We start from the raw sequence: 1,089,898 nt of genomic DNA, 5'->3' as shown, positions 1-1,089,898 counted from the left end.
CCATAGTCTAGGCCCCCTTCATTTTTACTCTGAACTCCAGTCATCAAGCTCTTTGTGACAGCCGTTGGTAATGATAATGATATTTTATTTATATCGCGCTCATACACCAGTGTTTCAGAGCACCACCAGGCAAAAAGGGAGGGGAACAAGGGACAACAAAAACGAAAACGGCGATCTTATTAGTTCCAGTGACATTTAAGAAAGCGCAAGTGCATGGAAAAGGGAAAAGGGGGAAAGTGCATGGAAGGAGGGGCGAGTGGAAAGTGTGGAGCAGAGGAGAGAAAACAGAAAACAGAAATAAATATTAAATTAAATAAATAAATAAGCAAGGTAAACCATGGTAGTGCAGCTAGCAAGTGGCAGGTGAAAGTTAGTCAGAAAGGTATATCTGATAGGTGCTGTAGAAAAGAGGGAGGGGGACTGTATGGGTACAGATACAGAATCCTAGTGCAGAGGGTGGCCTGGAGGCAGTGCAGGAGGATGACAGGGTGAGCAGCTTCCTGGGCCCGAATGACAGAGGGTGGCCAGGTGCACGATGCCAAGAGAAGAAACAGATCAATAGGGGAGAAGGGGGGCAAAGGCAGAGGCAAAGAGGAAGGACTTGAGATGCTTCCGGGACAGGAGATGGTTTTCCTCAAGTTTCAAGGTGGCCGGGAGACTGTTCTAAAGGGAGGCACCATCCGAAGACAAAGATCTACCTCCAGCTCGTTTCTTTGCAAAACGACTAACCTTGAAGGAGTTAGAAGTAGAGGAGGGAAGGGCTCGAGAAGGGAGGTATTTACAGAGGGATAGTTTAAGGTATTTTGAACCCAGCCCCCAGAAAGTCTTGTGGACAATGCAGAGGGTTTGAAATTTAATCCTGGCATCCACTGGGAGCCAATGAAGGGATTTCAGGGCTGGAGAGATACGATCCCAGGGCTTGAGGCCAAGGACAAGTCTTGCAGTCCTGTTCTGGATTAGTTGTAAAGGGCGCGGAGCGGGGAGGCAGGTAGATTTAGAAAGAGGCTGTTACAGTAATCCAGTCTGGAATGAACCAGAGCTTGGGAGAAAGTGAGCTTTTGAGGGAAGAAGAGGAAAGGCAGAGTACCTCTAAAGAGGTGCAATAAAAAGTTTGAATTTTTGGAGACGTCAGAGAGACGTGTGCGGCGAAGGAAAGTGTACAGTCAAAGATAACCAGAGGTTTTTAGCCACGCAGGTGAGGGTAGGAGGAGGGCCAAGAGAGGCCGGCCAGAGAGTGAGAGGAAAGGATGGAGATGGTGTACCAATAAGGAGGATCTCGGTCTTGTTGGCATTTAGACATAGATCGTTGGTGGCACACCAATCCTGAATGGGGATTAGACAGTCAGAGATGAGGGACGGAGAGGAGGAGGCTGAAGGAAGCCTGAAAATGAGTTGGGTGTCATCCTCATAGCACTGGAAAGTTGAGCAGAAAATGGAGATGCAGTAAGCGAGAGTTGCCAGGTATTGGTTGAAAAGCCAGGACGAAAGGTTAGATCCCTGGGGGACACCACATGTGGAGAGGGAGATAGAAGATAGGAAGGACCCAAGTTATACCTGGGAGGGTCGATCAGAGAGAAAAGAGGTCAGCCAGGCAAGAACCTGATCAGTGATACTCAGATTGTGAAGGAGACGATTGAGCAGGGTGGTATGGTTGACCGTGTCGAATGCAGAAGAGAGATCAAGAAGGATGAGGACACAGGGAAAGTTAGAATCGATTCTGGAGAGCAGGTCCAGATTGGTGGTCATGGAGGGAGCCAGCAAAGTCGGAATGAAGATTTAGCTGAGAGATGGGCAGCTTTTCCAGGCGCTTACCCAAAAAGGGAGTAATGGAAATTGGGCGGTAGTTTGCCAGACATGATGGATCAGCAGTGGATTTCTTGAGGAGAGGATGCACAAGGGAGTGCTTAAGAGGGGAGGGGAAAGAGCCAGAGGCAAAGGAGAGGTTGCAGAAATCGGCCAGGACTGGAGCAAGGGTATCAATGTGGTCCTTAATGGTTTTTAGAGGAACAGGGATGGACCTGATGGTGCAAATGTTTTACGAAAACAACAGCAGCAAATAAACGTGTGTTGTGACAATACCATGGCGGTACTGAACCAGCCTACGTGACAATTCAGCCGTCACCTTTTAGCAGATGTATAGAGAGGGGAAATTTCCTCAAGACAATCTTGAAAATTAGGCTCCTTTATGGCATGTTCCCAAATATATCGGGATGTCATTTTATAGAGAGAATATTGTCAATCGAAACTTTCTCTGAACTGTGTGAAAATCAACAGCCCCAACAAATGGACAGTTGACAAATGGGAATGCCTGGCCTTGATCTCCATATACAACGTAGGGAAACCTATTCCAAAGACAATTTAGAAGGTTGCCATGAGTTCATTCAGTCATTTCCAATTGTATGCAGTGCTCTAGACTCATTAGTTTCCTGCAGGTCAAAAATGTTTATGCTCCCATCATAAACCTTTTTTTGCTTTGTTCAAACACTGAATGTAGAGCAGGGCATTGTTAATGCAAAGCAGTAATTGATCCTATGCAAACTCAGAATATTTGTATTTGTAGGTAAAAAAAATGATAATCTATTCTGTGCCAGGACAAATACTACCCTAAGAAACAGTTGGCTCATTTGAGCAAACTCACCATAGTAATACTTTACATTAGAATAATTCCTGTAACATTAATGTTATGATATGATAAGTCATTTATAACGCAACTGTACACAAGTGTTTCTAGGTGCGACAAGACAAGGAGGGGAGGACAGAAAGAGGACAAAACAATGATCTCACTAGGCCTTGTGTCATTCAGATCGTACAAGTGCGGGGGGAGGGAGAAGAGGGAGAGGGGAGGGGAGAGTGCAAGTAACTCATAAGTGCTGCCGGGAGGTGGCTCATAAGTGCAGAGTCAGGGGACTGTAGGGTTGCAGAACAGTCCCGTAAGTGGTTGGGAGGCCAGGAGGCAGTTCAAGGGCAACTGGTCGTGCAGAAGCCTGATCTCGTAGGTTCAGAGAGTGGCCAGGTAACCAGTATGCGCAGCAGACAGGGACTTCAGCAAGGGAGAGGAAGAGAGAAAGCAGAAGCGAAAAGGAAGGTCTTGAGTTGCTTCCGGAACCTTAGGTGGTCCTGCTCAAGTTTGAGAGAGGGAGGGAGGCTGTTCCAGAGGGAGTCCCCAGCCCAGGAAAGAGACTTACCCCCACTGTCTGCCTGGAGAAGCGGCTGATCCACAGAGAGTTGGAGATGGATGAGCGGACGGCCCGAGAAGGAAGATGCTTAGGAAGAGAACGTTGGATGTAGTGTGGTCCCGGCCCCAGAAAGCCTTGTGGACGATGCAGAGGTTCTTGAACTTGATCCCCGCAGCCACAGGGAGCGAGTGGAGAGATTTCCGGGCTGGAGAGATACGATCCTTGGGCTTGAGGCCAAGGACAAGTCTTGCAGTCCTGTTCTGGATAAGTTGTAAAGGGCGAAGAGTAGAGGCAGGCAGGTTTACTAAGAGGCTGTTGCAGTATTCCAGCCTAGAGAGGACCAGGGCTCCGGAGACAGTGAGTGTCTGGGGGAAGTGAGAAAAGGAAGAATACCTCTGAGGAGGTGCAGCTGATAGTGTGACTGCGTCAGAGATGTGAGGACAGAAGGAGAGGGTGGAGTCGAAGATGACACCAAGGTTCTTAGCCTCACAGGAAGGAGCAGGGAGAGGGCCCAGGGTGGGCGACCAGAGTGAGAGAGGGAAGGCGGGAGCAGGTGTCCCATTGAGGAGGATCTCAGTCTTACTGGCATTAAGGCAGAAAGGCAGGAAGAGGAGATATGGCCCAATGGGGGCTTGAAATGGTAGCGGGAAAGGAAGAGGGGGTAGAGGGGGTAGAGGAAGAGAGAGTGGAAAGGATGTCCTGAGGTTTAGTGGTGAAATGAGATGCCAGCGCTGTGCAAAGGGCCTGGGAGGGAACAGGAGAGGAAGAGACTGCCGCAGGATTGCCCAGCTCCTTGCAGATTTTGATAAGTTCAGCCGAGTTGTTAGAGGCCACAGAGATGCAGGCTTGGATGTAGGCTCTCTTCTAAGAGACGACAGATAGTCTGTATTGCTTTTGGAGCAGGCGGCAGGCCAGTTTGCCAGAGGATGTGCCTGATGCCCTCCACTTCCTCTCAGCCATCCCACACTGGCGCTTATGGGTGGCAAGGTTGGAATCGTACTAAGAGTTGCACCTGGATGCAGACTTCAAACAGATCCTCATGACAGGGGCAAGGACATCAAGAGTGTTAGAGACAGAGAGATGAAGGTTGGAAAGGGCTGTGTCAGAATGTGAGTCAGCCAAAGGTGTAGGAGGCAGTGAGAAATTAGCAGAAAAAGTCTCCACTGATACACGCTTCATGGGATGGATAACCGAGAACGTGGGGTGCAGCTCTGGGGTCGGCTTAACCTGAGGGCAGAGAGCGACAGGTGAGAGTAGAGAAGAAAGAGGTCAGTCCAAGAGAGTGGAGTGGAGTGGTGAGAGGGTTGGAGAGGGGGAGGTCTGACGAGATCAGAACATCCAGGGTGTGCCCTGCAGAGTGAATCGGGCCAGAGGGTAGAATAGAGAGAGTGAGTCACAGAGGTTGTGAAAGAGCCCTGAAGAGGGGCTAGCAGCATCCAAGTGGATGTTAAGGTCTCTGAGAAGGAGAAGTTGGGAGGTAAAGGCAAGGAGGGAGGAGGAAAGGTCAGCCCACTCGGAGAGGAAGAGGGAGACCTGGCTAGGTGGCCTGTAGATGGTGGCCACAGTGACAGTCACAGTCAGGAGAGATAGAGAGCCTGCAGACAAGGGGTCTCATTACGAGTTTGGAGGCAGCCATGGTGCTATTAGCTCCATGGCTGCCTCCAAACCGGGCTCCTTTACCGGGCTCCTGCAATGGGGACTTACCGGGTCATTCCGACATAGGAGGACTCGGTAAGTCCTCCTTGCAGGAACCAGTCCCCATTCCCATTGAGCCCCTATAGGGCTCAATGGGAATGGGGATGGAGGTAACAACGGGCACATTACAAGTGTCCCGTTGTTAACTCCCTCTTCCCCTCATAGGACCCAGAAAAGACGTCTGGTTTTACCAGACGTCTGATCCGGGTCCCCCAAAGGGGACCTTGTAATCGGCCCTGACGGAATGAAGGGGGCCGGTCCCGTATCGGCCCCCTTCATTCCGTCAGCGCCAGGGTCGTAATGAGGCCCAAGGTATTCAAAGGAGGAGTAGGCCTGCATAGGAATGACAGAAGCAGGGATCAACTCTGGGAAGTTGTCCAAAGGAATAAACCCTTCACAAAGAACTGGGCTCAGACGATGCCCACAAAATACTGCACCAAAGAAAATGCCTTTCAACATTGATCATTAGATTAAAATAATATTTGCAGTCTAAATCACAAGAGGCTATCCTTATGAAGAGAAAGCAAATATAGTTGGAATGTTGAAAAAAGTATTTTGAAAAGTTGGCAATTGCATTTTCCTATATTCGGACAGTTATGATGTTCAGTCTTTGCACGTTTCTGTGCTTTGTGTATGACTTTGTGGTCTTCTTTTATATTTTAGTACTGTATATTTAATCTAGTTTTAGTAATACCAATAGTCGCTCAGGGCTACTATTAATAATACAGAGATTCATTCCGAGGCCTCTTAATCGCCGGGCAATGCTCTCAAAACATTCTCTCAACTGCACTGTTTATAATATTGAAAGTGGCTTTGAATTCTGTTCTTGATTGTAGCCAGACTCCCAGCAAGCTCTGCTGCTAATAACACACAGGGCACACAAGGCTAGTCTCATCTCCCCTTAGGGATTACTACTTAAAATATCAGAAATCACACGTGATAACACCCAGGGGTATTATTGCCCAGCTATGATTCACTTCCTGACAATATACAGATTCACTAAGGTCTTTGCACATAATACACAAACTCACTAAGTACTCTGTTCCTGACAAAACAAGTAAATTAGCAAACATGTTTATCTCTTTATAATAAGAGCTTGAGGTTGCAGCGGAAAAACTAAAGAAAAAAGCAAAGTTCCATTACTGCAAAATCCATGAGTAGCAAAGAATAGTGATGTAGGAACATTGGCTATTATAACCTATGTTCTTGCTGTAAATGGCGCTGTTGGGTGGTATGATCTGTATGTTAAGGGAACAGAGTGTCTGGGTGAGATATATTGTGTTTCTTGCTCTTTGATTTAAAAATAAGTCTGCAGTGTTAATCTGCAAAAAAAAAGGGGGGACCTGGGAGTCTCTCTGCCAGACATTAGTCCTGGTTACGAGAGCCTTACCCAGATTCTTTAGCTCACTATCTTTCACAGAGAAGAAATATCCCAAACATATCAGTCTTTGTCCTGCCCTGGGGCAGTCCAGCACCGAAATGCTATGCAATTCTCCTCTGAACAAGAGTACCAACAGCATCCCCGATACGTGTTTCGGTCTGGTTGGACCTCATCAGTGGGTGGAGCTGTGTCTCTCCAAGAATAGTGAGCAAGGGGTCCACGTCTGGATTCCCCTAGTAACTTAGGGTGAGACCCAAAGTTACTTAAATACGAAAAAAAGGGGGGTCCTGGGAGTCTCTCTGCCAGGCATTAGTCCTGGTTACAAGAGGCTTACCCATATTCTTTAGCTCACTATCGTTCACAGAGGAGAAATATCCCAAACATATCAGTCTTTGTCCTGCCCAGGAGCAGTGTAGCACAGAAATGCTAAGCAATTCTCCTCTGAAAAAGAGGACCAACAGCAACCACCCCAAACATGTGTTTCGGTCTGGTTGGACCTCCAAAGGGTGGAGCTGTACCTCTCGAAGACTAGTGAGCAAGGGGTCTACGTCCAGGTCTGGATTCCCCTAGTAACTTAGGGTGAGACCCAAAGTTACTTAAATATGCAAAAAAACATATGGTCTTAGATTTCATTCTGGAACTCTAAGGTTGCAAAAGTTCACATCCAAAGCTATTAATTAATTGATTTCGCCATGTAGCGCTTTAGCTGCTTTCCTGGGGAAGTAATGAAATAGTCCCATGATGTCCTTTCCTGGCAAGTCATGAAATAGCAACTTGCTTTCCTGAGATGATCTTTCTCCAAACTCCCTCCACCCTCTTGGATGTGTGCTCCCTACCTCCCAAAAAGGCTCTTGTTTGGTGACAACATGTAAAAAGCCTTCTGAGGGAGCCTGACAGGGTTTGTGAAATGCCAGAGGTGTCCTTTCACCTCTCCCCTGTGAGTTTACCTCTACAGGCTGGCCTGTAACAAGATGAGAAGATGAGGGGCAAGATTAATAACAGTGGCTCCTTTCTATCTCAGTCCGACATCCCAAGGAGTGACAGGTACCTGTGGAAACAGTGAGTTAGGCCCAGATGAGTTTAGAGACACTCCGACTGCTTAATTAGAGCAGGTGTACACTGTTTTCTTGACTGCGTGCTTTCTGCCACAAAGGTTGTGCTATTTCTTCACTGCAGTACACGCTTTAAGTTCTTTAGGGCTAATATAATATTCATGAGGTTTCTCCACACTGTGGTTAGCCAAATATTCACTCAGTTTTCTCTCAATGCACATTTGTCTAATATTCATGCCATTTTCCCTCAAAGGGTTGATCATGTAGCGTCTGGATGCAGTTGATACATATTGCAGCTGCACACAGGTTTCTAAGAGTTAGCATGGTTTCTTACTGACTGTCTTCAGTTGTTTCCTGGATGGTCTACAAATGGCAGATCTACCGCAACACACACTTGAGGAATTCTATGATATGATATGATATGGCATTTGTAACGCGCCTATTCACATGTGTTTCAAGGCGCGACGAGGCAAAGGAGGGGGAACAATGGGAAGACGGAACAAACAATCCTACTAGGCCAGGTGTCATTCAGATTGCGCAAGTGAGTGGGGAAAGGGGTAGGGACAGTGCAGTACAATGGTATAAGATAATTAGTAAGTGACGGCCAGCAAGTGGCAAGTGCATGGGTAAGTGCAGACAACAGGTATCGTGGGCAGGATTGGGGACTGTAGGGATACAGAAACAGTCCCCAAGTGCGGGTTTTGCCTGGTGGGCAGTGCAGGTGAGAGACGCTGGTGAGGCAGGACATGGGTCCGAGATCGGGGGGTGTCCAGGAAACCAGTGCAATTCAGGTGGCAGCCAGGAGGTCAGCAGAGGAGAGGAGGAGAAAAAGCAGAAGCAAAGAGAAAGGTTTTGAGGTGCTTCCGGAACCGGAGATGGTTCTCCTCAAGTTTAAAGGAGGCAGGGAGGCTGTTCCAGAGGGAGGCACCAGCCGAAGAAAGAGATCTACCACCAACTCGTTGCTTGGAGAAGCGACTGACCCTGAGGGAGTTGGAGGCGGAGGAGCGAAAAGCTTGAGAAGGAAGATATTTAGGAAGAGAGAGTTAAAGGTATTGAGGCCCCAGGCCCCAGAAGGCCTTATGGACAATGCAGAGGGTTTTAAACTTAATCCTTGCAGCCACTGGGAGCCAGTGCAGAGATTTCAGTCCTGGAGAGATACGGTCCCTGGGCTTGAGGCCGAGGACAAGCCTTGCAGTCCTGTTCTGAATACGTTGCGGAGGGCGGAGTGTAGAAGCTGGCAGATTTAGAAAGAGGCTGTTGCAATAGTCCAGCCTAGAGAGAACCAGAGCTCTGGAGACAGCAAGCCTCTGGGGGTATGGTTGGAGACCTCAGGCTGGGTTTAAAAGTACTCTTCCCCCAAAGATTTCCCTCCTCATCCTGGTGTCTGAGCATGTTGGCTTTGGAATTGTCTTACCAACCGAGGTGCATTGTCCTGTGATGTGGGGTAACATCACCTGTTTTTTGGCAAGTGCCATTCCCAATGTATTATGAAGTACAAGAGCCTCCTCACACTTTTCAGTCCAGAGTCAACAGACCACATGTTCAGTCTATACTTCTACGATTGTTGATTATAGGGCCTTGGATGCCGCCTGGAGACATACTGGTTTAGTTTGAGCAAGGACACATGGAAAACCGGATTATCCCTGATAGTATTTGGTATCCTCAGGCAAACTGCTGCTTTCCCAATTAAAGAGATGATGGAATACGGTCCTATATATCAGGACAGGTGTTTGTTTTCGTGGCCCTTTAAGGTGCAGCCATTTGTGGCTAACCGCAACGCGTGCCTACTGCACATGCGGGGGACTGCCTGCATCTCTTATCGGTATAAAACCTTGAAGTTTCCTTGGCCTTCAGAAGGCTTACCTGGGTTTGGGACCGGACTTCCATCAGATGAAAATTGTGTTTTTGTGCTGTCGTAACAATGGTACTCCTTAAATTTCTAATGCTGAATTTGTAGGATGATACCCTTGAAGATAGTATAGAGGGGTGAAAAACCTGAGGAGGTGTGAGTTACAAACACATTCTTGATCCCAGAGTATTTCTGGCAACTCAATTTCCTGTTGAGCTAGCATGCAAGACGGCATTGTTCTAGCATTTGTTTCACCGTGGCCGTCTGTTTGCAAGTGAAAGCCGGTAAAAGGGTTAACCTAGAGGTCCAAGATGGTACAGAAGCTCTTACAGTATTTAGAGAAAAATCGCGTTGCTTGATTTTAGATAACCACAACTAGTAGCCCATGCAATCTAAATACTTGTTGCAGAATTACTGGGGTACAAATATTTGTCTTTGCCAATGGTTTTCCCTTTAATGAAATAAAATGAGCTATTTTGGTGAAATGGTCAACTACAACAAAAACTCCCTTATTTTTTGGCAGATCAACCAGATAAACCCATTGATATTGAATGCCACGGTTTCGGCAGGAATGGTAACAGATGTATCAATCAAGCTGCTACATGCTCAGGTAGGTGTTTTCTAAGGACACACTTCACACCCAAAGAGTTTAGGGCACCAATATAGTCATTTTAGAAGTATAATGTTCTTCTTGATTCCCAGTTGTGCCGCTAGTTGGGAGTCATAAAGCGCTTGAATAACAAAAAGCTGGTTGGTATGTGGGTAGACATAACCAGGACCTTTGGAATGGAAACCCTTGTTGAATGGTTCTACTAGGATCCTTGCCTGTGAAAACGGTGTAGGGGGTGGAGTAAAATGATTCTTTACTTCTTAGAAGAGGCTTTGCGAAAGGATGGAATCCAAAGGTGCTTCCATGAAGCGCTCTGCGTGGTTCAGTCTTTTCCAGATTATCCCTTCTAAGCCTAGGCCAAATAGTGTGTCTGCCTTTCCATTGTGAACGATGGGTGTATATGACATCACAAAGTCATTCTCTGAAAAGAACTAGGTCTACCTTACGTGCCTGACAAATAGAGCTTGGATCGATCAAAGAAACTGAAGATTCTGGTGGCCTTGATGATAGTGGTGTTGTGTCTTGCACCCAGCAAATAGTGGTACTATTTACAAAAGGTTGCCTGTAGTGAGTTTTCATTTCCTAGCCCCTTGAATGGCCATTTACAAGCATTCATGAGGTTCACAGATCCGTTAAGATTTTAGGATCCAGATTCTGAGTTTTCAGACTTTTTTGGGGTCCGCAGCCCTATGCCAAACGTTTGCAAATTCGCAATAAAAGTCAGCAAACCTGTGAACATGCAGGCAAGCTTAAACATAGGTGAAACAGTTTAAATGATGCAAGAAATATCCTAGACTCCCTCGTAGGGACATAACAGATGTGAAACTACCCACAGGCACTGCCTTCAGCCAGACACCAGCAACCTTCAGTTCAGAGGCTAAAGCATAATCCAAAATGGCCACCAGCCTCTATATGGTCTCACATGATCCTGAGCACATTGCCCAATCAGGAGGAGGAACAACTCCTGCAGCACTAGGGCAGACCATGTGTTTGGACAGCCTCAGAGGGTAGGACGACTTGACGATAAAAGCCAGCCAACACAGATAGAGCTTGTCAGTGCATCTTATGCAGAGGGGGGAGAGGAGGAGCCTTAGAAAATGTATTGGTGGGGGTGGAGCGCAGAAGCAGTGAGAAAGTTGGAGACTTTTAAGGAAAGATTGTTACAGTTTGAGAAAGTAGTGAAATTGGAAAAGGAAAGACAATTGTAGTTGGAGAAAGAGAGTACAAGGTGTTTAGAAAAAGAGGGTGGCTCGAGGAAAGATCCAGAGTCAGAATCCATAAGGAAATGTTTTCAGAATTTTGAGTAGGGCGGAGCTGTAAGCAGAAAGGATTAGATCTGCTTTGAAGGAACATGATAGTTAGGAACAGGAGAATCAGTTTGAGGCAAGGAGAGAGAGAGATTCGTTTAGAGCCGCTACAGAGGAATACCACATAGGAGAATCAAAGGTGTCATCTGGATAGGGGATGAGAGAACAGCAGTACGGAAGGGGGGCATATTATAACGAAGTGACTAAGGGAGGTGGAGCAACAAGAAGGCACAACTACACCAGGAGGAAAAAAAGGCTAGCACCAGAGTAGGAATGGTTTCCCTATGCCTTGTGGTACCTGTAGTTCACTCCAAAAGGATATCTTACTTCATTTTGGATAATGCCTTCCTGTCAGAGTACAGCAGTGTCCTGCAGGGCCTTGTCCTGTGGGGTGATGCTTCTAATGTGCTGTGTCAGAGGATAGGTCCTTCATGCACAGGGCATGTATTGTATTGTCAATGTACAACATGCTGTCTCCCCCACACTTTCTGGACCATTTTCACTTGTGAAGCTTGTATGTGATGTGTGATGACGCTTGTACTTATACAGGATCAAGGTCCTTTGGCCTCTGTGGGTCTCCATGTAGGCAGGGAGTGCACTGCTCTGCAGGACCATTGCATCCTGAGTGGAACATGGGAAGTGGGCGCAGCAATGTGGCACGACAAGGTCTGCATCACAGGTCACCTGTACATTAAGGCAAAGCTGTTGTTTCCTGTTGCTTGGGAGGGCCACCAATGTCACGTGGTTGCGGTCCAGAGCTGTGGTGATGTTGGGGAAGTGGGCCGCTGCGTAGGAGAGTGCCTTTGTGGCATTAATCTGTGCCGGGATAGTGGGCAGGGTACATCCATCACCTGGCCAAGCACGATGGGCTGCAACATTCCATGCAGCATGCCAGCAGTGTCCCGGAAGGTGCCTGTGGTGAGGAAGTGCAGCTCTGACACAAGCTTCAGCAGTGGTGGTATAGCAGTTCTGATGTTTACCCTCCTTTGTATGTATGTATTAGGATGAGTAGCTCAGCAATGGCCTCCTTTTTAAGGCGGTATAGTGCTATGAGCTGCCCATCAGTTAGTTACCAGGGTGATGGCCTGACCCAGGGTACTGGCACTCTCCTTGCATGGTGTCTCCTCCACCATTCTACTGCATGTGCTCTGTGGTGCTGCTGTTCCTGCCTGTGCAGCTCAATGCAGAACAGGAGGTGTCGGATCTCCAGGTTTGCAACTGCTATTGACAGCATGGTGTCTGGAAGTGTGTTTGGGGACAGTTTGGCCCTTATATACCTTTTCAGAGTCCATTGGCTGCACTTGTGGCTTCATTTGACTAATCTGTTTGCATTTACTTCTGCCTATTGGGTGGAGGTAACTGCACTTTGTTTTTGGCTGAATTACCACCCATTTTTGGCAGTATTTCAGTTGTATTTCTACTTAGAATGCAGCAGAATTACCGTTTTTGTTTCTAGTGCAAATTCCCCAGAGGAAATACCACTGGGATAATTACACTGGTTTTCAATGCTAATTGTACCAACGGTAATTCCGATGGTGGTAATTCCACAAGCGGACTTTACACCCATTTTTTGTGACTCTAATTTGGCAGACTGGTAAAAGTTGTGGTAATTCCGTTACTGAAACTTTTACCACTTACAGGCAGACTTGTAATGTGGGCCAACATTTTATCAGAGATGAAAACGATGAACCAGGGCACACAAGACGCCAACACAACGGTCCAATATATCAACCTGCAATTGCTATGCATTACAGAAAATGAACAACATATAAGAACATGATACACGCTTCACAGAAATTGATATGGTGATTAAAGGATTTCAAGGGCACAATGCGAACATAGAAGACCACGAGATTCGTTCTAGAAGAAGCAACATATGAGTGGTCTGAGTCTCAGAAAACATGGAGGGTATGAATCTGGAAGGGTTCTTATATAAAATGATAAAGGATAGTTTTCAGATTTCAAACCCCCAGGACCATGTGATCGAGAGGGACCATAGAGCTCCAGGTCCTAAACCCAATAAGGGTGGAAGCCCTCAGATCATAATTGTACACTCTTTGAAATGTCAACATAAGATCCCCATTATGAAAGCCTTTCGATTGAAGGGTACAATCCTGAAGGAAAGAGCAACTATTCAACTGTTCAAGAAATTCTCAGTAGAGGGGTCCAGGTAATGTAAAGAATGTAACCCGATTTTTGAAGAACTGAAGGGCTCGGATCATGGATATTATCTCAGACTCTCAGCAGTTTAGCTTTTCCAATATCAGAAATAATGGCACTCATTCGACAGCACAATACACTGCTGCCAGAACAGGCATGGCCGCTCCTTTGACAGCATGATACACTGCCGGTGGATTCAAAGCAACAACACCACTGCAAGAGACATCACTGTACCATTGAAATGACGGATGATAACCTAGGCCCCTTGGAAGAAGCCAGGGCCCAAACCTAATTGACTTGTCCAAGCTGCATGAAAACTACTCAAGAAAAGTATGGACAAACAAAAAGAAAAGGGATAATTGCAAACAGCTGGACCAAGGATTTTGATCTGTGTCCTGCCTGATCTTCTTATGGTTAAATATGCTTTTGCAGTCCTCTCTGACTTAGTGTTTACTTTGACAGATGATCCCCTAACAAAGAAATCACAACCCCATAAACTTGGTGCTAGAGAAGGACTGCACAAAAAGGCATGGACTGATGATTTCTCAGCCTACGAACCCAGCATTTGGATATTATATTTCCCTGAATGCCCACACATTCTAGTAAATCTTTCTACCCCCAAACATCCATTTTAGTGCACTGTGATTAGCTTTACGGCACTACCAGTTCCACTTACATGGGTGGTAATATTTTCTTATTGTGGTTCTTTTTGAGGGCCACAATCTTTTGATTTTTATTTCATACGATATTTGGTCGCATGGATTTTCTTTTGCTTCTATTTGTTGCTGGGGTCAAGGTTGTAGGGTTGAAATCATCTAATCTGGAGATTGAAGAAACGTATGTAATACAAATGCGCAAGCTATGATATAAAAGTGTAAGAGGGAAATTTGAGGCGCAGTTACCTAGAGTGTACTGGTGGGAACGTAATGTACAAATACTGACATTATTGAAATACAAAGTCCTATACGCACGCTAAGACTGGGCTTTACAAATGGCCACCATGAATGTTTATAACTTTGAATATACAGAAATTGGGCAAAAGGTGCAGAATGCTACATTATTTGAGAGATAAACACACAGATATAAGCAACACTTTTATATAGGCAAGAAGCTGATAAGTTGTATAAAGGCTGGGTTGGTCACCAGTTTCATACACCATATACAAGGAACATAGGGGTTTCCATTGTAATTAGCTAGATAGTGCCATTTGTGGAGCTGACAACAAAACACTTATAAATATATACAGCCTCGTCGAGGATGACACTAAGGTTTTTTCGTCCATCTCTCCAGCTCTTGGGTGACATGCATGAACTAACTGACGTGCATAAAGGGGATTTCAACACAGTACTATCTAGCACGTTAAATAGACAGATGTCAGCGACATTAGGCTTCCAGACAGCTAAGAAGGTCTCAAGGTTGTCAGATCTAATAGCTGAAATCAGGCTTATAGATGTTTGGAGGCACCTATACCAAATGAAGAAAGACTACACATGTTTACTCTCACTGACAGCAAAGGTATGCTCGCTTAGACATCTGTATAATTCCCTACAAGCTTTTATACAATGTAGAGCAGTGTAAAATCCTTGCGATAACACCTGCAGATCATGCCTCTGCAGTCATGAAAATCTCTATCCATATGGACATTAAGAAAGAACCTCCATGGAAGCACCATGGCGACTCTTAAATCCCCAATCTTTATAGAGAATCTAGTTGAGGGAGTCGACAATTTCTGGATTGACAACCTAACAGAGGGTGTTCTGAAATGCTGGGATTCATTGAAGGCTTCTTCAAGAGGCCAATGCATCTAGCTATGGGCTCAAACTTCGGCAGCGGCTACAAGATGAAATACAATTGAGGGCGGAAATGTAACAAATAGAAGATACACATAAGAGAACAGGAGACAGCACACTTCTCCCTAATTTAGCTAAGCCTAGAGGGGAAATTAAGGGGATCACAGGTGCACGGGCACTAAAATATTTGTTTATGCAGACTCAAGTCTTCTTTGATGCAGGAGACAGGCCCTTTAAGTTCATGACCTTCTCTATGAGATGCCAGCAGTTGGCCAGAATTATTGAAATGATTCAAATTAAAGATGGGAATAGAGTTAATAGTGATTCAAAATCAATGGCTGCTTCGTGGATTTAAATACCGATTTATACGCCGCTCCCCTAGAGATCGACATAGGATAGATAGAGGCCCTTTTTACAAAATAATAATTTACCATAGATTACTGAAGAGGATTTGCAGACTTTAAATATCCTGCTTACAGAAGCTGAGATATGTAAAGCCATTGCTAGTCTAACCAGTGGTAAAGCTGCCGTCCTTCCTATTGATCTGCATAAGGTGCTTGGTGCAACATTGACACATAGAATGGTGGCATTGTGTGCTCAGGCCAGCAAACCAGGAAACCTCCATCATCTATGACGGTAGCCAACATTGAGGTCTTTCATAAGCCTGGAAGAGATCCTACGTGCTGCAGCTCATATAGGCTGATATCTCTTATTAATACGGATGCGAAAATCCTGGCAAAAGGCATGGTGAGGTGACTTGAATGACTCTTACCTAGACTTGTACATAAAGACCAGATGGGGTTTGTGATTGATAGGCACTCTTCTGATAATATGCACCCGATCCTGAATGTGGTGGTGTGCTTGACGGGGCCGTACGATGTAATGCGACCCCTCAATGCCAAAAAGGTCTTGGATGGGGTTAGGTGGAACTACATGTTTGCAGTGTTGGCAAAACTCGGCATCAGGGGATACTTTTAAAATATGCTTCAGTTGCTATATCAGTGACGCAGAGCATCAGTCGTGGCTAATGACCTTATCTCTCCCTCTTTCCTGTTGCACAAGGTCACGCAACGCAAATTCCTGTTATCCCCACTTCTCTATGCCATGGCGATTGAGCCCCAGGCTTGCAAGGATAGAGTGGAATTTCAATGGAGGGTCATCACAATAAGAGCAACTGAACACTGTATATTACTCTGTCCGCTGATGAGGCACTTTTATACATTGGTCACGCATACACAAATCTTCCTCTCATGATTGAAATACTAACAGTTTGGACCAGTAGCAAGATTTAAAATCAAATTTGATGAATCAGATATAATGCCATTCCAGTCAGATATTCCATGAGACCAAGGAGGGATGGCTCAGTTCAAATGACAAACACACACAATTAAATATCTATGTATAATACAGAGTGCTCACTTTGGAAAATTCATTCTGAACAACTCCCCGGCTATGGTGGCACAAATCAAATCCTACCTAGAAAAAATGGAAAGCACTCCCATTGTCATTAATGGAAAGCATGTAACGGCAAGTAACGACTCTGAGAAAGTAATGCCCTGTGCAAGTAACGACCCTGAGCCCTTTCCAAAGCCCTTGCTTCACTCTGGCCTATCTAGGCGCAGGCTGGCTGTCTGTTACTGACCCTGCACTGCTATAAAATACCCCCTTCTGTATTTATAAAGGATATTGTAAGTCACCTCAGAGTTCCATTGCCTTATAAAAGAACTCCTCCGTCCGTCTTGTTCCACTATTTAGTCACAGAACTTCTCAGTGTCTTGCAATATCATTTTTCACATATATAATTATGATAGCCCTGCTCAGAAGTGTCATTCACTTTTATTGTCTACTGTATTTTGGAGGCATTTTTCATATGGTGGATCACAGCATCCACGTCCTTCGGTTCATAGAAACCATGACCTGGACAGGGCCCCAGTGAAATGGTTGGGTTATGAACCTGAAGGTCCTTTAAGATGAGGTAGCGCTATCTGCGATGGATGGGGATGCAGACCTTACTCATACATCAATAATCAGACTGACTCAGGAAGTTGGCATATCGTTAAGCTGTTTTATTAACAATTCTCTAAACCAGGGAGTACAAAAGGCATCTACGGATGCCGCACAAGCTTTCTCAGTATATTTCATAAAAAACTGTTCTTTTATAACAAAAATGGGTCATGAGTGATGTCATACTACGTGACAAAATAAGAAAACCTAAACTGGATTGTGGTACATCTAAGTATACTTTCTATGGGGGACTGGAATGGGATTGGGTCTCTAAGGTCCGGTGCGCAGCTATGCCCACCCCTATTGCAAGTCGTCTTCAGCATCATAAAAATACACATTTCATTGGCTTTCAAACTATAGGGCTCTTGGCTACGTGGCCCTCTACAATTGGGTGTCATGCCAGTACCCTTCTGGAATATGGAATATTCCACTCACTAGCAGCACGCAAGCTGGTACCCCAGGTGCTGGAGGGTTGGCTTGGTCATGCCTCCCCACCCAATTAGCCCAGCATCCATCATCACTCCTACTGTCTGCCATTCAATTAGTCTTTTGAACTCGGCCTTGCATGTATCACTGTGCCTGAGAATAGAAGGGAGTGTGAGCATGGCCTTATCTTCTGGTCTCGGGGGAGCTCTCCCCAAAATCTACTCTCATCTTGACCATGTGACAGGAGACAGCGTTTTGCGCTCCTTTGTTGCATTTAATTCTATTAAATGAATAAAACCTGGCACTTCTAGTGTTTTTCCATGCACCTCGAACAGGAGCTCGCCTTGCTTCTCACGTTCATAGTATCTTCTCTTATAGATAACCAGGCTCTTGGAGGCCCCGACTTTTGACACTGGGCCAGACAAGCCTTCTTGAATCTTCGCTCCGCATCAGCTGATTTATTCAACTGCGCCACACTTTCAGTCCTTCTGTTCATGGGGTCTCTGCTTGCTAAAGTGTGCCATGGAACATCCAGATTCTATATACACTTATATATATATATTGGCGGTACCGCCTGCAGTCTATTCACTACGTATTACCAGCCTCATGATTACTTAGTCTACTTGCGTCACTGCATCTGCACAATTATAAACTGGCTTTGCATTTTCTTCAGTGCTCTCCGCACATACAATGTTCATTTTGGTAATAATATGTTGCTTAATTCTTAACTTCGCTATCAGGCTCTATACAATCTATTCATCCTCTTCATTGACATCTCTTCTGGGTGCGTCATTTCTGCTTCATGTGATGTCACCAGTCTTCTCTTTCATTCATCGTCACACTTCTTCCAGAACTTCCTTCAGAAGGTTGTCATTTCTCCGCGGATACATCATATAGGGTTTTATCAATGAATATCTTGTTTCAAGAACTCTTCGCGGTATAGGGATCCTTACTGGAGTTGTACATGTCGCAATTTCCAGTTGCCAACATATGGGCAGAATGGGGGCGGGACGTCCGATAGAGGCACTTGGCTCCTCCTCTACAGCGGTATTACACAGTAACTCTGACATCATAGAATACCCTGTTCCATCAGGGCTGACATAGTTTAAAAAATACCCTCATCCACCTCACTAGACACGGGGTACTGTCTTACTCGAGGTAAAATTGCTCCTGGCGTCAGCTTAATCTTAACCTCCCCTATAACCTTCAATAGGCCTACATCATAGGGGCCTGTATTCCATAAAGTACTTGGCACTTTTCCAAATCTTCATTAAAAAATGCTTGGCGTTTTCGTACCATCACCATCCGTTGTGGGATCTCTCTTTTCTCTATTCTGATCCAATATGTAATACTCATTTGGAATACTACTTCATCATCTGATGGATTATCTCTGAACATGTCTTCGTCTGTGACGTCAGTCAATCTATACCCTCAAGGGCAATCACTGTTCTCCATGGCCTGCCCTCGTCATCTGTGCCTTCGAGCATGGTCAATTCCCCTTGCACAATGGCTGCCTGTAACTCTAGGGGAATAGTCTGTCCCCCATCTTCATCCATAAATATCTGTGGTCTGAACAAGAAGTCATCAGGTATTCTCATAATCTTTCCCACTAAGCCGGGTAGCCATGTCAACAAAATGCGCACCCCCATAATGAAAGACTTCTGGTTCTAATGGCATTCCTCTCAGAGCCATTTGCCCACCAATATAAATTCGCCCAAGTTCATGTAATGTATTCCTGGAGTGGAGCACACTATGCCATCATCAGTAAAAGAAATCGTCACATTAAGCTTCGTCATTAAATCTCGGCCCAAAATATTAACCTTTGTCTGCCGTGAATACAATAATGGAACAGACATGTCACATTCTCCTATGGAGAGGTAATTCATCAGTAAAAGTAACTCTATTTGTAGCTCCAGAGAATCCTTGCACATTCATGGCATTTCCCTACATTGGATATTTGCCCTCTCGTATACATGAACGAGTTGCCCCAGTGTCTACTAAGAAAGAAAAAGATTTGCCTTCTATGGTCACATCAACCCTCCGTTCCTCTTGGGGGTCTGGTGTCACTGATAGTACTGAACACATCAAGTCATCGTGTGAGCTGTTCTATTGTGTATACATACTTATCCCTGTACCCGTGAAAGGACTTCCTCCCACCACAGTGACACCCCCTACTCTAGATGTTAGTAGCTGTCCAGTGTTTGCATTCTGCTGTATCTGCATGGGTGCATGCTGTGACTGCCCTTGTGGCAGATTCAATTGTGCTTGCTGTAGTTGCATTGCCTGTTGCATTTGCGGCACTTGTGCATGATACACTGTCTGATCTTGGGCAAGCCCATCCCTAGCATGTGAGCAATATGCTGGGGGATAAGCTTGAGAATTGCCCATTCTGTACATACCCTTGGCTCCCACATGTTTGCACAATGTGCTCTGTCATTCCACATGTCCAACAGACAGGAGGGAATCTTCTAATTTGCCTCTCTTGCATATTTTGATCATCATTCTGCATATTCTGAAAACCTCGGTTATTCTGAAAACTGCCTTCATTATTTTGAAAACCACCCCTTCCTCAGAAGCCCATTTCCTTGCCTCGTGGCATGAACCCATTCCCTCCTTGGTCCATCTGACGTTGATTATTCGTCTGCGATGCACTTATTGCTTGCTGCACTCCTGATCCTTCTCTGCTTGTCAGTACTGCCCAATAACCACCCCTTCCTCAGAAGCCCATTTCCTTGCCTCGTGGCATGAACCCATTCCCTCCTTGGTCCATCTGACGTTGATTATTCGTCTGCGATGCACTTATTGCTTGCTGCACTCCTGATCCTTCTCTGCTTGTCAGTACTGCCCCTTCTATGGCATACTTCGATAGTTTCTTCTGAACTAACTTAGCTTCCTCAAGTTTTCTAGCATCTTCCTTTTTCTTATTTTTCTATTGCAACAGCTGACAATCATGCGCTATAGCCAACTGTATCTCTACCCATGGCTTCCCTTCCATTCCCACTCATTTCTTGAGCTGTCTCTGCACTCGTTCCGGTAATCCTTGACACAGAATGTGGTAAAATACTGGCACCGATTTCCCCCCACGGCTCCCTCATTTCCAAAGTCCACCATTCCTGAATACTTTGAATATAAGCAAGCAGATCTTCGTCATCTTTCATCTTATGTGCCATAATTGCACCCATATCTGATGTATCAGGATACTGTACCTTGAGTGCTTTCCAGACAGCCGCTCTACAAATATTAAACAGTGCTCCACCGGGCGCTGTGTTCTGTTCTGTGACACTTTAATAACCTGCTCTCGTCCATATGTCATCAGCCCTTTCCCCAAGAATGGCTGCTAGGAGACCCTTAATGTCCCTTATAGCTAGAGTATTTCCTCCTGTCATCTACTCTAGCTCATAAATCCATGTTCCCGCACCCACTGGTAAACAGGGAAGTTTACATCTTAAATTATCCTTATCCATCTGTGGCCAGGGGATATACTGTGGTCTGGCCGTTCCTATCTCCAATAAAGAGAACTGTGTAAACCCAAATCTGCAATCGGCTCCCATCGTTTGTCTGTCCATAGTGGGGACAATGGTTCCTGATTGCCTTCTACCTGGCAATGACCTCAGCCTGCTCACATATGTTGGCGACTCGCCATTCTCGCTATGCAATCATCCTTTAGGTCACTCTGGATTTGCCATTGGATCTGGCGTCCTATCCATAGGGTGCTCTAGATCAGACCATCTCACTTCCTTGTCTGTCTGCAGACATCCCTCGGGACTGCATGCACTTTCTCCCTACTCTCCACGGAAGGTTTACCTGTCCTCGTCTGAGATATGTTGTCCCCAACTAGTATGGCCTTCAACCCCATTACCTTTATTTAAAGTCACCCTGTCTAAGGACAAGGCTCTTTGCTCGAGACTGAATGGGCTTCCCTCGTCGCATCGTGACTGGGCATTTATAGATCGATTTTCTTTTCCTTTGCCTCCCGATTCACCTCTTGCTCTAATTTCCTGATAAGCTTTATCAATCCTGTCTCCGATGCTCCCTATCTCAAAGTTCCCATCTAGGTTTACCCTAGATGGTTCTGACGTTGCTCCCTGCGATGGGAGAAACTCCTCTATGTCTCCCCATGATATTACTGGACTTGGTTTCATCAGCTCTTTCTGAATGCGATCGATATTGCGTCCTCTTTGTCTCCCTTTTAGCTCCATTTCTTCGTCTAATGCCCTTCGCATTCTTTCCCATTTAACTCTTTCCTCTACCATTCTTTTTTCTTCCCTTCTCTCATTTGCTTGATGCACCTCTTATTCCCTTTGTCTTTACATTCTTTTATCCTGTAATTTCTGTGCTTCCTCTTCTTCTCTCTCCTTTTCTTGCCTACTTTGTTCTTTGATTGCTCTCTGTCTGTTGTCATACTTCCTTTGCTCCTCTGCCCTTTCTTCTTTCTCTGCTGCTCTTCCTGATATATCTGTTCTCGTCTTTGCATGCTCTTTCTTTTGTGCTCATCTTCTTTCAATCGTTTCTCTCGTTCCGTCTTTTCTATCCTGTTCATCTTGATCTTCCCTTTGCCTAACTTCCTCTATACTTTTCCCATCGAGCTTGAGCAATATCTGTCCACCTATCCATTTGTTCTGTACGAGCGTTACCTCGTCAGCTTTATCCTTTTCTCCTTTCTGTCGCTTAACCTCTCGTTCTCTATCTATTGGTATATTCGGTCATTCACTGTTCTTCTCTTTGTCTTTCGAAACCTTAAAGATCTCCTCCTTTCCTATAGTCTTTTCTGGACTATCGTCACTGCTATAAGCAGGCGGTTCATGTATCGGGTTACTATATACTGTTGCCACTTTTAATTCCCTCAAAGGTTACAATCCTTCATCTTTTGTACTATTGCCATTTACTTCGGGCGAGGTAGGGGAACAGAAGGCTCAGCACCTTCCTCCCTACACTGATTAAGCTTCCAATCCTCAGGAGGCAGATCCTCCTGCTCCTCCTGGTACATTTTCCAAATCTCTAAACAAGCTAACCTCTTTTCCAGTTTCTTCCCTGTGTGCACAGCGTGCAAATATGTGGCCATGTGTTGCAAAACAGCTTTTGATAGTGATCCCCCTTGTGGCCATGTCATGAACATCTTGTCTGCTGTACCCTTGACCCATTCCACACTATACTGTTTAACCTTGTGTGCGTGTTTTGGCAGTGTTTTGCACAGGTGCATCAGTGGAGTAACATCCACCATTGTGACAAGTCTCAATTGACTGTCAATACTTACTGTTAGTTACACAAATACGTTTCAGAAAAACAACAAATATGAGTGCGCTACAACGCTTGCCACTCAAAGCTTAATTATCTCAACCTGCTTGTTCAGTCGGTGCCGATAATGACTAAAAAAGTAGATAACTTTGATCTCTACTTCAACCTCACAGTTTTACTCTTGTCGCTCTTTGACACCTCTTTTCAATTACAAAATACACAAACAGACAAACCTGTTGACTTTTTCTCAAAAACACCATGGTACTCTCTTTCTCCTAGCCCCTAAAATACCCTGATTGGAGTTTGAGTCATTCCCTATCATAAACCTGTTTATGTGTCGCCTAAATATCCTCTTAGGATTTTGAAATTACTTCTTCTAGACCTGCCTTAAGGTAGGTAACTGGGCTCTTACAGACACTCTTCGCCTAGAAGCTCCTCATCTTACACTGAACGCTCCTCATTCCTATTAAACAATACCTCTCTTTTTACACTAAACAAACCCCCTGTGACTTGTCTTCATTACCAAGATCCCATTCCCTTTACTTTGCGAGTCCCCTCAATCTACTCACCATTTGATTTTCGGCTCAAGATCCTCGGTATCAACCCCTCCTCCAATCGGCCACCGTCGCCTTCAGTCCGTTCAGCGCCTGTGGAAACCAAGACGGATTTCATGAAAGAGGGACCGTCCCACCTGTATTGTTTTTCTTGCAAGATTTCCATATCAGCTGTTCTCCACAGGAAACCTTGTGATCCTCCGGCTAAATGGCAGAGGCTACCCGACTATCCGAAAACACTAAAGACCAACTAAGCGACGGCCCTGATTCATCCTGTCTCTGCTACCAAGTGAACCCGAAGGTCCTTTAAGACGAGGTAGCGCTATCTGAGATGAATGGGGATGCAGATCTTAATCGTACATCAATAATCAGACCGACTCAGAAAGTTGGCAAATCTTTAAGCTGTTTTATTAACAATTCTCTAAAACAGGGAGTACAACAGGCATCTACGGACGCCTCACAAGCATTCTCCATATATTTAATAAAAATCAGTTATTTTATAACAAAAACTCATCATGAGTGATGTCATACTACGTGGCAAAATAAGAAAACCTAAACTGGATTGTGGTAGGCTTAAAAGGAACATCTACATATACTTTCTATGGGGGACTGGAATGGGAGTGGGTCTCTAAGGTCAGGTGGACAGCTCTGCCCACTCCTAGAGCAAGTCATCTTCAGCATCATAAAAATACACATTTCATTGGCTTTCAAACTATAGGGCTTTTGGCTATGTGACCCTCTACGATTGGTTGCCACGCTTGTACCCTTCTGGAATATTCCACTAGCTAGCAGCACGCAAGCTGGTACCCTAGGTGCTGGAGGGTTGGCTTGGTCATGCCTCCCCACCCAATTAGCCCAACATCCATTCTCACTCCAACTGTCTGCCATTCAATTAGTCTTTTGAACTCGGCCTTGCAAGTATCACTGTGCCTGAGAATAGAAGGGAGTGAGAGCATGGCCTTATCTTCTGGCCTCGGTGTAGCTCTCCCCAAAATCTATTCTCATCTTGACCTTGTGATAGGAGACCGTGTTTTGAGCTCCGTCTTCACGTTTATTACTATTAAATGAATAAAATTTGGCACTTTTAGTGCTTTTCCATCACACCTCAACAGAAGCTTGTCTCGCTTCTCACGTTCATTGTCTTTTCTCGAATAGATAACCAGGTTCTTGGCGACCCCAATTCTTGACACTGGGCAAGACAACCCTCCTCGAATCGTCGCTCTGCATCAGCTGTTTTTCTTGTACTGCGCCACACTTTCATCCCTTCTGTTCATGCGGTCCCAGTTTGCTAAAATGCATCGTGGAACATCCAGATTCTATAGACACTTGCATATATATATTGGGGTACCGCCTGCAGTCTATTCACTACGCATAACCAGCATTATGATTTCTTAGTCTACTTGCGTTTCAGCATCTGTTCAGTTATAACACGGCTTGCATTTTCATCAGTGCTTTCCTCACATGCAATCTTCATTTTGCTCACAAAGTGTTGCTCAATTCTTCACTTCACCATCAGATTCTATAAGGTCCATATACTTTCTTATTTGGTTTCTCCTCTGGGTGCGTCACTTCAGCTTCATGTGGCGTCACCAGTCTTCTCTTTCATTCATTTTCACACTTCTTCCAGAACTTCCTTTAGAAAGATATCATTCCTCCTACATAGAGGGCTTTCTTCACGGATAATTTGTTTCCAGCACTCTTTGCGGTATAGGGACCATTACTGGTGTTCTGCATGTCGCAATTTCCGGCTTCCAACATATAGGCAAAATGGAGGCCGGACGTCCGGTAGAGGCACTTAACTCCTCCTCTAAACTTACTTTCTATCAAACATTAACCACTACCTTAATTCATCTACCTGCTACTAATCTAGATCCAACCAGCGCCGTACTGACAGGGGGGCCTGGCCAGACCATATTTTTGCAAGCTCCCCCTAAATTCTCCTGGTGGATAGCCTGTCTGCCAGAGGTCGTCAACTGGTCCATGTTTCTGGCAATATATCTTAATAAACACAAGATGTATTGTGTTCTACAGAGGCACCCTGCAGATATGGAATGGCTAACAAATATTAAATACACCCCTTGCTCTCTCGCTATTGTACCAGTGCTATTTCACAAAACAGACTATAAAAGATGTGATTAGGTCATTAGCAAGACTAAAGACTGGAGACATGCCCTTTTATGGCAGTAAATGTGAGCCATAATTCACCCTCATCTGTGCAATTTGCGAACAGACGCGCTGAAGATTTAAAAAGCTGTTACACTTCTCCCATGTGCCATTTTTGAAACTAAAACAGCACTTTACACATTAAAAATGGAAAGCAGCCTTACCTCTCACTTGATTTTAAATCTCAAGGTCGAGTTGTTTTTCTATTTCTAATTGCAATCAACCCTTTATACATGTAAAGGATGCACATGGTTATTTTAATGATCAAAAACTTTGAGGTGTATGCATCTAAAACTACACTCATGTCTTACGTCACGTTTATAAATGTATCACAAGTAATTGCCCTTGTATCCATATCAGTGAAATAATAAAAATAATACTTATACACATGTGGTGTTGTATAGCACCCTTTTGCCATTAAAGTTGGTCTCGCTGCGCATGGCTCTATAAGAGAAGGAGAATTGTTAGTGGATGAAGGGAGAGGCATATGATAAATCTGTGGTGTGGATGGGTGCAGGTCGAAAGTACCTGGTCATGTGTCTTGGAATGCTTCCATCGGGTTGGCATAGTTGTTTGGGAGTATATTCCCTCGTTGGGACAACCCAAGGACTGAAGGCTACAAAGAGTGCACTAGGGCATTGTCACCCACTTATGTGTGTGTGTCAGAAGTACAAGTCTCAGCTTGGTAATAATGTGGTATTGACTAAACTTGTTGTAGCTGTCATTACGGAGGAACAAAGTGTGGCGCAAGATGAAATGGTGAGGTTTTCGAAGGTGGTTGGTTAGCTGGGGATAGATATATGGGGTAAGGGTAGTTGGAAGGGAGGGGTAGTTGTACAAATAAGTTGGATTGTATCTGTTGGCGAAGCAGATATGCAGCTATGTAGATGTTTTTTTGCAGTAGTTATTGGGGTCTCTTTTTGTTGCATGGGGACAAATCATGACTGTAAAGTTCATTATAGTCGATTGCATGGTGGGAAGAATGAGGCGGCCCCATCTTAATAGAGCGGTGGGTGGGCGGGCTGAATGGTGATCAGAATGATTAGATCCAAATATAAAGTGTAAAAGCATTTGCTATTAACATACATAATTACAGTACCAAGATTTTGAAGAAATCCAACATAAAGCACCATTTTTGTTTTTTAATGTTGATGCAGGGTGGCTATGAAAATATAGTTCTTGTTTTTAAAACTTAAGAGATAAAGTACCCACTACTGCACGTTATAAGAATATTTCAAGTCACCAAGGAGTTTAGTGACCAAACAGAGGAACGAGGCTGGAGATCTTTACTGGTCCATTCCTATCATGGACATTCACAACAGCGTGTAAGGGACCCCATAACACGTAATAATTGCTGCTATTCTAGAAAACAATGCTGAGTGTGGTCCCTTTTTGAGGTCTATAAGAAATGCAATTCAATTATAGTACTAAGCAAAAAGAAAATGGTACGCTGTTCAGAAAACAGATCCTTACTAGAAGGCACCAAATATGAATATTGTGACACTCCAGAATGGCCGCTGTTATGGAATAGTATTGAACGGTAGGCTCCATCTTTGATGCCCACAACAGCGCAAACATATAAAATATTCCAAAATGCCTCTGTTTCGGCTAGAAGACTGAAAACATGCACTTGCAGCTATCAAGCTGATGATTCTTCCTTAATCTAACTAGATAAGTTATTGAAAGGGGGCCATATTATTAACAGTTGCATTTTCAATGTAAGTTCTGGATAGAAGAGAAATCACCATGGATACCCACATATATCCTTCTCCGCACCTGTCAAATCCCTCACTTTTGCTTTACACGCCACATAGCTGCTGCTGCTGTTGCCAAAACATGCAATCTACAACTACACCTCCTACACAAGTTTAGACCCATCCTTCTTGCTGATGACATTTGCACAGCAGTCCAAACACTAGTTCTCTCCCTGCTGGACTAGGGAATACTCTCCTCACTGGACTTCACGGCAGCATTATTACTGTGAGGAATTTGACCATACGGACCGGGAGAGTGTGCTCGCGTGGGCTTTTTAAATTTTTTTATAATGAAAATGAGCCTTCGAGAAATGTGCGAGGCCATTCCGTGCACATTTCATCTGCTTCCCACACAAAATGCATAGTCATGTGTACTCCGGAAAGACACAGCCTACAGGTGTCATCTTACCCTGTCATATTCAGCTGGAATGTGACAGCCCCATGTAACCAGAGCATCTCAAGAAGGGGTAAAGGCACACCTTCCTCCAGCCATGGGCAGCCTAATTTAAATATCAAAGGCTCCATGGATCTGCAGTCCTATCTACTCCGGCTGGTGGCAGTGAATACTAATGAGATAATTGAAGCAAGCGTGCTGAGGGGGCTTGGTTGCCGGACAGACAACAGGAAAGGCGGGGCTAACACCCCTTTGGTATGCAATGTGTCAACTTGAAGCTAGTACCTACCTCTCTGTATGAAAGGCAGTGAATGGCCTGTCTGGTCCAGCAGTTACCGCAGGTGTCCCTGCAGAGCAGACCCCTTTCAGAGGGACAAAGGATGCGATTTGGGAGAGACCGGAAGTCTGCTCCCATCACAAACTTCAAGGGAGACTTGCGCTTTAATCAAGAGTCACAGTTAACCAGAGAGACACTTTGATCTACAACAGACAGGAATATGGGTGGGACTTAGGTATATGTTGTCACCCCTTGTCTGTCCTGTTGTAGAGCGCTCTGGTCCTGACCTCATGCATAACAGATGATTGTTGGTGGGGACCCAGGATTGGTTCATTAAGGTGGCCGCAGCCTGCACCAATCACTGGGGTCCATTTGGCTTTAAAAGAGGGCTGAACCCCTCACTTAGCAGATCAGCTGACGACTTTGAAAGGAGTAAGAAAAAGGACTAATTTGGACCCGGGTTGAAGGTACAGTCTACTTTACATATTCCACCAGTGAAGGAAGGCCAGGAGTTCCAAGAGGAAAGCAAGATCTCTCCCCTAAACATCTCCCAGAGAACAGTGGGAGAGACCGGATTCAGAGGACCGTCCAGCAAGTCCAGAACCGGTACCCAGCCAGCACGCAGCATGCCCTGCTAGGTTCTGCCAGCAAGCTTCCTAGGTGGGAAGTGCCAGAGAGTCTGTGGACAAAGGACAAGGCCGTTGCACGCGATCACTCTCCTGAGCTTTGGCCCATCCGCCTTGAAAGGACACAAGTCAACGTGAAGAAGCTAGGAGGAGTGCCACACAAGCATTATCCAGTGTCCCTCGTTTAATGAAATTTTCGACACAGTCGAGTCCTTGAACTGCACCCGACTGCACCACTGACTGTTGTCATGCCGCAGTCACCAGAGCTGTCCAAGACACTTCGACCAGCAGTCCAGATCCGCCAACCAGCACAGAGACAGCGATTCTTGGCCCAGAGCCTCCGCGTGGGACAGCCTGCAGACATCCGTCCAGCCTCGCTTAAAGAACTGCCTGCCACCTGGTACCCACAGCTGTCTCCCACCACTTACTCTGTGTCAAGGGCTGCAAAGCTCCCTGGAACCGCCTCAACGCTGCGGAGCACCAAACGCTTCTTTAGCACCAGGTACATTGTTGTTCTGCCCCTCGTTGTCCTTCTCCAAAGGCCTCTAGAGACAGTTACGACGCTTTGCCCCTTTGGTGCTGGAACCGAATAACCTTGAAAAGTAAGACTGAAAATTTTACCAACTACTCCCCTGTCAGTATCCAGAGTCCATCCCTTTCCTTCGTGAAACTGTCTGTCCTCTGTGTTCCTTTACAAGGTGGGTTGTATTTTGTAGTGTGCTTCTGTTGTAGTAATAATAAAGTAGATATTTTGATACAAGCTTGACTGGACAGTCCCTTTTAATTGGGTAATAATTGTATTTAAGCTGGCTGTGTTGCAACTAACCAATGATCCACAACTTTGCGGAGATAAGCCTGCCATTCCGTCCACATTACCAGAATTGGACAAGGAGGTCTTATAATTCACTTGTATTCCAATCTGTTCGGATTACTTCTGGTGTACTAGAGGTGTGGGGTTGATTGATGGTTAAGAAACCAATATTCATCCCTGGACCACTGGTGCCCTGGCAGTTGATTTGTCACATTGGTGGCAAGTGATCAGATCGGTTGGAGCCTTGCTCACAGCTTAGTCACCCAACAATAAAAGTACTGTTGCAGGCAACGTTTTGTCACTGCTAGGTAACAGAAATCGTCATGGAGCTTGACATGGAGATTATAAAAGGCATGACCAAGGATGTCCTGCATGTCTTATGTCAAGAGAGGGGACTTCCCCACAGCACTAAGTGTTTGGAAAGATTTCCATCATTCATGTGTAATTTACCCTCCATTTGTGTACCCCCAGCTCTTTTGCTGCTGTTAAACACCATAGTCTGACTTTGCCAGTGGAGCACAGCCTTCAGCTGCACTCCCTTGGGCTTTTCGCTCACTTTATTCTGTGGAAACTGACATGCCCTTAAAGACAGTCAGTTCTGGGAGACTTTATTTCCCTTAGCCCTTGTCAATGTTGTAACTTTTCTGCAACATGTAGCAAGTGCACAATGTGCCTTAGAGTGCAGTGCACTTGGGTCTAATAGTAATTTCCAAATGCCCTAGATACTCTCGAAGGATTTTTTAGGAGAAGTGCAGATGTGCCTTGGAAAGGGATGTTGACAGCTTATCTTTTCCTGTAATTTTAACCCTTTTCTGCCAGGTAAACTGTGTTTGTCATGAATAGGTGGCCTGGCTCGAAAATGGCCATGCCATGAGGTTCTTTGTCCGGTCCTTTGGCCATCTTGCCCCTTCACCTTTCCCAGGTTGAGCTGACCGAGGTCATTCCTTATTTGGGCATGCGTTCTCCCATGAAACGCCAAGCTTTTTTGGTCTTCTGCATGCCTTGGGTGTGTGCTACCAGGATGTGGGCTGGACTGTCTGGTTCCAATACACATCCTGGGTGCCAGAGAGTCTGGTGTGCTGGTGTGCTGTGAATGCCTGCGACCACTGTGGTCCGTGATTGGTCCACGTATGGTGTGCCTGTATGTGAGCAGATCTCCCATTGGGTCCTCTTCATTTTGGCGCGAAGGACATTCTGGATAAGAGAAGGCTCCAAACACTCATACCAGGTCGATCTCTGGAGTTATCACTGAACAAAGGATAGGATCCAAGTATCCTGAAACTAAGAAGCAGAGTCGAGGAACCACTGGTAACCTGCTTGGAGGTTTGGCACCCTGAGCCAGCTGTCGTCCTGCTGTCCCCCTCTGCATCTGATCAAACTAGAAGGTGTGCGAAGACGCTTCGACCCATTGGAATAGTGGGACCAAATATTCTCGGCACATTCATCAAACCCTGCAATTAAGCATTCTCGGATGTGCCCCTGGGCCAACCAGTGGGCTGACCAGCTTGCGCAGGACTTTTGCCCTGATACCGCCGGTGTTTCAAGGAGACCCTTGAAACTTGGTACATCGCTAGCTCTGTGTTCATGACACTCTCACACCGAATTTCGTACACTTGGTGTCCCTAGGTCTATAGTAAAGATAGAGAGCCTGATCCAGAGTGAACGTGGTTACTGTGTCACCCAGCCATGGTGAAGAACTTTGTAGGTGCACTGCTTTTGTGCCCCTCAAGCCTGCTGCAGTGAAACTGGCCTGATCCATCCACCAGGAGCAGAGAAATCACCACTGTCCAATTTGGGAATCAACACTGTAACTTTGTCGCTGAAAGCCGCAGAGCCACAGAATTGCTGCATTTCAACGTGCCTCCGAATTGTACTCGACTGCCGAAGTTTGGCCCAGAGTGCACCAGGGGTCAGTGAGTACTAGCAATCCTTACCAGTGGCCCCTAGCGCATCCAACCCTTTTTACACACAAGTGGCCCCTGAGGGCCCTCTCCTTTCCACAGAGAGCCCGAGCTATCGAGCTATTCCCAAGTGTTGGAACCTGCTCTGCCCTGTTGGGGAGACCTTCCTCGAATAGTGGGAACTTATTCTGTATCACTTCACTTGCCTTCCTGAGCTGCTACAGACCCTACAAAAGACCCTGTTTCGCCCATCTGCACTACCGCGTGCGCCAGCATTGCATGTACATTTGAGCAATAGGCTCCCCTCATTTTAGGGATTGGACTGCCTCTCAGATAGGACTGTGATTTCTGCACTATTTGCAGTACCTGCTTCCTTTGCTTTTTAGGTTGTGCACCCATTTTGTCACATCTGGCCGCAGGTCGCAGTCTGCTACGGCTTGCCTTCCTGTTGGGTGTTCTTTCATGCTACGGAGCCTGCGTTCTGGAGGCATTGGTGTCGTCATCTCAAAACGCGAGTCACTCCGTTGCGCAACAGTAAGATCAGGAAGATACCACGTGACCAAGTCAGATGACTGCCAGAATCTGCATTGCTAACCCCGCCTCCTCAGATGGTTTAAAACTGGTGGAGGAATAGTAAACGCTGCTTCTGTTTAAGCTTCTTTCCAAACCTACGCCTTGATACTTTGATCTACTGATTCTGACCCGGCCTTTGTTTATTGACTCCGATTGCCTTGTGATTTGGTCCCCGTTTGCCACTGATTCTTCGACCCGGATTGTGTATGGACTGCTTCGCCTCTCGTCTCTGTTCCTTCCGACCGCAGCCTGCCCCGGTATCCGCGTTTTTTCCGCACAACGCCCCACTGCCTGTTGACCATCTACTTACACGGTGTGAGTGCAGCGTTCAGGACTCTTCCGCTCTGTACTGCCTCTACTCACCTGCTGCCTCTTACATCTGCTGTTTTCAACTCCGGACACAGCAACGCCTCGTCCTTATTCCATTTGGTCCAGGGTAAGCAGTTCTCTCCCTGTACTCATTTCTTGTTACCATTGAAATCCAATATTGGACATTTGACTGGTTTATTGAGCCACTGCTTGTACCTACCTCTCTGCCTCCATCAACAACACTACCACTTATTCCTATTACTACCCGCTATGTCAACAGACACCTGGATCCTGCTTTAGTGCACTTTGGGATGCTCTGCTGTTCGTGCACCATCCCAGATCTAGCGCGCTCCTCGTGGCGTTCGGAATTATTTATCCTATACAAACTACCTGTTTGTTATTTGCTCCTGTCTGCGTTTTCTCATTACTGGCCTCAATTGACTCTGTTACAAAACCTGATGGGGTAAGACTCCACCTTCCTTAATTCCCTTTAGCTTAGCTCTTGCCTTTTACACTCCCGGGTTAATGGTTGTCCTCTTCATTTGCAGGGCTACTGTGCATTGATCTGTATCGCGGTACTCCACGGTATAGCACAGTGAATCTGTACTTTTGTTTGCATATTATAGGCTTCTATCCATAAATCAGTGTGCTTTCTATTTCAGCATTGTGGTTGGTGGTGCGCCTATTCCCCGCTCTTTAGTTTGACTGGTTCCTCTGTCTGTTCAGCTCAGCAGCAGGACACGTCATAATAAACAGTTCCCTCAAGTTGAGGAGGCCTGGATAGGACCGACCTTGGCTTTGAAGACCTCGGGTTTCTCTTGTCATCATCCGAATAGTACTCCTGGGTCCTGTTCAACACCCCGGCCTGTTGGGTGAGTTACAGAAACAGAAGCCTAACATACTCGATGGAGCCTTCTGAGACCCTGGCTTCCATCATGCAGATGATGTCTGACCTTAGAGCAGAATTTTCCTTCCTCTGCCCATGACGCTTTGCATCATCGCCTTGACTCCCTTCAGGATATGATCACCTCCTCCCCTCCTCAAGGGGCTGGACCCACAGGGGGTGTTGGGTTAGGATTTCCTTCCTCTAACCAGGCACCCAACCCCGTACTGATGACAAAACAATTCCCGTTGGCACCACCTGAGAGGTTTATGGGTGACCCAAAGACCTACAGGATCTTTATGAATCAGTGCAGGTTGCACTTCTTATACCGTCCCGCCTCTTTTCCCACCTCAACCACCAGAGCGGCATTCATCATATCGTATCTGGGAGGCACTGCCGCTGCCTGCGCAAACCCACTGCTGGAAACAAACAGCCACATGCTGTACGATTGTGATGCTCAAGCCACAGTTTTGGAACTTCTAAATTTAAGACAGGGCACCTCACCCCTCTTATCTTACCTAGCTAAATTCAACCAGTTGGCAGCAAAAACCAGCTGGCCATAGGAAAAATCAGCTGTGTTCTACCAGGGGTTATCGGAGGAGCTTAAGGATACCCTCTCCACTGTCCCTCTGGTACCCAAGGAATTTTCAGAACTCCTTGATTTAGTGTTGCAAATTGACACTCGTAGAGCCGAAAGAAAAGGGGAGAAAAGAACAACACCAACCTCTATTCTGGGGGAAACCACAGCTACACAGGCCTCCATACCCGAACCCATACAAGTAGAGACCATACGTGGGTCTTTGACCCCGGCACAAAGAGAATACCGCAGGTCACACAACTTTTGTATGTATTGTGGCTCACCGGACCACCAGTTATCAGAATGCCTCAAAAGACCCAAGAAGAAGGCGGAAAACGACAAGTCACTACAGTAGTAGGAGTCCCTACTTTGGGAGAAGCAGGTCTGGACTCACGTTTTCCCAGCCACTCTGTGCTGTTTCATCTGCCGGTCACTTTATCGGTGGCTTCAGGTGTGCCTTTCCCTTTCTCCGTCATTATAGACTCTGGAGCCACAGGCAATTATATGGACCAACAGTACCCCCAAGCATCCGGTATTCCAATAGCAGCCAAAGACCACCCTGAGAACGTTAATGCAGTCGACGGGTCAGCCCTTGTTTCTGGACCGGTTACTCAAAGAACCGTCATTATGACCATGAGTACCCAGGATGGTCATTCGGAAGAGATAGATTTTGACATCATTAGGGCTCTGCAGTACAACTCTATCCTAGTGTGCTGCGCCGATCCTGGAGGCTGTGGCAACGTTGGAGAAACCTGTAATCGCTTGGCAGATCCTACATGTACTTTACTGGTCTAGTCTTCTACCAAGATGGCCGTCTGGTTATGTAGAGGGTCGGGAACATCCTTTCCCTGCGTTGTATCCGTCTTTTGGGGAATTCGCCAGGTTGCACTCTGTTGTGGAGTTCCAGCCTTCTTGTGCCCACTTTTTCCTTCTACTGATTCAGCCTTTCTACCATTGTCTGAGGTCTAATCTCCCTTCGATTCTACTTTGTATTCAGTTTGCTCATTCCCTGTTTTTTTTGGGCTCTTACCGCTTCTTGGCAGTTTCATTCTTTCATCTGTACCCTTATGCTGTCTGGTGGTCTTTCTCGTATCTCTTTGTCTTTATCCTTTCTTTGCCTTTTTATATTACTTACGCGACTTGCGTACTGCTCCTCTTCCCTTAGTACGGTGAACGGCTTTTCCCAATCACAGTACCATCCTTACCGTACTCTGAGCGGCTTCTTTTCTTCTTATTGGGGTGTTCGGCTATGCTCGTAGCCTTTCTCCGCGAACCTCGCGTTCTCCGGTTTACTCTCTTCTCTCGATGCGTGCTGCACTTTTTACAGTGTTGCCGTCTTACATATTATACACACCTTTGTCTTGCTATTCTGTCCTTACTGTACCGCTAGTTCTGTCTAGCCTTTGCACTCCACGCGCTCACTTATTCCTGTCCTACCTACGTGGTGGGGGTTTAGTAGCGTTGCTTTTCAGAGTATCTGCTCTAGTCTGGCAGGAGCAGTACTCCATTTACATCCCAGCCTTCCTCAGTTCATTCATACCTACCTGTCTCACAACTGATGAACTATTCATCTTGGATAAGGACTGCTGTTTAAAAACAATCATTCTATTTTGGAGACCATCACTCTTGGGTTACTTCAGAGACCTCACCTCAAGAAATAACAAGACCATTCACCATCCAGGGTTTTTTGTGCCTTCAAGGCTTTTTCCCTGCATTGGGGGTTTGCTCCCAGGGATCCCCGACTCAGAAGTTCTCTTCTGGTCACAGTGGCCTCAGAGGGAGCTCGCCCTTACTGTCATCAAAAGAAGGACAAGAAATCTAAGGAACCTCAAAAGCTTCGCAAGAAAAAGGATTCAGAACCAGAGACAGCTCTTTCGACGGAATAGGTGAGGAGGAATACCGGGAGGGATCCCCTGGGCTTGACAGTATACAACACCAAACAACACCCATGGCCTCATTGGAGCAATACTAGGAGCTGTGTAATGCAATACAATTATTGACAGCAGAAGTACAGAATCTTTGTGCTGAGAATGTGGATTACGCCAGCAGGTTGTAACCAGAGATGAACACAGAGGCGATCTACCTCCTCCAATGTTCTCTTTTGGCAAATACGATGGTAACCCCAAACAACTGAAGGAGTACTTGGACGCCTGTTCGGTGTACTTTCTTTCAGACCAATGACATTTGAGACCGGCAGAGCCAGAGTGGGGTTTATGATTTTAAATCTCACCGGAAATGCCATAGCCTGGGTCACTCCATTGGTTACCAATTCGGACCCTTCAGTGAATGATTATGACCAGTTTGTGCAGAACTTCAGGTCCCGTTTCAATAGACCAGAGGTTCAATTATCTTCTTACGAGGCCATGTTGGACATTCGCCAACGTTCGCAGGATGTGCAGTCTTATGTCTCCCAATTCCAAAGACTCTCCATCTACTTGGGCTGGCCAGACTCTGCTCAACAGACTTTGTTCCGTCGAGGTTTACACGAGGAGATTAAGGATGAGTTGGCCAGGGTGGCAAGACCTAACACCTTCCAGGAGCTTGTCACATTGGCTTTGCAGATCGAGTACCAGCTGACTGAGAGACGCCAGGAGCAGAGAAGAGGCTGGGGCTACCCTGCTTTACCTAACTTACCTTCGGCAACTAAGGAGAAGGTGACTGAAGAGGAACCAATGCAGGTAGGGGCAGCCCGGGGACCGCTGACCCAGGAAGAGAGGAAGAGACGGAGAGAAATGGGATTATGCATGTACTGTGGGTCATCAAAACACCTGTTGTGTAACTGTGCCAAAGTACCACACAGGCGCCAGGGAAACGTTCAACCCGTTCCTTAGCAGGGGAGCCAAGGGGCAGAGCAACAAGAGTCCCTTTAATAATGCCCAACCAGTTACTAAGGACGACTGCCAGCTGATGGGTTTCCAAATCACCTTTCATATCCCTCCCGGTCCTCCCTTAAAGGTACTGGCAATAATAGATTGCAGAGCTGCTGGTAACTTCGTGGATGTCACCTGGCCCGAAGAGAACCATATCCAACTGCAGCAGAAACCGAGGTCTATACATGTGGAAGGTGTAGATGGCAAGTCATTATCCTGTGGGCCTATAAGTATGGAAACCAACCCTGTCCAGGTTACCATGGGAGGTCACACCGATACATTGGTCTTCGATGTAACTAGAGCAGCCCACTTCCCGGTTATTCTGGGAATACCGTGGTTGCATTTACACAACCCTCAGATCGATTGGAAGACCAACCGATTGCGGTTCGCCTCCGGCTATTGCAGTCAACACTGTTATGAGGTTCAGGAGACTGGAGAACAGTACGGTAATCCAGTTACACTACTGAATTCTACTATTTAATCAGTGCCAGTAGCCTATCAAGCCTTTTTGGAGGTATTTGAAGACAAGATGCCTAAGCTTCTACCTCCTCATCGACCAGAGGATTGTAGCATTGAACTCAAGACTGAATCACCCGTGCCTTTTGGTAGCATGTACCCTTTGTCCTTGCCAGAGTAGAGGGCCCTGAGAGAATACCTCGATGCCAATTTACAAAATGGGCTTATTAAGGAATCCAAGTCACCTGGGGGGGGCTTCTTTTTTTTGTATCTAAAATGGCACATCTGAATTTCACCCTTGTATAGACTACAGGGGGCTAAATCAAAACACCATACGAGATCGGTACCCTATGCCCCTCATCAGAGACATACTAGAGGCTGTTCAAGGTTCTCGAGTATTCACCAAGCTGGACCTCAGGGGGGCGTATAATTTGTTAAGAATAAAGAGGGGGGACGAATGGAAAACTGCCTTTCGGACTCCTCTGGGGCTATTTGAGTACTGAGTCATGCCCTTTGGCCTGGTAAACGCTCCAGCGGTATTCCAGAGCTTTGTTTACAAATTGTTCTCAGACCTTCTCTTTCTCCCTGTAGTCGTCTATTTAGATGATATCCTGATCTTTTCGCCCAACATAAAGGAACATCAGCACCATGTTTGCGAGGTACTCCAGCGTCTCAAGGATAACCAGCTATATGCCAAACCAGTAAAATGTATATTTGAAGCCTTGGAAGTCTCTTATCTCGGGTTCATACTGTCCCCAGAGGGTGTGAAGATGGATCCTGATAAGGTCAAGGCTATTCTAAGCTGGCCTGAACGGACTACAGTCAAGGAGGTGCAAAGATTTTTGGGGCGAGCAAATCTTTACCATCGGTTCATCCATGACTTTTCTACCACAGTGTTACCCATTACCTCCTTACTTAAGAAGGGAGTGCCCTTTGTATGGAACCAAGACACCCAGACTGCATTCCAGAAGCTCGAGACTTTGTTTACCTCGGCCCCTATTCTGATTCAGCCTGACCAATCCCTACTATTAATTCTAGAAGCAGATGGTTCAGGGGGGGGCATAGGTGCTGTCCTCTTACAGAAGACCCAAGACAATCTGGAGCACCCGGTAGCCTACTTTTCCAAAACTCTTACATCCACTGAGAGGAATTATTCTGTCCTGGAGAAGGAACTGTTAGCTATCTGGCAGGCATGTGAAGAGTGGAGAAATGTACTTCAGGGAGCCGCCCATCAGTTTCGGGTACATACAGACCACCAGAATTTGAAGGTGTTAAAGCAGATGGAGTGGACCAACTCCCGACATGCCCACTGGGCATATTTTTTTTCACACTTTTATTTTGCCATCACCTACATTCCTGGCTCCCTCAATACCGTTACTGATGCCTTGTCACACAGTCTGGGAGATGATACGGGTGGCTATCAAAGCAGCGAAAGATTGTTGCAGGAGAAGACATTCTTAGCCATGATCAATCCATTCCTGCAAGAGGTACAAACTGAATCCAGGAACAGTTAGGGATCCGAATACTTCCGATTCCAGTTAAACCGAAAGGAAGGTCTTCTGTTTAAGGGAAAGGCTTTGTTTCTTACTACTGAAGCCCTTCAGAGGAAGGCATTAAGATGGAGTCATGATCTTTCCTTGGCTGACATAAAGAACAGAAGGTTACCATAGAGTTGGTATCCAGACATTTCTGGTGGCCTAAACTCAGCCAAGACATCAAGTCCTATGTATCCTCTTGTCCTGTTAGTGCATCTAACAAGGTCTCCAGAAGCAAAACTTTAGGTCTCCTTCAACAAGAAACCCTTCCAGCCAGACCCTGGGACCACATCCCAATGTACTTTGTTGTTGAGTTACCCTTGTCCAAGGGCAAGACAGCCATTCTAGTCACAGTGGACTCTTACAGTAAGATGGCACATTTCTCAGCCCTTCCAGGAGTGCCTTCTGCCTCCAATACAGCTGCAGTATTCCTACGGGATATTGTAAGACTACACGGTCTCCCCCGGACACTCGTGAGTGACCGCAGTACCCAGTTCACTTCCAAGTTCTGGGCTTCCTTGTGTGAACAGTTAGGTATACAACGAGCCTTGTCATCTGGTTACCATCCACAGTCGAATGGCCAGACAGAACGTTTAAATGCCAATCTCGAACAATATCTCTGCTGTTTCTGTATCCGAGAGCAGGATGATTGGGCAGATTTCATACCCATGGCAGAATTCACTTACAACAATACATATCATACTGCCATCAATAGGAGCCCTTTTAAGTGCACCTATGGTTATGACCCCCAACATTTGCCTTGGACAGGATACACCACTTCCAGATCCCCTACGGTGGACAGTCTTCTTTCTGAACTCAGCCAGGTACACAAGGATGCTTTAAGGTCCCTGGAGGAAAGCCGCAAGGGATACAAGAAGTGTGCCGATCTGAAACAAAGGCCCAATCCAGAATGGAAGCCTGGTACCCAAGTTTGGCTATCTACTAGGTTTTTGCCACGATGGACCCATCTGGGCAAATTTGCTCCGAGATACATCCGACCCTTCTGGATTCTGTCCAGGGTTAACCCAGTAGCTTTCAAGCTTCAACTTCCCATAAGGCTGAAGAGGGTCCACCCTGTTTTCTATATCTCGCTTCTTAAGGCTTACATTCGAAATCCCTACAAGAGGACCTGTCAGAGGCCTCTCCCATCGATCCCCCTGAACTAGAAGAATGATGCTGTTACAGTGCCCCTATTACCTGTCTACACTCTTCTCTGTGTTAATATCCTTCATATGTATTTATGTATTTACACTTCGCCGTTTCACTGTTTCTATTACCTGTCTACACTCTACTCTGTGTTAATATCTTCATATGTAATTATGTATTTTAAAGATGTCTTGCATAGCGCCCAGATACCCGAGGGTGTGGCCCGCTGTATACATAATAAACAAACAAACAAATACGAGGTGGCAAGGTTGATTGATTCCAGGTACAGAAGAGGAGTGTTACAATACCTGGTGCATTCGAAGGGGTACCCTGACACTGAACGGACCTGGGAGCCTAGATCCCATATACATGCCGCCAGACTCGTACAACGTTTTCACCAGCTGAACCTGGGAAAACCGGGAGGAAGACCGCATAAGAGGGGGCATACCAGCATGCGCCGATCCTGGCGTGGCAACATTGGAGAAACCTGTAATTGATTGGCAGATCCTCCATGTACTTTACCGGTCTAGTCTTCCACCAAGATGGTAACCTAGTTATATAGGGGGTGGGAACTTCCATTCCCTGCGTTGTATCCGTCTTTTGGGGAATTTGCCAGCTTGCACTCTGTTGTGGAGTTCCAGCCTTCTTGTGCCCGCCTTTTCCTTCTACTGATTTAGCCTTTCTACTGTTGTCTGAGGTCTAATCTTCCTTCGCTTCTACTTTGTATTCAATTTGCTCTTTCCCTGTTTTTTTTCGGGCTCTTTCCGCTTCTTGGCAGTTTCATTCTTTCATCTGGCAGTTTCAGTGCCATCTGGCGTTCTTTCTCATATCACTTTGTCTTTATCCTTACTTTGCCTTTTTATATTACTTATGTGACTTGCGTACTGCTCCTCCTCCCTTAGTATGCTGAACGGCTTTCCCCGATCACCGTACCATCCTGATAGTAGTCTGAGCGGCTTCTCTTCTTCTTATTGGGGTGTTCAGCTCCGCTTGTATCCTTTCTTTGTGAAGCTGAAGTTCTCCTGTTTACTCTCTTCTCTTGGTGCATGCAGTACTTTTTACAGTGTTGCCGTCTCGCACATTATACACGTCTTTTTCTTGCTATTCTGTCCTTACTGTACTGCTAGTTCTCTCTAGCCTTTGTGCTCCTTGCGCTCTCTTATTCCAGTCCTACCTACGTGGTGGGGGGTTTAGTTACCGTTACTTTTCAGAGTATCTGCTCTAGTCTGGCAGGGGCATTACTCCATTTACATCCCAGCCTTCCAGAGTTCATTCATACCTTCCTGTCCCACATCTGATGAACTATTCTTCTAGGATAAGGACTGCTATTTAACAACAATCAATCTATTTTGTAGACCATCACTCTTGGGTTACTTCAGAGACCTTACCTCAAGAAAGAACAAGACCATTCACCATCCAGGGATTTTTGTGCCTTCAAGGCTTTTTCCCTGCATTGGGAGTTTCCTCCCCGGGGATCCCCTGACTCAGAATTTCTCTTCTGGTCACGGTGGCATCCGAGGGAGCTCGCCCTTACCTTCATCAAAAGAAGGACAAGAAATCTAAGGAACCTCGAAAGCTTCACAAGAAAAAGTATTCGGAAGCCAGAGACAGCTCCTTCGATGAAACAGTTGAGGAGGAATACCGGGAGGGATCCCCTGGGCTTGACACCTAGGCCTTCCGTGGCTTCAGTACCAAAATCCTGTTATCGACTGGGCCTTACGTCTTATCCAATTCCCATCTGCTACTTGCAATAGTCAATTTATGCTTACGAACGGTATTAACACAGGTACGCCCTGTCAAGCACTCCTGGTGAGTTCCTCCCGGATTGGGTCTCTTTCGCCTGCTTCTGCGGTTCACATACCTCATGACTATTCTGACTTCCAAGACATCTTTGACAAAGGCATGGCAGAGACTCTATCCCCTCACCGGGTTTACGATTGCCCTATTGACCTTATACCCGGGGTAAAAGTACCCACATGTCGTGTATATTCATTGACACTGAAAGAGAACCAAGTCCTCAAGGAATACATTAAAAAGGCCCTAAAGATGGGGTTCATAAATCCCTCCAAGTCTCCAGCAGCCTCTCCCCTCTTTTTTGTCCTGAAAAAAGAAGGGGATTTGGGCCTTGCATTGACTACAGGGCCGTGAACGCAGTCACGATAACAATCTATATCCACTGCCTCTTATTTCCGTCCTCCTTGACTAGCTGGGTTCTTCACAGATTTGCACTAAACTTGACCTCCGTGGCACCTACAATCTTGTGCGCATTAGGAAGGGCAATGATTGGAAAACAGCGTTAAAACCAGATTTGGCCTATATGAATACTTGGTGATGCGGTTCGGGCTCTGCAATGCCCTGGCTACATTCCAGGCTTTTATGAATGATATTTTTCGCGATATCATGGATCAGTTCATCATGGTGTACTTGGACGATATCCTTATATATTCACCATCCACGTCTGAGCATGTACTACACGTACGCACGCTACAGCAACACCTTTGTGACAGCCACTTGTTTGTTAAGGCAGAAAAGTGTTTGTTTCACGGAACTGAAGTTGAATTCCTGGGGTATGACCTACCCAACTCCGGTGTTCGAATAAGTATGTCCAAAGTAAGTGCAGTGCTAGACTGGGCTACTCCAACTACTGTGAAAATATTGCAGTCTTTCTTGGGTTTCGCAAACTTTTACAGATGCTTCAGTCATTCCTTTTCTGCGATCTCATCACCTCTCACGGCTCTTACCAGCACCAAGAAACCATTTACCTGGTCAACGGAAGCCCAGGCCGCTTTTGATGAACTGAAGGCTGCCTTTACATCAGCTCCTGTACTACACAACCCTATTCCCGATTTATCCTTTGTGGTGGAGGCCGACGCTTCGGGTATTGTGGTCGGGGCCATCCTTTCGCAGACCTGCCCTGAATCAGGTGATGCCCATCCGGTGGCCTATTATTCGAGGAAACTGTCACTGTATGAGAAAAACTACACGATTACTGAACGAGAATTGTTGGCTATCAGGGATGCATTCATTGAATGGAGGCATCATCTCTTGGGGGCTAAACATTTGGTTACGGTGTACTCCGATCATCAGAGCCTTTTAGCCTTCCAGTCAATGAAATGCCTCATGGCCAGGCAAGCACGGTGGCATCTCTTCTTTTCACAATTTTGGTTCACGATCACTTATCGTCCAGACAATCAGCAGAAGAAAGCAGATGCACACTCACGCCTGCATTCAGCGGACTCCTCATCAAAGGCTCAACCACCTCTACTCCTGCCCAACCGTGTTGTGTGTGGCTGTATGGTAATGCCATCCCTACGGACTCTGATATCAGACTGGGTTGTGGAACACCCGACTGAGGTGGGTGACCTCAACCTGGAAATCACCCAGGGACTATCCTACATCCAAAGCCGCATTTTTATACCTCCCGTTCTGGCTCGCTCTCATGCATTGACGTGGGCGCATTATTCCATCATAGCGGCCCATCCCGGCCAACAGAAACCCTGGAATCGTTGAAGCAGTGGGCCTGGTGGCCGAATATGTCTAGAGACATTGGCGACTACCTGTCCAGTTGTTCCATCTGTGCGCAGTGCAAACCGTCTCGGACTAAACCCATGGGTTTCTTACAGCCTCTGCCTGTACCATATAAACCATGGCAAATGGTGTCTATGGACTTTGTGGTCGAATTGCCCGAAATAAACGGGTGTAACACCATTTGGGTAGTTGTAGACTATTTTTCCAAAGCTGCAGTGTTTGTCCCATGCTTGGGCATTCCAACCGCTCCTGTACTGGCCAGGTTCTTTTTTGAGCATGTATTCCGTCATTATGGTCTACCTTCCATCATTGTGTCTGATAGGGGTCCGCAATTTACATCCAGGTTCTGGAGGGCCCTCACTGCTTCCTTGGTGATTGACAATCGGTTCTCCTCTTCTTTTCACCCACAAATGGATGGGCAAACTGAACTGACCAATTCCACCTTGGAGCAGTATCTTAGGTGTCTATGCCTACAGTTCCAAACCTCCTGGCTATTGGTATTGCACCCTGCCAAATTCCCTTGTAACAATTCAGTACATTCGGCTATGGGTTCCTCACCGTTCTTTACCATATATGGGCAACATCCGAGATCCATACTACTGGAACCGTCGCTGCCCTCCGACAGCCCGGCTGTGCTCTTCTGTGTTCGGGACATAGAGTAGCTACATCGAGATGTTCGATCACACCTCCTGCGGGCCCAGGTCCGTACTAAGAAGTACACAGATTTGCACTTTTCTTTTGCCCCGGATTACCATGTTGCCATTCTGGTGTGGTTGTCCACCCAGCATTTGCATATCCCGTGAAAGAAGACCTTGTTGCCACGTTTCGTGGGTCCATAAAGGATTGTGTGTCTGATTAATCTGGTTGCTGTCGAACTGTCCTTACCTGCATCCTGGCACATACATCCTGTCTTCCACTTGTCTCTAATCAAGCCGTATCCTGTGTCCACCCGTCTTCCTGAACGGCCTGCTCCTGTACAGTTGGAGGGCGATGAGGAGTATGAGATTGCCTGCATCTTGGACTTCAAGCTACGAAGGGGTAGGCCTTATTACCTAGTGGACTGAAAGGGTTTTGGTCCTGAAGACCGGACTTGGGAACCTTTGACTCACATCCACGCCCCTGTCCTTTTGTATGACTTCCATGCCCGTAAAGGGTTGCCACTGTTTTTGGGGGCGGATGCTGTCACATCTGGTGGCAGGTCACGATCTGCCTTCCTGTTTGGCGTTCTTTCATGCTACGGCGCATGGCTTCACCGTTCAGGAGGCGTTGGTATCATCATCGCAACATGCAAGTCACTCTGTTGCGCGGCAGTAAGATCAGGAAGATACCACGTGACCAAGTTAGCTGACTGCCAGAATCGGCATTGCTAACCACGCCTCCTCGGCTTGTTTAAAACTGGTGGAGGAATAGTAAACGCTGCTTCTGTTTAAGCTTCTTTCCCAACCTACGCCTTGATACTTTGATCTACTGATTCTGACCCGGCCTTTGTTTATTGGACTCCGATTGCCTTGTGATTTGGTCCCCGTTTGCCACTGATTCTTCGACCCGGATTGTGTACGGACTTGCTTCGCCTCTCGACTCTGCTCCTTCCTAGCCCGACCGTTGCCGGCCTCAGCCTGTCTCCGGTATCCACGTTGTTTCCGCACACCACCCCACTGCCTGTTGACCATCTACTTACACGGTGTGAGTGCAGCATTCAGGACTCCTCAGCTCTGCCCTGCCTCTACTCACCTGCTGCCTCTTACATATGCTGTTTTCAACTCCGTACACAGCAACGCCTCGTCCATATTCCATTTGGTGCTGGGTGAGCAGTTCTCTCCCTCTACTTGTTTTTGTTACCATTGAAAGCCAATATTGGACATTTGACTGGTTTATTGTGCCACTGCTTCTACCTACCTCTCTGCCTCCATCAACAACACTACCACTTTTTCCTATTACTACCCGCTATGTCAACGGACACCTGGATCCTGCTTTAGTGCACTCTGCGATGTTCTGCTGTTCATGCACCATCCCGGGCCTAGCACGCTCCTCGTGCCGTTCGGGATTATTTACCCTATACTAACTTCCTGTTTGTTATTTTCTCCTGTCGTTTTCTCATTACTGACTTCAATGAACTCTGTTACAAAACCTGATGGGGTAAGACTCCACATTCCTTAATTCCCTGTAGCTTAGCTGTTGCCTTTTCCACTCCCGGGTTAATGGTTGTCCTCTTCATTTGCAGGGGTACTCTGCATTGATCTGTATCGGGGTACTCCAATGTATAGCGTAGTAAATTTGTACGTTTATTCGCATATTATAGACTTCTATCCACTAATCAGTGTGCTTTCTATTTCAGCATTGTGTTTGGCGGTGCACGTGTTCCCCGCTCTTTAGTTTGACTGGTTCCTCTGTCTGTTCAGATCAGCAGAGGGACACGTCATAATAAGGAGTTCCCTCAAATTGAGGAGGCCTGGTCAGGACCGACCTTGGCTTTGAAGACCTCGGGTTCCTCTTCTCATCATCCCTATAGTACTCCGGGGTCCTGTTCAACACCCTGGCCTGTTGGGTGAGTTACAAGAAGAATGACATTATGGACTGGTTGTATGCATTTGAGTATGCATGTGAAGTTCAAGAGGTTGTAAATGCTGATAACATTGCATGGTTGCTTGGCAGACTACCCCATTCTGGCTGCAGTGCTATTATGGAAATGTCAAGAGCTGAAAGAGTAGATTTTGCAATGTTGAATCAAACTCTCATCTTAAAGTTTGGGAAGTTTGGGAAGACTCCTGCCCAATACTTGAAGAGGTTTAGAGAGTACAAAAAGAAAGAAGGAAGTACTTGGGTGTCATATGTGACTGATTCTTTAAAGAACTTGATTGGCTGGGTTGAAGGATATAAGGTCTCCACCTTTGAGGGTATCATATATCTTGTCATGCTTGAACATATTTTTGCATCTTGTTTCCCTTTAGCTGCATTTGGCAGATTCAAAGGAGTTAGATGCTAAGAAGCTGGCCATAGCAGCAGATGTGTGGGTGTCAAATAGAGTGTCCCATAAGGACAAGACTCATCCTGGCAAGCAGGAGGAGGGGATCTGATAAAACCCCCTCCCAAAAGAGCCACACAAGGAAATGTAAGGGTAAGTCACAAGAGAATACACAGGTTAGTGGAGGTTATCCTGCAAAACAGATCTCGGGTTACAGTAAGCCTCCCTATGTCTCAAGACTCAGTGGATCTTGTGTGGCTTGTGGAGCAAGTGCCCATGTGAAGGGGGGGCCCAGATGTAAGGTTAAAGCCTTGGGGATCCACTCTGCTAATCTGGCAGTCTCCTCCTATGAGGATGAATAGATTACAGGGGCATCCTTCTTCTCAGACTCCTTCTCCAGTGGGATAGATTCTGAGGTAGTTTTAGTTTCCCTGGGTTCCTGGGAGCCTAAGGTTTTAGTGGTTTATGCGAGGATTTCTGATAATATCAAGCCCTACTTTAAGGACAGTGTGTTGATTAATGGAAAACGTACTCCTGCCCTTAGGGATAGTGGGTGCAGCAGAACTGTAGTGGATTCTACCTTGGTAGACCAAGAGGAAGTTTCCAGATTGTCTCTGTTACCCACTAAATTGGCTGACGGCCCACCTCTCAAGTTCCCAGTTATGCATGTAAATCTTACTATCAATGCTACAGTGGTCAGGATTCCAGTGAGCATTCAGATAAATGTCTGTCATGATCTCTGCTTCCAAAAGGTCAGGGTTTTCCTAACTCCCTTGGAAGCAGATCCATAACCCAGGTTCCGAGTGCCAACCAGTCCCAATTGGGACCTTTTGAACCCAGTCCTGGCGCAAGTGGCACCAGGCTCATAAATATGCCCAGTCCCAGCGCTGGAAGCGCCGGGCTCATAATGCTTGGGTGGACTTACCTGCAGCAGACCATGCTGCTTACTTGCCTGCCAGTTGAGCCTCTGATCCTCTTCTGTTTGGAACTACTTTTCCTGTTGGGTGGGGCAGGAGCCACTCCCTAGATTCAGAACACTGGAACTCTTCTGGAAAGCAGGAACTCTTTTCTTACCTAGGCGTGGCTGTGGAAGGAGACACCTAAGCACTACAGGAGGCTATTTAAACCACACCCGATGGATGAATCTTGCTTTGCGTTATTCTGCATCCTCTGCAGCAGAACGCTCATCGTGTCTTCTGCATCTGATCCTGGGCCTAAGGAAAAAGGCTTACCATCCTGAATCCAGTCTTCAGCAACACCTATAAAGACAAGAAAGAACAGGTTAGCATTACGGTCTTCAGTGACAGCTCTTCACTTACCTGGTCCATCGGCTGTCACCAACGCCTCGCGCTGCATTCCGGCATCTGAAAGACAAAGGCTTACCTACTCTTCGTGCGCTCCGGAGGTCTTCACACTGCATTCCGGCATCTGAAAGACAAAAGCTTACCAACTCTTCGCACGCTCCGGAGGCCTTCGGCGCTGCATCCCGCATCTGAAAGACAAAACAAGGTGCGTTTAAAGACATTGGGGAACTTTAATACTCACGTGCCATTACTCCTTTCCACATCTAACCCAGTGGGTATTCCGGCACCCTGCAGCCGCTCCGAACTTGTACCTGCAAAATAAAAAGACAGTTAGAGCGCATCGTGAAGCAGGCAACAAGCGCTTACTTACGTGCTTCCAGGCGCTTCTATTCATCACACGGGCTCCATCTTCAACTCACTTCAGCCCATCATCCGCCATCGCCGGAACCCTGCAAAACAAGAAACATCATTACTAAAGACTTTAAAGACATTAGAATTACTCGAAACTTACCGTTCGTGCAGTAAACGACGGACAGCAGTCCTCTGAAGTCAAGAGGCCTGCTCCCCTTATCCAGTGAAGAAACTGGTTACAGCACCCTGCCCCGAGGCAGATGGAGAGCACGGCGTTCACTTACCTAAGGTGAGAGCGTTAACCTTTGGGGTTCTACAGGAGAAGAGAAAGGGAAGAAGAGAGAGACATTCAATAACCCAGTTCCTTAATCCCATATTTTCTATATGCAGACATCTTACCCTTCGAGTCAGACATACAGTGCACAGAGGTCCAGCCCAAAGAGCCAGCCGTGTGTTACACATCACCTTTGAAGATACGGTATACGCCCAGTCAAGACCGGCGCCTCTACGGGAATCAGGTGAGCGTTACAATGTCCCAGGAAAGGTCTTGCTGGGGAATGGTCTCAGAGCTTTAGGGCTTGTGGGAGATACAGCAGAGAGACCCTGCACAAGGTCACAATGTCACTAACAAGGGCTGCACTGGCCAAGACCAATGCCAGGCCCAAGCCAAAGGGGAAACCAAAGGCTAAAGGAGTCAAGAAAGACAAAAGAGGGAAAGAGAATATTCCCCCTAACTCACCTACCACTGAGGTGGAGGTAGTTGTTCAAACACCTGAACCTGACGAGGAAGAGGTGTTACCTGAACTATTTGATCCCAATGACCATCCTGAATTACAGGTTTTGTTAGTAGAAGGTGGTCCTGACAGGGTTGAGTTCAGTAAGTGCCAATGTGAGTGCCCATCTCTGGAAGGCCTAACGAGACAGGCCTGCTCCCAGCTTGGAGGTGAACCTCCTGGGAAGCATAGGATTTATTGGGAAGGTGGGCTCCTCTACAGTGAGCCTACAGAGTCTACAGAAGGAGACCACAGGAGGTTGGTGGTTCCCCTTGCTGCAAGACCCTTCCTCTTGCAGTTGGCGCATGAAGTGCCCCTTGCTGGTCGCCTTGGCATCAAGAGAACCAAGCAAAGGTTATCCATGCATTTCTACTGGCCCAAGATGGAGTGCAATTAGAATGCCACTGCAGGAGATGTGCCACATGCCAGTTATCTGGGAAAAGTGGCACAACAATCCAAGGTCCATTGGTACCACTCCCAGTTGTGGGGGTACCATTTGAGAGGGTAGGGATTGACATTGTTGGTTGACCCCCAAACATCCTCAGGCAATAGGTTTATCCTGGTGCTGGTCGACCAAGCCACCAGGTATCCTGAGGCCATCCCATTGAAAACTGTGACTGCGAAGTCCGTTGCAAAAGCTTTACTTGGCATATTTACTAAGGTTGGCATCCCTAAAAAAGTTGTGTCTGATAGGGGCAGCAACTTTATATCAAAGTATATGCAGGCCATGTGGAAGGAATGTGGTGTTACGTATAGGTTTTCATCCGCATATCACCCACAAACCAATGGTCTCATGGAACAGTTTAACAGGACCTTAAAAAGCATGACTGGGGCTCTAGAAGAACCCCAAATAAGAAAATGGGATCTTCTGTTACCATGCTTACTGTTTGCCTACAGAGAGGTACCTCAGGAGGGTGTTGGCTGAAACCCCTCCGTGCTTCTGTTTGGTCACCCTGTGAGGGGACCCTTAGCAATAGTCAAAGAGGGATGGGAGATGCCCACTCCCCCTATCACCACCAATGTAGTAGACTATGTGCTAGGGCTCAGAAAGAGGATGGTACTCCTGATGGGTCTGGCTAGTGAGAAACTGAAGGCAGGGCAAGCACTGGTGAAACATTGGTATGACCAGAAGGCTGCCCTCATCAATTTCACACCAGGTCAGAAAGTCCTGATCATGAGTCCCATAAGGCCTAGAGCCTTACAGAACAAATGGTCAGGCCCTTACACAGTGGTGGTGTCACTGGGTGAGGTCCACTATTTAGTGGACCTTGGAAGGACTGGACAGGCTCCAAAAGTGTCCCATGTGAATAGACTGAAGGCTTTCATCCAAAGAGTTGAAAATGCTGCACTGCTGCTGGCTTCAGATGAGGAGGAGGAGTCAGAATCTCTTCCTGATCCATGTCATTTCATCGCGGGATGTTTTTTCGCTGGGTTTTTTACTGAAAATTATTTTTACGAAAAAACCCATCAATTTTTTTTTCAATTATTTTTGGGGGTGTTCCCCCCAAAAACCCCCATTTTCTTTAATTTGTATTTATTCCCAAACACCCACACCGCATATATATAATGTACTACCCCCTAAAAAATTGGATGGTTTTTTTAGAAAAATAATTTGCGGTACAAAAACCTGCGAAAAAACATCCCGCAATGAAAGGACGTTGTACCCTCTTCCTGACTTGTCCCAGGGCAGTCCTTCAGACAGCTCCATTGAGGGTGTCAAAGTTGCCCCTCACCTGACTTCTGAACAAGAAGAGGTGAAAAGTCCTCTGAGGCAGTTTTCCAACTTGTTCTCACAATCTCCTGGTTTGACACTATGGGATGTATTAACCCACTTATGCTCTGCCCTGCGGCATCACTGTGTGCTGATGGTGCCAGAAATATCAAAATGGCCGCAAAAACTCTATGCGCGCCAAAACCTATGGAAATTGTGCTTTACAACACGAAAAGATGACTGCCAAATCTACCATGCATGGTGTCAGTGGTGGAACGGAGACCTCACTGCTGAAACATGTCACTGGGCTGTCCAACAAGTAAAAATGGAGACTGCATGAAAAGCAGTGCTTTGCTGAAAGAAATCCAACATCTGCTTTAAATTCCTTTTCTTGGTTGCTGAAACTACAGAATTCCGGTCCAAAACACCATCAAACATCCAATATTCTTGCTGGGTGTTACAAGTCACTTCATTCAAGAAATCATTATGAACAGACAATGTCCAGAAATTCTAAATTTGTCATCAAAACATTCACAGCAAAAATGTGCCTGCCTGTGAAATCTGTCAAAATCTGGGCGCAGTACCAGTGGCCGCCTGTATAATAGCTGTCAGTAGCTTGAATCATAAGAATTAAACTTGTGCAACTGAAATCTAATGTCTGAAAACTAAGTGACCTGGTATTGAGAGTAACCTAGGATATAACTATTTAAATCCCATGGTTTAGAAGATGATATAAGTGTTCTAGCTGCTTGTTTTGAAATTGCAAGTTTGTTTTAAACCAAGAAAAAAATGTAACAGAATGACATTTAAATTAAGCCTGCCCAAAAGCAAACAAACCAGTCCCACAGCTTCCCCCCAAGACCAGGCATCTCCCTTCTGCTTCACCCCAACAGGAAATCAAACCTCTGTGATGATTAGATCAGGGGAGGAGAATTTGGTCTGCCAGGGGAAGAAGACAATGGGCTTCCTCCAGCTCAAGGAGATGCTAATTATGAAGGGTCGTAAATGGCATGGGCCTCTGGAGGAAACGGGAGGAGACTGCTTCTAATTGCAGAGAGCCAAAAGTAGGCAGAAACAAACAGCCATTTGGGGCTGGACATTCACAAAGGGAAACATTTTGTTAAAGACATATAACTTACCACTTAAAATTGTTTAAATTACAAAAATCCCATATTTGTGTATCTAAATTCTGACTGTACATTTTAAGAGGCAGCAAAACCGTGTGACATGTTCTAGAAGGAAACAGCAGAAAAGGTGCTTTTACACCAAAAGTATTTGTGCCAGAAGTATGAAACGTTATACCCTTATGCTCATGTTCAAAGCGCATAATTGTACACATTTTCAGATAAACTGGACATTGTGTTCTGGACAAAGAGGGCAAAATTCTGTCAAAAGCAGACACAAGATCCCACAGCGACGAGGTTCGGAAGAGTATCTGCTGCACAAAATATGTAATCTACATATGTTATTGTTATAAAGATTGCACACATGTAAATATGTATTGTATTAAAAGTATATTTTATGTTCAAAGGTACAAGGGGAGGATTCTCTGACTCATAAACCCACATCATCATGGTGACACCCTGTTTTCATCTCCAATCAAGGGAGAGAGGAGACTCTAGCCAATCACCTGCCTTAGGGGCGCGCTTAGGATAATCCAGCACACACACCCCTTTACCATATGCATAAATAGAGAAAGCTGAGGACTTAGAAAAGAACACACAGATTCACCCACTAACCGATTGCTGGCGGAGCACCCTGCGAGAGATCCATCCATATTCCTTGCTCCAGACTCCAGAAACTTGGCAAGCAGAAAGGCCCATTCCATTAGTTGAACCACTTTCAGGCCTTGAATTTCCAGAACCAGAAAGAATTCCCCAAAACTGAAGGGGAACAAAAGAAACAGCCGGGCTGTGCTGTAACTGCTTTCCTGCTAAAAGACTTATTACCCGAACCCAAAAGATCCAATCTAGTTGTGCTGGGCTGTGACCAGAGAATCATTGCAGACCCGATCCAGTCCTGTGCCGAGCTTTGGCCAGAACCATTGCTGACCCAGTCCAATCCGGTGTGCCCAGCAGTATGTCCCAGAACCAGAATTCCTGACCAGAAATCCATGACCAGAATCCCTGACGGTTCCGTTTGAAACCCATATAGTGAGTATCTATAGATAGGACTGTGTCACTAGCATGTGTACTGTCCATCGTAATCCCTCTCTTGTATTCAGAACTGGTAGTGTTAGGAGTATTTAAGTGTCAGAGCTTTTCTTGCGCTAAGTTTCTCTCAATTGTTTTCTAAAATTATAAATCATTAGTGTTGTGAATAAATAAATTGCATGCCAGAAAGAAATTGATTATCCACCACATGAAGGGTCCCTGGCCAGGATTGAGGGAGATTCATGTGTGGCATTCTCTTTGTATATAGTCATAATCTAGTATTCCAAATCCATATAGTTCTCCCGCGATCACCGCGCAGAAAAGTTTGCCGCAAATTTTCAGTTTGGCAAAATATTACACCTGTAAAACAGCTTTTGATTGCACCCGACCTCAGTTTTAAATTTTGACATTGCTTATTAGTATGAAATCATTGCTAGTGTTTGTCTGCAACTATCTAAATCCGCTCCCATTAGAATTTGAACAATTTCATTCATTTAAGCCATATTTAGTGTTTTACCCAATCCATTCTCAGATAACTTTAAAACCATTTTGACAGTTTGCAAATCAATTCTGTTTCTCTCTTGTGTTGCTGTGGGGAAATTGGGATTGACATTTTGTTTGAATTCTGCATTCCTTAAACCTGTTATCTCTCCTCCTATCTCTTTACATTGCTTGTTGGGGGGTTGAGGGGTGTGCAGGGGGAAATAGTAACCACATTGCCATTTGATTTGAACAGACACTAAAGTATTATTTCTGTGCTGAATTGTTTTGCTCACTATTTCTCCTTGTGATTAAAGAGATTGCTTAGTGTTACATCACCCCTTTGGTGATCAATGTATACCCATTAAACATAGTGTGATCATATTGTGAAAACATAAATAAATACTTTAACTTTTCAAACCCGCCTGATTCCTGGTTCAGTGCGACCGAGGGTGTTCCGAGAGAGGGCGTGATATAAGTGGTACATCGTTCAGAATAAAAGAACCTTTAGACAAAAAATAAAGGTTTCAGTTGTGCATTACACGCTAGGCATTGACTTAGGTAAAGTGCCGGATTGAAATCACTCACAGATTGGGTGTTCGTCACAAGATTTCTGAATTAGACATACCACTTGTGACAGTCTAATACAGCGTGCTAACTGACGGGGTACATAAACCCTGTTGGGCTACCACACTGTGCTACACTGTGAAAACACCCTTCAATAGAAACGCTCTAATGAGTTGGCCTGTTTTGTAAAAATAAAATAACTCTTGTAAGTCAGAAGGAAATTAATATTTCTGGAATGGTGACCCCAGTAGACATTAATATGGGAAAAGAACACCTAATGCACAAATTATTTGTCAGGGCTGAATGGACAGAGCAGGATCAGAATGTTTGGCTGCAAGAAATCAAAGAACAAGCGACTGCCACAGGATTAGATATATGACAGGATCAGGGTCCATTACACATGGCACTTGGTGAATTGTACATGGCCCCGAAGGTAAAAGAAGAGCAAAGTAAAATTGCCAAAATAGCGGCATATCTGTACCTCCACATTGGAGCAATACAGGAAAAATATGCCGAAAACCTAGATCTGGCAAACAGGCAAGTACAATTATTAGAAAAAACCCAAACTGATTTGGACTCTGCAGAGCAAAGGCTACAAAAGAGCCAAGAATCAGAGAATGAAACCAGACAGTGGGCCTCATCACGACTTTGGCGGTAACCCTTAAATCCGGCGGTATCGCTATTGCTGCCGGATTTAAGGGTCCGCCAAAGCAGGACTTCGGCGGATTTCTCCCCAGCTCTGAGCTGGGGGGAAATCCGCCGAAAATTTGCGCTATTACCGCCGGCGGGAAATCCGCCGGCAGTATTAGCGCAAAATTTCCCCATTGAGCCCAATGGGGAATGGGGCATTCCCGAATGGGCTCAATGGGGAATGGGGATTGACATTACCGCCGAATTCGTGATCCGGCGCTATTAGCGCCGGGGAGTTCGGCGGTAGGGCTAATACCGCCGGCGGTAATACCGCTGGCGTTACTGCCCAAGTCGTGATGAGGCCCAGTACCTGATAAAAGTAAAAGGAGATCTGGATATCCTGCAGCAAGAGAAGGTAGAGCAGGATACCAAAGTACTGGCGCTGCAAAAAGAGTGTCAGGAAAGTGTGTACTCTCTACTACGGAGCCAACAAAAGCTGGAGCAGCAAGTGAACTATAATAGGGCCTGCACAAGGCAGATAGTCACCCTGGAAAATCAGATTGATGAGATAAAAGAAGAAAATAACAAATTAATTCTCAAAGACCTGGACTCCCAGACTGAATCTGATGAAGAGCGCCAGAAATTTGGTGCACTCAAAAAACAAAGGGACGACCTGGCTGCACAGAGGGGTACCCTAATTCGGGAAAGGGACACCTTATGCCAGGAAGTCAGACATTTAAAAACCAAGATGGAAGAAAATCACCTGGCCAAAGGGACTACGAAAAACTGTTAGAGCACACCAGGAGGGTGGAAGATGCTCTAGCAAAGAATGACCATGCCAGTAAGGACAAGACTCAGGAGGTAACCCTCCTGCAGCAAACATTGGCCCAATACTCCAAATTTACACAGGAAGCACAGAGAGACAATGAGGCTCTCTGTGAGAAAGATGACAGGCTCTATAGACAGGTAGCTATGCAGGAACAACTAATAGAGATTAGTAAGGCCTTGATATCAGAACAAAAGGGTCAGGTTCTTGCATATCAACAGGGAGTAGGGGCTGAGAGAGATGAGGTCTGCTGGGAGAGGGAAACAACTGAGCATAACCTCAGGAACCCTGGCACCAGAGACTTTCATTTCATCAACTCCATGGACTCTGCCACCCCAATGTCCACTGGCTCACATGAGCCAAGAGCCACAGGGATGGCAGACTTCAACCTAATGGGAAATATGGGGCTCATAGGTCAGCGCCTCCCAGAAATGGATGGGCGGGCATCTGTGTATGGGTTCACAAGTGCTAGGGCATCTTCTCTGATCAGGGAGACTCCAATGAGGGGAGAATCAGAGAAATGGATCCTCAGAAATATCACTTATCCAGAGATCAGACGGTAAAATTTAGTGGGGAATTCCATGAGGGTAGGCCCACTAAGAGTATATTAAAAACCTCTTCCCAGCTAGAACAGTGTGGGGGGGGGGGGGTACTCAGCCAATTCTGGGAGCAAGGAAGAATCAGAAGACTCTTCTGAGTGCCACAGGACCCAAGACACTAGGCCCCCACATTCTGCCAGCCATTCCCAAGCTCGCAGATTCTGGGAGAGCCTCGAAGACCAGACAGGCACCTCTGGTAGCAGTGCCTCTGATTCAGAGGATGAGTGGACCAGGGTGACCCGAACTAAGAAAGCCAACAAAGTCAATAGGGCCTTGCTCAAGGATCCCCTGAAACAAATAAAAGCCATTCAGAGCGTTATCACGCTCTACCTCAAGAATGCAAAATATTCGGTTTGGAAGCACCTTGAGCTATTTGAACAGATGATGGACACTTTCCATCTGACGGACAGCCAAAGCTGTATTCAGTATGTGAAGTGGACATTTTCTCCTGAGTACTCCAGCTTCTTTGGAGGGCTGGAGGATCAGAATCATTCCAGATGGTCCACCTATAGGGCGGCCATCCTCAAACATTTTTCCATTCACAGGAATCCTCAAGAGGCCTGCAAGGCAGCCTAAGAGTTGAAACGCGCCTTTGTGCTGACCACTAGAAGGGTGTGCACTGACAGCAAAGAATTTGTAAACACTTTCTTTCATGCTCTCCCTAAGTATATCATGACTCAGCTAGTGAGGAACTTTCACGAGAAAAGATCACTAGACTGGGTCATTGAACAAGCAACGTGCATCTATGAGGTGCAGATGCCGTTGGAAAACAAAAATAGTCCCAAAAGCCCCAAAACAACCAACACCCCTGCTGCTGCTAAAGTGGCAGAGGTGAAGGTTGCCCCCCTTTTAGATCTGGAGATGGGGGGCCTACAAATCCTCCCGCACAGAATCAAAACAACCCCAAACCCAGAAGGCCCTCGTTCCAATCACAAACAGGGAGCCAGGGAGGTACCCCGCCAATGGGACCCCTAACTCCCCTGACTACATCAGCCCACGCTACAAGGGCAATAGACACATCCTGGGTTATGTTTGTTTGTTTGTTTATTTATTTATAGCGCGCGCCAGACCCGAAGGTATCCGGGCGCGTGTGCAAGAATACTTTAAGCTTACAGGTTACAGTTACACATTCCAAGTAGATGCAGGATACATTGACAACAGGATAATGATTACCCTACATGTTTGTACAAGAGTTATATACAGAGTTATATACACAGGTATTTGTACATAGAGGTGTATACACAGTATACATTGGCAGTCAAAAAGCAAGGTGGAGTAAGCGGGGGAGATGAGCATGTAAGTGTGCGTTCAGCTACAGGTTAACAGATGGGTAAGACGTAGGTAGTCCTGGTGTCGATCAGTTATAGGTCATTTACTTTGAGCCATTTAATACAGTTAAGTCTGAAGTGTGGATAGGATTGGTCAGACCTTAAAGAGGATGGGAGAGAGTTCCACAACTGGGCTGCTTTGACAGGGAAGCTGTTGCCTCCGGCAGTGCTCAGTTTACTTCTCTGGTAGGTATATTGAAAGTTCTTCTTTTGAACCTTTCTGTTAGGTATTTGGAGGCTAAATCATGAATACTTTTGAATATTAGTGATACTGTTTTGAGTTTAATTTTGTCTGCTGTAGAGAGCCAATTAGATTGTCTTCTGACATCTGAGATATGCTTCCTTCTTGGGATTCCTAAGGCGGCTCTGAGGGCATTGTTCTGCAAGGATTGGATTTTTTGCAGCGTGTGTTTATTAGACCCTATGTATAATGCGTTACAGTAGTCCAATTTGGATAATACCAGAGCTCTTGATAGGGTGAGGTAGCTGTTAGCGGACAGGTATGGTTTTGCTGCTCTAATCAACTTACAGGTGTATGCAGTACTAGAGGCAATCACACTCACCTGCTTTGTTAGAGAGAGGCAAGAGTCGAGGTAAAAACCTAATGTGTTTACCTCTTTTACTACTTTAATGGTGTTGCCATCTATAACAAATGATGATAAAGACATATAACTTACCACTTAAAATTTGTAGATAACAAAAATCACATATTTGTGTATCTAAATTCTGACTGTACATTTTAAGAGGCAGCAAAACCGTGTGACATGTTCTAGAAGGAAACAGCGGAAAAGCTGGTTTTACACCAAACGAATTTGTGCCAGAAATATATTTGTACACATTTTTGGATAAACTGGACATTGTGTTCCGGACAAAGGGGGCAAAATTCTGTCAAAAGCAGACACAAGATCCCACAGCAACGAGGTTCAGAAGAGTATCTGCTGCACAACATATGTAATCTAGATATGTTATTGTTATAAAGATTGCACACATGTAAATATGTATTGTACTAAAAGTAGATTTTATGTTCAAAGGGACAAGGGGAGGATTCTCTGACTCATAAACCCACATCATCAAGGTGACACCCTGTTTTCTCCTGCAATCAAGGGAGAGAGGAGACTCTAGCCAATCGCCTACCTTAGGGCCGCGCTTAGGATAACCCAGCACATACACCCCTTTACCATATGCATAAATAGAGAAAGCTGAGGACTTAGAAAAGAACACACAGATTCATCCACTGACCGATTGCTGGCGGAGCACCCTGCGAGAGATCCATCCATATTTCTTGCTCCAGAATCCAGAAACTTGGCAAGCAGAAAGGCCCATTCCATTAGTTGAACCATTTTCAACTAGGCCTTGAATTTCCAGAACCAGAAAGAATTCCCCAAAACTAAAGGGGAACAAAAGAAATAGCCGGGCTGTGCTGTAACTGCTTTCCTGCTAAAAGACTTATTACCCGAACCCAAAAGATCCAGTAACGTTGTGCTGGGCTGTGACCAGAGAACCATTGCAGACCCAATCCAGTCCTGTGCCGAGCTGTGACCAGAACCATTGCCGACCCAATCCAATTCGGTATGCCCAGCAGTCTGTCCCAGAACCAGAATTCCTGACCAGAAATCCATGACCAGAATCTCTGACGGTTCCGTTTGAAACCAATATAGTGAGTATCTATAGATAGGACTGCGTCACTAGCATATGTATTGTCCATAGTAATCCCTGTCTTAAAATCATCCTCTCTTGTATTCAGAACTGGTAGTGTTAGGAGTATTTGTGAAGTGTCAGAGCTTTTCTTGCGCTATGTTTCTCTCAATTATTTTCTAAAATTATAAATCATTAGTGTTGTGAATAAATAAATTGCATGCCAGAAAGAAATGGATTATCCATCACATGAAGGGTCCCTGGCCAGGATTGAGGGAGATTCATGTGGGCATTCTCTTTTTCTATAGTCATAATCTAGTATAAGAACTCTCATTTGTATTTTGAAAGCGTTTCCCTGTTTTCCCATTCTTGCGCCTATCTCAGAAAAACGACCTCCGCCAAAATGTCCATAACTTTCTCATATTTTATGCTAGAAACAAAATTTCAACTTCTGCTTGTAGCTAACACCCACAGCTTTCCATAGAACCAAATCCATATAGTTCTCCCGTGATCGCGATTACTGCACGCGGAAAAGTTTGCTGCCAATTTTCATTTTGGCAAAATATTACATGTGTAAAACAGCTTTTGATTAAACTCGACCTCAGTTTTAAGTTTTCACATTGCTTATTAGTATTAAATCATTGCTAGTGTTTGTCTGCAACTATCTAAAGCGGCTCCCATTAGAATTTGAACAATTTTCCCTCCAGTTGTGTACCCCCCAACTTTTTTGCTGCTGTTAAACACCATAGTCTGACTGTGCCAGTGGTGCACAGCCTTCAGCTGCACTCCCCTGGGCTTTTCGCTCACTTTATTCTGTAGAAACTGATATGCCCTTAAAGACAGTCAGCTTGGGAGACTTTGTTTCCCTTAGTCCTTGTCAATGTTGCAACTTTTCTGCAACATGTAGCAAGTGCACAATGTATCTTACAGTACAGTACACTTAGGCCTAATAGTCACTTTGGGCTTGCAGGCCCATTTTAAGGTGTGGCGACATCACAATTGCATTAGTTACCAAACTCCGTCCCCAAACCCTAACGCCACTCTAGATTGGTTCCCCGAGTGGTAGGTCCAGTATGGAGCCATATAGAGCCTCTGGTTATTGGCGGCCGCTGGGTGAGGTGGTGAGCTTGGGTCGTCCCTAAAAATTGTTGCTTATGAAATGTTACATTAGGAATCGTGATGATTGGCTGAGGAGTCCAGTCACCAGCTCCTGTCCCTCAGTGTCCTGCTTGGTCAGGCCGCGGGCCCCCAAGCATGGGATCACCGTAGTTCCCAGCCCGTGAGACAGCTGCCTTCATACAATGTGTACCTGTAAGATGTGACTATGTGACAGTATGTAACAATGGGAAGTCTTACTACTGTCATGAGAGCGGTCCAGTCCCAGCGCATACTGTAGATGGATGGTTGCAATATTGTTGCAAGGCTTGGTTTCAGAAGTGAGACGGCTACATCTTCCCAGCTTCCAGAGCTTGGCGTGGTGTCAGGTTGGCTGAATCACATATGCAGAGACCGCTGGAGAGACCGAATTACTTCGATTTAATTTGTATTTTGCCTTGGGGTATTCTCCTCTGTGGCTGGGCCCACCAGAGTATCGTCTATGAAGAATGTCACTTGCAACATTGCGACCTTGACGGTGGCCACCTCGCCAGGGTGGTTCTGCTCGCTTAGCAGCTTGAGGCTTCAGGATTTCTATGAGATGAGAGTGAGTGTGCTGGAGTAGTCTAAGGCCTACTTTGGTTCAGCTGCGTTTCCAACATGGCTGTCCATAGGTTCAAGCATGCTACAGGTGGCCGGGTCCTTCATGTGCTGTGGTCCATCCCTAGGGTTAGTAGCATGTAGCATCTGCAAGCATTTACACAAGCTCTTCTGGCGTCTTGTGTTTCTGCTGTGCGGTAGCAAGCCTATATGAAAAACAATAAACATGCAGACAGGTTGTGTGGGTGTCACCGTCCTCTAACTCATAGAACTGTACGCATATATTCTTCGTGTAGGTTCGTGTGTGAGTGTCCCGAGTGTGCAGGCTGCATATGTGCTTCCTGTCTAACGCAGCTATGTCGTCATGGAGTCTCTAATGACTTGCAGCATGGCTTGTAGTACGCTTAATCGAGTTGATCCATATAGTCGTTTCCAGCTCGATCTTGAATATTGGTGCTTAGGTCAGCTAAGACCCGTGCCATCGTGGGGTTGAGTGGTCGGATGTCTGAGCGCTGTGCGTGATGCGGACTGGCTTTGGGAACAGTGGGGCCATGGGTAGTTTCACATGATCGGCCATTATTATGTCGGGAGTGCTTCTTCCGGTTAGGGGCTCCTTCTGGAGGGAACGGACATTCCAGTTTTCCCTCTTCAGACGCCCCTCTGGTTGACTTATCGACCACAAAATTATTGCTCCTCTTGTCATCTCTCAGGTGCCATACCTTCGTTATTCCCGTGAGGTGTCCGTAGTGGGTCACATGATCTTCAAATGACCAATACATATATACACATCCTCCGCCAGGCTTGCAATAGACCCATTTTCCAACATAAATCTTGGGGTTTCTCAGATTCTCTAGCTTCATCGATGGAGGGTAAATGTCTGATTCCATCAGCTGTTGTAGTCTCTCTCTTTCCATACGTATTATGTCTCTTTGTTGATCGTCCTGCGCAGGTAATATCAATTTCATCCCAATCATCTCTTCTGCCGTCATCTTAGATTTTGCCATGTACGCTTCTATCCCAAGTAGTGAGGCCAATCCCAATATTAGACCTCCTGCTAGTATTTTGAGGATATCTGCCAGCCATAACGGCATCCATGACCATAGGTATGAGGACCAACTTCCGTCCTTCTTAGTACCTCTTGATTCTTCTTCCATCTTGGCGTGCATCTTTGCCAGCTGCAGTACTGCTTCCCGTTGTCGTCATCGTTTGCGGGTATGAAGGTGCAACAGGAACTTACTATCTTTGCGCATACTCCTCCTTCCATAGCTGTGAGCCGGTGCAAGACATACCTGTTCTGCAGAGCCACTAAACGTATAGCTCAGAGTTATTGTTTTATTGCATTGAATCCATTCACTGTTGAGTTTATTGTCATCATAAGCTCCCACCGTGTTATCTGGAGCCACTTTGCATTTGTATACCTCTGGAACCCTGGGTGTATGATCACTGAGAAGAACATGGCAGTCCTGCTGAACAGTCGATGTGCTGGTGGCACCTCATCGAGGGCTGTTTCTGATTTACCTCATAGATAATTCCCTTGTTGCTTTACTCTACGCAATGTAGTAGCTTTGGTGGTGTTAGGACCCGGTGGTGGTGGTGGTGATGGTAATGGAGGGGGTGGTATTGATCTCTTCCTTTGTCTGTTGTTCTCATCCATCTTCGGAAAGTCGTCTAGCTTAACATGTTTCTGGGGTACCACTAGCGAGGGTACGTTGACATGCGCTAAGGAGCAAATCCCCCCCAGTTAGGTGGTAGCTTGACATATGCCTTTGACCCACAAGCCCAGTAATGGTCCATCAGTACCGCTGTGCCGGTTTCCATGTTTTCTATGTCCTCTATTCTCCGGCATGCTTCGTTTGTCCCTATGTCAACATCTCCATCGTGCTGGTAACATAGAGTTGGTGTCGTCAGGGGGATGATTGTCAATGGTCCATCTTCCTTGTCCAGCCACGTTAGCAGACTTGCACTCTTGGCCCATTCTTTGAGACATTTCTCATTCTCTTCCAGTACCTTGTTCACTGCAGCCTTCGTTAGTGTGAGCGGCTTACTCCCCACTACTCATCCACCCATCCTTCCTTGGTGTACACCTTTCTAAACACCAACATCTGGGGGCGCTCCCAGCATCCGGGCTTTCCACCTATCTCTCTGGCGCTCCATTTGCACGCAGGTAGTTCAACGTCACTTTCTTTGTTTCTCTTTTGTCTGGTCCATCAGTTATGTACCGTAGTGCTTGAGTATGTTGCCACTAGGTGTCAAACATAGGTAATGTCTTAATGAAGCTATCTTTGTATGGATATCTTGCATTCGATCTCCACTGGAGAGTTGCTGTCTGCCCTTGGAACCTTCTCGCGTCTGGAACAGGGTGAGGTACAGGAGGCATTGTGCTGGTACTTCTGTGGCCACAAAGGTTCTGGACGCACTCATTGCATATGGTATCAGGGAACAGACGTAACAGCTGTCCCGTGTTGTATCCTTTCCAATTTTCGACATGTGTTTATACCACGTCATTTATGATGTGTGCTGTACCGGTGAGATATGTGTCAACCCCATTAATATCCGTACCAAAACTATACTTACCTCTCCTTACCTTTTTGCCAGTGCCATCTACACCACCCGACACAGTGCTCCTTGCAGCTTGGGTGGGAGGGATGTTAGTATAGGGCGTTGCAGAAACGTGCAAAGCTGTATATGCCTGCCACACAATGGCAGCTACCAAGCTAGCAAACAGCATAATCCACATTGTTTTTAACACGGTCTCTATTACAGTAGGCATTACTTTTACTTACACCCCGGTCCAGGGTTCGATGAGATGATACAGTTGCCCGCCTGAAAATCGCAGTAAAAGAGAGTTAACAGGTTAGTATTTGTAAGTACTTTAAGCCCTATTCACTAAGTAGTCACTCAATACCCAGGCAAATAACTCCTCCCAGATCCTGCATACTGATTTGTTTCAAAGTACAGATAGGGCGTGGTGGAGGTGAGGAGCTGATTGGGCTATATATTCAATAAACGCTTTGTAATATACACCTGGTGGCCTTGGTCAGAAATGGGTGGGTCTTCGTAGAGTGTGAATATGTTGATGTGAAAGAGCTTCAGGATGTTCAATGGGAGGTAACATCTGAATCAATTATTTCAACCTACTTCTAACATTCATTCATACACATTTTGCTAAGATGCAAACCCCTGCATGTGCGGAGAAAGAACAGAAAGAACATACTAGTACAGTGTTAACACAGTGTATTCCTAATGGGTGAGTGCATGCAGGATTGCCCTATCTACATCAGAGCATCATACGTTTTCTAGTAGGTGGTTTCTATGCACTTCTGTATCGTTTATTAGTTCAATTGGGGTGATCCGGCGCTTGTAACCGTTGTGAGCGCCGGCTCATTGAATGTGGGGCATGCCCTTGTTCACTAATGTCAGTAAAATTGTCTAAATTTGGTGTTACTGCTAGTGGGGCACTATTATTATCTTGTGTGTTTGTTGTTGCTGCAGTGTTGGCCCTGTCGGTGAGCTGAGGAGAGGTTGCCGCTTTGTAGGGCTTGATGTCATGGGTGTGGTGCCAGACCGTTTTATCCATAGTTTTTATCACCCTTTCTGCATCCACCTCAACGGTATGTGGTCCTGTGAATCGAGGGGAATTCCATTTCCTGCAATAGTTACGCAATAAGACACTGTCCCCTTCTTTGATGGGTGGTGCTTTTGCTGTGTCTTGAGCGTCACTTGTTTCTTGTAGATTGTTCTCCAACCTCCCCTGTGTCCGTCGGATCTGTTGAAAGATAGAAGAGGCACCAGTAACCAGTGAAGTAACATAGTCAGGCATGTCACTTCCAAGCATTGCAGTGGTTCCTGCACAGTCAGAAATGGCCCTTGTAGGTGGGGTTAATGGGAGGTTAATTTGTCGACCGGTCACCACCTCATGCGGCGTGAGGTGGTGGTCCTACCCGGGTTTATTCCGGAGCTCAAATAGAGCCAGCGGCAGGAAGTAGAGCCAGTTCTTTTTGATTGCTGGTTGCGTTTTCGCTATCGTCTCCTACAGGAGGCCATTGAGGCGTTCACAAACGCTATTTGGCCTGCGGGTGATATGCACAAGCAAACTTGTGTTTGATACCTAGCAATGTGGTTACATGCTGGAACAATTCATTGGCAAAGTGGGGTCCATTGTCCGATCGTAGGACTTCACAGAAACCCCACCATGGGAACACCTCTCTGACCAGGAACTTGGCGGCCCTTAGTGCATCGGCATGGGAGCACAGGCCTGCTTCTATCCACCTGGAAAAGGGACAAACTAACACGATCATGTAGCGGTAGCCTTGGCATACGTTTATCATATCTACATAGTCGATGTGAAGGTGTAGGAAAGGGCCTTTGGGTTTGGGTATCACTCCTTTGATCACTTTAAGCGTGTGGTCAGCGGTGAACTGTTGGCATGTGAGACAATTGCTGAAAAAATTTGAAACATGGGCATTTAATTCAGAACAGAACCATGATTCCTTACTGCGTGCCGTAATTACCTCCTTCCCTGTGTGTGCAGGATAGTGTAGTTGTGTTAATGCCATTTCTAATAAAGCATGCCTACTTTACCAGTATCTATTTTGTCTCCATAACGCATCTGTGGGAGACATTGAGCACCCTCTGCTCACCCATAGTTCCTTTTCTGTCATTGGGGCTTCTGCATGTAGCTCCGTTATCTGTCTCTGTGGCAAGTGACTATACCCTTCTTTCATTAGCATATGTCTCGCACCTCCTCTCTCTTTTTGTTTTTCTTGGAGGTCCCATAACTCCCCAAAAAAAGAGGCATGTTTCACATAGAAGTCTGCTGCTTCATTTTCTTTTGATATTGGGTCCTCACCATTAGTATGTGCTTGATACTTCACTAATGCGAGTTCTACTGGATATGTTATAACCTCAATTCATTCTCCTAGGAGGAGGGCGTGCTGCACTGGTGTACCATCTTCTCAGCCATCTCGCTGGACCTGAATGTACTGTTGATGTCACGTAGGCACTGTCTGAATAGATAGTGACCCGTTTTCCTTCACTCTCCCTAAGGGCTGGTATCAGGGCCACTACTAGTTCTGATGCATGGGCCGAATATTGGGGAGGCAGTTTGACACATTTTACTGCCTCACTAGTCCAGTCCTCTCTGCTGCCCCTGTTCTTCTCACCCCATCACCTTGGTCGATTGTTGATGACCCGTCAATATACAGCACATCTCCCCCTCAAGTGCATCTTCCTCTACTTTACGTGTTTCTGAGTAGTATTCGATAGCTTTTGTGCAATCATGGACATATATTCTCCTTCTTCTGCCAAGAATTGTGCTGGGTTAACATTCTTGCATCTTACTATTTTTAGTTCGGGTCGTGGGAGGATGATTTCATACCCTGTTGCTCTTTGTGTTGTCAGTGTGCTCTTTGGCTTGTGTAGGATTGCAAAGAGGGCATGCTCCACATATAGCTTTGTGGAACATTCCATCGTTATTGATGATGCTTTTTGCTACGGCGAAAGCTGCAGCAGCCAAATGTTGTTCGCATGCGAAATGCCCTGTCACTACTGGGTCTATTTGTCCACTGTAGTATGCAATTGGTTTATGGCCCAAACTCGTTTTCTGCATCAGCACTGCTTTCATTACCACCCCATCAGAGTGTGAGATTATAAAGAATTCTTTCTTATAATCTGGGGTTCCTAGGAACGGTGCTGTTGATATTGCTTCTTTCAATTCATTGAATGCTCTGACATTTCCCGCGTCCACCTCAACTTCTTTTCTCCCCTCTGTGCCTCCCTGAGGGCTGTGAGCAAGTGACCCGTGTATGTACTATAGTCAAACACCCATAGACTGCAATAGTTGCAGAGACCGAGGAACTGTTGTAATTCCCGTATTGTCTGTGGCTGTGGTGTATTTAATATTGTTTGTGCCCTCTGTGGCGCTATTTGTCTGTCCTGGTGTGATATTAATTGGCCTATGTATAGAACCTCCTCCTGGCAGTAATGCAACTTTGCTTTGTCTACCTTGTATATTTTCTCTGCCAATACAGTGAAGATTTTAATTGAGTCCTACGTGCACGTGGCTTCTGTAGTGCTGTAAATGAGGATATCGTCTACATATTGTAGTATAGTACTCTTTGTTTCAATATTGCTTAGGTCCATCTGTATTACTCTGTTAAGAATAGACAGTGACTCGCAATATCCTTGGGGCAATCGTGTGTGTTTCCACTTTGTGTTAAGGTACATAAAACTTGTCCGGTCTTGTGAATCTGGGTGTCGTGGTATGGAAAAAAGGCATTTTTGCGGTCGATCACAGTGAACCGTGATGCCTCAGCTGGTGTGCTGCCTAGTATTATAGCTGGGTTAGCCGCTACTGGGTACTCTGTCTCTACAATGTTATTAAGGTGTCTCAAATCTTGTATAAAATGCCATAATCCCCCGTTTGCCTTGCGGACGCGGTAAACCGTGGTATTACAAGGGGATTCTGATGGTACTAAGATGCCTCGTTCGATAAGGGTGCTTATCCTCTCATAAATGCCCTCATCTGCTTCCTTCGATAATGGGTAATGCTTAACTCTAGGTAGTATGGCTCCTTTCTTTAGCTTTATTTTCACGCCCACTATGCTTTTGATGCACCCTACGTTGGTACCTTTGCTAAGTCCTCTTCATAGAATGGGCTTGGTGCTGGCAGGGGTGTTTCTAATGCCATCGCCATTTTTTGGGCCACCTCTGTGTGTTAATCCTAGCCAGAAGTACACACTCATTCCCAACATCATCTCACTTGTACCCGGCTCTTGTGAGAAGAGTTCCTCAACTGACACTTGCGTCAATCTGCACCCTTCTGCTAGTGCTATTACTGCCCTCCATGCCTTCCCGTCCTCATCTAGGGCATGTACTGCGATCCAATCCTCTCATGCTGCTATCCCTTCTATATCTATAGACACGAATGTCCCCTCTTTCTTGTTTGTTGGCATCTCTGGTCTAAAGAGGTAGTCACCTGGTCTTTCCACACTTTCCCTGCAATCCCTGGTAGCCACGCTAACGCCATGTCTGTTCCGTATTGAAATACCTCGGGGTCTACAGGTTCTCCTCTCTGTACATTCTTGCTGCAGCATGCCTGGAGTATATGCCTTGCCGTGAGCACATGTATTCCTGGTGTGGAGCATATTATTCCTTTATCTGTGAACAAAATATTCGTGTTCAGCCTACTCATTATGTTGCGCCCCAAGGTGTTTACAGGCGCATGTTTGGAGTACAGTAAGGGTAATGAGAGGTCATGATCCCCGATAGATAAGGGGATGTTATCAGTGAATGGAACCACTTCTCGAGCCCCAGAAAAACATTGAGTGTTCATGGCATCGCCTGACAAATTGTATTTCCCCTACCGTATACATGACCTAGTAGCTCCGGTATCAACCAGAAAGGGAAATGTTTTGTCACCTATCGCCACCTTTATGCGAGGTTCCTCCGCTGGGTTAGGTGTTACTTGTAGGATGGGACACAGCAAGGTAGTCTGTGAGCTGTCCTATTGTGGGTACTGGGATTGTCCCTTGCCAGTGTAAGGGTTGAGTCCCATTATTGCTACCCCTCCCATCCTTGTTATTGGCACCGTTGCTGCTGTGTCCATTGGTTGATGTGCGCTGTCTTGCAATTGTGTCAACTGTTGCGCTGTTTGTGCGTGTTGTTGCTGTGGTTGCTGCTGTGGTTGTGACATCATTTGTGTTATTTGGTGCTGTGTTGGTGAATGCTGTATGCCTTGCTGTTGTCCCATGAGGGTTGTCATGCTTGCAGATAATAACTGTTTTGGCCCCCTGGTAGGTTTGTTGCCCTTGCTCACCCCACCCTTGCTGTGCTGCTCTGTATCTGCATGTGCGTGAGATGTGGCCTACCAGTCCGCACATCCAGAATTGGGGTGGTTCTCGTGCCTGCCATGCAAATCCTCCTCCTTCCCCTTGGCTTTGCAATCCCTGTTGTTGTCAGCCCCTGAATCCTCCTCCGGGATGGTGTGCTTGTGGCCCGAAGCCCCACACCCTTATAAATCCTCCCCTACCCCGGAAGTTTTGTGCATACCCGCCCATGCCCATGTATCCCCAACCCATTTGTTGTTGGTACTGTTGTGTTGGTGATTGCTGGGGCGGGTGTTGTGGGAGCTGTTAGGGTGGGAGGTGGGGTTGTGGCTCGGGTTGTGACACTGCTACCAGAGTTGACAGAGCAGGGCTGGTAATTACTGCTCCCTCGAAGGCATATTTTGACAATTTCTTCTGTACTGGTTTAGCTTTGTCCGCTTTTTTATCCTCCGCCTTCTGTATCATCTTTTCCTACCATAGCCTACAATGTTGCGCTATCATTAGTTGTATTTCTGGCCACGCCTTCGCCTCCATTCCCACTAATTTCTTCAGTTGCCTCTGCACTGGTTCTGGCAGCCCTTGTATTAGGATATGGTAGAAGATAGCTAGTGTTTTGTCCCACGGCTCTCGAGTTTCGAGGCACCAGAGCTCTTGGATCTCTTGAATGTAATTAACAGGGTCCTCATCGTCATGCATCTTGTGTGATGTAATTGCCCCTGTGTGTGAAGTGTTGGGGTACTGTATTCGTAGTGCTTGCCACACTGCGTGCCTGCAGTTCTCGAATGGGGACCCATCATGTGCTGTGTTTCGTGTTGTTACTCATGGTAACCCTGCCCTCTTCCAGATGTTATCTGCAGCATCACCCAGTATTGATACCAATAGAACCTTCACATCCCCCACTGCCAGCCTATGCCCCACTGTTTGCTTCTCCATCTCATATATCCACTTCCCCGCTCCCCCACTAAGTGATGGCAACCTATTCTTAACATTTTCGCTGTCTGCGTGCTTCCAGGGTATGTATTGTGGCCTGGTTCCCCCTCTTTCTAGTAGTGGCATCTGTGAGTACTCAGCCTGTTCCTCTGGTGACCTTTTATGCGGACGTATCTGCATATGTTCCCGCTCATCCTCCACGCCTACTCCAATGTCTGTGATGTCTATATTATGTGTCTCGCGTGGTGTGTTCCGTGTTCTTGTGTGCCCCACTGACATGTGTGACCCCCTGTTGTGTGTTACCGCTGCTCCATCTCTTCTGCGCCCAGGGAGGTCTCAGAGCCTATTTGTGTAGGGTGTGTGCAGTGCCTCTGCTGTTTCTGTGGTGTCAGTCGGTTTGCTCGCCTGCAGTCCTCCACTTCTTTCATCCTGTGTCCTACACTCCCATGACGTCCCCGTGCTTGTGCGTGTAATATAATGTTTGCTTAGCCCTCCCTTTCCCACATCATTGCTATCCTCATCTTCTTCACTACAGAACCCATCAGAGAATGTCAGTTTGCGCGGCACCGGATAGCGCACTGTTATGCTTTTGAGCTCTTCACATTCTGCCTCCTGTGCCCTTGTTCTATCTATCTCTGCCATTTCCTCTTCACTTACCTTCCGCAGTACTTCTTCGTCTTCGCCTCTCTGATCCCGCGCTTCCCCAGTCATTGCTAACCTTGGGTCTTTTAGCCTGCTTTCCTCGTACTTACAGGTGCTTTCCAACAATATCCTCCGTCTCCAGTATGCCATCTCCCTCTCAGCTTCGGCGCGCTCCTTTCCTTGTGATCTACGTCCCTTTGTTTCCGTATTCACTGTGCTCCTCTCTTCCGCCGTTGCCCTTTCTATTACCTCTCTCCGCTGCCTTTCCACTGATTCCTCGTGTTCCTTTTCTCCCGCTCTGCCCACTCCTGCCATTCTAGCTCTAGCTGTGCGTCTTGTTCCCGTTCCTTCTGTTCCAGTTGTTTCACTAGGGCGTTCCTTTGCTCCTTCAACTCCGCTATCCTTACCTTTAACCTTACCTCTTCCTCTTCACTTATCTGCCCCTCCTTTGTGTTGTTCAGTGGTTTTACTCTGCATCCTTTCCCCAACTCTAATTCCTCTATGGCCCTTGTTGCCCCTTCTTCCTCCCCCATGGTAGTCCCTTGTAATTTCAATAGTACTTGCGCTGCTATCCATTAATCTGGACCGATTCCTGATATTTCATTCTTCGCCTCCTTTAACCCTCTCTCATCAGTGTCTGAGCTCCTTACGTCTGCCCTTGGAGTGTGCCTGGTTGGGGCATATAGGGGTGGTGTATACGTAGGTTTTCGAGTAATTCTTGGGGCTCTACAGCTTCCTTTAGCTCTCTGAGCAGGTACAATCCCTGTTCCTCCTCCTCGTCCGCATCATCCGAGATGACGCTGGGAGGTGCTGGGGGTGGAACACACGAGTCCCCCGCCTCTTCTTTTACCTCCTGTATTCTCAACATCCCAGGATAATACCCCTGGAACATCCTCCACAACTCAAATATTTCAATGCGGTTCGCTAACTTCTTTCCCTTATATGTCTTGTGCAGGTAGGTGAGTAGTGACTGTAACACATCCATAGAGAAACTGCCGTTAGGCAGCCATGGTACTGTTATTTTCCCATCGGTACCCTTTGTCCATTCTAAACTGTATTTGACTATTTTATCCCTCTAGGTGGGCAATGTTTTGCATATATGTTGGATTGGGGCCATTACCTTCCCATGTGCCCCGTAGGGTATTCCTCCCCCAACCCCGTAATACATTGCTGCTTCGCATTCGTACCATTTACCTGACCTCAAATTGAGGGTTTTGATTTTCCGCTGTCAAACAGGGGTAGAAGGTTTATTAGTTATGTGGTTCAATCTTCAATTAGCCATGCGTGCAGCCTCTAACAACCACACCACTTGCAAGGCGCACTCTCGTGCCACCCCGCCCCATGGAGCTGTCGCTACTCAGCACGCTCCCTCAAAGTCTAAGGCCCCCTGCGGCGGTATAGCTTACGTGGAGTAACCCGCCCCTGTTTGTGTTTCCACCTCCCGGCACACCCTTTCACTGCATCTGGCCCCCTGCGACCGTACACTTGATGCAGCGTACTCTAATACCGCCCCGCCTTTACTGTGCGGCGGCCACTCTGCACGCCCTTCGATCACGTGCCGGCTCTGTCCACGCACAGTTACCAATTCGCCTGTGTTGTGAGTTTCAGTAATGAATTGCGAGTCTCGCACTCGCATATCACACGGTTGCCTATGCAATGACCTATGGGTGACATCACCAACCTAGTTCCCCACAATCACTGTATCGCACACAATACACATGAGTCCTTCGCCGCCCCAATTCCCCATATATACAACCCCAAAATCCCCACAGCTGTCTTCCCACCTCACTCGGAGTGGAGTATACGTCATCAACAACTCTTTATCTTTTTCCGTAATTGAACTGCACCCATCGCGTCGCCCGATGTGTGATATGCTTCTCACCAGGGAAACTTAACCAGTCAATTACCTTCCACAATCTTAAAATAGCTACAGCTAACTTCTACGGGAAACCGACATCCACTCATCGTACTAAAACGCTCAATAAATAGGAAAACCACATCTATTCGCTGAACCACAACACCGACTCATAGGAAATCCATATCCCTATACATCTGTTCACTGTCCAGATCTCTCAGCACAACAATACTCCCATCGCATGGGACCCACCATCCTACTCCCCGAACCGCTCCTTAGCACAGAATGGCCTACCTCCGCTCCGTTCCCTGTATTCCTACAGGTGCCAACCACTGCCTCGATACCGAACGTTGCAACAATGTTATACCACGCGCCACCCTACTTACACATCCTCCCCCCTCCCGCACAAGTGGTTGTTGCTCGTTGAGTGGACCAAACTTACATTTAGGCGCACGTCTGCTGGCGCCGCTTGGCTGCTGGCTCCCATCCCACTTGGCTCGCCTCGCCTCCTCTAGACCGCGTGTGGACACTTGCCAACCGCGGGCGGGATAGATTTCTCAAGTCGGCTCCCGACGGCCAATTCTCTGGTTGCGCTGTCCAGTAGTGTCGCAATTCTGCAAGGGTCCTGCAGTCCTCCGAGGTCTGGTGGCGGAAGGTGCTGCACCTTGCCGAGCTGACATCACCAGCAATCTTACTGGGGTCTCAGGAGCGCATCTCAGTAGTGCCTCCAACTTGTTAGGGTGAATTCTGGGGTCGGCAGAGCCATACCAATGGTCCGCAGACCTCCAGCTCACAGAAGGCCCTAACTCCTTCCAAGTCCCAAAGAAGTTGCGGTCCACACAAAGAGCAAAGAGTACTACCGTTAATTAGCTAAAACAGGCAGGGATAACATGCATGAAACACGCTCGGTCCAGGTACTTCTCATCAATTTTGGGCTTGCAGGCCCTTTTTAAGGTGTGGTGACATCACATTTGCATTAGTCACCAAACTCCGTCCCCAAAACCTAATGCCACACTGGGTTGGTTCCCGAGTGGTAGGTCCAGTATGGAGACATATAGAGCGCCTGGTTATTGGCGGCCGCTCTGTCAGGTGGTGAGCTTGGGTCGTCCCTAAAGTTGTTACTTACGAAATGTTACATTAGGAATCGTGATGATTGGCTGAGGAGTCCAGCCACCAGCCCCTGTCCCTCGGTGTCCTGATTGGCCATCGGCGGGCCCCCAAGCATGGGATCGCCGTAGTTCCCAGCCCGGAGACAGCTGCCTTCATACAATGTGTACCCGTAAGATGTGACTATGTGATAGTATGTAACAATGGGAGGTCTTATTACTGCCATGAGAGCGGTCCAGTCCCAGTGCATACTGTAGATGGATTGTTGCAATATTGTTGCAAGGCTTGGTTTCAGACGTGGGACAGCTGCATCTTCCTAGCTTCCAGAGCTTGGCATGGTGTCAGGTCGGCTGAATTACGTGTGCAGAGACCGCTGGAGAGACCGAATTACTTCGATTTAATTTGTATTTTGCCTTGGGGGTATTCTCCTCTGTGGCTGGGCCCACCGGAGTTTGGTCTATGAAGACTGGCCATTGCAACATTGCGACCTTGATGGTGGCCACCTCCCCAGGGTGGTTCTGCTCGCTCAGCAGCTTGAGGCTTCAGGATTTCTATGAGATGAGTGTGAGTGTGCTGGAGTAGTCTAAGGCCTTCTTTGGTTCAGCTGCGTTTCCAACATGGCTGTCCATAGGTTCAAGCATGCTACAGGTGGCCGGGTCCCTCGTGTGCTTTGGTGCATCCCTAGGGTTAGTAGCCTATATGAAAAACAATAAACATGCAGACAGGTTGTGTGTGTGTCACCGTCCTCTAACTCATAGAACTGTACGCATATATTCTTCATGTAGGTTGGTGTGTGAGTGTCCAGAGTGAGCAGGCTGCATGCGTGCCTCCTGTCTAACGCAGCTATATCGTCATGGAGTCTCTAACGACTTGCAGCATGGCTTGTGGTCCGCTTAATCGAGTTGCTCCATATAGTCGCTTCCAGCTCGATCTTGATTATTGGTGCTTAGGTCGGTTAAGACCTGTGACATCTTGGGGTTGAGTGGTCAGATGTCTGAGCACCGTGCGTGATGTGGACTGGCATTGGGAGCAGTGGAGCCATGGGTAGTTTCACATGATAGACCATTATTATGTCGGGAGGGCTTCTTCCAGTTAGGGGCTCCTTCTGGAGAGAAGGGACATTCCGGTTTTCCCTTTTCACACTGGAAGGTTTGGCACCCTGAGCCTTCTGTCGTCCTGCTGGACCCCTCTGCATCTGATCGAACTAGAAGGTCTGCAAAGACTCTTCGACCCATTGGAACAGTGGGACCAACTATTCTCAGCACGTTCATCAAACCCTGCAACTAAGCCTTCTCGGAAGTGTCCCTGGGCCAACCAGTGGGCTGACCAGCTTGCGCAGGACCTTTGCCCTGACAATGCTGCCATTTCAAAGAGACCCTTGAAACTTGGTGCATCGCTAGCTCTGTGTTCATGGCAATACCACACCAAATTTCATACACTTGGCATTCCCAGGTTTGGAGTAAAGAGAAAGAGCCTGATCCGGAGTGAATGCGGTTACTGTGTCACCCAGCTGTGGTGACGAACTTTGCAGGTGCGCTGCTTTTGTGCCCCTCTTGCCCCTAAAGCCTGCTGCAGTGAAACTGGCCTGATCCATCTACCAGGAGCAGAGAAATCTCCACTGTCCCGTTTAGGAATCAACGCTGTAACTTTGTCGCTGAAAGCAGCAGAGCTGCAGAATTGCAGCATTTGAACCTGTAACCGAATTGGACTCGACTGCCGAAGTTTGGTCTGGAGTGCGCCAGGGGTCGGTGAGTACCCTTACTGGTTGCCCTTAGCGCATCCAACCCTTTTTAAGCACAAGTGGCCACTGAGGGCCCCTCTCCTTTCCTCAGATAGCCCTAGCTATCGAGCTATTCCCAAGTCTTGGAACCTGCTCTGTCCTGTTGGGGCGACCTTCCTCGAATAGTGGGAACCTATTGTGCATCACCTCACCTGCCTTCCTGAGCTGCTACAGACCCTACAAAAGACCCTGTTTCTCCCAGCTGCACTACCACGTGCACCAGCATTGCATGTACATTTGAGCAATAGGCTTCCCTCATTTTAGGGATTGGACTGCCTCTCAGTTAGGACTGTGATTTCTGCAGAATTGCCTAAAGACTATTTGCACTACCTGCTTACTTCCCGTTTTAGGTTGTGGACCCATTTTGTGCATTAACCCTTTAGGCCACTTGGTCTTGTATATATGTATGTAGATAGGACTGTGTTGATCTAAAAGTATTACTGTGATTATTACTGTGTGTATAACGTCAAAGGCCTTGAAATAAATGTATTTGTATTTTTAATATGTATACACCTTACTGGGAATGATTTGTAAGTGTCCTTTAATCTGTGTGCTAATTGAGGTCTTTGAGTCACCCTCACCCCTCCTGTGGCCGAGGCTTGACAGCCGCCAATGCTACCTTAATTGGTCTGGCTTGTCCAGAAGGTTACCCTGTTTCAAGAAACTAGGCTGGCCTTCTGAACCCCTGCCCACCAGGTCAGAGTTCAGAAATCCGTCTTAACACTAAGGTTAATAAACCTGAGTTGGTGACCAGCCTCCAAGCTTAGGTAGAAGCGAGGGTGGTTGGGGAGAAGACCCTAGGTGATGGGCTAGGCCCTGTGTACCCAAACGGACAAGACCTTCCGGAGGGGGTTAATGACGAGGATGACCGCATGAGCAGTGTTCCTCGCCAATCATCAAGTGTGGTTTCTCTACACTCGCAAGTATCAGTGAGGACAGGGGCTAGTGCAGCATCCCGCAGATCCCAGGCCTCAACACAGTCTCTAAGTTGCCCAGTAATTGTTCCAGCTGTAAAGGAGGTAGCAGCTAGAAAGCTCCTGCTCGAGGAGAGGAGACTAGCGCTAGAGGAACAGAAACCTCATGACACGGTCACCATTGGGCGGGACACAGCCGCTATAGAGCTGCGCAAGCTGGCGCTTGAAGAGCAGTAGGAGGCCAACAGGTTCGCCTCTAGCAAGCACAGCAGTAGTGGCTCAAATCAGAGTGCCCGGGATAAGCCCCGACGGCACATCCCCAAAGATTTAATACAGGTTTATGAGGTGGGTAAGGATATTTTCGACTGGTTTGAAGCACTCAAGCTGGCCTTCCAGCTGCAGGAGGTGGGTGAGGTACTCTGGGGTGCAGCCCTGATGAGTCGCTTACCCACACCAGGGGCTGATGCAATTCTTCAGTTAACTCCTGAGGAAAGGCCTGTTTAGGAGAGGATGAAGGCAGCCCTCCACAGGAAGTTCTGTAAAACCCCAGAACAGTATCTCAAGAGCTCGGAAAGAAAAGTGGGCAGACATTTGAAGCGTTCACACACTTGTCGTTGAAATATCTGAGCGGGTGGGTGACTGGTAACAAAGTTGACACATTTAAAGGGATGTACAATTTGATTGAGTGTGAGCATGTGTTGAAAAATTGTGAGGTTGACCTACACCAGCATCTAGTCTACAAGACAATCACAGACAATCACAGACGCCAGAGAGCTTGCAAAGGCTGCCGATAGGTTTGTGAGTATTCAAGTTCAAAAAAGGCTCAAGCGAGCACAGAGAAATCAGCAGACAAAAAAGTAAACACGGATGGGAAGGACAAAGGTCCAACCCAATCCTCTTCAAAGTCAGGTTTCCAAAAGAACGAAGGGAAACCCCCCAAATTCTAGTTCTGCCAATCACACCGAAAAGAAGAGTGCAGGCACCCTTAACACTGGGACACCTGCATTCTCACCACCAAAGGTTGTTTCGTGTGTTAAGAGCTGGGCCATAGGAAAGGGGATCCTGCTTGCAAGGGCTTACCAAAGTAAACCATAGTGAATATTGGACTTGTGGAAGAGGCCATCATTAGTGTGGGCCTCTCAGAGGACGATTTCCCACTAGGCCAAGGAGTGGCCGAATGTGGATTGGTTACACTGAGTAGGAACGGTACTGGATCTCCAGAAGAGACCTCAGTTCCCTATAATACTCAACTCTATCTAGAGCATGTGTACATCATCAATGGACCTAAAACTCCTGCGGTCCGAGACACCACGGCTAGCGTCACCACTGTTCCCCGGCAATTGATACAGTTAGGCCAGTATATCACTGGGCCATATTTGATGGTAAGTGGATTTGATGGTAAGAGTAAGTGCCCCTTGGTGATAGTAGAGTTCAGCTGGCAAAGTAAAACAACCCAGCGATGTGTAACGGTGAAACACTCTATCCCCGTCCCGTGTCTGTTGGGTAATGATCTTCCGGATCCTGAAATAGTCGCAGCGGCTACACAATCGAGGGCCAAAGAGATCGCCAGATTGAATGCTCTGCGAGCCGCAGGGCCTGGAGTGCTTCCAGAGGGTGTGTTGGAAGTACCGGCATGGCCGGTGACCCCTAGTCCAGTTCCACAGACTACTGAGTCGCCTACTCCTGCGGGAGAGGGGTTATTTGCCACTGAGGACTCTACTTTGGTAGCAGGGGACTCTGTGACTTCAGAGTTGCCTGGCACAGCACAGGAACCTGAGGTGGAGGACCAGGTAGGCTCAGATCTGAAGGGTCGGCCCAAGCTGGCTGAGTTTGCATCAGCTGGGGGCCCAGATCAGATTGACTTCTACACAGCCCAGAAAGAGTGTCCCACTCTGGTGGGTCTGCGGAAGCAGACGGAGGAGCAGGCTAAGGGCTAGGCCCCTGGGCTGTTCAAAGGGTACTAGGAGGATGGACTTCTGTACAGTGAGCCAAAGGATTCTGAGTTCAAGGACACCAGAAGGTTGGTGGTTCCCCAATGAGACAAAGTTCCTTTTTTCGATTTGGCTCACCAAATTCCTTTAGCGGGTCACTTGGGAGTGACAAAGACATTAGACCAGTTGTCTGCGCACTTTTACTGGCCACAGTCCAGTGTAAAAGTCAAGGAATTTGTCCGGTCCTGCCTGACCTGTTAAGCTTCTGGCAAGTCAGGTGGAGACACAAAGGCCCCCTTAATTGCACTACCCGTGCTTGGGTGGCCTTTTGAGAGAATAGGCATGGGTATTGTGGGTCCTTTGGATCGTCAAACCAGCTCAGGGAACAGATATATTTTAGTGGTGGTGGACCACGCCACAAGATACCTTGAGGCTGTCCCTCTGAGGAGCATCAAAGCCCCCGTGGTGGCAAAGGCTCCGATTGGGATTTTCTCCCGTGTTGGACTCCCAAAGGAAGCCGTTTCTGACAGGGGATCACATTTCATATCAGCATATATGAAGGCTATGTGAGAAGAGTGTTGAGTCACCTACCGGTTCTCTACCTCCAATGGGTTTGTTGAGCGGTTCAACAAGAACCTGAAATCATGATAGGTGGCTTGGAAGAGCACCTAAGGAGAAAATGGCATATTCTCCTGCCATGCCTTCTGTTCAACTACAGGGAGGTGCCACAGAACAGAGTAGGGTTTAGCACCTTTGAGCTTTTGTTTGGACACCCTGTACGAGGTCCCCTCAGTCTAGTGAAGGAGGGATGGGAAAGCAAACCCTCATCCCCGTCACAAGATGTGGTGGATTATGTACACGGCCTTCGGTCTAGAATGGCAAAGGACATGGAACGGTCAACAAAGAATCTAAAGACCAGTTAGGAGCTGATGAAGCAATGGCATGACCAAAAGGCCACAGTGACCGTCTATTCTCTAGGCCAGTGGGTGTGGATTATGGAGCCTGTCAAACCCACTGACCTTCAGGACAAGTGGACTGGGCCTCCCCATGTGCTGTGAAAGGTCAGTGAGGTGAATTATCTCATTGACGTGAAAGGACCTAAACAGATGTGCAGGGACTTTCACGTCAATCGGTTAAAAACCCGTTATAGCCGGGGTGACTTGGTCATGGCGTTAGTGACTGATGGAGAGATTGAGGAGGAGACCGATCCCCTCCCTGACCTCTTGCACACTGAAGCCACATATGGGTCAGTTGAAGGTGTCAACCTTGCAACAGACCTGTCAGAGCAGCAAATGACAGACTGTCGCCATTTACTGGGACAGTAAGCAGGTCTGTGTTCTCTTACTCCTGGTCATGCAGATTGGTGCACACATGATGTGGACACTGGCTACAATAAGCCGGTGAAGAGTAGGATTCAACGGATGTCCGATAAGGTCAAGGGCACCATCAAGGAGGAAGTTTCCAAGATGTTGTCCGTAGGAGTGACAGAGCCATCCGACAGCCCCTGGGATAGCACAGCGGAACTGGTCCCTAAAAAGACCAGTAGTGGGAAAACTGAAGTTCGCTTTTGTGTGGACTACAGGGGGCTCAATTCTTTCACAAAGACAGATGCTCACCCCATTCCTCAGGCAGATGAGCTCTTTGAAAAGCTAGGCGCTGCCAAGAACATGACTACTTTTGACCTCACAGCGGGGTATTGGCAGGTCGGCTTGACAGATAGAGCGAAAGATTGATCAGTATTCTCAACCCTGGAAGGACATTATCAGTTCACTGTGATGCCCTTTGGATTGAAGAATGCCTGTGCCACGTTTCATAGGATTGTTAACCAGGTTTTGTCTGGACTGGAAAACTTCATTGTCGCCTGTTTAGACGACATTGCTGTGTTCAGCCACACCTGGGAGGATCATGTGTCCCACCTGAAACAAGTGCGAAGGTACAGGCTGTGAAGGAGTGGGACATCCCCACCACACAGATACAGGTGAGAGCCTGCCTCGGTCTCACCAGGTACTACCGGTCATTCATCAGAGGGTATGGGACCATTGCCATGCCCCTGAATGATGTAAAGTCCAAAAAGATGCCAAAGAAGGTAACCTGGATACCCGCCTGGCAAAGCTCCTTTCAGGATTTAAAGGATGGATTGTGCAGGGCCCCAGTTCTGAAAGGGGCAGACTATGGCCAGGAATTCATTATCTAGACAGACGTCTGTGATTGGAGCAGTGTTAGCGCAGCTGAACTCTGAAGGGGTAGAGCAACCTGTCGCCTACATTAGCAGAAAGTTGACAAAAAGGGAAAGAAACTGGCGTATGCGGTGGTATGGGCCATAAAGTAGCTGAAACCCTACATTTCTGGGTCTCACTTTACGATACAGATGGACCACATGCCTCTGCAATGATTAATGGCCATTCAAGGGGAGAACCCTAAGCTTTTGCATTGGGCCATATCTCTACAGGGCTTAGATATGGACATCCAGCACAAGCCAGGCTCCCAGCATGTAAATGCAGATGGCCTCAGCTGGTACTGTCGCCTTGATGATGAACCAGACAACCTCAGTAGAGTGGTGGTTCACATGTTAAGGCTTGGGGGCATGTGAGGAATTCGACCATCAGCACGGGAAGAGCGCGCTCGCCTGGGCTTTTTTGATTTTTTAATAATGAAAATGAATGATGGGTGATCAGCCTCTGAGAAATGTACGAGGCCATTCCGTGCACATTTCATCTGCTTCCCACACAAAATGCATAGTCATGTGTAATCCAGAAATACACAGCCTACAGGCACCATCTTCCCCTGGCATATTCAGCTGGAATGTGACAGCCCCGGGTACATCAAAGCATGCCAAGAAGGGGGAAAGTCATATCTTTCTCCGGCCATGGGCAGCCTAATTTAAATATCAAAGGCTCCAAGGATCTGCATTCCTCTTGTCTTCTCCTGCTGGTGGCTTTGCATACCAACGAGATCATTGAAACAAGCCTGCTGAGGGGGCTTGGTTGCCGGACAGACAACAGGAAAGGCGGGCTAACACCCCTTTGGTATGTAGTGTGTCAACTTGAAGCTAGTTCCCACCTCTCTATATGAAAGGCAGTAAATGGCCTGTCTGGGTCCAGCAGTTACTACAGGTGTCCCTGCAAAGCAGACCCCTTTCAGAGGGATGAACGGCGTGATTTGGGAGGGACCAGAAGTCTGCTCCCATCAGAAACTTCAAGGGAGACTTGCACTTTAATCAAGAGTCACAGAGGGCTCAATTAACCAGAGAGACACTTTGATCTACAACAGACAGAAAGATGGGTGGGACTTAGGTATATGTTGTCACCCCTTGGCTGTCCTGTTGCAGAGCACTCTGGTCCTGACCTCATGCATAACAGAAGATTGTTGGTAGGGACCCAGGATTGGTTCATTAAGGTGGGTTTAGCCTGCACCAACCACTGGGGCCCATTTGGCTTTAAAAGAGGGCTGAACGCCTCACTTAGCAGATCATCTGACGACTTTGAAAGGAGTAAGAAGGACTTATTTGGACCCGGGCTGAAGGTACAGTCTACCTTACATCTTCTGTCAGTGAAGGAATGCCAGGGGTTCCAAGAGGGCAGCAGTATCCCTCCCCTAAACATCTCCCAGGGAACAGAGGGAAATACCGGACTCAGAGGACCCATCCAGCAGCTCCAGAACCAGTACCAAGTCAGCAATACAGCAGACATCCATCCAGCCTCGCTTGCGGAATTGCCTTCTGCCTGGTACCCGCAGCTGTCTCCCGCCAATAACTCTGTCTAAAGGGTTGCGGAGTGCCCTGGAATCTCCTCGACGCTGTCGAGCACCAAGAACTTCTTCAGCACCAGGTACGTCGTGGTTCTGCCCCCCACCCTGATCCTTCTCTGATGGACCCTAGAGACAATTATAACACTTTGCCCCTTTGGTGCTGGAACCGAATAACCTTGAATAGTTAGACTGATTATTTTACCAACTACCTTCCTGTCAGTATCCAGAGTACATCCCTTTCCTTAGTGAAACTGTCTAACCTCTGTGTTCCTTTACAGGGTGGGTTGTATTTTATAGTGTGCTAGAACTGTCTTTTGTAGTAATAATAAAGTAGATATTTGTATACAACCTTGACTGGGCAGTCCGTTTTATCATTGGGTAATAATTGTATTTTCGCTGTGTTGCAACTACCCAACGATCCATGACCTTGTGGAAATAAGCCTGCTGTTCCATCCGCGTAACTAAAATTGGAAAAGGAGGTCTTATAATTCACCTGTATTACAATCTGTTTCAGATCCCTTCTGATGTACTAGATGTGTGGAGTTCATTGATGGTTTAGAAACAGATAGTCATCCCTGGACCACTGGAGCCCCAGAAGTTGATTTGTCACAATGACTCCCCTTTCAAGCTATACAAAACATGGCAGCCAGACTCATCATCCACATACCTAAACATTCACACACCAGCCCAGCCCTCGCCCAGCTCCATTGGTGCCCCATACCCCAAATAATTGCCTTCAAAAGACTCTGCATTGTTTTCAAAGCCATCCACCAAACAACTCCAACATATATTCAGTACAAACTCAAACCCATCACCCACACAAACACCAGACAGGCAACCCAGCATCTCCTGCACATTCAACTCTGCAAACTAACATGTACACAAAAACACGCATTTACCCACTGAGCACCTAGGTCATGGAACACCCTGCCTCTTCACAATCCAATTGCAGCCTCTGGGACCACTTTCAGAAAGAGCCTCTAAACATGCTTTCCCATGCACAGCCCTGCCCCACCATTTCCCCTGCTACCACTTGTCTATCCTAATGTTTCTATCCTATCCTGAAAACATTGGGTAACTTTTATTTCACCTCCCACCTTTTCAACCTTTGAACCTTGTAAGTGCTTCGAGATCCTCTGGGTAGACAGAATTATCACCCTGAATTACCAGGGTAATCCAGACGAGGACCCCTTGCTCACTGTGCTCAGAGAGGCACAGCTCCACCTCACTGTTGAGGCCCAGCTACGCCGAAACACGTGTCTGGGGCTGTTGTTGGTACTCTTGTTCAGAGGAGATTTTCCTAGCATTTAGGTGCAGGACTACCTTCGGGTGGGACAAAGATTCATATGCCTATGGGAATTTCTCCTCTGTGAAAAGCACATTGAGCTAAAGCATGGTTGAGACTTTCCCGGGGACCATCCACCCAAGAACAGGTCAATGGGCTGTGTTTGTGCCGGTAGACGGACTCCCAGACCTCTGTATGCAAATGTTTGGGTACTTTGGGTTCTCACCCTAAATTACCAGGGTAATCCAGACGTGGACCCCTTGCTCAATGTGCTCAGAGAGGCACAGCTACACCTCACTGATGTTGCCTTAATAGGCCGAAACACGTGTCTGGGGTTGCTGTTGGTACTCTTGTTCAGAGGAGATTTGCCTAACATTTCCGTGATGGACTACCTTCGGGTGGGACAAAGACTGATATGCCTATGGAAATGTGTCAGCTGTGAGAAGAACAGTGAGCTAAAGCATGGTTGAGACCCTCCCGGGGGCCATCCACCCAAGAACAGGTCAATGGGCTTTGTTTGTGCCGGTATAGGGACTCCCAGACCTCTTAATGCAAATCTCCTTCACATTCCGCTCTGCAAACTAACATGCACACAAAAACAAGCATTTACCCACTAAGCTCCTAGATCATGGATTACCCTACCTCTTCACAATCCAACTGCACCCTCTGGGACCACTTTCAGAAAGAGCCTCAAAACATGTTATCCGATGCATAGCCCTGCCCCACCATCTCCCCTGCTACCATTTGTCTATCCTAATCTTTCTATCCTATCCTGAAAACATTGTGTAACTTTTGTTTCACCTCCCACCTATTCAACCTTTGACCCTTGTAAGATGCTTCGAGATCCTCTGGGTAGCCATAATTTATCAAAAATTCTAATAAATAAATAAACACCATATCCATGGGACAGGTAAACCCTATTGGAATTTGCCGCAACTTCATGGTACGCTGCTGAGCAATCTCTAGAAAAGCCAGAAGACTATGGTGCCCAGACAACCATATTGCATGCAGCATACTAATAAACCATATTTTCCATTGCAGTTCAACAAAACCTGTTTATCTGAGTTTTTAGAGTATAGTGGCATTGTGTCCGTATAAGCCCCTTAAGGAACGGGTGACGCTGTCTCCTAAACCTCTTCATTGTGTTATACTACCAAATCACAGACACAGTCACAATCCAGAAGTCCACAGCCAGACCCAAGCAGCAAATAGACACATTGCAGCCAAGTCATTGCCAGACCGTTGTCAGATCACAGTCGAGCATTGACCTTTTTGTTTGCTACCCCTAAGGGACCAGACCGGCAAAAGAACAAATGTTGATATCCACCCCCCCCACCCCCACACACACAAAATGAGTACATGTACATGCACCCAAAGGGTCAATTATGACATTTTAAAGACATACCTACACATCTTGAAGCATAGGTCACCAACCTTTTCTTTGTTAAAAGTTACTTCCGAGGAATTAAAATTAACCTGAGCTACTAAATACAGCTAACCTACCAACCACTGTTACCCTCACAGAGTAATGGGATCACAGGAGGTCTTTTTAATTATCCCCTAGTACAAAAAGCCCTTCATATCTAACAACTTGTAATGTTTGATTTTTCTAAAAGTGGGCAAATATTCTGTATTAAGCTTTCATTAAAGAAACACTGGCACCTTCCATCGTTCACATCGACTCAAGCAAGTACCAAAGCGAATTTATTGCAAATAGCGACTGGAAAATAACTAAAAGGCAGAAGTTGTCGTTCATTATTTTTGTACTGAAGGTGAACAACCAAAAAGTTCATGTTGCCATTGCAAACATAACAAGTAATCCTATTATTGACATTTAGCAGATCCTACATTTCTGAATAATCTTTGCTCACAGGCAAACTCTTTAAATGGAAAGAAATCTAGAAATCGATAAACATGTGTTTTATAATAATACATTTCTTTTATATTGCTCTTCCTTTCTCCACCCTTGTGTCTTGGCTTTCTGTTCATGGTGTCAGTTTTGCAGTTTTGTCCCCATTGGGCTGCCGTTGCCTAAATGAGTTTCTCATCTGTGGCGTTTCCATTGCTGCCAGTGGCCCACTTGAGCCACATACCTCATCCTCGTGCTTGTTATGTCCCCAGATACATCCAGTCATGTTACACCAGCCAGAGCCCTATCTGACTGCTCTGCCAGTGTGGAACATTGTCTGGAATATCCTAAGCTACCACTCCTAATGAATTCATGCATTCTAAGGCCTACGTAAGGGTCACACTGACCTGATTTTGCCCGTGCGCTGTGACTTACCACAGTCAAGCACTAGTAAGGTTGAGGCGAAACACTGCCAGACCACTGTCAATGCAAAGGATTGCTGCGATTATAGCAACAATCACGCCATGCTCCATTTGGGTTTTGACATTGGAGTTTTAACATGTTTTCAATGTGCTTGGACATTAGTGCCCTATTCCAGCTTCGTCTTAACACGCTCAAACATCAACTTAACATGACTAAATAATGTTTATGACAGAACTTATCAGGTTTATGCAAAGACCTACAAACAGGAGATGGCTTTGCCACACAAGGTGCAGAATACAGCATAAACTGGTAACAGGCAAAGGTCACGAAGAGCATTTTGGATGGCGACTTTGGAAAGCACTACGGCGTGTGTATAGGCGCGTTATAAATGATTATAAAATCATATCATGTCAGAAGTTGAACATAAAGGGCTCGCTAAGGGTCATCATTTCTCCGGCTAAGCTGCAAGAGTGCTTATAGGATGCTGTCAGCATGCAAGTAGTGGAGCAGACTGTCAATCATTCTATACCAACTCTACTCACCCATCCTCATGAGAAGTACGGCAGGTGGGTGCAGAGGGAATTCAACAGTGGAGGAAACTGGAGTACTACACACCTAAAGTCCTCTCGGTAATAGAAATGGCACACATTACATGCTTCTGTCAATGTAGAACACCCACAGTGTGAACACGATGTTGACACTTTTTTGATCCAGCACATCAAATATTATTTGATGCTGCTGCGTGTGATGAAATGCATATAAGGTTAATTATTTTCACTGAACAAACAAGATCCCCCTCCAATGTAGAACAGATGGAAAGAGACCAGTGCCACAAGAGACATGTCCCATTGTAAAGGAAATAGACACCTTAACTGTTTCTCCAAAGTTCGATTTATTATTTGTTATTCATTAACATTTCAGTTTATGCACTTTAATATTGTTTACTAATTTCTTGTATTTTTTGCAGTTTTCTATCATGAAAACTAGACCCTCTAAACATTGCAAATTAGCGTCTAGCTATAGCGACAATACAAACAGGAACAGGTGACATTGCACACGTGCAGTAAATCATGCCACATGCTTTGGCCATTCTTGCCTCGTTTGGATGTCCTAATTTCAACAGACTGTGCCTGTTTTACTTGCACCTGAAACCATCAGGTGCAGTCCGTGGAAATCAATAGCACAATACGGGCCATCATTTCGGTAATGGCGACCATCTCCGCTGATCACAATCATGTGCTTGTTAAGCATGGCCGAGAGGACCCAGGATGCACTTCATATATGTGTGATTAATATATAACCTGCATCTCAGAGCAGCAGTGATAGACCATCAGGAGGAAAGCGATCAGTCGGGCAGGCCTGGATCCACGGCCATCAGAATGAACCCTATGCTGCTTTCCTCCTAATAAAGCTGTCTTAATATTTGTTTGTAAGCTCATATATCCAAAAAAATCATTTAAAAGCTGACGCAATTAAGATACAAAAACCCTGTAATATGCCTATTGTATTCCGTCCTCATTCATAATATCCAGTTAATTAACATTATTTTTTTCACTTTCCTACAAAGCATTCCTAAATTCCATTTGGAACAATTGATTAAACTTCTGGCAAATATCTAGAAAAATTAAAAGGTCTTGATTTTCTTCTGCAATTTCAAAAAGCAAAGCTTTGGGAAACATGTTGAGGCGTGTTAGCAGAGTACATAAACATATTGGAAATCATCTGAAGCATTCACAATGTAATACTGGCATAACTTTCTAAAAGAAATAGCAAATTGTAGCAACGTTTACAGGCACATGGCTGCGTCAAATAATATGATTAAAAAGAAATATGTTTACAGACTTTGAGCAAGATCAATAACAAAAGAATAGAGTCATTACTGAGAAACAACATCATAGATTGATAACATAAATCAATGATCAAACAATAAACCTTTAGGGCCCGATTCATGGAGTAGTTTGCGTGGAAAAAAGGTTACTTGTGTGCCAAACTGCGCGCAAAACCACGTTCGGTGAATCACGGAATCGAATGTGCAGTACTTTTCTTGTGCTTGAGTGGCGTTTGCGCAGGCTTTGCACGTCTCTGCGAGCCATCGAGGGTCAGCAGGTGGCAGGTGCAAGGATAAGTGCAGACAGCGGGTGTCCAATAAGTGCCGGTAGGGGGGCTGTAGGGTTACAGATACAGACCCAAGTGCAAGGGTTGCCAGGGGGCAGTGCAGGTGTGCAACTGGGTGGGCAGGGACCTGGGGCCGAACTCAGAGGGTAGCCAGGTGACCAATGCAATGTCAGACAGGTGATCAGCAGGGGAGAGGAAGAGAGAAGGCAGAAGCAAAGAGGAAGGTATCTACACCAACCCTGACATATGTGGAAGTCTTTGCTGTTGACCCCATGATCTAATTTACAATGATTAGTGAATGTGCTGGGAGAATGAATTGCTTCATATCCCATCTTAATAGCAATTTAGAGGCTTTCAGAATCCTATACAGAAGTGAATTCGAGTATTTCTAATCTGTTTGTAAATTAACCGTTCTCATACATTAACCAGCAACGTTGTGGGTTTGAAATGAGTTCCTAATGTGCCACAGACGGTCAACAAAGATATTTAAAAAAGGGGAGAATGTGAGACTGCTCCACATACTATGAATCATCTTTAAAAACACTTTCAGAAATTGACGCTTTGTCACGTCTATCATAGCCAACTAGTAATACCTCTCGACTCAATCAGAGGCCTTCCTTTCATCATAGGACATGTTCTAACCTTGTTGAGTGGGGACTTTGTGACTGTTGTGACATTCTCTGGTAGGCAATGAGGGACAGGGGTAGGTAGTGCAGTAATTGCGGCCCCTTGTACACTGATATGGGTACACTGATCCATGAGACTGAGCGTTTGTTCCATATCATATCCAAGATGGCACTGGCCGGCAGGGATTGAAGCCGAGGGCTGAAGGAGTGATGGTGTGGCCCTGAAGAGCCTTCTGTGACCTGCTGTGGGTCCTCTTGCATCCCTGGACAATAGCTCCTGACTACAGGCTGGGGTGGAGGCTGGCCTGGGGCGGTGGACTGTCTATCTGTATGCCAAGCAGGAAGAGGAGCAGTACTGGTGCCTGGAGTGACGAAGCAGACCAGGCTTCCCTCCATTAGATGGGGGGGGGGGCGTATGGTGTCCAGCTTGATGGTCACCTCCTCATCTGGATGGGGATGCAGCAGGGGACATCTGAGACAGGGTTCTGACTCTGTGCAGGGCCTGAGAGTGGTTTGCAAACGCTGAGATCCCGAGATCGCTGGAGTAGGGCCCTGTTGCATGGAAGCATCCAAGTGGCTTGGATGTTGCCCTGATTTAACATTCTGTTTTGGTGTGGCTGTGAAGGGGCCTGGAGTCACAAGCTCTTACAGACCTTTCTGCCTCTCCTGTTCCCGGAGTTGTGAGCAGTGGGGACCCTTCTCTAAACGTAGCCCTGGAAGGCGCTCAATGATATGCCTGGGGGAAGGATCTTGCTGGCTGGCCGTCCTCAGGAACATAGTGGTTGCATATTGGATACTGTGTGACATGAGCTGTATGCGGTTGCACTGAGTGTTGGACTGGGGAGAAGATTGGAGGCTGATCTGGACCCTGGTCAACTTCAGGCCTTTTAGTGATCACTGCAACAAATGCCAACTCGGACCCCACTTGGGCGTTCTAAGAAGGCCAAGATGGACAGCTACACCCAGAAGACCAGGCTGGATATGTGGAGGATCCTAGGGGAGGTGCACCAGATTGGCAGGGACTACACCTTGGAGAGAACACCATCCTGGACACGATAGCTGCCCTTAGATCCTCCCTGGAACAAATGATAGGAGAAGTGAAGGTGGGAGTTGCCTTCATGCGCCAAGATCTTTGTAACCTGGCGGATGAGTGACCACATCAGAGGTTAAACTGACGGTGACCACAACACAGAGGGAAACGTATAGGGTGCATGTTGATGAACTGTGGGAGAAGACGTCGATGCTGGAAGAAAGGGTTATGGATGTCGAGCAAAGGGGGCAAAGATCAAGATCCTTGGCCTAGGAGAAGATGAAGAAGGGAGTGACCCATCACATTATGTGGAAAATATGTTGCTCCGAAAAATGGGCACAGAGAAGCTGTTGCAGCGATCACTGTGGAGAGAGCATATAGAGCGGTGATTAGGAAACACCCTCTCAGGACTCCACTGATCGCCAAAATCCTTAACTATAATGATTAAGAAAATAAACTACAATATTCCAGACAGGGAGGGAAAATCTAAAGGAGTAACTCGGGGCTGGCAACATACCCCGACTATACGACGATGGTGCAGAAGAGGCAGAAGTAATATGACTTGATAAAGATCCGGCTCAGACAGCAACAGATCCAATACATGCTGATATATCCGGCGAAGCTTCGAGTCATTCACAAGGGAAAATCCTGATTGATGGGTTGAAGTTGTTTGGGTCTATTTATTTTTATTTATTTATTTTATTTGGATTTATAAAGCGCCCAGCTGCCCTGAGGCATCGTGGCGCTGTTAACAGAAAATTCAAACTTAGTACATTTAGCGGCCATAGTTCATGGTTACAGGTAACGTGGCGCTATTATACATCATATTAAACTTAGTACAGGTTAGCAGTCCGTGGTTCAGTGTTACAAGGGTTTACAAGAGCAATTGGGTGGAGCGGCAAGCAGGGCAGTTGAGAGTTAGTTGAACAACCTTGTTTTCAGTGATTTCCTGAATGTGGAGAGGGATTGTTTGCTTCTTAGATTGGGCGGAAGCGAGTTCCATGCTTTGGGGGCTAGGAATTCAAAGCTGGAACCACCAGCTTTCACTCTGTTAAATGTTGGGATTGAGAGTTGGTGTTGGTATTTGTTGCGTTTTGGCCTGTTGATTGGTGCTTGGTGTATTCTTTCCACTAGGTATGCTGGTGCGGTTTGGGTGATGCATCTGTGTGTGATTGTGAGGGCTTTGAACGTAATGCGTTCTTTGACTGGGAGCCAGTGTGCATCCCTTCTTGCTTGGGTGATGTGCTCTCTCTTGGCAATGCTGAGAGCAGCTCTGAGGGCGTTATTTTGTACTACTTGCAAGCGATTGATGTTATTAGAAGAGGTGCCGAGGAGCAGGATGTTGCAGTAGTCTAGTTTTGAACATACTGTGGCTATGGCTATATTGAGTCGGTTCTTTTGTGATAGATATGGTTTTACTGCATTTATGGTTTTCGAGGTGAGAGCTGCGGCTGATGAGATGGCACTGACTTGTCTGTCCATGGAAAGCGTGGAGGCTAAGTATACCCCTAAAGTTTTCACAGAGTTTGCAGTTCTAATGATTGTGTCCTTGATGATGAAAGAGCTATATGTGTTGTCGAGTCTTTTTAGGGCTTCTTTGGGGCCCACTAGTAGTATTTCGTTTTTTCCCCATTTAGACATAGACCGTTTACTGCCATCCAGGCCTGGATGCGGCATAGATGTCTTGGAGGGTTTTCAGGTCTTGGTCATAGTTGCCTGTTAGGGGTATGAGAACTTGTGTGTCATCGGAATAGTTGGTGAAGGCTATGCAGATGTCTTCTAGGTCACTGAAAAATGGAAGGGTAAAGAGGTTGTAGAGCGTGGGGGATGTGCATGAGCCTTGTGGGACACCGCATTCGATGGGTGACAGTAGGGCAGATGCTTGGTCAGAGAAAACTCTCATGGCTCGGCCATCCAGGAAGGAGGTGATCCATGCAGTGGCTTTGTGAGAGAAGTGGGCTGTGTCGTTGAGATGTTTACATAAGATCTTGTGGTCGACCAGGTCGAAGGCGGCCGAGAGGTCGAGGAGTAGGAGGAGTGAGGATTTGCCTTTATCCATGTTTTGGAGTAGTTGGTTCTTGAGGTCGAGTAAGGCAGATTCTATGCCGTGGCGGGGGCGGAAACCTGATTGTCTTTTTCCAAGGATGTTATGCTTTTCCAGGTAAGCTTGAATTTGTAGATAAGCAGCTTTGTCTAGAATTTTCAATAGAAATGGCACTGTGGTGATGGGGCGGTAGTTGTTGGGCGAGTCTGGGTCGAGGGAGGTTTTTTTTAGTAGGGGCCATACCCAAGCTTCCTTGAGGGTTGTTGGGACAGTGTTGGCTGCAAAGGATGCGTTGATGAACGAGGTGATGAAAGGGGCAAGTGTTGTAGCACAGTCTTTGATTACGTTAGCTGGGCATATGTCTCCTTTACATATTGATGGTTTGATGTGCTTCAGGATGTGGAGCACTTCGGGGGTGGTTACTTCTCTGAAGGTGAAGGTGTTGGGGGGTTTGCCACGGTTGTGTCCGACTAGCTTGTCTATGGCTGGTTTAGGTGTAGGGTTGGGTTTAGGAAGTTTGTCACATTGGGTTTTGATTTTGTTTCTAAGTGTGTTGATTTTGTTTAGCATGGCGTGCTGGATGTTATTGCACCATGTGGCGTTTTTCTCGGTGGGTTGAGCAGCAGTGGTGGGGATGGTAAGCTCCTTATATATGGAGAATAGCTCTCTAGACTGTGAGTTGGCTTTCTCAATTCTGGTGTTGTATGTAGCTGCTTTAGCAGTGGAAATGGCTTTCTTGTACTGTTTGGCGAGAGTGAGGTAAGAGTCTCTTGTGGTGGTGGAGGGGTTATTTTGCCATGCGGTTAGTGCTGTTCTTTTGGCAGTGCGTGCGTCCTTGAGTTCTTGAGTGAACCAGGAGTTGGCATGGAGTATTTTGTTTGCTTTTTTCTTTTCTAGTGGCGCTACCCTTTCTATTATATCTTTTAGGGTGTTATTATAGATATCGACTAGTGTAGTAGGGTCTTTGGAGGTGGGGTGAGCGTGTGCTGAGGTTTCCAGGAGTGGGATAATTCTTTCCGCAGTGAGCAGTTTTTTTGATCTTACCATAGTGGCTGGTGCAGGTGGGTGGTGGTTCCCTGCTGCTTTTACTGGTATGAAGAAGTGTAGTAGGTGGTGATCTGTCCATGGCCTGGGGGTGTTAGAACTGATGTCAGCTGCACAGTTGTGATCAGCGATCCAATCTAGGATTCGGCCTTTGGTGTGGGTGGGGTCCAATACTCTTTGAGTGAAGCCTAAGTCTGATAAGGCTTTAGCAAGGACTTTGCTTTTTTATCTTTTGGGTCTTTAAAGCCCAGGTTGAGGTCACCTAAGAGGATGACTTTTGAGTTGGCTTTCAGGTTGTCACCTAGGATGTGGGTAATGTTGGATTGGAAGTTGAGTGTTTGGCCTGGCGGGTAATATACGATGTGTATTGTTATAGTGATGTTTGGCGAGGGAGACAGTTTGACTGCTAGGGAGTCGAAGTTCTCAGTTTCCACAGTATTTGACTGTCTGGCGTTGAGGGCTTCTTTAATGATTAGGGCGACCCCTCCTCCTTTATTGGATGTTCTGTCTTGACGCAAGATGATATACCCTGGTGGCAGCGTTTGGCAGATAGCTGGCCCTGAGGCTTCGTGTAGCCAGGTCTCGGTTATGGCTAGTATGTCTAGATCAAGATCAATAATGAGGTTGTGGATCTCTGTTGTATGCGCGGGTAGGGAGCGTACATTGATGAGTGCGCATTGGAGTTTTGTTTCCTGGTTGCTCTTGGGTGGGGATGGGGCAGTGGTGATATACGGAGTATCAGTGGTGCTAGGCGTGTTTGGGATGGGTGCGGTGGTTAGTGGTGGTGTAGCCTGGGAGTGTGTATTGAGGAGTGGTTTGGAGTTGGTTGTGGGTTGATTAGATCGACAGCCTAGTCGTAGGTTTCTTGTGTGGAGTGGCATGGGTCTGGTGTGATTGTTGCCAGGTAATTTAGAGAGGGTGGCTATCAGGTTACAATTGTTAGGGCACGTAGCTTGACTAGGGACTGTACTCCTGGTCGATAGGGCTGGTAAGAATGGTGTAGGTGGTATGGTGTGGGAGCATGGGAGTAAGAGTGCCATGTTTCAGGCAACTATGCAGTGGAGTGCTGATCAGATACAGTATGGGTCTAATACCAGTGGGCAGCAAGGCAGTGGCACATCAGGTGCAGAGGCACATCAAATTTAAGGGCACATCAAATACAATGGGTCTCATACCAGTGGGCAGCAAGGCAATGGCACATCAGGTGCAGAGGCACATCAAATTTAAGGGCACATCAAATACAATGGGTCTAATACCAGTGTGCAGCAAGGCAGTGACACATCAGGTGCAGAGGCGCAGCAACTGCAGTATGGGTGTAGTAGCAATGGGCAGCAAGGCAGTGGCACATCAGGTGCAGAGGCACTTCAAATTTAAGGGCACATCAAATACAATGGGTCTAATATCAGTGGGCAGCAGGCAGTGGCACATCAGGTGCAAAGGTACATCAATTACAATGTGTTTAATACTGGTGGGCAGCAGGGCAGTGGGGGGGCAGCATAAGAAGGTAGTAGGCATAGCAAAATAGGACATATAGGGCATTCGTGGCCAGTATGGCTGCGCAATGAAAATGGTCAGTTTGCTGTTACAGGATTAACGGTGGCACTTTTTGGAGGTGTCCCAGGGGTGTTTGTAGTACTTACAGATCCTGTCGGTTGCTTTCGCGTGCGCTGATCGGTGCTAGACAGGCGTAAGACAGGCCTGGCCCTTGCTCTGCGGCCCTTCCTGTGCCGGCTCACGCCTTCCGGTGGGGTTGGCTCAGGGAAGTGGTGCACTCAGCCAATGGGCAGCCTGGGGGTGCGACTGTTTCTTAGCAGCCGCTTGTAAACAAATGGGCGGCCATTTTGCCGGCGCCGTGGCCCACGCGGATTTCACCGTAGACGAGGCCGGTGAAGTACGAAGAATGGTGCAGAGTGGTCTAGTGGGGGGGGGCTGCCTTGGGTTGGTTTAGATAGCAGCTGCAAAGGATTTGGTGGCTTAATTACCTCACCTAAACTATATCACTTTGGTTGGCTCGGCTGTCTTTTTGGCCTTTGAGGTGGGTTGCTTGGTTGTCATGCTGGAATGCCTGACCGGTAGAGGGGAAGGCAATACCGGGTGTATTCTCGAATAGTGGCTTCCACAGGACAGGCCTCCCTGGTGGACAGATAGAGAATAAAACAATATCATAAGTGTTCTAGACAGTATCTAGTGTGTGGAAGTATCACCTAATGTAGACAGATGCATCCATAGTGTGGCCACTATAATAAAACTCACCCAAAACGTTTTTCTTTCACAACCAAAGGAACGGTCTACAGCAGGTAGATTCCTCAGTCTGGGTTATTTACACAATTGTTTCTTACAATACTAGGCCATCTTCTGCGAAATACAACCCAGATACAAAGCATATCAGGCCAAGGAGTCGATCCCTGCATCCCAAATGGCACTATCTAGGAAGCAGAAGAATGCATCAGAGAGGCACCAGGGAAAACACATACTTCTGGAAATGAGTAATGCTGCATGAGAAGTAAACAAATATGCTGGCACAGCAGTCTAGAGTAGTAGAGACGCAGATAAAGGAGGGACACACTGCCTAGGCACATCATGTAAAATGTAGGCGCCATATTGAAGGGGACAGAAACGCCACATGAACACCTAGCGCTTCTGTGAAGAGGCCCAGTGGCTCCTCAAATCCTGGTGCTGAGTGGAAGTTGTTTGGAGACAATGGCCCTCATTACGACCCTTGCGGAAAGTGACTGACCGGACCGCCACAGCGTAAATAGCGTTTCCGCCATTGCACGATGGAGCAAAGTGCGGCCCATTCCGACCCATCGGGCACGAGCACCACGCCATGGCGGAAGTGCAAAGTCCGCGATGGCGGAAATGACCCCAAAACGGCCCACACCGCCGCCGTACGGCGCCCTAGGTGCAATACCGCCACCCATCATAGCGGACACCGCAGTGAGCGCCAACCGGAAAGTACGGCGACCGTAAATATACGGAAACGGAAGTAAAAACATGGGCCCGGAACGGGAAACAACACCCCGTACACCTATAAAACCACAAAATACACACAACCACTAAAAACACCACCCTGAGACACATCCCAACCTGTCATCCACCCTAGTGAAACCAAGAAAAATGGGAAAAGTAGCGAAGAAAGCGTGCGACCGCAAGCGGCAGGTCCACTTCTCCCGTGAGGAACTCACCGTACTCACAGAGACCCTCCAGGAGAATGCCGCCGCCGGCTTCTCCACGCAAATGACCAGGACGGCACTTGCGAACAAGAAGGCCATATGGGCCCTGGTGGCACAGCGGGTAAGTGCGGTGGGGACCGCACCCCGCAACCCACAGCAATGCAGGAAGCGGTGGGACGACCTGCGGATACGCGTCCGTAGCATACTTTCTGCCAACCGCAACATTGCCACAGCCACCGGGGGAGGGTCGGAATCACCCATCAAGTTGACCCCCTGGGAAGAAATCTGTGCCTCCACCATTGGAATGGAGAGCATAGAGGGAGTCGGAGGGATGGAGAAAGGAGTGCAGACATCCGGAGAATCAGGTAGGTGGCCCAAATAAAACCATGCCAAATCCACAATGTCCAATCATGTGACTCACATGTGTCCACATAGCGCAACAGCAACACATGGCCAGGAGAACGTCCACACACATTGGCCTGATAGCGCACTTTAAAACACACAATAAATACATAAATAAGTAAAAACCCCAAAAACACCCACTACACGTGCAGCAGGCACACCCTAACTGCAGGCTGCCAAACAACTGCACCCTCACTCCACACACAAATGAAAGCACCTCCAAGGCCCCGACCCAAATCACCCTCAGGTACCACCCCAATGCATGTGATACATTGCCATTCCAATTCCCACAGACCCATTAATAACGCTCGCCCTCCTTTACTCCACCACAGGGTCCGATCCAAACGACGAGCTCCAGGACACCCCTACCAGCACACCTGCAAAGAGGGCCAAGACCGACGGCCAAAGACCCTCCACCTCAGCTGCACGCATCAAGACACGGCAGCAGCACATATCAAGTGGCAGCACACAGGAGGGAACATCAACAGGCACCCCAGCAGCCAGCATGCCCACAACAGCACCACCACAGGTCCCCCCAATGGATGCCACAGAAGGTACTGCCTCTGGTGGCAGCAGCACCATAGGTGACACCCCATTAATGGCAGCATGCTCCGACACAGAAGACGGGGATGTCGAAGTCAGATCCATCCATGACCTGTCCCAATCCCCCTGTCTGTTCCATCCCGTACACCATGAGGATACCACGCAGGGGCACCCACAAGACGACGACTGGCCATCCCCCACAAGCCCTGTGGCAGGGCAACATGAGGCGAACAGCCCCTCTGTGACACCACCGCAAATGGCCATGGCCCAGCAGAGGCAACAGTCCCTCGACCAGTTAATCGTGCAACAGCAGCAACTGGCCACGCTCCTCAAGGACCATGCCGATGGATGTGGGGGCACTAAGGCAGACATAGAAACATCAACTGAGACACTTAGGGCACAAATGGAGAGTAGCACCGAGAGCCTGAGAGTCCAAATGGAGAGTAGCACCGAGAGCCTGAGGGGGGAACTGCATGCGACGTCCAAAGACGTATGTGCCGAACTTGCCGCAGTGCGCCGTGTGCTCACTGAGCTCTCACAAACCCTTAGGGACATGCATGGACGTGAGCAGGCAGAGACATCATCCGTTGCAAGTTCCGTCCAGGGCAGCCCCCAACGTAGATCTGGGAGGAACCTGCGCTCCACAGGCAGGGGTGCCCCTGATACCCGCAGAGGGGGCTTGCAATAGCGACTGCCCACTGACAATGAGCATCTTTGGACACTGGTGTTCGGGGGGGAGGTGGGAGGGTGGAGGGGGTGTGTTGGGCTCACTTGGGTGGCGGGTCGATAGGGTGTTCCACATGATATCACATATGCCATAAACAATGCACGATCAAACAATGAGATGTGTGGACAATGATCTTTGTGTACTAGGCCATCATAGGCGTACAGTCCATATTGTGCATGTACCAGACACACACAGTGCCACGAGTCCCGTGTCCATGTATCAGCCACCAGGCGTGAGTGCTAGAAGCATGCATCTATGAGATGCTGACGAATTTCACGGCCCTCCTGTGCCTCGCAGACTCCTTGAGGTGCTGCCACATCCCCACCCTCATCATGACCATCTTCAGGTGCTTGCAGTTCTGCGTCAGGGGGCATGGGCACATTTCTACGTACGCACATGTTGTGGAGCATGACACATGCCATCACCATCTTTGCAACCTTCTCATGGCGGTACAGGAGTGCCCCGCCAGACCTGCTGAGGCACCGGAAACGAGTCTTCAGTAGGCCGAATGCCTGTTCAATGACTACACGGGTACGTGAGTGGGCATGGTTGTAGTCCTCCTCATGCTGGTCCCGTGGGTTCCGGACTGGTGTGAGGAGCCATCTCTTCAGTGGATATCCGGCATCACCTGTATGTGGACGATAAACGAATTATGTGGAATGCCATTGCTACGTACGCACCCCCCCCCCCCCTTCCTGCCAGGTCATTGCCGCATCACATACCCCACATCATCATGCATGAAATGAGACTCACCGAGTAGCCAGGATCTGTTCCCTGCGTGTCGCTCCATGTAGCGTGGTATTGTAGAGTTCCTCAAGACCATAGAATCATGGGTTGATCCAGGGAATCGGGCACAACAATGTGTAATGATCCTGTTGGAGTCACACACCATTTGTACATTCAGTGAATGAAATTGTTTTCGGTTGCGGTACTGGGCCTCCATGGCATGTGGGACGACCAATTCCACATGGGTGCAGTCGATGGCACCAATGCAACCCGGTATGCCGCCAAGTGCATGGAATCCCACTTTTGTGTTGGTAATTTCCTGCTCCGAGCGTGGTAGAGAGATGTAGTCGTCTGCGTGCTGCAGGAGGGCATCGAGCACTTGCAATAGTGTCCGTGAGAACAGTGGCTGAGAAATGCCATGCAACTGTCCGACTGTGTGCTGGTAGGTGCCTGTGGCCAGGAAGTGGAGTACAGACACCACCTTCAGTAGGGGTGGGATGGCGGTTGGGCTATCTATCATGCTGACAAGGTCAGCCTGTGTCATGTCCACAATGGCGGCTATGGTGTCCCGGTCCAAACGGTAGAGGGTGTGGATCTGCTCATCAGTGAGGTTGAACGGATGTGCTCGGAGGCGTGGGATTGCGGGCTGCCTGCGTGGTGGTAGTGGCTCTGCTGGCAGCCCTTGCTGGCCCTGCCTTGCCCTCCTCCTCCTCCTGCGTCTCCTCCGTGCGGCCGGTTGTAGTTGGTGTTCGTCTTCTTCTTGGAGTTGGAGTACTTGCAGTGCTATCAGGTCCCCCAGGGCCAACATCGCGAGTCCTGCCGGTAGCATTTCGGAGTGGTTGTGGGAGGAGACTGGGCGTGCAATTTATGTGTTTTCAGGCTGTATGGCCTCCACCTGTGGTGATTCATTCCACCTGTGCAAGCTGCTCTCCCCTTTGGGCGAGCACGTCCCGCACACAACGCTGCAATTCGAGGAATGGCATCTTGCTATTACAATCATGTATTAGTACCCGATGGCCGTGTAACATTGGTTGATATGTTCATTCGGCTATGGTCCCATTGTTTCACATGCATTCTTTGCAGTCGCGAACAGACTTGTGAAGGGTCAGTGGAACGTAGTACTCGAGTAACGGTGGACCCTCATGCATCACTGTACCGAGGTTCACCGACGGGCGGGGCCTCCCATTTGTGAGTGAAGGCAGTTGCCATTTTCACACACAGCCGCACTAGATGGATTAATTTGTGATTTCAAGCGGCCACAGATGCCTTTTCGACGTGATGTTGCAAATGAGGAATTCGAAGGGCGGCGCTTTCGGTCTTCAGCTAGCGGCGAGGAGATGCCCACAGGTCTGACTGCAAATATAACGTTCTATTGTTCAGTGTCCTTGGGACAGGGGCCATGGCGAGGATGCAATGATTGATATGAATAGTTTGGGATGCGCAATAGCGAAGTGGATGATGAGGCCGGACGTTCCCAAATACATGTTACTTCACAACACTGGAATTACGGGCTGGGGCACAGTGGATTTTGCAGGCTGCATAACGCACAGACTCAATGGAATTCTCACATGTTATGTGAGTATGGAAACAGGCGTTATCATTACGGGATGAGGGAATGATGAATGGATGCATGGGCAGATGATTTGATACGGTGTTTGCCATGTACAGGGCTTCTTGGAATCTGTCCGCCTCCCCTGCGCTATGTGATGCAGGGCTGCCATAGTGGGACCATCGTCTATCTGGCCTTGTTGAGCCCTCCCTGTCTCGACGCGCCTTCAGACACTTGTGTCCATGCACGTTACCAATCCCATCTGATGGATTCTGTTTTCACAGACGCATGCACAGGTACACTCGTTTGTGATGGTGTTTTCACCTCGATATGGATAGTTATGAGTCGCAAGTGGTTTTGGGGTGGTGATGATCCTTTGGAGTGGGCTAGCATGCATATGGCTGTGGATCTAGTGTGATCATTGAAGTGAGTTGTTCGAATGTAGTTCTGATGGCCATTCTTTTCTTTTTCTTTTCTTTTGGTTGACAGGTATCTCCTCCCCTTTTGCCACTGCCATCTGTATGCCACTCCTGCAGATGGGTTTTACTCCCGACACCTGCTGCTTCGTGTTAATCAGTGGAGTAGCATTACGATCTTATGGGACGATCGCCAATGGGCCACATGCCCTTACGCAGTACTAGTGGCTCGGAGCAACATTTCGGCCTTTCAGCTGGACTAGTGCCTCCCTATTGGGACGGCCCTGCGGTTCTAGGCGCTTCCATGTTGCCTTTTCGTACGAGAATGTAGCCCCTGTGTACCATGAAGGAACAGGGCGTCACACAAGAAGTAGCTGGTCATTTATTGCGGATGCAGCCCACAATGGTGAAATGTGTTTTGGAGTTCATGGCCTAATGGCTGTATGGGCTTGGTGAATTTGTTGTGCATTAAATTTCTATTCTGATATGGGCCGTGTAGCGTTCTTCTTTGCAAGTGATGTGGCATATTCCTATTTGGGGAGCGATGTATTGTGAGGAGATCTGCATTGGGTTCCAGCTTCGGAGTATAGTTGCGTGGTACTGTGCTGGGCGCGTTTGCCTACGAAGCCCAGTGAGGTCAGGGGTGAGGGCTGCCAATATGACTGTTTGGATGATGTCATGCTCAGGGGCGGGGGATTAGGTTTTGTGTAACAGATGCCGGTCAGCCAGGTGGATTGGTGGAATGATGTGATTATCGGAATATTGCTGGTCACAGGTGCCTGTGTTTGCGTGCGTTTCTTGGTGGGAGACTGGGGTCATGTCCATTGGTATAGCTTCTGTATTCGTGCCATCTGTGCCCTGCAGCTCCCATTGGCCCCTCTTGTGATTCTTTTGTTCGTTGGCATGCATGGGTGACTTGTACATTTCACTGGTTGCATTGTGACTTCGTTGCACCTACGGGGAGTTGTACTATGTGGCCAGGGAGCGGTGTACAGGCACTCAGTGGGGCCGTTTACGGTTGATTCGCGATGCCGTACTTCTCACCATGGCGGAATGGTACTTTCCGCCGTGCTTGATGGCGTTAAGTACATGTCCGCTAGGGTCGGAATTCGCGTACCCTTGCGCCATGGTGCTAATTACGGTTTGGCATGGCGCGCGCGCGCGTACTTGGTGCAGTTAGCGTTGGCGTTCACTACGGTGTCGCTAATGGCATCGTACTTTACGGTGACGGGTCATAGTCACACCGAGCGCTATTCGATGGCGGTATTGCATTTCCGCCATCGTTTTTCGATTTCCGCCAGGGTCGTAATGAGGGCCAATGTAAAAACTGATTCTGTAATGTCGGGTATGGTAATGCAACTGCACCCCTACAGTTAGAAATGCCCCGGGCGCAGTGAGTGTCTGGCTTGCGCACGTTGGTGTCAAGCGTAACAGTTTTCCTCCTTTTAAAGTACAGATAGGAAGGACTGAGGAAAGCTTTGGTCCAATTCAAGCTGCACTTTTTGGTAGCTGAAATCAACAGCACAATTAAGGGCAACATTAAAGATCAATTCTGAATATATGCTGATGGCCGTGTGATGGCAGTAGCAGCTCTGATCTTTATTTATTTATTTGTGTGGCGCCTATACACAAGTGCTTCCAGGCGCCAATCCAATTTGTGGTTTTTACACAGAGCTACCACCGCTGGTCCTGATATTACATATTCCTCTGCATCACTTCTCCTGCCCAGAGTGTCGTGCAGTGAGAGCAGTCTCACACGTTAGCCACCCGCTATTTCCACCATGGTGCGCGTAGGACGCAGTGCAATCAATGCGAGAAAGATTTGCTAAGAAATGGCCCGCTCGATGCGAGAGGATGGGAAATGAGCCGAACCCACCAGTAATGAAGCTGAGGGCGACTTAGGGGCTATGGCCAAGCAACTTCACAACTGCATGGCAACCATATATCGGAATGTATACACTTTAATGCCTAAAGCTGAGTCCTCTCATGATAAAATAGAAACGCTGTCGTTTTAGAGAAGTAACCCTCTGCCGTCATCAGATCCTGACATGTGCTCCTCGAGAAGACGTTGCCTGAGCTGCTGGCGAGCTGTTTCTCCGGAGCAGACAGATAGATCTCCAGGCCCTCGTCTGATTCCTGGCCGTCCTTGTGTCCTGTCTGTGGCGTTTCCTCAGTTACTGTGACGGACATCATATTCATCAAGCTGCCTGTCCATGACCTGACCTTCAGTGACATCTGGCAAGGTTCTGATCTACAGCCCAGTGATCCAATCCTCCAGGAAACCGGTGACCGCTCAAGGAGGACACTGTGCGACAAAGTCATAGGGCACCCACCTCTTCTCAAGGAGTTGTGCTTCTTTCTGTCCCCAGAGGGGAGACAGTGGATGTTGTTAAGCAACGTCTCTTTCCTCACTAATCTTCTTCTATTGAGTTAGTTGGTAACTGCTGTTTCGCTCTCGTGCCATAATATTCCTTTGAAGCGACCGAGCGATCTATACAATGCATACCATATGATTCCATATCACACCAATACCCACCATAATGCAAGATGTAAAAGTCCGGTAGGCTGATATGCTACTTCACCTGAACTTAATGCTAGGCTGTCCCTGTCTGTACTAGATTAGTTCACGCATTGTGCTGCTTTTCGTAAAGGCGTAGCACATTCTGGCACTGGGCGAGTGATGCCGCTACTGCGCGGTCAGGTGCCTCTTTCTAGCGAGTGAAGCAATCTGGGAAATGCATTAGTGACTCATTAACAGATCATATCAATTAGAAGCAAGTTATCATTGTGTTTAAGAATATGAGATGGTATGTGATATTAACACTGCCAGTGTTATGCTCTCTTGGGAGTTTGGTATAACGAAGTCTGAAAATGGCATGTTAAGACTGCACATTACATTGCAGGAAAATAACAATCGCTTTGGAAGAGATGACTAGAACTGTGATATTATCTACAGCAGTCGTTATATTTTGTGTTTGGCTATGTCTGAGACTAGAATATCTATCTGGAAGAAAATGAGTGCAGTAGAGCGCCCTGCAGTGATTGGCATGACTGTACCTTCGCCTGGAAGAGCAGCCACTTCCGAACTCAAAGTTCCAGCACAGGGAGCAGCATATGTTAGATCACCATCACCCCATTAGGTCCTGACAGGCTTTTTGCTTATTTAGCGTTTATGCTACAGTAAGACCACCTCATTGGGGAAGGGGTCTTTGAGGCTGCAGCCAATCAATGTAAGCACTTTCCAAATGGCCACAAAGGGGAAGTTCAATAGATGGGATAAGCAGAAGAGTTGCTTGCACTTGGTAACTTGTCCTGGTGTAACGCCAAGGCACAACTGAGTCCTAGGATTCATCTTAGTTGGGTGGTCAGCTCAGCGTTAGTTGGGGGATTAGCACAGGTAGCGGGGACTTTCTGTGAGTTCGTCATTTTCAAACAAATATGATTTTACTTGTCACAAACACACGGCTCTAAGTCCAATTATCAAATTATGTTTGCTTCTTCATATGAGGCATCAGCCAGTAATTGGTAGTTTCCTATTTATTTCATTTATTGGGTATTTATAATGCACCTATACACAATGTGTTTCAAGGCGCAACAAGACAAGAGGGTGGGGGAAAATGGAGGACAAAACAAAAGCGATCCTGTTAGACCTTGTGACACTTGGAACGTGCAAGTGCAGTAAAAGAAGTGCCGGGCAGAGTGGAGGGGGAAGAGTGCCGGGCAGGGCTGAAGGGCCCATGAGAAAAACGAGTGCCAGGGGAGACCAGGTGGACAGAGCCAGGGGACAGCAGTGAGGGCAGGCCAAGGAAGGTCCACGAGCTAAGTGCGAGGAGGGGGCTTGTCCAGCCAGCAGGTGCGGGGGGGGTCCCATAAGGGCAGTTGCAGTTTCAGGGGGGGTCCGGGGAGACCAAGTTCAGGGCTAGACTGGAATGGGGGGCCTGCTGCCCTGAAGCAGAAAACTAGTTCAGCGCTCAAACGGAAAGGTCACAGCCGCCGTGCAGTTAGAGAGAGTGGGCAGGAGGAGCTATAGATTTCAGAATCCAGTGGACAGGACAGGTCACCAGTACACGTGACCGGCCTAGCTTCTATGATAGGCGAGTTCTCTGAGAAACTGCTAAAAGAATATGCACCTACGATCTTATGTTCATGAACTTCCACTGCGTGCAGCGTCTACGAGACCTAGCCTGTTGCTCTTTAATCAATGTATGGGGGAGGAATGTTTGGGTGCATCGGTCCCTCAAACTACATCAGCGAGGTGGGAGATGTACACTAGTTCACGCAGATGCTCGCTACCCAAGGGCTGGAGGGCACATCACTTCAAGGCCAAACTTCTTTACCATTGGAGTCAGCGTTTTTATCAATTGCTGAAGAAACCCTATGATCTCTTCACAGAATGTCCCTGCAAGCCCTCCCACAAGCCCACCAACACACCCTGCGGCAGCCAATCCAGCAGGGCCTCCCACCAGGCCGATACCCCCTCCTACGGCCCCTCCTACTGCTCCACCCGCAAACCCACCTGCAGCTTTCTTCCAACTATTTGTCCCACCAAAATATTTACCTGCAGCTGTTCCAACTGCCCCTCCAACTGCTCCACCAATTGCTCCCCCTAGTACTCCTACACCACCTGCTGCAAGTCCCCCAGCAAACGCCCCCACTACCATACCAGCAGCCGCTCCAAGCCCCAGAGCGTCTTTTATGAGTGTGAATAAATCGGACTCCGCTTGTTCTTGTGGTGAGCGGTTTTGCAGGGCGGGGCCTTGGCTTTCTTGTGTATTCCTTGTGCGTGTTGTGTTATTGTTCTGCATTTGCTGCATTAATAGCTCCCCTGCCGTAGTGAACACCTCATTAGAGTGGCACGTGCCCCCATTCTCCTCCACCATCTTGTCTATCATTCCGAAAAGTTCAGATACCTGCTGCTGCCCCTGGGCTCCCGCAGCCTTATTGTTAAAGCAGCAGTAGCGGTCTCCACAAGCTCCCACCAACTGGCGCAGCCCTTCACTCTCGTTCACAAAATCATGGATTGTTTTGCACTGTAGTTCGTCTTTATACGTGAACAAGACAATCATACGCATCTCCGCTCCCTCGCCAAATACTTCCTTAATTATCTGGACAGCCTCCCTTTCTTCTTCTGTGAAGCGAGCCGTCACTGAGAGCACCAGAACAATGGCGTGAAACCCCTGGGGGGCCAGTACGGCGCACTGAAGTAGGCGCTCCTTCCATTCCTTGCGAGAGATGCCTGTGTCTAGAACTCCCGGGGTGTCTATGACGCGGATCTTCTTCTCAGAGCAGCTCCCTTTCTGACAGTCGCGGGTGACTGATTCTGCACTCCTTTCAGACTTGAACTTATCTTCGCCCAGGATGTTGTTTCCTGTTGCACTTTTCCCAGCTCCAGTTTTGCCCACAAGGATAATTGTCCGCTCTTCTTTAAAACAGTAGCCAGCAGCCTCATTAGCAGGATCTGAAAAGAGCAACCGTGAAAGAGATCAAAACAAAGCGCACTGTTGTAGTAGCAACGGTCACAGATTATTTCGGATTCACTCAATCGATAGAACATCACAATTCATAAAAACAAAGCATTAAAATAGGTGTATCCTTAGTTATGCAGATTATTCCTCCTTTAGCAACAAACCTTAACAATCTCCATCTAAAATTAGTATCACGAAACAGTTCTAAAATAACAATCTATGTTTTCAGGAAGTTTTCAGGTAACTTGCAAATTTAAAGGACATTTTTATAAATGCAATTGACAAAAGCAGTACAAAGGTGGGGTTCCACGTCTTGAACCACATCCCCTTCTCGAGCAAATAACATTCCTTTAGTCATTGTAGAGTGGGCAAAATAATACAACGTGTGCCAGAGTTTGCACACATCTTCTGCAAGCAGTGGTCCCCTCCATTTACTAATTAATATCTTGACAGGGAGCACATTCAGTCTAGCCTTGGTCAAAAGAGTACAGTGGTAAAAATGTGTGACCAATGTTAAATAACCAACTGCCCCTACCGCAGGTGAAAGGGGCAGATAGTTCCTCCCTGAGGATTTATAGAGATTCATATCCTCCCCACGGTTACCCCACAGTGTTAGAAAGTTCTGTTCTAAAAACCCCTTTGACACGCATGCAATATGTTCAAGGTTCTCAAAGCTCTGGCCCAGGCCCACTGCCCTGAAAGGTGTTATGATATAGGCCAACCATCTGATTTCTGTCACAATTGCCTAGGGAAAGCAGGTGACGTATGAGTATGGTGGTTAGACTCTTATCCTGACTTTGGGCTTACTGCACAAAATTACCCAGACTCGCTTTTGAGTGGAAAAGGTTCTTTAATGTGACCACCTGGGGGGGGAACGCTTGCGCAATCCCTCCATATACCCCTTTGGGCTTACTGCACAAAATTACCCAGACTCGCTTTTGAGTGGAAAAGGTTGCTTTAATGTGACAGGCCACAGCTCACAAAAACACGCTAACCTGGCTCCCTGGCCCTACAGACTAACATATCCATTTTAACAATTGCCAAAACAAATAACTAAACAGTTTAAATTCCTCCCTTCCTGTCCCTTGCTCCATCCCCTCCCCTTAAATTCCTCTCAACCTTCATTCCTGCTTTCTCCCATCTTCTCCCCGTGGCCACGCCCCTCCTTCTTCAAAACCTCTTCCCCCTCTTTGTACCCCTGGGGTAGTCCGTTCGTGCAAACAGCACACCCCCCCCTCCTTTACCGCGCAAGTACACCATTGAGCTTCCCCCAGCCCGCCTCCAAAGGGCCATGTCCACGGCACTTCATAATCCCCTTCATCCACCAAGCTCCCCTCAACACCAATCTTCTCAAACCTATTCTATGACCTGCAGCCAGGCTGACCTGCCACATCAGCAACTATGAACACCTTAACATAATACTGCCAATTCTACTGCCTCAGCCGGTCACACCAAACCACCATCCCCTTCTAACCCACCCCTGACTTTCTCAAACTTGAAAATTAAAATAGGGGGAACAAACCAAAACCCTAGCCCCCCCCCAAATTACAAAAAGAGGGTGGGAGTGTGGGAACAAACGCTACCTCACCAACCGTCACTTGATCCCGAACCTTCTCAGCTCCCATATATAACCCCTGCGAAAGCGCTCTATGCGCAGGCCAGCTCGCTGGCCTGTGCAGTACCCAAAACCACCCCGGATGGGAAACGCTTGCGCATTCCCCCCATGCTCCTTTTGGGCTTACTGCACAAAATTACCCAGACTCGCTTTTAAGTGAAAAAGGTTGCCTTAATGTGACAGGCCACAGCTCACAAAAACACGCTAACCTGGCTCCCTTGCCTTACAGACTAACATATCCATTTTAACAATTGCCAAAACAAACAAATAAATAAATAATTTGCATTCCTCCCTTCCTGTTCCTTGCTCCCTCCCCTCCCCTTAAATTTCTCTCAACCTTCATTCCTGCTTTCTCCCATCTTCTCCATGAGGTCACGCCCCTCCTTCTTCAATACCTCTTCCCCCTCTTTGTACCCCCGGGGTAGCCCATTCATGCAAACAGCACCACCCCTCTCCTTTACCGTGCTAGTACCCCATTGTGCTTCCCCTAACCCTCCTCCAAAGGGCCATGTTCCGGCACCAGAAAAACCCTCCCCTGAGGTGTTCTTTCTGCCCCCCCTTCCCTACCCAACTTCTCATCTACCTCCAACTCTTTAAGATATCCTCCACAGCCAACCTAACATCACCCAGGAGTACCTGCTCCCCAATAATGACAAATGCACCCCATCCTCCCAAAATAGTGCAACATTCAAGTAAATGATCTCCCAGTGTGCCAGCGTTTGCACCCCACAGGATCTGCAAAACTTCAACTCCCTGTTGATCTTTTTCTTTGTACTTTCTACCACACCTTCCTTCACAGCCCACCTCCATACTCTTCTTGGCAACAACTTGGTCCAAACCAACCCCACATTGGGCCATATCTCCATCAACCAACTCAGATCCCTCTTCATCTTTTTTTAGCAGTGACACCCCCGTGCCCCTAACTAGATCGTTCTCCCGTGCTTGCAAAAATATTGCCGCCGGAATCCCATGGTGCTCCCTCAAACCTGCTAGCATAGGCAGCAGTTGGTCCCCCTTGAGCCCCCCTACCCCCAACCATCTCAATAAAGCAATGTTATAGCTACTTCCCAACTGGGTCCCAAAACATTGTTTTGCTGCATATTGTCCTGCACATTTCACTATGTAGTGTCCAGATATCCAGATCTGTGGAAACTCACCACTCCTTCGTGTCACACCTGAAAAAGAAAAGATTTCATGAGTCTTCTCTCCACCAACTACGTTACCCTCCCCCAACCCCGCCCCCTATTCTCCTTCCTTTACTAAGAGGCCCCATCACCTAGCTCTCTAATGTATCCCTTGTATTTTGCTGATTTTCATCGCTCCAAACTCTTAATATTCTCTTCAGATAGCCCCATCCTACTATATTCCGTTGACGCCCATCCTAAAAGAATGAGTTCCAAAATCTTCAGCTCTCTTCCCCCAAAGCCAACAGAGCTCTCCTCATGACCCCCAACACCTGAGCTGCCATCACCTCAGACCCATTTTCATGCTGGAAAACCAAACCCTCTTTTCCTTTACATTTTTCCCCCACAATGCTCCCGCCCTCACTGGACACAAATCATTACTGACTCTATCCATAGACACCCAACAGCCCTTTCCTTTCTGATCCGTCTTTTATCTACAGATCTTTATATCTATGCTCATTTCTGACAAGTGTTCATCTTTCCATAGTAGACCTCCTTCACCTCTTCTCCCCGCTACCAGTTACGACAACATAAATGCCTGAAAAAACAACCAAATAAAGCAGGTTAAAAACAAGAACCTCTCCTATGATGACCAGCACACCCCCTCCAAAACCTCAGACAACCACAATAACAGGGCTGCTGATACTGGTTTTCAGCTACCCTTACCCTTCCCTTTTTCCCTTTCCCCGCCTTCCAACATCCTACGTGCCATTTCAACGCCACTGGGCTGAAAGCACCAAAACCATTTCCCGCAAAAAGCAATGCCTGCCAATTTCCCTGCTATCATTGCCCTTGACCAACTCTTGTCCATACACCCCAGTATAAAATCAACCACATCATCCCTTCTTCACACCTCCACATCCTCGGTACCCTTCCAAATGTACGCTCCGCCTTTTATAAAGTCCAACCATGCCCTCTTGTATGCAGTCCTAGATGCAGGGGCTAGAGAACCCTCTACTAAGTGCAGTGCTCTCAGTTTCCTTGCGGCCACAGCTCCTCCGGGATCCGATGCCCGCTCACGTCCGCCTCTGGTGCCATTCCACTGAATCTCTCCCACTGAAAACATGATGATGCATCAGCAATGCCATTATCTTTCTCTGGCATGTGCGTTGCTCTAAACACCACATTCAACTTCATGCATCACAGTACACATTCTCTCATTAGCCTGGCTACCCTCTGGTCCCTAGCTGACTGCCTGTTCACAATATTGACCACTGCCTCATTGTCGATGTTAACATTTACTTTCTTACTCTGCAACTCCCCACCCCACAACTCCAGTGCCACTAACAACGGGAAAAACTCCAAAAAGGCTATGGTCCTCTCTGCCAATGCTCAGGCCACTTTTCGGCACACCACTTACCCCTTCAGAACACTCCAAAACCTCCTGAACCTGCCGTGTCTGAGAAAAATTGACCTTCCCACGAAACTCGGTTCACCTGCAACCACATTGACGCTCCATTGAATTCTTCCAAAAATCTTAGCCAAACCTGCAATCATCCCTGACCGCTCCAGACATCCTCACCCTGTGATGTGGATACTTCACCACCACCATAGAACGTGCCATGTTTCTATAAAAAGTGCGACCTGTGGCCACAACCCGACACGCAAAATAGAGATGCCCCTCTAACCTATGCATGACCACCAGTTTCATTTTCGGAGTCGCAATCACCTTCTGAAGCAACCCTACCAGCCTGCTCAACTTGACGTGCGGCAAGCGTGAGGTCATGGCCATAGAATTCAGCTGTATCCTTAAAAAGGTCAATACCACCGTCGGCCCTTCAGTTTTATCCTCACCAATGGAACTCCCAATTCCTGCATCAATGTCTGAAAAACCTCTAGCATCCACTGACATTCCTGTTCTTTGCCTGCCCCACTGATGAAAAGAAAATCGTCCAAATAATGCAAATTTTCCTCACAACCCGAACTGTAAGTAAAAATCCACTGCAAAAGAGATAAAACGCTCAAACAATGCACATGAATTTGCACTACCCATTGATAATGCTTTATCAGCATAACTCTGGCCCTCAAACTGCATCCGCAGCAGCCAAAAATCTTCTGGATGCACCAGTAACAAACAAAACGCTGCCTTGATATCACACCTGGCCATGAACGCCCCACACCCTTCCTTCCTCACTAAGCCCACTGCCTGATTTACACTGGCATAGGACACCCTGCAATCTTCCTGTGCAATTCAGTCATTTACTGACATGCCCTTCGGCCATGATAAATGATGAATCCATCTGAATTGTCCTGCTGCTTTCTTAGGCATGACCCCCAAAGGAGACACCACCAGGTCACCCGGCAAATCTGTAAATGGCCCTACGACGCTCTCCGCTGACACCTCCTTGTGCAACCTCAGTCTCACCACTTCCAAATCCTCGCGAGCAGACTTCAAATGTTCCGCCCACTGCTGCATCCCCAGACCCTGATAACCCAATTTAAAACCACAGCGAAAATCTTCCACCAAAATCCTGGCCCCTTCCCTATCTGGGTAAAAACGGAGCCATTCTTCCAAAACCTCAACCTTAACGGGAGTATAAGCCTTTCCCCGCAACCCCTCGCCCTGCCCCACGCCCCCTCCCTCTGTCACCTGTTGGAAAACATTGTGTAACAGGGTGCCGTCCCACACTTCGGCTACACTTGTGCCTAAATGTGCACACCGTTCTAGTGAAGCTTTCCTTATTGAATGCCCAGCATGCTGCTGATGGCTGAACCCTGCCTCCTCCTCCCACCCACCTGAGGCGACCATGAAAGAGCCGGTAAGGCACAGGTAAACTACTTGCTGTATGCAGCGTTGGTGCTGGATGCGTAGGCGCCATCCGCTGTAACCATAGGTCCATGTCGATCTCTCCCCCTTGGTTGTTCTCACCCATCCTTGCCCTAAATTCTTCATCATATCTCACCCATGCAAATCCCCCAAAACTCATAAAAGGCTTTCCTGATTAAGTCCATGTATTTGCAATTTGCTTCGGGGTGGTCCCTAGGCAGACACAGATTACAGGTGTTATGCTTATCTACCCAAGGAAACTTACGGTTGCACTTGGGGCAGAATTTAAATGGAGTACTCTCCATATGTTAATATATGGCAGCAGGCGAGTGTATGTAGGAAAATAAACAAGTGTGAGTATGTCCACCCCCCGCTCTCCCTACTTGCAGGGCCGAGGCCAGATGCCTTCCGAGGCCTGGGCCGAGGCCAGAGGCCTTCCGAGGCCCAAAGTCTGTTGTGTAGTCTCGACGGCTGTTCGTTCTCCAGTACCGGCGTTGATCTTCGGAATCTCAACGTGGGATTTGAGGAACAGGAATTTTAGGTTAATTTATGATAATTGGCTGAAAGCCAGGGAACTCCACAACTATGCTTCCGACAAGTATGGCGGAAAAAAACAATCTGAGGGTCCTACACGCGTGAGGGATCATGGGTACAGTGGACTTCACACTAGGGATAGTATTACTGGCACGCCCTAGTTTGAGACCCCTTTTCGAGTTTCAAAAACAAACTGTAATACTCTGCAACTTCCACTAGATGTCGGCCTATGCACAGCATGTGATCTAAGCAGATTCCACAAGCCTCAGAAATATATATATATATATATATATATATATATATATATATATATATATATATATATATATATATATATATATATATATATATATATATTTAGAGAGAGACAGACAGAGAGGGAGAGGGGGAGGGAACATATCCCTAAAGTAACATGTTGAGCAAAAGGAGTATATTCCTAGCTTTACTGTCCGACTCCTGAATGGAAGCCTATGTTTACCAGTAACCAAATTAATTTGAGCTTAAAAATCTATTTTTGCAACTGTACTATCAAGACTCAAAGAAACATACTCAAAGAAAATGCATCGTACAATCACCTTTTTGCAGCCATGCTTGCCCACATCAAGGCAGAAAGAACCTATTTGTCCCCAACTTTTTAGCTTTCCTTTATGGTCTGTCGCTGCAATCTCAGCAAACCTTCTGCAACAACACAGTTGGATTCCCACCCCACCTCTTATCGCAATAGCCACCATTGTTATATTTGTGTGTGATCTCTCTAAATTATACATTCCTACCATCTTATTTCAATTGCACCATATTACTACCATTCTATGTGAATGTTTTTTGGCTCTCAACATGGATTTATCTCAAGAAAATGACTCTGGCCCACTCTGCCTGGTCATCTGGAATTTGCAGTGCACGTCACTCAAACAGTGTATTGTTTTTCCTGATAGTGTTTGTTATGATGTTTTAACATGTTTGAAATGTAGGGCCAATGATGCTTCTACAAATCTAAAAGTGGTAACTCAAAAAATATATATTGAGGAGACCCTTCACTCATGCCATCAAAGTTCCTTTTAATTGATTAAGATGTCTGTATCAGACAATAAATACCACGTTTGTATTTGTAGTTCTTAACTGGTAACACACCCCAGCGCTGCAGAACTAACATTTTCTTGTGCATCAGCAGCTTAGATCAAAAGTCAGACATTCTTGGTGTTATCATTTCCAAACCGACAAGAAGGGGCGCTGGATAGCAGCCCGAGTGATGTTAGAGGATACCAAACTGACCTCAGTAAATCTGCATCTGCTTTGAGCTGTACAGGGAAGGTGTTAGCATTGGAGGAAGTAGTTATGATCTGAAATGTATTTCATCAATTTATGTGATAGTAAATGTTTCAATAGCATTTTTAACTGCATGAACCATTTATGCCCACCATTGTTTATGACTCTGGTACTCTGTTCATCCTAGGTGCAGAAGGTAAGTTGGAACGACTGGAAACAGAGAGAGTGGGACAAAGCAATCTCCTGGAGGGTGGTCGTCCACGGAGGGCAAGTTTCAATTTTCAAGGCCAGAGACTGTTCATGGTTCTATTTGTTACCTGTGGAATTTTCAGTGATGAAGATGGTGACCGAAGGAAGAAAGACAGTGTATGGACAATGATCAGCTAGGAGTAGTAATTTCATCATTGTTTGTAATTACTCGTGGGAAATGTAACTTGTTTGTTTACAAGCAGCAATTTAATTGTTGCTGCTTACTACTCTTATGAAGAAAATGAAACATAATATTTGCTTCTGGACTTCCTATACATTACTCTGGAAAATCTTCATTGATAAGAACATTACAAAGGCTATTAAGACCTTCATGTTTCTTTCTCGGAGTGTCTTCAAATCAAGAGTCATAGTTTTATATAACTTTGTATGTGAGATGGCCTCTTAACAAGACAATTCCAAAAAATTAACATATTTTTAAAAAATAGCACAGGTTGCCCATTTTCAGAACCACATTTAATTGCTATCCTCAAAGCATGTGTTAATATTCGCATCTATACCCATTTTTGCAGAAATCTCTTATAGTTGTTGAATGTCAATCCCGCTAGCATCTTTAGTAGGTCTTATCCAACACAAGGCATATCTAATTGACCTACAACCTGTAAACCAATGAAATGATGCTTCCCAGGTGGTTTATTCTTTTAACTGTAGAAATATTACATTTCTTTATTTATTTATAGACTTTGCTCATGCAGATGTGACATGTCAGTCTCACATTCCCATGTATACAATCTCACCGCACAATTCTGGGAAAGAAAGACAGTGAGGTAATTAAAAATCAAAATGTAGAGACCACTAGGAGGCGGAGAACAGTATGGCTCCCTAGCTCTCGGCTCCCGCTACCCCCAGCAACAAGGAGATGAGCTAGAGCAGCGCCGACCCACAAAAGCAAGATCCGAGCACTGATCCATACTGCGGAGGGGCTACTGAGCCCCACCAGCAAGTATTGAAGCCGGAGTGATGGGGAGACCCAGTGCACTGCCTGACCGTCGGCAACAGCAGTGGCCCGCACACCAACTCCACACAAGTGGTGGTGCGGCGGGCCGAGCGAAGACAGCGCACCCATGTGACAACCCATATCCTCGGCACCTCCCGCAAAGGCTCGGGTCCCTGGGGGCCAGCCTGTGCTCCTGGAGCGGAGACACGTACAGACACAGCCCTCGCGCCCAGTGGTGGGTGCCCCTCCAGATCGGTGTGGCCTCGCACCACGCCCCCTAACCCCAGGTCTCCTGTACCAGAGCCATGGCACCCACGGGGGCCATACACAGCAAGCCTTCGGGCCCCCAGCAGACTGATCCTGCCTAGCAGGGACCAGCATGGGCAGATTGATCCAGTCCCCACTCGGCTCCATCAAGGGCCCATAGCAGCACTCTTACGCCAAAAACGGAGTGGCAGGAGGACTGCCGGCGCATGTTGCGGGTGGGTGCATAGGGCCCACTGTCACTGGAGAAACTGGAGGAGGCAGAGAGCACTGGAAGGCAGCAGCCTTGCAGTTCAGAGACCGCAAAGACAGCGCCACAGAGCCCCCACCCCCAAGAGAAGGGTATGAACACTGAATTAAGGGTTCAACATGGCGGAACCCGGAAGAGTGGGTGCTGAGAAGCCTGAAGTGCCAACTGGCGGGGCACCCAGTGGACAACGCCTGGGAGGTGTGGATGTGTAGAACTTTGCAGCAAAAGATTACATCGCAAGCATCCTGGCAGAAATTGAGGCACTCAGCAGTGGCATACATGCATTCCTGGCCAACCTCATAGGAAGAGAACGGTGGAGAATAAAATAGAGAATCTGGAGAATAACCAACTTGATGCAGATATGGTGGAGATGCGCCTGGACACACGGATGACGGAACTGGAGCTGCGGAAGGAGGAATTGACCCTCAAAATGGACAACCTCGAAAACAGAGAGAGGAGAAATTACGTCCACATTTTGGGGCTGAGAGAAGTGGAAGGGGAGACCCCCACGCAGGTGGAGCGCAAAGTGCAGGATATTGTCAACCAGTTGTTCGAAGCAGAAGGGGCAAGGAGGTGCAACTTAAGCGGGCGCACAGAGGTGGGAAGACGTACGGCACTGGGCTGTGCTCTGTCGTAGCTAGGTTCTCCAGATACAAGGACAAGGCTGAGCCTCTCACAAGGGCATGGACACAGCAAGACCTGGTTTATGAAGGCTCCCATATCACAGTCTATCAGGACCTTTCTAACCTGACACTGTCCCAAAGGAGAGACTGCTGACCGCTCACGAGGTGGCTGACCGATGAAGGTATCTGGTACAGATGAGCATCCCCCTTCGCTCTACAGTTCGAGGTGGAGGGAATGGACTATTGTGTCTTGGGAGGATAGCGCAGGGGCAACATGCTCACCTTGGAAGCAAGACAACACGGAGCAACACAGGTTCAATCCATGGGTCCATGCTCAGAAACCTCTGGGTATTAAGCGCGTTATAAATTACCAATCATATCATATTATATCACATATTATATCACATCAGCTGCGGAAGGGCACCTAACCTCAGATATTCCAGCAGCCTCTGAACTGTCGACGACCCCAGCCAAGAAAGGGGGGAAACAGGACACCTCGCAGAACATCAGGGACCGAGTGGGCATAAAATATATAAATATAAGGCGCCTCAATGGGCTGTCCCCTTGCAAGAACATATAAGCTCCATGGCGATAGTGACTGGACTGTATTCCTGTGCGGCAAAAGGACCGGAATCCAGCAGAATGGCAACAGCTCATAACTTGCAAGAAAAGTTGAGGTGGGAGAACCAGCCCCCCACAGGTGGCCCTCAGCGTCTCATCAACACTTGCTGCTTGTCGCAGCTGCCAATGTCCAGTAGGATTATTATTTCTGCTTTATCATTCCATAGTTCAATGTTTGGGGGAAGCATGCGTTGTCCAATTGGGCAGGGAGGAGTGTTACAGTGGGGCATTGCTGGGCCAACTTAAGGGACTTGTTGATCGTGGAGTGATGTGGATGCGAGAGAACAGGGGGGCGGGATGACAGTTTCCAAGCAGGGATTTGAACGCCTTAAGGTGGGCACCGTTAATTTAAAAGGTCCCTGCAGGGGCAAGAATTCCACACTCCTGCGTTGGATGTGCTTTTTGTGCAGGAAACCAGGCTGGTTGCGGGTGAATAAAGGCAGTTGCGTGGGGTGGGGATTGGGCAGGTATATTGGGCATCGGGGCCCTCCAAGCGGGGGTTGGCATACTCCTGAACAAACAGCAGCGCCTGCCTAGGTCACAATGACAAAGCAATTTGATGTGCATTTTGGATGGAGTGCGGGTGGTGCTCAGGGGGCTGTATACCCCCAGAGGCAGGCTCCGTTTATTGCGGAGGCCTTCGATGTGATACTGGACCTCCTGGGGGATTTCCTCATTACAGGCGAGTACTTGAATGCATGGGCTGATGAGAGTGTGGACAGGAAGTACGCGCACCCCCCAGAGGTGCCAGGAGGGGGTAGTGCCATGGAGACCAGAGGGCTCTTAGACGTGTGGCAGGAGGCTCACTCTGAGGTGAGGGGGTACACCTTTTTCTCGGCACCTGATACTACATACACAAGAATAGACTACTTGCTACTGCCCAGGGATCAGGAGGGAAGGGTCATACAATGCGAGAACCGACCCATAGGATGGTCGGACCACGATATAGTCTAGATGGAAATGGATGTGGGAGGGCTGAGCAGAGCTGACTCACACTGCAGGTGTAATGACACATTGTATAGGGACTGGGTCTTCTATGATGAACTGACGGCTGACATAACTGAATATTTTCGAGTTCAATGACACAGGGGAGATGGACATCCACATAGTGTGGGATGCGGGGAAAGCCACTTGGAGGGGGATATTAATGAGAGAGGGCGCGCGCAGGAAGGCGGAGCGTATGTTGCAGGTGGAAAAGCTGCAGGAAAGCGAATCCAAAATGCACAAAGGGAAAGAGTATGGGCATGAGGAGCTAGCTCCCGTACAGATGAAATGGCCTGAGCTAAAGGTGCTGAAAGTAGGGGATACACTGCAGGAGTTGAAATACCTAAAGCAGAAATTCTATGAGAAGGGGGACCAAGTCGATGCCCTGCTGCCTGCCAGACTTAGAGCACAGCGCGCATACCGATGGGTGGCAGCAGTGTATGCGGAAGATGGGCAGTCTAAACATAAGCCGCAAGAGATTGCTGACTGCTTTGCACAATTTTATTAGACACTGTATGACACAGAATGCCCTTGGTCGGCTAGAGACTTAGACCTATTCCTGGCAGACAGAGATGTTGGGACTAACAGAGGTGGGAGCACTGGAGGACCCAATAACTGTTGAAGAGGTGCGGGCAGCCATGCATAGACTCCCCACTGGGAAATCGCCAGGTGAATATGGGTACACCCTGTTTTTTTTTTTTTAGAAAGTTTGAAGGCTCCCTCCTCAGCCACATGACCAAGCTATACAACAACATACTAGAGATGGGCAAGGCTCCCCAATCATTCAGCAAGGCACTGATCACAGTAATACCCATGCAAGGCAGAGACGCTGCGCAGTGCCCCTCATATCGCCCCATCTCACTATTAAATGTTGACAAGAACATTTTCAGGAGAATATTGGCCACCCGTATGGAGTAGGTGATGCCTCGCCTGGTGCATCCGGATCAGGTTGGCTTTATTCCGGGACGACCAGGGGCAGATGTGATGCTGAAGACCCTCAATCTCATGAAATACGCATAGAGAGAGTGAGGGAGGGGACCATGCCCTCCTCAACCTGGACGCTGAAAAGGCGTCTGACAGGGTGGGGCTTCTTATTTGCAGTGCTCCGTGAGCTAGGAGTCACGGACAGAATGCTGTGCGCTATTGGGGCAATATACACAAATCCCACAGCAAGGGTGGTGGTCAATGGGAGGACCTCTAGGAAGTTCCATCTCCGGAGGGGAAGGCGGCAGGGTTGCCCACTGTCCCCTCTCTTGCTCGCTCTGTCAATCGGCCCATTGGGAATCAAAGGAAGGCAAGCAGTACTGGTAAAGGGCATGAAGGTGGGTACTGAAGAATACAAGCTGAGCCTTTATGCGGATGATGCCCTCCTCCACGCAAGTGAGGTCGCTAGCTCGATTCGGGGGGGTCTTTGAGGTGTTGTGGGAGTACAGGAGGGTGTCAGGATTCAGGGTGAACACCAGTAAGTCCGCCCTCTTCCCCTTTAGCCATGCAGCAGAGGACACTGGCAAGAATCTCATGGGTATGGGGCTACTGATTCAGTGGGGCAAGCTCAAATATCTGGGGGTATGGATACCCATAAATCTAGATGACCTGTACTCAGCTACCCCCGGCAGTACAAAGGCTCTTCGAGGACATGGAGGCCTGGTCACGGCTGACCCCATCTTGGCTCGGCAGACTCAACCAGTCAAAATGACCCTCTTACCATGAATCCTGTACCAAACACTACTGATTGCTACGCCGGACCTCCACTTTGCAGAGGTGAAACGTAGGATAATGCAAATTGGGACCTTGGAGGACAGCCTGCATATTGGGATGCTGTCCGTATTCAGGTTCCTTCATATGGGGAGGGCAGAAGCAGAGAGTCTCATATAAGACCATAGTGCAGCCAAAAGAGCGGGGGAGAGTGTGACTCCCTGATTTTTGTACATATTTCAGGGCAGCGCAATTCAGGGCGATAGACCCACACCTGAGAGTGGATGGACAGAAACAATGGACCCACATAGAGAACCACTGGTTATGACCGGGGACCTTGGGCGAATGGTCTGTGCCCCACCCTTGGTCAGCCCGGGCACACAGTATCCTGGGCCCATTATGGGCATTGTGGAGGCAGAAAAGAGAAATGGTTGTTGTGATGACCTGGCCTTCCCCTCTGGAATGGGCTACCCGGTCAGGAATGATATCCAAGACCCATCCCGTTTTCCTGTTTTCCTGATTGGTATGAGGCAGGGCTGGAGTGAGCAGTCCAAGTGGTGAAGGGTGACACATTTGTGGAAATTGGGACCTTGGAGGACAGCCTGCACATTGGGAGGCTGTCCGTATTCAGGTACCTTCCACTGAAAGGGGTGCTGATGGCAGCGAAATGGAAAGATAAAATACAAAAGGAATTGACAGGGACCAAGAGGGTGCTGGACACTGAGACTTCCACAAAAGGCCTGATCTCAAGGCTGTACCAGACCCTCTTGGAGGTGATGGCAAGGGATATGGGTCTACACAGGAGGAAGTGGACAGGGACCTGGATATGGACGATTTATGGGGGCTGTTATACAGGAGTGCGCATAAAACATCCATAGCATGTCAGTATAAGATGCACAGTATCAAAATGCTCTACAGATGGCAGTGGGAACTGGTACGCCTCTCAAAAATGTTCCCAGGGGTAGACCCCAGAGGTTGGAGGGGATGTAGTCAGAGGGCGGACTATTGACACATGTGGTGGATGTGTGTGAAGGTGCAAAGTTTCTGGAAGGAGGTCTTGGGGTTGATAAGGAACCTGGATGGGATAGAACGAGACCTGGACCCACTACTGGTGTTGTTTGGCCTGGAAACAGATGAAGGGGGTTGGAAGAAGCTGCCCCACATGGTTCATTTTCTGTTGCTGGCCGCACGCGCATGCTTAGCGGTGGGATGGAAGAGGGCGTGAAGGCCTGTGAAATTTACGAGATGGAGTCACTGACGGGGATATTACATGACCAGCATCCACTACGAGAGGCGGAGTGGTCTGCCTTTTTTGGCAAATACAGCCCTGAGGGCCAGAGCCTGAAGTAGGTAGTCAGAGAGGTGAATGGGGGCTTGGTAGTGAATGTCCCAATGTGGTGGACACTTGAATACGCCGTCGGGGAGAGGACCCTCTGAAATAAGAGGAGAAAAGCAGGCCTGACTGCTGAAGAGCTTGTCTGGCCCAGCAATACCAGAGGGTTGAATTATGATTACTGTCTCCCTACTGTGCTTTTTGGGGTCGGGGGAGAGTGGGGGAGGCATGGTTTGTTCTAAATAAAACGTTAAAATCAGCAGAAACCTTGTGCTGTGTCATCGGACTGGCTTCTATCATTTTGTATTTAATTATCTGCTAATACAATCCAGTTGAAAATATTGAAATGTATTTAAAAGAATAATGCAACTTTAACTCAGTTGGACTCTGGCTTTTCACTGTAGAGATCAACACAATATATGTATAACAAATACAATGATCTATAAAACTGAAACCAAATTAACTGCCTATATATGAATCTCACTATTGATAGTCATTAAAGCCTTCTCTCTATATGCAATATACATTGTATTCTAAAATATAGTAGACATTCTATATATTTTTATTGCCTTTTCATTAGTCAAAATACACAGAATACTTTACTGGTTGCATATTAGCAAGATGCCTGTGTACGCATTTCTCTATTCAAACAATTTTCGGACACTTCTTTAGCATCAAGACACTTATGATATAAGAGAGGAGCTGCCTAACAGACATTAATTCATCACTTTTCCAAATACTTATATTTCTCCAGTACAAAGACAAGTATGTCACTTGAATCACACACATTTATTTCTATTTACTTAGCTCCCTTATACATGTGTGAAGTTGTGAATGTGGGGATTACGTGTAAGCCATGCATTTGTAAACAATGGCTTGCTTGAATTGGCTCCTGCAAGTTTGGATTCAAAATAATGGTCTCAGGAATCTGTATGTACTGTTCTTAACCCACATGTATAATGTGTTGTCAAAAAACATGGATACAGTTTTAACTAATCATGCATGGGCAACTTTCACTAAACATGAGAGGGCGGCTTGCAATCTATACATGTATGTGTGGTATTGTGACTTTGAATGCAGTCATATATGCATTCACTTATGTACTTGCACAGTTCAATCTATTTGTGTGTACAACGTTGAATCTGTGTATACCTGCACAATTTTAATATATCTGTGTATTGGGTTCATACTGCATGCATTTTGGGCTGAAGATATACTATTCCATTTATTTGTACAATTAAAAAAAAAACATTTTCCTGCCACATTACACTTGGATCTGCCTGTGCATTGAAAGAGAATGTAACACAGGGGTTTGCACTTATCAAAATTCTTAATAAATAGAAGTAATTCTCTCTGCATGCATTTTAATGTGCAAACATCCGGTAACTATGGCTTTCCACAGCTTTGATAAATGTATGCTATTGCCCCAGGCTATGGTATGTTGCAAATATACTTTGACCCACAGGACTCTACACTGGTTTGAGCCACTACTTATATTTCAAATAATATTTAACTTTACAAAGGCAGTTCCACATTAAAGTGGCACGAGAATGTATTCAGGTTTAGATTCTGTTTTTCAATGCAGAGTGTATTGGTCTAGTGTTAGGGAGAATTCTCATAAATGGCTGATTTCCCTTACCTAATGAGTCCCTCAGCAGTTTTTCTGGATTTCTAGGATTTCTTTTTTTTTACCTGCTAAGAGTGTGAGCCTTTTTCCCACTCTTACATGTGTTTTGCTGTGTGTGTTTTTACCATTTGTGTGATCCTGGGCTCTTGAGCCTCACCTACTCCATAAGCATCATTTTTATGTGTGTTATACAGCACCTTCAGGGCAGTGACACAGGGTTGTCTTTTAGACTTCCCACTGACTCAATTTTTCCGGGACTGACTACTGTCTCCCAGAAACATGTAAAGTTGCCATTAACTTTATGTAGTCACTTTAAACCACAGACCCAGTACACCCCATTTTACATGGAGTATTGGAAAGGGTTAATTCTTATCTCTTTTTGTCTGTTTCTCTTGGAGCACTGTTTCGCTCCCTTTTCATCAAGACTTGGCTGGTGGCAGTGGTAACTACCCTATTATTTCTACCGCGGTTATCTTATATAACCATGGTATCGTTTTAGGCTATTATAGTAGCCTCGAACTTAAACCCGCTTGACCATATTGATTTTAATATTACTCCGGCTGGGTTTATTCGCCATTTGTTTTGTAAAAGACTTTCTCGTGTTTTACTCTGTGCGCCAAACCAGGTTTTGTTCCATTGTTCGCCTTCTTTTTGCGGGCTTCTGCACAGAAGCCCTCCTTAAGGCGCCTGAAAGTCTGGGTAGGCAGGATGTGAGGGAGGGGTCTTAGGACCCCTGCCATGGGTTCCCTTGGTAACCCAAGTCACGCTCCTGTTTGAATGGCTGGGTGACTGTCCTTGCCAGGACAGCCACCCTGCTGTGTGATTTACAGCCAGGCTGTGTGAATGGGGAAAAACTGCATAAAAAGCAGGTCTCTGGGACTGGAAAGGCAGAGTCGCCACTGGAACAAAATAACCAATGAGGAGCTGATGGAAGACGACCCATACAACGCCTGAACCACCCGGTGAAGCCCTGCTGCAGGTCTGAATCTTCAGAATCCGACGACAGAGAAGATCCTCCAGGAAACCTCTTCCCTTGAGCTGGTGGGACCAATCAGTTCGCCCAAACTTCAAGCCTGGACCCCTCCTCTGTTCGAATTCGCTGTACAGAGCTACAGTGGGCCGGATAACCAGGAAGGTCGGACCCTGCTTGGGTTTTAAGGAGCGCACCTTTTATTCGTTGCTTTGCTCTGCTGCTGGTTTCTTCCCTGGGTAGTGCAGGACCCTCCAGTCTTCCTACTTCTTGTCAGTCCGACAGTCGCTTCAGGAACCGTGAGCCTGCAGGAACTACCAGGAACGTCTGCCTCAGCTACAGCTCCCTCTCCATTTTAAGGAACTGTGCAAACCCTGTTTCTCGTTTCTTTCAGTCGCGGTGAAAGTGTGTGAAATCTTTCACCAAACCAAGGGCTTGTCCTAATCTTCTTTTAACATTAACTTTTCTGCCGACCAACTTCGTCCGGAACCCGTGGCACGAACTTTACCGCGAAATACCCTGAACTGTGAATCTTGAGCAAAAGACTTTTGTACCATTGACTTTGGACCAAAGCCTTTTCTAGCTGATTCTATCACTGTAGTTCCTCTTGCTCCATTGCCCTGAGTACTTACCTGTTGGTGTGGTTCAATTTTTACTCTTTCCCTCCCTTTTAAATTGCTAGGAGTGCCATTTTGCTCCCACTTCATTTTGTGAGCTTAACTTATCTGGAACTTATTGGGAGTGGTGTGGCGTATTTAAGAGTGTGAATTTTAGACTAATTTATGATAGTGAAATGTTATACAACTGTTGAGTAAATAAATATATATTCTTTTACTTAGAAACCTTGAGTCAGTGTTTGCCTGAATCATAGTAATTGCTGTCCTTTGTGTAACTATTTGATACTGCTCACTTACTATTGAAATACGTTTGGCTGCTCAGCCACTGCTACCATTCTATCTGTGTAGTACAGGCTTGTATCAAAGGTGAATTTGTACTGTCACTTGTAGTCTTAATTGTGTGTGGTGTTCGCAAAAGGTACTGCATATAATTCTGCCTAACAGTCTTTAAAGGACATCTCACTTTGTATTCAATATAGATGAGGGAGTGCAGGGCATTGACATATTAACACGTGTCCCTGTTTTCATATTGCATCCCTCTCAGTCCTCTTTCCTTGCCCTCCAAGATTTTACCTTGTCAATATATCTGGATAATGTGGGATTGATTGGAGTTTTCATTTAACTTTTTTAAGATGTAACTTCTGATTTTGAAGAGCCTGTACAGGACTCAGTGAACCAGAAACCATTCCTTAAACTAACCTAACCCTCTACTCAGTTGGCTTATTCGGAAATCATTATCCAAGCACAGACTGGTCTTCCTTGAATGGGCTGGTCTCCTGCCTGCATGGGGTCAGTCCTTCCAAATAGTAGCAGCTCCACATCTCCAGTTGGTTCCTTAATCTTCATGCCCCCATATTCCATAAATATCATCTTCCCATTGTGCATGCACATCTTATAGCTCTATTACTTCACCTCTGCCTTGTTACAGAGTGGTGTTTGGATTTAAAACCACTTCTCTTAAGAAAAATGGCAATTCTGTTTTTCGTACCTAAGTTTGCATGTCAGCATGTGAAATTGATTTAAAAAAATGTGCATGGTTAGATTATATAAGGTGAGACACACATTTAGAAACTTTAATGAACACTGTGCGATGAAGTATGGCAATTTTACATGTTTTGCCATTTTTGGGCACTGCAAAATGTGGTATCCTATGCTTTAACTACATATTCTTATATACACTATTCCTATCTACAAACTGTCAAACTTGTGTGGCAATTAGAGCTTCCATCATGATGCAGCGATCAATTTATTAATTAAACATCGTAAATTAAATTAATCAGGTTTTCTAGTGTGGTACTGTATGCATTTCCCACCAGGTGGCAGTGGCGGTGCATTGCCTGCTTCTCCCTTTTGTATGCTATGTATGTGCATCCAGAGCAGGTCTGGACAGGAATTCCATAAACCTCTGAATGCATGTATTAAATACAAATATTTTTACAATAATTACAAGCTGCATATTAGGATTTTTGTCATCTAACAGATCCAACAGTGATTATATGCGTCAACATCTTCAAGAGATCAAGTATCAAAGAGTGTGACAGTGTGGCTATATACTACAAGGAATACATTAAACTGCCCTCCCACTGAATGTAAGAATTTTATCACAAGTCAGATTGTAGTTCAATTACCTTATAAAGGAAATGGGCGCCATTGTATCTTGAAACTCCTTGGTGACTTGCAACTGCCTTATATTTTATCCTATAGTAGGGGGTTCTTTATCTTATTTACATATTGCTATGGATACTCTCTTTTTCCCTAGTCTGTGTGTCTTTAAGGAGGAACACCATGTATTTGGCAAATAAACGTTTAAACATAATATCCACTCAGGAATAGTCAGTTAAATTAGACCAGAGAATACTAACCTCCTATAAATGTTTATGACCTGCTGTCATAGGCTCCAATCCCTGCAGGGCCAATTTAGCTCATCATTTTCCTAAGGTGGAAAACTCAAATGCTATTTAACTGGGTAATATTATAACAATAAAGCCTGATCCGGCAAGCCAGATCTAGTTTTATTGCTATGAACACCCAGTTTATAATCAGAAAACCCAGGATACTGACAGCAATATATTTTGTTTGAATGAACGAGACGTGCATGCGGCATCCCATTCATTCAAACAAAATACTTACCTAAGATGACCACTATGAAGATGGAAGGTGGGGTTCCACGCAGATGCTGAGCTGTGGTCAACCAGAGGAAGCAGAAAGGGGTAGAGTGAAGAGAAATACTGTCGGTGGTAATTACGTCAAAATCCCCCATGGAGTCCTATGGACTCCAATTATGGGGGACTAAGGGCCTCATTACAAGTTGGCCGGTGCAGTAAAAATGCAGTGGTAATTTTGTTACTGCCGCATTACTGCAGCGCCCAACTACTAGTTGGGTGGAGAGGTGGAGGATTCACCCCCAATTAAGAGCTGGAGGTAAATCTGCCACCCTTGTGCTAAAAAACATCAATTTCAGTGGAATTACCGCTGGCGGTAATTACACCAAAATTCCCCATAGAGTCCGATGGACTCCAATTAATGGGGACTAACATCGCCTAACAGCACTTTTAATCTGGTGGTAATACTGCCAGACCAAGTTGCAGTAACAGTAATTCTGTTTGGTGGTATCTCAGCAGATTTACCACAGAGATACCACCAAACTTGTAATGAGGCCATAACACCGCCTACCACCACTTGAAATCCAGCAGTGATACCACCAGACCAAGAGTCGAACATGAACATAGCTGGAATGGTCGCAGTTCACAGTATTATGCAGGTTTTTCACTCCTTTTCAAAGCTAACTCATGATGTCATGCATGTCAATGTAGAGTCCATAATTCCATGATTTCACTGGAGTGCCTGCACTTGTTAAAGGTTGAGTGAATGTGATTTTTGAAACCTCTTACAGAGATTATGTTTGGTATGTGGGAGTTCTTCTGCAGATGTGCGTCATCTTTTTAATAAAACCTTTATTATCTTAATTTCAGAACTTACCATGTACATTTCCACGAATGTCCTGATGCACCTTGGCTGCCACCGGCTGTGACCTAATAATAGACAATCACTGTTAAGACTGAGCAGTACAAAACAGACTCAAGAGCCAGCGTTATCATTCTGTCAAGAAGCGCAATGGCAGAGCAACTCTTACCTTTCCAAGAAAGGCTTTGCATCCTAAAAGAGAAACATAAAGAACTTTTATTCCTAGCAATGTTACATTTCACTAAATGCAAAAACATTATTGCAGACTATATATTTCACATGCAGTACAGTTAGTTGTGGGTTAGTGTCCATTGCTTTAATTATTACTTAAAGTAAAAGTGCGCTCACAAATCTTATTGTCCCGAGCGTTCGGGCATGTGGGTTTAAGCAAACTGTGAACGATCGTAAAAACATTTCCTATGCACCTTAGCATAGTTTTCCGGCCATCTTGTGCTAATCTTATCCATTGCTGCATCGCCCTAAATTGAACTGCCCTCGTGGCAGTAAATCATATCTCCAGCCCCTGAAGCTGACATCACTAGACGTGTACGGCCCATTTCACAATGAGGATGCACGTCTCGTGTCAACGTTCTCTGTAGGCCAGCTAATGACGTGTCTCCATGGAAATGGCAGGACGCCTCTTTTCTCAATAAGTATAAAAAGACAGCTTCTCAACAGACAACATCAGAGTTGCTTTTTCAATCGTTTCACAGTCTTTTTTTGTATATTCTGTGGCTCGTTTCTGCTCTGTTCAGCTATCTTCATTGCTTGTAGCCTGTGCGAACCGTTACTAGTACTAGCAATACGATCGATTTAAATTTTGTCATAAAATGGCAACAATACAGCCCTACCAGTATGAGCCAGAGTATTCCGAGGCGGAATTAGTTGAAAGAGAAAGATGCAGAATTGATGGGGCATTGGGCGACAGTTGGGGGGACGAATCACCGGAGCCTGAACCTAGTCGCATGGATGACGTCTCCACCTGGTGTACCTGCAAACGGTGCAAGGTCATGCCTACCGAGGAGGAGAACTGCTGCTGCTGAGAAAACTAAGGATGCTTGGCCTACATATCGGAAGACAAGACACAGCTGCTACGCGTTACCCAGCTGCATGACTTCAGGTCAGCCTGCCTCACAAGGTCTGTCTTGAGGATTATGATGGTGCTTATGCACAAACTTCGCGTAACAGCTCGCCCTCGCAATCCAAGTAATGAGTAAGTGAACTCTAGATCTGATGTAACTTAGGAAACCTAACATTTTAGGTTTGTCTCCTATATTATCATAACTTTGATCTCTCACTGCCAAATAAATGTAGTCCGGCAAATCAAAACATCTCTCGCGATTTTGGGAAATCATACTGGTCATCTTATGTGTCTTTATATCTCTGTCCCCCAAACGTTATGGATCGCATGGGTGTTCACGTTTGTAATCTGTCTACACTTTAAAGCCCAAGTCGATTGATCCATGAAGTCACATTTGTACTGGTAACTATGCCATAGGATACAAGATTGCATTTTCAACTGAAATTTGTACACTTATCATGTTCATTTAAATACAGTTTGTATGTTTCTCTTCCACAGGTGGTACAGGCTGATGGCCTACCGTACGTTTACATGGTGGCTTCATGGGAGGCTTGGATATTGCGTTCGACGAGTAATACCCGCCTGTGTCGTTGGTGCCATTCGAGCCAAATTCCACAGTGACAGCGGTCAGTAAAGGGGATTTTCCCACACTGTGCTGCTACCCGAAGTATACAATTTGTAGTACATTTGTGCCATCATCATCAGCAACAAAATAAAATAAAAATCCTCTTTTATGAATAGTTGTTTTAATTTTTCATTGAATCAAGGACACGTTCACTTGTCCTGGCAGGGTGGGAACAGCCAAGGTGCCAAACACCATGTACACTTCAAAGGTATCTCCCGCGCAGGGGCCATTGCTCACATGGCCTCCCCCTACCCTGTGTCTCCGGGCAGGCTGCCCTGAAGCAGGCCACGCCCCTGCAATCCACATAAGTGTATCTCCATTCAGCAGAGTTCCGGCCCTTTTCTGCATGCCCCATGCCCCTCTATCCCCCTTAAGTATCAATGGCAGTTTGCACCTGTTGCTGTGCCCTCCCAAGGGGGTTGGCAGGGTGGGAACGGCCAAGGTGCCAAATACCATGTGCACTTCAAAGGTATCATCCTCACAGGGGCCATTGTACACATGGGCTGCCCCAGACCCAGTGTCTCCGCGCAGGCACCCATGAATCAAGCCGCACCCCTGCAATCCACATAAGTGTGTCTCCATTCAGCGGTGTTCGGCCCTTTTCTGATTCACATACACACCAACTTTTCTAATTCTTTATAAACCCCTTGATAGCTATCCTGAGAACATCTCTGAGCACGGGAAGACAACTCGAGATCGTGCTACCGGTTCTCCTGCTACCAACAACCCAGCTTGCTGAATCCAATTGTTTTTAAGTGTTGTGATTTCGATATATAGCCAATTTCGTCAGTGTCAATAGTGATAGAATAGCATCTTTCTCGAACCATGTCTATAGAAAAGTTTGATATAATCCCATAAATCTCATGTATTCTGTAGAATTCTTTGGTAATTATGTGTACTTTTTTTATACAGATTTTTCAAGAATCCCTGCTTGTATGGTTTTCGGTTCCTGCTTGTATGGTTTTCGGTTGCGGTTCTAGGAGCCATGTCAAAGTTATGGGCACTATCATGCATAAATTCCAGACGAATATCGATTTAATGAGAGAATAGGTTTGAGGTTGTGGATTTCTAGTGGACGAGCTTGAAAGTAGTGTCGTGGATGTCTTGGGAGACAAGAGGGCCAATCGATTCTGCATCTGCAGCCTGCACTTTACCCCAGATATGTACGACCAATCATAGTACACAAAAAAGCATTGACTCAGAACGTCTCGTAAATTGCTTGCAAATGCAATTCCAACTCTATTCATGCACATGCTACCTCAGGTAAATCCCGGATGATGAATTACATATTTACCTTATTGTATTACTTTGTGAGTATACCACATTTTACTACACATCTGTCCCTGGTTTATGGAGCATTATAGAAAGTAATTATGACCATAGAAAACAAGGCCATAGTGCCCTTCAAGAGAAGCATAATCTTTTCATAATTGCGTGCTTGACATGTCCTTTTTTCTTTAGGAGAGCATACTGACTGGATCAAAGACCCTTGCAAGTGATGACAACACTGACACGTCCAGTATACCAATGGTGAGCCCTACAGATTTGCAAGAGATCATATTATCAAGAGTTGGATCTTCCCACATGTGTAATGCAAATCAAATTTTCCCTTTTGCGACTTTGTGACAATGCACTGAAAATGAAGGAGCAAGAAACTGCATCCATTTCTTTTCCCGAGTCAACAACAGCTTCTAGCGCCTACAAGGTTTTTATTTTTACTTTTCAATTACAAGAATGCATTATGCAAATATGAAATTGTTTATGAATCTGGTCAGTTGTTTACACTATGTGTCATTGAAGTATTTCTTTTTATATGTTCCATTGTCTGCATCCCATTGTCTCTGTACGATTTCGTGGTTTTCATCCATACTGAATCAAGTACTGTGTTACAGGGGGATGCTGGTACCTCGACTACAATATCATCATCCTTTGGAGCTGTTCCAGCGTATGAGGTATGCATACTGTCAGTTCCCAAGAATGAAAGAAAGTAAATCCTGCATAGAATACTATCAGACAGTGACATTTATATAAACGTGCATTCTTTCATACTTTTATCATGTCAGCCCCAATGTTACTAATTCTCCCCAATGCTGAATACATTGCAAAATGTTTGAGGGCAACATTAGAAGCACTATGTTTGGCACAGTGATCTCCGATCGAGTACACTTGCCATCAACCAGGTGAAAATCGAAATGTATATTTTGACTAAATGGCATACACTGTTTATGAGGTTATGTTTGTAAGCGAAGTGTGAGATGAAAGATTTTAATTTAAAAAATATTTGATTCTATTTAAAGAATGTGTACAAGGTCGGGAATTAGAAGAGGAGGCACATGGACCAGAGGTGGTGGACCAGCTTGCTGGTGCGGTCGTTACAGAGAGGACCACAGTTTCACAGAAAATCAAGAAAACAAGGGTAAATAAACTTTTTTTTCGTTTTCTCGTGTTTTGGGGCAGTGTTTTCTCAATAACATGTTTTTTTAAATTTAAAGTACTATCTACCTTATGTGTGATTCACATTGAACATGGTTTTACAACCCATATTCTAGAGGGCCAGAAGGAAAAGAAGTATAAAGAAACGGACAACAAATGAAACCAAAGATGCAGCTTGCCAAACAGATTTCACCATGGAGCAACTACTATTTGAGGCGCAGTGTGGTCCAGTCAATAAGCATAATCCAGATGCTTATGTCCAATGGCCAGAAAATGAGTTGAATGTGACCGGCGAAGCCAGCAAAGTGTTGTTGGACCATTGCCACAATGTGAGAGCTCTACAAGATGAAGATGAAACTGAATATAATGAAGATCCATTGCAATTCCTCGAGGACCACTTGACACAATCTACACCAGCAAAAAAAGATCCACCCAATAAACATTCGTTGATGATGGTTTCTCCAATTCGTGTGCAAATAACACCAGCTGAATTAACACACCCTGAAGCTTCAACACAATTGTCTGAGGAACTTGCCAAATATCTCGACTTCAGTTTTCCGAGTTCGGTCAAAATGTCCACCACAGTTGGGTAACAATCCACAGTCATGCAGGACGATTCGTTAATAAAGGAGCATAAATAAATTGTATTCGACAGCTGCCTCTTGGAGATTATACTGATGCTGAATTGTGTGCATGCAGCGAGGGGCAAAATATGCGGGGAGCCATTAGTGATTGTGACTCGTATGGTACATGGCACTAACCTGAAATTCCAAGCCACCTGTGCCCACCTGCATCATACATTTTCATGGTCCGCTCAACCGATGCTGGGCAAAGTTCCAGCTGAAAATCTACTGTGTTCAGCAGCTCTACTTTTCAGGGGCTCTACTTTTAGTAAGTTGTCCAGTTTCTGTGAATTTGTGGGAGTTCAATTCCTTGCTAAAATGCAGGACTACAAATATCAAAGAGAATTTTTATTTCCCGCTATTAGTCAAGCCTGGAAAATTGAACAAATGTCAATCGAAAGGACATTCTCTGGGAAGTGGTTCAGGCTAGCTGGCGATGAACAGTGCGACAGCCTCGGATTTTCAGCAAAGTACTGCACATACCACTTTCAGGAGATGGAAACTAAAAAAATTGTTAGTTCGGAGGTCGTGCAGGTGTCCAAATGTACATCCTCAGTGGCCATGGAGAAACATGGTCTCATAAAATCCGTCAAACATCTTCAATCTAGAGGAATGCGAATAGACCTCATAGCCACTGACAGACATGTTTCGATAGCCAACGCCATGCGAGAGCAGATTCCAAACATTCGCCATCAATTTGATGTATGGCACATTGCCAAAAGAATCAATAAAAAAATCACAGCTGCAGGTAAAGAAAAGGGTTCTGAAAATATTTTATAGTGGTCCCAGTCTTTCAGCAACCATCTTTGGTGGCGCTCCAAAACTTGTGATGGGTCTGTGGAAATTCTGCTAGAAAAATGATGCTCATTGATGCACCACTGTTCCAATGTTTATTCATGGACAGAAAACTAACATTTTCACAAATGTGCACATGGTCGTTTATCAGAATAACAGGAACGCAAGAAGAAGTGGTTGGTTCCATCTTTACCTCCACACAAAGCTCTTGAGAAGATTGTGTTTAATAAACCTCTTTCAAGAGAGCTGAAGGGACTCACAGAACTCTGTCACACCGGAGATTTGGAGGTGTTCCACAATATGTGCTTAAAGTACAGGCCCAAGAGATTGTATTTCAGCATAGACGGTATGCAATATCGAACATTACTAGCGGTATAAGCACATAATGAGAACATAGGTAGACAATAATCGAGAACTGCTGGAAACTTTGGGATGCTTTGTTACACAATGACCTTTGCAAAAAGAAGCAAAAAATGGGTTGCAAGCAGATATACCAGGAAATTGAATTTTGTGAAAGATCTTACTTTGACTGTGTTGGACATTGTCATGATCACCAGCAAGATTCCTAGTTCTGTTCATTCAAAGAGAATTCCAATACGTTGGTCTTTAGCCTGGCACTCTTGGGTTACTGCGCAAGCTAGGTACTGATTTGCAATATTCCTATTTAGGTATTTACTTCCTGGTCTCCTAACATGGCCGCCAGTTTGACTCCAGGGGTTTTGCAGTTTAGGTCTATGCGTTAGAGTTTGTTTCCTTTATTAGGCCCACCCCCCCCAGAGGTCCGCGCTTTGCTTTCGTTCTGCCGTCGCAGTGCAACGATTGCCACGGTTCCCTGCAATTACCTCAGCACTCATAGCCACAGTTTCCTGAATCCATTTACCTTTCCCAGTTACTAAATTCCTATTTCCTTACGTTCTTCTATTATTCTTTCCTGGACCGTATTGCTAGATTTTTCTGCTTTTACAGACACCTCATAAAATTTTGTCAGAAGAGTTTCCAGTCAGACGCACTGTAACATACTACTCCTTCAGGTGTTCCAGTTCAGCGCAACATCGGAATTCTTCTTTCATAACTCATGCAAGTAAAACGATTTCAAGCTATCAGTATAGTTGGTTGTTTAGTGTTTATTTCAGTGAACGTTAGTGGTCTCTGCAGTTGGACTAAGAGAATTCTCTTCTCTCTTAGTTCCATGTTTATACAGGTCATGATCACGGGCAAAACACCAGGTATCAATTCCCATAGGAAGGTCTTGAAGGGATGGGCATGGGCATGGCATAGGTGGCGAACTGCTTCAGAGAAGGTATAGGCTGTCATGGGGAATTAGAACCCCCTGCCTTCCTATCATGGCCGCCTGCAATATGCCCTTGACTACTAACCTTGACGGTTTATGCTTCAGGCTAAGTTTTCCTTTTAAGCCCCACCCCCCTGGAGGGCCGCGCTTCGCGTCGTGACTGCTTCAGCAGAAGCAACGCTTACTGCGGTTTCCTCGTCTTCTCAGAAATTCCTCAGACTACCCCATTTCCCATTTACAGTTTTTGTGTCAGTCACAGTTACTATTTCTGTTCCAGTCTCTCTTAGTTTTCCCTCCGTTCTTGGTGAAGAGTTCCCGTTACTTTTCTTTCTGGTATTCCTGTCAGTCGAAGCTGTTCCCCTGAGGTGTGGTGTTTGAAAACTAGTTCCCGGTTTTCAGTGTCACGCAAGTACAGTTATTTTGGTCTGTACCTGCGCATTACTATTGTATGCCTATTTCTCAAGAGTATTCCTAGTTTTGTGACTGACTGTATGCACCGCAGGGTGACGGCGATATTATATGTGAAGTTTTCGGAGTTATTCAAGTGTTACGTATTATTACCTGTCAGTGCTGTTTTTCCAGTGCTATTATTCACCTTATGCTGGGTTCAGGCTGTATATCGTGACAAGCTATATGTTCACAAATATATCTTGTGGTTGCCCACATATAGTGTCTGTCCATACATGCCTGATGTTTTAGATATAGTGCCAACCGCAAATTACTATCGGTTAGGGAAATCTAAGGCATTGGCATTTTCTTCCCTACACACCGTTTTATGGCAAATTCTCCTATGTTTTATCTGATTATTCCCTACCCTGAAAACCAACTCCAGAATTCCCTCTGCATTTCATCAGAACTAGCTCCCCACCTTGAGTTCAGGATGGATAGCTCCCCAAACTAAAGGTTAAGGTGAGCCTTGGTGTTTGTCCTAAAAAAGGGGTTTCTACAATTAGGTTCTTGTTCAGAGATAAAAGCAGTAGCTAGATAGCTGAAGTCTTTTCCATGTTTCCTTACAGAACTCACCGGAGAACATAGAACAGAAAAAGGGAATTCACCTCAGACTTCCTAGGCGCTTCCGCAGAGTTTGTCAGGTAACCATTACAATACCAAAGTATTTTACCAATTAAAATTCATTAACGTTCCTCAGCCGTAGCAACCAGTTGCCTCAGCACACTAATTAGCTACTGCAAGTTTTCATACGTAGAGTTGCTGCTCTGCGTTCCCCATCATTTCCTACTGCCTTTTATCTATAACCCTACTATGCAGTTCTAGACCCTAATAAATAAGAAACTAGGTTTAGTCAGAAAGAACTCTCGAAGCTGTCAGTTAGCATTACACCGCACTCCAGGGTCCTATTATTCCCTTCCATTTACTACCCAGTTTCCATAGGTTACGTCATTCGCGATAGAGGAGACCTTTTCCCACATTCATTCTTCAGAACTTGCGACCCTACAACAGAGCAGGATGGAGAGCTCATTAATCTAAAAACACAGGTGAGCAGTTTCATCATTTTACAGAGAAGTCATTTTTGAATAACTCCAATTAAGCATAGTGTCTACAGGTTGAAGTTATAAATGGGTTTTTCTAGGAAGTAAATCAATGTCCTACCATTACAGAATTCAACTGACTATGCTCTTCTAAGAAAACCCTTCCAGAACACACGCAGCAGACCAGAACTATATTTTTATGGGGGCATATGTTAGGGGTCGTTGCTTTCGGATTACTTATCAGAAGGGCTGATATTTGATTTGCAGCCTTTGGAGTCTTACATTTTCAAACACAGTGGGGACAGATGTTAGTATTACCAAAATATATGACCACTCTAGATTAGGAATATGGTAGGTGAATTTGAGGTGGTGCGGGGGTGGGGTCTGCTGACCAGATGCGTTCAAAGGAAATAGGTATCATGAGTTCAGGGGACCGCGGCCTGGCAGGTTGGAGATGGGCTGAGTAAGTCAGCAGAGATGGATGGGGTACTAAGGCTGAAGCAGGCCTTCGTGTCACATTCTTGGATGAGCACAGTTTGTCAGGGCTCGATAATCGCTACTTGCAAAAATGAATAGCTGCATTTCCGTGAGAACAGGACATGCACTGAGCTGACAGCGGTGGTGGGGGCTGGCTGTGCACGGAGCTGGGAGAGGGAGAGTGAACAGTTCGCCAGAGGGGCAGATGAAAAAGAAGGCGTGAGGAAGGACACAAATGGAGTTCAAACTATACACATTAGCACAGCGTTAATACACTTATATGAAACAAGGGTGTTGCAAATAGGTGTTTGAGGGATGGAGATGTCTCCCACCTTAGCTTATACATCATTTGCCATGTATGAGAGTGGCGCAGGGGGGCGGGATATACCGCCTCTCCTCCAACATTTATTAGTGCACAGGAAGTTCAGTGGAGATGGAAGGGCACTTGGATTTATGACTTGTCAGTCTCTCACGTTATCCGCAGAGAACATTCCCCCACGAAAACAGGGCGCACGCAGATGTGACAATGGGGAGGAAAACAATTGGAACTGTTGTCGGAAAATAACTAAATCACTATCAATTTAGAAGAGTAAAATAGTATTCACAGTAGTGCGGCATTGGTGGATGCCAGCAAACAATTAATTTGTTTTTCGAAAATATTTCTAATTCCACGTTAGTCGGCAGGCAGGGCTAATCGCTCCCTTGGGAGTAAAGGTCACTGTGTTTGAAGTTGCTTGTGGCCTGTTCACACCAATGTATCATGTACAGTATGTTTTTGATTTGAGGCTTTCCATCACCAAAAGGAAAGTTAGCATGGGCACTCCTACGAAGGTTCAATTGTTGTTCGTCCTTGGAAGAAAGGGAGTATTCGCTTTGGAATGAATGACAGGAGGTTTGTAATACCTGCAACAATGAAAACGTTCATCGTTTCAAAACTGGAAAAAGTAACATGTGATTTAATTTTATGAAAACCGTTGATGTGAGCGGATACCCTGCGTTACGCCAAGAGTATGGAAATGTCAAATATAATGTAAGTTTAACTGGAGACGAGTTCATAGGCGAACGAGTCAAGGTTTCATTTCCTGACTGTTATTGCTGGATTACATTGTAATGGGTTGTTGGTTGGGGCACATTGTGACGACACACTAACACAACCTGTATGTATTTGTCTTTGTCCGGGACACATGGCAGTCCAGCACCGAAATGCATGTAGTCCACGTCTGGGTTCCCCCACGTTGCACCAACGCCAAGTTTGTTGTTAATATTCCTGTAAAAATGCTGTCTATGTGTTGTTCTAATTCTTCCGTCACCTTCTGTATCAACATCCCATTGCGAGCTAAACATACTCCACAGCACTAACCTCTCAAGCACATTGTGTACTCAAACTTTCCACGTTTTCTCTGTGTTTCCATTGCTTCTGGTTTGTGTTCATTATTAGTTTTCACACAGTGCAGAATTAATGGTTAAATGGATAAATTAGAATAAAGGACGTTTATTGAGATACATTTCTGTTGTTTTTTACACAGATACATCCTACCATTCTGCAAATGTCATTGTTTCCAGATGCCAATTGATGGCTTCTTCAGCAGGCAGTGGCAGATACACCTAAATGGCTGGCTTACCATCACCCTTTTGTGGGACGATCGCCCCAGGCAGATATGCCCTTTCATGGTACAAGCGACTAGGAGCAACCTGACATCATTTAAGGTGGTCTAGCAAGAACCTGATACCGAAGCCTTGCGATTCATGGTGAGTCCAATGCGCTTTTTCTACCGAAATGAACACTGTGTGCCTCATGATAAACTATTGACGTTCGAAAACAAAGAAATAAATATCCATGGTTGAATATGGAAATTGGCTGATGTTCTCGCAGCGTTTAGTGTTACCTTTAAAAATAGTGTTTTCTATTCCAATTTGGGACGCGCTGTGCTGTGAGAGGTTGTGTGTGTTGATATTCTGGGTTCTGCGGCAACTAACGTTAAGAAGTAGGTGATGACTGGGTGCGTTTGGCTACGCTGCCCACTAACGTCATGAAAATAGGTAGAGAATATCGCTAGGAATAGTGATGTTAGCTTCAGGAGCGGGGGATATAAATTAGTGCCGCAGGGGCAGTTCAATTTAGGGCGATGCAGCAATGGATAAGATTAGCACAAGATGGCGGTGCCCCGCTGCATGATTTTGCATGTGTAAAAATGCAGAAAACTATGGTAAGGTGCATAGGAAATGTTTTTACGGTCGTTCACAGTTTGCTTAAAACCACATGCCCGAATGCTCGGGACAATAACATTTTTGATCACACTAATCCTTTAACTTGTAAAGATCAATTGCCATTAACGTTCAGGAGCATGTATTTCATCATAGATAATAATTCCCACTGGAGGTGGCATTCACGGCTCCAAAGTTAAGGTTGCATCAGTAACCCCACTGATATAGCTAAAATACAGTCCTGACTACGATCTGCATGGAAAAATGTATTGGACGCTCATTACCTCCACGTCCTTCTTCCTCGTCCCAGTACTTAACTATGAAGCTTGCCTCCTCATCAGGAACTTCCGTTTCTAAGTCTTTTCCTACTTGCTCCACCACTCACCAGGGGGTATAACCTCCCCTCATACCCATCATCCTAATTTTCTTGTTCTTCTGTGAAAGAGGTCAGCTATTCCAGGCTTCTGTCCTGTGAGTGGCATGGGGGGCAATGTCTCTGGTCCATTGCAGGTTCCTCTCACTGTGCCAGGCTGTCTGATGAGGGGGATGGAGGACGTAAATGTAACATGCCAGGTCAGCAATCCGGTATTTGAAGGGATAATTTACCAAGGAGCCACGTGAGCCAGAGTGTCCCCAGCGAGGAAAAAGGATCTAGCAGTAAGACTCTGTGGTGAATGGATGGATGCGGTACATGCGCTGCTGTGATCATCTCTTGTGGGACAGGTTTCGTGTGCCTGTACTCGTGAGTCAGGTAGGGAGGAGGGAAAGCTGTAGGAAAGAGGGGCTTCTTCTGGAAGGCAACAACACAGTTCCCGGCATGGACAACATGTTGGGGGAGGGCCTCCGTGCCGGGGAAGATAAAGATAAGTTAAAAGACAAATGAAAGGGGATGCCTATATAAAACTGGCTCTTCCAGCTCTTACCAGGATGATTGCTAGGCAACTCTCCCAGCAAGAAGAAGCATCCTGTTGACAATGAGCAAAAGAACTGAAAAGTGAAAACACCTGTAAGAGACAGATGATTCCTCTTACAGAAGCAGACATGGGAAAAGGAAGAAATTCCAGGCCAGTGTCCACAAGGCGGAGATGGTCTCTAAGAAAGGGCTGAAGGACCTCCTTACTGAAATATTGGAACAAAGGGGGTCAAAGAAAAAGGGGAAGTAGAACAGGGTCCCCTCCCTTCCATCTCTTCAACAAGTCCATTGTCTTCTTACTCCTCTAGCTCTCCCTCTTCCCAAGATGATGAGGCAGCTAAATGAAAATACTTGGACAGGGACGTAGAGGACAGGGTACAGGAACAGATCCAAAAGTCAATGGGGTTTATTGAGCCACCCCCAGCTGCTGCAGCTGGTGATCCCAAGATAAGGCACTATAAGCATATACCCAAGGCTGGCCTCCCGGTGATCCCATACAAAGAATAAGATCTTACTGGAATGGAAGGGTTTAGAACATATCTCCATGCCCAGATTCCTGGCTAAGTTATACCCCAAAGGGGTGAAGAAGACAAGCTGCCAGTGACCATTGTAGTGATTGACAAACTGGCGAGCCTGGTGGAGAGGTCCTCTATGTCAGTAAAGGAAGCTGCTATCAGAGACTAAAAGTGAACTCTGCCTTAAATAAGTCATATGCTAGTTCTAATTTTGTCATAAGAGTGAATACTTATGGGTCGTATGTGGAAGAGGCGGTGAGAGTAGGCTTCAGGAAGCTGAAGAAAGCATTGAAGGATGGCTCTGACTGTGCCCCCACACTGTCAGACATGCAGAAGCAGGTTGAATTCAGTGTCGGACCTGTTTTACGACAGTGATGATGATGATGATGATGATGGGTGTTTCTTGTAGAGCGTTCTGCAACGCTAAGGTATTCTGGTGCGTACGAGGGAACCATACGGAAAAAGGAGAAGAGAAAGGTCTTGAGATGTTTCCGGAACTAGCTATGATCGTCCATCAGTCTCAATGCTGGAGGAAGAGTATTCCAAAGCAGAGGGGTGGCAACTGAGCATGCTCTGCCAACAACTGACTTATTTTTGAACCGGGATACAACAAAGCGGGCCAAGATTTGCAGACCGAAGATTTCTGGAAGGGAGATAAGGAATTACTTTCACTTGAAGGTAAGACGTGCCCTGTTTGTGGAGGACTTGATGGGTCAAACATTAGGCCTTGAATTTGATCCTACTGTCTACGGGGAGCCATTGAAGCTGAGCCAAAGTAGGTTGAAATGTGGGCATATTTTGGTAGGGCGACAACAAGACTAGCTGCAGCATTTTAATAGTTTGCAGCCTTTTAGTAAAATATTTAGGCTGAGCCAGAAAAGCAGCATTACAATAGTTGAGAGTGCCAGATATTGGCGAAGTAACAACTGAGTCTCGGTTTAAAGAAGCCTGCCTTGCACATAGAACTGACCTGCATCTCTGGCGCAAAGGAGGCCGCAGTTTTGATTCCAAGATTTTTTACTGAATTTACCGATGTAGGGATGGTTCCTATGTTGGAAGGCCAGAAGACAGGAGTCCAAAGATGGCGTGCAGTAGGTGGGGCCACGCCTAGCACATCCGTTTTTTGACCATTTAATTCAGGCCAATTGGCATACATCCAGTCCCCTATGTCTGACAAACACACTTTCAAACATGCTTTCAGACACCCAGCTGTCTCCTGAGGATGGTGGTCTACTCTAAGGATCAGCTGGGTGTCATCCGCGCATAAATAAAAATGGCAGTCATAGGAGTGGATTAAGCTGGCGAGGAGGCAAACAAATATTGAAGAGCAGGGGGGATAACACCGAGCCCATAGGGCACTCCACAAGAGAGGAGAGTTGGCTGAGATCTAAAAGGTGGTAAAGAAAGTGACTGGGAATGATCTGAGAAAAAAAGATGTAAACCATGAGAGAGCTGTCCCTGAAATACCGGCGTATTCAAGTCGTTGACACAATACAGTGCGTGGGATACTGCTGTGGCGATGAGGTCCACCATCTGTGAAAGGCAGCATCTTACAATTATTTTAGTTTCCATGTCCTGAAAGTGGTATGCGCAGTACTTTGCTGAACATCCGGGGCTGTCACATGTCCATCGCCAGCTAGCCTGAAACCTTTGCCAGAAAATGGCCTTTCAATTGACATTTGTTAAATTTTCCAGGCTTGACTAACAACGGGGAATAAGAATGCTCTTTGATATTTATAGTACTGCGTTTTAGCAAGGACCTAAAGTCCCGCAAATTGACAGAAATTGGACAACTTACTAAAAGTAGAGCCACTGAAAAGTCAAGCTGCTGAACACAGTAGATTTCCAGCTGGCACTTTGCCTACCATCAGTTGAGCGGACCATGACAATGTATCATGGAGGCTTGGATTTTCAGGTTAGTGCCTTGTAATACACGAGTTACATTCACCAATGGCTTCCCACATATTTTCCCCCTCACTTGATGGACACATTTCAGCATCAGTATAATCTCTTCCACGCAGCTGTCGAATACAATGTATTTATCTTCCTTTATTAGCCAATCGTCCTGCATGATTGTGGTTTATGACTCAACTGTGGTGGACAAATCGCCAAAACTAGAACTGTAGTCGAGATCTTTGGCAAGTTCCTCGGTCAATTGCGTTGAGGCATCAGTCTCTGTTAGTTCAGCTTGTGTTATTTGCACACGAATTGGAGAAACCATCAATGTTGATTGTTTATTGGGTGGCCTTTTTTTGCGGGTGTAGATTTTGTCAAGTGGTCAGCGTGTATTTCAAAAGCACCTTGATTGTATTCAGTTTCATCTTCATCTTGTCGAGTTCTCACATTGTAGCAATGGTCAAACAACACTTTGCTTGCTTCGCCGGTCACATTCAATTCATTTTCTAGCCATTGGGCTTAAGCATATTGAGTCTGCTTACTGACTGGACCGCGCTGCGCATCAAATAGTTGCTCCATGGTGAAATCTGTTTGACAAGCAGCATCTTTGGTTTCATTTGTTGTCTGTGTCTTTATACTTCTTTTCCTTCTGGGCCTCTAGGAGATGGGTTGTAAAAACATGTTCAATGTAAATCACAAATATAGTAGATAGCACTTTAGATTAAAAAAACATGTTATGAAGAAAAACCCAGCCAAAAACACTTTTAGTAAATGAAACTGTATGTTAGCCACATTTGTTTTCTTGATTTTCTATGAAGCCGTGGTCTTCTCTGTAATAACCACACCAGCAAGCTGGTCCACCACCTCTGATCCATGTGCATCCTCTTCTAATTCCCGACCTTGTATACATTCCTTGAATAGAATATTAATTAACAAAAACAAAAGTCAAACATATTTGAAATCAAAATTTTTAATTGCACACATTGCTTACATACATACCCTCGTAAATAGTGTACGTCATTTAATCAAAAGGGAAATTTCAAATTTCACCTGATTTTATTTTTGATTCTATTGAATTTCACCTGATTGATGGCAAGTGTACTCGATCAGAGATCACTATGCAAAACATACTGATTGTAATGTTGCCCTCAAACATTTTGCAATGTATTCTGCATTAGGGTAGAAATTGTAACGTTAGAACTGAAATGATAAAACTTTGAAACACTGCACGTTTATATGAATGTGACTGTTTAATAATATCCTATGTAGGATTTACTTTCTTTCATTCAAGGGAACCTCAGTACGCATACCTCATACTCTGGACCAGCTCCAAAGGATGATATAATTGTAGTCGAAGTACCAGCATCCCCCTATAACACAGTACTTGTTTTAGTATGGATGAAAACAGCGAAATGGAACAGAGACTATAGGATGCAGACAATTGTACATATAAAGAGAAACCCATAAATGGCACATAGTGTAAACAACCGACAAGTTACATAAACAATTTCATATTATTTTAAATTCCAAGCATAATACATTCTCGTAATTGAAAAGTGAACAAAAATTACATGATAGGTGTCAAAGTTGTTGTTGACTCCGGAAAAGAAATGGATGCAGAATCATGCTCCTTCATTTTCAGTGCATTGCCACAAAGTGGTAAAAGGCAACATTTTATTTGCATTAGATATGTGGGAAGATCCAACTCTCGATAATATGAACTTCTGCAAGTCTGTAGGGCTCACCATTGGTATACCTGACGTGTCGGTGGTGTCGTCACTTGCGAGGGTCTGTACTTCCATCAGTGTGCTCTCCTAAAAAAATGGACATGTGAAGCAACACATTAGCAACAAATGATGCTTATTTTGAAGGGCACTATGGCATATTTTTCTATGGTCATAATTACTTTCTATGATGCTCCATAAACCAGGGACAGATGTCTAGCAAAATGTGGTATAGTTATAAAGTAATACAATCTGGTAAATATGCAAACTTTAGTAAGACACATTTGCACCGAAAGTACCAATCTGTTCATGTAGTTACCTGTTCAGTACCCCTTCGCCTACAGCTAATTCATCATCCAAGACTCACCTGGGCCAGCGTGGGCATGGCTAGAGGTGGAATTGCATTTGGAAGCAATTTACGAGACATTCTGAGTCAATGCTTTTTTGTGTACTGCGATTGGTCACACATATCCGGGGTAAAGTGCAGGCTGCAGATGCAGAATCGATTGGCCCTCAAGTCTCCCAAGACATCCTGGGCTCTACTTTCAAGTTCCTCCACCGGAAATCCACAATATCGAACCCATTCTATTATTAGAGCAATATTCCTCGGGAATGTATGCATGATTGTGCCCTTACTTTTGACATGGCTCTTAGAACGGCAACCGAAAACCATAAAAGCAGGCATTCATGAAAAAAAAGTACACATCATTATAAAAAAATTCTACTGAATGCATGATATTGATGGAATTATATCAAAATTTTCTATGCAATGTTTGTTTTGGCCAAAAAAGCAAAACCTGTGTAGCACAGTCGAATGTACACTGGGATAACTTTCATCAATAATTGATTGATGCAACGGAAATCGTAATGTTATACATGTCCGTTGAATGTACTTTCATCCTTCAAAAGGAAACATGCTTATAGACATGACCCGAGAAAGATGCAATTCTATCACAACTGACACTGATGAAATTTGCTATATTTCGAGATCTGAACACTTTAAACAGTAGACAGTGGTAAAGTAATTGAGATGAATGAACATTACACTACTGGGTGCATTCGTTCTAAATAGATAGACATTTTGAGATCAGAAAGAGATGATTAGGTGACCTGCCCTCACCTTGACCAACAAACAATTAGATTCAGCAAGCAGGGTAATTAGTAGCTGGGGAACAGGAAGTGTGATCATGAGTTGACTTCCAGTGCTCAGAGATGTTCTCAGGATAAATATCAAGGGGTTTATAAAGAATTAGAAAAGTGGGTGTGTATGTGAATGAGTGCCTTGTTTCTGGGGCGGTCTGAATCGGGGGAGCCTGGAGACACTGGGTCTGGCTAGGCCATGTGAACAATGGCACCTGCAAGTAAGATGCCTTTGAAGTGTACATGGTGTTTGGCACCTTGGCCGTTCCCATCCTGCCAGCACCCTCGGGAGGGCATGGCCACAGGTGCGAACTGCCATTGATAGTGGAGGGGGGGGGTGGGTGGGCAAGAGGGATGCAGAAAAGGGCCCGTAACACTGCTGAATGGAGACACACTTATGTGGATTGCAGGGGCGTGGTCTGAATCAAGGGAGCCAGGAGACACTGGGTCTGGGGAGGCCATGTGTACAATAGCCGCTGTGCGGAAGATGCCTTTGAAGTGTACATGGTGTTTGACACCTTGGCCGTTCCCACCCTGCCAGCCCTGCCAGGACAAGTGAGTGTGTCCTTGATTCACTGAAAAATGGAAACAGCTATTCTTAAAAGTTGATTTGTATTTTATTTTGTTGTGGATGTTGATGGCACAAATGTACTACAAATCGTATACTTCGGGTTGCAGCACAGTGTGGGAAAATCCCCTGTACTGAATGCTGTCACTGGGGAATTTGGCTCGAATGGCACCAACGACACAGGTGGGTATTACTCGTCGAACGCGGTATCCAAGCCTCCCATGAAGCGACCATGTAAACGCACGAAAGGCCAACTGCCTGTACCACCTGTTGAAGAGAAACTTACAAACTGTATTTAAATGAACATGATAAGTGCACAAACCTTAGTTGAAAATGCAATCTTGTATCCTATGGCATAGTTGCCAGTACAACTGTTACTTCATGGATCAATCAACTTGGGCTTTAAATTGTAGACACATTAAAAAAAAGGGAACACCCATGCAACCCATAACGTTTGGGGGGACAGAGAAATATTGTTTCTTGGTTGTACCTGAAAGACACATAAAATGACCACTATGATTTTCCCAAAATTGCAAGAGATGTATTGAATTGCCAGATTACATTAATTTGGCAGTGATAGATCAAAGGGTACGACGTCCTTTCATCGCCTGCCTTTTCAAAGTGCACATTCCATCGAATGTGTTGATCGAATTTTTTAGGGGGGTGGGAAAGGGCAGATAAGGGTTTTAGTGGGTGGGCAATGGCAAAAAATAAGTGTGGGAGGGGGGTACCTCCCCACGAAAAAAAAAAACAAAAAAAAACAATGAGCACATGCGATGGAATGTGCATGTTAAAAAGCCTGGGGATGAAAAGGCAGGCGTTGAAATAACATGAACCGATCAAAGTTACCACAATATAGGAGACAAATATGAAATGTTATTGGCCTAAGTGACATCACATCTAGAGTACACTTACTCGTTACTTGGATTGCGAGGGCGAACTGTTGCGCGAAGTTCGTGCATAAGCACCATCATAATCCTCAACACAGACATTGTGAGGCAGGCTGCCCTGAAGTCATGCAGCTCAGTAACACATAGTTTCTCTGCAGCAGCAGTTCTCCTCCTCGGTTGGCATGACCTTGCACCGATTGCAGGTACACCATGTGGAAACGTCTTCCATGCGACTAGGCTCAGGCTCATGATCCGGTGATTCGTCCTCCCAACTGTCGTCTGATGCCCCATCGTTTCCGCATCTTACTCTTTCAACTAATTCCGCCCTCTGAATACTCCAGCTCATACTGGTTGGGCTGTATTGTTGCCATTATACGACAAAATTAAAATTGATAGTAATGCTAGTACTAGTATCGGTCTACGAGCAACGAAGATAGCTGAACAGAGCAGAAACGAGTTACAGGATACACAAAAAAAAGACAGTGAAACAACTGAAAAACCAACTCTGATGTTGTCTGATCAGAAGCGGTCTGTTTATACTTATTGAGGCAAGAGGCATCCTGCCATTTCTATGAACGTTGACACGAGACGTGCATTTGCATTGTGAAATGGGCCGTACGCGTCTAGTGATGTCAGCTACAGGGGCGGGGGATATGATTTAGTGCAGCAAGGGCAGTTCACCTTAGGGTGATGCAGCAACGGATAAGATTAGCACAAAATGGCCATGCCTCGCTGCCTGATTTCGCATGTGTAAAAGTGAAGAAAACTACCGTAAAGTGCATAGGATTTTGTTTTACAATCGATCAACGTATGCTTATAACGACTTGCCCGATCGATCGGGACAATAACATTTTTGAGTGCAATATTCCTTTAAGGAATTGGACAATCAGAGGGATTTCAAAATATGAATCCTCCTCCGAAGAGCACTTGAAAATAGCTAGCGCCGCCAGGTAACCATTATTTGTTCCAATCTGGAGCTCCAAATTAGCCAAATGTAACAAAAAAGAAAGCACCATAGATGTGTCACATAGAAAGGGATCCACATTCTTATACCTGCACCAACTGCTGAACTTGTTCCAACGGCAGCGTTACAGAGATTTTCATTGCTGGCCTTCTGGCCGAAAGCTAGATCTCCATTACGTCCTCCGGGAGGTCCCAATCCTTGTATCTCAACCTCTCAGAAACCATGCGTGAAGGTTGAGAGTCTTCACCTATGGATGGAGAACCCAACCATCCTCTTGAGAGAAGGTCCCCTCTTTGTGGAAGATGCATTGGAGCGAAGATGGACATGTCAAGAAGGTCCGGGTACCACGTCCTCCTGGCCCAATCCGGAGCAATTAGCATCATGGATTTCCCAAACTTTCTCAACCACCTGATCACATGAGGAATGATGGTGACTGGAGGAAACACGTACAGGAGTGGAATCTTCCAGTCCACTACAAACGCGTCTCCTAGAGCTTCTCTTGGGGGAAATTCCCTGGAGCAGAACAGTTAGAATTCCGGTTGACACTGGTCATGAACAAGTCAACTTGCACGGTTCCCCAAAGGGTGAGGATCTCTAGAAGGACTTCCTGAGCTAGTTCCCTGCCTGCTCAGAGTGTCTGCCGCTGTGTTATCCTCTGCGGCTAGGTGAACTGCCGATAGAGAGAGTCCTTCTTGAATTGCCCAGAAGCAGAGCTGCATTGATTCTCTGGCCCTACACCTCCTTTCTTGTTGAGGTACGACATGGCCACTGTGTTGTCCGTCATTATCAGGACATTCTTTCCCTGTATAGAGGGCAGAAAGGCCTTCAGCGATAGTCTGATTGCCCTGAGCTCCAAAAGGTTGATATGTAGTTTGGACTCCAATGGAGACCAATGACCGTTGATTGTCAGTTTGTTGGTGTGGGCTCCCCACCACGTGAATGAAGCATCCGTCACTACAGTTACTACAGTTATCTCCGGCCATGGTTGCCAAAATGATTCTTCCTTGAGAATGTTGGCCCTGAAAGTCCACAACAGAAGGTCTTGAGAGACTCTGCATGGATCTTTCAGGTGGTCTGACATTCTGCCTGAGAATTGGGACCATTGAGTCTTGAGAGCCCATGGGAGGGATCTCATTCTGAGGCATGCCTCTGGCACCAGACAAATGCAGGATGCCATGAGACCGAGCATCCTCAAAAAATCAAAATCCAGAAGATGCTGGGCACTCTGGAATTTGGTGATCATCTGCAGAATATGTTGAGCTCTCACCTCGGATGGCGAGGCTTTCCCAGAGGAATCATCAGGACTGCTCCAATAAATTGGAGTCTTTGAGATGGTCTCATGTGTGACTTTTTGTAATTGATTGAGAAGCCGAGTCTGTGTAGAGAGCGGCAGGTTACGTTGAGATGTTCCTGGGCTTGTTCGGCTGAACGTGCCCTGATCAGCCAATCATCCAGGTAGGAATGAATGCGAATCCCCTCTGTGTGAGACTCGCTGCCACTACCACCATTAACTTGGTGAAATCCCTAGGGCGGAGGTGAGCCCGAAGGGCAGGACTCAAAACTGATAATGAGAACCGGCAACCACGAACATCAGGTACTTTCTTTGCTTGAGATGGATAGACACGTGAAAGTAAGCATCCTGAAGGTTCAATGACAGCATCCAGTCTTGGAGTTGGAGAGCCTGAAGGATTTGGGAAGGGGTAGCCATCTTGAACTTGTGCTTCCTGAGGAACTTGTTCTAGTTTCTTAAGTCCAAGATGGGTCTAAATCCTCTGTCCTTTTTGGGGAATTAGAAAGTATGGGGAGTACCAACCCTTGTTCCTTTCCACCACAGGTAGTGGGTCTATAGCACCTTTCTCTAGCAGGGTCAAAATGTCCTGCACAAGGAGCGGATCCAGAACTTTAAAAACAAAGGTTGTTCCCTGGTGGATGTTCCTGAGGCCTTTTTTGAAAAGGAAGGCAGTAACCTTGGGCTACAGTTTCCAGTGCCCAAGCATCTGAAGTAACACCCGCCATTCTTTCAGATGCTGAGTAAGTCTGCCTCCCACTGGGGTCTTGTGAGTCAAGGCCTCAGAGAGGTTTTGAGGCCACTGAAACGGTGGCTGAGGGTAAAACTGCAGCTGTTTGGGCTAGCCTAGCACCTCTCCCTCGTCACCATGAGGGAATCGGCTTTGACCTCTTTGATTGGCTTATCCTCTTCCTCTTCCAATTGAGTATTAGAAACAAAAGGACTTATCCCTCCAAGAAGATTAACTGGAGTAGGGATAATGAGGCTTCTAAAGGCGGCGCTAAGGGACTTAGCCGCCGCTTTCGAGGTCTGCAGATTTTTCAAACTCTTATCAGCCTTGCTGCCAAACAGCCCCAAGCCATCAAAGGGCATATTGAGGAGTCTAGACTGCAGATCTGGAGCCAATCTGGACTTCCTCAACCACACAAATCGGCGCAACACTGTGCTAGTTGCCATGGATCTGCTGATGCTGTCTGCAGTTTCCAGACCTGACTGGAGGCATTCACCCATTGCCTCCTTATCATCCTTGATAATAGCCAGGAAGCTGTCTCTTTCGTCACCTTCCGGGATGTGGTCAGCCGCCATAGCTATGCAGTCCCACAGGGCAAACGTACACCTTGATAAGGTACAAGTTGCGTTAGTTGACTTTAATGCCATACTACCAGCAGTAAATATTTTTCACACCCAAGCATCTACTCTCTAACCATCCCTATCAGGAGGTATAGAGTGGAATGCTGATTGCTCAGTAGATGTAGCAGCTTCAACCACCAAACATTCTGGTGTTGATTGTTTTGTCAAGTACTCTGGGTCACTGCTGGATGGCCTATATTTTCTATCAACATTTTTTTTCACTACAGCCGCAGTCTCTGGTGCCTCCCAGTTTGCTGAGACCCTTTTTGTAGTGCAGTATGAAATGGCAAAATTGGATCTTTTTGGGGACCCTGATCCAAAATATCTGACAGGTCCTCCTGCTCAAAAGAAGGAGTAGGCCTGCTCCAACCTAAAAACTCTGATACCTTGCTCATCAGCTTCCTATATGAGGAGTCAGTGTGGTCAGTAGGATCTGGTTTACCAAATTCCAGTTCGGGAGAGGTATCTAAACCATTGGACGACTGGATATTATCATACAAGTCCTTTAACCTAAACTATACTGAGATAAATTCCTCGGGCCATTAGGGGTTCCGTATTGTAACCCAAATGGTGGTGTGTTATCATCTGTAGGTTTATTATCTCCATAGATAGTGGTTAAAGACCACTTAAAAAAGTATTTATTTGGCAACAGTTTGAAAACCTTTTCTTGGGTTACTGTTAGCTTCGACAACTTCGAAGTAATAGTCGACAACGACTTCAAAGTTGGAGTCGATTTTGGCAGAGTCGACTTCAACACTGGCATCGACAGCTCTGACGCCGACAGTATCATCGAAGGCGTCAGCGCTGTCAACTTGTTATGCTTTTTCAAAGGAACCCTCGATGGACTAGATTCCTGACTTGTCGAAGCCCTCCACAATTTCTCGTTGGATCGAGATTTCTCTTGTTGCTGTACCGGCTTATGGCTCGGTTTAGAAGATTTTGTTTTTGACTTCCCTTTGTCGTCCTGATGTAGATCAACAGAGACATGGGCTTTCTGCTTGCCCTTCGAGGGGGTCGGGCTGCAGATTTTAAGCATTTCTGTACAAAATGCATCCCATTTTGCTGGGGAGCCCAACTTAGTTCGACATTTCATTACCTTGGCAGAGGAATCACTAGAGGTCGAAGGTGACCTGTGATGTCGTTTCTTGGCCTTCTTCAAAGAAGATGAAAAATGGCGCGATCGACTTCTCGATCATGATCTTTTGGATCTTTTTCATCAAGGTGAATCCCTCGGCTCATCAGACTTTCTTTTTGAGCTCTTTGAAGGAGACTTTGAAGGCAACCTCCCTACTGCCAATATAACCTTACGCTCCCTGAGAGCCTTTTCGATCATCGCCTGACAGGAGTTACAGTCAGACGTACGGTGACCCGTGACAAGACACCACAGATAAATGCGGTGGGGGTCGGTGATCGACATCTTCGATCCACAGTCTTGGCACTTCTTGAAGCCCGTCTTAGGCGAGCCGACAGGGATGCCATTTTTGTAGATCAAAAATAGCTGTCTAAGTTGACTGAAGCGCACCGTATTTCTTCTAAGTGCTAGCTCACAAAAATGGTGCTGAAGCCAACGGGCCCTGCATACGCTATTTGTACTGATGATGACATCCACAGTCGAACGGAGTCGCGCAAGGGACATCGACTTAATGAGACGGCACACAGAGCACCCTGTCGAAAAACGATTGCGAATCAGCTGAAGCTGGAAGGATAATTATCATAAGGTGAGGAATATGTGGGAGTACACAATCCATTCGAAATATAGATTTCTCTCTACCATTACAAAGTGTTCCAAGATAAGGTACTAAGGCCGCGATATTCAATATTCACACATCTTAAGATCACATAATGTGGAAGTACTTGTGAGACACCTATGAAGTCTTTCTTCAGTTACTTTGATACCAGTTAGGTTTGTGCTGGAGGGTTCATAAGTATGAGGTGACGTTGGGATCTAGAAATAAGACTCATTTAGTTGCTGCTGGCATATGGATACTGGAAGACTTGTGCCATGTAGCTAAAACTCTTCCCATGCTGCACTGCAATTCTTACCTTTAAAAATTGAAGTGGGTCTTTTTCGCATAACTCCCGAATATTAGCTACCTCTTTAGTCAGATCAGTATGTTCCTTACACAGCTTTTCTAGGTTCTTTGGTAGCTCAGTTTTGTTTTCATTTGTTTTCATTTTTATTACTTGCTGCGAATTTCTCTCTACGATCTTGGAAAAACACCAGAAAAAAAAAGAATAAGTCAACTGAAGAAGCATCAATTCGTAATACATTTTTTAATTTGACAAAATCGACAAATCAATAAATTACTAACAACATTCATATTGCAAAGGTCAAAATGTACAGCACTTAAGCCCGGCCTGTTAGAAAGTAATATGTTAGTGCAAATGATCTAATTTAATGTATACATAAAACATAACTACATTGTCTTTTTGAAAATACATCTCCTTTTGGGGTGTTGTTGCGCACATCTAAAATGGCCGCCTGATTTCAGTGCCCCGGCCCGTAATAATCCTAAATCAAGATTATCATGCAAGGAGGTCACCGCGAGGCATGGAAATATGTTCATCTGCAGCTAAGATCCTGGTATACAACAGGCGAAAATATGGTGCTGCTGTGAGGCACCGGCTTTGTGTGACATCGTGTTGAAGTTTCAGCGGGCCTGTGCGTTGGCACGGGCTGTCTGCGAGTTCCAGAGTGACTGCCTGGATATGCCCCATGACGATCAGGGGAGGGGCTTGGAGACCGCTGTGGGCCCTGGTACCGCACACACGCTTGTGGCGTAGCTGGGACACTGGTTATCTTTGACTGGGCTGTGGACCTGTCCGTGAGAGCCCCGGCAGCCTGCAGCCACGACCTGCCGTGCATTTCGCGCTGCAACTGGTGAACCGCCTGGCCTGGACTGGCCTGCCCGAGGCGGGTGCAGTGGTCAATGGATATCCGTTAGCCTGCACAGTACCAGTGCGACGATATAAGGACCCGCACATGTGCCCTGCACAAAACACCCTTGCCTGGGGTCCATGGCCCCCTTTTTCTAGACTGCAAGATTGCTGGGAATGATGGCAGACAGTGGACACTGCCTGCAACATGGCCAAGGTAGTCGCAACCCTACGATCCCTACTAGAACCCCCTGGTGAGTGCACTACTCTGGGCCAGCCTTTAGCCTTTAAAGACAGAGCGAGTGCCGAGACAGCTGCCAGCTACAAACCCGGTTAAGCGGAGGACTGGTGCAGCCGGCGGTGGGACGTGGCCGTGAGGGTGCTAGCCACCGACACCCAGCTATGAGAAAACAGGTCAGCCGTTACATAGACTTACAACTCCGGTTAATTGAAATCGACCACCAGAGACCTGTCCCTTGAGCGGAGACGACGTCTGCGATGGTGTCATGCCTGCTGGACATATCTCTGGACCCGGAACGACCTCTCCATACAAAATGAGTTACGCCCATAGAACCGCTAGACCATTCTATTCAAAATGGAGGTTGTTCGATTCATTGCCCGGAAAACGACGTCTGCATTTTTCACGTTGTTAAATTCACGTGACTTAGTTCCGTCACGTGTATCACGGCAGTAGGTACATAAGCAGCGTGGAAACGTCAATCGCTGCTTCTGATTAATGCATTTTTGGCGTTTTGTAGCTGAACTCCGGACCTGCGCCCTCGCAATCCCTTCAGCAACTTCTTTGGCCTTTTGGAGCGTGTTTTCCTCCACACGCTAATTCCTGGAGCCGTGTATCCTGTTCGCGTGTCTAAATCTCCACGCGGACGCTGTCTGCAAGCACGGCTGTCCTGAGCTGCGTGTATCCTGTTCATGTGCCAAATCTCCACGCGGACGCTGTCTCCAAGTGCGGCTGTCCTGGGCTGCGTGTATCCTGTTTGCGTACCAAATCTCCACACGGATGCTGTCTGCAAGTGCGGCTGTCCTGAGCTGCGTGTATCCTGTTCGCGTGCCAAATCGCCACGCGGATGCTGTCTGCAAGCGCGGCTGTCCTGAGCTGCGTGTATCCTGTTCGCGGGCCAAATCTCCATGCGGACGGTCTCTCTAAGCATGGCTGTCCTGGGCTGCGTGTATACTGTTCGTGTGCCAAATCTCCACACGCGGATGCTGTTTTCAAGCGCGGCTGTCCTGGGCTGCGTGTATCCTGTTCGCGTGCCAAATCTCCTCACGCGGACGATGTTTTCAAGCCCGTCTGTCCTGGGCTGCGTGTATCCTGTCCGCCTGCTAAATCTCCACGTGGAAACACTGTTTCCAAGCGCGACTGTCCTCGCTGCGTGTACGCTGTCGCGTGCATTCCTGCACGTGGTTTTCTGAACTACTTTGAACCTTTGGTACCTGTGACAGTTAACAGGTGAACTTCTAATTTTTGTTCTTCGTGGGAAAGGAAGTATTTCATGAACTATTGGAAGGTGATTGTGCACAGTATTTTGGACGCTATCCTGTGGTGCACCAACCCGGTATCTAGCTTGAGCCTCGTGCCGTTCGGGATAAGTCTCCCTTACTAATCTTCCCCTCCTTTGTCGTTGGTTCAACTCCTGGTTTTTTTCAAGAGACTTTCGTTGAATACTTCAGTTTTTGCCATAAGGTCAGTGTTTTGAATTAATGCTAATACTGTGCTATCATAGTGATTTGAGTTTGGGACAGTTTCTTATGATACTTTATCTATCCTAGGCGTACTTCCGATACAATAACCACGCCCTTTCCAGTGATCCATCTCTCTGCTTGTTTCATCAGTCAGAGAGTTGTATCATTTGGAAGGTCTAATTTGACCTACCTACAATCAAGTCGTGTGAAAAAGGATCCGGAAGAGCCCTACCAATTGTATCCTTTTCAATTGATACATTGGTGACTTATGACAGAATCAGAAGCCATGGAGGGTACGGATCCTTTAACTGTTTTGACTCAGTTGATCACTGACTTGAGAAATGAAATGATTACGGCACAGGACATGCTACGGCATCGAATGGATGTTATGCAAGATACCATGCATGCCACTCCTCAGGGAGCACAGGTTCCAGTAGCCACTGCATCTGGATCTGGGACTACGACACCATCATTATCACAGGAAACTCTTAAAGTGGTTATGCCAACACAGTTTCCCTTGGCTCCCCCGGAAAGGTTCACAAGTGATCCTAAAACCTATAGATCTTTTGTTAATCAGGGCCGACTTCCTTTCCTTTGCCGTCCTAATTCGTTTCCCGATCTAACTACTAAAGCAGCATTCGTGCTTTCCCATTTGGGGGGTACAGCGGCTGCTTGGGCTAATCCTTTATTGGAATCAAATAGCCCCTTGTTGTACGATTGCGATGATCTTCTGGCTGCTATGAGCAAAGTCTTTGATATGCGCTATGCTACTCAAGCCACAGATCTGGAGTTGCTGAATCTACAACAAGGCACTCAACCTCTGTTGGTTTACATCGCCCGATTCAACCAATTAACAGCCGAAACCCAATGGCCTGAAGACAAGAAGACAGCTGTTTTCTACAAGGGTCTCTCAGAAGAACTCAAAGATGCCTTGTCCACGGTCCCAGTGGTTCCTACAGGTTTCTCAGACTTTCTTGATTTGATTTTACAAATTGATGCCCGAAGAAATGCTCGAAAAGGAGAGAGAAAACCTTTCCTGCATTCACCGGTTCGTTCTGAGACACCGGCAGCTTCTTCGAATGATCCTGAACCAATGCAAATTGGTGCGGTGAGAGGCCGGTTGTCTAGAGCAGAAAGAGAGAACCGAAGAAAAAACTATTTATGTATGTATTGCGGTTCATCTGAGCATTTACTGGCGGCATGTCCTAAAAAACCAGTTAAGCCTTCGGGAAATGCCAAAACCCGACAGTAGCAGGAGTCCCTGTGTCGAGTGTTACATCGGACTCCATTACATTTCCAGCGCACGCACCTATAGCTGTTGAGATGACTTTACGTTTTGATGATCAAGAATTGGTTTCCAAAGCTATGGTTGATTCTGGAGCCACTAATAATTACATCGATATCACATATGCCAAGAAATGTTCTATACCACTTGTAGACAAGAACAAACTTGAAGCTGTTAATACTCTGGATGGATCGGTCTTGATTTCCGGTATGGTAACTCAGGAGACTGTACCTATTCAGATGACTTTATTAAATGGCCATTCGGAGGAAATAGTCTTCGATGTCATTGCGGCTCCTCAGTACAAAATATTAATTGGACTTACTTGGTTGACTCTTCATAATCCCGCCATTGACTGGGTTACGGGATTGATCCAATATCCTTCCGTTTTTTGCAATGAACATTGCTTTACCAGTCAGGTGGTGTCAAATAAATCACATATTTTGGCCTCTATGGAGGGAATTTCCACTATTAGTGTGGTACATCAGAGCGGTACACATATACCAAGTGAATATACAGATTTTGCTGATGTATTTGACAAAGGCCAGGCAGAAAAGCTGCCTCCACATAGGCAGTATGATTGTCCAATTGAACTAATTCCTGGAGCTAAAATCCCTACTGGTCGAGTCTATTCTTTAACTCCCAAAGAAGATGTTGTCTTGAAAGAATACATCGATAAAGCTCTTGATATGGGATTTATACGGCCATCTCAATTGCCGGCTGCCTCTCCTTTATTCTTTGTTCCGAAGAAAGAAGGAGATCTAAGGCCTTGCATTGATTACAGGGCTCTTAACGACATCACCATAAAGAATCAGTACCCTTTACCACTGATAAATGTTCTGTTAGATCAATTAGGAACTTCCAAGTACTTCTAAATTGGACTTGCGCGGTGCTTACAATCTGGTTCGCATTCGCGAAGGAGATGAATGGAAGACCGCTTTTAAGACGCGGTACGGCCTTTATGAATATTTAGTGATGCCTTTTGGTCTTTGTAACGCTCCCGCCACATTTCAGTTCTTCATGAACGATATCTTCAGAGATATGATGGACCAATTTGTGGTGATTTACTTGGATGACATTTTGATTTATTCATCGTCTTTTCCAGAACATGTTAAACACGTGATAGCTGTCTTACAAAGACTGAGAGAGAACAAGCTTTTTGTTAAAGCCGAGAAATGTGTCTTTCATACACAAGAAGTGGAATTTCTGAGTTGCAAAATTACCAATCAATGTGTTCGAATGAGTCGTTCCAAAGTGAAGGCCATATTGTATTGGCCCGTTCCACACAATGTCAAGGCATTACAATCATTCCTAGGTTTTGCGAATTTTTATCGCAGATTTATTTGTTCTTTCTCCAAAACAGTGGCCCCATTGACAGCTTTAACTAGTTCCAAAGTTCCATTCTGTTGGAACCAGAATGCCCAAGCATCTTTTGAGATCTTAAAGGAAGCATTTACCACTGCACCTGTACTTCAACATCCTGATCCGGAATGTCAGTTTATCGTTGAAGCAGATGCTTCCAGTGTCGCTACAGGAGCTATACTTTCGCAAGTTTGTGCAGAAACCAAAGAGGAGCATCCAGTTGCTTTCTTCTCACGTAAGCTTATCTCATACGAACAGAACTATACTGTCACTGAGCGTGAATTACTTGCAATCAAGGATGCTTTCCGAGAATGGCGACATCATCTTCTTGGGGCCAAACATCAGGTGCTGGTGTACTCGGATCATAGAAATCTTCAGGCATTCAAAACTATGAAATGTCTTACAGCTAGACAGGCCAGATGGCATGTCTTTTTTGCTCAATATGATTTCCGAATTACTTATCGCCCTGCCAGACAACATGTCAAGTCGGATGCTTTGTCTCGCATCAGTGAAGAAGTGAAGGAAGAACCATCGGTGCAAAATAAGTTGTTGGCAGATCACGTGATATGTAGTTGTTCTGCACAACCTTCCCTAAAAAACGAGTTACAGGAGTGGGTGAAACTAAATCCACAATTGATTCAGGAATCGAATCTTGATATATACAATGGTTTGCCTTTCAAACAAGGAGCACTCTATCTACCAACTGGTACCACTCGGAACAAGGCCCTCAGTTGGGGTCATGATTCTTTGATTGCAGCCCATCCTGGACATAAGAAGACGCTAGAGTTGCTGAAAAGATGGTGTTGATGGCCGTCTATAATACAAGATGTTATAAATTATGTTTCAACATGTTCTGTATGCAGTCAATGCAAGAACACTCCTGGCAAACCAGTGGGTTTACTCCAGTCCCTACCTGTTCCTAAAAATCCATGGGACATGATATCAATGGATTTTGTGGTAGAACTTCCAAGAAATAAAGGCTACGATACCACATGGGTTGTGGTGGACTATTTACAAAATTGGCACTTTTTATCCCCTGTATTGGTTTACCAACAGCTGCTGGTCTGGCTGAATTATTCATCAGGCATATATTCCGGTTTTTGGCCTACCTTCAGTGATAATCACTGACAGGGGCTCACAATTTGCGTCACGTTTTTGGAGAGTACTAAATTCGGCATTACTAATTGATGACAGGTTGTCTAGTGCTTATCACCCTCAAACGGATGGACAGACTGAGAGAGTCAATAGCACTATGGAACAATATCTGCGATGTTTGTGCCTGCAGTTTCAGTCAGATTGGCTCAATGTCCTGCCGACAGCGGAGTTCGCCTATAATAATTCCTAACATAGTGTCATAGGTACTTCGCCTTTCTATGCTCTGTATGGGCAACACCCCCGATCCATTCCTTTGGATTCCAGTTTGTCTTTGGATACTCCTGCAGCAGGATGTAATATTAGAGATCTAAAGAGTCTACAGACGAAAGTTAAGCAGCAATTGGAGCAAGCTAAAAAACGAGATAAGACCTATGCCGATGCTCATAGAATCCCTGCACCTGTCTACAAAGCATGTATGAAGGTATGGCTGTCCACTAAAAACTTGAGGATACCCGGTAAAAAGAAATTGTTGCCTAAATACATCGGGCCATATGAAGTTCTCCACGTTATAAACCCGGCTGCTATCCGTCTGGCATTGCCACAACGGTGGCAAGTGCATCCTGTATTCCACGTGTCACTCATCAAACCGTGCTTTGATGCTACTAGATTGCCTATACGGCCTGTTGCTATTTCTGTGAAAGGGTCAGACGAATATGAAGTACAGGACATACTGGACATGAGGCTCCGGTCTGGGAAGCCATATTATCTGGTGGATTGGAAAGGTTATGGTCCCGAGAATAGATCCTGGGAACCTCTGTCTAACATTCATGCTCCTGCTTTATTAAGGCGATTCCACTCGAAAAGGGCAGAGGTTGCTCCTTTGGGGGGTGGCACTGTCATGCCTGCTGGACATATCTCTGGACCGGGAACAACCTCTCCATACAAAATGAGTTAAGCCCATATAACCGCTAGACCATTCTATTCGAAATGGAGGTTGTTCGATGCATTGCCCGGAAAACGACGTCTGCATTTTTCACGTCGTTAAATTCACGTGACTTAGTTCCGTCACGTGTATCACGGCAGTACGTACATAAACAGCGTGGAAACGTCAATCGCTGCTTCTGATTAATGCATTTTTGGCGTTTTGTAGCTGAACTCCGGACCTGCGTCCTCGCAATCCCTTCAGCAACTTCTTTGGCCTTTTGGAGCGTGTTTTCCTCCACATGCTAATTCCTAGAGCCGTGTATCCTGTTCGCGTGTCTAAATCTCCACACGGACGCTGTCTGCAAGCGCGGCTGTCCTGAGCTGCGTGTATCCTGTTTGCTTGCCAAATCTCCACGCGGACGCTGTCTCCAAGCGTGGCTGTCCTGGGCTGCGTGTATCCTGTTCGCGTACCAAATCTCCACGCGGATGCTGTCTGCAAGCGCGGCTGTCCTGAGCTGCGTGTATCCTGTTCGCATGCCAAATCTCCACGCGGACGCTGTCTGCAAGCGCGGCTGTCCTGAGCTGCGTGTATCCTGTTCGCGGGCCAAATCTCCACGCAGACGCTCTCTCTAAGCGTGGCTGTCCTGGGCTGCTTGTATCCTGTTCGCGTGCCAAATCTCCACACGCGGGCGCTGTTTTCAAGCGCGGCTGTCCTGGGCTGCATGTATCCTGTTCGTGTGCTAAATCTCCACGTGGAAACGCTGTTTCCAAGAGCGGCTGTCCTGGCTGCGTGTACACAGTCGCGTGCAATCCTGCACATGGTTTTCTGAACTACTTTGAACCTTTGGTACCTGTGACAGTTAACAGGTGAACTTCTAATTTTTGTTCTTCGTGGGAAAGGAAGTATTTCATGAACTATTGGAAGGTGATTGTGCACAGTACTTTGGACGCTATCCTGTGGTGCACCAACCCGGTATCTAGCGTGAGCCTCGTGCCATTCGGGATAAGTCTCCCTTACTAATCTTCCCCTCCTTTGTCATTGGTTCAACTCCTGGTTTTTTTCAAGAGACTTTTGTTGAATACTTCAGTTTTTGCCATAAGGTCAGTGTTTTGAATTAATGCTAATACTGTACTATCATAGTGATTTGAGTTTGGGACAGTTTCTTATGATACTTTATCTATCCTGGGCGTACTTCCGATACAATACCCACGCCCTTTGCAGTGATCCATCTCTCTGCTTGTTTCATCAGTCAGAGAGTTGTATCATTTGGAACGTCTAATTTTACCTACCTACAATCAAGTCCTGTGAAAAAGGATCCAGAAGAGCCCTACCAATTGTATCCTTTTTTGGTTACCGTATCCTTTTCAATTAATACATTGGTGATTTATGACAGATGGTAGCAGCTACAGTCCAGATATAGGCCACACGTAGGTCTGTGGAGGAATCCCGGGAACGGGCTACGACATATCTCCTGCATGCTGAAGTGGAAGGAAAGCACGTGCGATCCAATTGGTTGCTATAATCCCCAATTCTGTACTGGAAGAGAGGGAATGGAGAGCCGCTGCCTGCTGTAAGTTCATTTTACTGTCATTACTGAGAAGTTGGCCAAAGTAGACAGAGCCCAAACTGCCTGAGACTCTAATTATTGGCTTTCCAGCATCATCTTATATAAACATGTATGGCGATGTGGTCGTGCACACAAGCTAATATCCCATAGTTAACAGGGCAGCGGATGGTGCAAACAGGTCCTGCAACCCCAGTCACTGAAACGTGGGAAAGATAACTACACTTTGACCGATGTAACTCGCATTGAAGCCCTGAGAAACCTGTTGACATCTAACCGCAGCTGTGACGTAAATCTGTGTGAGGGAACCCCAAGCTTTCATGGAACCGCGGCGCATGCTATATTGGTAGCTTGTGCGGGTTGCATGACTACATGGGAGAACACAGTCTGCTCGTGAACCTTAATAAATTGAAGTGAAATACTGGTGGAGCTGAGCAAAGTCGGGCCGGCCCTACTGCCTACTTGATTGCCACCTTAACCTATTCATATGTGCGTGAAGTGAGGCCCCACGTGCCGATTACAGAGCACAGGGGGTGGCCTGGACGGTCCGAGCTGGGTCTGTTGAGACACTGTGAAAGCTACAACAACGATGTGGGCTGAATAACAATTCCACACTGCGGCTCACACAGCTGCTCTGAGGAAAACACAACATATATTCAATCTCCAGTTCCTGACTCAGCAGCATTTCATTATACAGGGAGCTGATGACGGGCGACAGCTTCGACCCCATCTTTAAGACCCCAGAGATTGAACAGCCCCAACCTTTGCAAACATCCTCATTAGACATTACTGGCTGGATCTGCTCCTTCTAATAAATCCTGGTGGAGCCCAGAGTCGAGGAAGGAAATCCATTAATAATTGGCAAGATGACGAAAGGGTCAGGCACGAGGAAGAAGGGCCCCATGGATTCCTACACGAACAGCCAAACTCCAGGCCCTTTGGCTGAGTCACCGGTGGCACTCAACACAATCCGAAACTGAGAGCGGCGATAGAGAAGACCGGCTAACAACGATAGTACAAAATGGCTTCATGGCCGTCAACGTCAAACTTGTTGACATTGTAGCCACCATCAGATCCCTGAGGGCGAGAGTGGACAAGGAAAGTTCACGAATAACAGAGGCGGAAAGAAGAATCAGCACCAATGAAGACAGTATTGCCGACCACAGCCGAGTCATCGCTCAGCTAAGGGACAACCTATCCAAGATGCAAAATAAATGTGAGGATCTTGAATCGAGATCCAGAAGGAACAACATATGGATCGTGGGTGTCTCTGAGAAATTTGGAAAAGGAGCAATGGAAGCCCAGGTGGAATCACTCCTTAAATCTCTCTTTGGTTCGGATGCCTTCTCGGGCCATTTTTTGGTTGAGAGGGCGCATCGCACACTCGCTCCTTTGCCTAAACCTGGGGCACCTACTCACACAATAATTGCCCGCCTTCTCAATTACAGAGACAGGGACATGATACTTAAAATGGTAAGAGAGCAGGGTACCTTGCAATTCGTAGAAAACCGTATCCATATATACCTGGATTTGGCAGCAGGGGTACAGGCAAGTCAGAGGTCGTATGATCCAGTTAAAAGGCTGTTGAGAGCGCGCCAAGTACAGTATGCGTTAATATTCCCGGCTAAAATGAGAAATCAACATGGAGGAAGAGACAATGGGCCTCATTACACGGAAGGCGGTAAGGTTTTACCGGTACCGGTAAGGGTACCAGTAAAACTTTACCGCCTTACTACGAGGTCCCTTTGCGGGTCCTCCCTTAACGCCTGGTTTTTCCAGGCGTTAAGGATGGGACCCGCAAAGGGACCTCAGAGCTAATTACGGTACCGCAATTAACGGTACCGTAATTAGCACCTACATCATTCCCATTGAGCCCTATGGGGCTGACTGGCTATGATGTAGGGGTAATAGAGGATGGCGGAATTAGCGCCATCACCCACCTTGGAATATGGCGCTAATTCCGCCATCCACCAAGGCGGACCCGGTAAGGGACCGGCGGCAGCCATGGCGCTACTAGCGCCATGGCTTACCGCCTTCCGTGTAATGAGGCCCAATGTTTTGAAACTCTGGTAGCGGCCATGGTATACGTTGAGGCCTCTATACCCTTTCCACCCAGAGTCCGTGGACCAGACCAGAATGGCAGACCACTTCCCGAAGAAGAGAGACAAGATCCAGCAGACTGAACGAGAAATTAACTGATATCCTTTTGGTTCATTGTATTGTTTCCTGTGCTTCTGGGGGACCCCACACACTACTCTGGGAACTGGGTCATGAGCCTGGGTCAGGTGACCAGGTAACAGTAACATGGCAACCCCAGGAGAACTTCAAACGTTTATAAGGGATCAAGTTATGGGAAATGGGATAAATCATCGGCTTGGGGTTGATGGTGCGGGTGGGGATGGGGCATGAAGTTTGGGTACACCTGGTCAATGTTTAAAATCAGAGAGTTTTGTTGCATCGGACACAGCTGTATTAGCAGATTCTCCTCACTGTCCAAGACACAGATCTATGATTAAGGAGGACTATGGCGCAGGTTGATAAGGGTATAACCATCAAACGCCTCTCATGGAACATCCGTGGCCACAACAATCCGATTAAGGCCTGGAAAACTGCAGCATACATTACTAGACATAACCCCTAGATCATACTACTTCAAGAGACCCATGCACTTGGCCACGTCTGTACTGCCTTTCTCCCAAGATGGGGCCCGTTAAGACATTACACCGAGTCCTCGACTCATGCCAGGGGGGTTCTCACATTAATTCATCCGAAACTGGGATTCCGGCTCAGGGACACCAAAATAGACACCCAAGGTAGATATATGCTTGTCTGGGGGGGAGGTGGCAGAACAACAGGTTTTTATTGTTAATACATATGATCCCAACATCGACGACCCCGAATTCTACAGCACTATACATAACATGCTAACCATAACTGACGACTCAGCAGTAATATGGGGGGACTTTAACACGATACTCGATACAGCCCTGGACCGGTCCTCAACTTCCTCTCGATCCCCACCTAAGGCTGCATTGACCGTACACCAGATAAAGCAACAAATGACCATAGTGGATATATGGTGAGACCTACACCCCCAGGAAAAGCGGTTTACTTATTATTCATCAGTACACGATTCCGAGTCACCCATTCACTACTCGCTTATTAGCTCGACCCTCTCAGGCACAGTATTGAACATTGAGATGTTACCATGTACGCTCTCAGATCACTCCCCAATATCAATCACCCTGACTATTCGAAACACTACACCGCAGGCTAAATGTTGGAGGATGCCCCCCGCCATGCTAAGGGACCACCATGTGTGGGAAACACTGCACATCGAAATAGATGAATTCTTTCAACTAAACGAGGGATCGGTAGACAGATATGCCACGATATGGGAAACATTGAGAGTATGGGTGCGAGGTGCCATTATGGCCAAGTCCACTGGACTGTTGAGATCTGTCAGGAGAGATTTAGATGAACTACTCGAGTTTGACTACACCACCACACAAAGTAAAGACTCCCTCTTCGATATACATACAACACTGGACGAATTCAACAAACTTGCCGAACAGGAGATCCAGTACATGGCCAACCCAGCCCGGGCGCGTAGATATGGGGGAAAGCAACAAGGCCGGGAAATTCCTAGCTCAGATGCTCAAAGCCGAGAGCCAGCATAGCCCCATCACCAACATACAGACACCCAATGGGAATATGGTGAATCGAGATCAAGATATTAACGATACATTTGCTGAATTCTATAAAACCTTATATTCTAATCGAGACACCAAATCAAAGGAGGAGATAACAAATTACTTACACACACTGGATCTCCCGACACTCACCACGGAAACACAAATGTTATTAGACACTCCCATCTCACTGGAGGAAATCGTAGAGGCAATGAAAGCTTTAACTTTAGGCAGAGCCCCGGGAACAGACGGTCTGGGAGCCAAACTGTATAAAGAATTCCAAGACAAACTAGCCCTGGTCTTGTTGAAAGTCTGGTAAGAAGCAATGGAGCGAGGAATACTACCAGACACCATGCACAAGGCAGTGATAACGGTTCTCCTTAAGTCCCGTCGGCCTGCACAAGACATGGGCATATATAGACCCCTTTTGCTTATTAATACAGATGCAAACATTTTTGCAAAGGTTCTGGCGAACAGATTACTGCCATATAAGCCCATTTTAGTACACCCCGACCAAGCCGGCTTCATACCAACTAGGTCTACAGCCCTGAATTTGAGACGCATCTTCGGAGTAATGGCACAGATAAACCCAAAGGCGAATGCGGCTATAGCGGCGCTGAACGCTGAAAAGGCCTTCGATTCCGTCTCCTGGTCTTACCTGTTCTTGGTTCTCGAGAGATTCAGATTAGGCCAGTATTTTGTAAAATGTGTCCGGTTACTCTACACGAACCCAGGTGCGAGAGTACTAACTAACCACACTATTGGCCTCATTACATGGTAGGCGGTGAGCCATGGCGCTATTAGCGCCATGGCTCATGCCAATAAAATACCAGCACCGCCTTGGTGGAAAGGGGATTTACCGCACCATTCCAAGGTTGGAGGGGCGGTAAATCCCCCTTCCACCATTGCCCTTCCCCATTCCCATTTCTGCCCCATAGGGCTCTATGGGAATGGGGAAGGCGCTAATTACCGCACCGCAATTTTGCGGTGCCGTAATTAGCTCCGAGGTCCCTTTGCGGGTTGGATTTTAACGCCTGCAAAAAGCAGGTGTTAAATCCCCCAACCCGCAAAGGGACCTCGTAGTAAGGCGGTAAGGATTTACCGGTACCGGTATTTTACCGGTACCGGTAAATCCTTACCGCCATCCGTGTCACCTTCTTTTTTATTAAATAGAGGTACCAGGTAAGGATGCCCTTTCTCCCTCATTCTGTTTGCACTGACAATAGAACCCATGGCCGAATATGTTCGACAAAACCACGCGCACAGAGGTCTCGGAATGACCGGAACCCCGCAAATAATTTCCCTCTATGCAGACGATACCCTACTATACATCTGAAAGCCAAAAGAAAACCTGGGCCCCATCATGGCAGATATTGAGATGTTCTCCAAGTATTCAGGATACAAAATGAATGTCTCTAAGTCTGAACTGTTCCCACTAAACTCCAACATAGCAGATATGTCCAACATACAAGGGTTCGAATGGTCCCCCGAGCACGTCCGCTATTTGGGAATTATGGTATCCAGGGATAAAAACACACTATACGCTGAGAACCATGTGGAATTACTTCAAACCCTCTCCATCAAACTACAATTCTGGGCCAAACTCCCAATCTCGCTGTACGAACGAGTAGCACTCCTCAAGATGGTGGTGCTCCCCAAACTGCTATATTATTTCTGCAACATCCTGATTTGTCCAGGTAGAGCATTCTTCGCAAAACTTAAGACATTAACTTCCTCATTTGCGTGGGGTGGGAAAACTGCCAGGCTGAAATGGTCCAAAATGGTGGAACCTTTTTCAGACGGTGGGATCTCGACACCTGATTTTGAATTATATTATTCAGTATCACAGGCACACTTTGCGAAACATTGGTTTGACCCAGATGATACAGCCACACAGTTCCCCCTGGAGAAATATCCAGCATCCCCGACAGATTTGCGATCCGTAATGTTCGACCCCAAATGTAAGGACGCCTGCGAATATGATCATGTGAGCACTACCACACGTGCTTTAAAGATATATAAAAGAATCAGTCTTACGACCCCATATGACCCAGAGATACCATTATGGAATTTCCCTGGCATAACACCCACATTTGACAAAGCTATACAGAGTGCATGGGATCCAAATAAAAAGTTTAAGATGCGTGATATGTTTCCAGACGGCAAGTTCTGCGAACTGAGGGACTTCATCGAGGCAGTGGGCGGGGGACACCTTAAACAAATCCAATTCTATAGAATGAAAACCGCTTTTACCGCCAAAAGGCCCACATTCCCAATGGAACCACCTATTCACAAATGTATCAGTGTAATGATAGAAGCGGGGCGGGCACTGGAAAGGCGTCTCTGTACTATTTAACTTAGTCCAAAACATGTAATAACATTAAAGAGGCCTGGGAGCAGGATTTGGGAGTTGAACTGGGCGAAACTAGCTGGTTGAGATACTGTCAACTCACTAAGAATGTCTCCATGAATTCAGGTCTGAGACTGATCCAATTTAAGGTACTCAACCAACTTCACTACACCCCCGCCAGACTGGCTAAGTTTGTTGATGGCCACACAGGTAAATGTCCCAAATGCGATGCCCTCATGGCAGATGCGTATCATATGTACTGGGCTTGCCCAGCGGTGGCGAAATTCTGAGGGGAGGTTGCAGAAATCCTAGAAGATATCACCATGATTCCGGCCACACCCTCCCCACTGAAATATCTGTTCGGGGACATCGTCAAGGTGGCCGAGACCACCAGACGACTGTTTAACGTTTCTTGTGTTGTTGCAAAAAGAAGCATCCTGAAATGCTGGAAATCCGCATAGGCCCCCAAAAGGGAAGATTTGTTGAAAGACTTATCAATGATAAATGAATGCGAGGAAGAATTTATTATAACTGTGCCGTTGGCGTGCCGACCTAAGGACATATGGTCACGCTTCTGAATGTATCTATGTAATATGCTCCCTGAAGAAGATAATTATACTGTCGCCATCCCAATTGACTGTGAACGGAACTAAATGTATAAATAGATATACGTGCACTGTTTGTAATTGTAATTTACTAACTGCTTGGAGCTCTGTCTTGATGTAACTCTCTTTGAAAAGAGAAAAGTAAAAAAAAAAGAAAATACATCTCGTTTTTTATTTTTTCAGCAAACAACATAAATATATGCATTAAATACTTCTCACAGTGAAATAAATTGAGAAAAGGGCAACGTGACTTCACCAATGTGGCCAAAAGAACTGCCATCAGGATATTTCTACAGTATTTTACTCAATCCGAGTTTCGAAGAGGAAGAGAAAGGTGAGGCAGCACGAAGCAGGACAACTTGAGGAGACATTTTGATGTTGGCAGATGGACCTCGTAAACATTACCCACTGAATTTAATTGCTGTAGAATGAGAGCAGAGAGCCCAAGTAGAAAGCTGCTGCCATGCAGACAAGAGGAGCCCGGCTGCTGGCACATGAACAAGCAAAAGATGGACAACCTGTAAATGAGCCGGAGAGAGGCACATGATATGGGAGCTCAAGCAGAGAATAAACAAACAGCCATGATCCAGGCATTAGAGCGAGGTACTGAAATCAAATGAAGTGCTGGATGAGCGTGGTGGTCCTGTCATTCCCCAGTGGTGGAGAGAGAAATCCATTTTTATTCGGCATTCATAATTTACATGAAAATACAATGCATAATATACAACAACACAACACAATATCTATCTCATTAAAACTATCAAAATTCAGCCTATATAAATACTTTCTAAAAGCAGATTAAAATTGTCTATCAAGGGCCTCATCAGGGGTCTGACGGAGCGGTAAAAACGCAGTGGTAATGCTATTACTGCTGCATTACCGCTCTGCCCAATCCTGAGTTTGGGCGGACCTCAGAGCATTCACCTCCAGCTTTGAGCTGGAGTTTATGATAGTTTATTTATATAGCGCCTATACACAATGTGTTTCAAAAGCGCTTCAAGGCAAGGGAGGGAACAAGGGAAAATACAATTACATTCTTACAGGCCATGAACAGTAAGGATGTGAAATTAACTATCATACTCGACCTGACGATATTTCAGATAATGCACGAGCTAAGACATAGATAAGGAAGGGAGGGGGGAGTGTGAAGGAAATGGAAACAGACAGGCGACTATCGTACTAGGCCTGATGACATTTCTGGTAAAGACAGAGAAAAACAAAAGGTGAGGGTCAGGGGTGCAGAAAGGGAGGGGAGGAACAAAACAAGCGACTATCGTACTAGGCCTGACGACATTTCAGATAGTGATGAGGGGGTGGGGGGACAAATAAGGGGAGAGGGAAGGAGACAGACGAGGTTGCTATAATACTACGTAAAGGGACAATTCTGATATAGTAAGCTCACAGAAGAAAGTAAGGGGAGGAGGGGAGGAGATAGGAAAAGAGAGCAAGGGAGAGGAGAGAACAGAGAGTAAGCAGTGTTATGAATTACAAACGAGCTAAAACAGTTAGTCACAGATCAGTTGACAGCAGTAATGGCAACAGCAAGAGACCACTACTGTGCGTTGAATACAAAGTACACGGTTCCACATAAGGCAAGGGCTCCTGTCAAGTGACAAATGTACACACTTGCTGTAGAGAATATATTGCCGCCAATGAATAACGCACGTGGGTTAAGCAAAACACATGAATAGCCTGTTGCTTGATTTTAGCAAAAGGCGATGAACTAGCTTCCTCTTTCCAGCAGAATAACCCTTAACCACAAAGGGCAGCTTTCTGTCTCAAACAGCAAATAGCGAGTTCAAGAGATGCCTTTCTTTTTTACACCAGCTACATCTGAAAAGACAGGAAGCATCAATAGACACCTAATGTATGCACACAGCTAAGAAATGTGTGAAAGCACGTGTCACTCTTAACCTCTTCAGAAACGCCTTTACTATAGTGGGGTTTAAAGTGGTCTAAGAGCAAATCACACATGTTGCTCTTTCCACAAGCAGAAGCCCATTCACTCTAAGGTAAACGACCAAAGGTCAATGACAGCACCTGTCTCTTGATTTTGTACATAGGTACATCATTTCCCATCTCTGCCCAAGGTAAGACCCCCATTGTCCCGCGACCTATTTTGGGCCACCCTTGTCCAAATGTATCCCCCCCAGGCCCCGTGTGCAGCATTTCTCTTCCCCGCTCCTCTTCCTGGTACACGTTCCCGCCCCCTGCCCTGATTGGCTATCCCTCCCTCGCAAGGATAGTGGCGACCCGCTTCCCCTGCCGCCTCCGCATTTCCCATTCGCGCCCAAGGTAAGACCCCCATTGTCCCGCGACCCATTTTGGGCCACCCTTGTCCAAATGTATCCCCCCCAGGCCCTGTGTGCAGCGTTTCTCTTCCCCACTCCTCTTCCTGGTACACGTTCCCGCGCCCTGCCCTGATTGGCTATCCCCCCCTCGCAAGGATACTGGCGACCCGCTTCCCCTGCCGCCTCCTAATTTCCCATCTCTGCCCAAGGTAAGACCCCCATTGTCCCGCGACCCATTTTGGGCCACCCTTGTCCAAATGTATCCCCCCAGGCCCCGTGTGCAGCATTTCTCTTCCTCGCTCCTCTTCCTGGTACACGTTCCCGCCCCCTGCCCTGATTGGCTATCCCTCCCTCGCAAGGATACTGGCGACCCGCTTCCCCTGCCGCCTCCGCATTTCCCATTCGCGCCCAAGGTAAGACCCCCATTGTCCCGCAACCCATTTTGGGCCACCCTTGTCCAAATGTATCCCCCCCAGGCCCCGTGTGCAGCGTTTCTCTTCCCCGCTCCTCTTCCTGGTACACGTTCCCGCCCCCTGCCCTGATTGGCTATCCCTCCCTCGCAAGGATACTGGCGACCCGCTTCCCCTGCCGCCTCCTCATTTCCCATCTCTGCCCAAGGTAAGACCCCCATTGTCCCGCGACCCTTTTTGGGCCACCCTTGTCCAAATGTATCCCCCCCAAGCCCCGTGTGCAGCATTTCTCTTCCCCGCTCCTCTTCCTGGTACACGTTCCCGCCCCCTGCCCCCTGCCCTGATTTCACCCAAGGAGCAGGTGAGTGTGCCTACCCATCCGCGCCCCTTTCCCTTGTAATTTACTAAAATATCGTGTGCCCAGGCCCCGCGTTGCCCCGTGTCTCCCGGCCTCCCCTTCCTGGTTCTCCCTCACCCGCCCACCCGCCTCCCACCCCTTCCTGGTCCCGCCCCCTCCTGCCTCCCAACCCGCCCATCCCGCCCTTCATCACTGCTCCTCCCAGGGCAGCCCTCTGCCCGGCAGCCCCACCGGCGAAGGGCGGCTCCATTATTGGCGGCTCCAAGATGTGTCTGCAGGTGTCCGCAGGGGGCGCCAAGGAAGCCAACAGCTAACAGACACCACCAAAACCGTGAGTCTGGGATGGGTAGGGAGTAGAGCAATCACTCCACTCCAGAAAGCCCATGCCACTCTATCTTACCCCCAAATAACATAGACTGCCATAATATTAGCATGTCCGCACCTAGATGGAATTGTGAAATGTTAGCATGTCCTCACCTAGATAGAAATGTGAAATATTAGCATGTCCACTCTTAGATGGAATTGTGAAATATTAGCATGTCCACTCTTAGATGGAATTGTGAATGTTAGCATGTCCTCACCTAGATAGAAATGTGAAATATTAGCATGTCCACTCTTAGATGGAATTGTGAAATATTAGCATGTCCACTCTTAGATGGAATTGTGAATGTTAGCATGTCCACTCTTAGATGGAATTGTGAATGTTAGCATGTCCACTCTTAGATGGAATTGTTAATGTTAGCATGTCCGCACCTAGATGGAATTGTGAAAGTTAGCATGTCCACTCTTAGATGGAATTGTGAATGTTAGCATGTCCTCACCTAGATAGAAATGTGAAATATTAGCATGTCCACTCTTAGATGGAATTGTGAAAGTTAGCATGTCCACTCTTAGATGGAATTGTGAATGTTAGCATGTCCACTCTTAGATGGAATTGTGAATGTTAGCATGTCCTCACCTAGATAGAAATGTGAAATATTAGCATGTCCACTCTTAGATGGAATTGTGAATGTTAGCATGTCCACTCTTAGATGGAATTGTGAATGTTAGCATGTCCACTCTTAGATGGAATTGTGAATGTTAGCATGTCCTCACCTAGATAGAAATGTGAAATATTAGCATGTCCACTCTTAGATGGAATTGTGAAATATTAGCATGTCCACTCTTAGATGGAATTGTGAATGTTAGCATGTCCTCACCTAGATAGAAATGTGAAATATTAGCATGTCCACTCTTAGATGGAATTGTGAAAGTTAGCATGTCCACTCTTAGATGGAATTGTGAATGTTAGCATGTCCTCACCTAGATAGAAATGTGAAATATTAGCATGTCCACTCTTAGATGGAATTGTGAAATATTAGCATGTCCACTCTTAGATGGAATTGTGAATGTTAGCATGTCCTCACCTAGATAGAAATGTGAAATATTAGCATGTCCACTCTTAGATGGAATTGTGAATGTTAGCATGTCCACTCTTAGATGGAATTGTGAATGTTAGCATGTCCACTCTTAGATGGAATTGTGAATGTTAGCATGTCCTCACCTAGATAGAAATGTGAAATATTAGCATGTCCACTCTTAGATGGAATTGTGAAATATTAGCATGTCCACTCTTAGATGGAATTGTGAATGTTAGCATGTCCTCACCTAGATAGAAATGTGAAATATTAGCATGTCCACTCTTAGATGGAATTGTGAAAGTTAGCATGTCCACTCTTAGATGGAATTGTGAATGTTAGCATGTCCACTCTTAGATGGAATTGTGAATGTTAGCATGTCCTCACCTAGATAGAAATGTGAAATATTAGCATGTCCACTCTTAGATGGAATTGTGAAATATTAGCATGTCCACTCTTAGATGGAATTGTGAATGTTAGCATGTCCTCACCTAGATAGAAATGTGAAATATTAGCATGTCCACTCTTAGATGGAATTGTGAAAGTTAGCATGTCCACTCTTAGATGGAATTGTGAAAGTTAGCATGTCCGCACCTAGATGGAATTGAGAAATGTTAGCATGTCCACTCTTAGATGGAATTGTGAAAGTTAGCATGTCCACTCCTAGATGGAATTGTGAATATTGGCCTGCGCCGCATCTAGATGGAATTGTGAATGTTAGCATGTGAAAGTTGCACCTAGAAGGGTGCCCAATACCCCCTCTGTGAAATTTAGAAGTGTACCCAATTACCCAATATCCTCTGTAAAAGCTGCATTTAGAAGTATGCCCAATAGCCACGCTTTGAAAGTTGTATTTAGAAGTACTACCAATAGCATCTGTGAAAGTTGATTATAGAAGTGTATCTAATAGACACTCTGGAAAGTTGCATTTAGAAGTTTGCCCAATAGCCTCTCTGGAAACTTGAATTTAGAAGTGTGCCCAGTAGATGCTCTGTGAAAATTGCATTTAGAAGTGTACCCAATAGCCTCTGTGAGAGTTACATTTAGACGTGTGCCAAATAGGCTCTCTGATAAATTGAATTTAGAAGTGTACCCAATAGCCTCTGTGTGGAAAATTGTACTTAGAAGTTTCGCCCAGTAGCCTCTCTGGGAAAGTTGCATTTAGAAGTTTGTACATTGAAAAAGCATATAACCCATCATATCACACCACCACGCTTACTCTCTCCTTTACATCACCACTCAACTAGAACACAGAGATACTATGACACCATTCGGTATAACTGTTCTCATACGAACATCCGCCGCTTACTCCACATCATTCTATGTAAACACTGCTGGTCTCACACCCCCAGCCAGGCGTTTTCCTCAGGCCTAACGCAGCCACATCCGTTCCGGATAAATCCTGCCAGAACGAACACATTCTCCTGATCTCTCAACCACCACACCTACCGATAAGAAGCAGCTATTACACAAGTACCGCACGAGCTGCACACATATCCGGTGCTCACACACACCTTTTTGACTCTCCCTACTCTCTCTACTGATCTGAAATGCGGTTCCCAAGGGCGTTCAACCTACCAGCGCCTTCAGACCATACCAATGGTATATAAGGCGCTATATAAGTGCAAAATAACATAACATAACATAACATCATGTGTTCAACGCAAAGCAAAGCACATGAGCAGTTTCAAGCTCTAGACTTTAACTTTCCAGGCAGAGGAAATAACGCACACATGATAGGCAGACCAAAGGCCCGTCCAGAGGCTGATGGGGTAAACACACACAGCGCAGCACAAGAACCCGAATCTCGGGGGGCTGGAGGGGGGGCTGGGAAGGCACATCCATCAGAGGTCCCTGAGCAGAAGCACGAGCAGGCGCGATTGACAGGAAGTCGTGGTCAATTCGCATGCAGCCCAGCGAGCCCTGAAATTGTGAGTTTAAATGTGGAAGTCAAACTGTATGAATTTTTCTGAGACTAAAGGCGTGTTTTATTATGTTACACCACTCCCAATAATACCATAGCTTAGTATAGACCAACATAACAAACTCTACGTTGCGCAAGCTGGTATCTCAAAATGATTAATTGGACTTGTTCTTTATTAAATGCAAATCATGCTTTTAGCTTATACAATAACGCTCTTCACATGTATGGCAATATGCTATGTTATAATTGCTGCTTCCATTGCAGGTGTAATGAGAATTAGAGCTGGTAGGAAACAGAAGTGATATTAAATATATTAAGTTACTACTTTCAAGTGTCAGTTTCATATTTCTGAGTAATGCTTAAGAATTATGTCTCTCTGAGTCCAAAACGAACTACACAACATTTTCCTGGCTGTGTTTTGTCAAGTATGTCAAAGGGTGCAAACACTCATGGTAACAGCCGTAGTGCTAGACCGAACCCCTCAGGCATCCCTTAGCATAAAATAAGACTTTTGATTCCCTGCCCACTTCACACAGCCCTAGTTGGGGTGGAGGGAGAGGGTCAGAAATCATGCCCTTTAGGGGCAATTAAGTCAGGTGGCACCCATACAGATGCGACGTATTGGAGAGGACCAGAGCATTACTAATAATTAAATAACCTCATGTCCCAGTCATGGTAGACGGACAGGCAACTTTTTTTTCTAAAAAGCTTTTTTAAAATAAGAGGTTACATTGCATATAGGAGATGGCACACCACGAAATCGATATTCCCATTCATCGTAGAATGACTATATATGATTGGCTCAGAGCAGTGCATTGCCACGCAGTGAATACCAATTTCACAGTAGCAGTAGCAGTAGCGCAACTTGGTGGATTGCCAGCAGAATGGCTCTTTACTTACTTAAAGACCCCAGCTAACAGGACAAATAATGTATATGCAACTCTCCTAGTGAGGGGAGATTTAGACAGAATTCAGTATTGCCCATACCAGTATCCTGAATTGGCTTTAACACATACAAATCATGTCAGCTGGTTTGGAGGTAATCTAGTTTAACCACAAACTGGTGCAAGGCATGGCCCGTTAGCTACACCCAATCTGTCACTAGAACTCTTGGCCCGGTTTCATCCAATCCGTGGAGGTCCATATATGCAGGCTGACTACCAACTGCTAGCCACCCACTTTGATACAGTGCGCAACATTGCGCTGCAATATGCAGCTCAGTAAGGTATAGCACCCGCACAGCAACCTCAAGGACAGCTGGATGCAGGTGGGGTACAACTCCAGACATTGAGAATAATATTAGGATCTTGTCCGTCCAATAATGAAGACACACCCAAGTGGTATTCAGAGAAATGAGGGCAATTGCAAGCTGCCTATCCACAAGTCACCCCCCAGCACAGACATAGGGCCCTAGCCATCTTTCTTCCATCTGGCTGCACACCGCCTCTAACGAGCTGTGACAGTTGGATTTCAATCTATAACTGGCTTTATTTACAGCTGATAGGCAGGCCGTCCATTACATTACTAGCACTGATACTAGCAGACATCATGGGAACCCAAGGTGTGGCCGCAGCCATGAACTTAGGCCGGTCTATAGCATCTAACAATTATCAAGTGGTTGAGAGCATAATCCTACCCTTATTAAAAGGAGAGCCTTCAAGGTTAGAAGTCCATAGGAAATTGTCCCAATTTAATGAGCAAGATAAATGGGAGCAATTTGGGGACATTGTGACATCTACCTATCAATTATTGGGCAGGGATCACTTAGGCGGGAGACCTGCAGAGATACAGAGAAAGGGTAACAAGGATCTTAAGCCAGATAAAGAAACACACCATCAAGGGAGGCCCTTGAAAGGACGAGGATCGTTCCAGGGTAAAAAGGGCAACCAGCCACAGAGGCGACAATTATCGCCAATAGAGGAAGAAAAATATCCATAGCATGGGCATACAAATTAGAAATCTGCAGGAGATAGGCAGGCCATGCAGTGGCAAGGGAACCACAGAGGTAGACGATCAAGAGGTAAGCATGGAGGACAGTCCCATTTCAGACCTAGTGACTATGATTTTAGAGATAGGAAACACATGAAAAGTCCACAGAAGTACAGCACTGATGAGAATCTGTCTCAGTCCCAACAGGCAAAGACACCAGACCGTTCTAAGACTGAGTGGAAGGAAGTGAAGGTTGAGAAAAAACACACGGCAGCCCTACAGGTTTCAAAGAATGCAGAGGCCACACACTCATCGCATCGTCCCCAAGACTAAGTGACACACGGATTGGATTGAGGTCCTATTAGACTCTGGGTCTGACATTTCTATTTTAGAATTCAGCCACAAGGCACTATTGGAGCACACAAGGGCACAGAGGAATGCACAGATCACTACTCCCACTGGGCAGACATTGGCTCATAATGAAGTGTATTTTGTAACCATTCAGCTAGAAGGTGAGCATTCCAAAAAGATTGAAGCACTGTTTTGGCCACAGCTACACATTCAGTATAAAGAGCTGTTAGCATTTCAAGACTGGTCACCATTGTATGTGCGACAAGCACCAAGCGGTGAGGAGGTGGTAAGACCTGCCTTTTCAAACCAAGTGAGTGGGGAACTGATGCAAAAATATACAAGAAAATGGTCAGCGCTGGCAACGGTGCAGCTGTTTAAAAATCATGTGGGGCATGATAAGGAATGTCCAGTGCATGTGATTCCAGTACTGGAACCATCCCCACCACAAAGGCAGTATCCAGTTAAACCACAGGCAGTTCCCCACATGCAAACCATAGTAGACCAGCTAATGGACCAGGGGGTAATCATAGAGCAAGCTAGCCCACATAACTGTCCAGTGCTCCCAGTTTTAAAAACTCCTGTTTTATTGTAGATTTCCGAATTTTGAATGCACATTGTAAGACAGAGGCAGTCCAGAACCAACACAGTTCTGGTTTACTAGCTAACTTACACAGATGTAAATATAAAACAAACCTTGATCTAGGCAATGGGTATTTCACACAACCTTTAAGTGTAGAAGGCAGCCAGAAATACACTACATTTACGTTTAATGGGACACACTTCCAATTCACTAGAATAATGCAGGGGTAAAATAATTCACCTAGCACATTCTCAAGTAGAATACAGAGCTTACTCGCAGACATTCCTAATTGTTGGCAGTATGTAGATGATATTTACATCACCCATGAGAATCTCAGCGAACACTTGCAACAAGTAGAGTCATTCACACATTGGCTGCAAAAGGGTACCTGATTAATTAAAAAAAAATCAAGAATAGCTTGTCGTGAGGTTACCTTTCTAGGATTCACTCTTTCAGATGAGGGTAGAGGGTTGTCAGCAGATTTTCTTGAGGAGTGTGCAAATATAAAACCACCTACCAGGCTTAGGCAGTTGCAAGCTATTCTAGGACTGTTACTTTTTGGCAGATCATATGTTTCTAATTTTGCTGAGCTAGTGAAACCATTGTATGCTTTGATAAAACCGAATTTCAAGGCAGCTCACTGGCTGCCAGAACACACTCACATTCTGCATGAGGTATATTCATTAATGACTCACATTGGTCCTTTGCAGGACAGGAATACAGATAAAGACTTAGAGATAAATCTTGCGGTAGGAGATAATGCTTTCACATACACAGTGTGCAATCTAGGGGAAACTAAACCAACTGCATATAAGTCACATGTATATTCCACACCTGAGTTAAAATTTACACCTGAGGAGAAAATTCTGGCTTCAGTTCAGGTGATTATTCAGAAAGAGAGGCCACTGTCAGCAAATAGAACCATACACATAAACACACCTTTAGCTCAACTTGAAGCTGCCACAAAAGCTAGTGTGCCAAATGAAAAGGCATTACACACTAGGTGGATTCAATGGTCAGGATCTCAGCATGCTCCAGATGTAAAGTACCATTATAAGGCAGAATTGCAAAGACGGAGTGGATTGAGTTGGACAATGGACACAGAGCCAGACACCTCACAGACTGACATGCCATTGTTTGATTTTTTCCAGGTAATTTACAGCAATGGGTTGACAATTCCAGCGGTGGGGACATGGTCCAAGTACGCTGCCGCATGCGCAGCAGTCGTAGGACACTTCACACATGAAGAAGCATTTATACACACTGATGTTGCAACCAAGCACCTGCGAGACATGTCTGCCCAGACTGCTGAGTTGCATGGATTACTGCTTGCATTGCACCAAGCAGATTCAGGGAAGCCCACTCGAGTAGTCTTTGATTCAGATTACATTGTCAGGGCTTATAACACTGACTTGCATTGGTGGATGCAAAATGACTTCAAAGACATTAGACATAAAACTATTGAAGGTTTGGGATCTTAAATAGACTTGCCCTTTGCTATGGGTGATGCACACAAGAGCACATACCAAAGGACACATTCATAGCACTGGCAATGCATTGGCAGATAAACATGCCAAAAGAGCACATATTGAGAAAAACAATAGCAGCCATAACTCACTCAGCGACTGCAATGGATGAGAAAATAAAAGAGGCTTGTTTAGGTATTGTACCTAGGCCAAAAGATTTCGCCAGTAATTATGTTTATGATATTGAAAATAACGCAATAGTCACCATTCCTATGAAAAAAGGGGACCCTATCCAATGATTAATCCCTATTTGAACTCTTGTTTGGGAGAAGGATGTCCCCTATCTAGGCACAAGCAACTGCTGGCGACAACGCTGCTGAGGGAAGCCCTCCAGGTGAAGCTGCTGAGGCCAATCCTGAGAATACTCTCAAAGCAGGAGATTGGGTCCTGGAAAAGATCCATGACAAGACTCCTTTTGGTCAGTCTTACAGAGCAGCAGTGCAGGTAATCAGAGTGAAAGGTTCCAGAACTGCTGTCCTACCCACACTACCACCTAAGAGAGGTACTAGACAAGTTTCTGTGGATCACATAAAACCTGTACCAGATGGTTAGCACAACTTTTCCACGCAGTCTTCCGCTTCCAAGTGAGGAGCCCACGGAAGATGAAGAGATGGAGATCCGGCAAATGATGCCAATAGGCGTTCAAGATGAGGAAGAATATGCCCGCCTTGACTACACGTCCACAATTCAAGAATGTACTGCAAGTCTGCCAATTTGGAAACAGAAAACATTTCTAGTTGCTAAAGTAATGAAAGAATTCTTTTGGACAGGCTTTCTAAAACAGTGTTATAAATTTCTGGCAGTGTATTTCCTCCTACTATGGTTCAGCCTCACTTTACTCTTCATCTCACTGACTTCTGGGCATTTTCAGAGCAAGGTTTCCACTTCACCTGTAAGCAAAGAAGTTGTTCTAAAGCCTTTACGTTCTTCACACATTTTGAGAAAAGAGCTCCAAGAGCCTGGAACTCCAGCCTCAATACAAATGTTTCCTCTATGGGTCATGTGTGGAGGCCATTGTTCAAGACATATATGGCCCAGCAACACAGATAAAATTTCACACCTTTTCTGTGATTGATGAATTCAGACTGTTTGCACCCAGCAATCCTGTGTCTAAAACATACAGAGAACTGTTCAGAACTAGGATCCAGACATTTGTGCAAAATGCATTATTTGATGTGTTTGATGATGTGGAGGACCTCCGTGAAATGGGGCTCCATGTGTGTTATGTGCGATATTACAATGCTTTTTTACTTGTCAAGTGTGAACCCATTCTGTGGCCTAAATACACGTTCTGGGTACACTGTGCAGTGCCATTTCAAACCGACAGTCCGGAATTTAAAGCATAGTTCCCGTATATTTCGCTAAAACCATACCAAGCAGGGGATTACATGTTTGAAAATCAGTACAAATTCCCTCCAAAGCCACATTATGCACAACACATGTATGTTACACGTTCAGTCATCTTAGACAGAGAGTACTTTGCAAACATGACTGAACAAACATGGCGAGGAACTGTCCCTCTATGGTCTATTTTGGGTCAACAGATATGGCAAATTAAAGGGGTTCACACGTTAGACATGGCATGTAGATTGCTACATTTAATGTATTTCTTAAATTATACACAGTTCCAGACCACTTGCAGTAATGCAAACCTGAGTTTCTACCCTGAGTGGGAGAAGGCAGAATGTTACGGAGTGCGTTTTACAGAGAAGCAAAAGATCGCAATGGCACCAAGCATATTACTTATGCATCACAGAGACCTGTGTTATGTGCGGTTCGAGCAAATCAATGCAATTAATGAAAAGCAGAACGCAGTGTGGGCCCATATAGGGCTTGGAACTCCCACAACACATCCCTGACACAAGCTATATCCATAAGTAAGCTTTCACAGTATCACCTGAGTGAGGTGACACAATCTCTAGATAACTTCATAAGAGAAGAGAATTGGACAGCTATCATGCAGTCAGCTACTGGTCTGAGGCACAACCAAAGTGGGCATGTCAAGAGAGCTGCTACCTGTACCACCTCTGACCCTAGTGTACATTGTGAGGTGGGACAAGCATCCATAACAGGAAAAATGTACACTTGGTCACAAGCAATAATACAAATCCTGCAAACTGAAAGTGAAGCAATACAGCTAGGATTCCATGTTTCATATTCTAATGATCAGGCGCTACAGAAGGGCTTTTTTGCGATGCGAGATGTTATAACAGATGGTGTGGGTTTGATTCAAAATGACTTATCTATCATTAGCAGCAACCAAGAAGTCTCAGTAAATCTTTCTGTGGTAACTGATTATCTGGACACTCTCAGCAGAGGGATCCCAAATTGGAATGGGATTTCATGGCCAGACCAACTACAGGCACTTAACTTGTCCAAGGTTGCAACACGCCAGGCGATGTCTGGCTCCACCTCCTTAATGCTTAGTGTACTAGCAAAGAGTGTAGTAGCAGCATCTGCGTGGTCGTCAGGTTCCACATATTGGATTTTGCACAGGGTACTAAACATCTCCATTCAAACAACACCTTCTATGATATGTCAAGAATTATATTCATGGGGTAATGTACATTGGGTGAATGACATGTGGGTCAGAGAAGATTACGTGGTACCATAGTCACATGCATGTGTGTCACCATCTAGGCCTGAGATAACATTGTACTCATTACGTGAATGCAAAGGGTCTACTAGAATGATGTGTGCACATGCTGAGCTAGGGAATTCCTGTGACATTAACTTGAAATGCACATTGCATGTGGCACCAATTGAGTCATTTTACAATCAAGCGCATAGCTTAGCTCATGGTTCATATTTGGTACATTTTTTATGATTCGTGTAGTCATGTCCCAGTGGGAATACCAACTCTGATCAATGTTAGTGCGCAAGTTAAATGCTGTGGGTTTATTTTGAACCCAGCTAAATCATTCCAATTAAAATCATTACCATGGCCTAGCGTCACTTTCCCACAATTACAGTACCTGAAATTAAGCTTATATAGCAAGGCTGTTAAAAATGTGTGTGGTGGTGCGAAGAACTGAAGATACACATCTCCAGGCACACTTTGCTGTGGACAAACAGATTACATCTCTGCTAGGCTCCGAACATACGAGGCAGGAAGCCATGCACTCTCTGATTGACAGTTCACAGCTCAGTGGGTTCAATACTGCCCTTTCTGCTGTGACAAAAGCAGCCACAAGCGCCCTACATAAAGTGTTAATTGCCCTGGACACAGTCATTAGAATATTTACTTCGTCGATGCTTGGTACAGCTGGCTATTGATAATACCTGAACTTTGTCTCATATTTTGTTGTAGATACTGAATTATGACAAGTCACAAAATGAAGGCCCTTGAAGAAACCGGTCTCCGCTACAGAGCAGAGCTGTGCAGACGCCTTGGATACGAGCAGTGTTCGCTTTTTCAAAAACATTTCATTTTGTCATTAATCAGGAAGAAGTCTATGGTGTCAGCCATCGCTAAATGCAGAGTTTGCCATGAAGAATCACTGCTTGCGAAGAACATAGGAGTCGCAGCCTCACTGTCCAGACTAGCACTGTGGCACAGCAGACTCTCCAGAACATTATCTGTGCATAGAGACATTTGCAGAATCCAAAGGTACTTCCCACAAGAATTTTACTGGGAGTTAATTAAATTCCCTCTGAAACAATGCCTGATAATGGGGGCATACAAGAGCAAGAGAAATGTATCAGAAAACGATGAAAGCGATTATTGCCAAATGCTGCCAGTACGCCCAACGGCGCAGCCAAGGAAGCACCTGGTCCCTCTGTCTCACAGCCAGACACAAGTCTGCAGCAAGATGATCAATGCATACTCACAAACCCTGACCAGAAGGCACCTGGGGAAGCAGGCGACGCAAGTGATGGATTTCTCTGGTTCCAGGAATATACGGCACAAGGAAATGATGCCCAAAACAGTGCACAGTGACGACATGAGCATTCCGATTCCCTCTCCTCTGTGCTTCTTGAAAAGCACTTGCTATTAATCCTGAGTTCAGAATACCTGAAAGTCTACAAATTTCGCCCAGACAAGCTTAGTTTGAGTGCAAAGCAAACATACGAATCGGATGACCTCCATGTGCTAATCTCTGTGAGAAACAAAGAAACTCACATAATGGTTTATTTTCAAGGACACCGATTCAAACTATTAACTGTTTATGCATGTGACAATGTGCTCAAGATCACACAGTCCACAGCGCATTGGGTCAAGAAACCAAGGGCCAAAGTATGTTGGTTGCTAATTACCAATGGATTCTCAAATGATCCTTTGTCGTATTTTGAAGCTATCGCCAGTAATGATTTTTCAATTACCCTAAATACCTCGCATTGAATACATGCATTCATTCATGCATTCTTGGCTAGGTCCAACTGCAATATAATGGACTCGTCCTGAATACCTCAATGTTAGATACATCCACTCATTCATGGTGATGGTGGCAAGTAGTGCTATTTCAAATGTGGTCCAGCCGTTGATATTTTGTATTGTGTATAGCACACAGTACATGCTTCTAGGGACTCAGCAATTTATCAAGCAACTCCTGTTAATTCTTGCATACAGCAGCTATGTGCTAAAATATAAATGTATGCATGTTTTTCTGTTTGGCACCAATATAGGCAATCTTTATGTAATTATAGCTCCCAGTAAGCATATTGATGACTTCACAGAGCTACTCATCTTTGGTCTATGTCAAACTGCCTTGAGGGGGGTATGTTATGAATTACAAACAAGCTAAGACAGTCACAGATCAGTCGACGTCAGTAATGGCAACAGCAAGAGACCACTACTGTGTGTTGAATACAAAGTACATGGTTCCACATAAGGCAAGGGATACTGTCAAGTGACAAATGTACACACTTGCTGTAGAGAATATAGTGCTGTCAATGAATAACACACGTGAGTTTAGCAAAACACATGAATGGCCTGTTGCTTGATTTTAGCAAAAGGTGATGAACTAGCTTCCTCTTTCCAACAGAATAACCCTTAACCACAAAGGGCAGCTGCCTGTCTCAAACTGCAAATAGCGAGTTCAAGAGATGCCTTTCTTTTGTACACCAGCTACATCGGATAAGACATGAAGCACCAATAGACACCTAATGTATGCACACTGCTAAGAAATGTGTGAAAGCACGTGTCGCTCTTAACCTCTTCAGAAACACCTTTACTATAATGGGGTTTAAAGTGGTCTAAGAGCAAATCACACATGTTGCTCTTTCCACAAGCAGAAGCCCATTCACTCGAAGGGAAATGAGCAAGGGTCAAAGACAGCACCTGTCTCTTGATTTTGCACATAAGTACATCATCGCGCACCGGAGCAAGTCCCGGTCTAAGTCCCGCTTTGCCGCTCATGCTGTTGCTGTTGCTGGCGATTTCTGTGTGTTTTGTACCTCGTGCATGCTGAATTTTGGACCTCTTGTGGACTTTGGACTTTTGCACCACAGTGACCAGAAGGCATTGCAGGTAATCTCCTGTGGGCGGCTCCATATAATCGATATTGCGCGTGCACCGCGCGTGCGCACCGGAGCAAGTCCCGGTCTAAGTCTCGCTTTGCCGCTCATGCTGTTGCTGGCGATTTCTGTGTGTTTTGTACCTCGTGCACGCTGAATTTTGGACCTCTTGTGGGCTTTGGACTTTTGCACCACAGTGACCAGAAGGTGACCCTAATTAGCAGTATACTACAAGTATACTACGATTGTATATGGACTTTGTATTTACAGTAATTTTCTTTTCTTAGGCATTGCAGGTAATCTCCTGTGGGTGGCTCCATATAATCGCCATTGCGCGCGCACTGCGCGCGCGCACCGGAGCAAGTCCCGGTCTAAGTCCCGCTTTGCCGCTTCGCCGCGCTCGTCGCGGCAAAGCGGTGTAGGTTTGTTTCCCTTTGCATCACTGGTATTATTTTGAGCTCTTAGACCACTGAGATTATAGTTTCACTCTCCCAGCCATGAAACGAGGCATAAACTCTTTGAAAGCCGGAATGCCGTCGGTAACGGCGTTACATAGCACAAATGCTATGAGCAGTTCCCAAACCTTTTCTCCTGCAAAAACAACGTCTCAGCTCTACTCCGCTCTCAAGCGCCATAAGTTCCAAAAAGAGCAGAGCAGAGCTTCTTTCAGGAATGGATATTCGCTCCTTTTGAAAGGACTCTACTCGTGTAGAAAACATCCCACGAACTTCTGGAAATCCTTCAGCTACAACTCTTGGACATCCGGTCTTGGCAGCTACGGAGTTAAAAGACTCTTCGCATGGACCTGCCACAAAAACCAGCATGTTTGGGAAAGATATAAGTGGTCAAAAATTGCCCCAATATGCTGCGATAAAGGGCACAAACCGCGCAATTTCAAAATCTGTGACAATGACTGGTCCTGCAGTCACTTTTGCAAAAGAAAATGTTTCCCTTACGGATAGCATCATACTAACAAATATTTTAACTGGTGTTCCGGCCCTGCCCTCTGATGCACTCAATAGTTCTGTCTCAATGGTAAGTGCTACATCCATTGCTAATACATCTCTTAGTCCTGTTCTTCATGACATACCTGTAATTGATTTAGACACAAATGCCTCGGCTTTCTCACCTCACACCATCTCCGAAAATTTGTCTAAATCGCCCACACTTTTTACAAATGTTAGTGCTGTTCATTCTGTCACGGACTTGTCCTTTACTGCTCCGACCCCGAGAAAAGTGGTTGTAAAATGTTCCTCTGATGTTGGTGGCACTGAATCCCAGACTGTGAGCGCAAGTATTGCCCTCACATCTATGAATAATGCCATCCTAGCACTGGCTAAGCTATTTGAAGTATTAGTTATAAAGGCTGAAGTTCATTCTAATCAGCTTGACCAGTTACTTGCTAACCAATTTATAATTTCAAATAGACTTGAGAGCCTGAGTCCCCCAGAAGCAGTACCAATTAGCAAAAAGTCTGTATTTTCCCAGACATCCCTTTTGGCTGTCCCGTCTATACAAACTTATCAGCCCATACCCTTCATACCTGATCCTATAATTGACATAATGGATAATGCACATGAAACAAAATCTGACCCGCAGAAGAAACCCACTTACTCTCTTTTTGAGGCAAAATCCTCCCTTTCTGTTAAGGGGGGTTTTGTTCCCAAAAATATTCCCTTGGTAAATCAGAAAAAGAAAACGAAAAATATCAAATCGGTATCCAACCGCACTTCTCAAACTAAAGCCTTTGTAAATAAGCGTTCAACTACAATTACTCCCACTGCCTTGACCTCTCAAGCGATCACAAGAAAATATTCCCAACAAATGAAGGCACAAAAAGCCAAGATATGTCCTGCCCCTACTGATCCTGTTATGGCCTACAGCCCTTTGAGCAAATTGATAAATGTGGCTGATCAGATGTCTCAAAAAACTTCCATCAAGACAACTACAAGCTGTCCCTCCTTTAATGCGTCCAGTACCTGTAATCCACCAGCAACTTGTTTCAATTTTAATGCCTCTATGACGGAGAGCTTACTAAACGGAGAAAATCGTCGCAAAGAGATACAAAAGGCTGTTGATGAATATCTATCCTCTAAATCTGCTTCCAAAAATCTAACTTTTGCATCGCTGGCTCCTGTAGTTTCCCATAAACCATCACCCCCAGTGGTTCCGATCTTGAAGAAAGCCAGTGTGCCGGTTTTGACTGATGCAGTGTTTGCTGGATCTCTGGCGCCTTCACAGAAGGGAAAATTTGCTAACGTCTCTAACCCTGTCACTTCTGATGACATGGAAAGACTCCTACATACAATGTTGAGTAAGTTTTTGGAAGCATCTTCCGCCTCTAAATCTGCCCCACAGTCGAAAGCATGTAACACTTCTCATCCAAACCCAAATGAATTACCATCATCAGCCAAACAGAAACCATCCGCCGCACGTTTTAAGCGCCCAGCGGTACATTCCTTGACCCTTAGCTGTCAACCTTTGCCTGCCAAACAGTATAATCTTAATCGGGCCTCTGTGTTGTCGATTTTTCGTGAGATCCCTGAGCTCGATGACATTGGCACCATAGATATAGAACTCGTTGAGTTTGTAGACCCATCAAATCGGTCCTCTGTTAATCTATGGATCAACTCGAGGGTGGTGGTAAATGCAATTTGGGCCGTGAAGTCCCAATTTGTTGATCTTGGCTTTACCCTACTACCTACGCCCAACGCATCACTTAGATCATCTATGCGTCAGCAGGATGCACACCCGAGCCAACATCCAAATAAGTCCCAAGTTTGAGCTGCACAACCCTGCAGTTGTGACTGTCAGAGCAAGCACTGTTAGCTATTAAATCCTTTAACATTAGATCTGTCCATTGTCAGCTGTAATTCCAGAGGAAATCGACACTTATTGAACAATTGTATTTTGCATTTGTCAGATCATGATGTGATTTTACTCCAAGAATCCTGGTTGTTCAGTCCACCTTCTTGGAACAATTTTGATGTTTGTTTAGTACCTGCAGTGAAGTACCAATTGGGACGTCCATCCTCTGGCTTGTTAACAGCTGTCAAGCAGTCTTCTGGCCTAAAAATTACTCTGTGGTTCTGTCCAAACGATTTTGTACAAATGTCCAGAATTCTGGGGGTAAGCCTATTATGTGCCGTAATTAATATCTATTGGAACCCTATGGGCATTTCTGATGACTGTTTTATGGAATCGATAAACAAGGCCTTCGATATCATCACCTTAGATGGGCGTATAGATTTGATTTACCTAGCGGGTGATGTAAACTTACACTGTTTGGGTCCTCACTCTAAATCTGAGCAAAAACGCCTTGACATGTATGTATGTATGTATGTATTTATTTTTTGTATAGCGCCGATAGCCCGTGGGCATCAGGGCGCTTAATGTGTCTACTTTCACCAAATCACGCAATCTCTATATGTTAAATGGTGCCTTTCCACAAGATATTCCACCTAGACCTACCTGGCATCGTGCACGTAGCCAGGGGATCATTGATTTTACATATGTCAATACGCATATGTTAAATATGGTTACATCTTTTCGAATTATTGAATCTAAAGCAAGTGATCACAACATTTTGCACACAATCTGCTGTTCTAATATGACTAGACCCAATGCTCAACTGTCCTATCTCAAGGGGTCCCATGAGGTAAATCCTGCTAGAAATCGCCTAATGTGGTCTGAAAATTCCCTGAAAACATTTAGGCTACGCTATCATACTGAATTAAAGAGTAACGTTGCGAATGACCTTCCGTCAGATATGGTGTATTACGATCTAACGCAGCTATTTCGACCTAACTCTACTAAACATAAACAGAGACAAACACCGCATTTGCACATTACTGATCATGAAATCAGACTCAAAAAATCTATGGTTCGGGCTGAAAAAAGGAGAGCCTTAAAGCTTCCTCCAGACCAATGTCAGGCTGCCCTGTCTCGCATACAAACTCACTATAGGAACTGGGCTAGAGGTATGAAGGCCAAATTATTCCAAACTGATGGAAGTCACATGTTAACATCTTTGGCATCTAAAAACTCTTCCAAGTCTTGGCATATTATAAATCGAGCAATATCAGGCCACCAGGTAGCCATTCAAACAAATGATGTGTCGGAGGATATGTGGGTACGCTATTATTCTGACTTATTCGCTATCCCTCGAGCACATTCTCCTACCCCTGTGTTGAAATCTGAGCTACTGTTCCATCTATGCTTTGAGAAAGAAGACATTTTATATTTCATCAATCAAGCTAGCAACTCTAGGGCACCTGGCCCTGATGGCCTCTCGAATGTGCACTTGAAGCAATTCCCGGATATCTGGGCTGACATTTTACATCTTATGTTTGAATCGATTAACACCTCGCAAAAAATCCTGATATCATGGAAACAGTCAATTATCATTCCGATTTATAAGAAGGGTGAATGTGCCGACCCGGCCAGCTATAGACCCATTTCATTACTTGATGTCTCGGGAAAGATCTTTTGTCGTTTCATTCTAAGAGAACTGAACAATTGGACAAAGAATCATTTCAAACGAGTCCCTCTTCAATCTGGGTTTGTTAGTGGTCTGGGCACGATCCCCAACATAATTACCATCAATATGCTCAAGTCTCAATATGCCTCAAGGAAGCAAACTCTATATTTTGCGTTTATTGATTTCAGGTCAGCTTTCGACTCCATAAATCGCGATCATCTTTCCTCTAAGTTAAAAACACTCGGTTGTCCATCCTCACTTTTGGCCTTAATCATTCATTTACATACGGACACCACAATGAGAGTCAGGCTTACACTCAAAGGCCTTCTGTCTGCCTCTTTTCCGACATTTGTGGGACTTAAGCAGGGTTGCATACTCGCTTCCATTTTGTTCAACCTGTTCATTCTTGATATGGGTCTATCATTCTTGGGAATCACAGCTGACGCTCCAGAGCTGGATGGCCAGCGCATCCCGTGGATGCTTTATGCTGATGACTTGGTTTTGGCTTCTCAGACTCCTAAAGGCTTACAGAATTTGTTAATTGCCTTATCAGATTATGCTGAGACAAATCATTTAACAGTAAATTTGTCCAAATCCCAGATCCTGGTCTGCAGGCCATTTGGTATTTGCAAAACTTACAAAGGGTTATGGTCTCTGCAACAAGAAACTATGGAAATTGTCTCTGAATACAAATATCTGGGCGTTTTTATTCAGAACACAGTTTGTGATGGCAAGTCTCTGCACATGTTATATTCAAAATTAATGAGTCTGATATCCCAGGCCAAAATTCTGATGCATAAGCATGGGAAATTTACGCTAAAACATATTTTGATGTTTTATGAGCAGAAGGTTGTTCCCATTCTACTCTATGGTGCTGAAGCCAAGTTATACTCGAACGACAGCACATGGAATAGATTGGAGGCTACTTTTTGGAAAAGGGTTCTGCGTCTTCCGAATTGTTCGCCCCTGCCCATATTACGGTTCGAGTTGGGTTTGAACTCTCTGCATAGCAGACTTAAATGGAGAATGTGCTCCTTTTTTCGCAAAAGCCTCCTTGGACTGGCCAATAATAACATTTTGAGCACGGTAGCCCGCCATCTGTCTGCCTCCCCTGCTGCTTTCCCTTCCAAATGGCGAAATTTTGTTTTGAACACCCTATTTGAAGCTAACATCTCCTTCCAGTTCCTCATTGAAAATCCGGTTCGTGCAAAAAAAAAGTTCTATGACTGGGATTGGATCACAAACTATGATCGGTGTATGACATACAGAGATTTTCATGTCAATCTTTTTGGAACAAAATGTTTGGGTCAAGTGGCTAGCTATCTCTTGAAATGTCCATCTGCAAACATTCGTAACAAATTGCTGCGGAGGAGGCTAAACCTATGGTTGACGAGAGAAGTGCTGGTCAGGCGTAAAATTATTGATGCTGACTTTAACTTCTGTCGCTTCTGTGAGAATCAAACTGTAAAGGAAACTTTGCAACACATAATTGTGTCATGCCCCAATCTAAAGGCTATTCGAGAGAAATTTTGTAACAATTTGTTGAGTTTGTATATGGAAAAGGATGATAATGAAATATGGAGCATTTTATTCAAGAGTGTCAGATTCTCAGTTATAAAGGCCTTGGTACATTTTTTAGAAGCTGTATTACCTGATAAGATACATACCAAATTCTACCATATCGCTAGTATAGCATAGAGTGGTTGCTAAATCCTAAACTAATCATCAATACCTTGGCCTTGTCTTGTTTTGTTTTGTTCGTTTCTTTTAACCATGTTAGCTATACATTAATGGCTCCTTTTTATCCTTTTTATCTTATTTTATGTGTCCTATTTTTGTAAACTTTTTCCCTCTGTATCATGATTGATTTTATTGTGTTAAATGAAATTGTTATATTATTTTGTTAGTGATTTTGAAAAGTTGAATTGTTCAGCTATATCAAAATAAAATAAATAAATACATAAATAAGTACATCATGTGTTCAATGCAAAGCAAAGCACAGGAGCAGTTTCAAGCTCTAGACTTTAACTTTCCAGGCAGAGGAAATAACGCACACGTGATAGGCAGACACAAGGCCCATCCAGAGGCTGACGGGGTAAATACACACAGCACAAGAACCCGAATCCCGGGAGGGTGGGGGAGGGCTGGGACGGCACATCCATCACAGGTCCCTGAGCAGAGGCATGAGCAGGCCCAATTGACAGGAAGTTGTGGTCAATTCGCATGCAGCTCAGCAAGCCCTGAAAGCGTGAGTTTAAATGTGGAAGTCGAACTGTATGCATTTTTCTGAGAGTAAACTCGTGTTTTATTATGTTACCCCACTCCCGATCATACCATAGCCTAGTATAGACCAACATAACAAACTCTATGTTGCGCAAGCTGGTATCTCAAAATGATTAATTGGACTTGTTCTTTATTAAATGTAAATCATGCTTTTAGCTTATACAATAACACTCTTCACGTGTATGGCAATATTCTATGTTATAATTGCTGCTTCCATTGCAGGTGTAATGAGAATTAGAGCTGGTAGGAAACAGAAGTGATATTAAATATATTAACTTGCTACCTTCAAGTGTCAGTTTCATATTGCTAAGTAATGCTTCAGAATGATATCTCTCTGAGTCCAAACGAACTACACAACATTTTTCTGGCTGTATTTTGTCAAGTATGTCAAGGGGTTCAAACACTCAAGGTAACAGTCATAGCGCTAGACCAAACCCCTGGGGCATCCCTTACTATAAAATAAGACTTGATTCTGTGCCCACTTCACACAGCCTTACTTGGGGTGGAGGGAGGGGGGACAGAAATCACACCCTATAGGGGCAATTAAGTCAGCATTGAAAAAGAGTGGAGAAGCAAGAGGGGAGAGCGAATACAATTGCAGAAGTCAGTAGTAACACATAATGTTGCAAGCCAGGATACAAGATGAAGATGGGAACAGCATGATTCATGGACACCAGGAGTACAAGATGCAAAGGAAGTCCAGCATGAGAGTTGAGAAAGGGTGACGCAGGGTGAATCAATGAAGTCCATAAAAGTCAAATCCAGCATTGGCCACAAGACGGTGATGGTGAAACCAAAATGTATCAGGACAGACTTCTGCAGAAGTAGGGTGGGGGACAGGGAGGGAGAGCAGGGTAGAAGAATCAAGTAAAACAGGCAACACCTGCGTTCGAGAAGGGGGGGTGTAGTATTTCATTGTGTAAATTCCTCTACTATGATGCAGTTAGCTCCCTCATGTATAATTACAACACCTTGTTTGTCGTCATTAATATATCTATCTAACACCATTAAATAATGCTGCCTGTGGTGGTTTCTGAAGCAAGATTACACACTAATTGCTTTTCATCCTTGCATAACATGCGCACAAACCGCTTCATAGTTTTGCGTTGCATACACGCTTCATTTTCCTATGCGTCACTTGCCGATCTGGGTAGCAGGTTCTCAGTTTAACTTTTGAGATAGCGGTTTAATAATGCTTCTTATCATATGCGCGGTTTAATTCCCAGACTTGCACTTATGTGCCCGCATGACTTACTTCCACCTGGAGGTACTTTCGTTCACGGCTCACCTATACGATCACTTGATGTGAGTCCTGTGTCGTGGATTTGTAAAGTGATACTTTGGCTCTGCTCAAGTCTGTATCTTGCCGCCATGGAGTAGTCACACTCAGTATTCCATCAGAAAGTGCTTTCGTTTCGCAATTCACCTTTAACGTCAATCATGTCCTGATGCAGGCTCACGCAGTTGAAAGCATTGTGATTAACGGCTACTCAGTGGGCTTCCGTTCTCGGGTAATCCCATCCTCGTCGCCACTGAAGTATTCTCTCACACAGTTTAATGAAGTAGAGGAATGTATTTAAGTCATATGGTTTAGCCCACCGGCCAAATCAACATCTCACAAGCAACTTAATATCTGTGCGTTATTCAGAGAGATATAATTTTGAAGCATTACTTAGCAATATAAAACTGACACTTGAAGGTAGCAAGTTAATATATTTAATATCCCTTCTGTTTCCTGCCAGCTCTAATTCTCATTACACCCTAAATTCCTCTACTTCATTAAACTGTGCGAGAGAATACTTCAGGGGCACAGGGGAACATCACAAGGGGACCAGAGGGGGTGGGGGTGGCCCGTGGGGACAGAGGGAGTAAGCACATGTTGGTGCATGCTTAGCTGCTGTCTGAGGATGGGTTTGGGCCCTGGATCCTCCTGGTCCAAACAGGTTCAAACAGGAATTGGCCTTTTCTTTGTCTACCCTTCACTTCAGATGCCCGGGCAAGAGACGCCCTTGATCTAAGAGATAAGAGCAGGAAGGAAGAGGCCAGGTGACCCAGACCCACTTGCACCTGCTCCCCATCTGCAAAGGAAAAGAGGCTGGAGGGCTCCTTAAGTAGGGAAAAAGAGCGGCAACAAGGAAGGTGCCAGGTGGGCAGAGCTTGCTAAGTGGTGAAAAAGAGCGGCAACCAGGAAGGCACCAGGTGGGAGGGGCTTAGGCCAGGTGATCTAGACCCACTTGCACCTGCTCCCGATATGCAAAGGAAAAGAAGCTGGAGGGCTCCTTAAATTGGGAAAAAGAGCGGCAACCAGGAAGGCACCAGGTGGGCGGGACTTGCTAAGTGGGGAAAAAGAGCGGCAACCAGGAAGGCACAAGGTGGGCGGGGCTTAGGCCAGGTAATCTAGACCCACTTGCACCTGCTCCCCATCTGCAAAGGAAAAGAGGCTGGAGGACTCCTTAAGTAGAGCAAAAGAGCGGCAACCAGGAATGCACCAGATGGGCGAGGCTTGCTAAGTGCGGAAAAAGAGCGGCAACCAGGAAGGCACCAGGTGGGCGGGGCTTAGGCCAGGTGACCTAGACCCACTTGCACCTGCTCCCCATCTGCAAAGGAAAAGAGGCTTGAGGGCTCCTTAAGTAGGGAAAAAGAGCGGCAACCAGGAAGGCACCAGGTGGGCGTGACTTGCTAAGTGGGGAAAAAGAGCGGCAAACAGGAAGGTACCAGGTGGGCGGGGCTTAGATCAGCTGAGAGTGTATGCATGGTTGAACAAATCGAAGGTGGCAATGCTGCAGGAAACCCACCTAACGAGAGAAAAGCAGTCCAAGATAGCAAGAAAGTGGGGTGGACAAATGTATGGATCGACCTATTCCAACTATGCCAGAGGTGTAATCACGTGGGTGGACATCAACGTCCCTTTCCAGCTTATAACACAGGAACAGGACAAGGAGGGCAGGCTGGTCATAGTGCACAGACTGTTAGAAAACAAAGAGTGTGCCTGGTGAATACATATGCCTGAATCATGATGCAACAACGTTTTTCAAGACGCTCGCACCTCGACTAGCCCCATACAGGACAGCGACATACATTTGGGCAGGGGACGTCAACTGCACACTCAACCCGATATTGGACAGGTCAGACAACAAATACAGAAAACCAGCACCACCGACGAAAGCCCTACAGACAATCTTAACTCAAATGAAATTAGAAGATGTCTGGAGGAAAATGCATGACGAAAGCTAGGGGGTACTCACATTACAGCGCCCCGCATGGTACGCATACACGTATAGTTTATATCTTCACTGGCACCGAAACCCTGGGGGACTTCAGAGCTAGAACACTCTCAGGTCATGCCCCGCTATTGGCGACATGGGAAAGGCCCTATACCAACGTGGCGACTGAGAGCGGAAGCATTATTGGATAGTGAGTTCCAAGAACACATGCAAGGCACAATAGAAGATTACTACCACCATAACGCAGGCAGTGTACACAGATCCGGGACCTTATGGGATGCCTTCAAAGTAGTAGTTAGGGGGGTGGCAATAGGGAAGACTGGGGGATTTAAAGGAAGCATCCTGGGAGAGCTCGCGAAAGTAGAGAGAGACATAGAAAAGGCGGAAAGACAGACAGGCATAACTGGGGAGGAAACCGCCGAACTAATATCACTAAAATTACAGTGTAACACCATCTGGGAGAAGCTGGGGAAACTAAATTATGGGAAATATGTACACAAACTACATGCAGAGGGTGATAAGCCGAGCAGACTCCTCGCCTGCTTAACCAAGCAGGACACAAAAAAAGACCTGATTAATGCAATAAAAAAAGACTGGGGAAGTAGTGAGGATCCAATAACGTATCAACCAGGTATTCTTGCCATTCTACAAGACTCTGTACTCTCGGAATCAGGAGGCAGATACCCGGGAAATAAGTGAAGCCCTAACCCAAATAGAACTACAGGAGATGCTCAAAAGCCCTGCTAACTGTAGAAGAACTAGAAGCGGTAATAGACAGTCTCCCAACAGCCAAGACCCCGGGACCTGGCGGGCTGCACAGAGCGTTTTATAAGAAATACAAGCAGACGCTAGCACCTAAGTTGCTGGTAGTCTATGAAGAGGCGAATACACAGGGCCAACTACCATGCAGTATGACAGAATCATTAATAATACCCATCCTGAAACCAGGGAAATCACCTCTGGACTGTGGTTCATACAGACCACTCTCCATGATCAACCAGGACTGCAAAATCCTGACAGTGACCCTGGCTAAAAGGCTTAAACAAGTCTTACACATGTTGGTGCACTCGGATCAGACGGGATACGTCGCAGGATGAAACGCCACGTGGAATTTGCGGAGGTTGCACCACGTTATAAACCAGACTAACCAAGGACGGAGGAAATGTGTGGTGGTGTCTTTGGATGCATTCAAAACCTTCGACTCTGAACTGGAACTGGCTATTGCATGCACTTAAACACTTTGGGATAGGGGAGGACTTTCTGAAGTGGATCAAACTGTTATACAGGGATCCCGGGGCAAGGGTTAAGATGGGCAAACCCAGCTCAGTGGCATGGAGAATACACAGGGGCACAAAACAGGGCTGTCCGTTGTCGCCAATGCTCTACATATTAGCCTTAGAACCGTTAGCAGCCTTCCAGAGAGAGGAATATGGTGAGGCAGGCATTAAAATAGATAACATCATCTTCCTAGTCTCGCTGTATGCAGACGACATGCTCCTGTATATCACAAATCCGCAACATAATCTACCATACCTGTTAGATGTAATAGAAGCATTTACCAAGCTATCATGCATATGCATTAACTAAGAGAAATCCTTCCTATACCCCCTAGCTGGACTTTAGGCCTGAAATTGGCGCTGCGAACCTTCCGCTACCTGGGATTTGTGGGCGCGCCCGTGCCTCAGGCTACCCTTGCTCACACACACGCTATCACATTGATGCAATGAGACGCGGGACACGCGTGTGTGCCTTCCAGAGTCCCGGCGGCAACTGCCGCACGGACGTAGTTTATTCCGAACGCGCATGTGCGAACCAAAACGAGGCTCGCGCATGCGTCGTTCGTGTTCATAACATCACACTGGGGATAGATATATACCAGAACCCTACTGAGACACACAAGGCTAACACACAAGTAGCGCTAGAGAATATTGCAAAATCCATAACATTCTGGAAGATGCTGCCACTAGGGATGATAGGAAGAGCAGCCCTGCTGAAGATTACAGTACTACCCTGCCTCCTGTATTACTTTACAAACATACCCCACACCAGACATTCTTTAGGCAATTAAACACAATAGGGAGGTCCAACAGCTGATAGTAACCTATACTTTAATGAGAGGTATCGGTATCCAGAGATAACAGAGTGGTGTTTCGAGATAACGGTGTGGTGCTCAGAAAAAATGTAGCTTAGAGTAATACACCCTATAGTAATTCTACACGCATATTTGAGTGGCTATTTACAGCAATCAATATCTGCCGGATGGGCGTGGTATGCATTCGAGCAATTCTTGCTGTTATTTGTAGATATTGCTAACACGCCATCCCAGTCCCGGCCTCACTATTCCGATAGGAGGGCTGATACGCGAGGCACCGTTACGACAGCACGCCAGCTGCAAGTGACATGACGCCGCCAGGGATCTCCATAGCAACTAAATAAACACTCTCGCAGATGCTCACCCTCGCATTCTACACTCTCATATTAAAGCCTTATCAAAGCTTTATGATACCCTTTCAGAGAACAGATGCTTCCTAGGATCACGGAAATGCACTAACTGGTAACACATTGTGTGGGGACATCACATGATCGCGGGAGCGTGTTCTCGCGAGATCTCGCGAGACGGGATCTCGCGAGCCCACGCTCCGCGGGAAAACGTTCCCGCTTCAGAGTTGGCGCCCGGCCAGCTGAAGCGGTCACACAGGAGCGCTGCTCCTGATTACAGGACAAGAGGCAGTGAGTGACAGAACTCACACCACAGCTTCTAGGGCGTAACACCACAGCCACAGGAGGCTTCATGGGGGCCCTAGAAGTCTACAGCGTGCCACCGGTGAGCACAACCTTTCCACAGTGAATCAACTGGGAAAGCACAGGACTTGATCGCAATGAACTGTAAGTAAGCGCCCTGAATCACCAGGCCACCTTAGAGCCTTTATCCCTGTTGTCAGTCAATAAAGACTGTTAGAAACCCTACAGCGTCCTGTCATCTATTTAGGCCACAACATAACTGGCGACGAGGATACCAGTAGTCCCACGACCCACCATGCAAGGCGCCACACCAGCCCCTGCGTTTCTCCCCTTGCCAGGGACACCGGCAATTCCTTGGATGCAATGGGAACCCCTTTTTTCCACCTACTTGGAAGCAGTGGGCGGCACGCGATATGCCCCCATCAGGAAGAGGGCGATGCTGTTAAATGCGTTAGGGGTTGAAGGTCAGCGCATCTTTGCCGGCCTTAAAGAAATACCTGCGGCCGACGATGACGTCGAAGACGACGATGTTTACAAAGAAGCGACTCGTCGCATCATGAAGAGATTCACCAATAAGGAGAACATTGTACTGCACAGGCTGAGATTCTACACTCGCAAACAGGAAGGGAGCGAACCCGTGGATGACTACATCACCAGGATGAGGGAACTCGCTTCTCTTTGCGCCTTTGGAGAAAATGCAGAACAGGTTATCTGCGACATGCTCGTTGTCCACACCAACTCTAGGAAAGTACAGGACAAACTCATCCAAGAAAAGGAGGTCACCCTCGATAAAGCCATCCAGATTGCCAGGGCAGAGGAAGAAACCTCCAGCAGACGCAAGGAGGCGGGAAGTCACCTGCCTGTGCCCGAAATGGCGGCGCTACAATGGAGAGGTCGCAGAGACAAGCATTCCCGCAACAGTCCCAAAGACAAAAGTCCCAGGAAAAAGGAGGCACCGAAATGTTACAGATGCGTCAGCTCCAAGCACATGGCGAACGACCGCGACTGCCCCACCAGAAATAAGGAGTGCTCCAAGTGCGGACGCATTGGCCACGTGGCTCCGGCATGCATGTGGCGGGAGAAAACTGTTTCCCGTGTTGGCGGTGACTGCACCTCAACTGACGATGATGAACTACAGGACAGACCCATGGTTGTCATGGTCAATGCCCCCCATGCCAGAAGAGAAAAGCCCCACTGCACCATTAAAGTGGACGGAATGGAAACGCGCGTCATGGCTGATTCGGGATCCGACCTCACCATTCTGCCCATCAACACGTACAAGGAGATGATGGGACAAGAAAAAGTGGAGATTAGATCAACCAGGCAAAAACCAACCGTGTTTGGAGGGGCAACGGTCGACCTGTTGGGCTACATCAAGGCCCGGATCGATTTTAAAGGGAGGTCTACCACCACCAAAGTGTACTTTTCACCCAAAGGTCCAGCCGTGCTGGGGTGGGATGACCAACACAAACTCAGCATGAAACTAGATCCCAGCACTCCGGAACAGGTGCTCATGATCTCATCAGGAGCAGCGCAAAACTACAAGGAGATCTTTCCAAACCTGTTTTCCGAGAATCCGGGAAAAGTCAAAAACTTTGTCCACAAGATTCGGCTGAAACCCAACACCACCCCAGTCAAGCACAAAGTAAGGGCAGTACCTGCCACCGCAAGACCAGCTTTGGACGCCCACCTGAGGAAGATGGTCGAAGAAGAAACCATTGAAACCGTAGAATCCTCAGAGTGGCTGAGTCTGGTAGTATTAGTAAAGAAAAAGTCCAGCAACGACCTCAGGATCTGCATCGACCTGAGAAGCCTGAACTTGGAGGTGATCACGGATAGCTTCCCACTCCCCAGCATCAATGAGATTGTCCTCATGATGAAGGAGGCGGCCATTTTCTCGAAGCTGGACATGCGTGATGCCTATCACCAGATTCCTCTACACAAGTCCTCCCGCCCCCACTCCTTTTGGCACCTTGCAATACACCCGCATGCCTTTCGGGTTATCGTCCGCAGCATCCGCATTCCAGAGGATGATGAACTCCCTGCTTAAAGGCCTCCCCAATGTCTCATTCTTCCAGGATGACATCCTGTTGTACGCCAAAGACAACGAGACCCATGACAAGGCACTCAAGTCAGTCCTGAGCAGACTTCAGGAGGAAGGCATTCACCTACGCCATGAAAAGTGTGTCTTCGGGGTGAACAAGGTAGAATATCTTGGGTAATGCATCTCGAGTGATGGGGTAAGCCCCAAGAAGAACCTCATAGATGCCATTACAGAAGCACCGGCGCCGATGTCCAGAGAGGAACTACGCTCATTCTTGGGCCTAGCCGAGTACTATGCCAAATTCGTCCCCAGGTTCTCTGAGACCACGTCTCCCATGAGGGAGCCCTGAAGAAAGGGGCAGCGTACTCTTGGGGCCCAGAACAGGATGAGGCTTTCGGCAAAATCAAGAAAAGGATTCTACACGCGCCGTGTCTTAAACCATACAACCCTGAATGGGACACCTACATCACCACTGACGCCAGCACATACGGCCTAGGGGCCACCTTGACCCAGAAGAAGGGCGACACTGAGAACATTGTGGCGTTTGCATCCAAGACACTATCCTCATCCGAGAAGAATTACTCTACGGTAGAGAAAGAGATGTTGGCATGCGCCTGGGCCGTCGACTATTTCAGATCATACGTATGGGGGACAAGATTCAAGTTGATCACCGATCACAAACCCCTAATTCACATGTTGAGCCCGGGCGGCACCAAGACGGCCACCCCCAGACTGGCCAGGATCGCCGCAAAGCTCCAAGAGTACACATATGAGATGCAACACATTGCGGGCTGGAAAAACGCACAAGCGGACTGCATGTCCAGGCTCCTGAACCAAAGCGGCCCCGGCACCACATTCCTGGAAGACGAATGTGTCGTTGCTTCCATCGGCGACTTGAGGAATGTCGAGTACATGGAAATGAGCGAGCGCCACTGGCAGGAAGAGTTTGAGCAGGACTACGCCCTAAGGCACGTAAGCACCTGGGTTCGAAATGGATGGCCCAAAAGAGAGCGATCCCCGAAGGCCTTCGTCCCTACTGGAAGGTGAACGAGGAAATCACCGCCATGAACGGTCTCATTCTCAGAGGTGATCAAGTCATCCCACCCAGCGGAATCCGCAAAGTCATACTGTGCAGAGCACACTCGGGCCATTTAGGGTGCAACATGACTAGACAAAGGATACGCGACGCATACTTGTGGCCAGGCATGGACCAGGACGTACGGCAGATGGTCGATAGGTGCCATGAATGCTCAAACAGCGACAAGCGCCTAGCCGTGAGGCAAGCCCACATGCTGCCCACTGAAGTCCCCAAAGGGGTGTGGCGAAAACTGGGGCTGGATTTCATAGGGCCGCTGGACAACATGCCCCCAGAGCACAGGTACGGGATAGTCATGGTCGACTATTTTTCCAAATGGGTGGAAGCTGACTTCACCCCAGACATCACCACAGGAACAGTCATTGAAACACTCACCGCCATATTCCAGCGGGAGGGCCTACCCGAAGAACTCGTCACGGACAACGGAGTCCAGCTAGTCTCCAGAGAAATGGAAACATTTCTCAAGCTCAACAACATCAAACAGCGAAAAGCAAGTCTATACCACCCACAGGCAAATGGCCTAGTCGAGCGGGCAAACCGCTTCATCAAGGGGGTGCTACAACTGGCTCATGCCTCGGGCCTGGACCCATACAAGACAGTCAAAGAAGCCGTAGCGGCCCACTGTCTCACCCCCAACGCCGTCACAGGTGTTTCACCTTTCCATCTGCTGAGGGGGAGAAGGGCAGCATCCTCACTGGTAGCACCAGGGCTCCAGCAAGTGAGGGCCGACGAAGACGTTGACATGGATGACATAACGTGCCGCATGCAGCGCAACAAAGAAGCAATGAAAGCACAGGGGGATCTGCGCAGAGCCGCTCGACACACATACAAGTCAACAAAGGGGATCTGGTGAAGATACGACTTCCCCACAAGGACACCTCCACTGGTTCCAGATACAGCAGTCCCATAGAAGTCATGGAGAGAGGGGCAAACCACATCTGCACCAGCGATGGCAGGAGATGGAATCTAGAAAGGGTAGCCATGTACCGCAGGAAAGAAGACACTGTACACTTGCAAGGAGTCACCGGAGGAGATCAAGTCTGCCAAGAGTCATACGAGAACCATCACCTCCCGAGTAGAGATACCATAGAGCCGCACCATCACAACGACTTTGCAAGCCCCATTTCCCCAACAACACCCAGGGAATCACAGCAAAGTGCTGGATAAAGAGAACCTGAATCACCAACACCCTCCCAAAGACACTTCATCGATCCAGCTCCATACCCCGATCCTGGCAGGCCCCAGAGAGAGAGAGAAGGAAACCCAGGAAATATGCAGACTTCATCATGGAGTGACCACCCATCATTTTTCCCAGCAAAGGAGGTGTGTGGGGACATGACATGATCGCGGGAGTGTGTTCTCGCGAGATCTCGCGAGACGGGATCTCGCGAGCCCACGCTCCGCGGGAAAACGTTCCCGCTTCAGAGTTGGCGCCCAGCCAGCTGAAGCGGTCACACAGGAGCGCTGCTCCTGATTACAGGACAAGAGGCAGTGAGTGACAGAACTCACACCACAGCTTCTAGGGCGTAACACCACAGCCACAGGAGGCTTCATGGGGGCCCTAGAAGTTTAGAGCATGCCACCGGTGAGCACAACCTTTCCACAGTGAATCAACTGGGAAAGCACAGGACTTGATCGCAATGAACTGTAAGTAAGTGCCCTGAATCACCAGGCCACCTTAGAGCCTTTCTCCCTGTTGTCAGTCAATAAAGACTGTTAGAAACCCTACAGCGTCCTGTCATCTATTTAGGCCACAACACATTGACAGTAGATTTTGCATTTCACGAATGTGTTCGCACTCGAGTTAACCAACAATTGAACACACAGTGACTAAAGGCTCTGCAAACAAGGTATGAATAATAGTGCTTTTGTAAATGCGATTAAAAATGAGTGATTTAGCCATGAAACCATGCCACAACCAATTTTTCTAACCTCATATTTATAAATGCTGCTTTCTTTGCTTCACATGCATTGCTGACTTGATAACATTTGGTATGTACAAATCGATTCACTTAATTTATGTGGCTTTGAAGTTTTATTATACTTTGTAGCCCTGAAGATGGAGCAATGCTAGGAAATGCATTGGCTTTGAGCCACATTTTGCTAAGGAAGCTGTATGCTTTTACAATAGTTTTTTTTTCACTTTTTCCATTTCAATTAAAAATCACTATACAGACAACTTCGCATCAAATGCAGATCATTGTAATTTTTCACAAAATGTGTGGAGCATATCAGTATATCTATACAAAAGGAATTGAAATCTACATTTGTGAACACATTGCGGCTCGTTAGAGCATAATGAGCGCATCTGGCATTACCGGGTAGTTACATCTGTTTTTTTTGTCTGCTATTATTTGTGGATCCTTGTGTCATAGGATCGGCTAACGGCAGATAGTTCCAACAAAATACAGCAGATTATTGAATTAAGAATATATCAGAATCTAATGGACCATGTGGTGCCCCCCCTCTTCTTACGCCAACGTTACATATTATGCCACATGTTGCCTGGGCACTTCTGTGACTTCCCATAATCCTCTGCTGGCAGATGGTTGGCACATGCACAATGTGCCTCCTGTGACTTGTTACAGTGACTCTGTAGCATACTAGCATAGTGTAGTGAAAATGTTCCGCTCTCAAGACATGTCTTGTGAGGTTCTCAATTTGGGTGTGATGTTGTCCTCGTGTGCTGAAGGTTTTGTACAAGATCCTTAATCGGCTGTTATCTTTGTATGACTTTCTGTTCAGTGCTCTTTGCCAGTGTGGACATTTCTGTGCCTGTGTGTGCCTGTGTGTTAACCTCCTGGTGGGAACAATATCCACAAGTGAACCGACAAGCTGGAGCATTAGGTCTGTCTGTTCTAGCTTATGAAGCACCCTGAGTGTTGATATAGGTAGTGTTATGCATGCAGTGGTTGGGGCGCTGTGATGTGCATCGTGTCATGTTTAGGATGAGAGTGAATGCTTTATGGGTGGGCTAATCATTCTTGCAGGTGTTGCTTTGTGATGTGCGTCGGGTGAAGGGTATTCCCGGTGCCATGAGGGCATACCCGTTGGTCTCATTTGGGTGGCAGGACCTGTAAATAAAGTTGCTTTTTCATATCTCTCATGCTTCTCATTTTTGGACAATAGTTTTCTGTGTTCTCCCATTTACCTTTTCTTAATCAAAGGTTTTCATTGTTCTTTCAACATTTCGAAATATATCCTTGTAGTGCTACATTGGGGCTGTGTTCTCCCATTTACCTTTTCTTAATCAAAGGTTTTCATTGTTCTTTCAACATTTCGAAATATATCCTTGTAGTGCTACATTGGGGCTGTGTTCTCCCATTTACCTTTTCTTAATAAAAGGTTTTCATTGTTCTTTCAACATTTCGAAATATATCCTTGTAGTGCTACATTGGGGCTGGCATATACATTTCCTTTTGTAATAAAACGTGTGCTGCTCATTTCTGGTGTATGGTTTCAGTGAGTGAGTTATGAGTTTGTCTGTGCAGGATGGGTGCTTGTTTCTGTAGGTTTTAATATGGATAATGTGCTTTGTCATAGTTTATTGGGCGGTCACTCTCAACTCAGGGAGTTCCTTTCCCCCCGATGAAGGTAACACGCACTTAGCTGATTAAAATTTGGTTAGGCCTCCAATCTGTATAACACCATTCAGCAGATACCCCCTGTATCACCAATAAGTTAGAAACCAGGCAGGTGTATAGAAAACAGGCTGGTGTATAGAAATAACAGTGTACATTTATTTAAATTTCTTCACTGAATAACACACAAACACAAGAGCACCAGACACCAACTCCGTGGCACCGCACAATAATGACAAATGCAAATTACTGGCATCAATTGACTGACATGTATTTCTTAATAGACTTTCAGTTACCACAACAAGCACAGGTTGAATTTGAAGACTTTGAATCAAAACACACATAAGATTTCATTGCACATTAACAGATATGGCTTAGTTTATCCCAATGCTCTTTTCTCCCAGCAACCCCAGGCATCAGTTATATATTACCCCTTACATGAAAGGCAAGGTACAAAGAGTGGGAATACAGAGGGAACATTGTTTAGGCCTTTTTATCAGAAAGGCAGGGTTTGGGGAAATAAACACAATGGGAAAATCGTAATGGGATTTTTATTTGCATACAATGCAGGGCTTTGGGATTCTGATTTGAGATGCAAGTGAATAAATGGGAATTTTCATTTTGCACACTCTACATTCACTTGACTGGCAGAATGTTAGGGTTACTTATTTTGGGATTATGGACACCCCCCTTCTATAAGGAAGTCAGGGGTTTCAGAAAGGTAGAGTCACCCAAGTACTTTATTGACTATGATGGCTATAACACACTCGGTATGAAATTTGTTTGTTTCGAATTGTAACAACACTGATCCTCTGATCTTTTCTATATGGGAATTAACTGAATTAACTTTCATTAAATGTGCAAAGGGTCTACCCATTTTTGCCCCCCCCCCCCTCAACCACAATTAAATGGACAGGATTAAGGCAGGTAGTTCCCAACACAATTCAATATAAATGAATAGGATGATTAAGGCAGGTAGTTCCCAACACAATTCAATTTAAATTGATAGGGGTTTTTTTCTATGAGGAATTCATTGAGGTATCTTTTTAGTTAAATATGGTCAGGGTCTACCCAGTGTTGCCCCCCCACCAATTAATGGACAGGAATTAAGGCAGGTAGCTCCCCACACAATTGATAGCTTTGGGATATATCTACTCACATGGGAGATCTCTGTTCTTAGTATAAGAGGCCAGCCGGATTTCAGGCCCTCTTTCAGGTATAGGTAGCCTCTGGTCTCTATTCACAACAAGGTCTCTCCAGACAGATTTTAGTGCTCTCTCTCAGATAGGGCTCCCAGTTTTCAGGCAAAAGTCCCCAGTATGTGCCCCATAGTCTCCTGTTTATCTGCTCTCCTGGGGGTCAGCCTTCCTTCTGTCAGCTCTCTGTTGTTGTCAGTTTGCTCTCCTCTTCTTTTCCCTTCTGTCGCTCTCTCTCCGTCTCTCTCCCTTTAGATTGAAAACTGATATCATATAGTACTGATGAGGAGAAAGAGACATCATTTCAAAATGAAATGTTTTTGCCTTTTGTTTTTTACATAAAATCTCACTACATGGCAACTGCCTTCGTTTTTCAGATAACTGCATGAACATATATATTTATGAATTCTACATTTTATGGCAAATCGGAGAATACTCATTTTATTTCGGCACCACCTTCCTGGGTTGAGCTATTGTTTTTCGCAATTTGTTCCTGTGCCAAAATAGTGAAAGATATGCCACTCCAATATTCAAAACATATTCTGCGTCCTATCAGTTCACAAACTTTCGAATTCCTCAGAACTATTAGAAGGTCAGGATCATGGTTTTCTTCGTCACTCAAACTGTATACATCACAGAAAATTAAGAGATATATTGAACTGACAGGCATTGTGTGATCTATAATATGAGTCCTCGATGAGTTATCTACTGTGACACATGGTTCTCCTGTAATTAAGGAAAAAGCATTCCAATGATAATCAACAGCAATGCATACATATGGAAGGTCGTAGTTTCATATTCCCAACAAAGCCCCTCATGAGTTTCATTTCCCCCCAGTTACATGACACGGACATCTGCCTGGCTCATGTTATTCCACCCTGCCCTTTAGTGTCTTCAAAGGTCTCAGTGTGAAGCTAATGCACAGTTAATGGGGAGGCCTGACCTTAACGGTCATTTCTGCTGGCCGTCTTATCTGTGCCCTCCACAATTCTGATCAAATTCTTTATATTTCTTTGTATTTTAAACTGAAAACCAGGCCTGCTTTTCCTGGTGGCCCAGCCCAACGGTGTTGGGGTCCAAGTTTCAGAGGCACATACATTTCAGTTCATTGGGATAAACAAGCTACATACATATTTCTAACAGAATAGCATTTTAAATGTAAACAATGTGTTCAACATGACATTTTGTGTCATGTCTGGTAGAGCTGTTTATAACTGCAATACAATATTTAAACAGATATAAGTTCACTTTTGGTATTATTCACCCATAGGCCAGAGTTAACATAGGAAACTATTGTTCACTTCTACAACAGGTACCCTTTCCATTTAAATGTCAGTTTATTTGTGGAATGTAAGTGTCTTTCTCTGTGTCAAATGAAATACATCACTTTTTAAATGTAAGGCACAATTCCTCCTTTGTGTTTTTCAAATGGACAGCATTTCAGTGTATCTTTTCCCTTGTGTACTGCTGCAGTTTTGAATCTGTCAAAATGTGCCTTTTCCCAGTTTACTTGAAGTCCGCATCTGCAGCACCACATGTCTTTTTGGAATCCATTGGATACAGGTAGCAATGCTACAGTTCTGAGGCAAACTTTCCTTCAGCTGAGTGCCTTTCCATTTTGACAAAGTTAAGGGAGGCCCATTTTCATTCCCTCACTAGGCCTCATGTTGGAAAAGAAGTGTTTTGGACTGGCCTGCATATTTCAATAGGTAGCAACATCCCCCAGCTTCATTCTTATAATGGATACTTGCATGGCCTCTCAATCTCTGTCACTCTGAGGCTGTATCCCCCCCCCACAGCTTTGGGCATGATCATGGTTTAGGAAATCTATTGGTGCAAAGTCTTCAAAGCAATATTCAGTAATTGTTTGTTTTGTGAGTCTGTTCCATTTGCGTGACTGACATGGCCATTTTGAGCTAAGGCAGTGATTATGTTGAATATGATGAAATAACCTGCAGAGATTTAGGGACTGATAGGTGGGAAATACTGGAGGCTAGTAACCAGTCTTGCAGCTCAGTGTTGGGCTTGGAGGCATTATATAAGGGATCCCCAGGGCCCTCGCCCTGTCCTAGCTGCCTATGTAGGGTAGCAAAGTAGGAGATAAGACCCAGCAGGGATACGGGTGAAAGACTCCCCTGGAGATTGAAGCCCCTGTAGTAAACAAACATGGACCGCAAGCTCAACATTTTCTTTTGAAGACAGAAATGGTAGTGCTGTGCATGGAGCAGCAAACTGCTGAGAAACAAAGAGTCAGCGAGGGGACGTGTGCACATGAGGGTTTGCGTGTGCTAGGATATCAAGCAGGCAGACACGGGAGACATTGCAGTGGTGTCAGGAAACCACTGTGATGGGGCCACCTGACTCCAAAACAGTATGACCCCTTTTGATATGCTTAGCTGCATATTTGGAGGAGGCGCACATTAAATCAGGCAAGCAACACTCCCAAGGGGTGGAGACCTACCCAAAATCTTGTCCCAAATAGAGCTCTACTGGATACACAAGTTAGATGCCATGTCTCCCCTTGGTCTGAATTAGGACTTTTACCAAGGGCCTTTTATTTAAAGTCAAAATTATCTTCTGGCTGATTTTTCTGTCTCTACTCTCTACCCTCTTATGAGCTTGTAATCTGGAAAATGTCACAGACTGCAACAGACTGTTTAATAACATGGCTATAAGCACTATATTTTGAACCTAAATAGGGCAGGTGAATGACCCCAGTCTGCACCTAAACTATATGTGCATTGTACAACAACAATCAGAATGGGAACCTGGCTAGGGCAGGAGTATTCGGTTTTATAACCAAAATGCAATCTATCCTTGTTGAGTTCTGCAAACATAAAATACTCTGGTTTGATTTATTCACACTATCAAAACTAGTCGCTCTGGTCAGTCTACCTCGCACTCGGGATTCCTTTTCACATAACCCCTGTTGAACCATCTAAATTAGTAACTGGGTCCCTTTTTTCAAAGTTGACATAACCCGTTCTTTTCACATGCTGTTCCGAACTAAAGTAATGAGCATACCCGGGAAAATCGGCCCTTTGCCTGTTTTCATGTAATGATGAGCAATATAAGAATCATTATCATTCATTTTAACTTGATGCCAATTCAAAAGCTGTAGCTTGCTATATATCCAGACACTGCATGTTTACAGATGTGTTTTCGTTATCAGTTGAAAGTTTACTAACATGGACAGCATCAAAATAATAAACACCCGCTTACACTATGATGTTCACTACACTACTTGTGGATGCTATCTTTGTCAGATGACCTCTTTCTCCCTAAAAATTACCCCCCTCTTTTTTTCTAACATTGGTGCCTCCTAATTCTTCAAATGTGCCGGGCGCTCTGTTTACATGTGACGTCACCCGCGCACGAGCGTGATGATGTCACTAGATAAACAGAGATAGCCGGTATCTACACACAAGTCATCAGTTGACGGCCTCATATATTACTGGTACTAACCAGGTTAACTAAGTCCCTATGTACAAACAATGTACCCCTGACGCCTAACCAATTTTTTTATATTTTAATGTAATCCTGTTCATGACGCCGTTCGCGCATGCGCGCGATGACGTCATGGACATACCCCGTCATAAATTCGCCGCCGCTGCTCAGGGTGGAGAAGGAGGAACCTGTCTCATCCTGACTCCACGCTGATGCGACGGTGAACTGAGGTAAGTGTAGGATCCTTGCCAGCTAAAGATTTCCTCATTACCTTGCCCCTTCCACAACCACTGGGAATCACATTAAACTGTGTTCTCTTTATTTTTGCTTGTAGAAATTGTGATTCTACAACTTCTCTTTAAGAACTGGGATCCCTCCAAAGATGGTGGTGAAGACACCAGACCCCTAAAATCGCTGCCTACCAACTGCTATCACATACTTCAGCTTCCTGGACACATGTAAGTGGCAGTTATTCATGCGCTGCCTTTTCTTACTTAAATGACACCCAGGAGCACGTGTGGTGAACCACTACACTATCCTTTCTCTTTCAGATTAAATAACGGTCCCCCTACCTACCCACTTGCTCCTAGGAGCTTAAACTGGAGAGTCCTGCGCCTATTGCAGACACCCTCCCACTCATTTTTATGAAAACCACGATCACAAGGTTAGTCCGTGTTTTATCAGCTCTCCCTTTTTTTCGATTTCTATAATTACCCGCAAAGAGGTATTTGCAGTAAAAAACTTTTTGGGGAAATTGGTAAATGATCATTATTCAGTTTATCTGTATTTAATGGACATTAATTTGATGTTAATGGAGAATGGGAGTCTTTATAACATTGATAATTTTGCAAGTCAGTATAATATGTGCTCTTCCAACAACTGCCATGATGCTTCCATAAAGATCATAATCAAAAAAGCACTTGAGATAAAAATGTTGTTTAACACATTGATCTAAAAAGTATTATACATATGCTTTTTTAGAACCCTGATCTGCCCCTGATGAAGAGTACTGTTTCACTCGAAACACGTTGGGCCTTCCACAGCTTCTGCATGATGAATAAATTGAAGATTGGTTCTTGTGACCTCATCTGATTGAAAGTCTATTTTTTCGAATAATTACCTTTCCTAATCAAGCTAACCTGAAATCTTTTCTTTTTTTTAAAAAACATTACAAATTTTGTAAACTACCTAAGAATTATTGATCTGGTCTATCCAGATATTAGAAAGTGTGCAGGGGACGTGAGTTCCCTAATAGGGAACTTAGTTGTTTCATTTTCTGTTCAATACAGCCTAGGTGTCAAGGCTGTCGCCTTCTCCTCTGCACCTCAAAACTATCAACTTTCCTTCTCATCACTTTCTCAAACTGTAAACATCTGATTTCTAACAGTAGGGTGTGCTATTACGGTCCAATCCTCTTCTTTGCAAGCAACACTACTAGACCATTTTGGAAAGCACCTGGGTGTGTACATCTACTCCCCACCCCCATAGTGCCACAATCGGGAGAAGGCCAAACAATAAAAGGAGAGTTTGGAGACAAATGGCAATAGCAGGGCACAGCAGAGCAAGATATCAAGAGGAAGCAATCAGTCAGAAGGAGGGAAAGGAAGGAGTGGCAGGGGGAAATATGGAAGAAGGTGGAAGAAGTCAGCAAAAGGAAGGATGAAGGAATGAGCAGGGAGAGGAAGGAGCGGAAGGTAGGAAGAGCACAGAGTGGAGTGGAGGAGGTGAAGTGAAACATCTGCAGGTCAAGGTGCTAACGTAGGAGCAGGAGACCTATGAGGAAGGTGAAGCCTAAGGATGACACAGAGAATGTGGAGAAAGGGGCAGTCTCAGTGCCAGCGGTAGGAAAACCCTACTTCAAGTTGATAAAAGGTCTTGACCCAGAGTTATAACCCACAACAGGGAAGGACAAGAAAAGTAGGGGAATGACAAATCCTGGGGATAACTGATTCATACTGCGTGATCCCGGACTACTGGCAAGCACCGTAAAGACACCTCGGTGGTGGTACCTGGCAGCAGTGATGTACATACACAGGAGGGCCAAGCATCTCCGCAGCCGAGAGGGCTTATGCATCTTCATGTCCAGGAAGACAAACCTGTCATCTGCCCAGGAGGGCTGACTCAAGCCAAGAGAGCAGTATCCTGCAACACTTTAAAACTACAGGGACTGTGAGGGTCTGTGCAACTTAACCTGGGTAATGCAAATTATGTGAACTAGGTCAGTAGAGATTATGGACTCAGGATCTCAGACATTAAGAAAATTAAAGAAAACAACCATTAGATTTGATTCTTAAACTAGTGCTTTCTTTGGTGAAAATAAAGAGCAAAACCAAAGCTAAAAGGTGTTGGCTGGAAGGTTTTGAATCAATCAGAACAGGTGGCACAGCTCTTGGCCACACTCCAGACCATCGTTTCTCAGCCTGCCAAGCCATTACAGAAAGGGGAAGACCATATGCAGATCTGGCTTGGTCCCAGCCATAAAGGGGCAGTCCAGCCCAAACTGCTAGGTCGCATACCTTCTGCACGAGACCACAAGAATCCCCAGACATGTTTTGGCCTGACTCGGCCTCATCAGTGAGGAGTTGCTTGGCGCTGGTCTGAAGGTTGCCCATAGCCGTGGTCGTGGTTATGTCTGGGGATGCTTGTGGCCTCGTGAAGAAGGGATGTGACCTAGCCGTTCAGGCTGGACTGTCCCATCTGGGGTGGGACCAAGCCTAATTTGCAAACGTCATTGGCTAAAATGCACACACGCATTCTAAACTCTGCTGACAAATTTCCCATGCCTTGGACTTTGGTACCCCAAGGGCGTTCACCTGCAGCGCTATGAGGCCATACCAATAGAAAAAGGCACTATACAAAAGACAAATTACATTTATTTTCCCCTGATTTTATGGAGGCAGCTCTGAGAAAGCCTTAGATGTAGGCAACAGTACCCAAAGGCCTTATGGAAAAGAGGAACAACTGTATGAGTTACTCACTAAAATTTAACAAATTAACTCTACCCAAAGAAAATGGAGTAACAGATATGCACCCGTGTGCCCCTTGTTGTTGCCTGCACTGCTGCCTGTGTGTGTTCAGACCACAGGAATCAGCAACACAAGCAACACATAGGGGCACTAATATTGTGCTAGTTTATATGAAGAGGGCCCATAAGGGGCGCATGTATTGCTGCAATTAAGCATTATCTCTCTGATGACTGCTTTGAATACATGCTGGCAGGCAGTTATTGCAACATGTTTGATCTTGCTGCCTGATAAAGCTAGTTCAAAGAGATCCCACGAAGATTTGTTTTGGGCGGGTAGGAATAACCATAATAAGTAGCATGGCTGCGGGAGGGCAATCGGTGGGTAAATAATCAAACAACCACAAGCTGCGTGTCCTTCCTTACATACTATCTCCCACCTAGTTGTACTCCAATGCAATAGTTTCAGCTTATAGCCAACTAAAAACGTCAGGGCTCTGTTTTGAAGGTACACGTGCTTACCTCGTGTTGATTTGCTACGAAATTGGCGCCTTTGGTTTGCCTCTTATGCAGGGGAACTCCGGGTCACCTTGTCTTAAAAAAAGGCCAATCAACGTCTGTTGCCCTGAGACGATGGAGAAGGCCAGCGGACTGACTCGAAAATAATTTGGCACCAATATAGGAGGAGAAACTTCAGGGGACTTGTGTGGGACTGGATAGCTGCTCCAGTACAGTCAGGCGTTCTGGAGACCTGCCCTAGGCAGTGGTAGAAGTGTACTGAAAGAAGTAGTGGAGCTGTAGTCTCGGCAGGGGAGAGGGTAGGTGGAAGCACAGTGCAACATGTGTCAAGGTATTGCGGCCGGTCCATTGCAATAGTCTAAAGCTCCCATTACAACTTTGCACTTGCACAAGGACATGAATGGACAAATCTTCTCTATAGAATGGTGAATATGGTTGTAAAAAGTAGAGGAATGGTAAACAGAAAAAAATAAAAGTAGTGGAACACAGCTCCCAACCGTTCCGCTCACTTCAATCACTGGCCCTAGGCCTTTTCTGCCGGATATCTGTGATTTGACCGAGTGCCAACATTTCGAATTCGAAATTGCTGAAAATGGCAATACCGAATTCGAAATTGGCTCCTCAGTGAAATCATCATCATCCCATCCACCGACCCCCTTACATACCTGTTGGTGGCACACCGCGTTGTGTGCCGCCCATTCCCATACCGGGTCCCCCCTCTGCGACACAGGTTTCCTTCTCTTATGCGGACAAGAACCGGCACCGCAGAGTCCTTTTCTTAATTTTGTTTTTCAAACTTTTTTGTACCCCCCATTCCTTCTTATGGAAGCGGGAGACACCCCCGTAACCCTCGAATTCGGCATTTTGTCCATTGGTTTTTTTTTTTATTCTTTTTTACAGAACCCCTTTCTTGCAGCGCAGTCATCTCAAAGCCATAGCCATTTCCTGCATGGAGACCCATTGCTTGGGGTTCAGGGGGCTAATGCAGGTGAAGAAGGCAAGCTGCCAACTCTCCCTCCTTTCCCCTACGCCCGGTGCCCGGCATAACAGAGAGCCACCCAGGCATCCTGACACATCCGTTCTGAGGTGCACCAAGGGCAGAAAGAGGCTAGTGCTCTTGAGTATTCGGTGCTCCTGCACGTTAGAATGTAGTACTCAGACTGTAGCTCTCTCCTGTCCCCAGTGGTGCCTCCAGAAAATATATTTAGGGCGGCACAGAAGGGGTCACAGGCAAAAGTAAGGGGCCAACAAAAAGTGGAAGATGGGAATGGGTGAAGGAGCCAAAAGTAAACCTGCTGAGGTTAAAATGGTACACTTCGATTTCATAGTTTTGGGTTTTTATTTGAATTCATAAAGTGCTTTACACCAAAGTGCTGAGCTACATTTCTACAGCACAATGTTCGGGGAAAGATGGATAAAAATACCTTTACAAGCAATTTTGTAGGAACAATTCAACATTCTAATACTTCTGATGCCAGGGCGTCAACTGTAAGTACAATGGCAACTATGCATCATAGGTCAGTATAAATGACACCAGTCTTCATATTGTGCCAGGATATCATGCAGTGAACAGTGTTGAGTTCAGTAGTACCCGCCCATAACAGCATTAGCTGGAAGATGTTACCATCAAACTGCCAGGTTACTTCAAAGTATACCTTAGTGTTGTTCAAATGTTGTAGGGTGCTGTCAATTCAGGGTGGCAGTGTTTCTCTATTGCAGGTAGTTGCTAATAGAAGTACCAACCTGCCTGGCATGATATAGAACTTCACCATGGCCCTCTTAAAAACTTTAATGTTCGGCCCAATGTGTCAGTTTAAATCAACTCCACTTAATCACAGTCAACGTAATGCCAGTTCCAACAGTTCCATGCCACCCTTGCCCAGCCCTGCCACTGCATGCCATGTTCTGATGTAAGTGCCTCCTATCCACCAATAATACCATCATATGCATTGTCAGCCACCATATGTTATGTATAGGCTCGCAGGGGCTGCAGCAATATGCCAAGACCAGCTTCAAATGCCCCAATAAATCCATTGTATAGTTGGTAGAGTCACCATATCCAAAGTAGAGTCCCACAAGTCTAAACTCAAATGACCCAGCACAGCCAAAACCCACTGCACAAGACCCATCCTGACATCCTGACCCCACCACCAAGATTGAAAGCCCCATACCTGGCAACCTGCACACCCTCTACTCAGAGCACAAGCCCCATACCTGGCATCCTGCCCCCCACTACCCAGAGCACAAGCCCCATTCCCGGCATCCTGCCTCCCCACCATCAAGATTGCACGTTACATACTTGATATCCTGTCCCACATCATCCAGAGCACAAGGCACATACTGGACCTCTTGCCCCCTACTACTAAGACTGCAAGCCCCATCCATACCTGGCTCCTGTTGGTACTGGGGCATCAGCCCGGAAAAGCATTCCTCTTTTGTTCTATACTGGCTTTCTCCATAGAGAGGCAACAAGTGGAGCAACCCAAGCCCATGCTTGCCTCCTGGGGAGGGGGAGCACAATGAATGCCCACCTGGCCCCTCCCTAGAGATGCCATTGCCCGTCCCATTTGATGCTCCAGCACCTAGAAAAGTGGAAGAGCCTGCCGGCCTCCTGCAATCCACAGTGGAAAGTGCACGATGTTGTAATATCTCCAGCATCAGTTCCCCAGCCCTGCCCCAAAAAAGAGACAGAGGCCAGGTGGGAGCCCAAGAGATGGGCTCCGTGCTCCTGGCGAGGAGCTGTGTATGCCCTGGGCCTTCCTCCTGCCTTTGTGCCCCATGTGAAGCCTCTTAAAAAAGCGAATAACTGCTGTATGGCATCCTTATCTGCCCACGTACTGGTGGGTCCAGATGTGACTTCCTACCCACTCCACTCTGGGCCTGCAAGCAGCTTCAGCGCTTTAAGAATTAAGCAGCTATTTTTATGCCTAGCTCAGAAGCATGTACCTTGTCTCCTGTAGGCCTGCCTCCAGGGTCTGCCTCAGAAAGTTAAAGTTCTCTGGTAGGGAGTAGGGACCCAATTAGCACTTCCCCTAAAATGAAAACACCAGCAGCCACCATCCCCAGGCCCATTTGCCATAGCCCTCACACCCAGAGCAACTAACCATAGCCCCTCAACCCACTCAAACCCCACTGCCCCATCCCTATAAACCTATCCAGATACAATCCCTCTAGCCCAAGTCAATCCCAATCCCTGTAGCTCGTGCTACACCAAATCTTCAAAGCCCACTCCAGAGCCAAAATCCACAGTCACTGCCAGACCCAATACCCATGGCCACTGACTGGCCCAATCCCCATGACCCTTGACAGACCCAGTTCCCATAGAAGCCCACAGAACCAAACCTGCTTCATATCCCCATCAATACCACCACTTCAAGTACCCCTGCAGAACCCCTCTTCATATAACCCTAGACCTACCAACTCTTCATATAATCTCTTTAGATTTAGGTGTACTAATCACCATCCAGACACAGCACCCTCGCCCCTGTGCAGATTACTCTGCAAAGGCCCTGCCACACACAATCACCATTGTCCCTCTTTGTGGGCCCATTCAGACACATACAGACCAATCTTTCTCCAGCCACAATCACAGGAGCCCTAATCCAGGCAGCTTTAATAAATCCATCTAGACCGTCCCTATAGCCCCCAGACCTAGTAGAACCCCCCATATCGAATCACTGTAACCTCTCTTAGCCCATATCTCGATAGTCCATCAGACACAATCAATAAAGTGACCAACCCAGACCCAGTCACAATAGCGACTCAAACCCATCCAGGAGTCGGAATTGAGATACAATTAGCAGGAGCAAACGGCCGCTCGTGGGTATCCAGCATGAACAAGTGACCAGGAGATACCATTGGGGATCAAGGAGCTAGGTCAGGGCATGCCACAAGTCTAACTTTCATAGACGTTGCAAATGTATCTTTTTGTCCATTATTTATGCCTCCTTATGCTTTAAAATGTTGTTCAAATGTGACCTAAGGTTCATTTATAAAGTATTCCAAATGCACTGAGCTGCATTCACATAGGTGTGTTTGTTAGGTATCAGTTGGCCAGGTGAGCCAAAAGTAGCTTGGCTGCTGGTAGCTGTTGGTGTCAAGCTAACCAGACTCTTCTAGGCTACAGGCAAGAGCTAAATAGCACCCAGCTCCCCTCATTTTCGAACCCTGCCATAAATGTATTTAAAACAAGGGCAACTAGGCACAAGCCTAGGGCAGCAGATTGCCAGAAGAGCTGCATTCTATTGCAGTTTTTTGTTAACTTACTGATTGTCATTTTTTAGATACAAAGCCAATTTTGTTTCTCAGAGTCTGACTGATTTACAACACTGTGAATAATTGTGTGCCTGTTAGCGGTCATTCCACTCTGACAGCTGAAGTCTTTGATGGCCAAACTTGTATATATGCTTGATATTTGCCAAACCTTTATTGTTAGGGTGACATATTGTTTATATAAAAAAAATACATACCAATCCCTGTGTGCTTTAGGTATTTCATCTTCCCAAAATGCGCTTTAACATGCAAAACAGACAAAACCTCATTGGTGTTATTGGTGCCACTTCAAATTATATTTGGAGTTCTTTCTGATCAATACACACATACACTGTGTTAAGCAATCACTTTTATATTCAAATACACGACATGCATTTTTTTAAACCGTTGCAAAAATGAGGGTTTTCCCTTCAGAAAAGTAAAGGTTAAAAATTATGCATCAACTGGCCACCAGGGGGCGCAGAGATAACCATGCTCTCTGCGTGAGCTCCGTTGCCATGGCCCCGAAAGGTGGATTGAGCCCCCACTTAACAGACCCCCCCACAAACAAAAAGTGAGTGACAACTGTAGGAATAACCCCCCTCTAAGTGGGAGAAATCCGGAAGAAAATCAGAGTAGGAAACCCTTGGAAAACAACACTAGAACTTATGGCCTGCCGGACCCGGATGAGCGAAAGTGAAACCATCCAGGCACACGTGTGCTGAAGGGCGCTCCAGCGAAGAGGAATGACTTCACGGTGCCGTGAACAAGCGCCAAAATATCAACACACCGTCATAGTCCCAGACGACGAGGGAACTGCAGCGGAGGCCACAGTGGCCCAACAGGCTGAGGAGGTGGGTGTCTCCGGCTACGTGGCCTTAAACCCACTGCGGCTCGGGACTTGCTACCTCTTGGACTAGCGCTGGGGGAATGCTACTGGCCCAGCCTCGGCTGCGCCCCGCTCTGCCCAGTCCCCCTGGGAGGCGCGTTGTGAGGCGTGGACCGGGGTCGAGCGGTAGGAAATGCTGGAGGCTCCATGCTGAGGAGAACCTACGGTGCGGGCCCGTGTGACACTCCCTGTGCCTTTGGGAACCTCTTATCTTCTGCTGTGGTGCTAGTGACCTGGAGACCACTCCTCTGGAAAGCGGGGAGGGCCTCGCGGACCCAGGGGCTGCTGATTCAGTCGGCATTAGGCAGACGCATTAGGACCCCCTCACCTCCAAACTCCCCCCGCCCCACTGAGCTCCATAAGACACGACCTCAAAGGGCCCGAACACTCCCACACGCCTACTGAAGCACTGCGCGGCCAAAGGAGACCCTGGACTCGCTGCAGCCATACAAGTCACTACTAATCCTACCTACCCACGCAGCACTGCCCCGGTGGACAGGGAGTGAAACTGGGGCAAGTAAGAAACCCACAGATCAATTACACGGAATGCGAACCGGCCTCACAGAACATTCATAGAGGCAACGACATTGCAAGACATAACGGCTGCACTCATCCCAACAGCATAAGGAGGGAGAAACCCCAGCACGACAAATAATGAGCCCCCCGAAACAGGAGAACACCATGGACAATACCCCAACAAGAATCTGGGACAAACTTGAATCCATTACCTTTCACACAGCCTACATCGCCAAAGACTGGAGTAAAGGATGGGCAACAACACAACTCACCAACCGGGAGCAACCAAAAAAACAAACAAACCTGTAATAAATCTAATCAGTCTACTGACGAAGAAATTGACCACCAAAGAACAAATCCTGGCAACAGGCGCAACCAGGAGAGAACCAGCAGCAACATAAACCCAACCCACAACACAATGAGCCGAATTGACATAAGAACAACCAACAACCCACAAGGGAAATTAAACAAATTACACTATCTTAGATACATGGCAAAACAATGAACAGAAATCCATGACCTACTAAGCAAAGGAGGCCCAGACAAGCTCTTTCTTACAGAAACCCGTTTATCTGAGAATTAAAAAACAAACATGAAAAAAGCCATACTAGACAATTTCAAATTATTACATGCCAACAGAGAAAACCAAAGAGGAGGCAGATTGCAATGATACACAAAGAGCACATCTGAGAGGCACCACCAACCCTTCACAGAAGCATCAAACATTGTGCATCCCTACTCACCAAGATTGAACTCACAACCAAACCAGAACAGTGTTCCTCCTGAACTGCAGACCACTGTCCTACAACCCGAACTTCGAAAACGAAGCTAGCAGACACTCCATTGCCATTTTATCAACCTACCACGACAACCTAGTCATACTGGGAGACTTCAACATTTGGTTCAAAAAAGAAAACGAGACCTCAGCGAACTCACTCTGTGCATTCCTCGAAACACTGCGCTTCAAGCAAATAGTAAATGGATCCACCCACAACGCTGGACACACCGTGGACACAATCTTCTGCAGAGAAGGACTGTGCGAGTCTGCACCACCTGCACCAATGGTATGTAGTGACCATTTCCTCATACCATTCTATATCAAACTACAAACCCGCCTACTAGCGGGAAAGGAAATACTCCATGCAAGCAAGAAAAGAACCTAGAAGAACCTAGACCTGGAATCTTTAGCAAACGTACTAGACTCAACCCTATCCAGCACCACAGAACCAAATGAAACAACTCCAAACGTAGCAGAAAACACACTCAAAACTTGAATTACCGAGGATCTAGACCACCTGGCACCAGCAAAACCTTTCAAAACCACACCAAAAAAACTGCCTGCAAAATGGTTCACAGAACAGCTGAAAGAAGTAAAAAAAATAAATAAAACAAAATGGAAAAAACATGGAGAGAACAGTATAACTGACAAGACAAAATAAAATACCAAAGACAGCTGAGACTATACAGATCAACAGTACTTAAAGCAAAAGTATTATGCCACAAGAATTGAATCTGCAAACAGCCCACAGAAAGAACACTTCAGAATCATCAAAGAGATAAAAAAGATTAATTGTGCAAGAAAGCCGTCATCCCGAAACAAGCACTATGCAACAGCATCACCAACCACCTCAGATCAAAAATAGAAACAATCCAACAGGTCATCAACATAACCCACGCTAAAACAATCACAACCGCCGAACCACAGACAATGGGTGAAACACTGACTACAGCAAGACTCACCTGCCTAGAACCAATCACTGAAGAAATCTTTTCCACACTGATAAAGGACACCAATCTTGGAGCATTTCCAAGGGACCCCTGTTCCCCTGACATTTTCAAAGAAATCCCCAACCACAGAACCCCAGCGACACACTTCCGGAACCTAATGAACCTGTCACTCAAAACAGGAATAGTACCAACCGCCTTTCAAATCAGCATACATCAAGCCACTAGTAAAAAAGGAATCATAAAGCGCGCAGACCCTAGCAACTACAGACCGATATCCAACTTGCTCTACCCGGTGAAGATTCTGAAGAACCATGTATACAAGATCCTACTTCATACATCGAAACAAACAGAAAACTCGACCGGTCACAAGTTGGCTTCAGACCAATGAGAGTATCAGAATCAGAGCTCATATCCATGTGGTACGACCTGAAAACAAATGCAGACAACGGCGCCCTATCATCCCTCATACTATTGGACATATCTGCAGCTTTCAACACATCCAAGGAGCCGAATTCCTCCAAGTCAAGCTCAGCCACTACCAACCAAGAAGGAACCTAAGATCAAGAGCTGACCTACAAATAGAGACAAAACAGTACGAAAAAGGGAAATTCATAGGAACAGCATTCTCACGCCTAATTGCAAAACTTTGGAACACCATGCTCAAAGAAATTAGAACCAAAGAAGACCACATCACCTTCAGGAAATGACTCAAAACCTGGTTATTCAAGAGCAATAAGCGCAAAAGGGAGATTGACAGCAAAAACCTTGCAGACCAAAAGTAACACACTAAGGGAAGCAGTCACAGAAAACAGTGGAAAAATCAAAGAGGACCAGAACACAGCACTGTCTTCCCCCGCGCCACCACAGCCATGCCCAACAACTAGAGTGATCAATGAAGAGAACGCAGCCCAAACAACAGAGACAGATTTAGGGATATCACACATGCGCAACTTATTCACCTAGGAATACCCGAGCAGGTAAAGCATGAAAACCTAAGTATTACCCTAACTTGCCCACCCTCACAACTATGTGCACCCAGTTGAGCACCACTTCCTCTAATTATTTTAACACCAACAGCGTACCCATTCTGCAGCCGACTGCACAAAAGGAAAAACCAAACTGCCAAGATTAACCTGAACGAGTAACCGGGAACACACTAGGTACAACCAACCCACTGCCACCAGCCCGAAGGGAAGTCAGACACCAAACACGTAGTGGAAATCAGCCTCCAGTCCCAGAGAGGAGATGAGATTGGCCAATGAACCACAAGCAAGAACGTTGGTAGATACCACTGAGCGGCCACCAAAGACTCACGCCAGAGGAAAACCGACCAATTTACTAACCCATTTCCCCCCTCATGCTCCTCCAACATAACCAATGCCACTACACATGACTAGGGGCTGGGCACACTACACATAAACACACAGAGAATTGATCTAATGCTCACTCCCTTACATATCGCAGAGACTCTGGAAACAACACTAGAGGGAACATCCCTGCACATAGTCCATAAATCCATCTACTCCATACAGATGCACATCAACATTATATATTCAACACCTAACAGCCATACACGACCATGGACCCGTTATGGCTACAACTAACCAGTGCCCACGACCACAAACACCACGTAACATTACACGACACACACGTGCATCACAAACACTAGAACACATCTGAGGCACTGAGTCCTGCCCATACAGTTATAAAAATACAGGGCCTCCCAAACCAACACCTGCATGCAAGACAATGCTCACAGATGCCAGTTCCTCCTGGTTCTGAACCTATCCTATATCATCCTAGCCCCACTAACACACCCAGCCCTCTTCTCTTGCAGAGCCACGAGTGCCTGGAGACTGCCCTTGGGTGGTAGCAGTGCATGGTACAAATCAACATAACATAACATATCACCCTGTTCCAAGCAGTTCTAGGCAATTTCTGATGGCTGGAAGAGGTCCTAGGCAATTCTGGTTAATGTTTTGACAAATCTAATGTTTTTCTATTCCAAAATATTATACTGAATTATAGATACATATTTCACCTAGATTTGAACGTTAAAATTGTATATAGCATGCTATTCCAGGTACCATTTCATGTCTAGAACGGGTTCTTGGCAATACTGGTCAAAGAGAGGATCCCATGTTACATGTTTCCATCTCAAAATACTCTTTTGACGTTGTTGCACTTGACTAAGCTAGAATGCATCAGTTGATACTACTAGGGTGTTCCGAACCCTTTTTGATGCCTCTAATGGTTATTCGCCACCATCTCACATTTTTCTAACCCGAAGCATTATTCCGAAGTACATGTGCCTATTTCACCCAGATCTAAAAAAGCATACATTGTTGTACTGTGCTAGTCGCAGCATTTATTAAAGCCAAAATAGATTGTGGCTAATACTGATGGATGATTTAAATCATCTCCTGTTTTGTCATTGCAAAATATTATTCCACAATATAAATACTTATTTGACATAGATTTGAATGTTTAGATTGTATGTGCCATGTCCTTCTAGTCTATTCTGGTCACATGTTGATATCCAGAATGTGTTCTTGCCAGTACTGGGTAAGGAGTGCAACCCATCCGACATGTTTCTATCTCAGAATAGTCATATAAAGAATTTCTAGTTATGGCAGATAAGAACAGATGCATCCGTTGCCATTATCGTGACATTTGTGGCTGCTCTGGGCAGGTTCAGATGTCTAGAATGTGTCTGGACCATCCTGGTTATTGATATCCACCTCACATGTTTCTATGATAAAGCACTGTTCTATAGGGAAGCTACCTATTTCAACTAGGTTGGAACATTTAAACTCTTTACACCATGTTGTTCAAGGCTGTTTTGTTACTTTTTGATGCCTAGAATTGGTTGCGTCAAATATGGGTTACGGAGAGCATCCCACAACACATTTGCTAACCAATATTAGTTACACATGCAGATACCGATCTCACCTAGATTTGAAAGGTTACAGTGTATGTACCATGATGTTTTTTTCGGCTGTCCTGGGCACTTTTTTTATGTCTGCAATAGCATCTTTCCAATACTGGTTAAAGAGAGTGGCCATTCTACTTTTTTATCACAACAAATGTTTCTGAAGTATTGGAACTTAGCTCGGCTAAATCGGAATGCACCAGTTGGTACTACCGGGAGGTTCTGGGTTTTTGCTGACACTTTATGATGACTGGATAATCCCGCTTAAGGAAATCACTCCATCTCTACATTTTCTACTCCACAATATTATTTTAAAGTATAGATACCTATTATTTAAATGTGTTGATTGTATGTAACGTGCTGTCATGGGCTGTTCAGAGCATTTTTTGCTTTCTAGAATTGGAATACTAGTTAATGATTCACCCAACCACATGCTTTTTTATTCAAAAACATCATTCTGAAGTAGACATGCTTCTTTCACCTACATTTGAAAGCTTACATTGTATGCATAGGGACGTTAATGGCTGTTCCCAGCACGTTTCCATCTGCAGAATGGCTTCTTGCTGATACTGGCTAAAGACGAGTATCCCAGCTTACATTTTTCTCTCTCAAAATATTCTTCTGGCATATTTGTATTTACCTTAGCTATATTTCAATACATCACTTATGATATGATATGGCATTTATAACGCGCCTATAGATATAAGTGTTTCAAGGCGCGATGAGGCAAGTGAGGGGGAACAGAGGGAGGACCGAGACAACGATCCTACTAGGCCAGGTGCCATTCAGATCGCCCAAGTGCAGGGGAAAGGGGAAGGAGGGAAAGTGGTATTACAATGTTATTCTGCGATGTTTCGGTCTGATGGATTACAGCCAATGCTGTTAAGTGAGATCTCCCCATCTCATATTTTTCTATGGAGTGAGATAATGTGTAAGGTTTGTAAAACCGTATCACATGAATAAAAGAAAACATTTGTATTGTATTTCAACAAGGATTTTAATTTTAAGTGTGTGTGCCATGCCATTCTGGTCTGTTCTAGGCTCTATTAGGTGTCTGCTCTTGGAGATACTGGTTAATGAGAGCGTCCCAGCTTACACTTTTCTGTTTTAAAACCGTTATCTAAAGTATTTGTACTTACCTCAGCTAGATTTGAATGCAGCAGTTGGTTTTACCATCCACTTCTGTGCTGTCCTGAGGACGTTCAGCTGTATAGGATGGGTTTTGGCCAAGTAATTGTATTGCATAGCATATGGTTTCTCATTTTATAGTCCCATACTACTCCCCTAAAGTATAAATGTGGTTATCATTGTAGACTGATAAACTTTACTTTGAATTGGCCTACAATTCAGGGCTGTTCAAAGCACAATAAAATAAACGTAAGAGAAAGGAAAACAGGGGAATAGAGTTGAAACGAAATCCCGGACTGCAGTGTGCAAGCAAAGCACGAGTCGCCTGCCAGGAAATGCTCGTAACAGAAACTTTGACTGATACGTTTGAATAAAAGTGTGAGTTTAAATTGTAACCTACTTTTTTTCGTTTCACAGAATCCTCGATTGGAACCACTGAATGCTGCTGGCATCCATCGCATTGTGCGCAAAGGACTCTCCAGTCTTCCTCACAGAACTGCGTCAGCTTCTGTTGGTGCTGCTCGCAAAGTTCATCTTGGTTAATTCCTGGCAGGAGAGGGAGATGTCCGGTGCCGTCTCCCGTTTCCGTGCTTCCAACCATTGTGCCTTTACTGTGCCAGCGCCCTAGAGACCCGACAGTTCTTCTAAAAGCCTTCAGGAGTGAGCTGCCGCTAGAAAAACGTCCAGTGTAAGAACGCAATGAGTTCGACCACTTTCTGTTTCTCTTTCTAAAAATATGCGTCACAAGATATTTGGGTGCGGTTTCTTCGCAGTTTGACCGTACGAGATCGCTGACCACGCGCTGCGGCTAGAGGCTACAAAGTTCCGAGTATCGAGGACACTGTGCCACTGCTGATTAGACGTTGGGGGAAGAAGGGGGGCGCAAAACCCCCTCCGCACATCATTTATAAGACGCTCCGATCAGACGGGAGCAGCTGTACTCTTATAAACAAAATTAGAGGCGCGATTCATACACCGCATCCTAATCCTAGTAACAAACGCCACAGAGAAGGAGGGCTCCGGGGGGAACAGCGTTTCCCCCGGGGAGGTTTTTGGCGCTGCACACGGCCAGCGAGTGGCCGTGGGGGGCAGAGCGCCTCCCCAGGGTATGTAAGGGCCAGGGAAGGTTCTGGAGGCAGGCGGCGGTTGGACTTGGTGATTGTCAGTCCTGTCGCTTGCTCCCGAGCCTTCCCTGAAGAAGCTGGGCCTTCGGTGCTGCAGGGTAGAGTAGGTGAGAGGGATAGTTGTTTAGCATATTCGGGGAGGTTAGGTAGAGTTAGTAAAGTATATTTTAATTTTATAATATTATTGTTTATAGTCGGGGGTACCGTAGATAAGGTACCCCCTCTTACTGTATCAGGCTCCGGCCCCAGCGCTATCCGTGGTCGGGTGTAGGGTTCCTTCTGTCGCTGCATTTTTTCAGTTTGCTGCAGGGTCTGGGGTTAGGAAAGGTGCCGGGGAATGCGGTCCGGTAGGGGGAGCGGTCAGGTTTATGGGCATTTAGGTTCGGCGCCGTTCTTCCACTGGTTGTTGTGGGTGTTATTCTTTTGTGGAGTGCCGGGTCCCGTGTTGGTTCGCGTCTGGGTGAGGGGAATCTGTATGCGGTAGCCGTCGAGTGACAGAGGGGGCAGTGCGCTCCTATTAAAGGGACCGCGCCATTTCTGTTCAGTCAAGTGCGGTGGTGCTTACACGCCGCCAGGGGGCAGTGTGACACGGACGCTTCTCGGCCCAATTGTTAGTTGGGCTGCTGGTTTTTGGGGCTTTCTTTTTCCCGTGGCAATTCATTTGCCAGGGTAGGGGGTTTCAAGGGCTAGGGCAGTATTTAGGGGGGGTAAAAATAAGAAAATATATTTAAAAAAATTAAAATAAATAAATAAATAAAAAATAAAATAAAAATAATAATAATTTTTGAGAATAGTATTTCTGGTATTACATATTACCAGTTGGGTTTCATTAGTGCTTAGTTAACTCTGTTCAAAGATAGTAGTGTGTCAATTGGGGTATAGGTCCACGGGTAGATTTTGGCTTGGGAGCTTAGGCTAACTAGTTTAACTTTCAAGGGGCATATTATAGTACACAACCAGATTATTGGTGCACGATGGTGGGCCAGGGAGCCAGCAAGAAGGTTCTGGTTGATGCTAGGGCTCTGAGGGAGGCCCTGGAAATAATTAGTAGGGCATCTAGGGCCCAGTTGGAAGGGGCAGTGGGGGAGGTCACGGGAGAGGGGGAGGTAAGTGGTGGTAGGCCACAGCGTAGAGCAGCGGCAGATGGGGCTCTCGCGGCAGTGTTGGCTTACACCCCCGCGGCTGGGAGAGGGTAGTTTTGGGAATCCAGGGGCAGGAATATGAGGGAGATAGATGGGAGGGTGTCCGGGGGAGAAATGATTTTGGGTGGGGAGCCAGTGAGGGAGGGAGTAAATGATAGCCGAGGGGAAGCTAGGAGTGCTCAAAAGAGGTGGGTCAAGGGAACCACGGTGCGGGCAGAGATGGGGCACAGAAGGGAGTGACAGGGCAGAGGGGAAAAGGGGGTAAAGACCTGCAGAAGAGTGCAGGTGGGAGAAGGAGGGAGAGGTCCCCATCAATTGAGGAGGTTGGAGTGGGGTGCGGAACGGCCCCCCTGGTTAGGAGGAGTGAGGGCGGAGGGCGCTGCGCAGCCCCCACTGTTCTGGTGGAGGTAGAGGGTTTTAGAACAGCCCCTCCTCGGTCAGCGCAAGGAGAGCCTAGAGGGTGCAGCACGGCCCCTAGCGATGAGGATTTCAGGCAGGGGTTTCTGCGGCCCCGCCGAGAAGACGTCAAAGGAGTGGCGGGGCGGACGCCCCGGGCTCGCACAAAGAAGATCAACTCAACTCTGGCATGAGCTCGCATCCACAATGGTATTTAAGGGGTGATGAAGGTGGATTGGAGGATTATGTGGGGCAGTGGGAGGTAGAAGGTTATAGGGCTGTAAGGGGAAGGAGGGAGGAGAGAAGAAACTGGGGGTGGGATCGGGAAAGGCAGGTGCAGGGTGGTTGGGGGGCAAGAGGTCAGGGGAACTATTGGCTGGGTGAGTCTGCTGATATGTTTTGTCCCTGCAGTAGGAGCCCTCTAAGAAAAGAGATGAGGAGCATCAGTGTGGACACCAGACGGGCTGTGTGGAAAGAGGTGAGCGGGACAGGGAATGGTCATCTGCATGGCATAGGGGGGACACGAGAAGGGGGACAGGAAATGAAGGGTCTGGACTGCAAGGGATGAGGAAAGAAGTTGGTGTACAGGCCATTGGAGCCTTGGGGGATGAGAAGGGCATTTGCTCAGTGGAAGTTCAAACGTACACGGTGGTGGAGCCATTGGTGCTCGAGGTGCCAGTTGAAAAGGAAAAGGAGGTTGAAGCGAAAGGCAAGGAGAAAAAACTGCCACACATGGGTATAACAAAACCGTTGGGAGCGCACTTGATGGCAGCGACCAGGGAGAAGATTCAGGCGGGGGAATTTATAGATGTTTTTAAGTTGCTCCATAGGGAAGTGAGAGCAAAGGAGGCGTCTAAAGAAGAACAGAGGGAACTGGCTTCACGCCCTAGGGTCCCGGTGACTATTGAGAATTGGACATCGGCATTTATCATTTATGCCAGTGTATATTGTGAAAAATTCCTGGAGCGTTGCGTGGCCCTGCTGAAATATATGGACGTAATTAGGAAGGCTTTCACAAGTTTTGGGGGTTTTGCCTGGGTACGCTATGATGAGGAATTCAGAGCGAGGATGGCGGAGGACAGTCAGGCGGTCTGGGGGGAGATAGACATGGATCTTTGGCTGCAATGGATGGCTCCAACGAGGCCTGCCCCGACATTGCACACAGCAAGTGGGCTGCCTGTGCCTTACCAGCCCTTTCTTGGTCGCCCCGCCCTTGAGGGGGCGGGGGAAGGAGGCAGAGGACAGCCCTCGACAGCATGTTGGGCGTTCAATAAAGAAGGCTGCACGAGGTGGATGTGCAAATTTAAACACGAGTGCAGCAGGTGTGCGGGTCGGCATCCGGTTACAGATTTTTCTCAGGCAGGGGACAGTGGGTCAGGGTGAGGAGCGGGGCAAGGAGGTGGGGGGTGGACCGCATGCCAGGTAAATTGGGGTGTGCTGGTAGGCTGGGCTCAGTTTATCGTAAAAGGAGGGGGGGCACAAGGTTTGATGAAAGGTTTTTGGGGGCGACTTAAAGGGGGTAGGAGAAGGGTGAGGAGGAAGAAGCATAGGTAGGGGAGGGCCGCAGGGGGGATGTAACTGTGGAAATTGTTAAGGGGTGGTGGCCGTCGTTGGAGGGCATGGACGACGGTGGCGAAGCCCTCACGCTTGCCGCACGACAAGGTGAGCAAGCTTCAGGCTGCATGGACGGAGGTGCAGGAGCGCCTCTGATGCAGCAAGGGGAAGTGATGAGATGGGTTTGCATGGACGGGAGTGCACTAGGGCCCCTAGTGCAGCTGGGGGAAAAAAGTGGATCAACGAAGCAAGGTGCTGAAAGAGGAATTTATGTGGAATGGACTGGCTGGACGGGGGCGCACGTTTGGCCCCTGGTGCAGCGGTGGAGAGGAGTAAGGCAGAAAAGGGGCCTGCATGGATGGGGGTGCACTAGGGCCCCTGGTGCAGGTGGGAAACAGGTGGTAATGGACGCAAGGAGCTTGAAGATTAGTTATATGGAAGGGACTGCATGGACGGGGTGCAGGTTTGGCCCCTGGTGCAGTGGCGAGAGGAGTAATAAAGTAAAGGGCCTGCATGGACAGGGGTGCACGTGGGCCCCCCGTGCAGGGGGGCAACGCAGGGTCAAATTAATAAGGTGATGGAAGGTGGGGGGGCAAGGGTGAGCAGGAGGGTAATAGTTTAGAGGAAAAAGGGGGGCTAAGTGGGTTTAGGTGTATTGTTTAAAGGTTAGGTGAAAGGGGCGAAATATAGGGGGATGGGTAGGAGAGGACCTTGGGTGTTTCCAGAGAGGGTTGAGGAGATGGCCAGAAAGGATAGGGTACTGAGGAGGTGTTACTAGTGGTGGGGGAAAGGTTAGGAGGTTGGAACTCATTCATTTAGGAGGGGTGCAGCATCTGAAGGTAGCAGGCTGGGCTATTAAGAGGAGTAGGTGAAAGTGTTGGGACGCTGGGAGTAAGGGAGATACAAAGGGTATGGCAGGGACCGGGGCAAACGGAATGTTTTTATAGAAGTTTTTCAGTAGGTAGCAGGAGTGTTGCATTTATCAGGATGTTGTTGATCTGTAAGTGATTTTGTAATTTCTTTTTCAGATGTTGCTAGGAGGTCCGGTCAGATGTCAAAAATCTGGTTTTTGGGACATTGTAGGGTTAAGTGGGCGGGGAAAGAAGCTGAGAAAAGGGTTGTTGGCAGGCAACTGGGTGCAACTATAAAGATGTTGTAAGATGGTCCGGGTTTGGGGGCCTGAGCTGGGATTAGTTGCTTCCTATGTTGGCTGGGTTGAGGGAAAGCTATGGGCCTCCAGATGGGGGGGATTCGTCTTGGTGGGGAAAATGATCTGGTAAGGGATACGGGTGTGGCTCTTCTTAGGAAAATAAAAAAAGTTTTTTGTTATGGGTCCGACAAGTGTGGCCTCAAGCAACTGTAGTGGGGACTAAGTGTTTGCCACAGAGAGTGGGAGGGGAGCGAGAAATGAGGGTCCGTTGGAGCGGTCAAGGAAGGGGATAAACAGAGAGATGGTAGAATTTTGTACATTGGTTGCAGTACAGGTTTTGGACCATAAAGAGATGGTTTAGGAAGGATTGATGAGATGTAGAGAGGATGGGTAAACTTTCCGGTTTTTGGGGAACAATCATTATCTGGTGGACTTGAGCTCTTGGCTGGGAGATTGGTTGAGGAGTTGGAGGTAGGAAAATTGGTGGGGGGGGTGGGGCAGAAAGAACACCTTGGGGGAGGGGTTTTCTGGTGCCGGGGGCATGGCCCCTTTTGATTTGGGGGGAGGGAAGCACAATGGGGGAATGACACAGGAAAGGATGGGGTGGTGCTGTTTGCACAATCGGGCCACCACGGGGGAACAGGTATTGAGCCTGGAGGGGCATGGCCCCGGGGAGAAAGCGGGACGCCTGGAAAAGGGGTAAGGAGACGGTAGGGCCCAAGAGATATTTAGGGAGGAAAGGGCTTTAATTAATTATTTAATTGTTGGGTAAAAAATGACAATGTTTAATTATTTAATTGGTTGTTTGAAATATGTCTTTAGTTTGCAAGGCCATTGAGCCAGGTAAGCTTTTAATTGTAAGCTTTGGCCTGTCACATTAAAGCGACCTTTTTCACTTTTAAATGAGTCTTGGTTTCTGTGCAGTAAGCCAAAAAGTGTATTTTTTTTACCATTAGTTGTTCGCTCACTTAGTGCTGTTGTTACATGTACAGTACATATTCAGTGATATATCAGATCAAGCCAGAAGGTGGAAAAGGGGAACATGCCCTTGTATTTCTTTGGCGAGCCTGGGTTTGGGGGATTGTATTGTGTGTGGGAGGGGATGCAGTGATGGGGGTTTTGGGGAGTGTTATGACTGCAGCGCGTTAAGGGGCGGTCACATGATGTTGGTGTGGGACCACAGCACGTTGGGTTTTCAGACGTTTGTGGTCATGTGTGTTGAGTAAATAAAAGGGGAGAGTGGCTTCCGCCCGCCAGTTCAGTGCACAGCTACTGGTGGCTCTATGTCCTTTTTGCTGCACATCATGCGGTAGGGCCTGTCCTCCCCAGACCATGCAACATCTGATGACAAGGAGTGTAGTGAACTGCACGCGTGTGTCAGCCTCCCTGTTGCGCGCACCTTGCCTGGTTCTGTTGCTGAGCTCCCGGTGTAACGTCAGAAAATGCTTATCGTCAGAAAATGCTTTGGCTGCTACTGCGCATGCGTGAAATGCAATCGCCTAGCAAAATCTGATGGTATATGTAACGTCAGATTTTGCTTACCTGTCAGAAAATGCTTAAGATAGCGTTTTTTGATAGTGCGCTTTTCGTTGCCAACCCTATGTTGTACGGGGCAGAGCTACATTAAACCTATGTTATCAATGTTTCCCCAAGTTTTGTATTAACACCATGATTTCTATTTTAACCCTATGTTGTGCAGGCCAGTGCAGCATTAACCTGTCAGAAAATGCTTCCGATGACATTTTTTGACAGTGTTTTTTGTAGCCAACCCTATGTTGTACGGGCCAGTGCATTAACCTGCATTAACCCTATGTTACCATTGTCTCCCCAAGTTTTGTATTAACCCCATGTTATCAATTTTAACACTATTTTTTACAGGGCAGTGCAGCATTAACCCTATGTTGGCAATTTTGAACTCCATGTTGCGTTATTTATGTTGCAATAGCAAAATCTGATGGCAGGGTAAGCAAAACCTGACAGCAAGTAAAAAGGCATTTTTTGCTGCCCTGCAAAGCTGCCTGTGAGGAATTCGGCCAATTTAACCCTATGTTGGCTTGGCGCCGTCCTTCTCCGGGAACTTGAGCTGTGCCTCAGCATTTTTAACCCTTTGTTGTCTCATTTAGGCAGCCTAAGCAAAATCTGATGGCAGCCTAAGCAAAATCTGACGGCACATAAAAAGCCATTTTCTGCTGCCCTGCAAAGCCGCCTGTGAGGCATTGTGCCAATTTAACCCTATTGTATCTTGGCGCCGCCCTTCCCGGGCAACTGGAGCTGTGCCTCAGCATTTTTAACCCTATGTTGCATCATTTAGACCAGGGGTGCACAACTGATTTTGACAGAGGGCCGAAAGTACCTTACATGAGGGCTATAGTGGGCCGAAAAGTAAAAGTGGGCGGGGCGGTAGGCGGGACATGTCAGGAGGCTTTTTCAACCCCCAATTTGTATTGAACACATGGAAAAAGATGTTTTTGAGGGGTAACGATTTTTATTGCATTTCAAACTTACATTTTGTACTACACATTTTCCATTGCTATCATTTATTTCGATTTAGTTATTGTATATCGTCTATTTAATTAAATTATATATATTTTATTGACCCTTGATTGGACATTCCGTTATTTTGGACTGCTATAGTTTGCTGTTTGGGTACCCAAGAGGAGTATGGCCTTCGTTGAGTCAGGTTTCCTCAAAAAAGCAAAGGATGTACATCTCCTAACTGTGCCTGTTTTAGCTTTATTATTGAGTTCACTCTTGGAGTGCAACACTATGCCCCATGGCTCCCATCCCCAACCAAACACTATGCCCCATGGTCCCCTCACCCCCAACCAAACACTATGCCCCATGACCCCCACCCCAACCAAACACTATGCCCCATGGCCCCCACCCCCAACCAAACACTATGCCCCCTGTCCCTCACCCCCCAAGCAAACACTATGCCCCCTGTCCCTCACCCCCAACCAAACACTATGCCCCATGGCCCCCTCACCCCCCTAACCCCCAACCAAACACTATGCCCCATGGCTCCCAACCAAACACTATGCCCCCTGTCCCTCACCCCCCAAGCAAACACTATGCCCCCTGCCCCTCACACTCAACCAAACACTATGCCCCATGGCCCCCTCACCCCCTAACCCCCAACCAAACACTATGCCCCATGGGCCCCTCACCCCCAACCAAACACTATGCCCCATGGCCCCCACCCCAACCAAACACTATGCCCCATGGCCCCCATCCCCAACCAAACACTATGCCCCCTGTCCCTCACCCCCAACCAAACACTATGCCCCATGGCCCCCTCACCCCCAACCAAACACTATGCCCCATGGCCCCCTCACCCCCAACCAAACACTATGCCCCATGGCACCCACCCCCAACTTAACACTATGACCCCTGTCCCTCACCCACCAAGCAAACACTATGCCCCCTGTCCCTCACCCCCAAACAAACACTATGCCCCCTGTCCCTCACCCCCAACCAAACACTATGCCCCATGGCCCCCTCACCCAAACCAAACACTATGCCCCATGGCCCCCTCACCCCCAACCAAACACTATACCCCAAACACACTCTCAAGCATGCACCCATACAGACCCGAACCGCCGCCCCCAACGCAGCACACACATTCTCAAGCATGAACCCATACAGACCCGAACCCCCCGCCCCCAACGCAGCACACACATTCTCAAGCATGCACCCATACAGACCTGAAACCCCACCCACCAACTCAGCACACAAACATGCACCCTTACAGACCCGAACCCCCCACCCCCCAACTCAGCACACACACATGCACCCTTACAGACCCGAACCCCCACCCCCCAACTCAGCACACACACATGCACCCATACAGACCCGAACCCCCCACCCCCCAACTCAGCACACACACATGCACCCATACAGACTCGAACCCCCCAACTCAGCACACACACATGCACCCGTACAGACCCGAACCCCCCACCCCCCAACTCAGCACACACACATGCACCCTTACAGACCCGGACCCCCACCCCCAAACTCAGCACACACACATGCACCCATACAGACCCGAACCCCCCACCCCCCAACTCAGCACACACACATGCACCCATACAGACTCGAACCCCCCAACTCAGCACACACGCATGCACCCGTACAGACCCGAACACCCCACCCCCCAACTCAGCACACACACATGCACCCTTACCGACCCGGACCCCCACCCCCCAACTCAGCACACACACATGCACCCATACAGACCCGAACCCCCCACCCCCCAACTCAGCACACACACATGCACCCATACAGACCTGAACCCCCACCCCCCAAATCAGCACACACAGACCCGAACCCCTCCAACCCCAACTCAGCACACACACAAACATGCACCCATACAGACCCGAACCCCCACCCCCCCAACTCAGCACACAAAAAACATTCAAATCAAAACATTCATACACATCCGACACCCCCCCCACCCCCGCATCTCAACATACACACAAAATACATTCAAATACAAACATTCACACACATCAGACACACCCCCCACCTCCGCATCTCAACATACACACAAAATACATTCAAATCAAAACATTCATACACATCCGACACCCCCCCACCCCCGCATCTCAACATACACATAAAATGCATTCAAATTCCAACATTCATACACATCCGACACCCCCCCACCCCCGCATCTCAACATACACATAAAATACATTCAAATACAAACATTCACACACATCAGACACACCCCCCACCTCCGCATCTCAACATACACACAAAATACATTCAAATCAAAACATTCATACACATCCGACACCCCCCCCCACCCCCGCATCTCAACATACACATAAAATACATTCAAATCAAAACATTCATACACATCCGACACCCACCCACCCCCGCATCTCAACATACACATAAAATGCATTCAAATTCCAACATTCATACACATCCGACACCCACCCCCGCATCTCAACACACACACAAAATACATTCAAATCAAAACATTCATACACATCCGACACCCCCCCACCCCCCCATCGCAACATACACACACAAACATAAAGTAAAACAGACCCGACACACAAACGCACACAGACCACTTACCGGAGACGTGCTGGAAGGCAGGTAAGCAGGAAAGCTGGAATCGTACTACGGCTGGCGTGGTCCAAGGCTGAAATGCCTTCCGGCATCAAGCCTTATGGACCACGCCAGCCGTAGTGCTGGCCCTCCATTGGGTCAGCACACACACACTACGTGGCTCGTAGGAGCAACGTGGTGCATGTGTGCTGAGCCAATGACGGCCAGTGTTTTGTCCGGCCCGGAAGACAACAAAGACTTTCCTAATGGAGGGCGGCCGCGGGCCGCCCTCCATTAGGAAAGTCTTTGTGCCTCGCGGGCCGGACAAAAGAGCATGGCGGGCCGCAACTGGCCCACGGGCCGTATGTTGTGCACCCATGATTTAGACAGACTAAGCAAATTCTGACGGCAGCCTGAGCAAATTCTGACGGCAGCCTAAGGAAAATCTGAACAGAGTCAACGCTTGTGTGAGAATGTTGGCCGACGGGGTTCGAGTTGGCTGATTTTGGTAGATGCAAAATTTGAGTTTGTTGCCACCATGCAAATTATTTTTCAGTAAATGTCTTTAGTTATTGTAGCAGTGTCATTGTTAAAACCCTATCATCTTCAGATGCTTACCCAGCTGACAAATGTGTTCATGAGCAACATAAATGAACCATGTTCCCATGTTTGTGTCCTGGAGCAAATGGTCATATGCTGTTCCTTTGTTCAGCAAGTAGGATCATAATGGACAAATAAGTGGTATTCATACCCAATTTTTCTTTATTAAATATTTTGCATGCGCTGCTTTTTGGACAAGCGAGGTTTGTGTTTGATGTCACCATGCATTATATTTATCAGAAATTGTACTTTTAAATGTCACATATTTTTATTATTACATAGTGTCCTTTTGGAAAAAAATATCATTGTTACTGCACACCTGGCATGTGGATAACAGGCAGATAAGGCAAATGATTGCCACATTTACATAATCAGTTTGCCCTATATTCAAATCCAATGAAGCTACTGTTATTAAGTTTAAATTAACAAGCCAATCAATTGATCCACCTACCTAGTTAACCCCACCACTTCCCTCTATGAAGTCGTCGTCACATGCTCAAAGATTTGACCAATGTTTGCCACTAAGTTTCGTGTAACATATCTTTTGGGTAGAGAAAAGAGGCCCAAAGCTTCTAAAACATATTTTGTATCCTAACCCCTTACAACTGTTACACCAATGTAACAGGCCACATATGCTTTAAAATGCACTATTTGCCATCCATTACATGCCAAAAGAATTCTTAGCAGGTAACCTGCAAAGCACAGTGAAGTGATCTGTAAAGCCGACCATGTAGTGGCCAGTATTACGCAATCAATATTTAATCATATTTCTCCATTGTTAGTAACATTTAAAAACATGCCTTATATTTCCTAAAATTCACATAGAACAAGTCCAAAATAAAAAGCACCTTTAACATATTCAAACAAGCTTTATATAAAAACCTGATCATTACAATTAAAACATAGCTTCCATGCATGTCCATGCTTACGCAAAACAGAAAAACAATGACAAATTAACAGAAAAATGAACCTAATGTTAGACTCCCATTGTCCACGCACACTTTGTGCTTCCTCCTGCACTCTTTCTTTGTCTATTGAGGGTTGGGCACATGTAAACCTAACATTAACATCAGCCTCCTGCATTCTGGGGATCTTATTTCACAGATTACACATTGCCGTTTTATATGTGTACGTACGTCTGCATACAAAGCTAAAGAGGGCCTTTTATTTACATTTTGGACATCTGACTCTCTCCCCATCGACCAAGGTCTTGCTATAAGAGCTATTTTGAGTGGAATTAATGTGCCAAATGTAGTGATATTCCATCCCCCCATCCAAACGGACAGTGACTTACCGCCCACCCTTGAAGTATTTTTCTTTACAAGGGGAGGCTGCAATCGTACTTACACTGAAATTCACTTTATTATTAGCAGAAAATCCCAGATGTGCTTTTAAAAAAATAAGTTAAAAATCTTAACTGGCATGACACTTTTAAAATGAACAGCCCAAATTCAGCTCATAAGGCACTACCAGGTGTACCTGGAGCGAGACCGGCTATTTGGCACAGGAATTTATTTTGCAACCCCTCGAGGACATAAATGTTCAAACCGCCCCAGATTAAGCTGACATAACAAATCATGGAACAGACCTGTGCCTTACATACCCTCCAGGAACTTGTGCAAACTGAATGCCCCAAACTTGAAATAAAATCTTTCTTAATGATGCCCTTTCAGCTGTCGTCTTAAAATTATTGACCAAAGCACCACTCTTCGAGCAGAGTAAGCTCAAATAAAAACGTAATCTCTACATTCATTTAAAAACCAGATACGAGGTTTCATCATTTTTACCGAACACCATAATTTTTCTTTTCATCATATTTAATTTCAAACTATAGTTCCCAAATTATTTATTTGTGTAGAGCTGTTGGAGACCTGCCAGAGTTACTTTCAAAATAACAGTGTCATCGGCATTAGAGAAGCATGCTATAAAATGAACCCTTCGGAGAGGGTGGATGAACTTTCGTATGGTTGAAGTCCGCAATAAATAAATTGGGGCCAACTGACAGCCCTGCTTTTCATCTTTATTGGTGGGGAAAGCAACGTATAATTCCCTGACCTTGTATTTCTGAAAGACGCTGGGATGTCTGTGAATCATAGTGGGATAAGATTTAATAAACTATTAGGCACCCCAATAAATGTAAATTATGCCACAAGATGTTTCTATCAATCAAATGTTTTTTCCAAATATGAAAAAAGGCACAAATAATCTCCCGCCCCCTTAACCTTACATTCTCCATGATAGGGCTCAGAGTGAAGCATTGATCCACTGTACTAAGCCCCCCCTGAAAACTGCGTTGGAGGGCTTTACGATATTGTTACTTTGGTCCCCCTCCTAAAGAGAGCAACAAATATTAGAAGAATATCTTACTGGCAATGTTCAGTAAGGAAATTGGCCTATCGCTGTGGGGGTCTAGTGGTCCACGGACTGCTTGTCCAAGGAGCTAGCCTAATCCCTTTCTCGACAATTGATTAAACGTTAAACAATTTGGTGTCATTTGAAAATGCAGCTCTCTTCAAAAGTTCCAATTGTTTCTCAATACATTCTTTTTGTTTGTTTGTCTTTTATCCATTTTCATATGCCCTTTTGAAACTACAACTCTTGCCAGCCATGTACACACCAGTCATTAAATCATTGTTCAATTTCATTTCTATATTCTACATTCGGCATCGAACCATGGGTCATCACATTCTATAACCTGGAACTCCTGAACTGGGGGCCGCCGTTTGGCAGTAGCTATGTCCCAGCTAGTTTCAACCAAAGATTCAAATAAACTGACACTTTCCTTTGTGGCCTCTGAACTGTTTAACAGTTTTAAAAGAATACCTTGTAATTTTCAGTGAATTAGCAATTCTTTCCATTACCTCCTTGTCAAGCTTAGGCATCGCCAACCAGCCCCAATGGCTTTCAGACAACATCTTTGGCTTCTCATTTCATGTTTAAAACTCAGGATATCCTGTACTCTCTCTCTTCCTCTCCTCCTCCCTCTACTCCCCGCTCTTCCTCTGGCCCGTCTTCAACCACCGCTCCTCCCTCCTTCTTTGCCTTTCGCCGGTTCTCCCCAGACAAGGTTTCTAGACAAGTCCGATTTATGAAAGTCTCGTCAAAACAGGTTCACCGGAGTTCCTCTAAAACCACCAAGAACCCCATTCACACCCTGGCCCCTGCTCTGGCTGTCTTCTGCAACACTCCTTTGCCACTGGATTCTTCCCTTTCCCCCTGGAGCACTCTCTTGTGCACCCTCTTCTTCAAAAACCCTCTGCCGAACCTTCCTGCCCGGGTAACTATCGCCCAATCTCTATCACTCCTTTCTTGTGCAAACTCCTAGAAATGTTCCCATCTCCCAGCTTAATCTTCACACTGAATCTGTTGGTTGTCTCCAGGACCATCAGTCTGGCTTCAGAGCTGCCAGAAGCATGATAACTGCTCTCCAACCTTGATTCCAACACCCCCTGTGCCCTCATCTTACTTGACTTCTCTTCTGCTTTTGACACGGTCAACAATGCCATCGTGCTCAACAGTATCCGTGATAACGTGGGTATCACAGATCAGGCCCTGGCTTGGCTGAATTCTTTCCTCTCTGATTGACCCTCCCAGGTTCAACTTGGGTCCTTCCTCTCCTTTATCTCTATCTCTACCTGTGGTGTTCCCCGGGGGTCTAACCTCTATCCCTGGCTGTTCAACCAATACCTGGCACTTCTTGCCCACCGCATTGCCGCTCTCTGCCCCAACTTTCAGTGCTATGAGGATGACACTCAACTTATTTTCAGGCTCCCTTCCGCCACTTGTTCTCCCTCTCTCATCTCTGACTCTCTGCTATCCAGGAGTGGTGTGCTGCCAATGAGCTCTGCCTTAATGCCAGTAAGAATGAGATTCTCCTCATCGGCACACCTGCTTCCTCCTTTCCTGTCACTCTCTGGCTGGCCTCTCTTGACCTTCCTCCTGCTCCCACCGTGAGGCTAAAAACCTCAGGGTCATCTTTGACTCCACACTCTCCTTCTCTTCTCACATCTCCGATGTCTCTAAGAAGTCACACTACCAGCTGCAACTCCTCAGAGTTATCTTCCTTTCCTCTCCTTCCCCCAGAAGCTCACTGTATCCAGAGCTCTGGTTCTCTTTAGGCTGGACTACTGCATCAGCCTCTTTCTAAATCTGCCTGCCTCTACTCTCCGTCCTCTGCAACTCATCCAAAACAGGACTGCGAGATTTGTCCTTGGCCTCAAGCCCAGGGATCGTATCTCTTCAGGACTAAAATCACTACACTGGCTCCCAGTGGCAGTGAGGATTAAGTTAAAAACACTCCGCATTGGCCATAAGGCCTTCTGGGACCTGGGCCCTCAATAACTTCAACTCTCTCTTCCTAAATATCTTCCTTCTCGAGCCCATCGCTCATCCACCTCCAACTCCCCCAGGGTCAGTCGCTTCTCCAAGCAAAAAGTTTTTGGTAGATCTCTTCTTCTGCTGGAGCCTCCCTCGGGAACAGCCTCCCTGCCTCTCTGAAACTTGAGGAGAACCATCTCTGGTTGCGGAAGCACCTCAAGACCTTCATCTTTGCTTCTGCTTTCTCTCTTCTACTCCCCTGCTGATCTCCTGGTTGAAACTGAAACTGCACTGGTTTACCTGGCTACCCTCTTATCTTGGGCCCAGGTTCCCTCCTCACCAGTTGCACACCTGCACTGGCCTGTTGGTAACCATTTCACCCGGGGACTGTTTCTGTATCCCTACGGCCCCCTACCTGCACCTGATGTCTGCCCTTAACCTTGCACTTGCCACCAGCTGGCTGCACTTCTTACTTATTGTTTTATTTTTGTTTATTTATTTATTTATCCTTATTTATATTTTTGCGGTTATCTCATGTACTGTACTGCCCTCTCCCTCTTCCCCCACACTTCTCCCCTTGCCCCCTCCCCTGCACTTGCACAATCTCAATGTCTCCGGCCTAGTAAGATCGCAGTCTCAATCTTCCCTCTGTTCCGCCTCCGTTGCCTTGTCGCATCTTAATACACTTGTGTACAGGCACGTTATAAATGCCATATCATTTCATATCATGCCACTGGTCATTGGAAAATTAACTCAAGAGGTTAGTAATCATTCTATGCTCAATCAGAAATGCAACATTTCATGAAATTCATGAAGAAAAATCAGCCCACAATACAGTAAACAATGACTGAGGAACAGTATTACTCATCTTGTATGTTTAGGAATGCAACATTAAAGATCTAAAGATCCCAGAAAATCCCATGGCAGAACCCCAAAGTACACCTGGAAATCAGTGTTCCATTTGTGACCAATTTATAGTGTCCAAACATTTTCACTAAATGTCTATCAAATATTTTGCTCAAGAACTTGATTTCCCTGCTAATGCTTATTTAGTCCTGCTATATTTTGGAACAAGTTGACTAGTCCTATCTGTCTAAAAATGTCCTACTGACCACTCAATGTCTGCAACGTTTCCTGTAAACAACCACTTAATGTCAAATGAAGTTAAAAGCCATGAAAATGTCCTTTACTAGAATTGCACGCGGTTTAGATAACTGTTATGTACTGGAAATTAAAATGTTCTATTAGCACTCTTAAGTTTTTTACTTTTCTAATTTGTGTTGCAATAATTGTTCCACCAACTTAGCGCTGATATGTTCCATCGAAGAATGGATGTTGCTCACCATTTCATTTGATATGCAATGTTTGCTCATTGAGCACACAAGGTTGGGGACCCCTGGCCTAGCAGGTCATTAGTATGTGAAATTCCATACTGGATTTCTAAGGAACATATTTTACCTTCCTGCATGGCTACTCTGGATCTGATAGATTTCAGGATACCAAAAGAGGATGCCAGTGCCATCCATCTAATGAATACCTTAAATGTCTCCCATATAGTCGATTTTAGAATAACCAAGCCAATGTTTAACTCAAAGAAGGGTGTCATTTTATTGGTTAATGTAGATACACATATAGGGTGGTAATGCAGAGTGGGCCAGTTTCCATAATGGTCCCGGGGTCTCTGTGTATCTAATCTAAGCGACGAGAGAGGCAGAGTGGTTGGAGTAGGTATGAGGCAGCATAAAGCAATTATCTACAATTCTTAGGAGTGAAGTCGATTTTATCCAATAGTTTGTGTGACATTGTGTCATGTGCGCTATGTTCAAATGCGACATCGCTTGTATAATGGCAGTAGAGGAGCCCAAAAACGTTTTTGCGGCTCTTAGTAGAGCGTTCCATCTCTATGTTAAGTATAGTGTTGAAATCCCCTCCCCATAATATCAATAAATCATTTGAGGGGCCACAAGTCTGCACCAGTTGTATGTAAAATGTGGGGTCGTCTACATGTTTTAATGAATATTATCCTGTAGTTTCCCCAGATAATGAGGTATCTGCCTAAAGTGTTGATTTTGGATTTGATGCAGTGAAAAGGGAGCATGTGGAGAATCAATGTCAGCACTTTGTGGGATGTATTTACCCATGCATCCGAGCCATACCTCAAAACTGCGCAGTTTGTGCGCACACTAAAATGGTTGCCTCACTTGCCACCCACCAGTGCGAGAATGAAAGGCTGGGTTGCCATGAGGGAAATGGGTTGCCAAAGGAAAAACAGTAGCGCCGGTTAGCTTCAAAGCGCTTTAAAACCACCATTGGACTACCCGCACAGTAGTCTGAAACCATTGGGAATGGAAATGCTGATTGCCAAATGCAACCTAGAATTGTGGGGAATTCATTTCTTAAATCCCAAAAATGGGTGCAGTACCAGTACTCACCACTATCCAAAAGCCGGCGTTTTAAAACCACTCTGTTTCCCTGAAGGCAAGTCAAAATGCCTATTTTCAAACATTGCAATACGTGCAAAATATTTACTGAACACCAGCAGACATTTGGCAGAATGGAGTTTTGTGTGCCTACAAAATCTGGGAAATGAAGATCATAAGACAAGGTTTATAACAAGACTGGCTGAGCTGTGGATTGCAGCAGTTTAAGTTGCACTGGATTTAAAGACACTAAAATCGAAAATGTTTAGATTAAATGAGTGACCTATGTTTGGTATCACATGCCTTTGTAACTGTTGAAATGTCATAGTTTTGCACTTAGACTCAGCATCCTAGCTGCATGTGTAAAATTGCAAGTTAAGTTAAAAAGCAACAAAAAACCTGCCAGGTAGCTGAAGGTCTGGCTTAAGGAACTTGATTTTGCTTGGCAGCTACCCCCATCAGGAGTGAAACTTGAGTCACCACTGTGTTCCCAGGCCAACCTTCCTTTTGCTGCTCACACTAAGGGTATGCCATCTATCTGATAATTGAATTACCTGTGCTCTGCAGGAAAGTGAACAAAGCCCTGTCCTGGCTCAGGCAAAGGTTTTATTGGCAGGAGTCGTAAATGGTCGTAAAAAGTGGCTTCCTCCTGAGGAAAGGGGAGGAGCACTGCCTGTGAGAGCAAGCTGGCTTGGCAGAACTGGAAAAAAACAGAAATTCAACCTTGTGCTGAGGGTAAACCACACCCCTTTGGAGCCAGAACATAACTTTAAAAAGATGGATCATTCATAGAGCGGACATGTGAAAATTTTATAAATGATACCATAATTCTTGTGATTTTTCTGCCCACATTTTAAGAGGTTTTTCGACCCGGTGGCATGTTCAGGGGGGTTTTAGCGGAAAAGTGGATATTACTCTAAATGTATGCATGTTAAAAATCTGAAACTTCATCAGTTAATGTCCCTACTCCCTGCACACATGTATGTAAAGTTGGGTCAATGTCAGAAAGTGAAAAATCAGTTAAAAAGTCAATAATGTGCCATTTCTAAATGCAAGCTCCTAGAAAGAGCAGATTTGGACAGAGACATGGCTAAATTCAGCCACACCATGTATATGTAATTTCAAGCAACTGTGTAACTGTGAAATATGTCTTTTATTATCAAATATAGAATATGTGCAATCTGACAGAGGAGTGTCCTATCTGCAAGCCATAAAATGACATCCCTCTGACTCACAGTTCATTCCCCAATCAAATGATAAATGGAAGTTTGACCAATTAGAAGCTGAGAGAGAGGTAGGGTCAGTGATGCTAGAACACACCCACATTCTAAACACATAAAAGTAGACAGACAGGACAGATAGGGACCTTCAATTCCATTTGCTGCAACGCACTCTGCCGGACCATACAACATCCAGAGATCCAAACTTCAAATTCATCAACCTCGAGAAAGCCAAACTAGAGACTTCAATCTATCCAGAGCAGAGAGAAAGCAGTGCTGTGCCCAGAGAGAGACCAGAGCCCAGTCCAAAACCCTGACCAGATCCGTGATGAGGCCCATTTAATTCAAGAATATAGTGTGAGTACCCAGCAGAACTGTGTAGAACCAATCTCTTAGTTTAAATTCATCTAATTCAATCTATTTAACCTAAGTAGAACTGCAGCTTAGCAATTGTGTTATCCTGCCATCATTTTTAAAGCTGAAAAAGTGTGCGTTTAAAATTTCAAATCTGAAAAACGACCTTTATTCAATCGTTCATATCTCCGCAACCGTTTGTGCTAGAGACTTGCAGTAACTTTCATTTTGAAGCTGAGATCCTAGGCTTTCCTAGGACCCCAAAACGATAGAGATAGTCCTTGTGGTTCCTCTGTAATAGCGCTCGGCGCATCCGCGAATTTTACCGCGATTTGCAAATTTCTTCACATGTAAAAACTGCTGCTGCTTGCCTTCCATTTGCCAGAATTTCGTTTAACCTGCTAACTATCCCTGCATCCTTGCTAGTGTGAGCCGGGACTAATATTGACTAGATACCACTCACCCTGAACCTCTGAAAGGGAATTAAAAAGCATTTCCAGCATATTTCTCATCCCTTGCTAGCACATATCAAAGCATTTGGGCCTGTGTTTTCAAAACTCCTATCTGTGTTTTTAAACTTCTGTTGTCTAAGCTTGCTGGGGTGAACTGATTTACATTGATTGCATTTCTGAGAACTGTGTGTTTTCCTTCCATTTCCTTGCCTTGCATCAAGAGGGGGGAGGGGATTGCCAGAGAAAAGTGATTACATTGTTTTGTTGAAATCATATTGAGTATTTTCTGTACTGCATTCATTGAATATTGCATCCACCTGAGCTTACATAAAGCATTCTGTACCACCTTCTTCTTTTGTTCCTATTCACCTGTGTGCTATATTATCCATTTCATCTCAACTCATTAGTGATTATAAAGAAGTGTGCTAGTGCCAGATTCTCCGTTGTTGATCTTTATCATATCAGATTAAGTGTGCTATTCAATTATTAATTTATTATAAAGTGTGATCTATATATATATTTTAAATTATCAAATAAACCTTTTAAACTTGCAAAACAGAACTACTTCTTGGCTCAGTGGGGTCAGGGGGATTCCAAGAGAGGGGTGTTATATAGGGGTAGTCATCCGGAACGCATGAACTGGACCTAAAGATATATCAATAAGGGTTTTCATTCAGTATTCTAGACTAGGCGTTAACTTAGCTGTAGTGCTGAATTGAATCCTCTTACAAATTGGGGGCTCGAGCCGAGACGTTGGGTTAGATTTACCACTTGTGCAGCTTAATACAGTGCGCTAATTGACGGGATACATACATCCGGTCGGATCACCACGCTGCATTACGCTGTGAAGCATTCCTCGAAAGGGACACTCCAAGAAAAGTTCTGTTCTGCAAAAATAAAATACTAACTCCTGTAAGTCAGGACAGAGACCAATCTCTAGAATGACGACCTTGGTAGATATGAAAATAGCCAGAGAGCACTTCTTACATAAACTATTTGTGAGAGGTGAATGGGCTGAGCAGGGCCAGGATGCCTGGTTGCAGGCCATCACACGACAGGTCACTGAAACAGGGTCAGACTCATGGAGAGATCAGGGTCCATTACATGTGGCCCTGAGTGAACTATATATGGCTCCTAAGGCCAAAGATGAACACGACAAGATTGTTAGGATAGCGGCATACCTGTACCTATATATGGGAGACATGCAGGATAGATGTGCTGAAAGCCAAAATCTGGCAAATAGGCAACAGATGGCGTTAGAGAAGGTCCAATCTGACCTGGTCTCTTCTGAGCAGAGGCTGCAGAGGAGCCAGGAGTCAGAAGATGATAGTAGGCAGCACATCATTAAAATAAAGAAGGATATGGATGTGCTGCAACAGGAAAAGGTAGAACAGGATACCAGATTTCTGGCCTTGCAGAAGGAATACCAGGAAGGTTTGGACTCCCTACTGCAAAACCAGAAAAAGCTGGAGCAACAACTGGACTTCAACAGGGTATGTGCTGAGCAGGTAGTCACCCTGCAAGGCCACCTAGATAGAGTGAAGGCAGAGAGCAACAAACTAATTCTGAAAGACCTGGATACCCAGGCAGAGTTTGATCAGGAGCGCCAGAATGCTGGTGCCTTCCAAAGGCAGAGGGACGACCTGGCGGCACAGATGCAGGCTCTTAGTCAGGAAAGGGATACCTTAGGCCAGGAAGTCTGCCATTTAAAAAGAAAAATGGAAGAAAATCACCTGGCCCACCAGGGACTGGGTGACCTCCAAAAAGAACACCAGAACTTGCTAGAGCACACCAGGAGGGTGGAGGATGCTCTAGCAAGAAAGGAGCAGGCCAATAGGGACACAGCTCAGGAGGTAACCCTCCTGCAGCAAAGACTGGCCCAGTTCTCCAGGACCAACCAGGAAGCACAGAGGGAAAATGAGGCCCTCTGTCAACACAATGATAGGCTCCAACAACAGGTAGCGATGCAGGAGAGACTGATAGAGTCGAGTAAGGCCTTAACAGAGGAACTGAAAGCACAAATGCAGGCTCTTGCATTGCAACAGGGAGCAGGGGCGGAGAGAGATGAGGTCCGCTGGGAAAGAGAGACTCCTCTGAACTGCGCAGGACACAGGAGACCAGGTCCCCACATTCTGCCAGCCATTCCCAGGCTCGCAGAATCCGGGAAAACCTGGAAGAACAGACGGGAACCTCTGGGAGCAGTGCCTCTGAGTCCGAGGAAGAATGGACAAGGGTTACCCGAACCAAAAAGGCCAATAAGGCAAAAAGGGCCTTGCTTAAGGACCTCTTAAAGCAGATTAAGGCGATCAGGAGCGTCATCACGCCTTACCATAAGAACGCTAAGTATTCTGTTTGGGAGCACTTAGAGTTGTTTGAACAAATGATGGAGACTTTCCATTTGAAGGACAGCCAAAGCTGTATTCAATATGTAAAGTGGACCTTCTCCCCGGAATACTCCAGTTTCTTTGCGGGGCTGGAGGACCAAAATCATTTAAGATGGTCCACCTATAAGGCGGCCATCTTGAAACATTTTTCTGTTCACAGAAATCCTCAAGAGGCTCGCAAGGCAGCCTACAATTTGCAATGTGGGGAGGATCAGGCCCCACAAGAATTTGTGCAGGAGTTAAAGCGTGCTTTTGCACAGACCACAAGAAGGGTGCGCACGGATAGCAGGGAATTTATAAATACGTTTTTCCATGCCTTGCCCAAATATATCATGACCCAGCTCGTGAGGGATTTTCACGAGAAAAGATCTTTAGACTGGGTCATTGAACAGGCTACCCGGATCTATGAGGTGCAGAAACCGGTAGATAGCAAAAGTAATGCCCAGAAAAACCCCAAAGCCAACAGCACCCCTGCTGCTGCCAAGGTGGCAGAGGTAAAGGTCACCCCCGTTTTGGATTTGGAGATGGGGGGCCTAAAAACCTACCTGCACCTAATAATGCTAGGCCCAGAAGGTCCTCGGGCCAGTCACAGACAGGGAGCCAGGGAGGCAGCCCCACAAATGGGGTCCCTCGCTCTCCTGATTATGTAAGTCCCCGTTACAAGGGAAACAGACCCATCCTGGGTTATGTGTGGACTCCTCCAGCCCAAGGGGGGGGATCCAGCCAAGCACCTAACCCAGGGAACTTCCCTCCTAACTTCCCACCGGAGGGCAGAAACTCTCCAAATCCTGGGCAGAACTTTTTCCCCAGGTATCCACCCAACTTTCAGCCCCAAAACCATCCATCCTTCTTTCCCCAATTCCCTGAGCCCAGACCACTGAATCCGGGAGAGGGGAGGCCAAGGGTGGAGGGGTACCCAAATCTTCCCAACCCGGGGTGTTACCAGAGGAGGGATAGCTACCCTTCCCGGGATCAGCCCAGGGGAGAAAACAGGGCCCCGTATCAGCCTGAGCGGGTTTCCCAGTTAGAGCGCCAGGTTCAAAACATGGCGCGGGATATGGGTCATATACTGAGGGCGCAGCAGAACCCTCAGATCAGCATGCCGGCGCAGAACGCACCCAACTCTGGACCTGGTGCTCCAGAACAATGACGGGGGCAGCACCCCGATAACTCACCGGTTCCCAGGGAGGAGGCACAAGGGGAAGGGGGGTGTAAAGCCTTGGAGGAAGCTTCCTTCCTCACTTGTAAACAGCCCCTGGAAACCCAGGAACCGGAAACAAAATCTCTTGCCCCTGAATGTCTGCCTCCTAAGGAGCAGAGGGGGGGTAGGAGAAACAAAAGACCCAAACAGACTCAGTTTGAGGAGGAGGTACAGATCTTCCAATTTGAGGGAGAGGGATCCTCAGAGGATCCTGGGGAAAGGATCTTCTCCTTCAGAGAGGGGGGAACCCCTCCCAAAGAAAAATGGGTCCCTAGGGATGCAAATCCAGACTGGGGAGATGTGGAGACTGAGCTACCGCCGCCCACCATCTCATCCCAGAACCAACAGCAAGAAAATCCCCTGGTTCAAACCCATCCTGGGGACTGCCTCCAAAAAGGGGGGGGCAGCCCAGAACCGGAACCAGGGAAACCCACAATGGCTCTGATCTCCAGTTGCCAACTTTTTCTTTCAGATTCCCAAGGCTCTCCACAGAATTCTGCCCAAATCTCTTCGCTAGCGATGTCCAAAACCAGAAAATTAGCCCACCAGTTGTCCAAAAATGTACATTATCTGTGCCCCCTTGAGGAGAAGGAGGGAAGATATTATGCCCCGGTACAAGTACAGGGGCAGGGTACAATCTCGGCACTGGTGGACACGGGATCTCAAGCTACCCTTCTGTCCAGAAGGGCCTTTGACGAACTGAATGCAGGAAGGGGAGAGAATTACCAAATTCCTCTCACCTCTCTTCCTGGACAACTACAGAACTTTGACGGGAAGGAAATTCCCGTCGAGGGGACGGCAGATTTGGACATTAAAATTGGGCGACACAAGCTGAAACACCCGGTCATAGTTGTGACCCCGGAGGGCACCCCTTGTTTACTAGGGAATGACCTCCTGAGAAGGTTGTCACCCCTAATAGATTGTGTAAACAAGGTCCTCTGGACCCAGACTAGCCGACCAATAAAATTAAAACAGAGTGTCAACCATGTTAGTTTAAACGGCACCTGCCACATGGTTGAACAAAAATCTGACCAAGTAGAATTTCACTTCCAGAATAGCCAAATTCCAGACGTGACAGTAATAGCAGTAGGACAACAGACTGGTGATGGGGGGTCCTCTCTATTTCTGAAAATCAACCTTCCTTCCAGTCTAAAGTGGTACTCCACGCTGGAAGGAAACACTCTGAGATTCTATACTAATCCACAATCAGAAACTCCCACTCCTATAGTCCAGAAAGATGTGAAATCAGCTCAGAGCCTGGCTGATATTCAACAAATTGGAGAGCAGTTGTTCATCCCTGTTCAGTTAAATGATGGGAAGGACTCTGTTCTCGCTCGAGTGTGTGTGAACAACGGTAAGAGCTTCATCAGCGAAGCCATGTTTCGCCAACTCCCAAAAGATCCAGCCATTCCCACCTTCAAACTGATAGACAAATGGGAAATGGACCTGGAAGCACCTAATTCCAAACATCTCCTGCCAAGCAGGAGTATGCTCAAAATCTCCATTGGCAACAAGAGCATAGTCCACAATTGTTGGGTCGTGCGAGACGTCACTGCCGCTTTTTACTTAGGCAGTGACATTCTCAATCGCTTTGCCATTAGTTTGGACCTAATAAACTTCAAAGCTTGGTCCCGATTAGCGGATAATCCCATGGGCTTTGATGATCCAGAAAAAGCATTTAGGTCAGCTCAATTGCTACCTTATGCAGTTGAAATTCAGATTAAAGAGGAAGTCACCATCCCAGAAAGGACCCGACAATTCTCCCTGGAAGTGAAAGTTAAAAGAGGACAACATTTGAAAAACCCTGATGCTTACATACATCTAAATGCTTCTCTCCAACAGCAAGGGTTGGGGGTAAACCCAACCCCATTAGTCAACATAGAACATGACACCATTCCAATAGAGGTGGATAACAGCGACTTAAAGAGTATTACTCTAGCCGCAGGCACCATTATTGGAATGGCGGTTGATGACCGACATTTCTCCATTGATCTTGTAAATGAACTGTTAGGACCAATCCCCAAGGACTGTGTTGACAGTGGCAGTGAGGACAATACAACACCAGACAGGATTTTCACCCGGTATGGGGGGAACTTCCTGGTGTACACTTCCTGCCCCTATGGTAAGGAAGATGTGACGTGTGACTTCAGGAGGGATGAGGTGATTTTCCAGGTACATGAGGGCTGCCTTTCCCACCTGAAGCCTCCGGTCCAAATCAGCACTCTGACCAGGGACTTCTCCACCCAGCTGGAGGAGGCCGCGGAGATAGCCAGACCAGAAGTCTTTCCAGGCTTCAGGCAGATGGTGGAAGAGAGAGTCAACCTAGCGGATGCCTGTGTGACTCTGGAACAAAAGCAAAAGTTGAAACAAGTTTTCTTGGATTTCCAAGATCTCTTTGCGGTAGACTCATATGACTGTGGTCGCACTGACATCCACACAACAACAATCCACACGGACCCTGGCATGACTCCTGTGTTTGTGAAGCAATATCGCTTGCCTCTCGCATCAATGGAGTCCCTTACTGAAATAATTAAGAACCTTGAGTCCCGGGGAATAATCCGACCAGTCCACAGCACCTTCAATAATCCGGTGCTGGGAATATTGAAGCCAAACGGCCAGTGGAGACTCTGCGCCGACCTCAGGGAGCTCAACAAACGGGTCCATACTTCCCGATGGCCTCTGCCCTACATTGACCAAGGGCTGGCCCAGATTCAGGGGTCACAGGTATTCACTGCAATAGACCTGACAAATGGATACTGGACTGTGCCTGTCAGTAGGGAGGACCAATACAAGCTGGCTTTTACCTTTGGGGGCCAGCAGTACACCTGGACCCGGACTCCCTTCGGATACCTCAACTCCGGCAATGAATTCAACATTTTTCTACACAAGGCCATGCCTGACTTGGGTGCAAGGGGTAACCTGGCTTATGTAGATGATGTCCTCATCAAAAGTTCATCTGTGGAGGAACACATAGCGGAGATCCGTTATGTTCTAACACAGTTGAGGGCTGCCGGAGCAAAACTTTCCTTTCAGAAAGCACAGTGGTGTAAAACCCGTGTTAACTTCTTGGGGCATGAGATTACTCCTCAGGGCCTCTGTCCCCAGGAAAAGAAAGTGGAAGCACTTCAGAAACTGAAAGACCCCACAACTCTGCGGGAACTAAGGAGCCTCCTTGGACTGTCTAATTACAGCAGAAAGTTCATTGAGGGCTACGCAGAGATCACCAGACCCCTGATTCATCTCCTGAAGGGGGGGGTCAAGTGGGAATGGGGTCCAGAACAAGCCGAGGCGGTAAAACAACTCAAAAGAAGCCTCTCACAAGCGCCTTGCCTAGCTTACCCTGTCAGAAACAAGGAGTTCTTCCTGGAGACAGGGTTCTCTAATACGTGCTTGACGGCAGTATTATATCAAAAGCATGACAAGGTCAATAAAGTAATCTCCTATGCGAGCAAAACTTTATCCTCTGTGGAGGAAAAATTCAACGATTGTGAGAAGGCACTCCTGGCAACGGTGTGGGCATTGAAGAATTACCGCCCGTTTATCCAGGGGGAACACATCATAGTGGAGACTCCACACCAGCCTCTGCAATATCTCCAAAGTGACAGAATCCGGGCCGGAAAGGTGAGTAATTCCCGAATTACTTCCTGGATTCTGTCAATGCAAGGCTTTCCTGTGGAGGTCAGATATGGCCAAAACAAGAAGAGTCCCCTCGCGCAAGGTCTGGCTGACTTGCATGATTGTGCCAGAGAAAACTGTCTCGAGGACGAAAGTCTAAAAATAAAGGACAACATGGAGGCATACCTTAATTCCCCCCACAAAGTCTTTGAAGAAGACAAGTGTGAGGGAATGCCCACTGTGTATGTGGATGGATGCTCTTACCATGTGGACAACAACGGGGAGAAAGAACTGGTGGCCGGCGTAGGGAATGCATGGGTGAATGAGTCCCCAGAACCCTCCGCTGGATACAAAATTGGTCCCCGAAGTAGTCAGGTGGCAGAATTGATGGCTGTGCATCAGGCCATCCTCACTGCTGTCCAGCATCAACTCCACGAACTGGTCCTAATCACAGATTCGGATTATGTACGGAACGGGTTCGTGGAGCACCTGGTTAATTGGAAAACCAGAGGCATGTTATGTGCTAACAACAAACCCTTGAAACATGGGAAGTTGATCCAAAACATTGATGATCTGGTCACCTCGAATGAGATGACCATCTATTGGAAAAAGATCAAGGGTCATTCCAAAGTAGAGGGACCAGACAAAACTGGAAATGACTTAGCTGATCAGCTGGCCAAAACCGGGGCCATCCAAGGGGATCTAATTGAGATTGAGTCCCTGTTGGGGGAAATCCAGGTCACTGCCATCACTAGGTCCCAGACAAATGCTCACAACGACCTTTCAATTGTACAATGGAGTAAGGAGACCCCTGATGCTGATTTGATTACCGCTCAGAAGGGGGATCCAATTATTGGTAAATTTTACCAGCACCTTGAGGACCCTGAGAACTTTCCCCTGACGGATACCGATTACATTGGGAAAGAGGACCTGAGAGTGTTGATGAAATGTCCAAAAATGTTCCGGATCCAAGACGGTTTGTTGGTAAGGAAATCCAAAGCTGGCCACGATCAGTGGGTGGTTCCTACCTCATTCCGAAGCCTGATGTTAAGTCACGCCCATGATGCGGCCACCGCCGGTCATAGGGGGTTTCACACAACGCTGGAAATCTTAAGAGAGGTTGCATACTGGCCACACATGGGGCAGGACCTCAACCAATATTTGAAGGGTTGTCTTGTGTGTGCACAATTTCAGCCGACATCCCTCACACACCGGGCGCCTTTACAAAAGAGGGGGATGACACTGCCATGGTCAGATTTACAAATCGACTTTGTAGGCCCTGTGATTCGCTCGGCTAGGGGGAATAAGTACATGTTGACTGTGACATGCTTGTTTACCAAGTGGGTGGAATGTCTCCCAGCCCCAAATTGCAAGGCAGAAACTGCAGCTGCCTTGATGATCAACCACATCTTTTCCCGTTTTGGTCTACCTCAAAGGATTGAGTCAGACAGAGGTAGCCACTTCACCAGTGAAGTAATGACAAAGATGTGGGAGATACTGGGGGTCAAGAGAAAGCTGCATATTGCTTATAGACCAGCTTCTTCTGGGGCAGTAGAGAGATATAACCGGACAATTGTGAGCATATTAAAGAAGTTTGTGGCAGATTCTGGGCCAAGTTGGGATATCCGATTACCTCTGGTCCTAATGGCCATCAGATCTACCCCTTCATCTGCAACCAAAATGTCACCATTTGAGTTGATGACTGGACGCAAGATGGTGCTTCCTCAGCATTTGCTCTACAGGACCCAAGAGCAGACACTGATAAATGCCTCCACAACTCATGAGTATGTAGAGAATTTAAGGAAACACCTCCAACATGCTTTTGCTTATGCTCAGCGGAATCTAGAAAGATCAGCTGATAGCATGAAGACCCATTATGACCTGAAAACTTCCAGGAAGGAATATCAGGTGGGAGACCGGGTCTATCTATACAACTTCCAAAGGAACCAGGCCAAGCAGCGCAAATTTTTGCCTACATGGAAGGGACCCTTTGAGATCGTCGATAAGATCTCCCCTGTGGCCTACAAGATCCGCATCCCCAAAGGCGGTTCGGCAGAGGGGGAAGACAAGTGGGTCCACATAAACCAGTTGAAATGTTGCCATCCCAGGCACACTCTGCAACAACTGGAGGAATCCTCTGGAATCCTAGCGGGTACTGTATCAGACTAATTCAGTTCCAATCATAAAACATACCACATCTAGTCTCTAACATACTGTGATTTGTATGAAACTGTCTCTTAGTCATACTGTTTTTATTAAAATAAGAATGTAATGTTTCGTTATGATAAAATGCATATGCTGCCCCACTATCTCAACAGTGGTGGAAAAACGTCTATGAGTAGGTATTGCCGCTCTTCCTTTGTCGTCCTAGGAGAAAGAAGACCTTGAGACTGGCCAAGGAGGGCGATCCGGAGACCAGGAACGAAGATCCAATGGGCCCAGTGGACCGCCCAATATTCCCATCAGGACCGGCGAGGAGAACCGATCGATCAGTACCGGATGGAGAAGAAGATGCTGAACTGTGCCATCTACCGGAAGAAGATGAGAACTACATCCCAGATCTTGCGGGTCCCACCAGTGAAGGATCAGATGGCCACCGCAAGAGGGGGGCTTGTGGGATGTATTTACCCATGCATCCGAGCCATACCTCAAAACTGCGCAGTTTGTGCGCACACTAAAATGGTTGCCTCACTTGCCACCCACCAGTGCGAGAATGAAAGGCCGGGTTGCCATGAGGGAAATGGGTTGCCAAAGGAAAAACAGTAGCGCCGGTTAGCTTCAAAGCGCTTTAAAATCACCATTGGACTACCCGCACAGTAGTCTGAAACCATTGGGAATGGAAATGCTGATTGCCAAATGCAACCTAGAATTGTGGGGAATTCATTTCTTAAATCCCAAAAATGGGTGCAGTACCAGTACTCACCACTATCCAAAAGCCGGCGTTTTAAAACCACTCTGTTTCCCTGAAGGCAAGTCAAAATGCCTATTTTCAAACATTGCAATACGTGCAAAATATTTACTGAACACCAGCAGACATTTGGCAGAATGGAGTTTTGTGTGCCTACAAAATCTGGGAAATGAAGATCATAAGACAAGGTTTATAACAAGACTGGCTGAGCTGTGGATTGCAGCAGTTTAAGTTGCACTGGATTTAAAGACACTAAAATCGAAAATGTTTAGATTAAATGAGTGACCTATGTTTGGTATCACATGCCTTTGTAACTGTTGAAATGTCATAGTTTTGCACTTACACTCAGCATCCTAGCTGCATGTGTAAAATTGTAAGTTAAGTTAAAAAGCAACAAAAAACCTGCCAGGTAGCTGAAGGTCTGGCTTAAGGAACTTGATTTTGCTTGGCAGCTACCCCCATCAGGAGTGAAACTTGAGTCACCACTGTGTTCCCAGGCCAACCTTCCTTTTGCTGCTCACACTAAGGATATGCCATCTATCTGATAATTGAATTACCTGTGCTCTGCAGGAAAGTGAACAAAGCCCTGTCCTGGCTCAGGCAAAGGTTTTATTGGCAGGAGTCGTAAATGGTCGTAAAAAGTGGCTTCCTCCTGAGGAAAGGGGAGGAGCACTGCCTGTGAGAGCAAGCTGGCTTGGCAGAACTGGAAAAAAACAGAAATTCAACCTTGTGCTGAGGGTAAACCACACCCCTTTGGAGCCAGAACATAACTTTAAAAAGATGGATCATTCATAGAGCGGACATGTGAAAATTTTATAAATGATACCATAATTCTTGTGATTTTTCTGCCCACATTTTAAGAGGTTTTTCGACCCGGTGGCATGTTCAGGGGGGTTTTAGCGGAAAAGTGGATATTACTCTAAATGTATGCATGTTAAAAATCTGAAACTTCATCAGTTAATGTCCCTACTCCCTGCACACATGTATGTAAAGTTGGGTCAATGTCAGAAAGTGAAAAATCAGTTAAAAAGTCAATAATGTGCCATTTCTAAATGCAAGCTCCTAGAAAGAGCAGATTTGGACAGAGACATGGCTAAATTCAGCCACACCATGTATATGTAATTTCAAGCAACTGTGTAACTGTGAAATATGTCTTTTATTATCAAATATAGAATATGTGCAATCTGACAGAGGAGTGTCCTATCTGCAAGCCATAAAATGACATCCCTCTGACTCACAGTTCATTCCCCAATCAAATGATAAATGGAAGTTTGACCAATTAGAAGCTGAGAGAGAGGTAGGGTCAGTGATGCTAGAACACACCCACATTCTAAACACATAAAAGTAGACAGACAGGACAGATAGGGACCTTCAATTCCATTTGCTGCAACGCACTCTGCCGGACCATACAACATCCAGAGATCCAAACTTCAAATTCATCAACCTCCAGAAAGCCAAACTAGAGACTTCAATCTATCCAGAGCAGAGAGAAAGCAGTGCTGTGCCCAGAGAGAGACCAGAGCCCAGTCCAAAACCCTGACCAGATCCGTGATGAGGCCCATTTAATTCAAGAATATAGTGTGAGTACCCAGCAGAACTGTGTAGAACCAATCTCTTAGTTTAAATTCATCTAATTCAATCTATTTAACCTAAGTAGAACTGCAGCTTAGCAATTGTGTTATCCTGCCATCATTTTTAAAGCTGAAAAAGTGTGCGTTTAAAATTTCAAATCTGAAAAACGACCTTTATTCAATCGTTCATATCCCCGCAACCGTTTGTGCTAGAGACTTGCAGTAACTTACATTTTGAAGCTGAGATCCTAGGCTTTCCTAGGACCCCAAAACGATAGAGATAGTCCTTGTGGTTCCTCTGTAATAGCGCTCGGCGCATCCGCGAATTTTACCGCGATTTGCAAATTTCTTCACATGTAAAAACTGCTGCTGCTTGCCTTCCATTTGCCAGAATTTCGTTTAACCTGCTAACTATCCCTGCATCCTTGCTAGTGTGAGCCGGGACTAATATTAACTAGATACCACTCACCCTGAACCTCTGAAAGGGAATTAAAAAGCATTTCCAGCATATTTCTCATCCCTTGCTAGCACATATCAAAGCATTTGGGCCTGTGTTTTCAAAACTCCTATCTGTGTTTTTAAACTTCTGTTGTCTAAGCTTGCTGGGGTGAACTGATTTACATTGATTGCATTTCTGAGAACTGTGTGTTTTCCTTCCATTTCCTTGCCTTGCATCAAGGGGGGGAGGGGATTGCCAGAGAAAAGTGATTACATTGTTTTGTTGAAATCATATTGAGTATTTTCTGTACTGCATTCATTGAATATTGCATCCACCTGAGCTTACATAAAGCATTCTGTACCACCTTCTTCTTTTGTTCCTATTCACCTGTGTGCTATCTTATCCATTTCATCTCAACTCATTAGTGATTATAAAGAAGTGTGCTAGTGCCAGATTCTCCGTTGTTGATCTTTATCATATCAGATTAAGTGTGCTATTCAATTATTAATTTATTATAAAGTGTGATCTATATATATATTTTAAATTATCAAATAAACCTTTTAAACTTGCAAAACAGAACTACTTCTTGGCTCAGTGGGGTCAGGGGGATTCCAAGAGAGGGGTGTTATATAGGGGTAGTCATCCGGAACGCATGAACTGGACCTAAAGATATATCAATAAGGGTTTTCATTCAGTATTCTAGACTAGGCGTTAACTTAGCTATAGTGCTGAATTGAATCCTCTTACAACTTCACACACTTGTCAGGAGTAAGTAGTATAATACCTGTTCTGCCCTCACCATTTAGAGAATGATTCATTGGTTCCTTGTAGGGCATGGGTTTCTTGCAGCTTTAGTATTTTGAATGAGCAGCATTCAATGTATGCAAGTATTTTATTAGTTTTAGCTGGATTATTTATTCCCAGAACATTCCAGATAAAGAGCATTGTTGGATCGGGCATTTTGAATGCATCAATTTCTGAAGGGCGATATCCCGTTTAGCATATAAAGCTGTGCCAAAAAAACATATATGTGCATTACCATGAACACTGCTTGCAGATACAATTTCATAATTCTGTGCTATGTTGTCAGAAATAAAGGATTGTGGAGTAAACGAAAGCAGGTACGGAGAAACTACACTTCCCAGTAGGCATTGTAGTTTCAGGGGGCCGTTAGGTCACAGCTGCTAGTGATCTGCAATTAGTGCGGGTCTTCATAACGGCCGCTCGCCCATGCTTCAGTGCTGTTGATTAATGAATGGAGAGCACGGGCGGCGGCGGCGACGGCAGCAGGCAGGAGCAAAGCAGAAGGCTGAGAAGGCGTGAAGGAATCACGCTTGCTATGCCGTGTGAAATCTTGATTCCTGGGCTACGGCGATGAAGACTTGATTACTGCCTTATTCTCTGCAGGTCCGGGTCTGTCACGGATGACTCCCCGGGCCATAAAGCTAAGTGGTGCCTATGTTTATTTTACTTGCTGGGCTGCGGCGGTGAAAACTTGTTTATTGCCTCATTCTCTTCAGGTCCGGGTCAGTCACGGATGACTCCCCGGGCCATAAAGTTAAGTTGTGTTAAGTTTAGTGACTTGCAGAGATACGGCGGGGATTTTGGGAATCTCTGACTTTCAATGCAGTTATGTTTACGCTGGTCTGTGACAGTGATTTGTAAAATACAAATGATGCCCCCATTTTTGTGAAGCTAATTTTGCTGAATGCAAGAGAGATATTTTGTTAGTAAGCCTGTTACATGGATACTAGGTGCCTTCCCAGTGCATTGTTTCATGAATTATGAAGTATCTGGGTGGGACAAGGTTATGCACACAATATTGACAAGGCATGTTCTCTAATGCAAATGGTTTTCTTTGTATACGCACAAGGTTTTGTAAGGTTACGTGAATTCAGGAGTCAGGTCAGGTTGCAGGAGTAATAATTGAAGAATTCCTTCAATTAAACTAGGTGTTCTTATTTTGTATATGTCTTGTTCTCCCTTCCTTTCCTTTATTTATCCATCCCCTTTCCCTAACTCCGTCTTCCCCCCATTGGCTGCCACGTGGCTACCTGTAATTCTAAAGTCAGGCGCCCGTGCCAACCACGGTGGGAGGGGTCGATCCATTCGGCTTCTGTGGTTCGGGAGAGAGGATTGAAACCCACTCTCCCTTAAGTTCAGAGATCTTGACAGAATCAACAGACCCCGTATTCGGGAGTACTGAACCACCCAGGCCAAATGGATAACCCTCCTTCTTTAGCAGAAGTGTTAAAGGTACTACAAGATATTCAGGTGGAATTGATACATGTAAGGCAGGAATCTAGTACGTTGAAGAATCAAGTGCAAGGATTAGTAGCACAAGGGACACCATTGGAGGAAGCAGGGTCGTCTACAAGTAGAACGCCCACTGTGGTGGTTCAAGCACCCAGTAGTGTGCCGTTAGCACCACCGGAAAGATTTTCTGGGGATCCAAAAAAATACATGACGTTCTTGACCCAGTGTAGATTACATTTTTTGTGTAAACCATCAGCCTTTGAGACTACTCAAGCAAGAACTGCCTTTGTGATTTCATACCTAACAGGAGATGCAGCTGCTTGGGCGATGCCTTTGGTACAAAAAGATGATCAATTATTGTATAATTGGGATAATTTCCAGGCTGAATTCGGTAGATTATTTGATCGAAGGGAAGTGTCATTGGCGCAAGACAAGGAGTTATTGGCTTTAAAACAGGGTACCAGAGATCTAGTTTCGTATGTGACCCACTTTAATAGACTGATAATCGAAACAGATTGGCCAGAGAATAAACGAACTGTTCTATTCTATCAAGGATTGAAGGAAGAACTAAAGGACGCCATGGCACAGGTGGAGCCTCAACCCAACACATGTACAGCTATGATTGATTTAGCATTAAGGTTGGATCATAGAATGAATGAGCGAAAGGGAGATAGGAAAAAATCCGAGGTGGTACCTTTTGTACGATTGGATAGAGGTAGGGTGAACAGAAACAGTGAAGGGGAACCTATGCAGATTGGAGGAGTTAGGGGACCATTATCGACCACAGAAAAGGAACAGAGAAAGGCTAATAATTTATGCTTGTATTGTGGCCAGCCAGGACACTATATCCGTACTTGTCCAAATACTCCTAAGAAGGTAGGGAATGGAGATAAGAGCAAGGTCGAGTCGGGAAAAGGAGTGGGCCGGCCTTAGGGGGAACAAAGGTGTCAGGCTCAGTGGTAGAAAAGTTCCCCACGTGGGTAGCAAATACTTCAAGAAAAGGTAATTCTCACTTGTATATACTAGTAACTTTGATTTTTGCCTGTAATAAACAGATGGTGTCAGCCATGATAGATTCAGGGGCTACTGGAAATTTTATTGACATTGATTTGGCCAAAAGACTAGGGTTGCCTTTGAGAGAAAAGACTCAAGTGGAAGGGGTACAGTCGGTGGATGGGTCACCTTTAATTTCGGGACCCATTTGTCAGCAAACTCAAACCTTAGAAATGAGGTGTCAGTCTGGCCATGTGGAGGATATCATACTAGATCTCATAGCAGCTCCCCAGTTCGGTCTTATTTTAGGAATTCCTTGGTTAACTCAGCATAATCCAAGAATTGATTGGGTAGCTAGAGAGATATTTTTTGAAAGTACGGAATGTATGGGTCACATTGAAGAAGAAGTGAGCCCTGCATTGTTTTTGGCAGATCAACCACCAGCAGCACAAGTAGTGGGGGCGGTGGGAGCACAGGTTCCAGGGCAATATCAAGAGTATGTGAATGTGTTTGATAAAGGAGGAGCGGAACAACTACCCCCCCATAGACCATACGACTGTGTCATAGAGTTGGAACCTGGGGCTAAGCTACCATGTAGTAGAATATATGCATTAACGGAAACTGAAAATCAACATTTGAGAGAGTATCTGGATGATATGTTAAAGAAAGGGTTTATTAGACATTCTACATCACCCGTTTCATCCCCATTGTTTTTTGTGCCTAAAAAAGAGGGTACCTTGAGAACATGCATTGATTATCGTGCATTAAATAAGGTGACAGTTAAAAACAGATACCCACTCCCTTTAATTTCTGGATTGTTGGACCAAGTGAAGACAGCGGTGATTTACACCAAGCTTGATTTACGTGGGGCATATCATTTGATTCGGGTCAAAGCAGGGGATGAGTGGAAAACTGCATTTCGAACTAAGTTTGGATTGTTTGAGTATTTGGTGATGCCTTTTGGTTTGTGTAACGCTCCTGCAGCATTTCAATTTTTTATGCAGGAAGTTTTGAGTGAGTTTTTGGACATTTTTGTTATTGTATACATTGATGACATTCTAATTTACTCAAATTCACAAGAGCAACATGTGAGTCATGTACGGGCAGTGTTAAAGAAATTACAAGAACATCAGTTATATGTGAAATTGGAAAAATGTGCCTTTCATGTGAAAAGAGTGGAGTTTTTGGGCTTCATATTGACCCCAGAGGGTATAATTATGGACAAAAACAAAGTACAGGCAGTTTTGGATTGGCCCAAACCCCAGTGTGTCAAAGATATTCAGTCTTTTTTGGGTTTCGCCAATTTTTACAGACGATTCATTTCTAATTTCTCTCAGGTCGTAGCCCCTATAACACGACTATTAAGAAAGGCAACCAGTTTTTGTTGGAATGAGGATGCAGAAAAGGCTTTTCAGGAATTAAAGACGGCATTTACATCAGCTCCAGTGTTGCGACACCCAGACACGGATAAGATGTTTCAAGTGAAAACCGATGCGTCCAATGTGGCTATAGGGGCGGTGTTATCGCAGAAAGATTCAGAAGGAAGTTGGCACCCAGTAGCGTATTATTCACGAAAACTTACTCCATGCGAACAAAATTATTCCATTACAGATAAAGAACTATTAGCTATCAGAGCTGCTTTCCTGGAATGGAGACATTATCTACTGGGAGCTAAACATCAGGTGTTGGTTGTGACAGATCATAAGAATCTACAGTACTTTAAAACTGCCCACACATTGAGCCCAAGACAATTACGGTGGTCTCAATTTTTCAATGAGTTTGATTTCGTGGTGACTTTTCGGCCAGGAAAAAGAAATGGTAAGGCAGATGCCTTATCCCGTCAACAAAACCTGGACAACCCGGTATCGGAAACAAAGTCCATAATCCCTGCAGAGAAAGTGGTAGGGGCAGTAATTTCTAAATTGATGACACAAGTGAAACAAGCAATGCAGAATCAAAAGAATCTAAGTTGGGGAATGAGTAACCCTTTGGAAACATTTAAAGGGAATCTTCCTTACTATGATGGAAGATTGTATTTGCCCACTTTGGAACTCCAAAAGAAGGCTTTGCATTGGTGCCACAACTCCCCTTTGGCTGGTCATTCAGGGAGTAAAAAGACACAGACTCTAGTGGAAAAATACTTTTGGTGGCCGAATTTGAGACAACAGGTGATCAAATATGTGCAGGAATGTGAAACATGTGTACGAAGTAAATCTGATCATACAAAAAAGGCAGGGTTACTTAAACCATTGCCCACTCCCACTAAAATCTGGACACACATATCAATGGACTTTATTACAGACTTACCACCAGATGATCAGTACGACACAATATGGGTGATAGTGGATTATTTGTCTAAACAAGCTCACTTTGTGCCCTGTAAAGGAATTCCAGGAGCAGGGAAATTGGCGGAATTGTTCTTACAGCATGTGGTCCGCCTGCATGGGCTACCACGTACTATTGTTTCTGATAGAGGACCACAATTCACATCCAAGTTTTGGCGCGCTTTCTGTCAGATGTTGGGAATTGATTGTGCTTTGTCCACTAGTTATCATCCTCAGACGGATGGACAAACTGAAAGAGTTAATCAGACGCTTGAACAATACCTGCGTTGTTATTTACATGATGGTATGGAGTCGTGGGTTCGGGCATTATGGTTAGCTGAATTCACATATAACAATGCTGAACATGCATCCTTGGGAATGTCCCCCAATGAGTGCTTATATGGGCAGATACAGGAAATGTTGCCAGAACAGTTACCAGAGATTGAAAACCTTCCAGTACTGCAAGACAGAAGGCAATTAATTCTAAACATCAGACAAAAGGCGCAGGATAATCTTGAATATGCAAAACATCAATATAAAATGTATGCAGACAAAAAGAGAAGGGGGGCTCCTCAGTACAAGGTGGGAAATAAGGTGTGGCTATCCACACGCAACTTGTCGCTGGTAGGATCTCGAAAATTTGCTCCTAAATACATTGGACCTTATGAAATAGTAAAGATTGTGTCTGAGGTTGCAGTGAAATTAGACTTACCTAAGTCTCTGAAAATTCACCCGGTATTCCATGTGTGTCTCCTTAAACCTGCAGCACCTGGAACACGCATGAGGAGACCACCTGCCATTCACAAAAAGGATCATGTTGAATATGAAGTAAAGAAGATTTTGGATTCAAAAAGAAGAAGACAAGTGTTATGGTACCTCATCCAGTGGACTGGATATGGATTGGAAGATTGTTCCTGGGAACCTGCTAGTGCAGTACATGCACCTCGTCTGGTAAGAATGTTTCATGCAAAGTATCCAGAAAAGGCAGGTCCTGGGAAGAGCCCTGGAAGGGGAGGTAATGTCAGAAATAAAGGATTGTGGAGTAAACGAAAGCAGGTACGGAGAAACTACACTTCCCAGTAGGCATTGTAGTTTCAGGGGGCCGTTAGGTCACAGCTGCTAGTGATCTGCAATTAGTGCGGGTCTTCATAACGGCCGCTCGCCCATGCTTCAGTGCTGTTGATTAATGAATGGAGAGCACGGGCGGCGGCGGCGACGGCAGCAGGCAGGAGCAAAGCAGAAGGCTGAGAAGGCGTGAAGGAATCACGCTTGCTATGCCGTGTGAAATCTTGATTCCTGGGCTACGGCGATGAAGACTTGATTACTGCCTTATTCTCTGCAGGTCCGGGTCTGTCACGGATGACTCCCCGGGCCATAAAGCTAAGTGGTGCCTATGTTTATTTTACTTGCTGGGCTGCGGCGGTGAAAACTTGTTTATTGCCTCATTCTCTTCAGGTCCGGGTCAGTCACGGATGACTCCCCGGGCCATAAAGTTAAGTTGTGTTAAGTTTAGTGACTTGCAGAGATACGGCGGGGATTTTGGGAATCTCTGACTTTCAATGCAGTTATGTTTACGCTGGTCTGTGACAGTGATTTGTAAAATACAAATGATGCCCCCATTTTTGTGAAGCTAATTTTGCTGAATGCAAGAGAGATATTTTGTTAGTAAGCCTGTTACATGGATACTAGGTGCCTTCCCAGTGCATTGTTTCATGAATTATGAAGTATCTGGGTGGGACAAGGTTATGCACACAATATTGACAAGGCATGTTCTCTAATGCAAATGGTTTTCTTTGTATACGCACAAGGTTTTGTAAGGTTACGTGAATTCAGGAGTCAGGTCAGGTTGCAGGAGTAATAATTGAAGAATTCCTTCAATTAAACTAGGTGTTCTTATTTTGTATATGTCTTGTTCTCCCTTCCTTTCCTTTATTTATCCATCCCCTTTCCCTAACTCCGTCTTCCCCCCATTGGCTGCCACGTGGCTACCTGTAATTCTAAAGTCAGGCGCCCGTGCCAACCACGGTGGGAGGGGTCGATCCATTCGGCTTCTGTGGTTCGGGAGAGAGGATTGAAACCCACTCTCCCTTAAGTTCAGAGATCTTGACATATGTAATCCCTCCAATCTCACTGTGTACCCCCAATTTGAAAGTGACATCCCAAATGACAGTATCAAAACAAAAATGCTTTGGAGGTGCTACGAGAGGCGCAACAGTGCCGGGGGAAGGCAGCCCAATGTATCATTTGACAGTGCGTCACAGGAATAATAAAAGCAAGCAAGTGTTGGCAGAGAAAGGTTCACGCTTTGATTGTTAATTATCAAACATCATCAGTCTACCACTTCAGGCAGGGCGGGAGACCCGGGGCACTTAAGATCAGGAAAGTTGAGTGGGCGTTGAGGTTTGAGTTTTATTGTAGCCTTTATGTATGATGTTGAAGTGAAAAAAGTACCCTGCTATTAAGTGTTGCGATGCACTAGAAAGGAGGGCTATTCATTTATTTTTCTCAGTGAGGGGAATCTATTTGCTCAAAATTAGATGTTTTAACGTATTTGCTATACTGAGTGTGTGAATTTGTTTTTATTTTCCCTCACCTCTAAATTTCCTATTTGCTGCTAATATTGTTTTTTATTAATTGTTCTGCCTTGTATTCGGCAGTCTTTCCTCAGTGGCTGCTATTCGGCCTACAAGGCGGGCCACGTGATCCTCCTCTGAACACTTATGTGCTGGGAGACCGCCGTTTGCTTGCTGCTTTAGTAAGGAGGGCTATTTGTTTATGCTTCTCCATGAGGGGAATCTATTTGCTCGAAATTAGATGTTTTAAACATATTTGCTATATTGATCGTGTGAATTTGTTTGCATTTACCTTGACCCCTACATTTCCTATTTGCTGCTAATATTGTTTTCTATTAATTGTTCTGCTTTGTACTCCGCAGTCTTTCCTCAGTGGCTGCTATTCTGCTTATGAGGCGAGCCAGGTGATCTTCCCTTGACTACTTATGTGCCAGGAGACCGCCAGTTTGCTTGCTGCTCTAGTAAGGAGGGCTGTTTGTTTATGCTTCTCCATGAGGGGAATCTATTTGCTCGAAATGAGATGTTTTAACATATTTGCTATATTGATCGTGTGAATTTGTTTGTATGTACCTCAGCCCCTACATTTCCTATTTGCTGCTAAAATTGTGTTTTATTAATTGTTCTGACTTGTACTCCGCAGTCTTTCCTCAGTGGCTGGTATTCTGCTTATGAGGCGAGCCAGGTGATCCTCCCCTGACTACTTATGTGCCGGGAGACCACCAGTTTGCTTGCTGCTCTAACAAGGAGGGCTATTTGATTATTTTTCTTCTGTGGTGTGGAAAAACAACCTCAGAGTGACAGAGATGGAGAGGCCATGCTAGGCCCCTATTGTTAGAGTGAAGCCAGCTAATGTGGAGTTCCATTGAAATATAAAAGCCAGTACAAAACAGTGATTTCTGACATAAACCCTTGTGAAATGGAAAGAAATGAGCCTAATCAACTCCACTAAAATGGACAGGTGCGCAAGTGAAGGGGAATCTACCCGAGAGGTTGAACCTGATGGATATGCCCAATGAATGGGAAATAATACGTGGGGCTGCAGATGCTGACTTCGGGTAAAATGGGAAAAGGTACCTTTTTGATAGATTCAAAACAGCAGCAGTACACATGGGAAAATATACATTTCAATGATAGGCATGTAGAAAAACCATGGAGGCATTGTGCCTTACATTTAAAAAGTGAAGCCAAGTGACACATTTCAGAGAAAGACACTTACTTTTCACAAATAAACTGACATTCAAATGTAAAGGCCCACTTGTCGGTTTTCTATGTAACTGTGGCCTAAATGTGAATAATGTCTAAAGTGAACTTGTATCTGTTCAAACCATATGTAAATAAAGATTGTATGATAAACAGCATGCCCAGATATAATGTTAAATATTACATGTAAGCAATTTTCTGAAGTATGGATGCAGCTAGGGTTTTCCCCACTGAACTGAAAGGTCTGTGTCTTCAAAAATGTGAACTCAAGCCCTGGGGTGGGCCCCACAGGAAAAGCAGGCTTGGTTCAGTTAGAAATACAAAGAAATAACAGAGAATTAGATCCAAATTGTATGAGTTGTAGATAACACAGCCAGCAGAAATGACTTTTAATGTCAGGTCTCACCATTAACTGTGCATTAGTGGGCAACAGAAATGACCTTTTCAGGGCTGACTTGACTTCAAGAAATGGCGTCAGAGCCACTAATGGATGATCAAGCATTGTGTATGCAACAGATTGCTGATAAGCAGATATTCGGGCCAGGTCACAAGAACGGAAATTAAACTTAGAAATAGTTGGGGGATATGTGAAACGGAGGGGCATATGTGAAGCACTGTCATTGATTAACATTGGAATCCCTTTTCCTGAATAAAAAGAGAATTGTGTGTCCCAGTGAGCTCATCCTGGACTGAGAGTAAAGGGGATAGGAAGCCTGTCAGTATCATGAACATATCAATCCTGTTTCATCGATACAATTTGAGCTATGAAGACAATTATGATTTCACCTTCTCATAATTTCAAGGGTATGGAAAGTTGGTGTAATGATAGGTTATGGAAGTAAGGATTGAATCAGAAAGGGGCAGATTTTTGACTATTTCAGTTCAGCAGTAAATCGATAAAAATGTTAGCTCATCCCAGGAAGGGCGTGCTGAGATATGATTAGTATTTTCCGACTCGCCATAAAATATGAAATTCAAATATATATATATGTGCCTTCAGTTATCTGAAAAATGAGGGTATCTGCCATGTTGTTAGATTTTAAGGACACTGAAGAAGTTAAACCCATGTGTCATTTTGGGATGATGAATCTTTCTCCTCCTTCAGTCTCCATCAGTCACACCTCCCAACCCCTTGTCCTATCAGCAGGCAGTGGGCATATTGGGGGAGAGGGAGAGAGCTGGGTAAACCATAGCGTGGGAATAATGTTAATAATAGAGTGTCATCAGCCCTATAAAAGATCACTTTTCAATCTGAGAGGGATCTTTTTATGACTTTTTGACTCTTGGGACCTTTCTTTGGACTTTTGATTTTTTCCCTTGACTTTCCCACTCTATTGCTGGGGGTAGTCTACTTCTGGACTCTTGCAAGGAACAACTAGCAGAGAGACAGGGAGCTATAAAGGCCTTAACATTGCATGGGAGACGCAGACTGGGAAATCTAGAAACTAGCTGGGCCAGCCATTTGAGGAGCCAGAGGAAATCTGGATGCTGGGGACTCCCCTAGATCAAAGCTTTTGACCAGATCTGAGCTGTCCTCATGGAAGCCCTTCTGTTTCCCTTGATGCCCCATAAACAAGCCCTCTCATGTAAGTAGAGGTCGAAACTAACAAAGTTTATGCCCAGTGTCTTAGAGCCGGTATAGACAATAAAGTACTTGGGTGACTCTACCTTTCTGAATCCCCTGTCTACAGAAGGGGGGTGTCCGTAATCCCAAAATAAGTCATTCAAGTGAATGTAGGGTGTGCATTTATTTACTTTCATCCCAAAAACGATTTTCACAAGGCCCTGTATTTTATGCAAATAAAAAGCCCAAAATGATTTTCCTATTGAGTTCCTTTCCTAAACTTTGCCTTTCAAATGAAAAGCCCAAAACGATTTCTTTTCATTGGGGGTCATTATGATTTTGGAGGCAGCCATGGTGCTAACAGCACCATGGCTGCCTCCAAACCCGTGTCCGGGTCCGTGGTGTCGGAATGGGTACTTACTGGGACATTCCGACCCTTGCGGACCCGGTAAATCCCCATTCTGAAAACCATTCCCCATTCCCATTCGAGCCCCCATAGGGCTCAATGGGAATGGGGAAGGAGCTAATAACGGGCCTGCAAATTGCCGGCCCTAGTGGGACCCGCTAAGGGACCTCGGAATGTGGCAGTAGGGGGTTAACGGCAACGGCACCCTTACCGGTGCCATTAATCCCCTACCGCCGTACTCGAAATGACCCCCCATTGTGTCCATTTTTCAAACCTGGCATTTTTGATAAAAAGGCAAAATGGTTTTGCTATTGCATTCCCACTCCCTGTACCTGCCTTCAAATTAAGGGGTCATATATAACTGATGCCTGGGGTAGGGTTGCTGGGAGAGAAGAGCATTGTGATAACCCCAATAACCCCAAGCAATCACTGGGGGTTGTTTCAAATTTCACAATTGTGAACGTGCAAGAAATCCTATGAGTGTGTTTTGATGTAAAGTCCCTAAATTGTACCTGTGTGTTGTAGTATCTGTAAGTTCATTAGAAATACAAGTCAGTTAGTTGGTGCAAGTAATTTAAAATTGTGATATTGTGCCATGGCTTTGGTGGCTGATGTTTTGGTTTCTTTATGGTTCTTTGTCAAACCTTTAATGATAATCAATCTTTACTATACACTGGCCTGGTTCCTAGCTCATTGGTGGTACAGAGGGTATTTGCTTTTGTGGTGCGAGATAGGTTGGAGGCCTCACTAAAATTGAATCTGTGTAAGTGCTTTAGGTGCACACCACCTTGATTGGGGGGTAAAGGAACTCCCTGAGTTGAGAGTGACCGCCTAATAAATCATGACAAAGCTGGAGGCTCGTGGCCAGGGTTTAGAGAGAGTCTTCACTTGTGACAGTGCAGTAGCAGCAGACTATTAATTTGGGTGTAATTGCATTGCAGTGGATGGAAGGTTGTGCTGCATTGTGAAGGTGCCATTCAGACCTGTCCTCTGGGTTCTAGGGCGGTGTTTAGAAAAAACAGTGTTGAATTTGATTTGCCATTTTGTGTGGAAACTAAGCAGGAACAGGTTGTGATTTCTGCCCTTGCATAGAGAGTATATATTTAGAACGAGCACCATATAAATCAATATGGCCAGGAAGCACCTCCTATCCAAATTGTTTATCAAAGATGAATGGGTAAGACAAGAACAGGAGATGTGGCTATCCAGAATGATGCAGGAGGTTACCTCTGCAAATGTGGACATGTGGCAGGATAATGGGCTGTTACGTCAGGCTTTGACAAACTCTTACATGACACAAACCAGCAAAGATGAGCACATTAAAATTGCTCAGCTCACCGAATACGTGTATTTCCATATGCTGATCATAGAAGGAAGACACCAGAATAGTGTGGCCTCTGTGCAAAACCAGGCTGAGTATTTGAATCAAGCCCACAAAGAGATAAAACAATTAGAAGCGAAAGCGCAAAGGAGCCACATTTTGGAGTTAAAATGAGGCAATATTATTGAACAGCTAAAATATGAATTGAAAACACAGCAGCGAGAAAATGTAGAGTGAGAGACTCAATTTTCGTCCCTGCAAGGGGAGTATAAAGAATGTGTTGGAAATCTGAGCGCACTTCATTACAAATTAAATGAGCAGGTTGTTCACAATAGAGCCTGCTTAGAGGACATGTTCACATTTCAATCACAGGTAAAAGAACTGAAAGCTGAATACAGCCAGTTCATTAATACAGGGGTTGATTCTCAGGGTGAGTTTGATCAGGTGCACCAAGATCTGAATACCATGAAACAGCAGATAGAGCAGTTGAGGCAAGAACATAACAAATTAAGTCAAGAGAATAGTGCCCTGTTCAGGAAGTGCATCAGTTAAGAATGGACATGGAAAAAAGTGAGTCATGTTCTCAGGAACTGACTGACAGTAGGCTACAAAATGTACAAATAACGGAATGTGTGAGGCAAGCAGAGATTGACATAGAGCAGGCAACATAGGCCAAAATTGCTCCAGGGAAGAGATTAGTCTCCTGAAAAAGACAGACTCTGAATATGCGGAGATGATGCAAGCCTCACAGAACGAAAATGAGTCCCATTGTGAAGAGAACAAGGGACTAAGAGACTGATTAATGGCACAAAGTAAAGTGTGAGAAGCCACTCAAGCAATGGTGTCATAATTGAGAACTCCGGCCTCTGCATACAACCAAGAGATAGGGACTGAGAAAAACAAATGTGAGAGGTTGGAAAGTGAAATAGCCAAATACAAACAAGCTTTGAGGCACCCTGACCAGTCATGCTATGGAAACGCGCCCTCTGATTATGGAGTGATGACATCATTACCAGGGACATCAAGCCAACTCACCACCACATATGTACATAGTGCAGCTGACTTCAGGCATACCATTTCTCAAGAACAGGGAAACATTAGGCAGCTGGACTCAATCAGACCTAGTCCAACTGAAACAGAAGGCCAGTCCTTAATCCGACATCAATGAGGGTTCACGGTTACCAAGTAGAATGGAAGTTGACCTGACGAGTGGTCTCTGGGATTTTAAAAATACCCTGGCATGTACTTCTGACCAGAAGGGCTCCTATGATGAAAAGATCAGGGAATTGGACAGAAAATTAAGTTACAAAGGGACCACCTGGTCCGCCTTACAGAAAGAGAAGAACAGATTTTGGGCCTCAAAAGAGCATTTTATAAACCTCCACACTTTCAGGGAGTTGTGGGGGGAGGAATGTCCCACGATCCCTGGAAGAAGGGATGAGGAGGATGAGTCCTCTCTGATGCGAAAATGGGTGTACAATGGAAATGACCCTGAGAGCCCACAGCACCACAGGAGTGAAAAGTGCAGACCCCATAATTCTGGGAGGTATTCCCCGTCTCATAAAGATAGGGAGCACTCAGAGGACAGGGAGTGGACCACCAACAGTAGTAGCTCTGATTCAGAGGAGGAGTGGACTCAGGTGCAGCAGAAAAGGAAGTCTGTCAAACAGAAGAAAGGTCTGGTGAAAGACCCAATTCTGCAGATCAAGGCCATAAAAAGCTTCATGACTCCCAACAATAATAATGCAAACTACTAGGTATGGGAGCATCAAGAGTTTTATGACCGAATGATGACATCATTTGGTATTTAAAATGATCGGAATTGCATGGAATTTGCTAGGTGGACATTCTCCCCTGAATACTACAGCTTCTTCGCAGGGCTGGAGGACCAAGATCACCAGAAATGGTCCAACAATAAGGCAGCCATTTTGAAACACTTTTTAATCCATAGGAATCCACAGGAGGCCTGCAAAGCGGCATACAACCTGCAGTGTGGGGAAGACCAAGCGCCTAGGGACTTCATGCAGGAGCTGAATGACCCAATTAGTAAGGGATTTCCATGAGCGTAGAACCCTTGATTAGGTGATAGAACAGGCCACCAGGATATATGAGGTCCAAAAGTCACCTGAAAATAAGAATAACCCGAAAACCCCCAAATCATCAAACACTGCTGCAGCACAGGTAGCGCAGGTAAAAAATATTCCCCCATGTCAGTAGCAAGTGAAATATTTGGATTTGTGTCACTTTGTGAACCATGTCTCTATGGCTGTTGAGCACCAGGGATATATGCAAGTGATTCTTTTTGCATTATGAGGCACTCGTCATTGGAAGTCAGATACAATGGAAATTCTGGGAAAGGTCATCTTTCAAACCATTCTGAGTGATTATTAGAGAGAGCAGTGAGGTGTCTGTGACAAAGTCAGTGATTTTGGAAGGGCACCTCTATTCCTTCCTTGGATGAGTTGGCCAGAGAGCACATCTCTTCTTACATTGTCTCTAGCTACCAACTGATACAGGAGACTTTTCTTTACTGTCTCTGAATGAATAGCATTGTGCAGGAGTGGGCCTCTGATCACCTTAACCCAAAGTCGGCCTACCACTTAAAGAGCAAGTGCACGTTTGTTCATAATGCAAGCTTATTGTACAAACGTCCCAGGAGGCCTAACCAGAGTCTAATCAAGCCACACAAAGAGCACACATTTTATACACTTTGCAACAGTTAAAACACTCCCACAGGTTGTGTTACCAAGTCAACGACCCACACATGATCGGTCAAACCTACACAATGTAATCGTATCCTCTTCCGTTTCCACACTTCTCATTGGATATATTCATTTAAGTAACATCCTCTTTAAACGTCTAGTTGCATGTTTCACATTCACAATGCGCCCCTCTCTGGGGTTCCTCCATATTTGTTGACACCCCCATCTCTTAGTTACACAGTTTAACAAGGACATTTTTCAATTATTACAGGATCCATCTGGTTGGAAACCTTTAGCCCTACTTGTGACACACACACCATTCTATGGAAATTCCATTGATGTGAAGAGGAGGGAAACAAACTTACTTTTGATCTATTGTTGCTCAAACTTGTTGTTGTCCACATTTCATTCTAAACTATGTGATTTACCATTCCAGCACACATGGTCTCAACCCAAACCCTGACAACTTAATTGAAAACCCATGATCTATTGGTAAACCCATGATCTATTGGTACTCCTTCCCCGCAAGCAACCTTTGCAACAGGTTAAATGTCTGGACCTTAAACCCAGCCATAGCAGGTAGTCAGAATCTCCCAGTCATTGAATTACAGGGTCCCATGTACTTACAAAGATTAAATCTCTCCTCCACAATAGCACCAGACCATAAAGCAGGCTTTCCCGAAACTGACCGCAGCTGCTGCTCTCTCAGCCTTCAATCTTGCAAAATCAGTTTCCTGGCCATTCAGAGTTTTACCTCATAAATCCAAACTTCAGTGATTTACACAAACTCCCCACAACGAGGAGACATGCGACAAACAGATTCATCTATTGACAATAGATTTAATATCTTCCAACTATCCCAAAAAGCTTCTAGTGTATGTATGTTCATACATGTGTGTGTTATAGACTACTGTGTCCCCTCATCACAATCTCCATTCACGACCTTCTATCTGATGTTCGTATGTTTAACTACCCGCTTGTCAGTAAGGCTGAGTGGCACTCGACACATTTACATTGTGTCTGTAACGAAGTTCTCATTATATACCTGCATACGTGCAAATCTAAAAATGTATCATCTTACAAAAATAACACTAAAAGTAACATTTACCCAATACAGATTAACTACACTATATTTGTGCCAATTTGCAACATTGTGCCAACATTGCTGCCACCCAGTTCCCAATATGGCGTGCGCAATTCAAACTTCTCTCTACCCGTGGGACCTCTATCAACTACCCCAACATTCCCCCCTTTAGTTAATACATATAGTAAAAAGACATATCTGTATAGTAAAAAAGCACATGTCAACGCAACTGTAAATAAGAAAAATGAACTGTAAATAAGAAAAATGAACTGTAACTAAGAAAAATGTTCTGTAACCAGTGCCATGATGCCTCCGGGCTGCTGTGCGCTCAACGAATGTGAATAAATAAATAAATAAACATTAACTAACAAACCAATTTCAACTTCACCAATCGCACCTTCTGGGTTAATGAAATTTGACTGACATCTCTCATACTGGTGCCACCATAACCTGATCTTCCACTGGACAACACATTTCCACCCTTCCACCAGTTCCAGTATCTACCCTTTGTTCTACACGTTCACCCCAACCTGGTGTTGATCACAAGAGCACCCCTGCACTTATTTCAGAATCAGTTTGAGTGTCAATATGAGATGAAAAGGCAGTGGCCCTAACCTTAGGCAGGTTCACAATCATCATGGCAGCGGTTCTAAGCATTTTGGGCAGAGCAGCACCGTAGACATAGTTGACAGGAACAAAAGATAATTAGGGAAAAAATGACAATCTTCATAGTTATGCTCATCCACGAAGGTTCCCTTGAAAAAAGAGGGTCCAAAAAGTGTCATCAGTAGTTCACACCTCCCTCTACATGGCTCCCCTCAGGTTGTGCAGGTTGTGCAGTGCGGAAATTGTCCGGGTCAGAGTTCCATTGTCCAAATCATTGGGAGGTACGTACTGCTGATCTTCTGACAAACCCTGCCCTCAATAGCCATTAGGCGGTTGAGGATATATCGATTCTGCAACACTACAAGCCTTAAGGCCCTGATTCCTCTTTAATTCGACCAAATGCTGACTCAGAAGAATTCACAAATAATAATAACTCATATCGGACAATTTGCAACCATTTAGAGTTCACCAAAGATTTTACACCATGTGCCAAAGGGAAGTGAAAAACATCTCAGTCCAGCTAAATAGTCGAAATTGTTCTGAATGATCATAAGGGCCGCAGTGAATGCCGATGAGATATGATTTGACCTTCTTGATCATTTCAAGGAGTCCGTTTCACCGAAAGTCTGTTAAGTCAATGGATTGTCTGTATCTGATGGTGCAAAGGATGCAAGGGCCACGGGAGACAAAGGGGGCACAAATGTAGGCACAGATTTTGAATTGGCAAGTTTCAAGTGGCTCTAGGGAACCACAAGGATGGGCATGTGCAGGGTGGTGAGACTGCAAATGCCTGGCCAGGCCGGAGGTAACTTATTATAGGAAAAAGGTCAGCAGGACCAGCAGCAGTTGAAAAGTGTTGCCTACCTCCAGCACAATCGGTGATGCAAAGTGTGCAGCTGCAGTTTTGATTCATGCCAACAGGCACTTTGTCATTGCCCTTAAAACACAGAGAAAACATGTAAAGTAACTGGAAATTAACATGTTTCTCTTGCTCTTTGAGCCATGTCAAAAAGTTCAAGTACTTTTTCCATACACTTCCACATTCTAGGTTGATATGTGCCACTGCTTCTTCAGAGAGTCCCACAAACTGTCCTGCTCTGCAACTCTTCTCCCCTTGCTCCCATATTTTGCTCACAATGACACGTGCTTCAAGATTGAGCTGTACTCTTTGCATGCAACAGACATCCTTCTGTTCTTCCCAATCTGATATTGAACATTCTTTATCAAGTGGAAGGATAGAAGCTGCTACGGATTGCCAGAGAAACTGCCCTCAGACCCGGCACATGGCTAGATGCACTAGACACTGTGCTTCTGCTACCTCTTCCTCATTGGGAATAAATAATCTAGGGACACCTGAAGCATGGGCGATAAGAGTGCAAATGTAACACAATTCCGTCGCTCTCTCTCTCCCCACCCTCTTCATATGATGGTACCAAAGGCTGTCTGCTACGAATCTGTGTGCATCATTTACTATTTCTAACTCATAATCATCATCATCATTATTTACAAAATGTATTGCAAGGTCTTGTTATGCTCTTAATAATGTTTCTGACATATTCACAAGGACCCTGGACTCAAATCTCTACTGATTTTTTTGTAGAACTCACCTCTTCAAGGGGTAATAGAGCAATTATGGTAACTGTAGATGTGTTCAACAAAATGGCTCATTTCATGCCATTACCAGGAGTGCCTTCTGCCCCAGAGATGGCAGGTGTTTTCCTCAAGGAAATATTCCATCTTTATGGACTCCCTTGTTCTAGCACCACGGACAAAGGATTACAATACACCTCACACTTTTGGGCTACTCTTTGCAGATTACTCGATATTGACAGAGCATTATCATCCGCCTACCACCGACATACAAATGGTCAGACCAAGAGACTAAATCACACAATGGTACAATATCTTCACTGTTGTACCTCACATAGGGCCTCATTCCGACCCTGCTGGTATCTTGGGGGTAGAGCCGCCAGGATACCAGCAAATGTGGATACTGTTTCTGGTACCCGGTCCGCAGCATTGCCGCTGGATTACGGGTGCTGGCGGAGCTGTGTTGATCCTCATTCATGGAGTCCCTTACGACTCCATGAGGGGATTTGCCGTTGAAACCACCACCTGCAATGCGGTGGAAGCAACAAGGGCTTTTTTCCCCCGGTAGGGCATCTGGCTTACCTCCAGCATTTAGCAGGAGGTAACCCAGGTGTCCCACCGGCACTCCCATAGTCGGGCGGTCCGGTAAAGTGCTGATATCCTCAGATACGGGCACTTTTTTACCAGACCCCATGAGTTGGAATGAGCCCCATAGCCAGGAATCATAGTCAGAACTGCTACCACTAGCAGAGCTTGCTTACAATAATACTGTACACTCTGCACTGGAGATGAGCTCTTTCTACTGTCTCTTAGGATACCATCCAAAAACATTACTTGTATCTATTGTTCCTCCTACCAACATTCCTACCTTGAACTCCCCTCTAAAGACTATAACCGAAAACCATAAGAAGGCATATCAACAATTGTTACTGTCCAAGGAGAAGACATAGGAGAATATGGACAGACGACGTGGCAAAAATCCAGAATGGAATGTAGGGGACAAGGTATGGTTATCCACTAAGTTTCTTCCACGGTGGATTCACCTTTCTAAATTATCACCCAGATGCGTGGGAACATTTCTCATTACTGCTAAACTGAATCCTGTGGCCTTAAGACTACCATTACCTGCGCCTTGGAGACGGTTTCACCCTGTATTCCATTCTTGATTACTGTAGACCTGCATCCCTGAAATGTCATTGATCCACAGTTCCTAAGACTCAAGGAAGCCCTCCAGACACTAAACCAGAAGAATACAAAGTTTTTTACATATGGGACTCTAGATATTATTGTGGCTTTCTTTAGTACTTGGTTCATCGGAAATGTTACACCACTCAAGAAAGAACACGAGAATCAGTGTTGCATCTCCATACCCCATTCTTATTTGTCGATTTCATCAACGATACCCATGGAAACCCAGGCCCGGCCGGATAAGAAGAGGCCATCGGTCACAGCAACCCAATGGTCACTGTGGCTCTAATGGAAAGATGGACGTCGGCTGTTCAACCAGTTTTTCAGACGATCTTTAGACACGCTCTAGTGTTTTTTGTTCAAGATGGCATCTTTACATATACGTCTGTTGTATTTATCCCAGACAGATCAAACGTGAGACGCATTGCAACTCAGTTCTTTTCTGTTTTGCTCAGATAAGATGCTGGTGTTCTTTGAGCCTTACTTGTATCCTTTCCCTTGAATTTCTTCTGTTTTTTTCTCCCCCAGTGGCCCCTCCTAATTTCTGCTTGCTCAGGCTTTCCACGCATTGCTCTACTGTGCCTTCGGCTATTTTCATTACTCTGCATCGTGCACCATATACAGGGAGTCCTTCCTTCTTTGCATTGCATGCTCCAGACCTATTGCTCCTTTTTGTACTGCTGTCTGTGGCCTGCATCATTCCTGATTTGCTTCCATACCAAGAGGGTTCTGTCCTCTTTACTCTTCTGCCTACTCCACATATTTCCTACTGCAAGAATACTAATGACTTTCCTGCCCACGTTGTTTATTACTGCAAGTACTGTCCACAGCAAACCTATCCAGCTTCCATCCGTGGTCCATATCACTCCTGTCACCTACCGTTTCTACAGAGAGGGTTTTTGTGCCGGTCTGGCTTTTCTCTTTGAACAGGGACAGTTCCCACCTATCTGCCACTCTGCCATTCCCAGGCATCTTTAAGCAGGGCAGGAGCATCTTTATCTCTTTGAGGATAATTTACGGGATAGGTCAAGAGTAAAGAAGAGCACCAAGAAAACATCTTGCAAGGAGTCGGGCTTGAGTGATACAGGTGAGAAAAATACACAGAAAATCAACAGTACAGTAAATAATGTACTCCTATACTCAGAAAGGCCTCTTTCCATACATATGCTGCTGTTCCAATAATTACCAACAAATTTGCTGAATTAATAGTGCTCTAGAATTGGTCTGAAATAAATTGATCAAAGATACAAAATGTTGATTGGCTTTAAAATGTTGTTCCCTCAAATCACGCTAATCCAACAATAAATTTCTGCTTGTCTCAATTCTCTGTCTACAAAGCCGACATTGTTGGGATGGTTCCTCGGTATGCCAGAGGTTATCTGGGGGTCCGTCCGACTCCCAAGGGCCCAACACCCTTCTCCAGAATAAATGGAGGACTCAGCCAATGGCAAGTTAGTACTGTGGTTTATTACAAAAACCAACAGGAATCATACTAGTCAATGAGGATTCTCCAGTACATCTCAACTTTAAAATGCATGCTGCCCAGTTTATTTCACCCATTTCCTGTGCTGCTTGATCCCCATGCAGCTTGAAGATATCAGTTGCCTGCCTGAAATGTGCAAAGATTGTGCGTTACTTCATTAGTGTTAGATTAGTCTTAAACCCCGTGAATTATATAGTTGCTCATTGCAAACACAAATAGTTGTTCCCACACAGTTGTAATTCTAGGCTCACAGAGTACCACGAGGACAGAAGGGTTTCCTTGTTTAAGTTGTGGGTAAGCTTGGGCCAAATATGCTATAAAAACGTGGTAATATATATACTAGGAGGGCATGCTCGAAATCTGTTGGACCTTCTAATAAAGTGTACAAATTGGCCCAAGAAAGTATCATGTTGTAGATCATTGGGCAACATGAACAGTCATAAAGCAAGACAGTCGCGATTTCTCGAAGAATGTATGTAGAGAATAAAATAACAAACATATATTGCATCCTCACTCTGTATGTGTAAGAAGTCCTTGCCCTAACTCTGCTGCCCGTGAACGAGTAACCATTGTGTGTCCTCCACTCGGCAGTGCTGATTCTGAATTATCTTGTTGCTCCTCTTGCTGATGATCTTTGGCCCTGTCGATCTCATTTGCCAGGTGAGGCCACAGCTTTGTAGGGTTTGATGTTTGTGAGGTGATTCCACACTTATTTCCCATTGAGTCTCACCACTCTCTCAGTCAGGGCTTCAACGTTATAGGGGCCTGTGAACCTGGGTGCATCCCAGCGGCAAACAAAATTGCATAGGAAGACTCGGTCCCCAGGAAAAACAGGTGGTTGCTTTAATAAGTCCTCTGTGGCATGGGCACTGTCGCTTTCTCCGTTGGCTTTAGGGCCTCCCTGGTTTCGTTGAATCTGGAGAGAGATAAAAGAGGCACTAGCAATCAAGGAAGTAACATAATTCTACATTTCTTGACCTAAAACAGTTGTACTACTTTCTTCATATTTAAGTGCCTTAGTGGGAGAAGCCAGGGGAAGTAGCATGTGCAGTCCTGTCACCACTTCATGTGAGGTTAAATGATGGTCGGACTCGGGCTTGTTGCGCAATACAAATAATGCTAAGGGTAAGCAGTGGAGCCAGTTTTTGTTTGTACTCTTTTTTGTTTTTGCAGTACACTCCGTTAGAAGGCCATTAAGGTTTTCACACATTCTGTTTGCTTGTGGTTGATAAGCACTGGAGAATTTGTGTTGGATGCCCAGCAACATTGTGATGTGCTCGAACATTTCATTGGCGAAGTGAGGGCCATTGTCAGACCGTGGGCCCTCACAAATGCCCCATCGTGGGAGCACTTCCGGGAACAGAAACTTTGCCACTCTAAGAGCATCAGGATGCGAACAGGGGCCTGCCTCTATCCACCGAGAGAATGGGCATACAACCACTATCATTTAGCGGTATAATTGGCAGACTTGGATCACGTCGACATAGTCGACATGGAGGTGTTGAAATGGACCAACTGGGTGAGGTATGGCTCCTCTCACAACTCTCAATGTATGTCCTGCAGTAAACTGCTTGCATGTCAAGCAGTTACTCATAAATTCAGCCACTTGTTCTGCCAAATTAGGACAGAACAATGTTTCTCCAATATGGGCGTCAAGCACCTCCTTCCCTGTATGTGTTGGATAATGTAACTGTGTCAGTGCTGTGTGCAACAATATTAGTGGCATAACAACTTTCCCCTTGTGTTTGTGCTTGGCACTTGACTATTGCTAGTTGCTCAGGATAATGTTTGACATCTACTAATCTGCCCAACAGGAGTGCATGCTGTACTGGTGATGCATCAGCCCTCCTGAAGCCCCTCCACATTCATTGCATTAATCCCGAGTGTACTGTGGAGGTCATGTATGCTAAATCTGAGTGGATTGTCAACTCCTTTTTTTCTGCTGTTCTCCAATGCCAATATTAAGGCCTCTAGTTCTACTGCCTGTGCTGAATAATGTGATGGCAATCATGCACTGACCACTACCTCATTGGCCCCATATTCTCTTAGCCTCACCACTGATGTTCCCATATGTCTGACCCCATCTGCCTGGTCAATTGTCGATGAACCATCAAGGTAAAGCATGTCTCCCCACTCAAGTGTGTCCTCCTGTACCTTGTGAGTGTCACTGAATTCCTGTACGTTTTTGGTGCAGTCATGAGCGTAGTCACCTTCCTGTAGCACGTCGATCAGAAAAGTCACTGGATTGGCAAGTCTCCACCTCACTACCTTGATGGATGGGTTTGACTGTAGTACCTCATACCCTGATGCTCTTTGTGTTGTCAGAGTGCTCTTTGGTCTTTCCAGTATTGCAAAGAGGGCATGCTCCACGTAAATAGTGGTGCTGGACCCCATGGTAATACTTGATGCTTTGTCCACTGCAAATGCGGCTGCAGCTAAAGCTTGTTTGCAAGTATAGTGTCCTCTGATAATTGGGTCTAGCTTTCCACTGTAGTATGCTTGTGGCTTGTGCCCCAAGCTCATCTACTGTGTCAGTACCGCTGTCATCACTACCCCATTGGAGTTTGAAAACAAAAATAATTCCTTTTTATAGTCTGGGTTCCCTAATACTGGAGCTGTACATATCACTTTCTTCAGCTCATCTAAGGCCTCAGTCGTTTCTGCTGTCCATTGTATTACCTTGGACCCTTTTTGTGCTTCTTTCAGTGCACTCAGTAGAGGGCTGGTGTAAGTGCTGTAGTCAAAGACCCTTGCTCTACAGTAATTTCATAACCCCAAGAATTGCTGCAACTCTCTCACTGTCATGGGTTTTGCTGTCCTGTGTATTGCCTCCATCCTTTCTGGTGCCACCTGTCGACCATTTTGGGAGATCATCTGTCCAATGTATAGCTAGCACTTCTTTCTGACAGTACTGTAGTTTGGTTTTGTCCACCTTGTATCCCTTGTCAGCTAACACTGTCAGCACGTGCACTGAGTCATTTCTACACTGTTCCTCAATGTGCTGCAAATCAAAATGTCATCTGCATGTTGTATAACTGTGCTCTCCGTCTATACATTGCCTGGGTCCATCTGGAGGACCCTATTGAATATGGAGGGTGACTCACAGTACCCTTGAGGAAGTCTTGTATGTTTCCACTTCTTGTTTCTATACAAAAAGGAAGTTAAGTCCTGTGAGTCTGGGTGTAGTGGTATAGAGAAGAAGGCATTCTTCAAGTCTATGACCTTGAAACAGGCAGCTTCCACTGGAATGCTGCACAGAATTGTTGCTGGATTCAGAACCAAACAATATTCTGCTTCTACAATATGATTAAGAGGGCACAAGTCCTGTATAAAATGCCATGACCCTCATTTTACTTTCTTAACGGGGTACACTGCTGTGTTGCACGGTGACTAGGATGCCCTGTTTCACTAGTGCTGCAATTGTCTCATAAATGCCCTTGTCTGCTTCCCTTGAGAGTGGCCATTGTTTGACTCTGGGTGAAATTGATCCCGCCTTCAGCTTTATATCCACTCCTCCCACCCCCTTCAAAACCCTCACATCATATGGACTAGTGGTCCACAAGATGCTGGGCAACTTGGCCAGAAACTCCTTGCAGAAGCACCGTAGTGCTTTCAGCACCATCGCCATCCTCTGTGGTATCTCTCTGTAATGTATCTTTATCCAATATGTCCCAGTCATTTCAAACACCATCTCATGGTCTAACCTGTTGTCTCTGAATAGTTCTTCATCTGTCACTGTGGTCAACCTGTACCCCTCAGCTACGGTGAATACTGCTCACCATGATCATCCTGTGTTCCTCATCCCGTGTACTGCTATCCACTCGTCTCCCATAATCACTGCCTCCAATTCTAGTGGCACTGCATCTCTGGTCTGAACAAATACTCGTTTGGGATGCCCCACATCTTCCCTTGGATCCCTGGGAGCCATGCAATTGCAATACCAGTCCCGTATTGGAACAGCTCCTCATCCACTGGCACACCCCTCTGTACCTTGCGTCCACATTATGCTTGAATGATTTCCCTTATGTTGAGAAAATGTATCCCTGATGTGGAGCACACTTTTCCCTTGTTTGTGAATGAAATCAACATGTTAAGTCTGCTCATGATGTCTCTCCCTAGTATGTTTACATGTGTCTGTCGAGAATAAAATAAAGGCAAAGATAGATCATGGTCCCCTATAGAAAGGGAAATATTGTCTGTGAAAGGAACCATTTCCGTAGCCCCAGAAAATCCTTGAGTATTCATGGTATCACCTGACAACCTATAACTTCCATCTTGGTTGCAGGACTTAGTCGCCCCTGTGTCTACAAGAAAGGAAAAAGCATTTCCACCTATCGCCACCCCTATGCGTGAATCCTCCGCAAGGTTGGGTGTGATCAACAGGATGGAAAGCATCAAGTCCCTCTGTGGGCTGTCCTATTGAGGATATTGTTACGCTCACCTGGTATCCACAGGGACGCCACCCAGCCGGGTTACTTGCTGGTATACTTCTCAGCTTTGCCCAGATGTGGTCTCCGGGGAAGGTTCTGCCTGCAAATACAGGAGGACTGTGTTCAAGACTCACCGACCGGGGTAAGTATCCTCCCTCCACCCCATATGATTTCAGCCCCTCTGGGGCCCTCTCCTCACCTTGTGGTAGAGTTAGGCGTGCTGCCTTTTTTGCAGGGGCGCGTTGTCTTTCGTGGGCATGTGCGGTCCAGTTACTTCACTGACGCCAGCCCGTTTGATATTGTTCAGGTAGGTCTTATTGCTGTTCTTTAGTATTGTTGCTATCCTGCTTGCCTTTCTTTGTTTAAAATGTCTCTTTTTCTCCCTTAGGTATGCAGAGCTTCAGCGTGGCGAACTGGCATGGTTGAGCCCCGCTGGTAAATGATGGCGCATTAAGAGCGCTATGATGCGGTAAGTAAGCGCTATGTGCAGCGCTGAGAAGTCTTGCCTTTGCTAACCTGTGTTTTCCTTCCTTGTAGGTCTCGGTGTTCTTCAGCGCGAGTGGAATGTCCGGAGTGGTGCCAGCTGAGAGGCGACCAGCCAGGTAATCCTTTTGAGAAGTTCGTAATTTGCAAATGTCTCTGCTGCTTTCTTTAATGTTGCTTCTATCTTCCTCTTTCAGGTCGTTCTGTCCGGGAGACGTGCAGATTCGAGGAAGCTGTTCTCAGGAGCTGCGAGTGGCTAAAGATGAAGACTGCAGGTAAAATGCTGTTGCTCATGATGTTCCTTTTGTCTCCTTGCAGGTTCTGCTTCTCCGAGGTTCGGGGGGAATAGCTGGACACGGTGAGCGTCACGTTGCAAGCTGCAAAGTAACGCGAAGCGTGTTGTCTTGCTCGGGTGTGGTTTAAATAGCCCCAACAAAATAGTTCAGGTAAAGTAGTCCCTAGGCTACCACACCCAAAAGACTAGACCGCATAGCTTGGTTCCTACGAACCAAGCTATGTGGATGCCTCCATGTTGGCTGATAACACAATAAAGCAGTTCCCAAGCACTTTGTTTTTCATGGTGTATGAGCCTGGTGCCATTGGCGCCAGGACTGGCCCCATGAGGGCTTTTGAAGGGGATGCCAGGCTCTAGAGGCCCGAGCCCTGACTCCACCTGGCCAATGGGTTTGCCAGAGGGGGTTTTGGGCAATGGTTGTGACAGATATAAGGACATCCCATTCCCAGAAAATGGGTTGTTATCCACCAGGGTGACCCCTCCCAGTTTTCTAATGGGGGTCGTTGTCATGGAGTCTGTGCATACTACTGTCCCGTCGTTTGGTTGCATGATGTTCTGTATCTGCGGTACCTGCTGTGCCGTGTGTAAAGACTGGAGGGGGGTGTCTGTACTCCTGCTCTCCATATGGCCGAGGAGAGGCACAGAGGACCCCAGCCAAGATTCTCTATTTGGTAAAATGTTTCTCTATTTGGTAAAATGTGGGCATGCAATCAAGGCCTAGCTCTCAGGAGGTGATGCAGGCTGGTTCTTAAGTACAGTGTAGTCCTCAAGCACCCACAAAGGAATGTCCACACACTGTATTACTGAAAATACAGTCTTTATATAATTAAGGTTCAAGGTTATATACACAATCACAATAACTCGCTTTGTGCTCAGTTAATCTACAATGGCAAATGTATACACAGTTCTATGTGGTACCACAATTACTATGAGATTGTATAAAGTGCATCAACTGTACTTAGTTTAAATGTCACACAAATCAAGTAATAAATAGAACCAACAATAGACATAGGAGGAAAAGCAGTTGGCTAGAACAATAGGCAGCATACTGGCCCCTACCAATACCCACAGCTCTGTGTGGAGATCCCCCCAACTGGGCAACCTGTAAATAAAGATATCATACAAGCCCAGTCCATATATTGTTCACAAGAGCCTTATTTCCTTGTAAATAGTTCTACAACCCCAATGTACCTGGAATAGCAGAGTTCAACATCGAGTCACTTGACAGATCCTTCTTGAATGGCTCCCTATAAGGCAGGAGCCATGGATCGTCGAGATCCTATGAGGAAAAAGGTTGAACACTGTTATTGCGGCAGCAGCTACAGTTCGTGCGGTGCTCGTTGACAATCGGTCGAAAATGTCCTGCAAGCAGAGGCGTGCGGGGCACCTCTGCGACAAGTGTTCATTGCCACAAAGAGTCAATTAAGAACTTTGGCCCAGAAAGGGTGTCGAGTCATCGGCGTTGGTGAATGGGACGTGACCACGGCTGGCTTCAGTAGCTTCATCGGCATCTCTGAAGTCTTTGGATGGTGGGAAATCCACCGGCGGATTCTCCTCGGTCGTCGGCGGCCATGACTTTCTCCAGCAGGACGAAAGCAGTCTAAGAGGATGAGCAAGGGAGTCCTTGTTTCAATGTTCTTAAGCAAAGGGAGCACTGCGGCTCCAGTCGGCGACGGTGGACGGCTGTCTGGTGCTTCTCTTCGGTTTCCTCGGCGGTCCCCTTCTCCGGTCGGCAGCCTTTTGTAGGTCTGTTTACCAGGGAGCTTTGGCAAAGATCAGCTAGTGCACGATGGTCCCTAGTAGCTCGGGAAGAGGTCTCCTAACCAGGTCCTCTGTTGGATCAGTTCTTGAAGGCACAGCAGCTTTCAGATTGCAATGAAGGGAACAGCGGTTCACCTTCTTCTTCTGGCTCGGCTTCGAGAGTAAGCATCAAGTATCAACTTCAGCTCCTGAACAATTTCTAGCAGTGAGAGGCCCCCAGATATACTGTTGATTTCCCATTCATTCTGCTGGGTCACACTCAGGCATCCAATCATTCAGAAGGGCATTCAGGAGGTCAGGCAGCCAATCGGCTCACAGTGCTTTCAGGCCATTCTTCTCCATCCAGAGACTCACAACACAGAATGTGGATTCAGACAAGTACCCAACCATTTAGCACTACACACTGCATTCATAAAAGTTTTGGGCAGGCTGTCTCAGTCTTTGTGTCACATACCAGAGACTAGACACCCATAACAAGAAGTGCAGATTGGTCATCCACTACATTCACCCAGGACCCACCCCATGGGAGTACCCACAACATACAGTCATTGGGAAATATCCAGCCTGGACTTCCCCCACAATACCATATATGGAACTTCCACCCAACAGGTTCAGGTATCCTATCGGAACAAATAAACCTCTCTAATTGATGTACCGGTACTTATATCTTGAAAAAATAGATATAGTACAACACAATTCATCCAAAAATATATAATTTATTACAATTGAGACCCTAAATTAGCACAACAGTTGATCGTATTGAATACAATTGTATTGCTCAATTTTCATAAAACATTAAAACTCAAGTAAATACATAGACACAAATATAGCAGCATATCACAAAATCACATAAAATGTGTCACAAAAAACATATATATTCCCGATATATAATATGTTTCAGTTCTTTATGCCTTTGTGTAGCTGAATTTTTTTCAAGGGATACAATTATTTTTCTTTTAAAATTCCTTCAACATTGTGCGATAGGGGTCCTAAGGACATCCACCAACAGATGTCATAAAAAACCTGTAAAACAAAGAGGCGAAAGGCCTTCAGTTCCCAGTCGTACCATACAGTACACAAATTACTACCTTCACCACCTAGATAGGACCAAAGCCTAAAACGTGAGAAGGGACTAACACCCGTAAAATCACCCCTGAAGTGAAAAGTAATTCCAAAAAATAAAAATCTGTTTCTTGCCACTTCATATAATGCGATACATCAATTAATAAGTTTGCCTGCCCACTGAAGTAGAGGTCATGTCCGTATAATGGGTGCTTAAGTCACCTGGGGAATTGAAAGAAGTGGAACCCACCACCAGAAACCAAACTCAAAAGTGATATCTAAAATCATGCTTAAATCAGAATTACAAATACCTGAGTAATCTCCAAAACTGATGTTAGTAGGCTCTCAAAGGTGTTTATATCAATACAGCACTAATTTCATCAGCATCAACATGGACCTTCTTCACACCTAGACCTAAGGTCCAAAATGATTCCACAGCAAGCTACCCTAGAAGTGGTTGTGGAAATACTATTGAACAGAGAGGATGGCCACCCAGTAAGTAATGGATTCATTTTGTGGTGCACTGAATTTGCTCTGACCAAGAACTTTTTCCAATTTCAAGGTACCTTTTACCAACAAACAGAGGGTACTGCCATGGGTGCAGCCATAGCACCTACCCTTGCCAATTTATATGTGAAGTTTTTCGAAAAGAGTGTGATCTATTCTACAGATAATCCATACCAACAGTTCTTGAGAAAATGGTTAAGGTACGTAGATGATGTCCTTATAATATGGGACGGATCTATGGAACAGGCGAATGATTTTGTCAATTGGCTTAACCAACGAAACAGGTTTCTCAAATTTACTCGGGTAATAGAAGAACAACAAATTAACTTTCTGGACATCCCCATATTTCATCATTTGGGTGTCCTTAAAGTAAAACCCTTTAGCAAGAAGACTGACAAGAATGCCTTGCTACACTTCAACAGCAATCATGCCAACTATCTGAAATCTAATTGACCTTTCGGGCAGTTCCTGAGGTTGAAACGCTTGAGGATTCGGTCATGGTTATAGGTGTTAGTCCCTTCTCACGTTTTAGGCTTTGATCCTATCTAGGTGGTGAAGGTAGTAATTTGTGTACTGTATGGTACGACTGGGAACTGAAGGCCTTTCGCCTCTTTGTTTTACAGGCTTTTTATAACATCTGTTGGTGGATGTCATTAGGACCCCTATCGCACAATGTTGAAGGAATTTTAAAAGAAAAAGAATAGTTTCCCCTGAAGAAAGTTCAGCCACACAAAGGCATAAAGAACTGAAACATGTTACATGTCGGGAATATATATGTTTTTTGTGACACATTCGTTATGTGATGTTGTGATATGCTGCTATATTTGTGTCTATGTATTTACTTGAGTTTTGATGTTTTATGAAAATTGAGCAATACAATTGTATTCAATACGATCAACTGTTGTGCTAGTTTAGGGTCTCAATTGTAATAAATTATATATTTTTGGATGAATTGTGTTGTACTATATCTATTTTTTCAAGATATAAGTACCGGTACATCAATTAGAGAGGTTTATTTGTGCCCATAGGATACCTGAATTTGTTTATTTTTCTTTGTGGTCCTATCTCTTTGCAAATTAATACAGATTTATATATCCCATGATTGTAGAGATAGCGTAAATGTAGGGGTTATCTTTCTGAACCCTTTAAAATCACTTCCACCCAACAGCCAGTCAGGTGGAAGGGACATGGTCATGGCTTCCCAGGACTTCGGGAATGCAAGGTTACGGGCAATAGAAAGCAAGAGGCCGCAGGGGCCATCTTGTTTCCTATCAGGAATCAAATGATTTCAATGGCAGAGCCTGGGTATCAAAAAATGTAGGATACTCAGAGCACCTGTCAAAGTCAGCATGGAGCTGCCACCAGCCCAAACCCTGCTCTGTGGGCCACACACCAATGCCCAAAAACATACACTAGGAGTACAGGGTCTTACTCCCACCCATGGGTGCCATAAGGGTATCCCAAGGGTCTGTTCACCAAACCAAAAAGAGGAAGAGCCGCACCGCCAGGAGTCCCACATGAACTCCTGCATGGAAAACAAGACAGAACATACATGATAAGGCAATAAAAGACAAGGATACTGGGGCCCTGTCCCTCCAATGCATTTCCAGCACCACAACGTGAACGTGCGCTGTGTGTTACCCTGGGTTTGGGGCATCTGTGGTGCTTGCAAATGCTGCGGTAGAGCTGCTTGCATCTGTGATATCTGTGTCATGGGCTGGTGTGGCTGCGGGTATGCACTCAGTGTAGGTCCTCATTGTTGTGCTTGGCCCTGTGTGTAATACTTGTGCTGTTCCCCTTGGTATGCTGGCTGGTATTACCCCCATTTCCCCATTCTGTTGTATCCCCCTGCTTCTGCACACTCCCAAAATGTGCCCTATCTGGCCACACAACCAGCACTGTGGTGGATCCCTCCCTTTCCCTTGGAAACCCCCAGAATAGTCCCCTGGGCCCTGCTGCCCATATCATCGGAACCCTCTAGGAAACCCCCCTTGGATGTGATGTATCTGTGGCCCATACCCATGTCCCTTGGGTGCCCCACCTCTTCCTCGACCCCCAGGCTGAATGTTTCTCTGCCCCAAGTATCCCCCCCCGCCGGATGGCGGTGAGCACTGCTGTTGTGGTGTCCCCTGTCCCCCTGCACTTCTCAGTACCGCCCCTTGCAAGGCATACTTGGATAATTTCTTTAGCACTAGCTGTGCTTCCTCTTGCTTCCGTTCCTCATTCTTCTTTCTCATCTTCACTTGCAATAGCCTACAACTGTGTACTATAGTGAGCTGTATTTCTGGCAAAGACTTTGCCTCCCAGTCTACTAATTTCTTGAGCTGCTTCTGTACCGGTTCTGGCAACCCTTGGCACATTATGTGGTAAAATAAAGCTGCTGTTTTGTCCCACAGGTCTCGCGTTACAAGGCTCCTAAGCACTTGGATCGCCTGAATATAGTGTAAGGGGTCTTCATCTTCCCCATCTTCCAGACCATAATCGCGCCAATGTCTGACATGTCTGGGTTTTGTGTCCTTCAAGCTTGCCGTACAGCAGCTCAGCAATTTGTGAACGGCGAACCATCATGTGCCGTGTCCTGGATGGTCGCTCCTGGGAACCCCACCCTTTTCCATATGTCATCAGCAGCTTCCACGAGGATTGCCACTAATAGTCCCTTTACGTCCCCCACTGCTAGTCTCTGTCCTGCTGTCATTCTTTCCATTTCGTATATCCATTTCCCTGCACCCACAGTTAACGAAGGTAGCCTACATCTCATGTTTTTCTTGTCAATGTGTTTGCATGGTATATATTGAGGTCACCCTTTTCCAGTATGGGCAGCTGTGTGAACCCGACCTCCCCACTCGCTCCTCACATCAGTCTAATTAGCTTGTCGGCATCTCTAATGTCCACCTATCGGTTGTCGCACACGATTGTCGGTCCCCCGTGTCCCTATTGCCGAAGCATGCTATGGTGTTTTTCTCTCTCATCTGCCTCCTTTGTTTCTCAATCTCTTCTTGCTCCTTCCTCCTCTACCCTCTTCATTTCTCCGTACTCGGGGGGCGTGGCCAGCACGCATGCCGTGAGGACAGGCTTCCATACGGCTCCGTCCGTGATCCTTCCTTAAATGAATAAATGTTGCTGAGATTCAGTCTGCGACACGAGACAAAGGAGTAACAGCGCAGGGGAACCGACTGCTGACACTCGACAGCGACCCTGGGCTGAATCGGAGACCAGAAGCCCGAAAACGGGAAGCCAGAAGTCGAGCCCCTCCGATTCGCAAGATGGCGGCGCCTGCCACTAAGCAGAACTGAAACGGCCTCGACACCGGGCCATTCCGCAGACCGCAGCAGCTGAGGACGCTGCTACTGACGAGCCTGCCGACTGCTCCGTCGACCGCATCCTGGCCCATGCGAGCGGAAGACCGAGAGGGGAGAACCGGGGCTGAGGACTGCTGCAGCCGCGGCGCATCGAGGAAGAACTGGTGCGCAGGCGCGGCCTGACAAAGACTCGCCCACCGGGACGGTGAAGCAGGGGACACGGAGCTGTGCCTGCGACGCTGACCCGCTCGCACGCAGGTGAGGCCGGACAGGACCACAACTGAGGGGAGCCACAGGGAGCATAGCGGGAGGCGACGGGCCCCCACACGACACAGCGCACCGGGCGAAGACCCCTTAAAGACAACCCTATCGGGGGCACCCGACCTTGCCCTGTACAACCTCCCAACACCCGGAAGCGAGAGGAAGGCCAACCTCATCTGGGCCCCCGGATGGCTGGATAACGTGGGGGGCCCACATCAATAAATACAGCCCGTCTGGTAGTATGGCAACCGCATCGCCTAGGCCGCTGGAGGGCACAAGAGTGATCAGCGTACCCCCAGGGAGACTGCACTGAAAGCGGCTGAGGTCCGCCAACTACCGGGAGCCAGGGGCACCCCCAACCACACATTGGGCCCAACTGACAGGTTAATACCCCCCCGGGATGAAGGCAGCAGCAAGACAGACAAGGGGCAATCACTACTGCTTGACGAAACGGCCACAGGGATACTCCCCACCGAAACAAGCCCCAACGCAAACATAAGACACAAGTGGACGGGGCACTGAGGAAGGCAGGACCAGGCCAAAACAATTAGGAGGACCAGCTTGAGCCACAAATCGGCAAGCAGGACAGTGAGGAAGGAAAACCCATATAACTATTTGGGCTGCTAGACACTGGCTGGACAGGGGTCCCATCGAGTAACACCGGAACTACAGCACTACCTGAAGGCAGTAAGTCAGGGCCACACAACTTGCGGATTAAGACCTGGAACAGGACATAGGAGGGACCTTGGGAGGGAGATGTCACCCCCCAAGAGCAAACTGAAACTGGTCACAATGGACTCTTTCACAACGGCTAAACCCCAGAGACAACCACAACAGGACCAGGAAACCTTGGGGGATCCCCCCAGAAGGAAGAAGACCTCAAACATGCGCAGGTCCTACAGGCAATATCTGCCCTCCGCACATCGGTGGAGGGGAAGATAGAGGAGGTAAAATCAGACATGCAGCTCATGCGCCAGGACGCCCGCAACCTCACTGAGAGGGTCACGGCGGCGGAAAATACACTACAAGACACTGCGGAGGACACCCAAGAATTGAAAACGAAAGTCCAGGAACTTGAGCAGAAGGTGGCAAGGTTGGAGGCGCGCTCCCAAGATGCCGAGGGCCGAGCCCGCCGAAATAATATTCGCATACTAGGGGTTCCCGAGGACATGGAGGGGCCAGACCCGACCAACTTCGTCGAGACACTGCTGCTACAGGAGATAGGCCCAGGGAAGCTCTCCCAGGGGTTCTCTGCGGAAAGAGCCCACAGATCCCTCCAAAAATGCCCACCGCCAGGCTCACACCCATGACCAATTATAGCTAAAATTCGGAATTTCCGCGACCGTGAAACCATACTACGATATTCAAGAGAAGGAGGAGAAATCAAACGGAAAGACTCAACGATAGTCATATATCCGGACTATACACCCACTGTGCAGCGAGCAAGGAACTCCTTCATCCCAATAAAAGCACAATTACGGAAACACAACCTAAAGTATATGTTGCTCTACCCGTCACGCCTCAAGGTCCTCTGCAAAGGAAGAGCGACATTCCTAGAGACTCCAGCTGCAGCAAATTTATGGCTGGAACATAACAACCTGGCCGACGGCAAGGATGATCCACCAAGATCGGACATGGGATGACAACCCACCCAACGTTATAAGAAGAATGGTGAGACCTCCCCATGCAAGGCCACCAAAGCAGACACTGAGATCTCAGCGGAATACTACTAAGTTGATTGCCGGATCGGACGGGAGCTCGAAGGATTACACGAGCACGAAAAAACGACCCACCCCCACGGAAACTGTGTAGGCAATCTACCTGCACGCATCCTGATCCGGAAGGCCAGGAGTGGCCTGGAAGGCTCGGGACCCCCCGAGCATTGCAAGTTGGAAGCAACTGCTGGGGGCAGTTCAAAGTTACACGGTTTGCTGTTCCCATTCAAAAGAATGGAAGTTACTACTGTTGGTAAGTCTCCAAAAATGAAAAGAAGGGGGAGAGGGACTGAACTGAGGGAGGAGGAAACTTGCATCTTGTCCCACACAGGGAAGGGGCTATTAACGCCAGCACCATGCACACGGACACCAAAAAGAGAGGAACAGAATGGACACTATGCCCACTTTGAACCACCATGACCACAACAGCAATTAAAATATTGACATGGAATGTGCGAGGTTTGGGGACATACATCCGCAGAAACAGAATTAAGACCTACCTGCATAGAAAAGGGGTGATGATAGCGTTACTACAGGAGACCCACTGCACGGCGGACTCACTGGCCAAACTCCAAACACACTGGGGGGGGGCAGGGATTCGGCACTGCATACTCCAAATATGCCAGAGGAGTGTATACCTGGATACACCCACAGCTCCCTTTCCGACTGAGAAAATCAGAGGTTGACCCGGAGGGCAGATTTGTGATACTATGGGGGCACTTAGAGCAGACAGAAATATGCATAATGAACTCCTACTTTCCCAACAGCAATATACCGGCCCACCTGAACTCACTATACCCCAAAATCGTGCAATACAGAGATAGCCTGCTCCTCTGGGGGGTGACCTTAACTGTGTATGTGATCCGGCACTAGACAGATCCATCCCCCACCCAAAGGGTCCATCAGCAGCGTCAATGGCCCTGACTGCAATGATAGACAGGCTGGACCTGGCAGATGTGTGGCGTGAAACACACCCAGCACAAAGAGGATACTCATACTACTCATCCCCGCACAAACTATACACGAGATTGGACCACATCCTCATAGGCAGAGAACACTTACCCCAAGTGGAAGGAGCGCAGTATTTGGGAAGAACCATATCTGACCACTCCCCACTCTTGGTAACATGGCACCACAATGGCCCCAGACCCCCGTCCTCATGTGGAAAATGCCAGCGGAAGCACTCAAAGTCCCAGACTTTAGAGAGGAGCTACAAGACTCCATAGATAGCTACATAGAAAACAATGTGGGAAGTGTGGAACACAGCAGCACGGTATGGGACGCCCTGAAAATGGTGATAAGGGGGGAAATCATTGCAAAGGCCAGGGGAATCAGGAGACAGCTCAGGAAAGAATTAGACCAGCTGGAGAAGAAGATAGAAAGGTTAGAGGCAGCTCCCATAGGTGACCAGAACAGGGAAACGGAACTTCGGAAACTCAGGGGAGAAAATGATACAGCGTGGAATAGGCTAGAAAAGCTCGACCACGGCCAAAACGAACAGGGCACACACAGAGGCGGACAGACCGGGCAGGCTGTTGACCTGGCTATGCAGAAGGGAACACCCTAGACACCCTACTACCACGCTGCGAGATGAGGAAGGGAACACACATCACACGCAGCAGAACATAAACGACACCTTTAAACGTTTCTACACACAACTCTACTCACATGGGGAACAGGTCCCTCCAGAACAGATTACAGACACCCTTGATGAGATAGGACTCCATAAGATACCACCCGAACAAGCTTTGATACTAGACGCTGAAATCACGCTTGACGATATAACAGAAGCCATCAGGTCCCTGGCCACGTGCAAGGCACCTGGCACGGACGGGCTGCCCTTGGAGTTCTACAAAGCATATGAAACCTCCCTCACACCTCTGTTACATGAGGTGTACCAAGAGGCATATGAAAGGAGAGTGCTGCCCGAAAGCATGAGGGAAACATTGGTGGTCCCGATCCTTAAACCAGGCAAACCGGCAGATCTGTGCGATTCCTACCGCCCGCTGGCAATGCTAAATTATGATGCGAAAATTTTAACAACAATACTAGCCAAGCGACTGTCCAGAATAATAGGGGACATAATACACAGCGACCAGTGCGGCTTTATACCGGGCCGAAACACATCAATAAATCTGCGCAGGCTACAGCACATCATAGCCCCATCTAATGAAGACAGGAGCTCATATGCATTAATGTCCCTAGATGCCATAAAGGCGTTCGACTCTAACTATTGGGAGTGGCTGGTGGCAGTACTCAAAGAATTCGGCTTTGGACCCGGGTTCATTAGATGGGTTCAGATATTGTACACCGGACCAAGAGCTAGAGTGAAGTCCGGGAAACACGTATCAGAAGCCTGGGACATACAAAGAGGGACCAGGCAGGGCTGTCCGTTATCCCCAATGCTGTACATACTGGGGCTGGAACCCATAGCGATCTATTTTAGGAAGCAGTTTTTTGATGCTGGCATAAGACTAGGAGGGGTAGACCACATCATTTCGCTTTACGCGGATGATGTCCTCATATATGTTAGAGACCCACACCTCAACGTACCCATCATGCTGGAAGTCCTGGACAACTACTCCAGAGTATCTGGGATCCAATTCAATAAGTCAAAATCCTGCATGTTCCCCCTGGCGGTCCTGAAACACGTAGAAACGGAGGCACTTCCGAAGTTAGGGATAAAATGGCAAACCACCAAATTCAGATACCTAGGAATCCAGATAATGCACAGCCCCACACTGATGCATGAACACAACAGAAAGGCAGCACTTCCGACTCTACGCAGGTCCATGAACTTCTGGTCGCGACTCCCCCTGTCGATGATGGGAAGGGCCTCAATAGTTAAGATGATTGTTTTACTGCGATTCCTGTACGGGTTCCAAAACGTACACTATTATATCAAAAAACCCTTTTTTCGACTACTGGAGTCGTTAATAAAAGAGTTCATATGGGGAGAAAATAGGCACAAAATAGCACTGTCGACACTAACCCTGCCATACGCTAGGGGCGGCATTCAGCTTCCTAATTTAGAAAAATATTACCTAGCAGCCCAACTCAGCTTTATAACTAAATGGCTTTCAGACGAACCTACCGATGAAAACCCCCTACTACAGATTATGAGCCTCCCTCACCACCTGAAAGAACTGGTCTGGGTACCATCGAAGTTGCTGGGAGAAACACCTCACATAGTCACCCTGGGGAGGGACGTCTGGCGCAGAGCGAGGACACTCACTCATACGCAGAGGGCCTGCTCACCAGAGGTCCCACTGATTGCAGACCTATACACAGCGGCCACTGACCTGAAACAAATCAGATCATGGGAAAGGGAAGGGGTCTACACTTGGGGAGATTTCTATGAGGAAGGTACCTTCAGGGAATTTGCCACGCTGCAGGACAGAGAAGGCATACACCCGGGACAGTTCCTCTGGTACCAGAAGGTCCGCGCCAATGCACGAAGCAAATGGGAAACATGGCCCGAAGAACCGGACACTGAACCACTATTAACGCTGCTATAAAACATGGGGGAAGGATGCAGACCAATATCCCAAATATATAGGCAACTGAGCGATACACCTAACCCCCGAAGCATGGACATGAAAAGAAAATGAGAAATAGATATAGGCAGGGAAATGACAGAGGAGGAGTGGAACAGAGCGCTTACATTCCCCAAGGAGGTGTCGAGAAACCACCGGTTCCGGCAAATACAGATGAATGTACTGCATCGAACCTACCTAACCCCGAAACGGATAGCCAAATTTAGCAAGCAAATGCAGTCAAACTGCACCTGGTGCAAGAAGGAGGAGGCAGACCTAATCCACATGATGTGGGAATGCCCCAAAACGAAGACACTTTGGGAAAAGGTGAAACAGACATGTGAGAAAGCAGGTATGACCAAATACAAATGGACACCGGAGGAGTGCTTGCTAGGAACCTACCCCAGATTAGCCAAGATAAAGCACACAGTCAGACTTATGGACATAACGTGCATATTAACCAAACGAACCATAGCCCCATAGCCATGTCCTGGAAAAAAACAGCCGGACCACAATATAAAGCATGGTATGGAGAAACTGAACGATGGCTCCTGGCTGAGACCAAGGCCTGGGAAGAAAGCGTGGCCAGATCAACCGATGAGTCCAGCAGAGCCCTGGAAGCATGGAAAGAACTTACTAGACATATGTTTCTCCCCTCCGACGACAAGCCCCCCTGAGCCAACGGCCTGGAACGAACATACCCGCAAGCCAGACAGGGAGACCCGATGAGAGCTAATGAGAGACGCTACGGGCCTCTGGGAAGCATCCCCCCACACCCTGCGAGCAACCCGATTGCCCTCTTCCGAACACCCCGCCTCCCTGGGGATGAGAGAAGCTGAACTACGTGAACATAGTAAGGAGACAGTTGTTACTGTTTGTTAAAGTTAAAATTAAAATGTTTTTTACTTGAACACGAATAAGGCACAACATGGAAATATGTAACCGATGTTATTGAAAACGCCAATAAACAAATTTTAAAATAAAATAAATGGTCTGTCAAGGTGGGAAGACTAAACAAATCACAGGTGGGTTTTCGTAAACACCAAGGGACCTCAATGATTGTTTTTTTTAATAAGACTACTTCAAGATTCGGCCTGGCCAAAAAATCATAATCATAGCTTTGTGGCCTCAATGGATCTCTCAGCTGCTTTTGATTCTGTTAATAGAAATTTACTTTGGCATAAGTTGTCAGCTGTAGGATACAGGAGGGATTACTAAAATGGTGAGTCCTTCTACTTACTAACGCTACCATTCAGGTTAAGTTAAGTAATGAAGGACTTCTTTTGCAAAAGATGTATACTGACACAGGGTTACGACGGTACTGTACTGCATTTTAGCCCCCTGCCTTTTTATGTTGTTTTTTATCAGACTTGGAGGATGAGTTATCTTTAGTTACTTTTGCTTCCCCGAGATTTGCACCATTCAGCTTTTATTAGATGGCATATGCGGACAATGTTATGCTTTTTGATTGTACACAATTGGGTTTACAGAGACTAATCGCTGCATTTACCTCCTATTCCAAGAAATATTTTTTAGCAATCACCCGAGAGAAAACAAAGATTATGGATTTCACGAGAAACCCTTAAATTACTCTTAGTTTTTAAATAGACAAAAGCTTAAAGTTTCAGAAAGTTTAATTTATTTAGGATTCACGTTTTTTTTATAAACCAGCAAACTAGAAAAGGTGAAGATTATGGATTTTTTTTCAAAATAAGGCAGAGTGTTTAGGTGCGCAGATACGACTGAGAAACCGGAAATATTGTACATTTTCAGTAAAACCTCTTGTGCTTCTTTATGTCAGGAAAGTGGTCCCCAAACTATTAATATGGTCTAGATGTAATGCAGACCTGGGTTGGGGAGGCGTTGGAGCTTCTCAAGGCTATAGTCTAGAGGAAAGCTCTTACTCTCCCAAATTGTGTACCAATGTCCTTCATTAGATATGAGATGAGACTGAATGCTCTCCTATCTAGGCTCCACTGGAAATATATAAGACTGATGTGGAAGTTCTTGCCCCCCACACCCCTAAAACTCTCCTTATGAGGACATGGGACACCTACAAAAAAAATCCTTGAATTAGACTTTGTTGTCATTTGAGAATGTTGTTATAAAAATGGTGTAGAAATTGGGCATTGCCTTGAAGGAGATACCTTTGAATGTAATGCTTATTGAAAAAGCATTGTTTATCGCTTATTGGAGTGAAACTTTGAATCAATGCATAAGTGTAGCTCCCTAGAACACCTTAGGTATGAGCATAAAAACATTGGTGCACTTCCATCTTATTTAAATCTATTCCCTAACATTAAGATACCTGATTGATATGTTTTAGAGGTTCCCTTTAAATATTATCCCTACGTGTGAAGTTCAAGTAAGATGGGGAATTCTTACTAAAGATCTTATGAGATGTAGATTTTGTAATGAAGCTGAGAGTGTCAAGTTGTTAAAGCATATTGACTATGAGGTTTTACGGTTGTATTTATGGTAGACACTGGAATCGAGTTGCCTTTGCACTTTTTAATTTTGTAAATGCTGTAAGACTGAGTAATAATGGTCCAGGGATATAATAATGTTACGTTTTTCTGCAAAGTCATCTGTTTTGAAAATGAGTTTGAACTTCTGTAACAATAAATTATTTTTGATGTTTTATGGATTTATGGATTGACTGTGTGCCATTGTGATATGTTGTAAAGGTATGTTATACCAAATACAATTCATTTCTGCGTACTCCCTCTCCAGTCTCTCTTCTCTTTCTCTCTCCTTCCTTTCTACTTCCTTCATTATTTCTGCCCAGTCCTTTGCTTCGCTGCTTCCCTTAAGGCCTTAAATCTCTTTGGTTGGTCCCTCTCCACTTCCGTGGTGTTCCCTTCTAGCTTTAGGAAAATTTGTCCAGCTACCCACTCATTTGTGGCTATGCCCTCTAGTCCCTCCTTCGTGCCCTTCTTCGCCTCACTGCTTGCTCCTCTTTCACCCATCATTTGCCCCATCCCTTTGTATTCCTCCTCCTGGATATATGGTGGTGGTTTAAATATTGGTTTTGAATATCCCTCTGTTGCTTTGAGCTCCCGGAGTGGGTACATCCCCTGCTCATCATCTGTATCCTCTGAGTTTTTGCTTGCAGGAGAGGGTGGAGGAGTGGAGGGTGGGGATGTAGGGCCCTGTGCCTCCTTCTTGCCCAGCATCCACTGATGCCTTGCTGCATCCCCCTCGCCCTCCTGAAACTTCCTCCACAACTCAAATATTGCCATGGTTCTTCCCCTTAAACATACCCTGCAAGTGGGTCAGTAGTGATTGCTACACATCCTTGGAGAAACTTCCACATTATGGCCATCGCTTAGTCAATTTACCGTCAGTGCTTTTAGTCCGTTCCGCGCTATATTTACAAATCCTCTCCTTATAAGGTGGAAGAGTCTTGCATAGGTGCTGTAGGGGCATGTCACCCTCATACTTTCCTTTATTGCGTTGCGTTTTATTCTTACTAGACCTCAAGTTGAGGTTTTCAACACTCCGCTGTTAAGGGAAAAACAAAGTGTAATGACAATTCTTTCAATTTACTCTGAGCCTCTCTGGTTCCACAACAACCTTGCAGGCATGCTCTGTGCACAACTCTCCACCTCCTCAGGCACACCCACAAATTTTGCACATGCACCTTCCACGCACAGCCAATGGGCAACCTCATTTATCAATTTCAAGTTTTTCACCACTGTGTCCACAACACTTCGTCCTATGCACAAACCTACGAGTGACGTCACCAATTCTCTAAGCAAGGTAGTGCTGCAAATCACTTACAGTGTGCACAATGCTACAACCCTGTTATTCACAAAATACAGACATCCCTGCAGCTGTCTTCCTGCCTCCTAGCAGAGTATACCAATATTTTCTTGTTTTTGATCTGTACCTACAGCGTCGCCTTGCAAGTAACTGCCTTCTCAAGACTTAACCAGTCGAATCACCTTCTGCAATCTAGGCCAGCTCCGTTTGCTAAAACTTACGGGGATACAGTCATCTATGACTCGAGCTAAAACACCCAACCCACAGGAATCCAATAGTTTCATAACTTCTGTCATCCGTGCCCTCGAGACTATAGTCTAGGTTGTTCACCAGAACCATTTACCTCAAATCCGAATGTGCCCTAACCACAGAAAATGACAGCTACCACCGCTCTTAGCACTACTAAACTTGACAATCCTAGACACTACTTGACAATACTTTATGATACTCAACAATGGTCAATACCACCCTCACCCCCTCGTTATGCGCCCATTCCCTTCGGTTGCCGTGTGACTGGGTCAATACTTACACTTCGTAGTCTGCTGATGCTGCTTGGCTGCTGCGTCCCCCAAAGCTGCCACTTCGCCTTTCTGGTCTGCTGGACTCCTCAAAGCCAGAGGACAGGATATTTCCCAATCTGGCTCCTGACAGCCTTTACACAAGGCGCGCTTTCCCTGTTGTCTCAAAACCCGTGAGGCGTCCCGCAGCCTCAGGCTCTGTGGCAGGAGAGTCGGCTCTGTACTGGGCTATCTAGCCCAATCATTGACTCTGCTACCAACTTCTTGGGATGGTTCCCCGAAATGCCAGAGGTAGTCTAGGTGGTCCATCCGACTCGCAAGGGCCCAACACCCTTCACCAGAATAAACAGAGGACTCGGCCAATGGCAAGTTAGTACTGTGGTTTATTCCAAAAACCAACAGGGATCATGCGAGACAATCAGGATTCTCCAGTACCTATCAACTTTACAATACATGCTCCCCGGTTTTGTTGTAGTTTGTCATCCTCACCTGGGCCCTTCCCAAAAAATCTATCCCCTGTACCGATTGTTTGCCAAGAGTGGTAACCCGTATAGACATACCCTAAAGAGCCTATTCTACTGGTCCTCGCATGTCAGGTAGCAGACCTGCCCCGTCCCCAGGAAACTATTACATTGTTGCAGAGTATATGGCTTACCATTGGCTCTTGCCCCTTGCCATTCAACCCTGGATTTCTGTCTCCTGATTGGTTGGAGCTGGTATCTCCAGGCCTGGGACCCAGTTCGGTTCTCAGCCCTCTGTGCACCTTTTCAAGGTGATGCAAAACAGCATGTGTTGAATTGTATCTGGTAGAGTACCACATTTGCCTCTGAGAGTGCGTCTCCACATTGCAACACTTGTATCACTCTTTGTCTGGGTTGCTGTGATCGGCTCTCCTTCCCACCACAGATGAATGCTTTTTGTTTAGGTTTGGCTGCATCACATGCTTGTGGACCACAAAATCAAGCTTTTGCATCTGCTTTTATGAGGATTTGTTCAATTCTCCTGCAGCTGTTCCTCTTGTCGTCTGGAGTTTGCAATGTGACTGTTTATTTCTGACCTTGGTGTGGGCTCAATCTGCGTTTCGTGCAGCCTGAGCCAGCTCCTCTCGTCTCGTGTTCTGTGGCTTGAGGCCTTCTGTAATTTTCCTTAGACTTATAATATGATTTCTATATGCTCTTAGTGTGCTATGTAACCTATACGTTAATCATACGTGGTCCTACCAGGCTCCACATATACTCCTGTAGTCCCATATGTTTATTCGCCATAAGAATCTGCAAGCTTGCTCAGGATCTCTTGTTGCCTTGATTTTCTGCGTTACTGCATTTGGCTAATGAGAAAAATAATAAAGCTTTGACAGTATGTATATGTATCCGTCCTCTAACTATAGAACTGTGTAAGCATGTTCTTCATTTATGTAAATGTGTGTTTCTGTAGTGTGTTTGTGTAATACGGTGCAGGGCTGCGAGTTTGCTTCATGACTAACGCTGCTATGTCATGGTGTCAGTAATGATGTCAGCATAGTAGCTTCTTGGTGCTTAATTGAGGCTATCCATTAGGGTATTTCCATCCACAATCTCTGTTGAGTGCAGGGCTTAATTTGTAAATAACTAAGTGTCAGGGCCCAAAATATCTTGGCCCCCTAATGCCGGCCCGGGGCCGGCGGGCGCCGCCGCCTGGGCCGGTACAGGGCTAGATCAGCCCACCACAATTCCTACATCAGAGACGAATCAAATGCAGTCGACATTTTGTATGCATTCTGTACTCCATGAAGAGTGTTTAAACTTTGCATGATTGCAAGTGCAAGGTAATACTATGGACGGTATATGTCAGCGAAGCTTCAAGGGGCCAAAGGTGGAAAAGAACTCCCTTTTGTGAGATAAAAGATGGTGCTTGCAGAGTCTTACCTGCCAGCGGGCCAGGCCTGGTCTCAGGAGTTGACGGCTTCCCATCTCCGCGGGGGTCAGTGCAGTACATGAGCCTAAAGGCTACCTTAGAAAGGACTGGAGCTTGCATCAGTAGCATGAGCCCTAAATACTGACACGCATTTCCAGATGCAGCAAGAACAACCCATCGTGCAGTGTGACCTAAAAGCTTGTTAACATTTTGGGTTTGTACAGTCTACGGTTGTCCACTTAAAGTCAAGAAATATACACATTCTATAGAAAAAAGAAAAAAAGGCACAAAAAGAGCAGAGTTAAAATTATGCAGGCAAACAACATCTCAGCTAAGGAAATATTCCAAGTAATGGGGCAGGTAAAAGTAGCATAGCTGGGGACTGTCAGTTCTCCCTAAGGCTTCTTCACTGTAGAGCCTGCAGCCTCATATTAGAGAGACACTGTTGAACGTATTCATAGTTCGAAATTAGGGTAAAAAACGCTCAAATGTTACTTATGCTAGACTGGGGGTTTCTGTAGACCATTGAAAAAAGCATGCAACAGGGACAAATATCCCAAAATGGCCCGCCTTGATTTTCAAGATGCATAATATTCAATTATGGCAAAATGGTGACCGCCATTAACTTTTTGCAGGAGATTTTGAATCAATTCACTTTACAAAATTTCAAAATGTATTTTTATTTCAGTTATCCACCGAACAGGCAGAAAAAACAGAAAGCTAGATGGAAATGCACGGGTGTTATTTGTGAGCATGCCCACAACACATGGAAAAACAGAACACGCAAAGGCATCCACATGTACCCATCATTCGGATATGTATACAACACGCTAAGAACACAACATCACATATGGAAATGGAAGAAGCATGTTTAAACGCACCCTCCACCTGGGTTGAAAAGACACCTGAGACATCTAATTTAGGCATGCGCACAGCACTCAGACAAAAACACAAGCACATGCCGAAATGAAACATGCACTTATATACACACCCACTAACATGCGTTAACAGAGGTGCCCAAAACACGCAATGGAGGTCATGCGTACGACATTATTCGTGCGTGTGCACAAGATGGAGAAAACACAACAACACGCATGGAACATGCATGCCCATATAGCCCCACATGTTGCGGTGTGAGTTAAGGTTTGATATGAGCTTTCATATTTGGGAAATAGGTTCTTTGGATTGTGTGCATACACATTAATATTGGCATTTAGAGTGTTAGTAGACCATACTTTGTATGTTAAGTTGGGCTTCCCATTAGAAGAGCCCTTTTCAGACGCTTATAACTTTTGGCGCTGTTCAATAAAATCTGTATGACACTTTCCCAAACAAATATAGACCTGGCACCAAGTCCTTCATCAGATTCTGTCGAAGAGGAGCAGAATTATATGGGAGGTCTCAAAAATGCCAGATTCACATTCATTTCCCAAAGATGCAAGTTCCCTCTCAGCTACCGCCTAAAACACTAGATGGGATTGCACCGTACTTCTGACTGGCCCTGGAAACGTGCTTTTGAACATTTGGAGCAAATCCCTCCAGAAGTGTCTTTAATATTACCTGCCCAAAGGTGGCGAAAAACCTGGTCTATGTGGGGCATTCCACAGACACACCTGCCCATGTTTGGGCAGTTGATAGGTCACTATCGACTGAGGCACCTCAGTGCAGTGGATGAGGTAAATGGCATCCAGTAGCCACTTCGTTTGGCTCGGAGTGGCCTGTGGCATGGCCCTTGGCAAAGTGCCCATTGGCTATGGCCAGCCGAACTTCACATATTCGTGTAATCTGTTTGCCCAACAGGCTGCCTTTCCCGAACAGTTACTGCGCATGAGGTGACATGACAGATGAGGAAGAGGCGGCTGGAGAGGTAAGTGCGGGGCTTGGGTGAATGTGTGTGTATGCATGCATGTTTGTGTGTAAGAATAATTTGGGATTTGGGAAGGGGGGGCAGGAGTCCTGAGGGTGCCGGCCGGGGGTGTCCCCACTGAATCTGCAACAGGCCCTGAGGGTAGGAAGAGGGAACGGAGCTGCAGGGGTGTCCTGTCCCTGCTGCATTGAATCGCAACTGTCATCCTTCGGGAGGGTAGTTCAGGGGCTTCGTGCTCGCCTTGGAAGCAAGACGACACAGAGCAACACAGGTTCAATCCCCAGTCTGCGCTTAAAAATGTCTGGGTATTAAGCACGTTATAAATAACCTATCAAATCACATATGATATCATATCCTTGTCCGTGAAGCTAGAGGTAATATAAACACACAAACCCCGTAGTTTGCAATAGGCCACTGTGGTGGTTGGTTTGGTCTTTTTTTGCAGTGACTGTGCTGTTTATCCTTAACGTGATGAATCTGAGTGGAGTTTCATAGGACTTGTAAGATTCAAAACTAGAAAGTACAGAAAGAGGTCAGGCACAATTCAATCCATAAACTAGGTTTTGCGGGTGTCAAAAATCTATGAAGATTTCGGGCATCCGTCAACCCCCACGTTCCTAATTATACTTGATTCTGACCCGACATGGGCACTTTATTTTTTACTTTCCGACCTGCGGGTTTTAGAGTGACTTACCGTTGGAGTAGGCGACGGCGTGACTTGACTCGACTCTGTGATTCAGGTCGGGGGTGGGCCTGGGCCATGAAAGCAAGGGCCGGGCCGGCTGAGGGCAGCAGCAGCTAGGCCGTGTGCGCACCACACGTGGCTGGGTGCTGGCTCAGGCAGGCTCCCTATCTGTCCGACCACACCACGCCCTAACACAACTGTGTGAACCAGAAATGAAGATGGTGCTGTGCCTTCAGCCCACATGAACAATACTTAATTTGATTGGCTAAGAAGAACAGCCAATGGAAACAGCACATTCTGTGTTACTATACAGAATGTATCAAATACTGCATAGTAACACAGAATGTTACTTTTCATTGGCTGTTCCTGTTTCACTGCGCTGTGGTCAGGAAGGTGGCTGGGGCTGGCCAGGCCCAGCCAGCCATGGCCTGCTGCAAGCAGAGTGCGAGATGATCAGATCAATACACAAACAAAACAATTACGTGCTGTGTGCCAGCCTGCATGATATGCCGGTGCCCAAAAAAAGAGTGCAGTGTTTCCCACCGGCAAACACCAGCACAAATTAAGCCCTGGTTGAGTCCCCTGTTTCTGAAAGGATATGCACTGGGCAGGTCTGAATGGCTGACTCCGGGGATACCTTTCTATGTATGTGTCAGCAAGTCGTGCACTCGGGGTTCGTCCGAAATAGGATGGGTGACTTCGAGTGTTCCTGGCTCTTAGGCCTGTCATGTTCATGGGGGTTAAAGAGGTGCATCCCTGGAACCCTCTCTTCAACATAGTCTATTTTCAAGAGGGATACTCTGCAAAGCACCATTCAGTAGGTAAAATATTAAAGCACAGATAAATAATAAAATGCCTAATAACAGATGAACAAGGTTTTGAAAGGTACTGACAAGGAATTCCCACTGGAAAACCAGACATGCCATTTTCTGCATAACGTTTTTTCTTTTGCTAAGCTTTGTGATATTTTCAGACCGGCCCCAGTACTTTGTTTTCACCTTAAGTAAATGAATATAAGTGGAACACAATTCAACAGGGGGAGGGGCCAGGCCAATATCATCAAGGTGAATCTTTACCGTTTTCTGCAGATCGTAATAAAACTGATTTTGATAATTGTCTTTGACCCTGTGCCAATAAATTAAGCAAAGAAGAATTCTCAGATTGGGCCCATCGTAATTTAATTAAAAAACATAATAACATTTGTAGTAAACATTTACAAGATCAAAATGTGTATCAAAATGACCAAGAGCATTTGTACACCGTATTTAAATGTAACAATCTAAAAATCTGTAACCAAATGTGGTAAAGTGTGGTAAAGTGCAATGAGGGGAGACCAGAATTGAAGCAGTATTTGCAGAACTCGGTACTCTTGATTTCATCATAATCGTTGAAAAAGGGCCCAAATTACGCATGTATAAGCTACCCAAAACCCGACATTCAGTCATCACGTGTTTAGCAGTTTCCAGAACATGCCTCAATGTACACATACGACAGAATCCATTGCCCAACTTGATTTTCAACCTGAGACCATTTACAGTCAGATCTCTCGAATGATTAGTCTGAAATCTCTCGATTAGCTCCCTAACAGCTGGACTGGGACATTGTAGCAAATATATATATATATATATATATGTGTACACTTACATTTATGGACCACCTGTGATACAGGTTGGCAAGATTTCAACCTCGATATATGGGAATAATTCAGATTCCAGTCCCAGATGTCTACCTTCTTCCCTAAAAGTGGCTTATGGTGATAATGATCCTCATTCGATTCCCCATAGCAACAGCTATAGACCAACCAATCTGCTGGGACTGCCACTTCTTTCATTTCACATAATGCAGAGTTCTATGGCACCTGTTAAGTGATTCTGTAGCAACATTTTTAGCAATCTTGGTCAGTAAAGCACACCTCTTTGCATAAACTGGTAATAAAGTATATTTTTAGAAATAATGAGAAAACATAGTACACCCAGAGCAGCAATACATGAATTACAAACATGTTGGGTTTTGAAAAGCTAGGTGATGTGTTTGGATAATCACTTGTCTATAAATAGGTGCACCATCTTGAGGAGCCGGAGTTGCCATGTCATTGTCTGGAGTCTGCTGCTGGATCTGCCGAGCCTGTTGCTGCCATCGACCTGGATCCTGTTGCTGTAGCTGCCATCGTCCCGGATCCTGCTGCTGGAGCTGCCATCACCGGATTCTGGAGCCCCACCTCGCTGACACCGTCACCGTCACACTGCTACTGAGGAGGTGTGCCTGAGGAGGTGTGCCTTGGAATCTCAACAAAGACCCTTTCAGTCTGCAGAGTGGATGCAGAGTGGCGGAGAGTGGCAGTCTTGCTACCCGTTACCCTGAGTCTGTTGTCTCTTGCAGATACTGAGGAGGTGTGCTAGAGGAGGTGTGCCTTGGAATCTCTACAAAGACCCTTTCAGTCTGCGGAGCGGACACAGAGTGGCGGAGAGTGAAAGTCTTGCTACCCGTTACCCTGAGTCTGTTGTCTCTTGCAGCTACTGCGGAGGTGGGCCTGAGGAGGTGTGCCTTGGAATCTCAACAAAGACCCTTTCAGTCTGCTGAGTGGATGCAGAGTCGCGGAGAGTGGCAGTCTTTCTACCCGTTACCCTGAGTCTGTTGTCTCTTGCAGCTACTGCGGAGGTGGGCCTAAGGAGGAGTGCCTTGGAATCTCTACAAAGAAGATTTCAGTCCGCGGAGCGGACGCGGAGTGCGGAGAGTGGCAGTCTTGCAGTCTTGGCTGTCATGGCTGCCATGACTGCAGACTCCACAAACTCACCTGACTTTGACATCCTGATGCCAGGGAGAGAGGATGAACGACAGCTCCGCAGCGCACGTCCTCTACAAAATACCACCCAGCCTGACAGCGGCCACACACTAAAGGACCGTCATTGCCCGAAAGCTGGAGAGGCGGACGTTATTCAGATGAAAACAAAGGTCTTAGGACCCAACGAAGACGGAGAAGCAACACCGCCAATTAAGCCACAGACCCCCGAGGAGAGAGTCCCCATTGGTCCAGGAGAGGACTTATCTTTGGCTCGAACAATATCGCCTTAGGCGCCGCTTCTGCCAAGCATTCCCTCGGTCTCCCCCACTTCGTTCTGGCCTCAGGCTTCCTCCGGAGGGAGTACCGATCGCCATGAGCGAGAGGGGAGGGGCTCGAGGACCCCCGAGGTGGACGCACAATTTCGGGCCGACATGGAAGTCGGTCCCCAAGAACACGGCAAAAACAGCACCCCCACTGTTCCGAGGAGGGAGCAACACCTTCAAAATGAAACCAACTCCACCCCGGCAAGTACTCGAGTGACGCCACGCCCTGCGCAGTTTCTGGCTCTGCCAATTCAAGGCAAGAAAAAGGCCTTGCCTCTAGCCAGAAAACCTTCAAAGGATTTGGAAATTATTGGAAAAAACAAACCAGTATGTCCCAGTGTAAAGGTCAGTCAACCAGACCCACCCTTCAGTGCCCCACAAAACTTGATAAAGACTTCAGCAATAATACACCCATTTCCAGGACCACATGGCACTGCACCACCACCATGTGATACACCGTCCTGTCCTGATGAGCAAAACCAACAAATCTCAAATTGGAAAGCTTCCCTGCAACACCACGACCAAGAGGACACTCAAAGAAAACAAAACTTGCCAAGCAAAAAGCGACTCTGGAGCCAGACAGCATCACCCATCAATGAAATAAAGCATCAATGCAGGTGGAAAGGATATCAAAAAATTGGGGAAAAAAGAACGACCGCTGTATAAACGCTTACCACAATCAACCATTACCGGGTCAAACCGACCAAAAAGATCTGGAAACCAGATTCTGGCAAACCATCAGGTCTCAGGCTTGTGACTGATTTTTTCAACTCCTTCACCCCCCTGTCTCCTGGCAGACAAACGAACTTACAAATGCAGAAATATTTGAAGCAATAATGGCTTGCCAACCCCTGCAAAAAGCAAGAAAAATGGACACCGTCCATGGGTCTACACCTAAAGTCAATGCAGCGCATAAGGAACCTTAGGAGCCCTAAGAGACCCAAGAGATCCAGCCTCTGGCACAAGAAACAGAAAAAGTAGACAACACGCCAGTACTACCGCAACTATCAGAGGGGAGTCTGTTGGTCTTTACAATAGAGGCAATGCCACTCTCCTACCCAACCTCGACGGGACCAAGAGGAGGACCCACTGAACTTAATATTGCCATCTCGGTGGTCCCACAAAGCAGTCAGAAAGTAGCAGCAGTGGCTCCACCAGCGAATGACAATTCAGCTGTGTTGTCCTCGGAAGTCGGACAAACAGCGCCTACAACACATCCTCAACTTCCAGAACTGATCATAGATGAGGAAACTACACTCACCGGGTGTCCAGTCATTAATTCGAAAACAAAAGAATCGAATGCAATACATTTGAGTCAAAAGGACCGAAACAAAAGACTGAATGGCTTTTTTTAATGTTTTTTTTCTTTTGTTTGGTAAAGGTAAAAATAATGGTTTTTGGCCAAAAAACAGGGGTTTTGGGGGGAACCCCCCAAAAAACAAAAAAAAGTGCATTCAATTTTTTTTCCCGTCCTTTTGTTTCGAGAGTATTGTTATTCGAAACTTTGTATTCAAACCTTTGACCCTAAACCCCCTCACAGACATTTTTTACAAACAGCCAGGACTCAAGGACCAGCCTCAAAAATCGCCGGTCCTCAAGAGTAATACATCTGGCCGGAGACTCCATAGAAACACTGATCAGAAAGCCAAGCACAGACCGAGACCGGAAAACTTCAATAGACTTCCTTAATGGATCCTCAATCTGAAAATCACCAACCTACGCAAACCAAGACAAATACTCCATCTTCCAAAAAAGACACTTACCCTCCAGGAACACCAAACGAGTCACCTACAAAAAAAATGTTAGACATCTTTTCCATCATGTCAGCGGTTACAATCGCCTTGGCCCCGTTCTCAAAGTTATACGAATCCATAAATGAAAATCTGAAAGACCACAAAACTATTCAAGCAATGATGCATACAAAACTAATCTACCTGGAAGTTTACATCAGTGCACTAGATGAACGTTCAAAAAAGCCAATCACAAATTTATACCCACAACCTGGACACATATCACAACGAGAACAGGGGACTGATACTGACCTTGATAAGTCCAGAAACCAGGCTAGCATACCGCTGAAAGCATTATCCAAAGGCACAGACCCAACTTCTGAGTCCATCGTTGAAACCTGCAGGCCCGAGAACAGCAACGTTATTCTCTTCATCAATGACCACCTTCCCGAAACTGTGCAAAATTGACTAAAAACAGACGGCAAAGACCGAGCTTACTCAATTATTTCATCAATAAAAGAAAGCCAGGTGGAAAATATTGATTCAGTTCCTAACGTGGTACCAACCTCATGCCCAAAAATAAACTCATCCAAGTCAAAGGACAGACTTATTCCACAACCATGCACAAGCTTTGTTCTACAGATCTCCAAACCGAATTGCATTCTAAATTCACCAAAATCAACAGAGGACTTCCTAGCCGACGAACAGTCAATGAACATAAGTCAGCACATTGAAGATGACCCGGTAAACCCCTTAACAAGTCGGAACCAGGAGGGACCATAAGCCCAAAACACAACTACGACTGAAGAAACCCAATGTTGCACCCACAAAAAAGGAGACTGAGAGGACTCACCTCCCCACTTTTGCACCTTGGAAGAGCGAAGGATCAAACTACACAACGATCCCAACAAGAAACCATTTAACCATCTTGGGACAAGAAAAGTTTCCTTCTCATCTAGGACAAATTCGCCCTCGTCAACTCGCAGGTCTCCCCAGCACAGTAAGCCACCAGAATAACTGCCACAGATCCCCACACATAAACGCTCAACAAAATGAGCATTGAAGGAATCACTGACGAGAGGAAATAACAACCGTCAAGTGAAGCAAAGACATCCTTCGACCTAAAGAGAAAAGAGAACATACAATCCACTTAACACCCAATACGGAAGCAAAAAACAAACAAACATCAAATCCAATTCAGAGCAAAAGACGAACAAAACACGACAAATGTGCCAAACTGAAATTACAACCGGACACCAGCCACGCAAGAAAAACGGAACTTGCCCAAAATTCTGAAGCCCAAAGCACTCGCAGTCAGAAAACAGAGACCAAAAGGGCACCAGAAAATTTGAAATCAAAAGATTAACTCCAACAGGGCATATGGTCCTGGTTGCCAAAGGCCCTAATCATAACTCGCAAGAAATAGCAACTCGAAGGTCGGCAACTTGACGACAGCGACACCCCGTCAGCCGAGCAAAGCTCAAGTTACTTAAAACTCTGTTCTTTGACTGATGCTGCAGAATATGCGAGGCCATCTTCACCTAACATATCCAGGCGACGCAGACTTGGCCTCCTGTGTTTGTCATTTGCCTACAAGAAACTTGGCTACTAGATAAACCAATCCTGGATGGATACGACATTGCACTGGCAACCGCAAAAAAAGGCCCACTTGGCCGACCATCATCAGGCATTCTTACGGCGTGTCGCAATGGAAAAGGTATCAGGATAAAAGGAGTTCTCCAGTCAAGTTTATCATTGCTGACAGTCCTTTTAGACTGGCGAAGGACGTCAACGGCTCCCATTACATCCATAGCAATCCTCAACACCTATTGGAACCCGGCGGCCATAGAGGCTAAAACTTACATTGACATGAGGGAAAAAGCGATTGATGACATCCAAACTACACATCAGGTGTCTTCCCTCATAATCTGCGGCGATCTGAACGCAACATGCCAAAAGCTCCTCGACAAAAATGGAAGGATCAACAAATCTACAGCATCCGCACAGAGAGGCCAATACCGGTCTAAGCTAATGGCCTCAAGACACATGCTAAACCCCGATTCCATCTTTTCCAACAAAGACTGGCTTCCAACCTGGGTGCAGGGAGACTTGTGAGGCACCATAGACTACATTTATGTATCCTGTCCATTCTTGGGGACGATAATGTCCTTTGAGGTACAAAACACGGGAGAAAGCAACCATAACCAGTTAATAACAACCTGGTCAAATCATTCTGAAAAAACAAAAACGTGTGCCTTGGGGTACAACCGAATAACCAGGGAAACCGGCTAAAACTAACTGCAGCATCAGTCAGAGAAATTACCAGAAGGTACACCACTAGTGGAAGCCCAGGACAAGAATTCAAACCCGACTATGTGTCGCTTCTAGTCCCTTACATCACCAAAGGAAAGGCAAACTCCACAACTTGCATTCCCCACAACCATGCATACAACACGTAGTTAGCAGGAAAAAGGCAAGAATTTCAAAAAATTAAAAGACTGGCCCTGTCCATGCCACGCGATCAGGGGGAACCTAAGATACTGGCAGCTACAAAAACCTACCGAAACTGGGTGAAAAACCATTGCTTCCAACTATACAAGAGAGACTCAGAAAACTTCCTGAAAGCTATCTGCGGCAACAAAGCCAGAGACTTTTGGTCACTTTTAAGATCAACAACACCTATGAGAAAAAACTCAACCTTGACCTGCATTGGTGAATCAAAATGGATTGACCACTTTGCGTTACTCTTTAAACCCCCTTGCTGCAGAAAATCCAACATAGGGCCAGTGCCACCTCGACATGCCTATCCCTCGATGACCAAGAACTCTTTGTCCAATTGAAAAAACTCAAAAACTCCTGAGCGGCAGGGCCCGATGGTATACCCAACATGGATCTGAAAAACAACCCCACGGAATGGGCAACCTTCCTAAGAAAAATCTTCATGAGATGCACACAACAGAAATAAATCCCACCATCCTGGACCAAGGCAATAATCGTCCCTATTTACAAGAAAGGGACTACCAGTGATCCAACAAATTTTCATCCAATAGCGCTTCTCGACTGTATTGGGAAAATTTTCAGACGTCTACTACTTAAAATATTTCAAGTTTGGCCAAAAACTGCACTATGCAATGACACCTTCCAAACAGGTTTAAAAACAAAATACAGGTACCACAGGAGCGACAGCTTACATCCTAACAATCAGTACATTAAAAAGCAAAGTACTAGAGGGAAAACCAAGAATATTTGTGGCATTCATAGATCTATCACAAGCTTTCGATCTAGTGGATAGATCTCGACTCTGGTTGAAACTTGAGCAGTGGAACTGCCCAAACGAGATTCACTCCCCATAAAGGCTTTACACACAGACATGACACTTCGAGTGATACTAACCCAGCAAGGGAACCTCTCTGCAGAAATTGCCAAGGGAAGAGGGGTCAAACAAGGATGTCCACTCGCCCCAGCACTGTTTGAAGCCTACATGGGTGATTACGGAGAAACTGAAGATCTCTCAACAACATTTCCACCAAAACTGCCCAGCGAAAAAATCAGCTGACTACTCTACACGGATGACCTCATACTTTTTGACCAGACCCCAATCGGTCTCCAGAGACAGTTAAACACTCTACTGCACTACACCACAGAAAACAACCTGAAAACCAACAAAGAAAAAAGAAAAATACTGATTCTGGAGAACTGAGATGGTACCTAGAAGAATGTGAAATCAAAAAAATAAAAGAGTTTCAATACCTTGGTGTAACCATCGACAGTTCTAAACAAGAAACCTCAATGCAGGAATCTCTCAAATGTAAAATACAAAAGTTGGCAGCCCAAGGAAAAGCGATAGAAAAAATAATCAAAAAAATCTGGACAAGGCTAGAAGCACATTTCTGGAGGACAGCTTTGTCCCTGCCCGATAGATAAAAAAAATGCTTAGTGGAGGAGTATGCTAGCAAAAATGTGTATAAAAAGGATTTACACATGGTCAGATGAAAGATACCATCCTTACATCCATAGAGCGAAATCCTATCAAGATGAGTATGTTTATCATAATGATCCATCTAAGGAGTCAAATTTAACGATGTTTTGGAAACATGTCATTGTCAAAAAGAAGATTAAGAATAACGTTGGACCATATTTTCTGGGAATACCACAGTAGGTAGCCCTAACAGTCTATAGTCATATTCATCACCTATGGTTATGCATAATTAGGATCTAATGTGTATTTGAAACAGGATGGGCCTCATTACACGGATGGCGCTAGGGGATTACCGGCACCGGTAAGGGCACCGGTGCCAGTTATCCCTTAGCGCCATACTACGAGGTCCCTCAGCGGGTCATGTCCTTAACGTGTGGCCAGACCACATGTTAAGGAAGGGACCCGCTGAGGGACTTCAGGGCAAATAACGGTACCGCTAATAGCGGTGCCATTATTTGCTCCTTCCCCATTCACATTGAGCCCTATGGGGGCTCAAATGGGAATGGTGAAGGGCCTTGGTGAATGGGGAATTACTGCCCCGCCAACCTTGGAATGGGGCAGTAATTCCCCTATTCACCAAGGCGGAATCGGTAAAATACCGGCGGCAACCATGGCGCTAATAGCGCCATGCTTACCGCCGTCCGTGTAATGAGGCCCGATGTCTTTGAGACTCATTTACTTTCTATGAATTTTTTTTGTTATATACACAATATAGAAATATTTTTTTGTTTTGCACAATGAAATCTAATATAAATGTTGAATAATTTCCTTTTTTGTAGATAAATGTGAAACTTGTTGAATCTGCTGCCTCTGATTAAGAGTGTATCAAACTCGAAATGCGTTGGGCCAACCACAAACAAATAAAAAGAAAAAATGGTTTCTTTTAACAAAAAGGAGACATTGAATTTGTATATGCTGATTATTGAAATTGCCAGGTTGGTTATTGACATTGCCATTTTTGGTTATTTTTAATCATTCACTACAACAATTGGATTCTTGAATAGAGCTACTTTTGAAATTCTACATAATATCCTTTAGGCTTCTGCCTTTTAGAAAGTGTGCAGGGGACACAGTTTTCCATAATTTGGATCTCTTTGTTTCTCAAATCAACATCGATGCCAGCACTCCGATGAGAACTCAGTCTCCTTTCCCTTCAGGGTACAATAAACATCAACTCACTACTGTACGCCTTACTCAAAGCAACCAAGAAATCTACGCACTGATAGACAACGAAATGCAAGAAGAAACGGTTAAAATGTGATCTACTTGGAAAAACAACAACAAGTACCTACTGAAATATGTCACCTGTTCCGAAGAAGATGTCAGCACAAACCCTGTTAGAGTGATCCAAAAGTTGAAAAACCTAGACTGGTTGCCAACCCAAGACGCTGCAGCCGCAAACAAAATCATTTCTTACCTACCGCAAACATTGTGCAAGCTCAACGAGCTACAAGGGTACATAACAAAATTTCCAAGTAGACCAGCCCGAAACTACATGCTCAGGGCCAGACTGAACCTATTCGAAACAAATGAAATTCGGAAAATACGAGGCATCTCTACGACCAGTGAATGCTGTTTATGCGGCTCAGAAACTGAGACGATTCGCCACTTGCTTCTGTCTTTCCCAAAAAAATCAGGTGGTCAGATCTGCTCACCATAATCAATTTCTTTCCGATGGCCATCAGTTGGAAGAAGAACAATGGTGTCACAGAATGATTGGCGGAGATAGAACAACTTGGCAAATCGCACTATTAAAGATCCTCAAATAGACCATACAAATGATACCCTGATTCTAAAAGTCTTAAAAGAAAAGTTTGACTCTAAGCCCTTTCCTTTTGTAAAAATCCAAATTGGATTAAACACAAATAAAAAATAAAATAAAAAATAAAAATAAAAAAAATAGGTGCACATGTGAATCTTAATTCAGAGGCAACCTGTGAATGAACTGAGTGACTCACTTTGATCATTTAGAATGGCGGCTAATACATTGCAATAAATTGCATTTATGTTGGGGGAAATGTGTGTCTTCTGTTAGCAGCATATGGTGTTAATTTCTTTTTGGAAAATAAAACAGGTGTCATTTATTAAAGTTAGTTATTTTGCAATTCACAATTATTCCATATGGCCAGATCCCTTGCCAGATGGTGAGAGATCTGTTTGATGTTTGTGTTAATGTACTAGGCAGCATCAGAGTATGTTTCATTATAAATTATTTCATTCACATTAAATAATGTGAGTGCATTCCAAACATTACTGTCTCTTCTACAGTATTAATTTTGTGGGTTTCCAGTTGCAACAAAAAGAAACAGGTCAACAATACTTGGACAACCCCATTCTTTGCTTGATAATCCATCTCTCATGAGTGCTAGAGAGGCATAGGGCCTCTTTACAAGTGAGGCGGTAAGGTGTTAACGGTGCCGGTAAAGGTGCCGGCGCCGTTAACCCTGTACCGCCTCATTACGAGGTTTCCTCGCGGGACCCGTTCTGGACATCTGGTCAGACCAGACGTCCTTTGCGGGTCCCGCGAGGGGGCCAGCATCCTAACAACGGGCCCGTCATTAAGCCCTATGGAGGCTAAAATGGGAATGGGGATGGTATGGATCCGGGTTCCCTGAATGGGGAAATACCCGGCCCTCCAAAGTTGGAATGGCCCGGTATTTCCCCATTCAGGGACCACGGACCCGGACCCGAGTTTGGAGGCAGCCATGCACTTTTTTAAGGCATGGCTGCCTCCAAACTCGTAATGAGGCCTATTGGAAATAAGCACCAAGCTGTAAAATGAGAATGAGATAGCAGGACCCCACGTGTTCAGCAACTCCTTTGTTAAAAACCCTCAGAAGGCATAGTAATACCTTCACGTCATGAACATGACACGAGCATCACTTTGTAAAATTGACAGTCCTCTGGTCTCTTCAAGTGGCAGCTTTGGCAGAGCTGGCAAAGCCGGACATTTTAGTCGATGCCCAGGTAGAGACAAGAACAGTGAACAGAAACCCACACAGCAGAACTCCACCATTTTTCCTCCAGAGAGGACACACAATCCAGATGCTTTGCGGAAAAGAGGTTGTAGACATTTCTCAGAAGATGTATTCAAAATGTGTTGCTTGTTTCACATGAACCATGGGTACTGCAAACCGCTCGGGGATCCTATTAGATGCGTGTAATTCTAGAGAGATCTATACAATTTTCCAAGGGTAACAAGCGTTTTCTAGATCAGGAGGTAGGGAAATTCTGAAGAACAATGATAAAGAAAGAGCTCCAAAGTGTCAAAGAGGTTTTGTGAACAATATACTTTGGTCCAAAAAAAGGAAAATGGTTTAAGACCAGTCATCTGTCTCATGGGTCTTAAAAGGTTAATTGTTTACCAGCATTTCAAGATGTAGGCGATCTCAATTTTGAGAGATGTGTTGAGGCCAGGAGATTGGTCCTTCAGATTTTACATATGGGGCGCGTACTTGACAGTTCCGGCTAATGCATCTGACAAGCGATTTTTACAGCTCTCTGGAAGGGACTGAAGAACCAGGCCCTTTCTATTCCGTTCAGCCCACTATCTGCACCATAGTGATTCATGAAGCCGAGATGATATTTTTAGGGAACAGCCGCACCATATGAATCTAGTTAGGTAGACTTGGAGGTGTTACTCTTGCAGAGTTTCGGCTTTCTCATCGGGAAGGAAAAACAGAGGTATTACCACACAAGGTGATGCTGTTTCTGGGGTGCAGGACTTCCACATTCCTTCTCCCATCATCCAAAACTGTAGAGAAAAAAACCCTGAAAAGGTCCCTGTTGCTTCTTCTAGTAAAGATACCTAGCCTGGGTCATATGTGTGCTATCCGTGACCATGGAATTATTTAGTCCAGCACCTGTAGATTACAGGGATCTGCAAAAGTTACAGATAAGTGCTCTTCACAAAGCGTTTGATAACCTAAATTAGTTGCCAATTGCCATGGAAGCAAGGGAAGAACTTGTTTCGTGGTTAAAGAATGTGGAGGCCTGAAATGGCAAATGATTTTGTTCTGCTGTTCTATGTGGTACAATCTGATTGTAGCTTAAGGGAGTGGAGGGCAAGGCGCAGTTCTCCTTTCACTCGGGGTCAGGAACCACGTCAAGAATTGCTTTGGCACACACTGTTTCGAGATTCTTGGATGCTCTTTGCAGTTCACAGTTTTGCAAACAATGGGGGGTCATCAGGAGTTGGACGGGGCAGTAAAAATACAGCGGTAACCCTATTACCGCTGCATTACCGCTCTGCCCAAACCTGAGTTTGGGCAGAAAGTGGTAGGTTTACCTCAAGCTTTTTGATGGAGGTGAAAATCTCCACTTCCCGCCCATTTGCGGACCGAGTTGCGGTAATGCAATTTGCACTGGCGGTATCCTGGATGAATAACTGGGATACCTCCAGACTCGTGATAGAGCCCAATTACTCACATTGCATGGTCATCTTCTTATGTTGTTATGTTATGTTATTTGATATTTATATAGTAAAAGAGCATTACTTTGCATGTTAATAGTAATTAGTAATTAGGTGACAATTCAATTATTAGCAGAAATGACTAAAAACCATGTAAAGCATTGTGTTTGGGTGCAGTGATGAGTGCTATGTCAGAGACTATATGACCGCTGGACCGAATCTTTCGTGGGACTGCGTTATATTCTATTAGTTGCACAGCAAAAGGGGAATAATTAAGCAATATGGATGGAATGGAACAAGTGAATGGAACAGAACAAGTGGATGGTACGGAACAAGTGGATGGTACAGAACAAGTGAATGGAACGGTACAAGTGGATTGATCCAGAATGTAGTGGATGGAATGGAAGAAGTGAATAGAACGGAAGAAGTGGTTGGAACGGAAGAAGTGGTTGGAACGGAAGAAGTGATTGGAATGGGAGAAGTGGACAGAACGGAAGAAGAATTGGATAGAATGGAAGAAGAAGGGATTAAAAGAAGTATCCTGAATAGATGAAATGTAACTAACACATAATATATAAAGTACGGACCAAGTAAACGAAACAAAAAGTAGATTGAAGGCATGGAAAGGATGGAGTGGACAGATAAAGTGGAAAAAGGAATGAAATGGATGTAAAAGGTGACTGAATTGAGCAGAGGGAGTAGATGGAACAGATGGAGTTGACAGAACAGATAGAGCGGATCGAATGCACTGAATGAATCAAACGGATAGAGGGATTGCAAAGGATGGAACAAAGAGATAGCGGGTATAAGTCTACTTGTTAAAATGAACGGATGAAGTGGATGGAGCAGACAAATCAGATGAGACAGAGTAAATGTACTGGCTAGCAGAGCGAATGGAACAGACGAAACACGTAGATGGATAGAATGGATGGAGTGGGTAGAACGGATGGAGTGGGTGGAATGGACGGAGTGGGTAGAACGAATGAATGGATGGAACAGACTGAACGGATGGTTGGAGTCGAACAAATAAAACGGATGAGTGGATTGAACAGATGAGACTACTGAGCAGATTGAAAAATGAGTAGCTTTAACAATATGCAATAGATCAAATGGACTGAACGGGTGCAGTGGATGAAACGGATACAGTAGACAGTACAGATGGAGTTGATGAAACAAAAGGAGCAGAGAGAACAGTTGGAGTGGACCGATCAGATGGAGTAGATGGAATAGATGAAGTGAATGGAAAAGGTAGAGTGTATGAGACAGGTAGAATGGATGGAATTGATGAAGTGTATAGAACAGATGGAGTGGATGGAGCAGAAGGAGTGGATGGAACAGAAGGAGTGGATGGAGCAGATGGAATAGGTGGAACTGATGAAGATGAACGAAAGTTGGAATGGATAGAACGGATAGAACAGATAGAATGAACAGAGCAAACTGAGTGGATGGAACAGATGGAGTAGATGGAATAGATGGAACAGGTGAGGTGGATAGAACAGATGGAGTGGATAGAACTGATAGACCAGATGGAATGAATAGACCGGTTGGAACAAACCAAGTGGATGGAACATATGGAGTGGATAGAACAGAAGAAGTGGAGGGAACAGATGGAGTGGAGGGAACAGATGGCGTGGAGGGAACGGATTGAGAGGAGGAGTGGATGAAGTGGATGGAGTGGATGGATCGGATGGATCGGATAGATCGGATGGATCGGATGGAGTGGATGGAATGGACGAAATGGACGGAGCGGACGGAACGGATGGAGTGGATGGAACGGATAGAGAGGATGGAATGGATGGAATGGATGGAACTGTTGGAATAGATGGAACTATTGGAGTGCATGGAACAGTTGGAGTGCAGGAACAGTTGGAGTGCATGGAATGGATGGAGCGCAGGGAACAGATGGAGCACAGGGAACGGATGGAGTGTATGGAACGGTTGGAGTGCATGGAACGGATAGAATGCATGGAACAGATAGAGTGGACCGAACGGATAGAATGGAGGGAGTGTATGGATCGGAATGAGCACATGGAATGGATAGAGTGGATGGAATGGATAGAGTGGATGGAAAGGATGGTGTGGATGGAATGGATGGTGTGGATGGAATGGATGGAGTGGATGGAACGGATGGAACGGATGGAGTGGATGGAACCGATGGGGTGGATGGAACGGATGCAGCGGATGGAACTGATGAAGTTAGTAAAACACATGGAACAGATCGAATGAATAAAAAGGATGGAACACACTAAACGGATGGGAAGGATGAAATGGATCAACAGATTGGATGGAGTAGTTTATGTTGACGAAGGATCTAATGATGGAATGAATGGAACGACTAGTAAACTAATTGATGAACCAGACGAAATGTATGAACTGACAAAGCCGAATGAAGGGACAGAGTGAATAAAATGGATAGAATCGATGGTACAGATGAGCGCTCGACCTCAAGTGCCTTACTGAAAACCACCATATCACACCATCACGCTTACTCTCTCCTATACACCACCACTCAACTAGAACACAGCGATACTATGACACATTCGGTATAGCTGTTCTCATACTAACACCCACCACATACCCATCATCATCCTAATTAAACACAGTTAGCTGAGCACACATCTAACTAACCAACTAACTAAATGTTTTCTTGTATAGCGCAACTCTCACCCAAAGATCTCAGGGCGCTCACATGGACAAAACAACAAAAAAGCAGAACATAAAGCATTTAGATGGTTCAGATCTCACTCTTAATCAGATGACAGACAGTGTCATATATGGGGGCAATAGTTTTCCAGAGAAACATAGATGTTATTAGCCTTCAAACAGGAACGTCTTCAGCCGTTTCCTGAACTGTTGCAACCTAGTACTCTGTTTCAGGAGAATTGGGATCACATTCCAATTTCTTGGGCCCCAGACTGCAAAACTTGCTCCACCTAGGTTTTTTGTGGTCGTGTGTTGTTGGGTTAACTGCATCTGGTTATTTGAGCGTAAACTACGTTTAGATGTTACCATTTTTAATCTTGCTTTAAGATATTCTGGAGCACTACCCAGTAAACATTTAAAGACTATAACTAGCCCTTTAAATGTCAGTCACTGCTCAATGGAGAGCCAGTGTAATTTTTTCGGTGTTCTGTAATGTGGGATTGGCCCACAGACTGCCCGAACTGCTCCATTTTGAATTGTTTGAAGACTCTTCATGTTCGATTTAATGGTGCCAATAAAGAGACTGTTACAGTAGTCAAGTTTTGTATTTACAATTGCAGATGCAATTGATGCTCTATTGCCTTCAGATAGATAAGGACGTATCTGCCAAAGAATATGTATAAGGAACGCAGAGGATGATTTAAGATGGGCCACATGCTTTTTAAAGGTCAGGTGGGCATCAAAGAATACTCCAAGAGTTTTTACATATTCAGATGCAGCAATGTTATTGCCATCTATCATGAAAGATTTGTAAGAGTCATCTAGATTTTTTAGCCTGTGGGTTGTGCTAATGATCAGTAACTCTGTTTTCTTATCATTAAGAGCCAAATAATTTAGGGCCATCCACTTTTGGATTGCCTCATAGATTCTGTTAACAGTTTGAAGATCATCTTTATAGACCCCAGATAGTTTAATAACTATCTGGGTGTCATCAGCATAGTTCGCAAATAGTATGCCCATGGATTTTTGCATATCACATAAACATTTGATATATATATTAAACAGTAGAAGAGACAGACATGACCCCTGGGGGATGCCGCACTCAACAGGAACTTTCTTGGATTTCGAAGAGCCCTTGGCTACACAGGCACTTCTAGGACCAAGAAATTACTTCAACCATAATACTGCTTCAGGAGAGCAATGGCCTATATTCATGTCTAAGTATGTCTGCAAGGAGATTGTGATCAACTAAATCAAATGCAGAAGAAATGTCTAAAAGAAACAGAAGGGCCGGACTGCCTTCTTCTATGATTTCTATAATACTGGCCTTCAAGTCCACCCCTTAAGGTTCTCAGGTTTATTCAAAGGGCACAGTCACCAACTAAGGTTCTTGGGATGTCCCACAAGGCACATCCACCCCTTAAGGTTTTGGTGCTTATTCATTGGGAATGGCCACCCACTAAGGTTCTCTACTGGAGGTGTTTCTGGTGGCAGCATGCTCGCTAACAGCCTTCGAGAACACCTGTACCATGTACACCTTTGTGTGCCTTTGGCACACATGGTTCCTCGTTGCTGTCGCCCTAGGGTGCAAACCATGCCCCATCTCTCCTGTCACCGATTGACTCTCTTCCCACAGCCCTCTGCTATGCAGATGACTTCAGGCTCCTCCCCCTGACAACCTTCCCTGGTGGCAGGACAAAACAGTCCCATACCCAGGACCCTGTGAGCTATTTATGGACAGGAGTGTGGTAGGCACCTTTTGTAGCCGCTCATTGGCATGGAATTCCCCTTCAACTACAGCAGCAGGGACTGCTCCTTCATAACATGTTCCACCACATAACATGTTCCTCTACATGCCTCTAATAATCACCCTCAAAGGTCCACCACCTGTTGCAGCCACCCCCTGTGCCTTGTCCTGATAGCACCCCCATCCACAACAGCACCCCTGCCCTGCTGGGGGAGACCACCTCCTTCTCCATGCACCTCTTCAGTCAGTTCCCATTCCCAAACACCACCTCTAGTGTGCTTTCTGCAGCCACTCCTCCTCCATAGAAGCCCTTGTGCTCCTTCACTGCCCCTGTGGGGTGCCCTAAGAGGCTCTGTGTCCCCTGTCTCAGTGGTGGCTCAATATGGGGACCTCCCACCTTTGCTGTCTTTATTATTATTGTCATCACCAGGGCCTCGTCCAATGGGCCTACTTTCTCTACCAATCAGAATGCTTCCCCCCAGTGCCTCATCCTCCCCCACCGGTTTGGAGGAATGGTGTTGCTGTGTGGCTCAGGCACACAAACCTCCAGCCACAGGCATTCCTCCTTCTCCTACACGGAGAAATGCATCTCCTCCTCCTGCCCGTCTTTGTCCAATTTGCCTCCTGGCAATGCAGCTGGCAGGCCATTACAAATGGCAATACTGAGAACTATATTTGTGTGATCACTGCTCAACCTGAGAACCCAAAATGTGCAGCCTGAGAACCAGAGTACAACCGCAGTTACCCAAGTCAACACGCAAGGGAACAAACAATCCTACTCCACAAAACTAAAACCAAAACACTACTCAGCACTGATACAGTCCTACTACAACCACTACGACGAAAACAGGGGAAAGTGTAAACAATTTTTTTGTGTGTTTCTTATGGGGATGCAAATCATTGTAGGAAATGTTTTGAGCTTTTTAAAATGATAGTAAGGAGCAGAAGTCGAGGAGGGCCAGGAGGAAATGTGGGGAAACGCACATAAAACACAGTCCCACACTGAACGTACACTGAGACAAAAGTGCATAAAAAGGTCTTCAGCAAGAAATTGCCTGGAGAACCAATAATAAGTAGAGACCACTCCTCCGCAGTCCTCAAAACACTTCTCAAATGCACCAAACAAGACCCAACACCAAAAGTGTTAGTCTGCCCCGTGTAACACCTTCCTCCACATCCGAGCAAAACCGACAAACTCCCTTTAGGAGACTTATGGGCGTCACCCTATATGTCAGTGAGATCCAACAGGTTTTGCCACCAAACAAGGTACCTCTAACTGGTGAGATCGTGCAACAAAACTCAAGCTGTTGTGTTCTATCTGCAGAGTTCCATATAAAATGTATTGTAAGATCCCATGCACTTTTTTGGCAGAATCTGATGAAAAACGTAACTCTTTTTATTTGTTTTCTCTTTTTCGTATGGTGTCTTTTGTACGATAAATTTGTGAAAAGTTCATTTTCATGAAGTGTAACACAATAAACAAAATGTTTAAAACACATTGCGTGTTTATAGAAGGGTTTCACAGCTCAATGCCACAATATGACCCTGCAAGGGGTCTTAAAATGTAAACTATTACCTCAACTGTAGTCCACCCATCGCCCCGACTATCCATGTATCCGTCTGTCCATCTGTCTGTCTATATATGTGTCTACCTCTGTGTCCTCTGCAGCAACCTGTCCCACTATCATCCATAGCTATCTATCTACCTTTCACTCTACCCATGGATCAAAGAGTAGACACTAGCTCCGGGGAATGTACAGCTAGCAACTTTTGGCTAGAAAAACTCAACTTCCACCTGAGCTTCTAACTCATGAATTTTTTGTCCATTATTGCAAGTGAAATGTATGTAGATGTATCCTATTGCTGCCACTGGTTAACCTGAGGAGTCAAAAGTATTGGTTAGTAAACTAAGTCTCCTTCTCAGAACAGGAACACCAGAAGGTAAGTAGTTTACATGTAGGTTTATTCTCTTAGACATAAAGTAGAGAAAGCACTGGAACATCCATCCAGCCCAGCACATTAGGTCCAACCGACACCAGTGGAACCCAGCACTCCAAACAACCATCAACACTCCACAAAGAATGGCAATGACATCACCAGACCAACACTCCACATAGAATGTCATAGACATCACCAGAGCATCATAACACACACATAGCCATAATCACGCCCCAGCACAGATTATGACATATTGCCTGGCATCTGTTAGTCTCAATATGACCAGGCTCTTCTCGGCCACAGGGTCAAGCTTAGCAGCTCCTAGCAATTGCTGTTTCTGTACACCCATCCCATCCCATGACACCCACCCATTCATATATCTTCATAGCCTTATACGAGGTCATAATGGCTATTTTGCACATGGTGTCCCATCAACTTCACCTATCAGGAGACAGACATTCTGCAAAGAATGCCATACAAATTCCACAACAGATTAAAATTCCAAGATTTCCTGGGAAAGGTTCAATATTCTGCCCATTTTATTTCTGAAAATGAATAGATGTATTTTAATCACAAATTGGTGCATTCTGCATGTTTGACACTATGGAGCTGATGTTCCACGCATTCATAATTTGACGGCAGGGAGCCTTTACGTGTTGGGATACACGTAGGAAACTTGCTGCTGCCAAATGTTCAGCATTTGCTGTGCAAAGTGAGTAAACGCTGCCTGGTATGTTCAGCTTTTAATTGTGAGCACTGCTTGCCATGCTCACATGGCATGTTGCGCTTTCACAATTATAATTAAACATCTTTTCATTTTCATTGTGAACACTGCTTACCGCGCGTGCATGGTAAGCAGTGTTCACAATTAGAAATAACCGCAGCCCGACGTGAGCATGACGGGCAACATTTAATTGTAATTGTACACACTGCTTGATATTCGAGCATGGCATGCAGCGTGTACAATATATCCCTATGGTGTCCGCAGCATTTCCGCCGGCATGAAAATATGTGCTGGCCCAAATCCTGGAGCATTTGTATGGCTGAGAGGAAGGGTGGTGGCAGAAACGCAAGTTGCATTCCGCTCCTCCTGTCCGCCATACAAATGATTGAAAATGAGCTGCAGCATGAATGAAAGATGCTAAAGCCTTACTCAAGACTTTTACGCCTTCCATTTACGTTACGGCTCATTATAACACGAGCTCATTTAGGTTAAAGAAACACATCTCCAAAAGTCGCAGATCTAGCATTTCCACTTTGAACAAGATGGAAATAAAAAACTTGTCATCTCCAGCATTTCAGCTTGGCCAACCAGCAGGGGGCAGAAAACGACATCCAATTGAAATGTCTTTATGTTAATTAAGGGGAAATTAATGTACTTGGCAATAACATTAAACTAGGACACAGCTACCCATGTGTTGGGTGGAGGTAGATGCCTCCGGTTGTGTTTTGGAGAATATCCACAAGAAGGCTGCATGTTGATCAGCTTATGACACAGATCTGCACACCACCATCTTGGTCAGGGCAGAGCACTGGATTCTGTATTCTTTGAATGGGATGGCACTATGCAATCTGAATCCTCTCTAAGACCACTAGGCGCCCTACTTGGTATGCCTGGCTTTTCTGTCCTGCTGCCAAAGAGTGGCAATGCCACCAGGTCTGCTTTGCCTTTGTGTTGTTTTTAGAGCAAAATGTGTATCATTGGCTTAGTTGAGATCAACACCTTTCAGAAAGGACTGCACTATTTGCATAGTATTATGTTATCTGAGAAATCTTGTGTCCTGCAGCAAACCACCACAGTAGTGTTCTCAAAAGCACAGGCGTTTGCTTGGAAGATGGTGTTTTGAGTCCCCACCCTAGGCAGCCAGACTATAGGTTTAAGAAAAGGAAGGGGCGAGTGTAGTGGTGGGATGGATAGGGTACCAAAAAAATAACAGGGTGTTCAACAGAAGTGTGGGGCAGGTGAATGGGAAGAAGGATAATGCTTGCGATAGCTTCAGCGCAGGTCGATCCAGCCAAAGTAGATCCTGGATCAGGATTGCAGAAATTAGGAGGGTGCTTTCTAAGAGGTCTGAAGAAGAGGAGGGTATTTGAAGGAGTAAATGTGCCTAGCAGGGGGAGATACAGGAATAGCACAAATCCTATACTGTTATTATCATAACAGGTATAATATCCAAGGACTTCCTGTCATGTGACATAGTGCACTTCCTTACTCACTACCTTCCTGTTAGACTGGGGAAGTTAATTCTCCTTCTAGTCAGAGCACAGGAAAAGCAGACGTTTGAGAAAGGAAGTCACTCCCGGCAACACATGCCTCATAGACACTGAGAGGGTTTGAACATTCCCAAAAGGTATCCTTGAATAAGCTGAGTGTGCGGTGAGGAACATTCACCTTAAAGGGCACATAAGCTCTGAGCCCCACTGCGACACTTCCCAAGATGCAGCAGTACAGCGGGAAAACGTTCTTGCTGTTTTCCTCCCATGGGATGAACTCAGGTGAACTTGGTGAGTCACAGCTTCCAGTATCTTGTAAGAGGATTCAATTCAGCACTACAGCCAAATTAACACCTAGTCTATAATACTGAATGAAAACCCTTATTGATATATCTTTAGGTCCAGTTCATGCGTTCTGGATGACTACCCTTGTATGACACCCCTCTCTTGGAATCCCCCTGACCCCACTGAGCCAAGAAGTAGTTCTGTTTTGCAAGTTTAAAAGGTTTATTTGATAAATTAAAATATAGATATCACACTTTATAATAAATTAATAATTGAATATCACACTTAATCTGATATGGGAAATATTAACAACGGAGAATCTGGCACTAGCACACTTCTTTATAATGACTAATGAGTTAACATGAAATGGATAAGGTAGCACACTGGGAAATAGGAACAAAAGTATACTGTGGTAGAGGATGCTTTATGTAGCTCAGGTGGATGCAATATTCACTGAATGCAATACAGAAAATACTCAATGTGATTTCAACCCAACAATGTAATCACTTTCCTCTGGCAATCCCCTCCCCCCCCTTGATGCAAGGCAAGGAAATGGAAGGAAAACACACAGTTCTCAGAAATGCAATCAACTGTAATTCAGTTCAATCCAGCAAGCTTTAGACGACAGAAAACAGATAGGAGTTTTTGAAATCACAGGCCCAAATGCTTTGATATGTGCTAGCAATGGATGAGAAATATGCTGGAAATGCTTTTTAATTCCCTTTCAGAGGTTCAGGGTGAGTGGTATCTAGTTAATATTAGTCCAGGCTCACACTAGCAATGAGGCAGGGATAGTTAGCAGGTTAAACGAATTTCTGGCAAATGGAAGGCAAGCAGCAGCAGTTTTTACATGTGAAGAAATTGCAAATCGCGGTAAAATTCGCGGATGCGTGTTCCGCGATTGCGGTAAAACTATAAGGGGTAGGAATGCGGTTCTAGGTTCGTAGGAAAGCCACGATTCTAACCTTTCAGATGAAAGTTATTGCAAGTCTCTAGCACAAACGGTTGCGGAGATATGAGCGATTAAATAAAGGTCGTTTTTCAGATTTGAAATTTTAAAGTTTCAAAAAGACAAGTGCAGCTTTTTGCAGCTAGAATGACAGGTGACAGATTTGGAGCTATCAAGCAGTTCTACTTAGGTTAAATAGATTGAATTAGATGAATTTAAACTAAAAGCTTGGTTCTACACAGTTTGCTATGTACTCACACTATATTCTTGAGTGAAATGGGCCTCGCCATGGATCTGGTCAGGGTTTTGGACTGGGCTCTGGTCTGGTCTGGTCTGGCCTCTGCACTTCACAGTGATCTGGGTCACTCTCTCTGCTGGTCTGGGTCTCTCTGGTCTGGTCTCTTAGTTCTGGATAGATTGAAGTCTCTAGTTTGGCTCTCTGGAGGTTGATGGAGGTAAGTATGGATTTTTCCGGCAGGGCTTCCAGCGGCAGATGGATTTTGAAGGTCTCTATGTGTCCTGACTGTCTGCTTTTATGTGTTTAGAATGTGGGTGTGTTCTAGCATCACTGACCCTACCTCTCTCTCAGCTTCTAATTGGTCAAACTTCCATTTCTTACTTGATTGGGGGAATGAAATGAAGTGTCATCATGATGAGGTCTGTTTATGATACAGAGAACCCACCCCTGTCAACTTTACACACAATCTATATCTGACCTAAAAACATATTTGCACAGGTACACATTTGTTTAAAATTACATATACATGGTGTGGCTGAATTTAGCCATGTCTCTGTCCAAATGTGCTTTTCCTAGGAGCTTGCATTCAAAAACGGCCACTTCTAGCACTTTTTAATGTGCTAAACAACATTGGATCTTCATTAAATTTTATACAACTGTTCCTCACATATCTACCCACATACCAATGCATTTTCGTTTGTCTAGCTGAAACAGGGAGTTTGTAATATTAATAAACAATGGGGTTTTGCCCCAGAACATCACACAAATTCGAGTTTAGTCTTGAATTAAAGGTACATTTTTTAAATTAAAGCTCTCAAATTTATACATTTCTGTCATTTGATTACAAAGAGTTATCAGTGTTTTTGTAAAATATATATTTTACTTCCAATTCAATCCTCAGAGTGTTGAGGTCCGCCTCCAAGACTTGGGTGGGTCAGTCCTCTGGGCAGGCAGGGCTTTGTTGACATTAAACAGACAAAATTAACATCTTCCTTTCAGAGGAAAGGGTCCTTTGTGTGGTCTCTGGGAAGCTCCCAGCCAGTCTGCCTTCTATCAATCAAGAGGTCATGTGAGATTCTAACTCCTGGTGTGAAGCTCTTGAGGTGATAGGGTTTCCCAGGCTTCAGGCCTCTGGGAACAGCATGTGGCTAATTTTTAATTAAAATGCAGCCTTTGAAGTCAGCTAAGTCAAATCCCTTTGTACAGCAACTGCACTCAGTTCTCCAGTCAGAGTTTAGACCGCTAGTGCCGCCTAGAGGATTTTGTTGGCACTGCATGCAACTTTGGGATTTTCTTGGATTAATGCATTCTAAACAGGAATGGTTCTTACATGGTAGTAAATCCTTGCTTAACATTGTTTTGATGGGGCTCCTTACAGTAAGATGGTTATGTGGAACCCCACAAAAAGGGTTGAATCTTTAAAGTCGTCCAATAAGTCACGATTTCAGCAACTTTTTGACATCAGTAAAAGTGGATTTTGTCAACAAAGACCTTCCTTTACACTGGTGGGTGGCAAGTTAGGTAACCATTTTGGTGTGCGCACAACTGCGCAGCTGTCCTGGATTCTGGGATGAAATGATGGGCGGCGACAGCGCATCCCCATCTTTACCCACTCCAATTATTTATTTTTGTTCTGGGGCAAAATGATGGGCAGCGACAGCTTAATCCCCATATTTACCCCGTCTAATGATTCCACATGGGTCAAAACAATGGTTTCAGACTACTGTGCGGGTAGTCCAATGGTGGTTTTAGGCAGCGTCCTTCTGTGCCCATAACATCGGCAAAAATGGGTGGCAGCCTATTCTTCCTGCATTTCCCGGTGCATTTTCTGGGAAGCTCTGGTCATCATGATGTTTTCATGTCAGTACTGCACAGTTTTGAGGTAGGGCTAGGATGCATGGGTAAATACATCCCACAAGCCCCCCTCTTGCGATGGCCATCCTATTTCACGAATGGGACTCGCAAGATCTGGGATGTTTCCTCATCTTCTTCCAATAGATGGCATAGTTCAGCATCTTTTCCTCCATCCGGTACTGATCGATCGGTTCTCCTCGCCGGTCCTGATGGGAATATTGGGCGGTACCCCGAGCCCGTTGCGTCTCAGCTCCCGGTCTCCGGATCGTCCTCCTTGGCCCGTCTCAAGGTTTTCTTTCTCCTAGGACGACAAAGGAAGAGCGGCAATACCTACTCATAGACGTTTTTCCACCACTGTTGAGATGGTGGGACAGCATATGCATTTCATCATGACAAAACATTACATTCTTATTTTGATAAAGAAAACAGTATAACTAAGAGACAGTTTCATGCAAATCACAATATTTTAGAGACTAGATGTGGTATGTTTTATGATTGGAACTGAATTAGTCTGATACAGTACCCGCTAGGATTCCAGAGGATTCCTCCAGTTGTTGCAGAGTGTGCCTGGGATGGCAACACTTCAACTGGTTTATGTGGACCCACTTGTCTTCCCCCTCTGCCGAACCACCTTTGGGGATGCGGATCTTGTAGGCCACAGGGGAGATCTTATCGACGATCTCAAAGGGTCCCTTCCATGTAGGCAAAAATTTGCGCTGCTTGGCCTGGTTCCTTTGGAAGTTGTATAGATAGACCCGGTCTCCCACCTGATATTCCTTCCTGGAAGTTTTCAGGTCATAATGGGTCTTCATGCTATCAGTCGATCTTTCTAGATTCCGCTGAGCATAAGCAAAAGCATGTTGGAGGTGTTTCCTTAAATTCTCTACATACTCATGAGTAGTGGAGGCATTTATCAGTGTCTGCTCTTGGGTCCTGTAGAGCAAATGCTGCGGAAGCACCATCTTGCGCCCAGTCATCAACTCAAATGGTGACATTTTGGTTGCAGATGAAGGGGTAGATCTGATGGCCATTAGGACCAGAGGTAATCGGATATCCCAACTTGGCCCAGAATCTGCCACAAACTTCTTTAATATGCTCACAATTGTCCGGTTATATCTCTCTACTGCCCCAGAAGAAGCTGGTCTATAAGCAATATGCAGCTTTCTCTTGACTCCCAGTATCTCCCACATCTTTGTCATTACTTCACTGGTGAAGTGGCTACCTCTGTCTGACTCAATCCTTTGAGGTAGACCAAAACGGGAAAAGATGTGGTTAATCATCAAGGCAGCTGCAGTTTCTGCCTTGCAGTTTGGGGCTGGGAGACATTCCACCCACTTGGTAAACAAGCATGTCACAGTCAACATGTACTTATTCCCCCTAGCCGAGCGAATCACAGGGCCTACAAAGTCGATTTGTAAATCTGACCATGGCAGTGTCATTCCCCTCTTTTGTAAAGGCGCCCGGTGCGTGAGGGATGATGGCTGAAATTGTGCACACACAAGACAACCCTTCAAATATTGGTTGAGGTCCTGGCCCATGTGTGGCCAGTATGCAACCTCTCTTAAGATTTCCAATGTTGTGTGAAACCCCCTATGACCGGCGGTGGCCGCATCATGGGCGTGACTTAACATCAGGCTTCGGAATGAGGTAGGAACCACCCACTGATCGTGGCCAGCTTTGGATTTCCTTACCAGCAAACCGTCTTGGATTCGGAACATTTTTGGACATTTCATCAACACTCTTAGGTCCTCTTTCCCAATGTAATCGGTATCCGTCAGGGGAAAGTTCTCAGGGTCCTCAAGGTGCTGGTAAAATTTACCAATTATTGGATCCCCCTTCTGAGCAGTAATCAAATCAGCATCAGGGGTCTCCTTACTCCATTGTGCAATTGAGAGGTCGTTGTGAGCATTTGTCTGGGACCTAGTGATAGCGGTGACCTGGATTTCCCCCAACAGGGACTCAATCTCAATTAGATCCCCTTGGATGGCCCCGGTTTTGGCCAGCTGATCAGCTAAGTCATTTCCAGTTTTGTCTGGTCCCTCTACTTTGGAATGACCCTTGATCTTTTTCCAATAGATGGTCATCTCATTCGAGGTGACCAGATCATCAATGTTTTGGATCAACTTCCCATGTTTCAAGGGTTTGTTGTTAGCACATAACATGCCTCTGGTTTTCCAATTAACCAGGTGCTCCACGAACCCGTTCCGTACATAATCCGAATCTGTGATTATGACCAGTTCGTGGAGTTGATGCTGGACAGCAGTGAGGATGGCCTGATGCACAGCCATCAATTCTGCCACCTGACTACTTCGGGGACCAATTTTGTACCCAGCGGAGGGTTCTGGGGACTCATTCACCCATGCATTCCCTACGCCGGCCACCAGTTCTTTCTCCCCGTTGTTGTCAACATGGTAAGAGCATCCATCCACATAGACAGTGGGCATTCCCTCACACTTGTCTTCTTCAAAGACTTTGTGGGGGGAATTAAGGTATGCCTCCATGTTGTCCTTTATTTTTAGACTTTCGTCCTCGAGACAGTTTTCTCTGGCACAATCATGCAAGTCAGCCAGACCTTGCGCGAGGGGACTCTTCTTGTTTTGGCCATATCTGACCTCCACAGGAAAGCCTTGCATTGACAGAATCCAGGAAGTAATTCGGGAATTACTCACATTTCCGGCCCGGATTCTGTCACTTTGGAGATATTGCAGAGGCTGGTGTGGAGTCTCCACTATGATGTGTTCCCCCTGGATAAACGGGCGGTAATTCTTCAATGCCCATACCGTTGCCAGGAGTGCCTTCTCACAATCGTTGAATTTTTCCTCCACAGAGGATAAAGTTTTGCTCGCATAGGAGATTACTTTATTGACCTTGTCATGCTTTTGGTATAATACTGCCGTCAAGCACGTATCAGAGAACCCCGTCTCCAGGAAGAACTCCTTGTTTCTGACAGGGTAAGCTAGGCAAGGCGCTTGTGAGAGGCTTCTTTTGAGTTGTTTTACCGCCTCGGCTTGTTCTGGACCCCATTCCCACTTGACCCCCCCCTTCAGGAGATGAATCAGGGTCTGGTGATCTCTGCGTAGCCCTCAATGAACTTTCTGCTGTAATTAGTCAGTCCAAGGAGGCTTCTTAGTTCCCGCAGAGTTGTGGGGTCTTTCAGTTTCTGAAGTGCTTCCACTTTCTTTTCCTGGGGACAAAGACCCTGAGGAGTAATCTCATGCCCCAAGAAGTTAACACGGGTTTTACACCACTGTGCTTTCTGAAAGGAAAGTTTTGCTCCGGCGGCCCTCAACTGTGTCAGAACATAACGGATCTCCGCTATGTGTTCCTCAACAGTTGAGCTTTTGATGAGGACATCATCTACATAAGCCAGGTTACCCCTTGCACCCAAGTCGGGCATGGCCTTGTGTAGAAAAATGTTGAATTCATTGCCGGAGTTGAGGTATCCGAAGGGAGTCCGGGTCCATGTGTACTGCTGGCCCCCAAAGGTAAAAGCCAGCTTGTATTGGTCCTCCCTACTGACAGGCACGGTCCAGTATCCATTGGTCAGGTCTATTGCAGTGAATACCTGTGACCCCTGAATCTGGGCCAGCCCTTGGTCAATGTAGGGAAGAGGCCATCGGGAAGTGTGGACCCGTTTGTTGAGCTCCCTGAGGTCAGCGCAGAGTCTCCACTGGCCGTTTGGCTTCAATATTCCCAGCACCGGATTATTGAAGGTGCTGTGGACTGGACGGATTATTCCCCGGGACTCAAGGTTCTTAATTATTTCAGTAAGGGACTCCATTGATGCGAGAGGCAAGCGATATTGCTTCACAAACACTGGAGTCATGCCAGGGTCCGTGGGGATTGTTGTGGTGTGGATGTCGGTGCGACCACAGTCATATGAGTCTACCGCAAAGAGATCTTGGAAATCCAAGAAAACTTGTTTCAACTTTTGCTTTTGTTCCAGAGTCACACAGGCATCAGCTAGGTTGACTCTCTCTTCCACCATCTGCCTGAAGCCTGGAAAGACTTCTGGTTTGGCTATCTCCGCGGCCTCCTCCAGCTGGGTGGAGAAGTCCCTGGTCAGAGTGCTGATTTGGACCGGAGGCTTCAGGTGGGAAAGGCAGCCCTCATGTACCTGGAAAATCACCTCATCCCTCCTGAAGTCACAAGTCACATCTTCCTTACCATAGGGGCAGGAAGTGTACACCAGGAAATTCCCCCCATGCCGGGTGAAAATCCTGTCTGGTGTTGTATTGTCCTCACTGTCACTGTCAACACAGTCCTTGGGGATTGGTCCTAATAGTTCATTACCTAAATCCATGGAAAAATGTCGGTCATCAACCGCCATTCCAATAATGGTGCCTGCGGCTAGAGTAACACTCTTTAAGTCGCTGTTATCCACCTCTATTGGAATGGTGTCATGTTCTAGGTTGACTAATGGAGTTGGGTTTACCCCCAACCCTTGCTGTTGGAGAGAAGCATTTAGATGTATGTAAGCATCAGGGTTTTTCAACTCTTGTCCCCTTTTAACTTTCACTTCCAGGGAGAATTGTCGGGTCCTTTCCGGGATGGTGACTTCCTCTTTAACCTGAATTTCAACTGCATAAGGTAGCAATTGAGCTGACCTAAATGCTTTTTCTGGATCATCAAAGCCCATGGGATTATCTGCTAATCGGGACCAAGCTTTGAAGTTTATTAGGTCCAAACTAATGGCAAAGCGATTGAGAATGTCACTGCCTAAGTAAAAGGCGGCAGGGACGTCTCGCACGACCCAACAATTGTGGACTATGCTCTTGTTGCCAATGGAGATTTTGAGCATACACCTGCTTGGCAGGAGATGTTTGGAATTAGGTGCTTCCAGGTCCATCTCCCATTTGTCTATCAGTTTGAAGGTGGGAATGGCTGGATCTTTTGGGAGTTGGCGGAACATGGCTTCGCTGATGAAGCTCTTACCGTTGTTCACACACACTCGAGCGAGAACAGAGTCCTTCCCATCATTTAACTGAACAGGGATGAACAACTGCTCTCCAATTTGCTGAATATCAGCCAGACTCTGAGCTGATTTCACATCTTTCTGGACTATAGGAGTGGGAGTTTCAGATTGTGGATTGGTATAGAATTTCAGAGTGTTTCCTTCCAGCGTGGAATACCACTTTAGACTGGAAGGAAGGTTGATTTTCAGAAATAGAGAGGACCCCCCATCACCAGTCTGTTGTCCTACTGCTATTACTGTCACGTCTGGAATTTGGTTGTTCTGGAAGTGAAATTCTACTTGGTCAGATTTTTGTTCAACCATGTGGCATGTGCCGTTTAAACTAACATGGTTGACACTCTGTTTTAATTTTATTGGTCGGCTAGTCTGGGTCCAGAGGACCTTGTTTACGCAATCTATTAGGGGTGACAACCTTCTCAGGAGGTCATTCCCTAGTAAACAAGGGGTGCCCTCTGGGGTCACAACTATGACCGGGTGTTTCAACTTATGTCGCCCAATTTTAATGTCCAAATCTGCCGTCCCCTCAACGGGAATTTCCTTCCCGTCAAAGTTCTGTAGTTGTCCCGGAAGAGAGGTGAGAGGAATTTGGTAATTCTCTCCCCTTCCTGCATTCAGTTCGTCAAAGGCCCTTCTAGACAGAAGGGTAGCTTGAGATCCAGTGTCCACCAGTGCCGAGATTGTACCCTGCCCCTGTACTTGTACCGGGGCATAATATCTTCCCTCCTTCTCCTCAAGGGGGCACAGATAATGCACATTTTTGGACAACTGGTGGGCTAATTTTCTGGTTTTGGACATCGCTAGCGAAGAGATTTGGGCAGAATTCTGTGGAGAGTCTTGGGAATCTGAAAGAAAAAATTGGCAACTGGAGATCAGAGCCATTGTGGGTTCCCCTGGCTCCGGTTCTGGGCCGCCCCCCCCTTTTTGGAGGCAGTCCCCAGGATGGGTTTGAACCAGGGGATTTTCTTGCTGTTGGTTCTGGGATGAGATGGTGGGCGGCGGTAGCTCAGTCTCCACATCTCCCCAGTCTGGATTTGCATCCCTAGGGACCCATTTTTCTTTGGGAGGAGTTCCCCCCTCTCTGAAGGAGAAGATCCTTTTCCCAGGATCCTCTGAGGATCCCTCTCCCTCAAATTGGAAGATCTGTACCTCCTCCTCAAACTGAGTCTGTTTGGGTCTTTTGTTTCTCCTACCCCCCCTCTGCTCCTTAGGAGGCAGACTTTCAGGGGCAAGAGATTTCGTTTCCGGTTCCTGGGTTTCCAGGGGCTGTTTACAAGTGAGGAAGGAAGCTTCCTCCAAGGCTTTACACCCCCCTTCCCTTTGTGCCTCCTCCCTGGGAACCGGTGAGTTATCGGGGTGCTGCCCCCGTCATTGTTCTGGAGCACCAGGTCCAGAGTTGGGTGCGTTCTGCGCCGGCATGCTGATCTGAGGGTTCTGCTGCGCCCTCAGTATATGACCCATATCCCGCGCCATGTTTTGAACCTGGCGCTCTAACTGGGAAACCCGCTCAGGCTGATACGGGGCCCTGTTTTCTCCCCTGGGCTGATCCCGGGAAGGGTAGCTGTCCCTCCTCTGGTAGTACCCCGGGTTGGGAAGATTTGGGTACCCCTCCACCCTTGGCCTCCCCTCTCCCGGATTCAGTGGTCTGGGCTCAGGGAATTGAGGAAAGAAGGATGGATGGTTTTGGGGCTGAAAGTCGGGAGGATATCTGGGGAAAAAGTTCTGCCCAGGGTTTGGTAAATTTCTGCCCTCCGGTGGGAAGTTTGGAGGGAAGTTCCCTGGGTTAGGTGCTTGGCTGGATCCCCCCCCTTGGGCTGGAGGAGTCCACACATAACCCAGGATGGGTCTGTTACCTTTGTAGCGAGGACTTACATAGTCAGGAGAGCGAGGGACCCCATTTGTGGGGCTGCCTCCCTGGCTCCCTGTCTGTGACTGGCCCGAGGACCTTCTGGGCCTAGCATTATTAGGTGCAGGTAGGTTTTTAGGCCCCCCCATCTCCAAATCCAAAACAGGGGTGACCTTTACCTCTGCCACCTTGGCAGCAGCAGGGGTGCTGTTGGCTTTGGGGTTTTTCTGGGCGTTGCTTTTATTTTCTATGGGCTTCTGCACCTCATAGATGCGGGTAGCCTGTTCAATGACCCAGTCTAAAGATCTTTTCTCGTGAAAATCCCTCACGAGCTGGGTCATGATATATTTGGGCAAGGCATGGAAAAACGTGTTGATGAATTCACGGCTATCCGTGCGCACCCTTCTTGTGGTCTGTGCAAAAGCCCGCTTTAACTCCTGCACAAATTCTTGTGGGGCCTGATCCTCCCCACATTGCAAATTGTAGGCTGCCTTGCGAGCCTCTTGAGGATTTCTGTGAACAGAAAAATGTTTCAGGATGGCCGCCTTATAGGTGGACCATCTTAAATGATTCTGGTCCTCCAGCCCCGCAAAGAAACCGGAGTATTCTGGGGAGAATGTCCATTTTACATATTGAATGCAGCTTTGGCTGTCCTTCAAATGGAAAGTCTCCATCATTTGTTCAAACAACTCTAAGTGCTCCCAAACAGAATACTTAGCGTTCTTATGGTAAGGCGTGATGACGCTCCTGATCGCCTTAATCTGCTTTAAGGGGTCCTTACGCAAGGCCCTTTTTGCCTTATTGGCCTTTTTGGTTCGGGTAACCCTTGTCCATTCTTCGTCGGACTCAGAGGCACTGCTCCCAGAGGTTCCCGTCTGTTCTTCCAGGTTTTCCCGGATTCTGCGAGCCTGGGAATGGCTGGCAGAATGTGGGGACCTGGTCTCCTGTGTCCTGCGCAGTTCAGAGGAGTCTTCAGATTCCTCCTTGCTGCCAGGATTTGATGGGTACCCCCTCCACTGACCTAACTGGGCAGAGGTTTTCAGGATGCCCTTAATGGGCCTACTCTCCTGGGGTTCCCCATTGAACTGTACTGTACTTGGGTGCCCATGCCCGGATGCCCACCCCTCCATTCCTGAGTGGTACTGGCCTATGAGCCCCATACTCTTAGCTGGATAGTAATCTGCCACCCCTGTGGCCCTGTGCTCATGTGCGCCAGGGGGCATGGGGGTGGCAGAGTCCAGGGACTGAGAGGTATGAGGGCCTCTGGTACTAGGGCTCCTGAGGTTATGCTCCGGAGTTTCCATTTCCCAGCGAACCTCATCTCTATCCGCCCCTGCTCCCTGTTGCAATGCAAGAGCCTGCATTTGTGCTTTCAGTTCCTCTGTTAAGGCCTTACTCGACTCTATCAGTTTCTCCTGCATCGCTACCTGCTGTTGGAGCCTATCATTGTGCTGGCAGAGGGCCTCATTTTGCCTCTGTGCTTCCTGGTTGGTCCTGGAGAACTGGGCCAGTCTTTGCTGCAGGAGGGTTACCTCCTGGGCAATGTCCCTATTGGCCTGCTCCTTTCTTGCTAGAGCATCCTCCACCCTTCTGGTGTGCTCTACCAAGTTCTGGTTTTCTTTTTGGAGGTCACCCAGTCCCTGGTGGGCCAGGTGATTTTCTTCCATTTTTCTTTTTAAATGGCAGACTTCCTGGCCTAAGGCGTCTCTTTCCTGACTAAGAGCCTGCATTTGTGCCGCCAGGTCGTCCCTTTGCCTTTGGAAGGCACCAGCATTCTGGCGCTCCTGATCAAACTCCGCCTGGGTATCCAGGTCTTTCAGAATTAGTTTGTTGCTCTCTGCCTTCACTCTATCTAGGTGGCCTTGCAGGGTGACTACCTGCTCAGCACATACCCTGTTGAAGTCCAGTTGTTGCTCCAGCTTTTTCTGGCTTTGCAGTAGGGAGTCCAAACCTTCTTGGTGTTCCTTCTGCAAGGCCAGAAATCTGGTATCCTGTTCTGACTTTTCCTTTTGCAGCACATCCATATCCTCCTTTATTTTAGTGATGTACAGTCTGCTGTCATTTTCTGACTCCTGGCTCCTCTGCAGCATCTGCTCAGAAGAGGCCAGGTCAGATTGGACCTTCTCTAACACCATCTGTTGCCTATTTGCCAGATTTTGGCTTTCAGCACATCTATCCTGCATGTCTCCCATATATAGGTACAGGTATGCTGCTATCCTGGCAATCTTATTGTGTTCCTCTTTGGCTTTAGGAGCCATATATAGTTCACTCAGGGCCACATGTAATGGACCCTGATCTCTCCATAAGTCTGACCCTGTTTCCGTGACCTGTTGCATGATGGCCTGCAACCAGACTGTTTGGTCCTGGTGAGTCCACTCACCTCTCACAAATAACTTATGTAAGAAGTGCTCTCTGGCTATTTTCATGTCTACTAAGGCCGTCATTCTAGAGATTGGTCTCTGTCCTGACTTACAGAAGTTAGTAATTTATTTTTGCAGAACAGAACTTTTCTTGGAGTGTCCCTTTTGAGGAATGCTTCACAGCGTAATGCAGCGTGGTGATCCGACCGGATGTATGTATCCCGTCAGTTAGCACACTGTATTAAGCTGCACAACTGGTAAATCTAACCCAACGTCTCGGCTCGAGCCCCCACTTTGTAAGAGGATTCAATTCAGCACTACAGCCAAATTAACACCTAGTCTATAATACTGAATGAAAACCCTTATTGATATATCTTTAGGTCCAGTTCATGCGTTCTGGATGACTACCCTTGTATGACACCCCTCTCTTGGAATCCCCCTGACCCCACTGAGCCAAGAAGTAGTTCTGTTTTGCAAGTTTAAAAGGTTTATTTGATAAATTAAAATATAGATATCACACTTTATAATAAATTAATAATTGAATATCACACTTAATCTGATATGGGAAATATTAACAACGGAGAATCTGGCACTAGCACACTTCTTTATAATGACTAATGAGTTAACATGAAATGGATAAGGTAGCACACTGGGAAATAGGAACAAAAGTATACTGTGGTAGAGGATGCTTTATGTAGCTCAGGTGGATGCAATATTCACTGAATGCAATACAGAAAATACTCAATGTGATTTCAACCCAACAATGTAATCACTTTCCTCTGGCAATCCCCTCCCCCCCTTGATGCAAGGCAAGGAAATGGAAGGAAAACACACAGTTCTCAGAAATGCAATCAACTGTAATTCAGTTCAATCCAGCAAGCTTTAGACGACAGAAAACAGATAGGAGTTTTTGAAATCACAGGCCCAAATGCTTTGATATGTGCTAGCAATGGATGAGAAATATGCTGGAAATGCTTTTTAATTCCCTTTCAGAGGTTCAGGGTGAGTGGTATCTAGTTAATATTAGTCCAGGCTCACACTAGCAATGAGGCAGGGATAGTTAGCAGGTTAAACGAATTTCTGGCAAATGGAAGGCAAGCAGCAGCAGTTTTTACATGTGAAGAAATTGCAAATCGCGGTAAAATTCGCGGATGCGTGTTCCGCGATTGCGGTAAAACTATAAGGGGTAGGAATGCGGTTCTAGGTTCGTAGGAAAGCCACGATTCTAACCTTTCAGATGAAAGTTATTGCAAGTCTCTAGCACAAACGGTTGCGGAGATATGAGCGATTAAATAAAGGTCGTTTTTCAGATTTGAAATTTTAAAGTTTCAAAAAGACAAGTGCAGCTTTTTGCAGCTAGAATGACAGGTGACAGATTTGGAGCTATCAAGCAGTTCTACTTAGGTTAAATAGATTGAATTAGATGAATTTAAACTAAAAGCTTGGTTCTACACAGTTTGCTATGTACTCACACTATATTCTTGAGTGAAATGGGCCTCGCCATGGATCTGGTCAGGGTTTTGGACTGGGCTCTGGTCTGGTCTGGTCTGGCCTCTGCACTTCACAGTGATCTGGGTCACTCTCTCTGCTGGTCTGGGTCTCTCTGGTCTGGTCTCTTAGTTCTGGATAGATTGAAGTCTCTAGTTTGGCTCTCTGGAGGTTGATGGAGGTAAGTATGGATTTTTCCGGCAGGGCTTCCAGCGGCAGATGGATTTTGAAGGTCTCTATGTGTCCTGACTGTCTGCTTTTATGTGTTTAGAATGTGGGTGTGTTCTAGCATCACTGACCCTACCTCTCTCTCAGCTTCTAATTGGTCAAACTTCCATTTCTTACTTGATTGGGGGAATGAAATGAAGTGTCATCATGATGAGGTCTGTTTATGATACAGAGAACCCACCCCTGTCAACTTTACACACAATCTATATCTGACCTAAAAACATATTTGCACAGGTACACATTTGTTTAAAATTACATATACATGGTGTGGCTGAATTTAGCCATGTCTCTGTCCAAATGTGCTTTTCCTAGGAGCTTGCATTCAAAAACGGCCACTTCTAGCACTTTTTAATGTGCTAAACAACATTGGATCTTCATTAAATTTTATACAACTGTTCCTCACATATCTACCCACATACCAATGCATTTTCGTTTGTCTAGCTGAAACAGGGAGTTTGTAATATTAATAAACAATGGGGTTTTGCCCCAGAACATCACACAAATTCGAGTTTAGTCTTGAATTAAAGGTACATTTTTTAAATTAAAGCTCTCAAATTTATACATTTCTGTCATTTGATTACAAAGAGTTATCAGTGTTTTTGTAAAATATATATTTTACTTCCAATTCAATCCTCAGAGTGTTGAGGTCCGCCTCCAAGACTTGGGTGGGTCAGTCCTCTGGGCAGGCAGGGCTTTGTTGACATTAAACAGACAAAATTAACATCTTCCTTTCAGAGGAAAGGGTCCTTTGTGTGGTCTCTGGGAAGCTCCCAGCCAGTCTGCCTTCTATCAATCAAGAGGTCATGTGAGATTCTAACTCCTGGTGTGAAGCTCTTGAGGTGATAGGGTTTCCCAGGCTTCAGGCCTCTGGGAACAGCATGTGGCTAATTTTTAATTAAAATGCAGCCTTTGAAGTCAGCTAAGTCAAATCCCTTTGTACAGCAACTGCACTCAGTTCTCCAGTCAGAGTTTAGACCGCTAGTGCCGCCTAGAGGATTTTGTTGGCACTGCATGCAACTTTGGGATTTTCTTGGATTAATGCATTCTAAACAGGAATGGTTCTTACATGGTAGTAAATCCTTGCTTAACATTGTTTTGATGGGGCTCCTTACAGTAAGATGGTTATGTGGAACCCCACAAAAAGGGTTGAATCTTTAAAGTCGTCCAATAAGTCACGATTTCAGCAACTTTTTGACATCAGTAAAAGTGGATTTTGTCAACAAAGACCTTCCTTTACACTGGTGGGTGGCAAGTTAGGTAACCATTTTGGTGTGCGCACAACTGCGCAGCTGTCCTGGATTCTGGGATGAAATGATGGGCGGCGACAGCGCATCCCCATCTTTACCCACTCCAATTATTTATTTTTGTTCTGGGGCAAAATGATGGGCAGCGACAGCTTAATCCCCATATTTACCCCGTCTAATGATTCCACATGGGTCAAAACAATGGTTTCAGACTACTGTGCGGGTAGTCCAATGGTGGTTTTAGGCAGCGTCCTTCTGTGCCCATAACATCGGCAAAAATGGGTGGCAGCCTATTCTTCCTGCATTTCCCGGTGCATTTTCTGGGAAGCTCTGGTCATCATGATGTTTTCATGTCAGTACTGCACAGTTTTGAGGTAGGGCTAGGATGCATGGGTAAATACATCCCACAATCTGATGCCATCTTGCTGCTGTCCTCACCCTCCGTTCCATAGGGAACCAAGCTGCACCTCAATGATGAGGCCCAACAAAGCCGGAACATGTCTTGGGCTGCTTGTGTTTCCGTGCAGAGGCGACCTGGCATAGCAACTTGGGCTGGGCTGCTCCCATTGGTGGCAGTATCTGGCTGATTTGCATATGGCTGGACCTCTTTTGCAATGGAGCAGACGGGCTAAAAAATGGTGGTGTGGAAAGTTGCCCAGAGCAATGTCAGTGGTTCGGTTAAATTAAAAACTTTCCACCCATCACTTTTTTGGTTATACCTTCTCACCCCTCCATGAGCATCATAAACGTCTTTGTGCACAGCGGTTCATTATATCAACAAGATTGGCACATGTCAAAAGGCCTTTAAGACCTGGTTGTGGATTTTTGGGAAATCTGCATTAAGGTGAAGGCAGAGTTTCTACCAGGGACACAGAACCTGGTGGCGGATGTATGCTCTCACCGCTGGTCAGATTCAAAAGATTGGAGACTTCACAGGCCTATTTTTCTGAACCTATCAGAGGGAATACGAATCTGGGAGGCACTACAATATGTTGCCTTTCTAAATGATTGCAAGGACACTTTCTCATTCCCAGAATGCTCCTTGTTTCTGATTGCACCAATTTGGCAAGCACATGTGTGGCTTTCGTCGGTGATGGAGATAGCCATGATTGTCCGTGGCTCTTTCCGCATTCCGGAACTTTCTTCAGAACACCAACGCCGAGACTCACCTTCTTGGGATAACAGGATCCCTTTCTCTTTTGCCCAGCAGAATTTAGGGAATAGATGGTCAGCCAGAGACCTTTGGTCAGAGGCTGCAGGCCTCAGTTAGAGGTCCTGGACCCCAAGCACAATCCCTCAGTGCACTCAGAGGACTCTGGATCCCCTTAAGGTGCTGCACTTCTTGGCATCTTCATCATCCTCACACTCCTATCGCATCCCACATCACGTGCAAGTCATTCCTAATATTCACCACCAACAGGGCTGGTTTGCTGGGCATGTCAGAAGGGAAACAGGGAGCCCTTGCTTGTCTACTGCTGTCTCTGCAGTGCTGCCCTTTCTCCGTCGATGTTTCTCGTCTCGGTAAAATTTACAGTAGCAATGTAATTTCTCACGAAGTGAAGGCGTCATGCTGACACATAAAGCAATTTCTCTGCATGCAAGTAAATTGTCTGGGGCGGGGTTAAATGGCACTATATCCGCCCCACTTAAAATTGTGGGGGGGTTTGTCCCCCATGTCCTACACCCATGGTCTACTTCCTTGGTTCCTCTAGCCGAAGCAAGGAAGGGCGAGGAACATCGGGGGATATCTCACCTGATGTCTTTGCTCTGTCCAGCCTGGCCTCCACGGCCCAACTTTCAATGGCAGCGCAGATGACTTCAGAGCTAGCTGATCTGATATGATAGGTTATTTATAACGCGCAGACCCAGAGATCGAACCAGTGGTGCTCCATGTCATCTTGCTTCCAAGGCGAGGACGTTGCCACTGAGCCATGCTCCCGAGCAAAGAGTGCAGAGTGCAGCAAACGCTGTACTTCCATTCCGAGCGAGGCTACTCCTGCCCGTGGAAGAGGAGTGCAGCACATCTGCTCATGTGACCACGCAGTACTCACCTCCCGGCTCACCTGCACTAATGAGAAGCTGCGGTCGGCCCATTTCGACAAGTCCTCAGCATGTGGTGGCAGTCTCTCTCAAAAGGGTCAGTACATGTGCATTGCATCGCAATTAGTGGCAATGAGAAGAGTAGCTAGGCATTTTTTGACACTCTACGTAAGGGGGAAGCGTACCAGGAAATTTTGTGGGAATCCCTGGTAAGGATGTGAGCACCTTGGCCGTTGCAATGGGACGGGTATCCTGGTGTTTAATGGAAATCCCTTGTGAAGGAGGGTGGCAGGTGGTATCCGGACGTTTGAGGACTATCACTTAAAAGCTATAACTCAACTTGCTTCTACAGTCCTTTCCACAAAGGTGGCAGTGTCCATGGTGACGCCCAAGACATAGTGCGCATGGCCTATGAGCAGTGTTCTTACTTGCATGTCCCTTCCGAGTGCTTGGAAGCGGCCTCCAGGAAGCTGAAGCACTATGCAAGTAAACAGCAATTCCTCATATACTCTCCCTTGCTCTCAGTGAAAGCACACTTAACTCTTTCATGTGCCACGTCCTTCCCGTTCCTGGTTCCTCTTTACTCTTGCGTTCATCGCCTCGCAGCTCTGAAGGGGCCTCCGTGTGGCACGAGTGCTATGAAATGCACAAGCCCCTAGAGCACTGGGCCCATGTCGAGTGTGTGAGCAGGGGCCTACGCCCGGGTATCCTGCGCACCTGCGGCCATCCTTTATAGTGGGACAAATACCAGTGACAGAATGAAAAGACAAACAGAGCCTGGGGCAATTCCCGACAGCTGGGAGAGAAACACTGGCGATCTCTGAACCTATTCAGGCCGTTCTAAATGGCTAAAATACGACATAAGGGCGTTTTCCATTGTAAAAGACCACCATAAAGTGTATTTCCCGGTTCTCTTGGACAAGGACTGGTTCGGGAGACTAACACAAGGTGGAACTTTCGTGAAACAGAGCAGGCCGCCATCAGTAGGCAGAGCAGGCCCCTGGCAGTGACTTCTGGTTGAGGTAGTGGGGCCTGGAAAGATCGGCAGTTTCTCCTAGACACGCCATTTTGATTCTCTGGGCTGAGCGGTCCCTGCGCGTGCAGACACGTCCAGCTTCCGCCTGTCCATGGTGAGTATTAATGTTAAGTGTTCTGTCGGGTGAGAGTTACAACTTGGGGGAGAGTATTACATTTTTTCATCAGATTTTCTCACTTGAAACTATTGGAAACCTCCTGCTATTTTTTAGGGGAAATGTCTTCCACGCCAAAGCATTACTGCATGTGGTATCAGCCATACTGTGTTACCACGTGTGGTAATATTGCATCACCCCAATACCGACCAGTGGGACTTCAGAATGGGGAATGACTGACGAGCCCATATGCGGCCTAGTTACATGATATTGGTAGCTGGAGTCCCAGGCAGTATGTGGTACAAGGCGAGTGGCTAGTTCACGCCTGTGGTACAATGTGGAAGGCAGAAGGATGAGCTGGTAAGGGAAAGGTATGGACAACCAGGAAGCCCCATATAGCAAGGCACAACATGCCACAGCAAGGCCAGGCAGCGCACTCTGAATGAGGGCCTCAGTGCGCGTGAGTGCTCAGTCCTGTGGCCTGCGGCACTCTCGGCGCTGTTTAATGCAGCGTCACTAATGCTGGCGGACTAACGAGATTATTCCAGGGAGGCGGGGGCGAGTCTGGAGCTCGAGAAAGTAGTTAACCTTAAACCCAAGTAATCTGCTTTCACGGCACTTGGCGCAGCGGCAGTTGCTGCGCGAGCCGCCATCAGGCGTTTTTTACCTGCCGGACGCCCTTCGGAGAGGTGGGCTGGAGGCGCCCAGAGGACATGCCAGGGACCAGGGAGCTCCGGCAGTCCAGGGTAAGTGCTTGCAAGCTGAATCTGCAAGGGTGCTTCGGAGCTCCATACTCCGCCCTTGAGTTTTCCCTTCACAGAGGCAGGGTCAGATCGCATTCCCGGAACTGGTGGATGGGAAAGGTGGCACCATTGCCAGACACATTAGCAACAAAAGACTGTGTGAGTGTTAGTGTCAAAATGGCCAGCACAGCTGCAGAAATGTCTGGCATCAGAGAAGTGTATGGAATCGGGCACCAAGAGTTATCAGCTCGCCACATTTAACTCTACCTCCTAGTCTCAGAATTACCCTCTTAACCTACCTCTCATCTGCCTTCTAGCTAACATTATTCTCTCGCCTCTAACCAGTGGTGGAAATGGAAAAAATGTGGAGGGGGATCCCACAGAGGCCCGGGTGGGGGCAGAGTTTGGGGGAGGGGGCAGAGTTCCGAGCAGGTGGAGTTCAGAGGGGGCGGAGCTGCCAGTTGAACTCTGATGAAAGTAATTGTTCGTAAAAATGGCGCCATTTCTTTCATTACTTGAATAGTACACAAACCATGGTAAGCGTACCTTACTATGGCCTTCATTCCGAGATTGGAGGTATCCATGGCGCTATTTGCGCCATGGCTGTCTCCAATACCGGGTCCGGCACCGGTCTGGTTGAATGGGGATTTACCGGGACATTCCGACCTGTGCGGACCCGGTAAGACCCCATTCAACCAACCATTCCCCATTTCCATTTGAGCCTCCATAGGGCTCAATGGGAATGGGCAAGGCCCTAATAACGGGCCCGCGAATAGCATGCCCGTTATTAGCGCCCTGGTCCCTTAGCGGGACCCGTAAAGGACGTGTGGTCTGACCACATGTCCTTTACGGGTCCCGCTAAGGGACCTCAGAATTGGGTGGTAAGGGATTACCGGCACCGGTCTCCTTACCGGTGCCTGGTAGCCCTTACTGCCCAACTCATAATGACTCCCTATGTTTTGTGTAGTTTCAAGCCATCTTTCTTATTAGAGCATTACCATCCGTGTTGACATCCCCAAAACTACAAATACCAGAATTCATTAGAGAAAAGGCAATGATCACTGAGCCCGCGGAGCTCTGGGCTGGGTGAGAATTGCGTTTTCCAAATGGATTCTGCTTTGTGCGCACTGTGCACTTTCAGCTCTGTCACAGGGTCATAAACCCTCAGCGAAACTAATCTGCTCTGTGCGAGCGCACTGTGCACACAGGCTCTGGGTGCACAGTGCGTGCGCCCAGATCACATTAGATCACCGAGGCAAGCCCCCAGGTTCGCCGAGGGTCTGCCTGGGCTCTTGCCCACTCCATACCATAGCGCTGCATTTTTCTTGGTTTAAAAAAATAAAATAAATTTGGCGGGCGCTTTGAGGCTGAGGCTCCGACGATAGCTGGCCTATTGGCCACAGCTGCCTCTAACCTGCCTCTCTCCCTCACTTTCTCTCTCTACACTCTAGCACTTCACCGATCATGGTCACATCACGAGTACAACTGGCTGTAACACCTACCTGCAATTAACCATGTCTAATGTTGGTTGTCCTTAATCTATGTATGTCCACTTACGCATGGCCCCCGGGTACTGTTCCATTTACTCCCACCCTGCAACCTGGTAGGAATGTCACTGAAACTCACCCATTGTAGGAAACTCACGGCTTCCCATCAAATCCGATTTCTTATCTTTTGTACGTTATTTTGTGATCAAAAGAGCATTGTTCCTCTTGTATATAAATAAATAAATAGATAAATAAATAAATAAAGAGAACATTCAGGACTACAAACCCCACAGTACTAAGAAAAACAAGCATTGGCAATTCCAAGAGTTCTGGCTTTTTTGTAGGCCTGTGGAAGGCATCTGCAAGGCATTGCCATGTTGGTACTAGCTGGCTATTCATGATAGCAGTTGCAAAATGGAGTGAGCACCCAGCCATGTACATAATAGCAGTGACTGGCAAATTCCTATATGCAAACCAACACTGCTGGCTTTGTCAATGCTTGTTTTTTACAGGACTTCAGTGAAGTACACCAGCACTGCTTATAATTCAAGTGGTCGAAGACAGACCCGCACAAGACATTTGTATTATACCAGTAGCGCGTTTACAGCTCTAATTAAGCCATGGGACCTCATTACGAGAATGGAGGTAGCCATGGAGCTACTAGCTCCATGGCTGCCTCCGTTCCGGGCTCCATTACCGGGTTCCTGCAATGGGGACTTACCGGGTTACTCCGACATAGGAGGACCCGGTAATTCCTCCTTGCAGGAACCCATCCCCATTCCCATTTGAGGCCCATAGGGCTCAATGGGGAGGGAGGTAATAACGGGCAGATTACATCTGGCCCGATATTGCCTCCCTCTTCCCCTCGCGGGACCCGGAAAGCACGCCTGATTTTACCAGGCGTGCGATCTGGGTCCCGCGATGGGAAGCTCGACATCGGAGCTCCTGGAATGAAGGGGGCCGGTCCCGTACTGGCCCCCTTCATTACGGGAGCGCCAGCCTTATAATGAGGCCGATTAACTCTCAGAAGCCTGCTCGGAAATAACACGGGCAGGCCCTTTGAGTACAAAGGCTGGTGTTAAGGCTTGATAAGTTAACCAAAGACATCCCAATAGGGTGTGTTTTTTGGCAGCGCGGGGTGCCACAAGTGCTTGGAAAGACCATAGGGATTAGCAAGGCCATGGGCAGTCAATGGGTGAGTAAATACCCAAACAACATTTACAAACCTTGTGCCCCTCTTCTCATGCCATCTCCCCCTAGCTGTACTCTAATGGAGTAGTTTTGACTTATAGGTGGTGCTTTAGCGCCGCATAATAGCCAAAGCTAAACATGTCCAGACAACCACCTCCAAAATGGCATGTGAAATATTGGTATGTACGTTGAACTGCTGGTCCAACCTGAACTTTCAATTCAAAAGCATTGAAATGCAATAATAGGTGGGAGGGTTTCAAAAAGCAATCTTTCATGTGTTGTCTGAAAATGTCAGAAGACGTGACAAGCGATGGTCGCTTCATACCAGACAGCGCTGGGGAGCTGGGTGCTGCATTCGAACCCCAATGTTGTGAAGGAAGCCTTTGCCAGTTAATGTGCACATTGCAACCCAGCTGTTTTGTGTGCCTGTATTTTTTATTCCAACGCTTAATGTAACATCTGAATGGGTTGGGCGCCTGCTGCAGGGCTCTCTGTGGAGCCTGCATGCCACTCACGATAACCCCGAGCATGGCATGTCGCCCTTCTTACATTGATAAAGTGATTACTAATGGTTTGGAAATAATGACAATTATTAATCCCAAATGATGTGCGATATATGATGCAATATATTGTTTTGCACAGGATTTCGGATGAATGGTTCTGTTTCCAATATAAGCCTAGAAGGTTTGCCCTGTTTCCCTCTTTAAGAAAGTTTCCGTTTCAGATATTTTAAGCGACCCCGATGCTTGCCCTGAGTGGTAGGGTGGGGGCTGGGGGGCATCAGAATTTGTGCGCACGGGAATCCTCCGCATTGAGTAGACGTTGGTGAAACAGATGCTGGAACCTCAATTCACCAAATTGCCAGAGGTAGTGGAAATGACGGCGTGACCCTGAACTTTGACAGAGCGTGCCAAAGGAAGTGATGTCACGTCTAGGTTGACCTTGAGGAAATTATTGGACGTAATATTTCTGTTTGTTTTCGTTGTGGTACATTCAATGATTGTTGCTGGCAAGGCGTTACGTTCCTTGTTTCTGCATATGTGTTTCCTGCAACTCCCTTGCTCCCCTTGAGCTGTTCCGTGTACATGGCAGAATACCCCGTGTCCTTGCAGCGTGCCCATCCAGTCAGGTAACAGGTTTGCTTCTTTGCCTTCTTGGATTTATAGTTTTGCTTTCCCATTCTTAGTCAAGGACTCAGTGCTTAATTTGTGCCGGTGTTTGGCGGTGGCCAACACCGGCACTCTTTTTTGGGCACCGTTTGGGCACCTGCACAGTTGAGTTCAAAACTCCAGCCTGCCTGCGCACGGCAGCGCGGACACAAGCTTATTCTTTTTATTTTGTTGCCTGGCATGCAGACTGCTGACGTGCTGCATGCAGCCTGCAGGTCAGGGGACAGGTCACGGCCGGGTCACCCCGCCTGTTTTTTTAACGTGGTGGGTGTGTGTGACCATACGTCACCCGTGCGTGTCACACTCTGGCACTGACTGGTGCGCATGGGCACGGCTGCCTGCAGTGCACAGTGTGCACGTTTGGGTGGGCTGCGGCGCGGGCGCCAGAAAAAAAAGATCAGTCCATGGGTGGACTCCATGACTGACAGGAGGCCGACTACAAACGAAGGCTGGGCCGAAAGTCTCCCCCAAGCCAGCCCCACCCCAATACCTGCTGCTCTGTTTGCGCAGTGCTGCAAAGGAACAATTTGCAGGCACAGGCGCACAGGAATGGCCACGGAAGCAGAGTGCGGCTGGGGGATCCCCGCGGGGCCTGGTACACGGCGCTTCCATCGACTAACCTACGCCTCTGGCTGGAACAGGTGCGGTAAGTGAAACATTCATGAGGGAGCTGACTGAGGTAAGCGAGGGGCCGGGTTTCAAGCCCATGCCTTGGAAGGTCTCGCGCAGGCCCTTTCTACTCTGATCTGCTCTGCATGATCAGGGCCTGCAGGCAGCAAGTCGGCGCGAGACACCAGGGCGCCAGGTGAACTGATAGTGAAGGAAGATGTTACTTTTTTACAAAACACTGGGAGCGGGCCTCAGCCGGCCCCGCTCCAAGTGTTTTGTAAAAAAGTAACATCCTGCAACCGCTCGCCCGCCATTGGCGGGCAGTGCCGAGCACAGAGCTGCAGAGAGACATGGAAAGAAAGTCGGTGCCAAGCTGAGCAGGCTGCAGCCCTGCTTCATGTAGGAGCCTGGGCATTTGGAGCCCATCTACGTGAGGGGGTAGGTTTGCCTTGCCCCGCAGTCGGTCATTTTATTACGTTTTCCAGACTTATAGTGAGAATTTGCTATCCGACTCACTATATATCAGCAGCCATCTGTGTGTTCCCTGTGTGGCATAGTGGCGTAATTGCATGCTGTGGAAATGGAATGCTGCTTGCCTTGCTGGGGTTTCGCAGCATTTCTTAAAAAAAATATGCACGGATGAGAATAGCAATAAACAAATAAACTGAAATATGTTAATTGAATACCATTGTGCCAAGTACGTTCTCAACCTCAAACGCATGAATATTATGTACGCAGGCATGATTTAGGGAGAAATGGGAACAAAACATGCAGTTTTCTTTTCTTTAAATCATTGAGCTGATGTCGAAATGCAACATGCACTCGGTCTAGAATAGATGCTGACACTGGATTGCCCCCGTAACCTTCTATGGATGTAAATGATGAGATGCCATGGCAAGTGTGATAACTCAGTGGGTTGGCATCCCTTCTCACCAAAAACACCACCTCATTGGAACTCTTTGAGCCTACTTTAATGGAGCCTTACCATCGAACTTTGCACTTGAAGCGCCTGCCAGTACTTCTTAGAGTTAATGACTTAATTGGCACTGTAGGCGTGCTACTGGTATAAAAAAATGTGCTAACGAGGTTTGCCTTCAGCCAATTGATTTATAAGCACTATGCATGTCCCTCACTGAAGTCCTGTTAAAAACAAGTAATGGCAAAGCTAACAGTTTTGGCTTTTGTATAAGTATTACATTTGCCAGACACTACTATTAGATGCCCAGGTATTTGCGCCATTTTTCGCCTGCTACCATATATAGCCAGGTAATACCACTATGGCAGTTCCTGGCAAGTGCCTTTCCCATGCCTACACAAAAGCCCAAACTGTTGATGTTGCCAGTGATTTTTACCCATGGGGCAAAGCTCACCTAGCTCTCTGTGACAATGCTAGCATGTAAATTGATGGACCCATATGGAAACTGTGTGCAAAGCAGAAAGAAGATGTTACATAAGGTACTACTCAGCACGGGGAAACACTTGTGGCAGCTAAAATAATTGTAGGTAATTAGGAGGCATACATTTAATTGGGTTGTTTATGGAGCTGCCAATCAAATGCCCAGATGCTGTAGTTTCTGTATAACTTCCACCTTGCAAGTCTACGTAGCAGCGGGACCTTTATTTTCATGCAGTGAAGTGTGCATGGTGCCTGTCCTGCTTTATGTGCAAGGCAGCACTACGGGTGCTGAGGCAGAAGATAAGAGGGCTATCCCGAACATAACCTCCACTTCAATATGAATAGGAAACCTACATACAAAAGACATGTAGTGGCCAGTAGCCATATCGTAGGCCATAGCAGGGGATGTCGAGGGGGTAAGGGGTCTGACCAGGATCACAAACCTTGGCTCAAATAGTTGGATTTCAAGGTCTACAGTAATAATGTCTTGTAGAGTTTACTTACAAAAAACACACATTTCTAATCAAAGCCACATGACAGCATGTAAATCTGTATAGCAACATCTTAAGCCAAAAGAATATCATTGTGGTTTTAATGTTAAACTATAACTCCCAGAATGCAAGATAATGCCAACCTGAAAAATCTAGTTAATCCCACAGTACTTTCAGGGATTTAAAACATGTAATAAAATAAGTTGTGAAATAAACAAAGATAGATGTAAGTACTCCCTCCGCATCCATCCCACTACTAGCCTGTGCCAGCATATGCTGCAGTGCTAAGCATGTGACATGGAACAGTAGCAGTGTGATGGGCTGGTTGTGGACCGATCTAGCACCGAGCCGGGCCGCTGGCACCGCGGCGCCATCGGGGCTGGCTTTAGTTATCTAGGATTCTTTGGGCACTGGCACTTATTTTTTTACAAATTAAGCACTGCAAGGACTACATGTCCTGGAATGCAAGGAACACACAGGATTGCATGCTCTGCTCTCGGATGGCACGGCACGGGGATACGCAGGCATGTATAGTTTAGTTGCCATAAATCTCTCTGCGGTGCCCTCAAGGCTTTTTGTTTTCGTTGTGATTTCTTTATGCACTTTTAATGTAGTATTCGCTTTGAACGTTCCTGTAGATATAGGCCGACACGGCATGCTTTGTAAAGCATGGCATGCCATTGTCCTGCAACTGTCTTTTACATGCTGAGTTTAATATTATTAGAGAGATGCTGGTAGCAGGAAATAGCCATTGCAGGTGTTCTTCATAATGACTGTGCTGGGCTGGAGACAAAGAGGTAGATGTCAAGAGCATGTAGGCCCGTCACTCTGCCCTGTGCACGAGGAATGTTTACTTTACATTTCTGACTCTGCCCCTGCGACCTCTGAGTCAAAGCCAGAGGCGGGGATAGCAAGCGGGGGAGGAGGAGGGGAGGCAGGGGTTGCAGCTGCTACCTGATACAGATGCCAGGTGACGTGACTGCCGCTCTACACGCCGTGCAGGCTCCTACGCAGCGGCTGTGCACGAGATGTGTGGGTTGCTAAGTACCAGCTTAGAGGCGTCTCGCAAGCTATTACCAGGACGGCCCTGTGAGTGGCTCGTCTGTGGCACTAGGAAGTTCAGTGATTAGGCGCGGAGCGGCTTCTGCAGGCCTTTGGTCTCAAGGGCAGTGGCTCAGGTTGGTAATTGCCCCTTAAAACGGAGAGAGAGCCCGCTGAGCCAGCCAATGAGCAAAGGCCTGACTTAAGCGCAGGGGTTGGCCTCATTGTCCTCTGTGCGAGTGAATGTCGCTAGAAAGCCCAACCCTTTTTAGGGGAGTTTGGGGGTTCTTTGTCCAAGAAAACTTTGAAAAATTGGTAAAAAAAGGTGCATATTAAAGCACAATTGTCCCTATATAAGAATTAAAAGTACTTAAACATAACAAACACACTGACATAAAACATTTGTTAAGCTTAAGGGATAACGCACTAGAAGCTTTATAACACATTCTTTGCTTCAAAGGGATGTGTGGGAGGAGAGATGGAAGAAGGGGGTTGGGGTGACAATGAGATGGTGAAAGGAGCAGAAACTACTGTGCCCTCACAAGGGCTCATGGTGTAGATGCCTGCTAGGGAGTCGACAGTTGCCTGTAGGCCGGTTCCCCACTGCTCACTGCTAAAGTGAAAGTGCCTCCCTGGCGCCTCAGTCACTGTAATGGAGGGAGGCTGCACCAGCAAGGGCAGCATTGCTGCTCCCTGTAGGCAGAGACTCCCGTTACTAAACATGTAGGAAGGCCCACACCTGTCACTGCAAGTCATGCCTAATTCTGTGGGGACAGGCCATGGGTGCTACTGGGCATTTTAGGATGGCCTTTCCTGTTAATGAAGTGTTATAGTATGTGATTGGGTTTTATATGGTTCCCTGATGCTATTCTGACAGACTCTCAGGACCTGTAAAGATGGGTTGGGTTTGGTTATTATTATTATATAATGTGATTGCGCAAACATAGCTCAGGAGCTCAGGAACCCTGGTGCGCTACCCAGGTCATAGAGATTAATATTGGTAGCGAGAATTTAACAAGTCATCAAGTGAATATTAGTAATAATAATCGCAGTACAATGTATGGATGGTGTGTGTGCAAGAGAGCCGAAATCTAGGCCACACCAATGCCTTGTTGGACGGAGAACTGTCTCCAAGTTTTCTACTTGCAGGCCAGTCTAGTTTTCAGCCTGTTGATGCTCTTACTGTGAAATGTCTGCCTGCAACCCAATGTTTTTAATTTGGCCATCAGGTAGGCCGGCGCACCAATGGTAGTTGTCTTGCATGTGAGGCACGCGGTTCTGAACCAGATCCTAACCGGGAAGGGCAGCCAGTGTAAATCAAGCAAAGTGGAGTGATGTGGTAACATTTCATAGAGCCAGTGATGAGGTGAGCCGTGGTGTGGTGGGCCTCTTTGAGGGGGTCACATGAGCAGCCAGGTCCCCTGTGAGGAGGGTTTTACCCTATCAATATGCAAGATCATGTAAATAGATATATCCCAAAGCTATGAATTGTGTGGGGTGATACCTGCCTTAATAACTTTCCCTTAGCGGCAAAACTGGGTGGTCCTGATCATATTGAACTAAAAAGTTAAATCAGTGAATCCTCTATAGAAGAACACCCTATCCAGTCACCTTGAATCGTGTTTGAATCTGTCTGTTTAACCCTTACCTTTGCATTGGTGGGTGCTCTCCATTACTGGGAGGGGCGTGAACGTGTGTATACCCTTAGCACAATTAACTAAAAATATAATGTAATAAATTCCCGTAGTGTCATTCATCACAGGGTGATGTTTTTGTCAAAATTCGAAATTGACAAAGGATTATCCCAGTGCCCTGTAAATGACACTCATCTGTAATGTATTTGGGTAACCCTGCTGCTCAATTGAATGTGCTAGTGTCCTCACAACGAAAATCCCAACACCTTGCATTCCCTTTGAAAACAAATTGTGCGAAACAAATTTTCCTTTTCAGTCCAAATCAGAATCACAGAGCCTTGCATTTTCATTGTAGGAGTGGTGCAAAAACGAAATTCCCCGTTTATTCCCTTGAATCCCAAATCAGAATCCCAAAACATTGCATTTTACCTAAATAAAAAGCCCAAAACGATTTTCCCATTGGAGTTCCTTTTCCAAACATTTCCTTTGTAATAAAAAGCCAAAACGATTTTTCCATTGTGTTCCCACTCCCTGTACCATGCCTTCAAATCAGAGGGGTCATATCTAATTGATGCCTGGAGCATGGGGGTTGTTGGGAGAAAGGAGTATTGTGCCAAATTAAGCAATCACTGTGTGTTTTGTATTTTTCCTATTGGTTAATTTGCAAAAAATCTGATGCAAATTGTAACCGCAAACTTCAAAATGTTACCTGTTTCTTATAGCAATTGAAAGTCCTTTAAACCTATGTCAGTCAATTGGTGCAAGAAATTTGAATGTGTGCTATTGTGTAGTGCAACAGCGTTGGTGGTTGATGTTTTGGTGATTGCCTATTATTCTTTTGCAAAAACTTAATTATATATTATACATATTCTTACTATCCACCAGCCTGGTTCCTAGCGATTGATGGTAAAGAGGGTATTTTGATGTAGGATACAATAGAAGTGGAGGCCTCACTAAAGTTGAATCTGTAAAGTTTTTTGTTGTGTGCCACCTTGCTTGGGGCTGGGGGGGAACTCCCTGATTTGAGAGTGACCATCTAATAAACCCTGACAATTATTTGCACTTGGAGAGATGCCAGAGATTTAGAATTTCCCCAAGATCGTCTCAGAGTCGTTTTGCTATGTGGGAATTAATTACATTATTCATCAATAAGGAAATGCTAGGGATCTACTTCCTGTTGCCCACCCCATTCATTTTTATTTAGGGGAAAGATATTAGTTCAAATAGATCCCCACAAACGGTTTGTATTGTTGGTTGTAAAACTTGACTTACTTTGAATCTCTCTGAGTCCTGCACAGGTACAGTCATCAGGAGGTCATCCTGGGTCATCTCATTAGAACCAATGGGGCCTGATTGGACAGCCTTCCTGTCTGTGTTATGGATGGCTTCCAGCATCAACCCTTCTGTCTGCCTCTCCAGATTGTAGAGCCTCTTCCTCCTCCTTTTTAGTTCCTCCTTTCTTCCTTGAAATGTGTGTTCCTCTTGTCTGATCTTGTTTGTCTCCTATTGTCTGATGATCCCCCTTTCTCACTGGGTGTCCAGTTTTAAAACCCCTAGCCACCCGCCAAAATATCTAAATTAGGGTGTATCGGCTCATTGGCTAATTATTCTGATTGGACATCTTTTGTTTGTCCCCCTCAACAAAGCTTCCCCTCTTCCCAATGGTTGGTCATCAGGTCTCCAGGCCCCATTTCTGGGAGCTCGTACTCCACCCATCTGAAATTACATTTCTGACCAACTGAAATATGAAGTTAAAAATCTTCAACATGGCACTTTTTTCCAATTTGCAAATAAGGGTAACAAACCATATATTTCTAAATTGGTCTGATCTTACCGATCGCAATGAACTATGTCTGGTGTCGACAGGAGGTTGCCTTCACGAAAGACAGATTTTTCTAATTTCCACAGAACGGATTCAAGTTAGGATCCTGATATTTTACATACAGGTATTTGATTCCATAAAATACCAGATACCAGGCTCTTTTATCTATAACTTATTCTGGGAAGCTGCAATCATATTTCGTCTTATAACCTTGGTTCCCAAGGACACATTTTAAGCAGAGTCCTACCAGAAGCTAGGCCACTTTCTGTGCTTTTCAGGAATGTTTGAACCACCTCTGTATCTGTCATGGTTTCCATGATTTAACATATATGCCTATTTTAATCTCTAATTATATGCATATCTGTAGCTTCAATGACATTAAATATGTTTGTTCCCAAGCCCTGTGGCGGGGCCTGGTTTTCTCTTCTATTGACATAGTCTGCAATAAAATCTCTTTACATTCTTAAAAAGGCTAATGTCCTGAACTGTCCTTATCTATGTGGGCAGAGGGACTACAACTCACCCCAGGGCCCCTGGGATCATGTGGCCTTCTCTTGCCTATCAAAATATTTTCTATAGGCTATAGACCCTCCAAAAACTAAATTCAATATTGGGTATTTTAGAATGTTCAGCTGCATGGGTTGCACTTTTGTTTACTCAGTGGACACCCTTCCACCCCCATAAACCTCTGTCCCAGGCCCAAGCCACACCCCATTCCCCTGCTCTGGTAAGCTTCAACAGGTTTTGACCAAACGGGTCTGGCAAGTATTATGAGAGGTGAAGGAGCGTTTGACCTTTGTGATTTAATATGGGGAGGGATATCTTCCTGGGCTATGAACAGCTTTAAGTCAGCTCTGATGAACAGAAATTGTGCTTTTTAAGTTGCTGCATTTTCTTTCCACATGAGGCCTGCACCATTATCTTGAATTATATAATATACATTGTGCTGCTGCACCAGGCGAACAGTGTCAAACCTTCATTAATGTCTGCCTTTTAATTATTTCTGGCAATTAAGTTTTGTTTTTGATATGGTACGTGCTCAATTAAGGTTGCAGGATGCACATGGTTCTTCATAGAAGTTCATTATTTTGGCGAAACTGACCCCCTCCCCCAGTGCCTCAATAAAACTGCCTGAAAGGGCATGCACCTTCGGTCATCTCTTTGAAATCATACACCTTCTGGCCCTGTTGCTGGGCTTTTTTCTGCCCACCCACAGTTAGTGTTCCATATTTCAGAACCTTTGGGCCTAACTTAGCCTGAAGCAGTTCATCGACATCATGGGGCTAAAAATACCCCACAAACCTCCACCTCCCTGCTCTTCTTCTCACGTTGAAATGACTGTGGAAAGTCAGGGAGAGTGGGGTTTTAATTTATTTTTTATAATCAGTCCCAAGTTCTTTCCTTTCGATTGAGAATGGCCTGTTCTCTATTTTTCCTTCAGGAGTGGGTGATCTGGTTTCCATCCATCTTCTGCGTTGCCGGAGTATGGATGGGGCCTCCTCCATGGATTTCAGTCCCTTTTTCTTTCTTTTCCAGGTTTTTTGTGGTCCTCTCTGGACTCCTCTTCACCTGGGCTGGAAGGAATTTAAAGTAGTTTTCTATGGAAAGGAGTAAAAGGAGTAAAAAAGAGTTGGTAAGAATGTATGTTTATGTAGTTTGTGAGTTCCCAAAATGGGGAACTCCAGTCCCCTGCACACTATTTTATTCTAGACGCCAAATTTCACATTAATATTCATTAATTATTGCTTGAATTCATCTCAGGGATAATAATTTTTTAGGACAAAGAAGCTTTTAAACTAAGGAAACTTATACTTTCATTCAACAATATTAGTTTGTACAAAAAAAGTATTTTACATTTTCAATATAGTGCTGAAATACAGGGTTCCCAAAGCGTTTTGAGAGTATCTCTCTTCATCAGGGGACGTTTTCATAAAATGTGTCTAGAAACAATCCAGAACATTTGTTTTGTAAATATATTTTCATCTCTCAACCAATAGTTAATGCAATGACATACTGTTTACACCATGTAATATAGGTAATCCAATCACTATTACCTCTAGATTTCAAGAAACTTCAGAAATACACTATTATGTTGATTTTCTAATCACTCGTGTGAACAGTTGTAGTTCCTAATATTAATTAAATAGTCATGATCATAGAAGTAAATGACACCTCAAAGGACCTTGATGTATCTGAGTAGTCAAAGATTCTTATCCAACTCTATCTCACTTGCATCCTAAGCATGATGGAGTTCTTGAAATCACTATTGTGTCACAAAGCGTGATCTGTGAAGACAGATTTCTTACTGAGTATTTATAATCTATACAATATCCAACCTTCTGACCAGACATAAATTCAAATATTCACTCACCTCACTTAAGATGACTCTGGGGCTCATTACGGGGTTGCTGGTAAAACCCGCCGGTAGGCGGTGGGTTACCGGCAACCCGGAACACATTTACTGACGCCTGATATCCTGGTGCCACCGGGACATCAGAAGGGATTCGGTAACGGTTACTCCCCATTTCCATGGAGGCCCCATTTTTTGTTGATGTCTCCCCCCCAGGCAGGGGGTTTACAATCTATAAAACCACACATTTCGTGTGTGCTACTGTGTGTCTGTTATCGTTGAAGTGTCTGTACTGTGACTTGTTATTTGCAGTCCTGATGTTTGATTTATGTTCCGTCCATCTTTCCTTCAGTTCGTGAACAGTTTGGCCTACATAATATTTACCACATTGGCATTTTAAGGCATAGATAATGCAATCTGTGCCGTCAAATGCCCATGTGGTAAATATTATGTAGACACACCGTGCACAAATGAAATTTCTGGTTTTAGAGATTGTACACCCCCTGCCTAGGGGTGGAGACATCAACAAAGAATTGCCCCAAAGAGAATTGTTTTGGATCCATCATTTAGATGCAATAGCCCCATTAGGGATGAATGAAGACTTCTATTTGGGGCCTTTCTATGAATACTGTGGAACCTAGACCACAGAGTCCTAAAAGTTTAGATCATCTAACTTAGACTAGTTCCCTTTCTAGCATAAGCAGGCTTAACCAATTGTGAATACAGCAGAGGTCCATAGAAGTTTGGATCTCTGACCCTAAAGTGTGGAACACATTGTGGGGATTGTTTTACCTTATCATGACCAGTCATGCTATTAGCTGGACTGTACAGTGAAAGGCGAATAGACTGTACACTCTTTTGAGTAGGAGAAATTCAAATTCATAATCAAGAAATGAATAATGTGTGAGCAAAAAAGTATGCCCCGGCATTAGAATGGACACTCCAAGGAGGGAGAATAAATCTGAGACCTGAAACAATTGACCATAATGAGAATAATGAATAAAGTTAGTGGGACATTTAGTCAATATCAAGGAATATTACAATTGATTGATTGATAGATTATTTAGAATGCACCTATACACAAGTGTTTCAAGGCGCATCCAGGTAGGGAGGGGGGAAAACAGGGGAGAACAAGACAAACAATATGACTAGGCCTAGTATAATTTACATTGTGCAAGTCTGAATACAAGAAGTGGATGGCAAGGGGGAGAAGTACACCCAGTGGAACAGTGCCCTGGGATAAGTGAAGGAAGGCAGGGCCTCCAAGGGAAACAAGCCCAGGAAGTGCAAGGAAGGCCAGGTGGCAGTGCAGGAGGGCCCGAAGGCAAGTGCTAGGAACGGGGTAGGGGCTGCCAGGTGTCCTACATGACTCAGCGCAGCACCAGGCAGCCAGTCAACATAACAGCAGGAGGAAGGAAGGGAAAGCAGAGAGAAAAGGAAGGTGGGGAAAGGTTGGCAGGGGAGAGGCAGAGAGAAGGACAAAGAGAAAAGGGAGGTTTTGAGGAGCTTGCAGAACTTAAAGGGGTCCAGCGCAAGGTAGAGAGTGGCAGAGAGGCCATTCCAGAGGGAGGTACTTGCAGAGGAAAGAGATCTAAAACCCAGTCTCTGCTTGGAGAAGTGACTCACCTGTAGAGAATTGGAGGTAGACGAGGGAGGGCTCCGGAAGGAAGGTACTTAGGAAGGGAGCACTGGAGATAGTGTGGGCCCCAGGCCCAGAAGGCCTTGTGGACAATATAGAGGGTCTTTAACTTGATCCTTGCAGCCACCGGGAGCCAGTGTAGGGATTTCAGAGCTGAAGAGATGCAGTCACTGGGCTTGAGGCCAAGGATAAGTCTTGCGGTCCTGTTTTGGATGAGTTGCAGAGGGCGGAGGGTAGAGTTAGGTAGGCCAAGGGAGGCCAGACAGAGTGAAAGGGGAAAAGTGGAAGCAGGGGTGCCAATGAGAAGGATCTCTGTTTTACTGGCATGTAAGGCAGAGATCATTAGAGGCTCACCATGCCTGAATAGTGGAAAGGCAGTCATGGATGAGCATGGAGAAGGAAGAGGCCGAGGGTAACGGTAGAGAGAGCTGCGTGTCATCTGCATAACACTGAAAGTTAGAGGAAAATGTAGAGATCAGTTGGGCCAAAGGACCCAAATAGACATTGAAGCACCAGGACGAGAGAGTAGATCCCTGGGGAACACCACATGTAGAGTGTGTGATGGAGGAGAGGAAGGACTCAAGTTCAACCTGCGAAGGTCGGTCCAAGATGAAAGAGTATAGCCACGCCAATGCCTGATCCATGATCCCCTGGGTATCTCGGAGACAGGTGATCAGGATGTTGTGGTTCACTTTGTCAAAGGCAGAAGAAATGTCAAGGAGGATGAGGACAGAGGGAGAGTTAGAGTCAAGGCTAGAGAGCAAGTCTTCATGGGTGTTCAGGAGAGCAGATTCCGTGCCTGATGGTCATGGAGACAAACAAAAGATGCAGTGTGGAGGGTTAGTTGCGAGATAGCCAATTTCTCCAGGAGTTTGCCCAGGAAAGGAGTAATAGAAATTGGGTGATAGTTTGCCGGCTGGAGGGGTCGGCAGAAGACTTTTTGAGCAGTGGGTGAACAAGGGAGTGCTTGAGGGGAGAGGGGAAAATGCCAGTGGCAAAGGAGTGGTTGCAGAGATCGGCCAAGGCTGGAGCTAGAGAGTCAACGTTGTCCTTAATGGTTCTGGAGGGGATGGGAGACACCTGTTTGGATGAGATGTTCATAGACCAGACTTGTATGGAAACCTCATCAGGTGTGACAGGAGAGAGGGAGGACATGGTTGAGGGGAGAAGGGGCAGCCAAGGAGGGCCTGGGAGAGGTAGAGGGAGGGAGGGGAGCAGATGAGAGTGAGGACCAAATGTCCTAAGTTTTTGTGGTCAAATGAAAGGCTAGGGTCAAGCAGAAGCCCTAGGTGGGTGTGGTAGTGGAAGATACTGCAGTAGGATTGGTCAGCTCCTTGCAGATTTTAAAAAGTTTGGCCGTGTTTACCCGGTTTCACACTTATTAGGGATCACCAGTGCAGTATACACTAAATTTTCACCTGAGGTCATTACTAAATTGACGCTCACAATAACAACCATATGAGATTAGCCGAAGATTAGAATTAGAAAAAGGTCAAAAATTATGGTGTGTTCCTTTACAAGGATTATATGATGTATGTGTGGGCCACAAATGTTTCGTGTTTTTAACTATGGTTGACACAGTACAATGTGTTCACTTAGGAGAAAATAGATAACTTCCACTACTTGCATATAAGAAGTGGCTATTTTATTTACTTTTATTTATGACTAGGCTAACAAATGCTGTCACTCTATTTTGATTATACGACATTCGATTTCAGCATATATAAGGCACAAGGCTCTGTGTTTTGGGAAAGGCAGTACACTGCCTTTACTTGGAAAAGGCTATATATGAGATCATGTTTCCCCTTTCTTGTCCAGGCACTTTTCATGAACAGGAAAAAATGTCTTGTATTTGTAATGTGGCAAAACAATGATATTTATTAAAAAAACCTTTGTTGTTACACGCATGATGTCATCAGCATCATTACGTGATGATGTCATGGAGCCACGGCACGCAAATTGAAATAGCAGCCATTTTGAAGGCACGCAAGTCACTCTTTGAAAACTCGATGGGTAAATCTCTGGATCTTAACACACTTTTCAGATATTAGTAAGTTTGTAACAAAAATGGGGGATGAATGAGTTCTAAACATGATGCCTCTTGTTGGGACTTTTTTAAAACTAGGTTAATTCATTTATTTGCAGAAATATATGGAATTCCTTTATGGAAGAATGAGGGAGACATCATCCTCTAATCTACAACTAGACATCCCCCTAATATACAACTATACATCCACAAATGTACCTCCACTTGAGGTGAGTGGACAGAAAAATCATTTTGCTTTTAGGTATATAGAGTGTAATTCATCTAGCGCATTGAAGAAACGTAATGTTTAAAATTAGAGAAATGGCAACATGTCTAAAAGACCTAAGTCTATTTACTTTTAGAACAGAAGAGGGATATAATCCGAAGAACTACTGAGGAGCATCATATAATCACTACTTGCCAGTTGCAACACAGAGTCACCTTAAGTGCAGTGAGTGAATATCAGAATTAGGTCTGACCACAAGTTTAGATATTGTATAGATTATAAATACCCAGTAAGGAATCTATCTTCACGGGTCACGCTTTTTGAAACAATAGTGATTGCAAGAACTCCATCATGCAGACTATGCAGGTGACATAGAGTTGGATAAGAATCTTTGACTGCTCATATACATCAAGATCCGCTGAGGTGCCCTTTACTTGTCTGATCATGACTATTTCATTTATATTAGGAACTGCAACTGTTCACATTAGTGATTAGAAAATCGACATAATAGTGTATTTCGGAAGATTCCAAAAATCAAGAGGTAATGGTGGTTCGATTACCTATATTACATGATGCAACAATATGTTATTGCATTAACTATTGGTTGAGAGATGAAAATCCATTTACCCGAAAATATTTTTGCCTTGTTTCTAGACACATTTTATGAAAACTTCCCCTGATAAAGAGAGATACTCTTGAAATGCATTGGGGCCTTTGTTTTTAAGTACTATATTGAACATTTAAAAAAACGTCTTTTGCACAAACTAATATTGTTCAATAAATGTATATGTTTCCATACTTTGAAAGCTTTTTTGTCCTAAAAAACGATTATATCTGAGTTGAATTCAAACAATAATTAATGAATATATATGTGAAAACATTGTTTGTCGTCTAGCCTAAGACATTGTGCAGGGGACAGGAGTTCCCCGTTTTTGGGAACTCATAAACAACATATATCTATACGGCCCATGTGCCAGGACAGTCTTTTCTCCACCGCACCTGGATCTTTCATAAAATTATTTACATCCGACAAGGGACGTTCTGAAATAGTATCTGACTACCATTTAATCAATGGTGTGCAGAGTGCAATATATCAAGCAATATATCAAGCACAAGAATGTATGTTTAAATATAATTTATCTGGACAGACAACTCACAGCATTAGAACATTTGCAATTACAGACATTATTCATTTTAAGACATCAATCTTGGGTTAACATTTTAATTTTAATTACTCACTGTTTACCGTTTACAAATTTAAGTTCCCATCTTGGGGTTTTGATTTTACCTTTCAATCCTCAGAGTGTTCCTCTGTTCTAACTTCCGTGGACTCCTCAATCACTTGTAAAGCTAGTATGGGATGACAGCTTTTTAAATGATTGCTATGGACCCGTTTCTCCTCAATCTGTTCTCCTTTTGTGATGCTGATCTTATAGGCAACAGACGACATTTGATCCACAATCTCAAAACTCCTGTGACAAAAAACGGAAGGAACTTTCGTTCCTTGGTTTATTGGTTCCTCTGAAAATTGTAGAGATAAACATTTTCACCTACCTCATACTCCATTATTGTGGTCTTCAAATCATAGTACGACTTCATCCCTTCAGCCGACTTCTCTAAGTTGCACTGGGCATGAGCAAAGGCATGCTGGAGGTGCTTCCTTAGGTTCTCAATATACTCATGAGTGGTTAACCCATCCTGACTTCTAAAGAGCAGATGCTGACACAACACCATTTTTCATCCGGTCAACAGTTGAAATGGAGACATTTTGGCTGCAAAGAAAGGTCTAGACCTAAGAGCCATCAGGACATGTGGCAATTGAATGTCATAACTGGGCCCAGAGTCACCCACAAACTTCTTTTGTATACTCACAATGGTCTTATTGTATCTCCCAACACTTCAGCCCAATGCTGGGTTTGTAAGCTATGTGGAGTTTTCCTTTTGCCCCTAGAATCTTCCACATCTCAGACATCACCTCATTGGTAAAATGACTCCCTCTAGCAGACTCAATCCTTTTCAGAAGGCCAAAAAGAGGGATGTGGTTGATCATTAAAGTGGTAGCTGTCTCCGCCTTACAGTTGGGGACTGGAAGGCAATGTACTCACTTTGTATATACGTATGTTACCGTCAATATGCATTTGTTTCCCCTAGAGGAGTGAATCACTGGCCTGTTAAATCAATTTGCAAATCTGACCAAGGCAATTTCATTTCCCATTTCTTTAGGGGAGCTTGATGTGGGGGAGAAATTGGTTGGAATTGAGCACACACAAGACACCCCTTTAGATATGTGTTAGGGCCCTTATGTGGCCAGTATGCAACTGGCCACACATTTTTGATGTCCTGTGAAACCCCCCATGACTGGTAGTAGCCACATTATGGGCATGATTCAACATCAGGCTCTGGAACGAGGTAGGTACTACCCAGTGGTCACATCCAGATATTGATCTCCTTACCAACAAATCGTCTTAGATTCGAAACATCTTGGACAATTTCATCAACACCCGGAGATCCTTTTTTGTTAGCCAAAAACTCACTGCGTTTCCGATATGTTGATAGCATTTTCCAATAATAGAGCCCTCTTTTTGTGCAGTGATCAAATCTGCATCCGGGTACCTTTACTCCACTGAGCAGCAGAAAGTTCACTGTTAATACAAGTTTGAGACCTGGTCACAGCTGTAACTTGAATTTCTCTCTGCAGGGATTTTGTATCTATGAAACCCCCCCGGCAGAGCTCCATTTGTAGCCAGCTAGTCAGCCAGGTCCTTCCCAGTCCTATCCAGCTTCTCTATTTTGGAATGACCTCTAATCATTTTCCAAATGGTCATCTCTTCAGAGGTCACCAGATCATCAATGGATTGGATTAGTCTGCCATGTTTGAATGGTTTGTTGTTAGCACAAAGCATGCCTCTATTCTAATTGATCAGGTGTTCCACAAACCCATCCCTGATATAGTCTGAGTCAGTGATTATCACCAATTCTTTGAGTTGATGGTATACCCAGTGAGAATGGATTCATATATGACCATCAACTCTGCCACCTGACTACTTCTGGGACCTATTTTGTAACCATCAGAGGGTTCATGGGTATCATTAACCCAGGCGTTCCCAATGTCAGCCAATAGTTATTTTTCCCCATTGTTGACAACGTGGTAGGAGCACCTGTCCACATAGACTGTCGGTATCCCCTGGCAAATGTCTTCTTCATAGTCCTTGTGCAGGGATTCTAGGTAGGCCTCCAGATTGTCTTTTGTCACTAAACATTCACCCTCAAGACCGTTTTCTTGAGCACAATAATGCAAGTTCACAAATATTTGTGCTAAGGGACTCTTCTTGTTTTGGCCATGCCTGACCTGCACAGGAAAGGCTTGCATGGATAGAATTCTGGAAGAAATTCTGGAATTAGATACATTCCCAACCTGTATGCTGTCACTTTGTAAAGACAGCAAGGATTATTGAACAGTCCCTACAATGATGTGCTCCCCCGGATGAATGTACAGTGGTTGTTCAATGCTCATACCATTGCCAGAAGTGCCTTCTTACAATAGTTGAACTTCTCCTCCACCCAGCTTAAAGTTTGGCTTGCACAAAAAATAACTTTGTTGACCTTGTTGTGCTTTCGATGCAATACTGATGTTAGACATGTATCTGAAAACCCTGTCTCTAAGAAGAACTCCTTATGCTAAATGGGGTAAGCCAAACAAAAACTTGATAAAGGCTTCTTTTCAGTTGTTTAACTGCCTCAGATTGTTCCGGATCCCACTTCTACTTGCCTGCAGCCTTTAATAAATGGACCAGGGGTCGAGTGACCTCTGCGTAGTACTCAATTAACTTTCAACTGTAATTAGTGAGTCCAAGAAGGCTTCTCATTTCTCGCAGAATGGTAGGGTCTTTCAATTTCAATAATGCTTCCACTTTCTTCGCCTGGGGGTGAGATCCCCAGGGGTGATTTCGTGCCCTAGGAAGTTTGCCTTGGTCTTGCAACTGGGCCAGAACATAGCACATTTTTGCAATATGTTCTTCCACAGTTGAGCTCTTGATCAAAACATTGTCTACATAGGCAAGGTTTCCACGTTCGCCCAAGTCGGGCATGGCATTATATATATTTAGCTAATTTCTGGAGTTTATACATCCAAAGAGTGTTTGGGTCCATGTGTATTGCTGCCCCCCTGAAGGTAAAGGCAAGCTTGTACTGGCCTTCCCTACTCACAAGTACCATCCAGTAGCCATAGGTCAAATCAATGGCTGAGTGCACTTGTGACCCCTGGATATGTGCCAGTCCTTGATCGATGTAGGGAAGTGGCGATCTTGACATGTGGACCCATTTGTTCAACTCCCTCAGGTCTGCACATACTCTCCATTGCCCATTGGGTTTCAGTATCCCGAGTACCGAGTTGTTAAAGGTACTGTGGATCAGAGGAATTATCCCACAGGATTCCAAGTTCCTGATAATGTCCATGAGTGATTCCAGGGATTCGAGAGGTAACCAATATTGTTTGATCAATAATGGTCCGAAAAATAGGAACAGATCACTGTCCGTTAATGGAGCCATCTCTGGGTGTGTGGGTATCTTAGTTCATTGAATCGATGTATGTCCACACTCATAATAATCTGCTGAAACGATATCACATCCCTTTCCCCTTCCAACCCCTCCCTCCGCACTCGTTGTTTTGTCATGATGCCCATCTCCTCTTTCAACTCTCCTTCACCCCCCCACTGCTACCCTTCTCAGCCCCCTAACACCTCCTTCCGAAGTCACAACCTTATCTATCCCCAAATTGCTTGTACTCCCAACTCCATTGACCTTGCCCTCTGGAACACCAGGTCAATCTGCAATAAAACCACTGCTGTCCTTGACTTATTCTTTTGCCTCAATCTCCATTTTCTCTGTATCACCGAAACTTGGACCCCCCCCACAACTCTCCAGTTCCTGCTTCTCTCACTTCTTCCTCATCTTCCTTCGCCCATGTCCCTCGTTCCTCAGGTCGAGGAGGTGGCTTAGGCCTTCTCTTTTGCCCTAACTTTATCTCTTCTCCCTGTCCCACTTCTCTTCCTATCCTCCCCTCTTTTGAATTCATGTATAAAATCTATAATTCCCCACATGCCATTTATTTTCTAATAATTTACCGCCCTACTGGTCCCCTTGGATCATTCTTTGATGACATTGATTATCTCCTCAGCCTTATTTCCCCTGGTCCCACCTCATTAATCGTACTAGGTGACTTTAATCTCCATCTTCCCTCCAACCCTTCTGGCTCTCCTCTTCTATCCATTCTGGACTCCTACCTTCTTACTCCTCTCCCATCCCCTCCCACTCACCTATCTGGCTCCACTCTTGATGTCATCTTTATCTCTTCATTTACTGCCTCTCCTATATCAGCCTTACCTAACTATCTATCTGACCACTCATTACTTTCCCTTTCCCTCACTCCTCCCGCATCTCCCCCTCAATCCCCCTCTTCCTCTACTTCCTTTTACCAGGGTGATCTGCGCAACTTCGACCCCTCTCTTTTCTTTGCCTCCTGCTCCTCCTCCCTCCCCCCTCTCTCTGACTTCTCCTCCCTTTCTGCAGATGAAGCGTCCTCCACCTTAACCTCTTCCCTTACTTCTACTCTAGACCTTTTCTACCCTCTCTCCTCGTTTCGTCCATCTCGCAAACCTGACCAACCATGGCTAACTTCTCACCTTTCCTCCATGCGTCGCTTCCTCAGACGCCTCAAACGACGCTGGCTCAAATAACCTTCCCCTTCTCACCAATCCACTTACTTTTCCTATCACACTCTCTATGATAACTGTCCTACCTCTGCTAAACATACTTACTTCTCTGACCCCCACCAAATCTTTCAAACTCTCACTCGTCTTCTCTCTCCTCTTACTCCTGATTATTCCATTGCCTCTCCTCTTGCTGCCTCTGATCTTGGTAACTTCTTTTCTAGTAAAGTACTCAACCTTCGCCAAGGCATCCTTTCCTCCCTTTCTTTCTCCCCCATCACCTCCTCCTTCCCCCACTCCCTCTACTATGTCCTCCTTCACCCCTGTTACTCAGTCTGAAGTTTCCCTCCTCTTATCTAAAACCCATCCAACCTACTCCCCCTCTGACCCCATTCCTACCTCCCTTATTCCTAAAATATACCCCTCCTCATTCCCTACCTTACCTCCTTCTTAAACACTTGTCTAGCTACATCTGCCTTCCCATCCCCCTTCAAGCACGCCACTATCATCCCTATTCTGAAAAAAACATCTGCTAACCCCAATCTAGCCTCTAACTATCGCCCCATCCGCTTTCTGCCCTTTCTCTCTAAACTTCTCGAACGCATTGTCTATTCTCAACTCTCCTCCTTCATCTCCATGCTCTCTCTTCTCCCCCTTACTGAATCTGGTTCCGCTCTCTCCACTCCACTGAAACTGCCCTCACTTCTGTTCTTAACTCTCTCCTCTTGGCCCCTTTCTCTTTTCACTCTGCACTTCCTTCCTAGCTCCCATCATCTCCTCCTTTGGTGTCTCACACCATTGCTATGCTGATGACACCCAACTCTTCCTCTCTGTCTCTTCCTTCACCTCTGACATCCACCTTAAGCTCTCTTCCTGCCTTTCTGCGATTAAATCTTGGATGTCCTCTCACTCTTTAACTCTCAATATGGACAAAATGGAAGTCCTTTTCTTCCCTGCTAACACCCCCCCTACCATCTATTCTCTTCCCCCCCTCCCATCTCCCCATCTCTCCCCATGCCCGGAATCTTGGCTTCTACTTCGATTCTAATCTCACCCTCTCCCACCATATCTCTCTCGCTGCCAGATCTTGCCGCTTCCACCTTTATAACGTCCGTAAAATTCGTCCCTTCCTTACCTTCCATGCTACTAAACTCCTAGTTTCCTCCCTCATCTTCTCTAGACTCTTCTACTGCTCCACTCTCCTTTTTGGTCGTGCTTCTGCTCACTTAACCCCCCCTTAAATCTATCTACCACTCTTCTATCAACTCCCTCTTTCTTCTTTCACCATATGATTCCATCTCCTCTTCTCTTCCTTACATTGGCTCCCCTTTCACTCCCAACTCAAATTTAATGTTCTCTGTCATGTTTTAAAATCCTTCTATGGTCTTGCTCCACCCTACCTTTCCTCTCTCCTCACTTTCTACACCCCTTCTCACCCCTTCCGCTCTGCCGAACCTTTCCTGCTCACTCCTCTTCCATCACCCTGTGCCCCATCCCACTTCTGTTCCTTCCAACTTCTTGCTCCTTTCCATTGGAGCTGTCTCCCTCTCCCTATCCGCTCTATCTCCTCCTACCCTTCTTTACGCTCTTCTCTAAAATACCATCTCCTCCAATCCCCTCCCTAACATCTTCTGCTACCTCTCTCTCTTGATCCTACCACCCATCCTAATTCCTTCTTGTTGCCTCTCTCACTACAGTCTTACATCACTCATGTTACACCTCTGCATTCAAGTAAACTGTTGTAAATTGTTGCATGTATTGCTCTCTGTTACTTGATTCACATGTTGTTTTACAATGCTTATTGTATTCTCTTTGGTCCTCTTGGAAAAATGCGCTTTGGCGTAAAGCGCTATATAAAAATGTAATAAATACAAAATACAAGTAAATACAAATATCTTGAAAGTCCAGGAATACCTGTTTCAGCTGCTGTCATTGCTCCTCAGTCTCACAGGTATCAGCTAGATTGCTCTGTTCCTCATTGTCTGCCTGAAACCTGGAAAGACCTCAGGCTTTAAAATCTCAGTAGTACCCTCCAGTTGTGTCGAGAGATCTCTTTTAATTGTGTTTACCTGGACATGAGGTTCTATGTATTCAATATAGTTGTAGTTGACTCTAAATACCCTCACCCTTCCTGATGTCATAGGTTACCTCTTCCACCCCATAAGGGCATGAAAAGTACACCAGGAAAGTCCCCAATGACTGGTAAAAAAAGAATTCTGGCGGGATACTGTCAATGGTGTCATAGCGGTCGTTAGCCATTGGTCCTTTGATTTCATTCCCTAAATCAATAGACTAGTGTTGGGCATCAACCGCCATTGCATTAGAAGTAATACTTTGGGAGTCATTGATATCCACCAATATTCGAATGGTGTCATCTTCTAGATCCACTAGAGGTGTTTATAAAAACAAACATTGTTGTTAGAGGTGAGAGTTCACATGTATGTAAGCGTCCTTTTTTTCAAGGTTTTGTCCTTGCTTAATTTTGATGGGAATTGTGAATTGTCACACTTGTCCTGGGATGGTAACCTCTTCTCCTACTTGAACTTCAACCTCATAAGGTAGCAATTGAGCTGCCTGAAATGCCCTTTCGATATTGTCAAAGCACATAAGGTTACCCCAAGTCGTGACCATACTTTGTTATTAATCAAAAATAGTCAGAAGAGACATCTCTAATGGCCCAACATAGGGGCTAAACTAGACTATTGCAATGCACTCCTAGCTGGCACGTCAGCCAAAAACATAAGAAGACTCCAAATGTTCAAAACAATGCACTTAGAGCAGCACTGAGCATCCCTAAAATAGACCATATGACACAAGCAAGGCAGCATGCACATTGGCTCCCCATAAAAGATTGTATAACTTTCAAAATCCTCACCCTCACACACAAATGTCTGTCCCTCTCAGCTCCGTCATACCTATCAGAGACTATAGCAGGAACTACCTCCACACTCCCTAGAACCTGCTACTCGAACCAACTGCACATCCTGCACATCAATAGAGCCAAACCAGGAGGGATTGGTTTCCCACACTTAGCACCTAAACTCTGGAATGCCCTTCCCACTGCTCTTAGGGCCGAGACTTCCCTCACAGCCTTCCGGAAAATGCTAAAAACTACACTCTTTACCTTAATACACTCCTACCTGTCTCACCTCCTCCCTTCCCCTTCCTGCACGCTAAATGTTTGTTTTCCCACTGTAAAAAAAATGTGTACAATGTAACTAAGATTTCTGTTTGTAACAAGCGCCACAATGCCCCAGGGCTGCTGCGCTCTATATAAAAATGAATAAATAAATAAATAAACAATTATAGTCTATAGTTTTATTGCCAATGGGCATTTTTAACATACATCTGCTGCACAGGAAATGCTTAGAATATGGTGTTTCCAAACCCACTTTGCATTTATTAACCAATCTTAATGTGGGAATGCTCTGATCTTTTTGGGGTTGCCTGAATATTCCTACGCTGATGAAGCTTTTACCATTATTCAGACATACTGTTGGCTACTCCCCCTCATTCAACTGAATGGGCAAGAACCAATGTTGGCGCCTTTTCTGAATATTGACCAGACTTCAAGCTGGTTTTTCGTCATTCCCTTTCAACAGACTTGCTGTTTCTTCAACATTTTGATTTGTATTCAATCTCAAAGATTTCCTTCCAGTGTGGAGTACCACTTGTAGCTGGAAGAAAGTCTGATCGTCACTAGTTGGGAACAATTCCCATCACCAGTTTGTTCCCCTGACGATGGTGATTTCTGGGACTTGATTATTGTGGAAATGAAATTAAAATTGATCTGTAAGCCGCTCGATCAAATGACAGGTGCCCTTCAAGCTAACATAATTTATACTCCTCTTGGGTTTTCTATGCGAGTTATTCTGGGTCCAGAGGACTTGGCTCACCCAATCAATAAGAGGCGATAACCTCCGGAGGAATTTGTTTCCCAGTAAACAGGGAGTGCCCTCTAGAGTCAGGACTATCACTTGGTATTTTAAATGGAGTCGCTCAATTGTTATTTCTCGATCTGCCGTGCCCTCAACAGAAATATCGTACCCATCAAAGTTTTGGAGTTGTCCGGAAAAAAGGTGTGAGGGGAATCTGGTGACTCTCACCCTTCCTAGATTCAGTTGTTCAAAAACATCTTTAGACAGGAGAGTAGTTTGGGATCCAGTATCCACCATGGCTGATAATTCACACTGACGCTGTACCTTGACGGGGGTATAAAATCGGGTCTATTTTACCTCTAGTCCTCAGAGAAAGTGTGAGTAGTTGCCAGCTCGGCAGTCATCTTCTTAATGTTCAACTTCGCCAATGTGTGATCGTGGGCGGTTTCCCTGGGAACCTCACCCTGGTTAAGGTTGAGTTCCAGTGTCGGGGATTGGGAATATGTGGGAATAAATCTGCATTTGGAATTGATATTTGTAGTTTGGGGATCCTCTTTCTCCCCAGATTCATTGCGAGCCCTTTTTATTTGAAGGCAGTCTTGAGAGCATGTTTGCGGGGAGGATAGCTCTACAGTCTTGGGATTATCTGGCTTGCGTTGGGGTCTAGGAGTTTCTCTGTCTGTGTCAGCCTCAGTATAGACCCTGTCCTACTCAGGGTCTCTTGTGACCCACTTTTCGTTGGGAGGGATTACCCCATTCCTGTAAAAGAAGATTTCCCTACCTGACTCCGGGGATTCTTCTCTCTTTCACAGGGGATTTTTTGGTTTTCTTTCTCTTTGAAGTGAATTTTTCTTTGGCCTCTTGAACCTACCTTCTGTTCTTTGGGTTTCAGCTTCCAGGGGTGAAAGAGTCACTGTCAGGTTGGGAGGTTTCCAGGTTGGTTAAGAAAGGAAGCTTCCTCAAAGGCTTGGTATCTTCTTTCAACCAGAGCCCCATCCCCCAGAACCTGTAGGTTGTCTGTGCTTACCTCCAGTAATTCTCCCCCTGGGGCGTCAGACCTGGGTGTTGGGGCATTCTGGGGAACATGGTTAGTCTGAGGGTTTGACTCGGCCAATTGTTGGACCTGTCGCTCCAATAGTGTAACTATCTCTCTTCCTTCGGGCTTGTAGGGAGGCCTTGGCTCATACCTCTATTGCTCCCTAGAAGGGTAACTATGCCTTCTAGCAAAGTAAATCAGGTATTGTTGAACATTTTCCCCATAGTTTTTAGTACTGGTTCTCCCTTCTCCTTGTTCCTGGGGTATGTGTTCTCTAAACCAGACAAAGGAGGAGGACTGTTTTGAAAATTAGGATTTTAAGGGTAAGTGTTGGAAAAATTAATGTTTGGACGTGGCGTGTTAGTTCTTTTCTGCAGGAAATTCGAAGGGAAACTCACCTGATTCAAATACCCCCCTTTGTGCTGGGGGAGTATAAATAAAACTTGGACTGGGCCTCGTACCTTTGTACCTAGGACCTATGTAGGTGGTCGTGTCAGAAGGGTCAGGGCTTTGATACCTGATTGACTACCGCTTGATTGGGCCTGGGCAGAAGGTCGCCTCTTCCTTTTACTCTGCTTGTCAGCTGAGGGTGAAACATGTCTGGGGATGCTTGTGGTCTCATGCAGAAGGTATGTGACCTAGCAGTCTGGCTGGATTGTCCTTTGGGGGTTGGACCAAGCCTGATTCGCATATGGTCTTTCCCCTTTCTGTAATGGCTTGTCAGGCAAAGAACGATGGTCTGGAAGGTTCCCCAGAGCAATTGCCAGAGGTTTCAATTTAATTCTAAACCTTCCAGAGAATTAATGCAGCACCCTAAAGCATGACAAGACAATTTTGTTATCTAGTGTGCTTTTAATGTGGCCTAACCTAAACACATGTAGTGCTTTTCTGTTGGGGAAAAGAATTGGCATGCGCAGCGCTATTTATTTCGGACATCCCTGTGCTCTTTCCATTTCTAGTAACATAGCACGACAAACGTTTAATGAAATAATCTTCTCATCAGATAATGAAAACCTTTCCTTTGTCACTGCCAGTTTATGGGATTTTGGGGGTTGGCAAATAAGATGTAAGTGATCAAAAATTACTTTAACCAGTAATTCTGGCACCAGCAATGTTCCCAGACTAGCAAAACAAAAGCTTGCCGGTGGAAGTCACTGATCAGGCCCCTACCGGCAAATAAATTCTGGATTTGCCTTCACCACTATCACCTGTGCCGGTAATTCCGGCAATCCCTTCCAGGAAGTACTATGGAACTCCATGGAATGAGGATTTACTGGTGTTTCCACCACCTGGAATATCCCGGTAATATAGGGATATCAGGCGGTAGAAAGGGTTGTGTCAGTTTGCTGGTGTCCTGACAGAATTGACAGTGGTATACTGGCAAACTTGTAATGACCCCCATTATTCACACTTGGAGAGATGTCAGAGATTTTGTATTCACCCAAGAACACCCCAGTGTCGTTTTGAAATGTGGGAATTAATTACATTATTCCTCACTAAGTAAATGCTAGGGATCTACTTCTCGCTGCCCACACCCTTAATTTCTATATCGGGAAAAGACATTCATTCAAATAGATCCCAACCAATGGTATGTTCTGTTGCAATGATGGACTTACTTTGAATTTCTCTTGGTCATGCACAGGTACAGTCATCAGAAGGTCATCCTGTGTCATCTCATTAGAAGCAATGGGACTTCATTGGACTGCCTTCGTTTCTGTGTTATGGATGCCCTCCAGCATCAACCCTACTGTCTGACTCTCCAGACTGTAGTGCTTCCTCTCTCCTCCTGTTTAGTTTCTCTTTTCTTCCTTTACATTTTAGTTCCTCCTGTCTGATCTTGTTTGCCTTCTTATGTCTGATGATCCCCCTTTCCCACTGTGCGTCCACTTTTAAAAACCTCTAGCCACACCCCAAATCATTTACATTAGGGTGTATTGGCCCATTGGCTAATTATTCTGATTGGACATCTATTGTTTAACCCCGTCAACAAGGCATCACCTCTTCTCAGTGATTGGTCATCGGTCCTCCAGGCCCCATTTCTGGGAGTTTGTACTCATATGCCTTGTGTCGGCAGGTGGTTGCCTGCCCAAATGACAGATTTTTGCAATTTCCACAGAAAGGAATAAAGATAAGATCCTGATATTTTACCGATAGGTGTTTGATTCCATAAGCTACCAGATGCCTGTCTCCCTTATCTGTAATTCCAGCATTAGCACTTTTCCCGGACCAGCAAAACACAAGTTTGCTGGTGGGGGTCACTGATTTACCCCCAGTCAAGAGCTGGAGGTAATTCAGGCCCCCACTAGCAAAAAAACACTGGTGTTTCCTGCTATGTAATTACGGGTGCAGGAAATACCGGCAATCCCCTTCATGGAGTCAAATGGAACTACATGTGACACCTGGATATCAGGCGGCAGAAACGGTAGGGCAGTTTGCTGGTATCACACCATAATTACCGGCGGGATACCAACAAACTTGTAATGAAAGCACAAGTCTTTGAAGGTGTTAATTGCTTTCCCCTGGAAATGCATGACTGATTGGCTGCTCTGATTACATAGAGGAAGGACTACTGCTCTGAATCTATTTGTTGTGTTTATAAGGAATTTGTCTTCCTCTGGAAGAACTGTACCCAGAACAAAACAAGCATTTTTGAATCCAGGAATGTGCCATAAGATTTGATTGCCAATTTCAAAGCCTGGCTGTATTTCCTTGGAGCAAACAAAACCCCTCTTGTATGTGTTGAGGGGGGTCAGGAAAATGCCCCTTTGCTTTCCAGGTGGATGCTGGTTTCATTCACAAATTCAGCCTTTAAAAGTCATCGTTTTCCCCAAATTTCCAGCTGTAATTTTTACTTTAAACACTGCATGACATTTTCTTTTTAATCAATCTCCTTACAAATATTTACTTTTTATACTCAGTAGGCTTAATTCTCGAATACTAATTCTTAGTCCTGTAAGGAAATGTATACATGCACAATTCGATTTTTACTTTTGTGTAACATGCTGTGCTTTTAGATTCTAGATTATTGTTTTTCCATTTAACAAAAGGTTGCTGGATATGTGCTCGTAACTGGAAAGAGTTATCTCGGGCCTTGCCAGCTACTTTGGAAAGGTATTCTGGTTTTAGATGGGCTGCTAAGATTGCACATTTCCTCGCACATGTTTTCACAGATTTCTCTGGGCACCATGAAGCTCACATGTTGATTTTTAAATGTAAAGTTTTACATTGCATCCTTTTCTTTTGCATAGATTTCCCTATATTTCCCCTGCTCTCCTCATGTACCTTAGGCATCCTGTGGCAGTAAATTAAAAACCATTAAACCACCATAATGCTGCCCATTGGGTCTTATTTACTGGGGTTGCCCTTCAGGTTTTGTTTTTCTCAGCCACGACTTCTCGTCTCTGCTCATTTCTGCTTTATTCATTGGTATCTCATTTGAAGAGTGCTTGTCTCACCTGTTTAACACCTCCCGTGGCAAATACTCCTGTTGGTTTCTCTGTACTTCATTTGAGAAGTGCTTCTCTTGTCTGTCTAGCATCTCATGTGGCAAGTGGTTCCCTCGGCTTTTAGTATTTCATGTCACAAGTGCTATGCTCGCGTCTTTAGCACTTAATGTGGACCATTCCCCTCTAGGCTTCTCTGCACTTCATTTGGCATATGCTTCTCTCACCTGTTCAGCACCTGAAGGGCTCCACTCTACTTCATGCCAGACGCACTCCCCTCTGCGGTTATGACCCTCATGTGACAAGTGATCCACTCACTACTCTGCACATCTTGTGGTGAGCACTCCACTTGACTATTTAGCACTTCACCTCAGGGCCATCTTAAGCACTTTTGGGGCCCTGGGCACGCACATCTTTGGGGCCTCCCCTCCACCAAACCAAAGAAAGCAAGTGATTCAAAATAGGCATGTTTACTCCCTTTATGTCCCCTTACCCTCTTCATTCTTGTTCTAATCAGAATGATAAACAAGTCGCATTTGAAGGCCAACATTAGCAGTCTACAAAGAGATGACTTCTGTTCTAGTATAGATATAAGATCATTTTTATCAATAACATCCGGGAAGGTTTGCAGCCTGTATTATTAATGCAGGATCGTATGTAAAAGGTACATGTAACGCAGAATAGAGAACTCCCATTATCTGCCTTACAGAATGCAAAAGTGCTCAAGCATTGATAGAGGAGGCCAATTGGAAGAAAGGAGAAAGCTACACATACCATAGCATGGATAGTGGATGCAGATTAGAAGCTACCAGGATGGTGTCTGCATCCAGACAGACTGAGATTAGAAGTGGGACATTGTTTTCAAATAGTGTCGTCATTAGAGATCAAAGGAACATGTGCCTGTAGTGTGCAATTTATCAAAGCTCACTATTATAGTGTAAGCAACACTGTAGTCAGTGAAACCATGAGTGTGGCTGTTTAGAAGATCATATCCTGAAAAGGAAATCTCTCTGTAGCGCTCACAACTTTGAAAGGTTTAGGGACTGGCAATGTTGAGAGGTTAGGCAATACAAGATTAAATGAGATGGCCAGGATCATACATTAGTTAAGGGGTGAAGGTGTGATGTGCGCCAACGCTGCAATTTCTGCATTTGAACCCTTTCTTTTCCAGTTCTTACCATGAACTTAAATAATCTAATTTCATAAAAGTGACCTGGAAAGTACACAAATCACATTACTAAACATGATCATTTGTATTAAAAAAAAGAAAATATTATAGAAGGGTGTTACTCAAAATGGGAATGATTCTAGCTTCATTCACTCCATCATCAAGAGAAGTTTATAAGTACCAGCATACCAATTGATGTGATTTAACAGATTAAATCTAGGGTTGTCTTTTGTATTTTAAAGCATTACATACTTACAAAACACTGATTTGTGAAATTGTAATTCATAAATCTGCAGCAAAATCTTTGTCTTTTATAGAAAAGCAAACCGTTTTTTGTGTCAAAAAAGCAGACCTTAAAATATGCTTGGCCGAGGCCTGACACATCTGATCCGCTCTCTCTTGTAAACCACTCCTTCCACTCAAATGGCCTACATAAGAAAAAAGATTAACTAATGGCCAGTGGTCAAAGTGACATGAAGCGGTTGGGAGCGCTGTTCCTCTACTTTTTTTAAAATTAAGATTTACTGTTCCTATAATTTTATTTTAAAAAGAAACCATTCCGGAATGGAAGTGTAGGAAGAAGTTGAAGCTTGCACTGCAGTGCACTGATTGTTCCCTTAAACAGCAGGTGCATTAGTTCGGTGGGTTATAATGGCGTGGGACGGAGTTTGGCAATGGGGTTTGTGGGATATGGGATCAGACCAGCAGGGAACATAGTTCCACTATTTCTTTTCATACACTTCGACCACTGGTAATGGGCAAACGATGCCACCAGCATGCGAGAAGGCCAACATCACAGAAGACAGCACAATAATATAAGAAATATTACATGATTTGACCAGGATCACTGTATTGCCTGCTGGCAAAGCCAGGATACAAGCATGAACGCTTTGGTTCCACAGTCTTGAATTTGGATACTTATTCACCACTTGGTCTAAATGTTTATACTCATCATTGGAGGTGATTGCCTACGTTTTACAACACCCAGCTGAACAAACCAATTTCTAGACTTTCATCATACAGATGACATGTTCGTTTTTATTGCAACTCCTATCTGGTGCAGGTACATTGCTGATAATAGCACTTTTTTTTCAAAACCAAGTACATATGCAGGCAGGTTTATAAACCTCAAGCATAGGAAAGGCTCAGCCAGCCTTGCTGGAATGTGCTATTCTAATCTTGTATATGAACACATTTGTCTGCAATGAGTGCTTAACACACTGAGCTAACCTCTGTGCAATGGTGGCACTCAATATATCAATATGCATTTCAACTTTGGCTATTGCACATGATCAGCATAATTCCCTCAGGAAGGAAAGACTGCTACAGGAGTTGTGCCATAAGGAACACACATATTATATACAGTGAGCACAGAAAGCATTACATAATGACTTGATCAAGGCAGTATGCACTTGTCAAAACAGAAAGGCAATAGGTTTAGAGCCTCAGCAGCACCCCATAAAATATCCTGACGTCTGTTTTTTAAGTCTGGCAAACAATGGAATCTTACTTCTTTAGATCAGTCAGCCTTATGGGACCCCCCTCCAAGGTGGAGCCCTTGGGCAAGTGCCCCTTTTGCCCACCCATAAGAACGTCTCTGCTTCACCTCAAGGGACAGGTGCTTCTCTTGCTTGCTCAAACACTTTGTATGGTCAGTGCTCCTCTCAGATTCTCACCACCTTTGTTGCATCTTGCTCATTGTTCCTGCTCTCTAACTCCGACTCCTAGTATGCAACACCCTCTGTCCAAAAGAAAGCTAACCTGTTGAAAGTCTCCATATTCTCAATCTTATACCTCTTCGACCCTGCTCTCAATCCACTTATTGGTACCCTTAGGTAATCATTTTCTGATCTTCAGTGCAATTGGTTAAGACTCTGGCAAATCCATCTCTTTCTCTCTGCTTGACCAACAGCAATTCTATAAAAGGAGTGACTGCCATTTGCTTCTCTGATCTTTGCTCCCATTTTAGATTGGTAGTGTATGTCTGTCTCAGTGCCTGCACACTTCTTCAGCAAAAGGACCACCGTAGTCTGATTCCATAACTCAGTCCATAACTCAGAAATGGTGTTGATTCCTTTTTACAGGTACAGTGACCAATTGACCACTGTATCACACGTTTGTGGGATCTGACTGACAGGTTTTTATCTCTTAGTTGTTAGCTCAAATTGTCACATACCCCGATTCTGGGCTGTACAAAGGTAGCAGTGAAGCCACATTGCAGCACCATAAAGAAAAACTTTAGAATCTGCTAACTTTCACAGATTATCTAAATTCCTGGTTTTGCCACCTCTCCAATACTCTTGATTTTTTTTCAGGTTCCACTTTCTGGTACATATCTGACTTTTTTCTGTTGGTAAAATTTCCTCATCTGGATTCTCTCTTTTATGTTCATGGACCAATGTTTTAAATTGTGGGCAGTCAGAACTCAAAAGGAAGGGCATTGGCAATTTGGGCATTATGGCTACTCTAAAGGCTATAGTTTCCTCCTGAACCTGAATGACTACTTCCGTATATTCGGGTGATACAAATGGAGGAGTTTGCAATCTCCATGCATTCAGGTGATATCAAATGAGGAGTTTGCAATAATGTTTTGTGGTGTCATCAGCAGAGGAATAACAGATTCTTCAAATTCCAGAATCCAATGCAGCTTACATTTGAAAATGTCATACTTTAAGCAGTAGTTTGAGAGGCTGCTTATATTGGATTTTGATTTTCACCGCCCTTGCTTTCCCCTTCTCCTCATCCCCCACTCCACATTTTCTCAGAAGTTATTTTCCTCTTAGAAATGAAACATGGAAAAAATTGACAGATTTCCTCATCAGTTTCCTAGACTGAAAGACCATATTACCTATGATCATAGGTTGGTGTGTAGTTAGAGTAAGCAATTTCTAGAAATGTGTTCTAACCCACAACAAGATTATCAACTACAGATTTCACTGCTGTGAAAAATCGGTGTGGCGTTCTCTTCTTCGTCACTTGGCTCTGCTTCCTCCTTCATCTTGTTGGAAGTCCTTCAGTACTTCTTTTCTCCACACTGGTTCCCATTCAGGTAAATCTTTAATTAGCCACCTGGATGGGATGCTCAGCTAATCAGACTGCTACAAATGAGGGCTGTACTTAATGGTGCAAGCCCATGTTCTTAGAATCTTCTGAGCTGCGCACCCCATCCTTCGGCCGTCATCGGCCACATACCTCTCCTCCGCCTCTATCAGCTTAAGCTTCTTTACCAAAATAAAAATGGAAAAATAGGTTTACATGAGACATCAGCAATGCCGCAGCTCTTGGCTACAGTCCATTTCCCAGTTTGTTGATGAACAATGAAAACGTAATAGAACCAAGAACCATAACATTACTGAGGCCTCAGATAAGTTTTTTTTTTTCATTTTTTTGGTTGTAAAAAAAGTATTTAGCACCTGCCTTTTAAAATGGTGCAACACTTGTCGATGGGCCCGACCCAGCTGGTATCATCACTGCCGCTTACGTTAAGAGAAAGAGACACTTACTTAGCTCTGGCCCTTAAGTGGGGGTGGCGGCAGCGATACCAGTGGGGTCTGCCCACTTACAACTATTATATCATCTGATTCGAAGTTTTAGGCCGCACTAACCAATGTCTGGTCATTACACAATCCCTTCCAGCTCGGTGATATGCTACTGACAATTCAATGACTTCTTCTAAAGCCACATGGGCTTGTTGTTGAACGCATTATTGGAAGGTAGGTGCTAATGAGTCAAGATAGTATTCCATCATAATCTTACCCAAACTGCTTGAAGGTTATTAATAGGTAGATATAACCATTTGGCAGCAAGAACTTTTCACCAACAGAATAACTGATATGTCATGACAATGCAACTGTAGTGACCTAAAGTATTGCTTTTAGGTTTCTTGGTGATACCTTGGTGACTCCCACGGGCTCACTTTATATCATTGAATGGTTTTTTTAACAGTAGGATTCACAGCCTAGAAGGTGAGATGAATTTAACTTGATAGTAAAGGGACTATGTACTGACCCCATCTTTCTTTAAACCAGTTTCAAATTTAGTAAAACAAACATAGGCCATCTTCTGAATGGCATATTTTAAGTGCCGAAGTTGAAACATTGGGATTAACTCGATCTGATGCTCTAACATCTGAAGATGTGTGGAATCTAGAAGTCCTTCCTGATGTTTAAATTGCACTATAATCTCACAGTCCCTCTGGAGTTGTTTATCAAATTTAAAAGCGTGCAGTTGTTGATACTGCCTCTTAGTTTGAGTTTGTATGGTCTCATTTTCTGGAGTTGATGCTGACCATCCGTCAAGGACTTAAACAAGGCCAGGATGGCCTTAATTCTTTAGATTTGTTGCACCATCGAAGTAGAAAAATTGAGTGCGTAGGTTTCATCAATGGGTTGGACATTCCGTCCTTCAAGATGGGACCGGAGCACTTTAAAGCATAATTTTTTCGCGGGGCCAAAGCACATGACTGTAGCCCCACCTTCCTGAGCTCCGCCCCGCGCATTGCCCTTCAGTCCTTTTCTATCTCCAAGTCCAGGAACATTTAGCAATAATAGAGGATACTTATTGGAGGGGACGGCTGGCGGGCATATGAAGGAAAGGGGACTATGGACAAGGAGTAAGGTAGTCACTATGGTGAGTAACTTTTGTCATACTCCTACGTCCCGTCCCCTTTCCTTCATACTTGTGGGAGATTCCCAAGCACTGACCATAGGTGTTATGGGTGGATGGAAATTTCCCTTATTGAAACAAATTCTTAAGAACAGCCTGGCCAAATTGGGCATCAGCCCAGGAGCTCAGGCCAAGACATTAATGTCTACAAAAGGCCGATGGGGAGGCCCACGTAGCCGCCTTGGCAATGGACTCCCAAGGGATGTATTTTTTGAAGGCAACAGCAGCCCCTTTGTCACAGATCAGGTGTGCATGAATGCCCTTTGGTGGCTGAAGGTCGTGAATCTTATAGGCCTTGCAAATTCATGAAGCTATCAACGGGAAGGCACCAGACTTTGAGGAGAATTGTATCTTAGATATGTTACTCCCATCTAGAAATTCTTCCTGAATTTTGTCTATAAGTAGGATGATGTAAAAGGTCCTCATTATCCCACTTCTAAACCTAAGTGTGGTGGAGTGTTTCCGAAAGATACAGCATGGTTCCTGATTTTATTAACCAACTAAATGGTAAATATTTGCCTCTTTGGGAAAACAATAATCTTACATTCTACGCCTTTGGAACTGTGTTATCTCATCAGGAGTATTTCATTTTCTGGAACACCACTCCTCTTCTCGCTATGTTTCTACTTTAGTCATCTGATGGACCTCTTGTTGAATGGCTTGTTACTTCAGGGATGCTCTTCTTTCTTAACGCACTTTGGTCATATGATGCATGTTATGTTTGTCACAGAGTTGTAAACACAGTGGTTCTGGTTGTACTGCTTTCGTAGTTTCTTTGAACTGAATTTCTCTCTTAATCTTCGGCAGCCGGGGTTTATCTTGATTAGGTTGCTGGTTACTCTCACCATATATATATCTAAGGGAATGTATCTGAGCATAATTTCTTGGGCCGCTTATTGTAACCCGCAAGCAAGCCTCCGTAAATTTCCTTTAAAGTGTCTTGTTGCCTGTGGGCTGTAGTGCGCTCTACAAATACAAAATAAATAAATAAATAAATATATCTGCAATCGGCAAAGGGGTCTTTAAATCTTCCACAACCAATCAGACAACTTCCTCCTGGGTGTGCCAAATATTCTTCAGGCCCCACACCTCTAAGAACCTTGTAAGGCTAGTGCTCGTTAACACTTCTGAATGTGGCAAGTGCTCTTCAAGACCCTTTTACAACTCTTCTATCAATTGTTAATCTTGACTTCTCAGTACCGTGTGGCAAGTTCTTGTCTTGCCTGTTGAGCACTGCATGTGACAAGTGTGCCTCTTGGCTTTTCTGTACCCCATTTGACCGGTGTTTGTCTCACCTGTTCAGGCCCTCTTGTAGCAAATGCTCCACTCAGAAGTTCATTTGGCAAGTGCTTCTTTCACGATTTTGTCCAGCATATGGCAAGTGACCCTCTCACCCATTCCGCACTTCATGTAGCAAGTGCTTCTCTGGCCCACATTTAATTTAACACATGCGTGTATCACGTGTCCAGAAAATCATGTTGCAAGTGCCCATCTGGGCTTCTCAGCACCTAATATGGCAAGTGTTCATCTCAACTGTAGAGCACCTCCTTTGGCACATGCTCATCTTAGCATCACATTTGGAAAGTGCACTTCTTCTCTCTTCAGCAGCTCATATTACCTATTCACAACCTTGTATTACCTGTGCACCTCCACATATGTTTAGTGGCCCCATCACCCTTTCAACACTTCTTGTTTTTCCTGCATAGCATCTTAGGTGGCAAGTGCTCCACTTGGCATCTATGCAACTCATGGTGTGAGTGTTTAACACTCCTGTCCAGCACCTCATATGGTAAGTGTTCCCCATGATTTCTCAGCACCTTATGTGGAAGTCAGCTGTGGCTAGGGACTTTGTAAAGGGGTGGGAGTAAATGTGGGCCCTTGAATTTTCAAGCACATCCATCCAAACCCCACAATGGGGCCTGAGGGTTCTCACCCTGGAGAAAAGTGTGGAACCAGGGGGTCTAATTTGTGCAATTTACAGCACAGTTTCACAAAGGCACTGCCCTAAAAGCAATCATTTTTTATAACACTGGTAATTATCTGATATGTGCAATAATGTACTTTAAAGCAAGCTGTACTGGATATAACTTTTACTAAACTGGAACTACAGCTTGTCTCAACCTCCTAAATATTAGGAAAATCAGGCACCTCCTTCATTTCAATACCGCCAAGCAGCTTTTTACCACACTTGTCTTCTGTAAGCTGGGCTACTGTGCCAGCACCTTCTTTGGTCTCCCCAATTATGCTTTCTGTCCTCTCAACAAGATCCTTAAATTGCTGCAAGGACTCCGGATGGCTGATAATGCAAAACAGGGCTAGATATAAATTTCTTCTCCTGGTTCACAAGCCTATCCACAGTAAGGCACCACTGCATCTACCCTCCTCTATCCAACTCACAAGCCTTCTCGTAAACCCTGCTCTGCCTCCTCGACTACCCCTGTGGCTCCTTGTCCCCCCTGTGCTTTCTCTTGTTTCTGCTCCTTCTCTCTTCTTGCTCCAATTCCATGGAAAACTTCCCCCAGACATTCGAGTAACAGTCCAAACAGATTTGTTCAAAACCAAACTTAATGGCTTCCTCCTCGCCTCCGAGTTACCCTATTAACCTACCTCTTATCTGCCTGCTAGCTAACGTTTCCCCCTTGCCTCTAACCTGCCTCTACCCCTCCCTTCCTCTGCCTCCACTCTAGCACTTCACCGATCATGGTCACATCCTGAGCACAGGTGACCGTACTACCCACCTGCACTTGAAAATGTCTAGTGTCCACTGTCCTTAATCTAAGTGTGTAAATGTATGTATTGTCTACTTAAGTATTGTCCCCAGTGACTGTTCAATTTACTCCCCTCCACAACCTGGTCAGAATGTCCCTCAAACTCATCCCATTGTGGGAAGCTCACTGCTTCCCGTCAAATCTGATTTCTTATCTATTATACGTTATTTTGTGATCAAAAGAGCATTGTCCCTCCTGTATATAAATAAATAAATATGTACAAACAAACACTTCATCATGCTCTATCTACATTTGTGAATGTGAAACATGGGTATGAGGGACATAGATGCTCTAGCCATAAACGTTATCCTAAAGAGTTCTTGTTTAATGTACACCTGCTAACTGCAGGCATCCAAGCAGAGCATCCACCTGAAAAATGCTCACATTGAAACAGAGCTAGCAGCACTCGACAACAAAGGTTTAACTCACACGGAATAGCAAAGACCATGTAAAAGAGCACATTTTAAATGTACACCCACACACATCACAGCCACCTGAAAACCAAAGTGCACCTTTTTGTCCTAATCAACAGAAAATGTTGATCTAACTAGATTAATATGCTAGGAATGCAAGGCATACAATAAGCAGTGTCGCATAGCAATTTGCTATGCAATTCTGTCCGTTTGCTAATCAAATGGACAATTGTGTAGCAAAGATAGCTATTTAAGTTGAGCTTTTCAATGAAAGAACAGCTCAACCTGAATTCCTCTCTTGCCCTCTTTGCTCTCTTCCCCCTCTTTTTGTTCACTTCAAGTCCTAATGGAGAGAAAGTGCAGCGGTAAGTGCCAAATGTATTTGTGGGAGTGCTAGGCAAGAATTTCTTTTTCAAATAATTGCAAACCAGAAATAATCGGGATGCTACTTTTATTAAGCTTTCTATAAGCTGTCTGGTAAAGACCAGTATGTGTCAACTTTATATAGTTTTTAAAAACAGTCCTGTAATTCCATTCCTAAAATGTAGGTTGCTACATAATGCAAGATTAGCGTATTTATACTGTAAAACACTGCATCATCTCCAAAGTTTAGGTTAGTGCATCTACATTTTATGGTGTCAACTATATTTCTTTTTGTTGGGGAAGATGCATCATATTGACGAGTGAACACTTTGACAATTTACATGATCACATGATTAAATGCTTTTGATGGAAAATCTAGTTTTGTAACCTGCAGGTTGCATACATCTTGCAGCTAGTGCTCAACCCAGGAGAGATTTTCGAAAGAGTGTGTTAACAATTTCGGGCCGTGATCAACCAACGTCCGCAGTGTGGGCACTAATTACATATACTTGGTACTCCCTGAGGTGTTGGTCACATATTTATTAAAACATTCTCCCCATAGAATTTCATATGGGGCAGATTTCACATGGAGAACTGTGGTTATCCTTTCCATTGTACAAATATTGGTGGCAATATTAATCCATTCTTTCTTTCCCGGTAACCTAACCCCCTTCCATTGCATCACAAGGCAGGCCTGTGCCGCTAGTAGGAGTGATGCTGCCATCCCCTTCAACTTTGTGTGCTCCCTCTCAGATTCTTCCATCCCAAATAGTATGAAGAGTGGTGCGTTAGTACGTTGGATCCCATCCAATTCCCTGATCCAGCCCAAGACCTCATCCCAGAATACCTTAATACGGGGGCATCCCCACCACATATGCCAGTAATCCGCCCTCTCACCACATTGGCGCCAGCACAGGGGACTAGATGACTGAAACATCTCGGAAAGTCATGTGAGTCGTATTGCCACCTGTGCAGGAGCTTAATAACGTGTAATTTGTACTGTCTTCCAATCGACGTTTGTGAGGCTCCTTTGCAGATTTTCCCCCACAGACCGGGGTCTATTTCAGTTTCGAGATCCCTTTCCCATCTGAGCCTCAGGGTTTCAGTCAACCCCTTCCCTGCAACTATCAAGGCCCTGTACATGGCAGAGATCAGGCTTAAGCATCCTTGGCACACGTCTGGAGTAACGCGAACCACTGTTGTGTGCGTTGGGTCAGTTATGTAGGGCAGACCACCTGCCAAGATAAAGAAACTGGATTTCATGAGGGCGATACGCAAAACGTTTCCTTCACATGCAGGGTAACCTTTTTATGATTGAACCCAACCGTTTAGTTTAGGATCAGTTGCAGGAAGTTGTGAGCTCTTGATACAGTATCAGGAATGAGTGGTGGAATGGTGAGCCAGGTGGCTCGGGATTTTGAGAACCAGACTTTCCCATCTAACGATCGATTTCACATTAAAAACCTTCCCCATGGGCATGGGGAGGACAAGAGAGCAAATCTAATTTCATGTTACCAAAGTTGTCCTCTTTCGAGATGTCAAGCTCTTCCCAGTCTGACTCTGGCCTATGCTGCCAACATCATAATCATGTGTGCTCTCATAGCGTTCTATTTGCCAGACTCCTTCAGCCTCAAAGTCTACTTCTATTGACAGCTAGGACTGTTTTATTTTGTTTGAAATGGTACTTGATCTCAGAAGGATAAAAGGCTAACTTGGCCCCGCCCCAGGATTCAAACTGCTTCATGTTAGAAAAGACTATCATTTACTTCACTCATGAGCTGTTATCCGTTTAGCAGTCCACCCTCTTGTTCCCATTCCCCCTGTGCTGCTTTCACTCTCCTTGCAGTGATAGAAGTGTACCAGAAAAGTAGCAGAACTGTGACTCCGGCGGGGGACAGAGTAGGAAGGAAGCAGGCAACGGGCAACACATTGTTCAAGGGTTGCAGCCATGCTGGTTAACAGCCAATATAGATGAAACTGATTTCAGCTTAGCTGTAACTGATATCCGGTGGTAAAGTGGGGAAGTGTGCATTAACTTCACAAGGAACAGTTCTGGAATGGTGAAAATGGTTGCAAATGTAGCAGAGCTGTTAACAGTAAAAAATCAATGTAGTGGAACACCGCTCCCGACCGTTCCCGCTCACTTCGACCACTGCCTTGGCAGCTGCTGCACCTGCCTGCTTTTCCCTGTTTATAACCTGCTGTCCCTACTTTGTGTGCTTTGTTCCTCCTCAGTCTCATAGGTGAGGGGGATAGCTCAGGGGCAACACATTTGTCTTGGAAGCAAGACAACGCAGGGCATCACAGGCTTGAATCCTGATCTCGTGCTTAGTAACCAATCTCTGGTGTTATAAAAGAACGATTATAAATTATACACACATACACATGAAGCCAGCTGTCAATTTGTCAATGCTTCACCCCTTTCCTCCTCAGCAGTAGGTAGTGTACGTGCTTTTCTTTTCCATGCCCCTCCCTTGGCAGATTTTGCTCTACCTTTTTGCTGTTGGTGCCTCTCACAGTCTCTTGAATAGACCCTACTCCACCTGGAGCCGGACAATGTGCAGAGACCGGATGCGTGCCTCCCAGCACTTTTCTCTTTATGCAATAAATAATTTCATACTTGCACACAACACAAATTGCCAATTAGACAATGGTAAACAATGTACCTTTCGACAATGCTCCTTTCAGTTACAGTATTTTTGAACTTCTCTCATACTTATTTTTTGCGTTTGTATATACTTTTACATGTATCTTGACTTTGTTACTTATTTTTGAAAGCACTTTTCGTGTTTAAAATGGGAGTTGCAATTATATTCGTTTGTTAATAGATCAGCACAGCAGGCCCAGCCATATTTGTTTATTATTTCATTTTTATTTTACTGGACATTTGTATGGTGCCGATACACAAGTGTTTCCAAGCACCACAAGACAATATTAGGGGTAGCAGGGGAGACATAGGAAAGAAAAACTGCAAAACAACCATAACGGTTACATTGGTTTTGTGACAATCCTACTGTGCAAGTGCAAGACAGAGGTGGTAAGTGGGGGTGGGAGGGGAGAGGTAGAAGTGCAGGAGTGGGGTGCCCAAAAAGGGGGGCGAACAAGTACTAGGGGGCAGGGGCAACACAGCAAGTGCCAGGAAGAGAGAGTGGGAAGGGAGGATAAGTGCAATGGGCAGGGTGGACCTGGTTGGGCTAGTCCGCAGAATGGTGCCCAAGGGCAAGTGCTGGCAAGGGATGCTGGGAGGACTGGCAGGGGGGTGATCTGGCCCATATAAGACTCAGAAGGGACCAGGCCCCAGTCGCAGTGGCATAGGGATGTTAGCACAGGAGGGGGAGAGGGAAGGAAGAGGAGAAAGGAAAGTCTTCAGAAGTTTCCAGAACTTGAGAAAATCCATCTCAAGTTTGAGGGCAGCAGGGAGGCTGTTCCAGAGGGAGGAACCTGCCGAGGAGAGGGATCTACCCTTGGAGAAACGTTTGACCTACAGAGAGTCGGAGCTAGAGGAGCGAAGAACTCTAGCAGGGAGGTATTTAGAGAGGGAAAGCCGAATGTAGAGAGGTCGCAGTCCCCCGACAGCCTTGTGAATTGTACAAAGGGTCTTATATTTGATCCTAACAGTCACCGGCAGCCAGTGTAGAGATTTTAGGGCTGTAGAGATGCAGTCCCTGGGTTTGAGCCCAAGGATAAGTCTTGCAGCCCTATACTGAATTACTTGAAGGGGGGTGAAGGGAGGAAAGAGGCAAATTGAGGAAGAGGCTGTTGCAGTAGTCCAGCCCAAAGAGAACCAGGACTCTGGGGACACTGAGCTTCTGGGGGAAGGTGAGGAAAGGTAGAATGCCTCTAAGGAGGTGGAGCTGAAAGTTAGACTTCTTGGCAAGGTCTGTGATGTGTGGAGAGAAAGAGAGAGAGGAGTCAAAGATAACCCCCAGGTTTATTGCCTTGCAGGTGGGTGAGGGGAGGGGGCCTGAGGAGTGTGGCCAAAGAGTGTCAGGGAAACAAGGAGCAGGTGTCTGAATGAGAAGGATCTCTTTCTTACTGGCATTAAGGCAGAGATCCTTGGCAAAGCACCAAGCCTGAATAGTGGTCAGCCAATAAAGTATGAGCAAGGACCAGGTATAGGATGGCAGCTTAAAGGAGAGCTGTGTGTTGTCTGCATAACACTGAAAATGAGAAATGAGGGGTGAGGGTGGAGATCGAGTGGGCCAAAGGGGTTAGGTAGATGTTGAAGAGCAATGCTGATAGGATAGAGCCCTGAGGGATGCCACAGGTAGAGAGAGAGGTGGAGGGGAGGACCCATTTGCACTTGGGGGATCTGTTTTAATGGAAGGAGGTCAGTCACACCAGTGCCCAGTCCATTAGTCCAAGGGTATCATGGAGACGATATAAGAGGATGGAGTGGTTGATTGTGTCGAAGTCAGAAGATCGAGAAGGATCAGAACAGAGGGAGTGCTAGAGTCCAGGTTTAAGAGCAGGTCTTTACGTGTGTTCAGCAGAGCGGTTCCTTGCCCCTGGATGCTCTAAAACCGGATTGATGGTCATGGAAGCAGCCAGCATTTTTAGGAGAGGATGCACAAGGGAGTGCTTGAGGGGTTGTGGGAAGGAGCCAGTGGCAAAGGAATGGTTGCAGAGGTCTGCCAGGGCAGCCGCGAGAGAGGTTATGTTTTCCTTGATGGTTCTGGAAGAGCAGGGATGCACCTGTTTAGAAGAGACTTTCATAGAGCAGACAACTCTAGAGACCTCAACTGGTGCAGGTCGAGAGAAGGAGGCGAGTATCGGGGGATAAGGGACCAATGGAGGCAAGAGAAAGGGGGGTGAGGAGGAGAGCAGGTGACAGAGAGGGCAGGATGACCAGAGTTTTAGAGGAGAAGGGGGCAACTAGTGCAGTGCAGAGGGCCTTGGAGGGAGGAGGAGAGGAGGAAACTGCAATAAGATTGGCAAGTTCCTTGCAGATTTTAAAAAGTTCAGCTGTGTTATTCGTGGCCCCAGTGATGCGTGCTTGGACATGAGCCCTCTTCGTGGAGCAGATGGCTAGAGGATATTGCCTTTGGAGAAGGCAGCAGGACAGTTTATAAGAGGATGTGCTAGATGCCTGCCACTTCCGCTCTGCAGCCTTGCACTTGTGTTTCAAAGCTGCCAAGTCGGAATCATACCAAGAGTTGTATTTGGAGGCAGGCTTCATGCAGATCCTCATGGCAGGGGCAAGGATGTTCCGGGTGTTTGAGATAGAGAGATGGAGGTTAGCAAGAGCAGAGTCAGAAGGATGGTCAAAGGCACGGGAGGGAGGAGGGATGAAGGTAGAGGCAAATGCAACAACTGACACACGCTTCATCAGTCGAATGACGGAAAAGGAGAATGGCAGTACTGGTAGAGGCAGCTACAGTGGACTTCAAGGTTGTAGGAGATTAGATAGTGGTCAGTCCAAGAGAGGGGGGTAGTGAGAGGGTTGTAGAGAGGGATATCGGTTGAGATGAGAGCATCCAAGGAGTGCCCGGCTGAGTGGGTTGGGCCAGAGGGAAGAATAGTGAGGGAAGGGAAATGCTTCACTGAAAATCCAGAAAATCTCTTAAATCATACCAAGGAAATTGATTTAACAAACGGCATCCCTTTACTTTAAGGTGCACATCATTCTAAGAAATAGTGCATTCTCTTCTTTGTGATATCTCAACTGCAGTTAGGCCTTGCAGAGCCTGAGGCATGTTTGGGAGTAATACACGGGGCATATTTCATGTTCAAGGTGGTGGTGACGTTACTTTTAATAGGGTCATTGGACTTTTTAGTTGAGATGTAATCTTTTAGGGTCTGTAGGCTGACAGGCAGCTGTCAGCATTGCATGGGGAGTGCTCAATAGATCTGCATGATGATTGAGCAAGTGTTATCCCAGCTGTGAGGCTCCCATGGGGGTCCTATGACAACGGCCATTTGGTGTACTGGGAATCCCATCATAGAAAGTCATCCTCTTGCAGGATCAGTCCTCTCTTGCACATGATTGTAATTGGTTATTTATAACGTGCTAAATACCCAGAAGTTGTTAAGCGCGGACCCGAGGATCGCACCTGTGTTGCTCTGCGTCATCTTGCTTCAAAGGCGAGCACGTTGCTCCTGAGCTATCCTCCCGAGACACAAACTGATATGCTGAGTCTAGGCCCGACAACCACACCCCTGAAGAACACACATTCGATTTCCATTGGCTAAAAACACAGCCAACGCAAATTGAACTTGTGCATGACTGACAACAGACTCTGGATTAAGACTGGCCAAAGTCTGCTGTCAGTCACCGGAGGTTACTGTTGCTATGATCATGCGCTATTTGCCTAGATCCAGAGAGACAGCAGGGCCTGACCACCACCGCCTGGCTAGCCTCTAGTGTTAAAATTCCACGCAGATTGCACACAGCCCAGGACTCTGTGCAGCAAAACAGGAGAAAGCCTTCCTAGCGTGGGACGCGCCCCCACGCAAGTCACATCAGCTCCCGGCCCAAGCAGCAAAACCTTCTTATAAAGATTATTGCACTTGCACACTGTGCCAAAGCTGCCTGTAATAGCGCTAGGTGAAAGATATATTTGATCAAAAGGTACATTGCTCCCCTAGCACAAAAGCAATGAGGGTGGGGCCCTTGCGCCCAATGATACCAGCCACCACTGGTTGAAGTACTTTGCTTTGTGGTTCTGCCTCTCATGTCAAGCAGATATGATTCCCTTCATGTCTCAGAGTACCCACTCCTACACCGTGTCAATCCACTGCTTCTTTTGCAACAGTTCACCCTTCTTTGCTATTGCATGTAATTGATCAGGACTCTGGAAACCCTCTGCACAAGCATTCTGCACCACAACTCCGTAAAAAGCAGGTCCGCCATTTTGTTTCCATAATTTACTTGATAGTGTTCTTGGTTCAACACTTGCTTGTTTTATTTTCCATGTGTGAATGTTGCCATGTGTCTGTCTGAGTGCTTGTGAAATCATCAAACACACAGGCCTCCCCCTCATCACCTGTCAACATCTCGGAATTGATGTTGACTCCTTGTCACAGTTACGTGGTCCATTTGGATGCTGTATTAGAGGTTTGTGAGGTTCATTTGATACGTGTTTAACTTGTGGTTGACAGCTCACTTTGTTTCCGATACCCATTTCAACAGTTCCAATGCTTGCGAGTGTTGCTGCAGTAAAATATAATATCATGTTAATATCTACATTGCCCACAGAAATTACGATACCATTATAAGCGGTGCCATGCCACTGTTACCCAAGTAGAACGTGTTTAACTTGTGGTTGACAGCTCACTTTGTTTCCGATACCCATTTCAACAGTTCCAATGCTTGCGAGTGTTGCTGCAGTAAAATATAATATCATGTTAATATCTACATTGCCCACAGAAATTACGATACCATTATAAGCGGTGCCATGCCACTGTTACCCAAGTAGAACGTGTTTAACTTGTGGTTGACAGCTCACTTTGTTTCCGATACCCATTTCAACAGTTCCAATGCTTGCGAGTGTTGCTGCAGTAAAATATAATATCATGTTAATATCTACATTGCCCACAGAAATTACGATACCATTATAAGCGGTGCCATGCCACTGTTACCCAAGTAGAACGTGTTTAACTTGTGGTTGACAGCTCACTTTGTTTCCGATACCCATTTCAACAGTTCCAATGCTTGCGAGTGTTGCTGCAGTAAAATATAATATCATGTTAATATCTACATTGCCCACAGAAATTACGATACCATTATAAGCGGTGCCATGCCACTGTTACCCAAGTAGAACACATTATCCCACGTACATGATCATCTGTTTTACTCTGTCAACACTAGCATGCTATTTTTAATCAGGGTTTGAATGTTTGGTGGGGAAATGTAGATGTGTTCACATTGAACTCAGGAAATTGTAATGGCAGTTTGGAAAATGACATGCCAACGGTTTCCCAGTAAAACACGTTTCCATGCTAGCATCTACTGTTAGAAAATCCCTGATTGATTGCAATGCTTTCCAATAAACAATGCAAAGTTTAAAGGCTCTGCACTGAAATAGCATGTACTTAATGTTAAATACAACAAGATCAACTGTTTTAATGAAAGAACCAAATTAAGTAATGTAAGGGTGCTGCTGTGTTTATGCTGCCTAGTGAAAGGGGAATAGTAAACACTGTGCCACTTGTACTTTAGTATTCTACAAGGAAATAGTATAAAGCAAATTACAAATCACATGCAAGGTTTAGTATATTTGTGAACAGAACCATTTACTGTACACTCTGTTATCTGTGACACAGTATGTCTCAAGTAGCCTTCATGTACTGGCAACCTATGTTGTGAATTTGGGTTCACCTAAACTGTATGGTTATGCAAACCTCAGTTTTCCCAAACCAGAAATCCACAGATTCATTCCATCACTTTGATCAGATGTAATTAACACCTCTTTGTTTATTTGCGACAAAGGCCTGTGTGTCAATTACAAAAGCAAAAGCCAAATTCATTCCAAACCCATGGTTTTTATGGTGATCTATTTTAAGTGCATCTGGAATCCCACACTTGAAAGAGATTGATGAATGTATTGTCAGTCAGAAGTGGTAACTTCAAATAAGCAGGTGCCTTGAACAGACCTTGACCTCTGACCTGGCAGAGCAATACGGCCTCATGCAGAATGTGTCTGCACAAGTAAAGTCGCCTATAAAAGGTCCTTTTGTTCATAACTGCAGATGTATGTGTTGCTACCTAGCAACACATGTAATGTGAGCCAAACAGTAAAGTGTGTACCAAAAAAAAATTAATTTGATTTGAACAATGGAAAATACATTTTTGGCACTGGATTTTGAACGCTCTGTCCGATTCGAAAGCCACAGATCGATTTTAATTTAGCAGAACAAGAGGAACAATCTGTATGTAAATAGAATATATTAAAATGTAAGTATGATTAATACCTGTGCATATTTTCTCAACTGGTATGCATACAGACACAGAATAATAAAGGATGTCTCCAGATTTAAATTATTTTTGTGAATCTAAATATATAATTCCTATTAATTGCACAGGTCAATAATGGGAATTATAAAGAAGAGCTATATTTAAATTCAGTTTTAATTTTACATTCCTAATTAAGGCATCTCCTTATGACATAGAGAATTCAATGGGCCAATCGAAGCAAAGAGGAGAATTCTAGAGGGTGTGAGTAAGTAAAGGAAAGCTATCAAAAGATATGTCCAATCTTAAAATGCTGCATCAAATGATGCCTGCTTGGGAAGAGTTTTGTGGGTTTATAAAGTCAAACAACTTGGAGTAGAGTACATTTTTGGGAAAGCAGAAAAAGAAGAGAGCCTCTTCAATGGGAGGAAAGCAAATTGAGGTTTCACCTTGATGTAGCTGATGGAGAAACTCTTTACCAAGCTCTTTTCCAGAATCAGCTGTATACAGAGGCCTTTCTCAAGACAGGGACTTGATCCCTTTTCTATTTTCTGTTGCAGCAGTCAAGCTTTTCTATTTTTACAGGAGACAATACGCACAGAGTTTGCAACCAATAAAAAAAAAACTTTTTGCGGCCGGGATGAAGCCACAAGGTGTGAGAATCGCAATCACTCCCTTTCGTGGTGTGAGCAGGTCTGTAACAGCCCCGAACCTTGCCAATGCACTCACTTCACTAGGGCCTGCCTAGGCTCGGGTTGGCAGGCCATTACTGGCCCTGTACACCCCCCTGACGTGGGGGTGAAAGCCATAGTAAATGCACTCCATAGATATAAGTAATTGAAGTACCTTGCCACCAGAAAAGTGTAATGCCACTCTCAACAAAGTAATGGCCGCGCAGTACCATAATATTGAAGCAGTCATCATACCTTTGATATAGATGCATACACATTTATCCCAGAAAATTGTAATGGCAGTCTAAAAATGCTATCCTATGAGCCAGAGTATGAGAATACCGGTTTTCTAGTTTGATAGTTCTTGCTCTTTTCCAATTCCAATCTAGAAATATAATTCATATTGTTTCCAAATGTAAAGACTTCTTGAAACCCAGCACTGTGCTGTGCATAGATCAAGGGCACAGATGAAGTGAAACTTCACCACTGCTCATGCGATACATAGGCTCCCAGTGAACAAACGGTTGGACTACAATCACAATTCAATTCATTTCAATTCGATGAGGGTGTATGGGCAAGGCCTATGGAGTCACAAGTAGTGCCAAAGCTTGCAGATTAGCTCTACATGTGGAATCCCCATTTTTTTAATGGTGTTGCAGGCATCCACATATTCTGCTGCTTCTTCTGCAGTTTGTGGGTTTTCTTTTCGCAAGATTTGTATTCTGTCTTCATCTTTGAGCTTTGTGAAGCTATTGATCTTTCTGCAGAGTTCTTCATAGTGTGGTTTTCTAATTTCAGATTCTGAGCACTTGAAGAATCCTCATTTTCCACCAGCCCTAGGTCATAATTGTTGGCAGATCTGGTCTTGCTCTGCCTTCCAAAACTGCCTTTGTTGGCTACACCCAATGTTGAGGCTGTGGTCATTGAACCTGTATTTGGTCTTATATCCCTGTGCTTCGGGATGTTTCCTCTAATAAGGTAGTCTGGTGGGGTTTATTCCCTGTGTATCAGCCTGTAGCATTTCATTTCATGTTATGCCGGAGTCTGGACTGCTCATTGGTTGAAGCATCTCAGTTTTACCTTTTCTGTCATATAGTTTGAGTGATTTCAAGTTCCTTCCATTTCTTTGGGAGGAAGTGTGGGGGGAGCTTCTTATCCTTGAATGAGTGCAGCTTCTACTGTCTTTGATGCTTTGTGGCTCTTTTCAGTTGGGTTTTGCAAGGTTTGGATGAGAAGAATCTGTTATTGCTTTCCTCTACATGGATTTCGTACTTTGCTGTCCGTTTCTCTAGCTTGGTCAGTAGTGGGTACTGCGCTAGTTCTGCTAATGAAGCATTGTTGGGAGTATTCCTATGGACCCTGAGTACTTGTACGCAGAACAGTCGGTGAACACTGTTGGTTGGACTGCTGTCACTTTTAGTGTCATATTTGGGGTATTTCAGACCAGAGACCTCACTGCCATATAGGAGTGTAGGTTTGACTTCAGACAAATAACACATTCCTGAGACTCACTGGATATGTATGCCATGCAGTTTGGATGGAATGCTAAATAATGCTTGCATTGTCTTTTCTTGCAGGTATTTCATGGCTTCTTTAAAACCTCCATAGGTTTTGAATGTTATTCCTAGATTTGGGGTATTTGGATGTGTTGTCAAGCATCGCTGTACCCGCTGAACTGCTAGGTCTTGGAGACTTCACCTGTGGTGGTGCTGTCATGCACTTCCCCATCTTCGGTGTCCGATGGGCTGCTGTGAGTGCCACGCTTACCTCGTGCACTTCATAGATTACAGAGGTGATGCCCCAACATCATGGCGTGGCATCCCGGTTGCGGGGCTCAGTGACAGTGCACCATGCCAACAGCGTTCAGAAGCCATGGCAACAACCAACGCTGGGTTTGCTCTGTGCTCACTATAAAAGGCAGACACGGCCGTTCCTCTGCATGTCTTAAAGCTCCTTGTTTGCTCATGTTTGTCTAGTTCCTTCATGCTCCTCTTTATTCCTGCCAGGTTGCTGCCTTTGCCTTCCTGTCTTGAGGAACCTCTTTTTCTTTCTCAGCCTTTGCTTACCCATTTGGGGTTACACTTCCTTGCTCCAGAACCTTGTTCCCCCTCATCCCAGTACTTGCCTTTATTAGTTTCTGGGACCTCATTTTGCTTTTTTTCTCATTTTTCTCTCGTAACCCAAGGGTTGTCTGCTTTTGGGCACCTTCTTCTTGTTGCTCCATCCAACTCCCGGCCCAATCTCAGTCACTGCCTTTGTGACAAATCAACTTCCGGGCACCAGTGGGTCCAGGGGTGAATAACAGTTTCTAAATCATCAATCAGCTCTGCACCTCTAGAACACCAGAAAGGATCCAAACAGATTGGAACACAAGTCAATTATAAACCTTGTTGTCCAATTTTTGGTAACGTGGATGGAACGGCAGGCATATCTATGCAAGGTTGTGGATCGTTGCTTAGTTGCAGCACATCAAAAATACAATTATTATCCAATGATAAAAGGGACTGTCTAGTCATGGTTGTATAAAAATATCTACTTTATTATTGCTACAACAGACCGTTCTAGCACACTACAAAATATAACTCACCCTGTAAAGGAACACAGAGAACAGAACATTTCACGAAGGAAAGGGAAGCACTCTAGACACTGACAGGAGGATAATTGGTATAGAAATCAGCCTTACCATTCAAGGATACTTGATTTCCGCACCAAGGGGCAAAGGGTCGTAACTGTGTTTAGGGGCCTTCGAAGAAGACCAGGTGTGCAGAGCCACAATGTGCCTGGTGCTTAAGAAGTTCTTGATGCTCAACAACATTGAGGCGGTTCCAGGGCACTTTTCATCTTCTGCGACAGAGTTTGAGATTGGAGAAAGCTGCATGTATCAGGCGGCAGACAGTTTGGCAAGCGGGGCTGGATGGATGGCTTCAAGCTGGCCTACACAGCGGCTCTGGGTCAAGAAGCATTGTCTCTGTGCTGATTGGCAGATCTGGGACACTAGTTGAGGCATCTCGGACGGCTCTTGAGACAGCAGCGTGACAACAGTCAGCGATGCATCCGGCTTCAGTTCGAGGGCTCAAGTGTCTCGAAAATGTTTTTAAAAGATGGACGCTGGTTGATGCTTTTAGGGGCACTCCTCCTAGCTTCTTCGCAGGGCTCGTGTCATCCTTTCAAGGCAGACAGCCCAAAGCTTAGGAGAGTGTTTGCAGCCAACGTCCTTGTTCTTTGTCCAGAGACTCTCCGGCACTTCCCACCTAGGAAGCTTCCTGGCAGAACTTAGCAGGGCTCGATGTGTGCTGGCTCGGTACCAGTTCTGGAGCTGCTGTATGGGTCCTATGAGTCAGGTCTCTCCCTCTGTTCCCTGGGAGATGTTTAGAGGAGTGTCTTGCTTCCCTCTTTGAGCTCCTGGCCTTCCTTCCCTGGTGGAAGATGTAAGGTAGACTGTACCTTCAGCCTGGGTCCAAATTAGTCTTTCTTCGTACTCCTTTCAAAGTTGTTGGATGATCTTCTAAGTGAGGAGTTCAGCCCTCTTTTAAAGGCAAAGGGGCCCCAGTGATTGGTGCAGGCTAAACCTACCTTAATGAACCAATCCTAGGTCCCCACAAACAATCTTCTGCTATGCATGAGGCCAGGACCAGAGTGCTCTGCAACAGGAAAGGTGAGTGGTGACAATATATACCTGAGTCCCACCTATCTCCCTGTCTGTTGTAGATCAAAATGCCTCTCTGGTTAACTGAGCCCTCTGTGAATCTTGATTAAAGTGCACGTCCCCCTTGAAGTTTGTGACGACAGCAGACTTACTGTCTCCCTCAATTCACATATTTCTCCCATCTGAAAGGGGTCCGCTCTGCAGGGGTACCTACAGTAACTAATGGACCCAGACATGCCATTCACTGCCTTTCATACAGAGGGGTGAGAACTAGCATCCAGTTGACACATTGCATGGCAAAGGGGTGTTAGCCCTGCTTTCCAGTTGTCTGTTCAGCGACCAAGCCCCTTCCACTGACTTGCCTCAATTATCTCTCATTAGTATGCACTGCCACCAGCCGAACTAAACAATAGGAAAGCAGTTCCATGGAGCCTTTGATATTTTTTATTAGGTGGCCCTTGGCCGGAGGAAGGTGTGCCTTCCCCCTTCTTGAGATGCTTTGATGTACCCGTGGCTGTCACATTGCAGATGAACATGACAGGGGAGGATGGCACCTGTAGGCTGTGTACTGCCGGAGTACACGTGACTATGCGTTTCATGTGGTGAGCAGAGAAAATGTGTGCGAAATGACCTCACACACATTTTTGGAGGTTGATCTCCCATCATTCATTTTCATTATCAAAAAATCAAAAAAGCCCTGGTGAGGGCACACTCCCTGTATGGCTAGTCGAATTCCTCACTGCCTTTATGCCATGTTAACACTGGGAGGTGAGCACGTGCTGTGGAGGAACTGGTCCCTAACCTTGCCCGAGTTTTCCAACTGCTCAGGGTGGAAGGGGGCTGGATCCTCTACCCGCACTGACCCCGATGCAACCTGGACGTTCGGTGAGCCAGTACCATCGAGAACGGTGAACGGACACCATGCTCCTACAGTCAAGCCACCGGAAAACAACTCCCCGGTGACCCGGTACTTGTCATGCGTGTGCAATAATTTCCCTGATCTAACCTGAACCGGTATTGGTTGCTTCATGTTCTGTGTTTTCTCTGGAAGATCATCATTCTGGCCATGGCTTCGTTTATGTTCATGCACCATGATTTGCAGTATTTTGCGAGTATGGACAGGCTTTGCTGCAACTCTGTTGCTGAGAAAATAAATAGGGTAGCTGCTCTTTGTGACCTCGTTCAAGTCCGGGTGCCAGTCACTGGTTTATTGTTAAAGGGATTGCCAAGTCATGCATATAGTTATTTACCTGTGCCTTGCTGCCCGTTCTTATGTGAAGGGGCCTGTCCTCGAGTTCTAGATTGCATTCTGTTCGGGAGTGCATACTCCTAATCACATTGTGTATTTTCCATCACTACCACGTTCCAAAGGTTTTAGGAACAATCCTGTGTTCACTATTGAGCCGAGTTCATGTGGAATGTCGATGCAGTGTGCACATAGTGCTCCTCTCTTTACCCTCTGGCAGTATTTTTCTCTTAGCATGGTATATCCTATGTCGCTCTGTGGCCCGCAGTGAAACCTATTAGGCCATTATACAGGATCTCGGGGTGACTCTGACAAACGATGGGTTCTCTTCTTCAGGATGGCACAGAACAGTTCTCCTAGGTTGCTGCTCACGCAGACACGCCTTTCTTTATTTGGATTAATTTTTTCACCATATCTGCATATGGGGTGATCAGCTCCTCTGCCCATATTTTGGTGAAGTGTCCTGGGGAGTGCTAAGTTAAAGAGCTTCCGGACTGTTGAACGTAATTTGGTGCTGTTCTTTATAAAGTGGTTTCGGAGGAGTCCACGCCCTCCAAATTGTAATTAACGGTGGTTAGGTACATGGGAGTGTGTGGGGTGAGATCTTTTTCATAGAAAAGTAACAGCACTGACACATCTGTTATTTTATTGTTAACTAGAGATTATAGAAAAACATTCGAAAAACTGTGACAAATTAAATGTTAATCAATGAAAAAGGTGGCAAAGCTGTCTGTTACCCTAATTTCATCATTATAGAATTGAGATTAAGCAAGCACCTTATAATGTTTGTGTTCTTTTCACGTAGTGCCTGGGGGATAGCCAGAGGCAACGTGCTCGCTTTAGAAGCAAGACGACACAGAGCACCCCAAGTTCGATCCCTGGGTGCGCGCTTAGAAACCTCTGTGTATTGAGCGTGTTATAAATAACCTATCAATAGTGTCATGTGTGTGGTGCATAATCATCAAATTACTGCATGCAGTACTAATATTTGGCCAGAAGAGGGCAGCAGAACACTAGCACATGAGTGATCATGAACTTTCTTTGCTACAAAATCTTATTGGCGTTTATAATGCTCTTTTGACTAAATGGCGAATAGCCAGCATCTGTGAACAGAATATGTTGGTGGCACTAGCAATTTAGCCTACCCCTTTGAGCAGATTTCTACTCCAATTAACTTTCCTGTTTCTTCTATTCCAGAGTCACTTTTCAGACTTGTCTGTTTAGATGGTATGTTATGTTACAAATATCTGTTAATAATGCGTCCATCACAAGAGTCTGTTTGTGACACTAGACGCTGTTGTGCAACGCACATACCATGTTCGTGCACCGGCTCCTGTTTTTCTCCCGCGTGTCTTCCGCTGCACTTTCTATCAGTGCCGAGCCTTGATTCGGGTCTCCACACGGTGAGAATGCACGAGCATTACCAATGCACTTCTTAGGATGCTATCACTTTGTCCCCACGACCTTCCACACCAACACCACCGGACGCTCTACACAGGCAGGGAGCCACTCGTCCCATCTCATCGGGGTACGCACATGTGATCCATCCACGGTGTTGCGTTTCTTATAGCATTCACGCACCACACCACGGGTGGATAGCTCAGCGGCAACGTGCTCGCCTTGGAAGCACGAAGCAACGCAGGTTCGATCCCCGGGTCCGCGTGTTATAAATAAGCAATCTTATCATCGATCGACCCATGGTGATGGGCTTTCATAGCGTTGACTTACCACGGCCGGAATTGATTCTAAAAGAAGGCGATTCCTTCTATATTAAGGTGACTTTTCTTTTATTTCAACAGACTGTCACCCACAAGGCTGGTTTATGAGCTTATCACCATCTTGTCTGGACACGATATGATAACCACTAGTGGAGTCCTTTTCCATACCGCGTCTAACAAGTTTTACACGGTAAGCCCCTCTGGGGTCTCTTGATTCACTAGAGCAATAACAGCTCATTGAACAACTAGTGACACACCCGAATGGCAACCCAGTGACTCAAACCCCATCCTTTGTTTCATACTTCACAAATACACACAGGACCCATCATTCATTGTCCTCTCATCCATTCTTCTTTTGTCCTGATGAAGGCCGCCCAACCTAAAGCACCTTAGATCTGCTAAAAGTGGCCAAAACACAGCCGTGTTGACATTTCCTTCTGCAGTGTCAAACGTCAACACTGTCATCTCAAAGCTGTTTCAATCAGCCAATGCTATATGATTTTTTCCTCCCAATAGATGAAATGGGACCCACCTGTTGTGTACAACATGTTTTGTGAAAAATGTTTCTGTTGTTTTCTCATGTGTGCATTGATATCTTTGCCGATTTCATCAAATCAGATCTATACAATGGGCATCATGACAGGTTTGACGGCAGCCGTGCCTGCAGCACAGGCACGGCTGCTGCCAAACCCCGTGATTTTACCGGCAGCCGCGAATGGGCAATTACCAGACCATGCTGAGTTTGGCGGACCCAGTAATTGCTCATTCACGGGTGCCGGTTATAAGGGACTCCCCATCCCCATTCGGCCCCATGGGGCTGAGTGGGAATGGGGAGCTCGGATGCACCGGCACCGTTCATAACTAGAGTTATAATTAGAGTTTATCGTCCATTCGGGACGCCCTAATCAATTGTGGACATTATTACATAATTTACCTGGGCAGATCAGGGAATCGCCAGGAGCCCTATAATTAATACCCAAAGGCAGTTTGAGGCATCTTTAGCCCACTCAGCAATTCTGTCGTCAATGTCCACACCAGTTCTCCTGGCTCCATAAGCGTAGTTTCCTTTCATTGGGTGGAGGAAGGGTGCAGCCTCAGCCTCCTCACTCTTGACCAAAATGCATGTGCAATCTCCAGGGTCATCGTGCCACTTGGGCAATGGCGCCTTGAATACCAATGACAGACCAAGGCGCTAGTGCCAGCGACAACTGAAACCGGCCAGGCAGATGGAGTGGCCATGTAGTGGGAGAAAAAAATCAGCAGTGGGGCACAGAATATGAGACGATCACTATTTGTAGTTTATTAAGATTCTATAGCGCTTTAACCCAAAGCGCTGAACTGAATTAATGAATTGGTAGAATTAAAAATAAGATAACAACAATGCAATGGCACAAAACAGAGAAGAAAAAGACCAATCAAGGATACCATCTCTCATTGGCTAAGAGGAAGCCAACTAGAGCCCTCAAAGGCCGATACGTCTTCCAGGCTCCGTAAACAGATTCTAGCATAGCTGGTACTGCTGTAGGGTGGTAGAATAAAAAGCTATGGGGCTAAGTTATTGTAAAAAGTAACGGAAAGGATAAAACTGACACAGCTGGGTTACAGAGATGAAGCGCAATGGGCAGGTTGAGGCGTCAGGACAAGCCTGCAGCCAAATGCTATAGTGACAGGGAATTACACTGAGTCAAGGGAAGTAGGGGGAGTCCCAAAGACGTGGTCATCAAGGGAGGCCAAATGGGGGAGGGGGCAGACAATGCAGAAGAGCAAATGAGGGGTCTCCCTGCAAGCCCTGCTCAGGCCCCCCCCGCGCCACAAGCTTCTCAACGAAGCTCATGCTGCCCCACACCACGGCCCGGGCCACCGAGCAAGCAGCATACGCCTATGATCGTTCTGTCGCAAGGGCACCCTGCGTGCTGCACTTCGGTGAAAGAACTACATTTTTTAATCAAACCTTACAACTTTCACCCAAAATATAAACAAGGTGGTGTCTGCGCCTGGTCTCTGCTGCCCAAACCTACCAGCCAGTAACATTGTGCGCTGTGCGCTGCCAGTGACATTACTATGCGCCATGGCAGAGGCAGTTTTCTACCTCAAATGGAGGGGTGTGGGGCAGCTAGCCTCAAACAATAAATCATGAGACCCTGCAACCATATAGTTGTGTCACTCAGCATGGTCTCTGCAAGTCTTGTTTGCATCCAGTAGACATATCATAAATACATCTCTCTGGCTCAAGTTGTGCAAACATTGCTGTCTGCGAATAAAACACTCTCTCACAAATCAGTCACCTATGTGACAAGGGGTGAGGGACACGTATAATGGGCCTCATTACAATTATGATGGTGCTGCAAAAAATGACGGTAAAGTGGTGGTAATTCCATTACCGTCACTTTAACACTGCATTACCACAACGCTGTACTACAGATTTGGAGGTAAAATGGACGATGCATCTCCAGAATTTTGCTGGAAGTGAACTCTTCACTTTACCTCTAAAACTCATAGAATTTACCGCGCAGCAATACCGCTCACAGTAAATCTGTTGCAAAAGCGCATGAAGTCCTGCAAACTCCAGAAATTGGGATTTATAGCACTTTACCACCACTTGTGATCTCATGGTATTGCCAAGGGACCAAGTGGCGGTAATGGTAACTGAGTTTATCAGTAATTTTATGAATTTACCGCCAGATTACCACCAAACTCGTGATGAGGCCCAATGTGAGCTTTTCGCTGCTTTGCAAAAAATCAAAGGGCATTTTGGTAACATTAGAATGACCACAGATCTTTTATAATTGGCAAATATGCCTGTTGGTGATTTAAGCAGGAAAACCTTATGAGCATGTGATGCACACCCGCCTTCTGCTCATTTCATTTGTTGCAAGACTCACCCTAACAGTGGAATATCGGAAAAGCACAAGTCATGTGCACCCATGTGGACACCTGTAACACAAGGGTCAAGTCCTAAAAATGAAAGTGGGGGGACTCATCAACAAATGCAATGGGATGTGATGTCGCCAGACATTAGCATATCAAGGTGAAATATTCACATTTCATTAAATTGGCTTTGCATAACCACCCAAACTGCACAGGACGAATGGCATTTGCCTTTCATAAAATCAACACACACACACAAAACCAAGAGAGGATATTGTCTTCTAATGGTGTTTCTGAAACCGTTAAAAGGTTTGCATGTTTTAAACCCCAAGAACCAATACAAATGTTTTCCCCGGAACATGCAGGACCGAAATGGGACATTTCACCTTTAGTTGTTTGCTATTTTTCATCAGGTTATATAGTGCAGTGGTGCAGTGTCCACCTGCAGACCGCAGTTCGATCACTGAGATCTGCTTTAATTCATAAATTCAAGGAAGACTTTCAATGTTTCTCATTTTTACTGAGGGGGACTGAGTCCACCCTCTGAAAAATGTGGGTGGGCCCCGTCCACCCGCGTGTACCCACGACTTGAGCCCTGCTGTAACATCTAGCTATACAGCATGAGATGGGATGACTTGAGTGTTCTCTAAATGCAGGGGTGTTGCTAGGTCTGGAAAAGATCAGGGGCTATGCTAAAGTCAGGACTGTCAGGACTCGGGGCTACCTAGCCTTTTGGTTGTAGCCCCTGAGCTTCTATCCAGGGCTACAACCAAAAGACCCGGGGCTATAGCCCCCCCAGACTCCCCCCCACCCTAGCAACACCTCTGTCTAAATGAATTCCTTTGGCAGCATGGAAACTGCAAGCCAACAGGAGAAATCACACAGAGGGGAGCCTTGCAGTGCTCATTAGGTTACCCCCCATTAGGGCCCCCTGATATGCCAGTGGGCTCCGAGCAGAACAGGTTCACCTCATGGCAACATTAACAAGAAAAGAGGGAGGGGCAGGAGCGCGGGCAGCATGTTGGAGGAGGAAGGTAAAGACCAAACTGCACAGGCGCCGGGCGGAAGAGCCCACGTGACAGGGCATGGAATATACCATAATCGGCTTGATTTTGCTTTGGGAATGAACCTCTATATGAAACTGAGATTGGGTATTTTACAGTTGAATGTCTTTTGCCCACTCATGGGCTTCCCAATCTACTAAGCCATGTCCCATGTGAAATTACTACTATGAGGATAAGTTATATTTCTTACTTTTTTATAGCTAGTTCATTGATCTCAGGAACCGTGGCTGATTCTAGTCTTTAAACCCCACTAGATATTTGCTTAGTGGGAGCACTTGATATGATATGATAGGTTATTTATAACGTGCTTAATACCCAAAGCTTTTGAGCGCGGACCCAGGGATCGAACCTGTGTTGCTCTGTGTCGTCTTGTTTCCAAGGTGAGCACGTTGCCGCTAAGCTATCCTCCCAAGATCTTTGCAAGCCCATGGTGAGTACATCCAGAGTATTGACTGCCATTCTCTATTTAACTAATGGCTAGTACATGGGACGGAGCTATTTGAAACAGACATGAACTGGAGTTTAGGGTGGTGTCTTCTGAACAACTATTTTGATTGTTAAAGCTTATTGAAATGATTGATGATGTTGTGTATTGGAAAACCTGACATTTTGTATCGTTATGATTGATTTGTTTTTAATGTTGTGTATTTCTTGGTTTTGGCGCATATGGTGGTGCTAGGGCCGCCTGTGTTCCAGAGCATTGCTAACACAAAAAGAAGCATGGGTGTTCAGTAGCGCGATATCTGGTTGACATGGTAACTGGAAATGCTCAGGGATGCTCAGTAAATGCTATTTCCGCCTGTCCCTGGGCCATTGTAACCAATGTGTGGGTGTTTTACAATGATTCTCCCAATCAGGAGTCTCGTTGGAAAGCGTATGCTTTCCTCCTGTACTGGCGGAGTGATCCTTCATTCGCCTGTTCACCACTCGTCTTTCTGTGTGTCAACTGCCTCCCACCCATACCTGGAGAGGACAAGGTTCTGGATAATTTGTTTGACTTGTGGCAGGGGTTAGGCGGCGTTAGGAGGGTGTAAGAGATATTCAATTCAACACTACAGCTAAGTCAACGCCTAGTTTAGAATACTGAATGAAAACCCTTATTGATATATCTTTATGTCCAGTTCATGCGTTCTGGATGACTACCCCTATATAACACCCCTCTCTTGGAATCCCCATGACCCCACTGAGCCAAGAAGTAGTTCTGTTTTGCAAGTTTAAAAGGTTTATTTGATAATTGAAACAATAGATATATATATCACACTTTATAATAATTAATAATTGAATATCACACTTAATCTGCGCAGTAATCAATAATGGATAGTCTGGCACTAGCACACTTGTGAATAGGAACAGAAGAATAAGGTGGTAGAGAATGCTTTATATGAGTTCAGATGGATGCAATGTTGAATGAAATGCAATACCGAAAATACTCAATATGATTTCAACAAAACAATGTAATCACTTTTCTCTGGCAATCCACTCCCCCCCTTTATGCAATGCAAGGAAATGGAAGGAAAGCACACAGTTCTCAGAAATGCAATCAAATGTAATCCCGTTCACCCCAGCAAGCTTAGACTACAGAAGTTTGAAACACAGGTCCAAGATGCTTTTATATGTGCTGGCAATGAAGTGAAAAATATGCTAAAATGCTTTTAATTCCCTCTAGAGGTTCAGGGTGAGGATTAGTTGGTTTAAATAAGTTCAGGCTTACTCTAGCAATGATTCAGGGATGGTTCTTAAAAGGCAAACGAATTTTTAGCAAGGAAAGCAAAGAAGCTGAGTAGGAAGTCGGTTCTAGGCCTGTTGGAAAGGTAAGATTCTAAGCTTTCAGAGAAAAGTTGAACCAAGTTCCTAGCACAAACGGTTACGGAGTTATGAACGATTTTGTGAAGGTTGTTTTTCGGATTCGAAAAACTTGCAGCTAAAAAATGACAGGTGACAGCTTTGCAAATGACAGGTGACAACTTCTAGGAGGCAGTTCTGGTTAGATTAAAATAGATTGAATTATATTATTTTAACTAAGAGATTGGTTCTGCACAGTTCTGCTAGGTACTCACAATATATTTTTGAAATAAATGGGCCTCGCCACGGATCTGGTCAACAGGTTTTCTTCACTCGCCACGGACGGTCTCTGCGCACAGCGTCTGGGTCAGCTCTCTGGTTCTGCGAACAGCGGTCTGGGTCAGCTCTGCTCTGCCTCTGGTTCTGGATACTGCTCTGCTTTCTCTGGGTACAGCACTGCTTCTGGATCTTTCTGCACAGCTTTCTCTGGACCCAGCGCTGATCTGCACGGCTCCTGGATGCTGCTATCGCTGTTAGGTTTGCTGGATGCTGAGGCCCGCTGAAAAGAGTTCTCAGTTTGTGGGTTTAGGCCCTTGCTTTGAGTTCTGAATCCAGTTCTTTGGAGTTTTAAAGTCTAAGTGTTGAATCTGGTATCTTCTGGATATTGTGTGGTCCGGCAGAGCGCGTTGCAGCAAATGGAATGGAAGGTCCCTATCTGTCCTGACTGTCTGCTTTTATGTGTTTTGAAAGTGGGTGTGTGTGCAGCATCACTAGCGAGCCCCTCTCTCAACTGCCCATTGGCCCAATTCTCCCCTCTCCCATGATTGGGGAAGGAACTGTGAGTCAGAGTGATGCTGTAGGTTTTATGGGTCAGAGGATCCTCCCCTGGTCAGTTTGCCCACAAAATCTATATTTGATCAAAATGCACACTTCATAGATACACAGTGGTTTGAAATTACATGCATCCATCATGCATTTACTGATGGTAGCCCCTGTTCAAACTCTGCTCTTCCTGGGGGCTTGCATTCAGAAATGGCAATATTTTGTGCTTTTTAGTGGTTTTGCAACATCAGATTTTTCTCCATATTTGTACACATGTACACGGGCCTGTCCATACATACTCCAGTAAATTAACATGTCTCTAGCTTAAACACAGAGTCTGTAGTATACATAAATAGCAGGGTTTTGCCCCAGAACATCACACAAATTGGAGTTTGGGCTTGAATTGAAGGTACATTTTTTAAATTAAGGCTCTCAAAGTTATACATTTCTGTCATTTGATTACAAAGAGTTATCAGTGTTTCTGTAAAATATATATTTTGCTTTCAATTCAGTTCTCAGAGTGTTGGAGTCCGCCTCCAAGACTTGGGTGGGTCAGTCACATGTGTCTTCTGGCAGGCAGGCCTTTGTTGACAGGAAACAGTCAAAATCAACATATCCTATTCAATTGCAAGAGCCTATTGTGTGGTCTCCAGGAGGCTCCCAGCCAGTCTGCCTTCTATCAATCAAGAGGTCATGTGAGATTCTAACTCCTGGTGTGAATCTCTGGAGGTGAGAGGGTTTCCCAGGCTTCAGGCCTCTGGGAACAGCAGGTGGCTAATTTTTAATTAAAATGCAGCCTTTGAAGTCAGCGGAGTCAAATCCCTTTGTCAGCAACTGCACTCAGTTCTCCTGTCAGAGTTTAGACCGCTAGCGCCGCCTTGAGGATTTTGTTGGTACTGCATCCATTTTTGGGATCTTTCTTGGATTAATGCATTCCAAACAGGAATGGTTCTTACATGGTAGTAAATAATCCTTGCTTAACATTGTTTTGATAGGGCTCCTTACAGTAAAATGGTTATGTGGAACCCCACAAAAGGGTTGAATCTTTAAAGTGGTCCGATGAGCCACGATTTCAGCAACTTTTTGACATCAGTAACAGTGGATTTTGTTAACAAAGATCTTTCTTTACACTGGTGGGTGGCAAGTTAGGTAACCATTTTGGTGTGCGCACAAACTGCGTGGTTCTCCTGGATTCTGGCGCACTTGTGGGCTTTTTGGCCATCTTGGATTTTCTAAGCCCACAGCACCAAATGTTGCAGCATGATAGCTCAAACGTGGGTCAGGACACCCAACAGATCCCCCCACGTGACTGCCCTTTGAATTTGAGTCGATGGGGAGTCGGGTGCACAAGGGTTTTGACCCACGCACTGGTCTGTCCGCATAATCTTCTTCCAATTCTGCAAATGGCACAGTTCAGCATCTTTTCCTCCATCCAGTACTGATCGATCGGTTCTCCTCGCCGGTCCTGATGGGAATATTGGGCGGTACCCTGGGCCCCTTGCGTCTCTGCTCCCGGTCTTCGGATCGTCCTCCTTGGCCAGCCTGCAGGTTTTCCTTCTCCTAGGACGACAAAGGAAGAGCGGCAATACCTATTCATGGACATTTCTCCCCCACCATTGATATAGTGGGGTGGCATATAAATTTATAGTCAAAACATATGAACATGCACATTTCTTTTTGCATTCAAAAACAAAAACACCCACATTGAGAAACTCAGAATTTGATAGGCGATATGTCGGATATTTTAAATTAGAACTGAATTAATCTGAGACAGTACCCTCTAGGATTCCAGATAATTCCTCCAGTTGTTGCAGAGTGTGCCTGGGATGGCAACACTTCAACTGGTTAATGTGGACCCACTTGTCTTCCCCCTCTGCCAAACCGCCTTTGGGGATGCGGATCTTGTAGGCCACAGGGGAGATTTTGTTTATAATCTCAAAGGGTCCCTTCCATGTAGGCAAACATTTTCGCTGTTTGGCCTGGTTCCTTTGGAAATTGTATAGATAGACCCGGTCCCCCACCTGATATTCCTTCCTGGAAGTCTTCAGGTCATAGTGGGTCTTCATGCTATCAGCTGATCTTTCTAGATTCCGCTGAGCATAAGCAAAAGCATGTTGAAGGTGTTTCCTTAAATTCTCCACATAATCATGAGTTGTGGAGGCATTTATCAGTGTCTGCTCTTGGGTCCTGTAGAGCAAATGCTGAGGAAGCACCATCTTGCGCCCAGTCATCAACTCAAATGGTGACATTTTGGTTGCAGATGAAGGGGTAGATCTGATGGCCATTAGGACCAGAGGTAATCGGATATCCCAACTTGGCCCAGAATCTGCCACAAACTTCTTTAATATGCTCACAATGGTTCGGTTATATCTCTCTACTGCCCCAGAAGAAGCTGGCCGGTAAGCAATATGCAACTTCCTTTTGACTCCCAGTATCTCCCACATCTTTGTCATCACTTCACTGGTGAAGTGGCTACCTCTGTCTGACTCAATCCTTTGAGGTAGACCAAAACGGGAAAAAATGTGGTTAATCATCAGGGCAGCTGCAGTTTCTGCCTTGCAATTTGGGGCTGGGAGACATTCCACCCACTTGGTAAACAAGCATGTCACAGTCAACATGTACTTATTCCCCCTAGCAGAGCGAATCACGGGGCCTACAAAGTCGATTTGTAAATCTGACCATGGCAGTGTCATCCTCCTCTTTTGGAGGGGTGCACGGTGTGTGAGGGATGTTGGCTGAAATTGTGCACACACAAGACAACCCTTCAAGTATTGGTTGAGGTCCTGGCCCATGTGTGGCCAGTATGCAACCTCTCTTAAGATTTCCAGTGTTGTGTGAAACCCCCTATGACCGGCGGTGGCCGCATCATGGGCGTGACTTAACATCAGGCTTCGGAATGAGGTAGGAACCACCCACTGATCGTGGCCAGCTTTGGATTTCCTTACCAACAAACCGTCTTGGATCCGGAACATTTTTGGACATTTCATCAACACTCTAAGGTCCTCTTTCCCAATGTAATCGTTATCCGTCAGGGGAAAGTTCTCAGGGTCCTCAAGGTGCTGGTAAAATTTACCAATTATTGGATCCCCCTTCTGAGCGGTAATCAAATCAGCATCAGGGGTCTCCTTACTCCATTGTGCAATTGAAAGGTCATTGTGAGCATTTGTCTGGGACCTAGTGATAGCAGTGACCTGGATTTCCCCCAACAGGGACTCTATTTCGATTAGATCCCCTTGGATGGCCCCGGTTTTGGCCATCTGATCAGCTAAGTAATTTCCAGTTTTGTCTGGTCCCTCTACTTTGGAATGACCCTTGATCTTTTTCCAATAGATGGTCATCTCATTCGAGGTGACCAGATCATCAATGTTTTGAATCAACTTCCCATGTTTCAAGGGTTTGTTATTAGCACATAACATGCCTCTGGTTTTCCAATTAACCAGGTGCTCCACGAACCCGTTCCGTACATAATCCGAATCTGTGATTATGACCAGTTCGCGGAGTTGATGCTGGACAGCAGTGAGGATGGCCTGATGCACAGCCATCAATTATGCCACCTGACTACTTCGGCGACCAATTTTGTATCCAGCTGAGGGTTCTGGGGACTCATTCACCCATGCATTCCCTACGCCAGCCACAAGTTCTTTCTCCCCGTCGTTGTCAACATGGTAAGAGCATCCATCCACATATACAGTGGGCATTCCCTCACACTTGTCTTCTTCAAAGACTTTGTGGGGGGAATTAAGGTATGCCTCCATGTTGTCCTTTATTTTTAGACTTTCGTCCTCGAGACAGTTTTCTCTGGCACAATCATGCAAGTCAGCCAGACCTTGCGCGAGGGGACTCTTCTTGTTTTGGCCATATCTGACCTCCACAGGAAAGCCTTGCATTGACAGAATCCAGGAAGTAATTCGGGAATTACTCACATTTCCGGCCCGGATTCTATCACTTTGGAGATATTGCAGAGGCTGGTGTGGAGTCTCCACTATCATGTGTTCCCCCTGGATAAACGGGCGGTAATTCTTCAATGCCCACACCGTTGCCAGGAGTGCCTTCTCACAATCGTTGAATTTTTCCTCCACAGAGGATAAAGTTTTGCTCGCATAGGAGATTACTTTATTGACCTTGTCATGCTTTTGGTATAATACTGCCGTCAAGCACGTATTAGAAAACCCTGTCTCCAGGAAGAACTCCTTGTTTCTGACAGGGTAAGCTAGGCAGGGCGTTTGCGAGAGGCTTCTTTTGAGTTGTCTTACTGCCTCGACTTGTTCTGGGCCCCATTCCCACTTGACCCCCCCCCTTCAGGAGATGAATCAGCGGTCTGGTGATCTCTGCATAGCCCTCAATGAACTTTCTTCTGTAATTAGTCAGTCCAAGGAGGCTCCTTAGTTCCCGCAGAGTTGTGGGGTCTTTCAGTTTTTGAAGTGCTTCCACTTTCTTTTCCTGGGGACAGAGACCCTGAGGAGTAATCTCATGCCCCAAGAAATTAACACAGGTTCTACACCACTGTGCTTTCTGAAAGGAAAGTTTTGCTCCGGTGGCCCTCAACTGCGTCAGAACATAACCGATCTCCGCTATGTGTTCCTCCACAGATGAACTTTTGATGAGGACATCATCTACATAAGCCAGGTTACCCCTCGCACCCAGGTCGGGCATGGCCTTATGTAGGAAAATGTTGAATTAATTGCCGGAGTTGAGGTATCCGAAGGGAGTCCGGGTCCATGTGTATTGCTGGCCCCCAAAGGTAAAAGCCAGCTTGTATTGGTCCTCCCTGCTGACAGGCACGGTCCAGTATCCATTGGTCAGGTCTATTGCAGTGAATACCTGTGACCCCTGAATCTGGGCCAGCCCTTGGTCAATGTAGGGAAGAGGCCATCGGGAAGTATGGACCTGTTTGTTGAGCTCCCTGAGGTCGGCGCAGAGTCTCCACTGGCCGTTTGGCTTCAATATTCCCAGCACCGGATTATTGAAGGTGCTGTGGACTGGACGGATTATTCCCCGGGACTTAAGATTCTTAATTATTTCAGTAAGGGACTCCATTGATGCGAGAGGCAAGCGATATTGCTTCACAAACACAGGAGTCATGCCAGGGTCCATGGGGATTGTTGTTGTGTGGATGTCAGTGCGACCACAGTCATATGAGTCTACCGCAAAGAGATCTTGGAAATCCAAGAAAACTTGTTTCAACTTTTGCTTTTGTTCCAGAGTCACACAGGCATCAGCTAGGTTGACTCTCTCTTCCACCATCTGCCTGAAGCCTGGAAAGACTTCTGGTTTGGCTATCGCCGCGGCCTCCTCCAGCTGGGTGGAGAAGTCTCTGGTCAGAGTGCTGATTTGGACCGGAGGCTTCAGGTGGGAAAGGCAGCCCTCATGGACCTGGAAAATCACCTCATCCCTCCTGAAGTCACAAGTCACATCTTCCTTACCATAGGGGCAAGAGGTGTACACCAGGAAGTTCCCCCCATGCCGGGTAAAAATCCTGTCTGGTGTCGTATTGTCATCACTGTCACTGTCAAAGCAGTCCTTGGGGATTGGCCCTAACAGTTCATTACCTAAATCAATGGAAAAATGTCGGTCATCAACCGCCATTCCAATAATGGTGCCTGCGGCTAGAGTAATACTCTTCAAGTCGCTGTTATCCACCTCTATTGGAATGGTGTCATGTTCTATGTTGACTAATGGAGTTGGGTTTACCCCCAACCCTTGCTGTTGGAGAGAAGCGTTTAGATGTATGTAAGCATCAGGATTTTGCAGATATTGTCCTCTTTTAACTTTCCCTTCCAAGGAGAATTGTCGGGTCCTTTCTGGGATGGTGACTTCCTCTTTGATCTGAATTTCAACTGCATAAGGTGGCAATTGAGCTGACCTAAATGCTTTTTCTGGATCATCAAAGCCCATGGGATTATCCGCTAATCGGTACCAAGCTTTGAAGTTTATTAGGTCCAAACTAATGGCAAAGCGATTGAGAATGTCACCGCCTAAGTAAAAGGCGGCAGTGACGTCTCGCACGACCCAACAATTATGGACTATGCTCTTGTTGCCAATGGAGATTTTGAGCATACACCTGCTTGGCAGGAGATGTTTGGAATTGGGTGCTTCCAGGTCCATTTCCCATTTGTCTATCAGTTTGAATGTGGGAATGGCTGGATCTTTTGGGAGTTGGCGGAACATGGCTTCGCTGATGAAGCTCTTACCGTTGTTCACACACACTCGAGCGAGAACAGAGTCCTTCCCATCATTTAACTGGACAGGGATGAACAACTGCTCTCCAATTTGCTGAATATCAGCCAGGCTCTGAGCTGATTTCACATCTTTCTGGACTATAGGAGTGGGAGTTTCTGATTGTGGATTGGTAAAGAATTTCAGGGTGTTTCCTTCCAGTGCGGAATACCACCTTAAACTGGAAGGAAGGTTGATTTTCAGAAATAGAGAGGACCCCCCATCACCAGTCTGTTGTCCTACTGCTATTACTGTCACGTCTGGAATCTGGTTGTTCTGGAAGTGAAATTCTACTTGGTCAGATTTTTGTTCAACCATGTGGCAGGTGCCGTTTAAACTAACATGATTGACACTCTGTTTTAATTTTATGGGTCGGCTAGTCTGGGTCCAGAGGACCTTGTTTACGCAATCTATTAGGGGTGACAACCTTCTTAGGAGGTCATTCCCTAGTAAACAAGGGGTGCCCTCTGGAGTCACAACTATGACCGGGTGTTTCAACTTGTGTCACCCAATTTTAATGTCCAAGTCTGCCGTCCCCTCGACGGGAATTTCCTTCCCGTCAAAGTTCTGGAGTTGTCCAGGAAGTGAGGTGAGAGGAATTTGGTAATTCCCTCCCCTTCCTGCATTCAGTTCATCAAAGGCCCTTCTGGACAGAAGGGTAGCTTGAGATCCCGTGTCCACCAGCGCTGAAATCGTACCCTGCCCCTGTACTTGTACCGGGGCATAATATCTTCCCTCCTTCTCCTCAAGGGGGCACAGATAATGCACATTTTTGGACAACTGGTGGGCTAACTTTCTGGTTTTGGACATTGCAAGAGAAGAAATTTGGGCAGAATTCTGTGAAGAGCCTTGGGAATCTGAAAGAAAAAGTTGGCAACTGGAGATCAGAGCCCTTGTGGGTTCCCCTGGTTCCTGTTCTGGGCCGCCCCCCCCTTTTTGGAGGCAGTCATCAGGATGGGTTTGAACCAGGGGATTTTCTTGCTGTTGGTTCTGGGATGAGATGGTGGGCGGTGGTAGCTCAGTCTCCACATCTCCCCAGTCTGGATCTGCATCCCTAGGGACCCATTTTTCTTTGGGAGGAGTTCCCCCCTCTCTGAAGGAGAAGATCCTTTTCCCAGGATCCTCTGAGGATCCCTCTCCCTCAAATCGGAAGATCTGTACCTCCTCCTCAAACTGTGTCTGTTTGGGTCTTTTGTTTCTCCTACCCCCCCTCTGTTCCTTAGGAGGCAGACTTTCAGGGGCAAGAGATTTTGTTTCCGGTTCCTGGGTTTCCAGGGGCTGTTTACAAGTGTGGAAGGAAGCTTCCTCCAAGGCTTTACACCCCCTTTCCCTTTGTGCCTCCTCCCTGGGAACCGGTGAGTTATCGGGGTGCTGCCCCCGTCATTGTTCTGGAGCACCAGGTCCAGAATTGGGTGCGTTCTGCGCCGGCATGCTGATCTGAGGGTTCTGCTGAGCCCTCAGTATGTGACCCAGATCCCGCGCCATGTTTTGAACCTGGCGCTCTAACTGGGAAACCCGCTCAGGCTGATACGGGGCCCTGTTTTCTCCCCTGGGCTGATCCCGGGAAGGGTAGCTATCCCTTCTTTGGTAGTACCCCTGGTTGGGAAGATTTGGATACCCCCCCACCCTTGGCCTCCCCTCTCCCGGATTCGGTTGTCTGGGCTCAGGGAATTGGGGAAAGAAGGGTGGAGGATTTTGGGGCTGGAAGTTGGGTGGATACCTGGGGAAGAAGTTCTGCCCAGGGTTTGGTGAGTTTCTGCCCTCCTGTGAGAAGTTGGGAGGGAAGTTCTCTGGGTTAGGTGCTTGGCTGGATCCCCCCCCCTTGGGCTGGAGGAGTCCACACATAACACAGGATGGGTCTGTTTCCCTTGTAACGGGGGCTTACATAATCAGGAGAGCGAGGGACCCCATTTGTGGGGCTGCCTCCCTGGCTCCCTGTCTGTGACTGGCCCGAGGACCTTCTGGGCCTAGCATTATTAGGTGCAGGTAGGTTTTTAGGCCCCCCCATCTCCAACTCTAAAACGGGGGTGACCTTTACCTCTGCCACCTTGGCAGCAGCAGGGGTGTTGTTGGCTTTGGGGTTTTTGGGCGCATTATTTTTATTTTCTATTGGCTTCTGCACCTCATGGATCCGGGTCGCCTGTTCAATGACCCAGTCTAAAGATCTTTTCTCGTGAAAATCCCTCACGAGCTGGGTCATTATGTATTTGGGCAAGGCATGGAAAAACGTATTAATAAATTCTCTGCTATCCGTGCGCACCCTTCTTGTGGTCTGTGCAAAAGCACGCTTTAACTCCTGCACAAACTCTTGTGGGGCCTGATCCTCCCCACATTGTAAATTGTAGGCTGCCTTGCGAGCCTCTTGAGGATTTCTATAAGTAGAAAAATGTTTCAGGATGGCCGCCTTATAGGTGGACCATCTTAAATGATTTTGGTCCTCCAGCCCCGCAAAGAAACTGGAGTATTCCGGGGAGAAGGTCCACTTTACATATTGAATACAGCTTTGGCTGTCCTTCAAATGGAAAGTCTCCATCATTTGCTCAAACAACTCTAAGTGCTCCCAAACAGAATACTTGGCGTTCTTATGATAAGGCGTGATGACGCTCCTGATTGCCTTAATCTGCTTTAAGGGGTCCTTAAGCAAGGCCCTTTTTGTCTTATTGGCCCTTTTGGTCCGGATAACCCTGGTCCATTCATCTTCTGACTCAGAGGCACTGCTCCCAGAGGTTCCCGTCTGTTCTTCCAGGTTTTCCCAGATTCTGCGAGCCTGGGAATGGCTGGCAGAATGTGGGGACCTGGTCTCCTGTGTCCTGTACCGCTCAGAGGAGTCTTCAGATCCCTCCTTGCTGCCAGGATTTGATGGGTACCCCCCCCCACTGACCTAACTGGGCAGAGGTTTTCAGGATGCCCTTAATGGGCCTACTCACCTGGGGTTCCCCATCAAATTGCACTGTGCTTGGGTGCCCATACCCGGATGCCCGCCCATCCATTCCTGGGTGGTACTGGCCTATGAGCCCCATGCTTCTGGCTGGATAGTAATCTGCCATCCCTGTGGCCCTGTGCTCATGTGCGCCAGGGGACATGGGGGTGGCAGAGTCCAGGGACTGAGAGAAATAAAGGCCTCTGGTACTAGGGCTCCTGGGGTTATGCTCAGGAGTTTCTCTTTCCCAGCGAACCTCATCTCTATCCGCCCCTGCTCCCTGTTGCAATGCAAGAGCCTGCGCCTTCAGTTCCTCAGTTAAGGCCTTACTAGACTCTATCAGTCTCTCCTGCATCGCTACCTGTTTTTGGAGTCTATCATTGTGCTGGCAGAGAGCCTCATTCTCTCTCTGTGCCTCCTGATTGGTCCTGGAGCACTGGGCCAGTCTTTTCTGCAGGAGGGTTACCTCCTGGCTGTGTCCCTATTGGCCTGCTCCTTTCTTGCCAGAGCATCCTCCACCCTCCTGGTGTGTTCTAACAAGTTCTGGCGTTCTTTTTGGAGGTCACCCAACCCCTGGAGGGTCAAGTGATTTTCTTCTGTTTTTCTTTTTAAATTGCAGATTTCCTGGCCTAAGGCGTCTCTTTCCTGGCTAAGAGCCTGCATTTGTGCCGCCAGGTCGTCCCTCTGCCTTTGAAAGGCACCAGCTTTCTGGCGTTCTTCATCAAACTCTGCCTGGGTATCCAGGTCTTTCAGAATCAGTTTATTGCTCTCTGCCTTCTCCCTATCTAGGTGGCTTTGCAGGGTGACTACCTGCTCAGCACATACCCTATTGAAGTCTAACTGTTGCTCCAGCTTTTTCTGGCTTTGCAGTAGGGAGTCCAAACCTTCTTGGTACTCCTTCTGCAAGGCCAGAAATCTGGTATCCTGGTCAGCCTTTTCCTGTTGCAGGATGTCCATATCCTTCTTTATTTTAATGATGTGCTGTCTACTCTCATTTTCTGACTCCTGGCTCCCCTGCAGCCTCTGCTCAGAAGAGACCAGGTCAGATTGGACCTTCTCTAACGCCATCTGTCGCTTATTCGCCAGATCTTGGCTTTCAGTACATTTATCCTGCATGTCTCCCATATATAGGTACAGGTACGCCGCTATCCTAACCATCTTGTCTTGTTCATCCTTAGCTTTAGGAGCCATGTATAGTTCACTCAGGGCCACATGTAAGGGACCCTGATCTCTCCATGTATCTGACCCTGTTTCCGTGACCTGTTGCGTGATGGCCTGCAACCAGACCATGCGGTCCTGGTGAGTCCACTCACCTCTCACAAATAACTTATGTAAGAAGTGCTCTCTGGCTATTTTCATGTCTACTAAGGTCGTCATTCTAGAGATTTGAGTTCCTTCCTGACTTACAGAAGTTTGTATTTTATTTTTGCAAAACAGACCTTTTCCTTAGAGCGTTCCTTTGAGGAGTGCTTTACAGCGTAACACAGCGTGGTGATCCGACCGGATATGTGTATCTGGTCAGCTGGCACGCTGTATTAATCTGCACAAATGGTAGATCTAACCCAAACGTCCCGCTCGAGCCCCCAATTTGTAAGAGATATTCAATTCAACACTACAGCTAAGTCAACGCCTAGTCTAGAATACTGAATGAAAACCCTTATTGATATATCTTTATGTCCAGTTCATGCGTTCTGGATGACTACCCCTATATAACACCCCTCTCTTGGAATCCCCCTGACCCCACTGAGCCAAGAAGTAGTTCTGTTTTGCAAGTTTAAAAGGTTTATTTGATAATTGAAACAATAGATATATATTTCACACTTTATAATAATTAATAATTGAATATCACACTTAATCTGCGCAGTAATCAATAATGGATAGTCTGGCACTAGCACACTTGTGAATAGGAACAGAAGAATAAGGTGGTAGAGAATGCTTTATATAAGTTTAGATGGATGGAATGTTGAATGAAATGCAATACCGAAAATACTCAATATGATTTCAACAAAACAATGTAATCACTTTTCTCTGGCAATCCACTCCCCCCCTTTATGCAATGCAAGGAAATGGAAGGAAAGCACACAGTTCTCAGAAATGCAATCAAATGTAATCCCGTTCACCCCAGCAAGCTTAGACTACAGAAGTTTGAAACACAGGTCAAGATGCTTTTATATGTGCTGGCAATGAAGTGAAAAATATGCTAAAATGCTTTTAATTCCCTCTAGAGGTTCAGGGTGAGGATTAGTTGGTTTAAATAAGTTCAGGCTTACTCTAGCAATGATTCAGGGATGGTTCTTAAGAGGCAAACGAATTTTTAGCAAGGAAAGCAAAGAAGCTGAGTAGGAAGTCGGTTCTAGGCCTGTTGGAAAGGTAAGATTCTAAGCTTTCAGAGAAAAGTTGAACCAAGTTCCTAGCACAAACGGTTACGGAGTTATGAACGATTTTGTGAAGGTTGTTTTTCGGATTTGAAAAACTTGCAGCTAAAAAATGACAGGTGACAGCTTTGCAAATGACAGGTGACAACTTCTAGGAGGCAGTTCTGGTTAGATTAAAATAGATTGAATTATATTATTTTAACTAAGAGATTGGTTCTGCACAGTTCTGCTAGGTACTCACAATATATTTTTGAAATAAATGGGCCTCGCCACGGATCTGGTCAACAGGTTTTCTTCACTCGCCACGGACGGTCTCTGCACACAGCGTCTGGGTCAGCTCTCTGGTTCTGCGAACAGCAGTCTGGGTCAGCTCTGCTCTGCCTCTGGTTCTGGATACTGCTCTGCTTTCTCTGGGTACAGCACTGCTTCTGGATCTTTCTGCACAGCTTTCTCTGAACCCAGCGCTGATCTGCACGGCTCCTGGATGCTGCTATCGCTGTTAGGTTTGCTGGATGCTGAGGCCCGCTGAGAAGAGTTCTCAGTTTGTGGGTTTAGGCCCTTGCTTTGAGTTCTGAATCCAGTTCTTTGGAGTTTTAAAGTCTAAGTGTTGAATCTAGTATCTTCTGGATATTCTGTGGTCCGGCAGAGCGCGTTGCAGCAAATGGAATTGAAGGTCCCTATCTGTCCTGACTGTCTGCTTTTATGTGTTTTGAAAGTGGGTGTGTGTGCAGCATCACTAGCCAGCCCCTCTCTCAACTGCCCATTGGCCCAATTCTCCCCTCTCCCATGATTGGGGAAGGAACTGTGAGTCAGAGTGATGCTGTAGGTTTTATGGGTCAGAGGATCCTCCCCTGGTCAGTTTGCCCACAAAATCTATATTTGATCAAAATGCACACTTCATAGATACACAGTGGTTTGAAATTACATGCATCCATCATGCATTTACTGATGGTAGCCCCTGTTCAAACTCTGCTCTTCCTGGGGGCTTGCATTCAGAAATGGCAATATTTTGTGCTTTTTAGTGGTTTTGCAACATCAGATTTTTCTCCAGATTTGTACACATGTACACGGCCTGTCCATACATACTCCAGTAAATTAACATGTCTCTAGCTTAAACACAGAGTCTCTAGTATACATAAATAGCAGGGTTTTTCCCCAGAACATCACACAAATTGGAGTTTGGGCTTGAATTGAAGGTACATTTTTTAAATTAAGGCTCTCAAAGTTATACATTTCTGTCATTTGATTACAAAGAGTTATCAGTGTTTCTGTAAAATATATATTTTGCTTTCAATTCAGTTCTCAGAGTGTTGGAGTCCGCCTCCAAGACTTGGGTGGGTCAGTCACATGTGTCTTCTTGCAGGCAGGCCTTTGTTGACAGGAAACAGTCAAAATCAACATATCCTATTCAATTGCAAGAGCCTATTGTGTGGTCTCCAGGAGGCTCCCAGCCAGTCTGCCTTCTATCAATCAAGAGGTCATGTGAGATTCTAACTCCTGGTGTGAATCTCTGGAGGTGAGAGGGTTTCCCAGGCTTCAGGCCTCTGGGAACAGCAGGTGGCTAATTTTTAATTAAAATGCAGCCTTTGAAGTCAGCTGAGTCAAATCCCTTTGTCAGCAACTGCACTCAGTTCTCCTGTCAGAGTTTAGACCGCTAGCGCCGCCTTGAGGATTTTGTTGGTACTGCATCCATTTTTGGGATCTTTCTTGGATTAATGCATTCCAAACAGGAATGGTTCTTACATGGTAGTAAATAATCCTTGCTTAACATTGTTTTGATGGGGCTCCTTACAGTAAAATGGTTATGTGGAACCCCACGAAAGGGTTGAATCTTTAAAGTGGTCCGATGAGCCACGATTTCAGCAACTTTTTGACATCAGTAACAGTGGATTTTGTTAACAAAGATCTTTCTTTACACTGGTGGGTGGCAAGTTAGGTAACCATTTTGGTGTGCGCACAAACTGCGTGGTTCTCCTGGATTCTGGCACACTTGTGGGCTTTTTGGCCATCTTGGATTTTCTAAGCCCACAGCACCAAATGTTGCAGCATGATAGCTCAAACGTGGGTCAGGACACCCAACAAGGGGCAGTGAAGGGGACCGGTCCCTGTAGTTTGGGGTTGATGTAATCTAGCGCCTTGTTTTCCCAAATTGCTCTCTCTGCTTCTTTCAGGGTGGTGGACACGTTTGTGCAGTATGCCGTGCAGCTCCCTGATCAGTGCTTGACGGTCGTTTTATTTATTTATTTAACCGTCTCCCGTCTCCTACCAATACTCACCCCTTCCCTGTGTACTAAACATGGGTGCCCCTCTACCGCAAGGCAGCTGTGCCCCTCCACACCGCACCAAGATTTGGCCGCGTTATTTGACCATCGTTCTCTTTCATTCCCACAGAATCCCCCCTCATACTCTCTTTCCTTACTGTGGGCCTCATTACGAGGCTGGCGGTAGCCGTGCCTGCAGTACAGGCACGGCTGCTACCGGTATCCATTTTTTTCTGGCACCCACGAATGGGCAATTACTGGGTCATACCGAGTTTGGCAGACCCAGTAATTGCCCATTCGCGGGTTACGGTAATAAGGGACTCCCCATCCCCATTCGCCCCATATGGCTCAATGGGAATGGGGAGGGTGGTACCACCGGTACCGTTAATAACGGTACCAGTATTACCATCAAGTTCTACTTGCGGGTGCCGGTACGGCCACCTGGTCAGACCAGGTGGCTGCAAGGGCACCCTCGAGCAGAACTCGTAGTATGGTGGTATGGTAACAACGGTGCCGGTAGCGATACCGGCACCGTTGTTGCCTTACCACCATACTCGTAATGAGAACCCGTGTCTGTATTGTATGGAGTTTCCCGCTAACTTATCCGTGCGCTGGGGTTTAGTGGCGCGGTGCGTGCAGGGATGATCGGAGTTCGCATGGCTATCCTTGCCTCATTAACGTTTAACTGTTTGTCGCTAATCCTTGTCGTAATTCAAAGGTATTCGCCGGCATTCGCGTTCTAACTCCGATTGCGCAGTGCTGGGCTGTAAGGTTATGGACAGGAAGGCCTCCAGAAGCTGGTTTCGGCATTTCTAGGCACTCTTCTTTTTGTAATCGCGTATCTGCGCTAGGGCACAGACAGGGTTGGACTGGGGCATACCATTGTCTCGGGCACCAATGAAAAAGTGGCCCCCAGTTGCAAATGGCAATTCATTACATTTGTGACAGACTGTTTGACCAGCACCCAAGGGGAAGGTTTTTGATAAAATGTGATGCTAATTGTGCATTTTAAAGAATATTTATTCAGCCACTATGGTCAAAACTGCCAGCCGCATAGTGAAGTAACTCAAGAAACTGTCCCACAAAAAAGTGGCCAATTTTGACCACAAAAACAAGTCGCACACTAGCATTTTGCGTTTTTGGTCCGGGCATTGTCCTATGGCCCTATGGGCCAGTCCGGGCCTGGGCACACAGCAAGTGGAGTGTGCTGTGGCCCTCCGACTGCTCCCGAGGGAGGGTGTTTTCTGAATGTTCTCATTATGTGCAAGTGCAACACAGCACTATTTATAGGACATCTTGCATGCCTTTAAACCCCTTGTGGTACCAGTCTCTGACAGTGTCGAACTACATTGGGGTTAATACAAAAACGCTAAAACGTTTTGTGGGTTCTCGCCATGCTGTGTGGTGGCCATTGTTGTTGCTATTAGGCGCAGACTTGGGTATGGGGGGTGAGGTGAATAACGTGGCTTGCATCCAGGTGGTGGGCAGGCAGCCTTATGTTAGAATAGGATGGCAAGGCAAAAAGGTGGGTTGCTGCCCGATCTGTGCACGGTGCACGAAAGGCAACGTACTTATGGCAACACACGATTAAACGAGCAATGCATTTCGTTGCACTCTAGACAGATCAAGTTTCTTTGTGGCCTTTTAGTGGCTATACATGTAAATTCTTTTCAGTTTTGCGCACAATTTTTAATGTGTGGATGCACTGAACTGTACTGAACGCGCATCACTCTGATTTCTGTTGCAATGCTAGCTTTATAAATTGCTTAGCCGCTGTGCACTTAAGTTAATGTGTAGATGCAGTGAACTCAACGGCCATTGGTCGAGGATATGATTGCTTGCTTCATGATAATGAAATTGGCAGCCCAACTCCATCTTGCTAAATTATGAGTCCGGGAGGCAGCTCGTTTAAGAGTTTCCTGTATTAGCTGCGGTGCAAAGCAACATTTTATTTGTACTTCATTGTTTAAAGTGCGGGCCTAGCTGCAGAGCAGCGGAATGTGTACATAGTGTGGGCAGCCAGAGTTTGGGCTGGCATCTTTCAACAGTCGCCCAGTACTGTGAGGTCTGTGCGTTGGTCTGTCCATCCACTGGAATTAGCCCTTGGTCGAGTGTTGATGAAAAAAACATGTTTGAGAGATTTGTGAAGCTGGAAACTTGTGGGGGCATTCCGAGTCGACACTGGGATCGAGTTCCAGAGGGTGGGTGCGTGACACGAGAAGGACTGTGATTCAAGCCGGTTGGTTGGCTTGCTGCACAAGGGTTATGTGCCACCCAGGATGTGGAGCTTGGGCGCCAGGTATGGTGGTGGGTTACTCGTACATGCAGTCTTGAACAGTATCCTGGCCTGGAGAGGAAGCCAATGTAGTTCCCGTAGGACAGTGTGATTTCGTCAAATTTGCACGCACCCGTAATAAAATGTGCTGCAGCGCGGTGGACATCTTACTCGGCGTAGGTCTGTATTGTAAGGTTGCCGGTTTGCCATCCTTTAAGAGATGGCTCAATACGTTGGGCACCTGTAGCGGCAAATGCAAGCTTTCAGTGCTGGTTAAGCTTTGTATTGGTCCTCCTGCCCAACTTCCTATAACGCCAATATCAAGTAAAACGAGGAACGCGCTAGTTGAAGCATTTCGTTCTTTGTAATTTACAACATAATGCCTAATGAAATCTAGTAGGATAGTACTGCAGATGTGTAGGCAGTGGCGGCTGAAGATGACTCTATGGGCCTCATTACGACCCAGGCGTTAAGGGTTAACGCCGTCGTTAACCCTTAACGCCTATTCTGATTTTAACGGCTGCTCTTAGCAGCCGTTAAAATCCATGGCGCTAACCTGCCATGATGCTAATTACGCCACCGTAATTTACGGTGGCGTAATTAGCGCCTTCCCCACTCCCATTATGCCCTATGGGGCAAAAATGGGAATGGGGAAGGGAAAATGGGAAATGGGGATTTACTGCCCCACTCACCTTGGAATGGGGCGGTAAATCTGCCATCCACCATGGTGTAAACGTAGTTTACACCATGGTGGTAAAGTTGGCGCAATTAGCGCCTGGGTCGTAATGACCCCCTATATCATTAAAGAAAACATTTTGTAATTTGACAGAAGCGGATGAATTGAATGATATCTGTGATATTACTGTATCTGTATTTAGCATTAGGATTTTTTAAGAACTTAACAGAAGTGTTAGGAAAATGATAATTGGACGTTAAAAAGTTTCAATACCAGAAGAAATCTGCACTTGGTTAAATGCGTTCACCTTGTACTGTGAGCACACTTGCATGGCTTGGGAATGAACCATCCCAGATTCGAGTCGGATATCTGCACCTTCAACACATTTCTGCAGCAGCTACCCAACCGGCTGAGCTATCTTCGAGTAGTAGTGGCTCATGCCAACAAACTGAAAATTAAGCATGTTTTTAGGGATGTTTGTCTTGTTCAGCAAGACCACTTTTTTAGCTGACAGAGCATTGAGTTTGGGCAATGCTGATGCCTGCCTCAAATATGCGCATTACATCAGTGCCTTCTTGGGGTTTTGGTTCTGTGGTAAAATCCTAAATAAAGTATAGGAGAGGGCAAGACTTTAGGGCTGCAGAACGATTTAGGGCCCGATTCATAGAAAAAGCGCAACGACCCTGCAAAGTACTGTGCGCTTAAAAAAACAACTTTGTGCCTACTTACGTGCAAAAATGTCATTGCCCGCTCCGAGAATTCATGGAAAAATAACCGCAAAGTAACCGGAGGCGCAAATAGCGGCCGGAACACCCATGACATGCCCCCACTCAACCCAAAACTAGTGACATGTAACCTTTGCGCCTACCTTATCCTCACCATCAAGCACCCTGGCAATACTGCGAGCCATCCCCCGCAACCAAGGCAGCACCCGTGATTCAAGGCTGCATCCCTCTAATCTGCATACGATTACACCTAACTCCAAGCGGCACCTCAACTCTGTGCCGTCACCAGTAAAATTGCTATGAAAAGCGTACCTTTGCGCGTTGGATCCTATGGGCACAGTGCTCTGTGCCTCCTATCACGTGGTGGTGAGTCCACAAGGTTTGCGTATGACTTTTCCCGACGTGAAGTTGCGCGTTGGGTTCCATGAATTTGGTTAGGTTTGCGCTTGACTGGGTGTGTGATTTCACTGTGTGTCCCGTCCCTCGACACGCCCACATCATTCCTCATTTTGATGGCAGAATGGGGAATAGGCGCGTCCCACACTTTGCATGGAGTGTCGCGCAAAGCCCTTGACTGTATGCAAAGACGTGACAGACCCGCGCAAAGGTCCGTAAACACACGCAAAATCCTATCCATGAATCAGTGAAAGGAGTTTTGCACGCTGAAAAGTGCACCAAGTCACTTTACAGCACGCAAAAGATTCTATGAATCAGGCCTTTAGTCTGATTTTGGCAGCAATGTATGGGGAGAGAGCTTTAGTGGGACGACTGAGTCTCTGGCCAGGAAGCAGCGCTTCTGGGTTGGTCGCTGGAGTCAGCCCTCTTTAACTCTCCTAGGATGGCATATCCTCCAGAGGAGTACCTGGTCTTTATAGAGCGATTTCCCAAGTCAGGGGCGGACACGCGACACACACGGTCTAGTCCAGTAGTCCAGAACTGTGCTGCCAGATACCCTAGGGGCCTCATAAACACAGAAGTAAAAGATTACTCTCCTGGAGACTTGCACCAAATCAGGTAGTTCGTAAAATTGTTTATTCAGCACAATTTTCTTTGCAACATATGCGTCCAAAATGAGTTGCTACGTGGAACCCTTCCTGTTATTACGCTGCATAGAGATCTAACCCAGGAAATTAAGACCAGAATACTTTTTAGCAACTAATTTTTGACACATATTGAAGGTACGCATACATATGTAATGTTGTGCTCACACTTGGAGTTTGTACTCATCACCATATGTGTTAAAAGAATGTACCCTTTTGTTAAAAGAAGAGGCCTTCTCTTTATACAGCAGCATTTAAGACCTGCTGACCTGGCAAGAACTTGTTTTTAACAGAAGAATTGTGTTTGGTCACTGTATGTCGAAGCATGCTGAGCCTGCTAAAACTATCTGCAGATTACGGGTGGGGAAGGAATGAGTAAGCACAGCCTCGTGTACAGAGATAAGGACACAGAGGGGCACGAGAGAGAGCGAATAACAGATAACAGGAAACCACAATAGCAGACGTTGAACTGTTGACCGTTGATGCAAAGTCATGACTGGGAGGAACCGCCTTGTGGTGGACATAATCTATGTGCAGCAATGTATGACAATGTAAAACAGATGGGTATAAAAGGACCACGATGTGCAGGGCAAAGGGCGGCACTTTGACGACTTGCTTTGCGAGACGGTTGAACTTGTGGCCCATTCGCGAATGCTTGTGTGTTAATAAAGCAATGTTTACTCAACTCTTTTCTGTTTGAGTTTTTATAGGGTCCCTTTTGTACTGGTTTTGGTGACGGCAAGAAATCGCACCCACAATTTTGGTGTCAGAAGTGGGACGTGAAGGAGCGACAGTCCGTCACTGGGTGAGGAACGCCGCGGCGGAACCGGAGAAGGAATTGATCACGGGGCCCCAACAACTGAATCCGCACCTTTGATTGCAACCAACGCGTCATCCTTGTTTTTCCGGCTCCGTTGGCGGTGGAACAGCAGGCTGTCGCCCTTCGGGTCCGGAACACTGTGGCGGGACCCTTAAGATAAATGGTATGGACGAATGCATGATGGAATAAGGAAATAATGATTCAGGGTTTGTGAAGAGGACGGTGGTAAGTCCGTCTATGAAGAAGTAATGTTGAAATGATGATATGATATGTTAGATACGCCAGGAGGATGTATTATTATTGTTAGCCAATAGGTGCATATTTGGGAAAGGTGAGTGTTTTAGGCAATTGTGGTATACCAACAAAATGGGTCAAGCGGCTTCCAGCAAGAGTGGTATAGGCAAGAGACACTATGCCCCTCTTGAAGGAACCCCTGCATTTGATATGTTGATTAAACATGGATTGAATTCAACATTGTTCTTAAAAGAATGGTCCAAATACACAAAAGATTTGATTGAGCATAAATGGCCAGACACCGGGTCCTTTGATGTGGACCGCATATCCAAAATAGAAATAGAGTTAGTAAAAAGACGGGTCAGACCCGCACAGTTTGAGGCTATACGACTATGGAGGGTAGAAGCAATGCGCAGGCGCAATGCTCAGAATAAACAAAAAGCAAAGGAGCAGAAGAGAACGGTAAATCAAAAATTACATGATCTAGAGATAAAAGAGAAGGGTGAGAGGCTAGATCAGTTGGATAGACATATGATGATTAAGAACAGTGGGGGTATGTATCCTGCCGTGCCGGTGACTCGATATGAAGATGTGATAGGGCTAGAAGCAGAACAAACAACGACTGAATTATTGTTTCCAGGAGCTACAGCTCCACCGGCAGACAGTGAGGGTGAAAGGGTGGAATTCCCAATGAAGTATGGAGACCCAGATAGGTTGATAGACCATAGGAGAACGACTACTGTAGAAAAGGATAGAGATGGAGACTTGCAAATCCTTATGACCGGGCTATATGGCACACCCCTCAATGACAGCCTACGGGACCAATTGGGGCGTTTGACACCTTTGGAATTTAGGACAGTGGCCACTAAACTATATACCTTTTATGAGGGTAACTGTAAATTGAGAGGACAGAGTACTGCGGATCTGCCCTCAGCATATCAGGACGCTGTGCGTTACTACCAGTGACTGCGTCCAGTGTTCAGTTATGGGGATGTATGTCCGACATAATAGCGGAAGTCATAAGGGGCGGTGTTGAATGGGAGAAGGAAAAGAGGGCATGGGAAAGAGAGGTGAGGGAAAGAGAGGCTAAACTCAAAGATGCAGACCAGGCGGGCCAAAACGTAGCTAATCGTATGATAGCATCCATACACTCGCAGTCCATGTCCACCCTGGTGAGTCTGATGGAGGGCCTTGGCTGGCCTATACAAGTAAACGTAATTAAATATCTTCTTATTAGGGTGGATGATATAGAAGAGGAAAAGGAGCCTAGGTATGTGTCCCAGTGGAATAGGATTAGGACGGAATTGGATAAGAAACTGCTATCTAATATAAGAGTGGATGATTCAGGGGCGGAAGAATGGAGGATGGCTAAGGTGGAGAAACTATTAAAAGATTATAAAAAAATAAAAGAGAAAGCTCTTAGTCATCAATCCTCTGTTTCGCCACCAGCGCAGGCCCCTGTGAGTGAACAAACAAATACGGAAAAGTTACTATTAATGCCAATGAGAGAGTGCCAACCCACCATAGAGGCAGCCACTGGTAACATGATGCGCACCTATGTGTATGTCCCTTTATCCCGAATTGAATTAATGCATATCACCAAGTCCATCCCCGACCCCCGTATAGACCCGGCAGGATTCTACAAAGAAGTAGGAAAGTTATTCAGACCAGGGTTATTTACCGTAGAGGATGTAGATAACATATTGTTAGCCATTGTCCCAGAAGAAATATGGACCCCCTTTCGTGCCAAAGACAATGAAACAATAAAATGGAAAGATGTAATGGATGCGAGCAAAAATAGAAAACTGCATGAGGAATATCCTGAACCCCTAAGGGGGCATGGCATGGCAGTCCTGAGGGCTCTAGAAAAGGTGTTACCCCCATTTGATGTGAATGTGGAGAAACTGTCCGCTGTGATACAGGGTGCAAGTGAGGAAGTAGCACAGTACTTTCTGCGTTATGAAGCAGCATTCAAAGCGCACAGTGGGCTAGAGATAGGGTCTGAAACGGGCCAACGGTACTTTGCCACAAACTTTGTAGAGGGGCTCCACGGGCCAATTCAGGAGAACATTAGGAGGGCAGAAAGTACATGGATGACTAGGAACCCCCGGGATCTACTCGAAATGGCTAGGTATTACGAAAGAGGGGAAAGAGTGAAGGGACAACAAAAGGCACGACAAGAGAAGGATTTAAAAACCAAAGTGTTGATGCAACAGTTGCATCAAGGGCCCCAAGGCAGGTATAACTACAATTATAACGGCCCGTCACAGTGCTATAGTAGCAACATGATAGGGGGCCAAGGGACAGGAAGAGGTACAGTGCAAGGAGGTGCGCTATATGGGAGGAGGGATGGGCTACCCCAAGATGTATGTGCCTTCTGCAAGAGACCCGGACACTGGAAATCCCAGTGTCCCCAGAGTGGTGGGAGAGGAAGGGGCGTACGGCCCCCTTCACAGACAACATTTGCCCCAGGAAATAGGACTGGTGGGTACGGCAACCAAGACAATAGAATGTTTAAACCCCCTCAACCCAATGCCTTTGACGGACAAGCAAGAGGGGATGTTCCCTGGCCGGCCCCGCCTCCCCCCAATCTACTGTATCAGCCACGACAAACGACACAAGTACAAGGTGTATGCCAGGGTGAAGAATGTCGAGAAGGGGTATACTATAACGATGATTTTCAGGATAACACAAGCGATATGTCCTGAGGATGCCGGAATGAGATAGCGGGAGTGGTGCAGGTTCCTATAGACCAAAGGGGGCCTTATGCCTCTATTAGGATCGGCCCCCACCGAAACTTGAGATGTCTGGTAGACACGGGAGCTGGAAACAGTTCCGTGAATATCAGAGCCGTCCCCGCTGTCCCATTATCGGATAAAAGCAAGGTATCAGTTGGATTTGGGGGAAATCCAATAAAGACTCCTGTAAGTGAAATAGTAGAAGCGGAACTTCATGGGGTAAAATGGGAGAATGGGTGGCTATTGACCAATCACTGACCAGAAAACTTGTTAGGTATTGATGCATTAAAAACGCTAGGGGCCACAATATATTGCTCCCCCCAGGGAGTGAGAATGACCATAAGCAAACCTATGAGTATGATAGGAGTAATGCAAACCCTGCCCCCGGAACTCCAAGACATCCCGAATGAACTATGGGCCACTCATGGGAATGATGTAGGAGTGTTGGATGTTTCCCCAGTAGTAATCAAACTAAAGCCCGGTGCCAGGTTGCCCAGGATAAAACAATATCGCATATCACACGAGGGAGAGCAGGCACTATATCAAATAGTACAGGACATGATACGATTAGGGGTGGTAGAGCCAACAAATGATAGCCCTTGTAACTCTCCGATCCTTCCAGTACACAAGAAAGGTGATGAAGCGGTACCCTATCGTTTCATTATTGATTTGAGGGAGATAAACAAAATAGTAGAACCCAGATATCCAGTTGTCCCTAATATTTCAAGTGTACTCACTTTAATTCCCAAAACAGCGAAATGGTTTACGGTAATTGATTTGAAAAATGCCTTCTTCAGCATTCCTATTGCCGAAGAAAGCAGGTACCTGTTTAGTTTCACTCTTCGAGATAGACAGTATCGATTTACTAGAGCCCCGCAGGGATATACAGAAAGTCCCGCCATATTCAGCCAATCACTAAAAACACAGATGGATAACCTAGCCCTACCCGCTAACACTGCTCTGATACAATATGTTGATGATTTGCTATTATGTGCAGCCACCGAAGAGGAATGCCATTATGTGACCAGATTGGTGCTAATGCACTTAGCAGAGAATAAGCACAAGGTAGCCCTAGCCAAAATGCAGTATGTAAAACAAAAGGTCCATTATTTAGGTTTTGAGCTGTCCGAAGAGGGGCGAACCCTGTCTACTGATCGCATTGCTTTGATACAGTCCATAAAAGGTCCAGACACGGCAAAGGGTCTCCGAAGGATAATTGGTGTTTTATCCTACTGTAGACACTGGATTCCTGAATTCTCTGTATTGATCCAGCCCATGCTAAAAGCCTTAAAAGAAGTACAAGAAAACGGCCCATTAGAATGGACACCTGAGATGGAAAAAGCCCTGACAGCTATGAAAGATGTTCTATGCCACGCACCGGCCTTAGGCACACCTGATTATACTAAGAGTTTTGTCTTTTTGTTGATGAACAGGAAGGTTGCGCTGTGTCAGTCTTGACACAGGAACAAGGGGGTAAACAGAGACCATGTGCATATTTTTCTAGCACTCTGGACTCAGTAGCTCGAGGCCTACCCCCATGCATGAGAGCAGTAGCTGCAGCAGCGACAGCCCTAAAACAAAGTGCAGGTATCATCCTAGGGAGTGAAGTAACAGTAAAGGTTCCACATACGGTAGATGTTCTTCTGAATAGAGTGCATACACAGCATTTGACTACAGCTAGACTCACACAGTATGAGATGATCCTGTTTGCCAGTAATGTAAAAATTGAACGGTGTAACACTTTGAATCCAGCGACACTGCTTCCTTTGCCCACCTCACCTGATGACATTAGGCATGATTGTGTGATTCAAATGGAAGAACACACTAAGGGTAGAGCAGACCTGCAAGACACCCCGCTGGTTGATAATGAGGGTATATTATTCTGTGATGGTTCCTGTTTCAAACTGCCAAATGGGGAGACAACAGCAGGGTATGCAGTAACTACAGGGGAACGGTTGATTGAGAGTGGGAAAGTGTGTGAAAAATCGGCCCAGGCAGCAGAATTAATTGCGCTAACGAGAGCATTAGTGTTAAGCAGCGGTATGAAAGTGACAATTTATACTGATTCAGCCTACGCTCATGGGGTGGTTTCCAGTTTTGGTAAACTCTGGGGAGAGCGTGGGTTTTTAACCTCCCAAGGTGATATTATTGTGTTAATAAAGCAATGTTTACTCAACTCTTTTCTGTTTGAGTTTTTATAGGGTCCCTTTTGTACTGGTTTTGGTGACGGCGAGAAATCGCACCCACAATATGTTGAATAGAAAATGTGTTTGCCCTGTTTTGAGAAAGGCTTACTTAGCCGAAACACGTGTCATCATAAGAGGGCAATTGAGTAATTGTGATGAATCAACACTTTAACACCACAATAGGCAGTTGTTTAATTGTGCTGAATAAACGATTTTATGAACTACCTGATTTGACGCAAGTCTCCAGGAGAGTCATCTTTCACTTCTGTGCATGTCAAGGTGGATTTTTGCTTTCCCTCCATCTACTCTGGGGAGACGCGACAACAACTTTGAGCGATCTTTACGGATCGGTAGACTTATTGAATAATAGAGGTATCTTTGAGTCGCCAGCAGAAGACCAGTCTTAGGGAGAGCACTGCATTTTCTGACCTCATAAACACATTTATATTATCAGCCGAGCCTTTTTTATGCATGAAAGGACATCAGCAACTGAAAGACCCCCCTTCTGGCTTGTGACCTTGCGAATCTTCGCCCACTTCAAAGTGACTTAAAGTGAGGAACAGAATGATGAAGATGAAGATGAAGACGCCCCATTTTAAAGATTCCCTCATACCCACGAGCTCTACTGGGTTGGCATGCAAAATGGGGCCTTTGCTTTAGGTACAGTGCCAAGCATGCTTAGCTTTTGAAATAACAGAGAGCTGGAAGTTTGTGATAAGAATCTTCGTGTTGTGGGGCTAGGCGTGTTGAAAGTGAAGTTACTGTGGTGATACATTGATGTTTCTAGGTGTCCATTAAGTTGCACCCCGGGGCGGAGTATGCTCTTTCCCGATGTCAGCAATACAGCTAGAGTGATATTCTTGGAGGTGAGCACTTTTCTTTAAGCCATTACATGTCAGGTTGCTGCAATCTGTGTTTCACAAGTGAGCCTGATAAGATAGTACCGTTGTAGGCCTTGAAATAAAAACATAAATATTTGTACCAAATGAAGCTTGGAAGGTGTGTGATCAAGTGCCTAATTGGGTAAAATCCCTGCTTTACTGTTTAGCTAAAGTGTGTGATCCTGGACAAAATGTGTAATCTCACTCTGCATTAACTGCAGAAATTAGAGAGATACGTGATTAAAGTCACTCTCTAGTTCTGCTACTTTCCGTCTCATTTTGCGTTGCAACACTCTCTCAACTTGTGCTGCCACACTCTCCCGCCTCGCTCTCTGTGCGCTGTCACTTTCTCTCTCACTCCACTGTCACTCCCTTCTCCTGCACTGGTGCACTCTCCCTCCTTGTGCGGTCACGCGCACCTTGCGCTGCCATGCTCACTCTCTCACCTTGCCCTGTCACTCTCCTCCACATTTTTTCCTCGCACTCTCACTCTCTCTCTCATCTTGGCACTTTTGATGATATCCTCTCTTGCACCCTCATTCTTTCTTCTCCAACTCTCTCCTTTGCTTGCAGCCCCTACTTTTTCTCTCCTTCCTCACTTTCTTTTAACCCTTCCACTGACACCCTCTTGCTCACCATCAATGGCCCCGTCTCCCAATGGATTCCTCCCTCGCTCTTTTCCTCTTCGCATTCTCTTGCACACCCGCATTCCTTACGCATCCTCCCTTGAAACTGTGCACTCTCCTCCTCGCGCCCTGGTGCCTATAAATGCTAAGTACTCTCCTCCTCGCGCCCTGGTGCCTATAAATGCTAAGTACTCTCCTCCTCGCGCCCTGGTGCCTATAAATGCTAAGTACTCTCCTCCTCGCGCCCTGGTGCCTATAAATGCTAAGTACTCTCCTCCTCGCGCCCTGGTGCCTATAAATGCATGGTACTCTCCTCCTCGCGCCCCCTGGTGCCTATAAATGCAAAGTACTCCCCTCCTCGCGCCCCCTGGTGCCTATAAATGCTAAGTACTCTCCTCCTCGCGCCCTGGTGCCTATAAATGCTAAGTACTCTCCTCCTCGCACCCTGGTGCCTATAAATGCAAAGTACTCCCCTCCTCGCGCCCTGGTGCCTATAAATGCAAAGTACTCTCCTCCTCGCGCCCTGGTGCCTATAAATGCTAAGTACTCCCCTCCTCGCGCCCTGGTGCCTATAAATGCAAAGTACTCTCCTCCTCGCGCCCTGGTGCCTATAAATGCTAAGTACTCTCCTCCTCGCTCCCTGGTGCCTATAAATGCTAAGTACTCCCCTCCTCGAGCCCTGGTGCATATAAATGCAAAGTACTCTCCTCCTCGCTCCCTGGTGCCTATAAATGCTAAGTACTCTCCTCCTCGCACCCTGGTGCATATAAATGCAAAGTACTCCCCTCCTCGCGCCCTGGTGCCTATAAATGCAAAGTACTCTCCTCCTCGCGCCCTGGTGCCTATAAATGCTAAGCACTCTCCTCCTCGCGCCCTGGTGCCTATAAATGCTAAGCTCTCTCCTCCTCGAGCCCTGGTGCATATAAATGCAAAGTACTATCCTCCTCGCTCCCTGGTGCCTATAAATGCTAAGTACTCTCCTCCTCGCGCCCTGGTGCCTATAAATGCAAAGTACTCTCCTCCTCGCTCCCTGGTGCCTATAAATGCTAAGTACTCTCCTCCTCGCGCCCTGGTGCCTATAAATGCAAAGTACTCTCCTCCTCGCGTCCCCTGGTGCCTATAAATGCAAAGTACTCTCCTCCTCGTGCCCCCTGGTGCCTATAAATGCATGGTACTCTCCTCCTCGCGCTCTGGTGCCTATAAATGCATGGTACTCTCCTCCTCGCGCCCTGGTGCCTATAAATGCAAAGTACTCCCTCCTCGCGCCCTGGTGCCTATAAATGCAAAGTACTCTCCTCCTCGCGCCCTGGTGCCTATAAATGCTAAGTACTCTCCTCCTCACGCCCTGGTGCCTATAAATGCAAAGTACTCTCCTCCTCGCGCCCTGGTGCCTATAAATGCAAAGTACTTTCCTCCTTGCGCCCCCTGGTGCCTATAAATGCAAAGTACTCTCCTCCTCGTGCCCCCTGGTGCCTATAAATGCAAAGTACTCTCCTCCTCGTGCCCCCTGGTGCCTATAAATGCATGGTACTCTCCTCCTCGCGCCCTGGTTCATATAAATGCAAAGTACTCTCCTCCTCGCGCCCCCTGGTGCCTATAAATGCAAAATACTCTCCTCCTCATGCCCCCTGGTGCATATAAATGCAAAGTGCTCTCCTCCTCGCGCCCCCTGGTGCCTATAAATGCAAAGTACTCGCCTCCTCGTGCCCCCTGGTGCCTATAAATGCAAAGTACTCTCCTCCTCGTGCCCCCTGGTGCCTATAAATGCATGGTACCCTCCTCCTCGTGCCCCCTGGTGCCTATAAATGCAAAGTACTCTCCTCCTCGCGCCCTGCAAAGTGCGAAGAACAGCAGGAAATGCCACTGCTATTGGCTTTGCCAATTCTTGCGGTTAGGCTCGGCTGCTCTTTATGTTTAACATGAGTGACTACATGGGATATAACAAGAAGATGGGACAAGCGTCCCCGGGGAGTGGTGGGAGGAAGCTGTATGTGAGTGAATTCCAGGCCGTTTTGTTCATATAGTTTTCTTTTTGTCTGCCGGTAGTCCTTGACATAAATGCTTGTCTGATATTATACCCCTTTTCTGGCCACTTTCTCTGTTTTGTAATGCTCTATTGCGGAGTGCTGGAATCCAGTTTCATATGATTGTAATAGGTGTGATGCAAAAAATTAGGAGAAATCGGAGGGATATGAGAAGAGAGGAGTGAAGCAAGATGTCCAAATGTAACGGCTATGCAACAGCGCCCTGATGCCCGAGGCGCTTTACAAATGGAATAAATAAATAAGATGACGTAAATGTAATTAGCAAATAAGATGTGCTGAATTAACTTTAAGCACAGCATGCCTCAATAATATTATTTTATCTTCACTTTCGAAAAGGTCTGGGAGGATAGCTCAGGGGAAACGTGCTCGCCTTGGAAGCAAGGCACACGAGCACCACAGATTCGATCCCTGGGTTGCGCTTAGAAACCTCTGGTTATTAAGCGCATTATAAATAACCTATCATATCAAACAAGTGCTGTGATATTCCTCCTCTCAGCGTGGCTTTAAATTAGGATGACAGCTCTGAGAGTCATTTAAATTACAATATTAGAACTAGTCAAGGGCCAACGTATTCGAGTAAAGTCCGATCCAGCAGAATGTCGACAAATTCGACTAGGCTTAACAGCTCTAAACTTTCCTTGTGGTTGAGATGTGTCAGGCATCACTGCTTAAGTAAGGCACACTTGATTTGGTTGTCCGTAATCAGTCTTTAAGGCACAGAAAACAGGTTGCGGTAAACTCGGATAGAGTAGGTAGGTAGACAATGACGTTTCCTTTGTGCTAAAGTAGGGCAGTTGGGGAGAGGTAGAAATAGGATAGGTGGCTGTTCTTTTTGTAAAATGCCCCAGTCGGTTGGAGGAAGGAGAGTATTTATTTATTTTGCACTTATTTACAGCACACACAACCCTCGGGTATCTAGTTCCTGCCATAACCCGTGTACACAATCAACGCCCCTGCTCCTTCACTAGAGGACGCGTTCAACAGCTTCCCTGAACATGATGGCTTGTGGTATGGCCTGAAAAAGGGCCGGATCTCCCCTCCCCCAAAGAAACCCTCCGACGACCCCGCCATCCTCGCTATTCTACCAATAGGGAATACGCATTTCCTAGCTAAGGTTCTTGGGGAAAACGGCCAGACAGCAAATGCGGGACTATTGCACTTCTCATAGACTACTTCCTAACCACCAATCAGGGTTCCGTCCCTTCAAGGGCAACAGAAGGGTAGCAGCTGTGAGCTTCATCGAGAACGCCTGGCAAATTGAGTTGCTTCCCAGTGGATGGTAGCTGGATTGGCTACATTTGAGAGACAACGTAGGATATACGGGTAGAGATATAATGCGTTGGCAATTCTGGAAAGGCTGCAGCTCAGTTTACAGGCAGTGTGCCAGCAGGATGCATTTGAAGAGTTATTTTTCTGATGCACTATTTTAGATGCTTTTCTCTGACCCCTATGGTGAGCGGATAATGGCGCACACAGATTTTAGTGCAAGGGGGGGGGGCTCCCGATGGGGGACTTCAATTGTAAATCATTCAAGGTTAGTGGGGCCCTGTAATTTTCAGTCAAGGTACATCAACACTTTCACCCCTAATTAGTGCGAGGAACCAACATTGCAAGAGAGCTGCAGCCATTGTAGGAAGTGTCAAAGTAATTTCCCACTGGACTAAATAGTGCATTTTACAGCACATTTTTTAAGAAATGTTTGTTAAAACACACTCTGCAAAATGGTTTCTGCAGGGTAGCACATGAAAAAGTCCAACAGATGCCAGGGCATTGTACAAAACATTTTCATGATTCCTGTGTCAAAAATATAAGCCAACACTTCCAGTGAAAAACACGTTCTCATATTCACTGTGTCCACAATGTATGCCAGCATTGCCAGAGTAAACGAATTCCACTGTTCACAAGATTTACCAACATTGCCATTGTAAGAACACACTTTTATGAGGGGCATACCCAATACATGGCAGCATTGCCCCAGCAGGATTACAATTGGATGCTGGTTGAGCCCATAATTCATCAGAATGCCACTCTATGAATATTTTAATACTGAATGTGCCCAATAAATGCCAGTAATGTTCCTGTAGAAACACACGTTAATATTGGTTATGCCCATTATTTTTACTTTTTTAATTTATTTGTTATGTTATAGTTAAACATTAAACTTTTCACACAATTCATCATGACAACCATAATATGGAAATAGAAAGTACAGTTATGCCCATTATTTAGCAGCATGCCATGCTAGGAAAATGCTGGCTGTGCCCAATGCATGTCATTATTGCCACTGTAGGAACACACTTGCTTGCTAGTTGTGTTCATTGTATACCACCGTGCCAGTTTATGAACATGTTCATGCTGGCTGTGCATAATCATTTCTAGTATTGCCGCTGTAGGAAGACACTTCCATGCTGATTATCCCAATGATATACCTCCATGCCACTGTGCACAACTTTAATGCTGGCTGTGCCCAGTACATGGAGCTATTGCCACCTTATAAACGTGTTAATGCTGGCAATGCCCAATAAATGCCCTTATTGAATGGGAAGAACAAACAATCACACTGGTTGTGTCCAATACACCAGCATGCCGCTGTACAAACATTTCCACGCTGGCTATGCCCAATTTGTTCCAACATTGTGATGTGAAAACATGTTTCAATCAAATGTGTGTTGCTTCGTGTGCAGCGCCTCTAATATATGCCAATATGCCACATGTGTGCTCCCTGACTGCCGCCAGTTCGACACCACTCTCCCCACACACACAAATACACAAACACAATTCCCAGCACACATGCACACACTTTATTCTTCACGCTTACCTCTCAATACAATTAAGGTGTTCCCTGAGACACAATACCCGCTCTCACACGGCCTGCTTTTTTCGGCTCCTGTTTTCCGGCTTGGTGCTCAAGCAGCCTGGCATGGATGGATTCGACTTCTTTTCATTTCGGAATAAATGTGGCCAATGAAGAGTAACATGAAAGTCACGTGATGAGGAAGAAACCCCTTGCGAACTTAAACACTACTGACTAGGCTGTGATTCTGCATTGCTCGCTTTATCTCGTGAAACCCTGGCCTAGGGGGCAGTTGGATGGCGCGTGCAGTGGGACATGGGGCAGAGGCCCAGACTGGACAGCCACCCACTTGCCCCCGACCCACAGCTGCGCCACTGTGAGTGAAAGAGCAGTGCCCATGGGGGCTACGGAAGTGAAAAGGTGGGTCAATCAGAGGCTTACTGGATAAAAGAAGACAGGTTAGGTTTCAATAAAAACCGACCAGGGAGGTAAAGAATCTCGGGTACGGCTAACAGTCAGTGGAAAATAAATACCTTTTCCTGTATCAGTAGGGTGACCAGACGTCCTGGTTTTGTCAGGACAGTCCGGGGAATCACCCTCTTTCAGTGTCAGGGAAACCCTGTCCAGGGTTTGCATGGTTTGGTGGCAACGGTAATTCAAATTGTAATTATTTTTCACAACACTTTCAGAATTTGAAGTTGGAGGATTGGTGCGAATCCCCAATCTTTCAGGTAAGTCACAACACTTACTGACTGTGCCACAGAGACTGGCTTGGAAATAGTTGTACAGCAAGCCAAGTCATATCAATCAGAGCAAACGCTTGTTTTGAATTAACATGCCAAGATTCACAGACAAAACTCCACAAATGATATCATATACACTTTAAAGAAAGGAGAAGTGCTGGAAATATGATTAGGTGGTGGTTGTGGGGGCGTGTTGTGGGAGGGGCGTTTGGTGGGCTATGATGGGGTAGTCCCTCTTTTATGTTGTTAATCGTCCCGGTTTTTCGTTTTGGAAATCTGGTCACCCTATGTATCAGCAACAAGAGAATACCTCCTGGTGAGGGTTCGGTGTGGAGCAGGCGTAATGGTGCGTGAAGATGGGACTCTGCTGACAGTTTACCCATTGAGCAGTGTTCTGAAAGGTGGGCTGGGTCCCATTGGTTTGGGCCCGGGCCATGATGGAATGCACTCCGTCAGGATTGGTGCAGCTTCATAGAGGCAGCATCCGGTTTGGGGGGCAAAGCATTCAGGAAAGTAGCTCTTTGGGGCTCGGTCTGCTCTAAGTGACAGGTTTGCACCCTGGCCAAACCACAGCAGGAAATCCCACAACCAGTTTTCAAGCAAAACATCTGTAGCCTTGGGGGAGCAGGTCGCCACCCATGGGACCCTGGGGGAATCCACCAACACTCACTTTCTCGCAGGGGTTGAGGGGGTTCAAATGTGGAGTTATCTCCTCCTCCCCCAACGTTCGGTAAGTATCACTTGTGAGTGGCACTGGTGCCTGCATGCATGAGTGGTGAGATGCAAGGGCAATCTAAAACACACATGTTCAGCCTTGCTGTGAACCTTTTACAGGCACTACACCAAGAAGATGGCCACCCTAGTGGCAGAAGGCGGGGTGCAAGAGATGCTCGCTGAGCGGTGTGGGGAAGGCCTGCTGTATATACGCTGAGGACGATTAGTGTCTACTATCATGTGGGAAGTGTTGCACAGGGGTGGAAATGGAAAACATGCAAAGGGGATCCCACAAGGGCCAGCGTGGGGGGTGGAGTTTGGAGGAGGGAGCCGGGTTCCGAGGATGCAGAGTTCAGAGGGGGTGCAGCTGGCAGTTCAGCTGCGCTCAAAGGAAATGTCCAAAATAATAGTTTAAAAATGGTGCAATTTATTTCATGCTGCTTCTTTCCAATAGCTACGCTGGCAAAATATAAAAGATGCTCACCTTTCAAAGCCAGCAATCTATTGTGCAATATTCCCAGTAAAACAAAATATCCAAATATGAACATGTGCTTTGATGACAATTTTATGTGGTCTTGTGGGTAAGCGTCAACATTGGGAACGTGCAACCTGGGTGCAATCCTTTTAGCCAAACACTTGAGCAAGATTGCCGGCCTCAAAAACACTGAAGGGGTGCTGTGTCTGTCCTCTAAAAAAAAGCAACACTGTCCACCCACATGTATCCTTTCCTTGTGCCCTGAAAAGCAGCACAGGGCAATAACCAGGGAAAATAACTGCCCTGGTCTCCAGGATTGTAAACTCTCTTAAAACATGACATCCTGGGCGAATATTTACGACTCACTTGCGCTGTCATCTCCCCTCCTCCTCTTTGGGTTTCAACTTTCAACAATGCTCTGCTTCATTAAAGATGGCCTGAAAAGTACACAAACCATAGTAAGGTATTCACACAAATATATTTAAGGATTTATAAAGTTGTGTGCGTACCTTACCATGGTTTGTGTACTTTTTAAGCCATCTTTTATAAACATTAGGAGAAATATGGTAGGTAAAACATGTACAGTTTTGACAGCCCCCCCACCCATCTTGACTGAGAGACAGACTACCAATACCAGAATCCTTGCAGGCATATTTCACTGAGCTCCAGCTTCACATGTGTTCCCTCGGCGGGAAGATGGGGGCGCGTTAATGTAATCTGCTTTGCATGCACTTGCACAGAGCAGATTTGATCACTGAGCCTGAAGCATCTTTCACCCATGGCAAACCTGGGGGATCGGAAACGTGCTAGGCCAGGGATGAGGTAGGCAAGGTCCCGAGATCCAACCAGACAGAGAGCATTCTGATCTCTGTGTATGACGACCTCTGTCGATTGGCTGATGAGGGTGGAACAGGCGCTCTAATTTTATTCGATTTATCGGCCGTGTTCGATACCATAGATCATCAGGTGTTACTGGATCGTCTGGCTGTGGCCGGGTTGTCCGGCCAGGTTCTGACGTGGTTTGCCTCTTTCTTGGTTGACCGCAGTCAAATATTGACTCTTGCCTCCTTTTTTTCAGCAGCTGTGATGCTGCTTTGCGGGGTCCCCCAGGGATCGGCCTTGTTCCCGGCCTTGTTCAACATCTATATTCAGCCTCTTGTTTTGCTCATCCGCTCCTTTGGCTTTAGGTGCTACTCCTATGCTGATGATACCCAAATCATTGTCCGGCTGGATTCTTCCCAGCCAGACCTCGTATCTCAGCTTAGGAGTTGCCTGGCAGCCGTGAGTGGGTGGATGGGCAGCAACTGGCTGAAATTGAACGGGGACAAGACCAAGGTCCTGGTGGTGCATCCCCCGTGCGGCCCCCAGCGCGCTGTCACCGAGCACGTTTTGTCCTGGTGCCGGCCTTTTGGCCCAGTGAGCTGGGGAGGTGCACCCCTCCGGTTTTAGAGGTAAAGAATTTAGGAGTCATTTTCTGTGCATCACTGTCAATGAATGCCCAAGTTGGGGCTTTTTGTAGGGCAGGCTTCTTTCAACTCTGCGTCCTCCCCAGGTTGCTACCGCTTCTACCGGCTCGACTTAGGCCCTTAGTCACAGCCTCATTAGTATTAAGTCGACTAAACTATTGCAACTCGCTACTGCTGGCTCAACCTCTGAACTTGCGGCATCGCTTACAATTACTCCAGAACTATGCGGAACAGATCTGTATGGGCTCTCCCTACGGTGTTTACATCTCTCCCAATCTCAGATCACTTCAGTGGCTGGCTGCCAGTTCATCATCGGTTGCAGTTTAAATCATTGGTGATAGCACACCGGGCCTTCTATGGGTCAGGTGCAGAATACGTCCAGGAAAAGTTCTGTCCTTATGTGCCTTCCCGTGATCTATGTTTGAAAGACTCTTGACTCCTTACTGTGCCTCGTTACCGGTTTCAGCGGGTTGGAGGACGTTCCTTTTTGGTGTCCACTGTCAAACTGTGGAACTCTCTGCCTGCTCCCCTGAGATCTACGGCAAATTACCTGTCCTTCCGTCGACTGTTGAAAACCTATTTGTTATAAGTCTCCTTTTCTTTTGAGCATTTGATGGCTCTCCTTGCTGGTCTCTGACAGCGCCAAGATGCTTCGGCAAGCATGCAGTCTATAAAATAAATTAACATAACATAACCTCTAATGCCGGATCTCGAACCCGGCAAGAGCCGGCTCATTGGCAAGCACTGGTGTTGTACAGGTAGTTGGCGAGGGTCATAGGTGAAAGTGGGAAGCCACTAAATGACACGACATTCCCTTACTTTTCTGGTCAATCCATGACTGTTTTCTTACTTTATGTATGTTGTAAAACGCAGCACAGCATTGCAGGGTGAAGTTGAGGAAATGAAGGACCCGTGTTGGGGTTTGATTTGGGGGTGATGGTGAGTAGGGAGTTGGTGGGGGGTGGTGAGTCAGAAGAAAGGTGGGCTGGGTAACGGGAACATAGTTCCACTACTTTTTGGATTACACTTTGTAGAGGAGGAGCCAAGTACCCCCACTCCACCTGCCCCGCCTACATTACCTGAGAAGTATGAACCAAAGTATGTGACGTATACTACACCAATCAGAAAGCAGGAAGAAGAGCAACAACTCTGTGCAGTATAACTATGCCTAAGAGAATATGGGAAGTGAAGTAGCCATTGAGAAAACCATACCTACATCCAAGACAATATGATGGCCATTTGAATGAGATTCCTGATGGATCAAAGAAACTGAATGACCAGGATGAATATTGACGTCAAACGAAACTGAATCGACTCCATATAGAAGATAACCAGACCAGAGAGGCAGACGATTTATGAAGAACAAAGAAGTACTAAGGATAAATGACATCTTGGGAGCAAGATGAAGAGATTTATGCCATAAGCATGATAAAGATAGTTAGTTTAAACACGTACAGATGAAATGAAATGCAAGCAGCAAAGCAATCATGCAGCTAGCCAAATGGTTTTAGTAAATAGATTGCAGCAAGCGCTAACATATACAAATATACCTCATAGATACATATGGATTAAATAAAGAATGAATGTTTCACAACGTATATAGCAGTCTTGAACAATGAGGAAGGCCTCAATTCGTGTTGCAGTTACAAAAGCAACTGAATTAAACAGAATATATTTCTGCTAAGGAGTTGGATGAGCCAAGGTCTTATCAGAACTAGAATTGGCTGACATTGGATCCAATGAATGTGAAAGAACAGAAGCTCCTGTTCAAGAAGGGCAAGTGAAAACAAAAGACATCAGAGGACTATTACAGAATAAAATCAAATACATGAAAAGACTCAAATCGTGGTGTCCAGTCATGTGGTGGAAAAAAGTTGGACGCATGAGGAAATCACACCTACGCATGGAAGCCAGACAGTACCCATACTCCTTAAAAAATCCCAGAGAACAGTACAAACTTAAGGCCAACTTCAGACACTAATTGACACTGAACCACTGAGGTGATGATGGAGTGTACTTTTAATTGGTGAGAAGCTGGTATCGAGACAAGCTCACCCGCACCTGGTTGTTCAGTCTGCATGCTGCTCATGTAGGTGGAAAGTTGTTGACGGGGGTTAGTAGCCAACCAATTGTAGAGGACCACATAGTTGGTGGTCCTATATTTGTGTAGCTAATGGGACGGCATACATTTAGTGACGTTCATAGTGGCCATTTTGAAGGGAGGGCTTAGTTGCCCCACCTGTTGTTAACTATCCTATTATTTCTCTCTGTTACTCTATTCAGATATTACACCTATACTTAGTAGTTCACTTAGAGCCAATCCCGTTTCCAGATAGGTTTTAGAAGTTTGCCACGCAGGATGACGTTGGTAATGATGCAGGTAAACATGTCAGCTGTGACCAATTTAGGGTTTAAGAACCCAGCTTTTTAATGAAATGATTGAGAGTTGAGTATCGAGCGATTGCTGATGCTCGTTGTACTCCCTGTTTTACTTACTTACATTAAAACAGACTGACTTTTTGTCAAGCTATTGTGTTGTCTGAATTATTGATGTTTGAATAAACTCGTAATCCCCATCCAACTCCAGGGTATTGCTACTCATCTTAAAGGGCTGGGAGTCTCCAGTTCAACTTCGACCATTGGCGAGGTTGCCAGGGGCTTAAGGCTTTACACTCTACCAATGCCAGATGAGAATACCTGGTGACACTAACTCGTGTTCGTTAAGCTCATATTTCACCACCTACTAGCGAAGGGCACGTAGAGCAAACCAGCACTGGGGGGGGGGTCAAATAATATTTTATCCAGGGTCAATTGATTTATAAATGACCTGCAGATTGAACCGAGATAGAGATATTAAGCATTGCATCCAAAACCATATACAGGGTGCCCTGGGGGTGACTGTGAACTCATTCACATCTGATAACAGGGATTTCTCCATGGATAAAAGGGCATGTGCGTATGTTTCGGGTGACTGCCCATCATTTTGGTGGTGGGTGAAAGCCGGTGCACACTTCTTCAGGGGAGGGTCTTTCTCCCCTGATAAATTGGCATTCTAATCTTAACGATAACATGGTGTGTGCAGCCTTTTGGACCCGTATTCAAGTTGCAGTTTTTTGTCTGCAATTATTTCAGTGTCTGTGATTCTGCGTGAGGTGTGGTGTGTCACCCCTCCTGGGAGCATGGGATCTCCCAGAGCTAGTGCTATGGTGACAGGTTGCCGCTCTTTTTCCTACTTAGCAAGCACCGCCCACCTGGTGCCTTCCTGGTTGCCGCTCTTTTCCATACTCAAGGAACCCTCAAGCCTCTTTCCCTTTGCAGATAGGGAGCAGGTGCAAGTGGATATAGGTCACCTGGCCTAAGCCCCACCCACCTGGTGCCTTCCAGGTTGCTGCTCTTTTCCCCACTTAGCAAGCCCCGCCCACCTGGTGCCTTCCTCGTTGCCTCTCTTTTTCCCTACTTTAGGAGCCCTCCAGCCTCTTGTCCTTTGCAGATGGGGTGCAGGTGCAAGTGGATCTAGGTCGCCGGGCCTAAGTTCCACCCACCTGGTTCCTTCCAGGTTGCCGCTCTTTTTCCCCACTTAGCAAGTCCTGCCCACCTGGTGCCTTCCTGGTTGCAGCTCTTTTTCCCTACTTAAGGAGCCCTCCTGCCTCTTTGTTTTGCAGATGGGGAGCAGGTGGAAGTGGATCTAGGTCCCCTGGCCTAAGCACCACCCAACTTCTTAGCCCTGCCTCTTCCTTCCTGCTCTTAACTCTTAGATCAAGGGTGTCTCGCGCCCGGGCATCCGAAGTGAAGTGCAGACAAAGAAAAGGGCAATTCCTGTCCGGACCAGGAGCACCCAGGGCCGGACCCCCTGCTCAGACAGCAGGTAAACATGCACCAACATCCCCACCCCCTCTGGTCCCCCTGTGATGTTCCCTTGTGCCCCCTCACTTCTCACTCACAGGCATTGCCTGTTTTTGCTTGATTCTTCTACCCTGCTCCCCCTGCCTCCCCAGCCTACTTCTGCAGGAGTCTGTCCTGATACATTCTGTCCTGTGGCCAATGCTGGATTTGACTTTTATGGACTTCATTCATTCATGGTGCGTCACCCTTTCTCAACTCTCACGCTGGACTTCCTTTGCATCTTGTACTCATGGTGGCTCTGAATCATGCTGTTCCCATCTTCATCTTGTATCCTGGCTTGCAACATTATGTGTTACTACTGACCTTTCCTATCTCCTTCCCTCATCCCCTTACTTTCTTCTATGCATTCACCCTATTAGAATTGTCCCTGGACCTAGTTTGATAGCAACCTCGTCTGTCTCCTTCCCTCTCCCCTTACTTGTTCTCCCCCCACCAGCACTATCTAAAATGTCGTCAGGCCTAGTACGATAGTCACTTGTTTTGGTCCTCCCCTCCCATTCTGCACCCGTCTCCCTCACCTTTTGTTTTTCTCCGGCTCTACCATGAATGTCGTCAGGCCTAGTGCCGTAGTCGCATGTCTGTTTCCATTTTCTTGCCCCTCCCTTCCTTATCTTTGTCTTATCTCTTGCACTATCTGAAATGTCATCAGGCCGAGTACGATAGTTAATTTCACATCCTTACTGTTCATGGACTGTAAGACTGTCATTGTATTTTCCCATGTTCCCTCCCTTGCCTTGAAGTGCTTTGAAACACATTGTGTATAGGCGCTATATAAATAGACTATCATATCATATCATGTTGGTGACCATGTGACTTTCAAATAATAAAATGGACGAGCCAGTCTGTTGCTGTAACAGAGCCCTGCCTGACGCTGCATAGCAGGCGGAGGGCCTGCTGCTGCAGGACCCCCCACACGTACAGTGCCCCTGCTGGGCAACACTGTCCATGATGCCCTCACCATGTCAGTAGAGCCCCTGCCGGGCAACGCTACATCTATGCGCCTGCAGAGCCCCTGCCGGGCAACCCTGCGTATAGGCGCCAGGGTGCCCCCAGGCCATGGAAGAGCCTGTGTGTTCACGGGCTGGCAGGGTGCCCCCTGTCGACCTATGTCAGCACGGTGCCCCCAGCATGTGGACTGGGTGCACCCAGCCATGGTCTGACTGGCCTGCATGACCGAAGACCAGGACATAACAATGGTGAAGAGGAGGTTGGGCCCCTGTGCCCTTGAGTGAATGCGGCATCCACTGCTGCGTGGTAGTGGAGCCTGCGCAACCGCTGTGTCTGTCCAGCATTTCTTGCTGAGCCGCGGCCTCCTCACAGGCACATCGCACCCCCTCGGATGTGCCCTGTGAGCAGGTGGCATCTGCCGCCGAGAAGGGGAGGTGGATCTGCCGCCCCCACAACCAAGCGGAAAGAAAAGGTGCCGAGCGGCCTCTGCCGCATTGTGGAGCGAGAGCGGGAGGCTGGCAGCGCTGCAGCAAGGATTGAAGAAACCTCCCACCGGGCAAGGAAAGGAGGTAAGGTGCAGCCTAGCCCCAGTGGCTGCAAGCTGGCAGCCTCGCTGGAGCCCCAGAAAAGATCCTGGGCCGCCCGGCAGTGAAGGTGGATGTGCTCCATGCCGGAACTCTCTAAAGAGGAAAAAACGAAAACGTAAAGTGCTCCATGTCAGAGCCTTTGAAAATAGAGGGCCCGCTCTGCGGATGACATCCCCGGCCGCCTGGCGGTGAAATACAATGTTTGTTTGTTTGTTTGTTTGTTTTTATTATTTATAATGCGCAAGTGTACCCGAGTGTATCAGGGCGCAGCATTTACAAGAAATTTCAAAGCTTAGTTACAATACATAGAGAATATACATGAGACAATAATAAGGTACATACAAAACAGCAGTCATATTATAGGACCGTAATATACAAGTAAGCAAGAAGGCACACAAGGTTACAATGTGTGCGGGTAGCGCTGTGCATTTCATTGTCTTAATGGGACTCCAATTTCAGCCAGGAGACAACCAATGTAGCGCTCCATGCCTGGGCAAGGACAATAAAATGTATGGGTCCTCTAAAAAAATCCCTGGCCAGCTGGCGGTGAGTTGGAAGGGGTAAAAAAACAAAAGAAATGGACAAAGAGGGAAAACAACTTTGCTATCGCATCGGCAGTGAAGCGCTATGTCAGAGGAAGGTAAATAAAATGTTAATAGCCCTTTGAAGATCCCAGGGCCATCAGTGGTGACTTTTATTGTTCATACTCTGAGGTCGGAGTTGCCTGGAATACAGAAATCTCCCGCCAGAGGGGAAATGGAGCGAGCACGTGTGCACTGTTACTAGAGCCCTGAAAAGGAAAGGAAGAACTCAAGTGGTGTCGCCATGGAAGGAGAACCAGCACACGCCCAACACAGGAAAAAGGGAGGGTTGCAGCTCCAGGTGAGTGCTTGTGCACCATCCACTGTAGCAAGATGAAGCACACCTGCCTGGGGGAGACCTCCAGGGGCTGCTGCCTGCCCCCACCACCAATGGACTAGGCCGATGTGGCCCCTGGTGCCCCCCCAGGTGCAGCTTTGCTGGCCCCTGGATGGTGAACTGAACTGTCCTGAATGGATGCAACCAGGGGTTAGACTGGTCTCCTGCAGCCCCGCAATTGCTTAATATGGACTCAGTAACCATTCCTATGAAGGCTGGGAGCCCCAGACTCTGGACATGCCTAAAATGGCCCCAGCCAAGTTGCAATGTGAAACTGTGATTCTGCGTATTGTGGATATGTTTTTAAATGGTGCCAGGTGCAAACGATGGTGTCATTTCCACTCACCCAGGTTAATAAAGGGTTTGGTTTGAAAGGTAGAATTTTCAATTTGTCATCAGCAATCCACCAACCCCGACTGTCACCCCACAGTGTGTACCAATGCTCAGTAGGTGTATTATATTTGACACTACCAAAGTCATATTATGTGCACCTGGATTCCAGGCGTTGCTGTTTGTGACTGGGAATTGATTTAATGTTCAGTGGTGTTTCCCATTTCTTTGTTCGTTATGGAAAAGGAGGAGTGTAGTGTGTGCCCACTCCTGGGAGCATGGTGACCATGTGACTTTCAAATAATAAAATGGATGAGCCAATTCCCGCTAGTCTGCTGCTGTAACGGAGCCTGCCTGTCGTGTGTGTCATTACTGCAGCGCAATGCTGGCACTGTGTAGCAGGCGGAGGGCCTCTACACGGACAGTGCCCCTGCTGGGCAACACTGTCCATGATGCCCCCACCATGTCAGTAGAACCCCTGCCGGACAACTCTACATGTATACGCCCGCAGAGTCCCTGCTGGGCAACCCATGTCGACCTATGTCAGCTGGGTGCCCCGAGCATGTCGGCTGGGTCCCTCAGCCTTGATCTGCCTGGACCGCAGGCCAGGACATAACATGAGCGGGTCCATGTGTTGAGCAGGGTGAGGGTCGCGTGCAGTGATAAGAGGGTCAGTCTGGAGCCGGGGCCTCCCTGACTCTTCTACCAGAGGTGAAAGTACACAGGCTTTTGGGCCTCACTAATGCCAAACCAGACAAAAGTTAACAATCATCAAAGTGACGTGTCATTACTAGAGCGTTTGATGTTTGAGAATTAGATGGCAAAGGCGTCGTCATTTAACATTGAGCGAGCACGGGGCCTGTCTCCCTTTCCCTCTCTGAAAGGTCGTCTTAGGTCAGAAAGCAAAGCAGACGCCATGATCAAAGTATTTAGGGATTAAGTCTGAAGAAGCTGCGCCGATACTGCAAGCCAACGAGCTGGCTATTGAATGTGCCGAGAAGTGAAACGGTAAAGGGGATTTCTGAAATGCCAGCAGCAAGGCATTTCTGGAGGCTCTTACACATGCCCAGCCAGTGACCTCTGACTCAGGCATATGACCAATAAACCTCGGAGAGGACTGGCGAGGTGCTCTACCTAAGACTCATTCGAATATTAGCGCCTGATTCCCAGAAGCATTTTATAATGGCGCAATCCCATAGGAAAACGCTCTGTGAATCAGGCCGTGAGCGTGCATATAAATTATCAGTGGGTTAAGGCACTTGCTGCAGAGCTGCATGATTTGTTGTGTTGTGTTATGCTACTTGCCTGCAGGGCGGCGAGTACGCGGGCCGTAGAGAAGAGACGCAGTATGGATGGCCCTTTGTTCCGAAGTGCGAAGGAGCGAAGTGGAGGCAAGTGGAGTTTCTAGGAGTCTACTCTGCCTGTTTTGGATTTTCTACTGCTGTTTGTGGTGCCGCGGGACGTTGCAGGACATTGTGGACGTTTGTTGCAAATATAGCAGATTGTCCCTTTAAAAGCATTTGAGCCGAATAAGCCCTCGTGAGCCCCTGCCCTGCCCTGCCTGAACTTCCTGCCTCCTACTCCTCATTATACCCCACCTCCTCCGCGAAGCAGAGCGAAGTGGTGGCAAGTGGAGTTTCTAGGAGTTTTCAGGAGGTGAGGAGGTGTGTGCCCCGGGCACCGTAATCGCGGCCTCAGCCCCCACATGACGGAGAGAAGTATAGCTGCAAATCCCCTCAGCGCACGGAAGCACCTGCAGATCATCGCCAAGAGGAGCTTCACTTCATGTTCAACCCGCCGAGAGGAGCTGCACTCCGTGATCAATCCGTCGAGAGGAGCTGCACTTCGTGTTCAACCCACCGAGAAAAGCTGCACTCATTGATCAATCTGCTGAGAGGAGCTGTACTTCGTGATTAAATCTGGACACGATGAGCAACTTGTTGGTTCCAGAATTGGATGTCAGGGCAAAGACCTGCCAACAGGTAAGGCAGCACTTTGTCTCCTGTCCTGCCCTCCAGTCCATTTGGTCGCCCACTGCGCGACCTACTCTGAAAGCCCCCTTGTCCTTAAGGCAATCTGGCCTCCCCTTTCCAAATAAGACCTTAGACAAAGGGGCGAGGGAGGGGACCCCGACCACCATTGGGAATGCAGTAAATCCCGCAGCACAGGATTCCACAGAGGACGGCACGTCACAGAAGTCCGCCTCATTACCAAATGAAATTTTGGTGCCTGCCCGAGAGAAGGCCTCAAAATTGACAGCCCAATCCCCATCATCTTCAAGTGCCCAGAAGGGTGAGAGTGCTCCTGCCAATGGCTCCCCCACCATCGCACCCAACTCATGCAAGACGGTGGACCATCCGCCTCCAGCTGCAGGCAGATCAGCTGAGGTACTGAATCTGCTCACTGAGGGTCCAGCCCTATTGGATGTTCCCGGGCCCAGCACAGAGATTACCTGAATGACTCTGCCGCTGTGGAAACGTCAACCTTAACAACCAGTTTTGCTGAGAAGAAAGGCTCTATCACCCCTCTCAATCCCCTTCCCTCCATACCATCACAAACTATAAATCAGACGGAGGCAAACTGGTTAATAGATATTGGAGACGAAGGGGGAACCGGGCACAAGTCACCAGTATCAGAGCATACGTTCTTGCAGACCCTCCCTGAATCGGAAGGAATGCAATTAAGACCTCACCACCAAAATTTGACCATCCATCTGTGTCTAGACGATAGTGTTGCTGACAATATTACTGAGGAAGAATGTGTGGACTACCCGGGAACCAGTAAGGTGCTGGTCTGGGAGGAGGAAACATGGGAGAACATGTGCGACCTCCCAAAGGCCCCGCCCGTATATTGACCTGACAAAGGAGCAGGCTAAGATAGCCACAGAGTTGTCTCCCCTCCACTTTGGCACACCTGAGGTCGATTACCTGAGGGCTCCCCAGTTACCTAATAGCGAGAAACTTGTTCCGACAGCGTTGGCCCTCTTCCCTCCTGCTTCCCCTAAGGGGCCCCTGGGCCTAGGGACACCACTACATCTCGAACAACCTCACTAGGAGAATCATGACGGAAAAAAAGGAGAAGCATATCTTTCATCATGGAGAAAATAGCAGCACTTGATGGAGAAGAGTCACCGTCCCCCCACTTCCAATCCTCATTGATTTAAGAGGAATCACACACTGTAGGGAGTAAGCGGGGGAACGCACCTACTGAGACTGCAACCAGACTAGAAAGAGAACCGCCCCACATGTTGGTTGATGAGGTCTGCCTGGCGAAAATCAGTGAAATTTGTAGTAAAGGAAGAATGGATGACTTCATCCATACCCAAAATGTAGTTATGGCAGCACTCAATATTGCAATTGCTCCATTTCTAAAGTTATATGAGACTATCAACAACTCTGTGACCTCGCTTCACACATCGAACTTGAATGTGATGCCGCAAGTGAAAGCCCTGGTCTACTTTGTGAACAAACTGGATATAAGGCTTGAGAAGGAAGCCGATAATTCCTGTAATTGGCAAAATCGCCTTTATGATCTGGCTTGTCAGGACTCTAATGACACGCAATTACTTATGAAGGCTATCCTGGAAGACCACAAGTGGATCAGGAAATCCACTGAGGTAAAGGCATCCTTATGCATGAACCATCTTGTGGAGAAACAGGAGAAGCGAAAAATGCCTTGAATACTAAACTGGGGGCAAAGGAGGCTAAACCAAGCTACTCGTTGTTCCAAGATACAAATAAAACGATCCGGCTTGCAACAACGGATGTAGAAGGGATCCCATCAAAGCTGTCCCACTGACATCGCAAAAGAAAACAAAAAAACAAGCATTCAAACGAAAATCAAACAGCTCTCGAGCTTTTTTAAGACACATACAAACCTCACTTCGGGAAGACCTGACACCGCCAGCAAAGAAGCCGAGATGCGAAATAAAATTGAGTCAAAATCTTCATGACAGCCCCTTACTTGACCCAGTTCCACTGAGAGGCACCGACCAGGCTCAAGTTCAGGTAGTGGACCTGAACTCATCGAATGGTCTCAGTGACCTGATTGAAGTAATTAAAAACAATAAGGAGGAAGAAGCCTGGGAGAACATTAGCCTCACAGATTGGCAAATAATAGATAAATATTCAAGTCCGGTGAAAATAAAAGAAGGGCCGACCGTGGATAGAAACACCCTGGAAAAGACGGAAAAAAGAAGACCAGACAGTAAGAAGCGATTACAGGCTATAACCTCATGAAGTAAGGATGGAAAATTGAGCGACCTCCTCCGAGAAATGAAGGACATCAGAAACAGAAACATCTTGGAAAAGATCGAAAAAAGAAGACCATAAAGTAAGAAGCTTATACAGGCTAAGGGATGAAAAAGTGAATGATCACCACCGAGAAAGGGAGGATAACAGAAGATCACGGTCTAAACATCTAGATGAGACAGAAAGACCGTCTAAGTGGACGGACATTGAATATTACTCACATAAAAAAATCAGGACCTCCTAAAATGTCTGAAAGATTGAAGACAACAAAGACGACACAAGGGGATCTTAGACCCCAGGGCGTGCTGTGACAACGCGAAAGGGAAAGAGAATGAGAAAGAGAGAACCAGATCAAAAACATAAGACCGGCGGGTGCACTCATATTCGTCCAAGGAAAAGTCTCAATATACCTTCCAAGTAAAACTAGAAAGGTTCATGAGAGACAATATGAAGATACTTCTGAACAGAAAAAAACACACTAACCTTGCTAAATCAGCTGATCTCAAGAGGGAACCTATTACCCGATGATATAGTAATCATTGAATATCCAGAGGAAGGCCACACAGACATAATCACCATCTACTTAAGATCGCAGAAAGTATTGAATATGGTGATGACAACAAAGGACAAGCTGCGGGATCTCGGGTTTAGGCTCAATACCTCTGAGGTCACTCAAGAAAGATGTCGGAGGAGGAAACCCTCCCGATCCAGACAAGAAAGGCAAAATTCCAAAGCCCAAATTACAGACTCTAACTCTTTAAAAGATCGGCCGAGGCATCTCCCAACTCTCCATACCAATAAAACTCATCACAATGAAAAATCACGGACTGAGAGACCCGGCAGGCAACTCAAGAGAGTTGATCACCAGAACCCTCCAATCAGCACTTTGAAAAGAATAAGGTTTACTGTTGACAATTCAAGACCAAAGGAGAAGTACCCAGGAACAGCTGACAATCAACAAGCCCAAGGGAACCTAAGATCAGTAAAGTCAGACCACTAGCTTGAAAAAAAGAAGCAATACAGCCCCCAGGAAGGAGAAGTAAGACGTTCTCTCCTGGCCTCGTGGAAGACCAGGGGGTTTGGACACTTATACTCTGGGGAAAGTGACTTCCTGAGTGAATTTTAAATGATCTGTCTCCAAGAGACATGGTTGCGAACAAGTCCAATATGTGAAGGATACCAAGCTTTCATTAACCCCAACACTGAAAAGCCCACTGGGAAGGCCCCGGGCTGGGCTTCTGACCCTAATTAAAGAGGACAGAGATTTGCATGTCCTAGATCACCAAACACCTAATTCATATGTTCAAGTGGTGAAAGTGGTAAAAAACAGAGGGAGCCAGGAGCTCCGACTATTAATAATTAATACATATCAGAGCAGTTATGATTGTGAAAATGAGAAGTATCTAGCAGAAATTATGGATCGTATTGATGATTCCATGCTTGAAGTTCAAAACCAGCTGATCTTAATATGTGGAGATTTAAATATGAAACTCATGGACAGAAATTGCCAATTAAGGCAAATAGCTCATCTGGACCCATTGGAACATAGATGGATTACAGAAATGAAGATCAGAGAAATGACAATGCTAAATGGGCAGACGCATGGTGACATTCCAGGCACGGACACATGGTTTAGTAATCTAAGTAGTGCCTGCTTGGATTACTGTTTCATGGCAGGAAACACAACTAAGTGGATCAAATCCTTCACCGTCAAAAAACAACAGATCAGTGATCATGCACTGTTGGAAGTAGAACTCTTGTGGTAATCTAAAGAGGCGCATCAACAACTTGTACGCCCAATTGAATTAACATGGGGCAGAAATAGACTAAGAATGAAAGCATCTGCCATGCCAAAATTAGTGACTGATCTTGACGACAACATCAAAAGTAAAAATAACGCAGTGGAATACAGATGGCTGCTAAAGGAATTTGAAATAAAAAGAGACAGGAATAACATGACAGCCATTGTAAGAAAATACGCGTACAATGTAGATCTGGTCAAAAGGAGAAGGGAACATCATGCTGAACTCAGAAGAATCCGCCAAAACAATTTGCCCGATAGAGAGGAAAAATTATGCAAACAGCCATATAAGAACTGTCTAAAATCTACAAAGGTCTGCAAACAGTGATATAAGAACTGGCTAAAATCTACAAAGTTCTATAGAGCTCAGTCAGATGCAGAACACGTTAGCTGCGATCAGTACCGCTAATACAAGATCTCTTTGGGAAATTATAAACAAGGGCAATGATTTTCAGCCTGCCTTAACTTCTAATCAAGTGTCAAAGGAAGACTGGGTGAAGCATTATACGGCTTTGTTCAAAGCAGAAAATATCTCAAAGTCTCCAAAAAAAAGGCCAAGTTCTCTACTTGGCTCATCGAGATCGATAGAGAAGATATTTCGTAACCGATTGAAGCAACTCAGCTTCTCAAGAGCTGACGGGCACGATAGCATTTCCAACCACATGCTAAAAGAAAATGGGGAGGCATGGACAGAATTCATTTTCACTCTGTTCCAAAGAATTAAGAAAACAAGATCTATCCCTCGATCTTGGAAGGAAGCCTTAATAGTGCCTATCTTTAAGAAAGGGGCTCAGATGAACCGTAGGAACTACAAGCCTATTGCCCTTTTAGACTCCATGGGGAAAATCTTCTCCTCGATCCTGCTGAGAGACCTGAAAAACTGGGCCATTAAGGCAGGCATCCTGGGTAATCGCCAGACGGCATTCATGACCGGGGTAGGCACCTCATTGAACCTGTTCCTACTAAACCTGCTAAAATTGTGAGCGCTTGAAACAAAAGGGAACATATACCTAGGATTCATAGACCATGAACATGCTTTTGATGCAGTCAGTAGAGAACACTTATGGGCTAAACTGGACGTATCTTGATCAAAACAGAATGACCATCAATGCAGATAAGTCGACAATCCTGATAATGCAAACTGCCTTAGGAGCCAAGAAAAAAAAACCCTGTTTTCGTGGCGACTCGAAAACCAGGTGCTGAAAATTGTGGAGACTACAACATACCTTGGGGTCAGAATTAATAAAAACGTTAACAAACAGGCACAAATTTACTTTATCAGGGAACGGCTAGAAAAACTAACGAACCAGGGGAGAATATTATATCGGAGACACAGCATCTATTCCATGATCCCGATTATCTCCTTCTACAAATAAAAGGTGATACCAATCCTGACCCATGGAGCCGAGACATGTTTAAATCTCTCTTGGAGAGTATGGGGGGAAATTTAAGGCCTAATTTTGGCGTAAAATCTTAGACTGCCAAACTGTCTAAAAGTAGAAACAATCAGACACGAGCTAAGACTTCAATCAATGATATTGAATGTCTTATGGAAAACTATGTCTCCCTTCCGCAAATGTATACTGGATAATCCCCCGATCCCCTTTGAGTTCTTGGCAAGAACATCGAGTACTAAGGGAGATACATTTTTCTCAATCAGGAAACAGAAATGTAAAGATCTACTACTACGGAACTCCATTGTAATAGAGTCACTGAAAGACAATCCGGATAAGGTGAAGAGAATCCTACGGGAGAATGGTTGGGTTGAAACAGTTACGCAGAAGGATCAAAATATCTACTCTCTTAATATCATCTGGGAAAGGAAAAATTGAATCATCCTCCTCCGTATCTCATAAGATTCCCATCTCCCCATTATCAGGACTTACTGATGCATTGCAGATTAAATTTATTGCCGTCAAGAGAGGTACAACATCTAAGAAGACGCACATTAAAGTCAGATACATGTGCTGTTTCTGTAGCATACCCGAAATTCTGGAGACAATGAGGCATTTGACACTCTCATGCCTGAGATTTCAGAGACTAAGGAGTCTATATTTGAAGAAGAGCCCAGCCCTGATGGACACTACCGTTGAGGAGGAATGGTGGGAACACCTGATGACGGTTGACAAACTTGGTCAGACTCTGGAGGCCCTTAGACTGGTGGAAAGGATTACCTCATCCCTTTTGGAGGGCGATCATAAGGGAACCGAGAATATGGGCAATTGAGAAGGATACCTAGAGAGGTTCAAACCTCAAATGAAATTGTCATCTGTCATTTTTTTCTTTGTTTGTTAAAGTTTGAAATTTGGTATTTGACCAAAAAAACAATAAAATATATATTTTTTTAAAATACAGTGTCTCTCTCTGGCCCGGGTAAAAAATTATGTTTCGAAATTGATGCAGAGATGCAAAGCAAGAGGCTCTTGTTTGCATCTGTCCCTCAATTTCTAAAAATCGTTTTGGGCTGGGTGTACCTCTACATCTGTGCACATAGTGCTACATAGTGCACAGATGTAGAGGTACACCCAACCCAAAATGATTTTTAGAAATTGAGGGACAGATTTTCTAAAAATCGTGGTGAAATGAAAATGTCTTAACCAAGTGTGCCTTCAATTGGTATATCCTTTCATCTGCTTCCTGCACTGAATTCCTATTAAAAGAAAACATTTGGACTGCCTCCTAGGAACAGATAGCATGCATACATTTTGGTGAATGGAGTTTCATTTTAGGATGTAAAAGAGCTAATGAGGGCACATGTGATGACACAAATGATGAGGAAAACTGTTAAAATCTTAAGATTCAAATTTGGGGAATGTGGGAGTGCAAAAGGAAGTGAGTATTGGGTTGCACATGTGGGCATAGTAAATAACACATATGCGAGCATGTTCGACTGAAAATATTGGGCATAGAGGTCAAATCATGGGCATATGGTATGCAAGTGAGGGATATGGTGTGAAATAGAGGGGTATTGGGATGTACACGATAGAGGAGGGGCCAGTGATGGTGAAAACTAGTATTTTTGCAAAACTCCTTTCATTTAGGGTTTTGGGAATAGTCATCCTACTAGCTGTGATAAATGTATTATTGAACATGGTGTATTCTGTTCTATCACGCGTGGAATATGATGTCCGATTATTGACACACTTTTATGATCCTGAATATATAGAGTGCAATTGTAGCTGGGTTTATGCATAAGAAGTAAGCATCTTTAGGTTGACTGCAGGAGAAGCAAGCCTTGACAAAGCCAACCGTTTTTTTTCTTTTGTGTAGGCACTGGAGAGGCATTTGCCAGGCCCCCTGGTACTTGCTCTATATGCCAGCTGTCTCCAAATTATGACCAAGAAGCAGAGTTTCATCATTGGCTGTGTTGTCATGAAATGCTCAGGTACTCTAATATGGCAGGTATTTCTATTCTGGTACGTGTTAGCTAATGTTTCCACCCACATCTCACTGATAGTCCAGCTACCATTATCATCACTCTATGATACTATGAAGCCGTCCCATTCCGCCCACTCCTTGTGTTGCAGAGGGGACCCTCCCTACACTGCTCCAGGACCACCATCATGAAGTAGGTGGTGGGACTCAACCCCTTGAGGTACCCTCACACATTCACCAGGGTCCTAACAGGGGACTTCAGTACAGGCCATACCAGTTTTTGGAGACATCTTAAGAAATGGGTGTTTCCCGAGTGAACAACCCTGTTAATAGCTTTATGATAGTCTACGGTGCCCAAACTGCCCTTAGAAGTAGTCCTTTTAGAGTAGGGTATAGTGTTTTAAATCTCCATCCGTGTGACTGTAGTGGACAGCGCCAGGTGACCTCTTTGGCATATCGAAGCACTGTATAAACATTATATCAAGCAAGAAGCACCCTTTAACTATGAGTTTATTTGGGCCTCAAAATTCGTACTTCCTACTAGCTATTATCTTATGGTAATTTGCTAGTGCTGAGTAAGAAATGTGTGTATGTGTGGGGGCGAGTTGCTTTTTATGCCTGGCTAGTAACTTGCAACTTGAAGTTCTTTCCCCTGGTTTATTAATACAATAATCTTCATCCGGGTGAGGGAAGGCCATTTTTTTACCCTATGCAAAAAAGCAGATGTTATATATACATTTGTTTTCAGGTCCACTCCTTCACAAAGAAAAACCTTTATTCACACAACTTTCTGAAGGTGGTGCATTGATCCGTTTAGCTATCCTGCTTATTTTCCTCTGGGACCAATATCCTTACCTAACCTTATTAGAGAGCTTTGAGATGACATTGTATTGTATTGTATTTTGCTTTATGAAGGCTGAATCCAAGACTCAAAGACATCTTTTCGCTGAGGAGCAGGACTGCCGAAAATTTCCTAAATGAGAGATTTAAACATTAAGGAATGTCTTTAAGGCCTTAAGAAAATGGAGGTGGTCAGACAGTTCTCGAAGTTGAGGTGGAAGAGCATACCACAACTTCACAGTCAAAACAGGATGCCATGGTTGGTCGTATCGAAAGCCGTGGAGAGGTCAAGTAAAATGAGAGCCTGGCCATGACATCAAGAACAGAAATCATCACATATTGCATTCATCTAAGACGTCTAAAGCCTGCCTAGAGAGTCTGACTCAAGGTAACATGAAAGTTGTGAGGTAAGAATGGATTACATAAGCTTAATCAAGTATTAAGCAAGCACTCAGTTAGAAATAGGGTACTGTTTCAAAGAAAACGGCACATTTTTGAAGTCCCAAAGCATTACACTTACATGCAGTGTACCCCAACTGACAATGCCAGAGCTACCTGTCAAGAGATGTTGAAACTATTTTACTTGTTTTCCCTTGAATTGGGAACTTCTTTTTGGTGTTGGTGGTGCTTCTGTTTAGCAAACATCTCGTTCTCCCATCCTAGTTGTGTTGCTCTGCCTTTTGAGGGCTACTACAACCTGGATGATTATATAGGGGTAGAGTAGGGGCAGTGATGGCTCACTGGAATGCAACTGGACGGCTTAAACCTCCTTCTTACTTGACTTTAGTATATGTGGTACGTGCTAGCTAATGTTTCCACCCACCCCCTTTTGCACCAAGTTGGCGACTACGTGCAAATGCGGTCATAACTGCTGGTGATGTCACTTCCTATATTTGGGCACCCCCCGGGAAATTCATAAGTCGGTTCCCCTGCCTGCCTGTGCAGTCCTACGGGTTTGACAAAGGGCTGAGGAAGTAAAGGAGAAAGGCAAGGAGGGAGAGGGCAGGGGGGTGTATAAGGAGAGGCAAATGCTTCTAATGCACCTGCTTTGATTTGTAGGCCCCTCCCCCTGCCACACCCTCATTCCCTTTCTCGTTTCCTCCCTCAGCCCTGTGGAAGGAAGCACGGCTTGCAGGCCAGTGAGAAGTCAACGAGGACAGGCCAGAGCGGGGCAATCAGCCCCTCCTCTCAGTCTTCTACACTGAATACATTTAATACCATTGAGTGGGGGTAGTATTGCAATGTGATATTAGCTACTGTAGCCCAGTATGTTGTCCAGTTCAGAGCACAGATCACACCCTGGACGTTGCCGGCCAGGAACCCAATGCTGCACTCCTTACGGGATAGTATCCCAGGTCAAAAATCTCAACTGAAGAGGGTTGATCCGTTACTACATAGAGTCAGTCATCCCTAATAGTTGAGGCAGTAAAGTTTGTAATTTTGTGGTGAGCACTGTGTACATGTGCTCATAAGTTATTCACCATCTCATAACAATTAAAGTATAATCAGATTTTAATATTTCTGTCTGCCTGCTGGAGTGAAGAGAGGAAAACAACCAAACTGACTCACGACAAGTTAAACAGGTAAAACAAATGTTTATATGCACAAGTCTCTCAGTGTCGCACTGTTAACTCCACAGTGCGGTGTACAAATAGTAGAGGTTGTCAAAAGACAGTGATTTAAAACAACAGTGGTACAATTTGAGCTGTAGAAGTGCTCGGGTAAACCAACCAAGGTAAATCAAAAATATATATACAGAGTTATATCACAATTACATCATTGGTAATAACTTTAGAAGTTTCAACATAAAGAGTTTCAACATAAACAAGCACTCCTAGGTGATGTTTGGTGCCAACGCGTTTCGGATTAAACTAATCCATCTTCAGGGCTGGATGTGCTCATATTTCATAATGAATTTGTGATCAATTTTCTCTGTGAGTCCTATGAATGATTAAAATAGACTCATCAAGGAGTGTAATGCAAAATAGTTCAAATCAAACAATTAACTGGCAAGTCCACTGACCTAATAAGTCCGGAGGATAGGAATCGTAAATATGGTTAGATCTGGAGTGAGTCTCCTAACAGCCAGATCGCAGAGGAGTGGTGGCGGGATGCAACCCCCTTTCACGCATCTGCAAGAGAAGTAGGGAAAGCCCCAGTCAGAGGAGATAGAGGAACCCGTTGTAAAGCCTCGATGTGGTATATACACGGGCTAATGTCAACACGAAGCAGGTAGGTCAAGGCCCCTAAAGTCTACCGTTCAAGTCTTAATTCAAACACATGTACCAACTATAGGCAATATTGGAAAGGCGATATGTTAGTGCTTGTGGCTGTTTAATAAGAGTTTGGACACGAGTGAGTGTCCATATATATGCTGTACTTGGCTAGGTGTCTGTGACAGGATGTCGTGTTGTATAGAGACACTTACTTGATATACGCGAGAAGAGTGTCGAGTCGAGCAGCCTGTCACCAAGACGGTTCACTCTCAACTGATCGTTAATATGGTGGTCGTTAGGGACGCCACACATGCGCCATGGTGACGTGGGCGCCATATTGGTGTGGGCATACATCGATACAATGTATGGTGTTGTGAAGGACGCCGCAACAGCGCGAATACCAATGTCAATATACGCTTTTCTCATTCCAGTGCAAATGTGCAAGTCGTGAGGCACCTAGGAGGACTAGGGAACCAGAGGACAAATCAACACAAAATATCAATGTCAATCATTGTGAATGCGTGGTGTTGCGAAGCACGCCACCTCAAGGCGAATTCCAATATCATTATTCACTGTTCTCATTCAAGTGTGAATGTGCTTTTCAAGAGGTAATTCGCTTATTAAGGGGCAGGAGGGGGGGCATCACAGTTTAATGTAAACTGTGGTGTGCCCCCCCTCCTGCATGGTAAATGGGACCCAGAGTGAGGAACTAGAAGCATGTCCAGTTCTCATCACTCAATGGGGCCCTCAAATAACATGAAATAAAATAAGGGGTGTGTGCATGATTAATAGAGGACAGATCAACATGAGTCCTCCTAGGGGCACTTGGGGACACTACCTCATATCGCTGCATAGATCATATCTAGATGTAGACAACTACCTTATTGTCGGTCTCTAAGCCGTTCACATTTTAAAAAGTCATACCTAATCATGTATGTCAAACTTATTTAGATACTTGTTACAGTATATGCATCAGCCGTCCATATTTAAAGTAATCGGCCTTGTAGATCATAACAAACATAATTAAATGCACTATACAGTGTGCAACATCATACGAAGATTTTAAGATCGAATTCACAATTCATACCACGGGGGGTAAAACAGTCTAACCAATCAATCCATAAAATTTCTCTCTGAAGCAGTTTCCTATGGATATCGCCCCCTCTGGGGCCAACCCTCACTTGTTCCAAGATTAAACATTTAAATTGAGCAATCGAGTGCCTAAACTCCATAAAATGCACCGATGCGAGTGATCTGAGGCTCTTTGTCCTTATATTGGACTTATGCTCTGTCCATCTCAATTTGGCCTTTTGCATTGTGATGCCTTCATAGTAAAACCCACATGGGCATTTTAAAGCATATACCACATTTGTTGAATCACACGTACAAGAGTGTTTGAGTGAAATTGGCTTTCCGGTATGTGGGTGGGAGATGGTATTGCCAGGTAAGATGTTGCTACAATGTTGACAATTAAAACAAGGTTGTGTGCCCTTGTATGTCTTGGCCATAGTTTGACCTTTTGTGGGTTCAGCTCTAATGAGGCTGCTTCTCAAGGCCTTGCTGTTTCTGTAGGCGAAAGTTGGAAGTTGTTGGAAAAGTGGTTGAGTTTGAGGGTCCATCTGAAGCATCGGCCAGTTTCTTTTAATAATATCCCTGATTTTTTTGCTTTGGGCAGAGTATGTTGTTACATACATTAAACAATCATCCTTTGGTTGATTTTTCGAAGTTAACAGAGTGTCCCGCTCTATTGTGGATACTTTTTCCTCAATACCACTAATTATAGCTGGATTATATCCTCTGTTTTTGAATTTTTTATGTAGTGTAGCAGATTGTCTTACATATTCGGTCTCTTCCGAGATGTTTCTCTCATAGCTCAAAAACTGGCTCAATGGTACACTGTCTATTGTCCGATGGGGGTGGAAACTTGTGGCTAATAGCAAACTGTTTGTATCCGTTGTTTTTGTGAATATCCTGGTCTTGAGGGTCTGATCTTTAACATAGACCTCCACTTCAAGGAAATTGATCCTCAACTTGCTCGTGAGTGTAGTGAATTTAATTCACGGATGCATGGCATTCATCATTGCAAAGAAATTGTTTAGTTCGTCTTCGGGGCCAGACCAAATGCCAAAAACATCATCAATATATCTGACAAAGAGGGTCAGATGGCGCATCCACCTTGGAGATCTAAGGACATTTTCTGATTCTAGATAATACATGTACGTATTGGCGTAAACTGGTGCCATAGCAGCACCCCTGCTGGTCCCCGAAATTTGCAAGTAAAAATTATCCTGGAATCTGAAGAAGTTATTCATCAGTACTACTTTGAGTAGTGTTAATACAAAAAGTTTGTCACCTTGGCAATTGTCCGACCTGAGTAGGAGCCATTCAACAGCCTCTAGTCCAGCCTCATGTGCAATATTGGTGTACAGAGATGTTACATCCATAGTGAAGAGTGTGTCCCTTTCACTCGCAAATTCGGTTTCCCTTAATTTCTTTAAATAATGCGTGGTATCTTTGATGTACGTCTCAGTTTCTTGTATAAGGGGTTGTAAGATTTGGTCCAGATATTTGGGTAGCGGTTCCAGTAAACTGTCAGTTGCCGCTATGATGGGTCGTCCGGGTGGATCGATTAGTCTCTTATGGATTTTGGGCAGAATGTACATAACCGGTGTGATAGGGTGAGCCTTCTCAAGAAATCTCCGTGGTTTTTCTGTGATTACTTCTCTCATTTCTGCTTCATCTAGAATTTCTCTGATGAGGGTTCTTACTTGTTCTGTGGGATTGTAATCGATTTGCTGGTTCTCAAGAAATCTCCGTGGTTTTTTTGTGATTACTTCTCTCGTTTCTGCTTCATCTAGAATTTCTTTGATGAGGGTTCTTACTTGTTCTGTGGGATTGTAATTGATTTGCTGGTAGGTCTCACGATCGGCCAACTGGCGTTCAATCTCCGCTATGCACATACTCTTATCCATCAAGACAAGTGCACCACCTTTGTCAGCTGATTTGAATATAATCTTGTTGTTGTCTAACAGATTTTTGAGTGTCTGGCGTTCCGCTGCCGTGAAGTTTCCTCGACTCTTGGACTTGTATTGTAGCTTCTTGAATTGGTCAAGCACTGTTTTTTCAAAAACTGCCAATACGTGGTTGTTGATCAGGGGATTCAAAACACTTTTGGGTGTCATTTCTAGGAAATCAGAGGGTTCTTTGATGTATTCTTCCTCTTCCAGAGAGTCAAAGAAGACTTTAAGTTTCAGTTTTCTCATTAATTTAAAAAAATCGATTTTTTCTCTGAATAGATTGGTGTTGTATTGAGGTACAAAGGAAATGCCCTTGCGTAGAACTTGTAACTCTAATTTAGAGAGTTGATATAATGAGATGTTAACTACTACGTCCTTTTCCCCGTTTGTTTCTCCCTCTCTGATTTTCTTCTTCCCTTGTCCTCGTCTGGTCGGTCTTTTTCTAATAAAGGAGCTGTGCCAGGTGTGCTTTCTCTCACCGTAAGAAGTAGAGGGAACTGCTGTTGCTGGTTCAGCCGACGTCTCAAGCAGGTCTATAAGCTTGACATAGTGTACACTTGGCAAGAGCATTACAGCCAACGGCCACCTATGCCATTTCAGCCACGCACCCCAAGGACCAGACCACAAAACACTGACGCATCATCTTCTGAAGCATCAACAGCCCGGCTTGTCCTTGCTTCCACGGGTGTCTTGGACACCAGCTGGCATCCTGGCTTCCTCTCAGATCCCACCATGGCTGCCTCATCATGACACAGGTCCCCTGCTGGTCTCTGCCACACAGGCCTCCCTGTTGCTGTCTCTGCTGTACTTTTGGTCTCCCTTTATAGTCCTGCAACCATTAGGCAGGTTGCAGGTGTGTACTTTCAATTGGGCTTGCTTGACTATCGTTAAAGGGACATGCCTGTCCTTGCAAGTACTCTGAAAGCATCTTCCTCGTCCCAGTACCAAAGTGGTGAAATGAGGTTCTTGTGTTCATTACTCTTAGTCGCCTCTTCCTTGACTCAGTACTATCAAAGGTACAAAGTGGTGAAATGAGGGGAGAGGTCCCACAATAGCGCATAAAGGCCAGGGAAGGGTTAGGTTGGTCTTCAATAGGAAAAGGAGGATACTATGTCTCGCCTGCGGGCACCCCACTCCCAATCCCAGAGGACCCTCCACCCAGGTGATCCTCCCTCGCCTTTCTTCCCCCAAGGTCGGTATCAAGAGCAATAGCCTTTCCCTGGCCCCCTGAGAAGAGGATCCAGGGGGAGCAGGAGTGAGAACACACTCAGGTTTCTCACAGATGTTAAACTATACCAAAACAGAGGTGATCTTCTTCCCTCCCAAATGCTCTTTCTCATCTCTTCCTCTGCCCATCCAGTTCCCATTGACATTTAAATGTCTTTTCCTGGTTCACAAGTCTTTCCACGGTAAGGCACCACTGTATCTATCCTGCATCAATCTCTACAAGCCTTCTCGTAATCTCTGCTCTGCCTCCTCGACTACCCTTATCGCTCCTCGCCCTACCTGTGCTTCCTCTCGCTTCCGCTCTTTCTCTCTTCTTACTCCACTTGGATGGAATTCTGATCCCCCGGACATCCGAGAAACAGTCCACACCAATTTGTTGAAAACCAAACCAAAAGCCCACCTCCTCACCTCCGAGATACCCTCTTAACCTACCTCTCATCTGCCTGCAGTTTTAGCTAACATTTTTCCCTCACCTCTAACCTGCTTCTTTCCTTCAATCTGTGGTATAGGAGAACCCAATACTTCCTTGTTGGGTTGGATACCTTTGCTCCCAACTGGGTTTGTATACAGTTAGATGGGTGAGAAGGGAAAGGCAAAGGGTTTACTTTTTTCTAGGAGTGCCAAAGAGAAATCTGCTCTTTATAGCCATAGTCAAAATAGAACACATGTGTTTGTGATAAGCCATGCACGATGGATAACATCTCAAACAGAAATGATGTATAGTGGTCGTATGGAACCTGTGCAGAGACCATTTTGATATGGTTTGTTAGGAATATTATTGTTCTGTAGGGAAGAGGATGGATAGTGAGCCGATGAAAACAAGAGTGATTTTGAAGTACTTTGTGTATAAGTGGTGTGAACTGTAAGGCACATAAGTGATGGGGAACTCTCACACTGGAGGCAGTGTTTTCTGACTGCCATTTTGATGAACCTAAGGGAGGAGGACATTTTTAGGTCGAGTGAAAGTATGTGTCCGTTTTGGGTGCAACAAAGAAAGCACATTTGAATGAACAATGTGTGTGTGAGATATATTTATGGGATGTCGGGAGTACTTTCCCACAATCCAAAGCGCCACAAAAAGCGACCTTGATATTCTATCTAGCCCTGTCTATGGCTCACCTAGAACCATTGACTCCCTCGTCCTTTATTAATGCAAAGGCAAGAACCATGCCGGTGTATACAAAGAATATATTTGTATTAATTATTAGGGACACTTTAATATTTACACTACTTCACATGACATGCCACATTCTCTGTCCAAATCAAAATTGCAGCACATTACTATGTAAAAATATTTTCACATATGCAGCGATCTCGATAGTTATCTCCATGTGCACTTAGCAAGTCATTATAGTATGGTTAACTGCATCACATGTAAACCAAATTTTGACTGGTCCTGCGCCCTAAGGAAATCTGGCAGTCTTATTGCACAACAAACTTTTCACAACAGACACTTTTCATTAATCTTTGGAACCCTTTCTCATCGCCACTTTGCAATGCAAAATCTCCCTTCCCCATGAAACACTTTCTAACTCTCTGTAGAGAGTGTACATTTCAATTAGGGACTTGACTTTATTTCGTGACTGCACTTGACTATGCATTTGTTGTGCGGTGAGCAGGGAATATGTTTGCGGAATGGCCCCACACAGTTTCGGAGGCTGATCTCCCATCATTCATTTTCATTTCCAAAATTCAAAAAAGCCCAGGCGAGCGCACACTCCCCGTGTGGATGGTTGAATTCCTCACATGTACGAGGAGAACTCGGAATTCCCTGGAAGTCAAGTTGCCATGCTAACCACCTCCCCCTCTAGGAGAATAGGTCACACAGACTAAGTACAGGCTATGTCACTGTTTACCAAGGGCAGCAGTGCTACGGGTCACACCCCCTCAGGAACAGGGAACAGAGGGTATCAGGAGCTACAGAGGAGACATGAAATAGAATTTTAGATACACTGCGAGACAGGAGAATAACACCATATATAGGATTCCAGTCAAGATTGTTACCTATGACAGGGGTGCACCTAGCATCTGAGAGCCCCTGAGAATGATCCAGACACTAAATAAATACGTAAAGAACTAAATACCTTACTACTGCACGGGATGCATGGGTTCCTGGTCACATGGATTTTGACTGTTGCGAGAACGAAGAACTAATGACAAGTAATGGACTTTATAGTCATGGATTGTCTTGGAAACTAGTGTAGAGGATTGGACCTAACTTCTTCATCCCACATGATGAAGGAAGGGTGTGTGTCACATGCGTGACTATGATGAGCTACCGGCCCTCCTATGGATGTTGCCAAGTGTCCTGCAGCCACCACGGTAATAGATACCGTTTAAGGAAATGACAGGGGGTCCTGCGTGAACGGCGCAGCGTTGCTGCCACATGTGGTAAGTCTGCAGGGCGGGATCGGGGATGACCGTTCTCGAGCCTAACAGATTTAGCCCATGCCAGTTTTGGTCCATCCATTGTTCGATACATTTAATTGTGGACTGAATATGGTTACAATTGATGAATGGGTCTTGATCAAGGCAAAATACCAGCTGAGTATCGTCAGCATAGTTTTGAAATACTACTCCCAGTTTGGTCAACAAATAAAGGGGATTCATATAGGCTTTAAAAAGAATAGGAGAAGTACATGGCCTCTTTAGAACTCCAAAGTTCACTGATTCTGCTCTCGAAATGTGTGATTTATGATTATTGGGAGCTGAAGAAAGCCATTCAGCTGCAGCGTGTGATGCTTCAACCACCTTGCAGAAGTACTGACAAAGTAAAGATTGATCTACAGTGTTAACGCAGCTAAGAGGTTGGGGAGCATCAACAGGCCCACTTGGCAAAGGTCCATTATCTGGGGAAGAGAGTCCTTAACATTGAGGAGAGCAATCTCAAAGACCCTACCCGGACGGAACCATATTGATGATCGCCCAGTAATTGATGGGCTTCCAGATGCGCTGGAGAGCGGCAGTGCGATCCAATATTTTGAGCAAGAAAGGAGAGTTTGTTATTGGACAATAATTCACACATTCTGTTAATTGCAGGAGCACTGACTGTGGCATTTAAGGAGCAAGAGACATTAGCATTTGTAGGTGGTGACGACTTGCCCACTGGGGCCAGATACCTGCAGGTGGATGAGCTACCAATCTTTCTACAACACATCAGAGAGATGTTGCATCCATCTGACCTCCCTTCTCCAGAACTAGAGGAGGACAACCTCTTTTGGGCAGTGTGAGGCAACTGATCCAAGGGGCATACCGATCCACAAGGCATTACAAAATCGCCTGGTGCAGGAGTGGAAGGATATGTACAAGCACGTTTTACCAAGGTTCATTGTAGTACAATACTGCCTGCTGAACCGGTAGCAAAGATGGATTAATTGGCCTGCAATTTGTTTGCTGAGACGTCAGTACTATCACATGCAGTCTTTCTGGTTGACGCCAATGACAGAAAAATAGGGCTTCATTAAAAGCCAACATCAATATCAGGATGGTGACTTACATGGCTCATGTTGCCCAGAGCTAATGAGATATTTTGAGCACCTGTACGAAATCTTAGAGAGTCAGGAGGACCGGGCCAGCCTCTTAGTGGAGATACAACAAAAATGACATCTATTATCAGACGTATCCTTTGAAATGTTACGTGAATCAACACCCTCAGCATGTTCCTCTATATCAGCCCAATGGGAAGTATGGATGAGAACATTTTAAATGGAGCTGACCTTCGAGCTCCCTCCACCCTCGTCGGGTGATGGGCCCTTCCTGCACACCTGTAATTAGTATTTTCACAAGTCTCGTGCCTTCTGGAGTGACAGAAGATTGAACTGAGCTTCCTAAATTCAGGAAACTCCTCAAGATCTTTCTCTTCTCATTGTCCTTCTGACTCCCTCTACCCTGCTAACCCAGCCCTCTGCTCTCTTCATCTCTCCCGCCTCTTCCTAACAGTTTGCTGGCTACAGTTTGCTGGCTGGCCCCCTGGTGTACCCCAGAGTCTCACCGGTCCCAGACATCCCCCTCCAGTCCTATCACACTTGCCTCATGGCCCTACTCCCACCCCCCTTCACTGCACTTAGAATAACACTAGAGAATGGCACTCTATGCACTTACCCCAGTCTCCACCGGCCGGGTGCACTTGAACCTCCCCCGCCCTGTTGACCCTCTATGCACTTGTAAAATCTGTACTCCCTTATCTTCCACCTGAACTGCACTTGTAAAACTGCAGAATCGCTGTTAGGCCTATTTGCTGTGTCTCAATTTGTTAATTGTATTTACGCACTTGCTTACAATTGAAGGACTCTGAGCGACTGTTGTTTTTCCCCTTGTTCCCACTCTCCTTGAGCACATTGAAACACTATCATGTGTATAGGCGCTTTATAAATAAACAATACAATACAGTACAACTCTGGAAGAAATACGTTTTTCAAAAAAAAATGTGTGTTTGTGTGTATGTTTCAATGATTTCAATGATTGCATTTGAGAGAGTGAGTATGAATGTGTGTGAGAGAGTGTTTTTACATTTGATGATCTAAATGGGACAATGAAAGTAAAATCTCTAATTTAAGAGAATCAGAGATAACTAGGATCATTGGTTCTTTCCTTCTTTCCAGTGGTAGGCCCCCTATGTTTTTTTTGTTAGTAGATTACTATTAGACTTTCTACCACTGAATGTTTAGGGAAACCCATATATGTTTTTCATTTGGAGCAACCTAGGTTGCTAAGGGACAACTCTTTGGAGTGTAGGAACAAATAAAGTCATAATATTATGCTCCTATCAATCCTCTCAGGTCTCCTCCATAGACAACCTATTGGCGCCCCATAAGGGAATTACTGTCCCCGGGTACACTATTGGACATCCACAATGGCAGACAATGCCACTTTAAGCTACCCAGAACAACAGATATTGTAAATCATTAAGGGCCCTTCCTTTTTTGACCCAACAAGTTCTAACCAACCGGTAGGTGCCTCCAATACTTGTGACGACCTGTTTAAACTCAAAATGAAGTGATTCTGGACTGAATTTCACGGACACTTCTTATGTGAATACCTGAAGGCTAATATAATAGCAGCAGGACTCATAGTTAGGAACAAACCTTGCTTCTTTTTGAATGATAAGGAGTACATAACTAGCTTCAGCCACATAGCCACTAAATGTAGCCAGGACCTGTTGGTCCTCACAATAACGACAGCACAGAGAGTCTGCAGAGAAATCCAGAAGGATCTTGACGTGGAAGAAGATACATTTGCAACTAGTGCAATAATAACCAACGCTTGTGACCAATTGAGGGAAATTGCAAAACAATTTGAGCATTTCAAAACAACCAACCCCACCAGAAAAATGAAGCATCTCCAGAAAGACATTAAAGATTTCAAGATAGAAATTGTATACCCATATATGGCAGATGACTGTCTGCAAACGTTGAACAAACCAGGACCATAGATATCACGAAGATCAGGAGGAAAAAGACGATGGGTCACCTTCTCGGCCTCAAGTGGTAACTCCTCCTCAGACGACAACTCCAGCTACAACCAAAGACCGTTTCCACTTAACCATTCCATCCCTCCACCACCTCCTTTTTTATGCAGAGGGGGCCAAGGGGGTGACATCTGGGGCCCGCCACCAGGGGTGATGCAATTTGGAATTGGCAGGAGACTTCCCCGGTCTGCAGGAGGACATTACAGTAATAAATGAGCCACAGACCTTACCAATATTTAACCTGGCACAAACGGATCTATAACCAGCGCACATTTCGGTTCTTACAAAGGGACTTTCTTTTGTACCCTCGACACATACAGATTGGTTCAACATGGAGATGGAAGTCCGACGCTTCTTGCGCTCAGTACGATTACAAACCTTCTTTAGTGATCATCCAGACATAGAAGAGGTACCAGACACAGGACTCCATCCCAAATCCAGTTTCACCCCTACTGACAACCATGTACTGAACGAAATACTGACATTTGAAAAATGCATTTTACAAGACCTCTCTAACCTGAAAATGAAGAAAATTAAATTGAAACATAACCTATCAAAAGAAGAATGAGAGGCACTTACGACACTTGTACGGAACCACAACCTGGTCATAAAACCAGCAGACAAAGGAGGCGGCATAATTCTCATGTCGGCACCACAATACAAACAAATAGTAATGGCCCTTCTGAGAGACCATGAAAGCTATTGCCCATTCAGAAAAGCCCCACACTTGCACTTCAACAAGAAATCTTAAAAGCAGTTACATACGGCTTACAGCATAACTGGATCACAGAAAAAGAAGCTGATTTCCTGATTGGGCACACAAGGACAAACTACCTGCTTTTATGCACTTCCCAAAACACATAAGGACCCCAGCAATCCACCGGGGAGACCGATAGTGTTAGGATGTGGTTCAATTTTTGAACCAATCTGCATGTTTGTGGATTTCTTCTTAAAACCTTTGAGTGCCCAGACGGAAACATACCTAAGGGACACCACTCACACCATACAGATATTTGATCAAGAAATATTTAACCCAGAAACCCATATCTTAGTTACAATGGACATAAAATCACTGTACACTAGCATCTCACAGGACTTTGCGAGTGAATGCATTTGAGAATATTTGACTGCCAAATCTCTGCAAACTAGGGTGCCATGCAACTTCATAATAGAGCTCATGACCATAGCCCTGTGCAAAGATATCTTTGTCTTCGACAAACAATTTTACCTTCAAATTAAAGGAACAGCTATGGGGACAGCTTTTTCACCTAGTTTGGCTATTCTATTCATTGCCAAATACGAGAAAGACCATATACTCTCCAACCAAAATTCATGGAAAAAACATTTGAATGTTGGTGGAGATACATTGAGGATGTAATTTGCATCTGGGAGGGTTGAGAGTCAGAATTAAATCAATTCCTTGATTGGATCAATACAGTTGACACTAACCTACAATTCACTATGGAACAAACAAGAAATCCATTTTTTAGACCTGATTATTCAACACCAACAGGGCAAATTGGAATGCAGCCTATACCGAAAACCAACAAACAGAAACACCTTACTGCACTTTGCAAGCAACCATCCCAAACACACTAAGGAGAACCTACCTCTGGAATAGCCACCCTGCCACCCTCTGTCTTGAGCCTAATCTCCTTAAGTTACGGAAACTCCTTAAGACGTTCCTTTTCTCCTCTTCCGTCTCTCTCCCTCTACCCTTCTAACCTCTCCCTCCACTCTATTCTGCTCTCCCTCCTTTTCCACACAGCTTTCTGACTGGCCGCTGGGTGTACCTCAGAATCTCACAGGTCCCTGGCACCCTCACCAGTCCTCCTGCATTTGCCCCCGGGCCTGCACTTGCCTCATCTCTACTGCACTTGTCAATGACCCATGAGAATGGCATCTCTCAGCACTTACCCCAGTTTCTGTCTGACTGGGTGCACTTGGACTCCACCCCCCTGCACTTGTTCCCCCCTCTCCTGTACCGTCTGTGCACTTGCACGATCTGAATGTACCATGCCTTGAAGATCGTCTAGCTATCTTCCCTGTCTCCCCTCCTTGCATGGTGGTGCCTCAATGCACTTGGAAAAACTGCAGAATCGTGGTCAAGCCTATTTGCTGTTATCTACACTGTTAATTGTATTATATGTACTTACTCTGCTTGTGCAGACTTGTATCGTTAAGAAATTCAAGGGCTCTAAATGACTGTTGTTTTTCCCTTATTCCCTCCCTCCTTGAGCACTTTGAAACACTTGCCTTGTGTGTAGGCGCTTTACAAATAAACTTTATCATACCATTACCATACCATGCAAACAGTTTCTAAGGATCAGGCGAAACTGCACATTGTTAGATGAGTTTGATAGACATGCAGAACAATTAGACAAAAGACTCGGGGGACAAGGATACCCAAAGAGACTCCTCACTAACTCTACAAAATGGGCCAGATTCACAAATAGAAAAGCCCTTCTAGCCCGCAAGGAACTAACATCGAAAGACTCTATTGGAAGACATATGTCATCACACATGACACTCACAAGTTTCCGATGAAGAATATAATACAAAAATATAGGCCAGTGGCGCGTGTCCATTTACCAGAAGAACAATCACCACGTTTTGCATGTAAACAGGCAAAAAACATTCAGGAACACCAGGTCCACTCCCAATATATGAAGGAAGCTTCCAGAACAGGTCTTTGGAACCTATACACAGTTAGAGACCACTGCCCATGTGGCAGCTGTGTGGCCTGCAGATTTATCACCAAAGTGCTTCAATTTGAAATAGCAACAGGGAATGGACCCTAAAAGGCATGACAAACTGCAAATCCAGTGAGGTGATATACTGCATACAGTGTCCTTCCGGCCTTAGATACATCGGACTGACCATGAGACAAGTCAATATCAGGATCTCAGAACATAGATCCAAAATCCGCTGCAAAAATCTGACTGCACCATTGGTGGAACACAACCTCACGGCTCGGCATACACCGGACGACTTGGTCTGCTGGGTCCTTGAAAGAGAGAAAGGGGAGCCCAATGTGCAAAGGAGCCTATTAGAAAAAGAATCTTGTTGGATCCGTAGATTAGATACATATAACTATGGCTTGAACAAACAATTCCAGCCATTGACCGTATAATTTCCTTTCACCGCCAATAGTTAACATACACATTGAAAGCCCCCGCACTCCAGAAGGGCCCATTTGGTCGACTGCTACATGTGGCCATCGCCGAAAGCTGGGCAGTCCCACCACGGGTTATCACAATGTTAGATATGTAACTTCCACTGGTACACTTAGGCCACGCCCCACTGCATACAACATCCTGGTCCCCAGGATGACAGCAACGTTACACATCTGATCACAGTGAACTTTTAACGTGGTTCCCATTAGAACCAAAGAAAGATTTACAATTTAGGCAGTACCGGAGCCTGCAAACACGGCAACTCCTGCCAGGACTCGTCAGCGACGCAGAACACATCGATACAAGGTAACTTCCCTAGACACATAACAATGCTAGACACATAATCTCCACTGGCATACTTAGCCCCCCTACATGCAGCGTCCTGGTCTCCAGGACGACAACGCTACCACACGTTGGCACAGTTCTTTCCGGCAAAATAGGACCAATCACAGTGAACTCTCAACGTGGTTTCTATAGGAACCAAAGAACGCTTTATGACAGTACCGTAGCCCGCAAACGCGGCCACTCCAGCCAGGACTCTGTGGGGACACGGGATACATCAACACAAGGTAACTTCCCCACAGACCCCACAGACCCCACCTCTCTCGCCCTGGTAGTCCAGTCCCTACCCAGTGCACAATTCGGAGACTCCATCTCAGAGTAATTGCACCCCTTGTATTTCCATAGTTCCTGCTACATAGAGATCCATGCGGGCACTAGACAGGCAATCCTGCGGTGCCGAGCGAGACTCTAGGACACCATCAATCAAGGCACTCTACCCATACAGGTACGCTGCCCCTTTTCCCCCTACATATTCAGTACTGGCTGTCCAGAAATCAGGCCACTCACCCTCCCCCGGCTGTCATGCAAAAAATGTATCTCCGCCGCCTGCCAACAAGCCTATACATTCCGAGCAGGCACAAGCATGACAAAATCACCCCAATACAGGGATTACAGAGGACCTTCCCGGCAGTGTTTCACCCCTACTGTATCTCTTCACCCACAGGCACGGGAAGATGACCAGTAGAAGCCCCCATCCTCACTTTACCATCGCCCCCGAAACTGACAGCTACCCAACCGCTGAATGCCCATACAGCTACCTGGACACAGTATCTCCTCCTTGGGACACACAATATGGAGTTTAGAACCTAGGGTAAGTAACCCCCGGGGTCCTACCAGAGGCACCTATCTTTGTCTACACAATCATCAACTGAAGACACCCTTAACATAGATATATGTTTTTTCAAAGTCTTCAACTGATGCCCTGAAGAAGGCAGTCCTTTATTTGGAAAGCTGCCGAAATGTGATTCAATCTGGGGTAACCACGTTCACGTCCTACTTAGCCCAGTCTGCTCTTGTTAAACATTTGTTTCATGTCGGCAGACCCTTTAGAAATGACTCATACCTCCTTTTTTAACAAAGAAACTATTAGTCTGGTGCAGAGTGACTATATGAAAAGTTGGTTAGTGGTTTGAAGGAAACAAATACCCCAATAAAAGCTGTTATAAAATGAAACGTAACTTCTGCGCCATGCAAATAAGAACAACAAATTGGAGTAAAAACAGAGGGAAAATAATTACACCTATGCTCCCCCTTAGGAAACTTATCTTCTCAATTTTTATGAGGTTGTAAACAATGTTCAGTATTGTTACTGCTATTATTGTACTTCTTGTGTTACTGCCCAAGAGCGAGGTCAGTATGGAATAATACTATTGACTCGCTGAATTTGATCCACTTTGTTAATTTAATTTTCTTTCTTCCTTTTCTTGCAGCTCAGGTCTCACCGATTCATTATATTGTTCCTTGTTTCTGGTCTTTGCTCTATTTTCTCAAAATATTTAGAGACTTGCTTCAAAATTGTTCAACATGTCACTTGAAACATTGGTACATGGATGAATGTATTACATTTTTGTATTTTTTGTTTACTCTTTGTAAACATGGTCCTACTTTCTGCACACAATGTAAATATAAACCACGATTGACTATTGAACTTGTTTGAAGAAATAACAATCACAAACACAAAATAAAAAAAGATATTTACTTTTTTAATTTTTCCTTGTGTACCAAGAGTTTTTTTACAGTTGATGATGGTAAATGGGACAATGAAAGTAAAATCCCTAATTTAAGAGAATCAGAGATAACTAAGATCATTGGTTCTTTCCTTCTTTCCACTGGTAGGACCCCTAAGATTTTGTTGTTAGTAGATTTTGCCCTTGCTACCCCTGAATGTTTAGGGCAACCCATTTATGTTTTCACCGTAGGACAGTCACCTGCCCACAAAAGGCCGGCCTCATCATGCCTCTCACTCAAGGAAGCTACCGGCTTATTGTTAAGCGCATGCAGATGTATCATATCCATCCATCCACACAATTGCACCCATCCATCCCTCACACAATCACACCCAGTCTCATGCAGACATCTCCCCCACTCGTGGATGCTTTTGAAGTACTGGCAGGATTATCCACACCCAATCACATTCATCCAACCACACAATCATACCCAGCTATCCCTAACACAATCACAACCATTCTCATCAATACATCAATCTCTCTAGTCATGCCAATGAATTCCTCCACCCAATCATACCTATTCATGCATCTCTCATCATTCCTATATCCACTAACACTCCTCCAACCCTCCACAGTTTCACGCATTCATCAAGTCACACAATCATGCTTGTCCATCCAATCCATACAATCAGGACCATTGATCTTTACCCTGTCCCTACAAATTAACTCACACATCCACACAATTACATCTATCCATGCAATGACATCCAAACATACAATCCCACTCTTTTATCGTTTTATGATTTGGTATTGTGTCAGCATGCCCAGGCCCACCATGATACTGTGGAAGGCTCAAACGTCTGACAACTGCTGAGCCAATGAAAGGTGTTGTATCCTTAAGCACTCTGCCCAGAAGCATAGGTTTTTGGTCAAGTAGATATAATTAAATCCCTGTGGTTGCCAAAACACCATTGAGGAAACCAAAAATATTTTGAGGTTTGTTTGCTCGCTTTTCAGGGGGCTTTTACAAACGTGGCAAATTTAGATTTATGACATACCATCTCTGCCAAATTGTTGGTAGGGGGCCTAGGGAAGTAAATAGAAGGTCTTTACCATCTGTGTTTTCCTGGGCATGGCTGCAACATGCTAAGGCTCACCACACATTGAGTAGATTCCACATATGGGCACTGGTGTGGCGAGCACCCCTCCTTTCTGCTCTGCTTCCATAAAATACAGTTGAGTCCCACAGTAAATTCAGACCAACTGCACACATACCTCTTCAACCTTTTCCTTCTCATGCCTTCCCGAGCATCTATCCGTCGCCCCCATCCTAACTATCTACCTGGCTTTACTCCACCTCACCACTACTGGAAGTAATTTCATACTCCTCCTTTGCCTCTTTGACAAGCAAAGCGCTTTGACGCCTTAACGTATGGCAGGAGGTGCTATGAGAGTGTAAGATAACGTAACATAAAATGATATTATCAAGCTACAAGCACTTGCATGAATAAAATACCAGGCATTTTGGCTGTGCTAATGCGATTTAAATTCTGGTTCCCTCCATCATAGGTTTAAACGCTCTTTTGCTTACTTGCCAGTATTTGAAAATAAATTGAATTTGAAACCCTAGAAAAGATTTTCTTTTAGAATAATCAATAAAACATTATTGCAGCACTTTTCTCCCCAGAAATACTTCCTAATAACTATCTGAGAGATGCAGTGGCACCACCTTAAGACAAAAAGCAGAATATCGAATTCTGTTAAATCCAAATATGTAGAGCATTACAGTAAAGACGCTCCTGGCAGAAGGGCAAAGCAAACAATGGACAAAGGTGAATTCAGAGAGACCTTCCAGCTGCTGCACGTTCACATAAAGGTCATACAGACCCTCCTATTACTATTTACAAACAGCGACGTATTTTGTATGTGTTTGAACAAATATAGCATAAACTTAATGTGATGATTCAGTCATTGAAACATTTATGATAAAATAAAAAGCAAGGAGAACATACTTGTGTAAAAAAAGACTTGTGTAAAAATAAAATGCTTTTCGGACTAGTGTCCGTCATCAGGGCAGAATCTGTATTGTCTAATCTATCAAATCAGAATCATCAATCATTATCAGGACAAAGAAAATCAGAAGGAAACACCGAATGACCTGTGTCACTAGTGTGCAAACTAATGAAATCCTTCAAATGTAGGAAACATTTAAAAAAAAAAGGTAGCAGGCGCTCCTCTCCAGAAAGAACATGGCATGATAACCTGTTCTGAGGTGAGAGTTTGCAGCGCACACTTTTTGCTCACTGTACCTTCACAGATGGGAAATATTCATTTGCATATCAGCCTTTGTCCCGCCCACATGGGCAGTCCAGCACCGAAATTCTATGGCAATTCCTCTCTGAACAAGAGTACCAACAGCAACCCCATACATGTGTTTCAGCCTTGTTGGGCCTCATCAGTGAGGTGAAACTGCGCCTCTCTGAGCACAGTGAGCAGGGAGTCCACGTCTGGTTGCCCCCAGGTAACTCAGTGTGACCAACCCCAAGTTCCTTACAAACATTTCAAAAAAAGGTAGCAGGCGCTCCTCTCCAGAAAGAACATGGCATGATAACCTGTTCTAAGATGAGAATTTGCAGCACACGCTTTTTGCTCACTGTACCTTTCACAGATGGGAAATATCCATTTGCATATCAGTCTTTGTCCCGCCCACATGGGCAGTCCAATGTAGGAAACATGAAGTGTTGACAATGACACCATCCAGCACAACTCAAGAGTGCCTGCATCCATCACATACACAAGGTACACAAGGAGGATTCATCTGGTGGGTTAACAGGTCTTGGGAGGATATCTCAGGGGCAACGACTCTCCTTGAAAGCAAGACGACATGAAGCAACACAGGTTCGATCCCGGTTGGCACTTAAAAATCCACACTTAGAAATCTCTGGGTATGAAGCGTGTTATAAATAACCAATTACAATTACAACTGAAGGCATCCCGTAAGAAAGGAGAGCAATCAGTGTAGGACATGATCCCCCCGCAAACATGCATGCACCTAGAAGGGATCATCCTTTTGTGGTCATAGAACGAGTATGCTCGTAGTTGTTGCATAGACTTGCATAAAAGCCTGGCACTTAAGAGGTTAATAAAGTTTGAGTAGAGTCAATGCATACAGTCAATCCGGGAGCCAATCTACATGGCATCCTTGGTTACCAATGGAATATGTACTGCACACCTATATTTCAGTTCTCGCCGTCTCCCTCATAATCTCCACCTCCCACTATTAGAAATTGCAAGTATAGCACATGCTGTGTGCCTCAGAGGATACCACGGCTACACATCTGGTAGGCTATGTGACCCCCAATTATAAAGAAGTAGGGACAATGAATATAGCGAAATTGAAAGGCTTCAGGTTGGGTTGGCCTGTGTTTGGTCTGAGTATTTCCTATGCCTGAGCTCTGCAACCTTCGGCTCTCCAGATGTTTTAGACTAGTACACCCATCAGCCCTAGCCATCATAGTCAATGCGCAGGAATCGTGGGAGTCATAGTACCCACCATTTTGAGAACCACCCCTTAGACACCCTTCTGCTGAATAGGCTATGAAAGCTTACAGGCAACACAGTCCTACTCTTCTACCACAAGCTCACACACACATGCACTAGGCAAAACCGAACACAAATTGCATGGAAATGGGCATGCCAAACCAGAATAACCATACTTGGACCAGTCTACACTCAACCCATCAGTGCATATACTGAGGACTGTGCGGATGGAGGCGTGGGTATAAGCATGACTGAGCCTGACCGATTTACCCTTTGCCTATGCAAACCTAGGGTGCTTGAGCCTAGCTCCTGCAGAGCTGCTACACCCCGGCAGCATGTTCCAGTAAATGGTCTATTTAACAAAAGCGCCAGCTGTCAAAGGGAAACAAATACTGCAACATCTCCTCTAATTAAAATCGAAAAAAATATGGATGCTGGAAAGAGGGAAAACAAGTTGCTGCTGCCTCAAGGCAAAGTGTTGATAAAGGCACATGTCATTAGCCTGCTTAAAAATGTAAGCGGGCCTCATGGGACAGCAGGCGTTCAGGGTGTCACAGCAACAAAGGCTGCAATGTTCGATGGCTACATCACTCTTGCAGCAAGGGTTATGAGAACATCGAGCACTGTGTGGACTCACACTCATAACTTTGGGCTTCACTCGGAATCACATAAAGGGTTCTCTCACAAACCACTCACTAAGCAGCAATACTGTCTGCCAAATGAAAAAGAACAACCTCATTTAAATCTAGTCCGGTATTACCATTGTAAGAGGAATCAGGGAGGTCCCACGGCCAGGCTGTCCCTCCACCCTCGGTGCCAACACAACCAATTGCATACACACACAGAAATTTGGACACAGTAGTAATGATTGGAATCAAAGGCAAAGAGCACACTATGTTTAAAATAGGCCACAGCAAGCCCGCTATGATTAAACACTTGAGGGTAAATGAACAAGAGTTTGGAAACCCTTCCCGTTAGAAAAGTGTACCCGTTTCCACCTGTCTCCAAGATGGCACCCACCTAAATGTGACGTCAGGGAATTATCACATTTATGGGGTGCATCTATGTTCCATCTGGCAATCTGCCAGTTCCTTCATGTGTTTTGGCATCTTTCCTCCCTTCCAGTCCTACCTCTGGTTCAGTTTATTCCTTATAAAATGGTTTGGAATGCTTAACGGGACCATTGCGTGGCAGAATAAGAGAATAGTGGCCTGCCTCATTCTGAACGGCTCAACTTGCCAACTCTGATAGATGGCACATTAAGATGTTAGAGTGGCATTACTTCACCTCCCGCTTCTGGCAACTAATTGTGCTGTTAAGACGGCCTGGGAAGTCTCGAATACATAGAGGTTCTGGAGCCAGATCAAACCAGACTCAATAATAGACAAAATGAAAGGCAAACCCCAGCTTTATTATAATTCAAATAAAGCAGAGACAGCATACAAGCATAAAACGTATAGGAACTCTCAATTAATTCAATACAAACAATGGAAAAACTCATCATTACTGACATCACAACATAATCTCTCAGTACATTACTTACGGGGACTAGGGACTGGCTAAGGGGATTGGCTACATATAGAGTCTATAAGTGTAAAACATTTTGTTGGGTTGTGACAATCTGATGGCACCTCCTGAGACCACCTCTAAATTGATTACAGTAAAAAGACATAGGGCCTCATTAAGACTTTGGCGGTAGCCATGCCGCTATTGGCGGATTGGCATCTGTAGAAATGTGGCTCCACGGGCCCGGTGGTAGTGGACTGGGTTCCAACAGCCCCATAGGTTTCTGTGTCTGATACTTGCTCTGGAGACACGTAGAACAAGATAGAACATATTGAGAAGTATCTTCCTTCATGCCCGGCCAATAGAATGCTCTTTGTAGGAGATCCATCGTACCCTTCAGCCCGCTATGTCCTGCTGTCTTAGAGTCATGACACAATGTGAGAGCAACCTTTCTCAGCTTCTGAGTGGATAAGAACAACTTCCCTTGGACGAAGTAGAGTCCTTCCTTCATCTCATAGTCGTGTCTTCTGAGTAGGTCCTTAATACCCCCGGATACTGTAGAGGCTTCTCTAACTTGCTGCAAAAAGGTAGAGAGTATAGAAATGATCCTAGTCTGAGGAAACATGAATTCTGTAACAGAATCTTCATTGGAACAGTAGTCACTGCAACGAGATAAGGCGTCAGCCAACAGATTTTGAGATCCGGGTATATAGGTGATGTTGAAATCAAATTGGGCAAATAAATGAGCCCACCTAGCCTGCCGGGTGTTATAGCACTCAAATTGTCTCAGCACCTGTAAATTCTTGTGGTCAGTGTGGACGTTAAATGGGTGTTCTCCTCCTTGAAGTAGATGTCTCCACTCTAAGCAAGCCAATTGTATTGCCAACAACTCTCTTTCGATTACAGAGTAATTCTTTTGACTAGAATCGAGAGTCTTGGAGTACTATGCCATTGGGTGTTCTTTGTCTCCAAGCCATCGCAGGAGGGCAGCCCCCACTGCCGCTGAGGAGGCATCCGTCTCTAGAATAAAATGTTGGGATTGGTCTGGTTGGCGCAATATGGGGGCAGAACAAAATAAATGTTTGAGGTAAGAGAAACTGTCTCCTGCTGCCTGAGTCCACTGAAACGGAATGGAAGACTTCTTGAGTAAAGAGGTGATTGGTAATACCGTCTGAGAGAATCCAGGTATGAACTTTCGGTAGAAATTGGCTAGACAAAGGAACTTCTGGACTTCCTTAACCGAGGAAAGGGAAGGCCATTCAAGAATGGTGGCTACCTTCTGAGGATCCATTGTGATGCCTTGATCTGAAAGGATAAAGCCCAGGTAAGAGATGGCAGACACTGAAAAAACACATTTTTCTAATTTGACAAATAAACGATTGTCTTGTAGCCTGTGAAATACCTCTTTGACGTGTTCCTCATGCTCTACTGGGTTGCGAGAAAAGATCAAGATGTCGTCTAGATATATGATGGTGTTTTGCCTAAGTAGATCAGAGAATAATCGGTCCATAAATCTCTGAAAGATGGACGGGGCTTTGACGAGTCCAAACGGATTACTTGATATTCAAACAGCCCAAAAGGGGTGCGAATGCCATCTTCCACTCATCTCCTGCCTTCACTTGGAGCAGATGGTACGCATTCCGTAAGTCTAATTTTGTGAATAATTGGATCCTTGAACTGTCTGCATTATCTCCGAAATGAGTGGCATGGGGAATCGGTCGTGTATAGTTACCTTGTTAAGTCCACGGTAATCAATGCACAGCCTCAAATCCTTAGAGTTCCTTTTAGGAATGAAGAACAGGGACGCTCCAGCAGGGGATTTGGAGTGTCTGATTAATCCGTTGGTAAGGTTGTCATCCAAGTATTTTCTGAGCACCTTCTTTTCATCCAGAGACAGAGAAAACATTCTCCCAAAAGGAACCAATGACCCTGGTGTGAGATTGATGCAACAATCTTCAGCTCGATGAGGGGGGAGTTCTGAAGGGTTCTTTTCTTCTACCACCCTCCAGAACTTGCCCAGATAACTAGGTAAACAATGTATAGCACAGGTTTCAGCACTACTCACAGTCTTGATAGTTTCAAATCTTGGTGCTGGAAGAAAATTTGATTTGCAGTAGAGGGAGTGAAAACTTAACAGATTCTCAGACCAGTTGATGGTGGGATTGTGTTTCCGCAGCCAACCAAAGCTGAGAATTATAGGGAAGTGGGCCACCCATATTATGTCAAAGGACAGTCTCTCAGAGTGTTGTTGGATCACAACTGTAAGTTCATCCGTGGAGTGGGTAATGAGGTCTGAGCTCAATGGTTCACTGTCCACTCCTTCCACCTTCTGGTCTTTTTTCTTGGCTACCCTCTGTAGCCCTATTTTGTCAGCCCACTCGGTGTCGATAAAGTTTCCAGCCGCCCCACAATCCAGTAATGCCTGAGAGGCAACTTCTCCATTGCCCACCTTTATCTTTGCTGCTATAACTATGAGCCGCGGGTCCTCTGTCATCTTTGACGAGGTTAGGTTACTGAAAGAGTGGCATAAGGACTTACAAAAGCCACTCGGTAGTCTGTCCTGCTACTTACCGGACATCCAGAAGGTCTTCTGAAGCAATGAAAGTACTTTCGGTTCTCAGAAATGTCTGTTGGAGAAGAGTTTTAAATGTACTGTAATATTGTAGGACTGGGTCAGACTGTGAAACCAGAAGAGTAGCCCAAGCCAGGGCATTGCCCGTCATGTGAGTTATCATAAAACCCACTTTAGCGCGATCTGAGGCAAAAGCCATCGCTCGAAATGCAAAGTCGATGTTGCATGCCTCAAGGAATTCTTTGACCTTCTTGAGCAAGCCATCAAACTTCCCGGACACCAAAGCCAGGGAAGGTAGTTCTGTAGATTGCTGCTTTCTAGTTGCCACTCTTTGTTGAAGGGCGGCGTTCTCATTTTTTAAATGTTGTACTTCTAACATCAAGTTCTGAATTGCAGCTACCAATTCTTGTATCTGCTTGGTGGTAGCCATACCAATTTCTGGGTGTTGCAAACTGTCAATAGGGTCGGAAATGTCTTCCTCTAAGTTTGATGAGTCTCTCTTTCCTTCCACCCCTTCCTCCTCACCTTAGGATATCACAGTTGAGTCCAGCTTCTTCTTTCTTCTCCGTACCGGTAACTCCTTTTTTTTATGAAGGAATGGCATGTCACGGAAGGAAGACACTGTGATCACTAGGTATAAGTGGATCGGTGACTCCTCTCCCGAGACCGCCTGGGAATGGGGAAAAAACCACTTGGCATAAAAAAAAGCAAAAGGTGGATGATATCTTTGCGGAGTGGATCCTCAGAAATGGCAGACCCTTGAGAAGGTGATGGCGTGAGCAGGAGTATTCAATGGAGGATGATAGCACACTGGCCGGGGAGCCAGTACAAAGCGCTCAATGCGGGCACTAAAAAGAAGCAGGCAAATAAAGTCGAGAGCTAAGACATGACGGTCAAGGACCTAGAAGAGAGCAGTATAAGAGGACAAAAAATAAGGTAAGCACGGGAGTATAGACCTTTGGCAAACCGTAGATGAAAGTGAAAGCAGAAGTAGAAAATAAGGAGAGCCGAAGCCGTAAGGCTGCACAAGCAGAGAGAAAGGAAGCAGGGAGAGAGAGCGGAAAGGACAGTGTGAGAGCTGCGGAAGAAAGGCAAGTGAAAGGAGGATAGCGAGCGGTGCACTGCTCAGGGAAAACACAGAGGAGTGCAACAACACAGGAGAAATCCAGGAACGTTGCAACGTGTCTGCTACCGGTTCCAACTGAATGAAGCACTTCCGGCGGCGGCAGCATAGCAAGACAACTAGACCGCTGACACACAAAAGTGATAAGCCTGAAGGGAAGTTCAATGGCGGACCCGTTTCCACCTATCCCAAACCCGCCAATGCCTCAAGGGCATGACAGGTGCACATATAATCACCAGGGAGTACAGGCCTTCACAATTTGGTGGAAGTTACATGTAGGGTTTGGAACCACAAGCCCAAAAGTGGTCCATTATCACGGATGTTCCTACTTTCATATCTGGTATATCAAAAATATGCTTATACTTTGGGTTCATTCCAACATGCACTGTGCCATTATTTCTGAAGCACAGGGTGGCATCTTTCAAGCATATTATAGGTACTTGTCCACTTTCATTTTCTACTCAATTGGGCCATTCCTCATGGCATATCCAATTAGAATGTTTCACAACTTCTTCAGGCTGCTCAAGTAGTGCTAATGGTTTGCCAACTAATATTCCTTTCCCCATCCTTCTGCCGTAAGTATGTGGTCCTTTATTTGTAACTGTCCTCTAGTCCAACACCCAGGTATTTCTTTTCATTGTGCCTCATTGACTCTGCAGTATTTTTTGTTCTTCTATTTTAATCCATCCCCCATTCATATCCATTGGTAGGCATTTTACTACTTTGTGTTGTGTATCATCTTTTATCATGGTGTTCTTCTGTTTTATAAAAATTATCCTCCCATAGAGATGTTGTTTTTGTCACCCATTTTATGGAGGCTGTCTGCCCTTGGAATTGTCCTTGGGTCATACATAGTCCAATGTGTGTTTTGCAATGAGCTGCATTCGTGGGTACGTCTGTAGCTATGAATGTTTTAGAGGTGCTCATGGAGTAGGGGTTGAGGGAACACACAAAGCAACTCTCATCAGATGTCTTTCTCCCCAGTTTGCTCATGTGCTTATAACACACTTTGTTGGTAACATGGACCGACTCAACAATATATTTATTAAGGTGCATTGAGTCATCTAGCACATTTCTCTTTAGTCTTTTAATCTGTGTGTTTACTATGGGGAATTCTTCTGGTATCATTTTGTACATCATTGTTACAGTATTTATACTCATATTTACAGATCTAGCAGTAGTATACGTGATTATTTCTGTTGCTGCAATAAAAATTATTATATACAAACTACATAATGTAAAAACATTGCTATTATCATTATTGCAAGGGTATCTACTTCCTGCAAGTTTCTGTGATTAAACTCTCCTCTAGGCGCTAAGAGAGAATATCTTATATAATACAACATATGCATTCTTGTTGCAGGAGAAGTGGTTCGTTTGTTATCCTTGAAAGCAAGTGTTTGCAAGAAAAACCTTGCCAATATTGAGTGAAAATGTTCTTCCAACACTATGTAAGCCTTTAGATTTAATAGTAATATTTTTATGCAGAGGTTCCAAGTTCCTAAAAAGGCATGTGTTCATAAAAAAGGATAAAATCAAAAGATATATATAATTGCTATGGGGAACATCTGTTATTTCCCTTTTACTGTAGAAGTGTCATGCTTTATTTCAAGCCAGCATCATTGAAAGGATGTTGAACTGACTTTTCTATGTATCTATAGAGAAAACAATGTTTTGTATTCTTCTTGCTGCTGATTGGTCTTTGTCATACATGTCGTTTGGATTCTTCTCATCTCGGGGGGGGGGGTCTCTCCTTTGTAGAGTTTGACATTGCCGAGGTATAACCAGGCACATCTTCTTTTGACTTTTACTGCATTCTGTGTGACTGCCTCCACTATGAATGGCCCCTCAAAGTGTGGCTTGTGCCACTGTCTGGTAGAATTCCTGCACAGGATCCTGTCACCTGGAAACACTACTAGTGGCACCAGTATGACATCTGCATCAACTTGTTCATTTGCTTCATCAGTCTTGTTCAAACCCCCCTGCTGCCTCGTATCTGTCGAGACATACATTTTAGAGATTCCAATATAGCTGTCAAATAATTGTGCATTTCACTCCCTAACATAGTCACAGTATTCTCTGTATAGGTTTGAGCTAGAGTGGGAGGAGCAAGGGATGTGTGCATTCGGTGTCCCGTCACCAGTTCATGTGGAGTCACATGATGGTCAGAGCTGGGCTGATTGTATAATGCAAATAGGGCTAAAGGAAGACAGTGGAGCCAACATTTTTTAGTGTCTCTTTTAATTTGGCAAATCACTCCTTTAGGAGGCTATTTAGGCATTTGCAAATGCTGTTTTCTTGTGGGTGCTAAGCAGACGAGAATGTATGCTTTATACCCAACAGGATAGTGATGTGCTCAAATACCTAATTTCCAAAATGTGGTCCATTGTCAGACCTGAGCACTTTACACTCTCCCCACCTTGGTAATACCTCACGTACAAGGAAGCTCACAGACCATGTGGCATATGGATGTGTGCATGGACCTGCTTTGATCCATCAGGAAAATTGACATATGATAACTAGCATGTACCTGTTACAAATTTGGAGTATATCTACATAGTTAATATGGAAATGCTGAAATGGTCCAGTAGGACGGGGTATGGCTCCTCTAACTGTTCGCAGAGTATGTCCAGTGGTAAACGCCTGCCACGTCAAACAATTTACAACAAATCTAGCAACATGTTCTGCCAAATTCGAGACAAACCACTCTTCCAAAATCAGTACTGCAAGACACTCACTTGATGGGTATACTGGGTAAGGCAATTTGTCTAGTGCTACTGCGAGCCGCCCTAGGGGCATGACTGGTTTCCTGGTGCTGTCCTACAAACACATTGCTTCTGTGGGGACATTGAGCACCCCTTCTGTTCCATAACTCTTTTTTATCTGGTGCTGCTATTCCCTGTAGTTCAGTTATACTATGGGTATTGTATTAAAACCTTCCTTCATCACCATGTCGTATGCACATGTGTATTTGTTTGGTGCAGTTGCAATGTCAGATATTTCAGGAAAATATGTTGCTCTTTTTGCTTCAAGATCAGTGGCTTCGTTACCACGAGAAATCAAATCTGCCCCTATGGTGTGTGCTGCGCACTTCACCACGGCAATGGACGATGGGAGTTGGAGTGCTTCTATGAGCCTATACAATAGTGGCACATGCTGCACTGGTGTGCCATCTGCACACGTAAGACGACACACCTATTCTAACGTGACAGTGCTGCATTGACTGTTGACATCATGTAGGCTGAGTTGGAGTACACTCTTACCGCCTCTTCTTCATGCGTGTCTAGTGCTACAATGAGCCCTGCTAATTCGGATGCTTGTGCTGAGAAATGTGATGGCAATCTCGCTCTTGTCACTGCCTCAAAGCTGTTGTTCTTTTTCGGTTTCACTACTGCTCTCCCGTTATGTTATTAGCTCTGGTCTATTGATGATGACACATCAATTAAGAGAATTATCCCCCCTTTTAGGGCATTTTAATTGATATGTGGTATTTCATCAATGTATTCAGAGTACTTAGTGCATTCATGCACATTGTCGCCTTACTTTGCTGGTTTTGCTATAAATCTGGCTGGATTTACCACTTAGCACCTGACAATTTTGATTTAATTACTTCATAACCAGAGACACTCTGTGTGGTCAATGTACTTTTGGACTTTTCAAGTATGGCAAATAGGGCATGCTCAACATATAATGTAACTGTGCATTCCATAGTTATGCAGGCAGATATCTCAATCACAAAGGCAGCTGCCATCAATGCTTGTTCACATGGGTAATGGCCTCTCATTGGGGGATCTAAAATCCCACTGTAGAATGCTAATGGTTTATGTCCAATGGTAGTTTTCTGTGCGAGGGCAGCAGTCATCACTACTTCATTTGAATTGAAGAATACAAATAATTCTTCATTGTAATCAGGAAACCCTAACACAGGAGCTGAGCTTCAGTTTATCAAAGGTCTCTATCATCTCACCTGTCCAGGCTACATCATTGTTGTCTGTCTGCACCTCTTTCAGTCCTTTTAAAAGTGGCCTGAGATATGTGCTGAAGTCAAAAACCTACACCCTGCAACAGTCACAAAGGCCTAGAAATTGCTGTAAACCTTTCACTGTATCTGACTTGGGTGTCTTCTTCATTGCTTATGCTCATTCAGGTGTCACTTTTCTTCCTTCTTTTGATTTTAGCTGGCCTATGTTTAGTACTTCTTCCTGGCATGGTACTTCTTCCTGGCAATATTTAATTTTCTCTTTGCCAACTTTGTACACTTTCCCAAGCAGTACTGTTGTCAGCTTTATTGAGTGTCTCCTGCAGTCTTCCTCTGTGTTGCTGCACACAAAGGAAATGACAGCAGGGGAGTCACAGTTTCACTGAGGTAACCAAGTATGTTTTTAGTGTAATCCCTTAGTAAGTGAACAAGGTAAAATATTGGGATTCTTCATGCAAGGGGGTGGAAAAGAAAGCATTATTTAAATCAATCACTGGCAAATATTTAGCTTTTGATGGGATGGTACACAATATTGTGGCTGGGTTTGGAACCAATGGAAACTCTGCCTCAACAATAATGCTCAGGAGGCATAAGTCCTGAATAAATCTCCATGACCCCCCTGTCACCTTTTTACTGGGTACACAGCTGTGTTTCATGGGAATTCTGAAGTCACTAATATCCCTTGTTGCATTAAGGTGGCAATGGTGTCAACATCGTTTGACATGGGGTATTGTCTTACTTGATGTGCAATAGCTCCCTGTTTCAATTTAATTTTGACTGATCCCACTCCTGTTAATAGCCAAATGTCATATGGACTACTGGTCCATAATGTGCTTCGTAGATATGCCAGATCTTCCTGGAAAAGGACTTTCTTTATTATTGGCATTCTCTGAGTACCTCCCTATTTTCAATTTTTAATTGATATGTGAGACTTATATTAATCATTACCTCGTCATATGAGTCATCATCTGTAAACAAGCTTTCATCTGTTAACTCAGTCAATTGATGTCCTTCCTCGAGGGATATGACTGTTATGCAGTTTACCCCTTCCTTATCAGCTCTGTGTACAATTACTCTGTCTTCTCTCACTATGGCTGCCTCTAATTCAATTGTAATTATCTGCCCTTCCTCCACATCTGTGAGTATTTCTCGTCAGAACAGAAATTCTGTAGGTAACCACAATAGTCTGTCCTGTATTCTTGGAAGCCATGCTAACAATATGTGTATTCAGTAAAGGAATACATCTGGCATTCCTCTTTGCTCTTCCTGACAACAAAATGCTGTAATTAATTCCTATGGATTCACATAATGAATCCCTAGGGTGGAACATGTTATCTCATGGTCAGTAAATAATATTGTCATGTTTGTTTTTCTGGCACAGCAACAACCCCCCTTTCTGTTTGAAGATGTTTAATTTACTCATCAAGTTTAACCCCAATATGTAAACTGGTGTCTTGCGAGAGTATAATAATGGCATAGACATGTCGTGTTCTCCCATGGTGATGAGTAAAGCGCCTGTAAAAGGAACCGTAGTTGTCACCCCAGAAAATCCTTGTGCGTTCACAGCAATGCCTGACTTTGCGATCCTTCCCTCTTTAACACAAGATCAAGTCGCCCTTGTATCTACTGGGAAGGAACATGTTTTGTCACCTTTGGTCACCCCAAACTTCGGATCTGTGAGGGGTCAGAAAGGTGAGATGGACACACAGGTATTATTTTCTCACAAATAGCAATCTTTATTAAATAAAAAGTGGATAAAATAAACACATATCTTTCCCTAACCTAACAAGGATGACCCTGCATGGAAAACTAAAACTAAAGAAACATTACCTAGTGTCCAAAAAGTATCTGGCCGTCAAAATAATAAACACAACAAAATGATATAAGGAATGTTTGGCAATTGTCAGTTCCACAAAATAACACAACAATTCAAACTCAGATGTTTTAGAAAGTGCTCCTTGTAACCAGGGCTTTACTCCTTTCACCTGGATCAATTCAGGAATACTTTGAGTAAAGTTGGATTCAATAAATTCCTGTGAATTAACAAAGTTCTGTTCAACGTAGCACAAAAGGTATTTTCCATTCATCTACTTGGCAAAGAAAATGTCTCCTTCACAAATGCTTGGTTGCAAATCAAAACAGCTGTTATTTTCCACAGCCTTCTACTGGACCAAGTAAAGGTTTCTTCCTCATGACACAAATTCATAAAGCAAAGCACTTCCTCTTTTCATAAGGCCAAGTAATCATTAGCACATCATACTTCTTTTCAAAGCAAACACTTTTGTCAGGATAGCACATCCATTACTTTTAGTAATTCAACTGTTCACCAACGGAAATTAAATCAATTTCTTTCCAAGACTTCCTGGTAACACAACCAGAATGCTTCAAATCATCTTCTTTCATGGTACATTCGCCTGCCAGGAGTAACTACTCTTGGTCCCTTTCCTGGTATAATCGCCTGCAAGAATAAAAACTCCTTCTACTACAATTGTGTTCAGTTCTTACATAGCCTTTTGTTGTTTGGCAATGCAGGTCAAAGGTTTCTCCCCTTTGAAGTCTCATATAGGGAGAGGTGTGTGCCTGCAGCCTTTTTACTACTCTTATGCAGCCTTTTGGCTGCTGGCAATGTGGGTTACCAATATCTCTCAATTGGCATCCCTTATCAGGAATATTGCCCTCTTGCTGCCTTTGCTTCACTCTTCTATTGTCTCTTGGCTTCAGGCAATGTGGACTATACATATCCCCCAATCGGTATTCCTTATGAGGAGTATTGCGCCCTGGCTGCCTTTGCTTCACTCTTCTATTTCCTCTTGACTTCTGGCAATGCGGATTACAAATATCCCCCAATTGGTTTTCCTTATCAGGAGTATTTCGCCCTGGCTACCTTTTTATTATTTCAATTGTTTGGTATTCAAAATCATTAGTCCAATTTAAAGGTCTGACTGAGAGCGCCCTGGGGTCTCCTGGTGGTTCAGGACAACTAACCAGTCATCCTTTGCATCTCTGGTTCATTTGCAGGTACTGCAGATGTTCGGGTCTGCCTGCATTGCTGTCTGCACTGGTATGACTGCTGCGGTAAGCACAGTCCTCCAGGGAAGCTTTGACAGCATCATAGGGTCTCTGGTCCTGCTTCTCACTCAGAGCATTTCACGGCATGTTGGGAGCTCTTCTCCCACACGGCACAGCTTTCCCCAGTGCCGCTTCAAGCTGCGCTTTCTCTGCGTGGCCACGCTGCTTCTATCACAACGTTCTCAGCTGCTGCTTCTTCTGCTACTCCCACAACTAAGTCTGCTACTGCTTCTACCACTTCAACAGCATCCCCTCCCCTCACCTGAAACTCTGACCTGAATTTAAATGTCCCGCTCAGGTATTTCTTGTTACAACAACTAGACCGCTCATTATGTTGCATGGCACTTTTTCTCTTCACCAGCTCTGCGTTCCTCCTCCTAGTCCCAGTGCCCCAGGCATTATGGGCTATGAAGTCCATAGCAGTTTTTATAGCAGAAACATCAGTTGGTTTACACTAAGCCATCAAGGCTATAGGAACATTAGGAGAATTATATGTTAAAGAGGTTTCTGATTCCCCTTGGCATGAGTCACCTCCCAAGTGATCCTCCCACATAATACCACCCCCATGGTCAGGATCAGGTAGCGGTTGTCTTTCCCTTGCCACATGGGAGGAGACCCATACCGGGCTCTAAGTGATGATGTCACTGAATTCATCACAGTTCCTCTTGTGGGTCTGGTGTAATCGAAAGGATGAAACACATCAAGTCTTTCTGCAGGCTGTCCTATTGTGGATACATGTCCAGTCCTGTGCCAATGAAAGAGTTCACTCCCACTACTGTCACACCCCCTATTCTAGGTGCAGGTTCGTGTGGCAGTATGTTCGCGTTCCATGTTGACACTGCATTCTGTTATGCTAGTGCCTATGTCTGCATTGGTGTTTACTGTGTCTGTATTGGAGCTTGCTGTGTTCGCATCAGTGTGTGTTCTGCTTGGGATGGCATCCCTTTTTGCGTCTGTTGTATTTGTGGTGCTTGTACCTGGCACTGTGTGTGATCTTGGGCATAATTACTCAGGTGGTTCTGCGCTATATGGTGGGGGGTAGGCTGTCCTCCCTATTGGATATGCTGTTTGCCAGTTCAGTTGCATCCCTCCCCTGTTTCTGCATATGCTTGAAATGTGCATCATTCTCCCACATGTCCAACATTGCTGTGTCTGTCCCCCAAATTTAGGTTGCCTCCCATAAGCCCCCCTGCTTGTGGAGCCTGACATCCATACCCTCTGCCTCTGGGTGCAAATCCTTGCCCTCATGGGAAATAATTATACTCTCCCCTTCCTGCAAAGTTCCAGTTTGCTGTTGGCTGTACCTGCCCGGGCCCTTGCTCAGCTTCTGGCGCGCCAGCGCATGCTCCACATGGGCTTCTGTGAGCGTCATAGGAGATGGGGGTAGAACCAGGGCCACCACAGGGCAATCGCCAGCAGTGCAGAACTCCATCAAAGTCCCGGGGTCCCCGCAGTAAAGGGTACCATAATAATGTGCCCATACTCTTTCCAGAATTAAACCATACAGCTGGGTTTGGCTCCCCTGGTGTACACCCCCCATCTTGGACCAACATTCCCTAGAATGCCCACGGTTAATTGCTTTCAGGAGATCCCCCCATAGCTCCTCGTGCCAGCCCCTTTTCTTCTCGCTCAACAACGTGCGGTAAGCAGATCTTGCCTGTCTAACCACAACGCATCTCAGGGGCACTTTAAAGTTAGAAGCAGCTATAAGGCGCCCCTTGGCTTCCCGACACTCCCTGTTATACCAGGGGGTCGCTTTCTCCCTAGGTTTATATGTGTCTGTCGCAGGTTTAGAACTATAGGCTCCTACTGTCCCCATGATTTCCTCATGGAACTTAATCAAGACTGTAGCATCTCTCGGGTCTGACCTTGCAAAGTCCTCGAGAACAGGGCAAATTGCAGCATACACCTGCAGGAGAACCTCTTCCAGGTCGAAGTGACCCCACCTCACATTCTTTCTCGCCTGGTCCAATAAATCATGGGCAAGTTTTATGTCATCTTGGGTGCCCTTACTCTCTCCTATGTCCCCCCAGAAATCCTTCCTCACCGTCATACATAGGGGGTTTGCTAGATGACCGACCATTGTCAAAAGTATGAGCCGCAGAGCGGTTACCTGCAAAATGTCCATTAGACACCCTAAGATTAACCGAGACTAACAGGTTGACCATCTCAGACGCTGCCTCATACTGCCTCTTTGGGGGGCTAGTAAGCGGGGGAAGCACACCCCAGACATTATGCTCCTCTGTCGTGGCATCAAACAAAGTGGACACTGGCTCAATCTGGCTCAATCTGGGCATTGAGATCCCCCATAATCAAACTTTTTGGAAGTCCGGAGGAGCGTCCCCTCCATGCCATAACTTTCTTCATAATCTTCTCTAGGAATGACACCCCTCTGCCAGGCATGGCCCTGCTGTAAAAAGTTACAACTAGGAGAGGGGTGTTATCCCATAATTCCAAGTCCAGCGCCAATACATCGGGAGAATGCATATCCAGCACTGTGACAGCTTTGCAAAGGGAGTCCTTGACCTAGATCACCAGACCCCCGGATAGGTGTCCCATTGGTCCTTTGAGTGCAACTACAAAAAAAGTTGCATACCCCTCCAAAATTGTTGATTTCAGGGCACAGGTTTCCTGCAGCGAAACCACCTTGAACCCCCTAATGAACAGACACCAGTCCTCGTCAATAAGATGTTTGTTGACCCCAGCTATGTTCCAGGATAGTACCCGCACCCATGGCAATGTGTCTGGTGGGTGCTCTACCACACTTTGGGTTGGATTCGCTCGCAGCACCCTTTCATCCACCTCCCAGGTGAGAGCAGAAGAAATACAACTCCAACCTTGCTCGGGGTGCCCAACACTGCCTTTTACCCATACACACAGATTGCCTATTTATATAGGCCTTTCTAGCTACGTTATAACACTTTCATGCAGGCTTTTGATACCAGTAAAAATGTCATGCCAGAGTAAGAACACTTGTCTTTGTTGGCTGCATTAATGTAGGCTAGTCTAGCCATGTAATAACACTAATCATGCTCATCATGCTGGCTTTGCCCTTGATATCAGTAGAAATGACAAGCCAAAGTAAAAGAAACTGGCTGCAAAAAATGGCCCCTCCCCATGTAAGAACACTCAAAATGCTTCCACAATAAGAACACATGTCTTTGCAGGCTGCAGAAATGCTCCATCTTTCCCCCATATAAGAACATTCTTACAGTTGGCTTTTCTCTTAACGCCTTTGAAAAATGTCATGTCATTCTAAGAAAACATGTTCCTGCATGCGCCAATGCTGCTCGAGGCAGCAGCCTTGCATGCACACACACATTCATACACATTGACACAAGCAGTCACACACCCATACATCTTCTCTTAAGCAGTAATTCATATGCAGAACTGGAACATTCACACATGCACTCACACCCAAACACACCATAAACACACCATTCACAGTGCACTCACATACTGTCAAGCACACAGCATGCATGCAAACATACACGCGTGATATGATATGATAGGTTATTTATAACGCGCTTAATACCCAGAGGTTTCTAAGCGCGGACCCGGGGATCGAACCTGTGTTGCTCCTGTCGTCCTGCTTCCAAGGCGAGTACGTTGCCTCTGAATTATCCTCCCAAGACAGCATGCATACACTGCTGGCCTCCCCATATGCACACACACACACACACATGTTTTTCTGTTCTTACCTGTTATCTTCCAGTTGCAAACTCGATGCTCCTCTACAAGCCTCTGGCTCCCATGCTCCACACAGATTGGAACCAGGAAGGGTTCCTGACCTGCACAGTGAGGACAAAGCATATTCATCTCACTGCCCACATAGACCTAAATGTGCAAGGAGTGCCCCCTACTCACATTTGGGATTGCAGGTCGCCGGCCTCGATGCTCAATGGCCCATGCAAGGCTGGGGAATAAAACACCCCGGCCTTGTATGGCCAGTGAGAATGCACACTGAGGATCTGAAATGTCAAAGGAAAGAAACCATGTTTCCCTTTTCACTTACGGTGGCTCCTCCGCAATGGGTGGAGGTTTGGCGGGTTGGCGTCCCATCCCCCATTATAAATGAACCAACCCTAATGAATCCACACTTCAGAATTCAAATTGCCTGCGAGGGACTTGGTGCAATCCAGGCCCAACAAGAAGAGAGCCGACCCACTTGTGCTTCTCAATGAGTGAGGTTTGTTCTTTTAGGGTTAGAGTAGCGATGTGAATGTTTAAGAGTATCAGTACTTCTCTCTCTTCCTTCATTGTCAATGTGAGCATTGGTTCTAATATGCCCAAGAGTACACGTCAGATTCCTCTTACTCTTGCACCTGAAATTGGGACACTGTGAACTTCAGTTCCATTTTGCTTGGGGTTTAAATGCACTACTCTGGGCTTTCATTGATGATTCTCATTTTCCCCCAGCTCCATTTTGTTATTCCTGTTTCCCCTCGGCTCGCACTGGTTCATTCGAACCCTCAGCATGTTCCCAGTGTATCTATTCATCTTGAGGCCTTGAGTGTCCCTGGCCATTTCCCTAAGATCCTGCTTCTTCTAAGTGTTACTCCCCTGCTATGTGTGGATCTGACCAGGCCTTCCCTGCTTCGTCCCGTCTCTCTCCCACTGCTGAGGGACAATGGGCAGGCCACCGGCAGGTCCGTACAGCGTGTTCAGGGGGATGCCACACCAGAGAGGCACATTCTCATAAACTAAGGCAAATAGAGTACAGAAGACGCTCTTTTATTATTTGTGTTCGTTTTAGAAATGTGCAGGTCACCTTATTCTCAAAGCTGCTCATTTCAATAGAGTGGACAGCAGCAGAATAGATGTCCAGGCTTGCCCCTTTAAATACCTTAGCTTCCACAGTGCTCATCTAGGTGGTTCACCCCCATAAGAATTTCTGCATCAAGCTGTCGACCTCTTTGAAAAGATTCTTCGGGGCCCAGAGTGGGAGCATAGAAATGATATGATTGATCTTAGGGGTCATGTTCATTTTAATGCAGTTGACTTTCCCCCACAATGAGAGTTTTAGAAGGGACCACCTACCTAAGTCCGTTTTGATTCTGGGCAATAATACTGAGAATTTATTTTGCCTCAATTCATTTATCTGTCCGTCCATGTAATCCAGAGTGCTGGGTATTTCGGTGGATAATGGCTCTCAGATCTGGTGCAGGGAACATCAATAGGAGTTTCATTAGAAACATCAAATTGGAAAAACATTGTTGAGAAGGAAGAGAGGAGTAGGAGTCTTGGGAGTACATGGCAGGCCTTTGCAAGTTTGGAACAGTGCCTTGATGCTTTACCGCAGTGGGCATTCTGTACTGAAACTAGATCTAGTTCATTCTCATCAAAGTGGCCTTGTAGCTGCCATTCTGGATTTGGCTGGCCACTCGATCAAGTTTATATTTTCTCCAACATGTATAATAGAACAGATGCAAAGTATTCACAAATCGGTCCCCGTTGTTAGCAAAGGGAAGGCGGCCATGTTAGCAAAGGGAAGGCGCCATGTTAGCAAAGGGAAGGTGGTCATGTTAGCAAAGGGAAGGCGGCCATGTTAGCAAAGGGAAGGTGGCCATGGTATCAAAGTCGAAGGTGGCCATGTTCTGGACGAGCAACATTTTGCTGAGGTAGGTGCTATGGAAGCCAGAGGTGCATTAATATACTTTAATTGATAGTTCAATTACACCACTTGTGAATCTGATTTTTTTAAAATCTCATCTAGAAATGTTATCTGATGCTGAAGGATGATGCAGTGATGGACAGTGATGGCGATGAAGCCATTGCATAGGGATATATATTACATTGGAAGGGCATGTCATGAGACATGTTCAGTGAAATGGCGGCTTGGAGGGTCTTCTGTGCCAAGGTGTATTGTTGAAGAAGGGAGGGATTTAGTTTGGTCTGCAGATATGGTTCATCATTTGTTTTGGGAGCACACTCTTGACACTAATATACGACTTGCTTGCAGCAACCACGTGAGTACTTGAAGCGCATTTGGTGACAGGCCCATAAAGGGCAAGTCACTCTCAAATGCTAACCATTCCTTATTTTTGTTATTCTCTTCCTGTTGGAACGCAAGAAATGGATTGGGACAGCAGCAGTCCATTCTGGTCTGGTTCCATCTAAAAAAAACGTCATGACAAAGTCATGAATAACCCTGTCCAGCAATGTGCACTCCCCCGCGCCTGTTCGAGGCAGGCACGGGGGAAAAAGGCTGTTTTCTGTGCATTTTAAAGTATGTACTGTTCTTAAATACAGGAGGCACTTTAAAATGCACAGACATGCCGCTTAAGTTTTCTCCCCACAGAGGAGAGTCCTGTGAACTGCTGGATTGAGCTCCCAGCCCATCCGAGCCCACAATGCGGGACACCATGGGAGAGGTGCTGGTGGGCAGGGCCGGTCTTAGCGTCCGTCGCGCCCTGGGCGCAAAACAAAAATGTGCCCCCCTCTCAAGTGCGCCCCTGGTCATGCGGTGGGGGGGCAGAGGGGGTGCCACATATTTCAATAGGCGCTGATGAGATTTTTAGTAAATGCGCTTTGCTCCCGAGAGCAGAGCGCATTTAATTTCAATAGGGTGCCTGCCACGCATTCTCCCACCACGCCAGCTCGGGGGAGACCTTGAAAGACTCCCCCGAGCTGGCATGGTGCGCGGCTAATGGCAGGGCGCCCCAGGCAGCCCTCCCCTGAGGCCAGCCCTACCAGTGGGTTTACTCACTCCCTGAAGGCAGGATAAAGTCTCAATACTAGGCGGATAAACAGGTCTGCTTTCGGGGACTGTGCAAGTATACTGTTCCGAAACTCTGCTTGTCTTGCCCTTTCCCTCCTCCTCCTCCGCCTCACCTGAAGTTATGGAGCTGTCCTTTCTTCGCCTTTCTTTCTTTGGCTTTGGATGTCTCCGGTCGAAGAGGAATGGTCTTCCTCGGTCGGAAGCCACCCTGATGCCCTTTTGTAGTTGGCAAGCAGGAGGGGCTTCCTTCCGAAGAAGTCCGGTTCTCAAGAGGAAAAAAGCCCAATGCAGAAAAAAACCTCTTGATGGTAGCAGATCCGGAAAGGTAGGTACTCGAACTACGGGTCCCAGAATGCAACAGAGGAGGTCGGCGATTCCTACCCGTGTGGGAAATGGTCCGGAAAGCTTCTATAGCAGATGAGGATCACGTGGAACTCCGTGAAAGGTAGGAGCACACCCGGGAGCAGCAGCCGGGGGCAGCCCGATGGAAGACACGAGCCGAGGGAAACCCGGAGGAGACCTCGGCTGCAGCGAGAGAAGCGGCGGAGCAGGAAACCCGCCAGGACAGAAGGCAAAAGAACTAGGAGGCAAGGAAAAAAAGGAGGGAGCCGGAGGGAAAGCGGAGAGGGAGAAAACGGGGAAGAGCCCAGAAACGAACGTATAACCCACGGAGAGGAGCACAGTGAGTTGCAACGCACAGAGAGGGGGGAGGGGAGGGGTTAAGAGGGAACCGGGAAAGAAAGACTAGACCAACACCCAAACCAGGAAGAGGAAGGGCAATCATCGGCTATGTCGTAGCCTACGGGGCCAAAGGCGCCAGGTAAAGCGGCGCATGACAGTATGACCCCCCCCCCCGAAGAGATGCCACCCGGTTTCCCCGGGTGGGATCGATAGAATCGGCGCACCAACAAGGGAGCATGGACATGTGATCTCGGCTCCCAGGAATCCTCCGTATGAGGATATCCCTTCCAGTGAACGAGATATTCCAGTCTTCCCTTCCGGTACCTGGAATCCTGTATGGAAGCTACCTCGTATTCCTCTGGGTCGACTCCTAAGGGGGGTCTTATGGTAGGGGAAGACCTCTCAAAGGGATCTGATCGATATTCCTTGAGCAGAGAGGAGTGGAACACCGGATGGATCTGTTTCATGTGATCAGGTAGGTGTAGTTTATAGGCTACTGGGTTGATCCGTTTGGAGATGGTGAATGGGCCCATATAGCGAGGAGAAAGTTTTGATCTTTTCAACCAACGAGGTAAGTATCTTGTAGAGAGCCATACCTTGGTTCCTTCCTGCCAGGAGGGGGACGGCAGTCGATGAGGGTTGGCTTGATCGCAGTAACGTTGGCGGGTGTCTAACAGATTCCTTTTGGCTATCTTGTGGGCTTCTGCGATGTTTGTGAGCAAGTTATCAACCGAAGGAATGGATGTAGCCTGCAGATCGCCCGGTAATATAGCTTGAGGGTGGATTCCGTTGGAACAAAAGAATGGACTGAGAGATGTAGAACTGTGTTTACTATTGTTGTACGAAAACTCTGCCAAGGGAAGTAGTGCCACCCAATTATCTTGCTGATGATTTATAAAACACCGGAGGTTTTGCTCCAGTGAGGCGTTCAGTCTCTCGGTCTGTCCGTTGGTTTGTGGGTGGAAACCTGACGATAAAGCTCTTTGTACACCTAACTTGGCACAGAGAGTCTTCCAAAATTGAGAAGTATACTGACTTCCTCGGTCAGATATGATCTTAATTGGAAGACCATGTAGACGGAATATGTCTTGGATAAACACTGCAGCCATCTCGGTAGCAGTAGGCACCCCAGGTAGGGGAGTGAAATGTGCCATCTTGGTAAAAGTGTCAACTGTAACCATAATACATGTGCATCCTTCTGATTGCGGTAGTTCATCTATGAAATCTGTGGTTATGGTACACCAAGGTCTTTCAGGGATAGGGTCATGATGTAACAAACCCAAGGGCCTTCTGGTATCATATTTTGACATGCAACATGTGGGACAGGTCTGCACATAGCTTTGAGTGTCTCTCCGTAACCCAGGCCACCAAAACTGCCGTTGCAGTAACTCGATGGTATTAGTGACCCCTCTGTGTCCTGCTACCGGACTGTCATGACACCATTCAAGTGCCTGGCGTCTGGTCTCAGGATCAGGCAGAAACAACCTTTGGTTACGAAAGCACAGACCTTCCGTTTGGCCCATGATATGTCCATAAAACAGCCAGCGGCCCCGCAGTCCACTAGTGCTAGTACTTCTAGTCTTCCATTCTTGGTTTGAAGCTGGATACCCATTACCATGAGTCGGTTATCATCAAAAGGCAAAGTAGTGGTAAAGGCTAAGGTAACGTAGGGACCTCTTGATGTACCTCGGAAATCGGCCCCTTCTAATTCCGAGGTTGGTCGTTTCCCTGGTGCCGTGGGGGTACAAGAGGGCAGTCCCGTAATAAGTGTTTGGCCGAGCCACAATACATACAAAGGTTATGATCCTTTCTTCTCTTTCTTTCCTCCAAACTTAAAGGACCTCTCATGATACCGATCTGCATTGGTTCTTCATGTACCGTGGCAGGTGAAGAAGCTGAGGAGGAACTGGGAATAGGGGAATCCAATCTGACGGAAATGCCGCGGTTCTTGCGCCGCTCAGAACGTCTTTCATTCAAACGGAAGTCAATCTGAAGTACAGTGAAAATCAAGTCGGAAAGAGTTGCTGGTCTAGGTGACCGTGCCAGTTCGTCTTTGAGTTCCTCCCTAAGTCCTCTGCGGAATATGGCATATTGGGCAGTGTCTGGCCATCCAGTCTCCGCTGCTACCCGTTTAAAGTGGGATATGTAAGTCAGCAGTTCAGAAGTGCCTTGCCGAATGTCCAGCAGCTCTTCACTGGCTACCTGGGCTGATTCCTGTTGTTCAAACGCAGCCTTGAACTGGGCGGTAAAGGCGCCATAATCCTGTAGCAGGGGACTGCCGCTAGTAACTAAAGGCGCAGCCCAGGCCAACGCATTGCCCGTAAGGTTAGAGATCAGAAACCCTATGCGTGCCTTATCGGAGACAAAGGACTGAGGACGGAAAGTAAAATGTATTATGCAAGCTTCCATGAAGTCTTTGAACTTGCGAGGTGATCCATCGTATTTACCGGAAGTAAGGGGTAGTGGAGGTAATTCGGACCGCAATTGTTCCCGGGCATCAATGGTTTGTCTAAGAGTAGCGTTCTCATTCTTTAGAGTCTGCACTTCTTGGGTCAAAGCCTGTACGGCATTGACAACTTCCTGCAACTGTTCGGCTGTAGCCATCACAATGTTTTTGTTGGGGTGTTGCAATCTCTCAATACTAGGCGGATAAACAGGTCTGCTTTCGGGGACTGTGCAAGTATACTGTTCCGAAACTCTGCTTGTCTTGCCCTTTCCCTCCTCCTCCTCCTCCTCAACTGAAGTTATGGAGCTGTCCTTTCTTCGCCTTTCTTTCTTTGGCTTTGGATGTCTCCGGTCGAAGAGGAATGGTCTTCCTCGGTCGGAAGCCACCCTGATGCCCTTTTGTAGTTGGCAAGCAGGAGGGGCTTCCTTCCGAAGAAGTCCGGTTCTCAAGAGGAAAAAAGCCCAATGCAGAAAAAAACCTCTTGATGGTAGCAGATCTGGAAAGGTAGGTACTCGAACTACGGGTCCCAGAATGCAACAGAGGAGGTCGGCGATTCCTACCCGTGTGGGTAATGGTCCGGAAAGCTTCTATAGCAGATGAGGATCACGTGGAACTCCGTGAAAGGTAGGAGCACACCCGGGAGCAGCAGCCGGGGGCAGCCCGATGGAAGACACGAGCCGAGGGAAACCCGGAGGAGACCTCGGCTGCAGCGAGAGAAGCGGCGGAGCAGGAAACCCGCCAGGACAGAAGTAAAAAGAACTAGGAGGCAAGGAAAAAAGGAGGGAGCCGGAGGGAAAGCGGAGAGGGAGAAAACGGGGAAGAGCCCAGAAACTAACGTATAACTCACGGAGAGGAGCACAGTGAGTTGCAACGCACAGAGAGGGGGGAGGGGAGGGGTTAAGAGGGAACCGGGAAAGAAAGACTAGACCCACACCCAAACCAGGAAGAGGAAGGGCAATCATCGGCTATGTCGTAGCCTACGGGGCCAAAGGCGCCAGGTAAAGCGGCGCATGACATAAAGTGACCAGCTGTAGTGATGGCCAATGGCTGGCCAGGTCCTCTTGCCTTCCAATTCTGACTTCCTTGTATAGGATGCACATCCAATCATCGCTGAGGTGGCGCAGTAAACTGAGCACGTCACGTGGACATCATATGATGAATGCTGGCTTTCCCGAGCAATGCTTGATATGAGTTTTTTTAGCTCTGGCTAAGATCTAAAGCGCTCACCAGCTGCAGAAAATGCAATGAGGCAAAATAGGACATTTGTTTCCAATATTTCAAGGCGTGAATCTACTGGAAGCATATTTGTCTAGTGGTGGCTAATTTTCATGGCTGAATCATCCTGCATATTTAGCAGCGTTAGCCCCAGTTCGGCTGGTGGCGTCACGTGATTTGCTTTTCATTATTTCTCAATGGCGCTTGTTACATGGCCGTCTGCCAGCAACCTAGATGGCGGATATTAAAAATGTAATCAGCTCAGGCTTGTGCGGACAGCAGCTGTGCTCAAAATACACGTGTAGAACGAACTAAAAGATCCCGAGGGACCCAATTACTAGAGGTAGGGCCACTAACAAGCACAGGTGGGACTGCTGGTCAAATTTCAGAGATTGCCCGACAAACGAGTGCCTCTGAAAGGACAGGGAGTGACTGCGTCACATGGCATGGCTCGTGCCGGTCCTGGCAGCCTTTCAGAGGCACCAGTCTGCCGGAAACCGCCAGAGCTCCACACAGGCCGGTCTGTATGTGGGCCTGCTCACCACTGGCCATGGAGGTGAACTGTGAAGCCTAGCTGTTGGGGAGCGCAGAAGACAGTGACCTGATAGTCGGATCCACGTGTTTCATTAGATGCAAACGGGTCAAGTCCAGGCTTCTATTGTGTTTAAAAACACCCACTGCCAAATCCAATATGTTTTCACTGCCATATGTTAAATGCCCCGATAAACTTATCATGTGCCTGTACAGTCACCATATGCTAGAAGATACCAATTGAGTAGACTAAGGTCCGACGAATAACAGGTATAATCAAGTGTAACTCGAATTGTAATGTATATATGTGTTATTTTTCTCAGCACTTTTATGGCACTTTGTGATTGATTGTATAGCGCTGATATATACAATTTGCACTGCAACATACACCCTTCCTAAACCAGTACATGGCCCTGAAATACCTCAGAGGGAGTTGTAGAAAACCCTGAAAAGGAGAGGTATAGTTTTTGTTGTTAGTGTGTGTGTAAGTGTTTGTTTTGTGCTTTTTTTCGTCGAAATGTTTGGAAATATGGGCAATCTTTTTGTAGTTAAATTGATGTTATTAGGATTGGTAATCATTGCTCCGATGAATATGTACTCAATTTATGAATATTCTCAGGGGCATGGTTGTATTTAATAGATGTATGTGTTAGGATATACAGGGCCTCATTCCGAGTATGGAGGTAGTCATGGTGCTATTTGCGCCATGACTACCTCCCATACCAGTACCGTGTCCGGTTTGGTGAGATGGGGACTTACCGGTCCAGTCCGACCTTGGCGGGACCGTAAAGTCCCCATTCACCAAACCATTCCCCATTTCCCATTCCCATTTGAGCCCCCATAGGGCTCAGTGGGAAGGGGGAAGTAGCTATTAACGGTACTGCAATTTGCAGTACCGTTATTGGCTTTGATTTCCCTTAGCGGGTCCCTTCCTTAACGCCTGGTAAAACCAGGCGTTAAGGAAGGGACCCGCTAAGGGAACTCGTAGTAGGGCGCAAAGGGATTACCGGCACCGATGTCCTTAACGGTGCACGGTATCCCTTTGCGCCCACCTCGGAATGAGGCCCACAGTTTTTTACTTGTACTATTTGAATTTATATTGTAATATCTTGCATATGCTTGTTTGAAAATGACAAATAAAGATGACCAAAAAAAACGCTGAACCTACAGCAACTCTGCCTTCCTGGACATCGCCAAAGACCACAGACCGGGAGGAACTACCCGACGGAGAAGCCTACGGCTGGGTGCATAAAGTGTGCATGGGCCAACCCGACTGCACGAGGACAGGCTAAGATTTGGGAGGGTAACCCAAATCAAAGTCAAAGGTGGCCATGTTCAGGACGAGCAACATTTTGCTGAGGTTGGTGCTATGGAAGCCAGAGGTGCATTAATATATTACAGGCAGAAGCAAGATCCCAGAACGTTCCCATGAGAGAGTAAGAACCAGTCCTTAGCTAAATGGGTGATATCAGCTCCCAAAAAGGTGTCCCAGAATGATAGCAAACAAAAAAGGACCCTTATAGTGCAGGTGCCGACCATTAGGGGAGAAGGCAAGGGACGAAGACTAAAGTATTGGGGTGAATGCTCCTAAAGAGGGAGAAGTCAACGATCCAAAATCCAAGCGGAGCAGGCAATTGTGAAGTCCAGTGGTAGGCTAGGGTCAGGCTACCAGTCAGGCATAGGTCAGAGACAAGCAGAATCAGTGCAAAATCCAGACAGAACAGGCAGAGGCTGGAGACAGGAGGTCAGGCAGTGAACCAGGAAGGAACAGCCAACAAGCTGCTTAGAAGACACCATGAGGCCTGAAGCCTGTGTTGAGTTGCACCGCGATAAAGTAATGGTGATTCGTATTCCCTTGTTTGTGGCCCGCAGCTAGGAGCGGGCACATCATTATTAAAGTGGGCACCCAGTGCGCTGATGTTTACGGGAAATGTAGTTCTAGGTCACTGGTACTGCTTTAATCTCCACAGCAACGTCAGCATTTCAATGCTGGTGGTGGACCACATCAGCGGGACATACCTCGGCAAGTGACAAGAAGCTCTCCTTATACAGAAATGACGTTCCCAGAGCATGGTGAAATGTTCCAGTGGTCACCAAATCCTCGCAGCATCCTGGGGGTGGATCCGGGGTGCCACTCTTGTGTTCCTTCCCGCTCAATTATCCCAGCCAAATTAGGCCTGTATGCATTAAACTGTAGCGGGAAGAAGGACGAGCGCTGTAGGACCCTGCAAAGTTGAAGCGCACTGTGAACATCCTAGCCAGTTGGCTGCAGTCTGTAGCCAGTTAAATGCTGCTCCAGAGATTCATACCAACTCTTGATGGTGAGAGGGTGGCATCTGGTGGTTTAAGGTGCTCCACGTTGCAGATGGCTAAATTGAGCTATGGGCTTCTGGCTGGTTCGCCTGCAGCGAGTGAGCAGAGCTTCATGGGAGCTCATAAGGGCTGTTTTAGTCCCTTCTATGGGCCTGAGCGTAGATTGCTGGCTTTGAGGAATTCCCAGAGCGGACAGGTCACCTCCTTTTTGCAGAGAGTGGTCGGTAAGAAAGCACTCTGTGGTCCGCAGTCAGCTTCTAGAGGAAGGGCTGACTATGCCATGTTTTCGGAATTAAAGGGGCTCCACTTTAGATGTATGCACAAGTGGCACTTGCCTTTTAAGGACATGCAGCTAGTCTGTCTCTCTCTGCAGATCCGGGGATGCAGGAATATACTGCAATGCTGCCTCTGCCACTCCAGTCCTGGTGATATCTGCCCAGCTCTCAGTTTGTCCAATGTCAGATGGTAGGATACTGTCCATTTGTCCCCATTGCATTGTAAGTGACTTCAATCAAGCACTCCAACTAAGTCAATGCCTAGTCTGGGATGCCCAATGGAAGCCCTTATACATATATTGTTATGTCAAGTTCTTAAATCTGGTTGATACACCCTTTTATAACGCCCCTCTCTTTGAATCCCCCTGACCTCACTGAGCCAAGAAGTAGGTTTGTTTTGCAAATTAAAAGGTTTATTGGAACAATTCAACAATACATATATCACACTTTTATGAATAAATTAATATTTGATAGCACACTTATGAATATGAACAGTGATCAGTATTGGGTAATATTACAATAGTGACAACTCTTTAATCAGAAAGGAGTAGGAATAGGAAGGATAAAGTAGCAGAGAATACTTTTACGGCTCAAGGAAATGCAAGATGGAAAGAATGCAGGCACAGAAATAAAACTCGATATGGATTCAACAAGAGATAATATGATCACTTTTTCCTTTGTGACAACTCACTCCCCCTCCCCCCCCCGCCTCAGCAATTTGATAAAAAGACAATCAGGCAGCACTGGCCACTGATCAAGAACACTGGATCTCTCCAAAAAGTGCCCCTTTTTGCCTTCAAGAAAAACCGCAACATCAAAGAGTCACTTGTCCATACGTTTCTTGAAACTCCAAAACAACCCAATACTCTATGGAACTTACCACCTGTCCAAGGACACTACCGATGTGGCAAATGCATGGCCTGACAGTTCACCGAGACAACCAAAGTATTCACACACAAAGAGATCTCGTGGACCTTACAGGATCACACAAACTGTAATACCAAACAAGTTATTTACACAATTGAATGCCCATTTGGACTTCTATACGTTGGGAAAACCATGAGAGCTGTGAAGACCCGAATTGGCGAGCACCGGTCTTGTATAAAAAACAAGGTACCGGACAAACCACTAGTGGAACACTATGTTAAGAAGAACCACACCAACATGGATATAAAGTGGTGTGTATTACAGAAAGTGAACATCGCGCATAGAGGTGGAGACATTGACAAAACCCTGACCAGACTAGAACAGAAATGGGTCCACAAACTACGAACTGTCAAAGAAGGTTTGAACATAACTGTAGAGTTGAAGCATTTCCTGTAAAATATGGCGACAGTTTGTATGTCCTGTGACAGAACACCCGCCTAAAGCAATGTGTTTTATAAGTAATTACATCTGTAAATTGATATAAACCACTGATGTCATATACCTGTCATGAACAACATGTGGGAATGAAGTAACACAGGCCTAATTCTATACTACATGACAGCTGACACCCAATGGGATTGACAGTGACTGACATCATCATCATGCGCCACACCTTGCATGACTTGCATTTTGGCCCAACTGACTGCCTGCATCAACTCTAAACAGGCATTTAGGTAGTCACCTTGCATGACTTGCATTTTGGCCCAACTGACTGCCTGCATCAACTCTAAAAAGGCATTTAGGTAGTCACCATGCATGACTTGCATTTTTGCCCTACTGACTGCCTGCATCAACTCCAAACAGGCATTTAGGTAGTCACCCCACCACAGGGCCCCTGTTCTTTAACATGGCCCTGGCCTGCACTTAACACACTTGCATCCTCGACATCCGAGACGTCACACTGCTGCTTCAACGATCTTGGCAGCTGAATGCACTGACAATAGGTAAGCTTTACTGCACGTGGCTTCATGCACAGAAACTGGTAGGCCTACCCTCACTGTAAGGAATCTCTAAACAGCATGACTTTGCACATTTAAACACCCATAGCCCTTCATGCCACCTACACCATAAGCTGCATGACACGTGTTGTGGCACCGTAATCCAGAACTTGCACAGCCCACATAGATCACGGTCCACCCTTCCCCCAGGACCGATGAGAATGGGCACTCTTTTTAATCACATTGTATTAAATACAGATTTGCATTAAGTTTTCCGTGCACTTGATAAATGGCATTTTGTTATTCCACAGAAGCCCTTTTTATCCCATTTAAGCGCACTCCACGTTTAATGGGACCACCCGTAGGTCTACTCTCACCAAATCTGCTAAGACCTACACCACCACCTCCCTTGTCACACACTAACTATGGGCTAGAGAGGAACCGCACCCCTGGGGCGCCATTTAGTAATCCTACTTCCTCATCCCCTTACAGACGTGACCACGCCTGTTGACAAGATGATGACTGCATCCTAAAGAAGTGGATCCTTCCACCTCTTAATCTGAGCCACTAAGCTCCTCGGATTCGGTAAGCACCGGCATCCGCCCTACATAGTATTCATAACTTTTCTCTGCTAGATCTTTGCTGACCACGTACATCCTGGCACGTTCTTTGTCTGTTTCACTCCTACAGACCACATCGGACCCTCCACTCTAAAAGACACTCCTGTCCTGATGAAGGCCTACACCATTAGAGCTTACCTAGCTCCACGCAAAATGGCCGAAACACTGTTGTGTTGACATGTATTATATGTTGTTGTTCAACTCTTGATTGTGCCCACACTCTATGGGCCCCCCACCTGTTTATGATTCCACTAAGCTTCCTTCCCAAGGAACCTATGGAGAATGAACAAACTGTACAAGTAGATGTCTCAAATATTGACTACTTGATCATTCTTACTTAGGTACTACACTTTGTATGTCCTCAAATGTGAATGTCCTTTGTTTTTTTAAACATACCAGTGTATTACTACACCACTGCACTTCAAAATAAAACCCTTTTGTGCAGAAGAACAGTTTCATGAGAATTCTGTGACCACCCACACAAGGGGTCACCCACTCAGGGTGTAGCAGTGGTTACTCTTCAGCAGAGATTGACCTGGCCTTGCTCATTCGTTTTTTTATATTATTGTACCAACCTGGGCAGAGCAAGGCAGTAACCAGGTACCCTTCAGAATACTAGTCTATCTGGGTCTCTGGCTCTTTTTATGTCTTATGAAAGAGGGTGGGAAGGCTGACTTTCTATGCCCAACCCTCTGAGGATCCTGATAGGTTAAAGGATTTACTGTGACCTGACTGGAGAACGGAGTTGTGAGTCAGAATGAGTCATCAGGGGTCATGTTTATGGCTCAAGGAAAGGACACTCCCCTTTGTGTCCATACAGCATATCTTCTTTTTCATAAAACACATAATTACAAGATACACAACTTGTTAATATTACCTAAATTGCAGGACCGATTGCTTAAGGTACAGTTTGGTTCAAGTCACATGTTTCTACGAGCTTGAGTTCAGAAATGACAGCATTTTGCGCTTTTGATGGGTTTCACAATATTAATTTTGCATCAAATCTTACACGGAGGTACACACCCTCTCTGAGAATATTACTGGAAGTTCTTAGGTTTATAGCATAAACACTGCACCCACAATATTAATAATTACGGGGTTTGGCCTCAGAACATCCCACAGCATCCGGCTTAGTCTCAAATTGTGAGTGAGATTTTCATATTAAGAATCTCCAAATTGTACATTTCTGTCAGCTTGATACAATATTTTATAAGCAATTTAATAAAACATACATTTGTCTCCACTGCAGTACACCCATTGGTTTGTCCCCGCCTCCAGAAGTTTGGCTCTGACTCAGAGAGATCAGATGTCTTGCCTTCCCCCAGAGCAGTTGTTCAGGCACACCCAAATCAGCATATTTTGTTCAATTGAAAGAGTCTATTGTCTTGACTGAGGTCAGCAGACCAGGGTGCCACTCTGCATCTGGTTACATGACCATGTGATTTCCTGTGCTGTTGCTGGGAAGACTAGGTGTGAAGGCTTCCCAGGGACAGCCAGCCTTTTGAAGTCTCAGCTAACTCAGGTTTACAGTTTAGCTTCAGAAATACAGGTCTCCTGTCAGAATTTAGATTGCTAGCACCGGTCAGTGTCAAGCGCCGGTATTGCACCTATTTTTGACAGCTGCCTTACCAGTAAGCAATCCTCAAAATATACTTTGTTCAAATATAGATGCACTTCTGCGGACCTCAGATTCATGTAGATTCTTGCGGGAGAATGATGTTGACCCCCAACAAGGAGGTGGGATCTTTTTAATTGTTTTGTGAGCCATGATTTTAGCCATTTTTGACATCAAGAAAATGAATTCCCAAACAGCTCTGGGTTGCTTTTGGCAATCAGTATTGCTATTTCCAAGTGGTTCCAGGCTACTGTTTGTATAGCCCAATGGTGGTTTTAGGCAGTGACCTCCTGTGCTCACTAATATAGGCAGAGGTGGATGGCAGCCTATTGTTCCGGTTTTTACCACGATTTTTGGCTGGTTTTGAGCGAGCAGCATGCTTTCCAGTGGCCATTCTGATGTTTCTGCGGCCAGCACCGCACAGTACTGTTGTAGGGCTTGGATGAGTGGGTTGAAACATCCCACAAGCCCCCCTCTTGCGATGGCGTTGAGTTTCCATCAATGGAACTCGCAAGACTGGGATGTTCACCTCATCTTCTTCTGATTCCGCAGATGGCAAAGTTCGGTATCTTTTACTCCATCAGGGGTGGACCGATCAGTTCTCCTCGCAAGTCCTGTTGGGAGTATTGAGCGATCCCCTGGGCCCCTCAGATCTTTGCTCCCGGTCCCTGGGTCGTCCTCCTTGGTCAGTCTCCCTGTTTTATCTCTCTCTCTTCTCACCTAGGATGACAAAGCAAAAGCGGCAGAAATATATTCGTAGACATTTCTCCACCACTATTAATGTGGTGGGGTGAACATATACATTTTATAAATCAGGAGACATTTGCATTCTTATCATTGTATTTTAGAGACTATATGTGGGATATTTTAGGGTTGGAAATTTATTAATCTGGAGCGGCCCCCTCTGGGATTGCAGAGGACTCCTCCAGTTGCTGCAGAGTGTGCATGGGATGGCAACACTTTAGCTGATTAATATGGACCCACTTGTCTTCCCCTTCCGCCAAACTGCCTTTGGGGATGCAGATCTTGTAGGCGACTGGTGAGATCTTGTCCACAATTTCAAAAGGTCCCTTCCAGGTAGGCAGAAATTTCCGCTGTTTGGCCTGATTCCTTTGGAAATTGTATAGATAGACCCGGTCTCCTACATTGTATTCTTTCCTAGTAGTCTTCAAGTCATAGTGGGTCTTCATGCTATCGGCTGATCTCTCTAGATTTCGCTGACCATAGGTAAAAGCATGTTGAAGGTGTTTTCTTAAATTTTCAACATACTCATGAGTTGTGGAGGCATTGATCAATGTCTGCTCTTGGGTCCTGTAAAGCAAATGCTGGGGAAGCACCATCCTGCGTCCAGTCATCAGCTCAACAGTGACATTTTAGTTGCAGATGAATGGGTGGATCTGATGGCCATTAGAACAAGAGGTAATCGGATATCCTAACCTGGCCCCGAATCTGCCGCAAACTTTTTTAAGATGCTCACAATGGTTCAATTGTAACGTTCTACTGCACCGGAAGAAGCTGGCAGGTAAGCAATGTGTAGCTTCCTTTTAACCCCCAGTATCTCCCACATCTTTGTCATTACTTCGCTGGTGAAATGGCTACCTCTGTCTGACTCAATCCTTTGGGGTAGTCCAAAACGCGAAAAGATGTGGTTGATCATCAGGGCAGCTGTTGTTTCTGCCTTGCAGTTTGGGGCCGGGAGACATTCCACCCATTTAGTAAATAAGCATATCACAGTCAACATGTACTTATTCCCCCTAGAGGAGCGAATCATGGGGCCTATGAAGTCGACTTGGAAATCTGACCATGGCAGTGTCATCCCCCTCTTTTGGAGAGGCGCACAGTGTGTGAGGGATGTTGGCTGAAATTGTGTACACACAAGACACCCCTTCAAGTACTGGTCGAGGTCCTGCCCCATGTGTGGCCAGTATGCAACCTCTCTTAAGATCCCAAGTGTTGTCTGAAACCCCCTATGACCGGCGGTGGCCGCATGATGGGCGTGACTTAACATCAGGCTTCGGAATGAGGTAGGAACCACCACTGATCATGACCAGCTTGGGATTTCCTTAACAACAAACCGTCTTGGATCCGGAACATTTTTGGACATTTCATCAACACTCTGAGGTCCTCTTTCCCAACCCAATCGGTATCCGTCAGGGGAAAGTTCTCAGGGTCCTCAATGTGTTGGTAAAACTTACCAATTATTGGATCCCCCTTCTGAGCCGTAATCAAATCAGCATCTGGGGTCTCCTTACTCCATTGTGCAGTTGAAAGATCATAGTGAGCATTTGTCTGGGACCTAGTGATAGCAGTGACCTGAGTTTCCCCCAACAGGGACTCAATTTTTTATTAGATCCCCTTGGATGGCCCCGGTTTTGGCCAGCTGATCAGCTAAGTCATTTCCAGTTTTGTCTGGTCCCTCTACTTTAGAATGACCCTTGATCTTTTTCCAGTAGGTGGTCATCCCATTCGAGGTGACCAGATCATCAATATTTTGGATTAACTTCCCATGTTTGAAGGGTTTGTTATTAGCACATAACATGCCTCTGGTTTTCCAATTAACCAGGTGCTCCACGAACCCGTTCTGTACATAATCCGAATCTGTGATTATGACCAGTTCGTGTAGTTGATTTTGGACAGCAGTGAGGATGGCTTGATGCACAGCCATCAACTCTGCCACCTGACTACTTCAGGGACCAATCTTGTACCCAGCGGAGGGTTCTGTGGATTCATTCACCCATGCATTCTCTACGCCGGCCACAAGTTGTTTTTCCCCGTTGTTGTCAACATGGTAAGAGCATCCATCCACATAGACAGTAGGCATTCCCTCACACTTGTTGTCTTCAAAGACTTTGTGTGGGGAATTAAGGTATGCCTCCAAGTTGTCCTTGATTTTTAGACTTTCGTCCTCGAGACAGTTTTCTCTGGCACAATCATGCAAGTCAGCCAGACCTTGCGCGAGGGGACTCTTCTTATTTTGGCCATATCTGACCTCCACAGGAAAGCCTTGCATTGACAGAATCCAGGAAGTAATTCCGGAATTACTAACATTTCCGGCCCGGATTCTGTCACTTTGGAGATATTGCAGAGGCTGGTGTGGAGTCTCCACTATGATGTGTTCCCCCTGGATAAACGGGCGGTAATTCTTCAATGCCCACACCGTTGCCAGGAGTCCCTTCTGACAGTTTTTTGAATTTTTCCTCCACAGAGGATAACGTTTTACTCCTCGCATAGGAGATTACTTTATTGACCTTGTCATGCTTTTGATATAATATTGCAGTCAAGCATGTATTAGAGAACCCTGTCTCCAAGAAAAAACTCCTTGTTTCTGACAGGGTAAGCTATGCAGGGTGCTTGTGAGAGGCTTCCTTTGGGTTGTCTTACTACCTCAGATTGTTCTGGACCCCATTCCCACTTGACCCCCCCCCCTTCAAGAGATGAATCAGGGGTCTAGTGATCTCTGCGTAGCCCTCAATGAACTTTCTGCTGTAATTAGTCAGTCCAAGGAGGCTCCTTAGTTCCCGCAGAGTTGTGGGGTCTTTCAGTTTCTGAAGTGCTTCCACTTTCTTTTCCTGGGGACAGAGACCCTGAGGAGTAATCTCATGCCCCAAGAAATTGACACTGGTTCTACACCACTGTGCTTTCTGAAAGGAAAGTTTTGCTCCGGCGGCCCTCAACTGTGTCAGAACATAACAGATCTCCGCTATGTGTTCCTCCACAGATGAACTTTTGATGGGGACATCATCTACATAAGCCAGGTTACCCCTCGCACCCAGTTCGGGCATGGCCTTGTGTAGGAAAATGTTGAATTCATTGCCGGAGTTGAAGTATCCGAAGGGAGTCCGGGTCCATGTGTACTGCTAGCCTCCAAAGGTAAAAGCCTGTTTGTATTGGTCCTCCCTACTGACAGGCACAGTCCAGTATCCATTGGTCAGGTCTATTGCAGTGAATACCTGTGACCCCTGGATCTGGGCCAGCCCTTGGTCAATGTAGGGAAGAGGCCATCGGGAAGTATGGACCAGTTTGTTGAGCTCCCTAAGGTCGGCGCAGAGTCTCCACTGGCCGTTTGGCTTCAATATTTCCAGCACCAGATTATTGAAGGTGCTGTGTACTGGACGGATTATCCCCGGGAGTTATGGTTCTTAATTATTTCAGTAAGGAACTCCATGGATGCGAGAGGCAAGTGATATTGCTTCACAAACACTGGAGTCATGCCAGGGTCCGTGGGAATTGTTGCTGTGTGGATGTCGGTACGACCACAGTCATATGAGTCCAACGCAAAGAGATCTTGGAAATCCAAGAAAACTTGTTTCAACTTTTGCTTCTGCTCCAGAGTCACACAGGCATCAGCTAGGTTGATTCTCTCTTCAACCATCTGCCTGAAGCCTGGAAAGACTTCTGGTTTTGCTATCTCAGCGGCCTCCTCCAGCTGGGTGGAGAAGTCCCTGGTCAGAGTGCTGATTTGGACTGGAGGCTTCAGGTGGGAAAGGCAGCCCTCATGGACCTGGAAAATCACCTCATCCCTTCTGAAGTCACAAGTCACATATTCCTTACCATGAGGGCAGGAAGTGTACACCAGGAAGTTCCCCCCATGCCGGGTAAAGATCCTGTCAGGTGTTGTATTGTCATCACTGTCACTGTCAAAACAGTCCTTGGGGATTGGTCCTAAGAGTTCATTTCCTAAATCAATGGAGAAATGTCAGTCATCAACCGCCATTCCAATAATGGTGCCTGCGGCTAGAGTAACACTCTTTAAGTCGCTGTTATCCACCTCTATTGGAATGGTGTCATGTTCTATGTTGACTAATGGTTTTGGGTTTACCCCCAACCCTTGCTGTTGGAGAGAAGCATTTAGATGAATATAAGCATCAGGGTTTTTCAATTTTTGTCCTCTTTTAACTTTCACTTCCAGGGAGAATTGTCGGGTCCTTTCTGGGATGGTGACTTCCTCTTTAATCTGAATTTCAACTGCATAAGGTGGCAATTGAGCTGACCGAAATGCTTTTTCTGGATCATCAAAGCCCGTGGGATTATCCGCTAATCGGGACCAAGCTTTGAAGTTTATTAGGTCCAAACTAATGGAAAAAACGATTGAGGATGTCACTGCCTAAGTAAAATGCGGCAAATTCTGACTGGATAGTAATCTGCCATCCCCGTGGCCCTGGGCTCATTTGCGCCAGGGGACATGGGGGTGGCAGAGTCCAGGGACTGGGAGAGATGGAGGCCTCTGGTACTAGGGCTCCTGAGGTTATGCTCAGGTGTTTCCCTTTTCCAGCGAACCTCATCTCTATCACCCCCTGCTCCCTGTTGCCCTGCCAGAGCCTGTGCTTTCAGTTCCTCAATCAAGGCCTTACTAGACTCTATCAGTCTCTCCTGCATGGCTATCTGTTGCTGGAGCCTATCATTGTGTGACAGAGAGCCTCATTTTCCCTTTGTGCTTCCTGGTTGGTCCTGGAGTATTGGGTCAGTCTTTGCTACAGGAGGGTTACCTCCTGGGTACCTTCCCTACTGGCTTGCTCCTTTCTTGCCAGAGCATCTTCCACCCTTCTGGTGTGCTCTACCAAGTTCTGATGTTCTTTTTGGAGGTCACCCAGTCCCTGGAGGGCCAGGTGATTTTCTTACATTTTCCTTTTTAAGTGGCAGACTTCCTGGCCTAAGGTGTCCCTTTCCTGAGTAAGAGCCTGCATCTGTGCCACCAGGTCGTCCCTCTGCCTTTGAAAAGCACCAGCTCTCTGGCGCTCCTCATCAAACTCTGCCTGGGTATCCAGGTCTTTCAAAATCAATTTGTTGCTCTCTGCCTTCACTCTATCTAGGTGGCTTTGCAGGGTGGCTACCTGCTCTGTGCATGCCCTGTTGAAGTCTAGTTGTTGCTCCAGCTTTTTCTGGCTCTGCAGTAGGGAGTCCAAACCTTCTTGGTACTCCTTCTGCAAGGCCAGAATTCTGGTATCCTGGTCTGCCCTTTCCTGTTGCAGGATACCCATGTCCTCTTTGATTTTAATGACATACTGCCTACTTTCGTTTTCTGACTCCTGGCTTCTCTGCAGCCTCTGCTCAGAAGAGACCAGGTCAGATTGGGCCTTCTCTAATGCCATCAGTTGCCTACTCGCCAAATCTTGGCCTTCCGCACATTTGTCCTGTATGACTCCCATATATAAATATAAATATGCCGCTATCCTCGCAATCTTGTCGTGCTCATCTTTGGCTTTAGGGGCCATATATAGATCACTCAGGGCCACATGTAAGGGACTCTGATCTCTCCATATATCTGACCCTGTTTCAGTGATCTGGGGTGCGATTGCCTGCAACCACACCATCTGGTCCTGCTGAGTCCACTCACCTCTCACAAATAGTTTATTTAAGAGGTGCTCTCTCGCTATTTTGATGTCTACCAGTGTCGTCATTCTGGAAATTGATTTCCTTCCTGACTTACAGAAGTTAGTATTTTATTTTGCAAAACAGACCGTTTCCTTTGAGCGTTCCTTTGAGGAGTGCTTTTACAGCGTAACACAGCGTGGTGATCCCACAGAATTTTTGTATCCTGTCAGTTAGCACACTGTATTAAGCTGCACAAGTGGTAGATCTAATCCAGAATCCCCGGCTCCTAGCCCCCACTCTGTAAGTGACTTCAATCAAGCACTCCAACTAAGTCAATGCCTAGTCTGGGATGCCCAATGGAATCCCTTATTCATATATTTTTATGTCAAGTTCTTAAATCTGGATGATAAACCCTTATATAACGCCCCTCTCTTTGAATCCCCCTGACCTCACTGAGCCAAGAAGTAGGTTTGTTTTGCAAATTAAAAGGTTTATTGGAAAAATTCAACAATATATGTATCACACTTTTATGAATAAATTAATATTTAATAGCACACTTATGAATATGAACAGTGATCAGTATTGGGTAATATTACAATAGTGACAACTCTTTAATCAGAAAGGAGTAGGAATAGGAAGGATAAAGTAGCAGAGAATACTTTTACGGTTCAAGGAAATGCAAGATGGAAAGAATGCAGGCACATAAATAAAACTCGATATGGATTCAACAAGAGATAATATGATCACTTTTTCCCTTGTGACAACTCACTCCCCCCTATGCAATATGAAGAGATGGAAATGAGGGCACACAGGTTTTCAGGAATACAATCAGAAGCAGTTCAGTTCCCGTTCCCCCCAGCAAGCTTAGAGAAACAGGGATGATTTTAAAACACAGGCCAAATACTTTTAAATGTGATTGCAATGAAGTGAAAAATATGCTAAAAATGATTTTAATTCCCTATAGAAGATTCAGAGTAGGTGACAGCTACTTTGAATTAGTTCAGGTCAATACTAGCAATGAATCAGGAGTGATTATCAGGTTGAAAACGAATTTCAGCAGTGGAAAGCAAGAAGCAGCTATTTTTACAAGTGGTGTAATTGAGCCAAATTGCAACTTGCGGAACTTTTTCCGAGTGCGTAAACCGCAATAACGGAAAAACTATAAGAAGTTAGAAGGTCTTTTGGGTTTTTTGGAAAGCTTAGGTTCTTGGCTTTAAAATGACAGTTAAATCTCGCTTGACATACGGTTCAAAAGATACGGACGTTTTTGTGGAGGTAGATTTTCAGAAATGAAGTCAAGATTTCAGAATGACAGATGACACTTTTGCAGCTTTGAAATCACAGAATGGACACACAATTTCTATGCAGTTCTGGACAGGTTGAAATGGTTTGAATAAGATTACTTTAAACAAAGAGATGGGTTCTGGACAGTTCTAGATACTCACTCCTAGTTTTGGAAGGGAATGGACCTCGTCACAGATCTGGTCAGGTGTGGGCTGCGGTTCTCTCACCATGGGACGGCCTCTGGCACTGGTTCTGCTCACAGCAGGGCCTCTGGTCTGCTATCGACCCTGCACAGTGGTCTGGTCTGGGTCGGGATACAGCTCTGCTTTCTGGGTCTGCATATGGTTCTGGCACAGGGTTCTAGCCAGAATCAAACAGCTCGCCCGGCTGTTGAATAGTTTGGTTGGTTGCTGGATTCTGAGGTCTGCTTAGAAGAGTTCAGCTTTTGGGTTAGGCCCCTGCTTAAGGTTCTAGAGCTGGGTTCTAGAGTCTGGTCTCTGGATCTATCTGGGTTTGAAGTCGTCCGTCAAAGTGCTGCGCAGGAATCAGTTGAAGAGTGGAAATTGAGTGTCTCTATCTGGGTCTCTGTGGCTCTTTTTATGTCTTTTGAAAGAGGGTGGGAAGGCTGACTTTCTATGCCCAACCCTCTGAGGATCCTGATAGGTTAAAGGATTTACTGTGACCTGACTGGAGAACGGAGTTGTGAGTCAGAATGAGTCATCAGGGGTCATGTGTATGGCTCAAGGAAAGGACACTCCCCTTTGTGTCCATACAGCATATCTTCTTTTTAATAAAACACATAATTACAAGATACACAACTTGTTAACATTACCTAAATTGCATGACCGATTGCTTAAGGTACAGTTTGGTTCAAGTCACATGTTTCTACGAGCTTGGGTTCCGAAATGACAACATTTTGCGTTTTTGATGGGTTTCGCAATATTAATTTTGCATTAAATCTTACACGGAGGTACACACCCTCTCTGAGCATATTACTGGAAGTTATTAGGTTTCTAGCATAAACACTGCACCCACAATATTAATAATTACAGGGTTTGGCCTGAGAACATCCTACAGCGTCCAGCTTATTCTCAAATTGTGAGTGAGATTTTCATATTAAGAATCTCCAAATTGTACATTTCTGTCAGCTTGATACAATATTTTATAAGCAATTTAATAAAACATACATTTGCCTCCACTGCAGTACACCCATTGGTTTGTCCCCGCCTCCAGATGTTTGGCTCTGACTCAGAGAGATCAGATGTCTTGCCTTCCCCCAGAGCAGTTGTCCAGGCACACCCAAACCAGCATATTCTGTTCAATTGAAAGAGTCTATTGTCTTGACTGAGGTCAGCAGACCAGGGTGCCACTCTGCATCTGGTTACATGACCATGTGATTTCCAGTGCTGTTGCTGGGAAGGCTCGGTGTGAAGGCTTCCCGGGGACAGCCAGCCTTTTGAAGTCTCAGCTAACTCAGGTTTACAGTTTAGCTTCAGAAATACATGTCTCCTTTCAGAATTTAGATCGCTAGCGCCGGTCAGTGTCAAGCACCGGTATTGCACCCATTTTTGACAGCTGCCTTACCAGTAAGCAATCCTCAAAATATACTTTGTTCAAATATAGATGCACTTCTGTGGACCTCGGATTCATGTAGATTCTTGCAGGAGAATGATGTTGATCACCCAACAAGGAGGTGGGATCTTTTTAATTGTTTTGTGAGCCATGATTTTAGCAATTTTTGACATCAAGAAAATGAATTCCCAAACAGCTCTGGGTTGCTTTTGGCAATCAGTATTGCTATTTCCAAGTGGTTCCAGGCTATTGTGTGTATAGCCCAATGGTGGTTTTAGGCAGTGACCTCCTGTGCTCACTAATATAGGCAGAAGTGGGTGGCAGCCTATTGTTCCGGTTTTTGACCGCGATTTTTGGCTGGTTTTCAGTGAGCAGCATGCTTTCCAGTGGCCATTCTGATGTTTCTGCGGCCAGCACCGCACAGTACTGTTGTAGGGCTTGGATGAGTGGGTTGAAACATCCCACAGCATTCTGGTACTAGTAGTTTTTATTTTCCCATTAGAAATGGAGGACTAATGCTACATGAATGTAAATAAAACACGCGTTGGCAAAGCAAGTAGATTTTGGCTATAGCATGTGAAGTGCAGCCTGAAATGCTCCAACACACTTCCTGGCATGACTAAAGGATAGCAATGCAGTTGACACAATTACACGTGGTAACAATCTGTAAAGTACCTGACACAAAATAGGCACACATTTCAACACAAAGAATGGAGCAAAACTGGCACTTTCTGTCAAGACGGGGGCACATGTGGGATTCTTTACATTACATTGACAGCCAAGGCAACCAATTGAAACTAAGGCACACAATTAATGTTCACTATTCAGCAAATCACAACGCCAGAAACAAACAATAGTAGGAAGGATGCCACATCATAAGGGTGATTTCCTTACAGCCAGCCTGGTGCTGCAGTGGGTGTTTTTAGCTGTAAGGCATCTGGAGTGCAAGGATTAAGAAATGAGGGGTGTGAGAGTGGGATGGGTGGATGCAGGTATGGGAAAGGTTGGGAACGAGGGAAGATATTGGAGGCTGCAAATAGGGAAACTAAAATCAGGGCATCGGAGAGTGGAGGGTCAAATATCAAGGGCCAGCAAGTCATGGATGTTGCGCAGGCATGAGAGAGGTATTTTACACACACTGCCATAATGGTACTATCTGGCCATAAGGTGGCAACGGCTGTCAAATGGTTTTAGTATCCGGCACAGTTTGGCAGTGCTAAGAAAATGCCCACACATGAGCCAAAACTGTTGGTTTTGAAAGTGCTTATTTTTAACAGGAAGACAGTTCAGGGAACAGATGCGAGGACACAGATATTGCCTATAAATTAAGTTGGTTATGTCGCTCATAGTACACCAGGAGCTTGCTTAATTCTGCAATTAAGCCCTTACTTTTCAGAAGACTGCTCAGAAAAAAAGCGTGGGAAGGTGGGGAAAGGAGAGAACTGTTATGTGAGGAGGGACGCACAGCCTACGGATGTTGTTTGAGTTTTTACCAACTCATTGGCCATAGCCACTGGGACAAAGCTATTCCAAAGATCCCAGGGGCATGCATTTTGGATGGAGTGGGTGAGGATTGCCTTAGGGAGTAGAATGGGCACTGGAGGCAAATGGATGGGTAAAAACCCAAACAACATCCCAGGCTCAGTGACCCTCCTCACATTCCAGTTCTATCCTATCTGCGCTTCCCAGGTATTTTTGGCTTATAGTTAGTACTTGCAGTGTCACTGTTGGGCTTACTGTGTGTGAGTGGCTTCAGAGAATGTTGGTATGTCATTGTGGAATGTTTGGGAGCTAGTTCATGTGAAGGTTCCAGCTTAAGTAATTTGGGGACTTGTTAGCCTGGGTGATGGGACCCAGTGGTTCTCTCCATAACAACTTAATTTAACTTACAATAAAACTTACTTAAGGAACCTACAAGAAAGCGTAAGAAGTGGCTTTATTACACTGGCGACGAGGTAACTGAAACTAAAGAACCTGCAGGAGAAGCAGAAGAAGAAGAAGAAGAAGCAGTCTGCTGAGGGGGGAGCAGCAGGAGAGAAGAGGAACCACTGCCCCCAACAGAAGCAAGTCCCATCACCCAGGGCAGTAAGAAGGGGAAGGGGAAGGTCAAGAAGGCCAATAGTAAAGCGCAGCCCCAAATGATGGGGTTTAAGTGCATTAGTGTCATGCTGCGGCCCTGGAAGTGCTGGCAGAAATGGAAGTACACCTAACATGGTGGTCCTGTGTTCCATTCTATCTTTCTAGCCTATTTCCAAGATGGCTACCGAATGTATATCTATGGTAAATAGGATACAATCCTTGCGTTGTATCGTCTATGGTTCCCACTCAGAGTTTCTGTGTTGTTCCAGTGACATTCTTAGCAGTACAGCGCTCCGTTATATACTTCTTCCTGTGCAGAACCCTTCACGTTCCGCACGGTTTCCTGCACTCAGGTGACTCTTCCTTCCCTAAGGTACTGTGGTTATTATTCTTTCTTTTCCCTTTCTCCACGCCTCTCCTTCTTACTTTCCCCTTTGCCTTTTTTTCTCGCTCCCTTTCTCCGAGTTTTTCTGCCTTTTCACAGCGCTCCTCTGCCGCACGGGTCTGCTGCTTCTCGCGACGCCGTTATTCATTCATTCTTTATTTATCGGTGTGCGCTAGCTTTACCTTTCCTCTTTGCTTCCGGCGTACGCTTGCCTTACCTCTTTTTCTTTGCTTCCATTTTCTACTGGAGTCGGCATCCCTCTCTTCCGTAGGCGACTCTGCTTCTGCCTCCCACCTTCCTACTGATTCGTCTAGATTTACATGCTTCTTTCTTTCTTACCTCTTACCCTACCGTACTACACTTACCTTCTACTTCCCTCTGTATTGCACAACCGCTAACAGTCTTGTGCTATAATTCTTGTGAGGCCATGCTCAGTTGGAACTACGGTATCCAGAGTTCCTCTCTGCTTATCTAAACAAGCAGAACTACAATTCCCAGAGTGCAGCGTACCCGTTTTATCCGGCTCACCAAGATAAAGTCTACATGGAAGGATAAAATACGGACTCAACAATCATACGTCATCTAACAGGGTTTTTTCAGCCAGGAGGCTTTTTCCCTGAAACTTTGGGTCTTGCTCCCTGGGGTTCACCTAGTCTGGTTTAGCACTCCCAGTCAAGGTAGCCTCCGGGGCAGCACGTCTTTATCTTCATCAAAAGAAAGAAAAGAAATCTACAGGTCAGAGGAAACCACGACGGAAGACATCAGAAGCACTGGACAGTTCCATAGAAGAAACAGGTGAGGAGGAGTGTGGGGAGGATCTTCGGGAGCCTGACAATTAGTAGCAACGTTGTACTTGGATGGTTGATCTACGTAAAAGTGCAATGCATCTATGGTGGTTTTGAGTATTAAAGTTGCTTATGTTAGGCAAGAAATGAGCAACACAGTGTGGTTGTGAGAATGAGCTATGGATTCAGTGAGTGTGAATCAGCTCCTTATTCTTGGAATGGTCGGTGTTTAAATGGTTGATGCGGGAGTCTCACATTGTTAAAGATAACCATTTTGGAGGATTTACAGTGTACAGGTGCTAAGCACCTAAGGATTTTTAGGGTTTAAAGTCAAACAAATTGTTATGTGTGGAGTGTAGCTGAGTGCTTTGGGAGAAGCACTATATAAAGATACATTTGACTTAGTACTAATTTCTTTTGAGGGATTGCAGGTTTTAGAGGTGCAAGGCAGCTAAGGACTTTTAGATAACAAGTTTATGCATTGGTATTTGCAAGTGATGTGCTATATTGTGTTAGAAGTCGTGTTAAAAAGTACAAGTTAGTGCTTGTGTTAGGCAATGTTATTGTAAAAAAAAAAATATGTTGGAAAGCAATATTTTCCTGAAAATGTTTTGGGGGGGTCGCGCCTCCTGATTATATGAAGTGAGACTGTGAGTGGGTGGTAACGCCTCCACATTTGAGTGAAGTGAGATGCAATTTGTGATCTCAAGTTATGCATTTCCATTAAGCGGTGTGTGAAGTACGTGGATAAGCATACCACATGAATTTGGGGTCGCGCCCTCTGATATGTGAAACACATGTTTTTGAGGAAAATGTGCCTGTCTGTGTGTCGAACGAGTATGGAAGGTAGCGCCAATGGTGTTTTAATGTGTGTATGATATGATGGTGATGATAATCAATATAGGTACGATACGTGTTGGTATGGTCAAACCTTAGTGGTTGGTATTTTTGGTGTTATGATGGTGATTTTGTTGGAGGATCACCAGGAGTTGACTTCTTCCATTAGGGGTGGATGTCTCACACGCTAAATCTAGAGTGGTTAGTGCCTGGTAGGGGACGCCCTCCGACTTATTTGTGTGTGTGGACGTGAGATGTCTAATGTTAAGATGGGATTTAATGGAATGAGTTGAGTTTTGTGTATTTTGTGCATTTATTTTGAATGTTAATACTGTACTTTTGCTATGTAGGTGCAGGTTGATTAATATACGACTCGTTTTATTTGCCAATTGGGTGCAGGGTGGTAATCATTAGTGATGTGTGATGGCTTCAATGGTGCCTGGGCAGCAATTTGGAAGTAGTGTGTCGCTGGGATGTGTCACACTACAGGCTGTGTGTGCGCCCTTTTGACTGAGTCGGTGTGTGAGTGTGGTTGTATGTGTGTGAGGGTCAGTGTGCTGATATTAATTTATTTGTGACAGTTGGGTGGTGAATCAGATGTGGCGACGTATTGGCCTTTCCGGAGACTTGGCAGTGCTTTGCGGTGGCAGCCTGGAGGTCCGCCCGTGGCAGAGATGGGCGGAAGATGTTAGGTTTGTTACTGGAATGTAGATGGGTTGCCCGAGTAGGTGGCAGGTGTGCACTCTAGTGTGGCAAGCTAGATGCTCATTCGTGGCAGGAATAGGCGGAAGGAGCATTGGTCATGTTACCAAGGGGTTTTCATAGGTCCGTAGTGCATGGGTTTGCTGCCACATCTGTAGGAGGTTTGGCATGCTTGGTTGGGGGTATCGGTCAGGAGAGGTATGAGAGCAATATGAATGATGTCTTTAGTCTGAAATGTGTTTGTGTGTTCAACTTTGTTAATTTTGTAACAGGAGATGTGTTGTACAGTGCTTGCTGTGTGTGAGTGGCTTGAGAGAATGTTGATATGTCATTGTGGAATGTTTGGGTGCATGTTCATATGAAGGTTCCAGCTTAAGTCATTTAGGGACTTGTTAGCCTGGGTGATGGGACCCAGTGGTACTCTCCATAACAACTTAATGTAACTTACAATACAACTTACTTACGGAACCTGCAAGAAAGCATAAGAAGTGGCTTTATTACAGCGACCTAATAGCCAAACCTAGAAATGGAGTGGATACTATTAAAAAATCTGAAAATCCAAGGTGATGACCTCAGTTGGTCTGACTGGGGGATTCAGGGGTGATATGGCGGGGGAGGGGGCATTAGAGGCGCAGTAGTGATGACCTGTGAGACAAAGAGTGAAGAGGTGACAGAAAGGCTGACAAGAGAAAGGGTGAAATGAGGAGCTCTCAGTGAAGGTATATTGAAGGTGACAAAGAATTTTGATTGTAAGGGGCTGCTGGCAGTGAATGATTGTCACGACCGCGGGGCACTGGCGGCTGTGGGAGAGGTGGAAGCAAGGCCGCCATTGATTTGTGCCGCCACGTTTTCTCCTTGACAGTATTATCGGTCTAGTCTTTTTCAACATGGCCGCTGCCTATGCGTATTTACTTCCACACGCTAGACAGTTCGGCGCATTGCAACTCCGGATTTCCCTCTGTTGCTCTCGCTCCCTTATTGTTTTCTCCTTGGCGGTGCTCCGCCCTTGCTGTGTTGGGGCTCCCTGGCCCTAGTGCTCTTTCCCTTGTGCTCTTTCTCTTCCAGCCTTCCCAGTGTTTCTCTTCCCAGTTGGTATCCGATTTCTCTCCTTTTCCTGGCTGTCTCTATTTCGGCTCCTTTTCTCTTATTCAGCTGGTCCCTCGTGTACCCTCTCTCTACCGTTGGATATATTTCGGATTGTGCTTCCGAGTTTCCCTGTTATCTGGTTCCGGCCTGCTCAAGTACTCCAGAGGGGTTTTTATGCCATTCGGGCTTTTCCCCTCACTCCGTTGTTAGTCCGTCGCGGAGGGGGGTCACCGTGCCTCCTGTTATCGGAGCCGCGGTGGCTTCCTTTCGAGGCCGACCTTACCTTCTACAGAAGAAGAGTCTTCCCACTCTCCACGCCAGAAGAAAGAAGTTTAATTCAAGCTCAGGTGAGGAGGAAAGGGAACGGGAGTACGACAGGTGTCCTACTGATGAGGAAGACTGTATTGAACAATCTGATAAATCGGTTAGTCCGCCAGCCCACACTGATAGATTGCAACGCCCAAATATCGAGATGGCAACCCCACAACAACTCCAGGAACTCGTCGCTGCCGTTCAAGGTTTGAGTCAGGAGGTTCAGACTTTAAAGGCAGACAATGCCGCCCTTCAACTAAGGGTTGCTGCTCGAGAACAGCTTACTGCCGATCTTCCACCCCTACCCTTGGTATCAGGCAAATTTGATGGCACCGAGAGGAAAGTAAAGGAATTCCTTGATGCTTGTGATATTCACTTTGCTTTCCGAAGAGGCACCTTTTCCACAGACCATACCAAGATAGGGTTCATGATAACCCATATGACGGGTAATGCCTTAGCATGGGCTACTCCGTTGGTATCTCGATCTGACCCAGTGCTACAAGATTATTCGGCTTTCAAAGACCTTCTCAAACAGACTTTCCTTCATACGGAAACAGCCTTTTTAGCCAGTGAAGACCTCCTTGACGTGCGGCAAGGAAATTCAGACCTGCTTTCCTATCTGTCCGCTTTCAAACGAATAGCAGCGGAGGCTGGTTGGCAAGAAGAAGCACAGTATACCATATTCCGGAGGGGTTTGCGGGAGGACTTAAAGGACGAACTAGCCAGAATTCCCCGCCCAGACTCTTTCTCCGATCTCATCAAGGCGATAATTAGGATCGATTATCGCATGACCGAAAGAAAGAACGAGAAGAAGAAGACCCGTCCTCCCGGATTTTCGCTTGAAGCCCACACGTCGACCTCCTCACCTGTTACTCGTCCATCTTCCAGAGACGAACCAATGCAGATTGGTACCACCCGAGCCCCTTTGACTGCGGAAGAAAAGAAGAGAAGGCGAGAAGGCAATCTGTGTCTTTATTGTGGTTCGACAAGACATCTTTTGAGGGATTGTCCTGACGTACCCCCGAGGAGGCCGGGAAACGAACGCCCTCGGTAGTCGGTGGAACAGATTATCGAGGGGCGTCAGCTGGTTCCTATGCTACACTTTCTGTGACCTCTGCCAAAACCTCCGAAGACCATCGATTGATGGTAGTTGCCGTTCAGCTCCAGTTCAGAGGACAACAGATAGAGACACAAGCCCTGCTTGACTGTGGAGCTGCCGGTAATTTTCTAGACACTGTGTGGGCTGACAAGGTGGGCCTTCTCCGATTACCAAAGAAGGAAGACCAGAAGGTAGAAGGGGTGGATGGTACTCCTTTATGCTCCGGGCCCATAACCCACACCACTGAGGAAGTCCAGGTATCTATTCAACTACATTCCGAGTTCCTTAAGTTCGATATCATTAGGGCCGCCCATTTTCCTGTGATATTGGGAATCGGTTGGCTCCGCAGACACAACCCAACAATAAATTGGACAGAAAACCTGCTGAGCTTTCACTCTTCTTTTTGTAAAGTAAGGTGTTTGCCGGAACCAATGTTTGAAAAGGTAAAGACTATATGTGCTACTGAGAATAACTCCATCCACAATTTACCCAGGATATTCGAGGAATTTGCTGACATCTTTAAGGAACAACAACCTTCGGTACTCCCCCCTCATCGGCCGGAAGATTGTAATATAGACCTCATACCTCAGGCCTTGGTTCCTTTTGGTAGAATGTACCCCCTATCCTTGGCTGAAAAGGCAGTTCTCCGGCGCTACCTGGATGACAATCTTGCAAACGGATTGATCCGACCATCAAGATCCCCAGGAGGTGCTTCGTTATTCTTTATACCTAAGAGAGACACAAAGGAGTTGAGACCTTGTATAGACTACAGAGGTCTAAATCAAGTCACGATCAAGGACAGATATCCCATGCCCATAATCTCGGAGATACTTGAAGCCGTGCAGGGATCGGTATTGTTTACGAAGCTCGATCTTCGGAATGCATACCACTTGCTTCGGGTTAGATCCGGTGATGAATGGAAGACTGCTTTCCGCACTCCATGCGGGCTTTTCGAGTACCGAGTGATGCCATTTGGACTGGTAAATGCTCCCTCTATTTTCCAGAGGTTTATGGATCGCATATTTTCCGATCTATTAGGTATCAACACAGTAGTTTACCTTGATGACATCTTGATATTTTCCCGGAAGAAAGAAGAGCATTTTTCCCAGGTATTGGAGGTGTTACACCGACTCCGTATACATCATTTATTGGTCAAACCAGAGAAATGTGCTTTCGCTAAATCATCCATACCCTATTTAGGGTTTATTCTCTCTGAAAAAGGTATAACCATGGATCCCGAGAAAGTGGAAGCCATTCTCTCATGGCCATCTCCTTCCTCTGTAAAGGACATCCAGAGGTTTTTAGGTCTGGCAAACCTTTATCGGAAATTTGTTTCGGGGTTTTCAAGACTTATCTTGCCCATCACTTCTCTACTTAAGAAATCCTCTAGACCTTTTCTTTGGAATGAAGCAGCTGAAGACAGCTTTACCAGGCTCAAAGGAAAATTCTGCACGGCTCCCATTCTTCGGCAACCACATCAATTGAAACCTTTCATTATGGAGACCGACGCTTCTGCTGCCGCAGTAGGTGCCGTTCTTCTCCAAATCAACCACGGCATGGAACATCCGATAGCCTATTTTTCCAAGACCTTAACAACCAGTCAGCAAAACTACTCAGTCATCGAGAAAGAACTACTGGCTATGAAATTGGCTTGTCTGGAATGGAGACACTTACTTCAAGGAAGTAGACACCCGTTTCAGATACGTACTGATCATAAAAACCTGCAGATTTTGAGGCAACAGGAATGCTATAACACCCGACAAGCCAGATGGGCACACTTCTTTGCTCAGTTTCATTTCACCATCACGTATATTCCAGGCTCTCAAAACCAAGTTGCTGACGCGTTGTCTCGAAGAAACGAAGTACACCAGTCAGATCTGAAAGAACTCATGTTTCCCCGTACTAAGATCATTCTGGGGGTATCGTCTTTTCTGGAAGAGGTTAAGGGGGCTTATACTCCTTTAGAAGGTCCCACTCCCACTCTAAGAAATTTACCTGTCGAGGAAAAGGACGGACTATATTTCAACCAAGGAAGACTAATCCTACCCACACATGACCTTCAAGTACGAGCTCTTAAGTGGTGTCACGACTCAAAGGTTCCGGGTCATCGCGGCCTGCGCGGTACTCTTGAACTGCTCCAAAGAACCTTCTTTTGGCCCAAGATGCGAGCAGACACACAGGCTTATATTCAAAAATGTTCGACTTGTTTACGTAACAAGTATTCCACCCAGAAATCGTTGGGGTTACTTCAATCCAGCCCGATCCCTCCAGGTCCTTGGGTTAACATTTCTACGGACTTCATCGTCGACTTACCTAAGTCCCAAGGGTGTACATGCATTATGGTAACTGTCGATACCTATTCCAAACTGGCGCATTTCTCCCCACTGTCTGGCATACCTTCTGCTTCACTCACTGCTGAAGTCTTTCTTAAAGACATATTCAGATTGCATGGACTCCCGCAAAAGATTGTATCCGATCGTGGCAGCCAGTACACCTCTAAGTTTTGGTCAGCTTTATGCAAACTGTTGGGTATTGAGAGGGCTCTTTCTTCTGGATTCCATCCCCAGACTAATGGCCAAACTGAGAGGTTAAACGGAACCCTTGAACAATATCTGAGATGTTTCGTAAACCAGTCACAAGACAATTGGGTTTCTCTTCTCCCTACTGCCGAGTTCTCGTACAACAATGCTATGCATGCTTCTTTAGGTATGAGCCCTTTTTATTGTACTTATGGATATAACCCCAGATCTATTATACCCACTTTCTGGAAGGAAACTCCTATCCCGTCGATTGAGTCGAGTTTGGCACAGCTGAGAGAAGCTCACTTATCTGCAAAACAGAGTCTTAAAGAGGCAAGCATTCGATACAAAGACCAAGCAGATCGCCACCGGAGACAGGTACCGATGTGGGAGAAAGGTACGAAGTTTATGCTGTCTACTAAGTTTCTACCCCGATGGGTCAGACCTTCCAAGTTGTCCCCCCGGTATATTGGACCTTTTACCATCCTGACCAAGATCAACCCAGTGGCTTACCGCCTCAAGTTACCTAAGTCACTCAGCCGTGTTCATCCGACTTTTCATTCTTCACAGCTCCGCTCTTATGTGGCTGATGAGAGAAGGCAGAGAGTTCCCAGACTTCACATTCCGCCTGACTCTGACTCTGAAGTATACGAAGTCTCCCACATCAGGGATTCCCGTTACCATAAGGGACGCCTGGAATATCTTATACACTGGAAGGGCTTCCCTTCGTCCAAGGATTCCTGGGAACCCCGATCTTATGTTAACGCACCCCGTTTGCTACACCGGTTCCACAACCTACATCCCGGCAAACCCGGGGGGTATCGCCCTAGAAGGGGGCATACTGTCACGACCGCGGGGCACTGGCGGCTGTGGGAGAGGTGGAAGCGAGGCCGCCATTGATTTGTGCCGCCACGTTTTCTCCTTGACAGTATTATCGGTCTAGTCTTTTTCAACATGGCCGCTGCCTATGCGTATTTACTTCCACACGCTAGACAGTTCGGCGCGTTGCAACTCCGGATTTCCCTCTGTTGCTCTCACTCCCTTATTGTTTTCTCCTTGGCGGTGCTCCGCCCTTGCTGTGTTGGGGCTCCCTGGCCCTAGTGCTCTTTCCCTTGTGCTCTTTCTCTTCCAGCCTTCCCAGTGTTTCTCTTCCCAGTTGGTATCCGATTTCTCTCCTTTTCCTGGCTGTCTCTATTTCGGCTCCTTTTCTCTTATTCAGCTGGTCCCTCGTGTACCCTCTCTCTACCGTTGGATATATTTCGGATTGTGCTTCCGAGTTTCCCTGTTATCTGGTTCCGGCCTGCTCAAGTACTCCAGAGGGGTTTTTATGCCATTCGGGCTTTTCCCCTCACTCCGTTGTTAGTCCGTCGCGGAGGGGGGTCACCGTGCCTCCTGTTATCGGAGCCGCGGTGGCTTCCTTTCGAGGCCGACCTTCCTTCTACAGAAGAAGAGTCTTCCCACTCTCCACGCCAGAAGAAAGAAGTTTAATTCAAGCTCAGGTGAGGAGGAAAGGGAACGGGAGTACGACAGGTGTCCTACTGATGAGGAAGACTGTATTGAACAATCTGATAAATCGGTTAGTCCGCCAGCCCACACTGATAATGATCCTATGAGGGGATGAGAGTGAACAGGATGAAATGATAAAGGCTAACACTGGGAAAGCCAATAGGAAGGTGTCCAGTGATAAAGTCACCTGGGAAATGGCCACCAGGGGGTGACATTTCCCAGAAAATGCATCCTCAGTAAAATCAAACACTTTCCCCAAATATTCTACGATTCGAGTTCGTCATATAAAAGTATACCCCTCCTTGAATATTTGTTGAATGTATTTTAGGGGTTAGGAAAAATAAAGTCGCCTACCTGGCGACCATTTCCAGGTGACATTATCACGTGGAACCAATGGGAATGCTGGTAGCGCAGGAGATGATATTTGGGGCTGCCAATAGATGGGATATAAGGAGGGAATCTGGGCCGGCAAGATGCCAATGGGAGGTGTGTGTGTAGAGGGTGTAGTGTCACCAGATTTAGCACCAAATTCATGGAGTTTTTTGCCCGGTGCAAAGTGACTTTGCACTGCCGACACAAACCCTGATTCGTGGAACTGTGCAAAGTGTATTTTTGCAGTGTAAAGTCCGTGCAAAGGCTGTGCATAGTAATTTCTGCAGTACAAAATGACTTTGCACTGCAAAAAAACACTTTGCGCAGTTCCATGAATCAGGGTTTGTGTCGGCAGTGCAAAGTCATGTTTCAGCAGTGCAAAGTCACTTTGAACCGTGCAAACAATTCCATGAATCTGGCCCTTACAATTCTGGATGAAGGTGGCTGAAGGAGGCTAGATGAGAATGCAGGACTTTTGCTAAGACGACTGAGAATGGAGAAGGTGAAATTAAGGGGTCTGAAAGGGTGGACGGCATTAGGGAGGGATAGAGCGGGAGGATGAAGCCAGGGGATAAACATGGAGGAAATATCCACTGTGGATCATATAAAGGGGCTGAGAGTAGAGAGGGTGACTGTTGTAGTGTATCTCTGAGTGCTGGTGACATCACTGACCCTGGAATGCTGTGATGTCAGTGAGTGTAGAGTGCTAGGTGTTATGTTCTGAACATGGGTTCCAACAGTTACAGTTGGAGAGTGTAAGCTGGCATGGGGGGACGTGCCGGTGTCTTCCTGGCATTTATCTACCAATAAACCTGCAAGTAACTTACCTGCTGGTCCGGGTGTTGACTTCTGGTACCAAGTTATTTCACTGGCGACGAGGATGGGATACTGTCGAAGAGGGGGTAGTAGTTGAAGTCCAGGAACATGACCCTCCATGTACCCACGTCCCATGGGTGATGCCTGTTATGTTTGCTCTTGGTTTCTTGAGCTGGGGACAGCATCTCAGCAGGCCGGGTGGTGCTGAGTTCGAGTGTCCAAGTGTTTAGGAGTGGAGCTTAACTGCACATAGTTCCATGTGCAGTGGAGGAGGATACTCTGGAGAAGGTGCCGTGTGAGGGGGGGCTGCACGGCACACAGTTCGGTGTGCGGCAGAGGAGCGTACCCTTGGTGGGTGCTCTAGCAGGGTGCTGCACTCCAGCAGCGTGTGCCTAAGCAAGCCGGACGGTGCTTGAAGGCAGCTGGTGTTGAGTGGCAGGAAGCAGAGAAGGCTTGGGAGCGTATTATTACCATAGTGTTGTCCTGGACACTCCACGTTGAGCCTGATCGAGGGGGGATGCGGAGCAGGGCCAGGTACGTTTTGCCAGCTGGTGGAGGTCCGGTGACTTGGAGCTCCACCGTGTGGTTGCTGCGCATTATAGTGCGGCGGAGTCCGTATTGCCCCAGTTCTGCCATGGACGGTTGGCAGCAGGGGCAGAGAGTGCCCGAGTTGAGGTTCTCGGCGTAGTGGACAAGAGAGAGTTTTCCATGAGGTGTGAGAGGCAGGGATGCATCCTCTGCAGCGTCCATGGTAAAATGGTGGTCTGTTCGGTTTCGTGGAGTGTTCCAGCGTGGGCGGCTGTAACGCGGTAGAGGAATCCAATGCACAGCTTGTACGGCGCGTGTTTGTGGAGCATGTTGGGTAGTGAAGTTCCAGGTGATGTGCAACGTTACGTCCGGGATCAGGATTGGGATGACATTTCTTTGGGAAGTTGTCAATGGTGTTTCGGAGAGTGAAATGCCGGAACGTGTGTCGGGGGTCACATCAAGGACAGCCTCTTTTGCCGGAGTGATGGTCGAGTGACCTTCCTGGAGTTTTATGGGAATTGCTGTGTGTTGTGTTGAAACTTGGAGGAGTTGACTTCTGACTTCCGTGTGCGGTGTTACACGAGGAGTACAACGAGTTCCTGTTCGGGACAGTAGTAAGCGTTGTGTGTCAGGCTGGTTTGTGTGAACTCTTGTCTATGTGTTGTGGCCTGCATATGTGTTTCATTCTGGTAAGTCTGTGTCATCAGCCAGTATGGATGCGTGTGTTTTTGTTGTGGCCCAGATGTGATTCAAATCAAATGTTATTTTGAATTGAGTGTGTTTTTAAAAAATGGATTGTATTTTGTTGAGTAACGCGTTTTTCTTGCAGGTGTACTGAAACTGTGGGTTTTGGACTCGTGGGTGGCGGGTTCCAGTATCATAGCATTGTATTTGTTGAGTTTCAGATTATTCTTGTATGGTAACATGATTTTATTTTACAGTTGGGGCCGAATTGGTCTTTTGACCTTGACTCGCGGATGGGTTGGACTCTTGGGTTGTTGGTCCACAAAAGACTCACGGTTGGGTGATCTCGTAGGTGATGGTCCTTTTTCCTTATTGTTGCTAAAAGGGGAACTGGATCTTTCGTCGCTCAGGGAAGACGTTTTGTATCATCATCTTTGTAGTTATTCTTGTATGGTTTTCCACGTCTTCTGTGTGGAGGCTGTGGTGTGTGAGTCAAAATATTTTCCTTGGGCGTGTGAGTTAAGAAATGTCCCTTCGGTGTGTGAGTCAAGAAATGTGGGCAATGGTTTTAGGGGCAAAGTGGTCCCGTGTTGTGGTGTGTTGTGCAAAGGGTGTGTTCCGTGAATTGGTACGTTGCGGAATGGGTGTCCTTTGGTAGCCTAGTTTGGTCTAGGGGTCCCATAGGTGAATGATGGTGTGCTGCAAGGCAGCCTGGCAAGGACTAGGCATCCCACAGGGTGTGGTGGTGTTCTGCAGTGCTACTGTGGTGTAGTCCAGGCAGGGACTAGGGGTCCTGGATAGGTGGTGATGCACGGTCATGTGTATTTTGGCATGGACTAGGGGTCCTGGGTGTGTGGTTGGTGTACTGTTGTAGGCAGTTGGCAGGGACCTGGGGTCTACTGGTGTGGTGGTTTAAGGCGTACAATGTGGCGCTGTTTAGGTTGACTGTGGTTTCTTATGGTGTTCGTGTGTGTGAGTGTGGGCTCTTTATGAGTGCTGTTGTGGACTGGTGTTAGAGGTGATGTGCTTGTTGTTGCTCTCTAATGAGCTGGGTTAGTGCCCGGGGGTGGCAGCCCTGGTGCCCTAGGGTGCAGACTAGGGTGGAAGGTTGTTGGTGCACGGATGGTTTGGAGTGTTAGTCTAATGTACTTTTGTGGAACGCTGGGGCGTGGCAGGTCCTAGGTTTCAAGGGGCAGCTTGAAACAGGTGGTAGTGCGTAGTTTGTTATTTTTGATCCTCGAGTGTTTTCCCAGTTCAAGTTTTAGGGGAGGTGTTAGCTCTTATTCTACTTCAATGGTTTCCTCATTGGTTGTGGCTTTATGGGGACGGAGTGGAGTTGAATGTATTCTTCGGTGGAGTTAGTCGCTACACAGTTAGTGTGCAGTAGGCAGTTGAATGCATTTTCTGGCACGGTTTATAGTGCAGGTTCATTTGTACCATTTTATTTGTTGGCATGTTTAGGGTGCTGATTCTTGGGGTGCCACCTAGGTTTATGGTTGCGCCGTGGCTTTGGTGTTAAGTGAGCCGCAGGGTCTTTAGTGTTGTTTTAGGTTGGTTGACATCCGGTCTTTTAGTAATATGCTGTGTTGGGTTTGGGGTGTGAGCGGGCTCCAGGTGGAGTGTCTTCTAGGTATATTAATGGTGTCCATTTGGGGTCTGGTGTGTTGGTGCATTTACGTGCTGGCCACACGTACATGTAGGGGATTGTCCTGGGCGGAAGTATTAGAGTTGTGAGATCCTTCTTGTTTCAAAAAATGTAAGGAGGGAGAAATGTTGTAGTGTATCTCTGAGTGCTGGTGACATCACTGACCCTGGAATGCTGTGATGTCAGTGAGTGTAGAGTGCTATGTGTTATTTTCTGAACAGGTCGGTGTCTTCCTGGCATATATCTACCAATAAACCTGCAAGTAACTTACCTGCTGGTCCGGGTGTTGACTTCTGGTACCAAGTTATTTCAGTGACATTACAGGGGCTTACAGAGGAGCGGGGAAAAGAAGGAGATCTGAGAATTGGGAGCATGGTATGTAAGAATGACAGGTGTGGTATTAGAATGTTTTAGGCCTTCGGTGCAGGTTTGGAGAATTGTGACCCATCCTATATGCATGCAGTGATTTCCATTAGAACCCAAAGTCACATCGGATCCCAACTAGACAATTAGAAACCCTACAGGTTGGCAGTAACGAATGTGGATTTACAGAAATGCTGCATTTGGTGCTCCTGACAATCTTAGTCTTTTATTTTTACATTTGTGTCAATTGCCACCCTTGCTTTGTGGTTGGAAATGGGTTGTTACAGTAGCAGATTATAAAGCGACTGTATCATTTTTTATAATTCAGAAAAGGGCCCTTTCTGACTTTGAAAAGGGTGTAAGGAGATGGTCATCAGAGATGCCCACTTGTGGGCTTATGAATCCTTTCAATGCAGTGAAAACACAGTAGCCGGTCAGATAGCACAGTGAGCTAAGCGCTCACCCCTGATATCTTTGTGCAGCCTGCTAAGGCAGGGTTGCATCCCAGCAGGGTCAACTCAGCCTTTCATCCTTACCGAGGTCGATACATTGAGTACCACTCTATGGAATAATAATGTCTTCTGTTATTTCAGTGCTCTGAGACCTATGGGTGTGTAGCACTATGTAAGGAATACATTATTAAAAGGTGCTTGGGGGCTTTTATAGAGTTAGAATGTGTGACATTTTATGTAGCACTTAACCTCATAATCAGGCAATAATGTAGCATCATATGAATACTGCATGCAGTGAATACCCTACACCTCATGATCAGTAGCGGGGGAGAGGGTAAAAAGGGGTGGTATTGGAAGATTCAGCATATTTTGACCGGTGCTGCCCACCTCAACATTATTGTCTAAGAGAGCAAAATGGGAAATGGCCGATCGAGAGCAGAGGGGTTCAATAAAGGAGATGATGGGGCAGGAAGGGGATAGCATGAGGATGGGAGACTGGAAGGGCATAGGGTGTTATTTGGGATCCTAAGAGTGGGGGGAAATGATAAATGAAAAGAAGGGATAGCATGGGAATTGGCATAAAGGGAACCTTGAGTAGAGGGGATTACATCATAGGCTGAGAGTGGAAGAGGTTGCACAAGGGTAGGGGTGTAATGGATGGAATTATGGGGGTTGGGAGGGTAGGGGCTATTGAAGGGTTGGGGTGCAATCGTTGCAAATAGGGAGGTTGAGAGTGGTGGGGGTTATACAACCGTAGAGGTGCAATGAGTGGAATTAGGGAGGTTAAGAGTGGAGAGGGTTATTAAAGGGTACGTGTACAATGGATGGAATTAGGGCGGTTAAGAGTGGATGGGTTGTACAAGGGTAGGGGTGCAATGGATGGAATTAGGGAGTTGAGAGTGTAGGGGGCTAAATAAGGGTAGGGTTGCAATGGATGGAATTAGGGAGGTTGAGAGTAAAGGAGGTTGTATAAGGGGAGGGATGCAATGTATGGAATTATGGAGTTGAGGGTGGTGGGGGTAATACAAGGGTAGGGGTACATTGGATGCAATTAGGGAGTTGAGAGTGGAGGGAGATAAAGAGGGGTAGGGGTGCAATGGATGGAATAAGGAAAGTTGTAAGTGGATGGAGGCTATACAAGGGTGCATTGGGTGGAATAAGGGAGGTTGAGAGTGGAGAGGGGTATACAAGGGTAGAGGTGCAATGGGTGGGATTAGGGAGGTTGAGAGTGGGTGGAGCTTCCATAACGGTAGGGCTGCAATGGATAGATTAGGGAGGTTGATAGTAAATAAGGTTGTATAAGGGGAGGGGTGCAATGGATGGAATTAAGGAGTTGAGAGTGGTGGGGTTATACAAGTGAAATGGTACATTGGATGGAATTAGGGAGTTGAGGGTGGAGGGGGTTAAAGAAGGATAGGGGTGCAATGGATGGAATTAGGAAGGTTGTAAGTGGGTGGAGGCTATACAAGGGTAGGGGTGCACTGGGTGGAATGAGGGAGGTTGAGAGTGGAGGGGGTTATTCAAGGGTAGAGGTACAATGGGTGGAAATAGGAAGGTTGTAAGTGGATGGAGGCTATACAAGGGTTGGGGTGCAATGGATGGAATTAGGGAGGTAGAGAGTGGTGGGGGTTAAACAAGGAGTGGAATGCAATGATGGAATTAGGGGGTTGAGAGTGGTGGGGTTCTTAAAGGGTAGTGGTACATTAATGGAATCATGGAGATGGGAGTGGGTTAAGAAGGGTAGGGGTGCAATGGACGGAATTAAGCTGCTTGAGAGTGGATGGAGGTTATACAAGGGTATGGGTGCAATGGATGGAATTAGGGAGGTTGCTAGTGGTGGGGGTTATATAAGGGTCGGGGTGCAATGCATGGAATTAGGGAGGTTGAGAGTGGAGGCAGTTGCACAAGAGTAGGGGTGTAATTGGTGGAATTAGGGAGGATGTGTGTGGAGGGGGTTATACAAAGGTTGGGGTGCAATGGGTGGAATTAGAGAGGTTGAGAGTGCCGGGGGTTATTCAAGGTTTAGGGTGCAATGGATGGAATAAGGGAGGTTGAAAGTGGAGGGCATTGTACAAGGGTACGGGTACATTGGATGGAATTCGGAAGTTGGCAGTGGTTGGGGTAAACAAGAATAGGGGTACCTTGGATTGAATTGGGGAGCTGAGAATGGAAGGGATTAAACAAGGGTAGGAGTGCAATGGTCGGAATTAGGGAGTTGAGAGTGGAGGGGGTTATACAAGTGTATGGGTGCAATGGATTGGATTAGGGAGGTTAAGAGTGGATGGGGGTTATACAAAGATAGGGGTCCAATGGATGGAATTACGGAATTGAGAGTGGAGGGGGCTAAACAAGGGCAGGGGTGCAATGTATGGAATTAGAGAGTTGGGAGTGGCGGGTTATACAAGGGTAGGGGTGCATTGGATGGAATTAGGGACCTAAGAGTGGAGGGGGTTAAACAAGGATTGGGGTGCAAAGGATGAAATTAGGGAGGTTGAAAGTGGATCAAGGTTATACAAGGGCAGGGGAGCAATGGGTGGAATTAGGGACGTTGAGAGTGGAGGGGCTTAAAGAAGGGCAGGGGTACAATGGATGGAATCAGGAAGTCGGAGTGGAGGGTGTTAAACAAGGGTAGGGGTTCAATGGATGGAATTAGGAACGTTGAAAGTGGAGGAGGTTATAAAAGGGTAGGGGTGCAATGGATGGAATTAGGGAGTTGAGAGTGGTGCAGGATATACAAGTGTAGGGGTGCATTTGATGGAATTAGGGACCTGAAAGTGGAGGGGGTTTAAGCAATGGTAGGGGTGCAAAGGATGACATTAGAGAGGTTGAAAGTGGATGGAGGTTATACAAGTGCAGGGGGGGCAATGGGTGGAATTAGGGACATTGAGAGTGGAGGGGCCTAAAGAAGGGCAAGGGTACAATGAATGGAACTCGGGAGTTGATAGTGGAGGGTGTTAAACAAGGGTAGGGATTCAATGGATGGAATTAGGGATGTTGAGAGTGGATGGAGGTTAAACAACGGTAGGGGTGCAATGGATGGAACTAGGTAGGTTGTAAGTGGAGGGGTTTATACAAGGATAGGGGTAGAATGGATGGAACTGCAGAGGTAGAGAGTGGGGAGTTATGCAACAGTAGGGGTGCAATGGATGGAATTAGGGAGGTTGAGAGTTGAGGGGGGTTATACAAGGATAGGGAACAATGGATTGAATTAGGGGGGTTGAGAGTGGTGGGGTTATGCATGGGTAGGGGTGCTGTAGGAGGTAATCAAAGGCCCCAAATTGATGGTCCATGTGAAAAAGGCCTACCTGTCATTACCAATGAAAAGCAGCATTTTAATTCACAAAGCAAGAAGGAATTCAAGGGTCCCTTTCATGAAAAACAGGCTTTTTACACGCTATTGGCCTAGTGCAAGCGGGGTACGTGTATTCCTAGGGGTGCGTATGAAGTTTTACACGCTATTGGCCTAGCGCGAGCGGGGTACGTGTATTCCTAGGGGTGAGTGTGAAGTTTTACACGCTATTAACCAAGCGCGAGCGGGGTACGTGTATTGCTAGGGGTGCATGTGAAGTTTTACACGCTATTGGCCTAGCGCAAGCGGGGTACGTGTATTCCTAAGGATGCGTGTGAAGTTTTACACACTATTTTGCAGTGTGGGCCCTCCCGGGGGTGCCCCTCCCCCCCTGCCAATGCCCTGCAGGCAGCCCACATCACAGGGGACCTCCCTACATCCCTGGGCATGACCCGAAGGCAGCCCAAATGGCACTGTGCACTTGGGAGCCACGACTCATGTCCCCCACCCCACCCTCAGTGACGGGCACCTGCCAGCTGGCCCCGACTCATGTCCCCCACCCAACACGTCATCACAATCCAGGCCCATGGCCCTTAAGGCCACCCAGATCCCACCCCACGCCACCCCAGTCCAAACACCCAACCAAGCATTCCATCCACTCCACAAGGAAATCCCCATGTCATGATAGATCCCATATAACCAGTATGCCCATGAATACATGTCCGTCAGACCCACACAATGGCGCGACATGAATGAGAAAACCCACTTTGTGACATGCATGAAAACAATGGGAGAAGACCACACAAATGAAGTAAATAAAAAATGTATTATATAAAAACAGAATGAATAAAATGAAATCACACAAGAAAAAATACATAATAAACAATATCCAGGATTTGCAAAATGATGGGGTAGAAATGAATGCAGAAATCAATAAAATCCAAAGTAAAATGGCTCCAATGGGTCAGTGCATCAAACAAAAATCTGAGTTTAAAAAAATCAAAGCATTCCACCGTGGGTCCAAGTAAAATGAATGCAGGTCCAAAACTATTTACAAATGAACATCCAAGGGTCCATGAGCCCAACAATCCAAACAAAAGCTTAGAAAAAACCTACCTAATGAATAGCTATATACAAAAAAGCGGGACACAGTCCATGCGCCCCAAAGGAAAAAAAATAAAGGAAACCTACAACTACATAACTATTTACAAAGGCGGTGGCCTAGTCCCACGGCTCACTGTTCGATGTTCCGGCCCAGGGCATCATCGAACTCCATGTCGATGTTCCGGAGGCGGGCCTGTTCCCTGGACTTGAGGTCTCGCAGGGATGCAGCCATTGAATCCCTCAAATCCCTGCGAGTTTCCTCAAGGCCCTCCAGCCGCCTCAAAGCCCGGTGCATGGAGTTCTCCGCCCTGAGCATCCTGAGCCGTGCCCTCCCCGCCCGCCGCCTCTCCGCATCTATCTGCTGGCCCAACCGCTGCCACACAAAAGACACGCCCAGTCCTGGGTCCTCCTGCCCCTCGGCCGATGCCTGCCCCCGGGGTGTTGATGGCCCGAGCCATGATGCCTCCCACGCTGAGCCTGCTTCTGCCTCCGACGCAACTGCCTCTGCCACGTCAACGACATCCAGGTTGATGGAATCCCCCGGCGCCGTCGTGCACGTGCCCTGCTGCCCGATGATGCCGGCACATCCTCCATCTGCCGGGGTCCAGTTGGTGGGGTGGCCACCCCTGCTGGACCTCCGACTCCCGACTATGGCAAGGATGTGATCTCCACCTCTTTGGCTGCGTTAGTTGGGGCAGATCCACAGGGGGCCCTGGTGGCATCTGGGCCGGAAGACGGCAGGGAGAACGACTGGCGTATAGTGTGCACAGAGGAGGAGAGGGCCGCAAGGCTGGCCGACACATGGAGGAAACCCCCGACCATGGCCCCTCCCAAATGGGTCACGTTGGCACACAGCTCATCATGATGACGTGTGTGGTCCCCCCAGGAACCACGCACGTCATCACGAATGTCACGTAGCGCAATGCACACCAATCAGGACGGACTCCATCCGGTCACGGGTCCCCTCGTCCGCAGGTAGAGGAGTGCCAGATGACGTGGACCTCCCCCCTACCTGCGGACGGGCCTGGGACGGGGCATCCCTGCTGGTGCATGTTGATGCAGTCACAGTGTCAGGGAGAGAGACATGCACAGGCACCTCCGTGGCGACCTGTGCTGCCTCCTGCCCCTGCCCCTGGTCTGCATCACTTGCACCAGTGGTACCACCCCCACCAGGCCCCATGTCCGGCTCTGTAGCGGCCTCCTCCTCCTCTATACACACCACCAACCTGGATGGCTCCACACCGTCTTCCGCCGTAGCAAGCCCCTGTGGGGCCTCATCCTCCCCTTCCGCTGCAGCCATAGTGGCAGACGCGGCACCAGCCCCTCGTTCCCGGATAATGGAATTTCCTGGGAGGGTGACTGGGCCTTGCGTCGCCGGCCAGTGGAGGTATCCCTGCCGCTTTCCACCACAGCGCTAGCTCCGCCCTCTTCTTCAATTGCCGCTGTGTAAAGGGAGACATTGAACACAAGCATCAGGGTTCTGTACAATGGTCCCCTAGACAGGAAGCAATAGCAGATGAGTGGCACTGTCAATTGTCACTTCCATCATGTCTCCCAACAACACATGGGTCAGTGCAGGCAACACACATGCAGGAACCAGCATGGCACATGCAACTAACATTTGCATCCATGTCCACCACACCGTAGATACATCCAATGGTGCCCTGAAACTCACATGCATCATGGGACATGCTGATCACATGCACACGCATGACGGGAGGGTCATGCATCTGGCCCCGTATGCCCACAGACACAGTGGATACAAGGATGAGTAGGCTGTATCAGTGTTTCAACACATCGTCACAGACATGTGTCATGCATTAGTGGCACGCACACTACTCTGACACACGGACATGTACTTCATGCATGTCCATGACAGCAGCACACATCTATCACACCACAAATATGTCACGGTACAGACACAGGCATGCATACATGTGTGCATTCCGCAAGCTGCTCGTCATTTCCCTGCACACACACATCCATACATGACCCATGTGACACATGCAGCCGAGTAGCTAACTACCACCACGCTTCAACATGCACTGTTTCAAACGTGAATGCATGGGCACTTACCGCTCGACACCAGACGGGCCTGCATCATGAGGATCTGGTGGTGAGCACTGGGTGAATGCGCTCCAGGACCCTCATCTGCTGGGTGGTAAGCTGGGCCCAGTGCCCCACTGCATCCACTGCATCTACTGCTTCCAAGAGACGCTGGGCCTTCGTGAGGGTCCTGGATTTGTAGTCCTCCCAGCGCTTCCGGATGTGTTTGATGTCGCGGGGTGCCACCCCCTCCACATTGATGGCACCCACTATGTTCTCCCAGATCCTCTCCCGTCCCTCCTTGTCAGCACGCAATGGCGTGAAGAGGGCATCATAATGCCCCAGAACTTGCTCCACCAGGATACCAACTTCCTTATCGCTGAAGCTGGTTGCCCTCTGCGTCTCTGGCTGGGGGTCGCCAGTGGTCTCTGATGGGGTTTGCCCCGACATGGCGACCCACGAGGCAGGTGTGGGTGGGCAACTGGGTCTTGGGGCTGGGCTGTGGAGTGATGGAACACCAGTCGAGAGTCTTCTGTTCCAGCACGGGTGGTCACAGCAGCTGGACCCCTGCAGATGGCAGATGTGCAGGCACCAAATGGCAGGGCACTGTGGCAGCAGGCAGGCAGGCAGCAGCAGTTGGCTCGTGGGAGGCTGCTCAGGGGTTTGGGGGGGCAGGAAAATGGTCTTCTGGGCAGGAGCATGGTCTTCCGTGTATTGTCGCGTGGCCAGCTTGATACGGAGTGATTTGGCACATGAAAAGACTGCACGTCAGCGTCTAATTCAAGGAAAGGCCCTTAGCGTGTAAGCACGTATGTGACGTAACACGTGCGGGCGTTTCCCTGGCATGGGTTGAGGGTTCCACGTGAGTTTCCATCGCTCTGTACGTGCTTTTTGTGGGAAGCGGTGCATGTGTTTTCCAGGCGTTGGGGTTCACTCGCGATTACTTCACAGCGGGTGGGTGTTGGCTCCGCGTTCTTCTTCTACACGCTATTTTTCCCAATGCGGGTGTCCATGTTTGTCGCGTACCCCTTTTTTTATGGGCATACTAGCCTGCGTGTTGATCGCGTACGTATTTTATATGTTCCTGGCTGCCACAGCGTACTGGGTGTGTTTTTTTACACGCACGTGGGCAACAGGGGTCGCTTATCTCTTTTTCTTGCTTTTCTGGGATGCCTGTGCGTTGAGTGACACGTCTTTTCTCCTAGGGGGCCACAGAATGGGACATTCATCGTTGCTGTATATACGTTTTTAGTGTGTGCACATTTTTGTAATGCTCAGGGACGCTACCGCCTGCCTTTGTGTGGCGGACGTGTTTAGGCCTGTGCGTGTGTTTGGCCGTGCGCGGGATTCCCCTATTCGATTCCATGAATACATGTGGTTCGTGTGCGTGTGGGTGTTCCGTGTATTTCCCTGCAGTACTTCCCCAGTTACGCCTTCTTTTTCACACGTGGTTCCCCATTCTGCGCGTTACGCCCCGTGTTCCGCCCACTTTTTGGCATGTGCGCTAAGGTTGCGCGCCTTCGCTGTGCGCGTCCCGCACAGTGTTCAGGATGTTGCAATGACGTGTGCACCTGTGTGCGCCACGCACGGATTTGGCGCACATCCCGAGGGAAACACACACAGGGCCTTCCATAAATCACACACGTGCGCTTGCTTTTTCACGCTTGCGCCAGCTTGCGCCAAGATTTTCGGCACACATTTGTTCCATGAATCAGCCCCTTACTGACTGCAAAAGACAGGATTGTGTTGCTGTAGAAAGTGTTTGCAAATTTGTAAGAACAAGTCACTTTTAAGCATGAGTGCTGTAGAAGTAGAACAGGCCAGACAGCATCTCCTCTCAAAGTTGTTCATTTGGGGTGAATGGGCTGAGATGGATGCTGGCACCTGGCAGGCCAGTACTATTCAAGTTACAGCAGTAACTACTGATTTTTGGATAGATAGGGGTCCCTTGCACAAAAGGTTAGAACAATTCTACATGACCCAAAATATTAAGGAAGAGAAGATTCAAATGGCACAGCTCACGGCTTATTTATACTTTAATTTGCAATTACCGGATAAGCCATTGCAAAATAAAGAAGCCAGTTTTCTGGATAAAACCAGGGACATAGAAGAGACCCAGAAATCATACAGAAATTAGAAGAACAATTACAAAGCAGTCACATTGCAGAGCTAAAATATGAAGGGTGCATTCAACAACTCAAAGATGAGATAGAAACTCATTTGAAGTTCAGCGCTGAGTTGGGAATGTAACTCTCAACACTGCATGATGCACATAGGCAATGTATGGAGCATGTGAGCACACTCCAAGCCAAGGCAAAAGATCAAACTGCGTTGTTAGATGAAATTGTAGCTTTTAAACAACCAATCAATGAACTGAAAGCTGTAAATAGTCAACTGATTATAAAAGGGGTTGATTCGCAACACAAATTTAATCAGGTGCACCAAGACATAGGCAGCTTTAAAAAGCAAAATAGGCCACTGTTGAAGGAAAAAGACCTCCTGAACCAGGAGGTAAATCAGTTCAAGGTAGGAGTAGCAAAGGATCAGTCAGGTTCTCAGCAACTGACCAAAAATAAGGAACAAAATGCACAATTTTCATAGCGGTTGAGAAAAGCAAAATAATTACTTAGTACAGACAGTGCATTGCCAAAACGCTCAGGAACAGGAAACTAACATCTTAAAAGAAAAGCACGGAGAATATCTGCATATCACACAAAATTCTCAGAGGCATTATGAGGCACTTCAGGATGAAACACAGAAAATAAAAGACTGACTAGTGGACCAGGGCAGTGTGCTTGATGCCAGCCAGGCCTTTATGTCCAAATTAAAAAGTTAACTCTCTGAATGTATCCAAGAAATTAGGACTGAAAGAGAAAAAAGCGAAAGATTCATGAATAAAATACAAAAATACAAACAGGCTATGAGGTACACTGACCAATCAGAATATGAGACAGGGCCTTCTGATGAAAAAGAGATGCCCCTCCCAGCAGGGTCATCAGCCCAATTATCCACAATCTCCCTTGTGCAAACTGGAACAGACCTCATGTCTACCACTTACCAAGAACAGGCAAACATGAGGCAGCTGGGCTTCTCTAAGCCTAGTCAAACTAATCCAGAAGGCCAGTACCTGTCTGACATCAATGAGTGTTCATCTCTAGAAAACAGAAGGGAAGCTGGCCGATACAGTGTATCCTGGGAGAGCAAAAATATTTTGAATATTTCTGACCAGGAAGACTCTTACGGTGAAAGAATCATGGAGTTTTGCTGAGAGACAGGAACAAAGATTTCTGCCAAGGAAGGGCATTCTCAAAATCTCCCTACATTCAGGCGAACAGGGGCAGGTCCCCAGCTTACCTGGAAGGAGGGAGATTACACACTTGAGTCCATTTTTGAAAGAAACTGAGCACCATTCTGACCCAAAAGGTGATTACAGGGGATATGACTCTGAGAGCGCATGGCAGTCCAGGAGAGAGGAGTGCAGGCCGGCTACATGTGATTTTAATTTACCAATAAATTACAAACATAATTTTGGTAATAACAGTTATAATGAAACAATATTGCTTTCATTACTAATCCCACTCCAAGCCCCTCACCACCTGTTTTAAACCCTTACCCCACATATATATTTTTAAAAATCCAGCATTTTCTTTTGCTATAAATGTTTAAATCCAATTTTTGTTCGTTATTTTCCATTCATTATGATCACTGCATACTGTCCAGGCCCTGTGATTCTGGGAGATCGTCCCGATTTAATAGAGATAGGGACAGGGAATGGAGTTCCAACAGCAGCTCTGAGTGAGATGGAGAATAGACTCAAGTACAAAGGTGCAAAAAAGACATCCAAACAAAGAAAGGATTTTGTAAAAGACCCAATCAGGCAAATCAAAGCCGTTAAGAGCTTTTTGACCCCAGACAACAAGAATGCAAAGTATTCGGTATGGGAGCACTTTGAAATTTATAAACAAATCATGACATCATTTGAGATTAATAATGACATAAATTGTATTGAATTTGTAAAATTGCCATTTTCCCCACAATACTCCAGTTTCTTTGCTGAACTAGAGGATCAAAGTCATTGAAGATGGACGACCTATTAGGTGGCCATTTTGAAACACTTTTCCACCCAAAGAACCCACAAGAGGCCCCTAAGGCTGTTTATAATCTACAGTGTTGGGAATATCTGGCACCTAGGGAGTTTGTGCAGGAATTAAAACGTGCATTTGTGCAGACTTCCAGGCGAGTGAATGTAAACAGTAGGAAATTTGTGACCACTTATTTCCATACACTTCCCAAATGTATAATGACTCAATTGGTGCGTGACTTCCATTAGCGCAGGACACTGGATTGGGTCATAGAGCAAGCCACAAAAATGTATAAAATCCAGAAACCTACTGAGATTATGAGTAACCCCAAAACTACCAAATCATCTACCACACCTGCTGCTGCAAAGATGGCAGAGGTGAAAACTACCTCTCCATTGGACCTGGCGATGGTGGGCTCTAAAAATACCCCCTCTGCCAACAAGCAGAATGAAAGACAGAGGGGACCCTCCATCCCGGTCCAATTGAAAGGTAGTCAGGCAGGACTTCAGAATAATGACCCCTCTGACCCTGCTACCTATGTAAATCCCCGGTACAAGGGTACTAGACCAATCCTGGGGTATGTGTACAGTATCCTGGGACAAAGGGGGGAGGGTGCTAAATCAGGTAACTACTGCCCCAGGAAACTTCCCTCCAAATTTCCCACAGGAAAAAAGTAACACTCAATCTCCCAACCTGAAGTACCCTCCAATTCGGAATTTCCAAAATAATTCTCCTCATACCCCCGCTTCTATGACAGAATTAATACTGAAAATAATGGAGGAAATGTCCAATACCCGACCTACTCCCAGAGAAGGCACAGTTACCCTATTAGGGAGCAGCAGAGGTATGAACATCAACCTCCCTACAACGCACCAGAAAAAGTTACCCAGCTGGAGGTACAAGTCCAGCAGTTGACTGATGATGTGGGGCACATGTTGAGGGCTCAGTGGAACCCTAAACCTAACCCAGCCCCCCAGAACACCCCAACACCCGTGTCTGACGCGCTGGGGGGAAATGACTGAAGGAAATATCTGACAAACCACAGGTTCCTGAGGAGGGGGCCAGGGTGGAGGGGAGATGCCAATGCTAGAGGAAGCTACCTTTCTCACCAAGCTGAATCCCTAAAAACCTCTCAGCCTGAGAGTGTTTCTTCTACACCCAAAATGTTTGAACCCAAAGAGCAAAGGGTAATTAGGACAGGCCAAAGAAGAACCCACTTTGTGGAGGAGCTCTGGATTATGCTGAAAGAGAAGAAACCCTGGAGGATTCAGGTAAGCAGACCATCTCTTTCAAAAATGGGGGGATCCCTCCCAAAGAAAAATGGGTCCCAAAAGACCCTCAGTGGATCAGGGTAAGCATGGAGACTGACTCATAACCAGAAACTATTCAACTCCAAACATGTGAGCCAGACAGAATTGAAATGGAGGGGGTGTCCTTTCTCCTAACAGGTTCAGAGAACTGTCGCCAGGTCCAGGTGGACAGCCAAAGAGCCGGGGAGAAGGAGGATTCCCCAACAACTCCCAATGAGAGCTGTAAAGTTTTCTTTACAGATTCCAAACTCAGACACAGAAAATTGCCCAAGATCACACAGTGTCGGAGTTCAATATTAAGAAAATGACAACCAGACTATCAAATAACCCACACTTTCTTTGCACCTTGGAGGAGAAAAGAGGCTGATTGTATGCACAGGTCAAGGTGCAGGGTCAGTGTAGATTATCAGCTCTGGTGGATACTGGATCCCAGGCCACCCTCCTATCCAACAAGGCCTTTGACCAACTAAACTCAGGACAGGGCAGTGCCACCAAATTCCTCTCACACCACTTCTTGGGCAACTCCAAAATTTCGACAGGAATGATATTTCCCCCGAAGGGACTGCGGATCTGGAAATAAAAATGGGATGGCATCGGCTGAAATATCTGGTAATTGTCTAGACGCCAGAGGGCACACCTTGTTTACTGGGTAACAATCTCCTGACGAGATTATTACCTCTGATGGACTCAGACTAACCACTTTATAAGATTAAAAATGAGTACCAATTATGTCAGCATGAATTGTACCTGTCATTTAATTGATCGACGTTCTGAGAATGTCGAATTAATTTCATGAATAGCCAAGTCCCAGACATCACTGTCATCTCCGTAGGAGAACAGACTGGTGATGGGAACCGTTCTCCATTCTTTAAAATCAACCTTCCATCCAGATTTAAGTGGAAATCCACACTGGAAGGGAACACCCTAACATTTTACACCAGCCCAAAACAAGAAGAAACATTGAGTCCTGTGAAACCAGACAAGGAAGGCCCCACTCAAAGTCTGACGGAGATTCAGAAAAAGGGTGAACTTTTGTTTTTCCACATTCAGTCAAATAAGGGGAGGAGCCGGTGTTCGCCAGAATATGCTTGAATAATGGATGGAGCTTCATCAGTGAAGAATTATTAGGAAACTCTCAAAAGATCAGACCATTCCCACATTTAAATTGATTGACAAATGGGAAGTAGGTCTGGAAACCCCAAATTCCAAACATCTCCTGCTTATCAGGTGTATGCTTAAAATTTCCATTGGCAACAAAAGCATAGAAAATAATTGTTGGGTCGTGAGAGATGCACCTTACGCCTTTTATCTAGGCATTGACATTCTCAATCGATTTGCAATTAATTTGGACCTAATTAAGAAGAAAGAATGGTAACGACTGGGGGGTAACCCCATGGGATTTGACAACATTGAAAAAGCATTCCGGTTAGCTCAATTGATGCCTTATGTGGTTGAAGTTCACGTGCAAGAAGAGGTTACCGTCCCGGGACAGGTGTAACAATTTACTCTTCCCCCCAAAATTAAGTGAGGACAGAACCTCGAGCATCAGGATGCATATATAAAACTAAATTCCCACCTCTAACAGCAAGGTTTGTATTTAAATTTGACACCTCTAGTAGACTTAGAACACAACATCATTTGAATATTGGTGGATCATAGTGGCCCTCGAAGTATCACTTTAGGAGCAGACACCTTTATTGGAATGGAGGTTGATGCCCAACATTATTCTATTGATATAGGTACTTAAATCATAGGACCAATCCCAAACAACCGTTTCAATATCAGCTACCGTATTCCTCCAGAAAATATTTTTACTAGACATGGCGGGAATTTCATAGTGTACTCTTCCTACCCCTACGGGGTGGAAGAGGTGACCTGTGACATTAGGAGGGAGGAGGGAGTGTACAGAGTCAAGCGCACCACCTCGAATCCCCTGTCCAGGTCAACACCATCAAAAGAGATCTCTCCACCCAACTAAAGGATACCATCCATCGAAATTGCCAAGCCCGAGGACTTCCCAGGTTTCAAGCGGCTCGTCGAGGAAAGGATCAATCTTGCTGATTCCTGTGAGACCAAGGAGCAAAGACAAAAGCTGAAACAAGTCTTCCTTTAATTCCAAGATATCTTTTCAATGTACTTATACAACTGTGAACGCACAGCCATTCATTCAGCCACCATACCCACTGACCCCGAGACAGCTCCAGTGTTTGAGAAACAATAACAGTTACCTTTCGCATTAATGGAGTCATTCACAAAGATAATTAAGAACTTTGAATCGCATTGCATAATTCGTCCGATCCACAGTACCTTCAATAACCCAGTACTGTGGCTTCCCCAACCAAATGGCCAACGGAGACTATATGCAGACCTGAGGGAGTTGAACAAACGGCTCCACATGTCAAGAAGGCCCCTTCCCTACATCGATCAGGGACTGGCCCAGATCCAAGTGTCAAAGGTGTACACCGCCATTGACCTGACCAACGGTTACGGGACAGTGTCCGTGAGTAGGGAAGACCAGTACAAGCTTGCCTTTACCTTCGGGGGGCAGCTGTACATGTGGACCCGAACCCCCTTTGGCTACATTAACTCCGGCAATAAGTTCAACATCTTCCTACATAAGGCCATGTCCGAATTGGGCAAAATGAGAAAACCTGCCCTATGTGGATGATGTTTTGATCAAGAGCTCAACTGTGGAGGAACATGTAGCAGAAATCCGCTATGTTATAACCCACTTCCAGAAAGCCAGAGCAAAACTGTATTTTGAGAAGGCACAGGGATGTAAAACCTGAGGGAACTTCTTAGGGCACAAGATCACCCCTGAAGGCCTTAATCCCCAAGCGAAGAAGGTGGAAGCCTTGTTGAAATTAAAAGACCCTACTACTCTGCGATAATTAAGAAGCCTTCTTGGACTCACTAATTATAGTTTGAAGTTCATTGAAGATTACGCAGAGATCACTCGACCCTTGGTCCATTTATTAAAAGCCGGAATCAAGTGGGAGTGGGGTCCAGAACAATCCGAGGCAGTTAAACAACTGAAAAGAAGCCTTTCCCAGGCTCCTTGTTTGGTTTACCCCATAAAGAACAAGGAGTTCTTCTTGGAGACACAGTTCTCAGATACTTGCCTAACAGCAGTGGTGTATCAAAAGCACAACAAGGTCAACAAAGTCATCTTGTACGCAAGCAAGACTTTGTCATCTGTGGAGGAAATATTAAAGGACTGCGAGAAGGCACTACTGGCAACGGTATGGGCATTGAAAATTCCAACCTATTCATCCAGGGGAGCACATCATTATCGAAACTCCTCACCAACCCTTGCAATATCTACAAAGTGACAGAATCAGGGCAGAGAATGTTAGTAATTCCTGAACTACTTCCTGAATTCTGTCCATGCAAGGAGGGACGTCAGATATGGCCAAAACAAGAAGAGTCCCCTAGCGCAAGGGTTGGCGGACTTGCATGATTGTGCTCAAGAAAACTCTCAAGGATGAAAGGCTAATGACCAACAGCAACATGGAGGCATACTTAAATTCCCCACACAAGGTCTATGAAAAAGACACGTGTCAGGGGATACCCACAGTTTATGTGGGTGTGTGCTCCTACCATGTTGATAATGGGGAAAATGAACTGGTGGCTGGCATTGGGAATGTCTGGGAGAATTATACCCCAGAACCCCCTGCTGGTTATAAAATAGGACCCCAAAGTAGTCAGGTTGCAGAGTTGATGGCAGTTCATCAAGCCATCCTCACTGCAGTACACCACCAACTCAATGAACTGGTCATAATCACTGACATGTCAGGAATGGGTTCGTGGAGCACCTGATTGACTGGAAGAATCAAGGCATGCTTTCTGCCAACAATAAACCCTTAAAGCAGGCCAAATTGATCCAGTCAATTGATGATATGGTGACCTCAAATTAGATGACCATCTATTGGAAGAAGATAAGAGGTCTTTCCAAGATAAAGGGGTCAGATAAGGCTGGGAATTACCTGGCTCCCCAGCTGGCTGAAACCGGAGCTCTGCAGTTTTTTTTTCATAGAAAAAGAATCCCTGCTGGGCGAAATCCAAGTTGCCACTGTCACCAGGTCACAAACTCATGCGAATGGAGAACTCTCGACTGCCCAGTGGAGTAAAGATACCCCAGATGCAGATTTGATCACTTCACAGAAAGAGGACCCGATAATTGAAAAACGCTAACAACACATTGAAGACCGTGTGGGCCTAATTACAACTCTGGCGGTAGCCATGCCCTTATTAAGGGACGGCTGCCGCCAGAGTTGAATTTATTCCAGCACCCATGAATAAGCAAGAATAGGGTCATTCTGAGCTAGATGGACCCGGTAATTGTCCATTTGCGGGTGCCGGAATAAAGGGCCTCCCGATCCCCATTCTGCCCCATAGGGCTGAATGGGGATGGGGAGGTCGAATGCACCAGCACATACAGGTTTTTAGCAGTTTTTTAAAGCCAGATAGTGTTTCTTCTTTTTTGATACTAAGCGGGATGGTGTTCCAATGTTTCGGCGCTAGGTATTGGAAGCTGCTCCCTACTGCTCTAGTATTCTTGAAGCGGGGCAACCCTAGTAGGAGTTGGTTGTTTGATTTTAGGGTTCTGACCAATTGTTTTTTGGCAATGGATTTGTTCAGATAAATGGGCGCTTTGTTATGGTGGCATTTGAATGTGATACACAGAGTCTTGAAGAGGACTCTAGCCTTGATGGGAAGCCAGTGAGCATCCCTTCTGGTTTTAGAGATATGATCAGATTTCTTCAATCCTAGGGCAGCCCTTAAGGCTTTATTTTGCATTAGTTGCAGTTTGTTGAGATTAGTGGTCATGGTCCCGAGCAACGGTACATTACAGTAGTCTCATTTGGATAATATTAACCCTCTGGCCAAAGTAATGCAGTTAGTTGGGGTCAGGAATTGTCTGTCGGCTTAGGGCTATTAGTTTGGCTGTGTAGGAGGATGATGAGGATAGTGTGTTGATGTGTTTAGTCATTGTGAGGTTAGCATCCAGGTACACTCCTAATGTTTTTACTTGCTTAGAGACAGGGATCACTGTGCCATCGATGTTGATGGTGGAGTAGTCTGGGTGGAGTGTGCCTAATTTAGATTGGGAGCCCACGATGAGAATCTCTGTCTTCTCATCATTGAGGCACAGGCTGTTTAATGCCATACAGTTCTGAATTATGGCATAGATATTGTTAATGGTTAACGTGTCTTAAGAGTAGTTCCCTGAAAGTGGTATAAGGATCTGCGTGTCATCAGCAAAATTGGTATAGATGACACCCATATTGTCTAGAGCTGCAAAAAGGAGCTTAGTATAAGCATTATAGAGTGTAGGAGACCCTTGAGGTACTCTAATGGGGACTGGGACAGGGTCTGCTGCTTCTTTACCTATAGCGACTCTAGTAGTTCGTTCTGCCAGGAAAGATTTAATCCACATAGTGGCATCAGTGGAAACATTGAAATCTTTTGATAAGATGGAACAGAGTTTGTCGTGGTCTACAAGATCAAACACTGCCGACAGGTCCAAGAGCAGGGGAATGAAAAGTTTGCCTGTATCTCTAAAGGTATCCATCTGATTTTTTTAATCCAAGAGCACTGTTTCCGTGCTGTGGATTGGTCTAAAGCCTGATTGTCTAGGGCCAAGAAGTTAGTTGTCTTCTAGATGTGCTTGGACTTGCTTATAGGCTATTTTATCTATAATTTTTAGCAAGAATGGTACCGTTGTTTTTGGTCTGTAGTTAGTGGGTACCATAGGATCAAGGGTAGGTTTTTTTAACAATGGTGTAACCCAAGCTTCTTTGATACTGGCTGGTACCATATTCGTTTTAAATGAGGCGTTAACAAAATTGTTTATGATAGGTGTGAGGGATAGGGCATATGACTTGACTACATGTGCTGGGACAGAGTCTCCCTTTGCTTGCTGGGGGACAAATGCCACTAAGAACTTTCCCCACAGAAGACCTGTTTTACATCCCCTAGCTGTTTTACAACAACAATAAAAAGTGGCTTGCCTGAAAGGTGTGGAAACCAAGTGCCCTTAAGACTTGCTGTCTCTGCAAGACAATTTTCCTTGGCTGAAGCATGACAAGAATGTAAGAAGGAAGTGTGAAAACGAGGGCTACAATTAAGGGAGGCTGGAACTCCAACTTCAAAGAGCAAACAACCAACTTCATAGAGACTAATAAAACAACTCTGGTCACAGGCTGGCCCAGATAGCAAATGGTGGATGGTGTGGAGGAAGGGAAGCTCATACTTGCAAATATAAAGATTCAATTGGTTTAAAAGGACTCTAATCATTTAGGCCTTTTTCTCAGCAACCATAAGTCGTACTGATTACATGTATGTATCATTTTTTAGGTAATTTACATGCGATTTTGGTGATATAAAACTCCTCCATCTACGACTCAGGTAACTGTAATGGCCATCTAAAATGGGTTTCTGGCTGATCTAAAAATGTTCAAAATGTGGCAGTTGGTGAACGGGTGGAGTGTGAAATTAAGAATATGGGGAATACATTGATTGTTCATAACTGTTATGCGTTCTAAAATGGCAGAAAATTGTCACACGGCCATGCAACATGGTGCAGACCTGACTGTCGTCTTATTTTCTTCCCCATGATTATCTGAATTAGAAAATATATATCTTATGACAATTTTTGCCACATAACTAGTTTTTGCAAAAATGTGAACAAGGGTAGGGGTGTAATGGATGGATTTAGGGATGTGGAAGGTGGAGGGGCTTATAAAAGGGTAGTGTGCAATGGATGGAATTAAGGACGTTGAGCATGGTGGGGGTTATACAAGGGTAGGGTGCAATGGATGGAGTTAGGGAGGATGAGAGTGGTGTGGGTTATAAAAGGGTAGGTGTGCAATAGATGGAGTTAGGAAGGTTGAGAGTGGAGGGGTATACAAGGGCAGGGGTGTAATGGATGGAGTTAGGGACTTTGAGAGAGTAGGCAATTATAAAAGGGTGGGGATGCAATGGATGGAATTAGGCATGCTGAGAGTGGAGGGGCTTATACAAGGGTAGCAGTGCAATGGATGGAATTAGGGAGTTTGGGAGAGGAAGGGATGTACAAGGATAGAAGTGCAATGGATGGAATTGGGATGGCTGAGAGTGGAGGGGATGTACAAGAGTAGGAGTGCAATGGTTGGAATTAGGGAGGTTCGGGGTGCAGGGGATGTACAAGGGTATGGATGCAATGGGTGGAATTAGGGAGGTTGAGAGTGGAGGGGAGGCACAAGGGTAGGTGTGCAATGGATGGAATTAGGATGGCTGAGAGTGGAGGGTGTGTACAAGGGTAGGAGTGCAATGGTTGGAATTGGGGATCTTGAGAGTGCAGGGGATGTACAAGGGTAGGATGTACAAGGGTAGGAGTGCAATTGATGGAAATACGGAGGTTGTGAGTGGAGGGGATGTACAAGGGTGGGGGTGCAATGGGTGGAATTAGGGAGGTTGAGACTGGAGGGGATGTACAAGGGTAGGGGTGCCATGGATGGAATTAGGGAGGTGGAGAGTGGAGAGAATGTACAAGGATCGGGGCGCTGTGGATGGAATTAGGCAGGTTGAGAGTGGAGGGGATGTACAAGGGTAGGTGTGCAATAGATGGAAAAAGGATGGCTGAGAGTGGAGGGTGTGTAAAAGGATAGGAGTGCAATGAATGGCATTAGTGAGGTTGAGAGTGGAGGGGATGTACAAGGGTAGGAGTCCACTGGATGGAATTAAGATGGCTGAGAGTGGAGGGGATGTTCAAGGGTAGGGGTGCTGTGGATGGCATTAGTGAGGTTGAGAGTGGAGGGGGTGTACAAGGGTAGTGGTGCACAGGATGGATTTAAGATGGCTGAGATTGGAGGGGATGTTCAAGAGTAGGGGTGCTGTGGATGGAATTAGGGAGGTTGAAATTGGAGAGGATGTACACGGGTAGGAGTGCAATGGAGGGAGTTAGACTAGCTGAGAGTAGAGGGTGAAATCAGTCTCTGCATGTGGCAGTGGTTGTATAATAGAGGGCAAAAGAGGGGATGGATTATATGAGGGAGTGTGTGCGCTCGCTTCTGTGTGCTAGTTATCATCTCTACGAATTTCCATAACGTTGTGCCCATTATGCATACTAAAGTGGGTATCAGGCCTACAGACTACATTTGGGGCATATTTTCACAGCCCATTGACCACTCGGCATAGAGTTTAGGTAGAAATCAAAGGTGGAGCTTACAACAGCATATCTCTTCTCTCTGACCAGCAGCAGCTCTCTTGCGCGATCAATGGTGGAAATGGAAAAAAATTGGTGGGTGATCCCACAAGGGCCAGGGTGGGAGTGGAGTTCGAGGGGCGGTGCCTGAAGAGGCGGGGCTACGGGGCAGAGCTGGCAGTTGACCTCCAATCAAAGGAAATATCCAAAATAATAGTTTCAAACGGCACTATTTATTTCATGCTGCTTCTTTCTCAATCTATTTATCAATTCCACTTTAAACCACTTCCATGGCACTGGGGATGAGTTACTTCATTATGCGGATAATAGTTTTGACCAGCGTTGCTGAGTAAATATTCTTTAAAATGCACAATTTGCAGACCATTTTATTTTTTTTAAAAACTCGCCCTTGGGTACTATTCAAACAGAGTGATTTCTGTATGCCCTCAGCAACGTTTTCTTTTATTGAACCACACCCAGCACAGCTCCTGCAGCTACCCTCTGAAAGCAGTGATGTCAATGGGGGTATTTATTCATGCAATGTTTGTCGGATACCTGTATATTTATTTATTTATGCAATGTTTGTCTGATACAGATATCTGACAAACATTGCTTAAATAAAAAAATTATCTGAATCCATGTATCTGACAAACATTGCATAAATAAAAAACCTGTAACTTCCTCTTGTGACCTCTTGCATGGAGTCACTAGAGGAAGTTACATTTTGCTTGCAGGCGCTTTTTTCTTCTTTTTTTTTTCCCTCCCCATTGCAGAGCAGGGGCTTGGGCTGCTGACTCTGGCCGGATCCCGAGATCTGGCTACACATCTGGTGCCGGATCTCGGATCCGGTGAGAGCCGGCCCAATGACCAGCGGTGCGCGCGATCCTTAATGTGTCTGACCATGGCTTCTAGTTCTTCTTAGCAATGTCAACGGGAAAGCCAATCTGCGGGCAGTGGAAGGAAAAGATAATTACAAAAATGGGCGATGGGCGCGTGCCCGCCACCTGCCAATTTGAGATCGCTATACTAGCACGTTCTGTACACCAGGGGTATCAATTCTTGAGTTTGGTGAGGGGTGGGCCGTGGGCGTGCTAGAAGAGTGGTGTGGTTCTGCCGTACGCGTGCGGAAGGGGGTGGGGGGAGAGTGCGTATCTCATGGGGTCTCGAAGCGGCGTTTAACAGCTGCCCGTCAGTGCTCGCGTACTCCTCACTGAATGCAACGCACGCGTAGTTTCTTTGTGTGTGTGGCTGCCTCCTGCCTGAGGTTAGTTCCTGCGTAGAGCCCGCGCGAGCACCGACATCTGGTTCCGGGGTTCCTGGGCGGCAGCAGCAGCGGCCGGTTCTGCGCTGTCACGGGGATGATTTATGTCTGGAGGTAAGAAGCGGTAACCAAGGCAACGGAGGGATGGTCTTTGGAAAGCCGCTTCAGATGTATATCTTCCCAGCAGGGGGATTTTCTCGCTTGCGAAACAGCGCGTTAATATCAGTATAAAAAAATACGCGATTTCTTTCCACGGGTGCTACATCTTTGCACGGAGTTGAGGTTATCATTTTTTCTATGCATTCCAACGGGAGACCAATGCATTTAGCGATGTTAGACAGTGGATGGCACTGAACACAGTGCCCAGCTGGGAAAAGAGGTGTGCCAGGCGAGGGGCATTCACGATACGATACCCCCGATTCCAGCCAAAGAAGTCCAGGTAATGTGGGTGCGTGGTCGGTGCTAAGCACACGCACGTTTCAACATAATTGATACATTTTGCTAAACAAGAAGGTGGTAAGCTAAGATTTTATCGCAATTTCTATATTTCTTCTGTCAGTTTGCTGTATTCGCCCTTTTAAAGCCGCGCCTTTGCATGAGCTATTTTCGTTATTGCGTGCCTGCCTAATAATCCACTTTCTGATTAATAATTAATATGCCTGAGCATCTGCTAAATTGCATGCAAATCTGCTTCCATATAACGGTTGTGCATGTAACACATGTATTGATTATGTTTTATATTCAGTCCCCACACCCTCTATCTTCAAAGTGGTACCATCTCTTGTACCTTGGTCACTGCCTCTGCTTTTGCTTTACCGCCCCCATTCCATTCTTAGGGGCGTTCCCCACCTGGGAGATTTTTCCATGCATGGTGACTACTACGGAATGGCCGGCCGGCTTGTATGCATGTTTCCTAGATGTTTGGAGATAAGGTCGCCTGGGAAATGGCCGCCAGGAGGCGACATTTCCTCATAAATGCACACTCATCAAAATCAAGCACTTTCCCCCAATATTGTACGATAGGAGTTCATCATATAAAATGATACCCCTCCTAGAATATTTGGGGAAAGTATTTTAGGCGTCAGGGGAAAAAAAGTCGCCTACCTGGCGACTTTTTCCAGGTGACATTATCACGGGGAGCCGGTTTCCTGGAGGTCCTAATTTGATTTCCATCTGGTCTGTACGCATTTCCCTGTAGATGCGCATTGGTAGAATTACAGAAACATTTGCAATTGCAATTAGCACATGGGCAAAATTGCATATTCTTTCAATGCATATTTGCACCAGGGCAAAGGTCTAGGGCTAGGGCAAACCTTGCCTTGGTGCACAAGTGCAATATAAGAATATGTTCTTTCACTAGCGTCGTTTTTGACTTAGTAATAATTGCACTTGCACAGGTGAAAAGTTTCTGTAACACTGCCCTCTGGTTGTCGACATATTTCCTTGCAAATTGTGTTATTGGCTGCAGGGCGTGCGCCGCAGGAAATGTGCAGCGTGCTGGAAGTGGGGTATGGATTCCCCGTGTGATGATATGCTCTGGAACTGTGTGTGTGTAGAATGTAAAGGCGTCTGAATCATCGTGGAAGGGTATTAGGTCATGTTCGCAGAGGCCTGTCTTTTTGGTGAGAATAACATTCCTAAAAAACCTCAATGGCACTGCGTGTAAGAATATGAGGGACACTCCTCCTACTGCCAGGTTTGTGGCTCAGTGGATTAATGCGTCCACTAAAAAGGCTTCTGTTTGATTTCATAGCCACAGGTTCAAATCCCAGCATATCCACTAATCTCTTCATCCTCCAAGGGTAATCAAATAAGTAGCATTAAGTTGGGTAACAATAGATATCTGTTGTCTGTCAATCACTCCAAGATACCCCTCTGGGCTTTGGTCATTCTGCCAGAGGTCTCTTGGCACTGAATACCAGATGTGTATTGTTATCCATCTTCCTGACCTCAGAACGATGAAGGCCAGAGAAGAACTGCTGGTTATCCAACTCCATGGTACTCATCTTCCGGACCTCAGAACGATGAAGGGCAGAGAAGAACTGCTGGTTATCCAACTCCATGGTACTCATCTTCCTGACTTCAAAACGATGAAGGCCAGAGAAGAACTGCTGGTTATCCAACTCCATAGTACTCATCTTCCGGACCTCAAAACGATGAAGGCCAGAGAAGAACTGCTGGTTATCCAACTCCATGGTACTCATCTTCCGGACCTCAAAACGATGAAGGCCAGAGAAAAACTGCTGGTTATCCAACTCCATGGTACTCATCTTCCGGACTTCAAAACGATGAAGGCCAGAGAAAAACTGCTGGTTATCCAACTCCATGGTACTCATCTTCCTGACTTCAAACCGATGAAGGCCAAAGAAGAACTGCTGGTTATCCAACTCCAAGGTACTCATCTTCCAGACCTCAGAACGATGAAGGCCAGAGAAGAACTGCTGGGATTCGAACCTGGGACCTTGGGGTGAAACTTAGATCCTTGTCATTAATGTATTAGTCTACAGATTCAATCTCCAGAAGAGGAATTTCCACTTTCTTCATGTCAAGGATTGCAATTGAATGCTCATAAACATGGCAAACATAATGTAAGAAGTAGGGTTCCTTTACATGTGGCCTTGCCAGCCGAGCACATACATGGTCGGTGAATGTGCCTCATCGGCGGGTTGAGCTGATACGCTTTGAAGTAACAAAGCACATCTGGATCATTTTAGGGACATCTGTGATGATGTTCTACAATATCAGGTGTGGTGCACTAATTCGTCATATTGTGATTGTGATGTCGAACGCTAAAGCAAGGACACTGAGCAGATGCATGAGGGATAATTGAACATTTGGAGAACCGCTTGCCAACACTTGGCATCTTTGGTTGGTTAGCCTAAGAAATACCAGTGAACAGAAAATTTTTCCAGTCAGAAAGAGAAAAAAACATTGTCAACAACATTTTTTACCCATTATCAACAGGTGTTGAATATCAAATCTAAAGTTTAACCCTTGACATGGGTAGGTCCCTAAAATACTGCAGTAATTGAACGTCTGCCAATAACAGAACTAATCTGGTGGATTGAAGTCAGACGTATCATTGATCCAAATGTTAAAATCTCCCACGATGAACAGGTTGGTATATTTCAGCCGGAGGTCTGAGACTAAGGGCCTCATCACGAGTGCAGCGGTAAGGGGTTAACGGCACAGGTAAGGATGCCGGTGCCGTTAACCCCTTAGCGACGCATTACGAGGTTCCCTCAAGGGACCCGCTCAGAACGTCTGGTTAGGCCATACGTCCTTAGCGGGTCCCGCAAGGGGACCAGGGAGCTAATAACGGGCCTGTTATTAACAGGCCCATTATTAGCTCCCTTCCTATTCCCATTGAGCCCTATGGGGGCTCAAATGGGAATGGGGAAGGGTATTTTGAATGGGGACTTACTGGGTCCTCCAAGGTTGGAATGACCCGGTAAGTCCCCATTCAAAGAACCTGGACACGACTTTGGAGGCAGCCATGGTGCTAATAGCACCATGTCTGCCTCCAAACTCATAATGACCCCCTAAGTCTGCAAAGGCCTCTGCAAAGTTATGTTATGTTATATGCATTTATGGCCCGCACGTTCACCTAACAGGCATCTTGGTGCGAGAATACACAGCAAGAAAGGCTAGGCCGACCAATATTTTAGAACAGTAGTTTTACACTGACGGCAAAACTGTAGGTGATTCTCAGTATCTATGCCTCAGACAGGATGAAAGATCATTCCAGAGCTTGTTTCCAGCCACTGAAAAAAAGGCTCAGCCTCCCAACCTGGGAAGACGAAATCTAGGAACCACAAGCAGACTCCCAGTGCTGGAGCGAAGCTCTCTGACTGGAGTATAAGGCATACATATCTCCTGCAGAAAGACAGCACCCACCTACCTGACTCTAGGCCTGGTGGACCAGGCATAGGGATTTGAAGGCTAGTCTTTTTTTCACCAGAAGCCAGTGAAGAGATCTCAACACCGGACTGATATGAGAACCATAAGGGTTGGCAGTAGCCACCCTGGCCGCCAGATTCTGCAATAGCTGAAGGGGATTGGATCAGGCTGATGGGCTCGGGCCAAATACAAAGCATTACAGTAATATAAGCGGCTGGTGGCCAGTGAGGCAGCTACTGCGGAATGCGTAGGGAGAAAAGGCAAAATCTTGTGAAGGAACCTCAGCAAGAAATGTCCAGTCTTGCATCCTGCGCTCACCTGATGGGCCATCGAAAGAGAAGGAGAAACATAGACACCAATTCACTGGAGTAGGGCAAACACCCAGTGAGACAGGCCAAAAAGAAGAGGGCCAAGTACCCAAATCAGAGGACACACCTACCACCAGAACCTCAGTTTTGTGTCCGTTGAGTTTAAGCCAATTGTCACTCATCCAGCCTCTGATCTCAACAAGAAAGAAAGGATACTGGTATGTGTTGGGTTGGCTACTGTGAAGTCTAAATAAATTGGAAAGGTTCACCTGGTCTCAACCCATATAGTCTTGATAATTTATCAAAATTTACATGCACAGAAGGTGTGCTGGAAACTTCCTTCAGTGTTTTGAATCAATCCCCAAGGACTCAGGGATGAGAATGGGGTCTGCCAACGCTTTGGGGGGAAGCAAAAAATTAGATACATGTTTAACAGAAAAGACATGGTCCCATTAATGGATACATGTCACATAGGCAAAAAAAGAGAGAGATCCTGGTGTCCACAGGTGATGCTGTGAAGGACCTGTAATTCCCCTCTGATAGAAGAAAAGCGTTTCGGCGGAACAGGATTGGATAAAGACAAGAAGAAAGTGTTTTTCATATCCAAGGATTGTCCTCCGCCTTCATCAGGGCAGTGTTTGGCAAGACCCTGTAAACAAAAAGGGGGGGGAAAAAACTGGAGTGAATCTGAAAGACAAATTGCGATTGAAACTTGAGAATGGATCAACCATGGAGGCGGGACAGTACAGGATGCCTGTTACATGTAAAGCGTAAAGCACAAATGCAAAAACAGACAACGATAATAGTCGAGTCTGTAGATGTATCTCATGGCCACAAACTCATTAATCCTCACACGGAGTCGGGGAGAACTCGGAAGTAATTCCGATGCGTCTCCCCCCGGGGAGGGGGCAGAGAATATAAATTGTGGCCTTGGGTCCCCTTTGGAGGAGTGATGCATGGGTCCCTGTGTGTCACCCACCCGCCGGAGGGAGCCGGGGGTGCAACTGGACCGGGCAGGAATGGCTGAATAATGAAGAAAAATGCTTACTTGAAAAGGGCTGCTGTCTAAGTGAGCCAATGGACGTGGGGTACTAATGGCTGGTGTCGCAGAGTCCGACCGTCGAGGGTCCAAAAGGTGATTCGCGTACAACAAAGGCAGAAAAGAGGGACCTGTAATTGGTAGGAAACCATAGTTAGATGCCGTGGTGAGAGAACTCATCAGTAGGCAAGTGCACAATGACTCGGAGAATTATCCGGTAGGACCAGGAGCAAACGGAGAGATTACCTGGTTCGCATATGTGTCCTTGGTCCGAAGGTAGTAAAAGAGAGACCGGAAACCATCAAGTGGAAAAAGGCTGAAAAAACATCTCGGTCGACTTCCCAATGTCCCAATGAGTACCACCGGGACACGGACAGTCGGAAGTAGGCCCTAGGTGAAAAGAGAACAGAGGATCAGGCCCAATCAAACGGTGCCGGCCAAGATGAGTGGCGGGTGGGTGTGGGTGGGGGCTAGCCAATGTTGGTGTGCCGCTGTCTGCCTACTGGATGTGGATAGGAGGCACATGGGAGCTGAAGGTGTGGCTCGCATGGGGCCCAATAGAGTGGTGCCAACCCAAATGATGGGCAGATGAGTCAGAGATCCGGCTAACCAATGGTCGTATGAGGGGGGCGGGGAAAAGTATCCCCGCTTCGTCTTCGTTACAGTAAAGAGACGTGTGCGCCTGATGGGCGAGTGATTGCCGGAATTCTGCAGAGTACGTCTTATGAGGACGAAAAAGTCAGGATGGCAGTTGTTGCAGGTAAAAACCATGGAGAGCAACAAACAGTGCAGTGTTTGTGTCCTTAGTGGTGTGGATCTATCAGGAGATCGGATGTGTCCCGGTCTTGAGGCTCTGGTGAGGATGTGATTATCGAGTCATGAGGGTATCCAGATGTCAGGGATCATCGCGTCTGGTCTGACTGGAAGTGGGACACGTGGTGGGCATGATAGGAAGATGTGTGGGGGGGGTGGGACCTCGTGTAGACATCAGAAGGGGGGGGCCAGGGGGGGGGGGGTTATATAAGTAGTAGGGGGTTAGTACAGGGTGTGGATCCAGCGGGAATGAGCAGGGAGATCCCTATGGGCTCAAAGACGTTCAGAAGGGAGGGATTTGCTCATTTAGACCCTGTTCTTGTGAGTTGAGTCTGTAAATCCATCTTCTTTCTAACTCCAAAAGTCTGATTGGTATGTTTTGTCCCGTCTGGATTTTATCCAAGACCCACCACAGGATATCATCTGGGCTGTGGCAATAAGCCAAGTAGTGAGCGACCAGCGGAGACGTGAGGTTTTTGCATCGAATGCGGGAGCGATGTTCCGAAATGCGGGTACTGACTTTGCGCATGGTCTGGCCTACGTAACGAAGGCCGCAAGGGCATTCGATGCAATAGATTACCTGATTGCTCTTACAGTTGGATAAGGTATTTAATGTCCATTTCCGAGAGCCAATGTTAAATGTGAGAATCTTCTTAGTAAATTTACAGACTGAGCAAGAACCACAGGGATAGTGACCTGTGGTTTTGAGCAAATCCCAAAGACCTGTGCGTGGAGCGGGTCTGGAGAAAGAGGAATGGCCCCCAGTCACTCACACGACCAAGATGACACCTCCCCCTGGTCCTGATCTAAGAGGACCAAGACCTGAGTGTCGTCTGCGTAGGAGTAACATCTGAAGCCATGGGAACGAATGAGGGCAACCAGAGGATGAACATAGATGTTGAATAGCATCAGGGACAAGGCAGAGCCCTGAGGAACTCCACAGGACAGCAAAAGAGAGGATGAAAGAAAAAGAGGTAAGGACAATGATTGGCCCTTGTCAGTCAAAAAGGAGGTAAACCGTTCCAGTACAGGGCCCGTGATGGCGGCAGAGCCCAGGCGGGACAGGAGTACAGTGTGGTCTACAGTGTCGAAGGCCACTGACAGATCGGGCAATAGCAAGGAGCCCACTCCTCAACCAGCCTGGTTATATCATCCACCACTGACACCAAAATACTCTCAGTGCCTCTCCTGGGATGGACTCACATGCATCAAGCAAGGACTGTACCTCTAGAAAGGAAGAGTGGGGCTACAAAGACTCCAGAAGTTATATTAAAAAAGGAAGCAAGGAAATAGGTAGAAAATTAGCCAAAACAGAAGCATCCAGTGACTTTTTTTAAAAAGAGGAACCACAATGGCCTGTTTTAGCTCTCGCGGAATACATCCTGACTGACAGGACATATTGATCGCTTATGTAACCTAGGAGATCATGCCCGGCAGAATGTCCTTAGGGACAGTCAGTGGGACAGGATCAGAGGGTGCTGCAGATTTCAACTTACAAATGGCCATCCACACCTCTTCATCAGAGAACACTGGGAATGATGACCAAGTAGAAACTACCTGCTGATCCAGATCACCTGATGCCCGAGAAATGGTTGATTGACCCAGTTGGATGTGACGGCATATATCTGCGATCTTAGTGTGAAAAAGGTCTGCTAAGCCATCTCAGCGTAGCTGGGATGGAACTTTTACCGGCATACACCGAGCGGATCGCCCTATGATAATTCCTAGAGACCATTCCAAAAATGGTTTTAGCACTGGGACTATAGGCTGAACGCCGCTTGCGTTCAGCTTGCTTCAACTCTAGGTGAGCCTTCATAAGCTCTGCAGAGAACCATGGCTGAGAGGGGGTGGGGGGCGGAGACGCACCAAAGTATGTTCAAATGATGCCACTTGGTGTGCCGCTGCAAGAAGCGCCTGAGATATATTGGAAAGGTCCAAAGATGGGCAGATAAGGCAATTTGCCTTAACCGGTGACACCATGTGTTCCACATCCAACCCTCGCCAGTTTCTCCTCAGGGCTAATGCTGTACGAGGTACAGTAGCGAGAGGAGGGCAAGACACCAAAAAAAAGGGACCAAACAGTGATCAGAAGTACAGTAGCGAGAGGAGGGCAAGACACCAAAAAAAAGGGACCAAACAGTGATCAGGAGTACAGTAGCGAGAGGAGGGCAAGACACCAAAAAAAGGGACCAAACAGTGATCAGAAGTACAGTAGCAAGAGGAGGGCAAGACACCAAAAAAAAGGGACCAAACAGTGATCAGAAGTACAGTAGCGAGAGGAGGGCAAGACACCAAAAAAAAGGGACCAAACAGTGATCAGATCACAGAACCGGTTTTACAGATAAATCTGAAAGAGCGGGATCAGTAGAGAAAGTAAGGTCCAAAAGACCTCCTTGCTGATGCGCGGGCTCCCGAACCATTGAATGAGGCCCAGGACAGCAAGTGCTTCAAAGAAATGATGAAATACCGGAGCAAGAGGAGAATTAAATCTCATATTAAAATCACCTAATAATACCAAATTACAATACTTCGCCTGATAGGATGCCAGAAATCTGGAAAAAGATCCTGGGGGACGATGAACAAACAAAAAGTGAACAGAATAGGAGCCGGATATAGCGAAGCGGACCAAAAGAGCCTCCATGGCAAAGCATGGGTTAGCGGGAGGAGAGAGACATTCAAAGAACCTTAAATCCATCCACCGGATGAAGAGCCCCTGTAACTGTATGGATGATTTTATAGTCGTCCGGAAGCAGATAATACACATGGGGGGGGGGGGGGGCGGCAGGCAACAGCAATGTGTAAAGTAGATACGGAACAGAGACAGATTCGAACAGGAAGACGTTCCATTTCAATTTTATGTGCAATACTGACGGGCGAGCCTTGATAGTTTTGCTTAAAATAAGGGCAACGCCCCCTCCAGGGTGAACTGACGTGTGGTCTACATGCAAAATAGCCTAATCAGATGGGACAGTCTGTATAAGGTCAGGAGTCGATGTTTCAGTGATCTAGGTTCGTGTAATGCAGATCACATCTGACTCATGGGTGGATAACAGCTCACACACATCAAATGTGTGCTTCACTAGTGCCCGCCGTTACAAAGCAGACCAAATAAAGGCAAGTCCGAAGGTTCCGGGGGATAGCAGCGAGAAAATAAATTGCTGTGGCCCCACGAAGGAGGCCATACTGTTTCTGTGGCTGCAGGGAGCCGCAGCTAAACTCACATCCATGTAGATCCATCTTTCCTAAAGCCTAGAGCCCAGCCGGGGGCCCGGACGGGCACAGACGGGCTTGACTTTGGCGAGACTTCGGCATTCGACGGTCACACGTGTTTGCTGCGCGGTCTCCTTGCCTTCCTGATATCGCGCTAGTCCAATCAGGGCTCGCTGGGAATTAGAAGTGAAAAGCAGACTTATGAGACAGCCGTATGTGAAATCAATCACTGTATAATTAGAAAGGGGACCAGTGATTGGAAAATGAATTGTATTTGTTTTTTTATACTTAACAGCATTTTGAACTTCTTGCTTAATGGGTTGCAGGTGCTCCACCTGGATCTATATAACACTTATGTGGCTTGCATAGAGGAATATGTGTATACACACATCCTCAACGTGGGCCGGAGATTGTATCAGAATCCTGCGTAAATGCGTGGCAAGGAGATTACCAACGGAGAGGTTGGTTGGCCTCTGCACAGTAGAATAAAGGAAGGCAGCCACACAGCAAGGTGGCTGAACCCTTAAATCAGAACTTAAGAAAAGCCATTAACCGTTGTAGGTCAGAGTCAAATGGGGGCCCCCAAAGGTGTAGGGACCATTTCAATTGAAACCTTGAAAGGCTGCAAAGCTGGGCCGTTCATATCCTAAGGTTCACAAAGGTGACTCAAAGCGCCCCATGAGTAGGGGGCTGCAGGGACATCAGAAAGACGCGTAGCATTACATGCATAATCATTCTAGTTACTGGGTGAGGGACCCACCTGTGTGGCTTAGTTAAAGTGGAGACATGCCCTTAGTTTGAAAGCTAATTTCACTAGCACATTAGTACGAAGGCCAGAGCTCCCAAAATATGACAGGGGTTTTCAAATCAGTCTTACTGCCAGTGGTAGAAGTGTACCGGAAAAAGTTGCGGAACTGTGGTCTCGGCAGGGGAGAGGGTAGTTGGAGGCACAGTGCAACATGTGGCAAGGTGTTGCGGCCGGGGCATTGCAATAATCTAAGTGTCTAGTAACTAAGGCTCCGATTGCAACTTTGCACTTGCACAGGGATATGAATGGGCAAATCCTCTCTACAGAATGGTGAATGTGGTCGTAAAACGTAGAGGAATCGAAAACAGAAAGAAATAACAGTAGTGGAACACCGACAGTTCCCCCTCACTCCGATCACTGCTTACTGCACTTTGTAGTCGCCAGGCGAGCACTCCGTCCTGGCAGAGTGCTTGAGAAATGTTTCTCTGAGTGTGCAGGTGTGCTGATCTTAATCTGATAGGCACCTGGGCAGAGTACGTGGAATGCTGGGCGTCACAGGGTGAACAAACCGAAGCGGGCATTGGCAAAGCAGATTAGGTTTTTTTGTCGGCATGGCATAGCCATTTGCAGGCCAGTGCCATTTGCAGGCCAGTGCCATCATGGCATTGCTAGTCTGTGTAATGGAAACAGCTGGCAGGTGATGTGAGTACCTCGGCATGTGATGGCAGCAGCTGGCAAAGGCCTATCGATTACCTATGCACGAGCTGCGTTCTTTTTATTATGCCCAATGCTCTTTTGCAGCTGCAATGGAGATACGAACTCTCAGAAGCCTGCTTAGAATGAACAGTGCAAGCCCGAAGCAGCGCAAAGCCGCATGTTACTGCGCATTGGATCTAGCTTAACGATATCTCAATAGGGCGAGTTTTGGGTGCTGAGCGTGAGAAGTGGGTGCGAATGGCCATAGAGATTAGCATTGTCACGAGCAGTGAATGGGTGGGTACAAGACCAAACACCCACAAGCTGCCTGCCTCTCCACACGCACATCACCTCCCTCCCACCTGTCCTCCAATGCCAATAAACCGTTTCGGGTTGTAGGTGGTGCTAAAGCGCCACTCAGTAGCGAAAACTAAACATGCTGCAAGTCTATAATGCACAGCAAACATAACTATTCACGGGCCATGCGTCTGCAACCCTCTTCCTGCGCCCAGCCTTGTCTCACATGGCCTTGTGTATCTCGCTGATGTGCAAGGGAAAGGGGGCCCACGTAAAGCGACTAACTGAGGTGGCATGCCATTGGCTGCGAGGAGGACAGGGAACAGCTGATGCACTGTCTTCCGCATCCCAAGGCCCCTCTACAGCACTGCAGGAAGGTGTGGGGGCCGATTCTCGGCCCCACCTAAAATGGGAGTCTGTGCAGTGCTAAGGGCCTCCATGTGTACTATTGCAGACAGCTGCTCCAGGAGCTTAGAAAGGCAGTGGTGGGCAGCCAAAGCAGGGAATGGTTACGCCAAACCTTCTGCGGCTCGCTAGGAACATGTGTGTCCTTTGACGGTTCCTCAGAGTGTGCTGTGTGCCACCATTTTCGCCAGGCTAGTAAACTCTACAAACAAGTGGAACCTGCTGCGCCGGCGCTGGAGTGGTAGCCATATGGCTCAGTAGCTTGAGATGGCCGCTGCAAAGAATGGCCTGTAATCTGCAGGTCAGAGGTTTGACCCCCAGCATAACCAGCTGGGTGTTTCTTTCTTAGGAGGTTGAGAACCTCTGTGCCATTATAGCAGCTTTTATGTAGGCTGGGCCTCATCATTCTGTGTTTGATCTGCTCTTTATATGTACTCAATAAACAAGAGATGCGCAGTGACTGAAATAAAGATGCAGGACGGATAATGATGGATGGGGGTATGATCAGAAATGACATTTTTAGAGGGAACACACACAAAATGGTGTCCATTTCATTAAGGGTTACACTTACAGCTTGCTGTTCAAAATGTTCTTCTAGCTGCAAAGGATTATGGGTCTATTGTGGCTAATGTGTCCACACACAAGAAAAACCAGAGGAAGGGTAGTGGTCTGATGTCGTCAGAGCATCACAGGTCAGAGTTACATGATTGGTAGCTGGGTCTGGGTGAATGAATGTACCTAGTGCAGCTATCTAAACCCTACCCGACGGTCACGTCTTGAATCGAGGTTTAAAAGCATAATGAGCCACGGGCTATGCAGCTCCAGCGGTGCAGCGGGCCCCACCACACCAGATCTGCGGGGGGTGGGGAGGGCATGGGCCAGTCTTCACCCATTAGGGTGAAGGCTGGTCTGGGGCTTGCGAGAAGGAGGCACTCAGTAGGGGTCAGAGCTGAACTTGGCATGTGGCACATGTCATGCCACGTTCAGATCCTACACCTTCTCCATCCTCCCCGCAGCATCATATACAGGAACCAGGAAGCTCTCCCAGTTTGTGTGTGTGTGTGTAAGGCCCTGGGAGGCTGGGGATCACTCAAGCATTTTCAACACATCCTTAATTGACTTGGTATGTTTTACTGGTATTTTCGGGCAAAACCAAGTGTATTATTATATGGCTAGAGTGGCATTTTGTTGCAGCCAGTCTAGCCGTTGCTTACTGTGGTATGACATGTATTACTGAGCATCTTTGGTAAAGCAAGCATGATAAATCGTATTACATTGCTAGACCAACATTTTGGTCTAGCAGCTTGGCTATTTCTTACTGCAACACTACCCTTTATAAACTGAGCATCTATGAGGAAGCAAGTGTGATAAGTGTTCTTATGAGTCTAGACTGGCCTACATTGGAACCAGTTTGGACATGTTGTCATACTGTGGCATGTCACTTTTAATGGCCAAACCAACAGGAGAATGTTCTTACATAGGAGTACTGGCATATATTGGCAGATCCAGCTTTATGCATAATGCCAGTAAACACATGTCAAAGCGAACATGAGTATGTTCTTATATGGGAATACGGGCATATGTTGGTGGAGTCATCATGGAAATGGGGTACGGCCAGCATGAACATATTTTTTACACTGGCATGTATTGCAGGGAAAGGCATGAAAATGCATTGGGAAATGCACCTGTGCGTTTTTGGTGACTTGCATCTATTGTATTTTTTCATGAGTTACCCTAAAAAACAGATTGCAACCTGTGTGGCCTTGTACGACATTTTTCCCTTAAAGTGTGCTGTATTATGTATCATTTTAACCCATTATTCTAAACATTTTCTCAGGGGAGGGGGAAGAATCCTCCCACCCCTCAAACCCCTTTTCGTTGGTTCGAGCTCCCTCGCTACGCTCGCTCGGGATCGCGCACTTGTAAATGTTTACAGAAATAAAACAACTTGCCAGCCGCCACTGGTGACTGGTATATTTGCGGACGAGGTACCACCCGTTCTCTCTATGCTAGGTGAAACATGTATGCTTTGATTAAAAAACATATTTACATGTTTCACCTGGAGTAGTGCGTGTAAATACAGCCGCATAATCATCATGGACATTGCACAGGCGTGGTGTTGCGGGTTAAGGAGCTTGGGGGTGCCCCTTGGGCATGGCTCACGGGGGGCCCCACATTTAGTGTTATGCCACTGTAATGAGCTGGTTGACATTAGCACAATGGATCTCCATCCTGTAGAAGAACATAACATAACATCTATGCAGATATGACTCTTATTGTCATTGTTAGGGTAGTGTCCAGCATGCACAGTGGCTACTATGCTGTGAGTGCGCTTTTCTGGACGGGGTCAGACAACTGCAGGCAAACATTGGGCCCCATGAAGTCATGTCTCCATTGTTAAACTCCCTCCACCGCTTCCGTCCCTTGCCTCATCGTGTTGACCCGCACTTCCTGTTTCATTCTAGCTCTTTGCCCGAAGAGTTTCACTTCCTCCAGAACTTGAGGAACTCGACAATAGCGTTGAAGTTCTGAATTGCACAGCAGGAGAGCAGTGGTTTTGCAAAATGGGCCGGCCTGTGGAACACAACGAATTTCAAAACAACCTGCGACTCGGCAATAGCCAACCAATAACGCTTCCACGCCCTGCCACACTACTCACCCGCCAGCTTATGCTTCGCATGTGGAGGCTGAGGCGAGCCACCAGCATCCGCGCTTCTGCAGGGACATAGATTGCATCGATGAGTGACAAGATCTCCCACTCCAGGGGTGCGCAGCTCACCCACTCCTCTCTTTTTTTTTTTAGCATTCTAGTGTTTCTAATTGTATAATTATATAATTGAAACAGTAGTTTGGACACAGATGTAGATTGTGTTTGCCAGATCTTATATTGTAATTGGTTATTTATAACATGCTTAATACCCAGAGGTTTCTAAGCGCAGACCCAGGGATCGAACCTGTGTTGCTCTGCCTCTTCTTGCTTCCAAGGTGAGCACGTTGCCCCTGAGCTATCCTCCCGAGACACTACAACGCTTTGGGATATGCTTTAGAAATCGGGCAATCAGGAAGTTGGAACCCACTTGACTGAAGGCCTTGTACACTAGGCATATGACTCTGGAGGTGACTCGCTGAGGGAGCGGTAGCGAGAATAGGAGAGATGTGAAAAAAGCGCAGCGGCCACCATCAGCAATGGGACCGCCCCATCATGACAAAGCGGAATGTGTGTGATGACGTAGGCCGGCATTCCTTAATAAAGAATCCTAGGGAGACCAAAGTCCAAGCATAGAGTAAGCAAGGCATTGATCACCAGCTGCAGAAAGTGACCCGGGAGAGAAGACAAGGGCGGAAATACAGGCAAGAGCAGTGTAAGAGCAATTACTGCTATGCATCCCAGTCCTTTGCTTTACTGCAAGAATTAATTGAAAGTATATATTTTGTGCACTAGGGCAATTGTTGCTGTAGTGCTAATTTCACTAGCAACGATGCCACGTTCCTCTGATATGGTCCACCATGATCGTCTTCACATACGCTAACTTTGGCAGGTCGTGGCATCAGGCAGGTCCCGGCTTCACTGGACTAATGGGCCACTATAGAGATCTCTCTATGCCCGTCTGGTCGCAGGTCCGAATCCTGGCAGGTCCACTCAGCTTTTCATCCACCTGAGGTCAAACAAAGGAGTCAAGTTGAGTCGGATAACAATAAGCACTTGTTGGCCGTCTAGGACACTAACATATCCCCGGGGCGAACATGCACTCTAATATGGTACTGACATAACGTACCCGGGTCAGACCCATTTAGCATGAAACCTATACGTCTAACTAACGCAACTGAAACCAGAACCGGGCCATCATCCATTCCGCCATCTGGCCCCAGATGTGTGCTCCACCAGTCATCACCATAAAATAATCATCACCTCCTAGGCAGGGTGCACCTTAACAATCCAGTGCCCTCGTGATGCAGGTATATACAGGTGATAAATAAGTATATGTCCATGTGTCGATTTTTCTATATCCCGAAGCTAGCTTTCAACCACTGGAGCACTTATACAACCAGTGAATAGAGTGATGGGGTGCAACCAGTGAATAGAATGATAGGGCGCAACCGGTGAATAAAGTGATAGGGTGCAACCAGTGAATAGAGTGGTAGGCTGCAACCTGTGAATAGAGTCATAGGGTGCAACCAGTGAATAGAGTGATAGGGTGCAACCGGTGAATAAAGTGATAGGGTGCAACCAGTGAATAGAGTGATAGGGTGCAACCGGTGAATAAAGTGATAGGGTGCAACCAGTGAATAGAGTGATAGGGCGCAACCAGTGAATAGAGTGAGGGAGTGCAACTAGTGAATAGAGTGATAGGGTGCAACCGCTGAATAAAGTGATAGGTTGCAACCAGTGAATAGAGTGATAGGGTGCAACCAGTGAATAGAGTGATAGATTGCAACCAGTGAATAGAGTGAGGGGGTGCAACTAGTGAATAGAGTGATAGGGTGCAACCGGTGAATAAAGTGATAGGGTGCAACCAGTGAATAGAGTGATAGGGTGCAACCGGTGAATAAAGTGATAGGGTGCAACTAGTGAATAGAGTGATAGGGCGCAACCAGTGAATAGAGTGAGGGAGTGCAACTAGTGAATAGAGTGATAGGGTGCAACCGCTGAATAAAGTGATAGGGTGCAACCAGTGAATAGAGTGATAGGGTGCAACCAGTGAATAGAGTGATAGGTTGCAACCAGTGAATAGAGTGAGGGGGTGCAACTAGTGAATAGAGTGATAGGGTGCAACCGGTGAATAAAGTGATAGGGTGCAACCCGTGAATAGAGTGATAGGGTGCAACCTGTGAATAGAGTGATAGGGTGCAACCAATGAATAGAGTGATAGGGTGCAACCAGTGAATAGAGTGAGGGGGTGCAACTATTGAATAGAGTGATAGGGTGCAACCGGTGAATAAAGTGATAGGGTGCAACCAGTGAATAGAGTGATAGGGCGCAACCAGTGAATAGAGTGAGGGAGTGCAACTAGTGAATAGAGTGATAGGGTGCAACCGCTGAATAAAGTGATAGGTTGCAACCAGTGAATAGAGTGATAGGGTGCAACCAGTGAATAGAGTGATAGATTGCAACCAGTGAATAGAGTGAGGGGGTGCAACTAGTGAATAGAGTGATAGGGTGCAACCAGTGAATAGAGTGATAGGGTGCAACCGGTGAATAAAGTGATAGGGTGCAACTAGTGAATAGAGTGATAGGGCGCAACCAGTGAATAGAGTGAGGGAGTGCAACTAGTGAATAGAGTGATAGGGTGCAACCGCTGAATAAAGTGGTAGGGTGCAACCAGTGAATAGAGTGATAGGGTGCAACCAGTGAATAGAGTGATAGGTTGCAACCAGTGAATAGAGTGAGGGGGTGCAACTAGTAAATAGAGTGATAGGGTGCAACCGGTGAATAAAGTGATAGGGTGCAACCTGTGAATAGAGTGATAGGGTGCAACCAGTGAATAGAGTGATAGGGTGCAACCAGTGAATAGAGTGAGGGGGTGCAACTATTGAATAGAGTGATAGGGTGCAACCGGTGAATAAAGTGATAGGATGCAACCAGTGAATAGAGTGATAGGGTGCAACCTGTGAATAGAGTGATGGAATGCCCTTATACGAATAGAAATAAAAGGATAGAGTATTAAGGGTGCACTTCGAAGGACATGGAGAGAGGAGCAACAGTTTAGAGCGAGAAGGTGGTGCAGTTTTGCCATTAGAACATGTATACACTTCCTGCTTTGGAGGGCAAGTAACTTCTGCCACCCCCACCCCCTAAATCCCATCAAATCATTTATTTTAGCCTTGGTACTCTGAGCCCCAGGAGGCAGTCAGAAGTGTTCCATGGTTTGATACTTCCTGCTTTGGAGGGCAAGTAACTTCTGCCACCCCGCCCCCTAAATCCCATCAAATCATTTATTTTAGCCTTGGTACTCTGAGCCCCAGGACGCAGTCACAAGTGCTCCATGGTTTGATACTTCCTGCTTTGCAGGGCAAGTAACTTCTGCCACCCCACCCCCTAAATCCCATCAAATCATTTATTTTAGCCTTGGTACTCTGAGCCCCAGGACGCAGTCACAAGTGCTCCATGGTTTGATACTTCCTGCTTTGCAGGGCAAGTAACTTCTGCCACCCCACCCCCTAAATCCCATCAAATCATTTATTTTAGCCTTGTTACTCTGAGCCCCAGGAGGCAGTCACAAGTGCTCCATGGTTTGAGCTTGTTTGACATCAGACAGACGCCCAGTGCACAAAACCAAACAGTACAACACACTGCAGTTAACTTTTGGCGCCAACATCAAGGGTCACATTACAGGTTTGGCAGTAGTACCTCTGGTAGTTCCACCAGACTGAACTATTGTTACCGCAAGTGGTAATAGTAATTCACTGCATTATTTAGAGTTGAGTTAAAGTTCCTCTTTGTCCCCATTTTGGAGTCCCATTGGGTCCCATTGGGGACCTGCAACAATACCGAATGCAGTAATATCACATGGCTCGCCACCTTCATGGTGCGTAGACGTTATACCACCACTTAAAACCTGAAGGTCTTTAACACAGCAGGGTCTCAAGAGTGGTAAACAGGCAGTATTCTTATTTTATCGTTACCGAGCAACTCTTGCCACCATTTCATGCCATCTGTGTAGACAAAGAATGAGAAGCACATTCATTTGATAAAGTCCGATAGGGCGCTGTTGCACTTCATGAATAATAAACGACAACGACAACCGCCGCTGAATCCTGGTCTCCAAAGAGATTAAAATACTTACCAGCGTACCTAGAATTTTTACTATGCAATTTTCACCACGCTAATTTTGCCACAGCATGCAAAGAGGGGGGTTGGGCAAGGCCATATGGGGCGGATGAATGGGTGTGGAGGGAAGGGGTTGGGGCGAACGTGGGCATGGATTCTTTGCATCTCATGATCTGGTCCTGCTGCAAAAGAGGCGGGCTGGGAAGGAGGGCAATGTGGCAAACGCCACAGAGGCTGGCTGGGCTGTTGCTCGCTAAACCAGAGCTGCAAAATGTAAAACAATGTAACAAAAAGAATTTTAAAAGACAGAGCTCATACACCATTGGTCTGTTACAATCCACAACAGCTTATCAGGACTCCTACTTGAAAAGGAAGTTAACGGTCTATGGGCCTCATTCCGAGTATGGCGGTAAGGGATAGCGGCCACCGGTAACGAGACCGGTGGCGGTGATCCCTTACCGCCATACTCCGAGTTCCCTTTGCGCCCTCGCCCTTAACGCCTGCTTTGAGCAGGTGTTAAAGTCGAGGGCGCAAAGGGGCCTCCAAGCCAATAACGGTGACCGTAATGAACGGTCACCGTTATTTGCATCTTCCCCATTCCCATTGAGCCCTATGGGGGCTCATTTGGGAATGGGGAAGAGACTTGGTGAATGGGGAATTACCGCCCCGCCAACCTTGGAATCGGGCGGTAATTCCGCCATCCACCAAGGCGCTGCCGGTCCGGGTACGGCATCAACCAAGGCGTTAATAGCGCCATTGGTTAGCGCCGTACTCGGAATGAGGCCCTATATCTTCTTAGAGTTTCTCATCAGTTTCAGTTTGTAACAGTGATTCCCCCATGTTCTGGTGATTTTTTATTGTCATCATTGAGTGAGTTCATTGCAAAAGAGTTTAGAACCATGCATGTTACTATATGGTGCTTATAGAAATGGCTGTTTGAGTGTTTGTGGTACTTGCCTTTGGGCACTGTTGTAAAACGCTCACAGAAAGATGTCTCCTTCAGGTATTTATTAGTGGTAGACTACAAACTAAGGCGACAATCCAGAGTTAGGTGTATTTTTGTTAATAAAATTCCGCTGGAGAAAGGTACGACCTACACAAGTGGTTTTTCCATAAAATCTGCCCAATTCAATGTTTACCACCACCAGAGGTGGTTTTTCTGGACTAACTCCAGAGCTATTTTAGAAATACCACCTCTATCGGTGGTACCCTAAAAAGGTGTTTTAAAAAAAAATGTTTCTGCCATTTTCATCTTCAACGTGAAGGTACAATGGATGTATGTACAATAATGGCTCATACCACTACTGCACCTTTTCTATGCACACAAGGGTCAATTGTGACCCGTTTATGCATTATATGGTTACAGTGGTGAGAGGGGGCGAGTCAGATATGCCCACCCTTTCACCCCCTTAATATGGCCCTTTCTAAAAGCTTTTTTCACTCTATTGAAGGCAATCACCTGCACTTACCTTTTGTACAGTTCAAAACATTTAAAAAAATGTGTGGCCAATTTGAATGTTGTATGCCCACCTCTAAGGTGGAGGGAAAAATAGGTGTTTTTTCTGCAGAAGGTCTGCCTAAAATTCTGCCGCCGGTATTCTCATAGAATTCTGCCGAAGGTATGTGATCAAACCCTGATTGGATGCACGGTAACATTTTACTGTTGCTGCCCAATTCTGAGGGAGCCCCTAAGTCTGTGATCGTTTTTCATTGCCTTGACTACAACACTTTTATCTTATGTGACCGACAAAAGACACACATACAAATCAACAGCAGATTCAGGTATATAGAAACAATGTTCCAGATACACCCTTCCAGCTATTCTTTAAATAAACTCAAACAATTTACCTAAGTCACAGAAACTGAAACGCAACATACACACCTACACACTCTCACACACAGTCTCACCCACTCACACACTCCATCTTCCTTGAAAAACATTCCCCTTGCTGTCCCCTCTGCTTCCTTAAATTGAAATATGCATCGATTTCCCAAGAAAGTGCAACTTGGGAGCACAATAAAATCCATTGTTCACTCTGCCTTGACCAAGTGCAGAAGTTATAGCCACAATTACCAGCAAGACCCCGACCGCAGCTTCTGTCGTGTCTGTAAGAGGCTGAAGGGCAAATCAAGCTAGTCTACTGTCTACATGTGAACCAAAGAAACACATGGTAGTGAGGGGCCAAGGAATGGGCTTTGTGTAATGGGGAGTTGAAGGGGGGGGGGAGTGGCACAGTATTGATCACTGAGCAATGTGGGCAAGGGAAGGGGGAGCGCGCAAGGGAAGTTGATTGAGGTAATGGTTAAAGGATGGTACAAAAGGGGAACAGCGGTCTGAAAGTTAGTTGTAACGAGGGGAATCAAGAATGTGGTGCAAGGGAAGGACACCTTACGGTGATGGGTAAGGAAAATATGGGAAATGATACAGAGGTACATATCTGAAAGGGTAGGTAAGGTCATCAGGTTGATTGACTGTTGCTGAGATCTGTGCCAGACCTGCATGCCACAGCACTCAATATTGGGTCAGGCTTGACCCCTTTCTTTTCTCTGATGACATGAGGCAAACTTGCTTTATGAACATATGTTTCATTAAGACTTATATTTTTCAGGTTGCTTTATTATGTGAGTTTGTGCTTTGAAAGTACACACAATTGTACAGCCTACGATTATAATTATAGTGACTTTTCATTATAGTTATTGTCTTAATCTGTACAATTGTATGTACTTTCAGATGTTTTCACCTCATGATATAGAAGGTTAATAGGCTTCCCTCTTGTAGATACATTTTTGCTTTGAAAGCCAGACTTATTGAACAGTGTACTAGTTTAGCCCTCGAATAGCAACTTTGCAGGAAGCGTTTTGTTGGTCCTAATGTTGAAGATGGAAAACTAGAAGATGAAGTATCTCCTGTTCTCTGAATTGAAAATTGTGGAACCAGGAAGACAGGGCTCAAATCCACATCATTATACATGATGTGATCCTGAGCAAATCACCTTTCATTGTTATGCATTATTTTTCTTAACTATCTGTAGACAAGTCTCACTGAAATGGGTTTGTAATTGATATTGCTACTCCATAAATAATTATAATTGTAACAATTCATTTAATGGATACTGATTGGGAGGCAGGATACCAAGTGGGGGTTTTATGTTGTGTTTGAGGTTTTGGGGTGGGGGGTTAAGACAGAGTTCCCAGTATGGGTTTTGCATTGTCGGCTGGGTAGGCAGAAAGCCAGGAATGGGTCTTTTGCCATGCCAACTCATGTTTGGCTCTGATAGCAAAGCCAGAACCCCTGGTTCAACAATGACTCCGCTCTACCTATCATTTCTCTAGTTCTGCCACATCTTTGCATCACTCTAAAACTAAAGATGGGATTGGATGGGAGATGTGGACTGCTGTCAAATTGCAAACTGGGACACAAGGAAACTTGGGCTAAAATTCCAATTTCCCATTTCACTAAATATAGTATCCTGATGCAATCATGTTGCTATGTTTGGTATGTATCTGAGTTTCCTGGGTTCCAGGTCTCTAGATACGGCAAACATAACTGTAAGATATGTTGCATAAAAGGAAAGTAATGTCTACTACATATGCTTGAGAATGTGTGGGAGGGGGAGGGATTGGTATAGAGTTTACTTGTTCTGAAAGTTGGCGACACTGCATTGTGGGCTTGTGCCCCTGCACTAGAGGGCAGACAATTATACTTGCCCCTGAGGCCAACAGTTGCCAGTGGTCACCTACAATAGAGGTTGAAATAAATAAGTGACGAGGTTCAGAAGATGCAAAACCCCCTACCCCCCTAGGCTCCTTACTTCAGCAATCTGGTCATCTGAAATAATTTGTATGCCACGAAATAGCATATGAGGCACGGCCCCTGCAGGAATGAAGAAGGAAAGAGAGTGCATAAATATAATGCACAGCAAAAGGTGCATTGGCAGTCAAAGCTGAGATTAATGCAGTGGGAACAATAAAAACAAAATTGAAATAATTTAATTTAAATACGGTGTAAAGAATGCCAATCAAAACTCTAGAAACTACATGGAAATTGAAAAATAAAGGAAAATTAAGCAGAGGACTCCACAATGTACAAAGAGCCAATGGAAACAATAGAATATACATAGATGTTTTGCAACCCACGCAGGCCTGTAGGTTAGATGGTGTGGCAGCATAACCAGCTTGCCTTGCTTTGCTATGTTTTGTTATGTTATATGGCATTTGTATAGCACCTACTACCATTGGTATGGCCTCGAAGCGATGCGGGTTGAATGGCCTTGGAGGACTGAGTTCCAAGGTGTGGGTTGTGGAGGAGGGTGCTCGAATGTGTGTGTGCATTGTTATCCGGCACAAAAATAGGTAGGGGTGGCTAAGTACCTGGTAGCGACCTGTGGCGATCTCGATAGTGGTTGGGTGCTGTGATTGATTGTCAGGAGAGCAGGTGAGTCAGGTAACTGGTTATGCTATATTATGTTGATTTATGCCATGCACCGCTACCACCGGAGGGCAGTTTCCAGGCGCTCTGTTATGTGTCCAGCTGGATCTAATTTTTTCATGGGACTCTGCTGCATTGTATTGGCAGTAGTGATGTGTGTTGTGAAATCGAGCAGTGATTATTGCAGATGTATGCGGTGGGTGGCTGTGCCCCAGGAGAGATACAGCTATGTTCCATTGTGATGGAATGCTATACGTACCAGAGAATCAAGGCTGATATCTGGTACCATGAGGTCATGCAGCTGGTATCATAGGTTTTTACTGAAGAGCTTTCCGTGTGGGCTATGAACCACCTTTTTGTCTCCTCGGGTGATTCATCGGGTGCCCTTGCCTTCCTGTCTGGGGATGATAGTTCATCCTGGGGTCAGTGGTCAGTGGTGTCACAGTGGAATCAGGGAAGAGTTATCTGTTTATACACAGCAACAGCTTAACACCTGGGCTCAGCAAGCTCCTTCCTGTATATTGTGATTACTTACAGACAATTTTATAGCCTTTCAGTTTGAAAAGCTGATTAGTGGATCAATACTTAATGAAGGATGAACCCACATTCTAATCTTTTCGATGGATAATTACCTGTATCTCTCTTCCCTATTAGCCCCACCAGATAAGACGATGTGGCTACTCCTTACACCCTTTGGTCGTCTCATTCTCAACAACATCATAATTCTGGCTCCATGAAGCTAATTACCAAATGTTTAAAAATTCCCTCACTGTATAGATGCACTCTACATCTTCCACCAGTCACTTCTCAACTACGTTGATACTCTTGCCGAGTTAGGGTGTAAAACCAACAAAAATGTGAAGTCTACAAACATCAGAAATAATAATGTTAAGTTAACAACATAATAACCTTTATTAATACATTTTAAAAACATTATATTAAAATCAAATATCATGGTAACTTGAACTCACGCTGTTTTTGTTAGCACTATCTTTTTTGCTCTAAAATGCTTTATAGTGAAAGCAATGTAATGTGTTGGGTGAATATTTGTTTTCAATAAAAATGTGAACTGTTATTGTGTTTTTAATGTGTATTACATTTGTGCTGCTTTTGTTAGTAGTTACAGCTTGCATTATTTACTAAATGTAATGTATCACAGATTACATGTTTGCATTTTTTATACCTAGTGTAAGAAGTAAAAATGTTCTGTATGTATTGTTGTTTGTACAAGTAAATGTTAGTAAGCTTTTATTGCATATGTTTCAATACTTTTTTAGTGTATGTTTCTTTTTTAGAATGGTATGTTTATGGTTTAGCAAATTATATGTATTTACAATGATGACATGCACCTTGTTAATTGGTATTTTTGTATACATGTAAAGTATGAAATATGAATGATTAAATGTGTATGTATATTATGTTATTGTCATTTACTGTAATTTTATTTTTTTCAATATTTTGTGTATTTATTAATTGCAATTGTTTGGAGGATTTATGCTTGTGTATATTGTATTTTAAGTTTGTTATTATGTAGTAATTCTGTATTACACAAATATTTTCATACTTGCTGTTAACAAACATTTAAGTTAACATCTAATTTACTATTGAATGATTTTACATTTTATACAATTGCTTGTTTGTGTGAAATAGATATAATCTGTTGGTAATATTGTATGTTTTTAAGTGTGTCAGTGAGTTAAGGTTACCATGATCTGATTTTAATATAGGTTTTTTAGGATATTAATAAAGTTTATTATGTTGTTTCTTTAATATTATTTCTGATGTTTGTAGACTTCAAGGTTTTGTTGGTTTAACCTTAACTCTTTCGTAAAACATTTTTTTCAAATAATTTCAACCTTTTTTACGGTTATGTGATTATTGATTTTGAGTGTTTGTTGTAATACTAGTGTGAGTTGTAAGAGCCTGTAGTATAAGTGTGTGTTGCACAAGAGCATGTTGCATAACAGTGCGTGGTGTAAGTCTGTGTCATAAGTGCAGGTGTTGTAGGTTTTTGAGTTGTAAGCAGGTGTGTAGTAAAATTGTTTGTGGTGTATGTTGTCGATGCATGTGTTGAAGGAGCATGTGTTGTTGGAACATGTGTTGAAGGAGCATGTGTTGTAGGAGCATGTGTGCTGTTGCAGCATATGTCTTAATAGTGTGTATTATCAGAGTTTGTGTAGTCAGATAGTGTGGTATGGAAGCATGTGCCGTAGGAGGGTGTTTCAAATCTCCACATGTTGTACGTGCATGTTTTGTAGGTGCATGTTTTGTAGGTGCAGGTGTGATATGTGCACATGTTGTAGGTGCACTTGTTGTAGGGACATGTGTTGTAGACGCACATGTTATAGGAGCATGTGTCAGAAGCATGAGAGATGACAGTGTGTATCATAAGAGTTTGAGTAATAGCAGTGCATGTCGTGGGTGCACATGTCATAGGAGTATATTTTATAAGAGAGCATAGTAGGACTGTGTGTTGTAGGAGCACCTGTCATAGACGTGCATGTGGAAGGAGCACATGTAGAAGTGCATGTTATAAAAGCAAGTGTGGTTGAAATGTGTGTTGTAAGAGAATGCATAGTAAGAGTTTGTGTTGTTAGTGATAATGTACACAATGTTAATATCACAAATGTAGATGTGTGGTTTTAATACAAAATGTACCTCCATTCTGCTCTTACATTTTATGCCTCCTAAAGTGTAAAGGGTGCAGCATTTGCATATGAAAAGCATACATTTATTCCATCACTTTAACATCAAAGTCAACTAAGACTTGCATTGTATGTCATTTTTTAGGAGATCGTTTGTAATGTATGAAATGTTCATTGCATAATGTACAAACTGTAAAACTTATATGCTGTGTGTACAGTTTGTATGAAACGTGCGCATTAATTCTGTGCATGTGTCATATATAGATACATTTCAAACATTATTATCTCAGAATTGGCCAAGTCGATTTTCAATTTTTTTTTTCGAGTGCGCCAATCCCAGATAAAATCTAGGTGCCTGCAAAAAAATAGGAAAATCGACGTGTCTAATTTTGAGATATTTGGGTCAAAAACATATTCTTTTTCCTATGGAAAACTCCATGTTAAAAGCTGTTCAAAACATGATCAAAGTAAGCATTTATTTAACTATAGGCCATTAATATACAAATCTTCAGATTTAGATGTTTTACTGCATGCGTTTGAAAGTTATTGAGAAAAATGTCTGATAAGCCATTTGTCTTAACCTTAATTATGTCTTGCTCTGGTGCGAACATATATATATATATATATATATATATATATATATATATATATATATATATATATATATATTTATATCAAATACACCAATTTAGCTAAAAACTGGCGCTCTGCCTCAAAAAGTGGCTGGTGCTAGGAATACGAATTCAGCCAAATTCGTTAAAAATCAAAAACACACAAGCCCCTACGCGGTTGTAGCACTACAAAAACCACATATTAGGCAAGTACAAAAAGATCCCAGAACACAAAACCTTGCTACTTTAACATGACATCTTTATTATAACATTTCACAGCACATCATAAAAGACAGAGGTGCAAGAAATCACCTCTCTGACAGCCATAAGGTTGTATAAAAGTCACTCACCCCAAGGGTGGAAAAAGTCACGCGTTCCGCCTGAATGCTCAGGCTTCCTCATACTAATGCAATCCAATTGTGCCGGTAACAACATAGAGTTTAAAAAGAAAGGCAGTTACAAAACGCTTCATTTCCTGTTCAGTCACGTGTTTGGTAGTCATGTGATTGCATAGTTGAAAGTCTATGACACACCTGTTAACATAACCTCCATCTTGGAATGGTTAGTTGACTATATAGATGATATTGGATGTAATGTTGGCGTACAAAGAGTTATTGTCTACGTTCAGCAGATCAGTATCTGTCATTAATATGAAGTGAACAGATAAATTGTAGCGTTAGAAAATGCCCATATTTAAAATATGATATGTTCAAAAGAATTGGTGTATTTAATGCACTAGTGTGCTTCTTTGTCGTTATATGTTTGAAAGCAACTAAAATAGCTGCGGTCAGGCATAAGCCCCCACTGGGGCAAGTACTTACAAGCCTCGGAGCACTCGCAGCGGTCATAAACCATCCTTTAATAGGGCAAGTGCCTAAATTTCATGATATCACAGGATTCAGCATGTCTGCCTGTGCTGATAGTTTCGACATCTCCATATGTTTCAAATTAATATCTAATGATCTAAAATACAATCTTTGGTCAGCAATCACTGGTAATGCCAGGTACAACGCAAGCATCCTACAAAAAAGTGCAAATTGGCATTCTAGATTTAATTCACAAATGATGTCATACATAGTTGGCAAAGTGGAAATAGGAAATAAGAAATGTCCGGTTAGTCCCTGTCCCATAGTGGAGACAGATTATGTGCAAATTACAATTCCTATGTCACAAATACTATGATAGTTGTAACATTCGAAAAGTGCAAAATGGCATTTCAAGTAGGTTCAAAAACATTGATGCCTAGCAGTTATTACATTCATGTTTATAAGAACACATGCATCTCAGCATCTATGTTGAGGCCTTTCGGTTTCAGAGTTTCAAACTTACAGATCATAGTTGCTTCCAATTGCCTCAATTTCAGTTCACGGTTACCTAATATTTTATTGGGCGGTATATGGGCCAGACCCAGAAAGGATAGGTATTTCACATCACCATTATGTTTCTCTTGGAAATTGCTAGTGAGAGGATAAGTTAGATCTCCATTCTTAATGGCTCTGTGGTGTTGTAAAATACACATCTTTAAAGGTCCTATAGTGGAGCCTATGTAGTGAAGACCACATGCACAAGTTATCGCATACACCACACATTTTGTGGTACAAGAAATTCTGTGTTTGTATTACACCAATTCTTTTGAACATAGCATATTTTAAATATGGGCAGTTTCTAACGCTACAATTTATCTGTTCACTTCATATTAATGACAGATACTGATCCGCTGAACGTAGAGAATAACTCTTTGTACGCCAACATTACATCCAATATCATCTTTATAGTCAACTAACCATTCCAAGATGGAGGTTATGTTAACGGGCGTGTCATAGACTTCCAAATATGCGGTCACATGACTACCAAACACGTGACTGAACAGGAAATAAAGCGTTTTGTAACTGCCTTTCTTTTTAAACTCTATGGTGTTACCGGCACAATTGGATTGCATTAGTATGAGGAAGCCTGAGCATTCAGGCGGAACGCGTGACTTTTTCCACCCTTGGGGTGAGTGACTTTTATACAACCTTTTGGCTGTCACAGAGGTAATTTCTTGCGCCTCTGTCTTTTATGATGTGCTGTGAAATGTTATAATAAAGATGTCATTTTAAAGTAGCAAGGTTTTGTGTGCTGGGATCTTTTTGTACATACCTAATATGTGTTTTTTTGTAGTGCTCCAACCGTGTAGGGGTTTGTGTGTTTTTGATATATATATATATATATATTCTGCAAAGTTCCATCGCAGGCAGTTGCTGATTAGCAACCTGGGTGATTGGTGACGATGGGTTCTGCACATTTTATGACTTCTCCTTCTGTTACTAATTACTGCAAGTGAAGTTACTTTAATACAGAGACTAACCTGCAGGCACCTGTGGTTCTGGCATGCTTCTTGGGAGTATAATAATGTCAGAGGTCTATTTCCAACTTGCACTATGTGACCTTGAAAAAGACAATGCCTACACAGTTACAGGTCTACATAGAATACAACAATATCCTTGGCCAGAGGTAGGACAGTTGCAGGCCTGCCTGAGAAACTGAGCTAGTCCTCATATCGATTCGGGACAAGGTTATGTCCCAGACGGATCAGAGTGTCTTGAGAGCTTTATGATATTAGATTTAAGAGCTGCACTCCATATCGTGGCTCATGCAATTCCTCTCAATAGAGCTGGGCAGATCAGAGCGAACAACCCTTGCATTTTCTTTCGTCGTCTCATCCTTAAAATGTGGTTTGCCCGTTGTTTCTCGTCTCCCATTTCGATCATTCTTTGTCCCTCAAATTTGCCAGGCCCTTCTGAGATCTGCACTTTTGCCACTTGGATTTTATATTTATATTCTCCCTTTAACGCATTTGATCAGAATCTCTTGGCTAGACTTTCACAGCTACACTGATGGCAAACAATCAGTCCCTCTGGCGAGGCTGATGTTTCCAGCCATCCAAGCATGCCTATCTGGTATTATCAAATGGTTAAATGCTAAACGACTTAAGCACCACCTGCCCAAATCAGAGATCCTGGTCATGGCATCAGAGATTTGGCAGAACTCTTTATGGCCATCATAACGTGAAGACTGACATATCCCAGACAAGAAGGTGAACAATTTGGTAGTCATTTGTGACCAGAAACTGCCTCTTGCACCAAAGATCAGTTTCCCAGATAGGGGTTTTGTTCCCTTTCTCACTCTTAAACATATTTCCTATTATCTCAAAAATGTGCAGAAAGGACCAATGATGTTTACATTAGTCTTCACTCGTGTAGACTACGCAGATGGATTAGACCACGCCCTTCCTGCTTACTTGCTGGTCCATCCCTGACGCTAAAAGGTTGTTGCTCAGATAAGGCAGCAAGACGATGCTACACCATCCATGCGCCCCCCCCACTCGAGTGGCTCCCTGCGTGCTTTTCCAATTCACTTTAAAATACTGTGTGCAACACATCCAGCCTATACAATAGAAATTCGCCATTTATCTTGAACAAACTGACGAGACCCCTTCTAGATCACTTGGGTCATCCAAGCTTTCCTCTTTCCCCAAAATGTAAATGGATTAGAACTGGTGGAAAATCCTTCAGCTCTCTTTTGATAATGTCCAGAGATGTTCCACCTGTGTTAATAGGCTTTTAAACTATGCCAAATAACTACCACAGTAGTATCATAGTGCCTAGGCTTGTCCTGGAGCAGCGTACTGTGCTCCCATCGGGGGTATAAAGGCCTTAGTTTGTTGGCAGAAGGAAAATGAGTGAGTGGAAGAAAAGAGGGTGGGAAAGCAGCAACTAGATGCTAGAAAGCAAGGTATGCATTCAGCGAGGAAATCCTGTTTTCTGGTTCCATAGGTGTGTGTCACTCTTGTCAGGTGGACCCTAGCTCTGCAGAAGAAAGGAGGCGGGTGTGTCCTTCAGTCTTGTTCTAACTGGGTTGTGTTTCCAGGGTGGAGTTGGAGAAATATAAGTTAGTGCACAATGTGACACTGATTGCATAATGGACTCGAGAGCGTGCTCGGGCAATCCTGGTATTTTGGTGGCTTATTTTCCCGGCCATCTCTACATGTTGCATCCCCGGTCAAACTCCGGAATGTTCATTTTGGGACTGCCAAACCTGAGCCAAGAGTGACCTGGTCAAGAACAGACTGCGTGCAAAGGTGAATGTTGCTAGTAACAAAAGGTATAGGAAAGGAGTGGGCATCTAGCATGTTAAGATTGAAAAGGCCTGGCACCTTGATGTCAAAAGTTAGTTCTCTGTCTTGTCATGCTAAGGTTCATTTTTGCTCACGGTCAGACAGTGTGGTGCCTTACTTGGGGGTAGGCTGTCGGAGTGTTCGTAACTCTCTAGAGCTGGAAATATAACCTGAGCTCCAGGTGCAGACCCCATTATGTGGGAGAGTTCCCCTCGTTCGGGGAAAGTAGACAGGTCCCACTTTCAACTCTTTACTTTTGTGAGGTGTGTGAAAGAAAGTAATTCAACCGGATTAGAATAAACGCAATTTCTAATGATATTGAAAATATATATATATTTCTGAGCAGTAACTGCTGATCTGTTGTCACGCAGTGCTGACCCTGTCTGTGGCAATGACCTGGTGTCACGCAGAGCTGAGCCTGTCTGTGGCAATGATCTGGTGTCGCGCAGAGCTGACACTTTCTGTGGCACTGATCTGGTGTCACGCAGTGCTGACTCTGCCTGTGGCACTGATCTGGTGTCACGCAGAGCTGACACTGTCTGTGGCACTGATCTGGTGTCACGCAGTGCTGACCCTGCCTGTGGCACTGATCTGGTGTCATGCAGAGCTGACACTGTCTGTGGCACTGATCTGGTGTCACGCAGAGCTGACCTTGCCTGTGGCACTGATCTGGTGTCACGCAGTGCTGACCCTGTCTGTGGCACTTATCTGGTGTTACGCAGAGCTGACCCTGCTTGTGGCACTGATCTGGTGTCATGCAGAGCTGACACTGTCTGTGGAACTGATCTGGTGTCACGCAGAGCTGACCCTATCTGTGACACTGATCTGGTGTCACGCAGTGCTGACCCTGCCTGTGGCACTGATCTGGTGTCACGCAGAGCTGACATTGTCTGTGGCATTGATCTGCTGTCTGTCACGCAGTGCTGATCCTGCCTGTGGCACTGATCTGGTGTCATGCTGTGCTGACCCTGCCTGTGGCACTGATCTGGTGTCCCGCAGTGCTGACCCTGCCTGTGGCACTGATCTGGTGTCACGCTGTGCTGACACTGCCTGTGGCACTGATATGGTGTCACGCAGAGCTGACACTGTGGCACTTATCTGGTGTCACACAGTGCTGACCCTGTCTGTGGCACTGATCTGGTGTCACGCAGTGCTGACCCTGTTTGTGGCACTGATCTGGTGTCACACAGAGCTGACCCTGGCTGTGGCACTGATCTGGTGTCACACAGAGCTGACCCTGGTTGTGGCACTGGCTTGATAGCATGAACTGATCAGAGCCTTTGGATTAGTGAAGGAAGCCTTCTACTCAATCTGCTCCGTTTTCTTTTTGCTGCTCAGATGATCGCACTTAACAATGCAGCACTCACACATTATTATAGTTTGGTGGGTGAATGCATTGGCTGCAAAGATGCTGTGGGCAGGTGTAACTAGCACTTGGCTGGACTGGCCTATAAGGAACTCTGGAGATTTCCCAGTAGGTCTCCCGCACTCTGGGCCTCTTTTGTGTGGTATTTCCAAATGTTCCCATAGGAAAAGGTTTGTGCCTGCTGAAAATGTGTAATATGGGGCCTCTTTGAACATTATTTCCAGGGCTTCTTTTGGTTCCCAGTCCACACCTGAACCAGCAGCAGATTTGAGGTTTATTATGTCTACTATGATACATTAACATCTACTATGTGCAGTGCCAAGAAACTGTGAGACTGTGACAGGAAGGCACATACTGCAGACTGCTGGAAAAATGCATTGAACCAAACGTATTTGCGCATGAGCAATCTTTGCACCAGTGCAAATGCTGGGATAAATTGTACTTGCACCTGTGCACATTTTCTGAAATATAGCCCCATTTGCTATGTAGAAAAGCAGTTATTATTATAGAGTGCAAAGTGCAACCATATCCTGTAGTTAAAGTGATAACTTAAGTTCCATCAAAATAGGCAGCCTCAGACCATTTATAACCTTTGCAACCTCTGGGCCAACCTAGAACCAATTGCATACAAATAAAACATTTAGCTACTTTAATATTTTAATCTACATTTTGTAAATATCAGTAAGAGGGGGTGAGGAAGACAGTAATTGGTAGTGGATCCCAAAAGTGTCCTTTTCCAGCCCAACCTCGGTGGTTCTTTTTGCCACTGTCTGGGAGAAACATTTCTGAAACATATCTACCAAATTTGCATGGGTGATCGTATTTGCATTTATCCGGTGCATTTGGCAAACACGTTGAACTTCTGATCACTGGTTTTCAAAATAATTGACATAAAATATAAATCCCATATATAAACGATCATTCATCAGCCTTTGCCAATAATTGTAACCATTAGACAATGTCAACACTCAATAAAGGATAATGAATTGAACTTCACTGAAAAAGCTTAGGATGGAAGATGTTAAGACAGCAAAGTAAAAAACTAGATAAGGTACTGAGCCCCCTCCCCAGCACAGCCGTGCCAGCCTGGGGTAAGTCAGACTCATGAAGCAGATGCACTGCCATTCTCTTCAGAGTTCTTTATTGATCAATATTTCAAAACCTACTCTGTCCCTGATGTGTGGAGCTCTACTCCAGAGAAAAGATGTTTAAAGGGTGCCTGACAGGTTGTCCTACAAAGAAATAAATCTCAGTCGTCCAGAAAACCTACTCTAGTGCGGATTCTGTCCCTACCACTTTGAACACAGGAAAGTCTCAATAACACACAAAAAGGTTTCTCCACCAACCAAGAAATGGTGACATACGACTAACCCCCGTGTGGGCTTTCCTACTCACAGGCAGCATGGGCTTCTGGCCCTTTTCAGAGTTCCAGTCACAACAAGTCTCTCATTTCCTTCTCTTGTTTTTTGGGTTGGATTATAATGGGATAGTCTCTGATTAGTCTGTTCCAGGTCCCACTTTACCTGGTAGTTTACCTCAATCTCTGGTTGACGCGCTATCCTGGGTTGTTTTCGCAGGTCAGTACTAGGTGTTTTCCCTGGGTTTCCCACCCAGGAGCCTTGCAAAGTTTTCTTGCAGTGTTTGTTACCTTTGTGTGGCTTGTCAGGTTTCTCAGTCCACCTTGGACCTTTGTTTCTTATGTTTCTTATGTCCCGTTTGGGGTTGCCTTGCTCTCACCCTGTGTTGTTGATTGATCCCTCATACCCAACACTGGGTTTTGGTTTCAAACGGCTGAACTGGTCCTTAAGTCAAGAATGGGTCTAGAATCAATTTGGGGGGCTAAGGATCTTTGGGCTGAAAGAGGGATAATAGTCTCAAGATCCTGTCCACAGCCGAAAGATAAGCAGTCAGGGCTAACAGAGGGCCCCCCTCTGTGTTCTCGCCCGCACAATAAGATCATCGGAGCTCCTCAAGTTAACAACATGTGGGAAATGGTCCCTAAAATAATTTCCCAAGTCTTTCAGAAAATGGTCCTGCCTCAACAGAGACTTTAGTTAGTTCACAGATAAAGCTTCTTTCCTGGAACACTTGAGGCGATTCTTCCTTCTCTAAAGACCTGGGAAAAACGTCCACTGTTTTGAAATCGAACCTGATCTGTTTCCAGGAAACCTGGTTGATTTATAAGCTGGGTATTGATGGGTTCTCCACCTACCAACAGTTGGCGCAGGGTTCGGGAGGAGGTAGACCTGTGGGGGTGAGGGGGCTACTGATTGCCTGCAAGAATGATGTCTTTAGCACTTCGAGATTGCTTTCTGATAATAAACAAGGTATCTTGATGGTGAGAGTTCAGATGAAGAGGGATAAGGGAGTCTCGAACTGGTTGGTGGTAACTTGTAATGGAACACCTCGGCCTCCCCCCTGTCGGAGTACCTACAAGATCTGTCTGATTGCTTAGTTGAGTTTTCATCCCTTTTCCCGGCGATGAACTTATAATTGCTGATGATATAAACTCTGTGTGTGTGCTCTAAAGATCCGATCTCAGGGAAAACTAAACCTGTTACGAATAATGGTACTCTCTGGTGTGGTTTTATGAGGGATTGGGACCTTTTGATGCTTAATGGTAACGTGGAAGGGGACCTCTTGGTCGCCCCAACCTGGCACAGAGGTATGGCCTTCTCAAAGATTGATTATTTTTTTGTTTCTAGAGCAATTATGAATAGCTGCACTGAGTTTAGAGTGATTGAAGGGAACAGTGATGATCACGACATGTTGGTGGTCTCTCTGTTCCGGGACTTTTCTCATACTACGTGTTGTTGCACTGAAGAGTTATCACTTAATTCTGCGGGTACCCAGCTCAGAAGGTTTGATAGAGGGGGTTGAACCCTTGCAAACAATTTGAATGAATGGGTGAATCAGCTTTCAAGCAATCAGTTGTCAATGTATTGTTAGTCTGCTACTTTTCTACCCTTCCTTTGGGATCTGAGTCCTGAAGTGCTTTCAGTCCCGAAACAGCGTAAGGCCCATAAACATTTGCTTGATGTGCAAATTCTTCAACAAAAAAAGCTCAAACGTTTGGAGAGGGCTTGCCTAAAGAGGATGGTATTTGATGAGGAAGACTTGGGTGTACAATTGAGAGCTCTTAATGGTAAGTACAGAAACTGGGTACGCTCTCGTAGGCACCAACTATTGCAGCAGGATGGGGAAAGAATGCTGGAGACTTTGCTTTCTAGAAATTCTAGAGATTTCTGGGCTTTAGTAGGGTCTCTGAACAATCTTGCCCCCTCATCCAGGAAACTAACCTACAGGAACAGGTATGGGTCACCCATTTTTCAGAAGTCTATCGTCCATCTGAACTAATGCTCCCTAAAATAGCAGTGGGTGGTGCCTGGTTCCTAGCTTTCTCTTGTGAGGATATAGAGAATCGAATAAAGAAATCTTGGGGCTCGAGGGCAGCTTGTACAAATGGCTTAAGTAATTTTATCCTAAAAATGAATGCAACACTTTGGGCCAAGGTCCTCAAGTCCCTTTTCGATAATATTGTACACTCAGATAAAATACCAGAGTCATGGAGATCATCGATTGTAATACCAATTTATAAGAAGGGGGACCGCCTTGCAGCCTCGAATTATCGCCCCATTTCACTCTTAGATGCGGACAGTAAATTCTTTGTGGTTCTGATCTTGAGTGAAATGGAGGCATGGGCCAAATCGGAAGGTATTATTCCCAATCAGCGAACAGGATTCAGAAGAGGATTGTCCACAGCTCTGAACAGTCTTGTCCTAAACTGTATTAGCTCACCATCTACTATGATAGGTGGCTCCCCTTTGTCTGGGGCATGGATTGACCTGTCCCAGGCATTCGACATTGTCAACAGAAATCTCTTGTGGAAAAAGTTGAATAGCTGGGAGCCCCCTCTAACCTGTTGTCTATTCTAATTGAGCTTCATCAGAATTCTCTGATGCGTGTTAGGCTTTCTAGCATGGGCTCATTATCGACTTCAATTGGGGTCGAGAGAGGCGTCCAGCAGGGCTGCTTGATTGCTCCTTTTCTCTTCATTCTTTTTATGTCAGATCTGTGTGAATGGCTTCAAGGTGTTGGACTCATTCCTCCAGATATTGGTGAAACTAAACTAAACTGGTTGGCCTATGCCGACGATGTAGTGGTCCTCGCCCACTCTCAAGTCCGGTTGCAACGTGTACTAACAGCATTGGCGGATTATGACCGGGTTAACGATCTAAAAATTAATCCTGGAAAATCGAAGGTGCTGGTGTTTAAACATCCTAATAAGATACTAAAATCCTATAGTTGGTCAATCGATGATCGCCAAGTTGAACTGGTCAATGAGTTAACCTATTTAGGGGCAGTTATTAGAGCCTTCCCAACAATGAGTCATCTTCTTCTGATTCTGGATCATAAGTTAATTAGTCTGGGAGGCCAGATGAAAAGAATTAGCTCCAAACTGTGTACATTTTCCATCCAACCCTTAGTGAGGTTTTATATAGGAAAAGTGAAAGTGGCCCCTGTAATTCTTTATGGCTTGGAGTCGAATCCCCTATCTATGAAAATTGATTGGGATAAATTGGAGGCCAAGATTTGGAAAAGGACTTTAAATCTGCCCAATTGTGTCCCCATTGGGTGTTTAAGATATGAGTTGGGCCTGTCCTCCTTGCTTGCCATGATATGATATGATATGATATGATATGGCATTTATAACGCGCCTATACACAAGTGTTTCAAGGTGCGACGAGGCGAAGGAGGGGAACAAAGGGAGGACAGACAACGATCCTACTAGGCCAGGTATCATTCAGATCGCGCAAGTGCGTGGGAGGGGTGCAAGGGACAGTGCAGCACATGGGAATAGTTAACAATGAGTAAGTAACGGCCAGCAAGTGGCAAGTGCACGGCTAAATGCAGACAACAGGTGTCATGGCAAGTGCATGGGTAAGTGCAGACATCAGGTGACACAGCAGGTGTCAAGGACTAGTAGGGGACTGTGGGGATACAGAACAGTCCCCAAGTGCAAGGATTGCCAGGCGGGTAGTGCAGGTGTGTGACGCTGGCAGAGGATGGACCTGGGCCTAGATCAGAGGGTGTCCAGGAAGCCAGTGCAGTTCCAGTTACAGCCAGGAGGTCAGCAGAGGAGAGGAGGCAAAAAAGCAGAAGCAAAGAGAAAGGTTTTGAGGTGCTTCCGGAACGGAGATGGTTCTCCTCGAGTTTAAGGGAGGCAGGGAGGCTGTTCCAGAGGGAGGCACCAGCTGAAAAAAAGAGATCTACCACCAACTCGTTGCTTGGAGAAGCGACTGACCCTGAGGGTGTTGGAGGCAGATGAGTGAATAGCTCCAGAAGGAAGATATTTAGGAAGAGAGAGTTGAAGGTATTGAGGCCCCAGGCCCCAGAAGGCCTTGTGGACGATGCAGAGGGTTTTGAACTTAATCCTTGCAGCCACTGGGAGCCAGTGCAGAGATTTCAGTCCTGGAGAGATACGATCCCTGGGCTTGGGGCCAAGGACAAGTCTCGTAGTCCTGTTCTGGAGAGACTTTTTCCTTTTATGATATGATAGGTTATTTATAACGAGCTTAATACCCAGAGGTTTATAAGCGCGTACCCGGGTATCAAACCTTTGTTGCTCCGAGTCATCTTGCTTCAAAGGCGAGCATGTTGCCAATGAGCTATCCTCCAGAGACTTAGTTGCACTGAAGTCCTTTATTTACAACAAAATGCCAAACTACAACTCCCACAATGCAAAGAAAAACAATCTGCTACAATGGCATAATGTGGGTCTATATTTTCAGAGCTCTGTACAGTGGCCTGCAAACCGTTAACAGGGATCAAATCATTCTGTGTGTAGACCATCTTATTCTGTGTGTACACCAAGTCTTACTTTTGTGACTAACATGACAAGTAAATAGGCAAATGACGTCATAAACCCAACCTGCTAGACATTGCGTATCCTTGTGTGGAAAAAGTGGTCAGTCAAGGGGTGGACCTTTTCGGTTAGTGGGCAGTGCTTTTTATTCGTTGAGCAAAAGGTTGTCCCCTATTAGTTTATGTTCAATAAAGTCGCTTTTCATACCTCTGCGGTCTAGGCCTCATTTCAGGTACCATTGTACCCATGAAACTGATCCAACTCCCATTAAAAATCATGGAGTGGAGATGGATATCGATGTTTAGGTTAATTCTCGTTCCCCCAAAGGGTTCGCTATATGAGGATGTAGCATTACTGCTGGAAACAGCTGACAATAACTTTCTAAATGAGCTTAGACTAAAGTGTGGTGAAATCCTGGTGAAGTCTGATTGTTCTATTGATCTTCTTATCCAGGATCCGGAGAAAGTTAAAATGCGTATGAAACAATGGGATTGGATTCGAATGATCAATCGAATGAGATTGGCAAAGCTATCAGCTTCACATATGCTTTTTGATAAACCTCGATCCCCGTTTCCTCATTATTTGAATACGTTTCCTGATCCAAAGGTTAGAACGGAGTTTCTGAGATTCAGATTGAATCTGTGTCTAACCTTGGAGGTTTGTTCTATCCAAAACAATGGGGATTTCCCCTCTACCATTTGTGACAAGTGTAGTACTAATGAAAGACAGTCAGTGAAACATCTATTGACGCATTGTCCAGGAACATGGTCATTGAGACTGGCAAGATTTAAGAGATTTGTCCATGATGCTGGGTGGTTGAATTCTGACATCTTCTGGGACAGACTGTCGTCAGGCAATGAAACACTCCTGACGTTTGAAATAGTTGCTCTCTTGAAAGACTTGTTGAGGGGGTGGGGGGGCTAGGCCCGTCCTTTGTTGGGGTGTTTTGTTTTTTCGAGCTAGCTTCAGTGATATTTTAATTTGCTTTATCTTTAAATGTTCTTCTCTCACTCCACCTTGGGGTAGATTCTTTCTCAACCCACCTTAGAGTTTGTTTTCTGGCACCCTGGCTTGGGGTATGATTGGCCTTCCTCTCCCTTGTCTTTCAGTGCCACCTAATACTTGTTCTCCGTTGCAGTCCTCTTTGCGCAGACAGGGAGCTCTGTGGTCAGTGTCGGTGATTCCTAGCTGGCTTCTCTCGTCTCGGCAAGAGTTAGAGTCCGGACCTTTCTCTTGCAGGCCCCTCACAATTCAGTTGTTCTTGTTCCTCGGCCCACCCTCAATCTCTCAGTTCGAGACCCTCTGGGTGCCTCCGGCTCCTTCCCCTGTCATTGTCTCAGCGTTCCACAGGCTTCTCTTTATGGTTGAATGCCACACCTTGCATCAGTTCACCATTTACTCTGTGCACACCTCCCAAGAGGAGGTCTTTACGCTTTTGCCACTCTGCAGGTGACCCACTCTCCCCTCCTCAGTGCTGATTGTATCTTTTTGTTCCACCCTGAAAAGGGGCGTGTAAGTTCTCTGCATTCTAATTCAGACACAGCCATGCCTGAAAGGGGTCAGAAGACAAGTCAACCACTCGTGTCTGTAGTTGTGAGTCAGTGCACCATTCAATTCCCATATCACCAATGAAATTGTCATCTTTTTGGGATAATGCACAATAGCAAATATCCCTATTTTGGGATCGCCTGTCCTCTACGGTGGGGATCACGCCCCAGTAAGATTCCTTTTGCCCTGTCACCGATGTGGTGTTAAGCTTAGCAGGGTCACCTCTCTAGTCCCATAGCGGATGGGTCCCCCTTGGGAAGAGCAGACATATTCCCCCTATTCGTCACAAACCACTGTCTATAAATGAGTGGACACTGTTTTAGATTAAGGGAGGCGTCCCAAAGATTTGGTTCCCAATTTCAGTCCATAGGGGGACATAATCCTTAAACCTCTAGAAAATATGGACAATTAAGGAATCTGCAAAACCTGAGTCTACTAAGAGAGCGGAAATACATGGAAAGGATTTGGGTCCACAAAGTGTTAGCCAATACCATGACACAGAGTTAAGGATGAAAATGCCCAACCTATCCCTTTCATTATTGTGGTTCTTTAGTCCAGTAAAACAGTCTGAAGGAGACTGGCATTCAAGAGAGGTGTTGTGCTACTAGAAAGAGTAACAAGAGGGGATCATGTGGCTGCGACGTGCATCCCAGGCCCTGGGAGAATGCGAGATGGATGCAACGGACCTTTAACCCAGAAGCTGGAAAGAGCCAGAGACCACTCAGCAGGAACAGCATTTTGATTATCCTGGTCTATAGCCCTGATCCTGGTGGCAGTCCTAAAACCGTGAGAGTTAGAAAGAGAGAAGCTTTGCTAGGCTTTGAGGGCTGGAGCCTTGCAGAGGCTGGAGGCCTTGGGAAAAGGAGAAGAGCCTGTTCCAGGCTGAAGCCCTGGGGGGCGAGCCTTGGCTGGGGCAAATTATAAGTGCAGTCTGAAAACCCAGCAAGCAGGGGGAATTCCTGATGGTACCTGGTGAAGAAGTTACCCACTTCAAGGGGTGTGGTTCCCAATGTCCTACCCCCATAGCAGTGTGCTCCGATGACGGCTAGAAATCCCAGGAGGGTGACTGGTCTTCTGGAGCAACTGGCTACGACAATAAAGAAGCTAGCTAGGGAGCTCTAAATACCCTGAGACAATGAGTGACCCCAAGGATGCCTGCAGTGTGGGGCATCCCTGGGATCTTGTTGACTAGTACAGGGAATTCAACATTAGACTAGGGACATTTTGTGCTCTTACCTTAGCCCCTTCCATTAAGTTGTAGGACTCCTCCATCATGACAGTGTTAGTCATGGTGTTCCATCTTCTTGTTTACCTGGCACACTCCAGTCCCTGTACGAGCTTCTCGCTCGTTGACTCTCTTCTTCAGGCCTCCTGGCCAGACAGAGCTTAGAAGTCTTTCTAGAGACATATGCACTGGGCCCAGAAAGACAAAGAGAGAGAGAGAGGGGGTCACCCATATGGTCTTGGCTTATCTTCCCCAGTTTGCTTCCAACAGCCAAGAAGCCCATCCTCGTTTCTTTTATACACCTGCGGCGGCTGCTCCCCAATGGACACAACATGTGCTGAGTACCATGTTGCTCGTCTACTGTGACACCTCGGAACTTTGAAAGGCTGACTGACTGTGCGCTTTGTTACCTCACTGGGCCTTGTTATTCTGAGGTCCCGTCCAGCATCCAGGTCATTTACAAGCGTTGGGAGTGCCCATGATTGAGCGCTTCCGTTACAAAAAATAAGCTTTATTAATGATCGGTCCAAAAGGTGAAAACGGGAACCCAGGCGGCCATAAGAGGCCAACATACCGCATTTCATTGGGGGAAGTGGTTGTCGGCCATGCGCTCTTTTTTGTAATGAGCAATTTGCAGTTCTGCTTTTCTCGTCAGTAATATAGTACAGCGCTGGACAAGCACCTACCCATTGGAATGGGGGTAAGTTGGCAAATAAGTTTTGCTGCTGCCAGACCAAGCTCAATCTAGCAAAATAAAAGGCACGTGAGAAGACTCTAAAACAGGTGCAAGCTGCTTAGCAAGCTGACTGATGTCCTGATAGGGGCTTAGGAAGGCGTCGCAGGCTTTGGGGTGTTCTTCTAGCTTCCTCGTGCATTATGGTGGCGACTGCATCTGCAGAATGGGAAGGGATGGGGTTTTCAAAATAAACGTTTAACAACAAAGGTTAGGCTTTCATTTTTTGATAGGAGATAGAAGTGTGATTGCGTGTGTGCAACAGATGCAATCGTGCAGCAGTGTTATAAGTATTGCATTCATATTGTCTTGAACTCTCTACCATTGAGTGTGTCTCAACACAGCAATCACATTTCTATCGCTGGTTATTTAACACATCCCTTGTTCTATCCAGCAAAAAAATTCCCAAAACAGCACATTGTTTTTACAACATTCCTTCTAAATCGCATGACATCACAAGACTAGTTTCCCACAAGCTATAGAATAAAAAAAAGGGGGTTAAGATCATCTTTCCGCTCTCGGACCTATTGGGGCTCTTATTCATGCAGTGTCGCTCTCCTCACTATACTGTTATTCATTGGTCCCTTTTCCCGCCACTCCTCACCCGAACACGATGGGGTCGAGCAGCCAGAATTCCCCTCAATTACCTGTCTTCACCCCCCCACAACCTCCCGTCCCATATTGTTGTGTTTGTGTGCCTCCCCCCACGCGCATCGTGTATAGTGGAGAGTCCATTACAGGAACAGCCCACTTTCCCTGTAACGTTTTGGGGGCTTGGGAAATCTTTTTCTCCCCGGTTTGTCCTGCTTCTTGCTCTTTCCTCTGACATGTATGGAACACCCCTGTGATCACTCCTTTTTTCTCCCCAATGAGTATGCCCCTGTTTTCCATGTTTTGTGTTGGCTAGTAGGAGCTCTAAAAGTACCACCTTTAAAGATTAAACTGTAGCCATGGGAATAGAAGGCATATTGGAGATGGCCTGTAAGGAGGGACACAAAGCCTGCACAGGTTCTTTGGTTATGTGTCTTCCCCCTCGACTCCCAGGGCCATGCTAAGGCCTATGTGTCTCCCCCTCTGTGAGGTCCCTGCAGATCCCTACCCATCCCTGTAAGTGGCACTGGCAGGAGGAAAAAGTACCACTTGTTCGATTTTTGTTTTGTTTCTTTAGACTATTAGATTTGTTTTTTGTGGAACTGGATTTGTTTCGGCCTTTTTCTAAACTGTCAGAGCTTACTTTTTTCACCACGTCTGGGGACAAAGAGCAAGGCTGGATAGAGGCAGACGTGAGCTGCTTTCATCTCTACTATACTAGTCCCTCCACAAGGCAATTAAGAAGGGAAGTAAGATGGAAAGCATATAACAAGGTATGATTTCTGGGCCATTCATTTCATATATCCTACCTGCTTTACTAATGCAACACAAAAAGAAAGTTCTGCCATGTGCAAATATTATGAGAATGCTTCTAATTCCCCCTGCACACCAGATACCCTGCACACACACACATAGTGTCCCTCCACATACACACATAACCTGCCCCCACAAACAACACTCTTCCCTACCTACACACAAAGCACGCCAAACTATGCTCCTCTCCAGACACACACACACATTTACACATGCACACTGCCCCGGCACACCCACAGTGCACCCTCCACACATCCACTGCCCCACACACACTTCTGCCCAAACACATTGCCCCACACACTACACCCCCACACAATGCATCTGCAAACACTGCCCCCATGCCCACTGCTCCCAACACATACACTGCCTACAGACACACTGCCCCCACAGAGTGACCCCACATAATGCCACCACAGTGTCCCCACACACACTGCCTGCCACACATACACTACCCCCCACAAATTCACAGTATGCCCTCCCACTCACTCTCAAACCTGTACCCCATACAAACTGCTGCTCCAAACGTTCCCCCACACACACTGCTCCTCACCCTACACACGCTGTTCCCACACATGCACGGGCCCACCACACACCCACTCCTGCCCCATGACATACACACACACACTACCCATAAACTCACCAAACTCCCACACACTGCTTCCCCCACACTCAACCCCACACAGTGACCGCACCCTCACACTGCCACCACAAACACAGACACACAAACACACCTTACCCACACATACATCCACACTACCCCCTCACACGCAAACACACATTGCGCAGCAAACACTTCCCTTTAAACACTGACTATCTCCACACACACACATTGCCCCCACAATTTGTTCCAGCACACAGTCTGCCTTTCTCACGCATTCCATACATTCCCTCACCCAGCACACTGTCCATACACACGGCCTCCCACACACAATTACTCACACACAATACCTCCACACACATTGCTCCCACAAACAGCCCCCACATTCAGTGAACCCCACACTACCCCCATACATAATGCTACCACAAACGATACCCCATCCCACACACACTGCTCCTCACACACACTTGCCCAAAACATGCACGGCCTACAGAACAACTGCTGCCACACACACCCTGCTCCATAAACACACACACTCTGCCTGCCCCCATACACACTAAGTGCCCCCACACACCTCCATCCCCCACACACAGCCACTCCTCGACACACACTTCCACTTTCCTACACACAATTCCCCACTGATGCACTGCCTCACACACACACACAAACACACAGACATCTACTGCCCCATTTTACACTCCCCTCCCTCACACACTCAACACATACCCACATATACACTGACCTATACACAAACACACACTACCCCACAACCACTGCACCTGCCCACACATTCCCCGCATATACTTTCCACACATCCGCTGCTCATGAACGTACACTGCCACACAACATACACTGCCCCTAGACACACACACACATTCACTGCTCCCCCCACACACACATTGCACCAAACATACTGCCCCCACACACTCCCCAATACAAGGCTCCACATACTGGCTCCCTACACTGTCCCCATGCACACTGCCCCATGCAATTTGCACTGATCCACACTGCCCCTCCACACACTGTCCCCACACACACCTTGCCTGCACACACTGTCCCCATACATGCACACCTTCTCTCCTCATACTCACACAGACCCCCACACAATGCACACACACTTTACACTTCAACCTACCCACACATGACAAAGGACAAACCCTTGATTGGATTGCAGACTACAACTGCAATATCTCTATCATTACCATAGCTCCTCAAATCTGGACTGACCATTACCTTCTGTCATTTACATTGGTAACTCAGACCACCCAGCTTGAGCCATCTACTCTCACAAGGAATAAAAAAAAATATTACAGCAGAAAAATGACTTCCCTACATACAACCTAACCTCAACTCCTTACCTGACAACTTGGACCCTAATTCTCTAGTTGAAGAATACAACAAAGTCATGATTTTGCCCTTGATGATATCGCCCCTCTCAAACTAAGGAAGAGCAAACCCAAAAAACATTTCAATACCTGGTTCACTCCACATTTAAAAAACCTAAGACTAGTCAAAAGAAAATGTGAAACTGCCTGGAGACTCTCACCTTCAGCAGAAAATAAAACTAACCTCATCAATATCTCAACCCAATATAAGAATGACATCATCCTGGCTAAACAGGAGACGTACAACAACAGAATATTACAGTCTAAATCCAGCACTAAAGAACTATTCACAATCCTAAAAGAACTAGAAACACCTATCTTACCGCAAGACAATTGCTCCAAAGATAAAATCTGGTGTACTGACATTCAGCTTGCACTAACTAAATAAAGTCTCTAGTCTACAAGCTAAGATTGCCTTAAAGAAAGCCTCACTAGCACCGCTGTCCACGCCTAACAAAAGGCAGTTGCCACAATGCAATCAAGAAACATGCTTCAGCTTCTCTAATGTCTCTGTTATTGAGGTGGAGAAGATCATACTCAAACTCAAACCATCCAATTGTGAGGGTGACCAATGCCCAGCACAACTTATCAAGGATGCTGCAAGAGAACTTGCACCCTTCATATCAAAACTTATAAATGCCTCTTTCGCATCAGGTACTGTCCCTAATAACTTGAAAGAATCTTGGGTACTACCCCTCCTTAAAAGGCAAACCCTTGACCCAACCATACCTACAAACTACAGACCTATAATGACGGTGCCATTTCTTTTAAAAATCTTAGATAAAGTAGCATATACTCAAATGCAGAATTTCCTGGAATCTAACCTCTTACTAGGATCACGCCAATCTGGTTTCCGTCCTCAACATGGCACGGAAACAGCTCTAATTGATCTTAAGGCCCAAATAGATGAATTCAGAGATAAGGTTCAATTAGTCCTAGTCCTCCTCCTAGACCTGTCGGCTGCATTGGACTTGGTAGACCATAAAGTCTTATGCAGCCACCTGGACTCTGCAGCCAATTTTTCCAAGGAAGCCATAATATGGATAGAATCATTCCTGAGCAATAGGACTATAAGAGTCTTTTCACCTTCGGCATCAGCAGATCCAATCCCGATTACCTGTGGTGTACCCCAGGGATCCTTTGTCTCGCCGACTCTCTACAATGTATTCACCAAGCCCCTCTTTGACAAAATGGACCATTTGGGTATCGCCTACATGAATTATGCAGACAATACCCAAATCCTCCTACCTCTTACCGGAGATTACGTCATGGATCTGGCTTTGGTGAATATAATTTATGGCATTGTTCAGGCATGGATGGCCACCCATGGACTATGCCTGAACGATGATAAAACGGAGATTATCTTCCTAGGCACCACGGCCCATTTATCCAAATTAAGTCCAGACTATGCATATTTCACCATTGATGGCAATGACATCAAAGTAGCCAAGGAGGTGAAGACCTTAGGCTTCTACCTAGATGCCACCCTTAACTTTACAAAACAAGTTAATTATCTGGCATACTCTTCTGCATACACGTGCAAACTAATCAGAGCAGGCAAACAATTTCTATCCACGAACAGTTGTCTAATTCTCTCCAGAGCTCTCATACTTTCCAAACTGGACTATTGTAATGCCCTATACATTGGTGCGAGCAAACATATCATCAAAAAAATACAGGTACTCCAGAACAACGCTCTGAGAGCAGCACTTAATATAAAAAGAAAGCAGCACATCTCCGTCACTAGGAGAAAATACAAATGGCTATCTACTTTTGACAAAATTCGACTCAAAATTGCCACCCTCACCCACAAACGTCTAAATAATAACGCACTGCCCTACTTAACTAATAGGATTATTAGAAAAACATCCCACAGACCGACTAGATCAGTCAATTCCAACTGTCTCCTTGTACCATGCTTTAAACTCTCTACCATTGGGGGATCTAGCTTCCAGGTTAAGGCAGCTCAACTGTGGAACTCCCTGCCTCCTTTCCTAAGAGAACACCAAAGCTTCGCCAAATTCAAACAGAACATGACTGATTGGATGAAAGATAATGACAAGTAAATCAACATTCCTCAGAGACCTTCACCATTAGATGCTAGTTCAAATACTCTTGCTATACTGTGTACATGATTTCTCATGCTCTTTTTTCACTGTATACCTCTCTGTATATTGACTCCTATTATTCTGTAATTAGTCCTGTATGTAAATTGCGTGTCTTATATTATCCTCAATGTATACCTTGTACCTATGTAACCAAGCTGAACGTATTCTTATGTCTTGCGCCCTGATACCCTAGGGTCTGGTGCGCACTATAAATTAATAAACAAACAAACAAACACACACACACCACACCAAACACTCCACATACATGGACACTGTACACACAGGCTAGCCCTACCCCCACATAAAGCCCCCCACACACAGCCTCCACAATGTGCCTCCACACACAAACACACACTGCCCACACACATATGACCCCCCACACACACTTCCACTCACACACATTGGCCATTATCACACACGTGCACTTCCCACACACACTAACACTGCCCCCACACACATTGAACAACCACACTGCCTTCCACACACACTGTCCACACAAATAACACTGTCCCCACTAACACTGCCCCTGCAAACTAACACTGCACACAAACACACACTGCCCCCACAAAAATGCACACACTGTCCCCATGCACACACTACCCCCACATGCACACTGGCCCGCACACATACTATCCCCCATACATACACTTCCCCCAAATAATTCACTTTGTTATTGCTTCAAAGAGGACATAAAGCCATTTCTCATTTATAATCTAGTTCTCCCCATGTTTTTTCACAGGAAAGCGGAAGTATGAGTTGTTTTACTGTCACTTTTTGCAATATTGCGATATTTTGATAATGTTGTGTAGCATGAACCCACACTTGCAGCACAGCCAGAAGACGGGGTGCTGACCTGATCATAACGGGCATGCGTTCAGTTTGCATGTACGATAAGCCACTGTACCCTCTCCTTGTGCCCATGGAGGTCCAGTGTGATTGATACAAGACGGGTGTTTCAATGTGTCTGCTCCGGTGCAGAGCATTCTGACACGATGGCAGAAAAGAGGTCTATGGCAACATCTGATGCTGGCCAGCAGAAGTGCAAGAGCAAGCACAGGCTTCTATGCGCTATGCCCAAACTTGTACCACAACTCTGCTCTGCAGGTTTCCACTCATAAAGGTAGAACAGATAGAAAGTGAATTGCATATCCCCCTTGCATCTGTTTTGGTAGCGTGGGCTGAGGCACAGAATCCTAGTGAGCAGCTGGATCCTGACAAGCACTCTGAATATCCCTTTAGACGAGTCATGGTTCCATTGCAGGGCTCTGGATTAACCAGATCCACTAGTTTCACTGTGCTTCCACATTCCCAGACACAGGCTTTCCTTTTCCCTGGGTGACCCCAAACCTGGGGTATCTGATCCCAGTAGTCTAGGCTCGCCTGTTTGTGCATCTCTAAAGGTGTCTTACGTCTCACTATAATTAGGGGCCCTGCCAGACACATGTCTCCCTATGTGCTCTCACCTTGGGAATAACATTGGGCTCAGTCCTCGTACAAAAGCTCCAACCAAGAAAGGTGGATGGGGTCGGGCCACTCTGTGCTAACACAGGATGCCCAGGAGTAGCACTGGGCATGCTTTAGCAGTAGAGTATTCAAGGCTGGCGCCTTTCTGCAGGATCCCGTCATCTCCATGGGAGACATAAAACCGGCAACGTAGAGTGACCAGTCCGCAGTCTAGAGGAATCGGCTAGGTTTTCTCGTGGGATCCCTGGGCCAGTGTCTCTTGTGGCACGCTAATCAGGTTCTCTCAAGCCAGGAAGAAATGGTTTAGCCAGTGTTAAGTCTGAATGGCCAGGATCATTTCAGCTCTGATCCAGCTATGGCTATAAAGGGGAATGAAGGGGTTAAACCCCCCTCAATGCTCCTTGGCATTTGCCTTAGAAAAAGGCTCACCACCTAAGTCCTCAACTCCCAGAACTACCATCATCCTGGTTAAGGGAAAGAACTGCAGGAGGTTTTTGTCGGGGACTCTCAGTCCTCCATGTGTTCTTGTCACAACTAGTGTAAAGAGCAGTATACCTTTCTCAGAGTGTCCCTCCAAGAGAGACCCCTACCCGGTCACTGAGCATCCTCTTCTCTGAGAGATCAAAGTGCAGCGTCACTGTCTGTTTTAGGCCTGAGGTGCCCCATCAAACCTGCTCCCAAGGCAGGGGCAAGCCGTTTTTGGCCATGTTTACACAGTGAGACCAGCCCAGTTCCTACTATGGTGTTTCCCATGGGAACCACGCAAGACACTGCACACTTTGTGATGATCTCAGAAGTGGTTTATATGCCTAAGGCCTAGGCACCTCACACTTGGACTGTCCCTATCCAGCTCAGAAGCCTCCTCTGTGTATGGGCCGCTAGATCATGGGCCTGCCACTCAGCTGAGAGGTCAAGGCACTGTGTTCCCATACAGGGACCTGTAAATCAAGCCCAAACAGCCTCTTAGAGGCTATGGCAAGCACTCTTAAGAGCCCCTAAATCAGAGGGCCCACTTTTGTCCCAAGATTGACAACCTCAGGGACTGAATTGAGGGTAACTCCCTCTGGCTTGCTGTCCTTGCTTACCCAGAGGCAGCATAGCTAACTGAATGAATCAGGTGTCTCTCTAGGATGGGTGCAGCCATCCGCTGACCCTCTCACTCCAAGGGTCTTTGGATATCTTTAGGTTGGCCCTCATAGGGACCGTTTGAGGAGGCAGCCTTGAGGTGTTCAGTGGAAGGTACCTCTACCCAGCTGGCATTGGTGTACTTCCTCATTTCTCACTCCTCCAGTTCAGAGGTTTCCTTCTGGGTCTGTATACTTCCCTGCAGACACGGCTCTGCCAGTAGATTCATCTTAGTAACATAGGAGCCAAGCATTATGAGCTTCTCGAGCAGTGCAATGTGGATGTATAAGGCAGCAACAGTGTGAGCTTCCTCTTGCCTGGCCACCCGGGTGTCTAGCACCTCGGCAGTGTGAGCATCCCCCTACAGTGCTCTGTGAGTAGTAAGGGATGCCAGATGGTGGGAATTCCCTCCATCAGGCCACATTTGGATAAAAAAGCCCCATATAAGCACCCACACAAATAAATAAATAAATGTCAACCACATAAGACCACAGAAATGTGAGCATCATCTAGACGTGCTGCGTGTTTGAATAGGTCCATAGCATTGTAAAAGTCCCCTGTCAGTGCCATCTTGGGAGGATAGCTGAGGGGCAATGTGCTCGCCTTGGAAGCAAGACGAGGCGGAGCAACACAGGTTCGATCCGCGCGTCCGCGCTTAGAAACCTCTGGGTATTAAGCGGGTTATAAACAACCTATTGTATATTATGATATCATCTGAGTGTATACGACCTCTGCAATGTGCGCTTCCTCCAGTGCTGCTTTCTAGGTGTTAAAGGATTCCAGGCACTCCTGCGTCAGGTTTCCAATGCATGACATGGTGGTGGCTAAGCCAAGTCATCTTCCTCCAGAATTGCCTTCACATTACTGTAGGACTCGTGCTTCTCGGTACTGTGTGACCTCAGCAGTGTAAGCTCCCTTCTTCAGCTCATTGTCATTGATACTGGACCACAGAGTGTGACTGTTCTTAAGCAGAGCCATGTCTATGCTGTGGGATCCCAGGTAGTGAACTATTTTTTTGCAGCGGTGCCTTTTCAGTGCTACAGGATCGCAGCAGTGCCAGCGTCCGCAAGCAGTGCATGCTCAGTGCTACAGGACCCTGCCGTTCGAGTGTCCTCTAGTAGTGGCGTCTCAATGGGTAGCACTCTAGCACTGTGTGCCTTCCTGGCGCCGCTGGATCAGGTTACCTCCAGCAGTCCCATCTGAGTGTGCAGTGCCACGGCAGTGTGCACTTTCTCAGTGTTGTAGGATTCTGGGATCTTGGAGCCTTCACCCACAGCACACCCTTGGTTCTATATGGCCCCAGCAGTGTGAGTCTCCTCCTGCAGTGCCGCCTCGGTGGAATAGGACTCCAGCAGCATGCCCTTCCTCCTGGTGTGTGGTCTAAGTGCGCTCTAAGTGCTGTAGGAATCCAGCAGTTCCCAGTTAAAGTGCCCCATCCGTTCTATATGACTCCAGGTGAATGAGCTCCCTCCTAAAGCGCGGTGTCACTGCTGTAGGATCACAGCAGTGTGAGTTCCCTGTTAAAGTGCCCCATCCGTTCTACATGACTCCAGGTGAGTGAGCTCCCTCCTAAAGCACGGTGTCACTGCTGTGGGATCCCAGCAGTGTGAGGTCCCTGCTATAGTGCCTTGCCAGTTCTACAGGCTCCCAAGTGAGTTCCATCCTGAAGCGCTGTTTCGATGCTATTGGATTCCAGCAGTGTGAAGTCACTACTAAAGTGCCCTATACGGTCTGTAGGATTCAGATGTAAATGTTCTCTCCTGAACAGCAGTGTCGGCGATGAAAGATTCCAGCAGCGTGGGGTCCCTGTTACAGGGCCCTATCAGTTCTATAGTATTCCATGTGAGTGAGTTCCCCCTGAAGCACTGCAGTGGTGCTATAGGATTCCAGCAGCCTGAAGTCCCTGTTACAGGGCCCTATCACTTCTATAGTATTCCAGGTGAGTGAGTTCCCCCTGAAGCACTGTGGTGATGCTATAGGACTCTCAGCAGTGTGAGTCCCCTGTTACATTGCCCTATCACTTCTATAGTATTCCAGGTGAGTGAGTTCCCCCCTAAAGCACTGCAGTGGTGCTATAGGATTCCCGCAGCATGAGGTCCCTGTTACAGTGCCCTATCACTTCTATAGTATTCCAGGTGAGTGAGTTCCCCCCTAAAGCACTGCAGTGGTGCTATAGGACTCCAGCAGTGTGAGTCCCTGTTACAGTGCCCTATCACTTCTATAGTATTCCAGGTGAGTGAGTTCCCCCTGAAGCACTGTGATGATGCTATAGGACTCTCAGCAGTGTGAGTCCCCTGTTACAGTGCCCTATCACTTCTATAGTATTCCAGGTGAGTGAGTTCCCCCCTAAAGCACTGCAGTGGTGCTATAGGACTCCAGCAGTGTGAGTCCCCTGTTACAGTGCCCTATCACTGCTATAGTATTTCAGGTGAGTGAGTTCCCCCCTGAAGCACTGCAGTGGTGTATAGGACTCCAGCAGTGTGAGTCCCCTGTTACAGTGCCCTATCACTTCTATTTTATTCCAGGTGAGTGAGTTCCCCCCTGAAGCACTGCAGTGGTGCTATAGGATTCCCGCAGCATCAGGTCCCTGTTACAGTGCCCTATCACTTCTATATTATTCCAGGTGAGTGAGTTCCCCCCTGAAGCACTGCAGTGGTGCGATAGGATTCCCGCAGCGTGAGGTCCCTGTTACAGGGCCCTATCACTTCTATAGTATTCCAGGTGAGTGAGTTCCCCCCTGAAGCACTGCGGTGGTGCTTTAGGATTCCCACAGAGTGAGGTCCCTGTTACAGTGCCCTATCACTTCTATAGTATTCCAGGTGAGTGAGTTCCCCCCTGAAGCACTGCAGCGGTGCTATAGGATTCCCGCAGCATGAGGTCCCTGTTACAGTGCCCTATCACTTCTATAGTATTCCATGTGAGTGAGTTCCTCCTTGAAGCACTGCAGTGGTGCTATGGGATTCCCACAGCGTGAGGTCCCTGTTACAGTGCCCTATCACTTCTATAGTATTCCAGGTGAGTGAGTTCCCCCCTGAAGCACTGCAGTGGTGCGATAGGATTCCCGCAGCATGAGGTCCCTATTACAGTGCCCTATCACTTCTATAGTATTCCAGGTGAGTGAGTTCCCCCCTGAAGCACTGCGGTGGTGCCATAGGATTCCCGCAGCGTGAGGTCCCTGTTACAGGGCCCTATCACTTTTATAGTATTCCAGGTGAGTGGGTGTCCTCATGAAACATTGTGGAGTTGCTATGGGATTCCCGCAGCATGAGGTCCCTGTTATAGTGCCCTTTCAGTTCTATAGTATTCCAGGTGAGTGAGTTCCGCCCTGAAGCACTGCAGTGATGCTATAGGACTCCAGCAGTGTGAGTCTCCTGTTACAGTGCCCTATCACTGCTATAGTATTTCAGGTGAGTGAGTTCCCCCCTGAAGAACTGCGGTGGTGCTATAGGACTCCCGCAGCGTGAGGTCCCTGTTACAGTGCCCTATCACTTCTGTAGTATTCCAGGTGAGTGAGTTCCCCCCTCAAGCACTGCAGTGGTGCTATAGGATTCCCGCAGCGTGAGGTCCCTGTTACAGTGCCCTATCACTTCTATAGTATTCCAGGTGAGTGAGTTCCCCCCTGAAGCACTGCAGTGGTGCTATAGGATTCCCGCAACGTGAGATCCCTGTTACAGTGCCCTATCACTTCTATAGTATTCCAGGTGAGTGAGTTCCCCCCTGAAGCACTGCAGTGGTGCTATAGGATTCTCGCAGCGTGAGGTCCCTGTTACAGTGCCCTATCACTTCTATTTTATTCCAGGTGAGTGAGTTACCCCCTGAAGCACTGCAGTGGTGCTATAGGATTCCCGCAGCGTGAGGTCCCTGTTACAGTGCCCTATCACTTCTATAGTATTCCAGGTGAGTGAGTTACCCCCTGAAGCACTGCGGTGGTGCTTTAGGATTCCCGCAGCGTGAGGTCCCTGTTACAGGGCCCTATCACTTCTATAGTATTCCATGTGAGTGAGTTCCCCCCTGAAGCACTGCAGTGGTGCTATAGGATTCCCGCAGCGTGAGATCCCTGTTACAGTGCCCTATCACTTCTATAGTATTCCATGTGAGTGAGTTCCTCCCTGAAGCACTGCAGTGGTGCTATGGGATTCCCGCAGCGTGAGGTCCCTGTTACAGTGCCCTATCACTTCTATAGTATTCCAGGTGAGTGAGTTCCCCCCTGAAGCACTGCGGTGGTGCGATAGGATTCCCGCAGCGTGAGGTCCCTGTTACAGGGCCCTATCACTTCTATAGTATTCCAGGTGTGGGTGTCCTCATGAAACATTGTGGAGTTGCTATGGGATTCCCGCAGTGTGAGTGCACTGTTACAGTGCCCTTTCAGTTCTTGTGATGAATCAACTTTCGGGGGCACCAGTGGTCCCGGGATAAACATCGGTTTCTAAACCATCAATCAGCCCCACACCTCTAGTACACCAGAAGGGAACCAAACATATTGGAAACACAAGTAAATTATAAACATCCTATTCCAATTTTTGGTACATGGATGCAACAGCAGGCTTATCTCCACAAGGTTGTGGATCGTTGGTTAGATGCAACACAGCGAAAATACAATTATTACCCAATGATAAAAGGGACTGTCCAGTCAAGGTTGTATATAAATATTTACTTTATTGTTAATACAACATACAGTTCTAGCACACTACAAAATGCAATTCACCCTGTAAAGGAACACAGAGGACAGACCGTTTCACGAAGGAAAGTCATGCACTCTGGATACTGACAGGCAGGTAGTCGGTAAAGCAATCAGTCTTAACTGTTCAAGGTTATTTGGTTTCAGCACCAAGGGAGCAAGGGGTTCCAAAATGTCAGTTGGGGCCTTTGGAAAAGGACTAGGGTGACAGAACCACAATGTACCTGGTGCTTGAGATGATATTGATGCTCAGAGTCGGTTCCAGTATGTTTTGCTGCTCCTGCGACAGAGTTCAAGATGGGAGGTAGCTGCGGGTATCAGGTGGCAGGCTGTTCGGCAAAGGAGGTTGGACGGGTGGCTGCAGGCTGGCCTACACGGCGGCTCGGGGTCAAGAATCGTTGTCTCTGTACTGGTTGGCCGATCTGGAACGCTGGTCGAGGCGTCTTAGACGGCTTTAGTGACTGCATCGAGTGTTCGACTGCCTCAAAATGTCCTTAAAAGATGGACGCTAGTTGATGCTTGTTGTGGCACTCCTACTAGCTTCTTGGCAGGGCTTGTGTCATCCTTTAAGGCGGACGATCCAAAGCTGAGGAGAGTGTGTGCAGGAAACAGCCTTGTTCATTGTTCAGAGACCATCTGACACTTCCCACCTAGGAAGCTTGCTGGCAGAACCTAGCAGGGCATGCTGTGTGCTGGCTGGGTACCGGTTCTGGAGCTATTGGATGGGTCCGCTGAGTCCAGTATCTCCCTCGGTTCCCTGGGAGATGTTTAGGGGAAGGATCTTCCCTGTTGGAAATACTGGCCTTCCTTTACTGGCGGAAGCTGTAAGGCAGACTGTACCTTCAGCCAGGCTCCAAATGAGTCCTTCTTCTTACTCCTTCTCAAAGTAATCGGATGATTTTCTAAGTGAGGGGCTCAGCCATCTTTTAAAGCCAAATGGCCCCCAGTGATTGGTGCAGGCAAAGCCTACCTTAACAAACCAATCCTGTGTTCCCGCCAACAATCTTCTGTTATGCGTGAGGTCATAACCAGAGTGCTTTGCAACAGTTAAGGTAAGGAATGACAATATGTACTAAGCCCCACCCATCTTCCTGTCTGTTGTAGATCAAACTATCTCTCTGGTTAATTGAGCTCTCTGTGACTCTTGATCAAAGCGCAGGTCTCCCTCGAAGTTTGTTGCGAGAACAGACTTCTGTCTCCCTCAATTCACATACTTCTTCCCTCTGAAAGGGGGTTCCCTGCAGGATTTACCTACAGTAAACAGTTGTCCCAGACATGCCATTCACACCCCTTCATACAGAGGGGTGGGAGCTAGCTTCAAGTTGACACATTGCATTTCAGAGAGATGCTAGTGTCCTGCCTCCTTTTGTCAGTTCTGCGCTCAGGCCTATCGCAGGCCTGTTTCAATGAGCTCTCATTGGTATGCACTGCCACCAGCAGAACTTTAGACAATAGAGGGGGCAGATCTGCGGGGCCTTTGATATTTTAATTAGGCTGGCCATGGCCGCAGGAAGGTGTTGCTCTCCTCCTTCCTGAAATGCTTTGATGTACCTTTGGCTGTCACATTCCAGCTAAATGTGACAGGGAGGACTGGGTCTGTAGGCTGCCCCCCCCCCACACATCCCCCCGGGGTACACTTAACTATGTGTTTGTTGTGCAGTGAGCAGAGGAAAATGTGTGAAGATTAGCCCCACACATTTTCTGATGTAGATCTCCCATCATTCATTTTGATTATAAAACTTCAAAATAGCCCAGGCGAGCACAGACTCCTCATTCAGAGGGTTGAATTCCTCACAGTTCTATAGTATTCCAGGTGGGTGAGTTCCCTCCTGAAGCACTGTGGTGGCGCTATAGGATTCCAGCAGTGTGAGGTCACTGATAAAGTGCCATATCAGCTCTATAGGATTCCAAGTGAGGCAGCTCCCTCCTGAACCTCTCAAGAGTATGAGTGAGGTCCATGTTAAAGTGTCATATCAGCTCTATAGGATTCCAGGGGAGTGAGTTCCTTCTTGAAGCACTGAGCCTTTTCTATAGGACTCCAGCACTGTGTGGTCCCTGTTTATGCTGGTCCGTTCTATATGATTCCAACTAAGTGAGGTTCCTCCTGAAGGGTTGTGGCCATGCTATAGAACTCCAGTAGTGTGAGGTCCCTGTTATAGTGCGAATCAGTTCTATAGTATTCCAGGTGAGTGATTTCCATCCTGTAGCGCTGTGTTGGTCTTGTAGGATTCCAACATTGTGAGGTCCATGTTAAATGTCTGTCAGTTCTGTAGGATTCCAAGCGAGTGAGGTCCCTCCTGAGGCGTTGCGCCTGTGCCATGTTATAGTGCCTATCAGTTCTCTAGGACATGTGAGTGAGTGCCCTCCTGAAGCGCTGTGGTGGTGCTGTAGGACTCCAGCAGTGGGAGGTCCCTTTCATAGTGTCCTATTACCTCTATAGGGTTCCACATGCGTGGGTTTCCACCTGAAGCCCTGTGTTGGTGCTATAGGATTCCAGAAGAGTGAGATCCCTGTTAAAGTTACCTATCAGGTCTATAGGATTACAGGTGAGTGCGTTCCCTCTTGAAGCACTGGTGGTCCTATAGGACTCTAGCAGTGTGAGGTCCCTGTTAGAGCGCCCTGTTCGTTCTAAAGGATTCCATGTGAGTGAGTTCCCTCTTGAAGCAGTTTGGCTGTTCTGGAGGACTCCCGCAACTTGAGGTCTCTGTTTGAGTGCCGTTTCTATTATATAGGATTCTCGGTGAGTGAGTTCCCCCTTGAAGCACTGTGGCTGTTATATAGGACTCCCAAAGTGTTAAGTAGCTGGTATAGTGACCTATTCGTTTTATGGTAATCCAAGTTAGCGAGTTTCCCCTTGAACCTCCCTATCGGTGCTATAAGATTCTAGCATTGTGAGGTCCATGTTAAAGTGTCTTATCAGTGCCATGGGTTTCCAGGTACGTTCTTAAAACACTGTGGCTGTTCTGTAGGATTCTCCCAGTGTGAGATCATGGTATAGTGCCTTATCACGTCTATAATATTCCAGGGGAGTGACTTTCCTCATACAGTGCTGTGACGGCGCTTTAGGATTCCAGCAGTGTGAGGTCCCTGTGCCCTATCAGTTCTATAGGACTGCAAGTGAGGTAGTTCTCTCCTGAGGCCCTCCTGCGATGCCAAGTCAGTGCTGTATTTTCAGTGCAGTGTCATTTCCCTCCTGGCTGTCTTCTGTCGTGGCAGTGAGGACCCGCCTCCCGGGAATGGGCGCGGCGTATTGGTTTGGATTCAAGTGAATGGCCATGAGCGAGACAGCACATTTCCTACATAACCTGGATATGTTTGCATTGTGTTAATAGTGACAAGACTCACTTTTTACCTGGTCCTATGACCATAGAGTTTTCCTTACTATTGGAATGTTGTATCTCAAAAGCCTGTGGTTTATTTTGTTTCTCTCTGAAGAAAGATCCCACGCCTGGACTGCACATCATTGAGACACATCCCGTCACCATAAACGCAGAGTGTTCCTCTTTCTACGTACATACAATAATGACCCATTTTCTGACGTGACCATTAACAGCATTGTTCAAGACCGAATGGATTTCAATTGAACAATGTTTATGGACCATGAATAACTTTGTAACAAGGCGCTGCAAGGTCCTTTTCTTGAGGATTCCTCCAGATCCTCCTGATTGGAACTCCCACGTTTGGATATATGCTCTAGCAGGAAGATCATACTTCTTAGTCAACATTGAGTAGGTGAAATATTGTTAATCTCATTTTAGAGAATGAGCAACAGATAAAACCAGCATTGGCAATGCCAACAGTTTGGGCTTATGTGTAGGAATGGGAAAGGCACTAGCCAGGCACATCCGTAGTGGTATTAAGTGGCCATTGATAGTAGCCGGTGAAAAATGGTGCAAGTACTTGGGCATCTAATAGCAGTGCCTGGCAAATGCCTAATAGATAAGCCAAAACTGTTGGCTTTGCCAGTGCTTGTTTTTAACACGACTTCTGTGAAGGACAGTAAAGGTTGTGAAGGTTGCTGCCGGACTCGTAACATTTTACCGGCACCTAGCTTCCCGGTGCCATCGGGACAGTAAGTCCCGGCAGACCGGGAAGCTTGGTGGCAGAAAATGTTAGTCCCCATTCCCATGGAGTCTCAGGAATGGGTTCATGGGAGCAGCAGCACTGTTGCTAACGGTGCCGATGCTTCCGTGACGGCTCTGCCTACTGTGGCCGCTGTGCCCGGTAGGGTCAGACCTGTCGGGCGCAGCGGCCCCGGCAGGCAGACTCGTAGTGTAACTGTCCGGAAACAAGGGTGCTGGTGAGCTTTCACTTGTAATGAGGCCCAATATCTCTTCGAAGACTGTTTTGAAAAAACACTGGCAGGCACTTTGAGTGCAAAGTTTGATGGTAAGGCTTGATTAAAACAAGCTCAAAGAGTTCCCGTAAGGAATAGTTTGGGGCGGGAAGGGCAGGAACTGGGTGGGAATGGCAATAGGGCTTAGCATAGCCAAGCACAGTCAATTGGTGGGCACATAACCAAACAACACTTACAGGCTGTGTGTCCCTCCTCATATGTCATTTCTTCCAGTATGTGCTCTAATGCAATAGTTTAGGCTTATAGGTGGCGCTTTTTCAAACTAAAAAAAGTGATGTTCACCTGTAAATTAGTGTGGTTGTTGCTGTTTATATAGCAACCGTATGTTTAACAAAAATCAATGAATAGACTCGAAAACAAGCAGGCAACAACATCACTGAGGGATTCCATCTTAGATGTGAGCCCCTAAGAACCCTGCTGTGTCAATACCTCGTTTGTTGATATCTACCCAGTTGTTATTTTATGTTGTCTATAGCCCCATGAATCCAAGAAGTGACAACCTCTGCCTTGAAGACGCCTTGTGCCCATGGAGTGTCAAAAGGGAAGTCCTTTGTCCGACATAGAGGCGCCTGGACCACTTGGGTGTTTTCAGGCCTGGGTTATGTGAGCAGGCATTGTTGAGTAGAAGGTGATAGGAGTTTTAAGGGGGGATAGCATTGAATGTCTGAGTAGGCAGGGGGATTGGGATTGTGATTAGTGATCAGCAGTCCAAATGATTCCTGGGCTTTTGTCCTTGGCATTGGCGGTGATCACCCCTCAGAGAGGAGCTATAGAGAAGTTCTGAGCTGGCAGTGCTGCATTTGCCACCACCATAATGCTGCACACCCAGAACAGCCTCCGCTATTTTTACAAAACCTGAGATTAGGTCTGTGGTATCCTGTTCCTTTTAGGCTCCTACCCACTCTCTAAATCAGGGGTAGCCAATGTGTCACCCTACAGATGTTTTTTCCTACAAGTGCAATGATCTCTCACCGCTGACCATGATGGCGGGACAACACATCTGGAAGGTGATGGTTTGGCTGTTAGTGCTTTATCGACTGGTACGCATTAGAAGCAGGAACCGTATAATGCTGTTCCTTATCTCTGGAGCAGCCATCATCTGGCAACTTCTTCGCCTCTCTGAAACTTGGCGCTTTCGCAGGCGGAGGCGGACCGAAACCGCCTTCAATGTGAAACTCTCAGCTTCCTGTGGTCTGCCCTTTTGGGCTGCACACAGATGGGGCGTGGTTCTCAGGATTGGTCTGCGACGCATGTCACAATAACCCACAGCGACAGGCCATTTAGCACAAAGATGTCACCAGTGCATTGTAAGGGTCCGTATGTATCGGGACATCCTGAAATGCATTGATGCGCTGTTGGCCCTCAAATGGGGCGTAACTTGCCCACACTTCTAATTTTTTGTTCTATGATCATTAACATGACATTGGAACGCCCACCCTTGAAGCTGTGTGTAATCATCCCGATACTAGACACCCAGGTGCCTGCGGTTGCTTGTGGTCTTGTGCAGTCCTGGCAAGTCTGCCCCTTTTATGGGGGGACCAGGTCAGATTTGCATGTGCTTTCCCCTTCTGTAATGGTACGATGCAGTGTGGGGTTGCCCAGAGCAGTGCCATCGGTTATGATTAATTCACAACCTTCTACCCATCTACCTTCAGCATTGAATGAATCAACCTGGTAGCACCATCGACCATAACTACTTAAAATAATCAGCTATTGATGAAATGTTGGCCAGATGGGGGATGCATGTGAAGTAAAGGGACCAGGTCTAAACAGCATGCATGTAAAATTGACTGGTCTTAGGACAAGATAAATGCTACACGGGACAATAACATGACATCTTATTGTGCTACCTTCTTCTCTTTCCGCTGGATCATCAGTCCTTATTTCCTGCTTACTCCTCCTCTGCTGTCCTTCTCCTCCCTGCCATACAAGCAACATGCGCGGACTGAACATCACGTTCACTGTTTCCTTTCTCTCCTTTATATCCCCTGACATCTCTCCTGTTCCCTCAATCATGTGCTATCCTTAACCCTTCGGTTCCCTTCAGAACATGTAAATGACTTGAAGGTGGACATGCACAAACATGACATAACATCTTGTTCCCGACTTTTTACTCAGTACTCCACCTGCCATTTTGCTCTTCCCGCCTTCCCATTCACACCCTCCTTGTCCCTCTTCTGTTTCTGTTCACATTCAGTGTTTTGAAAAATTGAAAGGATGGTTGAGTTCTTCTATTCCCTCAACTCATACCCTCTTTCCATATTTCCCAATCCCTCCATATATCTTGTAGCCAGCCTATATGCCAAGGAGATGGCCGTCCCTCAGGAATCAGCGGATCCCCAAAGATACCTTCTCCTAACCTCTCTCCCTGGCCACTCCTCCAGATTCCAAAACACAAATCCAGAAACCCTACTGTATTCTCGGCATTCTCATTTGTAAACTCTTTGCATGCTTTCCCCTATAACTGCCAAGAGAATCAGAGCACCCTCTGAGATCTCCAATAAATGGTTTAAGAAGGAATTGCCTCTCTGGAGATCTGGCAGGTGATTTAAACGATTTCCAAACCCGTCGTATAGGCCACTGAGGTGAATGGTTGAAAGATAGTATGCCCGCTTTGCAGGTTGTTTTTCTTGGGTGTCGAGACAAGCATAGCATTTAGGAATGAAGGATACAGCATGGGAGTATCCTCTGTTGGGACCTCCTTTAAGTCCAGGAGAATCCGGGTGAGGTTTAGGAATGTGGGGGTACAGCATGGCAGCAGCCTCTGTTGGGACCTCATTTAAATCCAGGAGAATCCGGGTGAGATTTAGGAATGTGGGGGTACAGCATGGCAGCATCCTCTGTTGGGACCTCCTTTAAGTCCAGGAGAATCCGGGTGAGATTTAGGAATGTGGGGGTACAGCATGGCAGCATCCTCTGTTGGGACCTCATTTAAATCCAGGAGAATCCGGGTGAGATTTAGGAACGTGGGGGTACAGCATGGCAGCATCCTCTGTTGGAACCTCCTTTAAGTCCAGGAGAATCCGGGTGAGATTTAGGAATGTGGGGGAACAGCATGGCAGCATCCGCTGTTGGGACCTCCTTTAAGTCCAGGAGAATCCGGGTGAGATTTAGGAATGTGGGGGTACAGCATGGCAGCATTCTCTGTTGGGACCTCCTTTAAATACAGGGGAATCTGGGTGAGATTTAGGAATGTGGGGGTACAGCATGGCAGCATCCTCTGTTGGGACCTCCGTTAAGTCCAGGAGAATACGGGTGAGATTTAGGAATGTGGGGGCTACAGCATGGCAGCACCTTCTGTTGGGACCCCCTCTAAATCCTGGATAATCCAGGTGAGATTTAGGAATGTGGGGGTGTAGCATGGCAGCACCCTCTGTTGGGACCTCCTTTAAGTCCAGGAGAATCCGGGTGAGATTTAGGAATGTGGGGGTACAGCATGGCAGCATCCTCTGTTGGGACCTCATTTAAATCCAGGAGAATCCGGGTGAGATTTAGGAACGTGGGGGTACAGCATGGCAGCATCCTCTGTTGGAACCTCCTTTAAGTCCAGGAGAATCCGGGTGAGATTTAGGAATGTGGGGGTACAGCATGGCAGCATCCTCTGTTGGAACCTCCTTTAAATCCAGGAGAATCCGGGTGAGATTTAGGAATGTGGGGGAACAGCATGGCAGCATCCGCTGTTGGGACCTCCTTTAAGTCCAGGAGAATCCGGGTGAGATTTAGGAATGTGGGGGTACAGCATGGCAGCATTCTCTGTTGGGACCTCCTTTAAATACAGGGGAATCTGGGTGAGATTTAGGAATGTGGGGGTACAGCATGGCAGCATCCTCTGTTGGGACCTCCGTTAAGTCCAGGAGAATCCGGGGTGTGATTTAGGAATGTGGGGTTACAGCATGGCAGCACCCTCTGTTGGGACCTCCTCTAAATCCAGGAGAATCCGGGGTGTGATTTAGGAATATAGGGGTACATCATGGCAGCACCCTCTGTTGGGGCCTCCTCTAAATCCAGGAGAATCCGGGGTGTGATTTAGGAATGTGGGGGTACAGCATGGCAGCACCCTTTGTTGGGACCTCCTCTAAATCCTGGATAATCCGGGTGAGATTTAGGAATGTGGGGGTGTAGCATGGGAGTATCCTCTGTTGGGACCTCCTCTAAGTCCAGGAGAATCCGGGTGAGATTTAGGAATGTGGGGGAACAGCATGGCAGCACCCTCTGTTGGGACCTCCTCTAAGTCCAGGAGAATCCGGGGTGTGATTTAGGAATGTGGGGGTACAGCATGGCAGCACCCTCTGTTGGGACCTCCTCTAAGTCCAGGAGAATCCGGGGTGTGATTTAGGAATGTGGGGGTACAGCATGGTAGCACCCTCTGTTGGGACCTCCTCTAAATCCTGGATAATCCGGGTGAGATTCAGGAATGTGGGGGTGTAGCATGGGAGTATCCTCTGTTGGGACCTCCTCTAAATCCAGGAGAATCCGGGGTGAGATTTAGGAATGTGCGGGTACAGCATGGCAGCACCCTCTGTTGGGACCTCCTCTAAGTCCAGGAGACTCCGGGGTGAGATTTAGGAATGTAGGGGTACAGCATGGCAGCACCCTCTGTTGGGACCTCCTCTAAGTCCAGGAGAATCCGGGGTGTGATTTAGGAATGTGGGGGTACAGCATGGCAGCACCCTCTGTTGGGACCTCCTCTAAATCCTGGATAATCCGGGTGAGATTTAGGAATGTAGGGGTACAGCATGGCAGCACCCTCTGTTGGGACCTCCTCTAAATCCAGGAGAATCCGGGGTGAGATTTAGGAATGTGGGTGTACAGCATGGCAGCACCCTCTGTTGGGACCTCCTCTAAATCCAGGAGAATCCGGGGTGAGATTTAGGAATGTGGGTGTACAGCATGGCAGCACCCTCTGTTGGGACCTCCTCTAAGTCCAGGAGAATCCGGGGTGAGATTTAGGAATGTAGGGGTACAGCATGGCAGCACCCTCTGTTGGGACCTCCTCTAAGTCCAGGAGAATCCGGGGTGAGATTTAGGAATGTAGGGGTACAGCATGGCAGCACCCTCTGTTGGGACCTCCTCTAAGTCCAGGAGAATCCGGGGTGAGATTTAGGAATGTAGGGGTACAGCATGGCAGCACCCTCTGTTGGGACCTCCTCTAAGTCCAGGAGAATCCGGGGTGTGATTTAGGAATGTAGGGGTACAGCATGGCAGCACCCTCTGTTGGGACCTCCTCTAAGTCCAGGAGAATCCAGGGTGTGATTTAGGAATGTAGGGGTACAGCATGGCAGCACTTTTTGTTGGGACCTCCTCTAAATCCTGGATAATCCGGGTGAGATTTATGAATGTGGGAGTGTAGCATGGCAGCACCCTCTGTTGGGACCTCCTCTAAGTCCAGGAGAATCCGGGGTGTGATTTAGGAATGTGGGGGTACAGCATGGCAGCACCCTCTGTTGGGACATCCTCTAAGTCCAGGAGAATCCGGGGTGTGATTTAGGAATGTGGGGGTACAGCATGGCAGCACCCTCTGTTGGGACCTCCTCTAAATCCTGGATAATCCGGGTGAGATTTAGGAATGTGGGGGTGTAGCATGGGAGTATCCTCTGTTGGGACCTCCTCTAAATCCAGGAGAATCCGGGGTGAGATTTAGGAATGTGGGGGTACAGCATGGTAGCACCCTCTGTTGGGACCTCCTCTAAGTCCAGGAGAATCCGGGGTGAGATTTAGGAATGTAGGGGTACAGCATGGCAGCACCCTCTGTTGGGACCTCCGTTAAGTCCAGGAGAATACGGGTGAGATTTAGGAATGTGGGGGTACAGCATGGCAGCACCCTCTGTTGGGACCTCCTCTAAATCCTGGATAATCCGGGTGAGATTTAGGAATGTGGGGGTGTAGCACAGGAGTATCCTCTGTTGGGACCTCCTCTAAATCCAGGAGAATCCGGGTTGAGATTTAGGAATGTGGGGGTACAGCATGGCAGCACCCTCTGTCGGGACCTCCTCTAAGTCCAGGAGAATCCGGGGTGAGATTTAGGAATGTAGGAGTACAGCATAGCAGTACCCTCTGTTGGGACCTCCTCTAAGTCCAGGAGAATCCGGGGTGTGATTTAGGAATGTGGAGGAGGAGTCCTGGCTGCAGGGGCATGTTCATACCGCCCAGTGGCAATGTTAAATACTAGATTTTCTGACCCTGGATGGTAATGTTGGCACCACTGCTCCCCATACACCATTGGTCTGTGACAATCCACAGGAGGTTATCATGGATCCTACTTGCTAGGAAAGCAAGGGTACATGTATAGTTTGTCCTTGGTTTGATTCTGTGTGAATGCTTCCCACATGGTGCCTTCCAGGTTGCTGCTCTTTTTCCCTGCATAGCAAGCCCTGCCTACCTGGTGCCTTCCTGGTTGCTGCTCTTTTTCCCCACTTAGCAAGCCCCGCCCACTTGGTGCCTTCCTGGTTGCCGCTCTTTTTCCCTACTTAAGGAGCCCTCCAGCCTCTTTTCCTTTGCAGATGGGGCGCAGGTGCAAGTGGATCTAGGTCACCTGGACTAAGCCCCGCCCAACTTCTTAGCCCTGCCGCTTCCTTTTGCTCTAAACTCTTAGATCAAGGGCGACTCTCGCCCGGGCGTCTGAAGAGAAGGGCAGGCAAAGAAAAGGGCCATTCTTTTTGGACCTGTTCGGACCAGGAGGACCCAGAGCCCGAACTCCTGCTCAGACAGCAGGTAAGCATGCACCAACATGTGTTTACTCCTTCTGTCCCCAGAGGCCACCCCAACCCCTCTGGTCCCCCCTTGATGTTCCATTGAGCCCCCCTTCTCGCACACTGGTGTTGCCTGTTTTGCTTGATTCTTCTACCATGCTCCCCCTTCCTTCCCCTCCAACCTACTTCTGTACGAGTCTGTCCTGATACATTCTGGTTTCACCATCACCGTCTTGTGGCCAGTGCTGGATTTGACTTTTATGGACTTCATTGATTCATGGTGTGTCACCCATTCTCAACTCTCATGCTGGACTTCCTTTGCATCTTGTACTGGTAGCCCTGAATCATGCTGTTCCCATCTTCATCTTGTATCCTCACTTATGTGTTACTACTGACTTCTACAATTGTATTCGCTCTCCCCTCTTGCTTCTCCACTCTTTTTGACTGCTTACTCTCTATTCTCCCTTCCTCTCCCTTTCTCATTTTTCCTATCTCCTCCCCTCCTCCCCTTACTATTTTCCATGCACTTACTCTATCAGAATTGTCCCTGGACATAGCATGATAGCAACCTCGTCTGTCACCTCCCCCGCTCCTTACATGCCACCCCTAGCACTATCTGAAATGTCATCAGGCCCAGTACGATAGTCGCTTGTTTTGTTCCTGCACTCCCTTTCTGCACACCTCTCCCTCACCTTTTGTTTTTCTTCAGCTCTACCAGAAATGTTGTCAGGCCTAGTACGGTAGTCGTCTGTCTGTTTCCATTTCCTTCCCACTCTCGCCCTCCCTTCCTTATCTATGTCTTAGCTCTTGCACTATCTGAAATGTCGTCAGGCTCAGTACGATAGTTAATTGCACATCCTTACTGTTCATGGCCTGTAAGAATGTCATTGTATTTTCCCTTGTTCCCTCCCTTGCCTTGAAGGGCTTCGAAACACATTGTGTATAGGCGCTATATAAATAAACTATCATATCATATCATATCATGTTCTTGTGAATTCCGTGATCACCATAGCACCCTGAATAGCACCCATGGATGTTACGTATTTAGTGATTATAGAAATGGCTGTTAGACTGTGGTACTTACTTTTGGACACAGTTAAAAAACACACATAGTAATATTCAGGTACTAATTATTAGAAGACTACAAACTAGTGGGGGGCATTCGGAGTTGGGAGAATATTTTAATACTGCTGAAGTAAATTACCAGCTCTGACCATGGTATTTCTGGAAATCTGCCCTACTCAAAGTTTACCACCAGCAGAGGTGGCATTTCTGGGATACCTCCAGTGCTATTTCAGAAATACCACCTCCAATGGTGGTAATGTAAAAAGGTTTTTTAACATTTGTTTTAGCCATTTTCAACATCAATGTGAAGGGAGAAATGGATTATGTAGAGTAGAGGAGCATATCACTACTGTTGGTTTTCTTTATGCACAAAAGGGTCATTTCTGACTCTTTTATGATTATATGGGTAAGGTGGTGAGAGGAGGCAATCAGAGATGCCACTTTTTACCGCCTCAACATGGCCATTTGTAAAAACATTTTTTACTCTAAGGGAAATACATGTGCTTCCATTATGTACTGTAAAAAGAAAGATGTAAACTATTTGGGGCCATTTTGCGTTGTTAACCTCCACCTTCAAGAACATATGCTTCAATTAAAACTTCTCTTATATTTTTCAGGTTGCTTCATCATGTCACTTGGTTCTTTGAAAGGACACATAATTGTACAGACTAAGGTTATATTTACAGTCATTTTTCATTATGGGTGTAATCTCAGTCTGTTTCTCAGATGTATTTGCCTCAGGATACAGACAATTAATAGGATTCCCTCTTGTAGATACATTGGTGTTTTGAAAACCAGATTTATTGAACACAATACTAGGTTAGCACTTGAATAAAAGCTTTGCAGAAAGCATTTTTCTGTTTATAAAATTGAAGATGGACTAGGAGAAGAGGAAGTCGCCCCTGCTTTCTGAACTGGAAACTGTGGAACCCGGAAGACAGGGCTCAAATTCCCACCTTTCCCACTTCATATGTTATGTGATGCTGAACAAACCACTTTCCACCACTGTCCCTTATTTTCCTTAACTATATGTAGAGAAAGCCTCACTCATATGGGTATATACTTTTTAGTGCTACTCTATAATTCCAACAATGTATGCTAGGCCGGGTGACAAGTGGGGGTCTTATGTTGTGGGGGGTAGGTACACAGGTTGCAGGTATGGGTATTTTTCCATGCCAGCTCATGCCTGACTCTCAGAGCAAAGCCATAGCCCCTGGTTCAGCAATGGCTCTGCTCTACCAATGGATTCTCTAGCTTTGCCACCTCTTTACATTGTTCTACAATTAAAGATGAGATGGGATGAGAGGAGATGTGGCTTGCTGTCAAATTACAAACTGTAAAACACAGAAAACTGGTCTCAAATCCCAGCATTCCCATTTCACCAATTATATTATCCTGGTGAAATAATGTTACTATGTTTGGTAAGTGGGGACATTTCCAGGGGTCTGGGTCCCTATCAAACCATAAACATAACTGGAAATGTGTTGCATAAAAGGAAAGTAAGGTCTACTATATATGCATGAGAATGTGTGGAAGGTGGAGAGGTTGGTATTGAGATTACTTCTTCTGGAAGTTTGGGCCGCTGCACTGTGGGCCAGAAAAGTAAACTTGCCTCACAGGCTAAATGTTGACAGTCCTCCTCTGTGCTGCCTCTGCTGCTGGCTGCTGCTCTCTTTGTTGACTTTGCTCCAACTGCTTCTTTGGCTGACATTTCCCCAGTCCAGGGCCTTTACCTTCCCTTTCTATTCTTGATTGAGATTGGTTTTCACTTGCACAACTATTTGAGGGGTTTCCGGATTAGTCATATGTTCTGATTATTTCGTTTGCACCTTCCATTTTGAGTCTGTCGCTACAGAAGTGATATGAGGCCTAGAGGCCATCTTTACTCCAGGCAGCTGTCCCGCTGCTTTGGTACCTCCGCGTGAGACCTTGCCTGTGTTCGGCCTTGGCGAGCTTTAACAGAACTCTCTGCTCCCATTTGCAATCTTGTGCATAGACTCTCACCACACCTCCGGCATCGGATAAGGTCTCCTCTGTGTTGCACCAATATCCCAGTCCTTGATTAACACTCTGCACACTAGTGTTGAAAAGTCATACTAGCCTGTTGTTATTGTTCCTGAGTGTAGGTTTTAATGATAAATATGTGTAAACCGTATGTTCTCAGCAAAGATAGACTGAGCCACCCAAAACAATAACAGGGAGCCGTTCTCAGCACATGTAGGTTCCAACATCAGATGAACTTATCAACTGTGAGGGGACCCCATCATTGCCAAGACAATAGCTCCACGCTTGGTCTAAGAATTCTCGCAGGCTTACATTTACAGTAACCACTAAGAACACCAAAATGTAACAACAATTTAGCCATGTATTCTTCCTCCTGTTTGGAACTTGCATCACTAAGGTCATGGCTTGGTTCTAAAGATCGGTGGGATCCACCAGGGCCTTGGGACAAGGAATGATATCTGACTTTGTCACGCTAGATAGGTCGGTACATACCTAGATAGAGTGATAGATCAATCGATAGGTAGATAGATAGATAGATAGATAGATAGATAGATAGATAGATAGATAGATAGATAGATAGATAGATAGATAGATATGTAGATAGATGGACAGACATACATACATCAGTAAAAAGACAGTCTAATGGGTAGAGAGTGAAATATAGATACATAAACAAGACAAGAAGACAGGCGGAGACACAGAGATACATAAATAAAAAGAGAGGCACACATAGATAAATAGGTAGACCACTAGAGACAAATATGCAGATAGGAAGTGTGACAGGGTCATGGGGCCTCATTACGACCCTGGCGCTAATTGGTTAACGGCGCCGTAAAAGGCTGCGGCGCCGTTAACCCATTACTGCCTGATTACAAGGTCCCTTTTGCGGGACCTGATCTTAACAGCTTGTCTACACCAGCCGTTAAAGTAGGGACCTGCAAAGGGACCTTGGGGCAAAAAAAAATGGGGAAGGGCCATGGAGGAAGGGGGAATTACCGCCCCACCAACCTAAAAATGGGGTGGTAATTCCCCCTTTCTCCATGGTGGAGTCGGTAAGTTACCGGCATGGACCATGGTGCTATTGTTTTCCACCAGGGTCGTAATGAGGGCCATGGACTTGATCTTGTCAAGAGGGGATTCAGACCCCTCTGAACCTGTGGTGGGAGGCCTACTTGTGGTTTCACCTGAGCCAGTACTGCCTCAAAGGAGGGTTTGGAGGGCCTCTGCCCATGCCCCTTCTGCTCGTACCTGCTTTTAGAAATGAGTACTGCTTTTTCTTGCCCCATGCCTGTACAGCACAATGCTGCCCAGACTCTTTTCTGTTCCAGAGGACTACAACATCCTGTATGACTAGAGGTGGAAGAATGAGCGAGCAACCGGCCCCTGGAGAGAGACAGCAGGGATATTCCATGCTTCTGAGCAACCCACTGAGGGGCAGCCCCGCAGAACACACCCCCTCGGTAATAAGAACCATCAAAAGAAATGGCGCTCCTGCATTAGCGAGTATGCAGAGCGGACCACTAATCAGTTCCAGAAAACTCCACGTGCCTAGCAAAACCCACAAATACAATATCATTACCTGTGATCAGGCCGCAGAGCCGTTCCCCTGCCAAACAGGTATCTTAAAAACACCAGCGATACTCCACAAACTGGAACAATGACTATGATTGATTGATTTCGTTTATTTCGGATATGTAAGAGCAATCCATAAAACAAGAACAATCGAAAGACAATAACATCCAGATCGTGTAAAATAGAATACAGCGTTCAACCAAATCAATAAAAGCACCCCAAATCCCTGAATCGGGCACACAGGTTAAAAGACACAGAAGAGGACATAAAAACATGAGAGTTACAGTCCTTAAAAGGACGGTAAGGTTCTTCTTCGCCATATTCGCTTGAGATAACATGCTGCTCCAGAGGCACTGTTTGCATCAGGTGGGCTCTGCAGGCGTCCAGTGATTACGGCCAAAACCTCTAACCAAAGTCAAAAGTTACATTCTTCTCAGATCCTTTTACAGGAGGCAAAAAGAATAAAATGTGCCAATGGTTCCACGTTACCACATAAACAACCAATATTGTCCTCATATTTATAGCCAGACCAACTGCAGGTTTACCGCCTTTACCTTCAAGGTATTTAGTCTTGCACGAGACCTCCATCGAAGGTGAAAGGAGGAGATAATGCCTTACAGGGGACTTTAGCAAGTTTGTGCCCTCCCTCCCCTTATTCCAGAGGGTGAGAAGCCTGCTTTTTGATTCTTTCTGTCAACCCTTTGCAGCTGATCCCCCCAAATTCCCCGAATTTCCTCCTCACCTGACAGACTAAAGTCTGGAGTAGCAGACGACAGGGGTCTTCGGGCTCAATAATCCTTCTTCTTCTTCCTTTCTTTTTTTTCGTAGATTGGGTCTCTCTCTCGGAAGGAAGCCACAGTGAAAAGCTGCCCACCAGCACAACCTGTGACTCCTCCCCCGTGAGGGACTAATTGGGGAAAAACCCTGTCCAGGCACAAAAAAACCCAAGCAGTAGTTTAGGTGGTGTTGATGCGACCTCACCAATGCAGAGCGGGAAATGGGCTCCGCAGGCTCCATGGAGAGGCAGGTAAGTGCGTATCAAAGGTGAGTCACCCAAGTACTGAGACAAGCGGCTTACCAAGAGAAGTGTGGGAATCCGCATAAATACAGGAGCCAGGTATACGAAAACAACGGATGCCTGAAGGGAAACAGATATAGAAAACAGCGAGCGAGAGAGAAGGAGAGTAACCAGAGGAGGAGCGAGTAGGAGAAGGTCAACCTTCCCGCGAGGGAAGCCGGAAACAAGAGGAAGAGACTGGAGCCCCCAAAGGAACGCAGCCAAGCTAAGGAGTGCGGCGCACCCGGAGGAACACTGCGAGTAAAGAGAGAGAACGGTAAACGTCCCAAAAAGAAAAACTGCAGAAAAGAGAAACAGATGAAATGCACAGCAGCAGCAAGGTTGACCAAGCAGGGTTGTAACGCACAGCGTTCAGGGAGGGTGTGGCTAATATGTCTCCCTGGAGGCTGTAGCCGCAACACTAGACCACTGCAGGTGTAGCGTGAAAACATTTAATGGAATCACTAAAGCCGCAGTGCAGCCGCACACGGGACCACAGGCTCCATGGCATGCAGTGCATGACACTTTCGCAGGCAGGATGGTGAACCTAGCAAGATTTACAAAACCATCCTCCAGAACCACGGAACAAAGGGTTTCCTTAATATAAAACAAGCAATCAATTTTGTGTGAGTTATCTTGAGACAGTACGTGTCTGATCAAAACTTTAGTTAAGGTTTCTTCCTGACTTGACTACAAAGATAGCCAGAAAGAGATGGGTTTGAGCCGCACGTTATTGTAGATGTGGGCAAGGCCAGTCTCCAAATCGGTGATATATGATGCCATTGTCAGAGGGACTCCTAAAAGCCAGGAGAAAAAATTATTTTCCTCGGCTTGCAGTCCATCTACTTTGCCAGTACCCCAAAGTTCACCACCATACACTCCTGTTGCCACACTCTTACCCCTGTATATAGTTAACATATGTCTAGCAGAAAGTTCTTTCGTGATGTTAGCGAATCTGAAAATACATCCTTAGGCCCGGTTCATTTTCCGCCTTCTCCGAATCTGATTCTCCTTCCAGTTTAGTCGGCAGTCAAACGATATACCAAGGTACTCAAAACCTTTGCAGACCTTTTGTCTATGGCCATCCAGAAGGATAGCAGGGTCGTGGAGGTGTCTAGTGGTAAAAGAAAAACGTACAAATCATGTGTTTACATGCACCTTTAGGCCTCTATGGTGCATAAACTTGACATAACCTTCATCAAGATTTTGACGAGACTTGAGGTTTCTGGCTAGCAAAGCCGCGTCATTAGCATAACTTAGAACAAACAACATCCTGCTCTCACATAGTGGTACGACTGCATTAAGACTTTCCAAAAAGGGTGATAGAGTATTAATATCCAAATTAAAAATGAGGGGTGAAAGAACGCACCCATGCCGAACCCCCTGTTCTACTGTAATACTACTGTTCGATTCCCCTCTGGCGATGAACCATGGAATCACAATGAGGGGACTCTAGAACCTGGAGGAGTGGTCTTGAGACACACAGGTCATTTAGGGACTCCACAACAGACCCTTGTCTACATGATCAGATGCCGAACTAAGATCCAGATGAAGCCACAGAGACAGGGGCCACAACAAGAAAAACAGACTTAGAAAGTAGTAATTAATACATTGCTTAATAGGGCCAATCCCAAACCTAAAAGCGAGTTGGGTATCAGAAAGAATGGTGTTAGCCAGCACCCAGTCCGCTATCGTAACGCTTTAGATCCATTCTTATAAATGGGAATGATAGCACCAAGTTTCTGACTCGCTGGGATAGTTTTCAGGGACAAAAGTGCATTAAAAGCCTGTGCAAGGAAGGGGGCCCACCGCTCAATAGATGCACGAAAAGCATAATTCAGGATCCCAACAGATCCGGGCGCTTCATTCGTTTTCTGCCTTGCTACAACCATTTCAACCTCCTTCACTGTGAAGAGATCCAGGGGCATACCGTCAGCATTGGCCGAATGATTCAAACATCCCACATCAACCCTCTTCGCGGCACTATACAGTTGACTAAAATGGCGCACCCAATGTTGGTCCTGGACAAGAATTTCAGGGCTGACGCACAACCCAAATCAGTTCTAGAGACATGTTTAGCAAATCTTCCAGAAATTATTACTGCCATTGGAAGAAGCAGCTGCAGACAAAGCAGGGACTAGGATTACAGTGGGTCGCAATTGCCTAGAGCCGGTGTACGAGAAGGGGACAAGGCTTAAGACCTCTTTTGTGTGTTTGCTTAAGGGAACTAGGCGCGGGAGAGATCCAATGAATAGGGAAGGGGAGGATAAAAAGGGGCACAGAAAACCAGAAGACGTGCGTTATTCGGGTGAGGTCAAGGGAGGAGAACGAGGACCAGGAGACCAAGCAGAGGACTGATGGCAGAGACGAATGCTGAAGGAGTATGCAAGATGAGGTATTGGTTAGTGGAAGAAAGTGGTACTTGGGCCTGAGAGTGCAGGCAAGGTGTGCAATTGCAACTAATAGAGGAAGAATAGGGCGTGAATGGCAAGGTGACTGAGGGAGTGAAAGAAGAGTGACTGCGAGAGAAGGTGTGGGTGGAGTGGAGTGTAGAGGCGGGTAGTCGTGTGGAGAGGGGAGTGTAGTAGTGTAGAGACAGGAGTGTGGCAATAGTAATGTGCAGAATGGAGTGTATTAGCACTGTGGAGAGGGGAGAGCAGCAGTGGTGTGGAGAGGTGAGCGTAGTACTGGTGTGGAGAGAGGAGAGATGTAGTAGTGTGGAGAGGGAAGAGTGGCAGAGGGCAGTGAAGGAGAGAGCAGTGGTGAATAGTGAGGAGGCAGAGAGAGAGTAGTAGAGAGTAAAATCGGAGGGTGGAGGTAGGCAGTAGAGAGGAAGAGAGAAAACTTCCTTTGAGAGTAGAACAATGGATTGGTCGGATTTGGGTGATTCGCGCTCTGCTTTGTTAGAAATAGATGGGCAATGAAATGATATGAAAAAGAGTCCAAAATTCTCCAAATAGGTCAACCAAAAAACTGATTTCATCTCATTATGGTTAGCCGGCACGTGTTTCGACCTTGGTCGTCCTCAAGGCCTTGTTGATCCTACGTAATTATGCAATTTGTGATTTTGCACGAGGGCGCTGAAACAGTTCCTTGAACTTATAGTGGGTTGAGTCCTCAAATGGATAAAACCTAATTAAATGCTATAAACTGCATGATCAATTGCTGGTGCTGTTATGTTCTTGGGCTTATTCCCAGAGAACGATTTATAGTGCCATGGACTCCACTGTCATGGGGTCCATGCTTCTTTGGGATAGATCTCTGTATCCTCGCGCGAGGATATTTCTCCAGGAAACGCAGCATAGATTGTAGGATGCAGTGGTCTTGCTGGCACTGTTTTCAGAGGGATTGGTCCTCGTACTCTTAGTGCCCAGTGTACTTGGGGGATACTATAGGCAAAACGAAAACCCCATTCTTTTTTGATGTTTGCTTTATTGGATGTTCACATTATGTAAGCACCCATACTCTTGCCCCCTTACCATTCTGGAGACGGGCTGTACCATATTATTTGGGGGGTGATATCAGGTCATTTGTTGGTGGGGAGAAGTAATGTAGCTTTCTTGATTTGTAATTGCTAGTATAGGGCCTCCTCAGCCCATCCTCCTGTAGAGGCCGATAAAATGAGCGCCATTAAATGGAGTAATTATGACATTTGTAATTACAACACTCATAAGAACAGGGAATCAGGCATGAAGTGCAATTTAGGAACTACTATTAAATATGTATTGTGATTAGGTATGGCCCTGCCTATTTTTTTTCATGCACCCCTAAATAGTTTGAAGGCTGGTCAATTTCTTGTGCTAATGTTGATCAGGTTTTTTGTGTTCAATTCAATCTGTGGCAAAATAAATCTTTCCATAGCCACTATGGAAGGCGCTGCATTTAATGGGGTTTGGGTGGGAGAGACACTGGCGCTTGTGGGGTCTATATTTGAAGGTAAAGTAGTAGATCTACAGCTCAGCACATGTAACATTACCTACTATATATATAAGGCAAACACACTACGCAAATAGTGATACAAAACATGCATATTTCCCAGAATGATCTTGTCACTCAGGACGAAAATATCATAAGCGTTAAAAGTGTTTTTGTTTTGTTTTTAGAGAGAACCAACGCGTGGCTTAGATCTACCTTGCTTATCGGAGCGCAACACGCAGATGCACTAAAGGACCACCTGGTCATGGTGAGTGCATTATACCTCCATTTCTCTGTTCGTCATTTTCCCCACAACTTCAATGCTGCACAGTAGCTTGGAATATGGGTCTACTTATAGTCCATCATTGTAACCTCGATTGTACACCAGCGAGAGTGTTAACTACTGTACATACTCTGCTTTTTGCTCCCTAAGTTCCTGGCTATACTTTTCTTTATCTCTTGTTATTTGCTTTCAGTTCAAACTATTCATTGGCTCAGGAAGAAGAGAGATACCGTCTCGAAACGCGTCAGCCATTTATTTTGAATTGTATTTTCTCTGTTTTCTGCGTTTTGCAAAATAAACTATCTTTTTTATGAAATACCACTGAGAGTGGCTAACAGTGTACTTTGTAAAATTGTTGTTAGATTTAAATGATGTATCTAACCTCTTAAAGTAAATTAAATTAATATTTAACCGTCCTAATTGCGGGTTTTTGAAAGCGTGCAGGGGACGGGAGTGTTCCGTTTTGGATCCTCTTTCTGTTGTTTTTATATCCAGTTAGGACGCAGTACATATTGCCTGCCCCTTTCAGGGCTTTCTTTAACGAGCCTACATTGCACGTCTGTGCAGTGACATTTCATCTCGCTATATACTGCATCAACGTGCAATGAGAAGGTTTCCAAAATGGAGGCCCTGGTGCCATCAAGATTTGTATCTAATCAATGAGTAGGTCATTGGCATGTCATAAATACCTACGTCCAGAGGCGTTGCAATGGGGGGTGGGGGGGCTGAGGGGGCAATAGTCCCGAGTCTTTTTGTTGTAGCCCCGGTTAGAAGCTGAGGCGTTACAACCAAAAAGGATAGCTAGCCCCCAGTCCCGACAGTCCCAAAATTAGCATAGCCCCGGATCTTTTCCAGACCTAGCAACACCCCTGCCTACGTCTATAAATAGATATTTAAAGAACCATCTGTTTGACCAGCAGTGAACTTTCTCCCTAGTCCACTCTCAAGCAGTCATTTCCAGCCTAGAGTGGCCTGCATCTTGATATGAGAAGTCGCACCAGATAATTGTATGTGTGTGCTCCTGTGACACTGTTTGCTGGAAACAACCTCTGATCACAGACGTTGCTGCGGTCTGTGGCTAGTAGGCGTGTACCTGAGGTGTCGGGTGTGTATGTGTGAACACTCGAAGTGCTGCTGACGTCTGTGTATGTGTGGTCTAAAAAAACTTGCAGCACCTCTGCCTCTGTGGTCTTTGACAAGTCACGTCTGTAGTCACGGATCAGGAAGCTTCAGTCATACTGTGTTTGTGGAGTTTGGGGCACTTCATCCAGCCTGGCGCCTAAGGGCCCACAACAAAAACCTTCCTTCTCCTTTCCCACACAGGGTCTGTGAATCCGCCCAAGCTCCTTACATTGCCTGTGCGTATGCCACAGTCTTCTCACATGCGGTTTCTCATTCACTCCCTGTTAATGAGCCGAAGCTTCACTCATTGTATCTGTCTGCTGCAAGCTCCCCCCACTCCCTTTCTGAGTTGTCCAAGTTCTCTGCCTGGTCCATGGATTCCAAGCTTTTTTGATATTTAAACAGCAGCCATCTTGCAGAGGGGTTTCTCATTTCTTTCCACAGTGATTTTCATGTTCACGCACTGGGCGAACCCTGAAACCAGTGTAAAGTCATGCCATCTGGACCCGAAGCCAGCAACCAAGGGGTAGCCAAGGGGGGCCACGGCCACCCTTATAAATGCCCCAGGCCCCAGGCTGCATGAAATGCGGGCCGGTGGAGGGCCTGGGAGTTTAGGCGCGGGGTGGGGGGAAACAGCGCAAAAGCAGTAGGGAGGGGCGTCCGAACGGCGCCACAAGAAACAAAAGCCCAGGACAGGGCAGGAAACAGCACCTGGGAAAGGTGCGAAATATAACAGCAAGGGGCCGGGGGGGGGGGGACCCGGCCCCCAAGAAGGAACAAAAGGTCTGGGGTGTATAAGTAAGCCAGGAAAAGGAAAGGCAGCACAAACCAGGTAAACAGCTCACCTCTCTCGGGTAGGCTCTTAGTGCCTGGATAAAGGGGAAGGAAAAACATTTGCTCTTGCGGGCTCAGTGTTTTAAGTCCCCTTTTAAACATACAGGCAAAAACGTTTGCTCTTGCGGGCTCACTGTTTTAAGTCCCCGCTTAACATACAGGAAAAAACGTTTGCTCTTGCGGGCTCACTGTTTGTTCCTCGCTTGAACATGCAGGCATTGTTTCACCTACCGTGTCGGAGAGGGGGCCCGACCAGCCTGGCGGGTCCGCGAGAAGAAGACCACTGGTGCAGCAAGTACCACGAGGAGGCGGGAAGCAGCAAAGTTAAAGGAAGATCGTGTTTTCAAGGAAGTCAAGGAAGTCTCCGAGGAGGTCAGCCCTGAAGAAAGAAGGAAGTCAGACAAGAAGGAGTGCGGAAGAAATGGCAAGAAGGGCCCAGGATTTCAGTGAACGGGCAACCAGGCAAGACACTCACCTCGTTCGGGTAAGTGTTTTGGGACCTGGACAATGGAAAAGGAACCGGTTCGGAAACGCCAGCTGAGGAAGGAAGCATAACCGGGATAGATGTTGCTTAAGTGCGTTCGGGTCCTCCCTGGGTGACAGTTCCCGAGCAAGAAGATGTGCTACAACAGGAGAGGATGGGTTCCGTTTGTCTTGGGATTCCAGCGCAGAGGTAATATGGTGGCAGCCAGTCAGGTAAAGGAGCAGAGTAATGTGAGGTATGAAAGTGGGACTTCAGCGCTGGGGGCCACGGTAGCCTCGTGTAAAGGGAGTAGGGGAGCACGTTGGGGATGTAATTCACGCCACTGGCCCTGGGTAACACCCACCCTCCCTCTGCTTGCCTCGCCTGGGGGGTTGCATGGGGGATTTCATAGTCGCGTGCGCAACGACCACTGTAGGGTCACAGCTACGAGGGAGGAAAGCGGGGCTTCAGCGCCGGGGGCCGCAGTATCCTCGTGTAAAGGGAAATGTCGAGCAGTAGGTGAGCACTTTGGGGATTTAATTCACGCCACTGGCCCTAGGTAACACCCACCCTCCCTCTGCTTGCCTCGCCTGGGGGGTTGCATGGGGGATTTCATGGTCGGATCGCAAGGACCATTGTAGGGTCGCAGCTACGAACTACAAAGGGGGTGTGGAGATATGCTTTCTAGCAGCTGTGCAGCAAAGAAGTCAATGCTTGTATGGGTGGCTATGCGGCAGACGTAGTAGAAAAGCACACGGCATTGGTAGTTTCCAATGTTGAAGTAAAATGTAAATCTGCTCTTACTATGAGCGCCTGGAGTTTCTCTAATCTCTGGTGATCAGAAAAGCGTGTGCGTATATTGCCAGTCTGGGGGCAGTAGGGGGATTCTTTGCTGAGCATTTCGCGGACGTGGCGGTGTAATCATTCTTTGTCAGTCAAAAAAACTATGAACACTTCACGAGAGATTTTAGAACCAGTATTGTTAAATGATAGCATGTGGGCCAGTGGGGTGAACAAGGGTGCCCACGGTGACCACCCTCCGGTAACGCAGCTTGGCACGTTGTATTAGGGTTGCCACTCCGCGCACGGTGATGTGGAAATAAGCGAGGCAAGGCGAAAAGAAAATGGCTGAGGTAAGAACAAAGAAGGCAAAAGGAAGGCAGCAGATGGGCCGAGAAAGCAGAAAAAGTGTCTGGTAGCCGAAACTGGGCGTCCTACGGAAGGATGACAGGGCAAAGGAAAATGTCGCCTTTGCTGAGTGAGGAGCCCGGCGGCAGGAGAGGGGGCACTACCAACAGGACAGAAGAAAAATTGGAAGTAAATTGTAAAGAGGTTAAGCTCAGGCATCACTGGTACGGGTAAGTCGCCCAGAACCAGGGACAGGAAGAGGAGAAAGCCGAATGAATACAAGGAGGAAGAGGCTTCCACAATCGAGGGAGAGAGCAGCGAGGAGGAAGGGAGGGACCCCTTGGAAGCATGGATAAAATGGGAAGGGTTACTAGGTAAGGAGAAAGAGAAGGGCTCTGGTATAGAAGGGATAGACAAGAGTGCAGGGGCAGGTCCAATTCCACAAACCAAGGTAGAGAGCAGGAAGGAGGAACAGTGGGACTCCTTGGAAGCATGGGTAAAATGGTAAGGAGTAATAGGTAAGGAGAGTGAGAAGGGCTCTGGCATAGAAGGGGGCAGGCAAGAGTGCAGGGGCAGGTCCATTTCCACTAGGTGACCCAGGGGACCTGGGACACAGCCCACAAGGGGCACCGACAGTATTACAAAAATACCCAGAGGATGGAGTGGCATTGTTTACTTGGCAACAAGGAGTCTTGAAGGTATACAAAGCATTAGGGGGGATGCATGAAAGGAATACGCAAAGACAGGTACAACAACAGGGGAGACGATAATAACGACAAGGAATCGCTTAAGGTCAGGGGAACAGAACCTTTGGGGCAGTCAATGGGGGACACAGAGAGGACGGCAGAGTAGCAAAGTAACATACCACCAACGGCTCAAGGGGGTGGCACAGGAGATATCGGGAAAACATAGCTGGGAGCATGGAGCATAAGCAGAAGGGCAGAAAAGAGGGAATTCCAAAGTGGTCAATAAGAGCAGTTACATGGCAGTCGCATATCAACCACGAGGAAAAGATGGCTCGGGGGCAATAGTTGGCAACCGTAGGGCAGAGAACGGCCACACCAGGGAAGGCATGGGTTCCACAAATAAGTAACGGAAATAATGGAAAGGCTAGCCATAAGGCTGGAATAGAAAAGGAAAAATATGGCCACGTGTATGGCAGGAAAATAACGCCCATACCGGGAAAGGCAGGGTTTCCAAGCATAAGCATCGGAAGTTCGACTGGAAAGGAAAGAACGGTTGTCTACAAGGTCGACTCAAAAGAAGTGGGAGAAAATACAGAACGGGTCATTGACAAACTGACCAGGAACGCCCTAACTTACAAAACGGGTAAGCAGTATGAAAGGCATGTAAAAGATGTGTTGGGGGAAACAGGTGTGCAAGAAGTGGAAAAAGTTTCAAACGAAAAAATGTGTGAATTTCTGGAAAGGGCATTTGCCAAAGGGAGAGACAAAAGCTGGGCGGCAGCACAGCTAGCGGCGGTGGCATATACCACAAAAGTAGAGGGCATACCGGATCCAACCGACAGCGCTGGAATGAAATATGCTATGAGAGGATGGGCTAAATTAGAGGGGTAGAAACCAGATAGCAGAAGGCCGGGGAACTTGGGGAAGTTAATAATCCTGTTAGAAGTGTTACGAGATACATGCAGCAGCACTTCCGAAACCGTGCTGTTCAGGGCAGCATTCGCGCTGGCATATTATGGGGCTTTCAGGGTAGGGGAGCTGGTGGCCAGTAATACGGTGGCAAGAGACGGCCTGGCAAGGAGAGCAATAGACCTCAATAGCATCATAGAGAAGGACCATTGTCCCAGATGCATCGCCCAAGAATTCCTGGCTCTCCGACCAGAGGTCGACGGGCAGCTACTAATACATAGGGATGGCAGAGCACCCAGCAGGTACCAGTTTCAGGCGGTATTAAAACAGGCGGTGGCCAAAGCAGGATGGGATCAGCTGAGGTTGGAACACACTCATTCAGGATTGGGGCGGCAACCTCTGCATGGGCGGGGGCCCTGGGAGCAAAGGGAGTGAAAAGGATAGGGGGGTGGAAGTCGCAATGTTTTAAAAAATACATATGGGAGGAACTGATATACACGCTCATCTCCCCCGTTTCCATAGGGGCTGGACCCCATAACTCGGCAGGGATAGTGGGGCACCCTTTCATGACCCGGGCAGGCAGGGGGCTGGAGGAAGTGAAGCAAGGACCACATTTCAAAAACACAATCACATCCCGGTGGGGCCTCCCGGGGATGCACTGGGGGGACATTCGCGACAGGCTGGCGGACCTGATAGGGTTCAGGGACCCCCCTGAGTACCTGGTTATACACCTCAGCGGGAACGATCTGGTGAGCACAAATAGGGGTAAGTTACAAAGGAACATTTGCGAGTAACTACATAGCATAGCCCACAGTTGCTGGAAAACCAGGATTTTCATGTCAGAAATAATACAAAGAAGGGCTGGTAAGGGGCACAGAGGAGGCACGCAATCGAAATAGCAAGAAAGAAGCTAAATAAATCAGTAGAAAAGTACTGCAAGAGCACAGCGTTACACTTCATAAAACATGGACTACACCGGAACAATCCGGACATGTTTCAACAGGATGGGGTACACCTATCAAGCAAGGGGATGGGGGCTTTTTCCGACAACATTTTTTAGGGCACTCCAGGAACAGGGTTGTAGGTAGGGTGCTTTTTTTGAGGAACCTGAATGGGCGCGAACAGCACCTGCTCATGTGTGGCGGCATGTGCCCAGGAACAAAGGCCCAAGGGTAACAAGGACTCGGGAGGAGCCTTGGGCAACTTCGAGACTGGACACAAGGTGCCCAAAAGCAGATGGCAGTGTATTGATTTTGTTGTTTTGTATTTTCTGTAAGAAAATAAAATGCCTACTGCCTACAACTTTTCCATAAACATAATTGGTCTGTGATTTATTATTTAGGTAGGGATCTGGTAAGAAGAGCAAAGCGAGCCCACACTACTCAGCCTATGCCCCAGGCCCCGGGCCGCATAAAATGCGGGCCGATGGAGGGCCTGGGAGGTTAGTCGCGGGGTGGGGGGAAACGGCGCAAAAGCAGTAGGGAGGGGCGTCCGAACGGCGCCACAAGAAACAAAAGCCCAGGAAAGGGCAGGAAACAGCACCTGGGGAAGGTGCAAAATATAACAGCAAGGGGCCGGGGAGGGGAAACCCGGCCTCCAAGAAGGAACAAAAGGTCTGGGGTGTATAAGTAAGCCAGGAAAAGGAGAGGCGGCACAAACCAGGTAAAGAGCTCACCTCTCTCGGGTAGGCTCTTAATGCCTGAATAAAGGGGAAGGAAAAACTTTTGCCACCCAACCCACCCTACAAGAATAACAGAAGAAGAAGGGAGCAGGCAGGAGCCGGAACGCCGAGTACTCTTTCGGTACACGGTCCAAAGCATATCGTAGGCGGCATGTGCCCAGGAATGAAGGCCCAAGGGTAACAAGGACTCGGGAGGAGCTTTGGGCAACTTCGAGACTGGACACAAGGTGGCCAAAAGCATATGGCAGTGTATTGATTTTGTTGTTTTGTATTTTCTGTAAGAAAATAAAATGCCTACGGCCTACAACTTTTCCATAAACATAATTGGTCTGTGATTTATTATTTAGGTAGAGATCTGGTAAGAAGAGCAAAGCGAGCCCACACTACTCACCCTAAACATTGCCCCCCTCACTCAATGAATGCAATTAGCCCACGCCGGGCCAGGTCAACCCTATGACCAGGCCAGGCCACCCCTATGAAAAATGTCTGGGTGCGCCACTGCTGGACCCATGGGTAGCTTAGGATTGTTTAGCCAATTTACAGGCATCTACGCTCCGTTCGTGCCCTCTGCAAATGGACAAATTAAGAGACACAAAATGTTAGGTTTTAACACTACTTTTGTTCAAAGTTAGGATATGTTTGGGATAAATGTGTCCCGTGACAAAAGGTTTAACTAACACTGAACTGAAAGCTGCTCCCTGATCAATCTAAGGAAAGTGTCAGGAAGGGTTCAATTATAAAGGGCCTCATTACGACTTTGGAGGTACCCATGCATGGCTGCCTCCAAAATCGGGTACGGGTCCTGGTTCCCGAATGGGGAAATAACAGGCCATTCCGAATATGGAGGGCCCGGTATTTCCTCCTTCCGGGAACCCGGGCCGGTCCTTCCCCATTCCCATTCGAGCCCTCATAGGGCTCAATGGGAATGGGGAGGGAGCTAACAACAGGCCCATTACGAATGGGCCCGTTGTTAGCTCCCTTGTCCCCTCGCGGGACCCGCTATGGATGTCTGGAAAAACCAGACGTCCACAGCATGTCCCGCAAGGCGAACTCGTAATTGTGCGGAATGGGTTTAACAGCGCCGGCACCATTTCCGGCACCGTAAAACCCATTCTGCACAACTCATAATGAGGCCCAAGGTGTCTATACTGCTCTTCCATGGGCTCTCTAATCTCAAAATAGTCACAGGGATATAGAATTCAGTCGTTTATTGGAGCATTCTCTCTGAGATAGAACGGCATCTGTCTGGGTGGACTAGACTGACCTTCTCTGATTTTTAACACACAGTGATCACAGTAATTCTGTTTCTGAACGTGAGATCTGCCAATCAGGTCACGCTTTCATAATGCCCCATGCTGAAACATATAGCACAGGCATGTCTAGTTCAAATGTGTACTGGCACTCCTCAGCAGTTGGCTTGGAGGTTGACAGCCTGGCAGTTTCAGAGTAACTTATGCATCCTTCCAAACAGCCCGATGGAGCCCAAGGTTCCAACAGACTGCCTTTTATCATGGGCAGCTTTATCCATCTGATATAATTGTATTCTCCAGGGGTCGGTGGCAGATTAATATCTCAATATAATCTATGTTAGTTTTGACATGGGAATTTATAATTATACTGGCCAAAACCTTTTGACAGCATTTCATTGTCAGCTTCGTAGTGTCATGGAAAAACTACCACTGACGATTCCGGTGGATTGGAGAACAATGTATTAGCAAAAGCAAAACAGGACAAAAACAAACCAATGACAGTACGAGACTTTGGCGCAAGTGAGAACCCCCCTCCCTCCGAGAACCGTTCTCTTATACCCAAAGGAACACATGCATTTCAATGGAAGAGGTGGTCCAGACAGGGCAAAATGATATAAGCCTGATGACATCTATGGACTCCAACTCCTCTAATCACTACACTACTGAGACGAAGAAGATGAGGGTGTTGGTCCAAGGTAACAGGAGCGCAAATCTTAATGTGCAGCCAAGTTGTTTTTCTGAATCACCTGTGCGTGCAAGTGACGGTAGCAGTGCAGGAGAAGACATCGGCTCCTATGCAGAGGCTTATGGATGCAAGAGACACATAGTTGTATGGCGGAGAAGATGAATCCGTCGAGGCAGAAGGAGAAATGCAGTGCATGAGCAGGAAGAGATGTGGACCTGCCAAGAGCCACAAGAGAGTTCCTGGGCACTCAGCAGCTCTCAGAGGCAGCGTTCTCCAGATCAGGACCTGACAGGAAGCAGGCATGTGACCGCAGAGCCATGCAGGAAGCCGGAAGGATGTCTGCATGATCCAGAGTGGGAAGCGAGTGACAGAGCCACTCTGCTGAAGTGCAAGCAGGACTGGAGATGCTGGAGAGAATTGGTCAGTTGACCCAAAGCAAGTGGGGACACTGGGGAATTCCAGAACCCTCTCGAATGACAATTTGAATGTAATGAGATTGCTAATACAGAAAATAAAGGAAGCTTGTTTGAATGCAGAAAAGGCAAAGTACTGATTCAAACCTCAATCAGATATGGATGCATGAGATTCAGGCATGGGTCAAAGCTTGAACAAATATTACCGCAGAAAGATATACAGAGCAAAAAGTGGTATATGCAGTGTTGGTGATACAGACAAACTGTGAAACGCATAAGAGGTCCTAGCAAGAAAAAGATACCAGACAATTGAAATGCATAAGAAGTCCTGCCAAAGGAAAAATACCAGGGAGTTCAAACACAAGTGAAGTCCTGGCAGAGGAGTATACCAGGCAGATGAAAGCACAAGAGAAGTTCTGGCAGGAGAGTACACCAGGCAGTTGGAATTGCACAAAGAGACCTGGCAGGGGAGTTTACCAGGCGAGTTGCTAAGCTACAGGAAATACTAAAAGAGAACCAGTGTTTGCTAGACAAAAGAGACACTTGTATTAAAGAAAGACTGGTGCAGAACGTGTTGCCTAGCAGGAACATTGCGAATCCAGGAGAGACACAAAGGGGACTGTTAATAAAAGAGACCTCACCCATTTTGAATTCAGGGGAGGGGAACCACACTCTGGGTGCAAGGTCTTTCAGCTTGCAGAACATTTTTGTTGGAGTTATTCTAATATTCAGTTGTGAACACTATTTTTGCCAATATCAGGTTCAAGACATTTCCTTGCACACTTTATTGTTTTGTTTGTACTGTGAGGGTCAGGATAGGATGTTTTGGAGACAAGGACGGCTTTTCAGTTATTGACATCCTGACACAGACAGATCCTTAGTTTTTGGTTTTAGATAGGGAAACTCCTCTTTTGCATAGGGTAAGAGAGGCATTTTCCCAACCCATTTTCACTAAAAATAAATGTTTTTAACCAAAAACATGACAACTTTGTGTCCAAATTTAATTTCTGACCCCTCACACTGGACAATGGCAAGTTCCCACCAGGATGGTAATTGCTGAAAATCCTTTGATGCAGCATAGGCAAAGAGAGGGCAAGGTTTGAGAGGATCAGGGGCAAGAGACCATCAAGAAAGGAGTTCCTCGGTGGCCAGCAGGCGAGCGATGAGGACGTGACTCGTCGGCGCTCCCGCGGTCGCCTGAAAAATCCTGTAATATCCTGCGTTACAAAAAGGTGAAATTGCTAAAAAACAATAATTCCGGGCAGCGGAACACGATAGCAGCACCTAGCCGTGAAAGGGGCCGGATCCACGCCGGAAAACGCAAGATATCGGCATTGGAAACTGTAAGAACGTATCGCGTGGCCCCAACCAAGATGGCCGCCTCCAAGTCGCGATGAATTAAAGCGAAGACAAACGTGGGCAGCTGTGAATCTTAGCCGTTGGAGCAGATGCAGTACTAAATACCCTCGGAGCAATTGGGCGTTATTCAAATCACAGACTTTGCACAGCGGTGGACCAAATCCTGTTGCTGTGACCGAGGGTGGGCGGACTGTGCGATCTTCCCCCACCCCCAGCACGCGACGGCGGAATCGATCCGCGTAACAATGCCACTCCCGGGTGGCGGTACCTCAATGCACCATTCGGCTCTCGGGCGGGCGGAGCCCGAGATATCTGCTCCGGGACACCGCGGAAAGCATCGCCAGTCAAGAGGACCAAACCAGAATGGCGGGAACAGACGTGAAGGGCCTGTGAGCCTCCTTCCTCCCCGCCCGACCACCGACATCCCACGGCGCCTGGCAACCTGGCGAGGCAGCTTACCACACTCCTGCTACGGTGCGGCCGCCTGAAGAGGAAATAATGGAGAACTTTGTGGAATACTGAACGGAACCATCTTTGCGAGATGAGAACTGAGTAGGCGAGTTGGCCCTCCTTGATACGGAAATACATACGAACGACGTATATCAAGGTACTAAGGAGGCAAGATAAACGAGGTGATACCCCGAACAACTCATCAGTGAACAGAACCTCAGGGAGACCACTACTGCTTAAGGCTCCAGAGACAATAACACTTTAAGCAAGCTATAAGAGCACGGTAGAGGCCCGAGATAAGGCGCGAAAAAACAGCCCCTCCAAACAGGCAACAAACGACCCACGCAAAGCAATACCATGGGCAAGGAAAGGAATAAGAAAACCTCGACCCAATACACCATGGACCAATATACCACGAGCACAACTACGGCACTAAGGAGCGAGGACTCGAGGGTAACCCCCTCTCCGCCAAAGGAACCAGAGGAACCAATCTCATTAAAGGACGTGATGGCTGCCATCGGAAACTTGCGCGCCTCGGTGGAGCAGAAGATGGACACCATCTCCACCGAAGTCTCCTTCCTACGCCACGACCTCCAGAAACTCTCATCCCGGACCGGGGAAACGGTACAACGAATCTCCGGAGTGGAGGATGACCTGAGCGGGCTACACCAACAACTCGCGCAAACGTTGAACCGACTGAAAACCCTGGAGGCCCGAGTCGACGAGGGAGAGGGAAAGTCCCGCTGCAACAACATTCGTATCCTGGGACTACCGGAGCGTGCGGAGGGACCCAGCGTGGAACTTTTCTTGGAGGAATTACTGGCAGATCTCTTTGCACCAAAGACCTTCTCAAAATTTTTCTCGGTGGAGCGTGCACACCGCATACCCACAGGACGCCTGATCCCCGGGGCTCCCCCGAGAACAATCATCGCGAAACTGCTTAATTACCGCGACAGAGACGCCATCCTACAAATGGCCCGTACCAAAGGGTCGATGACATATAACAGAGCCAAAATTGCCTTTTTTCCAGACTACACCCATGTGGTCCAACGGGCCAGGCAATCCTTTGAACACCTAAAGAGGAAACTACGCTCCATGAACGTGAAATACGGACTGCTGTTCCCAGCCCAACTGAAAATCCTGCATGAGGGCAAAACTGTCCACTTTACTGACCCGCAGGAGGCCTGGAGATGGGCAGAAACTCACATTGGGGTGACTGGACTAGACCGAATCAAAATCGCAGAAGTAGATCAAGACCCCGACCACGGGGAGAAAGACCTGCACAGCAACCCAGACCGGAGGTCCCAATCGAACCAGACGGAGAACCCAATGAATAGCGGTGTTTAAGAAAAAAGAGGTGCAGCGGCCGGACATGTGAACGGGCTGATTCACGGCGTACTCAATGCCCGTCCACTTCTTCCGGCAACAACCTGCAAGGAACACTCCTCCGGGTGTATCATCGACGGTGGATTACCCCCGTCTCCCTGCAACAGATCACATGAACCGCAAGCAGTCACCAGTAACAAAACATGCCACCGGCGGCCGCCATGCCCCCGACTTGTGACCTGAGACACCAGACCCACACGGGTATAGTAAGTTGGAGGGGTAGTGTGAACAATTCATGTTAAATTAACCTGGCGACATAGTTTTTAAGCGCCAGTAGAGTTTGGGCGACAGATACTTCATGTTGGGAGGAGTATGGGGAGGGGGGAAGGGAAGTTGTATTATGTTTATCTTTTTCCGGAGAACCAAACTAGGCAAACATCCATAGCGAATTCACCAAACACACAGTGCTCGCCGCCCACGCTCCCACCAAATGCAAACACAATGTTTCTAAGTTCATAAACACCACGCGCCCGCAGAGCACAACACCATAAACCCCTAGACAGTAATGGCTACACAACACCATAGCGACCCCGATTGCCAAAATACACAAGCCTCATCGATGTCTAATGAACGCCATAGGTCTCTTAAGCTCCTCACATGGAATGTGAATGGTATGGGGACAAGTATAAAATGCAGACTGATCCTACAGTTTCTTAACAGACGCTCCCCTGATGTAGCTCTTCTAACTGAGACCCACTTAGCAGGCTCAAACTGCCAGTTGTTCCGCAGATCCAACTATCGGGCGACATACCACGCAGGGTATACTATGGGCTCCCGGGGGGTCCTGATCCTCCTGCATAAATGACTCCCTTTTGAATTATCCACTGTGGTGCAGGACCCCAGTGGCCGTTTTGGGATGATTAAAGGTACACTTTGGGGGGAGACAATGGCTATTCTAGCGATATATTCCCCACCGGGATTGGGGGAGGCTCTCCTGTTGCAGGTGATGGCCCTGATGGCGCAACAACTGGCGGAGCTGTGGATCCTGGGAGGGGATTTTAATGATGTTATGTGTAACACACTCGACCGGACCCATATCCGCAACCGAAACCCACACCGGCCCACAGGTCTGGCGACCTTTGCATCGGCGCTCAGTCTGAGCGATGTGTGGAGAGAACTACACCCAACAGACCGGGGATTCTCCTTCCACTCGGGAGCACACGCATCCCTATCCAGGTTAGATAATTTTTTCCTCCCAACCCCCGAAGCATATAGGGTAAAGGCGGCAGAGCTCCTCCCCTGCGGCATATCAGATCACTCTCCCTTGGAGGTGACGCTCCACACGGAGCGTCCCCTACCGCCCAAAACATGGAGATTAAACAGCTACTACCTGGGCCTCCCTGAATTCGTGGAGCATATCACTGTAAAGTCAGACGAATTCTTCGAAATTAACACAGGCTCGGTGGAGGACCCAGTGACACTTTGGGAAGCACACAAGGCGGTACTTAGAGGGGAGATGACGGCCTGGATATGCAACAAAAGGAGAGAACATCATAGGAAAGTAACTGAGGCGGAGGCTGAGTTAAAAAAATGGGAAACCAATTACATCGCTGACGCTACCCCAGAAACACACCGCTCCCTGTTAAAGGCCAGATCCACCCTGCATAACACAGCGCTGGATAACCCCAGACAGGCACACAGGGAGTCAAAGACCAGAATTTATGAACAGGGAGATAATGCGGGTAAACTTTTGGCATGGCTGGAGCGACAGGAGGAAGGGCACAGACATGTTAGATTAATTACGGACAGCCCAGACGGACCTGCCCAAACAGACCCAGAAATAGCAGAGGCGTTTGCCAACTTTTATGCCTCGCCTATACCGCCCCAACGGGCCCCACGGACTCATCCCTTCTGGAGGAGATCACGCTCCCGCAGTTGTCGGAATCCCAAAGAGCACATCTGGATATGGAAAAAGATGAAGCCGAGATCACGGAGGCCATGACCCAACTACAATCGGGAAAACACCAGGCCCAAATGGCTTCCCGGCCGAGACATGGAGAAAGTTAGGCACCAACAAGATGGCGGCCCCCCTTCGTGATCTGTTCGTAGCTGCCAAGATGCAGGGAACCCTTCCCCCGGACCTATATCGTGGTCATTCCCAAACAAGGTAAACCTCCCGACCAATGTAAGTCGTATAGACTGATATGGCTCATTAATAGCGAAACTAAAATCCTGCCCAAAGTATTGGCCAATAGGCTCCAAACGGTCATATTGGCACTGGTCCATCAAGATCAATGCGGCTTCATGCCACAAAGATCGACCAGAATGAACCTACGACGTTAACACCTGCTCCTGGAAAGGGCCCCAACCCTTAATACACCACTCGCGTTGCTTGCAATTGATTTTGAGAAAGCGTTCGATTCAGTGGTATGGGCAAGTCTCTGGACAATAATGCGGCGTATGGGCATAGGCAAAACCTTTCTCAGCTGGGTTCAACTTCTATACGAGGCCCCCTTGGCCGCAGTTAGAGTAAACGGTTGGACCTCTAGAACCTTCCCACTGGGCCCGGGCACTCGACAGGGCTGCCCACTGTCCCCCCTTCTCTTCGCCCTGGCAATCGAGCCACTAGCCTGATGGCTCCGACAAGTAACTACATGGTCCGGATTCTAATGGCCAAACGGATGGGAGGATAAACTCTCCCTTTATGCAGACGTCCTATTGTTGTATTTGAGTAACCCGGACCATGCATGCCCCATCATAGCCCGAATGCTGATGACCTACGGGAATTTCAGTGGCATCAGGGTAAACTGGGGGAAATCAGTCCTCTTCCCGGTTAAAGGCGACGATCTGGCAATTCCCCGGGACACCCCATGTCGATTGGAGAGGGAAGGTTTTCGTTACCTGGGCATATGGGTCACTGGGACACTATCAAACTATGTGTTGCATAATCTACACCCGCTGATCGACCGCTTCGATGGTGACGTACAGCACTGGAGGCTCCTGCCACTAACACTCATGGGGAGAGCGGCCCTCTTCAAGATGATGCCACTTCCACGTTTCCTCTATGTCCTGCAGAACGCCCCGCTAATCATACCAAATTCTGAGTTCTCCCGGGTAGAGGGCCTCTTAAGGAAACTAATATGGAAGGGGGGGAGCCCCGAATAGCACTAGCCACGCTGCAGCGCTCTCTTTGGGAGGGGGGCATAGGAGTCCCACATCTCAGATCCTAATACTGGGCCATTCAATTAAATATAGTTAATTACCTCCTTCATGGGGACCCAGAACTCCCACACATCAGAGCGGAATTACCTATTACCCGGGACACCCCGCCAATCCGAACACTATACCAAAGCCTACCCAGAACCCCCGCACAAACTACTTGATCACATATCACGATTGCCTGGAGGCAGGCCCATAGACACATAGGCTGGGAGAACAGGATCACCACGGCACAACCACTATGGGGTAATCATATGCTGACGGAGGTTAAAAAGCTGACTACATGGACCCGATGGGTGAGGGCCGGGATAACAACAGTGGGAGATGTTATCGCGGATGGCGCCATCCTCCCGTTTTAAACGCTTCCACAGAAATTTGGAATCCCGGCAGCAGAACAATATCACTATACACAACACACGCTCTCAGGGGTTACAGGCAAGAACTTGCCGACGCACCAGATTATACACCCTTGGAACGTAACCTACTGACACAACATATCCCCACCAAGGTATCGACTATACTGTATAAGGCCATCAATGCATTTGCTACTCCGGAACTGGCCAGCCTCAAAACTAGATGGGAACGGGATATTGGGGATATTGACCCTGAGGACTGGATTCAGGTCCTCATGCACCCTCGCGAAATCACGATAGATTCCAGAATAAAGACTGGTACAGCTCAAAATACTCCACAGGGTATACTACCCCCGCGTGGCCCTTTTCGGTTGGGGAAGGGCAGCAGATCCCAATTGCCTGAGTTGCCGAGGGGAGGAGGGCACTTTTTTTCATCTCCTCTGGGAATGCCCCAAAATCAGAGACTTCTGGACACAGTGCTCACAAGTATTTACAAGAACGCTGGGCCGTACAATAACACTAGAACCCGCAATAATGCTACTGGGCTCTCCAGATGAAAGCACCTCGAACAAATTGGAGGGTATTTTTCTCTCCACTGCAATGGGCCTGATAAAGCGGGACATAGCACAGAAATGGGGTGCACCGGAATGCCCAACAGTCGACCAATGGGTCAATGAAATGGACATCTGCGCGACAAAAGAACACAGAATATACACGGCACGGGGGTGCCCTGCAAAAGTTACGAAGTCCTGGGGAAAGTGGGAAGAAAGTGAAATCTGAGAACTATTGGTGGGCAACGGCGGGAGCACTAGGGTCCTATATTGTACATTACAGGCGACGTACTACTCGAGGTGATGCATGGAGTGACAAACATAAACAGACCAAGGAATCAACCCGGGATGGAGGGGCGGAAGGGGGGGGGAACTGTTGATATGTTGTATGAATGTGTTTAAATCGCCAATAAAATATGTTTATTAAGAAAGGAGTTCCTCCAACTTGGTATTTCATAGGCCACTCATTTCATGTTCCCCCTCCCTACTTCCTTCAGGCAAAGCACTCTGGCCGTGACATCACCAGGCAAAAGACTCTGCACACAGCATCCTTTGTTGGACTATTACAGAAGGCTCGAATTGACCAGTTCACTTTGGTAGATCACCTTTTAAGAGGGTGAGCCCACCCCCCTAAATTGAAACCTCTTTCCAATTTAGAAGATGGTGGATTTCACCTGGAACTTTATTGTGTGAACAGTCTATCCCAAAGTTCTCTTCCATACAGATAAGGATGAAGAATTCAAAGAAAGGAGAATGTCCTTTCCCTCACCCATCCCAGAAGAGCATTTAGAGTGACCTGCGGTCTGGGCAATGCCTTGCTGTACCTGAGACCACTGGAAGCCTGGATCATGTTTACTGGATGTTACAGCCCCTTCAAGTGCTCTCTGGCGATCTTCTTAGCTGGGACGTGATGAACAAGGATTCACCTCACCCCTAGAGACCATTGATGCATTCCTTAGCAACCAAACGTCAAGGAACAGCTTTGTGCACTGCTTTGCAGAAGAAATGATTCCTTGAGAGCATGAAATGGAGGTGCAGAGCCTCCACCTCGCACCACAAAAGGAATAATTTATTTCTGAAGTACTCAGACTTCAGAAAGAAATTAGTTCTTTTGCAGTGGGAGATGGAGGCAATTCGGCTCTGGAGCACCTCCATCTCAAGCCGCAAAAGAAATCATGTCTTTCTATTGTGACATGTGATGGAGTCGCTCCAGCTCCACTGTGTATTTCAGGAGCCATGACTCTCTCCCTGCTTGAGAGCTTCCTGATTCTTGTGTGCGTGGAGAGCGGGAGCCACTGCTGAAGGCCTGCTTGTGAGGAGTCCCTCGTGGGCCGGACCAGTGGAAACAGGTAAGAAAAGAAATTAAGTGTATGTGCGTGTGTGCATCCAAGGGCGTTGCATGTTTATAATGAATGTGTGTCTGCATGTATGCATGTAAGGGTGTGTATTTTGTATGTAGTGTGTGTGTGTGTGTGTGTGTGTGTGTGTGTGTGTGTGTGTGTGTGTGTGTGTGTGTGTGTGTGTGAGTGTGTGTATACATGATTTACTTGTATGATGTAAAGATAGCTGGGTGCTTATGTATCTAGACTAGCATTTTGGTGTTCCAGTCTAACCATTTCGTACTGTGGCATGACATTTTTGACTGGTCATCTATCATAAAGCAAGAATGGTAAGTGTTCTTATGTATCTAGACTGGCCTACAATGGAGCCAGTTTAGACACGTTTTGGTATTCTGGCATGACATTTGGAATGGCAAAGCCAACAGGAGTATGTTCTTAAACAGGGATACTGTCCTACATTGGCAGAGCCAGCTTGGACATGCTTTCTTATAGTACTATAAATGAAATTATGCGCAAAGTATATATGAGTGTTTTTACATGGCAGTGGTATTAAAACATTTTTATGCTGAACACCCGCCCACCTGAGTAAAAATGTTGTTGTCGAGCCCCCCGAATAAAGATATTGATGTCACACACCCCCAAACACCCCAGCACCCCCACCCTGTGAGTAAAAATAGTGTTGCCGGGCCCCATCAGATTTCATATTTGCTTCTTTTGTCCATTGAACACTGTCACTGTATTCCCTCTTTAAAGAGCCTAAGGTCCCCCTGACCATCCATCAAACCCCCTCAGGGGACCGGCCAGCCCCATGGTTTGAAGACCACTGTTATATATCGAAATACTAACATACATTGGTGCAGCCAACATGGAAATGCATGGGCACCGCCAGCATTGTTATAATGGCATATTTTGTGGGGAAATGCTCCTGTGCACTTGCATGGGCATAATTTTAGGGAGGGGGGGGACAGGGGTGTTTGTCCCCCCCAACTTTCATGCCACACCATTTTGTCCCCATTCATTTGGTTGGGGCACCTTTTCTTCAGATGCCATGTCCCCCCAACAGTTTCAACAAAGTTGCTCCACTGGTGACTTGCATCTATTGGATTTACATGAGAAGTTACATAACTGTCTGGCTTTTCACCCAATTTTTCACAAAAATTGTGCTGCGTAATGTACCATTTTAACTCATAATTAAAGAAACATTCTTGGGAGAGAACCCCTCACTCCCCTCACCACCCCCCTCACTCCTTTCATTGCTTTGGGCTCAGTCACTACGCTCGGTCGCAATACTTGTAGCAAATAGTTTAGCCCCTCCAATAAAAGAATTCACTGGCACTGGTGGCTGGTAAATTTGTGTGCCAGAGGCCAGACACCACCCTTGTTTCTACGCTAGACGAAAGATATAAGCTTTGATCAAAAAACATACTTACATCTTTCACCTAGCACCATGCACGGGTGTCCATGCAGCGGCATGATCATTGTGGGTATTGCACGCACGTGGTGGTCCAGGTTCTCCAGGAGATTGGTGCATCCCATTCTTTGTGGAGGAACTTGGGGGAGGAGGCTCTCATCATGGCTCACAGAGGGCCCCCAAATTTGGTGTCACGCCGTTGCACAAATCATGTCCCAAGACTATGACATTGTCACTTTAAAACTTTTTGGGCTCCCTTCTGGTTGAGGAGTGAGCCCATGACATACAATCCAGGTTTTATAAAGCCATAGTTTCAGGCCTTTCTATGGACATAAAAGCCTTCTAGAGTGAGAATGCGATGGGACAGCAGCGAGTGTGACTGACTGTCTGACTAACAGAGAAAGGGCAGATTTGCAGACTTACACAGGATTAGGAAAAAGATGGCTCAGAAGCCCTAATGCCTTAAATGGAGGAAGGATTAGAGTAAAGTTTCACAGGGTGAGAGTTTCCATTGCCCCAAAACCTCCCCTCACTCCTCTATCTCCTTGTTTCCCAACACTATGGGTTTCAACGTAGCCTAAAATCATTTATTAGGTGCCTGCGACATTGTGCTGAGGGTGTGAGCCTAGTGACTGCACAAGACTCCCTAACTCTCACCTATTGTGTGACATTCTTCGTGCCACACAAATGCACATACATGCATGCAAAGAAAAAACAAATTCTCCAGTTCCTTGTAAATATATTTACATATTTAAACAGGTGCACTTGTGGTTTTTTTCTTCTTTTTACTAACCCTGGGTCTGTTTACTCTTAAATAATTAAGTGAAGTATGATGTGCAGATGGCGTCTTCCTCTGTCTCTGTGTTGAAGGGCTATTTTTAATTTGAAACCATTTCTCTAACAAGGGATTTACGGTGCACTTACCACCCCCTGAGTTCTATACATGGAAGGCAGAGTCATGGTCTGTGAAGAGTATGCATTTCAAATCACCTAGGCACGGCCCAGCTGTAGACCTACTCACCTACAGCTACACCATGTCTCCCAACACCACGCGTGTGATCTCAGGGAATGCTGGGTACCCCCTCTCTGGTTTATCCACACGTTAACATCCTAACCCCCCACCCCCTCCACCCCCGTGAGATCGCTTCAGATTTTCTTTTGTCTCGGAAGGATATCTCAGGGGCAACGTGCTCGCCTTGCAAGCAAGACAACGTGGAGAAACACAGGTTCGATCCCCGCGTCCGCGCTTAGAAACCTCTGGGTATTAAGCACGTTATTAATAATCAATTACAATTATTAGCAATTCCCAGTAGTGAACCAATAAAATTCACCCAATACAGAAAATGCTTATAAACTCATGTGTATGAAAAGAAGTTTAGTGAGGGTTAGAATTACAAAGGAGTGGACCAGATCTGGGCTGTTGTAGTGCCTGATGTGAAAGATTTTTGTAATGGATTTAGATGCTGCTTTGACGTCAATCCTGCTGATTGTATGGCCAGTGCCAGCGTGTACATAATGGGTGACAGGGCACTGGCACTTCACCCCTTGCAGGACCAAAGCCAACCCAGTGAAAATCCTAAGCGCACCCTCAGCTGCATCAAGGCCACTGTGAGAGAATATGCTCAAGGACAGATGGCCTGGAGTGTAGAACCTGTCAGACCCACTGTACTTCAGGGTAGGTGGACTGGACCCTATGTGGTTCAGGAATAAATCAGTGAGGTTAACAATGTCATTGTCACAAAGGCTCCAAGGAAACGCACAAGGTCTTTCATGTCAACTGGCAGCAACCGCATTACTGTAGGGATGACTTGGTTCTGATTCCCGATGGTGAGTCTGAAGAGATAACAGAGCTACTCCCAGACTTGCTACACAGAAACCACAGAAGGGCCCATAGAGGAGGTGTGCATCTCCTCCAGCTAAGAGAGCAGCCATTTCAAGATTGCAAGCAGCTGCTGGGCCAGGTGTCAGGACTGCTCCTCGCTGCCTCCAGATTGCACAGACTAGAGCGCCCATCCCATAACAGAAACATGGGAGACTGCAAGCCGGTGAAGAGCAGCAATCGCTGGATGTCTTACAGGGGGAGGAACTTCGTCAAGGAGGAAGTTGGCAAGATGTTGGACCTCTGTGCTTTTGAACTTTCTCGTAGCCCATGGACTAGCCCTGTGGGGCCATTTCCTATAAAGTCCAGAAATGGGGAAACTGAAGTTCCCTTTTGTATGGACAGCAGTGGACTCAATTATATGGCCAAGGCAGATGCATACCCCATACCTTGTGCAGATGAACTAATGGACAAGTTGGCCACTGCCAAATACTTGAGTATCTTTGACCTCACAGCTCAGTACTCACATTTTGGCCTGACTGAGTGAAGAAAAAAGTGTGGTCAGTATCGTCCACACCCGAAAGCCACTTTGTGTCTTTTGGGTTACAAATGCCCATGCCACCTTTTTTAGGATGGTGAACCAGGTCCTCATTGGCCTAGAGAACTCCAGCATTACTGATATTGATGTCTTTAGCCACACCTTGGAAGAGCATTGTTCCCATATGAAGCAAATCTTTCAAGCTATGCATAATTCTGGCTGGACTATCAATGTGTGCAGTAGCACCTGTGTATAGGCGCATTATAAATGCCATATCGCATCATATATCACCTGGAGCGTTCCAAGTGCCAAATGGGATTACCATATATGATCTCAGGCCCAGATAACTGGACAGACTCAAAGAATATAGCTTATCTTCTTGGACTCCTTTCATGCCTCGTAATTGCTTCTTGCTGCAGCATCCTTGATTCTGAGACAAACAAATATTATTTGTTCTGTACAAATTTGTATTTCAATGCCTGTCAGCACTGCAGCCTTGGTTTCCCTTCTTGAGGCTTCTCGCTTACTATTATACAATGCCGACATCCATTTTCTCAATATGGCTGCTTTACTCGGGTTATATTTCCGACTCCAGCAAGCTTCTACATTGTCTTATCTACCTTGCGGTTCTGTCTATATACATCTACTGCATCTCTTGTTACTTATCTTCTAAGTGTATATGGTTTTCTTCATATTCGCATATATATTTACTTTGTCATTTTAATCACATCTTCATTCTTTAGATAGCCATACATTAGGTTTAATGCACCCACGTATCTTCCCTTCTTCATGACATTACTTCACACCAGTCAGTCTTTACTCAAACTTCTTCCATGTCTAATGGTATCTGTAGACTAATGTCTACCGCATCAGTTCTGGGATACATTCGATACGGTTGTCTGAGTGAAAAACATCACTCATAGCTTCAATGTGGTATTGGGATGATACCAGGTGCCATGCACAGTGTTCTCCTGCTTTTCTTCCAATATGACCGAGGTGAGGGGGTGTGCTCTATAGATGATGTGTACATCTGCCTCTCTACAAATGTTTCAGAATGCCAGATAGCAACGGGTACTGCAACCGACTTAGGATGCCAGGTAGGTGGTGGTAAGAAGCAGCCTCTCCAAGCAAAGTGTTTCAGGATTGGGACATTCCTACGACTCAGATTCTGGTGAGAGCATTCCTATGCCTCGTTAGGGATTACAGATCTTTCATCAACAGGTATCAGACAACTTCCCCTCCCATGACTGAGTTGACATCTAAAAAAAAATGCCAAAGAAAGTCACTTGGACTCCTGCTTAACAAATCACTTTCCAAACCTAAAAAGGTAGCTTGGGCAGAACCCGGTTTCTACAGATCCCAGATTCTGGACAGGAGTTCATTATCCAGACAGATGCCTGCGAATTTTGGTAATGGCCCAAAATGTCGCCCTCATAATTGCGACGGCTGTAATGAACGACTTTTTTTTTTAACACCCCCTTTACACCACATATATATGTGGGGGGGTATGTGATATTATAGAAATATAGGGGGGTGCAGGGGGTCTCCCCCGCATATCTATGTGGTGCAAAGGGGGTTTAATTTAAAAAAAAAGTCGGCATTTTCGGCCGTCGCAATTATGTGTGGTCTCAGTGATCACATAGATCCGTGAATTTTGATTGGAGCAGTTTTAGGGCAGCTAAACCCAGAAAGGTGAAACAACCTGTTCCCACCATTAGCAGGTGGCGGACTGAAAGAGAGCCAACGTGGTCACCATTTAAAAATAGGGGTTTGCAGTATGGTGGGGGTGAATCATACCGGCCGATCTCATTAATTAATGTAGATGCCAAAATTCTCCGCAAGGTGAGTGAGCGACGATTGGCAACAATGGTGTCAGAATTGGTGCACCCGGATCAATGTGGGTTTGTAGGAGGTAGGAATACATCTTTGAACCTCAGACGACTGCATTATGTTATGGAGCACCAAGCTAGGGAGGAACTAGCATTGGTGGCGGTGGACGCGGTTAAGGCGTTTGATTCGCTGTAGTGGGAATGGCTCCTTTAGGTGCTAGAGGCATTTGGGTTGAGTCAAAGGATAAGAAGGTGGAGAACATTGCTGTATAAAGACTTGAGGGTACGGGAGAAGACTGGAAGGTGGTTCTCGTCACGCTAGTAATGGAAAGGGGTACGAGGTAAGGGTGCCCAGTGTCCCCGATATTGTTTGAATGGCGTTAGAATCATTACCGGCATACTTTTGGGTACATATTTCGGAAACAGGGATTGGGGTGCACGGAATACTCCTTAAGAGCTTTGGACGTCTAGATTTGGAGACGCCTAGATGTCTGCTCTTGGATGGGGGCCTGTCCCGCCCGGACTTTGAGGTGTATTCCATGGCGGAACAGTTGCCATCGGTGGTTTGGTGGGCTGGCGGATCGGGAGGGGTTGTGGGTCGGTTGCTGTGCTTCATGTTTTCATGTTCTTCTGTTTGGTCCATTGCTTGCTCCCCTGTTTCTCCTAGCTCTCGTTCTGCATTTCTATTCTTTTTTTTGTTTGGGTTGTTCATGGCTCTCTTAGCATCTTTTCAAAGAGTATGCTGCAGTCGCTTTGTAATTTAAAATGTTAGTGTGACATTCAAAGGATTTATCGTTTACTGTAATGAATGGCAACAGATTTGTGTGCAATGATGTTATTTTGTTCAATGGGCAATTGTTGTTCAGTGTCTAAGCTGCTGGACAGGGGGGGTTAACTTGGGTTTTAATTCTGGCTTCCCTACTTGACCAAAAGAGTGTGAGCAGGGACATAACATAGTGGCGTCGCTAGGGGAGTGTGGACGGGGGGCTGACATGGGCCCAGGCCCTACTCTGAAATCCGTGCCCACCCCGCTTTCCTACCACAGCTGGGCTACTTTCTCTGCACTGTCTGCAGTGCTCAGTCCGCCAGCACAGCACACACACAGGACCACTGTTAAGTCCCCCTGCAGCCAAGAGCAGCCCCTCCAATCAGAATGTAGCTCACAAAACTGGTAATGGTGGGTCATTAGTGACTTAATGGTTTAGTGCCTACATTCTGATGTGAGGGGAGGTGCACACAAGGGATGCTGTAGTTGGTGTGCACAAAAGATTCTCTGCAGGAGTGCTTCTGACGTCACACATTGCCCTTTTATAGGCGCCCCCTCTTACTTTAGTCTGTGCCCCCCCTTGCTTGTGTCTGTGGCCTACATTGTATTCCTGGCGACACCACTGACATAACATGTTATCTTTATGTGTCTTTATCAGAAAAATATAGGAGTGCGCATACAACTACTAACACCAATAACTATTGGCGCACTTAAGTTGCCTTATTGAAACTCTGGGGCCCCCGTGTAAAATAACCCATCCGTTCGCATCTACTGCGTGCTTTGAGCAACCAAGGAACTGCAACAATGCCAGGGAATGTCCTTTTCTCCCGAGTCCCAGCGCTTCCCATTCTAGGGCAGGCTGCCTTGAACACATTCTTCCGCGCTGGCAGGGGCCCAGCCGAGAACAACACGGCTCTTTTAGCCTCCCCTGGGCTCATGTCGCTCAGCCAGTAATCTCCGGGCCCTTGAAATCCAGGGCACGGCTGCCGCCTGCACGTCCTGGCAGGCTCCTGTCAGCGGGAGCAGCACCGGCTGAGCCTCTCTTTCCTCCTCTTCCAGGGCGGCCCTGGATTCCCGGCCTGCGCTCCAGCCCATCCCTGAGGCGGGATCCGGAGAGGACGGTGCGCAGTGCAAGAGGACGCTCGCTGGCGCAGAGACCGACGGAAGTCCGGCGCGCACCGAGGTAATAATCCCCACACATCTTTCTAAAACCGCCAAAAGCACTGAGGGTGCCGGCGGGGGTCACGTTGCCGACCCCTGGGTGGGCGCATGGGTTTCTGTTTCCAGGTCCTGTTGCAATTACCCTTTAAGTTCGGCTGGTGGGTTCTATGAGTAAATGCTGAGGGGAGAGCAAAGGCGGATTGTTTACAAACACACGCGCACACACACACCATCAACTGACAAGTCTATTGGCGCTCCTGAAATGCCTATCACTGTCCGAAGGTACTTTTCATCCGCTAAGGGACTACCAAGAGAAACGATTGGCAGCAGGGGTCAGTGTAAAGCAAGGCGGTTTTATATAGTGCAACTTCTCCCGTTTTGGTGGCCTCTCGGCTCATTGACGTAGAAGGGAAATGAGAGCAAGGGGGGGGGGGGTTAGTAAAAGGTAGGCCGTAGGCGCGAGGCAGAGGTGTGGATGGGTGCAGGCCGGAGGTACCAGAGTGGCGTGTGCTCTCTAGTGTTTATGGTGGATTTCGATGTACTTGGGCGTCCGTCTTTCTATCCAGGGGGGCGAGCACACGTCCAATCAGCTGCCAGCGCTGACACACTGGGAGAGCCAGTGGGTGAGGCATGATTGGGTGTCAGAGGGTCGTAAGGACCCCTAGTGGGGAACCCGTCAGTCCCCTTTACGGGAAGCAAAGAGGGGCGCGTTTGTGATCCGAATGGAGCCCCTCTCGCTCCCTGAGCCCCGCCACCGGGAGAGTCGCCGCTATGAAGAGAGGAGGGCCTGGGGTATGGGGAAGAGGGCGCAGGTGTTGTCAGGCGTGCGGAGAGAGATCTTCCTAGCTCTGCAGTGGTGAGGGTGGTAAACGGGCTAAGGCTGCCTGGTGTACATGGGGAGTGCAGTGTAAGGGGGTAAGGGATTGGGAAAGTGAGCAAGCGCGCTTTCATTGCGCAGTTTCTGTGGGCGCGGGAACCCTGCGTGTCTGCCATGCTCGCCCATAGCGTCAGTGCCTGCATTGCGTTCACCTGTCCGCTGCATGGCACCTCACACGCACACTTTGCGTTTCTTTATTGGGCAACCAGGACAGCGTCAAATCACGGGCAAGCTGGCACAATGGCAGAAGAAGCTCGAGCCAGCTGTGCCAATGCAGCGCCAGAGTAGAGAGGGGGCGGTGCTTCAGTCCCCAAAACAGTGCTGCGTGTGAGCTATGGCATTCCTGCCGCGGGGGGGGGGGGGGGTCTGTGCTGAAATTGAGAGGCGTTAAAGCACCACGAGGAAAATAGTACACACACCACAAGATATGTGATTTGCTACAGTTTCTTACTGTTTGGCATCCACTTACGTCGGTCACGTGAAACGCCCTCCAGCAGGTTAACAAAGTTGCAAAGACTCAACTATAGAAATGTCTTATGTCTCTCAACCTTAAATGGGCGCTGTGTTGACATATTTTATTTCAAAACATTGAAGTAAGTAACACGTGTGCACGATGGCGGAAACTGACTTGTAAAAAGTGTTAAAAGGCCTGAAAAGTTAGCGCTGCAGTTGTCTCCTGATGGCCTCCATCACTGCCTCTGATGGCGCCATGGCTTCTGTTACAAATATCAACACTAGACTCAACTCAAACTGCAGGACACTTTCAACAACACTAAGAGGCAATGGCTGCCGGAATAAAGCATCAATAGTGCAGTGATACAATTCTGACATTCACTAATTCACACACCACCACCATACATAATAGAACTTTGACAAATGTGTTCATCTTTCCAATGGTCTTTCGTGCTTTCCAGTGTTGTTCCTTCCCTCCCTCCCTCCCTCCTTTCTCTCTTTCTTTCTTTCTTTCTTTCTTTCTTTCTTTCTTTCTTTCTTTCTTTCTTTCTTTCTTTCTTTCTTTCTTTCTTTCTCTCTTTCTTTCTTTCTTTCTTTCTTTCCTTCGGTCCTCATCCCTTCTTTTCTTTCTTTCTTTCTTTCTTTCTTTCTTTCTTTCTTTCTTTCTTTCCTTCGTTCCTCATCCCTTCTTTTCTTTCTTTCTTTCTTTCTTTCTTTTTCTTTCTTTCTTTCTTTCTTTCTTTCTTTCTTTCTTTCTTTCTTTCTTTCTTTCTCTCTTTCTTTCTTTCTTTCTTTCTTTCCTTCGGTCCTCATCCCTTCCTTTCTTTCTTTCTTTCTTTCTTTCTTTTTTTCTTTCTTTCTTTCTCTCTTTCTTTCTTTCCTTCGTTCCTCATCCCTTCTTTTCTTTTCTTTCTTTCTTTCTTTCTTTCTTTCTTTCTTTCTTTCTTTCTTTCTTTCTTTCTTTCTTTCTTTCTTTCTTTCTTTCTTTCTTTCTTTCTTTCTCTCTCTCTCTCTTTCTTTCTTTCTTTCCTTCGTTCCTCATCCCTTCTTTTCTTTCTTTCTTTCTTTCTTTCTTTCTTTCTTTCTTTCTTTCTTTCTTTCTTTCTTTCTTTCCTTCGTTCCTCATCCCTTCTTTCCTTTCTTTTTCCATGTACACCCCTTCTTTCCTCTCTTTGCCGAGAGAAAAGTTTATTTTGGATGACGTCCATGAAGCATGCATTTAAGAAGATTGTGGATAGCTAGGTATAAGCTGTATGCCAGTTTTGTTGAACAAAGTACAGAGGCTTATGTATAAGATTGGTAACGTTTTTATAATCACAAATACCATCAAACAATAAAAGCAGAGGAGAACAGATGCCTTGGCCAATGCATTTCGCATAATAAGTTATCCTTCATCAGGGCACATCTGTCTCATATGTTCACAGACATCGACATTAGTGTTATTCAAAGTAAAGGTCTGTAAACAGCTCCAGCAAAAGACATGAACATACCTAACATAGCATTGCATAAAAAAAGTACCATACAAGAATATGTTGTATTTTGTTACTCTACTATCCTGCGCCAAATCCCCACCCTTGTCTGTGGTGTATTGTAAGTCAGCACATGTGCTCCGGACCTTAAACTGCTTGAGAAATAGTGAGCAAAATGAGGAATGCAAGAGGGAAAGTGAGGAGAGAGGAAGGCTCTCAGGGGTTTGTTGGTGGAGAGGTGCCCAAAAAGTCGTGGGGAGATAAGTGCACAAGAGACAAGAGTGTAAGGAATCCTGCAGACCAGAAAGGATAGGCAATAACTACAGGACAGGAACAAGCGGCAGCAAACAGAAAGGGACAGGGAGTACTAGTAAGACAAACACGTTAGGTTCCCAATTGTGGTGTACACAGAATAGGGGAAGAGTTTCCCACCGGGTCAGGGGAATCTCCAGCCTTCTGAGCTGGTTACTATTACAGGGCCCCACTCTGAATGCTCATGGAGAGGAGCAGCAGCAGTGGGTATCTGTGTCTGGACCCTAAGTCACAAACAACATTACTCACAAGAATGAAGCCTGTATGGGTCCAGCAGGAACTGAACAGTGACTGCTTCCTAAAACAGGAACCAGCACACCGTTACCAATAGGGCACAAGGTACAATACTGAAATGCGACAAAGGAAAGGGGCAGAGATTGCCTGCTGGGAAACCCAGCAGCCAAACTCTGAACAAAGGAATTACACAGCACAAATGAGGACAAGACCAGTAACAGAAATGTTCAGGGAAAGAATAGGAAGACAAAGTGAGCAAGTATCAGGAGAGAGAACAGGAAGAATGAGGAAAAGCAAGAAGACAAGGACCTAAGTGCAAGGGTACAGGAGACTGGAACTGCAGACTAGAAACCAAGGATCAGAATCAAGGAACAGCTAAATGAACTATAGACCAGGAACAAGAAAACACAGGAAAGAAACTCTCGACCGGGTTAATGAGGAGTGAACTGAAGACTGGTAACAAGGAATTCAAGGAACTGTAACTCTGCACATGAATAACAAGGGCAGGACTGCAGACAGATAAGGAAACCCATGACTGGAATCTAGGAAGCTAAAGCCAGGTAACACAGACTATGGGCACAGAACAAGGAACGGCAGGCAGATAACCAGCTAATTGGTAGTAAAGAGCCAGGGGATGCTGACAGGGAACATAGGAGTGCAAGCAGGGGAGCAGGACTGCAGTGTAGGAAGCACACAGGTGCAGGGGAGAAGGCAGGGGATTGAAGGCAGGGTAACAGGCCTGCAAGACAGGGAGCACTGCGCATTGGAACAGGAGCAGGTCTGGAAGAAACAGGACACAGCAGAGATCTAAGGATCAAAGCACTAGGAGCTCGAAGCAAACTCAATGCAAGAGCCGTGTGCTCCTGCAAGCATCTGCTTAAATACTGACCTGCCCTGTGCTGAAGCTAGCTCATTAGAACATGGAGCACCAAACCCTAAGGTAATCTGCCTCCTCCCTCTCTGGTCCTGGGAAAGTGAAAGCAACACTGTTCTCTAAGGTTTCTGGGGATTGTAGTTCTAAGACTGCTGCATAAAAATAGCCGGGGAATGAGAACTGCCACAAGGTGCATTCGGGTATATGTAGTTTGTGGAGTTAAATAAGGAAGTACCAACATCTTGCAAACAGAAAGTATAGACAAAAGTATGAATAGGTATTGTACAGGGAGGATTATGGTGATGACTGAGTCCCAAATAGTCCACAATGGGTGTCAATTAATGCTCCAGTGTCACAGTCGTGACAAAGGCAATTTGGGCATTTGGGCAAAGGGAAGTGCTTTACGCAAGGATGGATGTGTTTCAGTCCATCATGAATGGATTGTCTTCTGGAGAAAGTTAGAGAATTGATGTATGTGGTGAGATATCATAAGTAGTTCCAAGGCATTTTTCGAGATCTATGAAATAAATAGTGAGTAGTATTGGGTTTGTGAGGGATTCGAGAATGTACTCGGGTAATCCTTGTAGAGATATCAGCTTAATATATCTGCAGCATCCATTTCAATTGCTGCTGTTATTTCCTGCATGTTACTCCTGGGACTTCCAAGCCAATCTTAATCTAGAGGCCTAGTCCAAGAGTATAACATTCATAAAGGTGAAAGATGCTATTGTGGAGGAGAAGAACATGGTGGAAGTCAAGGAATGTAAGAGGAGAAAGAGGGGGGGAAAAACATTGAGTTTGCAATCTTTTGTACGTAATCTGAAGTTTCATATGCTTGTTTTCCCAGGCTTTGAACTTTATCATCTCTTTCTTTTGTTATAAAATATTAATTAGTAATTGGATGGTAATGCAGGTATTAGTACCATTAGATACCTGCCAGTTCTAAAGCTAATGAACAGAGTGAATGATGAAAGAAAGGCCCTTATTATTTTGCCTGTAAGAACACCATTGCATTGGCGTTTCTCTAGATTGGTTATCACAAACACAGGCATGAGCCAATTCATTATACCAGCTTCGCCTATTCCGTTACAGGGGAAGCTATAATCATAATCTTAGCCCAATACATCTAAAAATAAAATAAATAAGAGTTGTCCAATAAGACATTAGTTGCTGATACAATCTAGGACCATAAAGATCATGTTCGTACCCTCCCCAAAAATGTATCATCATACGTTTCCAGTTCCCTTTATTGCACGAAACCTTTCAAACGTGCTGTATTCGAGGATATATTATTTAATCGGAGAGACCCAACTTCCCCATGGTCTTAGACAAATAGGTCAGCCACTAGATATTTTTCAAGCTGCCAAGACCTTTACCATTAAGTAATAGCTTCGGAGACAGTGTCCCTTTGTCATCTATCTCCTCTTTCCTGCTTTGTTGTTTCCTCCTATGTCATCCGTTCTCATTCCATCATTCTTTCTCATTCCATATTTTCAAGTCCATCCTTCCTTCTTTCTTCCCTTCCTTCCCTTCCCACTCTCTATCATTCTCTCACTCTCCTTTTCTCTGTTATCCTTTCTTTCTTTCAATCTATTCTACTTGCAATCTTTCCTTCATTCTTCATTTATTTATGTCTGACTCTTAGTATCTTTCCTTGTTTCTGTCATTCTTTCCATCTTATCGTCTTTACTTTTTTCCTTGATTGCACCTGTCTTTATTTTTTCCTTCTTTCAGTGTTGTCTTCATTTTTTCAATCTGTTCTTTCTTTGTTTCTTTCTCTTTCTCCTTGTATTTGTTTTTGTCTCCTTCTCTTGCTTTCATTTTTCTCTTTCAATTGCCTTCTTTCTGTCATTTTCTTTCTTTGTATCTTTCTAACTCTTTCTTTCTTTATCTCATTCTCTCTTGTTCTTTGCATTTTACTTTCAGTCATTGTTTTCTACATTTTTTTAGCCTGTATTAGTCATAGTTCAAACCTCGCTTAAGAGCAGCACAGAGATTGGCAACGGGAGGTGACAGTATTGCGCTTGGCATTTTATACAGTAGTGCAGAACTCTTGGTGGAGGAAAGGTGGGGTTTTTATTCATCCAGCAGGGATTGTTTAAGAGCCATGTTTTTACTATTCGGTGGAACTGGAGAATGGGGAGGGCATAGGGAGTATCGGTCGGAATTGAATTCCAGATGGTCGGGCTTCATCCCACCTTTCCTTCTTTCCTTCATTCCATCTTTCCATCTTTCTCTTGTTCTTAGTTTCTTTTTATTAACTGATAACACAAACTCCACCTCTTTAACTTTCTGACAGCTGTTAACTGTGCAGTCTTCTAGAGAACGATGCATAAGAAGATCTGACAAATTGACCTGATATCTTTGCCATTTTTTCTCAATAAAGGAAGGCCAATGCTACTTCCCGTCACTAAGCATCATGATCAGAGCAGTAATGTATCAGTCCTATTTATGACTTGCAGCAAAGTCTTCACCCTCCTGCAATCTAGAATAACAAAATGTCTGAACGGCTGGAAGTTTTATGCCTGAAGTGAGCCTATCACATAGGACAACAGTTCACACTGCAAGGAACTTCGTTCTGATAAGCATCAGACATTGTCTATTAGCTATTTCTACCTCTATTTCATTTATGCAAAGCATATACACTTTGTAGCCCGTGTTATATAAATGGTAGCTTCACTTCCTGGTATGAAGCTGTTGGAGATTTCTTCATTGTTTTTTTCAGAGCTTTCAATGGGGCTCTGGCAGGGGATTTGATTGACGTGCATTACATTACTTTCTAATCTCCTCATATAATTTATTGCAGCAACACACAGAGGTACATTTTGAGATTTTCTTCAAACTTCCCACAATAATGTTTCCGAACTTGGTTTCTTTAAACAGAGAGTGGATGGGGGTGTATACACATTTAGCAGATGACCTATAAATCAAAATAAATTGAAAGAAGATATGTCCCTCCACTGGTACTGGAACACAAGAGTCATAATCACTAAAAGATAAGGATTTTGTTACAGTGTCAACCATTGAGCTGCCGATTACGCTTTCTTCAGGTGCAAGATTTCCAGCCTTCTTCATGGTGGGAAGAGAGATAATAAGTTGCTAAGAATTGTAGGAAGTGTCGAGTATTTTTTATATATTTTAACATTGGCTCACGCAGTTGTGACAGGCCAATCTTATGCTGCCATTTAAATAATCCCACCCTCATACTTTAGGGTCAAAGCAAAGCACAGACCATGAGGTAGCCAAAAAACTATATATAAAAAAAGCAGCTTAAACCAAATCTGTGTGCGGCCTTACCCTGGAGATCACTACAATATACAGGTATTCAAAACAATTAACAATATTACCTTCCTATTTGAATCTCGCTATCACAAGTCCACAAAGGTATCCACTTTCAATCACAAAGTCTTCCTCTAAATATTATGATAATCAAATGACATTAGGCATTCTAAAATGTCTGCTTCACATTGACTACTTTATGAACATCACTAATTTCGCACTAGAACATTTTACATGGTGCAAATATGATTAAACATTTCACTTTCCACCACATCAAGACAAGTATGATACCAGATACAGTTATATCAATTAATATTCAATTTACATATATAATGCACCAACTCCCCTGTGCAGGTGTGAGCTAGGAAATGTATTATCTATGTAGAGGCCACTTGACAAATAGACAATGACCGGCTGGCATAGGACTGTGTTAAGCCATGCACGTGCAAAAAGTGACGTATTTGCATTGGCTCATGTAAGTTTGCATTAATAGGTAATGTTCTCAGGAATCTATATGTTCTGAAACCACATGTCAACTATTTTTTTGTGAATGTGTGGGTGCAGCTCTCTATATACACATATATGCGACTTTCATTAAACCTGGCTTTACTTCTTTTCATTTATTGGTGTTTGAGGGTGTCTGTGGCTTTTCTTCTTAAATATGAATGTATTCCTTCTTGTAATGCTTTCAGTTTCTTTATACTTCTTGGCTATAAATGTACTATTCTCCATTACTAGATGTTTATTTGAAACTCCCTTTCCCTCTCACATTACACCTGAGTCTGCCTATCCATTGAAGAAAAGGGACTGCAGAGGATTTGCACTTTTCACAGTTCTTAATTAATAGAATTAATTCTTTCAGAATACATTTTTTGCCCACCCACCCAGTCTATACCATGGCTTCCACCAGAAACATCAAATGAATGATATCATCCCAGGGGATAGTACTTAACATTATAACCCACCATGATTTCACCATAGCTTCAACCACTACTACAGTTTCAAATAATTCTTAACTTTACAAAGGCAAGTGGCAGCCAGAAGGTGTTTTGGCTTGGGTTTTGTTTTTCACTGCAATGTGGACTGGGGCTTCAAGAAACGACATATCACTTTGTGTTTGATATATGCATAAGGAACAAGGAATGTTAGGATTTTAGCAACTGTGTGCCCGTTTTTGACTTGCTCCTCCCTGCATTCCAAGGCCTGCTACCTGCCCAGATTTTACTCTGATCGAGTTGGACAATTTAGGGTATTGGTAGGGGTTTCTTTTAATTTACCTTTTAAGATACAACTTCTGATTTTGGGAGCACCAGAAAGGGATCAAATAGGTATCACGTCAACAGTAAAGCCTGAATTCAGACGGCTTATTTGGAAGTCAATTCCACGGTCTAGACTGGTTATCCTTATATAGACTGCTCTGGATTCCTTCTCCCTATGGTGAAATCTTCCCTCTCAGTAAATCAGTCCTTTTGTTCTACAGTCTCAATTTTGTTCCCTGTCTTAGTCTTCACCCAATTCCATATTCCATCATTCTTCCTCCTGTTCTATGACTATCCCATTATATTTCCCTCTAATCCCATCCCTGCCTTCTCAAATATGATTGGTTTTCAGTCACCCGATTACAAAGGTTGGAGGGCTGCTTGCTCTTTCTAAAAAAAAAAACAAATTTCATTTTTATATTCTAATTTGAGACTCAACTGTGCTAACTTAATTAAACCTATATTTTTAGATTATATTATTCGGGGACCATGATGTTAAGATTTTGAATGATTGAATATTGATAATTTTTGAAGATTCTACATGTTTTCACTGTTTTCTGATAATTGAAAAAATGACAACCCCAATTTATTTTACATAATCTGATAGTCATTACTATATACTACAACATGTTCAAAGTTCATATAATCGGATGCTGCATGGCAATGCACCACGTAATTTAGCTTTTGCACATTTAAAGTGAGATTTTGTTCATACAAATGCTTTTGTTTCTTGTATCATGCAATTGAAGCAGTCTCCACAAGAGGGCAGAGACAAGACATCACCTAAATATTCCCTTTCCATGTCACCACTATTTAAAGTAAATAGTCATGGAGTTGTATATTCTAAATGACCTTTCACCTTGACTAATCCAAGGCAGAAGTCCATTTGCAGTGCATATGAATGTCATTCGCCTTTTCCGTTGACCTCTCCTATCTAATGCACCTATGACATTCATGGATGATGAACTGTGTTACAAATTCTCTTTAGAATTGAAGTCTTGTGTGAATTAGTTAATGCCAAGCGTACATTTTTTCATTGTGATACTGGTTGTGCAAAACAACCTTATACAAATCACATTTATCACCATTAAAAGCAAAGAAAAAGAAACAGGAGTACATATTTAAAGACCCAAGTTATTAAAAACATGAACAATCCTACTTTTCGCAGCACCATTCTCCTCATAATTCTTTAAAACTACATTCACAATTTACACCAATTCCTTTCATTATGAGAGGGAAAGAGGAAGAGGTAAATATTTATTAATTAATACATATCAACTCATATCCTAAGGTATAAACATCCTTTACACAATCCCATTCTGTGCATGTTATAAATAAAGCCTCACGAGTCAAAAACGACACCTATTCATTTAGGACCATTGAAATTATATTTCGGTCTTGGACTTCATCTATTAAAATCTTTGAATTTAAAATACTATTCTTTTCAACATTAAAGTGCAAAATACTAATCAATGTGCAATTTTGTGCAATACTTAAGACCAAAATGTCTTTAGGCGTTAAATTGTAAATGCTTAGAATAAGGTGCAATAGCAATCTTGGCCCATCAGCCCTTTCCTCTTTCATTTAATAACACAGTTCAATAAGCCCAGCTCCCTTAAGCAGTTGAATCACACTACAAGTCAAACCTGTGACCTCCACACAGGTAACTCTATTACAAAATTCGAACACATCAGTATACTGGAAATCCTGCATATACTTTGTCCACATTTCTTTTCTCAATGATCGTAGGGTTTCACATTCAATAATTACATGAAATCTTCTTTGGAGAACTCCTACTCCATTACAACAGCTGCAATCCCCTATGGAGGCATTGTTTGGCTTCTCACAGACATAGACGCGTGGCACCTCCAAACCTGCATTCTGTACGATCCATCGAGGGAACTACAGACGTCCTGATTGAAAAAAGCCAAGACAAAGACAAAGAAATATAAGAAAACAAGAGAGGCCACCTTATTGATTGGGTTTGGCACCTCGCCTGAAGCACCCATGTGGGGCACAGCGGCAACCTACTCAACAGTTTTTCTACTGGTGCAAACGGTGGCACCAGAGGTCCTGAGGAAAGTGGATTTAACAACATACACGACTGAAACCAGTAGGCCATGTTCGATCTAGGGATCTCCCGCTAACTAAGGGACACCCTAGTTATAAAACATGCACAGGTCACATGAATAAAAGAAATTATTTTATGTTTTAGATGATTTGAGTTCTATGAAACAGGATAAATAAAATAACTGTGATTCCTGTTAGAACTAAACACTCTGGACACAGCGCAAAGTGTCTCATTGTGTCTTTTAAGTACAACCCAGAGCAATAGAGCCAGTCTCTCCCTGTCCCCTCACCCTAGATAGGCGGTCCACCACCGACATCTAAGGGCAGATTCTGCAGTGAGGGCTCAGTCAGTATGGTTGGAGGGCCAGTTAGTTTGGAAATCACTATTAAACAAAAATTAATTGATAAACTTTCCTGTCACGCTCACCTGATTCCCACGGAGGCACAGGTCTGGCTTTGAGTGCTGATGCTTCTTCTATGGTGAAGCGCAGGACTCTGAAGATGGACTCACTGGCTCGCAGGAATATTCCCCTGTGCGTGAAAAGGGAGTATTACCTACTGACGGAATAATGCTCAAGCCTCCCACTCCCTTCCAACCCTCCACGATACCCTTCCTCGATTCCCTGTGAAGTCTCACCTTAGGGTCTGGAAGGATGAGTTCTCCATCCTGCTTCTGATGCAGGGGCGCGTTGAAACCCAGTTACCTCACTGGATTGAGGTTTGATGGGAGTTCAAATAAGCTTGACTATTCAGGTGAGGCACTGTAAGAGTTCTGTAGCAAGTTCAAAAGTTCAAGCTTAATAATAATGTTCATTGTCTTATTGCAGCAAGCGCTAACGCTTATGTCTTTTTCCCCTTAGGGGCCGGGGTTCGGAATGCCGGAGATATGGCGCCGACCCGAAGTGAAACGTGCAGTTCCAGTAAATGACAGGTAAGTTCTGAATGAGCGTTCGGGTAATGTCTTTGCATTCGCTCATTCAATGTCTTTGTCTTTTTTCCCCATAGGGGCCGGGGTCCGGAATGCCAGGAAGCGGCAGGACCCGAAATGAAATGGGAATGACCCAACAGGTAAGTCTTAGAAGGAAACTGAGCTTTTCCTATTCCCTTCCTTCTCTCACCTTGTGTTCTTGTCTTTTTCTCTCTAGGCTCTGGGAAGTGGCTGCGGATCCGGATGATCGCTGCTGAAGATGGAGGTGCCCAGGAAAGGTGAGTGAAATGCAGCGCTGCAGCGATCGGAGCGAAATGCTTTTAAAATGATGTCTTCCCTTTCAGGATCGTCGATGTGAAGTCTTCGTGATGCAGCTTTAGCAGGTAAGGTCTTCTTTCTCTCCAATTCTCTCTTAGCAGGTGACCCAGGATGCTGACAGGCGTGGCTGAAGTCCAGATGCAGGAGCTGACACGGTGAGCGTCCAGCTGCGAGGAGCAGAACAACGCGAAGCGTGAGTTGCTGATCGGGCGTGGTTTAAATAGCTTTGGAAGAAGTTCCAGGTATGTATCCTTCCACCGATCAGGTATGTATCCTTCCCTGACCACACCCAGGGGAAAGTAGGTGCACAGGTAAAGTAGTTCCATTCAGGCCTCAAGAGGGCCTGGATGTAGCAGCATGGTCTGCATCAGGTAAGTGCACCTTAAAACACTTGAACACAGGTCTAGCTTTATGAGCCTGGCGCCTAAGGCGCCAGGACAGGGGTCCGACATGAGCCTGGCGCCTAAGGCGCCAGGACTGTGTCCAAAGGTTCCCAGCTTGGGCCCGCTGGCACTTACCTGGGGGAAATGATGCCTGCCTCTGGGGTTGCTGGGTCGGACCTGACTCCTTGGAGGTAGGCATCATGACATTTACCTGTACTGTCTGATGTGTGAGAATATTAGGGTTTTTGTACAGGTTACACCCACCTGTGGTCCTTTATGTGTTTTCCGGCATTGTTAGGGAAACACTTTTCAATACTTTACCTGTATGCAGTATATTTAACCGAAAACCTTAAAAACAGAGTCCTCCAATAGGAATTAGGGAACTTTTTCTAATAGAGTGCTAATGTTCCACTTCTCTTATCAACTGGCTGTGGATTTATATATAATTTGTAAGAATTCAAACCGTCAATTGTGCAAATCCAACCGTAGTATAATAATTTATTTTTTACCTTTGTTGGATCACTAATTAGCTCAGCTGCCTGGAGATTACATTTGGTTAATATTACCACAGCTTCCTTCTCAAAATTCGTTAAGACCCCATCGCCTCGGCCAGGTCAACATACAGAGAACCACCCACTGGGTCTAGTAAATTTCTATATAGAGCCAAGAACTTCCAGTATAAGTGACACTTTAGCGATGTTAGGCCTGGTTCAAAGCGCAATGCGTATACTTGAACACAGTCATGGAGACTCAAGGCCTTGTGCCAAAGTCTAGCTTCCAATAAGCCCCAATTAATAGATCTTGTGACCTGGGCCGTCTCCATACCATATAATAATGCTGGTACTGCCTTCATTGTATAAAAGATAATCAACGGTATTAAAGAAAATCATCAGTATTTAGACCAGATCTTCTTCATCTGTACCACAAGCTGGTCAACCTTCGCCAATGAACATGCAATCATAGTTTTTTTTTGATGGAATAAAGTTAAGAAATACACCCAGGTATATAACTGAGGCTTCAAGAACCAGCACCTGATTGCCAACCTTCCATTTGAACCCAATTGTTTTCCCGACATTCCCTATGCAGCGGATAATGTTTGTTTTCTTATCATTTATCACAAATTCATTTTTTGTTGAGAAGCACTGAATCGATGGCAGATGCTTCTGCAACCCAATCTGGGGTTTGTCCATTAAAATTACATGGTCTGCATACGTGAGATAGGGTATGGCAAGACTACCAGTTTTTGGTGGGGCAAGCCTAGTCGCCCCCAGATGCTCCCCCAGATCAGCTAGGTATAGATTGAAAAGGCACAGAGCCAGGCACATCCCTGTCACAGCCTCTCATAGTAGGGATAGTCCTAGTCAAAGCCCTGTGCCTACTCATTCGAACCTGCAGAAAAATATTCTCATGCAACCGGATCAGCATACAGAGCAATGTGCTTGGGATATTCCAATCCTGCAGTTTGTTCCATAGTAAAGAGTGATTTACCGAATCGTAGGCCTGGGTGTAGTCGATCGTTGCTGCAAAAATGGTGGAGGCACCCTTACCCCAAGAGGATTCTTGGATAGATCTGATGATAAAAACGTTAAAGGTGGTAGAAAGCCCCCTATCAAAACCAGTTTGAAATTTCTGCAAACAAAAGCTCAAAACTGCCCTAGCCTTTAAATTCATAGAACTTATCTGCTTTGAAACCTGTCTTGAATACAACTGAGGAGCATTTCAGGGTGACCAAAAATCCATCTGGCCTAACCATAACATGTAATTATGTTATGACTGGCTCCAATTGGACTGGAGGCCTTGTAGGTTCCTCAGCACGCCTTTCAGTGAAAATTGAAACCTACAATTTTGATTCTGATCTTTCATTTCATCCCCTCTATGTTAAAGTGAAATCTAAATGGCTTTGATCAGTGTAATTGCATAATAATAGGCTATCCATATTCTTATAGACTCGTGTTTCAGTCAAATAAAGACAGTCACTTAAAACAAATGCATTTTTTTCTGCTTAAAGCTGCACTCCAAATGTATGATATCATGTGCTCGATATTTTGGGCTCGGGAATTGACAGACGACAGAGATGGACTTTGTCAAAGAGGCCTGTGTAGTCCACAACACATATTCAAGATAGGCATTGATGGAAATACATTTCTAATGCACTTTCTGTGGATTACTGTATTCCTTGTGAAATTAATGCACTCTAAAGAAATTGGCAATGTTCTTGTGGAACTCCCAGCTCCATCCTTTGAGTTTCTTCAAATGGATGAAGGCAAATATATACGACTGAGCATTTGTATCATGAAGACAGTCTTTCTTTTTAACGTGGCAGTTAGCAGAAGGCAGAAATCCCCAATAAATATCAAAGTCGGTACATATCATTTCTCTTGCTCTTTCCAGGAGGACCTTTTGCATTTTATTTGTTCAATGCCTCTTTTTTTATTATCAAATCCCTGACAGAAGAGCTAGTATGTGATTACTCTGATCATAATAATATTTTGGGACCAGAAGTAAGGTTGGTCCTCATTTTTGGAAAACAAGACACAAACATTTCAATTCCATTTATCCGATTAGTTTCATGCATCTTCTACTAGATGACCACCAATGGATGCCATTTGAATGTGATGGAAGCACTATTTTGTAACAGCAATGTGAGGCCATCTGAACCATGCCAGCCCTCAGGCACCAACTGGGGAGCTGGTTTTTGGGACAATTTAACATGTTCTTACAAATTTGTCAGTGTTCTCCAAGGGTCCATTGGTAATTATTTCATTGTTGGTGGTATGGTTTGGCTGTCCTTAGAGCTTTGTGGTTTGGCAGGTATCAGCTCTCCAAACATACAGCCACATCACCTACTTTTGACCATGCCTCCCAACTGAGGGTGCTTGGGAGATGCAGGGGGACGGGTGCACAGGATCATCCACAGCGGATGAAGGAGCTTATCTGCCTCCTATACAGAAGCGTGCAGCTCTTCCACCTCAAGGAGCAAACATTGAAAGATGGAAAGGAAAAGAAAGTTCAAAAGTGGAGCAGGCCTTCTGAAAAATGTATCACCACTGCATCCAACATCCCCAGTGCTGGGTGGCACCCTTGGAGGAAAATAGCACAGATATGCAGCAAAATGGTAGTTTGCACCACCCACCATTCTTTATAAAATTCGGCCTCTGTCCTTGATCTCAGTCTGCTCATCCTCTTTCCAGTTTTACTTCTTAAATTAAGCCAGTTTTGAGGACTAAAGAGGGCGCACGTTCAGATATTGCCATGGAGACCACCTCTCCTGTCTATTAATGTCACAAAATTTGCAAGAACATCCTAAACAAAATTCTGTCGATGGAGAGTTGTACCCGTAATTGGTTCTGTGTTAACAAGATCCCCTTGTGAAGAACATTTGGACATAAATGCAATGGAGATTTTCTCAATTTTTCGCCCCCTTATATTGCATTCCTAAACTGCCTCTTTCACTCCTATTTTGCATTCCTATTCTTCCTCTTTTCTCTCCTTTTTAACATTCTTCTGCTCTATCCTTTTCCTTTTCTTTTACATTCCTGCAATCCCTCCTCACCACGCCTATATTACATTTCTGCACCCCACTCTTCTCTCTCTTCGTTTACATTTCTGCACTCCCTCCTTCCTTTTCTACATTAACATTCCTCCACACCCTCCGCTCTTATTTTGCATTTTTGCACTATGCATGCTCTCTCTTGTTTTATATTCCTTCACTCCACCTTCTCTTTCTTCTTTTGTGCTTCTACACTCCCGCCTTCTCCCTTACTTTTATGTTATTTAACACTGTCCTCTCTCTTCTTTTTCATTCCCACATATCCATCCTTCTCTCTTTCTTCTCTAAGGTTTCTGCACTCCCTTATCTCTGTCTTCTTGTGCTCCTTCACTCCTCCTCCCTCTTCTTTTGCATTCTTGCACTCCCGCTTTCACTCTCTTCTTTTGCATTCCTGCTCTCCTGCTTGCCCTCTCTTCTTTTGCATTCCTGCACTCCCGCTTTCCCCTCTCTTCTTTTGCATTCCTGCACTCCCGACTCCTCTCTTTTGCATTCCTGCACTCCCTCCTCTCCATTATTTTGCATTCCCGTGCTCCTTCCTTCTCTCCCTTCTCTTGTTTTCTTGCACTCCCTCGTTCCCCGTATTTTTTTGCATTCCTGCACTTCTTCCTCCTGTCTTTTGTTTTTCTACTCCTGCAGGCCTTCCTTCTTTTGCTTTACTGCACTCCCTTTACTCTCTCCACATGTAGGTCCCTGCATTTTCCTATTTTACATTCCTTCGCTCCCTCCTTCTGACCCCACTCTGCATCCCAAAGCACCACTCCTTTTTGTTCTTGGGCTGCATATGTTATTGGGTTCTACTCGTGTGCACGCTCTAGTGTTGGCAAATGAAACGTTCGGCTCTGTTGTTTTGACGCATTTTCTTGAGGGGATACAGCACATCTCCCACATATACCGCATTGGGTTAGAGAAGCTTGCGTGAGGTGCAAGCTCACAGTAAATGAACTCCCCTTGAAAAAATAAAGGTCTGCTTTTTGTTGCCAGGCCAGCCTTGTCCGCCACCCTCTTATGTTATCCGCATGGAGTGGCTTTCCAGAGGCTTACGACCCGGCCAAATCAAATGCGACTTAAAATAAAAATGCGATTATTTCTCAATCCAACTGGAGGAGTTAGCCTAAGACTAGCAGCCAAACTGAAGGTGACGACGGAGAAACCCCAAAAATGAAGGAGGCACCCGATAACTCGGGGAGGGTCCTCCTCTCCTCCCTCACCCTGGAGTAAGGGGGAGGAATAATGCAAGCGCGCCAAGCGCTGGAAAAGCCTGCGATGGACGAACAAAGAAGGGGGTGTGGGCTAAGCCTCATATAAGCGGCGGGCGGCCAGTGGCAGGAAGTATCCAGCCCCTACAGCAGAAGGACTTCGCCCGCTGCAGCAGAAAGGAGTTTTTGGTTTTTTGCTATTGGTTCGTGTGGCTTGTTCGGGATGCTGTTTTCCGTTCCAGGAGAAGAGTTCCAGTGCGCAGGACTGCCGGTTCCAGAGAAGGAGCAGATTTTGTTGCAGCAACGAGGGTGCGTCGGGTAAGGAACCATGTAGTATGGAAAGGCGAGCGGGGCACATTCGAGAACAGAGGCAGCCAGGATATGGGAGCAATCCCGGTCATTGGAGTGGCAGTTGTGCAGGGAGCAATAGCGTATCCCCTGGTGAGACTAATTCATTGCAATGGGGGCCGGGGCTGAAAACATGTTTTAATGGGGTTAATAGCGTTTTATGGACACTATTAGCATAGTGGCAGCAGCGGGATGGTTGCGGCAGCTGGGGGTGTATACAGCAACGAGAATGCTTCGGGTAAGGAACCAAGTAGTATGGAAAGGCGAGAGGGACTCTACTCAGGAGCAAACCCGGTCATTGGAGTGGCGGGTGCCTCGGGAGCAAGGTAGTAGCGTATTCCGTGATGAAACTATTTCATTGCGATGGGAGCCGTGGCTAGAGAAATGTTTTAATTGGGTTTATGAGTTATGGCTGCTCTTAGTATAGTCCTAGCAGCGGGATGGTACGGCAGCTGGGTATGTGGGAATGTCTTCTGGGCTTGCCAATGGGCCTGCTCAAAAAGTGGCTCGGCAGGCAGGTGCGATGAGCGGTTAAACATTATGCCCTGGGTGATGGTGAGGGGGCCGCGGGTGTTATTTGTATACCTCGTGCCATCTGCTTTCTGGGGGAATTAGCGCGTTAGCCGCGTTAATTTAAAGCCATGCTCAGATTGCCATGGTCGTGACGAACTCTCCATACATGGGTGGTTGGGCATGGCAGGCGCAGCTGCGCGATGCATTTGTTTATTTTACTGTAAAGTTGATGGCAAGTTGCGCATGGTACATAAATAGCTCAACAGGTAGAGCATCAGTCTATCAGAAACCACAAGCAGGGTTCGAGCCACCGATCAGGCATGTGTGTGCAAGAGGGCAGATTGAGGTACACGTCGATATTTGGCCTCCGGGACGGACGCCTTTTCAGTGTTCTGCAGAAATGTTTTATAATAATTGCACCTGTGGGTTTAGGCACCCCCCTTATGTATCTTGACAATTATCTGTTGGCAGATAAGCTCAGCTGCGCATTTTTTCACCATGCTGCAGGAGCCATTGCAGGAATAAACTTGGAATAGAATTTTTTTGCAGGCCGATCGCCATACTTGCTAGCTAGTGGCCATGAACAAGACAGGCATTTTTAATTAAGTCTCTCTACCGAAAGGAAACAAATTATGTTCTGGGACTGCAGTCTAGCATTGCAAATTAATTGGTCTTTTTAATATTTCAACGCATCGATTAAGGTGCTATGGGAAATGGGCACCATAACGGTAGTTTCTTTAGAATTCAATGGTGCATGGGGTTTGTTATTACAATCACTTTAGTGCTGGGACACTTTTTTAAGTTACAATGTTTCAGTAGGATGGCTTGGCGCCTGCTCCCATGTTTCATTCAGTGTTAAAGATCCCCTCTTTGGTAGGATTACATGCGCAGGGCAGAGAGGTATATAGAGTACCCCATAGGCGTTACTATGTCTAGGTGTGGTTTATTCATGCTTGTTTTCCCCAACTGGTGTAGGCGCCTAAGTGGGGGTGGGGAGCACGCCAGCGTAGCACTATGTGGATGGACACAAAGCCGCACTCGTTTTAAGACCATTTTAGCCATATGGATCAGGCCAGGGGGGTTATTGCCAGGAAATGGAATGAGAGGGGTTCATGTGCTGCTTTAGAATGCGTACATGGATTGTGATTTGCTTCGCTCAGTGTTCCATCCAATGCGGTACCAAGGTACAACAATTTAATTTGGGATGAGTTTTTGTGCTTAAGGGGCTTTGGCTGGTAAAATAGCTCAGTGAGTTGAGTGCCCGCTGTACCAATAGGGACGTGCCATGTCTGTCACAGGACCAAACAGAAATGTCTTTACGGGGTGGCCCAGTTATGGCAATAGCGGGTGTGTGTGTGACGAATTTAGTTTTAAGAGGTGGTTTTTATCACGGTCCATTCTACCGACACTGCGAGGGAGGTATATAAAGGATTCAGTCAGCCAGAAACCTCCTGATTTTGTCTCATTCTGCTTAGAGAGAGGGCGCAGTCTGAAGGGGGACGGCAGTAGGGCTCCATGCCTGCAAGTTATGTATAGGTGGCTACCCTATTCTACTGCAGCAGGTGCAGGGCTCTTGGCTGTGCACCAGGGGTACTGGTGAGGTAGAGGGCCCTTTTGATCAGAGCGGGTGGTTGTGCATAATGGCCAGGCCAGGGTGAGGTAATACTGGGCCTTTGATTCTAGCAGACGTGACATCTGTCCGGGAGTCATGTAAGGTAGGCTTCAACAGGCTCCTGGGTTATTCCCTCGCACCTTCTTGTCATCGGCAGCGTTGAGTGCTGCAACGAACAAGCGCAGGCAGGCAGCCTTGTTGCAAATGTTCTGGGGGAAATGGTGGAGTTTAAGGCCCAAGGAAGGCAAACCGGTAGAGGTGTCTTAAGTGGAAGGGGTTTTACTGTAACGTAAAGGGGCTGTTTATGGATTAGGGCCCAGGTAGAACTCCGGGTGTGCATGTTATGGTGGATGTTGTCCGGAGGACATACAGGCACGGCAACATGGGTTCAAGGTACTACAACCGGGTCGCTGTGGTTTAAGAGGCCATTGTCTGGATTAAGGCCCCCTTTAGAACACCTGAGGCACGTGGTCAATGTCGAATATGTTGTCCGTGGAACATGCAAGCACGGCCTCTTGGGGCACTGGATTTTAGGGGGAGTTTGGGGTTATAGCACAGTTGTAACACCATGGTTGGGGCACTCTTACACAGAAGGGGCGGAGTCACAACAGACATCCATGGCACCCCGTTGTCATAATTTTAAAAAAGGCTTCCGGTGGCATCAAGCAGCAGTGATACCGCAGGTAGAATACCCTGGGAAAGGGATGTTGCATCAATGGGTTGGGACAAACTCAGCCTTTCATCGCACACGCAGTGGAAGTAATGAGCAACGCTCAGAGGCCGGTGGATTTGTAGCTAAGATAAAGAGGCTGACTAGGGAAGCTGGTAAGGGGCGGCTGTGCAGCATCGGACGCCGCTAGGAGTCCGCTGTTTCCGTACGCAGTAGTGGGTACGGCTTCATTAATGTAAAAGAGGGTGTGGTGGGGTGTAGTACTCTTGTTCTCACCACAAGGACAGAATTGGAGGGGAGGTGAAGCATGCAGAACCCTGGGTAAAGGCAACTCTCACGACTAACCCTGGCAATAGCGAAAGTGCTGAGTAAAGATTGCGGCATGGGCCGGGCAGGTCTGAGGCGGCAATAGGAAGGGGAAAGGCGCAGTTCTATAAAATATGGGAGCAAGCAAAGGTGGTGAAGGTGATGTGGCTGTGCCCAGTTTGGGGTGAAGGGAGTCCAACGGCATTGTGCCAGAGGAGTGTGCATGGTTTGGGGTGAGTGGAGCTGGGATGGTGGGGGTGGGTGCTCCTGGTGTGCCACAGATATTAGAAGAAATGACCTGGGGGGAAGGGCGCGCGGGGGGAGTTGAAGGGGATACTTGTGCAAATGGGGGTTTCGGTGGTGTCCCTGGATAGTGATGAGATGTAAGGGGATGTAGGTGGGGGAACAGGGGCGATCCATTTCAGAAGCCCTGCTGTGAAAAGAAAAGAGTGCAGCCGGAGTTTGAAACGGGATGAGTTACGGAATAGTCACATATAATCGAATAGAACCGGGCAATAGGCAGTGGTCGAAGTGTACGCAAAGAAGTCGTGGAGCTATGTTCCCTGCTGTGCTGCCCCCCGTTCCACACAAACTCCATCGCCACGGCCCTTCCTATGCACAAACCAAACCCCTAAACACACCTTCTGTTTAACGGAATGTTCAGTGCATTGCACCAAAAGGCAATTTTCAACTTCTTCCTACACTTTTATTTGAAAACTAAATCATTACGGAACGGTTTAAAAAAAAAAAAAGCATAGGAAAAGTAACCCTTTAAAAAGAAAAGTAGAGTCGCACCGCTCCCAACTGCTCTCGCCCACTTCGCCCACTGCGACCACTGACGATGGGTCGCAAGGCTCTGCCTTTATGAAGATGAGCCTGCTTAAAAGAACTGTCCGGAGCAACGCAAAAGCATAGATCTAGCAATGGAAATGAGGCCCTGGGAACTAAAAGCAACATAATAGACGCTGCAGGAAAACACTAAAGTTGCAAGCGGAGACTTTCCCTGGAGGACGCAGGCGGAAGGCGTCTGGCATAGCAATGAGCTGAGCGCTGACGGGTCCCAGAGAGCATGTAAAAAGCCTCACTCTCGGGCCCACAGAACTGTAGAACATTGGAGGCCAGGCAGCAGCGCAGGGATTGAGGTGGCACTGGAATCAATGCACACCCGCCCACAAGGAGTCCCATCATTCAAGGGCATAGGGTCTCATTCAAATTACACGTTTTGGCAGAATTACCACCAGCGGAATTACCAAGTGGTAGTTCTGTCGATTTTGGGGGGAAAAGTGGAGGATTTACCTCCAGCATGATGCTAACACTGCTCGACCCGCACTTGCAATCCTGTGGTAAACCCACGGAACCAAGTGGCGGTAACGGTGCCCAATTTTGGCAGTAATTCAGCGCAATGACCACCGACTTGCAGCCAAACTCGGAATGAGGCCCATAGTCTTCAGAGCATAAGGCAACACGACCCAAAGGGGTATAACGTACACACGCACACACTGAAAAAGGATACAGAGACGCTGAGCAATTTGTTGTAAAATCCTGAAGAGCCCAGAAAGGTCCATAGAACAATCAGCAAATGGCTCAGTGGCCAGGACAGCTACAGCTACCACGATACGCACGCCACCAACCTGCAAAAAACAGCAGTACCGCTAAATCCCACACTCCGTCGAGTGCCGAAATGAAATCCACCCTCCATCCAGTATTAGGGAATGAACTCAGGGGTTGTTTGTCGAGCCTCACAATCTGCAAGGAAACTGTGCACAATAGAAACATTGGAGAGACCTAACCTCAAGGTCAACTGAAGGAAGCTTGACAAGACTTATCATAGCGCCCCGGAACCAGCAACCTGGGAGGGTTACTGTGTGCCGTTCCACAGCCCGCCAATCTGTGCCTTCCATCCCAGTAATCAGGAGTGTGAATCCCCTTTCTAGGCAAACTGTGCCACAGGGCACAGGGGAGAGCATGGCATGGAACAAGATACGCATGCCAAACTGGGCACACTGTCACGTGTGCAATGTGGACCCTGTGAGCTCGGCATTTGTGTATATTGGGGTTTGTGGGGTTGATGGAGTGTTGTAATCTAAGAAATATGCATGCACACAACTCATGCAATGTGGTTGTGTCAATGTGAAACCATATCCTTGTAAATTGGTGTTTGCTAATATTGTGTTTAGAACATTTTGTGCTGCTGAATAGTTGTCACTTTGTGATACTCTTCTATATAGTGTTAAAAGCGACCGTTAATGGCGCACTAGCGCGAGTATACACAGCCAGGCATGGCGAGATGGGAAATCTGCGGACCAGGCACCGGTGGCTGGGATGGCATGAAGGCTCTTACCGTGGAACTCAGCCTGCATTTCCGGCCACCTGATCGACTGGCGCCTTTTTCGCGGATGTTAACGTTTGATTATTTTTATAGGCAAGTGAAATTGTAGAATGCCTTTGTATTCTCATGATAAACCATGAAATGTCAACAATTACATTTTTGTGAGTGATTTGAGATGTGGAGATGAATGCATTCTCTTGGAAGCATTGATTGGATCAGCACTTCTACGTGACTTTTACTCAACCAAGGGTCAGATTCTGAGCTTGTGCTAAAAGTAGCCTGGAAAGCCAACATTGTCCCCTCCAGCACCACCATTCTGAGGTGGGTGGAAGTACTGGAGGCGAAATGTTGTGCCTTCGTGCAGCAAAAAATGCTAACATCTCTTGTTGTGGGAGAACCATATGCTCCAGTGGCAGTACGAGCATTTCTTTAAAGACTGCTGCTTTTCTAATTTACAAAAATGTGCTTAAGATTTCAACAATTTAGAAAAGTTGTGCTGCAGTCTGGGAAATGCTGTTTTAGACAGAGAAAAGGGTACAGTGGAAGATAATAACACTTCAGAGGTGCAATGTGCAAATCCAGTGCTTTTGGAGGGAAAATCCCCTCACAGTGCGTTCCCTCCATTCCTCATGATTGCTAAGGCCGCTGTCAAGCAGGAAATCACGCACATACAAATGAGGTGCCGTTGATGCCAGGCCACTACATTATCACTTTAAACAGAATATGGTGCTTTTAACGAAAGTGTTCTTCCACTATGGAAGAACACTTTCCTGATATCTGAATGCACCTATATTCAGGGCCAAAGACTCCTCATTGAAGCGGAGGCTTCCCTAACTGCAGACCCAAGCAAATCTCACAGAGGCTGAATGTGTCAGACAGCCTATAGAGATCATGAAACCTGCAGAACCCAGAAAGTAGGACCACAGCAAGCACATAATCAATTGACATTCCCTGAACACAACATCAAATCATGTGGTGGGCTAGTGTGGAGATGCAATCCATGACAGTGAGCTTTCTGTTTCATGATTTTTGGCGGATATGCTGAGTATGAACTCCCAGCTTTGAGGTCCAGAGAGTTACCTACTAAGCGGAGGTTGCCACCCATTGCTTCAAGCAACTTTCGAGGCCAAGCAGTGGAAAGCCCCAGATTGTCCAATGCAGCAGCAAAGCAAAAGACACACTCCTGTAATCTGAACAAGGGGCACCTTAAGGATCATTTGCCAAATGAATACTAAAATCCTTTCTATTTTCTAACGCTAGAAAAAGGAACAGTTAATCCTAAGAGGACATACTTGATAAAGTCAACTGACATGGAATGCCTCACAGTGATGAAGCAAAAGATAGGCCTTTTGAAAAATGTACAATGTCCAGCGGTGGTTATTGGTTGTGGCAAGTGTGACTCGATTTTGATAATTTCCCTTTATTTTACAGGAGTATCAAACACAAGGATCTTCCCCTTACAATGTCCCTTGTTCCTGCCCAGTGTGGTGCAGGCATCATCTGTATGCTATTGGTCGCTACTGGCTCACGCTTCTGTCAGACTCGTGGCCTGAACTTTCGCGAGAGCTGAAGAGACTGCTGCATGTGAGCCAGGCTCCGATCATCACTACCTCGCGCTCTTGTTAATATGAGCACTAGTTCATATCTCAGAATATCCACACAGCAAAACCACGCTCGTCTAGCATCGCCGCCGCATTTCACAATCATTCCTGCTGACCCTGCACCGGCATGGCGACAAATACCAATCAGGAATTATGTCATGTAGTCAGTGCTTTAAGTGGGGTAAGAAATTGAGGGGGGGGCTCGTTTGGGTGTGTGGCTTTCATTGTGGGCGTGGCCTAAAAGTGCACAACTCATAGTAAGGTGCGCAAACAAACATATAAACGTATGTGAGCATTTATATGTTCGTACTACTATGGATTGTGTACTTTTCAAGCCATCGTTTATAAACGTAGCAATGTTACATATTTCTAGGTTTATAAAAGGTGGCTTGAAAAGTGCACAAACCATAGTAAGTTACGCACATTTGTGTACTTACCTTACTATGGTTTGTGTACTTTTCAAGCCACCTTTTATAAACAGAGACATTTGTAACATAATTCTATGTTTCTAAAAGATGGCTTGACACGTAAACCATTCAAATTCATTATCTTTTATAAAGCGTTGATGACGCACAAAACCCAAGGTGGCTTTATACGTCGACAAAGCTTTATAAAAGATGCCATGAATTGTGTACTGTCAAGCCGTCTTTTATAAACACAGAAATATTTCTACGTTTATAAAAGACGGCTTGAATCGTACACAATTCAAGGCATCTTTTATAAAGCTTTGCCAGCGGAGATAGACACCTCGGGCTCTGTGATCTATCTGCTCTGAGCAGAGATCACTGAGCCTGAGGCGCCTTTCACCCTTTGCGAACCCACGGGCTCTGTGATCTAATCTGCATATTAGATCACAGAGCCCTCGGGGGTCAGTGACCTCGGGAGGGCAAATAAAGGGACAGTAACTTCTTCTGATGACCCTGATGAGGGGTCGCTGTGGCTGGCTGGCACTTCTCTCAGTTTGCCTGACATAATGGCGGGCGCATCTACCGTCGCGGCTGCGGCTGTGGCGGAATAATGCGTCCCGCCAATTTTGTGTGGGACTGGGGGGCCCCGGAAGGGCCCCGGCTCAGCCCCACTTTCTGAAGACTGCCGGGGCCTGGCCCCAGCAAGCCCTGGCCCACTTACAGCACTGCATGTAGTCTGTGGCAACCTCATCCTTGAGTTAGGGTGACCAGATAAAAAAAAATAAAACGGGACATTCCATAGAAGTGGGACTAACGTAAACACAAATAAAATGGTAGTCCTACTTCTATGTCGTTGGCCTGTTGCAGGTGGTTGGCAGGGGGTGTGCTCACAGGCACACTACTCTCATTGGAGGAGAGTGGCCGGGGAGGTGAAGGGGGAGGAATTAGGTGCGTGAATAAAGCATTCATGCCCCCTTTTGAGCAGGAAGAGTGGTAATGGGCCCGATATCGGGATTTCGAAATCGGGTCCTGGCAAAAACCGGGACCGTAGCCACCCACCCTTGTAAACCCGGGACAGGGTTTATAAAATTAAAAAAACTCCTGGGATCCCGGGACACAGGGCTATTTCTCAGGACTATCCCGGGAAAACCGTGACGTTTGGTGACCCTACCCTCAATGCTGTTCCTTGTCCCTTTATGCATGCGACTAGATGGGTCGATTGGCCAAATACTCATTCTGATTGGTGGTCTCTTCCCCTGCTGCAGCTTGCTTCGAGACTGGTTCATAAAATGAGGTTCCACCTCCTGCCCACGTGCTTCACCTGTCAGTCATCAGCCCCAGGGGTTGTGAATCTCCCTTGTCCCAGTGTGTTAGGCGCTCCCCAGGGCATTATCTAGAAATGGTTATAGATTTACGGGCTGCAGGTGGGTGCAGCCTCTGATGGGCAGAGGCTTTGCAAGGGGTAGGCACTGAGCTTTCAGTGGGCCGGGGCCAGCCGGGATCGAGCCCTGGCAGGCTATTTGAAACAAACGACAATACTCTATTTAAAGGCACATCTGCGAATTGAAACACTCATTCAGCCCCATGGAGATTCAGTGTGTACAGTGAAGGTACAGTCAGTCCATCATGGGATACCGCCAGTGCAAACAGCGTTACCGCTACTCGGACCGGCGCTATTAGCCCATTCTCTACTCTGTCCAATGGGGTTGGAGACACTATTACTGCCTGTGGTAATTGCACCTGCAGTAATAGCACTGAAAACAGGTGGTAAGTGGACTTTCCCTCCCGTTTTTTGATGGAGGTAAAACTCTCACTTACCGCCCAACCCATAATAGGGCCATCCAATAAAGAATGCAGTGGTGATATTGTTACTGCTGCAGTGAAGGGCTACCGCCTAACTTGTGGTGAGGCCCTGTAATAATGTCTTAATGCAATCTCTTCTCCTTGGGAGTTTCCAAATGATCGCAAGCAGAAGTCCTCATCATGGCCTCACCATGGGATGTGAATGTGCAAGTCGCAAGCTATATCTGACTCCATGTTCCGAGTCCTTATATCAGGCTTGTGCTCTATAAGGCAATTTTTACATCGCCTCAAGGTTGGACCCGCACAGTATTTTCCACATGGACAAATAAGTGGGAAGACAGCATATTTACTTAAACATGTGACACATTCCTTTAGTGTAACACTTTTGCATGGAACTGGATGCATGAAGGAGGCTTCTTTGGGACACCCCCACAACAGGAAGAATCCAGGCAAGGATATGTCTGCGTGTTTCGGGGGCTCTGTGGAAAGTCGGATTTCTTTTCACTGTGGTGGTAACCACTCGAATCTACTGCTTCTGTAAATGTGGTCGTCTTTTGCCGACGAACCTCCACCTGTGTGTACAAGCCTCTTGCAAACATTACGTGGTTGAGAGACTGGCCAATGTTGGCACATCCTCTTCCCACTCGTACAAGGACGGGTCTCATACTTTAGCACTCAATGGGAACTCGAAGACATTTCTTCAGTACTGCAGGACTAAGAACAGTGCTTCCATGAACTGCTGTCACGGCTCGGGGAGCCTGGAAGCTCTGGAATAGGTGGAAGCGGCGTACGGGTGTTCCGATCACGCTTCCTCTACCCAGTGCAGCGGTCTAGTCTTTTCTGCAACGTATCCCGACACAGGATATAGCCCGCCCCTTCCTGTGTTCGGGTGCGTTGCAACGCTCCAGTTTTGGCTGCTGCTTGTTTTCTCCGTGCTAGTGTCCCTGCTACCGTATTGTTTGTTACAGTTACCTTCCGGAGCTCGCTCCGATTCTGGTTTCCTCCCTCTCCCCCTTTCCTCGCTCCCGTTCTCCATTCCCTTCCCGTCCTACCACCTTTACTACGTCCTCCTATTGCTTCTTTCCCGTGTTCCTTACCTCCCCTTCCGCCCGCCTTTGTTTACTATTATTGCCTTTTCCGCCTTGTCTACCCTTCCACCTTTCTTACTTACCTTCCTCCACTCGCCCTCTCTTGTTATCGGCTCCTTCTGTGTACAGCCCCCAGGAATACACTACGGGTTTGCCTTGCCTAGCCCGCTTACCTTGTTGCTGACACTTTGGACTTCCGAATTCCTACCGGTCTCAGCGTTTCCTCCTTGGAGACCTGTTTGTCAAATTTTGGAAAGGAGTGTGCCTTCTCCAGCAGTTTACTCAGCCCTGCAAGTGTCAAGTGCTTCCTACTACCGACGCATCTTCTACAGACCTCTGGGGTTTTTTCAGCCTCTGGCTTTTTCCCCTCACTCCGCGGCCGCGGAGGGTCACCACCGATCACCCTTGGGGTGTCACGGTGGCGGCCTCCTTCGGCCGTTCTCATCTACAAAAAAAAGGGAAGGCCAAGCCTAAGGAGAACCGGACCCTGAATCTACGCCGGGGAATACGAGGTGAGGAGGAAAGGGAAGTAAGGGAGGCCGAGATCCTACAGGATCAAGAGGAGATTCACGATACCCTTGACAGTTTGCAACGCCACGATACCGCCATGGCCTCTCCTCAACAGATCCAAGAACTGATAGCAGCAGTTCAAAACCTCAACCTAGAGGTGCAAAATCTAAAAGGGGCCAATGCTACTCTACAACAACGGATCGCAGAACGGGATCTTCCGTCCACCGACCTGCCTCCCTTACCTCTTGTGTCGGGAAAGTTTGATGGAACCCCCAAGAAACTCCAGGAATTTTTGGATGCATGTCATCTGCATTTTACATTCCGTACACATACTTTCGCCTCTGGCCATGCTAAGGTGGGGTTCATGATTACCCATATGTGCAGTAACGCCTTGGCCTGGGCCACTCCTCTAGTGAACAGATCTGATCCCGTCCTCCTAGATTACGAGGCCTTCAAGACTTTGATGAAACAGACGTTTCTACGTACCGAGAGTACCTACTTGGCATCCGAAGATCTGCTAGACATCAGACAAGGAAACAATGATGTTATGTCATATATCACCTCCTTTAGGCAAATCGCTGCAGAAGCAGGATGGCAAGAACAAGCACAGTATGCCATCTTTAGAAGGGGACTGCGTGAGGAGTTGAAGGATGAACTAGCCAGGATAGAACGTCCCCTTACCTTTGCTGACCTGATCTCGGCTACTCTCCGGATAGATTTCCGACTGGCAGAACGTCGAGCAGAACGCCGCAAGACTAAGAGCAGTACATCAATACCCCCTGGCCCTTCTCTTTCCTTCCCCCCTACCGCCACTCGTCTCACAAGAGAAGAGCCTATGCAGATCGGAAGCACACGTTCCCCTCTCACCGCAGAGGAACGTAGAAGAAGACGAGAAGGGAACCTGTGCATGTATTGCGGATCGCCGCTTCACCTACTCAGAGATTGCCCCGACGTTCCACCCAGGCGTTCGGGAAACGAACACCCTCGGTAAAGCTGGGGACGCACTACCGAGGGAGCGAAGCTAGTCCCTTTGTCACCCTTTCTGTTACTTCTCCAGAGTGCACCGAAGACCACCGTCTTATGGTTATGGCGGTCACCTTGATCATCAACAAGACTACCATTCAGACACAAGCCCTGTTGGACTGCGGAGCCGCAGGCAACTTCATGGACATTCTCTGGGCCGAAAGGCAAGGCATTTCCCGTATTGCCAAGGCCGAAGATCAAAAGGTAGAAGGTGTTGACGGAAGGCCTTTGAGCTCTGGTCTCATTACGCACACTACCGAAGCCCTTGTCTTACACATCATGCAACACTCTGAACGTTTGTCTTTCGACTTGATCAGGGCTGCGCACTTCCCATTAATCCTCGGGATTGGGTGGTTAAGAAGACACAATCCTACCATTCTCTGGTCCGAGAACGTTCTGAGTTTCCAATCCTCCTTTTGCAAGACCAATTGTCTACCCCAAACAGAATTCTCTACAGTACACACCTTTTGTGGTGAAGATCCCAAAACAATCCATTGTTTGCCTGCTTATCTCGCTGAGTACACCGATGTAGTTACCGAGAAGATCCCCCTGGATCTTCCTCCGCATAGGCCAGAAGACTGTGCCATTGACCTTCATCCAGGGTCCTTGGTTCCGTTCGGTCGCCTGTACCCGCTAACCCTCCAGGAAAGACATCATTTGAAGGAATACCTGGACAAGAACTTAGCCAACGAACTCATTAGACCTTCTAAATCCCCTGCCGGTGCATCATTGTTTTTCATCCCCAAGAAGGACACCAAAGAACTACGTCCTTGTATTGACTACAGGGGTCTTAACAAGGTCACCATCAAAGATCGCTATCCTATGCCCCTCATTTCCGAGATCATTCAGGCCGTACATTCTGCCACCGTCTTTACTAAACTGGACCTGCGCAATGCGTATCACTTGCTCAGGGTACAAACAGGAGACGAGTGGAAAACGGCTTTTCGGACACCTTTTGGGTTGTACGAGTACCAGGTGATGCCGTTTGGGTTAGTCAACGCTCCATCTATCTTCCAGCGCTTTATGGATAGACTCTTCTCGGATCTCCTAGGCAACTCGGTCATCGTCTATCTCGATGATATATTGGTTTACTCTCGCACCCAAGAAGAACACTGTCTACACGTAGTGGAAGTTTTTCACAGACTACAGGACCATCAACTCTCAGTTAAGCTGGAGAAATGTGTTTTCTCAGCATCAACTATACCCTATTTGGGTTACATTCTTTCTTCGGCAGGGATAGCCGTTGATCCTCGCAAAGTCAGTTCTATTTTGGAGTGGCCATCTCCTGCTTCTGTGAAGGACATTCAGAGATTCTTAGGACTCTCGAACTTTTATCGGAAGTTCGTTCCGAACTTCTCCCAATTGGTGCTTCCGATGACCTCTCTCCTCAAAAAGACCTCTTCGCCATTCCGGTGGACTACCGAAGCAGAAAAGAACTTCCAGCTGCTAAAACGATCCTTCTGTGTGACTCCTATATTACGCCAACCCAATCAAAACCTTCCCTTTGTGGTGGAAACTGATGCCTCTTCAGCCGCTGTAGGAGCCGTCCTACTTCAGGAGTACCAAGGAAAGGAACACCCGGTATCATACTATTCCAAGACTTTGAATCCCAGTCAACGTAACTACTCTGTTATTGAGAAAGAACTGCTGGCAATGAAACTGGCCTGTGTAGAGTGGCGTCATCTACTCCAAGGGGGAATGCATCCGTTCACACTCCGAACGGACCATAAGAATCTCCAGGTGTTACGCCAGTTTGAATGCTACAACACCAGACAAGCAAGATGGGCGCACTTCTTCGCGCAGTTTGACTTTAACATCACATACATTCCGGGCAACCAGAATGTAGTAGCCGATGCCCTATCACGACGGAGTGATTATTTTATGGAACTGGAGACCAAGCCTGAGCTAATGTTTCCTGAGTCCCGTACCATAGGAACGTTGTCCGCGTTCCTACAACAAGTCAAGGAAGACTCTACCGGAAGGTTTGAGGCCGAGACCGGTCTAAAGAAGAAAATGGATTATGTTATCCAAGACGGTCTATACATTGTGGACAAGAGATTGTATCTACCAACCCCTTCTCTCCGGGAAAAGGCTCTATCCTGGTGCCACGACGCCAAGGTGGCAGGTCATCGTGGCATCTATAACACTCAGGAACTCCTATTACGCTATTTCTTCTGGCCTCGAATAAGGGAAGAAGCCAGGTTATACGTCCAGTCATGTATTACCTGCCTCCGCAATAAAGCCTCCACTCAAAGACCTTTAGGTCTGCTTGAACCGGATTCTATCCCTACCGGTCCATGGACCACTGTCTCTACCGATTTCATCGTAGAGTTACCTGAATCCAGTGGTTGTACCTGTATCATGGTTGTCGTTGACTCATTCACCAAAATGGCCCATTTTTCCCCCTTACCAGGCATACCAACCGCGTCAAGTATGGCCGAGGTGTTCCTAAGAGACATCTTCAAACTGCACGGGATTCCTACTAAGATCATCTCTGATCGTGGCAGCCAGTATACTTCCCGATTTTGGTCCTCTCTCTGCGAAAGACTAGGCATCGAGAGGGCTTTAACATCCGGGTACCATCCCCAATCGAACGGCCAGACTGAACGTCTAAATGGTACACTTGAGCAATACCTAAGGTGTTTCGTCAATCAACGCCAAGATAACTGGGTTCAACTGTTGCCGACGGCCGAATTCTCGTACAACAACTCTTGTCATTCAGCCCTCGGTATGAGTCCCTTTTACTGCACCTACGGTTACCATCCCCGTGCCTTATATCCTTTGACCGGCATTGAATCCACAGTCCCTTCTGTAGAATCTATTGCGGAAAGCCTCCAAGAAGCTCATCGTAAGGCCAAACTAGGGCTCCAAGAAGCTCAAAACAGACACCGTTACCAGGCGAACAAACATCGGAGATCAGTTCCTGAATGGAACGTGGATTCCAAGGTCCTGCTATCGACCAAGTATTTACCAAGGTGGGTGCGCCCTTCCAAGTTGTCTCCCAGATACATAGGGCCCTATAAGATAACCCAGAAAATTAATCCAGTGGCCTTCCGCTTGCAATTACCCTCTCAATTACAACGTATACATCCCGTTTTTCACTCTTCTCAGCTTAAAGACTTTCATGAGGACAAATGGTCTCGTAGGAAGACTGCCGCTCCTGTGCCAAAAGGTCCAAAGACCGACATCTTCGAAGTCTCTCAGATATGCGATTCACGTTACCATAAGGGTCGTCTAGAGTATCTGGTCCACTGGAAAGGATACCCACGATCAGAAGACTCCTGGGAACCTAAAGGACATCTGGACTCGCCCCTCTTGCTACGCAAATACCATCGTAGTCACCCTGGCAAGCCAGGAGGGGTGGACCTTAGGAGGGGGCATACTGTCACGGCTCGGGGAGCCTGGAAGCTCTGGAATAGGTGGAAGCGGCGTACGGGTGTTCCGATCACGCTTCCTCTACCCAGTGCAGCGGTCTAGTCTTTTCTGCAACGTATCCCGACACAGGATATAGCCCGCCCCTTCCTGTGTTCGGGTGCGTTGCAACGCTCCAGTTTTGGCTGCTGCTTGTTTTCTCCGTGCTAGTGTCCCTGCTACCGTATTGTTTGTTACAGTTACCTTCCGGAGCTCGCTCCGATTCTGGTTTCCTCCCTCTCCCCCTTTCCTCGCTCCCGTTCTCCATTCCCTTCCCGTCCTACCACCTTTACTACGTCCTCCTATTGCTTCTTTCCCGTGTTCCTTACCTCCCCTTCCGCCCGCCTTTGTTTACTATTATTGCCTTTTCCGCCTTGTCTACCCTTCCACCTTTCTTACTTACCTTCCTCCACTCGCCCTCTCTTGTTATCGGCTCCTTCTGTGTACAGCCCCCAGGAATACACTACGGGTTTGCCTTGCCTAGCCCGCTTACCTTGTTGCTGACACTTTGGACTTCCGAATTCCTACCGGTCTCAGCGTTTCCTCCTTGGAGACCTGTTTGTCAAATTTTGGAAAGGAGTGTGCCTTCTCCAGCAGTTTACTCAGCCCTGCAAGTGTCAAGTGCTTCCTACTACCGACGCATCTTCTACAGACCTCTGGGGTTTTTTCAGCCTCTGGCTTTTTCCCCTCACTCCGCGGCCGCGGAGGGTCACCACCGATCACCCTTGGGGTGTCACGGTGGCGGCCTCCTTCGGCCGTTCTCATCTACAAAAAAAAGGGAAGGCCAAGCCTAAGGAGAACCGGACCCTGAATCTACGCCGGGGAATACGAGGTGAGGAGGAAAGGGAAGTAAGGGAGGCCGAGATCCTACAGGATCAAGAGGAGATTCACGATACCCTTGACAACTGCTTTCACCTTCTCTGAAGCCGATGACGTGACAGTCTGCACAAAGGAAGACATCTTCCTGGCACGCGCAGAAGATAGATCGCCATCATTCCAGATACGCTGTTTCACTTGCGAAGCAGCTGTACGAATGGTAAATATGCAATCATGTGGGCTGGAGACGTCCATTTGGTGTGCACTGCAAATATGACTTTCTATAGTTTGTAATATTATTGTGGTGAAGAGAGATTTCAAATGTCAACAACTGTGGCCAACTAAGTGCCCATTGTGGGGGGGGCGGGGCTGCGGGCAATGCTAAATGTGAGTTTCATTGTCCCAGGTGCCATTTTAATGGCTGTAAACCTATTATTGAAATCTTCCCCTGAAGACTGCCAAATGTTACATATATTGGGCCTCATTACACGGTAGGCGGTAACCATGGCGCTATTAGCGCCATGGTTGCCGCCGGTATTTTGCCGTGTCCGCCTTGGTGGATGGCGAATTACCGCCCTACTCCAAGGTGAGCGGGGGCGGTAATTCCCCATTCACCAAGGCTCTTCCCCATTCCCATTTTTGCCCCCATAGGGCATAATGGGAATGGGGAAGGTGCTAATTACGGTACCTCAAATTGCGGTACCGTAATTAGCTCAGAGGTCCCTTTGCGGCACCCTACTTTAACGGCTGGTAAAACCAGCCGTTAAAGTCGGGTCCCGCAAAGGGAACTCGTAGTAAGGCGGTAGGGGTTTACCGGTACCGGTGCCCTTACCGGTACCGGTAAACCCCTACCGCGTACCGTGTAATGAGGCCCACAGTCTGTGTAACAAGCGCAGTTTAGCTGCATTTTTTCTAGCCAAAGATCTATGTGGAGTTGTGTTCCAGCAAATTAATTAATATAGTGGTGAATTGTGCGCCTAGCGAGATGCTATATATCTGAAGGGCAAAGTCTGAACCCAATCGGAAGGATTGTTCCGCAAGGATACTCTCAACAAAGTCTCTAAACATTCTCCAATAGCTTTTTGTAAGTTATGTATTTCCTTTGCTCTTCGCATGGCTATTATACCTTCTCCAGACGGAGGTGCGCGCGTGTGGCTGCGTGCGGCCCAACCAGCAATAATAGTACATAGGATCATACTCATGGCTGGAAGCCTGCAAATGCAATCTGCAGTAACGTGAACAAAATGTGCACCCCCGGGTTACCAGTCGCTTCAAGTAATGAGCCCCATATTCTCCTTTGGACTCAACTATTCCCCCACGTTGGGAGACTCTGGGTTTGCCAGATGGTGTTCATATATGTTGTGGATCTTCTGGAAAGTATGTATCACCTGCATTTTGATGCTGATATTTAATGGAGAGATTTGCAGTAGTTCTGGTGAGGGACTCAGCATCTTCTTCCAACCCTGCAACCGCACACATCGATTCTGAAAGATCATCTGATGATGGCGTTCATCCGCATGACTTCTTACGGTCTGGCCAACACACTAAGCGATTACCCCTTGAGTTTTCAAAGTATGATTGTGATCTGTTGAATCCATACGTTTTTTTGAAAATGGCATTACGTTTCAGTAAAGAGCCTCTGTGGCGCTGTGCTGTGTCACGCCAGTGCACATGGACATGTTTCCGTCGCCTGGCCCGTCCTCAGGTGGCTGAAAATAACATGATATGTATACATCATTGCGAATGTGCTCGTTTGATACAATTCCAAATTCCAAATCATTCTTAATATGGTCAATGCTGTCTGTACAATTCAGAAGTTCAGACACTATTAAATGTACCCATCCATCTTAAACGTTCTCTTTCATCCCGTGATACATACACTCAATTCTTAAATTAATAGGTGCTAGCCGTAAGAAGTGCTGAGGGCGTCCTCAACGTCGGGGGAAGCAAAGAAGTCACGAGTAGAGATGAGCTAGAGCCAAATGCAGCTGTCAAAAGATGAATACCTCACCGTCTCTCTCCCCACCTCACTGTCTATCTCCCTATCTCACTGTCCCTCGCCCTACCTCATGGTCTCTCTCCCTACCTCACCATCTCTCTCCCTATGTCACCGTCTATCTCCCTACCTCACAGTCCCTCTCCCTACCTCACTGTCTCTCTACCTACATCACCATCCCTCTCACTACCTCACCGTCTCTCTCCCTACCTCACTGTCCCTCTCCCTACCTCACCGTCTCTCTCCCTACCTCACTATTTCTCCCCCTACCTCACTGTCTAGCTGCCTACCTCACCATCCCTCTCCCTACCTCACCGTCTCTCTCCCTACCTCACCATCTCTCTCCCTACCTCACCGTCTATCTCCCTACTTCACAGTCCCTCTCCCTACCTCACTGTCTCTCTCCCTACATCACCATCCCTCTCGCTACCTCACGGTCTCTCTCCCTACCTCACGGTCCCTCTCCCTACCTCACCGTCTCTCTCCTTACCTCACTATTTGTCTCCCTACCTCACTGTCTCTCTACCTACATCACCATCCCTCTCGCTACCTCATCGTCTCTCACCCTAACTCACTGTCCCTCTCCCTACCTCACCGTCTCTCTCCCTACCTCACTATTTCTCCCCCTACCTCACAGTCTAGCTCCCTACCTCACCATCCCTCTCCCTACCTCACCGTCCCTCTCCCTATCACACCGTCCCTCTCCCTACCTCATGGTCTCTCTCCCTACCTCACCATTTCTCTCCCTACCTCACCGTCTATCTCCCTACTTCACAGTCCCTCTCCCTACCTCACTGTCTCTCTCCCTACATTACCATCCCTCTCGCTACCTCACGGTCTCTCTCCCTATCTCACGGTCCCTCTCCCTACCTCACCGTCCCTCTCCCTACCTCACCGTCTCTCTCCCTATCTCATTATTTCTCTCCCTACCTCACTGTCTAGCTCCCTACCTCACCGTCCCTCTCCCTACGTCACCGTCTCTCTCCTTACCTCACTGTCTCTCTCCCTACATCTACAAGAGCGGAAAGGCGCAGGAAAACTCTATCTCCTGGACCAGAGTATTATCATAAAGCGAGAAACTGAAGAAATGTCCAGAGAGCAAGACTGTGTTGCTTACAAAAGTATCAAAATGTTTTTATTTACCATGATACAAAAAAATCGAAAAAGTCAATTAATGACATATTACTTTGATGAACATCAATTAATCACATAACACGACAGCATGGGTGAACAAAATACTTGGCTAAAATAAATCCATCTCAACAGACATTCATAGTGCAGCATCCAAACCATACATCATAGATAGTGACATTCAACCAACCAACAATGGCTAAAAATGACTGAATTGATTAACATTGCTTGCCAATTGGGAGTGGGACAAACATTCATCACATCCCATTTAATTATTTTAATGTTTAAAATGTATTTAACATACAGCAATAGAACTCATTAAAAACAATCTATCACAAGGGTGGACCTGAGAAAAAGAATGTTATATAGATCACATCCCTAAAGAGTAAGCTCAACCGGTTTCGACGTAGAGTGTATAATGGACAACGTCTTCATCAGGAGATACAAGGCTAGAGGCTTGTATGAGTAGCCATTAGCATGCAGGATGGAAAAGAAGGGTTGTATGCTGGAGTCATACCGCCAATGTAACTGTGACTGTAATTAGCATAACACTGCTCTTGGTGGCCCCCTCCAATAATAAATATGATGGGATGGCCTCCTGGATGGTAATGCAGCGAAGAGAGTCGTGTCAGCGGAAGTGTATTGGGACTTGCATCAGGAGTGGCGTGGGCGGCTGAAGTAAATGGAAACAGCCCAGCCGCAGAACGCAGTGTTCTCCCTACATCACCATCATTCTCCGTACCTCACTGTCTATCTCCCCACCTCACTGTCCCTCTCCCAACCTCACTGTCCCTCTCCCTACCTCACGGTCTCTCTCCCTACCTCACCATCTCTCTCCCTACCTCACTGTCTATCTCCCTACTTTACCGTCCCTCTCCCTACCTCACTGTCTCTCTCCCTACATCACCGTCCCTCTCCGTACCTCACTGTCTCTCTCCCTACATCACCGTCCCTCTCCCTACCTCACTGTCTCTCACCCTACCTCATCGTCTCTCTCCCTACCTCACCGTCTATTTTCCTACCTCACCATCTCTCTCCCTGCCTCACTGTCTCTCTCCTTACCTCACCATCCCTCTCCCTACCTCACGTCTCTCTCCCTACATCACTGTCTCTCTTCCTACCTCACTGTCTCTCTCCTTACATCATTGTCCCTCTCCCTACCTCACCGCCTCTCTACCTACCTCACTGTCTATTTCCCTATCTCACTGTCTCTCTCCCTACCACACTGTCTCTCTCCCTACCTCACTGTCCCTCTCCCTACCTCACCGTCTATCTCCCTACCTCACAGTCCCTCTCCCTACCTCACTGTCTCTCTCCCTACATCATCATCCCTCTCGCTACCTCACAGTCCCTCTCCCTACCTCACGGTCCCTCTCCCTACCTCACCGTCCCTCTCCCTACCTCACCATCTCTCTCCCTACCTCACTATTTCTCTCCCTACCTCACTGTCTAGCTCCCTACCTCACCGTCCCTCTCCCTACCTCACTGTCTCTCTCCTTACCTCACGGTCTCTCTCCCTACCTCACCATCTTTCTCCCTACCTCACTGTCTATCTCCCTACCTCACCGTCCCTCTCCCTACCTCACTGTCTCTCTCCCTACATCACCATCATTCTCCGTACCTCACTGTCTATCTCCCCACCTCACCGTCCCTCTCCCAACCTCACCGTCCCTCTCCCTACCTCACGGTCTCTCTCCCTACCTCACCATCTCTCTCCCTACCTCACAGTCTATCTCCCTACCTTACCGTCCCTCTCCCTACCTCACTGTTTTTATTTATTTATTTATATAGCGCCGACCGCCCACAGGCATCGGGGCGCTTACATGTAGACATGTACATAGCTCAAGATGGAGCCTGATGAGACGACGGGACAAATGCATAAAAATACTGGTTAACTGATTCAGAGTGGTCTAGACAGGGGGTTACTTGAAAAGCTCTGTTTTTAGTTTTTTGCGGAAGACCAAATGATTGGACTCCAATCTAAGGTACTTCGGCAATTTGTTCCAGTTAGAGGCCGCTCGGTTAGGGAAGGCTCTGCCCATGCCAAGTTCCTTCTTGTGTTTCAGAGGCGTTATGAGCTCATTTGCTTCTGATCTTAATGCCCTGGGCGGGTGGTAAAAAGTAAGTTTGGACTTCAAATAGGCTTGTGCCTTGCCATATAAACACTTGTGAGTAAGACACATAGGGCCTCATTACACGGTAGGCGGTAAGGGTTTACCGGTACTGGTATTTTACCGGTACCGGTAAACCCTTACCGCCTTACTACGAGGTCCTTTTGCGGGTTGGAGAATTTAACGCCTGCTTTTTGCAGGCGTTAAAAACCAACCCGCAAAGGGACCATGCAGCTAATTACGGTACCGCAATTTGCGGTGCCGTAATTAGCACCTTCCCCATTCCCATTATGCCCTATGGGGCAAAAATGGGAATGGGGAAGGGCAATGGGGGAAGGGGGAATTACCGCCCCACCAACCTTGGAATAGGGCGGTAATTCCCCTTTCCACCAAGGCGGTGCCGGTATTTTACCGGCATGGACCAAGGTGCTATTAGCTATTAGCACCTTGGTCCACCGCCGTCCGTGTAATGAGGCCCATAGACTTAAATTGTATGCGTTCCTCTATTCTCAGCCAATGAAGGTCGCGTCTAGCTTCACTGATGTGTTCACTTCTTGCTGTCTTTTTGACCATTCTGATCGCGTTATTTTGGACCAGCTGGAATTTTCAGATGCTTTGCTTACTAGCTCCTACCAGGAGGGCATTACCATAGTCCAAACGTGACATGATGGTAGCTCTTGCTATTGTGGCACAGTTTTTCTCACTCAATAGTGGTCTAATGCCTTTAAGTAGCCGGATGTAATAGTTGCAGTTTTTACTAACATACGTTGCCTGGGCATCAGAGTTGAGGGATGCTTCCAACGTAATGCCTAATGTTTTAACCTTATCTGACACTGAAATAAGGGTTTCTTTAATTTGGAAGGCCTGATATTCGGCGGGGAGTTTGGCACGAGCCTGGATGGAGCCAACAACCATTAATCCGGTTTTATTGCCGTTCAGGCACATCCAGTTATTGTCCATCCAATCGTTGATGTTTCTGTAGAGTGTATTTAGTATCGTACTATCCTTAGCGTAGTCCCCACTCAGTTCCAGGACCAGCTGAGTATCGTCAGCATAGTTGGTGAAAAATATCTGGAGTTGTAGTAGCTCACATAGGAATCGGATGTACAAATTGAAGAGCAGAGGGGACAGACTAGCTCCCTGTGGTACCCCGCAAAAGATGTTAAATTCAGATGAGAATTTGTCCCCCCAGTGTACTCTGGATATTCTGTTTTCTAGGAAGGATGATAACCAACTTATTGATTCCTTGGAGCAATTAGCCACCTTCTCAAGTGCTTGCTGCAAGAGCTGGTGGTCGAGCAGGTCAAAGGCGGCGCTCAGATCTAACAAGACCAGTAGGCCAGCTTTTCCTTTGTCCATAATTTCCAACATTCTGGACTGTAAGTACAGCATAGCAGTCTTGGTGCCATGAGCGGCTCTAACGCCAGATTGTTGAGGATGTAAGATCTCATGGCTTTCCACATATTCTTGAAATTGGGCTGTTGCTATTTTGTCCAGTACTTTAAGAGTAAAATTTCAGTTTGTAATGGGTCTTAGGTTGGTGGTGTCACGAGGGTCTAGAGTAGGATTTTTTACTAGGGGTGTGATGGTAACCTTTTTTATGTTGTTGGGCACTACTTGGTCCTGAAAAGAGGTGTTGACAATTTTAGTAAAAAGTGGCGCAAAGATTTCGGGATATTGTAGGATGATCTTGGGAGGGAGTATGTTTTCGGCGCAAGAGGATAGTTTCATAGAAGCTAACGTTTTTAACATAGTTTCTGGGGAGATGGAGTGAAATTGAAACTTCTCCTTTCCAGTTGTTGTTGGTTGTTCTGCAGGGAGGCTGTATTGAGGTTTATTAGCTTGTGCTAGAGCAATGTGTTCTCTGGCTTTAGATATTTTGTTCGCAAATGCTACCTGGGTGTTTTCTCATTCAGATTGTGATGGTATACATTCAGGGGCCAACACCTTGGGCTTATCTAAGGATTTCAAAATGTCGAAGAGCTTGCTGGCTGAATTGGATGATGCTTTGATTTGACTATTGAAATAGTTCTTTTTAGCCTTGTTGATCTTAGATTTGTAGGATTTTTCTAGTGACTTCCAGGTTGTTTTGTGGTCATTAGTTTGGTTTTTAAGCCATTCTACTTCACTGCATTTGTTTTCTTTCTTAAGAGAGATAAGTTCAGGTGTGAACCATTTTTGATGGTTGAGGTTAGGCCTAACAGTTTTTTCTCGATTAGGTGCTTTCTGGTTGATTAACGTAAGCATCTGCTGATCATATTTTTGGATAATAGTGTCACATGAGTCCTTTTTGTTAATGTCGGCTAGAATGCTGTTGATGCAGAGTTGTAGGTCTGCTCTTTCTATATTTTTAAAGTTTCTGGAAAGAACTTTACTTGCCTTTTTTGTCGGTTTATTTACAGGGATAGGTAGGTGTAGGTCAAAAACTATTTTGTAGTGGTCTGACCATATACAAGGGGTGGTAACATAGTTATTGGTCTCTATGTTATTGGTAATGACCCAGTCCAATTGGTGGCCATTTGCCATGGTGGGTTCGTGATTTATGACATTGAAGTACATTTTTTCCAATGTTTTTTCAAGGGAAATGGCTTCCTTGTCTTTCTGTCTCTCTCCCTACATCACCGTCCCTTTCCGTACCTCACTGTCTCTCTCCCTACATCACTGTCCCTCTCTTTACCTCACTGTCTCTCACCCTACCTCATCGTCTCTCTCCCTACCTCACCGTCTATTTTCCTACCTCACCATCTCTCTCCCTACCTCACTGTCTCTCTCCTTACCTCACCATCCCTCTCCCTACCTCACCGTCTCTATCCCTACTTCAAACACAGAACCCATGCACGTCATTTTTGCTCCACAACTCCCACAACAAAAAACAAATACCTGGCATCCTCTTCCCTAACCCCAAAACTTAAACCCATACCTGGTATCCCCATAATATCCCAGCCCCATAACAGGACACCTACACTGGGCATCCCAAATTTGGAAAATATGGCACAGTGAAATTAAATGATTTGTCTGTGATCACACACTTTCTGTAAAATGTGATCAGATCCCATTCTGCATGTTACACACTTGCCCACATAACTTCTCTAGTTGATATAAATGTGTGTTAATGTACAGTCTTAAGGAGCTATAATAATGCTCTGTTTCATAAATATGACTTAAAAGTACACAAATCACAATATAAGCCAACGGACAACCACCTTAAACCTTATCTTATACAAAAAGTGTGATTATAGCATTATTTTGCCCATCCTGAATATATCCGTTAAAATGTACATCTTTTTTGGGGGGTTAAAATGTGGGTGGAGGCCTCCGCCCCCCTCTACAGCCCCTCTTTAACTATTCCCCTTACCCCCGACCCCTATATTTCTTAAAAATATCCCCCCATTTGGAGAAATAACTGCAATAAAGATGCGGTCATTTCTCCTTTCGAAATTCTTCTGGCGACTTTTTCTGCGGATACCATCCTGAATGAAACTCAACCTGTACCAGAACGCAAAGTAATGTCAGTCGTAACAATCCCCTGTGTTTTGCAACTGTGCTTTCAAGACTTAAACACACAATACTACTGCATGAAAATGTAAGCTACCTTTACTCATTCGTTCACCCAGACTTGGAGCTAAGTATAGGGTAGGTCTTCTCTGACTTAAATCATAGGTGAGCGATCCTCTGCCTTTCAGCAATCACAAGTGAGAGCAACAGACAGCACCCACATGCCCTGGAAGGTGGGAGAATGAACACATAAACGAAACGGCTGTGTGCAGGTGGAAGGCCTCATATCTAGGCAAGCATCCCCCTTGCCCAAGACCAGTGTCACCTCCCACCACCTCATCCACAAACTGGGTAGTACATGGAGGCCTCATGGCCACTGCCCGTTGCCCCGGGTGGAGGCAAAAGAAAATGTCCTGGCATGGTCCTTATACAGTGAAACGGTGTAGTACATGATCTATTTCACTTTTCAGTTAGGACAGAAACATGGTGCGTAAGTGACAGAGCAACGAGCAAGTTAAGGGATACTTCCGCCTGTCGGGTGCACATTATAAATCATCAATATTTTCATTATCGTTAGAGCAAACACTCTAGTTTAGTGCAATATATCTAAGTGCAGCGTTCTGTGGCGTGGACATCTAAGGGATCCCAATTGTGGCAGCCAAAGGAAATACGACTCATTAGAGTGTTTTGCCCAGGATTTCATAGATCGGTCAAGCATGGAAGCCTGAATTTCTCATTGCACAGCTTGCCACATTGCAGGATTCAGACCATTCATACTCCCCATTGCGTCTTCAGTTTTGTATTCACATGCAGTTCCTGCAAGAGATAAAGCAGTGTTCTACAAGTTGTGGATCGCTTGCAGTTCTTTTAGCTTTCCCTAGGTGGCAGTGTCACCTGAATTTCTCTAAGGATGGAGCAGAGGGTTGGGTGATGTTTGCTTCGGCTCCATTTGGGCTCTTCTTTCACAAAGGCCCTGGAGCCGAGCCAGGGCCGGGCATTTGGCGCTAATCAGGCTTGGGCGGGCTTTGCCTTATTAACCTCTAGGAAGAACTAAATGCAGATTGATCCCAAACCTCCATTAAGAATGAGTTTGAGGCTAGAATTTTGAAAATATGTATCTGACTGCTCATAACAATTTACGATTATCTGTGTGATCATGCTGTAATTTATTTAAATATTGGACTCTGCGGATTGAGATGTACTTGCGTCTGTGTAGTGCATGGTGTCTACATTACGATGGCGCTAGCTTTATCTGTGACTTTAATAATAATCTGTGTATCATTTTTCACTTTGAATTACAAAATGTCATCAGTCAGATATTCTGAAAAAGCAGCCTTATATGTATTATGCGGAAGGATTAATGTAATTCAATTTGACTAGAAACAGACTATTGATTTGAGTTGCTACAGACATTGTTCCGTTGTTTGATAAAGACACTGCTGTTGCAAGTGAACATTGCGAAAGGTTCACCCTAAGCATTTGTTTTATTGTGACAGTGTTTTGGCTCTTGTTTTTTCTCTCTCCCTCGCCGCCTGGTGGGTAGTCTGATCTATGATCCAAAAAAGAGGTGCACGCAGGCGGATGTGTTCCACCTGTGGTTGCTTGATTTTCTTCACCTGATCTGGTAAATTCAGATGGTACGGCTCTGGAGGAGCCATACTCAGCTGACGAGTCAGACTTGACCGGCATCCAGTCATTTTATCGCAAACATTACAGAGCGGTACATAACAGATTGGACAATAACACTGAAAAACACTGAAAAGATTAAATAAATATATAAAGCGTAGTGGGGAAAGGGGTTTAAATCGATCGGATGCATTGGTGTGGCGTCATAAGGGTGGAAAATCAAAGGCTTAGGGGGGCAAGCAGGGCCGGCCTTAAGGGCAGCAGCGCCCTGGGTGAAATAGCGCCCCTGCTCGCCCACCGCGTGCCCCTGGTTAACAGGGGGCTGGGCGGAAGGGGGTGGGGCCAGGATGGGCAATTTTTTAATTAATTTTTTTAACCACCTTGACAGGGAAGTTAAATAGCGCGCGTTAGCACCCCATTGTCATTGAATGAGCCCGCCGCTGCGGGTGCATTCAATGGCAATGATGCGCCTGCCACTACGCCAGCTCGGGGGCCCACTTGAAACACTCCCCCGAGCTGGCGTGGTGGGGGGCTAATGGCGCCTTTTCTTATGAAAAGTCCCCTCGGCGGAGGGGTGCATTTAAATGCACCCGCCGCTGCGGGCACATTTTACAGTAAAAGGCCATCTGCCACGCCTTCTCCCACCACTTCAGCTCGGGGGAGCCTTTGAAAGACGGCGCTGGCGTGTCGGGGGCTAATAGAGCCCTGGGGGCGTGGCGCCCCGGCGGTCGCCCGGCTCGCCCCTCCCGCCTCCCTAAGGCCGGCTCTGGGGGCAAGCCTCCCAAATTAAACCGTGTTTTGACCGCAATGAAATATACCACTCTGTAATTGTGGTTGGTAAATTCACATAATATAACCGACTTGATAGTCTGAACATTGTTGAGAATATTTTGCTCTTATATTATCAGCATAGTTTTATTAAACCAACTACGCATGCAGTCAAACGTTTAATTGTAGGAGCCCACTTATTCAATTTCTTCAATTTGGTTTTGCAAAGTTTCAGCACAAGGTTTTTCAATCATAATGTTTGTTTCCTTCAATGGTTTACTCCAGTCCTTTATGCTGCTGTCAGCTGATAATGCTCGTTTAGCATCTTTGATTTCGGGTTCTAATGCTTGCACGACTGAGGTGAGCAATTCCGAGGAACACAGATTGACACTTTGCTGTGTACTGTTTTTGGTTTCTGCATAACACTGGTGTTAGTAACATGTGTCAGCCACATGGGATACATTTTGCATTAAATATACTGCAGGAAAGGTGAGATTTACTAGTATGTTTGGCTTCTTGCTTCAATACGTTTTCTTCTCACTTTTCTTAATTGAAAATTGTGCTCGCGTCAGGGCCTTGTAAATGAACTCATCTTGGATATGTGTGTAGGGCAGTGGTCGAAGTGTACAATAAAAAAGTAGTGGAACGATGTTCCTCTGCCCCGCCCCCCTATAATGCCCTGCCCCCTTTTATGCTCCATTGAATCCCCCTTAATGTCATTCCAACACCCCCTCCTCAATTCAAACACTTACCTGGGACCTTCCAGTCCTTCCCTCCACCCCAGAAAGCTATGATTTACAAAAGTTCTCGCAAGACTAAAGAAGACGAAGTGAACGAAACGACCGCTATCAGTGTGTCATTGCCCCTGGCCTCAACATGCAGCTCTATGTAGCCTCCACTTCCCTTCACCCACCATTCACATCTCATGAGGGGCGTGTACATGACAATAGTCGCTGATAGGCCCCCCCCTCCCATTACCTGCAAACACCTCTGTGCCCAAACAAGCCCCTTGCGCCTACACGTAGCCAGCACTTGTGATATAGCACAATGTTGTTTACTGTTTTTTTTTTGTGTTTGATCAAAATGTATTGATTTTTAAAAAAAGTGTTCAGTTAGTTCCCTTAGTCGATGTCATTCGTTGTGCATCTGTCGTTCTCTCTTTCTTTCTTTCTTTCTTTCTTTCTTTCTTTCTTTCTTTCTTTCTTTCTTTCTTTCTTTCTTTCTTTCCGGTGTTGGATTTGCTGTTTTCAAACACTCTGCTAGTGCAACTTCCAAGATTTTTGAAGCTGCTATCGTCCAGCGAGTTTTTCTTCCACCTAACAGGCGGCACCATCAGACATCCTCCTCTCTCAGTACAGAGGATTCGAAGAGCGGTGTTAGGTATGCTTTCCTTAGGGTGGCTGTTTTTGGGCATGTCATCAGAAGATGTCTTACTGATTCAGTTTCAGAGCTATTTTTAGACAGGCGGCACAGGTTAGTTGTTGGTAGGCCTCTTAGGGCTCTTATTTCATTTGTATGGAGAAGATTAAGCCTGGCCCTTAAAAAGGTTTGTCTTCTGCGTCGGTCAGGAAAGCAGGTGAAGACTTGATCAATTTCGTTCAATTATTTGATTTTCTTTGATAAGTGTGCCAAGAGTTTGTTTGCAACGGCCTTGTCTAGTGTTTCTATCCACTCGAGTTTGTTTAGTTTTTTCTTCACTCGTCTTGGATTTTGGATAAGGTCCTCCTCGTTGCATCCAACTTGCTCCAGTTGAGTTTTCTGCTTGAGAGCCCAAGTTGAAAGCATTTTGCATTTTCCAGCAATTGTTTCTTCTTTTAACATTTTGTATTGTGGAGCTGTGTCTGTCATGGTAATTTTTCTGAAGAGGGCCATTTTGTTCCAGTTGACTGAAGCTTTTAGCGACAACAGGCCCAATTCCCTCCTAATTGCCGGTAGCGATGTTGACTTTGGAAGTTGGAGTAGTTCTCGCCAGAAGTGAGCCTCGAGTTTGTGCCAAAGGGATGAGGGAATATTGGGGATGCCTTCTCCTCTGTCAGTCAGGGACAGAACAACTTTCCCTTTGAAGTATTTTATCATGGGCATCAGGGAGAAGTGGCCAAATTTCCTGTGCAGGGCCTTTGCCTGTGAGGTAAGTTTCCGGGTTTTTTCCCAGAGGTTTGTCTGCATGCTTGTTTTGTTTGCAGAACTGACGATCATGACCCCTAAGTATTTGAATTCTGTTACTTGGTCGATTTTTGTAGAGTCTATTGTCCATTGATTTGGTTTTCTTTTTGTTTTTGTAGGTTTCTCGAGAACCAGAATTTAGTTTTTTTCCTTGTTGATCTCTAAGTTGTTTTCTGTTATGTACGTATCCAGATTGTCCAGTTGTCGTTTAAGTCCAATCGGTGTCTGGTTAATCAAGATGATGTCATCTGCATATAAAACCTTGGGATTTCAGTTCCTCCTAGTTTCGGTGGAAATCTTCTTAGGGATTCTCCGGAATCTTTGAAATCAACAAGAAAAGCTGTGAAGAGTGCCGGTGCCAGGGGGCGGCCCTGCTTCACTCCTCTATTTGTCGGAATTTCTTCGGACAGGGTGCCTTTTTGATTGAGTTTTACTCTAATCGATGTTTTTGAATGTAGAGCAATACTTGGTTCTAGAGTCTGCTCGGGGCATTGCCATGCGTTCAGTTTTGACCATAGAAGGTCTCGAAGGCATGGGTCAGGTCGACAAAGGCCAGATAGATCTTTTTTCCTTGTTCTCTTGCGGGGCTTTTTATTATGCTCAAGAGCATGATGTTCGTTGTGGTCCCAACGTTCTTAGTAAAGCTTACTTGCAGTAGGTCGTTGCACGGCGAGTGTTTGGCCCATTGTTGAAAGCTTTCGAGCAGGCAAGAGCCATAGATTTCTCCTATTGTGTCTACGAGGGCTATCGGGCGGTAATTTGACGGGTCAGATCTTTCACCTTTCGTAAAGATTGCTACCACCGTTGCTGAGGTCCAGGAGCTGGGAAGTGACTTTGAAAGACTGATTTCCTTGAATACGCTGCTGATGAATGATGCCCATGAGGCTTGATGGTTTTTCAGGTCAATGTTCATTATCCTGTCTGGGCCTTGGCGCTCTCGATGGCTTAAAGTTCTGTATTGCTCTTTCTATATCTGCTTTGTTGGAGTAATCTTTCCATGGTGTAACGCTCCATGAGTAGGTGTGCTCAGGTTTTTCAGATGGCTTCTGAAATAGAGTGTTAAAGTGTTTTATCCAACTTTCCTCGCTCACGGCGTTAGTTGTGGAAGGACTTGTGGATTTTCCTGACCCTTTTACAAGGCTCCAGAATTCTCTGGAGTTTTTTCTGTTGACCTTTTTTAGCATCATCTCTGAGTCTTGTTGGTATAGAGTGGCTCGGTAGAATTTTAGCCAACCAGTGTATCTCTTGGCCTCCTCTTGGTAATGCCTCTTGATTGTTGGTGAGTTTGATTTGTTTGCTTGCCGTTTGAGTTTCCTTAGGCCCCAACTTTTCTCTACCAGAAGTCTATTGTAGTGATGCATGCCTTGTGGAGCTGTTCCTTCCTTGCTTCTGGACACCTGCCTCGGAACTTCTCCCACTGTAAACGAGAGAGAGAATTAGCAGCTGTGTTTTTTACGCCGGGGATATGTTGTGCCCTGACCTCGATGTTTAATGCCAGTAGGCTCTTAGTGTGTTCCCTGAGCAATGTCAACACCCTTACATTGTTGGATGACCCAGATTGATAATCTGAACCACCGCCAAATTGTCTGACCATAAAGACACCCTTTTGTTCTCCAGTTGGATCCCCCATAGTTTAAATGCTACCACAATAGGAAGCAGCTCTAGCTTGCGTGATGTCCTTTGTGATGCCCTTCAGATGCCACTCTGTCAGCCATGCCTTACCGCACCACCTGTCCCCCAAGATCGCCCCTGAAAACATGGGACCCAGAAGAATCAGTAAATAGTTTGAGCCTTTCGCTGCTGGCCCATTCCTCCCTCCAAAGTAGCACCCCATTTGAATTATCCAAAAATTTCTCCCACATTCAGAGGTCCTCCTTTACTTCGGATCCCAACCGGACATGCTGAGAAGCATGCTGCAGTCCCACGGATTTTAGCTCTATACCTCTGGCAAACACTCTCCCTGTGCGTATTACTCTCCCAGAAAATTTGAGGTTACCTGCCAGAGACTGCAGCTCCCTCAAGGTTGCTTTGTCCTTATCCTTCAGCACCATGATGATCTCCTTCAATCTCTGCACATTGTCTTGCGGAAGCCTGCATTCACCTTTGACTGAGTCGATTTCAATCCCCAGAAATGTCAATATTGTGGCTGGGCCTACCGTCTTCCCTTCTGCTAACGGGACCCCCATGCTCCCGATCAAGCCTTGAAATGCAGCCATGAGAGCCCTGCACTCCCCGGTCCCTTCTTTACCAATGAATAAAAAATCGTAAAGGTAGTGCAAGACCCCACCCTTCATCACTTTTTCCTTTAATGTGAACTCAAGAAAGGTGCTGAATGCTTCAAAGTACGAACATGAAATGGCACAGCCCATTGGCAGACATTTGTCATAAAAATACTTGTTATCCACCTTGAACCCCAGTAAGTGATGGCTCTCTTTGTGAATCAGCAACAGCCTGATTCAATATCTGCCTTTCCCATTAAAGTCCCCATCCCTGCAGCTTTTAACATATGTATTGCGTCATCCAGGGAGGCATAGTGCACACTACACAACTCCTCTGGTATGCCATCATTCACAGATTGCCCTTCTGGAGAAGAGAGGTGATGAATCAAGCGGTACTGGCCCTCCTCCTTTTTGGGCACTAGCTCTAATGGTGACACCACAAAATTGTCCACGGTGGGGGGAGAAAAAGGGGCCAGCCACTCTACCCAGCTTGATTTCCTTCTCCACTTTTTGTGCCACACCTCTGGCCTTTCAAGCGCTGACCATGGGTTGATTGCTTCCTTGATACCCCTGCTTCATGTACCAGGGATCTTGAAACCCCACCTGAATCCTTGCCACAACAACTTTGCATCAACCCTGTTGTGATATATATTAAGAAAAGGAGTCATGGCAAGTAGGTTAACCGGCGTGGGTAAACTTGTTTTAATCGTATTCTTGTCTCGCACTGGTTTGTCAAACTCAATCACGTCTGGTAATTCCTCACTCTCTCTTTGACTTCTCTTTAGGCTTGCTGTTGCTCTTATGCTTAGCTTCGCCTGAGGAGCTGTGAGCCCCTGAGCTTCCACCTTTTGGGTGCCTGAAACGACATGTTTTTCCAAAGGGACAGTCCCCTTCTGCAAACCTCCAGCAATCTGCTCGCTCCCCCTGGTAGCTTGCTAGAGATGGGATGTGGGTCCCTCCGCAGCTACTTCCACCGGTCTGGTTACAGGAGTGCTGGGTGTGCCACCACGGTTCCCTGGAGCCTCAGCAGGTGTAGGTTCCGGTTAGGCTGCATCCTCCTGCACACTCCCTTTTCCTCTCTGTTTCTTGTTGGCATTAGCTTGTTCCTTGCTTGCCCTGGCTTTTGCCGTCATGGTCCTTTTTCTCTTTGCCGTCTGCACCGCTTCTTCCTCACGGTCCTCTTCTGCTTCCTCTTCTCCTTCCCCTGGTAGTTTCACCTCTGCCAGTGGCATGTTGCTGTCCTGGAACATTAGTGGGGAGCACCTTCCTTGACTGGGACCCAGTGTTTCCTGTCCTGGTTGACGCACCATTGAGCTCATCCAATTGGGCCCATACATTGCAGCAGCCAGTTTTGCCATTGCTATGAATGCTTCCAGCTCCATCCCTCAGCTGTGCTGTGCAATCCTTTCTCAACAATGCACTTTCCTATCACACCACTGTCAGCTTTCAAAATTTATCTTACTTGTAAATTTTTCACAATATTTCACTGTGTGTTCCACAGAGAATGGCTTTGCTGCCCCCCCCCAACCCCCAAGGTGCTTGCTGCTCCCAAAAATACCATCTTGCTGTTTCCAGGCAGCCCGAGGGCTGAACGTATGCACCAGACTGGGGTGGGGGGGGCGGGCGGGGCCTGCTGCCGTCCGTTCCGTGCTGGGAATCCGATCAGCTGATGCCAATCAAGTTTATGTTTCAATGCATGGTTTCCCCAGGCGAGCCTGCTTAAGCCACATGCTGGGCCCAACTCTCTTTCACCCGGGCAGTCCGGTTCCTGTAACCCAGACTCACTGCCTTTTTCACCCTCTGCTGGCCTGGGTGTTCGTTTTGGTAAGAGCCGCGGCCTCCGTGTGCCCCCTGCAGCTCCTTACCTCCTTCCGTTCGTTCAGCGGACAACTTGCTATCCGGCGTTGCTTCTGCTCCTTCTGGTTTGCCTTTGGAATGAAGACTCCTCTTCACCCTTCCGCCGTGCTGCTTTGCTCCTTCCGGGTCAGCTCCTAGTCCCTCCACATGCCTGTGCTTCTTCCTGGTCCCTCGACGGCTGTCCTCTGCCCGGCCTCTAGTCCCAGATGCCAACGCCTGCACCGCAGAAATCTAGGGCTCCAGCCCTCCCTCGACTGCTCCGGCACCGGCGACACTTCAGTAAGCCCCACGTCCTCAGCAGGCTCTTCCTTCTCTCCGACAGCACTTCGTGAGTCCAACAACGAAAACGAAAATCTTCTCCTCTCAGGGGGCAGGCGTCCTACTGCAGGGGCTGGATGCTATCTATCGTAGGACACCCGCTCATTATAAAGGGGTTATCACAGCCCTTTCCATTGTTCACCCTTCGCGGGCTTTGGTGATTCTTTTGGTGCTGTTTTTTGCCTGTACCCCTCCCCCTTACCCGGGGGGGCGGGGGCGGCAGAAGAGGACCCTGCACGGGTTACCGAGCCGCCTCCTTCGTTTTTGTTTTACTTTTCGTCGTCAGCTTCATATCAGGCTTGACAAAATCACGTGATGCAGACGTCTCGGGGGGGGGGCAGAGATGCTTTGGGAGCCACGGGAAGCCTCCTGCTCTTCAAAGGAACCCCTGGAAGTGGTATGTGAAGGAACCCCACAGGTCTTTCCCCTTCAACAACCTTCTATGGAACGGGAACCCTGTAAGAGGGCAGATTGGACAACAGGAAGTCCAGCCTGTGTATCAGGAAATCCTGGGCCGCTGAGGTGGGGGCAAAGTGAGACCAGGGGTCCTCAGAACCCCTATTCTATCCCGCAGGCACGTGCAGTTGGAAAATCCCAGATGCCATCCTGTTCATCCTTGGCTGACCCTACATTGTAATCCTTTCAAAGGGAGGACCCTTCCCCACCCCCCGCCCAGGAATACAGGCCTAGTACCTATCTCAACTCTGGAAGGAAGCCACAGGGGCGCCAAAGGGGCAAGTATTGTTTTCTTGCCCTGACTAGACCCTGGAGGAAAAGGACCTTAACCGTCCAACACATTGCTAATGGCCTGTTAACATTACCTCCTCCCCTTCCTGGTTGCTCCCATTCATGCAAACCCCTGAAGCACTTCCGGGGCAGGGATGTACAATTCTGAGAAATATAACATTCCCCATCCTGTGCTGCAGTGAACGATACAACTCTGTGCCACCGAAATGAAATATGAATCATTTAATAGCCGCGGAGTGAAAGAAGATTGAGATGTACATTAAAGATTATTGCGCTGCTGTTTCCCTATTTAAGGAGAGCACACGGAGAAAATGGTGTAGCTCTTTAAATTGAAAGTTGTCGTGCCCACAGGATTTGTGTTACCTGAGAGTCAGTCACACTAGTGAGGAACTTTATCTAAAATTAGAATGGAGTACTGTTACTCTGAAAAGTGAATATCATCATTGTTCACCAAGTACCATCAGCAAACTTATAGGGTGTTCCCAACCGGGATCAATCATGAGACGGTGGTGCTAAGATCCCCTACACCAGAGATCAAAGTGGGAGGGAACTAAAGGGTACGACGTTCCCTTCTGGGGGAAATCGGTCAAAGTTCTCTTACTTTATGTAACCTGGTGTACTGTTCCAGGAAGGAAGGAAAAGCCACTTTAAAAAAAAAGAAGAAACTAACAGTAAACAAAGGAGTCACAGCAGAGTCAATAGCAGTCTCTGCAGGTTGGACTCTTTCTCTACTCTCACCGGTCCGGAGTCTGCTTTCACTGCTGACTAGAAGGCAGATACAAATACCCACCAACATTGCGAAGCGGACACGGAGTCACAGCAGAGTCAATAGCAGTCTCTGCAGGTTGGACTCTTTCTCTACTCTCACCGTTCCTGAGTCTGCTTTCACTGCTTACTAGAAGGTGGATACAAATACCCACCAACACCGCGGAGCGGCCGCAGAGTCACAGCAGAGTCAATAGCAGTCTCTGCAGGTTGGACTCTTTCTCTACTCTCACTGTTCCGGAGTCTGCTTTCACTGCTTATTAGAAGGTGGATACAAATACCCACAAACAACAGAGCGACCCCAGAAAGAAGCACATTGACAAAAAAAAGAACTCAATACCTTTAAATATAGAACCACACACGACAAACCTGGCCCACAATGACCCGCTGCAATGAAAAAATATAGGGGACAAACAAACGCCGTTCAAAACGAAGAAGAAAGTTCTCAAAACAAACCCAGACTAGCCAATGGTCCCCTCAAAAAGATTAAAAAAATGATCATCCTAAAACTGGAACAATCAGAACCAAACAAAGAATCAATAACTACGAACAGGGGAACCATCATGAAGATCCTGAAAAGCACAAAAGATCTCAAACGTCTAACCCCGCACGACATTATTCTTGTGGAACCATATCACATTGCCAGGAAAGCTAAGGCCTACATCCACATAAAGGAATCATCAAGATCAATACTATCCACAGAAGACTCTGAAATCCTATTTAAAAAGGGGCTCATCCTTACCGAATATCAAAACCACAAATTTGCTCCTGCCAAAGACACAAGTGAAAGAACACCAGAGAGCCGTTGGATCCATCCTAGGATACAATATATCCACTGCCAAGCAATAAATAACAACACACCTTTAAACCGATGCCCGAGAACAAAGACCTGCGATGCATCAAGAGCAGAAGAAACTAGGCAAATTGACCTACCGGCCATTGAGGACCACACGCAAGAAAACATGCCAATTCCGACAAAAAAATCAGCAACAAACCATCACACAAAATTCTCACCCACCATAGAAAAAGCAAACAGTACAAGCTCCTTCGGCCCGATAAAAGAACTTTGGGCCTGGTTACCGAAACCCTCAACTTCCAAGACTAATAAATAACAGTTAGATGTGAGGCTAACAGGACATGAAAACCCAAACTCCGAAAAAGAAACAAAATACACAGCAGCCTCACTGAAACTAGGATCATGGAACACTAGGGGTTTCAAACATCTAACAACTCAGGGAGACATTAACTTGGGAGTGTATGATATCTTTGCACTCCAAGAAACCTGGATGTCAGAAGTGCCAGCAATAGATGGATACACATTTGAAATCGCACTGGCGAAAAGAGCCACGATAGGCCGCCCGTCGGCAGATCTGCTAATCACAGTGTGAACCGGCTGCGGTCTGGAGATCACAAAAAAACGCTCATTCTCCCAAAGCCATCTCTCGGTACAGGTGGAGTGGACCAGGATAGATCAAACGAGTAAAAAGACACAGAAATCTTCAATGGTGATAATAACAGTCTACTGGAACCCCAAATCAATAACAGACGAAAGATTCCTAAGGACTATAGAATCAGAAATCGATGATATCCAAGCCAACACGGACATCACGTTGATCGCCATTTGTGGGGACCTAAATGCGTCTTGCCCCTGCTCAAAAGACCCGCTCACCATTCTCAACGAGAAACGCTGAGGCGACTCAAGAAGACAAAAATGGGTGAAACTGATGGACTCCAGACTCATTTACAACGCAGCCCAAACGTCCTCAAAGGCTCACCAAATACCAACATGAAAGAGGCAATCAAAATGCCACTATCGATTACATCTTTGCCTCTGAAGCTTTGCTAAATCTTCTAACATGTTTCAATGTCATACGAGCCAAAGCAAGTGACCATAACATCATGGAAATCGCATGGTGGTCACTCAATCCTTCAAAGACGACAATAAACGTAATGGTGGAACCAAACAACCAAGGAAATCATCTAAGGATGACAAATGAACGAATCCTGGAATTATCCGGGCTCTACCAATAAAAACTGAGCTCTAGGGATAACACCACAAGCTCACACCCATTTTACTACCAAACACTTCTGATTCCATACCAAAAAGATGCCTCTAAAAAAGTTGGAACAGCTCCACAAGGCATGCATCACTACAATAGACTTCTGGTAGAGAAACGTTGGGGCCTAAGGAAACTCAAACGGCAAGCAAACAAATCAAACTCACCAACAATCAAGAGGCATTACCAAGAGGAGGCCAAGAGATACACTGGTTGGCTAAAATTCTACCGAGCCACTCTATACCAACAAGACTCAGAGATGATGCTAAAAAAGGTCAACAGAAAAAACTCCAGAGAATTCTGGAGCCTTGTAAAAGGGTCAGGAAAATCCACAAGTCCTTCCACAACTAACGCCGTGAGCGAGGAAAGTTGGATAAAACACTTTAACACTCTATTTCAGAAGCCATCTGAAAAACCTGAGCACACCTACTCATGGAGCGTTACACCATGGAAAGATTACTCCAACAAAGCAGATATAGAAAGAGCAATACAGAACTTTAAGCCATCGAGAGCGCCAAGGCCCATTCAAGGAACACTGGTGGGGGATGATTGGGGTGATCTGAGTTCTCTGATAGACACAGATCTGGCGCTAGGCACAGCAAAAATGAACAGGGCGTGCTGGGAACGATTCACAGTGTTTCAAAGGGACTTTCTGTCAGAAGAGCAGAGTGAGTGAATGGTTCGGGCATTTGTGGGCTGGTGCTGGCGGATGGGAAAAACCAGATCTTGGATGACATATCACTTGGCAGCAATAGCCCATTTTGCCAAACTTCGGGGTGAAAGGGACCCCACCAAGGAACATTACATTGCATTGGCCATGAGAGACTGGGCTAAACAAACTATACTGAAGCCTGATGATAGGCGGCCCATCGACGTGGTGAACCTGCATGGTTTTAATTAAATGTCTGAATGTAGTATGCAGCAGTAATACGGAGAGAGTGTTATTCACAGCAGCCTTCACAGTAGCATTCTTTGGGGCCCTCAGGGTGAGCGAGCTAGTGCCCAAGAACAAAGGGGGAAAGGGGTCTGGTTTCCTGCGATTAAGGGACATTCAGGCAACTAGCAGCCACGTGATCATTTACGTGGTAGGTCAAAGACCGATCAGAAGGGGAAAGGGGTGACGATGACACTGCAGGCCATCCAGGCGAGTGTAGTCTGCCCGCCGGTGGCCTTGGCCAGCTTCCTTCAACAAAGGCCACCGTCGGACCCAGGGGCTCCACTGCTGTTGCATAGGGACGGGTCCGCCTTGAGCCGCTTCCAGTTCAGAAAAGTGATGGATCTAGCGAAGATGGGGTTGATGGAGGAGCGGTTCAGGACTCACTCTTTCAGGATCGGGCGGCCACCTCCGCAGCGGCTGGGGGATTAGGATCTGAGGGCATCAAGCAATGAGGGAGGTGGTCTTCGGGGTGTTTTAAAAGATACATCAAGCCGGAAAAAATGTAAAGTAACATGCCACCTTTCGTCTCCTTCTCATTACCAGCTTCACAGAGGAGGAAGAGCCGCTCCGTTTGGGTGGTGGGGCACTCGTTTATTTCAAGGGCCGGGGCAAGCTGGACACCACAGCAGGCGGAGCTGATGGCTGGCAAGTACCGTATATGGTGGCATGGGGTGCCAGGGATGAAATGGGCGCAGCTTCAGGGGCTTATACGGAAGTTGCTGGGTAAGCAGCAGAGGCCCGAGGTGCTGGTCATCCACTTGGGTGGAAACGACATGACTAACTTGGGGAGGGGGATCTTGTTGAGGGACATGATGCTCTCATTACAGGAGATATCAGCGCAGCTGGGAGAGACGGAGATCGTGTGGTCGGAGATAATTCCCAGGCCGGAATGGAGGGGAGCAGAGAACCACACAGCAGTTGAAAGACTGGGAAGAAGTTGATCCTGGCCTGATCAACTTGAAATCCCCCGAATACTTTCTAAAAGATGGAGTTCATTTGTCAGCAATGGGAATGGAGCTCTTCTACTTAAATATATGTACAAAGCTCTTCGAGCTATAAAAGGAAGCAGAAGGGAGGGGGAGCCACCGTGGACGGTAAACCACAAGTGGCATTGCGGTGTTTGGGCGACCAAGCACAAGAGACAGACTCCGAATGAGCCAGGAGGAAGCCGGAAGGGTCTTCGCTCTTCTCGGACCAGCGCCTCTTGGGAGCCTAACGGCAGGGGCGTCTGGTGGTAACAACAAGGGCTCAGCTTGCCCCAAAAGAAAGGGCGCTCTCCCCGCCCACGGACACCTGCAAGGGCAGGGGGGCTCAGGCACAAAGGGTGGGGAGAGTTGGGCCTACTATGGACTTGGTGCAAAGGAATAGGGGGAAGCAGGTGGATTGGACACGTAGCAGGCGCCCCACTTACAGACTGATTTTCACTAAATTTGTGCAGTGATTCTTTTGTTGTGAAAATAAATCTGCGGCCAAGTTTGCCATTTTTGAAGAACAACTGTCTCATTACAGCAAATTTTTCTTAAAAGGGAAAAATAAAGGGAAACGGAAGAATGAGCAAAATATGGCTTATTGGCTATGGGTACAAATGGACAAATGCAGGGGTTATAAAGCTGACGACTGAAAGTAAAACAAAAATGGAGGAGGCGGCCCAGTAACCCATGCAGGGGCTTCTTCTGCTGCCCCTCCCCCCCCGGGTAAGGGGGAGGGCACAGGCAAAAAACAGCACCAAAAAATCACCAAAGCCCGCGAAGGGCGAACAATGGAAAGGGGCATGGTAACCCCTTTATTATGAGCGGGCATCCTACAACAGGTAGCATCCAGCCCCTGCAGTAGGACGCCCGCCCCCTGAGAGAAGATTTTCGTTTTCCACCCACCCACCCCACAAAGGAACATAAGGAGGACAAGGCCTGGTCGTTGCTGTCGCAGGACGGCCAGGTGGGAGTATGGCAGTGTTTGGGCAACCAAGCACAAGAGACAGACTCCGAATGAGCCAGAAGGAAGCCGGAAGGGTCTTCTGTCTTCTCGGCCCAGCACCTCTTGGGAGTCTAAGGCAGGGGCGTCTGGTGGTAACAACAAGGGCTCAGCTTGCCCCAAAAGAAACGGCGCTCTCCCCGCCCACAGACACCTGCAAGGGCAGACTGAATTTCACTAAATATGTGCAGTGATTCTTTTGTTGTGAAAATAAATCTGCGGCCAAGTTTGCCATTTTTGAAGAACTGTCTCATTTCAGCTAATTTTTCTTAAAAGGGAAAAAATAAAGGGAAACGGAAGAATGAGCAAAATATGTCTTATTGGCTATGGGTACAAATGGACAAATGCAGGGGTTGTGTCACTGTATATGGGCTGCAACGCATGGCTATGGCACTGTAGGTGGTGAATGCTCAGTGGTTCAAAACTCAGGAGAAAAAGGTTACGTTATGGAAGTGTCGGTTAGTGTGCACAAATGTTTCAATAACAAGCAACTTACGCAACAGATTTTAAAAAGTCAGAGGTAATGCTAAATATAATTCAACAGAAGGCTTTTTGGGGCGTTTTAAGTGGGATTCCGGGAATCAGCACAGTGTAACTTATACCACAGTGTAGCTTATACTAATGTTATCCAGGATAACTCGGTGCAGTTTAGTACGTTGTACAAAAAAAATGGTCTACTGTATGTTATCCAGAGCTCCCTTGTCCTGTTTGTACGTGGGAAACGAAAAAAAAAGACTAACGCACACAGCTTCCCCAGGCGGAAGTGGGAATCGGCCAGTGGAATGCTAAGTGTGATTTGGCGGAGGGCGAAAGGTAGCTTATGGAGGGGTGTTCAGGAGAGGCCGACAAAATGGTACCAGGGATTGCTGTGAGGGCACCCCCTCCGAAAACGGAGGTGAGGAGGTGGGTGGAGCAGCCTTGTAGGAGGCAATCCATTAAAAGTAGTTTTCTGGAAGGTCGCTCTTTAAACGAAGCATTCTGACATAAGCCTATGACTGAAAAGCATATGGCTTGCCATGGCCGGACTGACCCGTAGCGAACTCTGGAGATTGCCCGGTAGGCCTCTGCACCTGCCAGGGGCGGACTGGCCTGCAGCAAACTCTGGGGATTGCCCGGTAGGCCCCTGCACCTGTGCCCAGTAGTGGACTGGTCTTCAGCGAACACTGTAGATTGCCTGGTAGGTCTCTGCATCTGGGCCCAGGGGTGGACTGGCCTACAGCCGACTCTGGAGATTTCCTGGTAGTCCTCTGCACCCTTGGCCGAGAGGTGGACTGGCCTACAGGGAACTCTGGAGATTTCCCGGTAGGCTTCTGCACCTGGGCCCAGGGGTGGACTGGCCGACAGCAGTCTCTGGAGATTTCCCGGTAGGCCCCTACACCTGGGCCTCGTTTGAGAGGGGACCTTGCTACTCTTACCTTCGTCCCCCTCCACACTGCCCCCTTCCTTTCATCTCTCCTCCAGCCCCAAGCAAATTGTTAGTTTTACGCCCTACTTAGAGGAGTTGGCCTTTTTTCCACAGGGTAATATAGGGCCATTATACGAAATATTTCCAAGGCCACTTTTGGTTCCAGGTCCACCCCTATGGCTTGCAATGGATCAAGAATGAACCTCTCTTTAACCTCTGCTAGTCCGATCATTCCATTGATTTCAATATGAACTGTTAGCAGGGCCGCTCTCCCTGACGACTTAGCTGTGCACTAGAAAATAGCCACAAGTGGCGGGCGGAGTTCCCGCACTGGCTGTTTTCAGATGTACACACACATCCTAGAAAGGATGTGCAATGATGGCAATATAGGCGTGTGCCTCCAAAAATGGGCCTTCCTCTTTTCCTCCGATTCTGCTGCTCGAAGCCTCAGGAATCTTCTTCAGTGCATTAGTATTAGAGCCACTAACTCAGTGGGCGGAGGAGGTGCCCACCCTGCCAGTTCACCGGCCAGCTGTGGGGCATGAACGACTGCTCTAGGCTACTTCTGGAGTCTGACGTGCCTGGTCCTACAACCCGGAAGGACGCAGCAAAACGTATATAGGTGTAAGGCACCTTATGACTGAGTGCATCGGCCTGTACTGTGACCTTAGCTGCGCAACGTCAGCCTTCTACCCACAGTTGACATACTGGGTGAAATATCTAAATAAGCAGGCATGGAGACCAGCACAGTAGTGTACTGAGTACACCAGGAGTCTTTAACAGGGATGGGTGCTGCCCCCCGCCCCCACATGCATGACCTCCCACCCTGTCTGTTGTATTGCAGGTCACGGCCCAACATATAGAAATATAGATGGATGGTATCAACAATGGTAATACTCCAACATTGGGACTGGCAGGACTCTGGGCTAGCTGGCCTTTTGGTTGTAGCCCCTGAGCTTCTATCCGGGGCTACAACCAAAAGACTTGGGGTATAGCCCCTCCCCCAAACCTGCCCCTAGCTATGCCTCTGGTATGGGCCACCTTGCCTCCTTTTCCACCTCTTGCACTGTCCCCATGGGCGAGCCGGGCAGGGGTCTAGAGGGGAGCAATGTGGAAACTCTCCACAGCACCCCTATCCCTCTGCTGTGAATTCACAGCCATTGATGACTAATTCCACAATCCCCCACCGTGATGTCACAGTAGGAAGCTACAGCATTCAGCAAGGACAATAGCTGATAATGGCCTACTGTGGAGGCCATGCGCAGCATAGGCCTTCTGTATGGTGAGAACGCATTGATTCTTGCCTGGGCAGGGATTGTCTTACAGCCAGAGTTGACATTGCTTGATGATGAATGCAAGCTACACCACTTGATTATAAGTTCAAAACCAAAATACTGCCGTTTAGGAAGAATACATGTGTAAGGTTCTAGGCTGTGAGAAGAGGAACTGACTCACATACACGTTTTTTAGGGCTTGCTTTGTACTCACCGGCAGACTTGGAGTCAACATCTACACAAGTAAACATCAAGGACAATTACATTGGGGCAGGAACCTAGTGTGTATAACAGTATCCAATAACAAGGCCTGTGCCAGCCTTGCAGTGTGGGCCTAGGATATTGGGGCTGCGAGACACAGCAATTATGAAACCATGCAGGGTCTTCAAAATATATGTTTTCTAGTCCTCTTTTTGGGTCCCTCGTTGCAGCAATTCTGCTTGAAATCGTGCTATCCTTCCTTAGGTGAAAATCAAAGATGGCCACCATTCACCTTGGGTTTGGACTGAGTAAAACATCCACCGCCTCTGTTGCTAAGCACTGTTGAACAGAGAACGAGTTGTATGTGGGCGTACATAAATAGTCCAAGTTGATAGGACTGTGTGAGGAAAGCAGGACCGTTGAAATCTTTGCTGCAATGTCACAGCAAGTCTCTAAGGCAGGGCTATCTTTATTACTTTTGGGGCACAGTGCGTGTACACCTTTGGGCTCCCTTCCACCAAACCAAAGGAATTAAGCATTCCAGAATATCTGCTTGCACCTCCCTCATCGCGATCACAAGCTTGCTTGATATACTGCCTCGTAGCGATCAAAATAAGCATTGTTACTCCTTCTCAGTCCCCTTTCCCTCTTCATGTTTGCTGTAATCAGAATAAGTAGCATTTCAAAGCCAACATTGGCAGTCCATGACTAGGGTACTGGTCTTCTAGCATATGTACAGGGCACTTTTTATCAATAGAATCCACAAGGGATGTATACATCCTGTAGAAGTAACACAGGGCCATATGTAAAAGGTGCACACAACCCAGAATAGGCAGAAGACACACATTAGCTGCCTGACAGGATGCAAACATGGATACAGGAGACCAATTGGAAACAAGGAGAAAACTACACATACCATAACATAGATAGTGGATGAAGATTACAAGTTGCCAAGAAGGTGTCCAGAGGGACATGGATTTTCAAGTAGTGTTGTCATGGGAGAGCAAGGTGCTTGTGGCGTACATTATATCAATGCTGACTGTTATTACAGAGGAAGCAACATTATAACCAGACAAACCATGAGCAAGGCTTTACAAGTAGATCATACCCTGAACGAACAAAATCACGATGAAGGGCAACAATTTTGAAAGGTGTAGGAACTGCCAATGTTGACACATTAGGCAGTACGAGATTAAATGCAATGCCCAGTATCACATATTGATTAAGAGGTGAAGCTGGGATTTGCAGCTAATCTGCAATTTCTGGGCTTTAACAATTTATTTTCCAGTTCTTACCATGAACTAAAATATTCCTATTTTATAGAACTGACTTGTAAAGTACAAAAATCACATAAATGAACATTTCTAAAAAAAAATTTTTAGAAGCGTGTTATGCAAACTAGGAATGGGTCTAGCTTCGTTTTCTCCATCATCAAGGGTAGTATATAAGTACCAGAAAACGACTAGCATGCATTTTAAAAGATTTTGTCTGGGTTTCTCCTTTGTATTTTAAAACTTTAAATATGTTCAAAACACAGGCGTGTGAAATTGTTATTTAGAAACGTGCAGGAAAACCTTTGAATTTTACAAAAAAGCTATCTTTTTTGTGTCAACTAAGCAGACCGTAACATATGCTTGTCAGAAGCCTGAGATATCTGACCGCTCTCTTCTGTCTAGAACCGTTGCAGACCGTAACATATGCTTGTCAGAAGCCTGAGATATCTGACCACTCTCTTCTGTCTAGAACCGTTGCAGACCGTAACATATGCTTGTCAGAAGCCTGAGATATCTGACCGCTCTCTTCTGTCTAGAACCGTTGCAGACCGTAACATATGCTTGTCAGAAGCCTGAGATATCTGACCGCTCTCTTCTGTCTAGAACCGTTGCAGACCGTAACATATGCTTGTCAGAAGCCTGAGATATCTGACCACTCTCTTCTGTCTAGAACCGTTGCAGACCGTAACATATGCTTGTCAGAAGCCTGAGATATCTGACCACTCTCTTCTGTCTAGAACCGTTTCCTACATGCCACCAGCACGTGTGAAAGCAAACCTTTCCACAGACGACAAGCACAGTAATGAAAGTGATATAAGATGACTTGACCAGGATCATTGTATCGTCTACAGGCAAAGCCAAGATACCAGCATGAACGCTTTGTTTCCACAGTCTTGAATTTGGATACCTAATCACCTCTCCGGGCTAGCACTTTATGCTCAAAATTGGAGATGATTGCCTAGGTTTTAGAACTCTCCATCTGAACAAACCAATTTCCAGACCTTCCTTATATCGTTGCTATGCTACTTTTCATAGCAACTGCTCTCCGGTGGCGGTAAATTGATGATAATAGCACCTGTTTTGCTACAAAACAAAGTACGTATACATGCAGGTTTATCAACTTCAGACATAGGAAAGGCTGAGTCAGCCTTGCTGGAATTTGCTATTGTAATCTTGCATATGAACAAAGATCTCTGCAACAAGTGCTTAACACACTGAGCTAACTTCTGAACTATTGTGGCTCTCACTTTTATCAATATGCATTTCAACTTTGAAAAGAAAGGTGAGAATGCTAGAGAAGCTATGCCATAGTGAATGCACAAACTATTTGTACCACAGTGAACACAGAAAGCATTACAGGATGAATTTGTTAAAGCAGAATGTATGTGTCAATCACACACAGGCAATGGCTTAACAGCCTGAGCAGCAGGCCATGAATATCCTGACGTGCTACTTAAGTCTGGTCAACAATGGAAACTGACTTCTTTTGATGAGGCAGCCTTGTGGGACCCCCTCCAAGGTGGGGGCCCTGGGAAAGTGACCCTTTGCTCTCCCAGAACAACATCTCTGCTTGAGGTTTAAACATGGTATAAAAAAGACCCCAACTCCCAAAGGACCTTGCAGGAAGTTCATTAGGATCTTTTATGGTGTCTGGAATAAGATCCCGATAAGTGCAGTTCTATGCGGTGTGATGGCAGAAATGTGGCGATCCCAAGAAATGGTCTGATCAGAGCATCAAACATTTTTGGGGCCCGTCCTGCTGCATTCTGGTGTCAGTGAGGGCCATCTGCCATTGGATACCTGCTCAGTGGTGACCAAACAGAGGTGTGGAGAGCTACGTCTACATGTCTAATGCAGGGTCGGATTGGACCCTCGGCCTTTCGTCCCGTGGCTGGGAGGAAATCGTCGCTGGGGGGTGAGGGCCGGTTTCTGTCCATGATTGGGTCAGTTTTGAAAACAAAAAATGAGAAAAAAAGTTTAGAATTTTTTTTAAATTATTTTTTTTCAAAAAAAGAATACCTTCAACGGCATAATTCATCAAAGCAAGGTAACAAGTGTTACCTTGCTTTGATGATTTATTTCCATGCATGATGTGTGCATCATAAATTATGATGCATGCATCATTCACATGCTGCTGCAGCATGCAAAGTTCAAGGGCCAGAGCCGCCGCTGTGCTGGCGGCTGTCACTGTGCCGCCACTCCAGGGGGCACGGTGCCCGCTGGAGTTGCTGTGCTGTTGTATTAGTGATAAATATGTATTGGTGATATCGGTGATAAACTACCAATTTTAGAGTAGAATAAGCATCCATTTCGGACTATGGGCCTCATTACACGTTGTCCGGTAAGGGAATACCGTTACCGGTAACGAAATACCGGCAACGTTATTCTCCCAAGCCGATCACGACCCGGACCCACCGCTATTAGTGGACCCGTAAAGTACGGTGCCACTAATAGCGGCGGGGCCGCGTGCGCGTGACCCCCACACCGTAAATAGCGCCATGGCGCTAATAGCATGCAATCACAACCCATGCGTACATGGCAATACCGGCATCCCAAAGACCCAAAAAGCAGTTACCGGCATGGTGCTAATAACAGCAACGAAAACCACACGTTAACAAACCTGAGCAGTGTTCCCATCTGTCACAGGTGGACACAATAAGCACAGGTGGAGGCAATGGAGACAGGCAGCACTAAAGAGCACACCACACCCCTTCCCTCACCCCTTCCCACACCCCTTCCCACAGCAAGATGGTCCCAATACCAGCAGCATGACATGGGCCTGTGTACATGATTGCAGTGCAGCACCAACAACAACAGGCAGCACAGATGAGAGGAAGGAGGAGGAGGAGGAGGGCAAGACTGGCGCAGCAAGCACCACCAGGGCACCAAGAAATACCACAAGGGCAGCCAACAAACCCCCGGATTCAAGGCGAAGATGACCATGGCATGTGTAAGGCACAACTAAATGTGCATCTGATAGAATGCGCCCATGCCACTATGCAACCACCAGATGAGCATGATGTGGATGTGGATGAGTATGGGTGAAATGCTCCACCAGGACATGCAAGAGGCGATGGCACGACGGGACAGGATCTGCGTCAGCATCTGATTCAGGAATAGCATCATGTACAAAGGTGGGATATCATGGATGGAGAGATGTGCATTGTTGCCCTTGTGCCCATTTTGAGGCCCACAAAGGCCCCTGTCCCAAAGAAAATCACACATACACAATGATGGAGACCATGCCTGTGTTTCAACCTCAGAACAGTGTATTTCGAACATAATGTGAACAGAAAGTGCATGACTCCAACTGTGCAAACGCCCTTACCCCCCTCCCCCCAAAACACCCCCGAATACACCCTTACCCCCCTCACCCCACAACACTCCCACGTGAGCCTCATGGCGTGACCGTGTCCCTCTCCACATGTGGCAGATAGTCCTTGATGGCCCTATTTGTCAGTGCCTGCTCCGTCTTCGGGTGGTTGCAATGTGGTGCGCCTCAGGTTGCGCATAGACCGGCGTAGGGGATAAGTTTGCCGTGAACTCCCTGAGGAGGCAGCGCCCTGTTCTTCCTGTGTTGGGAGTGGGCATCTGCGCTCAATTACATCTGCAATGCGGTTCATGGCCTGCCTTAGTTGGGCCATTTCATCGCAGATCCGGGTGGTGCATGCCTCCATGCATTCCCTTGTCTGCTGTGCAAATGCACCAATGTCCTCCCTCAGGCGCCCTGTCTCAGCCACATGTTGCCCTACTAGACAAGTGATTTCGGTCTGCCGCTGAAAGATGGCTGGGAGGTCATGTTGCATGGTGGCTGCCGGTGGGATGGCTGATGCGCCTGGATCCATTGCACTGGCATCAGGTGAGGATACCTGGGGGCTCCATGACACATCTTGGTTGTGGGTGGGTGATCCGCCTTGGCTAAACGGACCTGGTGAGAACATCGGGCTTGACAGTAAGGGGCGTGTCGGTATGGGGCTCTGACTCAGATCCTCAATGCTAGGTGCTACCTCCGCATCCGAAAGTGGGGCAGTGGCTGCTGCCTCACCCGTTGAGCTGGTGGCAGCAGAGTGCACTCCCTCAATGCTGCCTTCACTTGCTGGGAGACACACTCCTGTGGGTGCCACGACGGCAGCAGGCATGGCCTCTGGCTGTGTGGAACTGCTGCTCCTGCTGCCTTTGTCCCTGTGATCATGGTCACTCCTCCTGGGTCCCCTAGAGGATGTGGCGGTGTCCCCCATGGCATCCCTCCTGGCTTTTTTCCTGGGTGCGGGAGCAGGTGTTGAAGTGTGTGGCTCCTTAGTTTCTGTGTGTGATCCTGCAGGGGTGAGAAAAGGGGTAAATTATCATCTATGGGTCGACCTGCCTTATGCAGGATGCATACGTCATGCCGTCCAATGCGTTTTGGGGCTCTTCAGTGTGGAGGCAGGTAATGGGGATGTTGGCTGGCTCATGCATCATTGTCCCTGTTTTGGACGGGTATGTGGTGATGCATGCATGTCTGTTTGTGGCTGGATCCACGGCATTCATATGGACACATGATTGGGGGACCCCTCACCCTTCACTGCGCATTGTTTGGTGTATACACTCACCTCCATCGGATGAAATGGCCACGCCAAGCTCCATATCTCCGACCCCTTCGATCGATTCGACTCCAATCGTGGAGGCACATATCTCCTCCCACTCCTTCAACTTCAATGGGGACTCTGCGCCACCTCCTGTGCCCATTGCCATGTTGCGATTCACTGATAATATATTCCGCACACGGACCCGGATGTCGTACCACCTCTTGCGGCAGTCCTTGACACTCCGGGTGGTAGTGCCCACCGCACTGACTTTTTGTGCGACTTCAGCCCAGATGGCCTTTTTCTTAAGGAGGGCCTCCCTCCGCATGTCATCCACAAACACTACTTCTGCATTGGCACCAAGTGTGGTGGTCAGCATCACAAGCTCCTCATTGGAAAATGTTTCTTTGCGCTGGCGATCAGCTGTTTTTTTTAGGGCCTTCGGCATCTTCGGGCTATCCGGTATGGTTCCTGGTCGGAGTATCCTGGATATATGTCCTGGATGCAGAGGATGGCAATGGATTGTGTTTTTAAAGATGGCCGTCGTGCTCTTTCCCGTTCCTGTGCGATGGCGTAATTTCCGGTTCCGCTTTTTAACGGTGACCGGTAATAGCGGTGACCGCCATTTACAGGTGACGGGAGGGCGGAGGCGCTATCGACGGTTTGGACGACGTCGGTAAGGGGCGTTTTGGGGAATTTAGCGGCAGGGCGGTACGGTCATTTACGGCATGGCGCTATGCTCGTGTCCGCGTACTCGTGATGGGACGCTATTAGCGGCCTCTTGCGAGGGCGGACACTCTGATAGCGCCATGCCGTTAAATTCCGATTTTTACCGGACAACGTGTAATGAGGCCCTATGTATTTTGCCTTTCACAAGTTTCAGTAATAGCATGTTTTTTCATGCCGTTGTCTCTGTTACAATCATCACAAGACATTCCATCTTGGGTCCTCTGTCACTGGATACAATCCTTGTGCCTAAAAGCTTCTGTACAGTGTATAAATATTTGACCATAGCACATCAAGTGGCCATTGACTTCATTGTGCCACACTGAATGCTTTTTTGTAATGTGTCTATCTTTCCCATCTCCCTATTCAGGATGTTTGTTTGCATGTATGAGGTACAAGTGCTCAGAGTATGGGATGTCCTGTGAGTGTGCTGCATTCCCTATTTTGCCAACCTCTGAAGCCTGAAAGTAGATGAATGCAGGCTTGACATGTGGCCAACTTTGCACCGATCTGCAGATGAACTTAACTGGTCTGCTGTTAAATCTCAGTTACCAGTTTAATGGTATGCACTACAGAATAATTGCTAATTTTACTATAGCCGATATGCTAGCTCAGTGGGTTGAGCACTCACTGCTGTGATCTGTGTGTGATCCGCAGGTTCGAATCCCAGCAAGGCCATCTCAGCCTTTCATGCTTCTTAGGTCGATAAATGCGTACCAACACTGGCTGGGCGATATTGTATGTATGTTTGTTCTATAAAAAAGAGCTTAAGCTTAAGTGCTATACAATAACATTATCATTTGGCCGTGGAAGACTGCTTGCATTCACAGTAATTTGACAATATGGATCTATACACACAGATATTAATGATACATATGGTGATCCATTCTTGTATGAAATGTATATCACAACCATATTTTCTGTAGTGTACTTAGGAACAATGCTATTTGATGGCACTTCCTGTTTTGTCAAGGGGTGAAAGGTCATGTTTCATCGGTTCCCTGGGTGTCACTTTGGGGTGGGGTCACTTTTTTGAGGCGAGGGGTGGGCCACTTTGTTTTGGGTGTCCGGGTCTGTTTTGTATCCCAGTCTGACCCTGGTCTAATGGTTGTGAAGAAACATACAAGTGTGGTGCGGTGAGAAGGGATGGGTGTGGGAGAAGTTTGATGATGCAGTTGGGCCATAGATACATTGATTAGCCCCATAGTGCTAGGTGTCACAAAATCAGATTGGGTGTAATGGTTGATTTTAAAATATTGTGAAATGAGTACCTGGCGAGATTCTATCAGATTGTAACAATCAATCAGATTAACCCTCACTAGGTCGTTAACCCACCCCACAAAGACTTACCTGCTCACGATGAGTGCCATGTCCAGCGAAATTCCTTCCATTTCCCCGACTGGCCACCATGGAAAGGGAGAAGGGACTACGTATAGTCTATTTGTGCCATTCCATGGGAGCCATTTTCATTGTTTACATTTTTAAAATATCTTTTTCATGGACCACTTGGAAAGGGAGAAGGGACTGCATGTTGTCCCTTCTCCCCGATACATGGTGGCAATTTTTTTCTTCCTTTTTCTGGAGTTGCGAAACGGTTTCCACGACTTTTCCCAACTCGAGAACATTTTTTGCTATGATCTCCATGCTTGCCATGTTTGACATTAGCTGACATCAGAGAGCAATAACTGGACATGTGAAGCTGGAACGGTCTATGAAGCCAGTGGGCCCGGCTTATGATGTCTCTGCGTGGTGTGCCCGGCTTACGATGGCTCTGCGTGGTGTGCCCGGTTTATGATGTCTCTGCGTGGTGTGCCCGGTTTATGATGTCTCTGCGTGGTGTGCCCGGCTTATGATGGCTCTGCGTGGTGTGCCCGGACATGTCATGGAGGTCCTCCACAGGCCACCCACAGAGATCAGAAAGTAGCTGGGTTTTCCCTTGGTAGGGTAATATCCTCCCACACAGGTTACCATAACCCCCCAAATAGATGCTGTGATACCTGAGACCGGTTTCTCTTGAGACCTGCTCAAACATAATGCAAAACCATGGAATTAGACTAAGCAGAAATTAAAGGAATGGAATGTAAGGTGCCCGAACCGAGGTCCTTATAGAAAGAAAGCAACAATATGGTATAGACAATGCAAGTAAATTAAAGTGCCACAATTCCTGCCCCAGAAAGCAGCACTATACTACCGCCTAGAACTTTATAGATAACGATTCCAGGAGTGTGTCCAAAATGAAATGCTTTGCAGTCGCCCTCCATTGTTTGAGTTTTCCTTTCTTACCTTTTATCAATTCAGTACAATATCAGATATGCGGGACTTGCCCAGGGTCTTGTCTAGCGCCTAGAAGACCCTTTTCCACCGAAGGGACAAGTGAAAGCACTGAGTGCTATCGACACCCGAGAGATCCACGCCGGGCTGGAGAAAAGGGGGTAGCCGGGGAATGATAGCTGACACTCAGATGAAGTTAACCCGGAACCCTTCCCCTGTTCCGATATGTCGGTAGCGCCAACATAGCTTAGAAACAGTTACAACAGCACTATAGGTATTATGTGGTCTGTAACTAAAACAGCCCTTTGTCTTTTTCAGTGTTTGCACTTCTAGTTGTTTCTGACATAGACGATGAAACATCTTGTGATGTCATCAAAGTCAAATGTGATACTAACTCCTGTAACATTATGCAGCAGGTCAAAGGTCCTAGGAAGTCATTTCTGATTATGACATCAGGCATGTGATGCCAAATCCACTACCTCTCGCATGTTGGTGCATTTTGGTGCAATGACGTCCCCGCCCCTTCATAAACTTTTAACATTACCACTTTATATTTTGCAATTTTCTACAAATCATATCAATAAAATGAATGGCATGTTATTGCTACTCGAGCTATTCTGTACAAATAAATGAAACTCAAGCTACATACAGGTCTCTGTATTGGAATGCTGTATTGCTTAGGAATGAATCAAGTGGCCAAATGCACACTCGGTAAAGACATTTTTATTAGAGTATGAGCTGCTTGATAGCTGCAATTAACAAAACAACTTCCAGCCAATTACTGGGCTGCTTAGTAGCTGCAATGAACCCATTATCTAACTAGTATCAACATATGAGCACATACATTTTTCCCCCTAAGATTATGGTATTAGGTGAAAGATCATTTTAGTTGTTCAGACAAATATCCGGGCAGGCCACACCTCATAACAAAGGTTAACAAAAGATGACCTTTTTGGTCTCTGTCAGAAATTAATGCTTGCGCCTTTTCAATGCAGAGAATGACATTCAAGAAGGCCCTTTGGCGGTGACTGAAAGGTGCACACTTTATAATTCCCAACAGGAGCACCCATTTTGGGAACAAATAGAAATGCAACAAAAATGCGCGGACTGACATAGAAATATTTTAAAATATGAAAATGTTGAAGATTTTGGCCGAAGTTGGTGCTTGAACTGACTAATGTATGTAAGTGGCCCTTTAGCAGAGGTAGCCTACCCGCTGGGTTGTCAGGAGTGGGTTTCACATGTTGCCTACAGTTATTCTCGGAGGGGCACACTGAAATCGTTACAGGAACATGGCTCAGATGTGGAAGTGGCTATGAGTCACATTGCCAGGTTGTGAATGGGAAGTACATGTACTCACAGTGAAACTGAACCTTCTCAAATGTAAGCACAGCATGACCAGTAACCATATTCCTATTGGTTTTTTATCAGCTCGTGGTATCCGCTGGCATTGCCTCAAAAAGAATAGGGAAAATTCCACCTAACCATGAAAAGGAACCGGGGAATCAGAAATCTTGAGACAAATCGACAACTTTCCTAAAGGATAGTTTATCTTCCCAAAACCTACACATTTAATACACATTTGGTGGACACACACATGTGATGAATACCAGAGTCTGAAACTGTGTAATAAGCAACAGACAGCAAACAAAATTCCAGGCAGACAAAATACACAACAATGTGATTATCATGGATAATCAATCATGAAAGTACATTAAAATATCCGAATTTCATTACATATACTGACACAAGACAATGTAAAATAAGGTTGGTAAAGATTCGGAATAAAGTGGTACATGATTTCAGAGCCAGTGCCTTCTTCAGGACTTGAAATTAATTGGGGATGTGTCCCCAGAAGGTAGCATCACAATGTACCTAAAATCCAAACCAGCAAGAGATTACAAAGTGTGAGCCAATAGTGAATAAGGAACAACGTCACTGTTTCAATAGCTACAGAGATTAGGAGATATGCCCTGATGCGGATTAACTAAACCAGGCAGCACTTGAAAACATACAGAAGACACATCATTCATTTCCGAACATCATGATTACGTCGAGGAAATCAGAAACATTCAAACCACATTTTAAATGGGGAATTTCGATTCAGAGAATGTGCAGCTAAAACGAAATAAGCAAAGCATTCATTACTATGCATCTTACCATTAAACCTTACTTAAGCAATGTAATTACACATTGTCAGTGTATCTCATTATCTAGCTATAGTACATTAGGCGTGGAATATCTCATTTTTCATTGCTAACACATATGCGGTTGTAATTCAAGGCAAACTAAGCAGAATCTCTGATTGTCTTTTATCTCAGTAGTATGGTCAGGGCAGTTTTGTCTCAGAAGTCAAGATACCTCACTTGGCAGTATTTAGCAATTAGTTCAATAGTTGTCATTACAACGGGTTCTCTATTTACCCATAAAGGGTTCTGTGTATTGTAATGAAATCAGCACAGAGATTATCAGAGTGGCTCAGTTCTCAACATCTGGTCATCTCAGCATTGCACCCGGGAATGCTACATATATGACAAGTAAGAAAGTTTACATTGTTTTGTAGCTACTCACATCATGTCAATGTACCCAGAGCTTATAAGAATGTCTTCCCTTGCAGCTTAATCTCTTCATAGTGTTCTAATGTAAAAGGTTCAAGCGCTCAATGTTGTATATGTTGGTGATTTTTAATTGCACAGTTTACCTGACACGTGTTTCAACATAAGAAAGGTCTTATTCAAAGCATAGGTGTGCAGGTAAGGTAGGCTTTAAAGAAGAATGCTCTGAAATAGAGTCTCCCGATGGGTCGGCCTGTAAGGCCCGGGGGCCTCTGCAAACAGTTGAGCGGTCTCAGCAAAGTGACAAACATATCTCAAACGTTAAGCAGTTAAACACTATAGACAAAGGGAAACTACCAACCAACCCAGCGCCATTTTGACACAGGTTCAATACCCACACTGTCTATACCAAGAAACGAGATGAAAAATCAACATCTCACAAGAACCTAGTCATAGACAGCTGAGCGACACTCACAAATTCACAGATCTAGGGCGGTGATCCTCAACATTCTAGTGGCTTATCTTCCTCAGCTCTTGTAATGTACCTATTGCATGGCACAATGGCTGACTATGTCACTCAGCTCCTCTCACTGACTGTACATATTACCTCATCACCACACATGGCTACATGGCACAAGACACAGCCCCATTTCTTGACCCGGGAGAAGCAGGCAACGGCGTGCAGGGCACAGAGCTAAATAGCTCAGGAGGGGCTGCCCAGTAAGGGGCCCACCCACAAAGCTGACTCTGATCTTGCTAGACAATAGATTAAGCAGCCTGAAGTGCCGGTGAGTGCTCCTCTGCAATGTGCGGCTGGCTGCTCTCTGCCAACTTGTGGATGACAGATGCGTTCGAAATATACAAACAAAGGAAAGCATATTCCAAACAGAGCGTTATAGAAGCTTGGAGTTACTCATCCTGTGCCCCTCATTCTTTGTGTGGACAGCCTTTCAAGTGGGGCAATTTATAATTGATGGCTCATTTAACAAGCCACTAAACATGGGGCATTTTTATTCACCAGACCAGCACAAGTATCAGTTAGCTGACCAAACCTATGCATTCTTCAAAGAGAATTAAAATGGCACACAGAAAAAGTTTTAAACTATTAACTTTTTTTTCATGTCTCTTTATTTGACACACCAAAACTTTTTTTGTTTATATTACTTATTAGTTACATATGCCGCATCCCTGTCATTTTCTTGCTTAAGTATTCTAGTGGCTGCTTTGGGGCATGGACTAAATGTATCCGCTCAGCATCAACGGTCTTTTAACTTTCTAAACTAGCCAGCCACTGACTAGCGCGCACACCAGATGGCAACTCAATGTCACTTGACACCTTGATTAGGAAAGTAGAGTTCATTGTGTGTCACCGTGCAGACAGTAGTCCATGGCAAATCAATGCAGTGCTATGTGTGCAGCAATGTTTTATGCGATGCACACATACATCCACTAGGCCAAACGCCCTTTCTACCCTACCACACCATGATTTTCACTAGCTGTAGGCCAGCACTAATAAGAGATGCTAATGCCAGCTCTGTTAGATAAAGCATGGGCCTGCCTGTGTTTGCAGAAGTAACCCCTGAGGCCTGTGTAATAGTGAGGAGGTAGTGGCTGAGGAACCGTGGACCCTTTACCATGTAGTAGAAAACGGTTTTGTTTAAAATGCTGCATCAGTTTATTACTGGTCATTGGTCAGGCTAAAGTTTGTAAGAGGTACAATCCTTTCTGTGTAGCCTTTCTGTGCATTGTTAGTTGGATCTCTCTTCTACAGTATCCTGTCCTGTCTATAGATATAATTCCCGAAAGATGTTTCTGTATTGGTGGCTGGGCATGCTCACACAGAGACCCAGCCCTTCCTCACCTAGAATTCTTCAGAAACAAAAGGAAAAAGCGCCTCAGTACCCCATTTGAGTGGCTGGTGTTGCAGCCATTTTATACTTGCATGCAAAATCTTAATCTGTCCAAATTAGTATGAATGGTTTATGGTTACAAACATTTTAATGTTAGGGTGAGTGTTGTGAACAGTGATATGAGCACCAATCCATGCATCTATTATGAATTTAGAGATTCACACATGCAATCCTTTTATCGCAGACTTGTTTACCCAATATAGAGATCTCTGTGAACAAATGCAAAGCATACAAGAACCCTCACTGGTGCTATTTATCCCATTTCCCACTGTCATAGAGGTATTTTGAAAGAGTACAATAGGAGTGTACCAGACTGTCCATCTTGGGATGATAACCTTCCATCAGAAAATAATTCACATGGTTAGTCTAGTATTGCCAGTTGTGAAATACAAGTGAGGTGGTATGAACAGAACCCTGAAACACAGGGCCAGTGGTCGGTGGGCCCTCAGACCAGGATAGGCTGGTCACACCGCAGTGTGCCAGTATGGACAGTTTGAAGCAGCATTCAGGCAAGGCCTTCCCTAAGAGCAGGTGACCGAAAATCCATTTATTTGGACAGCTGCAGCTGTGATATCACATTCAAATTCTTCTGTAAAGGACTTGCATTACAATGTAATGAAACCAGCTTCATGTATTTTGCAATTATTTATTCATATTGAGGAGGAGTTTTGTCGCACAACACAGAGGTGTAGTTTGGGAGTGGCGTATGCCAGTGGGGAGGGGGAGCATTCTGGTGTTTCGCCCTGGGCACCAAGTTGGCTAGAAACTGCCCTGCCAATTCACTCCCATTTTCTATCAATGTGCCCCTGTTCAAACAACACATGGCTTACACAAAAGTAAGGAGAATCCTTTAATTGGACAACTGATAATCAAAACAAACCAACATTTCCTGGCTTTCCATTTGTGGAACCAGACTGACAGCATCTACAAGCTCTGATTTTGCTTCGATACCACAGACTCAAATAATTTCATCTACATATTTCAGCTCTGATCTACTGAATTTGCTCGTACATTCTGAAAGTAAGCCCACCCCTTGATCACATCCCCATTACGTACCTTAAAATTGTATCTTGCCTTTAGACATTATTCCAGAAAGCAGAAAAACTGGAAGCCTTGCAAGTCTGTAACAGCCTTCCTTTGAAACACTTAGTAATTGGCTCTGTATCAGAAGGCTTCCATATGAACGGGAAGGAAACATCAGCTACTTTAAAAAAAAAGTCATAAACTGACATCCATATACATACACCGCCTATGCTATGGCGAAATCAAGTGTGGTGAGCCCCTTTGCCCTGCCTAATGACCACGCCATTTCATGGATGCTTGGTAATGGATAGCTATCCGGCTATATCTTTGTTGCATTCTCATGTCCTACAATTTACACGCATCCCATACTCTCCATTAGCCTTTTTCATGAGAGCATCGAGGGACAACCTAACCAGAGATTCAATTGGTTTAAATATTTCTACAAAACTACTGACACTTTTTCTCAAGCTTTTTGCACCCTGCATCTCTATAAATCATGATAACATTGCACTCGTGAGGTGTAATGGAAATAGGACCAGCCTTAAACTTAATAAAAATGCATTCCACGTTTTAGCTCACTGTACCTTTCACAGAAGCGAAATATCCATTTGCACATCAGTCTGATTCCACCACTGGGGCAGTCCAGCTAGGCAATTCTCTGAATAAGAGTACCACCAACAATGTCAGGCATGTGTTTCGGCTTGGTTGGGTCTCCAAAGTGAGGTGAAGCTCTGTCTCTCTAAGCACAGCGAGCAAGAGGTCTACATCTGGATAACCCTTGGTAACCTAGGGTAAAACTCCAGGTTTATAAACATTTACAACATGGTCTGTTAGCCCCTCTACCAAAAATAAACATTTTCTGTGCGCAGGCACGCACTCTGAAGAGTCTACATCCATGTTCCAGGTGACTATGTCCTTCAGGGAGAGTGCTTGAGAACAGGGGGGGGGGGAGGGCCTGCCTCCCAACACTGCTGCAGGAAGACGTTGAGAACTTTGCGGGATTTCATTCCCCTCGTCTGTCTGTCAATGTGCTCCCTAAATAAGCTCTTACTCACTGCCATGCTCTGTTTCTTTTCAATCTCAATCCGTGATTTCTAACCCAATTTTCGTTTACTCCACATGTTCCACCTCATTCACGTTCTCCTAATTCCACTCTTCTCCTCTTTTCATTGTCCTCTTGCCCTGCAGTGTTTTGAAGTAGCCTGTAGATGACGTTAAGTGTTATACAGGAAAAGTACAGGGGCACATACATTGGTTGCGCAAATGTTGCAAGCTCCGCAGCCAGTGTCTCCATGTGCCCAAACTCGTGCAATTGCCTTCCCAAAAGCCCCAAGAGCCTGATGCTCTCTGCCTTCAGTCATCCCCCGCCGGCCTCCTCGCCTCTTGAATGCAGTGGAACGTCGCTCTCGGGAAGGATATACCAAGTCCCTTGAAACAAAGGAACAGTGTATAGAACACGTGACACGTTTATCCAAACAGCTTTCACCAGAAAGTTGCCCTAAATTGACGGAGACCCAAAGTTTCATGGGATAGTACACTGATTTAAAGTAACAACCATGGTTGTCTTGAAAAAGCACTGTGGGCACTAAGCATGTGTCAGCATCAGTGTACTATTTATTAAAGCTCAGACACCGAGAAAATTGGCTGGCAATTATGCACATTTGGAAACACTCTGCAGTCATATTTATGTTGATGGAGTAATACATAAATATTTGCAACCCTTCGCAATATTTAAGACAGTGTCCAAACCTTGCTGTCCGGTTCTTTCGATTAAGATTGCACATCAACCAGTTGCCGGTGTTGGCCCTGATTGGTGCCCAACTAAAATTGCCACGGAAAGAAAGGTATTGTCGAATCTGCAAGAATCAAGATAGCCCAGAGACCCCCTGACATATCCTTACAGAATGTTCGGTTTTGGGAGTCGAGTATATGACTGTTTTAGGACCTTTTGTACATGAATTTGAGGTGATCAAAAGCTGAGCATTTTGGAAATACTGGTCCTCATTATAAGTTTGCTGGTCCAGGAACTACGGTACTGGTAAGGGCCGTAATGACCCGGTAATTACCCATTCGCGGGCTCAGGAAAAAAAATTACACCGGCGGCAGCCGTGCCTGTTTTACAGGCACGGCTGGCGCCGGTGTCATAATGAGGCCCACTGTCTGAATGCAGAGTCCGAAGGGGCACATATAGCCTTGTATCAACAGTGGGTAAGAATTAAAAAAGCCCTAACCCTGGCAACTTACATACTAAAGATGGAGATTCAAGTATAAATATTAGTACTGATTAGAAGGGAGATAGAATAACCGTGGTTTAAATGATTTAAACATGGTTGTTAAAGTTCTCAAGAGTCTATTGTTAAATTATTAAATATGAGGTAAAGTGTGTTAATTGATTTGAAAGTTTTAAAGTTAATTTGATCAATTTGTTTATTTAAAAGTCTGATATGTGTTAAATGGCACTGATATGAATTTCTGATCTTGATTTTTGATGCTGACTTTTAATGAGATGCGAGCTGCAATAGGTGTGACTTTGTGAAAATATGTACAAATTTGCAATTTAATTGTTTAAGCGGGTTAAGCTTAAGTATAAAATGTTGATCTTATGTTATATTTTGTAAAGTGTTTATGAAACTAAACAAATAAATAATAACAATTACAATTCAGTAACGTTTGACTGGGCTTTTATGACACTTCATGATCATATATATATTAGAAAAGTAAACACACATGGCCCGATTCATGGAATTATTTGCACGGTAAATAGGGGGTTTGAGTGCCAATCTGCGTGCAAATCCCTGTTCGTCGATTCATGGAACCGACTGCGCAGGACTTTCCTGGGACCTGCGTGGAGTTCGCGTAGGCACGGCATGTCCCTGCGAGTTGACAAGCGCCTTGAGCGAGTCTCCAAACAGAGTGTGAGCCGGGCCTATGCATCGACCAAAATAGGGGGCGGAACATGCGGAATGAGGAAGAACACATGAAAATGTGGGCGTGTCGAAGGGACGGTACACGGCCAAGCAATCACGTGCCCAGAGCCACGCAAATATAACTGTATTCATGGATTTTTACTCGGAACGTCGGGCCATGAAAAAGCACACGCAAATCCCGGAACTCATACGCCACATAATAGCAGACGTAAACGTCAATGCGCATAGGAGCAAATTCCTATAAAGCACGCAATACACACCAAACAAACATCAACAGCCACGATGCATCCAGCAGTAGTTGGAGCTATCGTGCACGGACACCGCAGGGGGGGAGAATGCCCAGGGCCCGGATCTTCAAAACATGCACTATGCTTTTTGGGATGCTGGCAGATCAGGTCTATGGCAGGTATAGGTCCCCCCCATACAATACTAGACCTTGTCAGGGAGTGGGAAGATGGCCAACAAGCCCACCATCTTGTCCCAGGCCCTCACCCCGCTTGAAAAAGTGCTGATTGCACTCCATTTCCTTGCCACTGGGTCCTTCCAGTGGACCAATGCAGTAGTAGGCAGGGTACAGCAAGCCACCCAATCACTCTGTCTACACCAGGTGCTGTCCTGCATAACAGCATGTGTATGTGCACCAGCAGAAAGGCAGACAGTCATGCAGGATTTGCATGCACTGGCACGCTTCCCCCGTGTACTAGGTGCTATAGAATACGCTCATGTAGCGCTATGGCCACCCCGATTGACAGAGCACATCTACAGCAACAGAAAGCACTGGCACTCCATCAATGTACTGGTAGTGTGTGATGCCAAGGCAATCATTATGCAAGTCTATGATAATTTCCCGGGCAGCACACATGACAGCTACAGCTTCCGCATGTCACCAATGCACCAGGCCCTGGTATCTGGAAAACATGGCAACGCATGGCTCATTGGTGAGTATGAACGCTCATGCACATGCATGAATGTCACACACTAAAGAATAAACCTTGCCAATAAATCACAATGACAATCATGTACACATTTACAGGTGACAGTGCCTACCCACTGACTACCTTCATGATGACACCCATCAGGAATCTCACAACACCAGCTGAGGTGAGGTACAATTCTGCACATGTAGCCACTCGGGGCATAGTGGAGTGCACATTCGGAGTGCTAAAGTCACGGTTCCGCTCCCTTGACCACTCTGGTGGGGTGTTGCTATATGGACCACCAGTAGAGTGTAGCATAATTGTGGCTGCGTGTGTCTCGCTCAATGTTGCCACATGGCACAGTGTACCAGTGGACATGCAGGTGGGACACCGGCTGCACCCACAGGCACCACCCTTGCTCATGGCTGGCCAAAGGACACATGGAGAGGCTGTACGCACACAGCTGGTCAATCATACTTCACATAAATACCAGACCCTGCAGAGTACACACAGTGAAGCCACCTCCCAGGTGTCATTGATTGATTGATTGATTGATACTTTATTTATATCACGCTCGTACACAAGTGTTTCAGAGTGAGGCAAGGCAAGGGAGGGGAACAAGGGAGTACAAAACAACAATCTTAAGAGGCCCAGTGAAATTTAGAACATGCAAGTGCATGGGAGAGGGGAAGGCGTAAGTGCAAGGGAGGGGGGCGAAGTGGAAAGTGCTGAGCAAAGATACAGATAAATAATAAATAAATAATTAAATAATAGAAGCAACAAACAAAAGTAGTGCTGCTTGCAGAAAAGGCAAATACTAACTAATAAGCGACAGAGAACCAGGGCTTGAGAAACAGTGAGCTTCTGGGGGGAAGGAGAGGAAAGACAGAATACCTCTGAGGAGGTGCAGTAGGAAGCTTGACTTTTTTGAGACACCAGGGATGTGGGCAGAGAAGGAGAGCGTGGAGTCGAAGATGACCCCTAGGGTCTTAGCCTCACAGGTGGGAGTAGGAGGAAGGCCAAGGGAAGCCGGCCAGAGAGTGACAGGAAAGGAGGGTGAAGGTGTGCCGATGAGGAGGATCTCCGTCTTGCTGTCATTCAGGCAGAGATCGTTGGCAGCACACCAATCCTGAATGGCAGATAAGCTGTCAGAGATGACAGAAGGAGAGGAGGCGGCCGAGGGGAGCCTAAAAAGGAGTTGAGTGTCATCAGCATAACACTGGAAATTGGAGCAGAAAATGGCAATGCAGTGGGTGAGAGTTTCCAGGTACTGGTTGAAGAGCCAGGGTGAGAGGTTAGACCCCTGGGGAACACTACAGGTACAGAGGAGATAGATGAAAGGAAGGACCCATGTTGGACCTGGGAGGGTCAATCAGAGAGGAAAGAGGTCAGCCAGGCTAGGTCCTAATCGGAGATGCCCAGGTTGTCACGGAGACAGTTGAGCAGGATGGAATAGTTGATCGTGTCAAAGGCGGAAGAGAGCTTGAGTAGGTTGAGGACAGAGGGGATATTAGAGTCGAGATTGGAGAGCAGATCTTCACAGATGTTCAGGAGAGCAGTTTCCGTACTTCTGGCAGCTCTGGAGCCAGATTGATGGTCATGGAGACAACCAACAGAATCAGAGTGAAGGTTAAGCTGCGAGATGGCAAGCTTTTCCAGGAGTTTGCCCAGAAAGGGAGTGATCGAGATAGGGCGATAGTTAGCCAGGCAAGAGAGTCAGCTGTAGGTTTTTTGAGGAGAGGGTGCCCAAGAGAGTGCTTCAGAGGGGAGGGGAAGGCTCCTGAGGTGAAGGAGAGGTTGCAGAAATCATCCAGGGCAGGAGGGAGGGTGTCAATGTGGTCCTTGTTGGTTTTGGTAGAACAAGGATGAACCTGCTTTGACAAGACTTTCATAGATCGGACTTGTCTAGAGACCTCATCAGGGGAGAAGAGAAAAAGGGAAGAGAAGTGGTGGAGGGGGTGGCTGGGGGAGAGCCAGAGTTCAAAGAAGGAGAGGGGAGGAGAGGGGGAGGAGACAAGAGGGTGGACAGGATATCCTGGGTTTTAGAGATGAAGTGAGAGGCAAGAGCCGTGCAAAGGGCCTGGGAAGTGGCAGGAGAGGTAGAGACTGCAGCAGGGTTGGCCAGCTCCTTGCACATTTGAAAGAGTTTGGCCGAGTTGTTAGATGTCGCAGAGACACAGGCTTCAATATGGGCTCTCTTTTTATGTAGAGAGAGAGTCGAGAATGAATCGTGGCCTATCCTCCGTGCTCACAACACCACCCTCAGAATGTGCCACTGGGAATGCAAAATTGTGTGTGTCCTTTAGACATAAAACAACATGCACAAGCAGAGGCCCCATAAAAGACTTGTAAGTGAAGTTATACCACTACCACTTTGTAAAGTTTGTAGTGAAATCATTCTGGAGGCTCAACAACTATACAAATGGCAAAAATGTATGAACAAGTACAAACATACAATGCATGAACTAGGCAATAATCAAATCTTAGCACCTAGCCATTCATGGACACCAAAATCAACAATTCCACCAATTCCTAGAAGCAAAACAAAAATCGGATTCAAGACCTGTGGAACCATGTGCACTACAGGCACAAACATATCCATGTTGCTGTAGGTGTGAAAGCACGGGTGCAAGATTAAAGATGTGAATACATTCCCGGAATAGGGACACATTATTCCCCATATCAACAAAAACAGACTAAGAGCCAATATGTAAGTGAGCAAAAGTGTTTGACACACCACACGGGCCACATTCACAGGAGCGTGAATAATGGTGCAATCACACATGAAAACAAGCTGTGACTCATGCCCCTAATCTGCAAGGCAGTGCACAACTGAACCACACAGGCATAACAACTTGACACAACTGTATGTGGCACACCCAAAAGCACACAGCAAAAGGAACCAAGTCCCAGAGTGCCATCACATGTACAACAGCTGGACTGCATGTAGACACCAACTCACACACATGAGACCACAAGTAGGAAGGCATACTACAAAATTGATGCTACCAAACTCATGTGAGGACAGCCCTGGACCCACAATGTGTGTTACACAACAATAAACAGGTTCAGTGGCTGAACATTTCCCTGACAACCACTATGCTCGCAATACACAGTTACATCAAAGCAGTCATATTGAAACAGAAATAAAACGGTGCACTGCAAAAGAAATGCACATCTTATCTCATCGCATGTGAGCCTGCATCATCAGAACCGTGCAGTCCACCAAACTCCGCCTCTGCTGTTTCCTGTACATGCAGAGATCCGCTACTTCCTTCACAATTCCTGCATCCATCATTCCATGGAACAATCATCTGTAGAGAAATAAAAATCAATATGAGTGCCGTCAACACATCCATGCACCCAAACATACATCAACATCAACATGTGCAATCCTGAGTGACATGCTACAAATGCATACAATCAGGCACCCATCACCATGCAACCACATCCGCCCACCACATGCCAGTGCAACATGAACAAGACAGTGACACCTACACTGCCTGCCCCCCCCCCCGAGTGCCATGCAGTGAATGACCATGTTACACTTACCCATCATCATGCTGATGGTACCTTCCCAACACATGCATCTGGTCACAGTTAGCATGACACTGAGAGGACTCCCAAAAAGAGACCATTGAGAGGATGGAAACCCAGGAGCACCATTGTAGTATCATCAATGCCATGATATGCCATCCCCTCATGAATGTGGCAGTGTGGCAATGCAGTAAACACTGGCAGGGGAGCCGATGATACGAAGCCCAACCGAATTGAACCAAAAATCTCACCAATTGCACAGAAGACAGGATCTTGCAGAAGACAGCACTTCATAGAGGCAGCTATCAGACTGGAAGGCCGGTCACTGATGCAGCTGGCATGAAACACAGAAGCAGGCATGAGAAAGCAATGATAAACAGAGGCCAAGGACAAACACACACAAAGGGGAGCATGCAACAGGAAAGTTCAAGGGAAGGCAGACTTGGTTGAAATGTGCATTGAATTGAAGTTAGCATTGCAATACACCCAGCAGCTGTCAACATGCCTCATAATAAGTGACAGCGCACCCGGCATGGTACATAGTCACCATGGCAACCAACAAAGAATGAAAAATCATGTTTGACTGGTGTCTGTGGAGTACATTGCATCCCAACAATGTGCAGCAATGCTAGTATGTGTGCAAATTTGTCTTGGCACAGCAACCCCAGAAGGGGAAAAAAGCACCAAGATTGGACTGCCTGCGTGGGTAGGAATCACTATTAAAGAATATGTGTACATGTGACAGCCAAGACACGTGTGTAAAGTGCAAGGTAACACTCACCACCACTACCTTAAAGACATGTCACAGCACACAAACGGCTGGGGCAGCCACCCTCATGACAACTCACCAATTAAGGCCCTACAGTGATAGCCACCCCCAACTAGGATCCCACAACCAGTGCCACAATTCTATCTGGAAAAAACAGCATGCATACACAAACCAGCCTAACAACAGCACGGATCACATGCACCCACAAAGCAGGACCCTTTCACCCCAAAACAAGTAAAATAAAAGCAAACCAACACAGTTCCAGACTCCATGTCACAAAACACAACACAAGTCACACCCTGAGTGCCCATCACTTACCTGCACATGTTATCCACCTGGCTTGCATCCACTGCATCCCACCTGCAAATATATTTGTAAATCGCAAAGACATGCATTGCAACACCTTCAAGATACTGGCCATCCATGATATGATAAGTCATTTATAACGCATCTGTACACAAGTGTTTGCATGACAACTCATGTAGGGAACACAAAAGTAGGCATGAACCACCCAGTGTACAAGGATCACAGAGTGTGAGAGGTAGACAGGACACAGAGTGACGATTGTCGAGGAGTGGAGTGTAGCAGGAGAGAGTGAGAGAGAGGGACAGGAAAAAACTGTTCTGACTTGAGTGTCGTGTAGACCGTTGAAACCTCCGTCCCCAAGTGACGCACAGGGGAACTAAAAGAAACCCGCTGTGCGACCTTTGGGGCCACAGGTGGGAGATGTGACTTCCCGGATCCACGGAACCTCTGGAACACCGATGCTGCTGTCAAAAAGGAACAAGGTTAAGTACCAGGCAATTAAAATATATCACGTTAACCAAAGGATCTGAATAGTCTTACCTATCTGGTGTTAGGAAAACCCAGGAAACCTAGGAGGGAGGTTCGAGACTCAGATGAGGCGGTCCCTAGAACAGTAGAACCGCAGATTAGCGTGGATGCAGGATAAGCCACCTGTAGGACTGAAGGCGTGACTTGAATCCCAAGAGGGAAATGGTGTAGGAGTTCAGCAAGGTACCAAGGGATGATCCAAAGGCAAGTCAGGGTCGTGTCCAAAATCCAGCAACAGGTAAACAGTTCCAAGCAAAGGTACAAAGGAGTATCCGAAGGAGTCCAAGATAGAGTTCCGAGATCAAGGTAAACAGTACAGCAAAACGTAACGCCAAACAGGGTCTGAAGACAGCTGAGAAGCAATGAGTGTTCCGTGTCTCAAGCCTTATATACTGTGCATTTCTGGGTCATGTGACGTTTCTGGGTCATGTGACGTCCACCAAGGTCACGTGAGGAACGCCACTCTGGATCACGTGATCGGCGTGGAGATGTAACGCCGCCCCTTCTGCTGTATGTTCTCCATGGCAACTGCCAGTGCAGGAAGGGTTGCAATCGAGCCCGTACACCATACCTGGTACGGAGCATTCGGTCCTTTGGGTTAGCCGAATCACATGAGCCACGAACCCTGGAGGGAGGTGTTGGGGAAATGCGAGCAGTGTTCTGGTGTGCAGTGGATCGGTGTGCAGAGGATCGCCTAACAAAAACATTGCAAGGAGGAGACTGTCTGGAGCGGAGATGAGGACGGACATGTCTGATATCACAGTGTGTGAGGGAATAGACAGTCCGCCCTAGGGAAGATGATGTAGGCATGAACACCTCTTTAAGTAGCATCCTAGTCAGAGAGCACAGAAGTAACTTAGATGGACAAGAACCACATGTAGTGGTACATGAAGGACAAAGGTGGGTGACGGTGAAGGGCAGTCTGGCAAAGGATGGGCACATGTGCAATGTCAATCATCTGCTCTGCATAAAAAAAAAGACTATCAAAACACCCACCATGGCATGTAAATCACCACAATACCCATGTACGCTACACCCCAGCAAAGAAGGCACTCCAACCGTATACCCAGACCCTACACCAACCAACATACACCCCGGTACTATAACACTGCAAAGGGACCGCTGGACAACATGCAGCTGTTACCACTTGCCCCATCACACCACACACCCTGATTGAGACTGTACAAGGAAGTGTGCATGGATTCCAGGGTGCACATGCAACTCACACGGGGAGAACAGATGAAGACAAGCTGTGGGGAGTGGATGATCATACACATGCATGGGTCCCCAATGTGGGCACGCAATGTTCAGTTACTGGCAGTGGCAGGTGACATGAAGAAGGAATCAAAGCCAAAGAACATGGAACACACCCAGGTGCAGGCAGCCAACAAAATCAGACACTGTATGAACAGTCTCATCATTATGTAAAACAGAACCAGACAGTCATGGGAACACATGCGCATAATTGTCTAGCCTGACATGCATCAAGTGTGACAAACATGTCCTGTGGAGTCAATACACACAAAAGGCCAGAATGATTATCCATAGTCTACTTCATGAAGTGCTGCAGCGGAGGATGATGATACATGAGAATCAATGTGTGTGGCACATGTTAAACAGTGGCATGTCTGGGCAGGTCATGTAAGTGTAGAAGGGAGTGTATTGTGAAGTGGCACAGGTCAAAGAGAAGTGTGCACAGGGAGTACTCCTGCAGGACACGGTAGGAAACGTGTGGACAGGGCTAGTGAAAGGGTGGTAGTAAGGACACAACATCACAGTTGGTTATGCAGATGCACAGGGAATGCATGCCATCAATCAGTACGTACATCCAGACTGAATGAAGCACTGCCAATGGGTAGAATGTGTATAGTGCTGTCCATTCACTTCCAGTTATGGCATCATTAATCTAAGTGCATCCACACAAACAATGCACACGCATAGAAGTGTAACTGCACACACAGACATGCATGTGTACAAACACACATCTGCCCAGACATTCCCCAAGATACAAGGTTAACCCACCAGTATGCCAAGATGTGTACTGCATGCAAATACCATGGTGACCAATAACACTGACACAACATGGAACACATGGCACATCCTTACCTGCTGACTGAGCTGGCATGATTCCCTCATCGCCTCCACCAGGAACTGTGCCTCCAAATGGGTGAGAGGAGGACCAGTGCCTGGCATAGGGCATGGACACTATGGATGTACATGTGTGCAGGGTGGACTTTCCATGGAGTGCAGTCACTGAATGATTCTGTAGCACTGCAAAAACATGGGACAATGCATTACAAGAACCATATTTCACAATCATGCGTAAAGCACACACGCGTTAAGATTCACTCAACCCAATGTTACCTGCACATGCCCTCCTGTTGCCCACGATGCAACCATGGCAACTGCACATCTCAAGGGAGGCAAAAAGATAAATCAAATTAAATCCACCTTGGAATGGGCAAAACAAAAACACATGCCAACATACTGGCCAGGGGAATTGAAAAAACAACATAAAAGTGGCCATTCTGAATCAAGGGAAACAAAAACAAATATATAAACTCTGGCCATAGACAACAAATCAAAAGAAATGGCCATCATGGACAGGGGTCGGGGGAGTGCACCCTATAGGGGGGAGGGAGAGGGTCCATGCCAATGTCCACATGAGTGGACCAAACGTTTGACAAAAAGCAAATATAAACCTCCATGGGCTCATGGACCTCACGGAAATGGTGGACAAGGAGGCTGATATGTGCTGGGACCCCCATCCTGTGGTTGATCTGTGGAGGAGGGTGTGGTGTTGGAGCCACACCACTCGGTGCCAAGTCCTGGTCTTCACTGGCTGCACCCAGCCGTGACACAGTAGAATGCTCCAGCACAGTGAGGTCTCCATGCTTTTCCTCATGGATGGCTGCATTCTTTATGCGTGCTCACCTGTGATGCATTGAGTTGCTCAGAGAGTGTCTGCCTGAAGGCATCCATCTCCTCATGGATCGGTGTCCTACTGGTGGAGAGTCCTTCATGGATAGCTGTCCTCATGGCGAACATCTCACACCTCAGGGCTGCACTGTGTGCCTGCAGATCAGCCGCCGGCCCTTAATGTTGACCTACATGCGCATTCTGTGGGACCGGCATGAGGGCAGCATGGCCTGCAGCTGTTGCTCTACCTAGGCCGCTGGCAGGCTCATGGAATCGGCCATCTTATCCATCCCATCAGATACCTTGTCCAACACATTCCCATGTCGAAGGGCGGCACACAACCTCTGCTGCTCTCACTCTGTCTTCTAAGCCTGCACATGTGCCCCACGTGTGCAGGGCCTGCAGTGGCCAGATGCAAGGGACCATGCCCGTTGCTGTGGTGCCCGAGTCGATGGCTGCAGGTCTGCAACCTTCCCTTGGACATCAGCCCCAGGTACTGAAGCCAAATCATGGGAGGGTGTCATTGCATCCGTAACCACCACAGATGGGGAGACAACCACTGACTGGCCTTGTGAAGCCAGCTGCCCCGCCATAGACTCACAGGCCCCATCTGATCCGCCCATTGGGCCACTCACCTTTGCCCTCTTTGAGGGATGCACATAAGGTGCAGCATTAAAGCCACCTGAGTCTGAAGAGTCCAAAGATGAAGGCCTGGAGCATCAGTGGGTTCTCATGGCCTAGCACACCTCGTCCCCCACTGGTGGTCTGATGCACCATTAACTCTTTCTCCTCCTCCTCTGCATCTGGTACATCCTCGCCTGCACATGTACAGAGAAAGACATATTGATCCATGTTCAAAGAGACAACAATGCATATTTGCTTCAAGTTGCACTATAACAACAAACGGCAGGACACTCACCACTTGTGCCTTCACACACTTTGTTCAGTAAGCAAAAGATGCATGTCATTTGCTGGCAAGTGCCCCCCCTACCCATTATGTCCATGCCAGCAGTGGACACTGTGACATTAAACAGTGGGGTAAACACAAAGTGCGGGGCATGCAACAGTCGATTTGCCACACATACCGGGGGAAAGGTAATGCACATGTGACATTGGAATGTTGAATGACATCACATGACAACAGCCAGCCATCCATATCCACAGACAACACCACGGTCAACACATGACACACCAATCAGGTTTGGGACAGGGAACTGAGACAATGAGGAGCTGCACGAAGGTGGGGAAAGGGTAAAAGCCCATAAGTAGGTGCAGCTGAAATTGGGCCTTCTAGTCAAGGTCTGTGAAGTGCAGAGAGATGGAGAGCGGATTGCATGATGCAAACAAGGTCCACTGACCCACAAGAGGGGAGGGGAGTGGCCCCATGGAGTGGGGCCAGAGCGTGGGAGGGTAAGAGATGTGACTCGAGCCTGTCAGTAATTTGTTGGAGTACTGTCCTTCTAGGTCATTCACCTACAACACTTTGAGGCAATTGCAATGGCACATGTGCACAATGATACATCACATTGCTTTACTGTGTGACTTGTACATGGTGCTTTCACTGTGTAGCTGCTGCTAAATTCAGCAGTCCTGTTGCTGTGCCACTGGTTGTAATGTACCACAGAATCCTGTGATGAGCCACAAACATGAATTCTGCATCAGTGCACCCAGTTGGTGGGTATATGGGTGGGTATCTGGCCAGTATGCTTCATTTTGGCGACAGGGCAGTGGAGTTGAGGTGAATTATTGTTCAATATTACACTGGTGTGGGTGTCAGGTGGCAGGGCCAGGCTGGGTTGGTGTCAGAGGTGAGGGGGGTTGGTGGGTGGTGTGAGGACTTGAGGGGGCAGCCTGGGGTATTGGTGAAGGTCCGGTGGCCTGGTGGGTGGTTTGAGGTTTGCCTGGGGGTAGTGTCGGAGGTGAGGGGGCTGGTGGGTGGTGTGAGGGCTGCTTGGGGTATAGGCGAAGTTCAGGGGGCAGGTGGGTGGTGTGAGGACTTTATGGGGCTGCCTGGGATAAGGCCTTACTTCCAAGACTGTAGGCCCTAGCCACAACCACCGCCGCATGTGCCACCCATGCATACGCCCGTAGTGTTGCGTTGTGATTGGCAAGTGGTGGGGAGTGCATGCACCCAAGAACAAAGTGATAAGTACTAGACGTGGAAGCCACTGCACACCCATCCGAAGTAAGATGTACGGACATACAGCTAGGAGTGAAGCCTCTGGCCAGAAGCACTAAAGGTTAACACACCTATAGAATAACCCCCACTACCACACATCACTGAGGTGGTTGTGGGGAGACCCTGCAATCTTGGGTGCATGGCCAAAGGCTGTCGGCCGAAGGCTGAAGGCCTTACTTCCAAAACTCTAGGCCCTGTACACAACCACCGTAGTATGTGCCACCCATGCATACACCTGTAGTATTGCGTTTCGATTGGCAAGTAGTGGGGAGTGCGTCCAGTCTTGGGTGCATGGCCATGCACCCAGGAACAAAGTTATAAGTACTAGACGTGCAAGCCACTGTACACACATTCCATGTAAGATCTATGGACATGCAACTAGGAGTGAAGCCTCTGGCCAGAAGCACTGCAGGATATCACACCTATAGAAAATAAAACACTACCACACATCACTGAGGTGTTTGTGGAGAGACTCTGCACCCTTGGGTGCATGGCCAAAGCTGAAGTCATAAGCAGTGGAGTTACAAGTCAATATGGGTGTGGTGTAATACGCTAGTTGTGTTGACGCCCTAGTGTCTTAGCTTCATGGCTGCAGACGATGGTCCGAAAAGTACATTTATAAGAAGCTACTTTGCAAGGACCATGGTTTTGATATGCAGCGATGGTTGTGGATAGGAACTATACTCCTTGTACCTTGGTCGTAAGGCGTAGGTGGTAGGTTACTCACCGAAGATGCAAGGGCCAGCCTACAGGCACTGCAGCATATTAGTACCATAGATTAGACGTGTTGATTCCCATTTGTAGAAAATGACTACCAATATACTTACTCCTTACTTTGTTCAGAATCCACATACATTTTTTAAGTGGCTATCGTACTTGGCGGAAGTATCACTTTTTCCATTTCTGTGATAAAAGAAAAAGGTGTGTTAGTGTTTGCATTTTTTGAAAATGTACTACATTGCATAATAGACAGTTAACCTTTTTTTTTTACCCTCATATTTAGTTTACAAACCAGTGTACTGTGCATTGCGCTCAGTTTCTGTGTTTGCTTTTCTAATCCTTGGGTCTGGGGAAAAAAATCCTTATCGGATTAAAAAACCCTTTTTTTACTATGGTAGTAACTACTTCCTTGTTTCCTTTGAGTGTTTCCTTCATCTTTCTGATCAATGTTATGTTTGCTGCCTTCCTGCCCATTTTTAACAACAATTAGATACCTGTAGGCATATTCTAACTGGGGATTTGGTCCTACAGATTTCTGATACTCATTCATTTGTGTCGTTGTTATATCCTGTTTCCTTCATCTTTCCCATTAATGTTTTGTTTGTTGCCTTCCTGCCGATTTTTAACAACAGTTAGATACCTGTAGGCGTATTCTACCTGTGCATTTGTTTCCAACGATCTGTGATAATCATCTGTTTGTGTCATTCTTCCATCCTCTTGGGTAGTTAGATACCTGTGGGCGTATTCTGTTTGCAGTCTTTCACATAATTTGTTGACAATCTTGAAGTACACATTATTTCGTAAATTTTGGCTTTAAGAACATTAAATACGCATTTGTTAGGTTAGCTGACGATCTCTGCTTTAGAGTAATGGTGCTATTATTACATTCGAACCATCCACAGTTCTTTTTAATGTATGCAGTGTAGTGACCTGCATTGGTTGTAGCTCCTGCATGGTAGATTATACCTACTGTTGTAAAGGTTTTCTTTCCAAGTGACACTTCACCGTGTGTAAATCCAGTCAGTTTGCATTTGTTTTTGGTGGTATCTGCATTATAACGTAGAAGCATAAAGTATTATGTAGGCACAATGTGATTGTATCTGTAAGGTGGAGCGATTGTCTGAATTGCAAATACTACATAATCTGCCATGGTATGCATTTTGTACAAGTTGCTGAAATGGAATGCTCTCACAATTTGGTATGGAAACATACACAAATCGCTCATTTGGGATTTCTTCCTGTATCACTTTGCTACAGAGAGTGCATGTATGTTTCTACATGTACGAAATTTGGAAGATTTCATTTACAGGTATGCTTTTGTTTTCCAATACTAATAGAAATTCTTGTGCATCTTCTTGTGAGTTCATAGTGAATCTCACCATTCCAGCACAGTCGTCCAATTGTTGCCTTACTCTATGAACACTGTATGTGTTGTCAGGATTGCTTGTTGCATTTCTATGCAGCACTAACATTTGCAAACACAATTGGTCTGTGCTGTTCAGGTAAATATTGTTAACAATTGGTGGCAATTGAAAAGAATATTCATTGCTACATTTGCACAGCAACTTACCCCACTTTCATTTGCAAATTTGAATGGCCCAGCAAGTTCTGTATCTGAGTGCATTTTTCGGTTTTTCTGTTGCCTCTTTGCCGACGTCCCTGGTTTACATTCCCTACTAGGTTATTCTATGTTTGCGGCAATTGATGAAACTAGCTTATTTTCTTTTCTTTGCAGAATTTGCTGTTGAATTCTGTTGCATTTCTGTTTCATTTACTTTTCTTTTACCATGTTTCACTTTATCTGGAACAGGGTATTGTTTCAGATGAGGGGTGTACAGTGAACGCAATCTATTGTATTCTAGAATGCAAGGAATATCAGCTTTGACTTTACTTGAATCAAAGTTTATTAGCAATAGACCGTCAAGTGTACATAAGCGTGATAATACTACGTAGCTCATGCCTTCCTTAAACACTGTGTTTCCTATACCTATCAAAGCTTTGTCTACGGTAAGACCTTAGGATTTATGAATGGTAACTGCATATGCAAGAGTTAGAGAAAATTGCTCTCTACGTACATACATGTCTTTGAAGAGAAGGAATCGAGCAATTGAGCGCCCTATCCTTTTCACTTCTGAAACTTTATCAAAGAGAACATTTATAAACTGAATGTTGCTATCATGTGGGTATGATTGAAAGCCAACAACTGTGCCCAGTGCTCCATTAACTAGCCCTTGCTCTACGTCAAGGTTACGTTTAAGCATTACTCTACAATTTAAAAATAATTTCAATATTGTTTCCAACCCAGCTGTGTTGGAGATTTAATTTTCTAAACTATTTAGTCTTGTTGTGGCTTGCTCACACATGGGTACTGTCATACCAGGTACGTCTAGTTTGTCTGTGGCGCTAATTTCTATTATTGGTTGCATTTCTTTCTTTAACATTGTTTCATTGAATTTGAAACAGCTTGCAAGAGTTGGCATTAAGGCCATACAATTGACATCTTTGTACGCTATTAGTTCCATAACATCAGTTGCACATGCATTATCGCCATAAAGTGCATGTATATGCCGGGTTTTCAATACAACTTGTGCTTCTTGCGATAATACACCAACTCTAATACTTTTTAAGATGTTGGCATAAGTGAGATCTGCAAATTGCTGCATGTTCTCAGTTAATTCTCTGTATTGGAAATATTGCCATGCCAAAGGTTAACATTACCTATGCTACCAACAGTTTTCCGGCAGAGTTTGTGGCCTAAGGTTTTAAAAATCGTTTCACCTTTCACTGGTGTCAATTGTAGAAGATCTCCAAAAACGATAATTTGTTTCCATGCAAAGAGTTCTTCGTTGTTATTTTTAAGTACTTCTTGCAATCTGAGATGACTCAAAGCCAACATTAGGTTTGAGACCATGCTCACTTCATCTATTATTAGCATTTTCATTTGTTTCAATACTCTGCGTAATTCCATTGCAGCTTCTGCAGAAAGTTTGTAGTAGTCTAATTTATTTTGATGCTCTACTGGAAGCAGTAGTAATTGGTGTAAAGTAACACCTCCTATGTTGTAGGCAGCTAAACCTGTGGGGACTGTTAGAACAGCTGACAGTTTGTTGTTTGTCAATTGTTGAAGGAACTTGCTGATAATTTTGATTAAGAATGTTTTCCCTGATCCAGCTTCATCACTGATGTACAGCAGTATAGGTTTGTAATTTTGGCAGGTACAGTCTTTATTTTCGTGTTGTACACCATGTACAATTTGTTTTGTTACGTTTTCAAAAATGGTGGGCTGATCGTTGTTAAGTTTTGCTTGTTGTACAGTTAAGTCTTCTGTATCTGCTTGATACTGATACACGGTGTTTTCTACTTCTGCCATAGCTACTTTAGCCTCATTTGCTATTAGTGGTTGTCCTAGTGGTTCTTGACTTCCTGTTACAGAAGTTAGACTACTTTTGGAAGAGTCCTTATCTAGTTGGGCCTGAAGTTCTTCTTCCTGTTGCTGCTCATTGTGTAACATTGTTTTGTACTGCGTAAAGTTCACATCAGTGATAGTGCTTTCATTTGCTTTGAAAGCATCTTCATAGCAGTCATAGTTATCTAGTATGTCTTCCTCTTTTCTCCATGGTTTGAAAAGTTGTAACAGAGACATGTAATATAGTTCTTTCTGTTGAGGAGTTTTTAATGACAATTTTACATGATTAATTAAGCTTTGTTTGGTAAGTTTCACTAAGCTCCCTTCACAATCGGTTACTCTATATTTACGTTTGCTTTCATCGGGTTTTACATTATTTTTGTATGCAAAGTTTTGCGCTATGTGGTATAGACACATGCTTTCCAGAGTGCTACTCCTGTTCGGATAGTATGTGTCCAGTAAATAGTTTTTTTAGAATGTCTTGGCTGTTGGGATCATTTCTGGCAATTGTTTCTATGTCCTCATATGATTTTAGCACTCTTTTTCTAGATTTTGCAGGACCAACACTGAGCCATACTATGTTGTCTGATTTTCCATACGAAGCAGTACAGGTTAAACGATCTGCTGCTTCATATATCTATGTTGTTTTTGTTGCTGTTTGCTATGCGTAGAAAGTCACGTAAATCTTCCCATGCATATTTGCACAACTTAGCGTAACAAACTAAGTCGGTGGTCCAAGGTTTCTGATCATGCAACGCATGTCTCCATGCCGTCTGAACCAGTATTCCTTTGTACCACGCATGTTTGCAAACAAATTTGTTATACTTGATTGTAAAACCTTATCTTTTTCCTGTACTTTTTGTATTAACTGCATAGCTGACAAATTTTGAAAGTGGGTTCCAGATTTAAGAATGTGTGCAACTACATAACATAGTGTTGCTAATTCACTTTCATAGAGTAGGTGGAATATGTATTTCACATTTTGTCTAAATCTGGGATCTTGCAAATACATTTGTAATGAGCGGTATTCTGATGCCCCAATCTGAGTGGGTCTATCATCGTATCTTCCACCTTTGCCAGTAGGAAATAGCAGTGGAAAAGCATGTGCTTCTATACTTTTTTCCCAAATACTCATTGGTGACCCTTTGGTTTGTCGCATTTGGTAAGTTTCTAGTGCATCATCTATGCTTTCATTGGAATGCAATGGATGAATTGTGTAATGGTCCAAAAGAGTGGATACTGTAGCTGGATCCAGAAGTTCGAATTGTCCAGTTTCTGATGGCTATTGAATTATTTCTGTTGTTTCCCTTAAGCTTTCATCAATATTTATTTCCTTGTAGTACTCATTATTGTCTTTTAGATATTGCAATGCTTGTCTAACTTTGTGTAAGTCCACTAATTGTTGCCAAATTTTTTTGTCCTTTGTTGGTACCCCATTTACCAAGACTATTAAAGAATGCTCTATTGAACGTTCCACTCCTAGAGTTTGTACATTTTCCGTTAGATCTAATGGCAAATAAACTACTTTGCCACAAATGCCTTTCACCAATTCAGAGGAAGGTAATTTTGCTGTTTTTGGATGAAGGTGTATAATTGCTTGAAATGGGTGAAATGTTTGAATTATTATGCTCTCATACAAATAGAGCTGTTGCAGGATTTTTGGTAATGGAAACAATTCCAAATTATTTGTAATAGCACGTGAAGGAGTGTGGTTGTTGTCTAATTTTGCAGTACAGTAACTGCAACATATTAGGCTTTCAGTTAGTTCATATTTGTTTTTAGCTAAAATGTACAAAGCTATTTCAAACCATTCAGGCTATTCATTGTGTTCTATTTTGTATGCTATGTCCACATTTTTGTGTACCTTTTGTAAAACATTCTGGGCAACACACACAACACATGGTTTGGTACTTCAGCCAATGACTGTTCAAATTTTACTATTTCTTTTCTGTATGTGTGTAATAGAAGGTTGCTATGTGCAGAATTGTTGCTGCTATGTTCTAAAACTGTTGCATTTTGTAAGTGGCTCTCACTTCCAAAATACATTTTCTGAATACGGTCAATTTCTTCTTGTAATTATTTGGGTGAACCATGCAGAAGAGTGGTATTTAAATTGCCTAATTCAGAAGCTGGACTTTTTGCATAGTATATTTTATACACTAAATTTGTTACATTGGAATGATGTATTGATATTCTTTTGACATCATGAAAGGTACTTTTGCAAATAGACCCATAAATGCAAGCTAATTAATGTCCTTTTAGTCCAGTGTCTTTCTGCACTGGACAAATATCCATATTTTGAAGCACGTTCATTTTACTTTTTTCTTTACCTTTTACATATTGATTGAGGAACTGACGTACAGATTTGAAAGCTTTGTTTGGAATGGCACACATTGATGTGCTCGGCTATTTGTACACTACGGTGTGGTTCTGCTGAAACGAGAGGTAATTCTGAGTTTTCAGGGGATAGTTTTGTAAGCAGTGTTTCTTGTTCCATGATGGTAGTATTGATTTTCTCATACCCTCGTCCACCGCTATGGATGGCAATTGTGTTTGTTTGCTTTTGTTTATATGCTTCTTCATTAAAATATGGCTATGTGGTTGTTGTGTGACTCTATTCACCACCACAAACATGTAAGAAATTGTTTTTGTTCACATTCCGTTTATTGCTGAGTTTCTTTTGTAGTTTGGTACTTAGTTTTGTTAGTGCTTTCATCCTATTTAACACTAATATGAACAACTTCCTTTTAAGAAGGATTGCACTGTCCACGAGAGCTTGTAGGATTCACTTTCTACGGTAGGTTTTAAGGGGTGAGGATGATTTCGGTCCTCTTCTTAGTAGATTCTGAAGGACTCTGTGATGAAACATTTTTGCTAAAATACTTTTTTTACTACGGGTTCTTCTTACACTATCAGGATTATTAGGAACATTGCTAGCTGTACTGGTAGCCGTTTTTTTGACAACATTTTTGTGTTTTGTGACACTTTTTGATGGAGGAGGTACACTTTCGGTAGTTGAGACTTTCTTTATTTTGTTAACCAACTGCATTAGCTGTTTTGTACAACATTCTCTACAAACTCTACAGGAGGTGGATGCTTACATCGGGCACCTTTATTTTTATTTGCTCTACTTCTAGGTTCCTTTCTACGGAGTTGCTCTTTGGTAGGCATTTTTTGGTGTCTGTTTAAAAAAAAGTACACTTTGGTCTGTTGTCCAATATATGTGTGCAGTGTGCATGTGTGCATGAGTCTGCTGGGAATCTATTTGTTATGGTGTGTCAACGTGCATTGAACGCTTGCAATGATTTGGTAAGGCTACTTTACTGTTTGTATACTACTACAATGTGCTTCAGATGAGAGTACAAAGTGACCTACTTGTGATGAGAACCATTATTAATAACCAAAATGCCATAAACTTGCTACAGCACCTTCTTTTCACAATCTAACCTTCTAAGGATTACATATGTTATTTGAGTACCAAACACACAGGGATTTGTCAGCCATTCTGCCTGTTATTCCTTGTTCAATAAATGAATATTTGTAGGTGGAATGGTTTAGAAATCAATGCTTGCTTTGGTGCCCAAAATAAACAAATAACCCACACAGCCTCTTTGAGGAGTAGTTACAATATAAAGGTTGTACTGTACTTACTTTTTTTGCAAGATGACCAGGTTTCTTCGGATATGTCGTCTGCAGTGTAGATGCTGTTGATTCTCAGGAGAGTAGTCTTCACTGCAATTGAAAAAAACAAAATCAATTACTTTGTGTGTTTGCAGCAGTGATGATACGGCACACATTAATTGTGCTTCTTTCGTCACAGCATTCAACTTTCATATTTCAACCCAGTGCACATGTACATTTCACTTCACTCTGTGCAGTCTTTGCATGGTACTTGCAATATGGTACTTGAAAGTCCTTCAAAATAGCTAAAGCTTTTAAGGGTATGGAAATGCCTTGTTGTTTACAAGGTGTGCTATGCATAGGAGAGAGGTTTGTAAGCCATAGGGCATAGTACTAGATGGGGAAACATTTTCTACTTGTAAATTAAAAGCACAATGCTGAAAAATCGGGAGACCCTCAAAAGGAAATGTCACCACCGCAATCGGGAGCACTTACTATTCTCATACGATCACATTGCAAGTAGCATTACTGTAGGCCATACAGAGTACACAACTCCGACATTTTCACATACTAAATTGAGTCCTGTCCTAAATAGGCATGCTTGCAACCTATGTACAGGTTATGTGGAAGACAGTAAGCAGTCGTGCGGTTTGTGAATGACAAATCGGACATCTTGCACTTAAAAGGGGGAGCGTTGTGATGTATTCCCTGTGCACATTTAGCAGCATTATTTTGTCTAAATTAAATCATAAGGGTTTCACATGTTCTCTGATTAGAAAATACATACCTGTACTCTATACTCATGCATGTGCACATGCATGGAGCTGTACTTAGAAATTTGCAATACTTGCACAGTAGCTTGGGAAGTAGGTTCTTTGCAATGATATGCGACTTCCATTTAGAGTTATCGACAGTAATTTTGAAGTGCGCAATGTTGATGGCGAAGTTAAAATTAGCGATGTTCAATGAGATTGGTGCATGATTGTGCGACTGCTTAGTTGTGTCCAATGAGGGACTCGCTTTGGTACCGCTGTACAAAGGGTGGAAGGACTGGGTAAGAGTTACGTGCCGCACGTAGGCAACGCTTGTCTGCTGGTAGGGCGTGTCACATACGGGTTTCTACAGCAAATCCTGCATGGAAAGGCGACTGTAGGCATCAGCCAATCAGATGTTCACATTACTATTTTGTGTTGAAAGACGGTGCACACACTGAAGATGGCAGAGGTGGAGAGGGTCAAGGTTTTGGTGCTTGGAGACATTTTTGTGCAAGGCTTACAACGCTATGCCAAGAGTAGGCATGTGGCACACCATTTCGATGTGAGAAGAGTGCATGTGGTGTGGAGCGCTGACACTGATGCAAATGCTGCGGCAATTCTGCAAGTTTGTAGAGACATGCGTACAATGACCACTCCTCATGTGGTAATTTTGCACCAAGGTGCTTGCCATTTGGGATACATGAGTTCACATACTTTGTTGGCAGATTTGGCACAGTTGGTTGAAGCACTCATGACCATCTTCCCAACAACGAAAGTAATTTTTTCTGCTTTACTCCTTAGAGTACAATGGAACAACAATTCTGTTTTCTGTCCAGATCAAAGCATCGGGAGGTGTATCATCAATCGCGGCATGCGTGCATTCATGGTACGAGCTGGTATGTTTTTTTGCAGCCACGATAACATAGCTCCAAGCAATGCAGATTACTTTGAAGGAGATGGTGTTGCGCTATCTTCTTTGGGAAATGCAATGTTCTTTTGGAACGTAAGGTTTGCTTTAGAGAAGGTTCTGTAATGTTTGCAGGAGTAAAGCAAGGACAAAAAATACAAAAAAATAAAATAAAATACCAGATGTCTATACGGTATCTGGCAAAAAATAAAAAAACGGCTCTTTTCAGAGCCTACCTTAAAGGGGAAAAAGGGGAATAGTACTTTAATGTACCATCGTCACGCTCTGATCCTGTTCATGTCCGCGAACATGGCGGTAGTTTGCAGCCAGCACATATCACCAACGGGGATTCAGGGGTGGAGACGCATGTAAATGAGAATGAACGGAGCTAGGGATTGGTCCATAAAGTTTAGCAGGTGTGTTCTGACCGATGTACTTTAGTAAGACCATCTTCTCCCTCACAGGAGACCACACAGCCATGGCTTTCCATGCTCGAAAAAAAATTATCTGGATTTTGGGAGACTCATGGATACATTGGTTGAAAGCAGTTTATCTGCAGATCTCGGATTTCCTCATGTGGAAGTGCACTGGCATGGCGTGCGTGGCATGAGATGTCTGGACTTGGTACCTCTCTGTGTTACTTTGCTGACAGAGCGTCCTCCAGATATACTGATCATTCATTGCGGAGGAAACAGTTTAGGCCATGTATCTGGAATTTCTTTGCAATTTGCAATGAAGGAAGGACTCGCGAAGCTCATGGACATGTTTCCAAATTGTCAAATACTTTTTTCCCGTATTGCACAAAGACAAATATGGCTGCGTTCTTCTGCGTTTGGTCCACAAATGGAAAAGGCGAGACGCAATGTGAATAAGGCTGTGTGTGCCTTTTAAAGAGATGTTGGCATGTCCTCTTTCCACAATGAAAACATTTTGTTTCGCATCACTTTCTTTTTCCGCAGAGATGCAGTCCACCTCACATATGCTGGCAATCAGATTTTTCTTCGCAATGTACAAAATGCATTGCGACCTCTTTTGCAATCACACTAACCTATCTGACAATCCGTTTTCACCAATCCACAGTTTTTGACCCACACAACGCCACCGAAAGGCTCTTTTCAGAGCCGCCACTTACTCCCAGCGTACACTTCATTGTGTTTGCTCCGCTTGCACCCTCCCTTTTTTCACCTATGACTGTCCGTGAACTTTTTCAGAACTCTGCAGGGGTCTACGGCTGTCACGTCATAATTCTATTGTTATACTGAGAACGGCGGCTCTGAAAAGAGCCTTTTCTGTAATTTTTGTTGTTTTTATGTTTATTGCTTAACAGCATACGGCACACTAGGAGAAGAGGCCAAAGGAGGGTAAGGAAGGGACACCAGCCATGGGGATATGAAAGGGCAAGTGAACAGAGAAAAATATAGTGTGAGCTTTATTTAGGTAAGGAGCATTTCTTCTGGTGCTCTGTGACTGCAGCCTTAAAAGCACTTCGAAAACTCTCCCCCCCTGTAGAGTACTGCGTCACAATACGTGCACACTACTGTCACCTTGTGAGGCAGCTGGAGGAAGGCGCTCCCCCACAGGAGTGCCTCTTGTGGTGGGGGATCGGAAACGGAGGATGCTGTGGAGGAAATCAATCGACTACGCTCTTCACATGGCACCACCTTGCGAATGTCCGCAGTGTGGAACCAAGTGAGGTGTCGCTTCATGGTTGTCGTACCAAAACTGTACGCACCAAATCTCCCGCGACTCAGCACCACCTTGCACTGGTTACACCTCACCAGGTTCGCACGTGCTTTTGGTACGTTCCCATAAACGGAAAACAACCGCCACACCCACGACTCCCGGCGAGTGCTCCTAGTACGGAATTCCTCCACTTCATTCTCTTCCTCCTCTTCTTCCTCGCTCTCTACATCCTCACTCGTATATCTCTCTGCAGGCCCTTGACAAATATGGTTGAGGTGGTGGTGGTGGTGGCGGGTTTGGGGGTGGTGCAGAGGCTAATGACCCAACAGCAGCCATGGAAGCCATACCGATTAGTTTCCTTTTGGTCACTACAGCAGTAAAGGCAATACTCCTCAATATGCTATAGCTACAAGGACAATGAAGATGCGCCCATGGGTGTGGCCATTTGTAGGGGTGGACGGGTGTGCCTCATGACCGTCTTCATCCCTGCAAATCGGTACAGAAATTTTACACAGCAAGTCCTGAGGTCAGCTATTGTCTGGGATATGTGAAATTACAATTTTTACACTCTACAATACTTTGCCTTGCGTCTACATTCTTTTGTACTGTTGCGGAAGCACACCAACTGTGCAAATTAGGGTGCGGTCACATGATGGCGTCCTCAACACATCCGCGCCAGTAATGGAAGTCCCCTGGACAGTAAATGCAGAGTATCAAACGTGCACATGTGCGCAAGTGTCCTATGGACAGTGTTCGGGTTCTCAAAGTAAATCAAAGTGCGACACATGTGAGACGGACTGTTAGGGACAGGCGCAATGTTCGCTATACTTATGTTTGTACTGCGCATGTGCACGCATGCTATGTATGTTCACTGTACGGACAGTTCCAGTGTCCTTAAGACAGCTCCATTTTGTTTGCCTACGAACTTGCCGGCCACCGCGCCTGTTCTACGGATGGCACCATTTTGCCTTTACAGCACCCACATTCCATTCCTTGCGGATAGGTTGCACAGGCGCACTGTTCGCGAACATTTTAGTCTTTTTTTAAAAAAAATTAAACACAAGCTCTTTCTCTACAACTACTGTACAAAAACATTGAAAACACACACATCATTCTAAAGAAATAGCGGGGGAAGCGGACACTGAAACAAATATGGGGGAATTAGGATTCAACACGGGCTGGTTATGAGGAGAAGATTTGTGAGGGGAAGAAGGGATGGATATTTCGTCAAAACGTCTATTTTCCGCTTGAAGGTTTGGGGATGGGTCACTAGGGAATGGAGAAGCAGGGCGGGTGCAGGTGGGGCAATGGTAACAAACCTTTCCTCTCACACAGTCCTCCACAAACTCCCGTAAACTTTTAAAATTCTCGTTCAATATGTCCATTTTCTGCTCTATCCTTTTTATCCTGTCTTCTTCTGTCTCGTTTGTTGCCCTTTCTTCTTTTCTTTCCTGGTCTGTTGAAAAAACAAATACATAAGTTAAATGCCTATAAAATACAGGTCATTATTTTGCATATGCAGAGCAATGTGTACCATTATTGTCGCTGTATTCCAACATTTCCCCATGCGGGAAATACTCCTTCAGCCACTCCAAAGAGCTAGCCATTTCTGAGTCAAAACAACAGAAAGAAATTATTTCTGCACCGCATACCAAAAAAAATCACACCCATATAAAAAAATGACCTGCACTCACTCTTTTGCTGTAATCTTCCTTCGTCCTACTGCGTCCGTCCCCTGTCGTTCCAGGCTCCAGGGTTTCTGTGAAGGCATCCTTTTTTTTATGGTACCATCCACTTCATTCTACATAGTTATTAAATGCGTTGTTCTGTTTTCCCATCTTCAGGTTTCCATATTTACTTATTACTACTTATAATATGTTTATGTCCTTCTTCTACGTTGCACACTTTATGTGTAAGACAATAGTACATTTTCAGCTACCCCCGCCTCTTTGGGTAATGTTGATCCTGCCCGCCCCCGTCCGCAAACAGGCGCTCAGTTCGTCCCTTTCCAATATCAATAGGGAGGAGGTTCCGAATGTTCTATGTTAAATGTATGTGAAATACGTAGATTATACTACATATCTCTCAAAATCATGCTTAAGTTCCACCTTCCAAAAACCTGTACAATTCACTACAAAAAAACTTTGTTGAGGGGACGTTATGGTTAAGTTGTCTTAACAAACACCTGTACACTTCACTAAAAAAAAACTTTCCACCTCCCTTTTATGCTTCAAATTAAAACCGAAAAACCCCTGAAATTCGACAGTTATGGTAAACTAAGCCCCCAACCCTGCCACCACCCCTGTGCACTGCTAACACTAACACCCAGACCATGAAAGATGTCATCTCAAATGTCATTGATGACCTCAATGACGACATCACTTGTTTAGCCCCTTTCTTTTCCTTCCCTGCCATACATATATATGTACATTCAGTAACAAAATGTCACTATAGGAATGTTATACTTCACAGTGCAACCAAAAACCACTGCACATTCCCCCATTATGGTAAGATAAGCAACCATAACTCGCACCATCTACGTGCATTGCTAAGACTAACACCCAGGACCTCAAAGATGACATCACAAATATCATTGATGTAAGGCAAAAAAGTTAGTGATATCTCCGTTCGCTCTGCGGACGGACTTCCCAGTTCGCTCCGCGGACAGTGCCCTGATTGGCCAATCGGCTTGCGTGATGTCCGCGGACATGCGACGTGTTCCCTGATTGGACGGCGTGGTGCGTGAAGCGCGTCAGATTTTCTGTGGCGCCCGCCATCTTGCATTCGCGGACGACCGCGGACAGCGCGGTGAAACTTGGATTAAAAATTGTATTTAGTGGAGTGTGTTGGTGTGTAAGAGTGTTTGGGGAGGGTGGGGGAGTATGACATGGGTTCAATGTTCTGTTTTTTTTTATGTGCTAGACGCTTTTGTTGTGTTCGATTTGTCTGCGGACAACACGGCTGTTCTGAAATTTTGTAAGTAAACTAAATGGTGGGGTGTTCTGAGGATGGAGTATGTGTCCGTTTTGTTCGCAAGCAAGCTAAAATTGAGCTAAGAACACTTGCGGTGTCCTAATAATGTTCGTACATAAACAAAATGGGGGTGTCCTGAGGACGCTGTCCGTATTGTACTCTGGCAAGTTGAATGTGTTCTAAGAACACTTGCGGTGTCCCGAAATGTTTGCAATTAAACAAAATGGGGGTGTTCTGAGAACGCTGTTCGTATTGTTCGTTGTCAGGTTGAAAGTGTTCTAAGAACCCTCCTTATGTCCGCTGATAGTACAATTTCCTATGGGCCTTACCCGACTTTTTGTCCACTAAAGAAACGATAAATTAGGCTGCTGTGCGCCGACATTATGTGATAATCTTATCACTTGCGCCATTGACCTGGCTGACCTGCTTTTGCGACACTAAATCATGTGTCCCGCCCCTAAGCCTGACATTATCAAAGCATTCATATGCCCCGCCTCTCTCTGTGACGTTATAGGGTGCGTAGCCAAACACGCTCAGTCGTCTCCAGTCCTACGCGACTTTACACAGAACCCGGAAAACAACACACATCATCTCACAACACAGCGCGCCACAATTCGGAATATGAAACAGTGATTTAAAAGCAAACAGCAAGATTGTACAGTTCGTAAAGTACATTTATTTGACATCAAATGTTTAGAGAATATTCAGCGATTTACATTTGTCTTTGTTGTCGATCCGCAAAAGTTCATCTTGAGCCAAGCGCTGTTCCTTTGCGGTACAGAGGGTGTTAGATCAGCTTACAACACATTTCGCCACAATTCGGAATATGAAACTGTGGTTTTAAAGTAAACAGCAAGATTGTACATTTGGTAAAGTACATTTATTTCACATCAAATGTTTAGAGAATATTCCGCGATTTGCATTTGTCTTTGCTGTCGATCAGCAAAAGTTCATCTTGGGCCACGCGCTGTTCCTTCGCGGTACACAGGCGGTTGGTTTATGATAAAAGAAGCAAATGGTCGCACTGATAATCGGAAGGCTGCTCCAACAACGAGGTATTAGGGTACACAGGCTGTTGGTTTATGATAAAAGAAGCAAATGGTCGCACTGATAATCGAAAGGCTGCTCCAACAACGAGGCATTAGACCACCATAATGGTTGGTATGTTGCGTCTAGCCGCTAGTACTGCGTAAGGGCATATTGGTCCTTGGCGATTTTCCCATAAAATGGTGAGAGTCATGAATTTGCTTACATGGAGCTGCACCTGGCAGTTAAAGAAACCATCGGCTGGGGTCTGAAAATCATGGCATTGACAATACGGAAGGATGTACCTGTTTTAAAAAACATAAATTAGTCTCACCAGCCGATCTTCATTAAAAATATTCATTTTATTTATTAGGGCGTGAAACTATTTGCTAGCGAGGATAGTGCAATGGAGCATGTTAACTTATTCCCATTAACCCACCCTCTGTCCTCTGCCTTTTTCAGAGCCCTCTCAGTGACAGGGGACCAATTCGGCAGTGATAGTGCGCGGTAGAAAACACTGTGCCACATTGAACGAACAAGTACAACTTAACCGGGCTTTAACGCCACGCTATTGTTATTATATTCCGGTATAAAATAATCTAAAGGGTTACTTACATTATATTGGCATTTTCCATTGTCTAAGCGTAGTGCAGTCCCAAAATACGACTCCGTCTGTGCAAACGATTTTTCTCATAGTGATATAATATATAAAAGTGGTTTCGTTTCAGAAATTTCATCCTTATCGTGTCTTACGTTTTTGCAACACTCCTTCAAAAGAAGTCTTTTAGCACGATCCCTGTCTGTCAAGGTAAAAAAACAATAGAACCTTATAGTGCGAGTCGTGGGCCTCTCCGGCACACGAGCAAAAAATGGAAGCAGCTGACCTTCACTGTAAACGACCATAAATTCTTAGTTTGCAACATTCTGTGTACAGCCATCTCTGAGAAATTGCTTTTTACACTCCATCTTTGTATATTGTCTGCGTGCTAATAAAAAAAGTTGTTAACGGGATGTTATGGTTAAGTTACGCTGCTAAAAACCTATGAAATTCAGTGAAAAAAACATTGTTAAAGGGACGTTATGGTTCCAAGTAAAACCGAAAAACCCCTGAAATTCACCAGTTATGGTAAGCTAAGCAACCATAACTCACGCCACCACCGTGCACTGCTAAGACTAACACCCACGACATCAAAGATGACATCACAAATGTCATTGATGACATCACTGATGACATCACATGTGTATGTACTTTTCATGAAATATGTGTACAAGGGATTCTTATTATAATGTTGCGAAAAAAGTGTCAAGGATCATTGCAATAAATATCATACCCTAATTAGTGCTTTGAACGATGCATTGATATAAATAGCATTCTATTCTGGGGTTCTATCTAGTATACTAATCTACTAATGCAGAAACATAGCATTGTGTGCAGCGTACAAGATGAAGGTATAATATTTGTAATGTTAATATGTTGAATAATGAAATGATAATTGTTTTCTTAATAGATTTTTGTGTACTGTGAAATATGTAATAAGTAGCTAATAAAGCCCATGTATTACGTAATTGCATTACTATAGAGAAAACACAAAGAGACAAGAACACATACCAATATACATATATATAGGGTAAATAGCAGCTTTGAAACAGAGAAATCATCATTTATTTACATGATAATAATGCTGTCTTTAAAGCTTGTGTCTTCCCCTATGTATATGTTTCATATGATGTGACTGGACTCTAAGGGAATTACTGTAAGAACCTACTTGTAGGATACGTCTACAAATAAAATACCATTTTTAGTTTCTGACTGTTACTGAAGAAAACCATGTGGCCTAGATATGTCAGCAAAAGAAAAAAGAGTGAGCCAGAAGAACACTTGCGGTGTCCTGAAATGTTCGTACATAAAGAAAATGGGGGTGTTCTGAGGACGTTGTCCGTATTGTTCGCTGGCACGTTGCATGTGTTATAAGAACACTCGCGGTGTCCTGAAATGTTCGAAAATAAACAAAATGGGGGTGTTCTCCGTATTGTGTGACTGCTTAGCTGTATGCAATGAGGGAATGGCACAGAGAGTGAAGTGGAAATGGTAGAAGGGCTGTCCAAGAGTTACGCGGTCCGCGGACACCGCGCTATCTGTGGACAGGGTGTGCTACATCTGGGTTTTCCAGCAAATCCAGCATGGAAAGAAGACTGTAGGGATCAGCCAATCAGATGCTGAGGTTGTGGATTTGTGTTGAAAGAGACTGTGTGTAGTGAAGATGGCAGAAGTGGAGAAAGTCAGGGTGTTGGTGCTTGGATATATGTTTGTGCATGGTTTACAACAGTATGCTCAATGCAGGCAAATTGCAAAGAATGTTGATGTTAAAGGAGTGGAGGTGGTGTGGAGCACTGTGCCTGATTGTAATGTACAGGGAATTGTACAAGTTTGTGAAGATATGGGCAGGATGAACAGTCCACATGTGGTAGTTTTGCACTATGGTGCTTTCCATTTGGGCTATGTCAGTGCCCCTACTTTGTTGGCAGATTTGGAACACTTGGTTCAAGCAGTAATGAACATCCTTCCAAATGCCAAAGTATTTTTTTCTGGATTACTACCTAGGGCAATATGGGACAATAGTTCAGTTTTTTGTCCTCAGCAAAACAATGCTAGGTGTGTAATCAACCGAGGCATGTATGCCTTCATGCTTAGAGCTGGTATGTTCTTCTGTAATAATGAGAATATTGATTCCAGTAATGCTGTTTATTTTAAAGAAGATGGCATTTCCTTATCTTTTATGGGAAATGCCATGCTGTTTTGGAATGTAAGGGTTGCTTTGGAGAAGGTTATGTGAAGATTTTAGGAGTAAAGTAAGAAAAAAAAAATAATACAAAATAACAGGTGTCTGTCAAGCATCTGCAAAAAGAACAAAAACAACGGCTCTTTTCAGAGCCAACTTCAAAGGGGAAATGGGGCACACTATTTAAATTTACATTCACCACGCTCAGATTTTCGATATGTCCGCGGACATGGTGGTAGTCCGCGGACATCGAAATCACTAGCTAGGGGTTCAGTATGTTCTATGTTACATGTATTTAAAGTCAGGGATATTATGGTTAAGTTGTGCTTATAAAAACCTATGAAATTCAGTAAAAAAACTTTGTTAAAGGGACGTTATGGTTAAGTTTCGCTACTAAAAACCTATGAAATTCAGTAAAAAAACGTTGTTAAAGGGACGTTATGATTAAGTTGCGCTACTAAAAACCTATGAAATTCAGTGAAAAACTTTGTTGAAGGGACGTTATGGTTCAAAGTAAAACCGAAAACCCCCTGAAATTCGGCAGTTACGGTAAGATAAGCAACCATAACTCGCGCCACCGTGCATTGCTAACACTAACACCCAGGACATCAAAGATGACATCACAAATGTCATTGATGACATCACGGATGACATCACATGTGCATTTACTTTTCATGAAAACTCTGTACAAGGGATTCTTATAATGCTGACCAAAAACTATTCTGGATAAGTTCTAAGTTCTATCCAGTATACTAAGCTACTCATGCAGAAACATAGGCAGTGTGTGCAGCATACATGATGAAGGTGCCACATTCATAATCTTGCCATGTTGAATAGTGAAATGATAACTGCTTTCTTATTAGAGTTTTGCGTACTGTGAAACATGTAATAAGTAGGTAATAAAACCCACTTAATACATAATTATTACAGACAAAACACAAAGAGACAACAACACATACAAATATGAGTATATACAGGGACAGTGAAGGAAACAAAAAAGCAGAAGTAGTTGCAGAAAGAGTTCATAACCTAACTGATTGTCTTTATGCAGAGAAACTATTGCTCTGTTTCAAAGCTGCTACTTACCATATGTATGTGTATCACATGATGTGACTGCACCCAAAGGAAAGGAGAGTGAGTACAATGTATACAAATATGAGCATATACAGGGAAGGTAGAGTAATAAAAATAAAACTATGAGAAAGTGCTGATAACCCTAATGATTATCTTCATGCACAGAAAGGATTGCTCTCTTTCAAGCCTGTGTCTTCCGCTATGTATATGTTTCATATAATGTGACTTGACCCTAAGTCTACAAATATAGTACCTTTTCAATGTTTACTTCCTGACTGTTACTGAAGAAAACTATGTGGCCTAGATATGTCAGTAAAGGAAAAAAGGGAGAGCCAGACATGTGATGTCATCAGTGATGTCATCAATGACATTTGTGATGTCATCTTTGATGTCCTGGGTGTTAGTGTTAGCAGTGCACGGTGGCGCGAGTTATGGTTGCTTATCTTACCATAACTGCCGAATTTCAGGGGGTTTTCGGTTTTACTTTGAACCATAACGTTCCTTTAACAAAGTTTTTTCACTGAATATATATATAGATATAATGTGTGAGGGGGTGGGTTAAGTTAATAAAAAAAGATGGAGGGGTATCAGAGGGGATGTGGGGGGTCTCCCCAGCATACATATATGCAGCAAAACAAAAAATTAATTTGGTATTTTGGACTTCGAAATTTTATTTTCGAAGTAATCACATAGATGCATTGGGATTTAAACCCACTCTGCATTTTCTGTACTTTACCACTTTATTTTCCAGTTCTTACCAGGACCTAAAATAATCCCATTTTAAAGAAAACAAAGAACAGAACACAACATTACCATTTTAAAAATGTTATAGAATCTGACTATGCAAAATTGAATGATTCTAGATTCATTGTCTCCATCATCTAGAGAAGTATTTAAGTATCACCATGCTAATTGATGTGATCTTGAAAGATTTTGTCCCTCACAAGTTTGTCGGTAAGCTGCTGGTAGTACAACCAGGGGCTCACTGGCAAACTCGCCTTACCATTTCCGCCGCCCAATATCCTGGTGATTGCAGGATATTACGGGTTGCGGGGGGATGGGAAACTCCCATTCCCACCGAGTGCGATAGGACTCCATGGGAATGGGATCACTGAAGCAGCGGCACCATTACTAACAGTGCCGATGCTTCAGTAAAAAGTCTTCCGTTAGGGGCTTGAACTACCAGCAGGCTTGACCCGCCGGTAGTACACCGCCCCTACCGGCAGACTCGGAGTAAGCGGTCTGGGAACAATGCTGGAGCCGGTTGTACCAGCATTTTCCCCAGACCGGCTTACTAGTAATGAGGGCCTTTATCTGAATTTCCCTTTTGCATTTTAAAGCTTTAAATATACCCAAAACACAGGCCTCTTAAATTGTTACTTGAAAATGTGCTGAAAAGTATCTGAATTGTACAAAAAAAGCAAAATAGTTTTTGTGTCAAATGGGCAGACCTAAAATATGCTTGCCAGAGGCCTGCAATATCAGGCCCACTTTCTTCCATCTTGAATGCCTTTCACTTAAATAGCCTACACAAAAAGAAAGAAATATAAGGTGAAGGGCTAAACAATGCCACCAAGATGTGAGAAGGCAAACCATAGGAAAGTCTGAGTAGGCCTTGCTATAATTTGGTATTGTAACCTTGCATATGAACATAGATCTCTGCAATAAGTACTTAACACAATGAGCTATATTAGGAACCAGCACTCAAATGTATCAATATACATTTCAACCTTGACTATTGCACATGATCAATATAAATCACTACAGAAAGCTGAGAATGCTACAGAAGTTGTACCGCACAAACTATGTATTCTACAGTGAACAGAGAAAGCTTTACTGGATTAATTGATCAGAGCAGAATGTACTTGCAAACAACCGACAGGCAATACGTTTAGAGCCTCAGCTGGATGTCATAAAAAAAAAACGGATGTGTGCTATTTAAGTTTATATGTTTGGTGAACAATGGGAACTGACCTCTTTAGCTCAGGCAGACTTGTGGGGCTCCATTCCAAGGTGGGAGCCCAGGGCAAGTGCCCCTTTTGTCCTCCCATAAAGTCTCTGCCCTCCTCCCTGATCTCGTCCATAAGAAGAAGAAGAAGAAGAAGAAGAAGAAGAAGAAGAAGAAGAAGAAGAAGAAGAAGAAGAAGAAGAAGAAGAAGAAGAAGAAGAAGATTAGAGGAGAAACCAAGCTAAACATACAGACTAGTTGTTACAATGGAAATCAGCTGCGCAGGACATTTAAAAATGGTGCACATATTCAATTGAGAAGTGAAGATGGAGAAGAGAGATGCAGAGCGGATGAAGCAGGAAGCAGAACCACAGGCAGATGCAGATGTACAGAAATGGACCATATTCTGGGAGGTGAGCGCTTCCAAGCAACTACTGGTGAACATAACTTACCAGAGAGGCATGAGACCGGGAGAAGCACAGCGGATGCCGTGGAAGCACCACTGAAAGGGCGGCAGAAGCAGCAAAGCTGTTGGAAATGCGGTCTTATCAAACAGCAGTTCCTACGGCAAATGAATGTGGAGCCGGTGGGAGATCTGAATGAGTGTCTGCAAAGCAGGAGAAGCTTTCCCAGAGTGAAAACTCCACTGCGTCAACTAGTCATGGTCTGAAAACACCATCAGACACTGGTAAGTCTGCCCATGGGTGTTGGAAAGTAATTAATAATTGAAAAGTGATTTTGAATACCAGCCAAGTCAAATAGAAGACAACATTTACACAAATCCTTGTATAATAAAAGTCAACATGGGGAAAGGTGGAGTAAATATTATCACAAGCAGATGAACATTAATCTGCAAAATCTGTACAAGTCTCCATGTAAGAGATGTCAATTTGGGGAAAATTGGAACAAGTATGGCCACAGGCAAAGGAATAATAGTGAAGAATTTAACAGAGAGAGCTTGAACACATTTCCATATATGAGGTGTCTATATGGGGGAAGTTGGAACAAGTAGTACCTAATGCCAATGAAGTATAAACAAAGAAGGAGTACAATTGTGTTATGCTGAAGCCTTTGGGAGAAAGATACTTGGCATGGTAGTATCCCTGATAATCCATATATAACATGCTAAAGAAAAAGACATTGTGAAACGATACCTGGCAGGAGAGTATACCAGGGGATCTAAAGAACTTACTGAAGGATTGCTACCAGGAGAGTCCTTAAGAAGTTGTTCAAAAGAGATATGTGTGACATTCTTCAAGAGTTATTGTTTGGAAAAGACACCTTTGCCATCCTTAATAAAGTGTTGTGTGAAAGAGGCATTTCTACTATTGTTAAGGAATCATTGTTTGGAAAAGACACTTTTGCCATCCTTAAAGTAAGTATTATATGAAAGAGACATTTCTGCTACTCTTAAGGGATCATTGTTTGGAAAAGACATGTTTGCATCCTTAAGGTATTATATGAAAGAGACATGTTTGATACTCTTAAGGAACCATTGTTTGAAAAAGACATTTTCAGTGACCTACCTGAGATAGTCCAATGGGAAGGGCATCATCACCTGGATCCAAGGATTATTTTGTTGCAATTTCATATTTGTTTTGTACACTTTTAAATGAATGGAAAACAGAGACATTTACCTTACACCTTTGGTTGGTCAGAGACATACTGATATTTAGTTTTAGTTTCCTAGGCAGGGAAACTCTCTTTAAGATAGGAACAGAAAGGCCTTTAAACAACCCTTTTATTTTAATATAAAGATGTCTAATGTTGAAAACATTAGAACTTTGTGTCTGCCTCTCATTTCTAACCCCTCACAGTACCCACATATAACATCCTTATTACGTGGAGAAGAGAACACACCAGAAATGCCCACTCAGAGAGACAACAACCAATAACCTTTACAAATTCACCATGACAGAAAAAAAGAGATTAATTACAAAGTTACAAAGTATATTACAAACAATCAACATATTCATTAAAATAACTAAAGAGGAAATAATCTTGAAGCAACAAATATGAAACATTACATGCACATAATGTAAACAGTCCAATAGTGTGGGCAGATGGGCAATTATCGCAAACTGAACAATGCATGTATGCAACTAATCTATGGTAGCAGCCATTAATACACTTAATTATACATTAATAAAGTTCGCCTGAGACCTATGGTCCACACCTAGAATGTTGTGTGGACTCATATAGTGCGGCCAACTAAGCCCCAAAAGGTTCAATAGAGTCTGCCCCAAATGGAAATGGCCTCTATTACTACAGAGTCCACTTAGCAAACAATTGCCTATGTATGCTTCTACCACAAAAAGCAGTCTTCCTCAGGGCCAGAATGACAACAGGAGTCTGAATAAGAAAACGCCATCCAACCTTGGACACTAATATCTGCCAAGTTCAATAACTGGAATCTACTGCAGTAGCTGTTCTTCCCTCTCTTCAGATTGACTCAATAAGGCATATAACATTTGTAGAAATAATTTTAATGGTACATCACTGGCAGCCCACCAAACGCCAGAGGCAGAGCATACACATGTTCACTTTCTTTCTGAGAGGAACTCATCAGCTTGTGTACTTTCTACATAGTTGTATCTTCTTTTTCTTCTTAAATTGTCAAATAAACTCCTTCATCTAAGAACACATAAATGATAAGATCACGCCATTTTTTTTCTGCACCCTTATTTTGTGGGTGCATTTTTAAGAACTATTTCATGTTTTATACATACACTCAAACATACATTCACAGAAAATCACATTTAATAGTAACAGCATCAAATAACATACCAAAGAGCAGATTAACAATTTTTCGCGGCCACCATTTTGGAATGTCTGCCATTACTGTTAGCGGGGAAATCTGGGATGTCCTCACAGCCAAAATAAAACCTTTTCATATTCAGTATATGTGCCCCAAGTTTCATGCTTCTATCATCAATGACACACTCCTTCCAAATATGTCACCTATCTGCTGTACTAAAAGAATGATCTAACAAAGAAAAGTAACAAATGTATTAGTGAAATCTAAATTTGTCAAGATGGAGTCTGAAGAGTCTGAAGTGTTAACTGTTGTTCACACTTTTGACATGTCCTCATCTCTCCTGGAAATAACAAGGGGGGTCCTGGGAGTCTCTCTGCCAGACATTAGTACTGGTTACAAGAGCCTTACCCACATTCTTTAGCTCACTATCTTTCACATTGGAGAAATATCCAAAACATACCCATCTTTGTCCTGCCCTGTGGCAGCCCAGCACCGAAATGCTAGGCAATTCTCATCTGAACAAGAGAACCAACAGCAACCGCAGACACATGTTTCGGTCTGGTTGTACCGCATCAATAGGGTGGAGCTGTGCCTCTCAAAGAATATTGAACAAGGGGACAACGTCTGGATTCCCCCAGTAACTTAGGGTGATGCCCAAAGTTACTTAAATTATGCAAATTAACAAGGGGGGGTCCTCGGAGTCCCTCTGCCAGACATTAGTTCTGGTTACAAGAGCCTTACCCCGAGTCTTTAGCTCACTATCTTTCACAGAGGAGAAATATCCAAAGCATATCAGTCTTTGTCCTGCCCTGGGACAGTCCAGCACCGAAATGCTAGGTAATTCTCCTCTGAAAAGAGTACCAACAGCAACCCCAGACATCACCTCTTTTTCTTTACTGATGTAAAGCTGAAGTTGTTCTCCCCTTGACCATGTCTCGTCAGTGTCTCATACAGCCCCTGGCAGGCTTTCAGGTTTCCCTCTGGGGCTCTGAGTCTCTGCTTCCGACTTTCTCCCATTGGTCTGTTTTTTCCCAGGATTATTTTGGGGGTTCTGTTTCTTCCCTGGGTCCACCTGGGTACCTTTTCCACGATACAAGGGGTATTGTGCCCTGGTTTCTGCAGTCTCCTCAGACCTCTGGCCTCTCTGACCCTTCACAACTCTCCTGGTCTCTCCCTTGCCCGGGGTTCACAGTTCTAGCACCTACTTTTTCTCTCCTTCCCTTCGCTCAGTCTCAGGAAAAAGAGTCTGTATTATACTGCCTGGGCCAGTGGCATACTCTGTGATTGCTTGGGGTGGTCAGTTGGTTCTCTGCCCTGATCTGATTGGAATTGAGGCTTTGTAGTTCAGACCTCAGGGGTGCAGTGTTGGCCCCTTGGAATTCATGCCATGTCTTTTCAGTGTTTGTTTGGTGAAAATCATGCATTCTTCCCTCTGTGGTTTGCTGCCTGTAATGCAGGTAAGAGGGTTTAAGCTTTGAAAATGTTGAATACCTGGGGCCTGTTTACTTCCATTTCCATGGGGATTTCGAATTGGTGTTTCCAATGTGGTTTTAGTGCCAAATCAGTGTTTTGTCTATGTAAGCCTAGCTGCTAAATGGGTAGGGGGAGGTTTCTGCTGTTATGCCTGCATGAGGGAAGTGCCAGGGTGTGTGTTCCTTCCCCTCTGAGTAGTGTTCCTCCTTCGATGCACCTTTCCACTTTTTTCTGGGGAAAAGGCCAATAAAATTATAATGCCAGGAGATACAGCTGGATATGCAGCTGTGTGAGGGTGTATCCCCTGCCACCTGATGGATTTGTGGTAAGTCTTATCTCTGGTCAGTCCCAAGCAAAGGGGTGATGGGCTCTCTGGGGCTCTTATTGGGAAGGAGGTTGTGTCGAGGGAAATCCCTTTGGTGTCCGACATAGGAGGTCGGATAGATGATGGATGGACTTTGGGGAATCTCTGTAGGAAGAATAGCTTAGGGGCAACGCAACACAGGTTTGAATCCCGATCCAGCGTTTAGAAACCACTTGTTGGTATTATGCGCGTTATAATTAAACAAATGACTTTCAGGAGTTTCATCACATAGCAGGCTAAATTCCAGGCCTTATGATGAATCCAGAGAATGTGTCCCTTCTCCAAAAGGGAGCCACCCCTTTGGGGACTATGAAGGTGAGCCAGCTATGCTTAACACCCCCTAGGGGACAAGTAGGATCCCATTGGGGGTAACTCGCCCTCTGGGTACAAGGAATACCCAAGTACGGAAATTTCTACACTTCCGTGCAACACAGATTCACACGTTTTTGTTGGTTATATGTGAATTGAGCAGTATAATAGGGGCCTTTTAAAGGTGGATGTTTTGGTTAGACCCGCCTTAAGGACCTCCTTCCATAATGACCAGAACCAATGGAGTCTTTTCTCTCATTTCAGAGAGGACCATAAAGGACCTATGGCCACTGAAAGGAGGTGAAGCAGGCTGAGGGCGAGAGACATAATCCTGCCCCACAGTGCAGTGGAAGGGACGTCTCCCTTCCCGAAAGAGCCTGGAGACAGGGCCACACAGACAGGGCCACACAGGGCAAAGGAAACAAGAGGTCCACAGAATGCTGCCAAGTCCAGGAAGGCAGAGAGCCCGAGGAGCACTGCTGAGAGGCCAGGACAGAGAGCCACCGCAGACACAGCGCACCAGTGTCCAGCAGGACCGATGCTGAAGACTTGTTGGCCACAGACAGGAGGAACAGAAACAGTAGACCACAAAGGAGTCCGAGTTTTGGTTTCCACCGAACAGAGAAGTCTCTCCTGGCAAGCAGAGCCACAGAGAAACATGTACACAGCTGACAGGGAGGAGCAGGAGGAGGACGGTGAGACACTGAAACACCCCAGGTGGGGTGAACGCATCACGAAAACCAGTCGGCTTTAGATGCCATATAGCCCATGGCGGGATGAGCAATGACATACCAGATGAGGGGGGGAGGTGCACTATAAAACCCAGATGGCCTGAGAGAACATATAGTTCACAATGGGGCAAACAATGAGATACATCATGTGGGGCTGAAACTAAAGAGAAGTCATGAGGGGCTTAGAAGCCTTCTAGCCTATGCAGGGCTTAGAATCCAGACATCCCACGAAGGAATGAGAGAGGTGACGAGTTGAACCGCGATTCAGGAAACCCAGGAGCCTCACAAACACACAGTAGAATGTAATTGGGTGAGACACCCATCAGGGATGGACAAGGGACAGAGTCCAGTCATATCAAGATAACAGAGTTCCCTAGCTGGGGTAAAAGACATTTCCGAGTGAACAAAGGGAAAAATAACTGACTGACAAAGCCTGTTGGGACAGACACTGGACATGGTCACAAAACCAGTCATTTCAATTCTTCGAACTGTTTGAGCTGATCAGGATATTTGCTTGGCGGTCTGGAGCAACTGGATTTAGAAAGAGGAAAAGACTCAAGGATCCGTTTTGAATTGTAGCCGCAATGGGACAGAAACAGAACCAAAAGCACACAATTGGCTTGAGTTGAGAAATCAGCCACCACAAGCCAAGAAAAGGGTGATTAGCCTTAACTTGGCAAAGGTTATGTTATTTGCTCATTAGTGGTATGGACAGACGATAGGTTAGAATAGGTTTGTATGGAGGACAGACATTTTGTGACATATCCTGACAAGCACTAGTTTATTATTTTCTTTGAAGAGTAGGGAATCCATCATCTTAGAGCTAGCGACAGACGAAGCATCAATTCCTTTAATAAAATCACTTTGTTGAAAAACATGTACTCTTGTCTGTCTCCTATGTCTGACTTAGCACAACCCCTAGGTCTTAACGGAGGGAGGTTGCCCAATCTTGCCTTGTCACAAGAGTAAGCATTTCAATCTTAGAGAGAGATAGTGGATACGAAAAATGTGCAACCGGGGAAGGGTGCTCAGCCAATCAGGAGGCGGGTGCATGGGCAGAAACAGTCAGTGTTCATCCTCCTTCTTTCAGCCACCCGTGCCCCTTCGCTCGGCCCTACTTATGCTCAGACTAGCAGGCCATTACCAGCCCTGCATGCCCAACAACATGCTGGGGGCAGGGTTGCTATATTATTTGACATGATACATATTTCAGTAGCCTTAAATCCTCATAATGCTTGGGAATAATCTTCTGTGCTGGCTGCAGATATATGACGGGTTAGGATACAGAAGGATACAGAAGCTTGCATTTCGATCAGACTGCTTGAGGTTGTAGGTGATTTCTTTTTGCAATCTATTGCAAATAAAATCCTACTTGTTTGCAACAGGTAGGTGATGTCTGTCTTCATACAACTAGGTGCATTGATTGACCTCGCTTGGTGATTGTGACGACTGTGCATGCATTGCCTTAAGTTATGATATGGGCTTGGTATTAGGCTGCCTACTCACATGGCAGCTGATAGCCAGTGGGAAGTTTAGAAGTTATCAGTGGAGTTGGTGTGGGAGAAATCGAGACATTGGCCTCACAGAAGTCTTCAGTGCAGAGGAGCCATAAAAGGGCATGCTGTTATGACCAGGGCCATGTAGGGACGGGTGGTTGCCACACCTAACTTACATCTGTTAAAGATTATCCAGGGCCAGAATGCCTCCAGCATTGCCACCTGTCTCCTTCTCCAGGTTAAGCGATAGGGAGGCAAGAGATTCTAAGGAATTCTGAATGGCTAAGCCGGAGTTGTGGAAATCGGGAGATATTTATTGTTACTCCACCATTAAAAAGCGGCGGCGCGTCACTTAATAGTTGCACTGAGTTGGAGTGTGTTGAACTGCTGAGGGCTGATGCAGCTGGCAGCCAGCATTTAAAATGACCAGTGCCCTTTGATGGACCTCTACCAGACAGATGTGTGCCTGTACCTGAAGGAAATTAAAGATTTACCTGTGTTAGGTTGGTTTGGCTACGTACCCAATGAATAGAACAAAAAGCATCCACAGGGATGAAAACGTGCCTAGTGTGGGTGACGCTGCAGGTTGATGGTGATCGACGCCAATAGCAATGGTATTGGTAAAGAATCCCAGACAGTTCGGTGTGAGCTGCGCCGAGATCGTGCCGTAAGAACAGGATGATAATATTGAAAGGGATTAGCTTTGGCTTGTTTTGGCCTCCACAGTTGTCTCTGGTAGCAAATGAAAAGATTTTGAAAGGAGGGCTGTGTCAGGCCGGGGGATAGAAATGTTCAGCTTACCCCCAGGGTGAGGTTGAAGCGACAGCGTGAGAGCTTGGAGCACCAGTTAGTATTGGAGTGGGTGATGGAACTAGTCACAAAGGAAACTGTGAGGATAGGAAGGCAGGAGGCACTTGAGTCTTCCTGGAAACATGCCTAGATGCACTTAGTAGATTCGTGTTGGAAATGGAGGGCCCCATCCCAGCTGCAGCAGCAGTCGGTGAAGTAGAAGAATGCGTGTCTGCTAAGACTCTCTCTGGAAGTGGAAGGGTCTCCTTGACAGTCAATTAACGGGCTAAATTCTCTTGCAAGTTTCCACATAGCTCTGCACAGCCGAGGGGGTAGTCTCTTGATGAGGGATTATGAGGCTCTTGAGCACCCGTCACTGTTTCGGTCCATGCACCCGCTGAACCTTCACCCGTGCAGCTCCAGGACGGCACCCTGCAGCAAGACTGTATTCAGAAGGGGCCAGAGGCTTGCCTAGAAGCTATGTAGGGGCAAATGAGCCCTCGCGTCAGAGTGCTGAGGAGAAGTGTCATGGCTGCCGGGGAATTAAGGTCAGACATTGGGCCACGGAAGCCGTAATAGAGGGGCCGCCACTGGGGTCAAGATGTGGCTCTCTGCACCCTGGTGGGGAAGAAAGGCATTTGGGGTGCTAATTAGGACACTGAGAAGTGAGACGTTGTGGGGGCCGCTCCATTCTCCAGCGGCGGGAGCACAAGGGCTCGAGAAGGACCCATTGCTAATGCCTCCATGGAACTAGAGATGAGCCGGGACAGCTAGCACCTGAAGCCAAAGGTTGCCTGTGTGCAGTAAAACCAGGGTTGATAATGTATGTCACAACACAAAGAGTATGCGCCATTGTAGTGTAATAAAAACAGGCACATATTCGGGATAAAGAGTAGAACGCAAGAGCAGTCAAAGCAGAGAACAGAGCGTAGCTCTGTGCAGCTGTTTTGCATGACAAGAGTCAAAAAATATATGTAGATCTCAGAACCCAGTCCCCCATTTCTTCTCCTTCAGGGAAAATCAGGTGTCACGCTCTGCAATGGTCAGTACTCCACGGAAAAAGTCAAATGTTCCTCTCAGTGATTTTCTGTCCCCTCATGAAAACATTAGGTGCTACTCTCTGATGTTCTGTTCTCTCATAAACGTACAAAGTGTCCCCCTGCACTTTTCTGTTCTCTGAGAAAAATCCTTTTCAATGTTTCTCTTCTGTAAGGAAAAAAGCTCCCCATTTAATTTTCGGTTCTCACTAGAAAATACCAGGTGTCCACCTTGGAGATGTTTTCCTCAGTCTAGAAAGCATCAAGCAGCTTTTTTTGCATGACAAGCGTTAAAAAATATATGTAGATCTCAGAACCCAGTCCCCCATTTCTTCTCCTTCAGGGAAAATCAGGTGTCACGCTCTGCAATGGTCAGTACTCCACGGAAAAAGTCAAATGTTCCTCTCAGTGATTTTCTGTCCCCTCATGAAAACATTAGGTGCTACTCTCTGATTTTCTGTTCTCTCATAAACGTACAAAGTGTCCCCCTGCACTTTTCTGTTCTCTGAGAAAAATCCTTTTCAATGTTTCTCTTCTGTAAGGAAAAAAGCTCCCCATTTAATTTTCGGTTCTCACTAGAAAATACCAGGTGTCCACCTTGGAGATGTGTTCCTCAGTCTAGAAAGCATCAAGGGCCTCTCTCTGTGATGTTATCAGTGCCCAGAAGGGAGTTGTCTTAATTCACACCCCCACCCAACCACAAAAGCCAAGTGGAGTGCAACCCTCCCACCATGGTTGGCACACAAATCCAAGTCCCCATGAGGCAGCCAATGGGCGGGGGCGGGGGGGGGGGGACGTTAGCGGGCGATGATAGGGAAGGGATGGTAGGGAAACCAGAAAGAGAATTAGCAGAATGAAATGGATAGGTATGGGGCACGTAGGAAAAAGATGACACACTTAAGATTATACAACCTTGAGAATTCATACCCCAGACCTGGGTCAATTTGCATACATAATGCTGACTCTTAATTGTGGTTCTGAACCTGAACCTGCACCTTGTAGGTTAATCCGTGTATCCTAACTGCAAGCAGACATTGCACAACATATAACAAAGCAAAAACATGCAGCACATAGCTGGAGCATTAGCCAGCCAACAAGACTAAACAAATAAACAAATAACGAGGCGCAAGCAATTCTCTTGACTTGTACTGTTGTGCTGTCTATTAGCTTGAGTCTGGTAAGTGACCTGTTTCTTCGCAGGCTGTTTGCAGTGCACGCAGTACTGGGACTTCAGACATATTTATAACAGAAAAAGAATCCTGTAGATTTGAGCATGACAATCATTTGCATACTTCCATGCATGAACCACTCAAAGCAGTCCTTTAGGCCCTAAAACCCATGATGCGAGTTGCAAGAGCTTGTAGCAAACGGCACACTGTTAGGCTGGTGTGTCAGGAGTCGGCATTGCATGGGTTAAGCTTGCATGCCAGGAATCAGTATGTCGCCGAGTGAGGCAGTTTTTTCAGGAGTCTGGGGTTGCTGAGCAAAGCCAGCGTGTCAAAAGCCAATGGGGCAGGAGTCGGCATATCACTGAGCAAGGCCAGCGCAGCCAAGCAGCGTCAGTGGGTCAGAAGCCACCATGTCACCGAATGAGGCCAGCGCGGAGCCAAGCAGAGCTGGCGGGTCAAACGCTGTTGTGTCCAGGGTTGACAAGGAGCCCAGCAGTAAGTCAAAGGGAGTTAGGTTGCTGGAGCAGTGAGAATCTTCCTGCACCTTACCCGTACTGTATGCGTCAATTACAGGAAACCGGAAAGGGTGGAGCTTAAATAGATTTCCTGGCTAGGCTTCACCCAAGCTGCCCGGGACTCAGACTAATGTACTTCTGGGTCCCATGGCCCTGCACCTCCAAGACATATTAGCTTTTGTAGTGTGAATGGTCACAACACAGGTTCCCATGCCCCACACCGCTAAAAGCTGATAGATTTTCACTTCTCTCAGAAAAACATGATGTCCCTATGATTTTCTGCTTTCATTGGGAAACAAAAGTAGTGTCTCGTTCTGTAATTTTTTGTTCTGCACAAAGTTGAATATCCCACCGTGCGATCTTCCACTCTCTTATGAATGATCAAATGTACCACATGACTTTCTTTTCTCTCCGGAAAGATAATCAAGGACCACTCCACTCTCTACTCTAATTCTCAGGAAGAAAGTGGAAGAACAATTGACAGACCTGAAAGTGCGGATGCCATAGAATGGCTGAGCCGGCCCACCCCATTGGTATTCCAGATAGTGGTCGCTCCTAAACTGAAGCAACTGGGAAAGGTCCGGATATGCATAGACATGAGGATTCCCAGCAGGTCGATTCAACGTGCACAGTGCCTGACACTGGATGACCTCCAATGAGCAGCCATCTTCTCCCCCGTTGAGATCAGCTTCGGATGCCACCAGATACTGTTACATCCAGAGCCTCTCCCATTATGACTTTTCCACTCATTTAGGCGTAGTTTTGGGGTGCCTTCTGCAGCATAGATTTTACCAAATACGATTAGAGGTGATCTAACAAGACTAGAAGGGGTCATCAATGTAAGTAATGATGTTCTTATATATTCCAAATTGGAAAAGTAACATCTAGTAAGAGTTGCAGTGGTGTTTCAACGACATAGATAGCAAGGACTCGCCTGGTATGGAAAGATTTGCCATTTCTCACAACAGAAGCTTCATATTTCAAGACAGGTGAGTCTGCTGATCCCCAGAAGATTAAAGCTATCAGAAATGGTGTGTCACGCAAGATGCCATCAGACGTCCATAGCTTCCTTAGTATGATACATTTCAGTGGGAGATTCATCCCTATCTTGGCCACCATCACCGAACCTCTGAGAAATCTGATTAAGAAAGACTACGATTGGGAGTGGAATCAACACACCAAAAGGGCATTTGAATATGCAAACCTCACTCTGGAGGAAGGTACGACGATGGCCTTCTTCAATCCCAAGAGAGTGTCTGAAATATTGGTTGATTACAGCCCAGTTGGTTAGGAGCAGTGTTGGTACAGGATGATACTGGAGGCCTGAGACATCGCAACACATTTGCTAGCAAAGTCTTGAACCCGATGGAACAAAGATACTCACAAATAGAAAGGGAAGCACTTCCAGTGCTATGGGGATGCAGACATTTCCACCTGTATGTATTTGGCCATTTCGTCACAGTATTTATTGATCACAAGCCTTTGATACCCATTCTACAAGTCTCAGCTATGCGACCCACCACTAAGGCTGGAGCAATGAAGCAACAACTGCAAGACTAGGTAGTCCCTCTGCAAAGGAGTGTGGGGGCCGGGAACCCAACAGATTATCTATCCCGTCACCCAGGGGCTACAAGAACACTCCCAGGAGACATTGAACGTGATGCTGAAGCCTTAGTCAACATGGTAACCAGAATGGAAAATCCTAAATCAATGTTGTTGACTGACATCGCTGAAAGCACAGCACAACACACTGCCATGTAGCAAATTGCAGAGCAACTGAGAGGTGGACAATGGCGTTCAATTCTAACAGATCATGCACATTACACATGAGACACACAGAAGTTTATGAAAGGACTATGGTTAGTCCATGCAGAATTTATCAGTAGGATCACATGGTGTTATTCTTAGAGGAACTTGAATAGTTGCTCCACCTGTACTAATACCAAGGGTGGTGCATATTGCTCACACATGACACCAGGGGCAAATAAGCCAGAGGCCTGACTGCAGGAGGAGCCTCGAGTTAGGAAAGAAGGCTGCAGGTAGTGTCAGGCAGCCTGCACAGCTATGCGTCCACCACTCATCGAATCAGCAGTCCCAAGCCACGTGCTGAGCATGGATTTTGGGACCATAAATCCAAACAGACATTTTGTGGTGCTGCTGGATGAGCTCTTCAGATATCCTGAGGTAAGATGCATCCCTTCAACATCTGCAAAAAGGGTTTTACCAATACTGGAAGAACTATCTGCTCTGCACGGCCTTCCACAGACGTTGAGACAAAATGGCAGATAAGAAATATCCTGCACTCTTTTGTGCGGATGATTTGGTTATTCTCTCCATCATACCCCAAGGCTTGAAACAAACATTGAATGTCTTCCTTTCATAATGTAAAGAGTTGTCCTTGGAGTAATGGTTTTCAAACCGAGGTCTGGAAAAACTAGTGCCCTGACTATGGAGGAGAACGGTGTCCCTCTGCGGCCGGTTGAGTTTTTAACTGCCTGGGAGTTCGGAGTCAAGAGACGGGGGGCGGGGGGCTGGAACTCAGAGGTGGAAAAGTCTGGAATAACTCTGGGGAAATATAGTGAGGCTATTAGAGCTTTTCATATAAGGCATGAGAGGGGAACAGTGTCCGCAGCCCTTAATCTTCATAAAAGGCAGGCCCTTCCCGCAGTCCTTTATGGTTCGGAAATATGGGGGCATGGTGCATCGGTGAAACTGGACCTTTGTGAACGTAGGTCCTTGAAGAAATTGCTTATACTTCCTCAAAGTGCTCCATTGGCTTGGTATATTTAGAACTCAACGTTAACCCAGTGTCGTCCCAGTTGGCCCGCAATCCTGCTTTGTACTGGTTAAAATTATGGCAGAACGAGGGGCTGGAGAGTCATCAGGATGCTTTGTCGTTTTTGATGGCCTCAGAGGGAGGTAAAAGCTTGGGCTGGGTTCTCCATGTTAAGAACACTTTGTATGCCCTTTAAGCGGGCGAACTCTGGGGAAATCCTACTGCCTGTTCACAACGGTCTGTTAGAGACTTGAAAAAATATGTTAAAGACAGATGAAGAGCCCACTTCGTAACGAAAGCCCAGACCATTAACACTGGGAGAGAATACATTGAATTGGCCTTGGAACTGGGATTTCTGAGGTATTTAGATCTAATTAACCCAGCGTATGAAAGATCTCTGCACTTACGGATGAGGCTGGGAGTACTCCCGGTACCCTCCTTCACAAAATCATGGAAGGATACGGAGGGAGGGGAGAGGGGATGTTCCATGTGTGGGGCGGGTTGTGAAACCCAGATACACTTTCTATTGATCTGTCCTAGTACAATGGCCCTGAGAAAACTGTACTTGAGGCCAGTTTTGAGGGCTGTGGGAGTCTGCTCTGTAGCAGAAACTGTGCGGTTTCTCAGACAACCTGCATCACTGTGTGTTGTCTTCAGAACTGCGCGATATCTGCATAGGGCCTGGCTGCAAAGAAAGAAGGCTTTGAAATAGATGCTGAAGTTGAGTGTTTTCATTTTTTGTACTCAGGTATTGTAACACATTTCATAATGAAGCCGCCAAGGCTTGATAGCACGATTACCAGAATGTGGTATGAGGCTGTGAACAGTGCTCTCCTCTGTAATGCTGTCTTACTGTTTTAACATCATACAGTTTTTTATTACTGGTTTTTGAGAATCAAAATGTGGAATTTCTTTTAGAGAATTTTATGTGCGATGTAAATTTGTAACTTGACGTTTTTATAAACGAATACAAGTTTTCAAGCAAAGATGATGCAAATTAACAACCGGTATCCATTTGAAAGTAAAGACTTCAACGAATTCATGAAGTTCTACGAGGTCCAACATCACTGCATCTCCCTTGCTGGTCAGGAGTAAATGGCAAATTGGGAGGTAGAGTGCTTCATGCGGACCCTTAATAAGGCGCTCTGCGTTGCCCATGACAAGAAGAAATTCCATGGAAGCAGCATTCATTACGCTCCTGATAATATATAGAGCATCGCCCTACACAACCACAGGGGTGGCACCTGCGGAGGCACTGCCCAACAGAAATATCAGGTCCTTGGTACCAGGACACGGATCCCAACAGAAACCGCGTCGACCAGGTATAAACAAGCTGCTGAGAATGGAAAGGAATCCGCGAGAAGGTGGCCGCTACCTTTCAGCATGCAGGTGTGCGATAAGACCTTTATATGCAACAGAAGCCCTCTACACAAGCTGTGCCCACCCCATGATCCAATACCGTGGACAATCGCCCAGAAAAAAGGGTTGATAGTCACAGCAACAAGGGATGGTGAAGAAGTCACCTGAACCTGTAGTTTGTTCCGGTGACTGGCTCACTAGGACACGGAGGAGAGAAGGATGGACAGCGAAACTGAAATGGCTACATCGCTGGAAAATCAGCTGGACATCACAGACAGTCAGAGGATGGGAATGGTGTCATGATGGGTGGCGATGACGCATCATCTGTTCTCAATGACAATGAGGAAGTACCTGTGACGCGGTAACTACGAGAGATAACAGTACGGTACCTACCAGGTTTCCAGGCCACTTAACAGAGACGTGATACTGTAACCAAGGGCGAATGCATTGTCAACGATGCTTAGGCAACAGGTAGAACTCTGAGTAGTAAGCTATAGTTGTGACGGTTAATGCTTGTTATTATACCAATGTACATCATCTCAGTGTGGTTAGCCTCACGTGGCCTCCCTCCTGCACTGCAGTACCGGCGTACACACCATCTTCATATGCATACTGTGGTAACACCGCGGTCTCTTTAAGAGAGTGGCCTGGATTGTGGATGTTCGTGTCTCTTCTTTCCCTGGTGGAATCAATACGTGAAGTGCCTGAAAGGTCAGGTAAGGAGTTGCTCTCTTTCCAGTGAAAGGTTGGCCAGCAGGGAATGTCCGGGGAGAAAAGTCAGTGGATGTCACGCGGCGACTTACTGCGCCACAGCACTCCGGAACATTTTAGGGTACGGACCTATTAGCCAACGTGCCCCATTCCTCCCCGCAGCCACGTCGGTCTGTCAGCCTCTGTTTCCTGTCCCTCGAAGTTGTTTGGAAAGAGCTGTTTAAGCAGAATCTTTAAGGCCGGGCGATACGTCATCACAGACGCTCATCCTTCACCGAAGATTCAGGCTGTGCGTGCGCCATGTGTCACCGTCTTAAATTCTTTGCATCAATTATCTCGATTGCTGTGCTTGGTCTGACTCAGGTGTGGAAACACGAGGGTTGATGACAGAGACTCCACTAAGAACGGAAAGGTTCCGCCAAACTCCGTTTTTATAAATCATTTCCTTGGCTTTTAATTTTATATATATTTAAACATGAATAAACCAATAGATATGAATGGAGCGCAGGAGAGAAGGCTTTAAGAGACATCAGAAAGCAGGTCATCGAAGGAACTGCTGACAAAAGGGACATTCCCAAGCAAGCGGGTGCTACGGGAGAGCAGGTAGGGTTGGGGTGCGTCAGCCGCCCGTCAATCAATAGTTGGCCCCTAGACTTTTGAAATGGACACAAACCTCAAGTTTCCAAAGGTTTCAGCAGCCATGAGCTAGTAGAAACGGCGCCACCCTGTCAATGAGCGGCAGGTGTGTTGCGGAAGGTTCACAGTCAACCAATCCATGGCTCCGGACTCTATCATAGGCAGATAAAGGATTTGGGGCATGGTGGACTGGGCCTCCACCCGCAGCCTGGGCATTATCCGTTCACACCACTGTGAACGCTGCTGCGCTCAGACGCACTTATGCAATATTACATGGGCAGGGGGGATATTACCGGGCCAGGTAATGCCCCGTGGCCATAGTTACAGGTCCGAAGCGGGGGCCTTAACAAAGCCCCAGGACATTACCAGGCCCGGTAATGCACCCCCTGCCCATGTAACATTGCTATTAGTACCCCGGCACGATGTACCAGGGTACTAATAGTTTGTAAATTGTGAGACCGCAACTTTAAAAAAAGAAAACATGATGTCAGCCATGGATCGGGAGGAAGGGCTATACGTAGTCTCTTCTCCCTTTCCATGGAGGCTTTGCTGATGCTGCTTCTGCGCCTGGAACACTACTGCTCCTCCTGGCGCAGCCAATGGACAAGTAGCAAGAAATTAAGTGTGGAGGGAGTGGCTTATTGGATTGAAAAGGGAGATGGGGTGGGGGATAGGACATGGGGGTGTGGGAAAGTAGGGCAGAGCACTTACCTGGAAAACCCGGCGAGGATCGATGGCGGCTCCCCGCTGTGAGGTAGCTGCGGAGGCTGCCACACCCCCCTCACTAGGTACTAATACCACAAAAAAGACTTCTGGAAATGGTCCTGGAAATGCAATGTATTTAGCGAGGTTGGGGGATTGTTCTCACCCTCACCCCATAAACATTTCCCCCTCAAAAGACGAGTCATGAACACCTCTATAACAGCCCACCAGAGGAGCATTTCCTATAATGTATAAAAGGTGCACACCTTTTCTGTTATGCGGATGACACTCGGCTCTCTTTCAGGCTCCCCTCAGCCTCCCCTCCTCTCTCGCTCATTCCTAACTGTCTATCCATGATTCAGGATTGGTGCGCCTCCCACAAGCTCTGCCTTAATGCCAGTAAGACTTAGATCCTTCTCATTGGGGCACCCGCTCCCGCTGTCCATCTCTCACTCTCGCCACCCTCATTGGGCCCTCTGCCTTCCTGTGAGGCAAACAACCTTGGTGTCATCTGCGACTCCGATCTCTCCTTCTCTCCTCACATCACAGATCTTTCCAAGAAGGCCCACTACCAGCTGCACCTCCTCAGAGGTATTCTTCCTTTTCTCACTTTCCCTCAGAAGCTCACAGTCTCCAGAGCCCTGGTTGTCTCAAGGCTAGTCTACTGCAACAGCCTCTTTCTCAATCTGCCTTCTTCTACTTTCCGCCCTCTGCAACTAATCCAGAACAGGACTGCAAGACTTGTCCTTGGCCTCAAGCCCTATTTCTCCAGCCCTGAAATCTCTCCACTGGCTCCCGGTGGCTGCAAGGATCAAGTTCAAGACCCTCTGCATCATCCACAAGGCTTTCTAGGGCCTGGGCGCTCACTCCATCCAACTCTCTCTGCCACAATACCTTCCTTCTCGAGCCCTTCGCTCAGCCACCTCTAACTCTCTGAGGGTCAGAAGCTTCACCAGGCAGAGAGTGGGAGTAGATATCTCCCCTCTGCATGTGACTCCCTCTGGAATGGCCTCCCTGCCCCTCTCAAACTTGATCCAGACCAGTTGAAGTTCCGAAAGCAGCTCATGACCTTCCTTTTTGCCTCTGCTTTCTCTTTCTCTCTTCCCTGCTGACCTAACCTGTCTGCTGCGCTGACTGGTGGCCTGGCTCCCCTCAGAGTCTCACTGGGTACCAAGCTCCTACACGGCCAGTCACCCCTGCACTGTCTGTGGGTGTACCGTGCACTTAGGGGCTGTTAATGTACCCCTACAGTCCCCTGCCTCTCTGCACTTGCCCAGAGCCGTGCTTCCCAGGGGGCGCTTACGCCGAGCATTCTGCCCCATTTGCACTTCCCCTTTCCCTCTGCCTGGCACTTCCCCTTCGCCCCCTGCACTTGGCATTATCACACTTGCATGATCTGAATGACACAAGGCCTCGTACTATCGTTGTTTTGTCCTCCCTCTGCCCCCCTCCCTTGTCTTGTCGCACCTAGAAACACTTGATACAGGCGTGTTATAAATCACTTATCATATCATATCATACCTAAAAAGCTGTATTTCAACAGCGCCTGCAGTGAATAATCCTAACGAGGAATTTCACAGACATCGGGCTCAGATGTTCATGTTGTCTTGTGGGCAAGTATCTCACTCCTGGCTTGGGTTCGAGGGACCAGTTCTGGCACTGTTTCAAACAGTGCCAACGCCACAAACTCTGCGGGTATAGAGGGGCCTGAGATTTTCCCTGGTCAGGATATACATTTTCTGCAGGATCCTGGATGTGGAAAAATCTGTCCCAATTACAGCACTGCTTGTACTGCCTTGTCTGGCATGTCTGTGTCACCGGGAAGTGGATTTATGTTCTCTTTCAAACGCTTTATTCTGAACCAGACAGCAGTGAGAACAGGTCATAGTGGCCATAAACATAACTTATACATGTATGGTTTATATAGTGCTTCTTACCCAGTTCTTTGCAGCACTGGTCCTAATGTCAGCCATTTTAATTTGGTGCACATTTTCTCAACCCCAGAAAAAAAATGTTATCTGATTCTCAGGGACTCGAGCATGTTATCTGCAGTGTTAGATGTTAGCAGCCAGCACCTAACTGAGTGAGCTGCCTGTCCTGCAGGCTGCAATTGAACATGAGCGCATGGATAACTAGTGTTAACACCTATGTGTGCAGGAGGGAGGTGTCACAGAACACTTCACACTCTCTCTTTGTTGAGCTGTTGTGTGAATGGGATTGTTAAGTCTCTGTTGGGGGAGCCCTTGGCTTGAGAGGGAATGGCAGAGGGTGGTGATCACATGCCGGGGGCAGCCCTGAACCAGCAGGAGGCCAGCCTTGCCATCTGTAATGTTGCTGGCTCAGTGGGCAAGCACCCAGTCTGTAGAATGGCCAGTCCTCCCATGGGTGGGTTGTATAAGAGAGCGTGTGCGGATAACCCCAGGAATTAAGTGGTCCTGGGTAATGTCACAGGGAGGTAGGGGGCCATCTGAGTAATAGCACAGGCAGGCAACATTTTTTTTTCTCACAGGCAGGTAGGACAGGATTTTGGTAAAATGGCAGGCAGGCATGAGAGGTTTCGGGTAATATCGCAGGCAGTTAGAAAGATAATGTGCTGATATTGCAAGAAGGTTGAAAGGGGGAGGGGGTAATATTGCATACATTAGAAGGGGCGAGGGGATTTCCTCTAACAGGTAGAGAGCGATTTGGGGAATTCTGGGACAGGCACGCAGGAGAAGCTTTGGTGCATTTTACATACATTCTGCACCCCTAGGTTTTCTGTTGTTAGTATTAATCATTATCACATGGCGCCACGCACATAGGTTCACACGTGCAATGTTGACAGCGCCTTCATTCCAATAGGGACTCAACAGTCGCTGTGACCAGTACACAACGCCTACCCCATGAGTGTCCCTGAAGAACATGTATGAGATGCTAGCTGAAGGTCTTTGATTGGCGTGACAAGGTCAACACCCTGACCTTGTTAAGTGGGGGTGGGAGTCCCTCTCAGCCTGGGGTGGGGGGTCTGCCAGGGAGGAATCCAGAGCCAGACCTGTCCCAGAGGGGGCGGTGGCAGTTGAGAGGGCCCACATTCCTGTCCCCTCCCCATGTGCCAGTCTCTTCACGTGCAGTACCTATTTGCAGCATCCCATGCTTAGGAACACACATGCTGGCCATGCTTTCTCTTTTCATACCAGAGAAACAACAAATCCAGGAGAAGCGCACCAAAGAGACATAGAACTATCAGTGCCCCATGAAAAGCCTCCCGACCCCTCCGCCATGCAGAAAGAGAGCCAGTGCCAAGATAACCAGAGACTCTGCGCACACAGCATGCATGTGTCCAGCCAGAGCTGTATAAAGAGAAACACCAGCCATGGCTGCTAGGAACACTGCATACCGCAATCCAGCCCCTAGACAACTGCGGACAAAAGACCAAATCCCACCCAAACACATTAGTCTCACCCTAGGGCTGGGTAGACCAGAACCCTCTGACACAAACTTGAGTTGCATTGCCATTGTTGTTCGGCAGCAGGCCCGCGTGGAGAAAGGTGGCTGGGCGTAATACACTATATGAGAACCTTGTTGTACTGAACACTTCACGGGTGGGGGAGGCAGGGCCAGATTGGCTAGGAACAGCAAACCAACTGGAAAACGTGCAGGGGGATCCAAAACCAGGAAACGCGAAGGCATGGGTTGTTCAGGTGAGGTCAGAGTAGGACGAGGTGGCAGACCAAAGGACGAGCAGGAGAAAGAACGGTGGAGTGGAATGTGGAGGTAATTTTCGGAGTAGATGAGGCATTGGTTAATGAGTTGCAGTGGTACTGTCTACTGAGTGTGCGTGAACGAGTGTCATGTGGTTTAGGAGAGGGAGCGTATGAAGTCATAGTGATGTTTTTGTGTGAGTGAAAGGAGGGTGTTTGAGTAGAAGTTGAGGTAGAGGAGGGAGTAGTAGTGTGCATGGGAAGTAGTAATGTGGAGGAGAGAGTAGTAGTGTCGAGGATGTAGTGGTCCTGCGGAGAAGGGAGCAGTAGGAGGAGGGAGTAGTAGTAATACAATTGATGGGTGGAGGTGAGGCTTAGAAGGAGTGGAAGACAAGAGAGCAACAGAGGAGTACAAATGAAGTGGAATAAGAGGCAGTGTCTGAAAGGCACAATCCACTACACCTTTTTAGCAAGCTAAGCACTAGGTAGTGTAGGGTCACTCTAGGAAGTTCCTGAGGGAGGATAGATGGATGAACATTCTGTCTTTAAGTCATCACCACAAGTATAAGTTAGAACCTAGACATTAGGGTCAATATGCTGTACATGCCTACCCGGGTAATAGGGCTGCTTGGGAAAGGAAGCCTTGGTTCTTTATAGGGGAGAGAGAGAAAGAGAGAGAGGGAGAGAGAGAGGGGGAGAGCACGAGAGCAGACATATAGGAGAGAGAGAGGGCGAGAGAGAGAGAGAGAGACACACACACACACACACACACACTTGGGTCATGAGCTGTTCATGGTCCAGGGTATCCCTGCCTTCCATAGCGACAGAGGCTTTTCATAGTCAACGGAGCCCCACTCTTTTCATAATCTCTGTCCTAGGATATACAGTCCTTTGGTGTTGCTATTTGTAAGAGTCAATTCTAGTCTTGGGTGTTCATGTTTGATAGGGTTGTTTGTGGACCTTTGGTTTACCTATTTGTGAGAGTGGTTAGTGGTCCTCAGGTGTTCTATTTGTTAGGGTTGTTTATGGTTGTTAGCTCCTAATGTCTGAGTTTTCTTCTAGTGTTTCTTTGTTGATATCTGCTAGGGTTTATTGTGCTCTCTGGACCTTCTGCTTTCTTATGCTTTTTATGGTTGGTGGGTGCTCAGATATTGTATGGTATTTTCCCCAAAAATGTGCCCATTATGGTTTCTAAATGAACCATAACTTACCCAGTGTCATCACAAAACAACCATAGCTCGACCAACGCCAGGCCCCAGAAACCCCTAAAGCACCTGATGTGCCCCCTTGCATGGTCTGTAGATGTCTAGTGTCTAGTTTGACTGGGTCAGGGTCTTTGGCCATGGCCACGGTGTCCCCTACAGTGGCCAATGGACACCATTTCCCCATGTACCAATGCTCTGTACCCTCCCAAGCAGTAGGCCCAGTAGACACATTAAACCCAATGGTGGCTTAAGTGCCACCAGGTCCTCAGTCTACCATTCTGGTCGGAGAGTCATGTCCCCAGTCTGAGAGTCAGATGTTATCCTGCAGACCTATAAGTTGTCCATGGGCTTCTAGTGGCTGCGGACCCTCCTGGTGGCCCACGGGCAACCACAACCAAGCATCCTTTACATAAATGACTGGATATTGTACCTCGTGGGCTCCCTCCCCCTTCCTCTCACTGGGCTCTGAAGAAGAATGTATTTACTTTGGGAGGACTACTCCCATAAAAGATAATATCACAAACAATAATACTAATACATTGTGCAAACAGTACAATGACAATTGTAGATACTTAAATGCAAATAAATTACACCAGCTGGATATAAAACCAATGTTATGCTAACAGTACTTCATTTTAAAACTCTTTACACTTTCTGCACACTAATTCTCAAGTCCAACGCACGCTCAATAAAAATATAAATATCGTGTGCATATTTCGCACTAGGAAGTGATAAAATGTGATTAAAAGCAACCAGCAAATTTCTCGTCCCCCAGCTCTTTAACATTGGAAGCAGGTGTTGGCGTCTTAATTCTGCATTAACCGGGCACATTAGTAAGAAGTGTTGTAGGTCATTGCAGTTGTGCCAACCACAAAGACATCTCATTTCCCCCTTGGCACTATCATCTAATCTGACAGCAGTGCCTTTAGTGAATAACCAATAAGTTCTTAAACAAAGCAGGATCACCCTTTCCCTTTGGTTATTAAAACAGAATCTAGCTCGGGGATCTAGCAATAACCTATTGCTAAGGTAAGCTTCCGCACTCGTTTTTCCCCCTCTAAATCTTCTCTATTTCTTTGAGGGCAAAAAAGGCCTTTGTCAGTTGTCTATGCTCTTCCTTGTTCCTACCCATTTTAAGTTCAAAGTACTCCACCACCCCAAAGATTTAAATGTTGTTTTTACATAATGTAGCCACGTGGAGGCATAATGAGCATCTGAAGCCATCATGTCATCTATTAACCTTCTGCTTAAAGTTGAACGTCGGTTCCCCCATATTCATAAACCAATGAACTAGAGGTTGCAGATGTATGAGGTCCAAGATATACATCGGGCTACATTCTTGATGCAGCAGGTAGCCTGGAAACCCCTGGTATACTCCCCACTATTGCTCTAAAGAATCGATTCTCTTCTTTTATATAAATCAGGGCATTGGTGTCCCCAGACACTTCTGCCGTAAATTGCCACTGGGATAGACTTCGATCTGTAAATACGTATTACATGATCCATTGGGCGACCCCCTTTATACCCATATCTTATTATTGAGCCATTTATCTGTGTCCATTTGCTCGCTTACATTTTAATGTGTGTGCTCCACTTTAGGTTTTTCATTATGTTGACACCCAAGTAGCTGAAGGAATGTACCCATTCCACGCTGTTACCTTCTACCATTATTGGTTTGCTTATTCTCTTTGTTGTGCCTATATCCATAGCCTTTGATTTCTTTATGTTTACTTATGAGTCCCTCTGTTTCATAGAGTCATTGAAACCCATCAGCAGCGTTTGCAAGGCATTTGTAGCTCTTGCAATGGGAACAGCGTCATCCACATACATTAGTGTGTTATCATTGACTGATTTAGGAACATTGCTGGTCAGATTAATCAATGTAGAAGAGAGGGAGTTTATAAATGCATTTAAAAAGTAGTGGGGCTAACAGACAGCCTTGCCGTACTCCCCGGGACAAGGAAATTAGATCTGTTAACGTGCCCATCCCATCAAGATGGACTCTTATTTATAAGCCACTATACATTTCAATCAAGATTTCAAGCATCGATGATGGCATTGCAAGAGCCCATACGGTTTCCCCGAATTGTAAACGATTTGCGCAATCAAATGTGGTTGTTAAATCCATGAAAGATGAATACATTGTGGTCCCAAATCCATGAACATACTTATCCAGGATTAAACTAAGATTGAAGATTTGATCAGAGGTTCCCAGAACTTTACGAAAGCCATATTGAATATCTGAGAGGATAGACTTAACGTTGGCCCATTTCATTATTTTACAATATAGCACCCAGCCAAATCATTTGACCAAGGTGTCAACTAGGGAAATTGGGCGGTAGCATGCAGGGTCTTCAAAAATACCTTTTTTAAAGTTTGGCACAATAGTTCTTGTTTCCAACTAGTCGGGATAATCCTTTGAGACAGAAAAATGTCAAAAATTACTGTAAAACTTGGAGCCAAATCATACATTCATGTTTAAAATAATCAATGGGGACCATCTCTGGGCCTATTGCCTTATCATGTCACATCATCTTGTATCCCTTCTCTAGCTCTAGAGTGGATACTATTAAAGGATCATTAATTCTTTGGCTGATTGGTTTTATAGTGTGTGAGGCTGGGGATCTGCAAACCCACAGACATCGGGAGCAAATTGAGTCATTATATACATTTGAAAAATGTTCAACCCATTTGGCCACTGACATTTCTGCCTCTCTACCAGGAAGTGGGTTTATGCTGTCACTTAAACCGGAGGCTATTACGTTCAGTAAAGTTCAGAATCACCCGAGGCTGCCGCCTGCTCCACGGACAGCCAATTCTCTTGCCCATATGTATTTCCCTCTCTCTTATTGCATTTTTGTATGCTTGCCTGGCTCCGGCAATTTCTACACTGCTTCTGTTTGCTCGTTTTAGGGTTAGAAGAAGTAAATATTTGGCATTTTTGCGGTTAACATCAAACCATACATATGCCTGTTTTAAGCTTTGGCCCATACCGCGTCCGTCCGAATGCATCGCTAACTGTCTTCATTATGTTTTCCCATGCAACTAATTTCCCCTCTACCTCTCTGATACCGCTCAAGCATTTTTCAATGCTAAGCAAAGTATCATGGATAAGTGTAGATACTATCTTATTTGGATCCCAATCTTGAACCAACGTTTTATGCCACCTATAAAATAATCGATAATAGAGCAGGACTTGGAATTATTCAAAGTAAAATTCCCTGGGGTTCCTGATTTAAATCTGCCATTTGTGGAACCCAGACCCAGCTCACAGAGACTAGTACTAGTTTACACCCTCTTTTATCTCCATTAGGGTCCAATAAAACCGGGGAGGGCATTTGAAACGCGATATGTTCCTCTTCCCCCGCTGACACTCTCTCCCCTCAATACATTATAAAAATGAACTAATTGCCATTTTGAACAATTTTCCCTACAATATCCACTATTAGCAATGTATTTGATGCAAAAAAATGGTGTGACTGTTCTACATTTCAGATGTTTTTAAATATAAATAACCAGGCCACCACATTTCCTACCCCTCAACTCAGGATAGCATTAATATAATAGTGTGAATAGTTCTTAAGCTCAGGTGGGTTAGTAGACCAAGTTTCCTGGATCAAGAGAATATCAAATTGAGATTAAAAGGATTCCAAGTCTGCGTCTTTCATTCTACTTTCTAGACCTGCAACGTTTGAGGAGACAATTTTTAGTGTAATATACACCCCATATCTGCGCTAGGGGTCAAGAGGCTGTGCATGGGATATACAGCCACACACACTCTCCTGCCCCCTTGCTGAGATCAGAAGTGGCTGAGATGGTTGCTGAAAGATCTCTTGCAGGTCCCCTTGATTTTAAACCATCATATTAGTTAGACCCGGTAGGTTAGATGAGCATCCAATGTGTGGGCCATTTTGATCCTTAGCTGTTGGTTCCTGTGGGATATTTACTGTTACCGGAGCCAGCCATGCATCATGAAGGTGGCACATACTGTGCTTTGAGTCTTGAGCATCACTACAATTTATGAAGCAAGATCGGATATACAGATTGGATAACCCAAACCTTATGTTGCAACATGCGCAGTGCATGCAATCAGCCAAAATGCGGCTGACAGTAAAGATCTTAAAAGTTATGTCTGAGATCAGTGCTGGTCATTGGGCCGGCTCTCAGCGGATCCGAGATCTGGCACCAGATGTGTAGCCGGATCTCGGGATCTGGCTAGAGTCAGCCACCCAAGCCCATGAACCACGCTGTAAAAAAGAAAAAGAAAAAAAAAACGCCCGCGACGGCTGCGTTGCCATTTACCGCCAGCTTTGGCACTGATGTGTAATGCACAATGCTCGCTACATGTACAATTGAAAGGAATCAGTTGTACATGTAGCGAGCATTGTGCATTACACCAAAGCCCGCGGTAAACGGCAATGCTGCGGTCGCAGGCGTTTTTTTTTTCTTTTTCTTTTTTTGGCACTACAAAATGAGCCAGGGTTCATCAAGGGGACGTGCGTAACTGCAGGGGTCCTGCTGGCCCGTTAGGCCACGTTTCCCCGAGGAGCCCCGGCTCAATGGGCCACTGGCACCCCTGCCAGACATCCTTTTCTAGTGATCAACACCCTCTTCCCATAGGGGATAGAGTGTTGATCTCTGCATTTATTTTCTATAGGCTTGCCTGGCAGGGGACAGGGCCTGGCCTATTCAGCCTTAGTGGTGGTGCTGCCCCTTGCCAGATGGGTAGGGGGAGCGTCACCATTAAGGCTGAAAGGCTGAGGCCACTGGAAGCTGAGGCCGGTTTCCTGAAGACTGAAACTCCCACGAGTTTCAGTCTTCAGGAAAACAGCCTCAGCTTCCAGAGGCCTCACGTTTTCTCCATAATGGTGCCGCCGGCCCACGGGTATCTCCTGCTTAAAGGGATGCCTCGCAGGTGCAGAGCCACCTTTATGGCTGAAAGGCATTTTTTTCTGGAGCACACGAACGAGAGCTTCAGGCTTCAGAAAAAAATCCTTTTCATGTAGTGGCCAGGGCTGGCAGGGGAGATTAATGGGCCCCGCCTCAAAACGAAATTTCGGAGCCTGTCCGGGCTGAGCCCTGGCAGGCCCCGGCCCACTTAAAGCCCCGGTCGGTGGTAAAAGGCAATGTTGCCGTGGTGGGCGCTTTTTTTTCTTTCTTTTTTAAAGTTTTTGTCTGATCGGATGGCCACTACCAACCCCGCCCCCTCTAGACCACATCCCCTCTGCCCCCCCGCCCAACTTCTCCCCCACCCTGGCACTTGCGGGATCCCCCACTACATTTTTTCCATTTCCACCACTGTCTGAGACTCCTAGGATATCCCCCAGAGCCTTGACTAATGACAGTTTATAGGAATTCTTGTTGCCATATTTCACGCCCTTAAAGCAGCAAATGGCGTTACAATCACGCCGCCCTGCCAGAACGGCCGCGTCTGCCTGCGTCGCCTTAATAACTTTATTTGCTTCTTGAATGGCTTTAGTGTTTGATTGTACTATATTCTTTCCTCTTGTCGCATCACTTGAATAACTAGTTGAGGCTTGCGAGGTTGCTGGAAAGTTAGTTCTTGAGCTAGGCTCGTTTTCCCCGTTCCCTGTTATATGGACGGCATTCGCTATAGAGTGATGTCCTTCCGGTTGACACTGTCATTGATGGCGGCATCCTGGTGCATGGTTTGATTGAAGTGGTCCTATGACTTAATCCTTCCCCTCGCCAGCACCCAGGTCATCAAAAGCCGCGGTTAATACTTCCTGCGCCCCGCTGTTAGTTCGGGTATTCGCGACTGGTCGTATTTTGGGAATTGATAAGAAACTCCTTTCCGTTTGACTCTCCATATCCGTTCCCTGTGTCATTGCTTACGCAGGGGGTGCAATGGGCGTAACCACTCATGTCAACTCTTCAGGCTCAGTGAGTTTAGTACAAGCACCGCCTGTAGTGGCACCATCACAGGGTGGGCCCGCACTATAACCATGGGGCTAAGGCAGGGCTCCTAGGCTAAAGAAGACACATTTATTTAATTGAAGGATGTATTTATTATGCCCTCAGGTGACCAGGTCGAAATGTGAATTTTATAGGCTATCTGCATTGCGCTGCTTTGCAAATAATACATTTAGAATTGCCCATCTAAATGGTATAATTTCACCGACGGTGTAAGGATGAAAGGAAGATTACTAAACCAGAATGTTAACATATGTATACGGACTCAACAAAGCTGATATATGTGAGGCTAGCCCCACCGAATGAATCCTCTTTCTCTTCTGCCACACCAGTATCAGAATGCAATAGGATGTGAGCCTAAAAGCCAAGAACGGTTGATTATTTAAAACCTGAAATGATACAACTGGAGCTGCTGACCATTGAGTTATGCTAGGTTTAAGGCTTAGACACACCAATGAAGAACTTGTGCGATAAGGTCACATGCCTGTAGTCATTTTTGGACGTTCATGCATAACATTTGGAGTTCAGTAAAACCTTTAAAGACCACTTTTGCACCTCGACGAAGCAAACATGCCCGCTGATCAGAGGACTAAGCAGGCAATAATAAACAGTGCAATGTTCCTCCACTTTTCAGCCATTGTCCCTTACGTTTATTTTTCTCACCAGTGGGGGCATCACTGGATGGTAGGCAAAGTTAGCCTTGGCTGGTCCCCTATTTGGATTTGAACCTGTATCCTGCGGGGCATACTCTCATGGCAAATCTAGCTGCACTGTACTGCAGACGTTGGTGTGCTGGTGTTCATTGCAATTGCCTGCTTAGGATATAAAGCCCATTCCCGAACCAGCGTCAGGTACCCGCAGTGATCAGAGTTTGAGTTTAGCATTTAAACCTGATTAACGTTAGACTGCTCTGGGCACAGTGGGCTTCCGTAATAAAGAGGGGGGCATCTCCTTTCAGAGGAAGGACCGGTGGGTGGGTGATTAGAAATGGAAGGGTGCATAAGGATGCGACATGCAATGAGTAAGGGTGGTCGTTTAAGAGACATGTTTTTCAATGTGTATTTCTCTGCCTTGATAGTACTTTTGTAAAGCAGAGTGTTGGGAGGTGGCATGAACGTGAGTCAGGGCACAAGTTAGGGTCTTTGTATTGGGGGAGAGAGAGCACTGAGGGAGGGTATCAGATTGAGGGTGAGGGCGTGAGGAACAGGGGAGGGGCAGTGGACTGAGAAAGGAGCAGGTCCGAGGGGAACATAGTCCCACTACTTGTTTTTGCACACTTCGATGCTGACTCTCATCAGCTGTCAGTAGTGCGCTCAACACAAATGGGGAAATGAGGGTGGCCTTGGCCTTTATGCAACGCCGTGTGTACGACACTGGCCAGCCCCATCTTTACACATTTCTGTGCATGGCGCGTGTCCGTGCCTGTCCGGGCTGAGAAGGGTCCCTGCCTCTACACCCTACAAACGAACTATGAAGCAGCCTCCAGATGCCAGGACCCACATGAACTTGAGCCTCTGCAGCTCCATGCTCTCTGCTGATCGACAAGTGAGTGAAGGCTGAAGTCGCCATTGCATCCTCCTTTAACAATCTCTGAACCTGAACCAAACAGTGCCTTTCTGACTCTGCCTTCCTTGACTCACCGAATCTACCTCTTTTTGCATTGCATTTTGTACCCTTGTTTGATTCTCAAATTTAGGTGTGTGCGTTTAAGCATCCTGCCCACTACTTTTTGCATTGCATTTTGTGCCCCTTTGCAACTACCAGGCCGCCTGATGAATTGGGCTAGGATTGTGCAGTGCAGCCACCCCTTCCTTCAGCGATAGCACTCACCAGGGCACTCACCATATCTCCTATCTTCTCTAACTGCTACACTATCACCTACCCTTCTTCTCTCATGAGGTCTGGAAGCAAAAGCACAAAAAAGACATCCTGGCCACTAACCCTGGCCTACCCATCGCAGACACCTATGTCAGCGCAACTTCCAGACAGGTCTTCACCAATACAATCTTCTCTGTCGACTCCCCAGACCTCTGAACTCCTCATCTCATCTCTACTCTCTCCCTTTTTCATCCTCTCCCATTAATGGGGGCACCAAGTGGGAAGTCCTCTTGGCGGGCTTCTCACCATTCCACTGTATCATTAATGTCTATCACATTGGCACTATCTTGGTTCAGGGTCCTCAACCCACTTCTCTTTGACCGTCATCTACCATCACTCATTAACTTCCTTCCGTCACCTACCTCTCCCCCAACCACTCTCTCTGTCCCTCCCTCTCCAACTAGGGTACCATGCCCCTGTACTCCTCCTCGGAAAACCTTCAAAGGCAGAGGCCTCCTTCACCTGGCCACACTTAATGCCTGCTCAGCCAACACTCCGCCAACATCTGCCTCCTTCTTGAAGACATTGACCTCGATATTCTCGCTCTTACTGAGACATTGTTCAATTCCAGCTCAGTCACTGCTTTTGACTCCCTTCTCCCTGATGGCTATAAGATAATTTCCAAGCCATGACCTAACCGGGCTGGCGGTGGGGTTGCCTTAACTTTCCCTGAGTGGGTTCCTTCCTCCCTCTTAGCCACCCAGCCTTACTCTTCCTTTGAGAGTCTGGTGCACAAGTTGGATATCTCTCCCTCCTCCTCTCCTACCATTGCCACAATTTACAGGTGCCTCTGGCGCTGCCACCCTGTTCCTCTCTGAATAGGCTGATTTCTGCTCCTCTCTCCTCTGAACCACCTCTAAACTCCTTCACTAGGGCGACTTCAATATCCTTTTGGACTCCTCTATCACGTCATCCACTCTCTTCCTTGACCTCTGCACCTCGCACTCCCTCTCCATTCTCCCTTCTGGTCCAACCCACTCTGCAGGACACACTCTTGATGCCCTAATCTACTCTGAACTTTGACTCCCCCCATTGATCACACCTCGCTCCTATTCCGACCACTGTCTCCTCTCCTCTTACCTGGGCCCCCTCGGTCCTCTGACCGCACCTTCCCAAGCACTGCTAACCTCATTCACAAATATCTGTCCAATGAAACATGTGTCAGTTGCTGCCTTCACATCCACCTACATCCCCCCTCTTTCCCCACCCCAGAATCTACCTCTGACTCTGCTCTCAGCAACCTCCATCTGGCCATTACTAACACTACGGACATTCTTGCCCCAGTCATGAGGATCTGCCTGAAATTTGCCACTAACAGTAATGCTTGGTACAACTCTGAATTTACAGCCCTGAAACGCAAGTGCAGAGCTGCGGAACGGAAGTGGCAAACCTCTGACAAACTGGCCTGCCATCTACTCCAAAGGCTATATAGACTCTCCATCCATGCTAAGAAAAGAGCCCCCATCCCGGCATGCGTACCTGGTGCATTTAACAACACAGCTGAACTCTTTAAAATCTGCAGGGAACTAGCCAATCCTTCCGCAGTCACCTCCCCCCTCTCCCGTATTAGGCCCCCTGCAACGCAGTGGCCACACACTATACCACTACAACTCTGGACATCCTGAGCTCCCTTGCTACCCTCTCCCCCAACCCCTGCCCCACTACCTTGTCTCCTTTGGCCCCCCACCCTCCTTCATCCTCTCCCTCCTCCCTCTCCCCTGTCATACCTGTTTGAAGTCACCAGAGTTAGAACAAGCTGAGAACCAATAAAGCACACCTATTCAATAGATAGTACAATAAGTAAGGGCAATTGTGCTAAGCATAAAGATAATGGGTAAGTGTAATTCGAGGTGCAGGGGAGAAGAACTCAGCCTTGGTATCTAGGCTGGAAAATTAACAAAAAAGACAAAAGGTTTCCTATTTTAGTAAACCCATGTCCCCTGCACACTATCTATGAGGCAAAAATGCCTGTAAGTATAATTCAGTGTAAGAGGCTAGACCTGTTGTGTCTGATGCCACACCGGGAGTCTAGGGCCAGGCATTGCCTCTAAGTTTCAATAGGAGTTTTGTGGTAGTTCTAAAGTGAATTGTTTAAACCTTATTCCGCTAAGGTGTTTAACAGAAGCAACAAAGTTAATGGTTGACAATTCAATTATAGTTCATAACAAATATTTATTTATAAAAATATATGTCCATTCAGCATAATAGGCCCAACGCGTTTCGAGTTTACTTGTACTCTTCATCAGGACCAGATGGCTGGACGAGTCATACTGCAGTTGAGACACTGGTATTCCAGACCCTGCTTACTGGAGGTTACAGCACCCTGCAAATACTCTCTACGTACCTTCCTGGTTGGGTAGGGCAGTCAGTTGAAAGGACTAATCTTGGCCCTGGGGCCCTGGACTGGGTCTCCCAGCACCCAAAGAACTGAGGAAGGGATCCCTGTTAAAAGCAAGGTAACGCTTTTTCACACCTGAGGCATTGAAGTCTTCCAATGCTACCAACCTGCCATGGCTATCGATTCCAGCGTCTTCAGCCCACAAGCTGTTGCTGCCGCCGAACAGCACCTCATCTTCGAAACCTGCCACCACCGTTCCCCGACTCGGCCCCAGCTCTGTGCCAAAGGAGTCCAGACTCCTGTTTCAAAGCCAAAAAGTGTGGTTTGATGCTGTTGAATGCTAAAAAGACAAGAACTAAAGGTATTTGATATGGCACTGCCCCCCTCGTCCAAATTATAGGACCCTAGGGACTTTTAAGCCCCTTCACTACCTTTTTGAAAGACATATAAAAAATGTAGATTTTATTTCGCGCTTCATGCCAGAGACCAGCCTCTAAGCGTGGGACCAGGACTCTAACTTGTGCTTCTCTGCACTGTCTTGCTTCTCAGGTGGAGGAGTTGGAAAGCCTACAATTTAATAGCAAGAGGTTCGGGTTAGGGAAAATACCCTTGCCTAAATGACAAAAAACACTGTTTATTAAGAGATAACACAAACTGAGATAGCCATGGACATCTCAGGATTTCCAAAGCACTCTCAGCTCGTCACAGGCTTGTCAACATGTTATGAACGGTTGTGACATCAGAAATTACAAAACCTAAGGCAAGCTGTGATTGGTTAGTGCTGTAAACTACATATAGTATATATATATGGAATTTGTGCTCTGATTGGCTATACTTTATCTGGTGGCTCCACCTACACCCTCCTTCCTACTAAATGTTGCAAATAAGGAATGATTGGTTAGTACATTATAATTGGTTGGTGCAACAAAGTCTGAACTTTCACGTGCGGCAAGCCGGGATTGGTCAGTGAGGGTCTTCTCAGCCTTGGTACCGTGGAAGTTTACCAGCCCATGAGCAACAATTTAAGGTGATGAGAACAGCCCCAAATGTGCTGTCTGCACCAATATGGTTACCATCCCCGATCCTCTAGGCCATAAGATAGGACATTTAGCTTTCATCCTAATATCATTTTGTATTGTTTGTCCTAGCTGGAGGGGCATAAAGGTCTCTGTCTGACTCAAATTAATATGCTTTGTCCTCCAGTCTCAGATCACGTGTGCAGAGACCACTGACTTGATTTTCCTGCTCAACATTTGCAAGGATTTTTAGCTTATATGGTGTGTCTCTATCCTTCCAGCAACATTTGTTTCTCTCCTAATTTTAAGAAGTCTGTTTCGTGTGTCTGTCCTCGTCTGTGTTTTCTGGTGCAGATACAAAACTCTCCCTCCCTTGACAGCCTTAGACAAAATATGCACACCTGCTGCACAAACAGTCTGGTCTGTGTTTTCCTGCTAAACCAACAAGTCAGGCCTCTCCCTGTGTGTTCAAGCCTTCTCAGTGCTTTCCATTCACTTCAATGTGGGTGCGTCTTCCATTTTTCTTTCTATGGCTACTTATGTTAACTGCGTTCAGCGTCAAGCAAGCTTGATGGCTTATTCTTGTGTGTCTTGCGTTTCAGCACTGCAAAAGAGTACATGTCCTCTATCAAAGTGGGTCAAAAGCATGTTCCTCATGTCTAAGAGTGGTTTAACCTTAGTGTCTTCAATACTTTGTGCAGGGATGCATGTCTTCTTCATCCTAGCGCATCTACGTCTTGGTCTCAGTCGTGAGGTCATCGGCTCTCAGCACCGTCACCGTCAGTCCAATTGCTCCATCGTCTGCAAGTTTATTTCCTCTATGACGTCACCAGTTTAGGGTTTGTATGGTTGTCTGAGTGAACAGAATTTCACACATCTCCGGTACAGTGGTGTTGGGGAGGAGGGGGCCAGGAACAATGTCCACCTTTCATTTCGAGGGCCACATTCATCTGTCCCTCTTCACATCCTCCCAGCCTGACATATCTAATAACTTTGTCATTTTGCTGCTGAAATCTTTTCTTTGCACTGCTTTCTACAAACCCAAAGTGCTCCTTTCATTTAAAGTCTGCCTCCTCTGTGTTTGCCCTTACATAGGTAGTTTGTTGGTGTTTTTCTTAGTTGTGTGCATTTTTGTTCGTTTAATTATAGACCCTATTTGTAAAGATCCGTGGTTAGATATACTTTTATTTTGGTACTACCGTACTGTTGTTGCTTGGGCTGCTTATGTACCAGCTAAAACCCCTCTTGAAGAGTCTTGTCTACCAATACGGCACCAAGGTATGCCTGACAGCATGTGTCTATTTTACCCTGAATTGGGGTCTCTGCTGGTTTAGTGGTGGTCTGGGGCTGAGTAGGCACTTTTCCACTACTCGTCCCTTTACTCCAGCTTTGCAGTAGTCATTGTGTCACATGCAGCATGACAGTTACTACCTTAATGCTAATTGCACTTGCACTGGTGCAAAGTTTCTGTAAAAACCTCTGCCCATGGCTACCAGTCACTGCAGAGAGTGCACATATATAGAGACAAGGTAAGACCTGAGTCGGCAGAACCCTCCTGAGCCAAGTGAATGCTAACCAGCAAGTAGCATGAAGAAGCCAAGATGCTGTCAATGTAAGCCAATTCCCTGGGTTCAGCACCGGCTTCAAAGAGGCGCATGCATTCTGCAGGTCACCCATTCGAATCCTGGCACGACAGATTCATCCTTCCAAGAATTGCATTGAGTTTGTTAATATCCGCTATAAACATCGCCAATAAAAAATATAATTTGTGGTGACTTCATCAGTCAAAAGTAAAGTAGGGTTATCTACTGAGTGGCTCTTAATACAAGAATTCAATTCACCCTAAATCGTCAGACAGGAATCTTCTATGAAATATGCATTCCCTTATGACTCTGAGCAACAGGTTGAAAAGCAAAATGGCCGTCATTGCGCTCCCACCCAAATCCATTTTCCGGCCTTTTAGGATTTCCGGGAGAAGACTAACATTTTGTATCTAGGGTAGTCAAATGTCCTGTATTTTGCGAGGCTTTCCCGGTTTGGATGACTCTGTCCCGTGCTGGAGGGTGTAATTACTGCGTCCTTTAATTTAGCAGAGCTGCTGCCTCTCTTTCACTTGTGCTGTTGGGTTGTGATGGTCATGTTTACAGTTAAAAAAAAGTGACCATCACCTCCCAAGGACAAACCATTAGCATTGCAATTAAGCCGGGTTTTATAGCGTTAACAGCCATTCACCAACTGGGGGCGGGCCAACGAAGAATGAAGCCGTGATGTCACCATCACCTTGTGGACAAATGTCCTGCAAAATTATTTCAGAAAGTAGGCCACTCTAGCCGCCTCTCATACTACTACGCTGCGTGTTTTGGTTTTGAAAGCTCTCCATTGAGTCATTGTCAGCTAAGGACCTGCCTGTTGCAGCTTGTTTTTTGCTGCCTAGAAAAGACAGGCCGGGGCAGATAATCTGGTTTCCTGTTGCTCGTAATTGATAGGAGCTGTGTTGTGAGCTGTCATTGCGCGTGAGGACTGTTGCCAGCCGCGGCGTGCCGAAGAGGATCAGAGTGGGAAAGGAAAGAAATTGGTGGAAATAATCCATTGGGGTAGAATTTCCTGCTCCACAGAGCGACCACTTCCGCTCTTCCAGGTAGGCCGTTATTTTCTATGTTGAAGCGGATACAGCATTGTATTGGTTAATATTCAAATATGACACGTCGTTGTCGCGCTAGGAGCTCGAGCCTCCAGTCACCTTGACCTGCTCGCCTGCCGTACTCTTGTGCACTGCATCACCTTAATTAATGAGCCCCAAACTTACTGAAACGGGCGTCTTTTCACTGTTCAATATAATTGAAAGACGTTTCTCTGGCGCAGCCACATTTAAGGGGACATGGAGTTTAGATTCTGGCGCTGCCCGGACTTTTCGCTTGAAATCTTTGAGCTAAAAATTGGCTGCTGCCAGTGGGCGTGTTTACACCCATAGCAAGAGTGCGCCTCTTGATTTGGAAGGTGGCCTCGGCACTACTCCTAAGAGTTCACTGAGAAGTCCTTTGGCGACCTGATGTCCCTCCACCCAAGGGAATCCCAAATCAAAAACGTTCCCCGCATCTTTTAGGAATGCAGATGAAATTGTAAACGACCCCGTCCCTCCTGGAATACTGAAAGGACTAACATAGGCCCAGTGTTATTCGCTTACTATTCCCAGTTCAGTTTAAAAAGAATGTAACCTTGACAGAGCTGGGCACAGGGAGAAAGTGGGCTCTGCTGCATGACAATTTTTGGGGATTTATCCTCGCGTTATTGATTAAGAAGTCACTTACAGGGTTTGGTACCGGCGGCCCTGCACTGCCCGTGCTTCTTCACCCTCAAGAATTTCCATTGTGCAATGATGCGCCTCACAGCTGCCGCGTTGCGACTGTGCTGGCTAAGGATTTCTGAGCAATGAATATCTTTGGATGACTAAATAGTCATGCTTAAGGTGAGGCTGCTTTCAGATTAGGACTTTGTTCCAGATCTTTTGATTGGAATCGATTGAACTAAAATGACTGTGCTCCTTAGTGGAAGCGTGCACAGGCAGCTGCCCGGTCCCTAATTCTGTAACACGTGCTAGGGCTTTAAGTGGGCTGGGGCTAGCTGCGGCCCTATCAGGTTCATACAGGGCCCTACTGGGGTTCCCTCTTGTCCCATGGGAGCTCTGCCCCCCCCCCCCCCAGAGCCCAATGTTTTTTCCCCTGAAGCCTGGAGCTCTCACTCATGTGCAAGTGCTTCTGGCTTTAGAAAAAAAATCCCTTTTCCCATAATGGTGGCGATGGCACCAGAGATGCCCGTGTGCTGACGCCACCGTTATGAAGAAAAGGTGAGACCGCGGGAGCTTCAGGCTTTAAGAAAACAGGCCTCGGTTTCCAGCGGCCTCTCCTGTTCAGCTTTAATGGTGGGGCTGCCCCTCGCATGGCATTTCTTTAGCTAAGAGATGTAGCGATCTCTGAGCTAAAGAAGTGCCTTGCGAGGGACAGCGCCCCCATTAAGGCTGAAAGGGTGAGGTGCTGTCCCCTGCTAGGCATCCCTTCTGTTGATAGATGCAGCGATCAGGTGCTGAATTCTGCAAAGGGCTGCCTGGCGGGTGGGGCTAGGGGGTTGTATCACAGTAAACCGGGGACGTCAAGGGGGCGTGGCCTAACAATGGCAGGTGACCCCCTTAAGTCACGCCCCTTTGATGAGCCCTGGCTCGTTTTCTTTGGCCACTTAAGGCAGTGGCACAAGCCCTCCATGATAGGCTGCAGAGTGGCCAGTGGGAGGGATATGATTTGCATAGCTAATGCATCTTTTTCACTGTACGTGGTGGTTCGTTTAGGTCCCAAAGCCTTCGAGGTAAGGGACAGATAGCCCTAGGGAAAGAATTACCAGGGAACTAGTGCCATTAGGCAAACTATACCCCCCTCCCCACCTCCCAGGGCAAGAGCCGGTGCCAATTTATGGAGGGCTCAGAGGATAATTTAAGAGTGCCCCGAGTGACCAAACCATGACGCCTAAGAATGTCCACAGGCATCAGCTTAACATTCTCATTAAGGCAATTCCATGTACCACCACACATGCCAGGGCCACCTGAATAGGGCCATCTTTTGCCACACAGCAGTCATCTGTGAATGAAGCATGACATGACTGCTGAGTGTGAAAAGTCTAAAGTCCACATAAGCTGGTAATGCTGACCACCCACTGCCCACTTCTCTCACCTAGCACCCCCAGAGGGAAGCAGGAAGGATGAACAGTTCACAGAAAAGCCTGCGAGACATATCCTGCGGTGGTAACTTCCTGGAGTACAAGGAAAATGGCATTCATGAACAGTACTTTTTCACACTATACCATGTTATAAATCCAGGCCTACGATTAGCAGAACACCAAGATCCCAAAAGCCAGGGTTGGCTGGTTATTTTAGACCTGATATGAGACAACTTGAGATTGCTGTAAAGTTTCCTCTGAGTTATTCTGCTGTTAAGATATAAAGACATAGCCCAGAAGAGTTTGTGTGATAAGGCTACCGGCTTTTAGTCATTGTTTCACGCAGGCGTTCAACTTGTTTCCATGAATGATGTGAAAGACACTAGTACATAATGGAAGTTAAAACTGGGCAGAGAATAGGGACTCTCCCACACTTCATTCGAGACTGATGGAAGTATCTGCTGCAGTCCAGTATTACAAAGCACCCGTGTGAAAGGCACAGTAATTGCTTACAACATGTGGGATGCTGGAGAAGCAGACTTGGGACAAAGAAGGATGGCTACGCCGAGGCTAGTTTACCATACATTTGTCAACCCTTTGGGCAGGTTATCGCCCCTTCAATCCCATGGATGGCAACTCCCTTGACATTCCCCGCTCCCTACTAGTCACCCACCGCTAGAACCCAAGGGAAAATGGAGGATATAGACAATTATTGAGTGGCCATTCCTACAAAAGTTGCCATGCTCATTGGACCACCGCAGATCACACGCAACGAGTTTGCGAACACCACAAAAGTGTCAATAGACACGTCTATTTCTTTGCTGAGAAAATGCACCCAACCCAAGGAGAATGAGACACCCCAGACTGACATCCTACGTCGGATATTCCTCAACAGGCGCACAACATGTGGACAACAGGTAAAGTTCAAAGTTCACCTTGCTTCAAAATTGTCGACTGCTCGCACACATATGCCCATAAAGATGGCATTGGCCAAGGAGTCGATAAAGTTACTGTTGCTCGTAATTTTTAATTGGAGATCGCAGCTGGTTGTCAACAAATTTCTCACAAGCATGGAAACTGTATGATTGTTGCCTTTTGTTCAACATACAAAAACGAATGAAGATTTGGAAAATTAAAATGCCAGCGTTGCAACGCCTGCTGCTTGTTATGCTGCTGCCAGAACGCTGGTTTCCAAGCTGCCCGCTTGTCCTATATGCCCAAGGCTTGGGGGAAAATGCCATCAAGGTTGTGAGCCAGCAGCTTTTTAAAAATGATTTACCTCTTTTCGGAGGATACCCCCTAAACCCTAATCCTTGTTCTCTTTCTGCTGCCTGTGGCCGTAGATGACCCTCCAGATCGCCCACAGCTCTGGGAGAGTTCTACCAGGACCATAAACGCAGGCATTCATGTGGCACAGCAGAAAGCCTCCCGACACTCCCTGCTGTGCCCTTATGCCACCACACCGGCATGCATGCAGCACACCATGTTTTACCTTCGCGGAACCTTCAATGGCTGTGCCTGTCCACCAACCTAGTGACCCTATAGAGTGAACCCATGGTCTACTAAACAATTGCACCAACCAGGTCAATTTTCAGAGAAACAACTCCTCACCAATCAGAATAGATAGTTGGCCCCCATATTTGGCTGCAGGAGGATTTCCTTCTGCAAAGCAGTTATCACCGCCTTCCGTACCCTTCCAAACTCAGCCCACCACCACTGAGCCAATGCCACCGATGTGCATCCTTCGTGAGCTTCCATAGCACCTGGCGTGTCTTACTTGGCAAACCGCCTGTTGATTTAAGTAGTGCCCCAAGATTCAGACCATGCACATATTAGTGAAATTATAAAAAGAAAAACAGAGAAAACTGACAGGATTTCACCAACCAGGCTATAGCTTGCTAATCATAGAAAGTGCACTTAGGGGCATCTCTATAAACACAGCCATCCAGCGCCCCATTGGCCAGAACTGGCCATCTTCCATGGTCAATTCCATTATAGCCATAAGTGACAGAAATGAATGGGACGTTAATCCTCGAGTACAACCACCGCAACACAGAGTAATCTCCCACACCCACTGGAACTGGAATTGTGCCAGCCAAGTGCCATCAGTATGCAACACCAAAGTGCCCTATAGACTAGTGGGGTATATCTTTGGGTACCCTGACAAGGCTGCTTCAGGAAAGCATCTCTGATCAGGGCCCAGGAAGAACTACACCGGCCCCTTACCCAACTAATTGGTGTCAGAATCCGGCCATGAGGGTGGGTCACATGCCTAGTGATTGACACCCCTAAAAAAACTCCACCTCCAGCTAGTGTCTGATTTGGAAGATGATACCAGTTCACCAATCCTAAAAGCCTCATTAAATGCTTAAGGGTACGTTTCCAAGAACAGGGGGTATTGAAAGTAGACGCACATGACTTTGGCTAGTTTCTGAGCGTGGCCACATCTTGTTACATCAGCGAACAGCAAAAAAACTTCCCAGCAATTCAAGCTTGATCGCGAAGTTTCCAAACCGGGTGCAGAGAGGGGTTCTAAACAACATGAAAGAAGGTGCTGCTGTACCGGCTTTAAATGTATAAGAAATTCAGACACTGCCTGTAACATAAATCATTTTGGCCATCCTTATTTTCTCGATCTAAAAGACAGAGGTTTGAACAGAGACAACAAGATCAACATGATCCGCCAACACATAGACACCAACGCCATAACTGACAGTGCACTACACATCCCATCTCGCAAAACCACAACTAACTGGACAACTTTCAAGACACCAACTATAGAAGACCTCACTGCCTCCTTAGCATCCCTCAAGTCTACATCATATGCAGACAACCTCCTCCCTGTCTCTGTACTCAAGACCCTTCCAACAGAAGCACTCCTCCCTTACCTGACAATCATCAATAGCTCCCTAACTCAAAGCACCTTCCCCTCGACCCTTAAGGCTGGACAAATCCTCCTGCTTCTTAAGAAACCAACACTGGACCCTGATGATCTCAGCAACTACCGCCCCATCACACATCTTCCCTTCCTAGGTAATATCCTTGAGAAAGCTGTAGCCACGCAACTCCTCCAACACATTGAAGCCAATAACTTCCTTCAGTTCTAGCAATCTGTCTTCAGACCCAGATGCAGCACAGAAAGGTCTGCAACTGGGCCATTCACCGTTCTCGGCCCAGCCACTCTCCCCTGCACTGCCTTCACGGCAACCCCTGCACTACGGGACTGTGTCTGTATCCATACAGCCCCCCTTCCCAGCACTTGTCTGCACTTACCTCGCACTTGCCACCAGCTGGCCCTTGTTATTTATCCTGTATGCTGTATGCTAATAACCCTGTACTGCACTTTCCCCTCTCCCTTTCCCCCATGCACTTGTCCCTTCCCCTCTACCCTTGCACAATCTGAATGACACCTGGCCTAGTAAGATCGTTGTCTGTCTCCCCTTGTTCCCCCCTGCCTCGTCGCGCCTTGAAACACTTGTGTATAGGCGCGTTACAAATGCCTTATCATATCATATCATATCATATCGAGGTGATTGATGATGCCTTTAAAATCCTCTATGATGGCCATCCTTGCCTCCTAATTCTCTTGTTTGTTTGTTTGTTTATTTATTTATAATGCGCACCAGACCCTGAGGTAACCGGACGCAGCAGAACAAGAATATGCGAGACTTATATGTTGCCAGAATCTGGGCATTACAATGTTACAAATTTACAATAGTACAGAGATATCCACTTTACATATTTACACTGATACAGTATAGACAAAAGGTTGATAACAATTAATATACAGGATGCAGAGGTGGCATAAAAATAAAGATCAAATTCTAATACAGCATATGTACAGTTAGTCTAGGGTACAGAGGGATCTAGAGATGACTGCAAGTCTTTAGTGTTGAAGTGTTTGATCAAGTTCTTTGTAAATTGTAGGAATGGTTGGTCTGCTCTCAGGTTGTGTGGTAAGGCATTCCACAGTTTGGCAGCTGTTACAGGGAAACTGGTGCCACCAATTTTGGCAAGTTTGAATCTTGGTATTGCCAGACGGTTGGAATTGACAGTTCTTGTCGGTCTGCTAGATATAGTTCTCTTTATTTTATAGCTAGGAGCCGCATTATTGAAAGCTTTGTGTGTCAGGGAGATTGTTTTTAGATAAATTTTGTCAACAGTAGAAAGCCATTAATGTTGTCGTCTGACAGCAGAGATATGTTCCCTTTTATTTATGCCAAATGCAGCTCTGAGGGCATTGTTTTGTAAAGTTTGAAGCCTTTGGGTGATAGCTTTGTTGGCACCACAGTAGAGGGCGTTAAAGTAGTTGAGTCGGGAAAGTATTAAGGCTCTCGCTAGGATCATGCAGCTATCATTGGATAGGAAGGGTTTGCCTGCTCTTATTAGTTTACAGGTATAGGCTGTAGTTGATGCTAAGGAGTTGACCTGTTTAGTGAATGACATAGTTGAATCAAGGTAAAAACCAAGCGTTTTTACTTCCCTAGAGACCTTAATAACATTGCCATCTATTCTAAACTCAGAATAGTCAAGGCCTAGTTTGATGATATGGGCCTGTGTGCCCAGAATGATCAGCTCTGTCCTTGACCTCTGAGCAGCATTTGGCACAGTAGACCACCAGACACTCACTGACAATCTACATCGTCGCATGGGGATCTGAGCGATCATCCTCAGCTGATTCAAATCCTACCTTGCGAATCTCCAACAGTTCATACAAATTGATTCTTCCAACTCTACCCATCACCTGTGGAGTCTGAGAAGGATCCATCCTGTCCCCTGTGATCTTCAATATTTACATGGAACTGCTCGGAACCCTCCTCGCTTCACACAACATCCACATTCACCAGTACACAGATGGCATGCACATGTAACTCAAGCTATCCTCCATGGAAGACATCCACAGGCTCAAGGCCGGCCTCACATTGATCCAGTCCTGGATGTCGAGTGCTTACCTGAAGCTCAACCCCTCCAAAACTAATTTCCTACACCTGACCAACAACACCGAACACCCTCATATCCAGACCTGGCTCTCTGCTATGAACCTCGAGGGATTGACACCCCACCTCACCACCTGTGTCAAGTCCCTTGGGTTCAACATCCACAGACACCTCACGTTCAAACAGCCCATAGCAAAGAAGACACAAACGGTCTGGTATTAACTTTCTCTCCTGCTGAAAAGAAGAGTTTAGCACAAGGTAGCAGAGAACCATCCAGTGAAGGATTGAAGTGAGACCCTTGGTTACCTGTTCTGAGATGGCTTGGGGGAAGGATGGCCAGAGAAAAAGGCTTGAGTGCCATCAGAAAAGATGTGATAGTAAAAGCCAAAGGATGAAATAAGGCTTCCTAGGGTAGAGGTATATAGAGTGAAGTGTAGAGGTCTAAGGACTGATCCTTAGGGGATACCCACATGGTGAGGGGTGGGGGTCAGAGATTTGCAAGTTCAAGGAGATTCTAAATCTTATAGGTAGAAGGCACTCCAGGTTAGATCAGATTTGTGATATGCATGGTCCCGAAGAGTGAGGAGGAGAGTGGGGTGATTGTTGACCAGCAGACCACACTTCTATCTTCAAGAAACTGCACACATTTGTGCAGTAATACAACAAGTGGAAATGATCCTAGAAAAGTGAAAAATACTAATTATGCCACAGTCAGATTTGCTTTGAAGGTGGGCATTACATCATACAATCTCTCTAAAAAAACGGTCCCAAATTTGACTCTGTAGGATCTTGTACAGTCATCCCGCCATAGTGTCAGCCATCTGCAAAGGTCTGAATGAGGATCCACTGAACCCATGCAAAACAACTGACTATATGAGCAGGTCTTGCTTGATCTCTATGGATAACCGCACCTTATGGAGTTTCAACTGTATACCTTACACTGCCAGCTAGGATGGATAACTCCAATAGAATTATCGAGAGTGTGTAATTAAGTCAGCAAACCAGGCTCTGATGCTTAATTCAAAATCATTTTCCTGTCCTTCAGATACTCATGAATTGACCTGAATGCTGTCACTAGGTCTTCTGGTGAACAGTAATTAACTATCGTTGAATAAAACTCAAATTTAATTTAATGATTTGATTTAATCTTCATGTTTATTAAAATACTTCCTCTTCAGTAGCAACCCCTCGGAAACCTCTCTGCCAGCTCTCACTGTGGTACAAGGGCTGATCTCCTCCCTCCAATGTCCCTCTGTCCGAACAATCTAGATCTAAACCAACAATCCACTCATACATCACACACTACACTCCTCCTCACAACTAAACAAAATAAAATTGAAAGACGAATAAGAAAATAAACAACAACTAAAATTAATTCATGTTCTAACATAAACAACTTCTCCTTTGTGCATATTTGTCCACATTCCTTTTTATACTTATACATTAAATTTTCTTTTAGTTTGTTTGGAGTTTTCTGACTCCTTATGGTTCTCTTCACTCTTCCGTTCTCTCCACTGCGGTTAACCATTAGTGGATCTCTCATTATTACTCTCATTAACATCAAACGACTCTCCGTCTCTTTCTTGAATCCTTTCTCCTTGAATCATCATTTCTCCTACATGATACCATCATCTCGCTGCAGTTTTCGTCTCATCCTTCCTTCTCTTTCTTAAAACCCTGTTAAGATTCCATGCTGTTCTATTGTCTACTCTCACAGCATTTTTAAACACTCGATCACTTTTGTGGAACCAGAAAACCTGGATAACTCTTTTATCCCTTTTTGTCGCAACTTCATCTTAACATTATCTCCCACCACAATATCACCAACATTCCTTTTAATACTCACCATGAATTGCTTATCATGGTATTCCTTGGACTTCTTTTGGGTTGTCAACATTTTGGAAGCAATGAAACCTTTTTCTATCTTTCAGATCCCTAGCCTTTCATTCAGTCATGCAGGCGAGAACTTACTCTTTGGTTCTCTGCCCCTCATCAAACGGAAAGGCGAAACTCATGTTGCACTCAGTTACTGTCCCTTCCATCTTCTCACTAGTAGGAGGAATCCCTTTTAATATTTTGTTTCTCGATATCCTCTTGTGATCTGGTCACCACCTTACCCCAGGGGTAGAAGCTACAGGCCATACAGTGACCCTTCCTGCAGGCCAAAAGTACACTGTGATGTAGTGCACATCTTTCTTTTGAGTGATTATTTATGAAGTTTAATTACAATATTATAGGATAGTGTAAGTAATCTTGAGTGTGGGGGAGATAATTGGAACCCTGCCTTGCTGCAGGCCCCCCCAGCAAAATTACCCTACCTGTGACACTTTCAACCCACCCGTTCAGCACAATTACCCTACCTACAGTGCCTGTAAGTCTCTCACTTAGCACACTGTCCCTACCTGGTGTACCAGCAGGCCACCCCCAGCTCAATGGCCCTACCTGCAGTACCTGCAGGCCACCCCAAATCATAATGACCCGACCTGCAGTACCTGCAGGCCATCCACCCAGCACACCAACACTACCTGCAGAATCTGCAGGTCCCCTCCCAGCACACTGATGCTACCTGCAAGACATCCACCCAGCACACTGACCCTAACTGCAGTAACTGCAAGACATTCATCCAGCACCATGACCCTACCTGCAGTATCTGCAGGCCATCCAACCAGCAAACCAACCCTACCTGCAGTATCTGCAGGTCATCTCCCAGCACACTGATGGTACCTGCAGGCCATCCACCCAGCACACTGACCCTAACTGCAGTAACTGCAGGACATTCACCCAGCACACTGACCCTACCCGCAGTAACTGCATGCCACCCGCGACACAATTACCCTAACTGTAGTACTTGCAAGCCACCCCCAGCATAATGGCACTGCCTGCAGTACCTGCAGTACATCCACCCATCATACTGACCCCACCTGCAGTACCTGCAGCTCCCCGCATACAACGACCCTACCTACAGCCTGCCCACCCCTTACACTGATGCTACCTGCAGTAGTTGCAGGCCACCCTGCCAGTACAATGACCCTACCTGCATAACCTTCAGACCACCCACCCAGTACACTAACACTACCTCCAGCACCTGCAGGACACCCCCCTGTACACTGACGCTACCTGCAGTATGTCATGATATATCAGGCAGCCACTCTCAATTTAGGGAGTTCTTTTTCCCCCGAGCAAGGGGGCGTGCACCCAAAGTTCTTCTACAGATTCAACTTTAGTGAGGCCTCCAACCTGTCTCACACCACCCCAACAAATACCCTCTGTATCACCAATGAGCTAGGAACCAGGCCAGTATATACTAAGAATATATATTATTTAAGGTTTGACAAAGAGGACTAGCAATCAAAACATCAACCACAATGCTATGCCACTACACAATATCACAACTTCACATTTCTTCCCCCAATTGACTAACATAGGTTTAAAGGACCTTCAGTTGCTGTAAGACACGGGTAAAATTTTGAAGTTTGCAGTCACAATTTACATCGGATTTCTTGCTAATTAACCAATAGGAAAAATACAGGCTTTTTATTTCCATGAAATGCAGGGCTTTGAGAACATTGTTTTGGGATGCAAGTAAATAAATGGGAAATTTCATTTTTTCACTCTCTAAATTCACTTGAATAGCAGCATTTTATGGTTACTTATTTTGGGATTATGGGCGCTCCCTTCTGTACAGAAGACAGGGTTTCAGAAAGGTAGAGTGACCCAAGTACTTTATTCTCTATACCTGCTCTAACACACTGGCCATGAACTTTGTTAGTTTCAAACTCTAACAACACTCATCCCGTGATTTTCTATATGGGAATTCATTGATTTAACAATTCAATGTACTAAGGATCTACACAGTTTCCCCCATCCCACAATTTAATGGAAAGAATTAAGACAGGCAGTTGCCAACACATTTCAATTTAAATTGATATGGTGAGGTTCTTTAGTGGAATTAATTTGTATAGGATTTATTAAAATGTGCCAAAGATCTCCCCAGTACCACCCCCCTACCCGCTATGTGAGATGGGGATTAAGGCTGGCAGAATCCCCCCCACACTTTTGATAGCTTTCAGATATATCTACTTACATGGGAGGCCTTGTTTATGGGGCATCCAGGGAAACAGCTGGGCTCCTCTGAGGACAGCACAGATCTGGTTAAAGGCTTCGGTTAAGGGTAGTCCCCAGCACCCAGACTTCCTCTGGCTCCTAAAATGGCAGCCCCAGCTAGCTTCTAGATTTCCCAGTCTCTGTATCCCACGTAATGTTTAAGGCCGACCAATAGAGTGGGAAAGTCGAGGGTCCAAAGTAAGGTCGCAAGAGTCAAAATGTCAAAGAAACATCAGCAAGTAAGTCCCTCTGAGAAAGAAAACGGATCTCTTATGGGCCTGTTGACACTCCATTATTATGAAAATTCCCACGCTATGGATTGGCCAACTCTCTCCCTCTCCCTCCCACCAATACACCCACTGCCTGCTAATAGGACAAGGATTTAGGGGGTGTGAATGATGGAGGCCGAGTGAGGAGAAAGATTCATCATCCCAAAACGACAAGTGGGTTTAATTTCTTCAGTTTCCTAAAATCTAACAAGATGGCAGCTACAATAATCTTCAAGATAACTACAGGCACATATAAATTTATAAGTTCTATATTTTATGGCGAGTCGGAAAATACTAATTATATCTCGGCACACCCTTCCTGGGAAGAGCTACCATTTTTATTGATTTACTCCTGAGTCGAAATAGTCACATGTGTGCCCCTTGCTGTTTCAAACCTTACTTTCATAGCCTATCATCACAACAACTTTCTATTCTCTCAGAATTATGAGAAGGCTGTGATGAATATTTTTCTCATAACTCAAAATGGACCCACCACACAAAATGTGTTTTTACATGGTAATGACAGGCTTTTTATCCCCTTGAATATGAGACTGGGATTAGCTCAGTGGGACGTACAATGCACTTTTTATTCAAGAAACAATAGTCAATGGCAAGGCATCCCATGTGGACCTTAGTTTCACATAGCCCCCACCAATGTTAAGATAAATGCCTGTTCTTGTGACCTGACACGAACATCTGCTCATCAGCTGTTTCATACACAATGTTTGATCATCCATTAGTGGCTCTGAAGCCATTTCCTGAGGTCGCATTAGGCCTGAAAGGGTCATTTCTTTTGGCCACTAATTCACAGGAAATGGGAAGACCTTACATTAAAGGTCATTTATGCTGGCTGTGTTATCTGCAAATTTCACAATTTTGATCTACCTCTCTGTATACTCTTTTTTATTTATAACTGAAACCCAGACCTTCTTCTCCTGGAGGTCCTCAGCCAAAGGTCTTGAGGTTCAAATTGTCAAAGGCCCAGACCGTTCAGTTCAGTGGGGAAAACACCAGCTGCATCCATACTTCAGAAAATGCAGTTTACATGTAGCATATTGGGATTATATCTGGGCATGTGGTTTAAAATACACTCTTTCTTTTCTGCTATATTAGAACAGAGGTAGATTCATTAGTAATCTTATGCACACAGATAGGCCACAGTTAACATAGGAAACCAGTGTTCACTTTTATAAAAAACAAAATAGTCCTTTCTCTTTACATGCAGTCATTGTATATGATGAAAATTAAGTCTCTTTATTCCTGATAAACGCAATCTATCACTTGACTTATTTCTTAAATGTCAGACATCATTCTGCATATCCTCCAAATATGCAGTGTTTCAAAAGTATCATTTCTTTACACGTGCACTGCTGCAATTTTACATCTGTCAAGGTGCCTTTTCCCAGTTTACACAAAGTCAGCCTCTGCAGCACCCATGTCATTACCCATTCATTGGGCATATCCGTCAGATTTAAGCTCTCGGGTAGTCGCCCCTTCACTTGTGCACCTGTCCATGGACTTGACTAGGACCATTTCTTTCCATTTTACTAGGCATTATGTCAAAAATCACTGTTTTGTACTGGCTTGTATATATCAAAGGAACTCCTCATTAGCCAGCTTCACTCTCACAATAGGGGCCTAACATGGCCTCTCCATCTCTGTCACTATGGGGCTGTCTTTTCACCCCAAAGGTACGTGCAGGCCACCACCCCGCACAATTACCCTACCTGCAGTACGTGCAGGCCACCCCCCGCATAATGACTTTAACTGTAGTACTTGCATGCCAACCACCAAGGCATGCTGACGCTACCTGCACTACCTGAAGGCTACCCCTCACCCCCAGCACAATTACCCTACCTGCAGTCCATATACCAGCACGATTACCCGACCTGCAGTATCTGCAGGCAACCATCACTCCCTATCCACTGCCCCAGCGCAATGACCCAAACGGCCTCGTTCTCTTCTAAATTTAATTGTAACCTGTTCATTGGTTTTTGCACTTCCCTTAGGCAACATTTCCCTTCGGGAATTTGATTGGCAAATATTTTATTTTGATCATGGTTCCAATAATGTGGCCCCACCTGGACAGAACTTCACACCCTTTTCCAAAATATTCATAGTTGGATATATTTGGTTATTGACATTTTTCATGTTATTCTGTGTGTGAGGGTAAAGGAGAATGAGGAAAAGTATGTGTGGAAAATGTATAACTCTCTCTCCCTGACAGAACGTAGCAAAACTTTCCAGGAATATTTAAAGTTGGCTATATATTTCCTTTGATATGTTTCATGCAGTTCCATCCAAAAGGGCAACGGTATAAGCTTCTCAGAATTGTTTTTTTTCCTTTGGTCCATAGTTACTCTGAGTTTGTTAGTTCATGCAGGCCTTTGCTTGGCTCCGCTCCTCGCCTCGCCGTATTCCACCCGGTCTGCTGACACGGCCCTGGATCCATAGATTCTGAGCCTCAGGATATCCTCCACAGAACTCTTATATGCCCCTTTTCAAACTTATTCCACTGGGATCTGATTCACGCTGGCAACCGAACAACAATTGTTAAATCTTTCATCAGCCAATCACATTTCTGGATGCAGATTTTATTTGGTTCCGTGGACCATGCATCCGCATCCCCAAGCGATGAAAAATACATCATTGATTCTGGCACTTTTGTTTTGGGTCTTTAAAAAAAAAACACTTAACCGATTTATACCAAAACTAGTAAGGATTTCAAGTTGTCTTAGACACCAACAATGGCCTCTGCCACCTGGTAGCGACACAAGGTCATACCCAGATTCTAACATGGAAGGAGTACCCACATTATCCCAGCACCTGACTGACACTGACCTCTCCAAGGACAGTCACCAGATTAAGGCATCCTCCAGGTTTCCCGGTGGACCACTCGCCTCTGGGGGCCACAGGTGGGGGAACGCGACCTGATTTCAAACAAAAGGATTCTTGTGAATTTGGTTTAAAGAACCTTGAAAGCTTATTAGCAAGCACTAGGCAGATTCAGATTAACGCGCTAACAAAAGGTTTTCTGTTCCTCTCAGATATATATTACAATTTTGGAATTTCTTGATAGTTTCTCAGGCAGAAATGTTGTACAAAGGTCACTTCAGAAACAAGACACAGGAAGGAAGGCCAGGATGTGGGAATGAGACTGGAGAGCGAGCTGGTGCACGATAAGTAGAGCAGAAAGAGGACAGGGATGGCATGATAGCAACCTTATGCTGTCAGGTGGTGGAACAGTGATATATCTCGCTTCCTTTTGTCAGAAGTATGTGACTTTGTAGAATGCACGCTGCTACCACGTCCTCGGTGACGTCACCAAACTCCTTTTTAGCTTGATGGCATGCAGCTACAAATAGTGTAGTTATGCACGCCAAAATCGAACGGCTTGATGTCTAAATAGGGGTGGTCACTATACAACACAATGGAACTCCTTTAATTGAGCTTGCAAGGCAGAAAGGCTGTGTTAGCTACACCAGGATTGGAACTTGTGACTTTCATACAATCGCTCAGGGAACAGCAGGCAGTAGATGTGAATAATTGTCCAGTGTCTGACAGGCCAGGGCCTCCACTGGAGAACATAGCAGACTCTCACCTACTTCTGTACTTTCCATGGGTTTAAATTCAACATGCATCGTTTTGGGCAGAATTACCCTTCGCTCGCTGACTGCAGGATGTTAGCTGCCCAATCTGCTACTGCCCATTCTGCTACCAAAGCCCTCTTACACATGGAGCCCGATAACATCAAGGAAAGCTCCGGAAGCCTCTGCAGCTAAAAAACAAATGCAAATAACTCTGAGTAAGGACTGGGAATATTTCATGCTCGGACTCCATCATTTATTTATTTCATTGCTTTTTTTATAACACGCCCCATACCGTACCCGAGTTCGGTTTCAAAGCCCAGATCCGGGATTCGAACCTCTGTTGCTCTGCGTGGTCTTGCTTCCAAGACCAGCGTGTTGCCCCTGTTTTGGTACGTGTAGTTTTGAGTTTATAATATGTACTGGAATGCACAATGGTATGAGCTACACATGCAAAGACGCACCGAGCATGATATGAGAGCTCTGTTTCTGCATATTTTAAGGCACAGTAGTGTGCTTGAAGTAATGATGGTAGGCAAGAATATTGGGCAGTCTTATTCCTGCATTGCTATTTCTAACAGGCTTTAAATGTTCATGTCCAGCAGTTACATGTGGCAGAAGAGAAAACATGCATATATATTCAAATGCTGTCAGAGCAATACTTTCACTCTTTCATCTTATGCACCACGTGAACTGAATTGTATGCAGTGGAGTTATATTAACATGCATTATTTAAAATGTTGTAGGTCTGCTGGTACTCACTTTGACGTGGTGAATTTAATCCTTTGCCTGTGACAATTCCTTCCAGCAAGTGTGAATGTTAGTGTTATTTGCACTTCAGTTGATGCATTGGGACCCGGGTCCCCACCAATCTTGTTAGCAATCTTACCATTACAAATAAACAAACTAAACTAAAATAACTTTTAAGGCAACAAATTGAATCACAAATAAAAGCCCATTTCATTTTTTAAGTACTTAATTTATACCAGTTATGTCCACAGGTAAAAAAATTAGCTTTTTTGTACCACTTTAAATATTTTGTCACATCACACAATGCATTGTCAAATGATGACTACAGACACGTGTCCTTATCACGGAGTCACTATTGTGCAGCTTTAAAGTAGTGCAGTAACAGAGAAGTTATGTTGGGCTCGCATCACTTGGCATTCTGAGTCAAGGGAGGAAGACAATTGGTTGAATTTTATCTTTTAGCTATAGAGTTAAAAGTATACAGTAGTCTATGATAGCCCAAAAATTGGCCCGGTCCACATGAGCAACCTCATGAAATATATGTATGTTCTTTAGTTGTGCATTACTGTGCAGGCTACTCCGCCGATCAAAAAATGCTGGCTGGGTCACCACATAACCCATATTTAACCCATGCAGTACATTCTGTGTACCACACGTTGTAAATACCCCATGCGATCGCAACACACAATTAGGTTGTATTTTAAAATAGCTGGTATTTTAAAGACCATGTTTTTACTGTTACTCTATATTCATGATGAGGCCCATGGAAACATCATGGTGCACAAACAGCCACGTGAGCATGCGCATTCCAAATATTAATGTCCAGGTTTAAAAAAGGCACTGCCTTATGCGGGGTGCTGGGGGGAAGAAGCTTCAAACTGATGAACCTGAACATAGCTCCTACTTCCACAGTCTGGGAGCACAATGTGATCTCGTAAATGTTCTCAAGTAAATTATGTGAGCCCAAAATGGAACAGATCTCTGGTGTCGTGATTAGGGCTGGGAGAAATCACCGCCGGCGAAACGGAATTGGTGAAATTCGCCAACAATTCCGTTCAGCCACTGGCGGTTTTCCACCTTTGCCGCCAATGTTTTTTTAATGTGGACATTTTGGTTTTTCCCTGATTTCATGCTTTTTTGGTTCGAAACACACCAAGAAATTGAATTCCGGGGCAAAACTGAAATGTAAAGGAGCAAAACACCCCTTTTCTTGGAATTGAACATTTTGTCCACCCCTAGTCGTGATGATAGACAGAGAGGCACTTGCTTGTCCTGAGTGCATGAAAAGAGCGCAGGAATTGTTTTATTTTATTTTTACTTTATTTTAGCTCTGGCCCTGCCCAGAGGGTCTCGAATAACCGACCAAGGTTCAAAAGTTCAAAAGGTGGGAGGTGAAACAGAAGTTACAACATGTTTTTTTGAGTTGGGTAGGGAGATTAGAAGAGACAAGCGGCAGCAGGGGAGGTGGGGGAGCCGCCTTCTGTGGGGAAAGCAAGTGTGTTTTATGGGAAAGTGGTGCTGGAGGGTGCAGTGTGAATGTGAAGTGGTAGGGCGTTCCATGCTCTGGGTGCCCACTGGGAAAATGCTTGTTTTTGTGTGCATGTTAGTTTGCAGCCTGGAATATGTAGGAGATGCTGGCTCGCTTGTCTTGTATTTGTTGGGTGATAGGTTTCAGTTCATTATGAAGGTAAGATGGGGTTTTGAGGTGGGAGGCTTTGACTATTAGGCAGGGTCCTGCAAAGGAAATTCTCTCAGATATGGGCATCCAGTAGAGCAGGACGAGAGCTGGAGTGATGTGTGAGTGTTTGGGTGGATGAAGTCTGTTGCGTTGTGCATATCCTGCAGGGAAGCAAGAGTGATTATCCCAAGCCTAGTGAGGAGAGCAGTACCGTAGTCGGGTTTGGACCAGTGCTTGGACTGCAGTGCAGCATCGTCAGGGGAAAGGATGTGTCTTCATTTGCATAGGAGGTGTAGTTGTGCATTGCATTTTTTTGTGACAGCAGCTATGTGGTGTGTGAAGGAAAAGTGGAGCCCGATGGTGAAGGCACGGGATTTGACAGGTGTGGAGAGAGATGTGTACGTTGTCTGTAGCAAATTCCTTGATCCAAGAGCTGAGGTTGGGTTTGTACCTGGGTGGTCAAATGCAGAAGTATTCCATTAAGGACGGTTGGGTTTGTGGAATTGGGTGGCAATCCAGACGATGACGTGGAGAACAGCTTTTGAGCGTGTGGAGTCGTGAAAGGGATGGGATTATTTATTTATTTATATATGTTTTTATTTTATTGGTTATTTATAAGGCGCTTATAGAGCAAGACAGTGTATCAAAGCACCACAAGGTAAAAGGGAAGGGAACAAGGGAGCAGATAAACATTGAAAATTGACAGTGAATAAAAATAAACAAACAATGGTGCTTCTAGGCCATGTGATATTCAGAGTGTGCAAGTGCAGTGAAGAGAAAGAAATGGAGGAGTGGGTATAAGAGCTATTAGGGTCCCGAGGGGTGGGGGGGGCTGGAGGTGCCTGTTGGAAGACAACAGTTAAGTGCATGGGTGGAGAAGTTCCAGGCGAAGGGGAGAGGTCTACCGCCTAACAGGTAAGTGCAGGTCAAAGGCAAAACACCCGGCAGGCAGGTCTGGGCGCAGAGGGCAGTGCAAGGGGGGTGCAGGTGGTGATTGGGCAGGGGGCCAGGATCTTCTTGGACTCTTGAGGGATCAGGGCACCAATCTCAGTGGCTGGGGGGATGGTTAGCACGGAAGGGTGAGAGGGAAGTAGGAGGAGAAGAGAAATGTCTTGAGTTGTTTACAGAACTTGCAGTGGTCCGGTTCCAGACACAGAAAGAGAGTGAGACTGTTCCATAGGAGGGAGCCAGCTGAGGAGTGGGATCTGCCTCCAGGTCTCTGCTTAGAGAAGCGTTTGACCAGCAGAGAGTTGGAGCAAGACTATCGAAGGGATCTGGAAGGAGTGTATTTAGTACCAGAAAGCTGCAGGTAGTGTGGTCCCAGGCCCCAGAAAGCCTTGTAGATGATGCAAAGGGTCGTGAATGTGAACCTTTCAACAACCAGGAGCCAGTGGAGAGATTTTAGGGCTGAGAGATGCAATCCCTGGGCTTGAGGCCAATGCTAAATCTTGCAGCCCTGTTCTAGATTAGTTGGAAAGGGTGGAGTGAAGAAAGAGGCAGGTTGAGGAAGAGGCTGTTACAGTGATCCAGCCTGGAGAGGACCAGAGCGCTAGAGACATTGAGCTTCTGTGGGAAGGTGAGGAAAGGGAGAATGCGTCTAAGGAGGTAAAGTTGAAAGTGGCCCTTCTTGGCAAGGTCCAAGATGTGAGGAGTAAAGGAGAGACAGAGAGGAGCCGAAGAGGACCCCAGGGTTTCTGGCTTCAGTGGAAGGAGAGGGGGTGAGCCCATATAGGGCAGCCAGGGTGTAGGAGGGGAACAGGAAGAGGTGTTCTGATAGGAGGAATCTCGGTCTTACTGGCATTGAGACAGAGATCATTTGAGACGCACCAAGACAGAATAGGAGACAGGCAGTCAGGGATGATAGAGAAGGAAGAAGAGGAGGAAGAAGGGAGCTTGAAGAAGAGTTGTGTGGCATCTTCGTAACACTGGAAGTGAGGAGAGAAGGCAAAGATTCGGTGTGCAAGAGGTTCAAGGTAGATGTTGAAGAGCCAAGGTGAGAGGAGGGAGCCTTGGGGAACACCACATGTCGAGCGACTGGTGGTAGAGGAGAAGGAGCGCAGGATCACCTGGCAAGGGTGATCAGTGAGGAAGGAGGTAAACCAATCCAGTGCCAGGTCTGAGATGTCTGGGTATCATGGAGCTGCTTTGTGGGAATAGAGTGGTTTACCATGTCAAAGGCAGAGGATAGGTCAAGAAGAATGAGAACAGCAGAAGAGTTAGAGTCAAGATATGCAAGCAGTTCTTCACAGGTGTTCAGGAAAGCAGTTTGCGTGCGTGCCTCGTGATGCTCGGAATCCAGATTGATGGTCATGTAAACAACCAACAGGCTCAGTGTGTTGGGTCAGTTGGGGGAAGACCAACTTTCCCAGGAGTTTCCCAAGGAAGGGTGTATTAGAGATAGGGTGGTAGTTGGCAGGGCACAAGGTGTCGGCTGAAGGCTTTTTTAGGGGCGGGTGCACAAGGGAGTAATTGCAAATGGAAGGGGAAGAACGAGGGGCTATGGAGGGGTTGCAGAAGTTGCCAAGAGCCAGAGTGAAAAAGGAGATGTTGTCCTTAATGGTTCTGGAGGAGTAGGGCAATACCTCTTTGGATGAGACCTTAGTAAAGCGGGCGACTCTAGAGACCTCAGCCGTTGTTATGGGTGAGAAGGAGGAGAATGTAGATGGGGGTGGAAGAAAGGCCAAGGGAGGCAGGGGAATAGGGGGAGGAGTGGAGGAAGGAGAAGGAGAGAGAGAGGTCAGAATGCCCTGGGTTTTGGAGGTGAAATGGGTGGCCAATGCAGTACAGAGGGCCTGAGAAGGGAGAGGTGAGGTGGAGACTCCAGATGTTTTGCCTAGCTCCTTGCAGATTTTGAAGAGCTCATCCATGTTGCTAGAGGCCCTGGAGATATGGGTCTGGATGTGGGCCCTCTTCTTGGAGCGGATTGAGAGACGGTATTGCCTTTGGAGTAGGCGACAGGCCAGTTCGTCAAAGGATCAGACCAAGGTCTGCCACTTCAGTGCAGCAACTCTGTTCAGCAACTCTGTACTTGCGTTTCAGAGCGGCTAGATGGGAGTCATAGCAGATGTTACACTTGGAGGCAGGTTTCAGGCGGATCCTCATGACAGGGGCAAGAATGTCAGGAGAGTTATTGATAGTAAGTTGAAGATTGGCGGGAACAGAGTCTGTGGAGGAGTCAAGAGGAGGGAGCGAGGGAGGAGGGATGAAGGTGGAGGCAAATGCAGCAACTGACACTCATTTCATCGGTCAGGTGACCACGAAGGAGGCTGACAGTGGTGGCAACGGAATGTTGTGTTCGCTAAGGGTCTGTCTGAGGTATTATAAACCTTGCATGACAGCCTGCTTGGCCGGGCAGGAGGTTGGATCGATAAGGAGGCATAGAGACAAAGTGGATTCTGCCAGGGAGAAATGGCCTATACCAGTCAATGACAATGCCTGTGAGTTTCATCTTGTGGGATAGTATGTTGAGGAGAGTAATGTGGTTGATGGTGTTGAAGACTGTAGAGAGGTTGAGGAGTACGAATAGGGCTGTGTGTCCTTTGTTGGTGACTTTGGTGACTTTGTGGAGGTCATCAATGATGTGAAGGGTAATGTTTGCTGTGCTGTGTCATGGTTGAAAGACAGTTTGGATGGGGTTGACGCAGTTGTGTTTGGTAATGTGTTGCTGCCGGTTGGTTGTGACAAAGTGTTCCATGATTCTGGCAAGGAATGACAGGTTAGTGATGGGGTGGTCGTTTTTGGGGAGCAAAGGGGCGAAGGGTGTTTTTTGAAGACGAGGAGATTTCTCCAGTTTTTAATGCATAGGAGTTAGTACCATGGTAGAGACAGGAGCTGATGATTTTGAGCCATCATGCAGTAGGGGATGTTATGCAATTGGATGCGGCCACAGGTTGGCATGTGTTCACAAGGCCTTCTGGGGCCTGGGGCCTCAATACCTTCAACTCTCTCTTCCTAAATATCTTCCTACTCAAGCTCTTCGCTCATCCGCCTCCAACTCCCTCAGGGTCAGGCCCTTCTCCAAGCAACAAGTTGGTGGTGGATCTCTTTCTTCAGCTGGTGCCTCCCTCTGGAACAGCCTCCCTGCCTCACTTAAACTTGAGGAGAACCATCTCTGGTTCCACCCCTGCACTTGGCGACTGTTTCTGTATCCCTAAAGTCCCCCTACCAGTCCTTGATTCCTGATGCCCACACTTACCCATGCACTTGCCACATGCTGGCCGTTTACTTATATATTGTTATCATATTTTCCCATTTACTGCACTGTCCCTGCCCCCTTTCCACGCGCTTGCGCAATCTGAATGACACTTGGCCTAGTAGGATCATTGTCCGTCCTCCCTTTTGTTCCCCTCCCTTGCCTCGTTGCTCCTTGAAACACTTGTGTATAAGCGCGTTATAAATGCCATATCATATCATTTCATCATGCCTAAGAAGTGTGCAGGTTTTGTTTTCGTGGAGAGGGTGATGAGGGTGTCTATGTCGATGAGGTAAAAGATGTCCCATGTGTTGGAATGTATGTGAGGAACTCTTGGTGGCAACAAGTAAGACAGACATAAGTGATCACAGTTCAAGGGTGTTTATTGAACAATGAATGCTGTGTGCAGGTTGGAAAAATGCCTATTCTAAATCTAGGGAGCAAGCATCGACCATCAAATGAAAAATAAGGCAGTCCTAGTGGCATTGTGTCAAATAAAAGGGCCTATACTAAGAAACCTATTGCCAAACCTTACAACTAATACAAGAAGGTGTGTGGGATAGTTCTCAAGAAAAGAAAGAAGTGTTCTCAAATAATATGTCAGGATGCAGTAGCCTGGGTTTCCCTTCCCCATGTTTTGAGCACAGGATAAGGTGGGATCTTGGAGCACAGTACAGTCTCTTGCTTCTCCAGCACAAGACGAATGGCAGCTTTCAGTACCGTCAATGACCAAGTCTCATTTCACTTAAAAGTATCTTTCCTTCGAGGACCTGAGGTCTTCAACTAACAAAACAAATGTCCCTTTACAAAACGAATGAAGTTCAGTTCCCAATGTTTGCTGGGTGATGGGTTCACCCCTCGTCTCCCTCTTCTGGGCACTGACCCTTCTCAATTACCACAGTTTCACCTAGGGTAATGGCTTCACCCCTTGGTCCCCGTCTTCTGGGCACTGACCCGTCTCTCCTCTCTTTAACAGGATTCACTCCCCGTGTTTTCTCAATGTCTTTTCAAACAATTCAAAGTGGACATGGCTCTGTCGTGTTTTACATTTGTCAACACTCTGTTTCTTGGGACTTTAGACTTTGCCCCTCTTGAGATTTGCTTTCCTGGTTTCCTCTTCTGTGGGATTCGCTTCCCTTTCTTTCACTTAGTTTTAGATCAAAAAAGTATTTCGATTGTACAGGGATTTTGGTTGACCCTCAGTATGACAACTTTGACTTAATCCGCTGGCTCTCCTATGGCCTGCTCGTATCTGGAGTTTCTCTCAGATGGTGATCGACCAGAGTCTCTTGAGTTAGCACCCATGTGGTGCCGGTTTCTCTCTGCAGCTGGTCTCCCCTTAACACTTTACAGTTCTTTCACAGTTCATCAAACTTGGTTCAAAACTTGCCACTTTGCGATTATCAACTAACACAGCCCGGTTCTTATCGGCTCTCCCCTCGACTCACCGGCTGTGATGAACCAGTTGGCTGTCCTCCTCATTGGAGTCAAAGCTAGTACCACAGAAAAGGGAGCTTCCTTTGCTCCTGCTTATCAGTGTAGGCTTACTCTGTGTACCGTTGACATCTGCTGCAAGACACTTGTGCTATTGTTTGTGGTATTACTCTCTCTTCCTCAAAGGTTCTGTGGGTCTGGGATGTAAAGGGCAAGGTCACTTCTCTCCTCGCCACCCTCTCGATTCCTGACGTCTTTCTCCTTTGTTTGAACTGCCATGCCTGATTAGCCGTCTCATCATGCTGTCTGCTATGCTCATACTGTGCTCTCTGGCTCCACCTTTTATCCCTGTGGGGAAGAAAAAGGGCCATCAGGTGTATGTGATTCTGATCAATTGTCTGACCCTTGTATTGGGACATGTCAGGTAAACGGCTCTGGTGTTAGTCTGTTGTCTTTAGTGCTGTGCGAAAGGGTTCATGTTGGAAAAGTGGGGGTGGGAGGTTGGAATGTCCTACATGAGAGGATGGGGAAAAGGTGTCGGAAGGGGAATACTGTGTCTCACTCGTCGGTGTCCCACCCCCACTCCCCGTGGACCCCCCATCCAGGTGATCCTCCCTCACTGGTCCACCACCAGGAACTGGATCCAATAACGATGGCTGTGTCCTGGCCACCTGGATAACAGATCCCTGGGGATTTGCTAGGGAGACACCTTCAGGTTTCTCACAGGTGGTAGGAGTGGGAAGGCAAATGGGTTTGCTTGTCTGATGTTGTTTATTTTAGATTTGAAGTAGTCCATGACAGATTTGCATATTAAAGTGGATGGGGATGTGGAAGGTGTGATTGGTGGCATGGAGAGGGACTTGGCAATGTTGAACGGTTTTTGTGTGCGACTTGTGTCGGATTGAAATTCTTGGAAGCAGTGAGTGGCTTTGGCATTGCATATGGCTGTTTTGTATTTGTTGTTGCAGTGTTTGAAGGGTGTCCCGGTGGTGGGGCATGAGTTCTTTATCCAGGGTCTTTCTAGGCACATGGGCCTCCTACTTGATAGAGAGTAGGGACTGTTGAACTAAGGTTTATGGTGGTGTTCAGTGTTTTTGTGTTTTGAGGGGGGCTATGGTGTTGAGTGCCTTTGTGATGATGGTGTTGCAATTGTTAAGGCGAATGGGTGATATGTATGTGTGGGGTGAGTGGTGCTATGGCTGTGTCTGTCATATGTTTGCTTTGTCTGGCTGGGGGATGCAGGGAGGTGGGGGACATTGTGTACGAGAGTGAGCCTGAGGGGGATTGCAAAGTGATCAGACATGACACCCAGTTTTGAGTTACCACAGAAATATGATTTTTTCTTGAAATCAAAAGGTCCAGGGTGTGGCCAGCTGTGTATGTGGAGTAGGTGATGAGTTGTGTGAGGTCATAGGGGGTGAGCCGAGTGAAGCTACTCTTTAGTGTGGGACTGGTGATGGGCACTACCAGGGTTGAAGTTGCCACGGTACTGATGTAGGTGGAGCTGTGGTTGTTAGTTGTGAAGTCAGTCCAATCAGTGTGGAAGTTGAGATTGTGTTTGCGGGGCACGGTGTGGGGGGTACATGAGTTGGATAAATGTGGGGTGTGGGTGTGATGGAGGAGAGCAAGTGCGAGAGAGAGCTTTAGAGGAAATGTATGGGGGAGCATGGGGTTGCCAAGTGTGAGTGTGTCATGTAAATGTGTGTGTGTGTCATATGTGTGTGTGTGTGTGTGTGTGTGTGTGTGTGTGTGTGTGTGTGTGTGCGCGCGCGTGCGTACAGGTGCAGAATGGCAGTTGAGCAGGATGAAGGTGTATGTAATTAGTTGTTTCAGTAGTGTGCTTTGTTGGAGTTTAATTTGAATGTTGTTTGTGTGCTTTGTTAGTGTCATGTTTGGTGGCACCCAGTGGCAAACAGAGGCTAACAGGGAAATAAGAGTAAAAGAGAGAACGATGTTAGCTGCAACCCTTAGCTCTGTCTACCCTTTGCTCTGGATGCCCTGGGCGAATGGATGCCATTAGGAATGTGCTTATATTCCCAAAGTACAAAGATAGAAACAGGAAATAAGACGGTAGTTCTCTTTTCAGTCTACCTGGGGCAGCAGCGGTTTACAGCATGCAGCTGAGGAGCTGCAGGAAGGGTGTGTAGGGATCTTCCTAGCTACAAAATGGCAGCTTCTTCGCAGTGGGGGGAGGGTGGCAGTGTTTCAAATCTGACCCTGCCCACAAATAAGAGGATGATAAATGGAAGTCAAAGTCCAGGCTCGGATCAAAAAGGGGCTGTCTGGGGAGTGTTAGGAGGTGACTCCATGCTACCAGCGGCACCTGACTACAGTTCTGGCTCTGCTTCTGCTCTAGTTGTACTTCAGTTCATTGTATTCAGTCAATGTGACTTATCCCACTGACTTGCCAGAAGGCCATTTAAGGAGAAGTGAAACCCAGCAGAAGGACATGGTGTCCCTTGTGACAGTCATCGGGCAACACTACTTGTGGGTTGAATGTGGGTAACACGTCCCCCACTTGCGCAGTGTCTTATATGCAAAAATATTATACTAATCAGCCAAAGCAGCCGTGACAGTGGAGTGCAGCCACGCATTGTGGGTCACGCACGCTATGAAGATGATATGCATACACCCGCTGACCTCTGCGTCTGCTGATATCATGAACAATGCTGCACCAGTGGAAACTCTGCATGGAACTAACGGATAAGAAGTCATGGTCATTAAGTGTGACCATGAGTAGAGAAAGATCCATTCGATAAGACCACGCGATCTGGCCGAAGTTGAAGAGATGAACGGAAACCAACACTGCCCCAAGCCGGAGAGCATGTGGTCGATGAAGAATAAAAGGATTCATGGTGGCTGCCAAACCTTGGGACTAATTAAGATGATCTTTGTGTCCTACAAAACAAGTGATGTTTTGCCCTCTTTTACCCTGTGATTTAGGTGTCCTATAATATGATGTTTGGACACGTTTTGGCTTCTTGTCCACGTTGCGCGTGCGCGCACGCATGTGTGTTTGTGTTTGTGTGTGTGTGTAGGGGGTTCAGAGGGAAACCAGTGTAGAGAACATACATGTGTTGATTGGACTCCAATGAAAACATAAGCGCTGGGAGCTGTGGTCATCATAATGCATATTTTGTGAGAATGATGTCATACCTGCCAATCATTCTCCATAATGCTCCATAATTCACAGAAAGTCGATCATTTCTGTGAATTATGGGTTTCAATCAATGGGCAGGAAATGTGTTCCCAGGCCTGGTTTCATTCATGCTGCACTCTCTTTGTTCGTAAAGTATGTCTATCCTGTTGAAATAAGCACTCACCACACTGTCCGATGTGTGTAATAACCTTGCTTCAATCAATACTCATGCAGGGCAAGCAAAGCAAAAACATCCTGTGCAATTAGGCGTCCGTTGATAGGTGAGCATTGAAAAGAGCAACAGTCCTCTGTTAAATGAGCCATTTAGCAACATACACCTGGAAACATGTAAACAACATTGCAATTTTTCGTTCCTTCAATTTTTTCACATTTTTCAATTTGTCGACACGTAGTCTGCCATTTTGTTAACATGAAGAGGAGTAGCACACTTACAAATAAAGCGTTTTAAATTTTAAAAACCGAACTGAATGCCTGCCTAATACCAAACAGACATAAGGTGTGTTTTCTATTCATTTTCTACACCAAACTCTGCAGTATTGTTGAAAACGTGTTTGTAACATCAATTCGCGTGAAACATTCTGTGTCAAACTACTCTGGCGTCCTTAATGCGTGTGTTTTTATAATGTGCAATAACTATCCCAGAGCGCATTACAGCTGTTATGTAAAAAATGGTGATTAAAAATGCACACCTTTCTGGCACAGTACCATGAAAAGTGGAGGCGTTCAGCCAACGGAAAGAAACGCCTTTCTAAATGCGATCAGGAAAAGGCCATAGAGCTCGGCCTTGACTAGACATGCCGGCCTTGCCGTCTGTCAGGGGGAGGAGCATCATGGGGACCTGGGACCCTTCTCCTCGCACCTTGCCCGGTTGTCAACACAATGGAAACATTCCACACAAGGTGACCCCGAGGGTAGCCGCTGCCAGAGAGGAACTTGCCTAGAGGCAAGTTGGTCGATTTTCGTTAACGCAGCGCCTCTAAAAGCCTGTTGGAGCCTTTCACAGACACACACGGCTGCCTCGAAATCTGGCAGACTCTTTATTTAGATCCCATTCGCTCTCTGGCCGCTGCTGCTTCAGCGAGCTCTCAGTGGTCGAAGTGTACGAAAAGAAGTAGTGGAACTGTGTTCCCTGCTGGCCTGCACCCACTCCCCACAAACCCCATCATCACGTCCCCTCTCACACACAATACACACCACCAGACACGTGCACCTGCTGTTTAAGGGAACGTTCAGTGTAGTGCACTGAAAGTGCAAGTTTCAAATTCTTACTACACTGTTATTTTAAAACAAAACCGTTCCGGTACGGTTTCTTTTAAAAATAAAAGTATAGGAGCTGTAAAAGGTAATTTAAAAAAAGTAGAGGAGCACCACTCCCGACCGCTCCCGCTCACTTCGACCACTGCGAGCTCTGCTGGCCTCTAACACCATTGGCCGTTGTGGTAGATAGGGGATATGTTCCAAGTGCAGAATACCAGTGCTTCTTGCCCTGGCTGGGGTTTTAGGGTGTGGGCCGGGGTCGGTGTATTGGCTCTTCATTGGTCAATAAAGAGTCCTTGACACAGCTGCTCATATGTTGGCCAAAAAAATGCACATAGCTACTGAACAATCCCAGACGTGTTTCCCTTGATTTGTCACAAGTAAAATGAAGTCTTTTTGCAACTATTTGTAGCACACCTGACCTCCTTCAATGATATAACTCTGGCACTAGGCCACTTCACGCACCACCTTCCCGTCATACGTTCATGCCAAGGTACCATACCTACGGCATGCAACATTCCTCACACTGATACAATCAGAGGCCTTACTTGCTTGTGACTTAAAAGGCTGCAGGCTTATTACATTTAAAAACAAAACACATCAAACTCTATTCATTCATATCTGTTTCAGAGCTTAACATCACTGCAAGTCAAAAACCATCATTACATAATTTCTCCATAAGCAGTGCAATATTATTATTATTATTATTATTAATATGGTATTTATTCAGTGCAAACCTAGGTTCGAGAAGCAACGGATGTATACAATACAGATACATAACAGAGCGCTTTTCAGACGTATACAACAGTACAGATACATAACGGAGCACTTTACAGAGGTATACAACAGTACAGATGCATAACAGAGCACTTTACAGAGGTATACGACAGTACAGATGCATAACAGAGTGCTTTACATAGGTATACAACAGAACAGATGCATAACGGAGCACTTAACAATGGTATACAACAGTACAGATGCATAACAGAGCGCTTTACATAGGTATACAACAGTACAGATGCATAACAGAGCGCTTAACAGCGGTATACAACAGTACAGATACATAACAGAGTGCTTTACAGAGGTATACAATAGTACAGATGCATAACAGAGCACTTTACATAGGTATGCAACAGTACTGATGCATAACGGAGTGCTTTACAGAGGTATACCACAGTACAGCTTTACAGAGGTATATAACAGTACAGATGCATAATGGAGCGCTTTACAGCGGTATACAACAGTACAGATACATAATGGAGTGCTTTACATAGGTATTCAACAGTACAGATGCATAACGGAGCGCTTAACAGTGGTATACAACAGTACAGAAGCATAACAGAGCGCTTTACATAGGTATACAACAGTACAAATGCATAACGGAGCACTTAACAGTGGTATACAACAGTACAGATGCATAACGGAGTGCCTAACAGCGGTATACAACAGTACAGATACATAACGGAGCGATTTACAGAGATATACAACAGTACAGATACATAACGGAGCACTTTACAGAGGTATACAACAGTACAGATGCATAACGGAGCGCTTAACAGCGGTATAAAACAGTACAGATGCATAATGGAGCGCTTTGCAGAGGTATACAACAGTACAGATGCATAACAGAGCACTTTACAGAGGTAACACTAACAACAGAACATATACACAGCAGGGGCAGGGTACAGAGGGGCCTCGAGGAGGGGTACAGCTGTACCGGGTGGAGGTGAGGAGAATGGTGGGTGGCATCTAGCGAGTCAGGTGGCGCGGTGGGCAACGTGATGGCCTAGGTGTTGAGAAGTACATCATCTTGCAGATCTATAACCAAGATTATGTGGCGACCAGCCGGGTAGCTTAACTTTCATCCTTCCCCCTCGCACTTCCATCAAGACTTATTACACTCCTTTAGGCTAAAACTGCACAGCTGGAAGTCTCCACTTACTGCCTGCCCTTGCAGGTAATCCTGGGCTGGAGGAGTGTCATTCATGACGGCGTGAGGGGAGTCGAGCTTTCACATTTTATTAAAGCTCCCTCACTGACTGGCCTCAGATGAGGCTTTTTACCGCAGATGGGGCGAGAACCCCCTCCACTTCTACCAGCTCGTTTCTTATGCCATTTTGCTCCATCTGGTCGCTTGCATTTCGCCACACCAAAGTGGGGTCCACACCCTTCTTTGGCTCCCCCCACCCTCCTTTGGCTGCTCTTACTTTGGGTTTCACATTTCCATTAATCTGGTGGCGGCATTCCACAAATACAGATCCATGCGTTTCTCAGACAAGTGTACCCCATCCTCCATATAATGTTGGGGCATGTCAAGCTTTATCAGGCCGTGGCATATTTGAGAAAAACCCATCCCTTGGAAAAACTTGGCCATGGCTTCATTTAGCTTTCTGCAGCATTTCTGTACCACCTGGTGAGATTCTGCCCCTCTCCACTTGAATCTGGGTATTATTTCCAACCACATGATCTCAGATGCCCCCAAGGGAGCCGCTAACCTCTGCAATGCTGCCATCATCTCCTTCAGCAGAAGAGCTCTTCCTAATTTTGTGAAATTGTTGCCACCCAGGTGTACTACCTAGATCCCTGTTATTTTGCGCTCCCGCAAGAGGGCCTCCACATACTCCTCCAATTGTCCGCATCTCATTCTTGGTTTCCCCCGCCAATGGACTTTGAATGCACACGCCGTGATCTCTTCCCTATGGGTTCTCCAACTCAATTTGACCCTTGAAACGAACGAGTGACCAATCATCCACACTGATCCTTCTGCCCTGTTAGGGCCACCTGCAGAGGAAGGGGGCTGGGGTGGAAGGAGGGGGTTAGCATAGTATGTTATGTCACTCACATTCCATAATGCCCTTACCCTGGACAGACCACGCACTGGTGTCCTTCAACTTAGCCACCTCCAGACCCAACCCTATGGCCCCACTACTAGCGCCACCATGTCTAAACAGAAATAAAAAATGCATTACTGCAGAGAAAGTTATCCGAGCTATATTACCCACCCTCAACGCACTATCTGGAAATCTAAATCCCAGTAGCTTAGTGCATGAATTCAATAACATTATGCTCTCTACCCTAGATAATCTGGCACCTCTTAAACTTAGATCAAGCAAACCCAAAGCTCATCTAAACAAATGGTTTACACCACAGCTAAGAGACCTACGTATCCTGAAAAGAAAAAGCGAAACCACACTGAGGCCCTGCCCTTCAGTCAATAACAAAGCTAAATTAACCTCTCTCTCTGCGATATACATAAAGGAAGTTTGCCAGGCAAAACGCAACTCGTATGACGATTGTAAAGCCAAGTCCAATTCTAGCATGAAAGAGCTCTTCTCCATTCTAAAAGAACTTGAGTCTCCAATCGCTATACAGGACACCTGTACTAAGGACAAATCCTGGTGCACAGATATCCAACAAGCCCTAGCAAATAAAATTACCACACTCGAAAAAAAAATTAAGCAAAAAAACGAAACACTGAAAATTCAGGATTCACCTAAAATGCCTCACACTAATAATTTATTGGAGCACAGCAATACCTTCCACTTCTCCAAAATGACCACCTTGGAAGTAGAAAAAATCATCCTTTCGCTCAAACCTTCCAACTGTAAAGGCGACATCTGCCCAGCACAACTAATAAAAGACGCTGCCAGAGAATTATCTCCCTTTATCACTAAACTGATTAACGCCTCCTTTGCCTCAGGCACTATCCCTGCCAACTTTAAACAGTCATGGGTGCTCCCCCTCCTTAAAATGCAGACCCTAGACCTCCTCATCCCCACTAATTACCGCCCCATTACTACAGTACCGTTTATCCTCACGATACTGGTCAAAGCTGCATATAACCAAATTCAAAAGTACCTAGAACTACACAACCTCTTAGGAGAGAGACAATCGGGCTTCCGTCCTTTACATGGAACAGAAACTACCCTAATTGATCTGAAATCCCAAATTGACGAGCTGAGAGACAAAGGGAGGACAGTACTCCTGCTACTTCTGAACCTCTCAGCTGCCTTTGATTTAGTGGATCATAAAGTCCTCTGTAGTCACCTGGATTCCGCCACCCACTTCTCCCCGGAGGCCATCAGATGGATCGAGTCATTCCTGAGCGAAAGAACCATGAGAGTCTTCTGTCCCTCAGCGGCGGCAGATCCCATCCCCATCTCGTGTGGTGTCCCCCAGGGCTCTTGTGTCTCCCCAACTCTATATAACATCTTCACCAAGCCCCTGTTTGACGATCTGGACCATCTAGGTATCACCTACACTAACTATGCAGATGATACACAGATCCTCCTCCCGCTTTCTGGGGATCACGTGAAGGACACGGAATTGGTGAACAAGGTATATCTTATCATCCAGGCATGGATGGCCACTCATGGCCTCTGTCTGAATGATGATAAGACAGAGTTGATAATCTTGGGCACCCAAGCCAATATTAAAAAACGAGACCAGGAATTTTCCTCCTTCAATATAGATGGGAATATCATCCAAGTGTCCAAGGATGTAAAAACCCTTGGATTCTATCTTGACTCCACCTTATCATTTGACAAACAGGTAAAATCCCTTGCCTCCTCTACGGCTTACACCTGCAAATTGATAAGAGCCGGTAAACCATTCCTTTCTAATAACAGTTGCCTAATCCTGGCCAGAGCCTTAATACTCTCCAGAATTGATACTGCATGCACTATACTCCGGAGCCAATAAAACAATAACTCAAAGACTACAAATATTACAAAATAATGCCTTGAGAGCAGCACTAGGCATAAACCAAAGATCCCAAATCTCCTCCGCAGACGCCATCACAAATGGCTGACAACAAAATACAACTCAAGATGTTATCTCTGACCCATAAAGCCCTCAATAATTCCGCCCCCAGATACTTGATAGATAAATTCCACAAGAGAACCTCTCTCAGACCAACCAGAGCTGTCAATTCTAACTGTCTGATAATACCTAACTTCAGACTCACCACGATCGGTGGAAATAGCTTCCCTGTAAAGGCTGAAAAATCTTGGAATTCACTGCCACAAGACCTGAGAGTGGACTTGCCCTTCCTTCGCTTCAGAAAAAATGTCATTCAACTCCTAACCTCTACTGACCTTAGCTGACCTGTGTCACCTACCTCCCACTGTAATCATTCACGTCAAACTTCAATGTATATTTCAGTAACTCCGATTGGCCAGACCTTGAATATTGTATATTTTGTAATTATCTGTGATTTAGAGACCTTTATTGTACACTGTATATCATTCTATGTTGTAGCCATGTAAACTTTGCATTTTCTTACTGTTGCGCCCTGCTACCCATAGGTCTGGCGCACATAAAAAGTGAATAAAACAAACAAACAAACAAACACCTTGTCCATCCTTATGTATCTCTTATAACAGTCTGATTCCAACCCCCCACACTAGTGATCCCATCCGGGCACAAGCACGCCCCTGCCGCTGATGTTGCGGCCCCTATCCTAAACAAATGGGTCACAAACTCCCCCGCCTCCAAACCCATTTCCTTTAGTGCCAGGCCCATGACCCCTTTGGACTTGAAGTGCCCTCCACCCTGATACAACAATAGTGGGGCTACCCCCTCACTCGGGTGTCTCATCCCAAGATACCTAAGTAGGCAGTACACTGGGCAACAAGGACGGTCGTTGATGCAGTGCAAGGTTATCGCTCTGCCTTTGCTGCTCTGGTCGGTCTTATATCTCTGTATGTTTATCCGCGCTGTCACCCCTTTTACTGCCACATCTCCCATACTCATATGCCCCACTCTATTGTGCCTCCTATTGTGCGGAACCAACTCGTTAATCCTGAGAGACCCAAAGAATGCTAAACTAAGCACCACCCTAAAGAGCCTGGTTCCAAGCCGATCTACGCATATCCCCTCCAGGATCCCGACCATCTCCCTCAGTTTCAGCCCGTGAACGGAATGCCTAGTGTCCTCCTTAATGCCTTCTTGTCTCGCCCATGCCTTCATTGCCATAGTGTTCCTTTGTGGGGACCGCCTTGCCTTCCACCCTGTGATAGGGTTCTATGGCCCCAAACGCGTGGTGCTGCAACCTCTCGATTCCTTGCTGTGGAAGGCCCATCCTATGAATGCCCTCACCGATGCCTCTCCCTGCGGTCTCACCAGGCCTTCCCTGAAGTGTGTATAGTTCTCCCAGCAGGCCCTGTTTCCTTTCTCCTTACTACGGAACAGTGCCTTATCACTGAGTGATGTCAGATCTTTCTTGAGGGCAGTGGCAGCTCTGTTCTTGATAGCATTGAGGGTGAGAGGGAATCATTTAGGGGTAACAGGTTTGCACAATGTATGGAGGAGCGTTTTCGGGTTTCTGAGACTTATGTACAAGTTTGCTTCACTATGAGTTATGTAATTAACAAGCGCCCCATCATCAGTAATATTAAAACAAGCACAAAATGTGTATCACAGCTCATAATAGTTTGAAATAAACAACATAGGCTCTTATTCACAAGAGCGTTTTCCAGTGGGATCTTGCCATTATAAAGCACTTCTGTCTTACCATACCATACCCATGGTATGGTAAATACGTTTAGCATCCAGAAACTTGCTGCAACATCTTTTAATAACAACAAGTGATAGTATTATTTACAATTTGCTGCTGAAAGTGTTCATGTTTGTTTGCATTCCAAAAGAATATATTCACATCCACACAGACCACGAGTACATGTTTTATGCTGGTGCTTTGCAGGCATATCATTTCATCCTAAAAGGTCATCCTTTATCCTTCAAATGTGGTGCATTGGGGAATATACTTCATGCACCATAGCTGTGCGTACATCTAACACACACCACATACTACACACACATCAATCCTCTGATCTAATACAAATATGTCAGAGTTCATTCATTCGACCAAAGCAAAGTGGAAAAGGCGGATAAGCTTTGGCTGTCATGTGTCAAGTGCAGCCACAAATGTCCCAGTAGTCTTCATGGCAAGGCTAAAGGCAGCAATACAGTTCACATCGCTGCACATGATATCATATAGCGATACGCCCTGCGTTCTGGGGGATACAGAGCTGGTAACACCCGGCCAGCCTGAGCCAAGTTAGTCTGTGCACAGCGAAGGCCTTGCGAGGACAAAGGCTGTTTCCCTGCTCTGTCAGCGCCGGAGTGCAGAGCTCATTGCTATTAGTACCCTGGGACTATCTATATTTATTTATTTATGTTGTTGATCATTTGTATGGCGCTTTATACAACAGAATTGTGTTTCAAATCGCCAGGGTGGTGTTAGATTTTTTTTATGAGAAATTATGATCACAATGAATATGTGTTGCAAATTTTACATTAAAAAGAACAAGCCAAGATGCACATATATTAAGTAGTAGAGGTAGTAATTTCCTTTATTATTTCCAAGGCATAGCCAGAAGTGGGTGAAAGAGTAGCGGCAGAGACTGAGACAGATCAGACGGGTAAGCAGGGACGGTGGGGCAGCGTGCATGCTCAAAGAATTTTGGGGGGGGGATTGTTCAACAGAAACTGGGGAGGTTAGGGGGATAGAATGGGCGAGCGAGGGAAGGTGACCTTGGCCAGAAATAAATGGCGGACACCCGATGGAGGTGCACCTGCTTCACTGGCCAATTCTGTCCATATCCCTGACCACCTTATTTGCCAGACACTTTCCCCTGGGTACTAATTAAAGACCTTAATAGAAAACAGACACACACTATACTAAAAAAGTAAACAAAACACACACTGTTCTATCAAGCCTCAGACATATATGACTCTTTCAATTAAATTGCCAGCAGAGGCAACCAATTGCAGCAGAGGTAACCAATTGCAGCTAAGGAGTACACATATTGTTGGCCGTTCCACAAATCACAATGCCAAAAGTATACAAAAGGCAGGAATACGGACACACCACTAAGGTGTTTGTATAATCATACACATTTTCCATTTATCACTCTCCATACCAACAGTTTATGCCAAAACCAAAAACAATAAGAACCACCATCCGAGTGTCCCCTTAAGCCAGCAGACTAAATAAGATGCATTGCCCTCATCATCATCATCACATGACAGGAACACAAATAGAGGCCTGTCAATTTGAAACTGCGAGAAAGCCAGCAAATCACTCAGGGATGGGAAAAGGATTGATTCGTTCCAGGGTGGCATAAATTGCACGTGAGCGGAAATGAAAGAGGCGGGCAGAGATATCGGGAACACTTGAAAAACTCTTGAAAACACAAGTTGTATCATTATTTTGCAAACAGAAGTACTAATGGTACATACGGTGCTTCATCGTAACGTGTTACTTTACACGTCAGCCTCTGCAGAAGTGCCAGCCACTGTTAATGCAAGTTCCCTATTTGGCCAACAAATTCACATTATCACTTCTTTATTTAGGTTGCACTTGGTTCTGTCCTCACAGTAGTGGGACTTTTGCAAGATCCACGAGCTCAAATTCTCCAGCCTTTGCATTGTCTACCTGAATTTGGAGCCAACTCAGCCAAAAGAAAGCGAACATTGTGCATTCCCTGGCTGGGTTCCAAAGCCGGAGAAATGTGCCTTGTTGGGATTGCGACTGCAGTACTTATGTGCATTTGTTTGTGTGGGGGACATGAACAAACAGATGGAATGAAAGTGACGACGAGAGACACAAAGAAAATGGAGGAGGCACCCCGATAACCCGGGCGGTGTCCTCCTCCTGTCCTACCCTCCCCCCGGACGAGGGGGAGGTGCTAGAAAAAATCACAGCAGACAACGGAAAAGCCTGCAAAGGGCTACAAAGAAAAGGGGCAGGGCTACCCCTTTATAACGGGAGGGCTCCTTACTGCAAGCAGCATCCAGCCTCAAAAACCGATCAGGCGGGAAAAGGGTGCACAGTGGCTCTACAACCCATCGTAGGGAGCATAATTTGCCCAGTCAGGGCCGGGATGGGCTTTCTCAAACACAGGCCGCCTTCAGGGGGGGGACTCCGCTGCTCATTCACAGGGATGGGTCAGCACTGAGTCGCTTCCAGTTTAGAAGGGTTATGGATATGGCTCTGGGGAAAATTGTCGAAACAAAGGGAGTGTTTGGGACACATTCGTTTAGGATAGGGGCAGCCACGTCGGCCGCAGCCATAGGCCTGGGCGCAAAATAGATCAAGCAGATTGGAAGATGGAGGTCTGGGTTTTTTTGAAGAGATACATCAGACCAGACAAAGTGTAAGGTTGACATGCTGCCTTTTCATCCCACTAGCACCAGCCCAGAGGAGAAGGAGATCTGTCTGGGTGTTAGGACACTCATTTGTGTCTAGGGCAGGTGAAAGTTGGACGGCGGAACGGGAGGAGTTGACGCGCGTTGAGTTCAGGATTGGGTGGCACGGGGTGCCAGGAATGAAATGGGCGCAACTGCAGGGGCAGGTGCGCAAATTGCTGGGGAAGCAGCAAAAGCCGGGCATATTGGTCATACATCTGGGAGGTAATGATTTGACAAGCCTGGGGAGGGGGGCATTGATGAGAGAAATGATGTTCTCATTACAGGAACTAGCAGGACAACTGGGAGAAACGGAAATCATCTGGTCAGAAATAATCCCGAGACCAGAGTGGAGAGGCGCGGATAACCACGCAGCTGTTGAAAAATCCAGGAGAAAGCTGAATTGTGCATTGGCCAAATTCTGCAGAGGCAGAGGATTTGGGCAGATCAGGCACGGCCTGATTAACGTGAAATCCCATGAGTATTACCTCAATGATGGGGTGCACTTGTCACCAATGGGGATGGATATTTTCTACTGGAATCTCTGCACCAAAATCCTGGAAATGTGAGGGAAGGAAAAGGGGGACCCGGGGGGGAGCCACCGTGGGCGGTAACCCACCTGTGGCGTGGGAGTGTTTGGGCGACCAAGCACAAGAGACAGACTCCGGATGAGCCAGGAGAAAGCTGGAAGGGTCTTTGCTCTTCTCAGACCAGCGCCCCTTGGGAGCCTAAGCCCCAGGGGTGTCTGGGGGGAACAACAAGGGTTCAGCTTCCCCCAAGGAAACGGCACTCTCCCCGCCCAGGAACACCTGCATGGGCAGGCGAGGCTCAGGCGCAAAGGGTTGGGAGAGTTGGGCCTATACTGGACCTTTGGAAGGAAAGGGGGAAGCAGTTTGTGGGACACAGAGCAGTCGTCGCATCTTCAGAGTTATTTCCACTAATGTGTGCAGTGTGGTTTTCTATGATGTTGTGGAAAAAGAAATCTGCGGCCACTTTATGCCAAAACAAAAACAAGACTCATTCTACACATTTCTGGGGGGATAAGGGGAATGAGCATGCACAATGTAATGGGTCCAAATGGACGGATGCACAGGTTATGAAAGTGACAACGAGAGACACAAAGAAAATGGAGAAGGCACCCTGATAACCCGGGCGGTGTCCTCCTCCTGTCCTCCCCCCTGGACGAGGGGGAGGTGCCGGAAAAAAGCGCGGCAGAGAACAGAAAAGCCCGCAAAGGGCTACAAAGAAAAGAGGCGGGGCTACCCCTTTATAACGGGCTGGATCCTTACTGCAAGCAGCATCCAGCCTCTGCAGAAGGACGCCCACCCGTATTGCCAAGGAGAAGATTTTGTTTTACACCCACCCACCCTACAAACAGGCAAGGCACAGGCAAGCCTGATCGTCGACGTCGCAGGACGGCGAGGCGGTGTGGCAGTGTTTGGGCGACCAAGCACAAGAGACAGACTCTGGATGAACCAGGAGAAAGCCGGAAGGGTTTTCGCTCTTCTCAGACCAGCGCCTCTTGGGAGCCCAAGCGGGAGGGGCGTCTGTGGGGGAACAACAAGGGCTCAGCTTCCCCCAAGGAAACGGCACTCTCCCCGCCCAGCAACACCTGCATGGGCAGGCGAGGCTCAGGTGCAAAGGGTTGGGAGAGTTGGGCCTACACTGGACTTTTGGAAGGAAAGGGGGAAGCAGGTTGTGGGACACGGAGCAGTCGCTGCTTCTTCAGAGTTATTTCCACTAATGTGTGCAGTGTAGTTTTTTATGATGTTTTGGAAAAATAAATCTGCGGCCACTTTATGCCAAAACAAAAACAAGACTCATTCTACACATTTCTGGGGGGAGAAGGGGAATGAGCATGCACAATGTAATGGGTCAAAATGGACGGATGCACGGGTTATGCACGTGACGCTAGTATGAGAGCTCCGTGTGTTGGAGAGGGAGAGAGAGAGCGATAGAGGACTGAATCACTCTTACCTACTTTTGAGAGGGCTAGGGCTCCCTTTAGTTGAGTAGTAGTAATATATTTTATTAAACGGGTTTGTAGTGTTATACACCCTTTATTATTGTCATCCTTTTTCCTTATATTAAGTTGATGATGGCCTGACCATAATCCGTGTATGTGTGCACTCTGTCACTCTAGCTACATTTTTTTTTGGGAAAGCCTAATATGTTACTTATTTTCCTGTCATCATTTAATGCAAAATTGTCGTAGGCACAACGCAGGGCTATTTTGAGATTGTTGGAAGACTTTTCATTCTCAGTGGATGTACCCTAGAAGGAGATGCTCGCGGCTTTGCGGGTTCACTGGGTGAGTTCACCTACTTAAGCGGCTTGCATATGGGCAGGCCTTGTATAATTATAATTGTTCTTTTATAAGACGCCTCTAAGCGCATTGCGCTGCGTTGTCTTGCAAGACAAACGCTTTGCCCCTGAGCCCCCTCACCAATGACTACGCCTGATTAGAGATAGCTTCATGTTAGTGGGCATAGTCTGAGTGATAGCTTGCCAACCTTCTCGATTAAAGAAGCTCTGTGCACTACATCCTGCCCTGGGCACGATGGGCACCTCTGTGGATTCTATGGGTACAAAGAGTCTAGGATTAACGGTAACCCGCACCCTAGAACCACACAGTCATAGAAGTCTCTGAGTCGCATCTAGCCCACTCTGTGCTAGGTGGAGTTTCCTTTGTGTGTTCGTCACATACCTCCATTTGGGGGCTGGCCTCATGGTTCACTAGTGCCTTCACTATGCCGATGCAATCCAACATATGCACTTTGCACCCAGGACCCTCTGTAGGGTGGGCAGCAAATGCCCCTTATAACCAGAAAAGCTTGGGCTGACTCTCCTGCTTCTTTACAAACATGTGTGCCAATGGATGTATTCATTGTTTGCCTTTAACGAGTATTGAAAGTTTTGCTTATAAAACAAAGAGAAAGAACATTTTTGCCAAAGGTTTTTGGCTGACAAAAAAAGCATCCAAAATATGGGCGGGGCATATAAGGGGTAGGATGGGTGGTGTATAGGGAATAAATAATAGGGGAGGGGGTTTGGGGAGACAACCCCCAAAAAAATAATTTGATACATTTTTTCAGCAAAACATTTTCGGTAAAAAAGCAGCAAAAAAAACTAGAGGACTGAACACAGAAGCGAATATAGTCAGGTAAGAATAAAAAGGAACGGTGGAAGAAGTCGAATGCAATTAAACTAAGCATGTGAGAAGAACATGAAAACAGACTCGAATGGAACAAAATAAAAACAACAGCAAAGAGAAACGTGCAAAGATGTAGCTGGTGACATTTTATTGGTGGTATAATCTAGGAGGTAGTTAGCCACTTAATGGAGCATGTTAAATATTTGGTGTTGGAAAACATGACTCACAGGGGAAGGGCAAAAGGTCAGAGAATAGGAAACTCCCTTAATATAGACAGAATCAAGTAAGTGGCGACTCAGTACAGCCCTAGAGCGCGTGAGAAGTGAGGGGACGGTTGCCGAATAGTGGCATGTTAGTAAAATTACGCCTCGCACCTGATTTCCTGGAGTGAGGTATTCTTTAACCAGAAACCACAGGTTTGAGTTTACCAAGAAGAAATTAGATTTAGAACTCTTTTTGCCCCACACCACTGCACAGGCAGGTCATGCCCTCCCCCCCTCCTGCTTAGAAAGCATTGCTTTACATTTGTCCTGGCTTTCTTCACTGTGGCTCCTTTCCCACCAAGACATGGACTGCAACCATAAAATGGCCGTCATGGATTAGTGAACCTTGGACCCCAGAGCCACCATGAAGCCTTTTAGGACAGCTGTGGCCTCTTCCTTCCCCAGCCTCCTCAAGAAGTTTGGTTGCAGTAGGCATTGGACCAAGGCTTGTTGGACAACCCAAGATGTCATTAGCCCTTTCACCGCGCACCCTGTGGTGTTCATTTCATACTAGCTATGTATTTTTGTCAAGTGAAAATCTTTTATGGGAACTCTAACCACACTTTTAGGTATGAGGTGTTGCTGCTAAGGAACAATGTCCCCAAAGCATTAGTGAGAGGCCCTATATTCTTGGGTGTCCAATCCAGCTCCACGCCAGGATTTTGGGATAACCAGTGATTATGTACACAAATTGCATTTAAGTTCACCGTTATGAAAGGTATTTTGCAAGGATAAGAGAAGAATTTGCTCCCTGCGACAACCTCTGAGGGCAATGTGTTATCCCGGCTGGGGATTCGAACCCTCATTCCAGCCGCTCTGCCAGCTGTAGAGCTGCTTCTGCGAGATGCCTAGCAGGCTTGCCCATCTGTGAACCGGCTGTTTTCAGCTCCAGGACAGAACTGGCGCCCCACACAATTGGCAGGGGCTTAGAAATGTAAGGGGGTGGGTGGGGGGGGGCGGTCTGCTGGTAAGTGAGGAGATTGCGTAGTGCTCGGCGTGAACGCACACGGCCTCTTTATCAGCCGGCTGGGCTTTCCACACCGCCTGCTTCAGAGTTGGGTTGCACACATACACTTGCGCAATGGTGGGTGCCAGTAAGTGTCAGGCGCCGATTGCCACAATACCTCAGATTTCCAAACCCAGAGACTGCAAGTTATCCAGAGCGCTGCCTCACAGACGGGAACAGTTCCGAGGCAGCGTCTTCACAAGAAGTGCTGCGCGCACAATAAAACGTGGCCACACGAGGGAAGCCATGGATTGCGCTGATCAGATTAAGAGACTAATGGGGAGAGCGGGGAACGGTATCATACGTAACATCCTCGCTACTAATCAATACAGATCATTTTAGGGAAACTAAAACCACACAGACTGGGCCTGATTAGTAGCATTTTTTCCAGGGGTCTAATTGTCTGCACTGCTAAAAAGTAACTTTGCACTGCCGACACAGACCCTGATTCATGGAACTGTGCAAAGTGTATTTTTGCAGTGCAAAGTCCTGCAAAAATATATATATATATTTTTTTTAAAACGCTCACACAGCCCGTGGGCATCGAGGCGCTGTTACAGAAAGTATTTTTTTTGTCTTAGTTGCGGATTTATTACGCGCTTAAATACCCAGAGGTTACTAAGCGCAGACCCAGGGATCGAACCTGTGTTGCTTCGTGTCGTCTTACACGTTGCCGCTGAGCTATCCTAAATACGCTTTGCACACTTTAGTTGTGGTTAATATTGTCCAGCCTGTTCACTTGTTAGCAGGTAAACTCCTTCCTTTTTGCGTAGACTTGCATAATAGCCCAGCACTTAAGGGGTTAAGGTCTCAGTGAGTGATACCATTATTTTCTGCAACCTTTTTAACATAAACAAATCCTAAAGGATGAATCGGTTTTAGGTCAGAATAAATTACCTTTCAGTTTGAAGTTGTTAAATGTTGGCTTTTAGTCATAATCTGCATATTACATAACACCTGAACCGGACAATTGGCCATCAGTAAAAAAAAAAAAGTGATAAACTCCTCCGAGTAGCACGGTCAAGCTTTCACTGGATCGATGCACCGGGCGGCCCACGTGCGGATGATGTCATCAGCAATATTCCAATGATGCCCTGGTGTAGCTAGAACAAGAAGTAAGTACTTCAACAGAACTATTGACCAGCAGAGAATACAACTGGTGAACTCCAATGAGTACCACAGCCTGGCTGTCTATTAATGAAGTGGTGAACTCCTATGAGTACCACGGCCTGGCTGCTCATTAATGAAGTGGTGAACTCCAAAGAGTACCAAGGCCTGGATGTTCATTAATGAAGTGGTGAACTCTATGAGTACCATGACTTGAATAAATGAAGAGGTGAACTTCAATAGGTAACACAAAAGAGGTGATGGCTGGAAGGTTTAGAATTAATCTTAACCTCTGGCATTGCTCTGGGCAACCCTCCAGACCATAGTTCTTTGCCTGCCAAGCCATTACAAAAGGGGAAAGACCACATGCAAATCAGGCTTGATCTCACTCCAAAAGGGGCAGTCCAGCACAAACCGTTTGGACCACACGCATCCCCAAACATGTTTTAGCCGTGTTGGGCCTCATCCGTGATGTGTACCATGACTTGAATAAATGAAGAGGTGAACTCCAATAGGTAACACAAAAGAGGTGATGGCTGGAAGGTTTAGAATTAATCTTAACCTCTGGCATTGCTCTGGGCAACCCTCCAGACCATAGTTCTTTGCCTGCCAAGCCATTACAAAAGGGGAAAGACCATATGCAAATCAGGCTTGATCTCACTCCAAAAGGGGCAGTCCAGCACAAACCGTTTGGTCATATCCCTTCTGCACGAGACCACACGCATCCCCAAACATGTTTTAGCTGTGTTGGGCCTCATCTGTGATGTGTAGCTTGGGTCTCTAGGCCCAGCAGGCACAGGACCCACGTCTGAGCATACCCGTCCCACTCGGGGTGACTACAGCAAAACAAAAGAGCTGATGGCTGGAAGGGCTAGAATACATCTTAACCACTGGCATTGCTCTGGGCAACCCTCCAGACCATCGTTCTTCGCCTGCCAAGCTATTACAAAGGGGAAACACCATATGCAAATCAGGCTTGTTCCCACCCCAAAAGGGGCAGTCCAGCCCGAATATTTTGGTCACATCCCTTCCTCACGAGGCCACAAGCATCCCAAACATGTTTCGCCCTTGTTGGGATTCATCAGTGAGGAGTAGCTTGAGTCTCTAGTTTCAGCAGGCATGAGACCCACATCTGGGCATAACCATCCCACTCGGGGGTGACTATAGAAAAACAAAAGAGGTGATGGCTGGAAGGGTTAGAATAAATCTTAACCACTGGCATTGCTCTGGGCAACCCTCCAGACCATCGTTCTTCGCCTGCCAAGCCATTACAAAGGGGAAAGATCATATACAAATCAGGCTTGGTCCTACCCCAGAAAGGGCAGTCCAGCCCAAACTGTTTGGTCACATCTCTACTGTACGAGACCACAGCAATTCGGGTAGGGCTGCTCCTGTTGGTGGCAGTACTTGACTGATTTACATATGGTTGGACCCCTTTTGCAATGGCACAGACAGGATAAAAAAGGGTGGTGTGGAAGGTTGCCCAGAGCAATGCCAGTGGTTCAGATTAATTCAAAACCTTACACCCATCACTTATTTGGCTTCAGTTTGAACTCTTATAGGTACCATGGCTTGGCTGTTAATTAATGAAGTGTTGAGCTCTATGAGTCCATAGCTTGGCTTTTAATTAATGAACTGGTGAGCCCCTATGAGTGCCATGGCTTTGCTGTCAATTAAGGAAGTGGTGAACTCCTGGGAGTAGCATGGCTTGGCTTTGAATTAATGAACTGGTGAACTCATATAAGTGCCATGGCTTGGCTGTGAATTAAGGAAGTGGTGAACTCCTGGGAGTACCATGAATATAGAGATTTCAAGGCAAAGAAGCCAACGCGCATCAAGGATTGCCCAACCACACTTCTGAGACCCTCATGCATACAATTGTCCAAATCTGCCTTGGCGTCATAGCCCAATTATCACACCACTTTAGGACATATCCACCTCTTCCCTTTAACAGAAGCATGTTCCACCTAACGGGACTGACATGCATCCATGCTATTGGAAAGCATCCTTCCCCTTCTGGATCCTTCCCACCATGTGTGCATGGAATCTATTCCCGACCTTCCCATTCTCATATCATTATCATATGGTCCCCTGATGGGGAATACGTTTCATTTGTATAGCCTGGCACTGCCAAATGAATTGCCTTTTGACACGAATAGACCCGCACCAGTGTGATGTTAGAATGTGTCAAAACAAAAAGCCTAGTAGAAATTAATTCTGTAGCTTACAACCTGCTACATAGCACCTTCTGACACTTTAAGAGCAGAAGTGACCTCAGGGCAGAGGAGCCGAGGCAAGGGAGGAGAAGTGATGTCCAGGAACTCGTTTCTATTCCTTATTAGTATGAGATGGAGCCAGGGCAGAGATTATAGCTCAGGATGACCGTTTCCATTATTTGAAGTTGGTCATGGATCATATTCTAACCCTTTCCATACAAGGAAGAAAATAGTGTAGCAGGAGTTATAACAGGTGAGTCGACTTTTAATGAATGGTCCTTCACCTACTGGTTTGTGTTTGTAGAGCGGAACAGAATAATTTCTCTTCAAGTCCTCAATTGAAAGGCTGTTGGATTTGCCCGCTGAGATTGCTTGGCATTATTCCAGGTCTTCTTGTGTGTTTTACAGGTGGTTGTGTTCTTCCCTTCATGACAGGGAAGCTTGTGATGGTGAAGGATGTAGTTCCTTCGGATTTGGAGCCTCGTAGTATAAGGTTTTTAGACTATTACATTTTTGATACAGGCCCCCACCCCACCCAGTATTGCTATATTGAAATTTGTTGAGCATTTCAAAATAAACGTCATTTTAATTTTGGCTCATATAATTGGTGACATCCAAACCTGTTTTCTGAAAAAGATGCTGACAAAAACTATTGGTGTATAAAGTTTATTTGGGCTTTTTGTGTTCCTGCCAAATATGGAGGTACATATATAGGCGAGTTGTAACAGTGATCGCTGCATGTAAAAGGAGTTGTCTGAAAAGGTAATGGGTTAATTGCAGCCATTCGCCTACTCCTCGCCTAAAACATTGTCATAGTTGCTTGATTTAAAACGGCCACCCCTGTCTGCAAAGTATTTGCTTAATAGGTAATCTGTGAATTACAGCAAGAAGCAATTTCTTAGGTAATGAAATCCTCTTAGGCAGTGACCTCTTGCCACTTGAAAAGCAACATAGCATCCCAGGACATAGCCCTGAATTAAAGAACCTAGCTTGGATAATTTCATTTTCCATTGCATAGAAATTACAGACTATTAGTAAAATGTTATTATTGTTTTGATGTGTAAAGAAAAGTTAAGTAGCATGTCCTTACTGTTATCGGGATAATTTGTAGAAAATTGTAAGATAAAAGTTTAAAGTTGGAAATATCTGAATAGTGGGAACGTGTCAGCCTGTAGATGAGACACAAATGCTGTGCTTGTCAATGCCAGTTTTGATTTGTTTCAAAGAGATTTCTATGCAATATACGTAGGACTGCAAGAGCCACCAACCCCCTATTGTTTGCAGATTTCCTCGAGGAGGGGGCAATGGAACCATTGAGTGGATAAAGGGATGGATGTTGTTTGTGGTAGACAAAATAGATGGGCAATAGATTTCTTTGTTGTTAACGGGGGGCCTGGTTCTGGAAAGCAAGGTAAATATAGAAAAACCTATGTCAGTGCATAGCTATTGCCTGCTTAGTGAAACACGGAAAGTTCAAATTGTGAATCGTGTCCTTAGGCTAGTTAATGCCTCTACCTGGGTCTTCAGGTAAAATAATTCTTTGCCTACATAGAGCTTGTTGACAAACCAAACTCTTCACGTTTCGGTGGTCATTACATCTAATTAGTCCGCCTTCATCAGGGCGTCAGTTGGGAGACCCTGTGTGAAAAAATGTAGAGAGTGCAGTCATTAGGTACTCCTCTCAATGTGTACCAAAATATATTGGTAACTAGTAACAAAATAATATTAGAAATAACCTCAAAGTAACCAGCCTTTTTATTACCTGCCGGTACTTGTATCCCAAGTAATGAGTCAGTGTCTTGAACGGAGCACTCAGTAGTCCTAGGACTTCGTCGTTGGACGGATCTATAATACTGTGGTTGATCCGATGTTGGGTTACACCTACAGGTGGTATTACTTCTGCTGGTAAACCCATGATGAGACTACCTGTTGACATTAAAAATGACGAAACATGGGTTTAGCATTAGGAAGAGTAAAGCAAAAAGGAAATAGTGTGCATGGGGATTCAACGTGTATCTGAAACCCAGCTCTGGCCGTTTATCTGGGTGTCTTAAAGTGCTCCAGGGCTGAATCCCTATGGAATTAGGCTGATGTGTAGAAACTTTCTATTCCTTTTGTGTGGAGTCCCAAACGACTCTCGAGTCCAGCTGAAAACATAGCATAAAAGCGGGACCTTGTAAGTATCCGAATATGCTGTACCAAATCTTCATCGGTATCATTCGTCATTACTGGCCAAAGAATAATGAATATCTGTAATAGTTGATGTGGACGGATGTTGCTTCCTAGGGAAATTTTTGAACGTGGTACAGATATCACTCTGGATCTCTGTCCCTGTGGGGATGAAACAGAGAGAGTGTGTTACCTCTATGCTAATGTTGATAATAAAAAGGGGGCAGTGTCGAGAAAATTCTACTGTAAAACAAGGTCCCATCTGAGGTGGCTGTTCAAACGGGATATGACTGGATGTAGGAGGTGGAAAGTCCACTCTCCGTGTGTAATTGATACTCCAAGTACTCCGGGGGCTGCCCGTGCCATGTGGACACGTTTGCCGTGTTTGTGGACATGGCGGGGTGAGTGCTCTACCGTTTCTGCTGGAAGGGGGCTTACCTGGAATGGATCCGTCACTGTTCCCTTTCCAGTCGTAGCTGCCCTCTGTTGCAAGTCCGGCACAGAAGTCGGGAACCCTGGGACTGGGCGTCCACGGCTAAATGCAAATGGTAGCCTTGGCAACGCTGCTCGGAGAGCCTGTCCCGATTGGTCCACGTGATCCCGGAAACGAAGTGTCTAATGGGACGGCGTCCCTTCATTGTTGATCGTCGTCACGGCAACTGGTGCTGATTCGTAAACTGCGTGTGTGCGGCTGGATGTGGCGGTAAGTCATGTGCGTGGTATTGTCGTCAAACAAATATAAAAACCAATCTCTTGTACATCGGGTCGCATACTGGGAGGCATAGTTGTTGACTGCTGTTGTGCGCACTCCATTCCGGCATATGAGAAAATAATAATACATGGTGCAGAAAGGGCCAAAAGGTCCTGCTGGCTGTCCCGTAATGGATGTCAATCATTTGTAGTTGGTTGTCATCACGGCAGCTTGTGCTACCTCGTAATTAATATGTGTACGACACAAAATGGAGGTGGATCTCATGTGTAACGTTGTGTATTAAATGCACTTCGCTGTCCTTGGGGTCGCAGCCACGGACGCTTGTGATCGAAGACTGTTGTGTGCGCTCCTCCCTGTCATATGAAGGAAATAAATGGTGCCCAAATGACGTAAGAGAGTCATGCTGGCTGTCCCACAAGGGGTATCAGTCACAAATGAGTCTCCGTGGCCCCATGTGTGGAGCAAACGTTCTCTGGAGATGCATTAATCCTGAAGGGTGACTCCAGGGAAATGGATGATTTCCGATGAATTGGAACCTCCGTCCATGGAGTCCATATTCCTTTACTATGGTGCCTGTCAGTCATAAAATAATTACTGGCTATAGAAAATTGGCCACCTGAGGGCTAGCCTGTCGTTGGATTACTGTAAATATGGTACTGTGTGTTGATCCACTGCAATGTTCATAGAGCAGTGATGAGAAGCTCTCTTATGACTGGTATTGAAATACATTGATCATTAGTGGACCACCGGCTGGAAAATCTCATTTAGTCCCCGATGGTAGGTGTCCAGACGATGAATCCATCTGGACTTCTTGTGCAACAGACTGTGAGAAAGATCTGCACCACCTTTGACTTTCTCCAGTACCCACCAAATGAGATCATTGGGGGAATGTCTGGCTTCTACAAAATGTGTAACCAGTGGTGCTGTCAGGGACTTGCATTGAATTTTCGATCTGTGGGCCGAGATTCTTAAATTAATCGCTCTTGTAGTCTGTCCTGCGTACCTTAAGCCGCATGGACATTCTATTCAATAAATAACGTTAAAGCTTTTGCAGTTAGTAAAATCCTTGAGGGTCCACTCCTTTTCTCTGATCCTGAAGGTTTTCATTTTTCTGGTGAATTGGCATGCCACACAATTCCCACATGGATGATGTCCCTGTATCGGGCGTAAAGTTCTTTGACCTGTGTACGAGGAATCTGCTTGGAAAAGGGAATGCACCAAATATTCTTTGATGTTCTTGGTTTTTTTGTATGCGAACCTAGGTGGGGGATCTTCTGGTAAATTTAGTCTGGCTATATGCCAATACTTGTTAATGATTGTCTTGATCTTAGCTGTATCTCTTCCATGTGTAACCACACAGGTTACGCGATCATCCTCACTTTCCCTGGATATACTGGATGGTTGTAAGAGAGATTCCCGATTTGTGTTCAGCGCTCTTTTTGCTGCCTGGTCCAATAATTTCTTGGGGTAGCCCTGATGTCTCAGTCTTTTAGACAGGAGTGCAGCATGTTTGGTGAAGTCCTCCTTACAAGTGCAGTGCCTGCGGATTCGCAGGAATTGCCCGTAAGGCAAATTTTGTTTTGTGTTTGCGGGATGATTACTTGTGTGGTGTAGTAATGTATTTCTGTCCGTTAACTTGCGATGTAGATCACAGACTAATTTGCCATTGGGGTGTCGAATAAAGAGGCCCAGGAAATTGGGCTCGAAGGAAATGAGGACCATGATGCTCAAATGGGTGGGACATTTTTGTCAAAATGGCAGCCAATGAAGACTAGTGAAAATAGGACAGAGTATTGAGGATCGTCTTCTCCTTCTAATGCTACGCTTTTACTTGATGAAAGTGCTCCAAAAGATAGACCGGCAGACTCGGGAAGGGGCACATTAAACTATCATTCAAAAGTACACAGTATCTCCGATTACAATCCACGCTGCATATCAATATATTTATCTATGCCAAAAAAAGTGAAGAAAATCAAGTTGGCCAAAAAGAACATAGAAAGAAATAATAAACAAATATCTGGGGTATTTTAACAGAAAAATAGTAAAATATTTATTTATTAGCAAAAGGAAATGACAAAAAATATTTTCAACTCAACTTAGGAGACCAGATAGTAAATATCACAACCAACCATCATTGTCAATTTCCACAGATTGATCAATGGGTCAAGGAGTCGCTTGCCTATATGGGATACCTCGAGCGGCTCGTAATTCCAATGGTCCACTTTCTTTATCTCTCCATATCTTAGCCACCTTCAGTCTTGCTGCTGACATTACCCTCTAAAAGTCCTAGAATCTGCGGATCCGCCGGCATGCCAAGCAAGGTGGTCTGTGCCAGAAATAATGGTGACAACCCTTAGGAATACAGTTTCATCAGTAATGTAACCAAAGAAAGATTGTAGGCTATGTAGCCTTTTAAAATCAAACAAAATTCAAGTTTTGATACTTTTTATTTAACTGAAAATATTAGGCTATGTTGGTACAATGCATTAGCTTTCAACGTTCTTTCGAATTCTTGCTGTTCAATGCATAAAACGAGTAGCAAACGAGCACAGAGCTGGGCATTCCTGACACCAGGACATCGTCCCTGCAGACCCCACTGGCTGCAGGAAGAGTAGTCCTTGGACATCCACCTTACCTGCAGAGCATCCCTTAAGCATCAGGACACTCCCCTTCTGATCTGACCTGTTCTGTCCTTGGCCTCAAGCCCTGGGATCGTATCGCTCTAGCCCTGAAATCTCTCCATTGGCTCCCAGTGGCTGCAAGGGTTAAATTCAAGACCCTTTGCATTGTCCACAAGGCTCTCTGGGGCCTGGGCTCAAAATACCTTCAGCTGTCCCTCTGTAAATACCTTCCCTGCCGATCTCTTCACTCCTCCACCTCTAACTCCCTTATGGACAGTTGTTTTTTTAAAGAAACGAGCTGGGGGTAGATCTCTGACTTTGGCTGGGGCCTCCCTGCCACTTTGAAACGTGAGGAGAACCATCTCTGGTTCTGGAAGCACCTCAAGACCTTCTTCATTACTTTGGTCTTAGTTCCTCCTCTCCCCTGCTGATCTGTTCTGTCTTGGCATTGTGCACCTGGTTACCCTCTGACTTTCCGGCCCAGGTACCCGCTCACCCTGCCACCCACTCGCACTGCCTCCTGGCAATCCCTGGCACTGGGGTCTGTATGTAATCCTACAGTCCCCCCTGTTTATTTCTGCACTTAACAGACACACCCTGTCTGTTGCCTTAAATCTAGCACTTGCCACTTTCTGGCTGCACTACCACTGTGTTTTGCATTTTAATATTTATTTATTTATTATTTATTGTTTTATTCCTTTCCTCAGCACTTTCCACTCCTCCCCCCACCCCTCGAATGGACTTCCCCTTTTTTCCCTCTCCCATGCACTTGCGCGTTCTCAGTGTCATTGGGCCTAGTAAGATCGTTGTTCTCCCTTGTTCCCCCTCACTTGCCTCGTCGCGCTCTGAAAAAACACTTGTGTACGAGCGCAAATCAAATAAAATATCAATATCATTATCAATATCAAACACAGCTGGTGCACATCCAGAGAGAATTTGCAATTCTAGCAGTATGAGGAAATACAGCTCAGGCTGCCCAAGCTACTTGCATAGCACTGTTGCACGGAGTGTGTTTTGGAAGGTTATGCACATGTCTGTCTTAGAGTGGGATGCAGTAACTTTAAAATGGCATTCTTGGCACTTTAGGGCAATCTTGAAATGCAAGACTTAAAACCCACTTCCTGAAAGGAGGGTGTGTAATGTGCATTGACCTCGCACATATTGTGTGTGATGAGTTATGCATCAAAGGTTCGAGAACCTTTGTCACCATTCGTCCACGGCATGGACGCACCCACACCTTGGGCATTAATGCAATTTACTACATTCCTTGCGATTAAGTTTTGATGGGGGTCTAGGACAGCCAAAAAGAATCCTGGACTTGGGGACAGGGTATTGAGTGGCCCATAGAACTTTGCATGCAGTTCCTAAACACTCATTAAGCAAAATTACAGACTCCCGCTTTGGTCTATAAAGCTGCCATGAGTTACCACTATATCCAGGGACATAATTTCTCCAAAATTGCCAGGATCAGCGGAAGTGACATCATATGACCCTTGACTTCTGATGACATCAAAGGAAGTGATGTAATTTGACCCCACCCCTAAGTGACATCACAGGAGGATGGAACACGATCGTTTAGCCCTTGACAAAACAGGAAGTGGTCACATTTAAGTGGTCACATATAGCATTGTTTCTAAGTACACTATCAAAAATATGGTTACAATATCAATTGTAACGTGATATACATTTCATACAAGAATGGATCACCATATGTATCAGCAGAAAAAACATGCTATAACTGCAATTTGCGAAAAGCAAAATACATAGTCCGAAAGGGATGCTTATTCTACTCTAAATGCTTTTTGGGGAATTTTTTCTGCATTGTGAATTTGAGGTGTTTTAGGATATATTAAAACCCTCTCAAGTGTGCCTGAAATAAACCTTTAATGAGTCTAGCAATTATTGTTTAGAAATCCAGAAAGACAAATTATGTGTTATTCCTATTCTTTCTTATTTAGAGTCACTGCTCAAAGTGTTACACTCGTGGAACACCCTGTTTTTTTAATAGCCAGCCACTCTAGAAACAAAGAGCCACATGGCATGGCATTGGAGGTTCAATTAGTAAAAAATAAATGTAAAAAAAAAATAATTTTTTCGTTTTACTTTTTTTTAGGGGTAGCAAGGGAGACCCCAGGGGTAGCAAGTGCGACCTCTGGTGACCCCTACATGACATCCCTGACTATATCCCTGTCTACGCCCCAATGATGAAACTATTAAAGGAGCTGGAGAGCGCCCCGTTACCCAAGACTTTTTAATGAAAAATAGATGTCCATTAAATCCTGGATATCCCTGTTTTCCCTGAAACATTCAAACAATAAATTCGCTCAATGTCCTATATCTAAACGTGTCAGAAAGCTTTTGAGAGTTCATACTTGAATATTTCTTTTTGCATTTAAATTTGTATTAGAATTTTTTAAGTCAAACAAAACGCTGTATGACAACTTACAACTAAAACTTCCCACATCCCCCCAAATTACCCCTCCCTTCCCTTGGATATTTCTTGTTCTGCCTATTAGACAAAAGTAGAAACGAGACTGATTTTCTTTAAAAAAAATATGTTCCAGTACCAAAAGCCACAGTCATATCTTACAAAGGACATGGCAATAAAAACCTATTCTGTACTTGAGGCTGGCAACATCACATGGGCACACATCCTCTCTGCGCGGTTCCTCTTTTCACATCCGCCAGTTGCAGCCTTGCTCTGCTGTTTTTCAAAATATCTTGTTTCTTATAACTGAAGAGTTGTGTTTTTTTGTTGATAACATGTTCAAGTTGAACTAGGTCACCGTTTCCGGCTTCAATGTGAAGAGAGGCAAAGCAAGTAATCCTACCTGTAGAAAGACAAAACACAATGGCTTCTTATGCTGGAGCCAGCACTTCTTAACCTCTCTTCCTCCTAGGTTGAGACATGATATAGCAGGAGTGGGCTATCATGGGGATGGTGATCAGTTCAACAAGTAATAAATCCTCAATGGTATAAGGAAATCAACAAGTGGATCTCTAAACCTTTGAACAATGAACAATGAACGATAGAATGACAACTACAAGATGCTCATAACCCTATGTACAAGCGCCATTTAGGTGGGAACCCAACCAATACCTAACTGAAATCATATGCCCAAGTAATCACAGCATGTTTCAGCTGTTCCAATATTTTCGCCAGGTAGTACCTTTTTACCATTACCTAGCAAATGCCTATCCCAGACCTAAAGAAAATCCGAAACTGTTGGCCTTCCCAAAGCTTGTTCCATATGCTTCAATGTGTGGGGTGGCTGATTCCACGTTGGGTTATTCTTGGGAACAATTACAAGGCACGTTCATGCAACAGTGACGTACAGGGTGTGGTATGTTACACGCACCCAAGCCGGGAAATGCTTCTCTAGCACCCCTTCCCCAATTCATACATTTAGACATTGACGCTGGATGCTGCCTGAGCTGGAATAAGCAATGGAGCTCGATTCTCAAAGGGGTGGAGTGGGTGCTAACACTTGCTGCTGCGATACAGCGCACAGAGCATTGCATGTGTCGTGTGATATATGTGACCAGCACAGATACCGCTAACCCTGGTATTGCAAACAGAAGAAAGAGGAGGTGCCGACCCCGAGCCAGGCCAAAAAGATGTTGGCAGAGTTCAACCCTGTAGTTCAGGACTTGGATCCATTCAGTCCCACTCAGGTCCAGCCCTGTCATGCCAAGTGTGCGGCTTAAAAAGCAAAAGACTGGTTGTGACCGTATTACGGTGCCCAGCCTTACAGATAAAGGGTCTATCAGCCACTTTTACTCCCGAAAAATAGGCAAATACTCCCCAAAAATTAAGGTAGGGAGTAAAAGTAGGAAACAGGCCATTAGCACCTCGTTCCCCTGCTTTCTCCGACACAGCTCCATTGATAGGTTGGCACCAGTAGTGCCACAGGAAGAAAGTACTTCTTTCGATCAGTCAGTATTAATAGTAATAATAGTAAACTTGTATCTTTTAATGAGTATGAATAACTAGCTGCAAAGAAATTATAAAAACATTTCTGTTTTCCAGTTAAAATATATTTTTACACCCTTATAAAATACTTGCATTGGGAGTTGGACTTCCATTTTTAGTCCCTAAAAAATAATTTTACTCCCAACTTTAAAAAATAGGGAGTAAAATATTTCCACTTACAAATCATATCTCGAGCACAGAATCTCTAGTAAGAAAAGTCCCGAATAAGCAAATCCCACTGAGGATCCACCAATCAGTGCCCTTAGACGGATTGACAAAAATCAGACAAGCGACTTAATGAGATTCCGAGGAGGTGTCCAGTTAAAGTACCTAAATCCAAAGGATCGAATGCCAAAGGTGAGAGTGCATTCGACCGAAAACAAAAGGATCCCATTTTTTTTTAAAATGTATATTTTATTTTTTGCTATAGTTTGGCTAAAAAAAGGTGTTTTTACACCAAAAACAGGGGTTTTTGGGGACGCCCCCCCAAAAAAAATTAAAAAAAATAAATTCGACCCTTTTGTCATTCGACCCTTTTGAGTCGATACTTTGACCTATAACCTTCCTAGGAAGCAAATTGAGAAATGTTCTTCTGTATATGAATGCATTGATTGGGCTATAACACCTCATTAGCTAATATTAAATAATATTAGAAATGTAGCTAAGTTTTCAGTGGTTGTTAGGAAAGTCAACATCCAGTGCCTTGTTGAGGGGATATTTTATTTAAGGGAACACTGCCATTTGCTGTTGGTTCAGTGGTGTAAGGGGAGCCGCCCTGTCCAATAGTTTGGGGTGATTATCCCTAGGCACAACTCATAGGAGAAATAGGCCCATGTCACACGCACTTCCATTGGCCTCCCTGCTCTGGCCAGTCTACCACTTCGCATCCAGCTCTCACCCTCCCTGCTGCCGCAAGAGCTTACGGTGCAAGGAAAGGACTTTCCGCATTCTGCCAGGGGTCACCACTAGGGTGATTGTGTATCACCCCATTACTGCGCGGCAGAAAATACTCCTGCCCAAAATGCCGAATTTATAATGCTGCATTTCACCACATATATATGTGGGGGGTTAGGGTGATAAAAACAATGTGGAGGGTGTATGGGGGCTGGTTTCCCCCCAGCCCCTGCATACATATATGCAGTGAAATGGGTTTAAAGAAATAAAAATATAGGCACGTTGGGTGAAAAGTGATCACAGAGGGTGATTGGCCTCCTCTCCGTCCCCTATAGATTACAGGGCTCAGCTGCCTTACGCCCTCTTAACCCGCACCGGAAGCATGCACAAGATGTGAAAGTGCAACTGTTCCCGCTGTGCTTATAGACTCCTCTCCTTTGCCTTCAAACCAGCTTCTCCCGCGTTCCTCCCCTTTTTCGGGTCTCGTCACGTTCACCGATTCTTCTTACAAGTTTAAGAGGGCCTTAAATGCCCGAGTTATTGTTAATGCCTCCCTTAGGTTCCATGTTTGACAGCCATGATGTTTCCTGAATTTTTTATGCTATGGTAATACATAATGGGCCCGATTCATGGAATTTTTTGCACGGGTGAAAAGTGACTTTGCACTGCCGACACAAACCCTGATTCATGGAACTGTGCAGAGTGTGTTTTTTCCCGTGCAAAGTCACTTTGCACGGCAAAATGACACTTTGCAATGTTCCATGAATCTGGGTGTTTGTTGGCAGTGCAAAGTCACTTTTCACTGTGCAAAAAATTCCATGAATCGGGCCCAATGTTTTTGTCACTTTCTGCTTCACACACTTAAGCCATGAGAGTCACCATATACCATTTCTCCCCACTGTGCACGCTAAAAACTGTACCCCTTGCACACACAAATGCTGTTATCCTGGGGGGTGCTATAGTCCCTTTTTTCGGACACCTGTTCAGGGCAATTCAATAACCCACCCCACAACAAGCATCAGATAACAACCTGTTTTGGATTATTGAAGAAACAAGGGACACCCCAGTTTAATGGTTTCAAAATACAACGATCCCAAATGCGGCATTGGGCGAGCTACTGTATTCCACTGCTTACCAGGAAAGAATTTTAGGGCTCTATTCATGACATTTATTACATGGTAAATCGGGACATTGTGTGCCAAATCATGTGCAAAACCCTGTTTGTCGATTCATGGAATCACCTGCGCAGAACTTTTTCTTACTCTGTGGGGACTTCGATCAGGCTCGGCACGTGTCTGTGAGCGACCGAGTGCCTTGCTCGAGACACCTCACAGAGCGGGGCCGTGGCCTACGCATAGACCGGACTAGGGGGCGGAACTCGCAAAATGGAGAAGAACAAGGGACAATGTGGGTGTTCCGAGGGACAGCCCGTGTGAGGCGATCGTACGCCCACAACTATACAGGTAAAATCGTATTTGTGGATCTGACCGTGCAACCTCACGTCGGGGAAATGACCACGCAAAGCTCTCGATGTAACTGGCACTCGAAGGCAGGCGTACAGACACTTGCACATAGGAATCACAGCGCAAAGGTAAGATCGCATGTTGGATTTAGGGGTGTGTGTACGCAGTTGGGGTTCCGATAGAAGTTAGGGGTGCGCATAACCAGTGTAGCAGGGTGCAGGAACGGTGTGCGGGGGTTTGCTGCATGTTTACCAGGAAATGGTAACTTTTACGATACATGTTCCGCATGTTAATGGGGTGCTGGAATAGTTTTGAGGGACACTCGCAGTGTCACCCAGGGTTGTGGTTTGGTTGCAGGGGACACCATGCAAGATTACAAGGGTGCATGAGTTCACGCCCGAGGACATGTGCATAGGTAGGTATTATTGGCTGTATCTGCATTGCGGGGTGGCGTGTCGGGGGCGTTTCGGCTGCGACTTGCGTATAAGCTTACTTTGCATGGACAATTCAATGAACATTCAGAGAGCGCAGATAAACCTTTGCGCGCAGGCTCGAGCAGAGTCATTCTCAGGATATATGCGCACTTTTCCATGAATCGGACCCTTAGTGTTTAGATCTCTCTGCACATAGGGGGCAAGCAACAAATATTGGGAATTACATTAAGCTTCGACACTACACCGTTATTTGCTCTTTCAAATTCAAATATGTATGAATTATCGTTCTCAATAATGCTTTTGTGTGATATTCATTCATTCATTCATTCATTTTTGTCATTGTATAGCGCCTTTGCCCATAATTATTGTCCCAAAGCGCTGTTCAGTTGAACGCCCGCGGAGGGATCGGATATCTTTCATGAGTTTAGATTGACATGTTGCAGCATTCACAAAGGCATTCAGCTTATGTTCCAATTTAGTAGGCGTGTGCATATATCATTAAAATGGCAAATGAACAGCTGCAAATTACTGAAATCAGGTCCATTAGCAAAACAGCGGGCCTTACCCAAGTTCGGCGGTAGCCTTGCTGGAAAAAAACGACAGGCTACCACCGAACTTGTGAATTTTTTGGGCACCCGGGAATGGGCAATTACCGGGGCATTCCAGCCTGCCGCACCCGGTAATTGTCCAATCCCAGGCGCCGGTAAAAAATCTCCCCATTCTCATGGGGCTCAATAGGAATGGGGAGAACGGATTCACTGCTACCATTCAGAATGGTGCCGGTGCATCAGACATGCTCTGCTTGGGGGTGCCAGAACGGCCGCCAGGTCAGACCTGGCGAGCGGGAAGGCATTCATGAGCAGAACTCGTAGTTTACTGGTCCGGTAACAACAGTACTGGCAAGCTTACCGGTACCATTGTTATCAGACCGGCAAACTTGGAATGAGGCCCAATGTAGATGAAACTGGCAAATAGCCATTGGATTGAAGTCATGATCAAGAGCACGGTGCCAGTGGTCGTTATTTTTCATAACGTTGTGCTTCCGCCCGCTGTCATTTATACACTATAAAAGAGAAACCTGCTCAAATGTATTCACTATCTGCGGCCTTCTCTTCTCTGCATAAAACCGCCCCTCAGCCCAGAGCTTCCCATGTTCCTTCTCCAGGGAACCCAGGCAGCAAGCCTAGGAGAGGTCCATGCTGTCACTGCCCAAGGTAGCCTGGCCAAACGGATTCATTGAGTCTTCCTCAGCGGGTGGCAGCTTCTGTCGTCAGTTAATGTAAGGGCCTGCTGAATAAGAACAGTTTGCTCCCACAATTGTGTGTCTTTCCCACCTTCCTGGTTGCTACTTTCTTATACCTCATTGGTTCTGAACTTAAATAGCATGACAACCCCTCCCAAACAAGGGGTTCTCTCGGGGGTGTTTCTAGGTCTGGAAAAGATCAGGGGCTAAGCTAATGTCGGGACTGGCCGGACTCGGGCTAGCTATAGCTCTGAGCTTCTATCCGGTGCAACAACCAAAAGGCTTGGGGCTATAGCCCCCTCAAACTCCCCCCCTAGCAACGCTTCTGGGTTCTCTGACTGAGAATGATTCCATGTGTCAGAAATACCTTGAGTTCAATAATCTTGTTACTTTACGCTGACATTGGTCACATGTAACTTTGGGGATATTGTCTACTCCCCTTGGAGCCTTATGATTTGGTGCACTATACAAATGTCCTCAATCAGTCAATCAAGCTAGCAATCTACACCCACCCGCAAAGCCCCAGTGCCCATGAGCCGGGGTACTCACACAGTAAGCGCGTCCATTTTCATGGTGTGCACCTTCCTGGTACTCCGAGCAGCCATCACGTTTCCATTGTTCTGCGTCACCGGAAAACACTCATTTTTGTGACATGACGTGTTTACCCTTTTACTACAAATTTTAACACTATCAATAAAGCAAGATGTACATATCTCACACTCACCCAAATTGCAGCATTATTACTGTTACTCAGCTCTCCTTACGACACATGGTTTAAAAGTGTGTGAGGTTTGCATGCACTAAGATATCAAACTGGTACATGATATGATATGATAGGTTATTTATAACGCGCTTAATAACCAGAGCTTTCTAAGCGCGGTACCGGGGATCGAACCTGTGGTGCTCCGTGTCGTATTGTTTCCAAGGCGAGCACATTTCCCTTGAGTTATCCTCCCGAGACGTGCCTGTAAACATCCCATTTCAGGATCACAGAGGTCGGCTTCCTGAAATCTCAGAACCGCAGGGGGGCCATGGTGACTCCATTTCATGGCATGGTGGGGTGACATAATGGTGGGGCTTATCAGTTTCCCATGTCTTTCTACCCACAACTGTGTATATCAATTCGACCCCCATCTGTTCCACCTTTTGATAACATGAAATCCATGATTTGCTTTCAGACGTAGTGTCTCTGGCTAGAGATAGACATGTATGAACAGCCCTACCTTACACAGGCCACAATTACTAGCAAAGCCCATATTACATGTATGTGGTATAGGTTCCTTGGACACATCATTTAGTCCCTTTTCGGAGTTGGGTTTGTGGGGCCGATCTCAACCCCTACCTGGCACTTTACCACCCCGGTGATTGTTTTTTGTGGAGCCTCATGTCCTCACACTGTGGTGCCAGCAGAGCAAGATTACACATGTGGTGTCATCTTGTGACTGTTTATGTGGTGCTTGCTGAATATAGATTCCCCAATACTGTTCTACCATTGCATACTGTCCCACTTCTTTATGTCCGCGGTGGTAATCCCTAACACTCCTTGATGGTGGCATCGGCAGGGTGTATCTGCAGGCATGCCTCGTGCCATTCGGGTGATGGTCACTGAGTACTGTTCCTTTCTTTGCATCTTAGTAGTTTCACTTTTCCCCATTATAAATCCAGGACTACAAGTCCCAAGATGCAACCCTAAACAAGGACTGGATGTGCATCTCCTGAATGAAACAGGGCATGCTGACATGTGTGTTAAGGCCACAAGCACCCCATCTTTGCTACAGCTGAAGATGCACAGGCAGGTGAACCCCCCCAACTCCCCACCCCCCCCCCACACACACACACACACACCATAGTCCCCTAGTACTTCTCCCTGGTTGCACCGTTCACGGAACTGCTTTTCTACCCACATTTCCCCAAGGGTGCATCCACCTCACCAGGCCCACATACATTCCATTGCATGCCCCATATTCCACTGCACAAGCAATTCCAGCTGGGGCTCCCGCCTGCCACACTAGCATGCGTCTAAAGGGCTGAAGAGGGCGGGGTCTTTTGTGACATCGAACACATTGGAGGCAGGAGGGCATGGGCTGCACGTGTGCCTTACACTGCATCTCCTACCTACAATGTGCAACACACACCATGCGTCCCCTTACTGTAAGAAACCCTCACTTTACTCCAAAGGGCTCGTCATTCAGGAAGCGCGCGAGCCTGATAACCTCCGCGGAAACTCCCAGGCTTCGCGTTAACCTTGGACGTCCTGCGTGGGGTCAAATACGTTGCCCTATTTGGCATTTCCCAAAATAGGACTCATTAGAAAATAAGCACCAGCTTGGTGGTAACGGACCACAATTCGAAATCAGCATAGGGCATTTTTCAATTTTGTTTAAACCTCACTCACACTTCGAGGATGAACATGGGTTCTATAAGAGTACCAGTTGCTATTGTATAGTATGATATGATATGATGGTTTATTTATATAGCGCCCATACACATGTGTTTCAAAGCGCTTCATGACAGGAGAGGGAACGGGAGAATACAAAACAATCTTACGTTTTAAATGCACACAAGGCTGCATTGGGACTCTTTAGTGCATCATTTGGCCAAGGTCACGTGAAGATGGACATGAGAGATGATCGCCCTTTCACCCTTTTCAATGATCCCCATAAAAAATAAATTAAAAAATACATCCAGGGAAAGTTTTAAATCTGCGCTTTCTAGCTCCTGGGTGGGGTGTAAACGCTGGTGTACTGTCTTCATACACATGCAGACATTCAGCCAGGCCTTCAATCAGGCCAGAGGTCAAAGCAAGCAGCATTTCCAATGACCACCGGTTTTGACCCGCATCCCCATCTCCCTACTGAGGACTTGAGTGTTTAGCACTACGGGCCTGATTCCCAGAAGCATTTTGTAATGGCACAATCCCATTGGAGAACGCTCTGGGAATCAGGCCCATTGTCTCAGAATCCCTAGTCTCAGAATGAAAGGTCCTTTTCATAGGGTTGTTATGTTAAATGTTATGTTAAATGCATTTGTAAAGTGCGCTTACACTGGTGGACAACATGGCGCTGAGAGTTTAGTTTGAAGCAGATGGCCAGCAGAAACTAACGGCTAGAAGTTTAGTTGAATAGGAAAGTCTTAAGACGTGTCGAAGGCTAGATGATTGGAGATTTTTCGAATGTCTAGAGGACGTTTATTCCATAGATGTGCCGCAGGCACTAGAAGGCGCGACCGCACATTCTAGTTCTCCTTATCCTGGGCACTTGAATCAACAGGTCGGTTGAAGAGCCAAGGTGTCGTGTAGGAATATTGAGGCAGAGCTTGTCTCGTAGGTAGTCCGCGCCTTGATCATTAACAGTCCGGTGGACTAGCGTTGATGAAATATGGTAACAAGTCGATAGATTGCGAATGGCCCGGGCCGCAGAATTTTGAAAGACTTGCAGATGAGGAAGTATGACAGCTGAGAAAGGTACAGAGAGTTGCAATCATCCAGCGTGCTTAGTATTAGCAAGGCACCCACTGGGAAACTCAAAGAGGATGGAAGAAATGGCAGAAATTTCTGTAAAGTTTTTAAGTTTAAAATGTCCTTGTTGACAAACTGAGCTGATTGGAGCTTCCATGGAAAGACAGGCTGAGATTTTAATACCCAAGTTCTTAGCCACTGAGAGTGACTGTGGAAGGGCACCAAAGGATGGAGGCCAGAAGTCGGATGTCCAAAGGAAAGCGACAGGTGGCCATCCAATAGTAGGAACCTCGTTCTTATGACAGTTAAGTTTCAGCCAATTTTTGGCCCATCCAATCTCCAACAGCTTTCAGGCAGTTGTTAAAGTTTAAAGCTCCAGAAGGACTGTTACAAGACAGAGGATCAATGAATTCTGCTTGTCATCAACATACATGTAGCAGCGTAGGCCAAAAGATTGAATGAGATGAGCAGGAGGTTGGACATAAACATTAAAAAGAACTGGGGAAAGAGACAAACACTGAGGAACGTCACATGAAAGAGATTTTGGACTTGAGAGAAAAGGGCAGAGAGAAAGAGTCTGAGAACGTGCACTAAGAAAAGAACCAAACCAATCCAGGACTGAGCCGGTGATGCCGGCCACGGACAGTCCGCAAAGAAAGATGGAGTGATCGATGGTATCAAAGGCGGCTGACAGATCTAATAAAATCAGCACACCTGTGCCACCCTGATCAGCCAGCCTCGTCAGCTCGTACACAACCGATACCCAAACCGATTCAGTGCCGCGCCCCGGTCTGAACCAGAATGGAATGGATTGAAAAATGAAGAGTTTTCCAAAAAGGAACTTAGCCTAGGAGTGACTAAAGATTCCAGCAGTTACATCAGGTAAGAAAGTAGTGAAATAGGATGGTAGTTTGACAGAAGGAGAGGATCAAGCGTGGCCATTTTTAAGAGAGGGATCACCAGAGCATGTTTAAGGGTGACAGGAATTAGGCTAGTAGAGAAAGGGTGGTTAACAGCCGCTGTGACCAAAGGGACTAGCTCCTTAGTCATTAATTTCAAAACAGAGAGAGGAAGACCTAGTTTCCTAACAATACATGTAATGTTTATACTATTTTCTCTCTTGCGTCATTTCTGCTCTGTCAAATAGCTCTGACTATGTCCCCTGCTATCTGAATTTATATATTCACTGGGAAACTTGCGCAGTGTGTGATGAAATGTAGGTGGTGACCTCTCCCATTAATTAGCATTAGCCACGCCCACTCGGGTTCTGCTGCCAGTGACTCAGTGGCAGGTCTCAGGGTGGATGGACACCAAGCATTAGTAAAACCGGAAACTCTGTGTTACTGACTCTAATCGATAACATCTGAGGATCGTATTGTAATCACTCGCTAATGTATCAACGTGAATATTCCTTTATCGGGTGTGCATATTCACTACCGCAATGCATGCTGGTGCTTGTAGGTACCAGATGCATTGCGGCAGTGCTGATCTACTAAAGAGTGCACCTGAGGGCGGGCTATTGGAAAACCCCAAACACTTTGTGCTTATGAAACGTGGTTGATACATTGGGGAACGATGCAAAATACATACAAATGCATATATGTTGAGCAGCAGTGCGTGTATTCATAGAAAAGCAAAACGTAAATCAACGCAGAAATGTTCAAATGAATGCATCTTGACAGAAAGCGTAGAAGACCCTTCAAGAGCATCAGAGCTATTAGAACCGTGATCCACAGCGGTCATGGAGCAGAACCGGGAACATACCGGCACTCATGGGTATAGGAGTAACGATGAAAAAACTGCAAGTATTTACAACCAACACTGTCTTTAACCCACCGCTGAGTATGGGGCTAGAGGAATGATCACTCACAGTAGCCAGTGCTTTAAGTGGGTCCATGCCAACCGGGGCCGAGCCCCGGCAGTCTCCAAAAAGTGAGAAGTGAGAAGTCTCCCTGTCAGAAGTGCCAGCCAGCCACAGCGTCGTACAATTAGTTTGAGCGATGCTGTGGCTGGCTGACACTTCTGTCCATCACGGCTTCCTGCACGAAACCCACTAGGTCTCCAAACTGTAACTTGTTCTCCTGACCCCTGACAAGGGGTCAGGAGAGGAAGTTACAGTCCCTTTGTTGCCTGTGGGCAGAATCATGCCTGCCTCCAGTCCCCAGGTCACTGATGAGTCTTTGACCCTTGGCGAACCTGGGGGCTGTGCGGTGCAGATTCGATCACCGAGCCCACAATTGAACTAACCCGGTTTATTTATTTATTTGTGCCTGGTTTGTGTCTCTGACAAACAATGCATAAATAAATAAATAAACCGGGTCGTTGTCTGTTCCCGCTCTGCACGCAACCTGGTTAATTTATTTATTTATGCATTGTTCGTTGGATACAAACAATGCATAAATAAATAAACCGGGTATGTTCAAGGAGTGAAACCAAAGGTGCGAGAACAGAGAAAGGAACATAGCAGGGGGAAGAAGGGAATAGCAGTGAAGTAAGGTGAAGGGGCGGCCAGGATAAGAAGTTGAATAAAAAGTGAGACCAAGGAACAGAGGGGAAAAGTAGGATAGGACAAGAGAGTGACAAAGAAAAGTGGTGAAAAGAAGCGATGCAAAGAGGGGAAAAACAGAGATAGGGCGATAAAATAGGAAAGGAAACTGTGAAGGAGTGAAAATAGCAGATTGACGAAAAAGAGGGATAAATAGGGCAAGGCTGTGGTATGCAGAGAAAAAAGAAGAGGAGAGGGGGAGATGCAGAAAAGCATAAGAACAACAGAGAAGATAGAGAGCAAGTAAGGCGAGAAAGGGGAATGAAGGAACGAAAAAAATGAAGGAGCAAAGGGAGGGAAAAGCACGAGAGGAATTACAGGGTGAGAGAAAGTTGGAGCATGGAAAATGCTTGAGAGAAAAGGGCACAGGAATTACTAACGAAGTAGAAGAGCAGATTAATGAAGAAAGCTGAGAGCAAAAGGGGAGAAGCAAAGTAAGGAGAAAAGCCCGAGGCGATGGAATGTGGTAAGGAGAGGAAAAAAGGACAGCGATTTTCAAATGAAATAGAGGAAAGGAAACATGACAAAGAGAAAATAACAGGAGGAAAGATAGGGACACAAAGGAGTCGAGGGGTGCATACATTAGGAAGAAAATTATGGAAAGAGAATGAAAAGGGGGAAAGAAACACAAGAAAGAGGCCGAAAACGATGTTACGGAAGAAAGGATTAGAGAAATTAGGTAAGCGAAAAGGAGGAGAGGAACGTCAAAGGTTAGAATGGAGAAGAAGGGTGAAGGAATGAGAGCACAGGAGGAGAGGAAAGAAAAGATGGGTGCAAATAGAGAAGAAGGGGAAGAGAAGGAGGAGAGGAGAGATGGAAGGAGAAGAAATATAGGGGTGAGAGGAAAGGAAATACAGGGGTAAGAATGAGAGAAGTATGAGAGGAGCGATGGAAAGAGAGGCAACTCAAGGGTGAGAATGCCCAAGAGGGCACTCAACAACCACATATGCCGGTTTCTTTCGGGTTTCCCATGAATCCTGATTGTCGCTGCAACCTTGTTAGTATTTTGAGAGGCTGAAGTGTTTGGCCCCACACATTGCATCTACAGCCAATCATCTCAAAAAGTTCCACCTGTGCATTCCTCGTCCGATGCGCACCGCATTCATGCCACCGAGCAACACCCAGGCAAGGGGATTGCTAGCAACGCATTGAGAGTTGTGTTACACAGCGTGACCATCCTCGGTCATCCAGCCCATGCTGCCACCCCCACGGCTTCAGGCCCCAGTTTACCTCCACGATGGTCATTTGATGCGGTAAGTGAGGCCCACTTCCACGGTTCTGCACGGTTGCTCTTGCTGGGCTACTGAACAACTACTTCAAGGAATGTTTCGAGGTGTTTGCAGGTGTATCCGACAAACTATGCATAAATAAATAAACCTGGTCGTGCGCTGAGCGGGAACAGTTCTTGGGTCACAAGGCCTCACCTGCACACACGACCCGCTTTGTTTATGCATTTATGCATTGTGTGCCTGGTGCACAGGCTGATTAATCTGTTTCATTTGTACCAAGCAGACTGAGTTGCGATATGCACTTAGTTATACAGGCCCGACTATTTTTACATGTTTTTCTTAAGGCCACGCCCATCATGCAAGCCACGCCCCTAAATGAGGGCCCCCCTCAATTTCTTACCCCACTTAAAGCACTGACAGTAGCTCATAGAAATAGTGCATGTGGTAGCTCAATCATGCTCTATTGTACGGGCAAATACTTCATTTTTTTACTGCAATATTTACCTCTGCCCTAGAGGTGGAGGTAAAAATTCAAGAAACTCCCATGAAGTTCTTAAAACCTCTTCCCGCGTCACAGGGAAAAAGCAATTATTTCTCGTGAATGCAATAAAGAAAGGTTTTGGTGGGGACAATCCAAGGGGTGAAATAGTGGGCACTTCTACTTCTGCTACCCAGGGTCTCGCCACCTATCTCAGGTAATGCACTAAAGGGTCAGAATGTACCCTTTGGTGCACGTGAAATATATTGGACTCTAGCGGGAATGCACCGCTACTGTAAACATTCCATTTCCCTCCTCAAAACGAGCTTGGAATTCATTGAAAGAGATTAGAAAAATAATGCTCGCAGATCCCTGAAAATATTGCAAGTGGCATTTTCTGAAATCCGCCTCCACTACAACCAACGGTCACATTTCTTCTAATGGGGTGAATTAAAAAAATGAGCACATGTAGGCGCGGTAACTACTTCATGCAATAACATTGCCCAGTTGCAACAAGCGCCACCAAGTTTCTGGTTTCGGGTTCCATGGTGTCTGGCCGTCTTTCCAGACCTGGCTTTTCCCATCTAACAGTGCATAATTGTCAATTCGCATCTGCCCACCTGACGGCTGCTCCCCCTCTGCTCTCCCCTCTAATGGTAAACCACATTCTCATAGCCCTTTCCTCTTATTTCCCTCAGCATGTGTAGAGGATGTCCCCACAATCCCCGGTTTCCCCGCCACCCCCAGCACCTTCACACCATACCTGCCTACATTTGTAGACCAGAAACCCGGCGGATGACCTCACTGATGCCCCGCCCCCGTTCTGGCAAGACTCCGCCCACCTGTTCTACAAAAAGAAATCCCAAGCCCAACGTCAAAATGACTCCTAGCACTAGCAGATGTAGTGTAACAGGAATGGGCTGGATGCAGGTGGCGCCGGGCGGCAGCTCTCTCTCTGCTGCATTCAGTCCATGCAGAATCTGCTGAATTCACTGGTGGGTATGTGGGGGTCGGGTCACTTGAGTCAGGTCTAGGGTGACGTGAAAATAGAAGTAGGACTAAAGTAAACACACATACAACTTTAGTCCCACTTCTATATGTCCCTGGCCCATTTTGGGGGGGGAGTGTGCTAACGGGCACACTCCTCTCATCGGAGGAGAGCGCCAGGGAGGGGAAAGGGGCTTTTCATGCCCCCATTCGCATAGGAAGAGATGCGCCGGGACCCGATTTCGGGATTTCGAAATCGGGTCCCGACAACAAAAGGGACCGTAGGTGAATCCCCGGACGGGGTTTATAAAATAAAAAAACTCCCGGGACCCCGGGAAGTCGGGTGATTTCCCCGGACTGTCCCGGTAAAACCTGGATGTCTGGTCACCCTAGTCAGGTCGGCAAAAAAATAAACACTTGTATGAGCTACCCACCACCAACGTGCCCAAATTAGTGCTGTTTCCGGCTCCCACCCACACCTCCACCCGATTGGCTACCAGGAGCGGTCTTTTGTAGCCAATTGGATGGAGGCTTGGACGGACCCGGAAACTGCAGCGAAAACCCAGAGACTCCAGGGTCTTCCCCGGAGACCCAGAGAAAAGCATAAAAACCCAGAGTCTCCGTACCTGCCTAACCCAGAGGTTAGGCAGGTACTCCAGGGTCTTCCCTGGAGCCCCAGAGAAAAGCATAAAAACCCAGAATGTCTGTGGAAAACCCAGAGGTTAGGCAGGTACTCCAGGGTCTTCCCCAGAGCCCCAGAGAAAAGCATAAAAACCCAGAGTCTCCGGGGGAAACCCAGAGGTTAGGCAGGTGTGCTTCACACCGAAGGCCAAATGTCCTTTGCCTCCAGCGGTCCCCACCATTTCCCAGCCCACAACATCTCATAGTTCCCGCCTCCGGCCTCTTTCAGAAAAGGTCTTGCAGGCCAGCTGGGTCATTCCTTGGCTTCCAGACAGTTGTAACATCCTGCTGCCCCACGAGTTTGTTTGTTTATTTATTTGATAATGCACACCAAACCCTCAGGTAGTGAGGGCTCTTGCACCACCATGAGGTAAAATGAGCCTGTGCAATATGATCATACGTATGAGCGCCATGCGTTCCCAGCTGTGCTAGTAGCCTGTAAGATTTACGGCTCTCCCACTGAGAATGCATATTTTTCATGTCAAAATTGGCTGCGGTGCTTGCTGCTGGAATGTGCCATGTTCACTGCATGACATCTATAAACAGACGCATATCTTTTACGCCTTTAAAGCCATAAAAAGCATGTACTTTTGAATGATGACATGCAGGAACAAAAACAGACCATTCTCGTGAAATTCCAGACGGTTCTGTAGAAGTTCAAAACAACTCAGGCATTTCACGTAGACGAGGCCTCTTTGTGAGCATGGCAAAAACTGTAGCATTTTAAGTGATGCCTATGGTTAAAATCCGCCAAAGTGTGGGAGCCCCTCTACTGAAAACAAACATGGTTCCAATAACCGGCTCTATGGAATATATCCCACTCAGGGGGTCTACAGTCGCGCTTCAGCGCACTGTACTGACAGACAGACCAGGCGGTTCGTTCTCAGTATAAGGGCCCCCACGCCGTTGCTAATTTTGCATGACTTGGGGTTTAACCCTAAATTGTCCATTCACTGTCCTTAGGGAGGTTCAGCTCACCTCACTGATGAGTCCCAACAAGGCCGAAACACGTGTCTGGGATTGCCGATGTTCAAAGGAGAATTGATTAGCATTTGGGTTCTGGGCTGCCCGGGTGGGTGGGACCAGACTGACAGGCAAATGGATATTTCTCCTCTGTGAAGGGTCAGTTAGCTTACGCGTGGTTGTAGGGCCTACTGAGTGGGAACCTACCAATTGAACTGGTTGTTTCGACGTGTTATTTCTCTGTAGAGGGGCTCTCACACATTAGTTTTTTTTAAAATACCACCTTATTATGAATTGGGATTAAATGGGATATTTTCCTTGTGCCGTAAGTAACATAATTAGATCGTATTGAAATAGTAGGTGTTATCCTAGAAGATATAGAGCATACCACAGATGGGGTGGGCACAGTCACATGGAAAGGCTGCCATTTTATGCCCTCAAGTTCAGGTGCTGTGATGAACAGGAGGGAGCGCTCTCATACATACTCTCCTTTGTTTCAGTACAACTTAAAACTCCAAACCAAAAAGAGCATTGCAACCATTTTCATGCTCACTTTCCACCTTCATTCCTTAAATCGTGAGTCCGCACCCTCCTCTTATATTGCTCCCTTTGGCCATCCTCGCCCGGGGCGTCTTCTCGAAGGGCAGCCCCGTTCCCTGTTTGCCCCTGTTCGCACCTGGACCCAGAACTTGGTCACAGCTCTATATTCTGTTCCCAATGTAACTAACATCTCGCTGTGTATTTCCTACATTCAGGTAATTTACACGTTCTACTGTTCCTCTCTTTTTCCTTCTCTCAAATAGACATTCATACCCCGGTCCATTTTTCGCCCCCGTCCCCTTTACTCTCTCACTCATGCCTTCCTTCCAACCTCGTTTCTCCTCCTGTTTCATCCTGCCCGCCTTTCCCAATCTCTGTTGGGTTATAGGACGCTCGATCGAGCCGCTATAAATCTCACTCCACTCTTGACCTCTTCCACGATTCAATGTTCAATTCCTCGGCCTCACAGGAAGATGGATCTGCCCTCTGATACCACTGTTCCCGGCTGCTTTTGCACCTCTTTCTCTAATTTCGCTCATCCCCCCGGCCTACTGGTAGCGGCGGTGGTGTAGGCATTTATGCTCGATCCTACTGCACTCTGAGCCCTTCATCTCTCCCCTGTCCTCAGCTACCTTTGGATATCACTTGGCCATCTTCATAAAGCCTTTCCCAATTTCATGTCTTATCATTTGCCGTTCTCCTACTCCACGCTCTACCTTTATCTCCGATCTTTTACTTTCCTCTCTTCTTCCCTCTTTTCCCCCTCTATTTATAGGAGGCAATTTCACTGTAAATCTTGAGTCTTCGCACTCCTTTTCTGCATGTTTCCTGCTCTTGGACTCCAACCATCTCTTCCCCCTTGAATGCCCTCCCTCCCATACCTCTGGTTCTCCCTTACATCTCATCTTCCCCTCTGTTCCTTGTGACGCACTGGTCTCTTTGTGACCTAGTTATTCATCAGATCACTATCTTCTCTCCCTCACCTTCCTCATCTCGTCCTTCTCTCTTCCTCCTCTGAGCCCTTCTCCTTTCTACATCATGATCTTCGTTCTTTTCATATTTCTTATTTTTTAGCCTCTCTTACTCCTTCTTTCCTCTCTATTAAGTCAGTACTGCTGACTTAGCGGCCACCTCTCTCCAGTTTGTTCTTACCGCTACCCTCCACTCTCTCTATCCTGCTCCACCTTTTACCTCGACCCGTAAACCCTCATAGCCTTGGCTCACTCCATCTTTTATATCCCTTCGATCCTCCCTTTGGAAGGCCCAGAGCCTCTGGACAAAAAAGAACTCCTCTGTGAGCTTTACCTGCTCTCCTCTCTCCACTCCTCTTACGATTCCCTTCTGTTTGCTGCAAAAAACAATACTTTTCTTCACTCACTCTCTTTCTCACAATCCGCGCCTGCGTTTACAACTCCTCAATAACATTCTCTCTCCTCGCCCACCTGAACCCTGTCATTCTTTTTCTTTATTTGCCTCTGACCTTGCTGATTATTCTACCTCTGAGGTTACTACTCTTCGTTCTACCTTTACAACTCCCTCTTCCTTCCCCACCTGTCCTCAACTCTCTCCCGCCCATTCTCTCTCTCCCTTCTCTTTCTGTCTTCTCTCCTCTTTCTGACCTTGCAACTACCCACTTTCTAACTCGTGCCCACCCTGCAGCCCCCACTTACAACCCTCTGTCCTCTGCACTCATTCCTTTGGTCTACCCTAAGATTCGTCCCTTTATTACTACACTCTCTCCTTGTCTACCTCCCCCTCCAGTTTTAAGGATGCCGCCATCATTCCCATTCTGAAAAAAGCCTCTCTCAATCCCTCTTTCTATTCTTACATCCACCCTAACTCTCCTCCCTTCCCTTTCTAAACTTCTGGAGCATATCGTTTACTCACAGGTGTCTTCCTACTCACTTCTCCCGCCTCCCTCCACACCCCACTTTCCGTCCTGCCCACGCCACTGAAATTGCTCGCTTGCACGTGTCAAATTCACTTCTCTCAGCACGCCGCAGCACACGTTCTTCCATCCTTATTCTTCTTGAATTATCAGCAGCCTTTGACAATCCAGACCACCCCGCCCGACCCCGCTCTTTCTTCTCTGGATCTGCCCATTCTTGGTTTGTATCCTATATCGTTGGTCGCTCCTATTCTGTGTCATGTGCTGGCAGCCTATCCTCTCCCGCCCCCTCCTTTACTGTTAGCCTCAAGGGTCAGTCCTTGGGCCCACTACTAGTTTCCCTCGAAACTATCCCTCTCTTTTCACTTGCCTCATCTTTTAACCTATCCTGTCATTTCTACGCAGATGACTCTCAAATGTTATTTTCCTTTTCTGAATTCACGGTCTCCCTTCACTCCCATGTAATGTTCTTTTCCTTTTCTGAATATACCGTCTCCCTTCACTCCCATGTAATGTTCTTTTCCTTTTCTGAATTCACTGTCTCCCTTCACTCCCATGTAATGTTCTTTTCCTTTTCTGAATTCACTGTCTCCCTTCACTCCCGTGAAATTGTCTTTTCCTTTTCTGAATTCACTGTCTCCCTTCACTTCCGTGAAATTGTCTTTTCCTTTTCTGAATTCACTGTCTCCCTTCACTCCCATTTAATGTTCTTTTCCTTTTCTGAATTCACTGTCCCCCTTCACTCCTGTGTAATGTTCTTTTCCTTTTCTGAATTCCCTGTCTCCCTTCACTCCCATATAATGTTCTTTTCCTTTTCTGAATTCACTGTCTCCCTTCACTCCCATGTAATTGTCTTTTCCTTTTTCTGAATTCACTGTCTCCCTTCACTCCCATTTAATGTTCTTTTCATTTTCTGAATTCACTGTCTCCCTTCACTCCCATGTAATATTCTTTTCCTTTTCTGAATTCACTGTCTCCCTTCACTCCCATATAATTGTCTATTCCTTTTCCGAATTCACTGTCCCCCTTCACTACCGTGTAATTGTATTTTCCTTTTCTGAATTCACTGTCTCCCTTCACTCCCATGTAATGTTCGTTTCCTTTTCTGAATTCACTGTCTCCCTTCACTCCCATGTAATTGTCTTTTCCTGAATTCACTGTCTCCTTTCACTCCCATGTATTTTCTTTTTCCTTTTTCTGAATTCACTGTCTCCCTTGACTCCCAGGTAATGTTCTTTTCCTTTTCTGAATTAACTGTCTCCCTTAATGCCCATGTAATTTCCTTTTCCTTTTCTGAATTCACTGTCTCCCTTCACTCCCATGTAATGTTCTTTTCCTTTTTCTGAATTCACTGTCTCCCATCACTCCCATCTAATTGCCTTTTCCTTTTCTGAATTCACTGTCTCCCTTCACTCCGGTGTAATGTTCTTTTCCTTTTCAAAATTCACTGTCTCCCTTCATTCCCATGTAATATTCTTTTCCTTTTCTGAATTCACTGTCTCCCTTCACTCCGGTGTAATGTTCTTTTCCTTTTCTAAATTCACTGTCTCCCTTCACTCCCATGTAATATTCTTTTCCTTTTCTGAATTCACTGTCTCCCTTCACTCCCATGTAATTTTCTTTTCCTTTTCTAAATTCACAGACTCCCTTCACTACCGTGTAATTGTCTTTTCCTTTTCTGAATTCACTGTCTCCCTTCACTCCCATGTAATTGCCTTTTCCTTTTCTGAATTCACTGTCTCCCTTCACTCCCATGTAATGTTCTTTTCCTTTTCTAAATTCACTGTCTCCCTTCACTCCCATGTAATGTTCTTTTCCTTTTCTAAATTCACTGTCTCCCTTCACTCCCATGTAATATTCTTTTCCTTTTCTGAATTCACTGTCTCCCTTCACTCCAGTGTAATGTTCGTTTCCTTTTCTGAATTCACTGTCTCCCTTCACTACCGTGTAATTGTCTTTTCCTTTTCTGAATTCACTGTCTCCCTTCACTCCCATGTAATGTTCTTTTCCTTTTCTGAATTCACAGACTCCCTTCACTACCGTGTAATTGTCTTTTCCTTTTCTGAATTCACTGTCTCCCTTCACTCCCATGTAATTGCCTTTTCCTTTTCTGAATTCACTGTCTCCCTTCACTCCGGTATAATGTTCTTTTCCTTTTCTAAATTCACTGTCTTCCTTCACTCCCATGTGATATTCTTTTCCTTTTCTGAATTCACTGTCTCCCTTCACTCCCGTGTAATGTTTGTTTCCTTTTCTGAATTCCCTGTCTCCCTTCACTCCCATGTAATGTTCTTTTCCTTTTCTGAATTCACTGTCTCCCTTCACGCCCATGTAATTGTCTTTTCCTTTTCTGAATTCACTGCCTCCCTTCACTCCCATGTAATTGTCTTTTCCTGAATTCACTGTCTCCTTTCACTCCCATATAATTTTCTTTTTCCTTTTTCTTAATTCAATGTCTCCCTTCACTCTCAGGTAATGTTCTTTTCCTTTTCTGAATTCACTGTCTCCCTTCACTCCCATGTAACGTTCTTTTCCTTTTCTGAATTCACTGTCTCCCTTCACTCCCATGAATTGTCTTTTCCTTTTCTGAATTCACTGTCACCCTTCACTCCCATGTAATTGTCTTTTCCTTTTCTGAATTCACTGTCTCCCTTCGCTCCCAGGTCTCTGCGTGTTTTACCGCCATCCAATCCTGGATGTGATCCCATTTCCTCTGCCCTAACCCATCTAAAACAGAGGTACTCTTGTTTTCCTTCATCTTCTCGCCCTTCCCTGTCCACTCCTTCTTCTCTTTCTTTTCCTGCCTTCCAGCTCTCCTTCTCTTCCTCCACCTGTAACCTAGGCATTTTCTTTGACTCTCCTCTCTCTTTTTCCTCTCACATTTCTCTCACTGCACATTACTTCTGTTTTCATTTTCTTTAACTTCTGCACAGCTTGTCCTTTTCTGTCATTTCACGTCTCTACACTCCTTATTTCTGCCCTAATTTTCTCCAGGCTTGATCACAGCTTGGCCTTTACTGCCTCCCCCCTCACGTGTCCAATACCTCCTCATTACTTTCTGCTTCTATTTTAACAATAGAATCGCAGCTCCTCTTTCTTTTTATGTCCATCGTTTTCCAATGCCTTCATGGTCTGGCTCCATCTTATCTCTCATCTTTAGTCTCTTTCTACTCGCCCACTCGCCCTCTTTTCTCATAAAATTCCTTTCGTCTTGTCGCCAAACGTCCCTCTGCATCCTCCCGCTAGTGCTCCTTTCGGCTTGCTAGCCCCCTGACTCTGGAATACGCCCCCTCTTGCTATTTGCTCATCTTCTGCCCATCACATTTTCTGGACCCATCTGAAGCTCTATTTCTATCCCACCTGCCTGACTCCTAAACATTGGCTTGCATTATTGTATTGACACCTTTTTCATTGTATGTGTGCCGTGCTCTTGTGTTTGGCTGCCTTCAACACCTGCTATATTTCTCAGCCAGAAACCTACATCAACTCTCTTCATTTATGACAATATGGAGACAGTCGCTACCATTATCTTTTTGCCTCTTAAACAAGCTCCATAATTGTTTTGACTTTCCTGCATTTAGATTTCCATGCATTGGTTGGCACGCTGAATTTTTACATGAACCCTTGTATAATTTGATCCAATTCCTATGTTGATGTTTCCCTCTCCGCATATCACCTTCCTTATACATATCAAGAGAACTAGTCCTTATTTTCTGTAAATCCTGTCTCAAGATTCTTTTCTCTTTTCTAATTTCTTTATCATATGACTTAAGTTTATTTTCCTTCAGCTTAGTCAAAGGCATACCGGCTGCTGGACGAACTCTAGACGTGATAGCAATAATCCAGCAACGATAGCATCGGGTGAATTAGCTCATATGATATCATCTCCATAATTTCACATATACTTTGACATTGCCTCTAAGTTTCTTTCGACTAATACCCTACTCGAGTCTTCCCGTTATTAATCGTCGCCACTCCAAGTTGGTCATACTCGTTTTCAGCCACATCCACGGTCAGCATTGCAAGGCCTCTAGAAGTTGGCACACTAGAATAGGGGGACCACTGCGCTGATCAAAAAGAAAATGTGTGGAACCTGCTGCATGCGCGGCGGTCCAAGTGAGACGGCTTCCCTCCATCTCAAGTGAGGTACCCACAATTCTACGAGAGAGAGCCCGCATCACATGCGCTGGGTAAGTATTAGGACATCACTGTCCAAGTTCAGAACAATAGGCAAACTCCAGCAGTACAAAGCAACCCGTTTTTTTCTCTAGCTGGCACGTGTTTCGACCATGATCCGATAGCACAGCGAGTAGAACACTCGCTTTGACATCGGTTTCAAATCCCGGCAGGGCCAAACCTAGCCTTTCATCCTTCTGAGGTTGATAACTAAGCACCACACACTGTGGGTAATAATAAGCAGCGCTCAGACGCCTGAGGGTTTGTAGCGCTATATAAATGCAAATTATTATTAGTATTATGAGTGATAAAAAATATAATATGTGAACAAAGGTGAAGCACCCGAATGAACTTGTGTCCCAAGTGGAAAGACCCAATCCACAAGGTGGGTGACCCAATCAATTATGCAATTCCATAGTGTACATATTGTTGATAGAAGCACAAAAAAGTGCGCGAGTGGGTGTGAGTTCCTGGTTACACTCCTGAGGGGTAAGCCTAAAACGGTTTATTTTTTTAAAAACGCGTGGTAGAGGGTTGATTTGTTGCTTCACTCACCGAATTATTAAAGATATTTTCTGCAGAATCTACTGATAGAACCGGTTGGAAATGTTTGAGCTTTTTATCCAAGTTTTAACATAAAGCGTGCCCCCCCGCACCGCTCCCCCCGATCCCCGCTCTTCCCACACACACTGCGCACCCCTCTAGCAGCCTTGGTTTGCTCGGGCTCCATGGCTACGCTCGGCCGCGCGCGCGCTCGCTCGCTCGCTCATTACTGGGAAACACGAGTGTTTCTGCGTACGTCTGAGGTCTCCTCATGAAAGGAGTACTGTGTGACTGTGCCATTCATAGCTGTACCCCGAGGTTATTGGGATGTTCTTACTGCACTGTTTGTGCACCAAAATACTAATACTCGCGGTTTCAGCAAGAAAATGCATGCGTTTGTTGCAAGGCATTGGGAATCGGCATTGTCAGGCTAAAGAAAGCAAAACGTCGTGGCGCTGCACCCAGCCGCAGGGCTGTCAGCTGTGTGAGAGTGTGTGCTCAAAGACAGCTTTAGCTCAAATGCACAGTGTACTGGTGTCAAGTTCTGCGGTGAGCGATTCCAAACTACACGTTCCGTCAAATGTTACCAATAAAGTGCTGATTCTGGTGTTAATCCGTTTTAAATATTGTTTTAATGCCTTACAACACAACATCGGCAATCATCCATGCCATAGTGCTGGTGCGGGGATTGACACGTCACATGTCTTTGTTTAGCTCCAACTCCCGCTTCCAGCGACAGCGATTGGGTGGGCCGGAAACTAGTTATCCCGGCGTAGGTCTGTGCATTGGAGCACCCGTACCTGGCGCCCCCAGCAAGGCTGAACTGCTGACAAGGACTTGCAAAAGAATGGGGTGTCCTGCACTCTTCAGCAACAGCATGAGAGGTGGGGGCTTGCAGATGTGTGAGGATTTCGACCGTCTGCACAGGGAGTGTGCGCTTGCCTGGATTTTTTTTATTTTTTGATAATGAAAATGAATGATGGGAGTCAACCTCTGAAAGTGTTTGAGGCCATTCCGCACACATTTTCTCTGCTCACCGCACAAAATGCATAGTCACGTGTACTCCGAGAGGACACAGCCTACAGGCGCCATCACCTCTGTCATGTTCAGCTGCAATGTGACAGCCACGGGTACATCAAAGCATCCCAAGAAGTGGGAAGCACACCTTCCTCCAGCCATGGGCAGCCTAATAAAATATCAAAGGCTCCATGGATCTGCTTTCCTATTGTTTAGTTCGGCCGGTGGCAGAGTATACTAATGAGAGATAATTGAGGCAAGCCTGGAAGGGGCTTGGTTGCCAGACAGACAACAGGAAAGTGGGGCTAACACTTCTTTGGTATGTCATGTGTCAATTTGAAGCTAGTTCCCACCCCTCTGTATGAAAGGCAGTTAAATGAATGTCTGGGTCCACTATTTACCGTAGGCAAACCCCTGCAGAGTGGACCCTTTTCAGATGGGAGAAGTGTGTGATTTGAGGGAGACAGGAAGTCTGCTCTCGGCACAAACTTCAAGGGAGACCTGCGCTTTGATCAAGAGTCACAGAGGGCTCACTTAACCAGAGAGAAACTTTGAACTACAGCAGACAGGAAGATGGGAAGATGGGTGGGACTTAGCTATATGTTGTCACCCCTTACATTTCCTGTTGCAGAGCAATCTGGTCCTGACCTCATGCATAAGAAAAGATTGTTGGTGGGGGCCCAGGATTGGTTCATTAAGGTAGGCTTAGCCTGCACCAATCACTGGGGCCCATTTAGCTTTAAAAGAGTGCTGAACCCCTCACTTAGATCATCCAACAATTTCGAAAGGAGTAAGAAGGACTCATTTGGACCCGGGCTGAAAGTACAGTCTATCTTACATCTTCCGCCAGTGAAGGAAGGCCAGGAGTTCCAAGACTCCCCTAAACAATGCCCAGAGAACAGAGGGAGATACCGGACTCAGAGGACCTGTCCAGCAGCTCCACAACCGGTACCCAGCCAGCACACAGTGTGCCCTGCTAGGTTCTGCCAGCAAGCTTCCTAGATGTGTAGTGCCTGAGATTATCTGAACTAAGGACTAGGGGCGTAGCCTGCAAACACTCTCCTAAGCTTTGGGCCGTCCACCTTGAAAGGACGACACAAGCCCAGTCAAAGAAGCTAGGAGGAGTGCCCCTACAAGCATCAACCAGCATCCATCTTTCAAGGACATTTTCGAGACAGTTGAGTACTCAAACCGTAACCGGCTGTACCGCTGACTGTTGTCACGCCGCAATCACCAGAGCCATCCGAGACGCCTCAACCAGCATTCCCGATCCACCAACCAGCACAGAGACAACGATTCTTGGGCCAGAGCCACTCTATAGGCCAGCCTGCAGCCGTCCATCCAGCCTCACTTGCCGAACTGTCTGCTGCTTGATACCCGCAGCTGTCTCCCATCTCAAGCTGCAAAGTGCTCTGGAACCGTCTCAACGCTGTCGAGCATCAAGAACTTCTTAAACACCAGGTACATTGTGGTTTTTCCCCCTGGTCCTTCTCCAAAGGCCCCTAGAGATAGTTATGACTCTTTGTCCCTTGGTGCTGAAACCAAATCACCTTGAACAGTAAGACTGATTACTTTACCAACTACCCCTCCTGTCAGTATCCAGAGAGCATCCCTTTCCTTCATGAAACTGTCTTCTGTGTTCCCTTAGAGGGTGGGTTCCATTTTGTAGTGTGCTGGAACTGTCTGTTGTAGTAATAATAAAGTAGATATTTTAATACAACTTTGGCTGGACAGTCCCTTTTATCATTGGGTAATAATTGTATTTTCGCTGTCTTGCAACTAATCAACGATCCATGACCTTGCGGAGATAAGCCTGCCGTTCCGTCCATCAGCCTGATTCATGGAATTATTTGCGTGTAAAACGCAGATTTGCGCCTTTCTGCCCGAAAATACCTGTTTGAAGTATGGGGATTTTCGGGCAGAAAGGCGCGCAAATCTGCGTTTTTCACGCAAATAATTCCATGAATCAGGCACCATGTTACCAACATTGAACAATGAGGTTTATAATTGACTCGTGTTCCAATCTGTTTGAATCCCTTCTGGTGTACTAGAGGTATGGGGGTCATTGACGGTTTAGAAACTGATGTTCATCCCTGGACCGCTGGTGCCCCGGAAGTTGATTCGTCACAAGGTGGGTGCCCCTCTTAGTTTTTGAGTCGTCACACAGATCCTTTCTGCCAACCAGCGAAGGCTGGGCTCAAGCAAGATGGCCGGGCTCTTGACAGAACTGCAGCAGCTTTCAGATTTAGTTCCTTGAGGTGAGATGCCCAATGCCCAATGAAAAGAGTCTAGAGAGGGGTTCTATGTCTCCTCTTAAGCAGATTTCTACCCACGTAAAGGTTACTGTGTACCTACCACCGAAGCTGTCCTGCCAGGGATTCAGGCTCAGACTGGTCTACAGGGCAGTAGGGCAATGCCCGACCCAAAAAGCATGAAATAGTAGTGTGGCCCACTTTTTTGGGCCATAGTAGCCATGTTTTTTGTTCCATGTGGGCCAGTTTAATAAGTTACTTCGCTATGCAGCTAGTAGTTTTGACCAGTATTACTGAATAGATGTGCTTTAAAATGCACAATTTGCATCACATTTTATCACATTTTGTCAAAAACCTCCCCCTTTAGTACTACTAAGTCTATCACCAAAGGAATAGCCATTTGCAACTGTGGGCCACTTTTTCATTGGTGCCCAGGACCATGATATGCCCCAGCCCAACCCTGCACGGATTGAAACACCGTCCTTCCAAAAAGCGCCCTTCATTCAAGATTCCAGCATAAGACAAAGTGAGGCAATGCAGCAGAGGCTCGGCAATCCTGTCTCCAAGCAGGCAAACAGAACCAATGATCCAGGTCTGGCCTACATCCCCATTCCAGGTCGGTGTGGATGCCTGGGAGCTTCTGGGATGGTTGAGGCCTCCACCCCTTGCCAATAGCGGCCATGTTAACGTTGGCCGTCCACCTTTGCTTGAAGGAACAGTCCAGCTAGCCCGGGTGGGCTTAGTTTGCCCATCTCTCTGTAGAGTAGGCAAGAGGTCAACTGAATGATCGCACACATCTGGAGGACAGGTGATGTCTGTGCAGCAAGCAAATGGCCATCCCTTGCTGGCAGTGCAATGGTTTCAGAAGAGGCCTTTATTCGCCATTCACATGCATTCTTGCAAGCCCCTCCCTTGCATGTAGAAAGTCGCCAGAAAGCCAGGCATTTGCAACTCACAGTCAGTTTCCAGGTGGGAAAAATACATTTGATCAAAAAACTCATTTGAACCCACATGGCTCCAGGCACAGCCATAACGTTTAGCACCTTGTGATTCATGCAAATGCTAAACATGCATTTTTATCTTGAATTTCCCAGTCAGATAAGGCAGTGGTAATATGAGAGCTACCTCCTGTGGCACTGCTCTGCTGGTACCACCGATTCAAACATACACGTGGAGCTGTGGATGGAAGCATGGCGCAGGAACGTATATGGTTGTAGCTTTTTATTGTTCGCTGGGAGTAATTCTGCTGCCTTTTTGTGTTGTATTGTCATATTTTTAGTGACTAAGGATTGAGTTTGCCATGCAACGAGCTCCAATGCTCCCTAAAACGTGCCACCCGGGGCCTTTTCTTGTGGTGGGGAAGGGTATCAGATTAGCTGCCAGAGACATCTTCTGAGATCAGAGAGGAAGTGCCTGCATGCTCTCCTTTTTCATGTTGCACTTGCGAACACTTAAGGTGCTGTTGCAAAGACTGCATTGGTGCAAGTGCAGAAAGCACTTGCAACAATTTTGCCCCAGTCCAAAAACATGTTCTTCCAATTCCTTTTTGCACCAGGACCAAGGGCTGGGACCAGTGAAAACATTGCCCTGGGTCAATAAGATATTGGACTGACATGTTTTATGTGCTAGGGTCCTTTCTCTCTTAGTTCTAGTGAGACTTGCACTGGTGTAAAGTTTCCGAGATGCCACCAAAGTGAGAAGGAGGGCAGCAGAGGGGCGCACGCATCTCTTCTTCAGCCCATATTTTTGTTGGCAGAGCTTTTCAGATGGTGGAGTGATGGGCAGTAGATGGCTGCAGACGCAGCGGCGAGCGCGTGATGGGAGTGATTATTATCGGTGTAAACGACCGTAAGAAATGACAATGTTGGGTGATGATAAACGAGCTGGGTGAGTAACAAGCTGCAGGCTGTGTGAAGCCATGGCTACACCTAGGTGGCCTTGTTGGTGCACTTCTTTCAATGTTCCTGTCTCGAAACTGCAATGGCAACACCCAGGGGATATTTGCAGGGCTTCCATTGCTTTTTATGGAGCTTCTCCAAGTCTTCCATTTAGAATGGGGAAAGGAAAGCTGCAATCCTACACCTTTTGCTCATACACAGGTTTCTGTAACCATGTGTGTATTGCAATGAAAACATTAGGTGATTTGTGTCTTTTTCACATACCTTTTTAGCGCGTGACATCCAAATGTTTGTATCAACTAGTGTTAGGAAGGTGTGTGGTCAAGTGCCTAAATGACAGCTTCACACCTTAAACCGAAGAGTGCGATCCTGAGGAAATCATTTATGGGGTCATTACGAGTCGGGTGGTTACAGTCAAATCAGTGGGATTTTGCAACTAGTGCCCAATTCACGGCTTGGTCAAACACCAGCGGCACGGCACACTTTGCAGTGTATCTCTGTCTATTTTTACCTTCCCCTGAAAGGTGGAAATGGCTGACGGAGATAACACGCTAAACCATGAATTGGGTGGCTTTTCAGAATGACTGCTGCCAGGGGTGGTAACACCCGCTGGCAGCTGGCAGGGTTTTATAAAAATGTCTGCCCAACTCTGAAGGATCTCCTTGATCTCTCTAGCTATCAAATTTAGGAGGCCCTAGAGCGGAAGTCTTCAATCTGTGGGGCGCGCCCCCCTAAAGGGGTGCGGACGCATTCCAGAGGGGTGCGAGAGCCCAGTTTGAAATGTAAAAATTGTTTTTATTTTTGAACTTTTTTTTGATTATGGCGTAAATGGGCAGGGGCGGCTCCACAGGGTCGGACTGGAGCATAAAACTGTCTCAGGCACCAATGAAAAAGGGGCCCACAGTTGCAAATGCCAATTCATTCCTTTAGTGACAGACTGTTTGAATAGTACCCAATGGGGTGCTGTTTGCTAAAATGTAAGCAAATTGTGATATTTAACAAATATTTATTCAGAAACAATGGTCAGAAGTACTAGCTGCAAAGTGAAGTAACTCATCAAACTGGCCCACATTGGCCAAAAAATGGCCCCATTTTGACCCAAAAAACTGGCCCACATTAGCATTTTACATTTTTGGTTCGGGCATTGCCCTATTGCCCCATAGGCCAGTCCGAGCCTGGCGGCTCATCCATAATGTACGAGGGGGCGTTGACCCAGTGGCCCCCTCATCCATTATGGAGGAGCCAAGGAGCCAGCCCAGTGAAACACTGAGCACTCCCGCAGCTGCTTTTTCCAGCTGAGGGAGTGCTCCTGGCTGAACTGTCAAAGCGAAAGGCTGTTTCCCTTTGACAGTTCAGTTCCTCTGTCTCACATGCTCACGGAGCCATGCAAGACTGGGGGGCATTTTGCTTCGCCAGCCTTGCATAGTTCATTGGAAATGCTGGCTGTGGAACTGCATGCCTGTATGTGCGAGGGGGAGCTCCTGCGCCTCCTCGCACATGTGGACAGAGCAGCCTGGAGTGGGGCGTTTCAGCACCCACATGTTTCAGCACCCACGCGCAGGCCCCTGCGCATGTGCAGGCCGGTGCGCACACATGTGCAGGAACCAGGAAGCTCTTGCTTCCCGATTTCTGTTCATGGATGTGTGTATGCTGTGTTATGAGTGAGTGTATGGTGATAGGTACTCGTGCGAATGATAGAGTGAGTGGTGTGTGTGTGTGTTTGTCTCTGGAGCTGATTTTGGTGAGAGGGGGGTTGTACAATCCCCCTAACCACCTACTGAAATCAGCTCTCCTTCTGAGGCACTGTGGAGCCCAGGGGACAGGGGTGGTATTTTTTTACTGGACATTGATCAGAGACGTCCAGTCAAAAATATCATGACTGCCTCCTGGTCCCAAACAATTTTTTCAGAAGAATTCATGGGGTAAACCCCCTGAACACCTCTGGATTGGTCCGGACTCCCTCGCTGCACTCGGTCGCCATGAGGAAATATTTTTGCCCTTCCACTTAAAGAATTCACCAGCTGCCATTGGACCTGGAACTGTGCTGGGAGCAGGGTGGGCAGGAGCCATGGGACTGTGGTGGGACAAGGATGGGTAGGAGCCATGGGATAGTGGTGGGAGCAGAGTGGGGAGACCTCAGGGTCTGTGGTGGGGTGGGGAGAGCACAGGGACTGGGTAAGAGTGGGATGAAGGAGCCCAGCGACTGTGATGGGAGCAGGTGGGGGAGCCCAGGGACTATACTGGGAGCAGGGGGCGGTGATGGCGCGCGATAGTTCAAAGCCATTTGGACTTATTGTCCATGTGGCATTTTGGGGGGGCCCAGCCTGCCCACATTTTTCTCAAGGGGGGCCCAGTCCTAAAACGTTTGAAGACCATTGCCCTAGAGTGATTCAGTTCATAGTGTTTGCTTTTCAAAAAAAATCACTTGTGATTAATTAGACTATAATGTCATATAATATAAGAATAGTGACTATTCATGGATTGCACACCACAAAGATAGAGGTCTATTGTATTATTCACGGCAGCATCTTGTATTATAATTTACCATTATGCACTTGAGTGTGAAAGTCTGTGATGACGCTCCCTGTAATGTCACTTTCTGTGATGTCACTTCTAATGATGTCAAATACATATCATTCCGGTCCGATAGCACAGTGAGTAGTGCGTTTGCTTTGACATCTATGGAGAGCCTGTTGACACAGGTTCGAATCCCGGCAGGGCCAAACTCAGCCTTTCATCCTTCTGAGGTCGATAAATGAGCACCAGACACCTTGGGAAATAAATAGGGTATAAAGGTGCAACCTGTTAGCGAGCTCATAAGTGGAAGCCTGTTTGTATGGTGGAATAACTGTGGCTGCATGGTAATACTGCATTGAGGTTGCCGAGTGCTGAAAAGTAAGAGACAGAATTGAATGTATTACCTTAAAGGTGCGCCTACAGTTATCAAGAGGTGGTATTAAAATAAGGCAGAGACACAATAGAGTTAGTAATTCTTGTTTATTCAGATGTAGTTGTTGCTTACAGCGTTCAGATATATTGTTAGCTTCACAGTGTTTATCTGACTTGTGGTACTTAAATTTTTATGAGTGCATTTGTTTAGGTCCTTAGATGTCCTTATTGGGTTTTCTTTCTCATGAGTCCATTTATGTAGGTCTTGATGTCCTTGTTGGATTTCTGATTGCAATTCAGATATATTGTTGATTTCACAATAGATAACTGATTGTAGTGCTCTTATAAATCAAGGTCTTTTTGGTTTCCTCATAACAATTTGGTCCTTTGGGTATCTTGTAAAACAATTCTAATTTTACTTCTGTGAGTTTCCTCTGATTGTTGTTATCCCTCTTTTGTATATTGTCTTTGATTTGTTGTTTTGCCTATTGATTTGTTGTTTTGCCTCAACACGTGTTTCCCCAGTAGATAATATACTGGTTCCTCAGGAGGGCTTTGGGTGAATAGACCACTGTGTGGTTACGTGAGCCTAATAGTCACTGTATGGACAACAGAAAAAAGTAAATAGGGTCAGTTGATGAGAGTATCAAGGTAAAAAAAGTAGACGAAAAGGAATTGTAGGAGAGAGGTTGGCACAATATTGTGTTCTGCTTGTAAATTAACAATAGAGATTTTAACTTATTGAACTCGTTGCTGAACAGTACTGATTTCACAAGTATGGATTTCAACGCAATTGATCATTTGCAGTCTTTACTATTGATCGGCTATTGTGTGGTATGTAGTTCATATATTATGGCCCTATCAGAATTTCTATTTCAAAACTTTGTTTGAAAACCGTATTACTCATTACTGAGCTGACCTCAATGAGTTTGGGGGTTTCCTGCTTGTCGTGCAGAGTCTTTTGTTGACTTCTGGTTTATATCATTTCAGAGTTTTTGAGATTTGTCAATGTATCAGTGGTTGCAGAATTTTCCACTTGCGGCGGGTGCCTAAAATATGGTGTGCTTTAATTAGCGAATGTTTGGGTAGTAGTGAAGCTTTAAAAAGCGGCGTTCCCATGGCTATATGTAGCAGAGTTTATCGCTCGTTATTGATATCCAGATTGTCCCCAAGTTAGCAGGAGTAGTGAAAAAATATGCGCTTACCTTTAGAGTATAGTTTGATAGTGTTGTCGGACAATGGTTCGGTATGATAGCCGAGTTCGAGTCGAGACGCGATGCTGCAATAGTGCATCCGCGTTCTTTTTTTATATAGTGCGTGATGACATAAAATTGTGACGTAAATGCGTAATGAGTCACGTGATGTGAGATCGGTTGATTGGCCTGTGCCGGGTGCCATCTTGAAACGGGGAGAAATATTCACATTTTGAATACGATATGTGGTATTGGTAATTATATTGTGATCTACATTGTTAATTGCAGAGAATTCAGAGTTTAGAAGAAAGCCAGAGCACATGTACGTTGTAGAATCGCGACTATACTTTTGTTGCTGTAGTGGTGACATATGGTAGTTGTGCTGCTGATTTGAGGCAGACTGTTGAGATGGATTCTATTTTTGCACTACAGTTGCTTGCTGGGTGCTTAAAAGATACCGTATAATAACGTGTAGTGATCGTACCGCATATTTAGAGCAAACTTGTGAAAAGAATTGTGTGTCCGCACTTACTAAGTGGCTCAGGATATGTAGTAATTTGTGTTGATTATTGGTGGGCTGAATTTTTTCAGAGAAAATGGACCAGCTCATTTTATGAATTTAGACCAGTGTGGCAACAATCTATTACACAGATCCATTTTGCTTCTTGTTGGCGAAGTAACCGTTGGGGTGGATTGATTTTTTGTATGCCGAAAAATTTGATTGTCTCCATGTGCTCCAGTGGATGTTTTGAGAGGAAATGGAGAGCCAGTGGGGACGTCATGTCTTTGTTTTTTATGCTTCGAATATGTTCTGATATCCGGATTTTGAGTTTGCAAATTGTACTGCCTATGTACATTTTGTTGCATGGGCAGATGATGCCCTAAATAACATATTTGCTGTTGCAATTAATGAAATCTTGAATATAGGCATCTTTGCCATTCGGTAGTTTGAAAGATTTTTTGGCATCCTCTGTATATTGACAGAAATTGCAGGTGCCACATTTGAAATTTCCTTGAAGTTTGGCTTGATTCCAGAGTTGTTGCAGACCAGGTTCTTTGTTGCGATATTGAAAATGAGAAGGACAAAGAATATTTTTAAGATTCGGCGCTCTCCGGAAGGTAAGGTTTGGTTGATCTGTGAGGTGCTCACTGAGATCTTCGTCTGCCTTGAGAATATTGCAATGTTTTAACAGGATCTTTCTGAGTTTCTGTGATTCACTGTTGTAGGTAGTTATGAATCTTGGAAGGTTGGTTTTGGATTCTTGGATACTCTTTTTATTTTGAAGGAGTTCTGTTCTGGGTCTCAAAAATGTTTTAAGATGGGTTTTTTTTAGTAGTTTTGCGTTGTAGCCTCTTGTTTTGAACTTAGATTCTGACATATTCATGTGTTTAGTAAATTCCTTTTCTGTTGTACAGTTACGTTTGATTCTTAGATATTCTCCAAAGGGAATATTGTTGATAATGTGCTGGGAGTGATTACTGTGTGCATGTAAGATGCAGTTGCCTGCTGTTGGTTTAACATAAAGTGTTGTGTGGATAGTGTTGTCTTCTACATAGAGTTTGAGGTCCATGAATTGTATTTTGGTTGTACCTTCTTGCATGGTGAGTTTGAGGTTGTAGCTGTTGTTATTTAGATAGTGGTGGTATTCTTCTAGTTGGGCTTTTGTCCCATTCCAGATAACCAAGATGTCGTCAATATAGCGCCCCCAGTACACCACACAGTTTTGCTTATAGAAAAGCGGATGTTTCCATGCATGATAAAGTTCATAGTGGCCCATATAGATGTTCACATATGATGGCGCAAATTTGTCTCCCATTGCTGTTCCCTGGGTTTGTCTATAGATTTGGTTGTTGAATGTGAATATGTTGTTATTTAGGGTGAAATTGAGCATTTCTAATAACATGAGGTTATGTTGAAAAAATGAAATGGATCTTGTTTTAAGGAAGTGGTGAGTGGTTTCCATTCCTTTAGTGTGCAGTATGCTGGTGTAAAGGGATGTTACATCGAAGGTAACAAGATGAAAATGTGGTTCCCAATTTACAGACGATAGTTGCTGTATCACATGCTTTGTGTCTTGAATTAATGATACCATACTTTTTGCTAGAGGTTGAAGATGGTTATCAATGAATTCCGAGATTGGTTCCGTGAGGGAACCTTTACCATTAATGATTGGTCTTGTCGGTGGCAATTGTTTGAATGATTTATGAATTTTGGGTATGAAGTAAATGGTAGCCATAATTGGTGTTGGTGTATTCATAAAGGCATTTTCATCTTCTGTCAGGAGGTCTGCTTCCAACCATTGGTTGTTCAGGGTTTGCCATTCTTTGACTAGGTCTGGTATTGGATTATGGTTGAGAAGTGTATAACATTTTGTGTCAGATAAGTGAATACTGGCCATTTTGAGGTAATCCTCAGTTTTGATTAAGACAATTTTGCCACCTTTATCCGCTTGTTTAAGGATTATTCCATCATTCTTTTTGAGTTCTTTGATTGCTTTGGTTTCTTTGCGGGATAGATTTGAAGTGTACTTAGGTGTTATAGATCCTTCAAAGTACATTTTGCGCAGGTCATTAGTGACTAGTTGGTTGAAAATGTCAATTGCATTGTCTGCTCCAAAGAACGGATTAAATTTCGATTTTGGTTTCAATTTAGTTGGTATTGAGAGATCAAGAGGAATATCCATATCTTGGGCGAACAATGGTATAGTGTGTTGATCTTGGGTATCTTCTAAATTCATGAGATCAATGGTACTTTCTACTAGTTGTCCTGAAAGTTGAGATGGTGTTATTTTGTTTGTTTTGGTTGGTTTCAAAGATTTATTTTTGAAGTATTTTTTCAATTTTAAGGTTCGACAGAATTTGTAGAGATCCAAGTTGACTTTGAAGAAATCTAATTAGTTGGAAGGGCAAAAGGAGAGACCTTTACTGAGAGCCGAAATTAATTCTTTGGATAGTACTGTGTTGGTGAGATTAACTACTAGGTTCTCCTGGATTTTGAATTCTTTGAACGGGTGAACACTCCTGGTGTGTTGCTTTCTGCTCTGGAGGCTGCCGCTCCCTCTCTTTCCCCTTCTTGTTGGCTTCCATTTTTCGAGGTACTTGGTTGGTTTGATGATTGGGGGAAAGAGTGGTTTGAAAATTGAGTAAGTTCTGGTGAGGTTACAAGGCACAGAACATGGTAACAACAATAACAGTAGGGCAGCAGATATATACAGAATATACAGACAGTAGAGGTAATAGCAACCAGATAAAGACAAAATGAGACCTATGCAATATGTACAATTTATAGCTAAATCTAACTTAACGGTTGACTTTTTGTCAGAAGCCACCCAATGGCAAGTTTCCTGAACGACTGGAAGGATTTGGAAGACTTAATATTCAGTGGCAGGGAGTTCCAGAGTTGGGAGGCGAGGACAGTGAAGCTCGAGCCTCCAGCTCTTTTAGAGGTAAATCTAGGTACTGTAAGACATAAGGTATTGGACGATCTTGTGGTTCTGATGGAAGATTTCATGGTGAATTTATCTGTAAGGTGGGGGGGCTAGATGGTTGAGAGCTTTGTAAGTAAGGCAGAGGGTTTTGAGATCAATTTTATGTTGGATGGTAAGCCATTTGCATGTAGATCTAGTGGCAGAGATGTGCTCACACCTAGGAATGTTTAGCGCTGCCCGTAAAGCATTATTTTGGAGGACTTGGAGTTTACTTATTATCGCTTGGTTGGCACCTAAGTAGAGGCTGTTGCAGTAGTCTAACTTAGATTGTATAAGAGCTCTAGCTAGCGTGAGGCAACTGTTAGAGGAAAGAAATGGTCTACAAGCTCTAATTAGTTTACCTGTATAGGCGGTGGCTGAAGCAGTTGAGTTGACTTGTTTAATGAGGTTAATATTGGCATCGAGATAGAAGCCAAGTGTTTTCACATTTTTGGCGACTGGGATGGTATTGCCATCAATTATGATGTTGGAGTAGTTGGGACTTAGTTTTTGTAAGTTGTTCGGTGAACCAACAATGAGAAGTTCGGTCTTCTCGTCATTCAGGCAGAGGCCATGTGTGGCCATCCATGCCTGAATGACCGAAAATGTCATTGATCCTGGCTACATCAGTATTGTAATTGCCCGAGATGGTGTGATACTGTGAGAAAAGGGAGAGGTTATTTGGCATCAAGTAGAAATACCTCGTGAAGATAGATGTTTGTAAAGGGGCCCGAGACAGCAATGGAGACAGAGAGGCCGGGGTAAGTGGGACAATGTAAGGCGACGTTGGAGCCAAAGCAAGGGGTAAAATTCGAGGAAGGAAGGCATTAGCAATCATTCATGGCAGGTGACCAGGCTGATTCCCCTTTGTGTTGGCCATTCCGGAATGCTCAGATAAATGCATCCATGTTGCTGTTTGAGGGAGAAATGCTCCTTCGATGTCATTGCCAAGTTGGCAGTGCAGCGGTGCCTAGGCAGAGCGTACCTCTCTGCCACAGCACTTAGGCTGCTCGAGAGGCCTAGGAAAGATAAATCACTGTGTTGTACTGTTGCAACAACACCAGTGGTCGAAGTGAGTGGGAGCTATTGGGAGCGGAGTACCACTACTTTTATTTTTGAACAGTTGCACTACTTTTTACAATCACTTTGCCCATTCCGGAACTGTTCTTTTTTAAGTCAGAGCATGTTTCTCCATTGTGCCACCCTATGGCAGGTACAGCCAAACATCTGTTTCACTATACATTCATAAAGCATGGATGACATCTCACCTTGATGGACTCCTTTTGGCTTCATCATAACTATCAGAAGATGGACGAGTTCCTGCAGACATTAACAAACTATCTCTCCTGACAGCCCATCTCCCGGTGATTTTTGGAAATCTTGTCACGGTGTTGTCTGAGGTTCCAATCCACAACCCCTTGAACCATGTGTTGCAACTTGTTCCCTCTCATATACTCCATTCCCCGCCGGAGTCACAGTTTCACTAATTATTTTGACAAACATCTACCAATGAAAAACACAAGCGTACTTATAACCTATTTTTTCTTCATCACTTTATCAGTGAACACGGCCAAACAAGCTGTTAAATTCCCTGTAGAAGCAGGAGTAAAAAAAAAAAAAGTATTTATACGATCTGCCCGCAAATGTTTTGTCCGCCAGCAGACTGCCCGCAGTAAAACTGCTCGGCCCCCATTTTGACTATTCATTGAAAACGGGGGCCTGAGCAATTTTTGTCCCCCGCCTCCATTGTTAAGGATGAAGGGGACACCCCTGCAACCCTGAGGCCGCAGATACTTGACCATGAGGAGTGGGGGACACCCCCGCAACCCCTGCTCCTCATGTTCAAGTAGTAAGGTCAAAATGAAAGAAGGTCAAAAGTAACAACTGTAATTAGGTCAAAATGACCTAACGACCAAATGTAAACGATCAGATTGGGTCATTCGGAAAACAAAAGAGTGAATGAAGTCAAAACAGCAAGCACCACCCCTTTTTCAGCCAAGGCCGAAATACCTTGGTCCTTTTTTCACACGTCAACCGTTGCTTCATGTGAAGAAATCGTTTACACGGCCATAGAACACTTAGAGTGATGAGAAGGGAACCCAGTGCCTAATTTTTATTTTCAATAAACAGACCTTAACTGCATCGGATGCGTTCTCTGCAGTAGTTCCCTAAGGCCTCCCTTATCACACGTAGGATCCACACCTTTCTCCTGCAAATATGACAGTTTTCCTGGGAGTTATGAATTAAATACTGTTTGCTAACACATTTTGAATTTTTAAGTCCTGGCGAGGACCGGCTACGACCATTCCCATTCATAACTTGCATTTTGTTATTAAGTTTTTTTGTTCTTTTTGATAAAGAAAATGATTTTCCACAGTTTCCTTTTTGATTTCTCAGAGTTGTTTGAGCGAGGTCAGCCGACACGTGTTTCGACCCTTAGGTCCTTTCCAAGGCTAATTCAATTTGTCCGGGTCCCCCAGTGGGGTTCTGTTTCATATAGTCAGATTCTCTCTGTCATTGCAACTGGGCTCCTGGTGGGCTCAGTATCTGATTGTCCGTGAACGTCATTCCGTCTGTTGATTGACGATGGGATTCTGGTGGGGAAGGGGTCATTTGTCTTCCCTCCCACTGCGTTGTTGCTGCATTCAAAGAGAGGCAATCATGTCTAAGGATGTTCTTTTCATTGCGGAAAAATGCAATCTTTGCACTTTCTCATGGTATTTTCAAACCAGAATTTATCACATCGTAATAAGTCAAAAAGTATCATAGAAATTGGGATCCATATTACTGAAACGTTGCAATTGTGTGATGTTTCTTAACACTTTTTATATAGCTCAGCACAAGCCCAGAAGCGTCTTGGCGGGAATGGAGAAATTTCCGAAAACGTACTGCCACGGTTACTGGAAAGTACCTATGGCGGGTAAGACAGGGAAAGAGACACCGTTTTGTGGCCCTTCGGTGCTATTTTGCACACTGTTTGACCAGAACAAAAAGTGTTCTAGGGCAATAAGGCCTTACAAAAAACGTTTTGCATTAGGAACATGTTTGCTCGAGCGCAAATCTGTGAAAACATGCACTTGCACAGATGCAAAGGTTCTACATTGTCGCCCCAGAAGAGGAGCGGTTGGAGACGGAAAGGGCCATAGTGCAGAAACCTTGCATCGGTGCAAGTAGCATTATGGTAAATATTGCCCTGGTGCAATAAACATATATACGTTTGATGCATTTCTGTGCCAGCACTAAGGACGCGGGCTAGAGCAAGCACATTCCTGGTGCAAAAATGCGTTAAAAGAGTTGCACTGGTCCAAGTGCAATTAGCACTAGGGCACAATTTGCTCCAGTTGAGAAAAAAAAACATTCTTTCAGTGCCTTTTTGTAACAGGGCAATATTTATCCTAGACCTTGTACTCCTTTGTGCCTGGTAGGAAAATGCATTGAAAGGGAGATGGTTGCCCTAATGCTAATAGCGATTGCAGGAGTGCAAGGCTTATGTGACACTACCTCAATAGTTTCATCACTGTCAATGCCTACACCGTGATACCCCCGGGTCTGGGCATATAATCAAATGCAATAAAATAAATAAATTGGGCTCCTCTTGGCCTGTATGTGGCAGTTGCTTGGTCATTTGCTCTTGACGTAGACGGTCTAACTTTTTCTAGAAGAGGCCAACTTTCTCTCAGTGGTGACTGGGCACTCACTCTCACGCCACAGTAAGCTGGTGGGTGGGTAAGGAGGAGAGGGCTTCTCGTACAGTCGAGGTAAGTATACTTCTTTATTGGTTTCGCTCGTGAGCCCAGCCATAAAGGCCGCAAGCCCGTGAGTTCCCAGCTACCCTGAGAAATCCGGACAGAATTCGGTGCTTCCCTGACAGTGTTCTGCCTCCACACGTGGGGCAAGTTTTTATGAAAGCCTCGTCCTCGGGCTGGTGGCGTTTGCAGAGGCACAACAGACTGGTGGTGCTGCCCGTGGAGGTCTGGCCCTCTCCTGTGTGTGACACTCCGGCGAGAGCCCCGGCCACGTGGTGTGGTCGAGCGCATTGGTGGTTGGTGGACGGCCCCCGGATCGTGGCCCCGACCGGAGGACTGGTGGAAGAAGAAGGCAGAGTTGGCGGCTCGGAGGCCCTCGGGTGCGGTCTGTCTGGGGGGGGATGCGTGGTCTGCCTGAAGACTGCCAGGCAGTGGAGTGGAGGTGCTCCGGACTCGCTGGAGAGGCACGCTGACCGCGGAGCCCGGGAGCTTGGGAGTGGAGGTGAGGGCGCTCCTCCCTTGGACTGCGCACGTCTCTGTTTGCCGGGACGCGCCGGCGAGGGCCGGGTCCGTGGTGGAGGCTCACCTGGGCTGGCCTTGGCGGCGTGGTGGGCTCTGATCCGGCCCCCCTGACCTGACCTGGGACTGCATTGGGCTCCGTGGGGAGACAAGGCCTGGAGGCGCAAGCAGGGGAGCCGCGGCTGCTGGAAGAGGAGGAAGCTGGTGAGCTCGGATCTGCCGGGGGACGGTCCCGCTGCAGCTGAGCAGCTGCGTACCCAGCTTGGTAATACGGCGAGCTGAGAGGGGGCTGCGCGCGCCCTGGAGTGGGACGTTTACACCCTAGGATATAACTCTTGCCACTTGTGGCGGCCCCTGGGGAGGAGCGGCCGGGATACACTGCTGGATATTGCGGTGGAAAAGGGATCCGGGCGACGGAACATTAGCTGAAGGAGGCTGAGGGCAGCTCATGTAGTAAACTGCAATGCCCGCACTGAGTATATTCTATGCTTCACGGGCCTTAATTAGTGGAGACCCCCGAGGGCGATAGTACGGGTAGCTCTCCATGTCTGATCGCCTGTGACTACATATAACATCTGCGGTGAGCTGGGTACGGTTGTCATTCTTGTCTGGTGCCCTGGAGGAGCAGACTTGTGAGGGGCCAATCAGGGTTCCTCCCTCCTCCCGACCGGAGGGGGATGTCTAAGTCAGGTAAAGGAGGCAGACAACGGCAGTCCAAGCTGCGGTTTGATATCTCGGCTTCGGTGGGGAATGTGGATTCCATGGAGCAGTCCCTGGGGTTGCAGTCCCTGCCGACGGTCGATCCTCTGGGGGCCGTCCAGGATATCAAAATAATGTTTAGTCAATTACAGTCCAGTATTCAAACCCTGGATGGGAAAATGGACACACTCACCTGCAAGGTAGACCATATGCAGGTCAGACTAGACAAGCATGGCGATCGGTTAGAAGAAGTAGAGGGTAGGGTGTCAACGGTGGAGGATGAGTCCAGCTCCATCGTTAGAGATATGACATCAGTGAAGAGGGCATTGAAAGAGCTGATGGGTAAACAGGATGATTTGGAATCACGCACTCGGAGGAACAACCTGTGGATTGTTGGTGTGCCGGAATCGATGGATCATAGAATATGGAGCAACAGGTGGAGGTCATGCTTAAAGAGGCCCTAGGCCCGGAGGGCATCTCCGACATGTACATAGTGGAAAGAGCGCACCGGGTGCCCTCAGGAAAGAAGCCGGTCCCTGGGGCGCCCCCGCGCCTGATCATAGCAAGGATGCTAAATTATCGGGACCGGGATACCGCTCTCCGCAAGGCGCGGGAGAAGGCGTCAGTGTCTTACAAGGGAGACAACATTAGACTATTCCCTGACTTTTCGGACAAAGTCCAAGCATCCAGGAAATCATTTCTGGAAGTGAAGAAGCAGCTGAGGGATCGAGGGATTCAGTATGCTATGCTGTTTCCAGCAAAACTCTGTGTTGAACACGATGGCAAAGCAAAGTTCTTTCACACACCGGAAGAGGCCTCTAGCTTCCTGGAGCGGCTGCCGCGGCAGCCCCAGCAGAGGGGGGATATTAACCAATAAGGTCTTCATGACATTATATCCTTTCAAGTGGCCACTGGCTAATGTAGGCTTGGTTGACGGGGTGCACTGTTCGTCTGAGGGGAGCAGGGTTGGCTGGGCCCAGAGTGGTTCCTCAGGCGGAAGCTATGGGGAGGTCTGATGTTCAGGTCTAAGTTTGGTTATTGGGGGTGTTTAGTAGGGATGGGGATGGGGAATGTGTTCACTGACAAGTTGGGGTTGTTGGTGGGGGAGGGGATTGACACACTTGATCGAGGGGTTTTAAAGCTGTCCTACTGCAGTGCCCCAGAGGGGCGTGTCAACCTGTGGGCTATATAGCTACCTACTAGAGGTATGGCATCAATTAAATTCTATACATGGAATGTCAGAGGGTTGAAGTGCCCCATAAAAAGCCGCAAGGTACTGCTGTATATGCAGAGACATAAGGTTGCAATAGCATTTCTCCAAGAGACACATTTAACGAAGGATAATGAATCCACCTTTGGGAAATCGTGGGGCTGTCATAGATACTACTCGTCGTATTCTACATATGCCAGGGGGGTTTGCTTATTGATTCATCATGGGGTTGGGTTTCATTTGGTTTCAGCGGTGAAGGACGAGGTAGACACCCTCGGTGCTTCAGTGGCTGGGGAGGTGATATGGGCCGGGGATTTCAACACTGTAATGCAACCTGAATTGGATAGATCCAGGGGAATGGAGGGGGGTGGGAACAAAGGGATGCACCGCCTGCGGGAACTGTCACTTCTGTGGGATGTTGCAGATGTGTGGAGGATGCAGCACCCAGGGTCACGGCAATATACATGTCACTCCGATACTCATAGGTCGGCTTCGCAACTTGACCTTTTTCTTGTTTCGCAGTCGCTGCTGGGCAAGTTCAGAGGGGTCGAGATCCTTGCTCGCACCCTCTCGGATCACGCACCTGTGCTTCTGGATTTGGGCGTCGAAGGGCGGGTTCAGGGGGCATTTACATGGTGATTCAAGAGCGAAGGTCTGTCCGATGTGGTATTTAGGGATAGCTTGCAGACGCGATTGACACCTTTCTTGAACTAAACATAGGATCAGTGCAATCCCCGGGTGTACTTTGGGAGAGCCTGAAATGTGTGATACGAGGGGAATGTATATCCAGAGAGGCAGGCATTCTCAAATTAATCAGGAGGGAACTAGCGGCCAAGGAAGAGTTCCTGCGGAAACTGCAGATGACTAACCCAGCTCCTCCCGATCATGTTCGGGCGGAGATTCTTAAGCACCGGCAGGAGTATCAAGCGTTAGCGCTTAGGGAAGTCACATTTATGAGAAATGCATCTAATATACGGCAATATGGGGAAGGCAACAAGCCCGGCCGCACCCTTGCAAGGATAACAAAAATGGACAGATTTGCGGGCAGAGTACAAGTGATCACAGATGAGCAGGGGAATAATAAGTTTTAGGATACTGAAATTGTTCAGCAGTTCTTTCGGTTCTATAGTCGTTTGTATTCCTTGAGTTCACAGGCTTCGCTGGGGGATATTGAGAAATATTTAGACAGAGTTGCGCTGCATTGGTGCACGGAACCCCAGAAGGAACACCTGAATCGTCCGTTGTCATTAGAGGAGGTTGTAGAGGCGATTAAGGCTCTGCCGAATGGGAAATCGCTGGGACCCAATGGGTTTACGGCAGAGTTTTATAAACACTTTACGGACACTTTGGCAACTCATTTGTTAGAGATGTACCGGCACAGCTTAGAATCAGGGACCCTGCCGGACTCACTGCGAGAGGCAATAGTGGTGGTCCTGTTGAAGACCGATAAACTTGGGTGTGACTGCTCTTCGTATCGCCCAATCTCCTTAATTAACATCGATAACAAGATTCTGGCGAAGATTCTTGCCTCAAGACTGGCGCCCTTTATGCCGGAAATGGTGATAGCAGACCAGGCAGGCTTTATCCCGGGCCGCTCTACCTCATATGGCCTTAGGAGAATGTTCGGGTTGATGTCGGCTGTGGCTACATGGGAATCGGTGGTGGCCACCCTTTCGGATGCCACCAAGCATTTGATTCGATAGAATGGCCGTTTTTGTTTTCAGTTCTTCAGTGAATGGGTATGGGTGCCCATTACGTGAGCTTGGTGAAGCTACTGTATACACAGCCGACAGCGAGGGTGAGGGTGAATGGCCAATTAACACCGGCCATCCCTCTTGAGCGGGGGACCAGACAGGGATGTCCCTTGTCACCCCTACTTTTTGCCTTGGTGATTGAAGTACTAGCAGAAAGGATTAGAGATGAGCATATACACCGGGGGATTCAATTGTACAATCACAAACTAATAATCTCACTGTATGCTGATGATATGGTGTTGTTCATTAAAGATCCTGAGGTGAACTTGGACCCGGTGATGGCGGAAGTTCAGGGATTTGGGGTGGTGTCAGGACTACAGGTGAATACATCCAAATCGGTGTTGTTCCCTCTGTCTGAGGCAACGTCTTAATTCCATGATGCATGGGGATTTCAATGGCACATGATCTGCACAACTTACCTGGGCATCTCCATTGCGAGAGACCCGCAAGTGGTGTATCATAATAACTATCTTAAGGCCCTGCATAAAGCTAAGTCGGCCCTGAGCAGGTGGAAGAAGCTCCCACTGAACCTATATGGGCGGATATCCGTTGTTAAAATGACACTGCTCCTGAGATTTCTTTATATTTTCTTGAACGCCCCAGTAAGGGTCCCCAGGGAATATTTTCGTCATCTGAAAACCGAGATAATGCGATTTATATGGTCAGATAAACCGGCCAGGGTTTCATGGGATAAGTTACTGGCCCTGGTGTCAGAGGGAGGCTTGGCGTTGCCGGACTTTGAAACGTACTACGAGGTGGCGCAGGCTGGGTTTCTGATTTACTGGCACTGATTACAACATGATAGGAGTCATATAGAGGTGGAGAGAGCAGTGGCTGCACCCAACCTGCTTCAGTCAGTCATCCTTATACCTCTGAGTTGTGTGCGATTCCCAAAGAACTATGTAGAGTTAACGTGTAGGGCCTGGTCTAAACTAGAACAGAAGCAGGAGGGTCGGGTTCTCTATTCGCCCCGGCTCCCAGTAATACATACACCGGGGATACCCATTACTGAAGAAAGAAGTTTTGTGGATATGGTTAAAAAACTGGGTATTACATGGTTTGGTGATTTGTTCCCTGAGGGTAAATTTGTATCTTTGGGGGAATTGAGGGGGAAAGGATCTCTGTGTGCCCTAGATGTGTTTATATACTTTAGACTCAGGGTGAGTCTTCGATTAGTGTTTAATACCTTCCCTGATCAGCCGCCGATGTCCCCTATGTTAGATAAGGCACTTCAGGGCCTGCTGGGTAAACGTATAACCACAGGATTGTACTCAATGGCTATCGGCTCTAGGAGCATGGGAATATCTTGCCGGTGGGGAAAATGGGAGAAATCATTGGTTAGGGAGATCTCAGAAGATACATGGAAATACTGCTGCGAGGGTATTCGAAAAAGGGGCTATCAATGCTGGGTATAAGCTAATCCATTTTAAGTATATTCACCTATTATACTCAAGTTAGGCTCAAGGAACTCTTCCCGGAGGTCACAGGAAGATGGAATAGATGCCGTTCAGAAATGGCTGACTTCCTCCATGTTGCTTGGAGCTGCCCGAACATACAATTGTTCTGGAAGGGAGTGTCTGAAATAATTGGGGGGGGATTATAGGCCAAATAATGGACCCTGATCCTATGATGGGTTTGCTGGGCTACACTAAAGAGGTTCCTAGAGGAATGAGGGGATCGGTGACGCTGCTCCTAATCCTGGCTAAGCAAAGGATAGCTATGCTGTGGGGGGCGGGAGATGCTCGGAAGGTTTCACATTGGAAAAATGACATTTTGTATTGTAATGATATGGAATGTGGGTGGGGATCACTGAATAGGCAGCTAAGTTGCGATACTGGCATGTGGGATGCGTATACAAATTATCTGCTCCAAAGATCCGCCTCTGGCGCTGGTGGGACATTGGTGCGCGACAATGAAGGGGAGGTCTAGATGGACAATTTGGTTGTTACACATGGGATTACGTATGGAGCCGTCTATAATGGGATTGTCTTTGGAGGTCTGCGCAGACTGATCTACGGTGGCAATACTAATAATTGTCTGGACGAACTGCACTTGTAGTCTTGGTGTTATACAGTATCGTAAGGTGTGTCGAGGGTGGGGGGGAAGTTGGGAGGCGGGGGGTACTTTGTTGATTGTATGTTGTTATGCAAATTAATAAATATATATATATTTTTTAAGTTTGCTTCTTTAATTGGCTTTCAACCAGGCTCGGACTCACCCAAAGACCAGAAGGGCGAGGCCAGAAGCGTAGGCACAAAATGCTAGTGTGGGCCACTTTTTGGGTGATTGTGGAGCTACTTTTGGGCCAAAGTGGGCCCGTTTGAGGAGTCACTTCACCGTGCCGCTAGTAGTTCAGACAAGGCTTTAAAATGCACCATTTCCAACACATTTCACCATAAATCGGCCCGTGGGCATTATTCAAACTCTATGCCACAGAGGGAATGCATTGCCATTTGTAAAGGTGGGCCCCTTTATCTTCTTTGCCTGAGCCAATTCATCCCTTTTAATTCCCCAGAGTGGGTGAAAATGGAGAACTTTGTGTTGGGGGTGGGGCGAGCGGCCATTAAAATGAATGGGCGGGTAAGAGGCTTGGCGGGTGAATGCATTCATTCCAATGTGGGTGACACCCGCCTAAAGCATGTGAATTGAGAGGTATGCCAATTGTATGCACCAGCCTGACCCTGCTTTGAACACATATTACACGTTAGGCAATGTATCTGTGCCGTGTCTCCATCCCACCGACCACTCTTTCTTCGGTGCCTGCCGTAATCACCATGCATGCAGTGGTCGAAGTGGGTGGGAGCGGTGCTCCTCTACTTTAAAAAAAAAAGTTTTACTCTTCCTACAGTTAATTTTAAAAAGAAATTGTTCCAGAATGGCTTGGTTTTAAGTGTAGGAAGAAGTTGAAACTTGCACTTCAGTGCACTGCACTGAACATTCCCTTAAACAGCAGGTGAGTTTGGGGGTTTGGATTGCACGTGGGAGGGGGGCGTGGTGATGGGGTTTGTGGGGAGCAGGGGTCAGGGGGGAGGCTAGCAGGGAACATAGTTCTGCTTCTTCTTTTCGAACACTTCAACCACTGCGTGCAGGTCTTCTCCTTTGTTTCCTGGTGGCCCCGTCCTTTCACGCCACGCGGGTGCATGCCCTGACGCAAGCAGTCAGTACCACACCCTCTTGCCTTACACATCAGCAGTAAATACATAAAGAGCGGTCCTTTCATTACTTCGGTGTGTACTTTAACAGTCCAGGCTGCGCCAGCACGCTGCTCCTTCACGCAGAAGAGCGGCCCCTCTTCCGGGAACATTAAATGCCACAAATAACTCCCGCGCTATCTCTCACCAGATAACAAGCACCTGGCGCCAGCCCAAGTGTTTTCCTCGCAGCGCTAGCAATGGAACGCGCTTAGAATGTTCCCGTACTGGCTCCACATCAGCACTTGCTTTGTGCACCTGCAGATGATGCGAACACTTTGAATTTGACTGCACAGGGCTCTTCCTCCACATTATACCACGCGACCCTCGGTTATGTGATGAACATGAAGCAAAACAAAGTGTTTGATGCATCAAATTCAAGTTCTCTGCCAGGAAAACAAGCTAACAGTACAGCAGCAGCTGCAAACCACAAAAGGGGCGCTGGTAAATGACACATGCTCTCTCTGTACACCACACTTGCAGTGCAATGTGCCACTCGAATATGCCATGCAGAGCCACTGTTCAGGTACTCTTTGGCACCCGCCGCTGTTCAAGGATATCACAGAAAAAGCCAGAAAAGCCCTGTGCAAATATGGGGAAATCTCTGGAACTGCAAACAAGCAATCCGTGGGATTGGCGGAATGGCGCATATCCTGACTTCCCACAATGAGAAAACACAATGGGCCTCATCACGGGTTGGGCGCTAATACCGCCGGGGCTATTAGCCCTACCGCCAAACCACCCGGCGCTATTAGCGCCGGATCACAGGTTTGGCAGAACGGTAAGTCCCCATTCTCCATTGGGCCAAATGGGGATAATTCAGCGCTATTACCGGCAGTGCTATTACTGCCGGTGGTAATAGCGCCGAAAAATCAGCAAAATTGCAGCAGATTTCCCCCAGCTCAGAGCTGGGGGAAAATCCGCCAAGCCTTTGATTGGCAGACCCTTAAATGCGGCAGTAATAGTGTTACTGTCGTATTCAAGGGTTACCGCCAAACTCGTGATAAGGCCAAATGTGCTGCATCATGAGAATCCGAGCCTCAAGTTTCGGCTCTTCTGTGGTGCTACCCCAGCATCTCTGTGGATCAGTATCCAGAGACACTCCGCTTGTGCTTTTTCTTAGAGAGGACACGCTTACACTCACAGAAAAAAGCACCATTGACTCAGTTAATACTATCACCCATTGTTAGCACTTATAGGCAAAATATAGTAGTTATTGTGAGGGATTCGACCAGCCGCACAAAAAGAGAGCGCTAGTCTGTTTTTTTTTTGTTTACTTAAAAGAATGAATGATGGGAAAACAACCTCCGAAAATATGTGGGGCCATTCCTGCACATATTTCCCACACTCACTGCACAGCAGAAAAATTGTCTTGTACTCTGGGAGGACACAGTTTACCAGCGCCGCCCTCCACTGTCATGTGTAGCTGACACCTGACAGCCGTGGGTACATCAAAAGCCTTTGGCCGTGAGCAGCCTGATTAGAATTTAATGGCCCCATGGATCTGCATCTCCATTGTTAAACCTTGCTGGTGGCGGCGAATACTGAAGAATGTTAATTAGCAGGCCTCAGGGAAAGCCTGGGTGCAGGAAGTGAGAATGGCGACCAGACGCCAACACCTCTTTGTAATGCAATGTGTTAACTTGGTACTAACACGCCTCCTTGGTATGAAATGGCAGTCAATGTCCTGTTTGTAACCACTCCTTTCAGAGCAGGGAAGTATGTGAATTGTAGGAGACAAAAGTCTGCCTGCAACCCCCTACTTCAAAGGAGGCCCATGTTGTGATCAAGCGCAGCATAGGGCGCAGCTAATTAGGGAGACACTTTGATGTACAGCAGATAGGAAGATGAGTGGGACTTAGAAGTATATGTGGCCATCCTTCCCCTGTTTGTTGCCAAGCACCCTGGTTCTGACCTGAAGCATCCCTGAAGATTTTTGGTAGATACCCAGTATTGGCTCACTTAAGTTAGGATTGGCCTACACCAATCACTCGGCCCCGTTTGGCTTTAATAGAAGGCTGAGCCCCTGACTGATCAGATCATCTGAAGACTTTGCAAGGAGTAAGAAGAAGGACTCCTTTGGACCCGAGCTGAAGGCACAGTCTACCTTCTTCCGCCAGTGAAGGAAGGCCAGGATTCCAAGAGGGAAGCAAGATCGCTCCCATGAACATCTCCCAGGGAACTAAGGGAGATACCAGACTCAGAGGACCTGTCCAGCAGCTCAGGGACCGGTACCCAGCCAGCACACAGTGTGCCCCACTAGCTCCTGACAGCATCCATCATTGTAAGAACAATTTTGAGACAATTTTGAGACAGTCAAGTCCTCGAACTGTATCCGGCTGCAACGCTGACTGTTGTCACGCCGCAGTCCCAACAGCCATCCGAGCCGTCTCGACCATCATTCCAGAATCGCCAACCAGCACAGAGACAACGATTCTTGGCCCAAGCCGCCGCACCGGACAGCCTGCATACATCCGTCCATCCGTGCTTGCTGAACTGCCTGCCGCCTGGTACCCACAGCTGTCTCCCACCACTAACTCTGTCTCAAGGGCTGCGAAGTGCCCTGGAACCACCTTGACGCTGTCAGGCACCAAGAACTTCTTCAGCACCAGGTACATTGTGGTTCTGCCCACCTGGTCCTTCTACGAAGGCCCTAGAGACAGTTACGACCCTTTGCCCCTTTGGTGCTCGAACCAAATAATCTTGAACTATCTTGAAAACTGATCTACCAACTACCCTCCTGTCAATATCCAGAGTGAATCCCTTTCCTTTGTGAAACTGTCTGTCCTCTGTGTTCCTTTTACAGTGTGGGTTCTAATTGTAGTGTGCTAGAGCTGTCTGTTGTAATAATAATAAAGTTGATATTTTTATACAACCTTGACTGGACAGTCCATTTTATCATTGGGTAATAATTGTAGTTTCACTGTGTTGCAACTAACCAACGATCCACGACCTTGCAGAGATAAGCCTGCCGTTCCGTCCACGTTACCAAAACGGACAAGAAGGTCTTATAATTCACTTGTATTCCAATCTGTTCGAATCCCTTCTGGTGTACTAGAGGTGTGGGGTTGATTGATGGTTTAGAAACTGATATTCACCCCTGGACCACTGGTGCCCCAGAAGTTGATTCGTCACAGTTATCATTGTTGTTTTTATCATTATTACCAGCATGATCTTAATTATTATGCATCCCTTTTATAGACATACAAGAGCACCTGAAATGTCCTCAGATTTTCACATAACCATTGTTGCTAATTTAAATTCTGCCGTGACAATTGGTCTGACAGGGGCCTAGGGAACAACTAAACGACACACAATCACTAACATAAATGGCAAATATATGTCTAAATGTGACCTACTGCTACAGCGCAAATCTTAAGAAGCCCAGGGGACTCCAAAACCAACAAAAAGGACTACCTTTCATTCAAAATGTGCCTACACTTCTCAAGTAGAGATTCTGCTAAATGTCTCACATGCCAGTAGAAATGTCCCGCTCTAACTGGCAACCATATGCCTTCAGTTTTGGCTTCACAACAGCATGTGTGACTTTATGCAAGAATTTTTTTCCGGAGGAACCAAAGTTCCTTACAAGCCTTCCGTGGTGGTCTAGAGTGTTCAAGGGGTGATCCAACTAGCATATTGGCCCTGGAAAAGTGTTTTAAGAGAAACTAGGAAAGAAGTGTACTTTATTGTTCTTAATTGTTCTAGTTTTTTAAACGTATATTACACTTTAATAAAACACCGTTTTCTGGTAAAATAATTTATATTTTTTCATAGAAAAAGAATGAAAATATGACCCAATGTAAGTTGCAGAAGATCACTGGTAGTCTTTGGCAGCCAGAGTTGAATTCTCTGGGCATAACCACGAAGCCTAGATGTGCATAGCTGGCGGGTGAAGTTCAAATTCTGCTCTGGTCAATTAGCAGATGACGTGCAGGTGTGACTAGGGGCACTGTCGGTCATTGGGGAGACAGGAGAGTCACATTAAGGGACAGCAATCTGCCTTTGTGTAAGGGGGGCTTGGAAGGGGGGAACTGGGACACATCTACAGGTTGTCTGTTTGGGACTGGTTGTTGCTGTTGATGAGACACTCCTACGCAGGAAGAAATGCTTACTTGCAGTGCTGTGGTCATGTTGCATAGTGGAGCACACAGCCTCCTAATACACTGTTTGCCCAAGATCCCAAGGATGCTCTGCAATAAGGCATTCACATTCCTGTGCTGATTGCTTTAGTCCCTCCCATTAAATATGCTCTTTTCCCAAGATAGCAACCCCACTGGCACTAGCTTGATGATTGCTTCCCCCCTCACCCCAATACCAGGAACCCGGCAGCTCAAAATATACTGCCCCCCAAAGATCACAAGACAGCACTGCATTTAATCCCTTCACCCCACACGTGTGTTTCTTTTCCTCCCCATGGAAAATAAGATTGGTTCATCTCCCAGTGGCAGTTTCTTTTTTTCCTTCCCAAAGAAAGCAACCGTTCAAGTATACTCACTGCCCAAGATCACAAATACACAATCTCAGCCTCTCCCATGGATTATTTGTGTTGCTCTTCTTCCCTTGGGACACACGAGCAAAGTGTCCATGGTGGCAAAGGCAGTCTCTCTGTGGCCCTATTTGGAACTTAAACTCCCATGATCCCTATCCACACAATTGATGGTGAAGGAACATGGTGTCCAACGTATCTGAAGGGCCACATAATGAGCAACCTTGGTCTATGTTGTTTGCCCAGGATCACAAGGCAGAACTGAAATAAATCACTCAATATCAAGATGCTGATTGCTTCTCTTTCCTCCCCGTGACAACTAGAGCTCTGACCAAGCAGCATGTTTTTTCATTGTAAAAATCAGAGGCGGAATGTGAAAAGTATGGTTCTCCTGTATAATTCAACTATAATTGATTATTCATGTTTATATTTTTGGGAGGTTTAATGAATCATGATTGCATTGTATTGTTCAATGTCAACCATGTGACATGCAGTTTCAAAAGGAAAACAGCAAACCTCCAAAATAATGTTTAATTAGCTTGAATTACTTTTGTGTGTAGGGAACTGATTTCTGTTCCTTAAAACCACACTCTTAAACTATTGTTACACGTTTTATGATGCAATTGAAGTACAGCCTACTTTGAAGGAAACGCTTAATATCTTCTGGTTTGGGGATTTGATTCCTCGTCCATGGTACACATAAACACATAGAACATGAAGATGTCAAGGTCTGTTTTCAGTGCTGCATTGCTTGATTTGCTCTCTGACATTTAGAGGTCAAACAGCCAAGAGCAGGAAGGCCTTCATTGTGGGGGAAATGTTCTGCACTATTCGATTGCCCTAACTCACAACATCAATAATGCAGAGATTCCTTAACTGTAATATTTTTGTGCATTGCATGTCACAGCGAAAAGGGGCATTCCCTGAATTCTGAGCCCTAATTCTGCGCAGAGTTTTCCAATCTTTGAGTTTTTATTTATTTCAATTGTATTTGTCATCATTTATTCTCTTTTGCGATATTATTTTTATTTTATTTTATTGTTCCAATACATATGTCATTTTTGTAAAGCACCCCGAAATTATCGAGACATGCCTGCTAAATAAATATTTCCTTAAGAAAAATGAAAAAGTGTTTCCCTAAATCGACAGCACTGTTATATATACAACAACTGCATGGTTATGGGCAGCTTTCTGGAATGTTCCACTACACACATGTGCAAATTGCTTTCCCGGGAGTTTGTAAAAACACAAACACCTCTATAGCTGTGCAAGAGAGAATGCTTATTGCTCGCTCTAATACTGTGATGGAAGGATGACCTGCAGGCAGGCGCAGCATGTGTGAAACTTCTTGCTTTCGATTTCACTCCCTGTTGAGGGCCAATCAATGTCGGATGCTCGTACGAGAGAGCCCAGAGGGCTAATGCGCCTGCTCAAATACGCCTACACAAGGGGGGCAAGAGTTTCAATCCCACCTTTCATCCTTCTGAAGTTATTAACCCGTCTGACTGCCCTTAGGAGGTGCATTTGAGTCTGAAATAAGTCACATTTTTCTCATAGAACGTATGTAAGATTAATGGGTCACTCTCCACCTAGTGTGCAAGTGCCTGACAAGGAGGAGCTGCCCTTTGGACAAGGATCCGATACTCCCCTAGCCCGACTCGTGCCTTGGTCCTCCCGAGGCCCAGTGCTTAAAGGGGGCCGGGGGCTGGCGTGGCCGGGCCCCAGAAGTCTCCAAAAAGTAGGACTACAGCAACATTGGCGGGAATCGCGTGATGCATTATCCCGTCGCGGCCGCGACGGGAGATGCGCCTGCAATGAAGTCAGGCAAGCTGACAGAAGTGGCAGCCAACTGCAGCGACGATGTGACTGGCTGCCACTTCCGTCAGTCATAGTACTGCGTCTGGTGACCCCTCGTGTGAGAGGTCACCAGAGGCAGTTACTGTCCCTGTGTTTCCCCAGGTCGCCGAGGCGTCTTTAACCCTCGGCGAACCTGGGGATTCCTCGACATATTTCGAGGTTTATAAAAGATGGCTTTGAAAGTACACAATTCAAGCCATCTTTTATAAAGCTTTGACTACGGACAAAATTGTCCATCGGCAAAGCTTTATAAAAGATGGTTTGAATTGTGTACCATCAAAGCCATCTTTTATAAACCCGAAATGTTTCAAAAAGATGGCCTGAAAACTAGCCAAACCGTAGGGTATGCACACATATATATATAAATGTTATATATTTGTGTGCGTACCTTACTATGGTTTGTGTAGTATGCAAGCCATCTTTTATAAACGTAGAAATATGTTACATATTTCTGTGTTTAAGAAAGATGGCTTGCATAGAACACAAACCATAGTAAGGTACGCACACAAATATATAACATTTATATATATTTGTGTGTATACCCTACGATTTGCATACTTTTTAGGCCACGCCCTCCCACAAGCCACGCCCCCTAATGAGGGGCCCCCCCTCGATTTCTAACCTCACTTAAAGCCCTGCCGAGGCCGTAAATTGAGTACCACAAATGGGGGTAATAGTGATGGAAATTAGTGACATCTGTTACTAGGTGCTCTGGATCTGGATGTTCTGGTATGCAGTGCTATGTAAAACACTAAATATTATTGTTATAGAAGCCCTACATTTGCAGTGGTGATGGGGTGATCTGTGTTCCCCCAAGGGCCGCAGCCAAGTGCTCCTTTGGTGCATGGCAACCAGGGATTTGGAGTCCCAGGCTTAGTGGTCAACAAGAAGATAAATTATGAACATAGTCAGAAGCCTAAATGTAAAAGATGCTATCAGACGGAAAATTTTCTTATTTGATCTAGGAATGCATTTACCCAGAATTCACCTAAATTTCAATCATTACAATTCACCATGTTTTTTGTTTCAGATATAATTGTTTCATAAGCCACAAATAGGAGGGCTATCAGTGTAGAGCTGCTTTATTTTTGTAAGAGCTCATCATAACAGTGTTGAGTGTCCATATGTCTAGTAGCAAGGATGTATAACAGTTAACCGTGTATTGTGGTTCAGTAATGGCATTGAGGGGCTCACGTGACAAAACGGGCCACAGAGCCGAAGGCCGAATAGTTAGGTGGATTTACTCGAAACCTGGAATAGCATGCCCGCCAGCGCACCCACCCAGAACATTTGCACACAATCACATTCATTCCCATTCACCAACCAGTCACTCACCCATGCACCTCTCACATTTACTCACACGCTCCCAGAACTTTCACACTGTATTCTCCATGCGTGCACCCACCCAGAACATTCACACAAACTGAATTTTCATTCACACAGCGACACACACGCTCACACCCATACATACACACCATTCACATGCATGTGCACATATATACATACATACATACACATCCCACAAGCAAGCACCCATAATATACACATACACACATTACACATGCACACAAAAACCTTTCTTACCTGTTTCCCAGCAGTTTCGGTCCGCTGGACTCGATGCTTCATCAGGGAATGCATCTGTAAGACCTATATAATAACATCTTTCTAATACATGTGATGAATCCTGCAGAGTCTTCACTGATCCCCAGCCTAAAATCTCCTCCCATGTCACCAGGAGAAGGCAGTCACTAGCCGATCCTGACTCTGGTGGTGGAAATCTGAGGAAGGATCACATAGGACGAGATGGCTGCCAGGGAGATGTGATGACTACTGTAGGAAAGACGCGGTACTCTTCTTTATATGAAGAGAAAACCCCCATAATCCCTAAATACCTGATGGCATGTTGTCATTTTGCAAGTCCTTCCCATGTTAAAACACAAACCAATGTGTATGAAAAACCTCCATAGCATAATAACATTTACCCGGTGTCCAGACATTTGGTCGAAAAAAAAAGGTCGACAGGACAAATGGTCGACACCATTTGGTCGAAAGCCAAATGGTCGAATTTCTTTTTTTATTTATATATATATATATATATTTAGGTTTTCGTTTAGGGAAAAAAAGTGTTTTTTAGAAAAAAGGGGGTTGGGGGGAACCCCCCCCCAAAAAAAAAAGTGAAAATACAAAAAAAAAAAAAATCGCCCATTTGGTTTTCGACCAAATGGTGTCGACCATTTGTCCTGTCGACCTTTTTTTCGACCAAATGTCTGGTAACCCATTTACCCCATGGGTAAATATGGTTTTCATTCAAAATTCCCTGATGATAAAGACTTTTATTTGTATAAGAGTTCTGAGCAAAACTCCACTGTACATCATATTCACATAACATCTCCTGGTTATGACAAACACTATTCCAAAAGGTTTCTAAAATAATATTGCTTTGAGAAGTCAAGAACATATATGGACTACAATTCCTATAACAACTGGAGTACTGAGACGAAGAAGAACAAGGAGTCAATGGGGAGGAAATGTGACTGAGCGTGAAGTGCAATCTAGTGGTCAAAAGCTGAATCAGCTGCACAGGGCATTTAAACCTGAAGGGGTTGCCTGCAGCCGAGGGATGGAAAAGGAAGCAAGGAGAGAGGCTGCAGAGTACGCAGAGCGGGAAGGGAGGCCGGTGACAGAGGCAGTTCAAAATAGAAGAGCCGTGGTCGTTTGCCTGCAGCGGGTTGGCAGCATTTCACACCAGAGAAGAGAGACTCCGGTCGAGAAAGGGTGAACGAAGTGCAACATGGTCATGTGAGATGAGGCCCTGAAGAGCTGTGCAGGTTCTGGCGGATAAGGCAAACTCAAATGTGAAAACCAAATTAACCTCTGTTCAGACGGGGAGCTGGCTCCACTATAACTCTTGCAGCAACAAAAGAGCATACCAGTGAATCAGCATGAGAGTAAGAGGGGCCCGCGATGTGCAAAAACATGAAAAAGTACATTTTTGAATATCGACTGAAGCGAATTAAGAAGAGGCAAACATGGTACAATTCTCCCGACATGAGATATCAGTTGGGGAAAATGAAAGCCAACATTAGCATCAGCCAAAAGACATTGTAAGAAAGATAAGGAGACACAAGTTGCACAGTTCTCCTGACATGAGATGCCAGTTGGTGGAAATCTGTAACAAGCATTGCCAAGACAGATGTATTTATTTATTTATTGGACATTTATAAGGCACCTTTACAACAAGAACAGTTTTTCAAGGTGCCACAAGGCGAAGAGGGAAGGGAAGAAGGGAGTAAATAAAACAATAACAATGAATAAATAATAAAATGAACAGCATTCCCGCTAGACCTTGTGACATTAGGAATGTGCAATTTCAGAGAGAAAAAAAGGTGTAGACAAGGCAAGGCGGGAGGGATAAGTGCTAATGCGGTCCGCCAGGCGGGGGAGTGCCAGAGGTGCCTGTTAGGGAGACAGCAGGAAAGCACAAGGGCGGAGACATCCCACGCAGAGTTTGGGAGGTCTGCTGCCAGCCTGAAAGAAAGGTTGGCAGACAGAGCTTGAACAACCCCTCATATATGAGATGTCTGCATGGGGGAAATTCGTACAAGTCGCAACTGAAGTCAACAAGTTTGTTATTAAAGAAATATGATTGCGTAATAACTGAAGTGGAACATCCTTTTTGGAAAGAGATACCTGGCAGGAGAGCATACCAGGAAATCTATGTTAGTTAAAAAGGAGATATTCGTTGCAGGCGAGTAAACCAGGATATGAAGAGGTTTTCTTTTCTTTCAGTTAGAGAGATATTCCTGGCAGAACACTATACCAGGATATGAAAAGATGGAGTGGAGAAATTCCTGGCAGGGGCGTATGCCAGGAAAGGAATAATCGTGTAAAAGAGAAAACTTATTGTTATGAAACAGACATTTGGTGTGCCATTCTGAGAAAAGTGTTATGTGGAAAATGTATGTTTTGCTATTCTGACCACAGTCTTCTATTAATGAGACATGTTGCTTTGCCAACAAAGTCACTTTGTGGAAAAGACATTTTTCATTAATTTGACAGAACATTATTGGAACAACGTATTTCCAATAGGCTTCTTTTATTGGTTCAGGGGAAGGGAGCCAACTCCTGAATACAAGGATTGGCATTATTGGAATTTCCTATTTGAACTTTCACACTCTTTTTGTAAAGTTGGAACCAGAGACATTTACCATGCACCTTTTGTGTATGCTAGTGTGAGGGTCAGATACAATTTGGACACAAGGTCAACTGGCTTTAGTTTTAGTTTTATAGGTAGGGACATTCTCATTAGGATGCGGACAGCTAGGACTTTATCCCACCTTTTTGTTTTAATAAAAATGGCAAATGTTGAGGCCCCACAACTTTGAGTCCCTCTCTCAGTTCTGACCCCTCACAGACCCCACTATCCGTTAAAATGTATCTGAAGTGAAGCACCATTTCCTGACAGAGCCTGTCATGACTGATTATCAACCCCACTGCATCAGGTGGTGAGTGATGCGGCCAGCTGCGAGAGACATATGTTTCTGCGTTGCCTTTTATTGAAAGAGGTAGATGTCTAGCGCTGGATGGTAAGAGCAGGCCCAAGGACCGTGAAAGTTAACCTTAAAAGGCCGCCCTGAGAACACCCTGGGATCCATGGCGCAAACAAGGTGAGATGAAGCGGTTCGTTTCCCTATAAGTATCTTTATCAGTGCTAAGCAGTAACTGTAACTGATGGGAGTGCTCTGCTTGCTTTTTTGTTTTCACTTTGTGAAATACTTAAAGAACTTAAGAACAGCCGAAAGCATTTGCCTGATTGTGGTCATTTTTCATTGGCTAAATTATGCATGTAATGTCTTTCCTAGCCTGCTTGGATCATGGTACTTCTCACTCACATTACATGGGGATCAACTCTCCTCCCATGGTTTCCATGAGAGCCTCCCACGTGGCCCTGCCTGCCCCAATGAGCTTGCAGGGGCACTCGATTGCTCGAGAAAGCTCCCAGTCAGTCTCTGCTTGGTTAGCCGTGGGAGTGGGCGGAGCCTACAATGACTTCTTATGGGACTTCAGGACGAACATAGACGCCCTTAGCAGTTGAGGGGTGAACCGAGTGAACACCAGTCCGTGCCATTACTAGCGCCAGTCACCACTGACGTAGAGCAGAAAGTTTAAGACTCCCTCCAATGATTCAGGCCAAGCCTCACGCAACGTTTCGCATCAGCAGAAAGACGGCTGAGTAGGCCCCAGAGAATGTGTCGTCTAATGCGAGCAGGATGAGTTGCGCAGCTGTTTTAATGGAAAGAAGCGCGGGACGCGGATTCCGGCAGAGCTTGTTTCGCAAAGCAATTACCCTGCTAATTCCCAGTGAATCACCTGCGCTGCTGCCAATCCCATTGGACAATAGGTGCAAGGAAGTTCCCGGTACACTGTGGCACACACAGGAAAGATGACGTCATGTCGTGCCTGATAAGGACACGCACTGTAGGCCTCACCGCGGGTATGGAGGCATGGCAATGCTCGTCAACTTGCCAGAGGCGAGGGGCGGGGCTAAGAAGCGCCTAAGCCTCACTCAGGGTAGGCGAGTAAAGCAAATGATGTCCGGCCTGTCCATGACCGCCTCACCCCATTCCACAAAGCAACCTCCCTCCGCTTTTGACAAGGCCAATGTCCATTCTGTTACTTTAGATGTGTAGTATAACGAAAGCTCGCCTGCGTGCTACGCGATGTGCAGAGCAGGGCCACCTATTTCAAATCGTGTGTGTTATGTATGTTGATTTTCTCAAACAATACCATCTTGCTTCCCTGAAAAGCCACTATGGACCTATCAAGGTCATGTCCTTTTCTTCCTCTCACTCTCACACTCTAGAATGTCCTCCCACTGGAGTTCATGTTCCACGCTTTCCATCCATATTTCAATGGAGTCCTGAAGCAGTGGTCGAAGCGACCAGGAACTAACCGTAACTGAGTTCTGCTATTTACATGGCTATTGTTAAACAAACCTACATATATGAAGTACTGCTTTTTTACAATGGCACCTGCTTCCCGGTATCGAAACCTTGAATATGCACTTCGGCTGATCTGAGAATGTGCACAGCAATGTTAAGTGCCGCTCCCTGGGTCCTCTCCATAAGTTTCGTTATAAAGACAGTGTCATCAGCACTGCATTCTTCTGTGTGTCACACATTGCAACCCGGGTCACCGGTGGCAAACATTCTCAGCTTCATAAGTCATTACATGTGTCTGAGTGGAGGTATTCATTGCAGGATTCCCCTCTCCCCTGAACGCTTTTATTTGTTTGTTTGTTTATTTATTTATTTATTTATTTATTTATTTATTTTCATTTGTATAATGCACAACTCACCCGTGGGTCTCAGCGCGCAGATAAAGAAGACAAGCAAAAAGGTTGGGTCAGAAAGATCAGAGAGAGGATGTTACGTTATGAGACAACGCCTTGAGAAAAAAGGCAGAATACATTTTTGGGAGAGTTAAAGGAGATATACATAAAAAGTGGCAATTCTAGACCTCAAAATCTGGACTTTCACTCCTACAGAGAGACACTCGCTTGTACTGTAACAAAGATTTTCAAAGCATGGGATCAGTTTAGCTGTATATGGCGTCAAGCACTGAGCATGGAAAACATGTGTAGAGTTATGGCTTTTGTGTAGGTGTGGAATATTAATTTGCCAAACACTGCTGTAATAGTAGTACCTTGCCCTAGGAGACAGCAACAGGTGGAAAATGTTGTGATTTATTTTCTCGGCCTGTGATGACAGTGCCTGTCAAATGCCTGCCTAACCCCTATACACAAACCACACTGCGGCTTTACTGGTGCTTGTTTTTTAAAGGACTTCAGTGCAAGGAGCACATTCAAATCAAGTTGTTAAAGGCACACTTGTTAAGTTAGGCTAGAAGCACATTTGTTGCTGCAGTTAAGGCATTGACTCTCAGCAGAGATCATAGAAATAACACTGGCAGGTCAACGTTTGATGTTACTGCATGATAGATCTAGCGCAAAGAGAACCCAGAAAGATGTATTCCTGGGCAGGGAGGGGCAGGTGGTGGATGGGAATGGCCATAGGGATTTGCATGGCCAATGGCAGTCAATGGATGAGTCATTATCCAAACAACACCCGCCTATTGTGTCCCTTCTCTCATCCCACCTCACGCCTATCCATGCAATAGTTTTGACTTATAGGTGGCGCTAAACCACTACCTAATAACCAAAACAAAAAATCAGGGCAAAGGGTGCTGGTATCAGCTCAATATGATATGATATGATATGGCATTTATAACGCGCCTATACACAAGTGTTTCAAGGAGCAAATCAATACAAATCAAACTTCCACAAGAGGTCCATCACACAGCTAAGCCACATTTAATGGGCCGCTTTCATCTTGCTTACACAACCCGTGGCACATTTTTCTTTTGATTTCTCTTGAATATCTTCTTGAAGGCACCTCCAGTGATTTTGAAACCTATAATTAGTCATTATAAATTGTCTTTTCTTGTTTATCCCTTTTAAATAAAAATCTGTGCAGTGGGCATCAAAGGGGGGCATGGCCCAGTTGCTTTTTCTGAGGCAAAATAATAATGTGTGTAACTTTTTGATGCCGGGGAATAAGCTGCATACATTGAAACGTATGTATTCCTCACATAGCGCTTCTTTATTGTGCTTTCGCTTACACGCCACTTTAGATCCATAATGGCCACAGTAGATCAAGAGCTTATTACTTGGACCGTTTTTATCTCCTTTAGTATAAATCACGATCCCTTTAAGACTCTTTTTGCAGAATAAGCTTTGGCCTCCTGTATTGTCAGATTTCTGTGGAATAAAAGGTGTGCACATTTTATTCTTCACACACACGCACACGAAAGCACAGCTTTGGGGTCGCCATCAGCATCCACGCCAGTATCTCTCCGATCTTAAGAGGGGGGCAGATGTGTTAAGAAGTGGTAGTGGTAGTTTAAAACATAGGGCTCCCCCTGGTAACCCGAACATTCATTTTTGGAAAACTAGAATCACTGCACACTGTCCTGTTTGTGTACATCAGACACTTTACATCGGAGCGAGTGCAATTTTGCACAGTATTAGCACTAGGGCAGGGCTCTGCAACCTTTCACTCTCCTGATGTTTTGGACTACAACTCCCATCAGCCCACCTTGCACCTGGTCAAAGTCTCTGTAGCGCTGCCCTTAACTATTATATTCATCAGAGCGCAGACCTGCTCTACAATAATAGAATGTGACATTGGGGGACCCATACATTCCTGCACCAGATTCCATCACCAGACAAGATGGAGTTCAGGTGATTGCTGATGTTGTGGAGAAGTAACTGGGCAATGTGCAGCTTTCACCGGAAACTCCTTTTCAATGCTTTTTTCCAGTGCTGATAACATGCTGACATGGTGTATGTGAAATGCTGTCACGGATAAGATTTGATAATGTCACAGTATGGAGTCAGGTTATATGTTTAGGACATTGCCTCATTACGACCCAGGCGTTAACCATGGCGCTATTGGCGCCATGGTTGACGCCAGTACCTTATCGATTCCGCCATGGTGAATGGCGGAATTACCGCCCCATTCCAGGGTTGGCGGGGCGGTAATTCCCCATTCACCATTGGCCCTTCCCCATTCCCATTTTTGCCCCCATAGGGCTCAATGGAAATGGGGAAGGCGGTAATTACGGTACCGCAAATTGTGGTACCGTAATTACCTCCAAGGTCCCTTTGCAGGTCCCGTCCTTAACGGCTGGTAAAACCAGCCGTTAAGGGAGGACCCGCAAAGGGACCTCGTAAATTGGGCGGTAAGGGATTACCGGCACCAGTGCCCTTACCGGTACCGGTAATCCCTTACCACCCGGGTCATAATGAGGCCCAGATTTGGCCTTGGTGAAAGTTTTATTTAAAAAGTCAAGCTATTGTATTCTGAGCCTTCGGCTAGAGTGCACTGCAAGGGCCATCCCTCCAAGAGAGGACTGGATGAGGTGGCCACTTGTCAGCTCTTTTGTTTATTCTGGCACTTGCGCCACTTTGGATTGCCATAAGACAAAATACCCAGAGCAGAGGTAAACAACTCACTTTATATGCTGATGACATTTTATTGAAGCTTTCAAGCCTGCAACGCTCAATACCTGCTGCTCTAAAGCAAACCATACATTGTGTTTCCACTTTTTCTAGATACAAAATCAATTAGCAAAAATGTGGAGCATTGCCATTTTCTTAATCACGACCAAAGTGGACATGGAATGAAGTATTCAGGAATTAAACTGAATCAAGTCCCACATACTATTGTATTGAATACTCACGTCCCTCTGTGCAACCCCATGACCATCAGACGTCGAGCACTGGAAGAATCTGGGCATACTTGGCTATCAGATGTCGAGCACTGCAAGGATCTGGGCTTATATGACCATCAGACATTGAGCACTGAAAGGTTCTGGGTTTACATGGCCATCAGACGTCAAGCACTTCAAGGATCTGCGCTTACATGACCATCAGACGTCGAGCACTGGAAGGATCTGGGCTTACATGACCATCACACACCGAGCACTGCAAGGACCCGAGCTTACATGACCATCAGACATCAAGCACTGGAAGGATCTGGGCTTACATGACCATCAGACGTCGAGCACTGGAAGTATCGGGACTTACATGACCATCAGATATCGAGCAGTGCAGTGTTCTGGGCTTACATGACCATCAGACATCGAGCACTGGAAGGATCTGGGCTTACATGACCATCAGACGTCAAGCACTGGAAGGATCTGGGCTTACAGGACCATCAGACGTCGAGCACTGGAAGGATCAGGGCTTACATGCCCATCAGACCTCGTGCACTGGAAGGATCTGGGCTTACATGACCATCAGACATCAAGCACTGGAAGTATCGGGGCTAACATGACCATCAGACATCGAGCACTGCAAGGATCTGGGCTTACACGACCATCAGACATCGAGCACTGCAAGGATCTGGGCTTACACGACCATCAGACATCGAGCACTGCAAGGATGTGGGTTTACATGGCCATCAGACATCGAGCACTGCAAGGATCTGGGCTTACATGACCATCAGACTTCGAGCACTAGAAGGATCAGGGATTATATGACCATCAGACATCGAGCACTGGAAGGATATGGGCTTACATGACCATCAGACGTTGAGCACTGCAAGGATCTGGGCTTATCTTTCTGTGTATTAAAAAGGGCAATAATGCCTAGATTCATCCTGGCCTCCTAGAGGTAATATGGCTACATTTTATGCAGCAAACACATGAGGGGGCTTTATTGCCGAACGTCGAGCGGTACAGTCGAACTCTTCATATTTCCCCAAGTATCACCATGTCCCAATGCATAAGACCCGATGTTTTAAAGGCCGAAAAAATCACGGTCAAAGTGTCAGTCAAATGATTAGCAAAACCAAATCCTATAGTAAGAATCCTATAGTATCCTTTCCCCTATGCGGTTATGAAGCAACAAATATATTGTTACTTGTAGAGTCCTATAGGCATCAGTGCAATTATATAATCCTGAAATTGACTACTTCGAAAGTAGCATGCTACTGCGCAATGACATTTTAGCCTCCATCCATCTGTCTTTATATCCTTTTACCTTTCTTCCTTCTCAATTCAATTTCTTTTACTTCGTCTTTACATCTTTATTTTTCATTGTTTTGTTTCTTTCATTATTTTCTATTCACTTCTACTTTTCTTCGCTCCCCATGTTTCTTCATTTCTTTCCACCTTTCCATCTCTCTTCTCTTACCCTCCACCTGCTTTCTTCAGCCATTCCCTCTAGTACTTCCCATCCTAGTCCATCTTTTTATTTTATTTCTTTCTTTGCTTCTAACAGATGGGCAGGTTTCTTTGGTTGGTGTATTTGTTAACTTGGGCGACAAAATAAAATTGACTGTCAATGGTGATGCCTTTGTTTACAGGATTCCGTAGGGTACCAAGAGCAGTGGGACAGAAGTTTGGGTTCCAGTCGACTGAGCTAGGGCCACCAATCAGCAGTTCTGTTTTGCTTGCATTACATTTTAGATAATTGTATTCCATCCTGTTACTTACTGCAGACACACCTGTGGAAAAAGTTAAATCAAATGATGATGATGACCCCTCAATAGAATGAAGAAGGAAAGAAAGGAAGGAAGGAAGGAAGGAAGGAAGGAAGGAAGGAAGGAAGGAAGGAAGGAAGGAAGGAAGGAAGGAAGGAAGGAAGGAAGGAAGGAAGGAAGGAAGGAAGGAAGGAAGGAAGGAAGGAAGGAAGGAAGGAAGGAAGGAAGGAAGGAAGGAAGGAAGGAAGGAAGGAAGGAAGGAAGGAAGGAAGGAAGGAAATAAATTGAAGGAATGAGAGATTAAAAGAAAGTGAGAGAATAGAGAAAAAAGCAAAAGCGAGATAGGTGTAATGTAGCAAAAAATACAGAAAGGGAATGCAAGACAATAAAGGGAGGAAAATAGAATGACGAAAGGAAACCATGAAGCAAAATGAGATTAAAAGACATAAAGGAAGGAAGTAATAAAAAGACAAAGAAGAAAACAAGAGCAAATAAGAGACAATCATTTCACTTACAGTTTCACATAGACGGTCATGCAAGACATAGACAGTTCCAGATAGTTGATATCTGAATATGTATTGCAAATAGTATGCATTATGTAAGCCGTGCTTCCAAACATGTGAACAAACTTTAATTTATTTGTTTTATCATTTATTTTTTACAAACCATTCAATACAAACTGTGGCCCTGATTTACACAATTGAATGGGGTTTTCCCACAGGAAAAGGCTTTTGTAAATCAGGCTCAGTGTGTGTTAAGTACTTTCAACTATATGCAAACATATCTGTTATGGACTATATGTTCATAGATGTGCAGTTGTATGTTTTGTATGTATTTCCAACTGCGTACAATGAACATTATGTGTAAATGATTTCCGTCAATGTGCAACTGCATCTGAAACGAGAGCTAAACTTACATATAATGGAATGTATAACAAATGTCTGTTCATCAGTGTGCAATGTATTTTCTGCCATGCACAACTGTAGGTTATTTATGGCTTTGTATGTGGACTGTCTGTGGTATGCATATCCAGCTATGTAGATGGCCAAAATAAACTAGTTCAGATGTAATTTTCGCCATAATAATTAGTTTTAGCTATTAAGTGGCACTTAAGCAACATCTGAAAGCCAAAATGATTGCATTGGAGTCTACAGCGGAATGAGTTGGGATGTGTGGAGGACACACGGCTTGTTGTTGTTGTTTGGTTATTTGCCAACCCATTGAGTGCCCCGGCCCATGCAAATCCCTATGACGAGTCCCACCCGCTGCCTGCCCTTGCCCGCCAAAACACATCCTCCTGGGATCTCTATGAGCTAGCTCTATCAAGCAGTAAAATCACAATATGTACTGCATAGGCACTGTCAGTGTTATTTCTAACCAGTCATTTGAGATTGAATGGCTTAATTGCAGCTGTGAGTGTGCTACTGGTGTAATGCAAATGTCTTAACTATTGTGTCCCCAGCCACTTGATTTATAAGCAGTATGTGTGTCCGGGCATTTATTGCTTGTGCTGAGGTCCTGTTAAAAACAAGCATTGGTAAAGTCAACAGTTTTGGCTTCTGTATAGGTATTGGAGATGCCTTTGCCGGGCACTGCTTTCACATGCACAGGTAATCACAGCATTTTTCAGCTGTTGCCATCTTATGGCAAGGTTCTATCCATTATGGCACCATCTGAAAAATATCTTTTCCATGCCTACACAAAATTCAAAATTGTTGGTTTTAAAAGTGGATGTTTATGAGAGCTGTGATTGTTGTGTACATGGGTGTTTCTTTTGCACTAGTTTATGAATGAACACTAACATCCTGTAAATGGAACGTGTTCTTGGAAATTACCGGGGCTTCACTTAAAGCATGCACTCAATATATAATGAGCAAAACCCCAATGTTTATGGAGATATCAATGTAAACCTTTAGTCAAACACTCAGTCGGCTTCCCATTACAGAACGCTGTCATCAGTTGGACTCATTAATGGGGAATTTTAGTTACAAGTGTCACAGGATTGGGGCCTGACACACAACTCTAGTAATGTAGTCTTCACAGCTCAAACCATTGCTAATGGAAACAAGATTGACCAAGTTTACCACGTTGGCCTTTGTGTGGGCGTGGCATAGGCATTTTCCAGCCATTACCACTGGCCATTAGAAAGCAACAGGTGGCAAGTGGTGTTAGTACCTGGATATATTCAAACATTTGCATTCGACAAAACTGCTAGAGACCTATGAATAGGAACAAACACTGGAACATGTACAAAACACTGGAACATGTAGAAAATGACCAACTATTGGACCAGGCACAAGTTGACTTAAGACCCATGAGTGGGACAGAGACGGCACTTCTCTCCATCTGGGATAATCTAAAGGCTAACGCAGATTCCAACACAAACTCAGTAGTGTTACTACTTGCCCTCTTCGCAGTATTCGACACAGTCAACCACAACATCCCCATTAACAGACTGGAAGAAATAGGGATCACCGACACCACACTGCTCTGGATTAAATCCTTCCTATTAGAGAGAACAGAAACCATTCAAATCCGTGCCAGGGGACACCACCTATAAAGTACCACAAGGATCCTCCCTATCCCCGCGACTCTTCAACATCTATCTGACTCCACTAATCAACCTCATCAAAGGCACGGCCTCACCTGCTACAACTACGCAGATGACACCCAAATCATCCACAAAATCAAAGATGTAAAAGAGGAGAACACACCGCTACTAGGCTGTCTGAAAGAACTCTACGAATGGATGAACACAAACAGCCTCAAACTCACCCGGCCAAGACAGAAATCATGATTATATCTGAAAACCAAGGAAGCAGCCAATACATCCCATGGCCTAAAGCACTAGGAACAATGCCCATTACATCAACAATAGTCAAAAACCTTGAAATCCTAATGGATGAGCTTACCCTAGAACCGCATGTAAACGCAATAATCAAGAAAGGCACCTTCACCTACACACGATCAAAAAAATTCTACCGTTCCTCTCCTTCACGCACAAAACACTATCCATCATCTCCCTCATCATGTCCACGATAGACTACACCAACAGCCATTGCAGCATATACAGAACGCAACGGTCAGACTTCTCCTCAAACTCTCACGAAGAGACCACATCACTCCTGCACTAAAGATGCTACATTGGCTGCCAGTCAAAAAACGAATTACATTCAAAACAATGTGCCTAACACACAAAGCAATCCACGGCCAAGTTGCAGAATTCCTAAAAAAGAAAATCACCATTTACCAGCCAACCACAACACTCAGATTTAGCAACGACATCTGCCTGGAACCTAAACCATACAGAAGGAAACAACTCGGTGGATCAGCATTCTCTTGCCTACCAGCAAAAATATGGAACGTCATCCCGGGAGAAATACGAAACATAAAGGACCCTCTAAAATCCAGAAAACTCCTGAAACCTGGCTCTTCAACAGAGAACCGGACAAACACGAATGAGCAACACACACCCCCATCGGAATTATCACACAGAAGGCAAGACGGAGGACCAGACCATACCATGACAAAGTGCAGGGAGGTGGAGAGACGCCGGAGTGGGAGGGAGTCCCGAGTGCACCATTCGTATGGAGGGATCGACGGGAGACTAGGGAGAGAGATGGGAGCGTCCTAGGTTGAACCACAGTCCGAGGGCATTAGAGCTGAAGAGAAAAGAGTAGAGACCGAACAAATAAACCACAGGGCCCAGGGAGCGCAAGGACCCAGGAAAGAGGACCCCCCCCCCACCCCCAAGGAGCCCAGGGAGGCCATAGCAGCTACACACTAGGATATGCCAGGGACAAAGTGGTACAGACATCCATTAGTCTGAACACAAGGGGGGTGAGGAGGCATCACCACCAAACAGGCCTGCAGATGACCCACAACTCTGCACAGAATACAGGAGGGAGACCCCTCTCAGCGCACTGCAATGGGCGACACTGGCATGGTCGCATACCATGGTGGTCAAAGCAGAGGGGGTAGGATGGAGCACCACCACTACTAAACACACTAAAAAACTCTTCCTTCTGCTTACAGCCCTCAAACTCTAAACAAAATACAACCATACCTATAGAGCACAACAGACCGCACGCACATTACTACCCCGCAACAATGAAACAAACCACACAACAGCACACAACAACCACCGACCGAAAAATCACCCTGATGCTCACAAACGATGTTAACCGAACTGAAGCGGACAACAGCACATCACAGCTTTCTTGCGCTTTTTTCCCACTCAGTCCTACTAACTTACCCTACCTCTTGCTTTTTCGACCCGCCAGGGGACCACTCCGGTGGTGATAGTGCGCAATGTAAATATCGTTTAACATAACATAACATATTATGGCAGCGCCTGCCAACTGCCTCTCTAATGCCTATCCAAAAGTCAAAATGGTTGGCTATGCCAAGCTTATTTTTCTTTCATTGTCAACCCGATATTATTTTTTTATGATTGTGCATAAATTCTGTGTGCTATTAATATAACAGTTCGGATGTTAGACAAAATTGGGCTGTGGCTATTGAAGGTAACATCCCAGAAGTGGTCGATGTAGATCTGTGAAGAATAAAAGAGCCACACCTTTTATTGATCCGAAACGAATGTTCAGCTGTAAGCAAACCTGTCACGTGACGTGTATGACTATCCGGGTAGTGCATGTCCATTCCTCTAAGAAGCATTTGCATTCTAAAATGTGGCCCCGTTTGGCTCTTAGGACCTATACTTAATATGGGGGGAACGGGGCATATGCGTGGCTTCCAAGTGCCTCGCTTTTTGGCCACCCTAGCTTGGGCCACCAAGTGGAAGGCGAGCAGGCACTCAAAGAGTTAAGCTGCTCTTTAGAAGCATGCCTGGCTCTTCATAAAACACTGTCCCCCTGAATTAAATGAATGAAAGCATGGTTTGGTGTGTCCGGCACTGCCTTTCTGAACAAAACAGCAACATGGAGTCCAGCCGCACTGCCCGGTCCCCGGCCACCCCTCACTTGCAGATTCAAAGGTCGGACTGCGCATGCACTCGCCTGATCGAGATAACCTCTTATTCCGTGCATAATCATCCTCTTCCCAATCCTTTAATCATCCTCCCATCCTCTTCCTGCCATCACCCTCTTCTGCTATGTACCCCTGTCTATATATTCCTTTATTTCAGCCATCTTTTAGTTCGCTAAAGAAGTTCCTTCTCTGATGTTTTTAGCCATCGGCACTAAAACGCTCACAGAACAGCTTAACATTTTTTTAAAAAACCACTTCTACTGCCAAATGCTTCCAGCACATGTCACACACATCCAGTGGTCGAAGTGTCGAAAAGAAGTAGTGGAACTATGTTCCCTGCTGGCCTGCCCCTGCTCCCCACATACCCCATCATCCTGCCCCTCCCACACGCAACCCAAACCCCCAAACACAACCGCTCTTTGAGGGAACGTTCAGTGCAGGGCTCAGGTTTCACCTCCTTCCTCCACTTTCATTTTAAATCGGAGCCATTCCGGAGCGGTTTCTTTTTAAAGCAGAAGTCTAGGAACAGTAAGTAGAGCATCCGCGCTCCCACCCGCGTCCGCCCCTTCCAAGCACCGGTCTCATGGGCAGAGAAGCATTGGTTGGCCGGCCCTCCCGGTTCTCACACGCTCACTTTGCTTTGGTTCCCACGTGTGGTGGGATGTTTTGGCTTGGCCTTGATATCTTGCAGCTGTTCTTGTGGGAAGTGTTGTGCCTCTCCGCTGGGGATGCTGCCTCCTGTGTGGGACTGCGCATTCGGCAGGATGTCTTGAGTGCACTACGCACTGGTCCTTTCTAGTGTCCACCATGATACGGTGTGACCGCTTTCATCACAGCGTGCAGGGTTCTGTCTGGCTACATTTGAGGTTTCCCTCGCTCTACTGTCTTCCTGTCCCGGGGTGGTCCCGGTGGGTGCAGCTGTGTAGTGTGGTGCGTCTTTGGTGGTGGCAGCCTTGGTCGGTCCCAGTGCAGGGCTCTTTGGGTTTAATGCAGATTGAGAACTCGGGGGCGGATGGGAGGGAGGCATCTGCTCCATCTTACAATTCCCGAGTACGGCCCCACCACTCCTGGGCATAGGAAACACAGGGGGCAGCAGTGATAAATTGCCCCCACAATTTTAGACAGGGGGATACAAAATGGTTTGCCCCCCCTTCACAATCTAAGCATGGGGAAAGAAGGGCTGTTTATTTTTTTCAATTGCAAAGGGGGGCTGTTTTTATTCAGATATGTACATTTCTTTTTCCAAGTGGTCAAAATAGACACAGCTTTCCTTACCTTGCAGTGTGTATTAAGGATATTGTGCTGGCAGAGTGGAGGGGGGAGCATGTGCACAGCTGTATGCTGTCACCCCCTCCACTCCCTGCCTCCCTGTTAGAGGCTGGAGGGCAAATCTGAAAACTGAAAAACAATCTGCAGAGCGTCTTTCCAATACTGAAAAGATTTGAGCTTTAAGGCCAAAATGTTGTGCCACACTCTCTAAGAATCAGAGTAAAAATGTATGTATACACAAATAAAACTTCTGTAATTTTGGAGTTTGTTGAGTCAAATGAATGCAGCTGCAATAAAATCTTACTGCACAAAATGTCACCTTCTAAGAAACACAATATGACATGTTCTTTTCACGCCCAATTTAGCAGAAAATAAAACCATTAAGGATTTCTTCAACTAGGAGAAATATTTAAATTCTTATTTGCTAGTGGGATAGTATAAAGAGACATTGGGCCTCATTGTGAGTTTGGCACCACACCACCTCACTGCACTGTACACCCAAACTGCTCAGCAAAGCACATACACTCCACCCCTCTGCACACCCAGGCTGATCTGCACTCAAACCACTGCATTGCACCGGAGGCATGCACACAACCTCAACACTGCACAGCACTCACACCGTGCCCACACTGCACAAACGTACACAGCTCCAACACGACTCTCCGCATGCTATCTCCCACCCTAAATACACACCATCCCTGTAATGCATGCATGCACACAACCCCAGCACTGCTCAGCACACATGGCCTCCAGCACTGTTCTGCACCAAAATCCCCCCTACACTGCAGGCACACAACCCCTTCACCACTCTGCACAGACTAAACCTGGCACTTTACTGCACTCAGACATCCCCGCACTGCTTGCAAACACAGAGTCCAATACTGCTGTGCACACAACCCCAACACTGCTCAGCACACGTGGCCTCCAGCACTGTTCTGCACCAACATCCCCCCTACACTGCAGGCACACAAACCCTTCACCACTCTGCAAAGACTAAACCTGGCACTTTACTGCACTCAGACAACCCAGCACTGCTTGCAAACCCAGAGTCCAATACTGCCGTGCACACAATGTATCCAGCACTGCACACATATTCACACACACCATCAGCACTGAACTGGGTACACACATACCGCCAGTTGCACTCTACTGTACACACATACAGATATCACCTTCAGCACCACACACATTGTCCTCAGTACTGCATTGTACTGCAGATATACTAATCCAAGCACTACAAACACATACTGCCCCAGCACTGCAAACACACACACACCACTCCAGCTCTGTCCTAGGGCCTCGTCCTACCCCAAGGCGGTCTCTCTGACAGGGGCTGGTTTTGCTCTACGCCGATATCGTTTTCTCTCCTGAGTCAGTGTCTCCCTCAGTTCCTTTACTCTGCAAGGGATAGAGTTCCCTTCTCACCACAAAGGGATTGTGCAAGAGGCCCTAGCTTGGTCTGTGTTCGTTTCTTTTCTGTATTAGTGGTAGGGACAGGAATTGGGGTAGATTCCGTTCAGTTGTGTTGTGTTATTGGACATCCTAACCTGCACTCCTTTGACTTCTTTCTTGTCTTGGGATAGGGCTAAAACAGCTAGGGACAGGAAGGATTGTCTTGAATAAAAAAGACCACTTATTCAAAATGCCACCTTGTTCGCCTACGGGTTCTGACTCACCACAGTATGCATGTGCTTTTTGTATTCGTCTTCTTAATTATTTATTTAGTGATTTCAAGATTCCATGGCTGCAGAGTGCCTAGAATATAATTTCATTGGATACATGTTTTACCACACACTGATTTCCGCTTTTGGCACTTTCTATAGTATGTGTTTTATTACCCAAGTCAGTAGAACTCCTTGCAGAGTCCTAGGAGGGCAGATTTTGGGATTACAGGCCTCAATCCTGTGACCTGCAGGTAATATGCACTGCTGCCATCAGGGGGTGTGGAACATATGGAGAACAAAAATGAGGAGCAGAGACATGTATGGTATGATGACGGTCGGAAAAGTGCTGACTAGTTAAGGGTTTTGCTAATGTACATTTCTATTGGTGAAAGGCACTCTCAAGGCACTTTCAGGAGAGAGGTCCTCCAAGAGGATCTACTGCAGCTCACTTATCTCACCATTAACAACGGAACATTGCCGGTGACTGATGGTTTGCCGCCATTTTATCCACTAGACCAAAGGTTTGCCTGTTGCAATTATGGGGACATTCATTCTGGTACTGACATCTACTGCAGCATTACTGACATCTACTGCAGCATTACGTTTATGTGGCACTTGTTACAAGGGCGCAGACTATTAACGTGTAAGGAATACACCTTATTTATTATTGCCCTATTCATGTGCATCATGTGTAGCACGTGTATAACACAACTCTGGCTTAAGAAGCACTGTACAGGGCATGGGAAAGCAAGGAAGATCAGAGCAGGAAGGAATTTAGAGATGGTATATCTGAGATCAACTATGGTAGAAGCAGTGTAGAAGCAGTCTTTCATGGGGGAGATGGCATGTCAAGTGTGGTGTTAGGGTAGCAGAGTTTCAGACTCTGGGGTGCACAGGGACCTTTCATTGATTTTATAATTGTTCTTTTAGAACGCGCTTAATACGAGTGATTACTAGGGATTTGAACCTGTGTTGTGCTGCGTTGTCTTGCTTCCAAGCCAAACGCATTGCCCCTGAGCTATCCTTCCTCCCAGTCAGGCAGGAAGGAGATAGAAGTGCGGTTCAGGGGGATGACATTGGAAACCAGGAGAGAGATGACTTCGCGTGAAGCAGCAGAGAGCCATTCCGTGATAAATTGCAGTGAGATAGTTGATAATCCATTCCAAGATGACTGCAGTGTAGTAGGGCAATGAGCAAAATATTTCAGTGTCATCAACAAAAAGGTGATAGTGACAACCAAAGGCTGAGATAAGTCTTCCTAAGGCAGCGGTAGAGAGGGTGAAGAGCAGAGGTCCAAGGACTGATCCGCGCGGGAAGCCAATGTCTGTCATTTGAAATACCCGAAATAAAAATCTCACATCTCCCACAATACACCATACTACTCTGTTGTGCGATCGGGCCCCAGAATCTATACTTTCAATAACATACCCTCCCTACTACACAGTGCTCGTCTTTGGAAAGCTCTGGAACCTAATTGGGACTTTTCAGCTATACAAGCATACATGTCCCGGGAAGATAGCTCAACGGCAAGGTGCTCGCCTTGGAAACAAGACGACATAAAACAACACAGGTTCGATCCCTGGGTCCGCGCTTAGAAACCGCTGGGAATTAAGTGCATTATAAATACGCAACTAAGGCATATTCCTGTAACAGTGCCTTGATGCCCCCAGGCTGTGTGAGTGCTTTAAAAATGCAAATAAATCAAATTAAAATACAATACTGTGGTCCACGGGAAGGCCTGGAATTGGAATCTGTGCAGTTCAGCACTACATTTGCCACAGTGCAGTGTACCAGTCTTCTTGACGCCCTGAACTAGGCACATGCACTCTTCAGCACTACATCCCCACGCCCCATGATGCTGGACTACTGGAACAACTTAACACAAATCGGCAACTTTGACTTTCCTGTTACTGTGATGTTGGATAACATCCAAAAACGACGTCTTCCATAGTACAGATCCACTGGAATGCCTGGGGCCACAGTAAGCATGTTTCAACCTTTTTGGTGCGGTCATGCTGGGTACCACGCAGTCAGAAACTACATCTCCCAAGATGCACCTTCTGGCTACCGGAAATAATGGAGACTGATCCTGCCCTCCGAAAGGTTTCCAAGGCAAGGTGGAAGCCGTACCCAATTAAATGGGAAAGCATGCGCTAGTTAACAGAGATGATGCCATGCAGCTTTTGGACGCCAGCACTATGCCAGCAATTCAGTGTGCCCTTTGATCCTGGACCAAAACTAATCTTGGGATGTGTGCATTTCTTTCTTGCTTTTGTGAAACTGCTTGGGGCAGTGTTCTCCTCAGGAGCCTGTGACTGCTGGATGCTGCCTTGAAATATGTTTTTAAAGCTGCTCTTGGATTCTCCAGACTGAGGCTGCCTTTTGGTGCACGCTCACCCCGTCACGGCCATTTTGTGGCATTTCTTGCTCCATTTTTGTAGGGGTGGGGGAGGATATGGTACATGTATAAATGGTTTTATAGGATGTCAGAAGGAGAAATGGGAGCTTGTCCCTCACAAAAAATGCCGCGAAACTATACAGTGAAACGGCCACTGCGACGATATCACATTAGCAATTGCCAAGATTGGGGCCTAGTGTTGTTTCTATCACTACGCACGCTTGCTCCCTGGTGCAGTAACCCAGTCACTGTGATGTGCTGCCAGTATGGTGATGCCACGTTCAACGCCAGCAATCCCGCTGGTTTTCTCACGGTGTCCTGGCTGGTTAGTCCTTGTGTCCTTGGATTCTAGTAAAAGCAAAACCATGGATATCAGGTGGAAATTCAAAGCAGAAGTGGCCGGCCTATTCACAGGTGACATGAGATGGAGGTCGCTCCTGCCAAATGGGGGTGCCTGATCCAGGCCTGAGAATGGAAGGAAAAGCCCAGGGCTGCATCGGCTACACCTGCCTGACCTGCGTCCAGCAGAGAGCTCTGTCAGAATACAAAAGAAAACCTCAGCACTGTAGGAAGCACGAGGAAGTGACGTCATCCAAATCGTAACCTCATGCCCATGCTCTTCCCCAAAGCAAATGTCCACATATTGACTTTCAGGGGCTGCCAAAAGTGAAGACAATGTGCAAAGGTTCCCTTCCACTGGAATGGGGAATTCCGTTGCTGAGTTTGGTTCTAAACATTTTGGGAATTCCCATTAAAGCAACACAAGTACAAAGGGATAAAAGTGTTCACGGGATAACATAGGCCTAGTGGGGAACGTTAGGAGTTGGGGGTAGCTCTCCAGGGTACACAGGGACTAGCTCCAGAACACGCAGGTTCCTACAGGTCAGGCCAAGAGTTTCCCTGTTCAATATTTGACTCTAGGTCTCATATTTCAAATGCAATAAGTATAACTACAACTCCCAGAATGCCATGGACAAATCAGGGCTGGGCGGCTACTCGTGCCTGGCTTAGGACAACTTGAGAGGTCTGATCTTCCTATTTTTCCAAAGTCTAACTAAACATTAGTTTACCACTCACCCAGGCCAGAGCTAAGGCATTTAAAAAAGTAATACAATCATTAAAAAAATCCTCTGGGGTGCCAAATGGCCCCAGTGTGTTGCTGGGTGGTTCAGTGCCCAGTTGCCCAGTTGTAGTGGTGGCTTGGTATGAAGTTAACAACCAAGGCAATGCCTCTTCAGAATCGGCGATAAACAAGATGAGAACCAAATGCTAATAGACTGTCTCAAAGAACTCTATCAATGGATGAACACTAATAACCTCAAGATCAACCCGGACAAGACGGAAATCATGATTACACCCGACAACCAAGGAAACAACCAGTACATCCCATAGCGCACAGAACTGGGAACGCCACCCACACCGTCCAAAGTAGTTAAAAACCTTGGAATCCTAATGGACAACGAGTTAACTCTAGAACCTCAAGTAAATGCAATAATTAGGCAATGCTTCTTCCATCTTCCCACAATCAAAAATATTCTACCATTCCTCTACTTCGCGTACAAAACACTGGCCATTATCTCCCTCATTATGTCCAGGACAGACTACGCGAACAGCCTATACCTCGGAATGCTGGACTACTCACTAAGGAAACTGCAACACATACAGAATTCAGCGGTCAGACTTCTCAAACTCTCACAAAGAGACCACATCACACCAGTGCTAAGGATGCTACATTGGCTCCCAGTCCAAAAAACAAATCCCCTTCAAAACAATGTGCATAAAACACAGAGCAATCCACGGCCTAGCAGCGTAATTCATACAAAAGAATATCACCATCTACCCGCCGACTAGATCACTCAGATCTACTGACGACATCCGCTTAGAAACGAAACCATACACGAGGAAATAAATTGGCGGATCAGCATTCTCTTGCATTGCTGCAAAACTTTGGAACTCTCTCCCCAGAGAAATACCAACTATGAAAGCACATCCAAAATTCAGAAAACTTCTAAAAACCTTGCACTTCAGCTCTGAACGGGATGAAAAGGACTGAACAACAACCACGCACCATGATACAAACACACAACAGAAAAGGAATGGGGAGTAGGCCGGACCGGAGCAGAGGACAGGGGAGAAGAGAGGCGACTGACTGGGAAGGGTGGTTTCAGACCTGAAGTGTACCCATCCTGATAGAGGGCCAATCGTGGAAACAGCGGAGGGGCAGTTGTCCACCAAGGGTTTGAATGTTGTCACACATAAAGGAATACGGCCTTATGCAGAAACCAGACAGCCCACAGACTGACCACGGGGCACAAGGAATACATTACTCCTGGGGGTCCTTGTGGGTGTGGCAATTGCTACACTCTAGAATGAACGGCAGGAGAAGGGATATGTATCGCATCTAGTAAGACGAGGGGGGGGGGTGGAAATGCACTGCCACTAACCGTACTAATAAATAACCCTTCTGCATACAACTCTCAAACTCTGAACTAAACACAACCATACCTCTACAGCTCCACAAACTGCACAAACTTCACAACACAACAACGAAAAACACCACACATAATGTCACCCAACGCCACATGGCGGCCACCAACTGAAAAACACACCTACGGTCAGTGACCAGTGTGTCTGAACTGAGGCTGCCAACAACACATCACAGCTCTCTTGCTCTTTTAGTCATACTAACATACCCACCTCTCCCCGTGTATTGCAGATCGGCCAGAGCGCCAGGAGACCACGAAGGTGGCAACAGTGTGTGGTATAAGAACATTTACATAACATACAGCAGGGGTAGAAAGGCAATAAGGGGCAGTCTGCTTTAGCCACCCTCTTTCTTTCCCCTTTTCTGTCTTTCCAAAGTGTTTCAGCCATTCGTAACCGTTCCCAGTCCGGCCCTGCAAACCAGACCCCCCCCCCCTCCACCCCCCTGAAATCTCAACCAGTATGAGCATGTATGAGTGGGCTAGAAGCTGAGAGGACTAATGAGACAATCTTGTGTAATTGGTTCAGTGTTCTCTCTTGAGACAAGTGTGTTAATGGAGGTGCACTCTACTACACGCGGTCCAGCATGTTCTAGTTTATGAAGTTCATTTGGGGCTGCTGCACTTAGGCAGATTGCATTCCGGGAAATGTAGTCTTGTTATAGGTCTTCTTCCCTAAGTGAGGCACAGTGCATCGAGGAGTGTGTGGTAGCTGGGGCCACATCGCTGAGTTATGCAGAATGGGGGCATCTATAGTCACTTCAGGTGGGGAGTCAAGAGGGTGGGGGCGGGGCTGTGTTTCTGTGACGGCCTCAGGCTAGATGTCTATCAAGGCTGCGCCGCAACCAAATCTGCAAAGAAGTCAAATACAAAATGGCTCCTTTCGGGCCACAACAATATCACGGTAATTATGTGGGCCTCTGGCAAGCGGCTTCTGGGGCTCATCGGTGGAATAGCGCATTGGGTTGTGGTCCTGATGCAGCAATCATAAAACCAGAGGTTCAAACCCCCGGCAAAGCTACCTCCGACTTTAACATTTCAGAGTTCTTTGGAATACAGCATTTAGTGATGCTCGCCTTCCGGCAATAACACGAATGCTCAAGAGGTAACGGCACCTCTGTAGGGTGCGGTCAATATAACTTTTTTTCTGCTGTATGTTGTCTGTGTTGCAGAAATGCCTTCATCCTCATGGCGGGTGTTGTGTTCCCTTCTAGCTCCGGGTTCACATGAGTGCTGTTTGTAGGGACAGGCTGCATGGGTTGCACTCAAGCAGCGGGCGGGGGTTAGGGGGCGTGGGGGGTGGAGGAAGTACGGCTGGGCGTGTGGTCGGGGGTTACTCGTGCGCTTTCCGCGCGTGTGCTGCAGTCCTTGCTGCTTCTGCTTGCCTGCCTGTGGTGTACTGTACTGTCGGCGGTTAACAGCCCGTGTTCCCTTGTCGCCTCTCGCCCTCCACAGCTCCAGTGATCCTCCGCCGCAGCGCTCCAGCGCCGGGGACCCAGCCATGTCTGCCTGCACCTGCTTCCTGCTCTGGTGGGCGCTGCCCGCCGCCCTCTGCGCGGACCTCATCCCGCGGATCACTTTCTCCTGGGGTAAGTGGAGGGGATGGCTGCCAGCCTTCAGGGATTCTTTTAATAGTGGCCAATGCTGAACTTGCCGTGTTTTTAAAGACATCGCACATATTTTATAGAGACCAGTGTTGGACCACCCCGGGCATCAATGCGCTACACAAAACTATGCAGGGACAATAAATGGTGGCACACATTATGAGAGCATGGAAAATAGATGACCCTAAGGTGCACTATCAATCAAGAGGAGAGATGGTGGGAAGCCAGAGTAGGGGTACGATCCGTGTACACGCCTGATATAGGGCGTCCACCAGAGGAGCACCTAGGGGCGTGGGACAGGTGACACCCACCAGAGAGAATACTTAGGGAAATAGGACCAGCTAGGGATAGAGGACAGGTGACACCCACCAGAGAGAACACCCAGGGAAATAGGACCATCTAGGGGCGTGGGACAGGTGACATCCACCAGAGAGAACACCCTGGGAAAAAGGACCATCTAGGGGCGTGGGACAGGTGACACCCACCAGAGAGGGCACCGAGGGAAATAGGGCCATCTAGGGGCGTGGGACAGGTGACACCCACCAGCGAGGACACCTAGGGCAATAGGACCATCTAGGGATAGAGGACAGGTGACACCCACCAGAGAGAACACCTAGGGAAATAGGACCATCTAGGGACGTGGGACAGGTGACACCCACCAGAGAGAACACCTAGGGAAATAGGACCATCTAGGGGCGTGGGACAGGTGACATCCACCAGAGAGAACACCTAGGGAAATAGGACCATCTAGGGGCGTGGGACAGGTGACACCCACCAGAGAGGACACCGAGGGAAATAGGGCCATCTAGGGGCGTGGGACAGGTGACATCCACCAGAGAGAACACCTAGGGAAATAGGACCATCTAGGGGCGTGGGACAGGTGACATCCACCAGAGAGAACACCTAGGGAAATAGGGCCATCTAGGGGCGTGGGACAGGTGACACCCACCAGAGAGAACACCTAGGGAATTAGGACCAGCTAGGGGCGTGGGACAGGTGACATCCACCAGAGAGAACACCTAGGGAAATAGGACCATCTAGGGGCGTGGGACAGGTGACACCCACCAGAGAGAACACCTAGGGAAATAGGGCCATCTAGGGGCGTGGGACAGGTGACACCCACCAGAGAGAACACCTAGGGAAATAGGACCAGCTAGGGATAGAGGACAGGTGACACCCACCAGAGAGAACACCCATGGAAATAGGACCATCTAGGGGCGTGGGACAGGTGACACCCACCAGAGAGAACACCTAGGGAAATAGGACCATCTAGGGGTGTGGGACAGGTGACACCCACCAGAGAGAACACCTAGGGAAATAGGACCAGCTAGGGGCGTGGGACAGGTGACACCCACCAGAGAGAACACCCAGGGAAATAGGACCATCTAGGGGCGTGGGACAGGTGACATCCACCAGAGAGAACACCTAGGGAAATAGGACCATCTAGGGGCGTGGGACAGGTGACACCCACCAGAGAGAACACCTAGGGAAATAGGACCAGCTAAGGATAGAGGACAGGTGACACCCACCAGAGAGAACACCCAGGGAAATAGGACCATCTAGGGGCGTGGGACAGGTGACATCCACCAGAGAGAACACCTAGGGAAATAGGACTAGCTAGGGATAGAGGACAGGTGACACCCACCAGAGAGAACACCCAGGGAAATAGGACCATCTAGGGGCGTGGGACAGGTGACATCCACCAGAGAGAACACCTATGGAAATAGGACCATCTAGGGGCGTGGACAGGTGACACCCACCAGCGAGGACACCTAGGGAAATAGGACCATCTAGGGGCGTGGGACAGGTGACATCCACCAGAGAGAACACCTAGGGAAATAGGACCATCTAGGGGCGGGGGACAGGTGACACCCAACAGAGAGGACACCGAGGGAAATAGGGCCATCTAGGGGCGTGGGACAGGTGACACCCACCAGCGAGGACACCTAGGGAAATAGGACCATCTAGGGATAGAGGACAGGTGACACCAACCAGAGAGAACACCTAGGGAAATAGGACCAGCTAAGGATAGAGGACAGGTGACACCCACCAGAGAGAACACCCAGGGAAATAGGACCATCTAGGGGCGTGGGACAGGTGACATCCACCAGAGAGAACACCTAGGGAAATAGGACCAGCTAGGGATAGAGGACAGGTGACACCCACCAGAGAGAACACCCAGGGAAATAGGACCATCTAGGGGCGTGGGACAGGTGACATCCACCAGAGAGAACACCTAGGGAAATAGGACCATCTAGGGGCGTGGGACAGGTGACACCCACCAGAGAGGACACCAAGGGAAATAGGGCCATCTAGGGGCGTGGGACAGGTGACACCCACCAGCGAGGACACCTAGGGAAATAGGACCATCTAGGGATAGAGGACAGGTGACACCCACCAGAGAGAACACCTAGGGAAATAGGACCATCTTGGGACGTGGGACAGGTGACACCCACCAGAGAGTACACCTAGGGAAATAGGACCATCTAGGGACATAGGACAGGCGACACCCACCAGAGAGAACATCTAGGCAAATAGGACCATCTAGGGTCATAGGACAGGTGACACCCACCAGCGAGAACACCTGGGGAAATAGGACCATCTAGGGACGTGGGACAGGTGACACCCACCAGAGAGAACACCTAGGGAAATAGGACCATCTAGGGACATAGGACAGGTGACACCCACCAGAGATGCCATCTATGTATATCGGACAATACAGGGACATAGGACCATATAGCGATAAAGGAACCACCTAGAGATATAGGACAGGCGACGCCCACCAGAGAGAACACCTAGTGCCCCGATGCCTGTGGGCTGCTGGCGCTTTACAAACGTATAAATACATAATAAATATAGGACCATCTAGAGATATAGGACAGGCGACGCCCACCAGAGAGAACACCTAGTGCCCCGATGCCTGCAGGCTGCTGGCGCTTTACAAACGTATAAATAAATAATAAATATAGGACCATCTAGGGATATAGGACAATCTAGGGATATAGGACAGGCGATGCCCACCAAAGGGACCATCTAGGGACATAGGACAGGCGATGCCTACTAGAGAGATCATCTAAGGCTATATGACTGTCTATGGATATAAGTCATGTGATGCCCACCAATGCGACCATCTAGGGAGATAGGAGCATCTAGGGATATAGGATATGCAACGCCTACTAGGGAGAACATATAGGACTGTATGACAATGTAGGGCAGCAGTCTGCAACCTCTGGCTCGCCGGATATTTTGGACTGCAATTCCCATGATATCTGGCTATTGACTATGCTAATTAGGTGTGATGGGAGTTGTAGTCCAAAACACCTGGAGAGCCAAAGGCTGCAGACCCATGATCTAGGGTATAAATCAGGCAACCCCCACCGAAGAGACCATCTAGCGATATAGGACCATCTAGGGATATAGAACAGACAACGCTCACCAGAGAGACCACCTATAAATGTAGGACCACCTAGGGACATAGGCCCATCTAGGGCTATAGGACAGTCGATGTCCACCAGAGAGACTATCCAAGGGTGTAGGACACCCGACGACCACCAAAGGGACCATCTAGGGATATAGGACTATCTAGGGATAAAGGACAGACGATGCTCACCAGGCAGACCCACTTGGGAGTGATTGTTGAAACATTTAAGACCGAAAGTGGAATGATAATCCATAGATTGATCTAGGGACAACGCATAGGGCCTCATTACGGGTCTGGCGGGAACCCTGCCGTTGCTCCCATGACGAGTCTGCCTACCGTGGCTGCTGCACCAGGCAGCGTCAGACATGTTGGGCACTGCAGCCACGGCAGGCGGACTCGTAGTTTGCCGGTCCGGAAACAAGGGTGCCGGTGAGCTTACCGGCACCCTTATTTTCAGACCGGCAAACTTATAATGAGGCCCATAGAGCCTTAACCCGGATCTTCAGTGCATAGGGCCTTTGTGGACGGTGTTGTGTGGTTGACACAGAAGAATCCCGGCCGCAGTTGTCTGGACCCATAGGAGTATTACAATGGAATACATGTGTAAACAAGGTGTGACTAGGTCCAGGTTGGCCATGATACGTTTTAACCTATACAAAAATGTATCTCATCTCAGAGTCCTTAGCTGTAACCAGCTGAAACCATATCGTCGAAATGCTGCCAAGTGGCACGACATAACCGCAGAACACCTCCAATCGCTAATTCTCAGGTGCTTCCGCTGAGATGCAGCGTATATAGGGTTGAGGTGTATCGCATAGTTCATGCAGGTCTGTATGAGGTTGGCCGGGCTAGCTGTTCGGGAGACTGAGTGCTGTGTCTTAGGGGGGCAAATGTGCACACCAGGTACAATTGTTTGACATGCCACTGACGCCAAATAGTATATAACACTGACTGGCATGACACTCATACCAAGTTAGACGTATGGACGTTAGAGAGTAATTCCCTTTTCAAAAACTGTCCCTGCAGGTGAGTCACACGCGCCCCATGATCACACATGATCACAATCAGGGAGTGGTTTGGGGACACCCTAGTTATCCACCAGAAAACTCTTGCATCCAACTGTGGGATTGGAACAGATTCCCAGCCAAGTTCTTTTGCAAAGAACTGTCTGTGCCCATGTGGGAATGGCACGCTGCTGGGAAACGCACACAGCTCTAGGGTCTCTGGCACACCCTGTCTATCCTGCACAAAGCAGTTAGAAAACTGCACAATCCAGTGGCTTTTCTAATTTAGAAAAAATACATACACTCTCAGAAGCAAATGTGAACAATCGTGGCAAATCATGCAGGGAACAATCGCAACATTTTGCAGAATTGTGTAACTTTTGATGTTAAATGTTGCAGGCTTTGGTGAAGGAAATCCTGGTCTTTCAATGTGTTTCTACAGACACCGCAGGAGTGACCCTCAACTGCAAGTCTTTGCTATCCCAAATAAATCCATCGTATGGACAGATCCTCTCTCGCGACACACGACACAGCACAGATGTTCATGGCTGGCTGGTTGTCCTGTGTTTTGTCTCGCTCTTGCTCTTTCAGCCTTTCCTACGCCTCCTTTCTGTGAGTTAAAACATCTGTCTTCGCTTTGCATATTTCTCGAGATTGTGGGCCCTCTGTTTGCTGCCAGACACAACTCCCCCGCCTTCTGTGAATCTTACCAAGCATGGGTCATTTCGCTTGTCCAATTCTCTGCTTTTCCAATCTGCCCTATAGGATTTAGGATCATCTCCCCCATAGGTGCACTCTTCAAAGGGATATCAACTGGCGTAAGGATGGAGGTTGTATATCAAAGTTATACTGTACAGCCTTTATTTCCCGGTGCCACTGGAGTGATAAAAAGGTAATGGGAAAGTGACTAAGGTTTAAGTTACTTACCTGTAACTACAGGTTCTCCTACATGGGGTCTGGCATGGATTCACATGCTCATGAATATTCCGTGTCGTCAGGCCGGGAATCCTCAGTAAAAGAAAAAACAGTTTTACTTTAGCTTGAAAACTCAATTTCTCCTCTAAGCCCATTGCTGTCCTCTGATTCCTACTGCACCCATCCAATGACAGTGCTCTCCTTAAGCTCCACCCCTGGTGGCCATCTTCAGATTTGTTAAGCATGTAAAGTGGCAGAATGAACCAAGAAGAGCCACAGAAGGGAAGAGGGAGGTTTTGCATGTGAATCCATGTCAGACCCATGCTGGAGAACAAGAGTTATAAGTAAGTAACGTAAACCTTCTCAAGCATGGGGTATGGCATGGATTCCCATGCTCATGAATAACGATTACACAGCAGTACATATACACAACCACGGGGGTGGTAAGGTTCAACAGAAGCAAGAAACACTCACCCCTGGAACAGACTCACCTCAAGTAAACAGATTGCGTAGCAGTGCTTGCCGACATCGGACTACTCCCTAGAATTCCTGTCGACACAGTAGAACCTCTTTTAGGTGTGTGTGGACCTCCACATAGCAGCCCAGCAGATGTCAAGCAGGGTTACACCAAAAAGAAATGCTGTTGTTGCTGCAATGGCTCTGGTGGAATGGGCTCTCGACCGGCCTGCAAGGGGTCTGTTAGCCAGCCGATGACAGTGCATGGTGCAGCCGGAGAGCCACCTAGAGATGGAAGCCTTCATCAAGGCCTTACCATGATTCACACCTCCAAAATTGATAAGCAATTGAGAAGTCTTCCGAAACCCCTACTTGCATGCCACATAGAACTTCAAGGCACGAACAACATCTAGCGAATGCAAGGCCCCCTTCCGCCGGCGACAACGGATTCGGGAAGAAGCCAGGCAACACCAAAGGTTCATTGAGGTGGAATTCCGACGGGACCTTCGGCATAAAGGTGGGGGTGTGTATGCAGTACCACCCTTGAAGCGTGGAAGGACAAGTACAGCTGCTTACAAGACAGGGCCTGGATCTCCCTGACCCACCTATCCGAGGTGATTGCCACAAGGAAAGCCGTCTTCCATGAGAGAAACTTGAGCAGGGCTTGATGCATTGGCTCAAAGGGTGGCCCCATGAGTCTAGTCAAGACCACATTGAGTTCCCAAGCTGGGGCAGGAGCCTTCAACAGTGGAAAAGTCCTGAAGAAGCCTTTCGGGTACTCCTTGATGAGTCTGTGCGACCATAGGGATGGCCTGCCCGGTGTCCTGGTGTAAGGGGATATGGCCGCCAGGTGCTCCTTGATAGAGGCGTGAGCCAGTCCAGCCTTAGCCAAGGAAAGCAGGTATGGAAGGAGCTGCCGGACTGTGACACGCAGAGGAACAATCTTCTGAGCCCGGCAACACACGGAGAAATGTTTCCAGTTTTGGTCATAGCATGTCAATGTTGAAGAGGCTCTGGCCTTGGCCAGGATGTCCTTACACTCCGTAGGTATAGAATAATATCAAAATTCTAGGGCTGCAGGAGCCAGGCCCTGAGATTCTGCAACACTGGGTTGTGGTGCAGAGTCGGCCCTCACTCTCTGGAGAGAAGATCAGGAATTAGTAACATCCTGATGGACGGAGCCTCCAACAGACGTAGCAGGTCTGGATACCAGATTTGTCGAGGCCACGCCAGAGCAACTAGTATCATCTTGCAGTGATACTCTCTGCGTGTGTTGATCACTTGTAGCAGGAGTGGGAACAGATGAAAAGCATATAGGAAAAGTCCCTTACACAGGAACAAGAACACATACCCCATGCTCCCCGGCTGTGGGAACCTGCTGGCAAACTCCTGACACTCGGAATTCATCGTGAAAAGATTGATCTGTGGTTGACCCCATTTGTGGAATAGAAGAGCCACTTGGTCCTGGCAAAGCTCCCACTTGTGGCAAGAATGTAGCTCCCTGCTGAATGATTGTGCAATGGTGTTATTGATGCCCACCAGGTGAAAAGGGATGCGAAACATGTCCTGCCGAATGGCCCAGTGCCACAGATCCTGGGCGTTCCTGGAGAGAGCTTTAGAGAACATCCCGCCCTGCTTCCAGATGTAGAACATGGTGGTGATGTTGTCAGTGAAAATCCTCACCGCCTTGCCCCTCAGAGATGGCAGCAGGAACTTGAGGGCCCAAAAGATGGCCAGAAGCTCTAGGACATTGATGTCAAGGGTCTTTTCTTCTGGCAGCCAGAGGCTTCTGACATGCAGCTGTCCGGTGTGGGCTTCCCAACCTTCCAGAGAAGCATCTGTGGTCATCGTCTCTTGGTAAGGAGGGATTTGGAATGGAACTTCTTGCATGAGATGAGGGTGCACTCCCCACCACTGCATTGCCTGTCAGAACCCCCCGTTGAGGGTGATCATGTCCGTCCAGGACCTGGAGACTTGTAGCCACCTTGCATCCAGAAACCCCTGGAGAGGCCTCATCTGAAGTCTGCAAAGGTGGGTGAGGTTCATGCAGGAGAACATCATGCCCAGAAGTGACTTGATGGCTCACACCTTAGCCAACCACACCGATGACAGGTGCTGCACCTTTCCTAGGATGGCTCCTACCCTCTCTTCCGAGGGAGATACCAGAAAAGTGCCTGTTTTGAGTCGGGCACCCAGAAAAAGAGTGTTCTGAGATGCGTCAGCAAACACACAGTCCTCGCTGTGTGCTGGCTCGTGCACGTTTGAGAGGGGGATGACACAAGCCAATCGTCCAGATAAGGGTAGACGTGGATTCCCTCGAGATGAAGATGTGCCGCCACTGGAGCCAAGCACTTTGTAAAGACACTTTGGGGCCAATTTCAAGCAGAAGGGGAGAGCCTTGAACTGGTAGTGTCTTCCCTGGACCACAAACCGCTGGAACTTGCAATGCTTCTGGGGGATGAGGACGTGGAAGTAGGTGTCCTCCAGATCCAGCTACGCCAGGAATTCGCCTTCCTCTAGTTGGCCGAGCATGTGCTGCAGTATATCCACCCTGAACTTCTGGGACTTCAAGTATGTGTTGAGGCATCTTAGGTCCAGGATCAGCCTACACCCTTCTTACTTCTTTCAGACCAGACAGTATCTGGAGTACACTGGGGGACGGGCTCTATCACCCCTTTCTTTAACATGGCGTTGACCTCCTGCAGCAGCTGCACCATATTGTTCTTGTGGAGCCACTGCAGGAATATGAGGGGACCTGTGTTGGAACTCCAAGGTGTGCCCCTGTCCGAGAGAACCCATCTGTCGGTGATGATGGTTTTCCACATGCTGACGAACTTCGCCAGCCGGCCTCCCACTGGGGTGCAAGAGTGGGGGCCTGAGACCATGGGTGGTTCAGACCTGTTTTGGGGTTGAGGCCCTGCCCTGCGGGCGGCGCCGATGCTGTCCTCCTCTGTCATATGCCTGCGAACCACCTCTGTTCGCCTCCTGAGTTGTGGAGCAGGAAGGCTGTGGATATGGGGTGGAATATCCCTTGGAGGACCTGCCGACTTTCCTCTCCAGGAACCAAAGAGTGACAACCAACGTTGCTGTATGGTACCTAGCGAAAGCACCATCTCAGTGTCCGTCTTGATAATTTGCAGAGACTCGTTGACGGTCATGCCAAAGAGGTTCACTCCATCAAACGGCATGTCCAGCACCTTGGACTGAATGTCTGGTCTGAAGTTGGTGGGTTTGAGCCATCCCTGCTGACGAAGCAACACTCTGTTGCCCATCTGCCAGAACCCGGTGTCCGCGATGGCCACTGCCACTGTAATGGCGTGGTTTGAGGCCACTTCACCTTCTTGGAACAGTGCCAGAATTTCCACCTTCTTGTCCTCAGGTAAGAAGTTCAGAATAGGGCCCAATTTATACCATAGCTGCCAATCATAGCGGGACAGGATAGCCAGGGCGTTAGTGGCCTTAATGGTGCCGGCAGCAGTACAGATGATCCCTTTTCCCATGGAGTCCAGCTTCTTCCCCTCCTGTTCCGAGGGCACCCTGGAAAAGGATGATGGGTTTGCCAAGCGTTTCCTACCTGTGGCCGAAATACAGAGTCGGGTGAAGGCTGGGACTGCAGGTACTTGGGACCCTGTATTTCTTCTTGAGTCTATCCCGCCTGGGTGGAGCAGTGCCCTGAGTCTTCATGAGGACCAAGCCCTCATCCCAGATATCGTCTAGCAAGGTCCGGACATGATTGTCTTCTGTCTGGACTCACGTCTCTGGTAAAGGAACCCTTCCTTTTTAGTCTTCTCAGGCACCAGTTGAAAAAGATCCACAGCCCTGGACAGCATTGCTTGAAAAGAGCCAACCTTATCCAGACGAGAAGCCCTTCATGGATCATCTGCGCCCACCGGTTCACTGTACGCTGGCACGCAGTCATCGGCTTCATCGGTGTCCGTCACCATAGTTGCTGCATCCGTGTCCGTGTGTGCTGCCAGATCCCCAGTCAGAGTCATGTCCCTAGGTGGAGGCGGCGGTGGTGGTGTTTGTTGATGTCTTGGACCAGCCGGGTCCTTAGACCAGTGCTTGCGCTGGAGGGGACTCCAGGGAGGCAGTCTCTGGGGGCTCCTAGATGGGGTAGGGCCCAGTGTGGGAGGCATTCTCTGCTGAATTTCTGAAACAAGTGTGTGCAGCGTAGTGAGAATGTCCAAAGACACGTCCCTCGGCTCAGGTGTGAAGGGATGGAGTTATGGAGCTTCCGGACTGATGCACCTTCTCTGGCGATGTGGGGAAACGGGATCACCTCATGGGTCAAAACCCCCTTTGTGGTTTGAATAATAGTCTTTGAGCAGATTATTGTCACCTTCGTCGGAGCTTGTATAAATCTGCACAGGCTTCTCCGGGGTAGCTCGTGGGAGTGCACCCTTTTCAGGGTCAGTAGGAGCTTTATTCTTTCCCCTCTCTGGAAACTTCTGCAGTACGGCGACCAGTGGAGTTGTCCCCATTCCAGGGGTCTTCGCCCATGCCGCAGAAGCTGCCTTACACCATGGAGGCAGGGACACTCGAGGAACGGCCACCACCGCAACTGTGCACACCACCTTCATGGCCAGTCCTCCTTTCCAAGAAGTAGTAGTGGTCATCGACAAGGTCATTGACAAGGGTCGTCGACGGGGTGGTGGGAGGGGCCTTCGTCGACATGGTTGTGACTGCGATGATGAGGTTGTTTTGGCCAGTAGAGCTGCCAGTGACAATGGTGTCACTGAGGGGGGCAGAGAAGGGCCACTTTTAGATTTCTCTATCGTCGCGTGTCCAACCGATGGTAAGCAGACGTTTGACGGAGTCAAGGACTTTCTCTTCCAGGGAGCGCCTCTCACAGGTAGTCTTGCCGTTGAAGTAGTTGTGACGGCGACCTAGTCCTTCCCGAGCTGAGACCTGCAGCTGCAGCAAACCCAGTGGGATCAATGTCGTGCAGTTTAGCCTTTTTTTGGACCCTCGCAGGCAGGGTGTCCTCAAAGGACCACAACCTCTTTTCTAAGAGAGTTTGCTCGTGGGACTAGCCAGTCCTGGGGGAGGCATGACCATGCCCGTACACCGAGTCAGAGGCCTTGCCTGATTTGAGCCACGCCGCCAGCCTGCTGTAGCAGTCTTTCTCTGTCTTGTTCAAAAACCCCTGCCAGACTTTGCAGCTATCCTCATCATGGTCCGAATGTAGGCAATATAGACATTTATGGTGATGATCTTCGATGTACACATTCTGCAATCCACATTTCCCACAGAATTTGAAAAGGCATCTCTTCTCCTCGCCCATGGTAGATTGGTGTGATGTAACCCATGCCCAGGCCTTGTCGAAACTTTGATGAAAGATCTGCTAGACCGCGATGTACAGTTATCTTTGCCAAAAGCGGGTCCCCACTGCCAGTAGTCAACTTTCGGACAAACAATTAAGCAGAAAGCAGACAAAAATTGGCAATATTATTTCAAAAAACTCTAAAGGCACTAAAAATAGCTCGGAGAGCAAGCAGAGGACTCCCAACACAGAAGCGTGCAGTACAAATCTGAAGATGGCCACCAGGAGTGGCGCTTAGGTAGAAGACGGTCATCGTCGGTGTATGATGGGAGCCAGAGGATGAGTTTTTGATATAGGGCATACTGCAAACTGAAATGTTTTTAGGCACGTAGGAGATTCCATGGTGAGTGTGCATTTCATTGTTATCATTTCTTATGAGCCTGTATTGGGCGCTCTGCCAAGTTGCTAGCTGCGTTGTACATTGCTACTTGGTGGGTGGATAGCTCAAATGTTAAGCACTCGTTTCGGGTTTCAAACCTGCCTAGATTTTGCAAATCGAAGCCTAGCAGGGCTGACTTGGCCCTTTATCCTTCCACGGACAATACATTGAGTATCATTGGATTGGGCAGCAATAGCTATTATTACACTGCTTAGGCTATTATTACACTGCTTAGAAGACGGAGAAATATGGCATGAAGCACTATATTAAAAGACTTGATATTATTACACTACAGTGGACAATTAAGCCAATTGTCGTAACAATAGAGAAACATTTCGAGGCAAAGTCTTAGCAATGCCAATGGACTGTACTGCGTGTAATGCAGCAAAAACTTCATTTGGGGGAAGGGGCTAGCAATGGTGGGTCCAGACTCTTTTGCCAGTGGTGGCCCAAGTGGGGCACTGACTTAAGCATGGGTGTCATGAAGTATGAGCACACACACACATAATGATCATAATTTCGGATAATGGGGTGGCCAATCAGATTCCAGGGGTAGCACCAGTGCTTAAAGTGGGCCGGGGCCTGCCGGGGCCGGGCCCCGGCAGTCTCCAAAAAGTGGGACTGATCTGGGGCCCTGCCGGGGCCCCCTTCCTACCGGCGGGATGCATTATCCCGTCGCGGCTGCGATGCGCCTGCAATGAAGTCAGGCAAGCTGACAGAAGTGGCAGCCAGCCACAGCATCCCTGAGGCTGGCTGCCACTTCTGTCAGTCATAGTAACTGCGTCTGGTGACCCCTCGCGTGAGAGTTCACCCCTTTGTTTCCCCAGGTCGCCGAGGCATCTTTAACCCTCGGCGAACCTGGGGATTCCTCGACATATTTCGAGGTTTGTAAAAGATGGCTTTGAAAGTACACATTTCAAGCCATCTTTTATAAAGCTTTGCCGACGGAGAATTTTGTCCGTAGTCAAAGCTTTATAAAAGATGGCTTGAATTGTGTACCATCAAAACCATCTTTTATAAACACGAAATGTTTAAAAAAGATGGCCTGAAAACTAGTCAAACCGTAGGGTATGCACACATATATATATAAATGTTATATATTTGTGTGCGTACCTTACTATGGTTTGTGTACTTTGCAAGCCATCTTTTATAAACGTAGAAATATGTTACATATTTCTATGTTTAGAAAAGATGGCTTGCATAGTACACAAACCATAGTAAGGTACGCACACAAATATATAACATTTATATATATTTGTGTGTATACCCTACGATTTGCGTACTTTTTAGGCCACGCCCCTCCCACAAGCCACGCCCCCGAATGAGGGCCCCCCCTCGATTTCTAACCCCACTTAAAGCCCTGGGTAGCATGTACCACCCCAGGCCACGCCTCTGGGGGCTAGGTGAGACGCAACATTACAAGAGCGTCTGGAAATAGCAGAAGCGGGTTTCAGTTGGCTCGTCTAAGGCGCACCAGCAGGGTGCACCCCCGTCATGCCCCTCGGGTGGGCGCCCCGCTTTCGCTGCTCCACTCACCCTTTGGGCATCAGCAGGAGTGCGTCGACCTCCTTCAGTGGAGCCAGCCTTATAGTAGACCTGCATCGCTCTCCCAAAGAGGGGTTCACTTTGAATGTCTTCAAGGGGATCACCCTGCCAAAGGACTAGCACAAGCCTCCGTGAAGAGTCACCCGCTTGGGAGACACGCAGTCATGCATGTTCATGCAGGAAGGCGCATGAAGGGCTTGGGTGGCATCTGCCCCCTCTGTCCTTTAGCAAAGGGTGTAAGAACCTGTTGACAGTTTTTCTTTACCAAATGTACGCCCTAATGAGAGAGCGGGGGGGGGGGGGGGTGTCGAAGCTGCGGGAGAGGAAGCGCCACTGACTGTGAAGTCATTAAAAGCAGCTGCTGGGTTCCCAACGCAGTGATATTGACCAGGGCCACGAATCCACACTTAATGGTGAGCTCTTTCAAAGTTAAGGGAGAAGTCCTGCGCACAGAGGCAGCTCAGCGGGTTGAGTGGCTGTTGCTGAAATCCCATGTGATCTGAATGGTAGCCATTGAAAGAGTACCGGTTTGATTAACTGCATTAAGAGGCCTCTTGTGACCACCCTATCTTTCTGGGGACTTGAAATGTTTGATTTCTTTATGCGCATGGGCGATATTAACCTGGTAGCTCTGTCCCCATGCCTTTAAATCCGGTCTTTTGTCCATTGTGTTGTAAACATGTGCTACGAAATGCAAATGGTGTACACTTTATTTGAATGAAGTCTTAGCAGGCGGACCCTCGCAAAACCTCTGGCAGTGTTTTTGCTCCCTGGTTAGTTGCCCGTATTCGGGGGGTGCGATGGGGAGGTAATCGCACCCCACAATGAAAGGGTACCGAGGAAACTATAAAAAGAGAGAAGCTGACTCTGCCATAGGGAAATCTGACTGTTTCATAACAATTCAAACCCCCGCGGGGGTGAGGAGCGCTCACGAGGAAGGGAAGGTGGGGGCGGGAGACCAAGAACTCGGCAAAATGTGTGTGTGTGAGACTGTCCGGGCCGGTCCCAGGCATCTCTAACTTGGTGCGCATCCATGAAGACCGGCGCATGTGGCAGAATTTCGGTGCCTGTCACCTTCCAGCTGCCTGTCACCCAAGCTCTTATAGCCACACTGCACCTGCACGTGGTGGCCCCTGCAGCTTTCGGTGGAAGGGAGGAGGACCTTAATAGACAACCGGAGGGACACGACACGCTGCAGGCACACAGTGGTCGGACTCGCAGCCTGGCCTGCTGAAAGCAGCTTCGCTGGCAGCAAATGCGACCCACCTTTCTCTTGCAAGAGGTCGATTTCGGATGCTGTTTCGTCCCACCCTAGCTAACGAGCATTCGAAGACTATCTGGGTTTACTTATTGTTTTTTACATTTATAAAGCGCACTAATCCCAAAGTCATCAAGGCGCTACATACATGCTGCAGCTGACATAGTAGGGGGTTTTGACTCTTACCTCCACGGCGACCTCTTCCAGCTGCATTTGCACATCATTCACTCCTCATTCTTAACCTCCCAACACTTCACCTGATTTAATGTCGAGATTTGTGAGGCACCAGGTTTGTGCTGGCAACAGGCCCGAATCCTACATGAGTCTGCTCCGCTTCTTTTCTTTCCTAGGTTGTTGAAATGACTACCAATGTGCCGGGTTGTAACAAGACCAATTATATATTTATTTATTGATGCAGATATTGTACACACATCAATGCAACCAAAGCAGCTACACTGGCTATGAGGCACTTCCTGCCTCAGAGTCCAGTTCACTGCAGGTGTCTCACCTCCTATAATGGCAACGACCACCCCACCTCATGCAGCCACAATCCGAGGCGGGTCCCACAGCCAATGCCATGGCTGAGAAGCAGGAGTCAAGACCTAAAAAAAAAGTGGGGGGACGCATTAACACACCAATTGAATGTGGTGTCACCAGAAATGACCATATAAAGGAGCCTTCTGAGAAAAGTGGGGTCTCCGTCCAACCACATGTACCCTCGAGTTGCGCCCTACGAGGCAGACGGGGACACCCCCAACCAGTACCGTGCCTCGGCCAGGAAGTCTGAGCGTCATATCCGCTTTCAGACCTGCAGTAAAACACTCTGATCACCTGCATGTCAGGACGCAGTCCTGGCCTCTGACACTCCTGCGTCCACCGCTGAGTGATTTGTGAGGCTGCAGATGGCCTGCAATTTCAGCAAGAATTCTAAGAAAGCACCCATAAGTCTAGGGGAAAAAACATAAAAAATCCCAGGGAGCATTCGAGCATATTTTCTTCTCTTTAGACCAGCAGTGAGCGCGGCAATCGAGGCCCCAGCCACCAGTGGAAGTCTGATGTGTATGCTTCTCCTTCTATGCAGCCTCCCGCTCTCCAGGCAATGATCAAGCTCAGCACTGAGGCACTAACTCCCTGTAAAGGCTGCATCCCAAACTTCCCTTTGTGATGGGTCCACTCACTGGCGTAACGGGCCCTCCACCCCACCCCCCGCAGACCCTTCGGGGCAGGCGGCCCCATGCTGCTCATGCCCAGCGTGGGGGGCAGGGGCCAGTGGCGGAGCCCCCCTCAACAGGGCTTGCAGGAGGGCCCCCACATTTTGTGTTACGCCAGTGTTACTCCCTGGGCACTCGTCAAGGAGACCTGGCCAAGCTGTGTCACAAGAAACCCCAGGTGAGGCTGCCCCTGTTCGCCCCCTGCGCAAGCCCGCATAGCATGTGAGCTGTTACCATCGGGCTCTATTGTGTGCTCACTGAACTTCACTCTCGTTAGAGGCCCTCGCCTTGGACTCGGGACCTGCTTAACTTGGGCACCGTTCAGCTAGCACGCAAAAGAGCCCTCGGCTGCAGGACCTAATACTTTAATAGAACCAGGTGCAATGAGCGAAAAAAAGAGGCACCGGAAGGAACATTAGTCCAACTCATGGATGCTGAGGCTAGCGCAAGAAACAAGCGAACCCCGATGTGAGCAGAGGAATAGACTTGGTACGCACCGGAAACCGGAAGTGCCAAGCAGTTTGAATCAGTTCGCACGAGCACAGTTCATAAAGTCCCAGCTTAACACCACTGAAATGAGAAAGGGAAGAGTGGAGAGTGGAGGGAGCCCCTCTGCTGCTCCCCTAACCTTATTTACATACTCTCCCTCCATGTCTACACTCGTTGCTACTTCTGTGGAAGGCCTGCGTGCCAGAACTGCCTACTCTCCAGGTTTAGGCCGGAGAGTCCGGGTTTCCACTCTCTTCTCTTGAGAAGAGCGTGGAGTCTCTGGGATTTCCGACACTGCCAGCAACCCCGCCCACAACTCCATGTGACTGGCTAGAAACCGACTGCTAGTGGCCAATCACATGGAGGTTTTGGCAAAGGCACAGTATAGCGAGCAAATCCCACCCATATGTTGCATCACACTGTGGTGATTGTGTTTTTAAAAAAAATGTGGGTGGGGAAGTTGGGCAGAGTCTAGCGTGGATGTGGGCGTGACATCAGGTAACTTGAATCTCCAGGTTTTTCTTTTTCAAATGTAGGCAAGTCTGGACTGAAACCAGCCAGCTGAAAAATGAAGCTCAAAAACCAGAACGTCTTGCACATGATGACTGTGCACAGTGTTGTTTATCAAATCGCTTACCTGTTCCCTTTTCCGGGGAAGGAAAGAGTACACACTTGCACAGACCAGTGCCAGAAAATAGGGGCTACATTTTCATAAAAGGGGTTACTTAAAAAGGACTTAACATGAAATGCTACATACATGTGTGAATAGAACACTCAGAATACTCAAGAAAGAAAGAAGCGTGGTTCATACTCGAATAGATTGATGTTCATTAATTGTATTGTATTGTTTATTTATAAAGTGCTTATACACAAAACAAGTGCTTCCAAGTGCTCCAAGACGGGAGGGGAACATGGATAAAATCATTCATAAGGCCTTGCAAATTTCCGAATGATATACAATAATAATAAGCATACTAGTCCTCTGGCCCCGGAGGCAAGTGCAGAGACTGGTGTGGGCGCCTGGGACCTGTAAGGTTCTGTGGTGAGCCAGGCGACCAGTCAGCAAGCTGAGCAGAAGGAGGTGGTGGCAGATAAAACGCAGAGGTTGGCGGGGACTGGTAGAGAGAAGGCAGAGGAGAAGAGGAAGGTATTGAGGAGTTTCTGGAAATTTAAGGAATTCCGGCTCGAGATGGAGAGAGGCAGGGAGACTGTTCTAGAGGGGGGCCCCTGCAGAGGATAAGGATCAACCCCCAAGTCTCTGTTTGGAAAAACTGCTCACTTTCAGAGAGTTGGATGAGGATGAGCAGAGTGAGTGCTCTAGAGGGAGAGTATTTGGGAAGAGTGTGTTGTAAGTAGTGCGGGCCCCGGCCCCAGAAAGCCTTATGAACTATGCAGAGGGTCTTGTATTTGATCCTTGCAGCCAAGGGGAGCCAGTGGAGGGATTTCAGTGCCAGAGAGATGCAGTCCCTGGGCTTGAGGCCAAGGATAAGTCTTGTGGTCCTGTTCTGGATGAGTTGTAACGGTCTGAGTGTAGAAGTAGGGAGATTGAGAAAAAGACTGTTACAGTAGTCAATTCTAGAGAGAAACAGAGCTCTGGAGACAATGGGGCTGATTCATGGAATTATGTGCGCCGAAAAACGGGCTTTCTGCGCCATTCTCCTCGCAAATCCCCATTTGTGAAACAGGGATTTGCGGGCAGAATGGCCCACAAAGCCTGTTTTTCGGCACACATAATTCCATGAATCAGCATCAATGAGTCTCTGGGGGGAACGTGGGGAAAGGCAGGATACCTCGGAGGAGGTGCAGCTGGTAGTGAGATTTTTTGGATATTTTTGAGATGTTTGAGAAGGACAGAGTGGAGTCAAAGATGACCCCCATGTTTTTTGCCTCACTGGTGGGTGAGGGTGCAGGGCTAATGGTGGACGGCCAGAGTGAGAGTGGGAAAACGGGAGCAGAGGTCCAAATAAGAACAATCTCTGTCTTACTGGCATTAAGGCAGAGGTCGTCAGCTGAACACCATGACTGGATTGCGGGCAGTCATGAATGAGCGAGGAGGAAGAAGAAGCTGAGGGTAGTTTGAAAGAGAGCTGAGTGTCATCCACATAACCCTGAAAGTTGGAAGTGAAGGAAGAGATCAAGTGGGCCATGGTGACCATGTACATATTAAAGAACCAGGGGGATAGGTTAGATCCCTGAGGGACCCCACAAGTAGAGAGAGTGATAGCGGAGAGAAATGGCCCTAGTTCTACCTGGGATGGATGGTCGGAGAGAAAGAAGGTAAGCCACTCCAGGGCCTGATCAATGATGCCCAGAGTATCACAGAGACAGTAGATCAGGGTGTTATGGTTCACCATGTCGAATGCAGAGGAGATGTCAAGGAAAATGAGGACAGAGGAGAGTTACAGTCAAGATTTGAGAGCAGGTCTTCTCGGGTGTTCAGGAGAGCAGTTTCCGTGCCTCTGGATGCTCTGAAGCCAGACTGATGATCGTGGAGACCACCAACAGATTCATTGTGGGGAGTAAGCTGTGAGATAGCCAGTTTCTCCAGTAGTTTGCCCAGGAAGGGAGTGATGGAAATAGGGCGATAGTTTGCCGTGAAAGAAGGGTCGGCAGAAGGTTTTTTGAGTAGTGGGCGCACCAGAGTGTGATTGACAGAGGAGGAGAAAACTCCAGAGGCTAAAGAGAGGTTGCAGAGGTCTGCTAAGGCTGGAGCTAGATTGTCAATGTTCTCCTTGATAGTTTTGGAGGGGCATGGGTCCACCTGTTTGGAGGCGGATTTCTTAGACCGGACTTGCCTAGTGACCTCCTCACGTGTGACAGGGAAAAGGCAGGAAGAGTGTGAGAGGCGAAGAGGGCTTGGGGGATGTTGGTGCATGTGTGGGTGAAGGAGGAGTGAGAGAGGAAAGGATGTCAAAGGTTTTGTTGGTGAAAAGTGTTGCCAATGCCGAGCAGAGGGCCTGGGTGGGTGCTGTGGAAGATGAGGCTGCAGAAGGGATTGCCAATTCTTTGCAGACTTTCAAAAGTTTGGCAGTGTTGTTAGATGCTGCAGAGATGCAGGCTTGAATACGGACTATTTTCGTGGACCGGATAGAGTCTATATTGCGTTTGTAAAAGGCGACAGGCCAGTTTGTCAGAGGGTGCACCTGAGGCCACCCATTTCCATTCTGCTGCTCTACACTTGCGTTTGAGGGAAGCCAGATCAGAGTCGTACCAGGAATTGCACTTTTTGGGAGGCTTAATATGTACCCTAATGACAGGGGCAAGGATGTCAAGAGTGTTGGAAATGGAGAGATGAAAGTTAGAGAGGGTTGTGTCAGGGTGAGAGTCAGCCGCAAGAGTAGGGGCAGAGAGTAGGAGGATGCAAAGGCAGCCACTGTCACTCTTTTTATGGGATGGGTGTCCTTGAAGACGAGAGACAGTGTGGGGAGTGCCAGTGCTAGAGAAGACAAGAGCTTAAGGTGGGAAGGGAGAAGAGAGTGATCAGTCCAGGAGAGTGTTGTAGTAAGAGGGGTGGGGAGAGGGATGTCAGTGGAGATGAATGGAGTGGAGAGGAGAGCCTCCAAGGTGCGGCCTGCAGTGTGAGTCGGCCCAAATGGTAGGATGGATTGGGAGAGGGAGTCACCGAGTTTGCAGAAAGGACCTGAAGTATCCGGGGAGTCCAGATGGATGTTTAGATCCCCCAGCAGGAGGAGTTGTGAGGAGGTGGGGAGGAGAGAGGCGGCCAGGTCCACCGAACCCGAGAGGAAGAGGGTGGACTGGCCTGGAGGCCTATAGAAGGTGTTTAGAGAGGAGACTGGGGAGAGAGTGAGCCTGCAGACCAGGCAACCAGGCATTCAAAGGAGGAGTAGGCCTGAGTGGGAATGATGGAGACAGGGTTCCACTCTGGAGAGATCAGTGCTACTCCCCCTACTGGTCTTTTTGTCCTGGGCTCAGAGAGAATCTTGTAGCCTTCAGGGAGAAGTGTGTCAAAACGCATGACAGAACTGTCCTTAAATCATGTCTCGGCGAGAGCAAGAACATCAAGGTCCAAGAGTTCAAGGAAGTGGCAGATGTCAGAGGAGTGCTTGACAGCAGAGCGAGAGAATAGAGTGGCAACATGGAGCAGATTGCCACTTTTAAGAGACTTCAAGGGGGTACATGGGATAGCTGTCTCCCCGCAAGTGGCGAGAGTGCCTGGGAGTTGGAGTGTTGGAGTAGGAGAACGCTTGGCCACATGTTGTCCCATCTATAATTAATATAAGAATTTATTAAGGTTTGGGTTTGAAAATATTATATAGCATTGCAATATCAATGCATTTAAAAGTAGACAAATTGCATAAAATACTAACTGGGCATTATATAAGGCGATTAAGAAACATGTCATTCAAAAATGGGATTGTAGTTTTATTTTACTCATCCTAATCAGAAGATCACACTAAAAGCCTACAAAATTGAGTACGTTTTCAAAACTTTTCACAGTGAAAGAAAATGGGATTCCAAATTGTATTCACAGTGGAAGAAAATGCAACGCGGCGTCACGTTACCTGCCAGAGTCTTTATTTGCATCATGCAACCCTATGCCTCCCCTTCCATTTATTATCACCGCCATTCACACCTCTTAGTGGACAATAGTCCTCCCCCAGGCGCAGCTGTGCCTGGGCTGTAAACCTCTCTATGCGACCTACTGTAAACACAAAGTGAAACTTCAGGGGGAGCATAGCCTCCGTGCTTTCCCGCCCTTTGACGCTTCACATGAAAAAGTGTGAACGCAGAGCTGAGACAAGGCAACATGGGACAGTGGCAATGTCATTGAGTACCAGTACTCTCCACAAGCTCGGGGAAGTCCCTGCCCTCGAAACGGCAAAAAATAAGTTAAAGCCGAACCATTTAAAGCACTGCTGCTAACACGTCGTTGTTAATTAACAACTTCCCATATTCAGCCTATGTGTGCGGTTGCACTGCCACCTGGTGAATTGCAAGGCAAGCTGCACTTTCGTAACATTAAACTAACTCATGCATTCAAAATGGCACACCACTCCTTTAAGTGTCCGTCTCTCTGGCAAAAATCACCTCTGAGTCCTTATAAAAAGTGCACCACAGACCATCGCGTTTTCCAAAAACTCTTGTTCGCTTTAGACTGTTAAAAATTGTTTGGTATAAAAAACAAAGATAAAGTCTTCAAAGACAATGGGGCTCATTACGGGTGTGGCGGTAACCCTCCCCGTGATACCGGCGGGTTGCCACCAGACCGTAAAGAATTACCGGCACCTGACTTCCCGGTAACACTGGGGTATTACAACCCCGATGACCGCAAAGTCAGGTGCCGGTAATTCTGTTAAACCCCATTCCCACGGAAGCACCGGCACCGTTAATAACCGTGACGGCTTGCCTACCATGGCTGCTTTGTCCAGCACGGTCTGCCCTGTTGGGCACAGCGGCTCCGGCAGGAAAAATAACGGTGCCAGTAGAGTCGCCTTGCCGTCCTGCATACTGGCACAGCACAGCACTGGGCAGCCTCAGACTGTGCGTACAGGCACGTCTCAGTGCAAGAGGCCGCAACTCAGCGTCACCACCTATCGGACCTGCACAGGAGCAGCTCCAAGGAAAAATGTAGGGATAATAAAAACTCTCAAAACTCCTCTTGCAAGCCAGGAGAAAAGAGAAAAGAGAAAAAAATCTCTTTTTTTGTTGAAAATGCACCCTCGGGTGCTCCAAACTTTTTCCAGAAGGCGCATGTGCACTTACCTGGCTGGGAAGCCGCAACCTGCTTCCTGCCAGCGTTACAGGGCTTGTCGCACCTTCCAGGATGATTCTGTTCTGTCCTGTTTTGGGGTTCACTGGACCCCCTCATCCCGCAAACAAACCCAAAACCTGTCCCTTACCCACTCCTGTTCCCCGTGAGCAATCGTGCCCAGCCAGCAGAATTTGGCTGGGCACGAATTCACCCTCACAGCTTGCGGCATACGCACGTTCGTGTGCAGGGTGCACAACCATGGCCGCCTCCTTGTTGTAGTCTTAATCAGCGCATTGTTCGCTCTCCTCCTTAACACCCTTACTGCGCTCATTCCATGTCTTTTTGGGGGGTTCCTATATAACCTCCATATTCCCCTCATTGTACCCCGCCAGCATTTCAGCACCTGCCCTCCACCCTCTTGCGGTGCTCCAGCCTGCTGGATTGGATTAACTAACGTGGCATGTATGTCATGGTGCTGCGGAAGTGTCTATGCCAGGGAGTGTCCATTAGACTGCAGTATGAATCAGTTTATGTCAACCAAGGTACTGTGTCTGCAGACATTCTGGCCAGGAAGGAACTCTATCCCTTTCATTCATTGAGAAGTTACCAGGAGCAACTCAGATGTACTCTTCCCTTTCTCTATGCCAGTGTTCCCCCATGGAACATCTTTGTGAATTAAATGGTGGCTCTCCTGGAGTAAACCAAGTGTAAGTCACAGTCACTAGGGGTAACGTTAATGAATCGGCCCCTGTGACCCTCGCCTCCCGTCTGCAAGATCCAGGAGCAGGCGAGGAATTGAGTCGGGACAGAACGAAGCTGACACAGAATGTGTCTTACAGGTGTTCCCAGGCTCAACTGCCCCCTCTGCTCCTGACTGACTCCTCTTGTCTGCAGTTTTAAAGTTTGACGTCGCCTGTGACAGCACAAGCCTAAATGCCCTCTTAACACTGACTCGACCCTGGAGAAAGCACCCGGAAGCCTAGCTCCACACATGAACTTTGCAACAAAGACAGTTGCCTGATTGCCACTTTCATCTAAAAGTCTGCATGTTCTGTGTATTTCATTACAGGGTGGGCTTCTAGGTTTCTGGCTGGTTTGTGTTTACGCTGCTTAAAGTCTTGTATTTTTAATGGAACCTTTATTGGGCATTTCTTTTATTTTGGTACCACCGTACTGTTGTTGTTTTGGATGCTTCCTTGCTGGCTCACATCCCCACTTGGGGAGAATGGCTTGCCCTCGGCCCATGCTACCTTATGGAGGTGTACCATTCATGCTGTGCCTGTTTCACTTCTATGGTTGTGATCACTGCTGGTTTAGTGGCAGTTTCAGGCATATTAAGAGGTTAAAAAGTGATATGCATCCCTGCACTCTTGCAGAGCAGTAGTCACCTCATTACATGGGTAATATGTGTTTCAGGAGGGGACAGGTGGGAGGGGAATCCCCAAAGAGATCCTCATGGCCATGGGCCGGTCAAGGGGTGCGTGAATAACCAAACACCCACAGGCTGTGCGGCCCTCCCCTTTCCCATCTCTCCCCTTTCTTCACTCCCTGTATCAATCGTTTTGGCTCATTGGCAGTGCTTACTGCACTACCTAAGAGCCAAAACTAAACATGATTGGGTCATGGACCATAACACTGAGCCATCAGAAAAATATTGGTGATTTAAAGGAAAACGGTGCCTCAAAAGGCTGGTAAGACTGGGGAATAGTCAGTTGCATGCCAATCGCCATTCCTTTTAGTCTCCTGGATTAAAAGGCCTGACGGGTACTCGCACGATTCTACCTGCAAACCACTGAATTTCTGGAGCCTCTTACCCTGGGACGCACACCCGTCTATAATAGTGTAGTTTTATTGTGGCAGGTGCATGCTACAGAGAAATACTGCTGTGTGCGTGGCACACAGGTGACCATCCACGGAGTGAGGGAGTGAATGAATGAATAGAGGGACGGGTGTATGAATGTGTACATTTCTATGGTTCTGCCCGCTGGCACCAACGTTCTCCTTGGGTCGTGGCCTGCTCCGTATTCTGTTGTGTGCCCCTTGAGTTACGCAATCTCTTTCCTTGAACCCGGCAGGTGACTCCAGGCGCAATGTGAGCACTTTCAGGCAGACTGGTGTGTTTCATTATGACACCTTCCTCATGAGCCCTGACGAAGACACCTTGTACGTGGGCGCACGAGACACGCTCCTGTCCCTCAACATCCGGGACCCGGGCCATATGCGACTGCAGAAACTGGTAAGAAACTCTGGGCCAGGGTGTGATTAGAAATGTCAAATGTCTTTATCTTGATGACAACGGAACTCCGTAATGACTGACCCTCACGTCACAGCTGTACCTAGTTCCCCCATGCTGGAGGCTCCCCCGTCCCTGATCTGTCATACATTCTCCCTTCATTTTCTCCGTCTAGCCTCTTGACTAATCACCTGGTTGCCCACGCATTTATTTGAAGAGGCAGTTGGGCAGGTAGGTTTAACCCCAGAATGGCGCAGTTCTGAGCCCTATAACTTCACTGAATGCACAACATCCTAATTTATGTGACTGTGGGTGTGGCCATCTTTGCTGTGGGTCCATTCTCCCTTTACTGGTATTTCCAGAGGCAGACGGATGCCCCCAAACCCATGGGCACTATGTGCTTTCATCGCCACAACTGAGGTCTGTTTATTCGGGGCCAATCCACCATTGCCATATCAATGGGCTCTCCTTTCTTATAATGGGGAATTCCTCACATAATCCCCTGGCACCCATCCTGGTGGCAGAGGTTGGCCAGGGCTTTGTTAAATAAGCGCCTTCTTCTAAAGGGGGGCAGATTGCCACCCTATTTTTTTAAACAATGTAATGTCACAGATGGCATCCCTCTCTCTATTTTTGTTTGTGGCCGTTCACATTTTATTGATATTATAAAAAGCATATTCAGGGTAGACGTTTGCAATCCTTTTTTTTTATTATTAAGTTTATTGAAATTTACATAAAAACATACATACAGAGCATAGATTCATCAACGCTATAAATATAGAATTCATCACAAGGTATCTTTCCACATACCACCATCCCCTACCCTACGTGACAAAAATCAATCTAAAATATCATTACAACTCATCCAAAAATCTACTCCACATGTCATCAAATAATTTCATTTTTTTGTTTCTGCGGAGAATAACCTTCTCCATTCTGCAAACCTGTCTTAAGTCTTCTATCCACTCTGAAAAGGTCGGTCTCTCATCACATTTCCATTTCTTCAAAACTATTTTCTTGGCTGAATTTGCTGCCCTGAAAAAACAGCATCTCTGTGGGTAAGTAAGTTCTTCCACCTTATCATCCTCACCCAAAATGACAGTAATGTAGTCAAAATCTTCCTGCAACCTTAGAACCTCATTTATCTTCTCAGTGACTCTCCTCCAAAATGTCCTCAATTCATAACAATCCCAGATCATATGTTCAAAAGAGCCAACTGCATGTTTACACCTCCAGCAAGCCTCTGAATCAATCATTCCTCTTGCATGAAGTCTTTGGGTAGTCCAAAACACTCCGTTAAGAATTTTGATTTGTCGACTTTGCTCTCCCAAATTAATGGAAGTGAGAGACACATTTTTACAAATACACCTCCATCTGTCCTCAGACATATCTGAACCAAGTATCTCAGACCATTTCGATAGTAATTCCTCTGCCGGTACATGACGTTGGGCCAGATTCTTGTATACCTTAGCCGCCATAGTTCCCTCTGCCTTATACGCAGACAACCACATCTGCCATCCATTGCCATCAACTGCACCCTCATTCCGCAGGATTCTCCTCAATTTCCTGTATTCTCCCATTGTACAGTCACGGAGATCTTTAACTCGTGCCAGTCTTTTGAAACTGATCCATTTGCCATGTTCAAACAAATCGCTCAGCCATATTACACCACTTAGAAGCCAGTTCAACCACAGTAGTGGCCTTCCATTCACCAATATTCCTGGATTCAACCAGATCCGGATGAATTCATTATCACAAATTTTGCGATTACTCTTCTTCCACAGCTCTTTCCAGCACGTTCTCAGAAATTTCGTTGGCGGAGATGATTGATACCCAGATCCATCCACCGTGGACAGTATAGCTCTAGGCGGTAATGGAGATGAACGGCTTGATTCCGCCAGCGTCCAGACATCATTTGAATTGTCAGCAAATGGAACCGGATGTCTGTCTCCAAAAGCCAAATGATAGTTTGCAAAGTCCGGAACCCCCAAACCTCTGCAGTCCTGGGGTAGTTGCAATTTCCACAATTTGAGGCGCGGTTGTTTATTTTCCCAGAGAAAAGATTGGATTAAACCCTCAATTTTCTTCAAAAAGCTCTTTTTCACTTCCAAGGGGAGCATACTCAGTACATAATTGACAAGTGGCGTGGAAGTTATTTTGATGGCATTCACTCTCCCCCATAGACTCAATTTAAGTTCATTCCATCTCTTCAAATCAAGCTCTAGGGATTGAACCACACTAACAAGGTTGACATCCATAATTTTTGAGATATCACTAGTCAACCAAACCCCAAGGTATGTCATCTTACTCGGACACCATTTGAAGGCAAAATTCCTCATTTTCAAAGTAGTGCATGAGGTCGACGCTGGCAATGCTTCCGATTTTGGCCCAATTAATCTTGTATCCAGAAATTTTGTTGAATACACCAATCAAATCAATCAGCACAGGAATAGAGTTCTCCACATTCTGAACCACCAATAATGTCATCCACATACAGCCAAACATTTTGGTTGGCCGCACCATAATTGACTCCTTCAATTCTCTCTTCCTCTCTTATCTTCACCGCCAACAGCTCCATAGCAATGAAAAACAGGATGGGTGACAGAGGACAACCTTGTCTCGTACTTCTTTGAAGTTCAAAAACATCAGAGTTCATGCCATTAGTCCTAACACATGCAGTAGGGCGCGAATAAAGCAGTCTTATCCATCCGATCATGTGTTCCCAAAATCCGAATCCTTTCAAGGCACTTATAAGATATTTCCACTCAATACGATCAAATGCTTTTTCGGCATCCAGTGATAATGTCACCACATCATTCTGATGCTCCTTGCTTTCAAATAGTCAGCAACAGCCTTCTCATATTATCTGATACATGTCTTCCCTTCATAAAACCAGACTGACCATCATCAATAATATCCATCAGAGAAGATTCAATCCTCGTGGCCAATGCTTTGGCTAAAATCTTATTGTCTATGTTCAATAAGCTGATCGGGCGATAACTGCCCGCCTTAACTGGCGACTGTCCATCTTTCAGAAAAACAGAGTTCGAAGCGTGCCTTGTTGAAACTGGAAGGCACCCATCTCTTAAGGATACGCACAGCATTTCCAGCATAAGTTCAAAAACCTCCCCTGGGAAGATTCTATAAAGTTCTGCTGGTAGTCCATCTGGACCTGGACATTTCCCAGCGTTCAATGCACAAGCCGCCTTCCTGAGATCCTCCACACTCAACTCTCTTTCCATGTATTCCAATGAATCTGCACTTATTTTCTTCAAATAACAGTCCTCAATTAATTGACAAATCTCATTCTCAGATAAGTTGACTTCTGATGAATATAGGGTTTTGTAATATGACTGAAACGTTGCATTAATTTCCATAGGATCAAAAGTCACCATCCCATCCGGTCTCTCTATTGCATTGACATTCCTTTCATTTTCCATGACTCTCAAGCGATGAGCAAGAAGCCGATCACATTTTTCGCCTTTTTCAAAGTAATTGCTCTTGGTTCTAAAAAGTAGCCATTCAGCCCTCGAACAATACAAATCCTCCAATTTTTCCTTTCTCAGTTTCAGAACTCTTAAAGTATCACTTGAAAAGTTTTGCATATTACCCCTTTCAAGATCCTGAATTTCCCCATTGAGCTGCTTCACTTCCGCATCTCTCGGTTTCTTTTCCTTGCTTGACAATCCAATCAGCATACCTCTCATATATGTTTAAAGGCTTCCCATACAAACTCGACTTTGACTTCTCCATTCCAGTTCTCGTTTACAAAAAATGTCGCCTCTTGGGCTATCTTATCCACAATTTCATCGTCCTCTAGAAGTGAGACATTCATCCGCCATATGTTAGATTTTGGAACAGGAAAGGCCAATTGCAAGTCTATGGAGATTGGAGCATGATCCGAAATCAGTAACAGTTTAATGTCTCCCCCTTTGAATGATTACGTGCAGAGGCCAGAAGTCAGAAGTAGATCAATTGTTGAGTAAACATTATGCCTGGCAGAGAAGAATGTATATTGTCTCATTGAAGGGTTCTGCAATCTCCAGACATCAGAGAGGTTCCATTCAGCCATTAACCTTTTCAACACTGACCTTTTCAGAGTATTTACGCCATCCATTGCCCCCATACTTTTATCAAGTTCAGGTTCCAGGACAACATTAAAGTCCCCACCCACAATAACATTACTTGCATGTATATCCTGTAAAAACTGTGCTAGAGAGACAAAAAAACTTCCATCCCCCCCATTCGGAGCATATATGTGACAGAAACAATAGTGAACATCTTGAATATTTGCACTGACACAGACAATCCTCCCTTCTGCATCCTTTTCACATTTCATCTCAGAAATCTGCAAATTCCTTCTAAACACGATACACACGCCCCTCGAACTAGTAGTGAAAGATGAGCAATAAGCATCTCCGACCCAACCCCTTTTCCACTTATCTATATCTGTTTCTAGTAGATGAGTCTCTTGAAGCATCGCAACATCTGCCCCCATTTCTTCCAGTTTAATCAAAATCATTTTCCTCTTTGTAGCAAAATTAGCTCCATTCACATTCCAAGATACCACCTTCAAATTCCTTTGAAAAGAGTAAGACATGAGTGGATCGAGCACCCCGTTCCTAGTGATGAATTCACAAAACACAATAAAACTTAAACCTACAACTACTATAAAAAAAAAAACTGAAAATATAAAAACACTCTTGGGTATGAGCCACCCAACCTTCCAGAATTTCCCTTGCACTTACACACAGAAATGGACTACCCCACCCCCTCCCATGGGTCAGTATAGAGGATCCCCCAAAAAAAAAAATGTTTATCATAAAATCATCAATAGTCAATACAATTTTAAGCTAAATATTCCATATAGTCTAATTTGTGGCAAAGCCCAAACTCCCCACCACCTCACAGCACTCCAGGGTAGGAAAAACTTTTAGAAACCATACCAGAACTGGTGTAATATCTCTTGACCGAGATATCTCCACAACACTTTCCACCCGATCCACCCTAGGTCATCATGAACAATAGATTAATCTATACCACCATTCACACCACCTGTCTCCTCACACTAATTATCAGAGAACACACCATACCAAGAGACCTTGAGCGTATGAAACTCCCGAGCAAACGCTGAAACATACTGAAATATTGCTATTAGATATGTCACACCTAGAATAAAATGAAACCACTGTAATCTTGCAAGTTATAATAGTGCATACCCAGCCGCATCTGAATTCCAGAGGCCCCCATCCATTATAAAGCATTCCCCATCCAATCCAATACATTATTCAGCTAACTCCAGCAGTCCATCCCATTCTGCAGACCACATATATCAAGTAGTCTTTCTAGACTGCATCACCCTAGTACAAAATCCTCCCTGGGACTAACATTTATGTGTCTACACCAGTATACTGCATCCACTATACCCTAGATGCACATTGTACCGCTTAGGTCTTGGTAAGATTGCCATAAGACACAATTACAGCAGACATATAGAATCTTGTGGGATGTGAACACAACATATATACATACACATATACATATACATGTATTGAACGGTGTGTCAATATGTCCCCGTAGACCAGCTCACTGCAGATGTACCATGGCATTCCCAATTCTAGGTTATAACTACCCCAGGTGGACCTACTAATTCAACTAACTGTCTGCAAATGCCCCCGTGCAAAAACTCTCAACAGGACATGAATATCAGTGCCTCGCCGGATGGCATAACCTTGGCGCAGGCAGGCACCACAAATAATCAAGCTGCATAGGGGACATTGGTGTGATCCAGAATTGCCCATATAATACGTGACCACATGAAGCACACGTGTGCCATCATGCAAATGTGCCGCCATAACCCCTGAAACCACTTCCCATCCCCGGCACAAAAGAGAATCATCCCCCCATGACTGCCGAGCCCCCACCCCCAGGCCACGCACCCGCCCCGTACTCCGGACTCCAGAGCACGCAGCGCACTGCCCAATCCTGTAACACAGGCACGCCATGACCATGACCGCAACATGATACGGGCGCAGCACAACTTAACGGATCACACTTACCGGCCGTAAGAACAATATCTATCTATAAAGCTCTGCACGCCAACCTCGCCCAACCCATGGCCCCACTGGCACTCCAAACAGAAAACACGCTCTATCTCTCCTAGAAAAACACGCGAAGACGGCAATACGGGCTTCCGTGTTTACATCGGTGGCATAAGAGGAAAGCACCTATCAAAAAATTCCAAGCCTACGAAACGCTCGAGCAAGACTGTAAACCGTTATGCCAACTGTTCTTTTTAGATACGAATATAACAAAATAAACAAGGACATAATATAAATTTCATGCTATGAAAAAAACACATAAATTAATGAAAACCATAACATTTGCCCACATTTATATTCACAAACAAATATTAAGTGGCAACATTATTAAAATTTAGACCCCCATTTCTCAACCCCATTTCTCAACCATTTTTTTGCTTCAGCTGGATCATCTGTGGTTTTAATACCAGTTGCAAAGAAGATCTTCATAGTGGCCGGTTTTACCAACATAGTTTTAATCCCTTTGTCCTGTGCCAGAGCTTTAGCACATTTAAAAGCTTTTCTCATTTCCACTATTTCCTTGGGAAAATCCGGATAGATGGCCACCTGGTCTCTGTTCAGCCAAAGTTTTACTTTTTCCCTTGCAGCTTTTAAAATCCTCTCCTTTACACTCACTTTAGCCATCACCATGATGATCTGTCTGGGCTTTCCTGCTGTTGCACTTTTACCTGCCCTAAAGGAGTAGTCCAAGTCCATATCTTTCAGGATGTTTTTTCCTAGAGTCACATCCAGCACACCTTTAACTCTCAAGTCAAGATCTTGATCCAAGTCAGGATTTTCACTTACACCTAACAAACGTTCAGGTTTCTCTGATCAGCCTCCAACCGCAAATTCCTCCTCTTCAGATCAGAGACTTCATATCTTAAATCTTTGTACGCTCTGTAGCTTCCTGCGACTTCCGTGGCCAAAGTTGTACTTTCTGCTTCCACTTTGGAAACTCTGGTCTCCAGATGACCCACCTGAGAGGACAATTCCTCCAGGGTAATATTCATTTCTTTCACATCCTGAGCAATCTGTAGAATTAGTGTATACATATCACCATTCCCTGGAGTCTCATCCATCTTCTCTCCTTGCTTAGCTTTTTTTGAATTAGGGTTGTCAGGAGCCTCAATCTTCTTCTTTGGTAAAGGATTAATATTCATTTCTGTAATATTTTCAAATCAACAGGCTGGGAGGGAGCAGGAGCAGTTGGCTTAAGCCGCTGCTCTGTTCACCAACATTCCAGAATCCATCGACGTTTGCAATACTTGAAAGCTTCTAACAGATGCAAAGTGTTTAACATCCACCGCATAGCACACGTTCCAAGTTGAATGACTAATTATCGCTGGTAAGAACTAAACATTAGTCCTGGGATCTGCTTACAATACAATTATTTTGCAACAGTACCAAGCAAAGTAAAAATTCTTGCCAAACTCAAGTTTGCCTATTGGATCAGCGTAAAGAAGTTCAAGTCCTGGGGCTTATGATGTATTTCATGGTATTTGTGCTGACTTACCTATTGAATAAATGCCCCCCACACTAGCAGAGAGGTAGGCATTGCACCCTTAAAAGCGGCCTAAATCTTGCTCATCGCTGCAAGAAACCATCATTTGCCCCACCATTCCCTGATATCCAGCATACTAGCCAGTTTCCAGCTACGGGTGACCACAATCTGAGTGGGCACTAGGAGTTGAATAACTAGCTTAGATGATGACGCCTGCAATTTGTACTGCCCTCCCTGATCCTCATCCCCCAATAGGACCAGCAATGGGTGCAACGGTATGTCCAGGGCTGTAAGACGTTTCATTTGTGCCCATCGCTCCTTCCAGTACAGTTGAACGAACACACAGGACCAGCAGATGTGACATAAGGTGCCTGGGGCTTGGGGCGTACCTCCAACAACTTGACGGAATTGCTGGGTTCAATGTGTGAAGCCGTTCTGGGGTGAGATACCATCTAAATAACATTTTGCAATTCTTTGTCATTTGCACACCTAAGCAAGATTTTGCAACCCATGTCCAAATATTGCACCAAGCTACTTCATCTATCAGAGCCCCTAGATTGCTTTCCCACGCTGCCATGTGTGAGTGAGGGGGACTCGGACTGCATTAAGAACCTTATAGAGAAGATATGTTCCTTGCTGGAGAGTCCCCTAGAAATAAATCATCTATTGGTGTTGTTTCCCTGCTCGCCTGTTTGGCAACTGTACCCATAGCCATCCAATGCCAAAGCTGTATATCCCCATATCTATCCCTGTCATCTACGAGAAACACCTGGTCACAGCTGTCGAGTGATAATGGATTCCCTCTATCAAATAATCGTCCCAGTCTCTGCACCTCCCCCGCCCTCGCCGTCAATCCATCTTGTTAAACGCTCATCCTCTAACCCCAGAGGGAATTCCAAAGTGTTCCAAACCCGGGTGGGGGGGGGGAATGTTGTTCCTTTGTATCTTCTATCGACCCCATCACAGAAGTGCATTATGGCTTTCATGGAGGCAAGTACCCTTGTTCCCTCGGAGCTGCCCGTGCTTTCCAGCACCACTCATGTAGCGGTACCCCCATCAAAGATTGTTTGATATCTACCCAGTGCTTGGGGAATTGGTACGCACCTTTGCCATCAGGTTCCACCCTATTCATTTGAAGGTCTTACGTTAATATTAACTGGCTGGTTGCTGCCTGTTTCGAACCCAAGCCAAGTTGCATTGTCTTTCTTTGCCTATGAGACTAATGTATTTATTTATTTATTTTGATATTTACAAAGGGCACCGAACCCGCGGGCACCTGGGTGCTGGTTTACATGAAGGTAGTGGTTACAAATGGTTGCAAACATAGGTGGTACAAACCTGGTGCAAAGATCTGAGTTTCTGGTCTATGTGGAGGTGACAATAGCCACGTGCTTATAGAGTTGCGTGAGTTCAATTACTTTCGAGGTCTTGGGAGAAGGGCCAGGTTTTGAGGCCCTTGCGGAAGGACCAGAAGGGGGCATCTGATCTTAGAACTAGAGGCAGGGCATTACAGTGTTTGGCAGCAATCACAGGAAAGCTGCTGCCTCTGGACTTCTGACGCCTGTATCTGGGAATGGCGAGTAAGTGTGAGTAGGCAGCCCGCACAGGTCTGATGGATTGGGCCTTGGAGAATTTTCTGGACAAGTAAGTCGGGGCAGTGTTCGATAGACATTTGTGGGTCAGAAACAGCGATTTGAATATGATGCGTTCTTGGACAGGGGGCCAGTGGATATTTTGTCTAGCTGTGGAGATGTGGTCTTTTTTGGGGAAATTTAGCACGGCTCTTATGGAATTATTTTGTATGACCTGTAATTGTTCTATATTGCGGGAGTTGGATCCTGCAAAGAGGGAGTTACAATAGTAAATCCTGGATAGTATAAGGGCTCTGGCAAATGTGATGCAGCTCTCAGCGGTCAGGAAGGGTCTGCAGGCATTGACCTGTTTAGAGATGTAGGCTGCCACTGATGCAATAGCGTTTACCTATCTAGTTAGGGATAGTGCAGAGTCTAAGTGTAGCAGGAGCCCATATGATTGGATCAAAATACTCTACAGATTCCATAGCTATTAATCTCTAGAACATCTAGCTATGGCCCATAAAAAGTGTGGAACTTCTGTATCTGCTATATATCATATTGGTATAGAAGAGCCTTGACTTTTTCAGGATTACTCGTCAGGTCATCTTTTGATGATTCTATTTCACCCAGCAGTTTCACAATAGTAAGCAAATTGACTAAGATATTGCACTTTTTATGCATTACCATATTGGCCAAGTCTCCTTAAAGAGACCCCTGTACCGGATCAACAAGGTTCTTATATAGATTTAGGAGTCTCTAATTGGCTCTGCTGACTAGGGAGTTCATACCAAGTTCATATTGGATTGCGGCCAATGGTAGAGAGGTTGGAATATTAAACACATGTCACCAATAATTGCCCTGCAATGTGGGTAAGATGTCAAGTATCCACAAAAAATGAATCTCATTACTATACAATCTTTTTGAAATAATCCATCCCTCAAAGAACTTTAAAATGGGGAGTAAAGAAAATGTTCCAAATCGGGTATCTAACTGAATGGACTGATTAGCCAACGTTATGACCCGTGCACGCAGCCAATCTTTAACTTGAGATCTGTGTGGTTTGGAAATAATAGGAAAACCAAGATAAATAAAACTCTCAGCTCTTTCTAAGAATTATTTTTGGATGGACCATTTAAAAGTGGACATGTTCTTTTTAAAGTGCAGTGCATAACTTTTGTTTTACTAGAATGAATTTTCAGGGAGTGGTCAATAGCAAAACACATTAAAAGCTGATAAGACGTTTAAGATCAATCTCAGTGCAATCAAATATTTAAAAATCGTCTGCATAACTTAGCCAAAGGATTTTCAAACTGTCAAGGATAGGGGAGGCTAGTGCTACTGGGTTAAGGTATTCTACAATATCTGACATATAGAAGTTAAAAAGTCAGGGGGCCAGAACCAACCCCGGTTTTACACCCCTAGTGGTTGGAATCTTAGCAGACAAACTACCCTCAGCTCTAAGCCTCACACAGTGACCATATGTTCATGGAGACCTACAATCAGTTGGACCAGTCCTTCAGGTAGTCTGCATTTTTACAATAGGGTCCGAGGGAGATTTCGATCTACTTCATCAAATGCTGCAGACAGGTCTATAGTGGCAACAAAGATGGATTTATGTTTTCCAGTCCAGGCTAATGTTTGTACACATTTCAATATTGTCCCATTTAGAGTGATGTTCATTTGCCTACGAAAGCCTGCCTGTCACCCTTGTAACCATCCAGTATCGGCCACCCATGACTCAAGATGTCCCAGAATCAGAGAGACGAATAGTTGACTGTCTGCATCCAATATAGATATTGGTCTGTAATGTTTGCAGGTCGCACCATGGGCCCTTTTTGTGTATCGGGACTGTATATGCCCCCCACCCGCCATGACTCGGGAAATTGACAATCCACCAGGAACTGCTGTAATAAAATAGATAAAATAATTGACCACTCCCGTTTGGCACTTTTACAGAAAGCAGAAGAACCGATCTTTCCTAAGATTCCTTCAACTATCTCCTGATTTATAGGGATGTCACAGGGAGAGCATACATGATACTGCTCCACTGCCAACCGCATGACGGAAAGTCCATTCTCTGAAAATACACTTGAATAACGAGCCACCCACTCTGATTCAGTGATCAAATCAGTTTGAGCTTTGTGTGGAAAGATAACATCATCATTGATCACCCTCCAGAATGCTGCAGAAGGTGTGTGTTTCAACAGTGCCAGCATAACCTGATGAAGCAATATTCCGTGACGCCCCTCAGCCAATTTTTGTAGTATGACTTGGTTTTCCTTATGTTGGCTAAGATAGAAGACAAAGGTCATCTTTTTCCCCCTTTTATAGCTTTGATTTGACTTCTCATATTTCGTTTCCTATCATACACCTTTTGGCCCGAAACCATGAATGTATTTGGGGCTAGTCACTCTATACTAATGTTGGCAACTAAAAATGGAGCAAAAAAATTCATCCATAAAATGTTCAAATGAATCCACAGAGAAGGTATACATTTTCCATTGTAGGGGGGCAGTCTTCCAGACAGAATACCACTGCCTCATTAACCCGAATAATATTTTTGTGATTCCAAGAAATCTTCTTGCCGGCTGGATTAACTAAGAGATCACACGGCCCATCAGGCTGTACACACACAACCCCGAGATCAAACTCAGCAAGAAGCATACAATGGTCACTTAACAGTCGTTTTAATGGTCAGCTAGTTACATCGATCGAGTACCCCACTTAACGTAGATGATCGATCATCGTCCAGAAACTGGATAAGTCTTGAGGAGTCAGAAGAATGCGAGGAAAGTAGTGGAGAAATGTCCATGTTCATTGTATGGAAAAATCTTTTCCCAACAAACCCCCCTTAGCAAACCTGGTTGTGAAGAGGTGGCATCATGCATCAAGATGAAACTTCTGTAATGTAACAAAAATGGGTGATGGACTGAATGCCCTCCTGCATTCCTGCACCTTACATACCCCCAGGCCTCTTACCTGGGCCAGGTTCTCATCCTAAGTGCTTTAGCAGTTCTTGTCAAGCACCAGTGTGCCTCCAGATGTCCTATTTGGGTCGATAGGAGCCTATTAGAATCTATATAGGTGTATTGCTCACACAAACATGGCACTTATGTAAATACATCTACACTGACTGATTATGGATACACAATACCAACTACAGAAAGCTTCATTATCTCACATGCCATTTCCACTTAAATCACCAGCCAGCTCTATGATTCCAGTTTCCTCCTCTCCTCTCCTCACAAATTAAACTTCCTGGTTGTTGTTGGGTGCCAATAGAATATATCACGCATGGGGACCATTATCCAGCCTGAAGCACTCTTTGAGACTCCATGGGAGATGTACCATCAGTCGATACGGGGAAACGAGTTACACAAAGACCTCTGTGGAAGGTGTGGTGATTTCTCTGAACTCCCCATCCTGTTAGGGATGGGGCTGTCCTAGACACTACAATATGTGTCTTCCCAAGGGCAGTTGAGGTGGATACCGCAGGTCCATTACACAGCGGGGTAAGCAACAATCTCCAGAAGAGTGTGTGATGGAACCAGCAAGGAAATTGCAACCCACTATGTCTCCCAACACCTCAACATGGGTGTCCTTTGAGCATTTCCATAAAATTAAAGCCGTACCTCAGAAAACAAGAGCATGTTTCCTGCTAGATGTAGAGGACTGTCGGCACAGTAGGGAATTCATTTCGGGAAAACTCCCACACAAGAAAGGAGATTTGAACCCGAGAAAGGGCGCTCAGCCAATCAGGTGGCAGGAACAGCGGGCGAGAATACACATTCCCTGTATGCTGTTCCAGCGACCCAATGCCCTTCCCTGGGTGGCAATCTTTTTTTATTTGTAATGTGGGGAGGCAATTGGCAGCCATTGATACAAAGGGAGAGTGTGGAGGACTGGAGAAGTTGGCTGCTTGGGGGCACCATAAGGGATTTGGAGAAACCTGGCTAGTTGCCTGGAAAAGTGACGGGAGAGGAAGCAATGATTGCGTGTAACTGGCTACAGCCCCACTTCTTGGAAATGAAGGCAGTGCATCACCCCCCACCTGCAACCCCCAAAAGTAAAAGACTGCTTGTCGCAAGAGGAAACCAAGAGGGAAGATCGAGGGATGACAAAGGCCCTGAACAAAGGGGAAAGAGAACACCCTCAAAATATGAGTGATCAAGAAGGTTCCAGAAAGGACCTGGTCATAAAAGAAGGAGGTACACAACCATGACTGGGAATTTATGCCAAAAACACAACCCAGCTGATCCTGATACCAGGAACATGCAGAGATCCTAGCGAGCTCAGAGTGACCTAGAACATTGAGAAGCAGAGTTTTGTTAAGATAGAAGAAGACAAGATATTCACACCCAAAGTGACGAGGCGTCTGATAGGGTGGGAACAAGGTGAAAACGGAGAGGGGAGAAGAGGACCCACAGTGTGCGTAACCCACACAAATGTTGAACAAGAGAGAAATATGTGAGATCCATAACAAAAATTCCAAGACCGTGTCAGAGAGTGGACACAGGGGCCAAGCAGCTAGGGAGGAGGAGAACCCAGATTGCGAGTAACTCCATTTAAAGACTGTTGCCACAAGCACCCAGAAGGTGAGAGATGAACGTGAAGCAGAAGGAACGCGTTGCAGAGGAAGTAACTACAGTAGAGGTAAAAGCAGAGAGGGGAGGGGTGAACGCAGACTGTGAGTAACTCACCTAAGACCTGCTGTCCCCGGAGAGGAGGTGATAACGACAATAATCAGAGGAGTCAAGAAGGTTACCCTGAGGAGAAGATCTGGCGACAGCAGAGCAGGTGAATAGTAGTCCAGACTCCAAGTAACCCATTCAAGAACCTGGACCTATTACAGATTCTGCTTCAGCCGGTGCCAGGAACTACTGTCCTGAATTGAAGTTGGTAATTCATTTCCAAGCCTGGGCCTTAAGACTGAAAGTCTTATATCTCCTCTTGTCTGGCAGAGTCGTAGCCATGAATAGTCCATGATCTGTGGCACCCTGGGAGGCAATGTGTGATATGCAAGAGCCGCCCCAAGGACACATTTGAATATGACGCAGATCATTTAAAGCTGAATGTTCTACTCCACTAGAAGCCACACAAGGTTCCTGTAAGCAGCTGGGACATGATCACTCAGACAACGCTCATAAACCAATCCGTTTTGGGCCACCTGTAGCTTTCTAACAGGTTTAATTGAAGTGCCCCACAGGGGTGCACTCATTACAGTAGTTAAGGTCTGCCCATGTGCACACTTGTCCTTTGGCATAAAGGGGCAACTCCCATGTAGCCATCTGATATTAAAATAGCATCCCTTGCTAATGTCGTGGGCCTTTATTAACTCCAGTGTCTGAGCATTTTACCTCAGGTTACAGCTTGACAGGTTTTCCCATAATCAGGGGGAGATGAGATGTGAGGAAAGATTCATGTTTAATGTTAGCAGGACCTCCTCCATATTCCCCTGGCTGAGATGAATCCCGCTAGAGTTCATTAAGGCTGAGATGGTATTCAGGCTTCATGAATGTACATTCAAATGGATGTCTGTGTAGTTATATATGCTAAGGGGTGGTAAAATGAAGAGATGTGCTTTAACTTGAAAAAGAAGAGCTTTCTTGAATGGTGAACATTGTTGTAAAAAGCATTGGAAAGTTAACTGTAACACATAAAGGTCGTGGAACTCAGTTCTTAAAAGTTCCTGCTGCCTTCACCCGCTGGTATCTGGTGCTTCTATGCCCAGGAGAGCCCAGGTAGAAGGTCTTTCAACAGCATCAGCGCCTTTGCAGGCCACAGGCTTGGTAAGGGAGGTTGTATTCAAATCCTGTCCACTCTAAAATTGCATTCCAGTTTCCACACTGCTCTGCTATTGCTGCCTGAGTTGAAAACATTGGTAAGCTAGTTCACACATTGCCCCCAGAAATGACCATGCCAGTTTCACATTGACTCCAGAAATATATTACAGCTGTTTCTGTAGTGCTATGCAAATGTTGCTTCCGTTAAGCACAGTCTTGTGCTAGGTTTCCTAAGAGAAGTGCCCCATTCCAGTTTCACATTACCCAGAGAAAAGTGCCCAAAACCACTTTCAGTTTGCCCTTAGAAAGTTGCCCATGAGTTTCCTTGCCCCCAGTAATGGTCAAGTAAGTTTTACAAAGCCCCCAACAAACTGCCTCATCCCAGTCCCACATTGTTTATAGACAATTCACTGCTGGCCTGAGGTTGGCTTGCATACGCCACCCCATCACACATACACTGCCTGGCATGTGGTATGGGCATACCTTAAAGTCAGGTACCCCCACCACACGCCATGTACTGTCACTCTCACAAGAGCAGACATACGGGTTGCTCACACATACACAATTTCACACAGTGTGTACACACACACACAGATACACGCTGGAATTTTTTATCAAAGACATGAAACCTTGCATTTTTGTTTTGTTGTGTTACAGCTTGACAATGAACAAAGTACAAAACAAGCCTTTCATAAAAGAAAAACACAAAACAATGTTTACACCATACATCATAAAAACATTGCACAAATATCTAAAAACAACATATTATTATGTACTTTCATTAAGCTTTCCCAGTACCTCCCATAGAAAGTTGTAAAGTGCTAAAACGAGTGAGGTATTGTCCCCCCACATAAGCCGCAACCAAAACAAATCTCCCGAAGTCTCCCCCTCCAATCCCAAAAGCCCCCCAAAATAAAATGTTCTATGTTCCGTCAGAACTGAAAATCCTAAAATGTTTCTATGTCTCTATACAAGTTGACTGTTTGCATAAACGACAAAGTAAGGACCTTATCAAGTTGTTACCCCATTTGCTAGTGCGGTCCAATGTGGGGAGTACATTTAATCTAAATCTTAAATATAAGTTTCGAACACTAGGTGGTGGAAACAAAGAGATATACCTTGACAAGTTACGCCTTTTTCTTGGTAAGTTCGAATACTCCCTATAGGACCAATAAGAACCCAGTGTTTCAGTTGTTCTTCCCCAATCAACCATAAACAGTTTGCATTTTGTCTTTGCCGGCCTGTTCACCAGATCTTCTGCAGACGAGTTAATTTCGATCAGGAGAGGAGAGCACATACAATTTTTAAATGAAACCAACGAGGCAACCGTCTCATGCTGACAAATGACCCCCAGATCTTCATACAGTGAAGACGGAGGTGATTCAACCATCTTAGTGTAACAACTTAGTTGCCTCCATAAATACCTCGAGCTCAAAGAAAGCAGGCACTGCTCACACCGGATTATTACATTAGGAGGCCCCCGCGGCAAGCTCAGGGTCTTTTTCCAGACCATACCCTGAACAGAGTCAAGGATGTCTCCCAGGTCCAGTAATGGGAAGTCCAAAGCATAAACAACAATTGGCTCCACCTTGGCTAGATAGAATTTTATTAGACACAGGAGAGAGACTCTAAAGAGAAGACTGGATCCTTTTTAATTGTGAAACCAACGGTTTTACTTTTGCCTTCAGAACAGCCCTAGTTTCCGCCCGCAAGCTGCTATAAGTTAGGTTGTATCTCAAGTAGCGTGTGGTTAGGACTTCCTCCAGTCTTTTTTTTCCCTACAACCCAACACATGATTGCCGGCACCGCCTTGGCGGAAAGGGGAATTACCGCCCCATTGCAAGGTTGGCGGGGCGGTAATTCCCCCTTCCGCCATTGCCCTTCCCCATTCCCATTTTTGCCCCATAGGGCTCAATGGGAATGGGGAAGGCGCTAATTAAGGTACCGCAAATTGCGGTACCGTAATTAGCTCCCTGGGTCCCTTTGCGGGTTGGTTTTTAATGCCTGCAAAAAGCAGGCGTTAAATCCCCCAACCCGCAAAGGGACCTCATAGTAAGGCGGTAAGGATTTACCGGTACCGGTATTTTACCGGTACCGGTAAATCCTTACCGCCATCCGTGTAATGAGGCCCATGGTCTTAGGTCTAGAGCTGTTGGAGAAGATTGCCACCGTAGACTTTGAGCCATTCACTAGTAAGTTGTTTTTTGCCGCTTAGATGGAAAAAAGATCGAGCTTCCTTTGCAAAGACGTGCAACATGTTTACTACCTTGCCTTGTGGCAGCCTCATCCCTCTCTCTCTCCCTCTCTCTCTCTCTCTCTGTCCCGCCAGCTCGCGCGTTTTCTGTGCTGCCTCACAGCGGTGCATGCAGTAAACAGGAAGAGGGAGGAGCTGTTATCAATCACACTGTCCCAAATGCAGAGCACACCACCAGAAAGCCATGGGAACGCCCCTTTGCCTGTGCATGGCCCTTGCACATGAACCAGCAAAGATTCAGAGGCGCGTTTTGGAAGGAGTTCTCCCCAGGCTCTATATTTGGTTCTCTCATGATGTCCCTGGTATAGGCAGGACAGGGAGGACTCAACGATTGAGTAGGCGATTGAGTAGGCGTTCACATCTACAAGGCTTCAGGCTGTATCAGCTGGCGGCGTGACTCAGTACTTATGCAATCACATCTTCCCATCAGGGTCAGCCCATTGACCCAGTCAAGCTTTGATGGGGGGGGGGGGGCAAGGCTCAAGGCAGGTGTGAAGTCTGAGCCCGCAGAAACAAGTGGGGGGAGTGCTGTCCTGGTCTCAGCATAGTAGCTCAAGTTCGGTTCCTGCTAGTCCTACATTCATTCAAACATTTTGGCGGCCACCCTATCAGTCGGGTTTGCCAATTTAAACAAGCATGCTCGTCCTTTTTGCATAGACTTGCATAATAGCCTGGCAGTTAAGTGGTTAAAACCTTGCAGGCTTTGAAGTCTTTCCCCCGAACAAACTCGCTGGATGTTGGGTCAGCCTTGAAATTAGCAATCAATTCATAGTGGTCTTCACTGGCTCTGTTTTAAGCAGCGATTCGAAATCTGATTAGGCCCACGTCTCCACACCACACATTCAGTAGGATCTTACACTGTATTCTAAGTGGGGAAAGTCAGTAGGTGTATCCCCGGTGTGCAACCATTCTGCCCTCCTTGAAATTGATCAAAGGCTGCCATAAAGCAGTATAATGTTTACCACTGGCTGTGCGCAGTCACTTCCACAGGGAAAAGGCGCAACCTGGCCCAGATCCATTTGGGGTCCCGCCGGCGCCACACTGGTTTTCATGTCCTTCATGAGTTCTAGGATTTGAGCATGGCAAGGAAAAATCAGTAAGCCGACAAGAGAAACATTGCAGGGGTGCTGCTCCAGAGGCACCGCTTAGGACTTAAATTCCCACACGCCCTGAGTTGCCCTTCCGCCTGAGAAGGTGTTTTCGTCTGTTTCTATCAATAGACACAAAAGGATGTACCCACTGGACAATATTATATACTTGCTTCTAAATGAACCGATGACTTCACTACCTCTACCTCATAAGGTGAGGTTACGTGGTTGCAGGCCCATGTTGGACCATAGTCAGGAATACATCAGAAACAATGTGGCAATCCTAATATAATACAGACAATCTGTCGTAGCTAAAGGATTCATTTGAATTATTTGATGCGCCTTTAAAAGAATGAATCAAACACACAATAGCACAAACAAATTGTGAATATTATCCGCCCAAGAAACGATGATTAAGCTGGAATGCTAACAAATGCAGACAACATGCTAAAAACAAACGGTGCTTACAGTTGTAGAAAGGTGCATAACTAACAAAAAACATGACCTCTAAATGGAAGGAAGATGGCGGCCCCTGGTGTGTGTCTAGCACTAGATATAAACACCAACTATCGAATTTAAAGCTGGGCCACAAAAAGGTTTGGTCCAACATAGGCTTGCAACCACGTCACCTCGACTTATGAGGTACAGATAGTGAAGTCATGGATTCATTTACAAGCAAGTACACAATAATTCCCAGTGAGTACCCCCCTTTTGTGTTGATTGTTCTATATCCCTCGGTTCCCACTGGAGATGAGGGAGTGCCCTTCTGGCTAACTGTTTCCATCACGAGGCGCAGGGTTGCAGACCAGGGGGCTGCAGCGATTGATGTCCTGCCTCCAAGTCGCTCCCTGAAGTTGTGCAATATAGAGGGGATAAGTTGATCCCAAGCCTTCCCAACACCGTTCCCCTCATCCAGTAAAGCGTCGGTGCTAGAATATTTTGCTAACAATAAAAGCCCTGTTCATTGTGTTTTGGCAGACGCCCCAGGGTCTGGACACAGTAAGGACTATGAGAAAGAGAAGGACTGGGCCAAACGGTCATATCAGTGGACAGTGTTGACATCACACAGAGTGCCAGTTGGGGAAACAGAGGCCCTCGTGCTGAGGCTCCTGACCTCAAAAGCAGTGATTTAACCAGAAGGCCACACTTCCTCTACAAGTGGTACAGGGGTATGTTTGTATGCTGCATTTTATGGTCAGTCAATGAAACAAGAAACAAGAAAAACAAACACTAAAAAGCTGGTTTCTCATTAAGCAGATATGGTGCTTTTGGAAACTAGGAAAAAGAGGTACAAGCGTCCCTCTACGAGAATGAACATGGCCAAAATGACCTGTTCTATGGGAAGAGACCCACTCGAGAGTCTGCAGCCGTATTTTAGCTCGCTGTACCTTTTACAAAGGAAGAATAACCATTTGCATATCAGTCTTTGTCCCGCCCACTTGTGCAGTTCACCATCGAAATGCTAGGCAATACTCCTTTGAACAAGAGTACTAACAGCAACCCCAGACGCGTGTTTCGGCCTACTCGGGCCTCATCAGTGAGGTGGAGCTGTGCTTCTCTGAACACAGTGTGAAAGGGGTCCACGTCTGGATAACCCTAGGTAAATTTGGCTGACCAACCCTAAGTTCCTTCAATAAAGAAAAAGAGATACATGCGCCCCTCTGCGAGAATGAACACGAACAAAATGACCTGTTCTATGGGAAGGGGCCCACACGAGAGTCTGCAGCCATATTTTAGCTCAATGTAGCTTTTACAAAGAATTAACATCCATTTGCATATCAGTCTTTCTCCCGCCCACTTGGGCAGTCCAGCACCGAAATGCTAGGCAATACTCCTTTGAACAAGAGTACCAACAGCAACCCCAGACACGTGTTTGGGCCTAGTCGGGCCTCATCAGTGAGGTGGAGCTGTGCCTCTCTCAGCACAGTAAGCAAGGGGTCCACGTCTGGATTACCGTCTTTGGAAACTATCCGGTTGCCATAGTAATAAAAATAAGGAACTAGTAATTAACGCAGCAACAAACCCGCAATTATTATTATTAATAATCATATTACAATAACCGCTTTAAAGCAAATAATTATTATACAGTTTTCAAAGTGTATCTCTTCATAATGCATGGAGGAATATATCCTTCCATATAGATATCTGCAAATAATGTTGTTCCTAAAGCTTTAGAGCCCTCATCAGCGGGCTCTCTTACGTGACATGGGGCCACAGCACAAGTAAGTGGTCCTGAGCAGAAGATGGGGGCATCTAATGAAGGCGAAGTTATCAGAGCACGCCACAAAACCCGCTGGTAAATGCTCGAATGCTGTTAGAGCTTATGCAAGGGGGGGGGAGAGAAACCTCACCTGGGGCGTCCTGGGATGGTACTTGACCACGGTTCTTCGCCCACTGCCCCATGGTTACCCATCACAAAGATAAGCTTGGAATGCAGAGTTTTCCAGGCAGTTAGAGCCTGAATTCACATGTTGCTGATTGGCTAGAGGCCAGGAAACAGTGAGAAGAACAGAAGACAACCATGGAATGCAGCCTTCTATTAGTCGCTTGAGCCTGCATTCCACACTTTAGTTGTCTAATGAGAAGAAAACACGCTCTAATACAAGCAAAATGTGGCATCAGCCATCGCTTCTAATATAGCATTACTGCCTGCCTCCAAGACCTATAAAAGCTGCTAATGCCCATCCCGCAAGCTGTACCCAGTGATTGCAAAGCACACGCACTGGGGCAGAAGAGATTGAAAATGTAAAATGATTCCTTCAATTCCATTCTTTTCCTGCAAATGAATACGGGTGCCAATGATTTCTGTTGAACTTGTGCATATTGGGGAATTTGCAAACAGTTCGTGCACAACATACACTGATCCATTTAGGTGTAAGTTAGGTGCGTGGGAAACTGTGCAGGGTGCCTGTGAACCTGTCAGCAAATCCCGCTAAAGTCACTGAGCAACCTTTGCACTGCATGCGCCTAGGACTACCCCAACGCTCCCGAGAGACCCCCAACCATGCAGTTGTAGCTGGAATGTTGGTGCCCCCAATGGCCAAAATCGCCTGTACATTCCACAGGAACTGTAATACATTTCAGGATGCTTATTATTAGAACCATTGGAATGTACTGATTGGTCAATCCATAGGTGCTATGCACCAATCCGCTGCAGGCTGGTTCGTGTAGCTCACAGATTGTTCTGCCTACTGGATTTGAAGGATACCAGCAGCATGGAGGGCACCACCAGCCAACTCCCTGCAACTGCTCACAAAGATTTATGCACTGACTTCTATATAATACATACTATCAAGAGTAAACCTGGTTGTAATAGCTTTATAGACCCCACCATCAGAACATACCGGGCGTTATGGGTGTATAATCCTCATTAAACACTTTTGCTTTGCTTTGGGCCTAAAACAACCAGTTACAGCTGTCCGACCAAATCTGTGAATCTTAATGAGAATATTGGAATATTAATAGTGCCATTGCACATAATAGAGTGGCAGACGGCTATAATTGGGCTGCGCCCGGTGCTGTTACCACCCGTTTCAGCCTGTGGAACAGGTGATTATGGCTTTTAGCACCCGGGTTGCCAATCCGGTAACCCGGGGTGCTGATAGCCTTGTCTTTTGTATGAATGAACAGGGTGCCTACTGGCATCCGGTTCATTCGTGTAAAAAACGGACTCAAGATGGCCACCACGGGGCTGGAAGATGGGGCTCCAAGCGGAGCCCCTCTTCCATTTCCATGGCAGTCAGGAGGAAGACAGAGCTGCAGCAGCAGCGGCGGTGGCATCGCCATTGCTTAAGCCATCAGGTAAGTGAGGCTGGGAGGGACAAGTAAATGAAGGACACGGGAAGTGAGGGTGGGGGAAACAAAGCGGCACGCTCGGACTGGACTATAAGGCAATAGTCCAATGGCCAAACCAAAAAACACACAATGCTGGTGTGGGCCAGTTTTTTGGGTCAAAGTGGGTCACTTTTTGGCAAATTTTGACCAGTTTGATGTGTTAATTCACTCAGCGGCTAGTAGTTTTGACCAGTGTTGCTGAATAAATATTCTTTAAAATGCACAATTTGATTCACACTTTATCAAAAAATCTCCCTTGGGTTCTATTCAATCAGCTTGTCACAAAAGGAATGAATAGCCATTTGCAACTGTGGGCCACTTTTTCATTGGTCCCGATACAATTTTATGGCCCAGTCCGACCCTAGGTGGGAGAAGCAGCCATCAGGTTGTTTGCAACGCGGGCTTGGATCATGGGATTCAGCCCATGATCAGAGCAACCTAATTGCTTGCTCCGCCCACCCCAGGTGCTAATACATATTCTGCCCCAACATTCCAATGTTAATCGTTAGTCTTTCCTTGTTTTAGACAGAACATTTTACCATCGATGGGTGGAATGTTCTAATAGCAATAACACCCCCTCCTTGGACCATTATTGTTAAGGTCCTTTGCTTTGCTCCGTCATATTCAATTGGGCGAAGGGTTGATATCACCTTGAAATGCCTTTGGAATGCTGCATTATTGCTTAAATAGTCTACAAAATTAGCCAGTTTGTCATTACTGATTCACGAAAGTGGCATGTTCCAAAACATGATTCAGGATTGGTAGACTTTAAGCAGGATTTATACATTTTTGGGGGAATGAATTAGAAATGCATAATTCTGTCCCTTGCTGAACATCTCATGGATGTTCCTTTATGCTTTCAATTTGATCAATTTCCTTCTTGAGGTACAGAGTAGCCCCCTGTGGTACTGGACTAAAGAGGAAGATGTTCTACTGATAGTAACTGATCAAGTAACATCTACAAAATGAGACGATGAGAAGTTATTCTTTGAAGCATATTGTTCTTGAGTGATGGCTTCTCAGGTGTGAGGGCATGTGGGTACCTGTGTATTGTTCTGTCTGAAAGATATTCTGTAGCAAACACCCCAGAGTTACGTGCTAGTTTTCCCTCTTGAGTTTGTGTGTCATCTTCTTGCTAAACAAATACTACATTTCTATGGACCGTTTTCTCCTCTATGTAAGCACAGCGGGACCCTGCTTGTCTATTTGCTTTCTTCTGCATTTGTTCTGCCTTTGTTGACTGTCACTACAATGCAATTTATCTTTCTTTTTATATTGCAGATACCGTGGAAGTCTCGCAATGATCAGATAAACAATTGCATCTCAAAAGCGAAAAGCAATCTGGTAAGGATGGGTCTGCAATGAAATAATGGGATGTACAGAGTAAGCATGCCATAGGGCCCAAATAACCAATCACAGTGCTGAAGGCGATGTGAATCCACGAGTCAGCAATACAGGAAGTAGAAAACTGGTGATGTAAACAAATGTGTACTGTTGCGACTCACCATTACTAACATCACTTAATCTATGTGCCCTGAAGAAGAGCTATGCTCAAAACACGTTTTGGCACGTGAGAAAAAAAACAATATATCACAAAATGTTTTGGGTAATAACTATTCATGTTGAATTGGAGATAATCAACATTAGTACCCGGCACGCGTGGCTGAACAGGAATACTGTGTGGTTATTGGCTCATTTGCGAGCCATACGACACGGTATTCCCGTCCACGCCGTGCGTGCCGGCTACTCTGTTCCCGGCGGGGGGCGTGGCAGCCCCTCAGCCAATGAGGAGGCTCGAAACGGGGCAATCCCCGCTCCGAGCCTCCCCATGGCTGGAGGCTTCCTTCGTCCCCCGCCTGGGACTCAGGTAAGATTTTTTTTTCCCCAAGCCTTTCCTCCCTCCTCCCTCCTCCCTCCTCACCCCACTTACCTTCTATCCCGCGGTCTCCGGCGGGGGACGATGGAAACCTCCAGTCGTGTGGAGACTCGGAGACGGGGCCATCCCCGCTCCAAGCCTCCACACGCTGGAGGCTTCCATCGTCCCCCGCCGGAGACCGCGGTACGTTTTTTTTTTTCTTCCTCTCCATCCCCTCCCTTCCGCCCTCCCGACCCCACTTACCTTCTTTTTTCTTCTGGTCTTGGAAGCGAACGCGCTGGGAACACTTCTGTTCCCAGCGCGTCCACTCCCGATGGCCACCATGGAAAGGGAAAACGGACTACGTTTTCCCTTTCCATGGCGGCGGGCATTTTTTCTGCTGTTTTTTATTTTTAAATGTTTTTTTTCTGTTCCGAAACGTGTTTCGGAACAGAAAAAAATGCCATTAGCACCCCGATCCAATGGGCCGGGGTACTAATGGCAATAAGACCCTCGGCGGCGGGCCAATACCGCAGCAGGTAATGCCCGGGGGCTTCGTTAATGCCCTCACTACGCTCGGGCCTATAACTACGGCCCCAGGCATTACCTGGGGCGGCATTGGCCCACCACCTCGGGTCTTATTGCCACAGTATTTTGTAACAAATCGTTGAGTGCTGCACAGCCACAGTACTTCCATGCTCTTTCACCCCTTAGCACTAGCGTACCTCACACGTGGGTGCTAAGCGTGCATTTCAATTTAAAAAAAGAAAAATTATTTCTTACCTTGCTGCCCGATGCTGCACTCCGCTGTATTTTCAGAAGTCCCTCTTCCTCATTTATGATATCACTGTCATCAACAAGGAAAACAGACTTCTTAAATACAGCACACGCCAGAGAGCTAGGTAAGATTTTTTAATTTTTTTTATTTAAACAGTCCCTTGAAACCCGCGTATGAGCTACATGAGTAGTAATGGTGATACACCCCTCAGTGGCAGGCCAACTGTGGTGGTGAGGGCACTGCCGCCTGCATTAAAGGACCATTGCTTCACTCAGGCCCTTAACTTAGGTGGCAGGCCATTACTGGCAAGGTCGGCCTGCCGTCTCGGGTTATATCGCCTCATTAAATGCTTTTTTGAATTATGAATGTATTCTCTCAGAGACTATTTTGTATTACTTTAATGGTAAATACATTATGTTATCTATGTTTATGTCTAGGTGTAGCACTGGCAGTCCAATAATAGTTGGTGATTTTTCGCATTTTTTGGCAGAGACTTATGAAGAATGTCAAATTTCAAGTCTAACTGCGACACTGTCATCGGTTACCTTTGTTTTTTCATACATGCAGACTCTAGAAAAACATCTTTCCGATGCATTACAAACTGTCGTTACAAGTAGAATACCAGTTGAACGAGGTTGATCAAGCAAGCTATCATTTTGGGGTAGCATAGCCCTCACTGTAATTTACATGCAGAGAGCGCGTATATAGGCGCTTCTGTGCACTCAGTCCCCTGCGTGCAGTTTTGATTGTTTGCACTCTGAGGCACAAAAAAGCACAGAATTCCATGTGGTCCCGAGTTTCCGTGTATTACTGCACGCTTGAAAATGCCTCTCACCACATGCACGTGAATTTACATGTATGCCATGTGCAGAGGCATTGACATGGATTCCCCTGGAATCTGCCTGCTTGCAACACGCATGCACAAGAACCCAGAGCATCCCCGCCAGCATGGAAATCAGTTGCTGGCGGGGATGCTACCGTACATGTCGGGCAGAGGAGATGGGGATGGCGGGATCGTACATTTCATTCCGTGCGCCCCCTCCGCCTCGCAAATAGTTCATCTTGGCCCATAGCTTTGAAACGGCATACACTCATGTGTAAAGTAAACCTTTCATGCTTTGTATTTGCAGCCATTTCAACTCCCCAGGCACTTCTAAAAGGGGCACATACATATTCCCCAGCAAAGTTTGCAGCTCATGCAGTCCACTTCACAAACTAAAGGTCTCCTGGCACTTATGTTATAGGTAGAGTAGGATAGTGGCACACCTGGTGATATTGAAGTTTTAGAAGGAGACTAAGCCAATTTAAACAGAAACTTGGGTGCGGGGGAGGTAGGACTACCCTGACATGGAGTAGGATATGAACATAGAAAAATGTAAAATGGCGTCCGAATGATCTCGAATAGGTGTCGGGGTTCACATTGCAAAATCTATGCACCTAAAAAAAAGCGCAGGGGTACTCATTAACCTTAGCAATGGCAAGAGGTGTCATCAACAATTAACTTATCAACGTGGAAAATGCTAATTTCAATCAATAAATAAAGCGTGCAGCACAGATGGGTGTTTGCCCTTTGTAATATGAACACCCGAAAAATAATGTAAGAGAGTATATGTTTTAGACTGGTGCTGGGAAATTATGACAGGTGTGCAGATTTGAAATCCGAGAATCGCTTTGAAAACATTTCCTGCACGGCAAAGTTCCTTTGGGACATGTCTTCTTCAGTCGTGCCTGATTTTTCTGCTTGTCCTGTGGTCATGCGCAGAAACGGCAGCGCTGTGAGCCTAGCGACCGCGGTTCGAATCCACATTATCGTCCCTGATTTAATCAGGCAGTTCGTTTTTAAAGTGGGTCATACATAGTTTTTTACTCCTAGCCTCAAAAATACACAGGGTGGACAGCGCCCGTCCTCTAAAAAAAAGGTGTGTGGACTATATAGTTTTACTTTAATGGTAAATAAATAGTGTTGCCTACATTTCTGACTAGGCACGTCCGCGACTTGTGCCCTGTGCTGGTACATGTGTGCTTTTGCATGGTATTAGCACAAGGGAAAACATTGCCCTAGTGATAAACGAATATATTCCAATGCATGTTGGGATATTTCTTCTCTGTGAAAGATAGTGACCTAAAGACTCTGGGTAAGTCTCTCGTAACCAGGACTAATGTCTGGCAGAGAGACTCCCAGGACCCCCTTGTCAATTTGCATATTTAAGTAACTTTGGGTCTCACCCTAAATTACTAGGGGAATCCAGACGTGGACCCCTTGCTCGCTATTCTTAGAGAGGCACAGCTCCTCCCTACTGATGAGGTCCAACAAGACCGAAACACGTGTCTGGGGATGCTGTTGGTACTCTTGTTCAGAGGAGAATTGCCTAGCGTTTTGGTGCTGGACTGCCCCAGGGCAGGACAAAGACTGATATGTTTGGGATATTTCTTCTCTGTGAAAGATAGTGAGCTAAAGACTCTGGGTAAGTTTTTCATAACCAGCACTAATGTCTGGCAGAGAGACTCCCAGGACCCCTTTGTCAATTTGCATATTTAAGTAACTTTGGGTCTCACCCTAAATTACTAGGGGAATCCAGACGTGGACCCCTTGCTCGCTATTCTTAGAGAGGCACAGCTCCTCCCTACTGATGAGGTCCAACAAGACCGAAACACGTGTCTGGGGATGCTGTTGGTACTCTTGTTCAGAGGAGAATTGCCTAGCGTTTTGGTGCTGGACTGCCCCAGGGCAGGACAAAGACTGATATGTTTGGGATATTTCTTCTCTGTGAAAGATAGTGAGCTAAAGACTCTGGGTAAGTTTTTCATAACCAGCACTAATGTCTGGCAGAGAGACTCCCAGGACCCCCTTGTCAATTTGCATATTTAATAACTTTGGGTCTCACCCTAAGCTACTAGGGGAATCCAGACGTGGACCCCTTGCTCACTATTCTTAGAGAGACACAGCTCCTCCCTACTGATGAGGTCCAACCAGACCGAAACACGTGTCTGGGGATGCTGTTGGTACTCTTGTTCAGAGGAGAATTGCCTAGCATTTTGGTGCTGGACTGCCCCAGGGCAGGAAAAAGACTGATATGTTTGGGATATTTTTTCTCTGTGAAAGATAGTGAGCTAAAGACTCTGGGTAAGTCTCTCGTAACCAGGACTAATATCTGGCAGAAAGAATCCCATGACCCCCTTGTCAATTTACTATGCAATGTTTGCCGTACTGCTCATAGGGCACGTTGTTAGCAAGGAGGCAACATTGCCCTGGTGCAAAAATGCAGTGAAAACATCTGTATTTACGCTGGTGCAATGATTGCCCCAGTGCTAATAGTGTGTAAAATCGTGCTTTCACTAGTGCAACATTCCATAATCAGGTCCTTGATGGTGGGATGGTGATTCGCCCAAATATTTGTTTTAAAATGTTTTTCATTGGTTCTAATTTAAACCTTTAACAATTGTTCTTCTTTCATTCCCCATTGCCATATCCACTTGCATAGTTTCTTAGTGTTAAAAGATGTCACAGCATTGCATGTAAGAATAATTAAAATTCCAATATTCGGATCAAAATTGCAAAAAAAAAAGAAATTATCCACTCCCCAGAACAACCGACCTCCACCCCTCCTCCCTCCACAGTCCATTTTGTTTTCCAATTTGAGCTGGACATAAGCCCCACAGTAGTCCCTACAAGATACCGAAATCCCATCCAGATTGTAACCAGGCCTTGGATTCTGTACATCTATCCTTTCATTTCAAATTAAAAAATGTCATTTGTAAATTTCACCAATGCGAAGCTAAGTGATGGGTTTCCCCCCCCCCTCAACCTCCAAAAGTAGCATGTGCCACCACTCCTCTGCCGACAGTGACTCCACTCTCTTGCTAAATCTTCCCATGTATAGTGTTCACTGGGCCGTCAAGCCTCTACAATAAACGATTACGTGCTTCAGGGACTCTACAGAGTCTTGGCGATCAGAAAACCTACATGCCATTACTGATTTCTCTATTTGCTTTCGAGCCCACAGCACTTTGTTAGTTAAGTAGAGGCTTAGGCGCATTGTCATAAATGGATCTCTGTTTCTCCTACAAGGACATGTCAGCATGTATTTCGAGATAGATCTCAGGGCTCACCATTCACCATTATAATCCAGCATTAGCCCATTTGAGTTCCTTTTGTCTTGGGTCAATATCCAGTCATCCTGATACAGTTTAGCTTCAACTGCCATGGGATTAGCAATTAGATCTTCTAGTGTGACATTCAGGTTAGTAAAACATTTAGAACATTTCTCCTTCCAATAATCCAAAGGCCTCTCCGGACCTTTACCTGGTATTTATCCCAGAAGGCGGTCATGAGTTCGCAATGAGGGATTTTCGGAATAGAGTAGCGACTTCCAGAGGCTCACTGAGTAAAGCGATTGCAGACCCAATTCAAATCTAATCAGAGCCAGTGGAAGTCCCCTTGGAAGTCGCAAACATTTCTTCCCAAAAATTCCCTCAAAAATTCTGCAGGTTTACCATGGGAGATTTAACCCAGACTCCGTTCTGTATGGCTGGATCAGGACCACTTTCATATTGTAAAAGGTCACAATGGGAACCATTGAGAATCTACCATGTCTACCATGCAATGACATACCCTGGTCGGCCATGTTTTTAGCTTTTATTCTCAGACCCATGACCCATGGGGTCTCGATCATGCGCTGATTCACACACACCACCAGGTACGTGATGGTTTCTATATGTTCTAAACTTTCTATATCAATTCTCCATTTAAATTCAAACCTTTGGATCCCTCTATCCGCGTTTAGAATCATCTCTTATGATTTTTTTTGCAGATTTAATTTGCAGATCGTTGCTCCTGATATAATGTTGGAGGGACATGAGTCTGCTTTGCAAGCCTATAGGAGTTTTATCCATAAGAGTCAGATGCCAGCTTAAAACACTCAAGGTATTGGGTTTCATTGATTTTCTGGGGGTAGGCTATGACTTGAGCCAGGTGTTCTGCTAGTTCTGACAAATAAAATTAAACAGGGCTGGCGCTAAAGGGAACCCCTGCTTAAGGCCCTCAGTGTGTCTTGATTTCTTTGGACAAACCCCCCTCCATCTTCAAACGGACCTGCATAGATGTTCCAGAATACGATTCCCTTATAGATTCGAACACAGGCGCCTGACATTGCCAACCCTACAGTTTTTTCCACACTCTCTCCCTACTGATACCATCAAATGCCTGCTCTAAATCCACAAATGCTACAAACATTTTAATGTTTTCCTTTTTTGCTTGCATTTTCAGGAGATTCAGCAGGAAGAGATTGAGGGAGGTTCCTACATCTTTGACAAAACCCATTTGGCGGGGGTCCAACAGTCCTGCTGCATTAGCTCATTTTGTTAGGTGGTTCAATATTAAAGCAGCAAAGAGTTTCCCTGGATATCCAGAAGGGTGATAGGACAATATTTTTCCGGATTCATTCTATCGCCCTTCTTGAAAATCGGCACTATCACAGCTTTTTTCCAGGATAAGGAAACCTTCTTTTTCTTCATTATTTGTCGGAAAATCTGGTAGAGAAATTCTGCCCAGTGCTCTGGATTCTGTTAGAGTATGGTATTAGTTCATCCATCCAGCCCAGGGGCTCGTGGGCTACTCCGTTTTATATTCAGGGACAGGATGTCATTTTTATCAAAATACCAAGACCACGGTTCCGGGTCTTGGGGGACCCTCTCTGTCTCACTTGGGTACAGAAATGACCTACCCACTGTGATTAAAGTCAAGAGACCAGCGTGGGCTCTACCCATCACACCTTTTTTGGCTGGATTTAAAAAAACATGCAAACCCATCACACAACAGAGCTTCTGTTAACCAACATTCCCGAAAACACAAGATATCATAGGATTTCAAGTCCCTCTTCTCGTTGGCAACCAAGTACAAAACAACATTTTTTCCAACATCCTATCAGGATCTCCTCCCGGCTGCTTAAACTCTCGCTCTATTCGTGATTGCCATGAATGAGCACCCTTGGCAGCCAGGCCCAGGACGCCCCATCCTCCTCTTGGCAGGGTCTCCCCTGATCTTCATTTTAATTCTGGGCTCTGTTCGTGAGGCTGAGAACGTGGCTGTCAACCCTTTAGGCTCCGACGTCACCCTCTCTACCTCTTTAAGATCAAAGCCTAAGGGCTGGAACGTTTTCACCGCATCCCACAGAGTCCTTTTGATCAGGTTAGATCTCAGATGTAATATCACCCAATCCATTCTTGATTCCTTAACAAATGTAACCAATAGGATGTCATCTGAGTTTATTGCTCGGAGTGTTGGAATGTATTTAGGATTAAGCCATCCTTGGAACTCAGCATACGTTCCAATGAAAGGGTTATCCCGGCATCGGAATACACCCACAGTTGTCCATCTTGGTTGGATGTATTCTGCGGTTTTGGAAAACACTCCCCATGCTTCAGCCTTCTTGGCCTCTCTGTAATTTTGATCCCATATTTGCCTTTTTGTGGCCAAAGTAAGAAACTCCTTAGTAGGTTTCTTCCTAGATCTCGGATCCAACGCCACTAAAGCTCCCCTCCCTGGGTTAGAATCGCGTTCAATGCAGTCTGTAGAGCTAGATCCTACTTGCTTCTCCTGTTCCTCATTGATGGATCCAGTGGAATATGCTGCGTAGTCCAGGCGGGATTCCTCTTGACTCTCAAAAGCCGCATGGACAGGAACTCTCCGTTCAAGGACCCCCTCAGTTTCCACATTTGTATCAACTCCTTCTTTTTTAATTGGAGATATTTTCTTCATTTTTCTATTTCCTTGAATCAAGTGCTCTCTGGAGGGGGAGATGGAGCTCTCAAGTTGCGGCAAAAAATGTTGGCAGCGTTGGATTTTTGAGGTTTTAACGAAGACTTATTTTTACATCTCTTTCATTGGGGCGGTGGTTCACGGTCATTTAGTTTTGGGCCTTTGCCAAAGATCAAATAGTTTTCCTTCGCAGCAGGACCCCTTTTTTTAATGTTCTATCTCAGCCTCTTTCGATAAATCTAGTTGATCCGCATCCAAATGTTCTACTTCCAGGACCTCACCTAAGGAATTCACCCTTTCCAAAAGCGAAGTTGTAGGTTGATATTCATTCCCTTTCAGATTTGTTGCAGTCTTCTTGCCAGCATCTATCACCATCGCTGATTCCTGCTGGAGCTTTATAGTTCCATTCCTTCCGGGGCCCGTAGAGCTTGATATCTTCTCAGACCCCTTTGGAATCTGCTGTGATTCAATACAATGCTCCATTGGATGGTTCTTTTTTGTTGAGGCTGGATCATACATACCACGTAACAATGTTTGCGATTCTATTATCGCTTCCATCATTGTACTTTTAGCTGTCAATTCTTCCCTCGCCAATTCCCACAAGCGATCTTGTCATTGCATAGATTGCTCGGCTTCCCAATCAAGTCTTGCTAGCACACCGGCTGTAAGTGCTTCTAAATAGGTCATTCTTGAATGCATCATCGCCAGCAATGTAGCCTAGTCTTTGTCATTTTCGTTTATTGCTTCGTATAATTTAATAATAAACGGTGCAAGAGAGATAGAAAGGGCAGACATTATAATACCTTGGAGCTGTGATATTGAATTTTTCATACCAAGTTCATCCAAGGGCGTCACATTTGGGGAAAAAGCAGATTCTTTCAACGTAGAATCCCTAGAGTGAGATGAGGGAGCCGGAGACCTTCCATGTGCCCCTTGAACTCTAAGGGGAAAATCATGATGGTAAAAGCTTGCTGAGTTCAAATGAGTAGACTCCCTGCCCAAGTCCTGTCGGTCCTCCTTCCTCTCTTCATTTTCCAATCTTCCAGAGGAGTTAGGAAACGTTGTTCCGGGTCCTTTTGAATGGAATGACTCGAATTCACCCTGTTCACCCTGTTCGGAAATACTGGATGTAAGGCCACCATATTTTCCCCTTAGAGATTTCCGGTCCAAGTTAGCCTGAAGAGCAGCTATATCCTTTCACAACTGAAGCACTAGTTCTGAGGTCAAGGACTCACTCCTCTCTCCCGACCTGGGCTCTCCAGTCTCCTGCTGCCTTATTCCCTCGAGTTCCTCCCGTGGATACACAGGCTGTAGAGGTCAATCTGACCTCTTCCTAAGTGGGGGGTCCCCTCTTCTAGGCCTGGCCCTTGTTTTTGGCTGGGGTACTTTTGCAGTGTCTCTTCATCTTCTTTGGATACACTCTTTTTGGTGGCAGACATAGACTTCACACTTTTGGCCTTGCTTCTCCTCTCTAGAGCATCATGGCCGTCGCCATTGGGAGAGTTAAACACTTCTTCCTCTGCCAACCGCATTTCATTTTCAGTCACATCTAGCTGCGGAATGGATCGATTTAATGTTACTTCACAAACATTCTGTTTAGCACTCTCCGCAGTGGAACCGTATATCGATCTCACCTCATTCTCCCGCTCTGATTCTGACATCCACCTCGAGAGGGCCAGCTCTTGCAATTTCAATTGGCGCCGGGTGCTTGAACCCACTTGGGCCATCACTCCGTAGGTATCTTACGCGCTCTAGATGTTTCAGCACTCTCCATCGACCCAAAAGGAGATGAAGGTCGAAATACAAAATGTTCATGCTGGGATCCCGGAAGGGGTAGTCCTCAGGCCTGGTCCGATGTTTGCCAGTGGACCACAGCAGACCACTTTCCAATCCACTTCCCGCTGCACGTTCTGTGTTTTTTTTAGAATCTTAATGCACAGAGTGCCGGTAATAGCCATGCCTCGCACTGTTAGCCAGAGAAGAAATCCTCCACCAGCACACAGCAGACAGCAGACCACTATCCGATCCACTTCCCGCTCTGCGTTCCGCAGGACTGGGAGTTTTTAGACTCCTAGTGCACACAGAGCAGGTAATAGCCACGCCTCTCACTGGTAGCCACAGATGAAATCCTCTGCCAACACACAGCAGACAGCAGACCACTATCCGATCCACTTCCCGCTCTGCGTTCCGCAGGACTGGGAGTTTTTAGACTCCTAGTGCACACTGAGCAGGTAATAGCCACGCCTCTCACTGGTAGCCAAAGATGAAATCCTCTGCCAACACACAGCAGACAGCAGACCACTATCCGATCCACTTCCCGCTCTGCGTTCCGCAGGACTGGGAGTTTTTAGACTCCTAGTGCACACTGAGCAGGTAATAGCCACGCCTCTCACTGGTAGCCACAGATGAAATCCTCTGCCAACACACAGCAGACAGCAGACCACTATCCGATCCACTTCCCGCTCTGCGTTCCGCAGGACTGGGAGTTTTTAGACTCCTAGTGCACACTGAGCAGGTAATAGCCACGCCTCTCACTGGTAGCCACAGATGAAATCCTCTGCCAACACAGAGCAGGCCACTTTCTGATCCACTTCCCGCTCTGCATTCCGCGGGTCTGGGGGGTTTTAGAGTCTTAGTGCACACAGAGCAGGTAAAAGCCACGCCTCTCACTTGTAGCCGCAGAAGAAATCCTCTGCCAACACAGAGCAGGCAGCAGGCCAGATTCCGATCCACTTCCCGCTCCGCGGGTCTGGGGGGTTTTAGAGTCTTAGTGTACACAGAGCAGGTAATAGCCACACCTCTCACTGGTAGCCACAGAAAAAATCATCTGCCAACACACAGCAGACAGCAGACCACTTTTCGATCCACTTGCCGTTCTTGCCATGTGAAAAAATGCAGTGAATAGATCTGTATTTACGCTAGCGCAGTGTTTGCCCCAGTGCTAATAGTGTGTGAAATTGTGCTTTCACTGGTGCAAAATTCCATAATCAGGCCCTTGATGGTGATTTGGCCAAATATTTTGTCCCTGCCACCTTGTGTCCCTATTTCGGCTTTAAGGCTAGAGACAGGCTTATGTTGCTTGAAGGACAGGTTTCCGAAAAGAGGGGTCTATTATAATTTAAGATTCTGAAGGAACCCAGGTGCTTGATATTGAGGGTTGTGAGCTCTCTAATAGCACCCACAGGACTGTCAAGCCAACAGCCTTGTCCTTCTTTCGGTTTAGAGACTCTCTGGCACTTCCCACCTAGGAAGCTTGCTTGCAGAGCCTAGCAGGGCACGCTTTGTGCTGGCTGGGTACTGGTTCTGGAGCTACTAGAAGTTCCTCTGGTTTCAGTATCTCCCTCTGTTCCCTGGGAGATGTTTAGGGGAAGGATCTTGCTTCCCACTTGTAAATCCTGGCCTTCCTTCACTGGTGGAAGCTGTAAGGCAGACTGTACCTTCAGCCAGGGTCCAAATGAGTCCTTCTTGTTACTCCATGCAAAATCTTCAGATGATCTGCCAAAAGAGGGTATCAACCCTCTTTTAAAGCCAAATGGGCCCCATTGATTTGTGTAGGCTAAGTCTACCTGAATAAACCAATCCTGGATCCCCACCAACAATATTCTGTTATGTGTTAGGTCATAACCAGAGTGCTTTGCAACAGGAAAGGTAAAGGGGTGAAAACATGTACTACTAAGTCCCACCCACCTGCCTGTCTGTTGTGAATCAAAGGGTCTCTCTGGTTAATGCGCTCTCTGTGATTCCTGATTAAAGGCAGGTCTCCTTTGAACTTTTGGCGAGAACAGACTTTCTGTATCCATCAAATCACATACTCATACCCTCTCAAATGGGACCCCCCTACAGTGGTTGCCTACTTTAAACACATGTACCAGACTTAACACTTCACTGCCCTTGATACTGAGTGGCGGGAGCTGACTTCAGGTTGACACAGGTGCATATCAAAAAGGTTTTGGGGTTTCCTGTCCTTTGTTAGCTCTGCAACCACACCTTGCGCAGGCTTGCTTCAATTAACACTCATCAGTATTTGCTGCCCCCTGCAGAACTGACAATTGGCAGTGCAGATCCATTGAGCCTTTGATATTTAATTAAGCTGGCCATGGCCGGAGGAAGGTTTTGCCCTCCTGCTCTTGAGATGCCTTCCTGCACTGCTGGCTGTCACATTCCAACTAAATGGGACATGAGGGGGCGGCGCCTGTAGACTGTGTCCACCGAGAGTACACAGATCTATGTGTTTGTTTTGTGGTGAGGATAGTAAATGTGTGCGGATTCGCCCCACACAATTTCCGAGGTTGATCTCCCATCATTAAATTTCTTTAACAATATCAAAAAAGCCCAGGCGAATGCAACCCTCCCACCCCCCTGCGGATAGTCGAATTCCTCACAGTCCTGCAGGTGGGGAAGGGTCTTTGGTGGACTGTAAGTGACTGTGGAGGATTTATGCCTACCTTCTGTCTATGAGGTATGTCCTAAAAAGGAAAACAGTTGGCTAAAGCTTCAAGAGAGAAGGAAGAGGTAAATGGTGTCAGTGAGAGCTGGGCAGGATGCATATCATCTGTGGGTAGATTGGCGCCTCACAGCATTGTAGGAAATCAAGCGGGGTTGGGAGCCTTGTAAACTGGTGGAAATGAAAGACAAATCTCCACAGCCAACCATGACCCTTATCTAAACATTCTGGGTGTCTCGCAGTGGTGTAAAAATAAGGGAAGGGGGCATATACAAAATGCTTGGGGGCCCCCTCAGATTTCAGTCAGCCACAGACATACCCCATTCTTGGGCGGTTCTGGTGTCTCTGCTTTCTAATAAGTGTCCCTGAAACAATCAAAGAGTCTGCGACAATGTTTCTAACCCATGTTCTGTGTCCTGCAGACTGAGTGCTTCAACTTCAACCGGGTCCTATGGGATGTGAACCAGACTCACCTCTACACATGCGGAACCCATGCCTTCAGCCCGACATGCGCCTACATTGTAAGTCCCTTTCGTCCGTCCTAGTAGAATGGGTGCTATTGGCCGCAAATCCAAGGGCCATTTCTAGGGGAGGGCGCACTGGGCAGTTGCCCAGGGTGTAGAGTGTAACGTGATACTGAAGGACTATTGGTTGGTTGGGTAAAAACTGTAAAACGTCTGTCCGTAGACAGATGTTCTAAAGTTTTTACACAATTAACGAATTTTTATTTTTATGTTTTACTAATGAAATATGCGTTAAAGGAAAGGACAGAAAGATATTTTAAGTCCCTTGCTATGTTTTATTGCTGCAGAGATTCAGATGAAATTTGGTATTGTCTCTTTGTAAATATGAAACTGGCTGTTCGTACGGCAATAGTGCAATTTTTGAATCACTGTTTCCCTGTCCATGAATTTAATGTATGGAAAGCATTTAATTTGTGTATAAATGGACTCTTGAGAAGTAATAATGATACAAATGATGAGCCTTTTTTGTTTCTTTTATGATTTGGAGCGTCTTAAAATCTCTTTAAAATTTTAAATGAAATCTGTGTATGATATGGAAATATTATGTTGTATATATGTTTAGATGATGTGCAGGGGGCAGCATAGTCTTTGCTCATGTACCATCTCAAACATTAGTACCTTGAATGTACCTTAACTTGAAAGGGACCCTTAGGGCAAGGTGGGACCATTAGACCCCCGGGACAGACTTGCTACAGCTGATGGGGGGACTGCGGAGGCGCTAAAAAGGCAAATGAGGCTGGGAATGGCAACACAATCCAAATAACACTAAAGCGAAAACTAAGAGAAGGGAAGGGCTAGGAGAAAGGCGTGTGGAGGGTAGGGAGACAAAGAGGTGGTGAAAGACAGAAAGGATGAGGATAGAGACTGGTAGGAAAGTCAATGAAGATGGAAGACGAAGAAATAAAGAAAAAAGGGTGCAAATAAAGACAAAGAATCGCAGAGAGTGAAACAAGCGTCAGATATCTTATGGTATTTCACGTGATATCTGTATATCGCCTTACTGCCATTATGCTGGCATCAAAGCGCTTTGATATCAAAAGAAAGCAAAAAGAATGGAAGATAAAAACAAAGGAATGCAGGTGAATGAATGTAGAACAAAAGGAAGGGAGGGTGGAAAAAAGAAACGGAAATGGTGAGAAAGAGGGGGTGGGGGGACTTTGCAGACTGTAAAATAGCGTGGTAGAAAGGGACCAGGAAAGAGCAAGAAGACAGAAAAGGGGAGCGATCAAGGGAATGAAATGCGTAGAGCAAGAAGGGCACGGAGGGGGTTTTAAAAGAAGACGAGGAGCTATGGAGTGAGTGATGCTCGACAAAAGAGATACAAAGAAAAGAAGAAAAACAGGATGGAAATGCAAGGGAGAGAGATGGGGAAAGTGTTTAAAAATATAAAATGGAATGGGGAGTGGTTGTGGTATGAAAGTAAACTAGGGACTTCTGTGGGGCGGGAGCATTTTAGGGGTTTGCCACGGGCTCCATATAGCCTGGAAAGTACCCTGGTGAGAGCCATAAACTTCTGAAAACCTGGCTCTTTCCCTAAAACCTACCGGTTCCGTTCTAGCATCATCAAAATAACACCGACCCAGCGAAGCACCCAAAGCAAAACCAAATGCAAAAAAAAAAAAAAAAAAACGTATTGTATCTAATATTCAGAAAAGAAATTAAAACGAGTAATAAAGATGCAAACAGTGAAGTCAATTAACACAAATTTACCACTGATAAAAGAATAATAGAGCATGGACGAGCTTGGAAAGACGATGAGTGTGATGAACAGATGATTTAGAAGGACGAACGAATAAAGATGATTCTAGACAAATATAAATGAATGTGTAGGATGAAAACGGTTGACTGGTACGTCTGGCAGACGGTTGGGTCTGGAGACCCGATAAATAATACGAGCAAAATCGATGGGGGTGACGAATGAGTATGTAAACCAACTGACTGTAGAAAGCGGTCCAAGTATGAAGAGCGGCTATGGGTAGAAAGTGGAGGAAGGTGGAGAATTGGAAGAGCATACAGAGCGAAAGAGCTTGTTGATCGAAGAGAGCATACAGAGCAGAAGAACGTCTAGAGCAGATGCGCATAATGAATAGAGAAAAGTATCGGCGACTAAATGAGGGAGCGACAGGGTGTGGAAGAGCGGAAGAACGCCGAAGCACAGGATGACTGTGCAAGGCGGATGTCTGTGATGGGCGGTTGTCTGTGGTGGGCGGTTGTCTGTGGAGGGCGGATAACTGTGGAGGGCGGATACCTTTGGAAGATGAGTGTGGATGGCGGCTGACCGAGAAAGGCGGACGACTATGAAGGGCGGACGACTATGAAGGGCGGACTACTGTAGAGGGCGGATGGCTGTGGAGGGCGGATGGCTGCGGAGGGCGGATGGCTGCGGAGGGCGGATGGCTGCGGAGGGCGGATGGCTGCGGAGGGCGAATGGCTGCCGAGGGCGGATGGCTGCGGAGGGCGGATGGCTGCGGAGGGCGGATGGCTGCGGAGGGCGGATGGCTGCGGAGGGCGGATGACTGCGGAGGGCGGATGGCTGCGGAGGGCGGTTGACTGCGGATTCGAGTCCAATACCCTCTCTAATCGAAATGATTTTAGAACTGTTCCCAATAGACTCTGCATGGAAAATTGTACTTAGAAGTTCGCCCAGTCCCTCTCTGGGAAAGTTGCTTTTAGAAGTTTGCACACTGAAAGAGCATATAACCCATCACACCACACCCCACGCTTACTCTCTCCTTACATCACCACTCAACTAGAACACAGAGATACTATGACACCATTCGGTATAACTGTTCTCATACGAACATCCACCGCTTACTCCACATCACTCTATGTAAACACTGCTGGTCCCACACCCCCAGCCAGGCGTTTTCCTCAGGCCTAACGCAGCCACATCCGTTCCGGATAAATCCCGCCAGAACGAACACATTCTCCTGATCTCTCAACCACCACACCTACCGATAAGAAGCAGCTATCACACGTGCACCGCACAAGCTGCACACATATCCGGTGCTCACACGCACCTTTTGACTATCCCTACTCTCTCTACTGATCTGAACTTCGGTTCCCAAGGGCGTTCAACCTACCAGCGCCTTCAGACCATACCAATGGTATATAAGGCGCTATATAAGTGCAAAATAACAATAACAATAACAATATCTTATTTGGTGCAGCTAAGGAGTTGGTTGGTGGGCAGGATAATCAGGGCTTTAAATGGGCCGGGCAGACTCCAAAAAATCTATCTGAAGTGGGCCGCTGCTGGGGCTCCTTAAAGTCCCCAGTAGCCCCAGCCAATGATGCTGCTAGAGGCAAGGCCTTTTTCTACAGCCTGAAGCTGTTGGTCATGGGCAAACTCTTCAAGGTGTAGACAAAAACACCTTCTTCTGTGGTCAAGGTGCCCTGCCTGAGGGGGCATTATGGAAGCAAAGGGCGAGGCTGCAAGAAGTCAAGGCCGCTTTTCTTCTGTAATGGTGGAACCAGGCATCCTTTTAACTAACGCATCCCAGTAGTTATCCCTGCATCTCTTAGTTGAAAGGATGCCTGGCAGGGGTGGGTGCCGCCATTGAGGAACAAAAGGCGTGGTGTTGGCCCCACCAGGCATCTCTTTAGTTGAGACATACATGGATCAGCACCCTCTAGTGCTGATTGCTACAATGGGTTGCCTGTGGGGGGGTTACATGGAGCTAATTAGGCCGGGGCTTGAAAGGGGGCGGAGCCTAATGGGCTGCAGGTGACCCTGCTTTGTAACGCCTTTCAAAACCCCTGCGTCCCCTCCCCAACTAAGTAGGAAACGGGTTTTGCGCCATGTTCTATTCGAAAGCCTTCCCTTCCGGCTTGGAAGCCTGACCTGCCTCTCGCGTGAGTTCTATTTAGCTCGGGTTTTAGTCGAACCTCCTCCGAGCGAAAGATTAATTTAGTGTAAAAAAAAATACATTGACTTAATGGTGCCATCGTATATCCATTCATTAATGTATATATGTTTTTTTTTATTGAACAGGATGTTGACAGTTTTTCTCTAGTTGCCAACAGCAGCGTGGACGCAAGGGGTCAGTCGCCCTTTGACCCGGTCCATAAACACACGGCCATTATGGTAGGTAAGTAATCCAGAACTGTGTCTCCGTAGTTCACTGGCGATACAAGTCTGACATCTACTGGCCACAGGTGGGATCTGTTTTTAGTGGTGTTTATCGCTTCAACCACAGTTCGTTTTGTGTCAACATGGACTCGTCATTATGTCCATTCTTTCAGTTCGCAAACTATTTGTGTTATCTTTCGTTTCAAGTTACGGAATCAAACACATATTTTCTGAATAGCTATTATAATCTAAGCCTGTTATTGAATACTCATTAAACTAGCCACACCAAGTTCCTCTTTAGAAGCTGAGCTAATCGTTTGATCAAATAATGCTCCATAGATGGCAGTGGGCCTCATTATAACCCTGGCGGTAGCCGTGCCTGTAAAACAGGCATGGCTGCAGCCGGAGTTGCATTTTGTCCGGCACCTGTCAATGAGGAATTACTGGGCAATTCCGGCCGGATCCGGTAATTATTGCATTGCCGGGTGCCGGCGCCTGTCAGTCCCCATTCCCATTTGAGCCGCATAGGGCTCAATGGGAATGGGGACGTCGGATGCACCGGCAACACACATGCTGCGCTCGTGGGTGCCGCACTGCCCACCAGGCCAGACCCGGCGGGCTGAGATGCGGCCGCGAACACAGCTCGTAGTATGGCGGTCCGGGAACTACGGTACCGCCATGTTTACCGGTACCATAGTTCCCAGACCGCCATGCTTATAATGAGGCCCAGTGAGTGTGAAGGGGCCACGGCGCTACCTGCAGAATGCAGTGGGCCGCGGATCCCAGAAGGAAGTAAAGCATCACGGCCACGCTGTAGCCGTGTTAGTATTAACGCTAGGATGTACGTGACGTGGGTCAAATCAGAATGTGCCCAGGGCGTGCCTTTCCATTGGAGTTATCTCGGGAATAATTCCTAAGTGAAACACATGGCCCTCTGCTGTGAGAGCAAGCATTCGGGGTGCATGCAAGCCACTGCAACGCGCTTCCAAAGCGGGCATTGGGTTCTTAGGCCCCACTCACTAGGACGGCATCCCATTCCTGTCACATGTTCCATGCAGAAAAAAAGGGCCCGGCTGTCTTGTCCGGGTGCACATAGGCATAGAAAGCTGTACCCGCCGTTAAAGGGGCAGGAGACCTCGGTTTGCTGGAGCTGTACTTTGATGTCCGGGCCTTTAGAAGCCAGTATAGCCCCCTTAGACCTAGGCATGTTACTCGGTTCCTTTATACTCCATTTCTAATTTGGTTTGCTTGCGATAATAAAGTGCAGTGCCGCCTCTTCTTCCGCAAGCAACTTGTAATTCAAGTACATTGAAGGGCAATATTGCGTTATTGCTTATTTTTTTGTAAAGTGCGTCATTGTCTGGGAAGGCATCTTGGCACTGTGGACAAGAAGATCACTTATGATCTTAGTTTTTCGACGCTGAAACGCCCCAGGTTTTCAGTCTGTTCCAACGTGCTACATGTTGTTTTCATGATGGATAATGTTTTGCTGTGAGTGCCACGGTCTACTCCGGAAGCAGAAGTCATAACGCGTTGACCTCCTGTCCTTTCACATCTATACCCAAGACCCAATGGAAGCCTTAATAATGCAACATGTGACTAAAGCTTCTTTCCCGCCTTCTAGATGGTGAACTCTACACTGGGACTATGAATAATTTCCAAGGCAACAAGCCTGTCATCTTGCGTAACCTTGGCAACAGGACCAGCCTAAAGACTGACGAATCCCTTGGCTGGCTGCACAGTAAGAACATCTTCTGTTTTCACTCTAACTGACGACACAAGTAGCCGTGATTTGTATTCCTTCACTTAAGACTACCCTTGAAGTTTTTAAAATATTGGTCTATGCATTTATGTATGACGTTTTTTTTAATTAATTTAACATATTGTGTTAACTGCACCCTAACCCCGAAAAGGAAACGGGGAGTGACATTAAAAAATGATGTGAGAAATTCAGTCATAAAAATCAATTACGAATGCACACACCGCGATGATGGCTAGCATTTAAATAACAAAAGCAAAAAGGAAACAGACTATAGTGCTAAATAGGTAAAAACAAGAAATTATGCTACAACCAAAGACAACCAGAAAACAGGGAAAAAAAGGGCAGTCCATGAACATGCAAAAGAAAACAATTGAGTTTCCAGATTGCTGCAAAAGGAGCAATCTTCATATTATTTAGAAGAGAGTTTCAGTCTGGGGTCAACTAAAAAAAAGCATGATCCGGGAGTGTGCACCGCCTGAATTTGGAAATCCGCATTCGCTGGGTCACACAACTATTATTAGTCAATTGGTTCGAAACCTACCCCCGAAAACTGCACAGTTTGGGGCACACATTTCAGATCTCCCAAAACCTGCACCTTAAAAGTAGTGCCAAATTCTTTATAAAAAGACAAAAGTGATTAGGAAGCCCAGGAAGGGGCACTAAGACCGGGGTTGGGAGGAGGGGAGGTGGCGCGACGGATGGTCACCGTTTGGTGCTTGAGAGGCTAGACCTGCAAGCGGCCAAAGATAAAGCAGGGATACCTACTAATGCCCACATTCTGTGCTCAGCCGAAGCAGACATAAAATGGCGGAGCATGGTTTCTGTGAGTTCCAGCTGAATCCACACATTCTTGCAGGTATGGGGTTCTGGCTCCCACAGATTTCCCATGGGCATGGCTCTCAACTCCCCCATGACTATTCTGCTGACAGCGGAGACATCATGATTGGGCGCCCTTTACAAGTAAAATCAATTGGGTTCTTATATCGCTTTGTGACGCCGGAGGATAGCTCAGGGGCAACGTGCTCACCTTGGAAGCAAGACGACGAGGAGCAACGCAGGTTCGATCCCTGGGTCTGCGTTTAGAAACCTCTGGGTATTAAGCACGTTATAAAGAACCAATTACAATTACAATTGCGCTTCATGCTGGAGCCCAGCCTCTAAGCACGGGACCAGGGTTGAAACCCGGGCTGCGCTGTCTTGCTTCCAAGACAAGTGCAGTGCCCCTGAGCTATCTTCTAAGACAACTTTAAAATCTTACGTTGACGATGAGGCCCAATGGAGGGGGCCCGTTTCGGTGGCGGTTCCTTCTCCTGGTTGCTTTCTTCCATTTGCAATTCCCTATTGGCTATGATCCTTCTGTCCAGGACCACTTGACCTTCCATAATCTGGGGGAAACCTTTCTGTGTAACTACATTTCATAAACTTTGTCGGAGAAAAGTGCCAAAGTTAGTGCCATAAAGGCTGTTGGTTTTCACACGCTTTGCGGACTAAAACATGGCATGTTAAAATAGGCCCTTACGATAGAGAAGAGGTTGGGATGGATAGCCTTGTTAGCCCTTTGATACAAGCATCTCCCGAGTGACCCCAATGCCTGTGATTTCCCCTTGCAGCCGATGCAGCCTTTGTGGCATCCTTCAACATCCAGCACCCCGAAAAGCCGGCTGACGGCAAAGTTTATTTCTTCTTCGAGGAGACGGCAAAGGAGTTTGACTTCTTCGAGAAGCTGACTGTGTCCAGAGTAGCACGTGTGTGCAAGGTAAGTGAGGGAGCCCAATGTTTTGGCATGTCTGAGGGCAGCTGGCCGCACCAGTCACATGAATCGCTGTACCCGGACAGAATCAATGCCATACTACTGCATTTTTGGCAGTAAATCATTTGATGCCTATTGTATCGCACTGTTGAACTCTGAGTTTGGAGGCGAAGTGGCGGACTTATCTCCAGCATAGATCTGGAGAAATATCCTCCACTTTAGCACCGACAATCATTGGATTTCCCACAGCAGAATTAGTGTCCACAGCAAATCCACAAACAAAACCACGGAGTCCTGCGTACTCCAAATATTTAGATTAGCCCCACTTTACTACCACTCATAATCTGACGCAAATTCCACCGGACTGAGTGACGGTAACAGTAAACACGCTTGCCAGTAATTCCACTGAGCAGTCACAGCTCACTCTCACCTGTGTCAGTATTGCCACCTTCAGCCCCTTCCAAGGGATGTAGAGTGAAGACTATAAGATGCCACATTCAGGCCCAAGCAGCCGCCTCTGTGCAGCCAATGTGCCCAACAGCACCACAGCGCCCTAAGATTTTCCGGGGGCTTGCAATCGTTTATTATAGTGAATTTATAACCCCACTATAGAGTAAGGCAATGTTCAGAAGCTCAAACACAGTCTTATATTCTACAAACGTATCATGTCTAAAAGATGAAAGCTATTGGCCTTTTTAACTTAATTCTCATGCGCAAGGACCACACAAACAACATATTCTCTAGGCTGGACTATTGCAACAGCCTCTTTCTAAATCTGCCTGCTTCTACTCTCTGCCCTCTGCAACTCATCCCGAACAGGACTGCAAGACTTGTCCTCGGCCTCAAGCCTGGGGATCGTATCTCTCCAGGACTGAAATCTCTGCCCTGGCTCCCAGTGGCTGCGAGGATTAAGTTCAAAACCCTCTGCATCATCCACAAGGCCTTCTGGGGCCTGGGGCCACAATACCTTCAACTCTCTCTTCCTAAATATCTTCCTTCTCGAGCTCTTCGCTCATCCGCCTCCAACTCCCTCAGTGTCAGTCGCTTCTCCAAGCAACGAGTTGGTGGTACATCTCTCTATTCGGCTGGGGCCTCCCTCTGGAACAGCCTTCCTGCCTCCCTGAAACTTGAGGAGAACCATCTTCGGTTCCGGAAGCACCTTAAAACCTTCCTCCTTGCTTCTGCTTTCTCTCACCCTCTCCCCTGCTGAATTCCTTGCAGATACTGAGACTGCACTGGTTACCTGGCCTCCCTTCCGTTCTCAGGCCCAAGCCCTGCCAGTTGCACACCTGCACTGCCTCTCTGGCAACCACTGCACCTGGGGACTGTTTTCTGTATCCCTACAGTCCCCCTACCAGCACTTATATCTGCACTCAGCCTGCACTTGTCTTCAGCTGGCCGTTTTTTATTTATCTCTTTCTTTTATTATCCCATGTACTGCACTTTTCACCTCCCCCCTGCACTTTTTCCCTTTCCCCCTTCCCTTGCTCGATCTGAGTGACACCTGGCCTAGTAAGATCGTTGTCTGTCTTACCTTTGTTCCCCCTCCCTTGCCTCGTCGCACCTTGAAACACTTGTGTATAGGTGTGTTCTAAATGCCATATCATATCAGATCATATGCTCCAGTGTCGTCCAACATCTTGCGTTTCTTGCCTGCCTGTTTCAAAAGCAGGCAAGTTAGAAGCCTCCAATGTTTTTCTTTTTCATTTCTTCCAAACTGTCCATTCATAGGTAGGAAAAGGCCAACTAACGTCTAGATTAATGGGAAATAGGTTATTATGCAAATATATTAATACAGACGTACAGCAAAGAAAGTCTCACATGGAAGCTAAGGCAGAAACTCTCGGCAGAAATAACAGTACATCACCTTTATTGTCCTTGCTGGGGGGAATTAGAGGAATTCCTATAGGCCTACAGAGAACCCACCTAAAACACAAAAGGGGATCTCTATAGTAGCACAGTCAAGATGGAAGAGTAAACAAGTACACAAGTGTTTCTAGGCGCAACAAGACAAAGGAGGGAAGACAGAGGGAGGACAAGACAAACAATCCTACTAGGCCTTTTGTCATTCAGATCGTTCAAGTGTGAGAACGAGAAGTGCAAGGGGTGACGGATCACGGAGTTAAAGGGAGAGGGGGCAGGGCAGAAATGCTCTGAGTAAGTGCAGCCAGGGCATCACGGCTCTGGAAAGGGCAAGGAGACAAGGGACTGTAGGGTTACAGTTACAGACCCTAAGTATGTGGTGGGCCCAGAGGCAGTGCAAGGGTGACCGATCAAGAAAGAGCCTGGACCCAGTGAGACTCTGAGGGTAGCCAACCACCCATTTGGTAAAGCAGACAGATAGGTCAGGTAGGTCAGCAGGGGAGGGAGAGAGAGAAAGCAGAGAAGAGAGTTTTGAGCTGCTTCCGGAACTTCAAAATGGTCCGGTTCAAGTATGAGAGAGGCAGGGAGGCAGTTCCATAGAGAGGCACCTGCAGAGGAGAGAGGTCTACCCCCCACTCTTTGCCTGGAGAAGCGCCTGACCCTTATAGAGTTAAAGGTAGCTGAGCGAAGGGCTCGACAAGGAAGGTATTTTGGAAGAGAGCATTGGATGTAATGCAGGCACTGTCCCCAGAAAGCCTTGTGGACAAAGCAAAGTGTCTTGCACTTGATCCTTGCAGCCACTGGGAGCCACTGGAGAGATTTCAGGGCTGGAGAAATACAGTCCATAGGCTCCTGTTCTGGATTAAGTTACACAAGGGTTTGTGGGGCTTAATTGCAAGTTGCTTTAGCAGGCGACTCCTTACAATCCCTGTTAATCGTCCAGAAACATCATTGTTTGCTTCACTATGTTCTGGATTAGTTGCAGATGGTGGAGAGTAGAGGAAGGCAGATAGAGAAAGTGGCTGCTGGGAGCCACAGGTCTGTGGTATGTTGCATTAAGGAGGTCTGTGTTAAAAGAAAGGCTTGTAAGCACGGTGTAAGTGGTTTCAGCTCTCCCACTTCTGTTGTGGTTTGCTCCGGTTGCAGAGGGAGACCTACAGACCTACGGGCACTGCCTGTGCAGATCCCAATCCCATGCAAATACAATCCCCAGGCAACGCACCAGATGACTTTTAACTCCTGATGTCTGAGTGAGCCCACAATCAAGGTCACGAATGAGTTCACAAAGCGCCCCTGGTTTCTGAGTGGGCCCCAACCCCTGGACAATGATTTCTATCACAGTTTATTTTATGATTAACTGGGGCCCCTTGAGGTGCCAGTTTCCTAAAGGGATCGCTGCACTATGTGGTTGTTTTTGTGAAAGAAATAGTCCTTAGCAGTAGGAGTCCAGGGCTCCTGGATGTGAAGGAGTGGCTGATCGTTTTGGACCCCTGGTGTGTCTGAGATATGGTTGAATGGCCCAGTCTCCTCATAGAATGTGCTCCCCTGCTCTAAGATGAGACAAAGCTGGGGTGACCAGGGGATCGTCAACATACCTCTGAGGCCATCACCCGCTAGCTTGGGGAGATGCTGGGCACCCGTGGTGGCCCACTGGAATCCCTCAGATTCAGGTTGGGGAAATTGCCACATATACCCAGTGCTTAATGAGTTGGGGTGTTTGCCAGGGCTGAAACGCAGGACTTATTTCTGAGCACCGGCATTCAGTGTCTCGGTAGTTTCAATTATGAGGTGGTGCTGTTGCAACTTTATTTATTTAAAGGCCAGTCAATGTGAGCTACACAACAAGCACCCACAGTGTGCGCCTCCCTGGCGCCGCAGGTCTATGTATCCATGTTCATGGATAACAATGAGCCATAAGGTGATGGGCGCTCATGTTGCTCATGATGGCACATTGCTCCAGTCACAGCGCCACTGGGGCTACTGTGTCACCTCGCAGCACTTCCACAGCAGGGCTGAACGTGTGGTGCAGGCAGCAGCAGCCATGTAGCTGCAGTGCCAGGCGCAGCTGACTGGTTCGGCAGGCAGGCACGCACATGTCCATGTGTCATCAGGATGTTGGCTTTTCTGAGCACCTGGAGGTGGGAGACCTCAGCAGACTAATGCAGGGCCTCTTGAAGCTAGGCACTTCCCCTTGTTCTTCCGGTATGCCTCCAGCATGGCATAAACCAATATGCAGGCGTGTGCCAGCTCCCCAAATCACTGAACCTTAAATACAGTGTCGCATGCCTGCCACAGATGGCACACAGTCGCCAGTGCTATTAGGTGGACAGAGGTATAACTGGCGGCACAGAAGGGACAAATACAGGTACGTCTCCAGCCAGCAGCACTAGAAGAGGGGCAAGGCCAGGGAAATGTCCACTACCAAGGGGGAGGGCCTGTGCTGAGTGCCGACCTATTGAAGAAGGTCTTTGTGAGGTGTTCGACTGGCAAGGTAAACAGTTTAGTAATGACTTTATCTGCACTTCTGCAGCACTTTACAATATGAAGCAAATGGATAACACGGATAATGTATTCACAGAAGCAGTTAAACATTGTGTGTCTCAAGATACAACTCTTATTTGGCTGGGGGTGGGCAGCATGTGCCCGCCTTCCTGTCCCGCACCCTGCACCTCAGAATTGGCTCTGCCTGTGGGGGAGAGGTGGCGGGGGCGGGGGGTTAGTCGACCACGCCTCTGTACCCCTCCATGATTGACAGGTTCTGCTCTATAATGTAAAAATAGAAGAGCAAGGGCTCAAATAATTCCCTGAAAAGACTCAGGGGCAGCTGATTCGAAATGCGGTAGGCCCGGGTCTGTCAAAAATACATCTAATGCCAACCACCTCCTTAAACATCATTCACATGTTACACAGATCTTGCTCAATCAATGCCTGAAGGTGATCAGGCAGAAGGGACAGAACACACCTCTGGCTGTCCCTGAACCCCCGCCCCTGGACCAAGGAGCCGGCGGTGAGACGCTTATCTATGAAAGGATAGAATGAAGAGACAGGAATAGTCTGTTGTGGACAAGCTACAGATGTTAGTACGTGTCTTGGTACACAGAAAGTGGCTTTCATCCATTCATTAATACAACTCTGGGTATTTTCTACACTTCCTGGCCCTGTACCCAAGCAATAGAGAATGGAACAACTTAAAAAAAGAGTGTCAGTGTCTCAGGGTCAGTCTTCAAAACGTATTCCACCTGGATGAAATGACACTATCCATGCTAAAATGTGCCAACCAACATATATTCAATTCAAGGCACAATTTCTAGGAAGACATAGGGAGATCAGAGAGGTCCCATTCTCTCCAATCAGCAGTCTGGTTTATGTTAATTTCAAGCTAGTTCCCAAACTGAAACTGTCTGAAATAATTCCCTCTCATTAATAGTGTGGTAACTTGCCAACTGGATGCTTCGTTTTATTAGCACTAATCCATTCACTCAGAAGGGAGACATGGCGGCGATTTCTGCTCTGGTATACGTGCACTGCTCTGTTTGCCTCTAATCGAGTTCCTGCACATGTTAATACACGGCCACGCAGGGCCGGCACTAGGAATTGCAGGCCCCTTAATTTGCATATGATGATGTCACTGGACGTGACGTCACTCCAGCCTGAGCTCGGAAGGATGAAACTTAAGGGGATTGGAACCTGTGGCCAGCAGTTGAAACACAGATCTCAGCAGTAGGGGCATTAACCCTTTGGATGCCATTGATGCATGCCTTTTCATTTATGGCACAATGAGTAGAAAGGTACTTTCTTGTCATCTTCCTGCTCCTTTAACCCAACACCAGTGATTTAAGTGGGGTAAGAAATTGAGGGGGGGTGACCTCGTTTGAGGGGCGTGGCTTCCATTGCGGGCGTGGCTTAAAACGTGCACAAATCATTGTAAGGTGCGCAAACAAAAATATAAATGTATGTGAGCATTTATATTTTTGTATGCGTACTACTATGGTTTGTGTACTTTTCCAGCCTTATAAACGTAGCAATGTTACATATTTCTATGTTTATAAAAAGGTGGCATAAAAAGTGCACAAACCATAGTAATTTACGCACACTTGTGTGCTTACCTTACTATGGTTTGTGTACTTTTCAAGCCACCTTTTATAAGCATAGACATTTATCACATATTTCTATGTTTATAAAAGACGGGCAGGATCGGACTGGCCTATACGACAATAGGGCCAGGGCAGAACCAAATACGCAAAATGTTGGTGTGGGCCTGTTTTTTAAGTCAAAGTGGGCCACTTTTTTGGTCAACCTGGGCCAGGTTGACGAGTTACTTCACTATGCGGCTAATAGTTTTGTCCAGTGTTGCTAAATAAATTATCTTTAAAATGCACATTTGCATCACATTGTAACAGAAAACTCCCCCTTTAGTCCTACTCAAACAGTGTCACAAAAGCAATAAATATCCATTTGCAACTGTTTGCCACTTTTTCATTAGTCCCCGAGACAATTTCATGGCCCAGTCCGACCCTGACCACGGCTTGAAACGTAAACAATTCAAGGCTTCTTTTATAAAGCTCTGCCAACGAGAAAGGCGCCTCAGGCTCAGTGATCTCTGCTCAGAGCAGATAGATCAGAGAGCCCGAGGCGTCTTGCACCCTCTGCTGAGACCTGGCGAGGGCAAACAAAGGCACTCTAACGTCCTCTGATGACCCCTCAGCTGCGGGTTCATCAGAGGAAGTTACAGTGACTGACAGAAGTGCCAGCCAGCCACAGCGATGCTGTGGCTGGCTGGCACTTCTGTCAGCTTGCCTGACGTTAAAATGGCAGGCGCATCTCCCGTCGCGGCTGCAGCCACGGCAGGATAATGCGTCCCGCCAATGTTGTGTGGGACCGGGGGGCCCCGGCAGGGCCCCGGCTCAGTCCAGCTTTTTGGAGACTGCCGGGGCCCAGCCCTGCCAGGCCCCGGCCCACTTAAAGCACTGCCCAACACACACACATACTTTTGCTGTTTTCATGGTAGACCATGTGAACTACAAGATTCATTAACATAGCATAACAGGCCATAGTGGCCCTAGTGGGGCTGCACTCTGGATGGCCCATGCCACTTTGGCGACTGGCATTGAATTCAGAACAAAGTTAATGATGGTTCTGCTGAGGTCAGTCCTCTATACTACAAAGGATTACATTATTTGCCCAGGATCACACACTGTGGTTAAACAGTGAAGCTGGGATTTTGACACACCCTACATCTCAGGCACTTGAACACTTGCCTTCCAATCTCCACTTGTTCGAAATATTTACAGTATGGATCTCAAAACCTACAAGGCCTGTCTTATAGTGCAGCGCTCTCAAGTTTCCCATGGCCATGGCTGAGAAAGCCACCCAATCCTGTTTATGCTTGGAAATCTCTGAATATGTAGTTTTTTACCTAAATGTCAAAATGGGTAATAAAAAACGGCAAGTCCCAGAATTCAAAGGGAAAACACAGGATTGGGTGAGCTCACGTGTGACCGAATGAAACTTTAGAAATCTGATAGTTTACTTGCAAAATTCACATCTGAAATGAAGGCAACCTCACAATATCTACATTCTTAGAGAAATATGTTCAGCCAAAATAATATTGTTTTAGCTTCATAATCCACACTATGACTGAAAAACTAGAAGTCCTAGAATGCAAAATAATACAAGCCTGAAAATTATTTTTTTTTACTACTTATATCACTTTGAGAATTACAGAACAACGTTTAGTGGCATCACTGGCTAAATATTAACTGCGTCACAAACTTCCAGAGTGCTGTTGTGTATACTGTTAAGAACATTTGTCAACTAATGCAAAGCAGTGCCTTTTTTCTGTGTCAGTCGTTGGCATCATGACTAATGTTTAGAAAATGGCTTTCTCTCCTTCTGCAGGTGTTTGGACATTTGGCACTGATGGGACCCCTATTGGCTGGGTAACAATCTGTGGGCGGTCTTTCAGATGGAAAGGCCCCACCCAGCATTGCCAAATGCCGAAACATATGCAAAGGAAAAGAGCACTACGAAAGGGACTAAGAACAAAGGAGTCACTGCGTTGCTATCAGTCATTTAACGACCTGCAATAATTGCAGTTCATTAAAGGGGTACCAGCACCCCTTTTCAGGATGCTCTGTGGGCGGAGACAATTGGGCACTGGCAAAACGGTCAGAATGTGGTTACAGTCAGCCCGCACCATCCCTCTTGCCACAGACAGACCTGGCTGGCATCCGCAAGCCGAGCCTGACTACAGGCAGCACAGAGCTGCACCTAATAGGCTCTGCACCGGGAGATAGCAGCGCTGGAAATTCCCAGGGGCTGACCTCTTGCTACCAGGGAGAAAGAGGGCCAGCCTCTGCACGTGCCCCATGAGCGCGAGGCCAAGTGCAACTGCACCTTGATGCACTTGCCTTGCGCCGATCCTGCGGCCACGCATCACTGAGTGTCCGCAGTAATCGCTGCCATGAGACAGAGGAAGGGCCCTGTATGGCATTGATGGCAAGCAGTAAAGCCTCAAAAAAGGCATCGAATTATTTTTTTTAATATGGGGTCCCCCCCAAGCTGCTGATTTCCCTCTGTTGTTAACCCAAACCCCCTTCCCAACCCCAATATATATTTCGATGAGTTTCTTTGATGGATTTTTGTCAGTAAAACATCCATCGAAAAAAACGACCGGTGGTAAAATGAGATAGAACCGCGACAGCGGAGGCTTTACTGCTTGCCATCAATGCCATACAGGGGGGCCCCTCCTCTGTCCCATGGCAGCGATTACGGAAACATTTTGGGGATTGAGCTTTGTGGTTGACCTGCTGGTATCGGCTGTACGCTTTGGATGTAAGGGGGCGTAAACACGATAGAGAGGTTTAGATTACGTGTCTCTCTTGCTGTTCACTGCCAAAATCCACGCCCAGCTACCATTCTCACATTGGTTTATAATGCGATTTGTGGAGTTTTTTAAGGCATTGCTATGAAACGGTATTGTTAAGCTCTTTAAAACCCAACATTAACACACATTTTTACTAACTGGTGTTGGGAAGATATGTGGTCTAGTTTCCAAAGTGCATTCTGGGCCCTCATCCTGGATCCACCCATTAACTAAAGGGTGTGATCCAGGAAAAAGCATGCTATATCACTGTGCCGTATCCAGTGAAATTGGGGCACAAGGTATAGGTTTTGTGGAGTGGCGGATGGGGCGGCCGGACTCCAGGTATGTGCAGTGCTGGTCATTGGGCCGGCTCTCGGCGGATCCGAGATCCGGCACCAGATGTGGAGCCGGATCTCGGGATCCGGCCAGAGTCAGCCGCCCAAGCCCATGGACCGCGCTGGAAAAAAGAAAGAAGAAAAAAAAAAGCGTCCGCGACGGCAGCATTGCCGTTTACCGCGGCTTTGGCACTGATGTGTAATACACAATGCTCACTACATGTACAACTGAAAGGAATCAGTTGTACATGTAGCGAGCATTGTGCTTTACACGCCAGAGCCGCGTAAAAGGCAATGCTGCCCTGGCGGGCGTTTTTTTTTGGCACAACAAAATGAGCCAGGGCTCATCAAGGGGGCCTGGCCTAACTGCAGGCGTCCTGCTGGCCCATTAGGCCACGCCCCCCTGAAGAGCCCCGGCTCAATGGGCTACTGCCAGGCAGCCTTTTGTAGTGATCAACACCCTCTCCCAAGGGGAGAGGGTGTTGATCTCTGCATTTATTTTCTATTGGGTTGCCTGGCAGGGGACAGCGCCTCGCCTATTCAGCCTTAATGGTGGCGCTTCCCCTCGGCAGCTGGGGAGGGGCAGCGTCGCCATTAAGGCTGAAGGGGTGAGGCTGCTGAAGGCTGAGGCCGTTTTCCTGAAGACTGAAACTCACGGAGTTTCAGTCTTCAGGAAAACGGCCTCGGCTTCCAGCGGCCTCACGTTTCTCTCCACCCGTCACACTTAAAGCCCTGGCCGGTGGTAAAAAGCAATGTTGCCTTTGCGGGCACTTATTTTTTTTAAAAGTATTTATCTGATCGGATGGCCACTACCAACCCCGCCCCCTCTAGACCACGCCCCAACTCCTCCCCCACCAGCACTTATGGGATCACCCACCACATTTTTTCCATTTCCACCACTGGGTATGTGCATTGTGTAAGGAGGGAAAGGATCAACACCAGGTATGGGTTTGTGTTTGGCAGGAGTGAGGGCAGAGAGGGACTAGGACACTAGGTATGGGTTTTGTGTTTGGCGGGAGGGAGGGCAGAGGAGGACTAGGACACCAGGTAGGGGTTTTGTGTTGGGCGGGCGGGAGGGTAGGGAGGGACTAGGACACCTGGTGTGGGTTTTGTGTTGGGCGGGAGGGAGGGTAGGGAGGGACTAGGACACCTGGTATGGGTTTTGTGTTGGGCAGGCGGGGGGCAGGGGCAGAGAGGGACTAGGACACCATGTATGGGTTTTGTGTTGGGCGGGAGGGAGGGCAGGACACCAGGTATGGGTTTTGTGCTGGGAGGGAGGGAGGGCAGGACACCAGGTATGGGTTTTGTGTTGTCAGGACACCAGGTATGGGTTTTGTGTTGGGCGGGAAGGAGGGTAGAAAGGGGACTAGTACACCAGGTATGGGTTTTGTGTAGGGCAGGAGGGAGGCAGAGAGGGACTAGGACCCCTGGTATGGGTTTTGTGTTGGGCGGGAGGGAGGGTGAAAGGGGACTAGGACCCCAGGTATGGGTTTTGTGTTGGGCAGGAGGGAGGGCAGAAAGGGACCAGGACACCTGGTATGGGGTTTGTGTTGCACAGGAGTGAGAGCAGAGAGGGACTAGGGCGCCAGGTATGGGTTTTGTGTTGGACGGAAGGGAGGGCAGAGAGGGACTAGGACCCCTGGTATGGGTTTTGTGTTGGGCAGGAGGGAGTATAGAGGGTGACTTGGACACCAGGTATGGGTTTTGTGTTGGCCAGGAGGGAGGGCAGAGAGGGACTAGGACACCAGGTATGGATTTTGTGTTAGGCGTGAGGGAGGGCAGAGAGGGACTAGGACACCTGGTATGGGTTTTGTGTTGGGCGGGAGGGATTTCAGAGGGGGACCAGGACGCCTGGCATGGGTTTTTTGTTGGGCAGTAGGGAGGGTAGAGGGGGACTAGGACACCAGATATGGTTTTTGTGTGTTGGGCAGGAGGGAGGGCAGAGAGGGACTATGAGGGTAGAAAGGGGACTAGGACATCAGGTATGGGTATTGTGTTGGGCAGGAGGGAGGGTAGAGAGGGACTAGGACACCTGGTATGGGTTTTGTTTTAGGCGGGAGGGAGGGTAGAAAGGGGACTAGGACACCAGGTATGGGTTTTGTGTTGAGCAGGAGGGAGGGCAGAGGGGGACCAGGACACCTGGTATGGGTTTTGTGTTGGATGGGAGGAAGGGTAGCGGGGGATTAGGACACCAGGTATGGGTTTTGTGTTGTTGCAGGAGGGAGGGCAGAGAGGGACTCAGACACCTGGTATGGGTTTTGTGTTGGGCGGGAGGGAGGGAGTGGAGAAAGCGGACTAGGACACCAGGTATGGGTTTTGTGTTGGGCAGGAGTGAGGGCAGAGAGGGACTAAGGCACCAGGTATGGGTTTTGTGTTGGGCGGGAGGGAGGGTGAAAGGGGACTAGGACCCCAGGTATGGGTTTTGTGTTGGGCAGGAGGGAGGGCAGAAAGGGACCAGGACACCTGGTATGGGGTTTGTGTTGCACAGGAGTGAGAGCAGAGAGGGACTAGGGCGCCAGGTATGGGTTTTGTGTTGGACGGAAGGGAGGGCAGAGAGGGACTAGGACCCCTGGTATGGGTTTTGTGTTGGGCAGGAGGGAGTATAGAGGGTGACTTGGACACCAGGTATGGGTTTTGTGTTGGCCAGGAGGGAGGGCAGAGAGGGACTAGGACACCAGGTATGGATTTTGTGTTAGGCGTGAGGGAGGGCAGAGAGGGACTAGGACACCTGGTATGGGTTTTGTGTTGGGCGGGAGGGATTTCAGAGGGGGACCAGGACGCCTGGCATGGGTTTTTTGTTGGGCAGTAGGGAGGGTAGAGGGGGACTAGGACACCAGATATGGTTTTTGTGTGTTGGGCAGGAGGGAGGGCAGAGAGGGACTATGAGGGTAGAAAGGGGACTAGGACATCAGGTATGGGTATTGTGTTGGGCAGGAGGGAGGGTAGAGAGGGACTAGGACACCTGGTATGGGTTTTGTTTTAGGCGGGAGGGAGGGTAGAAAGGGGACTAGGACACCAGGTATGGGTTTTGTGTTGAGCAGGAGGGAGGGCAGAGGGGGACCAGGACACCTGGTATGGGTTTTGTGTTGGATGGGAGGAAGGGTAGCGGGGGATTAGGACACCAGGTATGGGTTTTGTGTTGTTGCAGGAGGGAGGGCAGAGAGGGACTCAGACACCTGGTATGGGTTTTGTGTTGGGCGGGAGGGAGGGAGTGGAGAAAGCGGACTAGGACACCAGGTATGGGTTTTGTGTTGGGCAGGAGTGAGGGCAGAGAGGGACTAAGGCACCAGGTATGGGTTTTGTGTTGGGCGGGAGGGAGGGTGAAAGGGGACTAGGACCTCAGGTATGGGTTTTGTGTTGGGCAGGAGGGAGGGCAGAGAGGGACTGGGATGCCTGGGATGGGTTTTGTGTTGGGCGGGAGGGAGGACAGAGAGGGACTGAGACACCTGGTATGGGTTTTATGTTGGGCTTGAGGGAGGGTGGAAAGGGGACTAGAACACTAGGTATGGGTTTTGTGTTGTGCAGGAGGGAGGGCAGAGATGGACTAGGATGCCTGGTATGGGTTTTGTGTTGGGCGGGAGGGAGGGCAGAGAGAGACTAAGACACCTAGTTTGGGTTTTGAGTTGGGCGGGAGGGAGGGTAGAGGCGGACTAGGGCACCAGGTATGGGTTTTGTGTTGGCAGGAGGGAGGGCAGAGAGAGACTAGGACACCTGGCATGGGTTTTGTGTTAGGCGGGAGGGAGGGCAGCTAGGGACTAGGACACTTGGTATGGGTTTTGTGTGGGTGAGGCAGGGAGGGTAGAGAGGGACTAGGACACTTGGTATGGGTTTTGTGTTGGGCAGGAGGGAGGGCAGACAGGGACTCAGACACCTGGTATGGGTTATGTGTTGGCCAGGAGGGAGGGTAGAAAGGGGACTAGGACACCAGGTGTGGGTTTTGTGTTGGGCATGAGGGAGGGCAGAGAGGGACTAGGACACTTGGTATGGGTTTTGTGTTGGGTGGGAGGGAGAGTAGAGGGGGACTAGGACTCCAGGTATGAGTGTTGTGTTGGGCAGGGGGGAGGGCAAAGAAGGACTAGGACACCTGGTATGGGTTTTGTGTTAGGCGGGAGGGAGGGTAGAAAGGGGACTAGGGCACCAGGTATGGGTTTTGTGTTGGGCAGGAGGGAGGGCAGAGGGGGAACAGGACACCTGGTATGGGTTTTGTGTTGGATGGGAGGAAGGGTAGCGGGGGACTAGGACACAAGGTATGGGTTTTGTGTTGTTGCAGGAGGGAGGGCAGAGAGGGACTAGGACACCTGGTATTTGTTTTGTGTTGGGTGGGAGAGAGGGGGTGGAGAAAGAGGACTAGGACACCAGGTATGGGTTTTGTTTTGGCCAGGAGTGAGGGCAGAAAGGTACTAGGACGCCAGGTATGGGTTTTATGTTGGGCGGGAGGGATGGTAGAGGGGGAGTAGGAGACCAGGTATGGGTTTTGTGTTGGGCAGGAGGGAGGGCAGAGAGGAACTAGGACGCCTAGTGTGGGTTTTGAGTTGGCCAGGAGAGAGGATAGAGGGGGACTCGGGTACTGGTTATGAGTTTTGTGTTGGGCAGCAGGGAGGGCAGAGAGGGACTAGGACACTTGGTATGGGTTTTGTGTTGGGTGGGAGGGAGAGTAGAGGGGGACTAGGACTCCAGGTATGAGTGTTGTGTTGGGCAGGGGGGAGGGCAAAGAAGGACTAGGACACCTGGTATGGGTTTTGTGTTAGGCGGGAGGGAGGGTAGAAAGGGGACTAGGACACCAGGTATGGGTTTTGTGTTGGGCAGGAGGGAGGGCAGAGGGGGAACAGGACACCTGGTATGGGTTTTGTGTTGGATAGGAGGAAGGGTAGCGGGGGACTAGGACACAAGATATGGGTTTTGTGTTGTTGCAGGAGGGAGGGCAGAGAGGGACTAGGACACTTGGTATGGGTTTTGTGTTGGGTGGGAGGGAGAGTAGAGGGGGACTAGGACTCCAGGTACGAGTGTTGTGTTGGGCAGGGGGGAGGGCAAAGAAGGACTAGGACACCTGGTATGGGTTTTGTGTTAGGCGGGAGGGAGGGTAGAAAGGGGACTAGGACACCAGGTATGGGTTTTGTGTTGGGCAGGAGGGAGGGCAGAGGAGGAACAGGACACCTGGTATGGGTTTTGTGTTGGATGGGAGGAAGGGTAGCGGGGGACTAGGACACAAGGTGTGGGTTTTGTGTTGGGCAGGAGGGAGGGCAGAGAGGGACTAGGACACTTGGTATGGGTTTTGTGTTGGGTGGGAGGGAGAGTAGAGGGGGACTAGGACTCCAGGTATGAGTGTTGTGTTGGGCAGGGGGGAGGGCAAAGAAGGACTAGGACACCTGGTATGGGTTTTGTGTTAGGCGGGAGGGAGGGTAGAAAGGGGACTAGGACACCAGGTATGGGTTTTGTGTTGGGCAGGAGGGAGGGCAGAGGGGGAACAGGACACCTGGTATGGGTTTTGTGTTGGATGGGAGGAAGGGTAGCGGGGGACTAGGACACAAGTTATGGGTTTTGTGTTGTTGCAGGAGGGAGGGCAGAGAGGGACTAGGACACCTGGTATGGGTTTTGTGTTGGGTGGGAGAGAGGGAGTGGAGAAAGAGGACTAGGACACCAGGTATGGGTTTTGTTTTGGCCAGGAGTGAGGGCAGAAAGGTACTAGGATGCCTGGTATGGGTTTTATGTTGGGCGGGAGGGAGGGTAGAGGGGGAGTAGGAGACCAGGTATGGGTTTTGTGTTGGGCAGGAGGGAGGGCAGAGAGGAACTAGGACGCCTAGTGTGGGTTTTGAGTTGGGCAGGAGAGAGGATAGAGGGGGACTCGGGTACTGGTTATGAGTTTTGTGTTGGGCAGCAGGGAGGGCAGAGAGGGACTCGGACACCTGGTATGGGTTTGGTGTTCGGCGGGAGGGAGGGTAGGTGGGGACTTGGGCACCAGGTATGGGTTTTTTGTTGGGCAGGAGGGAGAGCAGAGAGGGACTAGGACACTCGGTATGGTTTTTGTGTTGGGCAGGAGGGAGGGTAGAGGGGGACTAGGACACCAGGTATGGGTTTTGTGTTGGGCGGGAGGGAGGGTAGAAAGGGGACTAGGACACCAGGTATGGGTTTTGTGTTGGGCAGGAGGGAGGGCAGAGGAGGAACAGGACACCTGGTATGGGTTTTGTGTTGGATGGGAGGAAGGGTAGCGGGGGACTAGGACACAAGGTGTGGGTTTTGTGTTGGGCAGGAGGGAGGGCAGAGAGGGACTAGGACACTTGGTATGGGTTTTGTGTTGGGTGGGAGGGAGAGTAGAGGGGGACTAGGACTCCAGGTATGAGTGTTGTGTTGGGCAGGGGGGAGGGCAAAGAAGGATTAGGACACCTGGTATGGGTTTTGTGTTAGGCGGGAGGGAGGGTAGAAAGGGGACTAGGACACCAGGTATGGGTTTTGTGTTGGGCAGGAGGGAGGGCAGAGGGGGAACAGGACACCTGGTATGGGTTTTGTGTTGGATGGGAGGAAGGGTAGCGGGGGACTAGGACACAAGTTATGGGTTTTGTGTTGTTGCAGGAGGGAGGGCAGAGAGGGACTAGGACACCTGGAATGGGTTTTGTGTTGGGTGGGAGAGAGGGAGTGGAGAAAGAGGACTAGGACACCAGGTATGGGTTTTGTTTTGGCCAGGAGTGAGGGCAGAAAGGTACTAGGACGCCTGGTATGGGTTTTATGTTGGGCGGGAGGGAGGGTAGAGGGGGAGTAGGAGACCAGGTATGGCTTTTGTGTTGGGCAGGAGGGAGGGCAGAGAGGAACTAGGACGCCTAGTGTGGGTTTTGAGTTGGGCAGGAGAGAGGATAGAGGGGGACTCGGGTACTGGTTATGAGTTTTGTGTTGGGCAGCAGGGAGGGCAGAGAGGGACTCGGACACCTGGTATGGGTTTGGTGTTCTGCGGGAGGGAGGGTAGGTGGGGACTTGGACACCAGGTATGGGTTTTTTGTTGGGCAGGAGGGAGAGCAGAGAGGGACTAGGGCACTCGGTATGGTTTTTGTGTTGGGCAGGAGGGAGGCTAGAGGGGGACTAGGACACCAGGTATGGGTTTTGTGTTGGGCGGGATGGAGGGTAGAAAGGGGACTAGGACACCAGGTATGGGTTTTGTGTTGGGCAGGAGGGAGGGCAGAGGAGGAACAGGACACCTGGTATGGGTTTTGTGTTGGATGGGAGGAAGGGTAGCGGAGGACTAGGACACAAGGTGTGGGTTTTGTGTTGGGCAGGAGGGAGGGCAGAGAGGGACTAGGACACTTGGTATGGGTTTTGTGTTGGGTGGGAGGGAGAGTAGAGGGGGACTAGGACTCCAGGTATGAGTGTTGTGTTGGGCAGGGGGGAGGGCAAAGAAGGACTAGGACACCTGGTATGGGTTTTGTGTTAGGCGGGAGGGAGGGTAGAAAGGGGACTAGGACACCAGGTATGGGTTTTGTGTTGGGCAGGAGGGAGGGCAGAGGGGGAACAGGACACCTGGTATGGGTTTTGTGTTGGATGGGAGGAAGGGTAGCGGGGGACTAGGACACAAGGTATGGGTTTTGTGTTGTTGCAGGAGGGAGGGCAGAGAGGGACTAGGACACCTGGTATGGGTTTTGTGTTGGGTGGGAGAGAGGGAGTGGAGAAAGAGGACTAGGACACCAGGTATGGGTTTTGTTTTGGCCAGGAGTGAGGGCAGAAAGGTACTAGGACGCCTGGTATGGGTTTTATGTTGGGTGGGAGGGAGGGTAGAGCGGGAGTAGGAGACCAGGTATGGGTTTTGTGTTGGGCAGGAGGGAGGGCAGAGAGGAACTAGGACGCCTAGTGTGGGTTTTGAGTTGGGCAGGAGAGAGGATAGAGGGGGACTCGGGTACTGGTTATGAGTTTTGTGTTGGGCAGCAGGGAGGGCAGAGAGGGACTCGGACACCTGGTATGGGTTTGGTGTTCGGCGGGAGGGAGGGTAGGTGGGGACTTGGACACCAGGTATGGGTTTTTTGTTGGGCAGGAGGGAGAGCAGAGAGGGACTAGGACACTCGGTATGGTTTTTGTGTTGGGCAGGAGGGAGGGTAGAGGGGGACTAGGACACCAGGTATGGGTTTTGTGTTGGGCGGGAGGGAGGGTAGAAAGGGGACTAGGACACCAGGTATGGGTTTTGTGTTGGGCAGGAGGGAGGGCAGAGGAGGAACAGGACACCTGGTATGGGTTTTGTGTTGGATGGGAGGAAGGGTAGCGGGGGACTAGGACACAAGGTGTGGGTTTTGTGTTGGGCAGGAGGGAGGGCAGAGAGGGACTAGGACACTTGGTATGGGTTTTGTGTTGGGCGGGAGTGAGGGTAGAGTGGGACTTGGACACCAGGTATGGGTTTTGTGTTGGGCAGGAGGGAGGACAGAGAGGGACGAGGACACCTGGTATGGGTTTTATGTTGGGCTTGAGGGAAGGTAGAAAGGGGACTAGGACACCAGGTATGGGTTTTGTGTTGGGCAAGGGGGAGGGCAGAGATGGACTAGGATGCCTGTTATGGGTTTTGTGTTGGGCGTGAGGGAGGGCTGAGAGGGACTAAGACACCTAGTTTGGGTTTTGAGTTGGGCAGGAGGGAGGGTAGAAGTGGACTAGGGCACCAGGTATGCATTTTGTGTTGGGAGGGAGGTAAGGTAGTGGGGGACTCGGACGCTTGGTATGGGTTTTTTGTTGGGCAGTACGGAGGGTAATTGGGGACTAGGACAACAGATATGGTTTTTGTGTTGGGCAGGAGGGAGGGCAGAGAGGGACTATGATGCCTTGTATGGGTTTTGTGATGGGTATCAGGGAGGGCAGAGAGGGACTAGGACACAAGGTATGGGTTTTGTGTTGGGCAGGAGGGAGGGCAGAGTGGGACTAGGACACCTGGTATGGTTTTGGTGTTGAACAGGAGGGAGGGCAAAGAGGGACTACGACACCTGGCATGGGTTTTGTGTTGGGCGGGAGGGAGGGCAGAGAGGGCCTAGGACGCCTGGTATGAGTTTTGTGTTGGGCAGGAGGGAGGGCAGAGAGAGGGACTTGGACACCAGGTATGGGTTTTGTGTTGAGCAGCAGGGAGGGCATAGGGGGACTCGGACACCAGGTATGGGTTTTGTGTTGGGCAGGAGGGAGGGCAGAGAGTGACTATGACGCCTTGTATGGGTTTTGTGTTGGGCAGGAGGGAGGGCAGAGAGGGACTAGGACACCAGGTATGGGTTTTGTGTTGGGCAGGAGGGAGGGCAGAGTGGGACTAGGACACCAGGTATGGGTTTTGTGTTTGGCAGGAGGGAGGGTAGAGGGGGCTAGGGCAACAGGTATGGGTTTTATGTTGGGCAGAGGGGAAGGCAGAGAAGGACTAGGACACCTGGTATGGGTTTTGTGTTAGGCGGGAGGGAGGCTAGACAGGGGACTAGGGCACCAGGTATGGGTTTTGTGATGGGCAGTAGGGATGGTAGTGGGAGACCAGGACGCCTGGTATGGGTTTAGTGTTGGACGAGAGGGAGGGTAGAGGAGGACTTGGACACGAGGTATGGGTTTTGTGTTGGGCAGGAGGCAGGACAGAGAGGGACTAGGACAACTGATATGGCTTTTGTGTTGGGCGGAGGGAGGGCAGAGAAGGACTAAGACACCTGGTATGGGTTTTTTGTTAGAGGGGAGGGAGGGTAGACAGGGGACTAGGACACCGGTATGTGTTTTGTGTTGGGCAGGAGCGAGGGCAGAGGGGGACTAGGATGCCTGTTATGGGTTTTTTGTTGGGCGGGAGGGAGAGCAGAGATGGACTAGGACACCAGGTATGGGTTTTGTGTTGGCGGGAGGGAGGGCAGAAAGAGACTAGGACACCAGGTATGGGTTTTGTGTTGGTGGGAGGGAGGGCAGAGAGGAACTAGGACACTTGGTATGGGTTTTGTGTTGGTGAGGCATGGAGGGTAGAGAGGGACTAGGACACCTGGTATGGGTTTTGTGTTGGGCAGGGGGGAGGACAGAGGGGGACGCGGACACCTGGTATCGGTTTTGTGTTGGCCGGGAGGGAGGGTAGAAAGGGGACTAGGACACCAAGTACGGGTTTTGTGTTGGGCAGGGGGGAGGGCAGAGAGGGACTGGGACACCTGGTATGGGTTTTGTGTTGGGGGGGGGAGGGAGAGTAGAGGGGTACTAGGACACCAGGTATGGGTGTTGTGTCTGGCAGGTGGGAGGGTACAGAATGACTAAGACACCTGGTATGGGTTTTGTGTTAGGCGGAAGGGAGGGTAGAAAGGGGACAACCAGGTATGGGTTTTGTGTTGGGCAGGAGGGAGGGCAGAGGGGAACCAGAACACCTGGTATTGGTTTTATGTTGGATGGGAGGAAGGGTAGCGGGGGACTAGGACACAAGGTATGGGTTTTGTGTTGTTGCAGGAGGGAGGGCAGAGAGGGACTAGGACACCTGGTATGGGTTTTGTGCTGGGTGGGAGGGAGGGAGTGGAGAAAGGGGACTAGGACACCAGGTATGGGTTTTGTGTTGGGCAGGAGTGAGGGCAGAGAGGTACTAGAACGCCTGGTATGGGTTTTATGTTATGATATGGCATTTGTTGGGCGGGAGGGAGGGTAGAGGGGGACTAGGACACAAGGTATGGGTTTTGTGTTGTTGCAGGAGGGAGGGCAGAGAGGGACTAGGACACCTGGTATGGGTTTTGTGCTGGGTGGGAGGGAGTGGGGAAAGGGGACTAGGACACCAGGTATGGGTTTTGTGTTGGGCAGGAGTGAGGGCAGAGAGGTACTAGGACGCCTGGTATGGGTTTTATGTTATGATATGGCATTTGTTGGGCGGGAGGGAGGGTAGAGGGGGACTTGGACACCAGGTATGGGTTTTGTGTTGGGCAGGAGGGAGGGCAGAGAGGGACTAGGATGTCTGGTGTGGGTTTTTTGTTGGGCGGGAGGGAGGGTAGACTGGGACCAGGAGACCAGGTATGGGTTTTATGTTGGGCAGGAAGGAGGGCAGTGAGGGACTAGGATACCTAGTTTGGGTTTTGAGTTTGGCGGGAGAGAGGATAGAGGGGGACTCGGGCAACGGGTATCAGTTTTGTGTTGGGCAGGAGAGAGGACAGAGACGGACTAGGACACCTGGTATGTGTTTGGTGTACGGCGGGAGGGAAGGTAGGTGGGGACTTGGACACCAGGTATGGGTTCTTTGTTGGGCAGGAGGGAGAGCAGAGAGGGACTAGGATACCTGGTATGGGTTTGGTAATATAGGTGGGGACTTGGACACCAGGTATGGGTTTTGTTTTGGGCAGGAGGTAGGGCAGAGAGGGACTAGGACGCCAGGTATGAGTTTTGTGTTGGCGGGTGGGAGGGCAGAGAGTAACTAGGACACCTGGCATGGGTTTTGTGTTGGGCGGAAAGGAGGGCAGAGAGGGACTAGGACAGCTGGTATGAGTTTTGTGTTGGGCGGCAGGGTTGGCAGAGAGGGACTGGGACACCACGTATGGGTTTTGTGTTGGTGAGGCAGGGAGGGTAGAGGAGGCTAGGACACCAGGTGTGTGTTTTGTGTTGGGCAGGAGGGAGAGCAGGGAGCGACTATGACACCTGGCATGGGTTTTGTGTTGGGCGGGAGGGAGGGCAGAGAGGGACTAGAACGCCTGGTATGGGTTTTGTGTTTGGTAGGAGGGAGAGCAGAGAGGAACTAGGACACCTAGAATGGGTTTTGAATTGGGCGGAGGGAGTGTAGAGGGGGACTAGGGCACCAGGTATGAGTTTTGTGTTGGGCAGGAGGGAGGGGAGAGAGGGACTAGGGCACCAGGTATGGATTTGGGGTTGGATGGAAGGGAGGATAGACGGGGACTAGGACAACAGGTATGGGTTTTGTTTTGGGTGGAAGGGTGGGTAGAGGGGTCTAGGATACCAGATATGGGTTTTGTGCTGGGCGGGAGGGAGGGTAGAGGGGGACTAGGACAACGGATATGGGTTTTGTTTTGGGTGGAAGGGAGGGCAGAGAGGGACTAGGACACCTGGTATGGGTTTTGTGTTGGGCAGGAGGGAGGGCAGAGGGGGACGCGGATACCTGGTATGGGTTTTGTGTTAGCCGGGAGGGAGGGTAGAAAGGGGACTAGGACACCAGGTATGGGTATTGTGTTGGGCGGGAGGGAGGACAAAGAGGGACTAGGACACCTGGTATGGGTTTTGTGTTGGGTGGGAGGGAGAGTAGAGGGGGACTAGGACATCAGGTATGGGTGTTGTGTTGGGCAGGGGGGAGGGCACAAAATGACTAAGACACCCGGTATGGGTTTTGTGTTAGGCGGGAGGGAGGGCAGAAAGGGGACTAGGACACCAAGTATGGGTTTTGTGTTGGGCAGGGGGGAGGGCAGAGGGGGACCAGGACACCTGGTATTGGTTTTATGTTGGATGGGAGGAAGGGTAGCAGGGAACTAGGACACAAGGTATGGGTTTTGTGTTGTTGCAGGAGGGAGGGCAGAGAGGGGCTAGGACACCTGGTATGGGTTTTGTGTTGGGTGGGAGGGAGAGAGTGGAGAAAGAGGACTAGGACACCAGGTATGGGTGTTGTCTTGGGCAGGAGTGAGGGCAGAGAGGTAATAGGGCGCCTGGTATGGGTTTTATGTTGGGGGGGAGGGAGAATAGACTGGGACCAGGAGACCAGGTATGGGTTTTGTGTTGGGCAGGAGGGAGTGCAGTGAGGGACTAGGACACCTAGTTTGGGTTTTGAGTTGGGCGGGAGAGAGGGTAGAGGGGGACTCGGGCACCGGGTATGAGTTTTGTGTTGGGCAGGAGGGAGGGCAGAGAGGGACTAGGACACCTGCTATGGGTTTGGTGTTCGGCGGGAGGGAGGGTAGGTGGGTACTTGGACACCAGGTATGGGTTTTTTGTTGGGCAGGAAGGAGAGCAGAGAGGGAGTAGGACACTTGGTATGGGCTTTGTGTTGGGCAGGAGGGAGGGTAGAGGGGGACTAGGACACCAGGTATGGGTTTTGTGTTGGGCAGGAGGGATGGCAGAGAGGGACTAGGACACCTGGTATGGGTTTGGTGATATAGGTGGGGACTTGGACACCAGGTATGGGTTTTGTGTTGGGCAGGAGGTAGGGCAGAGAGGGACTAGGACACCAGGTATGGCTTTTGTGTTGGGCAGGAGGGAGAGCAGAGAGGGACTAGGACACCAGGTATGAGTTTTGTGTTGGCGGGAGGGAGGGCAGAGAGTAACTAGGACACCTGGCATGGGTTTTGTGCTGGGCGGAAGGGAGGGCAGAGAGGGACTAGGGCAGCTGGTTTGGGTTTTGTGTTGGGTCGGAGGGAGGGCAGAGAGGGACTAGGGTGCCTGGTATGGGTTTTGTGTTGGGCGGGAGGGATGGCAGAGAGGGACTAGGTCACCTGGCATGGGTTTTGTGTTGGGCGGGAGGGATGGCAGAGAGGGACTAGGACGCCTGTTATGGGTTTTGTATTGGGCAGGAGGCAGAGTAGAGAGGGACTAGGACACCTGCTATGGGTGTTAGCCAGTGTGGTTCATGTCTGGCTCTTAGAGCCTCACCAGACCCGCAGCCTCGGCTCTAGCTCGGCCCTCCCTATGAATGGTCTGCTTCCCGAACCTCCATACACAAGAAGTTGGATGAGCTCATCCAGCTAAGTCTGGTGCTCTCGACGTGAGCTCTTGTGGAGCTTATTCATTTGGTTAGATATACTATTGATGCAAAGCTTTACGAAGATTCTCATCCAACTGTGCGTTCATTTACACCTAAGGGTTGATGTCCAAAGCAGAATTAGAAAAAACTCTCAGACCTAGTCTCAAAAATAGTTCTTGAGTCGTTAGTTTCGGAAACTGCTAGGTATTCATCAAACAGGACGCTAATTTGTTCAATATTTGTATGGTTGTTTTAATGCGAATGCATTTCGGAGCGAATCTCCTTCTTCAGGGCGTTAACAACACTTTTATATTCAACTAATTGTTTTTCAGTCAAAATCAGATAACATAATAAATAAACAAATCAAAAAGGTTACAACAAAGGATACATTCATCCCATGTAAGGGAAATCATAAATCAAATGTGGTTTCAGAAAGAAAGAAAATACAGACATTACATCAATCCATGTATGTCAAATATCTCAGTCCGGCATTTTTGAAGATCATCAATCAATGTATGATAGGTAAATTAAAATGTACATACCCAATTAAGGTAATTCCCAATAGACAGAAGGTTAAGGTTATGAAGGGAAAACAACAACATGGCATCTTCGTTAGATTAATGCTACTTAATGGTTGTACAAATGAACTAGCGAATTTATAGTGTTGCGCATATCTAACATGCACTAAAATTACCTTCGTAATGTCCTATGGTGCCTAACACCATTGTGGGGTAGAAAACCCTCTGTATTCAACGATTCAATCGTCTGTGATCTGAATAAAAATAATGAAACCATAATGATTTACTGTTCATCATTGTGGGCGACTCGTGCGTACCTTTGTATTCCTTTAAGTGTGGATCTGAGGCTTACCCGTCAGAGTGTGCTCTTCTGTGTCTTCTCACTCTGTGGCCGTATCTACTCTACTAACGTTCTGCAGTGTGGGGAAAGTTGCAGCAAGCCCGCGCCGCGAAAGGAAATATTTGTATACCAGTTCCTATGGCAACCCCGTTGTGCATGCGCTATCACGTGGCGGGAGACCTGCGTAGCGACGCCTTGCGTCCCGCGTCCCCATGGAAACGGGGATATGGGATGAACGCGGTGCCGGATTCAGTGAAGTTTGATTGGTACTTACTCTTCTATTCTCGATCGCTAATCTATTCTTGTTTAGAGAAAACATTGCACATTGATTCAAAATGTATGACCTACATGGAAGTAGTGATCCGGTTAGCGCACATATTCCTATGGCAACCCAGATCTGTGAGTGCTAATGCTAGGCTCGTGGCCCGCATAGCAACGCCTCGCGTCCCGTGTCCCCGTGGGAACGGGGAGACTGGACGGTTGGGGTGTACATCTGATTGGAATTACGTGGTCTCTCTCACCATTGATGGTGATCGCTTGTCTATTCTCATAGATGTTTCGTTGAGCGTTAAACTCGGGATATGCTCGAGAGTGTTGTAACACGTATTGACATAACTAAATTCGCGTTCAGAGTACTTTTAACACACTGAATATTAACGTCATCATAATATCCATACATTGGAAGTAACAAACAATCAAAGTGAGTAATCAATTCATTATACATATACAGCGATAATCTTTTTTGTAAGTCCTGTGTAGTGACAAATATCTCTTTCATTGTATCAATACTTCGCTTATTTCATTATTTTAATTAAAGCCAATCCTCGAACAATATGCCCATGTTGGTGTTAACCTCCAAACCTTACGATCACGAGCATGCTTATAAAAAGCACGCCCAGTTGATCTCTTCATTCATTCCTCATAGCGTTAGACACCACAAGTTCTCAATCCAATAACATTCACTTCTGTCGAGTTTGGTCTGTATGTTCTCATGAGGATCATTACTTTGAACTACTTCCAACACCATAAATCGAATCTGAGTCAAATTATGTCTCTCTTTAATCCAATTTCTTGCGACTGCTTCCCGAACTTGCCTGCACCAGGAATCCTTTTTTGAGTGACACATTTTTTTTGCAGTTAAATCTTGAGCGTGCATCATTTGATGTCCACCTGAGTTGTGCCTTTTTGGCTTCACCTGGCGGGGAGACACCCCAACAGGGTGCCTGGATGTTTACCAAGTAGCTTTAGGAAGCTATTGGCTGTCATTATGCTGGAAGGGAATTACTCTACCGTTTAAGCATATAGCAGTGCCGTCCATCCTTGTCTTGTAATGCCTGCAGATGCCCCAGTAACACAATTCTATTAATATACCAGAGTAAAAATTCACAATCTCTCACACGATCCCTTCCACTTAGTTCCCCGGCTCCAGACAAATCAAATGAATACTGATACAGAGGTCTTGAAGTTGGTTGTGACTGTGTGCGGAGTGCATGCCGCCATCTTCCTTCCCTGGTTACCTGAGTCCCTGACCACGCTGGGTTGGCAGTGCGGCCCAGTCCCAGGTGGCTCTTCTTAGTTCACTGCACACATACACAAGTTGCAACATCTGACTCACCATTGAGTCAGATGTCCATTGGTCAATGTGCTAACAAAGCCCGGATCTACTCTACACCCATCTCGGGCCAATAGCTCGAGAGCGACTTGTGATAAACATAAGACTTTATATGGGAATGGTGGTTGTGTGCTGAGAATGTGGCTTTCTGTTCTCTCATCGCGTTTCTTGGCCGCCCTTTTTGTAGAGTGACGTTGGCGGAGATAAGGTGCTGCAGAAGAAATGGACCACTTTCCTGAAGGCCCAGCTTTCCTGCTCCAACCCAGAGCATTTCCCGTTCAGTGTCATCCACCACGCCTTCTACCTGCCCGGCAAGGATGGGAAGGACATCTTCTACGGAGTCTTCACCTCGCAGTGGTAAATATCTCTCTCAGTGCTGAAAAGATGTGTAGCAACCTAGGGAATGTCATATCAGCCACCGAGCGACATTTGCTGGTTGAAGGAGCAAAATGAATACTTGTGCTGTTGGTTACTTGCCCTGGACTTACCACACCCGATACCAACTCTGGCGTTCACCATAGTTTCCCCTAGCAGGTTGGCACGTTTGTGAGAGACACAAAGAGCGTTTGCACAGAGCATCAGTGAGTGTGTGTGTGTGTGCGCGTGTGTGTGTGTCTGTGTATCTGTGTGTAAAATAAATGAGAAGTGTATGAACGGAGGTATAACGTGTTCCACTTCAGGTGACGTGCAAGCAGTCCTTTGTTTGTTTCCATTCTGCTAATTAACGTTCTGATTTTACAATAGAAAAAGGTAAAACTACAAGTACCAGAATGCAAAGTCAGAAGCAGGCCTGAAATGAGTATTCACAACTAACCTGACACAAGAACTTGACATCTCTGGAATTTACTGTGTACCATTTGTATCTGTGCAGAATGAGATATCAAGCAAATATAGCGGGTAGTCACAATATGACATCATGGCAATGGCAAGGAAGGTACCAATGTGTTTAGAGGCTTCATTACTCCACAGGAAGATGGATGCGATATTCTGGGTACACTATGTACCTCCCATCCTTTGAGGAAGACATCGGATTGGTGATTAACAAACACGCTATTTAACATTGGAAAAACTAAAGAGGGTTCCACCCCTCATCCTTTGGGAAAATCAAGCAAGTGGGGCCGGGCTACGTTCACGGCTTCATTCGACTACTGCTCCGCTATCTGCAGGCATCCCTAAAGCCCAAGTTCAAGAGCTGCAAGCGACTCTAAAGACCTCTGTGCAGCAGGTGAAAGGCCACCCACACACAGAACCGAGGACAGGCTCTGCTCGCTCCATGCAAACACGAGGAGGCCTCTGTGCAGCTGGTGAAAGGCCACCCACACACGGAACCGAGGACAGGCTCCACTTGCTCCATGCAGACACGAGGAGGCCTCTGTGCAGCTGGTGAAAGGCCAGCCTGTGGGGACGTCACGTGATCACGGGAGCGTGGTCTCGCGAGATCTGGACATAACGAGATCTCGCGAGCCCGCGCTCTGCGAGACAACGTTCCCGCCAGTGTTGGTGAAGCGCCAGACCAAGCAGGTCGCACGAGAGAGCTGCTCCTGTTAAGGAGCCATTGAAACTGAGGCACTGAAGAGCCTAATGATTCCAGCTTCCAGGGCATAAATCCAAAGCCATAGAAGGCCACATGGGGGCCCTGGAAGCTTGCAGCGTGCCATCCTTGTGCACACCTTGCCCCCAGTGATGTAACTGGGAGGGCCCTGAACTGAACTGTGAGTAGTTCCCCTGTTGCATTCAGCCAAGTTTATGCCCACCTGTTTGTCTTGCAATAAAGACAGTTAGAACCCTCTGCAGCATCCTGTCGTCCTTTAAGGCCACAACATAATTGGCGACGAGGATATCAAAAGACCCACGGGGCCACCATGCAAGGCGCCACACCGCCCCCTGCATTTCTCCCTTCGCCAGGGACCCCAGCAATTCCATGGATGCAGTGGGAGCCCCTTTTCTCCACCTATCTGGAGGCGGTGGGCGGCACACGATATGCCCCCGTCAGGAAGAGGGCGATGCTGCTGAATGCATTGGGGGTTGAAGTTCAGTGCATTCTTGCCAGCTTGAAAGCAACACCTGCGGCCGACGACGACGTCTAAGAGGAAGCGACTCGTCGCATTGTGAAGAGGTTCACGAATAAGGAGAACGTGGTACTGCAAAGACTGAGGTTCTACATCCGCAAACAGGAAGGGAACGAACCCGTGGACGACTACGTCACCAGGATGAGGGAGCTGGCTTCTCTTTGCACCTTTGGCGAAAATGCAGAACAAGTTATCTGTGACATGCTCGTCGTTCACACTAACTCTAGGAAAGTCCAGGACAAGTTCATCCAAGAAAAGGAGGTCACCCTTGACAAGGCCATCCAAATTGCCAGGGCGGAGGAAGAAACCTCCAGCAGACGCACAGAGGCGGGAAGTCACCTGCCCGAACTTTCAGTGCTACAATGGAGAGGGCGCAGAGACAAGCAGTCCCGCGACAGCCCCAGAGACAAAGGCCCCAGGCAAAAGGAGGTGCCGAAATGCTATAGATGCGTCAGCACCAAGCACATGGCGAATGATTTCGACTGCCCCGCCAGGAATAAGGAGTGCTCCAAGTGCGGACGCATTGGTCACGTGGCCCCGGCATGTACGTGGCGGGAGAAAACCGATTCCCGCGTCGATGGTGACTGCGCTTCAAGCAATGATGATGAACTACAGGACAGACCCATGGTCGTCATGGTCAACGCCCCCCATGCCAGGAGGGAAAAGCCCCAGTGCACCATTAAAGTGGACGGAATGGAAACACGTGTCAAGGCAGATTCGGGATCTGACCTCACAATCCTTCCCATCAACACGTATAAGAAGATGATGGGACAAGCACAAGTAGAGATCAGAACGACCAGTCAAAAACCGACGGTGTTCGTAGGTGCAACTGTCGACCTCCTAGGCTACATCAGAACCCGGATCGACTTCAAAGGAAGGTCTACCACCACCAAAGTGTACTTCTCACCCAAAGGCCCAACCGTGCTGGGATGAGACGATCAACACAAACTCAGCATAAACTAGATCCCAGCACTCCGGAACAGGTACTCATGGTCTCCTCAGGAGCAGCGCAAAATTATAAGGAGATTTTCCCGAGCCTTTTTTCCGAGAACCAAGGGAAAGTGAGAAACTTTGTCCACAAGATTCGCCTGAAACCCAACGCGGTCCCGGTGAAACACAAAGTCAGGGCAGTACCTGCCACGGCGAGACCCGCATTGGATGCCCACCTTCGGAAGATGGTCGAAGAAGGAACCATCGAGACCGTGGAGTCTTCAGAGTGGCTGAATCCAGTGGTGTTGGTCAAAAAGAAATCCAGCAACCTCAGAATATGCATCGACCTGAGAAGCCTTAATCTAGAGGTAGTCACGGATAGCTTTCCTCTCCCCAGCATCAACGAGATTGTCCTCATGATGAAAGAGGCGGCAATCTTCTCGAAGCTGGACATGCGTGACGCCTATCACCAGATTCCTCTACACAAATCCTCCCGCCCCCTGAAAGCATTCATCACTCCTTTCGGCACCTTTCAATATACCCGCATGCCATTTGGGTTGTCGTCGGCAGCGTCCGCATTCCAGAGGATGATGAACTCTCTACTTAAGGGACTCACAAATGTATCCTTTTTTCAAGACGATATTCTCGTGTATGCAAAAGACAACGAGACCCATGACAAAGCACTCAGGGCAGTCCTGAACAAGCTTCAAGAGGCGGGCGTTCATCTACGCCACGAAAAATGCATCTTTGGAGTGAGCAAGGTAGAATACCTTGGGTACTACATCTCAAGTGAAGGCGTCAGCCCCAAGAAGAACCTCATGGAGGCCATAACAGAAGCCCCGGCTCCGATGTCCAGAGAGGAACTACGCTCATTCCTGGGCGTAGCCGAGTACTATGCTAAATTTGTCCCAAGGTTCTCCGAGACCACGTCCCCCATGAGGGAGCTTCTGAAGAAGGGGGCAGCCTACTCCTGGGGCCCAGAGCAAAACGAAGCGTTCGGTGAAATCAAAAGGAGAATTCTACACGCGCCATGCCTGAAACCGTTCAACCCTGAATGGGACACCTGCATTACTACAGATGCCAGCGCATACGGCCTGGGGGACACCTTGACCCAGAAAAAGGGAGACACTGAAAACATTGTGGCATTTGCATCAAAAGCGCTATCATCATCGGAGAAGAATTACTCCACCGTTGAGAAAGAAATGTTGGCATGTGCCTGGGCCGTCGACTACTTCAGATCTTATGTTTGGGGCACGAGATTCAGGTTGGTCACCGACCACAAACCCCTCATTCACATGTTGAGCCCGGGCGGCACCAAGACTGCCACCCCGAGGCTGGCCAGGATAGCCGCAAAGCTTCAAGAATATACATACGAGATAGTCCACATTGCGGGTTGGAAAAACGCACAAGCGGACTGCATGTCCAGGCTCCTGAACCAAAGCGCCCCTGGTACCACATTCTTGGAAGATGAGTGTGTCGTAGCCTCCATCAGTGACTTGATGAATGGCGAGTACATGGACCTGAGTGGGCGCCACTGGCAGGGGGAATTCGAGCAGGACGATGGCCTACGGCGCGTAGGTGCCTGGGTTCGCGAAGGGTGGCCCGACGAGAGAGCGGTGAAGGTGAAGGTGAACGAGGAAATCACCACCATGAACGGCCTCATTCTCAGAGGCGATCAAGTCATCCCGCCCAGCGGAATCCGCAAAGTGATACTGTGCAGAGCACGCTCAGGCCATCTGGGATGCAACATGACCAGACGCAGGATACGCGACGCCTACTGGTGGCTGGGCATGGACCAGGACATACGACAAATGGTCGAAAGGTGCCATGAGTGCACCAACAGTGACAAGCGCCTAACCGTGAGGCAAGCTCCCATGCTGCCCACCGAAGTCCCCAAAGGGGTGTGGCGCAAACTAGGTTTGGATTTCATTGGGCCTTTGGACAACATGCCCCCAGAACACAAATACGGGATAGTTATGGTCGACTATTTCTCCAAATGGGTCGAAGTTGACTTCAGTTCAGACATCACCACAAGCACAGTCATCGAAGCACTCACCGCCGTATTCCAGCGGGAAGGCCTACCAGAAGAACTTGTCACGGACAACGGGGTCCAGCTGGTCTCTCGAGAAATGGAGAAATTCCTCAAACTCAACAACATTCGACAGCGGAGAGCAAGTCTTTACCACCCACAGGCCAATGGCCTGGTTGAGCAGGCAAACCGCTTCATCAAAGGGGCGCTGCAACTGGCGCCTGCCTCGGCCCTAGACCCGTACAAGACAGTCAAGGAAGCTGTAGCAGCCCACCGCATCACCCCCAACGCCGTCACAGGTGTTTCGCCATTCCATCTGCTAAGGGGGAGAAGGGCAGCATCCACACTGGTACCACCATGGCTCCACCAAGTGAGGGCCGACGAAGAAGTGGGCATGGAAGACGTAGTTTTCCGCATGCAGCGTAACAAAGAAGCCATGAAGGCTCAAGGGGACTTGCGTTGAGCCGCTCGCCACGCAGTAGTTAACCAAGGCGACCTAGTAAAGATACGCCTTCCCCACAAAGACACTTCAAATGGCTCCAGATACAGAAGTCCCATAGAAGTCCTGGAGAAAGGGTCAAACCACATTTGCACCAGCGACGGAAGGAAATGGAATCTACAAAGGGTGGCCATGTACCGCAGGAAAGTATCCATTGAACAGCCACACTGGGAGGCCGGAGAAGATCAAGACCACCAGGAGACATCTAAAAACTCTCATCTCTCAGAAAGAGAGAACTCGGAGTCACACTACGGCAACGAGTTCTCAAGCCCCATCTCTTCAGCCCCACTCAGGGAGTCACAGTGAAGAGCAAGACAAGGAGAACTCGAATCACATGCACCTCTTCAAGAGCGTCCCCGCAGTCCTGCCCCATGTCCAGATCGGAGTAGACCCCAGAGAGAGAGAAGGAGACCCAGCAAGTTTTCAGACTTTGTCATGGAATGACCATCCATCCTTTTTCCCAGTAAAGGAGGTGTGTGGGGACGTCACGTGATCGTGGGAGCGTGGTCTCGCAAGATCTGGACATAACGAGATCTCGCGAGCCCGCGCTCCTCGAGACAACGTTCCCACCAGTGTTGGTGAAGCGCCAGACCAAGCAGGTCGCACAAGAGCGCTGCTCCTGTTAAGGAGCCATTGAAACTGAGGCACTGAAGAGCCTAATGATTCCAGCTTCCAGTGTATAAGTCTAAAGCCATAGGAGGCCACATGGGGGCCCTGGAAGCTTGCAGCGTGCCATCCTTGTGCACACCTTGCCCCCAGTGATGTAACTGGGGGGGCCCTGAACTGAACTTTGAGTAGTTCCCCTGTTGCACTCAGCCAAGTTTATGCCCACCTGTTTGTCTTGCAATAAAGACAGTTAGAACCCTCTGCAGCATCCTGTCGTCCTTTAAGGCCACAACACAGCCACACACGGAACCGAGGACAGGCTCTGCTCGCTCCATGCAGACACGAGAAGGCCTCTGTGCAGCTCGTGAAAGGCCACCCACACACGGAACCGAGGACAGGCTCCGCTCGCTCCATGCAGACACGAGAAGGCCTCTATGCAGCTGGTGAAAGGCCACCCACACATGGAAATGAAGACAGGCTCTGCTCGCTCCTTGCAAACACGAGAAGGCCTCTGTGCAGCTGGTGAAAGGCCACCCACACACGGAACCAAGGACAGGCTCCGCTTGCTCCATGCAAACATGATAAGGCCTCTGTGCAGTTGGTGAAAGGCCACCCACACACGGAACCGAGGACAGGCTCCACAGGCTCCATGCAGACACGAGGAGGCCTCTGTGCAGCTGGTGAAAGGCCACCCACACACGGAACCGAGGACAGGCTCCACTCGCTCCATGCAGACACGAGCAGGCATCTGTGCAGCTGCTGAAAGGCCACCCACACACGGAACCGAGGACAGGCTCCACTGCTGAAAATCCACCCACACACAGAACCGAGGACAGGCTCCACTCGCTCCATGCAAACACGAGGAGGCCTCTGTGCAGCTGCTGAAAGGCCACCCACATACGGAACCGAGGACAGGCTCCACTCGCTCTATGCAGACACGAGGAGGCCTCTGTGCAGCTGCTGAAAGGCCACCCACACACGGAACCGAGGACAGGCTCTGCTTGCTCCATGCAAACACAAGAAGGTCTCTGTGCAGCTGGTGAAAGGCCACCCACACACGGAACCGAGGACAGGCTCCGCTCGCTCCATGTAGACACGAGAAGGCCTCTGTGCAGCTGGTGAAAGGCCACCCACACACGGAACCGAGGACAGGCTCCGCTCGCTCCATGCAAACACGAGGAGGCCTCTGTGCAGCTGGCGAAAGGCCACACACACACACAGAACCGAGGACAGGCTCCACTCGCTCCATGCAGACACGAGAAGGCCTCTGTGCAGCTGGTGAAAGGCCACCCACACACGGAACCGAGGACAGGGTCCGCTCGCTCCATGCAGACACGAGAAGGCCTCTGCGTGGTCTCTGCAGCGTCGTGAATGGAGCCCCCTAGTGCTCCAGAGACCCCGGTAGCAGTCCTCTCCCGCAAGACCGTTGGAGTTTACTGAAGAACATCTTTGGAAATACCCACATCTAGATGTGCCAAGCCATGCGACCGGAGGGCGTTCTTTGGGATAAGCTGACCTGGGATGGACTGGCAGGAGATGCAATAACTTTCCAGCCTCGGGCTATCTTCTCAAGAAGCCTGAACACTCATGTTTTGCACAGCAGACTCTTCTCCTGGATCTTTACATATAGGGGCGTCTTCACACACTGCACAGATGTTTTCCTCGGAACATCGCCAGTGATCATTTGCACTCCTGCCGAATTTCCGAGCCGCCCAAATGCATTTATCGCTGCTGCAGCGGTGACAGCAGTGCAACTGACTACCACTTGCCATTTTTGTATTGTTTATGTGTTTGCAGAACATGGCTGCCCAGGTGGCAACTGACCTTATGGAGCTCATATTTCCCTGGTTCTGCGTTCACTCCATTGGCTGCCTGTCAAACAGCGCATTGCATTCAAGGCCTCTGCTTGGTGCATCGCGCTCTACATGACCAAGGGGCAGAGTATCTCTGCGATAAATTCATTCGTTACTGCCCAACACGACCTCTAAAATCGGCAGCTGCTAGTCTGCTTGTTGTCCAATCTTTCCGGTGCGCTCGCATCAGAGGTCGGGCTTTTTCAGTCGCTTCGGCACAGCTGTGGAACAGTCTCCCGCTGGCCATGAAAACTCTCTGTAATCATCTGGCTTTTAGAAAATCGCTGAAAACGTACCTGTTTGGATAACCTCTGCTTGGGATATTGCCTCCTCTTTTCTGTAGTGCCATGATGCCCTCGGGCGACTGCGCGCTCTAAAAGTACTATTAACATAACATAACATAACAGATTGGAAAGGTGTGGAAAGAGTGGGTATCATAGTTGACCACTTTGTCACCCTCTTACTCTCTTACCATTAAGAAAACATTTTCCATGTTTTGAAGGAAATCCCTTTAGCTCACCCTCTGTACAGAAAAAAAAACTTTTAAAAAAACATCTGGAGACTTCACAGGCTGCGCCCCTTTTAGACCCGTTGCTTGATTATACCACGATGCAAAAATATCCACTAAGGTTTTAGCCAAAATAGTGGATGGCGTTTTCTTGAATCTTATTAATAGAGCAGGTGGGATTTGCAAAGAGTGGGGGGGGCACACCATGGACAATATTCACAGGCTCTTAAATCTGACAGGCTTTGCTAAATGTAATAGTAGACCCCTAGCACTGTTTGCAATGGACGTAAAAAAAGATTTTGACGAGGTTATTGACATTTTTTTAAAATTCCTTTTGTCTGACTATGGATTTGGCTCTTTACATTCAAACTGGATGTTAGCGAACTATCGTTGACCCCAGGCCAGCCTTGAGATCAACACAAAATTCACGCAATTTATACATTTGCAACACGGTACTACACACAGGTGCCTCCTTTCTCCACTTAGGAGCCTTTAGCCCAGCCAATTAAGGTTGCAAGCCAGATCAAGGGCTGTAAAACAGGGACACAACATACAATAGCCTTGTTTCTGCCGACTTGGCTCCAGGATCATTGGCCCTTTTTGTTCCTTGTTCGATTTGTCCCGTTTGCGATCTGATGCCTCCGGACTTGATTGTTTTCAGCGCTATATAAATAATAATTAACTAAATAATGATATTTGAGTAGTTTGCATGAGGGATTCGATGAGCATCTGGGCCAAAAACCCGTATAAAATTAGCTGAGACTGGGAAACCCTTGCAAGCAAGGCACCTGGAGCACAAATATGCTTTAAGGTCCAGAAGAAATAAGAAAAAAAAGTTACATAGTACACATATGACGTGAGCTAGAATTACAGTAAGATCGCTGCCGCAAACAACAAAAATAGTGAAGTATCCTCAAGTGGATCCTCTTTCTCAAGAAAAAGTACCGGAATGGTGCTGAGAAAGAATGGAGGGTGGAAGGAGCACAACACGGCTTCTACTGCATAGGGGGCAGTGCATGCAGTACCCCAGACCGCCAGCAGAGGTACGTTTCTGGAACACCGGCTCAGGGCCCCACAGTTCTCCACAGTCCTTTGTTTTTCATCAACGCACATCGACTTCCTATTGTGTCACTTGCAGGTACAGAAGTTCTCATTGGCAGCCTATGGCTCTCTGTTAGACCTGCAGTCACCACAATGGGACGGCCTGGCTTGTGTAGCGGTTATCCTGTTTCGCCTTAGTTTCCCTCAAGCACTGTGATGTTCGGATCTTTCAGGGTTCCTTTGGTGGTGCTCTTTGGAAGAGGAGATAGGGTGATCCTTTCCAATGATGCCTTCTGTCCACCATATTCCTAACACTTGGTGACACCCATACTCTGGTTTCCCTGATTGTTTGGTTCCCTACTATAATGTTCCCGTCTTAGTTATTCTTGGAAATCGAGGCAGGGTTGGGCATCATGTCTAAGCTAATACCCAGTGTTTGCTTGCAACACCCAACATTGGAAAAAAGGACACATATTTCCTGCAGCACGCGTCCAGGTTATACACAATCTCCAGTGCGCCGTAGGGGTGGCCTGGCTTTCCATGGGCAGGGAATATCATATTTAGGGAGCAGGGAAAGCTGTCTCACTAACTATGCGAGAGAGCCTCCGAACACCTCTGTGGACTTCGTAGGCAGAGGACAAATTCCAGTGCTACCAGTCCTGGTCTCTGTGGCTCTCTTGGGGTTCTTTGTACCCCTAGTTTCCTTTGCTCTCCTGAGTATCTATAACCCCTCTCTGCTACTTTTGGTTCTCTCAGCTCTTTTGGGTTTCTGTCAGCGTTCTGTTCATCGCTTTCTTTATTGGGCCTCTCTGACTCTCTTGGGTTTATTTTCCCAATATGTCACTTAACTTGCTGGAGTATCTGTAACCCCTCTCTTCTACTTGTGGGTTTGTGTGACCCTTCTGGAGGTTTATCCTCCCCGGGTTCAAGTAACCCTTCTCGTTCAGTCTTTCTCTCTGAACCTCTGTGACCGTGTACTCTACTTAGCACTCTCTGTTCGCCCTTGATCTAGGCAAGCCGCATACTTTCTGCGTTGCACGCTCCACTCCAGCGAGGGTGTGTCTCTTGTGCGGCAGCAGTGCTACTTACCCCCTGCCAGTCTTCCTGCGATCTTCGTTTCTGTTCAGAGAGGAGGATTCACTCCTCCATTGATTCCTGCTTTTGGCATTCGTTCGTGGGCACCTGGCCAACTAGATTCTGGGCATGATCGTGCATTCCAGGTAAGTTTTGCTTTGGTTGGCCTTGGCTTCTCAGACGCTGTATGCCTCCATATCAGGACAGTTGCTTCTCGATTCAGCGTTCACCTCTCTCCGTGCAACAGCCGGCTCCACTGTGTGGCACGGCTCCTCCCCTTACCGACATACTCACATCAGAGCCTTGCCTCTGCATGTGATCCCTCCTCCACTATTCAAGGGTTGTTGACCCTTTATTCTTGCTCCTGTAACTTTCACCACAGGTTATCGAACAGGTGTAAAGTTTATCATTACCTTGAGCCAAGCACATAGAGGCATTATCCGTATTGCTGACTCACATGTAAGCAGATAATACCTGAGTTCCCCATGGGAATGGGAGTCCGTGTGCCATGGAGGGGAGTCAGTCACCGTGAGGTCTCGCTTTCCCAAACCCCAAGGAAGGGTTTTGCTTAGCGGGCTCACCTCACTAGCCTCAAAGAGGGTGGCTCCCCCTAGGGAAAGAGGAACTCCAGATTCATCACAGGTTCCATGCAACCGTATCTACAAAGGTTACTATCTACAAAAATGCCAACGTTATGGTTCAAATGCTCTATCCAAGTGAACTAGTTATCTAACATGAACTCCATCACACAACAAATGATTACCTTACCTCTCCCCTCGCCGCCATTTCAGAACACTACTTTTACTATCGCGTAGATGTTGCCTACCTTATATTCAAACAGGTGTATTATATTGTATCATGGTGTGTGGTGAGTTAGAGGAACTCCCCATCCGCTGTTATGAGGGAACCGGCACCAGGGGACTGGGATGGTCTGGCTGCTACCCAATGTGCCTCCCAGAGGGTGAATGCAGCAGGATACCCTGGACCTATCATGCCCTTCGAACCACGGTTTTATTCTTTGCCATTTCAGACCGAAAGGCACTACAAGCCTGAACCGCGACGGTCGCAGATCACAATAGATTGTGGCGAGGAGTTAACACTTCACCATCAGCGTTTGAGAGAACCAGCTTTCCTGTGTATTGAACAAGACAGACTTTAGAGCTCTCAAGGACTGTGGGGTCTAGCGGGGATGCTGAACTCACTTGCCCCAACAATGGAGCATTCTGGTACTCAGGATGCTAGTGCCTTAGACATAGCATCTTGTCAGTGATTCTTTTAACTGCTGGTGAGCCAATTCGGGGATTCTGGGCTAGGGGAGAGGCTCAAGTCTGCAATGCTACAATATAAAAATATAATACCCACAGCCTCATGCATAGTGTATTTTTTTTTACATTTGTAGAGCGCACTACAGCCCGTGGGCATCGAGTTAGTGTAACCAAAATTAAAAGCAACTGCTGACTCGTGTTGAATGTGACTTTGGAAACAGGATTTCTGTGGATGAGGGCATTCTCACTATGTTCACCTGGCCTAGAGAAGACCGCCTGGGTTCCCTTGATAAAACATAGTATATTGTTCTCCACCAATGGCGGTGAAGGACTAGCAGTCAGGTAGTGCTCAGTTAGCACCTGTTACAAGAAAGTCTTCATTCATGAGGATTAGTGGTCCTAAACACCAGGGTCTGAACTGTGGCCAACCCCACCCACCGGGTATGCTGTCAGGCATGCAAGCTGTGGGGATAGGGACTGCTGTCTGGGGCAGACCACAGAACTGTTTCTTATACCTTCTTTTCTCATGATCTGTTCCAGGTATTTTGGTTGGGGGGTTACCCACTTTCCAGCAGCCTCCTCCCCCTTGGGTTGTTTTCCTTGACAGATCCCAGGATTTGGTTTTTCTGTGCCCCTTTCCCTTCTCCTGTTCTCATGCCCCTGACCCTGCTTCCTTGCCCCGTGTTAGGTCCTCCTCAGTCCTGCCCTTTGTCCGTCTGTCTCCTGCCCTCTCCTCCAAAAACTTGCAGATTCCCTTTGTTTTCTTAGACTGCACCTTATTCCATTTGGACATATTCTGCCTAATCCTGGGACTATCACAGACTGTTACTTGAAGTGGATGTTGCAAAATGTCTGCTGGCCATTCCCCACCCTCCACACTGGCTCAATAGATATGTATACCGCATGATGACTTTTTTGGGGTGTCTCTTGTTAACCTGTGTTGCTTCTTGTTTTGCAGCCAGGGCATGCAGCAACCTGTGCAGCTTTTTCCTCCCCACATTTTGGTCTCTTGTCCCGTTTTTGATTTAGTGCGATTCATATTGGAAGATATTGATATTGATATTTTATTTCTATCCCGCTCGTACACAAGTGTTTCAGAGCGCGACAAGGCAAGGGAGGGGAACATGGAAGAACAAAACAGCGATCTTACTAGGCCCAGTGACACTGGGAATGTGCAAGTGCATGGGAGAGTGGGAGGGGAAAAGTGCATGGAGGGGGAGAAGTGGAAAGTGCAAAACAAAGGAGAAACAGATAATTCATAATAAATACATAAATAATTTAGGCAACAAACAGTGGTAGTGCAGCCAGCAATTTGCAAGTGCTAGGTTTAAGGCAGCAGACAGGGTAGGTCTGATAAGTGCAGGTAGAAAAGGTGAGGGGGCTGTATGGGTACAGATACAGACCCCAGTGCAAGGGGTGGCCAGAGGCAGTGCAGGGGGTGGCAGGGTGAGCAGGTACCTGGGTCCAGAGGACAGAGGGTGGCCAGATGCATGGTGCCAAGAGAGAACAGATTAGCAGGGGAGAGGGGAAGCGAAGGCAGAAGAAAAGAGGAAGGTCTTGATGTGCTTCTGGAACCGGAGATAGTTCTACTCAAGTTTTAGAGTGGCAGGGAGGCTGTTCCAGAGGGAGGCCCCAGCTGAAGACAGAGATCTACCCCCAGCTCGATACTTTGAAAAACGACTGACCCTGAGGGAGTTAGAGGTAGAGGAGCGAAGAGCTTGAGAGGGGAGGTATTTGAGGAGGGATAGCTGAAGGTATTTTGCACCCAGGCCCCAGAAAGCCTTGTGGACAATGCAGAAGGTTTAGAATTAATCCTTGCATCCACTAGGAGCCAATGGAGAGATTTCAAAGCTGGAGAGATACGATCCCAGGGCTTGAGGCCAAGTCTTGCAGTCCTGTTCTGGATTAGTTGCAGAGGTCGGAGAATAGAGGCATGTAGATTTAGAAAGAGGCTGTTACAATAGTCCAATCTAGAGAGAACCAGAGCTTGGGATACCATGAGCTTCTGGGGGAAGGAGAGGAAAGGCCGAGTACCTCTGAGGAGGTGCAGTAGGAAGTTTGACTTTTTAGAGACCTCAGCGATGTGGGCGGAGAAGGAAAGGGTGGAATCAAAGATGACCCAGAGGTTCTTAGCCTCGCAGGTGGGGGTAGGAGGAGGGCCAAGGGAAGCCAGCCAGAGAGTGAGGGGAAAGGATGATGAAGGTGTGCCGATGAGGAGGATCTCCGTCTTGCTGGCATTCAGACAAAGATCATTGGCGGCACACCAATCTTGAATGGCAATTAGGCAATCAGAGATGAGAGAGGGAGAGGAGGTGGCCAAGGGCAGCCTGAAAATTAGTTGAGTGTCATCAGCATAGAACTGGGAATTTGAGCAGAAAATGGCATTGCAGTGGGCGAGTGTTGCCAGGTATTGGTTGAAAAGCCAGGGCAAGATGTTAGACCCCTGGGGAACACCACAGGTAGAGAGGAAGATAGATGATAGGAAGGTCTGTGAGGGCTTTAGTGTCAAAGGCCCAATCATCTCGGTCCTGACGCTAAAATATACATTAACTAGAGCTTGAATAGTTTCCAGAGGGAGCCAGTAAATGGAGATAGAAAACAGACATCTCAGCAATAATTGACAGCATTCTGTCTTTGGGCTTATACACATAGACCCTTGTACCCTCTAGGCTTAAGTGTGCTGCTTGGATAGTTTAAGCTTATATTAACAGTGCAGATCAAACAATCAGCTCACATTCCATAATCTATGTCATAAGAAAACCAGTTCAAGAGTATGTTGCTTTCTTCCATGGATGGCAGTCTTTCTTTCATGTTCACGTTGCTAATGAGCCGAAGCACCATTTAGGTAAGAGTGATTGTGTATAATCATCACAGGAAACACCCTGCCTAGTCCATATCTGTGGACCTATCATCAAATAAAACACATTGTTCTGAAACATCTTCAAGCATAGGGTCAATGAAGCACATGATGTTACAGCTGCAATGATGGTTATGGATTGTCAATGACTCTGTTTACTTCTTTCCAGGCAGGTTGGAGGATCTGACAGCTCGGCTGTGTGTGCCTTTGACCAGAAAGACATCGAAGATGTCTTTGATGGAAGCTTCAAGGAGCTGAACAAAGACAGTTCGCGCTGGATCACCTACACAGGACCCATTTCTAATCCTCGACCTGGCAGCGTGAGTCCCACTTACTGAAGCAAAATAGTTTAGGTCTTAGCACTTCCTTAAGATGTCCCTATCTAATGAAGTCTAAGCCCGCAAGATGAATTGCACTGTTTCAATGGGAAATCACAGGAACTCTCAACACTATTGTCCTAGAAAACCTTGATGTTCTGAGGCCCCTTAGAGAAAATAATGTATATGTTGATTGTGTGCCACAACATCTCCCCCCTGTGCTCTGCCCTTAGGATCTCTGACTGTCCAGTGGTCTCGACAAGAATCCCACATCACACTCTTGGTGCCATTAGGGGTATTCCAAATTCTGCTGAAATGAATGTAACCCGCTGCGATCAGGTTGAGCCGGTTGCAGCTCATGCACTTGTGTAGCCCATGAGTCCGGCATCAGCAAGATTATGTTCCCTAAATTAGGCCCTGTGACACAAGTTCTCTTCTTCGGCTGGTTGGGCTTGTCTACATGCACATCAACATTGCCCCAAAATCACCCTCTACCTACACTCATACATTAAGGCGTCTACCTACACGGAAGCTTTACACTCATACATTAAGGCGTCTACCTACACAGAAGCTTTACACTCATACATTAAGGTGTCTACCTACACGGACGCTTTACACTCATAGGTTAAGACATCTACCTACATGGACGCTTTACACTCATACGTTAAGGCGTCTACCTACACGGAAGTGTTGCACTCATAGGTTAAGGTGTCTACCTAAATGGACGCTTTACACTCATACGTTAAGGCGTCTACCTAGACGGAAGCGTTACACTCATACGTTATGATATGATAGTTTATGATAGTTTATTTATATAGCGCCTATACACAATGTGTTTAAAAGCACTTCAAGGCAAGGGAGGGAACAAGGGAAAAAACAATGACATTCTTACCGGCCTGACGACATTTCATATAGTGCAAGAGCTAAAACATAGATAAGGAAGGGAGATGGAGAGTGGGAAGGAAATGGAAACAGACAGGCGACTACCGTACTAGGCCTGACGACATTTCTGGTAGATCCGGAAACAAAAAAAAAAAACAAGAGGTGAGGGAGAGGGGTACTGAAAGGTAGGGGAGGAACAAAACAAGCGACTATCGTATTAGGCCTGACGACATTTCAGATAGTGCTGGAGGGGAGTTGGGGAGGAAAAAACTAGTAAGGGGAGGGAGGAGGAGACAGACGAGGTTGCTATCATACTAGGTCCAGGGACAATTCTGATAGAGTAAGTGCATAGAAGAAAGTAAGGGGAGGAGATAGGAAAAGGGAGAAGGGAAAGGAGGAGAGAACAGAGAGTTAGCAGTCAAGAGTGGAGAAGCAAGAGGGGAGAGTGAATACAATTGCAGAAGTCAGTAGTAACACATAATGTCGCAAGCCAGGATACAAGATGAAGATGGGAACAGCATGATTCAGGGCCACCATGAGTACAAGATGCAAAAGAAGTTCAGCATGAGAGTTGAGAAAGGGTGACACACCATGAATGAATGAAGTCCATAAAAGTCAAATCCAGCATTGGCCACAAGACGGTGATGGTGAAACCAGAATGTATCAGGACAGACTCCTGCAGAAGTAGGCTTGACTGGGGTGAGGGGGAGCAGGGTAGAAGAATCAAGCAAAACAGGCAACACCTGTGTGCGAGAATGGTGGGGGCACAAGGGAACATCACGGGGGGACCCAGTCTACCAGTCTACGTTAAGGCGTCTACCTACACGGATGCTTTACACGCATAGGTTAAGGGGCTCTGTGCCACTCTCTGTTCAGTTTGAATCGGCGCTCATTCTGTTTGCTACCCATTGATTCTAGGGAATTCCTGTTTTTCTGTCTCCCGCTAGTGCACTGTGGGCTCATCGTCAGATAAAGACCTGACCTTCATGAAGGACCACTTTCTAATGGACAGGAAGGTGGAGGCAGTAGGCAAGCACCCTGTGCTGATCAAACAGAATGTGGTGTACACCAGGATTGTGGTCGACCCAGTCATGGCTATCTCTGGAGAGGTCTACAACGTCCTATACCTCGGCACAGGTGTGTATGAATATTAGAACATTGGCCGTTCTTCAGAGACGATCAGATTTTCTGCATTAGCGCTGTCATATGAAAAGGTTCTTTTCTTTTTTTTTACCATATGGTTCCATGATGCACATGTGTGCCTACATGGGACCTCACCACAAAACATATACACCAGTGCAAGTGTAATTTAGCATTCTCTTTCTATGCGTTTTTGCTCCCGGGCACTGTCTGCCCTAGTTTTCATTTTCGCCCTATCAGCACCAGGGTGCTAAAATACATTGCATTAATACTTTAATTGCGCCATGGAAATGTTTGCTCTGGCGCTAATAATGTGTACAATTTCACTTACACAGTGAAATGTTTCTATAATGAGTCCCCAGATGGCTTTCCTGCTAAACTGTATCACTCTGTCATTATGTTGTGCTGTTGTCAAGTCAACATTGGAGCTCATTACATCATTTTTGTTGCGGGATGTTAAATACGTTTTTCTTCTCTCGTGTCATGTCACACAGGGGATTTATTTATTTATTTATTCGTATTTGTTGAGCGCACAGCAGGCCGAAGACATCGTGGCGCTTGTTGCAGGGTTGCTTATACTTAGTTAAATGCAGTTCATGTCCGTAAGGTTACATTGGACAACGTATATTTTTCAGATATGCGTGGAACAATAGGAGAACATGCAGATGGAGTTAATTGAATAGTACTGTTTTGAGTTTTTTACGGAAAGAGAAAAGGGATGTGTCAGCTCTGAGGTCCGAAGGCAGAGCGTTCCAAAGTTTGGGTGCGAGGAAGGGGAAGCCTATGCCTCCTGCCTTAGTTCTGTTGATGCGAGGTATAGCTAATTGATTGGTGTATTGTGATCTTCTTGGTCTGGTGGATTGTGATCTATCTATTGAGTCAGATAAGTAAGAAGGAGCTGAGAGGTTGATGCATTTATGGGTGGTTGTGAGAATTTTGAAGGAGATAACGGTCTTTAACAGGAAGCCAGTGAGCTGTCTTTCTGGCTTGAGTGATGTGCTCTCTTTTTGTTATGCTAAAGGCTGCTCTAAGAGCGTTGCTTTGGGTAGTTTGGCCCCTAGATAGTTTTTTTTTGGAGGTGCCGGCAAGAAGTGCATTACAATAGTCTAGTTTAGCTCCTATTGTTGCTCTGGCGATGGAGAGGCAATTCTCCTTGGTTAGAAATGGTTTTATTGCGTTAATAAGTTTAGTACTCAGTGCTGAAGCTGAGACTATGGCACTAACTTGTTTGTCCATAGATAGCGTAGCGTCTATGTGAACCCCTAGAGTTTTGACTCAGGATAAGACTGGGATGATACAATTGTCAATGTTGAAATTGATGTATAGAGGGTTAAGGTTGGAGAGGGTGGATTTCTGTCCTAGTATGAGTATTTCGGTTTTGTCCCCGTTCAAGTATAGGCCGTTGGTAGCCATCCATGCTTGTATGGTAGAGTAGATTTGCTGTAAGGTAGTGGCATCTTGGTGGTAATTCCCTGTCAGGGGGAGTAGAACCTGTGTGTCGTTGGCATAGTTTGTGTAGGTGATGCCTAGCTCGTCTAGTTTATCAAAGAGGGGCTTGGTAAAAAGATTATAGAGCGTGGGGGAAGTACAGAAACCTTGTGAGGCACCACAGTGGATGATGGATAGTGCTGCATGTGCTGTGTTAGAGAACACTTTCATAGCTCTACCCTTGAGGAATGATGTTACCAAGGATGCAGCGTCATTTGAGAAATGTGCAGCTTGCGTCAGGTGATTGGTAAGTGTAGTGTGGTCTACCAAGTCAAAGGCAGCTGAGAGGTCAAGGAGAAGGAGGAGAGCAGGCTTTCCTTTGTCTAGGATGTTGGTGATTTCGTTTTTTCAATCTAGAAGGGCGGCTTCAGTTCCGTGTCTCTAGCGAAACCCAGATTGTCTTTTTCCTAGGATAGCGTTCGATTCGAGGTAGAGTTGCATCTGTTTGTGGGCGGCTTTGTCCAGTAGTTTCAGGAGGGATGGGACTGTAGTTATGGGTCGATAGTTGTTGGGGTTGGCAGGGTCTAGCGATGATTTTTTAAGAGAGGGCGTACCCAAGCCTCTTTAAGGCTGTCTGGGACTATGCCCGATGTGAATGATGTATTGATGAATGCTGTAAGGAGAGGGGCGAGTGGTATTGCGCAGTCTTTGATGATTTGAGGGGGGCATACATCACCCTTGCATTGTGATGGTTTGAGGTGCCTGAGGATGTCAATGGCTTCTGCTTCGGTGATTTTGGTGAATGCAAATTTAGGCGCATTTCCTTTTTTAGCATTAGGTTTTGTCTGTAAATGAGCGCTTTGCTTGGGTAAAGTATTGAAGTGGTGGGATATTTTGCTTTGGAGGAGGTTTATTTTTGCAAGCATGGCTGATTGAAAGCCTGTACACCAAGCCTCATCTTTAACGATCTCGTCAGGGCATGTGGGTGGTAGGGTTAGTTCTTTGAATATATTAAAAAGTTCTTTAGAGTGGGAGTTGGCAGAGGAGATGCGGTCATTGTAGGCTTTAGATTTGGCAAGGAAGATTGCGTCTTTGTATTTTTTTGCTATGGATTTGAAGTTCATTTTTGTGGTGTCGCAGGGGTTAGCCTGCCATTTTTTGAGCGCCATGCGTTTGTCTTTCCAGTGGGGCCGCGGTATTAACAGCCATAGTAATGGTGTCTTTGAAAATATCTGCGAGGATGTTGGGGTCTGTGGAGAACGGGGGTGCTAGGCATGGCAGATTGAGGAGTGCACTGATTTTGTTAGCGGTACGTTTTTTGGCACTTCTGGCTAGGGTTGCCGGTGCTTTGGTGGGCACTTTGGAGCTTAATGAGACAGGGATGTCGAATAGGAGAAGGTTGTGGTTAGTCCATGGGAGGCTGGTATTGGAGGTGATGTCTACATTACAGTTATGGTCTATGATCCAATCTAGGATGCATCCTTTTGCATGAGTAGGCGCCATGATCTTCTGGGAGAAACCTAGGTCTTTAAGGTCTTTGGCTAGGGAGGTAGCAGTTTTATCCTTGGGGTCGTTGAATCCTAAGTTAAGGTCACCTATGAGTAGTGATTGAGTGGATTTGTTAAGGTTGTTGCCTAGGAGGTGGTTGACTTTATCTATGAAGTTGGTGGTTGAGCCGGGTGGGCGGTATAAGGTATTAATATTTATTGTGCTGTTTGGAGAGAGTGCTAATTTAACTGATAGAATGTCAAAATGTTCTTCCTCCTGCTGAGGTACGATTCTGATAGATAGTGTATCTTTGTGATTCTTGCATGATACCAGATTAGGTTTGTACCTCGTTTATTATTATAAGATAATGAATATTGATTGATTGTAAGATGTCAAGGAAGCATGTATTATTAGATGTCAGGCAAGGACCTGCTTATGTGATGCCCGAAAAGGACTTCTCATCTGTAGTCAAACAAGGATCGCCTGGATGCTGTGCTTGCATTATGGCAAGCAAGGATTGACTGGATGCTGTGCTTGCATGATGGCAGGCAAGGATTGACTGGATGCTGTGCTTGCGTGATGGCAGGCATGGGTTGACTGGATGCTTTGCTTGCATGATGGCAGGCAAGGATTGATTGGATGCCGTGCTTGCATTCTGTCAAGCAAGGATTGACTGGATGCCGTGCTTGCATGGTGGCAGGCAAGGATTGCCTGGATGCCGTGCTTGCATGATGGCAGGCAAGGATTGCCTGGATGCTGTGCTTGCATTATGACAGGCAAGGATTGGCTGGATGCTGTGCTTGCATGATGGCAGGCAAGGATTGCCTGGATGCTGTGCTTGCATGATGACAGGCAAGGATTGCCTGGATGCTGTGCTTGCATTGTGGCAGGCAAGGATTGCCTGGATGCTGTGCTTGCATTATGCCGGACAAGGATTGCCTGGATGCTGGGCCTGCATGAGGGCAGGCCAGGATTGACTGGGTGCCTGCATGATGGCAGGCATGGATTGACTGGATGCCGGGTTTGCATGATGGCAGGCAAGGATTGACTGAATGCTGTGCTTGCATGATGGCAGGCAAGGATTCACCAGATGCTGTGCTTGCATGATGGCAGGCAAGGATTGCCTAGATGCTGGTATTTCATGATGGCAGGCAAGGGTTAACTGGATGCTGGGCTTGCATTATGTCAGACATGGATGGATTGGATGCTGTACTTGCTTTATGTCAGGCAAGGATTGACTGGATGCTGTGCTTGCATGATGGCAGGCAAGGATTGACTGGATGCTGTGCTTGCATTATGTCAGGCAAGAATTGACTGGATAATGTGCTTGCATGATGGCAGGCAAGGATTGCCTGGCTGCTGTGCTTGCATTATGGCAGACAAGGATTGCCTGGATGCTGGGCTTGCATGAGGGCAGGCAAGGATTGACTGGATGCCGGGCTTGCATGATGGCAGGCAAGGATTGCCTGGATGCCGGGCTTGCATGATGGCAGGCAAGGATTGCCTGGATGCTGTGCTTGCATTATGGCAGACAAGGATTGCCTGGATGCTGGGCTTGCATGAGGGCAGGCAAGGATTGACTGGATGCCGGGCTTGCATGATGGCAGGCTTGGGTTGACTGGATGCTGGTCTTGCATGATGGCAGGCAAGGATTGACTGGATGCCGGGCTTGCATGATGGCGGCAAGGATTGACTGGATGCTGTGGCTGCATGATGGCAGGCATGGATTGACTGGATGCCGGGCTTGCATGATGGCAGACATGGGTTGACTGGATGCTGTGCTTGCATGATGGCAGGCAAGGATTGACTGGATGACATGCTTGCATTATGTCAGGCAAGGATTGACTGGATGCTTTGCTTGCATGATGGTAAGCATGCATTGACTGGATTCCGGGCCTGCATGATGGCAGGCAAGGATTGACTGGATGCTGTGCTTGCATTATGTCAGGCAAGAATTGACTGGATGCTGTGCTTGCATGATGGCAGGCAAGGATTGACTGGATGCTGTGCTTGCATTATGGCAGACAAGGATTGCCCGTATGCCGGGCTTGCATGAGGGCAGGCAAGGATTGACTGGATGCCAGACTTGCATGATGGCAGGCAAGGATTGCCTGGATGCTGTGCTTGCATTATGGCAGACAAGGATTGCCTGGATGCCGGGCTTGCATGAGGGCAGGCAAGGATTGACTGGATGCCGGGCTTGCATGATGGCAGGCTTGGGTTGACTGGATGCTGGTCTTGCATGATGGCAGGCAAGGATTGACTGGATGCTGGGCTTGCATGATGGCAGCAAGGATTGACTGGATGCCGTGCCTGCATGATGGCAGGCATGGATTGACTGGATGCCAGGCTTGCATGATGGCAGGCAAGGATTGACTGAATGCTGGGCTTAAATGATGGCAGGCATGGGTTGACTGGATGCTGTGCTTGTATGATGGCAGGCAAGGATTGACTGGATGACATGCTTGCATTATGTCAGGCAAGGATTGACCGTATGCTGGGTTTGCATGATGGCAGGCAAGGATTGACTGGATGCCATGCTTACATTATGGCAGGCAAGGATTGACTGGATGCCGGGCTTGCATGATGGCAGGCAAGAATTGACTGGATGCTGTGCTTGCATTATGTCAGGCAAGGATTGACTGGATGCTCTGCTTGCATGATGGCAGACAAGAATTGACTGGATGCCGTTCTTGCATGATGTCAGGCAAAGATTGACTGGATGCTGTGCTTGCATGATGGCAGGCATTGATTGACCGGATGCTGTACTTGCATTATGTCAGGCAAGGATTGCATTATGTTAGACAAGGATTAACTGGATGCTGGGCTTGCATTATGTCAGGCATGGATTGACTGGATGCTGTGCTTGCATTATGTCAGGCAAGGATTGACTGGATGCTGTGCTTGCATGATGGCAGGCAAGGATTGACTGGATGCTGTGCTTGCATTATGTCAGGCAAGGATTGACTGGATGCTGTGCTTGCATGATGGCAGGCAAGGATTGACTGGATGCTGGGCTTGCATTATGTCAGACATGGATTGACTGGTTGTTGGGCTTGCATGAGGGCAGGCAAGGATATTTTGTGTAATGCCATAAAACAATTGTTAACGTACAAGAATGTTTCAAATAATTTCAAGCAAGGGTGTATTGAATGTATCATACGAGAAATGATTGTGTGATGTCATACAATTATTTCTACAGGCAAGGCTGATCATTTCTCATATAGGGAGGATTTATAAAATGTTATCAGAAGGAAACATCTTGTATGATGTGACACAAAGTGGGATGAACAGAACGCCTGGAGACTGGAGTTTGTAGTTCTCAATACAGGTTTATTTGCATAAATAGAAAGGTTAGCCCACATTAGGCATAACAAGAATAGTAAACCTGCTGGGCAACAGTGAAGCTAACAACAAGCAAAATCTTCACCCAGTCTCAATGATTCCCCTACTCTCCCACTATCTGAAACCACAGGGGCATTTGATGCAGTAAACCACTTGTTTTGTTTTGCAATTAGGTTAGATAAGGGGCATGTGCGTTCTCCTATCTTAAAGGGCCGCATGTTTTTGTAAATTTACATGCAATACAATTCCCACATGGGATGTGTCCAGTGATTGTTCGTAAATTCCAGAGGCCAGTCCATGGTGTGTGTTTCGTAAATTTAGTATGAACCAGTTTGTCTTGCAGATTCTGTGCCCGTTTGAATGCAAATCTGGGAGTAGGTTCATTAGGTAGACAAAGTTTGGCTAGAGGCTGGTATTTGATAGTTTTATCACTTGGAATGTGTTAAGACCATGTGTAATCACACATTTCATCTTTTCGTCATGTTCCTCGTTGCAAGGGGGTTTGGGAGTGAGTACGGCATCTCTGTCGGTAAACCTTGCCCATTGTGTGCGCACCTTCCTATGGTTTGTGTACTTTTCAAGCCATCTTTTATAAACATAGAAATATTTATAATATTTCATGTTTATAAAAGATGGCTTGAAAAGTACCGAATTCAAGCCATCTTTTATAAAGCTTTGCCAGCGGACAAAGACGAAATGGGCTCGGGGATCTGTGCTCTGCAGAGCAGATAGAACACTGAGCCGAGGCGTCTTTGACCCTCTGCGAACCCAGGGCTCTGTGATCTAATTAGATCATGCAGCCCCCAGGTTCACCGAGGGTCATTGACGGGGAGGGGAAACAAAGGGGCCATAACTTCCCTACTCTCCCACTTAATCTTATACACTCACCTTACTCACAATATGTGCACTCTTACACAACAGTACCACTTTCTCCAACAGATACCTTACCTTCACCACTCACTCTGCTAGACTCCTCCACGCTCTACTTCTGCGCCCTTCTAACACCTGGTCTTTTGGTCCACCTCAGTCCATGCCCCTTGACTTTAACTGAACTATTGACCGCCAGGCAAGCCCTTTCCACTTCCTCCTTTTATACAGCTCAGTCTGGACTGTAGCCATCTCTTCCCCCTTTCATTGGCTGCAGTGCACCTGCTCCCATGGGCCAATCTTTCACTGCCTTTTCCTCAGGGGCCGGGTTGTACAGGGAAAAATACATGAAATGTCCATTTCGCCCTGCCCCTTTTCCAATGCGGACCCGCCAGTCACAGCATACCTGGTACACAACCGCGCTGCACCAGTGCTGCCAGTGGTGAAAGTGGAAGAAAGGAACTAGTGGTACTCTGGCTGCATCCAAAAAGGAAGGAGTGGGGTGGTCGGAAAGATGGCGAGGGACGGGCAGGTTATGTGTGTCGAGCTGTGGCACAGGGCGAGTGACCAGGATCACAAACTTTGGCTGAAATTGTTGGATTTCAGTGTCTACAGTAATAATGTCTTATAGAGTTAACTTACAAAAAACAAATTGCATAATAAAGCCACATGACAACATGTAAATCCTTATAGCAACACATTGAGCCGAAAGAATACCATTGTGGCTTTAATTTTCGCATCCTGAATGGTAAACCTCAAGTCCCAGAATGCAAGATAATGACAACCTGAAAAGTCTAATTAACTCCACTGAACCTTCAGTGATTTAAGACATTAAATTAAAGAAGTTGTGTAATAAACAAGGATAGATATGAAGATTCTTTGTCCCAAACGTCCCGTTCGTCGTTATTCTTGATGTTTAAAACATTTGATAAGTGACTTAAATCAAGTGCATGTCAGGATAGTAGTCATCATGGATAGAAACAAATCTTTAAATGGATGTTTTGTGTTGCTCACCTTAACGATCACAGATTTGCCAGGTAACTGCTGCTTTGTGAGCTCTTTGAGTTGGAAATGTCCATCATGCATATTAACCGTTGTGTGTCTGCAACCTGAGAACCTTAACGACCTGCAGAGCCATGGATGGGGGTGTTTGAGGGGGGGGGCAGAGGTGGGGGTGGTGTGTGTGTGTAGCCGTGGCTTGGGAAATTGGCAGAGCATTAATGCCCAGACCAAGCTGGTCCTATGCGGGGCCAGGGACGCGTTTCTTGAGCCTTTGAACTAAAGGTACGCTCTGTAAATAGCAAATGAACTAGTGGTATGGCATGCCACTGATTTATATCACACTTCCATCTCTGATTAATGCTGAGGTGCAGCAGTTTCTTTGGTGTTTCTTCTGGTTGGTTAGATAGTTTCTCTTTCATTGACGGAATTTCTGATAATTGCCTCAGGAGGATAGCTCTGGGGCAACTTGCTCGCCTTGGAAGCAAGACAACACGGAGTAACACAGGTTCGATCCCCTGGGCAGCGCTTAGAAACCTCTGGGCATTAAGCACGTTATTAATAACCTATCATATCATATCATAATTGGGAGTCCTTGGCATGGCTGTCTCTCTTGTGGATTGGATGTGCATGTGAGTGAAGGAGTATGTGAGCAGGGAGATGTGGATGTTGTGGCTGGGGAGGTGTGTGAGAGTGGAGCGAACAATGAAGGGGAGCCTGTTACAGGGTCGGCTGTTGTTGAGGGCAGGGTTCTGAGGATAGGATTGACTCCGGTCAAGTTGAGGGGTTATGTTTAGCGAAGATTGGGAAAGTGAGGTGTTGTTGTGTTGCCATTGCATTTCATTTGCATCTAGTGGTGGGCCATTGATTCCTTTATTCGTTTATCATTGTTTTATGGGGCACCCATGTTGCTGCCACTCCTGTGGCTTAATGTTCTTTTCCATCGTTACATGCTGGATGGCACTGGTCATCTTTTAGCTGGATGTTTTTCTTTCCTTCTTGTCATTTCCTTATCCTGTGTTGTGCATTATTAAGAGGGGAGAAGTGCTGTAATGTAACCCGGGGCTAAGTGCTGTAATGTAACCCGGGGCTGTTTATTCCTGCCCATGGTTCCAGATTCCTAACGGTTAAAGGTTTGGTGGCTGTCTGGCCACAGGGTCCGTTTCGAGTGAAGAAACTCTTGTGGTTTCTCACCTCCTGGTGTCCCAGCCTCCTTATTCCACATCACTGGGCTTACAAACTCCAACATGATCTACTGTTCCCATCTAGCTCGCCCACGTTCCTCTCCCTCTCTACAAGCAAACATAACATCCCCCAACAACTACCATGCATGTACCACGCGCACACCTCCAGCTGTCCTCGTGAAATGTCCAATGAGCCACCACCATTTTCCCTACAACCACCATGTTGTTTCCTCGTGACCATTAATGCAATCACCCTAACATGTCATCATTAATGGCAAACACATTGCCCGGGAACCACAATGAACTGTTTATATGAATGATCAATTGCCAGATAGGAACTAAACCACCAGCAATGTTGCCCTGTGTACGTGTGTAAGTAACCTCGCTGTTGAGCCAGAGCAACGGTGCCCTATATTGTGCAACTTAATACAATGCTGTCATGGAGACTGCAGGGTTCACGTATATGTAAGTGTGGGGTACAGAGGGGTGCTCAGGCCGGGTGGGCGTTCCACGTAATACCTCTAACCTGTAGCACGCACTGCACGCACTGAGACTGGAACATCTCTTTATGGCGAAAGTTATGTGTGAACTTTTGAACTTGCTGTCAGCGGTCCTCCAATAAGAGAAGGTGCAGGTGACCCACCTGAATGGCCACCTTCAATTGCTTTCAATGTGATAGTTTTACAATTGGTTATGCAAAGCAGGCAGGGGTGGACTGGCCTATAGGGAACTCTGGAGACTCTTTAGTGTGGTAATCTGTTTTATTTTCACATTTTCTCCTAGAAAAAGGGTTGGGCTTGCTGAACATGTGTAATATGGGGCCACTTTGAAAATGAGTTCCAGGGCCTCTTTTGGTTCCCAGGCCACCCCTGAAAGCAGGTCATCCAAGAGTCATGTGTCGGAATGGTTCTTTCTGGAAAGAGTTGCAATGCCTCGAGGCTACAGGACGAAGCATTGGCCAGAACGGACAGTGTTGGGAGGGATGTAAATGATAAGGCGCGTGTGGCGCAGTATTCAGAGAGATTCCTGTGAGGCTGGCGGGAGAACATGTGAGCGCCTGGGGTGAGATAAAAATGGCAAGAGCCTGTAGGGGTCACGGAGAGATAACTGATGTTTGCTTGGATTTTCTCACGCAGACAAGGGATTCCTGCACAAGGCAGTCCTCGTGGAGGCCTCGTCACACATCATCGAAGAGATACAGCTGTTCCAGAAGCCGGAACCTGTGAAGAATCTCCGCCTCTCGGCTAAGAAGGTAAGGAACGTATACACTGACCATGTACGCGAGGCACAACAGGGCGGCTGGCATGCCTTGGCATCGGTGCATTTCCGTCTGGTCATTGGTTATGCCAAACAGGTGATAAAAAGAGTAGGGAGTTTACACAAAATACAAATGGAGAGGAGCCTGGGGGCTTTCCCTCATGTACAAGAAATGCAACAAATACCTAATACACAATGCATGAAGATGTGCACACGCGGATGTGAAGACGTGGAGCTCACAGCGGAAATGGAATTGCTTCTTTCTGGCAGGTGCTTTTCTTTTGGTGCTATGCCTATTGGGTGTACATAGGAGCAGACTCCTCGCCACATCAGCTCAGGGGCGTGGACCTGATTATTCCGAAACATGAGAAATGGAAAAAATACAAAGTGCCTCCAAACTTGTATAAGGTGTCTCGGAGAAACCCTACATCACCCACACAGCACAGCCTCTGAAAAGCCATAAAACAAGAACAACTTGATCAATAAATAGACAATTTATTGGGAGCGAGGCCTCTGGAACAAGGCCACGAGGAAGCACTCCTTGACTCCTCGGAGGCCTTTTGCCTCGCCTTCCAGGGAGCCCCATCCAACTATGGGCGATGCACCAAAGAGCAGGCAGAGGTGCAGGGCTTCTGCTGCAATGCACTCTGTGCCTAGGGTCTGCCATGGGCACAGCATTGCCCTCGCAAAGCACTTCTCACATTCTTGCACATATCCACCTCCTTGCTTTTTCAGAAGTATGGTCGACCAAACAGGACTGACATGCATCCATGCCATCACAACACATTCATCCCCAGCTGCATTTCTCCCTCCCTGTGATTGTAGCATCTATGTCCTGATTTATCATCTTTTTATCTGTCCCTCATTCCTTTTCTTTCCTGCAGCAGACCATGGTCTGCATAAACCTGGAGGGGGTCACAGCATGCCACGGGCAATTCTGGGTGCATCAAACTTACTATGGTGGTGATATGTTGCACTAGAAAAGCATATTAACATAAAATAAACAACACAAGGCATCAGAGAATCATAACGCAATTGTATTATTGGGAGACCAGGAATATCCTGCAACCCTGACAATCAGTCAAACTTACCATCAGAAACCTGCAACTGAGGTAGCCTTTCAGGAATGTTCCAGGCAACAACATGAAAGAGCAGTGCATCGAGGACGCCCTATTTCTGTTCAGGAACCAAGAATGCACGTCTGCACTCTTTCTCCTCTGCAGTATATCTATGTCACAATAACCGACCTCTGCACCTTCTGGCCATCTCTCCTCGGGAGGAATTAAGACACAAAGCTAATGGCCACCATTCTACCGGACTGTCCCCAAGGAGCCCAAGCAGGACCGAAAGTCCCCAGGGTAGGTCTCTTCCAGCCTGGCGTCAAAATTGCATCAATTTTGTCTGTAAACATCCTGGGGTGGTTTCCACTGACAATTCTGTGGCAAGTGCCAGTACAGAGAAACATACCCAAAGATCCCAGATCAGGACAAACTGAACACAGATGGAATGTTGCTGACCCGCCAACATATATCAGGTTGTCACATATTCTCAGGAAGGATTCCAGACCAATGCAGGATCAATTACTTGTATGAACAAAGTCTACCTAGTTGGCATCCCAGTCATGCAACACTCTCCTCGTGACCCTACAATCCATGTAACCCTCATCCCTTCTCCTGCCATCAACTCACAGGTTGCCTCGAGCCGTATCCTGCCCCCAGTCATCCTCCAGGCATTCCATTTCCACACTCACGAAAGGGACAACATAGAAAAAGGACAGCCATTCCCCAGATCATGGAAATTCAGCGTGACAAAGGCTCTGGGGTGGCTGACCTCCTTACTCTTAGACCGAACCTCCCAGCTTGGGTCCTTTCTCTCCACCAGCTCTCTCTCCACTTGTGGTGTCACCCAAGGCTCTACCCTCTCACCCTGGGTCTTCAACGTCTACTTGGCCCCTTTGGCCCACCTGATTTCCACCTTCTCTTCTAACTTACAGTGTTATGCGGATGGCATAGAGCTCTCTTTCAGGCTTCCCTCTTCCTCCTCTCCTTCCTCGCTCACTCATGACTGTCTATCTGTGATTGAGGAATGGTGCACCCCCAACGATCTCTGCCTCAATGCCAGTAAGACTGAGATCCTTCTCATTGGGACCTCTGCTCCCGCTTTCCCTCTCTCACTCTGGCCACCCGTGGGCCCTCTACCCTCACCCACCTCAGAGGCTAAAAACTTTGGGGTCACCTTCGACTCCCCTCTCTCCTCACATCATGGACCTTGCCAAGAAGGCCCACTTGCAGCTGCACCACCTCAGTGGTATTCTACCTTTTCTCGCTTTCCCCAAGAAGCTCACTCTCTCCAGATCTCTGGTTCTCTCCAGGCTGGACTACTACAACAGCCTCTTTCTCAATCTGCTTAACTCTACTCTTTGCCCGTTTCAACTAATCCAGAACAGGACTGCAAGACTTGTCATTGGCCTCAAGCCTAGGGACTGCATCTCTCCAGCCCTGAAATCTCTGCACTGGCTCCCGGTGGCTGCAAAGATCAAGTTGAAGACCCTTTGCATTGTCTACAAGGCTTTCTGGGGCAGGGGTCCGCACTAAATCCAACTCCCTCTGCCTAAAGACCTTCCTTCCAGAGCCCTTCACTCAGCTTCCTCAAACTCTCTGAGGGTCAGACGCTTCTCCAAGCAGAGCTTGGGGGATAGATCTCTTTCCTCTGCAGGTGCCTCCCTCTGGAGCAGCCTCCATGCCTCTCTCAAACTTACGCCGGACCAATTGAAGTTCTGGAAGCAGCTTGTGACCTTGCTTTTTTCCTCTAACTTCTCTCTTTCTCTTCCTTGCTAACCTTCCTGTCTGCCTGCCCTGACTGGTTGCTGTGTACCCTCAGAATCTCACAGGGTACCAGGCCCTTCCATGACCAGTCTTCCTGCACTGCTTCCTCGCACTAAGGGGTTCTAACCATAACACCTACTGCCCCCTGCCTTCCATGCACTTACCCAGAGCCGCGCTTCCCTGGCTGCACTTACGCAGAGCCATGGTGCACTTTCTCGTACCCTCTCCCTTGCACTTCCGCCTCTGTTTCCCCTTGCACTTTTGTTGTTGTACTTGTACAATCCAAAATGCATAAGTCCTAGTAGGATCGTTTGTCTTGTCTTCCCTCGGGCTCCCCCTTCCTTGTCTTGTAGCGCCTAGAAACACTTCTGTAAAAGCTGTGTTATGAATACCATATCGTATCATATCACTGGCCGGCGTTGGGTGGCAGCAGTGCAGTGGCCCTATCAGCTGGGCAAAACGATGCCGTTCAGGATTGGGACCCCCGAGAATGTATTGGGAAATTCTCTTGAGCACCACCCTGCAGGCCTGCAACATAACTGGGCCAGTAGCATGGGAACTACATCACCCATAATCCCTCTGAAGTTAAGTCAGGAAACACAACCCCCAGGCTCCCTATACAAGCAACACTTTGAGGGACTACCATAAGGGGAATATGGTACACGTTACCAGTATACCCTAATGTAAAAATAGGGCCTGGCTGATACAGGCTGCTGTAGAACCAACAGGACAAATAAAGGGGCTCCTTTAAGGGAACTTAGGAGGAGCTGGTCCCATGGAGTCGGCACCGCCTGTGTGCTCGGCTGTTTGCGGTAACCACTCTGCAAGCCACATAGGTCTGCCAAGATAAGAGGAAAGTGTGTAGGTTATTGGAGGAGGCAAGTAATTTGAGGGGCAAATCAAGATGGTGGAGAGAGAAGACTTGTGCTCAAAAGAGCGAGTAAGTGGTAGAGGAGACAGAGGAGGATGGTGTTGCTCGAAGGAGCAAATAAGTGACAGAGGAGAAGGATGGTGCTGACAGGAGCAAAGAAGTGCCAGGATAGAGAAAGGGGCAGTGTGGTCCTTAAAGAAGTGAAGAAGTGAAAGAGGAGGGGGTGGTGCTTGACAGAGCAAAGAAGTGACAAGAGAAGTGAGAGCTGGAAGGTGACTCCTGAAGGTGTGAAGAAGTAACAGAGGAGGGTGGTGCATGTAGGAGTAAAGTAGATTGGAGAGAAGAGGAGAAGGAAGAGTGAGCCAGAAGCGTAAGACAATGAGCAGGTGGCGCCCAGAGTGGCAGTGAGCCTTAGTGGGATAGAGGGCGATGTAGGCTCTGGAGGTTGAACAAATATAGTGGGGGCAGAAGGTGGTAACTGAAAGGGCTACGAAGCCTGGGGTGGGGAGGAGTACGGCAAATAGTGAGGGAGGAGAAAGGGGGACAGGCGAGGGGGTCCAGAACCAAGCACCAAAGGGGGTTCTCAAGAGGGACAGCAAGAGTATAGCCCTGCTCCTCAGTCTGCCTCCAAACTACGGACCACAGGACCGCGGCCGACTGGATGCACCCAACTGGGATCCACGGTCTGGGGGGGTGCCCCTATCCTTGGGCGCAGAGACGCCTGGAACCCTCACCGCAGGATGAAGGACCTTTTGTTCAGTTTTAAGACTTTTTGTTGGACTTTGACGCAAGGATCCTATTTACTTTGGCCCGTTGTTTGCTCCCTCTTCCCCTCGCGGGACCCGGTAAGCACGCCTGGTTTTCCCAGGCGTACTTACCGTGTCCCGCGAGGGGAACTCATAATGCAGCGGTACGGAGTGAACGGCGCCGGCACCTTTTACGGCGCCGTTCACTCCGTACCGCCAGGGTCGTAATGAGGCTCAATGTCCTTTGCGAGGCACATTCTTCTGCATATTTCTGAGCAATACATTGCTATGTACTGCGCATACAGTTTGTTGGGGTAGGCCTAAAATAGAATGCGTGAACGTAGACCACTTTGGATTTGGTTCCTGTTCCTATTGTGTCCGCCATTTTGTCTAGGCTTATTTCTGGTTCCACCAGGATGGAGAACACATTTGAATTCACCCTTTTCTGTGTTTGCAGGGAGTACTCTACGTCGGATACTCGAATGGTGTGCTGCAGGTCCCGCTGGCAAACTGCAGCATCTATAGGAGCTGCTTTGACTGTATTTTAGCCAGAGACCCCTACTGCGCCTGGGATATGAGGAGCCAGACATGCTGGGATATACGTGAAAGCAGCGAACAACCGTAGGTATTATCCCTCCCCCAATTGACCCGTAAAATGCGGGTTGCTGCTCATTCCTGCCTATTATTTATATATGGCATATTTCAGGACATTTACATTTAAACAAGACAACATTGCCCATATAACAAACACCTGCGGAGTTCAATTGCGCAGAGTGTGTGCATTAGAGCAACGTTGGCCCCTGTACAAGAATTCAATGCTGTATTAAGAATTTGAATGGGATTATGCTTTGCTCTGGTAAAAATGTGGATGCCAGATGCTGCGGTGCCAGTGCATTTTTTATGTGGTATGGGTTTTAGGAACTGCATTGAAAGTCCATGCATGCAGTACAGGACTTGCATGTGCACACAAGCATGATAGTGCACGTTTAACAGGAGCTGTGTGATCAAAGAGAGGTTCAAGACTGCACATGAGTGTGTTTATAGGCTCCAAGATTACCATATATCCTCATTGTATATGTTCAGGGGTACCTTACCACTTGCAAAACAGGTGTTCGCCCACACTGCCATCCTGTTACAAATCCCTGATACCATAATAATATAATCATTTGTACCTATATTTGGCAATTTAACCATCAGATCTGTTATAAAATGAGCCTTTTAAAATTACATGGTATGGAGAGAAATATCATACTAGGCAAGTGGTAGTCCGTGATATGTGTGTGTATATATATGGGATACATTACTCACCGTAATCGTATTTCTGATGCTTGTATCTGCTTAGATTCACATGCTATGCATAGGCCGACATCTAGTGGAAGCTACAAAACCCGGCGTAATGCCAAACTTTAAACAATCAAATAAATTAAGCAACTTGGTACAGCATATTAATATGTTGATCTCTGTGGCACCATGTAGAGGTATGCCTATCACCACAGCCCATTAATTCCTCCACACAGCTCAAAATCACATTACAAAGTGCAGAGAAATGCGTGGAAAATCTTGCCATTTCACACAGATGATCAGAGAAAAATGAAGTCGAGGGATAGCAAAGTGTATCTGGGGTTTGGTTTTAGAAGGGGCCCAGGGGGTGAGTGCAGGGTGTTGAGGAGATGCTGGGGGCGGGGAAAGAATTTGAGTAATTTGAAAGAGAGATGTGCATGCTAGACACCGTCCTTAAGCACTAGCTTTGAGACTGTGGCTACAAAGGGTGGTTCTATTTGCCAGAACAGATACATATATATGCCTTTCACCATACGGTCACTACTGTGGGACGGTGTCCTAGATTAGGGACAATGTGCCGTGAGGTTTTTGAGTTTGGTGAATAGGGAAAGTGCAATGCAAAGAGAGATTGCATAATGTACAGTGCTCTGGACCCAGACATGCTGGTTTATTAGGCACTAAATTGCACAAAATACGCTCATGCCTCACAATTTACATACAAAACAAGTGCAATACCAAACTTTAGACAGTCAAATAAATTTGCCAACTTCAGTATGCAATCAAAGAATATAAAAGCAAAAGTAGATTTTTCTTGGCGTTTTGCTACATTGCGAGCATGCTACTTGAAAGCACAAGCCCCAATGGAAGGGGAAGTAGGAAAGAAACAAAACTTGCATTTACACATACCTGCACTTTGCGCTCTGCCATGGAAAGTGACTAAACGCTGCCTGGCATGCTTGCATGCCAGTCAGCGTTTACTTTTAATTGTGAGTTCCTCTTGACATGCTCACATGGCAAGCGGCGCTCACAATTACAAGTGAACCCTGCCTGACATGCTGGCAAAGTATTTTTGGGCAGGGTTTAATTGTAACTGTAAAATCTGCTTGCCAGCGTTTACCATGGATCCCTATGGGGTCCGCTTGATCTCCACCATTTGCACAGGCATGAAAATCCATGCTGGCGCAAATGCAGGCGCATTTGTATGGTGGAGAGGAAGGATGTGGCCCAAATCCAAGTTGTCTTCTGCTCTCCTCTCCCCCATACAAACGATAGAAAATGCGGGCGTGGTGTGAACAGAAGGCATTGCAACCTTACTCAAGGCTGTTACACTTGCATTCACGTTACGCCACTATAGAAAATGAGCTCAATTGTGGCTTAAACCCTGCAGGATAGGGGATTCCTGGCTGTGGCAGAATGTAGCCACATATGCAGTTTCCACCCCTGCATTAGCAGTTTTTAAGTGGAAGAACAAAGGTCGTTCACTGGAAGACATTCCTCCTTCCCCCCACCTATTGCCTTATATTGCATACCTGTACCTATATGTTTACTTGTGTATTGGCCACATCGCATGATGCTGCACTCGAAGATTCCAGAACAATATGAAGTGTTTCAAAATGTAGACAAAAGATTGAAAGCTTGTAAATGCATTTGCGCTCCTCCTAAGATAAACTGTATAGCGGACTGAATCGTATGTTAATGTTATTTTTTGATTCTTCCTTAGGCAATCTTTTGTGCAAGACATAGCAGCTGGAAACCCCAATGTGAGCTGCGTGCACGTTGCAGGGAAAGGAAGGGCGGTCCGGCCACCGTCCGTGGAAAACCCAAACACCGCTCTGGTGAAAGGTGAAAGTTGCCCGAGAGGCTGGCCCTGTTTATGTTTTACTGTTAGCAAGGGACTTGCCAGAAGCCTGTATTTCTCTCTCAAGAAAGGGCGAGAGAGGGGAGGACCGCCAGCCCGTTAAACCAGGTAGCTGGGGTCCCCCGTCATTAGCCTTGTGCAAGGGGCTGCGTGGTCCCTGCTTAATATTTATTACACTGTCATTGCAAAGGAATGCAAAAAGAGGGGGGCACAACTATAGCTCACCGCAGTAAATGCCATTATGTCACGCATAAGTGCATTTAATTTCTTATACCGCTTTCCAGTAGCGACTGGTGAATTTAATTGGAGGGGGGGTGGATATTTCCCACAAGTATGCCAGAGTAACTGAGCATAGAGGGGCAGCCTAAACCAACTAAGGTGGGGGGGAGGGGGGGCTTCAGAGGGTGGGGCACGGGTGGGGTCTTCCTCAATAGATATGTATTGAAGTAGGGGTTACACCTGGGCATTATGCGGTGCACTTTCTGTGAAAAATTAGGTAAAATGTCATACAGATTGCAAATGGTTTCGTTGGGGAACTGCAATCCAAAATAGATGCAAGACACCAGCAGTGCAGAGGAGCATTTCCCAACACATGTACATGATGCCTTTGCCAACAATATCTGCCTGTATAAAAACATATTCACGCTGGCTGTGCCCATATGTTTCCATGCTGGCTGCACCAACGCATGCCAGTATTCCCATATGTGAATGTAATCATGTTAGCTTTGCACCTAATGCCAATGATGATTCTACAAAAAAACAAGTCCAAGCTGGCTCTGCCAATATATGACAGTATCCCCACTTAAGAACATACTACTGTTAGCTTTGCCATGCCACTATAAGAAAACATGTCACAGCTGGATGCACCAATGCAGGCCAGTTTAGACATGTAATGACACTTATAATGTTTGTTTTACCCTCAATACCTAGTAAAAAGAAATGCCATAACACAGTAAGAAATTATAACAATATTAGCTTCACCAAAATATGCCTGTCTAGCAATGCAAGGAATAAGTTACTTACCTGTAACTCCATTTCTCCAGTGTTAGATCTTTCATAGAGTCACATGCTGTGAATATTCCCTGTCGTCAGGCTGGGAATCCTCCGTGACATTGTGGCTGCACCACAATCTGGCCTCCCTCAATCTGATGGCCTGGCTCCTATCTTCTTAGAGTCTGGGGTTCTGTTCCTTCTGCAAAATTGCCAGGCGATCCTGGCCAGGGCGAGAGCCCCATCCACCTTTAAATGCTACAAGAGCTAGTGGAAACGTTTTCAAGAATGGTGCAAAAGCCAGCGACTGCGACCTCAGACCATGTGACCGCAGTATCTGTTGCCATATCTGTTGTCCCTGGCTCAGTCTGGTTTAGCACACTCTTCCATTAGGGTGAACCTAGCTGCGATCTCCAGGTGCCATCCTGTGGTCTCACGGGTGGTGAAGGAGATATGCGTGGGCTATCACAGTGTTTTCCACCTGTCTGTCGGCCAGCACCAGCATCGTAGCTCAATGTGCTACTCGCAAGACTCATGAAGCCACAGTTTGAGCCCATGCACTAAGCATCTATTAAACATCTTTCCTGGAAAATGGCATTCTTTGTGGCCATTGCTTCGGCCAGGCGAGTGGGTGAAATCCAGGCATTTTCCATAAAACACCCTATTTGATGTTTCCCAAGGAGAAGGCAGTTCTATGTACTAACCCAACATTTGTGCCGAAGGTGCCATCTGCTTTCCGTCCAAACCAGCAAGTGGTGGTGCCTTTATTCTTTGGCACACCAACATCCCCAGCAGAGAGAACACTGCATACGCTGGATGTGGTGCACATCCTCAAGTAATAGGTGGCACGTATTAAGTCATTCTGTACAACGGATCATCCGTTTCATTTGGACCTTCTGGGCCTGGGAAGGCTCTTTCAAAGTCTTCCACTGCAAGATGGATTGCTGCCTGCATGTCATTCTGCCATCAGCAAGCTGGTAGAATGTTTCCGAGCAGGACCCAAGCTCACTCTACCAGAGCAGTGCTTTTCTCTCGGAAATCCCCTGCCTCACATCTGCCGTGCAGCCACCTGGAGATCGGTGCATACGTTCACCAGGTTCTACTGTGTCGACAGACATTCTGCAGAAGAGTCTAGAGTCAGCCAGTCGGTTCTGCAGAGCCTTTTTGTATGAGGTGGGTAAGTCTCAAGTGGTAAGTTATGCTGGGATCTTGCCTCCGCCCATGGGTATTGTTGTAATCCTGCTTTTTAATCTATTCAGAGCATGTGAAGCTATGAAAGATCCAATGCTGGAGAAGGAATATGTTACTTACCTGTAACTTTGGTTCTCCAGCATTGGTATCTTTCATAGATTCACATACAACCCTTCCACCTACCCCGCATGGCTTCTTTTGGCTCTTGCTGCCACTCAAGTGTGCTGCCAAATCTGAAGATGGCCGACAGGGGAAGAGCTAAGGGAAGGGCTCCTATTGGCTGTGGGCAGTATGACCCATAATGACTATGATAGAGCACAAAAGTGACTGAAAGTTTTCAGTTTAAGTTTAAACTGCTTTATGTTATTGGGTGTTCCCAGCCTAGCAATGGGGAATATTCAGAGTATGTGAATCTATGAAAGATCCAATACTGGAGAATAACATGTATCATGCTTGCTTTATCATAGATGCACATTAAAAAATGCCATGCACTGGTATTTCCAACGCCCCCACCGAAATCAGCACCCCAAACCGGCACAAACACAGGCACACATTTATATGGCGTTCACTCGCTCATTCACACCCTACACCATACACTTGCTCATGCACACACACGGACACAACCACCCTTACATCATACAGTCACTCATTCAGACACGCACTCATAACATACATTGAAGTTCATCTTACCGACAGCCCAGGTCCAGCCTTTGCTCCTCACCGCCTCCGGCTCGCACTCAAATCAAACAGGAATCAGGAAGAAAACAGAGCTTCTGGGTTCCTGCACATTTGCACCAGAGCACTGCAAATTCAGCACCCGAAGCTTCCTGAATGTGTGGGAAGACGCAGGCTCGCCCTCTACGCATATTCAAAGATGCAGTTCCCCAGCCTGCATGCCCAATGGACCATGTAAGTATTGGGAGGCAAAATGCCCCCAGCCTATCATGGTCCATTGGACATTTGCGCTGGGGAACATAAACTGTCAAAGGGAAACTATGTTTCCCTTTGACAGTTTAAACAAGCCAAGGACTGACACGACTGACAGGGCTCCTCCATAATGGGCACCGGTACTGGCAAGTCGGGACCCCATCGCCCATTATGGACGAGTTGCCCCTGAGACATTCAGCGGCTATGGCACCAGTGTCTCTTGCCGGCACTCTACCTCTCTCTCTCGGGAGGTTATTGGTTTACATTTTCTTTGTTTCGAGGGGAGACTGAAATTATTTCGGGCATTGCTTTGGTCCTTTGGCAGGCAGCTTTTGAATAGCATTTGGAGGACATTTTCCTCCAGAGACAACAGTTCTAGGACAGAAAGGCTGTTATGGACGAGCCACCCCTGGTACTACCACTCGTTTGTAGGACCTTTTCGGCCATTTTTTAATTCTATTTTTGAAGGATGGCCGGCTCCTCTGTTGCCACTCTACAACCCACACCCCATTAAACCCGTCCCCTGCAGCTTACAGCAGATGCTTTTGCAGACTCTGTCCCCCACCGGAACCATGGAAATGCTGCAAAGCCCACGGAAAAACTGCAACCTTAATTTCCCAAAAATACCAGCAATCCCTGCGGAAATGTGCCTGCTTCTCGTTTCTCAGTTGCCGTTCAAGAAAAGGCAGCCACAAAACATGTCACTGCCTCAACTGCTGATCAGAAATCTGAGAACGCAAATATTCTCTTACATGTGTGTGTTCATAAAAAGCGACCCCACAATATTATTACTATAACTTAATGTAAATGTATTTTTCAAATGGTATTATTTGCAAATGCTTCGAGATTGTAGGAAGTCTCGTAGCCCCCACTGTTGCCGAAGGATGTTATTGCTTATTAGTGTGAATGGTTTTTTGTTGTTTTCCTTAAGGTATTTTTGACTTTTGATGGATTTTTCTTATTTCCACTGCATGTTGCATGACTGATGCACAAAACCCAAAAATGCATGAAAGCACAACAACCTATCTTAAATGCATTCCTTATATCAATCAATCAAAGGATTCCTGGCTACACCTGATAGAAATGCCAGGCTTAAAGCAACTCTAATTTGGAACAATTCATTCTAAAAACAAAACTGTCCACGTTCAATGGGAGGGGCATCATGGGTCAGGGGACTGGCAAACTAACTAGGCCCGGCTCCTGTAACTATTCCCTTACAGTTAAGTAATTTCATAAAATTCCTGTTTATTCACCGCTTTGTCCAGTCTGTGTGCCTGTAATGGACCAATGGGCTGGCCTGTTGCGACAATGCCTGATAGAACCTTCTATCCTGCTATCCTTTGCCTATCCTAAACTTCCCATCCTAATGTCTGAAAACATTGTATCTTCTTTTTCACCTCCTCCCTTTCAAACTTTGTAAGGCGTGCAAAGGCGCTCTGGCAGTGCTGTATAAAACTTTACATAATAATAAATAATAATACAACATTGCTGCTGGAAAGCCAGGGAGACTAGCGGCCTCATTACAACCCTGGCGTTGGACCATGGGGCTATTAGCACCATGGTCCGTGCCGGATTCCGCCATGGTCCATGCCGGATTTACCGCCCCATTCCAAGGTTGGCGGGGCGGTAAATCCCCATTCACCATGGCCCCTTCCCCATTCCCATTTTTGGCCCATAGGGCTCAATGGGAATGGGGAAGGCGCTAATTACAGCACCGTAAATTACGGTGCCGTAATTAGCACCAAGGTCCCTTAGCGGGTTGGACTTTAACGCCTGCAAAAAGCAGGCGTTAAAGTGTGAATCAGGCGTTAAGGGTTTAACGGCGTCGCAGCCTTTTACGGCGCAATTAACCCCTTAACGCCAGGGTTGTAATGAGGCCCTAGGAATGAATCAGTCACATGTTAAGCAAGTCCTGCATCTTTTCCCAACTCTCCATTGTTCACTTGCTACAAAGATGCATTTTAATGTGCATTACTTAATAATGAGTATATCACTTGGAGGACCCATCAAGACTAGGATATCTACCCCAAGCCACTGGACACTAACCCATGTTTTTTTCTACTTTATTCTTCTAGATCAAAATTTGACCGTTCCACTGAACTCCGTCCTACAGCTCCATTGTCCTCGCGTGTCCGCCATTGCCAACTACAGCTGGACCCAGAACACCAATGCGGCCTCTGAGCAACAGTTGATTATATCTGGGGAATATCTGGTCATAGTTGTGAACAAGAAAACACTGGGCTTGTATGAATGCTGGGCCAGCGAGAAGGGATTTCGCTACCAAGTAGCTCGGTACTCGGTCATGGACGTTGATGGGCGTGACGGCAACCAAGGAGGTTCGGAGGACGACTACCTTGAACTCGACAATACAGAGAATGGATGGAGATCTTCCGTTGGTAACTACTGGTCACAGTTTGTGGCAGTGACCGTCTTCCTGAGCTTGACTTTAATCGGGATCTTTGTTTTGGTGCTCTACACTTACTGCGAAAGACGGAAATCCAAGGCCAAAGTTCAGGGCTGTAGCACCCCAGAAGCATCAAAGATCAGCAACACAGAAAAGCCACAGGAGAAGACTCCGCTAACGAGTGACCACAGAATGGACAGTGATGAACACCAATTTGGCAACTGCCAGGAAAGTGCTGATCACATAGAGTCCTGCTGTGTCCCAGTGGAGAATGACAAGAGGGACATGGAAAATAATTGTGTATCTCTATTCGCTGCAAATGGAGATGCTCCAAGAGACCCTGCTGGCAAGGACGACTGAGCCCGCGTACTCCACGATAAGCCATGTCACTTTGAACAGTGTTTGTCTGTATATTGAATTGCACAAGGTGTTCCCCCTGCCATTCTGATGGGTAGTCCGCATTCCATTCAACCCCCAACCACATGAAGCAAGACACATTTTCGGGACCTGTTGGATGTGTGCATGCAGTTTGTTGCCAATATGTTGGGTAGAGGTAGAGATCTCTCCCATCTTTCAAAGCAAGCAATGGATTGACCCTTGGAGAGCACCTGGAAATCTCTCTAAGCTCCCACTCTTCTATGCAGCTGATCAGGCAGCCTGGGTGCCAACCCTGAAATGCCAAATTCTGTCTTCACACCGGAGCCGGTGCCTATCGCAAACATTACGGCTGCTGCTTTTCGATGGGCAGAGTCAGGGAGCCTGAGGGTCTGCGGCATTGGTGGACCTAGTGAAGGACTGGCTGGAGAGAAAGCTCAGACAGTAAGAAGTAAGCTCATACCGCTTATCAGAATAACAGGCTTTCAGAAGTGGAATGGATCTCCTGTCAGAGGCCTTCCTAGAGCCTCGACATAGATGCACTTAAGCAATTTTGGAATGTGTGTAAAAACTGAACTGAACTTTTCACATGTCAGGAGGGAAAGTGAGGGCTGAGACTGTCACACAAATGTCATATATTGCGACATAGCAACTAGGAATGGGTTTCTCAGGCAACTGCGAGGAGAGATCATATCTTAGAGGTGGACTAGCCAATAAGAAAACCTGCAGACGTCACGCAGACAAGGGCCTCCCAGGGTCTGGTGTGACCTGGTAGATGCTAGTCTCGCTGGACATGTGGCGGACTATGCCTTTGCCCTTTGGAAGCTCTGGGTAATCTACTGATTGTCCACAATGGACCAGTCCCCCATAACGGCGTAGGAAGCTTGCACACCGCAGGAGCTTAATCACTGTCAGTGTTAGTGTAGGGTAAGGAATTGGGAGTCAGAAACTGTGGTTACCGTTGGGAATGGACTCGCTGCAATAATCCTACTTGATATCAATGCCATCTCGCTGGCATGGATTTTCAAAATAACCCTCCCTCTGTGGTTATAAAAGAGATGTGTTGAGCAAATCCTGTCTGTTTGCCTTTTGAAAGGTGGTGAGGGCATTTTTGCAGATGGTTCCCGGCTGCGCTGTCCTGGGAACTCTTCAAGTGGCATCTAGAACGCCTTGCAGGCGGAGTGTCGTCTAGGCAGAGCGTTGCCTTTTTCAGACTCTGTCTAGGCTGTGTGTGTAATGTCAAACTGTACACAGGGATTGTTAAATATGTAATGTTGGCGTCTGCTAGAACGCAAAGCACTGGCAGGTAAGTTCAGCTTCACAGACATTGCGCCGTGCAAACACTCCATAACCCACTGAGGTGCAGCCATTCCCTGGCCTAAGAGAGGAAGCATCTCACACACTCTGAACCTGTACGCTCACTTTAAAATGTGATGTATTTAAGTATACCATTGCACTGACACTTTTTAAATTACAATTTTGAGTAAAGTGAACGCACAAGGGCTTCACTGTAAATGAAGGATAACCATCTGAGTCTATAGGAAACATTAAGTTAAAAGATAGTGTCCAGTCCATTTATTTTGGCTAGGGCCTGCCTGTGCTTGCCAGCCCTGGAGCAGACACACTCCATTAGATGATCTCAGTTCACTGAGATGGATGAAGATATGTTTCTACAGCAGCATCTCCTAGACCGAGTACTGACTCCCAAGGGTGGAGTGCCTGCGCCAGTCTACATGGGATCATTCTCTGCCCCTCCTGGTGGGTTGCTCCATGCACGCCTGTATTGACATGTCATGACCGGGGGACCTGTGTAATCTGACGGTTGTTGGGAGAGCTGCATCTCCTCCTTGGGACTAACCATCAATGAAAACACCCATGGGGGTTGATGAGGCGACGATTGCGACCACTGAACCATGAATTGTGGTAGTTCCACTTGGCACTAAGTCAGAGAGAGGGCTTTGGGAGTCAACGGATGCTGATCACTGATATTCTAAAATCAATGCAAGCCTTTGCTTCTCAGGACTTTCACTCACCAAGTCACTTTTTTAGCTTCCTGGTACATATTTCACAATAATGCTGTGATAACGGTTTGGGTCTATTTGATCTAATCACATTTGATCGAATTTATTTGACCTTTTTTCGGTCTAAAATGTGGGGGAGACCCCCGCAACTCTCCCGCTCCACTTTCCCTCAACCTAATCTATACCCTTACCCACCCCCATATATATATTTAATTATTTAGGACCGAAAAAAAGTCTAAAAAATTCGATCAAATGTTTTAGGTCAAATGTTTTTGGGTCAATTATTCTAATGCCGTGATAACTGGTTTTAACTCTTAAAGTGGCAAGTTTGTCACCAAAGGGAATCAAAAATGTGTACAGGGATGCGTTTTACTTTAAGACAGCACCTAATGATCTTATTTGATATCGAAATAGGCACTTCCAGATTAGTAAGAACCGCCCCTTTGCCACCTCACGCTAGTATTCATCCTATTTTCTGCGGCCTGTGTACGATAAAGCAGAATTCTAACATGCACCTCTACTGAAGGTCAGAACGCCATTGTTGTCATCATGCGCCACTCTTCTGAGGGGAAAACCACATCCACCAGAAGGGGGCGGGGGAATGTTGGTACTTTGCACAAATTGCTACTGAACCAAACGACAACAAAATAGGACAAAAGATAACATTATTTGCTAAATATGTTGGCATAGAATTGAAATCATTGTTGGATACAACTCCAGAGTTCAATTGATGCATCACTGCTAAAAAGAAGAAATACAGGGCGTGGTCTAGAAAGTGCGGACACCAAAATAGCTCTCATTGGTTTGGGTGGGAAGGTGGAGACATGGATGGGGAGCACCTGGCCACTACGGCTGTTTCAAACTGTAGGGGCGTTTAGGCTTATATTTTAGCCTCGCTGAGTAGCCTGGAAGTTCGGCCTTTGCCATATGCGCAGTTAATTCTTCTTAAGGGGTACTCCTTTTTAGTGACCGTTTCTTAACAGCTTAAAAAGGAGTATATGTGGGGCACGCCAATGGACGCTCGAAAAGAACAGTGGCCATGCACTGTTGCAGGGAGTTCAGCACTTTCAGTCCCTACAAATCATATGCAGGATTATATGGGAAGTTTGAGTGCACAGTTAGTCCAGTTTTGTGGAGATGTTCGCAAGGGATGGAATTTAGCAAATTCTAGGATTTTGCACATTATCTATGGGAGATTAGTAAAACTGTGGGATTCTATATGCTTCTATAGAAGGAATATATATCTATATTTGTATCAGTGTAACCAGCAGAACCAGAAGGAAATCGCATTGAGGCCCCATTCTGCTATCGGAAGCGAGAACAGAGAGATATGTATGTCCGACCACCCACCTGGATTTTTGATTTGTTTGTTTGGGTGCCACCAACTTCTAGTCGATGACCATTTTACAACACAAATGTTTATATTTCTGTACAATACAAGCGGTAGACTGAACATTTGTTAGGATCGTCAGCACAGCTATAATCAACATGCACATTTATGCTTGCACTGTAACCATAGCAAAGCATAACCTTTCAGACCCCCCGGTCGCTCACCACCTGTCATTGTACTACTGCTAAAGTTCTAGCCCTCAGTACCACCTATCACTGTACTATTGCTATGGATTGTTTCATCCTACCTATGTTAAGCTCAAGCCTTCTGTAACAGCGCCACAATGCCTCAGGGCTGCTCTGTGCGCTTTATAAATGCAAATAAATAAATAAATAAATAAATAAAATATAATCTGCATGTACCAGCATGTCCCTTTGAAACAACAAACTAGAATTTGGCAAAAATTGCACCTTTTCAAATTTCAAAAAGGAACACTGTGTTACACTAGCCAGTGCAGGTTCATCCAAGGGCTATGAGAAGATATGACATGGCATTTATAACGCGCCTATACACAAGTGTTTCAAGGCTACAGGTGACCTCTAGAAGTAAAGGTGCTTTATACCACACACTTATGGCGGACCACCGCAGGCCTTCCCCCAACTGTGAGATATCCCCAAGAACCCTCAGATCTCCCAATATAGAGACACTCAACATGCCAGCATCAAGACACATTGCACGAGAAGAAAGGTATGTGGCCCTCCAAGTCCTTAAATCCTAAAACAACCCCTGTCCACACCGGAGTCCACCGTACCCTTACCTCTTTTGGGAAGGCCTAAAGAAAAGAGACAATTTGGCCCGACGTAACTGGGAAAAACACGGTTCTAGTCCTAGGGATTTATTGAACCGGGATTGGTTGGCTTCGTTTACAGTGAAGCTAACTACACTTAAACTGTCAGGGAAGTGATGGGCTGGATACTTTGCGACTCAGTGACATTAAGACATTTGGTGATCGTACCGTGAAAATCCTTCAACCAACTGAGTGACTGGTAGAAAATTGAACTTGCACCAATTGCCCTCACACCGAGACCCTCATAGTCACAAAGTATTTATAAAGTGGGTGGATGCAATAAATTCAATTAAACAAATTTAAAAATAAAGCTTTTGAGTGTGGGCTGCACGGACATTGTTCTGGGGTTTAAAATTAAAGGGGGGTTAAGCTTAAAGAGAATGAGGGTCATTTCGAGTATGGAGCGGCATGGCTACCCCCATACCGGGTCCGGGTTCCCTGAATGGGGAATACCGGGCCATTCCGACCTTGGAGGGCCCGGTATTTCCCCATTCAGGGAACCCAGACCCTGTGCATCCCCATTCCCATTCGAGCCCCCATAGGGCTCAATGGGAATGGGGAGCATGCTAACAACAGGCCTGTTAATGACAGGCCCGTTGTTAGCATGCTGGACCGCTCGCCTCGTTTTACCAGGCGTCCTTAGCGGGTCCCGCGAGCGGTCCTCGTAATGAGGCGGTAGGGGTTAACAGCGCCGGCAGCTCTACCGGCGCCATTAACCCCCTACTGCGAGGGTCGGAATGACGCCCAATGTCTGCATTTACGAACACTTTAGTGATTTGAAAAACACTTGCTTTTTTTCAGACATCTCAATTGTGCTAATTTTCCCCCAGCTCAATCAGAGGTTTCATGGTAATGGTATCGACCCTTTTGCAAATCAAGGTCATTTCCTTTTCATTCATGATCTAGCTTACGCCATCATCGCTCTGTGATGACTGATTTGTGTGATCCATATCATGAATATTAAACGTGGCTGACCCTCAAACCGAACAGCGCAGATATCTGAAGGCCCGATGGTCTGCATGGGTTAGATTGTAGGTCTTTTTGACACATATTATTATTTTGAAGGAAGAAACGACTATTGCCAGGGGCTTCAGTTCATAAAGGCATGTGGGACCAAAGAGGGCAGTAGGAGCTGTGATATTGCCTAACAGAGCGCAAGACTAATTCCGAATAAATTATCTGCCATTGGTCTACTAAAATCGTTCATAGCGTATGGAGGTGTGTACTTGATGTTCACCTACAGTTTTCATTCTTTAGAGAAAATTAGAGCTCAAAATTGTCTCAGAGAGCGCTTATATCTTTCTTTTGCAATCTTGGATTTCACTCTACAGCACCCTTGATGCTGTGCTATAAATCGGGTTTCTCGAACCTTGGCTTTTGCCGGATCGTATAACTCTGTTCCTAGGAATCTGATAGCTGCTTACACCTGCTCGCTGCATCCCGCCAGCCTCTAGCCACACTTCCCCTCGGCCTCATTTCAAAATACATAGATTTTTTTATTTTGAAAACGTTACCAGATTGCCTGCTCTTCTACCACTCCCTCCTCTCCTCTGCCCTGTGCATTCACTTTCCACCGTTCCTTGTTGCCATCAAAATGGAAGAGGGGCAATGGTTGGAGCCCCGCACGCCGTTCCCAGGGGAGGCCATTGGTAAAGTAGTATTTTCTTTTTGTGGCTAAAAACGAGTTGCAGGCACCCAAGGCCTCTTTATTTTCCTCAAAAATGGTCACGTGGTCCCCTGGATATTGTCCCATAGTGCTGATGGTGATAACCCGTCTGGTCACAGCCCGCCAGACCTCAGCATCTCAGGATCTATTGTCATAGTGTGTCTTGTTACAGAGCAGGAACACAATTCTCAAGTTGTCCCAAGGGAGTAGTTCATCCATTCCTGCCTTTATCATTGCATTCTGGTACATATTTATTTGTCTTTTGCGACTTGTTATCCTAGATTCATAATTGAGTCTCGGGAGGATAGCTCAGGGGCATTGTGCTCGCATTGGAAGCAAGACTACATGGAGCAGCACAGGTTCGATCCCCGGGTCCGCACTTAGAAACCCCTGGGTAGTAAGCGCGTTATGAATAGCTTACAATATCATATTGTAAGGGCAAAAGGCCGAGAAAGAGCTGCAGAAACAAATACAGAGACCTCCACTCACGGCAAAGTGGCGCTGTCTAATACAAACGTAGCGACCGCTTCAGTGTTAGAAGGTGTCTCCTCACAGAGTAGGCAGGAAAGGCAGCTGCAGGCCTTGCTATTGGCTGTCTGCCAGTAAAGAGAGCACAGGTCAGAGCTTTCACAAATAAATGCCTGTGCTTTATATATGTACTTATTGAAAGCGGGAGGGTATTGTGGGGCGGCCTGCTGTAATCCAAACGAAATCGAATGTTCAACGTTAAGTATACTTTTTAACATAACCGCCCCTGATAATTTGAGAAATACAAAACCTAAAAGAAAGACCCCAAAACCAGGCTTTAGCCTGGGATCAGTGAGCTTTGTTTACCCCTAACATTCAGAATTCTTGCTGTTGTCATGCTAATAATATTAGGAATTTTATTGAACGTTTTATGCCGCTTTAAAATCGAAAAAGTAATTAAAATGTTTGGCGTATTAAAATGACGTTTTCTCACCCACCCGTGACTGCCCGTTAACGCAAGATGGCCGCGGTAAACACGTTTGGGTCTTTGTGATGATGTAGGCGAGGGTCGGTAGTCTGCAGTGACGGAGAAAAGAAGCTGGAGGAGGAAACTCGGCTGCAACTCGGATGGGTTTTGCTTCTGCAGCCTTGTGCATGTTCGCATATCAGCAGACATTTCGACTAAGCAGGCCGAGTTACTTCTGGGAGGAAACCCCGGAGTCCATGAAGCTGGAAAACGGAGCTTAAGTGACAAACTGCAGACACGGGCATGCTAATGGGGGGTGTGGGGCAGCGTGCATGGAAAGATATGGGTTTTCTCTTGCCCCCAGAAGTTCAGATGACTCCGAAAAGTACAGCAGATGAAATCACCGGGGGTGCAACCGTATAGTGGAGTGAGGGTACGATAGAGGGGGATACAAGGAAGGATGGGTACAAACGAGAGGATGTGGAAGAAGTGATACAAAAGGGTGCCCACCCAGAGTCCCAATAGGGTTACACATATGCCACCCTCAGAATTTCACGTTCACACAAATAGTTCGTGGAAAACCTCCAAACTCCCCGAAAAACTTTAAACTCAACCAATAGCTCCTAGAATGATTGCAATAACCCCAAAACAGCTGTGAAAAAAGTTTAAAGAGACCTCAAGTCTAGCTGAAAATAAATGACGCTGGCATTGCGATCATTCTAGTCTACCTCAGGGTTTAGACGCTGTACGGTCTGTCATGCATATTTTTCAGTGCTTGGGGTTTTGCTGTCCTTTATATTACAACATTGGCCCAAGTTTCGGTCTGAAACGCAGGTCACTCTATTATAATATCATTGAGGCCAGAGGCGTTGCTAGGGGGGGGGCTAAAGGAGCTATAGCCCCTGGTCTTTTGGTTGTAGCCCCCGATAGAATCTCAGGAGCTACAACCAAAAGGCTAGGTAGCCCCCAGTCCCAAAAATTCCGACATTAGCGTAGCCCCGGGTCTTTTCCAGACCTAGCAACACCCCTGATTGAGGCCACCGGACAGGAATGCAGGGGTGTTTGAATGCGACAGCTTTGAAATCCCTCCGGGTTTATGAGCTATGACGTGCACACACTTGTTGATGAAGGTCCTTCAAGCCATGCTTGGGGTTTGAAGTAACTTTCCGAGCACTTACCTCTGGAGTTTAATGGTCGCAAACATCTCTGGATTTGTACAATGAAGGCCGGGTGAGGCTAATGGGGGAGTGCTTTATCCAAGACCTATGAAAGTCTCAACCCCCTCTCATCAAGCCTTTAAGAGAGCAGATCTCAAAGCTTCCCAGCAATAAAGGTGTCTCTTGGTGGAGGGTGGGATATGTGTGGATGCGGGGAGGGAAGAGGCACCATTGAAACAGTGACGGGACCGCACACGCGCACCAGTTTGAAGGCCACTAGCTGTTTTAAAGGATATCCGCAGCCAGACAGTAGGTCAGTGGGTTCTTTTTCTAAATCTAATTGAGTATTGTTGAGGTGCAACCAAAGCTTAAACTGGCAGCTCCCACTGTGCAAGTATACGCTCAGTCATGGTCCTTCTCGTTGATGTCACCTCTTCGATCTCAGAAGGAGGTTATGTCTCCTACCGCCTGCTCATATGCCCCATGCCTGTGTTAACCACACACTCGATCCATCCAATGACCAGAGACATGATTGTTACCTTATGTGTCACATGCCACCTCTCTAATTAAAGGCCTCATGTTCTTTAAGATAGTCATGGCTGCACACTGAATGAAAAACAATGCCTTGTAGATATGAAATGAGTGCATGGCACTCTAGACGGGTGACATTTGGTATCAGTGCCTGTGGTAAAGGTGTACTATAAAGTTGGGACTGAAAGAATCAGGGCGAGGCACAGCTAGGAAAAATGGTGCCCGTGACTGTGGAACTTACTAATGAATGAAGGTGAGATACGATTCAAGGGGGTGTACAGAGGGCATAGAGTGCTTGGAATCCATCACGCAGACAAGTCGATCACCTCGGGCCTCTACCGCTGACTCGACAATGGTTGGAAAATTGGTAGCGTGACCCTCACCGGCCGCCTTTGAAAAGGAGAAGTTTCATGCCACCTCCTTCAGGACCACAAGTGAAAAAGCAGTAAGACTCTATAGAGCGGACTCAAAATGGAGGTAAAGACATTTGTGGTGAGTGAGTCAAGGGGTAAAAAGACGAAATACACCAAAGCGCCCATTTGCCGAACAAGAACACAGAGCAAAGATGTAAAGGTATGCAAGCAGAAGAGAACGATAAGAAGGATGGAGGACCAAGTGGAATCATGATGTGGTGGGTCAAAAATATCTTTTGACAGTAAAATATTTCTCCCAGGAGAGATAAAAGCATCAGGTATGGGATATGAGGTAGCAAGAGACCTCAATGGGAAGTATGGCAAAGGGGTGACTCATTCATACCTTTTATACCATTAGACTTGTATGAATTTGGGGCTGTGGCGGGTGAGCAGAATCTGCATACTTTGATAGGCTAGTGTGGTGCCACTCTAGAACCAGGTTAACATGGCCTGCCTTACCCCAGATAAAAACAAGTGCATGCTGGGTGGACCCTGTTCAGGGAGAAGCGGTGCACACTATAAGCTTAAGATCTTTGCATCTGTGAAATATATATAAATATGTGCCGGCTTGTTGAAATTATCAAACTTAGCCAGTGCATAGTTTTGACACTGCATTTATTGGTAGAGGCCAGGCTATGGCGATGAGAGAAAGGGCTGGCTTGTTTCGCCCATTACTTTAAGCTTTAACAAGGCCAAATGCTTTCTTTGGCTTCTTTTTGATGCAGAATTTTCAGGTGGCCAGCTTCTATCAGCTGGTGGGCAGTGCGCACAACTTTTGGCAGCAGCACCCAGCTTAAACAAGTTGGCCAAATGAGAATAGGACGCGAAAGAATAAACCAAGAAATGAGTATTTTGGTGCGGGGTGTGGCAAGAACTGTGTGGGAATGGCCATAGGGATTAGCATGGCCTTGGGAAGTCAATGGGTGGGCACATAACCAAACAACACCTACCGGCTGTGTCCCTCCTCATATGCCATTCCTTCCGATCTGTACCCCAATGCAACAGTTTCAGCTTATTTGTGCCGTAATTGACACCTAATAGCCCAAACTAAAAACAAAATGGCTGACTTCACTTTCATCTACAGATTTTCAAATATAGCCAATGTTCGCAGCTACTAGAATTAGAAGCTAAAACCGCGTGCCGCTCTGCCTTCTGAACCGAGTCCACCCAACAGATTTGTTTGAGTAATAACCAGCTCTAAAAGTTATATCTGCGTAAGAAGAAAGCAGAGAAATCTGTAGTCCGACCAGTACCATAATGCAAAGGAACGACTTATGTGGCTAAATCGAAAAAACAACAAACAGCAGTAGAAAGTGGTATACACTTCGAAAGCAAGGAACATATGCGCTTTCCGTTCACAAGGGTAACACCTTGGCATAGGGAAACCCGTTTAGAAACCCCATCATTGTTTTAGGGTCAAGGTTCATCCACCTGAAACACAGTTGGCCTGATTAGGAGTTTGGTGGTCGTGGTGAAACAGGCTGTTGAATCTTGAGTTTCGTTACCAAACACTTTTTCCTGACCGCTGTTGTGTGAAGCAAATGTCCTCTACACAAAAGCATTACCACGTGCGGTTATTACTTCATGCAGCAACAGGGAACCAACCGCCTTGCGTCCTATGGGATTCCAAAATGGGGACTAACCGAAGTGCCCACCTGACTCTTCCTGTTTCCACCCATTTCATACTCAGGCCCAGTGTGATCTGACTAAAGACCTCCATTTCTCACTGCCACCGTCCCTCATGTGTGGCGGCTCTCGGGGGCACCATTTTGGATGTTAAATGTTTCTTTACCGAACCCAAAGCTGTATCGCCTGGACCCCCTGGTGTAAACCATTCTGTTTTGAAGCTGGAGCCCTGTGTGTGCATGCGCTCACCAGTTGTGTATCATACTAGTCGGTTTCTTGTTTTTTGCCCAGAATTCGGAGCTTTAAATAAATGTTTGACGTCGTTCCCGTGTTTGGCATAAGCACTGTGAAGCTAATATGTCGAGAATTTTGTTATGTCTGACTTTTTTTGTAAAAAAAAGAACAAAAAAAAGGAAAAAATGAAAGTATGCTTGAAAAATGTAAGCTTTTAAATTGATAATGCTGTCTTTACATATTTTATTTTTATTAAAAAGAGAACACAATGTCCGGCTGCCTATTGTTTTCTATTAGGGTTCAATTGTTTCAGAAAATACAGACTTTATCATAGCAGGTGTTGTGCTGTTTAAAGAGGCTCTTGTGTATGCCAACCTTTCCGAGTCTGGAATAACCTGCCCACTTCTCGCCACCAGTCGGGGGACCACCAACTCTCCAGACATTCCTGTTCCCTAGATAACCCCTACTTGGCAGAGCCTTTAGTGCCGAGAAGCCAATGTGTGGCAACTGAGCGCCCTGATGCCTGCGGGCTATGGCGCGATAGAAACAAACAAATAAAGAAAGAAACAGTTTGCAGTCTATAATACGCTCCATACATGCCATACCATCTTATGTTGGGCGGTTTTTATACAGCACAATGTTTGCCATTTTCATGACTTCATGCAACTGTTCGGGGACCCTGGATGTTCCATGGGGAAGTAGTGTTGCTATGTCATCAATCCTTAAAGTGTGTTTGTAATGTAAAGCCGTCTTGTAACCTTTTGACAGCCTCTTTTCTCCAGTTTCATACTACACAACATGAACACACGGGCCCTAGCCTGATCAACCCGAGACACTCCCAGATAACACAGAAATAAACAAACTTGCACAACCACTGACAGCCACGAGCCGCTGAAGGTGTTCGGGCCCCGCGAGTTTCTTCATTTGTGCAATATCTTTGAGTGGCTTAGATTGTTCTGTGTGACAATGTCTGGGGCCTCCCGTGTGCGTGTGCGAGTGCGCTGTGGAGTCTGGGTGGGTGCATACATGGCATGGCGGCTGTCTGCATTATGTAGTATATGTACTTAGTTTGGTACGTGTGTGCCTTGTACATGGGTTGTGTGGTAATGGTAATGCTGGACAGCATGTAGGGTTTGTGTGTTGAGGTACAGTAGGTACATCTTATGGTACATGCCATTTATAAAACGCACCTCTAACACTGACTTGGAGGTGATGAGGGTGGTCTTCAGTGACCACCAACAAACTGCACCGTGGCAGGGTTATCATGCGATAGCTCGGTAACATCAGAGAAATGGGTGGTCCCGGCGGAGGGCGGGCACCTGTCGCCCTTCCCCATCTCCTATCTGGCTGGATGTGTTCATTAAGGAGACATATAACGTGTGCTAGGTTCTTCATGTTAGAGAAAGACGTCATCGCTGGCACACACGCCCATGGAAAGCCAACATGGCGTAGGTTTGAGGGGTAGGCAAGCAGTGCCATCATTGCAGGGTGGCAAGGTACCAGAAGCCTTTCCAACGATGCCACCTGACTGTGGTTTGTGAATGTCATGCATTCACCTCTGTGGGGTATCAAATCAGTGTTCTGGGGTGGAGGCTGTCCTGGCATGGAGCGAGCAAGGTGTGGGTTATGTCTCTGCGTCCCCCACCCATGGAAGGCTGTTCCTAGGATTGTTTTTGCTTGTAGGTCCTTCATTTTGCACTAATGTGTCGGTCGCTTCTGGCCTGCTCCTGGAAGTAGTCTGAAATGCCAAAAGTAAGCCAGGTTCAGACATTCACATTATGCACGAGGGCCAGATGCCAACAAATGCCACACACGCACCAGCCAAAGGCCAACTGGAAAACGCCTGATGGTAATCCATAAGCGCAGATACACGAGTGTTGGGTGCCCATCCCTGCCACATCAAGGTTCCACTCCATCGCACCTTTGCGTATGCCAGGCTAGCCTGTTATGGTTCAAATGGCATCGAAAAACGGGCTGTGCAGGAAACCCTTACCAGCATCAATTCGGGGTGCCCCTAGTGCCGTGGAGCTTGGCCCCTCACATAGAGCGTGGGCTGGGACCTTTTGAGAACCTTCCGTCGACTGCCCCCTTCCCGAAGGCGATACCCGAGCGAGCTGGAGTTGCACCCCAGTGTTAAGAGACGGCGGCCGTTTTGAAGAAAGGTTTATAAAACCCTAATAGGAGGTACCTTGTTTAACAAAGTAGATACAAAAAGAGATTCTTTGAGTGCTCAATGCTAGTCTGTGAGCTGCTATGTGGAAGGACAAAGACATCCAGGAAAATAAATTGTAACCGTTTCCTCAAAAATGAAACGATAAACACTCAGGGATACTTCTACCCAACACACTACTGCCCGATCTTCCCCAAATTCAACAGTTAGGGATTACATATTCCAAGCCCTTCCCTTTCCCTTCTCTCTCCTGCCTTATCTAGCTCCAACGGAATTCCTGGGGTGGGAGAGGGAGTCTCTCCTGGGCAGATTTGGGAGGGGGCACAATGCCTCTGCCTCATCTAGCGTTGCTAGAGGTGCCACTGCCAGGATAGTTGGCAGGGGGGTTGCCCCCCATTCTGAAATGTTCCATGCGCTTGGGAAGCAAGAATGATGGTGGCCCTCTGGTATCCCTTACTGGGGAGGGTGGCAGGATGGTAGGAGCGCCCCATCAGGAGTGTGTTGGAAGGTATCTGGGGGGGCGCTCAGTGAGGGCGAGCATCATGGGCAGAGGGGGGGTCTGGTTGCCGGAAGGGCTTAATATGCAGATGCCTCGTGTTCTCCTCTTTCTCCCAGGACATAAGGATACAATTGGTGGGGTTGGGTGGGTGAGCAGGGATGGTGTGCGGAAGCCCAGTGCGGGGCCGGGGGGAGATTCAAAGGCTACATCACTGAGGGTGTGTGGGGAGGTGCTTGCTGGCAGCTGGCCCAGTCCATGACCACAGACAGGGAGAACATTAGGAAGCTTTTGGGGAAGTTTTACAACTAGAGTGTTGAGCAAGGAGGCTCGTGGCCTTGTCCAGACAGGTTCCTGGTACATGGCATCCACGCACCTAGCACGGGGAGAGGGCCTTTAGAAGAGCGGCTGATAAGGTGAGTAGGAGTTTGGGCCACTTGCAGAGGTTCCCCCCGTGGAGAAAGAGGGAATGTAGGTTCAGACAGAGATCTGCCATAGGGAAAAGGTTGTTGAGGACAGGAGGATGAAAAAGAAAAAAAGGGTAGAGAGCAGAGGGACGCCATTGAGAGTAGGGGGAATGCATGGTGGTGTTCTTTCAAGTAGGCAGTGGATGTGAGAGAGAAATTAGTTAGGGTGCTTCGTTGCTGCGAAAGAATATTTGGGGGGAGCACAAAAAGTTCAAAGATGTTGGAGCGCATTGCTGGAGTTGAAAGGAGGAGAGTTAGAAGTGTTTGGGGATTGTGGTGCAAAGGGCAGGGGGCCTCATTCTAAGTTTTCCGATATCCTGGCGGAAGGGCTGCCAGTAAACCGGAAATGTAGATCCAGTTTCCGGCACCAGTCAGGCGGCATTGCCGCCGGATTCTGGGTGCCAGCATGACCGAGTAAATCCCCATTCATGGAGTCGCATAGTCCATGAATGGAGATTTACAGTCAATACCGGCACCGACAATGCCAGTGCCGATAGTGAGGACATTTTTTGCTGGTAGGGCGCCTGGCTTACCTACAGCTCTTAGCTGGAGGTTACCCAGGTGCCCCACCGGCAAACCCGGAGTCGGCCGATCCAGGAAAGTGTCGGTATCCATGAATACCAGCACTTTTTTACTGGACCGGCCGACTCAGAATGAGGCCAAAAGTCATAAAATAAGGAAGAAGGGAGGGCCAAACATGGCGGGCGCAAACTAAAGGAGTTCTGAACGGGCCCTCCAGAAGGGACGGAAGAGAAACAAGTTACACTAGGGAAACCAAAGCCAAGTTGGGAGCATTTATGACAGGGAGCTCCGCTTGGGCACCCAGCGTGCATAACGGCTCCAGGAGCTGCGAGCTCCCAGAGCTCGAGTCGTGGCCGATAAAGGTGAAAGCTGACCGAGGGAAATGTTGGTCGGGCCGGCCTCATCGGTGTTCCATCACACCAGCCCTATGGCGTGAGCAGCGGGTCGCGCTGGAACCATGGAGGAGCCTGATGAGCAGGATGGAGCATGCAGGCTGGGCTAATTGGAGCCGAGGCAGATCCGGAGCGTAGAGGGACACCGGTCGACAAACACCACAGAGGCGGATTGGGAGGAGGAGCGACGCCACAGAAAAGGGGAGGCCTGGCGGTGAGAGACACTGGTCCCCTGGGCGAGGATCATTCTGCAAGACAGCTGGGCCCCCAGGGCTGAGACACCCCACTGGGGAAAGCGGGGGATATGTGGAGGCACATACACTGGGAGGAATAGTGCTCTGGCACTGACAAGCCGAGAACCGCTGGAGTGCTAAGGGGGGCGGGGGGGAGAGAAGCGTATTATGCCTCTAGCAGAGAGCTCCTCCACTTCACAGGTGGCAACATCACGCACCTCTGGGGTTCCTCCCCAGGGTCCCCGACTGGAGCAGTCCCACTCCAGATAATGCGAGGGAGCCCACACAAAACACATTAATACAAGCCTCCGGATCACTGTATGTCTTCCGGACCAGATGTACCAAATAGCTGCTCGACTAGCCCAACGTTCCAATGGCCAAAGAAGGCAAAGCTAGCAAGAGCACGGACGGCGCTGCCCTAATGGCGGCTAACCAGGAGGGCAATCCTCTTACAGCCAGTAAGAATGAAGTACTTGAGAAGAGTGAGAGTTATAACTGGAACAGTCCTAATGTTCCTAATCATAAAAGGATTGGACATTGAGTAGAAAGAAGGTCATAATGTTGATGAACAAGGGAAGAAGAGCATTACCACAAAGACGGAAATAGAAACAAATAATATCCCCAGAGAGAAGATAAAAGGAGAGAGAGACAGAGAGAGAGAGAGAGAGACACAGAGAGAAGACAAACCACATTTGAGAAGTTGAAGAGCCCAATATGTGAAAGATAAGACTTGATAAAAGTAATTACAAAGAACTACCTGCGAATACAATACTAAAGTGAACTTGCTGAGAAGCAAGTCCACAGGAGAAGTGAGTCATTCTCTTGTGCCTTAGTTGTTTTTGGCGGTGGCATGGACAGATTAGTTTAGTTTGGACAGAGGAAAGATCTTCCATTTGCCCCAACAAGCACCCTAGTCAGTTAGGTAGGGCAAGCCCATTATTTAGGGAAAGAGAGGAATTTTCAATTTCCTTTTAATAAAAGAAAATACATGGGTGGAAGATCAGATTTCTTGCCCTTCTTCTGAACCGCCACATCATGCACAATGAAACACTCCCTCACTGTGGTGGTGAGCGAGTCTCCGATTCATTCACAAATCAAAGGCCTTTTCACCGTGCTGGAGAACGGACCTCTGATTTGTGGGTTCACCCTCCCCACCAAATCAAAGGCCCACACTGTGCCGGTGAGCGAGCCTCCGATATGGGCGGCCAAGGAGAGGGGGTGACTTTTTCACCCATTCCTAAACATTCACTCAGGCCTCCATATTCATATTAGCAGCATTTACCTCTTTCACTCACACACCCATAACATACTCTCTGATTCACCCACGCACCCACAGAATATACTCTTTCATTGGAGCACGCACCCAAACAAACTCTTCTTCCTACACACACAGCCGTGCACACATACACAATTTATTTTTCTTACATGCATCCCAGGTCCGGAATCCGACCCGCTGCCTTCAGGAGAACTGGCTCCTGCAATGGCTCTCTGGCTCCTAAGCAACATCTTCCTGGTTCCGGCACATGCTCGCCGGAGCGTCCCCTGGCAGCTCTGAATGTGCAGACAGGTGCAGTAGCGCCCCCTATGCACATTCAGAGCCGAGGTACCCCAGCCTGCACCCTCAATGGGCTATGCAAGCCTGGGGAAGCAAAACTGCCCCGCCCTCGCATTAACAGTTCAAACCAGCCCAGGAGCACTCCATCAGCTGAGTGAGCACTTAGTATTAACACTGGGCTGGCTTCTGGGTATTTGCTATGTACTCAAAAGAATGTTTCTTTTCAGTAAATAGCATATTACTCACCATTAAGTGTGAGGGACATGCAAGAGAGATTAGGGACTTGAGGGCGGGTAGAGGATGGAATGGGCGAGTGGGTGGGCTAGATGGGTATGGGAGGAGCCACCATTAACAAAAAACCGGTTGCATTAATTTTGACAAAAAGTGCTGTGACAAATTGACGCAATCAGTCTCTTCTCCCCAAGGGGGAGCCCCTCCCTGTGAGGTTAGGGAGGAGAGCCCGCTCCGCAATACCCTCCTCTAGGGGTAGAGGCAAGTGGAACCTCACCAGGAGAGACTCCCCCTTTGGCGACAAGGACTCCCATTCCCGTCAGAAACTCCCTCAAGCGGTACAAAACTGTGGCCTATATGGGATGTTTTAAAATGCCACATCTTGTGAAGTATCATGACTGGGATGAAGAAAACACAATACTAAATCCACTGAGACAAATAAGTGAATAAACGTATATCAAGAGAGAGATGAACGAGACAAAGAGAGAGAGGAGAGAAAGAATAGATATGCAGTTGGGGAAGGCACCAAGCTAACGGAGAAGAAAACCTTGAAACTCGATAGTTTCAAACCCGCCCAGCATCATAGAATGGACGCCAGAGCTACGGCAGACCCAAAGCACGAGAGAAAGGAAGGGCAGAAGACACATAGACTGTGATGACAAGACCATGACATGGAGTCCATGGTGGACAGCGCGTCCAAAGAACTTCATCAATACCAAAGCCAGTGAAGGATACTGCATGTCCGGTCACGCCACCAAGGACCGGGGCACCGCAAAGCAATGACAAAGCACAAGAAGAGCAACACCAGAGAAGATAAGACGTTGGAGGTCCGTGAACCGAGACGAGGGTCTCCAAGGAAGAAGGCTCCAGAAAGCATTCTCCTGCCAAAACTAAGTTAACAAGGAGAACAGGAAGACCGGGAGGACCCAAGGGAATCATATCGCCCAGCTAACTCGTCCCCATAGTAATTGTGAAACAGAGTTAAACTTAATCCAAAGGAAGTACAAGTTTTATAACTATAGAGAAAGAACTATTGAGCAACTGAATAATGAGGGAAGAGAAGAATGGATAAATATACCCTAGGAAAAGGGGAAAGTAATTCGGCATCCTGTATATGTCCACTATAATGATGAAGAGGCAGATGTGGCAAAGAGCCTAGAGAAACTAAACAATTGAATCAAATATCAAGTAGAATACAAAGCTCAGTTAAAGTCCAAAGAAATGCCGACATCCACAACCAAGAAAGGAGAAGTAACAGGAGATTCCCAAGAAGGATTCCCAAAGGGAAGATCAAGTCAAATAATCCAATTAAGGAACTAAAAAGAGTTTGATCAAATAAGTTACAATAGACTATTTGAGGATTATGTATTAAAGAAAGCCCAATAATCCCATTTAAGCAATTGAAAAGTTTTGACCCAAGGAGAGTCAACTGAGACTATTGTCAAGAAAAGACTGTTTGTACAGAATACTGGTATTAGAAGTGCCCTCAGGAGAAGGGAGTCATTCTCCTGACTTTAGTTAGTTTTCATAGTGGTAGGGTCAGTATGAGTAGCTTTGGAAAGAGGACTTATTCTTTTTGACGTTCACGAATGACTGACGAGCACCTTAGTTAATAATATAGGCAGGGAACACCCATATTTCGGGAGAGATAGGCTTTATCCTTTTACTTTAATAAAATTCTTGGCATGATGTCCTCAGTGAGTCCGTGTCCTTCTGACTCGCCACAGTGCACAAACAAAATGCACACATTTAAAAAGGTTTCTATGAAAGCATCTAGATCAGCTGGGGAGGGTAGCACAGTCAGTCACACTGCTGTTTAGCTGAGTTTCATTCCCCACCACTCCTCTCTCTTTCTGCTTGCTCTCTGCTGCAGGTGTCGTATTGCTGACATTGGTACCTGCCTGAGAGTTGCTCTCGCATTGCCGTGTCTTGGTCTCTGGCTGCTTCGTGTAGACACGTTTGCGCTAGATGATGGCTCTATCTCTATTGGTGCTTGCTGCTGCACAGGTGTGGTTTGTGGTTCCTAGAAAAAAAACACAAAAAACTCAGACGAGTGATGGGATTCAGGGGCATGACGTGAGACAAGGGTGTACTGTACATACAAAATTGACCCTCTCAACTGCCACCACCCTTCTCAGGGATAGGACTGAAGGACTGGTTCTGGAATTCTCCCAGTTAGGCTTCCCACCCCTAGCTGAGAGGGGTTCACAGAGTATTGGTTTTGTCACAATAATCAGAGAAATTGCTGTTCTCAAAGCCAGGTTTGGAAGGCATTAGATGATCATGGAACCAAGAGTCGCAAACACATGATCAGATTTTTTTAAATGTCAGATAATACTAAAGGTACTGTGAGGAATCAGACACGTGAGACGGACACATGGGTGGAGTTTTCTCACAAGTAGCCATTTTATTGAAATAATAAAGGGTTTGATAAATGTCTCCCAAACCTAACAAGAAGTTCCCTACCTAACAAATTAAGGCTAAAGGAAAAAATCACCTAATGTCCAAAAATGTCGGTCCCTCACGCTCATAAATACAACAAAATCATATAAGAATAATTTGCCTGTTTCAACTTTACAAAATAACATAATAAATCAAATATACAAGTTATAAACAGGAATCCTTATAACCACGGCTGTATCCCCTTCCCCTGGATCAGTTCAGGATGTTTCAAACCAACAGTCAAGTTTAGGAATGTTCCGTTCACTAGCCAAGTGTCACTCCGGATAGAATAAACAGTTCCAATAGTTCTTTTGTGAAAACAGAGAAATAATATGAGGCCGGGAAGCCCAAAAAAGAAACACACCAACACAGGTTACAAAGAAACATACAAGTACTTTATTTAAAAGCCACAACAGTTACCAAGTCAATTGACAAATGGATAGCTATTCGGCTCTCAGAGTAACATAACGAACTTCAACGAGGGTTCGATGTGTTAGTGAGAGACCGCACATTGGAATACCCGGGCTTCTTATACGATTTGTCCAGCCCTTGGCCATCCCTCTCGCGTGTTAACCATTCTGTGAAACAGGTCTATGGGTTCCTTGCCAGGTCAATCCTGTAATATATGCATTTCGATTAGTTTCACTGATATAGTTGTACATTTACATATAGGTCAACGGTAGGACAAGGTCTCAGTTCGCGACCCCGACAAGTGGCCTGCAGGCATATTAATTATTCATGTGTACGGAGGTCACAACGGCCAGAATCTTACTCAGAATGTCATTCGGCCTCCATTTTGATGTTCAGGGTGACTTCCATATAACAAGAGAACCTAAAATGGCAGCTTAATCCAAGATGGCGACTTACATTACTTTCTCTAAGGTCAAGACCTTGCCGTGGAGTTTGTTCGCATATGATGTTTAGACAACTTGGCGTAGGCCAATACACATACAATTGTTACAATAGGAGGCATAATATTGTTTCAATTCCGACAAACCCTCCTTTTGGCCTATGCCAAGTGCTAATATCATTTCTAATGTCTTTGTAAATAACTCCATGCATTGTCGTCCATACATCCTGAATCATTATCTGTAATATCTATAGCCATTAGGTCGTTCATCAGAACCTCTTGTAACACAAACTCTTTAGATGCTGTATCTGGGGCATACATTTTGTGCCCTATTGTGCTTACTGCCTGAGCACAACATCCCCCTAGCATTGCACATATACTAGGTAGACATTGGAAACAGCAACAAAGGAATAGCAGGATTTCCAAAATAACCAGTATAACAGAAAGCACCTTCCAACCCCAGGATCGTAGTGAATCCCAGAAACAAGCACTAATACTCCAATCTCCCACAGGAACATGCACTTCTGAACTAAGGATGTGCAAGTTCTGTATTGCTTTGAAAATTGTCGGTGAGGAATCTGGTACAAAAACACAGCAAGCGGACCCCACTAATTTACTTACTCCACCACGTTTTGCCAGGATGACATCTAATGCCATCCGGTTTTGGAGTGCTACCAATCTTATTGCTTTCTGTTCCAGTGTCATATTGTAGAGTATATCCGTGGTTCGGTTGATGGTTCTCTCCAGTACCTTTGCTAGCCCCCTAATATTTTCAGAATTTGCTATCTGTCCCCAAAATGGCACAACTGATTTTGCTATATCTCCCAATACTTGCCCAGGGGTATCTCCGTTCTCGTCCCGCCGTGGGCGAGCCTTAGAAACTTCCAATGTACTAGCTATGAATGCCCCAGGTAACAGGATTCCTAAATAACAGGTTCCCTGCCAATCCTTTGGCAACCAGGGAAATGCTGTACTACCACAAACGAAATAGACAGGCCCCCCTACATACAGACGCATGTTCTCCCCGGTCAAATTTACAATGTTCACACAACCTTCAAAGTCTCCCATTGAACGAGTGCCATTTCTTTGTACACAAAAGGGGGCTGAATCTGGGCTATGGTAAATAGAGTAGGAAGGAGGCACAGCGTCCTTATTGCCTATCGGAGCCATTTTAAAGGAAATTAGAGTTTGGAAAGGAAGAGATAGTTTATCAGATGGCCTAATAGAAGCAACATTAGGTTTACTTCTATTTGCAAAAAGCGAGCATCCCACGGGAGTCAATTCACGTTTCTCAAAATCATTTAAATTAGTTCCATCAAAGTTCCCCGAGATGCTGTCATTCCACCGGCCAAAGAATAGTGCTCTAAGAGAGGCATAGCAAGCCGTCGTTAAAGGTAAAGGGTGAATATACCATCCTAGCCCCTTGTTCCCATGTTGCGGTAAATGGGTGCAAATCCAGCAATTACTCTTATTAAAAATGGCATGCGTTGAATTAATTATTATCATTAAAGTGTTATTATGGTACTTTCGTCTATGCTGGGAGTCCCTAGGTGACAAAGCATGAAGGTGTACAGAGGGAGTCAAAGCAGTAGGTACAATTTCAATTGGCAGTAGAGGTTTTAGAGGGTAAATTTCTTCGAAGTACCAAAGTCCCAGAGCAGTAATTATACAAATTCCAATTACTATTAACACAACACAGCAATACGTTTTCGGGGCCCAGGCACATTGTTCGTTGTCCGAGTTGGTCACCCCCTTATTTCCAAGTCCAATGCGGGCAGCAGCGGTGGAGGTGGCAGGCATCGTAGTTTCTCAATCGACGACCCCAATGTTCGTTGCTGGCGACACTACGGTCGCGCGACTTCTTAGTCCTTCCCCAACCCTAGCCAGCAGAATCCCTTTTTTCCTTTTTTTTCAAAAACTTTCTTTTGCAAGAGAAAAACTCTCAATGACTCTTTCTTTCCAGATGCACAGGCAAAACCCGTGCCGTAGTTCTATTTTCTTCCTCGAAGGTCGTACCTGGTGGTACCCGGTACTGTTTGATCCGGAAATAAGGTAACGTCACTTCCTGAGGGAAGCAACGTATCGGAGGCAACGGAAGTCGCAGAACTTGAAACAGTGTTTTCCGGAAGTGACCTTTTCAAAGAGTGCAGAGATTAAATGGACTGTTCCCCAAGCTCCACGGGCTCAGAGAAATTCTCCGACACACTCACAGCGCTATTTGCTACTCCAGGATCAGAGATTGTAGCATCAGCGAGGGGTTCTGCTTCTTCTGTAACGTGTGGCGTTGGGTGAGGAAGTTTCTTGACATGCGTCGCGTGGATCCAATGCTTCTTTCCAGCCACCCGCACTGCTGTCTGGGTGACCAACAGCACCTGATAGGGTCCCTGCCAGTGAGGCGCGAGACAGGAAGACCTTTCGTAGGCCTTCACCAGGACCCAACTTCCAGGCTGAATATTGTGTCCAGGGCCCGTAAACCGTACAGGTAAAGCTGATTGGACCTGATGATAAATGAGATACAGATTTTTAGTCAACTGGTTACAGTAGTCTACAAGCAATACATTTTCAACCTCCCTCAGAGTTTTGGGCTTCGGAAGGCCCCAAATGTTAGCAGGTCTCCCCATCACTACCTCAAATGGAGAGAGCCCAGTCTTAGTTTGAGGTGTGGTACGCATGGCTAACAATACAATAGGTAAGGCATCTGGCCATTTCAGTTTGGTGCCGGCACATGTTTTGGCAAGCTTATTCTTTAGGATACCGTTATGTCTCTCTACCAACCCAGCACTTTGAGGATGTCTAACCGAGTGAAATCGCTTTTCAATGTGTAACGCTGTGCATATCTGCAAAATTACTGCTGCAACGAAATGGGGACCGTTGTCCGACCAAATTACACTTGGCAGCCCAAATCGTGGAAAGAATTCCTTTACCATAGTCTTTGCAGTGTTCATGGCAGTAGCATCCTTAACGGGGAAAGCCTCAACCCATTTACTAAAAGCACAAATGATCACAAGGACATATTTTAGATTGTTACACCGTTCCATCTCAATAAAATCAAAGTGGATGACCTCGAAGGGAACAGAAGGAGGCCCAAAACTACCCCTTGGAGTTATGTCCCCTTCCCCACATTGTGCTGTAAGCAAATCATACAATTTTGAACATGGCGCTGTGCGATTTTCAAAATTTTATCATTTACCCAGACTTGTTCTAACATTTTCGTGATCTGCTGAGCACACACATGCGTAGGACCGTGTGCCATCGTAACCATCGCCAGCACATATGAATCAGGGAGCAACCATTTCCCTTCAGATGTATCCACCCAACACCCATCGTCATCTAGTTTCCCCATCCCTTTGGCCCACCTTTTAGATTCTTCTATTGTGGCATCAGTTTGGATATCTCGCACAGACCCAATACCCTCATCCATTACATAGGCATCTTTTGTTTCTCTTAGAGCATACATGTCTGCGCTAAGGTCTGTGGCCGTTTGCCTGGCTATCTGGTCAGCAAAAGCGTTCCCTTTACCCACATCATCTATGACCTTACGATGTGCTGCACATTTCAGCACTCTCACTAAGGAGTGAGAGTGCTGAAAGCAATTGCACTATCAGGGGGCCATGCTGAATCTTGGTCCCATGTGAGGTTAGGAACCCTCTTTCCGACCAGAGCCTCCCGAAGTTGTGAGCCACCCCAAAGGTGTACTGGCTATCAGTATATATGTTTACTGTATGCCCTTCGGAGAGTTCACAAGCTCGGGTCAACGCTATAATCTCTGCGGCCTGCGCGGAGTTATGCGGAATTCTCTTAGTTTCAACAACCATACTCAATGTAGTGACTGCATAGGCAGCTGTAGATGTACCATCTGGGAGTTTGAAGCAGGAGCCATCACAAAACAGCTCCCCTTCCGCATTGCCCAAAGGAGTATCTATAAGGTCTATCCTGCCCTTCGTTTCCTGTTCAGTAGTATACAGGCAGTCATGTGATTCTTCGTCACCGCAAACAGTATTTTGCGGGAAAGGTAGGAGTTCAGCCGGATTAAGAACACAACACCTCTTAATTTGAATGTGAGGGGCAAACAGAATTAATTCATACCTTGTCAGCCATGCAGAGGTGAGGTGTTGCGTTTGGGTTTTATTCAATAGGACATCTACAGAGTGAGGTACCATCAGGATTAAATCATGGCCTAGGACCATTCCGTCACTCTGTTTTACAGACGCGGCAGCAGCGACAGCTCGCAAACATCTTGGCAAAGCGCATGCGACAGGGTCAAGGGTGGAAGAGTAGTAGCCGCACGGTCTATTCTTCCCTCCGTGTTCCTGTGTTAACACAGCCAAAGCACATCCATCACATTCATGCACAAACAACACAAAGGCCTTGTCATAATTTGGAGTACCCAGAACCGGTGCAGAGCATAACGCAGTTTTGAGAAGCTCAAATGATCGTTGATGTTCCGATTTCCATGGCAGCGGCGAAGAAATGCCCTTCTTTGTCAAAGCCAACATCGGTTTTATCACTAGTGAGAAGTTCGGGATCCACAGCCTACAGTAAGAAGCCAAACCTATTAAGGCTCTGACTTCCTTCTGTGTATTTGGGACAGACATGCCAGAAATGTGTTTTATTCTTTCGAGTGTCAATCTTCTCCCCTCCTTTGACAGGAGATAGCCTAAATAGGCGACCTCCTGACAACAATATTGACATTTTTGTAAGCAAAGCTTTATGACCATTTTCAGCCAGATGAATAAGCAACAATACAGTGCCTTCTTTACAAGCACTTTCAGAATCTGCAGCTAAAAGCAAGTCATCGACATACTGAAGCAGTGTACAAGTAGCTGGCAATTCAAGGGTTTCAAGCTGCTCCTTCAAAGCCCTACTATAAATGCTTGGACTTTCAGTATACCCTTGAGGTACACGAGTAAATGTGAAGGAACGTCCCCCCAAGGTGAACGCAAACAAATATCTACTCTCCTTGTGTACAGGAATACTGAAGAAAGCATTCTTCAGATCCACAACACTAAAGTGCGTAGCCGTAGCAGGGATCATCGTTAGTATCGTCACATCAGGCACAATTGGAAATTGTGGGGCGACAACTTTGTTAATCGCACGTAGATCAATTATGAAACGGTATGGGATTGCATTGTCGCCTTTCTTGTATATGGGTAAAATCGGGCTGTTACATAAGCTACCTGCAATCTCTTCAATCACTCCTCGATGCACAAAATCGGGGACAATGCACTTCAAAGCACGCTCGCCCTCAACTGATATTTTATATTGCAGAATGCGTGGTAGTTTAACTCCATGTTTCAAAACTATTTTAACGGGTTCAACCTGTAGTACCCCGACATCATTGTCGTCAACCGCCCACAAACATTCCGGGACAACGCTAAGCTCAGGAGGCAATGGTCGAGTCAAAAACTGAGAACTGGGAAGTTGCTGTGGTGAAACCGTCAGTCGCACTCTGTCAGAGGAACAATGAATTACTGCATTCAGTTTCTTCACAAATTTAACCCCAGCAAATTCTCTCCACAGTTTGAAGTCAAGAGGAAGGGACAATGGTCCATGAAGGGACCCAAAGAAACAGGCACCGGCGAAGAAACCGGGCAAGCAATTGGTATGCCAGAAAACCCTACAGAAACATTTGTTTGCCCTGACAGTGGAATGTTTGGAACCCGGGAATGATCAATGGAGCACTTCTGTGCTCCAGTGTCTATCAAAAACTGATGTTTCCTATTCCCCACTAACAATTCAACGTAGGGACCTTTCTGATTAACGGGAATATGTGAAGGTTCCAAACCCTGCTTCGGGCAATCCTAACGAAATAAAATGTCGTTGGAAGGAAGCTCTTCAGAAAGGTAGGCAGCAGAAGGGTGATCAAATATATTTCTCGTGTCCACACTCAAAGTCTGATTTTCCCGTGAAAAAGGTTGCTGAGGATCTTGCGAGAACTGACCTCTATCAGGGCCCTCCACTCCGGGGCGACCTCTAGGTCGTCTACCCATACCCCCAAATGCTTTGTTTGACCTTTGTCGAAGGACGGGGCACTGTGCATGCCAATGACCTTCCTGGCGGCAATAGGCACATTGATTAACATTCACAGGACCCAAGGGAACGTACTGACCTCTGGTCTGTGAATTACCTCCTCTGGGATTTCTAACAATTTGTTGTAACAATACTTTAGTCTTCAAATCTCCTTTCCTCTTCTCTATTTTCTCTTTTTCATTATTAACACGGTTCTCATAATACTGAGCCATGTGCAAAACTTCAATTGGGATTTCGCCTGCCAAGCGCTCTCAGACGACATAATCTGTGACTGGATGTCGGGCAACAATCCACGCACAAATATGTCCACAAACAACCTTTTCCCAGACTATGTGCCCAAGTCCTGTCCACTGAAGTCAGAGAATACCTGTTTGAATCTATTAAAGAATTCGGTGGCACCTTCAGTTTTTCCTTGAACACAGGCCGTAAGCTTGACCCAAATAATTCTTTTCTCAGGAATTATGGTTTTCAATTTTGCGACAATTCTATCTGGCAAAGTAAGTATTACCTGAGGTGGTTTCTCACCAGCTGGTCTTTCCCCATCAAACCTAGTCATGTTAGCCCACGTATCTCCCAACCCTGGCACATCGTCTATTGTTCGAACCTGCTTCCATAAATCTACGGGCAGGAGTACAGGTAATAGCAAATCAATATCACTTAAGGTGAACACAGAGGACTGCAAAACGGACTCTATCTCTTTGTAGAATCCTGTCGGGTTTTTCCTAATATCGGGAATTGATTGTCTAATAGTGTTCACTTCCTGTCGCGAAAACGAGACGTGAACAAATTGCGATACATAATGTGCGGGGATGTCCACAGCGGGTGCACTAGTCCCAGCGTTAGCGGGAATCTCAACCTTCGGGACAAATGTCGGAGGAACCTCTCTCATCGGCAGCTGAGATATAGGTAACTCCGACCGCTTACTGAGCAGCAGAGCCAGGTCGAGCG

The 1,089,898-nt window shown here is 46.3% G+C and overlaps 2 protein-coding genes and 1 long non-coding RNA gene across 11 annotated transcripts; 1 reads left to right on the top strand and 2 right to left on the bottom strand.

The window, feature by feature from the left end:
• Positions 1–102,259: 102,259 nt before the first annotated feature.
• On the bottom strand, positions 102,260–220,588 carry LOC138455685 (GTPase IMAP family member 8-like). Its single transcript, XM_069607127.1, has 5 exons — positions 220,080–220,588; positions 149,029–149,193; positions 124,890–124,912; positions 124,736–124,788; positions 102,260–104,198 (listed from the first exon to the last, which is right to left on the bottom strand). The coding sequence occupies exons 1-5, from the start codon at positions 220,278–220,280 to the stop codon at positions 103,030–103,032; spliced, it is 1,611 nt and encodes a 536-aa protein (XP_069463228.1). The 5' UTR covers positions 220,281–220,588; the 3' UTR covers positions 102,260–103,029.
• A 119,394-nt stretch (positions 220,589–339,982) lies between these two features.
• Positions 339,983–1,073,831, top strand: SEMA4A (semaphorin 4A). 9 transcript variants are annotated; one of them, XM_069607124.1, is made up of 18 exons: positions 339,983–340,101; positions 453,549–453,663; positions 626,668–626,747; positions 651,954–652,077; positions 928,401–928,534; positions 952,342–952,502; positions 975,898–975,960; positions 988,873–988,971; positions 992,969–993,065; positions 994,671–994,787; positions 996,419–996,564; positions 1,021,885–1,022,054; positions 1,036,598–1,036,748; positions 1,038,575–1,038,764; positions 1,049,215–1,049,330; positions 1,054,235–1,054,398; positions 1,056,779–1,056,900; positions 1,062,100–1,073,831. In XM_069607124.1, exons 5-18 carry the CDS (start codon positions 928,447–928,449, stop codon positions 1,062,786–1,062,788), a joined length of 2,373 nt encoding a protein of 790 aa, XP_069463225.1. In that variant the 5' UTR covers positions 339,983–340,101; positions 453,549–453,663; positions 626,668–626,747; positions 651,954–652,077; positions 928,401–928,446; the 3' UTR covers positions 1,062,789–1,073,831. The 9 variants fall into 9 exon arrangements, with proteins under 9 accessions (XP_069463225.1, XP_069463221.1, XP_069463226.1 ...); XM_069607120.1 differs by lacking the exon at positions 651,954–652,077; XM_069607125.1 differs by lacking the exon at positions 453,549–453,663 and having other exon boundaries at positions 339,984–340,101.
• Positions 556,858–557,876, bottom strand: LOC138579874 (uncharacterized). The gene is made up of 3 exons (XR_011304152.1): positions 557,788–557,876; positions 557,551–557,672; positions 556,858–557,151 (listed from the first exon to the last, which is right to left on the bottom strand). It is a non-coding gene; the product is annotated as an uncharacterized lncRNA (long non-coding RNA).
• Positions 1,073,832–1,089,898: the final 16,067 nt, after the last annotated feature.

This window comes from Ambystoma mexicanum, chromosome 1p (assembly GCF_040938575.1).
Source record: "Ambystoma mexicanum isolate Mex_15411 chromosome 1p, UKY_AmexF1_1, whole genome shotgun sequence".
In the NCBI taxonomy this organism is placed as follows: domain Eukaryota; kingdom Metazoa; phylum Chordata; class Amphibia; order Caudata; family Ambystomatidae; genus Ambystoma; species Ambystoma mexicanum.
This window is presented reverse-complemented; position numbering and strand designations above follow the sequence as displayed.

Bases quoted from the DNA above. Each gene is read 5' to 3' on its own strand.
- SEMA4A (XM_069607120.1), top strand. From the start codon at position 928,447: ATGTCTGCCTGCACCTGCTTCCTGCTCTGGTGGGCGCTGCCCGCCGCC. The intron at 988,972-992,968 runs GTAAGTCCCTTT...TTTATTGAACAG, and splicing joins GCCCGACATGCGCCTACATT to GATGTTGACAGTTTTTCTCT. The intron at 1,038,765-1,049,214 runs GTGTGTATGAAT...TTTCTCACGCAG, and splicing joins CGTCCTATACCTCGGCACAG to ACAAGGGATTCCTGCACAAG.
- LOC138455685 (XM_069607127.1), bottom strand. From the start codon at position 220,280: ATGGTTGGAAGCACGGAAACGGGAGACGGCACCGGACATCTCCCTCTC. The intron at 149,194-220,079 runs GTAGGTTACAAT...TGTTTTTCCAAG, and splicing joins ATTCTGTGAAACGAAAAAAA to ATCGTAGAGAGAAATTCGCA. The intron at 124,913-149,028 runs GTAAGAATTGCA...TTTCTCTTTTAG, and splicing joins ACCCACTTCAATTTTTAAAG to GATGCAAAGCCTTTCTTGGA.